Genomic DNA, 1,148,767 nt, shown 5'->3' with positions numbered 1-1,148,767 from the left:
GTCTTTTGTGTTTCCATACAAATTGTGAAATTTTCTGTTCTAGTTCTGTGAAAAATGCCAGCGGTAGTTTGATAGGGATTGCATTGAATCTGTAGATTGCTTTGGGTAGTAGAGTCATTTTCACAATGTTGATTCTTCCAATCCAAGAACATGGTACATCTCTCCATCTATTTGTATCATCTTTAATTTCTTTCATCAGTGTCTTATAATTTTCTGCATACAGGTCTTTTGTCTCCTTAGGTTGGTTTATTCCCATATATTTTATTCTTTTTGTTGCAATGGTAAATGGGAGTGTTTTCTTGATTTCACTTTCAGATTTTTCATCACTAGTGTACCGGAATGCCAGAGATTTCTGTGCATTAATTTTGTATCCTGCTACTTTACAAAATTCATTGATTAGCTCTAGTAGTTTTCTGGTAGCATCTTTAGGATTCTCTATGTATAGTATCATGTCATCTGCAAATAGTGACAGCTTTACTTCTTCTTTTCCGATTTGGATTGCTTTTATTTCTTTTTCTTCTCTGATTGCTGTGGCTAAAACTTCCAAAACTAGGTTGAATAAGAGTGGTGAGAGTGGGCAACCTTGTCTTGTTCCTGATCTTAGTGGAAATGGTTTCAGTTTTTCACCATTGCGGACGATGTTGGCTGTGGGTTTGTCATATATGGCCTTTATTATGTTGAGGAAAGTTCCCTCTATGCCTACTTTCTGCAGGGTTTTTATCATAAATGGGTGTTGAATTTTGTCGAAAGCTTTCTCTGCATCTATTGAGATGATCATATGGTTTTTCTCCTTCAGTTTGTTAATATGGTGTATCACGTTGATTGATTTGCGTATATTGAAGAATCCTTGCATTCCTGGAATAAACCCCACTTGATCATGGTGTATGATCCTTTTAATGTGCTGTTGGATTCTGTTTGCTAGTATTTTGTTGAGGATTTTTGCATCTATGTTCATCAGTGATATTGGCCTGTAGTTTTCTTTCTTTGTGACATCCCTGTCTGGTTTTGGTATCAGGGTGATGGTGGCCTCACAGAATGAGTTTGGGAGTGTTCCTCCCTCTGCTATATTTTGGAAGAGTTTGAGAAGGATACGTGTTAGCTCTTCTCTAAATGCTTGATAGAATTCGCCTGTGAAGCCATCTGGTCCTGGGCTTTTGTTTGTTGGAAGATTTTTAATTACAGTTTCAATTTCAGTGTTTGTGATTGGTCTGTTCATATTTTCTATTTCTTCCTGATTCAGTCTTGGCAGGTTGTGCATTTCTAAGAATTTGTCCATTTCTTCCAGGTTGTCCATTTTATTGGCATACAGTTGCTTGTAGTAATCTCTCATGATCTTTTGTATTTCTGCAGTGTCAGTTGTTACTTTTTTTTCATTTCTAATTCTGTTGATTTGAGTCTTCTCTCTTTTTTTCTTCATGAGTCTGGCTAATGGTTTATCAATTTTGTTTATCTTCTCAAAGAACCAGCTTTTAGTTTTATTGATCTTTGCTATCATTTCCTTCATTTCTTTTTCAGATCTGATCTTTATGATTTCTTTCCTTCTGCTAACTTTGGGGTTTTTTTTTTGTTCTTCGTTCTCTAATTGCTTTAGGTGCAAGGTCAGGTTTACTCGAGATGTTTCCTGTTTCTTAAGGTGGGACTGTATTGCCCTAAACTTCCCTCTTAGAACTGCTTTTGCTGCATCCCATAGATTTTGGGTCGTTGTGTCTCCATTGTCATTTGTTTCTAGGTATTTTTTGATTTCCTCTTTGATTTCTTCAGTGATCACTTCGTTATTAAGTAGTGTATTGTTTAGCCTCCATGTTTTTTTTTTTTTTTTTGCGGTACGCGGACCTCTCACTGTTGTGGCCTCTCCCATTGCGGAGCACAGGCTCCGGACGCACAGGCTCAGCAGCCATGGCTCACGGGCCTAGCTGCTCCGCGGCGTGTGGGATCTTCCCAGACCGGGGCACGAACCCATGTCCCCTGCATCGGCAGGCGGACTCTCAACCACTGCGCCACCAGGGAAGCCCCATGTGTTTGTATTTTTTACAGATCTTTTCCTGTAATTGATATCTAGTCTCATAGTGTTGTGGTCGGAAAAGATACTTGATACAATTTCAATTTTCTTAAGTTTACCAAGGCTTGATTTGTGACCTAAGGTATGATCCTGGAGAATGTTCCTTGAGTACTTGAGAAAAATGTGTATTCTGTTGTTTTTGGATGGAATGTCCTATAAGTATCAATTAAGTCCATCTTGTTTAATGTATCATTTAAAGCTTGTGTTTCCTTATTTATTTTCATTTTGGATGATCTGTCCATTGGTGAAAGTGGGGTGTTAAAGTCCCCTACTATGAATGTGTTACTCTCGATTTCCCCTTTTATGGCTGTTAATATTTGCCTTATGTATTGAGGTGCTCCTATGTTGGGTACATAAATATTTACAATTGTTATATCTTCTTCTTGGATCAATCCCTTGATCATTATGTAGTGTCTTTCTTTGTCTCTTCTAATAGTCTTTATTTTAAAGTCTATTTTGTCTGATATGAGAATTGCTACTCCAGCTTTTTTTTTTTTTTTCTTTTTGCGGTATGCGGGCCTCTCACTGTTGTGGCCTCTCCCGTTGCGGAGCACAGGCTCCGGATGCGCAGGCCCAGCGGCCATGGCTCACGGGCCCAGCCGCTCCGCGGCATATGGGATCCTCCCAGACCGGGGCACGAACCCGTATCCCCTGCATCGGCAGGCGGACTCTTAACCACTGCGCCACCAGGGAGGCCCTCCAGCTTTCTTTTGCTTTCCATTTGCATGGAATATCTTTTTCCATCCCCTTACTTTCAGTCTGTATGTGTCTCTAGGTCTGAAGTGGTTCTCTTGTAGACAGCATATATATGGATCTTTTTTTTGTATCCATTCAGCCAATCTGTGTCTTTTGGTGGGAACATTTAGTCCATTTACATTTAAGGTAATTACTGATATGTATGTTCCTATTCCCATTATCTTAATTGTTTTGGGTTCGTTATTGTAGGTCTTTTCCTTCTGCTGTGTTTCTTGCCTAGAGAAGTTCCTTTAGCATTTGTTGTAAAGCTGGTTTGGTGGTGCTGAACTCTCTCAGCTTTTGCTTGTCTGTAAAGGTTTTAATTTCTCCATCAAATCTGAATGAGATCCTTGCTGGGCAGAGTAATCTTGGTTGCAGGTTTTTCTCCTTCATCACTTTAAATATATCCTGCCAGTCCCTTCTGGCTTGTAGAGTTTCTGCTGAAAGATCAGCTGTTAACCTTATGGGGATTCCCTTGTGTGTTATTTGTTGTTTTTCCCTTGCTGCTTTTAATATGTTTTCTTTGTGCTTAATTTTTGACAGTTTGATTAATATATGTCTTGGCGTATTTCTCCTTGGATTTATCCTGTATGGGACTCTCTGTGACTCCTGGACTTGATTAACTATTTCCTTTCCCATATTAGGGAAGTTTTCAACTATAATCTCTTCAAATATTTTCTCAGTCCCTTTCTTTTTCTCTTCTTCTTCTGGAACCCCTATAATTCGAATGTTGGTGCATTTAATGTTGTCCCAGAGGTCTCTTAAAAGTATCCTCGTTTTTTTAAAATTCTTTTTTTTTTTAGTCTCACCAGGATTATTTTCACTAATCTGTTTCTGGTTTTCTAATCCATTCCTCTGTATCATTAATCTACTGTTGATACCTCTAGTGTATTTTTCATTTCAGTTACTGTATTCTTCAGCTCTGTTTGTTTCTTCTTTATGTTTTCTCTTTGTTGAAATTCTAACTGTGCCTATCTACATGGTCCGAGGGGGCTGGGTTCCTGGTGCTAACAGGCTAGAGAAAGGATTCCAAAATGACACCAATGCAGGTATTATCGTGGTAGAATTAGCTCCCCAAATTGGCTGCTGCCAGAATCTCCATCCACAAGAAGATCCCCAGTTGCATCGTGCCCCTCCAAGAGGCTCTACAAAATCAGCAAGTGGGTCTGACCCAGGCTCTTTTCAAACTACTGCTTCGGTACCTGGACTTGGAATGTTTGAGATTTTGCATTCACCCTTTTAAGAGTGAAGTTTCTGTTTCCTATAGACCTCTGGCTCTCCCCAAAATAAGCCCCACTGATTTTCAAAGCCAGACGTTCTGGGAGCTCATTTTCCCAGTGCAGGGTCCCTGGTCTGCAGAGCCTAATGTAGGGCTGAGACTCCTTGATCCTTGGGGAGGACCTCTACAGTTGTGATATTTCTTCCATTTGTGGGTCACCTTCCCAGGGGTTTGGGTTCTGACTACACTGCATTTCTGGCCCCTTGCCCATTTTGTTGTGGTTTCCCTTTTATGTCTTTAGTTGTGGAAAATTTTTTCTGCTAGTCTTCAGGTCATTCTCATAGATAGTTTATCTGAAAGCAGTTGTAAGTTTGGTGTGCCTGTGGTAGGAGGTGAGTTCAGGGCCTTCCTATTCTGCTATCTTGGCCTCCACCCACCCCTCAGGTTTTAATATTGATAACTATGTTGTTCCTCTCTAAGATCCATAAGTGGCTCTTTCAAATAATGTGTTGTTCTTTTTTTAAGGCTAAGTGGTCTTCTGTGAAAAATATTAACTTTGGGGCTTCCCTGGTGGCGCAGTGGTTGGGAGTTCGCCTGCCGATGCAGGGGACATGGGTTTGTGCCCCGGTCCGGGAAGATCCCACATGCCGCGGAGCGGATGGGCCTGTGAGCTGTGGCTGCTGGGCCTGTGCGTCCGGAGCCTGTGCTCTACAACGGGAGAGGCCACATCAGTGAGAGGCCTGCGTACTGAAAAAAAAAAAAAATTAGCTTTATTTCTTTAAAGTGTCTTCTTAAATCTTCCCTTTAACTATTGTATTTCTGCTTGTTGGGTTTAGGGAGGCTATTTCATGCTGCTAGTTTCCCCTAAAGCTTGATGACTCCTGGTTGCATACTCATCTTTGTTCTGAGATTCCCTTTAGCCTGTCGATGAATGCTTAGTCCCTGACTCCACAGATTACATGGGCGGTGTGGGATAAACTGTTGGGGTGAGGTTTCAGTGGGTGGTCATTTGGGCAGGAGTCTTCCTGTACAAGAGTGTCACACGGTAGCAGGCCCTGCCTCTCCTTCCCAAGCCAGTCATAGTTCCTCCCTGAAGACAAGCCCTCTCTTGCCAACTGCATGACTCAACTGGAAAGTTGGCTCCTCCTCCTACAGATATATTCTAAGTAGTCCCTGTGGTAGCCCACAGCCTCTGCTGCCCCCTGCACGAGCTACCTCCTAGCTTGAAGGGACTGCACAGCTCTGCACTTTTGTATGAGACCTTTTTTAGAGCTTTGATTCATTTTCTTTCAGTCTTTTCATATCTGCCTCTGTCCTTTAAAGCAGCAGTCCCTAACCTTTTGGGCACCAGGTACCAGTTCCGTGGAAGACAATTTTTCCACAGACCAGGGGTTGGGGAGGGATGGTTCAGGAGGTAACACAAGCGATGGGGAGCAGCAGATGAAGCTTCACTCACTCACCCACTACTGACCTCCGGCTGTGTGGCCCATTTCCTAACAGGCCATGGACCATTAATGGTCCGTGGCCTGAGGGTCGGGGACCCCTGCTTTAAAGTGTCCATATAATTTCTGTCTACTGAAGATCGCTTCCTATTTTTTTAAGATACTATTAGAGATTTTTAAAAAATATATTCCTGGGGCTTCCCTGGTGGCGCAGTGGTTGAGAGTCCGCCAGCCGATGCAGGGGACATGGGTTCGTGCCCCGGTCCGGGAAGATCCCACATGCCGCGGAGCAGCTGGGCCCGTGAGCCATGGCCGCTGAGCCTGCGCGTCCAGAGCCTGTGCTCCACAATGGGAGAGGCTACAACAGTGAGAGGCCCGCGTACAGGAAAAAAAAATGTATTTCTGGACTTCCCTGGTGGCTCAGTGGTTAAGAATCCACCTGCCAATGCAGGGGACACAGGTTTGAGCCCTGGTCCGGGAAGATCCCACATGCCGTGGAGCAGCTGGGCCCGTGAGCCATGGCCGCTGAGCCTGCGCGTCCGGAGCCTGTGCTCCACAATGGGAGAGGCTACAACAGTGAGAGGCCCGCGTACAGGGAAAAAAAAATGTATTTCTGGACTTCCCTGGTGGCTCAGTGGTTAAGAATCCACCTGCCAATGCAGGGGACACAGGTTTGAGCCCTGGTCCGGGAAGATCCCACATGCCGCAGAGCAACTAAGCCCGTGAGCCACAACTACTGAGCCCGTGTGCCTAGAGCCCGTTCTCTTGCTCTGCAACAAGAGAAGTCACCGCAATGAGAAGCCCGTGCATCGCACCAATGAGTAGCTCCCACTTGCGGTAACTAGAGAAAGCCCGGGCACAGCAACAAAAGACCCAAAGCAGCCAAAAAAAAAAAAAAAAAAAAGTATTCCTTTTCTGTTATTCCCAGGAATTTGCAGTGGGAGAGGAAGATCTGAACCTGTGCTCAAATATTTTAATCCATTTTCTTATGGACATTTTCTGAGTTTTCTTTGTGGCCATGTTTCCTTGAAGTTTGGGGTAAAAATGTTGAAGCAGATTTTAGCCAGTGATGAAGAATTTCCTCTACAGATGGTATGTGTCTATTTTTTTAAATTAAAAATGTAAACTTAGTTTCTTCTTGTTCTTCCTTTCTATTTCCTCACTTTCTCTCCTGAACATTTCAGTCTGAAAGTCATTAGGCTGGGCAGTGCGACATAGGTGTACTGGGGGGAGTGGGGAAGAGAATCCCCATGGCACAGAGCAGGACATGGATCCCAAGAGGATGAGGAAGGTGTTGGCATGAAAGGTCTACCCAGCATGGAACCCAGGCAGGGGTAGGAAGAGTCCACACAGGGATTCAAAGTCATGCCAGTGATGTGCATCATAACTAGTGGGATGAGGAGGGCATCCTTAGTGGTATATTCAAATCTGAATTTGAATACAATGAGGAGGATATCCACACAGGGTGGCCTGACATTTTGTGTATTTATTAATGGTATTATTTTCTCTTTCTTTGCACTAAGGATTTGAAATCTGATGTATATTTTACATTTATAGCACTTCTCAATTAGGACTAGTCACATTTCTAAGCATCAACAGCCACATGTAGTTACTGGCTACCACACTGAACAGAGCAACCTTAGGGAATACAATATGTATCCTTAACTTATCAAAGTATAATATACATTTAGTACCATACAATTCAAGGACTTCAGAACATTTTAACTTTGGTTAACTCCCTTTGCAAGTTAAATAATTACTGTTTTGCACAGTCCACATTCATTTAGATTTCCCCAATATTCTCTATTTTCATTTCTGTTGCATCTCTGCCTGCCACCTAGGCTCATTTTCCTTCTGCCTATAGAATACCCTTTAGTATTTATTTTAGTGTTGGTCTGCTGGTGATCAATTTTCTGTTTTTGTCTAAAAAGTTCTGTATTTCCCTCACTGTTGAAGGATGGTTTCAACAGGTAAGTCAGTAGTTATTATTTATTTTCTTTCAATACTTTAATAATATAATTTTACTGTCTTCCATTCCTTCTGCTAAGGAGTCAGCTGTTAGTCTAACTGTTGCTCTTTTGAAGTAATCTTGTTCTCTTTCTGAGAGTTTTCTCATTGTCTTTGGTTTTCACCAGTTTTCCAATTATGTGCCTATGTGTGGTTTTCTTTTTATTTTTTCCTATTGGGCTTCTTGAATCTGTGGTTTTCTATCTTTCCTCATTTTTGGAAAGTTTTCAGCTGTTCTCTCTTCATATGTGGCTTTCACCTCATTCTCTATCCTCTTCTACTAGGATAGGAATCTAATTATATATTTGACTTTTCACTGTATCCCCAGTGTTTCCAATCCTCTCTTTTGTATTTCCATCTTTATGTACCTCTGTGCTTCATTGTATATATTTTCTCTTGATTTATTTTTCAGTTAAGTAATTATCTCTTCATCCTTGTACAGTCTTCTGTTACACTTATGCATTGGATTTCTAATTGGTTGTTGCGTTTTTCTGTTCTAAAATTCTGTTTGATAGTTTTAAAGTAAGTTTCAGTTTTCTGCTGAATTCTCATTTTGTCTTCTATTTTCATTAACATATTAAGAATATTTATTTTAAAACTTGTATCTGTACCTTCATTATCTGTCTCCACTGTCCTTTTTTTGTTTGTTTTTAATTTGGCTGCGCCGGGTCTTAGTTGTGGCATGCTGGATCTTCGTTGCTGTACGTGGGATTTTCAGTTGAGGCATGCAGGATCTTTAGTTGTGGCATTTGGGATCTTCAGTTGTGGCATGTGGGATCTTTTAGTTGCAGCATGTGGGATCTAGTTCCCTGACCGGGGATCAAACCCAGGCCCACTGCACTGGGAACATGAAGTCTTAGCCACTGGACCACCAGGGAAGTCTCTGTGAGTCTATTTCTGTTGTCAGCTATTTCTCTTGTTTTCAAGGTGGGTTTTTTTTTTTTTTTTTTGGTCTTGTGTTTGGCTATTTTTTTATTGAGTGATGGATGCTGTATAAGAAGATTCTTCAAGGGCTTCCCTGGTGGTGCAATGGTTGAGAATCTGCCTGCCAATGCACGGGACACGGGTTCCAGCCCTGGTCTGGGAAGATTCAACATGCCGCGGAGCAACCAGGCCCGTGAGCCACAATTACTGAGCCTGTGCATCTGGAGCCTGTGCTCGCAACAAGAGAGGCCGCGATAGTGAGAGGCCCCCGCTTGCCACAACTAGAGAAAGCCCTTGCACAGAAACGAAGACCCAACAGAGCCAAAAATAAATAAATAAAAAATAAAAATAAAGGAATTCCCTTAAAAAAATTTAAAAAAAAAGAAGATTCTTCAAAATAAGTTGAAGTCTGAGATGAAGTTCTCTTTCTTCAGAGATGATTTACATTTGCTCTGGTAGGTGACTGGAGCATTAGAAATCCTGGGTTGTCTTAATCTAATTTCAGAGATTGAGATGATGTGAAACTGACCTTCCATCATTGGAAATGCTAGTCTATTTCTAATTCACTTTTCTCTTAGTATTGTAAGCCCTCTTGCCTTCTAACACTAAACATCGGGGATTTACAGGATGCCCTCATTCTTGGCAGTCTTGGTCTCCAAATTCTGTGCCTCCTCACAAAGAAACTGTCAAAAATTCTGCTCACAATTTCAGCTTGTTGACTTTTCAACTGCCTCTTCACCATCCCTCACACCACCTCTACCACTAACCAGGGAGGTGAATAATAAGATGCCAATGTTGAGTTGACCTTTTTCATTTTTCAATTGTGTCCAGAACACTGGATGCTTATGACATCAATAATCTAGTTTCTCTCATTTATATAGAACATCCGTCTATCTTCTGCTTCCCTAAAATGTTTCTTCAACTTTCTCAGCTTTAACTCTAGTTACCGTTTACTTTTTTATTGACATAAGATACACATAAAACTTACCATCTTAACCATTTTTAAGTGTATGGTTCAGTGCTATTAAATATGTTCATAACGTTGTACAACTGTCACCATCATTCATCTCCATAACTCTTTTCTTCTTGTAAAATTGAAACTCTGTGCCATTAAACAATAACCACCCATTCCTCCACCTCCAGCTCCAGGCAACCACAATTCTACTTTCTGCCTCTATGATTTTAACTACTCTAAGTACCTTCTATAAGTGGAGTCATTTAGTATTTGTTGTTTTGTGACTGACTTATTTCACTCAGCATAATGTCCTGAAGTTTCATCAATGTTGTGGCATAAATCAGAATTACCTTCCTTTTTAAGGCTAGATAATATTCCACTGTATGTATATACCACATTTTGCTTATCCATTTATCCATCGATAGACACATGGGTGCTTTGATATTTTAGCTATTGTGAATAATGTTGCTTTGAACATAGGTGTACAAATATTCTTCAAGACTCTGCTTTCAATTATTTTGAGTATATACCTGGAATAGAATTGCCATATAATAATTCTATCTTTAATTTTTGAGGAACCACCATGCTGTTTTCCACAGCAGCTATACCATCTTACTTTCCCAGCAACAGCGTACAAGTGTTTCAATTTCTCCATATTCTCATCAACACTTGTTATTTTCTGGGTTTTTAAAAAAAACAGTATCCAACCTAATGGGTGTGAGGTGGTATCTCATTGTAGTTTTGATTTGAATTTCCCTAATGATCAGTAATGCTGAGCATTTTTGAATGTACTTATTGGCCATTTGTATATCTTCTTTGGACAAATGTCTATTCAAGTCCTTTGCTCGTTTTTTAATTGTTTTGTTGTTGTTGTTGTCGTCAAGAGTTAGAAGTTTCTCTGTATTCTGGATATTAATTTCTTATCAGATATATTATTTCAAATATTTTGTCCCATTCTGTGGATTGCCTTTCTGCTCTGTCAACAGTGTCTTTTGATGCATAAAAAATTTTAAATTTCATATAGTCCAATTTGTCTATTTTTTCTTTTGTTGCCTGTACCTTCGATGTCATATCCAAGAAATCACTGTGAAATCCAATGCTGTACAAATTTTGCCCTATGTTTTCCTCTAAGAGTTTTAGGTCTTGATCCACTTTGAATTTATTTTTTATATGGTGTTGGATATGGGTCCAATTTCATACTTATGCATGTAGATATCCAGTTTTCCCCATACCAATTGTTGAAAACACTGTCCTTTCCCCCACTGAATGGTTTTGGCATCCTTGTAAAAAATAACTTGAACAGAGCCCATGTCTGGGCTCTCTTTTCTATTCCATTGGTCTCTATGTCTGTCTTTATGCCAGTACCACACTGTTTTGATTACTGTAACGTTGCAGTAAGTTTTGAAATTATGAAGTGTGAGTCCTTCAGCTTTATTGTTCTTTTTCAAGATTGTTTTGGCTATTCAGAGTTTCTAGAGATTCCATATGAATTTTAAGAAATTTCTATTTCTGCAAAAAAACATCATCAGGATTTTGATAGGGACTGCACTGAATCTATAGATTACTTTGGGTAGTATTGACATCTTTACAATATTAAGTCTTTCAATCCATTAACATGGGATATATTTCTATATTTTTGTTTTCTTTAATTATTTTCAGCAATGTTTTGTAGTTTTCATTGTACAAGTCTTTCATTTTCTTGGTTAAGTTTGTTCCTAAGTGTTTTATTGTTTCTGATGCTATTGTAAATACATTTGGGGGGATAATTTTCTTTTAGGATTGTTCATTGTTAGCAACTTATTTCTGTCTTCAGTTTTGTATCCTGCTACCGTGCTGAATTCATTTATTAGTTATAACAGTATTTTAGTGGAACCAAAAGAAACTCTGGTGCTGATATTTTTCCTCCCTCTAGAGGGAGCTCCTCATCAGCCAAAATACAACGTCTTGGAAAATGCTTTTAAAATACCTGTTTTGAAACGTTTTCTTCTTCATATGATTTGGTTGCAAAAAGGAAAGTTGTTCACTCATAAAAATCCTTATAGTTTTAACACTTAAAACTTTGGAAATATAATTTCCTCACCTACTTGTCACTTACTTATCCTCCCCTCTCCCCACCAAATTGTATTGGGTTTGGATCTATTTGTTAAAAATATTAAAATGCAACACCTTCTGATTTGTTTGTAGAATAGCTGTTTGTCATTAGGAAATATAGACATTTTAAAGCTAATAAAACCTTTGCATTATTGCTGGATACAACTGGAAAGTGTACTGAATTAGGAGGCAGAAACAAGAATGCTAACTTCCCTCCAAGCATCAGGGCTTTGTGATGGTCTTTTCCAGTTTCAACAGCCATTAAAATCAACATCAGAGAGAAGTGAGCTTAAATTCCAGACCAGCATATCACTGCAGGACAAAAGGTTAAACCAGGACTTTGCCCAAATAAGAAGAAAAACCAATCACCCGGCAAAGGACATGAACAGACAGTTCACAGGAAAAGAAACAGCGGGGGGGGGGGGGGGGAGGGGGCGGGGGAGGGCAGATTCTGAACATATGCAAAGATGCTCAACTCACACATAAAAAAGAAATAAAAAGTTGATTGGTGATGACAGGTCCTCCAGGTTGGTAAGGGTGAAGACAAACTATTATATGTTGTTGGTTAGCATGTAAACTGGCAAAACCTCTCTTTGAGTAACAATTTAACAAAATCCATCAAAACAAAAAATGCACAGACCCCTTGATCCAGCAATTCTACTCTGGGAATTTTTTTCTACAGAAATATTCCCAAAAGTTAGCATCCACTTGACATCAAAATCAGATTAGGTCAGCACAGGAAGAGAAAACTATAGGCCAATCCGACTGGTGAACCCACATGGCAAATATTAAAAAACTGAATCCAGTGATGATTTCAAATAATACTTAAATGAGTAGAATTTATCTCATGAATGCAAGTGTATTGATCATTGTTCTTTTTTCTTAATTTATTTTATTTATTTATTTTTGGCTGCATTGGGTCTTCGTTGCTGCGCGCAAGCCCTCTCTAGTTGCCACGAGTGGGGGCCACTCTTTGCCACAGTGCATGGGCTTCTCATTGCGGTGGCTTCTCTTGTTGCGGAGCACAGGCTCTAGGCACGAGGGCTTCAGTAGTTATGGCTTGCGGGCTCCAGAGGGCAGGCTCAGCAGTTGTGGCACATGGGCTTAGTTGCTCTGCAGAATGTGGGATCCTCCCAGACCAGGGCTCGAATCCGTGTCCCCTGCATTGGCAGGTGGATTCTTAGCCACTGAGCCACCAAGGCAGCCCGATCACTGTCCTTAACTACAAACAACACAAGCTGTTTCATATTCATTTAAGCAGAAAATAAAAGTACTGAAACAATACTTATTAGCTCACCAGATTTTCAGGAAGCCTGAAGAGTAGGCTCAGAAACAGAGCAAAGAAAAGTTACATATCCAGAACCACAGAAAACACCTCACCCTAGAACCAGCCTGATGAAGATTCCACCATGGGCACAAAGGATGCTCTCTTTGTTTTCTGGATCCCAAGCCGCAAGTTGAAAATCCCTAGTGGGGGGCTTCCCTGGTGGCGCAGTGGTTGACAGTCCGCCTGCCGATGTAGGGGACACGGGTTCGTGCCCCGGTCTGGGAGGATCCCACATGCCACGGAGCGGCTGGGCCCGTGAGCCATGGCCGCTGAGCCTGCGCTCCGCAACGGGAGAGGCCACAGCAGTGAGAGGCCCGCGTACCGCAAAAAAAAACCACAAATCCCTAGTGGGTACATTTGACTGGCCAAACCTGTCACATGTCTGCCCAGCAACCAGCGAAGCTGGGAAAGCAAGAAATTGGCATTTACAGCTCTATAATTAGAAGCAAGCTGTCTCCCACCAAGAGAGATAAGAAGGGTAGTCCCCAAACACAGGGAAGGGGCTCAGGTGCCAGGTAGTCTTAAATATGGCCAAGGCCCACCACTGTGAGGAAATTTCCACAGTAAAAAAATCTATTGATGTAATTTACGATATTAACAGATATAAGAGGAAAACCATGTAATCCTCTCTACAGTTGTAAAAAGAAAAACATTTAATAAAATTCTTCATTAAAAAAAAATTAGGGACTTCCCTGGTGGTCCAGTGGCTAAGACTCCGCGCTCCCAATGCATGCGGCCCGGGTTCAATCCCTGGTCGGGGAACTAGATCCTGCATACATGCCGCAACTAAGAAGTCTGCTTTCGTCCAAATAGTATTTCTAAAAACACCACCTTGTAGTTTTTTACCTGAATTAAGGAATAAGATGAGTTTTCCTTTAACTAACTCCAGGGTGATATGTTTACCATTTGGTCCTTCTCTGTGGAGTAGAATCCCATTGTTCTCTCTGGTTTTAAATTTCAAAGAAATAACTTCTTTTGTTGGATTCATGGATTTCTGATTAAATGTGTACAGCAAGGAACTTTTCCCATCAAAATGAACCATCTCAGATCCTACAGTGGAAGACATTAAAAAGTGGTCTAAGTATAATATGTTCTTATTAGTGCATTGAAATGTGTAAGTCAACATACACATACACATACATAGCATACCTCTGGTTTGTTTAATGCAGGGGAAAAAAACTCTACTGCTAAGTTTCTCTTGATACTGGTAGTTGATATATCTAAACTCCACTCTTAACCTTTTCTGACATTGTCCCCAAAATGTATCATCTAGAAATACTCTCATTGAATAATTCTAATTGCTCCTGTCTTTTATTGTCCTATTTTAATCCTGTAAATAATAAAGATCAGGAAAAAAGCTGAAGTCAAAAAAAAAAAAAAAAAAAAAAAAAAAAAGACGTCTGCATGCTGCAACTAAAAGATCCCACGTGCCACAACAAAGATCCTGCATGCTGCAACTAAGACCCGGTGCAGTCAAAATAAATAAATAAATAATTTAAAAAAATCATTTGTAATTCTATAAATAGCAATGGAGATTTTAAAAATGAAATTAAGACAACAATTCTATAATAGCATCAAAAAGAATTACTTAGGGAAAAAATTAACCAAGCAGGTGCAAGACTTGGACACTTAAAACTATAAAACACTGTTGAAATAAATTGAAGGAGACCTAAATATATGGAAAGATATTTTGTGTTCATGGGTCAGAAGACTTAATACTCCCCCAGTTGACCTACAGATTCAATGCAACCCTATTAAAATTCCCACTGCCTCCCCCATTTTTTTCAGAAATGGACAAGTTAATCTTGACGTTCATATGGAAGTGCAAGGGTCCCAGAATACAACAGTCTTGAAAAAGATAAAGTTGGAGGATAGATATATAAATCAATGGATTAGAATTGAGAAACCAGAAGTAAACCTACAGATCTATGTTCAATTGATTTCAACAAGGGTACCAAGACAAGGGAAAGAATAATCTCTTCAACAAATGGTGTTGGGACAACTGGAAAAGCCCATGCAAAAGAATGAAGGTGAACGCTTAGTTAGCTCACAACATATACAAATATTAACGCATAATCGAATAAAGTCCTAAGTGTAAGAGATAAAACTAAAAAACTCTTAGAATAAAAAACACAGGGGTAAATGTTTATAAACTTGGATTTGGCAATGGATTCTTAGCTATGACACCAAAGCACAAGCAACAAAAGAAAAATAGATAAATTGGACTTCATCAAAATTTAAAACTTGTGTGCATCAAAGAACATTACAAAGAAAGTGAAAAGACAACCAGAAGAATGGGAGAAAATATTTTCAAATCATATATCTGGTAAGGATATAGTGTCCAGAATATATAAGAGACTCACAATTCAACAACAAAAAAGACAAGTAAGCCAATTAAAAATAAGCCAGTTAAAAAGTGGAAAATGGTTTGAATAGACATTTCTCCAAAGAAACATATATAAATGCCCAAGAAGCACATGAAAAGATGCTCAACATCATTAGTCTTAGAGAAATGCAAATCAGAACCACAATGAAACACCACTTCACACTAGTATGGCTATAATAAAAAATAAATGGAAAACAACAAGTGGAGATGTGGAGATTGGTAGGGATGTAAAATGGTATAGCTGCTGTGGAAAACAGTTTGGTGGTTCCTCAAAAGTTAAACAGAGAATTACCAGGTGACCCAGCAATTCCACTCCTAGGTATATACCTAAAAGAATTGAAAACAGGTGTTCAAACAAATACCTGTACACAAATGCTCACAACAGTACTATTCACAATCACCAAAGAGTGAAAACAATTCAAATATCTGTCAACTTACAAATATATAAGCAAAATGTATCTATACAATGGAATATTATTTAGCCATAAAAAAGAATGAAGTTACTGATACATTCTACAACATGGATGAACCTTGAAAACATGCTAAGTGAAAGAAGCCAGACACAAAAGGCCATATAATATATGATTCTATTTATACGAAATGTCCAGGATAGGCAAATCCATAGAGACTAAAAGCAGACTAGTGGCTGCCAGGGTGTGGGGCAAGGGAAAGAAAATGGCAAATGAATACTTAATGGGTATAGGGTGTCTTTTGGGGATGAAGAAATTAGAATTAAAATTAGATGAAATTAGAAACTGGACTTAGATAGTAGTGATGGTAGTACAACATTGTGAATGCACTAAAAGCAACTGAATTGTATCCTTTAAAATAGTTAAAATGGTTAATTTTACATTATATGATTTTTACCTCTATTAATTTAACAAGATACACAGAAACATACACGGTTTTCTATTTCTTTAGGTACATGGATGTTCTGTGTCCACAAATGCATAGCTAATTGTCCAGGATACCCTCCAAGCTGGGAACAGTAATAATGTAAGGCAGAAAACACTGATTGCCAAGCAAAATTTATTTTGAAATGTATGAATTAAAAATAAATTATATAAACTGTAATGGAAAAGAATCTAGAAGGAATATATATATGGATAAAACTGAATCGAATGATATACACCAAAAACTAACACAACATTGTAAATCAACTATACTTCAATAAAAAATAAATAATTTTTAATAAAAAATTTAAGTCTGTGCATGGCATAAGGTCTGAAAGAATAGCTCTGGGGGTAAATTTCAAGGGAAATTCCCTTTCCACCTTATATGTCTCTGCATTTTTTGAAATTTTAGAAACAGACGTACTATATTTATAATCAGGGGAAAAAATTAAGCAAGAAAAAGAGAAGCAGAAGCTGGAGAGGGGAGCAGTGAGGAAACAGAGACCAAGGAGTGTCGTCTGTGAATGCTTAGTAGGATTCAGGGAATGCATCTTGCTCTTTGGCCCCATATGCTGCCACTTTGTGAATAACTACAAAAGCGTGAACATAAAAGGGGCTGGTAGGTTTTTCCAGGGACTTTTAAGAAGGAGACAAAGCCAGGATATTCTGGCAACACACAGCCAGGCCAGAGTGGGGCCGGGGAGAGATCCACAAGGAACAGTGGGATCTAGTGTTCTGACCATGGCAACCCAGCCTGGATGGACTGAGCCTCAGAGTGCTGGCCACAACCACAGCCCCCTTCTAAGTGATCCCTTCTTCGGAATCCAGCAGATTGGGCTGGAAGTAGACACCTGACACCAGGATCAAAGGTTCAATGCAGTGATAGAGGCCTTTGAGATGGCTGATACCAGCACTCCGCTCACCCAGATTGCAGACGTTAAAGGAAGCAACAGGGTCCACTCTTGTGGACTTTTAATGTGATGCAAAGAGGTTGCTTGCTTGACAATAGGGCTAGAACCTGTAAGACATGCCAATGGACAGTGCCATGGCAACTACTATGAGTCATGGTAACAGGGCTCAAATACACATAAACAGGAGGCACAGCGCGTGGCCCCACGAGCAGTGGGCACCCAGCAAATCCTCATGCAGAAAAATGAGCAATACCATGCATGCTAAAGGCAGAGCCAGAATGGCCTCCCAGATCCCAAAGGACTCACAGCATCTCTGCATCACCTGCGTCTGCAGTTCCAGTCCTAACTCTGAATCCTAGAAACACAGCTCTCTGTGAGCTCCCATGGGCCCTTGACACACAGTTGCATTCTTATAGCACAGCAGGGCAGACCCAGGTTTTGTGGGAACTGAAGCTTATATAATTTGGAAGCCCTACTTTAAGAAAAAGAATACAAAATTACAGACTTAAAATTAGGCAAGTGAATATTTAGGACAAGTAAAGAAATCACATCAAATTACACATTTTAAAAAGTTGGCAAATATCACAAACATAACAATGTATATACTACTTAAGTGTCCTACCTCTATATTTTTCCTACATTTTTTGCTGCATAACCTTTGATTACTTCTTCATATGATGATTTTACAATATGATTTTCTATAGAAACTTGTTTATTATTGACATTTGAGATGCATAAAATGTGATTTCTTGTGCCAACATATGCACCATTCACAGCAGTTCTGATTGGTTCCCTATAATCACTGGAATTCTGATAAATTCTACTTCACAAAATTTATACCAAAAAAAGAAAAAAAAGCTTAGAATGTTTATAACTGTTTCACTGCATTATCAAACATATTCCTGACAAGACAAAACTTCAATTTTAGTCAGGCATTAATGAGAACAGAATCTACCTCTTACGGTTTAACATGCCTGATAAAAGGAAGAATTTTCTACAGACCGGTTTTTGTCTCCATACTTTTCAAATCTTGCTTTTCCTCCCCTGTACATATACTTCTGCTGCCGGGCACTGTAGGGAGTATCCATATCACCACAGCAGCACTTCTGTCCCAGTATCCTCATACCATGATACAGGTGAATGGATGACGTAACTGGAAGGAGAACTCCTGGAAGCCATTGCTAGCAGAATGGCTAGCAAGACTTTACCTATTCCCAGGGGTGACTGTGAACCACATAAATCTAGCACATTAACCCAAACTAAGTATATCCAACTCAGCTTCCCCTTAGTCACGTTCCAAAAGAAACTGCAGCCATTCCATGGCACCCGACAAGAAAAGGGTGACAGAGGGGGTCAGAGAGGTGGAGACAGAGGCCCTCTCCAATTGCAGCTAAAATATCTTGCTTTCACAAACTTAACAAAAAACATACGAGCCCATGAACACACTGCTTGGATCCCTCCCAAAGGCTCTGACACTTAAGCTTCCATAAATCCACACTGGTGATGAGTAGTCCTAAGTAAAATCCCTTACTTGAAGGAAAGCTGCATGAATCTCTCTTCACTGCCACCAGCAGGAACAGACATAAGTGACTGGAAGGTGTAGAAAGAGCAAGACTTAAGACACCAGTTAAGTCTGAGAAATAAACTGAAAGCAAGAGATAACGGCAGGCCCCCCAAAATGATGGGAATCAATAAATAAGGTGACTGCTCAATCCCTAAGGAGATACAAACAAAAGAAGAGGAGAAAGAGATGTGGGCGAAATGTGGATGGACAGGACCTGATGAGGGGAGCATTGTGTGCAGGTGGGCGGAGTCTAGTGATGGGGGTGCCTAACAGTTGAGGGCGGGGCTAAAGACTAGGGTGGCCTGATAGATGAGTGGACCCTAAAGTCCAGGGCCATGGGCACACAAAATGTGAGTGAGGCCCATATAGAAGGGATTTGCCCAGCGGATAAGGAGCAGTGTCTAAAGGTGAGTAGCGGTTTGGAAATAAGATGGATGGGGACCAGAAATGAGAGGCCAGGGCTACCTGGGCCAGGCCCCCTTTCCTCCCAGCACCAGAGGTGGGTCTAGGAGTGGGAGGGTACCCCACTGAGCATCTCCATGTTCCTCCTTCCCCTGATCAGTTAGAGAAGGCAGCCATAAAGATTCAGTCATGGTGGCGTGGCAACATGGTACGCTGGACGTTACTGCATGCAGCACTCAGGGCCTGGGTCATCCAGTGCTGGTGGAGGTCGATGCAGGCCAAGATGCTGGAGCAAAGACGGCGCCTGGCACTAAGACTCTACACCTGTCAGGAGTGGGCAGTGAAGGTGCAGACACAGGTTCGAATGTGGCAAGCCCGCAGACGGTTCCTCCAGGCACACCAAGCGGCCTGCATCATCCAGTCTCACTGGCGCTGGCATGCCAGCCAAACCCGAGGCCTGATCCAGGGCCGCTATGAGGTCAGAGCCAGCCGGCTGGAGCTCGACGTCGAAATCCTCATGACCTAGGGTGCTGGCAGAGCCAAGGAGACTGGATCTCTCTTCCAATAAAGACATTTACTGACCATGGTCATGCCCTCTGGAAATCAGACCCATAGATGAGGGATCAGCCCCTTATCTTCCTGCCTTCCACCCAAAGAAAAGATTTCCTGGCATCATCTTAATGCCCATGCCAGGACAACTCACACTAGGCCCTTGCTCCTAATGCAAACCTGACCAATCCTGCGCCCAGAAGAAACCTCAGGGCCCAGGTCAGTCTCTGACACCTCAGCCAGCCTGATCAGAGCTCCCTCCACAAGCTGGGGTAGGCATTGGGCTTTATTTTTCTGCAGCCCCTGCCCAGCCATCTCCATTCAAGGTAGGACTGGCTGCAGTCAGAGCCAGCTGGGAAGGCCAGGATTCCACAGGTCTGTGATTGGCAGGGCCCTCGGGCCAGCACAGAGCTTAGCAGGGAGCCAGGAGGACACGGTACCCCAGCTGAGCAACAGCAGGACAGGCACTATGCCTCAATGGGGGATGGCCAGCCAAAGCCAGCCCCTGAGGAAGGCCAGCGCAGGAGCTGAGATGCTGCAGTTCTGCCTGCTGCCTCCCTCCCCAGGGGCTGAGAGACAAGGCTTCCCTCCCCTGTGTTGGCCACTTCCTAGGAGAACCACGCATGGGGTTGGGGAGGGGAGAGAGAGCCTGGGGATTGGAGCGGGTAAACAAGCAGAGGAGGATTAGGGGTGGGCAGGGGGGGAATGGCTGTCCCTCTGCCATTGGAGGTCATTAGCTTGGGGACACAGCCTCTAAATCCTACCACATCCTCAGAAGCAGCTGTGCCAGCCTCCCCTCAAGATTCCCTCTCTTCCCCAACCCTCCCACAAACTACCACACCCTCTGCTGGGCCTGCCTCAGCAGATGGATCTCTGATGGATCTCTGCTTTGCTGAGTCTCTCGTTATCTCTTGGCATTTATGTGTCAACCATGTCTGAACATGATCTCTCATTCTCTGCTTTGTCATCCATGCTCAAGATCCCTCACTCTCACCCTGTGTCAGATATGATGTTTGTCTGAACCTGCATCCCAGAAGTCTGAGGTCCATGGCCCTCCCCAGAATTTTGCAATGGGTGGCCTTGAAAGGGATGAGAGGACCAGCTGGGGAGGTGTACAGAAGTCAGAGGTCTTCATGGGCCTTGCAGCTGGGTAAGGTTTTCCCTCACCACAGGGCCCACTGTGTGTGTGTGTGAGAGAGAGAGAGAGAGAGAGAGAGAGAGAGAGAGAGAGATTCAGGGCAGGGTGTCCCTAGAAGCGCTATGACAGATGTGAGGATTCAGGGTTCAGTTCAACATCCATCACCTCCAGTAGCTGCAGGTGACAATGATGCAGCTAGGTTCCTCACTCTTCCAAGGGACCCCTTTTAAGAGCTTTGGACACAGCTCTCTCCTCCCATACTGGCAGCAGTGAGTGGTAGGAAACTGGTTAGGTCTCCAAACTGAACATGACAGGAATTCTGTGTGACTAGCCCATTAAGCGCCCACCCCTGCAGTGAGAGGTGTTTAAAACCTGTGCTGGCAAGAATTTAACTCTCTGATTCACAACCTACATTGGGCATTGGAATCCCCTAAAACACACACAAAAAATACTGATGCCTGGGCCCACCCAGAGATTCTGCTTTAATTGGCGGGGAAGTGGCCTGGGCACTGAAATTCAATGTGCAGCCACAATTTGAAAACCGCTGAGTTAAGTCCTTCCCAGCCTGGGTTATATGCCCGCCAATCAGCCTGTGTGGTCCTACCTGGGGACAGTCATGCAGAATTCCAAGCTGAACACTCAGTGGGCTCAAGGTAATCAAGGCTTTCTGCTCTCTGATGAGCTAAGAATGTAAAGTAAAATGGGGATCTAGAGGCAGAGCTGCTTTGGGTCAAAAACCTTTGGAAGCAGGAAGATGCAGCCCCTCCTGAGAGCTGGGGCCTGAGATGGGGAGAGGCTGTTAGGGGGAAAGTAGGCTGGGCCTCTTGTCCCAGGTAGAGGGGATCCCAGGAAGATGGCACCACACAGGTGTGAACAATGGAGACTCTGGGGCAGCCCAAGAAAGACAAGTTTCATCCAAAGTCTTCACCACCACCTGCAAGAGTCCCTTCAAAGATCAGGGGTCTTGAGAAGCCAGGGATGGTCTAACCCCATGGATGCTGGGCATCAGAGAGCCCCAGGCAGAGGAATGAAGCATAGAACAGGAGTCAGGAGAGAAGCTCTTTTAGCAGCAAGGTCTGTGGCTAGTTGCCTAGATTTGTGGAGCCATCTTTCTCTCCTTAGCAGGGATGAGGCCACAGGTGGGACCCCTTAGAGGTAGACCTCTCAGAACCTCATAGATCCTCTCTTCTCTTCCCCACCATCACTGAGAACTGAGCTGCATAAGGAACTCTTCCTGAGAATACACTGAAACACTGAAGTGGGGATGGGAGGAGCATGCTTGCAGCTTTGAGTCAGGAGTGAGCCTAAGAGCACTCTCGGGGACTTGGTATCCCCATTCATGCTCTTCCCCCAGGTGACATCGTGGCCCCAAGAGATATGTGACCCAGGCCTGTTCAACAAAGAAAGAAACTGACCCTCAGATGGGCCTAGCCTCCTGGGTCCCTAAGAAGGTAGTTCAGTAAGTGAAGGCTCATGTTCTACAGGTCCCCTTCAGCCCTGGAAAAGGTCCCCAGGTTACATCTAGTCTCCCTGCCACAAGACGCCCATCCCATGCTCTCTAGCCCCTTACCTCATGCATCACCAACCTCAGTTCTGATCCTACCGCTCCAGGGTGTCCATCCTGCCTTGTCTTCTTTCTGTTTTCCACATGCCAAACCCTAAATGAGATGCCCACAGCCACTGCCATGCATGTCTGGCAGCTTGAGTGGGCTGACCAACATCCCGCTGGACCACTCACACACATTCACACACATTACCGAAGGACACTGGTTCTGACCACTACCTCACCCACTCCCATTTTGCCGGGTGGATGTTGCTGGTGTAAAGAGGTCTTTGTTCAGCTTTGTTTCTAAAAATCAAGCTTGTTCAGGTCCATCATAAATTACTAGTCTGGAAATAAGCGCTTATTATGTAGAAGGGCTGGACTGAGTTGAGAAGAAAATTTGTTTTCTGGGCACTCCCAAACTGGGCTTTCATATCTTCAGAACAAAGAACTTAGGATAGACTGTGACCTTAAAGAGGGTGACCACAGATTCTGACAGCAAAAGGGGGTAGGGCACAGGGCAGGTAGAGAAAGTTCCAGACACACAGGAAGAGACAAAAGCCCATTCACTGCCCCGAGACAGAGGAGTGTGAGGGGGCTTAGGTACTCCTGCAGCCTGCTGCCAGATCCTGCCCTTAGCCCTTCCCCTCAGGTCACCCCAGTAGGCACAGGGGAATCTGGGGGAGGCTGCATGGTTCAGAGGCAAAAAGTAATAAAAGCTGGGCTTCCCTGGTAGCGCAGTGGTTGAGAGTCCGCCTGCCAATGCAGGGGACACGGGTTCGTGCCCCGGTCTGGGAAGATCCCACATGCTGCGGAGCGGCTGGGCCCGTGAGCCATAGCCACTGAGCCTGCACGTCCAGAGCCTGTGCTCTGCAACGGAAGAGGCCACAACAGTGAGAGGCCCGTGTATCACACACACACACACAAAAAGTAGTAAAAGCCAAGGAAGGGGGAGTTCCTTGGTGGCCTAGTGTTTAGGATTCTGGGCTTTCACTGCCATGGCCCGGGTTCAATCCCTGGTCAGGGAACTGAGGTCCTGCAAGCCATGTGGCATGGCCAAAAAACAAAACAAAACGAACAAAAAAGGTACCAAAGTAGTGGGTCTGAGGGCTGCCCTCATTGAGCCCTGTATACTCCCTATGGGGCTGAGAAGTAGCCAAGAGTCCCTGGACCCCCAAGATGGGAGAAGTGAGACATGCCAAAAGGACTGGTGGTCCCAAAGAGGCCTAGGACAGAGACAAGAAGCCACAGACTGTGGCGACCTCACCACCTGAGGCCAAGGCAGGGACCATGGGCATCATAGAAGGTGGATTTAGGTCTGTGGTCTGTGGGTGGGGGACACAGTAGGATTATCTATTGGGGGTGGGCTAAAGACAACATGGTTTCCAGGAGAGCAGGCAGGACCACCCACAAGACCCAACTCAGGAGGGGAAAGTGGGAGGTATCAATGAAAGATGTTTGGCTATGAGTTGATAATTGTTGAAGCTGGAATGATGTCTACTCTGTCTCATTTTGGATGTGTTCGAACATTTCCACAATAAAAACATAAAAAAATAACTTTAATATAAATAATAGAAGAATGAAAATTACTTAAATAACTTCCATAACAGTTGGGAATTGTATTGGGCTCTTAGGAACAGAAACTTGAAAACCAGTGGCTTAAACAAAACAAAAGTTTGTTTTCTTCTCTCATAAATAAAGCCCAGCAGTGGGAAGGCCAAGGTACAGCAGCTGCATAATATCAGGAGATCCCATCTTCTCTGTTTCCACCCTGCACTCCTAGGATGGGACTAGTCCTCTTACTCTAGGGTGACTCCTAGAGTTCCAGCCATCACGTCTGCATTTCAGGAGAGTAGATGAAGAGCAAAAAGAGAAACACTTCTGCCAGCTGACTTCATTTCTTTTAAAGAACTTTCCCAGAAGGCTCACTCACCCAGCCCCCTCCACTTATATTTCATTGGCTAGAACTGTTACCAGACCTTCTCTGCTACAAGGACACGCATTGCTGCCAGGTGTAACCAAAGAGGCTAGATTCTGCTGTGATGCAAACTTCCAAATCTCAATGGCTTAACTGAAATGTATTTCTCACTCACACAAATCTGCGGGGCTCCAGGCAATTCTCCATGCGGTGTCCCTCCGGGTGCTCGCTCAGTCTTCCAGGCTGCTCCATGCTTACACCACCTCCATGTGGATATGAGCTCCTGTGACAGTGCTCCTTGAAGCAGGGGAAGGAAGGGCTGGAGACAAGAGCACCAGCGTTGTAGTTTTCCACTTGGAAGTGTCTTATTTCACTTCTGCTCCCTTTTTATTGGCTCAACAGCCATGCAGCTGTGTCTAACTTCAAGGAGAAGGAAAATACAATCTTCCAACATGCCTGAAAGGAGAGGGAACAAGAATGTTGGTGAACGAATCAACATGCCCCATGTCAGGGTGCCGTTTACAAGATAGAAGAGAGAGTAGGTATGGGGGGCAGGGGGCGGGCAACCAGCAGCCTCAGCCACGACTCCTAAAACGTTAGAGAAAAAATATGAAGAAGAAATCTCCATCAATTCAATGGAAGTATGAAATGGAAAAAAATAAGACAGCAGGATAGAAAACCCAAAGATGGAAATAAGTCTGTGTTAAATGGAAATGGGTACAATTCATCTATTAACAGAATCTCATATTAGGTTTTTAAAAATATCCAACCATATGATGTTTTATAATGGACACATCTAAAATAAAAGCTGGAGACTGAAACTAAAACAACAGAAAAACATAAAGCAGAAGAGAACGTTTAGCTGTTTAAAAACACATTTACTCTCCTCTCTCTTAAGATCTAAGGAAAATGAAAAGAAAGCAATTAACTTCACCAAAAAAGCTCACAATTGGGAACAGAGTGAAACAAGGGCCGTCAGAGGATAAAGAGGACCACAATTCTGGAAAAGGGAAAGTAAGAGATGGGTACCAGATGAAGCAGGAAGGAGGAAGCTGAAGAACAAATGCTCAGAGGGGCAAAAGGGTGAGGAACCGGACTCAAACACAGGCACCTGACTCCAGGACCCAGGCTCTTAACCATTCTCCCAACTGCCTCCTCCAGGAGATTTGTGGCTCTGGCAGTAAAAAAAAGTCCTGATAGGGAACTCCCTGGTGGCCCAGTGGTTAGGACTCCGTGCTTCCACTGCAGGGGGCACGGGTTCAGATCAGAGAACTAAGATCCTGCAAGCCGCGCGGTGAGGCCAAAAAAAAAAAAAAAAAAAAAAGTCCTGATGGAATGAAAGAATATGGAGCTCACACTCCTACATTTAAAGGATAAAATGAGTATTGAGGGCAATGGGCAGTCTTGCCACCATGAAGTTCTGCAAAATATAAAACAGCAGATCATTCCAAGTAATATAAACTACTCCAAAGTACAGAAAGAGCAGAAAGTTATCCAACTATCTTTATGATGCTGGCATAGCACTGTTATCAAAACCAGACAAGTATTCTGAGGATCTAATACTGTACTGTGTAATTGAAATTTGCTTAGAGAGTAGAACCTAAATGTTCTCACCACATATATAGATATGTTAACTAACTAGATGGGAAGAATCCTTTCATAATGTAATTATATATCAAATTATTAAAATGTATAATTTTATTTCTCAATTACATTTTAATAAAGTTGAAAAAACTCCTAAAAAAACCCCAGAGGAAAATTAAGACCACTGTCCATAATGGTGGATTGTTAAAACCCTAAATAGAATATTAGCAAATTACAAACATCAATTTTTGTTTCTTCATTTGTTTGTCTGTGTTTGTATTTTTTTGCCACACCATGTGGATTGTGGGATCTTAGTTCCCCGACCAGGGATTGAACCCTGGCCCTCAGCAGTGAAAGCAGAGTCCTAACCACAGGACTGCCAGGGAATTCCCCAAACATCAATATTTAAATGTATATACATAATGACAAAATAGGCCAGGAAACCAATGATGGTTCAACAGTGAAAAATCCATCATTGTAACTGATTAATTCAAAGAAGAAAAAAATCATATGATTAAAATTAAGCACTCATTCTCATTTTTAAAAAAATTACTAGTAAAGTATAAAGAAAAGAAACTATACTAAGGATCCAAACAATAAAAAATATATAAGGGGCTTCCCTGGTGGTGCAGTGGTTGGTAGTCTGCCTGCCAATGCGGGGGACAGGGGTTCGAGCCCTGGTCCAGGAAGATCCCACATGCCGCAGAGCAACTGGACCCGTGAGCCACAACTACTGAGCCTGCGTGTCTGGAGCCTGTGTTCTGCAGCAGGAGAGGCCACGACAGTGAGAGGCCCGTGCACCGCGATGAAGAGTGGCCCCTGCTCGCTGCAACTGGAGAAAGCCCTCACACAGAAACGAAGACCCAACACAGCCAAATATAATAAATAAATAAATAAATAAATAAACTTATTTAAAAAATATATATATATATGGATCTCACATAACTCAATAGCATAAAAACCAAGCAACCTGATTTCAAAATGGACGAAGGGGGCTTCCCTGGTGGCGCAGTGGTTGAGAGTCGGCCTGCTGATGCAGGTGGGACACGGGTTCGTGCCCCGGTCTGGGAAGATCCCACATGCTGCGGAGAGGCTGGGCCCGTAAGCCATGGCTGCTGAGCCTGCGCGTCCGGAGCCTGTGCTCCGCAACGGCAGAGGCCACAACAATGAGAGGCCCACATACCACAAAAATAAATAAATAAATAAATATTTAAAAAAACATTAAAAAAAATGGACAAAGGGCTTAATAGACATTTTTTTCAAAGAAAACATACAAATGGCCATCAGATACATGAAAAGGTGCTCAACATCACTAGCCATCAGGGAAATGCAAATCAAAACCACAGTGAGATACCACCTCAAACCTATTAAAATGCCTATTATCAAAAACACAAGAAATAACAAGTGGTGGTGAGGATGTGGAAAAAAGGGAACCCTGTGCATTGTTAGTGGGAATGTAAATTGTTACAGCCACAATGGAAAACAGTATGGAGTTTCCTCAAAAAATTAAAAAGAGAACTACTGTATGATCCAGCAATCCCACTTTTGGATATATTTGGGAAGGAAATAAAATCATCATCTCAAAGAGATATCTGCACCCCCATATTCATTGCAGCATTATTCACAACAGCCAAGACATGGAAACCACTGAAGAGTCCATTGACAGATGAATGAATAAAAACAATATTGTTTTGGCTATTTTGGGTCTTTCGACTCTACATACAAACTTAAAATCAGTTTGTGGATATCCACAAAACAACTTTCTGGGATTTTGTTTGGAATTGTGTTGAATCTGTAGATCAAGCTGGGAAGAGCTAACATCTTGCAATATTGTGTCTTTCTATTCACACACATATTCTCTCCATTTATTTAGTTATTATAGTTTATATCTTCATCAGGGATTTATAGTTTTCCTCATATAGATCTTGTACATATTTGGTTAGAGTTATATCAAGTATTCCACTTTGGGGGATGCTGTGTAAATGGTAATGTTCTTTTAATGCCAAATCCCCCCCTTTTTATAGCTTTTACGTAGGAAAACAATTGACCTTTGTATATTAACTTTGTATTCGTCAACCTTCCTATAATCACTTAGTTCCAGGAGCTGTTGTATTCATTCTTTCAGATTTTCTACATAGATGATCATGTCATTTGAGAACAAAAATGGTTTTATTTCTTCCTTCCCAGTTTGTATACCTTTTCTTTCCTTTTCTTGTCCTACTGCTTTAGCTAATGGTGTTGAAAAGCAGTGATCTTGGTCCTGATCTTAGCAGCTGTGGTTTTTTTGTAGCTGTTCTTTATCTAGTTGAAGAAGCTCCCCTCTATTTCTATTTTTTTTTTGTGGTACGCAGGCCTCTCACTGTTGTGGCCTCTCCCGTTGTGGAGCACAGGCTCCGGACGCGCAGGCTCAGCGGCCATGGCTTATGGGCCCAGCCGCTCCGCAGCATGTGGGATCTTCCCAGACCGGGGCACAAACCCGTGTTCCCTGCATCGGCAGGTGGACTCTCAACCACTGCTCCACCAGGGAAGCCCTCTATTTCTATTTTGCTGGGAGTTTTTCATCATGGATGTTGGGTTTTGTCAAAGTATTTTTTACATCTTGATATGATCATGTGATTTTTTTCCTTAGCCTGCTGAAGTTATGAATTACATTAACTGATTTCAAAATTTGAACCAGCCTTACATAGCTGAAATACATTCCACTTAATTGTGGTACAATTCTTTTTATACACTGTGAGATGTTTTAAAATTAATTAATTAATTTATTTATTTATTTTTGGCTGTGTTGGGTCTTCATTGCTGCGCGCAGGCTTTCTCTAGTTGCGGTGAGCAGGGACTACTCTTCGTTGCAGACCACAGGCTTCTCATTGTTGTGGCTTCTCTTGTTGCAGAGCACAGGCTCTAGGCACGCGGGCTTCAGTAGCTGTGGCACGTGGGCTCAGTAGTTGTGGCTTGCAGGCTCTAGAGAACAGGCTCGGTAGTTGTGGCGCATAGGCTTAGATGCTCCGCGGCACGTGGGATCTTTCCAGACCAGGGCTTGAACCCATGTCCCCTGCACTGGCAGGTGGATTCTTAATCACTGCACCACCAGGGAAGCTCCTACACTGTGAGATTTGATTTTGTTAATATTTTGTTGAGAATTTTTACATCTATGTTTGGGAGAAATGTTGGTCTATAGTTTTCATTTCTTATAATGTCTTTGGCTTTGGTATTAGGGTAATGCTGGTCTCATAGAATAAGTTAGGAAGTATTCCATCTGTTTCTATCTGAAGAAATGATAGAATATTGATATAATTTCTTTTTTAAATGTTTGGTAGAACTCACCAGTGAACCCATTTGAGCCTAGTACTTTATATTTTAGAAAGTTATTAATTATTGACTCAATTTAAATAATAGATATGGACCTACCAGATTATCTATTTCTTCCTCTGTGTGTTTTGGCAGATTGTGTCTTTTAAGGAATTGGTTTATTTCATCTAGGTTCAAATTTGGGAGCACAGGGTTGTCCAAAGTGTTCCTTTATTGTGTTTTTAATGACCATAGTATCTGTAACGATGACATTAATGTGGTATCTGACATTAGTTTGGGGCAATTATCAGACATTATTCCTTCAAATATGGCTTCCGTTCCTTCTCCTTCTGGCACTCCCATTATGCGTATCTTACACCTTTTGTAGTTGTCCCATCATTCTTGAATTTTCTGGGTTTTTTTTTCTTTTCAGACTTTTTCTCTTTGCTTTTTAGTTTGGAAAGTCTACTATCATATTCTAAGCGCAGAGACTCTTTCCTCAGCCATGTCCATTCTACTAATGAATCCATCAAAGGCATTCTTCATTTCTGTTACAAATTTTTTTTAATGTGTAGAATTTTTTTTTCTTTCTTTCTTTCTTTCTTTCTTTTTTTACGTATTAGATTACTGCTTTATTATAAAAGGATATAATTCAGGAACTGTCAGATGGAAGAGATGCACAGGGTAAGGTAGGGGGATGGAGGGTGGTGCTTTCTCTTCAGGTACCACTCTCCCAGAATCTTGTGTTCACCAGCCCAGAAGCCTAGAATTATTTTTTTTAATTTTTTCTTAGAATTTCCATCTTTCTGTTTACATTATCCATCTGTCTTGGATGTTTTTTCATTAAAGCCAACAGCATATTAATAACATATATTTTTAAATTCTTGGTCTGATAATTCCAACATTCCTGCCATATCTGGCTCTGGTTCTGATGCTTGTTTAGTCTCTTCAAACTGTTTTTTGTTGTTGTTTCTTTGGTTTTTTTGTTTGTTTGTTTTTGCCTTTTAGTATGCCTTGTAATTTTTTTGTTGAAAGATAGACGTGAAAGGAATTGTGGTAAATAGGCCTTTAGTAATGTAGTGGTAAGATGTGGAGGGAGGTAAAGCATTCTATAGTTCTGTGATTATGTCCCAGTCTTTTGGTGATGCTGTGTCCCTGGACTATAAAGTTCACCAGTGCTTCTAAGTTTTTTCCTCCTTGTATGGAACAGATTGGCTGGAGGGACTGGAGTTGTGTATTTCTCTTCCCACATGTGTTAGCAGAGCCAACCAGAGTTGAGTGTTTCTCTTCCCCCTTGTAGGTTAGACTGTGATGTAATGCCAGCAGGTTAGGCTCTGGTAAAAATAGTTTCTCCCGAGGACAGGCCTTGTTAAGGAAACAGAATGCTCTTGCATACTTCAAAATGATTTATTTCCCCTCCCCCTGTCAGAAGCACAAGGGTATATTTCTCTGATATTCACTGTGAGGGGCTGGTAGAGTTTCTGGAGATTAAACTCACAAAATGTGAGAGCTCCACTATGGCTAGGACCCCTGGTGTTTTTATCTCTCATGCTTGTCCACACTGAACCTCCAGCAATTCCTCAATTATAGGTCAGGTTTTCCTACACTCACTCTGGTTCCCATGGAGGCTTCTGCTCTGATAAGTTATGATTCTCTGTATCCATCTATCTGTATCTTCAATTTGGTGGGCAATGGTTAAGAAGAGTTTTTGATTTTTTAGTTTGTTCAGTTTTTTACTTGTTGTTAGGATGGAGTGAAGACTTCTAAAGTCCTCACATGATGGACCGGAAACCATAAATCCTATCATTAATTTTTTATTCTAGTTATTGTATTTCATTTCTATACGTTTTATTTGGCTTGTTTCTAAATTTGCTTGATTATTATGCATAATTTCTTGTTTCCTGATGAATTTTTTATATTTGTTTTTCACTTATTTCAAAATATTGCAATAGTTACTTCATTTCTGTGCTTGACCATATCAATATCTTAAGTCTCTGCAGATCCATTCCTGCTAATTCCCACTCTCATGGTGCCTTCTTTCCTTGTGTGTTTGGTAGGGTTTTTGAAATGTGATCTGCTCATTTTACCTGTGAGAATTACTTGATTCCTGGGATGAATATAGGCTCCTACAGAGAGGATTTTGGTTTTCCTCTCAGATGGTTGGGCAGACAATTAGTCCAGAAGGACTGCAAACTAAAATCTCAGCTTGCATGTTTTTGGATAATCTATGTAGTGTGAATTTTGGCTGAAAACCTGCAAGAGGTTGGCTGAAAACCTGCAAGAGGGATGTCTTTGGTTTTAAATCCTCAGGAGCTATTTTTCTTCCTCTATACAGGCCCAAAAATCTACTCAAGAAATGTTCTCTGCCATGTTCAAGGGCTGGAGGCGGGGGAATGGTATTTGGGGGGTCCCAGATATATGGGAGAGGATCTCCTATTTGACTTCCCACCTTGGGCATGTCTTCTTGTCCCCTGATCCCTGTAATGCTGTGACAACCAGAGCTCAAATTCACATACTTTAGCAAATGTCCTCAAGACAAAAAGGAAACTTTAGAACTCCAGTTACTCTCTAAACTCCCATCTTGATTTGGTTTTGAGTTTCAGTATTCTTTTACATCTTGCCATACTATCAATGCTTTTAAAATATAGTTTTAAAATTTTATTCAACATTTTAAGTTGTTTTCATCATGGAGACTGATCAGGATTCCTAGGCCACTAGATCGCTGGAAACCTAATAGCTTAATGTACATCATTTTTAAACCCAATTTGGCCAGATCCTTAACTGTTTTTAATAGATATATCTTGGTCAATAGACCCTGCAGATAGAAATATCCCACAGCATCTATTCTGTGCTATATTTCTCATGTCAATCAGAGCCCATAAAACCTGATCCATTACGAGATGGCATGGCATGAAAAACATCTGCTCAACAAGGAAGATCTGAATCAGTCAGAGTCTCATGAGCTAGAATTTGACAGTAAACAGGGAGTGAATCATTGAACATGTGCTGAGGCTTCACATGTCTTAGAGTCCATCAGATAGAGAACAGAACATAAACATTCGGAGAAAACAAAAGCTATGAAATAGAGAAGGCCCATAGAGAGAAGATGAGGACACTAGTTAGTTGACAGGAGGAGAAGGTAACAGAAGCAGAGAAAACCACAGGAGCCCAAGAGGTCAGGTCCACAAAGTCCTGAGTTCTGGAGAAGCATCCCATCCAGTTCAGGTTTCTGGGATGCCAGTCTTTCTACAATTCCATTACTTTGATCCCCAGGACTTATCTACCCTCTCCTTGATCCCTGGAATGGTCTCTCATCATGCATGCTACCTTTTGTGACACTCCTTGAAGCTAATGGAAACAGTAAAAACCTCCTATGACAACTTCATCACTGCCATGATGTAGTATCACTTTTATGCTGAACACATAAAAGTCCAGGAGAACATGGTAAGCAAGGAAGTCCTTGCAGGACTTGTCCCTCCACCTGAACTAGCTGAGTTACATATAATCTTGGTATGGTTTCACTTCCTCTGGAAGGCAATGGAAGCACCATCCATAAGGTGATTAAACAAGCAAGCAGAAGTCTTAGGTCCTGTTACTATATCAAGGGGACTAATAACCCAAAGTCTTGGGATATATGCTATATGAACACTGTAAGCTTGACATGTCCCCTAGGTTGTTATCTTTTTATTCCCAGTTGTGCAGAAGAGAGTTAACATAGCAGGCCTGAGAATCTTATCCTTATGAAGGCATGCTTGAAAAGTCAGCCATTCACTGGTGTCAAGAAATTCAGATTTTGACAGTATTCCCACAATTCCCTAACTGGTAAGGTCATTTACTTCATCTAAACTGTACAAGCAATGTAGTTTATGTTGAATACCTGCTTTTCTTACGGGGCTCTGGAATTTTGGTATATGCTATCCAGAGGGTGCCTATGTGTCTGAACCCCAATAAAACTCTAGGCTCCTAGATTCAAGTTATCCTCCCTGGCATACGTGTTGTAATAAGTCATTGTTGGAGGAATCAAGCACTTCCTGTGTTGACTCTAATAGGAGAGCACTCTTAGAAGCTTACATCTGGTTTCCTCTAGACTTCACCTACTTTGTCTTTTTCCTTTGCTGATTTTGCCTATATCATTTTACTGGAATAAATCTTAGCTACAGTTACATCTGTATGTGGAATCTTATGAATCCTAGGGAATCACTAAACCTGGGGATGCTCCTGAGGACGCCCAACATAGCAGTATACAAAATCCAGAAAACAAAAAGTCATTAATTTATTGTACAAATATAAGGACACAGACTTAGAGGGTGCTGGTAGCCACAGAAGGAGGAAGGAACAGATGCAAGTTGTGAAACTCAGAGCAAGAGGAGACAGAAAAGGCCTGAGCCTAATAAGGCCTGAGCGAGGATATGTGGCACCAATATCCCTGCTCTTCTAAGTAGCTGGTAACAGGGAAGGATTATAGATGGGCTACAAAAGAAGAGAATCCTGGTATGGATGGGACTCAGAGACCCTATATTTCCATCCTGGGCTCTGCTCTATCTCTGATGGATGTGGAGTGGACAGCTGTCACAACCTGCTCCATGGCACTTGTTATAGAAGACACAGCTGTGTGGTAGGTATAAAACCCCCTATGTCACAGTTATGATTATGATCTTGTAACTCTCCTCTCCCTTCCTACCAGTGCCAGGACTCTCAGCAACCACATGAGTGTTGGATGTCATCCAGAGCCATGGCCAGATCCACTCTGGTGGTTTCCACAAGACTTGGGGTATCATGTGCCTTCATAAGTCCTGAGATAGGATAGGAAGCCACAAGGAATAAAACACCACATCTTCTACTTATTCATGTAATAAGAACAGAAAAGTGGCCAATGTATTAGAATTGAAGACATCAAAGATACAATCCTATCGCAGAAAGAGTAGGTAAGTGTATTTATTAAAACAGAAGCAAAAGATACATGGGAGCTCCACAGGAATAAATAGAATCTTAACTATTTAAATATGAACCCTTGGTATCCCAGGGAAGAGGATCTGGTCTTTTTGTTGGATCCAGAGTCTTCCATATCCAGAGCTTGACAATGTTCTCTTGCTCCCTCTTATCCTCCCCTTTCCAGACTAGGGGGAGGTAGTTTCTGGATGAGAGATGGAGAATGAATTGTGGGAAGAAGAATCAGCAACGTGTGAACAAGGAGTGGGAGAGGAGGACAAGACTAGGGATTAGAAGGAGCTGTATATGGAAAACCTGGACTAGAAATACATGTTTAGGGAATAAGAGTAAACGGGTGAGGATCAAGAAGAGAGAAGTTGGAGAAAAGATAAGAAAGGCCCAAAGTCTTCTGGGTGAAGAGGTGGCAGCATATAGGAAGCCACAAGCCTTGGGCTGGGACTGGCAGAGCTAGCCATAAAAGAGCAGGAGGGTCACTACATGGGTGGAATCTAGAGGGAAGGGATGTGACCTGAAATTATGAAGGCTGGCACAAGGAAATTCCTGAAACTCATATGGCATCCTCCAGATCTAACATGCAAAAAATAAAAAAAACAGGAAGCCCAAACTCAAAGAACAAGGTGATATGCCCTTAGGGGGAGAGGGGTTACCACTCAGGTGTCCTGGCTCCAAGTCAGTGTCCTGCTAACTTCCCTTAACTCTGAGCAAGGACTGATTGTTAAAAAGAAGAATCCAGGTTGTTCCAGAGACACACCCTGGCGCTGAGAAGGGTGGCAAGAAATTCTGTCTCTGCCTAGAAAAAAACACAAAGAGAACAAGAGCATCCATGAAAGCAACAAGCCCAGTGATGAAGTATACTGATGCGCTGGACATTGCTGCATATGGCTCTCAGGGAAATTCAAGTCAAAACCATGATGAGATAGCACCTCACATCTGGTGGAGTGGCTATTATCAAAAACACAAGATAATAAATTCTGGCAAAGATGTAAGAAAAGGGAACCCCTGTGCACTGCTGGTGGGAATGTAAATTGGTGCAGCCACTATGGAAAACACTATGAAGTTTCCTCAAAGAATTAAAAATAGAATTACCATTTGATCCAGAAATCCCACTTCTGGGCATATAATCTAAAGGAATTGAAGCCAGGGTCTCAAAGAGATATCTGCACTCCCATGTTCATTGCAGCATTATTCACAATAACTGAGATATACACACAACCTAAATATCCATCAACAGATGAATGGATAAAGAAAATTATACATACACGTATGATATCACTTACATGTAGAATCTACAAAGAAATGATACAAATGAACTTATTTACAAAACAGAAACAGTCTCACAGACTTAGAGACAGAACTTATGGTTACCAGGGGGGAAGGATGCGGGAAGGGATAGTTACGGAGTTGGGATCGACATGTACACACTGCTATATTAGATAACCAGAGACTTCCCTGGTGGTGCAGGGGTTAAGAATCTGCCTGCCAATGCAGGGGACACGGGTTCAATCCCTGGTTCGGGAAGATCCCACATGCCACAGAGCAATTAAGCCCCTGCGCCACAACTACTGAGCCTGTTCTCTAGAGCTGGCAAGCCACAACTACTGAGCCCACATGCTGCAACTACTGAAGCCCTCACGCCTAGAAGCCTGTGCTCTGCAACAAGAGAAGCCACCGCAATGAGAAGCCCGCACACTGCAACAAAGAGTAGCCCCCACTCTGCCGCAACTAGAGAAAGCTGGCATGCAGCAACGAAGACCCAACACAGCCAAAAAATAAATAAATAAAAATAAAAATAGGGCTTCCCTGGTGGCGCAGTGGTTGAGAATCTGCCTGTTAATGCAGGGGACACGGGTTCGAGCCCTGGGCTGGGAGGATCCCACATGCCGCGGAGCAGCTAGGACCGTGAGCCACAACGACTGAGCCTGCGCGTCTGGAGCCTGTGCTCCGCAACAAGAGAGGGCGCAATAGTGAGAGGCCCGCGCACTGCGATGAACAGTGGCCCCCGCTTGCCACAACTAGAGAAGGCCCTAGCACAGAAACGAAGACCCAACACAGCAAAAATAAATAAATAAATTAATTAATTTAAAAAATAAAATAAAAAATAAAAAATAAATAAAAAATAAAAATAGAAACAGTAAACTGGTTTTTAAAATAAATAAATAAATAAAATAAAATAGATAACCAACAAGGACCTACTGTACAGCACAGGGAACTCTGCTCAATGTTATGTGGCAGCCTGGATGGGAGGGGAGTCTAGGGGAGAATGGATACATGTATATGTATGGCTGAGTCCCTTTGCTGTGCACCTGAAACTATCACAGCATTGTCAGTCAACTATGCTCCAATATAAAATAAAAAAATTTTTTAAAAAAGAAAATGATATATATAAAGAAAATGTGCGCACACACACACACACATATATACATTGGAATATTATTGAGTCATGAAAAAGAGTGAAATCCTTCCATTTGCAACAACATGGATGGATCTGGAGGACATTATGCCACATGAAATAAGCAAGACATAAATGGACAAATACTGCATGATCCCACCTTTATGAGGAATCTAAAACAGTCGAACTCGCAGAGAGTAGAATAATGATTACCAGGGCTGGGAGGAGAGGGAAATGGAGAAGTGTCTTGAGTAAATTCTGGAGGTCTACTGTAAACACAGAGCCTATGTTAATTAAACAATACTGTATTGTACACTTAAAATTTGCTAAGAAGTTAGATCTTATGTTAAGGGCCCTTACCACAAAAGAAAAAATTATTTAACTTAAGAAATAAATAAAGGGATGGAAGGAAACTTTTGGATCTGATGAATACCTTCATGGCCTTGATTCTGGTCATCTTATGGGAGTATTCTTAACTCCAAACTCATCAAGTTGTATATGTTAAATATGTACAGCTTTTTGTATGTCAATCATGCCTCAATATAGTGGTTTTTAAAAGAATTATAAGAGAATACTAGGAACGACTGTGCTCTAATGAAATGGATAACATAGATGAAATGGACAAATTCCTAGAAACCCACAAATTATGAAACTTGACCCAAGAAGAAACAGGAAATCTGAATAGACCTATAACAAAGAGACTGAATCACTAATCAAAAACTTCCCAACCAAAAAAGTTCAGGATCAGGTGGCGTTGCTATTGAATTCTAAATGAATATTTAAAGAAGAATTAATATCAATCTTTTTCAAACTCTTCCAGAAAATAGGAGAGAACACTTCTTAGTCACTCTATGAGGTCACCGTCATAGCAAAGCCAGAGAGGGACATTACAGGAAAAGAAAACTGCATATCAATATCTCTTATGAATATAGATGCAAAAATCCTCAACAAAATATTAATAAAGGAGATCCTACAGCATGTTAAAAGGATTGCACACCATGACCAAGTGGGATTTTTCCCCAGGATTTAAGGTTCAACATACAAAACATCCAAAGTAATACAACACATTAATAGAACAAAGAGGGGAAATTCACATGATCCTCTCAATTGACGCAGTGGAAAGCTTTTGACAAAATCCAACATCCTTTCAGGAGAAAAACACTCAGAAAACAAACAAACAAACAAAAATGGAAGATCCTCAACATGACAAAGAGCATTTATGAAAAAAACCCCAGCTAACATCAAACTCAAAGGTGAAAGACTGGGCTTCCCTGGTGGCACAGTGGTTGAGAGTCCGCCTGCCGATGCAGGGGACACGGGTTCGTGCCCCAGTCCGGGAAGATCCCACATACCATGGAGCGGCTAGGCCCGTGAGCCATGGCCGCTGAGCCTGTGCGTCCGGAGCCTGTGCTCTGCAACGGGAGAGGCCACAACAGTGAGAGGCCCGCATACTGGGGAAAAAAAAAAAAAAAGGGTGAAAGACTGAGGGTGTTCCCCCCCGCACCAAGATTAGGAACAAGACAAGAATGCCCACTTCACTGTTTTTCAACACCGTATTGAAATTCTAACCAGCAATTAGGTAAGAAAAAAGAAATTAAATGCACCCAAATTGGAAAGGAAAGAGTAAAGTTATCTCTGTTCACAGATGACATGATCCTACAGATAGAACATCCCAAATAGGGAATTCCCTGGTGGACCAGTGGTTAGAACTCCGCACTTCCACCAAAGGGGGCATGGGTTCAATCCCTGGTCAGGGAACTAAGATCTTGCATGTCATGTGGCGTGGCCAAAAAAAAGAACATCCCAAATAATTATTTTAACTATTAGAGCTAATAAATGAATTCAGCAAAGTTGTAGATACCAAATCAACACACAAAAACCAGCTGTGTTATTGTACATCAGCAGTGAACAATCTGAAAAGGAAATTAAGAAAACAATTCCACAATTCACAATACTGTCAAAAAGAAGAATACATCTAGAAATAAATTTACTCAAGGAGGTGAAAGACTTGTACATGGAAACTACAAAACATTGCTGAAAGAAATTATAGAAGACCCAAACAAATGGGAAAACACCTTGTGTTCATGGATTTGAGAGCTTAATCATTTTTTTTTAAGATGGCAATACAGTTGGCCCTCCCTATCCACAGATTCCACATCCATGGTTACGGAGGATGTATCCATGGATACACTACATATCCACTATACTTTGCCATCTTATATAAGGGACTTGAGCATCTGTGGATTTTGGTATACAAGGGAGGTCCTGGAACCAATCACCCACAGATACCAAGGGACAACTGTACTCCACAAAGTGATCTACACATCCAATGCAATTCCTATCAAAATTCCAATGATCTTATTTACAGAAATGAAAAAGCACACCTTCAAATTATTATGGAATTGCAATGAATCTGGAATAGCGAAAACAATCTTTAAAAAAAGAACAAATTTGGAAGGCTCACATTTTCTGGTTTCAAAATTTACTACAAAACTACGGTAATAAAAACAGTGTGGTACTACCATGCACAAAAATAAACTCAAAATGGCTTAAAGACTTAAACATAAGACATGATACCATAAAACTCCTAGAAGAGAGCATAGGCAAAACATTCTCTGACATAAATCGTACCAATGCTTTCTTAGGTCAGTCTCCCAAGGCAATAGAAATAAAAACAAAAAATAAACAAATGGGACCTAACCAAACTTACAAGCTTTTGCACAGCAAAGGAAACCATAAAAAAAAAAAACCAAAAAGACAATCTATGGAATAGGAGAAAATACTTGCAAATGATGTGACAGACGAGGGCTTAATCTCCAAAATATACAAACAGCTCATACAACTCAACAACAAAAATAAACAACCCAATCAAAAAATGGGCAGAAAACCTTAATAGACATTTCTCCAAAGAAGACATACAGATGACCAGTAGGCACATGAAAAGATGCTTAACATCACTAATTATTAGAGAGATGCAAATCATAACTACAATGAGGTACCACCTCACACCGGTCAGAATGGCCATCATTAAAAAGTCTACAGGACTTCCCTGGTGGTGCAGTGGTTAAGAATCCACCTGCCGGGATGGAGAGGGTGGGAGGGAGGGAGATGCATGAGGGAAGGGATGTGGGAACAGATGTATATGTATGACTGATTCACTTTGTTATAAAGCAGAAACTAATTTAAAAAAAATTAAAAAAAAAAAAAAGAATCCACCTGCCAATGCAGGGGACACAGGTTCGAGCCCTGGTCTGGGAAGATCCCACATGCCACAGAGAAGTTAAGCCCGAGCACCACAGCTACTGAGCCCACGTGCTACAACCACTAAGCCCACATGATGCAACTACTGAAGCCCCTGCACCTAGAGCCTATGCTCTGCAACAAGAGAAGCCACCACAGTGAGAAGCCTGTGCACCGCAACAAAGAGTAGCCCCTGCTCGCTGCATTTAGAGAAAGCCCATGCACAGCAACAAAGACCCAACGCAGACAAAAATAAATAAATAAATAATTTTTTTTTTCTTTTAAGTCTGCAAATAATAAATGCTGGAGAGGATGTGGAGAAAAGGGAACCCTCCTACACTGCTGGTGGGAATGTAAGTTGCTGCAGCCACTATGGAAAACAGTGTGGAGGTTCCTCAGAAAACTAAAAACAGAATTACCATATAATCCAGAAATCCCACTCCTGGGTATATACCAGGACAAAACTATAATTCAAAAAGATAATGTATAAAATAGATAACTAATAGGAACCTGCTGTATAAAAATAAAATAAAATAAAATTCAAAAAATAAAAAATAAAATGATAACATGCACTTCTATGTTCACAGCAGCACTATTCACAATAACCAAGCCATGGAAACAACATAAATGTCCGTTGACAGATGAATGGTTAAAGAAGATGTGATACATAAATACAACAGAATACTACTCAGCCATAAAAAAGAACAAAATAATGCCATTTGCAGCAACCTGGATGCAACTAGAGATTATCATACTAAATGAAGTCAGACAGAGAGAGACAAACACCATATGATATCACTTATATGTGGGATCTTGACTATGGCACAAATGAACCTCTCTACAAAACAGAAACAGACTCACAGACATAGAGAACAGACTTGTGGTTGCCAAGGGGGAGGGGGGTGGGGGAGGGAAGGACTGGGAGTGTGGGGTTAGCAGATGTAAACTATTATATACAGGATGGATAAACAACAAGGTCCTATGGTATAGCACAGGGAACTATATTCAATATCCTGTGATAAAACATAATAGAAAATAATATTTAGAAAAGAATTAAAAAAAGAATGTCTATATTGTATAACTGAGTCACTTTGCTGTACAGCAGAGATTGGCATGACATCGTAAAGCAACTATACTTCAATTGAAAAAAAAAAAGAAAACACTGTGGTACTGGCATAAGGATAGACAGATAGACATAGTGCTGGGACACCTGGATATCCATGTGCAAAAAAATGAAGTTGGGCTCCTACCAGCATATATAAAAATTAAAATGAATCAATGACCTAAATATAAAAGCTGAAACCATAAAATTCTTATAAGAAGACAAAGGGATAAATATTTATGAGCTTGGATTTGGCAAAATGGATTCTTAGACATTACACCAAAAGCATGAGCAACAGAAGAAAAAATAGATAAATCACTTCATTAAAATTAAAAACTTTTGTGCATCAAAGGATATTATCAACAAAGCAAAAAGACTGGGACTTCCCTGGCAGTCCAGTGGTTAAGACTTCACGCTTCCACTGCAGGGGGTGTGGCCTCGATCCTTGATTGGGGAACTAAGATCCTGCATGCAGCACAGCACAGCCAAAAATAAAGAAAGCAAAAAAGACAACCTACAAAATAGGGGAAAATACTTGCAAATCATATATCTGAGAAGGGTCTAGTATCCAGAATATATAAAGGACTCATAACTCAACAACAAAGACGCAAACAAGCCAATTTTAAAATGGGTAAAGGACTTGAACAGACATTTCTCCGAAGAAGTTATGCAAATGGCCAAAAAACACATGAAAAGATGCTCAATACCATTAGTCATTACAGAAATGCAAATCAAAAGTACAATAAGGGACTTCCCTGGCGGTCCAGTGGTTAAGACTCTGTGCTTCCACTGCAGGGGGGCACAGGTTCAAGCCCTGGTCAGGGAACTAAGATTCCACATGCCGCACAGTGGGGGCAGAAATTTAAAAAACAAACAAACAATGAGATACCACTTCACACCCATTAGGATGACTAAACAAAACAAAACAAAACAAAACAAGTATTGGAGAGGATGTGAAAAAATTGGAACTCTCATATGTTGCTGGTGGGAATGTAAAAATGGTTCAGCTGTGGTTCCTCAAAATGTTAAACATAGAATTCCATATGATCCAGCATTTCCAATCCTAGGCACAAACCCCACAAGAATTGAGAACAGGTACTCAAATAAATATCTGTACATGAATGTTTATACCAGCACTATTTGCAATAAACAAAAGGTGGAAACAACTCAAATGTTCATCGGTGGATGAATGGATAAGCAAATTGGTGTATATATATACAATGGAATGTCATTCAGCCATGAAAAGGAATGAAGTACTAGTAAAACATGGATGAACATAAAAAACATTATGCTAAGTGAAAGAAGCCAAACACACAAAGTCACATATTGCATGATTCCATTTATATGCAATATCCAGGACAGGTAAATCAACAGAGATAGAAAGCAGACTGACCGATGGTTTTGCCAGGGGCTGGAGGAGGGAGGAATGGGGAGTAACTGTTTAACGGTACAGGGTTTTTTTGGAGGTGATGAAAATGTTTTGGAACTTGATAGAGGTGTTGGTTGTGCAACATTGTGAATTTACTAAATGTTACTGAATTAATTGTTCACTTTAAAATTAGTTACTGTAGGAACTTTCCTGGTGGTCCAGTGGGTAAGACTCCACCCTCCCAATGCAGGGAGCCAATGCAGGAGGCCCGGGTTCGATCCCTGGTAGGGGAACTAGATCCCACATACATGCCACTACTAAGAGTCCGCATGCCACAACTGAGAAGCCTGCATGCTGCAACTATGAACCCGCATGCTGCAACTAAGACCCGGAGCAGCCAAAATAAATAAATAAAATAAATTTAAACAAACATTGTGAAAATGACTCTACTACCCAAAGCAATCTACAGATTCAATGCAATCCCTATCAAAATATCACTGGCATTTTTCACAGAACTAGAACAAAAAATTTCACAATTCGTATGGAAACACAAAAGACCCCGAATAGCCAAAGCAATCTTGAGAACGAAAAACGGAGCTGGAGGAATCAGGCTCCCTGACTTCAGACTATACTACAAAGCTACCGTAATCAAGACAGTATGGTACTGGCACAAAAACAGAAAGACAGATCAGTGGAACGGTATAGAAAGCCCAGAGATAAACCCATGCACATATGGTCACCTTATCTTTGATAAAGGAGGCAGGAATGTACAGTGCAGAAAGGACAGCCTCTTCAATAAGTGGTGCTGTGAAAACTGGACAGGTACATGTAAAAGTATGAGATTAGACCACTCCCTAACACCATACATAAAACTAAGCTCAAAATGGATTAAAGGGGCTTCCCCGGTGGCGCAGTGGTTGAGAGTCTGCCTGCCGATGCAGGGGACACGGGTTCGTGCCCTGGTCTGGGAGGATCCCACATGCCGCAGAGCGGCTGGGCCCATGAGCCATGGCCGCTGAGCCTGCGCGTCCGGAGCCTGTGCTCCACAACGGGAGAGGCCGCAGCAGTGAGAGGCCCACATACTGCAAGAAAAAAAAAAAAAAAAAGGATTAAAGACCTAAATGTAAGGCCAGAAACTATCAAACTCTTAGAGGAAAACATAGGCAGAACACTCTATGACATAAATCACAGCAAGATCCTTTTTGACCCACCTCCTAGAGAAATGGAAATAAAAACAAAAATAAACAAATGGGATCTAATGAAACTTCAAAGCTTTTGCACAGCAAAGGAAACCATAAACAAGACCAAAAGACAACCCTCAGAATGGGGGAAAATATTTGCAAATGAAGCAACTGACAAAGGATTAATCTCCTAAATTTATAAGCAGCTCATGCAGCTCAATAACAAAAAAACAAACAACCCAATCCAAAAATGGGCGGAAGACCTAAATAGACATTTCTCCAAAGAAGATATACAGACTGCCAACAAATACGTGAAAGAATGCTCAACATCATTAATCATTAGAGAAATGCAAATCAAAACTACAATGAGATATCATCTCACACCAGTCAGAATGGCCATCGTCAAAAAATCTAGAAACAATAAATGCTGGAGAGGGTGTGGAGAAAAGGGAACACTCTTGCACTGCTGGTGGGAATGTGAATTGGTACAGCCACTATGGAGAACAGTATGGAGGTTCCTTAAAAAACTACAAATAGAACTACCATATGACCCAGCAATCCCACTACTGGGTATATACCCTGAGAAAACCAGAATTCAAAAAGAGTCATGTACCAAAATGTTCATTGCAGCTCTACTTACAATAGCCCGGAGATGGAAACAACCTAAGTGTCCATCATCGGATGAATGGATAAAGAAGATGTGGCACATATATACAATGGAATATTACTCAGCCATAAAAAGAAACGAAATTGAGCTATTTGTAATGAGGTAGATAAACCCAGAGTCTGTCATACAGAGTGAAGTAAGTCAGAAAGAGAAAGACAAATACCGTATGCTAACACATATATATGGAATTTAAGAAAAAAAAATGTCATGAAGAACCTAGGGGTAAAACAGGAATAAAGACACAGACCTACTTGAGAATGGACTTGAGGATACAGGGAGGGGGAAGGGTAAGCTGTGACAAAGCGAGAGAGAGGCATGGACATATATACACTACTAAACATAAGGTAGATAGCTAGTGGAAAGCAGCCGCACAGCACAGGGAGATCAGATCGAACAGGGAGATCAGCTCGGTGCTTTGTGACCGCCTGCAGGGGTGGGATAGGGAGGGTGAGAGGGAGGGAGACGCAAGAGGGAAGGGATATGGGAACAGATGTATATGTATAACTGATTCACTTCGTTTTAAAGCAGAAACTAACACACCATTGTGAAGCAATTATACTCCAATAAAGTTGTAAAAAAAATTACTTTATGTTATGTTAATTTTACCTCATTAAAAAAAAGTACAGGGGCTTCCCTGGTGGTGCAGTGGTTGATAGTCCGCTTGCCGATGCAGGGGACACGGGTTCGTGCCCCGGTCCGGGAGGATCCCACATGCCGCGGAGCGGCTGGGTCCGTGAGCAATGGCCGCTGAACCTGCACGTCTGGAGCCTGTGCTCTGCAACGGGAGAGGCCCCAACAGTGAGAGGCCCACGTACCGCAAAAAAAAAAAAAAAAAAAAAAAAAGTACAGACAAAAAATAGGGGAAATTTTCATAAACCTCGAGCAAGCATAGAATTTCCAGACAGGACATAAAAGCACTAACCATTAAGAAAAACTGATAAATTGTACTTTAGCCAAATTTAAGTCATTAACAGAGCAAGGTAATTAAAAGCAAAGTTACAGAGTAGGAAAAAGATTCCCAATACATTTATCTGATAAAGGACTCATCCTGAATATATAAAGAACTCCTACAAATCAATATTAGAAGATAAATAACCCCCCCCAAAATGGGCAAAAGACTTGAACAAATACTTCAAAAAAGAAGATCTACGAATAGCCAAAAAGTACATGAGGAGATTTTTAATATAATTAATCACCAGAGAAATACAAATTAAAACCACAGTGAGGGGCCTCCCTGGTGGCGCAGTGGTTGAGAGTCCGCCTGCCGATGCAGGGGACACGGGTTCGTGCCCCGATCCCGGAGGATCCCACATGCCGCGGAGCGGCTGGGCCCGCGAGCCATGGCCGCGGGGCCTGTGTGTCCGGAGCCTGTGCTCCGCAACGGGAGAGGCCACAGCAGTGAGAGGCCCGCGTACAGCAAAAAAAAAAAAAAAAAAAAAAAACCACAGTGAGATACCACTATGCACAGACAGGTGACAAAGAGGTGGAGTAATTGGAATTCTCATACACTGCTGTAAAATGACACAATTGAGAAATTGTGTCATTTTATTTGAGAAAACCATTTGGAATTTCTAATAAAGATTTTAAAAAAACATTGACCCTATGACTCAGCTGTTCCACTCTTAGGCATTTACTAGAGAGAAGTGAAAACCTATGTCTACAAAAAGACTTGACCAGAAGTAGTGTTCATAGTGTGTATGTGAGTGTGTGTGTGTGTGTGTGTGTATATATATATATATATATATATATATATGTATATGTATATGTATGTGCATATATAAATGTATATATATGCAAAGCTTTAAAAATTGAACACAATCCAAAATATACATCAACAGCAGAATGGATAACCAAATTATGATATATTTGTACAATGGAATACTACTCAGCAATAAAAAGGAACAAAGACCTGATTCTCACAACAACATGAACAACATGATGGTAAACAGATTGAGAGAAAATTCAGATACAAAAGTATATATGTATATGGTATGATTCCATTCATATAAAGTTCCATAACAGGCAAAAACTAGTCTACGATGATCAAAATCAGAACACTGGTTGTCTCTGGGAGGAGGTGGTAGTTACTGGAAAGGGGCCTGAGGGAACTTTCAGGAGTAATGAGAAATCTAGATTTGAGTGATGTTTACATGGATGTACACATTTGTCAAAATTCACAGACTTATACCCTTAAAAATCTATGCATTTTATATATGTAAAATACTTCTCAATATTTGTTTTAAAATCAGACAGGCATCAGACTTTTCTACAGCCAACACTCAAAGCTAGAAGAAATGTCTACCAAGTTCTGAAGGAAAGAGTGTGGACCATGAGGAAGGTGGTCAAAAGGTACAAACTTCCAGTTACAAGATAAATAAGCACTAGGGATGTAATGTATAACATGATGACTATAGTTGACACTGCTATATGATATACATGAAAGTTGTTAAGAGAGCAGATCCGAAGAGTTCTCATCACAAGGAATTTTTTTTCTTTCTTTTTAATTTTTCTTTTTATTATAGCTATATGAGATGACGGATGTTAACTAAACTTATTGTGGTAATCATTTCACAATATATGTAAGTTAAACCATTATGCTGTACACCTTAAATTTATATAGTGATGTATGTCAATTATATCTCAATAAAACTGGAGAAAAATGGACATAAATTTTTTTTTTTTATTTAGAGGAGGCTGTTGGTTCACAAATTGGCCCTGTACACGGACAGCAAGGACCGAAGCAAGAGGCAGATCACTCCAGATTAGTATGTGGCAGGTCTAATAAGCAAGGGAAGTTACTTGCAAGGCTTGTCTTGGGCAGCTGCAGACAAGCAGATCTCTGCACCCACCCACCAGAATCTTAAAAGTTTAAAGAGAGGCCTTAATGGGGTTTCGTCATGTATACCACCCAGATGTTCTCAACAACACATTACTCTGTCAAGGTTGCATCCTCGAAACAGCTCCCACTATGGGAATGGCAGACAGAATATACATTTCAAGGACAGAGACGGGGTGAAGAGCCTCTGATTGCCTCTCTGGATGACCTCCTCCAACAGAGACTAAGGACACTCAAGAACTAAATATAATGTGGTGTCCTGGAAGAGATCCTGGAACAGGAAAAGGATATTAGGTAAAAACTAGGAAATCTGACCCCAAAGTATTAAAACCAGTCAACCTTTTATTCAAGTAAAAAGTCAGGAGGCAAACATCCCCATCACTAATCTGAGTTATGGGTGTAAAGTATGCTTATTTTGTGAAAAAATCTGAGGTTTACCTCTATGAATTGTGTGCATTTTTCAATACAAATTTATTTCACATCTGTATAATGAGTATATTAATAAAATGTACTTAATATAGCTACTGGATAAAATGAAATAACCTATGCACAATATGTATAATAACATATATATATATACAATAATAGATTCTTTTTTTTTTTTTTTTTTTTGCGGCACACGGGCCTCTCACTGTTGTGGCCTCTTCCGTTGCGGAGCACGGGCTCCGGACATGCAGCCCCAGCGGCCATGGCTCACGGGCCCAGCCACTCCGCAGCATGTGGGATCCTCCCGGACAGGGGCACGAACCCGTGTCCCCCACATCGGCAGGCGGACTCTCAACCACTGCACCACCAGAGAAGCCCCACAATAATAGATTCTTGAACACAGTAAATGCTCAATAAATGTATATTGGGCTTCCCTGGTGGCGCAGTGGTTGAGAGTCAGCTTGCGGATGCAGGGGACACGGGTTTATGCCCCGGTCCGGGAAGGTCTCACATGTCGCGGAGCGGCTGGGCCCGTGAGCCATGGCCGCTGAGCCTGCGCGTCCGGAGCCTGTTCTCCGCGGCGGGAGGGGCCACAGCAGTGAGAGGCCCGCGTACCGCAAAAAAAAAAAAAAAAAAAAAGAAGTAAATGTTGTATATTGTTCTAATTAAAGGATAAGAATATACCTGATGGGCTTCCCTGGTGGCGCAGTGGTTGAGAGTCCGCCTGCCGATGCAGGGGACTAGGGTTCGTGCCCCGGTCCCGGAAGATCCCACATGCCATGGAGCGGCTGGGCCCGCGAGCCATGGCCGCGGAGCCTGTGTGTCCGGAGCCTGTGCTCCGCAGCGGGAGAGGCCACAGCAGTGAGAGGCCCGCGTACAGCAAAAAAAAAAACAAAAAAACAAACAAAAAAGAATATACCTGATTTACATTTTAAAAATTCTGGGAACTTCCCTGGTGGCACAGTGGTTAAGAATCTGCCTGCCAATGCAGGGGACACGGGTTTGAGCCCTGGTCCGGGAAGATCCCACATGCTGCAGAGCAATTAAGCCCATGTGCCACAGCTACAGAGCCTGTGCTCTACAGCCCATGAGCCACAACTGCTGAGCCCACATGCCACAACTACAGAAGCCCGTGCACCTAGAGCCTATGCTCTGCAACGAAGAGTAGCCCCCACTTGCTGCTACTAGAGAAAGCCTGAGCAGCCAAAATTAAATAAATAAATTTATTTTAAAAAATTCTGGAAGGGGAGGGAGGAAAAGAATGGGGGTATATATGAAAAAATACTAGGCAGAAGTTGGTAATTATAAAAGGATGGGTTCATAGAGGTATTCTACTTTTTTATATACACATTTTTTAATAATAAAAAGGGAGAAATATCACTGGAAGAAGGGGATCTTTTTATTAAGAAGAAATTATATTAAAATTGAGCAAAATAAACTAATAAAACCTAATCTTTGAAATCTTTCATGGGGGGAGTAGCCAGTGGACGGTGGAGTAAGAAGACCCTGAGCTCATGGGCATACGAAAATTACAACTCTGCAGAGCAACTGTTGATGAGGAAAACCAGAAGACTAGCAGAAAAGACCTACAACTAAGGATATAAAGAAGGAACCACAAGGAGATGGATAGGAGGGACAAAGATGTGGTATAGTCAAGACCCATACCCCCAGATGGGAGAGCCACAAATGGAAGGACAATTATAATCGCAGAGGTTCTGCCCAAGGAGCGAGTGATCTGAACCCCTCTTTGGGCTCCCCAGCCCAGGAGTCTATTATATTTCTATACACCTAGAACAAATTATCCAAAAAAGAAATTAAGGGCTTCCCTGGTGGCGCAGTGGTTGAGAGTCTGCCTGGCAATGCAGGGGACACGGGTTCGAGCCCTGGTCTGGGAAGATCCCACATGCCGCGGAGCAACTAAGCCCGTGCGCCACAAGTACTGAGCCTGCGCATCTGGAGCCTGCGCTCCACAACGAGAGAGGCCGCGACAGTGAGAGGCCCGCGCACCGCGATGAAGAGTGGCCCCCGCTCGCCGCAACTAGAGAAAGCCCTCGCACAGAAACGAAGACCCAACACAGCCATAAATAAATAAATAAATAAATAAATAAATAATTTAAAAAAAAAAAAAAAAAAAAAAAAAAAAAAAAAAAAAGAAATTAAGAAAACAATCCCATTTACAATCGAATCAAAAAGAATAAAATACCTAGGAATAAATCTAACTAAGGAGATGAAAGATCTGTACTCAGAAAACTATAAGAGGCTGATGAAAGAAAATGAAGACAACACAAACATAAGGAAAGATATATTATGTTCATGGATTGGAAGAATTAACACTGATAAAATGACCATACTATACAAAGCAATCTACAGATTCAATGCAATCTCTATCAATACACCAATGGCATTCTTCACAGAACGAGAACAAATAATTCTAAAATTTGTTTGGAAACATGAAAGTCCCCAAATAGCCAAAAAAATTTTGAGAATGAAGAACAAAGCTGGAGGTATCACACTCCCTGATTTCAAAGCTATGGTTATCAAAACAATATGGTACTGGTGCAAAAACAGACACACAGACCAATGGAACAGAATAGAAAGCCCAGAAATGAACCCACATGTATATGGGTTAATTATATGAACGATTATATGGACAATTAATCTATGACAAGGGAGACAAGAATATACAATGGGAAAGGGTCTTCCCTGGTGGTCCAGTGGTAAAGAACCCGCCTTACAATGCAGGGGACTCGGGTTTGATCCCTGGTAAGGGAACTAAGATCCCACATGCCAGGGGGCAACTAAGCCCGCATGCCACAACTACTGAACTTGCATGCCTCAACTAGAGCCCATGTGCTGCAAACTACAGAGCCCATGTGCTCTGGAACCTGCGTGCCACAAACTACAGAGCCCATGTGCTCTGGAACCTGCATGCCACAAACTACAGAGCCCATGCACTCTGGCCTGCATGCCACAACTAGAGAAGAGAAAACCTGCATGCCACAATTAGAGAGAAGCCCGTGCACCACAATGAAGATACCAACATACCTCAACAAAGATCCCACATGCCGCAACTAAGACCCAATGCAGCCAAAAATAAATAAATAAATAAATAAATAAATCTTTTAAAAAATGGATTAAAGACCCAATATAGTATTGTATGTCAACTATACTTCAATAAAAAATAAAAATAAATATAAATGGATTAAAAACTTAAATTAAGACCTGAAACCATAAAACTTCTAGAAGAAAACACAGGTTGTAAGCTCTTTGACATTGGTCTTAATAATAATTTTTTTGGATGTGTCCGCTCAGGCAAGGGAAACAAAAGCAAAAATAAACAAATGGGACTCATCAAACTAAAAAGATTTTGCACAGCAAAGGAAACTATTAACAAAACGAAAAGGCCACTTACTGAATGGCAGAAAATAACTGCAAATGATATATCTGATAAGGGGTTAATATCCAAAATATACAAAGAACTCATATAATTCAACAACAAAAAAATCCAAACCCAATTAAAAAATGGGCAGAGGATTTGAATAAACATTTTTTCAAAAAAGACATACAGATGGCCAACAGGCACTTGAAGATGCTCAACACCATCTATATATATATGCACATATATATATAAATATTACTTAGCCATAAAAAAGAATGAAATCTTGTCATTTGCAACAACATGGACAGACCTAGCAGGTGTTATGCTAAGCGAAATAAGTTAGACAGAAAAAGACAAATGCTGTATGATTTCACTTATATGTGAAATCTAAAAAACAAATGAACACACATAACAAAACAGAAACAGAGTTATAGATACAGAGAACAAACAGGTAGTTGCCAGAGGGAAGGGGCTGGGGAAGGAAAGAAATAGGTGAGGGAGATTAAAAGCTACAAACTTCCAGTTGCAAATAAGTCACCTGTATGAAATGTACAGTGTGGGGAATATGGTCAATAACTATGTAATATCTTTATATGGTGACTAACTAGACTTCTCATGATGATCATTTTGAGATGTATAGAAACACCAAATCACTATGTTGTATACCAGGAACTAACATAGCATTGTAGGTCAATTATACTTCAGAAACAAAAAATTCAGAGAAAAGAGATCAGATTTGTGGTAACCAGAGGTGGGAGGTAACGGGGAGAGGAAACTGGATGAAGTAAGTCAAAAGGTACAAACTTCCAGTTATAAGGTAAATAAGTACTAGGGATGTAAGGTTCAGCATGATAAATACAATTAATACTGCTGTATGTTATATATGAAAGTTGTTAAAAGAGTAAATCCTAAGAGTTTCCATCACAAGAAAAAAATTTTTTCTATTTCTTTAATTTTGTATCTATATGAGATGATGCATGTTCACTAAACTTATTGTGATAACCATTTCATGATGCAGGTAAGTCAAATCATTATGTTGTACATCTTAAACTTACACAGGGCTGTATATCAATTATATCTCAATAAAACTGGAAGAAAAAAACTTAATCTTTGTAATAACAAACATGGAAAGGGGGAAACGGCATTGTCAAATATATAAAAGAACTCAGAATATGGGAACCATGAGCCTTTCATGGAAAATAAAAACTAGTTAATAAAATTCCAACAATTAACAAGTAAATCAAGGGACTTGCATGGTGGCACAGTGGTTAAGAATCTGCCTGCCAATGCAGGGGTCATAGATTCCAGCCCTGGTCTGGGAAGATCCCACATGCCACAGAGCAACGAAGCCCATGTGCCACAACTACTGAGCCTGCGAGCCACAGCTACTGAGCCCACGTGCCACAACTACTGAAGCCTGTGCTCCTAGCGCCCGTGTTCCGCAACAAGAGAAGCCACCGCAATGAGAAGCCCACGCACCGCAACAAAGAGTAGCTCCCGCTCGCCACAACTAGAGAAAGCCCGCATGCAGTAACAAAGACCCAACGCGGCCAAAAATAAATAAATAAAGATCCTGCATGCTGCAACTAAGACCCGGTGCAGCCAAAATAAATAAATAAATAATAAAATAAATGTAAAAAAAAAAAACTTTCATTAAAAAAAAAAAAAGTAAATCAAAACTTTAAACTCAGGAATGAAAAAGCTGACATAAAAGGACTGGTGGTGTCTTGTGCATGCATTAGATATAGAATGAATATTAAATAACTAAGTAAATTAATGTTACAGAACAGAATTTAAACGATTAAATTGATGAAATTGGACAGTGTAAAACTATTAATCAATGCTCTAATTACCTTTTTTTTTTGTTTTTTTTGCGGTACGCGGGCCTCTCACTGTTGTGGCCTCTCCCATTGTGCAGCACAGGTTCCGGATGTGCAGGCTCAGTGGCCACGGCTCACGGGACCAGCTGCTCCGCGGAATGTGGGATCTTCCCGGACCGGAGCACGAACCCGTGTCCCCTGCATCGGCAGGTGGACTCTCAACCACTGCGCCACCAGAGAAGCCCTCTAATTACCATTTCAATGCAGTGTAAAAATACTAACTAATGAGAAACGTTCTCAATTTCTCAACAAGGAATTAATCAATCAATATGGTCTACAATGAAAATATGGTTAATAAAAAAAAGCGTAATGCTGCAAGACCACCAGGGTGAGTTTCACATTTTGCGAATCAAACTTACGAGGCACAGAGGCTGTCCCAGCACCAAAGTTATTTCGCTTGGAGAAAGGATCCAGAACGGGGAGCGCAGTGTCCCAGGGCCTGTGAGACCCAGGCACAGTCTGTCAAGCCACCATCCCTGAGGAATGGGAACCAACAGGAGTGCAGACCACATCACCACAGAGAAGCTGCAGCGACTGGGCTCCCTCCCCTGAAATACCTTGCTAGCCCCCTAGCACCTGTGGGTGTCTGCCTCGCACCCATCCGTGCGTTAGCAGTGCATTAATGACGGGTTAGTCAGCAACCCCCAGACCAGGTGCAGTGTGCTTCAGGAAGAGCTAGCATCAGCTCACCCTCCTCCTGTTCATGTTGTAAGAAGGTTGACCACAGGTCAAACTCTCTCCTCCCGTTCCCTGAGACTAAAGGAATGTTTACCTCTAAATGTCACTGTCTCTTTTCTTAAACGTACAGGGATCTTTCAGGGGGAAAAAATATCTTAGTGGTGAAAAAACGTATGTGAAGTTCTAAGTTTCTTCAGTTTCCCTTCATATTCATTTTCTTCAATTAGAATCAAGTAAAATTAAATCTCCACTAAAAAAAACATACGGCATGATCCCATTTTTATGAAAGTATTTCTATCTCCCATTCTTTCTGTAAAAACGCATAGAAATATGTCTAGGATGCTGTACCAGAAATGTCAATGATGGTTATATTTGAATGATAAAACTTGAGGTAATTTATTTGCTTATTTTTGGCTGCATTGCCTCTTCGTTGCTGCGCACAGGCTTTCTCTAGTTGTGGTGAGCGAGGCCTACTCTCATTGTGGTGCACAGGCTTCTCACTGCGGTGGCTTCTCTTGTTGCAGAGCACAGGCTCTTGGCATGGGGGCTTCAGTAGTTGTGGCACGCGGGCTCAGTAGTTGTGGCGCATGGCACGGGCTTAGTTGCTCCGGGGCATGTGGGATCTTCCAGGACCAGGGATAGAATCAGTGTCCCCTGCATTGGCAGGCAGATTCTTAACCACTGCGCCACCAGGGAAGTCCAAGAGGTAATTTATTTTCTTTTTGTACTTTTCTGCTTAAACTGTTCATGGGGAGCATGTACTGTTTTCACAGGAAGAATAAAGCGATTTTTCTTAAAAACAAACAAACCCTGATATCTTGGCAAGAGTCCTCAGGTATAAAACTTCCCTGTTTTACTCTCTTCCTCTTGCTCTTCCCCCCTCCCCCACCCCAAGTCTCCTCCATTTCCCTCCTCCCTCCCTTTTCACTTCCCTTTAACCCCCCACCTCTCTCCTTCCCTTGCTTTCCCCAGTTCTAGCCCCTCTTCCCCAGACTGCGAAAACTGCATCTTTCGTGCTGATGCCCCGCAGGCCCACAGGGGTGGCAATGGTAGGCTCCTTCCCTTTTTCGGCAGGAGGCTGGGGTGGGCACATTTTTTCAGACCCTCAGCGACCCCTCAACCTCTCAGGACCCCCCACACCAGGAGAGGAGGTAAGAGCAGCCACAGTGGGGCGGGAGGAGCGGAGAGAGAACGCTCTGGCTGAACAGAGCTCTGGGGCAAGGCTCTCCACACGATTCCACCCTGTGTACGAGCTTGAATCTTCTTCCCGTCTCCGTGTCATCCCCTCAGCTCCATTTTTTGCCCCCAATACCTTTGCTTAATACATCCCAACTTCTTCGGTTGCGATATTCTCTCAAGGGTCTGCCTCTGTAGAGGGCTCACTATCCCCGACGCCACGCCAGAAGGATCAGTGAGCAGAGTGCCCGGAACCACCTTCGCCCAAGCCGAGGAACGCCCTGTTGAGAGGGAGCTCCAGGACCACCCAGACAGGCTGAGGGCTACCTGCAGTTTACCACAAGAAATCTCCCTCCAGAGGACGACTGGGTCGTGGACCGGACTAGAGAGACGATAGGTCTGCCCACCCACCTCAAGGTAACGTCCACGCAACGTTTTAGGCGCACAGTTAAAAGCATAACACCGCCCCCACCTCCACCGCCGGCTTCCCTTACAGATTTACTGGTGCATCTATGCCTCACTATCCTCCTCTCTTCGTCCCTACCTCACTCTTACTTTCGCGCCTTACTGCGCTGGAAATAGGGGAAAAAAACTCTGCCAGACATTTTCCAACCTCGCCGCTCCTGCTTGGAACTTCTCATTGCGCAGGGCACGTCAGGAATTTTCCAGCCCTTCTCAGAGGCAGCTACAGACCGCAACTACAGGAGCTTTGCCCTCAGGGGGTTTGCCTTATCCACCACTTAATTAACAGTCATCAGCTACAACCGTGTGGAAATATAAAACGTAGCCTTACTTAAATAGATTGTAAGAGACTTCGTGCTGTGGTCTTGCCGCGGTCCCTTCGCGAGTTCCCTCGTGCCACAAACGGTCTGCGTGTTGTGAGGGGGGCCGTCCCGCGCCCCTCGGTCAGGGCCCAAGGTGGTGGGACCGCGCCCAGGCCGCCATCATTAGCTGCGCACCGCCTCAGTGGGCTGCCTCTTGGCGGGGGTACGGCCCCGCCCCCACCCCCGCCTCGCCCTAAAAGCAAGGGAGCTCGGGCGGGGCTGCGTTGCCCTTGGGGCCACGCCCCCGGCGTACGTGCCCCAGAGGTAACCCGCGTCTGCTGGTACTCTTGGCTCACCAGGGTTGCGGGATTGGGAGGCTCCGGGAGTCTCCGGCTGCTTAAGTGCAGACGGGGTGCAACGGCCTGGCGCCGCCATATCCCACCCCTTCCCCGCCCGCCGCCCCCTGGTGCGAGCCCATGGCGGGGAGGGGAGGGCAGCCTGGCGATCGGGGCGCCGCCCACAATAAGGAAGGGAAAAGAGAAGCTTTTTCACAAACCACCTCCCTTAATAGCCAATGCCTGTTTTCAGAAACTTATCACGCTTTTCGAGAAAGGATGGTTCCCTGACCAAATACGTCCTAGAACTAAGAGGATGTCCGTTCCAGGGGAGCAAACCCTGGAACACAGGAATTAATCATTGGCCATAGAAGCTATAGAGAAGCCTTCAGGAAGGTTGCTCATCCGGGGTACCATGGACGCCAGGTTAGGACACGGCCCCAGGACGCTGGGGCCAGCAGGACCGCCATGTGGGGGAGGAGATAACCCCTATTTTGGCTAGGGTCGAGGGGACTAGGTGAACGGGGACCTCTGGAACCAATCCTGTCTTAGGGAACCCCCACAGGAGCTCCTAACGCTAGTGCTCCTCTCTGTTACAGGAGTACTGTCTCCCTGAAGGAACAATGGGAAACATCTCCTCCATCCCCAAGGCCTCAACCCTTGGGATCATTCTGAGTCGCTGGAACAAGTTTTCTCTAGATTTTTTAAAATTATTATTACAAATATTGAAGATGATATCGGTATCAGACAACATCAATTGCTTAAATGCAAACGTTATTTTTAAATTAACATTACTTTCTTTTTTTAATTAATTAATTAGGCTGCCTCCGGTCTTAGTTGCAGCAGGCGGAATCCTTGCTGCAGCATGCATAATCTCTCCCAGCGCGTGGGCTTCTCTCCTGCTGCAGCGCTCTGGCTCCAGAGCTCATGGGCTCTCTAGTTGGAGCACACGGGCTCAGTAGTTGCGGCACTCGGGCCTAGTTGCCCTGCCACACGCAGGATCCCAGTTCCCCAACCAGGGATCAAACCCACATCCCCCACATTGGAAGGCAGACTCTCAACCTCTGGACCACCAGGGAAGTCCCTCTATATTCTTTAAAACCAAGAAATCTCATTTTCTTTTGTAAAACAGCCTGACACCAATATAAACTTGAGGACCATCAGGCCTGGTCAGGGAATGGAATCCTCAACTATAATACCGTCCTACAGTTAGAGACTTTTGCAGAAGGCAGGGAAGATGGACAGAAGTTCCTTATGTTCAGGCTTTTATGACCCTAAGAGAAAACCCGGAGCTATGCAAGTCCTATGTTAGGGAAACTTGCTGGCTGGGACCCCTTCAGGCTACACAAAAGCCCTCTCTATTGGCATTCCTGGAGGAACCCAAGCCCCCAGGCTGAAGACCCTAGCCCCAACACTCACCATCGTCAGCCCCTCCCCCGCCCTAAAAGCCCCTTTACCCTTCTGTACCAAAAGCACAGCCAGAGCTTCTTTGCCCCCTTCAGGAAGTAGTAGGTGGGCCTCAGGGAATTACCAGAGTCCACCCACCTTTTTCTTTGTCTGACCTCAACCAGCACCCTTGGGTGGATTCTGGGAGGACTCTAGCCGGTTCACCCAAGAATTCCAGGGACTGACTCCCTCCTCTGACTTTACCTGGAAGGACCTAAATACTGTTCTTTCCCACTGCTGCACCACTGAGGAAAAGACCTGTATTTGGGCACAGCATCAAACATACGCTGATGGATGACACGTTGCCCAACCTCATCAATACCCTGTGGGCATGACAGCAGTGCCTCTAATGGATCCCAATTGGGACTATCAGCCAGGCCAGCTTGGTATCACTAGAGGGGGCCACATGAGCCTTTGCCTCATTGAAGGGATGCATAATTAAACCTGTTAACTATAAGGTTAAAGAGATCACCCAAGGCCAAGATGGAAATCCAGCCCTATTTCAGGCCCAACTCGCAGTTGCCCTCAGAAAGTATATGAATGTAGACCCAAACACTTTTGAGGGACACACTGTATTTGCAACCCACTTCACTAGGCAATCAGCCCCTGACATCCGTCAGAAGCTTCAAAGCTTGCCATGGGGCCCCAAACCCCTCTCAACCTTCTTGTTGATACAGGGCTTTCAGTGTCTTTAATAGAGGAAGAAAGGAAGGAACAGCATGACTTAAGAAATGGCAAGCCAGGGAATTCCCTGGTGGCGCAGTGGTTAAGAATCCACCTGCCAATGCAGGGGATGCGGGTTCGAGTCCTGGTCCGGGAAGATCCCACATGCCGCAGAGCAACTAAGCCCGTGAGCCACAACTACTGAGCCCGCGTGCCGCAACTACTGAAGCCTGCACGCCTAGAGTCCATGCTCCGCAACAAAGGAAGCCATTGCAATGAGAAGCCTGCACACCACAACGAAGAGTAGCCCCCACTCTCTGCAACTAGAGAAAGCCCACGTGCAGCAACAAAGACCCAACACAGCCATAAATAAATAAAAGTAACAATTTTTAAAAATCCATCTTTAAAAAAAAAAAAGAAATGGCAAGCCAGGCTTTTGGCAGTTGTCATGACAAGACCTAATCCACCTCCTGGTCACCCCAAAAGTACTCTCAGAAGACCTCTGCCAGGAAAGGGAGCCTGTTTTACCTGTGGGAGCTCCAAACACTGGAGCAAGGGATGTCCAGGAAACAGGTCCCAACCTCTACCCAAGACACCGTGCCCAATCTGTAAGAAGATGGGCCACTGGAGGAGGGAATGCCCCCAGCTCTGAAGGGAGTGAGGAAATTCCCCCATGCCAGTCATGGCAGTGGTTGATTGACGGGACCTGGGACCTCCCAAGGCTTCCTAGAAGACAGTCATCACATGGGAGGAACCGCGGTGACCGCTGATGTGGCAGGTAAGCTTGTCCAGTTTCTAGTGAACACGGGAGCCGCGTACTCTGTCCTGACTTCTCACACTGGGCCCCTTGCCCTTGAAACCTGCTCTATTGCTGGGGTAGAAGGAAGGCCTAAGCTAAAACATTTCACCACCCCTCTCACTTGCACCCAGGGAAAGACCCTTATAACTCACAAGTTTCTTTTCATGCCTAAATGCCTCAGTCCATTTACTGGGAAGGGATTTTCTCTCAGCCTTGGGGGCAACTCTTACTCTCGCTGAAAACCAAAAGCAAGGCCTACTTTTGGCTGGATTATGCATTATGGACAGTCCAGCCCCAAATATTCCCCCCAAATTAAAAACAAACAAAAAAACGTATAAATCCACAGGTCTCGGATCAGGGAATCCCAGGGAAAACAAAGTTTGTCACTCCTTTAAAAATCACCTTAAAGGAGGCTAATGGCTTCCCTTCCAGGTGTCAATACCCTCCCTTTCCAGTAAACTCCCTGTATCTCTGCTCTTTTGCTTCTCATGAAGTCATGGCTCCTTTAACTACACCCAACCTCCTTTTTTTTTTTTTTTGAAACATTTCCTCACATCTTTCTAGCAACTTCCAACCGTGAGGTCTGACAGACCCAGCATCACTTTTTTTTTGGTTGCACCGGGTCTTAGTTGTGGCAGGTGGGCTCCTTAGTTGTGGCATGTGAACTCTTAGTTGCGGCATGCGAACTCTTAGTTGCGGCATGCATGTGGGATCTAGTTCCCTGATCGGAATCAAACCCAGGCCCCCTGCATTGGGAGCGCAGAGTCTTATCCACTGCGCCACCAGTGAAGTCCCTTGTTATTCACATAGTCACAGCTCCAGCTTACAAACATCCACTATCTGACACCATGAATGCCATTGCTAAAGTTACTAACTCTTCTGACTGTTGGATCTGCCCCCACAGCTGTACCTCCCCAGAGGACCTACATCTTTTAGGACTCCCTACCTCCTTGAGGGACTTGATGGGGCAAGCAGCAAAATATTTTGGGTTCTCATTTACCACCCCAGTGCAGTAAAGAAGGAAGGACTGGGGCAGAAACCAACTGGAGGCCAAACTCTCTGGAACAGACACCCTCCTCCAAATCAGAGGGAAGGGTATTTCAGCTTTTAGACAAAGTTAGCCTCTGTTTTACTGGTATTAGCATCTGGAGACAAGAATTACGATGGCTTAATGAAACATACTACAATCACACTCTAATTTTTAGTAATCATAGTTAGGTGACAGACACCAACCAGACTGCCAATATCTAATATGTGGGGAGCATCACTATCTGGTGGAAGAACCTAGTGACTGGAATAAATAAAACTAAAGCTCACAATAAAAGCATAATAATAGTTAACAATACACAAGAGAAGGCCAGCAGAGGGATTGGACAATATTCCGGACTAATGTTTAATATAATGAATACACTCAGATATACTCCAGTTTCTCCCTGTTAGCTGCTATATCGAAACCTGAGGTGCCAAGGGAAAAAATCCCACAGCTTCAGAAAACTCCAGCTTCCAATGATGATATGTCAGGGATTTCAAACCATCCCACTTGAAGATGAGGACTATCAACATCCACTGGATAAGCATGCTGCCTCCTTCTACTCCCCACTCTTCATGTCCGCCACTGTAAACAACCCCCAAACCCCTATCTCTGACAGATAGCAAGGAGACCTGGACCCATAGGTAGGGACAACACCCATGCTCAGCTTGAAGCAGTTACAGAAGATGGACCATCGACCCTTTGCCCCTTGAAAGACTTTAAGGGTCCAGATTCCTTGAAGGGGGAATGTTAGAGCAGATAGATAGCTAGATGTGAACAGAGAAAGGTGGACACAGGCCAAATGACAGGAAACCATACATCTTGTAAACAATGGGGGTCCTTGGGCAGACAAAGAAAAGCAGGAACTTCTGGACTGACAGGAAACCACACATTTGGGGTGATAAGTGTCCTGGAGCCAGACAAAGAAAGGTGGGAAAAGGCGTGACTCTCTGGAGTCTGAAGGTAACATTTTGCTCATTATGCTCTCATTACAATAAAATTAGCCTTGCAGATAAGAAGTTCCCATCATGCACCGACACCATGACACTTCTTTTTTTTTTTTTTTTTTTTTTTTTTTTTTGCGGTATGCGGGCCTCTCACTGTTGTGGCCTCCCCCGTTGCGGAGCACAGGCTCCGGACGCGCAGGCTCCGGACGCGCAGGCTCAGCGGCCATGGCTCACGGGCCCAGCCGCTCCGCGGCACATGGGATCCTCCCAGACCGGGGCACGAACCCGTATCCCCTGCATCGGCAGGCGGACTCTCAACCACTTCCGCCACCAGGGAGGCCCGACCATGACACTTCTGATCAAGACTAAAGGACAAAAATCCCTCCTCCCCTTGGGAACGTGGAGCTGGGATGAAAATCAGGGAATCCTCCCCAATGAATATTCCATACCTTCATTCCTATACCCCACATAACTGGCTTGCCAAAGAAGCTCAGCCCAGCTACTCACTTGAGCCTGCCCGCTCTCAGAGCGTTCTGTTGCTTAAGTAAATCCTGGCTTTGCTTTCTTGACCTCCCTGTCTCGTCTCCGAATTCTTTCTGCCACGAGACAAGAACCTACTCTCCAGTAACATCCGGAAAGGGCAGGGACTTCTGAGCCCCCACCCCTTTCAGGGCTTTGTGGACATGAATGTGGCATTGGAGAAGAGAGCAGGGACATAAACCCAGAACACTCAGGATTGGGATGAGAGCTGGGCGCTTGGTCTTAGTAATGTGTGATAAGGACTGAGAGCTAAGGAGTGAAGGACAAGAGATTCTCCACCTTCAACACTGTTGGGGAGTGGGGATGGCAAGGGAGGGAGGAAAGGGATGTGGTCCACAGACTTGAGGACTGACCTTCAGGAAGTCTTCACCCACCTCCAGCTCCCAGGCCTCTGGGCCCTATCCTTGGATGGGTGGCAGGGATAGAAGGAGAGTCTTCACTGAGTACACTTTGTACCTTTTTAGCTGTGAACCATGTTAATTACTACCTTTTAAAACTTATTATTACATTTTAAGGAAAATATACTTGAGCCATGCGAAGGAGGGTTGCTTTTCAGTTGCAAGAGGAGTTGCAGAGTTGCTCAGTTGCAGAGCCCTGTCTTGGCCTGCCCAGGGCCTGGGAGGGTGGGCAAATGTTCCTTGGATCCAGTTTAGCATGAAGACCCAGAAAAGGCCACACTGGAAGCAGGGAACAGCACCACAGTTCCCATGGGGCGCAGCACCCTGATGCCTGGTCACTAGGGGCTGCACCCAGGCCTGGGTCATTCAGGGCAGATATCTGGGGCAGATACACCCCAGTAGAGTTGCCAAAATGAGCAAGTGACAATACAGGATGCCCAGTTAAATTGGAATGTCAGGTAAACAATAAAAATGTTTAGTGTAAGTATGTTCCAAATATCACATGAGATATACTTATACCAAAAAGGTTTCCATTGTTCATATGACATTCAAACTTGACTGGGCATTCTGTATTTTATTTGGCATCCCTACACCCCAAATATTGGCTGGAGAGGAAAAGCCTCTCTTGCAATCTTCTTTTTTCAGTTTTCTGTTTTCATTTCTTAAATTGTTAACCCAAATGTCCACAGCCTTACCAGCCTATAGATGCAAATGAATTGACTTAAAAATAACAAATGTTGAGACTTCCCTGGTGGTCCAGTGGGTAAGACTCGGTGCTTCCAATGCAGGGGGCCCGGTGGGAACTAGATCCCACATGCATGCCGCAACTAAAAGATCCCACATGCCACAAGGAAGAGCCCGTGTGCCATAACTAAGACCCGGCGCTGCCAAAGTAAAAATAAATTTAAAAAACAAAAAACAAATGTCCCTGGTCTGCCCATCTCCCAGTGCAGGACCTCGTCCCTCTAAGATACCGCAGACTGGGGCCTCCCCACAAAAGTCAGGTTCCTCTGCTCCTGTGGTAGCTGGGTGCCCACTGCCCCCTAGGCCACAGGAGGGCAGCGGTTGCTTGGCTGAGTCGTGTCCGAGCCTGTGCCTCGGCGCCCTCTGTTGGTGAGTCCCAGACTGCAAACGCGGGGGCTGCTCGAGGGCGCTGGGCTCCACAATCCCACCGCGGGGCGAGCGCCTTCAGGGATGGGAAAAAGGCCCCCTTCTCCCACCTCTCACCAGGTCCGACAGCAGATGGTCTCTCCAACTGCCCTCCCTACCTCACCTCCTCCCTCCTCACGCCCTCTTCCTGGCTTTGTTCACACCACGTGAACAGGCGATGCTCCAGCCTGTGCCTCCTCTTGGCTCCCTCCACCCCAAACGCTCAGCCTGGCTCTGAGCTGACCAAAGGCTCCTCCAAGTGCCAGGCAGGCCAGACAATGGAAAAGTCCACAGTTCCCAAGGGTCACAGTCAGCTGCCCCGCCTGCTCCATCACCCACATCGTCCACGTCCTCCCTCAGACTGCCAGGTGAGCTTGTGTCCATTTAAATATCCCGTCCTCACCCCAGTAGTGCCTTGGCCTGTCTGTAGCAGCTCCTTTCAAGGAAGGATGGCTTATTCATTTTCTGTGTCTCCACCAGGCGGGACTGGGTCTGTCTTGTGGCCACCAGATCCTCCTAGCATAGGCACAGAGCAGAGTGAACAAATACTGGCAAAATGAAGGTTGAGAGGCTGTGGTGGGGGTGAGGGGCCTCCCTGGATCAGAGGCAAAGAGTGATTTTTTTTTTTTTAATAAAGACACTTTATTTACAGATAATACAAAATAAACCACAGGACAAACTACTGTGCAGGGGGAGCGACAGCCCCCATTTTGACCACCCTCCCCATCCCAGAATAACTTATATAAAAAATTTAAAAGGTCCTAGAAGGAGGGAGGGGCAGGGCTGGAAGCACCTTTGCTGATTGGGGATTGGGGCCTTCAGTCCTCAGCCATCCGGTTCCAGTGCAGAGTGGACCCTGGCTTGCTCCCTTCCAAGTCCTGGGCCTGGCAAGGAGGGGACACAGCTGCAAGGGCAGCTGGTGGTCGTTATAGAGGCTCCCAGACCAAGGACCCTGACTTCTGACTCTGAAGGGTTGGAGTGAATAGGTTGGTAAGTGGCGCTGGGGGCGGGCATGGGGTTGGCATTATTGCAGTGCTCCAGCCATCTTCCTCCTGGCCCTGGACACGGGTCTGCACCAGCTTCTGGGGAGCAGCCGTGTCGGGGCAGGAGTGTGGGGATCCTCAAAGCGATGATGTTGTTGAGTCCACCACTTCGCGGCCGTTGCAAACAGTGGGGACAAACTGGGAGCCAGACCCTAGGGAAAGGAAGCTGGAGGTTGGGGCCAGTCCCAGGGTCCCTTATACAGTAGGGAAGCAGGGCTGCGGAGAGCAGCTCACCATCACCCCTCCACCACCCTCTCCTGTCCAGCCTCATCTAGGGGGCACTTCACCCCCAGCCAGGGAATCTCAGCAACCCAGGGAGTTGCCCCCATGATGAGGAACTAAGGTGGGGAGAGGGGGCACAGGTGGAGAGGGGTCTTAGAAATAGATGGACGCTGACCTTGGCCGAGGCTGGAGCTGGCTCTGGCAGCTGCACTGCTGAAGCGGCTGGTGGGTGCGCGGTGGCTAACCACGTTCTTCTGTGGCTGGAACAGGATGATGTGCAGCTTGGGTGCGAAGAGACAGCCGAGCACCACAGAGCCACTGAGGCTTACCGACACGCACATGGTGGTGGTCTGCACCTGTGATGGGAGAGGTCAAGGAGTCTGTCCCACAGGCCTGGGCCTGGCCCCAGGAACCCTGCCCAGGAGGTGGGGTAAGGAGCAGGGGAAACCGTAAGCATCCAACACTGGACCTTGTTCCGTCTGCCAAGCTCCAAAGAATTTTTAGGAAGGTTGGGCACAGTCCCAGCATCAGCCCCAGTGCACCGTCTTCCAGGACGACCAAAGTTCTAGTTGTGGGGGTGAACATGCAGGGTGCATGTGGGAGTGCGTGTGCAAGCATGTGTGTGTGTGCGGGTGTGTGTAGCGGTGCAGGTATGGAGTGCATGCATGTAAAGGCATGAATATCTGTGCGTCCCTGGCCACCGGCACTGCCCAACATACCTCATACCTCTGTCCTGAGGGAAAGGGCTTTTGCAGGGGCTCTTGCCTCGATTTTGCTGTTCCTTTAATTGTTAAAATTGTCAGCTCAGCTCAGACCCTGCTCTATACTCCCAAGCTGAGTGACCTTAGGCAAGGAATTGAACCTCCCTGAGTTTCCATTTCTTCATCTGTAAAATGGGGAGAGCCACAGAATTTACGCCAGAGTTGTGAGGATTACCCCAAGATTATCCTCTTATTGTTCAGAGCTCAGCTCACCTGTCACCTCCTTGGGGAGGCCTGCCCTGACCACTCCATCTGAAGCAACCATTGCCCCTTGAAGCTGAGGAGACCCATTGAGCACTCAGTGCCAGTTAGAATTTTGCTAGGAAGCCACCAACTGGTGGCTTTGACCTTCCTGAACCCTACACCCCAGATCTCCTCCCCCTCTTTGCCTCATCTTTCCTGACCTCCCTGGTTTCATCTCTCAACCCCGGAGTCACGCAGCTCTGGGGGCACCACACCACACTGCACAGCTCCAAGGGGCATCAAAGCATTGTACTCTCTGGGGCTGCTGGTTTAATAGCCCTGCCATTCCCATTCCTGCTTCACTCTCACCTCTGCCTAACTTTCGACCATGTACACCCCCCCCACCTCAACTCCAGGTGAGGGCAGGAGCAATGCAGACCCTCTGCTCCAGTCAGCTTCCGTATTGGCTGCCCTCCCCACCTCCTCCAACCTACCTATTCCCACCTGCCTGTGCTGCAGAGTCTAGTTCAAGGACCCCTCTTCCAAAAAGCCCTCTCTGACTTCCCACACACTCATACACACACTACCACTACCACCACCACCACATACACACCTCCCTCTTCTGTGTTCTCACTGGGGCCTTTTGTCAGCCTAAACCAGTCAGCAGCTCTTTGGTCAATCACCCTGCTAGCCCGGGAGCTCCACAAGAGCAGAGACCAGGGCTCCCCTTCTGCAGCCAACCCCTCAGTGGAGCAGGGTAGAGCCTCTGCTCATTTGGACATATTTCGGCACCTCTACCTCCACCCAGGTTAGGAGATAACATCTGAGTCCTGAAATCTCTTCTCAGCTCTAATTCTTCCACCTCCATGGCCATGTCCCCAGGCCCCACTCAACCTTCCCACCTTCCCCTGGGGTCCACTCCTAACTGGGCCACCACAAGCTGTGTGCTCCTGGGTGAGGATTTAACCTGTTGGAGCCTCAGAGTTATCAGAAGATTAAATGAGATATCAGGAAGTAGAAGGCCCTGTGTCCCACTCCACCCTGCCCCCCACCCACCCCCAGGCCTCAGCCCACCCTGGAGCAGGTAGCTCACCCGGTAGTCACTGGAGGTGACATAGAAGATGGGCAGGAAGGCCAGCCAGATGATGCAGGTGGTGTACATGGTGAAGCCGATGAACTTGGCCTCATTGAAGTTTTCAGGGCACTTGCGGGTCTTGAAGGCATAGAGTGTGCAGAGCGCAATGAGGAGCACATTGTAGGCCAGCGAGCCCAGCATGCTTGCATCGCGGTGGTTGCAGCGCAATGTCACCACCTCCCGCCGCTCAGGGGCTGTCTCCTTGCCTGTGCCTGGTGCCTCCACCACCAGCCAGGCAGCCACGATGAGCAGCTGGCCCGAGATAAGGGCCAGGCAGATGGCCACCTGCGAGGCAGGGCTGATGAAGCGTGGTCGCTGGGCTCCCTCCCGAGCCCCACCGAAGATGCGCGCAATGCGGTTGGTCTTGGTGAGCAGGGCTGAGTAGCAGACAGAGAAGGCAGTGCCCAAACCGAGGCGCCGTAAGGTGCACACCACTGTGGATGGCTTGGCAATGAAGACGAAGGTCATGCAGTAGCAGAGGAAGACACCACCCAGCAGAATGTAGCAGAGCTCCCGGCCAGAGGCCTTGACCACTGGGGTGGCATTGTGCCGCACGAAGACGCCCAGTACAAAGAGGGTGGCCAGGGCACCTAGGCAGGCGATGGTGACAGGTCCCACGGCCCAGGCATCGCCCCAGCGGATGTACTCCTGGGGCAGCTCAAAGCAGCCAGTCAGGCTGGCATTGGGCCAGTAGCCCAGGCCACAGTCAGCACAGGTGAACTCATCCAGCCTGTACTCGTAGGGCTGGCAGGGGATGCAGAGCCAGCAGCAGACCTCCCCGGGCTGCATGCTTTTCACCTCATTCTGGAGGCAGGGCTCACTGCAGCGAGAGGCGGGCAGGGGCCCGGCTGAGAGGGAGGCCCATGGGATGAGGCTGGTGTCCAGGGTCAGGCCTTCTGCCCAGTAGCCCACCTTCTGGTAGCGATAGCGCCCATTGCCTGCCCGCAGATAGGTGAAGATATTGTAGCGACCAATACCGTCCCCAAAGCGGTCGAAGCGGACCTCACTGTGGGTGTCAGCTGGGCGGAAGGGGGCTGGGGTCGGGGAGGGAAGGAAGAGAGGGTTGGATTGGTGGGTCATCCTGATGTGACCTCAACCCTAACATAGAACTCAAACCCCAAAGCTTAGGTCAGCCCTCATCCTTCTGATCCTCAACCCAGCACTAAAGCCAACCTAACCCCAGCCATTTTGCTAAATGAGAGGCTACAACAAACCCCAACCCTAAGCTCCAGATAGAACCCCAACCTTAAAATCCAGGCACCTCCACAAACCTAATGCCCACACCAATCCCCAACCATGACTCCCAAAACCCAGCCTTAGACCTTCCAACCCAGACCCCAGACCCCAACTTTATCCCAACACACACCACAGCCCTTTCTCCAAACCTACCATGGAGACCCCCTAAGGCTAAACTCGACCTTAGGTCTAGTCCTGGTCCTACTTTTAATCCCATCAATGACATCCCCAGCTCCAGCCCCGGACAATCCTAACACTGATCCCACTGCAAGCTGAATCCCAACCTCAGTGGTCACCTGGAACCACCAATGTTCACCAGAATATGCTTGGTAGGCAGCTCACAAATCACCCTACTCCCCATCCCCATTCCCCTGTGAACCTCACATCTCTCAGCCAGGCTCAGAAGGCAGGTACCCCTGTCATCCCAGGTCCCAGTGAGAAATGGTGTTCAAGTTAGCAGATCATATACTTAAGGCCCCGTGGTGAATGGTGCAGCCTGGTGTTGAATGCAGGTCCCCCGCAGCCCCTACTCTTTCTACCCAAAAAGTCCTCAAAATCCAACTTGAGCCCTACCGTAAATTCCACTTAGCCCAGCGGGCTAAATTTAGCCTTGTTTTAATGTCAACCCAATCAGACCCAAACGCAACACTAACCCCCACTCTGATTCTCCCATAACTCTGAATGTCAGTCTTATTGGAATTACTATTCCTCTTGATCCTGGTCCAGTACTCCAAGCTTTGTCAGCCCTGGCACCCTCTCTCACTGTTCCCACAGTGATTCTTCCTGAAGCACAACGATGATTCTGAGGCATTTATTTTTCTTGAAGCTGGAACTTCTATTAAAATAACTTTTGGTTTGAAGAGACTGTGGCCACTTTGAGTGGCAAGCCAAGATTAGGAGTAGAAATTTTTCTGGAAAATAGTGTCATCCTGATGTACCTTTCTTCTGACTCTCACTGATATTTTGCTGCCTGACAATGGGCTTGAGGTCTCCTGATCCCTACTCCCTACATGATAAAGAGACAGGAGATAAAGGGCAAGGCCCAAGCAGGAACCAGAGATCCTCACAGTGAAGGACCAGGCCAGACGTCTACTCTCTGGAAGGAAGTCAGAAAGTGGAACCTTAGTCCTGGCTCCTGTTGGAGTCCTCTCTGCCTAGCTGTCCTTGTTCTGGCTCTGACACCAGCCCCTTGGGTAATGCCCTTACTTGCTATGGGCTATGTTTTCTTAGCCATGTACTAGAACCTGAGGGCCTGTTCCCTTTCACTCTCCGAGGGCCAGCTGCCTGGTGGACACTGGCCAGCACCATTACCATCGAACTTGACGTTGAGCACGAAGTCTTTGTAGAGGCGGCGCCCATTGACAGGCCGCATTGCATCACAGAGGCGGGTGGTGTTGGGGCAGAGGGCGCGATGCATGTTGTGCAGCGCGTGGGCCATGGCATAAACTGCATTGACCACAAACATGATCTTGGACTCTTGCTCAAAGGGCACAGCCTGCAGGGAGTGGGCTGCACAGTCTCTCTGCCGGAAGCTGCAGCGGAACCTCTGCTCCCAGAACTCGCGGAACCAGGGGTTCCGGCTGTTATTCCACGGGTCCAGGGTCCGGAAGTAGGAGGCAAAGTCGCTGATGGGGTAGGAAGCCAGCTCTATGGTGATGGCACCTTCAGCAGCACCTTCGCTACCTGCCACCACGCTCTCCAGGGCCCCCCAGCCATCGCTGGCCACCCAGGTGAAGCTGGCATTGAGACGTTGGGTGGCAGCGAGGAGCTCGCGGGCGTCCTCGGAACGGGTGAACAGGACAGCCACGCGGGCACTGGGTTTCTGCAGCAGGGCTCGCACCACGCCCTCAAAGGCTGTGCGGCTCATAGCACGGCCCACCTTCTCCGAGGTGGCCACACAGATGTTGCGGGCACGGGCCTCTAGCTCAAAGGCTTCGATGCCTGTCTCGCCATAGTCGCCCTCGGATGCCACAGTGGACACGTAGGTCCAGTTGAAGAAGCGGAGAATCTCAGCCATGGCTTTGGCTTGGAAGAAGTCAGGGGGCACCGTGCGGGCAAAGTAGTCATAGCGGGACTTGTCACTCAGCTTGGCACTGGTGGATGCATAGCTGATCTGAGGGATCTGAAATAGCCGCAGGAGGTTGGCCACCTGGGGGAGGGGTAGAGAGGGCGAAGATAGAGACCAAGTCAAATGCTGGAGACGGATGTGCCCCCACAGCTATCGGACCTTGGGATCAAGTGTCTGTGTGGTTGGCCCTGAGGTCTCCCTCTCCCAAAAGACCTATATTTGTCTTGATGTGTCTTCCCCCTGGTGGCAGGGAGTTTTCTATCCCTTCCCAAGGGCTGAGAAAGACCCAGGGCCAAGGCACCAGGGTCCTGAGCCACACCTGAACCCCTTTGCTGTCTCCCTTCAGACTCATGGCAGTAACAAAAAGAGAGAGCTAAGGGAAGGCCCAAGTCCTGGGTGGAGAGACGTTGGCCACTGGCTGCACAGGGAAAAGGAGGCCCTAGATGGCAAGTGGAATGCTCAGGGCTGTTAAGCTCTCTACCCCGGAGTCAATTCTGATGGGATGATGGAGAAAGAAGGAAAGACTCCCCCAGGAAGACCCAGATTTGAGGGCTCCATAGTCCTGAGAGCCCAAGAGTTGGTCTCCACTGGATGCCTGAGCCTGAAATAAACAAGGCTTCCTGCCTACCACTGCCTGCCTGGCAGCCGATCTCCCACCCCCAGATTCCTGAACCTGCCCCTAAGAGTGGGGTCCAGCCAAGGACCAGGTGGGATGGTGGGTAGGTGAGAGCAGGGCATGGCCCAGGTTCCACAAGCGGGATTTAGGTCCTGTATTTGCAACTGGGACACAGGTTTTTACTCTGACAGTGTCAATGCCTTCCCTGTACTTTCTAACTCTGTGCCCCTGGGCAAGTTAGCAAACCTCCCTGAGCCTCAGTTTCTTATTCCTGCCTTACAAGGTTGATGAGCAGATAAAAATGATGTATGTGAAGCCACAATGCCTGGAAGATGATAGGAGTTTTGGCAAGAGAGAAGGGGCCAGAATATGGAGGAATCATTAACAGGCAGGTGCAGCCTATGGATAAAGGACTGAGCTTTGCTTTGACCCAGACAAGGAAGAAGCAGACTGATGTTGAGGTGTGGGCCCTGCTGCAGGAGGCAGGCAACTTGGGGTTGGAGAGAGGTAACTGGGCTCCTGGAGATGAATACATGGGGCCCTGAAGAGAACTGTGAAGAGTGGGGGCTGGGAAAGCACCCCAGAGGTCCCTGCAGACATCAGCAGGTGGGAGGCTACCTACCCATCCCTGCCCCCACCCCAGGGCTGCAGATGTAGGTGCTGGTACAGCCACACCTGTCCAAGCTACTGCTGGACACTTCCAGTAGCTGGGACTAGCAGGACCAGTAATTCATTCCCTGCAATAGGGGTATGAGCAGGCCTCCCCAACCCCAGGCCAGAAGCTGCCTTCATGGTTTAGACTCCTGCTTCCTTTCTCCTAAACAAGCCTTCCAGGTCAGGGGTCCTGGCCCTGCTTCTGATGGCAATGCCCTCTGCTGGCCTCCTAAAGGAAGCTGAGGCCCCAGACAAGGCCCTCCTTGCAACTCCCAACCCCAACCCCAGCTCTGGCCTCAACTTCCAGCAGCCTATGTCAGGCACCAGGAAGGTAAGGGTCCAAGCAAGAGGACGAACCCAGTCAGGGACAGGGAGGATCCCACCTGGGCTAAAGCAGCCAGGTGTGGCAAGGGACATTAGCTGAGCCCTCTGCTGACCCCTTGTGGGAGAATAGGAGGAGGGAGGACCTGGTTCCCTCCCCTTCCCACCCCTTCAAATCCTACACCCACTGAAGACTCTTTGGTACCCTCCTCCTCACCTCCACACACATCTTGCTTCTCTTCCTTCTGGGCCCCCAACCCCTGTTTCTCTTCTCTGGTTGGCTCTTGGCTTCTATCTTCCACCCCTTTCCAATCCAAAGAGAGATGATCTGACAGTCCCAGAGGTCCTTGGCTGAGAGCCCTAGGTTCACGTCTCCACTTTGTGAGCACCTGGACTTGTGCCTTGCCTCACTCCAAGCCTCAGTTTCCTCATCTATGAAATGGCTTAATAACAATAGCAGCTAATGTTGATTACACCGTTATGATCTGCCAGGCCCCCGATTCATGCTTTGCATGTATTACCTCATTAAATTTCCACCACACCCCTAAGAGTGGTAAGTATTATGAGTCCCATTTTATAAGGATGAAACTGAGGCACAGAAGAGAGAAATAATGTCCAGAGTCACACAGTAAGTTGGAGAGCCAGGATTCAAAACTAGAGTTCTGACACAAAACGCCTATTAAGTTTCTTAGGGCTGTATAACATCAGATGTGTGTGTGCGTGTGTGTATGTGTTGCAAGTGGGATGCTTTCCTTACACAGTCTCTAAAATTCTACTCCCATTTTGCCACAGGGGCACTTTCTAAGTCTTCTGTAAAAAGCTACTCGAAGGAAGTTTCTAGTCCCTCTTCTAATGCATGGTAGCCCAGAGCCCCTGCTCAGCAGGAATTCCAGGTCCCCACCTCTGGCCTCCCTCCCCAGCCCCCATGTACCTGGATGGAGACATCGCTGTAGGAGCCGCCAATGACACCAGTGATGGCAGTGGGAGCATCACCATGGGTGGCATAAGAACCATCGGGGCAAACATGGCGTGAGCCATCGGCACCATGGCTGAGTGATGCACGCACGAAGTCAAGTGCCTGCTCCAGGGCATGTGTGTCCTTGGAGCAACTGTCGAGTATGTGCGCACCCAGGTGCACTCCTGGCAGCAGGCTCGGGTCATGGTTGATACGATCCAGAGCAAAAAGCATGGCCTCCAGGCGCTGGATGCCGCGATGTTCATTGACAGGACCACACTCCTCTGCTGGGCCGCCCTTCTGGTGTACCGGAAACAGCCCACCCAGAATCAGGTCCCCCTCCAGGGTCAGCACCTTCTTGGCTGGGCCCTCAGCCACAGCGCCCCACAGCAGCAGCAGAGCCAGGAACCCAAGCAGTGATCCCATGGCCCCAAAGGGAATGGATGGGTCCAGCAGACCTGGGCCTCCAGGGGGTGAGGGCAGAAGCAGCAAAGGCAAAGAGAGGTGTAAATAGACCAGGAAAGTACAGACAGGAAAAGGATGAGGAGGGACCCAGCTCCTGCAGAGAGAGAGAGAGAGAGACAGACAGACAGACAGACAAACAGGTAGGGAACAGTGGAACCTGAGAGTGGCTACCCCTTCTGACTCTGCCTCCCCCAAACTCCTTTCCCAGGGACTGAGGAGCCAGGGGGAGGTGGTGCCCTTAACTAGGATGAGAAACTCCTGGGACACCCCTTTGGCTTGTCTCTCAGCCCTGCCCAAATCTGGGGCTGGAGATGGGCTCTGTGCCCATCCCAAATTTAGCAGAGATGGAGGATTACAGAGAGTAGAGGCCCAAACAGAAAACAGAAGACCCAGAAGAATGTCCAACACCCTGCAGAAACCTCCCAGGACCCCAAAGTCAACAGCTTTGCAGCAGAAGGTCACAGTTACAAACTTGGGAGTCCAGTCCCTATCCTGAGCCTTGGATTTCCAGAGAGGAGCCATTGCTGGCTGAGAACCCACCAGGGAAGAGGGAAGGAAGAGTCTCTAAAGGGTAGTTAGTCTCCAACCTCTAAGGAAACTGAAGCCCAGGTGAGCACCCAAGGTTCCCAGCCTCTCTTTCTTAAAAAGCCATCCCCAACGCCCCGACTGGGGAAGTAATAGAGACTCTAGGCTTTGGAAGTTAGATAGCAAGGTAGAGAGGCTGGCCCTAGGGAGGGACACCGAATTGACCACAGGTCCTAAAGTCAACAGGGAAAGTAGATGTGAGTGTATGTGTGTGTCAGGGGTCGGGGGGGGCAGTCCATCTGGTCAAAGTCTCAAAACAGGGCTCAAGGTGAGATTTTGGACACCCTAGCACTATGTAGACTGCCGTTTGAGACTTTTTGCTTTCGTTTTCTCTTCAGCTCCGAACGAAGCAAAGAAAGTCACCATCTCCAGTCTCCCCAGCCTTGGTCTCAGGGCCCTGTCCATCCTGGCCCTGGCCCTCAGAGACCCTGCCTCCCTCTTCCACTCTGAACCCTGTATTTGTGCCCCAGCTGCCCTCCCAGACACCCATCCCACACAGGCTCTCACAATCACACAGGCTTGGGAAGGCTAGCAGAGGGAAACTGAGCCTGAAGAAGGGCAGAACTAGTTGAAGGACCCCATATCCTGGCCACAGAGACTGGGGCTCTTCATTTCGCCCCCTCAGCTCCCCAGGGTTAATCTGCCACTGGGGCTAGGCCAGGAGAACTGCGATCCTGTGCATACCCAGAAAGAAGCAGCTCAAGCAGGCAAACAGGAGAGAGAGGTAAGCATGAAGACCAACACAGATGGGGACACGGACCCAGATGGGGGCTGAGGCCCAAACTGGTCAAGACCACGATCCTCCCACAGGGGTGGCTGGGACCAAAGCTCCAACAAGGGACAGAACCCTGAAGGGAGAGAGAACCCTAGAAGGGGGCAGCCTGGGGGCCTGGGCCACAAAATTCAGGGAGGGAGCGATGGAGCCTGAGAGGCTGAGACAAAGACAGAGGCACAGACAGAAAGACTGACCAAAGGACGGAGGGGCAGGAAGAACGAGGGATCGAGATGCAGGGCGTGCGTTCTTTGGGGAAGAAAGGCGGGACGTCTAGGGCTGTCTTCCCGCTTCCCGGAGCTCCTGGCAAGCGTTGTCTGGACGCCCTGGCCAGTCTCAGCCCCAGGAGCCCCAGAACTCGAGGGCCCGTGGGACCCCAGGACGTGGGGTCAAGATCGATAAGGTCGGTGGCGGCCGCAGCACCACCAGGCTTACCCTACCTTGCGCGCCCGGCTCTGGCGCGGAGAAAAACGGAGAGGAGCCCGGGGCGCGGGGTTCCAGCTCCCGCTAGCGCGCTCGCTCGCTCGCTGGCTGGCTCGGCAGCTCTGCGCTCTCCGCCCGCCCGCTCAACCTGCAGCTTTCAATCGCGGCCCGCCCCGCCCCCGGCCCCGGCCCCGGCCCGCCCTCAGCCCCTCCTCCATTCCTCCCCATTCCCGATCTCCCGCGCCCAACCGAGCCTCCGCCTCCCCCCAGACTCCTCCAACGCTCCCCTCTTCAGGCGCACCGGCCAGGCGCTGTCCGCCGCGTGGTGCTGAATCCTCGGGCTCTCCCGCCCTGTGCTGGAGCAGTTGCCTCTTGGCCCCCTCCGCCCCAAGTCAGACTGCGTCCCAGAGAGCAGCGGGCATAAGGCACTGGGCTGGGAAGGTCACTGAGTCCCGGGAGGTGCGCACAGTGCTATGGGTTCCCATCTGCGAGAGCGGGAGGGCTGGCCCTAGGGTAGTGGGGTCCACTGGGAGATAGGTAAAGAGGCACGTAGGAGATAGGTGGAGCGCTTAGCCTGCTGCGTCCCTGTCCTCACACTGATTCTCCGTATCCATGAACTGCAGTTCCATCCACATGCCAGGCCTGGGGTGGGGGGATGTGTCTTCAGCCCCATTTGCGAGCTGGGGCCTGAGTCACTAGAAGGAAGAGATGGAGTGGGGGTGGGGTGGGGAGGAGGATCAGAGGAGAATGGGACATTCTCTTCCTTCCTGCAGATGACCTTTAAGGCCACTACACCCCACACACATTCAGCCCTGACCTCCCCCCCACCCCTCCACTAATCTCCACTCTCATGTGCAAAGGGCATTAATGGCAAAGAGATACCAATCTGGGGTGGGGGGTGGGGGGTGGGGTTGCAGGACCAGGGACTCAGGGTCAACCCTGAGGGACAGGCTGGGGCTGGCAGGGGGATCTGGGAGGGAGGGGGCTGGGGAAGAGGCTCCTGCAACTGGCTGCTGCGTAGGAGGGAGAGGGAGCTGGAGCCCGAGCAGAGGGAGGACAGCTCTGAGAAGATGTTCTTGGGTCTTCTTCCCTCCTGCAGCAGAGTGGGGAAGGAAACCCCTGGGTAGGGGTGGTGGATAATCTGTATCGCCACACTGTACTGAGGGATTTGGAGAGGGGGGCTGCACCCAGATTTAGCCCCAGAGCCACAAGGCACGCACTAACATGTACTAAGGGGCACAGCATCTCTACACGTTCCCCTGGTGCTGCCCTTTCTTCCACAGGTGTCAGTAGAGGTAAGCCTAGCTCAGACGCATGCCAATGAGCACATGCTAATCCCAGGTCCCTCTGGTACACACACCTACATGTGGGCTTGGCGTTGGGGGGCAGGGGGTTGTCACCAAGGAAGGACAGGCATTTTCCCCGGACACAGAAACTGGACGCTCCACTGCTCTGGCAAGAGCACAGCAGTACAACAGACCAAGATATCAAACCCCAACAAACTCCAGCGCTAATGTGAGAGGCAAGGTGGCAGCAGGATGAGGGTTCAGAGCTGTCAGACAAGGCTGGAGAGACAGACATGCTGTCTTCCAGCTCCTGCTGTTCCCTCCCTCTCCGCTGTCTCAGAGCAACTGCTCCCTGGGGTAGGTGAGTGACGGGTTGGGCCCCTGGAGCAGAGGGGCTGACAGTAGCAGGGTTCTGAGGTGAGAGGAGCTGCACAGCAGTCCCAGCCCACTCACCAAGGCAGCCTCACAAAAGACATGGGGCTTTAAACACAGCACAAGCCCAAGGGGCCATTATATGGCCCGCAGCAAGTGAGCTGCACGGTCCCGCCACAGCACATGGACATGCAGTTACACACCCAGCTATGCAAACACAAACACACACCCAGCCTTAAATGCAGAGCTGTACATGTGGACACAGCCACACACACAGCAGTACACATAAACACACAACTGCACACACAGCTGTATACACAGACACAGCCGTAATTCATAGCTCTACATGTGGACACACAGCTGTACACATAGACACATATACGTAGCTGTACAGGTGAACATGTCCACACATATATAGCTATACTCATGGACACACAGCTGCAAAGACCTATAACTTTACATATGGACACAGAAAAACACACAGCTTTACACACGAACACACCCCGCCAAACACAGCTGTACACAGACACATAACTACACACAGACAGCCGTATATGGACAAAGCCCCCCAAGTGATGCTCCCAGATAGCCAGCCTCACCCCCCTATAATACAACCAAAGTTAGACACTAAGCACAGCAACACGTGCACAGAGTCACATAGCCATCCACACAAATACAGCCACGCCCAGCCACAATCACATCCTGATGCCCACTTGGGCACAGCCTCACCCAGGACCACCATGACCCAACCCATCCATGGTTACACATAAAAGACCAAAGGCATGCGTGTGTTCACATGCACACACACAGATACCCAGCCACTGGCAGGCACGGAGGGGATGTCCTCACCGGCTGGACAGAGAACAGTGTCAGCACAGGCACACTCTAGCCAGACACAAAGGCATCCCTTGGAAGCAGACTGAGGCAGGCTGTGAGCTCCCCACTCCTGAGCCCCAGAGGGCACCCCATGCTCAGCTTTCACACCCCTTGTCCTGATCTGCCTGCTCTCCAGCAGCCTGGGGGAGCCTCTGGAGCTGCTGCAGTGGAGGGGCAGCTGTCAAGTGGAGCCAAAGAACAGGGATTGAAAGGTCTCCAATTCCCCCTACCCCACCCCACCCCAGGGTACCTGGCCAAGTTCCTTCCTCTCCTCAGGTTGGGGGTGCTTCTGCCCACTCTGGGTTCCCCAAGGTGGAACAAACAAATGCACAGTACAAATCCAGGTGAAACAAAGAAAAGCATTTGCTTTATTCTGGGTCCTGGAAGCTCCAATGTGAATCTGAAAAAAAGATGTAACAGGGGTGCCAGCCCCGCGGGCTGGGTGCCAGCAACAGTCCCGGCTCCTATGGCTCTGGGAGCTGAGAGGTCAGTGAGGAGAAGGCTTAGCCAGAGGCCCAGGGCAGTAGAAGTCAGGTCCACTTGAGACCCCTGGCCCCAGCCTGAGCCCGGGAGGTGGAGGAAGAAGAGGACTGAAGAGACTGCTCAGTTCCTTAGCAGGAAGGTGCAGGCTGCGGGTTACTCCTCGCCCTTCTCAGGGGTACTGGGCTCCCGGGGCCACTTGGCAACCCCCAGCGGTTCAGCCTCAGGGCCGACCCTTGGCTCCCCCAGGGGTCCCTCGCCCTCCAGGTCCAGCTCCTCAAAGGAGGAGCCGCTGGCACCCGACTCGCTGTAGCTGTGCTCACTGCGGGTGTCACCATCATCCCAGCCATGGCTGCTCACCCCAGGGGACAGTGTGGCAGCTGAAGTCTCCCGGCTGCCAGGACCCACCTCCAGGCCTACAGAACTCGTGTCACTCATCGTGTCAGTTCCTGGAGGAAGAGGGAGCACAGGTTAGCTAGGGTCCCCACCCCCTCCTCCAGGGAGAGGACTGAGGCTCTCCCACCAGCCCAGCAACTCAGCATACACAGTGTGCTCATGAATAATAAAGCTGCCCCTGGCTCAAGAGGCTCATTCTAGCTGCCCTCTGCCCTGACTTGAGCTGCACTGGCAGGGCAGAGGGACAGAACAGGGAGGGAGGGAGGGAGGACAGCCTGCTGTATACTCCTCTCCCTACCCTGAATTAGCCTCAGCTCCCTGCACTCCCACAAAGCCTGCTGCCCCCCAGCCCCCAACAGTCCATTAAGGACCATTCAGCCCCAACCTGAGGAGCTGAGGGTAGGACAAAGAGACTTAAGTAGTGTCCCCTCCTCCACCCTCCATTTCAGGCTTGGAGAGAGGTTTCTCCAAGGCCAGAACACTGCCCATAAGGCCTGAGGACAGGAGAATGGACCAGGAGGACTGCTCTCCTGTGTCCCTCCCCCATGCAGGGCTCCCCAAGGGGCAGCCATATCCCTGCCTCTGGCCCACACTGAGCCCCAGTTTGAGGAGGAGGCTGGGGCAGGAGTGGGATGGAGAAGTCCTGAGAAATCCTCGACCAATTACATGGGAGGAGGGTGTTGGGACGAAGCATTTTAAGGACTTTCTTCCCCTATGCCTGGGTCACCCCAGAGGAGTCCTTACCCATCCCCAACCACTAGTGGCTCCTGAGCCACAATGCAGCAGAAGGGACCATGGGAGCACTCTGCAAGTGGCTGGAGAGCACTGAGATCTCTCCCAGCCTGCTCTCCCACCCCAACACGTCCTCCAGGGCAGGTTCATCTGCCCTGCTCAGAAGCAGCCCCTCAATTCACCTCCTCAGGTCAGAGGCACTGAGAGCAGTTGGGGGTGGCAAGGAAGAGCAAAGAGCTCAGGCCTACTGTGCGTAGGAATCCAGACTGAGAGAAGGCGGATATGCCTCCCTTCCTGTGTGAGAGGGAAGGGGGCAGCTATCAAACATCACAGCTTCCTCAGATCCTGTCTCCATGGTGATTGAGCCCCGAGCCCAGCACAGCTGGGGACTGCTTGGCATTTGGGACTTGGCCTGGAACTTTCACTGAACCTCAGCTGGAGCCCAGGGTGAGGGGTGGGGTGGGGTGGGATCTGCTCCCTCAGCCTCCTTGGCCCCAAGATGACATCTGGGACCTACTGACAGAGGTGAGATGAGCCCTGTAAGTGCCAGGTTGCTGGCCCAGGGCCCTCTTCTTGCTGGGGCCTCAGTCATGGCTCCCAGAGTGGAGGTATTCAAGAGTGAGCCAGGACTACTCCCTGAATTACGGGTGGTTCCCTCAGACCCTGGGGCAGGGCTCCAGCTCCTCTTTCTTGCCTTAAATAATGATTGGTGCCCCAGAGGCTGCAGGCCTGAAAGGAGCAAAGGAGGGGGATAATTTCTCCCTGGCCCCATTAAGTTCAATCCGCCCACCCACCCAATGGCTCTCTTGGGACCCAGGTATGGGAACCTGTCTGCTTGCCAGCTAGCTGCTTCCTCCCTCTCCCAGTTCCTAGGCTAGGAATGATCAGAGGAAGGAGCCCAGGGGTGCCCCTTCAGGTCAGGGACCAGCATGCTGGGATGAGGACAGCCCCTGGGCACATGTGGACACTTCTGGCAAAGGAGTCCAAGGCAGGGAATTGGCAACCCTCCAGCTCCATCAAGGTCTGCACAGGAGGAAGTCCAGAGTCCTGGGTCTGTGTCCCAGGGCAGAAGAGGCCAGGCAAGGCAGGGTAGCACCTAAATCCCGAAGGCTGCTGAGGCAGAGAATGAAGCTGCCACCTCACCCCAGTCCCTCCCTCCTCCACTGCCCACAGTCAGTGCAAGAAGATCAAATATTCATCGCCTCTCTGGAGCTAAATAATACATCAATGTAATAACAGGCGCAAGGCAGCTAATCACCCCCTTTCACCTCCCAGCCCAAGCGGGGGCCACAGCAGGGAGGCAGACAGGGACAGGCCAAGCCTTGGGCAGACAGGCATCCACCACACACTGCTGCGCAAGTGGCATGCACCTGGCAGGCAGACACCCAGAGTCCGCCCCAGGTGCCAGGGCAGACCCTATCAGAGGAGGGCAGACCCCTAGCCCCCACTCCAGGGAGTGGGTGGGCAGGCTGGTGGGTAGGCAAGGAGCTGGGGGCGTGGGAGCTAGGTTGCAGCCAGCTGTAGTGGGTGCCAAGCAGTCCTTCAACACCCTGGCAGGCGGTGTTTGAAAGGGGAGCTGGGTGAGGGGGAAAAGAAAGGGGGTGCAGGCAGCCAAGGGAGGTTGAAAGAAGGTCAAGGTGCTCCCCTCCTGCCCTGGGGACTGCCTTGGCCTGCTGACCTTGTCGTATGTCCTGTGCCCACTGTAGGGGCACTGAAGAGTGTCTGCCAGGCACTACCAGGCTGGTGGAAGCAGTGCCCCATGGAGGTAATTAAGTGGCAGATGAAGTTAACTGTGTTGGACATGGCCCCTAGGGAGTGAAGGCTGCCTCCCAGTACCCGCCCCCTGCCCCCGCCAACACATGTCTCTCAGGGTGACCTTGGCTGTTGAAGATTGGATGGACAGAGGGAGTCTCCTAAAGCAGGAGGTGAAGAGGGACAGTCACTCTCCTCCCTGCCCTGTACCACTCCCACAGGTCATGGACCTCCAGAGTCACATGAGGCTCCACCAGCATGGCCAAGCCTTAGACCCTCTAAGACCACTTGAGATGTTACCAGCAGGCCCCCTCGCCCCTGGGGACAGCTCAGGGTCATAAGAGGTCACGAAAGGGGGTGGGCTGAGAGCAGGCAAGCAACCTACTGGCCTGGACCTGGGGTAGGAAGGCTGGCTCTGATGGAAGGGGCGGGGCGCTGATCTCCTGGCTCCCCTCTGCATGCTCTCTGGTTCCTCTTTGACTGATTCATTGATTTATTTATTCTTGGTTGCATTGGGTCTTAGCTGCTATACGTGGGCTTTTTCTAGTTGTGGCGAGCAGGGTCTGCTCTTCATTGTGGTGCGCAGGTTTCTCATTGCGGTGGCTTCTCTTGTTGCGGAGCATGGGCTCTAGGCACATGGCCTTCAGTAGATGTGGCTCATGGGCTCTAGAGCACAGGCTCAGTAGTTGTGGTGCAAGGGCTTAGCTGTTCCGCGGCATGTGGGATCTTCCCGGACCAGGGCTCGAACCCATGTCCCCTGTATTGGCAGGTGGATTCTTAACCACTGGGCCACCAGGGAAGTCCCCCTGTTCCTCTTTGGAAGGAAGAAAGCAGCTGGCTCGGGGTGGGGCCCCATACTGGGGGACACCTTGTTCCTCTCCTTACCTTCCATATCCAGAGCCAATCTCACTTCCTGACGAGCCCACCCAAGTGATGCCTTTCCTAAGCAGCCTCAGCCCCCTCCCATGAGCATCCAGCTGTCTGTGATCTGTGTTTCCAAGGGTACTCCTGCTGCATCTGAAGGGAATCCAGGCAGGGTCTTTGTATCTGCATTGCCAGGGGTAACGTGTGAAGCCACACCTACAGGGATCTGCGTGTCTAAGGACAGATAACTCTGCACGTGGGTAGATGGGTCCCTTCTTCCACCTCTGTCAAGCTTCGCCTGGACACCCAAGTGCCACCCAGCCAGGGAGGAGGCCCCACCCTCTTCCCCCCGCAACACCCCTGCCCCGTACCTGTGCCGTCCACCTGGGCATCATTGGCCTCTGCAGGGCCCAGGAATTTCCGCTTTGTCTCCTTCACCTCAGGCACATAGAAGTCTCCCTGCCGTGCCAGTGGGCATATGAAATAGATCTGGTCTTGCTGGTAGATCTCCAGCCGTGGGTGGGCACACAACTTCCGCTCCTTGTGGGAGAGCGCGAAAGGCGGAATGAGCCCTACAGGGCCTCTGACCCACACGTCCCTGAGTGGCCCCAGGAGCAGTCCATTGCTTACTCCCTCCCAGGGGGCTGGCTCCACTTCCTGCCCCAATCTCCCGAAGACACCCACACAGCATCCTAAGGGCAGGGCCTCATACTCCAGGGGGCAGTGGTCTGAGGACCTGGGAGTCCTAGGACAGGTGCTAAAAGAACCCAGGAGCCTGGCACTACTAATCCTGGGACCAAAATGCTGTTCCAGAAAGCACTGGTCTCACAGAGCCACAAAGCTTAGCACCCCAGACTACCCTAGGACAGGGACCCCACAGTCTTTGGCCCCAGGCACCCAAGCCAAGCCAAGGTCTGACCTGCCAGACTTGCCATCTCAGGATCCCATGGCCCTGACCTCCTCTCTGCCCTGGACAATGCTGACTGACCCACCAATATCAGGAGAGGCAGTGCCCCTGACTCTCAGGCCTCTAGTCCCTGCCCTTGCAGACATGTTACTGACTAACCCTGAATAGGAGCTCCAGGCCACGTAAACCTCTCTCTTACTCCCATTCCCCTGCTGGTTCAGGTCTATTCCAACCTCCGAGACTATCAGATGTGATTGGTTCCCACCCCTTCTCAGACCTGGGTCCTGAGTTTCAGCCGAGGGGGAGGTGGCAGACTCTAGGCTGGAGGAACAGACAAGACAAGTAGGTCTAATACTGGACACTGCCCAACTCCCCAGTGGGCTGAAGTGCCAGCTTATAGGGCCCCATGTGTAGACAGGCACTCCACTCCCTTCTGCGTGAACACAGAACCCAGTGCTCCATAGCCCCCAGTGTATGTGAAAGGGGCACAGACACATGCCAGAGCTGCCCTGAGACAGGGAGACAAACCAGAACAGGGGTCAAGTGCATCTTGCTCTTGAGCCTGCCCCTCTTCCTGCAATGGAGCACAATTATCCACTAAGATGATCGCAAGGACCCTGCCCTGTCACTGCTCACCCGCCAACCTTCACAACACGGCTATTTATAGCACCCGCCCGGCTCTCACCATGAGCTCTGAAATGAGCCTTCCACTTAGTGGTAATGAGAGACTTACTGCCTGTTGGGGAGAAGCCACTCCAGGACTCCACTTGTCTGCCTGCCTGGCCACGCTTAGGGCTGAGGAACCCCCCTCCAGTTGAAGCAAGTGAAGAGAGAGAAAAATGAGCCCCCGGGAGAGAGAGGGAAGGAAGGTTTATTTTATCCAGCCAGGGCCCTCAGCAGCCAGCTGGAGGCCACATGGGGGTGGATGTCCTGGCCCAAGGCCTAGCTGTAGCTCAGCCTCTGACTCTATGGGTGACCCAGGCGAGGCCTTTCGTCCTAAGACTCTGTGCGCTCGAACAGAGTGGGACACCCTAGCCCTGACACCTCCAGGGGCAGTGAAGGAAAGTCATTATTTTTAATAGTTTGAGTCTGGCCTTCTTTGCTAACATGGGTACTCTTTTGGTCATCTAATGAGGCCATGCCCCCAGCTCTTCCCATCTCCAAACACATCAATGGCTGCCTCTGCTTTTCCACCTGCCCACACACCCACCCCAGCCCTGGTCTTCAGGAGGAGGGTGAACAAGAAGACGACATCAGGAATGAGTAGCTACCAGGCTCTGGGGCCCCTCTACTGCCAGCACCTGGCGGCGAGCATCTGCCAAACCTGAACCCCACTCAGTGAACTGGGTCACGAGGCCAGGGTCAGGGAGGCTCCCTGAAGAAGGTCCAGGTCATTCCCTGATAGCTAGAGGGAAAGGGCCCCCAAACCCAATCAGGGCATGGCCTTCACCAGCATTCCATACTCTGGGCATTCAAAGGGTCCAAAAGGAAGCTGCTGAGAGGCGATCAGCTACCCGGAGGCCCATCTCTCAAGGGCTGAAGACAGTCAGCTTTTGGGGATGCTTCCAGGAATCAGAGCCTGTGCCCACCCAGAAATTCCAGGGACAACCCTCGCCAACACTCAAGCCACCTGCCTAGCTTTCCTTTTGGAAGTAACAGGGATGATAAGAGGGAACAGTGCCCTTTCCACCCTCTCCTGGAGGGCAGGCATCAGGGTGGGTAGCACCAAGCAGCCACCCTTGCCAACTGCTCTGCCAGCCCCCTCACTGGCAGGCGGGAGGCAGCTCTCTGTGGCTGCTCTGTGCATCTGCCTCCTCCGGAGAGCCCGGTTCTGAAGTTGCCTGGCTGTGGACAGCCCTGTTGCCATGGAAACTGCATCCTCCATCCTCGCCGTCGCCTTCATCTCAAAGCCATCCGGGAGAACAGAGGAACAGGGGAGACAGAGGAAGGAGAGAAAACTGGCCTGGGGCTACCCAGCCCTTCCTTCCCTGCCCAGCCCTCCCTCATCACAGCATCCCACACAGAGAATGCCAGCTGCCCAAGCCTGTCCCCAGGCCCCTGGAGGGGCAGTCTAATACCCGAGCCCAGCCCAGTCCTACCCAAGCCACCTGGGGGACCCTGGCCCTCCCTACTGGAGACAGGCATGGAGCTAATTAAAATCTCATTGACGGCTCAGCCCAAATCATTTTAACACATGCCTGATCCTGTCAAAATTCAGACTCAGGAGCAGAGAAGGGGCAGGAAGAAGGCAAAGGCAGAAACTTCCAACCCAGGCCCATAGATGGGGGAGGGGCTTATAACTGTCCCTGTAGCCTCTCCTTGAGATCCCTCTCCACGTTCTGCCCACTGACCAAGAATGAGTTCAGTGGGGGGCTGGGGATGGAGGGTGGGGGCAGGACTAGCCATATGCCCTGTCCCTAAGTGATCAGGCAGAGAGAACAAGCCCTTTCCCTCCCAGCCAGGTGCAGTCTCTGAGGGAAGAGAGGATAGCCATGGGTCAGCTCTCAGGTCCTCTCTGCACAGCAGGAGCTGTGGCCCGGGCAGCGTGTTGATGACCTGGTAAATATTGGAAAATCATCGAAGTAAGGCAAGGCCAGCTGCCTCTCCGTCAGCTAGCCTCAGGGAGCCCTTGGAGAACTGACTGCCAAGGACACCAGGCCAATGTCACACTGGGCTGGTACTGCTGGGGAAAGAGGACTGACTGGATGGGCCTGGAGTCTTCCCAGCCCTGGGCACAACCCCTCCCACAGACCAGACAGCCAGAGGCTTGAGGAAGCATCACCAGGACAGGGGAACCTGCTCTGGCCACTGAAGCCACGGGCTATCTGATGAGGCCACAAACCAGGGCAACGCATTCCCACACGCAGACTCAAGGGGATCACAAAGCCCTGCTCCAAGGTGGGAGAGATGCAAATGTCTATAATCCTCTCCGCCTAACAGGAAGAAGTCAGCTAATCATGCCAAGGTGCCACTAGGAACTGCTAGAAACTGGATTCCAGAGTTCCAGTCCCTCAGACACACCTCCAAGGATTCCCTCCCCCCTGGGGCTTCCATAAACAGAAACCATAGGTGGACTTGGGACACCACCCATAATGCAGGGATTTCCAGGAGACCTCAGTCACCAGCACTCCTCACACCACTCCTGCACCAACACCAGGTGCTCACACTCCCCACAGGGGTGTCGGGAGACAAGGGAAGGAACAGCACACAAAAGGCTGCCATGGTGCCACTGCCCTAGCTACCTTGGGAACACACCACACACTCCCTCCTCACCTCAGGCTGAGCTCATGTCCTGGGTGGGGTGAAGCTCAGGGGTCCTGCAAAGGCACCAGATTGGCATATGCCGAGCCAAGGTTTCCCCACAGGACCCACAGTGCCTCCCCTGGTAGTTCTTACTGAATTAGGAGAGGGGAGGAGGGAAGAAAGAGAGAGGACTTGAACTACTCTCATTTGGCGTTCTGCTCTCAAACCATCAACCTGTGCCCTGGCCTGGGCTAGGGGTGGGGAGAGTGTGGCGTGCAGAAGAGGTCAGGTCCAGCGGGGGAGACAGGGTGGATCCCATTCCCAGGCTGCCCAGAGCCTGGGTTTGCTCAGAGCTATATGGCCTCAAATCCCCAAAAGGACAAGGCAATGGGTGCAGGCCAAGGTCTGGGTCATGCATCTCCTAGATGAGCTCTAGGCCCAGAAAGGGATGAGGTCTGCTCTATCAATCTCCACCCCATCAAAGCCCTCTACTTCCTGTCTCACTGAAGTGAAGGGCCCTGGGTCTTCCTGTTCACTCTGAGTGGACCAGTCCTACCTGTCCCTCCACGCCAGGCTGAAGAGCTGGGCAGCCACACAGCCAGCAAACAGCTGTTGCATCCCACCCGAGGTGATGGCATCTCTTCACTGGGTGAAGTGAGGCATGCTCATTTTTAATTACACAGACACTGACGTGCACCCGCCTGCACATAGCAGTCCCTGCAAGTGGGGGCTCAGACCCTGGAGGCCCCTTAGGCAGCTGGTCTGCATCGAATGTGCAAAGTGATGGGGGAGGTGCAGCGGGGGCTGCTGCTGGAATGTGGCACATTGTTATTATTCTGCCCAGGAACTTCCGTCAACTTCCCTCTCCCAGGCTCCCTCTCATACCCAATGGGCCTTTCAACAGCCTCTGGACCAAAACCTAAGCCTGTCTGTGGGGCAGGAAGTGACAGCAGGAGGCAGCTCTGGGGATGCTGCAGTGCTAGCTAGCAAGGGAGAGCCTGCAGAAGGGATGGTGAGTACCCTTCCCCCTTGGAGCAGGACGGCCCAAAGCTCTGCAGATGAGAGGCAAAGGAGAAAAGGAATGAGATGGGGTTGCCAGGGACGGGACAGAGCGGGAAGGAAGCGGCAGAAAGAGCTCCAGGCAGGAGCCCAGAGCCTTGGCCTAGCTATTGACAAATGGGTGGCTTCTCCCTGGGTCTCAATCTCCCCAACTGTAAAATAAAGAGATTGGAATAGATGATCTTAAAATAAGTAAGGAATTGGAAAAGATGAATAAAACCTCCATTACTTAAAGACAATTGTACACTTGAAAAACCCAAAAAGAATCAATGGAGAAACTACGAAAAATATTAAGCTCACAAAATTAACAAAAGCACAGCCCATTTTTCTGTGCACTAATCAGCCAGTTAGAAGATATAATGGAAGAAAGAGATGAAGGCCCTCTTGGGGTCAGGTCTAGCCCAGGGCCGAACTGGGAGCCCACCCCCACCCCAAATGGCAGGGGAGGGGATGGCAGAGAAGCAAGGCTTGGGTGGGAGTCTGGGGAAGACTGCAGAAGGGGGAAGGTGTGAGGGAGAGCAGGGCACTGTGCCTGGCACCCCAGCCTGCTGTGCCTGCTGCCGCAGCTGCCTGAAGACTTTTCATTTTCACCTCAGAGCCGGCAGCTTGCCATGCAATTTACACCTCTGCTCATATTCCTGCTCACCCAGGCCATGGCTTCCTGCGCAGCCCAAGATGGGGGGCCTCAGCAGCAGTGGAGACCAGGGTGGGCTGGGGCTCTGAGAAGCAGGGGAGAGTAGTTCCCTCTAAGCAGGCACAGGGGGCACAGGCCCTTAAGCATCCTAATACCTGGGTGGGCCGGGCAGGTCCTGATCTGCAGCCATGCCCAGCCTTTCCCCAGGGTCCAGATGGCCAATACTCAACCCCAGCTCAGCCTTGCTCTGGCCTTCTGAGCCCTTGTGGAGCAAGAGCAGAGGGCTGGGGAGTGTGGGGGTGAGTACCCACACGGGGAGCTCGGGGGCTCAGACCTGGGATCCTAACACTCTCCCTTCCAAATCTGGAAGGGGAGCCACAGCCTCCCAGACGACGCTGCTGCCGTGGCAGGCTCCACAGCCCATCCCTCTCCGAGATCCTGCCGCTGTCTGCAGCATCTGTGCAGTCAAGGACCTTGAGTCCAGTTCAGCTTATAAGCCAACGAAAATGTTGCTGATTGATTATCCAGCAGCAGGAAGGCTGCTTGGTGCAGATGGAGCCATGAAGTCAAGCACCTGGGAGCCAGAGGAATCAGGAAGTGCCAGAGGGAAGGACAGCTGGGCAAGTGGGGATGGAGAGGTGGGGAGAAAGACAGAGGTAGGGGAGGAGGAGAAGGCCCTGAATTTCTCATCTCTGACTGGTACCTCCACTTGCTGCTCAGGAAAGACCTTCCCTCTGGAGCCTTAGGTTTCCTGTCTGCATAACCAGACAGACAGCCTCTCCCAATCTGAGGGCTCCACTAAAAGGCAGAGTTGTTCTGCTCTGGAGGGATCTCCCTCCTTGGAATCTCTCCTCCTTCCTTGTTCCTGAAATCCCAAGCTCTCTGGAAAAGAGCAAAAGAATCCCTCCTTGGTAAGGCCCATCTGCCTGGGGAAAAAGGCTCTCTCTGGATTGGTGATGGCCCAAGCCCACAGCACCATCCAGACAAGCCTCAGCCCCCAGGGTCCTGCAGGGCTGCCAAGCTACCATATCTGAGCTGGTATTTCGAGAGTGGTGGCTCCCACGCCCGCCCCAGCAAAGGCTGGCTTTGTGCTTTCATTACTGGGATAGGGGAGTGGGGAGGGGTGAAGCCTGAGAGGCTGAGGAACAAGTTTCAGGGCCCCAGGCCGGCAGAGGGGAGAGCCTTAGCCTCCTGTGTGGGTCCCCACACCTCAACATCCAGGGGCAACTTCCTAAGGGGAGTCAGGGAAGCCAAGCCTTGGTGTGTGTTTGTGGAATTGGGGTGGGGGCCTCCTCCTGGCCCGGGGAAACCTGGGAATGGAGAGTCACTGCTACTCTCTGCTAACTTCTGTTACTCTCGTTCAGAGTTTGACTGTGGCCTCTGGCTCTTCCTCTCCATCCCCCAGTGCTCAAGTCCTGTTCCAAAGCCAGCCTGGATGCTGCCATTCATCTGATCACACACCATTCGTGGCTCCCTAAAACCTGCAGGACCCAGCCTCATCTCTTGGGCCCAAATTCTTGCTCCTCCCCTGCACTCCAGCCACAGTGGATACACAGGCCATGCCCACGTCAGTGCCTCTGCCTGACCTGCCTTCCTAACTGGAGAACACTACCCATCCTTCAAGGCTTAGCCCAAATTTCCCCACCCCCAAAGGTTGCTTTGCCTTTCCCAGTGAACCCATCTCTCCCCTCCCCACCCCGCTCCCCCTAGGCTAAGCCCTGTGGCTGGGAGAGATGGTGGGAGGAAAGAGTTCTGGGGGCTTATCATTCAGCCCCAGGTCCTGGTGCTACTGAGCACACCCTCCTCCCTGAACTGGGGCAGGCCAATTAGCAGGTCGCAGCTGTGGCAGGTAAGCTGGCCCTGGAGCCATCTCCACCTCACTGAGGGTAAGGACATGAGGACCAATAAGGCACCTGCAGCAGCTGCTTCCTGTGCCCAGAACAGCTGCCAAGGTAACCCTTAATGAGTCCCTGCTGGGCAAATGGGCAGCCAGGCTCTTCCTGCCCTTTGTTTCTGGCTCCCCCAGCAGGCTCCCAAATCGACAGCCTCAGCCCGTGACTCTGCCCACCAGGGCTGGAGACAGAGGGTCAAGTGGGTGTTAGGCCACAGTGCTGCTATCATCCCAGGCCCACTCTGGGTACCACTCCCAGTGCATCCCAAGCTCATGACAGTCCTCAGCCTCTTGGGCCCAGTCCCAATCATGGACAGGGAAGAGTGGCAAAAGGCATGTAGCCATCAGTGATTCTCTGCCCAAGGGATCCAGTCTGGACTTGGCCACTGCTTCAACTCTTGACCTTGGGTAACCTCCCCTCCCTAGGTCTCACTGTCCTTACTGGTAAAACAATGGGGATGCTGGCTTTGATTAGGACCCTATGCCTGCCTCCTAGCTGGTTCCTCCATGCCCCAAACAATGCCACACAAAGGAGGGCCCAGTAAATAACTGCAGAGTAAGTGACTGAGCTGAGATACCAGGAAGGCCTTCCTTATTAAAAATAAAGCTCGGGAACTCTCCCACATTAGCTCAGCAAAGGTGATGGGCAGGGAAAGAGACGACCCCAAATTTCATATCCCATGGGGGCTTCCTTACCTGGATTCCCACTGCCAGGACCATCCTGCTCCCTACTGGTGTTTTGGCCTCAGTGTGGACTCAAACCACCCCCATCACTGACTCCCTCAAAGTCACCCAGACAGGCTGAGGGAAAACAAACACAGGAGATTGTGAGCCACTGGGCAGGACCCAGACTCTGACCATGCTGCTGGGAGCTTCCTCCCTGCTCACGCTCAACAGGATGACCCACTTCTGCAGGCACCCTGCTGAGGCAGCTGAGGCCCCCGCTCCTTAGTTTCCAGCTGGCTGTCCCTTGACACTGCCAGCCTATCACCCACCACTCGGGAATTCAGTCACATCCACTCCAGGGAAATCTCCACCGTGACACTCCCCAGGGCTTCCTCCAGGTCCAGCTTCCAGCTCTCCCAGAAAGTGCCTCTTCTGGGAACCCCTCCTGCCCCTGCCTGCACAAGGGATGAGCCCTGGCACCTCCCAGCTCCACGCACACTGTAACTGCCACGGCGTCCTCAGGATCTAGAACAGACATGCAGTTGGCCAGGGGTGGAAGAGGCATCTGCCCAATGGTGTACCCCTCTTAGGACAGAGGTTTTCAAACCAGTTAAGTCTCAAACATCCTCCTCCAAACAAAAGCTCAGGAGGTCATCTGATGTGTAAAACCCAGAGGCAGAGCTACTCCAGCTGAGGCAGGTAAAGGTCTGCGTGCAGCCCCCTATCCCTGGCTGCCAGCCATGGGGTCACCTTAGCACAGCCCCTAGGCTCTGGCCCCCAGAGCAGTCTGAGAACTAAGGTCTGGGGTCCCTGCTCACAGCTGTCCCTGGTAGAACAGCCCCATCAACCCAGCTATCCCAGAACTCTACCACCAAGGTTCCCCCACTGGCTCACTCTACCTGCTCTGCCTACCACACATCTCCAATTCTATGGAGAAAGAGCCACTATCTGACCTCCAGGGCCTGCCTGCATTTACCCAGCCAACCAGCCTCCACCCAGACAATGCCCTGTATCTCCCTAAACTCAGGAGATGCCCAAACTTCACAAGGAGACCTCCCTTGAAAACCTGGGGAAAGCAGAGACCCTGGGGAAGGGGGTTTATGGAAAAGATCATAGATCCTGTTGGAAGGAAGTCAGGCACGGGGGTCTTGGTTGGCCAGTCTAACACTCTCAGTGATCTCCTTGCCAACTGCAGACAGATATGAGTCAAGTACCGAGCTCAGGGACCTCACACACAATCCCACACGTGGGACCCCAGGCCTCGCACTCATCTCTGGTCTGCTCCACGTGCCCCAAGCCTTCCCTGGCCTCTCATTAAGACTGGTCTCACCTTGTGGTGAATTTTGAGGCCTTTGCCTATTGTTCTGGGCTGACATCTGGGCCCCACCTCCTCTGTGACCTTGCAATTTCAAGGAAGCTCAGTTCCCTCCTTCAGCTGCCAGAAGAACCCCCTTCCTGGGGCTCAGGGAGTGGTCTCCTCTTGCCCTGGAGGCTAACTCCTTGGACCCTGGTGGAGCGGCCTGACAAAGCTGGGGCATCTTCCACATAGACAAATAGTCACACAGAACCCAGGGACCCCTCACACACATGCTGTCCCAGAATGCCTGGCCTGGGGCCCCCAGTGATTTACGTGGAGAAAGGCAGACTTCCAGCCCCTATAGCTTGCCAGGCTGCCAAGCTGGGGAAGCCTGGCCAGAGAGCCAGGGGCTGCCACACAGACCACAAAGCTGGGATCCAGCCATCCTTCCAGAATCCCCACAAGAGCCCTGACAAATGCTTGTCTTTGGGTTCCTCACAGAGAGCCCCCAGGACCTTGCTGTCCCATGAGACCAATCCTGTCCCAGGCTCAGACATCTGCCACTGCCGGAACAGCAGCTGCTCTCCACCTCCCTCATCCAAAACGCTGAGATCATTCACCTCCACCCCTCGCCCCAGCCTCTGGGGAAGCAGGTGAGCCTGCCAAGCCCTCCCTCCCCTCCTCTTGGCTACTGCCTCCCTCACCCCTCGACGGGCTGCTGTCACTGCGTTTGAAGCAACTCCACAGCAGACCCAGCCTCAGATCCAGAGAAAAGCCAGTGGGGTGGAGAAAAAAGACACACGCACATGTACATAACATGTACATACACGCACGCACGCACAGTTAAAGGCAGCCAGCTGTCAGGGTTGGGAGAGTCAGAAGCGCTCAGAATCTCATTAGCAGCCTCTTTTCTCTGGTCTCAGGGCAGTGGGGAAGAGGGCAGGTGTGAGAGCGAGCCTTACATTCTCTTCTCTCTGTCACCTAGGCCAAGAGAGGCACAGGGCCACCCCCTGTCCACTGCAGGCTGAGACCAACAAAGAGAACTGGCCCTTTCCTCGTCTTTCACCTGGGTTTGTTCCTCACCCCCAAAACCAGCAGAGCACCTGGGCCGTGCCTCCACTGAGGGCAGCCCGGCATCTGTCTCACTCTCCCAGCTGGTGGTCAAGCCCACACAGCACGCCTCGCAGACATCCCTGAGAAGCCCCTTGCATTGCCCCGCACCTGTCAGGCTTCCTCATCACAGGCAGGAGAGAGGATGGTACACCCCCTGCTGCAGCCCCAACCCCAAGAAAATCAAGCCCAGAGCACAGCTGACGGGCTCCCACGGGAGGAGGAGGTAGGAGGAAGGGCTTTCATCAAAGAGGTGACGTCAAAACCAGGCAACTTGTGAAGCTGTCAGTGGCCAGGAAATTTGGACAAAGGTGTCTAAAAATAAACCCCTGAAGCCAAGAAAAGGCTGTGGTGGCTGAGTTGCTCGCCACCACACCACATGTCCTGTTCTGAGGTCTGGAACCCAGAAAGTCTCTTCCCTGGGGTGCTCCTCCAGACTGGCCCTTGAAGCTGAGGATGACACAGACAGGACCAGAGACACCACACACCAGCCCTTCCTTGGGTGAAATGCTGAGCAGGCCTTAGGCACTGATGTCTCTCTTCCTGCCCTCAACACCAGCCAGCTCCCCCACCTCCTGCCTCGCCCTGCTCCTCAGCCTCCGGCCCGACCCCACGCCCAGCACCCTTCTGGCTGCCAACCTCCAGCTCACAAAGGAAATCCTCCTCCATCCTCCACATGCTTCTTCCCTACCACAGCAGCCCTCCTGTTTCTTTTTCCTGTCACCTGCCACAGCTGGTGACCCAGGGCCCCATTTATTCATTCCCAAGCCCTGATACCAGACACTTAACCAGGACATGTCTGAGCTCCCATTTCCATCACCAAGGCCCTGTCCCTTTTCCCAAGCTGCTCTGGAGAACAAGCTACCAGGTTCTTCCAAAACCGCCAAGTTCACATTCTTGCTAACTTTTTTCTCCTGTTCCCTGATCCCAGCCACACTGGCCATGCCCACTATACACTTTGCTGCCTCAGCCATCCTCCAGGGCAAATACTGTCAATAGGCTCATGTCACCAAACATATTCACCAGTCCAATCCTCTCTGAACTCCAGACTACGCACATCACTGTGGACTCCACACCCCAACTAAGATGTCCCTCAGGCAGATCCCCTGACACAGCCCACAGAGCTGGCCCCCCAAAACCAGTTCCTCCCTCCGCCCTGCATACCTCAGTAGAAAGCACCACTACACGCTCGCCCACCTGCCCTGCCCAGAGGGGACTGCAACCTGTGACTCCTCCCACTCCTTCCCCTTCCCATCATCCAACCATCCACAAATCCATCAGTTCTACCTCCAAAACAAATTGTCAGTCTCCACCCTTGTCTGCATCTCTACAGCTACTGCCCCAGCCCAAGATGCCGCCATGCACGACAGGATTCATAACAGCTTCAAAGCACCTCCACCCGGCCCCCATGAGCCACGGTCCAGCCCTACCCTTCCCAACTACAGCAGAGCCCATCTTGCACAGGTGCAGCTCGGATCCTGGCTGGAACTCTGCAGTGACTTCCCACTGCCTTTAGATCAAACCCATGCTCCTCACCCTAGCTCTGCCTAGAACATTCTTACCGCCCCTCCAAGGGCTCTTCTAGGATTTTGCTTGAGAAGTTACCTCCTCCGAGAGGCTGTCCCTGACCACTCTGTGCACTTGGTTCCCCGCCTTTTCTCACCCTGTACTTTCCTAGCATGTATCCCGTTTTTGTTTGACGTTATTACCTACCTCCACACCTCACTATAAATGCCTATTTCATGCACCAATATCTCACACCACATCCAGCATAGCACCTAGCACAGACACTCAAGAAATACAAGTTGAACAGATGAATAAACAATCACTTCCAAGCCCAAATTGGGGTCATTTCCCTAGCACCCAAGTTTACAAAATGTTTTAGAGGAGGAGTAATTTACAACAGGGAAAGTTTGTCTCGGGCCCTTGCTCTGCAGGGCCCAGCAGGATAGGGACAGGGTGGGTCTGGAGTGGGGGCTGAGCACTAAGGATGTCTTTGTTCCAAGTCAGAGCTTAAATGACAAGACTGGGTTTCTGAACAAACTACCCATACTCCTGGGAGATGCTTGGGGCCCAAGAGGTCTCGGGTGTATGGAAGAAATGCCAGCAGCCTCTGCCCATCTTCCTAGCTCCACAGGCACCTGCTCCACGAGGTGCTGCCCTCCCAAAACGGCCTTTTCCTCCCAGGCTAGGCAGGTCTCCCCAGCACTCACTCAAAGGACTGGCTGCCCCCTGACACACACACCAGACTTGTGTCTCACCTTGATGTAGGCGTCCAGGGCAGGATGGACACGGCGGGTAGCCAGCCAGATGGACAGGGGTGTGGTGTAGGGGAAGGTGGCCATCACCACATGGCTGGGTGCCGGGAAAGAGAACACCTTGAAGCCAAATTTCTGATAGAGTTGGATGAGCTCAGGGGAGGGTGACTCCTCACCTTCACTCAGAATGCTGCCCACCGCACAGCGGCACTTCTCAGGGGGCACCTGGGGAAGCAGAGCAGGGTGTCAGGGTTGGGCAAAGGAAGGAGGCCCACAGACCTCCTGTTTCCTGGCTTCTGTGCCAGATTGGGCCTGGCAGAACCACTAGCTCCAACAAGCCACGCAGCCCCAGACACCATAATGGAGATGACAATTTCCTGCTGAAACCCGCTGCAGGACTCTCCATCCCTCCATTGCACAGGGCAGGCCCCTGCCTGCTGTGGAGGGGCCACAGAAGGGCTGGTCAGGAAGCAGAACTGAATTCTGGGTTGCTGATCAAACTGTGTGAGATCCTCTTCCCCAGGCTCTTAGGCAGGGCCAGCCTGCCTCAATACCTCTTCTCCGACCCACACCCTATCCTAAACCCTGCCCCACTTCCCAAGCCCCTTCTTGGCTGAGACTGCTGGTTCCCCCTAAGTCTCCCTGGACTCCTAGTACCTATACTTCACTTCACCCTGCTCCCCTCCCTCCCCTGGCTCCCATAAACCCCACCCAGGTAAGGGCTCCTATGTGAGTCTCTAACACTTCCTAGGCCTGACTCCAGGCCTGAAAGGGCCAGCACTTGCTTTTCCTTCTGGTATCAAGGAGTCCCAGTTTGTCTCACCTCTTGCCACATGAATCTGTACCAGCCCCAGGAGTATCTCTTCCTAAATCCAAGAGACTTACCACAGACCTTTTGCTCTCCATCCCAGGTTTTCCTCAATCTGAAGGCCCTATTCAGGGGCCACTGACCCCTAAATTTAAACTCCTTCTATCTCCACTTGCTCTTCTCCTCAGTCTACTTTCCCAGTACTGTGAAGTCATTTTTACCCGTCTCTGCCTTCCCATTAGCCCTTTCCAAGTCCTGTCAACAATCCCCCAGGGGTGTCTCAGGCCTGCTCTGTCTTTCTAGTCTGGCCAATTCAGCCCTGTCCTTGGAGTCTCACTTTGCCTGAAACTTGGGCACTGAATCCCACCTCTGTATAGTCCCTGGGGGTCACCTCCCACTCTCTGCAGCCCTGGTCCCCTTGAAGCCTATGTCATTAAGCATAACTCAGAGCTTTCGTGGCAGGAAATATGGTGCAGTGGTCAGGACCACAACTCTGGAGAGAGGCAGTCCTGGGTGTGAATCTTGAGTCCTGTGCTCTGGATGAGTCCCTTGGTGTCCCGAAGCCCCAGTTCCTTGATATCAACTTACAGAATTTTAAGATACTTCACATGAGGACTGAGCATGGTCCAGCAAGTGCTCCATACTTGTCAGTTATTAGTAGCTATGACACCGGCCAAACAAGTAATCATTGGCGCAGGATGCCCATCTACCCAAACCTCTGAACATGTAGCTCCTCCCTGCCCATCCTTCAGGTCCAAACACCCTCTTGGAGAGCCTCTCAGGGTGGCTCAATGGCAACCCCCACAGACTCCAATACTGTGCTGTAAACTCTTACCCACATCACGTCAACCTTGCAGCTCAGTCACTTCTCTCAACCTCACGCTCCTCCCATCCTACCCAGAGGCGCTGGAGAGCACTGCAGTACCACCTCTTGTCTCTAGATGGTGCAACTGCCCCATTCACACCCAAGACTTGAGGATGGCCAGAAAGGCAGGTGGTTCTGGCAGGCCTCCTGCTGACAGACCAAGGGACAGTGTCTGCAGCAAAGCCCATCTTCATGTTCCTAACTAACCCTAGTGACCTATGCTATACAAAAGAAACATCCAATACAGGTTAAACAGAAAAATGGATGGAAGGTCAATTGATAATCTCTTCTCCAACACCTGGCCTGCCTGGGTTTGGGTCCCAGGGTCTTGATCACCTCAGCAGCCCTCACGGACCTTCCAGCTCCACATCCTCCTCAGTCCCCCAAAAGCACCAGAACACCTGTGATCATCCTGCTTAGAACCTCTCAATGGATCCCAATTCACCTCTATGATGAAACTCCCGAGGCCAGCATGCAAGGCTGTCTCAGGGTGGCCCACACACACACTGCCTGGATTTGTCCACACACTGACCTAGCACTCCTTTTCTGCATCCCTAGGCCTGAGTAGGGGCCAAGACCCAGGTGGGCAGGCGCCCACTAATCATGTGAGTGGCAGAGGGAGAGACAAATCCGGGCTCTGGCCAGCCAGCCTTACCAGCCTCCTCTCCCACCACACCCCCAGACAGAACTATTTGCAGCTCCCCAAACATGCCACATCCTCCCATGCTTCCTCCCTTTGCGTAGGCTACTTCCTCTGCCTGGAACGTCCTCGTAACCCTACTGCAGAGTCATTTCTGCCTGGGAAACTCAACCATCCTTCAAGACTCAGCTCAACCCTCCTCCTGAAAGCCTCTGTTGCTCCTCACTAAGCAGCCCCTCCTCTCTGATCCCAAAATGCCCACCAGAGGGAGCAGGTCTTGTGCTGCACTATAACTGGTGGCCTCTCCTTCTCCCCACCATTCCAGGCCTCTAGGCAGAAAGGTCCAGGATCCTGTGCACAGAAGTTCTTCAGTGATAGTACAGGCATGCATGCATAAACCTGCTCGCACAGGCTCTGCATCATGAGCAAACCTCCTCTCCCTCTACCTTGAAAAAGGAGGAACTCTTGTCATGGGGGAGGGAAGCAGCTTATAAGGAGACAGGGCTCCTGAGATCTTGGGCACAGGGACTCCCTGCCTGCCTGAGCAACTTTTCAATTCCAGAAGTGAGAACACTTCCTGCCCCTTCCCCTGTCCAAGCGGCTAAGGGGCAGACTCAGAGGTTACCCAGCAAGCCCACCACCTGCTAAGCAGCCCCATACCAAGCGGGAGCTGGGAGACAGCTGAACCAGGCACCAGCAAGGAAGAGATGGGACAGGGCCTAAGACAGGCTGGGGAGTGACAAGGCTGGTCTCAGAGCAGGGGAAGGCTTTCCTGGGCTCCCAGGAGAGCCCAGGCCTACCTCCAGGGGAATGGTCCACTGAGATGGTCAAGGGCCCAGAAAGGAGGAGTGTCTTGATGGCTAGAAACCCCACCCACCTTGGTTCAATACAATGTCTTTATTTGGGCCTGACCTTCGAAGGGCAGGCTGGGCCTTCCAGTTCTATCTGCCTTCTCCCTTTCTTCCCTGTATCAGTCATTTCTCTGGGTACCTATGACCAGAACAAGAGCTGGACCAGAACTAGCACCAGCAAGGAACCATACCAGGGAGACAGGGCAGTGGCCAGACCCACCACCAATTTCAGTAAGGCAGGCCCATCCAGAATCTGCCCTCAGAGCAAAAGTGCTAGGAAAGAGATACTAGAGTTATCTCCTTCAGGCTGTGAGGCCTCTTGAGTCCCAGCATTCTAAGAAGAGAACAGTCTGCTTGGAACCTACAGCTTCCGGGTACAAGATGGCCCTACTGCCCCTTCCGGAGAGGCCTTGCAGTACCTTGCTGACTCTGCTGTGTGAGGCCATAGCGAAGAGAGGGTCTCTGCCTGGCCAAGACCTCACTGAATCTGGAAACTGGACAAGATCAAGAAATTCCAGGATCCAGGAAGAAAAAAATGGTGTCAGCTAGCCCAGACCAAACCCAGCCTTTGGGGTCGCTAGAAATGGGCCACCCCAGGTCCATAACCTGCATAATCCAACTGGGACAGCTGCACTGTCTGCTAATCCCAGACCCAGAGGGATACCTTGACTCCTCCCTGGCCAGACTACCCAGCCCACCTTTCCACAGGGGCCCACAGTTAACCTGCTGTAAGCAGAAACCTAGACTCCATCTAGCAGAAAATCATCATGGGGTACCTGGGGTAGGCGATGGCCTGGGCCTCCAGGAAGCATCAGCTCAGCTCACATTCCCATTGCCCTTGTTGAGGGCTCAATCCTGGGAAATCTTACTCCCTCACCCCACCAGGCTCCATGTGACCTCAGTGCCTCCAGGGAGAGGAGGGGGCACCATCCCCACATATACTGAAGGGGAAGTACAGCACAGGCCTACGTCGGAAAACTCTTACTGGCCTCAGCCCCTGCAGACGTGGTGACCGCAAACCGATTCTCAGTGGACTAGGGGGAAAAAGAAACTTCAGTGTGGTCTAGTTCACTAAAGGCAGTACCCAACTGCCACCAGTCCCCTCCCCAAACCCCTCCATGCCTGGAGGCAGCACCCTCTCCTAGGCCTTCCCCAGGTGAGCTGAACAGGCTTCCATGCCCCACCGGCCTCAGCCAAGCTCCCCACAAGGGCAGGCAAGCAGGCAGGTTACTTAAGCCCCAAACACAGCAGCAGAGGTGGTGGCAGCAGAGGGTGGGGCAGGAGGAGGAGGACCAGGCTGGCAAACAGGACAGGCCCATGGGCATGGCAACAGCAGCCCAGCCATTAGGGCCTGTTCACAGGCCAGAACTGGTTAGGATCAAATAAGGTGCTCAGGGTCCTCTCCACCTCCTTCCCAACACCCAAGGCTCCCAGAAGAACTAGGCCCAGGAGGGGAGGCAAAAGTCACTGTCCAAGCAGAAGAGAGAGGGCAGAACTATACAAGGGCAGGACAGAAGGGGTGTGTGTGTGTGTGTGTGTGTGTGTGTGTGTGTGTGTTCCCTTCTGGTCCAGTGGTTAAGACCCAGCACTCCCAATGCAGGGGGCCCGGGTTCAATCCCTGGTCAGGGAACTAGATCCCGAATGCTGAGACTGGGAGCCTGTGTGCCACAGCTAAGACCCGGTGCAGCCAAACAAACAAACAAACAAATAAGTATTTTTAAAAAATCATTGACTTAAAAAAAAAAAAAGAGGAAATGGCCACACTCCATGAATGTGGCGCCCTGGAGAGGAGAGGGACACCTATGAGCCACTGCCAGGGTCTGTCAACTTCTTGCCACATGCTCCTTCCTTCCTTCCCCCCAACTCCACCAAGGCCCTCAGGGATGAAGAACAGAATCCTTCCTCCTGCACCACAAGAACCACTCGCCCAGATCTTACAGGCTTATCCCATGAGAACTCCAAAATATAGGGCTGGCTGGCTAACTGACACACAGACATACATATGTATCTCCAGGATATATGCTCAAGCAGCATCTCACATGAAATGGTCCACTGCAATCGCCACAATCTTGCCTTGTTGGTACCCTTTTCTGTGTCACTTCCTGAGCCCAGAGCCAGACCAGGGGAGCCTCACCAGGCCTTTCTCAGGAACCAGCCTCCTTCTGTCCAGCTGAGGCCTGGAAGGGGTGTGGCTGGGGAGCTGTCAGTCTATATCTCACGGGGGTGGGCGGCACCCACAGCACATGGCCACCTCTCACCTGGTCACTCACTGCCCCACTCACAGAACCTGAAATAGCCTCACTTCCTCCCACACTCAGAGAAGCAGGTTCTGGCTCCTGTTGTGCTGTGCTGGGGAGGGTGGAATGGGGATGGGACACTCCACAGTTCAGCCTACATCCTGTCCCTTCCTTCTGTGAACCATAATATGCAGGGCCCCATGCTGGACACCGCTGTAGGAGGCAGCTAGGGAGCAGAAAGCTTGGCTTCTTGGCCTTTCCCAGGACTGGATGAGGTCTGTCTTTCAGGCTTCCCTGACAACCCCCACCCCCACTGAGACGGCCTGAGGGCTGGGCCCCTTGGTCCCCACTGTGCAGCAGTGCCCAGGACAGAGTGGCACAGACAGGGTGCTCAAATATTTGCTAAAAGAAAATAAAAAAGCATGAGTAAACTCAGATAGTACCACAACTCCTGCTAACTGCTCCTTAGTCTCCTCCTCTACAGTATCAGCAGTGTGGAACCAGAGGCTTCAGATCCTTATGGACCACCAGATAGTCTGTGATAGCCATGAGCACCATGAGCATCGCAGGTGTCAGGGTGTGATCCAGCTCTGAATAGGGACACAAATTTCTTCCAGAGTGACCCAGGACTGGGATGGACAGGATCAGAGGGGCCACTTTGACATATATATTCATTCTCTGTGCCAACCAGACGGTCATAGCCAGGCCTAGGGTCTAAGCCTGGGTTATGAGTGCCCAGCCTAACAACCCCTCATCACACCTAATTAGCATGAGTGTTTTTTCCACCCATTTTTTGTTGTTGTTACAACAACTTCTTGAGGGCAAGGTACTGGGGTGAATGCCTCACCTATGTCACTTAATTTAACCCTTGCCAGCCTACCTATAAGCAGGTTTTTTTTTTTTTTTTTTTGCGGTACGCGGGCCTCTCACTGCTGTGGCCTCTCCCCGTTGCGGAGCACAGGCTCCGGACGTGCAGGCTCAGCGGCCATGGCTCACGGGCCCAGCCGCTCCGCGGCATGTGGGATCTTCCCGGACCGGGGCACGAACCCGTGTCCCCTGCATCGGCAGGCAGACTCTCAACCACTGCGCCACCAGGGAAGCCCTAAGCAGGTATTTTTAACATTACTCTGCAGATGAGGAAATGGAGGCTCAGAGAGGGTATGTGGTATGCCCAATATCAAACAGCAGGACAGTCGTGAGACAGAATCAAAACCCAGGACTGCTAACCTCGAGTCTATCCTCTCAGGCCATGGGCTCCCAGACTGGTATCAAAGTCGGGCTGTGCCCAGCCAACCCTGGAAACCCAAGTCCCACCACCTCAGACAGTCCACCACACCTCCAGGAGAGCGGTACAGTGGGCTGCTTGGAGGTGGCTGGGTCAGGAGGCCATAGGGAGAGTGTCCCATGCCAGGATTCTTCTATCTCACTCTTCCCTGAGGCAGCCTCCAGCAATGACCCAAAGGTACCGTGCTGCCTTGGCCCTTTCCCATTCTGGAATTAGCACCTCCAACTCAAGAGGCGATGTACTGCTTCTGGAACAGGACATGCCGATGAGGAAAGAGGCAGCTGCAAGGACCCACATCCCTCCCACTGAGGTCTTGCAGAGGGTTCCAACTGGGTCAGATGTGGAAGGAGGGGCAGGGACCAGGGGAGGGTAGAGGAAGGACAGGGACTTACACAAGAGACCCCTGCAAGGGTGGGGGCCCGGCATCTGGTCTAGGAGCTTCCCATAGCCCAGTGCCTGCCCCATCCCAATTGGGCCCCAGTGTTCTTGACTGTCACTTAGTGCCATCTCCGAGCCATGTGACCTCAAAACCTCAATGTCTACTCATCTCTCAACCAGGCCATATCACCTCTCACCCAGACCCAGCCCAATCTCCTCGATGGCCTCCTGCCTCGTCTCCTTCCCTCCTCCACCTGCCATCCGCTTAGTTTCCTAAATCAAAGGTGGCAAATTGTGCTGTACCTTTCCACCCAACCTACTGTACCTCCCACCACCTGGCCCAACAAACCCTTCTACATCTTTCTCCACCCACCACGTGTTCACTTGCCACACTTCCTCTGTCATCCGACATCTGCAGGCCTGCACTTTGCAGCTCCCTTAGCCAGGAGGCCCTTCCCAGTAAAGCAAAATTCTACTCATGACAGAAGACCTCCTCTCTGAGCCTCCCTGGCAGACTTGAGGCAAACCCATAGCTCGCTCAAAGTTCTGTGAGCATCGAACACAGTGTCTTGCTGAAGATGCATCTGTATAGGGCTGACTTGCCAACCACACAAAGCTTCCTGAGGGCAGGGCCACATCTGTTCATCTCCAGAGTGCAGGTGTCAAGCAGAACCTGGCACAGAGAGGGAGTCAGCACACCCTTGTTTCGACTGAGTACCCCATTGAGGCCTGTTCAGCACATGGTATGGAGACTATAGGCCTTGCCCACTTGAGCTCTCCAGGCAAGAAAACCAGAGCTGGGGATTCTCAATGCCTGGTGTGCCAAGGTTCAGAGCTGGAGGCTGGAGAACCCTTGGCAGAGCTAACAGCCCATGCAGCTGTGGGCAGCACCACCTCATGGCATGGCAGGAGGCCACATTGGTGAGTCCTGATTCACCACAGGCTGTAAATACAGCCATATGCCCACAGGGTGCCACTGATATCAGGTTAGTCTCTGACCCCAGCATCTTGGACATTCTGGACAGCTCACCTGGCTCCACCTGCCCCCAAAGCACTCTCCCAACCAGGCAGCTTGATGTCCAAAAAAATGCCTTATCCCTGGGCCAGGGGCCACCATAATGGCTGGAACATTCCACCTTCTTTCAGCACGAGAGCTGAAAGAGGGAAGGCAAAGAAACATGATATGACCCCAAAGAGAGGGCAGCATCTAAAATGGCCTGGTCTTAGAGTGCTGGCTTCAAATGGGGCTGAGGGAGGGAGGGAAGAGGAGGCAACACACCAATGCCCCCTCAGAGGCTAGGGACTCACAGTGGTGTAGCCCCCTGCACTCAGAAGTCCATGGGCAGAGACAAGCCAGGAAAATTAGATCATGACAAGTAGAAAGCCAGCATATGGATGTCTGGAGCAGAAGTCCAGATTAAATCTGGAAGGAGCTTCAAGCTCAGAGAGGAGGTGATGTGCATAGCCAGCTCAACGATTTTCCCACCCCTCCTCAGAAACCAAAACACCCCTTGCCCAACAAGCCCCGCCCCATGTCTGTCCATGGGGTAGAACCCCAGCCAGGGCCCAGGAGGCTCCTTACCATGCGGGGGTTGTCATAGTAGACGGCAACGGAGCGGAGCTTAGGGGAGACACTGCAGCTCTCTGTGAAAAGCCGCCCAGTCTCACCGTAGGGCCCCACGTGGAACTTGTAGGCCACGGTGACGTTGCGGATGGGGGGTGAGCCAGCACTCACTGCCACCCCGGCCAGCAGCCCTGAGTACCCAGCAAAGGCCAGCAGCGTCAGCAGCAGCAGCAGAGTCAGGGCCCCAATCAGGCCTAGGAGTAGCAGGTCCGACATGGCTCTGTGCCCCCCACGCCGCACCCCAAGGCAGCTGCAAAGGAGACAGAAGGAAGAGGTGGCTGGTAGCCTGTCTGACCAATGTGCCCACCTTCCCGCCAGCCAGTTCTGGCCCAACCTCAACCCTGCCTTGGGTGCTCTGATGCGGGAGAGGCAGGAGCCAGAGGTGTTTACACACAGAGTGACCTAGAAGGAAGTTACAAAGGATGACTGAAGCTACAAGCCTCTTTATTTCTTAATCACAACTGTTGAGGCTCTCAGAGCAGCTCTGTCAGCTGGCAGCCTTGGTCACACCTGGGGTAGCTGAGTCATAGAGGGGCACAGGAGTGAGTCAGCCAGGGACATACTCCTGGCCCTGATCAGCTGCCCCTGCTGGGCCAGACATCAGCCAGCCTGCCTTTTCCCCACATTGCCTCTTCCTTACCACAACTGAGCCACACTGCCTGCCCAGTCTCCCCAAGCCTCATGGGCCACTGCCAGAGGGAGGACAGGCAAGCACAGGGCCCAAACACTTATTTAAAAACAGGGAAACGATGAGGAACAAAAAGTCAGGGGGAAAAATGTGCCACAGGAAGGGACTCTTGTAGGACGCTCTCCTTTGCTAAGCACATCTGGCCCACGAAGTACTGCTTTCCAACAAGCTCACCCATCCAGAACCAAAGGAGAGATGAGGTTAAAATAGCCTGAGCAGGCAGAACAAAGTCCAGCACTATGCTTCCCAGACTTGAGCGGAGCTACTGGTGCTAACAAGATTCATCTCACTTTCCCAGTCCATAGATTAGAAACAGCAAGGAAGAGGAGGGAAAGACTGCAAGTGGAGACACAACAGGTAGTGGTGAGAGTTACCCACGGCTGGAGCATTTCATCCCATGGTGGAGGGGTGCTAGACTAGCAGGGAGCCACACCTGGGGTCCACTTGCTGCCCTGTCCCTCCCCCTTTCTTCCCTTCTCCCCAACATCTCCAGATGTTTGGAATTCAGTTTTTGTGGTTCTGATCTCCCCACCTGACCTCCTGTACTAGGTAGTTTACAGGAAGCCATCCTGGGGTAGGTATGCTGGGGCGGGGTGGGGGTGTGTTTTTTCCTTTTTGTGTATGTCATTTATCTGACAATTCTCCCTCTTCCTCAATGGCCTTTCCCTGTTTCCCCTATTTGCTATTTGCATGGTACAAGCAATAAAGATACTTGTTTCAGGGGAGAAAAAAATAAAAAGCAGAGAAGCTATCAAAGAGCAGGCCTAGCGACACAACACATAGGTTGGTGTATGAGCCATTCAAGACAGACTGCCCGGAACTCCATGAAACTTGGGGCCAGAAGACTAACCCCCTTACACAGAGGGCTTGACCTGTGTCACCCAGGTAAAAAAAAAAAAAAAAAAAAAAAAAAAAATCACACCACAGAGGAGACTATTTAAAGAGGAATGGAAGCATCTGACCCACTGGAGGAACATTCTCACCCCAAGTACTTAAAATTTTAAAAGCTTTAGGAGCTGAAAATCAACATGTCGGCTGTATGGAAAACAGCTGTATGGAATAATTTGTTCCCTGTGGGTTCTGGGTATCAAAATTTTTTGCTGAAAAACTGTCTTTGGAGTCAATGTGCACACAGTGTTTGTCTCACAAAAAATGCAAAGTATACTTCTAAACCTTTGGCATCATGACCTTGAGGTGTCTCACACTGGTCTTCTCATTGACCCCTGTTCCTGCCCCCCAGCTGCGCTTGTTTTGGACGCATTCCCTGTCCTACTCAACTTGCCTCCAGTTAGTTTCACTCCTGTTTTCTTTGATGATAATGATGATAAATCTTTCACTTAGTACTTACTATATGCTAGGCATTGTCTAAACGCTGAAACACAGATACTTCATTAATCCTCAAAACCAGGTGGATATGGATCAGAAAACAAGTGGTTAGAGATTAAGAGCCTTGCCCAAGGTCACAAAGGTACTAAATAGAGCCACCTGGACAAAATGCAGGCAATGGGAATCCAGGTAGCCTGACTCTAGGCCTCCACTTCCACTTTCTCTCTCCTCCCTGGGAACTTCCAGAAAAGCCCAAGCATTTAATCCATGTTGGACATCTCTGAACCCAAGGCTCTCAGCTGGAAGCTCTCAGCATCTAAGTCTCCCACTCATCTTGGGAGTGATCAGCCCTCACTGTGACCTACCCCCATCCTCTCAGCTGCACACTCCCTGTCTCCTGAAAGGAGCTTAGTTCCCACCTTTCCCTTACTCTCACCTCCTAAACTGCCCAAAAGAGGGGTGAAAGGTACCCGGGGCCGCAGAGCTTTGGTCAGCCCAGGAAGGAGGCAGGGCAATGGAAATTTCCCCTTTACTCAAGGGAAGGGGAAGGAGAAGGGCTGGGGAAGCTCACCTCTAAAGCCAGGCTCAGTTTTAGCAACTCATGGCATCCAGCACGGCAGGGACCAAACGCTCCAAGTGCTCCAGGACTGGGGGCAGAAAGAAAATAACCACTGAGCCGGGCACCCTGCCCTGACTGATGTCTTTTCAGGGAAAGCCCACAGGGGCCTCTACAAGAACTCTCTCCCCGCCACAAGGTTGCACCCTCCACCATGTCCTCAGACCCCTTAGGGAAATCAGAAGCCAAATTCCGCCTCAAAAATGTCAGCTCTTCACTAGACCCTTGCTCATATATCCCTGTTCTTGGAGAGCCCTCTTCCTGGAGGGCTCCAGCCACCGCACCTAGCCCTGACACAGCCCCTGCCGCTGACCCTGGGCAGGTTGTGACCCCTCTCGGGCCTCGGTTTCTCCTCAGGTTAAAGGCCCAAGCGGAGCGTCTGGGCGGGCTGCCCCGCGCTGGCTTCTCGAGGCTGCTCACGTGCGCCGCGGCGGCTGGCCTCGCCCTTAAAGGGCCCGCTGCAGGCAAAACTTTGGCACTCGGGGGACGAGGGAAGACGTGGAGTCTGAGGGGCCTGCGCGGGAAGGACGGGACGCTACCTCCACTCTCTGCTTCCAGCCCCTGCTCACCCTCGCCTCTCCTATTTACCCAGCCCTTTTCTTTTCAGCCACGACCTCACGGGGTCCCAGGCACCTCTGCAACTTAAAGGAAGTTAAAAGTTTGCAGCCAACGCTTCGAGGAGCGTCCTCAGGAGACGGGGGCGGAATTAAAGTACGGTTCTGGCCTCAGTCTTCGTGCTCCCCATCCCTCGCCCGCCCCGGCTCCCTTGCCTCCGGGCGTGCCCTGCACCCGTGGCCGAGGCAGAGGGTGACCCGGGATGGTAGGCTGGTCCAAGGTCGCGTTCGGGCCCTTGGACCGGCCGGGGCGAGCTGTGGGCGAGACGAGATGCAAAGAGCGGCTGGGCCGCGGGGGGTCACGGTGGGGACGCGGGGGGCCCTGAGGTTGCGCCCGGGCGGACGGAGGTCCCAGGCGCTCGGCGCGCGTGGAGCCGCCCCGGCATGAACACCTCCCCGGCCCGGCCCTCACCTCAGCTGCCGCCCGCCGCGGACACCGATCAGCGCACGCGGCCCGGGGCTCAGCCGCGGAGCCTGCGCGCGCCCGCCGCGCACGCTCGCTCCGCCCCCTCTCGCGGCAGGACGTGGCCGTGGCCGTGGGCGCGTGCGCGCGGGACCCGATGGGCAGAGGCCTGCCCCGCCCCGTATCCAGGGCAACAGACGTGAGCCTGTCAGGGGCCGAGCTCACCCCGTACCTTCGTGCCTCCCACAAACTACTGGGTTGCAGACGGTGATTTAGGAACCTCTTAACTTCTGGGTTGTCGAGAGCACCCCAGGCATGAGGGGAAGTAGAGAGGCAGTGTGGGGTCCCGGAAGGCGGCACCGGAGAGGATCGTTCGAAGAGGCTTGGGAAGTGCAGCACGGCAGTAAAAGTCTGGCATTTGTATCACCCTAGTTACTGCTACTTTCTCTCACTGAGGCTTCGCGACAGACCTGGGAACCGGGCAAGGCATGGCCACTTGCTCCCGTTTTACAGCTGAGGCTCAGGGAAGAAGCGGGATCCAATCTCCGGACAGCGCAAATATCAGCTTCCTACCTCCAACACTCCACCCTTACCTCCCCCCTTCCCCCCGCCAAACGGAGCACAGGGGTGATTATTCATCCATCCAACATTTATTGAGAACCGCTCCCTGCTAGTACAGTTCTAGGGGCTGCGGATACCAAGTGAACAAAACCAAGGCCCCGCCCTCCTGGAGCTCACCGGGGAAACGCCCCCCCTCCAGGCTCCTCCCTCAGTGCCCTAGACGCGGCTGTGAGAGGCAGGTCCGCCCTTCTAGCTTAAGTATTCTAGATAACCCCCCAAGTCAACTGTAAGTTCGTTGAAGACAGGTTCAATCTTCAGCTCGTATTTCTGAGGATCTAGAAACAGCAAAGCACTCTTCTCGGGCCCCAAAGATAAAACCTCGCCCTCTTGAGAGGCCCAGTCTTGCAGTGGAGGTGATGGGGAAGGTGACAACTATGCTCGTAAGATTGGCTACAAGGCAGGCGGGGCCAAGAGCTACTTTGGTGCTCCTCACATAGAGGATTGATGTTTGGGAGGTGAATCATCTTTTTGTGGATCCCATTACTGTACTAGCAAAGGGCAGACTGTACACACTGAGGCACTTGTAGCTGGTTTCCTTTCCTTCTTCACATTTGTTCTGCCCACAGGCACGGAAGATTGAACCTCACCCACAGGGCTCTGGGCCAACTAGCGGAATGGGTAGCTGACCCCTCAGAGGCACTCAGGGCGGGGCTGGCAGGGTCGTGGCAGTTGTTTTGCTGATGAACATCAGGCACGTGATCAAACCCTTTGGGTGCCCCAGGCAAGAGGACTATACACTTGGAAGCATTTCCTGTGAGACGAGGAAGGGCCAGTACCCTCAGAGACAGACAGCCTCTGTATGGTCAGTTCTGCTTCTCAGAAGCTATGAGCTTCTCCCACGAAACTGTTGCCTGGAGCTGCCCTTTCATAACTTGTCCTGTCTGCTCACTTCCTTTAGCTTGGTTGGGGAACTCCAGAGCCCCACGTCAGAGTTCAGGGTGTGCCTTAGGAGCTTCAGCACCTCTGTGGTGAAAGTAGAGTTGGCCTGTGACTGGGGCTGCAGGCCATCAGCCTCCCAGGCTTCATTGCAGGCTGCTTCCAACAAAGCAAGCCCTGTCCTCTGCCGGATCCCTGCAAGGCCTCCACTAGCCACCAGGAGGCAGTAGCCCAGGTACTTTCCACTACCCCTTGCAGCAAGTCTGAGCAGAGCTCATCACCTAGCCATCTGCCTCACCCATGCTCCACTCCCAGTCCTACCTCCCAATAGCACATATTCTCCTCTCATGAGCCCAGACTTGGCCTTTGTCTACTCCTACCTTCCTCTGTCCAAAGAATTCCTACAGAAGCGCTTTAACTCTCCCTTAGTAAATTCCAGAGAATGTTTCCCCAAACTTGAGAAACTAAAGCATAGACCATCCCCTCCTTCCCTACCTCTTCATGCTCCAAAGTCCTTGTTAGTTCTCTGAGGCAGTGGTTAGATCCTCTAATTCAGATGACAAATGGAGAACACACATGCAATGTAAGATGCTCTGCAAACCCTGCCACCAGCCATCTCTCCCCCTCTGAAGGCACTGATGCTGTGCCCAATCCCTGGCCACTCACAGCCTAGTTAGGGCTGCCCCTGCAGGACTTGCCATGACTGAGGGACCAGCTAGCCTCAAGCCACTCTGAGTCAGCTTTGCTGTTTCCTCTAGAGCCAGGAAATGCGGTCCTCTTCAGGTAAGCAAAGGCAGCAAATGCCTAATGAACCCCACTGCATGAAAAGAGCCTGCCAGCAGTCTGCCCTCTGTTCCCACCCCCCACCTTCCCAGGTGCCATCTCAACATCCACTATGCTCTAAGTTATATCCCTTTCACCACCACCCAGCCAAACAGCTGTTCAGACAATTCCCTGATCAAACAACACTGCCTTCTTCAGTTTAAATTTTATTTTACAAAAAGAGAAATAAACTGATAGGCAGTTATACTGACTTACAATTGTTCTGTTTGCTTTTTTAAAAAAGTGACATGAAACACAAGTAAAAATAAATACGTCATAGAAACAGCCAGTTGCCCAGTCTCTGGGGCAGGAGCACCTGCCCTGCTGAGAGAGGAGGGAAGCCCATGATCACACCAGCAGCTGGAACACCCAGCTACAGATGTTCCTCAAAGCCAGGTGCAGGTCCCAGGCCTCAGGGGGTGTCCTGAAGAAGATGGAAAACCAAAGCCAGGTGCCAGGTCCCTGGGGCCACCTCATCTCTTCCCCACCCCACTCCTCCTGGCAGCAGTGTGGCCTTAGTGGTTATCCATTGTGACCCCCTCAACCCACCTGGACCCCCTTCCCCGACCCCTCTGGAGAGGGTACAGGAAAAAAACAGTCTTGGGCGGGCTGAGGGGATTCTTCTGGTGAGTCCCCAGCCCACCCTGAGTAACACAACCAGATAACAGTTTACACCCACGTGCACAAGAGCATGCGTGTGCACACATACACTCTCTCACAGACACACACAGACACACACACACACACACACAAACCTGGGCTGAGCTCTCTTCCAGGGGAGGGCCCTGGGTCAGGTCACAGTATGAGGTCCCCTCTTTTCTGAATATTATCCCAGTAGTGGTAACAGAGAGTACCCAAATCACTCCCAGCCCCCAGCCCTACAGACTCTGCAGCCTGTCTAGCTACCTCTCTCCAATGCACTAGATTACTATATCAAATAGACCTCTGAGAGAGGAAAGGAGCAGACTAAGGTCCCTGAAGAGCAAAGAAGTTGGACACTGCCTGCTCAGGAAGTTCATCGTAAGACTCAGGTATTCATAAAAGGCCTAGCGCCAAGCCAGTAGCACAGAACAGACATTAAGGGGTCACAGTGGAATACAAAGGACAGCAGAGAAGTGTCAGTAGGAGGGAAATAGAGTCTGAAGGTGACTGATGGAGAGCATAGCTTTCTCAGGCAGACCTTGAGGTGTGGATTTCTTGGGAACAGTCAGCAGAGGGCCAGAAAGTCTCTTGGGGAACTAATGGGGGAAGGAGCTCTTCTCTCAGGAGTTTTGATGGGGGAAGAGTCACTGAGCTGGGTGCATAGGAGGCTATGGCTCAGAAAGGAGAGACTGGTCTGTGGAATCACAGGGAACTGGGAAGCACAAGGGGGTCATGGCCAGGAACACTAGGAACAAGGAATGTAAAGCCCCAGAAGACCTTCCCCATGGGATGAGGACTCAGTTCCAGAGCAATGCCAGGCATGAACAGACAAGCAGAGAGCCTTGCTCTGCTGAGTGCTTTGGGAGTGACAGTCCTACCGAGACTGCTAAAGTTTGGTTGAGTGTTTCAACCTATCAGCAAAATATTACCCCAACGATTTGCTTCACGTCCTGGAGTGGGAAATTTTCATATTTAGTTGTGAATCACAAGTATATAGTGATTCCACACACTAATTCCTAGGGAATAGATTGCCAAGGACCAGAGACATCCTTAAGTCAAAAGATGCTTAAGATAGATGCTTAAGAAGCATAACTCAAGGGGGTGAAAACTTTGCAGATATCTAATCTGAAGAAAAATATCTGGATCCAACATGGTTCACTTACTTTCTCAATTAAATGGCTAATCTGTCTGTTGAATTTTTATCTACAAAGATACTGAGAAAAGGGAATCAAGCATTATTACAAATGGTAATAATTGAATTATTAAATTGTACTATATTCCCTAGGCTGAGGATTTGGGCTAAACCAGACAGATGGGGCTTGAAAGGCCCTTGAAAACATTCTATGGAAGACAGTAGCGAGGGAAGATACCGAGACCTGATCTTCTGCCCTCCCTCTTATCACCATCCTTCCCTTACTCAGGCCTGGATGGTGCGTGGACATCAATACCAAGTGTTGCTGATCAAAGAAACTGTAAAACATGGTTCTTGGGCTCTGAGACATTTCCTGCTACCCTCACACATACGCTTACGTTTGGCGTGCATGCACGCTTGCCTACCAGCACACAGAAAGAGACGGCAGAAAAGTCAGAGTATTTTCAGGTTCAATAAAAAAAAAAAAAAACCGAAACAAACCACGGAACCAGTAGCACTCTTAATTTCCCATGATCCCAGCCCTACCCCCTTACACAATATAAGCTGCACATATCAAAGAAAATCTTGTCTAGCCAGGTCAGCCTCCCAAAACTATGGCCTCTCCTGAGTTGAAGCAAGACCCAGCCCATGGAACCACTGGGTAGAGAGCAGGCACATGCTGCCACTCAGAACACCCATTCACTTCCCGGTACCTTAAAAAACCCATCCCTCCAGTGACTGGTTTCGGTTCCTTGTTGGGATAGTTTCTGGATTCTCAGAGCTTGCTGCTGTGATTTCCTAGAGGTGAACACAGAAATATCCCTCCTTCCCCACACATACACATACACACACACACACACACACACACACACACACAATTTCTGGGATCCCAGTGCTCCGGAGCCTTAGAGGCATCAGTTGTAACCTAGGTTGTGAGTGTGCTCTGCAAATCAGAGATCCAGGCTAGCTTACTCCCATTAACCAGCCTCAACCTGAGAGCCCACTCCAACTGAGTCCCTTCATCTTTCATTCTTGGGATGCATCTGAAAGAGAAAGCACTGGTTGGAACTGCTGTTTTTAAATTATTAAAATAATTTGCATAGCTAAATTGTAGGTCTAAGGCTTCTATGAGTAGGAGAGTTAAGTGTCTGACAGGATGCTTATGAAAATACAGAAAGCAAGCTCCCTAAGTTCCACTTTTGGTGTAACTGAACAGCGCGTGCGCGCGCACACACACACACACACACACACACACATCAGCCATCTCCTTGTCTCTTCTCTGGGGATAATATGCCAGAGTGTGCTAAGACTCCCTAACAATGGAAACAGGCTGCTCAGAAGAGTTTGAGAAGCAAGCAGCTACTACTAGGGATGAGCTGGCTAAGCTGCCTCCAGGGCTTGGAAGAGGCAGGTGCAGCAGCTGCCCAGTGAGGAGGGACCCATGGGTAGGTGGTAAAGCTCTAAAGCCAGACAGGGTTTGTTCATCATCAAGAACTGCCCAGCAAGGTCTTAGCAGCAGGGGGGAAAAAGACAATATGAAGACAACCAGTGTTTATGCTTAACGCCTAGATGCCCCCCCGCCCCCCGTGGAGACCCAGAATGACTGATGTATTCTTTTAAGACAATTTAAGTCTCCTACAGAGGAAGGGCTCCTCCATGTTCCTTCAAAGAGGATGGAGGTAACAGACACCAGGCCCACAATGATCATCTGATAGGTTGAGGAAGCCAAGACATTTCCCAGTAGAAAATCAAGTCTGTTCCCTCAACCCAGCAGCCACCTATACACAGCTTCACTAGTCAGCATAGAGAGCCTGTCCCTAAGGTCATCCCAGGAGGACACAGCTCCAAATTTTGGGTCACTTACTTCCCAATTGCAAACTCTATGATCCTAAATTTCAAGAACTGTGGAATGAGTCTCTCCATCACTAACTATCCAGTCACAGGATTCCCTGATCTTCCTGAGAGGCCATTTCCTGAAAACATAGTTGTTTAGTGTAAACCTTGGTCAAGCCTAACTTTCTTTCCTTGGTCAATTCACCATCTACCCAGGATTTATTCACCAGCAGCTATGGGGTCTGAGATATCTTAAAATTTCCCTTCCCATCTCCTACCCTCCTTACCCTAACCTCCCCTCCCACCCCCCAAAAAAGAACCGACACATGAAAAGTCCAAATAATAAATAATTGCCCATAAGAAATAAATTAACATGGAGCTCTCTAATGGAGAAGGAAAAGGAAAGGCCACCAGAACAGGCAGCTGGGGGCTCAGTTCCAACCTTGTGAAGAATGTTTTTTCTGGCCACAACTCCATGACCTCCCACTCACACACTGCAATGCTTCTCCCTCCAGTCTCTGCACACAGACAATCTCACCCCAGAAAGGGAGATCTGCTCAGAGACAGCCACTGGGGAAAGAGACACAGATTGGTAATGCCCATTTTCTCTAATTATTTCCCCCCAATTTTAAAACAAGTCTGGCTCTGATAACCAGGGACGTGGGTTAGCTGGGCCTTGTCTTCACCCAAGTAGAAGGAAACTTGTGGTTTCCATGGCTCTTCTCCTGGGCTCACCCTGATGTTCATACTAATAGTTGCCATGAACCACCACACTCTGATTTCCATTTTACAAAAGATAAATTCATTTCTTAGTTTCCCCTAGTCCCTCCCTCCCTCCCTTCCCACCCGTCTTCACCCCTGCTCTGTTACATACATGTAAGTACAAACATAAACACACACACACAGGCACACACACACACATACCTGGTCTGCTTCTTTCCCACCCCCTAAAAGGATTCCACTTCATGTGGAATCTCAGTCTGCCTACCCTTCTTCTCTTACCCTCCCTCCCTCCCCTTCCCTCTCCAGGCCAAGCTAAATCACCCAGTAAGGCAGCTCTCTCGGGAGAGAATGTTCCCAAAGACAGAAATGGGATGTGAGCATCTACCCTCAGATGGGCAAGCAAGCAAGCAGACAGCATAAGCAAGGCAGGCAGGAAGAGAGGCAGACTGCCCTGCCTCTCCATTCCTGTTTTAGGTCCCTGATTTCCCACTATTGCTGCTCTGTTGGATTATTTTTGCGTCTTCTGTTAAACAGCAACAGAGCCCTGCCACCTATGGTCAACCACCCTTCTTTGTCCTCTTTCTTTTCCCTCCTGCCAAGTGCCCTATTCTCAGAAAGCCCAGATTAATGCCTTCCATCTTGGTGGGCAACCTGCTGGGGCCCCGAGTGAGGTGCAGAGGGGCTCCCCAGCTATTTCCCAGTGACCTCTATTACATCATCGTCCTTATCCTCATCATCATTGGAGCTGAACCCCACCTCAGCAACCTCATGAGAGTCAAATGGAGGCACCTGGGACCGGAGAAGGCCGCCAGCTGGGTAGCCTGCATGTGGGGATATGTAGCCTGGGTAGACAGACATGCCCCGTGAAAGGTTGTTGGGCAAGACAGGGGAAGGAAAAGGCGCAAACATCCTCGGCTCGGACAGGAGTGGCTGTGAGAATGGGAGTGAGTAGCTGGGTAGTATCCCTGGTACAGAGGGGTTGAGCATAAAGGAGGGGTTGCTGGCAGTGACTGAGGTAGCCGTGGAAGAGGAACTGACGGGGCCTGCTGGCACCAGAGGGTCAGTAGTCACTGGAAACACCAGGCGGGCATCTGCCAGCAAATTGGACAGCTGGTAGTAGGAGGGGGTACTGCCCATAAACAGGGAATTCTCCCCAGCCTGGGAGGTGAAGGGTGGGGTGAGGTTATGGTTTAAGGAGACGGGTGGCATGGCAAACCCGCCAGAAACTGGATACCCGTGTTCATACGGCTGCACGGGGGCTGGCAGATGGCCCTTCCTGGACCGCCGGCGGGCTGACTCCTGGGCAGCAGGTGGTGTGGCCAACTTTCGCTTGTGGCCCCTTAAGTCCAACACTGGGTGCCTGTCACCACAGGGCTGGCCGGTCACCAAGAGGGAACTATTGAGGCAATGACCCCCATGTCTAGGTTCAGTCCCAAGAGCTGTCCCAGGAACAGCACTGCTGTCCACAAGTTGAGCTGGGGGGCCAGGCAGGGCAGCATTGGAGCTTGGGGAACTCTGACGGGATTCCCGGGCAGCAGCCACATCTGCATACTGCTGGAGCTCACTGATGATCTCCGGGCTGTCTGGAGAGACAGGCCTGGCCAGCCCCTCAGGGTCGGGGGCTTTGGGTGATGAGGCACTGTGTCTGCCGTTGCTTGTAGACTCGAGAGAAGGCCCCTGGGAACCTGGGGACGAAATGTAGGTAACTGAGAACCAGAATGGTCAGGGAGAGAAGGCGGGTGTTAAGACAAGATTCCATTAAAAAAAAAATCCTGTCCTGTGGTCCCCCAAATACAAATAGTTTGATGTGCAAACAACATCACCCAGTCAATTTTTCCCAATCACAAAGAAAGAAGTCCTTTGATCTAGGAAACAAGTCTATCCATGCAAAGACATGTAACTTCTCTGTTCCCCAGTTCCCTGTAAAACTCCACCAAGGTGAATCCTATGAAATAAAGGATATGAAATGCTGAAAGATATTCTTTTAGTCACACTCCTTCTGGGGGCAAAGATGGTCAGTGACCAGGATGGGAGAAAAAAGGAAAATGAAGTTTAAAAAGCAGTCCATCCTGGTTAAAAACAAAACAAAATCCATGGCCATGAAAGTGAATGGGGCAACTGGGAAATCTGAAAATGGCCTGAATAGTAGGGAATATTATGGAATTGTTAACTTTTTTTAGTGCGATAATGGTTTTGTGACTAGGAGGAGTATGTCCTTAATCTTAGCAAATGTGTGCTGAAATATTTAGGGATGAAATGACATGATGTCTTCAACTTACAAATAGTTCAAATAATGGGAAGGAAGAGAGAGAAGAAAGTTTATGAGAATGATAACAGTCATTGGATCTAGCTGCAGGATACATGGGTGCTCACAGTTCTGTTCTTTCAACTTGTCTGCATGTCTCTCAATTTCCATGATAAAAGCTGGGAACAAGAACAATCTAGCTCTCATACCCTCATACCTCATGGTGGGAGGATAAGTGAGAACCACTCCCATAGAGGGAACTTTTGCAAGAGTTCCTAACATTGTTAATGTGCCACACATATACTCTTTGATCTGGCAATCCCACTTCTAGGAATTTTTCCTATAGATACACCCATATGACTGTGAACAAGTACTGTAATGGTGGGGCACAACAATCTAAATGTCCAGGGACAGGGAACTTGGTAATGCACTGTATTATACCCATCTAACTGCATCTTGTGCAAACCTTCACTGAGGAACATTGAAAGAAAGGATAAGGAACAAGCACTGAGATACACTAGTGAATGAAGAAAAGAGCAAACAGTATATTACAGTAAGTTAGCATTTGTTTTAAAAATACAAAGAAAAGTTATATACATATATACATTTTTTAATATACACAGATACACACGTGTGCGCATACATATCCCTGTACCATGTATATGTACAGAATATCTCTTAAAAAAAACCAAAACAAAACAACAACAGGAGGGACGTCCCTGGTGGCGCAGTGGTTGGGAATCCGCCTGCCAATGCAGGGAACACGGGTTCGAGCCCTGGTCTGGGAGGATTCCACATGCCACAGAGCAGCTAGGCCTGTGAGCCACAGCTGCTGAGCCTGTGCTCTGGAGTCCAAGGGCCACAACTGTTGAGCCTGCATGCCACAACTGCTGGGGCCTGCGCACCTAGAGCCCGTGCTCTGCAACGGGAGAGGCCACTGCAATGAGGGGCCCATGCACCGCGGCGAGGAGTGGCTCCCGCTTGCTGCAACTAGAGAAAGCCCGCGAGCAGAAACAAAGACCCAACGCAGCCAAAAAATAAATAAATAAAAATAAGTAAATCTATAAAACAAACAAACAAACAAAACAAAACAGGAGTAGCACCTCCAGGAAGGAGCAATGGATGGCTGGGAGTATGAGGGAAGAAAAATTTACTTTTCACTTTACCCCTTCTTGTACCCTTTGAATTGTGAACCATGTACACATTATCTATTCAAAAAATAAATTAATTACAAACCAAACCAAAAAAAAATGCCACGTAGGTCAGTGGAAAGTAGAAGCCACTATACCTGAGGCAGCCATCTGACCATCTTCAGGGGCCTTTGGTTTGCCAGTCGCACGGACAGCAAAGATTCGCCCATCACTGGTACGGATGTATGTCCCTACGAAGAAACATGAGGAAGACTGTTAGGAGTAGACGTGCAATACAGCCAACCCTGGGAAACTCCAGGCCTAGGCACTGTGGGCTCAGAAACAGCTATAAAACTGGTGTCACACCCTCTCTCAATATCCCTGAAATGAGGAGTGGGATGACTGAGCTATGGATCCAATATTACTCACTTATTCCACAAACACTGACTGCATGACTACCATATACCAGACACTGTTCTAGACACTGAAGTACACAAGACAGAAAAGGGCCCTGTCTCACGGAGCTTAACTCCAGAGGGGGAGATAGACAATTATACTAGAAAATATCAGGAAAGGTTAAATGCAATGGAGGAAATAAACAGGGTGCTGTGAAAGAGAGTAAATTGGCTCCTTCTGTTCTGGCCCAGGTCCTCTTGATCTGGAAGGAGCCTTATTCCCTCAATAACACCCCTCCCTTGGTAGGAATAATTCAAGACGGGCATTCTATCCCACACGGCACTAGTCTACCTTCCCTTGGCCTTGAGCATGTCATTTGATCTATCTCTTGGTAGGGCTGCCTCTTGGCCAGAGGTCAAAAAACTTTTTCTTAAAGGGTCAGTTAGTAAATATTTTTGGCTCTGTGAGCCATAAGGTCTCTGTTGCAACTACTCTGCTGCTGTAACATGACAGCTGGGTGTGGCTGTGCTCCAAAGGTCTTTATTTATGGACACTGAAATGTGAATTTCATATCGCTTTCACATCACAGAATACTATACTTCTGATTTTTTTTCCAACTAATTGAAAATAGTTGAAAATGTAAAACCCATTCTTGGCTCAGAGGTACAGTAACAGGAAGCAGGCATGATTTTGGTCCATGGGCCAGTTTGCATACCCCTGCTCTAGGCTAGGAAGAACCCAGTAAGGGGGCTATATATGACCTTCTCTGGGTGTCATGTATTTCATGGCATCTTTTCCCTGAAACTAAAAGTACTTTAACCCAACAGAGGCTAGGGCAAAATCTCCTTACTAAACAAAGACCCTCGGGGAGCCTCACACAGCAGAGGCTGACATGAAAGATAGGCTTCAGCTCTGTCCTAACACCATCCAGCCCAGATTTCTCCAGCAATCTCATCTGGAGAACTCCATAAAGAGGCCAGAGGCAGTGGACTTTTCAAATGGCCACACTGGAAAATTCTGTCATGCAACCCAGGTATACTTATTCATACACCCACTACATTTTCTAATCAGGGACATCCACCCCACTCTAAGCAAGTAGGTAAGACGGCACAACAATAAACACGTTGGCTTATAACCCATTCCACAGCTCATTCCCTCTGATTCTAGTCTCCCTGTGTGTAGTGTAAGTGCTAGACATTAAGCTTTTGATTGCTAAGACATCCATTTCAAAGACATCCATCTTGGGTAAACAAACTGCCAGCTGTACGGCACAGCTACTAGCTAAACTACTAGGTAAGGAACCAGGCTGCTCCCTCCCTTGAAAAGTTCCTTTTTAGAAAGCCTGAGGTAACCTAGGTAACTAACCCTTGAGTGAGCTCGCTCTTCCATTCCCACACACTAATTTCCATTCTTATGTTTTAAATTCACCAATAAAGGGACTTCCCTCATGGTTCAGTGGTTAGGACTCTGTGCTTCCACTGCAGGGGGAACAAATTTGATCCCTGGTTGCGGAATTAAGATCCCACGAGCTGCACAGCGTGGCCAAAAATATAAATAAATAAATTCACCAATGAAGAGTGAACCTGCAAAACCCTAGCCACCCCACTCTTGGACCCTAATAAAGACAGAGACCCAGGTCCACAATCTCTTTCTCTCTGTCTCTACCCACAGCCTTCCTGTGTGGCCCTTTGAGTGTGCCATGTACCCTACAGGACCTGTGAGTAGTAAACTTTGTTTTTTCAAAGTTCCCTGATGATTGTTGCTGAGGTGCATCTTGCAATCATAATAAGAACAACAAGGGCTGGTCTAGCCACAACACTGGCTCTGGGGAAATGTATGTGGGGGCTTGCCACAAGTACTACAGGACTGGATGAGTGCCCCAGGCATTCCTAGCCGATACTATCGATAGGCTGAGCCCAGTACAAAACACTGTGTGTATCCAAACCCACTCCAAGATTCTCCATAAAAACGATGGCAAAATATAGGAATGCAGGGACCCTAACTCCTTTCTTTTAAGCCACTGACAGATATCCTTTGAGCCCACCCCAACTCGGCTAAGCGCCTAGAAATGTCATTTTCTCATGTTTCCCCCACATGTTACACTCCTATAGGATGATTCCTATCTTCTCTCTAGCTCAAGCCATATGTATTTATTTTGCTTGCCAGCCCACCACTCTCAACCAAAGGTAGGGAATAAACCCTTTGGTCAAGCTCTCACCTTTTGTCCCACGGATGATGTGGATGCTCTCACCAGCATTAATTCTTGCCTGTACGTCTGTGGAGCTGTTGAGTCCAGGAATAACAATATCTAGTGGAGACAACAGACCTCAGATTTAGATTACATGGGGCCTGACTGAAGGAGGGAAATAAAATGCAAAGTCCACATCCACCCCTGTTCCTCAATGGTTTCCCTAAAGCGTCTCAGTGGAGCAGAGGTCAGAACCAAGGAAGGTGAAGCCAGCAGGGCCTCTCACAACTGTCTAAACAAAGAATACTGTGAAAACAAGAAACTTTTTAGAAATCTGATCATCTTTCTGATCAATTTTCCTTGATTTAATTTAAAAATCAGAGTTTTTGGTTTAGAAAAAGTCACAGTTCAAATGGTTATTTCTATTTTTGTTTCTCCCTCCCTAAGCTATTTGCATGTATCTGCTGCTCCTGTCACTATGAAGAGAAAGAGCATTTTCAAGAATCAGCAGAGAAATAGGATTATGAGAGGCTCTCTCTTTTTTTTGGCTGTGCCACAGGGCATGTGGGATCTTAGTTCCCCGACCAGGGATTGAAACCACACCCCCTGCAGTGGAAGCGTGGAGTCTTAACCACTGGACCACCAGGGAAGTCCTGAGAGCCTCTCTCTTTGTTTTTAATTTGTTTCAATTTTTTTTTTTACAATGAACAGCTATTATTTTCATACTCAAAAAAACCAATTAAGATGTTTTCATGAAAATGTATTACGAATATTTCTAGATAACAAGATGAAAAACAGCATCATGAAATGCTTTCCTTCCCAATTACCCTGAACCACAGAATCAATTGCAGGGAGGGATGGACTGCCCACCTCCTACCACTGGCCCATCATGCTCGATCTACATTAAACTTACAAAGAAAGAAGCAAGCGACATTTAGGTCTTTTAACTAAAGAGGTTGAGAGCTGTCCTTCATACCCACCTGACCCTACAAGTCAGGCAGGACTCAACACATTCACACTTCTCTCTGAAGACCAACCCTATGCCCAGTGACATTTCCACAATCTTTGCAGTGTTCAGAGTCCATCCCACCCACCACATTCAAGAAAACCCAGTTCCGTGTTGCTATTCTTAAGACATTTCATTAGAATGCAAATTCTTCAAGATCAGGGACTGCTTCCTTCTCTATTTTTACCTAGAGTGCCAATGTAGTATGGCCTAGAATGCAAACATTGTTTAATAAATACTTCCTGAATGAACAAAGTAATTTAAAAAGGGACAGCACCCTGGAAGAGAACTCAGGAGCTCCCAACCTGTTGTGGTGACCACCTTCTGTACAAGGACTCCCGCACGTTGCAGGTAGTTGATTGGGAAGTTCATAGCTGGATTTGTGCTGGAGGCAGAGCTTACACTACCTCCCAGTGGGACATGCCGTGGCATCATGGGGATCGGGGTGGACTGTACAGGACGAACACTGGCCACAGGCTTCTCATCACTCTTCAGTGTTGGCTGCCTAGGAGAGAAAGAGAAGCACACTAAGGAAGTTTGGCAGAACAGCCCTTACTTACCTTTCTGCAAAGACTGCTGAGCCTCTCCAGACTTCCCCATTCTACAGCCTCAGATGCTGCTGAGAGAAGGATCAAAAGAACCTGCAGGGTATGGTAAATTCAAAAGGAGACTAGAGGCAGGGCTGAGACAGAGAGGAGACAGAGACAGCAAGGGATAAAGCCTCTCAGAGTCTAAGAAGAATCAGATGTCAGTGGAATATGGCCTTTTTGGAAATGTGAGGTGACATCTGCTCCTCTAGAATTTGGACTGTCTACATACATTAGGAGTTCGTCCTTGGAAGGAATTCGTCCTTGGAAGTCAGGTAGAGGCAAAGAGACATTAAGTGGGGGGAAGTTCTTGAGAACACGGTGCATACTAATTTGAAGACAAATGGGTGGAATTTTCCCACTAACCCAAGAAAATAGGGCCATGTGATGTCACATGTTCTGGTGATCTTGAGACCATCTATCCAACTTTAACCATCATTACCCTCTGAAACCTCAAGTTTCAGTAAGTACTACAGACACCTCTCTCCTCTGCATTACTTTTCAATGGACTTCTCCCAGGGCGAACCCCCAAAGTGCCCCTACAGTCACAGCCACCACAAAAGCAGCAGCAGGCAAAATGCCGTGCACAGCAGCTGGGCTTCTAAATGGCACATAGCCGTGGCCAGCCTGAGTACCGGTTGTGCACCTCTCACTACCAAAGTGCCAAAATGTTATCCTGTGGTCAATGATGCATTCCACACTTTTCACCTTCCTTTCAACTGGATGTTGGTACCTTGAGAAAGCTACTCCTTATTTAAGGTTTTTGAAATAAAACCCCTGTCTCTAAGCTTTCTGAAGTCTGCATCTTTGGTCTTTAGTTCAGAGAAAGAGAGCCTCTTGGACTGGTATGCTCTTCCTCATCTGACTGAAGACTGGCACATAAAAGAACACTCCACTGCTGTTGGAGTAGGTCTGCATGTCTCCTTAGTCACACTGCTCTCAGGTTGCCTTTGGGCAACCCCTGGGGCCCTGTGGATGCCATCATTCCGAGATAGGCCAGGTAGCACGGCAAGCTCACCAGGATCTGGGACCCACTTCCACAATGCCTTCCCAGGGTGGCTATGCAGGAGCTGGGGGCCCTGCTCAGATGTCAATGGGACTCTTCTCAGGATAAGAAATCAGAAGGGTAACAGGAATCTAGCCTAAGCCCCATACTCTGCAGGGGCTAAGGCTAGGAATTTGGGCGGAAAGGCCTCCTCACATGTACCCAGACAGGATAAGGAATCAGCAGGATCATGGGATGGCTCATCAAATGCTGTGAGAGGCCAATGCCTCCCACAGGGCCAGAGTTTGGCCAGAAAAGGAGCTGAGATCTCCTCACAGCCCAGCCCATTTGTCACATCTTCCCTCCATATGGCTTTTCTCCTACTGGGGTTCAGACTTAGTCCATTCCTGCTATTACAAGGAAAAGCCCAGAAAAGAGATAAAAGGGGTGGAGGACGAGAGGAGAACATACTCTGGCAACAGTATCTTAGAAAATGACACAGAAATAAAGTTTGCAGGCTTTGAAACATGGCAATTTTCTACTTGAAAGCATCTTATACATAAAAAGTAGCAAATTTACTCACCAAAATTTAGTCTTACATAAAATCTTACATGGCTTCAGTTCCTTTAGAAGCTCATTTGACAAGTTTATTTCTTTTTTAAACATGGAATAGTCAAAAGAAACAATTCTTAAATCTATCCCTCTTAAAATAATTATCTTTAATTCAAGATAATCAAATAATGTAAAAATGCAAACCAGGCAATCAGGAAGCTGATCTGATAAAGGCTATGAGGCACTTTGTCTTGTAATGAGGAAAAAAAACATAGATAACTATTCTATAATTTCCTACAAAGAGCTTTTCTCCCGCCTAGCAATTGGCTTCCATGCTGTTCCCATTCTTAATAGTTCTGGAAGCTGTACTCAAGAAAAAGATTTTTTGCTCAGGAATAAGGCGGACACAGAATGAAATCCCATTAGGAACAGCAGAATTCCCTGACTGCAATCCAAGACCCACAGAAGACCTGGCCTTCACTCTTGAACTTCGCTGCTAAGTGAGGGCTAGCACCAAGGTGCTGCAGATAGGAAGCAGCTGTGTGGGAGGGCTGGGCATTTGTGTTATGGGAAGCTGCATCTCCTCGGGAGTCCAGAGGGACTCTCTTGAGTCACAAGCCCAGCAGCTCACTCTTCCAGCCAGAGCTGCTTAAAACACCAGGGCTGCTGAACTGCTTCAGCACCTCATCCAAGAGCAGAACCTCTCAGTTCACAGCAGCCAAAGAGCAAGTTGTAGGGTCTCCCTTTATTTAAAAAAGGAAACAGTTGAAAGGCTTGGCCCTGGCCCAGCAGCAAACCTTCCTCCCTTTTCAGTGACTCACCAGTTTCTCTGACTGAAGGCAGGGATGCTGGTCAGGCTCTGGTCACTGGCGGGGTAATACTGCGCATATGATGGGCGGGTGTAGGGGACCGATGTACGTTTTTCTTCCTCGTAGCTTTTCTTTGCTGCTTTTTTCTCAGCTTTGGTCAGCTTGTGATCCTTTCGGTTAAGGAGCAATGACTCATGCTCAAAAGGCTCCTGGGGACACAGGAGGATGTTGATTTAATTACCAGTCTTTGTGACGTACAATAAGCCTTACTTTGAAACCAAGAAATGGCTGGCTGTCTCCAGTACTTAGCAAAGAGCCTGCTCACAGACACAAAGGCGGGTTTACTGTCTTCCTGTCAGCAGCATAAATTCTCAACTCTAACCTAGCACCAGCTTTAGACAACCTAAGTCTGCCTTCCATATCAAAAGAATTGGAGAGTTCAGAGAATTACCAGACTATATTTTCAGAACTTTCCCCCCTCTCTTTCTGCTAGGAAAACTCACAACGGCCAAATTATTCTCATGACTGAGCTCACACTCCTAGGATGAGACTAGGATAGGATAGGTGGTTTGGAGAGGGGAGGGGGACTGTCTGGGGCAAGGAAAAGAAGCAGCTGAATTCAAGTCGTCTGCATGAAACAAAACTTTGGATGCAGGAAACAAGCTTGCCAGACAAGTCTCCCTCAGTGGAGAGTGCAGTACTGGGACACATGCATACCAGGGTCTTACCTTGGTGATGAGGTGAGGGTATTTCAGACAGGCAAGTTGCAGGACTGGCTCCTTGATCCCCTTTATGTTCAAGGATGCTTGGGGAGCTGGCTCCTTCTCAACAAAGTGCAGTAGGTTCTCCACCTCCTTTCGAGTAAAGTTCAGCATTGGATTGAGATCATCCACGACCCGATCTAGAAGGGAGAAGACATGGAGAAAGTTCACAGCAAAGAAAACTGCAAAAGCACAGCTACAAATATTGGAAGAAAGGTTGTGGGTGGCATAATTGTCACTAATATCTAAACCATCTCAGGCCACCCCATATCTGAAAGTCAAAGAGCAGGTCTGAGGCCCTCATGAAACAGAAATATGTTAAGAGAAAACTGCATAACCAGCTCAGCTCTTATCATTAAACCCATCTTCAACAATTTGAGGTAAATTCCCTCTTAAGCAATTATTTGAATCAGAATGAGATGGAAGGAACTGCTGGCTTTCTATGACTGAAAGCCTGTCTGCATTTCCACATCCTGCCCCCCTCCCCTCCCACCCTTGATACAATTAGAATGGGAGCCTGTATAAATGTGCCTCTTCTGAGCCTGGAAGATGGCCCACCTGACATGCCCTGCTTGGAAATCTGACGGTCATAGATCTTCTTTTCAAGGGTGAAATCAGCCACAAGGCGATAGATGTGACAGGGCTTTTTCTGGCCGTAACGGTATACCCGACATACTGCCTGAGCATCATGGCAAGGGTTCCAGGAAGCATCAAACACCACCACTCGGTTGGCACCAATCAGATTCACGCCCAAGCACCCAGCCCTTTAAAACACAAGCCAATAATCACAGAACCTTTAGTTTTAAAGATAGTTTTCAAATTGGTTTTACCCCCTGTGACTCCTACCCCAATATCATCCTCTTTATCCTAAGCAGAATATACTGAATGATTCTGCTAATGAACAGTGCATTCCTCAAGCACTGAAAAGTATGTCCTGAAAATCCAACATGGAAGTACCTACCAGCTCAGAAAGAAAACCCACCCTCCCATCCCTCTGTGATGAGTAAAGGCCCACATCTTGGCCCCAGAGTGATGTCACTGGCTGAGGGGAAATGTCTGTGTACCAATGTTTCTGATGTGTTTCGTCTAACAGCTTAGGAGAATGACTGGTTCATACCCTATCGAGGGCATTCTGATGGCAGAAGACAGCACAGCCTTCAAGTCGCTTGGCATGAGACAAATAATGCCATCAGCCTTTTATACTTATATTACACTTTCTACTTATTAAACCACTTTCACATTCATCACATCATCTAAGCCTCAGAAACATCCTGAGAGAAAAGCTAATTATGACCATTGTGAATGAAGGTCTCAAAGAAATTCATGACACTATCATAATTGCCCTTCTAACACAATTTCTTTATGGGGTCCCCTCTCTGACCTCTAGAACAAGTCACAAACCTGAGGAGATCTCTTCTGACAGAACTTGGACAAGCCTTTGCGGTACCTGCCCATGTAGCCAAATGCCCTGAATGCAGTCCTCTGACCTCCCCTCTCAGGATCCACTCACCTTGTGGAGAGAAGGAACAGCCAGGTGGTGAGGTTGCTGGGATCATTGAACTGATTAATGAGCCGCTCCCTCTCAAAGGCAGGGGTGCTACCATCTAGCCCTAGGACAGAAGGAAACACACAAGAAATGGACAGATGAGGGCAGGGGTACACAGCAAAATCAATGGGCAAACGTGTTTAAAACAAAACAAACACAGACTACAGTGCTCAGATTCCACAGCCTGGACATTCCATGGGGATCTACCATGAGACCCAGGCATCTATAATTTTAAAATACCCCCAAGTGATTCACATGTGCAACAAAGACTATAAACTGTGTTTTTCCCTTTAGTATCTTGGGTCAATTCTAAGGCCAAGGTTCCTAGACTTCAGAGTGCAAAAGAATCACCCTAGTTAAGGAAGCCTGGTAAACACTGGCTTAAGGTAACTGCTCTGCCTCAGTCCTGTGAATCTTAGTGACTGCAAAAGGACCAAGGGTTTTGTGTTTTGATATGGATGATATTCCTCCCCCACGCAGGAATCTACAGTGTTAACAAGCTCCTAAGGCTACGAAGTTGCTCGAAGGAGACATTAAAAAAATAGAACTGGAGCAGTGGGATGGGACATATGAGTGAAAAGAGGGAAGCTCAAAAGAAAGAGAAAAGGTAAGCTTCAGTTAAGAAGCATGAATAAGGGAAGAGGGGCAACATTTGCCACCTAGAGTAAAGCAGAGAAAAGGGCAAAGCTAAGGGTATGAAATACTACATGGAGAACTGAATTACTACCAATGTAGGAAGCATTAGTTTAATTGCCTGGTATTAGAGGCTCCCTCAGTCAACACCCCAACCTACCTTTCAACTTGAGTTCCCACAATTTCCAAGCACAAAAAAGCTCAGCACTGACTCACTGGGCAAGCCTATAGTCAACACAAGGATCCAGGCTAGCTCCTGTGCTGGACTCTCATCACCACCCCCTGAACCTCCATTTCTCTAAATCTTTCCTTTAGGCCAGGGCTTCTCAACAAGAAGATTTCCCCACCCTACTACCCTACAAGGAACATGTGGCAATGTTTGGAGATGGTTTGGGTTGTTATAACTGTGTGGATGCTACTGCCATCTAGTGAGTAGAGAACAGAGATGCTGCTAAACATCCTACAATGCAAAGGACAGCTCCCTACAACAAAGAATTAACTGGCCCAAATGTCAATATCTGGTCAATAAGTCTCTGAAGTCAATATTTCTCAACTTTTTTTTTCATCACCACCCCATTAAGGAGGCTTTTTACACATTTTTTCCCAATCACCATGCCCTCCATAAAATTTTAACACCACAGATATACTGTATATGTTTATTCATTATATACATATTTGTGCTTTACACTTTTAAAAAGTTAAGATTTTTTTGTCTCCTCGAGAACCAATTTTCACCCCCTTAGGGACACCATCTCCCCCAATTTGAATACATGATCTAGGCTGTGTTCACTTTGTTCCTTCTGCCTAAGATGATCTTTGGGCCACACCAGCTCTGTATATTCAAATTCTCCCCATCTCTGCAAGTCTAGTGCAAGCTCCACCTCCTCCAGGAAGCCTTCTCCAACCATCCTCGCCATGATGATTCTGTCCTCCTTAGAACCCCCATGAGGGCAATCAATCAGTGCTACTTTGAATCTGTCCTTGAGTTGCTGCACCTTGGATGATGACAAGGCATATGTCTTCTACATCTGTGCACTCCCCCTATCTGGCTTAAGCTCCCCAGCCCAGGACAGTGCCTCACACAAAGCAGCTTGCTCTTAGCGTCTCTCTGCTCCTTAGTCAATCACAGATATTCTTGTTCATGTGATGGTGGAGTAGGAGAAGAGAGGAAGAGAGAGAGGGAAAGGAAACCCTTAGGCAGACCTTGCCAAGGCTCCAGAAAGCAAGCAGCAATGAACTCACGGAAGTAGCTGACGTTTCGAACCCACTTCTGTATTCCTTGCCCCTCAGCACCAGGTAGACAGGGCGCTTCTCGTTTGCCTAGGAACTCCTCGATTAAAGCCAAGGTGGAAAGGCTCTGGCTGAAAGGGACACATTTGGTTCAGAAGGCTCCTGGACCTAAGGGAATCTTGTTCCCCAATAGGCCCACCTCAATAGGCTCCCCTCTGACAGTGGGAGCTCCCACATCCGACTCCCCACAAAGAACCACCCTAGCTCATACGGGAGTAGAGTCGTCCACACACTTATTACCACCACCCGACTAAAAAGTCTTTATCCTATTACTTCCTCGATTGAAAAATTCTGAGATTTAGCTCAGTGCAGAGTAACAAATAGCATCAGCATTAAAAACCAACACTGGGGCCTCCCTGGTGGCACAGTGGTTGAGAGTCCGCCTGCCGATGCAGGGGATACGGGTTCGTGCCCCGGTCTGGGAGGATCCCATATGCCGCGGAGCGGCTGGGCCCGTGAGCCATGGCCGCTGGGCCTGCGCATCCGGAGCCTGTGCTCCGCAACGGGAGAGGCCACAACAGTGAGAGGCCCGCATACCACAAAAAAAAAAAAAAAAAAAAAAAAAACCAACACTGCATGAATATGCATTAGATCGAATTACAGGCCACAGGCAATATTATAGATCTTACTAAGGAGATAGATCATTTAGTTGCTTCCAAGTTATCCAGAGAGCCAGTCCATAAAAGCAGTGTAGCACTAGGCTCTCCCTAAGTTACAATCACTGCTTTCCTCTCAAAGTATCTTACACATGGGAACCCTCAGTCTGAGACTCCCAAGCCAGGCTCCTGCCACTTAGCTCTCACTGGAGCATAATCTAGTCGGAACAAAGGAGAAGCAATCTACTTTACGTCTGTTTCCCTGAGGAGTGAGGCCTTGATGGGACTCAAAGCTCTGGCAAGACTGAGAATGTGACTTGGAACAAAAACCATTATTTATTTGGCCTTATACACAAAGCTTAGGAAAAAAAAAAAAAAAGGCTGGGGAGGCATAGATGCAGTTTAGACCAGGGGTCAGCAAACGTTTTCTGTAAAGGGCCAGAGAGCAAATATTTTTCGGCTTTGCAGACCACACATAGTCTCTGCTGCATATGCTTCTCTTTTTTTAATTTTAATTTTTTCAATTTTTAATTTTATTTTTTTTGGCCGCACCCTGCGGCTTACGGGAAGTTCCCTGACCAGGGATTGAAACCGTGTCCCCCGCAGTGGGATCGCAAGAGTCCTAACCACTGGACCACCAAGGAATTCCCTGCATATGCTTCTTTAAAAAAACAAAAATGAAAAAAACCTCTTTTCAAATGGAAAAACTAGCTCTCAGGCTGTACAAAAACAGGCCACAGGTCATATTCGGCCTGCGTCACAATTTGAAGGATTAGACTGTGATCTCCAATGTTAGCCTAAGGTTTCAAATGTTCTCTGCAGAGAAATTGCATTGTATAAAAAAAGAAACTCTAAGAAAGAGAAGAAATGCAAGAAGGTCCTCACAAGAAGCACTGGTTGCAGAGGCATGGAGATAAAAGGGGGCTGGTGCAACCCCGGATGGTCTCACTCTGCAGGGGTTGTATCACTCTTTACCAAAGACACACACTCGGCAATTTCTCTTCCTACCTGAACACAAGGATCTTGTCTCCAAGCTTCACACTTTCCTCAATCAGGTGGAAAAGCAGTACCATCTTGGGAGAGTTCTCTAAGACACCAGTCTGGTAATTAGTCAAAAGGTCCTTGGCCTATAGGAGAGGAAATGAGGCAGCTTGGAGCAGGTCCATGGCCAGATTACTAGAAATACTATTCTCTCCCTCAAAGGCAGCAGCTCACAGGCAACCTTAATAGTTCCCTGCAGACCTTAGCAGTACAGTGCACTGCACAAGCCCCACCCTCTCCCCATGAAAGCTTTGCACGATCCCTTCTCAGCAGTGGTTTATGGCCACAAAAGTATCTGCTTGACTCACCCATTCATATGTGACAATGTTGTTGCCTCGCTCCTGGAAAGGGTTAAAGCCGACCCCTTGTAGGAACTTGCTATTGGTCGCCTCTCCCATTGAGGCGCTGTCCTCACCCTTGCCTTTTGTTCCCTGTGAAGGGCAGCGGGCACTAGTCCCTGATGAACCAAGCTCTTCCACGTCTAAGTCTTGCTCATTGGCCAGGTTCTCCTTCTGAAGGGCTTCATACAGCACGTCAGGGTGATTCCAGATCTGAGGTTCAAGTTAAAGGGGAGGAAGCATAGGGCAGAGAACAATCTAAGGGTGTCCCAGGGAGTCTGGAAACATGCAGTTATTCAAACACACACCTCCCACAGCACATAGTCACACCAAAACTTAATGTCTCCCCAACCCCCTCATGGTCAAAGAGCCTGCACACTCATTTTCACTAAGCAACTCTGATTGCTATGATACATGAATGGGAGAATTCACACCAGGAGGCATGCCAGTATGATTGGTACACAACCAAAAAGGCTGTGTCACAAGTCTTGCATTCTTATTTAAGCAAGAACAAGAACATTCCTGTTTCACCATGTGGCTACAGTCAACTACTGTATGAAACTATGAAACAAGACCAATCTCTCCCTATGGACAAAAGTATCTAACTTACAGATGATCAACTGTAAGTCATTTCAAGGACTATTCCTGGCAGGAGTTGAGAATTCCAGGGGAAAGCGGTGTGTGGGGGGGTGGGAAGGGTATGTTTGCACCGCAGCATCCTCAAGACCATGTCTGCTTTAGCTTCCTTGCCCTGGTCTAGGACTGTGGGTACAAAAGAAATATTTTGAAACCCATCTGTCCCTAGACACACACCTTCAGCTGACTTATTAAAGCAGTGCTCAATTGGAAATAATACCCAACAGGTTGGTTGAGAGCTGTCAAAGAAAAGGATCCTTCGTGAGGCAACAGAGAGCATCTGGCCAGGTCAAAGACAAGTCAGCGTTCATCAACCTGTTCACGAGGCTCAGTGCTAAAGACACCTAGGCCTTGCTGTCCCCAAACCATCTCAAGCATTATCAGAATGAAAGAGATCTTGATCTGATTAAATACAGAATCAAATGGAAGGTATCCCTAATAATGTGTCTATGCTATATATTTCTTGAATCCTGATTACGCTAGCAGTCAAAAATTTTGTCCCACGATGTTCCACCATCACTCCATTTCTCAGGTGAAAAAGATCAGTGAGAAAGGAAGTGACTTCTCAAGTTTGGTATAACAAGTTGCACATTTGCAAGGGGCACCATTTACATTATAGTCTATGAGTGGCACTCCTGGGAACTGTCTTGCCTTGGAGCCCTCAATTCAGTGAACTTCTTCCTTTATCAAGGACTCCCAGCAGGAACAACTCCCTTGGGACCATAAGCATCCTTAGTCTGTGTCTTAGTATTCCCTGAGGCCTCAACACACCTTGCAGCAGACACAGAAAGCCTTGAGGGGGTTCAGCCCCAGCCAGCCACTGCTACCACAGTCCCGGAAGCGGTCCATGAACTGTGTATACAAATCTCGCTGGATCTTAGAGAGTCGCACCAGGATCACATTTTCTTCCTTGGCAGGGAGATGAATCTTCAGCACAGTGTGGCCTCTCCTACAAAGGTACAGATCAGAATTGACAAGGCAGTGTGTCCAGGAGGGGTCAGTGCAGGATAAAAACAGAACCCTGCATTTCTGCCACACCGCCTTCTTTAGGATTTCAACATTCACAACAGCCTTACCATAATGCGGATTGGCTCAGCAACCATCAAGAAACTTATTTTGAGTATAAAAACTAAAGCAAAGAGGCAGAGTGACCTGGGAACTCCAGGTTCTTACCCTAATCTAGGGCTGCTTCTCTAAGCTTTCTCCACACATGCCATCTTAACAAGGAAAAACAAAGGGATGCTTCAGACTGGCTAGCCTACATCTTCTAAGATGCTGAAACTGGTGAAGCCATACCCCTGAGAACCACCACTTTATTCTTTCACTCAAGTCATTAGAATGGTAGTTATCTCCTGCTTCTCTCAGCAAGTAAGGCAGATATCCCTAGTAACCTCAAAGATTAACTTCTGAGAAAAGCACTTCTGGACCAGACTCAGAGATTGAAATACTGGATATCCACCGTCTGCTAACTATTCAGGAAAAGCTATTCAGTAAAAGGAAAGTTTTACTATTGCCCTACTAGAAAGGGGCCCTCCCACTGTAACCACCTTTCCCCTTCAGGAAAGCCTTGTCATGTCTATTCCATCAGGGCTCTCCAAGGATTTAGAAAACAGAGCCCTGAGGATGGCTCACCTCTGCACAAAGCCCTCCAGGAGGCTGTGCAGGACATGGCTCCGGTACCGCATGAGGCGGACATCCTGAGGCGTGCTGTCAATACACTGTCCATTCAGGATGGGGCGCTCAAACATGTTGCTGAACTCCTGCCGGGTGCCAAGGAAGTCTGGACGCACAAAGTCCACCATGCACCAGTACTCGATGAGGTTGTTCTGCAGAGGGTATCCGGTCAGCACCACCCGGCGGCGAGAGCGAATGTTCTTCAGGGCCTGTGAGGTGCTGGCCTGGCAGTTTTTGATGCGGTGTCCCTCGTCACAGATTACCACATCAGGGCCAGGGCGGCATAAGGCCTTCTCAAACTCTAGGGAGGGAAGAGGATCCGGAGTAAGAAGGTGAGAGGGCCTGCTCTTAGTCAACAATATGAGAAGTAGGGGTGCACCCTGGAGGAGACAGAAGAAATGAAGGAAGCAGGAAAGCAAGAGTCAGCCCCCATTGGTGAAAGGGAGCCAACCATTCAAGCTCCTGTGCATTTGGTGTGACACATTAACCTGGCCTATTGACTCTTGCAGTAAATATCCCTTTTCCCTCTTTCCTTTCCTTAATTTTTTTCCTTTTAGGCTAAGAGTAAAACTGACTTGCATTCCTAGGGCTTATACCAACCAGGTAGCAGACAGCATGACTTTACAGAGTACTAGCCTAGGATTAAAAATGAGTCTGGATGGTATTGATGGGAATAATCCAGACACTTCCACTGGCTGTCACCATTGTCTTGGTGCCATCTGAGAGCTGGCTGGTGGGAACTAACTAAAGGACAAGGTCTTCCTGGAGTTACTCGCCAGTCAACGTTAAATGGCAAATTCAGCCACAGAAGCAAACCTAAAAAACAGAATCTCATAGATGAAGAGATCTATAAAGTGAAACAGCCTCTGAACCTTAAAAAAAATTTTCTTCCCCAAATAGACCAAGGCCCCATAGAAGAGGGAGCAGAACTAGAACTATGAGAAAAATGGCTTTCACCAAAAAACAAGAAAATTGGGATAAATTCTTCTTTTATAAATTCACAAACAACATTATTACTACTCTGTATATTAGCGATTTAAATACTTTATATTTTCTTAATGCTATCTCACAACATCTCTGGGAAGTGGTGAAGGGAGCAGTTACTCTTCTAACTGTTCTATGAAAGACACAGGGGAGTCTCCCCCATGCCAGACTGTGGCCTGGCCTACCCAGAATTCCACTGCCTGCAGAGAAAGCAATATCTTCTGAGAGCCAGTGCAGGTCATCCCACCTACCTTGGGGACCAGGATTTCTGGTTCATGTCAATACAACTCACATCAATAATGCTTCCCATTTGACTAGGTGCTATAGCAGACACTATTTCTTTTCCCCTGGATCACCCTTTAGAGTATTCCCAGAGAGGCTGCCCACCTCTTCGAAACTCCTGCTGTCGATCTTCCTCATCCAGATCAATGATGACCGGGTGAGAACGTTTCTTGGTTTTCTTCGGTCTACCTGTGGCAAAGGATTTCTTCAGGGTGAGGAGTCTGTACATTTCATACCCCATCAGCAGCACCCCACCCTCTGACACCCAATCAGCCATCACTTTAGCACGAGCTGCCATTGTCCTGCAAAAGTGAACAGAAAGAAAGTATTATTGCTTCCCCTGCTCCCCAGGAAAAATTCCTCACCGTCAAAGCTGTGTTCATGTACATTCAGAGTCCTTATTGCCCAAGACTTCATGTGGCAGCATCACAGGGCTGGCCAGCTGACCAAGGACTTTCCCACCATTCTAGAGACACTAATTGAACTAAGGATGGACTGGTTCACTGATGATGGTTAAATAGCAAAAAACAGAAATTCAATGGCACAAGACAAGCAAAAGTGACAACCTCCCTGGATGTACATTCATGACTACAGTTCTACATTTGAGGGAGAATTTCAAGTTATTTCCAAAATGAATACAAAGTAGTAAAAGCAAGGGCAACATTCTGTGTTTCACCTGCCCAGGCCCTTGTGAATAAAGAGCCAAGGATGCACAGTAAAGGAAAAAGAACAGCAGAGACCGGATGCCACTCAGCACAGTCCCTCTACTCCTAAACAATTGAGCCCTGGCTGTATTTCATTAACTGCTGTGTGGACTGACAGTCCTGAAATCTAGGAAAGAGCAGGTGATCAGCCACCTGTAGGGCCACTCATAGTCTCCTCGTTTTGATGTGTGTGACCAAACATCACAAAAGGTGGCCTCTGCAGAAAAGAAAGTCTACCTTCTCAATTATTCATATCAACGAGGGGAAAGGGTAGCATGGATTGCTGGCTTGGATCAAGAAATAGCTTTAGATTTTTGGAAACCAGGTTGAATTTACAGAATGGAAATATAAATAATTTTATTTAAATCTGAAACAAAAAAAGGTTTGCACTTTTCAAAGCTTGGAAGTTGTACTGTTAAAGGTCAAATATAGATTGGTGCTTAAAAGAAGAGACTGGTGATTAGGTTTCTAATAAAAGATAAATGTAAAAGGTGAAAAGTTAGGAGATGGAAAGTTTCATTTTATCATGTTGAATTTTATTACTATACACATGGGAAAATGTGACCATGTACACAGATTTTTTAGGACATAAAAGCATCTTCAAGCAGAATACAAGAAATTTTCCAGGCTACATAAGTCTGACTTTACTGAAAAACTAGGCAGAGAAAAAATGAGTAGCAAGAAGAGAGAGGGGGATACATAAAGAAACCAAAAGGAATCTGGGAGGACAAGGCACATACCCAGATAGATTGCCTTGACATCCAGATCCTGGGAAGAAGTCTAAAACGAAAGGTGGGGACCTTCCCTGGTGGTGCAGTGGTTAAGAATCCGCCTGCCTGCCAATGCAGGGGACACGGATTCAAGCCCTGATCCGGGAAGATCCCACATGCCATGGAGCAACTAAGCCCGTGCACCACAACTACTGAGCCTGTGCTCTAGAGCCCGTGAGCCACAACTACTGAGCCCATGTGCTGCAACTACTAAAGCCCACACTCTGCAACAAGAGAAGCCACCACAATGAGAAGCCGGCACACCGCAACGAAGAGTAGCCCTTGCTCACCGCAAGTAGAGAAGGCCTGCGCACAGCAACGAAGACCCAAGCCAGCCAAAAGTAAATAAATAAAATAAATAAAAAATTTAAAATAATAATAAAAAAATAAAAGGAAAGGGGCAGAGAGGAGAGGGCAGGCCACCTACTTATGCTCATCATTCAAGATGTGAACTTTAAAGAACCGAGGCTGGACTTCTTCAGGCTTGTTGTCAGCTGGAAGGGCTTCAGGAGCTGGGAGCCACATGTTGAACTCTGCCAGCCAGTTCTGAAGAGTATTAACCTATCAGAAATTCAAGTCCAAAAAGAGAGTTTTAGGGAACAAGCTCAGAGCTGAGCTCGTAAGGCTTTTTAGTGCCCAGTAAGGCATTACTCCAGAGCTCTGCAGAGGGGTGACCAAGTGGTGCCTTCCCAAACACTTACCGGCACAATGGCAAGGACGGTTTTGGCTGGCGTGTGGCGGAAGAGGACATCGATGAAGGAGATCACTTGCAAAGTTTTCCCCAGTCCCATGCTGTGGGCCAGGATACAGCCAAAGCCACTACTGGTCTTAAATCGCTCCAAGGACTCAACCAGGTTATCATACAGGAACCGGATCCCACCAATCTGACAGGGAACAAACACAAACAAATATCTTTGGCTGGCAAAGACCAGGGGTCTAGTTTACTTACTTTGGAACTAGTCAGAATTAAGTAAATGAGCAGACATTATACCAGACAGCTGGTGTGGACGGCTACAGAAGTTTCTCTGAACCCTGACTAGTTAATTGGCTGGTGACGTTCTTCTCAGAGAAAACACAGAAAAGCATTCACCTGGTACAGTGGCCCATCTGAGGCAAGAATCTTGAGTACCAAATTCCTGACTGGGTCCTTCACTTAGGCTTGGTGGCTGACCTTGGCTGCTCACCTCAAGGCAGCCCATTTCACAAGGAGCTATTCTTACTGTTAAGAGTTCTTACGTTGAGTCAACTGCTGACTTCATAGAGCTTTCACTCACTGGTCCTGGTTCCAGGTTCTGGGTCAACACAAACTACTCTGATCCTTCCTATCAGAAAGTCCCTCAGACTTCTGAGTCTCACATCTCTTCCAGAGCCACAATTCCCTAATCAAAGCACTGCTCTCCAGAGAGTATCTCAATCAGTCTTTCAGATCTCACAGAAGGAGGCTCAAGGTTATTCAGCCAAAAGATTAGCACCTTCTACATGATAGGGCATCTCTCAGGCATGTCCCTTCCCATTCATCAGGAATCCTGAAGCATCAACTGCTAGGAGGAAGAATCAGGCCTTTCCAATAGCTGCTCATGGTACCAAACAAGTACTTCACAGGCTGTGATGCGGGTGACGTCCACAGCAAGGAAGCTGAAAGGAGACCAAGAGAAGAGTCCAGATTTGCTGTACCTGATGAGGTTTCACTGCCCGTGCCAACTGCGGGGCCAGGAAGACGTTCTCCTCCTCCGGAGGGTGGTTCAAGTTGACAAGGACCCGCCCCAGAGCATCGCGCTGATTTAAGACGTCATTCACATGGGTGCCACCTTTCTCCTCTTCCTCATCCTCCTCACTGACAGACTCACTGCTGTCCACAATGTGCAGAGTGTCCTCCTCTCCAGAGCTCAATTCAATCACCTCTGAGACAGCCAACAAAACAAAACAAAACAAAAACTCAGGAAGCAGAGATAATTTACTGCTCGTTGTTAAAACAGGAGAGCATGGAAACAAAGTTAGAACTTGTTATCACTTGTAAAAATTTTTTATTTCTATTTTTAGCTTCACATTAAGACAAGGGGAAAACTTATATTTACCAAGGAGACTCAGGGAAATTTGTCACAGTCAGAACCCAAACTGAATGAGGAAGGACTGAACAATCTTCTATTCAAAGGTACAGCTAATCTCTCAGGGAGAACATTGGGTCAGGAGGAAGGAGGGGCACCTCTGGCTCAATCTTACCATCTCGACTGCTTTTTTCATCCTCACTGCCACTGCTACTGTCCAAACAAATCACTTCCTGGGTCAAGACCCGAGGAGGCAGTTGGGGTCCATCGCTTGCTCTTAAGACAATTTCCTCTGGGGAAAAAAAGATGGAAGGGAATGTCAAAACCACATTTAGCTCAAACATATTTTCCAAAATGATTTGCCATCCTCCTCCTTTGTTGCTCTCTGGGGGACTATCCCCTGAGGAGACAAGTAGAGGGCATCTCAAAAACCCTAGTCTTCTTCCCAAATTCCCTTTTCTCTACTGGCTCTTACTTCCTAGTATTCACCTGACCACTAGAAAATGTCCTAATCCCTTGGCATGTTAACATCCAAAGTTATGGATGAAAATCTAAATAACGTCAATTTAAGGAGGTACATTTTTATCCATCTTACTTTTCAAATGAGATCCTTCTGATCATGTGCTTCTCAGAAACTGAATGGATTGAAAGGATTCCTGAGAGGCAGATCTTATTCCAGATCTGTCCTTGACCACAGTGTGCACTGAGGGTCTCTTCTCCCTGCAGCGCGGGGCCTTTCCTGCCACCTCCACTGCTTACCGGGAAGGAACTCCAGGGGAACGGTGGGAATGGGGGCTGCGTAATCCTTCCTCTGCTGCTCCAGGCGTTTCCTTCTTTCCAATTCTTCCTGTTGTGCTGCTTTGGTAACTGGCTCCAACTGATCCTCCCGGAGCAGCTTGCTAAACATTTAAATAAGAGAGAGCACTTGGGTTCACTTGAGATTTGGGCAATGTAATGTCAAGATAAAGAGGGAAACCATCATTGCTGGGCTCAGAGAGCTGAGGTGGGAGAAGAAGCCACATCAGCCCCACTACACCCATGAAATGGGCAAGGTAAAAAAATAAATGGGACTTCAAGGCTCAGGTGGTTCTGGGCTAATGTTTTTCATATTATTTAACTTCCTGACAGGTGCCCCTGCTGAATCATCTCTGCACATAACAGATCAAGAGTGAAATAGAGTAATATGTAATTCATAAAGCTGGAAAGCAGTATAAAAAACAGAGTTGTTATATGGGAAAGTAGGATTATGGATGATTCTACATCCTTATTTCCCAAACTTAAAGTAAATTTTCAAGTCATCATTATGTTTAAAAAAAAATGAGGGTAGGAGGAAAAAAATATCATTTATCTCCTTTCAACAGCAAAACTGTCATTGGTAGAAGAAAGAACTATTGGGGATTTGGATAGTTAAGGAAGTTCACATCTGCTGATCTCTTAGCTCAAGGAATAAGCCCTGCTTTGGACCAGACAGCCGTCTTCCAACTGATGTTGAGTTCTAAGAAAATAAGAACTCAACTTCTTTTATCTCCTCTTATTTTGAGACACAAGGAAAAAATAAAGGAAGAAACCAGAGTCCAACCAGAGCATGCTATGGCTGCTTCCCCGGGCCTCCAAAGAGTGGGACACTCCCCAGGGGTGCTCGAGTGCCATCCACTTCAGCCCTGTATCCTCTGACAGCCCAGACCCAGTGGTCCTGAGCTCCATCTTCACTATTAATTGGGGCACACAACTTATACTTTTCTCCTTGGGAAATCGGACTCTCCTGCTCAAACCAGTCCTTTTGCTACTGACAGCCTTCAAACGAAGGTAATACTTCTACTCCCTCTCTTCCCCTCTTACCCAGAGCATAGCTCACCGTATGTTTCTCCTCATGTGGGAGGGCTTCTGAGCTCTCTTCTTTTTGGGGTCCTCGGAGGCAAGGCTCTTGCCTTGGTGGCGCCTAAGCTGCTCTGAAGGCTCAGACTGAGATGAGGTAGTTGAAGTGCACCGCGGTGGCCGCTGCCCATCTTCCCCCAGCTGGGCACACTCAGTGCCACACATGTCTTCCAGGGATGCGTCTGAAGAGACAAAGGGAAAGAGGTGCCAGGGACCAACCTTTACTGGAAGAAGAAGTGGGTTTTGATGCCAGACCCACCAGGGTTCAAATCTCAACTCAGCAACTTATTAGCTGGTGATTCAATAAAGCAAGTTACATCTCTCTGAACCTCAATGGACTTATCTATAAAATGAGTATAGTAATGTCCACACTGCAGACCTGTTGTGAGGACTAAATAGTGTGCATGCTTAGAACCAGGCCTGGCCCCCAGAGTAGGCTCACAACAAATGATAGCCATCACTCTTGATATAATTTAGCACTACGATCAGAGTGAGGACGTTTCATGGTCTCAGACTACTCAGAAAGGGACAACTGAGTTCCCAATACAGCTCACACTCATTTGTATGACTCTAAGCAAGTCTCACCTGCCAACAGGGAGACCACTCCTCCCTTCAGTGTATTAAAGGGTTCATTCAATTTACCAGCCATTTAATGAGGGATTACAACATGGCAAGCACTGTCCTAGATGCTTCAAGGAATATTTCTAAATTCCTTCCCTTCAAGGAATTTGTTTTCTAGACATAATAAGGCAAGGTGTGCTAAATACAAGAGGGGCAGGGAAACTGACCTAAAGACCTTCAAAGTTTAAGGTACCATTTTTCAGCCAGAGGTAATTAGCTAAACCAAGAATAATTGTGTTAGGGTCACAGGAATATGAAAGGTACTATTTCATGGGATGATCACACAAGGAATTATATGGGAGGTAAAATGTAAGCGAGAACTTAAAAGATGAACAGAATGTCTAATGGTATTATTGCCTTGGGGACAGGGGAAGAAGGGGAAGAAATTCCTAACAGAGGGAATGTCATTTGTGGTATCAACCGCCTGCTCATGCAGGGGACACGTGTTCGTGCCCCGGTCCAGGAAGATCCCACATGCCGCGGAGCGACTGGGCCCGTGAGCCATGGCCGCTGAGCCTGCGCGTACGGAGCCTGTGCTCCGCAACGGGAGAGGCCGCGACAGTGAGAGGCCCGCGTACTGCAAAAAACAAAACAAAACAAAACAAAAAACACATGTCAGTATGGACTCAAGAAGAACGTGCAACCCTGTAGACTTTGGTAAAGGGAGGCCAGGGCTGCCACAGACCTCAATGAGTGAACCAGTAAGCTGATGTCCCCAAGCTGAAAAAAAGACTTACCATGGGTCATCATCCTATGCACTCAACCACCAAAAAATACCAAAGGGCCGTCTCACCAGTCAGTGGCTGAGACAGGGAATCATGAGTGTCCCAGACATTCTGTTACTGCTCACCTTCTGTGGCCTGGTGTAGCCCCTCCTGGCCCTATTACCATTCTGTGTTCCCTATGTTCTCTTTCATATTAATGCCAGATTCTAGAACAGTATGGAGTTGGAAACTAATGTTTCCCAAGAGATAACAGAGCATAGGGCTTCAGTATAGACACTGGGGTGTGAACACCAACTCTACCCCTTATTATAACCTTTCTGTTCCTCAATTATAAAAAGGGAATAACAACTGTAGTGTTATTTCTCAGTCTCAGAGGGGTGTGGTGATGATTATATGAGATAGCCTAGATAAAGCACTAAGACAATGCCTGGCACACAGTAAGCATTGTATAAAACAGCTGCTGCTTTTACTATGACTACCACTACTCCAGGTACAAAGAATGGGTTTGGTTTCTTTTCTTCTTTCTTTCCTACAATAACTCTACAAGGTGAGTTTTGCTCCCTTCATTCTAAATATGATAAATGGGGACTTCCCTGGTGGCTCAGTGGTTAAGAATCTGCCTGCCAATACAGGGGACACAGGTTCGAGCCCTGGTCCAGGAAGATCCCACATGCCGTGGAACAACTAAGCCCGTGCACCACAAGTACTGAAGTCCACGTGCCACGACTACTGAAGCCCGTGCGCCTAGAAGCCATGCTCCACAAGAGAAGCCACTGCAATGAGAAGCCCACGTACCACAACAAAGACTAGCCCCACTCGCCGCGACTAGAGAAAGCCTGCGCGCAGCAACAAAGACCCAAAGCAGCCAAAAATAAATAAATAAAATTTAAAAATAAATAAATATGATAAACTGAAGCCTTAAAAAGTTAAAAAGACTTGCCTATGGGTATACAGGAAATAAGCAGGAAAACAGGAGCGGACAGTAATGAGAATAAGCTTTGTAGTCAGGCAATCCTGGTGTTGAATCCTGGCTTTGTTACTTTCTAGCTCTATGTTCATGGGTTCAACTTCTCTGAGCCATAGTTCCCACATGTGTAAATGAGGATGTAAATAGCTCTCTCATGGAAAATATTATTCTTTAAACCCTGGTCTGCCAAACTCCATACTCTCACAACCACATTCAACAGTCTGGGAGCACACAAAGCTCTGGAGCTTGGTCAGCCATGCCAGGTAGCAGTATTTATTTGTATGGAGGACTCAAACTTCAATTATATATCCTAATCAAAGATCAGAAATAAGAAAGCAAAGGGAGAAGCAGAAATGACATATGAAAACAGCATTTTGTTGTTACAAAATGAGTGTTTCTTACACACACACACCCCTCCACATTCTAAACCTTTCCACTTGAGACTGCCGCAAATCAGACACTGTTCCCTCTCCCATCCCCTGCTTTTAGTTTAGCCTAACATACATTTGAGCATCTGCTATGTATCAGGCCCTGTGCCAAGGCACAATGGAATGGTCCACGTGGGGAAACATGTGTATACGTATACAGTGGAATGCCTAATAGCAATAACACTTGGGGAAAGCACACTTAATCTAGCCTTGCCTATCACTGGTTATGGGGGCGCTTCATTGGGAAAGGTGAGACTTGGATTTAATCTAACAGAATGGGTAGGCACCAGCTAGAAAAGGAAGGAAAAAAAGAACATTCTAGACAGATAGAGGAGCATAAGCAAAAGGAATAGAGACTCTAAACAAGGTGGAATGGTTAGGAAAGTACATGCAGTTCAATATTGGCTAAAATGAACTGAGCAAAATAGCAGCACGAGTGGCCTTCCAACCCAACAACCACTTCCCTGTCTCTTCCCAGGAGCCCCTTGTCCAAGGAAAACTCAGGTACAGACCAGAAGTACAGGCCAAGTTTCTTGGATGCTGGCACAGAAGTCAATCCCTGTTCCAGGGAAGACTAATTCCAAGGCCTTTTATTCCTAGCATTCTATATCCCATTGCCTGGTGTTTGGGTAGGGAGGGGAAGCTAATGTGGCCATTGTAAAAACTGTGGGTGGAGGGAGATGGTGGGTGTGGACTTGTGTGCATGCACACACACACACTCACGTGTGAATGCCCAGATTGATTCACTCCCCTGAAGCAGTACTGGAAGCATCTTCCTTGACTCTTACACGGAGAGACCACTAAAGATTTCAGGTAGATAACCTTTGCTTTTTGAACAGCAAAGGGGAAATGGTCAAGGGAGGCACCAAAGAATGTCCACGATGGGACACTGCAATATCATTAACAAGAGCAAGAGGTTAAAACATCACAATCCCCTCTCCATTACCACTAGGTCCACAGCAGGTATTTTATAAAAAGGCCTCCTAAAGACAGCAGAGTCCAGGGTGGTTAAGTGGCCTTGGCTCATGGACATGTTCCACCTGCTGAGGAGACAAGGTGCCATTGCTCCTGTGTCCAGTCAAACATGAGAACTAAAAGAGAAGCTCCAAAGTAGAACTGCAAGTCTGGCTAGTTGTCTTCCCAAATTCACTACCCTCCTTAAACAGTCCTCTCTCATTTCCATCTGAAGCCCTATAGGAGGAAAGCTCAGCAACTCTTGGTTTTCCTTAGAAACTATCATTCCTTCAGGCCTCCCACTCCTCCAAAGAGCTAATACTTCCATAGCATTGTCATATAGTACTATTGTCACCTTCCTCCTAACTCACAGCCCTGAATTCTTCCCTCCTAATTGGGAGGCCATCAACTTTTTCCTCCCAAAGGAATAGATGGCTAGACAGCAGGCTCAGGGCTGTTGGCACACTTCAACTTGGTGTTTTGCTGGGTCCCTTGACCTGGTTAGCTAATGACCTTTAATGCTCTCCTGGCCTTAAGGCCTTTTGTTTTGTTTCTATTTCACAAGCAAATTTATTGAGTAACCACTTGGAGGAACAGCTGGAGGCAAGGCTACAGAGTAGGCAGAACAGAGTCAGAGTATAGATGGCAGGCCTTGAATGTCGGTCCAAAGGGTTTGAACTTGATCTGCTGGGCAGTGGGAACTTGTTGCCAACTATTGTATTTATTTCTTCTGGTTTCTGCCTTGCAGAGTGGGCTGTTCCTGGGAGGAGGAAGAACAAAACCTGATAGTCTTTGAATGTCACAAATTCACTATCAGACATTCCAACTTGTGAGGCTTGGCTGTGAATTTCTGTCTGGCATGGGTTGAATGTAGCCAAGCACAGTAGTAATTTTTAAATGATCAAACAGTATATACAATTCTCATGCACACTGAGTTCAGACACAGATTTCCCCTTTCCTTTATATACAGGATACAGGTCTAAATCAGCTCCTTACCACCTAGTATTCTTTGAATGAATCCTTAGCTTCTGTGTTCAACAACTACTATTTGCTTGTTAAAGGGGCTTTAGTTTACGGATGTGCTAATATTTAAAATTTGTTGTCATGTAAGTCAGTGTTTTACAAGTGCTTAATTACTGCTTCATAATGCTTATTGTGAAGTTTCTGGTTTCTACATAACATTATAATACACACCACATCTTAAACTATTCTTAATAATACAACTGTTATTTCCCTAAGTCAAAATATAACTTTTCACTGTGCTTTTTTGTACCTTCTGAATATTGAACCATGTGAATTTACAACCTAACTGAAATAATTAATTTAACTTTCAAAAAATAGCCCACCCCAAAATTCTAGAGTATAATCCACCAAAAGTCACTGAGGAAAAAAGATTAAAGATTCAACAAGGAGGTAGAGACATGTGCTTTGACAAAGGAAAATTAGTGTCTGCATGGTTTAAAAGTCAGTGACTACTACCACCCAAGTTCAGGATCATGGAGTCAGACCTGGTGGCATATACCTCTGAACTTTCTCATGCAAGCCAGCTGTGAGCAGTGATCACCAGAGTTATATAAACACCAATGAACACTTATATAAGCTTCTCAGGAACAAGTTATGAACACCATCACAACAAATATGATAGTCAAATGAGTAGCTTTGAAAAAAAATATCTACATTTCACTCATTAGGGGTATAAGGTACCAACACTTCCAGGGCCCTTTCTCCAGCTATTCCATTTCTTCTTCCTCCTCAATCTCATCTATATAAACAAAGATCAGTGGATTCCAAGTCTTACCATGTACCTACTGACGTGATGTGGCAGAATATGTGCACCACAACCTATGATGTATGTGTGTCAAAACACTGAACCTGGGCTTCCCTGGTGGTGCAGTGGTTGAGAGTCCACCTGCCAATGCAGGGCACACGGGTTCGTGCCCCGGTCCGGGAAGATCCCACATGCCGCGGAGCGGCTGGGCCCGTGAGCCATGGCTGCTGAGCCTGCGCATCCGGAGCCTGTGCTCTGCAATGGGAGAGGCCACAGCAGTGAGAGGCCCGCATACCGCAAAATAAATAAATAAATAAATAGAATAAAATAAAATAAAACACTGAACCTGAACCTGAACACACCTTGATATCTCATTCCCAGTTTGCAAAAATACAGGGAACAAAGGACTATGTTAAACTTGATAAACAAGACCATAGGGATACAATCAGCAAAGTCTAGAAATGTGCGAAACTACAGAACAAGTGAATCCTTTTCTTCTATAAACAAGTTGCAAGGAGAGAAAGAAAACGAAAAAGAGATAGGTTATATCTTAGCTGTACTTAAAAAGCTTATATGTTAAAGAGATTTAAAAGACAAATCAACTAAATGTAGACCTAGTAGGGATTTTAATAAATTAACAGTAAAAATATTTTTTAAAGATAATCAGGGATTATCTGTATATTTTATGATATAAGAAATTATTGATTTTAAAAAATTAGGTATGATAAAGGTATGGTGTTTGTTTCATTTTGTTTGTGTGTTTGTTTTTTTAGGGACTTTATATATTAGAGAACAGATTAAATACACTCTGAAGTTTTTACAGATAAAATCTTACAAGGAACTAGTACTTCCAAATAACCCAAGATTGTGGGGGAACAGATGAAACAAGACTAGCCCTGTATTTATAATGACTGAAAAGAGTACTGGGAACACAAGGTTCATTTTACATTTTTTAAAACTATGTCTCTATTTTTTTTTTTTTTTTTTTTTTTTGTGGTACCTGGGCCTCTCACTGTTGTGGCCTCTCCTGTTGCAGAGCACAGGCTCCGGACGCACAGGCTCAGAGGCCACGGCTCACGGGGCCAGCCGCTCCGCGGCATGTGGGATCTTCCCGGACCGAGGCATGAACCTGTGTCCCCTGCATCGGCAGGCGGACTCTCAACCACTGAGCCACCAGGGAAGCCCCTCTATTTTTTTTATTATGTTTGAGATTTTCCAGAATAAAAAATTTACAGTTTTTTTAACTTTAGAAGTTTTAATGGAAAATAAAATGTAACAGGCACTAACCTCTAAACTATTTAGGTCTCAACTTTTCCACATTTGTTAATATACATTTATTTTATACTGGTAATCAATGAATACACATCATTTTGTGTTCTACTTTTAATCACTTGTTTTATATATAAATATTTCTTTGATATAGTCCACATGTCATTTTAATGGCAAGCTAACAGCATATCACAAAATATTTTGTCATTCCCCTGCAGCTGAGCATTTGGGCTGTTTTTTATTTTTCCTTCACATCTATACTGGCATAAGCACCCTTGTACAAATTATTTTTCCTTTTGATTTCCATATCTGTGGTATAATCCACTACAGCTGGGGAAATGAGCAAAGAGTATTAATGTTCAGGGATTGGCAAGCTTTTTCTATAAAGAGTCAGAGAGTAAATACTTTAGATTTTGTGGGCCATAAGGTCTCTGTTGCAACTACTCAACTTTGCTGTTGTAGCTCAAAAGCAACCATACATAAACAAATGAGTGAATGAGTGCAGCTCTGTTCCAGTAAAACTTTATTTACAAAAACAGGCAGAAACAATCCTGAAAACGAACAAAGTTGGAGGACTCACAATTCCTGATTTCAAAACTTGCAACAAAGCTACAGTAATCAAAACAGTATGATACTGGCATAAATAGAGATATATAGACCAATGCTATAGAATAGAGCTCAGAAATAAACTCTCACATATATGGCCAAAATGATTTTCAACAAAACTGCCAATACCATTCTACAGGAAAAGGGCAGTTACTTTGCCAAATGGTACCAGGAAGCTGGATATCCACGTGCAGAAAAATGAAACTGGACCCTTACCATATACAAAAATTAACTCAAAATGGATCAAAGACCTAACTGTAAAGCCTAAAACTACGAGACTCTTAGAAGAAAAACATAAGGGGAAAACTTCATGACATTGGATTTGGCAATGATTTCTTAGATATGACACCAAAGGCATAAAAGAGAAAAAAACAAACAAACAAACTGGACTTCATGAAAACTTTAAAATTTTGCACATCAAAAGACACTACGGGGGCCTCCCTGGTGGCGCAAGTGGTTGAGAGTCCGCCTGCCGATGCAGGGGATACGGGTTCGTGCCCCGGTCTGGGAGGATTCCATATGCCGCGGAGCGGCTGGGCCCGTGAGCCATGGCCGCTGAGCCTGTGCGTCCGGAGCCTGCGCGTCCGGAGCCTGTGCTCCGCAACGGGGGAGGCCACAACAGTGAGAGGCCCGCATACCGCAAAAAAAAAAAAAAAAAAAAAGACACTACGAACAGGGCTTCCCTGGTGGCGCAGTAGTTAAGAATCCGCCTGCCAGGTTCGAGCCCTGGTCCGGGAAGATCCCACATGCCACGGAGCAATTAAGCCCATGTGCCACAACTACTGAGCCTGCACTCTAGAGCCTGCAAGCCACATCTACTGAAGGCCGTGCACCTAGAGCCCGTGCTCTGCAACAAAAGAAGCCACCGCAATGAGAAGCCCGCACAGTGCAACGAAGAGTAGCCCCCACTCGCCGCAACTAGAGAAAGCCTGCGCAGCATGAAGATCCAATGCAGCCAAAATTAAATAAATTTTTAAAAAAAGATACTATGAACAGAGTGAAATGGCAACACACAGAATTTGCAAATAATATATTTATTAAGGGATTAATACCCAGAACATAAAGAGACCTCCTAAAACTCAATAACAAAAGAAAAAACTGATTAAAAAATGGGCAAAGGATATGAACAGTCATTTCCCCAAAGAAGATACACAAATGGCCAAAAGGCACATGACAAGATGTTCGGCATCACTAATCATTAGTGAAATGTAAATCAAAACTACAGGGCCTACCTGGTGGCGCAAGTGGTTGAGAGTCCGCCTGCCGATGCAGGGGATACGGGTTCGTGCCCCGGTCTGGGAGGATCCCATATGCCGCGGAGCGGCTGGGCCCGTGAGCCATGGCCGCTGAGCCTGCGCGTCCGGAGCCTGTGCGTCCGGAGCCTGTGCTCCGCAACGGGGGAGGCCACAACAGTGAGAGGCCCGCATACCGCAAAAAAAAACAAACAAAAAAAAACAAAAAAAAACAAAAAAAAACTACAATAACATACCATCTCACACCCATTAGGATAGCTACTATTAAAAAAACAAGTGTTAGCAAAGATGCAGAGAAATTGGAACCCTTATGTACTGTTGGTGGGAATGTAAAATGGTACAGCTCCTGTGGAAAACAGTATGACAATTCCTCAAAAAATTAAACATAGAATTACCATATGATCTAGCCATTCCACTTCTAGATATACACTCAAAAGAACTGAAAGTCGGGTCTCAAAGAAATATTTATACATTCACGTTCTCAGCAGCCCAAGTATCCATGGACAGAGGAAAGGACAAGCCAAATGTGATATATACATACAATGGAATATTATTCAGCCTTACAAAAGGAAGGAAATTCTGACACATGCTACCACATGGATAAATCAGGACATTATGTTAAGTGAAATAAGCCAGTCACAAAAAGACAAATACTATATGACTCCACTTATATGAGGTACTTACAGTAGTTAAAATCATAGAGACTGAATGTAGAATTGTGGTTCTCAAGTTTCCCAAGGGCTGGTGGGAGAAGGGAATGGGGAGTAATTGTTTAATGGGTACAGAGTTTCAGAATGGGATGATGAAAACATTTTGGTGATAGACAGTGGTGATGGTTGCAACAACAATGTGAATGTACTTAATGCCACAGTATTGTACTCTTAAAAATAGCTAAAATGCTGAATTTTATGTTACATATATTTTACCACACACGCAGAGTTGACTTAGTTATTATGCTAAGTTAAAGTTAGACACAAAAGGCCACATATTGTGTGATTCCATTTACAGAAATGCACAGAACAGGTACATCTATATAGACAGAAAGTAGGACAGTGGTTGCCAAGGGCTGAGGGAGAGGATAATAGGAGTGTCTGCTTACAGGTAACAGGGTTTCTTTTTGGGGTGGTGAGGATGTTCTGATATTAGAAAGTGGAGATGGTTGCACAACCTTGTGAATATACTAAAAACCACTGAATTGTATACTTTAAAGTGGTGAATTATATCTCAAAAAAACACACACACACACTTTTTTTTTTTTTAATGTTGGCTTGGTGCTTCTGCTTCCAGCTAAGATGGAATAGCTTGAGGCAAACCAAAGGTGGCACCAAGAACAGCTAGGAATATGTTAGCAAATTTAAACAAACAAACAACAACAACAACAAAACTCTTTTGAAGGCATTGAAGAGATGCTGAGACAACCAGGAGTTGAAGGGACAAGATTCCAGAGGCAGAGTATGCTGCACAACCATGAAAAAGAATGAAATCTTGCCATTTGTTGCAACATGGATCGACCTGGCGGGTATAAGTGAAATAAGTCAGAGAAAAACAAATACCATATTTTACTTGTATGTGGAATCTAAAAAACAAAACAAAGGAACAAACAAAATGAAACAGAAATAGACTCATAGATACAGAGAACAAACTGGTGGTTGTCAGAGGGGTATGGGGAGACAGAGTAAATAGGCGAAGGGGATTAAGAGGTACAAACTTCCAGCTATAAAATAAATAAGTCATGGGGATGTAATGTACACATAGGGAATATAGTCAATAATATTGTAACAATTTTGTATGGTGACGGATGGTAGCTGGTCTCATTGTGGTGAGGGGCACCTGGAACTCTCACGTACTACTGACAGGAGTGTGAAGAGGTACAGACATGTTGGAAAACATTTTGGCAGTTTCTTATTAAGTTAAACATACACCTACCATATGACCCAGTAATTCACTTATTGATATTTTATCTAAAAGAAATGAAAACAGGGACTTCCCGGTGGTCCAGCAGTAAAGGATCCACCTTCCAATGCAGGGGACACGGATTCGATCCCTGGCTGGGGAACTAAGATCCCACATGCCGCGGGGCAACTAAGCCCACATACCACAACTACTGAGCTTGCGTGCCTCAACGAGAGAGCGCTCTGGACCCTGTGCACCACAACTACAGAGCTCACGTGCCCTGGAGCCTGCACACCACAACTAGAGAGAAGCCTGCATGCCACAAGAGAGAAGCCCGTGCATGGCGATGAAGACCTGATGCAGCCAAAAAAATAAAATAAATAAAAATAAAATAAAATAAATGAAAACATATCTCTAATTTTTTAAAAAAATCAACTTTACAGGAATGTTCAAAGCAGGTTCATTCATAAGATTAAATGTCCATCAACAGATAAATGTATAAACAAGGGGTAATATATTCATGCAATTGGAATACTACTCAGCAATAAAAAGGAACAAACTATGATCATATGCAACAATACATATGAATCTCATAGACATTATGCTGAGCAAGAGGCAAAAGACAAAAGAATACGTATTGTATAATTCCATTTATATAAAATTCTAGAACAGGCAAAGCTAACCTATAATGACAGAAATCAGTTCAGTGGTTGCCTGGAAAATTGACCACAAACGGGCATGAGAGAACTTTCTGGGAAAATGGATATTTTTCTGGATCTTGATTAGGGTGATGATAACATGGGTACATACATTTGTGAACAATCATCGACCTGCACAGGTTAAAAATGTGAACTTTACTTTATGTAAATTATATAATAAAGTTGATTTTTAAAAATTGTGTGATATTGCTAAGTTATTCTTAAAGAGAAATTCATAGCCTTAAATTAATGTCAAAAAGTAACAGAGGGCCTCCCTGGTGGCGCAGTGGTTGAGAGTCCGCCTGCCGATGCAGGGGATACGGGTTCGTGCCCCGGTCTGGGAGGATCCCATATGCCGCGGAGCGGCTGGGCCCGTGAGCCATGGCCGCTGGGCCTGCGCGTCCGGAGCCTGTGCTCCGCAGCGGGAGAGGCCACAACAGTGAGAGGCCCGCGTACCGCAAAAAGAAAAAAAAAAGAAAAAAAAAGTAACAGAGAGTGGTCCAGAGGTTAAGACTCCACGCTCCCAATATAGGGGGCACAGGTTCAATCCCTGTTTGGGGAACTAAGATCCCGTATACGGGCAAAGGGCAGCAAAAAAACAAAAGCAAAAACAACAGAGAGTGAAAATCAATGATGTAAATAAATTTTCTTTTCAAAAAATTAGAAAAAGAACAGGAAACTAAACCCAAAGAAAGTAGTAGGAAGAAAACAATAAAAAGCAGGGGAAAACGTACTTTAAAGAGCAAAAGCAAAACCAAAAGTTGATTCTTTGAAGCATAAATGCTACATCCACAGAGAGCCTTACCACCACTGCCACAACCAACACACTGGCTAAAATAGGCCCTTCCTCCCAACCCCTGGGGCTTATTCCCTTTCTTTATTATTTCCAAGGTTCTTATCAAGATCTGAAGTTATTTTAGGAACTTGATCCAACACTTACCTGTCTCTCTCCTTTTAGACAGTAGCTCCTTGAGGGCAGGGATTCTTTCCTTCTCATTCTCCACCATATCCCTCAAGCCTAACAAAAATGCCAGCTGCCTAACAGATGCTCAATAAATATACGTTGAATTTTTCAAAATGAGCTTGTTTCTATTTAAAAAACTGCCACTAGAGAAAAACACATATGAATAAAAAATCCACTGAAGTATACCAGTTCCTATTCAGTATGTTTATGTTCAATATCTTCAATATATCATCATTTATGAGTGCATACTGATGTTCTCTGTGGACCGAGCTTTCCCTGACTCAATATATGTCATGACAAGCCAATATATTTGCCAATAAGCCTTAAAAAGTTAAAAACTCACACAAACCAAAATGTGATTCACCTTCAAAATAGTCATAGAAGTCAGTTTGAGAGGGAAAAAAATTCTCATCATAGTTGCTCCTTGGGAAGAAATAACTCTTCACAGCATTAATGCTAAGAGTCACTAGAGGATTCTAAATTAAACACATCTTTTAAAGTGAGGTCTGAGAGCAAGGGGACTGATATCACTCTAACTAACTCATGAAACAATCTAAGACATGAAGAAAAGAAAGGGCCAGGCTTTCCACTTAGCTCTCACAGGGCTGGGGAACAACTGCAAATCATTTGTAAAAGATACCAAGACGGCACAGGGGTTCTCAATCTTGGCACTGCGGACATTTGGAATTGGGTAATCCTTTGTTGTCGGAGGCTCTCCTGTACACTGTAGGGTGTTCAGCAGCATCCCAGCCCCCACTCCCCCCATCTACTAGATTCTAGTAGCATCTTCCCAGTTGTGACAACCAAAAATGTCTCTATACATTGCCAAAGGTCTCCTTGGGGACAAAATCAATCCCTGTAGAGAACCACTGCTTATAGCACAATGAAGGCCAAAATACTAAAGAAACAGTCATTTGTAAACATAACTACACCTCTTTTCAGCCCATCTGAAATTCTAGCCCTCTGCTGTAGACAGATTTAATTTTGACTCTGCTCAGCATGATGATGAAGATTTTTGGCCATCTCTGCAACCACAGGCAAGAATTACCAAGTTCTCAGCAAATCAGCCACAAAGTAGGAACTTCTGAGCAAAGGAAAGAAGACAGACTAAGGCTGAAACATTGAAAGATTCTAGTTTAATTTCTGAATAAGATATAAAGAAATGAGAGAAAATATAAAGTGAATACTTGGCTTTACTAAAATCTTACAGACAAGGTAATGTCTAGAATAATTTCACAAAATCAAAATTTTAAAAATCCAAATTAAACCCAAAGATGCTGATGAAAACCACATCCCAATCTTTAAAATATGCCTTTCCTATGTCCTCTCACTTTTTCACTCATGAAATAAAAGACTATCAAACAACGTGAAAGATTGCTTAAACTGACTACAATGAAAGTACAGATTTTTTTTTTACAACAAAGAGCACTGTGAGCAACGTTAAGAAATAAGCTACAGACTAGATGCTATTAACAATATAAATAGTAAAGGATTAGTATATCCAGAATATGAACACTTACAAATATGAACACTTAAATATGAAAAACATCATCACCACAAATAGCCAAAACTGACATCATTACTTGAGAAATTTGAGCTGGTTCTTGAAGTGTTTCCCAGCTTTCTCTAATCACTCAACTTTATTATTCCATCAGTCATAAGAAAACATCCACTATCATCCTTAACATCCTATGGCTTTATGCCAAACATGAATGCTGAATCACCTACTCAGCTTGATTTCCCCCATTCCTTCCATCCCCCAGAATTCCACAAGCAACCCCACACCTAGCCATCATTACACATTAAGGAAGAGAAACTTTACTTCTGCCCAAGGAACAGAAGGTGGAGAAAGAGCCAACTCCTATCTGGAAATGGCTGCAGTTCATTGAGAAACAACACAACCCAAGGCACCTGGTGACAGTGGCACCTGGCAACCTGCAGCCAGCTTCCTGGAGGGGAGAGCCCTTCCTTCGACACTCTGCCAAGGGCCTCAAGAGACAACAGGCTGGTCACTGTTTCCTCAAGAGTTCTCCAAGGGTCTCTCAACTCCCTAGTAATGTGTGTTTTTTTGTTTTTTTTTAAAGAAATGGGCTAGTGGACTTCCCTGGTGGCACAGTGGTTAAGAATCCGCATGCCAATGCAGGGGACACAGGTTCGAGCCCTGGTCCGGGAAGATCCCACATGCCGCGGAGCAACTAAGCCCGTGTGCCACAACTACTAAGCCTGTGCTCTAGAGCCCGTGAGCCACAACTATTAAAGCCTGTGCACCTAGAGCCCGTGCTCTGCAATAAGAGAAGCCACTGCAATGAGAAGCCCGTGCACCGCAACGAAGAGTAGCCCTTGCTCACTGCAACTAGAGAAAGCCTGCGCGCAGCAACAAAGACTCAACACAGCGAAAAATAAAAATAAATAAATAAAAATTTAAAAATAAATAAATAAACAGATCTTAAAAAAAAAACTGGGCTAGGCATAAAAAAGAATGAAATTTTGCCATTTGCAACAACATGGATGCACCTGGAAGTTATCATGCTTAGTGAAATAAGTCAGACAGAGTAAGACTAACACTGTATATTATCACTTATATGTGGAATCTAAAAAATAAAAGAAACTACTGAATATAACAAAAAAGAAACAAAAACAGATATAGAGAACTAACTAGTGGTTACTAGCAGGGAGAGACAAGATGGGAGGGGCAAGATAGGGGTAAGGGATTAAGAGGCACAAGCCTCTTATATAAAATAAATAAACCACAAGAATATATTGTACAGTACAGGAAATATAGCCAATATTTTATAATAACTATAAGTGGAGTATAATCTATAAAATTTTTGAGTCACTGTGTTGTATACCTGAAACTAATATAATATTGCAAATCAACTACATCTCCATTAAAAAAAAGAAATAGGCTAGGGATATGAATGGGAAGACAGAAGCAATGAAATATTTTTTGCTTGTTTCCCAAAGTATGAGTGATCCAAATATGGGAGAAATAAAAATAGATTAAAAACTCAAGCAAATTATTCCTGGAAACTTCAGAATCACTAAAGAGCTAGTGCTTTCACCACCTGCCATTCAGCACTGCAGGGAGTAAAGTGGTACCGGATGCTGCAACTGCTTGAGAGAGGTGTCGGGGCTGGAGCTGGTTCAAGGGCCATGTCAATCCATGCTGGGCTTCCTGCTCTTCTTGAGGGCTCCAACTGGCAGCCTCTCTCAAGGAGGCTAGAATTAACAGGACCTCTGCACCCGCAAAGGGAAGATTTTAAGAGAAGAATGAAGAGAACAAGCCTGCTTGCAGCTTCGGGGGATTGTAGCCCTTCCTTCTGGAGCTCAGGCAAGTAAAGCCCCATACTCTCCCACCTGAAAATCCATTTTAAATGGTGATGGAAGCACAGAATAACATACAAACCTTTGCAAAACATGCAAACTTCACTAGGGGCCCATGTAAGGGTGTCCACAACAAGCAAGGGAAACTAGGAGGGTACAAGTGCTGTCCCTTTTAAAGAGGGAATGGGGAAAGAGTAACACCAACAGCTCAAATTCTGCTGCTTTTATTTGAGAGAGGACTTGGGTACACACACTAAGGTGCTAATCTTCCAAAATTTGTTACTGTTGTATCTGTTAACCTAAGAGAGTAGAAGACAGTAACACTGGTCCTATGAACAGACAAAAGCATGCTAGTAACCTGTATGGGGGAGAAAAAAAATCAACACAACTGTTTATTTTTTCTGATGAATGCTTTGAAGCACTGAGGCTACGACCACAAAACACAGACACAGACACAGACACAGACACAGACACACACACACACACACACACACACACGCACACAATTCCCAGAAGGATTCAGTAGCTGAGAAAGGGCTGTACACAAAGACTAGGGTTTCACAAGCAGAGCATCAGATATCATTCTGGGAAAGCACAGGAGGCAAGAGAGAAGAAAGATACCTCCAGCACAAAATTTCCTCCACAAAATGCATTCACATATAACTGAAACAGTTAAATGATCCCTTCAGACTCTTACTGAGGATAAGAATTTCTGATTTGACAGCAGAAAACAAGGTAGGTTGAGGAGCAGATGCTATGGAGGGCAGGGCTCAATTATCAGTTCCCATACCCCAGAGAGCATCATTTAAAGTCATGCCTTGGCAAAATAATAAATGATTGCATGTCACCGACCTCCTGAATTGTCTCATTTATTGAAACCTTAAATGTTAACTCTATGAATGCAAAAGGCTGGAGAGTAAATTCTGGTCAGAGAAAGACAGGTAAAGCCCTTTCTGACTGACCACATTAGATATAAAACAAATCTTTTCCTTAGGGCCACAGAAAATGCAAAGAAAATATGCATCTATCTGAGAGCACACTGCATCTTTGCTTCTGGATTAAAAGAGTGGCTGGAACGTAAGTACATTTCTAAGCTGGAAGAGCATTCAGCAGTGGCTCTCCCAGGACCTTACACCCCACAGGGAAACAACTTTATAGACCTCTACCATATATGATCACCATCAAGGAAAAAACCTCTCATCTCCTCATGTTCAATCACAAATTCTGTGCCTGAAGAAATTACCTAAATATCCCACTCTACTTCTCTCCATACCACTGTACTACCTGGTCTGGATTCTGGCACAAGCATCCAAAGGGTCACCTGCCACCTTCTGATGACTCCCCCTCCAATCCATGCTGCTTGCTGCAGAAAGAGAGCTTTCTGAATCTGATCATGTCACAGTCTCCACCCACCCAGGATCTTCTAAAATACCTTAAAATGTTCCTTCTACCCTTAGGATAAAACCTAAAACGCTTAAGGCTTTTTCTGATTGCTAGTATCCAGCCTTCCTTCTGACCAGCAAGTACCTCCCTCCAACCACCTGCACCCACACACCCTCCACTCCCTGCTCTCTAGCCTCAAAAGCACAGTGCTCTCAAGGTCTCTAGGCCTTGGCTGAGGCTGTGTCCGTCTTTCCCCATTTCTTCATCTAACAGTTATGTTTTAGATTCTAATGACAATTCTAACCCATACTCTCTTTTGGGTCTTTGCTTAAAGGTTAGCCTCCAGAAAGCCCTCTCTAGGTTCCTTCCTTTTTATTTTAGTATGTGCCCCACTGCTAAGCTGTAGTGCCCATCAGTATAGCTGCAGAGAGAAAATTAAGAGCTGCTGCTGTCTCTCTTGGTATGCTGTTTAGGGAACTTCATTCAAACCTGGCACATTCTGCTTCTGTATTCTAAATTGGACCAAAGGTTATTTGAAGACTTCAGAAGATGATTAAAAAAATTCTGAAAAACCTTCTCTTCAGGAGGGTTGCTGGGTAACTCCGAAGTCAGGGCAGGCACAGCAACTGGGGAATAGCTGTAGTCCCAGCACAGGTCTGTGGTGAGCCCTGCTAGATATGGGCCCTACCCCATGCCCAGTCATGCCCAAGTCCATCCAAAACTGGTCTAGTCACTAGCTCTGCTCCCAAAAGCACTGGGGCCCAGCTCACCAGCAATGCTTGTTATCCTTCAGCTAGATTTATTCATGTTACAAATATTATCCATTCAGTCCTCGAAACAGCCCTATTAAGTAGATGATACTACAACTATTCCCATTTTACAGATGAAAAAACTTGTTTCACAAAGCTATAAGTAGTAAAGACAGGATTTGAACTCAGGTGGTTGATCTGGCTCCAGAGTCCATGCTCTTAGCTACCACCATGCACAATCTCTCCTCTACTCCCATTTTGCTGAAAGTTATGAGGGAAGAAAATAGAGTTCAGAAACAGAGCCACATATGTACTGTGCCTTTGTTTACAACAAAGGGTAAAACAAAAAGGTAATGCAGAACACTGGATCAATTAGATAATCATATTGGTGGAGGTGGGGGGGTGATGAAGCTTGACCCCTACCTCACACCACACAAAAATCAATCCCAGGGCTTCCCTGGTGGCACAGTGGTTGAGAGTCCTCCTGCCGATGCAGGGGACACGGGTTCGTGCCCCGGTCCGGGAGGATCCCACATGCCACGGAGCAGCTAGGCCCATGAGCCATGGCCGCTGAGCCTGCACGTCCGGAGCCTGTGTTCCGCAGCGGGAGAGGCCACAGTAGTGAGAGGCCCGCGTAACACACACACACACACACACACACACACACACACACACACACACACAAATCAACTCCAGATGGATCCTAGACCTAAATGTGAAGGTAAAACATTAAAGCTTCTAGAAGGTAACAGGAAAATATCTTCATGACCTTGAGGTACACAAATATTTCTTAAACAAGCACAAAAAGCACTAAACATAAAGGGAAAAAATGATAAATTTGACTTCATTAAAATTAAAACATCTATAGATCATCGAAAATACAATCTAAAAAAGATTATAAAACTGCAAAAAATACACAACTAAGAGAGTGAAAAATCAAGCAATATAAATGGGAAAGCTGTGTGTGTGTGTGTGTGTGTGTGTGTGTGTGTGTGTATTAAAAAGACTCACATCCAGATATAAAGAATTCCTATAAATCAATAAGAAATTTGTGGAAGAAAGAAAAATGGTCAAAAACATGAGTTCAGGCACTTCACAAAAGTGAAAATGATCATCAGCATGTGGAAAAGAGCTCATCTTAAGTAATTAGGGAAATACGAATTAAAACCACAATCAGATACTCCCACTCCCTGATTGTTGGGAAGGAATGTTAAAGGCCCTACAATTCACTCTGGGGACTTCCCTGGTGGCCCAGTGATTAAAAATCCGCCTTCCAATGCAGGGGACGCAGGTTCCATCCCTGGCTGGGGAACTAAGATCCCACATGCCACAGGGCAACTAAGCCCGTGCACTGCAACTACTGAGCCTGCATACCTCAACTAAAGAGCCTGCATCCTGCAAACTACAGAGCCACGTGCTCTGGAGCATACGCGCCACAACTAGAGAGAGGCCTGCACACTGCAATTAAGAGCCCACATGCCACAACGAAAGATCCTGCATGCTGCAACAAAGATCCCACGTGCCGCAACTAAGATCCCACGTGCCACAACTAAGACCCGATGCAGCCAAAAAAGGTAAATAAATAAAATAAAATGCAACATGTATTAAAAAAAAAGTCACTCTGAACAACTGGGTCAATGTCTGACATGCTTTTCTGATGCAGGTTTATAAAACAATCTTCTGCCCCCAGCGCACCCAAACTCTCTGCCCCTTTGTCTCCCTAACCCTAGCACACAGAAAAGGAGGACAGGAACAATTATCAAAATCAGCACTACTTCATTTCTAACATGGAGGTCACCCTAAACTCTGACATACACTATTCTGAAAAATCAGCCCAACAACAGATATTCAAGTTGTCTCAGGAAAAAGTGACACAAGTTTCTGGGGAAGAGGAGAGGAAGAGAGAAATACAGGATAAAAAGAAAAAGATTCGGCTTGAGGGAGTTCCTGCAGTCCAGTGGTTGGGACTCCACACTTCCACTTCAGGGGGCATGGGTTTGATCCCTGGTCCGGGAACTAAGATCCCGCATGCTGTGTGGCGCAGCCAAAAAAAAAAAAGATCTGGCTTGGATCTGTAATTTAAGGAATGCTGCTTGTCATCTATGTTGAGAACAAAATGCTGAAATGCAATAGAATGCTATTAACACTGTCTTGCCTGTCTTAGTGCATTCAGTCACATGGTCTAACTGCTTCCCCTGGCTGATTCATAGCCCTTTTGTTTTGGTGATTCCTTTTTGTTCCTAAAAACATGCCCATTCTTCCCTGTCTTCATGCAGAACAAGAGAACAACAGATCTAGAATTCAGGTTGCAGACTTTTCATCTTGTGGAAAAGAACCTAAAGGCTCATCAAGGACTTGCCCAAGATCACAAAATTTAGATGAAGATGGTTGCCTTGTCTTGTGGGGTGTTCCTCTCTCTATCATACACTAAAGTGCTGAGGCAAAGGCTTTCCCAGACCACAGTTACAGCTTGGCTTTAGCCAGTATGGACTGCCCCCAATCTCTCCTGCACCATCAATTTCTCCCTCCCTACCTGATCAATCCCACTGGCAAAAAGTTAAAAAGATAAAACCTGTTTTCCACCTGTTCTTGTTTGAGTCCCTATCATTGCACTGAAATTGATCAAGGCCACCAAGGACCCCCACACTGCTCAATCCAACAGTCAATTCTTAGACCTCATACTACCAGGACTATTGGTTGCCTTTAACTAACATGGTTGATCACTTCCTCCTTGAAATGCTTTTCTTTTTTTCTACCTGGCTTCCATAACACTTTTCTCTTGGGTCTCCTATTACCTCAGTGACCATTTCTTCTCGATCTTCTTTCCTAGATCATCCTCATTCCTTCCCCGCCTCTGCTGCCAAGTGCTTAGTTGTTCAGACCACTTCTCTTTAATTTCTCTATTCCTGGAATAATCTTATCCTGTCCTGTGATTTAAGTACCATTCATATACAGATATATCTCACTTTTTTACCTCCAATGTAGAGTTCTCCCATGAACTTCAACTTAATAGTCAACTGCCCTCTGGACATCTCAACTTGGAGGCATAAGACATGTCAAACTTAACATGTCTTCAAAACTGAACTCCTCTCTGTCCCCAATCTGTACCTCTCCCCTAATCTTCCTAAGCTTAGAAAATGGCATCTTCAAGTTGTTCAATAAAAAACTGGAATCCATCCTTACCTTCCCTCTTACTCTGACACAATCTATATCTCTTTCATTAACAAATTCTATTGGCTCCATCTTCAAAACATATCCAGAATCCAACTACTTCTACCACCTCCACCAAGCCACCATCCCTCCTGCCTGGAATTTTGCAGTATCCTCCTAACTGACCTTCCTGCTCTTGCCCTCAGCTCCTTCACAGCCTGGTCCTTACATATCAGCCAGTGTGATCTTTCCTCCGTTTAAACCCTCTAATGGCTCCCACTTTACAGAATAAGACCCCACACAGTCGGACCCCATGGCCTCTCTTCTACCACCCTTAGCCTGGTACACTCTGCTTCAGCTACCCTGGCTCCTTGCTGTTTTCTCCACACACCAGGAAAGATCCTGCCTTTGGATCTTTGCTCTTGCTATCCCATCTGCCTGGAATGCTCTTTCTCTAGACAACCACCAGGCTAGCTCCCTTATTTCCTCCATGGCTCAACCCAAAAGTCACCTAATCAAGTAAAGTCTTTCTTGACCATTCGACATAAAAAAAGCATCATCCCACATTCATACCTTACCCAGTTCCCCTTTCTTCATAGCACTTAACACCTTCTGACATACTGTTTATGTACTTATTTATCATCTGTCTCAACCTACTAAAATGAAAATCCCGGGCTTCCCTGGTGGCGCGGTGGTTGAGAGTCCACCTGCCGATGCAGGGGACACGGGTTCGTGCCCCGGTCCGGGAAGATCCCACATGCCGCAGAGCGGCTGGGCCTGTGACCCATGGCCGCTGAGCCTGCGTGTCCGGAGCCTGTGCTCCACAACGGGAGAGGCCACAACAGTGAGCGGCCCGCGTACCACAAAATAAATAAATAAATAAATAAAATAAAATGAAAATCCCATGAGGAGAGGCATTTTTGTCCCCTGCTGTATTCCCAACGCCCATGACCATGCCTAGCCAAAGAGTAGAAGCTCAATAAATATTACTGAATTACTGAATGCATTCCTTTCCCTTGCCACTCTCACATACTGTATTGTTCTCCTGGTGCCCCATGCTCTCTATGAGACCTGCCATTCTTTTAGGCACTAATACTGGGCTACACAGCTTTTTATGCAAATTTGACTCCTAAGAGACTCTGTTAGGTACCTTTCTAACAAGACCTTGATTTCAAATAATGAATGTGACCAAGTCTACTCTGATAGTCTTGTAAATAAATGGTGGTCTATGGGCTGGAGAATAGTCACTTGGATTCACGGATAGATGAATAATCTGATTTGCTGGATGTTAATGGTTCATCTAAAGAGAGGTCTCTAGCAAAACATAAACAGGTTCTATTCTTAGTTCTGATTCCATTGTCCCCCATGACTTGGATAGCCAATAGAGATGACAGAATCTGTTATCCAAGCAAAATAAAAGCACATGTCAATACAAAGGCTTATACATGAATGTTCACAGTGGCTTTATTTGTATTAACAAAACAAAAGAAAAAAAGGAACCCCCCCAAAAAAGAAACCCAGGAAATGGATAAACAAATTGGGGTATACCTATACAATAGAGTACTACTCAGCAATGAAGACGAATGAACAGTTGATATATACATGTGGATGAATCTTTTTTTTTTATAGATTTATTTATTTTTGGCTGCATGGGTCTTCACTGCTGCTCGCAGGCTTTCTCTAGTTGTGGCGAGCAGGGGCTACTCTTCATTGCAGTGCGTGTGCTTCTCATTGCGGGGGCTTCTCTTGTTGCGGAGCATGGACTCTAGGCGCGTAGGCTTCAGTAGTTGTGGTGCGCGGGCTCTAGAGCGCAGGCTCAGTAGTTGTGGTGCACGGGCTTAGTTGCTCCATGGCATGTGGGATCTTCCTGGACCAGGGCTCAAACCTGTGTCCCCTGCGTTGGCAGGCAGATTCTTAACCACTGTGCCACCAGGGAAGTCCCACACATGGATGAATCTTAAAATAATTATGCTGAGTGAAAGAAGTCAGACTCCCAGAAAGAGAATGAATATACTATATGGCTCCATTTATACAAAAATTCTAGAAAACATAAACTAATCAAGGGCAGAAAGCAGAACAGTGATTTCCTAGGGACAGTACCCCTACTGGAGAACTGGGAAAACAGCAGAGAAATCAGCACAGATAATGAAGTAAAAAAATACCAGAGGAAAAGAAGTGGGACATCTGGCTTTTCCTTGCAAACTCCATAAGAATAAAGGGTAGCAGACTTCCCTGGTGGCATAGTGGTTAAGAATCCACCCGCGAATACAGGGAACACAGGCTCAATCCCTGGTCTGGGAAGATCCCACGTGCCACAGAGCAACTAAGTCGGTGCACCACAACTACTGAAGCCCGCGCGCCTAGAGTCCGTGCTCCGCAACAAGAAAGCCACCGCAGTGAGAAGCCCACGCACCGCAATGCAGAGTAGCCCCCGCACGCCACAACTAGAGAAAGCCCGTACGCAGCAACAAAGACCCAACGCAGACAAAAATAAATAAAATAAATAATTTTTTTTTTTTTCTTTTTGCGGTATGCGGGCCTCTCACTGTTGTGGCCTCTCCCGTTGCGGAGCACAGGCTCCGGATGCGCAGGCCCAGCGGCCATGGCTCACGGGCCCAGCCGCTCCGCGGCATATGGGATCCTCCCAGACCGGGGCACGAACCCGTATCCCCTGCATCGGCAGGCGGACTCTCAACCACTGCGCCACCAGGGAGGCCCAAATAAATAAATTTATAAAAAAAAAGAACCATGAGAGGCAAGCAAGACAGTCTGATGATATACCCTCACATCACTATCTTCTGTTATTTCTACTCATTCTACTTTATAGATGGAAACTGCAGAACTAGCTGTGGGGAGACTCCAGCTGAACAAGCTGGAAGTGGATAGCAGAAGATGCTGTTGTTGGTGGGGGGGGAGTGAAATGGTAATTTCCTGCCAGAGATAAACTGGAAATGGGGCAGAGACCTCTAGACAGTTTAAATGACAGAAAATTGATCCCTGAACCATATGGCAGCTGTTAGGATGAATGAGAACTGAAGACAGTAACATCAGCAAATGAAGAGGATAGATGCTCATTCTCCTGGAATCTGGAGAATGGCAGGAATGCATCTTCCTAGGCTCCTGAAAATCCAAGCAACGATGATCTAGTGCAATGTTCAGGTATAAAACTGAATATTGGTGTGTTATAAAAAGACAAAAATTTTATTCCTAGGTCAACAGGAAGCTTACAAACAACCAAATCCTATGCCATGAAAGGTTAGAATTAATTGAGAAGCTGTGTGGCTGGCCAGATGACCTAACATTATACTAACGATGAAAAGGAAAAGTCCAATGCCACTTCAACAAGTTGGGGACAAAGGAAGGGTAAGCCAAGCAAACCAAATAGGAGCCCAGAAGGGGTCCCCCAGCTACAGAGGGGCAGTTCTCTCCCAGTAGGAGCAATTTATAGTCACTTGAAGTAGCTGGGAGGCAGAGCTGCCCTGCAGGAGATGCAATAAGCTTTCTGGAGTTGTGAACCCATCTAATAATCTCTCCCCAGATAACTTCCTCATCTTCACAGAAGCAGAATTGTGAATGTAACTTAGGAAACTCACAGACCACTCACGGTTATCCTCACACCTATCTGTGGCCACCTGATGGGTCCATGACCACCAGACCACCACTTTGTCTCACCACAGGAACTCTGCCACTGACTCCCTCCATGACTTGAACAAGCATGCTCCAGTCTCAAATCTTTAGACCTAAGTTTGCACATCATCAAAGACAAGGTGAATGCTAAAGGTCCTTCCAGCACTAAAGTGAGGCTTATATAGAGGTACAACAATTTATTTCCTGGGAAGAGCATATGAGTTCATTGTTGCTATGTTCCAGTCTTTGCCTTCTCATGATGGATGATGACCTAAGAAATCCAACTGCCAACACCAAGTTGTCTCAGCAAAAATTCTATTAGAATAAAGATAAGGCAACCTCTGTCACTCACTAGAGTCACTCACCATCCAGCAGGTCTTCCTCGTCACCCCTGCCATGCTCCTCCACTGCCACCTCCTCCTCCTCCTCCTCCTCCTCTTCCGCATCCTCCAGCTCCACATCTGGGTCCAGGTCTGGATCGCTCCCTGAGGCGGATTCGTCTGACATGGCTCCCAGAGGTCCTCAGTGGACATTACCGTCTCATGGTCCACTGCAGGGATCCTAGGAGGAGCACAAGAGGCATCAGAATCACCAAAGGCTTCACTTAGGAGCATGAATTTTTCAAAGAGAAAATGTCAAGGATGAATTCCCTGGGAGCTTTTCTAAGCAGGTCAGCTAACCATACCCAAATCTCAACCTTCCCCACAAGGGCACTGACCCTAAGACATATTTTGGTGACTCTCTGGCCAGCTCAAGCTTCTCTTAGCTGCTTGTTTGGTCCCTTTAAGATATTTTCTTGCCCAAACACCCTATACACCTCAGAATTCCCATTTGTTCATTCCTTCATGCATCAACTGTTTCCTGAGCACCAACTCTTTATATCTATATATATACATATACATGGATATATAATCACAGGCACTGTACTAGGCTTTGGGGACAGAGTAGAAAGAAGAAAAAAGTATGTTAGAGGGTGCTCGTTGGCTAGTGTGTGCCAGAAGGAGCTGTTATTTTACAGAGGGGGAACAGGGAAGTTCTCACTGAGCAGAGGCCAGAAGGAAGAGGGAGCCACACAGACATCTGGAGGGACTGAGTCCAGGCAGAGTGAGCAGCAAAGGCGGAGCCCTGGAGCAGGAGTAACTGGGGGTGCTCAGGGAATAAGGAGTGGGCCCTGCCTTGGAGCACTACAAGGAAGATGGTCCACTCTCCAATCACCTGAATAAAGCGCTTACAGGCAACTGGCTATTTATCACACTGTCACTCCTCCCAAATACGTAGGTAGCCTCAGGCTCCCCGTGGCTCAGAATGCCCCTGTGCCCACATCTCTGTTCTCAGGCTCTGCCCTACCTCTTGGCCCAGTTCCACCTCCATTTCTTCCAAGAAGCCTTTGTCAACTGCCCCAGTCTTCTGGGATCATATCCCCTCTTCTGAACTCCAGAACTCCAGTAGCCATGCTAACCATGCTGACCTTCACTGAAGGCTTCATATGAGCCACCTGGCAAAGCGTTTGCCTTCGTTGGTTTCTCACCTCCTGACCCAACAGTAAGGCCCTAACGGCAGGGATTTAGCTGGGAATTGCTTCTTTGTATCCTAAACCTAGAAGCATGTCCTATTCATTCATTCACATTCGCTCTCTCTCTTGCCAACCAGCTCTATTACATTTACTATGTGTCAGGCACTATGCATGTCTGTCTATCTGTCTCTCTCTCCACTTTACTATAATTAGCAAGGTCATTTCTTCTTGAGTGGAAAGAAAAAACAAGACAAAGAAAGCTAGATGGATTGTTTTGTGATAAAGCAAATATAGCAAAATATTAACATGAAGATTCACCAATTCTTTCAATTTTTTGGTATACTTGGGTTTTTTTAAATAATAAAATGTGGGGGAGAGGGGCACAAGATAAATAATCTTTTATAAGACAAACTGTTGTAGACAACCACATCCAGAATCAGGTCATCCTAAAATTCCTCTCATCTCCCAAAATTGAAAAAAAGAAGGAAACACAAGTCTCTAATTATTCAACACAAATACTATTCCAGAACTGGAATCTCTTATTAAGGTCCAGACACAATTTGAAACAGAATTTCTATGTTCTTCCAAACAGAAACAGAAACAAAACAAAGCAAACTGGATCCTTTAGAATTTTGGAAAACTAAAATTTAAGTTTAAGACTGCTCAGTTAAAAACCACAGGAATAATGAGTGTGTGTGTCCTGATGGGTCACATACTTAGCCTCTCAAGACAACTAAAGCAAAGAGCAGCTATGAAATGATTTAGTAATAAAATTCAAATTTTTGCATTAATACCACACTTCCAAAAACATTTACAAAGGACATTAAGGCACAGGGAAGAAAAGTAATCCACAAATAAATATTAATATAACTAATGCTGGGTTTCCCTGGTGTCGCAGTGGTTAAGACCGCCTGCCAATGCAGGGGTCACGGGTTTGAGCCCTGGTCCGGGAAGATCCCACAGGCCGCAGAGCAACTAAGCCCATGCACCAAAACTACTGAACCTGTGCTCTAGAGCCTGTGAGCCACAACTACTGAGCCCATGTGCCACACTACTGAAGCCTGCACGCTTAGAGCCTGTGCTCCGCCACAAGAGAAGCCACTGCAATGAGAAGCCCGTGCACCGCAACGAAGAGTAGCCCCCGCTTGCCACAACCAGAGAAAAAGCCCGTGCGCAGCAACGAAGACCCAATGCAGCCAAAATTAAATAAATAAAATAAAATAAGCAGTAAAAAAAAAATTTTAGGGCTTCCCTGGTGGCGCAGTGGTTGAGAGTCCACCTGCCAATGCAGGGGACACGGGTTCGTGCCCTGGTCCGGGAAGATCCCACATGCCGTGGAGCGGTTGAGCCCGTGAGCCATGGCCACTGAGCCTGTGCGTCCGGAGCCTGTGCTCCGGGAGAGGCCACAACAGTGAGACACCCGCGTATCACACACACAAAAAAATTTATATATATATATATATAAAACTAATACTGAGCTACCATTCACTGACAAAGCAGATTCCAAGTCTCTGAAGGAAACCTATATCTTTAGTTCATTAGGCTTTAGAAAGGTAGTAGTAAACCAATTAAATATCAGCAGGTTTAGAAGTGAAATTTATTTCTAAATATTAGTATAATGATAATTCATCAGCAACTACTCTGTGTTTGGAAGTCAATGTTCATAATCAGCATAAACCCCCTGTTTCATTCTAGACTGCTTAGTAAGTGTTTTGCTTACAGTGTGCCTGGCTGATTATGGAGTGGTTTTTAGAGAACAATTTTTAATTAGCAAGTACCTTTAAGTAATCTGAATTCCTGTCCTTTTAGAGAAGAAATTGTGTGGTGATGGAAGAATGACAATCACTGAGAGGTCAGCAATAACAATGAAAAGCCTGTAAACCCTCAGTTAACAAACATCTTCAAAACAACCTCAGCCCCAAGCTCCTGAGAGACAGAAGCAAACATCAATTAAACATTCAACAACCACGTATGTTAGACTATGAAAGACATTGATCCAGCCCCCTTCTCAAAACATTTTAAAAACAGAGGAAACTTTAAAATAGTACCCAGGCCATCAGATGCCCATAACAGAGAAGAAACTGGAAAGTAATGGATTTCTTAAGTCCCATCAAATTTGGTTTTTCTCTTTCCTTCCCTTCCATGAGCCACTAAATTTCTTTACATAGAGGACACAATGAATTCTTTTCTCAGCTCTTTAGAACCATACCAACTACTTAAGGGGCAGGTTTTGCTGTTACTGATCATCTTCAAAAAAGCAACAAAGGGAAAACGGCAGAGGAAAAGCTGATCTTGGGGGGCAGCAGCACAGTCAACTGCACTTTGTCTCTAAGGGGTTCCACCCACCCACACAGACACTTCCATGTAGGCACAGCCTTTCAGAACACAGGGAAGGCAGCCCTGATTCAAAAAATTAGCTCTTAGTAGAACTGTTAGACAGACATGAGAAAAAAGTTGATGAGGAAAAACATACATCTCCCCATTTGCTCCTCATCCCATGTGAAACACTGCTTCAATCTCCAGTGAAGAGAGCTCTGCCTCTAAGACACAGAGATACTAGGAGAGTGATCATGGGTGTGTTGCACCTTAATAAGGACCTGTATTCCTACAAAGCAGATTCTGGGACTCAAATTCTATTTTAATGAAATGGGAGAACTAGATATTTAAAGGAACTCCAAACAGAACCACTCTGAAAGGTAAATATTCAACCCCTAAGTAATATGTTAATTTCTACAGTTTAATATATTGGGATTGCTAAAAGGAGGCTATAATTACGAAGAAACACACAGCCAATCCCAGTCGAGCCTCTCAAAGCAATCTTGAGAGTGAAGGAAAAGGGTCTTCTGCCCTGCTAAATTAAAAGACGACACCTGTCTGTAAAGTGTTGTTTGACCAAGAATCAGCAGAATTAATCATGTGGGCACAGCCCTTAGACACACCCCTGGCAGGGAGACACACAGGAGGAAATAAACACACACACACACACACACACACACACACACACCAGAGGGCAGACAGCAGAAGCAAGAAGAACTACAATCCTGAAGCGTGTGGAACAAAAACCACATTCACAGAAAGATAGACAAGATGAAAAGGCAGAGGGTTATATACCAGATGAAGGAACAAGATAAAACCTCAGAAAAACAACTAAATGAAGTAGAGATAGGCAACCGTCCAGAAAAAGAATTCAGAATAATGATACTGAAGATGATCCAGGACCTCGGAAAAAGAATGGAGGCAAAGATCGAGAAGATGCAAGAAATGTTTAACAAAGACCCAGAAGAATTAAAGAACAAATAAACAGAGATGAACAATACAATAACTGAAATGAAAACTACACTAGAAGGAATCAATAGCAGGATAACTGAGGCAGAAGAACGGATAAGTGACCCGGAAGACAGAATGGTGGAATTCACTGCTGCGGAACAGAATAAAGAAAAAAGAATGAAAAGAAATGAAGACAGCCTAAGAGACCTCTGGGACAACATTAAACGCAACAACATTCGCATTATAGGGGTCCCAGAAGGAGAAGAGAGAAAGGACCAGAGAAAATATTTGAAGAGATTAGAGTCAAAAACTTCCCTTACATGGGAAAGGAAATAGCCACCCAAGTCCAGGAAGCGCAGAGAGTCCCATACAGGATAAACCCAATGAGAAACATGCTGAGACACATAGTAATCAAATTGGCAAAAATTAAAGACAAAGAAAAATTATTGAAAGCAGCAAGGGAAAAACGACAAATAACATACAAGGGAACTCCCATAAGGTTAACAGCAGACTTCTCAGCAGAAACTCTACAAGCCAGAAGGGAGTGGCATGATATACTTAAAGTGATGAAAGGGAAGAACCTACAACCAAGGTTACTCTACCCGGCAAGGATCTCATTCAGATTTGATGGAGAAATCAAAAGCTTTACAGACAAGCAAAAGCTAAGAGAATTCAGCACCACCAAACCAGCTCTACAACAAATGCTAAAGGAACTTCTCTAAGTGGGAAACACAAGAGAAGAAAAGGACCTACAAAAACAAACCCAAAACAATTAAGAAAATGGTCACGGGACCGTACATATCAATAATTACCTTAAACATGAATGGATTAAATGCACCAACCAAAAGACACAGGCTTGCTGAATGGATACAAAAACAAGACCCATATATATGCTGTCTACAAGAGACCCACTTCAGAACTAGGGACACGTACAGACTGAAAGTGAGGGGATGGAAAAAGATATTCCATGCAAATGGAAATCAAAAGAAAGCAGAAGTAGCTATACTCATATCAGATAAAATAGACTTTAAAATAAAGAATGCTACAAGAGACAAGGAAGGACACTACATAATGATCAAGGGATCAATCCAAGAAGAAGATATAACAATTATAAATATATATGCACCCAACATAGGAACACCTCAATACATAAGCCAACTGCTAACAACTATAAAAGAGAAAATCGACAGTAACACAATAGTGGGGGACTTTAACACCTCACTTACACCAATGGACAGATCATCCAAAATGACAATAAATAAGGAAACACACGCTTTAAATGACACAATAGACCAGATAGATTTAATTGATATTTATAGGACAGTCCATCGAAAAACAGCAGATTACACTTTCTTCTCAAGTGCACACGGAACATTCTGCAGGATCGATCACATCTTGGGTCACAAATCAAGCCTCAGTAAATTTAAGAAAACTGAAATCATATCAAGCATCTTTTCTGACCACAACGCTATGAGATTAGAAATGAATTACAGGGAAAAAAAAAACGTAAAAAACACAAACACATGGAGGCTAAACTAAATAACCAAGAGATCACTGAAGAAATCAAAGAGGAAATCAAAAATTACCTAGAGACAAATGACAATGAAAACATGATGATCCAAAACCTATGGGATGCAGCAAAAGCAGTTCTAAGAGGGAAGTTTATAGCTATACAAGTCTACCTCAAGAAACAAAAAAAATCTTAAATAAACAATCTAACCTTACATCAGACTCCCTGACTTCAGACTATACTACAAAGCTACAGTAATCAAGACAATATGGTACTGGCACAAAAACAGAAACACAGATCAATGGAAGAAGATAGAAAGCCCAGAGATAAACCCATGCACCTATGGCCAACTAATCTATGACAAAGGAGGCAAACATATACAATGGAGAAAAGACAGTCTCTTCAGTAAGTGGTGCTGGGAAAACTGGACAGCTACACGTAAAAGAATGAAATTAGAACACTCCCTAACACCATACACAAAAATAAACTCAAAATGGATTCGAGACCAAAATGTAAGACTGGACACTATAAAACTCTTAGAAGAAAACATAGGAAGAACACTCTTTGACATAAATCACAGCAAAATCTATTTTGATCCACCTCCTAGAGTAATGGAAATAAAAACAAAAATAAACAAATGGGACCTAATGAAACTTCAAAGCTTTTGCACAGCAAAGGAAACCATAAACAAGATGAAAAGACAACCCTCAGAATGGGAGAAAATATTTGCAAACGAATCAATGGACAAAGGATTAATCTCCAAAATATATAAACAGCTCATGCAACTCAATATTAAAGAAACAAACAACCCAATCCAAAAATGGGCAGAAGACCTAACTAGACATTTCTCCAAAGAAGACATACAGATGGCCAAGAAGCACATGAAAAGCTGCTCAACATCACTAATTATTAGAGAAATGCAAATCACAACTACAATGAGGGGGCTTCCCTGGTGGTGCAGTGGTTGAGAGTCCGCCTGCTGATGCAGGGGACACAGGTTTGTGCCCCGGTCTGGGAAGATCCCGCATGTTGCGGAGCAGCTAGGCCTGTGAGCCATGGCTGCTGAGCCTGCGCGTCCAGAGCCTGTGCTCCGCAACAGGAGAGGCCACAACAGTGAGAGGCCCGCGTACTGCAAAAAAAAAAAAAAAACAAACAAAAACTACAATGAGGTATCACCTCACACCAGTTAGAATGGGCATCATCAGAAAATCTACAAACAACAAATGCTGGAGAGGGTGTGGAGAAAAGGGAACCCTCTTGCACTGTTGGTGGGAATGTAAATTGATACCACCACTATGGAGAACAGTATGGAGGTTCCTTAAAAAACTAAAAACAGAATTACCATATGAGCCAGCAATCCCACTACTGGGCATATACCCAGAGAAAAACATAATTCAAAAAGACACATGCACCTCAATGTTCATTGCAGCACTATTTTCAATAGCCAGGTCATGGAAGCAACCTAAATGCCCATAGACAGATGAATGGATAAAGAAGATGTGGTACATATATACAATGGAATATTACTCAGCCATAAAATGGAACGAAACTGAGTCATTTGTTGAGACGTGGATGGATCTAGAGACTGTCATACAGAGTGAAGTAAGTCAGAAAGAGAAAAACAAATATTGTATATTTACGCATGTATGTGGAACCTAGAAAAATGGTACAGATGAACCAGTTTGCAGGGCAGAAATTGAGACACAGATGTAGAGAACAAACGTATGGACACCAAGGGGGGAAAACCGCAGTGGGGTGGGGATGGTGGTGTGCTGAATTGGGCGATTGGGATTGACATGTATACACTGATATGTATAAAATTGATGACTAATAAGAACCTGCAGTATAAAAAAACAAACAAATAAAACAACTAATACTAAAAAATTAAACACACACACACACACACAAAGCCTTTGTTCACAAAGCAGACCATGCCTGGAGAGTCCACACTGAAAAATGCAATCACACACTGCTTCACCACTGCAGGGCAGCCCATGAAATTTCAGAGATGTCTTTGTGTTCCTCAGCAGCATCCTGATCCTGCCTTTGATAAAAACAATCCATTCTAAACTGCCATGTCCTCATTAATTTTGGTGACCTTGTTGAGTAATACTAAATTTCCTCAAATGATCTCAAAGCAATTCAACAGCAAGTGCCACTCACCCCTTTTTTCCATTAAGAATATAAACAAAACCATGCATTTATGCTAATTTCCAAGGGGAGGAAAGTTTTCAGAGCATGAAAACATTCAGCCCAAAACTTTAAGCAACACCCCTTCAAAGAAACCCATTAGTCAAAGAATTTACATAATTCAAAGGGGAAAAAGAGTTCAGTTCATATATATTAGTACTCCCTGGGTATCTACAAGATTCTTCCAATCTGCTGTGAGAGATCGACTGTGGAGCTCTAAAGTTATTTCAAAACACCTTTCTTGTGCAAGATAAAGACCTGATGTGTACTTCAAACTTCCACGTAGCCCAAATGCCTTTTGATTATCTTTCAGTTTGATTATCTTTCAGATATCTTTGATTATCTTACTTAAAAACACGTTTAATACACACAAGCAGCCACAGAGCTAAACTGACAAGAGATCAAAATATTTTATTCAGAAATCTAAAGAGACTTTTGGCAATTAGGAACTTAAGACAAAATAAGGAAGAAAAGGTGAACAAACATTCAAGACTCCAAGGAGCAGGGCCACAGGAGACAACTCTCCCAAAAGGCAATGCAGTGAGGCCAGCACCAAGCATAGCAGAGGCACTGAAGCCAAGTTTAAAGAATCATTCAAGAAACCTAAATTATAGTCACAGCTCAATGGGAAACTAGCTGCACTACTTTGGGCATATCAGTTCTCCCACAACTTCCATTACCCCTCTTACTCCAGCCTAGAAGAAAGATGGGCCTGAGTTCATCTTAAGACCCCTTCCAGATTCTATGATGGCAGTTTATAAAGGGTGGTTCCCTCAGGTCCTGAGGGTCCTCAAGACCCTTTCAAGGGAGCCAGAAAGTCAAAATCATGCATGGGTTAAAGAGCCATTCAAAGTGCAAGATAGACCAATAGATTTTAATGTAACAGAATACAAAAAGTTCCTTGATATGGTTTCAAAGTCTCTGTAACAATTAACCTTGAAGAAACTACCATTTTTCGGCGTTTCAGTATAGTACCAAGAATACCCACAGTGGGGCTTCCCTGGTGGCGCAGTGGTTGAGAATCCGCCTGCCAATGCGGGGGACACGGGTTCGAGCCCTAGTACAGGAAGATCCCACATGCTGCAGAGCAACTAAGCCCATGCGCCACAACTACTGATCCCACGTCCCTAGAGCCTATGCTCCGCAACAAGAGAAACCACCGCTATGAGAAGCCCGTGCACCGCAACGAAGAGTAGACCCCACTCACTGCAACTAGAGAAAGCCCGCGTGCAGCAACAAAGACCCAAAAGCAGTCAAAGATAAAAAACAAATAAAACAAAGAATACCCACAGTTATCTGAAAAGGATGTTAAAACACTCCTCCCTTCTCCAACTACATTCTTCATGTACTTTAACAATACAATAAGTCAACAACAAAACAGTAAGTAACAACAGGCTAAATGCAGAACCAGATCTGAGAATCCAGCTGTCTCTATTCAGACATTTTCAAATTTTCGAATGTGTAAAACAATTCTACCCTTCTAATTTTTTTGTTTTGGAAAATATAGTTATTTTTCATTTAAAAGGTTATTTACGTTAACATAATTATTTTATTATTTTTAAATGAATTAATATTTTTTATTTCTCAGTTTTAATTTCTAATACAGCATATATTGACCAATATAACCAATATAAACAAAAGTTCTTTGGGGCCTTCAATAATTTTTAAGAGTAAGTTTGAGAACTTGCTTTCCTAAGACGACAAAACTCTAAGATCTATGGTCTTTTCCCCAAAATTTTCAGGTATCACAAAGAAAGAAAAACTGGCGTTTTTTTTTTTAATGTAACGAGCAGAGGACCACATTACATGAACATCATAAAATACTCCATACCATATTCAAATAGAAAAACACAAAATTAATCTGATATATAAATGATATACACAGCTTATTTTATAAATGTAATTAACCATCAAGGGCAAATTTTCTCAATAACTGAAGTTAATACTACGTTTGCAAAGTCAAATTTTCACTTTTACCACTGAATCTCTGCTATCCACATCCTCTTTACAATAGCCAAGGGCTGAGGTTCCTTGTGTACACTGCCCCCCTCGTAAAGCTTCCCTGGCTTATGCCCTTCATCCAAGAGGTCTCTGAGAAGCACATCCCTGCAGAACCAGTCCCAGGAGTTTTGAATAAGTAGGAGTAAAGCCCTAGAAGGCCACTGCTGAGGGGAGCAAATGAAAGATTCATTTCATTCGCTATGGAGGCAGCTGAAAAAAAAGAAGAGGGAGGGGTGAGAAGAGGGAAGGAGAGGGAGGGAGGTGGGGAGGGAGAGAATAAACAATTGAGCTGGGAAGATAGGAGCTAAAGCAGGGATGACAGCTTTGGCTATGAGAAGCCTGTGTGACATAGCCACTGCTCCCCAGAGAAATCTGGACTCTGAAAAAATCTCTCTCTCTCTCTCTTTCTCTCTCTCACACACATATACCACATATGTTAAAACATCAGATCTGTGTAATATAAGGGTGGTTAAAAAAAAAAGTAAGATCTCTGGATCTCTAAATACAGGGGATGAGGCAAGAGTAGAAGCAATTCTGGCTAAATATGTTACCATTCAACTTGTGAGTCCTGTATCTCTTTCCACACAGCTCTAACTTCTTAAAACAGGGATTTCAGAGATAAGGGCCAACTTGGCAGGGGCATGGATGGCCCACTTTCCCTAGGCTTCCTGGAGCCTAAGCCAGCCCTGAGTCCAGATCAGCCTAAAAGCAGGTCAGGTTTATCTACTACATGGTGAGACTGAAGAGGCTTGGAGAGAAGCCAAATCATGCTTGGTGTCCCATCCGACTCCCCCACCACAACCATCTCCACTTCCCTCACCAGTCTCTTCCCCTAGCCCTTTGAGACCCCTCCCTCTCCTAAGAGTTCTATCATAAAGCCACGGAGTTCAGTCTGGGTGCTTCAAACCCAGACAACTACAAGCTGTGCACAGAGGATGGTTTACCCTTCACAGCCCTGCAAACATTCAGCATGAACTTTGGTAAAGACTTCGCTGTGGGCTTCCCTGGTGGCGCAGTGGTTGAGCATCTGCCTGCTAATGCAGGGGACACGGGTTTGAGCCCTGGTCTGGGAAGATCCCACATGCTGTGGAGCAACTAGATCCGTGAGCCACAACTACTGAGCCTGTGCGTCTGGAGCCTGTGCTCCGCAACAAGACAGGCCACGATAGTGAGAGGCCCGCACACCACGATGAAGAGTGGCCCCCACTTGCCACAACTAGAGAAAGGCCTCGCACAGAAACGAAGACCCAACACAGCAAAATAAATAAATTTAAAAAAAGACTTCGCTGTATCTAGTCAACCTACCCACGAGACACAATCCTAAAAAGCTCTATGCAAGTAGCATTTCATCAAATCAGAGCTTTTAAAAATAAGACTATAGCAGGGACCCTGACATGAATCCTTCTATACCGTAACTAGCCACTGACTTTCTGAATTGATGCTGATCACTTTAGATTTTCAGTTATTATTTCTTTTAAAATAATTATACCTACATCATATAGAGGCTGTATACTGTGGTTTTTTCCTAAATTGGTATCTACTATAAATAAAAGTAATAATGGATGACTACTATTTTGCAGTATATATTCACATAATTGTATTTCTATGGCTACTCAAGTTTCTCACTTTGGCTTTGTCAGTGACATGGGCACTCTGTGCACCTAGCTCCTTAACGACACGAGTGAACTCTTCTGGCTCCACTTCTCATGGTTCTAAAATGAATGGTAATGCTAGTCAGGTGTAGACCCCTTATGGTGCCTATGGTACAATACAAAAATATATCTGGTCTTTGCCCCTGGTTCCTGGCACAGAGCTCCCAAAACCCTTGGAATTTTCTGAGTGATAGGAGTGTCTTTTGTTATTCATACCAAGCCCCTTTTGACCAGACCTGAATTTATGTTAATGAAGTAATTTAGGGTGGGGTCCCTAGAAAGCCTCAGGATGGGACTGGTCACCAGTAAGACCAAATGACTAGCAGGAACTTTCAGTCTTACCCACCAGCCTCCAAGATGGGGGCAGGGTACTGGAGATTAAATTCTATAAAAACTCCTGAACACTGAGATTCAGAGGGCTTCTGGGTCAGTGAATACATTGAGATGGTGGGAGGGTGAAACCTGGAAAGGGCACTGAAGCTCCACAACAACCCCCACCACCCCATACCTTGCCCTATGCAACTCTTCCATTTGGCTGTTCTTCAGTTGTATCCTTTAAAATAAACCAGTAAACATAAGTATATTCCTGGGTTCTATGAGTCATTCTTGCAAATTTTTGAACCTAAAGAGGGGCTCATAGGAACCCCTGATTTATAGTCAGTCAGTGAGAAGTATGGGTAGTCAAGGACTTGTGACTGGTATGTGAAGTCGGGGCAGTCTTGCGGGACTGAGTCCTTAACCTGTAGAGTCTGCACTAACTCTGGGTAGTTAGTATCAGAATTAAATTGTTGAACACCCAGTTGGTATACAGAGAATCAGAGAATTGGTTATTGGTGCTGGAAAACATCCCAATGACACAAGGATTTATAAGTGACAAATCACAGGAAAAATTTATATCTGCAAAGAATAGAAAATTTAAAGATCCATTATTTCTTGACTTCCCACATGCAAAAATAAATTGTGGCATTTACTTCAATGCAACAGGTAACCTGTACCTTTAAACTACTAAATGTCACATTTCCAGTTGACTTATATTAGTAATTACATGATACACAAATTTGTAAATGGGAATCCATAATGGGTTCACCTCCTCAAATCACAAAGGAAGAAAAGAACCACAGATAAACCAAATCTGTTTCCAACACCATTTTCCATATTTTCAATGAATAATAAAAACTGATTATGAAATTTAGGAAAAAAACTAGCAGAACCAAGGAGGATCATTTAGTGACCTAAGCAATTTAAGATATGTATAGAAAAAAATAATTAAAAATTAATAAAATACATATAGAGTCTAACCATCACCTGTCTATTAGATAACTCCCCCCTCCCTTGGCCAACACACCCCCTCCGACAACCAAACCTAAGCTACTAAAATGTGGAAGAATTGAATTACACTAATGAGTTCCATTCAAACACAATGCCTTGACTCTCAAGGTGGCATCACCCTTCTCTAGAATGCATGAGGAAGTCAGGATCAGAATGAGAATTGGAATAATCCTAGGACTAACTGTGCACATCCTACCATATATGTAAAACAATTCTCTAAGGACTGTTTCAGATTAAAGGAGACTAAATGCAATGTGGGATCCTGGATTAGGTCCTGGACCTGGGGAAGAAAATAGCTATAAAAGCCAGTACTGAAGACAATAGTTGATGCAACTGAATACGGACTATGGATTAGATAATAGTATTGTATCAGTATTTTATTTCCTGATTTTGAGAACTGTTCTGCAGTTATGTAAGAAAATGTCTTTAGGATATACAATGAAGTATTTAGGGGTAAAAATTTAAAAAAACCTTCTAAAAGACAGTTAACAAGGACTAGAATAAAATCATCTGTTTCTGGTTCTCCAAAGATTTAAACACTTAACGAGTACAAAAATATCTTATTTCAAAGTACAGATTTGAAAGATTACCTAGCTAACTATTCTCCCTAGTTAATCAGTAACAAATAAGTAACAAAATTCCTTTCCTTTAAGACACAATAACTTAGGGTTAAAAAGGCTAATTAAGCCTCCCAGCAACCCCATGAACAGGCAGTATGTCCTCCTGCTAGGGAGTAGACTTCCCTCCCTCTTCCCCTGAGCCCAGCAAGAACTGGAACCATCTTTGAGGCAAATCTCACCTGGGTTCCCTCTGGAAGGCTCTAGGTCTGATCAATGTCATAAACAAATAGCACACCACAGGCAGGTAGAAAGTGGACTCACAGGCTTGCCCTCCCTCTTTGTGTAGATGTGGCCCAGTTTAGAACAGTCTTCTAAGGAAACTTATGTAAGCAATCTAGATTATGTGTTTCACTTTATGGCCAAGGTTATTCAACCTGTGCCCAGTTCTTAGGCTCTTACACCCACACCCACACACACACAAACACACACACTCCCTCTCTCTCTCTCTCTCCAACATTGTAAAAATATGTAGTTTAAGATTCATACCGCTGAACCAATCAGAGTTAACTTAAAAGTTGCACTGTAAGTCTCTCTCTAGTCTGTCACTGGACATAAACACTGAAGAAACCAGTGACATCTGAATATTAGCAAAGATAAGTGGAAACAAAGTGTGCACATGACCTAAAGCCAATAAAGTAGAAAAAAGGCTTCTTCTTTCAAATTAATACTCCTATAATGTCTCTGGGGAAAAAGCATATGGCGTCTGGGCAAAACTCAGGCTATAGGTTTTGCAAGTAAGAAGAGGATCGGCAGGAAAACCTCATTTCTGTAAGCAGAAAATAACGGTTGCTAACCGTTGGGAAGAAGGGCCATCTGTCAAAGACTGGAAGATGACCTGTGTGTGTGTGCATACCCAGTCGGGTACATCCCATCACTCTTCAGATAAAGATGCTACTCCATAGAGACAAGGCCAAACTTCAATATACCAAATGAGAGGTGATATAATGAAGAGACCAAAATAATTCACACAGGGGTTTTATGGCCAGGAGATATTGTCATGATAGTGGGGATGAAGGGCAAAGGCTGAGATGAAATAAAAGCTTGAGGAAATATTTTAAAGAAAAAAGTGGCTGAAAGTTATTTGGAGATGGGCTTCCCCGGTGGTGCAGTGGTTAAGAATCTGCCTGCCAATGCAGAAGACACAGGTTTGAGCCCTGGTCTGGGAAGATCCCACGTGCCACGGAGCAACTAGGCCCATGTGCCACAACTATTAAGCCTGAGCTCTAGAGCCCAAGAGCCACAGCTAAGCCCACAGGCCCTAGAGCCCATGTTCTGTAACAAGAGAAGCCACCACAATGAGAAGCCTGCGCACCACAATGAAGAGTAGCCCCTGCTCACCGCAACTAGAGAAAGCCCATGCACAGCAACAAAGATCCAACGCAGCCAAAAGTAAAAATTAATTAATTAATTAATTTTAAAAAAAGAAAGTTATTTGGAGAATGGTCAAAGGGAAAGGCAGAAGGGCTAGCAATTTATTCAGGCCAAGCTTAGGTACCTTCTGTGATAAAGACACTGTGCCAGGCATTGTGGGGGTGATATAAATATATGCCTCAAGAAAGAAAACTCAGATGCAGAGCAAGAAGCCATAACACTCCAAAACAGAAACAACAAAAGTCATTTTTGGACACCAAAGATGTCGGTAGCATTTGAATAAATACCAAATACCAAATCAAACTGAATCATAATTTAAAATTATATCCCTAATACAAAAATGAAAAATGACATTATTGTCCCACTAGGAAATTTATGATGCATTTTTCTCCCCTAATTACATAAACATATGCCTTAAACACATCTATACCCTCTTACATGGTCCCTTGGTGCCCAAGGATACTCATTCACCCTAGTACAGTTAACAGTATAGTCTAGGGCAGCATGGTTTCTCTTTAACCAGGGTGAGGCTGTACCCTGGAATTAAACCCCAAACCTTTGCCTCATCAGCACTCACTATGCCAACCTAAAACAGTTGGCAACCACCATCCAAGAACAATCTAGTTGACTGAGAGTGAAGAATAAAAGCGGAACACCTAGAGACAACTGCCAAATCTCAAGGACAGACATTCCAGGCCTGCATTTGGGAAAGAGGGCTAATAAAGTTCCAATCTTCATTCAGTCAACAAGTAGTCATTAAATATTCTTGTGACCTATTCTCAAGTGGACATTGCCCCAGCACTGCAGCCAAAATAAAAATGCCCCAAAAAGAGGAGAGTGAGTAATAGAAAAATGACAGGACGAGGAGCTAATCCTCCCTCCTGCTCACCACAGCATACAAGAATAAGGAGTGCAACTCATTGTTACATAACAATAAGGCTGAACAAAAGGCCCAACTAAGTCAATGGTGGCATCTGCAGAGTGTTATAAACCCAGGGCTAGAGGATGCCACTCAGCCATGCTAATAGATAAACGACTGAACACCCCCACAACACAGCTATTTCCAGACTCTCCTTATCATCTCTCCCATTAACTAAAAACAAAAATATTGCCTTCCATAACAAACAATTCTGACAGGTGGGCCTCTTCACATTCAAAAGTCCCTGTTTTAAGATAGTTCTGCTCTTAATGAAGTTCATACATTATTTTTGCACCAGTGTACATAAGACATAGTAGGCAGGCCTCTACTTAGATTTTTGACTTGATATTAGTATTATACAAGCTGTATTTTACTGTTTATAATAAATAAAATACTGAAATTTTAAAAATAATTATACATTTCGAACTTGGACAGGCTTCTAAAAAATGCCACTCACATAGAAGGATGGAAAGAACCCATGCAGTTTTTTTTTTAACATCTTTATTGGAGTATAACTGCTTTACAATAGTGTGCTAGTTTCTGCTTTATAACAAAGTGAATCAGTGCATATTCATATATATACATATATATATCCCCATATATACATATATATGTATCCCCATATCTCCTCCCTCTTGCGTCTCCCTCCCACCCTCCCTATCCCACCCCTCTAGGTAGACACAACCCATGCAATTTTACAAATGCTGTTAGCACTGCTGTTATCTTGATCAAGAACTATGAAATGCACTCCATTTCAAATTTCTGAATGAACACAAACCAAGATTAAGTGCACCACTTTATAGCTTCCCCACTGATTCCACTTTTGTAGCAAAAGCCTACAAAATTATCTGCAAAAGAAATTATCAACTGAGAGTGAGTACTTGAATACTGGGTATACCAGAGTCATGAAGGCAGGACAGCACCAGAATTAAGATTTCAGATCAACAGCTCTAGAAACTATCTGGTGGAAACCAACAAGATAGCACCACAATGAACAAAGTACATCTAACAAGTTGGACGAGGGTGTCCTGCCTGGCCCCTTGGCAATGGGGGAGACCCTGCAAATTCTCCCACTGCAAAAACACCTAGAAATATGGATAAAATTATATAAGTATCCATTCTAAATGCACAACTGCTTTCACAAAAAAAAGTAAGAGAAATCCCCAAGGAGCAATGATGCAAGGCAAACTGAAAACACAAACAAATACTGCTGACACTACAGCAGTCCTTGGAGAAGAGAAGGGTGTCAGCCTTGCAGGGGATGGGATGGGGGACAGGGGGATAAAGAGATAATACCCTGGGCTCAAAGAAGCAAAAAGAAGGGACTGCGACCTCTACATAAGGCCAGGACGTTGAAGAGTTATACTCTTATGAAAGAGTGGTCTAGAAAAAATCTAACCTCCAACGCAGAAGACAACATAAAATCTTGTGTCAATCTAGGTCAGAGGGGAGAAAAAAGGTATCCAATGGGAGTCTGTAACCAGAAGTCTGCCCTCAAACCAATTTGAGGTTGAAATACATACTTACCTAGGTGGTTCAAGAAATTAACCAAAACTAACCAAGGCCCCAAGCAAGTGATACATCCTAGTTGCCTAGAAGTAAATGTAAAACATCTCTTGCATATACTTCAGCCTGGACCACCAAGATACTGAAGATGAGCTCACAATTCAAAATTATAAACAGAGGAGGGACTAATCATACAAAAGCAAGAGCCAAGAGGGTCAGATTCCTAAAAATCTACCTATACTGTGAAGGGAGAACATCCTTGCAGGAATGCAACAGAAGGATATAAGGCTATCCTCTGCTCGGTAGCCTGTGCTCAACAAGGGGACTATTCCTGGGAAAGGCCAGTCAGCTGCCCAGGAAACTGATGGCATTGCTGCCTCAAAGCCTCCTTTCTTTGGGACTTCCCTGGTGGCACAGTGGTTAAGAATCCGCCTGCCAGTGCAGGGGACACGGGTTCGAGCCCTGGTCCAGAAAGATCTCACATGCCGCGGAGCAACTAAGCCTGTGCACCACAACTACTGAGCCTGCACTCTAGAGCCCGCGAGCAACAACTACTGAGCCCACGTGCCACAACTATTGAAGCCCCCGTGCCTAGAGCCCGTGCTCCGCAACGAGAAGCCACCGCAATGAGAAGCCTGCGCACTGCAATGAAGAGTAGCCCCCGCTCGTCACAACTAGAGAAAGCCCAAGTGCAGCAATGAAGACCCACAGCAGCCAAAAAAAAAAAAAAAAAAAAAAAAAAAAGCCTCCTTTCCTTAAAAACGAGAAGGGGGGCCCATGGGCACTGGTGTTAAGCAGCCCTATAGACAAAAGGTCTGAATCTCAACAGAAAAGAATCTGAGACTGAGGAGGCTCAATCTTTATACTTGTTCATGAAGCTCAATCCTGGCAACTTACGTAGGCTTCCCAAAGCATCTGAGACTGGCAATCAGATTGTGCTGTACAGGAGTGAAAAGTCCTCTTTGTTCTCATCTCTAGACACTGCCTTCAGGTGTCCCACACCCTCCATTATCATCAACAAAATGGGAAGAAATAAAGCTTCCCGCGGGACTTCCCTGGTGGTCCAGTGGTTAAGACTCCACAGTCCCAATGCAGGGGGCCTGGGTTTCATCCCGGGTCAGGGAACTAGATCCTGCATGCCTCAACTAAAAAGATCCCTCATGCCACAACTAAAGGTCCTGCGTGCCAACAACGAAGATCCGGTGCAGCCAAATAAATAAATATTAAACAAACAAAAAAAAAGCTTCCCTCATTTAGATTTGTAAAAAGGAATCAAACACATGATCCTCATGTGTTTCTTAATAGCATCCTATTATAAACATACAAATAACATATACTACATGCTCCCACAAAGCTGTGACTGTACCCTTTTAATTCTTTTTTCTCCCTATTATAACATCACATCTGGCCTAGTTTCTTCAACAGGCTATATCTGGTTTACCCAAGAAGCCATATATATCTATGATTTACTGAATCCTAATAAAATTAATTAGCCTCATTTTTAGAGAATTAAAGGAAAGGGCAGACACCAAGAGCCTCACTTATACTTCTGAGGTAATCCCTCTATTTCTAAGTCCTCACTCTATATTTGGTTAGGCATCCTAGATAACAAATCTCATATCTTCAGTTACATATAAAGGAGGACCCCAAATCTACTGCATTCTGCTAATTGGGGCCCACACCACAGTGGGCATTTGTTGTTTTCCTGTGTAATGCAGACAGACAAATTGCTTCACTGTTTTGGGGAAGATACTCCTGACCTGTGGATTTCCTGAGTTCTTACCAGGTCCTGGTAGCAGTTTCAACCACTTCAGAAGGCTTGTATCTATATAACGCATTAACACTGGGATAAAGATGCTATAGCCAGCGGACAAACTCTGAATAGCCCATCAGTAGCTGAATCAATTATTTAATTTTGCTTTCCAAAAGTTGTCTCCCTCTGAGCTGCCTCTAAACAACAGGAAGTAACTGATTTTTAAGGAAGATTTGAAAATAACCATGGCATGTCTAAAGAATTATGTGAACAGAACTTCAGCAAAGAAAAAGGGATCATGATCTGTAGAGGACAAGCTGATATTCTGCCACCTAATAATTAATCCTCCCATATCTGGGCCTTTTCCAATGTCAGGGAAAGTCAATACTTTCATTATGTGCAGACTTAACAATCACTTAAAACTCACTAAAGATACTACTGAATGCTTACACACAGAAAAGAGTTTAAAAGGAATAAACTCTTCTCAGTGAAGTGATGAAGCCATGGTATTCCACATTCGAACTGCTGACTCTGGTGATTTTTGATAAACACAAGGGGGCAGGGGAGTGGTGATGTGTAAAAACCATGACTTAGAAATCAAGAAGTTCTTTTACTAAAATGCACATTCTCTGTACCCTGACATAAAGAGGCTCTGAGATCTTGAATCAGGCTGTTCTATAAAGCATCAGAGAAAGAACAGAAGAGAAGATGACTGAGAACCAATAGTTGGAAAGCACATACACCATATGAAACCAAACCCATTACCTAAGGATTCAGCCTCCTAGCCAGGGTACTAGCCAACAAAGAATAGTGAACAGTAATAGAAGTCCAATTTAAAACGGGAGAAAGAGGACTTCCCTGGTGGTCCAGCGGGTAAGACTCCGCTAGGTTCGATCCCTGGTCAGGGGACTAGATTCTGCATGAGTACTGCAATTAAGAGCCTGCATGCTACAACTAAAAAGATCCCACATGCTGCAACTAAAAGATGCCACGTGCCAACGAAGATCCCGTGTGCCACAACTAAGACCTGGCACAGCCTGAATAAATAAATAAATTTTTTTTTTAAAGAAAGGGAGAAAAAAGATGGTTCCACAAAGACAGTTCTAATGCATTCAAGTACCAAAATCAGAAAAACCTTTTTAATAACAGGTTACATCCCTCATGTCAGAAATTGACCATTACCTACTCTAAGTTATTAAAATTGACAAAACAACTCACCAAGAAGAAAGTTTGGTGGTCTCTAGAATGTCTCTTTCTAGAGAGTGATACCTCCAAAAATTCTGCTCAGCTGAACAAAAACGTATTAAACAACTACCATCTACTGGGGACACAAAGATAAAGAGCAAACACAGGTCAGGTCAGATCAAGCATTAAGAGGAATGAGGCCCAAAGCGAGTTTTGAAGGAAGAGTTGGACAGAGTTAGGTAATGGCAGGGTGGGTGGGGGGGGGGTGGGGAGTGGGGTAGGGGATGGAGGGGACGAGATAATGGAGATGAATAGAGAAGAGGAGGGAAGAGTTCAAAGATAGGGAACTCTATGAACAATAATTGAGAGACAAGAAAGAGCAGAATGTGAAATTAAACAAATCCAAGAGCGTTGTGTTACTGGAGCATAAAGTAGGGAGTATGGGGGAAGAGTAGAAAATGAACCTGGAAAAGCAACAGGGCAAAGATCACGGAGCACCCTGAATATGTTAAGGATATTGGATGTTATCCTACAAGGAAGATCAAAATAACATGAGGAGCTCCGTTGCGGTACGCAGGCCTCTCACTGTTATGGCCTCTTCCCGTTGTGGAGCACAGGCTCCGACGCGCAGGCTCAGCGGGCATGGCTCACGGGCCTAGCCGCTCCGCGGCATGTGGGATCTTCCCAGACCGGGGCACGAACCCATGTCCCCTGCATCGGCAGGCGGACTCTCAACCACTGTGCCACCAGGGAAGCCCGAGCTCTGTCTTTTATAAAGATCACTCTGCACCATAGAATGTTATAGAATGTAAAAGCATAGGTATATGCAGTTTCAAACTGAAATCCCAACTCATTTTTTCAGTGTGACCTTGGGCAAGTCAATCTCTCTGGGCCACAGATTCCTCACCTGTAAAGTGGAGGTACCCCTTACCTTCAAGGATTATTAAGAGAATGAGGTGGTGAATGAGTATAATATAAATGTAAATTGTACTGTGAAATTACACAGTTCAGTATTTAGCACATTGTAAGTATTCAAAACATGGTCTGGAAGAAATGTGTAAGATGGAATGAGAGAAGACAGGAAATAGACAGTAAAAAAGCCAGAGGAAAGGCCAGATTTGAGAACTATTTAGGAGGTAAAATAAACAGGGCTAGTGGGGTACTATTCTTCAGGTGAAAAAGACACATAAGACTTCTCTTCCAGGTTACCCTAACCGGAGCCTATGGTGCTGCTGTCACTTCCTCCTCAGACATCAACCCAGACTGGAGACCAGATGCTACAATATAGCCCAGCTTTTACACTGTGGGAGTAAAAAGAGTGGGAACTCTTAGATGTCAAGAGAGACCCTAGTTAATGGTGCCATTTAACCAGAGTAAATTTACCTTTTCCTCATTTGGGGTAATGACACCTACACTTCAGGTGCTGCAAGTATTCATGCAGTATATGAACCAGTAACATAATAAGGACTCAATAACTTAACACAACACAAACAAATCCTATGTAGATGTGAAGCTTATTTTACAGTGTCTCTCATGAAAACACTACAGCCTTATCACAGCTCCAGCCCACCTGGAAGCCCTGGTAGCTGAAATTGTACAATACACATCAGTGTGTTAGTTCTCATACAGGCAACGATGTCCCATTTAGGGAGAGCCTATTTTTATTTCTAAAATGTGTGTAACCACCATAATATGTGCTATCTGGTTTCTAAACAAATAAAACTGGTTTCAGAGAGCTCATCTCTGGAAATAGCAGCTGGGATACTGTAGTTTTACCCAAAAGTAAAGTAAAAAATTGGCCCCAAGCCCAGAAAACAGGCATTCCTCCCAGACAAAACTGGATAAACCAAGTCTACAAACAATGAGTGGGTAAAGCAGTAGGGAAGTAAAGACATGGAGAGAGCCGGAATAACCCACACCAAAAGGCCAACCCATAGCTCAAGAAGGGAACCAAGGAAGGCTTTAGAATGTACCAGTTCTGAAGCAGTCAGGTGAGGCAAAAGTTACCAAGTGTAAGACACCAAAGTTACTAAATGAAAAGTATCTGGAACATAGATATTCTCCCTGCTATGCCAAAGGTAAGATTTATGTAAGCAGCATGAACTAAATGCTCTATTCAGATTAAGATTCAAGATTCCTTATGAGAGGTTAGGCAGCTGGAGAGATATAACCTGGGGAAGGAAGAATATCAATGGAGACAAAATTCAAACACAGTAAATATGAAAGAGTAAGAGTTTCCACTTCAACAGGCTAATTTATTGATGCTGCTATTGTTTCACACATTTGATTTCTTATAAGGAATGTACTGATTGTACATGTCACAAGGTTACTTGCTACTTTCACTTACGAAATATTAACAGAAATGAATCTTCAAAGGAGAAAAACTTGCCAAAATGCCCTTGACATGGAATTGTTCTTTAAGATGCTGCCAGAGCACATGGTTTTGATTGAAAACAAAACAAACAACAACAAAAACCCCACAAGCCGTCCTCTAAATATCTAAAATTTTTTTTTAAACGTTTAATCTGAAATATCGACTGCAGAGTCAGTAGATGAAGGGCAAGTCTAACAGGGTCCAGCTGACAGATGAGACCAGGTCACAAGTCTCTGATAGAGGAATCTGTACTGAGAGCACCGATTGGGTCAATCAGTGAATTCTAATTTGCCCTAACCAGAGCTTACAAGACAGACCTGGTGAGGTTCATGAAAAAATCTATTAATATATGAAACAGATGGCTCTGCCAAAGAGGTTTCTGACCTATTAGAGGAAAAGTCTTTCTGAGAACATAAAATAGATACAGTAGAGCAAATTTCAGGGGAAGATTTTCAAGACCATTTTTACAATATAATGTTGTATAAAAAGTACAAAAAACTTATAAATATTTAGATCCCAATTTTAAAAAATGTGCAAGTATTTATATATGCATAGGGGGGAAAAAAGACAAGGAAATGCACCAAAAGGTTAACCATTTTTATCTGAGTGATAGTTTTACCAAAAAAGTTATTATTTTCTTCTTTATTCTTTTGTTTTACAGTAATAGATAGGACTTTATAACTGTAAAATCAGTATCTTTACACATGTATTCTCTCTCCACAAAGTCAAACCATCAGTGAACAAATCCTGTTTGACCTCATCCCCCTCCTGAGTAGCATCATATTTTTCAGGCTGTGACTGCTTTTATCCATAGCCACATCCAGTGACCAACAGAGCAAGCTCTCACACTGCCAACAAAAGTTCACTGGGTATCTACTACAAGGACCCCGTCTTAGCCAGAGCTCACATGAGGGCCTAAAGCAGCACGTAAAAAAGATCATCAGGGCTTCCCTGGTGGCACAGTGGTTGAGAGTCCGCCTGCTAATGCAGGGGACACGGGTTCGTGCCCCGGTCCGGGAAGATCCCACATGCTGTGGAGCGGCTGGGCCCATGAGCCATGGCCACTGAGCCTGCGCGTCTGGAGCCTGTGCTCCTCAACGGGAGAGGCCACAACAGTGAGAGGCCCGCGTACCGCAAAAGATCATCAATAATATGAATAGTTTTATGTATGTATTCCTGTAGATGTATATACCAAAAATATTTCCAAAAGGGTATAATATTCAGAAATTAAACCTCTCGGGTATTTTGCGGCTTGGACCAGTTCAGCAATTCTTCATTGGCCCTCAATTCTTCCTCCCCACCCCCTCACCATTGAATACTTACCAACTCATCACCACACCACCTAAACAATTTCTATTCTGCCAATGGTCAAGAATTCTTTACATTTATAAGTTTTGTCAATCATATTAACTAACAACACTGACTGCATCCACTGCCTTTGGGTACTCACGGAGTAAAATGGTGAGTATAAATTACCCCACTATTTAAATCATTATTTCTGGGGACTTCCCCAGTGGTCCAGTGGTTAAGACTCTGCACTCCCAATGCAGGGGCCCAGGTTCAATCCCTGGTCAGGGAACTAGATCCCACATGCCGCAACTAAAGATCCTGCATGCAGCAATGAAGATCCTGCATGCCGCAAATACAACCCGGCGCAGCCAAATAAATAAATAAATAAATAAATATTAAAATCAATCAATCAATCATTATTTCTTACTCTCTCTTTTTCTTCCTTCTGCAATTTAAGCAAGGTAAAATGTTAGCTATAATTCCATTAAAAAATTAAAGCACCTTTGTATTGGGAGTGAAAAAAGGGAATCTTAGTGTTGTCAGGCTTAGTGTCAATCTACTTAAGGACATAGGTAAGATTACATTTATTAAGTGCCTTAATAAATGCACTTTATTAAGTGCATTAAGCACTTAATAAAGCAAATAAGCCCATGGGCGACAACTACTGAGCCTGTGCTCTAGAGCCCACGCGCCACAACTACTGAAGCCTGCGTGCCTAGAGCGCGTGCTCTCAACAAGAGAAGCCACCACAATGAGAAGCCTCGAGGAGGCAAACCTTGAGACAACTCCTGAAGCAAGGCAGAATTAGACAAGTGAGGCGGGGAGGAGAAGACATTCCACACAGGAATCATGACTTGGATCTGAGGCGCACTGAAAAGGCAGAAAGTGTCTGGTTTTCTGGAAAGGGAGATAAAATGATTCATCAATAAGTACTGATCGGGACTTCCCTGGTGGCACAGTGGTTAAGAATCCACCTGCCAATGCAGGAGACACAGGTTCGAGCCCTGGTCCGTGAAGACCCCACATGCCATGGAGCAACTAAGCCCGTGCACCACAACTACTAAGCCTGTGCTCTAGAGCCCACGAGCCACAATTACTGAGCCTGCATGCCACAACTACTGTTGCCCGCATGCCTAGAGCCCGTGCTCCGCAACAGGAGAAGCCACTGCAATGGGAAGCCCACGTGCCACAAGTAGAGAAAGCCGCTCATGGCAACAAAAACCCAATGCAGCCAAAAATAAATAAATATATTAAAAAATAAAATAAAATAAATAAGTACTGTGTAAGCATCTAGTATTGACCAGTACTGGTAGGGACTGAAGATACAAAGATGAGAGAACCCTGGTCACAGAGTGATGATTGGAGCCCTCCAGGAATCATCCAGTCAACTGACACAGATACGTAAACATGTAAGATGAGCAATCTGGGGGCTTCCCTGATGGCGCAATGGTTGGGAGTCCGCCTGCAGATGCAGGGGATGCAGGTTTGTGCCCCGGTCCGGGAGGATCCCGCGTGCCGCAGAGCGGCTGGGCCCGTGAGCCGTGGCCGCTGGGCCTGCGCGTCCAGAGCCTGTACTCCACAACGGGAGAGGCCACAGCGATGAGAGGCCCGCGTGCCGCAAAAAAAAAAAAAAAAAAAAAGATGAGCAATCTGGTAAGTATAACATATGACTAAAGTTCTTCTTCCATCAACTGATGACTAGATAAACAGAATGTAGCATATCCATAGAGTGGAATATTATCGAGCAATAAAAGGGAAGGAAGTACTAACGCATGCTACAGCATGGGTGAACTTTGAAAACATTATGCTAAGTGAAACAAACCAGTCACAGAAGGCCACATACTATATGATTCCATTTATCTGAAATGCCCAGAATAGGCAAAACCATTGAAACAGAAAGTAGATTAGTGGTTACCAGTGGGTAGGGGGAAGGAAGAATAGGGAGTGGCTGCTTAATGAGTACAAGTTTCTTTTTGCAGAAAATAAATGTTTTGGGACTTCCCTGGAGGCACAAATGGTTAAGAATCCGCCTGCCAATGCAGGGGCCATGGGTTCGAACCCTGGTCTGGGAAGATCCCACATGCCACGGAGCAACTAAGCCCATGGGCGACAACTACTGAGCCTGCGCTCTAGAGCCCGTGTGCCACAACTACTGAAGCCTGCGCTCCTAGAGTGCATGCTCACAACAAGAGAAGCCACCACAATGAGAAGCCCGCGCACCACAACGAATAGTAGCCCCCACTTGCCGCAGCTAGAGAAAGCCCGTGCGCAGCAACGAAGACCCAATGCAGCCAAAAATAAATAAATAAAATAATTAATCAAAAAACAATAACAACAAAAAAGGAAATGTTCTGGAATTATATAGTGGTGATGGTTGCATAACCTTGTGAATATACTAAAAATCACTGAATTAAACATTTTAAAATGGTGGAAATTTATGGTATGTGAATTATATTTCAGAAGGAAGGGAGGGAGGGAGGAAGGAAAAGGTTCTACAGGACAGAGAAGGAAATATTTTTGCCTGGAAAGGCTGGTGAAGACTTCCCAGAGGAGGCAACAGATCTGAACGTCAAAGGACAATGTCTCCTTTCCTTAAAAAGAGACTGATGGAAATAGAGACACAGATGTAGAGAACAAACGTATGGACACCAAGGGGGGAAAGTGGCGGCGGGGTGGGGCAGTGGTGTGATGAATTGGGAGACTGGGATTGACATGTATACACTAATATGTATAAAATGTATAACTAATAAGAACCTGCTGTATAAAATTCAAAAAAAAAAAAAAAAGAAGAGACTGATGAAGTCATTCAGAGAGAGGGAATGACATATGCAGAAGTACAGTTCCATAGGAATAGAGGTTGGGGGAGTAAATGGGGAAATTGTGAGAAGTAGACAGGCCAGATCTTGATCCAGCAGTGTCTGGAGGACTTTGTTTAGGAGTCTGAGCTTTGTCCTATATAAAAATTGGCAAATATGTGGCACTTGGCACCACTCTCCTGTCTGCACCTCTGGCAGACATAACTATTATGCCATCGAGCCCTTCTCTGCTGAGCTCGGAAGTGGCCTCAGTATCTGTCTCCATGCAATCCTTCCCACAGTCCATGTGCCCCCAGTGGGAGCCACTACAGGATCTCAAGCAGGGAAGTGGCATCATCTGAATTCCCAATTTAAAAAGAACACTGGTGGGACTTCCCTGGTGGCACAGTGGTTAAGATTCCATACTTCTGGGCTTCCCTGGTGGAGCAGTGGTTGAGAGTCCGCCTGCCGATGAAGGGGACATGGGTTCGTGCCCCGGTCTGGGAAGATCCCACATGCCGCGGAGCGGCTGGGCCCGTGAGCCATGGCCGCTGAGCCTGTGAGTCCGGAGCCTGTGCTCCGCAACGGGAGAGGCCACAACAGTGAGAGGCCCACATACTGCAAAAAAAAAAAAAAAAAAAAAAAAGATTCCACACTTCTAATGTAGGGGGCCCGGGTTCGATCTCTGGTCAGGGAACTAGATCCTACATGCATGCCACAACTAAGGAGACCGCCTGCCTTAACTAAGACCTGGTGCAACCAAATAAATAAATAAATACATATATATTTAAAAAAAAAAAAAAAAGAACAGTGGTAACTATGTGGAGCACTATTTGAAAACTGGCTTTAGGAGCCCCAGCTACAGGAACAGCAGAAGGATTTTTAACTGCAGAGAAATGGGTGACAGGCAACCCTTTCAGAAGGACTATAAAAATGAGAGAATGAAGGAAGGAAAATCAACCATCATAATCCAGGACTATACCTCGAGGCCCTGGGTTAAGAGGAAAGAAACCAGAAAGAATGGAGCAGGAGTAAGGCATTACCAAGGAAAACTCACAGGAAGGAAAGGGAAAAATTATATATGAATCTGAGGCTTGAAGTCTGGCATACCCTTCACCAAAATCAGAAAGAACAGTAAAGGGATAGCTGGTTTGGTAGGGAGAAATGAAAAAATCCATGCAAGATATTTGATAAGTGCTAGAAAATAAACATAAAAGAGCCAACTGGTAGTAAACATGCTTTGGACAGGAAAACAGCACACCAATGAAGAATAAAGGCTCTGGGACGAGATGGCCTGGGTCAGAGTCCCAGCACTGCCACTTTCTATCTAAGGAATACTAAAGAAGTTACTTAATTTCTCTAAACCTAGATTTCTTTATTTATAAAATGAGAAGAATAACAGTACATATGTAAGATTTTTTTAATTAAGTGAAAAAAATAAAGTAATTAGCACATTGCCTAGCACACGGTAAGTTAGCTTTCAATTAATGTTGGTGATTACCTTTAGCTACTCCATGATGACAGTATGTAGTATGACCAGCTATGCTTTGGAGAAGCTAAACTATATTACCCAAAGAGTTAGAAAATCTTCCCAACTCTGAGACAGGACAGGAAAGCAGAGGATTCTTTGAATTTTGAGGTCAAGGAATTAGTACCTGAATTAGTACCATTTCACAAGTTCTGCCTTTTAGGTTTAAAAACATTTCCTTGGGCTTCCCTGGTGGTGCAGTGGTTAAAAATCCGCCTGCCAATGCAGGGGACACGGGTTCGAGCCCTGGTCCGGGAAGATCCCACATGCCATGGAGCAACTAAGCCCTTGCGCCACAACTACTTAGCCTGCGCTCTAGAGCCTGCGTGCCTCAACTACTGAAGCCCATGCGCCTAGAGCCCGTGCTCTGCAACAAAAGAAGCCACCACAATGAGAAGCCCACGCACTGCAACGAAGAGTAGCCCCCACTCACCGCAACTAGAGAAAGCCTGTGTGCAGCAACGAAGACCCAATGCAGCCAAAAATAAATAAATATATTTATTAAAAAATAAATAAAGGGCTTCCCTGGTGGCGCAGTGGTTGAGAGTCCGCCTGCCGATGCAGGGGACACGGGTTCGTGCCCCGGTCCGGGAAGATCCAACATGCCGCGGAGCAGCTAGGCCCGTGAGCCATGGCCGCTGGGCCTGCACGGCCAGAGCCTGTGCTCCGTAACAGGAGAGGCCACAACAGTGAGAGGCCCGCATACCGCAAAAAAAATAAAAAATAAAAAAAATAAAAATAAAAACATTTCCTTAAGTGTTCTTAACTTGAAGCAAAGTTTACTTTAGCTCAGTCACTTATTCAATCAGTATTTATTGCAAACTCTTAGTACAAAGAATTGTGCTGGACACTGTAGGATGCAAAATTACACGCGGTGTAAATGTGGTACCTATACTCAAGAAGATTACACTAGGAGGGAAGAAAAACTTACACACACAAATAGCTGAAGCACCAGGCATACTGTGAAATGTCACTGATGCACTGCCAGTCATGAGAGTCAGAAGAGGGAGGACTCACTTCCAATGTGGATGAAGCTGTCACCTGAACTTAGTCTAGAAAGATGGTCAGAAATTCAATCGGCCAGAACACAGGTTCAGGAGAAACAATGTGAATAGGACAGCCAAAGAAAACAATGTGAATACAGACACAAAGCTGAAAAGTGCTAAATGTATGTTTCTGGAAGAGCCAGGAGTCAGGATTAACTGAAGAACTAGCCACGAGATAACTGGCCCTATGTTGAAGACAAATGAAAGGGAAAAGCCACAGAATGAAGCCTGGATATCCTGAGAGAGGCCAGATGGGAAAAGCCAGAAACTTGTTTGGGGAGTAGAATGATGCATGTGGTCCCACATATGCTGAGCAGGACATTTCTGAAACCACCTTCTCACAGCTGATAGGCTTTTAAAGCTGCACAGGACTTCAGACTCTAATCCAGCCCTACCATCCTTCTGACTGAGGACACCAAGATCAGGAGAAGTGACTGAACTGCCCAAGCCATGGAGTTAGTGGCAAGACTGAGTGAAGCCCTGGTGGGCAGACTCAGTTCAGGGCACTTTACACTCATTCCCATGACCAGAAAGACATGTCTAAAGGCCAGGATGAAATGTGGGTTTGTTGCTTGGTAAAGAAACCATGGTTATAGAATTGAGTCACTTGGATAGCCTGAAGTGGTGGGAGTGAAAGAGCTAGATTTCTGAGGGTTAGACTACAGAGGGAATAGAAAACGAAAAACAACAAACCTGGGTTACATCCACATCCAGGAGGAAAAAGGAAGGGGTTTTTAAACATCTGAGAGGCAGGCAGAGAATCAGGATAGTGCAGAATCTTAGAAGCCAAGGTCAGTGTCTCCTCTTCAGCTGACACATATGTGTTCCATAAATATCTGCTGAATGAATGGATAGATGAAGACAGAGTAAATGCAAAAAATGTTTGAGCCCCCACGTAGGTAAAGCACGGTGCTAAGCACTTCATGTGGGAATAAATGAGGTAACCTCACAACCACCCTATTAGGCAGCATTATCATCATTATCTCACTGCATTTCAAGATGAGAAAATAAGTTTAAAAATTGCCCAAGTTAAACAGCAGGTATCAGAGCCAGGATTAAATATCAAGTCCTCACTATTAAGGAAACGTTAATTTTTATCAGGGTAGAAAATGGCAATGTGATGGTGTTTAAGAAATAAAATATTCTTATTAGTTAGAGACACACACTCAGTGACAAAGTCTGAGATTTAGCTTTAAAATATGCCAACAACAGGGCTTCCCTGGTGGCGCAGTGGTTGAGAGTCCGCCTGCCGATGCAGGGGACACGGGTTCGTGCCCCGATCCCGGAGGATCCCACATGCCGCGGAGCGGCTGGGCCCGCGAGCCATGGCCGCGGAGCCTGTGTGTCCGGAGCCTGTGCTCCGCAGCGGGAGAGGCCACAGCGGTGAGAGGCCCGCGTACAGCAAAAAAAAAAAAAAAAAAAAAAAAAAAAAAAAAAATGCCAACAACAGCAAAAGAAGGTGGGAAGGACAATTGAAAGAAAAAATTGGGGAAATATTGGTCATTATTGAAATTAAGTGATGGGTCCATGGGGTTCATTATACTATACTCCCTGCTGTTGTATATGTTTGAAATTTTCCATAATAAAAAGTCCACTCATGTGCAACTTCCCTCCCTGCAAAGATGGTAGGGAATGGGGAATTAGTCAAAACAAGGGAGAACAAACATCAAGAAAAAAATTTTTGTCTGGGCAACAAGGAATTCACTCAGAGATAGTATTTAGGAGAAAAACAGGACCAGAAGCCAGACCACAAAGGATTAAGAGATATAGATAAAGCAAGTAGTGAGGAAATGGCAGTAAAACTGCATTTTAGATATAAGGGACAGGAAGGAGAGGGCTAGGATGGCATGAGAGGTCAAGTTACTATGGGTCTACCTTGTATGTAGGTAAAAACAAAAAGGGGAGGGAGGGAGGATAGGAAGATGCTAGAAAGAAGATAACTGAGTAATCAATTAATTAATTGATCAATCAATCTATATATGAAACAAAAACATGAAAAGATGCTCATCACTTACATTTAAGGAAATGTAAATAAAAGTTATCTAGGCTTCAATTGTCAAAGATTAAATTTATTTAATGTTCAGTGTTAGAGAAGAAATATAAATTGATATAATCTTTCAAAAGTTATGTGATAATATCTAGTAAAATTTTAAACATGCATAACTTTTGACACAGAAACTCCACTTGTAGGAATTTATCCTAAGAAGTATACAGAGTACAGAAGATACGAAGATATATTTACAAGGATGCTTGTAACTGCAGAGAAAAAGAAACAAATGGCTGTCACCAGGGGACTAGGAAAACTGACAGAAATGAACTACGTAACTATTAAAAGATAGATATGTGTCCGAAACATGGGAAAATGCCCAAAATAAAGGCATTAAATGAAGACAGAAAGCAAATTATAGAAAAGTAGATATACTGTTATTCCATTTCTGTAAAAAGGAATTACTTTATCTCACACACATACAGAAGCACAAATACATCCATGTCAGCATACACAGTGGAAAAAAGTGTGGATATATATAAACCAAATTCATGATAGTGGTTAACATTGAGACATGGGATTATGGGTTCCTTTCCTTATTTAAAAATGCCTCCGGGGAGGGGGAAGGGTAAACTGAAAAAACTTAAAAAAATAATAAAATAAAATAAAATAAAAATAAAAATGCCTGAATTTTACTGTGCTCATATATTACTTGCATAATCAGGAAAAAAGTCAAGGAATTTCCAAAAGCAAGAGTGATGAAAGTGTCATAATAGAAAGGAAAGGGGAAAAAAATTAGTGAGCACAAGCCCTAAAGTGAAGTCACAGGTCAAGAATGAGGCAGACAGAGAGCAGGTCTAGGGCCTGAGGGAAAAACGAGCCTTGCAAAACGTGCAAGCAGCTGCTGTGGGAACTGGGACCCTGAGAATGCAGCACAAGAGCACCCGGAGGGGCAGAGACAGCTCAACTGAAGTGAGGCAATGGGAACTGCTGACAACCAAAGCAGCCCATTTTCCTGACTCCCCAGAAACACTGGGCAGCCTAGGGGCAGTGAAAGAAGCCAGGGGAGAGAATTCAGGGTTGGCAACTAGCAGAATGCAAAGGTTCAAGCAGGTTCTCAGACCTGGGGAGGGCAGCACTGTAACTGTGGACCATGGCAAACCAGCATCCAAACTAAGGTGGGAGGTGGGTGAAATAGGAGAGAAGAGAAAGGTAGAGAGATAGGGTGGGGGAAGACAGTGAGAGTGGATGGCACAATGAGAACAAAGAGCCTAAGCTCAATCCAGAATCACACTTACAGGATTCTTTCCCAAACTTCCATTTTCTTCCAATTTCTAAATTTCATCACATTAGGAGGAAGATCCCAATTGTGTCACTGGGCTTCAAGGGCAAAAACTCTCCACCTGGTTTTGGGTGTTTCTCATAACCCGTAAGGGATCTGTGAGGAAGGTGGAGGCTCCACCTAGGCTCCCCCACACCCAGCTCTTGCAGAGTTACCAGGCTGCTGTTAATAGGGCAGAAGCTGTACTCCCTGTGTGGCACTACCTTCTTTGTGTGTATCCTCTACTGGCCAGAAGCCTGGAATAAGGAGTGACTTTCACCCCAAACTGAAGCCCTAACAATATCTCATGAGGAGGTTTAAAAAGGCCCTAAACTTAGAAAACCTGGCATCAAGTCCCACCTTTTTTTCTTATTGGCTTTGTGAACTTGAAAGCAAGCCACTTCACCTCTTTGTATTTGCTTCTTCATCTATAAAATGGGGATATCTGCCTCACAGTGTTGCTGGGAGGATGCAGTAAAGTAAATGTACATCAGAGTGTTTTATAAAACTATAATATCATACATATGAAAGGTATACGTAAAGCATAGTAAAGCAAACATTTTTCAATTCTACCTATATATCACTTTCATCAATGGTGCTATAAAACCATAAATGGGTGCTAGCACCTTCAATGTGCCTATGCTGGCTGAAACTGTCCATGTTTTTATTGCTTTTAACCTATATAACAATTTTCTTCACAAGATTTCAACACTGCTCACAAATTTCTTCAATTTAACAGTTGCTTGCCACATTTAAAGTGCCTTATGCTTTGTCTCAGTTTTCCTTTTTATCTCATGTCAATTTTTATCTTTAACTACAGTTACTTTTCATGCTTTCCTTTTCTTCAGTCTGTTATGTTTGTCACCTACATGAAAGAATAACTGCATTAGGTAGGCTTCAACAGAGTTCCTTACACCTGGACAGTGGGATTCCTATGTGGTCTGATCAACCATGAAAATTAATTCAAAATAATTTAGGTAGTATATTCTCAAGTTATTTTACCACTAAGAAGAACCAAGAGGGTGACTAAATGAATTGGCACAATTCCATTACTTCTAGCTTAATAACTCAGAACACAGAGCTTCCTAACAAAGAACTAATATATCAATTTCAGTGTTAGTACAGTATTAGGCTGAACAAAGGACTAATACAGATAATTTCATAATCACTGAGTTCAAATTCCTAAATAAAGTTTGGGCAAATGATCTTATATCCTGAATACGGCCACATTGAGCTCAGCTGGATCTTCAAAAAGTCCATCAGCTGACAAAAGTCACAACATCCTAGTGTTAAATCCATTACCCACACCCAGGCTGGAAGTAGCTGTCTAGAGACCTTGTAGCCCAAACTGACTAGTCACTGTTCTTCACACATGAAGACAAATTGCTCAGAGCAGTAAATGGCCAGTGGAAGATCTAGATAATACCCATAAAGAACTGTCACATTCTCTTCCAAGGGAAACTTTTGCCAAGACCCAAAGAGAGCAAGTAATAGCTCCCCAGCATCAAAACCATAAACATGTGGAATAAGCAACACATTTTCACAGCAAAATTATGTATTGCTTTTAGGAACCTGGAAATACAAAGGCAGAAGCACTGCTTCAGCCAGGATCTGAGGCACCCATGAAATCAGAACCCTCATCACATCACCAGCTCCACAAGGAATGATTTCATGATATTTTACATGCAGAGGCCATTCATTTCTTCACTAAACATTTATTGAGTAGCCACTTCTGTATCAGAAATGTTTAGATACTGGGATATAGAGTTAAACAAGACCAGGTCCTGCCCTCACGTAGGTCACAACATAGGCACAGAAAACACACAAAAATACCCAAAGTTAAGAGTACAGTGATTATGAAAGAAGCTTTCACAGATTGCAATGCCATACAAAGGAAAGGCATTCAGCCTAATCTGGGAAGAATCAAGGAAGAGTTTTAAGTGATGGTGCCTGAATTCCTAGTAAATTCAAGCCTAAGAGTCAAACAAGCACTAGAATGGGAGGAAAATTAGTAGGAGAAATAGCCTGAGAATGCTGGGACATTCAAGGAGCTCACTATAACTGGAGTCTAAAGTGACAGAGGAATTGTGGCAGAAGAGAGACTAGAAAGGAAGATACCAAAGAGGCCAGGTCATAAAGGTCTTTGTGAGATGTTGAAGTAGAGACATATCAGGATCTAGATGTTCATGTATCTTGAGGCCAGAGGAATATTATTTACTTTTAACTGAAGTTAAAGACCACCCCAAACGGAGGGGGAATTTGACTAAGGAAGACTGGAAGAGATTTAGGGCCAGTTATTTTGAATCATTTCTGTCTGGCTCATACTTATTTTTCACTCTACTTTTTTCTCCCCCCTCTCACAGGGAAAAAATAAAACTGAACAATTCTATAACAAAGCCTGTGAACCTTCTGTTCATCAAAAACATTTCTGAACAGAGTGCTAGATTCTATCAAACTAGCCCAAATTAGAGAAAGACGACAAATCTCTCCAGCATCTGGAGCCTTCCAGGCAAAAAGACCAAAGTCAGGTATCTGATGCCAACAGAAGAAAGCTAGAGAAATATCCTGATCAGGGGCCACACAGAATATGCTGCCTGGCATACTCCAGCACTCTGTCACTGGGAATGCCCACTGTTCCCAAAACAAGGACATGCCAAACAGTTACCTCCTGGCTTCTCCATAGAAACTGCCAGGAAAAAACCTACCAGTGCCAGGAATGACCTTGGACTTTATAGTGTTGACTCCCGGCCACCAGTACTGGATAAAGACTACCTCAACAATTCTCTCACCTGTCCAGGGTGCCAACAGGTGTAGACAGAAGGCTGCCTTCCTCACCAGACAAGGAAATTGAACCTCTCATCCATGCATAGCACCCAGCCACACTCCTATTACTAATACTACTGAGAACAGTAACCCAACATAATGATATACACAACCTACTACCAACAGCAAGCACTGACCACCCATTAAGCACCAGGCCCTCATCTCCAGTCCTCACTACAACCTGCAGAGGTTATTTTAACCCCATTTCACAGGCTGAAAAAAATTAAATTAAATTAAAAAACAAGGCTCAGAGAGGTTAACAGCTTACCCAGGTCAAAAAGCAAGCAAGAGGTAGAGACGGGATGACCCCAAAGACCATGCTCTTTCCATTGTACTAGACACCTCAGAATCTTTCCAAAGAAATCAAACACTTTAAGCCTTCTTTCCAAGAGTTTCTGAGGTTATCCATCTGACTAAGAGGTAGTCAAAATATTTTTCAGCAATCAGTTTGCCTTCAAAGCAACAAAATAAAGCAGTTTTCATTTTATTTGATCAAGTAAATATTCCAGATGGAAAAATGAAAGATATTTCAAAGAATTTATTTACTGTCTTAGTGTCTTGATTTTAAACCTCTTCATTTATTTTTGGCCAAAATACATACAGAGAGATAGAGAAGAGAGCAAAGGACAGAATTTCATTTAACTAGATAGGAATGGAGATTAACAATTAAAGCAAAAAAGCATTCAAATATAATTTATGCAGTAATAATTAAGAGGCAAGGAATTTCAAACAGGCTGAGCCTTACCTCAATCTTATTCCTCCTGTTCTAGGAGACAGCACTCCAAGGCATCAGCAGACACTCCCAGCCTACATACAGTGAACCAGACAAAGGGAGTAAGCAACGCCTTCATGCTCCCAAAACCACAGTGGGAAGGAAAGTGTGATGGCTTCCTGGGGAACCTAAGCACATATACAGTATTTGTAAATCATAGCTCATCAAGACACACACAGCAACAAAATGTTTACCTTGTGGTTTGTCTACAGGCATACTTAAAGTTAACAGGTGTATGTAAATAAAACAATGCAGAAACAACCCCATACCATTGTGAACTTTTCCCATGGAAATATATGAGGATAATCAATTGTCACTAGTCAAAATCAATACTTTTTAAAAACTTCATTCAATGGTTTTACTGATTAAAAGCTTGATATGCCTGAATCACTTCTTCCTTCATAGACCTATAGCCACTTCTGAAATATGAACTATTACTATTAAAACATGAAAAACATCACCATTGTAGAGGTGCCCAACACAGTGCCTGGAATAATTCAATAGATATTGGTTTATGAAAGAATGAGTTACTTAAGATAGAAAACTTAAAAGAGAGAATGGGACAGACAGAAATAATACAGTGCAAGGGAAATATATGATTTTTTAAAGATTAAGGGGAAAAACAATCCCCAGAACCATCAGTACAACTACAAATAGTCAGAATTACCTCACATCTCACCTGAAAATTTATACTCTTATATACTCCAATGAGGCAATACTAACTCCTAACACTCTAAACAAACTCTGAAAGTGCAATGACTCTGACACTTTTTTTTTCATATGAGATTTGATATCTCATCTACAGACAACACACCAACTTTTGCCTGAATACTACATAGAGAGAGCTCTGGTGCACAGATGCAGGCCTCAGCTATTTGGAGTTTGCACATTGCCTTTCAATGATACAGATAAGACACAGTGTACAGACCAGACAGACAACACTTCTAGTGAAGATAATGCCCTGGGAGAGTTAAAATGACAGTCACTAAGATTTAACAGATTTAACGTAATGACTTCACGGTAGTAGGAGAAAATGAAGTTTAGGGATATAAAGAACTTTTAACAACATAAACTGTTAGAGTTTTCACATCCTTCTCTAGAGTTGCATACATTAAACAATGACACATAAATTAGTGAAAAGAGGCTCTTAATTTAGATTTAGAATTGGACTGAAAAATCCTTGGAATTTATATATATTATACTGTCTAAGTTTGTCTATCATCATAAACAACAGCCATAGTGCTGAAAAGAAAGTATGAGTCACAATTCAAAAACAAAGGAGAAAAAAAAATGAACAGAGGAAAGCTTTGGATCCAAATACCACAAAGAAATTATTTACTTAAAACACTGTCAATGACAGCTACCATTCTGACTTGGAGTAAGAAGGAATGGTCCACACTGTCTTCTATTCAGGAACAAACTCAATTCAGCCCCCAAACGCTCCTTCCAGCACCGTCTACCTCAGTGCCCAGCCACCAACACAGTCAGCCACATCCACTAGCAAGGGACAGGAATTCTAAGATCTGAGTCACCCCTCCCCCTCAGTAAGAGGTCATTCTCTATCAGAAAGCCCACTCTGCAAAGGCCCCTTGTTCATCTCACAGGCTGCTACCACCATGGCCCACAAAAAGCTAATTCTCCAACTTCAGCAGCCTACCAACCCTCCTCTATACTCTCCAATTCACAACTCCGGCTTCACCCTAACTCCAAGGTGGCCAACACTACTCACGGAGACATTCTTGCGACAAGTTCCCTACCTGAGAACCACTCAACTCCAGAATGCTGGGCCCTGGAGAATCCAGCCCTTTGCTCAACTCCCCTGTGCCCAGCTGAGCTCCTGCCTTTCCAGGAACTAATCACCGATTACCTCAGAGAAGCTAAATACTCAATACTCTTTTCTCCCCAGTCAGATCCCGGTCTGCCAAGTTCATGGACCTGGGGGCGTGGAGCGGGTGGGGAGGAGGGCAGGGAGAGACGCATCTCGATTCGCCTTAGGGACCAGGCACACTGAGGCCCCTAGAATCCCAAACGCATCCTCCCCCCAATCCACCCGCTATGGCCAGCCTCCAGGGCGTCTGCATGAGGCACTAAGAGCGCACGCCTCTAGAGTTAAGTCTCCGTGCCCCTATAACTCCCTTTCCCGGCTACAAAAATTCTAAATACCAAGCCAACACGGCCCCGGGTGGAGGCGAAGACCCCCGCCAAGCCTCCGGCCACTGGAGTTCCCTAGGTCGGATCCAGCGCTTCAAGGCCTGGGCCGCCGGGACCCACTTGCTGACCCAGGCCGCTGAGCGCCAGGGGCCCTGGCCGCGTCTCCACTCCGCCCCCATTGTTGCGGGTCCCGGCGGCCCGAGCAGGGAGCCGGGGGCCGGCACCGGCACTCACCTCCCGCGCCGCGGCTCCGGGCCGCGCCGGGCCGGGCAGGGCCGAGTGGCCGAGCGTTCCTCTGAGCCCGCCTTGGCAGTGCCTGCGGCAGCGGCGTCTGGGGTAGAGGGAAGCAGCCGGCCAGGCCCGGGCGCCGCGGGCTGGCTCCGGCTGAGCGTCGGTGTTCTCCTGCGGCGGCGCTCGCAGCCTCCGCTGGCGGTCCGCGCCAGAAAGCGTCCCCCTCTCGGCCCGCGCGCCCGGCCGCCCGGACGGGAACATGCGCCGCCGACAGGAAAGTTCCGCTGAGAGCCTAGCGGAGGCCGCTGTTGCCCCGCGCCGGGTGGACTGCGATTCCTCCCTCTACAGAGCCGTCTATGCTACAGATAACTTTTTTCAGGCGTGAATGAGGCACGGAAATCTCAGGCCGGAAACCTGGGAATGGTTTTAGTGGTGGGTCCGACAGAATGGGTTTGCACCCCGCTAGCCACCAGAGAGGCACGTTGACCAGTCAGTGCTTCAATTGAGCCTCGGTTCCTCCTCATTCCTCACTTAGGGATAACCCTGGAGGCTTGTTAGGATTGGATGAGATGATGCAAGTGCCTGGCGCGGAGATATGGGGCTCAACATTGGGGATCGGTCATTGCTGATGCTGCCAATGATGATTGCTACTACTGCTATCGCCTCCTACAGAGGTTAGGCGCAGCTCTCAAGGACCCCTGAAATTGATGCGCACCATGCAACTCTAGGTTTTCCCCCCTCCCGTCCGGTTTCCTGTTAACTGAAGCTGGAAAAAAAGTGGGGACAAGAAAGGGCTTTCCTGATCACTGACACTCAGTGGGAAGTTAAGGATGCAGGTTCTCCTCCCTCAAGTTGGGAATTACTGCCATGTGGGCTCCGGTTAACAAGAAGAGTGAACTGTGTCAGCTTTCTTCACTGCAGCCCCAGGTTCCCTTCCTCCTCCTTATCCCAAGAAGTGAACATTGATGAGATGATGAAAAAATTCTGAAAGTGGATTCTGTTTTCCTCATAAAATCAAGAGGATAAAAAAATCGTTTCTCGGACTTCCCTGGTGGCGCAGTGGTTAAGAATCCTCCTGCCAATGCAGGGGACACGGGTTCGATCCCTGTTATGGGAAGATCCCACAAGCCTCGGAGCAACTAAGCCTGTGCGCCACAACTACTGAGCCAGCGTGCCGCAACTACTGAAGCCCACGTGCCTAGAGCCCGTGCTCCGCAGCAAGAGAAGCTATCGCAATGAGAAGCCCACGCCCCGCAACAAAGAGTAGCGCTACCCCGCTCGCCGCAACTAGAGAAAGCCCGCGGGCAGCAAAGAAGACCCAACGCAGCCAAAAATAAGTTAATTAATTAATTTTTAAAAATCCTTTCTCCTTCCCACTTCCTTTTTCTTCTGGGCCTTCACACCTCTAGATATCAGTTATTTTTGGGAACAAATTAAGTTATAAAAATAGAAGTGTGTGTTCCCAAACTATCCATGGGAATTTAGATTTGCAGAAGGTGCTCCAAAAGTATCACAGCTTTCACATGTCCTTAGATTTTCCATTCTCACTTAGCCCCTTGGCTTTTGAGACTCAGGAAATTTTACCTTGATACCCATCTCCCTTGTCTGAAGAGACTTTCCAGAAAAGCTCTGATATCAGTCACTTGAACCTAAATTAAATTTTGTCACTGTGTCACACATGTACACACATGGATTTCCATTTAGATTATCCTCTGGAAGTAAGGAAAGGGCTCAGCTGGCTAAAGACATTTCGGTAACCATTTGGAAACAGCAGGCTCATAGATAGAAAGCAGCATGCTCAAAACCTCTGGAGGCTCTCTGCTCCCTCAAGTAAGGGAACTTCATCCTATGATCTTAAAGGACAAAGAATGCCTCAAAAGCTGGTTCACTTTTCTCAGAATCCTGAGATCACCTGAGGTCTGACCCCTCCCTACTCCACATTTTCACCAGTTGGCCTCTTAGCTTGGACTACTCGTGTGACACATAAAGCAGATTTGGTCTCAAGTGTCGAAGTAGGTTCAGGTGAGAGCCCTAAAGATGACCAAAGTGAGGAGAAAGAGACCAGTGAAGCTGGGCAGAAACTTGAGAGAGCAGTCTTATTGTTTATCTCCCTCCCCTCTCCCAAAAGACCCAATACACAACTATCAGAGACACCCACACTTACCTGCCTCCTCTGTCACTGAGGTTGAGCAACAAGGGCCAGGGCTGGCTCCCCTGATGATGGAAGCCTCCCAAGATGCCGTTGCCCTTCTGTGACATCACTGCTTCCTTGCCCTCTGGGAGCTTCCCTGACAACTTGAATGATGTTATGCCCTCACAACCACCTTTGGGAATCATGCTACCCCCCAATTCACCAGTAGGAAAGTGGGTTATATTAGGGAGGAATCCTTAGAGTGATTTACATGCATAGCTGCCTATTGATGGCTCTGCCTTCAAGTGCGGTTTAAAAATCTGGGGTCTTCCTGCTGAGATTAGAGAAGACTCACCAGTGACTTGTTAATCAGAAACTATAGCTAGTCCTTCTTCATCACTGTGAATCCACACCTGGAAAAACACCCTCTTCCTTTCACCTGTTTAACCTCCTCCTCATTCCATGAAAACCAACCCGGTCCTTCTTCCACCAGCCACATTTCCAACCCACTCCCACTTCTGGATGCCAAAAAACATGATCACTCTGAACCAGGTTCCAAGGTGACAGATAGTTGTTTTTCTTTCTTCGACAGCCATCCTATTCTTTATTTTTTATTTTTTTATTTTTGGCTACGTTGTGTCTTTGTTGCTGCGTGCAGGCTTTCTCTAGTTGTGACGAGCGGGGGCTACTCTTCCTTGCAGTGCACGGGCTTCTCATTGCAGTGGCTTCTCTTGTTGCGGAGCACGGGCTCTAGCCGTGCGGGCTTCAGTAGTTGTAGCGCACGCACTCAGTAGTTGTGACTCGCGGACTCCAGAGCACAGGCTCAGTAGTTGTGGTGCATGGGTTTAGTTGCTCCACGGCATGTGGGATCTTCCCGGACCAGGGCTCGAACCCGTGTCCGCTGCATTGGCAGGCAGATTCGTAACCACTGCACCACGAGGGAAGCCCAGCCATCCTATTCTTGGGATGTTTTCTAACTTTCACCTCGTACACAGCTTCTCTTATACTAGATTATAATCTCTGGGAGGCTTGAAAAAAAAAATCCACCCCAACATCTATTGAAGACCTGGCAAAGCTGCTGCATCATAAAATTCCCCATTCAGCAATTACCTATTGGGTACCTACCTTGTACCAGGCACTGTGCTGGATGCTGGGGAATACTAATAAGACGTGCCAAGCATAAATGTAAGCATTTTAGAGCTATTAACGCATTTGATCCTCACATCGACATAATGAGGCATGTATAAGTATCACCCCACTTCAAAGATGGAAAAACTAAAGCTGGGACATAAGGGGTGGGGTTTGAGTATAGGACACTCTTATAACCATGCACTGAAGTGAAGAACTGTACTCAAAGTTGAGCTTGGAGTACTCTGGTGTAAAGTGAAACTAATAAAAACCTGTCCCATCTGGATGTTTATTCAGACATTTGTTGTCCCCGAACTGTATTTCAGATGCTAATCTAGCACTGAACAAGAGATTACAGGTCTCTGCCCTAAAGTAGCTTACCTTCTAAATAGGGGAGACAAATAGTAAAAAATAATTTCAAATTCTAATAAGTGCTGAAAAGAACATAAAAACAGAGACCTGTATGGGAGAGAGGCTGTCTGGAGAGGGAAGAATGGGGTAAGACCACCCTGATGAGGTGACCTGTGAGCTGAAATCTGAATGCCAAGAATGCTAGAGAGAAGCATGTGAAGACTCAGGGAAGGACAATTCTAGGCAGAAGGACCAGAGCTCAGGAGCAGCATAAGGTGGGGTAAGAACCACCAGATGACTGCTCTGGAGAGTGGAAAAGTAGCCTGTAGCTCTGCTCCCAGATTTCATGGTCTTGAAGGGATCAATTTCAGGGCTGGTCCTGGGAGGGTATGAAGGATACTGCTGATCAACTTCTAGGGAAGCAGCACAGATTTACTGTAGTACCTGATAAATGATCATGTACATTTGCCAAGTCCATAGACAGATGTCATAGAAACAGATGCTTTTTAAAATTTCTACAGAGAATAATTCCATTCTCTCCAAGAAAAAGAAAGACATCCAAACTGAAAAAGAAGTAAAATTATTTCTGTTCACAGATAACATGATCTTATATGTAGAAAACTCTAAAGAGTCCACACCAAAAAAAAAGTGATAACTAATAAATGAATTCAGCAAAGTTGCAGGATACAAAACCCACACACAAAAATCAGTTATGTATTCATACACTAACACTGAACAATATGAAAAGAAATTAAGAAAACAATTCCATTTACACTAGCATCAAAAAGAATAAAATACTTCATAATAAACTTAAAGAGAGAAAAGGCTAGTACACACACACACAAAAAAAAAACTCTAAAGTGTTGCTAAAAGAAATTAAAGATACAAATAAATGGAAAGACATTCTGTGCTCATGGATTTTTAGTACTACCCAAAGCAATATACAAATTTAATGCAGTCCCTATCAAATCCCAACATTTTTTTGCAGAAATATAAAAATCCATCATAAAGTTCGTATGGAATCTCAAGGGACCCCGTATAGCCAAAACTGTCTTGAAAAAAAAAAAAACCCAAAACAAAGTTGATTTCAAAACTTACTACACAAAACTACAGTAATCAAAACAGTATGGTACTGGCATAAAGACAGTCATGGAATAGAATAGAGTCCAGAAATAAACTCTCACATATAGTCAAATGATTTTTTTAAATTTATTTATTTATTTATTTAGGGCTGAGTTGGGTCTTTGTTGCTGTGTGCGGGCTTTCTCTAGCTGCAGCGAGTGGGGGTTACTGTTCGTTGCTGTGGGCAGGCTTCTCATTGCAGTGGCTTCTCTTGTTGCAGAGCATGGGCTCTAGGTTCGTGGGCTTCAGTAGTTGTGGCTTGCAGGCTCTAGAGTGCAGGCTCAGTACTTGTGGCACATGGGCTTTGTTGCTCCGTGGCATGTGGGATCTTCCCGGACCAGGGCTCGAACCCATATCCCCTGAATTGGCAGGCAGATTCTTAACCACTGTGCTCCCAGGGAAGCCCTAGTCAAATGATTTTTGACAAGGATGCCAAGATAATTCAGTGGGGGAAAGGACAGTCTTTTCAACGAATGATGGTGGGAAAGTTGGATATCCACATACAAAAGAATGAAATTAGACCCTTTCCTTACACTATATACAAAAATTAACTCAAAGTGGATCAAAGACCTAATGTAAAATCTAAAACTGTAAAACTCTTAGAAGAAAACAAAGGGGAAAAGCTTCATGATGTTGGATTTGGCAATGATTTCTTGGATATAACACCAAAGGCACAGACAACAAAAGAAAAAATAGACAAATTGGACTTCATGAAACACCACTGTGCATCAAAAGCCACTATCAACAAAGTGAAAAGGCAACCCACGGAATAGAAGTAATATTTGCAAATCATGTATCTGATGAGGAATTGATATCCAGAATATATAAAGAACTCCTACAATTCAACAACAACAAAAACAAGCAAGCCACTTCAAAAATGGGCAAAGAACTTGAAGAAGATGTACAAAGGAGATATACAAATAGTCAATAAGCACATAAAAAGATGCTTAACATCACTAATAATTTGGAAAATGCAAATCAAAACCACAATGATACACCACTTCATAGCCATTAGGACAGCTATTATAAAATAATAATGTAAAAAACCCCCCAGAAAGTTACTAGCATTAGTGAGGATATGGGGAAATTGGAACCCTTGTGTGTTGCTGACGGGAACGTAAAATGGCACAGCCACAGTGGAAGACTAATGGTTTCTCAAAAAGTTAAACATAGGATTATGAAATGATCCAGAAATTTCACTTCTAGGTATATACCCAAAATAATTCAAACTATGGACTCAAACAGATACTTGTATGCCAGTGTTCATTGTAGCATTATTCACAATAGCCAAAAGGTGGAAAAAACCCAAGTGTTCATCAACAGATGAATGGATAAACAAAATGTGTTATATCCATACAGTGAAATGGTATTTACCCATACAAAGGAAAGAAATACTGATACATACTACAGCATATTGAAAATGATATGCTAAGCGAAAGAAGCCAGAAACAAAAGGTCACATATTGTATGATTCCATTTATATGAAATATTCAGAACAGGCAAATCCATAGAGACAGACAGCAGATTGGTGGTTGCCAGGAGCTAAAAGGGGTGGGGGGGAGAACAATGCAGAATAAGTACTTAATGGGTATGAGGTTTCATTTTGGGGTGATGAAAATGTTTTGAAATTAGATATGTGATTTCATAACATTGTGAATGTACTAAATGCCACTGTGTTGTTTATTTATTTTATTGAAATATAGTTGACTACAATGTTATGTTAATTTCCCCTGTACAGCAAAGTGATTCAGTTATACATATATGTGTATATATATATATATATATATATACTTTCTTTTTTAGTAGTTCACTTAAAATGGTTAATTTTTTGTTACATGAATTTTACCTCAATTTAAAAGAAACTAGGGACTTCTCTGGTGGCACAGTGGTTAAGAATCCGCTTGCCAATTCAGGGGACACGGGTTCGATCCCTGGTCCGGGAAGATCCCACATGCCGTGGAGCAACTAAGCCCATGTGCCACAACTACTGAGCCTGCAATCTAGAGCCCGCTAGCCACAGCTACTGAGCCCACGTGCCTCAACTACTGAAGGCCACATGCCTAGAGCCCGTGCTCTGCAACGAGAGAAGCTACCGCAATGAGAAGCCTGCACACCGGGACTTCCCTGGTGGTGCAGTGGTTAAGAATCCATCTGCTAATGCAGGGGACATGGGTTCGGGCCCGGGGAAGGGAAGATCCCACATGCCTCGGAGCAACTAAGCCCGTGCACCACAACTACTGAGCCCACGTGCCACAACTACTGAAGCCTGCACACCTAGAGCCCATGCTCTGCAACAAGAAAAGCCACCAGAATGAGAAGCCCACGCACCACAAGGAAGAGTTAGCCCCTGCTCGCCACAACTAGAGAAAACTCGTGCACAGCAATGAAGCAAAAATAATGAATAAATTTTAAAAAAGAGCCCGCACACTGCAGTGAAGAGTAGCTCCTGCTCACCAGAACTAGAGAAAGCTGGTGTGCAGCAATTAAGACCCAACACAGCCAAAAATAAATAAATAATTTTTTAAAAAAACTTAAAAAAAAAAATAAAAGAAACTAAAGCTCAAAGAGGTTGAGTTACATGAAATCTCATAGCTGGTAACTGGTGGAGTTAGAATTTGAACACAGATCTAAGAATATATATTCACAGATCTAAGAATATATATATATATATATGTATATACTCACGTTGCACAGTGAGAAGACAAAGTGTTTACTAATCCATAGGTAAATGACTGTTATGCTGGTGCTTTTCTGAGAGTAGGTTCCAACAAGGGAGTAGGGATGATGCCTTCCAAGTAGTAGGTGATCAATACACATTTTTCTGAACAGGGTGGGAAGAATGGTCCCCACTTACAGACTCCGAGGTCTGTAGAGACCTTGGAAGTATCTGGGAGGGGTTGAAACTTCCTCTAAGCAGTGAGGGGTTCTTCCTTAGGGTTGGTGGTAGGGAGGCAGAGGCAGCTCCTCTCACATTCTGTACGACCTTGGACAAATCACTTAACCTCCCTGAGATGGGTTCTTCATCTGTAAAATGGGAATAACATGCTTGCAATGGTGAGAAAGAAATGAGAAAAATGGCTGTAAACAAACTTTCAAAGTGCTAAACGTACATGCAGGTTTATTTAGTTCAGAGAAATTTTGGCTAACATCTTTGCTGTTTTAAGTCAATTCCACCATCTCCTTCTAGAGGAATTATAAGCTCTTACTTCTTTTTTTTTTTTTTTATTGCTCTCTCTAATTTTATTTTATTTATTTTTTTTCCATTTTTTTTATTAGTTTCTGCTTTATAACAAAGTGAATCAGTCATACATATACATCTGTTCCCACATCCCCTCCCTCATGCATCTCCCTCCCTCCCACCCTCCCTATCCCTCCCCTCCAGGCAGTCACAAAGCACCGAGCTGATCTCCCTGTGCTCTGCGGCTGCTTCCCACTGTCTATCTAGCCTACGTTTGGTAGTGTATATATGTCCATGCCTCTCTTTCGCTTTGTCACAGCTTACCCTTCCCCCTCCCCATATCCTCAAGTCCATTCTCAAGTAGGTCTGTGTCTTTATTCCCGTTTTACCCCTAGGTTCTTCATGACATTTTTTTTCTTATATTCCATATATATGTGTTAGCATACGGTATTTGTCTTTCTCTTTCTGACTTACTTCACTCTGTATGACAGACTCTAGGTCTATCCACCTCATTACAAATAGCTCAGTTTCGTTTCTTTTTATGGCTGAGTAATATTCCATTGTATATATGTGCCACATCTTCTTTATCCATTCATCCGATGATGGACACTTAGGTTGTTTCCAGCTCCGGGCTATTGTGAATAGAGCTGCAATGAACATTTTGGTACATGTCTCTTTTTGAATTATGGTTTTCTCAGGGTATATGCCTAGTAGTGGGATTGCTGGCTCATATGGTAGTTCTATTTTTAGTTTTTTAAGGAACCTCCATACTGTTCTCCATAGTGGCTGTACCAATTCACATTCCCACCAGCAGTGCAAGAGTGTTCCCTTTTCTCCACACTCTCTCCAGCATTTATTGTTTCTAGATTTCTTGATGATGGCCATTCTGACTGGTGTGAGATGATATCTCATTGTAGTTTTGATTTGCATTTCTCTAATGATTAATGATGTTGAGCATTCTTTCATGTGTTTGTTGGCAGTCTGTATATCTTCTTTGGAGAAATGCCTATTTAAGTCTTCTGCCCATTTTTGGATTGGGTTGTTTGTTTTTTTGCTATTGAGCTGCATGAGCTGTTTATAAATTTTGGAGATTAATCCTTTGTCAGTTGCTTCATTTGCAAATATTTTCTCCCATTCTGAGGGTTGTCTTTTGGTCTTGTTTATGGTTTCCTTTGCTGTGCAAAACCTTTTCAGTTTCATTAGGTCCCATTTGTTTATCTTTGTTTTTATTTCCATTTCTCTAGGAGGTGGGTCCAAAAGGATCTTGCTGTGATTTATGTCATAGAGTGTTCTACCTATGTTTTCCTCTAAGAGTTTGATAGTTTCTGGCCTTACATTTAAGTCTTTAATCCATTTTGAGCTTATTTTTGTGTATGGTGTTAGGGAATGATCTAATCTCATACTTTTACATGTCCCTGTCCAGTTTTCCCAGCACCACTTATTGAAGAGGCTGTCCTTTCTCCACTGTACATTCCTGCCTCCTTTATCAAAGATAAGTTGGCCATATGTGCGTGGGTTTATCTCTGGGCTTTCTATCCTGATCCACTGATCTATCTTTCTGTTTTTATGCCAGTACCACACTGTCTTAATTACTGTAGCTTTGTAGTATAGTCTGAAGTCAGGGAGCCTGATTCCTCCAGCTCCTTTTTTCGTTCTCAAGATTGCTTTGGCTATTCGGGGTCTTTTGTTTTTCCAAACAAATTTTGAAATTTTTTGTTCTAGTTCTGTGAAAAATGCCAGTGGTAGTTTGATAGGGATTGCATTGAATCTGTAGATTGCTTTGGGAGTAGAGTCATTTTCACAATATTGATTCTTCCAATCCAGGAGCATGGTATATCTCTCCATCTGTTTGTATCATCTTTAATTTCTTTCATCAGTGTCTTATAATTTTCTGCATACAGGTCTTTTGTCTCCTTAGGTAGGTTTATTCCTAGATATTTTATTCTTTTTGTTGCAATGGTAAATGGGAGTGTTTTCTTGATTTCATTTTCAGATTTTTCATCATTAGTGTACAGGAATGCCAGAGATTTCTGTACATTAATTTTGTAACCTGCTACTTTACCAAATTCATTGATTAGCTCTAGTAGTTTTTCGGTAGCATCTTTAGGATTCTCTATGTATAGTATCATGTCATCTGCAAACAATGACAGCTTTACTTCTTCTTTTCCGATTTGGATTCCTTTTATTTCCTTTTCTTCTCTGATTGCTGTGGCTAAAACTTCCAAAACTAGGTTGAATAAGAGTGGTGAGAGTGGGCAACCTTGTCTTGTTCCTGATCTTAGTGGAAATGGTTTCAGTTTTTCACCATTGAGGACAATGTTGGCTGTGGGTTTGTCATATATGGCCTTTATTATGTTGAGGAAAGTTCCCTCTATGCCTACTTTCTGCAGGGTTTTTATCATAAATGGGTGTTGAATTTTGTCGAAAGCTTTCTCTGCATCTATTGAGATGATCATATGGTTTTTCTCCTTCAACTTGTTAATATGGTGTATCACATTGATTGATTTGCGTATATTGAAGAATCCTTGCATTCCTGGGATAAACCCCACTTGATCATGGTGTATGATCCTTTTAATGTGCTGTTGGATTCTGTTTGCTAGTATTTTGTTGAGGATTTTTGCATCTATGTTCATCAGTGATATTGGCCTGTAGTTTTCTTTCTTTGTGACATCCTTGCCTGGTTTTGGTATCAAGGTGATGGTGGCCTCGTAGAATGAGTTTGGGAGTGTTCCTTCCTCTGAAATTGTTTGGAAGAGTTTGAGAAGGATGGGTGTTAGCTCTTCTCTAAATGTTTGATAGAATTCGCCTGTGAAGCCATCTGGTCCTGGGCTTTTGTTTGATGGAAGATTTTTAATCACAGTTTCAATTTCAGTGCTTGTGATTGGTCTATTCATATTTTCTATTTCTTCCTGAGTCAGTCTTGGCAGGTTGTGCATTTCTAAGAATTTGTCCATTTCTTCCAGGTTGTCCATTTTATTGGCATAGAGTTGCTTGTAGTAATCTCTCATGATCTTTTGTATTTCTGCAGTGTCAGTTGTTACTTCTCCTTTTTCATTTCTAATTCTATTGATTTGAGTCTTCTCCCTTCTTTTCTTGATGAGTCTGGCTAATGGTTTGTCAATTTTGTTTATCTTCTCAAAGAACCAGCTTTTAGTTTGGTTGATCTTTGCTATCGTTTCCTTCATTTCTTTTTCATTTATTTCTGATCTGATCTTTATGATTTCTTTCCTTCTGCTAGCTTTGGGGGTTTTTTGTTCTTCTTTCTCTAATTGCTTTAGGTGCAGGGTCAGGTTGTTTACTCGAAATGTTTCCTGTTTCTTAAGGTGGGATTGTATTGCTATAAACTTCCCCCTTAGAACTGCTTTTGCTGCATCCCATAGGTTTTGGGTTGTCGTGTCTCCATTGTCATTTGTTTCTAGGTATTTTTTAATTTCCTCTCTGATTTCTTCAGTGATCACTTCGTTATTGAGTAGTGTATTGTTTAGCCTCCATGTGTTTGTATTTTTTACAGATCTTTTCCTGTAATTGATGTCTAGTCTCATAGCATTGTGGTCGGAAAAGATACTTGATACAATTTCAATTTTCTTAAATTTACCAAGGCTTGATTTGTGACCCAAGATATGATCTATCCTGGAGAATGTTCCATGAGCACTTGAGAAAAATGTGTATTCTGTTGTTTTTGGATGAAATGTCCTATAAATATCAACTAAGTCCATCTTGTTTAATGTATCATTTAAAGCTTGTGTTTCCTTATTTATTTTCATTTTGGACGATCTGTCCATTGGTGAAAGTGGGGTGTTAAAGTCCCCTACTATGATTGTGTTACTGTCGATTTCTCCTTTTATGGCTGTTAGTATTTGCCTTATGTATTGAGGTGCTCCTATGTTGGGTGCATAAATATTTACAATTGTTATATCTTCTTCTTGGATCGATCCCTTGATCATTATGTAGTGTCCTTCTTTGTCTCTTCTAATAGTCTTTATTTTAAAGTCTATTTTGTCTGATATAAGAATTGCTACTCCAGCTTTCTTTTGATTTCCATTTGCATGGAATATCTTTTTCCATCCCCTTACTTTCAATCTGTATGTGTCTTTAGGTCTGAAGTGGGTCTCTTGTAGACAGCATATATATGGGTCTTGTTTTTGTATCCATTCAGCCACTCTGTGTCTTTTGGTGGGAGCATTTAGTCCATTTACATTTAAGGTAATTATTGATATGTATGTTCCTATTCCCATTTCCTTAATTGCTTTGGGTTCGTTATTGTAGGTATATTCCTTCTGTTGTGTTTCTTGCCTAGAGAAGTTCCTTTAGCATTTGTTGTAAAGCTGGTTTGGTGGTGCTGAACTCTCTCAGCTTTTGCTTGTCTGTAAAGGTTTTAATTTCTCCATCAAATCTGAATGAGATCCTTGCTGGGTAGAGTAATCTTGGCTGCAGGTTTCTCTCCTTCATCACTTTAATTATGTCCTGCCACTCCCTTCTGGCTTGTAGAGTTTCTGCTGAGAGATCAGCTGTTAACCTGATGGGGATTCCCTTGTGTGTTATTTGTTGTTTTTCCCTTGCTGCTTTTAATATGATTTCTTTGTGTTTAATTTTTGACAGTTTGATTAATATGTGTCTTGGCATATTTCTCCTTGGATTTATCCTGTATGGGACTCTCTGTGACTCCTGGACTTGATTAACTATTTCCTTTCCCATATTGGGGAAGTTTTCAACTATAATCTCTTCAAATATTTTCTCAGTCCCTTTCTTTTTCTCTTCTTCTTCTGGAACCCCTATAATTCGAATGTTGGTGCGTTTAATGTTGTCCCAGAGGTCTCTGAGACTGTCCTCTGTTCTTTTCATTCTTTTTTCTTTATTTTGCTCTGCAGCAGTTATTTCCACTATTTTATCTTCCACCTCACTTATCCGTTCTTCTGCCTCAGTTATTCTGCTATTGATCCCATCTAGAGTATTTTTTATTTCATGTATTGTGTTTTTAATCGATGCTTGATTCATCTTTAGTTCTTCTAGGTCCTTGTTAACTGTTTCTTGCATTTTGTCTATTCTATTTCCAAGATTTTGGATCATCTTTACCATCATTATTCTGAATTCTTTTTCAGGTAGACTGCCTATTACCTCTTCATTTGTTAGGTCTGGTAGGTTTTTATCTTGCTCCTTCACCTGCTGTGTGTTTTTCTGTCTTCTCATTTTGCTTATGTTACTGTGTTTGGGGTCTCCTTTTTGCAGGCTGCAGATTCGTAGTTCCCGTTGTTTTTCGTGTCTGACCCCAGTGGCTAAGGTTGTTTCAGTAGGTTGTATAGGCTTCCTGGTGGGGGGGACTAATGCCTGTGTTCTGGTGGTTGAGGCTCGATCTTGTCTTTCTGGTGGACAGGTCCACGTCTGGTGGTGTGTTTTGGGGTGCCTATGGCCTTATTATGTTTTTAGGTAGCTTCTCTGCTAATGGGTGGGGTTGTGTTCCTGCCTTGCTAGTTGCTTGGCATAGGGTGACCAGCACTGTAGCTTGCTGGTCGTTGACTGAAGCTGGGTGCTGGTGTTGGGATGGAGATCTCTGGGAGATTTTCGCTGCTTGATATTATGTGGAGCTGGGAGGTCTCTTGTGGACCCGTGTCCTGAAGTTGGCTCTCCCACTTCAGAGGCACAGCACTGGCTCCTGGCTGCAGCACCAAGAGCCTTTCATCCACCCAGCTCAGAATAACAGGGAGAAAAAGCAGAAAGAAAGAATTAGTAGAAGAAAGAAAGAGAGAGGGAAAGAAAGGAAGAAGGGAAGAAAGGAAGGAAGGAAGGAAGAAAGAAAGAAAGGAGGGAGGGAGTGAGGAAGGATGGAAAGAAAGAAGGAAAGAAAGGAGGGAGGGGGCAATGAAAGCAAAAGGAAGAGTGAATGGAAGAAGGGAGGGAGGGAGGGAGGAAGGGAAGAAAGAAAGAAAGACAGGAGGGAGGGAGGGAGGAAGGAAAGAAAAAGAAAGTGGAAAGAAGAAGGGTGGGAGGGAGGGAGGAAAGAAAAAGAAAGAAGGAAAGGAAGAGCGGAGGAAGGGAGGGAGGAAGGGAAGGTAGGAAAAAAAGAAAGAGCAGGTAAAGTAAAATAGAATAAAGTATGAAATATAGTAGCGTTATTAAAATTAGAAAGTAATTATTGAAAAAAAAAAAAAAACGGACCGATAGAACCCTGGGACATATGGTGGAAGCAAAGCTATACAGAGAGAATCTTACACAGAAGATTACACATACACATTCACAAAAAGAGAGCAGGGGGAAAAATCAAAAATCTTGCTCTCCAAGCCCACCTCCTCAATTTGGGATAATTCGTTGTAAAAAGAGGAAAAGGGCAAGAAGTCTGAAATCTTGCTCTCTAAGTCCACCTCCTTACTTTGGAATAATTCGTTGTAAAAAGAGGAAAAGGGGGGAAAGTCTTAAATCTTGTCCTCAAAGTCCACTTCCTCAATTTGGGATGATTCGCTGTCCATTCATGCACTCCACAGACGCAAGGCACATCAAATGGACCGTGGAGCTTTAATCCGCTGCCTCCGAGGCTGCACAGAGAGATTTCCCTGACTCTGCTCTCACAGCTCCCGGGTCTCAGCCTTGGACCTGGCCCCGCCTCTGTGCGTAGGTCGCCGGAGGGCGTCCGTTCTTCGCTCAGACAGGACGGGTTTAAAGGAGCCGCTGATTCGGGGGCTCTGGCTCACTCAGGCAGAGGGGAGGGAGGGGCGCGCAGTGTGGGGCGGGCCTGCGGCGGCAGAGGCCAGCGTGACGTTGCAGCAGCCCGTGGCGCTCCGTGCGCTTTCCCGGGAAAGCCGTCCCCGGGTCTCGGGACCCCGGCAGTGGCGGGGTGCACAGGTCCCCCGGAAGGCGGGGCGGACAGTGACCCGCGCTCGCACACAGGCCCCGCGGCTGCGGCGGCGGCGGGCGGCGGCAGGCGGCGGCGGTGGCGGGCGGCGGGGGGCGGCGGGGGGCGGCGGCGGCAGCGGGCCTCGGCGGCGGCGGCGGCGGGCGGCGGCAGGCGGCGGCGGTGGCGGGCCGCGGGGGCGGCGGCGGCGGCGGTGGCGGGCCGCGGGGGCGGCGGCGGCGGCGGCGGCGGGCCGCGTCGGGCGGCGGCGGCGGCGGCGGCGGGCCGCGTCGGGCGGCGGCCCACGCCCGTCTCCGAGGTCCACGCCTTACCCGCGGCTCGCGCCTGTCTCCGGCGCTTCCCTAAGCAGCCCTTTTAATGCCCTCTCCTCGCACACCAGGAAACGAAAGTGAAAGTGAAAAAAGACTCTTGCCTCTTCAGCAACTCCAGACCCTTTCCCCGGACTCCCTCCGGGCTAGCCGTGGTGCACTAACCCCTTCAGGCTCTCTTCCTGCCGCCAGCCCCAGTCCTCTCCCTGCGCTCCGACTGAAAGCTGATACCCAAGCCTCAGCTCCCAGCCCCGCCCGCCACGGCGGCCGAGCAGACAAGCCTCTCGGGCTGGTGTGTGCCTGAGGGCACCGGTCCTCTGTGCCGGAATCTCTCCGCTTTGCCCTCCACACCCCTGTTGCTGTGCTCTCCTCCGCTACTCCGAAGCTTTCCCCCTCCGCCACCTGCAGTCTCCGCCCGCGAAGGGGCTTGCAGTGTGTAGAAACCTTCCCTCCTTCACGGCTCCCTCCCACTGGTGCAGGTCCCGTCCCTATCCTATTGTCTCTGTTTATTCTTTTTTTCTTTTGCCCTACCCAGGTATGTGGGGAGTTTCTTGCCTTTTAGGGGGTCTGAGGTCTTCTGTCGGCGTTCAGTAGGTGTTCTGTAGGAGTTGTTCCACGTGTAGATGAATTTCTGATGTATCTGTGGGGAGGAAGGTGATCTCCGCGTCTTACTCTTCCGCCATCTTCCTCCGGCCCCCCCTAGGCCGGCTACTTTAAAGCGGTAACTCTGCCTCCTCCCTGCTGAGGGCCTGGACGAAAAAGCGCTAAGCTCTTACTTCTACATGAGATCGGCTGGGATTCTCCAGACTAAGCTGCACTTTTGCAATTATCTTGGTGATAGCACCTACCTCATGCTTATTGGAATTGTGTTTGACTCTTCCAGATGGGACCAGATTGGTCCATCTCAGTAGCCTCAAAGTCTGGTACAGGAGTGGGTGCCATGAACATGTATTGAACAGAATATTAAGAGTTGTCCACAGCCCCCATTTGCCATGAGGGGATTCAGTTTCAATTAAAACAAAACAAAACAAAACAAAACCCTGGGGATTTGTTATAGAAAGATGAAAAGCACACAGGCCCTGAGGCTCCTGGAGGATACAGACACACAAACATAATTATAATACAATCTTTTTTTTTAAGTACCATATATATTTTTTTAATTAATTAATTTTTGGCTGCATTGGGTCTTTGTTGCTGTGCGTGGGCTTTCTCTAGTTGTGGCGAGCGGGGTAGCGTTACTCTTCATTGTGGTGTATGGGCTTCTCATTGTGGTGGATTCTCTTGCTGTGGAGCACAGGCTCTAGGTGTGTGGGCTTCAGCAGTTGTGACATGCAGGCTCAGTAGTTGTGGCTCATGGGCTCTAGAGAGCAGGCTCAGTAGTTGTGGCGCATGGGCCTGGTTGTTCCGCAGTATGTGGGATATTCCCAGACCAGGGTTCGAACCCGTGTCCCCTGCATTGGCAGACGGATTCTTAACCACTGCACCACCAGGGAAGCCCTAGAGTACACTCTTAACTCCTGTGAGAACCAACTATCAGCAGAGGTTCAAAGGAGGAAACATTTGGTTCAACACTCTAGGAGTCTAATCTCCCCTTCAGCTACTTCTTACTCATTTCTAGGCCTAACTCTATTCCCATAACATCACTCAATGTATTGTTCATCACTGGGTTCTCAGTAACATGTGGTTGGACCAATTCAGGCCTCAGGGCCACCATTCCCTCTTGCTCAACTTCTACTCCCAGTTAGTAAACTTACTCTGCTTAAGGCCTGGCCCAAACGTCACCTCTTCTGTGATGCCTCCATGAACCTGAAGGCCAGTCCTTTCTTTGGGCTTTCTTGGCACTTCATTCCACAAATACTTATTGGGCCATTCTGTTTCAGCCCTGTAGACAGAGTTATACAACTTGACCTCTGTCCTAAGAGCTTGTGCCCACTGGGGGAGGCAGACCAATAGAAGGCAGTTACACCACTGCAAAAGGGAAACACAGGGTAAATACCCTAAGGGTTGCAGGAGACACCTTTGGTGTCTACTTATCCATTACTCCCCTTTCCAAAACTGCCCACCCACTCAGGAGTGAGGCTCATAGAATATGTTTGTACTATGTGTCAGTTCCTTAGCAGTAGCTGATTGGCCCAGGGAGAATACCTAATTACAATTGGATTTTATGGCCCCAAAACTTGGAGTCAAGTTTCAAAGATGCAGAGAGCTATGAAGTAAACAGTCAGAGGGCACTGGGCTGAGAGTCCCAAAGGAGAAAGGGAAGAAAGGACCAGGGTTCCCAGCTGTGGAGTCCAAAAAATACCCACCTCCTTTCTCTCCTTATAATCAGGTCCTTGTTTTGCTTAAAGGAGCTTCAGGGGCTTTGGATATCATCACAACAGCCCTAATTCAGACAGGATTGGCCAGGCAGGCTCCCAACCTAGATTGGGGTGAAAGGAGGGAGGGAATAGGCAAGCCAGGTCAGGAGCAGAAGTGGGAGTGGGGTGCAAGATGGATAAGAGGATTCTGAGTAGGGGGAACAGGATAGGTAAAGGCCAAGAGGGGGGAACTGCATGAGTAAGATACAAAGAAACAAGGCTAGAGATATGACCAGGGGTAGGGTCACACAGGCTCTTGTAAGTCACATTAAAAGTTTAAGACATGCTTAGGTGGAAGGCTCTGGGCTTCCTGGGAGAGCTAACTCACCCCTGTGTCTTTTCTTTCTCTTGCTCCAAGAAGAGCCCTGTCTGTGTTTTGCTACCTCTTCGAGTCTCCAGAGGACACATAGGTGGAGAGGGTTGTGTGAGGAGAGTTATTTTTTTCTGTGCTTTCCTTCTATCCAGAACTCGTCCTCTTCCTGTGAGGCCACTCTTGGCTGTTCCATGAGCTTTCTCAGAAACAGGCATAAACAATCTCGAGTCTCTCTTCTGTTCTCCTGGCCGGCCTTTTGTATTCCACCCTTTCTCATGACTGCACTGCATGGATGAGACCCTGGCTGTTTTTCTGCTCTGTTCTGGCTCTCCGTGGAGCTTTGGGCCTGAGCTTTCATGGGTTCTCTCCCCTTAGTTTCCTCCTGCCACCAGCTCTTTGCGAGTGACCGAAACCGTTTTCTTAAATGTGACTCTCCTAGAGGAGAAACCGCTGGCTTTACCCATATGAAACTTGAAGGTACTTTAAATAAGGTGCCATCCCCAAACTTTAAGGGAGCTAAACTAATTTTTAAAAAAGATTCAATGTCTTGTTTATTCTCCTGATGTAGCTATTGACGTACACATCACACTGGAGTGTCTGAAATTGTGGTGGTCCTAATTTATAGGATTTCTTAATTAAAATGGCTGCTGAATAAATTTGGTTTTTGTTTTGGAAAAAAGAAAAGTTTAAGACAACTTACTTTTGAAATTGCACCACAGGCGGAGGTTGGGGATCACACCTGGGGGTAAGGGGAGCTCTACAGTGGTCCAAGCAGGAGACGTTGGTGAATTAAACTGAAGTGGGGGGGTACAAATGGACAAATGGAGTCAGAGATGTTCAGGAAATGGCATCTCAGGTCTTGGTAACTGAAAATGGGGTTAAGAGAAGGGAGGAGTCAAGGTGACACCTGCCTACCTGGGGATGCCTTTTATGGAGAGGGGAACTTACCTGAGAAGCAGAGCTAGAGGGGGTGTGGTTGTTTAGAGTCTCATTGCTTAAAGCATGACCAGAACAAACAGCCGGCCTCCCTGGGAGCTTTTGAGAAATGCAGATGCTCAGGTCCCAACCCAACCTGCCACAATAAATTTCAAGAGGCTCTCACTGATTCAGTGCCTGATGAGTTGTCAGTGCTGGTCCCTTTGCTTGTCTTATGCCTCATTCTTTACCCAGTTTAATCTTTCAGGGACCACTGGAATTTTAAGCCCTTCAGCACCAAAATTTGTAAATGGAGATCCTTGGGTTTCAGGGGTCTGTGAAGACTGAATGTTTATGCAGACTCTGATATGTATGGACAGTTTTCTGGGGAAAGGACCCACAGCAAGGTAAGGACCTAGAAGATAAATAGAGGATGGAAGAATAGAGAAAGTCAATGAAACCAAAAGTTGGTTCTTTGAGACATCAATAAGACTGACAAACCTTTAGCTAGACTGACCAAGAGAAAAAAAAGATTCTAGTTATTAAAATCAGAAATGAAAGTGGGAGTCCGCTCCGAGGGTTCTGAGCCAACAGCTTCTTTGAGGGAAGAAAAGAAGCCTCGTTGGAGAAAAGATGGAGGGCCGGAACAGCGCCATCTCCGCCGGTGTGTGCGGGGCCCTTTTCATTGGGTACTGCATTTACTTCGGCTGCAGGAGACAGAGTGACCCCAACTTCAAGAACAGGCTGCGAGAACGAAGAAAGAAACAGAAGCTTGCCAAGGAGAGAGCTGGACTTTCCAAGTTACCTGACCTTAAATATGCTGAAGCCGTTCCGAAATTCTTCCTTGAAGAAATACAGCTTGGTGAAGAGTTACTAGCTCAAGGTGAATATGAGAAGGGTGTGGACCATTTGACAAATGCAATTGCTGTGTGTGGACAGCCACAGCAGTTACTGCAAGTGTGGCAGCAAACTCTTCCACCACCAGTGTTCCAGAGGCTTCTGACTAAGCTCCCAACAATTAGTCAGAGAATTGTAAGTGCTCAGAGCTTGGCTGAAGATGATGTGGAATGAGAAACAAATGTCAACATAATAATCTCAATTTAAAAATATTTTTAAAATCTTAACTTGGAAGATGATCAGCTCTGGGGGAGTAAGGGCAAATAAGCTTGTTATGGACTGTCCTACACTGAAATTTACCAAAGTTAATTTTTACTTTGTGTAGATCCATTTGTCTGTTTTATTTATTTTTCCCAGTGAAAAGTGTATTTTGATAGAGATTTTCATTTTATAAATACACTATCAGTTACTGAAATATGGATTTTATTTATTCCTAAAACGTAAATTAGAATGTACATATATAACATCACATTACTTACATTAAAAATGCCCAGGGGCTTCCCTGGTGGCACAGTGGTTGAGAGTCCGCCTGCCGATGCAGGGGACACGGGTTCGTGCCCCGGTCTGGGAAGATCCCACATGCCGCAGAGAGGCTGGGCCCGTGAGCCATGGCCACTGAGCCTGCGCATCTGGAGCCTGTGCTCCGCAGTGGGAGAGGCCACAACAGTGAGAGGCCCGCGTATCGCGAAAAAAAAAAAAAGCCCAGTGCTCAGTTTTGAAAGATAGGCCAAAAAAAGTGTAGAAGGAAACTGAAGAATGCACTTTTTGTTTTAAGCCAGTACAGTTCGCTATACATCAGAAAATTGGATGGGAACTTGATTGTGTATTAAAACTGAGCATTAAAATCTTTAAGAGATTCTTTCTTGCCATTTAATATCTTACATATGTATAATGTGCTGCTATGCTATAATAACAACTTCACCCCCACTGTTGAACTGTTTTATTTAAGTCAGTGGGCCTAATGTGTTCCGGATATTTATCTTCTCATATTTTAGATATGTGTAGTTGCAAATAGCACCAGGAATTACATCTGTGTACACCCTTAATCTAGCTGAGTAAGCTTTGCCAGTTAATGTCTGCCCTCATTTATAAAATGAGGGAATTGGTCTGCTAATTCAGCTTCTAATTCCTTTGGTTCTGTTTAGCATTTTCAAATCCCTTTTTCTGAGGGATATATCTGTTTGGGCAACCAGTTTCATTTTTTAATACTCTGAATTTTGCATGCTTGTCTGACTTAGCATTTCTGAATTGATTTTTTTGTTTTTTAAGGTATAACTTGTGTTGATTTTCACTTAAATCAAGGTACTGTCACTTTTGTAAATTAATCTGAAATTTAACTTTCAAGGTAACTGGGACAATATGCTTGTAAAAGTGTGTGTTCCCTTTTGCTTTTATCATCAGTGTACCTCCTTAATCCCCTTCCAGCCTGATTCACTTATCTTGTTATGAGAATAAGGTGTAACTTTGTGGCTGAAGACTTGCAAAGAATGAAGATAATTCTCAAAATAGTGCCATTATCTGCAGCCACAGATTCAGTATCAGACCTGAGAATAAAGATCCTTGGTACTTAAAAAGAAATGAAAGTGGGAATATTACTACCGATTCTATAGAAATAAAAAGGATTGTAAGAGATTACTACGAATAATTATATGCCAACAACTTGGATAACCTAGATGAAATGGATACATTCCCTAGAAACATAAAACCTACCAAGACTAAATAATGAAGAAATAGAAAATTTGAAGAGACCTATAACTAGTAAGGAGATTGAATCAGTCATCAAAAATCTCCAGCAAAGAAAAGCCCTGGACCTGATGGCTTCGCTGGTGAATGCTACCAAACATTTAAAGAGGAACTAATACCAATCCTTCTTAAACTTTTCCAAAAAATTGAAGAGGCAGGAACACCTGCTAACTCATTCTATGAGGCCCTGATACAAAAGCCAGATAAAGACACTACAAGAAAACTGCATACCACTATCCCTTATGAACACTGATGTAAAAATCCTCAACAAAATACTAGCAAACTAAATTTAGCAGCATATTAAGAGGATTACACACCACAACCAAGTGCAATTTCTTCCTGGAATGCAAGGGTGTTTCATCATTCTAAAATCGATCAATGTAACACAGCACATTAATGGAATGAAGGGGGAAAAGCACATGATCATCTCAATTGATGCAGAAAAGGCATTTGACAAAATTCAACACCTTTTCATGATTAAAATGTTCAACAAACTAGGAACAGATGGAAACTACTTCAACATAATAAAAAACATAAATGAAAAACCCACAGCAAAAATCATACTCAATCTGAAAATCTGAGAGCTTTTCTTCTAACAACAGAAACAGGTCAATGATGGCTGCTTTTGCCACTTCAGTACTGAAATTGATAACCAGAGCAATTTGGCAAGAAAAATAAATTAAAGGCATCCAAATTGGAAAGGGAGAAGTAAAATAATCTCTGTTTGCAGATGGTAGGACCTTATGTGATAAACACTAAATATTCCACACAAAAAACTGTCAGAATAAATGAATTCAGAAAATTAGGCTGATACAAACTCAATACACAACTGTGTATTTCTATATGCTAGCAATAAATAAGAATATTTATAAACTTATTTATAAACAAGAATAAGAAATGTTGGCAAGGATGTGGATAAACTGCAACCCTTGTGCACTGTTGGTGGGAATGTAAAATGGTACTGCTACTATGAAACACAGTACAGCAGTTGCTCAAAAAATTAAAAATGGCATTATCATATGATCCAGCAGTTCCACTGCTGAGTATGTACCCAAAAGAACTGAAAGCAGATATTTACACACCCATGTTCATAGCAGCATTATTTACAATAGATAAAATGTGGAAGCAACCCAAGTGTCCATCAACAGCTAGACAGATAAACAAAAGATGGTATATAGATACAATGGAATACTACTCAACTTTACAAAGGAAGGAAATTCTGACATATGTTACAGCATGAATGAACCTTGAGGACATTATGCTAAGTGAAATGAGCCAGTCACAGAAAGACAAACACTGTATGATTCTTACTTTATGAGGTATCTAGTCAAATTCGTAGAACAGAAAAGTAGAATGGTGGTTGCCAGGAGGTGGGGGGAGTAGAGAATGGGGAGGTATTGTTTAATCGGTTTAGAGTTTCAGTTTTGCAAGATGAAAAGACTTAAGGTTATGGAGGCAGATGGTGGTGATGTTTACACATTATGAATGTATTTAATACCACTTAACTGTACACCTATAATGGTTAAGATGGTCAATTTTATGTTGTGTGTACTTTATCACAATTTTAAAATGAAAAAAAAGAGCTAAGATCCACTAGGATCCAGAAAAAAATGTTCCATAGTTGGATGTGGGGCTTACAAACACAACACTGGGGAACTCAATATTGTTTAAGATCAAAGTAACATCTTTTTCCCATAAAAAGCATTCATTTGCTTTGTAAGCATATTTGGGAGTTAAGAAACATAAGTCTGGACTTTCAAGAGCTACATGTCAACTGTCCTGGATTCTCTAACCTCTTAAGCAGCCTTTGGGGGTCCCAGAACATGTTCCTTGTAGCCTTTGTCACATTGTAAGGCTTTTTGTGTGGCTGTCTCTCCTAAGAGCCTATGAACATGAGGCAGGACCCTGTTTCCTGCCCAGCACATGATGCTCAATGAATAAATGAAGGAATGAGCAAATGAGTGAGCAGCAGGAGAGAGAGAGGCATCCGCAGTTCTAAGGAGGCCGAGGGAAATCAGAGTTTGGGTTCTTCTTGTGGTTCCCTTCATCTATTTCTCTTAACCTCCTTTGCAGCCTATTTCTCATACCAGCTGCAGGAGGCCTTCCCAGATTGTACCCAGCTACCACATTGAAGGTCTGGACCTCCAGGAGAGCTCCTCCTCCTCATCTGCCCTTCACCTGGAGGAGGCAGCAGGCAAGGGCTTCACAAAGGGAGGCATGAGCTGCCTAAAAATGATGTGGTGGGCCAGGGGGAATCAGGCTTCCTGCTCCAGCACCTCCAACCCCAGGCCCTCTAAGAGGGGGAACTGGCATGCTTCCTCATCCCTCCTCAGAGCAGGTGTCCCAACACCTGGTGGAGGCCACTGGGCTGCTCCAGTCCCTCTGGGAAGAAGATGTTGTTCTCCAAGGTGGCATCTTCGTGAGGCTGCTGAAGGGCACGGTTGACTGCCACAGGCCAAGAAGTCCCTGGTGTGTTGGCTGAATGCTCACCTCCTGTGCCTCCTTTCCTAATGGACGAGAGAACAGCTCTGTTCTCTTTGTCCTTAGAGCTGAGCAGCCTTGCACAAGTTAGTCAACTTCTCTGAGCCATAGTTTACTTATCTGTCAAAATGGAGCACGATGCCTACCTCATAGGACTGATGAGGGAAACCTTCAAAGGGCTGAGCATAGGACCTTGCACAAAGTAGGTGCTCAGTACCTGTCAGGAGTCTGGACTGAGTGCGAACTTCAGCCCCAATAGAGGTTAGAAACTGTCCCCAGAGGCCTGGCTGTTGCATCACCAGTTAAACCATGTGATTGAGCTAGTGACAAAGGCTTTGGTGCCTCAGCATCCTGAGATAAAGGATGGGAAGGGCCTGTTTCTCCCATCTTCCTCCCATGAGTGGCACCTGAGAGGGAATCACGGGACAGAGATGGCTTTAGAATAAAACACAAAAGCCAACACATATTGAGCAATCACCAGGGTCAGGCTAAGCCCTTTATGTCCATTAGATCATGTAATCCTCACAAACACCATGAGGAGGGTACTATTCTCTGCATTTGTCAGTCTTACTTTTATTTATTTATGTTTGTTTATAAATAGACTCTTTTTAGAGCAGTTTTAGGTTCACAGTAAAATTGAGCAGAAAGTAGATTTCCCTTAAACCCCCTTTCCCGACACGTGCACAGCCTCCCCGCCATCAGCATCTCCCAACACAGAGGTTCATTTTTCTCAGTCAATGAACCTACGTTGACACATCATTGTCACTCAAAGTCCACAGTTTACATTAGGGTTCACTCTTGGTGCTTGTACATTCTACGGGTTTTGAGAAATGTATAATGACATGCAGAGCTTTACTTTTCAATACCAATTTTATTTTTTATCAAAGTAGTAAATGCTCAGTGTAATGCTTTGGCTTCAAAGAGTACAAAAAAGGCTTATATTGAAAACCAACCATGCCTCTTCCCTGCCCTCTCTGCCCTTCCTAACCCCAGGCCCAGGCTCCAGAGGCAGGGTGGCGTCCTTATATACGCAGGGGGCCACACAGTTGGCACCAAAGTACCAAGAATGTCAAAAGGGACTGGAGACAAACAGCACATTAGGGCCAAGTAGCCAGATAGGCTGAGCACACCCTCTGCCCCAAGGGGGTCAACCAGGCATCTCAAATAAGACATTCTAGAGGTATTTTTAAATCTTTGCTTGCTTCTTCAGAAGCCCCAGTACTCATTTTCAGAGTTTTGCTGGATGAGGGGAGCTAAAGCCACATACAGGAAGGGCACTATGATGCAAAGCTGCCTGGGTAGAGGGAGATTACGGTTCTGGCTGGCTGCATGGCCTGCGAAAATTTCTCCCCTCTGGACTTTGAGGTCTTTGGGTAAAAAACCAAGGGATTGGACAGGTGATCACTAGGGCCCTGCCTGTGCTGACAGATTGAGTTCGGGCTGCTACGGCTGCTAACAGCCCCATCTCTGGAGCTCTTCCTGTGAGCCAGGTGCTTCCTTGCAACCACCCTCAAAACAGGCAATATTGCCTCATTTTACAGATGAAGATTGAGACTCAGAAGGGCTGTCAGGGCCACACAGCTAGAGAGGGGCAGGGTCAAGATTCTAAACCAGAGTGCACACTCTCCTTCCCTGGAGTTGGATCCCTGAGACTTCTGTCCTGTTTTCCCCAAAATAGATGCTCTAGTCTGTGTGTGGTGGGTGGGTGGGTGTGTAGGTAGGTGGGTAAGAGGGGGTCCCATGGCTTCCAGTGACAGCAGGGCCCAGCTTACTTGGCCTCCAGGATTTCAAGCCTCTAGGCCCCACCTCAGGGTGAAGACCATTATGCCCACATCCTGTTTAATGCTAATCTCTCCTCCTAGGCCACTGGTTCTCTGCCTTGGCTGTAAATTAATCACCTGAGGAGCTTCGGAAAACAAAGATGGCTGCACCTCACCTGTAGAGATACTGCTTTAATTGGTCTGAACAGGGTCCTAGCACTGGTTGGTCAGAAGAGCACCACAGGTGATTCAAATGTGCAGCCAAGCCTGGGAACCTCACATTAGCCTGTCGGCTTACTGAGGATCCTTGTTCATTCCCTCACCATGCTCACCTGGCGGTGGGGAGTGCCTGCTCTTTGCCATGCCTCCCCAGCCATAAAGGCAGAGCAGCCTTTGTTCTCAGCTGCAATGTAGCTGCCTTTCTCTGTAACAAGCTCCACAGCATCATTACTCTGCTCTCCTGAATTCATTGTCCTCCTGAAAGTAGCCAAGGCCATGATGCTTCTCAGAAATTCTCTGGAACAAAAGCCCCTGGAATCCAGGCCTGCCCTGGCTTGTGGTGTGGAGAGCCCACCTTGCCTGGGTCCTCTCTGCTCTGCATCTTAGGGGAAGAGAACTGAGGAGGACAGGGTTTGTCTCCCACCCAGGCTGCCCTGGGCCTTTTCTGGCTCCTAGGTGAGGTATCAGCCTCACAAAATCAAATATGTTCCATATTAAAAAAAGGACAAGGACAATTCTGGAAGCTACAAGGGTCTCAGAAGAGAGTCAAGCAAAGCTGAATGCTACCTGAAGGAAGGGAGTCTCCTGTTTTCTGCCTACTGAACTCAGCTACAGAAAGGTGCCTGATGTGCTCCTGACTTAGGACTCCTATGTGGGCTTCAGGCCACAGAAGCTTGGATGCTGATTTTAGAGCCCGCAAGAGAGAAGCAAAGTTGACAGCAGAAGGTCAGGTGAGAAGTGGGCTTGGGGATGCATTGGCAGTTGTAAATAAGCTGAGTCAGAGCCAGGAACTGAAAGTGGTAGTGGGGGAAGGTACTCATGGCAGTGCTCTGAGGGGGCCACTAAACATGGCATTCCTTGGCCTGTTCTCATCCTCCATGAAGCCTAGGCTTTGAAGCCACAAATTCATGGCAGGCCAAACCTGGAAGTGTCTGGAAGCCATGTGGCATGTGGTTTTCAAACTGAGTTTATTGGAACTGTAGGGGGTTCTTCAGAATTGGTAGGGACTCTGACACACCATGTCATGCAACTACCAACATGGCTCTCTTATCTACTTAATGAACAGGTGTACAAGATTTCACTGCGTTAAAAAAAAAAGATTCTGTGCTAAAATAATGCTATCAAAATTTGAAAACCATGTAAATTTATGAAAACTTGGAAAAACTAGTAAACTTATGAAGGATGGATGGGGAAACTTACCCAGAGTCACCCTCTAGTCACTTACCCCTCAGGCCAGGTCTATCCCCACAGCATACCCACTGGCTTTATGGAGCAGAGAGCAGGAGGTTCTCTCTGGAGGCCTGTCTTGAATGCAGCAACAAAAATGGCCAAGAGAGGAGCCACGTGGGGAAGAGTCACTCTCAAAAGAATGAGCGACCCCAAGACCCAGACTTGCAGACCCTAAAGGGCTGTGTGAAGCTGCCTTGGCTCAACTGTCAAAAGCCCTCAAGATTCTAGTTGTTCTTACCTTCAGGGAAATGTAAGGCCTTGGCCTGGGAGGTGTGGCCCCTGGATTCCAGGCTGCCCCACCATTTCCTGGGACTTTGGGCCACATTCCTGGGACATTAGCTTTCTCTTTAAGGGAGGAAGCTGGGCACACTCACTCAGTCCCTAGACTGTGGGCCCTTGAGGACAGGACCTGTCATCTCCACTGTGTGCTGCATCCTCCTCAGTCCAAGGGATACAGGTACAGGGCTAGGCACAGGAATCCTTAACTTCACGGAAAACAGTTTTGTTCATTGGTTTTTAGAACAGGGCTCCCGTCAAGTGGCTCTCCTCATCCTCCACATACCAAGTGTGACCTTCAACAACAGTGGATGACTTTCCACACTTTCTGTAGTGAAGCTTTCTCCTCCCTCCTGTTTTCTCCCCTGGGTTGGCTCCTCTGGTGGTGAGAATCTCAACACTCCAGAGAGAGTGAACGCTGGGGACTTGCATTTCTTCTCCTGATAGTCTTCTTCCTCTGAGCAGTCCAACAGGTGAAAGTGCCCCAAGGCCATCAGGGCTGCTTATTAATGCAGCAGAATTTGGCTGCATGTGCTTGCCCAAGAAGCAGGTGGAATATTCAATAAGCAGATGATCATGGATGGATTGCACTGAGGGGAAGATCTGGTCCCCAGCTCAGACAGAGGTCTTAACCTCTTTTTGCCATGGAACATCCAGAACACCAGTGAAAAGGACCTTTATATGTACTCATTTGGGGCAGGGCCCTCCTTCCTCCCGCCCCAGGTCTTGAGGGACAAACCCATAGCCAAAGACCACAGCCCCAAGCCCCAGCTGTTCTCACCTCCTGGCAATGAACAGAATCTGAGAAACTGTCTTCTTCCTCAGGTCTCCAACAGATCCCTTCACCCCCTACAACCTGAGCCCCTCAAGACCCCTCTCCAGAGTCCAAAGGCCACTTCTGAAGCCTTCCATCTCCCCAAGTCATGCCTAGTAGTCCCTGGTTGTCCCGGCCCCTGGTCCTGTGGGAGGCAGCCAGCTTTGTGACTTCACAAAAGGCTATCCTGTGACAAGTTTGGGCCTGGTGAAGCAAGAGCTGGGCAGAGGGGCTCCCCCCAGGAACATCATGTGACTTTTCATGGAGAGACACCCCTACCTCTGAGGGAATGAAGAGGAGCTGCCTCATAGTAAGAGCCCAGGACACCCTCTGCACCTAAAAACACCTCCCCTCGATAACTTTGGCTCCCAGGCCTAACTGGATACTCCTGGCTATATCTGGCAATCTCTCTTTGGGGTCCAGGTCCAGCGTGGCCAGGTTTGGGGGTGGGGCAGTAGGTGATTACTTCAGGTGGTGTTGGTGGATCTCTGACCTCTGAATTGACGGTCAGATCAGCTTCCTTCCATCAAAGTCATTCTGCTCCAGGCCTTTCAAAGTGAAAGAACTGATAGGGTGGGAAGCTTTATCTGACCTGAGTCTTCCTCAGGGTCTATGCCAGCAGTCCCCAGAGTACCTTCAGGTGGGTCAGGCCAGAGATCCCTGAATCCTGTAGAAAAGTCTTGTGCTTACAAACAGGGAGTGTCAAAATCCAAGGGCTTTTCTCTCCAATGCTGACTCCACTGTTGTTTCTTCCCAGAAGGATTTACAATTCTAAAAAACCGAGGCAAAAGGGGCTCCTTACCTCCCCTGTACCTGTTCCCCAACCTCTAACTCTTACCTGGAGCATAGCCTCTGGGAAGAGCTGGGCCCCAGGAGACAGCAAGGATGATAACTGGCAGCCAGGCTCGGGGATCTGACAGTTCTGGGAGTAGATGGAGGGCAGAATTTGGGCCTTTTCATGCTCCAGCCCCTGTTTGCTGGGCGGGTCCATTGTGAGGGTGGCCCAGGGGACACCATCTCTGGCCATCCTCTCTGGACTCTACTTTGATTGTGACATCGCCATCCTGCCAGAGGACCCCAGGGAAAAAAGTGAGTGCCCTCTGGGCAGGGTTCCAGATGTAGACTTCATCTCAGCAGGGAGGCAGGGTCGACAGGCTGCTTTGGGGAGGGCGACATGTCTGAATTCACATCTAAGGAGCTCCTTGGCCTTGACTGCCCTCATCCTTGATCGACGGCAGCCTTTTCAGGCATGAGGAGGCCTAGGAGCAGATCCTCTTAAATCCGCCCTCTGATATGGGGATATATGTATATGTATAGCTGATTCAGTTTGTTATAAAGCAGAAACTAACACACCATTGTAAAGAAATTATATGCCAATAAAGATGTTAAAAAAAAATCCATCCTCTGACCCACTCAGTTTTTAGTTCTGTGCTGGGACAGAGTAGACAGATGATCCCTAAGAGTGGTTACTCCACTACTTCCCAGTGTGTCTGAAAATGTGCCCCAAGATTTTTCTGGTAAGGAGCTCATTTCTCATTTTGATGAGGAAAGCTTGAGCTCTTCCAGCAGGCAGTAGTACCGGGGGCAAAGAGAAATCAGCCAGGGCTGAGGTAGTCCTGAAGAACAGCAATAGGGACAGCCACAGACCAAGAGTAATCACAATAGAAATAGCCACCACTTAGCTAGCAAGTCCTGTGTGCCAGACCCCAAGCTAAGCACTTTACAGGCATGGTTCCACTTAGTCCTCATAACAATGCTAGAAAGGAGGTACTATTCCCATTTTCCAGCTGGAGAAACTGAAACCCGAGAGGTGAAGTAATTAGGCCAATTACGGGAGCACTAGTGTTAGGATGCAGGTCTGTCTACCTCCAAAGCTAGACTCAACTGCTGACCTATCTCCTTCTGCAAACTTCCCAATAAAGAGGCAAAGAAACTATTTTCTTATCTGTCACCATCGGTGATAGGGTTAAAGAGAGAACGGGGAGAAGGGAGGACTTTGAGCCTGATATTACCCAGATCAGCTTTCGGATAAGGCAACCTTGACTGCTTGGCCCATCTAATATTTAATGAGACCCATTGGGAGGCAGCTGTTCTGATTTACTTCTAACTATTTTGCAGGTGATTTAAGTGAGGCCATAGGGGCCATCAAGGGGAGTCCTTGGGGTCTGTGGCTGAGCAGTGGTTCTGAGGTGGGGTTGCTAGATAATATATAGAATGTCCGGTTCAATTTTAATTTCAGATAAAGAATAATTTAAAATATATAAGTATGTCCTCAATATTGCATGGGGCTCTTCTGGGGGCTCCTCACTCTGGCTGGGATCCTGGTATGTGGGAATTGGCACGGGGCTGGGGGGTCGCTGTTTCATTTCTCACCTGAGTCTTAGGCCCCTCTATGAACTTGTGCCTGTGGAAGCAGGAGGGGGTACTGACTTCTGGAGACTGCAGCGTCTGTGGCCACTGGACGAGGTGGAGCCTCAGTTTCTCAGTCTGTGAAATGAGAATGGTGGTTGGGGATGCAGTCATATGGGGTGGTTGCTTTGCACACCTCTTGGGCAACAGGGGTAGTGTTCCATCTTTCTAGGGGGCTGTATGAGATCCCAGGAAGGGGGAGGGCACCAAGTGAATGATTAGAATTCCCTTTTTTGTCCAGGTTGGGGTCCCCAGAGCCTGGAAGCCCCAAGCCTCTCCTCGGTGGCTCCTGTGACTCCTGGACACTTGCAGTAGCAGTCTTGTTCAGCAAACAGCAGAGTGGGAATAGATGTGGGACAGGACAAGGCACAGGAGTTGTGGTGGCACCAGGGTGGGGAAGGGCTGATGGGAGCACCTGGGTCCAGTGAACCTGGAAGTAAGTGATGGGAAAGAAGGGGTGGTGGAAAAGGGAAGAGGGGGAGATGGAGGAGACAGAGGATAGGGGAAAGAGGAGGAGCATCCTGAAGCTCAGAGGACGTGGTGCTATTGATTTTCCTACCCTAGTGCATGGGCATGTGTGGGGATGAGGGCAGGTTGGAACATACCTAAGTCTGTAGCCCTTCGTGCTGGGACCAGGGCTGGGTGGCTCTTGCTCTCCCTTTGCCACTGGGCAGCCCTGCAAACATGACTTCTTGCCCTTTTGGATGGTGGCTGCTGCTTTTTGAGGCATACCATAAGGGGAGATGGGCACACGCAGAGCAGAGGCAGACAGAGTCCAGAAATGTTCCTCTAAAGAGGCCAAGGAATCTCTTTTCCCAATGATTCAGTTGTGATGTGCCAGGTCAAGCTGGGTGTGTGGGCCTGATTTATCTGTAGCTTTGTACTTGCACGTACTTAGATGTGAAGTGTTGGCTGTGAGGACTGGTGCCAGTGCATGGGAGTGCATGCTTGTGTCTCTGGCACATGTTACCTTGGCCTACAAAATGTGACAGTGAGTGTGCTTGAAATGTGTGTGCAGCCCAGAAAACCTGAGTGCAGGCTTTTCCTCTTCCCAGAGCGGGAGTCTGGAAGTGCCTGCAGGTCTGCGGCTGCAGGTATGTGGGGGGGCTTTTGGCAGAGGTATTGGGGGCACAGGCATTATAGAACAGAGATTATGGAGGAAGCAGTTGCTAGACAGGTCCCGTATAGCTCCTGTTCTGCTTCCTCAGCCTCCTGGGCCCTGGCTTCTCCAAAGGCCCTCTGGCATGTCCCTTATTCCCATCATTTACCCAGGGCCCCAGGCTGATTTTCTGAAGGGGAGCAGTGCCATCTGGTGGCAGGCTGAGGCTGTGCCAGGAGGAGGCAAGCTGGAACCTGTGTTCCCACAAGGGATCTGCGTTTCAGGACCTCAGTCAGTGGGGAAGTCACCACCGCACTGGCTAGATCATGGAAAAAGGGAGGGTATCTAAGCCTTGAGTCCTCCATTCTCATGCATTTTGGGTTCATGACCCAGGGAGGCATGGCAGGAAAGTCAGGTGAAGGATTGCTGTAGCACTGATGTAGGAAAGTTATCAGTCCAGCCTCTGGACCCATGAACCTGGGCCGCATTCCTTGGGCCACCAATCTGGGCTCAGATTTCTCATCTGTGTAGGTGGCAAACTGTACCTACCCTGTGGGGTGGTAGTGAGGGTTATATGAAAAAGTGTGGTTAAAACACTTGGCTCAGAGCTATATAGAGTCAGAGGTAATGGTAGTGGCCATTATAGGCAAAGTCCCAGAAGTACAGAGAAGAGAGCTATGTGTTGTGGCAGGTGAAAGCGTTGCAGAGAGGTGGCACGTCTGCCACACTGCCACCCAACATTCTAGAATTTTGTGCCTGAGTATCACCTGTTTCAAGTTACATACTTAAGAGGAGGGAGGTCTCTTTTCTGGAAAGAGGGGAATGGGGTCCGGTGGGGAACAGAATCAAGAGGCCCAGCACCCAGGCTCTGGCTAGCTTCTTAATCTAGCTATGGAACCTGAACATGGCAGACGGCTTGCTGTGTCCCATGTTCCCCATGTGAAAGTGCTGACTGTGAGGACTCCGTAAAAATGCACAAAAACTTGCTCAGGACTCCCAGAGATAAAGGCTCGATAGGATCTTGTCAGGGAGAGATTCTGCTCAGCTGTGGAGTTTACCTTTCACGTCTCCAAAAAGGGATCCCTGAGTCAGAGTCAGGAGTCGTTCTCGTTCTGCTGCTAATTGGTTGTGTGATGTGAGTCAAGTCATTCACTCTCTCCGGGTCTCACTTTTCTCAGCTGCAAAATAAAGGAATTAGATGACCTCTGAGGTCAGCTCTGCCTTAATCTATGTCCTTTTGATTTTTTCCTTTTCTCTGCCTCACATGTAATACCTAGGAGAAATATTTATTGATCCTACAGGCTAGGTCTTGAACAGGAAGACCAGAGCCTTCTGCTTAATGACTGCTGTGATTTCTCATACACTTCGGGAAATATTTTCTTAGATCCTGGTAGGTTCTAGGTATAATGGGGCCAATGGGAGAATAAAACAACGGCTCTTCCCTGTCACACAGGGCCGAATAAAGTACTGAGAAGGTATGCAGCCGTTCTAGCTTTGGGCTGGCAGGATCGAGTCTCTCGCTTTTCGCTTCCGCCTTCCTGAGCAGCCAATGAGTACGTAGCAGTTCTCGTTTATGCTAAAAACTACAAACCCCAGAAGTCAACGCGCGGGGCAAACTGCTCACGCGCCAATCAAGACTTGGTGGGCTCCGCCCCTAGAGGCGGAACTTCATTTACCACGCGACTTCGGGCTCGTAGATATTCCTCCGCTCACCCTGGCGTTCTCCTCCCGCCTCCTGCCAGCAAGCCTCGCGCCAAGTCGGGGGACGGGCGCGCGTGCGCGCGCGCAGCTTACGTTGCGAACGAGTGACGCATAATATGTGAACCGCTCCGGAGTCGCGGTCGCGTTGTGTGTGAGTGAAGGGGAGAGAGTGCGGGACCTGAGGCGGCGTGTGTGAGCTGTGGCCGCTGGCGGGGTCAGGGGGGAGCGGCGGAGCCGCCCGGGAAGGTGAGTGGGGAAGGGAGGGAGACGGCTCTGTGGCAGGGCGCGAGGAGACAGGGTGCATGGTCGGTCGGGCGGGAGAGTGGGCGCCGGGCTGGGGGAGGGGCGGCACCTGCCTGGGCCGCCGGCTGGGAGGGGGCGGGCCGGGCTTCCCGGGAGGCTTGGTACGGGGCCTGACAGGACTTTTCATCCTCCAGATTCTTGGCTCGGGGGCGGGGCCTCCACGTTCTTTCTCCAGTCCGCAAAAGAAGCCTCCCAAGAGTAACTCTTCCGCCCGGATTGGGGGGCAAGGGTGTGCCCTCCCCTGTCTTGGGGAGGGGCGCCTCTCATTCCTCTCATCACCTTTTACCTTCCTGTCCTCCCAGTCTTCGTTCCGTACGGGCCGGGGGGTGGGGGTGGGTGTCTCCATCTTCCATGTCGTATGGCCGCCCCCTTCCCATACTGTGTCTCCGCCTCTAGCTCCAGTCACCTGGGCTGGCTCTCTCCTCCCTCGGCCTCGTGCCACCTCCCCTTGCACCCGCCCGGCTCTTGGGTCGGGCGGGGGGGGCGGGTTCTCTGGGCACTCCTCCCCCACCCACACACCCCCGCCCCCATGGTCGAAGGGAGGGGTGGAAGGAGAGGTGTCCGGGTCCTGCAGCTTAGAACCAAACCTTGGAGTGCCCGCCAAGCTTCCCGGGATCCTGTTTCCGGGGGTTACAGTCGTTTTTAACTGGATGTCAGGCATTTGCTTAACTCCCTCTTCCTAGACGGTTTGCGTCTCACTTCCTTTTATTGCACTGTTAGCGCTTGCTTTTGCTTGTGCTGAAAGAAGTAGTTTTGGAGTGTTTGTAGTAGTTCTTTTTGAGTCCCAGATGACTCGTCCTTGACTATGTCACGTTGGCCTCGGTTTTTCCTTACTGTCTTTTCAATGAAGCCTTTTAATTAGTCTACAGGTTTTAATTATTAACAGCATCTTCCTGTTCTGAACGCTTTGTTAATGTACAGAGGGAGGGTTTCATTGGCAGTGTTGTCCTGTAATCTTCTTGTCTCAGTTTACTTTTAAGGTTTTTGTAAGCTTGTATAATTAGACTCTTTAGGAATCGATTTGCTATTCTTCTTGACGCTGTCAAGATTTGGGTTTTGTATATTACACTTATTATCCATTTTCGAGTGGTGATATATTTTTGGATGTAAAGGAAATAATAGATACAGAATTTGGGAACTATGAAGGAAATCCTTTTATGCTCAACATTTCTTGAGTAGTTGCTGAGCACAGTGTTTTACTATGTTTTCTGCTGTACAGTAGTTAAACTTTATTGAGGAATCTGGTGGAATGAACCACATGTTGGTTTGAAGTGATTGAAGTTGGTTTGTTACCAATGTTGTTTCTGTCATGGTCATGGACAGTAATAGAGTATTGTTATACATGATCTAATATGTTACACTAATTATTAGGTAAATTTTATTTGAGGCTCCAAACTTGGGTTTTTTCCCCAGTGGGTTTTTTCCTTTTTTTTTAAAGAAGGGTGCTTACAGGCATTTGTTTCAGAATTGTAACCTTATGGGAATCCTTAACGTGAACTTTTTTTTAGGCTTTGGGATAGTTTTTGCCAAATAGGCCATATAGTATTGTGTATTAGAAGAGAACAGGTTTTATGGATTAACTCAGAAGTTACAAAAGGTAACAAAATAGTGGAAAATGATAGAGCTAGGATAGTAACATATAGTGAAAAAAATCTTTCTTCTACCTTTATCCTTCAGAAGATCAGTTACTTGCCACAAAAGTAATAGTTATTATCCGTTTCTTATATATTCTTCCAGGGACACACACACACACACACACACACACACACACACACACACACAAAAGCAAAGAGTGTTCTTTGCTTTTCTCACTTGACAGTGTACTGAGAGTTGGTCCAAATTAGGAAAGGAAATTCTTATTAGTTTTCTCCTACTTTATTTATTTTTGGCTGGGTTGTGTCTTTGTTGCTGCGCGTGGGCTTTCTCTAGTTGCAGCAAGGTGGGGCTACTCTTTGTCGCGGTGCGTGGGCTTCTCATTGCAGTAGCTTCTCTTGTTGCGGAGCATGGACTCTAGGCGCGCGGGCTTCAGTGGTTGTGGCACTCGGGCTTAGTAGTTGTGCATGGGCTTAGTTGCTCCGCGGCATGTGGGATCTTCCCAGACCAGGGCTTGAACCTGGGTCCCCTGCATTGGCAGGCGGATTCTTAACCACTGTGCCACTAGGGAAGCCCAGGTTGTGAAAATTCAGAATAATGTAAATAAATTACTTAACCAAGTGTCTATCTCATACAGCTATTCAGTAATTGGTAACTATTGTATCACTATTAGACAGGCCATAAACTCTGCATGTAAAATGAAAATGAATGGAAAATGAATACTTATTTATCCATCTAGATTCAACACTTGTTATTAATATTTTGCCATGTTTTCTCTTAGTAGGTAGATGTGGTATATATTTATTTTGTGGAACCATTTGAAAATAAGTTGCAGACATAGCACCCCTAAATACTTTGGCAATCATCCTTCAGGATAAAGACTTTTTTTTGGCCGCATTGCGTGGCTTGCGGGATCTTAGTTCCCCTACCAGGGATCGAACCCGGGGCCCCAGCAGTGAGAGTGCCAAGTCCTAACCACTGGACCATTGGGGAATTCCTTATTTTCTAGTTTTTTGCTTTTGGTCATCCTAGTTGTATGATTGGTATCTCATTGTGGTTTTGTTTTTCATTTCCCTAATGGCTAATGATGTTGAACATCTTTTCATGTACTTGTTGGCCATTTGTATATCTTCATTGGAGAAATATCTGCTCAAGTCCTTTGCCCATTTTTGAATCAGGTTGTTTTGTCATTGTTGAGTTGTAGGAGTTCTTTATATATTATGGATACTAGATCCTTATCAGATATATGATTTGCAAAGATTTTCTCTGTTCTGTGGGTTGTCTTTTCACTTTCTTGATAGTGTACTTTGACGCACAAAAGTTTTAAAAATTGAGGTCCAATTTATCTATTCCCTTGTTGCTTGTACTTTTGATGTCAAATGAAAATCCCTTGCCAATTTCAAAGTCATGAAGATTTACCTCTAAGAGTTTTATAGTTTAAGCTCTTATATTTAAGTCTTTGATTCATTTGGAGGTAGTTTTTGTACATGGTGTGAGGCAAGGGTCTGACTTCATTCCTTTGTATTTGGATATCCAGTTGTCTCAGCACAATTTGTTGAAAGAACATTGGTCTTTCTAGTAATGGTCTATTGGTCTTTCAACAAATTCTTTCCCTGTTGACTGGTTTTGGCCCACTTGTTGAATATCAATTGACCATAAATGTGAGATTTTATTTCTGGACTCTCAATTCTATTGCATTGGTATGTATGTCTTTCCTTATGACAGTACCATACTGTTTTGATGATCGTACTTTGTAGTTTTGAAGTCAAAAGTGTGAATTCTTTAACTTTCTTCTTTTTCAAGATTGTTTTGGTTATTCAGGATCCCTTGCAGTTACATATAAATTTAGGATTGATGTTTGCACTAATGCAAGAAAGGTCATTAGGATTTTGGTAGGGATTGTACTGACGGTTGACCACTTTGGAGAGTATTGCCTTCTTAACAATATTAAGTCTTCTAATCCATGAACATAGGATGTCTTTCCATTTATTTAGGTCTTCTCTAATTTATTCTAGCAGTGTTTTGTAATTTTCCTTGTGGAAGTCTTGTGCCTTTTTGGCTTAAATTGATTCCTTAGCATTTTATTCTTTTTAGTGCTATTTTAAGTGAAATTGTTTTCTTAATTTCATATTGGATTGTTTATTGCTTGTACATAGCAATACAACTAATTTTTGTGTGTTAATCTTGTATCCTGTAACTTTGCTAACTTGTTTATTAACTATAGTTTTTATTTGTAGGTTCTTTAGGACTTACTATATATAGGGTCATGTCGTCTGTGAATAAAGATAATTTTACTTCTTCCTTTCCAACTTGGATGGCTTTTATTTTTCTTGTCTAATTGCTCTGGCTAGAACTCCAGTACAGTGTTTAAGTGGTGAAAGCAGGCATCTTTGTCTTATTTCTGATTTTAGGGGGAAAGCTTTCGGTCTTTCACTATTGACTATAATGTTAGCTGTTGGGTTTTTTTTTTTTTATGGTACGTGGGCCTCTCACTGATGTGGCCTCTCCCGCTGTGGAGCACAGGCTCTGGACGTGCAGGCTCAGCGGCCATGGCTCACAGGCCCAGCCGCTCTGCGGCATGTGGGATCCTCCTGGACCAGGGCACAAACCCGTATCCTCCACATTGGCAGGTGGACTCTCAACCACTGCGCCACCAGGGAAGCCCCCCCCCTTTTTTTTTTTTTACTTAAAAATTTTTTGATCTTGAATTTTACACTTTTTTTGGTCTTTAAGTGCTTAAATAATGTTGAATTATAATTAGCCATACAAGTCAACAGGTTTTTTTTTTTTCTGGCTCATTTTGAATCAGCCTGGTAAGGTATATACCTTTATACTGCCTATCCTGTTTTCCATGTTCCTATTCCCACAGTAGTTTACCTTAGTTTGCACTTGAAGGTAACACCTGGAGCTACATGACAGAAACAGGCTGCAAAGGTGGACAAGGGGAAGTATGTCCCTCTTGCCTTGATAAATCAGTGCCACACACAGAACCCACATTTTCTGAAGCATTATCTTCATTATAGAGCCGTTTGATCCCATCATAGAAGTCATCCACTTCCATTTCCTCTACTTTGCATTTAGCAGAGGTATGCTTGCACCCATTGGCAGCTGTGAGATGATGGTAGAAGGCTGCTGTACCTCTGACTGGCACTTCTGGTTTGCTGTTGTCCTTGGAGAAATCTGGGCCTGGGGCAGAGGAGGGATGTAATCTGAATACTCCTTTGTCACAGGTCACCAGGGTGTGCTTGAGGGGATGGTAGACATAAACGGAATTTAGAGGCAGGGAAGACTGCAGAGTAGAAAGGTGATGTGCCACAAGCTCCCGACAGTGGATCAACTGGGAGGTATCTATCTGTGCTTTCTGAAGCAGTTCAATTGTAAGAGGAAGCCAATCAGGAATGAGTTTCTCCATTTCCAAACTAACCATGGCCAGGGCAAGCATGGATCCTTTGAATTGCAGAAGTTGGAATGTGAAGAAAATCCAATTGTGTGGCTGTGTGAAGATCCCAATTCAACTTATCCAGAATAATTCTCTCCATCCTCAGAATTTCAGATGAAGAACATCCACAGAAACTATCTCTTGCCAACACCTTCAGTACTGGTATTCTCTCATCTTCCTCAACAGTCTTGGCAGCTAGGAAAAAACAGCTGATTGCAATACAGCTCAGGTATTTTGGGTGGGCCTTTACAGTAGCTAAGAACCTGTCCAAAAGACTGCTGGCCAGAGCAAATGTTTCTGGGTAAAGATTGAATTGGTACTTGAGTTTGGCCAGCCACTGAATCACTTCATCTCTCTGGGATGGAGAAACATTCTGATTTGTAGGCATTTTCGGCACATTCACTTTCCACATCTGGGCTTCCCTGGAGATTGCCTTTTCCAACAGGAAAGACAATCTCTGGTTTTCCAACGGCCCTGGAAACTTCATGATATCCTTTGGATCTGCCTGCCACCCAGCTTGATGTAGCTACCTTCTCCTCCTCTTCCTCTTCCTCCTCCTCCTCCCCGGCAGAGCTGTAGGCCTCACAGTGGTGACGAGGGGTCATCCGGGGCCCCGTTACCACCTCATTTTCCTCAGCGCACGGCGATGGGGCGCGCAGGACGAGGACGGGGCCGACTGAGGAGGGAGAAGAGGGGGAACCAGGCTGGAGGGCGCGGGCGCTGGTGCTCCAGCGGGACGCACGGCTGTGGCCTGTGGGTCGGTCAGCGAATTAATTCCATGACGCCCCCGGACCTGAGGCCGCTGCCAGTCCCGCTCCTCCAACTGCCGCCGCTTGTGCCCGGGTAGGGAGGGGGTTCCCTCTCGCCATAGGGTGGCGGGGACCGGGGAGAGGCGGGGGGTGAGACCGGCTCTGCCCCTGCCTGGGGGAAGCGCCTCCGAGGGGAAATGGTGAAAGGGGGGGAAAGGGCGAAAAGGAAAAAAAAGGAAGGGGAAAGGGGGGGAAAATAAGAAAAAACGAGACAGAGGCGCTGCCGCGTCCGCTCGCGGGGAAGACTCTCTTGTGATGTTTTTATCTGTCTTTGGTGTCAGGGTAATGCTGGCTTTATGTAATAAATTAGGAAGTGTCACCCCTCTTCAATTTTTGGAAAAATTTGAGGATTGATCTTAATTCTTCTTTAAATGTTTGGTAGAATGCACCAGTAAAGCCATCTCTCTCTTGCACTTTTAGGATGTGTCTTAAGAGATTAATTTTGCTGTTACCACATATTACTACTTTGCCCAGTCTCTAGGTTTCTTACCTTAGCATAAAATTTTACTGTTGAAAAAAATTGGTTAAATTATTGCCCCTCTCTACCCCCTGGCTAATACTCCTCCAGATTGGCAAGGTCATAAAAATGAGGAAAGACTCAAAAACTGTCAGAGACCAGAGGACACTAGGGAGACATGACAACTAAACGACATGTAGTAGCCTGGATGAGATATTGAAACAGAAAAAGGACGTGAATGGAAAAACTGGTGAAATCTGAATCAAGTCTGGAGTTTAGTTAAGATAATGTACCAGTTTTTGGTTTCTTAATTTTTACACCATATCACTATAAAATAAGATAACATTAGGGGAACCTGAACTGAGTGAGGGGTATATGGGAATTCTCCCTACTATCTTTGCAACTTTTTTTTTTTTAACAAATCTATAATTATTCCTATTAAATTTATTTTTTTGTATTGTTTTGTTTTTTTGCGGTACGCGGGCCTCCCACTGTTGTGGCCTCTCCCGTTGCGGAGCACAGGCTCCGGACGCACAGGCTCAGTGGCCATGGCTCACGGGCCTAGCCGCTCTGCGGCATGTGGGATCTTCCCGGACCGGGGCACGAACCCGTGTCCCCTGCATCGGCAGGCGGACTCTCAACCACTGCGCCACCAGGGAAGCCCTTAAATTTATTTTTAAAAATGCATATATAGTTAGTAGATTGCAGTCAGAAATACAGCCTAGGTCTTCTCAAGTTAAGGTCAGAAATCCATATTAGTTGGTCACATCTGTAGTATATCTTTGGCTAGAAAGACTGAAAATGTGGATTCTTTGTAGAAAAGCATTTTAACTTTTTTTTTTTCTTTTTTGGAAGTATTTGTTCTTTGGAGTCGGGTAGCTCAGGTGACATGAATCACTCTACTATTAGAATTGCGTCAATTTGATTAAAACATAAATGTTTAAAATTTAGAGAATTGGTGGTAAATATATTTCTTTTGGTCTTATGGTAGAAGAGTGAACAATAATCCTAGATGAGCTAGTAATGCCTTTGTGGACTGAAAATTTTTACAGAACAGTTACTGTTTCTGTGAAAATACACGTTTTGCATGGCAGGATTTGACATTTTGATCCTAAGACTGCTTTGGCAAAGAAGTTGATCTGTAAACCATCTAAACGTTTGGGTCTCATTTATTCCTTTTGGAGTCCCTTATAAACCTCTCTTCCCTGTGTGGATGTCACATGTGGCTCCTTCAGAGCCTGTCTCACCTCCCCGTCCTTCTGTACCCCTGGGCTGATCACTCAACCCAGCAAATTTTTCTGCCTTTCTCCAGCCTCTTCTTCTTCCAGAACATCAGCTGTGAGACAGATTAGGAAGGCTGAAGGACGAATGGGTTTATAATATTCTTTCTCAGCTTTCATGTTGGTAATGATATCCACTTCAGTTCTTGATCTGTTGTTAAGAATTAACAGGAATGTGTTGCTTATCTTTCATAGAACTTTCCCTGAAGACTTAGAAGAGCAAAATATTTCTGGGAGTAGTTTTTGCTGTATTCTGTATTTAAAAAAAAAAAAGCCTCAATGGTTTGGACCTCAGAGATCTAGACTTGGGATTATTATACATGTGGTGTATAGGTACAGGTTGTAGAGTTCCTTTGAAACCTTTCGTAAGCTGAAATGACTTGAAGAGGCAATCACCTTAGGACACATCTTGCTCACGGATGCACAGAAATTGAGATAAAGCACAGATGCTTACAGGCACAGTTCAAAGCTGTAGCAGCTTGCTGCTGAGTGTAGTTCCCATGGAAGGAGCTTGGCGGGGCCACTCTCACTGCTTTGGGGTGCACGCTGCCTTTATAATGGCTCGCTGCAAAGCAAACACAGCACTGTTTTTGCTTTTCGCCTTTTTTCGTAAAAGCAGAAGTCCTCTTCAGATTTCTTTGGGTTAACAAAACCAGATACTAGTGTAGTTCTTTCATAAAAATGAAGTGGCATAAAGCGAACTTCTCTGAAAAGCAGGGATACCTGTATGTGTGTTTCTGAGGGGAGAAAGGAACCATAGGTTTTGTCTGCTTCTCGGGAATTCCTGATCCTAGAAAGGTTAAGAATCATGATTTTGATCCAGTACCCTGTCTCATTTGACAGTCTAGCAAACTGAGGTTGAGAGAGATGGAAAGACTTGTCATGACTTGATGAGTATCCAGGCTCCCAATCCTGGGTTTCCCACTGTACCACAAATAAAATTATCTAAAGGGTCCAAGGGTTAAATTTCCCATGCTTTTAGTTATTTCCCTTGCTTGCTCATCCCTTTTTTCCTCCCTCCTCACTTTTCTTTTCATAGGAAGTATGTCAAGTTTATTTGCCTGTGTTCATTTGTGTGTTTGTGTTTTTTTTTTTTTTTTTTTTTTTTTTGCTTCCTTAGGCCAAGTCATGACTACAGTAGCGGTACATGTGGACTCCAAAGCTGAGCTCACTACCCTGCTGGAGCAGTGGGAAAAGGAACATGGCAGTGGGCAGGACATGGTACCTATCCTTACCAGGTATGAACAATTAAGTTTTTTTTTTTAAAAAAAGGAAAAATTGGGAATTCCCTGGCAGTCCACTGCCGTGGGCCCAGGTTCAATCCCTGGTTGGGGAACCAAGATCCTGCAAGCCACACAGCCTGGCCAAAAAAAAAAAGGAAAAATTGGAGCATGTTATAGAACATTTTCACTTTGTGAATTCTTTTTGTTTTTTTTCCATAGAAGTTTTTTAAATGATTGTTAATAAAATATTTGTTTGCAGGAAGAAAAAAATTTCCCCAAAACTAGAAAAGCATTTTTAAAACAATTTTTTAAATTACAATGTTAAACTCATCTCCAGCTCTGTAAAAGTATATGACACGAGATCTTTAAAGTTTCACTGCATTTCAGGATTGTTCTTGGAAAAGATACTCTGCCAGAAAATCAGTGGGGTTATTGGGTCTGACCTTAACAACACTCATTCAGACCCTGCATAAGTGTTGGCATAACGTAGGCCATTAAATAGTTTCTCAAGAGAATAGAATGGGCCTTCAGTAATTCTTTTTCTTCTCTTTTCAGTTCCTCTAGTTTATTCTCACTTCTCAGAGCAAAATAATTTCTGCCTGCCCAGATGAAGCAAAGTGAGAGAGGGGAAGGAAGGAAGGAAGGGAGGAAGGGAGAGAGGGAGGAAAAGAGAGAGAGACAGAAAGGCAGAAGGAAAGAAGGAAGGAAAGAAAGGAGGAAGGAAGGAAGGCTCACTTCATGAATTCTCAATCTATTTTTTTTTCCCTGTCAGAACTAGTCTTTTATCTCTCTACTTCTTGAACCTTTTAAAATTTCTTCCCTTTCCTCTCAGGCCCTTTTGTTGTCATTCTCTTTCCTAGGTTCTTCTCCTGCCAGTGTTTTAGCGCCAAGGTTTTGTTTGTGGTTCTCTTCTCTCCTCACCCTAAGTAGTCTACCTAGATAGTTTCATCTCTGTCCATGATTTAAAAAATTATTCTCATGTGAACTTTCAAATTTCTATTTTCACTTCAGACTCCTCTTTTTAAAAATTTCAGACCCATTTCTCAGCTGATTGGTGTACACATGTTTACCTGGTTATTCCACAGACACCTGAAACATACTGTGTTCAAAATAAAGTTTACCATCTTCATCCTACCTCCCTCTTCATTCACAGTTTGTGCTTTTGTACTCCCTGCCTTGGTGTAAATAGTTATAAACTAAAAACTGAAAACCATTCTCCCTAGTGTATTCCTTTACTAGCACAACTTAGTCACCAAGCCCTGAGGGTTTCTGCTTCCTCTTCTTCCCCATTCCCACTTCTTTTATTAGGTATTGATCATGTCTTGACTGGCTCATTAGACAGTGTGCATTATCCCTCTGTCTGCAGTTTACCCTCTTCTAATATATCATCCCCTTTGCTGAAAGATTTATCATTTTCATACACAGATCTGATTGTCATACCTCAGCTCATAATTCTTCCCTGGCACCCTTTTCCTTCAGAATGAAATGTAATTTAGAGTGGCCTATGAGGCCATTTATGATTTAGTCTGTACTTCCTTTTTCTGCCTCATAGTGTTGTTCTTCAGCGAGGAATAGAACCATATTTTCCAGTGTCTGTGTGCCTTTACACTTGCTGTTTCTTTGGCTTGAAATGCCTTTCCTTGGTATATCTGCCTGGCAAGCTCTAGTCCTTTCAGGAAGCAGTTCAAGAATCATGTCTGTAAATACCATATGATGTCACTTATATGTAAAATCTGAAGTATGACACAAATGTAAAATCTGAAATACGACACAAATGAACCTATCTGTGAAACAGAAATGGAATCATGGACATAGAGAACAGACTGGTGGTTGCCAAGCGGGTTGGGGGAGGGATGGAGTGGGAGGTTGGGATTAGCAGATGTAAGCTTTTATATATAGAATGGATAAACAACCAGGTCCTGCTGTATAGCACAGAGAATTATATTTAATATCCTGTGATAAACCATAATAGAAAAGAATATTTGAAAAAAGAACGTATGTATATGTATATATATGTATAATTGAATCACTGCTGTACAGCAGTAATTAACACAACATTGTAAATCAGCTATACTTCAATTAAAAAAAATCTTCCCCCCATTTTAATTACCAGTTGTATTATAATTATCTTTTTACATGTGTCTCCTCACTAAATTGTAAGTTTTTATTTAAGTCAGGTACTACTCATTTTTATTGGTGTCTCCTTCTGTTTCCTCAGACACTGACTTGCCCAATGCTTGGTACATAATAAACTGTGTGGGACATAATTTTATTGAATGAATGTGTTAAGGAAGAAGAGAACGTGAAAAAAAAAGGCTGGGTTGGGATGCCCATGGTTTTTCTGAGCAGGAAGCCTCTGGAACATGGGACTCTTTAACATGTAATCTGTGATATCATAGCAGAGAAAAAAAACTTTGTTTATGCAATGATCTATTCTCTAGGGATAAAGAGAACTATGATCTTATGAAAGTTTATTAAACAGGGATAAATGCTTTGTTCATAATTGCTCTTGATAGATGGGGAACATGTGAAAGTACAGTTTTTTTTTTTTAGAGAAAGGATTATTGCTGACTGGTGGAAAGTGGATTTTCATTTGTAGAGGCATTGGAGATTAAGAACTATTAATCGCAAGCTACTTGAAGTGCAGCCACAGTGAATTAAAGAATCTTAAGTATTGTGCATTTGATGTGTGTGGATTCTTGATTGATGTACCTTTGAAAGGAGGAGAGAGTCATAAATGGGGATGATAGTGTTAGTGGTAGATTCATTTAATTGCTCAAAAGATATGAAATATAAAGTATTTTTTAATACTTTATTTTCGGGAATTCCCTGGCGGTCCAGTGGTTAGGACTCAGTGCTTCCACTGCTGGGGCCCGTGTTCAATCTCTGGGCAGGGAACTAAGATCCTGCAAGCTGCGTGGTGAGGCCAAAAAAACCCCAAAACCAAAAAAAATTATTTTCAGGATTATTTCATATTAATTATCATATTTGACCCTGAACTTTGTCATTATGCTATGGTATTCAGCAGTGCAAAGCGGAGGGACCCTATCTTCAAGGAGATAACCATCTGGGAGGCAACTAATGGCTCCAAAAAATACATAGTAGTACAAAATAGTATATAATGAAGTGCTAGATTGGCAGTGTGGTTTGTAAATATTCTAGGGGTTAGGAGAATGGAAAGAATTTGAATGAGTCCATTTCTTCTATTCATTCAACAAATGTTTGGGGACCTTTTGTGTGTCAGAACTGTAGGAGACACTTCTCTGAACCTTATTTTCTTCATTTGTCACTAAAAGTATGGGAGCTACATTGTTAAAAGATAGCCATCCTCTGAGCTGCTTGCAAAAGACTATAGGACTTCCCTGGTGGTGCAGTGGTTAAGAATCCGCCTGCAATGCAGGGGACACGGGTTCGATCCCAGGTCTGGGAAGATCCCACGTGCTTCGGAGCAACTAAACCCATGCACCACAACTACTGAGCCTGCGCTCTAGGGCCCGTGTGCTGCAACTACTGAAGCCCGCGCACCTAGAGCCCATGCTCCAGAACAAGAGAGAAGCCACCGCAACGAGAAGCCCGCGCACCACAACAAAGAGTACCCCCCTGCTTGCCGCAGCTAGAGAAAGCCTGTGTGCAGCAACAAAGACCCAACGTGGCCAAAACAAACAAAAAAACAAAACAAAAAAACCCAAAAGACTATAGCCAGGCAGTAGAAAGCTAAGGTAAAAATACTGGGTTTTAACACCAATTCCAGTGGGCTTTCCAGTGTAGGATGTGGTAAAGGTTCCTTGGAACAGGGACTTGAAAGTTGGTAGAATATACCTTGATTGAAAGCAGAGACAAGGTTTTCTAGGAAAAGTTCAAATGTGACTGAAAAATGTACCTAGGGTAGAATGAACTGGGGCATGTTTTTGTGGCAGTGAGGAAATGGGCCCCACCAGAGTGGAGGGTGAATATAAGGTAGGAATGGAAGATAAAGTTATATGGAGCAAGATCTTAAAAAGATCTTTAAGGTTAGACTGGGACTTTAAGAGACAGTAGGATGAATTCAAAGTATAGTTTTTTTTAAACGGGGCAACACTCTTACCATCCTTCAAATTGTGAGTCTCTTAGTTCACTGGCTATTTCCTAAAGTACCTTCACATCTGTCATCCCTCTCACCCTGCAAACTGGCTTCAGTTTGGGTGTTTTGGTGTATTGCATGAAAAGCAAATGAATTTCAGACCTACCTACTCCTTTACTGACTATTTTTTAAAATGATCTTTTGACTATTTTCCTAAGAAAAATGTGCAACTCTATAACTTGATTGACTTTATTTTTGATGTTGTTTTATTTATTATAATTAAGACTTTGACTTAATTTTGTGAAAAAGGACTGGCATTGTGCCAAGCTGTATGAACTTAACCCAGGTTTTGTGGGGTTTTTTTAAATATTATTGAGTTATAATTTATAGTCCACCCACGGTTGCTTGACTGTGGATGTGGAGGGCCAACTGTACTATGCCATTTTATACAAAGGACTTGAGCATTAGAGGATTTTAGTATCCCTGGGAGGTCCTGGAACCAATTCCCTGTGGATACTGAGGGATGGATTGTTTACTTATAAAATCATCACCTAGATCAAATTATAGAACTTGAGTACTACCTCCAGAAGGCTCCCTCCTGCCCCATTGCATCAATATCTACCTTAGATTAATTCGTTTTCTATTTGTTATTGATTCCCAGTTTCCGTAGGAACACCACCTAAATAGCTCTGACTTAAGTTCTGTTTTAAGCAGACTATATATATTAACTTTAGCTTCAGGGAAACTCTGTAAGATAGGGACTGTTATCCTCATTTTACAGATTAGGCGCAGAGAGGTTAAATAACTTGACCGAAGCCACAAACAGGGGAAGAGATATGATTTGAACACTGGCCATCTGGCTCCAGAGTCAATGTTTTTAACTTCTGCTGTGCTATATTGCTTAGTTTCCACTGAAGATACTAGTAGATCTTATAATATGTAATTTAAAATACATTTTATGTGATCATCCTTTGTGGCAAAGAGAGTTTTCATAGTTTAGGGGGAAAGGTAGAAAAGGTACTTTTGAGGCTTGATGGGGAAAAGTATACCAGAGCGGGCGAGAATTTTTGCAGGGAGTTTAACCCTTAAGACTAGAAAGTATGGTTTTGTGGAAATAAAGCATGCAGGAAAATTTGAGTTAGGATAGAGCATCCTAGATACTGGAGAGCATGAAAGCCTTTTATTTGATTGTCATTATAATAGGTTAAAATTTCAGTCCTTAGGGTACTCAGAAAGTGATTTTTCTTATTTCAAAAAAAATGTGTGAATAAAAAAGAACAGTTGATATAATGCAACAACATGGATGACTCAACGTGCTGAGTGAAAGAAGTCAAACATAAAAAGAGTATATGTGGAGCTTCCCTGGTCGTGCAGTGGTTAAGAATCCGCTTGCCAATGCAGGGGACACGGGTTCCATCCCTGTTCCGGGAAGATCCCACATGCCGTGGAGCAACTAAGCCCGTGCGCCACAACTACTGAGCCTGCGCTCTAGAGCCCACGAGCCACAACTACTGAAGCCTGCATGCCTAGAGCCTGTGCTCCGCAGCAAGAGAAGCCCACGCACCACAACGAAGAGTAGCCCCCGCTCGCTGCAACTAGAGAAAGCCCGCACACAGCAGTGAAGACCCAACGCAGCCAAAAGTAAATAAATAAATAAAATAAATTAAAAAAAAAAGAGTATATGTGATTCATTTATATGAAATTGTAGAACAGGCAAAACTAATCTTTAGTGAGAAAAAGTAGGTGAGTGGTTGCTTAGGGCAGGGGTGGGAACCTGGGTGGGTGGAAGAATGTTATAGACTGAGGTAACAGCACCTAGAAAGGCCCTGAAGCAGTTACGAGTTTGGACTCTGAAGAGCAGGGAAGGCCATGTGACTGTAGCTTAATAAAGGAGGGGTGGAAGAGTACAAGAAGTGGTCATAGATGCAGACAAAAGCCAGGTTACTGTAAACCTTGTAGTGCTTGGGTTTAATTTAAGTTGAGGTTAAGTCATTGAAAGTTGGAGGTGTACTGTGTCAGGTCAAGAATGGAAGCAAGAAACAAGGAGACCAGGGAAAAGCCTATTGCAGGTAGTCCAGAAGTTGATAAAGGTGGTCTGGACAAGGGTAGGAGTGGTCAAGATTTAAGGAAATGATTGAAGTCAGGAGATATTTTGTAGGTAGAGCTTATAGGAATTATTGCTGTGGGGGATGGGGAGAAAAGGAAAGTTTTAATGATGACTCCTTGTTTTTGGCTTCTGAGGGGATAGTGCTATTTTTTGAGACAGAAGAGTTGGAGAGAAGAATGAATTTGGGAGTGGAAATTGTTTTATGAGATAGTTGTTTAGATCTTTATGTTTGTTAAGAAAATACCCTTTTTCTAATTTTTTGCTTTTATTTTGTACCTTGATTGTTTAATTGACTGTTGTAGGTAGTGATACATTTTTTTTTGTATGCTTGTCTAGAACTGACCCTGTCTTCTCTTTGTGCTAGGATGTCTGAATTGATTGAAAAAGAAACTGAGGAATATCGTAAGGGGGATCCAGACCCATTTGATGATCGACATCCCGGTGAGACTGTGTTCTCTTAAGCCTGGCTCTAATTTTCTTACAAAAGAAAACTGCTTAGGGCTTCCCTGGTGGCGCAGTGGTTGAGAGTCCGCCTGCCGATGCAGGGGACACGGGTTCGTGCCCGGGTCTGGGAAGATCCCACATGCCGCGGAGCGGCTAGGCCCGTGAGCCGTGGCCACTGAGCCCGCGCACCCGGAGCCTATGCTCCGCAACGGGAGAGGCCACAACAGAGGCCCACGTACCGCAAAAAAAAAACAAACAAACAAAAAACCAAACAAAAAAAAAACTGCTTAATATAAGGAATAGTTTTCAATTGAAATAGAATATATTTGTTAAAATATTGCTCAGGGTGGGGGCAGAGAGGAAAAATAAATTCCTGGAAAAATGGAAATACTTTTAATATTTAGCTATTAAATGGAAGATTACTATTACTAGAAACTAACTTAAAGGAACTAAATTATATAGATATACCTTATTGACTCAGTTGATATGATTACAAAGATTTAAAAAGAGAAAAATGTTCTCTCTTTCTGACTTTTAAACCAAAAGATGTTATCCTCTGTGCCTTCATTCTTCTAACAACAATAATTATCCTTTTACTAACGGGGAGATGTGGTTGAGAATGCATTCAGTGCCTTGCTTTTAGTTATGTAATTGATGCTTGGAACCTTGAATAATGAATGAATGGATTTCTTGATGTCTACTTAAGTGTTCCAACAGCTAAGATATGCCATCTCATGTTAATGTGGTTTTCTTTTGGGCTAATTTAATTAGAGCCATGACAAACCAGCCTGCTTTGGCATGGAATTTGCTATAATACAGAACTGTATGGGACTTGAGACTGCTATTTTATGTTCTCACTAAGGTAGAGTACCAGTGGGCAAAGCTTATGTCGTGTGGGCCCACACTGCATATAAAATTTCTCTTTATAAAACCAGGAGTCCTTTTTGGAGAGAAGAGTCTGAGATTTTGTATGTGGAGAGATAGTGAGATTGAGTGGGACTTATAAAAATAAGAACATTGTATATCCGCCCAAATGTTCCAGGGTTTATTTCGGTTTCTTAGACTTTTATTCCCAAATGTAAGTAAGCTAAGCATTTCAGATTGAGTGTCCAGTTGTTTATGTGATGTTACCTGCTGCTCTTGTCCTAGACATCCCCATTTGTGACTTTGAGAACGGCTATTGAACTCACATCTTCAGTAAGGCAATCAGAGCATGAAATAGTCAGAAAGTGAAAAGAAATTAAGTTAATTCATGGGATTGTGAAAAGAATTAAAGAGATGATCATGCTTAGTGACATTGCCTTGGAAAGGTTAAAATGATAACGAGGAAGAAGGGAGAGAAGAATGCCTTTTTTTTCAGTAGAAATTTAAAGACAGTTTTTTTCCTTCCTAACTCTTATGTTAAGTCATATTTGTCATTAGGCATAATTTCTATTAATAAAAATAGGGGTCACAGTTTCATCTTTTATAAAGAGAGAAAGTTAAGTAATCTGAAGTCCACGTTTGTTTTTATGGTACCATTCTCTAGCTTCTGTTTTTGTGAATTACTTTGGGATATTAATTACAGCTTGGTAAAAACTTTATATTAGCAGCGTATATCTTTTCTTCATCCTAAATTGTATCCTTTGACTAAATTTGCCACTCTGAAAGGAAAATTAAATTGATGATAGCTCTTTTAAAAGCGAACCAGTAATTTTCCCAACCATTAACTAATTCTTTTACATTTAGGCTGTGTGTTGAGTAAGTCCTAAGTTCCTGGCCTCCTTTCTTTCCCCAGGAGCTCAGAAGTTAAGATGACCAAGTTTATTTTATCTTTAGAGTTGGTGATTGCTTGGTGGGATTCCCCCTGTCCCCCAAACCTGGAGTGTCATTACAGGTTTGAGGACACATCTCTGCTGCTGTTGGCATTATAGTTGAGAGACTGGACTGGAGCCTATCTTCTCCAGGCCACTCATCAAAAGAAGCTGTGCTTCCTTCCTTTCTTTGTCTGGGAAGTCATGGGTTTTCATTCTCTTAGGCTCCTTTATGATTCTTTTGTAGACCTTATATACTCTTAGTGATGCTGGTCTGGGTCTAGTGCTCATTTATTTAATTCAGCATTGATGTGTAGGCAATACACTGGGAGATGGGAATGTTAGCAGTGTCTCAAATTTTTTAGTTATTTTTAATTTTAAAGAATGTTCCTTATGAAATCTGATTCATCAAAAGAATCTTTTCTTTGTTTCTGTTAATTTTTGCTGGCCTTTTAATAGTACTTACAACAACCCAGGTGCCTTTCCAGAGGTTTGAGTTGCTTGACTGGGATGACTTACTCATTCCTTTGTTTGTTCCTCCCCTCTTCTTTTGGTAGGTCGAGCTGATCCAGAGTGTATGCTGGGCCACTTGCTGAGAATACTCTTCAAGAATGATGATTTCATGAATGCAGTAGGTTTGCTTCTTACTTTTCTCCAGAGATTATCCTCAGCAGATGCTGTACCTTTATTGTTTTTTTGTAAATAGTCTGTTTTCTCCTGAGGCCTTGACAAAGTTGGGAATAGAGTGGGTAGCTTTTTAAATTTGGCATTGGTTCAATGAAATAGAATAATCATGGACTCCTTTATTACCACAGTCCTGGTTGTGGCCAAGGTGTTTTCTCTTTGGTGTGTACTTTGTTCAGTTGAATATTGGTGAGGGTTCCCAAGGCATCTGTGCTCATTCTGGGGTGAGATGATTTTGAGTTTGGGAATATAGGAGTTCTCTTGGGTTCCTGAATAGAAAAGTAAGAGTGATACATACCGTATGATTCTGCACTGACACTATGGGTGTGTGCATCGGGCATGTGGAGGGAGAGAAAGGTGCCTTATTTAACTCCGGCCTGCTGAGGAGTAAATGAGGGTAAAAAAAAAAAAAAAGTATGTATTACAGCTCCTGAACATAGTAATTATTCAATAAATTGTGACTATTAGGTTTGATTTTGGAGGTGGAATAGCATGATGCTTGAGAGCATGGGCTTTGGGGTCCATGTTTTGGGTTTAAGTGCAGCTCCACTCTTCATTGACATTTTGATCTTTAGGCAACTTAAGCCTCTCCAAGCATTATTTTCTCAAAGCTTTATTTGCCTAATCTATAAAATAGGGATGATAGTTCTTACCTTAAAATGTTTTTGTAATCCTTGAATGAAATTAAGCATGAAAAGTGCTTAGTGCAGAACCTGGCACATGAGGGCTCAGTAATTATTAGCTATTATTTTTATCTGTGTTATATTAATTCCCAATTTTATTTCTTTATCACTGGTGTCTCTTCTCTGCTTCAGATCACTTCCAGCTGCCTTCTAGACGTTCCCACATGGATATTTCCCACAGGCACCTTGAATTCTGCATGTCTAATTGTTTGCCCCACAATCTGTTTCTCTTATGCTCTAGCTCAGTAATGGTGTCCTTTCCTAGCCAGCTGGAAGTTATCCTTTATTCCTCTAAGCCTTCTTATTCAGTGAACTTACAGGTCTTATTGTGCCCTCCCCCTTAACCTTCACAAATCCCTCCACTTCTTTCTGCCCTTGTTGCCAGACCTTAGGTTAGCTACCACCATCTCTCGATACTGCAATAGCCTCTTAATTGGTTTCTCTTCTTATCTTGTCCCAACCCATTCTTTACTTATATCCTGAAAATCTTTATCAAATGCAATAAATGATCATGGCATTCTCTTGCTTAAAATCCATTAGTGCTTTCCCATTGCTCTCGATAAATTTTAAATTTTTTATTTTGGTTTATAAACCCAATCTCATGGCCTCTGTTCTCTCATTTTCTGTTCCTGACCTTTGGCCCTCCTCTCTTTCCCACTCCTCCTTAGCTCTTCCTACTTGTCCTTCATGTTCTCGCTTGGAATCCCTTCCTCTCTAAAGCCTTCTCTGATTCCTTTGCAGAGTTGTTTGGCTTCCTACAGGCTTCTGTAGCATCCTGTACTTATGATACTTGTTTTTCCAACTGTCACCTCTTTTGGATTATGAACCCTTTGATGGTGGGACTGTGTCTTATTCACTGTTGTATACCCAGCAATAGAACACAGTGCCACTTAGAGATCCAGTATTTATTTGATGAGTGCCAAAAGGAAAGTTCTATTGATACATTTATATATATAAAATATAAAACTCAAATTTTTTCATTAACTGTTGTCAAGAATCAGGGAGGGGTGAGGGGAGGCTTATCTTGCCCTGTTTTATCCTTCTGAAAAAGTGTATATGAGGATGGGGGGTGTTTTCTTTGTGATACCCCTTGAGCTTTAATTTCTATGGTTGCTGAGTTGTTTTAGGGGGATTTGACTTTAAAGTGGCAGAAGAAATTATATGGTATTATCATGGCTCAGCAGGATCATAACTATTTCTAATAATTACAGGTTTAATTAGTAATGTTAGGTATAGTCTTCTTTAATACCCTTTAGGCAAGCTATGGGAATGTATTAAGAATTTATTAGATGTTATTAATTTGATTGGGTTGAATTTCAGATGAGAAGTACTCCTTTGCTTTACAGCTGGTGAATGCATATGTGATGACAAGCCGAGAGCCCCCTTTAAACACTGCCGCTTGCAGACTCCTACTGGACATCATGCCAGGGCTAGAAACTGCTGTCGTCTTTCAAGAAAAGGTACTTACTAAAAAGAAAAGTCAACATTTTGTTTTTTAGTTGAATGCTGATCTGTTTTTCTTTGTTAAAATAGTTGTTATGGTTTTTTCTTATTATAGTACTAATCTATATTATAGAATCTTAAGAAATTAAGACAATAAGAAAAATTTTTAAATAACTGTTTTAATGAGTACTTGCTGCTTGGGTGCTGTAGTCTTTTTTAAAGTCTTAAGATCATCTGTTTTTAGATATGGATTTGTGGATTTAATGATTTATGATCTTCAAACTCATTCCTTTTTTTTTTATTGGAATGTAGGTGCTTTACAATGTTGTGTTAGTTTCTGCTGTACAGCAGAGTGAATCAGTTATACATATATGTATATCCACTCTTTTTTAGATTTCCTTCCCATTTAGGTCACCACAGAGCACTGAGTATAGTTCCCTGTGCTATACAGTAGGTTCTCATTAGTTATCTGTTTTGTATATAGTAGCATATATATGTCATTTCCAATCTTCCCATTCATCCCACCCTCCCTTCCCCCTTGGTAACGATAAGTTTGTTTTCTACATCTGTGACTCTATTTCTGCTTTGTTAATAAGTTCATCTGTACCATTTTTGTACATTCCACATATAAGCGATATTATATGATATTTGTCTTTCTCTTTATGACTTCACTCTGTATGACAATCTGTAGGTCCATCCATGTCACTGCAAATGACATTATTTAGTTCCTTTTTATGGCTGAGTAATATTCCATTGCACATATGTGTCACATCTTCTTTATCCATTCCTCTGTCAGTGGACATTTAGCTTGCTTCCATGTCCTGGCAATTGTAAACAGTGCTGCAGGGAATGTCGGGGTGCATGTATCTTTTTGAATTATGGTTTTTTCTGCGTATATGCCCATAGTGGGATTGCTGGGTCACATGGTAGTTCTATTTTTAGTTTTTTTTTTAAAGGAACCTCCATACTGTTCTCCATAGTGGCTGTACCAGTTTACATTCCACCAACAGTGTAGGAGGATTCCCTTTTCTCCACACCCTCTTCAGCATTTATTGTTTGTAGATTTTTTAATGTTGGTGATTCTGACTGATGTGAGGTTACCTCATTGTAATTTTGATTTGCATTTCTCTAATAATTCAGACTCTTATTCTTTTTTTTTTTTTTTTTTTTTTTTGCGGTATGTGGGCCTCTCACTGTTGTGGCCTCTCCCGTTGCGGAGCACAGGCTCTGGACGCACAGGCCCAGTGGCCATGGCTCACGGGCCCAGCCGCTCCGCGGCATGTGGGATCCTCCCAGACCCGGGCACGAACCCGTTTCCCCTGTATCGGCAGGCGGACTCTCAACCACTGCGCCACCAGGGAAGCCCCAGACTCTTATTCTTAATGATGAGTAGTCTTCCCCGGTGATGAGGACATTCTGTTCTGAGGAAGGCTGTCCTATTCTTGACAGTATTTAATATTCACTTAGTTAACGTTTGAAGGCTGTGCTGTGCTGTGCTGTGTTTTATGCTATGTGCTGGGAATATTTTGTCAGCAAGATAGGAGCTTACATTTATGTATATGTTTGGAAGAACAGAGGCAAACTGATAATTTCAAGTAAGGATAAGTGCTGTGAAGACCAGAAAATGGTAATTTGTTAGTGACTGTGTGTATATTTCAATTGTCAAAAATTAGTTGCTGTGTTTTTAGAAGTAATGTCGATATTTTGTCTCTTAGCGTTAAGAATTTGCAGTGTGAATTGCGTATGCCATATAGCTTTCTCTGCTTTTAAAGACACTAAAAATTTAATCTTCTGAAAAAATCTGGAAGTCTCAGTATAGTTAAATGCATAAGCCAAGCGAAAGATCTGGAAACAGATTTTCTTAACTTTCAAGAAAATTTTATTACAGAATTGTACCACATAATGTATTTTAGAGAATGACATTGTTATTAATGCTATAGTTTGCAGTATTGTGTAGACTAGATTTTAAAATCTCTAATTAGCTCCCACTGTGGGAGACCAAAAAAATTTATCTCCTGTCAAAAAATTTTTTTTTTTTTTTGCTGTACGCGGGCCTCTTACTGTTGTGGCCTCTCCTGTTGCGGAGCACAGGCTCCGGACGCGTGGGCTCAGCGGCCATGGCTCACAGGCCCAGCCACTCCGCGGCATGTGGGATCTTCCCGGACCGGAGCATGAACCCACTGCATCGGCAGGCGGACTCTCAACCACTGTGCCACCAGGGAAGCCCCTGTCAAAAATGTTTTAATGTGAATTCTTTTTTTTTTTTTTAATGTGAGTTCTTTTGAAAAGCAGGGTGAAAATGAAGCACTTACAGCAGTGTATTTGTTATCTGCAAGATTTATAGAAGATTACAGATGATTTTACTGTGCTTTGTAAAAGTTTCCTGGTTGTCATTGTAGGAAAATCATCTCTGATTCTTTATAGTTTTATTGTTGTATGTTTAGAATGAAGTGAATACCCTCTGGATGTTGGAAACATGAAGGGGTATTTTGAATAATAAAGCTTTCTGCAAGAACAGTTTTGTATTTTTATTTTATTTATTTTCAATAAATTTATTTATTTATCTTTGGCTGCATTGGGTCTTTGTTGCTGCATGCGGGCTTTCTCTAGTTGAGGTGAGCGGGGGCTACTCTTTGTTGCGGTGAACGGGCTTCTCATTGTGGTGGCTTCTCTTGTTGCGGAACATGGCCTCTAGGCGAGCGGGCTTCAGTAGTTGTGGCTCATGGGCTCTAGAGCGCAGGCTCAGTAGTTGTGGTGCATGGGCTTAGTTGCTCCTCGACATGTGGGATCTTCCTTGACCAGGGCTTGAACCCATGTTCCCTGCATTGACAGGCAGATTCTTAACCACCGCACTACCAGGGAAGTCCTAGAAGTTTTGTTTCTTAATAACTGATTTTTATTAAGTTGAGAGAAGTGAATTATTCAAAGATAATCATAATTAGGTTGGAAATAACATTGCCTTGAATCCGGTGTCCTAGAGTGTAGATTATAAACCTCTTTAACCTTGTGAGACCTTACCACTGGGTTATATGACGTTCTTTACCTTTCAGAAATATCCTATGCATATTTTTTGGTGTGAATCAATGTTTTACTTCTTTAAAAACATTTAATTATAGTGTGTAAATTAATGAGTCAGAAATCATTATTTTTGGGGACTCCCCTGGCAGTCCAGTGGCTAAGACTCCACACTTCCACTGCAGGGGGCACAGGTTCGATCCCTGGTCAGGGAACTTAGATTCTGCATTCTGCACAGTGCAGCCCTCCCCGCCCCCCAAAAAAAAGAAGAAAAAGAAAACAAAATCATTATTTTTAGACAGATTGGCAACTGGTGTTTCAAAAAGCTACAGTTAAGACTCATTGCTTTAGGGCTTCCCTGGTGGCACACTGGTTAAGAATCTGCCTGCCAGTGCAGGGGACACAGATTAGAGCCCTGGTCTGGGAAGATCCCACATGCCATGGAGCAGCTAAGCCCGTGCGCCACAACTACTGAGCCTGTGCTCTGCAACAAGAGATGCCACCGCAATGAGAGGCCTGCACACCGCAACGAAGAGTAGCCCCCACTCGCCGCAACTAGAGAAAACCCACGTGCAACAATGCAGACCCAGTGTAGCCAAAGATAAATAAAATAAAATAAATAAATTTATTTAAAAAAAGATTCACTGCTTTAGAGCAGTGTTACTCAAACTTTCTGAACCGATAGTTACACATTTTACTTTTTTTTTTTTCAAAATCTGGGTACATTTTGTTTTACATTGCAACCCATACATTATATGTATCAGAGAGTTTTCTTGAACATTGTTTACCCCTTTGTGCAGTGCATCCTTATAGTTTCTATTTCATTTCTTTTTAAGAGCTGGTTGTAAGTTACTAAATTGATTGTATTCTAGCTGCTGTTTAAAAAAGTTGCTGATTGTACTTTTACAGGTGTTGAAATAGCTTTAAATTTTATTTTGTTTTATTGTTTTCTGCTTATGCTTGCTGCTCTTTTTTTCAAGTATAGTTGATTTACAATGCTGTGTTAATTTCTGCTGTACAGCAAGGTGACTCATTTGTATACATATACATTCTTTTTTTTAATATTCTTTTCCATTATGGTTTATCCCAGGAGACTGGATATAGTTCCCTGTGCTATACAGAAGGACCTTGTTGTTTGTCTGTTCTAAATGTAATAGTTTGCATCTACTAACCCCAAACTCCCAGTCCATCCCTCTCCCTGCCTCCATCCCCCTTGGTAACCACAAGTCTGTTTTCTATGTCTGTGAGTCTGTTTCTGTTTTGTAGATAGGCTCATTTGTGCCATATTTTAGATTCCACATATAAGTGATATCATGTGGTATTTGTCTTTCACTGTCTGACTTTACTTAGTATGATAATCTCAGGTTGTATCCATGTTGCTGCAAATGTCATTATTTCGTTCTGTTTTATGGCTGGGTCGTATTTCATTATATATATGTACCACATCTTCTTTATCCATTCATCTGTCGACGGACCTTTAGGTTGTTTCCATGTTTTGGCTATTGTGAATAGTGCTGCTGTGAACATAGGGGTACCTATATCTTTTTATTTATTTACTTTTGGCTGTGTTGGGCCTTGGTTGCTGCATGTGGGCTTTCTCTAGTTGGACCGAGTGGGGGCTACTCTTTGTTTTGGTGTGCAGGCTTCTCATTGCAGTGGCTTCTCTTGCTGCGGAGCACGGGCTCTAGGCGCATGGGCTTCAGTAGTTGTGGCACGTGGGCTCAGTGATTGTGGCTCGCGGGCTCTAGAGTGCAGGCGCAGTAGTTGTGGCTCATGGGCTTAGTTGCTCTGTGGCATGTAGGATCGTCCCGGAGCAGGGCTCAAACCTGTGTCCCTTGTATTGGCAGGTGGATTCTTAACCACTGTGCCACCAGGGAAGCCCCTGTCTTTTTGAATTATAGTTTTGTCTGGGTATATGCCCAGGAGTGGGATTGCTGGATCATATGGTAACTGTATTTTTACTTTTCTGAGGAACCTCCATACTATTTTCTAGTATAGTGGCTGCAGCAACTTACATTCCCACCAACATTGTAGGAGGGTGTCCTTTTCTCCACACCCTCTCCAGCATTTGTTATTTGTAGACTTAAAAAAAAAAAAAGGGGCTTCCCTGGTGACGCAGTGGTTGAGAGTCCGCCTGCTGATGCAGGGGACACGGGTTCATGCCCTGGTCCAGGAAGATCCCACATGCCACGGAGCGACTGGGCCCGTGAGCCATGGCCGCTGAGCCTGTGCGTCTGGAGCCTGTGCTCCGCAACAGGAGAGGGCACAACAGTGAGAGGCCCACGTACTGCAAAAAAAAAAAAAAAAAAAAAAAAGATTAAAAAAAAATAAATGGCTGTGTTGGGTCTTCATTACTGCACGCTGGCTTTCTCTAGTTGTGACGAGCAGGGGCTACTCTTCATTGCAGTGCGCAGGCTTCTCATTGCAGTGGCTTCTCTTGTTGTGGAGCTCTAGGCACACAGGCTTCAGTAGTTGTGGCATGCAGGCTCTAGGGCACAGGCTCAGTAGTTGTGGTGCACGGGCTTAGTTGCTTCACGGCATGTGGGATCTTCCCGGACCAGGGCTTGAACCCGTGTCCCCTCCATTGACAGGCGGATTCTTAACCACTGTGCCACCAGGGAAGTCCCTGTTATTTGTAGACTTTTTAACGATGGCAATTCTAACTGGTGTGAGGTGGTACCTCATTTTAGTTTTGTTTTACATTTATCTAATAATTAGTGATGTTGAGCATCTTTTCATGTGCCTACTGGCCATCTGCATGTCTTCTTTGGAGAAATGTCTATTAAGATCTGTCAATTTTTCAGTTGGGTTGTTTGTTTTTTTGTTGTTGAGTTGTATGAGCTGTTTGTATATTTTGGAGATTAAGCAGTTTTGGTCTCATCATTTCAGATAGTTTCTCCCATTCTGTAGGTTTTTTCGTGTTTTTTTTTTAACATTTATTTATTTATGTCGCTGTGCCGGTTCTTAGTTGCCACGTGCGGGATCTTCGTTACCGCGTGTGGGATCTTTCTTGCCACATGTGGGATCCTTGTTGCTCTGTACAGGATCTTCGTTGCAACATGTGGGATCTTTTAGTTGTGACATGCGAACTCTTAGTTGCAGCATGTGGGATCTAGTTTCCTGGCCAGGGATTGAACCTGGGCCCCCTGCATTGGGAGTGTGGAGTCTTAGCCACTGGACCACCAGGGAAGTCCCTCGTTTCTTTTAAATGATTTCCTTTGCTGTGCAAAAGCTTTTAAGTTTGATTAGGTCCCATTTTATTTTTGTTTTTATTTCTGTTGCCTTGGGAGACTGACCTAAGAAACCATTGGTACGATTTATGTCAGAGAATGTTTAGCCTGTGCTTTCTTCTAGGAGTTTATGGTATTATGTCTTATGTTCAAGTCTTTAAGCCATTTTGAGTATTTTTGTGCATGGTGTGAGTGTGTGTCCTAACTTCACTGATGTACATGTGGCTGTCCAACTTTCCCAGTACCACTTGCTGAAGAGACTGTCTTTTTCCCATTTTATAGTCTTGCTTCCTTTGTCCATGATTAATTGAATGTAAGTGTGTAGGTTTATTTTTGGGCTCTCTATTCTGTTCCATTGATCCATATGTCTGTTTTTGTACTGATACCACACTGTTTTGATTACTGTACCTTTGTAGTATTGTCTGAAGCCTGGGGGAGTTATGCCTCCTGCTTTGAATTTTTTCCTCAAGATTGCTTTGGCAATTCTGGGTCTTTTATGGCTCCATATGAATTTTTGCATTATTTGTTCTAGTTCTGCAAAAAATGTCATGGGTAATTTGATAGGGATTGCATTAAATCTGGATTGCTTTGGGTAGTATTGCCATTTTAATAATATTAATTCTTCCAATCCAAGAGCATGGGATATCTTTCCATTTCTTTGCATTCTCTTTAATTTCCTTTAGTAATGTTTTATCATTCTCAGCATATAAGTCTTTCACTTCCTTGGTCAGGTTTATTCCTAGGGATTTTACGTTTTTTGGTGTGATTTTAAAAAGTATTGTTTTTATACATTCTCTTTCTGATACTTCATTGGTTTTTAAAAAATATTTTTATTTATTTATCTAGCTGTGTGGGGTGTTAGTTGTGGCACTCCAGAGCTTCATTGCGGCATGCAGGATCTTTCATTGCGGCACATGGGCTCTTCATTGTGGTGCACAGACTGTAGAGAGCATGGGCTCAGTAGTTGTGGTGAGCAAGCTCTCTAGCTGTGGCATGTGGGCTCCAGACCGTGCGGGCTTAGTAGTTGTGACGCATGGGCTCCATGGCCCACGGACTGTCTAGTTGTGGTGCACGGGCTCTAGGGCATGCAGGCTCAGTAGTTGACAGCACACAGGCTTAGTTGCCCTGCAGCATGCGGGATCTTAGTTCCCCGACAAGGGATCGCACCTGCGTCCCCTGCATTGGACAGCGGATTCTTAAGCACTGGACCACCAGAGAAGTCCCTGATATTTCATCATTAGTGTCAAGAAATTTATGCAACCAATTTCTGAATGTTAATCTTGTATCCTGCTACTTTTCTGAATTCCTTTATAAGATCTAGTAGTTTTAGTGTGGAATCCTTAGGGTTTTCTATATATAGTATCATGTCATCTGCATTTAGTGACAATTTTACCTCTTCCCTTCCAATTTGAATACCTTTTATTCAAAAAGTGGGCATCCTTGTCTTGTTCCAGGTTTTAGTGGGAAGGCTTTCAGCTTTTCACAACTGAGTATTATATTGGCTTTGGGTTTGTCATAAATGGCTTTTATTATGTTGAGATATGTTCCCTCTATACTCACTTTGGTAAAAGTTTTTATCATGGATGAAGTTGAATTTTGCCAAATGCTTTTTCTGCATCTATTGAGATAATCATGTGGTTTTTGACTTTTCTTTTGTTTATGTGGTGTATTACATTGGTTGCTTTGCAGATGTTGAACCATTCTTGTGAACTTGGGATGAATCCCACTTGGTTGTGGTGTATGATCTTTTTTATGTGTTGTTGGATTCAGTTCGCTAATATTTTGATGAGAATTTTTAAATCTATATTCATCAAAGATATTGGCCTGTAATTTTCTTTTTTGGTGGTGTCTTTGTCTGATTTTGGAATCTGGGTGATGGTGACTTCATAGAATGTCTTTGGGAGTGTTTCCTCCTCTTCAGTCTTTTGGAACAGTTTTAGAAGAATCAGTGTAAGTTCTTCTTTGTATGTTTGGTAGAATTTGCCTGTGAAGGCACCTGGTCCTGGACTTTTGTTTGTAGGGAATTTTTTAAATTACAGATTCTACTTCACTTCTAGTGATCAGTCTGTTCAGATCATCTGTTCTTCTTGATTCAATTTTGGTGGGCTGTATGTTTGTAGAAAGTTGTCTATTTCTTGTAGGTTGTCAAATTTGTCGGCATATAATTGTTCATAGTATTCTTTTATGTTTTTTTTGTATTTCTATGGTACCAGCTGAGATTTTTCCTTTTTCATTTCTTATTTTATTTGGGTTCTCGGTCTTTTCTTCTTGGTGAGCCTGGCCAGAGGTTTGTCAATTTTGTTTACCCTTTCAAAGAACCAGCTCTCAGTTTCTTTTTTTGGGGGGGTCATGCTGCATGGCTTGTGGGATCCTACTTCCCTGACCAGCGATTGAACCTGGGCCCTCGGCAGTGAAAGTGTGGAGTGCTAACCGCTGGACCACTAGGGAATTCCCTTTCTGTCGTTTTTTAAACCTCTATTTTATTTATTTCCGCCCTGATCTTTATTGTTTTCTTCCTTCTTTGTTTTGTTTGTCCTTTTTCTAATTCTTTCAAGTGGTAGGTTAGGTTGTTTATTTGAGACTTTTCTTGTTTTTCGAGGAAGGCCCGTGTCACTATGAACGTCCCTCTAAGAACTGCTTTTGCTGCATCCCATGGATTTTGTATGGTTGTGTTTTCATTGTCGCTTTTCTCAAGGTATTTTTTAAATTTCCTTTTTGATTTCCTTGTTGACCCATTGGCTTTTTAGTAGCATGTTGTTTAGTCTCTATGTAATCATTTTTTTCTCATTTCTTTTCCTATGGTTGATTTCTAGTTTCATGCCATTGTGTTCAGAGGAGATCCTTGAAATAATTTCTGTACTCTTAAATTTGTTGAGGTTAGTTTTGTGCCCTAGTATGGGGTCAGTCCTGGAGAGAGTGTTCTATGTGCACTTGAAAAGAATGTGTATTCCGTTTTTTTTTTTTTTTTTGGATGTAATATCCTGAAAATATCACTTAAATCTAAATGTTGTATCATTTAGGATCTCTGCTGCCTTATTGATTTTCTGTCTAGAAGATCTCTTCATTGATGTGAGTGGGGTGTTAAAAGTCTCCTGTTGTATTCCCATCAATTCTTCCTGTTACGTCTGTTAGTATTTGTTTTACGTATTTGGTTGCTCCTGTATCAGTCGCACATATGTTGACGAAGTGTTAAATCTTCTTCTGTTGATCCTTTTACTGTTATATAGTGTCCTTCTTTATCTTTCTTATGGCCTTTGTTTTATTTTTTTAATTTTTAAAATATTTATTTGTTTGTTTGTTTATTTTATTTATTTTGCCTGCACTGGGTGTTAGTTGCGGCACGTGGGATCTTAGTTGCAGCGTGTGGACTTCTTGGTTGTGACATGCGGACTGGACTCTTAGTTGTGTCACGAGGACTCTTAGTTGCGGCATGTGGACTGTTTAGTTGCGACATGCGTGCGGTATCTAGTTCCCTGACCAGGGATCGAACCCGGGCTCCCTGCATTGGGAGCGCAGAGTCTTACACATTGGACCACCAGGGAAGTCCTTGGCCTTTGTTTTAAAGTCTGTTTTGTCTGCTAGGAATATTGTAGCTCCCACTTTCTTGTCATTTCTGTTTGCATGAAATGAAATACCTTTTTCCATCCCCTCACTTTCAGTCTATGTGTGTCCTTTGCCCTAAGATGGGTCTCTTGTAGGTCGAATATTGTAGGCTCTTGTTTTTTTTATCCAGTCTGCCACTCTGTTTTTTTCCTTTTTTGGCGGGACGCGGGCCTCTCACAGTTGTGGCCTCTCCCGTTGTGGCCTCTCCTGTTGCGGAGCACAGGCTCCGGACGCGCAGGCTCAGCGGCCATGGCTCATGGGCCCAGCTGCTCCGCGGCATGTGGGATCTTCCCGGACCGGGGCACGAACCCGTGTCCCCTGCATCGGCAGGCGGACTCTCAACCACTGCGCCACCAGGGAAGCCCCACTCTTTGTTTTTGATTGGAACATTTGGTCCATTGACATTTAAGGTAATATTGATACATATATATTTATTGCCATTTTAAACCTTGTTTTCAGCTGTTTCTATATTCCTTGTTTGTTCCTTTTTCTTTTTCTTTTTGGGGTTTGATGATTTCTTTTTATTTTATGCTTGTGTTGTTTTTGGTTTTTGTGAATCTATTGTATGATTTTGATTTGTGGTTGCCCTGTTTTTCAAGTATGTTAACCCCTTCCTAGTTCTGCTTGCTTTAGACTGATAGTCATATAGGCCCAAACACATTCTAAAAAAAAAAATCTACATTTTCTTAGTCCTTCCCCAAATTTTATGATTTTGATGTCCTTTTTTTACATCTTCATCTTTATCCTTTTGCTGTTGCTTGCTTTTATGATTGCTTTCACAAATAGGTGGTGGTTTTTTTTTCCTTTTTGATTTGTATACTAGCTAATTTAAGTGATTTACTTTCCAATTGATATCTCCCTGTATCTTCTTGCTTCTTTTAGAGAAGACCTTTCAGTATTTCTTTTAGGATAGATTTAGTATTGCTGTATTCTTTTAGTTTTTGCTTGTCAGAGAAATTATTTCTCCTCCTATTCTAAATGATAATTTTGCTGGGTAGAGTATTCTAGGTTGTAGATTTTTCCCTTTCAAGGCTTTGAATATATTTTGCCACTCCCTTCTGGCCTGCAGCATTTCTGTAGAGAAATCAGCTGATAGCCTTATTGGGCCTTCCCTTGTAATTAACTCTTCATTTTTCTCTTGCTGCCTTTACTATTCTCTCTTTATATTTAACTTTTGCCATTTTTAAAATCATATATATTGGTGTGTAGGTCTGTCTGGGTTCATCTTCTTTGGGACCCTCTGTGCTTCCTATATGTGGATATCTGTTTCCTTCTTTAGATTTGGGAATTTTTCGGCCATAATTTCTTCAGATACATCTTCAACCCCCTTTTCTCTTTCTTCTCCCTCTGGAATCCCTGTTATGTGTATTTTGGCATGGTTTATATTATCCCATAGGTCTGTTAATGTTGCTTTCATTTTTTTAATTTGTTTTTCTTTTTTAAAAATCAATTAATTAATTAATTAGGATGTGCTGGGTCTTAGTTGTGGCATGTGGGATCTTTGTTGCTGTGTGCGGGATCTTCATTTCGGTGTGTGGGATCTTTAGTTGTGGCATGCGGGTCTTAGTTGCGGCATGCGGGATCTAGTTCCCTGACCAGGGATCAAACCCAGGCCCCCTGCATTGGGAGCGTGGAATCTTAACTGCTGGACCACTAGGGATATCCCTCATTTGGTTTTCTGTCTACTCTTTTGTTTGGGTAATTTCTATTATTCTATCTTGCAGATCACTTATTCTTTCTTCTGCATTATTTATTTTGCTATTCGTTGCATTTAGCTTAGATTTCTCCTCTGCAAATGAATTTTCTAATTTTTCTTGTCTCCTCCTTATAGTTTCTAGTTCCTTTTTACAGTAATCTGCATTTCTGTCGAAAACCTTTCTTAGTTCCTTCAGTATTTTCATTACCTCCTTTTTGAACTTGGTGTCTGTTAGACTGAAGAGGTCTGTTTCATTGTTTGTTCCTTCAGGGGAATTCTCTTGGTCTTTTAATTGGGAGTGGTTCCTCTGCTTCTTCATTTTGCTTATATTTCTCTTACTCTGCGAGTTTAAGAGATAGAAATACCTACAGTAGTCTTGGAGAGCTTTTTATGTATGGGAGCATCCCTGCATAGCTTGTGTGGGTTTAATATTTTTTTGGTCTGAGGGCTGTTTTTGGTTTGGGTGCTTGCTGTTTCTTTCCTCAGCATGTGCTGGTGATTATCCCCTTGTTAGGGGGTGTGCAGGTGTGCAGCCCGCTCATGGGACCCTTGATGCCAGTGGGCTGCATGTGCTCCCGGGGAGGGGGGTGGCATTTGTTGGTGCCAGGTTTTGGGACCCTTGGCCAGCCATCCATGCCTGACTCTGGAGTTCAAGATGGCAGCGGCAGCTATTGCCCACCCCTGGAGCTTGTGTAGGTGGTGCCTTGCTGCCTGAGAGAGGGCGTGGAGAAAGAAGCTCCTGTGGCAGGCCCACCCCTCTCCTCGTGGGCCCCCCAGCATGGTGCCTTGCCCCTCTGGGGGGCCCAGGCTTCCTCCCATATTCCCTTGGTTATAGCGCACCACACCCTAGCCCCCTCAGGCTGTCACTGTGCAGCCAGCCCTAGTCCTCTTCCCGGTTCTTACCTTCAAAGCACAAGCCTCAGTCAGCTCTCAGCCCCTGACCCCCTCAGTGAAAGAGTGAGCATCTTGGGCTGGGGAGTGCCAGGTGGCACCACCTACTGTCTGTGCAGGTGTCTCTCCTCTTTGCCCTCTGCAAACTGGTTGCTACGCTCTCCCCTGAGGCTCCGGAGCTCCCCCTCCATTCGGGCTGTTCTCCCTGCCAGTGGAAACCTTTCGTTTCTCACAGTTCTCTCCCAGGTATGTAGGTCCTGTCCCGTTTCCTTTCGTGCTTTTTTTTTCTTTTGTCCTACCCAGTTACATGGAGATTTTCTAGCCCTTTTTGAAGTCTGAGGTCTTCTGCCAGCATTCAGTAGGTGTTCTGTGAGAATTGTTCCACGTGTAGATGTATTTTTGACGTATTTATGGGAGAAGGTGAGCTCCATATCCTACTCTTCTGCCAGCTTTATCATTCTTTTAAATTTTATTTTTATTTACAATTATTTGGCTGTATAGTTTCTTCATTATATTAAGTGTGTTATAGAACGGAGTACTTTTACATTTACGTACCAGGTTTCTCATACTGTTTACGTTTATCAGTGTATGCTCTTAATCCAGTGAGAACAGGACCTTTAGGGACTTAATTCTTTAAGAGTATTGCTTTAACGTTTTTTTCCTTTGAGGTTGTCTCAGATTATTGGAGGTCAGAGGGATAAAATCGGAGAGAATGAAATCTCAGAAAGTGTAACCTTTAAGCCAGCGTTTTCAAGATTTTATACTCTGGAACATTAAGATTCTCCTAAAATGTTAATAGGTGTTTTATGATGAAAATGTCCATGTGGTCAGTTAGGTAGATGGCTTCTGTTTATTGAGTGCCAAGCATTTGATTTGCATCGTATCACTTAATTCTCACAGCATCCCATGAGGTAGGAAGAAAACCATGAGTCTATGGTATTTCAGAATCAGAGAGAAAAGAAATGGTTTTAATACAGAAGGGACAAGACCCAGATCTATCAAGATGACTAACCAGGATAACTTACAAACTCTCCTGTTGCACACACATACAAATTTTGGGTAAACTATAATAAACTCTTAGAGAAATCCCTAGGTGCCAGAAATGAAGATGGAACTGTAAGAGTAAAGTGGTAATTAAGGACAGGGACAAAATCTTGGGTGAGGAGTTAGAATGGGGACCCTGACCTCCATATAAAACTGGGACTCCCTAAGGACCTTCACTGAAACAATGGAAAAGGAAAATATCTGCTTTATGCTGTGGGATAATGATAGATTTCTCATTCTCTGACTCCACTCTGAGGGGCAGGGGCATGGGCATGTAAGTCTCCCCTGAGAATCTCTGGGCATGGGCCTTATTTGGATAAATGTTTGAAATTTCTATTTTGATTGGGAACCCCAAGTCAAGATATTAACAACAAACAAAATTGTTTTGGACCAGTGGTATTCTTTGGTTGTCTGGCAAAAGCAAATACAGAACTCCTGTGGAGGAGAAGCTTTCACAGTCTGGGCCACAAGGGATTTTCACAGAAAAAACAATTTCCACAAAAAGTGAGCTCACAAAAAAAATTATCAAGTATCCCAGCAAATAATCCTCCATGATTAGGAGTCAACAATTAAACAATGACTGGATATGTTTCCTTTTCAGATTTTTCATTACTAGTGTATAGAAATGCAACTGATTTTTGTGTATTTTGTATTCTGCAACTTTGCAGAATTCATTTATTCTAACAGGTTGTTGTGTGTGTGTGTGTGTGTGTGTGGAAACTTTAGAGTTTTTTATGTATAAGATCATGTCATTTGTGAACAGAGATAATTTTATTTCTTCCTTTCCAGCACAGATGCCTTTAATTTCTTTTTCTTGCCAGTACTATGTTGAATAGAAGTGGTGAAAGCAGGGGCCTCCCTGGTGGCGCAGTGGTTAAGAGTCCGCCTGCCGATGCAGGGGATACGGGTTCGTGCCCCGGTCTGGGAGGATCCCATATGCCGCGGAGCGGCTGGGCCCGTGAGCCATGGCCGCTGGGCCTGCGCATCCGGAGCCTGTGCTCCGCAACGGGAGAGGCCACAACAGTGAGAGGCCCGCATACCGCAAAAAAAAAAAAAAAAAAAAAAAAAAGAAGTGGTGAAAGCAGACATCCTTGTCTTGTTTTTAATCTTTGGAGAAAGTCTGTCAGACTTTTACGGTTGAGTGTACTGTTAGCTGTGATTTTTTTTCATGACTGGCATTTATTATGTTGAGGAAGTTTCCTTCTATTTCTAGTTTATTAAGTGTTGGTTTTTTTTGGGGGGGGGTAGGAGTTTATTAATTAATTTATTTTTGCTGTGTTGGGTCTTCGTTTCTGCGCAAGGGCTTTCTCTAGTTGTGGCAAGCGGGGGCCACTCTTCATCGCGGTGCGCGGGCCTCTCACTATCGCGGCCTCTCTTACTGCGAAGCACAAGCTCCAGATGCGCAAGGTCAGTAGTTGTGGCTCACGGGCCTAGTTGCTCCACAGCATGTGGGATCCTCCCAGACCAGGGCTCGAACCCGTGTCCCCTGCATTAGCAGGCAGATTTTCAACCACTGCGCCACCAGGGAAGCCCCTATTAAGTGTTTTTTAATGAAAGGGATTTTACTTTTGTCAAATTCTTTTTGCCTCAGTTGACATGGTCATGTGGTTTTCTACTAATTCACAAAAATTAATTCACACTGATTCTATTAATGTGGTGTGTTACATAGATTGATTTTTGTATTTTGAACCATATGTACCTGGGTAAATCCACCTGGTCGTGGTATATACGGTAATGCTCTTAGTATGCTGCTGAATTGAGTTTGCAAGTATTTTTTGAGAATTTTTGCATCAGTATTCATAAGGAATATCTGTAGTTTTCTTGTACTATCTTTGTGTCTTGCTTTGGTATCAGGGTAATACTGGATTCATAGAATGAGTTAGGAAGTGTTCCTTCTCATTAATTTTTTTGGAAGAGTTTGAGAAGTCTTGGTATTAATTCCTTAAATGGTAGAATTTACCAGTTAAGCGATCTGGTCCTAGGTTTTTCTGTTTTGGGAGGGTTTTGACAACTGATTCAGTCTCCTTACTAATAAGTCTGTTCAGTTATTCTGTTTCTTCATTAGTCCATTTTGGTAGATTGTGTTTCTAGGAATTTGTCCGTTTAATCTAAGTTACTCAATTTGTTGGTGTACAGTTGTTTATAATGTTCTCCTATAATCCATTCCCCGCTTTTTTTTTGGCCATGCCACATGTGGCTTGTGGGATCTTAGTTCCCTGACCAGGGATTGAACCTGGGCCTTTGGCCATGAAAGTGTGGAGTCCTACCCACTGGACCACCGGGGAATTCCCTTATAATCCTTTTTATTCCTGTAAAATTGGTAGTAATGTTCCCCCTTTCTTTAAAAAAATTTTTTTTTAATTTATTTATTTATTTGGCTGCATTGGGTCTTTGTTGTGGTGCGTGGGCTTCTCATTGTGGTGGCTTCTCTTGTTGCAGAGCACGGACTCTAGGCAGTGGGCTTCAGTAGTTGCAGCACGTGGGCTCCGTAGTTGTGGTGGGCGGGCTCTAGGGCGCGTGGGCGCAGTAGTTGTGGCTCATGGGCTCAGTAGTCGTGGCTCATGGGCTCTAGAGCACAGGCTCAGTAGTTGTGGTGCATGGGCTTAATTGCTCTGCGGCATGTGGGATCTTCCTGGACCAGGGCTTGAACCCGTGTCCCCTGCATTGGCAGGTGGATTCTTAACCACTGCACCACTGGGGAGGTCCTCCCTTTTCATTTTTGATTCTAGTAATTTGTTTTCTCTCCTTTTTTTTTTTTCTTGATCACTTTAGCTAAAGGTTTGTCAATTTTGTTGATCTTTTCAAAGCAACAACTTTTGGTTTCATTAATTTTCTGTATTTTTCTATTTGCTATTTTGTTTATCTCCATTCTAATCTTTATTATTTTTATTTTTTACTCCTGCTATCTTTGGGTTTTATTTGCTCTTGTTTCTTAACGTGTACAGTTAGGTTATTAATTTGACCTTTTTTTCTTTTTAATATTATGTGCTTGCAACTGTAAATTTCCCTCTTTGCATTGCTTTTGCTGTATCCCATAAATTTTGGTATGTTGTGTTTTTGTTTTCATTCATCTCAAGGTGTTTTCTAATTTCCCTGTGATTTCTTCTTTGACACTTTTGTTGGTTAAGACTGTTGATTTCCACATATGAATTTTCCAGTTTTCTCTTGGGATGTTGATTTCTCATTTCATTCCATTGTGATTGGAGAAAATTATTTGTAAGAGGTCAGTTCTTTTTAAATTATTAAGACTTGTTTTGTGGCCTAACATATAGTCTCTTCTGGGAAATGTTCCATGTGTACTTGAGAAGAATGTATGTTCTGCTCTTGTTGGGTGGAGTATTCTCTATATGTCTTTTAGATCTAATTGGTTTGTAGTGTTGTTCAGCTCCTCTGTTTCCTTATTGATTTTCTTTTCGGTTCTATCCATTATTGAAAGTTGGGGTAAAGAGTTTCTGTTTAGGATAATGAAATTCTGGAAATAGATAGTGTTGATGGTTATACAACATGGTGAATATACTGAATCCTACTGAATTTTACACTGAAAAATGGTTAAAATGGTTAAAATTATGAATGTAAAAGAAAGAATCATAACTCCAAGAAAAGTCTAAGACTATGAAAAAAATGGCCATTTGGAAAATGAACAAAGGAACTACTGGAAATAAAAATTACAGTTATTGAATGTTAAAACTTAATAGATGAGGTAGAGTGAAATTTAGACACAGCTAAAGATAGATTAAATAAACTGGAATATCTGACAGGATAATCAATAATGAAGCTCTTAGAAATAAGACTAGAATTAGAAATTTTTAAATGTATCTAAAAGGAGTTTCAATAAAAGAGAATAGTAGGGGCTTCCCTGGTGGTCCAGTGGTTAACATTCTGCACTTACACTGCAAGGGGTGCGGGTTCAACCCCTGGTCAGGGAACTAGGATCCTGCATGGCATGCGGTGCAGCCAAAAAAGAAAAAAAAAATGTGTATGTGTATATATATATACACACACATGTATATATAAAAGAAAAAGAAAATAGAAAGGTAGTATTCAGAGGGATGAGGCTAGGATCTTACAAATAAATGAAAGACATGACCACTCAGATTCAGAAAGCCCAATGAAGAATACCAAAGACTAAAAGATTTTAAAAGCAACTAGAGTGGGACTTCCCTGGTGGCGTGGTGGTTGAGAATCCTCCTGCCAATGCAGGGGACATGGGTTCGAGCCCTGGTCTGGGAAGATCCCACATGCCACAGAGCAACTGAGCCCGTGTGCCACAACTACTGGAGCCCCTGTACCTAGCTAGAGCCCATGCTCCGCAACAAGAGAAGCCACCACAGTGAGAAGCCTATGCACTGCAAAATGAAGAGTAGCCCCAGCTTGCTGCAACTAGAGAAAGCCTGCGTGCAGCAACGAAGACCCAACGCAGCCTAAATAAATAAATAAACAAACAAGCAAAACCGCTCAAAAAAATAGTAATAAAAAGCAACTAGAGTAAAAAAGATTCCTGCAAATTAACACAGCATGCTTTGCCACAGCATCGGTAGAGGCCAGATAATAGTAGAAAATGTCTTCAGAGAACTTCTGTAAACCTAGAAATATTGACCAAAATAAACAATTTTGGAGGGCAAAAGGACAAACAGAAATTCTGGGTAACATGTAGATGGAAGGGAATAGTTGAAGTTAGTATTTTAAGTTTCTTATACTGTTTGGAAATAGGGAAGGATGATAGACTTAAAATTGATGGTACGTATATTTTCATATCAATAAGTATTTTATTATTATTATTATTATTTTAAATTAATTAATTAATTTTTTTGGGTTGTGCTGGGTGTTTGTTGCTCTGTGCAGGCTTTCTCTAGTTGCTGCGAGCAGGGGCTACTCTTCGTTGCTGTGCGCTGGCTTCTCATTGTCATGGTTTCTCTTGTTGCAGAGCACGGGCTCTAGGTGCGCAGGCTTCAGTAGTTGTGGCACACGGACTCTAGAGCACAGGCTTAATAGTTGTGGCACAAGGGGCTTAGTTGCTCCGCAGCATGTGGGATCTTCCCGGACCAGGGATTGAACCCGTGTCCCCTGCATTCGCAGGCAGATTCTTAACCACTGCACCACCAGGGAAGCCCCTCAATAAGTATTTTAAAACAAAATTTCTCAAAATGTGTTTTCAGAGTGTTAGTTTTTTTTAAAAAAACTTTAAAACTTGAAATATATAGGAGAATGACCCTAGGGAAGAGTTTCTTAAGATATAAAGTGCACAACGTTTAAAAGAAAATATTGCTAAGTATGATTATATAAAAATTAAGAACTTGTGCTTATCATGAAACACTGGTAAAAGACATGAGTATTTCACAGAAAGTGGAAGTATGAATGGTCAGAAGGCATGAAAAAAATGCTGAACTTCATTAGTAAATGAGAAAATTCAAGTTAAATGAAATGTTAATTTTTTATACCCACCAGACTGCAAAAAATTAAAAGTCTGATAGTGGCCAAGTGTTGGTAAAGATGTAGGAAAAAAGAACTATTTGCTGTAGGAATGTGAGTTGTCATTTTGGAAAATAGTTTGGCCTCCTCTAGTAAAGTTGAGCAAACACACCTGTGACTTAGTACTGTTCCTAGGTGTCTACTTTAGGGACATGCTTGCACAAAAATAAGTATAGTTAAGCCAACACAATAGCAGCAGCAGAATATGGAGATGAAGAGCATTTGGAGGTACACTGCCTAGGATAAGATCCCAGCTTTGCCACTTACTAGTTTTGTGACTTTTGGTAAGTTACTTAACCTCATTGTGACAGTTTTCTCTTCTGTAAATATAGTACTTACCTAATCATATAGGGTTGATATGAGGATTAAATGTTATGTGTAAAGCCTGTTTTATATTGAGTGCTATTTGTGACAATTACTTGTAACCATATAGATGAATGTAAAAAACATAATGTTGTGTAAAAGAAACAAGTTGCAGAAAGATACATATGGCACCACACAATTTATACAGTTCAAAGCATATAACGTTTAACAAAAGCTTACAAGAAAATTATTAAAATTTAGTAATTCAGATACCCTTTGGGGAGGGAGAGGCGGGTGGTATAGGGATGGGGGACACATGAGAGGTTTCTGTTTCTTAAACTCAGTGGTAAATCACAGAGGTGATTTTCATTTTCTTTGGACTGTACATGTTTATGTATTTTATTTCATAATAAAAACTAACTAAAAATAAGGGTGGGATATGTGGAGTTAAATACTTGTTTGATGGAGGACTTCTCAGAGCACTGATAATGTTAATTGTGCATTGTGAACTTCAAAGAGAGATATAGAATTTTTAGAGCTCCCCACTTGGTCATGGAACCTTTTGGGTCTTAACAGCTAAAGTAGGACTACATTATGTCATTGTTGATCTTTAGCTTGAGTTTTAGTGGATAAATAGGATTCTGTTTCACAGTGCACAGATATTTTAACTAAACCACCTACTATTGTACATTGAGTTCACTTGGATTTTTTAATCTTATGAGCAATATTGAAATGTTTTATTAAAAATTTTTTTTACAAGATTGAAGTCTTTGCTTATATCTTTAATTATGAATTTTTTTCCCTGAATTGTGCTGTTTCATTTCCTTTACTATAGGAAGGAATTGTTGAGAATCTTTTCAAATGGGCCCGAGAGGCTGATCAGCCACTGAGGACGTATTCTACTGGTCTGTTAGGAGGTGCTATGGAAAATCAAGACATTGCTGCCAACTACAGGGATGAAAATTCACAGCTGGTAAGGACCATGTTAGAATGATTTTTTTTGCATAAGATAGGAGTGTATTCACTCGTTATTTCTTGCTACTGAACTTGAATAGGTAGATCTTATTTGTTACCTTGTACTAGAGTATAGCTATAATTTCAGTATTTCAAGACTACTTTTCATAAGAGTTTTGATTGGACCTTTTTTTTTTTTTACTAGAAAATAGTTGTTTTTCATCTTGTCAAGGATCATGATATTTTGTACCAGATAAATAGTACCATTCCCTTTCCCTTCCCAACATCTGGATTATGAAAAATTTCAAACGTATAGCAAAATATAATTACAGTGAACACCTGTATACACACCACTTACATTGATTGTGAATATTTTACTAAACTTATATTCATGACCTACCCATCCATCCATTCACCCCTCATTATATCTATCCACCATTCTTTTTTTTTTTAATGCAGGTTAAAATAAATTGCAGACCTAATTACTCTCTCTTTTTAAAACTAAGCATAATACTACAGTTTAGGCTTGGCCCAAAAAATGAGTACTTAAAGGAAAAGGTAGAACATAAGTGGTGAACTTGAAAATTAGATTATGTAATTATGTATAATGTGGATGACAATATTTAACAGAATACAACTTACGGCAGATAAAAGTTTCAGAAACCTTCGTGTTTGATTTTCAGACACTTTTTAAAAATTGTGCATATATCTACTGTCTGCCTCTTCAGGTGTGATGGTCCACCCCAGCTTGATCCAGCCAGATATGTTGTGAATTAGGTGTTTTATGTGCAAATCTTCTGGTTTGGGTTCTCTGGGAAATTTTATGGGGAATGAGACTTTTAGCCATTATTTATTTCATCAAGCTGTAGGAATCAAGTCAACATATTTATCAAATCTTTACTATTACCAGGCATTGAGATAATTGCATGAGTATCCTTAAGTGGAAGTAAGAATTATTTGAATCATTTAAATTAAGATGCAGAAGAGACAACCCCTTTTATTCCAATATCTGTTGATAGGTGGCAATAGTACTTCGAAGACTGAGGGAGCTACAGCTTCAGGAAGTAGCTTTGAGGCAAGAAAGCAAGCGTCCTAGCCCACGAAAGCTCTCCTCTGAACCCCTTTTGCCTCTGGATGAAGAAGCTGTGGATATGGACTATGGCGACATGGCCGTAGATGTAGTGGATGGCGAACAAGAGGAAGCTTCTGGAGACATGGAGATCTCCTTTCATCTTGATTCAGGCCACAAGACCAGTAGCAGAGTGAACTCAGCAACTAAACCTGAGGAAGGAGGATTGAGGAAAAACAAGTCAGCAAAACAGGGTGACAGAGAGAGCTTTAGGAAAGCCAAGCAAAAGTTGGGTTTCTCATCATCTGATCCAGATCGCATGTTTGTTGAGCTGTCTAACAGCAGCTGGTCAGAAATGTCCCCCTGGGTGATTGGCACCAATTATACCCTTTATCCTATGACTCCTGCTATCGAGCAGCGACTTATTCTCCAGTATCTGACCCCTTTAGGAGAATATCAGGAGGTAAGCTTATTGGGAAGAGTAGTGTTCACATTTTGGGACCACTGTGTTTATTTCTGGGATATTTTGTGGTGTCATTTTATACATTGATGTGTTTTTGCTCTAATACAGAAAAGTCTTTGCCTCAAACTGGTAAAGTCTTATGGAGGTCACTCCTGATAAGGCCTTTTTGATCAAAGTGTGTTTGTATGTTTATCTTCATAAAGGGGGGGGAAGAGGCACCTTATTTCTTTAATCTTCTATCCTCATAAAGGAATAGGAAATATGTGAAAATAAATTCAAATGTTAAGACTTGTTTTTGGTGTTGATTTCAGTTACTTCCCATATTCATGCAACTTGGATCACGGGATTTGATGATGTTCTATATTGACTTGAAACAGACTAACGATGTCCTACTTACATTTGAGGCACTCAAGGTAAAGTTCTTAAAAATGTTAGGTCACTGAGCATTTTATTGACATGGATATGCCTATATGTTTTGGTATGTAGCATCTCTGGATTTTATTGTTAGGGTGGTGCTTTTTTTTAAAATAAATTTTATTTATTTATTTATTTATTTTTGGCTGCATTCGGTCTTCATTGCTGCATGCGGGCTTTCTCTAGTTGCAACGAGTGGGGGCTACTCTCCGTTGCAGTGTGCAGGCTTCTCACTGCGGTGGCTTCTCTTGTTGCGGAGCACAGGCTCTAGGCGCACAAGCTTCAGAAGTTGTGGCTCGTGGGCTCTAGAGTGTGTGCTCATTAGTTGTGGTGCGTGGGCTTAGTTGCTCCGTGGCATGTAGGATCTTCCCGAACCAGGAATAGAACCCGTGTCCCCTGCGTTGGCAGATGTATTCTTTTTTGTTTTTTTGTTTTTGTTTTTTACATAGTTTTTGGCTGCGTTGGGTCTTCGTTGCTGCACACGGGCTTTCTCTCGTTGCGGTGAGTGGGGACTACCCTTCGTTGCAGCGCGTGGGCTTCTTGTGGTGGCTTCTCTTATTGTGGAGCGTGGGCTCTAGGCGCATGGGCTTCAGTAGTTGTGGCACGTGGGATCAGTAGTTGTGCCGCACGAGCTGAGTTGCTCCGTGGCATGTGGGATCTTCCTGGAATAGGGATTGAACCTGTGTCCTCTGCATTGGCAGGTGGATTCTTAACCACTGTGCCACCAGGGAAGTCCCAGCAGGCAGATTCTTAACCACTGTGCCACCAGGGAAGTCCCCAGGGTGTTTCTATTGCCAGATGTGTCAGTCGTGACAAATGAAAATTTCTTTTTTAGATAGAAGAAATGAGGCTTACCAAGTGCCTCCACAGAAATTCAGGGGTCAGTCCTAGAGGATTGAATGTTAAGGGAGAAAGTGGATCTAGACCTGAGAGTGGCCTCAGTTATTGTTACTGGATAAGAAGAGAAACTAAGTGTATAGTACCTTAGGTCATACTACCTTTTAAGTATTCTGTCAGCCAACAACACTTCTTCTCAATTATTAACTATATACATATTGTATGATGTTAGATTGTTTAGAGTGAACAAAATATAAAGCAGAAAATGAGTAAAGAAATAGAGGCATACTCAAATTCAGTAAAGGTAAATGATTTTCTAGGTTGCAAAGGGGCTAAATGTAAGAGGGCAGGTATGTCTAGCCCACCAAATCCATACCTTTTCATGATAATTAAGGTAATCTGAAGGGAGAGAGGTTAAGTGGAATGAATAATTTTGTGGCTATTATAGTTCTACCCAACAGGTAACTAAATGAACACAGTACTATTCTGTGATGTTTACAATATTCGACAAATAAATTAAGTCTCTCCTGTTTATTGTTTGGTTAAGAGAGACAGGCATGTAAGCCTATGATTTCTTTTAGATATTATAGATGTTGTGAAAAAAGTATGGGGCACAAAGGAAGGAATGGTCTGTTCTTCTTGAGAAATAGTAGCTTCTAGACAAGACCTCTGAAAAAGAGGTAATGTTCTCACTGGCTGTTCAAAGTTACAGTTTTATTCCTGATATTCCAGAGCCACGCTGTCCAATAGAACTTTCTGTGACGATGGAAATGTTCTTCGTCTGTGCTGTTCAAAACAGTGGCTACTGGCCATATATGAGCACTTAAAATGTAGCTAGTGCCTCTGAAGCATTGAATTTTTAACTAAATTTTAATTAAATTAGCCACATGTGGCCAGTGACTAGTGCATTGGACAGCACAGTTCCAGAGTATATTGAAATTAAATAGAAATAAGGAAATTTGCCTTTCAGACCCCAGAAATTTTAAGTTTGGAGGAGGTCAGACATAAATTGGAGTAACATATATTCCTGTGAATGGGATGCAGTGTGTGTGTTTGTGTGTGTGTGTGTGTAAACTCATGATTATACTTTGAACAGTGAGATGAAGCTGGAGGTCAGAGTTGTCTCCAGTGACCCAAAGGTATTGCTTTCAGATGCACATCCTGTCCTGAAAAGGAAATAGTGAAGAAGGGATTTGGGCAGTTGCTATTTCTGTAGGTCTTTGTATGAGGAACTGTAATGGGTGTCATTATTCAGCTGTTTTCTGTGCAGACTCATATAAGGGATTAAAGAAAATGAAATAAGGATGAACAGGGAAAAATTGGACAAGAGATCCTTCTTATAGGGAAATAAAAAGTATAGAAAGTTATGTGTACTGTTTTGTTCAAAAGGAAGTCTCAGTTGTGTAGGAGAAGGAACAGGTGTTGAAGTTAGTATTGGGTTGACCAAAAAGTTCTGGTTTTTCTGTAAGATCTTATAGATCAATAGAAAGAAAATGGGATAAAATAGTAAATTAAGAACTAGAACCTTATATGGAGGTATAATACAAGGAGAGAAAATAGAATCTTTGCCCACATGAGTGAGGTGAGCCAGGTTATGGGCTATGTTGAGCCAAGTAGAATTAAGGTTCTTGGTAAAGATTGAGCCTGTTTGTTCTCTGTTTCCCTACCTACTGATTCTGGCAGTGGAACTGCCACTTTATGGTAGTGACATTATTGGAAAGAGCACGTGCAGTGGCCTAAGTATTGGGGAGGGAACCATACATGGTTTAGTTGTTTCTTGGGGAAAGACTTGGTGGCAATGTGGTAGAGGTTTGTACATCAGCCAAGTAAAGAGGGAAGGGATTTGAATTATATATAAGGATTAGTCTGAGTCTGTGTGTTAAGAGAACTTCTGAAGAAGGTACATACATGTTGTTTTTGCCATTGACCTTGGTGAAATTTATACAGGTATCAAATCATGTAATTACAAATCTGTGTTGTCTTGTCTGTACCTGCTGCCTGTATCACCACCCAGAAGACACCTTGACATGAGAAACAGGAGGCCAACAGAAACAGGGGGCTCCAGTTCTCCTGAGGCCCTATCCACGTTGGCCTGGGTTCAAAGTCATTGAGTAGCCTGCTGCTTGCATTGCACTCCTTGCCCTTAAAATTGCCCAGATCGGGTCCACCCAGAGAGGCTAGTAAGAATTGAACAGCAAGTTAACGAAACTTGATAACAAAGGCCTGTCTAATAGAGACTTAATACAATAGTTCATTAATAAAGGTCTATTTAAAGTGCATTCTGATTAGTTCTAAAAATTTACTAATTTTGATGATTTGCTGAAGACTTTTCTTTGGGGATATATTGAGGATCAATTTAAAAGAAAACAGAGTTTTCGATTTTATTAGATGATGAGTCAGTGACTGAGCCAAAGCTAAAACATAGAGCTGATGATGTTAAAAGGATTAAAATGGGAAGGGTAACAAAAATGCTTTAGGGAAGCTATGTAATAATAAAATGGTTAGGATTGTCATTATGTACAGCAATATTCTTCATTTCTTGTTTTTCACCTTCATAAAAACCTTTGGTATTAGGAGGGAATATTATGGAATCCTAGAGTTTTTTTGTTTGTTTTGTTTTTGTTTCCCTTAAGCAGTATTGGTTTTACTTCTGTTTTGAGGGAATGGTTGTCTGCTTCAGAGGAGTCTTTGTGTTTAACAGCTGTGAAGAGATATTTGTTCTAGATTTTTCCACGATGATGTGTGTCCTCTTTGTTTAGCACCTAGCATCTCTCCTGCTCCATAACAAGTTTGCCACAGAATTTGTTGCACATGGTGGAGTACAGAAATTACTGGAAATTCCTCGTCCTTCTATGGCTGCAACTGGTGTATCCATGTGCTTGTATTACCTGTCCTACAACCAGGATGCCATGGAAAGAGTAAGTCCAGTCCATTCAGATGTATGGGAATGGGATAGGGTGGGGAATATTCTAGTACGTTCACAGGAAAACTTTTGGATAAGAAAAAATGAATAGGTGGATTAGGTTTTAATGAAAGAAGCAAGGAGCATGAATGTCTGATCTTTACAGAGCATTCTAAAAATGTAAAATTCTTTTTTTTTGTTGTTTTTTTTTCGGGTACGCGGGCCTCTCACTGACGTGGCCATGTGGGATCCTCCCGGACCGGGGCACGAACCCGTGTCCCCTGCATCGGCAGGTGGACTTTCAACCACTGCGCCACCAGGGAAGCCCTAAAAATGTAAAATTCTTTAGGAAAGGTCCAAAATGTAAAATTCTTTAGAAAAGGTCCAAAATGTAAAATTTTGTAGTCCTTTTTTTCCTGACTCTCTGAAAGAAAAAAACCAACAAAAAACCCAAGATGGATTGGGGTCACAGAACTTTTTTTTAGTTTTTGCCATTTTTACTGCATTAGAATTATTTTCAGGCTCTTTTCAGATGTCCCTCGGTGGAGTTATATTTTGCATTTTTGAGTCAGTCTATTATAAAAACAACAGATGATGCTTTGTGTATTTGTGTTAACAAATAGTTCGTGGTAGAGACAGTAAAATCATTCCAGTTGTTCTCAGGGCTCCAGAGAAAAACATGGTAGCGTGGCAGCTACCCTCTGGTAGCTGGTTTTTCTGGCTTTTTCCAGCTAAGACTTTTTATTTAGTGATTTTTTAAAAAAGTGTAAGTGGGTTGTACATTTGAAAAGAACTGGGTCCCCAGACACCACTAGGGAAGCTCTTAATCATTTCTATGCCTGGAATATTTTTCTAATATTCTATGTGGTGTGGCTTTTCTGGTAGAGTGAAGTTGGTAAAATCTTCTTGGGTGGTGTCTTTATTCATCTTTGCATATTTACTAATAGGGTAATATTTTGATTTTAATTTTTTTTACTCCTTAAGATTCAACATTATGCAAGGATATGTAATCTTTTGAGAGTAGTAACCTAATCTGTGTGTATATGTACAAAATTAATTGTGGTTAAGATAAAAAATGTATCAAACAAACCTGGGTAATGCTTCAGAATTCATTGTCTGACTTACAGGAGACACCAAAATGTGTGTGAATGACTCAGTGAGTGAATGGATATTAAACTTGTAGACTTTAGTATCAGAAGGCTCAGTCACTTTTATCAGCCTGGGGAAGTCCCTTATGTCTCTGAGCCACTTCATCATCTGTTAGGTGGAAATACTAATAGGTGTGTAACAGACCGTTGTGAGCATTAAAGGATATAAATATTTGCAGAATTTAGCACTCAGTATGTTTAGGTGGAATTTAAATATTTCTCTAAATTTAGGTTGTTTTCGGGCCTGAAATAGATTGTTATAAAATTTCATTTGTAACTTAAGCTTTAAACTCAGAATGACTTGCCCAGGAGTGATGATTGTATTTTGCAAAGACATCTATCTACACTGTGAATTTTTCTTCCCTTTTGTGAAGGTTCCTTTCCCCCAAATGTTTAAAAATTACGTTTTATTTTTATTTTTTGCAGGTTTGCATGCATCCCCACAACGTTCTGTCTGATGTGGTGAACTACACACTGTGGTTAATGGAATGTTCTCATGCTTCAGGATGCTGCCACGCTACCATGTTTTTCTCAATCTGCTTCTCCTTCCGGGCTGTATTGGAACTCTTTGACCGCTATGATGGTCTTCGTCGTCTGGTGAACTTGGTGAGGTTCTTCAGTGGCTTCTCTTTGTGAGGAGTGGGGGTCCTGCTTGTCTGGGCTGCCCTTTAGTGGCATTGAAGAGAGGAAGCTTCTGACTGGAGGAATTTTGCTATCATTTTTATGGATGAAGTCTTTTTTCCTCCTTCATTTACAAGTTTCTTTTCCTCTTATGAGGACTATACCATTGTAGACTTGCCTTGAATATAGTAATCTTACAGGGGGAATTGCTTGATCCTTCTAAAAAGCAAGTTTTGTGCCTCTGTGTCTTTCAACATGATTGAAAACTATGTAATTTTTCAATATAGGTTTAATGTTTTGCTTTCATATGGCTACTCTTAGCATGTTGTATGGACAGATGTACTTTGATGTTTGTCAATCTTCATGAGCACAAAAGTTGATTGAAGTCTTTCTCCTTTCCTTTTACTTTGCTCTTCCTCTTTGTTCTTCCTCCTCTTTTGCCCCATTCTTTTGCCTCTTTCTTAATAGATCAGTACTTTGGAGATTCTAAATTTGGAAGATCAGGGTGCACTTCTGAGTGATGATGAAATATTTGCTAGCCGCCAAACTGGGAAACATACCTGCATGGCCTTGCGCAAGTACTTTGAGGCTCACCTGGCCATTAAATTGGAACAAGTGAAGCAGTCGCTTCAGAGGACTGAGGGTGGCATTCTTGTTCATCCTCAACCCCCGTACAAGGTGAGAGAACCTTGTCTAAAAAGGAAACGTTGTTAGCACTGTCTGTAGCATCTTGGGCCTGAAATGCACATTCATATCAGTGGAGTCCACGTGGGATGTACATTGTTGGATTATACTTGCACTGTGTGGAGGCAGAATACTTGAAAATGGATGTAGGGAATTCCCTGGTGGTCCAGCAGTAGGACTTGACATTTTCACTGCAGTGGCTTGGGTTTGATCCCTGGTTGGGGAACTAAGATCCTGCAAGTCACACGGTGTGGCAAAAAAACCCCACAAAAAAACAAACAAAAAAAGAAAATGGATATATCGAGGACTTATTTTGCTCCCAGTTGAAAGTTTCTATCTCTGGGCTACTAGAACTAAAAGATGAACTGAGATGTCTGTAAAAGGGCTTTCTTTTATGGAAAGTACTAGATATTCTACCTTCTTCTGTGTGGAATTTTTTTTCTGAAAGGGTGCATCTATAATTCCACTTCACTGTCATTTTTGAACTTAATATGTTTTGGAACAAAGATTAGTATCTGCGTGTTTTAAAAATCACAAATTGAAAAGAAACCAATTATTTTACGTGGTGCTTCTTTTTCTTTTTAAGCTGTGAAATATATGCACCAGTGATTTGAACATTTTGTTACCTTTTTGGGCAAAATGTATTATGAGTCTAGTTATAAATAAAATAAAAGATTAAACATCATTTATATATATTCATTGTTTCACATGTGGGCTGTGGACTCAAGAAGTGTGGGATTTGAAAGCTATTATTACTTAGCTTTATTATTAAAATCTGTTGACCACTGAGCTGTGCTGGAGAAGATAGCAGGCAGATTGAGTTCTTTAATAATATGTATCTCTGGGCTTCCCTGGTGGTGCAGTGGTTAAGAAGCTGCCTGCCAATGCAGGGGACACGGGTTCGAGCCCTGGTCCAGGAAGATCCCACATGCCGCAGAGCAGCTAAGCCCGTGTGCCACAACTACTGAGGCTGCAAGTCACAACTACTGAGCACACGAGCCTAGAGCCCATGCCCCGCAACAAGAGAAGCCACCGCAATGAGAAACCTGCGCACCGCAACGAAGAGTAGCCCCCACTCACCGCAACTAGAGAAAGCCCTCACGCAGCAACAAAGACCCAATGCAGCCAAAAATAAATAAATTAATTAAAAAAATAATAATATGTATCTCTCCTTTTAGGCATGTTCATATACTCATGAACAGATTGTGGAAATGATGGAGTTTTTGATAGAATATGGCCCAGCGCAGCTATATTGGGAGCCAGCTGAAGTCTTCCTCAAACTTTCTTGTGTCCAACTCTTGTTGCAGCTTATTTCTATTGCTTGTAATTGGAAGACCTATTATGCAAGGTGGGACCATGAAGTTAAGAGTCTGCTTTTTGCTAAAGTTAATGTTGGTTTTCACAATAGTGTATGCTTAACAAACATTTGTTGAATTGAAATTTTGGACTTGAATCTGAGAAACTAAGCATGATAATTAAGCATGATAATATCATTTTAAATTTATAGAGTGCTTGGTCATGGTGATTATAAATACTGCAAAATAGACAAGGATAATTATCTGTACTCTTAGAGAAGTTACATAATCTACATGGCTACAGCTGCAGAGGTGGGGTTGAAGTCCTGTCTGGACACTGGAGTCCAGTATTCTTTGGTACTTAGACTTTAAATATCTCTCTATTGCTTGACAACCATATATAACATTTATCTTACCTTCACATAAAACTGTATTTTTTGCTCTTGTTATGATTTTCACCATTCAGTTGAAAACAGAGCAAAGCGGGACAAGGCTCAGGGAAAAACGGGTAATGGAACCAGGAGGTTGGGTAGGTTCTATTTGAGGATGATGTAAAAAGAATTAAAACTATATTTTGGAAAAGATGGAGTCTGAAGGGAAGATAGTAACAAAATTTATAAACAGTGGTTCTTGACCTCCTTTCCCTATCCACCCACTGCCATAAAGACAAGAGGTGCTTATTTAGGGTGCATATAGCTTGTTTGCTAAATCCCAGGATAATTAAATCTAGAGGAATACCTTTGGAGTGGCCATTTTCAAACTTTTTGGTCTCAAGATCCCTTTACTGTATTAAAAACTATTAGAACCCCCCAAAAGCTTTTGTTTTTACATCTATTGATATTTAACATATTGGAAATTAAAACTGAGAAAATATAAAAATATTTATTTATTTAAAAATAATCTGAACCTATTGCTTATTAGCATTTTTTATGAAAAGTTTCCAAAATAAAACCAGGTGATTTCAGCAAGTTTTTAAAATGTCTGGTTTAATCCCTCACATCTGCTTCTATATTCAATCTTTTGTGACATCACACATGACAAGCCTCTGGAAAGCTCTACTATACACTCTTGAGAGAATGAGAGTGAGGAAGGAAAATAACATCTTAGTGTTATTATAAAAATAGTTTTTATATCTCAGCACCTTCTGAAAGAGGCTCAGAGACTCCTAGGGTCCCCTAACCACACTTCAAGAACCACTGTTTTAGAGTATTAAAGTAGGTTATTATATTTACTTGGAGAACATTGCTTTAAAGATGATGGAAACTCAGAAGATAATGAGGAAGGTTATAAATACATTTTTTGAGTGGTAAATTCATATTTGATTACATAAGAAAATATAAATATGTCCTTTAAAAGCTTAACTTTAAAAATAAAATTAAATACTTGTTTTTGCTTAGAATATAAAAAACCTTAGAAATGAAAATTATTCTTAGCCACTGTTAATTTCTTTAGTCTTTTTTCCATAATGTATGTAAATATACATAATTGAGATTATAGTATTTAATCAAACTCATCTTTTAGATGAAATATCTCAAAATACATAAAGATACAGAGAATAATATAACAACTACTCCATACCCAGGGTTGGCATGTTGCTGTATTTGCTTCTTTTTCAGTTCCTTTCCATTTTCTGCCTCCTGAGAGTGACCAGTCTTCTGAACTTGGTGTGCATTCTCTCCATTTATTTTTTTATGCTATACATATGTGTGGATGTGTAAACAATAATATATTATTCTTTTGTATGTTTTAAAGTTATATAAAGTATTATCCTGTATACGTCTTTTGCAGCTTGCTTTTTTCACCCTTATTTATTTACTCTTTTAATATAAGTTTCAGGTATATAGCCACCCTTACGTGTTTGAGATTTATGTGTTGATATTTATTTGAACTCTTGTATTTCTGTACTGTAGTTTATTCTCCTATTGATGAACATTTAATGTCTTTTGTTTCTTTTTTTCCTGTTAAATGAATGGTACAACAAACCTTTTTGGAGTCTCTCTTGAGGATATGATGTGTATAACCTGGGTTGTAGTGTGTCTTCATTTCATCTATAGTGGGTGTTGCCAAGTTGCTTGGAAAATGCTCATACTATTTTCTTCCACTGCAGTCTATGGGAGTTTTCATTTTTATACCTTCTTGCCAATACTTGGTATTGTCAGATTTAAAATTTTATATCTTAGTTTTCTATTTCATTAATGTTGTATTTTGAGCCTTTTCCATTTGTCCTTTAGAGTTCTTTGAAAATAATTGTCAGTAGCTGCAAAGTAGTTCATCATACGAGTGTACCATAATTTAACACATATATTCCTTTTGTCTGTGTAAGTTTTCTTAATTCTTTTGCTGTCCATGATGTGTTAATGGACATCTTAATACATAAATACTTGTTTGTATTGAATACTTCTGGTTATTTCCTTAGGACAGATTCCTAGAGGTGAAATTCCTGGGCCAAAGGTTATGAACGTTTTAAGAACTTTGTTTCATATTTCCAAATTATTTTCTGAAAAGAGTATCCTTATTTCTACTCCCACCAAAAGTTTGAGAGCATTTGTCTCTGTACATCTTCATCAGCATTGGGGATTATCCCTTGTTTTTAATCTTAGCAGTCTGATAGGTGAAAATTCCATCCCTGTGTTTTTTTTTTTTTTTTTTTTTTTTTTTGCGGTATGCGGGCCTCTCACTGTTGTGGCCTCCCCCGTTGCGGAGCACAGGCTCCGGACGCGCAGGCTCAGCGGCCATGGCTCACGGGCCCAGCCGCTCCGCGGCATATGGGATCCTCCCAGACCGGGGCACGAACCCGTATCCCCTGCATCGGCAGGCGGACTCTCAACCACTTGCGCCACCAGGGAGGCCCCATCCCTGTGTTTTTTGAAATTAAAGTTTTGATGACTTACAGGCCCTCTCCTGATGCCATGGCTAGGGACAGAGCCATAGTCCCTACTACATCAGTAGTAGTTCTGATCCATTGTCTCTCTCTTTTAGCTGTTGTTGTTTCTTGTGGCTGTATCCTAGTTTCCCTTTGACTAATTCTTCTTCCTGTCCAGGAATGACACTGTGCGCTTTGCTTTGGATGTCTTGGCTATTCTCACTGTTGTGCCAAAAATTCAGCTCCAGTTGGCAGAATCAGTGGATGTGCTGGATGAGGCTGGCTCCACTGTCTCCACTGTAGGTAGGTTGTACCTTGCCATTTTTGTTATTACGTGGTCTTTGTTTTCCTTTTCCATTCTGGTTGTTACTTACCTGACCTAATTTTACAGTATTAGAACAGAAGGTAGTAGAGGAGGGTACCTTGTAAGTCTTATAAGTCATGCCATCAGTTTCATATAAGTGAGTCATGATAGTGAATTCAGGTTTTCTGGGTGGTATAGGCATTTCCACTATAATTGTACATGTGCATTCCTGAAAACCTTGTACTCTGCAGAGTGTTGTGCTAAAAATAGAATTTTTGAGAAAAATAGATTGAGGCAGACAGTAAAAAACTTAAGCAACTTTGTAATCTGAGCCCTAACAAAATTAGTAATTGGCAAGCAGTGCAGAATGGATAGAAGCTATTATACACAAAAACAAAAGGAAAATACCCTTTGTTTGAAAATACCCTTTATTAAGAGCAGGGCTGATGAGGGCTGCTGCTAAGGTGAGCATGGCAAGTTGTGTGACTGGCTGTGGGCCCTAGGGTGTACCACTCTGGGGAGAAAGCCCAAGGCATAGCCACTTGTTTTTAACTTGTTGCCACTATAGCAGCCAGGCTGAGGGCTTTTTCTTTTCCTGCTGAAGGTTTTTATTTATTCCCACTATTTTTGCTCTACTTACCCAGGAAAGTTTGTACATGACCCTGGGTGACTTCCACATAATACTGACGTCATTCCCCTATTTAACATACAAGGTATTATGTCATAAAGATGCATTGTAGTAGAACTGATTGCATTTTATACAAACTATTCCTTATACTTTTTTTTTTAATTTATTTTTGGCTGCGTTGGGTCTTCGTTTCTGTGCGAGGGCTTTCTCTAGTTGCGGCAAGCAGGGGCCGCTCTTCATCGCTGTGCATGGGCCTCTCACTATTGTGGCCTCTCTTGTTGCGGAGCACAGGCTCCAGACGCGCAGGCTCAGTATTGTGGCTCACGGGCCTAGTTGCTCCGTGGCATGTGGGATCTTCCCAGACCAGGGCTCGAACCCGTGTCCCCTGCATTGGCAGGCAGATTCTCAACCACTGCGCCACCAGGGAGGCCCTCCTTATACTTTTTTTTTTTAAGTGTAGTTTTCTTTTAAGTGGAACAAAATGAATAGAACTCTAAATTCTGACTCTGGAATGACTGTTGAAGTTGGCCATTAGTTTTATGAGGAATAATATAAAATGTTTATTTTTTTCCCCAATAGGTATCAGCATTATTTTGGGAGTGGCTGAGGGTGAGTTCTTTATTCATGATGCTGAAATTCAGAAGTCAGCACTTCAGATTATCATCAATTGTGTGTGTGGCCCGGATAACAGAATTTCTAGTATTGGCAAATTTATCTCTGGAACTCCTCGGAGAAAGCTGCCTCAGACTCCCAAAAGCAGTGAGCACACTCTGGCCAAGATGTGGAATGTGGTCCAGTCGAACAATGGCATCAAGGTGCTTCTGTCCTTACTCTCCATCAAGATGCCCATCACAGATGCAGACCAGATCCGGGCCCTGGCCTGCAAGGCCCTGGTGGGCCTGTCTCGCAGTAGCACTGTCCGGCAGATCATCAGCAAACTGCCCCTTTTCAGCAGCTGTCAAATCCAGCAACTGATGAAAGAGCCTGTGCTGCAGGACAAACGCAGTGACCATGTCAAGTTCTGCAAGTATGCTGCTGAGCTCATTGAACGGGTGTCAGGAAAGCCACTTCTCATTGGCACTGATGTGTCCCTGGCACGCCTGCAGAAAGCAGATGTTGTTGCCCAGTCAAGGATCTCCTTTCCTGAGAAAGAGCTGCTTCTGCTGATACGAAACCATCTCATTTCTAAAGGGCTTGGGGAGACGGCAACTGTGCTGACTAAAGAGGCTGACCTGCCCATGACTGCTGCCTCCCATTCTTCTGCCTTCACCCCAGTCACTGCTGCTGCTTCTCCTGTTTCTCTTCCCCGTACCCCTCGCATCGCCAATGGCATTGCAACTCGACTGGGCAGCCATGCTGCTGTGGGTGCCTCTGCCCCTTCTGCCCCCACTGCTCATCCTCAGCCACGGGCCTCCCAGGGTTCACTAGCTCTGCCTGGCCCATCTTATGCAGGCAACTCCCCTTTGATTGGTAGGATCAGTTTTATCAGAGAGAGGCCATCACCCTGCAATGGCAGGAAAATCAGAGTGTTGCGGCAGAAGTCGGACCATGGTGCCTACAGCCAAAGCCCAGCCATAAAAAAGCAGTTGGACAGACATCTTCCTTCCCCACCTACGCTGGACAGTATCATCACAGAATATCTTAGAGAGCAGCATGCTCGCTGCAAGAACCCAGTTGCCACCTGCCCACCTTTCTCTCTCTTTACTCCTCACCAATGTCCTGAGCCAAAACAGAGGCGGCAAGCGCCAATAAACTTTACCTCAAGGCTAAACCGCAGGGCATCATTTCCAAAGTATGGAGGGGTGGATGGCGGGTGCTTTGATAGGCACCTTATCTTTAGCAGGTAAGGAGAGGTTACCTCACTTCCTGGGAATTGGAATGATTTTTCTGTTTAAATCAAAGTATGTGGGCAATATCAGCATAGAGTAATTAGTCCAGAAAACCATCTGTTGACCTGAAATACCAGGAATTATCTCTGTGTGAATACATGAGCAATGTGACTATACCCCCTTCTGTCAACCATGGGTTCCTCATGTGATTATTGGCAATATATTGACAAGGTCCTCTGTGTTCTTACTATAACTAGTATGTTTTCTAGAACCCATGCAACACTCTGTCCCTAACTAGGCTCTCAAGTTTGTTTTTGTGCTGGTCCAAGTTGTCTCCTCTTCTCATTCCTTAAAAATCTTAAGTGAAGGTCATGGTATCCCAGGTTTTACACATGGGAATTTTTGTTATTGTTAAAATTTTTAAGTGAAGGTCATTTTCTCTCTTTTAAAATGAAGATGAACCACTGAAGGTCACTGATATTTTGGAAGAACCCATTTGAAACATAAATGCTTTGTTTTTCCTTCTGTCCTTCTAACAGAGTTTTCTTTTTCTGAGTCCTTGCCTGTTCTTTGTCTCTGATTCTCTTTTGTTTGCTTAGGTTCCGTCCTATTTCAGTGTTCCGGGAAGCCAATGAGGATGAGAGTGGCTTCACCTGTTGTGCATTCTCAGCACGAGAGCGGTTCCTGATGCTTGGCACCTGCACTGGGCAATTGAAGCTCTATAATGTGTTTAGTGGACAGGAGGAGGCCAGCTATAACTGTCACAACTCAGCTATCACACACCTTGAACCTTCCAGGGTAAAGGTCCCTTCCTAGGTTATTCTCAATCATTCTTCTAGGATAGGTTGGTGAACTGTGGGCTTGTGGTCTGACTGGTTTCCTGTATTTGTGCATAAAGTTTTATTGGAACACAGCCAAGCTTGTACGTTTATGTATTGTCATGGCTACTTTTACGCTACCACGACAGAGTTGAGTACTGTAGTTGCATGCAACACAGACCATATGGCCTGCATAAACCTAAAGTATTTACTATCTGGCCCTGTTTGCCAACCCTTGTTCTAAGACCTGAACATAGATAGATTTTTAATTTGCTTCATTTGGAAATGGAGATTATCAACTATGACCACTAAAGTTTTCTTTTTGTGTTGGAAGGAAATCTCAAAGTACTGTGAATTTTTAGGAAAACAAGCATATGATTCCAGTGGTAGTTCACAGTTCATTAACACTATTCTATGGATGAAATTGATGCCTTTGCTGTTTCTAAAAGTCAAGACTTAAGATGACAAGAATAATTTTCTGATTTTAAAGTAAAGGAGGTTGACCTTTTATTGGGCTTTCTCTTTGAAAAATCTTTAAAAATCCTTGGCTAAGAAGTCTTAACTGTTTCCAGTTGACTGATATTTCAGATGAGAGAGATGGAGAAATATGGCCAAATATTAAGAAAGGAGGAACCATCTTTGACATCTTCGCCAGTGTTGCATCCCCCCACCCCCTGCCTTGGAACTCTTATATTTTAGGAGGGTTTAATATTCTCTTAAATTTAGTTATTTTTTAGGACATAGGAGGTACATGTTACTTAAGTCCTAGCAGCTTCTGACCATTTCTTGGTTCCTAAAAGTTTTTCTGTTTTCTTTATAATCCAACAATATATATTATATTTTAGAATGCTAATGGAAGATGGCATTTATATAAACACATGATTACCCACCTTGGGCCTCCCATCTTCTTTTAGGACGGATCCTTGCTGCTGACATCTGCTACTTGGAGCCAGCCTCTGTCTGCACTTTGGGGAATGAAATCAGTATTTGATATGAAGTATGTATCTACTTTTATAACCTAGTCTCTCTGTTTTACAATTTATCCCCTTCATCTGATTCTTTGACTTAAAGGCTTTTGGGAAAAAGAGGAATGCTATAAGTTATATTGCTGACTTCTCTCTTCCTCATCTGTGGTACATGTTTAATAAGATTTTATTTTTCTTAATCCCTGGGTTTTCTTACCAGGTATGTACATTCCCATCACACAGCAGACCCTTCACTAATCCAAAATGGCACATCTACGTATTTTCTCACGTTCACATGCATACATTGCTATCTTTGCTGGAGCATATTTCAAAGGCACGTGTACCCTGTTAGCCATTTCTTCAACCAGGTAGTTTCCATTAATTATTTTGGATCTGCTTGGACAAACTGGTGGAAGGAATTTTCTTTTTAATCTTATGTGTACAATTTTTTCCTCTTTGGGAGCTGAGAATCTTTAGGTGAGTATAGTCAGGCAAGAGGCTGAGGATCACCTTATTTTCAGTCAGTTGAATAATTATGTCCCAAAGGTCAGTTACATCAGTACTTCTGTTTTGTGTTCATAGGCATTCCTTCACAGAAGATCACTATGTTGAGTTCAGTAAGCACTCTCAGGATCGGGTCATAGGCACAAAAGGAGACATTGCCCATGTAAGTACTTAAGAATCCACTTCTTTCAAGTGATTTGTCTATTTGTTTATACTGAAATCTTCTGGACTAAGTGTGAGGACTTAAGTCCTGTGGGTGACGAGAAATTACTCAGTGATATTCTTTCCAGATAGAATCTGTAAGTGTAATGAAGTAATTCTGAGCTATATGGGAAAAATGTGAAAAGAACTTAATCTGACAATTTGAGAACTATTTCATTAGCAGAGCAGATATTTTCAAACACTAAGTTTTAGATGAAATAAAGTCCCTGCCTTTATGGAGCCTCACTGGGGAGACAATGAATAAAGAAGCTAATATATAGTATGTCAGGTGGTAAGTGCTGCCAAGGAACAGAGAGCAGGGTAAGAGGTAGGAAGTGCTTGGTGGTGGTGTGGGGGACTTCCTTTTTATCTAGGAAATCAGTGTCACTGATTAAGCAGCGTCTTGAAGGGAGTGTGGGCATCATGCAGATGTCTGAGGAAAAGTGATCTAAGACGGGGAATGGCAAGGGAAAAGCCCTTACTTGGGAGGTGGGAGGAAGAAGGCGGGGTAAGAGCTGAGGTCAGTGATGGGGCATAGCGTGTAGCCTCTTGCAATGTGTTGTTTAAGACCTTTGGCTTTTCCTCTGAGTGAGATGAAGACACTGGAGGGTGGCAAGAAAGCACATGACTGGATGTAAAATTCCTAAAGTGTGAGTCTGGTTTCTGTGAGAGAAGCAAGAGGAGGCTTTCTAGTTAGGAGGGTGTTGTGCCAGCTAATATGTGAGAGCTGCAGTGGGGCTGTGCCTAGGTGGGCGTGGTGGAGGCAATGAGAAATGATGCAGCTGGGCCCTGGGGTTTTGGATACATGGAGTTTGTGATTCTCTTAGACACTCAAATAGGGAATGGGCAGTTGAATATACAAATTGGGGGTTCAGGAGAAAAGTCTGGGGTGGGAGATATAAATTTGGGAGTTGTTCACTTGTCGATAGTATGAACTGTGAACTTGGATGAGATCATTAAGGAGGCTAGAGAAGAGAGGTGTGAGGACAGAGTCCTGGCATGTGCTAGTATTCAGAAGTTGCCCGTGTGAGAAGGAACTTGGGAAGGAGAACAAAGAGTGTGGCCAGTTAGGTAGAAGGAGACCTCAGGAAAAAGATGTTCTCTAGAAGGCAAGGAAAGACTCTTTTGAGGAAGGATTGATCTCCTGGGTCAGAAACTGCTGATAGGTTGCATAAGATGAGAATTGAGGGAATTCCCTGGCGCTTCATTGGTTAGGACTCTGGGCTTTCACTGCTGAGGGCTGGGGTTCAATCACTGGTCGGGGAACTAAGATTCTGTAAGCTGTGTGGCGTGGCCAAAAAAAAAAAAAAAAAAAACGATGAGAATTGAGACGTGACCTTTGACTAACCATGTGGAGGTCAGTGTTAACCATGTCAGGAGCTAGTTCTGTGCACTGGGATGAAAAATCTGATTAGAGTGGGGTCACGAGAGAACAGGAGAGAAGTGGAGACACTGCGTATAGACAAGTCTTTTGAAGTATTTTGCTGAAAAATAAAGAGAAGAGGGGATAGTAGCTTGAGGTGGGGGATATGGAGTGGTGAAGAGAGGGTTTCTCTGAAACTTAATTTGAAAATGTTAAAATATATAGAAGAGTTGAAATGGTAGTACACATAACTACCACCTAGATTCATCAGTTTAATATTTTGCCATAGTTTCTTTCTGTGTAAATATGTGTGTTTTTCTGAATTATAGAAAGTAAGTTGCAAACATTTTATCCCTAACTCTTATAACATGTATATCCTAGCAATAGTGACATTTTATTACATAATCACACTCTGTTATCAAATATAAGAAAATTTATAGTAATTCCCAAATATCATCTAATATCCATCCCATACTCAGTTTTCCCGATTGTTCCTGATGTGTTTGGTTTCAAATGTTTTTTCTTTTGAACCAGGATCCAGCCAAGATTCACATATTGCATTTGGTTGTTATGTCTCACTAATGTTTTAAAGCCAAGAACCATTTCTCCAGTTTTCATGACATTGACTTTTGAAGAGATCAGGCTAGTTGTCTTGTCCCACGATCTGGATTTGTTTGTTTCCTTGTGGTGTCTCCCTATTTGTTCCTCTATTAAAGGAGGGTTTTTTAAAAAAGACTGGATATATTACAGCATGTCTGTAAGCTGATGGGAAAGATCTGGTCTCTGCATGGGTTGCACATTGTAGACTTTGGATAGTATATTGGGAGATTTTAAGGAGAAAAGGGCATTTCGTTGATGCCTTTCTCCAAAAAGTAACCTGTAAGAGTATTCTATGAGTAATGTTGGTTAGTCCACATGGAGAGTTTCTCTGTTTCAGTCTTAGAAACATTTTCTGTTTCTTGAAAGTGAGATGGGGAAGAAGAGGGTTTTCTTATCCCTATTGCAGTCTCACTTCTTGTTTTCTTACTTGTGGCAAAGAGACTTTTCAAACCTTGAATGGGAACCAAAGTACATAAACTTTGCTTGTATGGGTGTGGTCTTACTATTTTCCAGTTATTTTCAATGTTAGGCCTTTTATAATTTTGGTGGGCTTTGGAAAGCATGAGAGAGAGATTTTACGCAGCTTCTGTTTGAATCTGTCAGTGGATGGATTGGTCTGATTTTTCTCTTCCCACCCCTTCTTCTCTAAAGATTTATGATATTCAGACTGGCAACAAGCTGTTGACTCTGTTTAACCCAGATCTTGCTAACAACTACAAGAGGAACTGTGCCACCTTTAATCCTACAGATGATCTTGTCTTAAATGATGGCGTCCTCTGGGATGTCCGCTCTGCACAGGCCATCCACAAGTTTGACAAGTTCAACATGAACATCAGTGGCGTTTTCCATCCGAATGGGCTGGAGGTCATCATTAATACTGAGATTGTATCCTTTATGCCCATGTCTTAATTGCCATTTGTTACCTAGTTTGTAATGCAGAAATTATTTATCTTTCTACCAATACCTGGTCGAAGTATCCACACAGGTAAATAACCTGGTTTTTTTCCTTTGGTTTGAAGTATTATCGAATCTCTAGTGGATTCTTGTTATATATATTATATATATATATATATATATATATATATATATATATATATATATATCTTGTTATATATAATAACAATTGGTAATTATCGATGACTTTTACTAGCATGTTTTCTTTGTATTGGGAAGTGACCAGATTACTCCCTCCCACTTCCCCAGGTGTCAGATTGACTTTTATCTGTCTTCAGAAGGATTTTACTTTTGCTCTATAGAAATGACATGTAAGAGTAAAAAGAAGTGCTACTATTGGGAGAGAGGGAGCTCATTTAGTTTTTATGTATATGAGGATATCATAGGAGATTTTCAGGGTCATTATTCAGTAATATGCATTCTATATGCTTTTGCTTTATCTTGATCTTGTTGACTTTTTTTTTTTTTTTTTTCTTTTTGCGGTATGTGGGCCTCTCACTGTCGCGGCCTCTCCTGCTGCGGAGCACAGGCTCCGGATGCGCAGGCCCAGCGGCCATGGCTCACGGGCCCAGCCGCTCCGCGGCATATGGGATCCTCCCAGACCGGGGCACGAACCCGTATCCCCTGCATCGGCAGGCGGACTCCCAACCACTGCGCCACCAGGGAGGCCCAGATCTTGTTGACTTTTAAAGCATTAATACCTAGAAGGAGGGGAAAAGAAAGTGGTATTTCAGAATTTCCCTCATGAGGTTAAATAAAAAGTTTTGGGGAAAACAGTTTTCCTTGACCTTTCCCCTCCTAGTGGGACCTTCGTACTTTCCATCTTTTACACACAGTTCCTGCTCTAGATCAGTGTCGAGTGGTGTTCAACCACACGGGGACAGTGATGTATGGAGGTAATAAACTTTTCACTTTTCATTATTCTCTTTCTCCCTCCTCTCCCCACTCACTTAATTTGATACTTCCTATTTAGAAATATCTGTCAAATATGAATTGAAAAACATTTCAAAGTTGTAACATAAAAGGTAAAATAATAGTACAAATGGTGACAAAATTTGTTGATGATAATAATGTCGATTTAGTGTGGAGGGCCACTGGCTTTGAAGATAACAAGTAAGTCTTGTATAGAAAGAAATTTCATGGGTAATTTACCATGCATATCATTATGAACTTAAAGAAAAACCTTTTTTGTCTTGTGATTTTTGTACGCTTTCAGCTGTAACAGTTGTTGGAAGCTAGATGCGAGGTTGAGGATATTGTTTGGATATGCAAGGAGGATGCTTTGAGATGTATTTACTACAGGGAAACTCTCTGAAGTCCTGATTGTCCATTAATATTTTCTGCAGTTGTGAATAGGGGATGTTTCTGATTCTAATAGTATTTTGCTTCCCTTTCCTATTTCCCCTTTCTGTCACAACTAGCTATGTTGCAGGCAGATGATGAAGATGACTTAATGGAAGAGAGGATGAAAAGCCCTTTTGGATCATCCTTCCGAACATTTAATGCAACTGATTACAAACCTATAGGTAAGTGTGAAGCTCAGGTATTGATGATTTTGCCTCATTTTGGTGTTCCTTATTTAAGATCCTTCATTTTCTGAGAGAATTATAATTTTTCTGTTTTTGAAAAGCAGAGGAGTTAGGGAAATATTTATGAACAGTCACCTTGAATTCCTTTAACAGAAGGGCTGGTTTTAAGATCACAGTAGTAGTCTAGTCCTGAGTCTTGTCACATTCTGTTTTCCAGCGACCATTGATGTGAAACGGAACATTTTTGACCTATGTACAGACACCAAAGACTGCTATCTTGCTGTCATCGAGGTAAAGGGAGCAAGAAGAAATCCTACTGTTTTATTCTGATATTTAAGATCATTTTCAACTTATACTCCAGACATTTTTGTCTGTTATGTGTTCTAAAGATGATGCATTTCTGGTGATAGTTAAGGATAATCTACTCATCTGATGGGGAGATACACAGTATAAGAGAAGTAGGAAAATCCTGATATAGAGCATTGTGGAGTGTCCCATCTCCTATTATCCTGGACTCACACTGTCATCTCTTTCTTAGAGGAGTCAATCTCTCTCTAGAGCATCCTTGGAACAGTGTTGTTCCCAGGGATGGTGGTCTCTCCTTTGCTGTCCAGGCCTTCTCATCCTGTTTTTCTTTCCCTCTCTGTGTCCTAGGCATAACATTTTCAGAATCAGTTCAAGAATTTTGGGTATTGGAAGCTTTGATAGTTACAGGGTCAAGGTGTGTGAGTGCCAGTCATAGCTGAGGTGCAGATATGGGCCTTCTAAAAACTAACTTCTTGTGGACTGGGTGTTCTATTTCAGAACCAAGGCAGCATGGATTCTCTGAACATGGACACGGTGTGCAGGCTATATGAAGTAGGCAGGCAGCGTCTGGCAGAGGATGAGGATGAAGAGGAGGACCAGGTTAGTGGTCTTTGACATTTCTTTCTGCCGAATAATGCTTTATTAGAAATTATGCATTTCTGCTTTTAGTTATAGGGTTTTTCTTTTTTTCTTTTTTTTTTTTAAGATTTTTGCTATAGGGGTGTTTGCTACCTGTTAGCATATTCTGAAGGCCTGTCATGTGTCCTTAATCACTGAAACTCATCAGAAGAAAGCAGATTTTTATTATTATAAGACTTTAAGCAGTATCTGGTAGTCCTGTGAGTTCCATTTATAGATTAATTTGCAGGTCAGCAATCTCTGATTTTGTTTTAGAGATTTCCTTGTACTCACCCTCAGAACTAGTGCCCTGTCTGGCTTCAGGATAAGCAGGCCCCCATTTTCTCAATGTCAGTACAAAACCAAAAAGTCACCCTGCTGAGCTGGATCATAGAAATGGCTTAACCTCTATAAAGCTCTGGTTTGCATTTTCTCAGTTTTCTGGCATAGTCTATTTTCAGAGTATAGAATGGAGCTTACAGGGAAAGAGAAGATATTGATGCTTTTGTGAAATTAAACATTTATAAAATGTGGGTAGATGGTATCATGTCTCAGAATCTTAGCTTTTCCTTTGGGATTTTTTTTTTTTTTTTTGTGGTATGCGGGCCTCTCACTGTTGTGGCCTCTCCCGTTGCGGAGCACAGGCTCCAGACGCGCAGGCTCAGCGGCCATGGCTCACGGGCCCAGCCGCTCCGCGGCATGTGGGATCTTCCCGGACCAGGGCACGGACCCGCGTCCCCGGTATCGGCAGGCGGACTCTCAACCACTGCGCCACCAGGGAAGCCCTATACTAGCTTTTAGATTAACTGTTTTTAAAGTATGACGAGAGGTTTGGTTTTTTTTCTGAGATCAGTTATATTTTTGAAGGCAGTGTAAGCTAAAAGCTGTTTCTCTTGAAAAATAGACATGTATTCAAGAAGAATTTTGAACGGTCTAGAAACAAATGGTGCACTAGTTAAAAGAAAATCAAATTAAGTCCTAGAGAGCAAGACAGTTTGATAGGAGGAGGGAAGGTCAGTGGTAATACCTATGCAGGAATACCTTGGCGATATTGTGGGTTCAGTTCCATACTACTGCATTAAAGCGAATATTGCAATATAGCGAGTCACATGAATTTTTTTGGTTTCCCAGTGCATATAAAAGTTATGTTTACACTGTACTGTAGTTTATTAGGTGTACATACCTTAATTAAAATATACTTTATTGCCAAAAATGCTAACCATCATCTGAACCTTCAGGGAGTTGTAATAGTAACATCCAAGATCACTGATCACAGATCACCATAGCAAATATAATAATAAAAAAGTTTGAAATTCTGAGAATTACAAAATGTGACATGAGACATGAAGTGAGCAAATGCTGTTGGGAAAATAGTGCTGATAGATTTCCTCGATGCAGGGCTGCTTCAAACCTTCAGTTTGTAAAACAAAAACAAAAACAAAAAACCCTGCAGTATCTGCAAAGTGTAACTGCAATAAAACAAGGGGTTCCTGTATTCACCTTTTTGGTTCTGTCATTGGGAGTCTTTGGATAGAGTACATTATTACAGGAGAGTAGAACTTTAGAACCAGAGGTCATCTTGTACAGTGGTTCTTCGTTACGGTGCACTCCACAATTCCTGGGGCACCTTTCTAAAATCCTCCTATTGGAGCTTAATTTGTAAAGATTGGTTCTGTCAGCCTGGACCCTGGGTGGGGTTTAGGCATGTGTATCTTGGAGAACTTTCCCAGTGCTCCAAAATACACATTCTGATGGCCATACCTGAGTAGGAACCACTGATGTAATTAAATCCTCTCATTTAACAAGAAATTAAGATTTAGAGAAGTTGGCATTAAATGGTTGTTTAGTAATCATTGCTTCTGTTGTAATTCTGTAATGTGGGCAGCATTATGGAGTGCCTGGGTTTTTTGATCTGGGAAGGGATAAGACCATAGAGAGTTGGGAGAGACTGGAGGAGGGAGAATGCAGTAGGTGAGTGGAATGAGAGGGAGTGCTGGGCACCCCAGATCTGTGAGTGACATTAATTAACTGGGTGTGAAGCCGTGAAAGTGGGAGAAGTGAAAGATGTTTGAGATTTCATCTGGTAACTGGAAGAAGTGTGGGAAAGGTGCTAGGTTTAGGGGGTGCTTTGAGTTCAGTTTTAGAAGTTTCTGTGGTACAGATGGGTAGAGTTATCTAATGTGAGTTCAGGATTTATGAATGAGAGGAAATGTAAAGGCAGAAATAAATTTTAAGTTGTAGGAACCTTTATGCCTAGGAGATCTGGAAGGGATCAGGTAAAGATCAGCAGCCCAATGTGGAAGCCATGATTGGTTAGTGTCAGTCATTGTAGAGAAGCCCCGTGGTTAGCCATTCAGGCCTTCATATTCCTTTAGGAAGCTTCCAGTTATTATAATAGGAGCAACAGACTAACTGACCACTTAGTATATGCCAGGCGCTTTCCAAAGAGATTATATATATACATGCATACACATTTTTTCCCCCATTAAATCCTATCAACAACCCTGTGAGGCTAAGTAAACATAGTGTCAGCAGAGTTTGGATCCTGTGAGGCAGCCTGGCTCCAGAGCACATACCATTACCTGCTACACTGTGGAGTGCTGTGGGCAGAAGCCGGACCTGTCAAGTGTTAGAGGAATAGAAGACAGAGTGAGTGGATGAGTGAGCAAGTGGTGGCTGAGGACTTGGAGGCCAGGAGTAGGGTTCAGGTTACCATTTTTCAAGTCTATAGATGGAAGGAGTTTAAAGCCTGTGTAGATTGAGAAGTTGTTAGGTTTGGGGAAGCTGACTCTCTTCAGAGAAGGTAAGAAAGCTAGTGGAGCCAAGTGTGAGGTTGGTTGTGAGTGGAGTGAGCATGAGGAAGGTGCAGCGTGGTAATAAGGACCGGGGGTGGACTGAGGTCCAGAGCGGAAGTGGAGGGCTTTCTTCTTCCTCAGACTATGGTTGAAGTCAGGTTTAGATGTGGTGAGGGGACCAGAGGGCAGCTGAGGGAGCTTATGCCAGTTGACCTGTTCTCTGTACAGGAGAGGAGTGGGTTGATTTATCTGCAGGGGTTTGGGCCTTTGGGTAACCATGAAATTGACTTAAGATGGAACCAAGAAGGGAAGAGTTTTAGAATTTTTTCTGTAGGAGAATTTATTAGTAGTTTAAAACAGCCTGGCCCTGAATTCCTGTTTCTAAGCCCTAAAAGAGAGGTCTTAAGAGAATTTTTAAAAAATCAATATTCCTGGATCCAAAACATTATCTAAATGTTGCTGGAGTTGAATCGGGATTCTAGCAAGATTTGCTTTTTTCATTAAGTAATAATTTTTGGTTTTTTGGACTACTTTTTTGACCACTCATTAGTGGAAGCTTTTATTCTCTAGATATGAAGGAGAGGGCCTCATGTTACTAACCAGGTACTTAAACCTGCAAGAATGCTCCTAAAATTGCTTCCTAGACTCTCTTTTGGGTTCAACCACAGAATTAGATTCTACCACAGCACTTTGGATAGATCTTGTGAGCCTCTGTTCTGTTTCATGCTCCACGTTTCAGATTTAAAATTTAGAAAGTGAGTTTATGGCCATATCCATGTGTAACAAAATACATGTTCAACCACTGGTCATTAAATCCAGAGTATAGATGAAGTGATGTGTTTGAGATTCAGGTAGGTCTCCCCTTCCTATTCATTTCCCTTCTCCTGTTGTGGTCACATATGTCATCATGGCCTCTGGGATGAATAAATATAAATTATTTCTTCTGCTACAAGATTAAGTAAAAGTAGGCTTCTGGAAGAATTTGGAATGGTATCTGTAGTTCAAACCTTAGACCCTGGTTGACCTATTTTCTAGGATTGCTCTTGACTTTGGAGCTTTTTCTTAGTTCTCCTGGATCAGCTAAGTTTTGATGTTTTTAGAAATGAAGAACAATCTTCCTTAAATTTGCTGGCTAACAGGTGCCTGTTTGAACAGTTTAGCCTTTTACATACTCACTCAACTGTGGGCCTTTAAAAGTTATTCTATCCTGAGACATTGAAAATTTATGTAAATTGCCCAAGTTCATATAGCACGTAATTGGCAGAGCCAGGATTCTAACCCAGGCTTGTTGGATCCCAAAGCCTGGGCATTTTCTCCTATCCCATACTCCGAAAACAATGATGAGTGTATATATATATAACTGTGTACTAAATTAACTTCAGAATCAAAAATAAAAATAACATTATCTTCATGTAATTATTTCATTCCACAGAGGCTTAAGAAACACAGGGCCCTGGTTACTCTTTTTAATGTGCTTGTTTTTAACTGAGGGAACTTTATTAATTAGAACTAATTTTGGTCAAATCCCTGAAAACATGTGTGGAAAAAAGAGGCAAAAGTTGTAATCTGGTAAATACTTTGAATTCTTTCCCTGAATTTTGACTCCTCTCTCCTTTCCCAGTTTTTGTATGAGCTGATGTATTTGTAGGGCCAGAAGCTTGTCTGTGTGTCAGTTTATCGTTACTGTCTCCAGGCATTCTCAGTTCCTTTCCAGTGGGCAGATGCTTAGTAGCTGTCCACGTGGAGGTCGTGTGTGGCCAGGCTGTGGAACAGTGGTCTCAGGTTATCATGGCGGTACGTTCACACACATGTGCACACACAAACTCTGGTGTGGACACATACTTATACAGGCATTAGGAATACTGGGTATTTAAAGGGGCCAGTTTTTCCCATGTAGCTGCCAGAAATTGTTGAAAAGTCTAAATCAGTGGGTCAAACAGCAAATCAAAAAGCCTCTAAATAGTGGTTCCAAAATTATCAAAAGTTCATAAAGCAGAGCTACCCTGCTGAATGAGCCTAGTTTACTTCATAGCTGATGAACACTAGTGGCTGGATAAGCAGTGTTTGGTTTTTAAGTGATTGGCACATGGCAGCACTTTTTTTTTTTTTTTTTTTTTTTGGCTGTGTTGGGTCTTCGTTGCTGCGCCAAGGCTTTTGCTAGTTGTGGTGAGCGGGAGCTAACTCTTCATTGCAGTGTGCAGGCTTCTCATTGTGGTGGCTTCTGTTGTTGTGGAGCATGGTCTCTAGGCACGCGGGCTTCAGTAGTTGTGGCTCGCAAGCTCAGTAGTTGTGGCGCACAAGTTGCTCCATGGTATGTGGGATCTTCTCGGACCAGGGATCGAACCTGTGTCCCCTGCATTGGCGGGTGGATTCTTAACCACTGTTCCACTGGGGAAGTTCCTTTTTTTTTTTTTTTAAAGTACTTCTAAAATGTTTTAACAAGATTTTTTCTGCTTATGTAGGGCTTGTTCTGTCTTGATTTTCATTAGGCTGGTGTGTTAAATGAATTTTATATTTTATTATTGCAGGAATTAGAATCCTTTTGCTACTGGCAGTCTTGACAGTTGATGTTTGAGCAGGATTAGTGACTGCATGTTGGTCACTTTAACTTGGGAACACCTGTCGTCCTTAGGAAAGCAAAGAGGTGTCTTTGTGTCCTCTCTTGCTAGAAGGGAAACAGTTTAGAGGGAACGGAAGGCTGGACAATTTCTCTAGCATACTTTTTTTTTTTTTTTTTTTTTCTTCTGTACGTGGGCCTCTCACTGTTGTGGCCTCTCCCGTTGCAGAGCACAGGCTCCGGACGCGCAGGCTCAGCAGCCATGGCTCACGAGCCCAGCCGCTCCGCGGCATGTGGGATCTTCCCGGACCGGGGCACGAACCCGTGTCCCCTGCATCGGCAGGCAGACTCTCAACCACTGCGCCACCAGGGAAGCCCTAGCATACTTTTTTGGTGTGTGTGTGGCTTGTAACAGAAAATGCAAGTATCTCTTAGTGGTAAAAGTCTATTTTGTTGGACATTCAGATCATTGGATGCTTGTGATAGTACTGTCAGAGGTGCTGACCCACATCCATGGGTATAAATAAGATCAAGGACAAGAATTTGAAGGGCTTAGGAGCTGGTGACTCAGCAGCTGTGTTCTTCCTGTTTTATTAAAGCACTGCTTTTTAGATTCCAGGTAGAAGCTTTAGTTCCAGTGCCTCAAGTGATTTCATTTGGTTTGGTTGATACAGGATAGAGAGAAGAGCCCTTTTGGGTTTATTATTAGTTAGAAACAGAATGTTGATGGCAGAGACCTCTGTGAAGTGTGTTGTCCATTTCCTTGGATAAGGGCTGCATGACCAGTAATGCCTTTGTGGAGTGACCAGTAGTCCTTGTCTGAGGAGTGCTTGAGTGTCTTGGGGGACATGTATGTGCCTGTCTCAGCCTTCATTGACGAGTCAAGCTGGCCCATGAAGTGTGTGCTAACCTAGATTACCATGCTCTCTACTGACTGTTACCTCCTCTGTCCTTTGGGAAGGAAGAGAGAGACTCCCCGTGTGGCCCACACGGTCTGGGTCTCTGTGTTTGTCCTAATGGACCTCATGCTCTCTTACCAGGAAGAGGAAGAACAGGAGGAAGAAGATGACGATGAAGATGATGACGACACTGATGATTTAGATGAGCTTGACACTGACCAGTTGCTGGAGGCGGAGTTGGAGGAGGATGACAACAATGAGAACGCAGGGGAGGACGGGGACAATGACTATTCTCCCTCTGATGAGGAGCTAGCAAACCTGCTAGAGGAGGGAGAGGACGGAGAAGATGAAGACTCTGATGCAGATGATGAAGTGGAACTCATCCTGGGGGACAGTAAGTCTAGGGCTGACCACGAGGCTGAGCTTGGGTACCTAGGAAAAGGGCCCTTCCCTGTGCCAGCCCAGCCCAGAGGGCGAGCCACACCAGGGTTCTGTGCCCCATAACTAGAGTCACCACCTGGGCCCTTGAGGAAAAGCAGTTTCCCATCTCTCACCCTCAGTGCTCCTGTCATGACGACTCTGTAACCAAATGGCTATTATCTCTTTAAAACAGGGGTTGGCAGACTTCTACAAAGGCTGGACAGTAAATAATTTTGGCTTTGTGGGCTGAATGGTCTCTTTTGCAGCTACTCAGCTTTGCCGTTGTAGTGTGAGAGCAGCCAGAGACAAGACATAAATTAATGATGTGGCTGTGTTCTAATAAACTTTATTTACAAAAATAGATGGTGGTCTTGGTTTGGCCCATGGGTTGTAGGTTTGTCGACCCCTGCTTCAGAGGATTAGCCTTAGACTGGAGGGCAGAAGTGTAGTTCTCCCAAGAGGCAGAGCTGGCATCATCAGATGCAGCTGCTCATGGGGTGCTGTACCTGCTCTTTTCTAAAGTTGTAAAGAAATAAAAGCCCTCTTGTGGGTTGCAGCCCCTTCCTGCCTGCTTTTGCTTAATCCCTCTTAAAGGCCAGGGGACAGATGTTTCTCTTTGGCTTCTGTTTTGTTCCTTCCCCCCCAACCCCCCTTTCTTATTCCAAGTTTTGAAGAACAGGCTCCAGTTTTTCCAGTACCTTCCCATTAGAACAGGCTTCTGAAGTCAAGTTGTCCCCTGCCTATACTAACGGACCCTGAGTAAATCACCTAATAGTTCTAAGAGTCTGCGAGCTCTGCTGCTATACTCTGCATGTTTTAAGAGGACATATTTGGCAGCATCACTGTGACTGGTGTCACTGTTGACAGACTCATGCTTGCTGTGGTCCTGGTTCTTCCTAGTGCTGCACTGCCTGACTGGGGAGTAATCACTGTGATATCCAGTCATTTTTCATGTAGCTAACCTGGCCAGCATTCTCACAGCCCAGGTAGGAATTATGCCTAATATGGTAGCCAGTAACCACCTGTGGCCATTAGAATTTTAATTAAATTTAAAATTCAGTCCCTCATTTTCATGTCCACATTTCAAGTGCTCAGTAGCCACATGTGGCTACCATATTGAACAGCACAGATATAGAACATTTACATCATTACAGAAAATGTTATTGTATTGGCCTAAGCTCAGCAAACTCCAGGCCTCTTCAGAGTAGATGCTTGGTTTTTAGTCATTGGTGTTTGGTGGTGGGGGCAGGGGGAGGGAGGGAATGTGTATGTATGGTAGGAGAGGAGAGGGTGGGTGGCAGTATATACATTTAAGCATATATGTGTAAGATTCTCCTGTTCCACAGTGACCTAAATCCATTTTCTTTGGGATAAATCTTATACGTGCTTCTAGAGGTCAACATTGAAGGCAGTTGGCTTAGGGGAGACTCTTACGTAAGTCCTCTTGCCAAAGTTGCATTTTGAGGAAGCTCTGTGGGGTGGGAGGGATTGCCTTGTATCTGCCCATCTGCTGTTTGCCAACTTCCATTTTTTCGTACTTGGAGGTTGAGATGATTAATTGAAGGAGGACTTCCTTTGTCCCTAGCAATGGTCAGAGAGCCAGGTAAGAGGGACTTGGGCAAGGGAAACATGACAATATTGATGGGAATAAAAAGGAAAGTTTTACTAAACTTCTTTGTCACCTGTGATACGTGGGCACAAGTTCTGTTTCCCTTCAATTATAAGTAATATAAGGTAGGTTAGGGGAGAGGCTGGTACCCCCGACCTAGGAGTATCACTAATTTTTCCATTCTCAGTTTGAATATAAATTAATTTTGTATTTGGCCTGTAAAATTACTGCTTCCTTTAGCCCTTTTACTGTTTATTCTAGTAAATTCTTTTAAGCCCAAGAGGTAATCTGGCAAACCTAATTCTATCAGAGAATGTTACTTTGGTGGGAATATCAGAGAATGTAACTTGGTGGGAATATTTATGATGTGAAAATGCCATTATAGATGACAAGTTGAGGACATGTCAGTCTGGGCTCTAGAATTGAGATGGTGGCATGTGCAGCATGTGTACTCTATTGCTTTCTCTGTTTTACAGAGACTGATAGCGGCTTGAAACAGCAGACACAGGGATACACCCTCTGTATCCTTGGTTTGCCGATATTTTGCCTTACACTAATCATCTGGTGTATTAGCTCTTAACCTTTTGGGGTTTATGGAGCCCTTTTAGGATATGATGAAAGCCGTTGTAACTATAGAAAACTACACCCACATGCCCTCCATGTAACCTTGCATAGGCCCCAGATCCCAGAGATCCAATGATTGATTTCATATACAGAACCCCAGCCCTAGGAAGAGAAACACCTTGACTCTGAGGTCTTTGTTTCTCTGTTCCAGTCAGTTCTGACCCCCCCTCAAAAGCCTGTATGTTGTAGAGCAACAGGTTAAATAAACATGGTAGGGACTAACACTGACTGCCTTTGCTTCCAGGGCCTTTCAGAGGGAGAGGTCCCCCCCAGGGTCTGAGTTTGGGTCTCTTCAACATTTGGAGGATGAGAAAAGGCCAAGGAAGGTAGAGAAGGGAGTCCTGCCACCTGACCACCAAGAGGGGAATCACTGCCTGACCCCTGAAAGTTCTGTTAAACCCTGTGCCTGACGATTATTTGCTTATGGAAGATTGTGTTCTCCTCCTCCAGTCCTTAGATGTGATGCAGAGTTGTTAAGATTCTTAATTCTTAGTAGCTCTACAGCTGATGGTTAGAATAGGTCTCAGGCAGGTGGGTCTGGCAATGTTGGTTCATAGATTGCATGAGCACGAGGGGATTCTCTGCGGTCTGCCATGGGCCTTGGACACAGTGCTGTGCCTGAGTCACCCCTTCCCTACTCCCTTCCTCCTGGAGTTTCAGCAAGGAAGCTGATGAGGCTTAGTTTGTGGTTCAGCAGTGTCAGGTATTTGGTCTCCATCTTGTTTTCCCCACTCCTCACCAATAAAGTCAAGCCATGCTTGTGCTCTGTTAGACCCAGGAACACTGGTTTTTCCAGCCATCACTTTTGCTTACCTTCAAGACTTCATTTTATCATGGCCATGCTTTTCTTGGTTTTACTTTATCCACTTCAGTTTTCTTCCTAAAGGAGATTGTAGTGAATGGAAGGTTTGGGAACATGCAGTTCTTTGTCAGCTTTCCCCGAGTGGAGTCTCTCAGGTACCTGGGAAAGGGCTGATGAGGGATTCTTTGGAACCAGTGGCTGTCCCTCTCCTCATGGAAACTCCAGGGCCTATGGGCATTTTCAGGGCTCCAGCTCAGGACCTGCTGGCCCATTTCCCTGGGGACCTTGTTAAAATTGTTTCACAGCTTCCTAAGCTGAGAATGATCAAAATGGGCACTAGAATTTTTCCTTTACCTTCATGGGCACTAAGATTTTTCCTTTACCTTCACTCAGCAAATACTAGAGCTGGGTAGTGTTTCTCTCCGATTTCTGTCATCCAGACAGGTGCATCTACCTCACTTTGAGGGTTCTTTCTGTTACCACCTAGTTTCACCTCTTAATGGATCCTTCCAGAGGTGTTCATGTGGTCTATTCACTCCCTGGAAGGCAGACGGTCAAGCAGAGGGTCAGACACAGTGCCACCTTCCAGGGTGCCACAGCTACTCCCTGCTGGCCTCCAGCCCAGTTTTTCTGGTATTGCTGCAAGCTCTGGCTTGTATCTTTTTGGGAATTTGTTCCCTGCAGATTATATTTAGAAATTTCAGAGGAATGAATCCCAGGTTGACTACCTCTGCTTTTATGAGGTCTTCTGAGAAGAGAGTGGCTGAGGAGCTTAAGAGAAATCTCATCCTTGCTTGGGCTCAGCCTGCCTTTTTAGTGGTACTGGGGGTCAGGCAGGCCTGTGCCCACCGGAGGGACTCCAGAGGCCAAAGGACTACACAGGCTCACTCACTGTTCCTATCAGCCCTGCCCCTTTGCAGCCACTCAAAGCACCATGGGCGAAAGCTTCAGAGGGGGCTTGCCTGGTCCCTTTAGGGCCTTTCAGGCAGGAGGAAGAACCTCTAGGAAGCAAGAGGGTACCATGTCCAGGTCGTTTGAAAGGTAAGCAAGCAAGAGGTCCCAGGAGTAACCATCATTGCCCAAACAGTGTATTTTCCAGAGCCAGCTCCAAGGAGTTAATTGACATGTTTTCTTCATTCTGGAAACTGGTAATTAACCTTGCTCAGGCATAAATTTATGTGTGTGCAGGTGCTTTCTCCCTGAAAGCTTCCTACAAGCCTCGTGCGTAATCTAGTCTCTCCCTTTCCTTACCTTTCAGCCGACAGCTCTGACAACTCTGATTTGGAAGATGACATCATCTTATCTCTAAATGAGTGAGGAGCCATCACCACGTGGAAGAGATTCTTGGCAGGCGAGAAACTGAGTCAAATGAATTCAGAACATCTTCCCTTCCCTTCTCCCAGGGCTCTTTTAAGGAACTGCATGCCCTGCATTCAGAGGATTATGATTTAGAGTCTCACTGGAATCTGAGAGTCCTTCTAAAAACAATAACCACAAAAAAAAAAAGACAACAGGGGTTAGGCCCTATTCTGCTTCCCCCTTCTCCTAGGATGGACATATCTTTCCTCAAGGGGAACAAAAAAACAACACGTCTCTGGGGTTATTTCACAATATATTTTCTTTGTATAATGTTCTTTACTTAAAGAACAAGAAATAGTTTTTTATAAAACTTAAAAAGAAAAAAAAAAAGGCATTTATAACTGAGGGTATGAACTTATATCCACCAGGTCTCTTGTCCCTGCAGTTCATTTTCTATGGAAGAAAATGATGTCTGAATAACAATAGAGGCATTTTTACATACGTATTTAAATGAAAAGGAAAATCGTTTCTTAAATTGATAAGGATTAAGAATATTTTATTATAAATATAATATATGATTTTTTAACCTGTTTTGTTGCCTCATATGCTGTCAGGTTAATTTGTTTTCCTTTGTGCCAGAGGTGGGGAGGAGGTGCTGCTTGTTTGCTGAGTAAATGCCTAGGCTCACCCACCTTCATGGTTTGGGGGAGGGGGCAGCAAGGTCATTGTGGATATTGGTTTTGTGGAGTTGAGGGAACTTAGGATATAAGTTCACTCCCTCTATTTTTCTTTGTGATTCAGTTTTTCAAAAATCTTTTTTTCTTCCCTTTCTCCCAAATGTGGAAAGTACAAATCAAAGGCCTTTTAATGTAAAGTGTATTTATTTAAAAAAAAATACAAAATAAACTACAAGTCTGTCTTTCTTTGTTTATGGCCTTTCCCTGTTCTCTTTTACCAAAGTGGGGTCTGTCCCTTTCCTTATAGCTTTAGCCAGGCAATAAAGACGCCTTCCAAGAGAGGCAGCCCAGGACGGGGTGAGAACACGTTCTGCCCAAGTAAAGCACTCTGGAGAGAAAAGCAGCTTAGTCACAGCATCTAACCCTGGTCTGCTGCTCGCCCCGAGGACTGGGCAGGGGGCAGAGGGAGGTGCTCAGGGCACTGTCCACTCTGCACACATCTCTCTATCCTGGGTTCTGAAGCAAGAAGGCAGCTCCAGAGTAGATTTGGTGGAGCTGGAATGTTTGTTAGGGGTCCTGGAATGTTGTGGGGCAATGAGCTGGCAAAGCTAGGGAGTGAAAGCATTTTGGCCATCCCTGTAGTGGGTGACTGACTGACTGTCATTACTGTTTTCTGAAGGGAGTACAACAGTAGACCTGGGCAGTTCTTCAGTTCTGGCAGTTTAGGGGCAGCTAGGGCTTGGTCGGGCTGGGTTTGCAGGTATTTCACAGGCCTCTACAACTGGCCTATGGCTAAACTGTGCTACCACCAGGGAAAGTACCAGGTGCTTTTACCTTTTCACTCACCCCACCCCACCCCACCCGCTTCTTACCCACAATAAATAGGAGACCCTAGTCTCTTTCTTCCTTTGAGTTTGCCCAGTTTCTATCATCATATAGGTATTTATAGCTAAAGAGACTTTTCTCCCTTTGCTGAGATAAGAGGACAAATTTGTGAAGTAAATAAGACAAGACGGCTAACTCACCAGGGGCTGGTGAAGCCCTGCTGGGCTTCGGAGCACCATACAGTTCATCACACACACTGAAGTGGTTGGTCCTGTGTCACACACAGGCACCTCTTGGTCCTCTAGAGAGCAGAGGTCTCAGCTCTTACGTTGCTTCATGCCTCAGCTTAAATGGACTGCTAACACCTAACCAGTAGACTAGTCTGACTGCTGGTGCATTAGAAGAAAACAGGTTACAAGTCAAGAAGCACTAAACGCATTGTATTCTAGTCATTAACTCAGCAGAGCCAGTCTCCCTGAACTCTGCCAGCAGCTCTTGGGAACACCCACAGGTCTCTCGGGTGGAGATGGGCACCTGCAATAAGAAAGCACATTCCTGTTCAACTTGACAACACACCCTTAGGGAAGTGCCCTAAGAGGCTAAGGAAACATCAGCTCTTTATCTGCCAGGCAGGGCTCATGATCTCAGTCACTTAGGAAGAAACACGTGGAATAGTAGCAAACCACCAATGAGGCAAATTTTGCCTTAGGTTGATTTTTGCCTTTAAGCCACACCTCAGTTAGATAGAACCTGAACCCCGGGTGGAGGCACAGGTTGCCTGCAGTTAAATAGTTCTCTCCCTGGGGGCAGCATCATCAATCAACCAGGGCCTTGACCACCTGACCTACCATCGCTAGTGCTGGCCAAGGCCTTTCTGAGAGACGTTACAGAAGCTGCTGTCTTAAGAGAGGAAGGAAGGAGTTGAGGGTCCAAGGAGGAGGAGGATGGTCACACGGTGGGAGAACTCTGTAGTTAGGTTTGGGGCCAGAAAGCACCTATCCCTCAAGAAGGGTGAACAAAGCAAGGGTTTAAGTATCTCCAGCCAGACTTTCTAGGTTTCTGTCGGGGAAAACTAGGAGGCGTAGTATTCTGGGTCCTGAGCACCCACTCTATGAAGGAACAGCCCAGAGAAGTTTTGGGCTTAATACAGCAAGGCGGCTCCGGCCTGTGACCCAGGCATTTGTCCCTACCTCATCTGCTCTAAACAAGATGAGGCCCATTCCTGCTTCTGGTGGTTCCACCTGCCTGGAATGGTGCAGCTGTGGCCTACTGTGCCTCGCACTGCTTTGCTCAGATACCTGGCAGTTGTGGCCAAAGCTCAAGTACAAACAGGCAAATAAACACATTTAACACTTCTTGTATTTGTTACGAAAGTGCTTTTTCTCTCACGAGCACCAGCTGAAGCCTAGTGAGCAGTACTTCCCCAGGCGCCTTCCTTGCCCTGTTTATTTTAAATCTCTAAGGTCTCAAAAAGTCACCTCTTTTACTGTCCTTGTGGAGAGGCATGTATTGTCCATGAGGTCCGCACTGAGCCCCCGCCTCCATCTCACGAACTGTCTCTCTCAACACATCCCAGCTGTCACCTGCGCTGCCTCGTGCCAGCCAGGGTAGTGGACCAGACCTAGAGAGAGGACAGCACGGTCAACAGAATCCCGGAGTTCCTGGTCACTTGGGGGCTCATTTCCCTTACTGGAGCTTCTGTTCTCCCTCAGCCTTGACAATGATCCTTTTAAAACATCTAATCCGCCACAAACATTCTGAAAAATAGTGTTTGGGCTGTGCTCTATGGTGACAACTGCTGTGTGACTGATTTCCCTCCCTGGTCCCTGACACTGCTGACTTCATCTGCCAATGCTGGCCATACTGTCTTAGTAGAGATGCGTGGCCACAGAACTTCAAGCCATCTTTCCCTCCCAGCTTGATGCCTCCACATTCCTCCCCGGCTCAGCCTGAATGGATGTGAGCTCTAGCACTGCCCAACACCTCGGCAACTGTGACATTTCCCCACAGAAGCACCTCTCTCCCAGTGGTCCCCACCTTTGCAGTATCAGGGCAAGAGGCCTAGGCATAAGTGACTACTTGTACCTGAGAAAGTTATGTCAGTTAACAAGAGCATCTTCCTAACCCACTGTACTACCTCAAAAACTCTTCAGGCCAGGGATTCAGTGTCCCTCACAAAGCTCTAGTGACTGGGCAGAGGCCCACTCCATTGACACATCAGCCCCGAACAATCAAAGGAAAAGCCAGAATTCACAAACACCGGGAAAGTTTCAAGAATTATCCAAGGAAAGCTGCCTCCCACTCTCCATTCCAGCATTTGGCCTCCACTGTCCCTTGGAGTCTGAGGCAGCTGTCTCCAACTGGGTATCCCTGGGCTGCTGCATTAAGGCTAGAAGGGAGGCTGAACAAGAGAAGGAGGCCTCACAGATCCATGGTACCAAGACCCCAATATTGCACTGCTCCTCCCATGACTACAAGACCACACAACTGCTAAGGTCTACGTGCTTTCAAAAAGGCCTGAAGACTAGGTGCTTTGTTCAACAGCTACAGCTCAAACTGATGGACACACACATTGTTTAGGACAAGAAAACAAAAAACTACCACAGCTGCTGGCTAGACTTAGGCTCAACCCCTTCCTGTGCATGGGCTCTGCTCAAGCTGGCATGGCAGGGTCCAAAATGAAACCCACCTGCTCTCAGCCAAGATAAAAAACAAATGTGAGTAAAGTCCTGATTCAGCCCAAAGAGCTGAGGGGCTGAGAGCCACCAATGCAGGAGGACTGTGAGATACGCCAGTGGTGGAAAGATGACATAGGGCATTTGTGTGCATGCAGCAGGGAAGGCTTCCATCCTTTGAGAAAAAAAACTTGATTAAACCAGGACTCTGAACAGGATTAAAAATCCATCCTCTGACAAAGGCTTTACTGACAACTTTCCATACAGTTAGTCAAAAAATTAAAAAATACAGAACACAGCAGACAGTATCTCATACACTAGAAACCAACATGACAGGAGTCCCTTCTCATTTTTCTCATCACTGTAAAAAAAAAAAAAAAAAAAAAAAAAAAAAAAAAAAAAAAAAAACCCAAACCTAAGAACTTAGTTTTGGTGGGGGAGGACTTTGGTCCCCTACCAAATGAACTGAAATAACGCAGCAGAGAATTCAAACCAAGGGGGTAAGTTTTGGAGTCGGGGGGGAGGCGGGGGTCAGATCTTAAAATAACTGCTTTTGTGGAGAAGACAGGTTCAAGCTAGGCTGTGTCTCTTACTATAACTATCACCATGTGTTCTTCCTCTAGCTTGCCCAATGTCCTCAGTGCTGACTGGAGGTACTGCTGTGAAAAGTCGCAGGGAGGGAAGGCATAGAGCATGCCCGTGCTGTCTCTGCCCTTGGACCCACCCACTGGCAGGCTGATCACCCCTGCAGCCTGCTTCTGTTTCAAGTAGGAGACCAGGTTCCTGAGAAGCCGCCTCTGTAGGCCTGGCTCCACCGTGGGCATCCCCTCAGTGCCAGGCCCACTGGGGGTCGCCTGTGTGGCTAGGAGCACTGCGTAGCCATTGGGGCTCCCCTGCTTGATGCGTCGTGTGACCTCATCGAGCTTGGGCTGGTCCAGTCGAAGGCGCTGGGCAATCTTCAGCTGGGTCAGCTTACTCCCAGAAGTGTGGTCTTTGAGGAGACTGCTGATAACCCCCTGGTCCCCCTCTAGGATGTGCATAGATGTCGGGAAGCAGCTGTTTTTCAACACTAGAAGCCCATTCCAACCTAGCTGCAGTGTCTGGGCATACTCTGAAAGATTCTTGAGCTTTTTGGTCTCGTGTTTTGGCTCTTCAAGAGGCTTGGGCTCAGCCTCAGTGGTCCGATGATTGCGCTCGCTCTCCCGTGTCTTCCTCCCGTGGGAAGAGTCTGGAGCCTCATGATGGTGGTGGTGGCTCCGCTCCTCAGCCCCATGTCTGCTGTTGCTGAGGGAGTTGCTGCTCGATTCCTTGGTCCCTTCACTGGAATGGTTTTCCTTGCGGCTGCGCTCAGGGGTGCGGTCAGAGCCTCGGTCCACAAGCTGCCCAGCACCCTTTGTCCTGCTCCGTTCCTCATAAGGGGAGTGGGCTGTCCTCCCACGATCACTGGAAAGGCTCCGGCGCTTCCGTCTGTCCTCCCAGGGCTTGGGCAGGCCCCGGTCCCCATCTCCTCCCCAGCGCTCACCACTCCGGCTACGCACTGAGCGGCTGTAGCCCTCGAGGCTGTTTCGGCGGTCAGAGCTTTTACTGGGGCTGGTCCAGTCCCCTTCCAAAAATGTCCGGTCTCGGTCTGAGTACAGGAGGTGTGGGGGGGTCCTATCCCTCACCCGCAGGTCGGCATCCAGGTTTCGGTGCCGGGTGTATCCATCTGGGAGCAGCTCGTAATGCACAGGGAGGGGTGAGGGCTGGTACTGCTGGGGATACCGAGTCTCCTCTGCTTTGGCAAAATCCACCCGCAGCCTGCGGTCTGGACCTCCCAAGGGAAAGCCCCTCATTTTAGCACAGGCGGCCTGGGCTGCGTCCAAGCTTTCGTACTGGATGTAGGCAAAGCTATCTCCTTTGACATGATCAATGGTCCGAATGCTCCCAAAGCGGTCAAACTCCCGGGCCAGAGCCGCCAGTGAGGTGTTAGGTCCCAGGCCACCCACCCAGAGGCGAGTAGTGGGGTTGGCCTTGCCATATCCTATCTTAATGGGGTTGCGGCCAATCACCCGACCCGACATGGCCACCTTAGCCCTGTGGGCCATATCCAGATTCTGGAATTTGAGGAAGGCATACGCACCGCCCTGACCACGGGCGGGTCTCTTGATGACCACCTCCTCAATGATGCCGTACTTCTCGAAAGCCCGTCGCAGCTCCACCTCTGACACGCTGTGGTCCAGGTTCCCGATGAAGAGGTTGCGCGTGGCCCGCTGGTCGTCCTCAGGCATCAGGTCCTCCTCGCACACCGCCGGGTAGCCATAGGGTCGCCCGCGGTCGTCGTACAGCCCATAGTAGTCCAGGGCCCGCTCCCTGGATAGTCCTACGGCGGCGGCGGCGGCGGCAGCATCCAGGGCAAAGGCTGCAGCGGCGTGGCGGGCGCGGGGCTCCCGCAGTGGCGGGGCGGCAACCGGGGACAGCGAACGCTGCTTGTACTGGTAGCCGCTGTGCAGCGGGAGATAGCCGAGCGGGTCGGCGGGCGCGGGTGGCCCCGGTGGCGGCGTGGAGGCGGCCGCGCTGCTGCTGCTGCTTCGCCGGCTGCTCCCGCCGCCGCCGCCGCGCAGGTACACGGGCTCCACCTTGAGCGGACGGTCGTAGAGCAGCAGCTGGCGGGCCAGGGCGTGCTGGCGGGCCTCGCGCGCGTCCTGCGGGTGCCGGAAGTTCACGTAGGCCACGCGGCCCAGCTCAGGCGTGTGCGACAGGCGCAGACTGATCTCGCCGAAGCGCTTGAACTGGTGGAAGAGCCGGTCCTCGAGGTGCTCGGCGGGCAGCGCGGGACTCAGGCTGCTGATGAGCAGCGTCTTGTATTCGGGTGCGGCTGCTGATGAGCCGGGACCCGCGGGCTCGGCCCCGGGCGGCGGCGGAGGTGGCGGTAGTGGAGACGCGCGGGGCGAAGCGCCCGAAGCGCCCGGGTCCCCCGAGGCCTTGGCACCGCGTCCGCCGCCGGCGGCGCCCGAGCCTGAGGAGCGGCCGCTGCTCGCACGGTGATTCGCGTCCCCGGCGCCGCGGCCGTCGCGATGTCCACCGCCGCCGCCCCCGCTACCGCGGGGTTTGTCGCGGGCCCGCGTTGGAACTGGGTGCTTGGCGCCGCCCGAGGCCTTGTGCGCCGCCCGCCGCCCGCCCGCCTCCGCCTCCCGTTCGCGCTCCCGCGGCCGCTTGGCCGACGATGACGAGCCGCGCCCGCTCGGGCTCGAGTCTCGCTCGCTCTGCCTCTTCATGGCGCCGGCGCGGCGGGCGGGCGGGCGGCCCGCAGGCCCCTCACAACGGCGGCGGCGGCGGCTGCCGAGGAGGTAGCGCCCCCGGCACCGCCATCTTGGACAAAAGGACTCGGCGCGGCGGCGGGGCGGGAGCTGCGCCCAGGGCCTGGGCGTCGCGTTATCAAGCTGCGCCGGGCGTGCCACGTGACCCCGAGGTGGGCGGGGCGAGAGCTGCACCGGCTGCGTCATCGGGTTGCGCCCCCCCCGTTCCACGTGACCCCAGGGCAAGTGGGCGAGCGCGGCTCTGGCGTCACGGCGCGGCCGGCATGGACGAGGCTCGGGGCTCCACGGTGATTGGAGACCTCGAAAGAGCCAGCCCAGGCGGCTGCGGGACGTAGGCCTCTGGCTTCTGGCTCCCGGCTCCGGGGTCCGCGCTGATGGCAGCGGCTGTGGCAGCCACTGTCGGCGCGTGGGTCCCAGGCCTTGACCCAGCGGCTTCTTTATGGTATTCCCAACTCCAGGACTAGGCTCCGGTGATCCCCGTGCCCTGCCACGGCATCTCCTGAGTGGGGTCCAGCATGGACAACCCCAAGGACTGAAACACGCCGCTCCCTAGGACCCACGCCCCATATCCCGAGCATCCCCTGCGTTCAGGTTCACCTGCAACAGCGCCCCCCCGCGCCCCGAAAGGCCATGAGGACTATGGCTATGCATGCAGAAGGCGCGACCTGTCTGGGCCCTGGGCACAGAAATCCGAAACAAACCTGCGGTTTCCAGAGTCGGAATAGGCTCCTTGGCGCCACAGGGCCCCACCCTCTGCTCTGGGCATTCGAGCACACAGAGGGCTATAAGGGCAGGGCCATGGAGCGCAGGGCGAAGAGAACGCCAAACCCGGCCGTTACCCATTTTGCCACGCTTACCTCTCCCTGGCCAGTGCCCTTCTGTCCACCTCCATGGTGGTGAGGTGAGGGGGAATCCTGCCCAGGTGCCAAGCCCCTTGGGGAAGCTTTCATTCTCCATGGAGAGTTGCTGGAGGCTTCGCAGAACCGGACCCAACTTCAGCCACAGAAACCGTGGAGTGGGGAAGAGCGGACCACAGCTCTTCCCTCCTCCTCCCATGGCCAGAACGCTGTGGGAGGAGCTCCTGCAACAGCGAAGGCAGGTGCAAGAGGAAAGTCTTAGAAGAAACACCTGTTAACATTCCACGCCTCCTTTCACAGATAATCTTGGGCATCAGCTCTAGGGTAGTAGTAGTTGGGCTGTTTTCCCTGCTCACTGTGGCCTGGAGGGCACAAAGGCCACAGGAACAGAGACCTAGGGTGCTAGGCTGAAACAGCTCCATCTCCTAAGACTTCTGGCTCCAGCCATGGATTGTCTTAGCACCGTTCAGGGGGGCTCAGGATACTTTGTGCTTGTCAGATCTTTTTTTTTTGCTTGTCAGATCTTAACAGCCCATCTAATTCCTCCAAACAGGGAACACTTGGCCTAAGAGACTCGACCTCACTTTCCTCTCAGACATGGTGCTGTAGAGGTGAAAAATGTGGGCCTGGGCCTGCTTGCTCCTGCCAGGCACTAGTGGACCCCACAGCAAGCTGAGAGGGCCCTTTACGTAGACAAACTGAATTTAAGAACTACACAAATGATATGACCCAAAGACAGAGCAATTCCTTGGAAAGCACTGCTTCTTAGTCCTTCCCTTCAGGTGGTCTCTGCAGGCATGAGGAGCAGAGGTGTCTCCACTGAGTCACAGTTCATGCTGATAACTGGGTTTCCCAAGCACCAACCCCAAAGAGAGCAACTAAAAAACCAGACTCCAGGGACATGCTCTTGGGACCTCAACTGTTAGGCTTATCTTGGGTAAACAAAGGTAAAAGGCAGCCTCTCATCGGCTCTTTGTACAAACCAACTCCTGCCAGTCTTGCAAAATCCCAATTAGGCACCAGAGACTTAGGACTGACACTAGACCACAAACTCAGATGAGCAAGCAGATGGCCAGATCTGGACACTGATTGGTTGAGGTAGCCAGGCCATCAGCACCTTTAGAAATGTGACAGTACTGAACATATGCAGTTATTGAAGTCTTCGTCACAGAAAAGTGCACTAAACCTCAGTCCTGCTCACAGCCAAGCCCCATGTCAGCCCCTCTCATGTGGGTAAGATAGCCCCTGTGGGCTGGGGGTATGAAGCCCAACATTCTCCTTGAGAGACCCTCCGGTCCTGCACAACCCCACGTGCCTCAGTCCCCCTGGCATCTCCAGCACTGACTGGTGGTCGAGGGACAAATGTGAATATACCTGAAAACTCTTTTTAAACTGGAAAGCATAAACCGGTGAAATCTTCATTACGGGTAAAACCCAGTTTCAGTATTCACTTTAATTCTTCAAGGACAGCTAGAAATTTTCTTCCTTTAATAAAAAAATCCCAGACATACTTTGAAGTCCTAGAGTAAATCGGCAACAGAACAAAGTGAATCCCCCCCAAGGGGGCGCTGTGGACCCAGCATCATCAGGAAAGCTCCAGGCTTCAAGCCTGACTTTGTCAGGAGCCTACTTAAAAAATAAATTACAAAAAGGCTGTTTGGGACAGACACAGATGAAGTGTTTTTCCCCTCAGGTGCAGCAGGCATCGGGTAGACTACAAATCAGTCCGTGAACTGGCTGCCTTGGGGGCGTATTTAGGCATCAGTTCATTAATCTTCCGGATGTAGTCAGACTTTTCTGCACAGCCTTTGCACGTCTCTCCCCAGTCGTCCAGGATCTTCTTTAGCTCTTTAACTCGAAGCTTCTTCAGGTCTACTGTGCTCAGGTCGATCTGCTTGTCTGGAGAGAGCAGGGAGAATAACCAGCTGGGTGGGAGGAACACCGGACCCCAATAGTCCCGCACATCCAAACCATCCCTTAAAACAAGCAGCCCTACTGATCGCAGGGAGACACATGCAAGTGTGTCAGTGCCCACTGCCCCCAACAGGGAGAACTAGCCCAGGCCCCTTCACCTGGAAGGTGGGTCTCATGCTGGCAATGTCCACCACAGACATGCAAGTGTCACCAGGGACAGGGATGGAGGCCATGTGGTCTTTACAGGAGGAACCTTATAGGAGGAATGTGGCTCCCACTCCAAGTGCCTCTTAAACAGTCACAGTGCAGCCCACACCACTGTAGAATAAGAGCTCCAGGGTGACAGAGCAGATAGATCCCCTAGCTTCAACTGCCCAACACAGACCCTGGTCAGGCCCTTGAGTTAGAAGCTTACTCTTCCATGACCACTTGTGCCCACAGAGACACCCTGAGTCATCAGGACCGAACGAGGATCACTCTCAGAAGACCAGTTATCCTTGACACAAGTGGGCGAACACAGCCCTTGGACACTCAATTCACAATAAAATATGTTGGTGCTGTTTAAATTGTACAGAAGAGGACAATGATTCCTGGCCCTGACTCTTTCTGAAGACCTGAACTGTTTTTCCCACCAGAGACTTACTCAGCAAAAGAGATGCTGTGCGCCCATAACCTTGGGCCTTCTTGTTGGGACACAGCCATTCTTTTTAAAATAATAAAGATCGCTGGGCCTTCAGAGCCTGCAGTCAGGACAAGCCTTTTTGTTTTGTTTTGTTTTGTTTTTTGTGGTACGCGGGCCTCTCACTGTTGTGGCCTCTCCCGTTGCGGAGCACAGGCTCCGGACACGCAGGCTCAGCGGCCATGGCTCATGGACCTAGCTGCTCCGCGGCATGCGGGATCTTCCCTGACCGGGGCACGAACCCGTGTCCCCTGCATCGGCAGGCGGACTCTCAACCACTGCGCCACCAGGGAAGCCCAGGACAAGCCTGTTAAAGGCAAGTCAGACTACATCCCTTCTCTGGCCGAAAACCAACATTCTCATCTTCCCTCAGACTAAAAGCCAAATCTTCACCAACGTGCAAGGCCCTCTGTGACCTGCCCACCCATCTGTCATGCCACTGGCTGCTTTTGCACTGTTTCCTCTGCCTGAAATGCTCTTCCACTAGTTATGCCCTTGGCTAATCCCCCACCTTCTTCAAAGTTTGCTGAAATGTCACCTCCTCGATGAGGCCTATTCTGACCTCCACCCACCATGATGCAAGGTGAGTCTGTGCACTGCCCCCCCCCACCATTTAACACCACCAACCATGCTGTATAACTCACTCGTGAAGGCTCTAGTTTATCACGTGCCTTCCCCAGCTACAAAGTAAACTTCATTAATGCCCGAGCAAGGAGGAGGTTTGGTGTCGGTAAAATAAGGCCACACTCACCGTATTTTAGCTCACAGATCTGGCTGTCCTTCTTCTTGAGCTTCTCACAGATCTTCTCCACAGGGATGTGGTGGGCCAGGGGCTTCGACACCTCGTTGATGATCTTGGTGGCTGCATCATCTGTGGCCCCAATGTAGTAGCACTGCAGCAAGAAAGGACAATGGCCTTCAGGAGGTGCCACTTGAGAGCTGTCTCCTCCAAAGCATATTGACATCTGAAAACATCTTCTTTCTCTGCCAGGGCCTCATTTTCCCATGCCCCGCCTGTATTGGCAGTCAGATTCAGTCAGTGTAAACCCCAGGCTCTTAATACACGCTTGGTCCCAGAGCTGACAGCCACCAGATGAATTTAAGTCACCACGGTTCAAACCTTTAAACAGAAAGACAGACAAACCAGAGACGGCCAGGAAAGTAAAGCTACAAAAGCCATCGTTTCATTAGGGCTCTTGTCCTCAATTCAGCCTTGGCCTACCCTGGGCACACTTTGTAATCTTCTACTGCCCTCACACATGCCAAGATTGCTCTGGCCTCTGGGCATTCACACTGGCTATTCCCTCTGCCTGGGATGCTCTTCCCCCTTCACAATGATGACCCTTTCTCAGAAGAATTCTTTTTTTTCTTGTGGTACGCGGGCCTCTCACTGTTGTGGCCTCTCCCGTTGCGGAGCACAGTCTCCGGATTCGCAGGCTCAGCGGCCATGGCTCACGGGACCAGCCGCTCCACGGCATGTGGGATCTTCCCGGACCGGGGCACGAACCCGTGTCCCTTGCATCGGCAGGCGGACTCTCAACCACTGTGCCACCAAGGAAGCCCTCAGAAGAATTCTTGACTACTGTCTAAATCAGCACCCACTCATTCCATCCTGGTCCATTTTCTGCGTGACACCCATCCCACTGCATCATTTGCCTGTCATTGCTCTCCCCCGATATTTCCAGTGCCCAGCACACAGTAGGTGCTTAATCAGTACTAAGAGGGTAACATCACAACTGCAGAATACAGAAGGCCCTTCAGTCCCACATTAGTTAACTGACAGAACATCTGGCCTCCTGAATAGACAAGTGGGCAGGGCCTTTTACTGAGAGGCCTGTGAAGCAGAGGGTTAAACACTGGCCAGGGCCAGCTTGGGGAGGGTCAGACAGCTACTCACCAACCGATTCTCTTTGCCTCTTGCTTCACGGCAGAACTTTATAAATTCTTTTTCAATAGAGGCTGGTGAGAATGTGACATCTCTGTCCTTGAGGTCCTGGTAAAATCTTCCCAGATAAGAAATACAAACTGGAAAAGAGAGGGAAGGGAGATGCTCAGCAATCACCAAGTTGCACCGCAATTCGCCAGGAGGGAACTCCGTCAGCAATTTTAATAGGAGACACGGAGAAAGGTGAGTTTTTCCATCACCGATTTTCTCAGGTGCCCACAGGTAGACAGAACCGCGCTCCGGGTTGCTGGGCCCCATGGTTCACCCAGGGCATACGGGGAACGAGCATCACTCAATGACCCACAAACGGCTCCTCCCTGCTTTTTCCATAAAGTTTAAGCCGAGACTGAACACGTGTCCTTGAGATGGACTCACTGTGACCTCATAAATGGACAAACTGGAGGCCGAAGAAAAAAGCGATCCAAATGCTGCTCATTTCCAAATACAACACCGAACTCCGAGGTGCGGCTTCGCAACCTCATCAGACAAGGCGCGGTGCCCACGGCCGGCCCTCAGGACTCCCCACCCCGGCCAGGGCCGCTGCCGGGAGCCTCTGCCCAGTGACGGGAAAGCACCAAAACTCCAGCGTTATCTCAATTTCAGGCCAAGTTTTCTGCACGATCTAGTCCCAGCTTCTTCTCGTCGGACCAATGTTTTGTAGGCCCAGGAAATGTTTTCTAAGAGGCCCGGCGTCGGCCCCTCCTCTGGCGGACCCCGCTGGGGCCGGCCGCCCCTGCCGCCCCCGCCCGTATCAGCCCCCTGCCACTGGGCCGCTCAGTGGTTTGGTTAGGTTCGGCAGCGCCGCCGCTAGGCGGGCCACAGCGCACGGACCCCCAACCCCGCAGCACCTTCGCAGTCGCCCGGCCGCAGCGCCCGGCTACCCGGCAGCACGCTCAGAGCCAGCGCCACCGCCAGCCCGTGCGTGGCCCACATCCTCCTCCACCAGCCGCCGCCGCCGCCACCGCCCGACTCAACCGCGCCCGTAGAGCCGCGCTTCTTCCAGGTCCAGGCCGCGCGCCGTGGCTCCCCATTGGCGGGTGCCCTCCGCGCCCTCCCACACACCATGTCCCCATTGGTCCATGCGCCTCGGAGCCCAGACGGGCGGCTCCACGCTGCCCTTCCCCATTGGCTGGTGGCGTCGCCCGCCCTCGGCCCTAGACAGTTGTCGGCCGCTGATTGAACCAGGGCGGTCGGCAGGAAGCGGCCGTGGAGGCGGCGGAAGGGGCTCGGGCCGCCATCTTGGGTAGGTATCCCGGCAGTGTCTGAGGTGGAGAGTTGCCGGCTGAAGTCGGGTTTGGCCGCTGTACCGCGCGTGTTCCGTTGGCTTGCGTACCCCCTATTCTGGGCCCCAAGCCGGCCCGAAAAACCCACGGACCTCCCCGCCCAGGCCCCGAATCGTGGCGCAGGTCAGGGGCTTTGGGGCCAGCCGTAGCCTAACAAGGCAGGGACGGCGGGCGGCCGCAGGCGAGGCTCCGAAGAGGTTTTTTTTTCCTTTTACCTTTTTTTTTTTTTTTTTGAAGGATCACGTAGGCAGGGGGAACCAGACTTTGGGGAGCCCCTGCGGAGGTTCTGGCGCCTGCGAGGCCGGCGGATCACGTCCGAATTGCCTCAGCAGCTCAGGCACCCACCCGCTTGAGCCCCGGGTAGCCGGAGCCCGCCTCGCGCGGGCCGTCAGGGGTACCCGGGCCGGGGTGGACAGACTCTGGGCTGGAGGGGCGCCCGTAGGAAGGGCTCTCTTCCGGGCTGCCTTCCCAGAGCTCAGAGAGGCACCCGGGTCAGGGTTGGTTGCGTGGCTTTGGGATCAGAAGCATCCCGCCTCAGAGTGGGGGGGTTGGGGGTTCGGAGCCTTGTCCCGCACGCTGGGAAGAGGTGCCCCCCCCCTTTCCTCACAAGCCTCGGAAGCCTGGCCGAGGCGGCTGGCACGCCGTCTCCTGCTTCCCACTGAGCGCTCAGGGCCCTTGGCTGCCCTCATTTCCAGGGCAGGGCTTGGCTCCCTGTCTTTGAAGGCAGGACGTGGGAAAGATTGGCTCTGCGCTCAAGGCAGAAAGGAGATTTCTATGGGGCTAAAAGGGCTTGGAGCCCAGCGACAAGTGTTGGAGAGGGGCACTTGCGCTGCTCCCAATTCAGTGAATTCAGTGGGTCAGTATCAGGTATTCATCTTTAATTCACATCACAGCAGTCAAAGGAGTGGGGAAAGGGGGGAAATAAGGTGGCAGATATTTACATTTAAAATTCACATTACTTGTTGGATTTAGAACATGCTACCACAATATATACAGTAAAACCTTTTGGGACGCCAGTACAAATTTTTTTTTTCTTTAACTTTGCTTTCTGGTACAGGTAAGACCATTTTTAAGTCACTTATTTTAAACATAAATACACAAAAGAAATGGTTAGAAGTTTTCTTATTTTAAATAAGCACAGAATGCCAGAGGTTAAAAACACATTTATAGGGCTGAATACCAATTGGACATCACACTCTATACATTTTTTGCTCAAATTCCTGTACAAATACACAGCATTCAAATAGGTATTTACAAATAAGCTTGAAAGAATGAAAATCAGTATTTCACAATCTTTTCAGAGGATTCTCATCTCTTGCCTCCCACTTCCCTTCAGACTGGCTGATTCTCCAGTGAAAGGAATTTGGATTATGTCTTTTTCATCCAATTAGGGAAAATGGAGAGGGAAAACAAACCGGGCTCACCCTGTATAAGGCAAGGCCAAATGAACCCACATTCCACTCTACCCTCCCATGCCGCCAGGTGGAGAAGGTAGATGTTCTTATGTGAGGATTGCCTTGTCCAGGGATTGAGGTTCAGAAGTGCCCTAAAACCTAAATATGCCCTCCTACCTAAGAAATTCAAAGCTAGTCCCCGACTGTCACACTTGTGAACACCAGATGGTCCAGGCCTGCCAGGACTGACCCACTCTGCTTGGAGTCACCCTTGAAGTATCAGAAAGGACCCACAATGGTGATAAACACTCCCAGATGCCCTGAAGCTAATGTGGCCCCCCATCTTTCCTCATAGGTTACTTGCTGGCATTCCTATTAAACAATCTGGCATTTGTTTACAAGTGAAAAACACCCTAACCATGGAGGTCAGATGGGCCAGCAGAAGAGGAACTAGGGGAGAACATAGCTGCTCAACAAGGAGAAGGCAGCCTTGGGACCATCACAGTTGTGAATGCAAGCAAATAAATGTTTCGTAGACTTTTTAAAGTAACTTAGAAGCACCCTGGTAAAATACTATTACCACCCCACCCCATTCCCCCAAATAATAAACCAAGAGGAAAATCGGTGCCCTGACCTGAAAGTTTCCTATGAAGACACCACTGCCTTCTGCCCAACAGACTGGGGAGGCTGGAGAAACTGCCCTCCTGCCTGCCCTGAACCCTGAGTGGTGGTCCCCACGGGCCTGGAGCTGAGGCCCTGCACTTGGCTACTGGGAGAGGTTAATTCAACCTGCGTGGCTCTCTGCTTCTAAGAGGAGAAGCTCCCTCCCACCCTTTTTACCCAGGAGCTTGCTGAACCTGACCACAAGTCCTCAGGCCTTAGAATCCTGGCTGGGCAGCCAACCCCACTGCTTGGAGGTAGTGCTGAAAATCCCTGATTCAGGAGCTGATGACAGGCACCCTGGCCACTTCTGAAAGCCTAGAGGATTTCCGGCCCCTGCCACACCCCAGCCTCACTCCTGTATCAGCTTGTTTCTCAACACGTGGCTGCCCGGGCCCTGGGGAGGAAGGTGGCGAGGGTAGTCCCTCTGGCGCTACACCCCCACTCAAGCTCCAGAGGGTAGGAGATAACCACTGCAGATCCATGCACCAAGGGGGCTCCTGCAGGGCACAGGGTGTATTAAGAGTGGAGAGGGGCAAAGGGTCAGAAATAAAAACGATGGAGGGAAAAATCCAAGGTAGAGTAGGAGGCAGGGCTGGCCCACGGAAGCCTGGCAGTATGCCCTGGGCATGCAGTTAGGCCAGGTCACATGCCTGAGCTGGCAGGTTGGCCTAGCCAGCCTCTCAGTTGCACACTCCTGGATGGAAGAGGGAGCAGGTGGGCAGACATTTGTGCAAAATGGCTTGTAGCCCCCTTGTCCACTGGTGACATAGTCAACGTGGTCCTTGCAATCCCTGAATACAACCGTGAGCTCTTCTGTCCACACAGCAAAGGAAGAGGTCCCTAGTGCAATTTCCATTCTGTGCATCTCTTCCCTGGAGGGAGGGCCTGGGCTCCTACACCCCTGGGCCCTGCAAAGCAATCGATTCTGTCTGTGCAATATCTCCATAGAGCTCCACATCATCTGGAACTGCAGGAGGAAGAAAGCATCTATTCCACAAAGGAAAAAGGAAAACCCATAGAAATGGAATGTAGAAAATGAAATAAAAAGAGAAGCCACAACCCTTCATGCTGCTGTGGCCTCTGTACATGGCAACACACGAGTTCACGGCAGTAGAATGTAGACTCGGGGTGGTTCTCTCCTGAGTGCCAGGCCTCTCTGGCTCCCTGCGGGGGACTTGCTTTTCAGACTGGAGCGGTGGGGAAAGCTGCTCACCGAGCGTGGTGTCCCAGCTGCCTCCCTGCCCCTCACTGTTCCCCTCGGCTGTGCTCCCAGGCCATGCGAGCCTGCTCTTCCTTGGTGCTCCCAGGAGGCAGCGAGGCCTTGCGATGCAGGCCCCGAGGCCTCTCGGTCTCCTCGCGCAGCAGCACACCTTCGTCGTGCTCCAGGGCCGGCAGGCGGGGGTGGTAGGGCTTGGGTGGCAGCGCAGGTGGGTCCATGGGGTCCTGAGGGATGACACATCCCGGGGCTGAGTGGCTTCGGCACGGCTGGGCCTTGATGGAGTCCAGAACAGCGGACTCGGAGAGGCTGTAGTGGACAGGGAGGTAGGGTGGCTCAAGATCGTCGTCAGCATTCCAGGCCTGGCTCGGCACGGAGTCCATGGTGTCGGTTCGAGGAGGGGCCTCCGAGGAGTGCCCAAAGTTACTCTCGCTTAGGGAAGACACACCGCTGCTGGCACTGCCAGACAGCGTAGAGTTGCTGCCATCCAGGCCCGACTGGGGGCTTGTGGGGGAGGCTGGGATAGGGTGGAGAGGAGACTGCAAAAGAAAAGGTAAAAATGTTAGAATCCCTCTTTCCAAACAGGCTGGCTGGCCCACTACGGGAAGAGAAGACCAAGAGTCTGCTTATTAATGAACTTTAATCCTCATCAACAGCATGTTTCTTGTTTCATCATCAGTCACCCCCTAGCTCTTCCCTGCCCCCAACAAGCCAGTGGAGGCCCAGAATCACCTGCATTTCTGTGGCTAAAAAATGGCCCTGTCTTGGCTGCTGGGCAGTTGTGCCCCCTGAAGCCATGTCCCAGGCTGCTGGCTGTGGCTCTGGGGTACAGACAGAAGGGCTGGGTCATCAGGCCAGTTGGCGAGGGTAGAAAGAACCCTAGTGGGCCACGGACCAGATGAGTGCATTCTGCTGCTGAAATCTGTGACAGTCTTTCCCAATTTGCAGAAAAGTTAACGAGTTTTTCATAAAGGTCTGGTATCTGATGCTTCTTGCTTTGAGTGGACTCCAGTTTAAAGTGCTCTATGACCCACCACAGGAATGTTTCTTTACGTCTTGAACTGTGGTGTGTTGATAAGTTGGGTGTTGGCAGGGAACCCCCTGGCTTCTCACTGCTCGTTGCTCACATACTCTGAGTACCATGTGTTGCCATCTCCAGGACCCTCTGACTTCCCTGCCCCCATCACATTTGTTGCAGGACACATTGGTCATCTGCATCCCAAGTGTGGCTCCGGCCACCCCCAGCTTCTGCCAGGCTGGGCTCTCAGGGACAGGAGCAGGAGAGGTAGACCTCAGGTGTCTCAGGGGTGATTCTAGCAGCTGAGATGGCTCCTCTCACATCCTGGTGGGGCTGTCACCTTAGTGCATTACCTTGCGCAGGGTCCGGGCTGGGAGGGCCGGGGGGGTGTCACCCAGGGGGTGGTGGAAGGCGTCAAAGTGTAGGGAGTAATGACCTGCAAAGGAAACAGAACCAGAGCGTCAGCTGGGCCCTTCTTGCGCTGCACGTCCGCATATCTTGCAGGGACAACTGGACAGATGTGAGTCTCCTGCAACCCCTCAGCATTGAAGGCCACAGGAAAACCTCTCTTTTCACTGAAGTTCTCCAAAACACAAGCTGCTGGAGTAGAGACACCCATGCCACACAGGAGGTCAAGAAGGTCAAGTGCATCAGAGCCCATGGAACAACAGACCGCAGACAGTGGCAGCTCTCAGCCTGCTGCTTGGCGACGACAGGCTGGTGAGTATCACGCTTGGCATGGTCAGTTCTGATGTCTTCAGCCTCCATGGTTGGAAAGGCCTCACTGAGCTCACCTGCTGTGCTTGGAAACCTCACTGACCCCAAAGCCCTGCAGGATCCTTCCTGCGGTGGGGATGTTTTTTCCTTGGCTGAGTCGGCCCATCTTCTCAGCCTGGAGGGCTGTTGCCCTTGCCCGTGAGTAGAATCTGAGACTGGGGACTATCTGGGGGACCCGCTGGAGGTCTTCTTACCATGCAGCAGGCTTCGGGGAGGCACTGGGGGGGCCAGGATGCACCCCGTGTGGGCAGACAGGAAGGGCTGGGCCTCTCGGGCTCCGCTATCCAGGCTCCAGCTGCTGGGGGCTGCTGGCACCGCTGAAGGGTGAAAACAGATGGCATGAAGGGAGGTTACTTCTTGAGCCACCCTCTGAGAGAAGCCTGTCCTACAGCCTATGGCTTCTGCAGGTGCATACTATGTACTCAGCACACGTGGGAGTGGCACGCCAGCTCCTAAGACACAAAACACTGGCTAAGCAAGACACTGTGGCCCACAGGGGACCGTGGTCAGGATAGAAGCCACTTAAGAGGATGGCAACAGAGTGAACTGATGTCTGAAGAGTACTCAGGATACGGTAAGCGGAGAGAAAGTGCAGCAAGGAGTGAGCATCTGCAGCCTCCAGGACTTGCCAGGAGGAGAAGAGAGAACAGAAGAGGTGAGAAGAGGAGAGTCAAACAGGCTGATGGGACTGCAAAAAAAGAGAGAGAGAGTGCGAGTGCGCACCTATGGAGAGTCTTACCAAGGTCAGGATTCAGGGCTCTCCCATAGCCCTGGCCCAATGGAAAAAGCAGGGAGCAGGATGGGTGGGCAGCAGAGACTGCCTCCGTCCACAGCTGCTGCACGGCCAGGGAGGGGGCAGGAGCTGCCCCCAAGCTGGCCCCACAAAGAGCCTGTGGTTAAGTACAAGCTTTGCCCATCCCTGTTGCTTCTGTGCCCACTGGCCGGGCTTGGGATGCACAGGGGTTTTCTAGGTAAGGACTGGTATTCACTGTGCCTGCTGGAGGAGAGTCTAAAGCCTGTGAGTCATGGCCCAGGTCCAGCAGGGACCACTGCTTCCAGAGAGGAGAGAGGGCTGTGGAGCCCATGGGTGCTTTGGGGCATGTAGAGAGGCCCAGTTCCTGGCACCCACATGCTATGGATGCAGGGTAGAGTGGGCCCTGGACAAAGGGAAACACAGGGTGTCCACCTATGGTAAGGAAGAAGTCTAGTGCCAGAATACTGGCCCTTCAGCCACAGCTGGGGTGAGTGACTTTGTAAGAGGGGAGAGGAGAGAAGGGATGGCTGGACCTTGGGGTCCGAGGAGCAGAAGGGGGGCATGTGAATGCTACTGGCCAACTCCTCCTGGAGAACAAATAACACTGACAAGAAATATGACCTTTCTCTGACAAAGCCAGACAGGCACCAGTTCTCTTTTGGGCTCTCCTAGAGAGAGAAGTGGCCTACCCACTGGCTTTGTTCTGAGGCAGTCATAACTAAAGTGAGCCTGACAAGGCTGGGGTCTGGGTTCTTCCCACTCCAGGTCCTGCGTGGGGAATGCCAGGGCCTAATGGGACCTGAGAGGCTCTGGGAGGGAAGGAGCTGGAGCTTAGCCATTGAGGAGGATGTGGCCAGGAGGGGTTGGGCCCCATGTGGTCCAGGGATAAGGTGATGGGTGATGTCCACCCTAGTCCTCACTGGTCAAGAACTGCTGTGGGCTTGCAGCAGAACACAGGGTAGAACTCAACGACCTCAACAGCTTCAGTTCTGAGGAGCATGGCTCAGTCTCATGGGATGGCTGACGGCTGGTGGCAGAAGGGAGGGTGTGGCAGTGATTGGGTAGACAGACACTCAGCTGTCCACTTAAGGGAGGAAAGAATTCTGACTCTGGTGAACACCAGGTGGATTCCACCAGAAGGCCTCCTCAGAGAGCCTGGGCCACCCTAAGGACAGGACAGGCCTATTCTCATGTAGGCTTTCCTCAAGTTGCAGCATGAGCTTCCTGGTCCTCAGCACTGAGCCTCCCTCTCCCGAAAAGGAGAAGTTCCATCTCCATAAAAAGCCACCAAACCTCACGGAATAAGAAGCTTGGAGGTGGGTCTGGGCAGCTTCCCCAAAGGGGCTCTGACAGCCCAAGATCTCATGTGCACATCTAGACCCCGGAAGAACTGTGGGACTGCAAAAGTTTACCCACAAGGGCCCAAAGGATCTTGCAGGTAGCAACAATATGGGGGAAGAAAGCTGGCAAGGCTGCAATGGTGTACAAAGGGTACCTGCCTGAGCCCCTCCGTGTGAACCAGAAATCATCAAGCTCGCCCTGTAGCCTGCTGTTGGTGACCACTGAGACCAGTGAACTTGTGCCATACAGCATAAGTGTGTTGGGGTTAGTGGAAAATCTAAGATGCACAGACCTATCCTAGGAGAAGAGGGGCAATCCCCACTGTGTCCTGGCCATTTCTCTCTCTCTCTGTTATGGGCCACCACTGGCCTGAGGTCCCCTGTGCACAGCCCACAGCCTCGAGGGCAGGCTTGCTTGGTCTGGGAGTCACTGCCTAGCAAAGAGAGACACATGTAAGTGAGAAGTGGAATTCTCATGGGACTCAAGATCCCGATGACAAGAGAATGGTGACAAGTATGCACAGTTCCTGCCCTGGAGGATCCAGGTAGAGACTTAGGGAGTTATTACTCTGGCCTATGTGTTCCCCCTAGGCAAATGTCTAGTTTGCTATCCACTGAGCACTGGCTTTGTGGCTTAAATGGGCTTGCTCTGGGCTCAGCCTTTGTTCTGAGACAACCCTCTTTCCTTCCCACACCTGGGGGGTGGGCATATCCAGCTTCTTGCTGCAGCTTGGTCTGAAGCCTGAAGCTCTTCTGGGTCCAGTTGGCGTTAAGGTCCTGGTCTGGCCACCAGCACCCACTTGAGCTCTGAGCCCATCTGTGCTCTTGGCTAGATCTGAGATTGCTCCACAACTCAGGTAAAGAGAAGCCTCTGTGGATTCTGGCCCTCAAGGCCAGAAGGGCATTCTGTTTTGGGGCACAGGTGCAGGGGTCCAGGTAAGCCGCATGTTTTGGGGATGTGCAACCTTGAGGCTAGGAAGGCATCTTCAGCCAGAATCTCCATGCCCTTTGTGGTTGAGTACCCGGTGCCGATGCCTACCAGGCACTGAGGTCATGGACCCCGTGCGTGGTCTCCTTAAAGAGGACAGAGAGGCATATCCTCCATGATGAGCAGGGGAGGAACAATGACGGTGGGAACAGCAGACAGTACTTGGTGAAGAGGTGCAATGATGACATGACAACAGCTTTGGAGGGACATGTTCTGATGGGACAGCAGGTTGTATTGCTGGGGACTAAGTGTGCCCTAAAGTCCAACAGATGGAGGAGAGGGGAGGGGAACCTACAGGGAGCGGGCTGACATGGGGCCGGTTCTGTGTGGCAGGTAGGCTTAGCATGGTCCCCACACAGGTACTGTTCTATGTTAAATGAACTCAGGTCTCCATGTTTGGGCTGGGTCATATGGGTCGAAGTCTGGTTCTTCCTTCAGCTTGCTGGAGCAGAACATAGGGTAAAACTCCACTATCTATAAACAGCCTCTGATCTAACTATTGCCTAGTCTCATGGTATAGTTGTTGGACTTGCAATGTGTAAAAAATGGACTCACAGCAGCTGCAGGCCAGAGCGGCTATAGGAGGAACTGAAGTCCCTTGGACAGGACTGTCTCTGGGAAACTCACTTTGCCATGGCCTGTCCTTCCCATTATTCTTGGGGGCATGCTTAGCCACAGGCCTGTTCTGAGCAAAAAGGAGAGGTCCCCGTGGGCCCAAGTTGAGAGGGACCAAAGGGGCCACAGGGCCTGCTAAATTCTGGGGCTGGTTGGGAGGAGCCCCGGGGAGTGGCTGCCCACCGTTTACATATGGCAGCCCAAGTTTTCATAAAGGTGGGCTCGGCAGGTGGCAGCTGGGGCTTCTCAGAGGGTGGGCCCTGGGGAGGGAGAGATACAAACAAACAGGATCCAAACCTTAGCATCAAGCCAGACGTGGGTTAAATAGTGAACACAGGAACTGGTCAGGACTCTGGACAGATAGACTGGCCTGGGCATTAGAGTGTGGCTCAGCCTTGGCCAGCTGGTGCTCAGGGACAAGAGTCAGACGCTCAGGACGGGGATAAACATGGGAGGAGGCCACCTGGGAAAGGGAATTATACCTTTTTCAGCCACAGACAGATTGGGATCACTGCAGGGTTTGCAGGCTCCAACCACTTGCTGGAACAGGGCCCGCTGGAAGTTTGGCAGCTGAGGGAAGGAGAAAAACATCAAAGAGTGAAAACAACCAGTTACACCTTGGGGGCAGTGTTGTGGGCCACAGGAGCCAGGATATTCCAGGATCAGATGGAAAAATCAAAGCAGTGGTACAGCTCATGCTTGAGATGTGTTGAGAACATCAGGCCAGCGGGAAAACTATCCACGCTCTCTGGCTCTAAGTCCTGCCATGTGCCGTGTTTGAGGGTCCACCCTCCAGTGTCTCCCTGGGCTCCAGGTTGTCCTGTACATGGCCAAGAAAAAGGACACAGACACCCGAGGGTATCTAACTGTATCCTTCTGTCCTGCCAAGGAGACCCACTGGTAGAAAGGATTTAGGGACCCCTTTCACCCCTGAGCACTGACAGGTTTAGTCTCCTGGAGATGCCCCACATGCACAGGCCCATGTGAGCACTGAAGGTAGGGAAAGGGAGGCACTCAAGCCCGAAGTCACAGACAGGACCTACTGTTCTGATGGGCAGCTGCCAGGCAGACCTGCTCCTTCCACCTGGGAGGGCTGACCAGGCACAGGGAGGTACTGCTGGGAAAGTCCTGGCACTCTGGGACTAGGTAACAGTTGTTTGGAGGTGACTTTCATGGACCCTGACAGAAGGACAGGGCAGACTGGACAGGAGGGTAAGGAGCTAATCCCTGCAGCTTCTTGTTCAGGGGCCCCATATAGGATATTTGGAGAGCTGTGCAAATGGTGTGGAGAGTAGTCCCAGCGGGTAGAGAGGGGCTTCAGGTGGATGGATGGATGGATGGATGGATGAAAGAGGCAGAGTTTGCCCCAGTGAGGATGTCCTTCACACACACAGGGAAGAAGGCCATTTTCTAGACCCACGTCCACCACTGCCTTCTTGGGACAGAAAAGAACCAGTTTTCTCTGCCAGACTGTTTATAGATGAGGAGTCCAGGAGGCTGGCCAGAAGGATAGAGAGCCACACAAACAATGGTGGTTCCAACCCTGCCACCACTCTACCCACAGCTGTACTCCATCTGGACTGCTGGTTCTCACATTCACTGCAGTTCCCATCTAGGAGCCCAGCAGCCTTCTGAGGGTCTTATGGCAGAATGAGGGAGGGACGAAGGACAGTGCAGAAAGCCTAGCAAGTGCAACGAGGGAAGCCCAGGCCAACACACTTGCAGCAAAGGGCAGTCAGTAGGCTGGCTCCATTACCTGTCCGTTCTCCAGGATGGCTGCTGGATACATGGCACTGCTGGGGCGATCCCGGTGTGTGGGCAGCAGCAACATCATTTCCCGGGCATGGCGGTACTTATCTGGCAGAGAGGGAGAGCCTGTAACCAAGTGAGAACAATCACGCACAGATGACAAGCCACAGATGGAGGGCCCAGAGGGCAGGCATCCTTGGGGCCAAGGAACCAGGGTGGGTGTCCCCTTGCAGTTGGAGTGAGGATGAACTCAGCAAGCACAGGAGGAATGAAGCAGAGCCTGGTGGTTAGATGGCGGTGGGGGCTGCACCCGGCATCCCAGCCAAGGCACACATACTACAGCCTGGGGCAATGCAGACTCCCTGACAGCGCCCTCACCATGCTCAGAGGCAGATCATGAGGAGAGCTGGGGACTGGAGCTGGGGTCCTAGGGGCCCTCTGCATCCAGCACTCTTGGGAGATGGGTGTGGCCTGGATGCTGAGCTCTCTCAGGGGGCCCAGGCACGGGCCCAGGCCAGCTTGCAATGGAGCCATCACACAGAAACAGACACACTCAGATAACACAGCAGCACAGTTCTTACTTGACACACTGTTTCTACACACTTACCTTCTCCAGACACCTCTGGCCCTGTTCCCAGCTGGCTCCCTACCACCTTTTCCCAGATTCCAAGCCTCCAGTGCCTGGCCTCTGCCTTCCTGGCCATCCTACTGCAGACCCAGCCAGACTGGCTGGGGGCCCAGGGCCCTGCACACAGGGGGCTCTCCAGGGTTTTTAAGACTTGCCCTTCATTGAATTCGGGAGTCATGGAGCTAGTCTGGGACTTGTGGTTCTTTAACCCAGGCTCTTGAGTTGACTTGGTTCATACCCTTCTCTTGTGAGACCTCCTCTGGCCTGAGGGGCTGTTATGGAGACCAGATGTGGTGTGGCTTAGTCCCCATTGATGCAGGCCACAGCTATGGGCCCAGGAACCTGTCAACCAATGGTTCTCAAGGGGACCTTCCACAGAAGTAGTGAGAGTAAACTTGCGGGCTTCCCTTGGGAAGATATAATTAGAAGGCCCTCCAAATGTCCATCACTCATCGTGCCAAACGCCAGCATGTCCATGTCCAACTAGTGGGGTCTTCTGGACCCTTCGTGGGAGAGTCACCTGGACCCCAGTGCCCCTTACTTGCCCACTGGCAGCTTGGCAGCCTCCGGCTGGTTCAAGTGGTTAAAACCCCTCTCTGTGGTGTTTTCTTAGTGAGGCTCCATCTGAGAGGTGAACCTGCAGCTCAGGAGGCTGTGTGTCCCTGAAAACCAGGGTCTCTGGACCTTCCTGTGAGTGTGCCGTCCAGGCACTGTCAGGGTACAACTAAAAAAGGTCTTCTGCAGCCAGGCGTTCTTGAGATATGCCTCTTGTACTCATTTTAGTCCAAGGAGATGAGGCTTAAATATGTTGAAGAAGTCAGTATATTAAAAACAAGTAAGGCAATTATTATTTAAGTAAACTTTTTCCACAGCTGGTCTGAGTGATACTGTTTATAGAACCCCAGGGCTGGCTCTAAGACCTAGTTTTAAAAATATCCTTCATTGATAAGGGAATAAGTAAAGTATGCTTTTTTTAAAAACTAGGCCTGAATTGCTACTATTTGGTGATTTTTTCCACTTACATCAATATTTTCTTTTAGAACTTATGCTCTGAGGCAACCTCAAAAAGACGGCTGTGTAAAGAAAAAAGGAAAAGGGCTCCTAATCCCACTGGTTTCTATAGTGCCTTTCCAGCAAGAAACTCTGAATGCTCCCTGGGTCCTGCTGGCCACATCTCTGGACAGGGGTACCCCCAACTTGGCGTACACAGAGACACAGCCCCTTTATACCAACTCAGTTACATCAAACTCATATCTAATACCCATCCTGCACCAGGCGTGTGGTTGGAACATGGTGTACCGCCTTGCTCAGCTTGGCCATGGTCCCTCACCTCACAGAGCTCACAGTCTGGCTCACCAGGCCAACCCCAGATCTGCGCACTCAATATCCTGATACATGTTGCAGGGCTAGGATGGAGGGACAGCAGCCTGCAGGCCCCAGGGGCTATGCTGAGGATTTGTATCCATGTTACGGAGGCCCCTCTGGTGCGAAAACTAAAGAGTGCTCTGTGCTACCACTGGATTTTCTAACTATCATCTTACTTCCTGCCTACTGTTGTCTTCCCTGGGCAGCCAATACCATGGTAGGAGAGAGTGATGGCTACTTTTCATGAAAACATTTAAACACCACAAGGGCTTTTGTGTCACAGGACTTTTGAACTACTTCAGGTGTAGTTTGGTAAACCCCAGGGGGGCTAAGTCCCAGCATGACTGAGTAATTCAAGGAGAATCAATCAAAATCTCCATGTTTCCTAGCCCCACTCAGCCTTTTAACCACCAGGGGGCGCTGCCGATGTACAAGAGTTTAGACTGCCTTGCAGGCCATTCAACTTGAAGGTTTCCAAAGCAACAAGAACCACAGCAGAGTGTCAATGGTCACGGCAAGGAAGGCTATTGGTGACATGACCACTCCTGGGAGTAGGGAAAGTGACTCCAATGCAAAGGACTCTCCAGAACACTCTCCATGAAAGCCTTCCCCTCATCCGTAACATCAGACATCAACCCCAGAGTGGGCCATTCTGTTTCTTCCGTGACGCCAGTGCATCTACTACTTCACCTCCCACGTTTATCTAAAAATATCAGTCTTCCTCTATGACACCAGGTCACAGTCTGTATCTTCTCTCACATGTGGGCCTGACACATGTTGGGCCCATGGTTTTCTCCAGATGGGCCTACACATGGATTGCATGGATGTTGTAGCCTAGAAGTGACTTCCTGCTCTTTCTTAATAGCCTCTGCTCTTATCACGATTCCCCGCTTTGGGCCCAGTTCTGTTTAACTATTCTGTTCACTTTTATACTTCATATCTACTCCAGAAAGGGAGGGAGCTCCTATCAGCCTTTCACTATATGATATTCTAGAGTTTGACCATCATGATAGCTTACCTCCAGAGATGGCGACCATCAATGCCTTCCCTCCCAAAACACACATGCCACGGCTCACATCATGAGGTGCAGTCTTATTCCACACCCTGGTATTTGGGTTGGCCTTAGTGACTTGATTAACCAACAGAATGTGGCAAAAGGGATGTTCTGGGACTTCCAAGGCTGGGTAATAAGAAGTCTTGCAGCTTTTGCCTGGGTGTCTTGGAATGCTTGCTCTGGGGAAAATTGGTTGCATGCTGTGAGAAGCTCAAGCTACAGAGAGAGGTCATACGTAGGGACTCCGGTTGACAGCCCCAGCTGAGCTCCCGGCTGACAGGTACTATCACCTGCCAGCCACGTGAGCGAGCCATCTTGGATGTCCAGCCTAGTTGAGTCTTGAGATGATTCCAGCCCCCGGTGACATCTGACTGCAAGCTCATGAGAGACTGCAACTGAGAATTGCTCAGTGAGCCCTGTTAACCCACAGAATCATGCAAGATGATAATAAATTGTGGTTTTAAGACACTAAGTTTTGGTGGGTGGTTTATTATGCAGCAATTGATAACCAAGCCATTTGAAATAAAAAGGGATCACTTCCAAACAGGGAGAACATAACTTCTCTCTATTCAACTCTGATGGTGTAAGAGCAACGCATACTTCTCACTGAGCACTCGTAAAAGCTTGATGAGGGAATAGATTAGTATATGGTTAGCTGGAAGGACAAACGTGGTACCAGAAAGCCTGTGAGGTCCCTGATGGCGTCTTTGTCCTCTTCAGGGCACCGAGTACCAGGCACTGCCTAGAGGAAGTGTCTGAGCAATGTCAGAGTGGAAGTGAGTTAAAATGTCCATCCTTTGCTGCCTCTGTTTTTATCAATAATCATGGTTCAGAGATCTGACTTCAGCAAGAATACCCAGCTAAAGACTTAGATATGGCTGAGTATATCTTAGAGAGTGTTCAGGTTAGGAAAAAAACCACACAACAGATTAGATTACAAAATCTGTTTCTGCAGCTCTATTCAGGAGCATTACCTTAAGACACTGCAAATGCTAACCTCCACTACAGAAGTCATGGCTGACTTCTCAGGGTTTCCTTCCTTTTTATTCCCCAAAACATCTTTTGATGTACCTTCTTTGTAACACAAATCACTGTTACTTCTCTATGTTTGCAGCCCTCACATACTGACAAATCTTCAACATGCACCCATTTGTTGGATCATTTTTCTTCTTCAACACTAGAAATACCTGCTTCCAAATGCTGGCTCCCCTTTTTTGAGTGCCTTGGTCCATGTTAGGGAGGCGATCATGGAAGTGGAATGGGCATCAGACTGAGGGCTGGCAAGTGTAAAGACTCAAACTCCAAAATCAACTTGGCCACAAACTGGTTGGATGGCCTTAAGTCCCTGGACCTGTTTCCTCCACGGGGAATGAGGGGTTGGGCTGGATGCTTCAGGTGAAAGTCTGTAACTGTGCCTGTTGCAGCCTTACCCCCCTTCTGCTGTCTGCTGAGGCTTTTCCCAGTTGGCCACTGCATCTCTCTCTCCATCACTGCTACTGTGGGCCTTTCAGGTTTGTGTGCTATGAAAGAAAAGGTGTTTTTTTTTTTTCCCTCAATGACCCTCTATGTCATACATTTGTGCTATTTCTGTTTATCTTCATAATAATGAGAAGAACAAAGAGACTCCACCCCTCTGAAGCCTGGAAGCAACAGCCAGTGACTAGCTGGTAAGCTCACCACTCTCTTCTGCTACTATTCTGCACAGCCAACCCTGGGAAGTGCTAGATTTTAGTCACCATAGCTAATTTCCATTCCATTGTGAATGTTTCTATCTGAAAGGACAGAGAATCAAATTTTACTGCAGGAACTAGAATCAGAATATGAAAAAGATGCTGGCTCAGAACAATATTTATTCAACTGAACAAGAAATCAAGCAATAATTGGCAAAGTTAATAGCTTTTTACAGAGCCATCTCTCCTGATTAAGACTTTCCCAACTGAACAAAGATTTTTTGGCTGTTGTTACCGTTTATAATAATATTTTCCAGGGTTAATTTTAGTCTTCAAATTTAATTTTCATACTTTTTCATCATGTTTGATTACTCAAGACAAAACTCACTTTTGCCTTAACTTTGAGCTTTATTCTTGCAAACACTTCAATGGAAAAGAACTGAGCTCTCCCCTAGGCTGTGTGTCCTCTTACTGAGGTGGAGATGCGATGGCTAAGCTACCTCGGTGGCAGCATAGCTGCAACCACTGCTCCGAGCAGGGTCTGAAGCCAGCCAGAGAAAAAGATTTGGTGGTAGGACCTCTCGAGTCCTTGGTACTAAAAGCGCAGGTGAGCATTCTCTAAGTCACAGGGCCGCTTTCAAAGACATAGCCACAGATGAGAGGAGGACAAGTGGGGCCCATGAGGCTCTCTCCTCTCCCTTCTGCAAGCAGCGCCCTGCCATCCTTACCTCGGGCACTGGAAGGGGCAGAGGTAATCATCTGGGATGGTGCTGAGTGAGTGGAACTCAGGCTGGAGGAAGAAGGGCTTGCCTGGGACGAGGACAGAACAGAGACGTTGGTGACTGAGCCCTGGTACCTGGGGTTGGGATACGCGAGCTGCAAAGGGAGAAAAATTAGCAGGATAGAGGTCTGAATGGCCAGGACTGTAGACTGGCCCACAGTTGGCTTCTTCATGCCATGAGGTGAGGTGCCCAGACCCAGTGTCTGATACTGTACCCTTGCCCTGATGGAGGCCAGGCTGATGGCCAGCACTAAGGGTCACCTATTAACCCCAAAGGAGCAGGGCTGTTGGGTAGACTCTAGTGATGGTGCCCATGGAGGAAGCAGGACTTAGCCATCAGGAATGCCAGGCAGAAAGGCAATCTGTCAGAGGAGATTTCCCATGGGATCTCTAAGAGCAGCCAGGACTAAAGCTAGATTTCCTTCTTGGGAAAGAAGGCCTGGAAAGTGCAACATGGGATGGTGTGGAAGGAAGGCAGTTTTGTTAGCTCTGGGTGTTCTGAATTCAGGAACAAGAGAACTAGGCAGGGATGCCAGTCCTCAGGCCAGCAGAGAGGTGAATCCCCTAGGTATGGTGCCCTGGCCCATTCTCCTTGGACAGTTCTTGTACCTGCATGTGATGGTACAGGTCCTCAGGAGCCTCACCCATGGAGCTGTCACCCAACATCACCACGTTTCCAGCTTCGCTAGATGTGTGTGAGGAGAGAGAGGATGATGAATGGCGGCCGGTCCCCATCAAGTTCATGGGGCTGTGAACAAGAGTGGGAGATAGGGAGGAGTCAGGTCTGGAGCTGAGACACTTTGCTAGGTGGTGGGGGGAGAGTCATGGGTGTGTATAAAACAGTCATCCCTAAGCCTTAGCCATCACTGGTTTGGATGGTTCCATAGCCAATGCTCATATCCATCTGAGGCCTGGAACAGTCCTGAACCCCACTAGGGGCCCATAGTCTGGGAGGGCCAACGGTAGCTTGGCATAGCCTCGACCTAGAGTTAAGTGATTTATGGCCACTCAGTCTGATGACATCAGCAGTGTCGCAGGAGGAATGAGAGATATGCTGAATCAGGTCACGGATCCCAGGTCCTCCTTGCTATGGGGTGTCTATCTGAGCCAGTGCCCACACCCAGATCAGATCTGCTCCTAGGTCAGGGTGTCTTCCTAGTTTGGGGAAGCTATCAAAATAGCTGGCTGTGAACCATCTGTTGTCCTCCTTCCACCTCTGTGGCCACAGGCTTGCCAACAGTTCTCTTCTATCAGTTCCAGGCAGCCCCCCATTCATTCATTCCTTCTCATTTGCTGAGTACCCCTCTGTACTAACTTGCTGCTCACATTGGAAAACAAAGCGAAGTGAGGGCTCCTGTCCAGGGTCATCCCCTGGCCTGGGCTTCCTGCCCTGGAGACTTGAAGTCTCCCCAGTGGAGCCCTGGTGACAAGGACTCCTGAGTGCAGAGCAGGGACACCTTGATGTTCACATCACCATGTTGTCCTCTTCCTTAAAACCAACTGGTGATCCTCATTCCCCCTGGGATCAAGTCCAAAGGCCTGAATGAACCGAGCCCATCCAGAGCTGGTCCTGGCCCTCTTCCATGCCCTGGAATCCTTCACTCCAGCCACTTGGCTCTACCTGTAGTGCTGACCAGACTGGCTTGCTCATATCTTGAGGTGTCTGCACATGTTAGTGACTTTGCCTGGATCTTGCTCTATCACTTTCCTAACACCAACTCTTTTCTGCCCAGCAAACTTCTACTTATCCTTCAAGACTTACCCCAAATGCCCCCTCCTCCGTGTTCCCACAATACCATGTATACTCCTCTGTCACCCAGGATGACTGGATGCAGAGTGTAGATCCTGTAGCAGGAGCTGTGTGTTTGCTGTGCACATGGGTAAGAGGGCATGTGCGTACACACAAGCACTATTTTGGACTTCCTTGTTCTGATCTTTTAACATTCAGACTTACCTTTGTGGAGGGGACCCTCCTCAGCCCTAAAGCCATACCTGTGCCGGTGGGTCATCTTGATGTTCTCTGGGCTCATGGGGCTATGGGATGCTAGGACATTTCCCCGTGGGGTGCTGGTGCCTGAACATGCAGGACTTAGCTTGTCCAAACCCGGAAACTCCTGTTGAGAAATGAATGCCCCTTCATAATAAATAATTAAGAATAAATAAGTAATTAAGAGGTGAGAGGGAAGAGCAGGCTAGTGGCAGGAATGTAAATGAAAAAAAATCATATACTGTTGGCTGAACCTGAACTACTGGCTTCTTTTGGGCAGTGACCCCTTCACGACTAAAGCACCCTCCTAACCACACCGCAGCCTGGGGCAGAGGCTGTGAGGCCTAGGTCAACCCACTAAAAGCACATCTGGAGTAGGCTGAGGTTGGTCTGAGTTCACAAGAGTGTGTTAACAGGCATTTCTCACTATAGAAAAAAGTAGAACAACAGCTGGGAAACAGGAGAGGAAGAGCTGATTATCATCTGTCAGACAGTGGACACCTCTTACATAAGAACTGGAGTTGGGTTTTATTGGATTGCTAAATGGCCCAGCTCTCAGTGACCTGGGTTAAGTTGTCTGTGACACAGTCTATGGGGAGACAGGACACAAAATCCTGATGCAAGTAACTGGAAAGCAGTACAGTTCTATTTTTGCATAATTAAGTATGTAGACATCTTGGCAGAAACTTTTGATCCCAAATCCTCCTGGGTGACAGCACATTGGTTTGTGTCCCTATTTGTGACTCTGAGGAAACAAAGCACAACTGTCCAGGTTTCCTGAAGTCCTTCACAATCTGTGGGCCTTAGGTGCACTGGGGATGTTTCTGAGCTTGCCCTGAAGAAGCAGGAGGTTTTCCACTCCCTTCTTCCAAAGCATGCAGAAGGCTGAAATGTGCTTTTGCAGCTGGAGAGGACACCTCCACGTGTGCCCTGGAGACCCTGAGGTATGTGGGCGAGCATTTTGTGCCTTTTCCTGCAGTGACCTGACAGCCTGCTTGCTAGAGAGCTCCCCCAGTGGCCAGGCTCTAGCTTGCCTGGGTCACCTGCTGTGATGGGGAAGTTCACACACAGAGAGACCAGAAGTTTGTACTCAAAACCACCTGAAGCCTACTCTCAGCCAGACAGCATTCCCTGTAAGACCCCTGGAGGGAAACTAGCCCTGGAATACAGGTCCTGCTTCTGCTTGTGTGCATCAGTCCTTGGCTCAAACCCTGCCATGGAGACCTAGGAGGCAGGTCAGAGTCAGGGAGATCTTCTGGGGCCTGGGCCAGGCCCAGAACCTGCCTGACCCTTCTAAGAGAGGCCAGTACAAAAGTACTGCCCACCCTAGGCTTTCTCAGATGTGAGCCTGGCTTATCAGACATGATGGAGGAAGAGGGAGGGAAGGGAGGCAGGGGGTTAAAGAGGAAGGGGAAAGAGAGGGGAAAGAGGGAGAGGGAGGAGAGAAGGCTGGCTCAGGCTATGCCTTACCTCTGTAGGTTCCTGGGATGAAAAATATCTCCAAAGAGATCCCTGCATGTGGGCTGTAAACTTTTCCTCCTCATATGAAAACCTCTCTTCACCAGCACAGTGCATTGAAAAAAACATTCTCTGTCCTTGAATATGACTCCTCCTTAGGGAGGAAGTGAATAAGAGGATCCTGGGTGTCCTTCTCCTGGATAGAGCACCCACCTCTGCCTCCTGCTATCCTGTGGTGGGAACAGCTTTTCCTTCACGTTCGCCTCTCCAGCCCCTCTTCCCACCCACCCCCTTCCTTTGGCTTGCTGCACAGGTCTGGAGGAAGTGACACCTGGTTATACTGCAGCAGGGACAGGACAGGGATCAGCTTACATGGTAGAGACTGGCCCGCATCATCTGGAACTGATCAATAAGCTTCTTATGCAGAGGGCGCATTTCTGGGTGCACAAACTTCTCATGAACTGCCAGCCCGACTCCAAGAACATGAACCTATTAGGGTGATAGACAACAGTACTCCGTTAGCCAGGGAGCAGACCTTGGGTGCTGCAGCTATTCAGCTATCGTGTGGTGCCTAGCCTTTCCCTCCTAGACACTGGCCTCCAACCCCGGCAAGACATACCTGCTCTTGCATGAGTTCCTTGAGCTGAGTGATCTTCTCAGCATCCCCTGGGTGCTTGGTGATGTAATCTTTATCAAAGAAGGCCTGTGAAAGAAAAGGCCAAGTCAGGAAGACTCTTCCCAGGGCTACTACTAAGAGTCTGAAGGTGCCACCTGAAAGGTAGCCGGGCTGCCTCCTAGCAGGTACACACACCAACGTACCTCTAGCTTGGCCTACTTGAACCTCCAGCAATCACAGATGTATTTTTTTGTGTCTTAAGAAGGACCGAAGGTGACCAAGTAATCTAAGCCTGAATGCTGGTCTCAGCCCCTCATGGAACCTTGCTGGCTTGTGTAGGGCAGGCGGGGCTGGTCGCCAGGGTAAGGGGACTAGTCTCTTAGCCAGCCCACAACTCACTTCTTGTGAAGGGCTGGGCTCTCAGGCTCCTCTTGGAGGCCACTTAACATCGTTCCATAATCAGATGGATTACCCATCTGTCAGAGTTCAGAGAATAAAAAGGAAGAAAAGGCCCCATCAGAGAGCTGTGCAATGGAAATAGGGAGTGGCAGGGAGCTTAAAGCCTCATCCCAGGACCATCCTTGGTCAGCTGAGGCACAGCCAGGAGAGGTCTTGTTGGGAAGGCTTCCCTCAGAGGCTGGAATCTCAAGAAGAGGCGCCTGAGAACTGCTTTCCCAGGCAGGGTTTGGTCTGGGACCCCAGCTCACCTCTTGGTAGCGTGCAATGCCTCCGTTGACAGCGGCGTCAATGACGCCATTCAGGCACATGCTGAGCAGGTTGATGTTGCCATGCACCTGCTTGTGCTGATACTGGCTGATCAGGGCCCGCAGCTCCTGGTTCTTATTCTCAACCACTTGGATGGCATTCTCCAGGGGGCTCACCTCCACCTGGGGGCACACAGCAATGGTGTCATCCCAGGCACAATGTCAAACCCTCCCTCATCACAGTCCTGACAGCAGGGATCTGTGACCTGTGATTCTGACTCCCCCCCCTTGTTCCTGTGGAGTTGGGACTCCCTGAGCCCTTTCTAATTTCCTCTTCTAATCTGTAGGCACTTAGAAGTACAGTAAATAGGGAAGAGTACCAGTTCTGACGTCAGAGGTCTCTGGCTTCTTGAACTTCAAAGAATAGTTTCTGCATTCATAAATTGTGAGGAAAAAAAAATACCTAGTGCCTAAGGGTGTTGTGAATATTAAATGAGAGAACGAAGGTGCACAAAGCCTCCAGCACAGGACTGCCTGTGGCAGCCCAGGCCAGGTAGACGGCTTAAGCACTCTTTCTCTCTCTTCAGTCCTTAGAGAAAGGCCCCCAAAGCAAGAACTGAGGAAGCAGCTGTGAAAATGAGCCCCATCTGAAATGTGTCTCACCAGCTCCCTCCTCTCCACTTCGAACCACCGAGAGATGCCAGGCAAGCTGTGGGTCAGGGTCAGCGTTGTACGCTCGATCCACAGGCTCTGCAGGGAAGGCACAGGTAGGTTTAGGCCATTAAGTGATTTTTACCACGCCCTGCCTGCCCGAAGGGTGAGACACTGATGAGCTCCTGAGAAAGTGGGGCTTGCCCCGGCCTCGCTATAAGCACTGCCCCCACTTCCCTAGATTTGTTCACCTTGAATTCATTCTCCTTGTCCTTGGGGCCTTTGTGAAAAGGCCTGTCGTACCGGAACTTCCTCACATTGTTGACGCGGTAGAAGCTCTTGACGCGATCTGGGACCCTGTCCATCTGCAGGACGTCCACATAATCTGGAATGGGCGTCACTGCATAGATCTGCAAGTCTGGGCAGGAAGTGAAGGAGAAACCCAGAAAGACTGAAAGAGAGATGGACCTGAGTGGCTGACCCCTGTTATCCCCCGCAAAGGAGAGAAGAACACCACAGCCCTTGTTCCCTACTGGCAGCAGCAGCATTTCAAGGGACAGATCAGACCCAAACACAGACCGAATCTCCCTATCTGCCCCTCTCCCCGCTCCAGCAGTCAGTCTCCTGAGCACTCAGCCAAAGTGAGATGTCAACAGCTAGGTGCTCTCCAGTGCCCCTTTAAGGAAGAAGGGAAAGGGGTCAGAGGAATGCAGGTGCCCACCTCACAGAAATGAAAAAGCTGCAAGGGCCTGGGCCTGCCCACTGCGGGTAAACTGTATTTACTGCAAAACAACATTTTAACAAAGTACTCTTTGGGATCTCTGTGGTGAGATAACATATGGGAGTCTACCTGCCCTCCTCTCTCTGGAACAAGCTTGCTATAGTCATGGCAACCGTCATGAGGTCTTCAAGGAAGCCGTGTGTGGGGAATGAGGGGCAGGCCAGTGTTTGCATTCAGACTTGCAAGTGCCTCAGAGCCCCCGTCACCTCCCCCATCCCCAGAGTTGTGCCTCAGTCCTGCTGGCAAAGGCTCTGGGTAACAACAGATGCACGTGGGACTAGAGCAGGACACAGAAGTGGAGTATCCCTGTGGCAAGAGTCCACAGTGGTTGCTGCTGGCTGCCTAGGCAGACCCTTCATAGGGCAGGGTGGGGACTCAGGTACTGGCAGCAGCCAACCAGAGGGATAAAGGTCCCCCTGAAGCTCAGCTGATGACCAGGCCCCCATGGCTAAGGGCATGCCACGGCCCCTCTGTGAAGAATGAGTGCCCTGCTAAGTGTCGGTCAGTAATGAGAACACACTCTGCTTCAGGACTTATAGGTAACCTGGCCTGTATGGCCAACGACATGGCAGAGGGGCAGCTGACTGGGTGGGCCTCACCTCCCAGGATCCCAGCCCTCCTTCCCCTACTAAGTGTCAAAAGATACACTGGGCATCACATTGCAGGATGGTGTCGTCAGGGTGGTTGGGGTGCTGCATGGCGACAGCCTGTGGGAACTCGCTGAGCATCCTCTGCTGGAAGGCCTCCAGCCTCTCGTAGTCGTGGCCACGGCACACGTATTCTTTGTTCTGCCACAAATGGGAGAGCACGCTCAATGCCTCGCCTGCAGCCACCCATCCCCTGCCTCCTCATCCCACAGACGTGTCCTAGGAACCCCTGTGGCAGGCATGGACACAGCACTAAGTCTCTGCCTTAAGGGAAATGATGGTCAAGAAGGGTCGGGGACAGCAGAAGGGAGAACTGCACTGTGGTGTGACAGCCCGGGGTGGGAGGTACGGCAAAGGCTGCAGGAAGCTCGAGGGAGGGAGGGTTCCTCACACAGGAAGGGATGCAAGTGGGGAGGTGGGGTGAGATTTTGGAAACAGCCATGCCTGAAAAGAGTCCTTGGAAGGTCCACCTGGGTTAGCATAGTAGAGAAGAGTGGGGGGCAATCTATGTGGGTACGGTGACAACGAGGGCCACAAGTCAAGACAGGAAAAGGCACAGCTAGAAAGAAGGTGCTTGTGGAGAACTGGTGGGAGGGTGACTGAACATGCCTGCAGGTGTGTGCCAAGGAGTATCACTATGGGTGCCACCAAATTATTTAGAAAAGGGGGTGATCAGGTGTGTGCTTTTGTAGGATCACTTTTTTTTTTTTTTTGCGGTACGCGGGCCTCTCACTGTCGTGGCCTCTCCCGTTGCGGAGCACAGGCTCCGGACGCGCAGGCTCAGCGGCCATGGCTCACGGGCCCAGCCGCTCCGCGGCATGTGGGATCTTCCCAGACCGGGGCACAAACCCGTGTCCCCTGCATCGGCAGGCAGACTCTCAACCACTGCGCCACCAGGGAAGCCCAGGGTCACTTTTGTTAGCCGGGAGAAACAGTCTAAACATTGCCCAATGTCCAGTGGGCATTTATCAACCTCTCTGGCAGCAATTCCTTTGCAACTGTGTCAGCAGAACATCATTCCAGCTACACAGTTCTTTCTTTAAAAAAAAAAATAAATTTATTTAGTTTTGGCTGCGTTGGGTCTTCGTTGTTGCACGTGGGCTTTCTCTAGTTGCGGCGAGCGGGGGCTACTCTTCGTTGCGGTGCACGGGCTTCTCATCACAGTGGCTTCTCTTGTTGTGGAGCATGGGCTCTAGGCGTGCAGGCTTCAGTAGTTTTGGCACGTAGGCTCAGTAGTTGTGGCTCGCGGGCTCTAGAGTGCAGGCTCAGTAGTTGTGGTGCACGGGCTTAGCTGCTCCGCGACATGTGGGATCGTCCCGGACCAGGGATCGAACCTGTGTCCCCTGCATTGGCAGGTGGATTCTTAACTACTGTGCCACCAGGGAAGTCCCAATTACACATTTCTTAAAACCTCACGTTACATCATATTTGGTACAGGTTAGGTCTCAGTTTTTCTCTTTGTGTACAGAAGGCATGACAAGGCACCCTGCTGCTCTGCCTACCTCACAGCTGGTCAAGAGTGAGTGGCTGGAGGAGGCTCCTCTGAAGGGCTCCTCTGAAGCCCTCTGGTGACATCTGTCTGCCTGCCTAGCTGCCTCACTAGATTCACTTTGACAAATGGTGTCAGGCACTGACAGTCCCTCTTGGCATGTCTTCAGAGGAAGCGGGAGAGAGAGGTTCCACAGGGCCAGCCCTATGCTTCCCAGTACAGGGATAATCACAGGCCAGGCTGTGGATGACCTCAGCCTTTTTGGAATAGGATTTTTGCCCACTTTTCACTTCTTCTCTTACTATGGGAGAACTCAGCTAAGGCTAGGCCACATGTCCAGATGGATCAGAATGGAAGGGCAACACTAGAAGGGAAGTCAAGGTCAGGAGGAGCAGGCTGGCCTCTCCAGTGGAACAGACAGAGGACAGAGACATTTCTAAGTCCCTTGCTTGATAAGGAGAATTGACAAAGAAGGTAACTGTTTAGAACTGGCCTTTTCATATCCACTCACAAACGTACAATCCTCTCCAGTGTCTGTTCATGAGTCAAATGAAGAGAAACAGAAATTCCCCCAAGGAGGGAGGGCTGGATGTTTTCCTGTCTCCATGCAGATTAGTAGATAATCACATTTGTGAAGCAAGACAGGCAGATGGTCCAGAGAACTCAAGCTGACAGAGCTAGAGTAATAGATGGCCTATGTGGGAAGGTGAAAGAGTAGCCTAGTGTTCCGGGGAAGACCCAGCAGGAGGAAGGCACAGAGCATTGACCTTGAGGCTGGTTGCTGCTTTCAAGTCTGCTCAGGCGAGAGCCCCAGCATCCCTACATGAGACAGATCTGGCTGCCACTGCTTTCCATTTTGCCCTTGCCATTTACAAGGCAAACGGCTACCTCCACTGGACTTATCCCATTTGCCACAGATGAACTGAGCAGCTGAGGAAAGGGAAGGCAGCATGTAGCCAAGCCAGGCAGATGTGTATGCATGAAACATAGCTCCTAGTGTGGAAATGAGGATGGACTGATGGATGATATTTCCTAACACCTCTTGTTATTTTTCCTCCATTACTGGCACCCTTGAAACCACGTTTGAACATTTAGACTGTCACTTGAGAACACTGTATGAATGGCTCAGATGCAGGTACTATGCCAGGTCCTACTTGTCAGAAAGCTCTGAGAGCCCTGAGACACTGATGTTCCCTGTAACATGAGCATGAGGGGTGGGAGCCAGGTGGAACCGTGAGGGAGACATCCTGCTTGACAAAGACAGAAATGGGGAACATCAGGGCCTGATTTTGTAATACTCAAAATAATGATGTTTTGGAGTAAAATCTGGTTGATGACATACAGATTGTGGGACTAAACAAGGAGAGTAAAATGACAAGCATAATTTGCAAAGATAAAATGCGAAAGAAATAACTTACAGGGCTAGAATCATTAGCTTATCAAAGGGCTTTCTACAGATGCTTTTGGTTTCTAATTCTTGTACTATTCCTTCTTTCTCTTCTTTTTTTTTCTCCTTCTTTCTCTTCTGTTGACCTCTACCCCCACTGCTGTTGTATGATCTATGCTGATGGGGGCAACAAACATGCCGCTTCTGATATGCCTGGACTGGATGGTCCCTAGAGAATGAAGGAGGTCCAGTCTCCTGAGGAGATCCTCTACTCATTCACATCCTGCTACTATAAACACTCCTGTGCAATAGACTTAGAGCCTTCTGGGGATCATGACCAGGCAGAGTGTGCTTGCTGTCTCTATCACTATTGCTAGTTCCTGTAGAAATCATTTTCTTTTTAGCCTATAATGATTACTGCCCAAGAAATGTGCATGTTGACCTGCCTTACATCTGAAATGTAGTCAGCCTGGACTTTGTTGCTTAGCAGACTGGCTTTTTGTAAGGAGTCATTAAGCTCAGTTGACCTTTGATGAGATACCAAGCTTATTATTGCTCACTGGCTAAAGCAATTTCTCCAGTAAGATAGGATCCCAAACACATCAAGGGAATCCTATGAATTTTCCCAGCTGCTTCCTGGACACTGAACCTTAGTATGACACTGGAACTGGGGACAATCGGAGCTACTCTTAGGTCTCAACTGCAGCCCTAGGACTCTTTCATCAGCACAGCTTCGTTTAGGTCATTTGAGAACAGCAAATCCGTGTGGGCTACAGCCTACAAGCCCAGGCTGACTTCTCCTGGAGCCTCTGGGTTGTGCTGATTAAAGACAAAAAAAATCGCAACTGTTTAACTGGTGTCAGTATGTCTATGCTCAGTCATTCCTTCCACTCTGTTTATATACCAGCTCAGCCTTTCCAGCAATGGTGGAGGAAAATGGCTATAATCATCATGGGCCAGAGAACTGGCTGCCTAGGAAAGGCTTTCCACAGCCAAATCCAATGTTTGGCAGCTCCGACAAACCCCAGGAGCAAGGGGACTATCCTCTGAAATCTCTCAAATCAATAATTCTCCACCCTGGCTGTACTGCCTACTGTTGAGGTCAGGGCTGTACTGATGTCCTGTCTGGCTGAGAATAGTCACACTGGAGGATTCCAGGCACTGGAAACAGAAGTTGAAAGGTTTCTAAAATTACCTATGGGACATTCTCACACCCTGGTCATTTCCTGCAGGAACTTGGTTGATTTGGTAAGAAAACCACCCTCATACATTCCAGGTAGCTACAAAACAGTACTGCAGAGAGAAACAGAGTCTAAAGTTGGTAGCCAGTCCAGTCAAATTAAGCCAAATGCTTTTTGTTGGCTGGCCAGTCCTTCAAAAAGAAGTATTCAGTAGAATAGGAAAAAGGTTAAAAAAAAAACAGGTTGTAAATAACTTACGTGTAAAATATGATAGAAGTTCTTGCGAATACCTGAATGGACTCACCCGAAGGAAAAAAGGAAACTTCCTGCCATAGAAGCCGACCCGAAAGAACTCAGGCTCCAGGCGTTGCTGCTCCATGATGTTGTCATAGTAGCTGGCCTCCATTTTCTGTGAACGAGAAAGGCAATTGGCTTGACTGCTAGTGGTGTCCAAAGCAAGTTCTCCCAGGCCTAAGTAGACACTGTCTTTTGGAAAGAGAACATGGTGACTCAGTCTAGATAAAAAGTGAGCCCCTAGTCCTGATCAACCTCTCCCTGGGGAACTGCCTGATGGAGAGGAAGTCTTCACTCTCCATTGTCACCTGACAGTGAAGCAGCCCTGAGAGGCTGCCTGGATTGTCCTTCCCAATGAGTGGACTCAGGCCCACAGAGACTCAGGCTTCCTGTACTTTCAGGGGTACACATTTAACATGGACGTCCTTTTTTTGCTGAGGAATTCCTGGTTTTGACTGATACTCACTACACCAATTGAGTATAAGCTAGTGTTGCTTATAGGTGGCACCATTTTCCATCAGTCCATCTGCATTGCTCTTGTTCATTTATCATCTGACTCGACGCTAACAGAATGAGGAAGGCTTAGTTACCAGCATCACTGGTACTGGTCCCAATTTAGGAGATTTTAAACTTTAAAAGTTGAACTAATATCCATGATGTCTGGTATTACCAAGGTCGATAAGTTTTTTAGTCTTGGCTGGCCTGGCTTCAGGTTCAGAAAAACTCACTGAAATCTGACTGGGAAGACAGCCCTAATGCACTCAATCAAGCCAGCCTGCCAGGGGGCAGTGGCCTTCAAAGACCAGTCAAAAAGCTATTGCTAGAGAACCACATCTATTATATAGGCCCAAATCCTGATCAGGATCAGGGAACACAGAAGAGCTAGCCATGCTGACAAGGGTGCAGGAGGAGGATGAACTGAGATTCCTGACTTCTCTTTGCCAATGACCTGTTACGATTTAATACCCAGCACCGGCAACTAGGAAAAATTTGGGAGACCTTCAAAGTCCATTTCACTTAATTTTGAATATTTTTCATCAAAGAAGGGAAGAAGAACTTCCTTTACTTGGGTGCTTAGAATTGACCATAAGCCAAGGCAGTGAAAGATCTTATAATGTTTTCAGATGAAGCATACCTGAACAAAATCATTTCAGGAAAAGCTTCTTCATGAAGTCAAGCTGCCACCTCCTCCTTGAAACCCCCGTCCTATCCTGTGTATGCTGCTTCTCCCTTCCTTGAGCACCAGTGGCCCTTGGGGTCTGGATCATATAATCATTCGTCATGTGTTTGTTTTGGTTCCCCAGCCATAATGCAAGCATCTTGAGAGCAGGAACCTTGGCTTTTGCTTCTCCTGTACTGTCCGCAGCACTAAACCAAGGGCTGGGTCCACAGTAAACACTCCCTTAGAAGTTGATGCCAGAAAAGTGCTAGCACCTCCACTCAGGGTTGGGGTGGGGGAAGGGGCAAAGCTCACCCGAATCCAGCTGAGGCTCTGATAATCATAGAGGCTCTCATACTGACACGCCAGCTCCCTGCACAGTGGGATCCCAAACTCCCAACTCTGCATCAGAAATAGGAAAAAGGCTTCAGTACCTCAGGCAGCCTCACAATGGCCCAAGCCCACATCAAACATATCAGAGGGCACAACCAAAGGCCTCCTGCAACTCATATGTCACAAAGAACATATGCTCAAAACCAATTTGTGGAGAACACATAGCACTGGTTTTCTGGCTTGAGGCATAGTTTTCAGGTTTCTACTCAAATATTTCCACTTCCAAGAGGCCTTTCCCTAACTACCTTGTCAAGGACAGGCACTACCCCAACCATTCTCTCTTTCATTACTCTGAAGTTATCTTGTATAAAAGGAGTATTTACTTTTTCAAATTGAAGTACGGTTGATTTACAATATTGTGTTAGTTTCAGGTACACAAAAGTGATCCAGTTATATAAATAAGACTATATATATATATATATACACACACACACACACACACACACACACATACACACGCATACATATATTCTTTTCAGATTCCAATATTACTAGATATTGAAGGTAGTTATTACAAGATATTATAAGATATTGGATGTAGTTCCCTGTGCTATACAGTACGTCCTTGTTGTTTATCTATTTTATATATAGTACTGTGTATCTGTTAATCCCAAACTCTTACTTTATCCCTCCTCCACCGTTTCCCCTTTGGTAGCAATAAGTTTGTTTTCTATGTCTGTGAGTCGTTTCTGTTTTGTAAATAAGTTCATTTGTATAATTTTTTTAGATTCCACATGTGATATATAATATTTGTCTTCTCTGACTTACTTCACTTAGTATGATAATCTCTAGGTCCATCCATGTTGCTGCAAATGGCAGTATTTCATTCTTTTTAATGACTAATATTACATTATACATATAATATATATACATACACACACATACACACACCCTCCCCCCATCTTCTTTATCCATTCATATGTTGACGAACACAGGTTGCTTCCATGCCTTGGCTGTTGTAAACAGTGCTGGTATGAACATTAGGTGCATGTATCTTTTTGAATTAGAGTTTTTGTCTTTTCTGGATATATGCCCAGGAGTGGGATTGCTGAATCATGTAACTAAAACTAACTCTATTTTTAGCTTTTTAAGGAACCTCCATACTGCTCTCCATAGTGGCTGCACCAATTTACATTGCCCCCAAAAGTGTAGGAGGTTCCCTTTCTCCACACCCTGTCCAGCATTTATTATTTGTAGACTTTTTGATGCTGGCCATTCTGACTAGTGTGAGATGATATCTCACTGTAGTTTTGATTTGCATTTCTTTAGTAATTAGTGACGCTGAGCATCTTCTCATGTGCCTGTTGGCCATCTTTATGTCTCTTTTGGAGAAATGTCTACTTTGGTTTTCTGCCCTTTTTTTTTAAAATGGTGCAACCACATTTTTTGTTTTGTTTTGTTTTAATGTTTTTTCTTTTCTTTAACATTTAATTAATTTTGGCTGTGCCAGGTCTTATTTGCAGCACATGGGATCTTCAGTTGCGGCACGCATGCGGGATCTAGTTCCCCGACCAGGGATCGAACCTGGGCCCCCTGCATTAGGAGCATGGAGTCTTACCCACTGGACCGTCAGGGAAGTCCCTCTGCCCATTTTTTGATTGGGTTGTTTGTTTCTGATACTGAGCTATATGAGCTGTTTGTATATTTTGGAAATTAAGCCCTTGTCAGTTGCATCATTTGAAATACTTTCTCCCAGTCCGTAGGTTGTCTTTTCATTTTGTTTATGGTTTCCTTTGCTGTGCAAAAGCTTGTATGTTCGATTAGGTCCCGTTTATTTTTGCTTTTATTTCTTTTGCCTTGGGAGACTGATCTAAGAAAATATTGCTACAATTTATGTCAGAGATTGTTTTGCCTATATTCTCTTCTAGGAGCTTTAAGCTGTCATGTTTTAAATTTAAACATTTAAGCCATTTTGAGTTTATTTTTGTGTATGGTGTGAGGGAGTTTTCTAACTTCACTGATTTACATGCGGCCGTCGAGCTTTCCCAGAACCAATTGCTGAAGAAACTGTCTTTTCTCCACTGTATATTCTTGCCTGAAGATTAACTGACCATAGGTGTGTGGGTTTATTTCTGGGCTAAAAAGTGTTTACTTTTGGGCTTCCCTGGTGGTGCAGTGGTTGAGAGTCTGCCTGCCGATGCAGGGGACATGGGTTCGTGCCCTGGTCCAGGAAGATCCCGCATGCCGCGGAGTGGCTAGGCCCGTGAACCATGGCCGCTGAGCCTGTGTGTCCGGAGCCTGTGCTCTACAGCGGGAGAGGCCACAACAGTGAGAGGCCCACATACCGCAAAAAAAAAAAAAAAAAAAAAAAAAGTATTTACTTTTATGTTGTATTAGTCTCAATTAGATGATAAGATGCATGAGGGCAGGGATCCTGTTTATATCCTTTATCCTCAGAGCCTAGAACAGTGCCAGCCATGAGCAGGTACTCAATAAAGATTTATTTAATGAGTTAATGAAGGAAACAATGACTTTTAAATTAAGATCATTTAAGCTTAGAAACAAGTCTGGAAGCTAAGTAGGAAGTAGCTACGCAAGGGCTTGGTAGTAGGTCTGATCATTTCCTTTACAGAAATATTCAAATCTTAGAGCAGGCTTCAGATAATCCTTGGCTAATCACGTCTCGGGCTGTTTCTGTGGTGTGGCTCCTATTATGGTGACAGGCTCATCTAACAGTGGCCTTCACTAAGGGGCAATATTGTCCATTTCCTCCTCTTTTTAATACAGTGCTTTCTCTCTTGGTGAGATTGGGAATCAAAGGTTTACTTGACATTTTAGCCAGGCTCTTCTCCCCAACTTCTAAGTACTAATTAAAAAAAATTTTTATAGGAAAATTTTAAACATATACAAACATGGAAGTATGAACCCCTAGGTACTCATCACCCAACCTCAACAATGACCAACTCATGGCCAGTCTTATATCATTAAATATCTCATCCACTTACTCCTTCCCATAGTTTTGGAAGCAAATATCAGATATCATACTATAATTTCACCCATCAATATTTCAGGATGAATGTTTAATAAGGACTATATTAGAAAATAGATTTGAAATAGCATCAGGGAGAAGGACAATACTGCTTTATTCAGGATTGTGGTTTTTTTAAATTAAATTAATTAATTAATTAATTTATGTTTGGCTGTGTTGCGTCTTCGTTGCTGTGCACGGGCTTTTTCTCTAGTTGCTGTGAGCGGGGGCTATTCTTCACTGTGGTGCGCAGGTTTCTCATTGCAGTGGCTTCTCGTTGCGGAGCACGGGCTCTAGGCGTGCAGGCCTCAGCAGTTGTGACTTGCGGGCTGCAGAGCACAGGCTCAGCAGTTGTGGCGCACGGGCTTAGTTGCTCCGCGCCATGTGGGATCTTCCTGGACCAGGGCTCAAACCCGTGTCCTCTGCATTGGCAGGCAGATTCTCAACCACTGCGCCACCAGGGAAGCCCAGGACTATGTTCCTTATCCTTTGAAGAAATTAACACCATATGGATTGAACTGCAGGACCAGTTAAAAATGTTGAAACAAACCAAAGAGAATTTTAAATAGACCCTGACTCCCTGCTCTGATACAATGCCTCTGCCTCAGTAAGCTAGAAAGCCTCTTGTACCCCCACATCACAGCTTTTAAGGGGCACATGTCTGTCTTCTCTCTGGCTCCAAGTGCTGCTTGGGCAGGTTTCAGTGAAGGGCCCACAGGAGGGTCTGCCTGGCAGGAAGCTCCAAGGGGGCTGGCTAAGCAGCTGAGCTGTGTGCAGACTGCTAGCCAGCCTGTAAGGAGTGCCCCATGGGGAACTGCTCATTTAGGTAATGAGGAACCCATGTGAGGCTAAAGGCGCTTTGTCTGCTGACAGTAGCTCCCAGTAAAGCAGTTCTATTCTCCTATTAGGATCAATGCTTATCTGCCTCGCTGGCATCTCTGCCCTAATTTGTTATTTGTAGCCCTGCTGCTCCAAGCCTGCCCCCCAACCCCCAAGGGTGAGCCAGGACACTCTATCAGGCTTGATGGTTGTGCTGGAATGCTGGGGGTTTTGAGAGCTACCTCGGAACACAGGGAGGGAACGCCCTGCAGATACAGTGCATCCCATCTACATCTTCTCTCTTGGTTTCCTTCCTTCTGGCAGGAGGCAAAGCCAACTACACAACTACTAACCAGTGTCTGAAATCCAATCACTTCTACCAGCTTGGGCAGATGTGTGTTTACACATCCCTGTTGCCCCCACTGACAGGGATGGCACAAAAGTTGCACTGACTTGGCTCATTCTACTCAAACTGGAAAGGAAGGCAAAAGCCTGGGACTCCAGACTGTCAGTCTTTGTACTTCTGTCTACACACAACATTTTAGAAGCAACAGACTCATTCCTTCAAAGGAGTGTGAACAATAGCAGCCCTCAGCAGTAGAGCCCAAGCCCACCCCCACATGGAGGGTTGGTTCAGTCCTGATGGTCTGTATGCCTTAGGGGTCAGAGGCCTCCTCCCAGCTTCCCTCTCTGTCTGCTCCCTCTTCCCTGAGATGAAGGACCAGCTCCCATCTTCATGCCTCCTCTTCCTTCTTTTTTTAAAAAAATTATTTATTTATTTTATTTTTGGCTGCGCTGGGTCTTCATTGCTGTGCACCAGCTTTTCTCTAGTTGCGGAGAGCAGGGGCTACTCTTCGTTGTGGTGCGCGGGCTTCTCATTGCGGTGGCTTCTCTTGTTGCAGAGCATGGGCTCTAGGGCACGTGGGCTTCAGTAGTTGTGGCGCACGGGCTTAGTTGCTCTGTGGCATGTGGGATCTTCCCGGACCAGGGCTCAAACCCGTGTCTCCTGCATTGGCAGGCAGATTCTTAACCAGTGCGCCACCAGGGAAGCCCAGGAGGACTTTTCTTGCATCAGCCAGGTTTTGCTTTTCTGGAGCCATTAGAAAAAAAACCCTGAATGCTTTCAAGAGAACTGGTTAGCCCTATCCACTGGTTCCGTCAGGTATGAAGGTACAGAAACAGAAAAGTTGGACCTTCTGTATGAGCCCAAGAGAATGATTGTGATAAATACCCCTTTGAGGATGAGCTCATGAAAGGGCTGAGTGGTCTGTTCTCAGCACAGAAGCTGCTCCCCCAGCAATTCACACCAAAGGCAGGGCTGCTAGGAGTGGGAGATCCCTGACAAGGTAGCCTACAGAGCCTCTCAGTCCTTCTCCCCTTCCTGCTTACCCACAATACTCAGGCAGGTTTTGCATTATCTTCCCTAGTTCATACTAACCTTTAAACCTGCTTTCTTTTTGGGGTGTTTTTTTTTTTGTGGTATGCGGGCCTCTCACTGCTGTGGCCTCTCCCATTGCGGAGTACAGGCTCCTAAACCTGCTTTCTTAACACTACTGTAGTGTGGGGTGAAAAGGGGACCATTAATGCTCACGTGTCCCACTGCTGGGCTCAATCAGATAAGCATAACTCTACTCTGTACTCTATGCCCATGGAAAGAAAAATAAGCTAATATACTAACAACACTCAAGCACACTCACACCATGCTTATACCATTCCCTCAGAGCTGGGAGGGCTCGCTGGGCATATGGGTAGGTGGCAGCTCCAGGTGGGCTGGGTACCAGGAAGACAGACCTAAAAGTGTGCTGGCATGGGGCCCTCCGTCCATCTCTGGACCAGCAAGGAGAGAAGGCTTTGGGCTGGCACTGTGGCTCAGTCACGTGTGGCTGGCTGACAGCTAAGCATGGGTCTCCTTTCTGGGCCAGGTGAAATGAGAGCTCCTGAGGTTTTGGAAAGGTTCCTGCTTACCAGTGCATTCCCTACATGGGTGAATGTTTTTGACAAACAAAAGTCTCCCATGTTGTGTAAAACTGATGAATGTTTTCTGATTTATGGGCAGAAGTTATTAATGTTTAAATCTTTCTTTTTTATGATAAAAAAGTTTATTTTTAAAAAACCAATTTCCATTCAAGTCTGGAGTTCAGCCACTATAGTTCCCTGAACAATCCTGTTTCAGTTTTTTAACATGCTCAAAGCTGAGTAATGAGAGAACAGCTTCAACAAGTTACACAAGCCCAGCCTTTCCAGTGTATGGGCCATAGGTGGGTCAGAGGGCCCCACAAGGAGCTCTCCCAGAGATTGGAGCAGAATGGCTGGGAAGTCCCAAGGAAGTCTGAACCAATGCTGACAAGGCCTGCTAATTCCACAGAATCAAGTTTAATAGAGAATAACCCCAATGAGAGGAGCCCAGACTATGCTGTAAGGAAGGGAAATCCAAGACAAGAACACGTACCCGTAAGAGGCAGTACAGGCCTCCGTTGGCTGTGGTTAGAATCCATTAATTTTTACAGCTCACATTTTCTATAGCAGAGCAGAAAGCTACAATAATTTAAGTAAATCTAATAAATATAAGCAGGGGGCCCAAAGCCCCTGCTGTTGGAGCCTTAGTATTTACACATGTGAAAAGCTGGTATGTGGGGTTGTCTCTTATACCCCCAATTTGGAATTGGCTTCCAAGCCACAGAATTAAGCTCTTAGTTTTTTTTCCCCAGAGAAAGTCATGCTGCCTCCAAATCTAATGCACACATATGGGCCTCCACCCCCTCACCACCCCACACAGTACCCTCTGCAGCTGCTGCCATCCCTGTAGCGTTAAGATGCCATGTAGTACAGTAGAAGCTGAGACGCTCAAAGCCTTGCCTAATAACACCCACCTTGCCTTTGTTGAAGTAGTGGATGATCTTGCGGCACAGTCCCTCTTTCCGCTGCCACTCTGTCTGGGATGGGTAATGGAGGAATTCCCGCAGTGGCCTTTCCTCCCACTGCAGCAGCTCACAGTAGAGGAGCAGAGTGAATGCAGCCTCTGTGGGGACAGGGGCTATGGAGGTCCAGGGGCAGCCAGGTGCCAAGGGACCAGGCTAAGCAGCATGCCAGTGCAAGGCATGTGCAGCCCAGATCAGGGATGCTGGATACCAAAGCTGAGATAGAGGGGCTGTCCAGCCAGCAAATAGCCCGTGAACACAGCATGAAGGAACCAAAGATCCTAGTCGACACCTTCCTCCCTCAGCCTGGTCAGCTGCTCTGGGAGCTAGATAAAGTATGGCTCAGGTACCTAAGGATCTGTGTACAGGTTGCTTTGCTCTGGGACACACTGACATGTCAGAGAGAGTTCTTGGGTTCCTTTTTGCTCAACTGACTAGAGCTTCTTTTCCAACCTTTTCAGAACTGGCTCTGAGGGGTAAGCACTGACTAAGGCTTTTCTCAGCCCTTCTGAAGCCAGCCTCAATGCCTCCAGCTCCATTTTCTGAGCACAGCATGGCCCTGGGAATGACCCTTTCTCCTTATCTTGACCGTTTCTAAAAGGACCAGAGAGAAGGAATGTGTACGGTGATAACTTTGTGATGGGCTCCATTCCTGGAGGAAGCTAAAGTGGATGCTGGGCCCAGGGCGGGGCCCTGTGACACCTCCCATACATGTGGAACAGTTGGAGAGGGTTTACAAAACAACTGCAGCTAAATACCGTAGCTTCCTAAATCCCAAAGAGTCAGTCAGACTGAGTTACAGCTGCGGCTCATGGTCCCATGACAGTCTGCTCTTTCCTGTTCTATTTGCTCAGTTTTAGTGGGCATCTCCTACTGGCAAGTTAATTAGTTCTAGCTTCTGCCTGGCCTTCAAGGCCCTATTCAAATCTGCTCCCCATGACTATGAAGAATCTCTTTTCTAATTATCTAGTGACCCACTTCCAGTTTTAACCAGGTATATTGCCTGCAGCCACTTTCCAGGCTCCTGCTCATGTTTGCACTCTGCCTATGCTCTGGCTACTGGACCCTCCTGCCCAGGGATACATGTGTCTCCTCACTGGAGCTGTGAAGCCCCTTCTCACTGGGAACAAGCCCATGAGGCCCTCAAGGCCTCCCTCTAGAACTTAGAAAACCATGTGAAATCCTTTTCTTCCCTGCCAATATTCTTTTCAGATGTTATTCCTGAGGCCACCAGAGGCAAGGCTCAGCACCCTCTCTCTGTCCAAATTCCTGACATAGCCTCTCAGTGATGGCCCAGTCCTCCAGGAGTTTAGTAAATGCCTCTATTGATACATGGAATTTTTCAGTCTATCACTTCACTGCCTTCTCAAAGGGTTGCTGGGATCGTGGGTGGAAGTGGACGCAGAGAATGGCAGATTAATCCCAGTCATTTCAGATTTAATTCTTGCCAAGCTGTGTCAGGAAAGGTGGAATCTATGCAAAACACTCTTTAACATCTAACATAAAATAAGGAAGGAGGATTCTGTGTTTCTACAAATTCATCTAATTCTAGTAATGCTGTGGACAAGAATAGCTTGAATTTCCTGGTCTATCACACAAATTCAAGTCCTACGGCTCAAGGGCTAAGATGTGATAGCTGGTCACCACAGTGAAGAAGTGGCTATTTTGGGGGAACTATGACACAAGGTGATCAGGCAGGACACACATGGGTACACGTATCTTCCTGACTCAAAGTGGCGCTCAGTAAACAGAGTGTGACAGGTATGTTGAAATGCTTTTAAATTTGTTCTTTTAGAAAAGGCCGTAGTAATGGATTAAATTGTAGATACAATGAAAGGGTCCCTGTCTGGTCTGTCAGAAAGTCAGGTGAACATTCTCCATACCCTCCACTGGGAGCTCAATGTGGGGCTGTTGTGTACTTGCAGGGGAAGAGCCCAGACTGCAAGGCAGGTCTGCCAGCAAGTTCTGGAAGTCCCAGGGTTAGGCTGATGTTCCTGTGTTATGGCCTCACTTAGTTCCAGCTGTGAAGGTCCTCAGAGAAGTTCTGCTCATGAAGAGGGACAGTGAGCTCAGGATGCTCTGAACCTGGCACACCAGAATTTGGAGGTCACCCTTGAGGCCTCAGAGAGGGTGAATAGGAGGCAAGGAGGGTGGAAGAGCTTTGGGCAGCAAGTGGAAGTTCCACCTGCTTTTTCTCCACCACGTTACAAAGGAGTTGAGGGAAAGGAGTGAGGTGATGGGTATCATGGGTCCTGACACTCTGCTAAAATCTGGGAGGCACCAGCTCAGAGCCTTTCTCTGCCAGCTGTGCATGTATGTCCAGTCTGTCCTCATGGGGAGGCGTAGCTCCCCCTTCCCACTTACCTGTGTAGTTTTCGGCCTGCAAATGCATGTCACAAAGCTTATGGATATAGCGGATATACATCTCTTCTTTGTTAATCTCAGATTTGTAAAAGTTCTGTAAGAGAGAAGGAAATATAAATGAAGATGGGAGAGGCTGGCTGCCTGTGGAGGCCATCTCTGAACTCCAGGCAGCTGGCCAAAACCCTGGGTGTGCTGGACAGGAGGGAGAAGACAGGCCGTGGAGGTGGCCAGCACCAGGAAGAGAAGGGACCAGCCAGAAGGCACACCTGCTGGGGGTGAATCCTCTGGCAGATCTGCAGGAGCCCTGAGTGATGACACAAAGGAAGAGTACCAGGGAAGACTGGAAATTAGAGTATGTCAGGATTGGTGGGACCTTGCCAAGAGGCCAGGCTAGAGCTCTGTCCAAACAGAAGCTCATTTCATTCCTTTCCCAAGTAGGAATATGAGTGATGAGGTGCAAGTTTCCAAGATACCAGTAACAGAGCTGATGTCCTGACTCAAACCCTTAGGCATGGAACTTCCCTGGTGGCACAGTGGTTAAGACTCCGTGCTCCCAATGCAGGGGACCCGGGTTTGATCCCTGGTCAGGGAACTAGATCCCACATGCATGCTGCAACTAAGAGTTCACATGCCGCAACTAAAGGGCCTGCCTGCTGCAACTAAGGAGCCCGCCTGCCACACCTAAGACCCAGAGCAACCAAATAAAAACCAAAAAACCAAAAAAACCCCTTAGGCTTATAGCCATGTATTGTAGAAGGGACAGGCCAATCACAGGGTAGGGTAGAAGCCACACTACGAGGCAGAGAGGAGGAAGAGCCCATGTTCTCTCACCATCAGGTTAACAGTGCAGCCGATCTTCTTATTCTCTGTCTCCTCTCCTTTCATGCAATCCCTGGAAGGGAGAGCACAGATGAATGCACAAAGTGGTGCCTCTGGGACAACACAGAGACCTGCAGTGTCACTGAGGCATTAGTATGTCCAAACCCCAGATGAAGATGCTCTCCAACAGAAACTTCTTCCACAGATGAGACTGTACTGTGAGCTCCCTCTAAGCTTTGGACCCACTCCTAGGGTTCAAAGATCTCTGTTCAACTGGACCCCTTGTTCTGGTGGCAGAGTGTAGAGCCCAGATGCTATATCAGGGCATTAAGTAACACCTACCAATGTCTTCAGCACAAAAAAGTATGTCAGTAAAGTAGAAGGTTAAATCCTCAAGTTTCCAAAAGGGGAGGCACAGAGCTTTCCTTAAAGGGCAGTTTTCATTTTGTAGGACAGTGTTTCATAGAAGCCAAGACACTCTACTCTAGGGACCTACCTTCAGGACCCTGTGGCCACAGCAACCACGGCATGGCTGCCATGTTCATAATCTCATTGGCTTTTCTCCCTATGGTGTCCTTCCTGTGCACTAGTCTTTGGAATCCTCTCTAACTAGGAGCAGTGGGTTTGGAGCTTTTTTCCTGATTTAGGTGTAGCTTCGGCCAGGGCTGAGCTGCATTCATGCTGAGTAGGGCTGGGTTTAGGAGGGGTCATGGCTGACCTGCCAGACACAGAACAGTGGGAACACTGAGAATGAATCCTTGCCAAGGGAGGGCAGGGACTGGTCAAAGCCAAGCTCCTCTGGGAAGGAGAAAGGCCTAGCACAAGGAGATGAAAGAGAATGAGAACCAGACTGGTGAATCCAGCAAGAAGCTTCCTGTACATGCAGCTAGCTGGAGTCCCAGATGCTCTCCCTTGGCATCTGCATGACATGTAGCACAGAGAAGACAACTATTGCTTGGGTCTGGGTTTCCTCTATCATTCCTCCTCATTCCCTATCGCCTTCCTCTAGGCTCCCAAAAGGCACTCTCAGCTATCACCTGAACTCTACTGAGAGAATAACTAAGGCTGCAATGGTAGCATTATTGTTACTTTTAGGCTAAGTCAAAAGCCATGATATGACTGAGAAGGCAGGCTTTCACGAAAAAATGAATTTCACATGAACTCCCAGACTGAATGTATCATAAAGATCTCTGAGCTCACAGGCTGCCTCCTCTAATCTGCTCATGGCCAGGATCAAGGGACAGAAATAAACAGATTTTACACAAAGAATGGAGGCATGGAAAAGTTGGGTCCCCCTTCCCTGGAAAAACCAAATGAAAGTCCTCCTGGGTCACACTTCTGTACCAGGTGATATTTTCCTGCCCATCTGCCACATGGATCTGAGGAAGGTCTGCACTAAGGACCTAACTTGCTCTGGAGACAGCCTTTCTCTTCCTCTCTGCTGTGCCCATTCCTCTGAGCCTTGACTTTTCTGGACGAAAAGCCAGAAGGCTACATGTCCCTGGGATACCTCCTGGGTACATGTGCCCACGTATCGGGGGTAAGCCCAGGAAGCCCTGGCCTACCCCTGGGAGAAGGCTTTCTTCCTCTTTCTCCTTGGCCATCAGGAGATTCCTAATGACTGGTGATGGCACACACCACCAGAATAGTCCTACCTCTCATGGCCACGAGGTCTCAGTTTTAAGGTCAGGGGATCCTCCTGCTGGGGAGAGCATCTGACCAGAGAAGAGGTCAGGTAGGTTCCTGAGAAGATACCTGTAGTCAAGAAGGCGTTCCATGAGGCGGGTGACCGAGGTTACAAAGGAAATGCCGGTCTCGCGCCATGTTTCCTGTTCAACTTTCTCCAGCAGGCTATTGGTGGAAGCAAACACAATGCACAATGCATGAGCCTTCCTTGGGCACCAGAGTAAGGTCCCAGAGCACGTGGGGCCTGTGATGGATCTGGAGACGGCAGACTTACCACACTGCAGTCTTACCTGGGGTAGGGCCCAAACAGCTGGGTTCTACTCCATGCAGCAGAAAGCAAAGACAAAGCAATTACTGAACTGGCCAGCAATCAGTGAACATGTCTTCCATTCTCCTGTGCAAGTTCCGAACTGAGGGAGCGGTTTCAAAGCCCCAGCCCCTTTAGGTGTACACACTGTGAGATCTGTTCTGAAGAAGCAGTGGAGTAAGAGTCCACTGAGGGATAGACCTGGCTTTGCCAATTGGCTGGCTGCCTCTATCACTGCTTAGAACCATCCTCAGCAAACATACTAACCAACGTTTTCATGTAAACCAAGGGAAAGATTCCAACCAGTCTTGAGGGCCCAGCGTGAAGGACAGTAAGTCCAGGAGTTACACTGTCATCTTCACTGTCGTGGGATACTCCCATGTAAAATGTGCCAGAGCCAAGAGCTAAATGCCAAGAGCTAAGGTGCTTTTCCCACTTGCCAGCCCATGCTCCTGTCACCTCCAGGTAGCCTCTGACTTCTCCAAAGAGCCTGGCTTCTGAGATCCTCTGCCTTTTCACAGATCTCTCCTAGGGGATGATGACCTGGATGGACTCTTTCTGTTTGCTCTAGTGATTATCTCAGGTCCAGGTCTCACTCCTGATCCCTTTGCACACTGTCCCTAGCTCTCTAAGGTCATGAAAGTCACCAAGAGTGGAAGGCTCAGCCAGGGACCCAGCACTGGGAACTCACACCCACAGCCTGACTGCCGTTAACACTGCAATGATGACAACTGTCTTCCTTGCACACAGCATCTAACTTGAGCCGAGGCTTCTGGGAAAGTGAGGGTTTCCATGTGACCCATGTTACTAGAGCGAGAAGGTAGAACCATTGTCTTTCACCTCTGAGTTGAGTGGAAAAAGCGACTGTGTTTACATTTTCCAAACTCCGTTCTACAGAGTTCTGCTGTCCTGGAGGACAGAGAGAGGTGTTCTGTGAGCAAAAAAGCATGGAAGATGCTGATCACCACACTTTCCTTTTAGAGATTTTCCACATCTTTCTAAATATTAAAGGCTTTGAGAAGTCCTATAATACAGAGGCCTGTTCGATTTTATTTAACTGAGTCTTTTCTAAACTGATTAGCCCATGATCCACTCCCACCTCCCCCCAGCATACCTACAAACATCTTCCCCAAACACAAATTGGGAAATGCTGCTCCTTGTTTATCAGTGGCTTTCAGTTCTCAGACGTGAACAGTGTTTATGTAACACTATTTGGTCAGGTAATTATTAATAGCAAGTTATTTTTGTGCTTTTTCCTTCATAGTAAAATCATCGGTTAGTGGCTTAGGAAGAGATTTCTCTTCCTTATTTCCACAATTAGAAACATCTTCAGCTAAAAGAGAAATACTTAAGGATGGATTCATTTTCACAAATTAAAATTAAAATTTAATTTCAAATGAATTCACATTTTATTGCATGACTCATCAAGGAACAAAGTAGGCAGGGTATAGCAGAAAGATTTCCCCCTCTTGAAACTGGAATATCTGGAGAGCTGCTTCTTACTGCCCATGCAACTGAGGCCACTTCTCTGAGCTCAGTGTCATCACCTCTACTCCTCAGGATATCTGCCTTGCCCACCTCACAGGTGTGTTGTGAGGATTAAATCAGATATGTCAACAAATTTTGTACACTGTAAAGTTCTAAGCAAATGTACAGTATTATTATTAGAAAATATATTACAGGTTTATCTTAAAAATGTCACTAAAATAAAGAAAATCTCAAAGCTAGAGATAATGAGTGAGATAGGAGAGGGCTCCAGAGCTGTAAATGTCTTAAAATTTTGTTTTTTAGGAAGATAAAATACCCAACTTTACTATCTATCTGGGAGGACCATGGCTCTCCTGAGTCCCTCCTTTGGGCTTAGCCCTGTGGCTAGCTCTGTAAGGTCTCTTGGCCTCCATCAACTCAAGACAGAAGCCACAACTGGTGGACCTGGGACCCTTGACGTCAGTCAGTACAACCACCCTGTTTCACAAATGGAAACTGGTTTGGAAGGGGGTGTAATGTGTTCAAGTCACAAAATTCATGGCAGTGTTCTTCAAGCTGATTGTACAATCTTACAAAGCAGAGATTTAATTCCCTCTCTCCCCCCACCCGAAATGTCAGCCTTGAGCCCTCATTGAGTCCCCATGAACTGTTTGCCCAACTAGATACAGTACATGGTATGAAGATATACGATGATCCTTTTGCTATCAGCAAATCCAGGAGCTCAGAGTTATCACCTGTTCCTGCATCTTTAGTCAACTATGGCAATCCCTGAGAGAGCTTGCTGTCATGATGTCACTTTCTTGTTGACAGAAGGTGAGCACTGCTACCACCAGGAACAACCCTGGTCTCTCCGGATACCCACCCTCTGAAGCCTGCCCAGCGCAGGTTGCACCCCTACCCTTCATTAGCCCACTTCACCCCCTCCCCCAACGTGAGGTGCTTGGGGCTGAAGCAGCTTACAGCAGGCTGAAGAGCTCCCTGTAGCTCTCATCGCCTTTCCCTTCTGACACCATGCTGTCCAGCTTGTCAATCAGCTCGGCCTCCACCTAGAGGGAAGCAGAGATTTTGTAAACCCGAACTGACCTCAGAGGAAGGATGGGAAATCCAGCCCCTGTGATAGGTGAGGATGGTGGGGAACTGCTTCCTGAGTTTTTCCTTGCACCAAATAAATCCTAGAGAAGGCAGGATCTCATCTACAGCAATGAGAAACCACCCTGCCTCCCCAATCAGGAAGGGCTCCCACTCTAGTGGTTTAAATGAGTTGGAACTTACACATACGTCTCAGATACTCTTTTCCCTAGGGGCAAAAGGCAAGGACTCTGGTGAGAGAAGTATTTTGGATCCAAAAGAGGCCTTTGTCAAGTGTTTTTCTTTCTTTAAAAATGTTCATTCAAAGGAATTGGTATGTATTAAGATACATTTGGTTAGAACTTTACCCTCTATCAGCCAGCCACAAAGAAAGCTTGCTTTGGGAGGCTGGTCCTCACTTTAATGGCTGGCATTAGTCTGGGCTGAGGGAGATGTGTTCCCTTCAGGATAAAAGGCTCTATTCTTTGTCCTCACAGGACCTAAAGCCCTTGGAGCTGCTGCCCCTGCCGCTGCCTCGTCACTGGGGCCCCCTGCACTTGTTGTTGGATTCTTAAACCATAAGGAGCAATACTGTGTTCATTCCTACCCCACTAATCTGCAAGGCATTCAACAGTGTTAAGCCACTTCTCTAACAGGCCTCAATGCATATACTCTGAGGTGAGAAATTAGTTGTAAGTGATGTGAGATAAAAATCTTTTAAACTGTTCATTAGCCTTTAAAATGTGGTATTGTGCAATTATTTATATAGATTTTTATATAAACAAAAAGTGGCATGGTTGCATTTAATAATGAGCTATAACAAAAGCATTTTCTCACTCCACATAGGGCCAGAATCCTAAGACGGTGAAATATTAAAAAAATAATTGAATTAGGAAATTCATCAAAGGCAGTTACGGTTTCTGAAACCCTATCAGCAGAAAATGAGAATGGATGAATAAATATGGCCCTTTTATAGTGGTCTGGTATGGCCAGGATGGAGACTGTTGTACATTTGTTTGGCCTAATCAGTCAGCTGCTTGAATGTACTTTCCAGAGGAAATACGAAGTCTGAGATCAGGGGTCCTTAGGGATCGAGGCCAGCTGCCTTTCTCCGTGTGGAGAAAAGGCACCAGCAGGGACTTGTCTGCTGGGATCATGTAAAGTCAGGTTGGGATTTCTCATCACACATGCAGGTACAGGTTGTGCTTTCCAGAACAGGGCAAAGTTGGGGAAGGGACCTAGAGCAGCAGAGAGTACAACAGCGCAAATGTGGGTGCAGCCGTTCCCTGGAGTTCTCAAAATGGGTCCCTGGGCCAACAGAATCAAGTCACCAGAAATCTTGTTAGAAATACAAATTCTCAGGCTCCACTGGATTAAAAACTCAGGGGTTGTGGGGCAGCAGTCTGTGTTTTAATACGCCCTCCAGGTTGTTCTGATGCCTATTCAAATGTTAGAACTTCTGTATTAGGCAAAGGAGCTGGTGATGGAAGGATTCAGGGACATTACTTCCTCACTCCCTGCAGTACTGATAAAGAAAGAAGTTACTAAGAAAAATTGAGAAATCCAAAATGAGACACTGAAGATCAATGTATGCAAAATCAATGTCTCTAAGTTAAACAAAATGCTAAGTTCTTCAGATATATCATGTTGTAATTGGTAATACTGATGATTTCAGGTCTGCGGAGTTACTTTTATTTTATAAAACCAATATTCCTGAAGTGACACCTTGTTATTCATTCAACAAACATTTGTCCTGTGACATAACCAGTACAAAATATTTACTTAAGCCTAAATTTCTGCATTTGTGAAATGGTAACGGTGGTTAATGTTCCTCTTCAGTGTCACTGTGCCCTAGCTCTTGGGAAGTGCTCAATGAATGTTAGTTTTGATTTTCATCTTCATGAACCCACCATGTCTCAGGCATGGGTTCTAAAAAATAAAAGCACAAGAAATGGTCCTGGCCCCAATAACTCATCATCTGGTAGAGGAGGCAGGGATAACAGCTGACACAGCTCAGCATGGGCAGTGCTTGGATGGGGCACACACAGAAAGTGGCCTGGGGTCTGAGTAGTCTACAGACAACAGAGGTTGTTGGACAGACATAGTGCTGTAAAAACTTAAATGTTTTTGCTCTTTGATCCAGCAATTACAGGTGAGAGATTTACCTAAGAAAGTAACTTAAAACGGATATACTTTTGTAATATTAACAGCAAAAATTTGGAATGAACCTAAGTTCCTAAAACTATGAGACTGGGAATTCCCTGGTGGTCCAGTGGTTAGGAGTTGGCAGTCTTGGTGCTTTCACTGCCATGGGCCCCGGTTCGACCCCTGGTTGGGGAACTAAGATCCCTCAAGTTGCAGGGCACGGCCAAAAAACAAATAAACAAACAAAACAACCAAAAGCCCCACAAAACCTAGGAGTCTGATTGAATACACTGTGGTCCAAGCTATGCAGTGGAATACCACGTAGCCTCTAAACTGACAGTGTGGTGCAGAGGAGCAGTAACTGACATGAAGGACAGTGATGACAAGGTGCTACTAAAACAGGGAGATTAAAAACCAATACACACAACGGTTCCAAAAAAAACAATGCACACAATGATTCCATTTGTTAACTTAAAAAACTCTATGCATTGGGAAAAAAAGTCTAAAAGACATGCCCAGCCCCTCTCCCCCACAAGTTACTAACAGTACAATTATGAGTTAAATTTTTTCACTATAGCTTACTCGCATTTTTAATTTTTCTACATTAAATAAGTACTGTTTTTATAATTAGAAGAAGTATTTATAGTAGGTGGTAAGAAGTAGGGGAGGAGTTAATAGAGCCAAAGCTGTGGAAAGCACAACTAGAACCAAGACCAAAAAGTCAATTGGATTTTAATGATTAGAAGGTTATTCAAGACAGCAATGTCAACAAAAGTGGGTGCACAATATACATTAGACTGAACTGATAGGAGGGTGGGAAGTGGAAATGTGGCGATGAAAAGAGTAGACTGCTCTTTTGAAATATGTAATGGCAAAGGGAAGCAGCGGCAAGATTTTTTTAACCAGGGACAACGAGGTTTACATGGCTTGCTGGGTATCAGTTATTCATGACAGTCTTATTGGAGGAAAGAATGCTACCCATCAGCTGAGTCTTGAAGTGTGAGCCAAATGAGCTCCAACTTAGCCTTCCACAAAGCTAACCTTCCTTATTCAGTGTTAGTGATGGTTAAGTACAGCCCAGCTCTTCTTTTAGTAGACTCAGATGACCTATGTAGTGCAGTTCCACAATGTCATCTACTTCTTGGTAACCAGGTTCTCTCATCAGGCAGTTGTGCATTTTGCACAATTAGAAGGCACATGTTGTGGCAACATAGAAAAGCAACAGTTCTTTTCTGTTTGAAGTTATTATTTCCTGAAGTTCTGAAGGCAATAGAGCTGCACACTCTAAAAATGGATTCTTATCTTAAATACCGTTTACTCAAGATACAGAGCATCTATGCAAAACCTAGAACTAGCATCATACTTCAGTGAAACACTGAATGCTCTCCCCTAAGATTAAGAACAAGGCAAGGATGTCAACTTTTATCACTCTTATTTAACATCAGACCGGAGGCCCTAGCCAGTGCAATGAGGCAAGAAAAAGAAATAAGAGGCTTACAGATTAGAGAGGAAGAAATAAAACTGTCTCTTTTCACAGGTGATAGGATTATCTAAATATAAAATCACAAGGAATCTACAAAAAAGCTTCTAGAACTAATAAGTGAGTTTAGCAAGGGTGGAGGATACAATGTTAATGTACAAAGCAATTATATTTCTACATAATAGCAACAAACAACTGAAAATTAAAGATTTTTAATCAGAATAATTTATAATAGCATCAAAAAACCCAGAAAATACTTACATATAAATCTAACATGTGCAAGATCTGTATGCTGAAACTACAAAACATTAATGAAAGAAATCAAAGAACACCTAAATAAATGGAGAGATATACTGTCTTCAAGGACAAGAAGTATTTATTAAGTACTATTAAGATATCAATTTTCCCAATTTGATCTATAGATTACAATGCAATCCCAATCAAAATCCCAGCAGGAATTTTTATAGATACTGACAGGCTGATTCTAAGATTTATAAGAAAAGGAACTGGAATAGCTAATACAATATTGAAAAAAAAACCCAAAGTCGGAGGATTCACACAACCTAATTTTAAGACTATAAAGCTACCATAATAAAGACTGTGTGGTATGGTGACAGATTAGACATATAGATCAATGGAAAGACTAGTGAGTCCAGGAAGAGAACCACATGCATATGGTCAATTGATTTTCAACAAAGAATACAGTCTTTTCAACAAAAGGTGCTGGACATCCACATGTAAAAAGGAAAAATGAAAAGCCTTGACCCATACTTCACACCTATACAAACATTACCTCAAAACAGATCATAGATCTAAATATAAAATTATAAAACTTCTAGAAGAAACAAAAGAGAAAAATTTTATGGTCCTGGGTTAGGCAAAGAGTTCTCAGATATGATCCCAAAAGCACGATCCATACAAGAAAAATAATGATCAATTGGACCGCATAAAAATTAAAAACTTTTGTTCTGTGAAAGACATTGTTTAGTAAATGAAAAGACAAGCTAAGAGAAAATATTGGTAAATCATATATTCAACAAAGGACTTACGTTCAGAATATATAAAGAACCCTAAAAACTCAACAATAAGAAAACAAACAGCCCAATTAAAAATAAACACAAGTTTTGAATAAAATCATTTCACCAAAGAAGATACAAAGATAGCAAATAAGCACATTAAAAGACGTTCAGCCTCATTAGTCATTAGGGAAGTGAAAATTAAAACCACAGTGATATACAACTACACACCTATTAGAATGGCTAAAATAAACAAAGAGATAATATCAAATTCCGATGAGTATATGGATCAACTGGAAATTTCATACACTGCTGTAGGGATTTCAAAATGGTATAGTCACTTTGGAAAACAGTTTGATAGCTTATAAAGTTAAATATACATTTACCACAATACCCAACAATCCTACTCCTAGGTATTTACTTAAGAAAAATGAAAGTTTATATTCATACAAAACCTGTAATGAAAAGTTTTTCAGAAGCTTTATTCATAATCACCAAAAAGTGTAAATAACCCAAATGTCTTTCAAATGGTGAATGAATAAACTGCAATGGCATACTACTCAGCAATAGAAAAACTGATACATTTAACAAAATGGATGAATCTCTCAAAGGCATTATGTTAAGTGAAAGAAGCCAGTCTCAAAAGGCTACAGTCTACATGATTCCCTTTACATGACATTCTGGAAAAGGCACACATAGTGAAGGAGAATAGATCAATGGCTGCCATGGTTAAAGGGAAGGGAAGGGTTTGACTACAAAGGAGCAGCAAGATGGAATTTTTAGGAATTAAAAAAATCTTGACTGTGGTAGTGGTTACATGACTTTATGTGTTTACCAAAATTTACAGAGTTGTAAATCCCAAAGACTGAATTCTACTCTTTGTAAATTTAAAAATAAATAAAAATTTAAAAATTACTGTTTGCCTGGTCTGTTCCTCACTGTTACAGTCACTCACTCTAAGAGCACTGGGTCATCCCAGAATCACAGGGTTGGGAGGGAGCTTAGTGGGGAACTGGTTATAGTCCCCAAGCCAAAGTAGAAATTTCTCCTCAAGGCCTACAGGGAGCTTCTGTTTGAGAACCACCAGCAAAGAGGAACTCCCCATCTCTGAAAGCAGGCCAGCTTACAGCAAATAACTTGTTGCTAGCAAATTATTTCTTTTATTAGCTAAAATTGGCTTTTCTACCACTGTTTTCTACCTATTATTCCTAATCCTATTCCCTGGAGCTCTAGATAAAAGGGCAGGGGCCATCTCCTCCACCTTAGGGGTGGCAGAAGAACTGCACAGAGGGACAACCTGAAGTCAGTCAGAAGCCAAGGGCTTACACCTCATGGACCCACCCCTCTGTGCAGGAGTCTGTGAAATTCTAGGCTATGAGAAGTCATCTGGTCCGGGCTCTAGCCTTAGAAATGCCCAGACCACACACACTGGGGAACCTCCAGAGAGAAGAGACAACACTCCCAGGACCTCCTCCTGAATGAAGTTGAGAGGTTACAGTCTGTCATTCTCTCCTTGATCAGAAAGTTCCTTTCACATGATGTTCAATTCCTTTCCTCTGATTCTTTTCTGGCCTCTAACTTCATGAAGAAAATCCACAAATCAATTCTGGCCAGTAAGTAAAGGAAATCCTTGAACAGGACTCAAGATGGCCAAGTTACAGCCTACTTCCACTGGAACTATAGCCAGGCGTCTGGATCACGTGCCTGGGCAAAAGGGGTCCATTCCAGGGGAGAGCACCCTTAACACTGCCAGGTGTTGTCTTACCTGTTTGAAGTTGCCATTTTTCCTTTGCTCCCAGTCCATCATGTCATGAAAGATGGGAATCATGATATTCCGCACTTCTGGCTGTGGGACCAGTGTCACACCCAGAAAAGGACCAATCATTCCCGGAATAAAGTGGATCTTATGTTCACCTGAACAACAAAACCCAACAGATATTAGTTTATGGTTGCTTTGCTCCTTCCATAGAAGCTTCCCAAGTGGGGCCATAACACATGATTTGATCTTCACTGGAAGCATCTGAGAGCATAGCAAGCTCTCCCCTATAGATTTCTGAGATACCCGCTTCTCTTGGCTTTTTAGAGTTCATGGATTAAACTGGCCCAGTACAGTTAAAACAAACTTTCAACAGGCACAAATTCTTTCCAAAGAATTTACTGGGAGGTTCTACAAACTATCTGAAAATCATTCTGAGGTCAAGGAACAGAGTTCACTACTCTAGACAGAATAGGATTTCTGAAGGTCAAGGAACAGAGTTCACTACTCTAGACAGAATAGGATTTCTGAGTACACTGTAATAGTTTCAGATAATCTGTTCATAGTGTTTATTTAGCAAGGAAAATTCGTCTATTTCTGCTTAAACACAATGCACTATCCCTGGGGTTTCTGCCTCTATCCCAGAGGCATTTAAGTGATAAGGATGTTCAGTCCCAGGTCCAGCCACTAGTGATCTGAAATCCATAGGCCTCGTCACTGCCTGTGCTCAAGTGTGCCCAAGAGGCCCCCTCCTGAGTTAGCAGGAGCCTCCTGCACAGCCCTACCCTGACAGACTGGCTGAGAGACTCTCTGTGCACCCTCCAAGCCCCATCCCTTGTCTTCACACTGCATTTTTGATGGTAGCATTACATTTATTCAGACCAGCTTGGCTCATCCCTCAGTTTTCTTAATGAGGCCTTTCCATGGGAAGTGTGTGGTGTGACTCTCCCTGTGATTAGCTTGTCATTTGGGGCATGCTCCCAGAAGCCAGGGCCAGTCTTGAAGACCTCGGGAGAACTTTTCCTTGTAATGGTAAAGCGAGTGAACCATCTTCCAGAGCTCTGCTTTCAGTTCTTCAGAGACTAAGGAGACAAACTGTGGGCCTGTGCAGTGACTGTTATGGTCAAGTAAAATCAGTTCTCGAGAACTAGAAAATGTCATTTCCACCCAAAACAATGAGGCAGGAATGGCTTTATCAGGCAAGTTTGACATGTTTTTTGATTTCTTCCATGTTAAAAGCCTATTTAAAGAGCAACTGTTAGCTCTGAGGCAGATTCTGCATATTCCAATCTTGGTATTTGGTACAGTTGCTAGTCCCATGTGTTCCTGGGAATTTCAGAGTCATCTTCGGGGTTAAAATCTATACCTGGACCATGCTGGATGCAGGGAGTAAGAGTACTGAAGCTAGAAAGCTGGTTTGGGGAAACGCATCCCCACTCATGGACAGAAGGCCCTAGTGCAGGCAGGAATGCCTTGCACCTTGCCTGCTGCCTCTAGAGCTGTGACTGGGATGGTTAATGGAGAAGGATAAGATTTTATGGCCATCATTCCTAAGACTTCAGAGCCATGAGCTTAGTTGAAAGCAGCCTTCACTAGGAAGAAGAGCAGCAGCTTCTCTAGCATCCTGACAGGCCACTAAGAAGCCTACAGTATCAGAGGATGGCCCACCTAGTCACCAGGGCAATCCAAGGATTCTACCAAAACCTGACAATTTGAGATCCAAACCAGTGGATATTAGAGAAGCTGTAAAGAGAAGCTGTCAAAAGAAAGGAGATGAAAATCAATCTCACCTAGAGGCTGCAATTCCTTTCTTACACGCAATTGGCAGCAGGAACCTCGTCTGGATGCCTGAATACCAGAGACCCAAGAAGTGTTTCAATCTTTATTAAAATGAATAGCTGCCCTTGCTCATGTGCTGACTATCTCCAAGATCTATGCTTGTGGGCCTGTATCATCTGGACTGGGACATGAAGAGCACAGAGGATCTTATAGTCTTATAGCCTCATCTTCTTTTTTTCCTTTTGACTTTGGTTCTCAAAAAAGGGATTGTGCATATGTATTACTGGGGTCTTATTTCTCAGCTTAACTCTCCCTGCCAAGGGCTTTGTGCACATGTGCTACACTATACCATCCATCTGAGGTGTTATGTTAAAGATATGTAAAGATCTCTTGGGTCTGAATTAACATTCACAAAACCTGGGGGAAGTAATTAGTCTTGTCACTTTTTATTTGGCTATGCAATATGTGTAAGGGAAAAATATGGAGAAAAGACCTACCCAAATTCTGCCACATGCTGAACAGTTCATAAGCCATCATCACACGCATGTCCCCATACCTGGGAATAGAACACAGGAACCAGCTATTAGTGGGAGAAGGTTCAGGAAGACGGGGCTACAAACCCCAGGAGGCCAGTACTTCATCACTGTTTCTAAAGCTTCCCAAAATACTAAGTTTTTTGGCTCTCAACTGAATTCTTATACTTGGCTCCTTGGGAGGCTACCTCAGTGAGAACCATGTGGACTTCTTAAGGAGCCCCTTATGGAAACATAACCCCATCTGGGCACATGGTAGGAAGATGAATAAGAGACATATGGCTTACTTATCTAGAATCTTCTTCCTCTTGGTAGAAGTAATGATTTCTAGCTGAAGGCTTGGCTGATTTATGAACAGAACTGCCAGGCTAAAATAAGAATTCCACACCTAGAGAGAGAGAGAGCAAGAGGAAATATGTGAAAGCCTGAGTCCTTAACCTTGCAAGGAGAGATTCTAAATATATGCATGTAGCACAGAATTCATTTTACAGTGTTAAGATCTTGATTTTTTAAAAAAAGATCTTTGCAAACAGGACTCCCCCCACCCTTTCTTGACTTCCCTGAAACCAGTAGTGTTGATTCTGGACTAGAAAACAAACTCATGGATGTCTGGCTCCCAACACCTCCAACAGGGGTCTTCTAGGTCATACTCTAATTACTAGCAAGCTTGGAAACTGTTTGATACTATGAACATATTAAGAAAGCCCCCAGCCACCTAGAAGACACCTAGCTGAATCCTTCTCAAATTCCTGACCTGAAAACTTGTGAGCAAAATAAAATGGTTGTTTTAAGTAAAACAAAAACAAAACAATGAGCTTAGTTTCTGATTTTCCAGGGTTATTACAAGGACAGTGATGGATTTTAGGAGCTCCTACCTTAAAGTCGAAGTCTGTCTCTGTGAAATTCTTGTGCAGTGCAGAAGACAGGTACTGGACTGTAGTGACTATAATACTGCAGTAAGGGAACAAGGTGTTGGCAGAGTTAAAAGACTAACGATGGCATCCTATAGCTTAGTATCAACGGTCTATGGCCCGTGTGCAAACTTCTTGAGTACAACTAGCTCTCGTGTAAGATGTGACTTTAAAGGAGAGAGAGAGATGGCACAAACCCCACAAAAAACCCATCTTGGAGAAATGCCCCACCAGTCGGTTCTAGACCTAGCTCTGCCATTACCTGGCCTTGGTACTACTTCTCTCTGGGCCCCATTTTCCCTGCCTATAAAAGAAGGGGAGTGAGGTTTAATGGTTCTTCAAGGTTTCTTCCAGTTCAAAGAGTGATTCTAGTATTTTGGGGACCTTGGATAATGAACATATATTATGACCACCAGAGGACTTAGAGTAGCATTCTATTATTTTACTTGATAATAGGGTTTTATAGTTATTAAACCTCTACTTTTGTCATATACTATTATTTTCATGTATAAGTCATTTAATTTCAGCCTTTGATCTAGAATATCACTTTCAATTTTCACCTGGGCACATTTAAGGGGCAATGGGAGGCTGATTTGCTAGAACCGACGGCACAGGTCAAGGGAGGGAGAAAGTGAAGTGGGACAGGCAGGTAAGGGTTTGATTACAGAGGGTATTGGATGCCTGGCAAAGGAGCTTACATCCGAAGCCTTGGTGCAGAAGAGGGGCAAGGCAAAAACAGTGCATTAGAGAGACTAGTCACCAGCAAACAAATTTGAAAAGTAAAAGCTTTGAAAGAAGAGCCTGCTCCTGCAGAATGGGCTGGAGAGCCTGAAGTGCCCTGACTAGAGCTAAGAGAAACAAGAGGGGGTCAAATGGAAAATCCACTATTTAAGGAAATATCTGTGCAACTCTGTTTGAAACCCTTCTTCTGTTCTGTATAAAATGTTTGCAGTTTTGAAAAAAGAAAAAGAGTGCTATAAAAGGTACAAAGTAGAAAGACCATGCTGACACCTTGGTAATATATCTAACATAAATAATTTCACCGCACTGCATAATGTCAACATAAAAGGCAGATCAGAGGGAGCGGGCAGTAGACCAGAGAGTGGAGGCCAAGTGGCCTTCTCCCACAAGCAAGCACCTTACTACCCACATTACTTGTCTGGTTTGTCAGTTAGAAGCACAGCGTAGAAATATGAATGGGGCAGACAATTTGGGGTCAGCCTTAGAGTGAATTCTGTGGCCAGCATTAGAAGTGGTCAGAGAGAGCCTCACAGCCAGGTCTCAGGTGGGTAATTAGCACTTGTTGTGGGAGGCAAGCAGTGTCTGGCAGACAACACAAATCAAATCAAGAGGAGGCCTTGGGATACTGCCTGAAACTACAAAGCAACAGAGGCCAATGAACAGGCCCTCCTCAAGGAGGAACCCTTCTCTGGGTATTATATTTCTCATTCTTAAAAGTTCCTTTTCTATCCTTACCATGACATCGTCTGCCAGGCACTTAGATTCCAGTTTTAAACTATCTTTGACTATTTCTTCTCCTTGAATTTTCGTAAATGGCCAAGTCCTGCTGATTGTGCCTCCAAACATTTTCACATGTGCCCTCTCCTCTCTGTCCCCATGGCTTCGACTTTGATTTCTGACTTGCTTTTTCTCTCACACATATACACACTCTCCTTAGTCTGGGAACAGTTCTGTGGATGCTGGTGCAGGGCCCTTCCACACTCACTTGCTTGTGAGAAGTCTCATCACCATCCAGTCCCGAGGAAAGACACTCATCTTCATCAGGTTCCGGAACACACAGAAAATCTTCAGCAGGAATTCCTGGTCCGAGAGGAAAATCTGATGTGAGACACCATACCTCTACCACTGCAGCATACATTTCCTCAACAGGGCTCTCCTGACCTCTAGACCATGAGAATGTATGGGACCAGTAGGTGAGACTCTGGTTCCCTTTGTGAGCTGCTTTACTCTTAGAGGGCTGCATGAGGGTGAGGTCTGGGCACTCTCACAGGCCAGTCCCAAGCTGGGTAGAAGAGATGCACTATACCCACTCAGCCCAGTGCCTAACAACCAAAGCACAGGGGGTCCAGCAGAAATGGTATCCACCAGAGTCCATCATTCTCAATCTTTGGGGCATGACCCCTGAGCACTTGACCGTAAGAACTTGCTTTCCTGGATGTTAAGAACGCATTGACAAGAGAAGCACTTTAGCGATAGCAGAGTAAAGTACCTCCAAAAATGTGCTCCTCCATGAAAGCAATGAGAACAGTCACAAAGACTGGTTAATGAAAGGCTTGCAACAATAAGAAGTGTTATTTAAGAAAAATGGTTGAATCTCAGTAGGAAAAGTGAGCTTTATTGTGTTTTAACTTTCCCCATTCCCATCCCCACTCTCTCCCTATCTTCAAGGTATCCTTGAAAACAAGCAGCTATAGAACCATGGTAGTAGTAAAAACCAGCACCCTAGCAGTCACTAGAAGGGACAAAATGGTTTTGGAGCTCCCGAAAAAGTGCCATCCCAAGAGAATTGTTACTGTTTGTGATCTGTTTGGCAGCAACCTGGGAAAGCCCCATTCAGAGGGCTTAATTGACCAGACTCAGAGTTCACTAAGTGAGAAAAGCCTTATCCCTAGTGCAGCTGTTGAAAAAATCAGCCATAATAATTTAACATCCCAGCTGCACGAAGCAATCATATCAATTGCGACAAACAAGAGAGTGGCCAAAACACTTAAAAGAAAAATCTGGGTAATGAGACATACACTTGGGGCTTTGAAAAGCTCTGACATATTCCTAGGAATCTAGAATGCCACGTATGTGTACAGGGCTATACACATCCCCAGGAAAGACCTAAGAAGCCTAATCTGTCACCTCTGGCTGACTTTGAGGCTCTATGCAAGCAAGAAGTGAAGGCTAAGGCAGCAACGTAAACTGCTGAAGCACTGAAGGTGAGCCCCAACCCCACACAGAGACACTTAGTAAAGTGGAAGACTCAATGATTTAAGGTGTTTAAGAAAATCTCTGTCTAGTTATTAGCTTATCATTAAGCTAACTGAATGAAAACTTCAGGGGCTGCACACAACAAAAAATGCAGACATTAAATAATTAGCCCAGGAAAGTCACTAAACAAACAAATATCAACAACAAAAATGAAACAACAACAAACCCTAGGGATGTGGGCAGGGGGAAGGGAATCTGATTTCCAGACTTGCTACATTATTTAAATTGTCCAGTTTTCAACAAAGAAATTGTAAGATGTGAAATGAAACAGGAAATTATGGAAACATATATAAGACAGATATAAAACGAATAGCAAAATGGCAGGTGTAAATCCTTTTACTGGTAATTACAACAAATGTAAATGGGTTAAGCATTCCAATCAAAAGGCAGAGGCAGGAAGAAGGGATTAAAAAATGAACATGATCCAACTGTATGTTATCTACAAGATACATAAATACTTTAGATTCAAAGACACAAATATACTGAATGTAAAAGGATAGACAAATATATACAATGAAAATAGTACCCAAAAGAAAACTGGTGTGGCTATGTTAACATCAAACAATATAGACTTTAACAAAAATTGTTAATAGAGATTAAAAAGAACATTTTACAGTGATAAAGGAGTCAGTTGGTATGGAAGACATAAACATAAGTGCACTTAAAAGAGAGCCTCAAAATACAGGAAGCAAAACTTAACAAAACTGAAAGGAAAAACGGACAATTCAACAATGACATTGGAGACTTTAATGTACCATTTTCAATAATGTATAGAACAACTAAATAGAAGATCATCAAGGAAAAAGAAATCTTGAATGGGACTTCCCTGGTGGTCCAGTGGTTAAGAATCTGCCTTCCAATGCAGGGGATGTGAGTTCAATCCCTGGTCAGGGAACTAAGATCTCACATGCCACGGGGCAACTAAGCCCGCGTGCTCTAGAGCCCGTGCACCACAACTAGAAAGTCCGCATGCCGCAACTACTGAGCCCGTGTGCTCTGGAGCCCACGTGCCACAACTAGAGAGCCCGTGTGCTGCAACTACTGAGCCCACATGCTCTAGAGCCTGTGCATCACAACTATAGACAAGTCCACATACCGCAATGAAAGATCCTTCATGCTGCAACTAAGTCACAACTAAGACCTGATGTAGCCAAATAAATAAATAAATAGTTAAAAAGAAATCTTGAACAATACTATATACTAACTAGACCTAACTGACATCTATACAACACTCCATCCAACAATAGCAGAATACACACATTCTTCTCAAATGCACACAGAAGGACATGTGCATTCTCTTCTTTAGGGCAGACAATGTTAGGCCATAAAGAAAGCCGCAGTAAATTTAAAAGAACTGAAATCACACACAGCATGCTCTCCAACCATCATGAAAGGGAGCTAGAAATCAATAAGGAAAGATGGAATCAAGAAGGAAATTTAGGAAAAATTTTTAAAATGTGGAATTAAACAGTACACTCCCAAAATAACCAATGCATCAAAGAGGAAACCACAAGGAAATTAGGAACAGCTTTTTGACATGAATAAAAGGGAAAACACATCAAATCAAAACTTAAGGGATGAAAAAACAAAACAAAACAAAACTTAAGGGATGAAGCTAAAGGTTATAGCTGTAGTGCCTATATTAAAAAGAAGAAAGATCCCAAATCAATAACCTACATTATACCTTAAGAAACTAGAAAAAGAAGAACAAACTAAAGTAAGCAGAAGGAAGGGAATAAGAAAAATTAGAGCAGAAATAAATGAAATAGAGAAGAGGAAAACAGAGGAGAAAATGAAACCAAAAGTTGGTTCTTGAAAAGATAACAAAATTGACAAACTTTTAGCTAGTCTGACCAAGAAAAAAAAGGAGAGAGAAGACTCAAATTACTAAAATTAAGGATAGGACTTCCCTGATGGCACAGTGGTTAAGAATCCACCTGCCAATACAGGGGACATGGGTTCGAGCCCTGGTCCGGGAAGATCCCACATGCCACGGAGCAACTAAGCCTGTGCACCACAACTACTGAACCTGCACTCTAGAGCCCACAAAACACAACTACTGAGCCCACATGCTGCAATTACTGAAGCCCGCATGCCTAGAGCCTGTGCTCTGCAACAAAGAGAAGCCACTGCAATGAGAAGCCTGCGCACCACAATGAAGAGTAGCCCCTGCTCGCCACAACTAGAAAAAGCCCGCTTGCAGCAATGAAGACCCAATGCAGCCAATAAATAAATTAATTAAAAATAAATAAATAAATAAAAATAAAAATTAGGGATGAAAGAAGGGATATCATTACTAATGTTACAGAACTAGAAAGGTTTATAAGGGACTACTATGGACCAAATGCATGCCAACAAATTATATAATCTAGATGAAATAGACAAATTCTTAGAAAGATACAAACTACTAAAATTCATTTAAAGAAGAAACAGAAAATCTGAGTAGACCTATCATAAATGAAGAGATCAAATTAATAATTGAAAAGCTTCACACAAAGAAAAGCACAGGACCAGACGGCTTCACTGGTGAATTCTACCAAATGTTTAAGTTAGAATTAATACCAATACTTGTCTTTTTAATTACATCCACTTTGAAAGTGAAGCAGTATCTTATTGTGGTTTTGATCTGCATTTCCCTAATGACTAATGATGTTGAACATCTTTTCAACTGTGTACTGACTACTTACATATCTTCTTTGGGGACATGTCTATTAAAATCCTTTGCTCATTATTATTTTTCTTTTCGGTATGCGGGCCTCTCACTGTTGTGGCCTCTCCCATTGTGGAGCACAGGCTCCGGATGCGCAGGCACAGCGGCCATGGCTCACGGGCCCATCCGCTCCGCGGCATGTGGGATCTTCCCAGAGCGGGGCACGAACCCATGTCCTCTGCATCGGCAGGCGGACTCTCAACCACTGCGCCACCAGGGAAGCCCTGCTCATTATTAAATTGAGTTATTTGCCTTTTTATTGTTGAGTTGTAAGAGTTCTTTATATAATAGAAACAAGTCCTTTATTAGATTCATGATTTGCCAATATTTTCTTTCATTCTGTGGGTTGTGTTTTACTTTCTTGATGGCGTCCTTTGAAATATACAAGTTTTTAATTTTGGTAAAGTCTAACTATTATTATCTATTTTATCTTTTGTTGTTCCTACTTTTGGTGTCAAATCTCAAAAACCACAGCTAAACCCAAGGACTTAAAGATATACTCCTATGTTTCCTTCTAAGAGTTTTACAGTTTAGCTTTTACAAGTAGGTCTACGATCCCTTCTGAGTTAATTTTTTATATGGTGTGAAGTAGGGGTACAGTTTCATTCTTCTGCATGTAGATATCAAGTTGTCCCAGCACAATTTGTTGAAAAGACTCTTCTTTCCTCATTGAAACTGTCTTGGCACCATTGTTGAATATCAATTGACTGTAAATATAAAGGTTTATTTCTGGACTCTCAATCCAATTCCATTGATTTATCTAACTTTAGGCCAGTACCAATCTTGATTACTGCTATTTTGTTGTAAGTTTTGAAACTGGGAAGTGTGAATCCTCCAATTTTGTTTTCTTTTACAAGACCATTTGGCTATTCTGAGTTCCTCACATTTCCATATGAATTATGGATCAGATTATCACTCTCTGAAAAAAGACAGCTGGAACATTGATAGGTCTTGTGAAGCCTGTTTCACGAGCAATCTACAAATCAGCTGTTGAGTTCATAAGAAAGGGAAGAGTCCTGGTTTGCTGACAACCAGTGTGGCCCAGAGTAGCCTCTCATAGAGGCACATGGTCACAGGGCTGCTATCAGTCAGGGAAAACTTGCCAATGTTACTGGGGTCTGGATCTATGGGTATATTGCTGGCTTTCAGCTTCTGGAAGCCATGCAGTCAGATGTAAAGTGAGGCTGGTACATCTTATACCTTGGCAACACTGGCCACTTGCACTCACCCTCTGGCAGGGGGAAGACTCCTGGGCAGTCTTAGTTGCATGCTTCCTTTCCTGGGTGAAAGGTCAATGTTTTTCTGCCTACCTTGAGCTCATCTTTGCTCTGGAAGTTGTCCAGGAGGTGCTGGTAATGGGTGTCACACATCTGGCGGAGCAATGAGAGAAGGCAGGACACATACTCGCCCTGGGGACCAACCCAAAAAACACTTAGCAAAGGCAATGACAAGAGCTGTGTTCCCCCAATCCACAGAGGGCAAGGAGAGAAGGAAGGGTCTGAGATGGCCCCAATGATCATGAAAGGGAAGGTGACAACTCTGGCCCTGAAAATGAATTTTTTTTTCAGCTAAGGGGGGGCCTGAGGGGTTGGGAGTTTTAATAAGACCTCTGCAGCATGGGGCTAATTGAAAAACCTTAATCTATAACAAAGAAGTACTGCCAAGTAAGACAGATATTCTAGCTTTTTTCCTAGGAAAGTTTTGGCTTCATAGTCCTTTGTCATTATATGTTGCCAGGGTACCATACAGAATCTGGAGGGGCTACTGGGAACAGGGCTCTCAGCCTGCTCTGGACAGAATCTGGACTCCCCTATCCTGCTGGGCTGGAGAAGCCCTTCTACAAGGATCTCCTTGGGGACCTCCCAGAGCTTACATGTGATTACTGGACCAGGCAGATGGAACACAGTAGATCAACATAACTCTCTGGAAAGCAGAAGAGTCAAAACTGACCTTTATGAGAAGATGAGCTAATGGCTTTAAGTAAAAATTTAAAGATAAAAAAATGAGTCTTTAAAATTTCTTCAAGTTCCAACTGGGGTACATGGATGAAAACCCCACCTTAAGGACTCCAAAGACTCATCTCATGGAAATTTTTGGCACAGGGCAGCTGAGCATGGCTTCCTCTTACAAGGTTGCCTCCTTAGGAGGGATGGAGGAAAAATTACTTCATTTGGGCAGTTTTCAAATGTTTTTAAACTCATGGGAATTTGACAACAATTTTTTAGTCTCTCAGATCCTTTTTAGACTCATGAAATTATTATACATACATGTATTTAAAATATATACAGGTACATGAACCTCAGCTTTATCTGAAAAAATGGACATAAGCCATAATTTATAGATTTGTTGTGAGGATCAGATGCATTAATGTACATAAAGCACTTAAGTAAACAGTTCACTACCTAAAGCTGTGCTCAGTAAATTGTTGCTACCATCTTCATTAAATCCATATAAAATAGATCACTTCTTTAGTATTGCTAATGAGTTAATATTTGTAGAGTACATAAAGCAGCATCTGGCCCACAGCCAGCACTGTGTCATTGCTGGTTAGAAGGATGGGCTGCCAGGACATGCCAGGGTGCATATGTTTTTACTTACAGTGAGGGTGTCCTGAATAGGGGTTCCTAAGAGAGCAGATATTCCTTCTAAGCCCAATGCTCCAGAACTCATGTCTGCTCTTTGCTCTCCCTAACATGCTGGAGCTTGGCTTGCTCCCATAGAAGGTTTTCTACAAAGGGATCATTGTAGTCTTCCACCTGCCAACCAGAAGATTCCAAGCAATTTGTTTATCATGTTCCAACATCAGGGCTAAGAAGTCCACTCTGTATAGGGGTGGGAGTTCTGGGGGGGTGTCTCTTTGCCACACCTGAGAAGCTTTCCCAGTCTGTTTCTCTTCTAATTCGATCATAGGATATCATTGTTCAGTAATGCCAGTCCAATTCTACCTCATCACATTTTTCCTGATGCTAGACATTTAGATACAAACACTATGGACAAAAGCGACTAATATGTAGGTACAAGCAAATTGTGAGAAAATAACTGTCATGCACGTCATTTACAAGAGCCTGCTCTTAAAAGGAATAGTCTATATTTTTCACCTTCAACCTCTTACTATGTCTCTGCTTTATTCCACATTATAGAAAATGACTTGGCTCAAATGCAAAGGCCAATGGAGGTGGTGTGCAGGAAAACAGGACAGGAAGCATCACTGGATCTGCCCCTAAGTAGACTCCTGTGAGTATGAACCTAGAGCTTTCAGAGTGGAGATGGAGTCCGACTCGAGAAGGAAAAAGGGCAGCATGCTGACAACCAGGCAGGAAGGGAAGCTGAGATGAAGGTGGTGTGATGGTGAGATGAGGTTTGGTGTGGAGGAACCCCAGGTTAGAAAAGAAAGCAAGAAAACCTGAATGTTAGTTACTAACAGTGATCTCCGCTGTGCACTGCGGGCACCGCTGCCCTCTTACCGCCTCCTGAGCGTGCGATTTGCTCATGATGGTGAGCAGAGTCTGTAAGAGCACGTCCAAGAGGCTCTCCACCATCATTTCTACCTCCTCCATGACATCTGCCTCCTGGAGTGAGCAGCGAGAGAGCGCACCGTTAGTGCCAGACCTGCTGACGTGCAGCTGGCAGTACTTACAAGTCAGCCACATCAGGAGTGGTCTTCTGACTTAATTCTCAACACTGAGCTCCTGGCCTCACTGGTATGCAGTGTCAAGGAACCTGGAACAATGGCTCTGAAAGGAGGGGAGGCACACCTGCCCGCTGTTGCGCTGGTTTGGTGGCTGGGGCCTTACCCTGACGCAGCACCACCCTGACACCCACAGTTCTGACCTCAGACAAATACTTTAATTTCAATATACAGGGCAGAAGTGAAGGTTCTAAGTTAAATGTTTTCTTTGATTTTCCTACGAAAGTCAGGAGGAAGCACAGCACTGCTAACATTTTGAGAAAATGGTAAAGAATTCACACCAGGGGGTGTGGTGGCAGCATCTTTACTATTACTAATGCACACAGAAGTATCTCAGTCTTTCTGAGAACCATTTTCTCCTTGAGTGACCTCACTTTTTGCCAGGCCTGACTGCTGCCCAGATATGCCACTTCTAGCTCCTTGGCATTCTTGCTCACGTTCCCTGGTCCACCAGAAGGACTCTGGTCTCAGTGCGTCTTTTTCAGGCAGCCTCACAAAAACAACGGAGCACGCCTCCTCACTAAGGGCTGCTTCCCAGTCACCAGGTTGTGAATTTAGGCAGAGTCTGTGCTATCTTTTTATAGACCTCTCACATGCAATCTTAAACCCTATAACTTGATTTTCATTATCTCACAAAGAAATTCCCGTTGCCTCTTCTCCAGTCTCTTTATATTATTACTGGTCCAAATGTCCATCTATCCATCAACCCACCATTCAGTAAGTATTTATCATGTGCCAGTCACTGTTTGAGAACTGAGTATACAGAAGTGAACAGGAAAGGTAATATCTCTGCTTTCATGCAGCTTAAATTTCACCCACCCTCCATCCATTCAATATAGTTACAATGAGTCCCATTCCACGTGAAAAATTTGAGCAGCTCTTGGGACCAAAGTCTTCTTTCTCATTTGCTGAACTGATCATAACACTCTTAAAACCTGTGATGGCTCTTTGAGTAGTTGTAAGCAACTAATTGCACTTGACTCTCTAGCCCCACAAACACAACCAGATCATCTTCAGGTTTTTACCTGTTCCCATTCCTCTGCCATTCCTCCCCTACCCTTTCTTTTCCCCTTCAGTTTCTCTCTTTCCTTTAGCAGTAAGCCTCCCATCCCAAGTCTGACCCTGGGTTACCAGTATACCTTATGTGCCTGATGTTGCTTCTCTGAGGCCTGATGGGAAAGAGAGCTGCTAGGCGTTGCCTGGAGCCAAGATCAAACAAAAGGGCCACTACAACCATCACAGTCACTCTGCCAAGCTGGGCCCCCACCACCAGATGGTACTTTAAGTCTGGATACCAGAGCCCCCCATTGAGTCCTTGTATCCTATTCAAACCAAGCACACTCTTTTCTTTTCAGCACCTCTCCTGCTCTATCTTCCTGGATAACCTAACCTCGTATGTTCCTATCACTTGGCTACTGGCATTCATTTTAAATGCACTTGAAATTTTATTCTCCAAAAACCTTCTCTCAACTTACTAAGGTGGCATAATTAAAACTCATTCTTATTTTAAATTTCTTTATATTTTCTTATAGTTTCCAAATTTTCTAAAAGAAATATGCATTTCTTCCATTATCATAAATATATAAAATAAATATAATTAAAATAAATTCCTACCCTTATTCACGCCTGATACATGTTTTCCCTCCTTTCCCACCTCCCTTCCCTCCTACCACAGATCTCTTCTAAAAAATAAAAATAAAGAAGAAAGAAAATAGGCAAAAGCACTACTAGTTGAAACCTGACCCCTAAAGTACAAATCTACCACCCCATGAGGCTCAGAACTCTTGTGGACAACATTTATTTCTCGTACACCCTGCTCTCATCTGGCATGGTATAGGAATGCCATATGGGTGGAATCAAGCTGCCAGGAAGCTGCCAGAAAAGTCTGAATGAGCAAGCTGCCTCTCAGCCTGGGCCTGCCTCCCTGTGCTTGTGCGTGAGTATCCTTAGAACACTCCCAGGAATACAGAAGTAATACCTTTTGACAGTAGAGCATGCACAGGATTGGGCTTTTTGGTACTACAGATAACTATGATTCTGGGTGTTTTCATGGCAGTACAATTTTTTAACATAGCAAGACTGTTGTGTTGCGAAGCCTGCTGGGCACACACAGGGAGGCCTCCATTCACTTGGGCACCCCCATCACTGATGAAAGCTTCTCTGACTGGGAAGTGTACAGAGTGATCTTTGTTGGTCTGCCTCTGGCTAAAGTAACACAAGAAAGGGACAGAGCTTTGGGTGGGGAGTGGAGTGGGTCTAGGGCCACTACCAGAGAGCTGGTCTTGACGATGGAGAAGATGCTGCCAAGAATCCCTGAGCAGATTAGTAGCTCTTTCTGCTGCCTCAGGTGAAGGTGAATGTGATGGAGAACCACAGGAAGCAGGATGCGGCGGGATTCTGAGAGAGAAAACACAAAGGTGAAGAAGCCCTTCAGCGGAGAACCAGCTACCTTTGGAAGCAAGTGGCAATGTGGGATGCAGCTGGTCTCAAAGTAGGTGGGGCTGAGACTAGAGCCAAGCTGGAAATCACCCCCTTCCCTTATGTGGGCCTAACAGCCCACTTCCTGGACATTTTAAGACATTGCACAGCATTATCCTTCTATCTCTCTTTCCTTCTTTCTCATTTCAGGCCTAAATATCTAGGGCATGTTATTCAGGATAATGTTAGGAGACTGCTTCCAAATGAAATCTCTTTACTGACTAGACTCCAAATTAAAAGCACAGATTACAGTGAAAACCCCATTTAAATGACACAGTTCTATGAACTACACTGATTTTTTTTTAATAAATAAATTTATTTATTTTTGGCTGTGTTGGGTCTTCGTCGCTGCGTGTGGGCTTTCTCTAGTTGCAACGAGCAGGGGCAACTCTGCATTGTGGTGCACGGGCTTCTCATTGTGGTGGCTTCTCTTGTTGCAGAGCATGGGCTCTAGGCTCACAGGCTTCAGTAGCTGTGGCACGTGGGCTCAGTAGTTGTGGCTCGCCGGCTCTAGAGCGCAGGCTCAGTAGTTGTGGTGCACGGGCTTAGTTGCTCCGCAGCATGTGGGGTCTTCCCGGACCAGGGGTCGAACCCGTGTCCCCTGCATTGGCGGGCAGATTCTTAACCACTGCATCACCAGGGAAGCCCTGAACTACACTGACTGAACTTGCAGACTTGGTATGGATTATAAATGGTCCCTCTTCACAATGCCCTGGATGGTGGCCTGGCACTTGCACCCCCGTAAGTTACGCACTTTGCGTCAGCCATCAGGCCTGCCTCCTTTTCCCCTCAGGCTTGTGGGATGCTACATGTATCCACAGCAATGAAAGGAGTAGAAGCAGGACTTTTATCTTGTCATAAGTCTGCAATAATCAGCTAAACCTCATTGTCAATCCTACTGCATACATTAAAATGTTTTTCTTTTCTTTTCTCTTCAATGCTACCTGAATAATATTTTCATCAGGGGGTGACTATATTTAGAACTCCGAATTCAAGAAGGCTAAATCCTAAATCAAGCTCTTTTATTAATTCACTCTAAGATTTTAGGCAGGTTGACTCCTCCTGTGGGCTTAATTTCCCCCATCTATGACTTCACAGGTGTGATGAGAAGGTGAAATACAAGTGTGAACATGTTTCTGGTATCTTGCACTCCAATGTGGTCAATGACTGTGTGATAAAAGTACCATGATACCCGGCCAGCATGATTCAGTCAGACTACCAGTAACACAAACAAGACAAGGCATTTGGGATTTATTGTTCATATGTGACCATAATTAAGTATTTCAGATGAAATTCAGAATGAAAATCTTTTTCAGCAAAAGGCAAACTACATGACATACAAGAGATTTTGGGGACTGCCTTGTCAAATACTTAGAATATGTTCAAATAAAATGGAATGACAGCTATTCTATGTTTAAAAGGATGCTTGGATAAAAGAGAAGTTCACACTGTATTTTGTAGACCAAAATACCAACAGAGCAAGATTTGTAACAACCAACAGCTGCCTGCAGACAAAATAGTAGTTTGTTATTGGAACCTGCTGATGAAGAAACCAAAGTGATGTGCTCTGAGAATATGTGTTGGTTAATGACACCACTGGTAAAAGTCCTCCTGCTTCAGGGAAGATGCTTCAACTCAGGCATTCAATGAAAGTGAGATCAAGTGAAAATTTGGTGGTGGCTTATTATCTCAAGATCCAATTACATAGTTCCAGCCAGATAAGAATGACTTTTCTTAAGTGATTATGGGAAGCAGCAAGTACATGCAAAAGTATTAGAAATAACGTATGTCAATGAGGGCAGTCTGCTGTCCACCTTCCCATATATTCAGAAAGCATCTGCTTTAAGCAGTGCTCAAAGCTTGAGTGTATGCAGTGGCTTCAGTGAAAGTATGTCCAAACCACTGATTTTATCTTCAGTCCAGGAACTGATGAAGAGAAAAGTGTTTACCATAAAAAGTTACAGGTGGAGAAAATCTGAATTTCTTGGTGGCAGTTTTACCATCAGCAATACTTTACACAGGTAGAGTTAAGTTAAAGAGAGTATTTATTTAGTACTGCAAATGTGTGTAGCTCTGGGCTGAGAAATTATTGTTCTTATACTTTAAAAGTCAAACTTAAAAAATTTTACTACCAAAAAATTCTAATCATAAAAATTCTAATAATTGCTTTACTAGCATTTCAGATTTTCAGATTTCCTGTGCCCTAGAAATTTATTCCACAATAGTGATATTCTGCTTAAGGGATCAGGCTCACATTGATCTTAACATCTGACTATTGAGTACTTGATCACATTCAATGTGGTTTCAGGTATGAATCTGGGGGTTCCATCTGAAAGACAGTCTGGCCTGCTGACAGTATTTGTTAGGCTGTCCTGACCTCTTTTGGAGTGTGGAGGGCTCCCTCTCCATCATTTTGTCTAATCTTTAGAAGCTCCTTCAGAGAGAGGAAAAGGAATCTATCTGACTGGTGAGGACAGGCACCAAGATAGTATAGTGGGTCCTCAGGGCCCCCCTTTCAGGGTCTCTTTTATTTCCTTGACTTATCCTATCCCCTTGGGCTAGACCTTTCTCTCTTGTTCCCCCTCCTTTCCTTCTGCTTTTTCATCCTGCTGGGGCTATGGCAGGCCCCATTCTTGGCAGCTGGCTAGACTTGTGGGCCTGAAGGCAGGCCACCCCATGTGGGTCCCTAGGAATAAATTGTGAGTAAGGCAGTAGGCTTAGGTTCTGGCTGCATTCTCTAACAGAGTTTACCAAAAACTCTGCATTTGAAGGGCCACTGGTGTCTTGCATGATGGCTGATGAAACTGATCCTTTGCTTCCCACTTGGCCAACACCCTGATAAGGAAGAAAGGTGGTGTGACTCTCACCCCAACTTGATTTACCTGAGAAAGAAAATAGGCGGCTATCCACAGTTCTGGCAATGGACTGCAGCTTGACCACATCCATTGACTGCCCAATGTGCACAGTGCTGGGCATGCTCCCCAGAGTCCCTCTCACAAACTCTGCTACCTCCTGCACAGTGAACATTTGCAGCAGCTCATCAAAGATCGTTGGGAAGGAATTGAGAAGCGCAGCCTGCAGAAGCAAGTGAAGGTCTGGTTAGCTCAGAGTTAGGTATGCATCTATCTTGCATGCTTAGACAATGATACATGGTGGTGAGAGGTTGAGAAGTCATTGCAGCACCCCTGCCTCGAATGGGCTCCTCCCTGGCCTTGGACTCCACCCATCCCTGCAGCACTCTTAGGGCATGGAGCAGGAAGAACCAAAAAGGAAACCAAAACAAGAGAATTTACTGGGGCCCAGGCCGCCTGAAGCTTTCAGAACTTGCCAAGGCATTTGCTGGCAAGAGAAGGGAATATATACAGAAATTAACTCTAGGGCTTAATATCCATAGCTATTTTTGCTCATAAAATGGATTTAAATTTTTTGTCTGTCTCTATGATCAAGCTCTTGACTTTCCAGTTTCAGTCCCAAATTCAAGCCAGGAAGCTCTCAAAGAACATAGGCAAAGATAACTGAGCACCATCAAGCAGCACTAGGTGAACTCCATTCACAGTCCTGCAGCCAGCAATCCAGCTCTGAAAACTGGACCATTTCCCCAGAATAGTGTCATTTAGTTGAAACCATGAAATCTAAAGACTTTGTAAACTATTTCCTTCACGTGTGATGCCTGACAGTTTCAAGTGTAAATCCAAAAGGATGGAGAATGTATGGATTTAGTCAGCCATGAACTCTTGAGGACTGCTGATAATGTTGGCATAGAGTTCAGAGACCTAGATGGCCTGGACAAGTGGAGTATGTGTGTGTTTGGAGAATTCTCTCCTAGGATCTTAGCTCTGGCAGACCCAGTAACCTCTTGAGAACTGATTCTCAATATTCTCTTGAGAATCTGAGCCTTTGGGAGGCAGAATAGTTTAGGAGAAAGAGAATGGGTTTTGGAATTGGACAGACATGAGTTTAAATCCCAGTGTTACCACTTATCTGCCACATAACCTTGGATGAGTTACTACCTAATCCTCACTTTTCTCATCTGTAAAATGGGGATGATGCTATTACTTATCTCCTCGTATTGGTATGAGGAAAAAGTAGGTGCATAAGATTAATTTCCAGTAGACTGCCTGGCACACAATAGCCTTCAATAAATGCTGGCTCTTGTTCATTTCTCTTGTCTAAATGGAAGCACCATGAAGGAGGCTCTTCGTACTTCTCAGTCCTCTTACACTATTAAGCCAAGATTTACAAAGGGAAATGGAGCGTCACCTTGAGATGACGTGAGAGTGCGCTCTTCCTAAGTGACAGGTTGGGGGGCAGGGTGGGGAGCTGTTTTTCCTGATTGCTTCAACAGGCAGTAAGACACTGGCCTAGAGTGAGTGAAAATTTATGACCTGGGGAAATGGGTCTGTCATACTGCAGTCTATGTTCAGGCCAGGACCAAGGACTGAACTTTCATGAATTCTATATGCAGATTTATAACTCCCTGGGATATCAAGGAGAGCACTTTGCAGTAATTAGAACCAGCACAAAAACTATCATCATAAGCAACTAGATACAAAAGACAAAGGAGGGAAAGCAGGTATTTCTTCTTTTTTCTTTTCCTTTTGGCTGCACTGTGTGGCTTGCAGGATCTTAGTTCCCCAACCAGGGATTGAACCTGGGGCCACGGCAGTGAAAGTGCCGAGTCCTAACCACTGGACTGCTAGGAAATTCCCAGAAAAGCAGGTATTTCATAATCAATAACAAACAGTAGCTGATTTGCTCTCTTAAATGGTGAAATTTCCTATACTTATGGCATCGGAACAGAAGGACACTTGCACCATAACATCTCCTAGTGGTCAGAATCAAAGATATAAAGTGTGACTGAATAGCATACTTGCTGAAAGTTCTGAAACTGTGAAACATGAGCCTGGCACCAAAGAAGCAGGTCTGATTCTGACTCAGGTCTAAGATAAGACTACATCTAAGCTATTTATCCTGATGTGATAGGAACATGCCATTGAGTACAGGGCATTGCTGGGTTCTCAGAAAGTGTATCTGGTTTGCTCTGCTAGCTCCCCATATCTTCACAGGCTGAGGGAGGAGTAGGTGTCCTGGGCCCTGGTTGGCAGGAACAGATAGGCTGGGGGAGAGGAAGGAAGGAGAAAGACAACTGGCTTGGGGTGTTCAGGAGGGGAGACCATGGAAGGAGCCTTTCTTATAGAGATACCTGGTGACCTTGATGTATTCCACTCTTTTATAGAGGCTATCCCCCAGTTGCTCACCTGTTCTCTGGGCCAAGGGGCTTATGGGCAACTGGCATCAAGGGGCAACATAGAAGCAAGTGGAAAACAAAAAAAGCAGACTATTTTAATCTTAAATGAGATATTTAAACATATATTTGCACTGACAGACCTGGCAGTGACTGAATGAATGAACATGAGAAAGGCTGTCTGGCCTTTGCTCATAGGTTTTGATGTAATAATTGGCTTCAAAAAAATCAAAGAAGTGAAATTCATTAGATAAAATTCTGACATTTATTTATAAGCAAAAATGACCCCTTTGTGACTGGGGTAATTAACAATATCCGTGATCCCTTCTAGGGTAAGGTTGCATGTAAAAGGTAACTGATTAGCTGGCCAGACATTCTTAATATAAGGAAGCAACTTGCTTCCCACACTGGTATTTCTAATAGAATCTAATCCTATTTCTTAGCCAAAGTTTTCTAGTTATTTCTGCTGTTTTTCAACCTATTTCATTCTTAACTGCTAGGATGGACCAATACTAACCTGAGGTTTTTAAAATTAATACAGTGGCTAGGAAATAAAATTCTCTATACATTCTGAATATCCTCTATAAATAAGATGTTCATGAACAACTAATAGCATGGTAACTAAATAAATTTGGTCTAAAGAGGGCAAAGTTGTGCTTCTTCTCCACCATAAAGCCACTGGGCTGTCTTATATTTGGAAGCTGGGACATAGCTGGCTTTGAAGTAAAAGCAGCATTTTATTCTACTAGGCATTTCCTTATAATTCATCCCTTACCCAAAACATAGGAGCTTGGCAGGGCTTCTTTAACTCTGGAAGCCAGAGGACAAAGAAACCACCTGCTAAGACAGACAAGAATCCAGCAGCAAAGCTTTCCTGTAGCTCACAGACCTGAGTGAAAAGGAGTGTTTCTGAGTTTCTGCTGTCCAAACTGAGCACAAACCGGATGGACTGGAAAAGTTCTTGGATGCTGGACCGGAATTGCTCCTCTTCCATCCCACAGGTGGCACGTGAGTAGAGGATCCTTGACTGCACGATAAACTTGAAAAGGTACTCCAAGGCCTGGAGGTGTAGGAGAAAAAGGGATAGAGAGGTGTTAAAGATGTCCAGAAACTAACACATGAGGGAATGAATGGTGGAGTACCAGAAAATTATACACCAAAATTGGGAGGTGGACAATTCCAGCTATGGAGACAAGCAGTTTAATTTTTGAAAAATTTTTATTGGAGTAGAGTTATTTACAATGTTGTGTTAGTTTCTGCTGTACAGCAAAGTGAATCAGTTATACATATACATATATCCACTCTGTTTTAGATTCTTTTCCTGTATAGGTCATTACAGAGTATTCAGTAGAATTCCCTGTGCTATATAGCAGGTTATTATTAATCTACTTTATATTTAGTAGTGAAGCACTTTAATTTTTTAAACCTTTTCTCAAAACTCCAATGTTCACTGAGCAGCAACTGTCTATGTACTGAGAGAATCATCAAATTATTTCATGCGGTTATGGAAGTGTATAACCACAGACTGTTATGGAAGCAGTTGAATTCAAGACCATATAGGACCAAAAGAAAATTAAATTTCTCTCATTTTTCTCAGGTCTGGAAATAAAAGGCTACAAAGGCAATGATATAAGAACCTCTCTTAAATTTATTCCAAGAAGGAAGAGTCCTTTAAAGAGTCTTCTGCATCTTCAAGAAACAGTTGGCCCCTGACATGGTGCCAGCCTTCTCACCAGGGGTCAAGCCTGAAGAACTTGCCCCTAGTTGCACAGGAGCTGGTGGACCTAATCCACCCATTTTCCATCCTCTTCCAGACCAGGACACCTGCCATCAATAGTTCATGAACAATACAGAAGACAAAGCTCCCATAACATGTTTTGGGAGCAGAATCTGATTCTGAGGAGTCCCTGCAGCTTGGCCCATGCTTATGAGCTGAATAATTCTCTTTTAAGAGAATTCAAGATCCAAGACTATACTTTCTAATCAAAGAAAGGCTAACGATTTCCCAGACACTGGAAAGGCAGAGACATTGAAAACTGAGGAGAAACTTATCCAAGGATGAAATATGGAACTCAGTTACTTGAAATATATAACAGGAAACAATTCCCAAGCTATACTTTCATGATCTATTCATCTGTCAGGTTTAGCAAAGCAAAACTTTTGTGTGTGTGTGTGTGTGTGTGTTTATGTGTCCCACACTGAACTCAGTTGGCACTGGAAAATAGCTAGTTCAGAAAAATGTGTGTTCCAAGGCCTGCACCAGAGGATTCTGTACAATAAGTTATAGTGCTTGGCCTCATCTCCATAAATGCTACAGCCTCTGTTTCAGTAGCCTTTTAATGCCTGGTCTACAAATAACCTGGAAATTTAATGCTTGGTCTGTAAAGAACCTGGAAAGTCTCTGCTAAATTTAAAAAGGAAAGTGATTTTTTTTTTTCCAGTTTGAAACAACTACCACAAGAGATGTACTGAGTGGCTTAAAACATCCACTAGTTTCAGAGTGAGAGGCAGAACCAGACAGCAAAGTCGCTTGCACTTCCTGGGTATGAGAGATCAGTTCCCCCACTAAGTCCTAAAATATAAAACACTTTGCAGAAGAGTACAAAGGCTGTTGTCGAAGACAGCCTGTAAAAACCTGGATGAGGACAAGGAAAACAAGCACACTTCCAGTCATCCATCATTACCTGACTTCCCCTTTCCCTACTCCTGTTGATTTTTATCATCAGCACCAGCTCATGGCCAGGACCAGGTGAAGTTGGCCACCTGTGACAGATGCAACTGGGTAAAGAGAGGAGAGCAGAAGAGTGGGATAAAAGGTGAGGGTGGATCCTATGGAAGTTGTTTGAAGTTTACAGGTGTTCCCAACCCTGTGTGGAGACAATGGAACACTTAACTACGGCTGAAGCAGCTTCTCTGTCTTTTTCTACTTAAGTTAATAAACCTGAAAGGAAAAGAGATCCTAAAAGTTATTACCACCTTTCTGTCACTAAGGAGATCATTGTGTTTCTCTTTCCTGGCTCCCTGGTAAGAACCTGATGCAGCTCAGCAGTGAAAAATATGCTGCCTTTTTGGAACGCCCTGCCAAAAGCCATCCTCAGACCCACCAAGGATACCCCCTCGTAAGTCATTCACACAGGAATAATGTAACCAAGTAAGAAAATAAAAGACTCTTTATTTTCATCTTCTTTAGTGGCATAACTTTGGAAGGTCATGACTCTGAAAGGGAAAGGAAGAGATGATGTATAAGTAGCAAGATGTATTGAATCAAGAGCAATAAAGAAGAGGAGGTTTCCTGGTCCACAGATTATGATACCAGAATAAGAAATGCCAGGTCAGAAGCACATGCATTCTATGAATAAGGATGAAACTAGGATCAGATAAGAGACTTACACATTTGGTCAAGAGGACTTGTAAACTGAAATTTGATGAAGTGGAAATGGCCTGATAAAACCATTGGGCTAGATGCATTAGTAACAGATGCCACTCAAATACATTTGAAATGGTAAGAACAAGTATGAAAGTACCCCCAGAAAAGTGCTCCCACACAATGGAACTCTTCCTTTTTCCCACCCAAACCTGATATTCTCCAGGAATTTTGTACCTCCATAGGTGACCCTGCCATCAACCCAGCTCATCTAGCCAGACCCCTGGAACCAGCCTCAGGTCTTCCTTTCTGCCACCTCTCACATCCAATCTAACATTTGAAAGCTTCTGCTTTGGTCACATCAGCCACTTTATGGTTGCTTGAAAACTCTAGCTCTTTCCCATCCAGGCTTTTAAACATGCTGTTTCCTCAGTCTGAAATGTGTGTCCCCCAGTTCTTAACACTGATTTCAGCTCAGGTCACCTCGTCAGAGAAGCCTTCCCTAAACTCTTGATCTGAAGTAAACCCTCCTCTCCAGCCATTCCATCCCAAGATCCTGTTTATTTCCCTCATAGCATCATCAATTTTCTTTTCTCACTTACTTTGTGTATTTATCTGTTTGACATGTTTATTATCTGCCTTTTCCCCACTTGAATGGAAGTGCTGTGAAGGCCTAGCCTTTCTACTTGGGCTCCTGCTGAATCCCCAGTGGTTATCACAGTGTCTGACATATGGCAGGTATCAAGCAATACTGACTGAATGAATGGTTGAATGAATGACTCTTAGGGGAAAACTTCTGAGATAGCATCTTCAGTAACCTTAAGCAATTAATTTATGAACTCACATAGAATCTTTTGCATTTAACTCAACTTGTATCCCCTCAAATACTATGCAGGGCACTTCACAGGCGCTGGAGTTCAGAGAAGAACAGAACCTGGTGCTTGCCCTTACATTACACTCAGAACCCTGCTCTACACTTGTGTTTGAGCCTGGTTCCCCTTAGGACACAGGGGATGTGTTCTTCAAGGGGAGAGGTCAGTCTTACTCTTTGCATCTTAGCACCCATGACATGCTGATTGCTCAGCTGACATGTACTGCATGAAGAAAGACAGAAGTGAGACTTGTGGCCTTAGGCTTTTAAAGAATGTGCAGAGAAGAGGCAGGGAAAATATGGATTTATGATTTGATTTTGCCTCTTTAATCTGATGATGCTTGGGGGAACATCTGTTTTACCTGTTACCACGTGGACAAGAATAACAAAATCACAGGCCCAGAAGTACTTAGAGCAGATGATGGGATATTAAAAGAGGACAGAGAGAAAGCAGAACTACTTTGCTGCCATTCTTCTTTTATTACTAACTAGAAAGGATGGGAAAGACATGGTTAAAAAGCAACTAAAAAAAGAGAGTAACTCAAGAACAAGAAAAGACAGGGACAAAAAAGCAAGCAAGCAAGCAAGCATCAACTTGCTTTAAATGAGTTCTCAGAGGATACGACAGTTTTCTTCAAATAGCTATATAGAGAACTGTTGAGCATAAGAGGGATCAACATTCTCATAGGCTGTTCTCTACAGTAGAAGCAGTAGCCATGAAAAGAAGTTACCAGAAAGTATAGTTAACTAACAATGAGGACAGTCCCCTGTAAAGTGGAGCTGTCCAGGAATGCAAAGGGCTGCCTGGTCATGGTTTTTAGATTATCTTCTTCTCAACATATCTGCATACAGTGCATTCACTCAGCTCTTTTTACTTAAAACAGTTATAAAAAACAATGTTTAGTAACTACTGAAGAAGGGAAAAGTATTGGAAGATCTTATTTCTAATCAATGTTGCCACCAACACTGGCTTAGAAGGAGATATGATATTTTAGCCAGTGGAAGCAAAGACTGACATTGTTGGTAAAAACCAGGCAGGAAGGATGGCTCAGAGCCACATGCACATCATCCCTCCCTCCTGCTTTAAGATAAAATTATGAGGAATAAAGACCTTTTAGGGCAAAATCAAAGTGAGGAAAGGGCAGTTATGTGGATCAAGGCAGTCATTCCTGAAAGCAGAGCAGTATACTGGCTGTCTACACTTGTCCTGCACACTACTCCATTGAGGCTACTTGCAAAGTCTGCAGGGGTGGGCCCTTTTTGTACAGCAAGCTCAGTACATTACCCTCATGGCTTCCTGAATGTGGTCCTGCCGAATCAGTTCTGCTGAGCAGTCCATGTACCACTTCAAACAGCGGATTAGCTCCCTAGGAAAAAGAACAGTTTAAGAAACCCCACTTTAATCCAAAAGCAATGCAGCCTAAAATATCTGCAGTCCTGAATTAGCCATATAGGAAATAATATACTGCTAATGATCTAGAATGGAGTGATGGATCCAATACGGCTGTGGAATCTTTAGATCATCCAAGACCAGACAACACTCCCTGTCCAAAAAGAGTTGCCACATTTCAATCAGCAATTATAATCATTCTTTCCCACTTTCCCTGACACACATTTTTTCTGATTACAAGAAAGTTTTCCCAAAGTCTGGGACTGGATGTGTGTTTTGTTTTGTTTTGTTTAAAACTGCTAAGTCTCCAGAATATAAAACAGACTCTGAATAAAGGTGTATAGTCCGGTGTGCCCCTCCTTGCCATCCCAATGATCTTATTTCCTTAGGACCAAGTCATCTGAGTGGAATGGGATTACAAGGTCAGAAGGCCTTCACGTTTACACGGCAAAAGAGTACACAGGGCAAGAGTGCAGGCCCTCATCAGATAACAGTTCGCATTTTAGGCCTATCAGTTTCTAGCTTTGCATCCTTGGGCAAGTTATTTGGGTCCTCTGTCCTCATTCTTTTCATTTAAAATATAGAGGAAACAACAGTACATCTCAAACTGTGAATTCTAATGAGATGACACATGTAAAATATATAGCACAGTGCCTGCTCTCCAAAGTGACATCAAAGTGTCAGAGTTCCAGTGATTCCACAGCCTCAGAACCCTTCGGTTTTGTTTTCTAAACTTGGGCTGGGACTACCCTGGTGGCGCAGTGGATAAGACTCCACGCTCCCAATGCAGAGTCTGGGTTCGATCCCTGGTCAGGGAACTAGATCCCACGTGCATGCCACAACTAAGGAGTCTACATGCCGCAACTAAGGAGCCCGCCGGCTGCAACTAAGACCTGGTGCAACCAAATAAATAAATAAATATTTTTTTAAAAAACTTGTGCTCATTCCATAGAATAATATGGTGACTTTAAAAATTGCTTTAATGGTTTTAGATAAGCTGTGAGTGTTTCCCATGTTTATTATTCACATTATCTCTTTTACTGACTATCTTTTTCTTTTCTTTGATATTTATTTGTCAGTACTATATTTAGCTATTCACATGTTTCTCACTGAAAAAGCAAGACATATTTTTAGCAGCTCTGCCATCATTTCTTAGAAGGAAAAGTATGACAACTATGTAATAAACTCTAGTTTAAAACATCAACGGAAAGCTAACATCTAACATCATACTCAATGGTAAAAGACTGAAATGTGTTCCTCTAAGATCAGAAACAAGGCAAGGATGCCTGCTTTTGCCACTTCTATTCAACGTATTAGTAGTGAAAGAGCAGTTGGGCAAGAAAATAATAATAAAAGGCATCCAAATTGGAAAGGAAGAAGTAAAATTATCTTTGTTTGTAGCTAACATGATCTTGTATGTAGAAAAATCTAAAGAATCCACAAAAAACCCTGTTAGAACTAATAAATGAATTCAGCAACACTGCAACAAAATCAACATATATAAATCATTTGCTTTTCTATATACTAACAATAAACAATCAAAAAAGAAAATTAAGAAAACAATCCATTTACAGTAGCATCAAAAAAGAATAAAATACTTAGGAATAAAGTTAACCAAGGGGGTGAAAGACTTATACTTTGAAAACAAAACGTTGCTGAAAAAAAAAAGAAAAAGAAATTAAAGAAGTTAATAATAAACGGAAAGACATCCACATTCATGGATTGGGAGACTTAATTTGGTTAAGATGTCAACACTATCCAAAGTGATCTACAAATTCAATGCAATCTCTATCAAAATCCCAATGACATTTCTTGCAGAAATAGAAAAATCCATCCTAAAGTTCATATGGAATCTCTAGGGACCCTAAATAGCCAAAACAATCTTGAAAAAGAAGAACAAAGTTAGAGGACGCACACTTCCTGATTTCAAACGTCCTACAAAGCTACAAAGAGTAACTTTAACTTTGATTATAAAGACTAGTCAAAACAGGGTGGTACTGGCATAAAGACAGATACATACATCGACAGAATAAAACAGCCCAGGAATAAACCCTCATGTATACGGTCAAATAATTCTCATCATTAAATGGAAAAGGATATTCTTTTTCTACAAATTGTATTGGGAAAACTAAATATCCACACACAAAAGAATAAAATTGGACTCTTATGTTGCACAATAAACAAAAATTAATTCAAAATTAATCAAATACCTAAATGTAAGAGCTAAAACTATAAAACTCTTAGACAAAAACATAGGAGAAAAGTTTCACGACATTGGATTAAGCAATCATTTCTTGGATAAGACATCAAAACATAGGCAATGAAAGAAAAATTAGATAAATTAAACTATATCAAAATTGAAGACTTCTGTGCATCAAAAGACACAATCAACAGATTAAAAAGGCAATGGGAGAAAATATTTGCAAATTATATCCCTGAAAATGGGTTAATATCCAGAATTACAGCTTAGCAACAAACAACCAAACAACCTGATTCAAAAATAGGCAAAGGACTTATAGATTTTTCTCCAAAGAAGATATATAAATGGTCAATAAGCACATGAAGAGATGCTCAACATCACTAATCATTAGGGAAATGCAAATCAAAACCACAAGATACCATCTCATACCCATTAGAAAGGCTACTATTAAAAAAAATACGGGGCTTCCCTGGTGGCGCAGTGGTTGAGAGTCCGCCTGCCGATGCAGGGGACACGGGTTCGTGCCCCGGTCCGGGAAGATCCCACATGCCGCGGAGCGGCTGGGCCCGTGAGCCATGGCCGCTGAGCCTGCGCGTCCGGAGCCTGTGCTCCGCAATGGGGAGAGGCCACAGCAGTGAGAGGCCCGCGTACCGCAAAAAAAAAAAAAAAAAAAAAAAAAAAAACCCGAAAAAACCAGAAAGTAACAAGTATTGGCGAGAATGTGGAGATATTGGAACACTTGTGCATTACTGGTGGGAATGTAAAATGGTACAGCTGCTGTGGAAAATAGTATGGTGGTTCCTCAAAAAATTAAAAATAGGATTATCATATGATCTACCCATTCCATTTCTGGGTATATACCCAAAAGACTGGAAAGCAGGGTCTCTAAGAGATATTTGTATGCCCATGTTCATAGTAGCATTATTCACAATAGCTGAAAGGTGGATAAATATAGCCAAGTATTCATCAACAGATGAATGGATAAACAAAATGTGGTATATACATACAGTGGAACATTATTTAGAATAAAAGGAAGGAAATTCTGACACATATTATGACATGGATGAACACTGAGGACATTATGGTAAGTGAAATAAGCCAGTCACAGGGAGACAAATATTGTATGATTCAATTTATATGAGGTCCTAGATTAGCAAATCCATAGACAGAAAGTATAATGGTGATTACACGAGGGCTGGGTGGTGGTGGGGGGAATGGGAAGTTATTGGTTAATGGGTACAGAGCTTCAGTTTTGCAAGATGAAAACAGTTCTGGAGATGAATGGTGGTGATGGTTGTACAAAAATGTAGATATACTTAATGCCACTGAGCTGTACACTTAAAAATGGTTAAGGGACTTCCCTGGTGGCCCAGTGGTTAAGAATCTGCCTGCCAATGCAGGGGACACGGGTTCAATCCCTGGTCTGGGAAGATCCCACATGCCGCAGAGCAACTAAGCCCGAGTGCCACAATTACTGAGTCTGCGTGCCTAGAGCCTGTGCTTCGCAACAAGAGAAGCCACCGCAATGAGAAGCCGCACACCGCCACGGAGAGTAGCCCCCGCTCGCCACAACTACAGAAAGCCCACGTGCAGCAATGAAGACCCAATGCAACCAAAAATAAATAAATAAAATTGATTCTTTAAAAAAAAAAAGAGAGAGGTTACCCTTATAAACAAAAAAATTGATTAAGATGACACGTTTTATGCTATGTGTATTTTACCAGGGTTAAAAAATAAGTAAATGAAGTCTAAAAAAAAAGGTCTGCTGAACGAATGTTGGTGCCCTTTTAATGAATGTTCAAAGCCCGTCTTTCTAGTCAAACACAAGTCCTAATGATGGTGCCAAATGCAACTTACTTGTATGCCAGGGCTCCAGCAAAGTGCTTCTGGATGTATGTGTCCATTACAGGTCGGAAGTGGAAATATTTGATGTCTCGGAGCAGGTTGATGATGAATACCTGGTAGAGATGGAGGGTAGCAGAATTCATTGGAGGCCTCAAACCTATCCCCAGCAGGAAACAACTCTTGATTCTTCAAGGAATGGCAAACTGCTAGTGTTTTCTCCAGTGTTCCCAGTGAATGTAGGATTTCCATTCTATGTCTGTATTTCTGTCATGTTTGTTCTCTTCCTAACATCCCCAGCCTCCCATTCCAAACTTGGGACTCATTTGTCAATGCCAGTGTTACTTTGAGCTTCTCTCTTCACGAATGCTAGGTGGTTCAATATGGACCTAGGGAATGCAAAACAATACCTGTGTAGGTGGCATAAACACTAAGTTGTCTCAACAAACTTGGAAAAGAGAGAGAGAAAAATATTGTCCTCTAAGCCAAACCAGCCTATGAAAGGCTGTACCCTTTGGAAATGGGGTTGGCTGGCCAGGGAAACAAGGAAGAAGAAAAGCCAGAGAAGCAAACTTTGCAAGTACCATTCTAACTCTTGCCTCTGCTCCTCATCTATCAGGCAGACTCAGAGTATCTGGTTCTCCTTGAACATACAGCCCTCCTGTAGGACTGGATATATTCAACAAAATGCGCTGAACATCCAAATCACTGTCCTTTCACACCAAGCAACCTTCTGAGACTCTGGTTCCCAAACAACTGCATAGAGGGAGAGAGTGTGATGCTCCACCAGCACAAGTGAGTCTCTGCTTTTCCTGGTGGTTGTATCCTACTTTTGTAAGTGGAAAAACAGGCTGTCTTGTTTCCTATATTAGTCTCTGGGCCTTTTGTTGGTGTAGGTCACTATTTCAGGGGCTAGGAAACCCTACAACTACAAAGTTGAAGTCCAGACTTGATCTTGTAGGGCTCTGCCTGGTAGGGTGATTGTTGGTCTTCCTTGGGTGACACTCCTCAGTTCCTTTTCTATTGGAAACATCTACATCTTGTACTGACTCACTCTAATAAATTGCTTTCCTTAGATTTAAAAAAAATATGTGATGGGAATAATTAATAAAAATGAGTAAGGGTGAGACTTACCAAAGACTGAAACACCAACAGGCCATATTTCTCTGTATTATCATCCAAAATCACAAACAGCGTATCTAAGATGTCCTGTAGAAACTGCAACAGCATAAAAATCAGAGGGCTCAGGTCTTCAGACCTTGGACACATGTTCAAACTTCCATACACCAGTGAATTTATTTCCCAGTAAACAAAGTCAAAGATCTCCTAAGATCTCAAGCCACCACTTAAAAATAACCTAGTACCCCACCTCCACCTAGCCAAGAAATAACTAGGTGGACTTGGGGGTGTTTGCTTACAGCCCAAAGGGCCCTAAGAGAGACCTACAGAGGCTCTTCCTATTGGGTAAGTGCTAAATGTATAAGGAAAGAGCAATTACCTAAAAAACGTAGGACATCCATGGAGAACAGTAATTTTGAAATGAAGACAATCTAAGTGATTCCTTTTTTAAAAAAAATAAATTTATTTATTTATTTATTGGCTGCATTGGGTCTTCGTTGCTGTGTGCGGGCTTTCTCTAGTTGCAGTGAGTGGGGGCTACTCTTTGTTGCGGTGCGCGGGCTTCTCATTGCAGTGGCTTCTCTTGTTGTGGAGCACAGGCTCTAGGCGTGTGGGCTTCAGTAGTTGTGGCTCACGGGCTCTAGAGCTCAGGCTCAGTAGTTGTGGCTCACAGGCTTAGTTGCTCTGCGGCATGTGGGATCTTCCCGGACCAGGGCTCGAACCTGTGTCCCCTGCATTGGCAGTTGGATTCTTAATCACTGCACCACCAGGGAAGTCCCAATCTAAGTGATTCTGATGCCAAATCCATTTTGAGAAAAAGGGCTTACTTTCCTGGGTCCCCCAAAGTTTGATAGTCCCTTGTTCTCCTCTGTGGCCTAACTCTGTAGAGGACATTTGGATGAGGCTGTGGCAAGCTAGGCCTTAACTATAGAAACTATTCTTTGGTCTAGAGATTAGTATCCCAGGATAAGGGAGAATGCAGCTAATGAGGGCTGTCAAAGAGGGTAAAATATCTGGAGTCACCATTTTTTTTTGAGCACGTGCCTTTTTCTAAGATGCAAAAACCAAGAGAGAGAATAATAAACACTCACGGATGCTCCCAGTCTTTAAAAATCAAATCTAATATTCTGTTGGTCAAAATGCAATTTAATGATATAATGTTTACAACTTATTTCAAAACAATATAAGGTAGAAGGCATGGATGAGGAGTTTATGGGCAGGACTGACCATGGGCTGATGACAGTCAGGGGTAACTGATAGGATAGGTATATGTACGGTTATTTATTCTATTCTGTCAACTTTTTTTGGTATGTTTGAAATCTTACCAAAAAAGTAAAAATTAATTAAAATGCTAGCATAATCTCTTTAATTCTCTCTGGCTGGCTTGAGACAAATACTGATGCTAAAACCAGAAATCCTGGTAGGATGTTCTTTTGTCAGGAATGTAACAACTCAGCCTTAAAAGGATCACAGACTTTTCTTAATACCTGGTCTGTTTTACTGGTTAAATTTTTCATATGTTTAGAAGGAAAAAAATGCCCTGAGTATAAGGGCATTTATCTTAAGTTTCAAAAACTAGTATTAGCTTGTTTGTATAAAGAGTTCTTTTAAAAATTTATGATACTCTGATCAATTGATTAACACAAAATTCATACAAGACTTCATAAAAGTACAAAGCCATACACAGACTTTAAAATTATTCCTCATTTGGAGACACCATGTTGTGTATTATTGAGTCAATGGAGCTGTAAAATGAAAGTACAGACAGTGCAATGCTAATAGATTTGACACTTGCAATGATAGAGCCAAGAATGCTCACTGATAGACAAGTTGCCTTCTTGACATTTAATCTCTATCCTACACTTCATTGCCCTTGCTGATCACCAAAAGCACTTCCATTTTCCTCAGTTGAGTTCAGTCCATTGTGCAGAATCCACCTACTGGGCTTTCACCATCAGGAAGTGCCTAGGAGTTTTCTTGAGCTAAAGACAGGTGGGCAAATACCTGGCTTCTACACACTGCGGAGAAGCCCTATGGAAAACAACTGGTGTCTGGTAGTGTTGCTGTCAGCCTGCTCAGGCCATTAGATAGGAAATGTCACTAAAGTACTTGAAAAAGCAATTGAGGAAGGCAGTAAGGAAGGGTCCCCTATTACGCACTCTAGTGAGAGACTGGGCAAAATCAACAGTTACAGTTAATGGAGAGTATTCAGAGTTCCTGTAGATAATCAAGAGAGTAGAGCCAAGAAGACATCAGGCTGGATTTGTGGTAAAAGTTTACAAAGTAAGGGAAGAGAGAGGAAGGGAGAGGAGACCTAAAGGCATGTGGGCAGCAGCACACACTGGGGTTGTTTCTGAGAGGGTGTTTTTATCACTGCCCTTTAATTACCAGTTTGCTTTCTAGGAAGAAAAACAAGACAGAAAACAGGGCTTAAAACTTAAAGGTAGTTTCTAAAAGGTAATAAACCTGATGTGATACCTACATTAAAAAAAGAAGTTAAAAAAGAAAAATAGCTTTATTTCTACCTCGAAAAATGGTCTTAGAGGCTTACTGGCAGAAATCAAGGGGAAGTGAGGCCTTCTGCCCAGATTCTTGCTCAGGTAGCATGTGTGAATTGTGTGAAGCCATACCTTAACAATTTCCTCCCCACTGACATGCCTCAGCCGCCCTAGGATGTCCATGATCCGGTCTGGAAAGGCCTTCCATTTCAGCAGAGCAAGGAGGTCCACTAGGAAGCAAGCCCAAAAGATGGTGAACCCTGGCTACGTCATGGACAAGCAAAGCCCAGACTCTCCCTGCCAAGGACAGGTGAGACCTAGAAGGACAGAAATAGCTACGAGCAGTATAACAGCCTCTGGAGTGCTGAGATAAAGGCTAAAGACACATCTGTAAAGTCTGAATGTCACTCAGGAGCTGCTAAAACCATGGAAAATCTCATAGGCTGCTATTGCCGAATGAGTCCTTCAATTTCATATGAAAAGAATTCCCTCACTGTGGCATGAAAAAGCAATAATTTGTCTCTTTTAACATATATCAGCAACATGGACCAGTAAGTGAGAACAGTGGAGGGCACCACGCTGCAGGCACCATCACCTACCATTCTGGGTGAGTTTGGTGGAGGAGAGCTGTGTGGAAATGAAGAAAGACTCTTTGGTGCTGCGTTGGAAGATGAGGCTGGAGGGGATGTTAGGGCAGCCGTTATAGTCCTCTTTGCAGCAGGGCAGGCCCAGGTACAGAGCATGGTTGTTAAACGTGCTATTCTCATCACACTATAGGCAAAAGTAGAGAATACAGAATGTTTCTTGAACCATGCCACCCAGAAAAAATCAGGTCCCAGGGAATTTCTGAGTTGATGTTTACTCTCATCTTCCTGAGGCTGGACCTTGGACCTCAGGTCCTCTTAGAAGAGTGCTTTCTAAGCACTTTAAAAGTGTTTTTCATTTCTTTCCCCAGAACGGCTCACATGCCTTTTAAAGAGAACATGGCGGGGCTCGTGGCCTCTACCTGGTATGCAGGCAACCTTGAGTGCCAGCTGACAGAACCCCAATCTCAAACAGCAGGTCTCCGAATGAACAAGCCAAGGCTGTAACAGCACAGAGGGGTTGGTAATAGATTTCCATGACTAGTGGAGTGTGAGGTGGAAAACAAAGGCCCTGCTGGCATTACTTATGAGAGGAAGCTCACCTCATTTAGAAGACAAAAGACTGCCCACAGCTGTCCTGCTGTCTCAACCAGCGCATTACCCTGGATCCTCTGGCCCGCTCAGTGAAAACCACCTAACTGAGAACCATGTGTGAGCGTGGTCTCAGCAGGGTGAGAGACAGCCAGGCTCTGTACCTTGTACACATAGAGCTCGTGGATATCATCTGAGAGGGTGGTGCCGTCGTCCCGCATCAGGGGTGAGAATGCAAAGCCAAAGAGTTTCTTTTCCCCTTTGTCCTTTGCTGCAATCAGAGCCAAGCATTAGTTGTTTTGCCACACACTTTGCTTTTTAACAGCAATTCCCTTTTGGCTTATCACCGATGTTCTTTACTTCTTTGTCCCTTACTTTGTTCATTAATTAGGTAGCAACCTGATGGCAAGAATGATGAGAAATGTACTAGACTGAGCTTCCATTCATATCCCAAGGTACATAGGCAACCTAGACTCAAATAGAAACTAAACTGCTAGTCTTGATAAACCAGGGGCTCTTTAAGAAGGAGTTTAATACATACAAAGGAAACCCCCAAAGAGGAATGACACTGGCAATTATCCAGCATCCAGGTCAGACACTACAACAGGCCAATACCAGATCCCATGTTTCTGAATCACTGTCCAAAGGACAGCCTCTGATGATATCCCATCTCTGAGTACACAACTCCTAATTTTCTTCCCCCAATAGTAAGAACTCTCTTACTTCTGTTACAGAGAGGAAAGAGTTATATTCATATCCTCAAAGGAATGTGGAGAGAAGTCTCACTCACTGGAACAGTGTCTGAACTCGAAGCGCAGGTGGGAGCCCCGGAACCGGTCAATGGGGATGGGCAATTTGATAATTTCTCCCCAGCGAGGACTATTACTGTGGTAGAGGACAAAGGAGTGGTAGGAACTCCTATTCGGCTCTCCTGAACCCAAGCTGATGCAATCCTGGAAGAGAGAAGCAAAGAAAGGTGCCATCTTCCTGGAGGGATCCCTTGGATTTCCATGTCACTAGGACATTTAATTTTCTCCTTTGTGCAGGTCTCATTTTCCCATCAGGCCAAATCTATAAGATGACTTAAATTCAGTACTTTTGGAAACAACTGTCTAGACGGTATAAGAAATGAGCAGTCACAATGCTCCTTGTTTTCCTTGGGGCAGAGGTAACCACACTCATTGCTTAATAAACTTGAGGGAAGCTGAGTGGGATCTGAATGGGATCTGAATCACTAAGGTAGGCTCTTCATCCTCATTAAGAAAGGAAACAATGAATTCACAGGAGAAGTCAACCGTGTATGGCACTTTCCAGATCAGAAAAATAATTAAATAATAATAAAATTAAATTTAAAAAATTAAATAATTAATTAAATAATAATAAAGTGGAGCTTGTTTTCTAATCTTTGGCCTAATGTTGCACTGGCATTTTAGGTTGCCCATGGCTGACTGTCCTTGGATATAAACAAGGTAAACCAGATTTAACTTGACCCCAGTTCCCAAATACTGCTGTGAAAATCCAGTCCCAGGCCCGCCAGGAAGCTGTGGACAATACAATCAGGAGCAGCTCCTTGTCCACACAGGGTGGCGTCAACAGCTGACAGCTCTGCTGACCTCAGCATTATTCATACAAACAATGAACATGCCTTAGTCCTTGAGGTGGGTTTTTAAAATGACACACAAATCACTGTTTCCACCACCATTTCAACATTACCTCCATTTCTTTCTAGGTTTGGGAGATGATTTTGACTAACTTTACCTTTTTCCTTCTGTAAAATATGGACAATCACTCCTGGTCTGCCTGCCTCATAAGGCTGTTGTGAACACACAGAAGCAAGGTTTGTAAAAGAGTGATTTGCCTTCTGCCAAGTGACATGCAAATAATGCCTTTTTATTTGCCAGGGACTTGACCATGACTGACTGAGGGAAAAACTGACATAATGACAGTAGAAAAACAGCACTCCAGGTCTTCTCTTTTAATGAAGAGTGACAGAGGATCCTTGTACTGCACTGGCTGGAAATCATCTTTTAGGGCCTGAGTCTGATGTTCCTTGCCACATAACTTGGTTAACAGCAAGTGGGTACCTAAGTTCCACCTCTTACTAAAGGGAAAATATAACTTTCCGTATTAGCTCAAGGAACAAAAAGCATGGGACCTAATAACAGTTACCAAAACTAGGCAGCTCGATGCTGGACAGGTGGCTGAAAAAGTAACATGTAGGACAGAACTAGAGGGAATAGGTCTAAATTAGAACAGGAAGGATTCAGGTCAGACACTAGGAAGAATTTCTAAAAAGGCTGTATGACACTGCAAGTCATTGTCAGAGCATACTGTAGAATTTCCTTGAAGAAAGGCTAAGGCAGAGAAGAATGCATATGGGGTGATTTGAGTTCAGCTCCTCCTGAAGAGGATGGGTCTCTGGACAAAGTCCACAAAAGCACTAAAATTATTACAGGATTGGCCTCCATTCCAAACTGACTGGCAAACTTTACCTTCAAGATTTCTCCATCTGCGTAAAGCACATACATGGTCACTTCAATATTCTTCTGTACACTCTTTCCCCCTCTCTCGAAGTCCCCCTTCTCCAGGGTTAGGTACAGGTCATTGCGGATATCACCTGTGGGGAAAGAAATGTCATGTCTTCATGACCGCAGAAGCCACTCTGCCCCATGTGCATGGAGGACAAGGCTAGCATCTGGATCCTCCAGGGTTCAGGTGGGTGCTCAGGGCATTCCAAGCTTGGTTAATAACAATGGACATTCTACCAATATCAGTGCAGCAGTACTCAGGTTGGTTAGTCGTGTGCTCTCTAAGTCTGAATCTTAAAGGTGTTCACCACAGCTTGTCTAGGGTGGGAAAAGGCAGATTGCAGGTGTCTGCTCAGTCTCTCTCCCCTCCAGGAGAATAGCTGTAATCTAAGTCCCCCAGAGAGGAAAGATTTTAGAATTAACAGGAATAACACTTATTTTAATCATGTCTATGTCTTAACTACTAATCCCTCCTCCTTTCCCTCAAAAAAAAAAACCAACAAAAAAAATCATTTCTCTTTTTTTTTCTTGGTTTTCTTTTTGCAACCCTCAATCCTTCTGAGTCTGACTAGAGGATAAAGTAGTTCTTCCTTCTGGAGGCTCACCTCCAAATCCCATTCCCTGCTGGAGTGTCAGTCAGAGGTCACTGGACTGTCAGTTTTTCTTCTTTTTGTAGCAAGTGCTCTGGGAGCAGGTGACTCTCCAAAAGCACAGGTGCCAAAGGACTGGGGCAACAGTCTGTTGTACTCTTGTTTCTTCTGCGTGCTCTGACTCTAGCCCATGCAGCCCATACCTACTGCTTGAGACTAGGCAGCAGTAGCTCAAACTGAAAGTCTGAAATGACCTAAGTCTCAAATGCCTTTTTTAAGGGGGGATGGAATTGTCTGTTCATGCATAAAAGGAGCTTATTTAGGCTGCTCTAAGCTTCTAAACCCATAAAATGACGAATTTTACTTAACACAAACTAAAGAAGGGCTTTTGACTTTCCAAAAAAAAATAGTAAAGGCCGTGGGAAAAAAAATCTTCAAAGGACGAAAATGACAAAGGAAACCAGGTAAGGCCAAAGTGAAGACATGTTAGCAGCCTGAAGAAATCAACTAAAAATTAATGGAATTAATTAACTTGCAAAGCAAGCTAATTCAGAAGCCAGAAATTCTTTCTCCTTCAGTTTTTAGAAAAACTGGCACATCTAAATCTGTTCATTACTTGGAATCACAATGACATAAGTCTTTGTTTTTGGTTAGCAACTGAGCTTTCTGGTTTGGTCAGATACACAATGACTGACGGCTCCTTTTCTGCACTGCCCACCTCTCTAACTGTGGAAGTGTCCGAGTGTCTCTTACACGTGAAACAGTGATAGACCAGGACTGGCATATATCTTGGGCTTTGAGGGTCTTCATTACCAGACCTTCTATTCTTCAGGTCGCCTTCCTACTGTAGGAGTGCAATCATGGTTATTTGGTCACATAATACTCTCAAAACACTTTGACCCAAGTGGGGAAGAGCAGTCCCTGAGAAACAATTATTCTCTGAAAGCGCAGAGAACTTTCTCTAATGTGTGAAAGCTATTTCCCCAAACAAATAACCCTGAGGCTACCATGAAGGGAAGAGGAAAATGTGTTCTTGAAAATCACACACAAATGCAACTGCTGGGTAGGTGGGACAGACTTCAGGGTGTCCATCCTTGCAGTCCATATATACTTTCCTGTTGGGTTGAGCAGAACCTCTCCTTTGAATTTTGATGAGTTTGACACTTTAATCTTCCTCTTTCGGACATCCCTGCTTGGGCCCTCCTAGCAGGTCATGAAAACAGCACTCGGGTGTGTAGGTAGGGTGGGGAAGACTAGCAGAAGGAGAAGGAAAACTCATATTCATTAGTTTGCTACCGCCAGGACAGAGGCTGAATAAAATCAGCCCTGAAAGTAAAATTCAAAATGAACTGGGAACTTTACTATGGGTTAATGCCATTATAATGGGATAAATCAGAGTTGGTTACACCTTAAATTTTTAACAACTGGAACAGACACCTCAGAGCTTTCTCCTGATAAAAGCCTTTTAGTTACACATTAGCTTTTCTATGGAATTTAAGTAATTATTCAATTTCTAGGACAATTTGGCATAAAGTGAATAGTCTAGAGAATTTTAATATCTAAAGAATAGGTGCCTTGTTTAAAATTACTGTGGTATAAATCAGCACTTTCTGGCAGTTATTCTCAAGATAATTCACGTGACTTTTAAAACAAATGTTGGCTACCAGCAATAGTAGTCTAGCTTGTACAAACATATAAATGTCTGTGGCTCTGTACAAAAGTTAACCATGTTATAATAAGTATGTCCCTAAATGGAACATTTCAAACTTTTCCTAGCAATATATGATATAAAATACTAATACTAAATTGGGTATTGTCTTGGAGATTGACAATGACAGAATTTGGTCTGTTTTGGTTTTACAGAGTGAGCTCATAGCTTCTGGGCAGCTCCTCCAGGGTATTTTAAACCAAAATGCCTATTTCAAATGGAAGGACTGAGCTAGATATTCCTACAGTTTTCATTCTTTTAAAATTTTCTATTTAAACAGAATGCTTTGGTGATCGTCTAGCTAAGAAAATTTATAAATACAAGCAACTGTACCTTCTGGGTTACACACTGAAGCAGCTTGATTTCATCAGATCTTTGCTCTTTATTTAGAGAACAGACCTGCCTAGACCAAGGTTGTTCTCAGTCTGAATAGGTATCAGGCTGCCTTACGGGTTGCAATTTTGCAAATTATGGCCTCAGTTTTGAAAGCAGCATTTTAATAGTTAATGGTGCTGGGGCCTTCTTGTCAAAAGCTCTCTGGAGGATCATTTAAATTGAGCTCTCCACTAATTCTCAAGGAACTAGAAGAAACAAATGTGAAAAGCTCCAGAATGTAATGACCCAGGCCTGCCTTACAGAGAGCTTCCCAGGGTCCCTGCTCTTCAGCTATCCTTATTGTATGTTACATGTTCACAAAGCCTTCAAGTGGAATCGTGCCTCTGGGTTAAGGTACTGTCTCCAGGAGGCTCATGTAAACTTTAGCACCAATGGCCAAGAAATATTACCAAGAGAGGGATGAGGACAGGCACCTTATCATAAGAATGGGAAAGAGAAGTCCTGAACAGTGGTTTCTGTGGTTAGTCTGAAGACCACTCCCTGCTGACTGTATTTGAATCACCTAGGGAGCTTGTTAAAATTAGATTTCTAATATTCACCCTTTGAGATTCTAGTGGGTCTTGGGTGGGCTTGTGTACTTGTATTTTTTAAAAAATCGTCAGGTAATTCTGATGCTCTCCAGGGTTTAACATCAGGGGACTATAAAGTGGGGGTCTGCTGTGAAGAATACTAGTGAAGTCTGGCTGAGGGTGGGGGGCTGGGCACCTCTTAGGCAGCATGGAGGAATGCTGGGATGGGTATGGAAGGGGGAGGCTTTTCCACGGGGAGTGGGAGTGCGTATTGTTGAGGGCAGCCCTGACTCCATTTGTTAGGTGTCCTCTGCTTCCTAAGGTTGGCAGAGCCTCTAACAGCATCAGCAATGCCTTACATGTCTGAATGCTTAGTGCTCAGTTGACATGCAACAGAGTTTCTTGAATGGGAAGATGAATGAATGAGGTTGTTCTTGTAAGAGGGCTTCAGAATAAATAATCTTTGTCCCTTTCACAGTTTCACACAGCAGCCAGTGACAGCTGTTGGTATAGCTGCATGTCAGAGAACTAGGGACTTAAGAGTAGGCAGAGGTTGGCAAACTTTTTCTCTAAGAGGTCAGATATTAAGTATCTTAGGCTTTGTAGGTCACATAGGTCTCTGTCACATGTTGTTTTCACAACCCTTTTAAAATGTAAAAAACCATTCTTAGCTGGTAGGTAGTACAAAAACAGGCTGCTGGATTTGGCCTATGGGCTATAGTTTGCTGATACCTGAAGTAGAGTGTTCAAGTGTCAAGAGCACCATCACTACACTGCAACTACACATCAAAAATCCAGATTCCTAGAAGTCTACAATAAACAGCTGCTGGGAAGGAGCAAGGTAATGAACTTGAGGCCATCTTATTGCGTCAGGGATTGGCGTGAAACATTCTGGGGTCCTTAGAGAGTGATAGGTCTTAGAAGGAAACAGTGCTTTTCAGTTACCAGTAATCTCAGAGGGCTGGGGAGCACTATGACAGAGATGCATCCAGCAGAGAGAAAAGTGCATGCTTCAGTGGCCAGGTCTGATCATCCAAAGACCTGAATCCTAGCATGACTTTGGAGAAACAGCTCACAACGTGTTTGCAGGTCTCTTCTGAAAGCAGTCTCTGTAGAGGTTTCAGAATCTTCAAGGTCCAGCTCAGGCACCAGAGCATCTGTTAGCAAGATAATCTCTTGCCAGACACTCCAGCCTTACTTGAAGTTTTGGGGCCACATAGGTCCAGCCGGTGTAGAATTCTATACCAGGAGAAATGGTCCAGGACAGCCTACACAGGTTTGGGCACTAAGTCTTTGATTAATAAATAAATAAATAAATAAACTTGGCTACATTGGGTCTTCACTGCTGTGCGTGGGCTTTCTCTAGTTGTGGTGAGTGGGGACTACTCTTCGTTGCGGTGTGCAGGCTTCTCATTGTGGTGGCTTCTCTTGTTGTGGAGCACGGGCTTCAGTAGTTGCAGCTCTCAGGCTTCAGTAGTTGTGGTTCGCAGGCTCTAGAGTGCAGGCTCAGTAGCTGTGGCGCACGGGCTCAGCTGCTCCGTGGCATGTGGGACCTTCCCAGACCAGGGCTTGAACCCATGTCCCCTGCACTGGCAGGTGGATTCTTAACCACTGTGCCACCAGGGAAGTCCCTGGGCACTAAGACTTGCTTGGATTCTTTATTATATTCATGTTCCTTCTGTATAAATTACTCACACCACATGTGTGGAGGCTCTAGGTTCAAGGATAACAGTATTAAATACATTATTTAGGCCTTGTCTAATTCTAGATAGGATTAGGAAGAGCTTCTGTGGATAGTGCTTTCTTTTCCTTAAGACCATGTAAAACTAGAACTAACTTTCTCCCAGCAGACACAGCAGCCTGTTTGGGATGGTGCCAATTCTGTCTCTTGGCAGAATAGGAGTCTCCTGACAGCATTCATGGAGATGTGGAGATGTTAACTACCATTTAATATGGACACTTTCAGACACATGACCAATGCTTTATGTTGTAGTAATTCTTATTCTGAGGAAGAAACTAAAAAAAGACTCTCGGGAGGATTTCTTTAGTATCCAGGAAAGACAGGTTCCTTATTTTTCTAACCATGTCTTCAGTGTCAACACTTCTGGTTTCTTTTGCTACAAAGTCAGTGATGTTCTTTGCTCTAACAGGATGACAGGAATGGGCATAGTGTGACATCACTGTATATGATTATTTCTTTCTTGCATCAGGGATGTGATGATCTTTCAACCTGTTGTGGGACCAGATGTGATTATTCCTAAACCCTCCCTTAGAGATACTGCCAAAGCTTCATTTGACACTCAGACTGACCACAGTCCTATGAATCTACTTGTGGTAAATACTTTCATCACTCTGCTGAGAAGAGCTTTTCTTTCAAAAGTCGTGTCTCTTTCAAAAGTCATGAGATGTGTCCAGCAGAGTTGAAAAGAGCAGCTTTCTGCCTTTCTGATTTTTTGTAGCTTGGGATAAGCACTACTCATTTTCTTTTCAGTGGGAGTAGCTGATCCATCTCATAAAAATCCTTTCCTGTATCTATTCACCTAGGGCTATTTAAGGTTTTCTAAACATTCCAACATGTCCTTAGTTTTCTCTGATCTTAATGAACACCCTAAGTAATACACAGTCTCTAGGCTAGGCTGGTAGCTTCTCTAATGTCTTGTCAGTTATCCCAAAAGGTGAGGCTGATGAAGGATTAATAATGTAAATGACACCCCACCCCACTACTGCAACATAACATTCCATGAAACAAATGAAGATGGAAACAAAGCAGGCAAAAGCAGACAGGACACACAAAAGCAGGAACTTACACCCAACTATCTTCATCTCTGCACCAGAAAGAAAGGGGCAAGAATGAAGGGACAGCACAGAGAGAAACAAGAACAATTAAGACAAACAGGAAAAGAGAGAAAAAAAAACAAACAAACATCACTTGCAGGTTGGTGATGAAGCATGCACTTTTTATCAGGGGTCAAAGCAAAGGACAGAGTGTATTTTTGAGCACAACGGCAAGAGTCAGGGGGCCCCCTAGAGGGCTGCCATGCCAGCATAGCTGCCTTCTAAAGGGCAAGGTCAGGGCAACCCAGAGAGGAGCTTGTGTCAGGTCTGACTCAGGGAAGGGCAAAGCATCCCTAAAGCAGAGTACTCTCTAGGGCATAGTTCTCAAAGGGGGTCCAAAACCAGCAGCATCACCGTCCCTTGAGAGCCTGTGAGGGATACAAATTCTCAGGTCCCATCCCAATCTTACTGTCTCAGAAACTCTTGGGTTAGGCTTAGCAATCTGTGTTTTTCCAAGCCCTGCAGGTGATTCTGATACATACTAAAGTTAGAGAACTACTGTTTTAGGAAAAACTTGGCCATCAGCTAGAACATACTAAATCAAAGGGCAGATTTCTTCTGACAAGAGAGAAGCTCATTTAACTAACATGAAACTTGGCCCATTAACGCCCACAGTAAAGGATAACCTTAAAAATTCAAGGTTTATAAAACAAGTTAAAAAATTTATTTCCCATAGGGGCATGACAGAGCTCTGTATTCCTACTGACTCCAGGGAACAGACTGTCCAGGAAGCTAACAGTTAGAGAACTACACAGAAGCTGGTGGCACATCTCTGCTGGCTTAGATGTGGTCTGGAGAAGGGTACAGACCATTCTTGAGCAAGTGGTTTTAAATCATTCCTTTCAGTTTACAGTCTTTTGGCAGACAGTTTTCTTTAAAAGTTTTATTTTGGCTAATTCTGACAAGTGAGTCACAGAAAACAATGTTAACTTCAACATTCACCTCATTCACCTGAAACACCTGCCCTGCTCCAATATTTCCTCTCCAGTTTCTTGAAAAAAAATCTAAGGAGCAAAAGTGTGCAATAGAGTTATTAGCTTTCATACGCAACTAAAATGAGTTTGGAGGGAAGGAGGAAATACCCATAGAAATATGGTGACAAACCAACAAAAGTCTGTTAAGTGCTCAGTTTCAAAGTAAGGTTTAAATTCCTGCATCTGTTTATTCTTCTATAATCTTGGATGACATTTCCTGGGTTGATGTGCCTTCTCTGTGACCTCCCAGGACACCAGCAATGGCAGACTTGCCTCCTGCTCACCACCATGGGTCATGAGCACAGCTGGATGGCTGTGTAGTCAGGGCCTCAGCTGTGGCAAAGAGTAGGACATCTCCTGTTCACACCAGTCACATGGTGTATATGTACATACTCATGGAAAGCAATAGGAGACCATCAGAAAGACCTTTTTTGAAATGGTATGTTAGATACTGGTGTGGTTATAACTTGTCTAAATGCTGAAACTCAGAGCTGTAAGCTCTGTCAATATGCTTTGACAAGGACCTATCTGGGCCATCTGACAAAAAGGACCTCTCCAAATTAGTATCTGGTGGTTTCTGCCAAATGCTGGTAGTTTCACAATAAGAATCACAGTATACGAATAATTCTAATTTTCCCATTTACTCTAATTTCTCAGACTTAAGTGTTGAAATGCTCACAGTTACTAACGTAAGTTATTTCCTTGTTCATTTCTCATATGACCATACATCAAGAAGTTGCAACTTCTTGTAACTCGGTCACACCAGGACCGTGAGGGCTGAGGGATTGCTGCAGCCCAAGTACAATACTTCCACAGGTGACGAGTGGACCAGCTGCAGGTGGAGGGGTGACCTCACTTAGGGACTTCTTGCCACAGACATGGTTTCCCAAGACAGGCTGACCACAATTTAAGACACTGCTGCACACTTTTCCTGCTGTTCCAGCAGGACCTGCAGGGCTAGCCCTATCCCCTTGCCCAAGGATGGAAAACCTACTCTGATGATATCTTGGGGTGCATTAAGGGGGCTGTCAGTTGTCAGTGCACAGTCCTGAGAGTGGCCATCTATGCAAAAAATTATTTCCTCAGGGGGAGGAAAGGTAAAGGAGAGGACAGATGCATAAAGGACTACTTCCTGCCTGTGAATCAATCCTTACTTTCAGCTCCAGCACTCAGTACTTCAAAGGCAGACAACACAGCGAAGAGCACACTCACGGCCCCAGTCTGGACATCCCAGGATTGCCAGCGTCTCTGCCTTATAGGGCAAATCATACAATGATCCCTTAGCTGCCCAAAGGAGGGGAACTCCCCTTAAACTCAGCTTGCCTCACCAATGATACTGATACTGCTTATTTCCATGGTCATGTCTAACATTCTCAGAAATCCTTTATAAACCTGTGTGCCAATGATACAAAGAGATGCAGAGTGCTCCACAAAAAGACCTCTTTCCATAGATGAGGTTTGGATACTGCAACTCCTGAAATTAAAGTTTGCTTAAAAATTTTTGACTGAAGCTTGCTCCTTTCTAGTCTCTGCTCACTTTGTTTTGATTCTGTGACTGTGTGAAGGCTAAGAGGAAGGAAATGTCCAATCTTAGACAAACAAGTTCTTAAAAGAGAGAAAGAACTTTAAGTACATCTTTTAGAATATATGACTCTATATCATGAGCCCGGATACCTAATTAAAATAAGATCACCAGAACAATTTTGGTAACCACTAATTATTTCTTCAGTGACATGTTGCCAAGAAGCCAGGGACTATGCCTGGGCTCTTCTTTTCCTGATTACCAGGGTCATAGAGGGCTGAGGAACATGTCGGGACAGGATGGGAGAAACATCCTGTGGAGGACATCACCTCTACAGTAGTCAGATGGGGGCCTTTCATAAGCATGAAGTCTCCTAAGTATTTAAAGATAAACACAGAATTGATTAGGAATTGATTAAATGGCCTAGGACTCCCATACAAAAGACCCTCCTGTGTGCATGAGCAGGAGACGAAGGCTGTCACAGCAGCTTGCTCTGCATTCACAGTGTCTATGGAGAGAGAACGAAGGCAACAGAAAACAAGTCTGGGCATAACGTGGGAAGTTGGAGGGCAGCTGGAATCCATCACACAGGCCTTCTCTATACTCAGGCCATACTCTCCTCTGGGTATGTGCTGGCAAATATTTCCAACAAGAGGATTTTACAGCACCAGGAAGAACTCAAAATAGGTGATATTTAGAGTGGTCACAATCAGTTTAGTCTAGCCTGGCTCTTTTAAACAAAGGCAAATAAACTTTTAGCAGAACATTAAAACTCAGGGAGGGTGGGAGGGAGACACAAGAGGGAGGAGATATGGGGATATATGTATATGTATAGCTGATTCACTTTGTTATAAAGTAGAAACTAACACACTATATATTTTTTTTTGCGGGGGGTACGTGGGCCTCTCACTGTTGTGGCCTCTCCCGTTGCGGAGCACAGGCTCCGGACGCGCAGGCTCAGCGGCCATGGCTCACGGGCCCAGCTGCTCCGCGGCATGTGGGATCTTCCCGGACTGGGGCACGAACCCATGTCCCCTGCATCGGCAGGCGGACTCTCAACCACTGCGCCACCAGGGAAGCCCCTAACACACTATTGTAAAGCAATTATACTCCAATAAAGATGTTAAAAAAATAAAATAAAATCACATCACTAACAAAAAACAAAACAAAACTCATTGGAAAAGGTAGGACTACTCTTCCCATAATTCATCCAGACAAACAGCAATTTACTTGTTCTGCTTTCCCTCTCCTTGTTCCCATCTTCTCTGGTTATCAGACCACTTGCCATCCATCGGAGCCATGCCTCTACCCTTCCCTCACTGCCTACAGCCCCCTTGGTTCTGATGGCCTGTTTGGATCCACTTCTCTAGCTTGGCCTGCATCCCCCTGACCAGGAAGCATGAACTTGAGATTGACTTGCTGGAACCACACTTGAGAGTCAATGCATTCCCACTTTCTGCCCTGGCTCTCCATCAGGAATTAGATGAAAGGAGTTAGACAATTTCTGAGAAACTGGCCAGATAGTACTATTCACAGTGCCTAACTTATACCATTTGCCTGACCCATTTTTCTGATACATTATGGTATTTTCATTATAATTCATTTTTCTGATACAAATATATCTGCTATTCCTACATGAACTGAACTGGGATTCATTGACACTACAGGCACTATTTTCTATTTTCCTTAAAGAGGATGTTCCTATGAGGGGATTCTCTTCTAGGAAATGTAATTGAAGAGAAGAGTATAAAAAGCCATCCCCATGAGAAGTTCTGTATTGATTCCTACCATCCGGTCTCCATAGGAGACAAAAAAGCTCATCTGCTGGATTGCTGTGCTGCACTGGTGAACATATGTGGGGGCTTCTGGAAAAGAACAAATGCCAACAAGAGTCAAAGGAGCCACTGGCTGCAGACTGCAGTCAGCAACCTGACTTCGGCTGTAGAGGCTTTTAATGGCTGCAGGGCTCCTCCACAGCATAGTTCACCACCTGCTCACAAGGGGAGCACTGGACTCAATCCTCCTAACCCTTCTCCCACCCCAGCCCCAAGAAGTTCTGCTTACCTGGCATGATGACATCAGGAAATCCCAATTTTCTTGTAATTGCCAATCCCCTATTAAATATCATAGGATTTTCTCTCCTAATCTGTTCCATGTCTCCACGAAGAAGCTGCAGAGAAATGATAAGACCTGCAAAAACAAAAGCATTTTTTTACTCAGTATCACACTTCTACCCTAGAAAACACAGAGTCACATTTTTTTCAGGCAAAATTCAGCATTTTTCTTGAGAAAAGTTTTGATGCAGAAAGTATACATTATTCTGAAGAAACATGCTAGAAATCTAAAAGAATCTAAGTCAAGATAATCTCAAAAATCCAGAGAACTATTCTATTAAATACAAACTGAGGTCTGGGAAATTAAGTTGTCTTCCTCTTTGTTCCCCAGCATCCAGCCCAGGGCCTGACTGGGTCTTAGTGAATATTGAATGAGAGGGTTGATTCCCATAAACTGTACGTTTAGGAACCCAGAGAAGTCTATAGAAACAATGGCAGACTAGAAACAAGCGTAACCAAAGAAGACCTTGTGTGAGGGTGTCCCACTAGTTGGAAACGACTAAGTTAAGAGATGCTGTGTTTTATGCCAAAGGGCGGGACGCAATTTTCTGGTTCAACCTTGCAATGGCTTGTACAGAGGGCAGCAGAGCAGACATCACATTCTCCCTGCAGGGAACCAATGCACTGCAAGGAAAAGAAGGAATATTTTGTGGGGCTAACTGAGCCTTGCTTCAGACTGTAAGAGTTTCAGATCCTCCAGATGATCCCAGGGGCTTTATTTAGAACTTGGGAAATGTGCAATGTCCCCTAAAGTGATCTGGCTTTTGCTCATTACTTGTACCTTAGGAGTTTTGCACAAAGAAACAGACTCCTGGAAATCACTCTCCTCCCCTGCCCTCAAGGATCCTCACTGCAGCCACTGGCTAGAAGTCTGTGAAGTCAAGCCTAGATGGAGTTTGGAGTGCCTCTGAGACATGAATGAGATTAGCTGGTAGGAGGATGAGTTTAGGTGCTGATCTATGGGTCAGCAGGAAGCACCCTCGTCAATCTGGAAACTTGGGAGTCGAGCAGAAGATGAATATCTAGAAATGAGGGAAGATGTTATGATGATCAGGACAATCAAAAGAGTGGTGGTTAGAATGGAGACAGTAACAGTAACAAGTGGAGATGTAGAATAAGAACGGCCTGGGAATGGAGAAGGGAGAGGAGATGGAGAAGTGGAGAAAGAGAAGTCAGGAGAGTCACAGATACTGTATCTAGCAGGTCAAAGTATTCTAGGAACTAGGAATATGTACTCTCACTGCTGGGTCAGTGGAGGAAATACAGTTCTACTGCCGCCCAGACAGAACCTCAAGATGATCTCATTGCTTCAGCTAAGAGCATCTCCCTCAAGAAACCGTGGGATTACACATATGAAGTCGCAGGTGTCATTAACACCAGGATCACAGTGCCCTGAAAAGCAGACATATGATATTCCAGTTGGCGTTCTGGTTAGATAATCAGTGTTTGAGATTCGGTCACTCTAAAGTAATTTTTTATAGCCTAATCACTTGATGGACTCAGTTACAATTAGTTTATGACCCTGAAAGGCTGAAGGCCTTTGATTTCTAGAGAAGACAGCAGTTGGGGAGGTACTCACCCTCCCCCACAACCTCAGCTCATTTATCTGCAGTATCTTTACACAGCTATCATTACATCTCATCCTCTGGGGGAACAAAAATCCACTGACTTAGGAGATGGCCTAGCCTGGAGCAGATAGCTAAGAATGAAACAGTTTCCAGAATTTGAGATAGTGGATGGAGGGCAAAGGAAAAAAAAATCAGTGAGTGCACTCTTACCATTCTTCATTGGCAAGGATTTATTCCAATACCCACTGACTGCCTTTCATCTCCTCATTTTTTGAGCTATCAAATTGGCCTATATATGCAAAGTGCAACCTGTGAGGATGTAGACTGAAGGTGCTGGGAGAAACACATCTAGCTTTCAAGCTACTCAAAAAGATCCTGAGTAGCTGCTCTCCTCTTCCAAACATGACAATTAAGAGGGCTTCAGTTTATGCAAGAGAGCAAGTGAAAAGGCACATGAAGAATGAAAGAAACCACCAATGGAGGCTATAAAAATTCCATCACTCAGATTAAGAGATACAAACTACTATGTGTAAAATATATAAGCAATAAGCATATAGTGTGCAGTACAAGGAAATACAGCCATTATTTTGTAATAACTTTAAATGGAGTATCATCTATAAAAATGTTGAATTGCTATGAAAATAGCGATTCATAGTGCACATGAAACTAATATAAATTGTACATCAACAATACTTCAAGTAAGAAATAAGAAAATAGAGGAAAACTCCATCCCCTTTTGTAGGGGCTGGAATCCCAGAACTTCTGGATCACTTTTCTGGTTCTGAAACCCTGAGTGATTGAGGCACATGCCAAATAATGGTAAGGCATGGTCCTTAGGACCAAAGAGCCTCCGTGAATAACTCAGAAAAACGACCACTCACCTACCCAGTACACAACCAGTCCTTTAGCAATTCTTGGTATTCTACCTGCCAATCATCTGGCTCTCAAGCCAAAGAACTTGACAGTAAATACGTCTATACAAGTTCTCTGTTAATTTGATCCCTGACACAAGAAAACTGCCTTTTTAACCTCAGGTTAAACACTGTCCCCATAACAAAGTTACTGGACACAACTAACACCTATTTGGAATACTGGAGGGCCAGCAATCTGGCCCTGGCCCCTCGCCATCCGTATCCCTTGTGGAAGAGCTGGATGAGGATTAATAATGCAAATTAATCTTAGTCCAAGATTTGCAAATAAAGCTGTACTTAATAGCCATTTAAAAATACATAGAAAAGATGTTTAAATAAATAAAATAAAATAAAAATACATAGAGGGCTTCCCTGGTGACACAGTGGTTAAGAATCTGCCTGCCAATGCAGGGGACATGGGTTTGATTCCTGGTATGGTAAGATCCCACATCCCATGGAGCAACTAAGCCCGTGCGCCACAACTACTGAGCCTGTACTCTAGAGCCCATGAACCACAACTAAGGAAGCCCATGTGCCACAACTACTGAAGCCCACACACCTACAGCCCGTGTTCTGCAACAAGAGGAGCCACCACAATGAGAAGTCCATGCACCACAATGAAGAGTAGCCCCCGCTCACTGCAACTAGAGAAAGCCCACGTGCAGCAACGAAGACCCAACGCAGCCAAAAATAAATAAATTTATAAAAATAAATAAATAAATAAAATACATAGAAAACCACGGCATCAACTGTTTAATTTGCTAAAAGTTGGGTTTGTGGCTACATATCTAAGAGGCCAATAACAAAAATGAAGAGCCAAATATATTAAAGCTGCACCTAAGAGACTTACTGCTGGATGACACATTTACTCTCAGCACTCAAAACCAATATAGCAGGACTTCCCTGGCGGTCCAGTGGTTAAGACTCCACCTTCCAATGCAGGGGCTGCAGGTTCAATCCCTGGTTGGGGAGCTAAGATCCCACATGCCTCATGGACAAAACACCAAAACATAAAACAGAAGCAATATTGTAACAAATTCAATAAAGACTTTTAAAATGGTCCACATCGAAAAAAATCTTAAAAAGAAAAAACTAATATAGCAACTCCTTCTGCATTTTTGTATGATTTGACTTGACAGGAAAGCACTAATGACTTCTGAAACAGACTGCCAAGGCAATGAACTGTTCATGATATTTAACAAAGATGGGTGAGAGTTTACAGTAAAGTAAATTAACTTTTTATAAAGAAATATCTTTAATTAAGGAGACTAATAAAGACCCGAAATATTCTTTGAGCAATTATGAAATTCTCTGACACGAAGACCCTGGAGTCCAGCAGTGGAAAACCCATGCTCAGAAGCTTTGACAATAGAGTGGAAAGGCCAGTGGCCTGCAGTATGGAAACCTGGGCTCCCTGGTTAAGCCACTAAATCATTTCACTGAGCTTCAGTTTCTTCATTTATTTAATGAGGGAGTTGAAACACGTGATTTCCAAGATCTCAACCAGCTTCCAAGTTAAGCCTTGCCAAGCAGCAGTCAGACACATACTTCAAAGAAAAGAAGTCTATTTCTCCTCCTGGATTTCCCACAAGTGCATGAAGACCTCCTCTCACTATGGCCATCCTAACTGAGGCTCTCTGAAGTCTATGCTGCCCCAGCACAGAGGATGGGGTGCTTTTCTAACACTGTTTAAGTGGCCAGTGTCTGTGAGTTCTGGACAAAAATCATGGACACTGAAGATGGCATGGTTTCTTGCTCACTCTGGGAGGTGAGACAAAATTCAGCATTTTAACCTGGTGAAGTGATGGTGGAAACTGCTCTTTGGTTGTTTCTTTTTTTTTTTTTTCTTTAAAAAAAACCCTTTTAAAATTAATTAATTTATTTAAAAATTTATTTTATTTATTTATTTTTGGCTGCATTGGGTCTTTGTCGCTGTGCATGAGCTTCCTTTAGTTGTGGCGAGCGGGGGCTACTCTTCGTTGTGGTGTGTGGGTGCTAGGCATGCGAGCCCCAGTAGTTGTGGCACTCAGGATCAGCAGTTGTGGTTTGCAGGCTCTAGAGCGCAGGCTCAGTAGTTGTGGTGCATGGGCTTAGTTGTTCCGCAGCATGTGGGATCTTCCCGGACCAGGAATCGAACCCGTGTCCCCTGCATTGGCAGGCAGGTTCTTAACCACTGTTCACCAGGAAAGCCCCTCTCCATGTTTTAATCACATCATATCCCAAGAACTTATAGCCAAGGGTAGCTTTTATAAATAAAATAAGGAAATAAAGCAAAGAACACTATAAATATTGGTGTGAACAGTTTTCCAAATTGTAGTAACTTCTCTGTATTTTAAAAACAAGATTTGTCTCTTGCTTTAGCCTAGTTTTAGGTGAGGAATATGAACTCCCTTCCCCTTCCAGCACACTGCGTGTAGCTCCTTGGCATCCAGGCACATATAAGGGGAAACAGGAACTTAAAAACAGTGGGAAAGGCCCTGAGGAACCCCATGCTACGGAGTTTTAGAGAAGTCTCAAACTTTGAAGCCTCTGATTTGGAGCTGCTCTGAGGACCCTCCTAGTTCAATATATGTTGACCCTGATAAAGAAAAAAAAAGTTATTTTCAACAACTTTGGGAACTGCCATGCCCTGAAGTGGCTTTACACTGTCATTTAAGGGCAACTTTTTATTTACAACAGGTATATGGAAGTTAAAACAAAGAAGGCTATATAAAAGAGATTATGAAACAATTTAGCGGTATTGGGTTGGCCAAAAAGCTCCTTCGGTTTTTAAGTAAAAATAAAAGATACACTTTTCTTTCCTTAAAAAAAAAATTATTTATTTATTTATTTATTTATTTGGCTGCACTGGGTCTTAGTTGCGGCACACGGGATCTTCGTTGAGGCATGCAGGATTTTTTAGTTGTAGCATGCAGGATCTTTTAGTTGCAGCACGTGGATCCTTAGTCACGGCATGTGGGTGGGGGGTCTTCCAGTTTTGGCATGCGGGAACTTCAGTTGCATCATGCGAACCCCCAGTTGCACCATGCGGGATCCAGTTCCCCGACCAGGGCTCGAACCCTCCTCCTCACCGCCCCCCCAACAATTAAGAGCATGGAGACCTAGCCACTGGAGCACCTGGGAAGTCCCAAACACGCATTTTTCATTTTCACCAAGAACTTTATTGAATATATTCACCGTTTTGTTCCACTACCTTCTGCCATTTTTCATGCAATTTCATAATTCCAACTTCCCAAAATTTTTTATCTTTTTGAGCAAAGAACTGTTCCAGGTGCCTTTTACAGTCTTCCAGGGAATTGAAATTTTTTTCCATTAAGAGAATTTTGTAAAGACTGAAATAAATGGGAATCCGAAGGTGCAATGTCTGGTGAATATGGCAGGTAAATCAGAACTTCCCAGCCAAGCTGTAACAGTTTTTGCCTGGTCACCAAAGAAACATGCGGTCTTGCGTTATCCTGAGATGGAAGATTATGCGTTTTCTGTTGACTAATTCCGGACGCTTTTCATTGAGTGCTGCTTTCAGTTGGTCTAAATGGGAGCAGTACTTGTTGGAATTAATTGTTTGGTTTTCCAGAAGCAGCTCCCTTCCAATCCCACCATGTACACAACATCACCTTCTTTGGATGAAGACTGGCCTTTGGTGTGGCTGGTGGTGGTTCATTTCGCTTGCCCCACGATCTCTTCCATTCCACATTATTGTACAGTATCTACTTTTCATCACCCATCACAATTTGTTTTTTTTTTTTTTTTTTTTTGCAGTACGTGGGCCTCTCACCGTTGTGGCCTCTCCTGTTGCAGAGCACAGGCTCCGGACGCGCAGGCTCAGCAGCCATGGCTCACGGGCCCAGCCGCTCCACGGCATGTGGGATCTTCCCGGACCGGGGCACGAACCCGTGTCCCCTGCATCGGCAGGCGGACTCTCAACCACTGTGCCACCAGGGAAGCCCCACAATTTGTTTTAAAAACAGAATGTTTTTGTTACGTTTAAGTAGAGAGTTGCATGCGGAAATATGGTCAAGGTTTTTTTCGCTTAACTTATGTGGAACCCAAACATCAAAGAGATTAACATAACCAAGCTGGTGCAAATGATTTTCAATGCTTTATTTGGATATTTTGAGTATGTCGGCTATCTCCCACATGGTATAACGTTGACTGTCCTCAATTAATGTCTTGATTTGATCGCTATCAACTTCACCTGGTCTACCTGACCATGGAGCATCATCCAGCGAGAAATCTCCAGCATGAAAATACACAAATCACCTTTGACACGTTCGATCAGTCACAGCACCTTCTCCATACACTGCACAAATCTTTTTTTGCATTTCAGCTACATTTTTACCTTTCTAGAAATAATAAAGCATAATATGCCGAAAATGTTGCTTTTTTTCTTCCATCTTCGATATTAAAATGGCTACACAAAAATCAACAATTTTGATAAGTTTTTTTTAAATGCACGCTGATATGACAGCTGTCACAATATAATCTAACAAAACTGTTTCGAATGAAGTTGAAGACAACTAAGCGCTACTAGAGCCATCTTACGGAAAACCAAAAGAACTTTTTGGCCAACTCAATAAAAACTAACTGGAGAAACATAGTTCTATGTAAATTTGATAGTTATCTAAAAGCTCATAGGCTTTTACTTTTATTTATATATTATATATATATATATTTCATTGAGGTATAGTTGATGTACAATATTATATAAGTTTCAGCTGTACAACAGTGATTCACAACTTTTAAAGGTTATGTTCAATTTATAGTTATTATAAAATATTGGCTATATTCTCTGTGTTGTTATATCCTTGCAGCTTATTTATTTTATACATAGTAGTTTGTACCTCTTAATCCTCTACCCCTCCCCATGTCCCTCCCCTCACTGGAAACCAACAGTTTGTTCTCTATATCTGTGAGTCTGTTTCTTTCTTGTTATATTCACTAGTTTGTTTTACGTTTTAGATTCCACATATAAGTGATATCATACAGTATCTGTCTTTCTCTAACTTACATCACTTAGCATAATATCCTCCAACTCCATCTATGTTTTTGCAAATGGCAAAATTTCATTCTTTTTTAAGGCTGAGTAGTATTCCATTGTACATACATATACACTACATCTTCTTTATCCGTTCATCTTTTGATGGACACTTAGGTTGCTTCCATATCTTGGTAACTGTAAATAATGCTTCTATGAACACTGGGGTGCATACATCTTTTCGAATTAGCTTTTTTTTTGGGGGGGGGATATATACTCAGGAGTGGAATTGTTGGGTCACATGGTAATTCTATTTTCAGTTTTTTGAGAATCCTCCATACTGTTTTCCACAATCGCTGCACCAATTTACATTCCCACCAACTGTATGTGAGGGTTCCCTTTTCTCCACAGCCTCACCAACATTTGTTATTTGTGTCCTTTTTCATGATAGCCATTCTGACAGGTTTGAGGTGATATATCACTGTGGTTTTAATTTGCATTTCTCTGATGATTAATGATGTTGAACATCTTTTCATGTGCCTGCTGGCCATCTGTACGTCTTCTTTGGAAAAACGTCTATTCAGATCTTATAGGCTTTTAAATAGTGCTTCTAATTTAATCAAGCAATATTCAGTTTAGAATTAATGTTAATATGTACAACTGTACCAAGATTTAGATAGAAATTAAACAGAGTTTTAAAATGAGGGAAAAAGAAAAGGAGAAGTTGAGCTAAGATGAAAGCTGCTTTGAAATAAAGATCTTCTATTTTAGTTCCAGAATGACTGATACTGGCAGACTAATCATTGATTCTCATTAGCGTCAGGCTTTCTTGGTGAAGCTAACACTGAACAGGAATAGAAAAAGTGACATTTATGTGTGTCTTTTTTGGGGGCTGGGTGTGTAATCTTTGTTCAGGAAAAACAGACTTCACAATGTGACAAACCGGCAACACTTTTGTTCACTCTGGATTCAAACTGGAACTCAAGTTACCTATCAAAGCATAAGGAATCCACCATGGAAAGAGCAGAAAATGTATTTTGGTCAGAAGAAATGGCCAAAAAGCACACATGAAAAGATGCTCAACATCACTAATTATCAGAGAAATGCAAATCAAAACTACAATGAGGTATCACTTCACACTGGTCAGAATGGCCATCATCAAAAAGTCTACAAATAAATACTAGAGATAGTGTGGAGAAAAGGGAGCCCTCCTATATTGTTGGTGGGAATGTAAACTGGTACAGCCGTTGTGGAGAACAGTATGGAGGTTCCTTAAAAAACTAAAAATAGAACTACCATATGGTCCAGCAATCCCACTCCTGGGCATATATCTGGAGAAAACCAAAATCCAAAAGGATAGGTGGACTCTAATGTTCACTGCAGTACTGTTTACAACAGCCAAGACGTGGAAGCAACCTAAATATCCATCGACAGAGGAATGGATAAAGAAATGTGGTACATACATACAATGGAATATTACTCAGCCATAAAAAAGAATGAAATAATGCCCTTTGCAGCAACATGGATGGACCCAGAGATTATCATACTAAGTGAAGTAAGTCAGACAGAGAAAGACAAAAATATCATGTGATATCACTTATATGTGGAATCTAAAAGAAATGGTACAAATGAATGTATTTACATAACAGAAATAGTCACAGATGTAGAAAACAAACTTATGGTTACTAGGGCGGGTGGAGGGGAGGGATAAATTGGGAGATGGGGATTGATGCATACACACTACTACATATAAAATAGATAACTAATAAGGACCTACTATATAGCACAGGGAACCCTACTCAATACTCTGTGATGACCTATATGGGAAAAGAATCTAAAAAAGAGTGGATATATGTATAGGTATAACTGATTCACTTTGCTGTACAGCAGAAACTAACACACATTGTAAATCAACTATACTCCAATAAAAAATTTTTAAAAAGTAATTAGTTAAGATCTCAAATTATCACAAAAAGAAAGAGAAATTGCCTGAACAGGAGAATAAATGTCTGTAGGAGACTGAACTTTACATCTGGCAACTATCAGCACAAATCAACTAAGGTGTGTATGATCAGCAACTGCAAATGCAACACAAAGTCTCCTAGCCAAAGAAGCACATTACCATGACTGGCGCTAGGGGCAGAGTACTTGGCGCTGGACTTGCGGATGATATTCTCGTGGATCTGGGACCACTCACTCTCGTTGTTGCACCTGCAACAGAAGGACAGGCATTATGATTCTCAACAGTTTTAAACATCTGGTCTGACGTTCAATGTGTAACACTAAGTTTGAAGGGATACTTCAAACTCACTTTCCTAAAGAAATGAACATATACTTTACTAAATTAGACAAGGCTCATTTTCTGGTAAGGCACACAGAAGATTCATATTTGGGGAAATAGTAGAAACTCTAAAATGAACCTCTGCAAATATTTTTGAGTGGCAAAATATCCAATTCTCTGAAGTAACACTTTCCCACATGACAAGCTTTTTTCTTTTTTAGTTCCTTATACACCCTAACTAGGCGCTAGAGGAAAGCTCCTGATAGAGGAAAAAAACAGTTCCTTTCAACAAGTACTGCTGTTTACAAACTTCCATGTCACACTTGCTCTATGTTGTCATTCAACTGTCGCTGTAATGGCCCCAGAGAAAAATCCTGCTAAGCTCAAGGCAATGTTGATATTTGCCTGTGGCTGTATTTCAGCCAGACCACGATAAGAAGAAAAGTTTGGGAGAGTAGTGGGCTTGGTTCACTGTGAAGTCCTCTGTAGTCAAGGGGAAGGAGGGCTTAGTAGAGAAGGCTGGATGCCTAAATATGTAAGAATAAAGTTCTTTCCTAGGGACTTCAGGATTGGGAGAAAAGAGAGAAGGGAGGAACAACACGGCACCTCTATTAATTTCTGACATTTTTAGAGTCTTCCCCTCTAAAGGAAAATTCCAAGAAAGCTGCAGTCATACAACCACTTGGTATGGTTTAGGAACAGAGACTAGGAAGGAATTTCTCATCCTAATGTAGACATCTTGATGAAACAACTGAAATGAGATTAGAATCATCTCTTGAAAATTCCATGTGACACCCAGAGTCTCCACAGCCTTGGCCCCTCCTTTCCCCTGTTGGATAGGGAGAACCCACTGACCCCAGAAAACAGAGCCCATATGCACAAAGGAAACCACACAGGATCTTTCCATGGTAACTTATAAGTGTGTAGTCCAGCCACAGCAAGAGGAAACTCCAGCAAGAGTTATATCATGTGCCATCCCACAGTGTGAATGAAGCACAACAGGTTTCTAAATAAAAGAGTTTGTATAGAGACCATTCAGAGATAAAGGAGGTTGGTCACCAGACAAATTTTTCTTAATCAGTAGCTCTTCGGACTCCTTAGTAGAAATAAGCCTCACTTAAGAGATGTTACAAAGACTTGTCAAAGATAAGGTTCTCAAAGTCCAGAGCTGTGAGGATAACTTCTGCTCACAGAATTCCTTCCAAGGAAAGGAAGGGGGAGAGTGTTCTTTAAAATGATCACTTGTGATTAGCAACTCAGTTGGAAATCAAAAGTGAGAGGTGCTGGCAGCAGCACATCTAGCCTTTCCTGTCTGACATGCACACTGTCTCAGCTCTTCCAATCAGTCAATACAGAAGAAGTGCCCAGCTGGTGAGGACTGAGACTTGTCTTGTTGTCAGATTTTTGTCACTTTCTAGTTTTACAAAATCAGTAGTTACTTTCTTTAATAGAAATCTGACTATAGTTTGTTATAAATAGTATACTCCCCCCACTTCAAAATAAGAGTCTTGACTAATGTACAGTATAATGAATACAGACAATAATATTGTACTATAATGATGCAATGTGATAAATATTGCTTGACTGGCAATCATAATACAATATATAAATATATCAAGGTAACACGCTATACATCTGAAGTATATATATATATATATATATATAAAATACACACACAAAGAATCCAAATAAATAAATAAATAAAACCAAAAGAAAAAAAAAAGAGTCTTGAAAATTAACTCCCTTTCTCCAATGGGTGGTATAATTTCAGTATTTCTCCAATAAAACACTCACTGGCTCTTTAGCAGTATAGAACCAGTGAGCTGGTGCTTTATCAACCACATCAACAGTGACAATGTGTATTATTTCACTGACATGTACTTTTCCACCCGACACATACAATTCAGATGCCAGACACCTGATGGCTTGTCCCCTGTACTCCTCTCCCTTTGTATACCCCTTAACTATCATTGGCATTCAGAGATCTGCATTTGAAGCCCATTTCCTTCCTACCATATAAGCTTTCTGGGCAATCTCACCTGCTCCCATGGTTTCAACCACCACCAAAAGCAGATAAGACCCAAAGCAGTGTCTCTAGCCCAGACTCACCCCTAAGTTATTGACCTGCATGGCCACAACACAGCTTATCATTTCCTACCCACCCGTCTGCTCCTAGAAACTCCTTCTGAGTAGAACCCACTAGTTCACTAAACCAGAACTCTTCCAGCTGTCATCACGTCCTGTAGATTTTGTTATCTTAAAATCTGTCACATCTGACCTCTCCTCTTCATGGCCTTGGTTCAGCCATTACCACCTCTCTTCCAGACCAGTGTAATCACCTCTTAACTGGCCTTTCAATTATCTCCCTTTCTAGAATGCCAAGGGAGCTACTCAAATCATCTGAAACTAAGTGGATGTGGTGTCATTAGCATATTTTAACCAATCACTAGGATATTTTGTAAGGAAAAAATGTAAATGTAAGCATTTATTAACCAAATGAGTTATGATTATAATGAAGCATGATTATGTTGTATCCAATCAAATTAGTATTTAGAGCATGATTACTGATGTTGATAGTTTGTCCTCAATCATAAGACTCACGAGGGACTGTAATCTAAAACAGGTCTGTGTGCCTCTGTGGCACACCTTCCCCACAGAGGAGGTAACCAGCACAGGCAATGAAGTAGCACTTCAACTACTACATGTCCAGGGATTTTACTCAAGGGTTAACACAGAGGGGTGAGAGGTTTTTGGTTTTCTACATGGGACCACTAAGCATTCCAAAGCATCAGAGCAGGTGTGCAGATTCTGCTCAGCAAAGAGTGTTCAGAATACTGTTCTTATTCACTCATGTACTAGAGCACACTTTACCATTTGCCTCTTCCCTACTACCTCCTTATCTTCTTGATTTCTGTGTTTCTCATGGGTATTCACCCAACTTTCTTCTCATCTTTCCCCAAGGTGGGCAACCCAAAAAAGTATTCAAGAAGTTTTAAAGGGTTGTTTGTAAGACCTTTAAGTCTGCTTTTTTAGGATGCCTAATATAGGTAGGTAATGATCAGGATATTCTCCCATATTTTATTTCACTAAGATAGGTATTCTCATGTGCATCTTACAGATGAGAAGAGTGAGGTGAAGCTGTAGTCTAAACACAGGTCTGTCTGGACCCAAAGCAGGGCAGGGGTGAGGGTGGAGGGGCAGAGAGAAAGAAGCTGCAGAGTTCTGTGACCCTGAAAACCTTACTCCCACACCAGGCTTCAGTGTACTTGTCTCCCTGAGACCAGTCAGAATTCCCATTCTGTCTACCTTCATCTAACTGCAACTATTCAGTTTTGACTATGGCTTAAAACTTAATTTAGTGCAAATATTCCATATTAAAATTCTTTCTTGGAGAGTGGCCAAGATGGCAGAAGAAAAACACTCTGAGCTCACCTATTCTCACACCAAAATCACAACTATTTGCAGAACAACCATTGATAAAAAGTACTGGAACCTACCAGAAAAGATCTTCTACAGCCAAAGACATAAAGAAGGAACCACAACGAGACCAGAAGAAGGGGCAGACTCATAATCAAACCCCATATCTCCAGATGGGTGACCCACAAACTGGAGAATAATTATATTGCAGAGGTTCTACCATAGGAGTGAGAGTTCTGAGCCCCACATCAGGCGCCCCAGCCCAGCACTGGCAAGACGAGTGCCCAGAGCATTTGGTCTTGAAGGCCAGTGGGGCTTACTTAAAATAGAGACTTCACTTTAAAGGGAGTGAAAAAAGCTCCCTTTTTTTTCCACACAAAAGCTCACGCGCACCAGCACATAGGGAAAAAAAATAATTTGACAGGAGCCTGGGCCAGACCTTCCTGCTGGTTTTGGAGCATCTCCTGGAGAGGTGAGGGGTGGATGAAGCTCACCCTGGGGACACAGACACTGGTGGCAAACATACTGGGGAACACTGTTGATGGCTGACATCTTGGCTCTTTAGTTCCAAGACCTGGCCCTACCCAACAGCCTCTAGGCCGCACTGCTGGGACACTTTAGGCCAAACAATTAACTGGGTGGGGACACAGTGCCAACAATCAGCAGATAGGCTGCCTAAAGACTAAAGAGCCCATAGCTACCTCTGGGCTTGCCCCTAGACATGGCCCAGCCCACCAGAGGGCCAAGATGGAGCTGTACCCACCAATGGACAGGCACTAGCCCCTCCCACCAGGAAGCCAGACCAAGCCTCTAGACCAACCTCATCCACAAGGGGGCAGACACCAGAAGCAAGAAAACTACGACCCCTCAATACAGGGCAGACCCTACCCTGGAATCAGCTGGGCCCTGGCCTGGCCCACTAGCGGGCCAATGCAACCTTCAGGACACCCCAGAACCCATACCCAACTGTGTCAGGAACCAACATCGCCCCACAAAACAACCTGAAATGAGCTCTGGGATCCCTGGGCTGCAGTCAGACTCCAGGAACAAGCTCTGCTTGCTAGTAGACTGGCACTAACCCCAGGATCTGGCTTCACCTGCTAGTGGGAGGGCAACAGCCCCAGAGTCTTCAGGACTCTGACTCCACCCACCAGTAAGCCAGCACTAGCCCTGGGGGTGATGTAGGATTGCACAACCAGCCACCTCATGACTAGGCCCTGCTAAACAGCAGCCAGTAGCATCCACACAAAGCAGGTTCTGACAACCAACCAGACTAGAGGCCTATCAGACCATCCACACAGTTAGCCCACCACAACAGAAGGACCCACGTAGCCCTCTTCGAGTGAACCCTTACAGCACACAGCTTGGGTGATGGGGGTGCGGAACTGCTGGGATGCATAGGACGCTTCCTACAGAGGGCCGCTTCTCCAAGGTCGAGAAAAGTAACTAACCTACCACATACATAAAAATACAAATAGCAACTGAGACAAAATGAGAAATATGTTTCAGATGAAAGAACAAGATAAAACCCCAGAAGAACAAGTAAGTGAAGTGGAGACAGGCAATCTACCCAAGGCGTTCAGAGTAATGATCATAAAGATGATCAAAGAACTCGAGAAAAGAATGGATGCACAGAAAAAGAAGTCAGAAATTTTTTAACAGAGTTAGAAAATATAAAGAACAACCAAACAGAGATGAAGAATACAATAAATGAAATGAAAAATGTACTGGAAGGAATCAACAGTAGACTAAATGAATCAGAAGAATGGATCAGTGAGCTGGGAAGACAGAGTAGCAGAAATCACTGCTACTGAACAGAAAAAAGAAAGAAGAATGAACAGAAGTCAGGACAGATTAAGAGACCTTTGGGACAACATCAAGTCTGCTAATATTCACATTACAGGGGTCCCAGGAGAAGAGAGAAAGGGCCCAAGAAAATATCTGAAGAGATAACAGCTGAAAACCTCCCTAATCTGGGAAAGGAAACAGTCACCCAAGTCCAAGAGGCACAGAGTCCCATACAGGATTAACCCAAAGAGGAATAGACAAGATACATTGTAATCAAAATGACAAAAATTAAAGACAGAGAAAACTAAAAGCAGCTAGGGGAAAGCAACAAGTAACATACAAGGGAACCCCCATAATACTATCAGCCAATTTTTCAGCAGAAACTCAGCAGGCTAGGAGGGAATGGTATGATATATTTAAAGTGATGAAAGAGAAGAACCTACAACCAAGAATACTCTACCCAGCAAGGCTCTCAGATTAGAAGGAGAAATCAAAAGCTTTACAGACAAGCAAAAGCTAAAGAATTCAGCACCACCAAACCAGCTTTACAACAAATGTTAAAGGAACTTCTCTAGGTAAAAAAGAAAAGGCCACAACTAGAAACAAGAAAATCACAGAATGAAAAAGCTCATTGGTAAAGGAAAACATACAGTAAAGGTAGAAAATATCCACAAACAAAGCTCATAGGGAGGTTAAAACACAAGAGTGATAAAATCACCTGTATCCACAATAAGCAGTTAAAGAGATACACAAAACAATTAGATGTAAAACATGATATCAAAAACAGTAATCATGAGAGGAGGAGAGTACAAATGCAAGGTATCTAAAATGCATCTGAAATTAAGAGATCAGCAACTTACAACAATCACGTATATATAGACAGCTATACAAACACCTGACGTAATTGCAAACCAAAATTTATAACAGATATACACACAAAAAAAGAAAAAGGAATCCAAACATAACACTAAAGATAGTCATCAAATCACAAGAGAAGAGAGCAAAATAAAAAGGGGAAAATAAGACCTACAAAAACAAATCCAAGACAATTAAAATGGCAATAGGAACATACATATCAATAATTACTTTAAATGTAAATGGGCTAAATGCTCCAACCAAAAGACACACACTGGCTGAATGGATACAAAAACAGTACCCATATATGCTGCCTACAAAAGACTCACATCAGATCTAGAGACACATACAGACTGAAAGTGAGGGGATGGAAAAAGATAGTCCATGCAAATGGAAATCAAAAGAAAGCCAGAGCAGCAATACTTATATCAGACAAAACAGACTTTAAAATAAAGACTGTTATAAGAAACAAAGAAAGACACTACATAATGATCAAGGGGTCAATCCAAGAAGAAGATATAACAACTGTAAATATATATGCACCCAACATAGGAGCACCTCAATATATAAGGCAAATATTAACTAACATAAAAGAATCAATGGTAACATAATAATAGTAGGGGACTTTAATACCCCACTTAGGGGACATCCCTGCTGGTGCAGTGGTTAAGAATCCATCTGCCAAAGCAGGGGACACGGGTTTGAGCCCTGCTCTGGGAAGACTCCACAAGCTGTGGAGCAACTAAGCCTGTGCGCCACAACTACTGAGGCTGCATTCTAAAGCCCAAGAGCCACAAATACTAAGCCTGCGTGCTGCAACTACTGAAGCCCACATGCCTAGAGAAGCCACCACAATGAGAAGCCTGCACACCGCAATGAAGAGTAGCCCCCGCTAGCTGCAACTAGAGAAAGCCCATGCAAGCAGCAACAAAGACCCAATGTAGCCAAAAATAAATAAATTAATAAATAAATTTATTTTAAAAATACCCCACTTACATCAATGGACACATTATCCAGACAGAAAATCAAAAAGGAAACACATGCCTTAAATGACATGTTAGACCAGATGGATTTAATTAATATTTACAGAGCATTCTATCCAAAAGCAGCAGAATACACATTCTTTTCAAGTGCACGTGGAACATTCTCCAGGACAGAACACATGCTGGGCCACAAGGCAAGCCTCAGTAAATTTAAGAAAACTAAAATCACATCAAGCATCTTTTCCAACCACAATGCTATGAGGCTAGAAATCAACCACAAGAAAAGAACTGCAAAAAACACAAACATGTGGAGGCTAAACAATATGCTACTAAACAACCAGTGGATCACTGAAGAAATCAAAGAGGAAATTAAAAAATACCTAGACACAAATGAAAGCAAGATGATCCAAAACCTATGGGGTGCAGCAAAAGCAGTTCTAAGAAGGAAGTTTAGAGCGATACAAGCTTACCTCAGGAAACAAGAAAAATCTCAAATAAACAACCTAACCCTACATCTAAAGCAACTAGAGAAAAAAGAACAAACAAAACCCAAAGTTAGTAGAAGGAAAGAAATCATAAAATCAGAGCAAAAATAAATGAAATAGAGACTTAAAAAAAGATAGAAAATATCGATGAAACTAAAAGCTGGTTCTTGGCAAATATAAACAAAATGGATAAACCTTTAGCCAGAGTCATCAAGAAAAAAAGGGAGAGGGCCCAAATCAATGATATCAGAAATGGAAAAGGAGAAGTTACAACTAGCACCACAGAAATACAAAGGATCATAAGAGACTACTATGAGCAATTATATACCAATAAAATGGACAACCTAGAAGAAATGGACAAATTCTTAGAAAGGTACAATCTTCCAAGACTTAACTAGGAAGAAGCAGAAAATATGAACAGACCAATTATCAGTACTGAAAATGAATCAGTAATTTAAAAACTCCCGGTAAACAAAAGTCCAGGACTAGATGGCTTCATAGGTAAATTCCACCAAACATTTAGAGAAGAGTTAACACCCATCCTTCTGAAACTATTCCAAAAAAACTGCAGAGAAAACAACACTTCCAAATTCATCCTATGAGGCCGTGATCACCCTGATATGAAAACCAGACAAAGATATCATAAAAAAAAGAAAATTACAGGTCAATATCACTGATGAACAAAGACACCAAAATCCTCAACAAAATACTAGCAAACTGACTCCAACAATATATTAAAAGGATCACACACCATGGTCAAGTGGGATTTATCTTAGAAATGCAAGGATTTTTCAATATCCACAAATCAATCAATGCGATATACCACACTAACATATTGAAGAATAAAAACCATATGATCATCTCAATAGATGCAGAAAAAGCTTTTGATGAAATTCAACATCATTTATGATAAAAACTCTTCAGAAAACTGGCATAGAGGGAACACACCTCAACATAATAAAGGTCATAAATTACAAACCCACAACTATCATACACAACAGTGAAAAGCCGAAAGCATTCCCTCTAAGATCAGGAACAAGACAAGGATGTCCACTCTTGCCACTTTTATTCAACATAATTTTGGAAATCCTAGCCACAGCAACGAGAGAAGAAAAAGAAATAAAAGGAATCCAAATTGGAAAAGAAAAAGTAAAACTGTCACTGTTTGCCAGTGTCATGATACTATACATAGAAAATCCTAAAGACGCTACCAGAAAGCTACTAGAGCTCATCAATGAATTTGGTAAAGTTGCTGGATGCAAAATTAATATACAGAAACCTGCTGCATTTCTATACAATAGCAATGAACTATTAGAAAGCGAAATTAAGGAAATAACCCCATTTACCATCACATAAAAAATAATGAAATACCTAGGAATAAACCTACCTAAGGAGGCAAAAGACCTGTCCTCTGAAAACTGTAAGATGCTGATGAAAAAAGTTGAAGACCACACAAACAGATGGAAAGATACACCATATTCTTGGATTGGGAAGATGAATATTGTTAAAATGACTATACTATCCAAGGCAATCTACTGATTCAGTGCAATCCCTACCAAACTACCAATGGCATTTTTCACAGAACTGGAGCAAAAAATTTAAAAATTTGTATGGAAACACAAAAGACCCTGAATAGCCAGAAAACTCTTAAGAACAATGGAGCTGGAGGATTTCAGACTATACTACAAAGCTGAATTTATCAAAATAGTATGTTACTGTCACAAAAACAGACATAGAGATCAATGGAACAGGATAGAGAGCCCAGAAATAAACCTGCACACTTACAGTCAATTAGTTTTCAACAAAGGAGGCAAGAATATACCAATACAATGGAGAAAAGACAGTCTCTTTAGTAAGTGGTGCTGGGAAAACTGGACAGGTACATGTAAAAGAATGGAATTAGAACATTCTCTAACATCATAAACAAAAATAAATTCAAAATGGATGAAAGGGGGGCTTCCCTGGTGGCGCAGTGTTTGAGAGTCCGCCTGCTAATGCAGGGGACACGGGTTCGTGCCCCGGTCTGGGAAGATCCCACATGCCATGGAGCGGCTGGGCCTGTGAGCCACGGCCTCTGAGCCTGCGCGTCCGGAGCCTGTGCTCCACAACGGGAGAGGCCACAACAGTGAGAGGCCCGCGTACCGCAAAAAAAAAAAAAAAAAAAAAGGATTAAAGACCTAAATATATAAAAGTCCTAGAGAAAAAGATGGGCAGGACACTCTCTGACATAAATCACAGTAATATTTTTTTGGATCCATCTCCTAGAGTAACTGCAAAAAAAACAAAAACAAATGGGATCTAATTAAACTTAAAAGCTTTTGTACAGCAAAGGAAACCATAAACAAAACGAACATACAACCCATGGAATGGGAGAAAACATTTGCAAATGATGCAACCGACAAAGACTTAATTTCCAAAATATACAAGCAACTTATATAGCTCAACATCAAAAATAAATAAATAAATAAACAAGACAATAAAAAAATGGGCAGAAGACCTAAATAGACATTTCTCCAAAGAAGACATCCAGATGGCCAACAGGCACATGGAAAGATGCTCAATATCACTGATAATTAGAGAAATGCAAATCAAACTTACAATGAGGGATTACCTCACACTGGTCACAATGACCATCATCTAAAAGCCTACAAATAATAAATGCTGGAGAGGGTGTGGAGAAAAGGGAACCTTCCTACACTGTTGGTGGGAATGTAAATTGGTGCAGCCATTATGGAGAACAGTATGGAGGTTCCTTAAAAAACTAAAAATAGACCTACCATATGATCCTGCAATCCCACTCCTGGGCATATATCTGGAGAAAGCTCTAACTCGAAAAGATACATGCACCTCAATGTTCACTGCAGCACTATTTACTACAGCCAAGACATGGAAGCAACCTAAATGTCCATTGACAGAGGAATGGATAAAGAAGATGTGGTACATATATACATGGAATATTACTCAGCCATAAAAAAGAATGAAATAATGCCATTTGCAGCAACAAGGATGGACCTAGAGATTATCATACTAAGTGAAATAAGTCAGACAGAAAAAGAAAAATATCATATGCTATCACTTACATGTGGAACCCAGAAAATTGATACAAATGAACTTATTTATAAAACAGAAATAGACTCACAGACATAGAAAACAAGCTTATGGTTATCAAAGGGTTAAGGAGGGATAAACTTGGAATTTGTGATTAACAAATACAGACTACTATATATAAAACAGATAAACAATAAGGATCTACTGTATAGCACAAGGAACTATATTCAGTATCTTGTAATAACCTATAATGAAAAGAATCTGAAAAAGAATATATATATGTATAACTGAATTATTTTGCTATACACTTGAAACATTGTAAATCAACTACGCTTCAATAAAACAATTTTTTAAAAGAATTAAAAAATAAAGTCTACTTTTGGGACTTCCCTAGTGGTCCAGTGGTTAAGACTCCGTGCTTCCAATGCATGGGTCACAGGTTTAATCCCTGGTCAGGGAACTAAGATCCCACATGCTGCACGGTGTGGCCAAAAATAAATAAATAAATAAATAAATAAATAAAGTCTACTATGATATTAAAAAAATCTTTCTCTTTGGGTGTGACTTGCTTTATTTTGGCACTTATTTGGTGGCAAGTCCTAATAAGCTAGAAAATAGGCAACAATCTACAGATTTAGGAACACTACAGATGCTGACAACTGGTTCATGCAGTCCTTACTTATAGTGTAAAAGAAGAGAGAAGCATTGAGAAGCCCGCATTTCTGTTAAAATGTCCCAGTTTGACAGAGTCCCTAAGACCAAGCTGACACAAATCAACCAATCTGATTCTTTTTGGATGGTCTCTCATGAGTCATGAGAAACTGCCTTTTCACTCATGAAAAATTTAAACTATTTCTTATTTTATAACATATATGTTTATTTAATACAATCAATTAAAAAGGAAGTCAAACAGCATATATATGTATATTTACACACATATATGTAAAATTATAGTGCTTTAGCAAGAATACTTATTTTTATTCCTCTTTCCAGGTGGTGAAAAGCCTTATGTGAGTAACACTTCCGCCCCTTCCATCACTTTCCTGGGAAAAGGAGTGACTTCTTTGGCCAGTGCTTCTAGGAGAAGGACCCACACATGAACATCTCAGATCTGCCTCTTCCCTCTTTTGGGAGCAACCTGTTTGCAGATAGCACACAATCTCTGCACCAACAGGCTCCACATTGACTGTGACTTTAAAAGTCTTTCTAATTCAGGGTTAATGTTAATCAAAAGTTAGAATGGGTTGAATGGTGGTCCCTAAAAAGATATGTCCATATCCTAATCCCTAGAAGTGTGAATGTTTCCTTATTTGGAAAAAGTGTTTTTGCAGTTGTAATTAAGTTGAGGATCTTGAGATGAAATCATCCTGGATTACCTGCACAAGCCCAAGTTCATATGGTAGTTCTATTTTTAGTTTTTTAAGGAACCTCCATATTGTTCTCCATAGTGGCTGTACCAATTTACACTCCCACCAACAGTGCAGGAAGGTTCCCTTTTCTCCACACCCTTTCCAGCATTTACTGTTTGTAGACATTTTGATGATGGCCATTCTGACCAGTGTGAGGTGACACCTCATTGTAGTTTTGATTTGCATTTCTCTAATAATTAGTGATGTTGAGCATCTTTTCATATGCTTTTTACCCATCTGTATGTCTTCTTTGGAGAAATGTCTATTTAGATCTTCTGACCATTTTCTGATTGGGTTATTTGCTTTTTTGATTGAGCTGCATGAGCTATTTGTATATTTTAGAGATTAATCCCTTGTCGGCTGCTTCATTTGCAAATATTTTCTCCCATTCTGAGGGTTGTCTTTGTTGCTAATAAAGGTGTCACATTTATCCATACTGCTTACATATATATACACACTATAAATTTATAAAAAAAATATGTCACATGTACCTTTGTGACTCTACATTGGTACCTCCATTTTAATCTACACCCACTTAACATTCTGATCTCAAAACCAATCTACTGATATCCATTAGCCCCCTCAAACTGCAACAAACAGCATTTTTATTCTTAGTTTACTAAGCCAAAATTGTTAAATAATTGGGAATGAAGGTTGACCTTTGTCAAGTTATCTTTTTTGATATCAGAATTATTGTAAGGTCTTTCCCCTCTGGATGACTAATATGCTAACTGCACTGTGATCAGAATGTGGCTTGTGCCATGTGGAATTTATGAAAATTTTTTCTATGAATAATTTTTGTAAAATGTTGTTCCATGGGCCCTGGAAAAGATGTATTCTGTTTGTTGGACAAATCTTCTTCTTTTTTTTTTTTTTAGCACTGGAAGAATCATACAGCCTGGTGAGCTGGGATACTTCAGTTACATCTGCTGCCCTGGCAAGCAACAGCACTCCATTTGACTATCAGCACATACTGATTTAGATGATAAATTATGCCACCCTGTGTAGAGGTAGGAGAGCAAGTGGCTAAGAGTATGGTCTCTTAACAAGGCTGCTCAGGCACGTGCCTCACCACTCTGTGTCCTGTCTCCCTCATATGTAAAAAAGAGATAACAGCCCAGGTGAGTGCTCAATAATGCTGTTATTCTCTGTCACATCAACCTTATTCAGAGTCTCTCCTAAGTCAGATTTATTTATCTGATTTAGATATTTATCTCCATCCTTATTTTTGTCTTCTTATATGTCAAAAGGGATGTTAACAAATCTCTTGCTTTTACGGTACTTTTACCTTTATATTTATAATAAATTGGACATAATAATTTTGAGTCATTATTATATTCAAAGGTCACAACAATTAGATCTTCACTATAAATTTCACCATGTATCAGTATAAAATGCTCTTTCTATCCCTGTAAAGGAAAAAAAAGGGCTTTCTGGAACACTGGTGAGCTGGAGGCAGAGATGCTGGCAAGTACACCTGGGCTTCTCACTTTGCTTTCTTTCCCCAGTTAAGAAGGTGAGTGTGTTAAGGCTAAGTTTGGTCAACGTTCCTTTAAACTGAAGAACATGAACTGTTGAGTAAATATCTCCGGAATGAAGTGTGAACCCTGAATTTAATGGTAGTAGAGTAGTCACCCTCTACTTTGCAGAGTCCAAGTATCAGGGGCTGCTTCTGCTGGGGATTCTAGGGCTGAGGGAGTGAGTGGTGCATTACATGTTATGTGTGTGCCTACCCTGAGAGGCCATTTTGCTTCCCGTGAGATATGTATTCTTGGTGGATGAAAGAGGAAACCAAATTTAACTTTATTGTGTGTGTGTGTTTTCTTTTTCTGTCAATCCCTGATACTACTTACACGGCACATTCATTTCATACCTTTTACAGTAGAATTTATTTTTTATCATTACTATTATGACATTTCATTTTGTCTGTATTTTATTATTATACTTATTTGTTATTAATCTTTTTGTTTCTCTTATTATATTTGTGAGTCTCTCACTAATATATAGATGAATTTTGTTTTTTGCCTCTATTTTAAGAATTTTTACCTAATAGGGTTTTCTTTCATCTCAATTATATTTATTGTCATAACTGATATGGGCTTTCTACTGTCCTTTGCTCTAGGCTTTCTGATTTTTTAATGCTCTCTTACAGCAGCTTTTGTACTGTATGATATATATTCTTATATGCATCTTTGTGCTGAATGATTATACATCCTGCATTTATTTATATTAGGGTTTCCTTTAGGATAGAAATGTCTAAATTTTTACTAATAGAAATATTAATACAGCTTTTAAATCTAATTTGTGCCTTTATTACTGGTTAATAAAAGGTATGACAACCCAACAGCTATAAAAACTAAATGTTGACCATAAAGAAGAATAAACACCTTAAAAATAACATGTTCTAGGAAGGATGGGGGCAAGGGATAGTTAGGGAGTTTGGGATTGACATGTACACACTGCTATATTTAAAGTGGATAACCAACAAGGACCTACTGTATAGCACAGGGAGCTCTGCTCAATGTGATGTGGCAGCCTGGATGGCAGGGGAGTTTGGGGGAGAATGGATACATATATATGTATGGCTGGGTCGCTTTGTTGTGCACCTGAAACTATCACAACACTGTTAATCGGCTATACTTCAATTTAAAATAAAAAGTTTAGGGCTTTCCTGGTGGCGCAGTGGCTAAGAATCTGCCTCCCAATGCAGGGTACATGGGTTCGAGCCCTGGTCTGGGAAGATCCCACATGCCGCGGAGCCTGCACTCTAGAGCCCATGAGCCACAACGACTGAGCCTTAGTGCCTCAACTACTGAGGCCCACGCACCTAGAGCCCATGCTCCGCAACAAGAGAAGCCACCACAGTGAGAAGCCTGCACACTGCAACAAGGAGTGGCCCCCGCTTGCCGCAACTAGAGAAAAGCCCACGTGCAGCAACAAAAGACCCAACACAGCCAAAAATAAAATAAATAAAAATATTTAAAAAATTTAAGAAGAACATAACATGTTCTATAAAGCCCAAGATATGATTCTATCCCTAGCACTTTTTGTTATTGGTGCTGTTTTTGAATCATTATAGGTTAAATGAAAAATTAATTTAAAATCAAAGTATGATTACTACCATTCTTTTGTTCTTCCAAGAAATGTCATTAATTTGCTTAGTCACTTACTTAACTGGTGTTGACCAACTCTACCTCTGTAAGATGGTGAAGCTCCACTCAGTGCACAGGCTTGTTATGAAGTTTCAATGTGATTATATAGCCAGAAGGGCTCTGAGAGAGTACAGAGCACTAAACAAATGTACACTGATTTTACCACTGAAAACAGGTGACATTTTATGTGGCCACCATGGAGTAATTAAGATATTATGAATGGAATTATGTAGGATTTCTAGTTTAGATGTGAAAGTGAAACTTGCCAATAAACAAGAGTCACTAGCAAAAAAAAAAAAAAAAAAGACAGGAAACTCCTTTTAGATGGCATGTAATACACCTATTATTTGGGTATACCTCATTTCCTGAACCACCAATCCTCTCATTTATTTTTCCACCTCTTTCCTGTTTGATTCACTGGTTCAAATGGGTTCTTTTTTTTTTTCTGTCTCTCTTATATTACCTTATTCCATCCTCCCACCCCCAATTTTTTAAATGAGGAAACTAAAGTTTGGGGAATTAGGATGACTTTTCCAAATCTCACAGCTTCTATCTACCATCTCATCTACCTAATCTATCTAATAGATGAAAGTATTATATCTATGTTTTTAAAAACCAAGCTGGGATCATACATACTACTGACATACTTTTAAGTCAGTTAAAGTTGTTATACAAAGCCAGCTCTATGTTTGTATATACTTGTAGAGCCACTGTTCTTTCATATCACTCTTTCTAGAGTAGCAGCAGAACAAAAAAGGAAGGGAAGAGAAAGCACATTTGTTTTTTCAATCCTGTGGCAGAGAATACTTGGGACCTCATGTGCCAACACTATAGATCCATGTTAGAGACTCCTGTTGTGAACCTCTCACCTCTGCATGAGCAGGGAGTCATCCTGAGCTAACTTTCTTTATTTTGGTTCATTATTTAACGTGTTCTGTTTTGCAGCAGCACTAACACACACAAAAACCCAGTTAGACACTGAGGCTAGAGACAGTGGGCACTAGAAGTCAAAATAGAGCAGTTCCATGGACAGAGACCTGCTGGATTTGAGTCTTCCTTGTATGGCCTGAAAAGACATTTGGTGCAGATGCTCAAACAACGCATGTCTGAACACTGATAATGGACCTAGCAGATAATGGTCCTGGGTGGATGATGATCCACTGAAAATTGAGAAGGCCTAGGCTAGGAGAAAGAGAAATATGAGCTATTTCTTTACCTGACTTGCAAGTGAGAAGCAGAATTTTTCATTTAGAGTTATTACATATAAAGACATCCTTTAATCTGTACCAAAATCTGTACCAAAATGAGAGTGACCCAATGGTCCTTTACCCATTTAAGAATGAGCTTCCATTTAAGAATGGCTCCCAAACAAGTCCCCTCAACTTAAGGCAGTTTCATAGATGAGGTAGTGATGAAACAAAGAACCCAAAGGCACTGTTCTGAGGAAATGCCTGTGTCTATTCCAAATACAAGGAGAGGTTCCCTTCCAGGCATCACTCACAGAAGAAGCTGCCACCTTGTATTTCCACCCTCACAAAGCCTTTCATGTTATAGGGCATTCTCTGAACCCCTTTATTTTTATCATCACAGCACTGTTTGGATAAGTTACATTATCCTGAAATATCCTCAATCAATGCAAGTTTTAGATGCTTATAAATTTTATCTTGGTTAAAAAATTTTTTAAGAGCAAAACTACACAGATTTAGTAATCATCCTTGGGTATGACCTCCAAATTGAAGTACTGGATGCTACTGTAAAACTCACCTTAAAAGCAGCATAGTAAGTGGCTGTATCATTAAGGTCATATACATAGGCCTACATGACAAATGAAAACATAAAAACATCAAGTGTCCAACTGTTCAGCAAATATGTAATTGGGCCTCAAGATGAATCTCCAGCGAAAGCATCATTAAGGATTCAAACAGTGATGTATCAAAACCAAACCTGATAATGTGCCTTGGAAAACTGTCAGATGACTCAGAATATGGCTATAGTGATGACAGAGACCTAATGGCATGGCTGCACATAAAGAATTCAAATAAAATCTTCTCATAAAATGTGGAAGTGGGGAAAAAGCAATACTTCTCAATTTTACATAATATGTGATTGAGTACATAGTGTGTAATAGTGTTATATTTAAAATATAACTAAAATGATAAATTTAATATTCTAAGTAGTTATTTATTTCATTAAAGTTGGCCTAAAAGTGTTTGGACTTTTTTCAATGTGAAGTTGGAGAGTGGTCATCACATATTCAGAGGCATCTTGTATTTGGTCATATGTACTATTTTTTTTTTTTTTGCAGTACGCGGGCCTCTCACTGTTGTGGCCTCTCCCGTTGCGGAGCACAGGCTCCAGATGCGCAGGATCAGCAGCCATGGCTCACGGGCCCATGGCTCACGGGCCCAGCCGCTCCGTGGCACATGGGATCCTCCCGGACCGGGGCACGAACCCGTATCCCCTGCATCGGCAGGCGGACTCTCAACCACTGCGCCACCAGGGAGGCCCCATATGTACTATTTATGGACACCCTCCACCCCATCCCAATGCTGGCTTTAGCTCCTTGGCATTCCTCTCCTTTTACATCCTAGGCTCCAGATTCAGCAAGCCTTGTGCCTGCCTGAGAGTCCAGTCCCTCTGGCCAAGAAGAAACATGGTATCTATATCAGAATGAACTTCACATAGTGGTTATTCGTTTGTGATTTTTAAGGTTTCTGGCTCACTAAAAAGCGACCTAGTTCTTACACCTCAGCTTCTTGTTGTGATTTTTTAAAAAAAGGATGTGGTGGGCCTCCCTGGTGGCGCAGTGGTTGAGAGTCCGCCTGCCGATGCAGGGGATACGGGTTCGTGCCCCGGTCTGGAAGGATCCCATATGCCGCAGAGCGGCTGGGCCCGTGAGCCATGGCCGCTGAGCCTGCGCGTCCGGAGCCTGCGCGTCCGGAGCCTGTGCTCCGCAACGGGAGAGGCCACAGCAGTGAGAGGCCCGCATACCGCAAAAAGGAAAAAAAAAAAAAAAAAAAAGGATGTGGTGCCTTCCCAACACACATGATATTAAATATCTATAAAGCCAGAGCAGTGGTCATGACAAGAGACATACAGGGGCTTGAGGCCTGAGGCTGACTCTGAATAATAGAAGAAACAATGAGAAGGTCAACAACTAATGAGATATTTTGCTAATTCACTGATTAAAACTATACAAGAGGTTTTTTTATCCTTGCAAAATTCTGTCCTAGCAAAGGCTAAAACACTATCAGTAGCTATTAGTAAAACCTTTAAGCTTCCAATCAAACCTAACAAACATGTCCCCTAAAATTTGTTGGAAAATATTACTTCTCCATAGGGCTGAATTCACTGTGCTGATGTGGATTTAAAACACTAACCCTAGAGGAATCCCATACCATGCACAAAATCGATTTCACAAACATGGAAGTGTCTTTGAAAGTCTGTTAATACTATCAAGTGGAAAAATTATCCTACATTTTAACTCTATTAGTCCTTCAAAAAACTTAAAAAAAACCTAACTTCTCTGTTGAAAACAATATCTTTCTTTGGCTTTTTAGAACTGATATATTAGGCACAGCTCAGAGAAAGGAGCTAAGAAAAAGCTACACATGAATCCCACTTCTTGAAAAGTGACATGTTAGTACTGAAAACTGTTGTTTTAGAAGCAATTAGGCTAATTAAGCTTGATAGCATGATTTCAAGAGAGATGCTGTGCAAGCCCCTATCCACAATGAGAATTTGCACTGAAGCAAGGAACAGCTGATATGTGCAGAGAGATGCAACTCTGGAGTGCTATCTATAAACTCCATGCCCTTAGAAAGGATAGAGTGGAGTAAGATGATAATGATGATGATTTTGGATTAACATTTAGTCCTTTTCAAAGGGAGGAAGTTGTATCAAGAAGCAGGTCCCGGGACTTCCCTGGTGGTGCAGTGGTTAAGAATCCGCCTGCCAATGCAGGGGACATGGATTCGAGCCCTGGTCCGGGAAGATCCCACATACTGCGGAGCAACTAAGCCCGTGCACCACAACTACTGAGCCTGTGCTCTAGAGCCCACAAGCCACAACTACTGAAGCCCGTGCACCTAGAGCCCATGCTCCGCAACAAGAGAAGCCACCGCAGTGAGAAGCCCGCACACCGCAACAAAGACCCAACGCAGCCAAAAAGTTAAAAATAATAAATAAATAAATTTATTAAAAAAAAAAAAAGCAGGTTCCACCACCCATCATTGAAGAGATTTCGTAAATGGAGAAAGGCTGTGACTGATGCATGAAAGGAAGAGGAAACCTGCCAAAATTTCCTTTGTAAGTTATTATTTCAAAGGAAGATCCTCATCACATCAAGTACACAACGCTGAACAAAACAGAGCTTAAGGCAAAATAGGTAATAAGGATATCTGGGCTTTTATTTTGAAATTAATAAAATGTGGTTGATTATACAAAGGCCCAAATTAAGCATAATTGTGAATTAAGTTTACTTCATGACTGAATCCGATAGAACAGATAATTTAGAAAAATACACACAAATATTATGGTAAAGATATATTAAACTGGTGATTGACAGCATTAGATTTACTTTGAAAAAACAATATTGGGTTAAAACCAAAAGGGGAGAGATTTCTTTTTTTAATTCTCACAGTTAGAAATACACTTGCTTTAAAAACTCACTAAACTCACCACTGATCATGTTTTCAGCATTATGATTCATGCCTAAGTCTCTACAAGCAAAGACAGATGATATACCTGGATTCTGTGTTACTTTTCTTTGTTTTTTCTATTGTTTAACAAGAGTCAGGAGGAGATGCACTGCTTCTGTAAGGCAGAGCCCTTGGATGATGAACCCTAAAAATAATGCCATGCTTGGCTGGTGACATAGATCGGTAGGGGCAGAAATGAAGAGTAAAACCTTAGCTCCTTGCCGAAGAGGCAAGAGACTTTTTCTTCCCTCTTGGTTTCCTGGTGCGCGAGGATAGGGGATTAAGAGCGCTGCTTAAAGGGGCTCCACAGACGGGCGCGAGTCGCGACTGAAAGCGCGGAGCCCAGTGACGGGCGTGGGACGCTGGGGCTGCTGCTGCCGCCGCCAAGAAGCCTGTGTGCGAGCACAGGTCACTGCCCACACCGCCCTTCCGGGAGCCTGTGCAGCCCGCCACTGCCGGGGTCCCGGGATCCAGGGGCGGCTTCCCTGGGAGAACGCACGGCGCGCCTCGGGCTGGTGCAACGTCACGCCGACCTCTGCCGCTGCAGGCTCTCCCCGCACTCCGTGCCCCTCCCTTCCGCCCGGCCTGAGTGAGCCAGAGTCCCCGAAGAGGCTGCTCCTTTAACCCTGTCCTGTCTGAGCGAAGAACAGACGCCCTCCGGTGACCTACACGCAGAGGCGGGGCCAAATCCAAAGCTGAGACCCAGGAGCTGTGAGAACAAAGAAGAGAAAGGGAAACCTCTCCCAGCAGCCTCAAAAGCAGCGGATTAAAGCTCCACAATCAACTTGATGTACCCTGCATCTGTGGAATACATGAATAGACAACATATCATCCCAAATTGAGGAGCTCGGAGTCAGTGCTGTGCCTCTGAGGTGGGAGAGCCAACTTCAGGACACTGGTCCACAAGAGACCTCCCAGCTCCACATAATATCAAACGGCGAAAATCTTCCAGAGATCTCCATCTCAACACCAGCACCCAGCTTCACTCAACGACCAGCAAGCTACAGTGCTGGACACCCTATGCCAAACAACTAGCAAGACAGGAACACAACGCCACCCATTAGCAGAGAGGTGGCCTAAAATCATAAAAAGCCCGCAGACACCCTAAAACACACCACCAGACGTGGACCTGCCCACCAGAAAGACAAGATCCAGCCTCATCCACCAGAACACAGGCACTAGTCCCCTCCACCAGGAAGCCTACACAACCCACTAAACCAACCTTAGCCACTGGGGACAGACACCAAAAACAACGGGAACTACGAACCTGCAGCCTGCAAAAAGGAGACCCCAAACACAGTAACATAAGCAAAATGAGAAGACAGAAAAACACACAGCAGGAGAAGGAGCAAGATAAAACCCCACCAGACCTAACAAATGAAGAGGTAATAGGCAGTCTACCTGAAAAAGAATTCAGAATAATGATGGTAAAGATGATCCAAGATTCTATTTCCCAGATCCAAAATCTTGGAAATAGAATAGACAAAATGCAAGAAACAGTTAACAAGGACCTAGAAGAACTAAAGATGAATCAAGCATTGATTAAAAACACAATACATGAAATTAAAAATACTCTAGATGGGATCAATAGCAGAATAACTGAGGCAGAAGAACGGATAAGTGAGGTGGAAGATAAAATAGTGGAAATAACTGCTGCACAGCAAAATAAAGAAAAAAGAATGAAAAGAACAGAGGACAGTCTCAGAGACCTCTGGGACAACATTAAACGCACCAACATTAGAATTATAGGGGTTCCAGAAGAAGAAGAGAAAAAGAAAGGGACTGAGAAAATATTTGAAGAGATTATAGTTGAAAACTTCCTTAATATGGGAAAGGAAATAGTTAATCAAGTCCAGGAGGCACAGAGAGTCCCATACAGAATAAATCCAAGGAGAAATACGCCAAGACACATATTAATCAAACTGTCAAAAATTAAACACAAAGAAAACATATTAAAAGCAACAAGGCAAAAACAACAAATAACACACAAGGGAATCCCCATCAGGATAACAGCTGATCTCTCAGCAGAAACTCTACAAGCTAGAAGGGAGTGGCAGGACATAATTAAAGTGATGAAGGAGAAAAACCTGCAACCAAGATTACTCTACCCAGCAAGGATCTCATTCAGATTTGATGGAGAAATTAAAATCTTCACAGACAAGCAAAAACTGAGAGAGTTCAGCACCACCAAACCAGCTTTACAACAAATGCTAAAGGAACTTCTCTAGGCAAGAAACACAACAGAAGGAAAAGACCTACAATAACGAACCCAAAACAATTAAGAAAATGGGAATAGGAACATACATATCAATAATTACCTTAAATGTAAATAGACTAAATGCTCCCACCAAAAGACACAGACTGGCTGAATGGATACAAAAACAAGACCCATATATATGCTGTCTACAAGAGACCCACTTCAGACCTAGAGACACAAACAGACTGAAAGTAAGGGGATGGAAAAAGATATTCCATGCAAATGGAAACCAAAAGAAAGCTGGAGTAGCAATTCTCATATCAGACAAAATAGACTTTAAAATAAAGACTACTAGAAGAGACAAAGAAGGACACTACATAATGATCAAGGGATCGATCCAAGAAGAAGATATAACAATTGTAAATATTTATGCACCCAACATAGGAGCACCTCAATACATAAGGCAAATGCTAACAGCCATAAAAGGGGAAATCGACAGTAACACAATAATATTTGAGGACTGTAACACCCCGCTTTCACCAATGGACAGATCATCCAAAATGAAAATAAACAAGGAAACACAAGCTTTAAATGATACATTAAACAAGATGGACTTAACTGATATTTATAGGACATTCCATCCAAAAACAGCAGATTACACTTTCTTCTCAAGTGCTCATGGAACATTCTCCAGGATAGATCATATCTTGGGTCACAAATCAAGCCTTGGTAAATTTAAGAAAATTGAAATTGTATCAAGTATCTTTTCCGACCACAATGCTATGAGACTAGATATCAATTACAGGAAAAGAGCTGTAAAAAATACAAACACATGGAGGCTAAACAATACACTACTTAATAACGAAGTGATCACTGAAGAAATCAAAGAGGAAATTAAAAAATACCTAGAAACAAATGACAATGGAGACACGACGACCCAAAACCTATGGGATGCAGCAAAAGCAGTTCTAAGAGGGAAGTTTATAGCAATACAATCCCACCTTAAGAAACAGGAAACATCTCGAATAAACAACCTAACCTTGCACCTAAAGCAATTAGAGAAAGAAGAACAAAAACATCCCAAAGTTAGCAGAAGGAAAGAAATCATAAAAATCAGATCAGAAATAAATGAAAAAGAAATGAAGGAAACGATAGCAAAGATCAATAAAACTAAAAGCTGGTTCTTTGAGAAGATAAACAAAATTGATAAACCATTAGCCAGACTCATCAAGAAAAAAAGGGAGAAGACTCAAATCAATAGAATTAGAAATGAAAAAGGAGAAGTAACAACTGACACTGCAGAAATACAAAAGATCATGAGAGATTACTATAAGCAACTCTATGCCAATAAAATGGACAACCTGGAAGAAATGGACAAATTCTTAGAAATGCACAACCTGCCAAGACTGAATCAGGAAGAAATAGAAAATATGAACAGACCAATCACAAGCACTGAAATTGAAACTGTGATAAAAAATCTTCCAACAAACAAAAGCCCAGGACCAGATGGCTTCACAGGCGAATTCTATCAAGCATTTAGAGAAGAGCTAACACCTATCCTTCTCAAACTCTTCCAAAATATAGCAGAGGGAGGAACACTCCCAAACTCATTCTACGAGGCCACCATCACCTTGATACCAAAACCAGACAAGGATGTCACAAAGAAAGAAAACTACAGGCCAATATCACTGATGAACATAGATGCAAAAATCCTCAACAAAATACTAGCAAACAGAATCCAACAGCACATTGAAAGGATCATACACCATGATCAAGTGGGGTTTATTCCAGGAATGCAAGGATTCTTCAATATACGCAAATCAATCAACGTGATACACCATATTAACAAACTGAAGGAGAAAAACCATATGATCATCTCAATAGATGCAGAGAAAGCTTTCGACAAAATTCAACACCCAGTTATGATAAAAACCCTGCAGAAAGTAGGCATAGAGGGAACTTTCCTCAACATCATAAAGGCCATATATGACAAACCCACAGCCAGCATCGTCCTCAATGGTGAAAAACTGAAACCATTTCCACTAAGATCAGGAACAAGACAAGGTTGCCCACTCTCACCACTCTTATTCAACATAGTTTTGGAAGTTTTAGCCACAGCAATCAGAGAAGAAAAGGAAATAAAAGGAATCCAAATTGGAGAAGAAGAAGTAAAGCTGTCACTGTTTGCAGATGACATGATACTATACATAGAGAATCCTAAAGATGCTACCAGAAAACTAATAGAGCTAATCAATGAATTTGGTAAAGTTGCAGGATACAAAATTAATGCACAGAAATCTCTGGCATTCCTATATACTAATGATGAAAAATCTGAAAGTGAAATCAAGGAAACACTCCCATTTACCATTGCAACAAAAAGAATAAAATATCTAGGAATAAACCTACCTAAGGAGACAAAAGACCTGTATGCAGAAAATTATAAGACACTGATGAAAGAAATTAAAGATGATACAAATAGATGGAGAGATGTACCATGTTCTTGGATTGGAAGAATCAACATTGTGAAAATGACTCTACTACCCAAAGCAATCTACAGATTCAATGCAATACCTATCAAACTACAACTGGCATTTTTCACAGAACTAGAACAAAAAATTTCACAATTTGTATGGAAACACAAAAGACCCCGAATAGCCAAAGCAATCTTGAGAATGAAAAATGGAGCTGGAGGAATCAGGCTCCCTGACTTCAGACTATACTACAAAGCTACAGTAATCAAGACAGTATGGTACTGGCACAAAAACAGAAAGATAGATCAATGGAACAGGATAGAAAGCCCAGAGATAAACCCACGGACATATGGTCACCTTATCTTTGATAAAGGAGGCAGGAATGTACAGTGGAGAAAGGACAGTCTCTTCAATAAGTGGTGCTGGGAAAACTGGATAGGGACATGTAAAAGTATGAGATTAGATCACTCCCTAACACCATACACAAAAATAAGCTCAAAATGGATTAAAGACCTAAATGTAAGGCCAGACACTATCAAACTCTTAGAGGAAAACATAGGCAGAACACTCTATGACATAAATCACAGCAAGATCCTTTTTGACCCACCTCCTAGAGACATGGAAATAAAGACAAAAATAAACACATGGGACCTAATGAAACTTAAAAGCTTTTGCACAGCAAAGGAAACCATAAACAAGACCAAAAGACAACCCTCAGAATGGGAGAAAATATTTGCCAATGAAGCAACTGACAAAGGATTAATCTCCAAAATTTATAAGCAGCTCATGCAGCTCAATAACAAAAAAACAAACAACCCAATCCAAAAATGGGCAGAAGACCTAAATAGACATTTCTCCACAGAAGATATACAGACAGCCAACAAACACATGAAAGGATGCTCAACATCTTTACTCATTAGAGAAATGCAAATCAAAACTACAATGAGATATCATCTCACACCAGTCAGAATGGCCATCATCAAAAAATCTAGAAACAATAAATGCTGGAGAGGGTGTGGAAAAAAGGGAACACTCTTGCACTGCTGGTGGGAATGTGAATTGGTACAGCCGCTATGGAGAACGGTATGGAGGTTCCTTAAAAAACTACAAATAGAACTACCATATGACCCAGCAATCCCACTACTGGGCATATACCCTGAGAAAACCATAATTCAAAAAGAGACATGTACCAAAATGTTCATAGCAGCCCTATTTACAATAGCCCGGAGATGGAAACAACCTAAGTGTCCATCATCGGATGAATGGGTAAAGAAGATGTGGCACATATATACAATGGAATATTACTCAGCCATAAAAAGAAATGAAATTGAGCTATTTGTAATGAGGTGGATGGACCTAGAGTCTGTCATACAGAGTGAAGTAAGTTAGAAAGAGAAAGACAAATACTGTATGCTGACACATATATATGGAATTTAAGAAAAAAAAATGTCATCAAGAACCTAGGAGTAAGACAGGAATAAAGACACAGACCTACTAGAGAATGGACTTGAGGATATGGGGAGGGGGAAGGGTAAGCTGTGACAAAGTGAAAGAGCGGCATGGACATATATACACTACCAAACGTAAGGTAGATAGCTAGTGGGAAGCAGCCGCATAGCACAGGGAGATCAGCTCGGTGCTTTGTGACCACCTAGAGGGGTGGGATAGGGAGGGTGGGAGGGAGACGCAAAAGGGAGGGGATATGGAAACATATGTATATGTATAACTGATTAAATTTGTTATAAAGCAAAAAAAAAAAAAAAATAGCCCCGAAATGTAGCAGCTTGAAACAAAAAATAAAAATAAAAAATAAAAAAAAAGAAAAATCAAAAAAAAAAAAAACACCTTAGCTCCTCAGAAAAACTGGCTTTTCTTCAATGACAGGGCAACCTGACTTGTGATCATTCTTTGAAGAAATTTACATCAGTAGTCAGCTCAGTTACAACAGCTGGTGGGCAAGTATTAGACACAGATGACTCTTTTACAGCCAAAACACAGGAGAAATTAGATTATTAGCTTTCCTGTAAATACGTAATAAGGTTGGCTAGTCCTGGAGAGAAGAGGAATTGTGTATTACCAGTCTTTTACTTTAGAATAGAATGTTCCAAGTTCAGCTGCTTCAGAATCACCTGGGAAGCTTATTAAAAATACAGTTGCCTGGGCCCACACCAAACCTTTAGCAGGAAATCTTTGCATTTTCAAAAAACTCCCTATCCTACATAACCTGATGAGTCTGTGTCCTGCAAAGCTTGAGAACTTCTGCTCTCAAGGGCAGTGCTGGGATGTCTTATGTTGCAAATCATTAATATTTCTGAGGTCCATTACTCACGTGTAAACCTTAAGAACAAAATCCTTCTCTTCCTTTAATTCTGTGAGCGACTGCAGGACATCCAGGATGCTTAGGACTGCACAGCCATACGGCCGCCGATAGTGCAGATGAGCAGGGCCCTTCTTTGAGTCATTCAGGAGCATCCGGCCTGGGGCACAGCAGAAACACCAGTCAGACTGAGGAGAACTCCATGCTCCTCTATAGCACCACCAAATTGTCATCCAAGGATGCCAGAGCTATAGGTATCTTAGAGATCTTCTAAATTGGAAGACTGAAGATGAAGGGAGCCATCCAAGGATGCAAGGTTATTTATGTAGAGGAATGCCAAACAAGCCTTTGGCCAGGGCTCTTCCCCTGCACCACATTCAATTAATCATCCTTACTACCCACCTCAACACCAAGAGTCCATTTATTAATCATATGCGAATGAAACAGTGGTTTCATGAATTTCTTAGAAAAACCAATGTGCTAATATATTTTAACTTCTTAGTTGAATATTTTAGCTGAGAGGTAAAAGTTATGTATACAGAGATAATGAGGACAATGTACTATTCTTCCAACCAAATTCTTCCAGCCAAAGCTGCTCCTGAACCACTGTAGGAGCAAGAAGAGTCTCAGAAAGTAGATGGGAGCTTAATTTTCCTGCTTACCAAGGCTGTGCTTATAGTGGCAAGAGGACTTGCAAATGCAGAACTGGAACCTCAACTTTATCAAGTACAGCAAAACAAAAACCCAAAGTACAGCAAAAGAGTTGTTTCGTTGTTGGCAAAACAACTCTTTTGCTGTAAAGGATATGCCAGAACCCACTATGAAAGAAGACTTGGTTAGTCATGGGCCCGCAAATTATGTCATAAACTTAAAATAAGACTGGACAAATGAACCACAGGCACCAAAAATCTTGGGTGGGGTAGAAGTGAGATACCATCCATCTAGTGCAGTAATGACAGTAACTCTAATTTTGTGGAAAATAGCATAGATACATACTTTTTGATACAAAACACAGCAAAGGCCATTCACTACCTGTTAAGCTGGCAGCCCTGGCAATCCGTTATAAGATCTCTGAGGCAGAGGGCTGGTACAGAGGCAGAACATTAGATGGAGAGAATGTAAAAAAGCAGACCACTTGAAATAAAAAGTATGGGTCCAAAAACAAATAGGGAGCAGAAAATGCTTTCATGTCTATCAAATTCAGCTATTGCAGCAGCTGAGCTTAAGGTACAGCTCCAGTACAAGCTGGACTCTAATCCTAAGACCTGAAGTACCTGAAGTAATCCTAAAACCTGAAGAGCTAGGCAGAAGACAAAGGTCATACACAGCAGATATCCCAAGTTGGGGTGGTCTTAGTCATGTGAATTGATAAAGTGAACCGTACCTATTCGTATCACATGGGCAACTATATATAAATCTCTCTTCATATCTTTGCTGCTCAGATCCTAAGAAAAGAGAAAAAATAAATTAAGGCAATGAATATATAGAAAATAATTAAAATTTCATTTTGAACCTCATAATGGTTTGCTTTTGCTGCTTTTAGCATATGCTATAGGTGGGGGAAGGGGATTAAAGCACATAGCAGTTTAGTGTTTATAAGATTCCTGCAGTGAAAGCCTGGACATCTTATATGCCCTTGGAAGATTATTTTGTTGACAATATTTTTCCAGTTCTTATTTAGACCACCTATCTCCGAAAGTTCTCACATTAGAAATCTCCATGACATTGACTTATCCATGTTTATTCCAAAATCATAAAAAAACATTCTGTAACAAAAGAAATTTCCAATGTAGAAAAAAAATTGGGAAAACACCAAAAGGCTCATTAATGACTGAAGTTCTGAAAGTTTACTCTCTACTAATTTTCTACATTTATTCTGCTGTCCACAAACGATTATTATACACTAGATGTGTTCCCTTGAAAAGCGATTACTTTGGTTTTAGTGAAACCTCAATAATTAGATCTCCCATTTCTAAATTTAGATATGTATCATTTATGCTGAAGTATAAAGCTGAAAATAATTTTATCTGGAAAATTTTAAGGGCTTCCTTTAAGTAAACAAATCTGATCCAGAATCACTTTTAAAACTAGAGTTATAAAAATAATTTTATACATTATTTATGTGTAGAACACATTTTGAAAAAAAATGTTTGAGTATATATTTATATTTTATTTAACACATTATACTCGAAGTAATAAAGCTTCCTTTAATATGTATCGTTTCAGACTTTCACCAGGTCATCAACCACTGCTCACTCCCAGCCACTGTTATGAATTAATGATGATTGAAGGAGTAACCTCTATCTTTAATGGGACAGGTTCCTGTGATTTCCCTTTTGCTTCTAGGAAAAGGTCCCTTAGTTCAATTTCCTTCCCATCTTTCATCTTTTGATTTGTCCCAGATACCTATCTCTTTTCAATAAAGCAGGAAAAGGGACAATCAAGCAGCAGTCATGATTTTGAATGAGCTTTGGATCCAGAATCCCCATGTTTGCTTTATGTTTATGTTTACCCTGTAGCAGGGTTAGGTCTAGGGTGAGGCAAGCAAGCCATCTAAGGTATAAAATTTAAGGTCTCATTCTCAGGATCCTGCGCTTTGCTTGCCTCACCATAATCCCAGCTCTGCCCTGTAGAGTGGTCCTGAACATATGAAAGAAAAGGAGACATTAAAAAGTAATTTGTAATGGTGAAATTGAAGCTTTTAGATTCTAGACCGTTATAATATTTTGCCAAATTCTTGATGGAATAATGAAATATACTTACAATGAAATGGGTTACAAAATAATTTAACATAAATTGTTATCTCTGGAATCACAAAGATATATTTTTGCATGAAAGTTCTTTTGATATTGAAAAATGATGTTTTAGACTCCATTTCAATAATTCCTTTAGGGCTTCCCTGGTGGCGCAGTGGTTGAGAGTCTGCCTGCCGATGCAGGAGACACGGGTTTGTACCCCAGTCCGGGAAGATCCCACATGCTGCGGAGCAGCTGGGCTCGTGAGCCATGGCCGCTGAGCCTGTGCGTCCGGAGCCTGTGCTCCGCAACGGGAGAGGCCACAACAGTAAGAGGCCCGTGTACCGCAAAAAAATAAAAAATAAAAATAAATAATAATAATTCCTTTAATTTAAAATGATATCCTCCAAACAGTACTACATTTTGCTAAATATTAAGATGACTACTAAATAACAAATAGAAATTAAAAAACAGATTACCATTTTTACATAATTTTTGGGATAGAAATATGTCTATTACTAAAAGATATGTAAATGTTTGACACATTTCAAAGTGAAATGGTCTTCTACATAGCTTAGATTGTGTTAATCCAAACTATCAAATAACCAGTATAATTATATATCCCAATATACGTAGAGAATTCAAGCCAGTTACCAAAGATGATCAAACACTAACCAGATGGGCTGTACACAAGAGCATGGGATCTCTCCTTTGGTTCTGGTTCAGGTGAGTGAAAGGAAGAAGCCTAAAATGTAATTTATAGTATTTTCTAAATGGCTGGGTAGGGGCTCTTTCTTACCATGTTGTACATGGTACCCAGAACATTCTGTGGTATTTATTTGAGGTCAGTAAAAATAAGATGACAATAATCAGTACCAGAAAATATTTTAAGTAAAATTATTATTTGTGAGTTCCACATAATTTCAGTGTCAAAATTCAGTGTAAAGGCTATCTTATTAGATATGAGATATAATATGGTTATATTAGATATAACCATATCTTATTAGATATGGTTAAACACAGTTACCATAGAGTTATGTCACAAGACCTGTGAAACCAAGGTGGGGAGAGAGGTGACTCACCCACCATTCATCTGGTGAGCAGGGTGTGAATTTAGATTTACTCACTGGACCTTATCCTCCAATCCTACATAACTAGGAAGCTGGTTCCCAACTACCTGGTGGGTAGAAAGGACAGTGACTCAGGGATCAGCATCTTGACTCAGTTACAAATATTTCATCTGAAACATGGAAAAGTCAATTCACTTTCCTGTGCCTGGACTACCCTTTTTCTGTAGAGATAATAGGATTTACAAATATAAAACACAGCCAATTTATTCATTCTTATGCTGCAGAAAAGGAGGCAGTATTTTAATAAATGATGTTATTGCACTAATAATTAAATTCATTCTTAATTCCAAGAAAGCACTACCTAAAATTCTATTTTGAAATGTGAAAAAGTAAATGTAAAAAATATGATGCCAATTAATGCAGGGAAAACAACACAAGTTCATTCTCTGAGCTGATCACTCAACTATAATAGAAAATAAACATGTATTCATTTGTTTATGTAACAAATCGTTAGTATTTGCCAGGCACTGTGTGTGAGGCACTGGATATCTAGTAAGGAGTAAATACACAGACATGCTCTCTCATGCTCATACCACACAGCCATTGTTAACCATGAAAGTCATCAAAATCCTCACTGTATTAGACATTTACATAAATATGAAACACCTCCTTCTTGGATAAAATTCTTCCTGCACAGGGAGCTCTGAAATCTAACATAGTCAGAAAAAAACAGGATTTACCAACAGCAAGATTGTGCATGGATAATGTGACTGCCTATAATGTGGCTCTGAAGTCAGCTTGAGTAACCCTGCAAAACTGCTCCATTTGTATGGTTCCCTTTTCTTGATGCTAAGGTAAGCTAACATACTGGCACTGACCACAGCTGTACCTGCATTTTCTTGCATTTACTTGAAAACTCTGTAACACGTATGCCAATCTGGAAAACTCCTTTGGCCCACAGGAGGAACTCAAGTCTTAGATAGTCAGAAAATAGTTTCCACCAAAATTATTATTTTGTATAAGCTTAAAGTGAAACATGAAAATCCTGGCTAGAACAATCTTGTTTAAAAATCTTCTAGGTTTTGAAAAAAATTCCTCAAATCATTTTTTTGGGGGGATCTTTAAAAAAAGATCCAGGGCTGTACTGCAAAGGGAACTACAAAAGTGGGTATTTTTAGCAGCCTTGTGCCTTCTCATTGTGGCAGAACAAGATCACGTCTTAAGTGTTACGTGCATCTCTGATTTATAAAGCTGGAGCTACAGCCTAGGCCTCTGGGTCCCTATAGATAATTAAAATGCTGTTAAACGAAAGTTTTGATTTACTGTATAATTACATTCAAATATCATAATTAAGTTCATTTTTCAAGAGACAAGGACTGCACTCATCACATTCAAGGACAGCACACATGCACGCACACGCACACACGCGCACACACACACACGCAGCTCTGTTCCCACAGTGCCAAAGAACAAGGAATCGACAATTTCTTTTGCTGCTTTAACCAAACAATATCAGAGCACGAGGATCTATGAAAGACTCCTAAGGTCACTGAGACATTCTAGACAGATGGGTGTCTCATCTCATTCTAATCCTGTTTCAGGAAGGTGGCCCCAGAGAACCAGCTCAGTGTTCAGGTAGTCTCACTTTAGATGCTCTCCCCCAATATTCTAACCTACATCCCATTACCTGCAATTTGGACTCTTTCCCTTGTTTTCCTGTTGAAGAGAGAGCATTGATCTTTCCAGACTAAACCATCTCAATTCCCTTAGCCGTGCTCCTGGATCTGCTTTTCCTGCTTTTTCTTCCTGTATTATCTCCTAAGCTTTGAACGCTGAGCTCAAAGATGTAAGAAACTTCATGTTAGCTTAGCTAGATTTGTAAATCCTTCATATCCGAAGCAATTTCAATAGAAGTTATTCCTGTAAAAGTGGCTTCTGATTCTGCAGTAACATCATTTGAGATTTCGATAAAGTTGTAGTAAATGAACAAAAAAAGGTAAACAAATCCTATTTTATCTTTCAGAGAAAGTCACATATCAGAGCCCTAGATAAATCCCATTTGTGTTTAAGAGGCACACCATAAGGTTTGAGACACCTGACTGTCACCTATCAATCATGCAACACAAACGAGGGCAGTGGAACTGTGACACCATCATACCTCCCTGCACTCAACAGGTTTTGATGTATCTCAGTATCACTGAAGCACATCAAAGAATCCATGATAGTCCAAAGTGGTTTAAAATTGTGACACGGTCTTATTTTCTTCTTCAGAAATAAATTAACTGAAATAAATAAAGCTGGGCAGTTAAGTTTTATAACTGGGTAAAAAAAAATTTAGTAAATCAGAATCAGCTTGAAGAATACACAAGGCACTGTGGTATTGTGAGGCTTAGCACTTTTCAATAAGCAGGTTACCTAGCCTTCTCTGAGCTGATGAGTCCACGAGCTCAGAGACCACGAATAACAGCACGGTTATTCAGAAAAAAATGAAGTATGAATCATGGCACGAAAAGACTCTGCTTGGTATTTGAAAGAGGAGGACTATTTAGTTTGGCTCTCTTTATATAAACTCATTAAAAAACTGCAAAGCTGTAAATTTGGTGGGTGCCTTTAGAGAAACCATACTTACACATCAGAGAACTTCCCAGTGGCCTTGAAGAAGAATTGTAAGAAAGACTTTCCTCAAATTTTATGTGTCTATTATATTAAATAGCTTCTAAAATGTACATCACTAAAAGGTACTTGATTATATTTCTTTAATAAATTCAATTAAAAACTGAAGCTAATTTCAGTTTTCTTAGATATTTCATTAAAACCTGATAGACACATAAATCAAGTTCTATTCTCACCAGTGTGTGGGGAAATAAGAATAAATGCTTGTTTCCAGGGCAACAATATCCACAGAGCAGGGCCCTAGTTAGAGTCAACAGTAGAGAAGGGAAAGAGAATTTGCACATACTGTAAAAAGGGCACACATTCGTTCTATCTTCTCTGGGTTCCTTGGCCCACCATTCTTGTTCAGTCTCACCAGAAACCGCTCACTGAAATGTAGGAGAGAGAGACAGAGAAATGTAAGGGACTGCATGCTCGAGAACAAATAAAAAGGGTATTTATAGAGAAACCCTAAACACTTTCAGGACAGCCCATAGTGACAGGCAAGGCCAAAAGTACATGTCTAGTCGCAGGAGACTATCTTTCTTGCCAAGCAACATGCAATAGAGACTACAAACTGCTTCACAGGTGTTGCTGTTTACTTGCCAGTTGTGGCTCTTACCTCCCTAAAGCTGTGTGCTCCCTGAGGGCAGCAATGAGGATTATGTCTTGTATTTTTCCCAAATACCCTCAAAGCTCTGGGCGTAACAGTAAGCCCATAAGAAGCATATACATTCTTTGATGTGAACACTCAGATCACCATAAAAATATTCATCACACTAGGTCCGAAAGAGTCTACATTACCCAGTTTACATCTTCCTATACAATTTTTGAGAATCATTTTAGAGCCAAGAAAAAATGTTACAGGGACTTACAAAAGTTTGGGTGAAAAGCAAAAAAGAAATAATGTACTGTAATTAAAGCTGTAATCAGAATTTAATAGGGCCATTAAGATATTTTATTCCTCAAACAATATAGGTTAATTCTTGAAGGAAACTATTGGACTGAAAAACTTTAGAAACAGTGTTTGCAACATTCTGGAGAAATGTCTCCTTCTTGCCCTTGCCTAGGATCTCATTCCCATCTCCTCATCCCAAGGTTCTCTACCAATTGTAACAGGAAAACAGCCATGGCAAAGACAAAGTATGTGATTCTAAAAGTAATTTGCTTCTCCTGTGCCCAGAGTCATGTACTCATTACACATATTAGGTATCAGTAAAAAGGCCAATACTAAAACATTGTACTAGAATTATAAGATATGTTATAATATCAGCTGCACAGGTTGCTTAGTTTGTTCACATATTCATTTGTTCATTTAGTCAACAAATAGTTATTAAGTTGTCTGTGCTAAACATAGGAACACAAATGTGAACACAATATATATAGGGCACTTTTCTTCCTAGAGCTCAACTTCCTAGGCAGTTAAATGTGCAGAAATGAAGCTCAGAAAAGATCTTGCTTTTATAAATCTGGCAAATATAAATTTGAGATGCTTCAGCCAGCAGATTAGATGGGAATAAGCAGGGAATATACACAGAACAAGAAGAAAAAGGGGCTTTGGCCAGAATCCTGAGGGACATTGATAATTAAGAAACAGGTAAAAGAAGAAGAACTAGCCAAGTAGACATGTAGGGACAAATAGAAAAACAGAAGAAAAATAAGAAGAATGGTGGGATGCTATGTTAGTTAAGGGAAAAAAGTGTCTGAAAGAGGAAGGAGGGGTCAAGGAGGCCCAAGGGCACTGAGAATCACATGAGACAACAATACAACAGTGTCCACCAGATGTTAAAACAGATATCACTGGTGATTCTGGCAAGAACCGTTTTTGTGGAATGATAGTGAAAGAGACTAGTGTGAGGAGTAAGAAATAAGGAAGCAGAAACAGTGAATCTAGACCACTCTTTGAAGAGGTGAAGATGTGGAAGTGATGAACTTTTAGTTAAATGGGCATGTTGAGTTGAGGGAGGTCTTTGTTTAAAGATGGGGTAACCCACATATATTCAATTAATTTTCAATAAAAGTATCAAAATTCAGTAAGGGAGCACAGCAGTTTCAACAAATGGTGAACAATCCATATAAAAAATTAAACCTTGATCTTGCCTATAAGAAAGGAACTTGAATTTATCATAGACCTAAATATAAGAGCTAAAACTGTAAAACTGTAAGAATACACACTAGAAAATTGAGACAAGTACCTTCGTGTATCTTGTTCACATTTGTTTTTCCATATTTAGCACACAGTAGAAAAATCTTTGTGATCTCAGATTATTAAGCATATAACATGAATCACAAAATGATAAATTGGACTTTATAAAATCAAAACCATCTTCTCTTTGAAAGACACTGATAAGCAAATGAAAAGACAAGCTATGGACTGGAAGAAAATATTTACACTCACCTAAGAAAGGATTGTATTGACAACATATAAAATAAGCTCAGACGCAATAATAAATAACAACTCAAAAAATGGACCAAAAAATCTGAACAGACCCTTCACCAAAGAATATACAGGGATGGAAAATAACCTCAAAAAAACATTATTAGTAACTAGAGAAACGTAAATTAAAAGCACAGTGAGATACCACTACACACGTACTAGAATGGCTAAAATTAAAGACTGAATATACGAAGGATTGGCAAGAATGTAGAGCAACTAGAACTCTAATAATCTGTTGAGGAGAATGTGAAATGGTACAGCCACTTTGGAAAACAGCCTGACAGTTTCTTATAAAGTCAAACATGCACTTGCTATCTGACCCAACAATTTTACTCCTAGGTATTGACTCAGAAGAAATGAAAACATATGTCCACACAAAGACCTGATTGTGAATGTTCATTGCAGCTTTATTCATAATCGCTAGAAACTGTAAAGAACCCAAATGTTCATCAGGAGATGAACAGACAGATATACCATTGTACGGTATACCCATACAATGGAATATTACTTCACAATAAAAAAAGCAAACTACTAAGATTTATAACAATATGGATGAATCTAAAAGGCATTATGCTAAGTGAAAGAAGTCAATCACAAAAGACAATATACTGTATGTCTCCATTTATAGCACATTCTAGAAACATAAAATTATAGGAACAGAAATCACATCAGAAGTTGTCAAGACTGAGGAAGGAGGGCAGGGGTTTGACTGCCAAGGTACATAAGGGAATTTTCTGGGGTGATGAAATGTCTGCTTCTTGACTATAGTAGTGGTTTCACAACTATAAATTTGTGAAAACTCATCAAACTATGCATTAAAAAGGGTGAATTTTGGGCTTCCCTGGTGGCGCAGTGGTTGAGAGTCTGCCTGACGATGCAGGGGACACGGGTTCGCGCCCCGGTCTGGGAAGATACCACATGCCGCGGAGCGGCTAGGCCCGTAAGCCATGGCTGCTGAGCCTGCGCGTCCGGAGCCTGCGCTCCGCAATGGGAGAGGCCGCAACAGCGAGAGGCCCACGTACAAAAAAAAAAAAAAAGGGTGAATTTTACTACATGTGAATTGCAGTTCAATAAACCTGACTTCAAAAAGAGATGGGACACACCTAAGAACATTTACATCTAATGGGAAAATGTTAGTAGAAGGGGAGAGATTGAAGACAGTGGAGAAAAAATAATGGGTAAAGGAAAAAAAGGTTCCCACCTACTCAGGGGATTGTGAGAATCCAGGAGAGAGTTAAGGAGAAAACAACAGGTGTGGATACAAAAAAATCTGTAGTTTTAGTAATGGAGAGTTGAAGGTTAACAGAGAAACAGGAAATAAGAACATATGGGGAAAAAGGCAAGAAACTCCCCACATACCTGGGTAGGGCAAAGCAGAGAGATTCCCGCACAGAGGAGCGGTGCCGAGCGGCACTCACCAGCCCGAGAGGCTTGTCTGCTCCCCCGCCGGGGCGGGCGGCGCTGGAGCTGAGGCTCGGGCTTCGGTCAGAGCGCAGGGAGAGGACTGGGGCTGGCGGCGAGAACTCAGCCTGAAGGGGGCTAATGTGCCACAGCTAGCCGGGAGGGAGTCCGGGAAAACTCTGGAGCTGCCGAAGAGGCAGGAGACTTTTTCTTCCCTCTTGGTTTCCTGGTGCGCGAGGAGAGGGGATTAAGAGCGCCGCGTAAAGGAGCTCCAGAGACGGGCGCGAGTCGCGGCTGAAAGCGCGGAGCCCAGAGACGGGCGTGGGACGCTGGGGCTGCTGCTGCTGCCGCCGCCAAGAAGCCTGTGTGCGAGCGCAGGTCACTGTCCACACCGCCCTTCCAGGAGCCTGTGCAGCCTGCCACTGCCGGGGTCCCGGGATCCAGGGGCGGCTTCCCTGGGAGAACGCACGGCGCGCCTCGGGCTGGTGCAACGTCACGCCGACCTCTGCCGCTGCAGGCTCGCCCCGCACTCCGTGCCCCTCCCTCCCGCCCGGCCTGAGTGAGCCAGAGTCCCCGAAGAGGCTGCTCCTTTAACCCTGTCCTGTCTGAGCGAAGAACAGACGCCCTCCGGCGACCTACACGCAGAGGCAGGGCCAAATCCAAAGCTGAGACCCAGGAGCTGTGAGAACAAAGAAGAGAAAGCGAAACCTCTCCCAGCAGCCTCAGAAGCAACGGATTAAAGCTCCACAATCAACTTCATGTACCCTGCATCTGTGGAATACATGAATAGACAACAAATCATCCCAAATTGAGGAGCCAGGAGTCAGTGCTGTGCCTCTGAGGTGGGAGAGCCAACTTCAGGACACTGGTCCACAAGAGACCTCCCAGCTCCACATAATATCAAACGGCGAAAATCTTCCAGAGATCTCCATCTCAACACCAGCACCCAGCTTCACTCAACGACCAGCAAGCTACAGTGCTGGACACCCTATGCCAAACAACTAGCAAGACAGGAACACAACGCCACCCATTAGCAGAGAGGCTGCCTCAAATCATAAAAAGTCAGCAAACACCCCAAAACACACCACCAGACGTGGACCTGCCCACCAGAAAGACAAGATCCAGCCTCATCCACCAGAACACAGGCAGTAGTCCCCTCCACCAAGAAGCCTACACAACCCACTAAACCAACCTTAGCCACTGGGGACAGACACCAAAAACAACGGGAACTACGAACCTGCAGCCTGCAAAAAGGAGACCCCAAACACAGTAACATAAGCAAAATGAGAAGACAGAAAAACACACAGCAGGAGAAGGAGCAAGATAAAAACCCACCAGACCTAACAAATGAAGAGGTAATAGGCAGTCTATCTGAAAAAGAATTCAGAATAATGATGGTAAAGATGATCCAAAATCTTGGAAATAGAATAGACAAAATGCAAGAAACAGTTAACAAGGACCTAGAAGAACTAAAGACGAATCAAGCATCGATTAAAAACACAATAAATGAAATAAAAAATACTCTAGATGGGATCAATAGCAGAATAACTGAGGCAGAAGAACGGATAAGTGAGGTGGAAGATAAAATAGTGGAAATAACTGCTGCACAGCAAAATAAAGAAAAAAGAATGAAAAGAACAGAGGACAGTCTCAGAGACCTCTGGGACAACATTAAACGCACCAACATTAGAATTATAGGGGTTCCAGAAGAATAAGAGAAAAAGAAAGGGACTGAGAAAATATTTGAAGAGATTATAGTTGAAAACTTCCCTAATATGGGAAAGGAAATAGTTAATCAAGTCCAGGAGGCACAGAGAGTCCCATACAGAATAAATCCAAGGAGAAATACACCAAGACACATATTAATCAAACTGTCAAAAATTAAACACAAAGAAATCATATTAAAAGCAGCAAGGCAAAAACAACAAATAACACACAAGGGAATCCCCATCAGGATAACAGCTGATCTCTCAGCAGAAACTCTACAAGCCAGAAGGGAGTGGCAGGACATACTTAAAGTGATGAAGGAGAAAAACCTGCAACCAAGATTACTCTACCCAGCAAGGATCTCATTCAGATTTGATGGAGAAATTAAAACCTTTACAGACAAGCAAAAGCTGAGAGAGTTCAGCACCACCAAACCAGCTTTACAACAAATGCTAAAGGAACTTCTCTAGGCAAGAAACACAACAGAAGGAAAAGAACTACAATAACGAACCCAAAACAATTAAGAAAATGGGAATAGGAACATACATATCAATAATTACCTTAAATGTAAATGGACTAAATGCTCCCACCAAAAGACACAGACTGGCTGAATGGATACAAAAACAAGACCCATATATATGCTGTCTACAAGAGACCCACTTCAGACCTAGAGACACATACAGACTGAAAGTAAGGGGATGGAAAAAGATATTCCATGCAAATGGAAACCAAAAGAAAGCTGGAGTAGCAATTCTCATATCAGACAAAATAGACTTTAAAATAAAGACTACTAGAAGAGACAAAGAAGGACACTACATAATGATCAAGGGATCAATCCAAGAAGAAGATATAACAATTGTAAATATTTATGCACCAAACATAGGAGCACCTCAATACATAAGGGAAATATTAACAGCCATAAAAGGAGAAATCGACAGTAACACAATCATAGTAGGGGACTTTAACACCCCACTTTCACCAATGGACAGGTCATCCAAAATGAAAATGAATAAGGAAACACAAGCTTTAAATGATACATTAAACAAGATGGACTTAATTGATATTTATAGGACATTTCATCCAAAAACAACAGAATACACATTTTTCTCAAGTGCTCATGGAACATTCTCCAGGATAGATCATATCTTGGGTCACAAATCAAGCCTTGGTAAATTTAAGAAAATTGAAATTGTATCAAGTATCTTTTCCGACCACAATGCTATGAGACTAGATATCAATTATAGGAAAAGAGCTGTAAAAAATGCAAACACATGGAGGCTAAACAATACACTACTTAATAACGAAGTGATCACTGAAGAAATCAAAGAGGAAATTAAAAAATACCTAGAAACAAATGACAATGGAGACACGACGACCCAAAACCTATGGGATGCAGCAAAAGCAGTTCTAAGAGGGAAGTTTATGGCAATACAATCCCACCTTAAGAAACAGGAAATATCTCGAATAAACAACCTAACCTTGCACCTAAAGCAATTAGAGAAAGAAGAACAAAAACATCCCAAAGTTAGCAGAAGGAAAGAAATCATAAAAATCAGATCAGAAATAAATGAAAAAGAAATGAAGGAAACGATAGCAAAGATCAATAAAACTAAAAGCTGGTTCTTTGAGAAGATAAACAAAATTGATAAACCATTAGCCAGACTCATCAAGAAAAAAAGGGAGAAGACTCAAATCAATAGAATTAGAAATGAAAAAGGAGAAGTAACAACTGACACTGCAGAAATACAAAAGATCATGAGAGATTACTATAAGCAACTCTATGCCAATAAAATGGACAACCTGGAAGAAATGGACAAATTCTTAGAAATGCACAACCTGCCAAGACTGAATCAGGAAGAAATAGAAAATATGAACAGACCAATCACAAGCACTGAAATTGAAACTGTGATAAAAAATCTTCCAACAAACAAAAGCCCAGGACCAGATGGCTTCACAGGCGAATTCTATCAAGCATTTAGAGAAGAGCTAACACCTATCCTTCTCAAACTCTTCCAAAATATAGCAGAGGGAGGAACACTCCCAAACTCATTCTACGAGGCCACCATCACCTTGATACCAAAACCAGACAAGGATGTCACAAAGAAAGAAAACTACAGGCCAATATCACTGATGAACATAGATGCAAAAATCCTCAACAAAATACTAGCAAACAGAATCCAACAGCACATTGAAAGGATCATACACCATGATCAAGTGGGGTTTATTCCAGGAATGCAAGGATTCTTCAATATACGCAAATCAATCAACGTGATACACCATATTAACAAACTGAAGGAGAAAAACCATATGATCATCTCAATAGATGCAGAGAAAGCTTTCGACAAAATTCAACACCCATTTATGATAAAAACCCTGCAGAAAGTAGGCATAGAGGGAACTTTCCTCAACATCATAAAGGCCATATATGACAAACCCACAGCCAGCATCGTCCTCAATGGTGAAAAACTGAAACCATTTCCACTAAGTTCAGGAACAAGACAAGGTTGCCCACTCTCACCACTCTTATTCAACATAGTTTTGGAAGTTTTAGCCACAGCAATCAGAGAAGAAAAGGAAATAAAAGGAATCCAAGTTGGAAAAGAAGAAGTAAAGCTGTCACTGTTTGCAGATGACATGATACTATACATAGAGAATCCTAAAGATGCTACCAGAAAACTAATAGAGCTAATCAATGAATTTGGTAAAGTTGCAGGATACAAAATTAATGCACAGAAATCTCTGGCATTCCTATATACTAATGATGAAAAATCTGAAAGTGAAATCAAGGAAACACTCCCATTTACCATTGCAACAAAAAGAATAAAATATCTAGGAATAAACCTACCTAAGGAGACAAAAGACCTGTATGCAGAAAATTATAAGACACTGATGAAAGAAATTAAAGATGATACAAATAGATGGAGAGATGTACCATGTTCTTGGATTGGAAGAATCAACATTGTGAAAATGACTCTACTACCCAAAGCAATCTACAGATTCAATGCAATACCTATCAAACTACCAATGGCATTTTTCACAGAACTAGAACAAAAAATTTCACAATTTGTATGGAAACACAAAAGACCCCAAATAGCCAAAGCAATCTTGAGAACGAAAAACGGAGCTGGAGGAATCAGGCTCCCTGACTTCAGACTATACTACAAAGCTACAGTAATCAAGACAGTATGGTACTGGCACAAAAACAGAAAGATAGATCAATGGAACAGGATAGAAAGCCCAGAGATAAACCCACGGACATATGGTCACCTTATCTTTGATAAAGGAGGCAGGAATGTACAGTGGAGAAAGGACAGTCTCTTCAATAAGTGGTGCTGGGAAAACTGGACAGGGACATGTAAAAGTATGAGATTAGATCACTCCCTAACACCATACACGAAAATTAGCTCAAAATGGATTAAAGACCTAAATGTAAGGCCAGACACTATCAAACTCCTAGAGGAAAACATAGGCAGAACACTCTATGACATAAATCACAGCAAGATCCTTTTTGACCCACCTCCTAGAGACATGGAAATAAAGACAAAAATAAACACATGGGACCTAATGAAACTTCAAAGCTTTTGCACAGCAAAGGAAACCATAAACAAGACGAAAAGACAACCCTCAGAGTGGGAGAAAATATTTGCAAATGAAGCAACTGACAAAGGATTAATCTCCAAAATTTATAAGCAGCTCATGCAGCTCAATAGCAAACAAACAAACAACCCAATCCAAAAATGGGCAGAAGACCTAAATAGACATTTCTCCACAGAAGATATACAGACAGCCAACAAACACATGAAAGGATGCTCAACATCTTTACTCATTAGAGAAATGCAAATCAAAACTACAATGAGATATCATCTCACACCAGTCAGAATGGCCATCATCAAAAAATCTAGAAACAATAAATGCTGGAGAGGGTGTGGAAAAAAGGGAACACTCTTGCACTGCTGGTGGGAATGTGAATTGGTACAGCCACTATGGAGAACGGTATGGAGGTTCCTTAAAAAACTACAAATAGAACTACCATATGACCCAGCAATCCCACTACTGGGCATATACCCTGAGAAAACCATAATTCAAAAAGAGACATGTACCAAAATGTTCATAGCAGCCCTATTTACAATAGCCTGGAGATGGAAACAACCTAAGTGTCCATCATCGGATGAATGGATAAAGAAGATGTGGCACATATATACAATGGAATATTACTCAGCCATAAAAAGAAATGAAATTGAGCTATTTGTAATGAGGTGGATGGACCTAGAGTCTGTCATACAGAGTGAAGTAAGTCAGAAAGAGAAAGACAAATACTGTATGCTGACACATATATATGGAATTTAAGAAAAAAATGTCATCAAGAACATAGGGGTAAGACAGGAATAAAGACACAGACCTACTAGAGCATGGACTTGAGGATATGGGGAGGGGGAAGGGTAAGCTGTGACAAAGTGAAAGAGCGGCATGGACATATATACACTACCAAACGTAAGGTAGATAGCTAGTGGGAAGCAGCCGCATAGCACAGGGAGATCAGCTCGGTTCTTTGTGACCGCCTGGAGGGGTGGGATAGGGAGGGTGGGAGGGAGACGCAAAAGGGAGGGGATATGGGAACATATGTATATGTATAACTGATTAAATTTGTAAAATAAAAAAAAATAAAAATAAAAAAAATAAAAAAAAAGAAATAACCACATGACACATAAAAAAAAAATTAACTCAAAATGGAGCAAAAAAAAAAAAACATATGGGTAAAGTTTAGAAAAAAAAGACATCCAAAAACATCAGGAAAAATTCTCAAGACCATCTGAAAGAAAATGTAACTAGGAAAAGTAAAAATGATGGTTGTCACATGGACAAGTGGAAAGTGGAAAAAAGGACATTCAGTTGAGTCAATTTTCTCTCGAAAGTATAATCTTGAAACTTTAAAAATCTCTCCATCTCTTTCACTACCTACCACTAGACTAGGCTACTACTGGACTGTAGCTGGGATTATTATAACAACTTCCCAGCTGATCTATTTCCCTTTTTGCCTCTCTATAATTCATTCTTTGGAGAGATTGATCCTTTTAAAATGTGAATCAGATTACACTACCTCCCATATTAAAAACTTTTTCATATGGTCAAAGTGATTTTTTATACAAAGGTATCAAGACAATTAAATGAAGGAAAGAATAATATTTTTAACAAATGATGCTGGGAGAACTGGAAATCCACATGCAAAAGAATGAAGTTGAATCTCTATTTCACACCATATGTAAAAATTAACTAAAAATGGGGCTTCCGTGGTGGCGCAGTGGTTGAGAGTCCGCCTGCCAATTCAGGGGACACGGGTTCGTGCCCCAGTCCGGGAAGACCCCACATGCCGCGGAGCGGCTAGGCCCGTGAGCCGTGGCCGCTGAGCCTGTGCGTCTGGAGCCTGTGCTCCGCAACGGGAGAGGCCACAACAGTGAGAGGCCCGCATACCACAAAAAAAAAAAAAAAAAAAAAAAAAGAAAGGGAAAGGTAATCCACTGAATGGAAGAAAATATTTTCAAATAATATATCTGATAAGGGACTTGTAGCTAGAATTTATAAAGAACTCTTACAACTCAATAATAAAAGAACGAATAAACATTTCTACATCGAAGATAAACAAATGGCCAATAAGGATATGAAAAGGTGTTCAACATCATTAGCCATTAGGGAAATGTAAACCAAAACCACAATGGGGGCACTACTTCACTTCCACTAGAATGACTTTCATCAAAAAGACAGATAATAACAAGTGTAGACAAGGAGATGGAGAAATTGGAACCACCATATAATGTTGGTGGGAATGTAAAATGGTGCAGCCACTTTGGAAAACAGTCTGGTGGTTCCTCAAAAGGTTAAACATAGTTTAACATATGACCCACTAATTCCATCCTTAAGTATATATTCAAGAGAAATGAAAATATATGGCCACCCAAAAAAGTGCATGAACATTCATAGCAGCATTTTTCATAATAGCCAAAAGATGAAAACCACCAAAATATCCAACAACAAATGAATGGATAAATAAAATATGGTAGGTATATCCATACAATGGGTTATTATTTAGCCATAAAAGGAATGATATATTGATATACACTACAATGTAGATGAACTTCAAAAACATCATGCTGAGTGATAGAAGCCAGACACAAAAGGCCACATACTGTATGACCCCATTTCTATGAATGTCCAGAACAGGCAAATATATAGGAACAGAAAATAGATTAGTGGTTGCCTAGGGCTGGGGATTTGGCAGAAAATGAGGTGACTTGTAAAGGGTATGGAATTTCTCTTGGGGGTGATGAAAATGTTTTAAAATTGACTGTGGTAAAGTTTGCACAACTCCAATATACTTAAAGCCACTGAATTGAACCCTTTGAATGGATGAATTCTATAGTGTGTGAATTGTATCTAATAAAGCTGTTGCAAAATCAAACAACAGCAAACTTTTTCATGGCTTACTCTTGCTCTCAGATAAAATAAAAATACCATATGCTATCACATATATATGGAATCTAAGAACAAAAAAAATGGTTATGAAGAACCTAGGGGCAGGACGGGAATAAAGACGCAGACCTACTAGAGAATGGACTTGAGGACACAGGGAGGGGGAAGGGTAATAAGCTGGGACAAATTGAGAGAGTGGCATGGACATATATACACGACTAAATGTAAAATCGATAGTTAGTGGGAAGCAGCCTCATAGCACAGGGAGATCAGCTTGGTGCTTTGTGACCACGTAGAGAGGTGGGATAGGGACGGTGGGAGGGAGGGAGACGCAAGAGGGAAGAGATATGGGGATATATGTATATGTATAACTGATTCACTTTGTTATAAAGCAGAAACTAACACACCATTGTAAAGCAATTATACTCCAATAAAGATGTTTAAAAAAAAAATCAGATCTCTAAGGTCTCCAAGGCCTTGTGTGGTACATTCAGTGTATCTTTAGAGCCCCATCTCACAAGAGCCTTTCTTTTTTTTTTTTTTTTTTTTTTTTTTTTTTTTTTTTCTCTTTTTGCGGTATGTGGGCCTCTCACTGTTGTGGCCTCTCCCGTTGCGGAGCACAGGCTCTGGATGCGCAGGCCCAGCGGCCATGGCTCACGGGCCCAGCCGCTCCGCGGCATATGGGATCCTCCCAGACCGGGGCACGAACCCGTATCCCCTGCATCGGCAGGCGGACTCTTAACCACTGCGCCACCAGGGAGGCCCTCACAAGAGCCTTTCTTGCTTGCTATTCTCCATATACACTGTTCTCCTAGATACAAGTTTCTTGAACAAGCCAAGCTCCTTCTTGCCTTAGGACCTTTGCACATGCTGTTACCTCTGCCTGGAATACTGTTCTTTCAGCCCAAGTGGCTCGTTCAAATGCCAGTTTCCCAGGGAAGCCAACTACAATGATGTTAGCAAGAGCAATACCCCTCCCTTCCCATACCCTCTCCTTTTCAGCACTTGGCACAAACTAATTATTTTCTTTCTTTATTATCTTTCTCTTACATGAGAGAATAAGCTCCCTAATAATAAGGACGTTTGTTTACTGCTGTATCTCTAGTACTTCCAAGAGGCTAACCTACAACAGGTGCTCAATACATGTTGAATGAAAGAAGGTGGAAGTTCCCTGAAGAATTGCTGTGTGGTGTGTGGAAGCCTGCTGACAAAGGTCACCATAAACTGGTGGGGTAGCATCACCATCATACTATGCAGAAACACTGATGAGCCAACAGTGAGCAAACAAGACGCTCAGGACAAACCAACCTTCTAACTTGGTGGATAAAGACTGAGAAACATCAAGTATGTTGTGGCAGTCAGAGTCTCCCAGCTACTCACTAAAGTCCATGTTCTCTGTTTCTTCTTGGGCAGGCAGATAGACTATACTTCTCAGCCTCCCCTATAGTTGGGTGTGGCCATATAATGAGCTCTAGACACTGAATGCAGATAGAAGTGATGTACACCACTTCTCGGCTTAGCCCTAAACACTGGTTAAATGTTTGTCTTCATGCTCTTTCCCGTTTCAGATGCCTAGAGTGGAGATGACCCCCCCAGGGCAATGTTGGGGCCATGTACTGGCGTTGACAGAGTATTTATTAGTCTGAGTCCCTGAATGATTGTACGGATGAGTCCCACCCTAGTTACTGCAAATTCACCCACCTGATATCAGTATACAAGCAAGAAATAAATTTCTATTGTGTTTGAGCTGTTATGCATTTTTCTGTCTAACTGTTACAGAAGTTGATCTATCTTAATACATATAAATGCATATAACAACCACTCAAATTAGTTGTTAACTTGATAGATGAAAATAAAAACAATTTTAAGAAGTTTATGCCTTTTCAAGAGAATTTACCATTACTTCTGTTCTCTTCTTTGGAAGGAAGACATACAACTGCTCTCACCCTCACATTACCTCTCTCAGTGGATCTCTCAAGCACAGACATCTACCAAGCAGGCTGCCATTTGGAGCTTCTCGGTACCAAACTAGAGAAAGGGGTGCTATTCGGAGGGGCTACACCAAGCTCTGATCCAAAGAAAAAAGGGTAGATAAAACAAATTCCAGGGTAGACAGTATTGCTGGCCCTATGAGAACCCAAGAACTTCTCTTTCTCCTCAACAGTAAAAGGAAACCCCTAAGGTGGTTCTCCCAGTGCCCAGCTGAGCTTCACATTTCCTAGAGCCTTTCACACTCCCAATATCACCTGGCTTTCTTCACAGTTTGTGAGACTGAAAATAACTGGTTTTTTTGGTCTGTTTGTTTGTTTCATTTCAAAGGACTCTAGGTACAAATTGAATTACTTCCTGTTTTGCTGGCTTCACCAATGGGTATGAAATAAATGCTGCTTTCTGTTAACATTCAAACTATCTGAAGGCAAATATCTACCCAATGTTTCCTAATTTGGCAACAGCTGCTCTGCAAAAGAAGTGGTCAATATTGCATTAAACACAGAGAGGTTTCTACCCTCTAGGACTTCTCGGAGGCTTAAAATGTTGTTATGTGTTTAAGTACCAATGGGACAGGTGACTTTTGACTCCACAACCTGCCTTTGCATAAGGCGATGGAATCTGTACAAATACAATTTGATAAGTGCTGAGTGAATCTATTTGCCAACTAGAGGCATGACTCCTTTTCATATATCCCAAAAGTGTGAAAGGAACTGTGGCCAAAGAAAAAAATTTATTTATGAGATTTTACAAACATCCACACCTCTATATGAGAGCAATGGGTCAGTTTTTCTCCTAATACTCTGGGTAAGAAAACTCCAATTATTTCAAGAGAAATAAGAGATGGTTAAATTCTTATTCTTCAATAAGCAACGTTATGAGAGAACTGCTCTACATTTACTTGTCTTTATGATGAGCTATGCATGAACACTATATGAAGTTACATTAATTTCATATTATTGAACAAGTTCTTACAAATGAAATCCATAATTTGAATATGTGAGAAGTCTAACAGTTTAAATTTTAAGATCACTTGCTTTTATGAGAGTTCTAATTCCTGGGTGGTACTGCATTTCATACACTTCTCCACTGATGGTAATTCATGCATGCCTACAGCAAATGTTTGGTGACCAACAATGAGGTGCTAGTCTATGCCAGGCACTGAGGCAGAGACAAAGTCTTTAATCCTTAGGGAGGTTATTTCCTGAAGACTCTGGTTTGGAAATATAAGCACATGCCTCAAATAAATGCAGAGGAATTTTCCCAACTCTTTCAATTTAATCTTCATGTTTCTAATTTGGGCCTCTGTGGAGATGGATGCCAACTACTTAGCATCTCTCTCATGATCACCCCCAGGTGCTTGAAAACAGCAAGTAGCCCCAAGGCCATACTACACTGTACAACCCAACAGATTAGGAAATCTCTATTATAATTTCCTCACAGATGCATTTTCCAATTTAGATCCTTGGCTTTATTTCTCAAGTTCTTCAAGTTTTCCCACTTCATTCTAAATCACAGAGAGTAGAAATGCATAAAGGGGTTTCATTAAGGCAAATCAGTGCTGTGGTTTTCAAATTTATTTTTAGTATCAACTTTTCCCTTTTTTACAACAAGACCTTACACTATTCACAAACACATGAAAAATTTAAAAATATAGCTACTTTGTGCAAACAAAGGAGAGAAACGGAAATTTCTCCATGCAGCCCCAGGAGCAGTGGATTAAAACCCCATAATCAACTTGATGTACCCTACATCTGTGGAACATCTGACTAGAAAATGAATCATCCCAAAATTGAGGCAGTGGACTTTGGAAGCAACTGTAGACTTGGGGTTTGCTGTCTGTGACTGTTTTGTTTCTGATATTTATGTTTATCTTAGTATAGTTTTTAGCGCTTGTTATCACTGGTACATTTGTGTTTATTGGTATGGTTGCACTCTTTAAAAAATTTTTTTTTAATTTTAATAATTTAATTTATTTATTTACTTATTTTTCTTTCTTTTTTCTCCCTTTTCTTCTGAGCCATGTGGCTGACAGGCTCTTGGTGCTCCAGCCTGGTGTCAGGCCTGAGCCTCTGAGGTAAGAGAGACAAGTTCAGGACACTGGACCACCAGAGACCTCCTGGCCCCATGTAATATCAATTGGTGAGAGCTCTCCCACAGATCTCTGTCTCAACGCTAAGACACAGCTCCACTCAACGGTCAGCAAGCTCCAGTGCTGGATGCCCCATGCCAAACAACTAGCAAGACAGGAACACAACCCCACCCGTTAGCAGAGAGGCTGCCTAAAATCATACTAAGCTCACAGACATCACAAAACGCACCACCGGACGTGGCCCTGCCCAATAGAAAGACAAGATCCAGCCCCACCCACCTCAGAACAGAGGCACAAGTCCCCTCCACCAGGAAGCCTACACAAGCCACTGAACCAACCTCACCCACTGGGGGCAGACACCAAAAACAACGGGAACTACAAATCTGCAGCCTGCAAAAAGGAGGCCCCAAACACAGTAAGTTAAACAAAATGAGAAGACAGAGAAATATGCAGTATGTGAAGGAGCAAGGTAAAAACCCACCAGACTAAACAAATAAAGAGGAAATAGGCAGTCTTCCTGAAAAAGAATTCATAAAAATGACAGGACACTGTCAAGAAAGATATACCAATTGTAAATCTTTATGCACCCAACATAGGAGAACCTCAATACATAAGGCAAATGCTAACAGCCATAAAAGGGGAAATTGACAGTAACAAAATAGTAGGGGACTTTAACACCCCACTTTCACCAATGGACAGATCATCCAAAATGAAAATAAATAAGGAAACACAAGCTTTAAATGACACATTAAACAAGATGGACTTAATTGATAGTTATAGGACATTCCATCCAAAAACAACAGAATACACTTTCTTCTCAAGTGCTCATGGAACATTCTCCAAGATAGATCATATCTTGGGTCACAAATCAAGCCTTGGTAAATTTAAGAAAATTTAAATCGTATCAAGTATCTTTTCCAACCACAACACTATAGACTAGATGTCAATTACAGAAAAAAACTGTAAACAATACAAACACATGGAGGCTAAACAATACACTACTAAATAACCAAGAGATCACTGAAGAAATCAAAGAGGAAACCAAAAAATACCGAGAAACAAATGACAATGAAAACAAGATGACCCAAAACCTGTGGGATGTAGCAAAAGTAGTTCTAAGAGGGAAGTTTATAGCAATACAATCCTACCTCAGAAAAAAGAAAAACCTCAAACAACCTAACCTTACACCTAAAGCAATTAGAGAAAGAAGAACAAATAAACCCCAAAGTTAGCAGAAGGAAAGAAATCATAAAGATCAGAAATAAATGAAAAAGAAATGAAGGAAACAATAGCAAAGATCAATAAAACTAAAAGCTAGTTCTTTGAGAAGGTAAACAACATTGATAAACCATTAGCCAGACTCACCAAGAAAAAAAGGGAGAAGACTCAAATCAACAGAATTAGAAATGAAAAAGTAACGACTGACTGCAGAAATACAAAGGATCATGAGAGATTACTACAAGCAACTCTATGCCAATAAAATGGACAACATGGAAGAAATGGACTAATTCTTAGAAAAGCACAACCTTCCGAGACTGAACCAGGAAGAAATAGAAAATATAAACAGGCCAATCACAAGCACTTAATTTGAAACTGTGATTAAAAATCTTCCAACAAACAAAAGCCCAGGACCAGATGGCTTCACAGGCAAATTCTATCAAACATTTAGAGAAGAGCTAATACTTATCCTTCTCAAACTCTTCCAAAATATAGCAGAGGGAGGAACACTCCCAAACTCATTCTATGAGGCCACCAACACCCTCGTACAAAAACCTGACATAGATTTCACAAAAAAAGAAAACTATAGGCCAATATCACTGATGAACATAGATGCAAAAACCTTCAACAAAATACTAGCAAACAGGGGGCTTCCCTGGTGGTGCAGTGGTTAAGAATACGCCTGCCAATGCAGGGGACACGGGTTTGAGCCCTGGTCCGGGAAGATCCCACATGCCGTGGAGCAACTAAGCCCATGCTCCACAACTGCTGAGCTTGTGCTCTAGAGCTCACGAGCCACAACTACTGAACCCACATGCCACAACTACTGAGACCCGTGTGCCTACAGCCTCTGTTCCACAACAAGAGAAGCCACAGCAATGAGAAGCCTGTGCACCTCAATGAAGAGTGGCCCCCACTCGCCGCAACTAGAGAGGTCCCACACGCAGCATGGAAGACCCAACACAGCTAAAAATAAATAAATAAAATAAATTAAAAAATATACTGGCAAACATAATCCAACAGCACCATTAAAAGAATCATACACCATGATCAAGTGGAGTTTATCCCAGGAATGCAAGGATTCTTCAATATATGCAAATCAATCAATGTGATACACCATATTAACAAACTGAAGGATAAAAACCATATGATAATCTCAGTAGATACAGAAAAAACCATTGACAAAATTCAACACACATTTATGATAAAAACTCTCCAGAAAGTAGGCACAGAGGGAACCTAGCTCAACATAATAAAGGCCATATATGACAAACCCACAGTCGACACTGTTCGTGAAAAATTGAAACCATTTCCCCTAAGATCAGGAACAAGACAAGGTTGCACACTCTCACCGCTATTATTCAACATAGTTTTGGAAGTTTTAGCCACAGCAATCAGAGAAGAAAAAGAAATAAAAGGAATCCAAATTAGAAAAGAAGAAGTAAAACTGCCACTGTCTGCAGATGACATGATACCATTCATAGACAATCCTAAAGATGCTACCAGAAAACTACTAGAGCTAATCAATGAATTTGGTAAACTAACAGGATAAAAAACTAATGCACAGAAATCTCTTGCATTCCTATACACTAATGATGAAAAATCTGAAAGAGAAATTAAGGAAACACTCCCATTTACAACTGTAACAAAAAGAATAAAACATCTAGGAATAAACCTACCTAAGGAGACAAAAGACCTGTATGCAGAAAGCTATAAGACACTGATGAAAGAAATTAAAGACAATACAAACAGAGGGAGAGATATACCATGATCTTGGATTGGAAGAACATTGTGAAAATGACTATACTACCCACAGCTATCTACAGAGTCAATGCAATCCCTATCAAACTACCAATGGCATTTTTCACAGAACTAGAACAAAAAATTTCACAATTTGTATGGAAACACAAAAGACCCAGAATAGCCAAAGCAATCTTGAGAAAGAAAAACGGAGCTGGAGGATTCAGGCTCCCTGACTTCAGACTGTACTACAAAGCTACAGTAATCAAGACAGTATGGTACTGGCACAAAAACAGAAATATGGATCAATGGAACAGGATAGAAAGCCCAGAGACAAACCCACGCACATATGGTCACCTTATCTTTGATAAAGGAGGCAAGAGTATACAATGGAGAAAAGACAGCCTCTTCAATAAGTGGTGCTGGGAAAACTGGAGAGCTACATGTAAAAGAATGAAATTAGAACACTCCTTAACACCATACACAAAAGTAAACTCAAAATGGATTAAGACCTAAATGTAAAGCCAGACACTATAAAACTCTTAGAGGAAAACATAGGCAGAACACTCTATGACATAAGTCACAGCAAGATCCTTTTTGACCGACCTCCGAGAGAAATGGAAATAAAAACAAAAATAAACAAATGGGACCTAATGAAACTTAAAAGCTTTTGCACAGCAAAGGAAACCATACAGAAGATGAAAAGACAACCCTCAGAATGGGAGAAAATATTTGCAAACGAAGCAACTGACAAAGGATTAATCTCCAAAATATACAAGCAGCTTATGCAGCTCAATATCAAAAAAAAACAAACAACCCAATCCAAAAGTGGGCAGAAGACCTAAATCGACAGTTCTCCGAAGAAGATATACAGATTGCCAACAAACACATGAAAGGATGCTCAATATCACTAATCATTAGAGAAATACAAATCAAAACTACAGTGAGGTATCACCTCACACCGGTCAGAATGGCCATCATCAAAAAATCTACAAACAGGGACTTCTCTGGTGGTCCAGTGGTTAAGAATCCGCTTTCCAATCCAGGGGACAAGGGTTCGATCCTTGGTCTGGGAACTAAGATCCCACATGCCATGGGGCAACTAAGCCCACGCACTGCAACTACTGAGCACGTGAGCCACAACTAGAGAGCCCGCGTGCCACAAAAAACAAAACAAAACAAAAAAAACCCTGCACACCGCAACGAAGATCCCACGTGCCGCAACTAAGAACGAACAGAGGCAATTAAATAAATAAATAATTTTTAAAATCTACAAACAATAAATGCTGGAGAGGGTGTGGAGAAAAGGGAACCCTCTTGCACTGCTGGTGGGAATGTAAATTGATACAGCCACTATGGAGAACAGTATGGAGGTTCCTTAAAAAACTAAAAATAGAACTACCATATGACCCAGTAATCCCACTACTGGGCATATACCCTGAGAAAACCATAATTCAAAAAGAGTCATGTACCAGAATGTTCATTGCCACACTGTTTACAATAGCCAGGACATGGAAGCAACCTAAGTGTCCATCGACAGATGAATGGATAAAGAAGATGTGGCACATATATATAATGGAATATTACTCAGCCATAAGACGAAACGAAATTGAGTTATTTGTAGTGAGGTGGGTGGACCTAGAGTCTGTCATACAAAGTGAAGTAAGTCAGAAAGAGAAAAACAAATACCATATGCTAACACATATATATATGGAATCTAAAAAAAAATGGTTCTAATGAACCTAGGGGAGGACAGGAATAAAGATGCAGACATAGAGAATGGACTTGAGGACACAGGGAGGGGGACAGGTAAGCTAGGATGAATTGAGAGAGTAGCATGGACATATATATACTACCAAATGTACAACAGATAGCTAGTGGTAAGCAGCCACAGAGCACAGGGAGATCAGCTCGATGCTTTGTGACCACCTAGAGGGGTGGGATAGGGAGGGTGGGAGGGAGATGCAAGAGGGAGGGGATGTGGGGATATATATATATACATATAGCTGATTCACTTTGTTATACAGCAGAAACTAACACAACATTATAAAACAATTATACTCCAATAAAGATGTTAAAAAAAAAAAGACACCTGTTCTCCTTGCTTAAAAAAAAAAATACAGCTACTCTGGTTGAATCAGAGGCAGGGAGAAGGGACAGGAGCAGGAATCTTCCCTACTCAGGCCTCTCTCCTAACCACCACCTGTCCCTGAGACACTTCAGGGCTCCAAAAAACATTTTTATGACTCCTACTACAATTCAAGAGTTCTTGAACTTCCCTGGTAGTGCAATGGTTGAGAATCCGCCTGCCAATGCAGGGGACATGGGTTCAAGCCATGGTCCGGGAAGATCCCACATGTTGCGGAGCAACTAAGCCCGTGCGCCACAACTACTGAGCCCGTGCGCCACAACTACTGAAGCCTGTGTGCCTAGAGCCTGTGCTCTGCAAAAAAGAAGCCACCGCAATGAGAACTCCATGCACTGCAACAAAGAGTAGCCCCTGCTCGCTGCAACTAGAGAAAGCCCGTGCACAGCAACGAAGACCCAATGCAGCCAAAAATAAATAAATAAATTTATTTTTTTTAAAAAAAGAGTTCTTTCTAGCCTTCCTCTCTCCTTTTTATTATTTCAACAAGCATTCGTGAACACCTATCATGTTCCAGAAACTACGTAAGATGCTGGGAATGGAGAAATGAAATGATACCTATCCCCAAAGGTTCTGAGTCTACTGGGAGAGAGCACACATAAAACAAAAACTGCAACACAGTGTGAAAATGCTATAATTAATTGCACAGAAATGGGCTGAGAAGCTCCACTGGGATGAAGGTAGGCTGCCTAAATGAGACATTGGGACAAATTCTTGCAATTTTGCTAGACTTTTAGCATTTGGTAAGGCGTAGTTAGAGATGAAGAGAAGGGGGTTCCAGGAGAAGAGTGTGCCAAGTACAGACCCTCTTAAGTATGAGGCAGCTTGAGGGTAGGGAAGCTCAGATCATGAGTTAAGAGGGCACTGGAGAGCTGGGGCGTGTTGTGCAATGTAGAGTGGACAAACCCATGGAGTGGGTTATATGTGAGGGTTGTCCCAGCTTGGCTATCACCAGGAGTACCTCCCAGCTTATTAAAAGTACAGATTCCTGTGTCCCATCCCAGATCTTCTGGATCAGAATCGCTAGAGGAGAGGACTCCTGGAGGGGGCCCAAGAATCTGTATTTTTTAAAAGGTCTCAATTGGTTCTTAGGATTAGCAAGTTTGGAAAACCCCATTATGGGCCTTACAGAAGATCTGAAAATTCAACGATGAGAGGCAACATTGATCTCATAAGTTTTTAGGATGATCACTAGGGCTGCAGTGTGGAAGCCAGGTTGGTAACATAGAAAATACTCCAAGGACAAAGCAGAGTAGCCCCAGCAAGCTATGATGCAGTTTGGGGACTGAAGAGAGGTGAACGGATGCGAGATGTATTTAGGGAACAAAGCTGACCAGATTTAGCAGTTAACTGAATGTGATAGTGTCAACCAGAGAAGATACAAGGAGGAAGATATAAAGTTCAGAAGTGCATACTGGATTTGAGGTCTCTGGGGACATGTAGGTGAACAAAAAAACAGGCAGCTGGAAGCCCAAGCCTGAAGCTCAGGGGAAGATGTGTGTGTGTGTTGGGGGGGGCGGTGGATAGACCCCTGGTACTCATCAGCTTGCTATAGCAGCAGCAACAGCGGCCCCTTAATGAGTGTCTTCTGTGTACCAGGCATTGTTTAAAGTGTTTCTTTTCTTGCCTAATTGCATTTAATCCTCATAACGGTTATTTCGCCTCTGAAGAAGCTGAGAGTCAAAGGTTCTGACTTGAAATAAAAAGGTAGAGTGGTACAGTTAGAATTCAAATCTGAAGCTGTTTGACTTCAAAGCCCATGCTGTACCTGTATTTCATCTTATGAAATAAGCATTGTGAAAAGAAAGTGTGTGGTGGAAGGGAGGAGGGGATCCCTGGGCAAATATATCTGGGAAATGCTGCAAACCACATCCTGCCCTAGATATGCACAGTTGAGTGTCTGTGAATGAAACCTAGCTAGCCCCAGGATCCCGATCACCCACATGGGGCACCTGACCCTTCTGATTAGAAAGGCCATGCCAAGCCCCATTCCAGCTCTGCTGGTGGCACCTAGTCTCTTTGAGGTTCGTGGCATTCTCCACCCAAAAGACTGAGAGATCGGGGAGGGGGAATACTTTGTCTGATTTGGAACAAGCAGAAAATTGTCTGAATGACAAAAGATCCCAGAAAACAGATTCTTTCCATTTTCTCTAAAGCAAAAGAGACACGAGTAAATCTGTTATCACATATTCTGAAAATTACAATAGCATTGCTATAATTATACAACCCCTACAAGGTCTTTAGAAATCATGTACTTATCATGAAAATGAACAAAATGGTAACTTAATGATCAGTTATGCAGGGAGCTACAAATAGTTGTTTTTACTCTAATGATTTATGCTCCCACCCCAGGATCAGGCTCCCAATTCTAACAATAAAAAGCATGTAAATGAATAAATGGGGGTGAAGTGAGGGTGAGACTCCGCTGACAGGACAGCACAATGCTGAGTCAGTTCATCTTTGCCATCTCCAACATCAAGCCATAATGCTTCTGAGGAAGGTGTACCTCCATGTGAGGAAGGTGGGGGCAGGGGGATTGACCCTGCCTTCTTTATGATTTGCTAATCATGCCTACGGGGACTAAAGAAGTGCTACACTTCTTCACTGCTCAGCTGAAGGTCAAGCAGTCTTAAGTATTCTAGAAAAGTAACCATGCTAGCCCTTGAGGTCCAAAAAGCAATGTTAAACAGCAGCTGCCATCTTGGCTGCTCTCATTCTATCTTCCTGATCTTGCTTCCCTCCTCCCTCATTACCCCCCACTTACATTGATAATCTTTTATTCTGTGATTTCCAGTTCTTTGTTCATGATGTGAACATTACGGTTCTTTTTAACTTCATTCCTTTACTCACGTTTTTCTCTCTTTAGCATAATACCCCACACCCTACAGATCTGGCCTGTTGTAACTACATAAATCCTCTGATTAAGGATACCAGAATACATATTATTTACACTTATTAACTTGTTCTTGTCACTATTTCTGCTGCTGTTTCTGTGCCTCAGTGAAGCAAAGTCTTGCTGTTTAATAGGTCATGAGGGAGTCCTGAACAGGAAGAGCAGAGCTTACAAAAGCCAAAATAAACACACACAGAACAGAAAAATCTTGATTGTTTCCTGAACAGAAGCTAGAAAACTCAGTCAATGTGAAAACCAAATAAATATTTATATCTGTCAGACATTCTACTAGATATTTTCTAGGCTTTTAAAGTATGACTGAGAAGCTCAGGAATAATCTCAGGGAACAAACAGCAAATAAAGATTTCCTAAGTACTAAAACTTTGAATGAAGGGTTTAAGAATGCTAATTTTTTTAAAAGTTTAAGATATAGGAACAGTGTCTACTGCACTATGTCAAAATCTTTCTTACTTTCCCTTAATATTGAAAAATTGATGATATTATTTAAAAAACAATATTATAGTAACATAGCTAACATGGTATAGAGATAAGACTTCAACTTAAGTCTGTAAGTTGTAATATTAAGCCTGTACTAGGTTCCTGTAGTCAATTGTCTTTCATGATACATATTTAAATAGTGATTTAATATTGATCAAAAAAATATTGATCCTTAATTTTCCTCTTTTGCTTCATGTCTTTCCCTGCTCTTGATACCCTGTGCACACAGACTAAGTCTACCCTTTCTGCCATGGCCCTGCACAACTAGTTCACCAGATCTCTCCCACCAGGTGCTATGCCGTGCCATTATAATATGGTAGCCACTAGCCACATGTTGTTATCTATATTTAAATTTAATTAAAATTAATAAAATTAGTAACTCATTTCTCAGTCACACAGGCCACATTTCAAGTGCTAAACAGCCACATGTAGCTAGTGGCTACCATGCAGACCATAATCTTCTGCCATATATAGAACATTTATATCATCCTAGAAAGTTCTATTGGACAGCACAGCTCTATAGGGTCAGGGGAGGGAGTGGTCACTGAGACAAAGAGCTCTGTATTACTGCACAGCAGCATCATTCCAAAGCACAAAATTATAATGCTGTCAACAGTAGGGTCAGGATACACAGGTGGGGTTTTGCGGTTGGAGGAAAGGTGTTCAGAGGGCCAGGTTCAGGAATGGCACTCTTCCAGGCAGGCGTTCCTGGTCTCTAAGGCTTAGAAATGGGCACGTGATAGGCAAGTAGACTTCTGAAAACCTAGCAATCAAAGCATAGATGAGGAAGTCTACACAGATGAGCTGGACCAAAATTGTGAGCCAGGAGTATAGGGCCCAAGTAAGGCAGTCTCAGATGTCAATGGCCAGGGATCTGGGACAAGAATCTAGGAAGTCAGATAGCATATAAAGAATTGCCAGTGAGGGGCTTCCCTGGTGGCACAGTGGTTGAGAGTCCGCCTGCCGATGCAGGGGAAATGGGTTCGTGCCCTGGTCTGGGAAGATCCCACATGCCATGGAGCGGCTGGGCCCGTGAGCCATGGCCGCTGGGCCTGTGTGTCCGGAGCCTGTGCTCCGCAACGGGAGAGGCCACAACAGTGAGAGGCCCACATACCACAAAAAAAAAAAAAAAAAAAAAAAAAAAAAATTGCCAGTGAGCAGGTCCCATGTGGTCTTCCCTTTGGCCCCTTCTTAACTTTTTGTTGAGAGTGGGGCAGCCTTGAGACCCAGACGTGTGCATAAAGTAACTTGCAGCTTCACAAAATATCTGCTCTACCTGTGCTTAGGGTTGGGACAAGACAGCCAGATATTTGTGCAGACCTGAATTGGGGACTTGGCAGTTTCTGAGTACTCTAATCAGTACAGGTTGTAAATCATTTTTAAGTAAATACAATCCCTTCTCTGTATTTAGAACATTGCAGCAGTAGGCACAAATTCACTGCACATGTCAAGACAGGACTAGTCAACTCTGGTCTGCCTGCCAAGGTACTAAAGGGTAATCTACAACACAGACATAGTCAGAGTTTGCCTTCCCCATTTATTTTACATATTTCCTATATATTAAGGTGGACCATAAACAAATGAGCATCTTCTGAAGCCCAGGCCTTTTGGGAATATATCCAGGTATCTTCAGTAGCCTTCCATCTCTAGGACTCTGACCTTCAGCTCAGTCTATCCTGAGATATATCTATACCCCAAGATACATCTCCTCCAAACATGGCTTGAACTATATGACTTCCTTTCTTAAAAGAGAAACTTTCAGTGGTGTTCTATCTCTGTAGATAAAGCCCACAAGCCTCCACCTAGTAGTCCAGGCCCTGTGGCATCTGTCCTCTCTGCCTTCCTAGGTTCCCCTACTTCCATCAACATACCTTGTTTCTGGTCAGATGGGCCTGCCTGCCTTTCCCTGAAAGTACTCTTTTTTTTACCCACTGCATCCTATCTCCCCACTTCTCTCAGCTGCTCAAACCCTGCCTAACCTTTGAGGCCCAGCTCAAATGTGCAGTGTCAGAAGGTTTCTATGACCCATCAGTCAGAAGGGACCTGTTCCTTCTCTAACATCGAACCATTTATGGCAGTGACTCTGACAGGCTAGCATTAGAGCTGGTTGTGTACGTATGGGGCACCTTTTCTGTACAGAAAAGAGTTAAAGTAGCAGGCCTGAGACTGCTATCTTTAGAAAGGCCTGCTTGCAAAGTTAGCCTTTGGTTGGCATCTGGGAATTGGCTCCTAGAGTGTTCCCAACAGTTAAGGGTGGCTCACTGTGCCTAGACTATTTGTGTGAACAATATGGTTTATGCTGAACACTTGCTTCCCTTCTGGACATTTTGTACATGCTAAGCAGAGGGTCCCTACGTGACAGGCCCCAATAAATGCTGGTTGCTGAATCTCTAATGGGCCTCCTAGAGCAGAAATACTGCACACATGATGCTGCATTTTAACTGGAGATGTGTGCTCTGTGTGACCCCTCATGTGAAGGAGAGAGAGCATAAGGAAGCCTGTGCGTGGACTCCTTCAGACTCTACCTGTGTTTTTCTTCCTTATGAGCCACTGGTGTATCCTTACTACTTCGCTGTAATAAATCTCAGCCACGAGTACAACTATATGCTGAGTCCCGTGAGTCTTTCTAGTGAATGACCACTAGGGGTTGTCCTGGGGATCTCCACACATCCTTAAAGTCCAGTGTCCTTGTCTGTAAAGCAGCAGGGACTGTGCCTCCTACATCTCTGCAACCTTCAAAGAATCAAGCACAGAGTTTACAGTTTCTAGAGACCTGACTTATAATAACTTTATAAGGACTACACAGTTAAAATACCAAGGTAGCTGAGGGCAAAATGAAAAATAATAAAGAGGCAGTTTTCCCCAAAGAAGGTTCCTATTTATATACACACAGCTTTTTCCTGCTTTAAAGGCTCTCAGGGGCTTCACAGCAATAAATGAGTATGCTGAATGTGCCTGCTGCTGCCACAGGGCTCTTATGACTTTTTAGCTTGATGGAATCTCTCTGCTATCCCGCCACCTAGACAAAGCTAACAGAGACTCTGTCACTTGAGGTCCTGGGGGAGGCTACCTGCCAGATGCGCAGCAAGAGCAGAGCCTCTGTGGTAGGAAGAACCTTTGCAGTGGCGACATACCTATATTTGCCCTTCCTGTCTTTTAGAAGGAAGCACACAAAAACACTGATGTTTGGGCTTCCCTGGTGGCGCAGTGGTTCAGAGTCCGCCTGCCGATGCAGGGGACACGGGTTTGTGCCCTGGCCCGGGAAGATCCCACATGCTGCGGAGCGGCTGGGCCCGTGAGCCATGGCCGCTGAGCCTGTGCGTCCAGAGCCTGTGCTCCACAACGGGAGAGGCCACAACAGTGAGAGGCCCACGTACCGCAAAAAAACAAAAAAACAACAACAAAAAAACACCACTGATGTTTAGACTCGAGAGCAAAGTTCCAACACATATAATAATAACAATAATTAAGTTATTGTCATTGTTATTAATAACAATAATTAACAATAACAACATAACAATAATTATGAATATTTATTGAGATTTACTATCTACCAGGGTCTGATCTAAGCACTTGACACGTATTATCACCTTGATGATGTAGACACTAACACTACTATTCCACAGCTGAGGAAATGGCAGCGCAGAGGGGTTAAGCAGCCTAGCTTATTTGGCAGCACTAACCATGGTAAGGCAGGTAGGCTCTAGCAGGAGTGTGAGTTCATGGAGCTTAGAACAAGGGCAAGGACAGACCTCAAAGGTCAAGTCCAGGAATCCTGAATACTCCTGATTTACAGGGCTGAAGCTGAAGAATTTCAAGCAGGGCTGGTATTGGGGATGGACCATGGATGGACTGAATTATCTTCAGGGGCAGGAGGATGAAGCCACAGACTGATCATGGCTGACCACACTCTGGTGGAGGGGCAGAGTGTGGAGTGAGAGTAGGTAGATGGGATGAGGTGGATGCCAAGGCATAGGTCACAAAATAGCAAAGGGACTATTTCCAGAGTGGGTCTTTTATATCTTAAAGGAGAGTTCTCAGCCTGAGGTCAGACAGGTTTTAGAAGCTCTGTGTACACTCAGAAGAAGGACGTAAAGAGGGCATGTATGTGTCTCTGGGCACATGCAATCTTCCAAGGGAAGAGTATCAGAAGGTCCTCAGCTTCTTCTCCTTGGTTTACTTCTGTGTCTTCATACATCCATGAATCTTGCAGGACCATGTCAGAGGCTAGGATGCTCTTCCAGGCAGTGGGAAGCTGACTGCAAGCTTATTCCTCCATTTCCTCTATTGCCATACTTTTTGACTTCTGACCCTACACAAATGCCACTAACCAATGAAGACAAACTAAGCTAACTGTTCCTCTGAAGCCATCCATATGGTGCTCAGCCTTATCAGTATGAGCCTTAACATATTCCACAAATTTCTTGGAATGGAAATAAAAAGATATTTCAGTGCAAAAATTCAAGGCAAACTATTTAAGTCAAACAACTTATATTTCAGGGATTCTGAAGCAGATAAAATGTTTAACTTTGATCTCAATAAGATTTTTCCTCAGCTTTTCTCCTAAATTTGGGCTCCTGCTGTGCTTCCAGTGATATAACATTCTGGAATCAAGAATCTGTATCTCAGGGCTTCCCTGGTGGCACAGTGGTTAAGAATCTGCCTGCCAATGAAGGGGACATAGGTTCGAGCCCTGGTCCGGGAAGATCCCACATGCCACGGAGAAACTAGGCCCGTGTGCCACAACTACTGAGCCTGTGCTCTAGAGCCCAAGAGCCACAACTACTGAGCCCCCACGCTTAGAGCCCATGCTCTGCAACAAGAGAAGCCACCGCAATGAGAAGCCTGCGCACTGCAGCAAGAGTAGCCCCCCGCTCACTACAACTAGAGAAAGCCCGTGGACAGCAACGGAAAACCAACACAGCCAAAAATAAATAAATAAAATAAATAAATAGGTTTCAAAAAATCTATTAAAAAAAAAAAAAAGAATCTGTATCTCAGTATTGCTAGTAGGGAAATCTGCCTATTGTTTTTTGGAAGGAACAGTGAGCAGTCACCAAAGATCCCTGGGCTGCAGGAATCCATGACTATGACCATTAGGTCCCCTTGAAAGGTTCTGATTTCTATCTCTTGCGATTCTGCAATATGCATGGATATACTCTCATGAATTCCTGTGGCAATATGGTGTAATGGAAATAAAGCAGGGAGCAGACCAGGACTTGAATCCTGGACTGGAAACCACAATCTGTTTGGCTTCAGAGTTGATGTAGGGACTAAATTAAGTGACATATGTAAAGCTCGTGGCATGGGGCTTGGTACATCACATGCCCTCAAGGAGTGTTTACTCCTGTTTCTTTCTATCCCTCATTCCCCACAGAGACCAAGCCAAACCTCTACCTTTCCCCTTAAGCCTCAGAAGAAAATAAAAATCACTGGATATGAATGTCTTCCAATTTACCACAGCCTAATGCAACCTATTTATGATTCCGGGCATTACAATCCCTCCTCCCCAGTCCCTGCAGGACTGTGCCCCATCGCAGTCTCTTCTATCTTCATGCTCTCCTCTAAAAGCCTCCCTTCAGCCCTCTGTGTGGATTCAGTAATTTACTTGGGGTCCTGTGGTGTCTGAGTGTCTCATTACTGGGAGAGTCTGTCTGACTTATAGTCAAAGGGGTGTTGTGAGCAGCTCTGAGGTCTGGGAGGATTAGTGACTGGGGTATGAAGATAAATGTTTGAGAAGCTTAAGAGTTTGAGTGATGTAAAGCTTCCAGTGATAGTATTTGGGGCCCAAGACAAATGTGTTAAGGGTTTTTTAAAAGATCAATGGTTGAGAAAGTCTTCTGAGCTCAGAAAGTGAAGGGGATTTGTTGGGGGGCAGGGCGTCAATCACTGGGGGCCTGAGACGTTCTGTGATTTAATAACCTGAGGAATCAACGTCATCTCTTTATAGGGATCTTCCTTATGCATCTTAATTTTAAAAGTGCTATGTCTCATTTCTGTGATTCTCAATGTCTTCAAAGTATTTATATCTTCCTGGTTTTATAGTATACATTTATTTATTGTCTGTTTCCCCCTCTAGAATGTAAACTACAAGAGGAGAGGGATTTTCTGTCTTGTTTTGTGCTGATTCCCTGGCACCTGGAACAATATCTTACACATGGTAGTTATATAATGTGTGTTGAATAAATTAACAAGAGGGATATAATTATAAACACAAATCTACTCTATAAAAAGTAAATAATTTTCAAATCAGTACTGTAACTACGTTACTAACAAACTATTTCTAACACTCTCCTACTGCCTTCTGCACACAGTAGCTCTACCCAAAATCTGATGGTTCCTTAAACTCAGCTGTCCCAGGCAGTGGTTCCTAACCTTCCCAGCACATTGGAATCACTTGACAACCCCTGATTTAATTAATGTGGGGAGTGGCCTGGGCATTGGGAACTTTAGTTCTAATGTGCCGCCAATGTTAAGAACTACTGGTCTAAAACCAGTTCCCTTAAACCTGTCCACTCTTTTGTATTCCCTCCTGTGGTTAATGGCCTGAACATACACTCAACAGTCACTCCAAAAAGTAATTAGAGCTAAGTCTGGAAAAAGTGGATAATAAACGAGGATAATAGTTTTGTCCAATAAACAAGGGATGACTATAAGACTTATTTTTCTGTGAAACTTATAAACTAACTTTGCTTTCATTTTTCCAGATGCTAGAATCTCTCTTCTCTGTTCTATTCCCTTCTTCTGTACGAGCATCTCATCCACTTCACTCTATAGACATCTCAGCCCAGGCTCCAGTTCCTGGGTCTTCATTATCACTGATTTAATAATCTGCTAGGTGTGTCTCTCCATTCTGTCTTGAGGTACTGAAATATTTCTATTTTCCATTAAAAGCCCTTGAAAGAAAAACCTACTTTTTAATGTATTTAGGTTCAAAACTGAAGGGTAACAATCAGGTAGATATTTAATAGAGTTTTACAACTTTGACTTGAAGAGTCCATATAAAGTGTAATATGGCTTTTGGAGGAAGGTGCTAGGAGTGTTAATAATAACTGAGCTCAAGGTAAACTAGTAGCAGGATCTATTTCCACATGAGTCTCTGCTCTAAACGTGCTCAGAGGGAAAGCTACTTGCAGTGTTCCCTCAGAAAGCAGCAGCCACATCTTTAGATGCCATATTAAGATAAAGTAAGTTTATACAGGAGTGTTGTGACAAAATATTCTGTTTTCTACCAAAGAACTGATTTTCTTAAAACTTGTAACTGTTTATATTTTGAATTTGAAATTCTAAATTTTCATTTTCCTCTCATACCATTTAGCTTTGTTTAGTAAGTCCAACTGTGGACTTTCCTGGTTCCCACGTACTGCAAAGGATTAAATCAGTCTCAGAGTTCCCCATTTGTGCTATTTCTCCACTATTTCTTCTCTTCCTTTGTGTCTGATTTCTAGTTACCCTAACAACAGCCATTCATCTTGCTCCATGGACACTAAGCCTACACATCCAATGCTCAGTTTTCCATTCTCTCTCATGAGTCTCAATTGTCTGCTTTTAAACAGCACATAACACATCCTTCAAAACACAATCTTGATGCACTGACTGATCTGCTGACAGAATCTAGCACCTAGTGTTTTTCCACATCAAAGATTTCATTTTTAAAATCTTGGTCTGTCTTGAGATGATCTCTAATAACTTCAGATATCAATCCAGGCAGATATTTTACATTGCTTTGTGAAGGCAGAGAAAATAATCCCTAGTTTGTGAGGAAATGCCTCTATTTCCAACAGAAACACTTCCAATCGCTGTAAGTTGTGTCTCAGGGCACGTAGCCTCAGAGATCCATCAGGATTGTGACTCTAAGGACAGCAGCCACAGGTCTTACAGTTAAGCTGTTTCTCTAATCATCTGGTTTCCAGAGAAACACATATTAGTTAAAATCTCTCCCAACTAAATATATTTTAACAACAATAAAGCTTTTTGAAAGGAACATTAGAAAGAGCAAACTTCAATCCAGTATTGTCTTTCATCTTTTCATATTTTCTTTCATCCACTATTCTGGAACATCTTAAGTTGTACTTTGCAAATCTGAGATTTAGAATGATAAAAGAAGTTAGTTTGTGTTGGTATCAGAGTTGGCAAGAGCAGCAAGAAGGGAACCTTCAATGGCCTAAGAAAAGAGCAGGCCCTAGCTGGCACTACATGTGTCTGAAAAGTAGAAGTCCCCTTGCACAGAAAAGTCTACATACCTCTCTGGAAGAAAGGGCTGTTAGCCTACTGTCAGTTCACTGAATCATGGGACTTCCACTCTCACACCTTTAAATGCTTCCTGACAGATTATTTCCCAAAGCTTTGTTCATCACCGGGCTCAAAAAGGCTTCAAAGAATACTCAGGGCTATGGAATTTCCTCTTACAAAGCAGTCTCCTTAGCTGTAGTAGTACCTGAAACTGTCTTGTTTACACATTTACCAGTTGTGCTTCTCTGAGGGCAGGGATTCTCTTGATCAGGAACACAACAGGTACTAGGTCAGACATTCTTTGGCCCAAATCAGACTGTACATTTTGAGAAGGAAGCTGACAGAGATTCTCTCCTTGCCCAAACTCTAGTCAGGCTCCTCTGAGTTTTTCAACTAGACCTGAACTTTTAGAGTCCAACGTCATTCTCTGCGTTATCTAATTTTAGCAAGAACCCTGCTACATTGGTTTAGCCAGAATCCTCCACCTTCAATATCTGTCCCTCCTCAATATCAGTCAGAATCTCCCCATCACCCTCAAGTCACGTCTGATCACCCTGGCCTGCCTTCAGAAAGAATCCTGTTAGGTTGGTCTAGCCAGAATCCCCCCAACCCCTGATGTTTCTTTTTAGTAACTGTCAACCCACTAACTCCTACCCTGCTCCTTGGCTATAAATTCCGACTTTCTCTTATTGTAGTCACAGTTGAGTCCAACCTCCCTCCTCTACTGACAGGCTGTACTGTCGTGGTCCTTATACCTATTGCAATGGTCCTGAATAAAGTCTGCCTGTCTTTAACAGGTGTCTGAATAATTTTGATCACCACTAAAGCCCTTAGTGGTGATCAGTGGATATTCCAACCTGGCCTCTGACATCTCTGGTAGACACTGTCTACTGGTTTTTAGCAGACTGCCATCTGCAGTAGTTGTATTTGAGAAGACAAAAGCAGTTAAATGACCTGTTGGATCAGGATGGTTGGAATGAATCCTTTGAGAATTGTCTTCTGTTCACTAGCACCTAGTGGGAATCATCAACCCAAGGTATGGAGCCAAGTGGATGCCTGGGAAAAGAGTGGGGGTGACTAACCTAGTTGAGTTGCCCTACCTGTGGCTCTGGCCTTGAGGCAGGAGTAGAGATGGGGGAAAGGAAAGAACGCCTTTAATATGAATTCAGCCAGATTTCACACAAAGTCATTTCTGCAACTACAGACTCAATGCTTGAAGTCCATCTTGAGAGTTTATAACAAATCATTCTTTCATTTGATAAATGTTACTAGCTCACTCAGGCTCTGTAATATTTTTGCTTGCACAGTTTAATACTCTAAAGAAAAAGAACTGAGCAAGGAATTAGTGTGTGTATATTATGGCAATTTTCTAGTTTTCAACTTAAGTTTAAAAACTTGCTCAAAAGTTTACTGCCACTTTATTCACAAAGCATTTTCCTTCTACTGTAAGTTATCTGTTTTCTTCTCTGCTGTCTTTTTTAAAAAAAATAAATTTATTTATTTATTTTTGGCTGTGTTGGGTCTTCATTGCTGCGCACGGGCTTTCTCTAATTGCGGCGAGTGTAAGCTACTCTTCGTTGCAGTGAGTGGGCTTCCCATTGTGGTGGCTTCTCTTGTTGCAGAGCATGAGCCCTAGGCACACAGGCTTCAGTAGTTGCAGCACGCGGGCTCAATAGCTGTGGCTCATGGACTCTAGAGCACAGGCTCAGTAGCTGTGGCACATGGGCTTAGTTGCTCTGCAGCATGTGGGATCTTCCTGGACCAGGGCTCGAACCCGTGTCCCCTGCATTGGCAGGCGGACTTCCAACCACTGCGCCACCAGGGAAGCCCTTCTCTGCTGTCTTGAAAATTTTGATCTCTACTGTATAGCAATTTTCTAAGAAAGACTAATTAAATTTAGCCACTGAGGCAACTCATTACCGTTTTGAATGATACCTGAAATCATACTCTCTTAGTGTGGATTTGGCTCCTCAGACACTATGAACATGTACTTTAGAATGTGAGGAAAGAAAGAACCAAAACAGTTCAGGAATCTTGTTATTGGGTAGATTTTAGAATTCCATTTATCTACTGACTTTTTAGCTGTACCTCTTTGCATTATTTTACACATCCTTAACTGCTCACAGTCAATTTCAAGTTAATATTTTCCCATTTTACAAAAAATGTAGAAACCTTGCAACTGTAGAGGTTAAATTAACACTCTCCCCATCCTTTCTGCTATAGTTGTCATATGTACTACATGTATATACATTAGAATACCCTCAAGAAAACGGTATTTGGGGGGCTTCCCTGGCAGCTCAGTGGTTAAGAATCCACCTGCCAATGCAGGGGACATGGGTTCAAGCCCTGGTCCGGGAAGATCCCACATGCTGCGGAGCAACTAAGACCATGTGCCCCAACTACTGAAGCCCGCGCACCTAGAGCCCGTGCTCCGCAACAGGAGAAGCCACCACAATGAGAAGCCCGCGCACCGCAACGAAGAGTAGCCCCCAATCGCCGCAACTAGAGAAAGCCCGGGCGCAGCAACGAAGACACAACGCAGTCAAAATAAATAAATAAATAAATAAATTTGAAAAAAAGTTTTTTAAAGGAAATGGTATTTTTACAAGTCATGTATTTTTTAAATAAAGAGACAAACAGTCTTTTATATTTATCCATATATTTACCATTTCCAATGTTCTTCATTCATTTCTGAGGATTTGAGCTTCCCTCTGATTCTTTTTTTTAGCCTGGAGAACTTCCGTTAGCAAGTCTTAAAGTGCAATTCTGCTGGTGACAAATTCTTAGTTTTCCTTTATCTGAAAATGTCTTTATTTTGTCTTCATTCTTGAAAGATTTTTTTCATTAAATATGTAACTTTATGGGGCTTCCCTGGTGGCGCAGTGGTTGAGAGTCCACCTGCCGATGCAGGGGACGCGGGTTTGTGCCCCGGTCCGGGAGGATCCCACATGCCGCGGAGCGGCTGGGCCCATGAGCCATGGCCGCTGAGCCTGCGCGTCCGGAGCCTGTGCTCCGCAATGGGAGAGGCCACAACAGTGAGAGGCCCGCATACCGCAAAAAACAAAAATATATAACTTTGTGTTTATTTGTCCTTCTTTAAAGATGAACAAAATATCTTCTTTAAAGATACTTTAAAGATGTTTAAAGATACTCTTCCTATTATGTTCTGGACTCTGCAGTTTCTGATAAAAAGCCCATGATCACCTGAATTGTTGTTTCCACGCATGCAATGTGTCATTTTTTACTAGCTACTTTTTTTTGTTTTTGTTTTTGTTTTTTTTTGCGGTACGTGGGCCTCTCACTGTTGTGGCCTCTCCCGTTGTGGAGCACAGGCTCCGGATGCGCAGGCTCAGCAGCCATGGCTCACGGGCCCAGCCGCTCCGCGGCATGTGGGATCTTCCCAGACCAGGGCACGAACCCGCGTCCCCTGCATCGGCAGGTGGACTCTCAACCACTGCGCCACCAGGGAAGCCCACTTACTTTTAAGAATTTTAGTTAGACTACAATGTGTCATATTTAATCTGTTTGGTGTTTGACGGGCTTCTTGAATATGTAAGTTTATGTCTTTCACAAAATTTGGGAAGTTACATGCCAGTATTTCTGTAAATGTTTTTTCTGCCCCATTCTTTCTCTCTTTTCCTTCTGAAATTCCAATATGGGTCTTTTGGAACTGTAACCCTAAGGCTTTGTTGATTAAGTTTGGCTTCAATATTTTTCTTTCTTTAGATTGGATAACTTATATTGATATTCAAATTCAAAGATTCTCTCTGCTATCATTTCATGATTCAATTAATCTCATCTGGTGATATTTTTATTCCTGATATCCCTAATATAGATGCTGTATTTTTCAGTTCTAAAATTTCATTTGGTATTAAGAAGTATTTCCTATTTTTCTGTTGAGATTTTTACTATCTTTTCATTCACTGAACATGTTATAATAGCTCCTTTAAAATCCTTGTCTGATAATTTCAACATCTGAGTTATCTCAGGGTTGGCTTCTGTTGACTGTCTTTTCCCCTCAGACTGGGTCATATTTTCCATGTTCTTTGTATGTCCCATAATTTTGGATTGTACCCTGGACATTGTAGTTGTTATGCTGTGGAGACTCTGGATTCTCTTACAGTCTTCTGAAGAGGGTCAGTTAGTATTTTTGTTTTAATAGGAAATTAACTTGGTTAGACTTAATCTGTAATCTGTTTCTCCTGTGACTGATGGCAGGTCAAACTTCAGTTTTCTCTTCTTTTCTTTATTTTTTTAAATATTTATTTATTTGGTTGCACCGGGTCTTAGTTGTCCTTAGTTGTGGCAGGCAGGCTCCTCAGTTGCAGCATGCACGTGGGATCCAGTGCCCAGACCAGGGATCGAACCCAGGCCCCCTGCATTGGGAGCGGTGGAGTCCTATCCACTGCGCCACCAGGGAAGTCCCTCAGTTTTCTTTTAGTCTTAGTTGCTAGCTGCTTTGAGTTTGCCCTGCATATGTGTGATTCAGGGATCAGCCAGTGACATGGGCAGAGGTGATATATAACATCTGGGATTCTCCATCTTCTGCTCTTTCTTTCCCAGGATTCCCTTCAAGCCCCAAGCTCCATCTCTTGGTTCCTCAGGCTAAAAATATGGCAGGCTTCTATTAGAGTTTTAGCTACCCCATGCTATGTTGAGAGTACAGGTCTGACCAAAACCACAAAAACAGGACACTCACCCTGTGTTGGTCCCTTTCTCCAAGTTTATACCCCTCCAAAATCTGCTGCTTCTGTTCATTCAGCAGAACCCTAACGTGGTTGTTTTTCTGGATTTTACCCACTGTTAATAGTTAAGTGTTGGAGGGCTGGCCTGTTAGGAGGTCACTCTACCATACCAGAAATGAAACCAGCACAGTTCTACCTCAAAAAAAAAAAAAAAAAAAGCCCAAGTCCCAGCCACCATCATCTCCCATTTGGATTACTGCAATGGCCTCCTATCTAGTTTCCTAATTTATCTTTAAGTGACCAAGGGTGAGAAGGCTGGTTGTAATTTCATCCCTTGGTCCACCTCATTAATTTGGAAGTCATTTTGAGATCCAAGGATGAGAAGATGGTAGAAAAAAGGTCTCTCCCCTGGAAGATAGCCCCATGGTATGTTCACCTTCTCAGTAAGGCCTACCCTGAACACCTTATTCAAGATAGCAAATCCTCCTTCATACTTTAACTTTTTCTATTCTATATCATTTATCCCTCCAAATACACTCTACAATTTACTCTTCGTTATATCTATTGATTGACTTGCCCTACTAGAATACAAGTTTCACAAGCACAGGAATTTTTGTGTGTTTTCCTCACTGCCATGTCTCTAGAGCCTATACCAATAGGAGCACATAATAGGTGAAAAATAAACGTCTGACAGTATCAATCCACTGTAACTTCTACCTCTGATACCCCTTAATTTTCCACATTCCTCTCTAGGCAGAGGATTTTTCCAAACTTCTGTCAGTAGCATTAGTTATTCTATTCTACTTTGCACTGTGTGTCATGGTCTAGACAGAGTAGAAAGCAAATTTCTTGTAAACAAAGAACTTCTTAAAGAAGCCTGACCACTTCTTTTACTGTTTTTGTCTCGACTCTGTAGGACATTGTATTAAAAAATTTCCCCAGCCTGATATTTAGACTCTGAACATAATGAAACGATGGCACATACAGGAGAGCAATTTCTGACCTTATTCTCAGATGAAAAAAGACACATTAACCACAGGCCAAGGTACATATCTAAAACGAAAGTTTCAACTTGTCTATCTCTAAGCAGATTTTCACTGTTTCAGCGCAAGATATGATACCTTGGGCATGTATGTAGAAACATGTTGTGTTAGCCTGGTCACTGAAATGAAATATATTTAGCTTTAAACTGCATTTGCATTCATTCTGTCTATATTTTCAGTTTTGTGTTATATTAGAAAAATATATTCTTATAAGAGCAAACTTATAAGACAATAGATTATAAACGGTTTCACTTAAATATTCACGCGTTGGCGTCTCTATCTATAGGGCACAGGTTCCAGGCTTTCTTTGTGTGAGAGAGTGAGCTAATTTTTAATTTCTCTAGATCTTTGTAATTTCCAGGGAAGATATGCATATAATGAGAGCAGGGTAGGAAAAGAAAGTGATGTTGATAATCACCAGAGTCAGGGTATTAGCTTCCCTTATTCTTGCTGGGAATGACAGAAAATCCTTGGGGGAATGTTGGGTAGTGAGCTGGAGTCTATGTCCCAGACAAAGTTAAGAGAGGTTAGACCATACCTGTCTAACTTTGGGGCCCTGAGTGGAAGGACCAAGACTGATGTGCAGGTCCTTCACTGGCTGCCTGAACTCCCACAGATAATCTCTAGTTGCATTGTAAGACGTGACCTCTTTTGCAAAGAAAAGAAAAACTGTTTGATTTAATTAACAAAGTTCTCTGCCATCATTTTAAAAGAAAATTTCTCTCTAGGGGTACCTGAGGTTTTCAGAGGCAGATTATCTCTTTTGGGTAGAAATCTTGCCTCTCAGGCAGAACCCTCTATTTCAATTACAGAGGCAGCTGATTTTCAAGAAAAAGTTCATTCTACGCAAGGGTATTTTGAATGCTGACTAAACTCCAGGAGAATTAGAAATGAGGCTTTTGGCTTGCTTTGCACAGCATCCATGAAAAGATGGCTAACATAAGTGCTTTCACATGATAATCAAGAGAGGTTAAGTTTCTGAGGGCAACTTTGTATTCCCAAGGCCTAGGAGAAAAACCTAGCATACTGAAGACTCCTTAGGGAAAAAGCCGGTTGAGTGATAAAATCAATCACTAGCACCCAGAGGCTTTAGAGCACTCTGCTAAATATGTAGAGGGCCAGCGAGAGAATCAGGCATATTAACAGGCACACCAGTAGCGTAGAGAAAATTAGTGAAACAATAATACTCCTCCTGTGAATAAGGAAATTCACATAAAAGATAACAGTATCCATACAGAAGCAAATAAAGATCAAAACACAAATTCTTTTCTAAAAGAATATTCTTTATACGATTTTGAGGAGGTAATTAGGTGGTAATTATTAAATAGATTAAGATAACAGTTAACACTCATAATGTGTATACAGAAAAATATTTTCTTTCTTTTTCTTAACAGAAAAATATTTTTTAACAAAGGAAATGAGTTCCTTATAGAAGGGGATCCATATTAGGGAAAAAAATATAAAGGACATTTAAAATTCTAGCCATTTATAGGCTTTGTCTTTTTCTTACCCCATTATCACTCAAAAGCAAGCAGATGTTTATTCTGGATTGCCAAGCCAGAAGGCTTGAAGAAGGGGAGAAGTATAACTGAGAAATTTTTTTTCTAATTTTTCTCCTCATACAGCAAAACCAATATTTGCTATATTTTTTTATAACTGTCTTTCCCTTAAGATTGTTGCCAGCTACTTTAAAAAAAAAGAATTACTACCAAAACATCAAATATCTGTCAGTTCAAGGATTCTTTTTAAAAATTTTAGTCTTTTAAAAAATTAATAATTATAATACATATATACATTATACACATATAAATATATGTAGTCTTTTCCCACAAAATAATACTTATATACAGTTGTAAACTTGCTGTTTTCACTGAACAATATCTCATTAACTTTCTTTCATATATAGAACATGTTTATGTATTTAAAAGTAGTCTCTGTTGTAGGCAAAACTCTAAAATGGTCCCCTAAATTCCCCCCTCCCTCAATAATCCCAGGGCTGTATAATCCTTGTAAGGGACTGAAGTATGGTGACTTTTAATACCATAATTAGGTTATGTTATATGGCACAGTTGACCATAAAACAGGGAGATTATGTGGGTGAGCCTGACCTAACCCCATGAGTCCTTTAAAAGTGACAAATTTTCTCCCGCTAATTGCAGAAAAGGAAGTGAGAGATTCACAGCCTGGAAAGGATTCACTGCACTATTGCTAACCTGAAGATGGAGGGGGCTACATAGCAAGAAAGGCAGGTGGCCTTTAGGAGATAAGAGCAGTTCTCAGCTGACAGCCAGCAAGGAAACTGAACCTCAGTCCCACAACTGTAAGAAACTGAATCCTGCCAACAACAACCAATGAACTTGGAAGCAAATTTTCCCCTAGAGCTTTTAGATTAAAACAGAGTCCAGTTGACACTTTGACTTCAGCCTTGTGATATCGTGAACAAAGAACGCAGAAATGTTTCTAACCTACAGAACTATGAACTAAAAGATGGGAAATTTTAAAATCCATTAAATTTGTTGTAATTTGTTATACAACAATAGAAACCTAATTCAATCCCTCTCTCACTTCTTTTCACCTCAGTTTTTTCAAAGGTTACTCTATTATTTATCTAGTCCTTTCTCTTCTTATGAACATTTAGACTGCCTTAATATATTTGCTATTACAAAAGTAACATTCTTATACATATGAGCACAAGTTTATTGGTATCAGATTGGTCACAGTATACATACACAATTTTAAAAACGTGTTCTATGATACCAATAGCACAAGCAACAAAAGAAAAAACAGATACAGTAGGCTTCATCAAAATTAAAGTGTTGTGCATCAACATTACCAAGAAAGTGAAAAAAGACAACCTACAGGAAGAAAAAAAAATTTGGAAATCGTATCTCTGATAAGGGTTTGGTATCTAGGAAATATAAAGAACTTTTACAACTCAACAAAAAGACAAACAAATAATCCAATTAAAAATGGGCAAAGAACTTGACTACACATTTTTCTAAGGAAGATATACAAATGGTCAACAAACACATGACAAGATGCTCACATCATTCGTCATCATGAAAATGCAAATCAAACCACAATGGGGAAAAACCCCAGAAAATAGCAAGCACTGATGAGGATGTGCATAAACTGGAACCCTCATATATTGCTGGCAGGAATGTAAAATGGTTCAGCTGCTACGGAAAACAGTTTGGCAGTTCCTCAAAAGCTAAACATAGAATTACTGTATAATTCAGCAGCTCCACTCTTAGATATATACCTAAAAAAATAGAAGACAGGCATTCAAACAAGTACACATACTTACATGTTCATAGTAGCACTATTCACTATAGCCAAAAGGTAGAAACAGCAAACTGTCTACCAACGAATGGATGGATAAACAAATTGTGGCATGTCCATATGATGAAATATTACTCAGCCATATAAAGAAATGAGGTACTGATGCATGCTACAACACGAATAAACCTTAAAAACATTATGACAAGTGATATAATTCAGATGTAAAAGGTCACACATTGTATGATTCCATTTACATGAAATATCCAGAATAGATATATCCACAGTGATGGAATGAGACTGGCTGCTGTCAGGGGCTGGGGAAAGGGATGGGGTGGGGAGGAGAATGAGGAACAATTGTTTATCAGGTTCATGGCTTCCTTTTGGGGTGATGATAATGTTTTGGATCTAGACAGAGGTGGTGGTTGAACAACATTATGAATATAGTAAATGCCACTCAACTGTTTACTTTAAAATGGTTAATTTTATGTTACGTGAATCTTACCTCAATTAAAAATGTTTTCCATATAATTTTTAGTATTTATAGTTTATCTTTTTTCTTGATTACTCTTGCTACTGGTGTGTCTACTTTTTTAAAGTTTCTTTTTTCAGAGAATCAGTTTTTATTTTATTGATCCTCTTTATTGTTTCTTTTTATTTCAATTTTTATTGGAGTATAGTTGATTTACAATGTTGTGTTAGTTTCTGCTGTATCTATTGTTTATTTCTTTAAGTTCTATATTATTTTTCTTCTTCTTTCTTTAAGTTTACTTCTTCTTTTTCTAGCATCCTAAACTGAAAACATAATTCATTTATTTTTCTTTATTTGGGGGCTGGCAATTTGCCAATGACCTGGTTTGTTGACAACCAGAGTGTAAACGTGGAGGAGATGTGCAGCAAAATTGAGGGGCACAGGTGCACACAGAAGCAACCTAAATGTCCACTGACAGATGAATGGATAAAGAAGGTGTGGTGTGTGTGCGTATATATATATATATATATATATATATATATATACATATACACACGCACACACACACACAATGGAATACTACTCAGCCATAAAAAAGAATGAAGTAATGCCATTTGCAGCAACATGGATGGACCTAGAGATGATAATACAAAGTGAACTAAGTCAGACAGAGAAAGACAAATATCATATGGTATCACTTTTTTGTGGAACCTAGAAAAATGATACAAATGAACTGATGTACAAAACAGAAATAGACTCACAGACACAGAAAACAAACTTATGGTTACCAAAGGAGCAAGGGAAGGGAGGGATAAATTAGGATTTGGGATTAACAGATACACACTACTATATATAAAATAGATTTAAAAAAACAAGTACAGCACAGGGAACTATATCCAATATCTTGTAAAAAAAAGAATATAAATATATATAACTGAATCACTTTGCTGTACACCTGAAACATTGTAAATCTACTATACTTCAATCAAAAAATTAAGGGACACATGAAGTCATCCGTTTGCTGACAAACTCTCAGGCAATGTTTGGGCAGCTGCCCACAAAGGCCAGTATTTGGAAGCAGCAAAAGGAACAGCTATACCATTACTCTTCCCATAAGGGTGCTCTGTCAATGGCAGTCCTTGACAGTATTTAAATTCACATCTGACTCTAAATTGGGTTAGAGAATCTAAGGATTTATTCTTTGAATACCTTTATTTTTCTTTTGTTCAAAACGTAACTGAATCTATGTGCTATAGTGTTTTCAAAAGTCAAATAGTTTAAAAGTGTTTTTGTTGCTGTTGGTGGTGAAACCTTTTATCAAGATACCATAAACCATCAGTGGGCTTCTTGTCTTTTCCCAAGTTATACTATATTTGTTAAGAATACAAGCATTTTGGGGCCTCCCTGGTGGCGCAGTGGTTGAGAGTCCACCTGCCGATGCAGGGGATACGGGTTTGTGCCCCGGTCTGGGAGGATCCCATATGCCGCGGAGCGGCTGGGCCCGTGGGCCATGGCCGCTGAGCCTGCGCGTCCGGAGCCTGTGCTCCGCAACGGGAGAGGCCACAACAGTGAGAGGCCCGCACACCGCAAAAAAAAAAAAAAAAAAAAAAAAAAGAATACAAGCATTTTGGGGACTTCTCTGGTGGCACAGTGGTTAAGAATCCGCCTGCCAATGCAGGGGACACAGGTTTGAGCCCTGGTCCGGGAAGATCCCACATGCCACGGAGCAACTAAGCCCGTGTGCCACAACTACCGAGCCTGCACTCTAAAGCCCATGAGCCACAACTACTGAGCCCACAGGCCTAGAGCCCGTGCTCTGCAACAAGAGAAGGCACCGCAGTGAGAAGCACTGCTCGCCACAACTACAGAAAGCCCGTGCACAGCAACGAAGACCCAAAGCAGCCAGAAAAATTATTTTTAAAAAAGGAAAAAAAATATTTTTTAAAATTATAAAGCATTTTGGCCCACCTTGGATGTTGTAAATTTACCATTACCATAGAGTGAATTGATAGAAATGAGGACAAGTTCTATTTAACAACCTTGGCTTGCCTCTGACAACGGTCAGAGAGTACATTGCTCCCAAAGAGGAATCCTGTGAGAGCAAAGCAAATAAGTAGCTTTATATTTGTATCTTCTTGTCTTTCATCAGTGATGAAAAATTATCAGCCATTATCTCTTGGTGTGTATCTTCTCCTTTTTTTCTTTTGTCTGTGATTCTAATTAGATGTTTATTACCCTCTCTCATTCTATCCTCCATGTTCCTTAATTTTTCTTTCATATTTTTCATCTCCTTTTTATCTCTTTGCAAGATTCTGGATAGTTACACTCATTTATTCAACAAAGACTTACTGAGCACTTACTAGGTGACAAGCACTGTTCCAGGCACTTGAGTACCTTAGTGAACAAAATATATCCCTCTCTGTCCAGGAAACACAAAATGAGGAAACAGATAATAAGTGATAAGCACAATAAATGACTAAACTATGTAGAATGTAGAAGGTGATAAATGTCATTAAAAAACAAACAGGAGAGTAATTTCTTCTCTTTTTTTAACGTCAAAAAAAGACAATTTTATTTGCCTATAATGTTATTATGGATTGTCTTAGAAAATTCTGTTTCAGAGCATAAGTGAGGCAAATCTGCATAATGTTTGTCATACTGGTTATGTGATGATACAGAAAATACATATACATTTTAGTAAGTCTTGCATTTATATTAGGTGTAACACTTGCTAGGAAAATTCACATCTCCCAGCATTTCTTTTTTTTTTTTTTTTTTTTGAGGTACACAGGCCTCTCACTGTTGTGGCCTCTTCCGTTGCGGAGCACAGGCTCCGGACGCGCAGGCTCAGTGGCCATGGCTCACGGGCTCAGCCGCTCTGTGGCATGTGGGATCCTCCTGGACCGGGGCACAAACCTGTGTCCCCTGCATCAGCAGGCGGACTCCCAACCACTGCGCCACCAGCATTTCTTTTTTTAAAACCACTTTATTGAGGTATAATTGACAAATAAAAAGCTATATATATTTAATGTATACAACTGGATGAGTTTGGAGATAAACATACACCTGTGAACCCATCACCACAATGTTATGTTGTGTCTAAGTCATAAACATATTCATCAACTCCAAAAGTTTCTTCCCATTCTATTTATTATTATTAGCATCTACTTATAGTGTGAAATGAGAATACTTAACAAAAGATCTAAACTCTTAGCAAATTTTTAGGTGTGCAATACAGTATTGCTAACTGTAGGTACCATGCCATATAGCAGATCTCTAGAATTTATTCACCTGGTATAACTGAAAGTTTGTACTACCTTTAGCTAATACTTGCCCATTTTCCCCTCTCCCTAGGCTCCAGCAACCACCATTTTAGTCTCTCCTCCTTTGAGTCTGACTATTTTAGATTCCTCATATAAGCGGTATTATGTATTATTTGTCCTTCTATGTCTGGCTTGTTTCATGAAGCACAATACCCTCAAAGTTCACCCATCTTGTTGCAAATGGCAGAGTTTCCCTCTTTTTAAAGGCTAAACAGTATCCCATTTTATGTATATGCTACATTTTATTTATGCATTCACTCACCAATAGACACTGAGGTTGCTTCCTTGTTTGGCTGTTGTAAATAATGCTGCAATGAACATGGGAGTGCAGTTATCTCTTTGAGATCCTGATTTCAATTCCTTTGGATATATTCCCAGAAGTGGGATTGCTGGATCATATGATAGATCTATTTTCTATTTTTTTTGAGGAGCCTCCATACTGTTTTCCATAGTGGCTGCATCAGTTTACATTACCAACAGTGTACAAGAGTTCCCTTTTCTCCACATCCTCCCCAACATTTATCTTTTTTAAAAAATTAGATAAATTTGACATGATACATTTTATAAACTTAAGGTATATAGTGTATTACTTTGATACATTTATATATTGTAATATGATTACCACTGAAGCAATATTTAGCATATTATATCATTATGGTGCAATATTATTGTCCTTTATTAATTATACTGTGTTTAAATCTCCATGGCTTATTTACTACTTGTTATAAGTTCATACCCTTAAACACCACCAATTTTATCCCCCACCCCTGCTCCTCCATCTCCTGGTAACCACCATTTTACTCTCTGTTTTTTCACAGGTTTGACTTTTTTAGATTCCACATACAAGTGATAGAATACTTTCTCTGTCTGACTTAACTCACTTAGCATAATGTGCTCAAGTTTCATCCTTATTGTTGAAAATGGCAGGCTATTCTCCTTTCTCATGGTTGAATAATATTCCATTATGTATATACAACACATCTTTTTATCCATTCATCTACTGATAGGCATTGGGGTTGTTTCCATACCTTGACTACTGTAAATAATGCTGTGATAAACATGGGTATGCATATATCTTATCAAAATCCCACTTTTTTAAAAATTAACTTTTATTGAAAAAATCCCACTTTTATTTCCTTTGGGTATATACCCAGAAGTGGAATTGCTGGATCATATGGTAGATCTATTTTTAATTTTTGAGGAACCTCTATATTGTTTTCCATAGTGGCTGGATTAATTTACATTTCCACCAACAGTATATAAGGGTTCCCTTTTCACCACATCCTTGAGCCATTCTAACAGATGGGAGATGATATCTCATTTTGGTTTTTATTTGCTTCTCTCTGATGATTAATGATGTTGAGCATTGTTTCATGTGCCTCTTGGCCACTTTGATGCCCTCTTTGGAAAAATGTCTGTTTAGTTTTCCTGCCAGTTATAAAATTGGATTGTTTGTTTTTATGTTATTAAATTTTATTTGTTCTCTCTATATTTTGGATATTAACTCCTTATCTGATTTGGATATTATTTTGGTTTGCAAAAATTTTCTCCCATTTCATAGGCTGCCTTCATTTTGTTGATTGTTTCCTTTGCTGTTCATAATGAAGTTTTTTAGTTTGATGTAATCTCACCTGTCTATTTTTGCTTTTGTTGTTTATGCTTTCAGTGTTGTAGCCAAAAAATCATTGTCAAGGCCAATGTCAGTAAACTTTTTCCCTGTGTTTTCTTCTAGGAGTTTTATGGTTTCAGGTCTTACATTAAGTCTTTAATCTATTTTGAGTTGATTTTTGTGTATAGAGTAAGGGTAAAATTTCACTCTTTTGCATATGGATATCCAGCTTTCCCAACACCATTTATTTCAGAGACTATCCTTTCCTCATTGTGTATTCTTGGCACCTTTGTCAAAGATCAGTTGACTGGACATGTGTGGGTTTATTTCTGGGCTCTCTGTGCTGTTCCATAGGTCTACGTGTCTGTTTTTATGCCAGTACCATCCTGTTTTAATTACTGTAGCTCTGTAAAATATTTTGAAATAAAAAAGTGTATACCTTCAGCTTTGTTCAATTGTGATTTCTCCTTTACTGGCATTATTTCCCCAATCTTAAATGAACTCTTTTTTTTTTCCACTAGGCACTGTGACCCTTCTTACGTTGTAGCAAGGATCAGATGAAACAAATTGCTTTTTAAATGAACTCTTATATTACCTGACAGCATGCTGCATGTTAGGTGCATAAAATGTTTTCTTAATGACTGAAATATTCCCTGTGTTTTGCCCTCTGCTCTTCTCACATGCTATTTAAATAGGTTTGGATAACTTTGTTTCTGCACATAGGAACTATCCCTAAGAAAATTCTTATCTTCATCTGTGACACCTTACCTGCATCCCAGATGCCCCCACTACATGCCATGTGGTTTGTACAGCTATCATTTCAAACTCAGCATAGCCCAAAATGAACTCAACATTTCTTTCACTTGGCTGGATGCAATAATTATAGTACCACTCTCCTTGCCTCCAAGGTAGAAAAGAGATAAGAGGAATAACTAAGTTTGTTGCTACACTTAGTTGACTACTCATTCATTCAATAAGTAACTTCAGTACCTACCAAATGCTAATATTCTCTTAAGGTTCAAGGGATTTGCTAGTGAATAAGATAAAAAAATTTCTGTTCTCATATGAAATAGGTAAATAACAATGACCTACTATATAGCACAGGGAACTATACTCAACATCTTATAATAACCTATAATGGAAAAGAATCTGAAAAAGAATATATGTGTATATATATATGTGTGTGTGTGTGTGTGTGTGTTTAAGTGAATCACTTTGCTGTACAATTGAAACTAAAAAAATATTGTAAATGAACTATACTTCAATTAAAAAAATAAAGAGAAAAGAGAAAAATACCTCTGTTCTCACGGTGCTTACAGCCCAGTGACAAGACACAGACAATAAAAAAGGTAAATAATTAAACTATTTAGTACGTTAGATGGTAATAAATGCTTGGGAAATATAAAGCAAGGCAAGGATTGAGAGTATGCATGTGTATGTGGGAGATGATGGTAATGATGGTTTCAGTTCTAGACAGGGTGTCCAGGAAAAGCCTGAGAGGGTGATATTTGAGGAAAAACCTGAAGAAGGTCAGGATGCAAGCACCATGAGGCTATCCAGGAGACAGCATGTGCAAGGAAAGGCCCTAAGGTAGGAACACGTGTTATGTTTTTAGGGCATAGCAAGGAGGTCATTGTAAAGTAGAGTGATCACGGCGGGAAATGATAGGAAATTAAATTATAGAGGTGATGAGTCTGGGACCACATCTTATATGGTAAGATGCTCTTTCTTTTCTTAGTACTAGTCCCCTTATCCTGAGGCCTTATCAACTCATATCTGCAACAGCTCCTAACTCATCTCATCCATTTTCCAGTTTAACCTATATATTGTCACTGGGGTAATCCCAAATCACCATGTTCAATATGGCAGTCCCCCATTCAAGGATTGAGAACAGTTTATCTAATACATCAAGTCTCAATCAGTCTACAGAGTTTTCAGGGCTATCTCCAACCTATTCAATCTTGTATTAGCACTTGTTTTCTGACCATTTAGTGAGCTTCTTCTTTGTTCAAGGAGCTATGAACAAAGATGGGTAAGAAACAGATTCAAGACTTGGAGTTTACTGTCAACATAAACTTTTTCCTAGCTCTAATAGCCTCTTCCAATTTCCTGTATACATGCATTCATGTCTTTATTATTTCTAACTCAAGCTTTTGCTACTTTTCATACTTGAATATCTCCTCTTCTTGAACTTACAATAAAATCCAAAATCTTTCTACAGCTGTAAGGCCCTGCATAATCTGGTCCCTGACTATCTCTTCTTGTGACTGCCTCTTGTGATATCCTTTCCTTCCCTCACTCACTATATTCCCTCAACGACTACCTCCCAGTTTTCAGAATGTACAAAGTTTTTCCCTGCATCTAGACCTTCTTCTGCCTAGATCACGTTACCCACTTTTTTCTTACTCATACTTTAAGCCTTAGTTTGGATGCCAGAAGAGCTCCCTTCCCTGCACTCCAATCTACATAAAGTTTCACAGCACGCTACATGATTTTCCTTTATAGCACTTATGACAATTTTAAAACTATGTGCTTATTCATGTGATCATGTGTTTAATGGTCTCTCTACTAGAAACAGTTAGTTTTTCTACTAGATCATAAGCTCCAGGAAGACAAGCAGATCTCTCTCTTGCTCACCTCAGTATCCCTAGCACCTAACACAATACATGGTAGATGCTTAACAAATATCTGTTGAACAAATGAGTTAATACCTTATCTGGATCCTGGCCACTGTTTTTCAACTACTTTCATTTTCTCCAAGAGCCCTTGAGGTCTTCTCAGTCTCTCAATGACCCTTTTCTTCCCTGACTTCTTTTCCTCTTAAAAAAAATAGTTCTTCAAATGTTGAATTCAAAACCCTGGTGACAACTGATCCAGCTCACCATGACAGGATAAGTCATCTCTCCCAGTATATCACTGCAAAGCTGACTGTATTTCTTTCCCAAACCATACAATTTAATCCTAAATATGAAGCAAAGTCTGAAATGTAACTGATTAGAAAAAATATATAAAACAACCAGGATTTGGATAGGACTTCTCACTTTTTTCAGCTTGAAAAGCTCTATAACGGTTTCTATCTTAATAGGTTGTATTTTTTGTTTGTTTTTCCCTGAATTTTTTTTTTTTTTTTTTTTTGCGGTACGTGGGCCTCTCACTGTTGTGGCCTCTCCCGTTGCGGAGCACAGGCTCCAGACGCGCAGGCTCAGCGGCCATGGCTCACGGGCCCAGCTTCTCCGTGGCATGTGGGATCTTCCCAGACCAGGGCACGAACCCGTGTCCCCTGCATCGGCAGGCGGACTCTCAACCACTGCGCCACCAGGGAAGCCCTAATTTTTTTTTTGATGTGGACCATTTTGAAAGTCTTTACTGAGTTTGTTACAATGCTGCTTCTGTTTTATGTTTTGGTTTTTTGGCCATGAGGCATGTCTTAGCTCCCCAACCAGGGATCGAACCTGCACACCCTGTATTGGAAGGCAAAGTCTTAACCACTGGACTGCCAGGGAAGTCCCTCCTTGACTTTTTTTTTTTTAATACATCTTTATTGGAGTATAATTGCTTCACAATACCGTGTTAATGTTGCACAACAAAGCAAATCAGCCATATGCATACACATGCCCCCATATCCCCTCCCTCTTGAGCCTCCCTCCCATCCTCTCTATCCCACCCTTTTAGGTCATGGCAAAGCACTGAGCCGATCTCCCTGTGCTATGCTGCTGCTTCCCATCAGCCAACTATTTTACATTCACCTCCCTGACTTCTTATTGTGCTTAAAGTCTTGCCACATGTCAATAAGACATCTGCCCACCTTACTTTTCCACTCAGCTTGTTTGGTACTTAAAATTGGGAATAACATGTTTCACATCTTTTAGGAATTCTGTAATACCCTGTTCAGACCTCCTCAGGGGCAGGGACATTTCTTTTTTAACTCTTAATCCCTAGCAGGTATTGCAGGGGCCCACAAACAAGAAACCCTCAGCAAATGCTTGCTAAACTGTTCAATTAAATGAAAATTTCTTGATTCACAGGAGACTGATTGGTATTTATTTGATAGATGAATTTATTCATTCATTCACTCAATAACTATTTATTTAATGCTCCAATATCCAAAGTCCTGTGGTTAGCACTGGGGAGAAAATGGTACAAAAAACACACGAGGAAGCTCCCATTCCAGTGGGGGAAATCTACATGCATGTGTATAATTACAGTATAGTATCTGGTAATGGGATAAAGCTAGGTACAGGGTGACATAATGTGCACAATGAAGCCCCAGGGCTGATTCTACTCATAAATAGAATGAGGAAGGTTTCATAAAGTTGAGTTGTAAAGAATGAACAGGAGTTTACCAAGCCAACAAAGGTAGAGAGGCATGAAAGAGCAAGGCATGTTTAGAAAAAGCCAAATAAGGCATCAGGAGTAAAATAGGATGCATGAAATAAGGTTAGAGAAACAGGCAGAATTATATCATGCTGGGCCTTTTATGCCATGCTAAGTAACAAGGGCTTTTAGCCTAAGTGGGAGCTGACATGAACAGTTTGTATTTTTAAAAGAGAAGTATGGTGGTGGTGTGGAAGATAACTCAGGGTAGGAAGACAGATTCAGGGAGTCTATACATTTGGGGAGAAATGTGAAGGATCTGGGGTGACAGTGAGGATAAAGTGAGGGTAGTGATTTGATTGGCATTAGGAGATAGGAGTTAATAAGATACAGTGATTAACTGAGAAGGGATGGAGATAGAGAGGGAGGAGCCTAAGAGGACTCCTAAGTTTCTGATATGGATCTCTGAGCAAATGCCTTTCACTTGATTTAAGGTGGAAGTATATGTGTGAGGACAGAAAATGAATGCAGTTTAGAAATGTTGATGGATGTCTGAAGGACATCTAAGGGCATATGTCTGGTAGAAAAAAGGAAATGAGGACCTGAAGCTCAGGGGAGAGGTCTTAATTAGAGATTTAGATTTCAAGGCTAAATATTTATGATTGTTTGGAATGATGAAATGAAACAAAAAAATAGAGCTACCAAGGCCCTGCCAGCTGCTGCTTCTGCCCTCCAGCAGATCATCTAATACTCATTAGTCAACATATATCAGAATGCATGATGTGGGTTGGCAATTTGTCATTCACTTTAGCCCTTCTAGGTTTGCCTGTGGAATCAGCAATAAGACTTAGAGTAGAGGAATAGCTGGTCTTCTCCTTAGTTTGCTCCCCCGCTCACATGTGTTCTTTGGCACAGAGGTTGAGTGTGTCCTGGCAATACTGAACACTAGACTAGCACCATTTGATTGGAGGCCAGACTACAAATATTTGACTGGAAAAATAGTCACTCAAGGAGTTATCTTGAGGAGAAGAAACAATTAAACCGATTGCTCTGTATCTATTCTCTGTGCACCTGATGTAATACATCCCCCTAATCTTTTGTGACTTCTGACAACTGCTTCAAAAAAGTAATATGTGACCAATTTGATAATTAATCATAATGAAAGCATAATTATCTGATAATACCAGCTCAATGACCTAAAATTTTTAAGGGCTTACACACTACACAAATCCTAATGGAAAGAAGAAAGAACATTTATTGGTTAAACCTATGTCTAAAATTCTACTTGTTAGTTCACTCTTAAAACTAAAGAAAGTGTATATTTTCAACTAAGAATCTTACAGTTTTATTATGTGAATGTGAAGGTTGTATAGTTCTCTAATATGTAAGGATTTTCAATGACCTAATCATTTCCAGCACTCTATAAAAAATTTTTTTTACATTTCTTCTTTTAAAATGTTTTATTGTTTCTTGAGACTAAATTATAAACAATAAGTCCAAAGATAAAACAACTGCATGGACTGATGATCCTGCATGAATTACAAACCAGAGCAATGGGGTGCCTGTACTGGGCTTGCATCTTCTCTGTGCAGTAAGTCCGATAAAGAATGTACTGGGCACAGGCACTGTGTGTGATGCTAGAATCATGGGAGAGAAGACATAGTCCCTGGCACTCAAAGATGACAAAACAGTGTGCTCTGGTTTTCAAACTGTAACCCATGTACTTTCAGAGGTTCCACAGGGTACTTACTAGGTAGGGGCAAGGACATTGTGAGATTCCTGTTATTTCCCCTTCCATCAGCAGAGTAGTTCTATTTTATCTGTTTCGTTTATTGAACTTTCTTTTAAAATTTAGCTTGAAGAAAAAGGACTCTTCCACACACAAATGTAAATAAGTTTACAAACCTCTGGTCTAGTAGAAAAACAAGAGCAGTCAGAATCTACATCCATGCAGCCCTGGCCTATAGTCTTGCCTATGTGCAGCAGCTGTAGTTGCCTTCACCACCACAGCTTTCCTAGAAGCACGTACTGGGAGCCACTGGTGACAAGGAAAACCCACATGCTCTCACCAGTGAGTATATCATTTTACTCCTATGCCAAAGTGAAGCACAGTGCTTTAATTTCGGCGGGGGGCGGGGCAGGGTGGGATAGTCAAGACTAGAGGCACTGTGGAACATACAAATTAACTGCTTTCTTTTTGTACTCTGTTATAACTTCCATTTAAAATCTCCCCACATGTAGCACGCAATTGGAAAAGTAAAAGTTATTTTCAAATCTTAAGTAAAACAACAACAACAACCCATAAAGCAGTCTTAACAAAGTTCCCATGCAACATAAAAGTATCCCAAGATTTATTTTCTCTCTGCCCCACCTAGAAGATAATCACAGAGAAAAGTCAGGGCTCCCTAAAATTCCAAGGTGGCTACAAAAGTCTTCTCACCCTTTTAGAGCCTTGCTGACATCTAGAGGAAGATAAGCCTAGAATGTCTCCTTGATTTCTCCCTACCTTTCAAGGGGAAAAACACTACTGCTATTGCTCATGCTTAAGGGTCTCATTGCTCTGTCAAGACACACAGTCTACTGCATGTCAGCCCCTTTCTGTGGTTTCTCCTCCAATCCAAGTCAAAGAGGAATGATAGAGTCAGGCCAACTTTCCCTTTTGTCCAGAATATGCTCTTCCTTTTACGGGGTTAGGCAGACAATGAGGGCTGGGGCTGCCCTCAAACAGGACAACATTAGCCTATTTCCTTGTGAGCCCTCTCCATCCCACATGCAGGAAGGCAGAGCCCAGGGCTTCCTGCATTCAAGAGCGGGGTCGCTTTGCTGAATTTGCTTTGTTCTATGTTTCTCCTACGTGTTTCCTCTGGCATTGAATAGATGCATCCTTTGCTTTCCCTGAGGTGGTGATGGCCAAGATTGAGTTTTGAGTTTCCATGTGGAAATAGGCACAGGGACATAAGAGGCCATATGTGACTTCAGGGTACACTGGGATTTGAAGCAAAACTCTCAGCTAAATAAGAGGAGGTTACTTTATCTTGTTTTGCCTCCTCTGTGCATCTATCTTCTCTGAAGTCCAGAGATGCCTATGATCTAGGACACACCATTCTGATACAGAGTCTCAACCTCACCAGAGCTTCTAATAACTTTTACCTGATCTGCTTGCCTTCTCTCATATCATACAAGGAAAAGAAGACATCAGTATCTTCCCCAATGGTATTGTAGGTGAAACTCTTCAGACTGAGGAAGAAGTGATGTGGCACTGGTATCCGGCAGGTTTCCCCATGTCGTGGGCGCATTGTATCTACCTAATGAGGAAGGCAAAAAACAGTGATTGCTAATATTTTAGTTATTCATTATATTGATCATAAGTAAAATTAAAACTAAATGACTAACTCTCCTCATACTGCTGAAGAGGATCATTTAAGAGAAAGGGAGATTGAAAGTGCTTTCTTTGCTAGTAGCAGATGTTGCGTCAATATGCTTGATTTGAGGTAGGCAAATATGCAGCTGGGAAGAGTAAACAGAGTGAAGGAGATATGGGAACAGTAATTCCAACTTATAAGTGAACTCCAAATCTCCACCAGGTCACAAACATCTAAATTCTCCAGAGAACCATTTTTAAAGTCACTTCTTGGAGATGCTGTCATGACCCTGATGATTTGGTTTATACTGTTAGATAGTAATAGTTACCATTCTAAATACCATCTTTATTTTCTCAGACTGATCATTTTAGTCTCTCAGTCTACTTTGTTTCAACTGTGCTTGTGTAAATATGCACAGAGGAGTGGAGAGTAGCCAAGTCCGCTTGGAGGTCAGGGCTCCTTAGGTCACAATCAAGAAGTCAGTGGTAAAAAATATATAAATAAATAAAAATAAAAGATTATCAAAAAGAAAAAAAATAAGTCAGTAATTTCTTGGTGCATCCCTATTTTATAATCGTGTAAAAGAAAGAATTGAGGGAAAAGAGAGGGAGGCCTGGTTAAGTTGCTTACCTGAGATGTGCTTTGCTGTACGCTCTGCCGGCTAGATAAATGCTAGGGAAAGAAAGAAAAACTCAATCAATTGGGAAGGAAACTAACTTTTATCAGGAACCTTCTATATGCTAGGCATTCTGATATATATCTTACATATATGATCTCATTTAATTCTAATAACCTTGTTAGACAAATGTTATTTGTATTTGACAGAGCCAACTAAGTTTTAGTGTAAGGAAGTGAAATGCTGAAGGTCCCACACAGCAAGAAGGTGGCAAAATCTGGATTCAAAACCAGGCCTTTCTAGCTTAGAGTACCAGCCAAGTCACAGGTGGGTGCTTGCTACTGGATTTTTGTTTTGCCACTGTCCTCTCCACACAATGTATCACATCCTGCACTGCGTGACACAGCTTCCTCAGGCTCTCCACACTGGAGAAGGTATAGCCTTTAACCACAAGTGGCTCCTTCCCTAACATCTCTCCATGCTGTTCCTTTGGTGCTGGCTAAAGTTAGAAGAAGCAGATTCCAATCCCAGCTGCATGCAAATGGGTTGTGAAACTCCAGACAAATTGTTTACTCTCTCCAAGGGACATTTTCCCTCAACTATAAAAATGAAATAAAAGTTTTTGTTGTCTTCCTCACAAGGTTAATGCAAGGTTCAAATAACTTAAAGGGAAGCAGCAAGACATAGTAGTTAGGGACCTAAGTGCAAAATTTTAAATCTTGACTCACACTTTCCTCATCTGTAAAGTGAGGATAACATTCCATGCTGAACCTCATAGGGTTTTGTGCAGATTAACCCAGCATGGTACACATTGTAAGTGGTTGATCATTGTTATCTATAATTAGTATTTTTCTTATTATTGCTGTTCTAGTTTTATAATTAGTTATTAAAGAAAACTCAGTCACATTTAGAAGTAAACCCCAGCTAGGAAGAAAGGTGTGTTCACCATTCTTCAAGTCCCTGGTCTTAGGAGACTTGAAAATGAGAGTTTCTATCCTGCCTCCTTTTGGCCCCTACAGGTTGTGAGACAGCTCTCATTTGGTGAACTGCTCCACATCACATGGCTAATAAGACTGGTTGCTGAGTAGAATGGTTTCATTCTTTTAACAAGTATACACATTTAACCCTAAATAAAACTGAAGTACAATTAAATATTAATTTAAATGCATTTCACTAGCTATATTAGTTAATTATTAAATATTCATGTGCATTATTAGCTATACTGGCTAATTATTATTGACTATTAATGTTCATCCATGGGAATATATGTTCCCATGATACATATTAAATATCATTAAAACAGGTCTCCACCAGCTGGGGAAATCACCACATAGAAGGCTTATGTACAACAGAAAACTTCATATATAAAACAGTTCACAAAAAAAAGCTTTAAAAAAATCAGGCTTTCAAAAAAAAAAAATAGCAAGCTTTCTATGGTTTACTGACCCATATCCCACTGGGAAGGTTACTGGCCTACAACTCTTTCCATTGTTTTATTTTTAGGGTCTACACTAAGGCATTCTTCTCAAGTGAATTTACTGACTAACTCTTAAAAATGACTACCAATCATAAACATTAATGTTCAATTATAACTATATATGGGAGTTTACAGCTAATTTCAGTGTAAATCATCCCGGTTGACAATAACATACATCATTCTAGACTTCAGAGGCATCAAATCTGGGGAGAACTTGGACCTCCCTGCTGGTGCAGTGGTTACGAATCTGCATGGCAATGCAGGGGACACGGGTTTGATCCCTGGTCCGGGAAGATCCCACATTCTGCGGAGCGACTAAGCCTGTGTGCCACAACTACTGAGCCTGTGCTCTAGAGCCTGAGAGCCACAAGTACTGAGCCAGCATGCTGCAACTACTGAAGCCCGTGCACCTAGAGCCCATGTTCTGCAACAAGAGAAGCCACCGCAATGAGAAGTCCATGCACCGCAATGAAGAGTAGCCCCCGCTGAGAAGCCTGTGCACCGCAAAGAAGAGTAGCCCCCACTCGCTGCAACTAGAGAAAGCCTACAGGCAGCAAAGAAGATCCAACTCAGTCAAAAAAATAAATTAAAAAAAAAAATTGGGGGAGAAATCTTCAACCTAGTCTGAAAGCACCCCACATGGGTAGCCAGAAAATGGCATCAGAACTGGCATTTTGGAATGTACAAATGTACATTTCCACCAAAAGTGCATAAGAGTTCTCTATTCTCCATATCCTTGCTAGCATTTATTTAATGATAAGCAAATAGGTGTGAAGTAATATCTAACAGGTGTGAGGCAGCATCTCATTGTGATTTTGATTTGCATTTCCCTGATGATCACTGATTATCAAACACCTTTTCACGTATGTATGACTTCTTTGGAAAAAAATCACATCTTCCTCTCATTTAAAAACTCAGAATAGGGCTTCCCCGGTGGCGCAGTGGTTGAGAGTCCGCCTGCCGATGCAGGGGATACGGGTTCGTGCCCCAGTCCGGGAAGATCCCACGTACCGCGGAGCGGCTGGGCCCGTGAGCCATGGCCGCTGAGCCTGCGCGTCTGGAGCCTGTGCCCCGCAACGGGAGAGGCCACAGCAGCGAGAGGCCCGCGTACCGCAAAAAAAAAAAAAAAAAAAAACTCAGAATAATTGATTTTTTGCTACTGAGTTTTAAGAGTTCCTTACATATTTTGGATATTAACCCTTTATCATATATAAGGTTTGCAGACATTTTCTCCTATTCTGCAGGTTGAATTTTCATTTTGTTGACTATATTTTGCTGTACAGAAACTTTTCTGTTTGATATAGTCCCACTTGCTGATTTTTGCTTTTGTTGCTTGTGCTCTTGATGTCATATCCAAAAGATCACTGCCAACACCAACATCAAGCAGCTCTTCCCTTATGTTTCCTTATAGGAGATTTACGGTTTCAGGTCTAACATTTAAGTCCTTAATACATTTGGAGTTAATATTTGTGCGTGGCATAAAACAGGGGTACAGTTTCGTTCTTCTGCATATCCAGTTTTCCCAACATTTACTGACGAGACTATCCTTTCCTCAGTGAATATTACCAGCTCCCTTGTTAAAATATTACTTGACTGTATATGTGTGGGTTTATTACTGGGATTTTGATTCTGTCCCATTGGTCTATGTGTCTGTTTTTACGTCAGTACAACATTCACTGTTTTGAATTACTATAGATTTATAATATAGTTCAAAATCAGGAAGTGTGATGCTTCCAGGCTTTTTTTTCTCAAGATTGCTTTGGCTATTCAGAGTCCATTGTGGTTCCATACAAATTTTAGGATTGTTTTTTCTATTTCTGTGGAAAACACCACTGGTATTTTTATAGGGATTGCATTGAATCTATAGATGGCTTTGGGTAGGGTGGATATTTTAACAATATTAACTCTTCTAATTCTTGAGCATGGGATATCTTTCCATTTATTTTTGTCTTCTTTAATTTCATCAATATCTTATAGTTTTCAGTATATAGATCTTTCACTTACTTAGTGAAAAGTTATTTCTAAGTATTTTACTGTTTTTGATGCTTTTGTAAATAGGATTGTTTGCTTTATTTTTTTTCATATAGTTCATAGGGTATTCTGATTTTTATAATTGATTTATGTATGCTGATTTTGTATCCTGAAAATTTATTGACTTTTTTTATTCTAACAGTTTTTTGGTGGAGTCTTCAAAATTTTCTATGTATAAGATCATGTCATCTGCAAGTAGTGACAGTTTCTTTCTTTCTTTCCCATTTGGATGCCTTTTCTTTCTTCTTCTTGCCTAACTGCTCTATTGTTATGGCTAGGGCTTCCAGTACTATGGGTTTTTTTTTTGTTTTTTGTTGTTGGTGTTGGTTTTTCTGGCTGCATTGGGTCTTTGTTGCTGTGTGCGGGCTTTCTCCAGTTGTGGTGAGCGGGGTCTATTCTTCATTGCGGTGCACGGGCTTCTCATTGTGGTGGCTTCTCTTGTTGCGGAGCATGGGCTCTAGGCACGTGGACTTTAGTAGTTGCAGCACGTGGGCTCAGTAGTTGCAGCACACAGGCCCTAGGGCACACAGGCTTCAGTAGTTGTGGCGCATGGGCTCAGTAGTTGCAGCGCATGGGCTCTAGGGTGCGTGGGCTTCAGTAGTTGTGGCACACAGGCTGAGTATCTGTGGCTCGCGGGCTCTAGAGTGCAGGCTCGGTAGTTGTGGCGCATGGGCTTAGTTGCTCCGCAGCACATGGGACCTTCCCGGACCAGGTATCGAACCCATTGGCAGGTGGATTCTTAACCACTGCGCCACCAGGGAAGTCCCTCCAGTACTATGTTGAATAGGAATGGTGAGAGTGGGCACCCTTGTCTTGTTCTTGATCTTGGAGAAAAAGCTTTCAACCTTTCATTGCTGAGTATGATGTTAGCTGTGGGCTTCTCATATATGGCTTCATTATATTGAGGTGTGCTTCTTCTATGCCCACTTTTTTGAGAGTTTTTATCATAAAGGATGTTGAAATTTTGTCAATTGCTCTTTCTGCATCTATTGAGATGATCTTATGATTTTTTAATTGAACTACAGTTGATTCACAATGTTGTGTTAGTTTCAGGCATATAGAAAAGTGAGTCAGCCCTGGTCTGATTCCGTCCTGCGTGACTGTTCTTTCGAACGGTAGTCTTTTATCTCCGTCCACTTTCTCTCCCACCGAAGTGCGTGCCACCAACCCATGGAAGATTCGATGGACATGGACATGAGCTCCCTGAGGCCCCAGAACTATCTTTTCGGTTGTGAACTAAAGGCCGACAAAGATTATCACTTTAAGGTGGATAATGATGAAAATGAGCACCAGTTATCTTTAAGAACGGTCAGTTTAGGGGCTGGCGCAAAGGATGAATTGCACATTGTCGAAGCAGAGGCCATGAATTATGAAGGCAGTCCAATCAAAGTAACACTGGCAACTTTGAAAATGTCTGTGCAGCCAACGGTTTCCCTTGGGGGCTTTGAAATAACACCACCTGTGGTCTTACGGTTGAAGTGTGGTTCAGGGCCTGTGCATATTAGTGGACAGCACTTAGTAGCTGTGGAGGAAGATGCAGAGTCAGAAGATGAAGAGGAGGAGGACGTGAAACTCCTAAGTATATCTGGAAAGCGTTCTGCCCCTGGAAGTGGTAGCAAGGTTCCACAGAAAAAAGTAAAACTTGCTGCTGATGGAGATGAAGATGATGATGATGACGATGACGATGATGATGAAGATGATGATGATGATGACTTTGATGATGAGGAAGCTGAAGAAAAAGCTCCAGTAAAGAAATCTGTACGAGATACTCCAGCCAAAAATGCACAAAAATCAAACCAGAATGGAAAAGACTCAAAACCATCAACACCAAGATCAAAAGGTCAAGAATCCTTCAAAAAACTGGAAAAAACTCCTAAAACACCAAAAGGACCTAGCTCTGTAGAAGACATTAAAGCAAAAATGCAAGCAAGTATAGAAAAAGGTGGTTCCCTTCCCAAAGTGGAAGCCAAATTCATCAATTATGTGAAGAATTGTTTCCGGATGACTGACCAGGAGGCTATTCAAGATCTCTGGCAGTGGAGGAAGTCTCTTTAAGAAAATAGTTTAAACAGTTTGTTAAAATTTTCCGTCTTATTTCATTTCTGTAACAGTTGATATCTGGCTGTCCTTTTTATAATGCAGAGTGAGAACTTTCCCTACCGTGTCTGTTAAATGTTGTCCAGGTTCCATTGCCAAGAATGTGTTGTCCAAAATGCCTGTTTAGTTTTTAAAGATGGAACTCCACCCTTTGCTTGGTTTTAAGTATGTATGGAATGTTATGATAGGACATAGTAGTAGTGGTGGTCAGACAAATGGAAATGGTGGGGAGACAAAAATATACATGTGAAATAAACTCAGTATTTTAATACAGTAAAAAAAAAAAAAAAAAAAAGAAAAGTGAGTCAGTTTATATATATATACATATATATATGTTTTACAGATTCTTTTCCATTATAGGTTTTGATCATACAATTTTTATCCTTTATTTTGTTAATGTGGCACATTACATTGATTGATTTGCAGATGCTGAACCATTCCTGCGTTCCTGAAATAAATCCCACTTGATCATGTGCTGTTAATGTGCTGTTGAATTTGGTTTGCTAGCATTTTGTTGAGAATTTTTGTATCTACATTCATCTGGGATATTGGCCTTCTTTTCTTGGAGTGTCCTTATCTGGTTTTGGTATCAGGGTAATGATGGCCTTGTAAAATAAGTTTGAAGAGTGTTTCCTCCTATTCAATTTCTTTGGAAGAGTTTCAGAAGGATTGGCATTCATTCTTCTTAAATGTTTGATAAAATTCACCCATGAAGCCATCTGGTCCTGGGCTTTTCTTTGTTAGGAAGTTTTTGATTACTGATTCAATCTCCTTACTCATTATGGGTCTGTTCAGTTTTCCTATTTCTTCATAATTTAGTCTTGGTAGGCTATATGTTTCTATTTAGGGTGTCCAATTTGTTGGCATATAATTGTTCATAGCAGTCTCTTATGATCATTTGTATTTCTGTTTATCAGCTGTCTCTTCTTTCATTTATAATTTTATTTACTTGAGTTCTCTTTTTTCTTGCTAAATCTAGCTAAAGATTTGCCAACTAGTCTTTTCAAAAAAAAAAAAAAAACAACCAACTCTTAGCTTCATTGATCTTTTCTATTGTTTTTCTATTCTTTATTCATTTACTTTTGTCCTGATCTTTGTTACCTCCTTCCTTCTGCTGACTTTGGGAATAGTTTGTTCTTTTCCTAGTTCTATGAAGTATAAAGTTCAGTTATTTGAGATCTTTATTTCTTAACGGAGGCATTTATCACTATAAACTTTCCTCTTAGAATTGCTTCCACTGCATCCCTAAGTTTTAGCATGTTGTGTTTCCATTTTTGCTTGTCTCAGGACATATTTATTTCCCTTTTGATTTCTTCTTTGACTCATTGGTTGTTCAGGATTGTGTTGCTTAACTGAAACATATTTGTGGATTTTCCAGTTTTCTTCCTGTTATTGAATTCTAGTTTCAAATCACTGTAGTCAGAAAAGATATTTCATATGATTTCTATCTTCTTATATTTGTTAAGACTTATTTTGTGGCCTAACATGTGATCAATCCTGGAGACTGTTCCGTGTGCACTTGAGAAGAATGTGTATCCTGCTGTTATTGGACAGAATATTCTTAATATTCCAAATATGACTGTTAGGTCCATTTGGTACTAAGTGTAGTTCAAGTCCAACATGTCCTCATTGATTTCCTGTCTGAATGATCTATCACTTGTTGAAAGTGGGGTACTAAAGAATCTAATATTGTTGTATTCTTGTCTATTTCTCACTTCAATTCTGTTAATATTTGCTCTATAGATTCAGGTGCTCTGAAGTTGGGTGCATATATATTTACAGTTGTTATATGCTCTTGATGAATGACCCCTCTATCATTATATAATCACCCTCTTTGTTTCTTGTTACAGTTTTTTAATTAAAGCCTATTTTGGGACTTCCTTTGTGGTGCAGGGGTTAAGAATCCGTCTGCCAATGCAGGAGACACGGGTTTGAGCCCTGGTCCGGGAAGATCCCACATGCCACAGAGCAACTAAGCCCGTGTGCCACAACTACTGAGCCTGCCCTCTATAGCCTGTGAGCCACAACTCCTGAGCCCACGTGCCACAACTACTGAAGCCCACATGCCTAGAGCCTATGCTCCACAACAAAGAGAAGCCACCACAATGAGAAGCCCATGCACCACAACGAAGTGTAGCCCCCACTCACCCCAACTAGAGGAAGCCCGCGCACAGCAATGAAGACCCAACACAGCCAAAAATAAATAAATAAATTTATTTAAAAAAAAATAGCCTATTTTGTCTGATATAAAAATAGCTACTGCTGCCATCTTTTGGTTGCCATTTGGATGGATTACCTTTTTGTTTCTTGCTTTCAGTCTATGCATGTTCTCAACACTAAAGTGAGTCTGTTAATAAACAGAATATTCTTGGTTGTCTTTTTAAAATCCATTTGGCTGCTCTATGTCTTTTGATTGAGAATTTAATCCATTTACATTTAAGTAAGTAATTATAGATAGGTAAGAAATTTCTATTGCTATTTTAAAAATTGTTTTCTAGATCGTTTTGTAGTTCCTTTCCTCTTCTCTTGCTATCTTTCTTTGTGAACTGATGATTTTCCATAGTAGTGTGCTTTGATTCACTTCTCTTTATCTTGTATGTATCTACTGTAGGTTTTTGCTTTCTGGTTACGTGAGACTTACATAAAACATCTTATAGATAAAGCTATTACAACTTAACTTCAATCCCATACAAAATCTCTACCCTTTTACTCACTTCCCACCACTTTATGTTTTTGATATCACAGTTTACATCTTTTTTTTTTTTTTTTTTTTTTGCGGTACGCAGGCCTCTCACCGCTGTGGCCTCCCCTGTTGTGGAGCACAGGCTCAGCGGCCATGGCTCACGGGCCCAGCCGCTCCGCAGCATGTGGGATCTTCCCGGACCGGGGCATGAACCCGTGTCCCCTGCATCGGCAGGCGGACTCTCAACCACTGCGCCACCATCTTTTTATACTGTGTATCCATTAACAAATTATTGTAGTTATAGTTATCTTTAATTTTTCTGTCTTTTCACCTTTATTCTAGAGTAATAGTATTATAGTATTGGACTATTCTGAATTTGACTATATACTTATCTGAATTTGACTATATACTTAAGTGTTTTATATCTTCATGTTTTTTTAATTAATTTATTTTATTTTCAGCAGCATTGGGTCTCCTTGCTGCTTGTTTGTTTTTATATATAGTAGTGTGTATCTGTTAATCCCAAACTTCTAATTTGTCTCCCCCCCTTTCCCCTTTTGTAACCATAAGTTTGTTTTCTATGTCTGTCAGTCTATTTCTGTTTTGTAAATAAGTTAACTTGTATCATTTTTTTAGATTCCACATATAAGTGATATCATATGGTATTTTTCTCTGTCTTTGATTTTTGATAGTTTTATTGTAATGTCGTGGAGAAGATCTCTGTGGGTTCAAATTGTTTGGGAACCTATGAGCTTCATGAACTTGATGTTCAAATCTCTCTCCCCAGATTTGGCAAGTTCTCAGGCATTACTTTAAGTAAGCTTTCTGCCCCTTTCTGCTCTCTTCTCTTCCTGGTTCTCTAATAATGTATAGATTCATTCTCTTAATGGTAAGCTGTAAATATCATAGGGTTTCTTTATTCTTTTTACTTTTTTCTCCTTTGACTGGAAAATTCTGATATATCTGTCTCTAAGTTCACTAATTCTCTCTCTCTCTCTTTTTTTTTTTTTTTTTTGGCTCCACTGGACTGCCAGGGAATTCCAGGGACTCTTTGTTTTTTGGGTTTTTTAAATCTTTTTTGGCTGCATTGGGCCTTGGTTGCTGCACACGGGCTTTCTCTAGTTGTGGCAAGCGGGGGCTGCTCTTCATTGTGGTACACGGGCTTCTCACTGTGGTGGCTTCTCCTGTTGTGGAGCATGGGCTCTAGGCACGTGGGCTTCAGTAGTTGTCGCACACAGTCTCAGTAGTTGTGGCTCATGGGCTCTAGAGCACAGGCTCAGCAGTTGTGGCACACAGGCTTAGTTGCTCTGCAGTATGTGGGAACTTCCCAGACCAGGGCTCACACCCCTGTCCCCTGCGTTGGTAGGCAGATTCTTAACCACTGCACCACCAGGGAAGTCCCAAAGTTCACTAATTCTTTCTTCTGCTTGGTCCAGTCTAATATTGAAGCTCTCCACTGAATTCTTCAGTTCAGTCACTGTATTCTTCAGCTCCAAAATTGGTTTGGTTCTCTTTTATGTCTTCTATCTTTTTGTTGAACTTCTCATTTTGGTCTTGTATTATTTACCTGATTTTGTTCAACTGTTTACGGGTGTTCTCTTGTAGCTCTCTGAGCATCTTTAAAATAACTACTTTGAATTCTCTGTCAGGCAATTTTGTATATCTCCATTTCTTTAGGGTCAGTTACTGAAAATTTACTGTGTTCTTTGGTGGTGTCATGTTTCCCTGATTTTTTGTGATCCCTGTAGCCTTTCATAGTTGTCTGCATATTTGAAGAGCCGTTATCTCTTCAAGACTTTATGGACTGACTTTGGTAAGGAAAGACCTTCACCTATGGATGTGAGGATGCTAGAGTATGCTATGACTCTGGGTCTAATGGTGCAGGGTGCCCAGGTTAGGGCATATCGTAGCTCTGGGCTCAGGGTGCAGGTCTCATTGGCTGAGGCCACATAGGTCCACAATATCAACAATTCTGTGATCCTTAGGGAAAGCTGTGGAGGGTCTACAGTGGCTGCAAGGGATGTTGGGGTCCTCAGTGGCTCTTCCAGGTCCAGTGGCTAGGGACCAGGGCAGGCAGTAGTGGTGGGCAGAGTCAGAAGTGTGTACACACATGGCTTCAGGGTCCAGCTTCAGGTGCCTGCATAGTGGGAGGGGGAAGCTGCAGACACACAGATAATAGCAAGGGCTGGGACTAGCAGAAAGGGCTGGTGCCAACTGATTGACAAGCAACTGCAGGGACCCTAGCTGTTGGCACATATTCATGAGGTTGTAGAGGCTAGCCATGAGCACATGCATGGCAGTGGAGGCAGGGATGGGAGTTGCGCTGGCAGTGTGCAGGTACACAGTTGCAGGGGCTACCTTTAGGTGAGCCTAGGGTTGCAGGCCAGTGACAAGTCAAGGTTGGATATGGGCCACAAGCAGCTGTGGGGGCCTTGGATGTTGGGATACACTCCTGTGGCTACAGGGGCTTGCCGTGGTTGTACGCATGGCAGTGGAGGCCTGTGTTGGGAGTCAGGCTGGTGGCGTGCAGGTACACAGCTGCAGAGGCTAGACATGAGCACACACAAAGCAGTGGGGGTCAGCTGTAGGGGTCTAGACTGGTGTCTTACATGCACACAACCACAGAGGCCAGGGCTGCTACGTAACTCGTGCTCTGTCAAGAGATGCGGAGGAAGCTGGGGGATTCAGGTGGCTGGCATCTGTGAATGCAGATACTTGTGGGGTGAAAACCTTAATGGCAAAATCTGCAGGGGTTCTGTGGTGGCTACTGGTTTCTTCAGTGGTGAAATATGCTGGGGTCCTCTGTGGAGCAGTCTGCTGGGGTCCATTATGAGGTCCCCAGTAATAAAAGCTGAGGGGTTCTGCAGTGTCCACAAGGGTTGTTGAGGTCCACAGCAGCAAAGGCTGCTGGGATCCTAGGCAGAGCAGGCCACTGTGAGCCATGGTTGCTCCCAATGCATGACTGATACTGGCAGCCTCTGTCTGCCCTACTTCCTTGTTCCTAGCCATGTCTTGATGTCTCAGTATTTATACCAAGTTTATTCCAGTTATCTCATTTGTAATTTTCTAGAGCTCCTTGGTTGCTTCTTAAATTGCTCCACACTGCTTCCTGGCTGTCTCATTTCTCTTTGCAGACAGCAATCACCATTTTCTTCCACTGAGTTGTCTGTTTTTTCCAAGTTTCTTTCATAAGTATTTCTTTTGGTCTTTAACTTTCATGTGGGAGGTTTCTTCCAATGGCTGTTGATGCTTGGCTGTCTGGAATTGCTGTGTAGGACCTGCTTACCACTGGGTTTCACTGTATGGAGGTTTGTGGGAAGCAGTGGCCATCTTATCCAACAGCTTTTAATACCATATATACTCTGATGACTCCAAAATTATTATATCTTAACTTCACTTCTGAACTCCAGACTTTCAATATCTCAGTCTGGAGGTCTAGAAGACATTTAAACCTTGAAAGGAAAAACTAGAAATATTGATCCCCACTGCTCTACTCTCAAAACTTCTCCCACAATGTTTCCTATTCCATTTCCACCCAGGTCAAAGTTGGGCAGGTCAAAACACAGGAGTCATTCTTCTCTGACCTTTCTCTTTTTTGTACACATGCACACCTATTCAATCTATCAACAACTCTGACTGGATCTATCCTTCAACACATATTCAGAATCCAACAACTTACCACTTCCACTGTTCCAACCCTATCTAGCTCAAGACACTGAAATCAAAATCTTTTGTTTGAATGACCGCTCCCTGTTTCCATTCTTGCTCTACTCCAGTCCTTCTGCACACATCAGCTGGAGGAATCCTTTTAAAATGTGAGCCAAATCATGTAGTTCCCCTGCTCAAATACCTTCACAGGCCTTCTGTCACACTTAGAATAAAATGCAAAATCCTTACCAAAAATATCATCCTCCAAGCCACCATTCTGAGGGGAGTTCTTAGCTTCAAACTGTCATTCTTCCTTCACTTTCCACATCTAATTGATCATCAAAATTCATCATTTTTACTTATTAACATCTACATTCTCTATTGCATTTTTTTCTCCATTCCTATTGCTGCCTAGCCATTATTTCTTGCCTGAATCACTTCTGTGGTCTCTTTCCTCCCTGATTCCAGTCTTCTGCATTTTATACTCTCTCAGCATTTAAAACCCACATCCAATCATGTCACTCCATGGTTCTATCAGACTAGCAGTTCTACTAATTTGGGGCTTACAAAGCTCTTTGTGATCTGGCTCTTGCCTCCTTCTTGGCCTTATCTCCCAATTGCTAACATACACTTACATGCCAAAGTTACCAAATATCTTATAGTTTCCTGGAATTACTACTTCCCTATGCTCTGTGCCATTTTGGAATGTCTTTCCTTATGGCTTGTCTTCCTGATGAAGCCCTGCGCATCTCTCAAGACTCACCTTAAGCATTACTTGCCTCTGGAAGCTTTCACTGATTTCTCATAGCCCCAGGAAATCAGCTACTCCCTCTAACAGCATCAATGTATATCTTAATTATGACATGCAGCTCATAAACCTTCTTGTTTGTGGTCTATTTGATCCCACTAGAGTAGTTTCTAAACACGGGGACCATGCATGGGGTTCAGAGGCAACTATCAATTCCCTAAAATTGAGTATAAAGTTTTGTATGCAAAATCATACTTGCATCGTCCTGGGGAGAAATTTTATCAATCCTCCATAATCTAGAAAGAGTTAGGAACCAATACCCTAGATGGTGATATTCTTTTTTTTTTTTAATTTTTATTTTTGGCTGCGTTGGGTCTTCGTTGCTGTGTGTGGGCTTTCTCTGGTTGAGGCGAGTGGGGGCTACTCTTCGTTGTGGTGCGCGGGCTTCTCATTGCGGTGGCTTCTCTTGTTGCAGAGCACAGGCTCTAGGCATGCGGGCTTCAGTAGTTGTGGCACGCAGGCTCAGAAGATGTGGCTCACGGGCTCTAGAGCGCAGGCTCAGTAGTTGTGGCACATGGGCTTAGTTGCTCCGCGGCATGTGGGATCTTCCCGGACCAGGGCTCGAACCCTTGTCCCCTGCATTGGCAGGCAGATTCTTAACCACTGCACCGTAGATGGTGATATTCTTAAGGGAAGGAGTAAGTCTCGTTCATCTTTTTTTTTTTTTTTTTTTTTGCGATATGAGGGCCTCTCACTGTTGTGGCCTCTCCTGTTGCGGAGCACAGGCTCTGGACGCACAGGCTCAGTGGCCATGGCTCACGGGCCCAGCCGCTCCGCGGCACGTGGGATCTTCCCGGACCGGGGCACAAACCCGTGTCCCCTACATCAGCAGGCGGACTCCCAACCACTGTGCCACCAGGGAAGCCCAGTCTCATTCATCTTTAATTTCTATATCTCACACATACCACTTCACACAGAGCACAGTTAAGGCAACTGAATACAAATGCTTTTGTATACTTGTAAATATACATAAGCAAATACACAGAAGCAATTGATATGTTATTTGTATATTATTTAGGCAAAGTTCCTATGGTTCTTGACCAGGCATGGTCATACTTTGCATCCTCTATGTTTCCTAAAAAGATTACATTTTCTTAAAGAGATATTTGTAATTCTTTCTAAAACTTGTAATTCTCACCAATATACACTCCTTGCATATATACTCCTCAAAGTAAGGTTTTACCCAGTCCTTTAGTCTAAGCTTAAGAGTCACCTAAGGTTTCTGATGTTTATTTGTTTTACTTAAAAATTCTGTACCTTTTAGTTACTTCTTCTCATTCAGCCTGCAAAATGTAATCTTGGTTATCAGTCAACTCAATACACTTTTATAATAACCAACAGACAGTTAAGGATTTATCTTAGAAATACTGGTACACTGATAAACAACAAGGCCCTACTGTATAACACAGGGAACTATATTCAATATCTTGTAATAAACTCTCATGGAAAAGAATCTGAAAAAGAATACACACACACACACACACACACACACACACAACTGAATCACTTTGCTATACACCAGAAACTTACACAACATTGTAAATCAACTATAGTTCAATAAAAAAAAGTTTTAAGAAAGAAATGCTGGTACATCATTTCCAGAGTTAATCATTACATTAATTAATAACTGGCTCTTTTCAGCTTCAACTACCTTCTCTTCTTAAGAGGTGGAGAGAAACAAAATTTTAGTAACTGCTGCAGGCTGACGGAGCTCTGTTCACCAGCAAAACCAACTGAGAAATGACCGCTAGACATTACAGTAGGCCCAACAGCCCTACATAATAATTCCATTTACAGAGCAAGTGTGATAGGTACTGTCCAGATAGGAAGAGCCCTTAAATACATTGAAACAAAGACAAAGGAATGATTTTAGCAATAGTGTTTCATAATGTAATTAGGGATAGTAAGAGAGAAAAAATTAAGTGTGCAGGAGCAAGCTACACTGTGTAATATTTCTTACCATTTTATAGAGATCTGAGACACTAATCTGGTCTGCATCCACTACTTCAAAGTCCTTTCGAGGCACCAGGTCCAGGCCCAAATGCCTAGTAAAGAGAAAGACCACATTCAGCATGCCATATCCTCAAATTACTCATCTCTCTTTATGTGCCTGGGAGCCCATGCCAACCATGACCTTATGGACAGAAGTTCAGACACTGCCTCCGCAGGGACATGCCTTTATCCAGTAACCTAACTGTGTTCACCTTCAGGTAAATAAATGAGGCTAGGAATTTTAAGACTGTGACAATTTTCTTCATCAAGCAGTTCCCCCTGTGATGGTAAAAATGATTCATTCAGTATCACATTTATAACAGATTGCTTGAGTTCACTAAGGATGGATTTTCTTAGATCATTAATAAGTTGTGTTTATTTTTCGATTTCCCCCATCCTGCAAGTATGCACAGGCTCAGCCATGCATTACTTTCATTAGGATAAAAAAAATTATTCAGTGTCCAAGTAGATTTGTAATTCAAAGTCAAACACATAAAAATCACTTCCTGGGAATTCCAGGAGGTCCACTGGTTAGGATTCTGCACTTTTACTGCCATGGGCATGGGTTCAATCCCTGGCTGGGAAACTAAGATCCTGCAAGGCACAGCCAAAAAAAAAAAAAAAAAGAAAAAATCACCTCCTAAAGGTATTAAACTCAAAGAAACATATGCTTTGGTTGAGTTTTATCTCATTTTCAATTTAATTAATACTGACACTGGGTTATAGTAAAGACCTCACCACACATTAGCCAATACCTTAAGACACTTTAGATGGAAGTTTAACCAGGGAGCACGATTAATAAAGAAAACAATACTTAAAAGATCTGGTATAACTTGGGCATGAAGGAATAAGTGATAATGATTAATAGTTGATTGGGAGGCAGTATGAGACAGTGGAAGTAACTCTGGACAGGTACAACTCTTGGGTTCAAATATGGTACATAATTGATATTCAATACATGTTACTCCCTTTCTCACTCTCTAGAACAACAGCTCTAAATCTGGAGTCAGTGGAATTAGGGGTTGTGGACCCCTGTAACTACGTATGAAAGTATGTGCATGTGTTCATATATGCATTTTCTCTGAGGAGAGAGCCTATAACTCTCATCAGGGTTTCAGAGCTGTTCTGTGACCACCCAACTCTAAAACGAGTGTTATGAATTATTGCACCTGGCAAAAGTATGCCATAGATGATGGGAGGAGAAGTGTATATATTTTTTTCTTCACTTAGATTATGAACTACATTTAGAATATGCTAGCAAAACTAATTCTCTAGGCTCTTTCTGTGCATAAAACTCTCATTTATTTAAAATAAGCCACGTATACATCCAAAATGCAGAATTATTTTATTTACAATTTAACCCTATTTTATAGGAAAAGATATGAAGAGGTTAAATGGTAATAAGACTGATAAAATTAAAATGGGGAATCAAACCTACACGAAGAAGCTATAAGCGAACACACTAATCACACAGACTAATATGATTACTATGATAAAGAATTAAAATTTAGATGTGTACTTCTTAGCAGGCAACAAAAAGGAGAAACCTATTTTTCTATTAAAGGATAAAACCCCATATTTTTCTATTACCTATTACTATAACTTGTATTATTCTATAATAGAGAAATATGAGTTTTTAAAGAGGAAATAATTTTTTGGTATTAAATGCAGAAAAAAAAAAACCCTCGTAGTTCTGCATGATGAGAAGATCAGTAATACACTGTTGTCCTCAACTATAATAGTTCACAGTTTAATGGTAAAACCATGCCATCAAATCTGACTACTGATGTTAATGCACTTAAATCTGTAAGAGATTTTATTTCCTGTCTTCATACATCAAAGAAGTACTCCATTCAATCACCTCTTATTAATTATTCTTAATTTCCCTGAAATAATTTCAGGCCTCTGGCTTCTAATACTTATAGCAAGATATAGTTGAAGCACATCCTTTCCACCTCTCTCATCTTAAAAAGCAATTTACATCTGAAAGATAATTTTGCAGTTTTGATCTCAAATATTCAGAATACTTTTACATGCATGTGGAAAAACAGTGGAAAGATCACAAAAATGGTATTAGTATTTGTACAAGGAAAATGAAATTAAACAATTTATTTAAGATATTTTACAAATTTTCTGTAGTCATGCTGTTGAAAATTCTTTAAATACAAAAATGAAGAGATAAAATTTCATACATATTCTTTAACCACTGATGGTCACAACATATATGAGGTAGTCTAAATATTACAATTAATTAACAAAAAGAAGACTGTACAAATAATCCAATCAAAATAGATGTTTTCAGCACAACAGCTTAAGAAAAAATCCAGATGGATCTAAGTCAGTAAAGCCAGGGTTGAGAGTATATGCTCTGTAGTAGTGCACTACACGCAATGATGTGGCTTGTCTGGAGAATGGCATCTATGCAAACTCTACCTTGGCACTATGCCATGCTTAGCTTGCTTGTCCATTCAATTACCCACCCATATACCCATCCACTCACCCCAAAGACACTCTCTGAGGATCTATCATGTACCACCAATGGTACTGGATATAGGAAATAGAGCAGTTTTGAGTCAAGCAAATGTTCATATTCCTCATGCTAATTCTCCCAAGAGCAAAGTGTTTTCCCTCTCCTAGAAGTTGTTAGAACACAGTACCTTTTAGTTTCTTGATTTCGTTACCTTAGGAAATAAGAAAATGATTAACAGGTGATCTAATAAAACCGAAGACTGATTTCCTTCTACTAAGATCATCTTCAATGGAGGAAGAGTAGTTTCCAAAAGCTAAATCGAAGGACTGTCCTCATTGGAAGAAGGCAGAGGTGCTGCACAGTGAGAAACAACACATGTTCACTAAAATTTCACTCTGTAAAAGAGGTTCCTGGCTATTTCTTCCTATGGCATATTCTAAGAACAGTGAACAGTAAGTGCAGGGAATGGTCAACTTAGTCTCTTTATGGTCACAGCAAAGGAAGGCAGTGCATCAGAGTAGTTAGGAGCATGGGCTCTGATGTCAGATTGCCTAGTTTGTATCTTGGCTCTCCCAAGCAATACTGTCTTCTCTACTGTCACAGGCTACTGTAAGCATTAATCCATGTAAAGCACTCAGTACACTGCCAGGCATTGTGAACTGCTTCTGCTGTTATCATTATGTGTTACCTCGTTAGCTAAAATATGACTTAATGTACAAGGATTGCAATTAAAGAGAATTGTGTCTGAAAAAAGACTCCTAAACAAGCAGGAGGCATACAACTACATATACATCTACATACAGATGTAGTACAGAGCTGAGTTTTTAAAATGGTCTTACCAACTGCTTAGGTAAATAGTCTTCACAAAAATAGTCTTCTCTCACCACTTGTCACTAATCACTCATTCATTCATTCCAATAATTCAATAAATATTAGCACCTACTCTATGCTAGGCTCATGATGAACTTAGGGACACAGCAGTGAATAAAAGACATATTTCTGTTCCTGCATTCTTTTAGGTGCACCACTCTATAAAGACCGTGAATCTCTCTCTATCAAATTCTTTGAATTTTACATGTCTTTTGAATGTTCCATATTCTGTTCTATTTTCTATTGTATCTTTTTCTTCTGGGTTTCCTCATCTGAACCACAGAACATAGAAGATAACTTGAAGTTAATTAATTATATACGATGGATGTTTTAAGGCATTTAAGATTTAGTTCTCCCCCAGAATCAGCTGAAAAAGGCTAGAGATACTAAGATTTTCTGTGGGCAGTGCCCTTTTCTAATACTTATACTATGAGAGCATATAGATATAACTATACTAATGAAAGCATGGTATATTTATATAGTAATAAAATAGAAGATATAACTAATAATAGCTACCTTTTACTGAACATTTACTTGGAATAGGTATTTTATGTATATCCCCTCTAAGCACTATGGGAAGTACACAGTATTAGACCCATTTTATAATTGAGGAAACTGAAGCCCAGAGAGGTTACTAAGTAGCCTATTAAGGGAGTCCAGTTGAGCTTGTCTCAAGCTAGGTCTGTCTTACTCCGAACCCATTATATTTCCACTATACCTGCCACCTTCCTACTAATAACCAGGAAGTTAAATACTAATGGCTATAAATGATTGTAATCAATTTGGTCATAATAGTTTGAGGAATAATTTTGTGTCAATACATCAATCCAGAAGGAAACAAACATAGACTGATGAATGAGTAGCCAACAGGCGTAAGAAAAACCCACCTTGTTACTTAGATACATTCATGTAGTGCCTATCAAGTGCAGACACTATGCTAAGTGCAGGGTATGCTGATGAGCAAAACAGATGCACAAAGGATGAGTGTGTGTGTGTAAGTTAATCATTTGAACATGGTAACTTGAGAGGAATTTTGACACATGCATAGTTTAAACATAGTTATCTCAGACTTCTTAAGTATGGCAAGAAACCGATTGATGGGTACGACACCTTATATCAGAAGAACTCTAAGAAGGCATTGGAAGCTTCTGCTAATTTCAGATGTCCTGAAGCTGGAAAATACCACTATGTCCTTAAAGAGATAGTACTGAACCATAAACTTTTCTGAGTCCTAGCTAAAAATTTACTCAGAGGAAACTCACTGGGGTTGGGGGCGGGTGGTGGTGGTGGCAGTATTCTCTGCATAGTATAACTCAAACTACTGCTTGTGTTGCTTCCTCCAAGAGCAATTCCCTTGGTAAGGAACATAAACTAAGCAGGAAGAAAGGGACATGGGTAGGTTAGGATCTTTGAAAACCTGAGAGAAGGTACAAAAGAAAAGCGAGGGAGGGAAATAATTTGATAGAGAGGGAGAGAAAGAATAACTAGAAAGTATACATTTATTGGTGATTTGTCTTAAATGATGAGACTTCACAATAAAAAGATACCAATTTTTTCATTTGATACTTAAAATCTATAGAAACATTATTCTAATTCAACAAAAGCTTATAAAATGTTTACATTTTAATCAAATTGTACTTTCTACCTAAAGAAGAAATACAAAAATCCTATAAATTATTCTAAGAGTAAAGTATTTCTTACTTAGGTATTTTTCTATGGCAAAGATCAATTAGGCTGTCAGTCCTGGGTTAACACAACTTTTAACTCATCTATGCTATATTTACTGTAGTGATGATAGTAGAGACTGAGAAGAAACTTTTCTCTATATCTTTATGGAAGGTGTCAAAAATATTAAATTAACACATTGAAGTTACATTGCTAGACAAATTATTTTAAATTTCCCTTGGAGAGGATGTAATTAACTGACTTAATCTTTGAAAAGGAGACTTGAGCAGAGATAATGGCTAGTTAATTTGAATACAACCTTGTTTTATGCCCTTCCTGTATTTTAGAACACAATATTATAAATGCTGATTTCTACCTAATACAGTTTTAATGATTTTCACGTATGGAATGAGTGTGCACATAGGCAAAGAGGCCAACAAGTATAAGCCACGTAAATTTAATGCCAGAATCCTCAAATTTTCAGCCAAATAAATAAAAATTCCTAATCTCAGGAAAAAAAATTAAAATAGTTGTTATGTAGAGGTGGAGGGCTCTGCATTTAACTTAAACTCTAAATACAAGAATACAGTACCAGTTTAGTTTTTATCCTTGAAAGTTCTAACTCAGTGTTAAAGCAGATATATATATTATGAGACATGTGGTATAGATAACAGAACAAAGATCAAATAACCCACAGACTAGAGATACTGACAATAATTTTCCTGGTTTTAAGACTCACACTTAAAAATGATCATAAAGATAGTAAGGTCCTACATAAATTATATGGGCTTTAGCATCAGTTCTGGGTACAAACACCAGTTCTACCACTCACTATGCAACACTGGAAAAAGTTCTTCTGAGCCTTTTTATGAATTTCCTCATTAGGTAAAATGGAGCTCTTGTCTTGAATGAGCATAATCGCATTTCATTATAACAGTGCAGATAAGTTAGACCATGCACTTGCCACAGTGACACGGGTAGATGTACTCAATAAACTATTAATAGCTGTTATTAACGGTGTCTGAAATAGGTTTTGAAAAGGCAGAGCTATAAAGTCTAAGAGTCTAAAGAAAAAGGCATAAAGTTTAAAATTATATACAATTAATATTTAATTACATCAATTACAACGTAAAAATACATTCAGAAAATACTGATTGTGCACCCAAAACATGCCAGCATATGCTAAGCTTATCAATATTTCATGGCATTTATAAAAGTGTCATGGAACAAGAAGAGTAGAATTATGAGGGCATACAATGGGAAGAATGGATACGGTTATCAGTGCTCAGCTGTTGCATGGAGCAGTCTCCTATATCTAACCTATTGGTACGAAATGACTTTATTTTTGCAGTACACCATCACTTCTTTCAAATTAAGAAGGAACGTTTTTAAAAGGGTTACTTCGAGTGAGAACCAGAGAGAATTGTCCTATTGGTTTGGGAGGCAATACATCTTTTTCCTTTAGTAATAGTAGACCTACAAAGTTCTCATTTAAGTTTTTAAGTGATTGTATTTTCCACTGGGGGTAAAGGGGAAAATGGAAAGAAGAAGAACTGGGGAAAGAAAGAAGTGGAAGGGGAGGGAGAAAGGAGGGAAGAAGATACAGAAGCACCAGGAGAGGAGGATCAGGGTTTCGAGAAAGGAGGGAGAAGGGAAAAAAGTGGGGTGTGTGTGTGGGGAAATGGAACTATGTTTCTGGTTTATATTGTTTATCAAAATGAACATATAAATACTCTCCCTACACACACACAAGCACATATACACTTTGTTGAGAAAAAGTTATTAATGAAGGTGGAACAGCTCTGTACTTTATTGACAGGTTTTTATAACGTTCTCTGCCTTTTTCAAATATAGTTTGAACTTGTTTCCAAGCTATCATCTTTAAGTTTTCAGATTTGACTGCAAAATCTGATTGGTCTGTTTTCTAACTTTTATCATAAAGAGGTATTGATATTTCTAAAATATTTCTCTTGTTCATTTACTGGTATGTATAGTGCAGTTAAACTGCAACATAATGATTTATACAACTATTAGTGTCATCAGTTCAAGAGTAACAATTTGCTTGGCACATAGTGATGCTATGTTTGCAAATTACTACCATTCTTGATTTTTTAAAATAAATACAATGATACCATATAGTACTGTTTGGAGCTGAGGAGACAGGATCAGTAGCTATGCTGTAAGTTAACATACTACATTTTGCTAAGATTTTTACTGCCCAGAGTTAGATTTAAAGAACACTGTCCGATCTATCGTACATCTGAATTCATGTTATATCATACAAGGAGTCTTGTGGTGTATGCCAAGCAATCCTATTAACAGTCAAAAGAGGTTGTAATTTAATGAAACAAACAAGGATAGGACGGTGTCACTTCAAAAGGTCACAAATAACTAATGTAGAGTTGTTCTTTTTTCTTTTCTACTGAACAGTACCACTCTGGGTTGGATTCACTGTTTATTAGATCCCGTGTTTCCTCTTTCCTGATTTACTCTTCTATTTCTGGAAGAACACATTCTCAAGTCTCTTCTTAAGAAAGGAGCCATGACAGGTAACTTCTGCATCCTTAAATACTTTAAAAGGGCTTTATTTGGCCCTTACACTTGATTATATAGTTTGGTTGTTTATAAAATTCTGGGTGGCAAATCATTTCCCAACAGAAATTTGAAGATATTACTTCATTATATTCTAGCATCCAGTGTTACTGATGAAACTTTTGAGGCTGGTGTGAATCTTATTCTTTTGTAAGAAGACCTGTTTTTTTCTGTCTGATAACCTTTTAGGATCTTCTCTTCAGCCCCAAATATTGAAATATCTTAATGTGCCTCACTGTAGGTTTTGGGTTTTCTTCTCCATTCATTATACTAGGTATTTGATGGACTCTTCCAATCCTAAGTCACCTGCCCTTTGGCTCTAGGAAATTCTCTTCTATCATTTCTTTAGAATTTCCTCTTTATCGCCTTTGTTCTTTTCCTGGAAATATAATGTCTGATGTTGGATCCCCTAGATTGAATCTCTGTACTGTTGTTTTTTCCTCAACCATTTCCCATCTTTTTGCTTTATTTTCCCAGAGATGACATAAAATTATCTTTCTGTTCTCTTCCTAAATTCTTTTTTGAAATCCTATTCTCCATTCCTTTTTCGTAGCATTTTATAATGCATAACGAATCTTCTTGATTCTCTTGGAGGATACTCAGAGATTTTTAAAGTTCTTTACTAATCTCTAGCTCTCTCTAGGGCCAGGTATTTTGTTTATCCTGGTCTCCCTCTCTTCCCTGTGAAAGGATTTCTTCAAATACCTGGTAATACTTGATTGCCCATTCAAATTTAAAAGGCACTAGAAATGTGACGAGTTTTTTGTACATGGGTGGGTGGCTAGCAAGCTTCCCTTTCTGGTGAGTGGAAGGGATTTGTTCATTACACTTTGAAACCCTTAAATGCCTCAATATGGAGGGCTTTGCAATAAAGTCCCAGTTCAAACTTTTGTTGCCCAGTTTCCCCTTAGGCAATTGGTCTTTGTATTTGTCTATCTGAAAGGGAAACACCTGGCTGCCAGGTTTGCTACTCATGGTAGCAAAAGTAGTGAATTATTACTTTACATACTTTTAAGCATTTCCTTTTTTTAAGCCCCAGGGCACACTCCCTTTCTTCCATGATTCTAGCAGCTGCAAGGCAGACCAACTCCTTCATTAGCTAAAGTTTCCTCCATATATTACAGGCTTCTTCTTCTGTTACTAATCCTCCATCTAATTTTCAGCTTCTGGAAATGGGTTCACATATCCCATTTATTGCTGCGCTCCTCCCACTCTTTTTATTTTTTATCATTTCAATGATGTCTTGAGGGGGAGAGGAGCTAAAGACTTGTTCTAAAATATACTTAAGGTAAATGTATATCTTAAATAGGAAGCAACCTAGTCACTTCAAAGTTCAATGGACCCGATTTTAAAAGAATGAGGCAAAAGCATTTGAGAATTATATCAATTATTAAATCTAGGAAGAAATAAAATCTGAGTACTATCTACTCCAGCTTCCCATGCCAAAGTCTTATAATTTTACTTGTATGGCAATAGTAAATAGTCATACCCACTGCATAAATACAGGACTATTTCTGAATGATGAATTAGTTAAGAATATTCTGATGTACAGATGTAGACAGTTCCCATGTGTAGTATATACTTATTCGGATTCATTATATGGCCATAAAATGTAAAGGACACCAAATTCACCAAATTCAAAGGTACTAAGAGATGAAACAAAAGAGTATTCTGATTACTGAGGTTTAGAATCAAGGAATTTGAGATGGAAGAAACCCCAGAGGCTAATGTAGTCCAATTATTTAATTTTCTGGAAGTGAAAATAGAGGCTGAGAGAGTTTCAGTGAGTAGAACCAGTGAGTGTCCTTTGCTATAAACTGAAAGAAACGGCTACTCATTGTAAAAATGATCAAAGCTTAGTGGAGAATACAACAATGTCTTTAATCCCTAAAGATAAGCTTTGATCAGGTACAACTGTATGAGGACTGAGTTATCATAAATGAAACTGAGAGATGCCCAAATGACATTCATACTTACTCATTGCCCCAGTCCAGGCGCACGGTGATGTGCCGCTTAACCTCCCGCACCTGATCCTGAGTCAGGTGACCAGACAGGAGCTGCCTTCGAAGGTCAATAAGTTCATTCATCACATGGCGTAGCTTGTAGAAAAGATCTACTTTATGTTTCTGAAAGGGCATTTTTGGTGTTGGGTGAAATAAAAAAGGGATATGGAAAGGGAATGAAAAAAAAAGAGAAATAGTTAAACTATGAAAAGTGCTCAATTCTCTGAACCTCTAAAAACAGGCAATGTAAAGAGAGGCTTATTTAAGAATCTTAAACCAAAGTCCTTAGTTCCTACTGTCTAAAAATCTCTATAAGGTGACATCTAACAACATAATTGATCTGGCTTATGCAAAGTACCATTTGTCTATCTCTACTCTATCCTGGACTATTAATTTTCCAGTAAGTTACTAAACTTAATCAGAACCAAAAGAAACACAGGAGCCTAGAGTGGTTTTCTCTGACAGAAGTTACTATGTATGACAAAGATGTCAACCATCCAGCAACATCTCTGGTTTCTCCAGGAAGGATACACAAGTTTGGGTAGGGAGAGAGAGAATCACTTGCCCTATTTTAAAGAACTGTTTCAACATAAAGCTACAGTCTCTGGAGTGAGATTCATTCCAGGTTTCCAGGCCTCATCTAGCTTTAATTAGCTTTTGAAAACAGTATGTGTCCCTAGTGTCATAGAGTTCTACTCTTTTCAGTTCAATAAAAAGCATCACAGCTCGGTGGTTTGTGACCACCTAGAGGGGTGGGATAGGGAGGGTGGGAGGGAGGGAGACGCAAGAGGGAAGAGATATGGGAACATATGTATGCGTATAACTGATTCACTTTGTTATAAAGCAGATACTAACATACCATTGTAAAGCAATTATACTCCAATAAAGATGTTAAAAAAACAAAACAAAACAAAAAAAGTGTCACCTTTATAAGAGTTAAATGGAAACAGCTTAATGAACTTAATTATGGACATCACAGTGGTTTTAACAAGTAAAAAATGTAAATGCCATGACAGCAGATGCTTAACAAAAATTAGCATCTTACTTAAGAATATAGGTTTAAGAACTAAAGTTCTATTTGCTCACAAGTGAAATCTTGATTTTGGAATCTTTCAGTCTCTGTTTTTATTATAGAGAAGCACAATTTTATATGATAATTAAAATTCTTGGAATGTAACTAATCTATAAAGAATGCTTTTAAAGACAGATCAATCTTTACATTAGTGTTAGTAAAATCTCTATCTGGGATTTCCCCTAAAAAGACACTTGTCAAAATAAGCTGGATTCAAGTGACTGTAAACAAAATTATAATTATAAAGTAAATTACAAATCAGTAGAATTAGCTAATGTTTTTAAGTGGCTCTGAGCTTATGATTAAAATGTTTGGAACATCATACTACTTAGAAATCATCTAATAGAGCACTAGAGCAGATTTTTAAAGGTCCATCTTAAAGAGAAATTATTTTTAAGTAGAAGACATTAGAAATTACGCACTCTAACTACATCAAGCTGTTCCTTCTTCACTCAATGAACATATGAAGACAACTTAAGCACCTTGATGGTACACATTGCTGGCAGATGGGCAGAACTCAAATTCTTGCCAGCTCAAATGCAACAAAGCCTAAGCAAATTACATCTGCAAAATTGAGATCTTGAGATAAGCAATAAAGGCAATGTGGTGTTTGTTTCCAGCACATGCATTTCTTTATGATAAATCAGGGCCACCTGTCTAAGTTTAAAATAGAAAGTTAGATTATTATTTTCCCATCAAGCCATACACAACAATCCACTACATACATATGCAAGCATTGATTTATTCATTCAATTAACAAATGCTTATGGAGCACCTGCTGAGTGCTATTACTTTGTTGTGATCAAAAGTCCCTACTCTCTTGGGCTTCCCTGGTGGTGCAGTGGTTGAGAGTCCGCCTGCCGATGCAGGGGACACAGGTTCGTGCCCCGGTCCGGGAAGATCCCACATGCCGCGGAGCGGCTAGGCCCGTGAGCCATGGCTGCTGAGCCTGCGCGTCCAGAGCCTGTGCTCCGCAATGGGAGAGGCCACAACAGTGAGAGACCCGCGTACCGCAAAAAAAAAAAAAAAAAAAAAAAAAAAAAAAAAAAGTCCCTACTCTCATGGTGCTTTCATTCTAGAGAGCAGAAATAGACCATATGCAAATACATAATGGTGGTGAAGATTCTAAGAAGAAAAATTAAAGCAGAATAGGGACAGGGGGTGGCCAAGGGTGCGTTGGCTGGGAAGTAGGAGAAGTTACTGCTTCAGGTAGAATGGTCAGGGAAAGGCTTCCTTGTGAGCCGAACTTTAAGTAGAAACCTGAATGAAATAAAGTGACAGCATTTAGGAAAACTGGGGAAATTTTATAGGCATGAGAAACAGCAAGAGCAAATGCCTCAATGTGGAAGTGAACTTGGCATGTTCACAGAGAATAAAGAAGTCAGTGCACCTGGAGCGAAGTGAACAAGGGGGAAAGTGGTGATGATGCAGTCAGAGAGGCAACACAGACCAGATTAGGCAGGGCCTTTGTAAATTATGTTAAGGTCTTTATTTATTTATTTATTTATTTTTGCGGTATGCGGGCCTCTCACTGTTGTGGCCTCCCCCGTTGCGGAGCACAGGCTCCGGACGCGCAGGCTCCGGACGCGCAGGCTCAGCGGCCATGGCTCACGGGCCCAGCCGCTCCACGGCATATGGGATCCTCCCAGACCGGGGCACGAACCCGTATCCCCTGCATCGGCAGGCGGACTCTCAACCACTTGCGCCACCAGGGAGGCCCATGTTAAGGTCTTTAGCTTTTACTCCTAGCAAGATGGGAAGCCACTGGAGATTTGGAATAGAAGAGTGATGTAATATGACATAAGTCTTGAAAGCATTACTCTGAGTGCTCTGTTGAAAATAAATCATGAAAAGGCAAAGAGGACAGTGGGGGTTCCAGTTAGGAAACTATTTATTGCAACAATCCACATGATGATGGTTGACTGGACAAAGGTAAGAATGGTAAAGGTAAACATTTCAGAGTTTGGAATTTTGACAGGTTTTGTAGTTAGAGCTGTCAAGATCTGCTGATTGATTAGATATGAGATATGAATGGAATCAAGGATCATTCTTTTTCCTAGCCTGAGAAGCATGTCTGGAAGAGGGAAACAAGGTTCAATTAGGACATGCTAAGTTTGACACCGAGTTTCAACATTTAGAGGTCAGGAAAGTGAGGAGAATCTAGCAAAGGAAATTGAGAAGTAAACAGTGAAGTGAGAGGAAAAGCAAGAGAGTATTGAAAACAGGGTTTAAGGAGAACTTTGTTAAATGCACTGAGAGGTTAAATAAAATATAGACAGAGAACTGGCCGCTGGATTTGACACTATGGTGGCCATCACTGACCACTGATGGAGTGGGTGGAGTGAGTTCAAGAGTAATGGGAAAGGAGGGAATGGAGACAGAGCATAGACAACTCTTTTGTAGAACTTTCAGTAACTGGAAGCAGAGAAATGTAGCAAAACAGGGTTGTGCTATGGAGGGAGGGTTTTTTTTTTTAAGAAACACAATTTTAGGCTATTTGTATACTGAAGAGAATAATCTAGTAGAAGGGAAAATTTGATGATGCAGGTGTTAAATCCTTAAGTAGTCAAGAAGAGATGGGTCCCAGGTTAAAAGGTGGGGGGGAGGTTTCGCTTAACCAGGATACTCTATTGTCACAGAGAGGAAAGGCACAGAACTGAGTAATGACACAGGTAGTTGGGAGACTTGGTGATAGAACTAAATTTTTCCTCTGGCTGCTTTATTGCCAAGGAAATAAAAAGCAAAGTCATCAGCTGAGAGTGAGTAGAGTGGAAGGGGGTGTTAGAGGTTTGAAAACAGAGGAAAAGATATTAAAAAGTCTCATGGAGAGTGGTAACACAAATCATCAGGGGAAAGATAGTTCAACTGTTAGATGGTTTTGAGATTTGTGGACACTAATTAAAAGTGCAGTTTTGTGTTTTTTTTAAAGCCACATATAATGAAGTATATTGATACTGAAATATCACATATATATGTATGTGTACACATGTGTGTATGCATATATACATGCATACACATAACATATACTCACATACATACAATATCTATGTAATAACATGCACACACACATACAATAGCAATGCAAGAATATACTAATATATTCTTCTAAGGCATCATATGGTTATTTATTTTTTTTAATCAAGAGTTTCTAACAGATTGTATTTTCCAAACATGACAACAATATCTCCCATCCCAAGTGCTCTTCTGCAAAAATGTAAATCTGACACTCCCCTGGTATGAATTGGAACCTATTTCTTTCTTTCTTTCCTTTTTTTTTTTTTTGCCCTGCTTGTGGCTAGGGGGATCTTAATTCCCCGCCCAGGGAATGAACCCAGGCCACCAAAGTGAAAGCTTAGAGTCCTAACCACTGGACCACCAGGGAATTCCCTGGAACCTATTTCTTTACAGCCTTAAACTTGGGCAGGCCCTGAGACTGCTCTGACCAATCAAACATTACAATAGTGAGCTGAGCTAGTTCTAGGCATAGCCCTTATCTAGCCTGGCAGCTTCTGCTTCCTGTCTCTTAGAATACATGCTCTTGGGAGGTTCCCTCTCAGAATCCAGCCACCTTGTGGTGAAAAGCCCAAGCTACGTGGAGAGGCCACAAGGAGACGCTCCATTAAGCAGTCCCAGCTGTGTGAGTGATGCATGTTAGATGCCACACCTAGTCGAGCCACACTGTCAGAAGACTACAGCTTCTGCCAATATCTGACTGCAACAGAATGAGAAACCCTATGTGGAACTGCCCGGCTGAGCTCACTCTATCCAAAGAAGAATGAAATATAATAAACAGGTTTTTTTTGTTTTTTTTGTGTGTGTGTGGTACGTGGGCCTCTCACTGTTGTGGCCTCTCCCGTTGCGGAGCACAGGCTCCGGACGCGCAGGCTCAGCGGCCATGGCTCACGGGCCCAGCCGCTCCGCGGCATGTGGGATCTTCCCGGACCGGGGCACGAACCCGCATTCTCTGCATCAGCAGGCGGACTCTCAACCACTGTGCCACCAGGGAAGCCTTAAACAGTTGTTTTAAGCCACTAAGCTTTGGGGTAGTTTGTTATGTAGATAACCAGAACAACTGTACAGTATTTTTTTCCAGTAGAAAATCAGTTACTGTTCCTAATTATATAAAGCTGGGAATACTAACCTTGCACTAAGAATGAAATGGATCATATCATCAGAAAGCAGCACTATTATTATAATCAATGTGGTGCTAATATCTTTTTCCATACCAACCTAATGCCCTCTTTGACCAGAGGTCCTAACCCTAGAGGTTCCACCAGCACTGCTCTGACACCACGTGGTACTCTTGGGTTTGTTAGCAGAAGAGAACACACGCCATTCAACCTGAACAATATCGGAGACTGGCTCCAGAGCACACAATTTACCTAAGAGCACTTGATGCCACAGGACAGCTAAATACCGCACTCAGGCTGAAAAATCCTTTTCTACTGAGAAACCTACTCCTTAGTAGATCAAAATAACAGTATATGAGGGATACCTAAGAGATATTGGGGGTTTGGTTCCAGATGACCACAATAAAGTGAATACTGCAATAAAGAGAGCTGCACAAATTTTTTGGTTTCCCAGTGCATATAAAAGTTATCTTTACACTATTCTGTAGTCTATTAAACGTGCAATAGCATTATGTCTAAAGAAACAATGTATATACCTCAATGAAAAATACTTTATTGCTAAAAAATGCTAACCATCATCTGAGCCTTCAGTGAGTAACAGTAGTAACAAAGATTACTGATCACAGATCACCATAACAAATACAATAATGAAAAAGTTTGGGCTTCCCTGGTGGCGCAGTGCTTAGGAATCCGCATGCCAATTCAGGGAACACGGGTTCAAGCCCTGGTCCAGGAAGATCCCACATGCCGTGGAGTAACTAAGCCCGTGCACCACAACTACTGAAGCCCGCGCGCCTAGAGCCCGTGCTCCGCAACAAGAGAAGCCACCGCAATGAGGAGCCCGCACACCACAACGAAGAGTAGCCCCCGCATGCCGCAACTAGAGAAAGCCCGCATGAACCAACAAAGACCCAACGCAGTCAAAAATTAAAAAAAAAAAAATTTAAGACGAGGAAAAAGAAATATTGGCAACACATTTAGCCTCTCTAAAAGCTCTAATATTTGTCTAATATTTGTCAAGGATGGTCACAAAATTTGGAAACTATACCGAAGAATCAGTAGAAATGATACATTTAGAATAATTAAACTACTTTGCCAGCACATGCCAGGTAGAATTTGCCTTATCATTATGAAAGAATTCCGGCGCTCTGCAGAAATACTCCAGATTTAAAAATTATTTTTACTAAACTGCTTGTAACTCAGTGCTGCAAGAAAGACTGTGCTGCAATGATGCCTCTCAGTCAGTAAATGAGTAAAGTTGTAGAATATCCATCATAAAGCATGCTAACTTTATTTTAAAACTATATATGCATAAAGATTGTTTAACATATGCTAATATAAGATTATAAAATCTAATTAAAAGAAAATTACATCGGGCTTCCCTGGTGGCACAGTGGTTGGGAGTCCACCTGCCGATGCAGGGGACACAGGTTCGTGCCCCGGTCCAGGAAGATCCCACATGCCATGGAGCGGCTAGGCCCGTGAGCCATGGCCGCTGAACCTGCGCGTCCGGAGCCTGTGCTCCGCAACGGGAGAGGCCACAACGGTGAGGGGCCCGTGTCCCGCAAGAAAAAAAAAAAAAAAAAAGAAAAAGAAAATTAAATCAAAAGTACTGCTCTCATCAAAGAGGACAAATGTGCTGCCATAGTACTAAAAACTTTAGGTCAAAATCAATTTAACAGAAATTAAACATTGCATCTCAAGTTTAAGTTGTTAAGGGAAGATTCCCAGATCTCTCTCCATTTTACCTTTTACTTTTGAACATTCTTTTATTTACTCCTTTTATTTCTTGCTAAAAGATTAACCATTAAGAACCCAGATATATTCAAACTTCTCCAGTATTTCTTTCTTTAATTGCTATTAATAATCAAGTGTCTTACTGTGAAGTAAACTAACCCTATTTGAAATATTTATATTATATACCAAAGCTCTAGCACTCATCCCAGTATAATATAAAAAATATCTAAACTGCAGTACTTGCAATTTTAATGAACTTTCTGCCAAAAATATCTTTAAGCCCAAGAATTTAAACTTTCATTTTAGGTTGTTCAACAACTTAGTTGGCCAAGGCTTGAAACTGATTTTCAAAAGAGAAATTTCTGTGAAACAAGAGATGTAAAACCAACCTATTTCACACAGATATTCAAGCATATATTTTCAAGAAATAAGAATGCAAATAAGTAATGTGGAAATTCTTTTTAAACTCCTCACTAATATGGAGGTGTGTCTATATACTCTCTTAGCTTGACATACATATTTACTCCTCCACCTCTCACAGGCTTACATGTCTTCCTCACTCCAGTCTCAACCCAAACACATCCTCCCTCACAGATGTGTTGATAACCAAAATAATACCACTTATAGCTTCAATCCTCTTTTACAACACAAATATTTACAGGAGAGTTAAGACTTAAAAGTCTTAGTTTAAGTAAGCTGATCATATTCTTTCCCTAGAGCAGATAAGAATCTTGCTAAGAAGGGAACAAAGCTAACTGAAAGGTAAGTAAAATATCAGTGATATGAAAAATGGAAGTTCCAGTTGCTGATGTCAAGGGCACCCATTCACGATTCTGAACACAATGAACTTACCTAACAGTGGGCTGTGGACAGCTGAGGCATTCTCAGGCTCACAGCCCTTCTACACAAGACTGAACAAAGTTCTACTTAAAGGCAGCATTTAATCTGTCTCCCCTACATACCTCTTTTTAGATACAGAGACCAATAAGAAACCAGCCCCAATTACCCCCTCCTCCAAATGTTAAAGTTGAAAGCTGGAAAGTAGATAACTGGGCCAAAATAAAAGACTGAAAACTAAGCCCTGGGGACAGGGTGGAGAAGACAGGTGAGCGGAGGTGAGGTAGTAGGTAGATATGCCCCTGGGCTGAACAGCTGGTATTTGTCAAGTAGAGTAAAACTGAAGCTTTGTTTTCCCTAGACACTCCAAGGACAAAGTTAGTGGCAAGAGCTGAGCTTGCTGAAGTAAAGAGATAAGATGACCACTCCTGAGGTCAAGGAAAACTTCCGTGTCTGCACATGCTCAGAAAGGCTCCTTGGGGGTCAAAAAGGGAGGGGGCGCCACCCCATAATAAGTGTGGACATACCCCCCCAGGCCTCTGCGGTGGACTCCATCATAGCAAAATGTTGTGCACGCATGTTGGGGAGGGTCCTAGGACCTGTCAGGTGTGAAGAAAGAAACAAGATAACTGACCAAAGGTAAACAAAGACTCAGAACTGTCCTATATAAGTGATTTAAATCACCTCTTTACTGCACTCCTCCTCATTAGAGAGGATGCCCATACCCTTTTTCTCCGGGTGTGTATTTCTGCCTTGCTTCTGACTTAAATAAACGAACTGCCTGTCTGTGTACTCTCCTACATGTTATGCTGAGTCTCTGATAATAAACTTTGTTTTTTTTTTTTTTTTTTTTTTTTACAGTTTTTGCCTACTTGAGAAATTCATTTTTCAAACAGGGTAAGAGCCAGGGCCACTTTGCTTCTAGCCTCTAACCCCTGGTGATCTGATGGGTAGGATTCCTGTTTTTCATCCAGGCTACCCAGGTTCAATTGCTGGGCAGGGAACTAAGATCTCTCTTCAGGACCACTCAATGCTATCTCTCTGAGATCGGAGGGGTGGGGAGAGGAAAGAAATCTATAAGAATGAAGCCCATTATGTGCAGAAAGGCTCAGGCACTGGAGGTACCAAGAACCTCTGAAGAGGTATATGTGCATGTGCCAGTGCGGTAGGTCTGCCACATGAGCTTGGGAAATGGAAACAGGAGAACTGGTTAAAAGTCTTTTAAAAGGCTTTAAGACCTTCAGATCATCACCCCTACTCTATTCTGCCAGGCTTTTTCCACATGATAGTTTTACTCTCTACAGAGGTTAAAACAGAGTCTAAACTACTGCAGGGCACCAAACAGAGCTGATGATGTTAAAACAGGGAAATTAAGTCAAAGACTATGTAATAAATGATGCCCTTGGTGCCCTTCCCACACTGAGCTCCCGAAGTGTTGATAGCCAGACTTATGCCTTCCTAGGAAGGAGAATGAAGGATTCCTCACTGGGAAAATTCAGCCAGGGGAAAAGACCCAGAAATATTGACAGTTGCTGTCCTTCTCCCATGAGAAGCCAGACTCTCTTCTGATCACTGTACAGTAATATCTGCCAGTTGGTAAAAACTAGCCCCATTCACAGAGCTTTCTGTCAAATTTTTAATGCATCATTCTTAAATATGAGTGGAAAAGAACACCATATAATGAATAAAGCTTCCAACATGAAGGAATGAGACCTAAAGCAATCAGAAAAAAAGGAAATTGGAGGAAACAGAAACAATTCCAGGAATAAAAGAAGATTCCAAAGAAATAATAATTAACATTCATGAGAGCATAAAGATTATAGTACATCCCTGAAAAAAGAACAGCATATAACAAAACAGGAGAAAAAGATCCACAGCCCAAAAAAGCTTTCAGAAGGCAAAAAGAGGATAGCTGTAATTTAAAACAAAATTCAGTAATAATGATAGGATAGAACTTTGAGGGATTCTGCCAGAGAGTAAAACAAAAAAACATAATACAATGGATAAATGGGTGAGAAAATATAAGAAAACTGGTGAATCATTCCAGGATGTCCAATTCTAATAAAAGAGTTCTAGGAAGAAAAAACTGTGAAAACAGAGAGGAAGAAACTACAAAAGAAGTAATACAATAAATATCCCAGAACTGAAGGAAATGAGTTTCCAGGATGAAAGAAATCATTGGGGAGCCAGCATAATCAACAGGAAAAAACAAAAAAAAACCCATCTAAGACACATCGCTGTAAAACTGCAGACCACTGGGGACAAAGAGACCATCCTAAAATCTTTCATGAAAACAACTTGTCAATAAAAGACTAGAATGACTAGAATGACATTGGACTTCTCAATAACAACACTGGAAGCTAGAAAATAATGAAGCAATACTTTAAATCTTCTGTACTTTATTTGTAACCAAGAATTTTATATCAAGCTAAACTAACTATCAAGGTAATGGTAGTCTAAAGACATTTCAAGTATGCAAAATCTCAAAAAAATTTCTCCTACACCTTTTTCTCAGGAAATTACGCAGAAAGTAATTAATCAAATGAGGAAGTAAACCAAGAATTAAGGTGACACTGGTTTAACCCAGGAGACAAAGGAACATAGGAGGGGGCAAAGAAAATTGTCAGGCCAACACAGGAGGCTGGAGGGCTCCATACAGGATGTCACTAGGAAAAAAAATTAAACTTATAAAATACCTAAAGTATTTGAATATAGTCAAAGGAGATTTTCATTTCTGCCAGAAGTCTAGGAGAAGGAAAACCAAGAAAACAAAACAAATGAAAAGAGAAACAATTATTAATATAAAAAAACAAAGTTACACAAGAAAGAAAGGAAATGTAACTTTAATTCACTATATGGCTCAGAAGTAAAAGTAATTACACAGACATAGTAGCAACTGCATATTGACTTAACCAAAAAAAAAAAAAAAAAAAAGGTGATATAACTATTTTGGAAATACTGGAGGAGGGAAAGAGTATATGTGTATGGAGAAGAACATTCAGAGCTAATATCTTCTATAATAAGAAATCATTAAATGACATCTAAAATAGAAAAAATCAAGATGTACATTAAAAGAATATTATTTAGAAATATTAGAAGAAATAGCTAAAAGAACTGAATAAAATAAGTATGGAACAGAAATCAGGAATGGAAGAGATAGGGCCAAAAACTACTATTTTTCATTAAAGGCCTAGTTATTTTTAATATATTATTTAAAAATCCAAATATACATATTTCTTTGATTTTTTAAAAAAAGAAATTAAATAACCCCTAACATAAAAGCCCTTCCCCCATCCCCTACACCAAGTGTGTTTCTCTGAGTCACAAAGTTAAGCAGTCTCAATTCAGCCTTCACTGCCGTTTATTACTTTAAATATTAACAAATGAAAGCAGCCAAACCTGCACAAGTGCAATGATCCCCTGCCGAATCAACACAAAAGCTAGATCATTTATATATCTCACTCCCAGAGTGAATGAAAAATGAAACACATTCCACAGCAGAAAAACGCCCTTGAGAAAGCTTTGTCTCTTGACTGCAGCATAGCATCTGTCCATTCACAGCTTCCACACTCTGGTGACAGTATATACAGGGCAGAAATGATAGCAGCTACCCTGCCAAGCAAGCCCCTTCAGAATATGAGTCACCCAGCTTCAGCAAAGAATGGGAAAGGCAGAAGGTGCACATTTGCATCCAAGTTATCTAGAGATGCTTCGTGAACAGTACTTTCACACAAGGCCATAATTCCAAGGGCATAAAGGGATTTTGCTGTGCCAAATCCTACCCCTGTCTGCTCTAGTCTTACCCACTGAAACAAACAAACAAACAAGACAGCTGGGAACTTTAAATAAAAACACAAATTTACTTCACCCCACCACCCCACTCTTACAATTTGTATTTAACACAATTAAAAACATTCAATCTGTGAAATTTATCCAGACCATCTCCTGCCTTCCTACTACTGACCCTTGCTCTGGGGGTTTCATAATTCTTTAATATCAAGACAATACAGCATAGTGATAAGGGTACTGGCTCTAGAGTCAGAATGCTTAGTTTTCTATCTCAACTCTGTGAACTGCGGTGCCTCAAGCAAATTTACTAATCTCTGCGTGACTTTGGTTACCTCATCCTTTTAACAATAACAACAAAAAAAGGAGCGTCTATCTAGGGTTATTACAGGGGTTAACTGCACCTGGAACCTAGTAAGTTCTCTTGAGTAAAGTTATTACCACAATACATTCCTTGCCCTCCCTCCAACAGACATTCTTCTCTAGACCAGGCTACCAAACAACACCAAGTCATCTAAATGTGCTTCCAAACTATGATCATGGCACCCCTGCCAGGGCACCATGTCTGGCCTTGGCTCTTGAATTTTACTATGCGCACATCCCTAATAATAATCCTTGTCAACCTCCTGGTAACCATGGTCTTGATTTGTATCCTTTTATTCTTTCATGTTTTAACTACCTATGTATGTATTCCTTAAAAAGTATCCTCGCCAATGCTTATTTGTGGGTTTTTTTGGTTTTTTTGGCTGTGTTGGGCCTTCATTGCTGTGCACGGGCTTCCTCTAGTTGCGGTGAGTGGGGGCTACTCTTCATTGCAGTGTGCGAGCTTCTAATTGTGGTGGCTTCTCTTGTTGTGGAGCATGGGCTCTAGGCACGTGGGCTTCAGTAGTTGTGGCTCACAGGCTCAGCAGTTGTGGCTCGCAGGCTCTAGAGCGCAGGCTCAGTAGTTGTGGCATACGGGCTTAGTTGCTCTGTGGCATGTGGGATCTTTCCAGACCAGGTCTTGAACCCATATCCCCTGCATTGGTAGGTGGATTTTTAGCCACTGCACCACCAGGGAAGCCCCTATTTGTGTTCTTTTTGATGATAGCCATTCTGACAGGGGTGAGGTGGTATCTCATTGTGGTTTTGATTTGCATTTCTCTAATAATTAACGATACTGAACATTTTTTCATGTGCCTATATATTTTCTTAGGAAAAATGTCTGTTTATGCCTTCTGTCCTTTTTTTAATTGGATTGGGTTTTTTCTGCTATTGACTTGTATAAGATGTTTATATATTTTGCATAGTAACTACCTCAACCAGTCAGAAAGGCCATCATCAAAAAGTCTACAAATGATAAATGCTGGAGAGAAGGAATGGAGAAAAGGGAACCCTAGTACACCACTGGTGGGAATGTAAATTGGTGCAGCCACTATGGAAAACAGTATGGAGGTTCCTCAAAAAACTAAAAGTAGAACTACCATACGACCTAGCAATTCCACTTCTGGGGATATATCCAAAGAGAATGAAAACACTAATTCAAAAAGATACATGCGCCCCAATGTTCACAGCAGCATTATTTACAATAGGCAAGATATGGAAGCAACCGAAGCGTTCATCAACTGATGAATGAGTAAAGAAGATGTGGTACATATATAATGGAATATTACTTGCCCATAAAAAATGAAATTTTGCCATTTGTAACAACATGGATGGACATGGAGGATATTATGCTTCACGAAATAAGTCAGACAGAGAAACACAAACACTGTGTGATATCACTTATATGTGGAATCTAAAAAAATAAACAAACAAATGAATACATCAAAACAGAAACAGACTCACAGATATAGAGAAGAAATGAGTGGTAATTAGTAGGTAGGGGGAAGTGGGGAGGGGCAAGATAACGGTAGGGAATTAGGGGTACAAACTACTGTGTACTAAATAAATAAGCTACAAGGATATATTATACAACACAGGGAATATAACCAATATTTTATAATAGGGCTTCCCTGGTGGCGCAGTGGTTGAGAGTCCACCTGCCGATGCAGGGGACACAGGTTCGTGCCCCGGTCCGGGAAGATCCCACATGCCGTGGAGTGGCTGGGCCCGTGAGTCATGGCCGCTGGGCCTGCGCGTCCAGAGCCTGTGCTCCGCAACGGGAGAGGCCACAACAGTGAGAGGCCTGCATACCGCCAAAAAAAAAAAAAATTTATAATAACTTTGAATGGAGTATAATCTATAAATATACTGAGCCACTATGTTGTTCATCTGAAACTAATATAATAAATCAACTACACTTTAACCAAAAAAGATATAAAAATTATAAGGAATTGCTATAAATCAACAAGAAAAAGAAAAATCCCAAATGAAAAATAGACAAGTGATATGAATAATAATTAACAAAAAGGGAAATCCTAAAAAGAAATACATAAAGCAATGGTCACCAATACAGCTAGTTTAAAAAAAAAAAAAAAGGCAAAGGATGACAATAAGATGCCACTTTTATATCCAACAGAATTGTAAAAAATCATGAAAGTACAGCCCAGTCAGCAACTTGGGGGAGTAATCTGGTGAAGTCAATAGGCGTATACTCTACAATGCTGCAATCCCACTCCCAGTGATATCCCAGAGAAACTCTCACATAGGTCCCTGAGGAAATTTATAGGATGTTTATCACAGTACTATTTCTAGCAGCAGGAAGCTGGAGGCAAACTAGGAGCGACAGCAAGAGAATAAAGGGGAAAATAAGGTGTAAGAGAGGAGGCTTAAATGTACTGATGACTATAGTGTGCCATGAACCAGGGAGTATAAAAATATCTCAACTGTCCCTTGAGTTCCAAAAGAAAATATAATAAACAAAACAATATGCCAAGTTATCACTCTACAGTGAAAAATAGTAAGAGAGCCTGATGTTGGCACTGGCCTTACCAACACTGTACCTAAAGAGTCAAAACATCAGAAGGCTGCACACTTGGAGTGAACTCTAACAAGGGGAAATGGATGTGTCATATGAATCATCAAAGGATATTCAAAGGACAGTCAGATGGTCTGATGCATGCATCTCTATGAGATCTATGAAACCAGATCTCTCTCTGCTGTATAAATGCCTCTTCTTCTATAGACTGAGCTTCATGAAATCTCCACTGGCTCTGATTATTCTGAATAGGTGATTTATGCTGCAGTTCCTGGCTTTTACCTTTCTCTGGTTCAAATCTTAAATTCCACTTTATTTCATAGCTGACTCCTGAAAAACCAGTTCTTTCCTGCCTAGACCCTGGAACCTTGCTTACCCATTACATATATGCACCAGTTTACCAGAGGGATGTGCCCCCAAGATGGAAAGGGTAGGGCCAGCTTAACAAGACTCCCTTTTCCAGGACTTCCCTGGCGGTCCAGTGGTTAAGACTTTGCCTTCCAATGCAGGGGGTGTGGGGTTCCATCCCCGGTCAGGAAGCTAAGATCCCACACGCCTTGGAGCCAAAAAGCAAAACACAAAGCAGAAGCAATACTGTAACAAATTCAATAAAGACTTTAAAAATGGTCCACATCAAAAAAAAAAAAAAAAAAAGACTCCCTTTTCCCTATAAAGTATCTGGATGGGCAGTACTAACATCTGACTCTGTGATTCTCCTTTTTTCTATGTTTCTATCATTTACAAATCACTCTTCTGGCTGACACACTTTTCTTTAGATAAATTCATGCTAGTTCCTAAAAAGTCCGGTATGCTGCATTCCTTTTCTAAGGCAACTGCAACCATGCTATGAACAATTATATATTGCCTTTGTAACTAACTCCCAAAGGGAAAACTTATTTCCGTAGTTCAAAAGTTCTTGGGGATGATAACCTCATTTTTACCTTCTTTTATTGACTTTAAGGTTGTAATAGGGAAGAACAAATCTGACTCCATATCAGATCTGTTTCTTTTACTTTAACCTTTGTGCTCTGTTGCCTGTGCTTGGTTATGCTGGCTCTGCACCTTTTGTCAAATAATGTTGCCAATAACCTGAAACACACAGGATAGCCTATTCTTAGGGCTCTGACCTTTATTTATTTTTAATTTTTCAAAATTTATTTTATTTTTTTGGCTGTGTTGGGTCTTCATTGCTGCACGTGGACTTTCTCTAGTTGCAGCAAGCGGGGGCTGCTCTTCATTGCAGTGTGTGGGCTTCTCATTGAGGTGGCTTCTCCTGTTGTGGAGCACGGGCTCTAGGCGCCTGGACTTCAGTAGTTGTGGCACACGGGCTCAGTAGTTCTGGCTCATGGGCTCTAGAGCACAGGCTCAGTAGTTGTGGTGCATGGGCTTAGTTGCTCCGCAGCATGTGGGATCTTCCAAGACCAGGGCTTGAACTGGTGTCTCCTGCACTGGCAGGCAGATTCTTAACCACTGTACCACCGGGGAAGTCCCAGGGCTCTGGCTTTTAATGGTCCATTCATATATAGATAAAAAGTTGCAGAACAGAGAATAACATTTGTTTTGTTGGAAGTTTACAAGAACATCATGACCTAAGTGGACAGCTGCAAGAACAAAGGATTCCAACATCAAGAAGTGTGCAACTAATCACACCCCTCCCTCAGCTTGCCTTTAAAAGTGCTTTGCTGAAACCCTTCAGAGAGTTCAGAGATTTTGGGGTACCAGCCACCCATCTCCTCGCAAGGCCCTGCAATAAACCTTTCTCTGCTCCAAACTCCAACATTTCAGTTTGTTTGGCCTCACTGTGTGTTGGGCATACGAACTTTGTTCAGTAACAAGGCCAGAGCTAGCATTTAACTTAGATCTGGCCTCTGAATTGCCTCTTACTGACGTTTCCTAGTCACTGACTTGCCCAGGGTAATGAATTCCTCCCCAGTTCAAGCCTTTTCTCTTTCTTTTTTTTTCTTTTGGTACGCGGGCCTCTCACTGCTGTGGCCTCTCCCGTTGCGGAGCACAGGCTCCAGACGCGCAGGCTCAGCGGCCATGGCTCATGGGCCCAGCCGCTCCACGGCATGTGGGATCCTCCCGGACTGGGGCACGAACCCGTGTCCCCTGCATCGGCAGGCGGACTCTCAACCACTGCGCCACCAGGGAAGCCCCAAGCCTTTTCTCTTAATAATCAGTATACATCTTTTATGGGACCCTCAACTCTGATCAGCATTTGATAAGCTTATGGCAACTTTAATTCATAGTTTAAGGGTCATGGCCAGAAAATCAAGAGTTCCCATTCAGTTGAAAGTCTGAAATAATTGGGACCAGGAATTTGTAAGATGAAATGATATTAAATGTCATGAATCTGTCATTTTAATTATATTTCTATTAGGTAGGAAGCAATACAAGAGACAATAATAAGCTTTGAATTATTATTATCACTATTGGTCCTTATTTTAACAACAGAATCCATCTATATTCATCTTAAAGAAACCATGTCATGTTATGATTATCCATAAAAATAAGTTTAATTCATCAGCAGTATTACTTTCAAATACAAAGAAGAGTAAACAAAAGTCTATCTTGGAATTATACCTGGCTAAAGCTAAATATTTCAAGGCGCAAATCCAAGGCACTGCCATATGCAAAGGAATGGTACTGGAAATGCTCTTAATTCTATTAAAAAAAAAAAAAGAAAGAAAGAAAAGCCTTTTCTTCCTGCATTAAGAGCTACTGTCAAAGACTAGGAGAACAGTGACTAATACCCAAACCTGTTATCACTATACTCTATAATTAACAATGAATCAACATATGCCCAACTTCTTAATTTCCTTCAGGTTTGCTAAGAGAAACAACAGTTCAAGAGATCTATGCTGAGCTACTCTTCCTTCCCACATTAAAAAGAATACTACTTCTCTTTAGCAATCTTATAGTTATTTTTCACCTACCTAGACCAATTCCCTTCCTTATAAATATTCAGTCTTAGAAATGACTGACTTACATAGTTGGTTCAATACTGTTGCTTTCGGCAAATTCATCAGTGGTTAAGGACAAGGAAGAATAATAAAAAGTCAGTGTCTTGCCACTATGGAAAATAGTATGGAGGTTCCTTAAAAAACTAAAAATAGAGTTACCATATGATCCAGCAATCCCACTCCTGGACATATACCTGGAAAAGATGAAAGCTCTAACTCAAAAAGATACATGCACCCCAATGTTCTTCATAGCAGCACTATCTACAATAGCCAAGACATGGAAGCAACCTAAATGTCCATCTACAGATGAACAGATAAAGAAGGTGTGGTATATATATATCATGGAATATTACTCAGCCATAAAAAAAGAATGAAATAATGTCATTTGCAGCAACATGGATGGACCTACAGATGATTCATACTAAGTGAAATAAGTCAGACAGAGAAAGACAAATAATATATGATATCACTTTTTTGTGGAATCTAAAAAAATGATACAAATGAACTTATTTACAAAACAGAAACAGACTCACAGACATAGAAAACATACTTATAGTTACCAAAGGGGAAAGGGAGGGTAGGGATAGATTAGGAATTTGGGATTGACAGATACACACTATTATATATAAAAGAGATAAACAGTAAGGACCTACTGTATAGCACAGGAAACTGCATTCAGTATCTTATAATAACCTATAATGGAAAAGAATCTGAAAAAGAATAATATGGGTATATGTATAATAAATATGTGTACACTTGAAACACTGTAAATCAACTATACTTCAGTTTTTTTAAAAGTAAATAAATAAATTAAATTAACTACCTCTTAAAAAAAAAAGCCAGTGTCTTTTACATGGTAAAAGACATGTCTTAGACCATTTGGGCTACTATAACAAAATACCATAAACTGTATGGCTTACAAACAATAGTAATTTACTTCTCAGTTCTGGAGGCTGTAAGTACAAGATCAGGGTGCCAGCCTGGTTAGGTGCTGGTGAAGGCCCTCTTCTAGGTGCAACCTGCAGAGTTCCTGCTGTGTCCTCACATAATGGAAGAGGCTAGGGTGCTCTTTGGGGTGTCTTTTATAAGAGCATTAATTCCATTCATGAGGCCTCTACCCTCAAGACCTAAGAACTTCCCAAAGGCCCTGCCTCCTAATACCATCACATCAGATATCAGATGTTCAACCTATGAATTTTGGGAGGACATAAACATTTAGACCATAGCAGATAAAGATTTAGCTTAACACTTATATGACAAATTCATCTGATGCTGCTAAACTAAGCTGAAACAGTTGGGGGAAACATTCCTAATCTGTAAATTGTCATCAAGAAAGAAAATCAGATTCCTTTACCAACATGTTTATAAGGCCTGGGACTCTTGTCAGTTTTTGCTCTCCACTGAATTCTAAGGTTTAACACAGTTCCTTTAAGTACACAATAAATATCTGATAAATGAATAAAAGAATGAGACATAGGAGAAAAACTTTTTTAATGATCTATAGATATGATGCTATCCAATAAATCTTCTAGGTTCTGAGAGGTATTTTAATAAAATAAATCATAAAATGTAAGTTCTATCACTAGGTTGCAAAGTTCATGAAGGCAGGTACTATGTCTATTTCATTTACTGCTGCATCTCTAGAACCTATAACAAAGTATGACATGTAATAAGTGATTAATATTTCTGGAATAAATGAATGAATGAAAAGCTCACAAGGTCTTCACATAGGAAGAAAATTGTAGAGAAAAAGAACAAGGAAATAACTATCACAAAAGTCAAGATAATGACTTACAAACAGGAATTCAACAATTCTTAAATGGATGTACCACGTTGGTCCTATTCACAGGACCAATGCATGACATTATGAGATTGTCCAACTTCTCTAGGTTAGAACACTTCCTTCCTATTAGCTCCTACCTTCTTGCAATCTTTCTATTTTTTAAATGTACTTTCTCTTCCTGAGCATCATTCCTGAACTGATCCTTGCAGGTGGAGAGATTGGTTGATCTCTCCAATCTCTAACATTCAAGACCCATAGCACTCACGGTCTTTACTACTCATTAGGGAGTAGGAATCATTTTTATTGTACTTTATCACCTCATTTATGAATCTTTCCTTCCCCAAAGTCTGTAAGTACGTGGAAATCTGGGACCAAATTTATACTTAAGTTCATTCTCCACACACCATCCTATTCCTTTTCCTCAACTGCAAAACGAAGACCCTGGAGGAGTAAGAGTTCAAATGATGGCTGATGACAAATTTTTTGCTGCAGACCTAACGGTTTGTTTCCTGCTGTTGCTTCATGGTTATAGATGGCTTAGCCATCCTATTTGCTTCATTGAGTCCTAAAAATATGCCTTCCACATCCCCTAACTGCAGATCTCATGCTTTAGCTCTTTGGTAGTTTCTTTGGTAACCTGGCCTCCATCTTTTCAGCTATGTGAAAGATGAACAGCACTTCAGTGCACTAGCAACATTTCAGAGCCTTATTGCTAAGGATTGTACCTCCTCATTAAATATTAAATAAGCTTTGTAGGTGGCACTGATTAAACTGCTAAAAAAATTCATACCTGAATCTGTTTAAAGAGACAAAAACTACAGCAGTCACTCCTCTGGCAGACAATTATAGCTTAGGTTCTTTTTCTTTTTTTGGCTGCACTGGGTCTTTGTTGCTGCATGCGGGCTTTTTCTCTAGTTGCAGCGAGCGGGGCTACTCTTTGTTGCAGTGCAAGGAACTGTCATTGTGGTGGCTTCTCTTGTTGCGGAGCACAGGCTCTAGAGTGCAGGCTCAATAGTTGTGGCGCACAGGCTTAGTTGCTCAGCGGTATGTGGGATCTTCCCAGACCCGGGCTGGAACCTGTGTTCCCTGCATTGGCAGGCGGATTCTTAACCACTGTGCCACCAGGGTAGTCCTAGCTTAGGTTCTTTATTACATATGTCAGAAGTTATTTAAATCAGCTGACTTTTCCAAATGAATTTAATCACCTCAAGAAACATTTCTCCTACTGAGAATATTTTTTAAAGTGACAGTAACAGTTCTGCACATCAATGCAAAACACTATATAAAAAATAAAACTAACAATGAGAATCCAAATCCGTTTTGCTGTTTCAGGAATACAGAGTTACTTATTTCCTATAGAATGCTTGATCTTTCACAACACACCTGATACCATCATAATTTGGTTTAAGAAAATCATGCTTTATATGTTTAATAAGATGTCAAAAATTTTGCTGCATTCTCAAACTTATTCTCTATTTATGTTACACAATAATAATTATAATAGATAACACTTACTGATCACTTAAAGTGCTGCAGGCACTGTGCTAAGTGCTCTTTACAGGTCATGTAATTAAACCCTCACACAAGGCCTCACACAAGGCCTATGAACCCTCATACGAGGTCACACTTTCTCCTTGGGTAATCTTGGGCCCTTCCATGGCTCTAAACATCACTGACTGATGACTACATAACCTCGTTCTCCAACTCCAGTCTCCCTTTGGAAATCCACATCCACATTCCCATTTGGGTGTGGATATCTCCTCCTGGATGTCCAGAAATGCTCATCTTCTATTTTCCCACTTTCTTCCTCATCTTCATACATATACAGACTTGCTCCTCAAAGTCTGCCCCCATCTTATGTTTTATACCTTAGGTAACACAACTACTGCCCATTGGATTTCTCGAGTAAGAAATAGCACAGGTTTGAAATCACATTGCCCAGGTCTGAAGTCTTATCTCAGTCACACAATAGCTGTTCGAAATGGGAAAAGTAAGTAATCTCTCTATGTTGGCGTTTCCTTTACTGAAAAAACTGAGGATATAAATAATACCTATCTCATAAGATGACTGTGAGGAATAAAAGAGAATATGCTTAAGTTTTATAACAGTGTCCAACATACAGTAACTGCTTGATAAATTTACATGTGAAATATTTTATTACAATTTTCTTTGATTTCTCCTTTTCCTTTAATAACCACAGTTAGTTGCTATCTCACTAATTCTATTTCTAAAAGCTTTTTTCTGTGCAACTCCTGCATCCTCTGCCATTCTCCGGGCTCACACTATTTCTCATCTTCACAGGTCCCTCAGCCACTCCACTCCACTATCAATGCTGCAAAAGCAGATAATTATATCCTTCCATTGCTTAAAAAAAATTCTTCTGGCTCCTCACAGCCTTAAAACATAAAAAGCAACTTCATAACCTGGGACCAACAGCCTTTTCTAGTCATGTATTATAGAGACCTACTACCAAGACCTTGTGGCTGAGGCAGCACAGATCAGACCCTACAGGGCCTGGTCAACAATAACAAAGATCTGGGTGTTTTTTCTGAAAGTTATGGGAGGCCATTAAAAGATTTTAAGCACAGCAATGGCATGATCAAATCAATTTTAAAAGGTCATTTTGGGGGCTTCCCTGGTGGCTCAGTGGTTGAGAGTCCGCCTGCCGATGCAGGGGACGCAGGTTCGTGCCCCGGTCCGGGAGGATCCCACGTGCTGTGGAGCGGCTGGGCCCGTGAGCCATGGCCTCTGGGCCTGTGCGTCCGGAGCCTGTGCTCTGCAACGGGAGAGGCCACAACAGTGAGAGGCCTGCATACGGGGGGGCAAAAAAAAAAGGTCATTTTGGTTATAGTTTGAAGAACATAATATAGGAGCCTGAAAATGGAGGTGTAGATTCTATTATAGTTGTATTGGTGAGAGATGGTGGATCAGGAAGAAAGCAATGGAGGTGGAGAGATTAAAGAAATATTTAATAATAAAAATATAGAGAACAAAGTGATGAATTCATATGGATTTCTCATGTGCAAAAATAAGCTGATAAGCACTAGGAAAAGATCAAGTTGGAAGAGCAAAGGAGGCTGGGAGAGTCTTATTTTGGAAGTGCCAGGTTTGAGATGCCTTGAGACAATCCAAGGGAGATGATAAGTAGGAAGATTTCCATTTCCAGTTATTCAAGGCCAAGTTATTTAAATCTTCTTGCTGAAAATATCTAAAAAGTACTACACAAAATATTTCAAAAACCCAGTTTCTGAAAAGCATCAAAGAGCCAACAATATGGTAAGGAATTATTAAGCCAAATTTTCAAACAAATCAAAAAACCAGAGAAAGAAGCTAAATGACCTAATCTGCTTTTTCCCTAAGGGCAACTGCTAATCTAGGCAAAACCACAGTTTGACAGCCTCTTTGGGCTAGGGGGGACAGATGTGAGAGCTCACCCAAGTGGAGAATCTAATTGGAGATACTCCCATATTAAAATAGGACCTCAAAGGGCTACACTCCAGATAAAGGGAAATTAGAAGTAAATCATGTTACCTCAAGGGTCTGAGGAGATGGTCTAGTGCTAAAGAGATGGAGTAGGGAGCCTTTTCCCTAAAGGTTGTAACCACCACTGCAATTTCTTTCTGTAAATTTGATGTTCAGTGTGCATCACTGATGTAGTCCAGAAAACCTCAATTTTAGTTTTGTTGAAAATGGTTCAAGTAAATTTACAGAAGTAAATGCAATTTTTCTCTAGAGGAAGGCTCTTTTATCCTATGCCTTAAAATATCTCCACAAATAAAATTTCAAAACAATGAACAAGCACTTGAGTTATAAGACAGATTATAAGACACCTATGCTTATTACATTTAGAGGTAGCAAGTAGGCAGCAGGATATATCAGTCTGAATGTCAGAGAGAAGTCAAGGCCAGAGATAGAGATCTGGTAGACATTGGTAAATAGATTCTGAAGCTGTGGGTATGACCTAGGAAGAGTGAAGAGAAAAAAAGGGAGTATGGGTCAGAGCCTTCAGGAACTCCAATATTTAAAGCCAATCTAGAACCACTCTGGATGCAGAACCAATCCCAAACTCCCAATCTTTTTGAGGGCTGAGCATTTTTTATTTTATTGGGTTCCTGTGTAATGAACTTCCACTATTTAAAATAATAACTGAGAGAGTCTATTCCTGACAAACAGAAAATCTAAACAGAATGATGAACTTCCTTTTTCTCCCTTCATGTATCAAGGATTATGCCATACAAAAACTCAGTCTTCTGAATATCCATGTATTTTTTCACATTCTCATGTCATGTTCCTTCGGCTTGGAAAACTACCCCCGTGTTCTCCACTAGTCAGAATGCTACTAATTATTTATGAAATAGTTCAAGGTTCTGCTCCTTTTACTATCCTTCTTTATCACCTCTGGTTAAGTACCCCCTCTCCCCACCTCTCTCCTTCCCAGACTCTTCTCATATCTTTTTTTTTTAACATCTTTATTGGAGTATAATTGCTTTAAAATGGTGTGTTAGTTTCTATTTTATAACAAAGTGAATCAGTTATACATATACATATGTTCCCATCTCTCTTCCCTCTTGCGTCTCCCTCCCTCCCACCCTCCGTATCCCACCCCTCTAGGTGGTCACAAACCACCTAGCTGATCTCCCTGTGCTATGCGGCTGCTTCCCACTAGCTACCTATTTTACGTTTGGTAGTGTATGTATGTCCATGCCACTCTCACTTTGTCACAGCTTACCCTTCCCCCTCCCCATATCCTCAAGTCCATGCTCTAGTATGTTTGTGTCCTTATTCCCGTCTTACCCCTAGGATCTTCATGACCTTTTTTTTTTCTTCTTAGATTCCATATATATGTGTTAGCATACAGTATTTATTTTTCTCTTTCTGACTTACTTCACTCTGTATGACAGACTCTAGGTCCATCCACCTCACTACACATAACTCAATTTCATTTCTTTTTATGGCTGAGTAATATTCCATTGTATATATATGCCACATCTTCTTTATCCATTCATCTGTTGATGGACACTTAGGTGGCTTCCATGTCCTGGCTATTGTAAATAGAGCTGCAATGAACATTGTGGTACATGACTCTTTTTGAATTATGGTTTTCTCAGGGTATATGCCCAGTAGTGGGACTGCTGGGTCATATGGTAGTTCTATTTTTAGTTTTTTAAGGAACCTCCATACTGTTCTCCGTAGTGGCTGTATCAATTTACATTCCCACCAACAGTGCAAGTTCTCCACACCCTCTCCAGCATTTATTGTTTCTACATTTTTTGATGATGGTCATTCTGACCAGTGTGAGATGATATCTCATTGTAGTTTTGATTTGCACTTCTCTAATGATTAATGATGTTGAGCATTCTTTTATGTGTTTGTTGGCAATCTGTATATCTTCTTTGGAGAAATGTCTATTTATGTCTTCTGCCCATTTTTGGATTGGGTTGTTTGTTTTTTTGTTATTGAGCTGCAGGAGCTGCTTGTAAATTTTGGAGATTAATCCTTTGTCAGTTGCTTCATTTGCAAATATTTTCTCCCATTCTGAGGGCTGTCTTTTGGTCTTGTTTATGGTTTACTTTGCTGTGCAAAAGCTTTTAAGTTTCATTAGGTCCAATTTGTTTATTTTTGGTTTTATTTCCATTTCTCTAGGAGGTAGGTCAAAAAGGATTTTGCTGTGATTTATGTCATAGAGTGTTCTGCCTATGTTTTCCTCAATGGTGAAAAACTGAAACCATTTCCACTAAGATCAGGCACAAGACAAGGTTGCCCACTCTCACCACTCTTTTTTTTTTTCTGGCGGTACGCAGGCCTCTCATTGTTGTGGCCTCTCCTGTTGTGGAGCACAGGCTCCGGACGCACAGGCTCAGTGGCCATGGCTACGGGCTTAGCCACTCTGCGGCATGTGGGATCTTCCCAGAACGGGGCATGAACCCATGTCCCCTGCATCAGCAGGGGGACTCTCAACCACTGCGCCACCAGGGAAGCCCTCACCACTCTTATTCAACATAGTTTTGGAAGTTCTAGCCACAGCAATCAGAGAAGAAAAAGAAATAAAAGGAATCCAAGTTGGAAAAGAAGAAGTAAAGCTGTCACTGTTTGCAGATGACATGATACTATACATAGAGAATGCTAAAGATGCTACCAGAAAACTACTAGAGCTAATCAATGAATTTGGTAAAGTAGCAGGATACAAAATTAATGCACAGAAATCTCTGGCATTCTTATACAGTAATGATGAAAAATCTGAAAGTGAAATTAAGAAAACACTCCCATTTACCATTGCAACAAAAAGAATAAAATATCTAGGAATAAACCTACCTAAGGAGACAAAAGATCTGTATGCAGAAAATTATAAGACACTTATGAAAGAAATTAAAGATGATACAAATAGATGGAGAGATATACCACGTTCTTGGACTGGAAGAATCAACATTGTGAAAATGACTCTACTACCCAAAGCAATCTACAGATTCAATGCAATCCCAATCAAACTACCAATGGCATTTTTCACAGAACTAGAACAAAAAATTTGTATGGAAACACAAAAGACCCCGAATAGCCAAAGCAATCTTGAGAACAGAAAATGGAGGTGGAGGAATCAGGCTCCCTGACTTCAGACTATACCACAAAGCTACAGTAATCAAGACAGTATGGTACTGGCACAAAAACAGAAATATAGATCAATGGAACAGGATAGAAAGCCCAGAGATAAACCCACACACATATGGTCACCTTATCTTTGATAAAGGAGGCAAGAATATACAGTGGAGAAAAGACAGCCTTTTCAATAAGTGGTGCTGGGAAAACTGGACAGCTACATGTAAAAGTATGAAATTAGAACACTCCCTAACACCATACACAAAAATAAACTCAAAATGGATTAAAGACCTAAACGTAAGGCCAGACACTATCCTCATATCCTTTTTTTTTTTTTTTAAGGGCTTCAAATGCTTGACTTTTTTTTTTTTTTTTGGCTGTGTTGGGTCTTCATTTCTGTGCGAAGGCTTTCTGTAGTTGTGGCAAGTGGGGGCCACTCTTCATCGCGGTGCACATGCCTCTCTCACTATCGCAGCCTCTCCTGTTGCGGAGCACAGGCTCCAGACGCGCAGGCTCAGTAGTTGTGGCTCACAGGCCTAGTAGCTCCGTGGCATATGGGATCTTCCCAGACCGGGGCTCGAACCCGTGTCCCCTGCATTAGCAGGCAGATTCTCAACCACTGCACCACCAGGGAAGCCCTATCCTCATATCTTTTTAAACAGCATTTATCACATAGCACTATTAGCTGCATGCTGTTCCATCTAGTAAGAGTGTGGGCTTCCTAAGGGCAGGGACTATGTGTAACTTATCTGCAAACAGTGGGTGCTCAAGTGTTGGATAAAATGTGTAGGGAGCTTACCAGTTGTAAATAGCAATACAACAGAAAACTTCCAGATGACACTAACATTAATTCCATTTATAAAAGTTGTTTTTAATTTTCATTCACACTTTTTTAAAATCATCATTTTCCTTTCATCTTCATTATATAAAATATGATCACATGAACATACAGATTAAAGTATATATTCATATAATGATGTGTATGGTTTTATTGTTTTGCATCTAAATATATCTCTGATTCTAATATTTGGTGGCTACACATAGATAAAATGAAAATCTCAACTTATAAAAATGTCCAAGAAAAAAAAATCTATGGATAAACCGTCAGTAAATGTCATTACTTTGATGGTCATGAGTATGAAAACGATAGTATATGTCACCTAAATACAAGATTCTAGTTAACATTAAGCCTGTGAAAAAATTCATTGCTTGTTTCTAAGTTCTGAATATGAGAGTTAAATCTATAAATCAACGAGGTTATTCCTACGCAAGCAAGATAGTAAAAATCACTTTGAAAAAGGTGAATTTTGAAACATTAAGACTTTAGTTCACTTACTTAGAAAATTCAACAGCAAGCTTTAAATCAATGTATTTCTTCTATTTAACCTTAACCATCATGAAAATTAATTTTAAACCAAGACTCTAAGCATTTTCCTGGTTTATTCTTGCACAAAAAAGCCACAATATGACAGTTTACTTAAAATTATTTTCCCTTTTGCTAGAGATAGTGAGGTAAGAGAAAGAAAGGAAAATAAGAACAAAGGACTTAGAGTTGGAAATGTTGGATTCACAGTGTACTCGCTATGTGGCCTTGGAGAAAGACTTTTCCTCTGAAGCCATGTTTCTTTTACCTGTAAAAGGTTATTACTAAAATTAAATAAAATAATGTAATTAACAGCACTTAACAAATTAGTACTCTTCAAACTGTGGGATGCATTCATTAGTAAGTCATAAAATCTATTTAGAGGGTTGGAATCAGCAACTACTTTTAACTATACCAGAACAGACATAACAGAGTATATTGCATGGAGTAAATATTGCTTTATCAAATAATACTTGTTTCAGTATGCCTATGGGTGTGTCCATGTATATGTATGCATATGCATTTATATATGTGGACTGGGTTGCAATATAAAATGTATATTTCTTACTGTAGGATGCATGCAAAAAATTTCAAAGTCACTGCTGTAAACCATAATGTATGTTAGTGATCAAAGGTGACCTGAACAGCCTATCTAACTTTTTTGTGCCTCAGTATCCTCCTCTATAAAATGAAAATAATTGTATTTCCTCATAGACTGTTGCCAGGGTTAAATCAGATCAGGTAAATAATCAATGCATGGCAATTTTAAAATATGACTACCAGTTACCTTTATTAATATATTAAAGTAAACTAAATTTTAAAAGATCAGGGATGATAAATCCTAGAATACATTCTTTATTTTTATCAATAGAATTTCTAAATATTAATCAGTGTAAAAAGAAACACTTGTTACAGATTCAATTGATCAATCCCACCAATGTGTGTTCAACAGCAGAAAATCAGTATTTTGATAAAGAGACCAAGGAAACAAAAGTAATTAAAAATGCATATAACCCTTATCATGTGGTCTTATGGGAGGTAATCACAAAGATAAGAAGCAATCTTCGCTAAAACATTACAATTTCTATGGCTGAAAAAGATGAAACACCAAGACATAAAAATGGACTGGAGATTGCAGAATGTTGCCTGGAGAATGGGCAAAGTTATTATGAGGTTTCAAGGTAGTGAATTTCCAGGATCCAGTACCTTAGGACCACAGCAGTGTGCTATTCCTAAAAATGATACTTTCCTCAACAAATCAAACTGTTATGCTTGAACAACTTTAGGATCCTTCTGTAACACCTTTTCTTTTTTTCTTTTTTTTTTTTTTGTGGTACGCGGGCCTCTCACTGTTGTGGCCCCTCCCGCTGCGGAGCACAGGCTCCGGACTCGCAGGCTCAGCGGCCATGGCCCACGGGCCCAGCCGCTCCGCGGCATGCAGGATCCTCCTGGACCAGGGCACGAACCCATGTCCCCTGCATCGGCAGTCCGACTCTCAACCACTGCGCCACCAGGGAAGCCCTGTAACACCCTTTCTTGTAAGATATAAGCCTGAGCTTAGACTGATGACATACAGAGTTCTATGTGTATGTATATTGTTTTTATGCTATGTAATTTAACGTCTCTCAAAATTATTTTTCATGCTATTCTTTTAAACTATAAAACATGTCTGATGTAAGGTAGAAAGAACAAATCTAGATTTTCGATAGAGAAAATCCAAAAGAATATGATTATTCAAAACACTCAGAAAGGCAATGCAAACTGTAATAAGGTTTATTTGGAAATTCCAAAAGATACTCTAGTAAGAATGGGAACCAGCCTAAGACAGGCTGTACCAAGATCATATCGCTGTGTAATGAGTGGGGATACAGTGGTGTGTGTGTGTGTGAATTTGTTACATTTGCATATTGGACATGGCATTTATAATAGCCAAACATCTTCACAGTTGAATGTAGTTTGTCATTTGGAGATACATGTCACAGAAAAACTCAGACAAACAGGATTAAAGGGGTTTATGATAAGGAGGAATGAATGGACATAATATAATTGGATTTTAATCTAGATTGTTACTCCACACTTGCATTTTTTTTAATAAAGACCATTTTTTAAAATAACAGTTTTAGGTTCACAGCAAAATTAAGAGGAAAGTAGAGATTTCCCATATACCCTCTGCTCCCACACATGCACAGCCTCCCAGATAATCAAATCGTCCACCAAAGTGGTACATTTGTTACAATCGATGAACCTACATTTGCACATCATTATCATCCAGAGTTCATAGTTTACATAATGGTTCACTCTTGGTGTTGTACATTCTACAGGTTTGGACAAATGTATAATGACAGGTATCTACCAGTATTATACAGACTGTTGTCACTGTCCTAAAATCCTCTGTGTCCTGCCTATTCATTTCTCCCTCCCCCATAACCACTGAGAAGCACTTATCTTTTTACTGTCTCCATAGTTTCGCCTTTTCCAGAATGTCATATAGTTGGAATCACTCAGTATGTAGCTTTTTCAGACTGGTTTCTTTTACATAATAATGTGCACTTAAGGTTCCTCCATGTCAATTCATGGTTCAATACCTCATTTCTTTTTAGCACTGAATAATATTCCATTGTCTGGATGTACCACAGCTTATTAATCCATTTACCTAATGAAAGGCATCTTGACTGCTTCCAAGTTATGGCAGTTATGAATAAAGTTGCTATAAATATCCATGTGCAATTTATTGTGTGGACATAGTTTTCACATAGTTTTTTTTAGTCAGTTTATTCATCTACCTTTTCTACCACTCTTTAAACTCTTTAATGATAAAGACTATATAGGCCATTTATCTTTCTATTCCCAGGTCCTGATATAGGGAGGGTCTGAGATATAGTAGGTTCTTAATAAATGTTAGTTGAAAATGACAGAGACTGAATCAGACCAATACTCTTCAAGTAAGTATGCTATTGGCAGTAGTGAATCATGGGTTCACAGTCCAAATATTTGGGGACTGGGGGAGTAGACAGACAGAATAGACAGATATAGTAAAGGAAAGCACAAGATAGACTGCACAGAGAACAAAAACATGCTACACTGGTACAGGACAAAAAAAATTATTTAAAAAAGGTAAGCAAAAAATATTGGAGGAGGGTCAGTGGGATATTATGGGAATAATACATCCCTGATTTACTAAATGAATTTAAAATAGTCTGTCTCAATGGCTCTGAAAATACATTCATATTTGGAAAAAATGGTTATCTTAGGTATGATAGAGGCGTGTCTTGATAATTTCTATATCACAGTTGTATAGACTATAGGCAGAGTTGTCATTTTAAATGCTAACACAGTGTATACCAGTTCAACAAATAAATATGCTCTCTCAAAGTCCATGAACGTGGTAAGTTGTACAATCAGAACTAAGTGAAGTATCTCTATACTGCCCCTGTTAAAATCACCAGAGACCTTTTTCATCTATTAAATGGAAATCAAAAAAATATTTAATGTTAGTGAAAATATGGGAAGAAAACCAGATTCATATGACACACTGGTAAGCGTATAATGTGGAAGAATATTGTTGAAAAGCAAAAATTCCTCTTCAACAAATCTACTCAAAAGGACAATTTTGAAGGTACAGCTAAAAATTATCACATAATTTTCAATTAGTCGGCAATACAATAAGGGCTCTTAATACTCACTAAATTTAAGAGCATATGTCCAAAACAGTAAAAATTAACATGCATCCTATAACATTTGGCTGTTCATTCAGTTTAAAATTTTTAGTGATTGAGAAAACACCAGATTTACATTTAAGATATTTTAAATAACAAGGCTTAGGGACTTCCCTGGTGGCGCAGTGGTTAAGAATCCACCTGCCACTGCAGGGGACATGGATTCAAGCCCTGGTCCAGGAAGATCCCACATGTCGCAGAGCAACTAAGCCCGTGCACCACAACTACTGAGCCTGTGCTCTAGAGCCCGAGAGCCACAATTAGTGAGCCTGTGTGCTGCAACTACTGAAGCCCGCGCGCCTAGAGTCCATGCTCTGAAACAAGAGAAGCCACTGCAACGAGAAGCCCGCGCACCACAATGAAGAGCAGCCCCAGCTCACCACAACCAGAGAAAGCCTGCGCAGAGCAACGAAGACCCAACGCAGCCAAAATAAATACATATCATACATAAATAACAAGGCTTATAAATTTTCTGACATTTGAGGAGTACAAAATTGAAAAAAAGCAAGTCTTATTAAAAATTTTTAATGTAATTATATTTACATGTATATTTAAGACCTGTACATTTATATGTATATATGTACATATGTGTGTATGTATATGTATACAGACATGTAGGTAGGTAGATAATTTTGGTTATTCTGTCTGACATTCAGGGGGCTCTTTTAGTCTGAAGTTTACGGCACAGGAATTATTTTGTTCTATTATTTTTAGCTATTTTTACTTTTATTTTTTACTAAGCAGATATTGGATCCTTTGAACATGTCCTCTGTATTTTCTAACAATTCTCTCATAGTTTCCATTTGTATTTTTGTTGTATGTTGTGAGTGATTTTCCCTGATGTTGGCTTGCAGATTCCTAATTTTTTCTTTGGCTATATCCATTCTGAAATTCAGCTGTTCTAAGGAACTTTTTAAAAAATATTTTCACTGTTAACTAAAACACAAATACAGAAAACCCCACAAACCAAATGTATGACTTAATGAATTATCATAAGGTGAACACTTCCCAGGTCAAGAAGTAGAACTTTGCCAGCCACCCCAGAAGTTCATCCCAACCACAGTTCTGTCTCCTCAATTCCAGTAGCCCATTGGGCTCCACTTGAATTCCATCTCCCTGTGATGCAATGTGGAAACTCCCTCAAGGCACTAAACTTAGGTAAACTTAAGGCTCACCTTATTTCCTGTCTCTCAAGGACCACTATACTACCCTTTGTTGACTGATATTCAGTTTCTTTAAAACCACGGTTTCATATTTTGTCTGTGTTGCTGTTGTTCAAGTGGGAGGGTATGTATAGTCCCAGTAACTCCATCTTGAGCAGAGGAAGAAGTCTACATTGATTTTTCAATGTTAAGCCAGGTTTTTATTTCTGATATAAACAGCACTTGGTCATGATATATTATCCTTCTTACATAGCTGGACTCAATCTTCTAATATTTTATTTCATATCTAAGTCCATAAACTAAAATAGATATAATGATTACCACAATAGGAGGGATGAACACTGCCGCCCTGTCACACCTACTATTAGTAATTAGAATGAGAGAAGTATAAAGATAGTCACAAACCCCAAACAACCCCATTAAAAAAAGGGGAAAGGACTTAGACATTTCTCCAGAGAAGATATACAAATGGCCAACAAGCACATGGAAAGATACCCAACATCACTAATCATTAGGGAAATGCAAATTAAAACCACCATGAGATATAACCTCATTAGGATAGCCATACAGGAAACAACATGTGTATTGGTGAGGATGTGGAGAAACTGGAACCCTTTAGCACTATTGATTGGAATGTAAAATAATGCTGCCACGATGGAAAACAGCATGGAGATTTCTTAAAAATTAAAAAAAAAGAATTACTATATGATTCAGCAATTCCACTTCAGGGTATATACTCAAAAGAATTGAAAGCAAGAACTTCAAGAGATATTTGTACATCTGCATTCATAGCAACACTATTCACAACAGCCAAAATATGGAAGCAACCTAAGTGTACATTGGTGGATAAACAAAATGTGATATAAATAAAAAATTAAAAAAATTAAGATACAGATGCACAAAGCTTATGGAAAACTTTAGAGGTATCAATAAAACAAATTCAAGACTTTCATATAATATAGTAATGGTACACATTATGACATATTTTAAAAGATAATTTAACAAACAGTGTATTTAAAAGGCAAGCTTAACTAATGCATTTAAAGTTGAGATAAATTTACGAAGCTATTACATACAGGGAGTAATAAATATATGTATATATATGATTCCTGGGGCCTGTAACTGAAAAGAATCAGGTAGAACCTGGAAGGGATCAGAGCAGGTACAAGGAAGAATAGGATTTTAGATATACAGACAGAATGTATAAGATATATATATATATATCCTGTATTTATGAGAGAGATAATTATAAGAAGAGAAGGAGAATGAGGGGGAGGGGGAGGAGGGGAAAACAGTGTGCTCACGTTCACCCAGGGTGTTAGCAACGTCCTCTGAGCTACAGATTTCACTGGATCTAACTGTCTCCTTGCATAGTAATAGTATTGTCCTGCAAGCCTGCTGAGTTTTTTAAATAATTTGGTTTAAATATTGATAGCATACATGGATTTATTTGAGCTGTGGGAAAGAAAAGTAGTGTCAGTTACTCTTGCTCTTCTCTATCTAAGAATATAGCTGTGTCCCATGGCGTATATTATTCTAAGTCCGCATGGAAACTAGGAAGTGAGAAAAAAAAACCTCACACAAAAGAATGCCTCGGTACAAGATTCACGCATATGTGAAAAGTGGAAAGAGTCACTTTGATACCAAGATCAGGAAACTAAATAACAACTTTTTAGATATCAGCAGAGGAAACTTCACTCAAGAATACATCATAAACCATAACTTTCAGAAAACATACATTTAGGTCTTTTGTTACAAGGACATGCTTCTTGTTAGATGTATAATTTCAATGACTTCTAGTAGATGTATACTATGGACTAAGCAAGATTATGCTTGAGTTTTTTCCCCATAAGCAATGAGGATGGGAGAACATTTAAAAGATCCTAGTTCCTTTCTATTAATTACAATTGTGGGGCCATTTCATACACATCATAGTGAACGGATCAGAGATGTAATAAGACAAAGGAGTGAACAAGGTGGATAAAGTGACAACTTATATCATGCAATGCCTGCACTGCCTTTGGAAGAAAATAATCATATTCTCCCTAAATATTCACTGAATGTCATTTTATTTAATCTTCAGAGAAATAAGATACCTAAAATCTAAAGTAGTTCTTAGCCCATTTACAAATCTCTCCCCTGTCAAATCCCTACAGCCATACATACTATGACCTCGTATTTGTTCCTGGAAAAAAACCCAATGTGTTCCTAATTCAGAGCCTTTGAACTTATTCTTCCTCTGACAGTACCACTTTCCAGAAATCACCATGATTCATTTCCTCACCTTCTTCAACTCTCTTTCAAAAGTCACCTACCCTGGAAGACCTTCTTTCACCACTGTTTTATAAATAGCAATGCAACACCAACTCCAGAACTTCTTATTTCTCTCACTGCTTTATTTCTCTCCTTTGCACATATCATTATGATATTTAACCATGTTTCCTTGAATGTAAGATATGATTCAACATAAGTAACATCACTATGAAAGAAAAAAAGTGCCAATTATAATTGTAAGAAGTCATGAGTTGTAAGATGTTCCCCAATTTCTTTGCCAAGCTAATTCTAAAATTTACATAGAAATGCAAAGGACCCAGAATAGCCAAAACAATTTTGGAAAAGAAGAACAAAGTTAAAGGACTCAAACTTCCCAACTGTAAAATTTACTGTAAAACTATAATAATCAAGACAATGTGGTACTGGCATAAAGACAGGAATACAGATCAATGCAATAGGATTAAAAGTCCAAAAGTTTTCCCTTATACTTTTGTTATATTGATTTTTGGCAATTATACCAAGGCAATTCAATGGAGGAAATGATATTCTTTTCAACAAATGATGTTGGAACAACTGCACAACTACATACAAAAAGATTAATTTAGATTTTTATCATACACAAAATTAATTCAAAATGGACCATAGGTCTAACTGTAAGGCCTAAAATTATAAAACTCTTAGGAGAAAACAGAGTGAACTTGGGTTAGATAAAGAGTTCTTAAGTATGACACCAAAAGCACAAAGCCATAAAAAAGGGATAAATTGGACATCAAAATTAAAATAGATAACAAGGACCTACTGTAAAAAAATAAACAATTAATTTTTTTAAAACTTGTCTACTTCAAAAGACATATTAAGAAAATGAAAATAACAGCCATATACTGGAGGGAAATATCTGCAAATCATATACCTGATAAAGAACTTATATCCAGAATATATAAGGAACTTTTACAACTCAACAAGAAGGCAAACAGCCCAATGAAAAACTGGACCAAAAATATGAAGAGACATTTTACCAAAAACAAAACAAAAAAAAACCCTGAATGACCAATAAACATTTAAAAAGATGCTGAACAACGTTTGTCATTTGGAAAATGCAAATCAAAACTACAATAAGATACTATTTCTGGGGCTTCCCTGGTGGCGCAGTGGTTGAGAGTCCGCCTGCCGATGCAGGGGAAACGGATTCGTGCCCCGGTCCAGGAAGATCCCACATGCCGCGGAGCGGTTGGGCCCGTGAGCCATGGCCGCTGAGCCTGTGCGTCCGGAGCCTGTGCTTCGCAACGGGAGAGACCACAACAGTGAGAGGCCCGCGTACCACAAAAAAAAAAAAAAAAAAAGATACTATTTCTTACCCACCAGAATAACTATGATAAAGAAGTCAGACAGTAACAATAAGAAGTGTTAACAGAACTATAGAGAAAATGGAACCCTCACACACTGTTGGTGGTAATGGAAAATGGTGCAGCCACTTTGGAAAATAGTTTGGCAGTTTCTTAAAAAGTTAAACATTAATTTACCCTATGACCCAGAAATTTTCCTCCTAGGTATCTACCCCCAATCCAAGTGAAAATATGTGTCTATAAAAAGACTTGTACACAAATGTTCATGGCAGTATTATTCACAACAACCAAAAAATACAAACAATTCAAATGTTCACCAACTACTGAAAGGATAAACAAAATGCATATCCATAGAATGGAATACAATTCAGCAATAAGAAGGAATGAACTACTGATACATGTTACAACATGGATAAACCTCAAAAACATTATGCTAAATAAAAGAAACCAGATACAAAAGACTATACATTATATGATTCTACTTAAGTGAAATGCCCAGAAAAGGCAAATCTACAGAGACAAAAAGCAGATAAATGGTCACCTGGGCTTGGTGGAAGTGGGGATTGACTGCAAATGGATACAAGAGATCTTTTGGGGGTGATGGAAATAGTGTAAAGCTGGATGTGGTAATGTTTGTACTACTCTGTAAATTTATTAAAAATCATTTAACTGTATACTTAACATGAATGAACTTGAAGGTATGTAAATTACAGAGCTTTTTTAAAAAGATGCTTTCCAATTTCTGATATAAATCAGAACTATGAAATACCCTGTATCTCAGAATATATTGAATACATTTCTTATTATCTGTTTTCCTACACTAGAAAGTGAGCTCCAAGAGGACAAGAACTTTATCCTTCTGTTAAATGCTGAATCCCCAGCAGCAATATGGGGCAGGCACAGTAATGTACTGAATACTGAAAGCATTCAGTATTTGTTGAATGAATGATTGAATGAATTATTATTTATGAGAATACAAGTTTCAAACTTGTGTTATGCTCAGCACTGCCCACCATTAATCATACACCCTTTTATAAGTGCATCCTGAAAAATGATTATCCAGCACTTACATCTGTATTATCCTAGTTGATCCTCACAAGAGCCTGCTGACACATAAAAGATGAGAGAGCACAGGGACTGGAATGAACATGTTGGCCTTGAGCCACCTGCAGTACATCTGGGCAGCTATGACTAACAAACCAATAGGCAGCTGGAAATAGGGGGATGCTGTTTAGTGGTGTGATCTGGCTTATCACAATTTGGGAATCATAATTTCTGTGAAACCGTGAAAATGAGTGAGCAGAGGCAGTATATACAGAAGAAATGAATGTGCAGCTATTCTTCCTGCAGAAGACAACTATGCCAAGAAGAGCTTATAAGTAGAGGAATAACAAAACAAGAGTGACATGAATAGTTTGGAGGAGGAAACAAACTAAATCTCATCAAAGAGGATGAATTTCCAGATGACAGGAGAGGGACTGGGTAGAAAGAGGAGAAGTTACAAGATATATCAAAGGAAGGATTGCTACAGGTGTGAAAACATATGATGCCTGCAGGGCAGGAGAGAGACAGAGAAGAGAAGAGAAATCTACAGGAAAAAAATTAGAGGCCATCAATAAGCACATGAAAAGATGCTCAACATCACTAATTCTTAGAGAAATGCAAATCAAAACAACGAGGTAGGGCTTCCCTGGTGGTGCAGTGGTTGAGAGTCCACCTGCCGATACAGGGGACACGGGTTCGTGCCCCGGTCCAGGAAGATCCCACATGCCGCAGAGCGGCTGGGCCCGTGAGCCATGGCCACTGAGCCTGTGCGTCCGGAGCCTGTGCTCCGCAACGGGAGAGGCCACAGCAGTGAGAGGCCCGCATACCGCAAAAAACACCCAATAAAACAACGAGGTACCACCTCACACCAGTCAGAATGGCCGACATTAAAAAGTCTACAAATAACAAATTCTGGAGAGGGTGTGGAGAAAAGGGAACCCTCCTACACTGTTGGTAGGAATGTAAGTTGGTGCAGCCACTATGGAAAACAGTATGAAGGTTCTGCAGAAAACTAAAAATAGAATTATCATATGATCCAGCACTCCCACTCCTGGGCATATAACCAGACAAAACTATTCAAAAAGATACATGCACCCCTATGTTCATAATAGCACTATTCACAATAGTCAAGACATGGAAACAACTTAAATGTTCACTGACAGATGAATGGATAAAGAACATGTGGTACATATATATAATGAAATACTACTCAGCCATAAAAAAGAACAAAATAATGCCATTTGCAGCAACATGGATGCAACTAGAAATTATCATACTACGTGAAGTAAGTCAGAAAGAGAAAGACAAATACCATATGATATCACTTACATGTGGAATCTAAAATATGACGCAAATGAACCTATGTACAAAGCAGAAACAGACTCACAGACATAGAGAACAGACTTGTGGTTGCCAAGGGTGGGGTTGGGGGGGATGGATTGGGAGTTTGGGGTTAGTAGATGCAAACTATTACTTATGGATGGACAGGGTCCTACTGCATAGCACAGGGAACTATATTCAATGTCCTGGGATAAACCATAATGGAAAAGTATATAAAAAAGAATGTATATATATATGTATAACTGAATCATTTTGCTGTACAGCAGAAATTAACACATTGTAAATCAACTATACTTCAATATTTAAGAAATAAATTAAAAAATTAGAGGCCATAAAACAAAAATAAAAAACCCTGCTAAATTGCAAATAAGCTTTCAAACAGACAAAAAGATAATAAAGGTAGGAAATTATGGAATGGATAATTTGGCTTTAGGTAATTTAAGTAATTTAGGAACCCTTCCTTCTAAATTAACCTAGTGAAGTCAATGAACAAATGAAAACCAGAATTATTCTAATGCACTGCTCAGTTTTATGTTTTAATACAAATACTTAAAATTTAATAAAGACATTTAAAGAATAATACAAACAATCTGTCACATATCAGAAGGTTTTTGGATGAAAACCTGAAAGTATCCATCTGGTGTATTCTGGTACTTTGGCTGGTGTTCAACATGTAAGCATTCCTTAAAATACCTGAGAGCCACAGATTGAGAAAACAGAAATGTTATTTGTCTAAAAAAAAAAATCCTTGCCTGAAATACATTGTTCTACTTTAACAACATGTTGTTATGTAAATGCTCAGAATAAGGAAACAAAAAGAAGCTGGCATTCTGTTTTTATAATAGTAGCACCCAATAGAAAAGTGTCCCTAATTCTGACAGATTAGCAGAGTAATTTTCAGAGTAAGGCAGTCCTAAGGACGTCCAAGATTTGCAATGCCAACTAGGTAATTCTAGATTATGGAGGCTAACAAAGTAAGAGGAAATGAAACCTAATGTTCACTAAATGATATTTCCTTTCTGTTTGTTTCTATATTTAAACAAAAGCTATTTACTTGGAATACCATGTATCGAAATTTTCTTAAAATTTTAAACACTTGAAACAAATTTATAAATATTAAAGAAAATGCTCAGGATAATATTATAGTTTGTCTGTGTATTAGCATTATCCAGATGTTACAATGAAAAATTGATTAAGATACCAACTTTTCCATTTTAAAATCTTTACAATTAATGGTTAACAAGTACTATGAATTTGTTCAATTTAATTGAGTCTAAATCTCTTAGAACAGCAGTCCCCAACCTTTTTGGCACCAGGGACTGGTTTTGTGGAAGACAATTTTTCCACGGATGGGGGTCGGGGGGTGGGGATGGTTCAGGAGGAAACGCGAGCGATGGGGAGCCGCAGATGAAGCTTTGCTCCGCTCGCCCGCTGCTCACTTTCTTCTGTGCGGCCCGGTTCCTGACAGGCCGGTGCACCGCTACTGGTCTGTGGCCTGGGGGTTGAGGACCCCTGTCTTAGAAATGGAAAACTTGCAGTCAAAGCAAGAAACCTAAATTCCAGTCCCGTTTTGCCTCCTCAACTAGACAAAATCTATCTCCTTCAGCTTGGTTATGATACTCCAGTTCTCTAATCCTCAGTTTCTTAACCTATAAAACAAAGGGAGAGGGAAAAAGCAATCTTCCCTGCCAAACTTCTAGGATGTAGCAAAGATAAAATGGAAAAATGGATGCCAAGCACCCGAGCTGCAACATTCCAACCAAATATGTGGTGGTATAATCTTTACCAAAATTCAACCTGTATTTCAAAAATTAAATACCAGGATGTTTATTTTTATTCAATCTCATATCACAAAAAGCCAAAATGAATTAAACTCATTTCATTCTGTGACTCACAAGGTAAAGATAAAAGATTATGCAGGGAGTTATGCTGAAGACAAAGGGAGTGTAGATTTGACAATCTGTGGTTCTTAAAATATCTGTGCTAACCAATAGAATCTTCTAACAGCTAGTCCATGGGTAGTAAAGTTTCTCATTTTTTTTTTTAATTTGGAGTTGCTCTCCAATCATGGACTTTTTCCTATTCTCAAATAATTCCCGAAAACACCTTCTATAAAAGGCAGTTTGAAGTTCAGATAGATTTGATATATCATCAGAATGCTGCAAAGTCAGTTAACTTAACAAATTCTGAAATACAAATGGAACAGTGGCTGATGAACTAACCAGCTTAAAAAAAAGTGATGCATAGCAAATAAGAAGCAGTTGTCCTGAGTAAAACGTTAGGATCACAGTCAGGGCAGGTTCTGCTGTGGGTGAAGGGAAAGTCCCAGGAATAACTAAATACTGATTTGAAATGATAATAATTTGCAACACAAGTGCCATCATCCTCAAAGGGCCTGGAAAAACTAACAGCACACACACATCAGAGTCATCACTTACAGTGGGGTAGTAAGGGTAACAGCAACTGCTACCACTGACTGCCAATCACTGTATTGGGTGCTTCATATAAACAATGTAATATGTACAGCAACTCCATCAAAAAGGTTTTGTTTTCATTATTTTGTAGGTGGGGAGACTGAGACTCAGAGAAATTATAAATCTACATCAAGGTCACTGAGCATGTGAGTGGCCTAAATAAGATTTGAACCCAGGCATATTTAACTCCAAAATCTAGGTTCTTTCCAATACTGTTATATATGTGAAGCTCAGATTCCAGATATTCATCAGATTCTCGATATCCCAGGCAAAATTAAGAAAAGGAAAAAATATTACAAACAAAATACTACACCATACAAGAAAAGAACTATACTTATCTGATGCAAAGAGACAAAACAAAGCCAAGCCTATAACGTTAGTCAGAAAGCTGATAAAGACTGAATGTGGAACATAAACCCCAAGGGCTCAAGGAGAGGGGAGCAGCCTCTTGCAGTTACTGACACGCTTGATGAGCAGAGCTTTTGACAACAGTCGCCTCCACTGTGCACTCTGGGAAGTTACTATGGCAAGATATCCTGTCTGCTGCTGCCACCTGGTCACACTGTGAGCACAATCATTCCAACATAGATTCATTTATACCCTCATCTTGAAGATTTAAGCTGCCAATTTCAAACGCTGAATTACACTTAAAGATAGCCAAGTGCCATTTTTGAACATTTGTGTCCAACTCTTTTCAGCACAATAACTTTATTCAAGAAAAAGTGGGGAAGATCATTCCTAAGTTGTACTTTAAGATCTCAGGCGAAGATCTGGGGTGATACAATTAAGGACATTTAAAATCATGGTTGAGCTAGAAAATTACCCAATGGCCCTGAAGCTGCTTCTTAGGAGAAGTATCTTCATCATTAGCAAATAAAATCAGAGCACAGACTGGTGAAGCTTTAGAGTTTGGAGTTCTCAAACTGGAGAAACTGCAACACAAATGAAATGTAATAATATCTGATGTACCTGATGCCCCCTTTAAAGCATGTTGGAAAAGTGCTATACTGTAAATGCCTTCCAAGTTTATCTCCATAGCTCTCATAACACAAACATATTTGTTTATATCAAAAGCAGCAGTCCCCTTGATCCAAACAATCCAAATGTGGATGAGAAACCACAAATGATGATGTGTAAACAACAAACCAAACCAAAATGCCCTGGCATTCTGTTAGCAAACACATGTCTAGGGTTTCAAAGTTCAGCAAGCAGGGCAAATCTTGAGGTGGAGTCAAGATGGCATACTAGAAGGATGCAGAATTCACATCTCCTCACAACTAGGGCACCTACTAGGCCCCCGTGGGGGACCACGGACACCTAAGGGGACGGGAGGAAGCCCCAGCGACCGGGTAGGATGTGGGGCATGGGGGGAGTGAAGGGGAAAGAGAAGTGGAGGCGGGATGGCCCTGGCACCCCTGAGGGGTGGCTGGGGGAGGGGAAGGGATCCCATGCCCGAAGGGGGAAATTGGGGAACCATCGGGAGGGCAGAGGATCAAACGGGAGTGTGGTCAGATTTCCCCTGCCCACTTGGGCCCCCAGAAACCTGTTGAGATCCAGGACCTGATCTTCTGCCTACCTAGACTCCCTCCAGCCATGCGGGTCCTGAGGGAGTGGGAGGGAGGGAAGGGGGAGCAAAAGTAAAGGCCAGACCTCCGGGATGGGCACACCTGAGGGGTGGCTGGGGGAGGGGAGGAGTTCCTACACCCAGTGGGACCCACATATGGTTAGGGGTCCAGCACAGATGGAGGAAACCCTGGGGGAGATGGTTGGGGAGGGGCACAAAGGAACAAAAGGGAACAGGGGCCAGTGCTTTCCCTACCAACTTAGGCACCAGGAAGTCTGTTGGGCTCCCGGGCCTAATCCTCTGCCCTCAGAGCCTCCCTCCTGCCCCGCAGAGCCTGAGCCCAAGCCCCACCCTTACACGCCCACCCAGGGCCCTACCTCTACACTCAGAGACCCCCTCCAATGAGCTGGGCCTAAACCCCACCCACACACCCTCACTCAGGGCCCTACCTCCAAACTCCAGAATCCCACACTCCCTCCTTTCCACCTGCTGCCTCTCCCCTTCTGCGGAGGCCCCGCCCCATGCTTGAACTTCGCCCAGCCTAGGTCCCACCCCACCCTAAACCCCGCCCCTGCCTAAGTTCCAGCCTTATGGAACTTAGGCCCCCCAAAAAAGGCTTTTTTTTTTCTCGCCCCACTTTTTTTCTATTCTTTTTTCCTCTTCTAGATTGGGGTTCTGTTTTACCTTGTTGATTCACTGTTGTTGATTCCTTTATATTTTTATTTTTCCTAATAAATCTTTTATTTCTCTAATTTTATTTTATTCTTTATACTTTGTTAGTGATCTCTCCTTTTAGCTTGTTGCCCCCTGCCACCTTTTTTTCTACTGTGCTTTTACTTTATTGCAGTTGTTTCAATTATAGTTTTATTTTCCTAATATATTTTTTATCTTTCTAATTTTATTTTGTTTTTTATTTTTTGATATTGTACTACTCTTTTCTTTCTTGCTTCCTTTTTTTTTTTTTTTTTTTTTTACCATGCCACAAAGTTTGCAGGATCTTAGTTCCCAGGCCAGAGGTCAGGCCCAAGCTCCTGTGGTAGGAGCTCCAAGTCCAAACCGCTGGACTAACGGAGAACCTCAGACCCCAGGGAATATCAATTGGAGTGAGGCCTCCTGGAGGTCCTCATCTCAGCACCAGCACCCAGCTGTATCTAATTGTCTGCAAACTCCAGTGCTGGACGTCTCAGGCCAAACAGCCAGTAAGACAGGAATACAGCATTACCCATCAAAAACTAACAGCATAGATGAAACAGCAAAAAAATATATTACACATGATGGAGCAAGGTAAAAACCTACAAGACCAAATAAATGAAGATGAACAAGGCAACCTCCCTGAAAAAGAATTCAGACTAATGATAGTAAAGATGATCCAAAATCTTGGAAACAGAATGGAGAAAATACAAGAAACATTTAACATGGATCTAGAAGAACTAAAGAGCAAACAAACAGTGATGAACAACACAATTACTGAAATTAAAAATACTCCAGAAGGAATCAATAACAGAATAACTGAGGCAGAATAATGGATAAGTGAGCTGGAAGATAAAATGGTGAAAATAACTGCCAGGGAGCAGAATAAAGAAAAAAGAATGAAAAGAATTGAGGACAGTCTCAGAGAACTCTGGGACAACAGTAAATACACCAATATTCCAATTATAGAGCTCCAAGAAGAAGAAGAGAAAAAGAAAGGGTCTGAGAAAATATTTGAAGAGATTATAGTTGAAAACTTCCCTAATATGGGAAAGGAAATAGTCAGTCAACTCCAGGAAGCCCAGAGAGTACCATACAGGATAAATCCACAGAGAAACACGCCAAGACACATATTAATCAAACTATCAAAAATTAAATACAAAGAAAAAATATTAAAAGCACCAAGGGAAAAGCAACAAATAACATACAAGGGAATCCCCATAAGGTTAACAGCTGATTTTTCAGCAGAAACTCTGCAAGCCAGAAGGGACTGGCAGGACATATTTAAAATGATGAAAGGGAAAAACGTACAACCAAGATTGCTCTACCCAGCAAGGATCTCATTCAGATTCGATGGAGAAATTAAAACCTTTACAGACAAGCAAAAGCTAAGAGAATTCAGCACCACCAAACCAGCTTTACAACAAATGCTAAAGGAACTTCTCTAGACAGGAAACACAGGAGAAGGAAAAGACCTACAAAAACAAACCCAAGGGGCTTCCCTGGTGGCGCAGTGGCTGAGAGTCCGCCTGTCGATGCAGGGAACACGGGTTCATGCTCCAGTCCGGGAGGATCCCACGTGCCATGGAGCGGCTGGGCCCATGAGCCATGGCTGCTGAGCCTGTGCGTCCGGAGCCTGTTCTCCGCAATGGGAGAGGCTACAACAGTGAGAGGCCCGCATACCACAGGAAAAAAAAAACCCAAAACAATTAAGAAAATGATAATAGGAACATACATATCGATAATTACCTTAAATGGAAATGGATTAAATGCTCCAACCAAAGGACACAGACTGGCTGGCTGGATATAAAAACAAGACCCGGACATATGCTGTCTACAAGCAACCCACTTCAGACCTAGGGACACATACAGACTGAAAGTGAGGGGATGGAAAAAGATATTCCATGCAAATGGAAATCAAAAAAAAGCTGGAGTAGTAATTCTCATATCAGACAAAATGAACTTTAAAATAAAGACTATTACAAGAGACAAAGAAGGACACTACATAATGATCAAGGGATCAATGCAAGAAGAAGATATAACAATTGCAAATATTTATGCACCCAACATAGGGGCACCTCAATACATAAGGCAAATGCTAACAGCCATAAAAGGGGAAATCAAGAGTAACACAATCATAGTAGGGGACTTTAACACCCCACTTTCACCAATGGACAGATCACACAAAATGAAAATAAAAAAAGAAACACAAGCTTTAAATGACACGTTAAACAAGATGGGCTTAACTGATATTTATAGGATATTCCATCCAAAAACAACAGAATACACTTTCTTCTCAAGTGCTCATGGAACATTCTCTAGGATAGATCATATCTTGGGTCATAAATCAAGCCTTGGTAAATTTAAGAAAATTGAAATCATAACAAGTATCTTTTCAAACCACAACACTATGTATGAGACTAGATATCAATTACAGGAAAAAATGTGTAAAAAATACAAACACATGGAGGTTAAACAATACACTACTAAATAACCAAGAGATCACTGAAGAAATCAAAGAGGAAATCAAAAAATACTTAGAAACAAAAAAAATGAAAACACGACGACCCAAAACCTATGGGATGCAGCAAAAGCAGTTCTAAGAGAGAAGTTTATAGCAATACAATCCTACCTCAAGAAACAAGAAACATCTCAAATAAAAAACCTAACCTTACACCGAAAGCAACTGGAGAAGGAAGAACAAAAAAACCCCCAAGGTTAGCAGAAAGAAAGAAATCATAAAGATCAGAGCAGAAATAAATGAAAAAGAAATGAAGAAAAACAATAGCAAAGATCAGTAAAACTAAAAGCTTGTTCTTTGAGAAGGTAAACAAAATTGATAAACCATTAGCCAGACTCATGAAGAAAAAAAGGGAGAAGACTCAAATCAATAGAATTAGAAATGAAAAAGGAGAAGTAATGACTGACACTGCAGAAATACAAAGGATCATGAGAGATTACTACAATCAACTCTAAGCCAATAAAATGGACAACCTGGAAAAAATGGACAAATTCTTAGAAAAGCACAACCTTCCAAGACTGAACCAGGAAGAAATAGAAAATATAAACAGACCAATCACAAGCACTGAAACTGAAACTGTGATTAAATACCTTCCAACAAACAAAAGCCCAGGACCAGATGGCTTCACAGACAAATTCTATCAAACATTTAGAGAAGAGCTAACACCTATCCTTCTCAAACTCTTCAAAAATATAGCAGAGGGAGGAACACTCCCAAACTCATTCTACGAGGCCACCATCACCCTGATACCAACACCAGGCAAAGATGTCACAAAAAAAGAAAACTACAGGCCAATATCTCTGATGAACATAGATGCAAATATCAACAAAATACTAGCAAACAGAATCCAACAGCACATTAAAAGGATCATACAGCATGATCAAGTGGGGTTTATCCCAGGAATGCAAGGATTCTTCAATATACCCAAATCAATCAATGTGATATACCATACTGATAAACTGAAGAAGAAAAATCATATGATCATCCCAATAGATGCAGAAAAAGCTTTTGACAAAATTCAACACACATTTATGATAAAAACTCTCCAGAAAGCAGGCATAGAGGGAACCTACCTCAACCTAATAAAGGCCATATATGACAAACCCACAGCCAACATTGTTCTCAATGGTGAAAAACTGAAACCACTTCCTCTGAGATCAGGAATAAGACAAGGTTGCCCACTCTCACCGCTATTATTCAACATAGTTTTGGAAGTTTTAGCCACAGCAATCAGAGAAGAAAAAGAAATAAAAGGAATCCAAATTGGAAAAGAAGAAGTAAAACTGTTACTGTTTGCAGATGACATGATACTATACACAGCGAATCCTAAAGATGCTACCAGAAAACTACTAGAGCTAAGCAATGAATTTGTAGAGTAGCAGGATACAAAATTAATGTACAGAAATCTCTGGCATTCCTATATACTAATGATGAAAAATCTGAAAGAGAAATTAAGGAAATACTTCTATTTACCACTGCAACAAAAAGAATAAAACACCTAGGAATAAACCTACCTAAGGAGACAAAAGACCTGTATGCAGAAAACTATAAGACACTGATGAAAGAATTTAAAGATGATACAAACAGATGGAGAGATATACTATGTTCTTGGATTGTAAGAATCAACATGGTGAAAATGACTCTACTACCCAAAGCAATCTACAGATTCAATGCAATCCCTATCAAACTACCACTGGCATTTTTCACAGAACTAAAACAAAAAATTTCACAATTTGTATGGAAACACAAAAGACCCCGAAGAGCCAAAACAATCTTGAGAAAGAAAAACAGAGCTGAAGGAATCAGGCTTCTGGACTTCAGACTATACTACAAAGGCTACAGTAATCAAGACAGTATGGTACTGGCACAAAAACAGAAATATAGATCAATAGAATAGGATAGAAAGCTGAGAGATAAACCCACGCACATATGGTCACCTTTGATAAAGGAGGCAAGAGTATACAATGGAGTAAAGGCAGCCTCTTCAATAAGTGGTGCTGGGAAAACTGGACAGCTACATGTAAAAGCATGAAATTAGAACACTTCCTAACACCACACACAAAAATAAACTCAAAATGGATTAAAGACCTAAATGTAAGGCCAAACACTATAAAAGTCTTAGAGGTAAACATAGACAGAACACTCTATGACATAAATCACAGCAAGATCCTTTTTGACCCACCCCTAGAGAAACGGAAATAAAAACAAAAATAAACAAATGGGACCTAGTGAAACTTAAAAGCTTTTGCACAGCAAAGGAAACCACAAACAGACGAAAAGACAACTCTCAGAATGGGAGAAAATATTTGCAAATGAAGCAACTGACAAAGGATTAATCTCCAAAATATACAAGCAGCTCATGCAGCTCAATATCAAAAAAACAAACAGGGGGCTTCCCTGGTGGCGCAGTGGTTGAGAGTCCGCCTGCCGATGCAGGGGACACGGGTTCGTGCCCCGGTCCGGGAAGATCCCACATGCCGCGGAGCGGCTGGGCCCGTGAGCCATGGCCGCTGACTGTGCGTCCGGAGCCTGTGCTCCACAATGGGAGAGGCCACAACAGTGAGAGGCCCGCGTACCGCCAAAAAAATAAATAAATAAATAAATAAATAAACAAACAACCCAATCCAAAAATGGGCAGAAGAACTAAACAGACATTTCTCCAAAGAAGATATACAGACTGCCAACAAACACATGAAAGAATGCTCAACATCATTAATCATTAGAGAAATGCAAATCAAAACTACAATGAGATATCATCTCACACCAGTCAGAATGGCCATCATCAAAAAATCTACAAACAATAAATGCTGGAGAGGGTGTGGAGAAAAGGGAACCCTCTTGCACTGCTGGTGGGGATGTAAATTGATACAGCCACTATGGAGAACAGTATGGAGGTTCCTTAAACTACTAAAAATAAGACCACCATATGACCCAGCAATCCCATTACTGGGTATATACCCTGAGAAAACCATAATTCAAAAAGAGTCATGGAAAAAAAAAAAAAAGTCATGTACCACAATGTTCACTGCAGCACTATTTACAATAGCCAGGACATGGAAGCAACCTAAGTGTCCATCAACAGATTAATGGATAAAGAAGATGTAGCACATATATACAGTGGAATATTACTCAGCCATAAAAAGAAACAAGGGCCTCCCTGGTGGCGCAGTGGTTAAGAGTCCGCCTGCCGATGCAGGGGATACGGGTTCATGCCCCGGTCTGGGAGGATCCCATATGCCGCGGAGCGGCTGGGCCCGTGAGCCATGGCCGCTGGGCCTGCGCATCCGGAGCCTGTGCTCCGCAACGGGAGAGGCCACAACAGTGAGAGGCCCACATACCGCAAAAAGAAAAAAAAAAAGAAACAAAATTGAGTTATTTGTAGTGAGGTGGATGGACCTAGAGTGTGTCATACAGAGTGAATTAAGTCAAAAAGAGAAAAACAAACACTGTATGCTAACACATATATATGGAATCTTAAAAAAAATGGTTCTGATGAACCTAGGGGCAGGACAGGAATAAGGACACAGACATAGAGAATGGACTTGAGGACACAAGGAGGGGGAAGGGTAAGCTGGGACGAAGTGAGAGTAGCACTGACATATATACACTACCAAATGTATAATAGATAGCTAGTGTGAAGCAGCTGCATGGCACAGGGAGATCAGCTCAGTGCTTTGCAACCACCTAGAGGGGTGGGATAAGGAGGGTGGGAGGGAGATGCAAGAGGGAGGGGATATGGGGATATACGTATGCATATAGCTGATTCACTTTGTTATACAGCAGAAACTAACACAACACTGTAAAGCAATTATATTCCAATAAAGATGTTAAAAAAAAGAAGAAGAAGAAGGGCTAATCTTTCTTTCATCTTTAAATAATGAAACATCTCAGCAATTTCCCCAACTGTTCCATGTAGCATCCTCCTACTTCATCTATTTCTAAGCTCCCACATTACAAACTTCACTCCTGGTGCTCGCACACAATGCTAACCCCAAGTTTCTCTGCTTTGTAACATTCACAGTTTGTGTAATTAGCTGATCCTGATCACAAGCAGCTGTGGACAATCTTCCTCAAAAACCCTGCATGGACCCTGCATGGTATCTGCTGCCTTACCCTCTCCTTCTCAGTCATTTAACTTTTTGTTCCTTACCTTTAACTTTGAGTTAAAGACTTGAAAAAGATCTTTATTTGATCTACATACTCTCTTAGGGGGAGAGTTGTTTTTTTTTTTTTTTACTGTACTGTAAATTTAACATTACCATCACCTACTCAAAAACATGTTTATTTTAGTTTCCCTGGCTTCATTATTTCTTTGATGTGTACTTTTTTTCTTCCACATTTCTGAGTTACAGATAGTAGGTATCCTCTGAACTAGTGTGAACCAAATGACAACTGCTTTTCAAACCAAGACATTCTAAATAAGACTGAACAGTCCCCAAGTTTAAGACAGCAACAACACTGAGTAAACAAGACATTAGTAAGAACTGAGATGTGGAGATGGTTCCATAAGCAAGCAGATTACTACTGGTTCTCAAACTTTAAAGAAGGTAAATCCAGTCAAAAAAGCATCAAAGGATGTAACCTCACAGTGTGAATTAAGAAAGATATAAGAAAATTTTATCGATAATTCAACAAACATTTACCAGTGCCTACTGGGTGCCAGGCACCGGGAAAATAAAGATTCTCCCTCACCTCAGCTTTAGAATATTTGTTGAATAGCTTTAAAAAATAAACATCAACAATTAACTTTGACCTTTATGCTGTCCAATTATTTATAAACATTTAACCTAGAACATTCAAACTTGAGTATTCACCAATCAACTTGATAATAATTACCATTTTTTCTCATTGCCCACAGATCTGTTGTTCATTTGGTCTTTTTTGCAACTAATAAAAACCACTGAAAACAGAAGCAAGGAGAACAGCTCAGTTCTACCTGCTGAACTCCCTTCCATCCATCCTCTAGGACCCATCTTAATGCTAAGATGTATTTAGAGTCTTCTGGAATTCCCCCAATGCCACACTGCTCTTCTATTAGAAATGACCTCTTTCTGCTTCAAAATCTCAAGTGTATCATGCCACTGTTACCTTAAACCAACCACCAGCTTGGCCTGACTTCTGGCATTGGTCTCATGATGTGACAGAGGGTCTATGTAGTCTGCAAGGCTGAAGACTTCACTCTACCATTAACCAGCTAAATGACTGTGAGTCAGGCACTCTTCCTCTTTGAAAGGCAGTTGTTTCTTCTGTTTATGTAGAGTATTGTTAATACCACATGTCTAAGAGGAAGAGGTATTAAATTAGATAATTTATATAAAAAGCTTTTTAAAAGTCCTTCTTAACTCATACCTAGTGAAAATATCTTGAAATCAGAGTCTAGCTCTCTATTATCACACACACTATAACAATAATAGATTAAATAGTTATCTATTATCTATTATAATTTTATTATAATTTACTTAAGAGTACCAGAGAAATCAAGCCAATAGCTGGTATGTTTAATCAGTGATTATACGTAACCAATTACTTAGCAGGACATGTCATCTCTAATTAAGCCAGTAAAACCTTCCTCAAGCCTAACTGGAAGGTATGAGTTTCATACACATACATGTCAAGTGCCACTGGCAGCCACAGTATGTTGTATGGTACTATTTATTCTTTAGATCTACTCATCTAACATACTCAGATTGGTGGTTCAATAATTATCCACAAGAAAATCAGCAAGCCTATGTTATATTTCTTAAACTCTCAACAAATTTTCTAAATATTGATCATATAAAAATGTCTTTAAACATTTAAATTCTTCTTAAGGAAAATGGATGATTCCATAAGATGGACACAAAAGTGAGAATGATTTTTTAAAAGACCATTCAAAAATTTAGTTTCATTCATTTAAAGGCAAGAATTTGAAAATGCTTTTTACCTAAACTCAACCTGCTAATCTGTAAATAAAAAGGTTGTAATATTTACTTTCAAGGAGCCAGGTAAAAGAATGGTTTGAGGCTTGTTCATCACAAGAGGGGTTATTTTTCAGAAACAGATCACAGGGATTAGACGTTATCCAGGGCTAGAATCTAGGTGTTTTATTAGAATGCAAAAAGCATTTTAATCAGAACACAAAAAGCAAAAATGTATTTTTTGAAAGTTCAGTTTGGTCATTATATTACATGAGTTATAAACTCAAAATTCTATTTCTACCTCTGCAAAAAACTATGGACAAGTAATTTAACTTCTCTACATGTCAGCTCCCTTGCCACTAAAACAGAAATTAACCAGCTCTCTTAGGGGTAGAGTGAGGATTGATTAATTCATTTATAACAAACTCAGCTTCCTTAAGAAATGCACAATAGATAAATACGCTAATAAAGATCATCTGAATCTACCCACATTTAATGTTACAGGACCTTCCTTTCACATGTGGCAGTGACATGATTTTTGAAGCAACCTAAACAAATAATTGGAGCTGTTTTTCCTTCCAAATCAACCAAAACCCACCAAAACACACACAGGCAACCTGCAAAAAAGCAAGCATGTGAAACAAAAAACTTCATGCCAGAAATATATTTGCTTAAACTACCTCTCTGTGAAGTTTACATCTATCTTCTACTTCATTTAAAATATAAACTCCTGAGGGACCGGAGACATATAAACTTTGGCATGATACTTTACCCAGGATCAAAAGTGCATGGGTTCTGGTAAAAGATGGCAACATGGGAGACTCCTGACTCACCTCCATGGACACACCGAATCTACAGCTACACAGAGAACAATTTCCTCTGAAAGAAACCCAGAAATTAGTTGAGTGACCCCTACACATTGAGTGAATTAGAAAAAGCCCACATTGAAATGGGTAAGTAAGGCCAAGACACATAAACCTCACCCCTAGCACAATGACACAAAACTGAGAGGAAACTCACAACTCTTAACTCCTCCTTGAGGAGTGAAAGGTTTGGACTGCACATCTGGCACCCCACCTTCTAAGAGTTTTTACCTGAGAGATGGACCCCCAAAATACCTAGCTCTGAAGGCCAACAGGGCTTGTGTCCACAAGACCTACCAGACTATAGCAAACAAAGAAACAATTCTTAGCGGGCTTGCAAGAACTTGTTGTGGCTATTCTCCTCCACCCATCACCCCCTCTCACACACAGGGCTCAGTACAGAGGGAACAAACAGAAATGTCCATCTTCTAGCCTTTCCCTAAAAGAGGTCCTCTTGCATATCTTAAAAGCTATAGCCTGAGAGTCAGGCTGCTAATTTAGCATACATTTAGAGACTGACTAATCCTCCCCAAGGACAGAGAAGGCTAGCAGCTGCCATCTTTACCATCTCCCTCTGCCCCCTCCAATACCTAGGAATAACTTTAGTCAATGAGGTAAAAGACCTGTATACTGAAAACTACAAGACACTGATAAAAGAAACAGAAGAAGATACAAATAAATGAAAAGATATTCTCATGGACTGGAAGAATTAACATTGTGTTATAATGTCCATACTACCTAAAGCAACCTACCGGTTCCGTGCAATCCCTACTGAAATTCCAACAAAGAACTAGGACAGATTATTATAAAATTTGTATGAAACCGCAAAGAATTTGAAAAGCCAAAGCAATTTTAAGAAAGAAGAACAAAGCTGGAGGTATCATGTTCCCTGATTTCAAACTATGCTACAAAGCTTCTGAAATTAGGAAATCCAGGTACTTCAAAGGAGTAATGATGGTCTCATGTATTAATTTTTGTTACAATTGCACTGTATTGTATTTTTCTTTGTGTGTGATTCGGATTGCATCAAGTGAGTATGATAATACTGGTTACCTTGTGCTACTTGCAAGTCTTTGATTATAAATGTCCTTGATTAAGGACAAAAACAGTTGTCTAGCCTATGCTATAGCTTGCCAATTCCTGTCCTAAAAGACAAATTTCCAAGTTCCAAGAGGGTGCATTTCTAACAATTTCTGTCAGAACAGCCACAGTAACTTCTCTGCAATCCAGTGAGTCATGGCCATGCCCTCCCCCAACAAAGTCTGGATCTCTGCACTGGAGGGCATCCGCTTCTTTGGATCCTCTAATCTAGGGGTTGTAGCTGATTCTTCTATTACTGCTATATTCTTTAGAGATCTCTTTACTTCTTACTGTCAATCCCTTGTTATTCCAATCCCCTGTTTTAGTGAATAAGTCTTTATATTACACTTTCTCCATTCCAATTACTATGTGCTTTCTTTATCCTGAATGAACCCAGATGATGCAAAGACACAATGCTAAGTGCTAGATATCAAGATTAAACAAGAGAAACTCTGGCCCCTTGCCTTGATACATCTAAAAGTCTAGTGGTGGACTTCACTGGTGGCGCAGTGGTTAAGAACCCGCCTGCCAATGCAGAGGTCACAGGTTCGATCCCCGGTCTGGGAAGATCCCACATGCCACAGAGCAACTAAGCCCGTGCGCCAAACTACTGAGCCTGCGCACTAGAGCTTGCAAGCCACAACTACTGAAGCCCACGCACTCTAGGGCCCGTGTGCCACAACTACTGAGCCCACATGCTGCAAGTACTGAAGCCCTCATGCCTAAAGCCTGTGCTCCACAACAAGAGAAGCCACCGCGATGAGAAGTCTGAGCACCAACAAAGAGTAGCCCCCGCTCGCCACAACTAGAGAAAGCCTGCGCGCAGCAACGAAGACCCGACGCAGCCAAAAAAAAAAAAAAAAGTCTAGTGGTAAAGACAGGTAATAAATACACAAACAAACAATACCATACAGTAGTAAGTGCTAACAAGAAGAAATATACAAGGAAGAAAAGACAAGGGCTCTTTAGATGGGGTGACGAAAGCAAGCCTCTTTGAGGAGGTAAAATGTGAGCTGAGACCTAAAGAATAAAAAGACAGTCAAATGAACTTTAACATATTACCTCTCTCATTCTTCCCAAAACATTCCAGGAAGAACCCATCTGTGTATGCATACATCTGCTTATACATTTATGTCCGTCGTCTTTCTTAAGAAATACATTCTTTATTTGAGAGATGCCCCCATGCATTTTACATTCAATGTAATGAATTTTCCAGAGGTTTTTAGACATTCAAGAAATAGAAATTTCTAGTCATTCAGGGAATGAACCTTTCCTGTTTCTATGAAATGAGTTGTCAATTGGCAAGCCACTGTGCTAATGTAGATGGTTGTATAACTGGGGGTGGAAAGTGAAATAGGATCATTCACAATACTCTTCTAGGATTCTCTAGGAAACCAGGAAGGACACAAGCTCTGATATATCCAATTTCAGAATACTACCTAATGTAGATACAATGTCATCTCCACTTTTTTGGTTTGGGGCAATTTAGTAGGTTAACCAGATTCATTTGTGGACCATTCTGGAAATCAAATGCTGTTTTCTAAACAGAAAGAAATCTGAATTTTTAAAATTAGATTTTAAGACTAGATTTTAGATTTTTCTTTACACAACAGATTGCTTCATTCTGTTTATTTCAAAAGAATGTTTTCTCAAAGAAAGAGTAATCAAGTTTCAAAGAAACAATTAATGAATGTGCATCAACTTTTAAAAAATATCTAGTTAGGCCAGAGAATGGTTTTAGGAAGTGTGACATCTAAGGAAGAAGACTTTCATAAGCAATTAGGAAACATTTTAAGAAAATCACTTAAGTATGATCAACCTTTAGCACCTCCTACATGCAGGTACTTTACAAAGGGCCCTTATATACTATTATTTATTTTGCTTATCTTCATGATAACCCCATGTGCCAGCTCTTGTCTCAGTTTTACAAATAAGAAAACTAAGACTCAAGAGTGTTTAAATAACTTTTACTAAGCCGCAAAGCTAGAAACCTGGGATGGGGGGAGCTGAGATTCAAGCCCAGGTGTATAATGCCAAAGCCCATGTAATTTCCACTCCTACCACTTACTATATGCAATTAATTGGTATTGTACTTGATAATTAGGACCTGTCATGGAACCCAGTGAGGCTGATTCTCCTGGGTAGAAGTTGTGACCTGGAAGCAAAAAGAAGCTGGCCATCTGGGGAAACATTATTAAATACTTTATGTAAGGAAAAATTAATAAGTAGATGTATTAAGCAAGAAAATATATGCAGCTTCTAAAAGCAGGTTTCTAAAAAAATGTGCCCTTCTGTAGGAGAGAATTTTGAGAAAAGCAGACATCTGCTTTCTTGGAAATACTCTTTTCTATGAATAATAATAACAGAATTTCTTAGCCCCTAGTTTAGTCTTTTGGGGAAGAAACAAAGATTTATACCTTTTGAGCCATCTCTAAACATTGCTATGTTCCTGCATGTTTTTGATCCACAGCTTTAGAACAGTTCATATCTGAAACAATCACTTTCAGTTCCTGTTAGGTAAAAACAACATTTCTCAGAAATTATGAAAGTACTGTAATATTTTAACCTTTTTACATACGCTGCTCTCATAACTCAGATTTATAAAGCAAGCTTCACAGCTGGTTATGTCTCATTGAAAGAATGTCCTTGGGTATAATTTGCTGGCCCAATGCTCTACACACAAATGTAAGAGGACATGCAACTCTGCTGGGGATGCCTCTGAGAGAACTCAAGCTTCCCAGCCAATCTGTCACTATCTGCCTGAAATATTAAATACATTTCTATTGAAAGTGTGTTTGAAGGCTAATAACTCAGCCCAAAATACATTTAAACAGGAGGATGTCCTTTCTCACTGAAAATTCATTTTTACAGAATATTGAAAATGAATATTGTATATAACTGCCACAGTTCATAATGGTAAGTAAAATGAAACCCAAATGTGTTATGGCATCATAGCAGTAGTGAGGTCCCAGGTATCATTTTTTTCAACTTTATTTTGGTATTGTATAATCTCCTCTTATAGTTTTCATGAACAGTATTCTCTCTCGAGATTATTTTACACCAGGACAACAGTTAAAAACACTCTTCCTAAAATTACGGATAACCATTAGAGAATTATCTGACAACCCAACACAGTCTTAGTGATCCTAATATGAATGAAAGAAAAACTCTAACAGCAAATTAGACAAAATCATACATCTCTAAATAATCTTTTACATCCATTGTTCTATTGACATAGATCAGGACCAAATGCTTGCCAGATCATGATATTTATATAAATTTAATTCTGATACTGACCGTTAATGGGTTTAAAGAAAAGCCATTATGTTGTCCATAAAGAGTTCATATGAGAAAAAGATACTGATTTTTGATTTGTTAACTCACATGAAGACAAATATGGAGAGGTGAAGATGATTAGTCAATGTAGTAATATGGTGAATCTTTCTGGGATTTGATTGAGACAAGGTTTAGAGCAAAAAGAATAACTCCGATTTGTTCACCTATCAACTCCTATCCAGCAAAATCTGGTCCATGGGAGAGGAAGAAAGAGGGAGGCAGTGTGTTATCAAGTCACCTTGGTCACTTCCTCACTGTGTGATTCACCAGAGTATGAAGTGAGAATATCAATGCCATCTCACAAGGCTGCTGTCAGTATAAAATGGTTAGGAATGCATAAACAGTGTTGAGTCCATAGTATAACATCAATAAATGATGGCCATTTTTTACTAAGGGAAGAGGACCCTTGGAGAGAGTTGTTTTAAAAAAGAAACAGAAGCTTTCAAGAGCATGGAACAAAATGTAGAAATATCACAAACCAGAGATAATCCCTTCACATAAAATAAAACCTACAAATTATGGACATTAAAATGAAATCAAAACACCTTATATATGGCTGAGTGGGTAGGAAAGTAAGGCCATAAACTACTATAACATCACAATAAGGAGAATGTGTCATGGCATCAGCACTTACCCTGTGGGCATCTGCCAATCCTTGGGTTTTAGCCAAGTATCTTAGGCCAGAGCTAGGTGGGAGGTGGGGTCAAACCCGAGAAGGCTAGAATTCTAAAAGGCAGGTACCCTTAGGTAAAAAAAAAAAAAAATCCCACCAAGCACAGAGAGATACTGAGACTAGGTATCTTTCTCAGCTTTGGTTGTGGATGGAGTGAGGAACAAAAAGGAATACTAACTGCAAATGAGCACTCCCAAGGGTCTGAGGAAGGAATCCATACTACTGGTATAGCCTAAGGAACCTTAATCTAAATTTTAACGTGTTTCCAGGTAGGTAATACCCCAAGAACCTGGCAAAACAAAATGCAAATCCTCTCTGAGAAATGTTTTAACCCTTTAAAAAATTCCTACAGTTAGAGTTCCAAAGAATATCAGTTCAAAATAAAAAACCCGCCAAAATCAGGATTAAAACAAGTGAATGTGAGCAATAAAAAATAAAATAAAGTATAAGTAAAACTGAATAAACCCACAAAAATGTAGAAGGAAATAAAAACAAGAACACAAATTAACTAAACAGAGAATGAAACTATAAAACCAAAAGATATTACCTGAACAAGTTATTAAAACAGACAAACCTCTGGCAAGTCTGAGTGAGATGCATAAGATGGCGCGAATAAACAATACCAGGAATGAAAATGGGAAATAACTATGGATTCTACAGAAGGCAAATTTATGTCTTTCCTAGTAAAAACGTGATAGAAAAATTCCTAGACAAAGAAATTATCAAAATTGTTTTTAAAAATCCTTAATGGGGCCTCCCTGGTGGCGCAAGTGGTTGAGAGTCCGCCTGCCGATGCAGGGGATACGGGTTCGTGCCCCGGTCTGGGAGGATCCCATATGCCGCGGAGCGGCTGGGCCCGTGAGCCATGGCCGCTGAGCCTGCGCGTCCGGAGCCTGCGCGTCCAGAGCCTGTGCTCCGCGACGGGGGAGGCCACAACAGTGAGAGGCCCGCATACCGCAAAAAAAAAAAAAAAAAAAAAAAAAAATCCTTAATGATTTCTAAACCATTACAGAAATGGAATCAGTTATTTAAAAAATCATCTCATGAAGAAAACACAAGAAAACACAATCACATAGTTTACAACTGAGTTCTACCAAATACTCAAGGAACAGGTAATGACAAACTTATATAAACTCTTTTAAAAAAACAGAAAGAGAAGAAAACTCTCTAATTCATTTTATGAAGTTAGTATAATCTTCATACCAAAACCCGACAAAGGCCACTGGAGAAAGGCAAATTATAGACCAGTGACACTACAGAACACGTGCAAAAAAATGGAATTAACCTTAATGTCAACAAACAATGGAATGAATAAATATAGTATAATCATATGGAATACTACATAATCATGAAATTAACAATTAGTAATACAATAACATGAATAAGTCTAAAACATACTACTGAGGAATAAAAGGAAGTTGTAGAGAAGTATGTACACAGTAATTTTATCCATATAAACACCCAAACAAATGTGTATAGTTTAGGTTTGACATACTTATTATACTATAAAGATTTATATATATATATTTATATACAATAATATATATTATATATATATATATATCAAGAAATTCAGGGGGAAATTTAACACAAAATTTAACACAGAACAGTCATTAACTGTACAGAAGAAGGGAATGTGATTGCAGGGGAGTATTAAATGGTCTTGAAAGATTTCCAAACTGGTTCTACTCCTTAAGGTGCATACGTGCTTGGACCATTGTTGTTGCTGTTATTTAAGCTGTATACGTGAGATACATATTCATGTATACTAAATTGCAAATGTAAGACCACAACAGAAAAATGGGTGCTCATTCAGAATCAAAGACATCAAAGTAAGTAGGTTGCTTCTGACTCAGATAAAGGTTTATGGATGGGCAATATGAAAATTCATGATCCCCTCATGGTAGAAATATACAATTACTCTCAAAATTTCTAACAGTAAAAGAAATATTTAATGTTTGGAACATGATATACAAATTTATTCTTTAAAAAATGGTTCCCTAACTAGAACTGTATTCAGTTGTACCTAACTGGTGGCATTAATTAAATAAACAGAGATACTGATTAGGAAAAGTGTCCAACTCAAACATCTATTTCTTGGAAATTGTATTTCTCACAATACAGTATTTCAATGGAGTATTTCAGTTTACATATAATAAACTGTACCTATTCTAAGTGTACAATTCAATGAGTTTAACAAAATGTATGTACCATGTAATTCTTACAACAATCAAGACATACATCTTCTGCACTCTCCAAAGTTTTCTTTGCATTTTTAGCCTATCTGTTTGCATTTAAGCCTCAACTCCACTTCCAGCCCCAGACAACCACTGATTTGCTTTCTGTGAATACACATTAATTCTACCTGTTCTAGAACTTATTAATGAAATCACAGAGTACACGTACTCTTTTGAGTCTACCTCCTTTTATTCAGCATGTTTTTAATATCCATCAATGTTGCATTTACCAGTGGAGTTCATTTATTTTTACTGCTTAGTATTCACTTATATGGACATACAAAAATTTGATTATTCTTCTACTGATGGATATTTAAGGTATTTCCAGAATTGGCTGTTACAAATAAAGCCACCAAAAAAACAAAATCTGTATACAAATCTCCATGTCAATGTAAACATCTCGGGGAGATGTATATTTAACTGCATAAGAAACTGTCACACCATTTTCCAAAATGGGTCTACCATTTTACATTCCCACCAACAGTGTATGAGAGTTCCAGTTGCTCTGCTTCCTTGTCCACACTTGATACTGTTAGTCTTTTTATTTTAGCCATTCTAATAGATGCACAGTGGTATCACACTGTAGTTTTAATTTGTATTTCCCTGGTAACTAATGATGTTGAGCATCTTTTCATTGTTTACTGGTCATTTGTATTTCTTCATCTGTAAATTGTCTATTCAAATACTTTGCCTCTTCTTGTTGGGTTGTCTTATTAATTGTAAGAGTTCTTCTTTCTGCATGTGATTCACTTGTCAGATATATGTAACAGAATATTTTCTCCCAGTCTGCTTATTTTTCATTTTCTTGACAGTGCATTCCAAGGAACAGAAGTTTTTAATTTTGTTGTTTTTTTTTTTTTTTTTTTTTTTTTTGCTGTACGCGGGCCTCTCACTGCTGTGGCCTCTCCCGTTGCGGAGCACAGGCTCCGGACACACAGGGTCCGCGGCCATGGCTCGCGGGCCCAGCCGCTCTGCGGCATGTGGGATCCTCCGGGATCGGGGCACGAACCCGTGTCCCCTGCATCGGCAGGCGGACTCTCAACCACTGCGCCACCAGGGAAGCCCAGAAGTTTTTAATTTTGATGAAGTCTGATATTGTCAGGTTTTTCTTTTATGATTTGTGCTTTTAATGTCCTATGAAATCTACACGATCTCTGGGTTGCTAAGATTTTCTCTTGTGTTTTCACTGTGAAGTGTTAGATAGAGTTTTAGCTTTATATTTGGGTGTAGAGTATGGTATGAAGTAAGGGTCAATGTTCATTTTCCCCTGCAGTTGGATATTCATTTGTTCTCATTTGTTAAAAAGACTTTTCTTTTCCCCAGTCAGCTGCTTTGTCATCTTTGTCAAAAATTAATTGACCACACGTGACATCAGCAAGATGGTGGTATAGGACTTTCCAGCACTTGTCCCCTCACAGAAATTTCAATCTGAACAACTTTGTATGCATGAAAATACCTTCAGGAGAGCTAAGGATTCCTGGGTGTAGCACAGAAATAAGAAAAGACACATTGAAGAGAACAGAAAAGACAATTCCATTTTACCCCTGTCACTGCTCCTAAAAGCCTCAGCAGCCCAGTGCAGAGAGATACACTCTCTCCATAGGGAAAGAAGAGTGAAGTGAGCACCTTACTTCACTGCAGACACCAGCACAGGGCCAGCCAGTGCCAAGTGAACCCCTGCAGCCCCAGGCAAGCTCTCATGGAACCAAATGCTGACCTGCCCCATCACCAGCCACAGGCTCACTGTAGTGCCAGGCTAGTTCCCATGGACCAAGTGCCAGGCCAGCCTCCATGGATCCAGACTCCAGGTGGGCAACCACAGACCACGGTCCCAGCTCCCGCCCTGTGCCACACCAGCCCCTGTCGACCTGACCTCTTGGCCTACCCCATGCACCCAGGCTTCCAGCCCCAATCTGTGCCAAGCTGACCCCTACGGACCTAACTTCCAGGCCCAACCCTGTGCCAAGCCAGGTCCCAGCCTCCCCATGGATCCAACCTCGAAGCCAGCACACACAGACCCAGGCTCCTGGTCTGCTATAGCACCAAGCCAACACCCATGGCACCAGCCTCCAGACTAGCTCCCAAGGCCAAGGCTCTAGAGCTTCCCCAACACCACAAAAGACCCTACAAGCCCAATCTCAAGGCCAGCCTTGGGGGCCCCTCCAGCACCAGAACAGACCAGACCCTGTGGCCCCAGGGTCCAGTGAAACCAGCACACAGGCCTGGCCTGCCGCAGTAGATCTTGGCACTGGGCCAGTATCCTTGGACCCAGGCTCCAGGACTGCCACCACTGATTAAGGCCCTAGGCTCATCATAACAGCACTCTAGCTCTCACAAACCAACACCACAGTCCCAGACACTGAGCATGACTCTGTGGTCTCAGGTATCAAGCCTGCCCATAGTGGACCCCAGTACCAGGCTAGTCCCTGCAGGTTCAGGATTAAGTCAATTCATGTGTAATCAGGCACTGGGCTAAACCTGGTGCCAGACAGGCCTGGGAAGACTCAGGCTCAAGGCCCACTTGGGCCAGTCCCCATGCATCCAGGAAAGAGGAGACATTACAAATGATACCAAAGAAATAGAGAATCACAAGAGACTATGGTGAACATCTGTAAGCCAACAATTTAGACAACCTAGAAGAAATGGATAAGTTCCTAAAAGCATACAACCTTCCAAGACTGAATTATGAAGAAACAGATCTACAGATTCAATGCAATTCCTATCAAAATACTAATGGTGGGCTTCCCTGGTGGCGCAGTGGTTAAGAATCCGCCTGCCAATGCAGGAGACACGGGTTCAAGCCCTGGTCCGGGAAGATCCCACTTGCCACGGAGCAACTAAGCCCGTGCACAACTACTGAGCCTGCGCTCTAGAGCCCGTGAGCCACAACTACTGAGCCCGCGTGCCACAACTACTGAAGCCCATGTGCCTAGAGCCCGTGCTCCTCAACAAGAGAAGCCACCACAATGAGAAGCCTGCACACCGCAACTAAAGAGTAGCCCCCACTCGCCGCAACTAGAGAAAGCCCGCACACAGCAACGAAGACCCAACACAGCCATAAATAAATAAATAAATAAATAAATGTATTAAAAAAAAAATACTAATGGCCTTTTTTCATTTTTCACAGAAATAGAAAAAAAATCCTAAAATTCATATGGAACCACAAAAGATGGTGAACAGTCAGAGCAATCTGGAGAGAGGGGGAAAAAAAATCCACCAAAGCTGTAGGCATCACACTATCTGATTTCAAAATACACTATAAACCTTAATCAAAATAGCATGGTACTGTCATAAAAAGAGACATACAGACCAGTGTCTATGATGACCAGAAATAAGTCTACAGATTTATGGTCTTCCACAAAGGTGTCAAGAATGCACAATGGGGAAAATACAGTCTCTTCCCAAAAAAATGGCATTTGAGAAAACTGCTTTTCTACCTAGAAAGAATAAATTGAACCCTCATCTCACTCCATCTACAAAAATAAACTTAAAATGGATTAAAGACTTAAATTTAAGACCTGAAACCGTAACACTATTAGAAGAAAACATGGGGGAAATGTTTGTTGACACTGGCCTGGGTAATGCTTTTTTTATATACGACATCAAAAGCAAAAATAGATAGTTGGGACTAAAACTAAAAAGCTTCTGCAGCAAAGGAAACAATCAACAGAACGAAGAGACAATCTACACAATGGGAGAAAATATCTGCAAACCATACATCTGATAACAGGTTAATATCCAAAATATATAAGGAACTCAACTCAATAGTAAGAAAAGAAATAATCTGATTTTAAAATGGGCAAGACTTGAATAGACATTTCTCAAAATTAGACATAAAAATGGCCAACAGATATATGAAAAGATGCTCAGCATCACTAATCATCAGGGAAATGCAGGTCAAAACAATAATGATATATCACCTCATTGATATTCATTGCATTGAACTACAGATCTATTTCTTTTTTTTTTTTTTTTTTTTTTTTTTTGCGGTATGCGGGCCTCCCACTGCTGTGGCCTCCCCCGCCGCGGAGCACAGGCTCCGGACGCGCAGGCTCTGGATGCGCAGGCTCAGCGGCCATGGCTCACGGGCCCAGCCGCTCCGCGGCATATGGGATCCTCCCAGACCGGGGCACGAACCCGTATCCCCTGCATCGGCAGGCGGACTCTCAACCACTTGCGCCACCAGGGAGGCCCTATTTCTTTAAAAACATTTTTTTATTTATTTTTGGCTGTGTTGGGTCTTTGCTGCTGCATGTGGGCTTTCTCTAGCTGTGGAGAACAGGGGCTACTCTTCGCTGCAGTGCGTGGGCTTCTTGCGGTGGCTTCTCTTGTTGCAGAGCATGGGCTCCAGGCACACGGGCCCAGTAGTTGTGGCTCGCAGGCTCTAGAGCATAGGCTCAGTAGCTGTGGAGCCTGGGCTTAGTTGCTCCGAGGCAGGCAGGATCTTCCTGGACCACGGATCGAACCTGTGTCCCCTGCATTGGCAGGCAGATTCTTATCCACTGCGCCACCAGGAAGTCCCAGTAGATCTATTTCTTCATGATTCAGTCTTGGAAGGGTGTATGCTTTTAGGAACTTATCCATTTCTTCTAGGTTGTCTAAACTGTTGGCTTACAAATGTTATGTAACTAGAATGGTTATTATCAAAGTCAGAAGATAACAAATGTTGGTGAGGATGTGGAGAAAAGGGAACCCTTGTACACTGTTGGTGGAAATGCAAATTGGTAAAGTCATTATGGAAAACAGCATGCAGATTCCTCAAAAAACTAAAAACAGAACTACCATAAGATCCAGCAATCCCCCTTATGGGTATATACCCAAAGAAAATGAAATCAGGACCTTAAAGAGATAGCTGCACTCCCTTGTTCATTGCAGCATTATTCACAATAGTGACACCCAAGTGTCCACCAATGGATGAATGGATAAAAAAAGATGTGATATATATAATTATATAATGGATATATATTAATGCTTATATAATATACATAATGGAATATTATTCATCCATGAGAAAGAAGGAAATACTGCCATTTGCAATAACGTGGATAAAGGCGGAGGCATTATGTTAAATGAAATAAGCCCCAGACAGAGAAAGACAAATACTGTTTGACCTCATTTATATGTGGAATCTTAAAAAAAAAAAAAAAAAGTAGAACTTACAGAAGCAGAGAATAGAACAACAGTTATCAGGGGCTGGGGAAATGGGGAGATGCTGGTCAAAGGGTACAAAGTTGCAGTTATCTAGGATGAATAAGCCTAGGGACCTAATGTACAGGCATGATGACTATACTTAATACTACTACATTGATTACTGGAAATATGTTAAGAGAGTAGATTTTGGGGGCACTCATCACACACACAAAAATGGTAACTATGTGAGAAGAAGGTGACATGTTAATTAGCTTGACTCTAGTATTCATTTCACTATGCATATTGTGTATCAAATCATAATGTTGTACACCTTAAATTATATATAATCTTTATTAAAAATATATAAATAGGGCTTCCCTGGTGGCGCAGTGGTTGTCCCCAATGCAGGGGACACGGGTTTGTGCCCCGGTCCGGGAAGATCCCGCATGACGCGGAGCGGCTGGGCCCGTGAGCCATGGCTGCTGAGCCTGCACGTCCGGAGCCTGTGCTCCGCAACGGGAGAGGCCACAAAAGTGACAGGCCCGCGTACCGCAAAAAAAAAAAAAAATATATATATATATATATATATATATATATATATATATAAATGGAAAAAACTGACCATATCTGTGTGGTCAATTGCTGTCTTTGTTCAGTTCCAGTGATGTACATGTCTTTTCTTTCATCAATACCACACTATGTTGATCACTATACACTGATTATCTCTCCATTTATTCAGGTCTTAATTTCTTTCAGCAATGGTTTGTAGTTTTAGTGGACAGGTGTTACACATATTTCATTAAATTGACCTAATGCTAGCCAAACATGCTTCACAGTTTCTAAGCATATCTTGCATGTGGGTGGCAGGAGGGTAGTTCTGTTCATAATAGGATGTGAGTGTATGTAAGACAGAAACAGTGCAGTTTTAACATTCTGTTCCCATACTAGTATCCCAATATTCTTATTCTATTAACACAATTCCCCTACGATGATACAAAAGTAATCTAAGAACCATGATAAATCATTTATCCTGCAAACAAATACTTTCAAGCACACTGAAATGAAAGTTTACTTCACAAAGAAAACTGAGCTGACTGGAAAAGGCAGTAAAATAAAATGAAATGATATCAACTACTTAAGGTTATCTTTTCTACAGTTATTATGTCTTCATGGAGTCTATTAAGATTTCAAACTATAGAATATGTCTCATATTAAGATTAAAATGATCAAATGACTGAAATTTCAACTTGAAAAAGTACATTTTAAAATATGCATTTTGGGCTTCCCTGGTGGCGCAGTGGTTGAGAGTCCGCCTGCCGATGCAGGGGACACGGGTTCGTGCCCCGATCCCGGAGGATCCCGCATGCCGCGGAGCGGCTGGGCCCGCGAGCCATGGCCGCGGAGTCTGTGTGTCCGGAGCCTGTGCTCCGCAACGGGAGAGGCCACGGCAGTGAGAGGCCCGCGTACAGCAAAAAAAAAAAAAAAAAAAAAATGCATTTTTATATAAACAATTCAAAAATCAATTTTTCCATTTCAATGGATACAGACAGTAGTGAAGGCAAGCCCCCATTTTACAGAAAAATAAAATCAGTAAATTAAAAGCAGTGGGAATCAATCATTTAATTAGTAAATTCACTATTCTTTCAGTGACATCTCATCCGTCAACAAAGTTTGTGTTTGGCTGCATTTAACACATATGATAAAAGGAGTTAACAAAAACAAGGATTATTTTTTTCACATAAAAAATTCAAAAGTAAACAGTCCAGGGCTTTTACAGTGATCCTACAATATCAGCAATATCTTAAATACCTTCCATCTTTGTGCTCTGCCATCCTTGGAAGGTACTTTTTAACATAACCGTCATCTCTTGGTAATAAGATGGCAATTCTACCATACGTCAATACAGGAAGTCACTTATTACAAGAAAAACAATGGCTCATCCAGAAACCCCTTGTAGAAACTTTTGCATATAATTTATGGCCAGAAATGCATCACATGGCGGCCCCTAACTTCAAGGGAGTCTGGAAAGATGGATACTTTAGCTGTACACAATGCCAACCTAAACAGTTCTGGCTCTTTTAATAAGGAAGAAAAGGAATCCAGCTACTGGATAGCCACAGGGTGCCTGCCAAAATATTCTTTCAGATTTTAAACCTAGCTAAAATAAAATACACTAAAAGTTATGCTCAGTTGGAAAAAAAAGTCTTAAAGTCATTAAAATACTGATTTACAACATATTTTGAGAGAAAACCCTTTAAAAATATCATTTTTTATATACAAAATTATTTTTAAATGCAGCAAGAAAAAGAGCTTGCCAGTTTTAAAGACTGAAATTTTAAGAGTAAGATGGGATGGGGGCTAGAATATATTTGAAAAAATGTAGGACTAAAGCAAGTGGAAAACTTGGTTTAGGAATAGACACAATAGCAAATATCATTCTTACTAACTAACAACAAAAATGCAATAATAAGTAAGCGTTCAACCAAGAACTTAAAAGGTGTTCTAAGTTTTTTATATCATTTAAACAACATGGTAACCCTAGGAAGCAGATACCATTATCATCTCATAGGAGTAAGCTAACAGGCACAAAATCACGCAGCTACCGAGTTGTGGCATATGAATTTGAACTCAGGAAGTCTCTCTCCAGAGCCTATGCATTCAGTCTCTCTGCTGAATTCCTCTTATATGCACCCTAAACATATGATGATGTAAGCACATATGTTCTTAATGTTTGTCAAATCAATATTCTTGAGACAAACACAAAAATGAATTTTACATCTTCTGTTCTTTAGATGGGGCCTCAATATGAAATGTTGCCTTCTATTTACAGACTTAATCTTCCAAAGATTAGAAAGACACTATTCAGAATTTAGAGAACTGTGACTTATTTCTAATAAAATCTAGAAATTGTTCATTTTTAGGATTCCTGAAAAATTTTTTTAAAAACTCTTATAGCGGGCCTCCCTGGTGGCGCAGTGGTTGAGAGTCCGCCTGCCGATGCAGGGGACACGAGTTCATGCCCCGATCCCGGAGGATCCCACATGCCGCGGAGCGGCTGGGCCCGCGAGCCATGGCCGCGGGGCCTGTGTGTCCGGAGCCTGTGCTCCGCAACGGGAGAGGCCACAGCAGTGAGAGGCCCGCGTACAGCAAAAAAAAAAAAAAAAAAAAAAAAAAAAAAAAACTCTTATAGCAATACAAAGCAGAACTGTTATAAAGCATATCATCTTCAGTAACTATGTTCTAGTAGAAATGTGTTTAATAGCTTTCCATAACATGAAAATATTGCTGTACTAAGTTATACTCTATCACAAAGTAAAAAGTAAACTACAGGGTAAGCTTCATCATAGATATCCAATTAAATAAAGGTGAGTTTTTAATAGAAAAGCAAAATTTCTAATGTTACCCTAAAATAGTACAAACAAATGATTAAACCTACTTAGCTACAATTATAAAATCCTTCAGTTATACACATGAAGGAAAATTCATAGTCCAAGATTAATGCAAGTACACATGCCTTTTCTATTTAGTTTTTACTGTCATCTTAATAGACACTCTAATTGGATGCTAAACCCTATCATGGAAAATGGAAACAACTACACAGTTTTTTGAGGAAGATTTCTTAGTTGTTGGAAATTTTGCTTTTTCTCATTTCTGTAGTAACGCTAGAGATGAAGAATAAGGATAATTCTGGGTAGTAAGTTTCTTTTCTAGCTTTACTGGCCTCAATTGTTATTTTGGCAAAAGGAGAAAGTTATCTTCTGTATATGACTTCTAATGTGCTTTTGGTTTAAAAAAAAAGTACTGTAGCATAAATATCTATTTAAAATTTGACAGTCTTGCTTTTGACAGGAATGAGTAATGATGTCATTGTTTTCCACAAATGATGGTTCTCAGATAATCTTTTTCACATCAAAATAAGATTACTGGATGAGGAGATTATAGTTTTAACTGCCTCAGAGAGATGAGGGTTTTTCTACCCTGGCTCAAGTATACATATACTCTTATCCAACTACCCCATTATGCAAATGAAGTCCATTTCATTGAGTCTACTTCTCTATGTATAGATACTTCTTAAGTGATAAATTGTGACATCAGTTATGCATATCTGGAGAGATATATAGTTCATATCAAAAACTGAATAATGCAATTAACACTGATTGAGTGCTTGAAGCTTTATATGCAATTTTATTTAATCTCTTACAACCCTTTGAAATAATTCTCTGTGCTATAAATGGGCATTATAAAGCTAAGACCTAACAAGAAGACTAACATAGGTGAAAAACCAAGATCTGAGCCTAGGTCCAAAGCCCTTTCCTAGAATTTAACATACACTTGCTGATGCTATGATAAAAGTTAAACATAGAAAATTAGGTAGTGTCATTTCTTACCTTAAGCTCTTCTATACACATATTATTCACTTAACATTGGTAGTATTATTTCACAATATCATTATTGTTTTGATGAAAGCTTTAGGTTATTTTTTCCTAACAATCAAAATAATATATATTCACAATTCAAGATGTTGAAAACAAAGATTAGAAAAAGAAGACATCTAACATCTTAACCCCTCAATTAATCTCCATTAATATTTTGGTGAATTTTCTTCATTTTTTTCCCCAAATATGTTTTCAGAATATAGATGAAGTTATACTTTATAATTTTGCATAAGTTCACTTTAGTATGTAACATACTATTTAAATTTTTAACAGCTCTTTAGATGTAAACACCAACTTATCTGTGTCTTACTTGGACTACAGTTGGCACATTCAGGAAAGTAAATTTATGTCTGCTATTGCAAATAATGCTTTAATGGAAATATTTATGAGATTGCAATTCAACCCACTCCCATATTTAACTTTATCTTAAAACAAATTCCCAGAATTAGAATTACTAGGGTCTGAAGAATCTGAAGGCTTTTCCCAAACTATTTTTCAAATGTGCCAACAAAAACTTGATATCAACCAGCAAAGTGGATATGGAGGTATTCATTTCAGCAAAAATTCAACAGCAGAGGATAATTTCCACTTTCTTACTTGTTAATTTGAAGGAAAATTTATTACTTCATTGATTTACTTTCCATGTCCTTGATTGTTTGTAAGACTTAACATTTCCCTAATGTAATGCTTTATGAATGGCTTGTTTTATCTTTTGCTGAATATCTGCAGTGTTTTTACTGGTTTTCTTAATGATTTGAACACACTCCATTTACAGAAAGATATTAATCTTTATAGTCACATATGTTGAGACTTGTTTCTCATAGTTTACTGTCTTTTATTTAAATTATTTTCCTTTTGTTTTCAAAATCAGATAAATTAGACTTTAGACATTGTTAACCTAGATTCATTTGGGCTCTTAAGTATACTTCTCAGAGTACAGCCAGGTAATTAACTGCCTCTTAGAAAAGTTAGATCAAGAAAAGAAATATAAGGTTTGAAATTAAGTACGGAAAACAAAGAGAAAATGTTTGGCTTTCTGATTTTAGTAACATAACAGATTTTTATTCTCTTCTTGTAGAAAGACATTTGGAAAAGACTTGAATTCATTTGTTTTGAATTCAATTGGCTACATGTCTGACCTCCTACCTGCATAAAAGAATAAGAACAATCATTTGACACTTGTGATATTAACAACAGATTAAAAAGAATTAACCAGAAACACTGCGGTTTGCTAAAATGGCAAAGAAAGGCAACATTCCATTCATCAAAAAGTGAATTTAAAAACTGTAATGGCAATTTCAAATTTGGGGTATAAAGTATAGAAATCATGATTTGCAGTAGTCCTCTTTCCAATACAGCCTCTCACTTTCAAGTTTTTCCATTATCTCTGGAAAATTGGTAAGCAAATATATAAGCCTTAAAGCACACCTAAAAGATTTTTCAAATGTTAAGTGCTCTAAACTACTGCATCAAATAGCAGCTCTAATTTATCCAGAACATTTCTGAATAAGATGAGCTGTTGTAAAAGAAGACATCGTATCGGTATGATTTTAACTTTTAGGTACAATATATTTACCCTCACAAATGCATGTCAAGTTACCAAAACATATCAAAGGCAAGCTTCGGAGATTCTAATGATTCTTACCAACAACTTCATTACTTTTTCATGTTTTACCTAAAATTCACTTCTCCACATATATTAAAGTGTTGGTGAAGGCATTATTACACTATTTCACAAATAAATTTGGCAGAAACCTCTTCAGCTAGAGGTTACCCTGTGATTGAGTTTTGACCAACAGGAAGTAGGCAAGAAATGTTCTGAGCAACTTCCGAGAAGTATCCTTTAAAGGAAAGAGCATGCCTTTTTTCTTTCTCTTCCTCCTTCCTACAGCTGGCGTGCAGATGTGCTACCTAGAGCTAGGCATTTGGGGCTACAAAGCTGAAGCACTATAATGAGGAAGATAGAGCAGGAGGACAGAATGAGCCTGAGTCCTTTATGATGGTAGAGCTGCCATACCAAATCCAGACTGCCTGTGCCTACTTGAAAAAGAAATAAAGGTCTATTTTGTTTAAGGGACGATTATTTTACATTTTTTGGAGGGGGTGCTGTTGCCACATAATCTTCATTCTAATAAATGAAACTACCATTTCAGAAGATGATAATAAGTAACTACTAAAATCACCATAAATTGTATGTGAGATATATCAATATTAAAAGAATTTAATTCAGAAGATAAATAATGAGTTATTAAGAGCCCTGGAGTCTAATGAACTTAGATTTGGGGTCCGGCTGAACATTTACTATTTATATGACTTTGGGCACATTCCTTATCCTCTCTAAGGATCAGTTTCTAATCAGTAATATGATGAGAATAATAGTAATTGTAGTGATAATTAAAATGAGGTAATGTATGTACAAAATGAAGCACAGGCACAAGGTAAGCACTCAAAATAAGTGGTGCTGGGAAAACTGGACAGCTATATGTGAAAGAATGAAACTAGAACACTCCCTAACATTGTACACAAAAATAAACTCAAAATGGATTAAAGACCTAAATGTAAGGCTGGACACTATAAAACTCTTAGAGGAAAATATAGGCAGAACACTCTTGGACATAACCCACAGCAAGATCTTTTTTGATCCACCTCCTACAGTAATGAAAATAAAAACAAAAATAAACAAATGGGATCTAATTAAACTTAAAAGTTTTTACACAGCAAAGGAAACCATGAACAAAACAAAAAGACAGCCCTCAGAACGGGAGAAAACATGCATTAACTTCAATTACCCTAATAGCTAATTATATGGAAAATCTTTTCATGTTCTTATTGACTCTCCATATATCCTCCTTGATGAACTGTCTATTCAAGTCATCTGCCCATTTTCTAACTGGTTAGAAATTATTGTTAGAATTACTGTTCAGTTTAGAAAGTTCTTTATATATTCTACATACAAGTTTTTTGACAGATATGTGATTTGAAAATATCTTCTTCCAGTCTATGACTTATCTTTTCATCCTTTAACAGGGTCATTCAAGAGCAAAATTTTTCATTTTGATGAAGTCCAATTTATCAACCTTTACTTTTATGGGGTATTCCTTTAGTGTCATGCTTAAGAACTCTTCACCTAATTGCAGGTCATGAAGATTTTCTCCTATATGTTCTCCTAAAATTTTTATAGTTTTATGTTTAACATTTAGGTCTATGATGTATAACGGATGAGGTTTAAGTCAAGTTTTTTGTTTTTTGTTTTTGCCTCTGAATGTCCAATTACTCCACCTAACCATTTGTTGACAGGAGCATCTTTCCTCTGTTTAATTCCTTTTGCACCTTTGCCACAAATCAGTTGCCCTTACTTGACTGAATCTATGTCTGACCTCTCTATCCTGTTCCCTTAATCTATAATCTGTGTCTATCCCTCTGCCAATACCACTCCATCTTAATTACTGTAGCTATAGTAAGCTTTAAAATTAGGTAACATGATTCCTCTAACTTTATTCTTCTTTTGTATTCCCTTATAAATTTTAGAATCGCCTTCTCTATATTTACGAAATATCCTGCTAGGACTGTTTCAAGAATTAAATATACAGATCAATCTGGGTAGAATAGACATTTTTAATATCTGAGTCTTCCAACCCATGAACATGTCATGTCTGTCCTTTTATTTATTGTCTTCTTTGCTTTTGTTCATTAGCATTTTTGTGGTTTTCAGCATATAGAAATTGTATGTTTTGTTGGATTTATATCTAAATGTTTCATTTTTCAGCAATTGTAAACGGTATATGCTTTAAAATTTGGTTTCCAATTGTTCACTGCCAATATGTGGCAATATGATTGAGAGAGAGAGAGAGAGAGAGAGAGAGTTTGTGTTTGTATTTTGACCTGATATCCTGCAACTGAAAACTTACTTATTTTCAGAACTATCTTTTGTAAACTCTAGCGTTTGTGGATTCCTTGGGATTTGCTAGGTAGCCAATCATATCGTCTGCGAATACGAACAGCTTTATGTTTTCATTCTAATCCGCATGTGTCTTCCTTCCTTTTCTTGCCTTACTGCATTGGTTACGTATTCTACTACTAAGTTGAATTGGCTTGTTGAGAGCAGACATCCTTACCTTATTCCCAAAAGAAGACTTTTATCATTAAGTGTGATGTTTTCTGTACATTTTAATAAATGCCCTTTATCAGGGTGAGAAAGTCCCCTTATATTCCTAGTTTGCTAAGAGTTTTTATCATGAAAGTTGAATTTTCTCAAATGCTTCTTCTGAATCAATTGATACGATATGGTGGTTTTTCTTCTTTAGATTGTTGGTAGAATTCACCACTAGAACCATCTGTGCCTGAACATTTTTTTAGAACGATTTTCATTATAAATTCAATTACTTTAATAGCTGTCAGATATTCACATTATCTATTTTGTCTTGGGTGAGTATTGGTAATATGTGGTTTTCAAGGATTTGTTCTATTCCTCTAAACTGTCATTTATGTGTACAAAGTTGTATATAGTATTCTCTTATTACCCATTTAATATCTGTGGTATCTATAGTGATATCTCTTTCTTTACTCCGAATATATTGATAATTACTATTTTCTCTCCTTTTGCTAAATGTTTATCAATTTTATTGATATTTTCAAAAACTGGCTTTTGGTGTGATTGGTTTTTCCTCTACTGTTTTTCTATTTTTAATTTCATTAATTTCTGCTATTTTTTCCTTCATTCTGCTTGCTTAGGTTTAGATTCTTTTGTTGTTGTTACCTTTTTTTTTTTTTTTTTTTTTTTTTTTTTTTTGCGGTACACGGGCCTCTCACTGCTGTGGCCTCTCCCATTGCGGAGCACAGGCTCCGGACGCGCAGGCTCAGTGGCCATGGCTCACGGGCCCAGCTGCTCCTTGGCACGTGGGATCTTCCCGGACTGGGGCATGAACCCATGTCCCCTGCATCATCAGGCGGACTCTCAACCACTGTGCGACCAGGGAAGCCCTGTTGTTACCCTTTGACCCCCTTCATCCATTTTTCCAACTCCCCACTTCTGGCAACCACCAACCTGTCTCTGTTATCTATACCTATGTGCTTCTTTTTTTTTTCTTTTTTTTAAGGTTTCACATATAAGAGAGATCACATTCATATGATATTTATCTTTGTCTTTCTCCGCCTAACTTAAATTCATGAAGTAGGAGCTGAATTTGACACGTTTTTCTGTTATATGCACTTAATGCTATAAACGTCTCTCTCAGCATTGCTTTAGCTGCATCCCACAGATTTTAATACGTTATATTTTCATTTACATTCAGTTTTAATATACTTTTTTATTTCTCTTGAGACTTTCTCTTTGATTACATGGATTATTTAGGAGTGGCTTGTTTAATTTCTAAGTGCTTCAATATTTTTCTGTAATCCTTCTGTTATCGATTTCTAGGTTGTCTCCATTATGGTCAGAATACCCTTTGTATGACATGAATTATTACAAATTTGTTAACAGCTGTTCTATGACCTAAGATATTGTCACTCTTGGTGAATGTCCCATGTATGCTTGAAAACAATCTTTATTCTGATTTCACTGGGTGGAATGTTCTAAAAATTTCCATTCAATCCTGATGGTTGACGGCACTGTTCAGTTCTTCCCTATCCTTGATAATTTTTAGTAGTTATATCCTTTAGTAAGCGAAGGGCTTATAGATCCCCAAGTATAATATCTTATTTCTCTAGTTTCAACTATTTTCTCCACTCAGTCCTTTAAGGTTTTACTTCATTTATTTCCCAGCTCTGTTTTTTGGTGCATGCATATTTAAGACTGCTATGTCTTTTTGATAAATTGATCTTTTTATTATTTTGTAATGTCCCTTTCTTCCTGGTAGTCTTCTTTATTCTGATATCAATTTTTTCTACTAAAGTAAGTTTATTTATTTTTATTTACATTTATTTAAGGAAGAGATAATTCATACTTAATATTACTATCTCTTTTTAATAGCCATTCCAGTTTTCTTCTGATTAGTGTTTGCATGGTATGTATTTTTCTATCTCCTAACCTCCCTGTGTCATTGCATATGAAGTGAGTTTCTTATAGACAAAACACAGTTCAGTCTTTTTTGATCAATTCTACCATTTCCTACCTTTTAATTATTCATATGTTAGGACTTAAGTCTGCCATTTTAGTACTCGTTTGTTCCCTCCATTTTACCTTCCTGTTTCCCCTTTCTTATGTTCCTATAGGTTACTTGTACATTTTTAGTACTCCATTTCGATTTATTTACAATATTTTTATTATATCACCATATAATACTTTCTTTAACATCTTTATTGGAGTATAATTGCTTTACAATGTTGTGTTAGTTTCTGCTGTATAACGAAGTGAATCAGCTATATGTATACATATATCCCCATATCCCCTCCCTCTTGCATCACCCTCCCTCCTTATCCCACCCCTCTAGGTGGTTGCAAAGCACCGAGCTGATCTCCCTGTGTTATGCGGCTGCTTCCCACTAGCTATCTATTTTACATTTGGTAGTGTATATATGTCAATGTCACTCTCTCACTTCATCCCAGCTTACCCTTCCCTCTCCCCATGTCCTCCAGTCCATTCTCTATGTCTGTGTCTTTATTCCTGTCCTGCCCCTAGGCTCTTCAGAACCATTTTTTTTATTCCACATATATGTGCTAGCATACGATACTTGTTCTTCTCTTTCTGACTTACTTCACTCTGTATGACAGACTCTAGGTCCACCACCTCACTACAAATAACTCAATTTCATTTCTTTTTATGGCTGAGTAATATTGCACTGTATACATGTGCCACAACTTCTTTATCCATTCCTCTGTCGATGGACACGTAGGTTGCTTCCATGTCCTGGCTATTATAAATAGTGCTGCAATGAACACTGTGGTACATGACTCTTTTTGAATTACCATATGATATTTTTAATGACTGCTCTAGAGATTACAATGTGTATGTGTGTGTGTGTGTGTGTGTGTGTGTAACTTACTATAGCCTACTAGTATCAACATTTTACTACCCTGAGTGGAATACAAATACCTTGCCACAATTTATGTCCCTTTCCTTCCCCACTTTCAATACAGTTTTCTTAAATATAACCTCTATATACATTGAGAACCACGTAAATGTAATAATTTTTGCTTTGTATCATCAGACAATTATTTAAACTGAAGAGGATTTATTTATCCCTTCCATTGCTTTCTCCATTTCTAATATCCCAACTGTCCTTCCATTATCTCTTCCTTTGTGTCTGAAGAACTTCCTTCATAGTCATTATTTTACAACCAATTTGCTGGCAACAAATTTTCCTAGCTTTCCTTCATCTGACAATGTGTTGATTTCTCTTTCATTCCTTAAGTATATTTTTCCTGGATACACAATTCTGGGGTGACATCAGGTTTTTTTTTTTTTTTTTTTAGCACTTCCTCTGTTTTCCACAATTTCTGATAGGAAATCTGTTGTCGTTTCAAATTGCCCTTTCCCTAATAGCAATGTTTGGTTTCCCTTTCAAGATTTTTTCTTTGGCTTTAATTTTCAAAAGTTTAACTATAATGGGTCTGGGTATGGATTTCTTTAGGTTTATCGTGTTGGGAGTTCACTCAGCTTCTTGAATCTGCAGGATTATGTCTTTTGCAAATTTGGTAAGATTTAAGCCAATATTTATTCAAATATTTTTTAAATTGCACATCCTGTCTAGTACTCTGATGCCTCAAATGTTATATCTTTTGTTATTGTCCCATAGGTCTCTGAGTCTAAGTTCATTTTTTCAATTTCTCTCCATTATTCAGACTACATAATTTCTACTGATCCATCTTGAAGTTCACTAACTCTTTCCTCTGTCCTTTCCATTCTGCTATTTAGCCTAACCAGTAATTTTTAAATTTTGGTTATTGTATTTTTCAGTTCTAAGCTTTTCATTTGATTCTTTATATTTTCTACTTATTTGCTGCAGTTTCTTATGTTTTCATTTGTTTCAAGAGAATCCATAATTGCTCACTGGAGCAGTTTTACAAAAGCTGCTTTAAAATCCTTGTTGATGATTCCAACATTTGTGTCATTTCAAAGTTAGCCTCTGTTGATTGCCTTTTCTTGTTAGAGTTGAGTTTTTCCTGACTTCTTCATATGACAAGTAATTTGGGGCTGTAGGCTGGACATTTTAAGTACTATATTATCACACTCTAATTCCTACTTAAATCTTTTATTTTAGTGAATGGTCAACCTGTTTAGATTCCGAATGTGATCGCAGGCTCACTTTTGTGGACTGTGATTCAAATGTCAATTTAGTTTATAAAGTCTCTCCAGTACTCCTTGGTTTTCTCTACTTACATGTTACCTATATGACAGAACTCCACTCCCCATTATCCTCAGCATGGCCTTGAGTGGGGAGAAGCACTGCCTCATTTCAGCAGGGCAGGCATAGAAAATAATATTCAGGGGAGTGGAGAGTTGTGAAAGTCAAAGTACTACCCACAGGCTCAGTTGGGGAGGGTACCACCTTATTACTGAAAGGGGAGTGGAAATCAAAAGCTCCAACCACAGGCTCCTCTGTGGAGGAATGCTTCTTCCTTACTTCAGAGCATGGAAGAAAGTCGAGTTCTGCCTCAGAACTCTGCAGGGTAAGGGCACCATCTTGTTAATGCTGTGTAGTTGTGAAAGCCAGGGTCTCACCCACAGGCTCTGCTGAAGAGAGTTGCCACCTTGTAAATTCTGGTGGGGTGGAAGTCGGTCCTCCCTACAGGCTCTGCTGAGGAAGGGGACTGCCTCATTACTGAGCAGGGAAGAGGAGAAATCAGAGTTTGACCCACAGACTCCACTGGAGGGGGACATCTCCTTGTTACTGCAGGTGGGGGAAGGGTGTGTGTGAGACAAAGCTCTGGTCATGGATACTGCTGCTGTAATGCCTGTTTGAGTGTGAGGGGGTATAGATTTTATTGTGATGTTCTCCTAGAGAACGGATGGAATAGGTCAGGATGTTTCTATCTTGCTGGGCCATCCTTTGGCTACAGAGAACAGGCTTTCCTTGGTGCTATTTTTTTGTCTGCACTCATTAGCATTTCCAGGTTGTAGTCTTGTCTACAACCCAGGCCAAGATATATGGGAGGCAAGAAAAATAGACAATCAGGGAACTCACTCAATCCTTGAGTCTCAAGGTCCTTAGTCAGTCCACCTTCTTTTCCCTAACTTTCAGAGTTTTCTGGTAGGGTATTTCATGAGTTTTGTGATTAGTAGGAGAAAAATAGAATGTGTTTACTCCATCTTGTTCAGAACCCAAACCCTGTCACTTATTTTCAGTCTATATTTTTTGTGTCCTATCACCCTCTACTCTCTAAGTTTCCAGAGGATATGAACTGAGGTTTTATTATCCTAGTAATTGTTGGCTTGGCGAAAAGTATCATATATGACATATCCTTTAAGCTTATTAGCTGTAAGAAAGTGTTGATATAGCTTCTTGGCCTTTACCCACCATTAGGTTCACAAAGTAACTCTGAAGTTTGTTCATTCATTTAATAAAGACCTGTTTTGTGAAAGTTTCTGGGGATACAGCAATGAATAAGACAGCTAAAATCCTTGGTGTTATGGAACTTACATTCTATTGACTGGAATAGGATGGAGAGAGCTACAGGTATATGAATGATGTGTTCTCTTCAGGTTGGACAAAACTCCAGTCTACTACATTTCAGTTAATATTAGGAACATACATTTGAAAAACTGGATATTCAGAAATCTATAAATTTGCAACTGGCACAAGTACAATAATTTTTTCACTTGGTACAATTAACTTTAATGATCTAGTAAACTAGTTATAAACTACTTACCACATAGAGTTGTTTCCACAGACTGGCCCATTCTTGCAGAGTTGCTGTAACTTCAGTCACAATAGAATCTTCAAGTGGAACCACAGTTTCATACTGCCTAGAACCAGAGCCACAACAAACAGTCCCATTATCTTTGATAAAATACCAGAATACTGTCTACTGACCTTTTCAACACATGTAAATCAAATTTAAATTCATGTAAATATAAAGAGAGGTATATCTAATTGAATACAGCAGTAATATACTGCAATAATATAAGTGAACTGAATTAATGTAAACAAGTTTCCTCAACTTGTCCACTGAGGAATTCTGGGTCTGGTAGAGGAGCTCTGATCCTGGAAACAGAAAGGTACTAGGTTTCTCTCCAACTACCTTGTAAGCAACATCCATTATGGTGCTAGTCCCTGTGCTAACTGCCAAGGATTTATCAGTGAACAAAAATGGACAGGGTCCCTATCTTCAGAGAGCTCTTATTGTGGATAGGGAATTAGACAAATAATCACAACAGATATGAGAACGATGCATCTAAGAAAGAAACCAAATTGTACTATCAGAGATTTTAGCTGGGAGACACGACTAAAGAAGAGAAGATCAGTGAAGTCTTCTCTGAAGAAATGACAATGCCCAAAAGATGCAAAAAGGTCACGACAGAAAAGTTTGCTGTGAGGGAGAGGTGTGGTGTCACCTGCAGAGGAAACAATATACAAGACGTCACCGAGATGGTAAAGAATTTCACATATCTAAGAACTTAAAGAAGACTGGTATGACTGAGGCCAGCTCTCACAGGGCCTTTCCAAATGATACTAAAGATACCAGACCTTTTTTTTAAATTAATTTTTATTGGAGCATAGTTGCTTTACAAAGTCGTGTTAGTTTCCACTGTACAGCAAAGTGAATCACCTATACATATACATATATCCCCTCTTTTTGGATTTCCTTCCCATTTAGGTCACCACAGGGCATTAAGAATGAATGAGACGATACTGAAAGGTTGTTCAAAGTAAGGGCATGATTTGATAATATTTGTATAATGTCTATGCCACTTTTGAGAGTGAATGAAATATTTTCTGGGACCAAAGATATTATATACTGATATGCTGAGGTGGATGGAACCTATACTACAATTTGTTAGCCAAAGAGAACATCATCCACTTGGAAGTAACAAGGGAAAATTCATTTCACAAATTAGCATTAAGTATCATTTCTCTACACAGCTGACAAACCACCACTGTGTTCAAAGGTGACAGTGTATTAATATGGAGCATCAATGAATATATGGTACTTGATTATACTATTTGGCTTTCTTTTTTATTTTGTGTGATTTATTCCAGCAGATAAAAAAAATCATCTTGGAATGATACCAGAGCACTATCCATATTCATCAAATTTATAAGGTGAATTTTCAGTGCAAGGCTGAGATTTAAACTTGACACTATGGAAATAGAGAGACATGGGAGATGCTGTAAGAGTGTTGTGTTTTAGTAACATTAATGCAGAAATGCTGTATAGGATAAACTGGAATAAAACTTCTTGAAAGTTTCATCTACTGGGTCTCCAGATACTTTAATCATTGAGATCTATGGGAAAATTACATTGTTCCTATTTTAAAGTTCTAAAACTTTGTACTTACCTCAACCTCAATTTATACTAACCCAAGTCTATACTAATACTGACGTATTTTTCTTAGTCTATAATATATAATCAGTATTATGAAAATTCTTAAAATTCAGATACAGTGTTATTTATAAATACACTGTTCCACAGACCAAGTAGAATGTAGTCAGAACACTAAGAAAAATAACCAAATAAAGTGAATTAATAAGCAAATATCCAAAGAAATTCTGGATTCATGCAGAGTAAAGAGTTTGTTAGAGGCCTGAACCAAGATGGCGGAGTAGAAGGATGTGCTCTCACTCCCTCTTGTGAGAACACCAGAATCACAATTAGCTGCTGGACAATCATCGACAGGAAGACACTGGAACTCACCAAAAAAAGATACCCCACATCCAAAGACAAAGGAGAAGCCACAATGAGATGGTAGGAGGGGCGCAATCACAGCAAAATCAAATCCCATAACTGCTGGGTGGGTGACTCACAGACTGGAGAACACTTATACCACAGAAGTCCACCCACTGGAGTGAAGGTTCTGAGCCCCACGTCAGGCTTCCCAACCTGGGGGTCCGGCAACAGGAGGAGGAATTCCTAGAGAATCAGACTTTGAAGGCTAGTGGGATTTGACTGTAGGACTTCAACAGGACTGGGGGAAACAGAGACTCCACTCTTGGAGGGCACACACAAAGTAGTGTGCGCATCGACACCCAGGGTAAGGAGCAGTGAATCCACGGGAGACTGAACCACACCTACCTGCTAGTGTTGGAGGGTCTCCTGCAGAGGCGGGGGGTGTCTGTGGCTCACTGGGGGGACAAGATAACTGGCAGCAGAAGTTCTGGGAAGTACTCCTTGGTGTGAGCCCTCCCAGAGTCTGCCATTAGCCCCACCAAAGAGCCCAGGTTGGCTCCAGTGTTGGGTTGCCTCAGGCCAAACAGCCAACAGGGAGGGAATCCAGCCCCACCCATCAGCAGTCAAGCGGATTAAAGTTTTACTGAGCTCTGCCCACCAGAGCAACACCCAGCTCTACCCACCACCAGTCCCTCCCATCAGGAAGCTTGCACAAGCCTCTTAGATAGCCTCATCCACCAGAGGGCAGACAGCAGAAGCAAGAAGAATTACAATCCGGCAGCCTGTGGAACAAAAACCACATTCACAGAAACATAGACAAGATGAAAAGGCAGAGGGCTATGTACCAGAGGAAGGAACAAGATAAAACCCCAGAAAACAACTAAATGAAGTGGAGATAGGCAACCATCCAGAAAAAGAATTCAGAATAATGATAGTGAAGATGATCCAGGACCTCGGAAAAACGATGGAGGCAAAGATCGAGAAGATGCGAGAAGTATTTAACAAAGACCTAGAAGAATTAAGGAAAAAACAAACAGAGACAAAAAATACAATAACTGAAATGAAAACTACACTAGAAGGAATCAATAGCAGAATAACTGAGGCAGAATAATAGATAAGTGACCTGGAAGACAGAATGGTGGAATTCACTGCTGCACAACAGAATAAAGAAAAAAAGAATGAAAGGAAATGAAGACAGCCTAAGAGACCTCTGGGACAACATTAAACACAACAACATTCGCATTATAGGGGTCCCAGAAGGAGAAGAGAGAGAGAAAGGACCCGAGAAAATATTTGAAGAGATTATAGTCAAAAACTTCCCTAACATGGGAAAGGAAATAGCCACCCAAGTCCAGGAAGTGCAGTGAGTCCCACACAGGATAAACCCAAGGAGAAACACGCCAAGACACATATTAATCAAATTGGCAAAAATTAAAGACAAAGAAAAATTATTAAAAGCAATAAGGGAAAAATGACAAATAACATACAAGGGAACTCCCATAAGGTTAACAGCTGATTTCTCAGCAGAAACTCTACAAGCCAGAAGGAAGTGGCATGATATACTTAAAGTGATGAAAGGGAAGAACCTACAACCAAGATTACTCTACCCTGCAAGGATCTCATTAAGATTCGATGGAGAAATCAAAAGCTTTACAGAAGAGCAAAAGCTAAGAGAATTCAGCACCACCAAACCAGCTCTACAATAAATACTAAAGGAACTTCTCTAAGTAGGAAACACAAGAGAAGAAAAGGACCGACAAAAACAAACCCAAAACAATTAACAAAATGGTCACAGGAACATACATACTGATAATTACCTTAAACGTGAATGGATTAAATGCTCCAACCAAAAGACACAGGCTTGCTGAATGGATACAAAAACAAGACCTATATATATGCTGTCTACCAGAGACCCACTTCAGACCTAGGGACACATACAGACTGAAAGTGAGGGGATGGAAAAAGATATTCCATCAAATGGAAATCAAAAGAAAGCTGGAGTAGCAATACTCATATCAGATAAAGTAGACTTTAAAATAAAGAATGTTACAAGAGACAAGGAAGGACACTACATAATGATCAAGGGATCAATCCAAGAAGAAGATATAACAATTATAAATATATATGCACCCAACATAGGAGCACCTCAATACATAAGGCAACTGCTAACAGCTATAAAAGAGAAAATAGACAGTAACACAGTAATAGTGGGGGACTTTAACACCTCACTTACACCAATGGACAGATCATCCAAAATGAAATTAAACAAGGAAACAGGAGCTTTAAATGACACAATAGACCAGATGGATTTAATTGATATTTATAGGACATTCCATCCAAAAACAGCAGATTACACTTTTTTCTCAAGAGCGCACAGAACATTCCCCAGGACAGATCACATCTTGGGTCACAAATCAAGCCTCAGTAAATTTAAAAACACTGAAATCATATCAAGCATCTTTTCTGACCACAACGTTATGAGATTAGAAATGAACTACAGGGGGCTTCCCTTGTGGCACAGTGGTTGAGAGTCCGTCTGCCGATGCAGGGGACACGGGTTCGTGCCCCGGTCTGGGAGGATCCCACATGCCACGGAGCGGCTGGGCCCATGAGCCATGGCCGCTGAGCCTGTGCATCCGGAGCCTATGCTCCGCAGCGGGAGAGGCCACAACAGTGAGAGGCCTGCGTACCGCAAAAAAAAAAAAAAAAAAAGAAAAAAAGAAATGAACTACAGGGGAAAAAACATAAAATCACAAACACATGGAGGCTAAACACTATGTTACTAAATAACCAAGAGATCACTGAAGAAATCAAAGAGGACATCAAAAAATACCTAGAGACAGATGACAATGAAAACACGACAATCCAAAACCTATGGGTGCAGCAAAAGCAGTTCTAAGAGGGAAGTTTATAACTATACAAGCCTACCTCAAAAGAAACAATAAAAGGGTTTCCCTGGTGGAGCAGTGGTTGAGAATCTGCCTGCCAATGCGGGGCACACGGGTTCGAGCCCTGGTCTGGGAAGATCCCACTGCTGCTCTGCAGCAACTAGGCCCGTAAGCCACAACTACTGAGCCTGCTCATCTGGAGCCTGTGCTCTGGAACAGAGGAGGCTGCGATAGTGAGAGGCCCACGCACCGCGATGAAGAGTGGCCCCTGCTTGCCGCAACTAGAGAAAGCCCTCACAAAGAAAGACCCAACAGAGCCAAAAATAAAAATAAATTAATTAATAAATTTTAAAAAAAGAAACAAGAAAAATCTCAAATAAATAATCTAACCTTACACCTAAAGGAACTAGAGAAAGAAGAACAAACAAAACCCAAACTTAGCAGAAGGAAAGAAATCATAAAGATCAGAGCAGAAATAAATGAAATAGAAACAAAGAAAACAATAGCAAAGATCAATAAAACTAAAAACTGGTTCTTTGAGAAGATAAACAACATTGATAAACCATTAGCAAGACTCATCAAGAAAAAGAGGGAGAGGACTCAAATCAATAAAATTCGAAATGAAAAAGGAGAAGTTACAACAGACACCACAGAAATACAAAGCATCCTAAGAGACTACTACAAGCAACTGTATGCCAATAAAATGGACAACCTGGAAGAAATGGACAAATTCTTAGAAAGGTATAACCTTCCAAGATTGAACCAGGAAGACACAGAAAATATGAACAGGCCAATCACAAGTAATGAAATTGAAACTGTGATTAAAAATCTTCCAACAAACAAAAGTCCAGGACCAGATGGCTTCACAGGTGAATTCTATCAAACATTTAGAGAAGAGCTAAAACCCATCCTTCTCAAACTCTTCCAAAAAATTGCGGAGGAAGGAACACTCCCAAACTCATTCTATGAGGCCACCATCACCCTGATACCAAAACCAGACAAAGATACTACAAAAAAAGAAAATTACAGACCAATATCACTGATGAATATAGATGTAAAACTCCTCAACAAAATACTAGCAAATAGAAGCCAACAACACATTAAAAGGATCATACCCCATGATCAAGTGGGATTTATCCCAGGGATGCAAGGATTCTTCAATATATGCAAATCAATCAATGTGATACACCATATTAACAAATTGAAGAATAAAAACCATATGATCATCTCAATAGATGCAGAAAAAGCTTTTGACAAAATTCAACACCCTTTTATGATACAAACTCTCCAGAAAGTGGGCATAGAGGGAACCTACCTCAACATAATAAAGGCCATATATGACAAACCCACAGCAAACATCATTCTCAATAGTGAAAAACTGAAAGCATTTCCTCTAAGATAAGGAACAAAGCAAGGATGTCCACTCTCACCGCTATTATTCAACATAGTTTTGGAAGTCCTAGCCTCGGCAATCAGAGAAGAAAAAGGAATACAAATTGGAAAAGAAGAAGTAAAACTGTCACTGTTTGCAGATGACATGATACTATACATAGACAATCCTAAAGATGCCACCAGAAAACTACTAGATCTAATCAATGAATCTGGTAAAGTTGCAGGATACAAAATTAATTCACAGAACTCTCTTGCATTCCTATACACTAATGATGAAAAATCTGAAAGAGAAATTAAGGAAACACTCCCATTTACCACTGCAATAAAAAGAATAAAATACTTAGGAATAAACCTACCTAGGGAGACAAAAGACCTGTATGCAGAAAACTATAAGACACTGATGAAAGAAATAAAGATGATACCAACAGATGGAGAGATATACCATGTTCTTGGATTAGAAGAATCAATATTGTGAAAATGACTATACTACCCAAAGCAATCTACAGATTCAATGCAATCCCTATCAAATTACCAATGGCATTTTTTACAGAACTAGAACAAAAAATCTTAAAATTTGTATGGAGACACAAAAGACCCCGAATAGCCAAAGTAGCCTTGAGGGAAAAAAATGGAGCTGGAGGAATCAGACTCCCTGACTTCAGACTATACTACAAAGCTATAGTAATCAAGACAATATGGTACTGGCACAAAAACAGAGATCAATGGAACAAGACAGAAAGCCCAGAGGTAAACCCACGCACATATGGTCAACTAATCTATGACAAAGGAGGCAAGGATATACAACGGAGAAAAGACAGTCTCTTCAATAAGTGGTGCTGGGAAAACTGGACAGCTACATGTAAAAGCATGAAATTAGAACAGTCCCTAACACCATACACAAAAATAAACTCAAAATGGATTAGAGACCTAAATGTAAGACTGGACACTATAAAACTCTTAGTGAAAAACATAGGCAGAACACTCTTTGACATAAATCACAGCAAGATCTTTTTTGATCCACCTCCTAGAGTAATGGACATAAAAATAAAAATAAGCAAATGGGACCTAATGAAACTTAAAAGCTTTTGCACAGCAAAGGAAACCATAAACAAGACGAAAAGACAACCCTCAGAATGGGAGAAAATATTTGCAAACGAATCAACGGACAAAGGATTAATCTCCAAAGTATATAAACTTTAGCTCATGCAGCTCAATATTAAAAAAACAAACAACCCAATCCAAAAATAGGCAGAAGACCTAAATAGACATTTCTCCAAAGAAGACATACAGATGGCCAAGAAGCACATGAAAAGCTGCTCAACATCACTAATTATTAGAGAAATGCAAATCAAAACTACAATGAGGTATCACCTCACACCAGTTAGAATGGGCTTCATCAGAAAATCTACAAACAACAAATGCTGGAGAGGGTGTGGAGAAAAGGGAACTCTCTTCCACTGTTGGTGGGAATGTAAACTGATACAGCCACTATGGAGAACGGTATGGAGGTTCCTTAAAAAACTAAAAATAGAATTACCATATGATCCAGCCATCCCACTACTGGGTATATACCCAGGGAAAACCACAATTCAAAAAGATACATGCACCCCAATGTTCATTGCAGCACTATTTACAATAGCCAGGTCATGGGAGCAACCTAAATGCCCATCAACAGACGAATGGATAAAGAAGATGTGGTACATATATATAATGGGATATTACTCAGCCATAAAAAGAACGAAATTGGGTCATTTGTTGAGACGTGGATGGAACTAGAGACTGTCATACAGAGTGAAGTAAGTTGGAAAGAGAAAAACAAATATCATATATTAACGCATATATGTGGAACCTAGAAAAATGGTACAGATGAACCAGTTTGCAGGGCAGAAATTGAGACACAAATGTAGAGAACAAACGTATGGACACCAAGGGGGGAAAGCCGCAGAGGGGTGGGGGTGTGTGTGATGAACTGGGCAATTGGGATTGATATGTATACACTGATGTGTATAAAACTGATGACTAATAAGAACCTGCTGTATAAAAAAATATATAGAAAACCTATTTATTAGGTTTATAGACATGTGTGCAATTTAAAAAAAAAACAACACTACTGTTACCTTGAAAAAAACAAGAGTTTTTTAGAAATGAAATTTGGTACTGAGAAGAGACGATCCTTTAATTCAATGTATATTGCACAGAAGTGTAGCTGAGAGCATGATCATTAGGGTAAGACAACTTGGCCTCAATTCCTACTTTCCCTACTTCCTTGCCATGTGTTGGCATACGTATTTAACTCTCAAAGCCTTGCCCACCTCATGTGAAGTAAACGGATAATCCCATCTTCTAATCTGGAATTCCCAAGTGTGATGTAATGGGTGTAAAATGTCAATTACAAAGCCCAGCGTACAGGATATTTAATAAATGGCAGCTATTGTTCACTCTTACTTAATCTTTTAATTTTCATTACTTACAAACTGCCAAAGCATATCTAAAATAAACAATGTCAACAACAATGTTAGATTTCATATTGTACTTTAAAAATATATTTCACAAAGACTTCTTGTCCAAATAGCTCTATAAGTTCATGCTTCGACGTACTTCCTAACCTCCCAATACCCAGCGGAGAAAATACAAAATAGAAAACCAAATATATTTCAGAACTCCAAAATAAACTTAACACCTCAGTAGAGCAGCAACAGAACAGAAAAAAACAGAGCAGTGAACTAGGGTGAGATCACAGCACTTCTAGGCTCTGGAGTCAAAAGCTACTAGTGACATCTAGGAACTTAGATGTAGAGGGAGAACAGGGATGAAAAGTGCTCCAAGTGAGAAGAGGATGAAGGCCTGATTCACTACTTGAAGCTCCCTGAAAGAAGGCCAACATGAAGCACAGCAAAAACTGCTACTGAACCTCACTTAAAACCACGGCTTTTAGAAACCTCTAGGGCTAAATAGATTGGAGACTGAAGCAGTCCCCTCCTTCCCTCAGCCAAAGGTCAGGATCTGCCAAAAGTCCAACGTCACTGTGAGGAAGGAGATCTAAAATGCTATTGTAGGACTTGGTTCTACACTGGGGCCTTGGAAGCAGGTAGAGGTAACTACACAAGTACTAGACAGATGTGCTCAGGGGGAGAAAAGGAAGGGGAAAACAAAATCTCCCACTTCTGAAAACCAAAATTCTAAGATGTCCAAAATCTTAAAAATAAAATGAAAATGGTTCTCAGGATTTTATAAGTCTGATAAACATTTTTAAATATTTACAATGCTTAGAGAAATAAGTAACTTCCATTTTTAAAAAAAAGTATGAAATAAAAAGCAAACATAAATAAAACAAGAGCCAATGGATATGCAAAATAACTAGGAATTTTGCAAATGAAAAATAGTCAAAATGTCCATCTATGGCTGAATGGAATAATGAAATGTGATATATATATATATTATATATAATGGAATATTATTCAATCTTTCAAAGGAATGAAAATTCGATACATGTTACAACATGAATGAGCTTTGAAAACACTATGCTAAGTGAAATAAGATAGACACAAAAGGACAAATATTGAATGATTCCACTTATATACAGACAGACAGTAGAACAGAGGTTACCAGGGACTGGGAGAAAGGGGGAATGAAGAGTTACTGCTTAAGGTGTACAGAGTTTCTGTTTGGGATGAGGAAAAAGTTCTGGAGTTGAATACTGATGAAGGTTGCACAACACTGTGAATGTACTTAATGCCACTGACCTGTACACTTAAAAATGTTTAAAATGCTAAATTTTATGTTACTCATTTAAATGACAAAAAATACTAGCAGTGGGAAGAAAAACCTCAACACAAAGGACACATGCCAGACAGAACTCAAAAGAAAATCTAGCAAGATGTATAAAAGAGTACTTAAGAGATATGGGGAGGAGGTGGAAGAACTCCAACCTAATCCCAAGAAAAATCCCAGAAGAAGAGAGTGGCAGTGTTAGAGAAAATTGTGATTTTCTTTTCCTTAGCTGTCCTGCATTGTAACTCCCCTTCTATGTTTGAGAAAAACCCTAACATTGAGACAGAGCTGTCTTCTATTATACAACTGGAAAATGATGGATACTTGACTTCTCAGCCTCCTTATGACTACAGTACAGGCTCATGACCTGGGGTCCATTCACCCCAGACTTAGAAAAGAAAACCAGGGACTTCCCTCGTGGTACAGTGGTTAAGAATCTGCCTGTCAATGCAGGGGACACGGGTTCAATCCCTGGTCTAGGAAGATCTCACATGCCACAGAGCAACTAAGTCCATATGCCACTACTACTGAGCCTGCGCTCCAGAACCTGCGAGCCACAACTACTGAAGCCCGCACACCATAACTACTGAAGCCCATGTGCCTAGAGCCCGTGTTCCACAACAAGAGAAGCCACTGCAATGAGAAGCCCGCACACTGCAACGAAGAGTAGCCCCTGCTTGACACAACTAGAGAAAGCCTGGGTGGAGCAACGAAGACCCAAAGCAGCCAAAAAGAAAAAAAAGAAAAAGAAAACCCATTATCCAAAGCAGCAAAGATTACAAAGAAACCAATGTCTTGGCAGGTACATTCAGTTTCCAGAGGCAGATGTCCTATGGGAGCATCCAGTTTTGAGTTGGTGAGGGGAGGGGAAGAGGCAGAATTAAAAACAGAAGTCAGGGTGTATCTCACTGAGAAGATTTGAGAGAAGACCTAAAGAAAGTAACAAAGTTAACCAGGCACAGTATTCAAGCTCAGAAAACTTTAAGGCAGGAACGTACCTGATATGTTTGAATAAAAGCAAGGAAGCCAGTGTAACTGCAGGTGACTGAGAAAAAGGGACAGCAGAAGAGGTCATGGGGTGACAAGAAGCCACATCATAAAACCTTGTAAGCCTTTGTAAGAGCTTAGGCTTTTACTTTGAGGGACATGCGAACCACTGGAAGGTCTTAAGCACAGGAGTAACATGATCTAACTTATACTTTTAAAAAACCACTCTGGCAGATATATTGAGAATAAACTGTAGGTGGGCATGGATAGAAGTGGGGAGAGCAGTTAGAAGGCATTGCAGTAACACAGGTAGGAAAGCGTAATCATAGCAAGTCCCTGCTTTTCATTCCATGTCAAGCTGTGACAATTTAGGACATAAGCTTGTCTTTCTCTAAGTTGTCTAATACTGTATAAAGCACAACTCTATCCCATAGTCCTTGAGATGATCATGTCCTTTGCACTGTTCTTTGACAGCAGACTCTCAATAACTCTCCCAATATTTCTTTAGTGGATGCCATTATAGATTCCCTTCTTATTCCCTCTCTCATCTATCCACTTTAAGGCCACAGATCCCCACCCATATGTGGTAAAGGTAATAACAAGGTTCCCAGAACACATGCAACAGAAATCCATAAAATTATAAGCAGAGTCTAACACTATCTTCTCAGCTCCATCCTGGCGGGAAAATCTGAGGCTAAGTTTGAAGGAAGTTTGAAAAACAGACCAACAATGAGGTCAAAGGCAATTAAAAAAAAAAAAAAAAGACAGGTATAAAAGGATAACTTGGCCTATGTGATCAAAAAGCAAGAGACCTTCTGGGTACTGCTGAGCTACTGTTTCTCCCTTTACCTGTATTCTAAACTAAGAGTTAAATAAATCTAGCAGACATAGAATGGACAGATGAGACAATTCGATACTCTGTAATATCTAATTGGAAGGATAATCTCTAGTCAAGAAACCAGGGCTGCAAAAAGCTGAATGCTCACTTTACTGATGCTCTGTGTAAGAGTTCAGAGCAATCTTCTCTTTCATGTTTAGGGTTCAAATAGCCAAAACCCATACTCTAGTTTTTTATCCTGATCATTGCTGAATTACAAGGTCAGTTGAATTTATGGCCTTTTATATATTTTAAGATAAAAATCAGTCTACTGACTTGGAAAAAATGGTAGAGATAGAGACACTGGATAACACAGAAGACCCTAAGTTTTGCTGCTACTAAACCTCCCTTTGCAGCAGAAAAAGGCCCTCCTTCTCTACTGTGATGAGGGTGTTCTTGCCTTGCTTGAAGACTTTTAGATTGGCTCACCCAAATGAGCTGTCTTGCAGAGCAAGCCAGTTTTCGTTATGCCCTATACCAACTATCCCCAGTGTTCCATGAAATCAATCAGTTTCCTTTCCTAGCCATCCCAAGGTGAATGTGGTGTAAAAGATAGGAGTTATTCACGAGCTCCGCTCCACGGACTTTCACTCATCAAGGCTGATCTGGTACTGTTACTGAGCAGGACCCTATGAGGCTTTCCCAGAACAGAATGCCTCCCTCCATCGCCCGCAATGTCCTCCACGTGCCTCTTGTCTATAGAAAAACTTTAGCCTCCTAGGCCTTCCCCAAGTTCCAAAGAGTAAATTTAATCAGAGAAGTGAGAAAATACAGAAATAAAGGAAAACAGTCGAGCAAGACAAATTAATAATAATTTAGCCATTAAACAAAGTCAAGGACCTTTAGTTCCTCCTCAAATACTATAGATAATATTATGAGCCATGTCCTTTGTTTCAGATACTGAAACCCCCACCAGGTGGAAGAAGTTAACTGTATATGGCTCGCAAGCAGGTAGACCCCAGACCAGTTGGAACCAAAAGGCTGATGATATTGACTCCTGATTATCTCACCACCAACCAGTCAGCAGAATATCCACAAGCTGATCACACACCCCACAACCCCCCTCCCTCACCCTGTCTTTAAAAACCTTTCCCTGAAAGCCTTCAGAGAGTTCAGGACTTTTCAGCACTTGCTACCTGGACTCCTTGCTTGGCGCCCTGCAATAAACGCTGCACTTCCCTTCATCACAACCCAGAGTTAGCAGACTGGCTTAACTGCATGTGAGCAAGGAGACCAAAGTTTGGTTCAGTAACAGTACCATAACTGTTGAATCAGAACTGGCCAGTAGGGACTTCCCTGGGGGTCCAGTGGATAAGACTCCATGCTTCCAATGCAGGGGGCGCCCAGGTTCGATCCCTGGTCAGGGAACTAGATCCCACAGGCATGCTGCAACTAAGAGTTCGCATACCACAACTAAAGATTCTGCATGCTGCAACTAAGGATCCTGCATACCGCAATTAAAAGATCCAGCACAGCCTAAATAAATAAATTAAATTAAATTTAAAAAAAAGAACTGAGTAGCACTGAGTCTCTGATATGGTACCATACACCAAGTGGATTAATTAGCCAACATCGATAGGCAAGTTCATTACAGTGGACTCCAATGATTATGAAAGGGATGGGATTTGAATTTTCTTTCCATGCCTGCTTTACTTCTGGCAATGGACCTTCCATAGACTACTGAATACTTGATTTGCCATCACATTAATATGTTTAAAACTACAATATGAGGAAGGAACTCACTTTAAAGTAAAAGAAGTAGAATAAGGAATTGATACTTACAGGATTTACTGATATTACTAATTACTTCATAACCCAGAGCACTGGACTGTATAAAGCAATAGAGAGAACTATAAGAGGCTTTGTTATGCCACCTTTTTAAAGGTGCTATCCACATATTGTGATAACTGCTCTGAACCAGCAAGCAATATAGTTATGTTTCTTCCACAGACAGAATACATTCGAAAAAGAAGAGATAGAGATGGAAGGGGCACTTCTCACTCTCAAACATAATGACTCACTTGTAAAATTTTAACTTCCCATCTCTGAGGACTCAGACTCTGCTAATACAGCATCCAATGAAGCATGAATATACCAGATGAGAACATTATTCAATTACAATGAATCCGAGATTACCATGAAGCCATTTCAGGTTTAGGTTCTTCCTGCCACTGGGCGAACAAAAAAAAGGCACTTTTGGTATTGGCTGGCATGATTAATTTGTACTAGTCCTCAAGGAGAAACAGGCTTGCTGCTATACAAAAGAAGTGGGGAAAAGTATAGATGCAACCAAAGGGATCCTCAAGGAACATCCTAATACTGCCATGCTCTGTGCTAAAAGTTAATGGAAGACTATAGCATCCTGAAACATACAGAACTACCAAGGGCTCAAATATCATTAGCTGAGGTACTAACTAAAAAGAAGAAATCATGAGATGGGTAGCAAAGATGGAAAGTTATTGATGCAACCTGCAACCAGGTAGAGAAACATGTCTATAACATCTACTATATAATACTCCATGCTGTATCATATATACTCATAAATTTTACTTCATTGATGTCTTCCCTCTTCCTTTCCCCACTTACTTTTTTTTTAAACATCTTTATTGGAGTATAATTGCTAGACAATGGTGTGTTAGTTTCTGCTTTATAACAAAGTGAATCAGCTATACATATATCCCCATATCTCCTCCCTCTTGCATCTCCCTCCCACCCTCCCTATCCCACCCCAATAGGTGGTCACAAAGCACCAAGCTGATCTCCCTGTGCTATGTGGCTGCTTCCCACTAGCCATCTATTTTACATTTGGTAGTGTATATATGTCCATGCCACTCTCTCACTTCGTCCCAGCTCACCCTTCCCCCTCCCCGTGCCCTCAAGTTCATTCTCTACATCTGCGTCTTTATTCCTATCCTGCCCCTAGGTTCTTCAGAACCATTTTTTTTTAGAATCCATATATATGTGTTAGCATACGGTATTTGCTTTCCTCTTTCTGACTTACTTCACTCTGTATGACAGACTCTAGGTCTGTCCACCTCACTACATATAACTCAATTTCATTTCTTTTTATGGCTGAGTAATATTCCATTGTATATATGTGCCACATCTTCTTTATCCATTCATCTGTTGATGGACACTTAGGTTGCTTCCATGTCCTGGCTATTGTAAACAGAGCTGCAATGAACATTGTGGTACATGACTCTTTTTGAATTATGGTTTTCTCAGGGTATATGCCCAGTAGTGGGATTGCTGGGTCGTATGGTAATTCTATTTTCAGTTTTTTAAGGAACCTCCATACTGTTCTCCATAGTGGCTGTATCAATTTACATTCCCACCAACAGTGCAAGAGGGTTCCCTTTTCTCCACACCCACTCCAGCATTTGTTGTTTGTAGATTTTTTGATGCTGGCCATTCTGACCAGTGTCAGATGATATCTCATTGTAGTTTTTTTTGTTTTTGTTGTGGTACGCGGGCCTCTCACTGTTGTGGCCTCTCCCGTTGTGGAGCACAGGCTCCGACACACAGGCTCAGCGGCCATGGCTCACGGGCCTAGCCGCTCCGCAGCATGTGGGATCTTCCCAGACTGGGGCACGAACCCATGTCCCCTGCATCGGCAGGTGGACTCTCAACCACTGCACCACCAGGGAAGCCCCTCATTGTAGTTTTGATTTACATTTCTCTAATGATTAATGATGTTGAGCATTCTTTCATGTGTTTGTTGGCAATCTGTATATCTTCTTTGGAGAAATGTCTATTTAGGTCTTCTGCCCACTTTTGGATTGGGTTGTTTGTTTTTTTGATATTGTGCTGCATGAGCTGCTTGTAAATTTTGGAGATTAATTCTCTGTCAGTTGCTTCATTTCCAAATATTTTCTCCCATTCTGAGGGTTGTCTTTTGGTCTTGTTTATGGTTTCCTTGCTATGCAAAAGCTTTTAAGTTTCATTACATCCCATTTGTTTACTTTTGTTTTTATTTCCATTTCTCTAGGAGGTGGGTCAAAAAGGACTTTGCTGTGATTTATGTCACAGTGTTCTGCCTATGTTTTCCTCTAAGAGTTTTATAGTGTCTGGCCTTACATTTAGGTCTTTAATCCATTTTGAGTTTATTTTTGTGTATGGTATTAGGGAGTGCTCTAATTTCATTCTTTTACATGTAACTGTCCAGTTTTCCCAACACCACTTATTGAAGAGACTGTCTTTTCTCCACTGTATATTCTTGCCTCCTTTATCAAAAATAAGGTGACCATATGTGCATCACCACCTACTTTTAAAGGGTATAATGATGAGGTTTCATTTACACTACAATCCACATATTACAGAAGAGCAAAAGAGAAACATTATGAAACTATTCTCCATTTCTCTAGAAGGGAAAATATTCTAGATATCATCAATCTGGAAAGACATACTAAGGATAAAACCTTGTGTAAGGGCCTCCCTGGTGGCGCAAGTGGTTGAGAGTCCGCCTGCCGATGCAGGGGATACGGGTTCGTTCCCTGGTCTGGGAGGATCCCATATGCCGCGGAGCGGCTGGGCCCGTGAGCCATGGCCGCTGAGCCTGCGCGTCCGGAGCCTGCGCGTCCGGAGCCTGTGCTCCGCAACGGGGGAGGCCACAACAGTGAGAGGCCCGCATACCGCAAAAAAAAAAAAAAAACCTTGTGTAATATAGCTAAAGCATTATATAGAAGCAATTCTATAATCTCCAATTCTTTTTTTTTTTTTGCTGTACGCGGGCCTCTCACTGCTGTGGCCTCTCCCGTTGCGGAGCACAGGCTCCGGACACACAGGCTCCGCGGCCATGGCTCGCGGGCCCAGCCGCTCCGCGGCATGTGGGATCCTCCGGGATCGGGGCACGAACCCGTGTCCCCTGCATCGGCAGGCGGACTCTCAACCACTGCGCCACCAGGGAGGCCCTATAATCTCCAATTCTTGTATTAGAAAAGGCTAAAAATAAATTCACTAAGTGCCCAACCTAAAAACTGACAAAAATTTTAAATTTTTAAAAAATTTAAAAACCTAGAGATCAACAACAAAAAATAGAAAATGTTATTTATGAAAATTGATAAATACATTAACAAAAGAGAAGACAATGAGAGACAAGAGTCCAGATCAGCATGTGAAAAGGCTGGTTTTTTGCAAAATCATAACAGATAAACTTCAGAAAGACTGATGATGTGAAAATGAATTTTAAAAAGCACAAAAACAATATCAGGATAAAAGGAGGGACATAACCATAAATGCAGTCAAGATTTTAAAGTATACTAAGAAATACAATAAAAAAACTTTATGACAGGGCTTCCCTGGTGGCACAGTGGTTGGGAGTCCGCCTGCCGATACAGGGGATGCAGGTTTGTGCCCCGGTCCAGGAGGATCCCATGTGCCGTGGAGCGGCTGGGCCCGTGGGCCATGGTCGCTGGGCCCGCACGTCCAGAGCCTGTGCTCTGCAACAGGAGAGGCCACGACAGTGAGAGGCCTGCGTACCACACACACACAAAAAAAAAACCTTTATGACAAAAAATATGAAAATAGGGGGACTTCCCTGGTGGTGCAGCAGTTAAGAATGCACCTGCCAATGCATGGGACATGGGTTAGAGCCCTGGTCCAGGAAGATCCCACGTGCCATGGAGCAACTAAGCCTGTGTGCCACAACTACTGAGCCTATGCTCTAGAGCCTGCGAGCCACAACTACTGAGCCTGCATCCCACAACTACTGAAGCCCATGCGCCTAGAGCCCGTGCTCCACAATAAGAGAAGGCACCACAATGAGAAGCCCATGTACTGCAATGAAGAGTAGCCCCTGCTCGTTGCAACTAGAGAAAACCCACGTACATCAACAAAGACCCAATGCAGCCGAAAATAAATGAATAAATTTATATATATATATATATATATATATATATATATGAGAACGGGGATGTAAAAATTTCCTGGAAAATATAAGAGAACTGATGTTTTTAAGGTTTTCAATATATAAGATCATGCCATATGCAAAGAGCAACTATTTTACTTCTTCCTTTCCTATTTGGATATCTTTTATTCTTTCTTTCTCAACTGCGCTAGCTAGGAATTCCAGTACTGTGTTAAACAGAACTAGAGAGAGTGGCATCCCCTTGTCTTATTCCTAACCATTAAGTATGAGGGTTAGCTATGGGCTTGTTATATATGGCCTTTATTATGGTGAAGCATAGTCTTTTTATACCTAATTTGTTAAGAGTTTTAAATATGAAGGCATGTTGTATTTTGCAAATGCCTTTTCTGCATCTATTGAGAGAGTCATTGGATTCTATCATTCATGGTGAATGATTTTAATGTACTGTTGAATTTGGTTTGCCAGGATTCTGTTGAGGACTCTGCATCTATGTTCATCAGAGATAATGGTCTATAATTCTTTTCATGTAGTATTCTTGTCTAGCTTTGATATCAGGGTAATACTGGCCTTATAAAATGAGTCTGGGAATGTTCCCTCCTCTTCGACTTTTTGGAAGAGTTTGAGAAGGAATGGTATTATTTCTTTAAATGTCAAATAGACAGCAATACAATAAAATATGATGTTGAAAGTGGGGTACTGAAGACATCCAATATTATTGTATTGCTGTCTATTTCTCCCTTCAGTTCTGTTAATACTTGCTATCTTTAGGTGCTCTGATGTTGGGTGACATATATTTACAACTGTTTTCTGCTCTTGATGAACTGACCCCTTTATCACTACATAATCACCTTCTTTGTTTGTCCTTATAGTTTTTGACTTAAAATCTATTTTGTCTGATATAAGAAAAGCTGTCATTGACATCTTTTGGCTTCCATTTGCATGGAATATCTTTTTCTATTCCTCTGCTTTGAGCCTATGTTTACCCTTAAAGGTGTAGTGAGTCCCTTATAGGCAGCATATAGGGGGTCTTGCTTTTTATCCACCAGCCACCCTATGTCATTTGAATGGAGAATTTACTCCATATACATTTAAAGTAATTACTGACAGGTAATGACTTATTAAAGCCATCTTACTAATCTTCTTCTGGCTCTTCTGTTGTTCCTTTGTTACTTTCTTCCTCTCTTGTTGACTTCCATTGTGATTTGATGGATTTCTCTGGTGGTATGCTTTGATTTTTTTCTCTTTCTCTCCTGTGTTTCTACTATAGGTGTTTGCTTTGTGGTTACAATGAGGCTTACATGAAACATCTTAAAGTTATAACAGTCTGTTTTAGGCTGATAACTACTTAACATCAATTGCATATAAAAACTCTACACTTTCACTCCCCCCACTACATTTTATGTTTTTGACATCACAATTTACATTTTATACTGTGCATCCATTACCAATTATTGTAGCTATCATTATTTTGAATACTCTTGTCTTTTCACATTTATACTAGAGTTAAGTGTTTCACATACCATTACAGTATTAGAGTATTCTGAATTTGACTATATACCTACTTTTACCAGTGTTTTATACTTTCATATGTTTTCATGTTATTAACTAGCATCCTTTGATTTTAGCTTGAAGAACACCCTTTAGCATTGTTTGTAAGGCCGATCTAATAGGTCTAATGGTTATGAACCCCCACAACTCTTGTTTTCCTAGGAAAGTCTTTATCTCTCCCTCACATCTGAAAGACAGCTTTGCCAGGTAAAGTATTCCTGGTATTTTTTCCTTCAGCACTATGAATATATAACCCCTTCTCTCCTGGCTTGTTAGGTTTCTGCTGTGAAACCGCTGATAGCCTTATGGTTAAAAATACATATTTTAAATGAGTGCTGATTTAAGTAAATGGGGTGGTTTTTTGCATCTATTATATTTATTTAATGTACTAAATTTACTGGGTGCACACAACACAACCTCTGCCATTCTGCCACTCTCCTGATAATCTGAATCTCAAGAGGAGCAACATAAACATGGAAAACAGTGTAAAACTTCAGGAGTAGCATTCTGAAGAGACTGTCCTCTAAGTCGTGCTATCCAGAGCTACTCCAGCTGCTATCCTTTCTGAAAACTAGTACCTTAGCTTTTCATTTAGAGCCTACCTGTTTTACATACTTAATGAAACTGCTCTCAATGTCTGCTAGCCATAGATAAGACAAACATTGGGGCTATAAAAGATTCCAAGCTGCTGCTGTCCTGCGGTGCTCTCTGAACAGAGAATTCCCATCTTGTAAATGAGTGACATGATCTAGACACCTGAGTCTCCTCTCTGCTACCCCTCTCCCCAAAGAGTTCAAGTACCCTTTTCCCCTTCTGGTTGTGGCCCTGCACTGCTGTCTCTGAAAGGTCTCCCGCTGTGACAGATTTCCTTTGCAGCTTGTCAGAGCTCTGCCTAAATAAAGCTCATTATGTGCTACTGCTATCTCATGGTCATGTCTTTTATCAGCCCTAAAATCCTCTAGTTTACTACAAATGTATAAGTTTTTCAGTGAAACTTTATAAAAAGTAGCAACAATACCTGAATCATTTTAATAATGAGAAAACCCAGATATCAAGAAACACTTTAAAAGATAACTGAAAATATGAAAAATTTTAAAGTTCCCGTAAAAACATTCCCACAGATGGATTATTCAAGCAATTTCACTCCCTGTCAACCAAATAAAACAAGAAGTACTTCAGTACAAATGGCACAAGTTTTTCAAGAAGCAGATGATATACCCTATGAAGCACTGAGAGCACAGTTGTGCTCCCAAGTATGGCAGGATGCAATGAAGAAGGTACATGATAGAAACACAATGCATGTTCTCTGACTGAGAGGCCCTCACCTCCCGGTTGATATGTGCTAAGGTAGAGCCCCAAGTCCCAGTCCTACTGATCTAACCAAGCATTGGGAAGATATCCAGGAGAAATGTGACCATTTAAATGCACAACACCACCCATGCAGTATTGCTATCTAAGATGCTTAAGCTGAATCTAACCATGAGGAAACAGACAAATACAAATTGAGGGACATTTTGCAAAACAACTGGCCTGGGCACTTCAACAACGTCAATGCCATGAAAAGAAAAAAGAAAACCAAGGCTGGAGAACTGTTCTAAATTAAAAGAGATTATGTCATGACAATGATAAAATATAATATTTAATTCTTGATTGGATCCTGAACCACACACACCCCCGACCGCCAAAAAACCAACCAAATGAAAACAGCTATAAAGGACATTCATGGGACAATCAGGGAGACATCTGAATATGGACTATATATTTTATAGTACTATTATATCAATGTTACATTTCCTGAGTGTAATAATTATACTGTGATTATGTTAGAGAATGTACTTTTTCTTAAGATGTATATACTAAAATATTGAGCAGTTCCTGGGTTCCGGTATCCCCAACCTATTATCTTTTGTATTCCCAGACATTAGAGTGTAGAATGCTTTAATGCAGTGATTATTCTGGGTTATATCAGTATTTCCTCCTTTTTTTCTTTCACTCGTCAAATGTGTCTAAAATTCCCTATATTAAATTCTATTTCATAAAGTGACTCATAAGTTTCTCTTTTCTTGACTAAACCCTAACTTACCAGAAGGATACTCTGATGCTAACTCAACCTCTGGTCAAAAACATAATTTCTACTACCAAAAGCTACATAGTTAAACAGTACGTTAAATTTTATATTTTAAAATGATGAATTTTAAAATACAAAATCACAATCTAATAATAATACATATTACTTTTAAAAATAAGACATGACAGTAAAGAATTTTTAAAAATCACCCAAAATCTGAACATGCAAAAACAACAAATGTTAACATTTTGATATATTTACATCTTGTCTCTCCTCTATTCAGAGATTGCTTTTGTTTCACAAATTTGTGACCAAACTACATACCCATTTTCTACACTGTCCTTTTATCCTTAGGTATGCCTTTACAGTTTTTTCAATTTCTGTTTGCAGAAAGAAAAGATTTTAAAAGTCTCCCTCACTTTCACATACAGAAACAAAATGACAGATTTATCACTAACTCCTATCCTCTCATCAAGGACTATTCTCAAAATAGTACATCATTTTTAAAAAACATGCTGCATGCATAATTGTTTTATAAAATTTGTAACAAATTACCTTTCCAATATACAGGAAAAGAGGTTAAATTTGTCAGTATTTTAAGATAAAATTGTGTCCTCAGAATTATATATGATAAAGCAGGTATATTTTTTGCATGAAAACATGCCAATAACATATTTTATACTATGAACCAAAAAGAAAACAGCCTTCCTCTGCAACCAATAAAAATTATAAATAAATTTAGTAAAGCCAACTACTCACCCCCTATTACTGACAATTGCTTTTTTCAAATGAATGTAATTTGCAGGAAAGATCCCCTGTAAAAGAGAAAAGATTTCCCATTAGAAAAAGTAATTTGTGATTAACATCTCATATAGACTAAAACAGCAGCCAGATTTCAGCATGGAACTACTCTATCAACAACACAGTAGATCTTTTAACGTAGCAAACATTTTACATATTAATTAAGAATACAAAGTTGCACAAACTATATTCAACAGAAATTTCACTGTCCTTTGCAATCAGAGTCTATCCTCAGGGAAAAAACAACTGTGATGTTAAGCAACCACCAAAAAACAATTTTTTTTAAGTTTTAGAAATATTCCATCAAATCACTCTTAGGATATAGACTTAACGTACAGAGCTTAACATGTATCTACAAAACGACATCATCATCTAACCAATAATTTACAGATTATCCAGCTCTGAGCTAGAGAAAGAATTCTCACATTCTGGGTAACATTTGTATTCACAAGAATAAATCAATTTGGGAGCTTCTATAAATATTTCTTCTTTTACTCTTTCCAAACGGTTTCCACTTTGGTATCTGCCATAATTTGATTTCAATTCCTAGGGGATAAAAATGTATTCTGGGGCTTCCCTGGTGGCGCAGTGGTTGAGGGCCAGCCTGCTGATGCAGGGGACACGGGTTCGTGCCCCGGTCCGGGAGGATCCCGCGTGCCGCGGAGCGGCTGGGCCCGTGAGCCATGGCCATTGAGCCTGCGCGTCCGGAGCCTGTGCTCTGCAACGGGAGAGGCCACAACAGCGCGAGGCCCACATACCGCAAAAAAAAAAAAAAAATGTATTCTGTTTTAGAAAACAAATAAGTTTTCCAATCAATGTTTCACTCTTTTTCCTGATGTATAAAACTCCCTTTAAGGCTTCCCTGGTGGCGCAGTGGTTGAGAGTCCGCCTACCAATGCAGGGGACATGGGTTCGTGCCCCGGTCTGGGAGGATCCCACATGACGCGGAGCGGCTGGGCCCGTGAGCCATGGCCGCTGAGCCTGCGCGTCCGGAGCCTGTACTCCGCAATGGGAGAGGCCACAACAGTGAGAGGCCCGCGTACCGCAAAAAAAAAAAAAAAAAAAAAAAAAAACCTCCCTTCAAATAAAACACAGATGGCCTATTTTTTAAATACTCTTTGGCCCACACCACTATCAGTAATAAACTCAATCTATACCACACAAACCCATCAGCAGCTGGACTACAGTAATGCATTTTACAGTTTTCAGTGTACAGATCTTTCACCTCCTTGGTTAAATTTATTCCCAAGTATTTGATTATTCTGATGCTACTGTGAATGGGATTGTTTCCTTTATTTCTTTTTCAGATATTTCATTGACAGTGCATAAAAACACAACTAAATTCTCTGTGTTCATTTTATATCCTGCAATTTTACTGTATTTATTGGTTAGTTCTGTTTCCTGGGGGAATCTTTAGGATTTTCTATATATCATATCATATGCAAACAAATAAAATTTTACTTCTTTACTCATTTTGATGCCTTTTATTTCCTTTTCTTACCTGACTGCTCTAGCTAGGACTTCCAGAACTATGTTGAATAGGCATGGTGAGAGTGGGCACCCTTGTCTTGCTCCTCATCTTAGAGGAAAAGTTTTCAACTTTCACCACTGAGTATGACATTAGCTGTGGGCTTATCACATATGGCCTTTAATAGGTTGAGGTGTGTTCCTTCTAAACCCAATTTGTTTTCAGTTTTATTCATGTAAGGATGTATTTTGTCAAAAAACTTTGCATATATTGAGATGATCATATGATTTTTATCTTTCATTCTATTGATGCAGTATAGCACACTCACTGATTTGTGAATGCTGAACCATCCTTGCATCCCTTGCATTAATCCCACTTAATCATGGTGTATGACCCTTTTCATATGCTATTAAAACTGCTAATATTTTGTTGAGAGTTTCTGCATCTATATTCATCAGGAGTAATGACCTGTATTTTTCTTTTCCTACACTGTCCTTATGTGGCTTTGGTATCAGAGTAATGCTAGCCTCATGAAATGAATCTGAAAGTGTTCCTTCCTCTTCAATTTTTGGAATAGTTTGAGAAGGACTGGTGTTAATTCTTCTTTAAAGTTTAGTAGAATTCACCAGTGAAGTCATCTGGTCCTGAACTTTTCTTCGTTGGGAGGTTTTTTTATTACTGATTCAATCTCCTTACTGATTATTGGACTATTCAGATGTTCTATTTCCTCGTGATTCATTCTGGATAGGTGGTAAGTTTCTAGGAATTTATCCATTTCTTCTAGGTGGTCCGATTTGTTAGCATACAATTGTCATAGTAGTCTCTTATAATCTTCTGTATTTCCGTGGTATCATTTTCAATGTCTCCTCTTTCATTTCTCATTTTGAGTCTTTTTTTTTCCCTCAGTCAATTTTGTTTATCTTTTAAAAGAACCAGTTCTTAGTTACACTGATCTTTTCTCTTGTTTTTTGGTCTCTTTTTCATTTATTTTCACCCTGATCTTTGTTATTTCCTTGATTCTGCTAAATTTGGGCATAGTTTCTTCTTTTTTTCCCTAGTTTCTTCAGATGTAAAGTAAGGTTGTTTATTTAACATCTTTTTTTTTTCTTACTGTAGGCATTTATCACTATAAACTTCCCTCCTCAAACTGCTTCTGCAGTATCCCACAGGTTTTGGTATACTGTGTTCCTGTTTTCACTTGTGTCGAGATTTCTTTTTAATCTCTTCTCTGGTCCATTGGTTGTTCAGAATGTGTTAATTTTCATATATTTGTGAATTTTCCAGTTTTCTTGCTGTTAATGATTTCTAGTTTCATACCGCTGTGGTCAGAAAAGATACATGGTATGATTTCAATCTTCTTAAATTTGCTAAAGCCTTGTTATATGACCTATTCTAAAGAATGTTCCATTTACAATTGAGAAGAACATGTACTCTGCTGCTGATGGATTGAATATTCTATATATGTCTGTTAGTTATATTTGGTCTAAAATATAGTTCAAGTCCAACATTTCCTTGTTGATTTTCTGTCTGGATGATCTATCCAGTGCTGAAAATGGGGTGCTGAAGGCCACTATTATTATTGTATTGTTATCTACTTCTCCCTTCAAATCTATTTAGTATTTGCTTAATATATTTAGGGGCTCCATTTTGGGTGAACATATATTTATGATTGTTATACCTTCTTGATAAATTGACCCCTTTATCATTATGTAATGACTTTCTTTGTCTCTAGTTAATTTTTTGCTTCAAGTCTATTTATCTGATATAAATATAGCTCCCTGGGCTCTCTATTAGTTTCCCCTTGCATGAAATATCTTTTTCCATACGTTAAATTTCAACCTACATGTGTCCTTAAAGCTGAAGTAAATCTCTTGTAGGCAGCATGTAGTTGGGTCTTGTTTTTTTAAATACATCAAGCCACTCTAGGCCTTTTGATTGGAGAATTCAATCCATTTACATTTAGAGTAATTATTGATAGGTAAAGACTTACTAATGCCATCTTATTAATTGTTTCTGGCTGTTTTATAGTTCCCTTATTCCTTTCTTCCTTTCTTGCTGCCTTCCTTTGTGAATTGATGATTCTTCCACAGTGGTATGCTTTGATTCCCATAACTTTATCTTTTGTGAATCTACTGTAGATTTTTGCTTTGTGGTTACCATGGACATCAAGGTCACCAGTAATGTATTTTATGTATTGGCTCATAATAAACTATAACCTATGCCAACAGTGAAATCTAATGTGTGAAAATATGGGATTGAAAAAAGGATAAAACACACGACCACATATAACCAAACCTAAATGATGACAACTGGTTATCTGTAAGGGAAGAATTAATAGTAAAAAGTTTAAAACACACAGAATTAGCATATACTTCTAAGAAGATGGAAGAAGACATATTTTTCACTATTCCTCCTGCTAAGTACAATGTAAAACTCTGGATATTATATATATAACATGCATATGGATACACAAAATATACATAAAAATATACATCATACATCATATATATAAGATGTGTGTCATATATATATATATATATATATGGACATAAAAGTATTTTTAAAAACTGGAAGACTCTGAAAGGTGAAGAGAAGAAGGCAAACCAACTGGGGTTGAGATGCAAGAAACAGCACAGTGGTGAACTCCCTAGATTTTCTTTTGCCTTATGTATCCACTACTTGAAGCTAAAAAAGCTGGAGACCTGGAAACACCAAAAGGCACAAACAAAAAAAGACCCCCCAAAAACCTGCTCTTTCTAGTTTAAGAACCAGGAAAGGATCCACCTATCAAAAACAAAAAACTTTTCAATAACAACCACTATACTGCTTCCAAATACCACCCAAAAAAAGCAATGGCCCAACTCCCACCCACACAAGCAAGGTCAATTGGAGGGACTGAACTTTGACCCTCATCAGGCTGTAATGAGGCACCCAAACTGGTACAGTATCAGAGAAAACCAAGTTGGGAGCCAAGACCTTCTATGCCAGTAGGCAATAATAAGCCACCAGCACTCTGGCAGTGGAGACTGCTTGGGGGCACCTGAACTTCCACCCCTAACCAGTATTAATGAGATTCCCTCCATCACCCTGCTGTGCTGGTATAAGAAGAGGCCAAGGGGAGAGCTGAAACTTTCACCATCACTCAGAAGTAACAAGACCACCACCCTCCTCCTGGTGTCATTGAAGGCCACATGGGGAGCAGTAAGGAAGTACTACAATGCCTTCCAACCAGTGAACAATCAGTGGAACACTAGTAGGAAGCTGGAATTCCCACACAAGGAAAAACAAGGAGCCTTCACCCTTTGGTGTCAACAGAGGCTGAGTGGGAAACATGGGATTCAAACCCCCTTGGCAGTAATGAGGTAAAACCCTCCTCCCTCTGCAGAAGCACTGTCACAAAAAGCCAGGTAAAATTGAAGGTTTAAATAAAATGCAGAGTCTCATAACATAATGTCCAAAGGTCCAGGCTTCAGTTGAAAATCACTCATCATACCAAGAACCAGGAATCAAAGGGCATCAAAGGGACATGGATCCTACTAACTACTTCATGGACTCCATCAGGAAGCCTGTCCATGTGCCAATGGAGATGCCTCACACCTTCAGATCTTCCCAACTGGCCCATGAGCATCCCCAATGCTCTGCACACTCCATCACACTCCCTAACCCTGTGGCCAGTTCCCTGGGCACACCATCAAGGGTGGCAATGAGTGCAAGCCTTTGTACATGGCTACTAAGCACATGCAGAAAGCCATTCAATTCTGGGAGAAAGCACATAAACTTAAGCATGCAGCACCACCCTAGGTGAAGCAAACAAGAGACTGGCAGCAACCAGCCTAACTTTGCAGGATTGAGAAAAAGCATACAATCTTAGAAATTCCACCCCAAAAAAGAGAACAAGAAGTGTGGAGTAGGTGCATACATAGCAAAGGTCTAAGAAAGCCTCAGAATAACCAGCAGGGCTGACAGAAGATACTTCTCTACCGAAGAGAGTAAGTAAAAGTGGAGGAGGTGACTGCTTCTTCAAATGGAAAGAGAGCAATGCAAGACTTCAAGGAACATGAAAAATAAAGCAAACATGATACCATAAAAAAGGGACACAACCATTTTCCAGTAACCAACTCCAAAGAAATGAATCTGTGATGTGTCCAATAAAAAAGTCAAAACAGGGTTTCCCTGGTGGCACAGTGGTTGAGAGTCTGCCTGCCAATGCAGGGGACATGGGTTCGTGCCCCAGTCCGGGAAGATCCCACATGCCGCGGAGTGGCTGGGCCCGTGAGCCATGGCCGCTGAGCCTGCGCGTCCGGAGCCTGTGCTCCGCAACAGGAGAGGCCACAACAGTGAGAGGCCCGCATACCACCAAAAAAAAAAAAAAAAAAAGGTCAAAACAGTTGTTTTAAGAAAGCTCAACAAACTACAAGAAAACACAGAAAGATCGTTCAATGAAATCAACGAAACAATACACAAATAAGAAGTTTAAAAGATGTACAGAAATCATAAAAAAGAACCAAACAAATTCTGGAACTGAAGATTACAATGAATTTAATGAAAACTTCAATAAAGAATGTCAACAGCAGACTTGATCAAAAAGAAGAAAAACTTAGTGAGATTGAACACAGGAAGCTTGAGATCATCCAGTCAGAAGAGAACAAAAGAAAAAATTTTTAAAGAGCAAAAAAAGTCCATATGAATTAGAGAATACCGTAAAGGGAAACAATCTATGTAGTATTGCAGTTCCAGAAAGACAAGGGAGGGAGAAAGGGTTAGAGGGCTTATTTAAAGAAATAAGGGCTGAGAACTTCCCAAATCTTGGGAGATTTGGACATCCAAGTTCATGAAGCTAGGTCTCCAACAACATTCAACCCAAAAAGGTCAATTCCAAGACACATTATAATAAAACGGACTCAAATCCAAGAGAAAGAGAATTTCAAAAGCAGCAAGAGAAAAAAAGGTTTGTAACTTATCAGGTAAACCCAATAAGGCTATCAGTAGTACTCAGCAGTTATACCAGGCAAGGAAACAGTGGAATAATATATTCAAAGTACTGAAAGAAAAAAATTGCCAACTAAGAACACTGGCAAAGATGTCTTTCAAAATTGGAGAAATGACTTTCCAAGACAAACAAAAACTGAAAGAGTTCATCACCACTAAATCTGCCTTATAAGAAATGATGAAAGGAATTCTTCATCTGAAATGAAAGGACATAATTAGTAACATCAAAGCATGTGAAAATACAAAACACAGCGATAAAGATAAATATATAGTTAAATTCAGAATACTCTAATACTGTAATATGGCAACATATTAATCAATTAACTAGGGGGGCTTCCCTGGTAGCGCAGTGGTTAAGAATCCGCCTGCCAATGCAGGGAACATGGGTTAGAGCCCTGGTCCAGGAAGATCCCACATGCCGTGGAGCAACTAAGCCCATGCGCCACAACTACTGAGCCTGCGCTCTAGAGCCTGCGAGCCACAACTACTGAACCCCACGTGCCTAGAGCCTGTGCTCCACAACAAGAGAAGCCACCACAGTAAGAAGCCTGCGCACCGCAACCAGAGAAAAGCCCATGCATAGCAACAAAGACCCAATGCAGCCAAAAATAAAATTAAATTTATCAACTTACTATAAAGGTTAAAAGACAAAAGAATTTAAAATAACTATACCTACAACAATTTGTCAATAGATATATAAGAAGATGTAGATTGTGACATAAATATAAAATGTGGAAAAGAGGAATAAAAGGGAAGAGTTTTTATATGAGTTTGACATTAAGATGTTATCAGTGTAATAAAACAGACTGTTGTAAGACATCTTATGTAAACTTCATGGTAACCATAAAGAAAAATCTGCAGTAATACACAAAAGGATGGCATTAGTAAATGAATTAAATTCACCAATCAAAAGGCATACAGTCACTGAATGGATTTAAAAATATAACCCACCTATATGCTGCCTACAAGAAATTCAACTCACCATTAAGAATAAACATAGGCTCAAAGTGAAGATACAGAAAATGATATTCCATGCAAATGTAAGTCAAAAGAGAGCAGGGGTAGCTATACCTATATCAGACAAAATAGACTTCAAGTCAAAAACCGGACAGCATAAAGAATGATTATTTAATGACCAAAGGGGTTAATTCATCATGAGAATATAAAAACTGTAAATACATATGCACCAAACAACAGAGCACCTAAATATATTAAATACTAACAGAGCTGAAGGGAGAAATAGACAACAATATAAAAACAGTAAGGGAGGGCTTCCCTGGTGGCGCAGTGGTTGAGAGTCCGCCTGCTGATGCAGGGGACACGGGTTCATGCCCCGGTCCCAGGAGATCCACATGCCGCGGAGCGGCTGGACCCATGAGCCATGGCCGCTGTGCCTGTGCATCCAGAGCCTGTGCACCGCAACAGGAGAGGCCACGACAGTGAGAGGCCCGCATACCACACACAAAAAAAAAACTGTAAGGGATTTCAATACACACTTTCAACAATGGATGGAACTTAAAACCAGGAAATCAGTAAGAAATCATCAGACTTAAATTATACTTTAAACCAAATGATCAGAAATACACAGAACATTCTATTCAACAGCAGCATTCTTCTCCTGCACACATGGAATATTCTCCAGGAGAGATAACATGTTAGGTCACAAAGCAAGCTCAAGTCTTAACAAACTCAAAAAACTGAAATTATATCTTTTCTAACAACAATAATATGAAACTAGAAATAAATAACAGGAAAAAAACTGGAATATAAACAAATATGTAGAAATGAAACCACACCATCCTGAAAAACCAATGTATCAAAGCAGGAATCAAAAGAGAAATCAGCCTGTGTCCTCTAAGATGGGCGGATAGCACTTCCCTCAGGGTCCATGCATGAGGAGGGCAACAGACATGTCTATGGCAGGCATAGCAGTAACTCTTAGCATGTGGCCTGTCTCTGGTTGGGTTGTAAATCCAGAAGGCAGGACCAAGACTGTATTCCTCACAGTCACATTGGGACAAAGCAGAAACTAACTGTTTGCATCTGAAACCATCTTACCCGGCAGCCCCCAGGCAGGTTTACCTTAACATCATTCTTCCTGCTGCCCATCCTGCTCAGGGCTCCAGAGAGGTGGATCCCAGGGCTTCCACCGATCACCCGCTCCTGGGAGTTTTTTGTAAACCCCACTTACTGCTTTTAAAATTGTGTGACCAATTCAACCATGTAGGAAATGATCCTGAAGTCCACCACCATGTAATCACTGTTGATGCTGTGATGCTGTATTTTTCTAAAATGCACATGTGTGTTTGTGTGTGTTTTTAAAACTGGTGTCCAACTGTATGTATGGTTTCTATCCAGCTCTTTTCATCTAACATGTGAATTTCTGTATGATTAAATATTTTTGAGAATGTGAAAAAAAAGAGAAATCAAAAAATAACTTTACACAAGTGGAAACACAACATATGGAAATTTATGGGATGCATAAAAAGCATTTCTAAGATGAAAGTTTACAGTGATAAGTGCCTACATTAAGAAAAAAAGAAAAACCTCAAAAAAAAACCTAACTTTATATCTCAAGGAAATAAAAAAAAAAGAACAAATTAAGCCCAAAGCTAGTAAAAAAGATCAGAGGAGAATAAATGATAATAAACATAAACATAAAATAAACTTAAAAAAACAGAAAAGATCAAAGAAATTAAGACCTAGCTTTTTGAAAAAATAAACAAAATTGAAAAACCTTTAACTAGACAAAGAAAAAAAGAGAAAAGAATCAAATAAATAAAACTGAAAGTGAAAGAGGAGACACTACAACTGATACAACAAAAATACAAAGGATTGTAGGAGACTACTATGAACAATCATACATCCACAAACTGGATGACCTAGAAGAAATGAATAAATTCCTAGAAACATACACCCTACCAAGACTGAATCATGAAGACAGAGAAAATCTGAACAAATCAATTACAAATAAGGAGAGTGAATCAGTAATTTAAAACCTCTCAATAAAGAAAAGTCCAGTACCAGATGGTTTTACTGGTGAATTCTACAAAGATTTAAAGAAGAATTAATACTAATTCTTCTCAGAGTCATCCAAAATAACTTAATAAAAGGGAACAATTCCAACTCATTTTACAAAGCCAGCATTACCTTGATATCAAAACCAGACAAGGACACCACAAGAAACGAAAATTACAGGTCAATATTCTGATGAACAAAGATGCAAAAAAATTCTCAACAAAATATAAGCAAATCAATTTCAACATGACATTCAAAGAATCATACACTGTTATTAAGTTGGATTTATCAGTCAAATGCAATGATAGTTCCACATACGCAAATCAATAAGTAGGATACACCATATTAACAAAATGAAGGATAAAATCATATGATCATCTCAATACATGAGGAAAAAGCATTTGACAAACTCAACATTTCCCTGATTATTAGTGATGTTGTGCCAGCTGGCCATCTGCATTTCCTCTTTGGAAAAACGTCTATTCAGTTCTTGTTGATGGTTTCCTTTGCTGTGCAAAAGCTCTGAAGTTTAATTAGGTCCCATTTGTTTATTTTTGATTTTGTTTCCTTTGTTTTAGGAGTCAGATCCAAAAAAAATATTACTGCAGTGTATGTCAAAGAGTGTTCTGCCTATGTTCTCCTCTAGGAGTTTTAATAGTATCCAGTCTTCAATCCATTTTGAGTTTATTTTTGTATATGATGTTAGAGAATGTTCTTATTTCATTTTTTACATGGAGCTGTCCAGTTTTCTCTGCACCAATTACTGAAGAGACTGTGTTTTCTCCATTGTATACTCTTGCCTTCTTTATCATAGATTAATTGACCATAAGTGTGTGGGTTTACTTCTGGGCTCTCTATTCTGTTCGACTGATCTATGTGTCTGTTTTTGTGCCAGTACCATATTATTTTGGTTACTGCAGCTTTGTAGTATAGCCTTAAGTCAGGGACCATGATCCCTCCAGCTCTATTCTTCTTTTTAGAGATTGTTTTGTCTATTCAGGGTCTTTTGTGTTTCCATATAAAGTTTAAATTTATCTGTTCTAGTTCTGTAAAAAAAATGCCATTGGTATTTTGATAGGGATTGCACTCAATCTCTAGACTGCCTTAGGTAGTATAGTCATTTTAACAATAGTAATTCTCCCAATCCAAGAACATGGTATATATCTTGCCATCTGTTTGTGTCATCTTCAATTTCTTTCATCAGTGTCTTACAGTTTTCCGAGCATGGGTCTTTTACCTCCTTGGGTAGGTTTATTCCTAGGTGTTTTATTCTTTTTGAAGCAATGGTAAATGGGATTGTCTCCTTAATTTCTCTTTCTGATAGTTCGTTGTTAGAGTATAGAAATGCAACACATTTCTGTATATTAATTTTGTATCCTGCAACTTTACGAAGTTCATTGATGAGCTCTAATAGTTTTCTGGTGGCATCTTTAGGATTTTCTAGCATAGTATCATGTCATTGGCAAATAGTGACAGTTTTACTTCTGCCTTTCCAATCTGGACTCCTTTTACTTCTTTTTCTTCTCTGACTGCTGTGGCTAGGACTTCCAACACTACATTGAATAAAAGTGGTGAGAATGGACATCTTTGTCTTGTTCCTGATCTTAGAGAAAATGCTTTTAGCTTTTCACCATTAAGTATGAAGTCAGCTGTGGGTCTGTCATATATGGCCTTTATTATGTTGAGGTATATTCCCTCTATGCCCACTTTATGGAGAGTTTCTATCATAAACAAGGTTGAACTTTATCAAAAGCTTTTTCTGCCTCTACTGAGATGATCATATGGTTTTTATTCTTCAATTTGTTAATGTGGTGCATCACACTGATTGACTTGCAGATACTGAAAAATCCCTGCATCCCTGGGATAAATCCCACTTGATCATGGTGTATATCCTCTTAATGTATTGTTGGAGTCAGTTTGCTAATATTTTGTTGAGGATTTTTGCATCAATGTTCATCAGTGACACTGGCCTGTAATTTTCCTCTTTTATGATATCTTTGTCTGATTTTGATATCAGGGTGATGCTGACCTCATAGAATAAGTTTGGAAGTATTCCTTCCTCTGCAATTTTTTGAAGTATCAGAAGGATGAGTGTTAACTCTTCTCTAAATGTTTGGTAGAATTCACCTGCGAAGCTATCTGGACCTGGATTTTTGTTTGTTGGGAGTTTTTAAATAACTGATTCAATTTCATCACTGGTAATTGGTTTGTTCATTAGAAAATATGAAACAGAAATTTTTCTTCCTGGTTCAGTCTTAGGAGATGTATCTTTCTAAGAATTTGTCCACTTCTAGGTTGTCCATTTTACTGGCATACAGTAGTTCATAGCAGTTTCTTATGATCCTTTGTATTTCTGTGGTGTCAGCTGTAACTTCTTTTTCATTTCTGATTTCATCGATTTGGGCCCTCTCCCTTTTTTTCCTGAGAGTCTGGCTAAAGGTTCATTTATTTTGTTTATCTTTTCAAAGAACCAGCTTTTAGTTCACTAATGTTTTCTACGTTTTTTTAGTCTCTATTTCATTTATTTCTGCTCTGATCTTTATTATTTCTTTCCTTCTATTAACTCTGGGTTTTGTTTGTTCTTCTTTCTCTGGTTGCTTTAGGGGCATGGTTAGGTTGTTTATTTGAGATTTTTCTTATTTCCTAAGGTAAGCCTGTATCACTATAAACTTCCTTCTTAGAACTGCTTTTGCTGCAGCCCATGGGTTCTGGATCATCCTGTTTCATTTTCATTTGTCTCTATGTATTTTTTTATTTCCTCTTTGATTTCTTCAGTGATCCACTGGTTGTTTAGTAGCATATTGTTTAACCTCCCTGCATTTGTGTCTTTCTGCAGTTTTTTCTTGTAGTTGATTTCTAGTCTCATAGCATTGTGGTCGGAAAAGATGTTCGATGTGATTTCAATTTTCTTAAATTTACTGAGGCTTGTTTTGTGGCCTAGCATGTGACCTATCCTGGAGAATGTTCCATGTGCACTTGAAAAGAATGTGTATTCTGCTGCTTTCAGTCCAATCCTAATTCTTTTTTTTTTTTTTTTTTTTTTTTTTTTGCAGTACACGGACCTCTCACTGTTGTGGCCTCTCCCATTGCAGACCACAGGCTCCGGACATGCAGGCTCAGCAGCCATGGCTCATGGGCCCAGCTGCTCCACAGCATGTGGGATCCTCCCGGACTGGGGCACGAACCCGTGTCCCCTGCATCGGCAGGCAGACTCTCAACCACTGCGCCACCAGGGAAGCCCCCCAATCCTAATTCTTGACAAACAATTTCTGTAACCTTGTGGGTCTTGCCTTTATAAGCTTACCCCATTTTGTAGTCCAGTGGAATACAATTCAAGTGCTGTCTTGGATTTATGCTTCCTGGGCTTCAGTCCTAACAAACACCAAGTAAACTTTTTTTTTTGGCCTCAATCAGGTCTCCATTCTTGGAATTCTTGGTTAATGATATTCTAGTTTTGATATGGTACTATAGTTTTCTAAGATGTTATCAATAAAGGAAACCAGGCAAAGGGTACACCGGATCTATTTATATTATTTATTATAAGTGCACATAAATCTTTAATCATCTCAAAAATATAAAGTATAATGATGGAAGAAATTTTTGCATATTGGGGTATGGGGAAGCCATTCTGGCTTATACATGATTTGGCCTGAACTTTATGTCAACTAGAACAGCCTGTCTTACAGTCTGTCAAACATACATTGCATATCTGCTTTCACCATTAAAGAAAAGAATGCATTATCTAGAAGTAAATAGGGATAAATGCCTCCCTTGCTATGACACCAATGCTAGTACTGCTTCGAAGATAAGGTTTTCCTCCCAGATGCCAAGGTCATACTGACTCACTGTATACGAGCTAATCTGTCTCTTTTGAAACCTTGAAGGAATGGAGCCCTGTCATGTTTGATGCAGTTCTTTGTTCTTACAAGATATAAAACTGTGCTGAAAACCATGCTTCTCTGGAGTGCTTTGGTGGAGGCTGTACTCCAGGCTGGTCCTCAGCTTGGCTCGAATAAAACTCTCTTCTATTCCTTATGATAGGTTGCTTACTTATTATTTCTCAACAATAACAACAAGAGGATATGTCTCCGTCAAAAACAACTAGAAGTCTGAAATATATGCCAAATGTTTTTAGACACTGGACAACCAGCAGCACAGGAATGTGATCTTGGGAGAAGAGAAACAAATGAAATGAGTCATACAATTTTCCAACGCTTTTTGCCTAGAGGCCTTTATTGATCAGAGAGTGACAGCACAGAGTAAGCCACTGTCACTACAATTAAAAGCCAAACACCAGTAGGAGAAGGCTGAGAGAGCTGAATTTTGTGGGGCAGAAAACAGAAGGGAATCATGAAAAGAAAGAAGTACAGAATTCTTCAGAGAGATTCCATTGAGTATTTAGCTGAAAACTAAGCTGCAGTTACACAGAGCGAGACTTTATGTGGCCAAGGAAAGAGTAACTAATAATTGACAGCTGTAAGCTGAACAATTCCTAGAGCATACCTAAGACTGGTAAACATTAAAGTTCTAATCGACTACAATGGAAAGAGCTCAGTGAACACATGGTTCTTCAAATAAAGATCCAGTAACACTGCATGTTAAAAGGTCAAACAGGGGCTTCCCTGGTGGTGCAGTGGTTAAGAATCCGCCTGCCAATGCAGGGGACACGGGTTTGAGCCCTGACCCGGGAAGATGCCACATGCTGCGGAGCAACTAAGCCCATGTGCCACAGCTACTAAGCCTGAGCTCTAGAGCCCAACTACTGAGCCCACGTGCCACAACTACTGAAGCCTGCGTGCTTAGAGCCCGTGCTCCACAACAAGAGAAGCCACAACAATGAGAAGCACGCACACTGCAATGAAGAGTAGCCCCCTACTCACCGCAACCAGAGAAAGACCGCGCACAGCAACAAAGACCCAACACAGCCAAAAATTAATTGATCAATTAATTAATTTTAAAAAGTATATATGCTGATTATCCTTTTTTTTAAAAAAAAACAAAGTAAGGTCAAACAACCCTAGAGTAAAGGCTACTCTAGGCACGCTCTAACAAACCTTAAGGATCAAGCTGAATTACAAGTAAATTAAGTGCCTGCAAAAATGAATTCAATTTTTTTTAAAAGAAGATGACAAAATTCAGATCAAGAAATTCAACAATATAACTTCAAAGTTCTAGAAAACAAAACAAAAAAATTTCCAGATATGTAAAAATTTAAACCATAACCAGGAGAAAAAGCAGTTAATAGCAAGAGACCAAAAATGATATATAATGGGAACTAGCAGAAGTTTACAGTGCTATTAAAATTTCTCCAAGATTTAAAAGAAAACATAAACATAAGGGAAGTGTTATCAACATACAAAATGGAACAAAATGGAAATAACAGAGCTGAAAAACATAACATCTAAATGAAAACGTTCATTTGAGGTGTTTAATGGCAAATTAGATACATGAAAGAAAGAGTAGCACACTTTAACACCTAGTATTAAAACTATCCAAACAGACTTGGGGGAAAAGACTGAAAAATAAGTTAAAATAGAAGTAGAAATCTTTGAGATAATATAAAACAGTGTAACATATGTGGAACTGGAGAACCAAAGAGAAGCAGCAATATTTCATGAAATCATTTAAAAAAATTTTCTAAATTAGATGAAAAACACAAACCCACAGATACAGGAAACTCCATGATATAAATTTGGATGAACACACACATACACACACAGCACCAAAATATATCATAAGCAAATTGCCCAAAACAATGATAAAGATAAATCATAAAAGCATCCAGAAATAAAAACAAATATTTAAAAACACTATAGTACAAGAAACAAAGATAAGAATTAATAAAGACTTTACATTAGAAATACTATAAAGCCAGAAGACAATGAACTGACATATTTAGAGGGAACTGTATACACCCACGCACATATGGTCACCTTACTTTGATAAAGGAGGCAAGAATATACAGTGGAGAAAAGACAGCCTCTTCAATAAATGGTGCTGGGAAAACTGGACAGCTACATGTAAAAGAATGAAATTAGAACACTCCCTAACACCATATGCAAAAATAAACTCAAAATGGATTAAAGATCTAAATGTAAGGCCAGACACCATCAAACTCTTAGAGGAAAACATAGGCAGAACACTCTATGACATAAATCACAGCAATATCCTTTTTGACCCACCTCCTAGAGAAAAGGAAATAAAAACAAAAATAAACAAGTGGGACCTAATGAAACTTAAAAGCTTTTGCACAGCAAAGGAAACCATAAACAAGACAAAAAGACAACCCTCAAAATGGGAGAAAATATTTGCAAATGAAGCAACTGACAAAGGATTAATCTCCAAAACATACAAGCAACTCATGCAGCTCAATATCAAAAAAACAAACAACCCAATCCAAAAATGGGCAGAAGACCTAAATAGACATTTCTCCAAAGAAGATTGCCAACAAACACATGAAAGATGCTCAACATCATTAATCATTAGAGAAATGCGAATCAAAATTCACACCGGTCAGAATGGCCATCATCAAAAATCTACAAACAATAAATGCTGGAGAGGGTGTGGAGAAAAGGGAACCCTCTTGCACTGTTGGTGGGAATGTAAGTTGATTCAGCCACTATGGAGAACAGTATGGAGGTTCCTTAAAAATCTAAAAATAGAACTACCATACGACCCAGCAATCCCACTACTGGGCATATACCCTGAGAAAACCATAACTCAAAAAGAGTCATGTACCAAAATGTTCATTGCAGCCCTATTTACAATAGCCAGGACATGGAAGCAACCTAAGTGTCCACTGACAGATGAATGGATAAAGAAGATGTAGCACATATATACAATGGAATATTACTCAGCAATAAAAAGGAACGAAACTGAGTTATTTGTAGTGAGGTGGATGGATCTAGAGTGTGTCATACAGAGTGAAGTGAGTCAGAAAGAGAAAAACAAATACCGTATGCTAACACATATATGGAATCTAAAAAAAAATGAAAATGGTCAGAAGAAACTAGGGGCAAGACGGGAATAAAGACGCAGACCTACTAGAGAATGGACTTGAGGATATGGGGACGGGGAAGGGTAAGCTGGGACAAAGTGAGAGAGTGGCATGGACATATATACATTACCAAACGTAAAGTAGGTAGCTGGTGGGAAGCAGCCGCATAGCACAGGGAGATCAGCTTGGTGCTCTGTGACCACCTGGAGGGGTGGGATAGGGAAGGTGGGAGGAAGGGAGATGCAGGGGGAAAGATATATGGGGACATATGTATATGTATAACTGATTCACTTTGTTATAAAGCAGAAACTGACACACCATTGTAATAAAGCAATTATACTCTAATAAAGATGTTAAAAATAAAATAAAATGAAAATAAATAAATAAATAAATAAAGGGAATTGTATACCCAATGAAAATATTTTTGAAAAATAAAGGTGAGTAAATCCAAAGCGAATAAAATGAATAGAACAAAGAGAAGAAATCTGTGAAACAGACCAAAAAAACCTTTTAAGTCAAAAGTTAAGTTGAGAGGATCAAAACAACAAAAATCTAAATAGATTTGACCAAGAAAAATAGAGGACACAGCTCCCTAAAGTCTAGAATGAAAGAGGGATCATCACTAAATGTCTTACACACATTAAAAAATAAATAGCATGGGGCTTCCATGGTGGCGCAGTGGTTGAGAGTCCGCCTGCCGATGCAGGGGACACGGGTTCGTGCCCCTATCCCGGAAGATCCCACATGCCGCGGAGCGGCTGGGCCCGCGAGCCATGGCCGCGGAGCCTGTGTGTCCGGAGCCTGTGCTCCGCAACGGGAGAGGCCACAGCAGTGAGAGGCCCGCGTACAGCAAAAAAAAAAAATAATAATAATAATAATAAAATAAATAGCATGAATATCTAGGACAATTCAAAAACATATTGAAATAGAAAAATCTCTTGCAAAATACAACTAATCAAAACTGAGAGAATGAGTTAGACAAAGATACTAAAGATAGACTATAAGCCCCAACCAAAAACAAAAAAAAATTTAATGACAAATTAGACTTCCTCAAAATTAAAATCTATTCTCCAGGACACAACATTAACAAAATGAAAAGGCAAACCACCTAGTGAAAGAATATATTTACAAGGACTTGTATTCAGAATAGAGTATTCATATAACTCAGTAAGAAAACAACCCAATAAAATATGGGTGAAAGATATGGACACTTCACAGAAAAAAAAAGAGGTTAAAGGACAATAAACATTTGAAAAGGTGTTCAACCTCTTTAGTCATTAGGGAAATAAAAATTAAAAGCAGGGCTTCCCTGGTGGCGCAGTGGTTGAGAGTCTGCCTGCTGATGCAGGGGACACGGGTTCGTGCCCCGGTGCGGGAAGATCCCACATGCTGCGGAGCGGCCAGGCCCGTGAGCCATGGCCGCTGAGCCTGCGTGTCCGGAGCCTGTGCTCCGCGACGGGAGAGGCCACAACGGTGAGAGGCCCGCGTACCACAAAAAATAAATAAATAAAATAAAAAATAAAAGCAAAGCAAGAGACCACTAGCTCATCCATTAGAATGTCTAAAATTAAAAAGACTGAAAATAAAAAGTGCTGCTGAAAAAGTGGACCAATTGAAAGTCCGATACTTAAATTTATACTTAATTTTGGGAGGGTTCCCACCATTAACTGATAAGAAGTACTCACTGTGCCTCAACTATCTGTACAAACAACATGGTTTATGCTGCTGAACACCTGCTTTCCTTCCAGGAATGTGGAATTTTGTTACACGGTACGCAGAGGTTGCATACAGGACCAGTGCCCGATAAAAACTCTGGCTATGAGTCTCAAACAAGCTTGCCTGGTTGGCAACATTTCATATGTGTTGTCACAATACTCCTGGGGGAATTAAGCTTCTCCTGTATGACTCCACTGAGAAAGTACTCTTAGAAGCTTGTGCCTGGTTTCCCCAGACTTTACCCCCATGCAGCTTTGTTATTTTGATTTGTATCCTTCCACTGTAATTATTCACAGCTTTGAGTACAATTACATAATGAGTCCTTTGGGTCCCCACAGCAAATCTTCAAGTCTATGGGTCTTAAGGGCCTCCAAACACAACAACAAATAAGCATGACACAAAATATCACCTAGCTTTCACTTCCTTCAACTCCCACCATCTTCTCCCCCACTGACAACAACACAAACACACTAATAATAAGATCCATTAATGAGAACACTTAAAATGTGGCTATTAGGTAAATTCCAGATCACAAACCCACATTTCAGTACTGAATACCAATGATAAAATGTCCATTTTTTTGAAGTTTTCAGTTAGGAGAGCTCCTACTGATGATAATTAGCACTTTCCTTCATTAAAAAAAAATCATTACATTAGGTCTCATTATGACTTGGTGTATGACCAAGTCTGTATTAAAATGAACCACCACAGCTACAAAGTAAGTTGAGAGACTGAAATGATAGTGTACCACAAACTACACATATTTAAAGTGTAGAATTTGATGCTTTGGCATATACATACACCAGTGAAACCATGGCACAATTAAAATAATGACATTTGAATCACCCCCCAAAGTTTCCTCATATCTTTTTGCACTCTATCCCTCTCTTCAGGGATAGATTGGCAGGCAACCATGTAACTGGTTTAAAGCATTATAAATTATTCGCATTTTCCAGAATTTTACCTATTTGAAATGTTCATCAGTCCTCCACTCACAAAATCACCACTACAGCCTTATTTATATTCCCAAGAATCTACATCTACGTCCTTCCTTTCACCCATAACCTACTGTGGTAACTACTCTACCTTCTCTCTCTTTATCACTCAACCCACTAGACTCTGGCTTTCTGCCTCTATCAACCTATGACTACATGGGATTCTCTAAAACATCACCAATGGCCTTCTGTCAAACACAATGGCCCCTACTCAGTACCCATTCTATTCTACTAGACTACTCCACGGTACTTGAAATCATTAATTACTCTGTTTTTTAAAAATTTTCTTTTCCTTAGCCAGCTATGACTTCCATTTCTCAAACTCCATGTGCTAGTACCTCTTTTTCTGTCCTCCAAGATGCTGGCAGTCTTTAAAGTCTCATTTCCAGCCCTATGCTATCATAGCAGTTGTTGTTACAGCAACAGAAACAAATATTTACTGTACTGTTACCATATGCTAGGTGCTGTGTTAAGAGCTTCATATAAGCTCATTGATTTCTAACAATTCTACAAGATAAGTAATAATGTTACACTCATTTCAAATTACATACAAAATTAAGAGAGAATAGTATATTGAACCTCCACAAACCTACCACCCAGCTTCAACAATGATCAATGTTTTGCCAACCTTGATTAATTAATACCCATGTACATATTCTTACCCATTGCCATACTTTAGAGCAAATTTCAGAAATTACCCATAAGTTATTACCATAAGAAATTACCCATACTTAAATATGTATCTTTAACAGGTACTTACTATTTCTCCAATAAACTCTATTTCATGGTTATACTGTATGGCAAGAGTGAAATCTGTGCCTCTGTTAAATGACAGATTCCCTGTTGCCTAAGAGACATAATCCAAATTCCTTAGGATTCCTTATAGTCTTTGGTATGTAAGACCCTGTAAATATGGATCCAATGTATCTTTCCTGCCTTACCATCCATCACTTTCATCCAGGCACAATGCCCTAGCCAGTTTGGACTATTTACCATTCCCTGAGCATGCCTTGCAATTTCACATCTCTATACCTCTGTTTTTGCTGTGTAAAACATTCAATAATGTCCTGTTCCTATCTGGCAGAATTCTAGGTATCCAGTTGACAATTCCTGTATAAGAACTGATCCTGAAACCACAAAATGAAAGTAAATATAAATTCTCTTGAATTTCATTCCTTTTCTCTTGGGCATATGCTTTATAAAATGTACAAAATTATCATCAAATATCTGTTCTCCTTTTCCTTAATTTTATCTTATTCTCCTACTTTTTAATTCACAAAATTTAGTAGTACATATTACCTGTATATTATACTTCTCTTAAACTGTACAATTTTAATATATGGTCACAAAAATATATAACTGAAAGGGCATTTTATAGTAAAACTTTTTATACAAAAAAATGTTTTACCATTTACTAATTATTTCTGAATGCTATCTAGTTCAGATACTATTTTATTTGGGCTATGTCAAGTTTTATTATTAGTATAAATTGTATATAACTAAAGACACAGTTTAATAAGTAAACTTTTTCATTTTTCTTTAGCCACTAATAGCTATGAAAAACCTATTGAAATTTCTAATTATTGTGATCATAATATTAAGATAAATAAAAGATATATAGGAATGCATTTTTAATCATTCTATGTGTGTAAAATCACTAAATGATTATCTTTTACAAAAATGAAAGAATTTTCAACATAGTTCCATAAAATATCACTGCCACAGGGTGAAATTTAGTTAATACTGTCTTTCCATCTGTTAATTTTTTTAAGTTTAAGAATATAAATACTAGCTATCAAGAGGTATATACATACATGTTGCTAATAAATGCTACAGTAATCTAAGATTCTAGAATGGAGTTGGTATTACCAAAATACACAACCTCAAAGTACTACATTAGCCCAAACTAAAAAAATTAAAGGAGTCTGATCAGACAAAATGAGCTCTAACACTTCTTTTCTTTTTTTCTTTTTCTTTTTTGGCTGCGCCGCTTGGCTTGTGGGATCTTAGTTACCCAACCAGGGTTTAAACCCGGGCCACCGCAGTGACAGCATGGAGTCCTAACCACTGGACTGCCAGGGAATTCCCTCTAACACTTTAGATTAGTGTCATCTGGTTCCCTCATTTTGATTAGTTTATCAAATCATTGCTAAGATTAATCACAAAATGGCCTCTCTCACAGGCTCTAAACACCTTTCTTGCAGGAAAAAGAATGTAGAAAATAGGTATGAGATTCTGAGCACTTTTCCTTAACTCTAAAATAGAACTCTGATTAACCTGCTGGAGAAGCCACATGGAACGATAGAGACCTTGAGGTTACAACATGTAGCTATTTCGGTGATCCAGCTGAGGACAGCCTTCTAGCCATCCCTGCCAACATACCACACGTGTGAGTAAACCCTTTTGGACATTCCAGCCAGCTGAGCCCCCAGATAACTGTAGCCACAAGTGGTGTCACCTATACAGAATGACGATTAGTTTCAGTCCACTATATTTTGGGGTGCTTTGCAGCACAGCAATAGATAATATTGTAAGGGTATCATCATTCATGTCCCACTTAACAAGGTTTTCAAGCCACACACTGTGCATCAACTGATATTTTAAAGACAAAAATAAAATAATTTCAAAGACCACTGTCTCCACCCTGATCCCCAAACCCTAGTATTCGAAGCAAGGTGGTGGGGTGGCTAACATCACAAATATTAATAAAAATAATAGCATGGAATATCACAAATTACAGCTTTCCAATCATTTATAAGATTTCTCATTTATTCAAGTTCTAAATTTTTGACAATTTCAAATCAAGATAACAAACATAAAATACAAATAGAAATTATTTCCACATGAGCCTTCCTGAGATGGAAATAACACCTGAAAGTGTGTCTTAAAACTAGAGACACAAGATAAAAAATTACCTACGAGCAGTGGTTCTTAACTGGGGCAATGTTACCACCACCACCCCACCTACCTCCCACCCACCAGGCCCAGGGCTTTTGGCAATGTCTGAAGACATTTTTCACTGCCACAACTTGAGAGGAGATGTTAGTGAGTGGAGGTCATATATGCTGCTAAATTTCTTATAATGTACAACATAACAAAGAATTATCTGGCCCAAAATGTCAACATTGCCAAGGATAAGAAGCCCTAGCTATAGGAATGAAAGTTTGAAGATATTGTCTTCTTATGATCACTACCTTAAAAACTAACAAAACAAGTGATTCTACTGGCAAAATTGATGATTACAATTCTGAAAATTTTTATTTTTTAATAAAAATAATGTGATAATTTTGGTATTTTCTACATAAGAAAAAGCATAATACACTAAATATTAAGCCTACAAAAAATATATAAGAAAAACTGATAATATTATAGAAAAAGTAAAGCAGAAAAAAGTTTTTGCAAATGCATTACTGGAAAAAAATGTTGCTACATGTATTATAACTGCCAATTAAAATATATTTTGTTTGATCAAATTACTATTAATTGGTAATAGAATAAACACATGAATCTAGTCCATAAAATTAGCATTTGGCACTTAAAAGTCTTATTTAAATTCATATTTTAACAAGAACATTATGATCAACAGAGATGTGTCTAACTGAACATTATTTTTTAAAGTTTTTTCCATTTTAGAAATAAATTCATCTAACTAATCACATGACTACACAGGACTAGGCCTATGAAAAAGTCAATATACTTTTGTCAACTGTTTTAAGGAAAAAATATTAAATGTCCTAAATAGGCTTTTTCAAAATAAGCTTTGCATCTATTACCACACACACACTTTTCTGTCCTTTTTAAAAAGTCATTTTAGGGCTTCCCTGGTGGTGCAGTGGTTGAGAACCCGCCTGCCGATGCAGGGGACACGGATTCGAGCCCTGGTCCGGGAAGATCCCACATGCCGTGGAGCAACTAAGGCCGTGCACCACAACTACAGAGCCTGTGCTCCAGAGCCCGCAAGCCACAACTACTGAGCCCGTGTGCCACAACTACTGAAGCCTGCGCACCTAGAGCCCGTGATCCACAATAAGAGAAGCCACTGCAATGAGGAGCCCGCGCACTGCAATGAAGAGTGGCCCCCGCTCGCCACAACTAGAGAAAGCCTGCGCACAGCAACGAAGGCCCAATGCAACCAAAAATAAATAATAAGTAAATAAATAAATTAAAAACCATTTTTAAAAAGTCATTTTAATACTGCTGAGACAGAGTCTGATACAGTTCTATAAAGAAAAGAATAAGTGTGGTTACTGTAAAAGATTCAAAGAGCGACAAGTAAGAATTGTTTTTATATCAAACAAATACACTAGGCTGCTTTCTACATTCGAAAAGGTAACAATAAACTTTTCATTACCTTTACATTTGGCTTCTTTGTTGAAACTCCTCTATACCAACCTAAAACAAAGCATACAAAAGGTATTAAAATCATATTGTTGTCATTTTCTGTAAGAGACATTATTTTTAGGATAATTAATTAATGCAAAACTTTCTAGTAAGTTTTAGGCACTTTCTGCCTTTATTAAGTGTAGTCTACTCCAAAAGAAATAATCTTACAATAAATACAACATTCCCAATTTTCATCAAAAACACAAAATCCCTTTCAACTGAATAAGACAAAAAAAAATTAGAAAAGATTTCAGAGGACATATATTCAACTCCTTGAAAACCGTTAGGGGTTAGGAAAATGCCAAAATCATATAGCTTTTTTGGTGGCAGATAGAGAGTACAGCCCAGACTTTCTATTTCCTGGTCTCACTGACTCTCCCATGCACTAAACTACACCACCCTCATTTCTTGGCTTTCCAGCTGCTGAAGATGACATCAGTGCTTCATTTATTCCCTCTCACCATTCATAAACAGCAATAACAATGAAAGTTCAAATTACACAATAAAAACAATTTTCAGAGAAAGGAAATTTTTTTACCAACTTTTCTCAAATCCAATCTATTATTTTCAGAGGGTTGCTATAGTTTCTCTACTTGGGTTTAAGGGGAAACAACTCCAGTGAGTAGAAGAGGAAGCTAAGAGTTATATTTAAAGGAGGAATATGAAGAAAAAAGAAAGAGGAGATTGTTAATGATAGCTAATATTAACTGAGAGCTTACTATCCTTAATTCCATGTTCTGAAATTGAGTTGTTCCATGTATTAACCTTTAAGTCCCACAACAAAGCTATGAGGAAAAGAATCAACTTTTTCTCCCCTGAAATCAGAACAAACAATAAAAGAATACCCTTATTTCTGTTTAGTACAACAGATGAGATCATAAATTTGAATAACTCAATTTACACTTGAGAGTCTCAATATCTTCATTTTTGGTAAGTGATAACCTTACCAATGTGACACTTTACCATATCTTAAACAGGATAAAGAATGACATCAGCAGGTATGGCAGAGTAAGGACTGCCAAAAAAACCCTATCCTCAGTAAAAGCAATAATAACACTGGCAAACACTGTCAATATCAACTTTTTTAGAACTCTAGAAGCAAACTAAAGACTTGAAATATTCCAAAGAGTATTTATTCAAGAAATCTGAATCTCAGTCTGAACGACCCTTTTAACTTGCCCTATCCCATCTCCCTCTCCACAGCCCTGTGTTAAACTTGAAAACCAGTCCCACATTCACAGGGAAAACCAGAAAACTAACAGCCCCTGAAGAAGACGGAAAAGAAGAAATGCAGGAAGACCTAAATAAATGAAGAGGTTTACCATGTTCACGAATTATAAAACTTAGCACTGTTAAGATATCAATTATCCCTAAGTTGATCTATAGATTCAATTCAATTCCAATCAAAATCCCAGAGAAATTTTTGGTAGGGTATTAATAAGTTCTAAAATTTATAAGGAAAGACAAATGACTACTATAATACTCAAAACAATTCTGAAGAAAGAAAAAATTTGAATGACCCACACTACCTGATTTTAAGACTTAATATAAACCTACCATAATTGAGAGTGTAATACTGGCTAAAGAATAGACACAGAGATCAATGAAATAGATTGTAAAATCCAGAAATTAACCCACACATAAACGAAGAATTGATTTTTGACAAAGGTACAAAAGCACTTCAATGGAGAAATGATAGTCTTTCAACAAATGGTGCTGAAACAATCAGACATATATATACAAAAAGAAAAAAAGAACCCCAACCTATTACCTTGCACTATAAACAAAATTACCTCAAAATGTATCTAAAAGTGTAAAACTTATACAAGGACAACAAGAGACCATTTTTGTGATCTTGTGGCTAGACAAAGATTTCTTAAGCACACACCATATAAGAATAAATTTTTAAGGTTATACTCCATTTATAGTTATTATAAAATATTGCCTATATTCCCAGTGTTGTACAATATATCCTTGTACCTTATTTTATACCTAATACTTTGTACCTCTTAACCCCCTACCCCTATATTGCCCCTCTCCCCTCCCCTCTCTCTACTGGTAACTACAAGTTTGTTCTCAACTAACAAATGGGCAGAGAGCTGAACAGATACCTCACCAAAGAAGATATACAGTTGGCAAATAAGCATATGAAAAGATGCTCAACATCATATGTGATTCAGGAGCTACAAATGAGATACCACTGCACACCTACTAGAATAGCCACTATCCAAAACACTGACAACACCAAATGCTGATGAGGATGTAGAGCAACAGGAACTTTCATTGCTGATGGGAATCCAAAATGGTACAGCCACTTTGGAAGACAGTTTGGCAATTTCTTACAAAACTAAATGTACTTTTACCACAAGATCCATCAGACTCACTCTTTGGTACTTATTCAAATGAGTTGAACACTTATGTCCACACAAAAATCTGCACATGGATGTTTATAGCAGCTTTATTCATAAGTGCTTAAACTTAGAAGAAAGGAAGATGACCTTCAATAGGTAAATGGATAAATAAAACTGTGGTACATCCAGACACTGGAATATTATCCAGTGATTTTAAAACAATGAGCTATCGGGCTTCCCTGGTGGCGCAGTGGTTGAGAATCTGCCTGCTGATGCAGGGGACACGGGTTCGTGCCCCAGTCTGGGAAGATCCCACATGCTGCGGAGCGGCCAGGCCCGTGAGCCATGGCCGCTGAGCCTGCGCGTCCGAAGCCTGTGCTCTGCAACGGGAGAGGCCACAACAGTGAGAGGCCCGCGTACCGAAAAAAAAAAAAAAAAAGAGCTATCGAGCCACAAAAAGACATGGAAGATCTTTAAATGCATATTACTAAATGAATGAAGCCAATATGAAAACGCCACACAGTGTATGATTCCAACTATATGACAATCTGGAAAAGGCAAAACCATGGAGACAGTAAGAAGATCAATGGTTGCCAAGGGTTAGCGGGGAGGGAGGGATAAATAGGTGAAGAGAATTTTTAGGGCAGTAAAACTACTCTGTATAATACTATAGTGGCAGATACATGTCATGATATATTTATCTAAACCAATAGTGTGTACAACGCCAAGAGTGAACTCTGATGTAAACTATGGACTTTGGGTGATAATGATTTGTCAATGTAGATTCATCAATTGTAACAAGTGTACCCATTCTAGTGAGTGATGTTGATACTGTGGGAGGCTGCACATGTGTGAAGGTGGGGGTATACCGGAACTCTCTGTACTTTCCACTCAATTTTGCCTAAAACTGCTCAAAAAAATAAAGTCTTTTGTTTTTTTAACGCATTTACTATATGTAATCCCATACCTAGGTATTTGCCCAATACAAAAAAAGCCTACACTAAAATCTATACTCATTATTTATAAAAACTTTATTCATAACAATCAAAAACAAAACAATTCAAATGTCCATCAACTGATGCACAGGTAAATAAAATGTGGTTTCAACATGTATGATGAAATACTGCTAAGGAAGAACACACTACAGATACATATGACATGAATGGCTTTCCAATGCATTATGCTAAGTGAAAAAAGCCAGACACTATATAATGTGGGATTCCATTTATATGATACTCTGGAAAACACAAAACTAGAAGGACAGATCAGTGGTTGCCAGGGTTGAGAGAAAGGGGTTGGGAAGGAAGTTTGACTACAAGGAGCATGATGTTATATTTGGGGGTGGTGAAAATGTTCTGTATCTAGATTGTGGCAATGGTTACAAGATTATGCATTTGCCAAAATTCACAAAATTCTTATGACTATACTCCAAAAAGGATGACTCTTCCTGTATGTAAGTTACACCTCAATAACCTGACTAAAATAAATACACACACAATAGTATACTTCACATCTACCACAATGGTTAGAATTTTTATTTGAAATTCTAACAATATCAGGTGTTGGCAAGAGAACGTAGACCGATCAGATACTGCTAGTGAGGGCGATAATAAATGGTCCCCACTTTCAAAAACAATGCAATATTACCTGCATATTGTATGACACTGAAATTCTATTCCCATATATTATCCCCTACACAACAGCATTGAATTGGGGATATTACTCACTCTACAGGAATTTTTAGAAATCTGTGGGGTGGTCTGAGTTACCAGAGAAGATATTAAAAATATTTATATTTTGAAAAGACAAAGATTCTTAGAAGAAAATATAGGAGTAAATCTTCATGACCTTGGGTTAAGCAACAATTTCACACAGAAGCAACAACAAAGTCCCAATTTTTTATGTTTTTATAAAAAAACAGTGAGAGAATAACTGGGATAAAATCACATGCAGATTAAGCACCACCTCAAGATTTCAGGTAAGCACTTGATCACATAACATAACATATGTTTATAGAGGTCAGCCATTTCTCATCAAGTAAACTCTCACAATATTGTTTATCAAAAAGCTCTGTCCTTGGGCTTCCCTGGTGGCACAGCGGTTGAGAGTCCACCTGCCAATGCAGGGGACACGGGTTCATGCCCCGGTCCGGGAAGATCCCACGTGCCACAGAGCGGCTGGGCCAGTGAGCCATGGCCGCTGAGCCTGCACGTCCGGTGACGCAGTGGTTGAGAATCCGCCTGCCAATGCAGAGGACATGGGTTTGAGCCCTGGTCCGAGAAGATCCCACAGGCCGCAGAGCAACTAAGCCCGTGTGCCACAACTACTGAGCCTGTGCTCTAGAGCCCGTGAGCCACAACTACTGAGCCCGCATGCTGCAACTATTGAAGCCGGCGCACCTAGAGCCCGTGCTCCGCAGCAAGAGAAGCAACCGTGATAAGAAGCCTGTGCACTGCAACAAAGAGTAGCCCCCACTCACCGCAACTAGAGAAAGCCCGCACGCAGCAACGAACACCCAACACAGCCAAAAATAAATAAATAAAATAAATAAATTTATTTTAAAAAAAGCTGTGTCCTTATGAATGAAATATACATATTAGATTACAATATAAACTCTTGCTTCTTGTTGGGAGGCAGAGGAACAAAAGAAAGGAAAACTTAGACCAGTTCTGATGAATAGCAAGTAGCTTCAAAAACACATTATCAGGGACTTCCCTCATGGCACAGTGGTTAAGAATCCTCCTGACAATGCAGGGGACACAGGTTTGAGCCCTGGTCTGGGAAGATCCCACATGCTGCAGAGCAACTAAGCCCATGAGCCACAACTACTGAGCCTGCACTCTAGAGCCTACAAGCCACAACTACTGAGCCTGCACTCTAGAGCCTGCAAGCCACAACTACTGAAGCCCGTGTGCCTAGAGTCTGTGCTCCGCAACCAGAGAAGCCACCACAATGAAAAGCTCATGCACCGCAATGAAGAGTAGCCCCCGCTCGCCACAACTAGAGAAAGCCCGCGAGCAGCAACAAAGACCTAACGCAGCCATAAATAAATAATTTATTTTTTTAAAAAAACGCATTATCATCTTCATTCAATGCCATCATTGTGAGGGTCATGAGAACTATGCTCAATGAACTTCAGCCATCACTTTTTCTTAAAACCAAACATCTGCTACAAATTTTGCCAAATGGTATCATTCCACGAGATTCAGAACTGAAGATGATGAAGAAAGAATAAGAAAGGAGAGAGAAAAGGAAGAAAAAAAAGCTCATTCTTGTAATGTCTTTTACATACAGAACAAAAAAGTTCATAACTTCTCAGATAAAAGATTCAAAGAACTCAGATATCTGCAACATCATTAAGAATCAACAGTAGGGCTTCCCTGGTGGCACAGTGGTTGAGAGTCCGCCTGCCAATGCAGGGGACACGGGTTCATGCCCCGGTCTGGGAAGATCCCATGTGCCGCGGAGCAGCTGGGCCCGTGAGCCATGGCCGCTGGGCCTGCGCATTTGAAGCCTGTGCTCCGCAACGGGAGAGGCCACAACAGTGAAAGGCCTGCGTACCGCAAAAAAAAAAAAAACAGAATCAACAGTAAAAAGATGTTTTTAATGAGCTAGTACAATGACACATCTTCTAAATTTGTTTTCCTATTACAATAACCCTGAACAATGTACCTTTGCAACTATAATTCTCTCCTTTCATTTTCATCATTTATCTTTGACTTTCCAAGATTTCACAGTGCTGGCACACAAAGTGAAACCTTTGATGGTCAGACTGCCTGACTCCTCATCAATTTCACTGTCACCATATTCATTTAATAGAAGAGTATATCAGTCTTTCTCACCTGATGAGTCAACATCTGATGGTTTGATCACTGTTAGGAACTTAAGAATCAGATATATTTTTATACTTTAGCATTTTCAGATATAAATTTTTGTAGAAAATTGAATGAGGAAAGGAAGGCATTCTTAAAACACCAAGTTTATAACTTACTACAAAGACTGCTTCCTTCAGGGAATCAATTATCATGTATACCTTAGACTTAAGTCACATCACGACTGAATTCTAAGAAATGCTAAACTAGTGTTGCCTCCCGAAACACCAGCTCCTCCTTCCTCAATAACTTGCTACAACTCTCCAACTTCTAAGCTAGCGGAATGTTATTCACAGGACTTTACCCAAATATTTGGTGATATAACTTTATAATGCAAGAATTACTGGGGAAGTTTGGGTGTTGTCTTCAAACTCCAAAAGCAAAGTATAACTCCTTGAGCCTTAGTTACTCCTCTGCTCAAAACTGTCCAATGGCATCGCATCTCAAAATAAAATCCAAAGTCCTGGAACTCCCCTGGTTGCTCAGTGGTTAAGAATCCGCCTGCCAATGCAGGGAACACGGGTTCAAGTCCTGGTCCAGGAAAATTCCCACATGCCGCAGAGCAACTAACCCCATGTGCTGCAACTAGTGAGACTGTGCTCTAGAGCCCACGAGCCACAACTACTGAGCCCACATGCCACAACTACTGAAGCCCATGCACCTAGAGCCTGTGCTCCACAACAAGAGAAGCCACCGCAATGAGAAGCCCATGCACTGCAACAAAGAGTAGACCCCGCTCGCTGCAACTAGAGAAAGCCCACGGCAGCAACAAAGACCCAATGCAGCCAAAATAAAATCAATCCAAAGTCCTTACTACAACCTCTGCTTATTGCATCTCCCACCACGCTCTCTGCTCCTCCCTAACCAACCCCTCAAATACAGCCATACCAGTTTCCCTGCAATTCCTTCAACTCACTAAGCAAGCTCCCATACCTCAGGACTTTTATCCTCCATGCCCCATATGCCTGGACTGCTCTTCTCCTAGAGAACCACAGAATTGCTTCCTCACTTCCATCTATTCTCTGCCCAAATGTTATCTTCTCGGGAAAGGCCTTCCATGATTATCCTATATAAATACATGGAAAAATAACCCCCTACCCCACCCCACCCCAATGTACACTATCACTCTATCTCCTTCTACCTGCTTTGTCCTTCCTTATTCTTCGCAATGAGAAGTTTGTTTTATCCTTTTCAGCTGAGTCGCAGCTGAAAGAGTGCTTGATCAGCATTAGGCACTCAAATATTTGGTAACTGAAAGAAATTAATGAATCTGTAATATATGGGCTAATAATACCTAACTGGCAAGTGGTGTTGATAAAGTTGATATATATAAAGGGCCTTGAACAATGTCTCATACTCAATTACTGGGGGCGGTGGGGGGGGGGGTGACAGAGAAACAAGACACACTAAAACTCTATGTCTGCTAAATAATACTGTAAAGTGTATTTCTAAACCTCCCCAAAGGAGACTGGGCCTATAGGGGGAAAAAAAAAAAACCTGCAGTCAGAAGTTTCTTAATATAAATGGCATTCATTCTAAGAAACATTAAGGACCCAAAAATATACTCTTAATGGCCCTCTTAAATCATTTCTGGAAAAAGTAGGGATATAAATAAAAAAGAAATACTCTTACCCATCTAACAGAGATTCAAATTAGTGCATGAATTAATACCCGTGTTCTCCTTTCTCACCAGCAAAATGTTGATACAGACACTCGTACAGAGATTTACTACTGCAACAGAAAGTACAATCACTGAACCTAAAACTGGAGAAAATGAGTATGCAGGGCCTCCAAACACATCGAAGGTAACTTTTCCAACATTAAACAAAAATGACTTTTTTTTAAATTTATTTATTTTATTTATTTATTTTTGGCTATGTTGGGTCTTCGTTGCTGTGCGTGGGCTTTCTCTAGTTGCGGTGAGTGGGGGCTACTCTTTGTTGCGGTGTGCGGGCTTCTCATTGCGGTGGCTTCTCCTGTTGCAGAGCACGGGCTCTAGGCGTGTGAGCTCAGTAGTTGTGGCTCACAGACCCTAGAGCACAGGCTCAGTAGTTGTGGTGCACGGGCTTAGTTGCTCCGTGGCATGTGGGATCTTCCCAGACCAGGGCTCGAACCCGTGTCCCCTGCATTGGCAGGCGGATTCTCCACCACTGCACCACCAGGGAAGCCCAAAATGACTTTTTCACCATATAATCTGTCCATAATTAATTATCACTAATAAAACCTGAACGATGAATATGACTTTAGCCACAATTCCTTTATTCTTAAAAAGCCACCAATGAATCTTTCATGCTTACAACCATAGCTCTGTCTCAATGGACTTTTACTTATAACTCACCTTCATACAAAATGCTATCTAGAGCTATCCATCCAGTGGAGGACTTTGTATTTCTGACCTAAAGTAAGATTTCTACTAAAATCAACAAAATGTAGAAAGTAAATTAGGAATAGGATAGCTAAAATAAACCAAAATGTCTCTTTAGTGTCCCAAAACATAGACTGGCCTAAGAGAATAAGCTTATTTTCTTAGTCTACATAGTTTTTTACTGGGTGTACAGTTTTTCATGAAAAGCCAAACTAGGTTTACTGTTAGCTAGGTTTACAAAAATTCTTTATAACATCAAATTTATCAACACAAGAAATAAGTAACAGTCACTACTGAGAAAAGTTCTATGCTGAAAAGAGCCAGGAAAAGAACCAGTACCAAGTAAAAAAATTAAATGTGTGTTGTAATCCCACGTAAAAAAATACATCGATGCAAATATAATCTCACTTGAAAAAATTGTAGAAGGTCCACAAGATAAGACAGAAAATGACAAAATAGAAGAGTAAAGTGGAAAAACAACAGTAAAACCAAAAGCTCTAAGAAAGATATTAACTGGACTCTGAAATATGAGACTTGATTTTAGGGACCTCGTGAAAGCATGTAGTGTAGTGATACTGTGGCACAGATGTCTAATAAAAATGTTTCCTGGGCTTCCCCAGTGGCGCAGTGGTTGAGAGTCCTCCTGCCAACGCAGGGGACACGGGTTCGTGCCCTGGTCTGGGAAGATCCCACATGCCGCAGAGTGGCTAGGCCTGTGAGCCATGGCCGCTGAGCCTGTGTGTCCGGAGCCTGTGCTCCACAACGGGAGAGGCCACGACAGTGAGAGGCCTGCGTACCACAAAAAAAAAAAAAAAAAAGTTTCCTTATGGAGTCTGTATTCCTCCAGTCTTGGCCTCATTTGATATAGAAACAGTCCCATGTTGTGTTAACTTCTTTCACCCAGACATTACAATACTTGTGAAGACCACTGAAAAAGTGACACATTTTCATTTCATCAACTTAAATGTAACTGGTTACATTTACTAAAAATGGTAATTTTACCTAAAATAAATTTTTAAATTACATACTAGTAAAGTTAGAAAACTCAATAATGTATATACAAAAAGTCTACTTTAAAAATGTCAGAAATTTAGACTCTAAAAATGCCATTTTATAAAATGTGATTAAAAATTAAGGTAGTAAATGAAAATTTCTAATTGAGATGCAATATTAAGTCCTGTTTTACACTGAAATCACTAGGGATTTTACTTTAGTTTTTTTTTTTTTTTTATAAAGGTGTCACATTTTTTATTTATTATCTTCGGCTGTGTTGGGTCTTCGTTTCTATGTGAGGGCTTTCTCTAGTTGTGGCGAGTGGGGTCCACTCTTCATCGCAGTGTGCAGGCCTCTCAGTGTTGTGGCCTCTCCTGTTGCGGAGCACAGGCTCCAGATGCACAGGCTCAGTAGTTGCGGCTCACGGATCCAGTTGCTCCGTGGCATGTGGGATCTTCCCAGACCAGGGCTCGAACCCGCGTCCCCTGCATTAGCAGGCAGACTCTCAACCACTGCGCCACCAGGGAAGCCCTTTAGTTTTTTTTTTTTAAACATCTTTATTGGAGTATAATTGCTTTACAATGGTGTGTCAGTTTCTGCTTTATAACAAAGTGAATCAGTTATACATATACATATATCCCCATATCTCTTCCCTCTTGCATCTCCCTCCATCCCACCCCCCCATCCCACCCCTCTACGTGGTCACAAAGCACCGAGCTGATGTCCCTGTGCTATGCAGCTGCTTCCCACTAGCTATCTATTTTACATCTGGTAGTGTATATGTGTCCATGCCACTCTCTCACTTTGTCACAGCTTACCCTTCCCCCTCCCCGTGTCCTCAAGTCCATTCTCTAGTAGGTCTGCGTCTTTATTCCCGTCTTGCCCCTAGGTTCTTCATGACCTTTTTTTGTTTGTTTTTTAGATTCCATATATATGTGTTAGCATACGGTATTTGTTTTTCTCTTTCTGACTTGCTTCACTCTGTATGACAGACTCTAGGTCCATCCACCTCAATACAAATAACTCAATTTCGTTTCTTTTTATGGATGAGTAATATTCCGTTGTATATATGTGCCATATCTCCTTTATCCATTCATCTGTTGATGGACACTTAGGTCGCTTCCATGTCCTGGCTATTGTAAATTGAGCTGCAGTGAACATTGTGGTACATGACTCTTTTTGAATTATAGTTTTCTCAGGGTATATGCCCAGTAGTGGGATTGCTGGGTCGTATGGTAGTTCTATTTTTAGTTTTTTAAGGAACCTCCATACTGTTCTCCATAGTGGCTGTATCAATTTACATTCCCACCAACAGTGCAAGAGGGTTCACTTTAGGAGTTATTCAAAGTGTATTCTATTTAAGTAATTATTCCACAAAGGAAATTGAAAAATACAGAAAATAGATTTTTAAATAAAATATAACCATATCAGACTAAAGAGCAAGAAGCAAATTGTAGATTTTAGAAAGACAGCTAGGGATTCACTAGACTCTCAAATATAATAAAACTCAGAGAAAACATTACATACTTTTTAAAGGTAATTAATGTACAAAAAATAGAACTGAGAATACTGGATTGTCAAAGAAGTAGGAAAGTAGCACACTAGTGTGTATGTGTGCTTACTGTCACTAAGTAAGTGCTCAGTGAGGATTTAACGTGTGAATGAAATGAGACATGTAAGGGTTTACATTTGTCAACTTAACTCTGGATTGATTACACCTTCCACAATTGGTGTATAAACACACTTGGTGTATAAATTTAAGTCAGTTCAAGCCTGATTTTTTTTTTTAAAACAAAAACTTTTTTTTTTAACTTTTTAATTTTTTTTTTTTTTTTCGGTACGCAGGCCTCTCACTGTTGTGGCCTCTCCCGTTGCGGAGCACAGGCTCCGGACGCGCAGGCTCAGCGGCCATGGCTCACAGGCCCAGCCGCTCCGCGGCACGTGGGATCTTCCCGTACTGGGGCACGAACCCGTGTCTCCTGCATCGGCAGGCGGACTCTCAACCACTGCGCCACCAGGGAAGCCCAAAAAACAAAAACTTTAAAAAAATTTAATCCCATTAGGTTAGAAAAGCAATGAGTAAGAAAGGAAATACATGGGCCTCCCTGGTGGCGCAGTGGTTGAGAGTCCGCCTGCCGATGCAGGGGATACGGGTTCGTGCCCCGGTCTGGGAGGATCCCATATGCCGCGGAGCGGCTGGGCCCGTGAGCCATGGCCGCTGGGCCTGCGCATCCGGAGCCTGTGCTCCGCAACGGGAGAGGCCACAACAGTGAGAGGCCCACATACCGCAAAAAGGAAAAAAAAAAAAAAAAAAAAAAAAAAGAAAGGAAATACATATTAAGAAGAAAGGCTGTTTGCGAAAATATTCTGGATCCTGTGTGTAAATACATACATGAAAGATTAATTCATCTGAAGGCTACAGTTATTTAAACATATAGACAAAAAAAAAATAGTGGCCACCTGTCCCTGTGCCATGCTCTATGCCAGGCGTTTTCACATCTACAATCCCAAAACACTGCTGAATACCACTTTGTTAAATATGCATCATCATCTAGATTGTGAAATGTCCTTGCCAATGTAAGTAAGGCTATACTATCAAAAAGAGCCAACAGTACCACTACAATTGCTACTGACAGAGAGGCTACAGAACAGTGTTAGCAGTGTTAACCCAAAAGAATGAAGCCTCTATATAATTCAGGCCTGTGACGGTCAACAATCAGCAATCCTTTATAAAGATTCCGGGTACAAACCAATCAAGCCAGATCAAAAGTACCAAATGAAGTCCAACAAAAAGCAACCTTCAATAACAAGTTTTAAACTTTTTATTTCGAAGGTATAACATATTCTTCACTGTCTGACAAAAGGAAAAAAAATGCAAATGTATCGATCCCCACTCCCATCCCAGGGCTAACAGCTGCTCAGGAAGTAGAGACAGGTAGACAACAAGCACAATTTCTATTCCATTCCATATCATGATTAAAAGTAGTTTAAAAAATCATCATTCATTATAAAGGGCAGATTTGCATGTAGATCCACTTTAGAGATCATTTAAGTAACGAACTATAAAATCAAGGACCAAAATACTAATTTTTTCTTTGGTATATCAATAAAAATATGCACAGCTCATCTAATTCTTTATCCTTTTTCCAATTATATAACTAATAGGAAGGAAAGAAAGTACCAACCACTTACATGAAAAAAGAAATTTACAGAGAATTCAGCCCCAAAGTGGGGGAACACAATTATTCGAAAGGTCTACATTCAAAATCCTCTTTCCTTTATTTTCATTGAAAACTGTTAAAGAATAACCTTGTGTATTTATTTGCATAAAAAATAATTTAATGCTATTTCAAATCTTCATTTATGAGCAGTAAGTATAAAAGACAATAATTGGCAATAAATAAACGTACATTAAAAATTAAGAACTTTTGGGCTTCCCTGGTGGCGCAGTAGTTGAGAGTCCGCCTGCCGATGCAGGGGACACGGGTTCATGCCCCGGTCCGGGAAGATCCCACATGCCACGGAGCGGCTGGGCCCGTGAGCCATGGCCGCTAAGCCTGAGCGTCCGGAGCCTGTGCTCCGCAACGGGAAAGGTCACAACAGTGACAGGCCCACGTACCGCAAAAAAAAAAAAATTAAGAACTTTTACTTCCAAATGAGTTATTGTTCCCTTAAGAGTAGTCATTCAGGAGAACCATAAGCAAATTTCAATAATATTGCCATTGATTAAGATATTTTAAAAACTCTTTTAGAATTCAAATATATATAAAATACATTTACTAACTTCTGGTTCTAGCCCTGGCAAAACACTCTGCATTAGACAAATATAAACCTGAACAAAATACATGAAACAACCGTGTAAGAGCAATGGAGAGCAACTATCATAGACAAGATCTAAGGCACTATAATCCCTGAAAAAAGAGGATCACATCAAAGCGAGCTCCTCATTCAGCTGAGATTTTCCCTGAGGATATCCCAGCAAAAATGAGAATCCCACTGAGGTAAGAAGAAAAGGGTTGACACTGAGAGCTACCTGATACAATCCCCACTTTTGGGATTGCCTAATTCCTACAGTTCTAATCCAGGGCAAGGTTCCAAGAAGCCCAGCAGAAAGTAGCAGCTGACAGGCTAAAGAGCTGAACAGAGCCACATTACCTTTAGGAGAACTATAATAATACAGTGACTTTTCAACAGAAATGATGGAAATCAAAAGTTAATGAAGTAAACCTTTAAAATGCTAAAAGAAAGTATTCACCACCTGGGTGTAGAATAATACACCCTGGGAAAAGATCTTTCAAAATGATGACAAATGAAAAAAACAGATTCACACAAACAAAAGCTGAATGAATGTGCAGCAAACCTGCACTAAAGAAGCATTACTAAAAGGAGTACCTATGGTAAAATGAAAGTGATCCCAGATGCAACCATGAAAAAGAAAAAAGAAACAGCACTGGAAAGGGTAAAAATGTGGGCAAACAAATGAATACAGACAGAAGATATATGACAACAGTGGTACAAAAGGTAATAGAGGAGTAAACACCATTAAATCACTGTAAAGTTCATGCACTGTTAGAAGGTGTAAAAGTAAAAATTCAAGGTAGACTCTAATAAGTCAAGGATGTATGTTTTAACTCTAGGGTAACACCAAGGGACACATAAAATACTTCAAAACCAACAAGTTAACAGAGGAAAATAAATAGAAGTTGCTAGGTCAACTTAAGGAGGCAAGAGAAGATAAACAAATTAAGGCACAAAGACCAAAATGACAGACTTAAACCTAGCTAGATCAATAATTAAATCAACAGCAAATGAAATAATCCAAATTCTCAGACTAAAAAAAAAGAAATCACCTATTATGTGCTACTTACACACTACACACACACATACACACACACACATTTTAAACATAAGAATGTATAAAAGTTAAAAGTAGAAAAGCATAGGTGACTTTCACTTTGCCCCAGAATAATGGAAGTCACTGAATCTCTCCACATAGCCTCCAAAGGACATACAGACAAAAAAAATTTTTTAATTAAAAAAAAGAACATTAAAGCCACGATTAATCTATGCCTTCAACATTACTAAGTGTCAGAGAATACTATGGACTTCAAATTACATTTACGTACAGAAAAACTCCAAATTAAAAAAAGCTAACTCTAGAGCGCCTGCTCCTACTGTACAGCTCTTCACTACTACATCTCCCACACAGATGCAACGCTTTTCTAAGACTGCCAGTTCTTTTTTACATGGACTCTCTGGACTTCTCCTTGCCTTCTACACACAGGCTTGCAGTGGTAGCATGAGTATTCTCAGCTTATATAGGCAAAAGAGTATGGCACCTTGTCAAAACAAGGAACCTTTTCAAAACAAGTCAAGTACATGTAATATTCTAGGGCAAGCTCAACTGGTCATTCTGTCCTTGGATTTAAAAGGCGGATAATGGCAGCAAGGCAAATGGTGATGACAGCCTTCAATATGTCTGTTTCTCTCTCTCTCTCAAGTCTCACAGGTTTAATTTGTTCTGATTACTTTCTACATCTGGTGCTCAAATGTCAACCTGATTATCACCCTTTACATTCATTCAGGAAATAACCTTCAAGAATCTCTCATGTGCTGGATTCTCTCGTTTCCTGAATCCCACGTCTTCTTATTGCTTTATTTACTGCTTTTTTTTTTTTTTTTTTTTTTTTTGCTGTATGTGGGCCTCTCATTGTTGTGGTCTCTCCCGTTGTGAAGCACAGGCTCCGGACGCGCAGGCTCAGCAGCCATGGCTCACAGGCCCAGCCGCTCCGCGGCATGTGGGATCTTCCCGGACTGGGGCACGAACCCGTGTCCCCTGCATCGGCAGGCGGACTCTCAACCACTGCGCCACCAGGGAAGCCCTATTTACTGCTTTTAAAGGAACACATCCCCTAATAGCTTCTCGAGAAAAATTATATGGAAGGAAAACTGAGACCTTTGCACGGCATAAAATATATTTAGTATACTCTCATATTCAATTCATACTTTGGCTGGGTTATAAAATTCTAGATTAGAAATCACTTTCTGTCAACATTTTGAAGACACTGCTCTGTCTTCTAGCTTCTATAGTTAAAATCTAATCCTCTGTATGTACTATGCTCTTTCCTGTCTCTGAATGCTTGCTGAATCTTGTGAAATATTGTGAAATTTCACAGTGATATGGGTTTATTTTCATTCATTTGTGTTAGGTACTTTCAATCTATCAATCCATGTCCTTCCATTCTGAAATACTTTCCTGAATTATTTCATCATTGATTTCTATCCTTCAGTTTCTCTCTTCTATGTTTCTGAATCTCCACCAGGTGATATAACTCTTGAAGCTGACCTCCAACTTTCTTATCTTCTCTAATTTTCTATGATTTGTATTTTTTTCTCTACTTTCCAGGAAATTTCCTCAACTTTATCTTTCAACCCTTCTACAGAGATTTTTCATGCTTTATGATGTTCTATCATGTTTTTAATTTCCTAGAGCTCTTTTCTGTTGTCTGAATGTTCCTTTTTTTTATAGTATCCTGTTCTTGTTTCATGGATGCTATGGCTTCCTTTATGTCTCAGAGTGGTATTAATGATAAGGTTTAAGTTTTTCCCACCCTATGTAGTCTCTTTCCCCATGGTACTTTTTCTTCTTTTTTGGGGGAAGGAAGGGAGCCATCTTTCATATTAGAGGCATCCTCAAATATCTCGTATCCTTGGTTGTCTGCTCAATTTAAAATAAAGTAAATTAAAAGTTAATTGGGGGAGGGCTTCCCTGGTGGTGCAGTGGTTGAGAGTCCGCCTGCCAATGCAGGGGACACAGGTTCGTGCCCCGGTCCAGGAGGATCCCACATGCCACGGAGCGGCTGGGCCCATGAGCCATGGCCGCTGAGTCTGCGCGTCCGGAGCCTGTGCTCTGCAACGGGAGAGGCCACAGCAGTGGGAGGCCTGTGTACTGCAAAAAAGAAAAAAAAAGTTAACTGGAGGAGTCCCCTGGTGGCCTAGTCATTAGGATTCTGGGCTTTCACTGCTGTGGCCCGGGTTCAATCCCTGGTTGGGTAACTGAGATCCCACAAGCACAGCAAAAAAGAAAAAGTTAACTGGAAGCTCTAAATGCATGTGTGAAGTCTGCTGACCTTCTGATTCACTGTATGGAGATCTGACTACCATTTGTTGTGAAAATTCTGATATCAAGGTATCTACTAGAGTCCAGTCAGGAAACAGAAACCACACCAACCTTTCAAAGAGGAAAAATTTTAATATAAAGAATCATTAACTAGGTAACCAAGACATGGAAGCAACCTAAATGTCCACCGACAGATGAATGGATAAAGAAGACATTGTATATATATACAATGGAATACTACTCAGCCATAAAGAAGAATGAAATAATACCATTTGCAGCAACATGGATGGACCTAGAGATGATCATACGAAGTGAAGTCAGACAGAGAAAGACAAATATCATATGATATCACTTATATGTGAAATCTAAAATATGATACAAATGAACTTATTTACAAAACAGAAACAGACTCACAGACACAGAAAACAAAACTTATGATTACCAAAAGGGAAGGAGGGAGGGATAAATTAGGAGTTTGGGATTATCATGTACAAACTACTATGTATAAAATAGATAAACAACATGAAGAACTATATTCAATATATTTTAATAAACTATAATGGAAAAGATATGAAAAAGAATACACACACACACACACACACACACATATATGGCTGAATCACTTTGCTGTACACCAGAAACTAACACAACATTGTAAAGCAACTATACTTTGATTTTTTTAAAAAGGAATCATTAAGTAGGTAAAAGATAGTAAGTAATTAAAAATGTAAAAGAGGACTCTAGGATATAACTGAGGTAGCAACTACAAAAAACTATTGCCACTCTTCAGGCTAAGAGAAAAGTAGAGAAGAAATAAAGCTTAGAAACTTAAAGAAGGAATCCCAAAAGGCTAAGATACAGATCTCTGAGGAAGGGCGTGCTGTGGCAAAACATGCTAACCACGGCCACAGTGACAAATGCTGGATGCCATTCACCAGAACCAAGACCACTGCCTGCCATAAGGAATACTGCAGGGACCAACTGCCTTCACAGCAGTCTGCCAGTGGGATAAAATAAAAACAGGAAGAATCAACTCTCTTCATCAACCTCCAGCCTAATAGTCTCCCTATAATGCCCCTTTATTGGCAGAGCCTAACACAGATTTCGCTGTCAAAGAAGAAATGTGGTTTTCAGAGTCTCCAGCTCCAGCATCACAGAAAGGGCTAAGAAGGGCAGGTTTGGAACTTAGTGGCAATAATAAATCAATAACTGGCAGTCAGCATCTTTAGGTCTCTCATCTTGCCATGTTCAGATAGCTGACAAAAGTCTTCTAATCTCCTGTTTGGAAGGTAAATGTCTGGCTGCCATGATTTCAAAGGCCAAGTGGAAGATGAAGGCTGGAAGTTTCCATATTCAGTATTCTGTAGGCATGTTGTGACTTAATCACCCAGTTTTCAATACAGAACCTATTTCCTACAAAAACGTGCATGAAGTCTCTCAATCCACAGATGCTCTATTTATCCTTTATTTTCTAATAAACCTCAAAACTTCTACCAGATGAAGACGGTGCAGCCACCACATGAGCTGAAGTAAGGGAGAAGACCTATATAATTTCATTCTCATTTCTAAAGATATCTGGTGCTATAAGTTCCTATGCCTTTTAAGGATCTGCTGTGTAAATGAGGGTGGTTCCCAAGTATTCCTACTACATGCTTGGGATTCAGATATCTTGGGTCTGTAAAGTCATAGTTTCCACTCTTCCAACGCCTTGCCAACTTTGTGTCCCTGAGAGTATACTACATTTTTAAATCCCTGTATTTTCATTTTTGTAGTGTTTCAGCAACAAGCAAAACCAAATGCAGATAATCAGTACTCCAAGGTAACCCAAAAGCTCCCAACGTTCTTTTCAACATGGTAACAAATTTTCATCCTTTTAGAATTTGTAAGCTTACTTTGAAGAGTATTCCAAATACCTTTTGAAAAAAGCTCACTATTATTAGAATAATTATATAATCTGTCAAGGTGTCTACTACTCTAGGGATAAAATTCATCTAGATGTATATAACATTTGTTTTTTAACAGTTTGTTAATTTATGGTCACATTTAATCTTAAACAAAATCAAAAGAAGGATGAAGATCTGATACAAAGATGTATTCTTTTTTGAGTCCTCGTAGTAGCACTCAAATAAACTGTAATGGAAAAATTATGAAAAACACCATCCAAGGTACATTCATTTGAAATGTAAACTGTAGTTTCCTACTAAAAGCTCTAAGAATATTTCACTCATCCACCTAAAATTTCCATGCAAAAATAGCTATCTTGCATATCTTATAAAAGGGGAACTTGAGAAATCATAAGCTCATGCTCAGTCATAAACCTTCCACAACAGAGACAGACACTTGATTTCCCAAGATCCACTTTATTATTCTCTCCACAAACCACTGACGTATCCTGATGAAGGTACACTATGAAATGGCAGTGAATACGTAGGATGTGAGAATACAAAGAGGAGAGATACAGCAGTTTGAGGTGCCTGGGGCCATTCATCAAAGGCTATGTGAGACTAAGATTATCAGCATCATTCTGAACCCCTAACAAATTTGGTTTCAAATATGTACACAAAACTACAAAAATAAAAAATTACTACCCTCCTCTTTCCCAAAACAGGACATCTTCAAGACCCAGAGGAGGCAAACATCTGTCTATATAAAACTTCAAACCCTGACGCTTATTTTCTATGACCCACGGTCTATTGCTAACTTAAACTCTCATATAATACTCCACGAATGAAAACTTTCCTGGAGACCAGAAAACGTGAATGGCTCCAATGTCCAAAAACAGAAAACACATTTGTTAAGTGTTCATTCACTTATTAATCTATTAGGAGAAACAGCTGTCCCACACAACCCAATAGACTTTAAAATGGAGCTCAAGAAACAGTGGTTTTAGGGCCTCCCTGGTGGCGCAGTGGTTAAGAGTCCGCCTGCCGATGCAGGGGATACGGGTTCGTGCCCCGGTCTGGGAGGATCCCATATGCCGCGGAGCGGCTGGGCCCGTGAGCCATGGCCGCTGGGCCTGCGCATCCGGAGCCTGTGCTCCGCAACGGGAGAGGCCACAACAGTGAGAGGCCCGCATACCGCAAAAAGAAAAAAAAAAAAAAAAAAAAAGAAACAGTGGTTTTTCCAAAACTAGAGTGTCATTGAATGCCAAATAGCTTAATACTCAGGACAAACAGAACCTTTTTTCTACCACATACCCCTATGTTCCCTTCAACCTCCTGATCTTCAGTTTCCTCAACTAAAATATAAAGGTAATAATGTTTCATATGGTTATTCTGAGGATCAGCTGAAACAATGAATGTATAATATCTACTACTATTACCTAGAATATGGTAGGTAGAAAGCAAATGACTATTTTTTAATAAGTTCTGTTTATGTATTTATTATTTATTTATTTCTATTTATTTTGGCTGCACTGGGTCTTTAGTTGTGGCACATGGGCTCTTAGTTGTGGCATGCAGACTTTTTAGCTGCAGCATGTGGACTCTTAGTTGCAACATGCAAACTCTTAGTTGCAGCATGCATGCAGGATCTAGTTCCCTGACCAGGGATTGAACCTGGGCCCCCTGCATTGGGAATGCGGAGTCTTACCCACTGGATCACCAGGGAAGTCCCGCAAATGTTTATTATAAAACTCTTACTTCTAAACATCAAGTTGCAAGCATAATGGAAAATCAGCCAAAGGCATTCAAAAATAATGCTGTTAAGTGTTTCAAACTATATTGTACGAAATAGTGTACAAAATTGTACACTAAGTACTATGATTTGAAATTGTGACAATTTTCATACATAAATCATTTCCTAAAGTTAATAAAAATGAAGTCTTTATAATTACAAGAATTCTTTCTTCTTATCAGAAAGGTGCAAAATTTTACTATCCATAAATCTCATTAAAACTTAAATTTTTACATGCCATTAGAAAGTGACAGGGAATATTTATCCAACAAAGTACAGCAGAGACTAATAAAAATAGTACCCAACCTAGGAGTCTCTTTAATTATTTATTATACAATTTTTCAATAACCTTGGAAGTAATGAAACACGTTTCATTTCTATATGTGTACAGAAAGTTAACATTCCTTTGTTGATGCTGACACTGACTCTCGGTCTAAATATTAAAGCAGAACAAGATGAGAAAAGGAAAACCAATCCCATTAGTGGCCAAGATGGTGGAGCAGGAAGGCCCTGAGCTCACCTCCTCCCAGAGGCACAGCAAAATTACATCTATTTACAGAGCAACTATCGATGAAAGAACAACCTGAAACCAGCAGAAATGATTTTCCCAACAAAATACATTAAGAAAGAACCACACAAGATGGATACGAAGGGCAGAAATGTGGTACAGTCAAGACCCATACTCCTGGGCAGACAACCTGCAAATAGAAAGATGATCAAAACTGCAGAGGTTCTCCCCAAGAAGCAAGGAATCCACACCCAACATCGGGATTCCCCAACCCAGGGATCCTACAGCAAAAAGATGAGCCCCAAACGTCTGGCTTTGAAGGCCAGTAGGACTTGCATGTGGGAGAGCCAGAGGGCTGTAGGAAACAGACTCTGTTCTTAAAAAGCTCACGCAAAATCTCCCATGCTCTGAGACCCAGAATAGAGGCAGAAATTTTAAAAGAGCCTGAGTCAGACCCATTTGCTGATTTGGAGAGCCTCCTAGAGAGGAAGGAAGCAACTGAGTTTCCCCATGAGGACACAGACATGGGTGGCACCCTGTTTGGGGAGCCTGTTCTAATACAAGGACACTGGTGCTGGCAAGCACCAATTTGGAGTTCTCCCTCTAGCCTCTTAGCACTGGGGGCTTACCTGCCCACCAGCCAACTGGCACCAGCCCTGGGACACCCCAGGCAGTACAGTCAGCCATACCAGCACCCAGTCCCACCAACCAGCAACCTGGCACCAGGCCTGGGAACCCCCAGGCCCCAGAGCCAGATGACCCACAACCCATCAACAGCCACCAGCAAACTAGCACCAGCGCAGGACCCCCAAGAAACACAGCCAGGTGCACCAGTAGGCCAGCAGCCTCTGCACTAGGCAGGGACTGGCAACCAACCAGGCCAGAGATCAGCCCACCTACCACAGCGCCCCCAGTAGTCGGCCCTGCCACAACAGAAAGGCCCATGCAGCCCTAGAGCATATAACTCTAAAGACCACAGGGGAATGTGCTGCTGGGACACATAGGACAACTCCTACATAAGACCATTTTGCCAAGATCAAGAAATGTAACCAACCTACCTAATAGATAGAAATAAAAACAGAGAATTAGGCAAAATGAGGGAATAGAGAAATACGCTCCAAACAAAGCAACAAGACAAAACCCCAGAAAAATAACTAAGCAAAGCAAAGATAAGCAATCTACCCAATAAAGAGTTCAAGGTAACGGCCATAAAGATGCTCAATGAATTAAAAAGAAGAATTAAAGAACACAATGAGAAGTTTCACCATTAGTAAACTCAATGAATATGCATTCAATTTAATTTCAAATTTCAGGTTTTAGCATTAAAAAGTAGATTAAACAAAATTGTTCATCTCGGCTCTCTCCCAAAACCTCAGTAAAATGACAGTAAGTTAAAAAAACTGTATATTAATTAATAAACCTACACAGTCTAGGAAAAGGTAATTTAGACACCAGCAGACAATAATCACTTAAAACATTTGGAAGCTTGAAGGCAAACAGATAAATACTAAAACCTATCTACAGGGCTTCCCTGGTGGCGCAGTGGTTGAGAGTCTGCCTGCCGATGCAGGGGACACGGGTTCGTGCCCCGGTCCAGGAAGATCCCACATGCCGCAGAGCGGCTGGGCCCTTGAGCCATGGCCGCTGAGCCTGCGCGTCTGGAGCCTGTGCTCCGCAACAGGAGAGGCCACAACAGTGAGAGGCCCGCGTACCACAAAATAAAATAATAAATAAATAAAACCTATCTACAAGCAGAGAAGCCAACAAGAGTCCATTCTTAACACAAACCCCTAGCAAATCATAGGAATTCAAGGTATCAGGAGTTCAAGAAGGCCTGCAGATAATATGATCCTACATACAGAAAATCCTAAAGACTCCACAAAAAAAAAAACTATTAGAACTAAGAAATAAGTTCACTGAAGCTGCAAGACACAAAATCAATATTAAAAATCAGTTGACGAGGGGGTGCCTTCAAGATGGCAGAGAAATGAGACATGGAGATCACCTTCCTCCCCACAAATACATCAAAACTACATCTACATGTGGAACAACTCCTACAGAACACCTACTGAACACTGGCAGAAGAACTCAGACTTCCCAAAAGGCAAGAAACTCCCACAAAGACAAATGAATAGAGACACGACCTGCACCTCTGGGAGGGAGCTGTGAAGGAGGAAAAGTTTCCACACACTAGGAAGCTCCTTCACTGGCAGGGACGGGGAGTGGGTGGGGGAGAATCTTCGGAGCTACGGAGGAGAGCACAGCAACAAGGGTGCAGAGGGCAAAGCAGAGAGATTCCCACACAGAGGATTGGTGCCGACCAGCACTCACCGGCCTGAGACGCTCGTCTGTTCACCTTCAGGGGCAGGTGGGGGCTGGGAGCTGAGGCTCGGGCTTCAGAGGTCAGATCCCAGGGAGAGGACTGGGGTTGGCTGGGTGAACACAGCCTGAAGGGGGCTAGTGCACCACAGCTAGGAGGGAGGGAGTCCGGGGAAAAGTCTGGACCTGCCTAAGAGGCAAGAGACCACTGTTTCAGGGTGCACAAAGAGAGGGGATTCAGAGCACCGCCCAAACGAGCTCCAGAGACGGGCGCAAGCCCCAGCTATCAGCACAGACCCCAGAGACAGGCATGAAATGCTAAGGCTGCTGCTACAGCCACCAAGAAGCCTGTGTGCAAGCACAGGTCACTATCCACACCTTCCCTCCTGGGAGCCTGTGCAGCCCGCCACTGCCAGGGTCCTGTGATCCAAGGACAACTTCCCCAGGAGAACACACAGTGTGCCTCAGGCTATTGCAACATCTACCACCAGAGGTTCGCCCCACCTTCCATACCCCTCTTTCCCCCGGGCCTGAGTGAGCCAGAGCCCCCTAATCGGCCTCTCCATTAACCCTGTCCTGTTTGGGTAGGAAACAGATGCCATCAGGTGACCTACACACAGAGGCGAGGCCAAATCCAAAGCTGAACCCAGGAGCTGTGTGAACAACGAAGAGAAAGGGAAATTCCTCCCAGCAGCCTCAGGAGCAGCAGATTATATCTTCACAATCAACTTCATGTACCCTGTATCTGTGGAATACCTGAATAGACAACAAACCATCCCAAAATTGAGGGGGTGGACTTTGGGAGCAACTGTAGACTTGGGGCTAGCTTTCTGCATCTAATTTGTTTCTGGTTTTATGTTTACCTTAGTTTAGTATTTAGTGCTTATTATCATTGGTAGATTTATTGATTGATTTGGTTGCTCTCTTTTTTTATTATATATATATATATTATTTTTCCCTTTTTCTCTTCTTATGAGTGTGTATGTGTATGCCTCTTTGTGTGATTTTGTCTGTGTAGCTTTGCTTTTGCCATTTGTCCTAGGGTTACGACTGTCCATTTTGGTTTTGTTTTGTTTTGTTGTTTGTTTTTTTAGAATAGTTTTTAGCACTTTTATCTTTGGTGGATTTGTTTTTTGGTTTGGTTGCTCTCTTCTTTCTCTCTTTTTTTTATTACTTTTTATTTTTTTATTTCTAATAATTTTTTCTATTTATTCTTTCTTTCCCTCCATACCTCCCTCCCTCTCTCTCTCTCTCGTTTTTTTTCTCCCTCTTCTTCTGAGCGATGTGGCTGACAAGGTCTTGGTGCTCTGGCCGGGTGTCAGGCCTGAGCCTCTGAGGTGGGAGAGCTGAGTTCAGGACATTGGTCCACCCAAGACCTCCTGGCCCCATGTAATATCAAACGGCAAAAGCTCTCCCAGAGATCTCCATCTCAACGCTAAGACCCAGCTCCACTCAGAGACCAGCAAGCAACAGTGCTGGACACCCTAAGCCAAACTAGCAAGACAGGTACACAAACCCACCTACTGGCAGAGAGACTGCCTAAAATCATGATAGGTTCACAAACACCCCAAAACACACCACCATACGTGGTCCTGCCCACCAGAAAGACAAGATCCAGCCTCATCCACCAGGACACAGGCATCATTCCCCTCTACCAGGAAGCCTACACAACCCACTGAACCAACCTTATCCACTGGGAGCAGACACCAAAAACAACAGGAACGGACTTCCCTGGTGGCGCAGTGGTTGAGAGTCTGCCTGCCGATGCAGGGGACACGGGTTCGTGCCCTGGTCCGGGAGGATCCCACATGCTGCGGAGCGGCTGGGCCCGTGAGCCATGGCCGCTGAGCCTGAGCGTCTGGAGCCTGTGCTCCGCAATGGGAGAGGCCACAACAGTGAGAGGCCCGCATACCTCAAAAAAAAAAAAAAAAAAAAAACGGAAACTACGAACATGCAGCCTGTGAAATGGAGACCCCAAACACAGTAAGTTAAGAAAAATGAGAAAACAGAGAAACACACAGCAGATGAAAAAGCAAGGTAAAAGCACACCAGACCAAACAATGAAGAGGAAATAGGCACTCTACCTGAAAAAGAATTCAGAGTAATGATAGTAAAGATGATCCAAAATCTTGCAAATAGAATGGAGAAAATACAAGAAACATTTAACACGGATCTAGAAGAACTAAAGGGCAAACAAACAATGATGAACAACACAATAAATGAAATTAAAAATTCTCTAGAAGAAATCAATAGCAGAATAACTGAGGAAAAAGAACGGATAAGTGACCTGGAAGATAAAAAAAGTGGAAATAACTACCACAGAGCAGAATAAAGAAAAAGGAATGAAAATAATTGAGGACAATCTCAGAGACCTCTGGGGCAACATAAAATGCACCAACATTCGAATTATAGGGGTCCCATAAGAAAAAGAGCAAAAAAAAGGGACTGAGAAAATATTTGAAGAGATTATAGTTTAAAAACTTCCCTAATATGGGTAAGGAAGTAGTCAATCAAGTTCAGGAAGCGCAGAGTGTCCCATACAGGATAAATCCAAAGAGAAACACACCAAGACACATAACAATCAAATTATCAAAAATTAACAAAGAAAAAATATTAAAAGCAGTAACGGAAAAACAACAATTAACGTATGAGGGAATTCCCATAAAGTTAACAGCTGATCTTTCAGCAGAAACTCTGCAAGCCAAAAGGGAGTGGCAGGACATATTTAAAGTGATGAAAAGGAAAAACCTACAACCAAGATTACTTTACCCAGCAAGGATCTCATTCAGATTCGATGGAGAAATTAAAACCTTTAGAGGCAAGCAAAAGCAAAGAGAATGCAGCACCACCAAACCAGCTCTACAACAAATGCTGAAGGAAATTCTCTAGGCAGGAAATACAAGAGAAGGAAAAGACTTACAATAACAAGCCCAAAACAATTAAGAAAATGGTAATAAGAACATACATATGAATAATTACCTTAAATGTAACTGGATTAAATGCTTCAACCAAAAGATATAGACTGGCTGAATGGATACAAAAACAAGACTCGTACATATGCTATCTACGAGAGACCCACTTCAGACCTAGGGACACATACAGACTGAAAGTGAGGGGATGGAAAAAGATATTCCATGCAAATGGAAATCAAAAGAAAGCTGGAGTAGCAATTCCCATATCAGACAAAACAGACTTCAAAATAAAGACTATTATAAGAGACAAAGGACACTACATAATGATCAAGGGATCAATCCAAGAAGAAGATATAACAACTGCAAATTTTTATGCACCCAACATAGGAGCACCTCAATACATAAGGCAAATGCTAACAGCCATAAAAGGGGAAATCGACAGTAACACAATAATATTTGAGGACTGTAACACCCCGCTTTCACCAATGGACAGATCATCCAAAATGAAAATAAACAAGGAAACACAAGCTTTAAATGATACATTAAACAAGATGGACTTAACTGATATTTATAGGACATTCCATCCAAAAACAGCAGATTACACTTTCTTCTCAAGTGCTCATGGAACATTCTCCAGGATAGATCATATCTTGGGTCACAAATCAAGCCTTGGTAAATTTAAGAAAATTGAAATCATATCAAGTATCTTTTCTGACCACAATGCTATGAGACTAGGTATCAATTACAGGAAAAAATCTGTAAAAAATACAAACACATGGAGGCTAAACAATACAATACTGAATAACCAAGAGATCACTGAAGAAATCAAAGAGGAAATCAAAAAATACCTAGAAACAAATGACAATGAAAACACGATGACCCAAAACCTATGGGATGCAGCAAAAGCAGTTCTAAGAGGGAAGTTTATAGCAATACAATCCTACCTTAAGAAACAAGAAACATCTCAAATAAACAACCTAACCTTACACCTAAAGCAATCAGAGACAGAAGAACAAAAAAAAACCCAAAGTTAGCAGAAGGAAAGAAATCATAATGATCAGATCAGAAATAAATGAAAAAGAAATGAAGGAAACGACAGCAAAGATCACTGAAACTAAAAGCTGGTTCTTTGAGAAGATAAAATTGATAAACCATTAGCCAGATTCATCAAGAAAAAAAGGGAGAAGACTCCAGTTAATAGAATTCGAAATGAAAAAGGAGAAGTAACAACTGACACTGCAGAAATACAAAGGATCATGAGAGATTACTACAAGCAACTCTATGCCAATAAAATGGACAACCTGGAAGAAATGGACAAATTGTTAGAAAAGCATGACCTTCTGAGACTGAACCAGGAAGAAATAGAAAATGTAAACAGACCAATCACAAGCACTGAAATTGAAACTGTGATTTAAAATCTTCCATCAAACAAAAGCCCAGGACCAGATGGCTTCACAGGTGAATTCTACCAAACAATTTAGAGAAGAGCTAACACCTATCCTTCTCAAACTCTTCCAAAATATAGCAGAGGGAGAAACACTCCCAAACTCATTCTACGAGGCCACCATCACCCTGATACCAAAACCAGACAAAGATGCCACAAAAAAAGAAAACTTCAGGTCAATATCACTAATGAACATATGCAAAAATCCTCAACAAAACACTAGCAAACAGAATCCAACAGCACATTAAAAGGATCGTACACCATGATCAAGTGGGGTTTATCCCAGGAATGCAAAGATTCTTCAGTATATGCAAGTCAATGTGATAAATCATATTAACAAACTGAAGGAGAAAACCATATGATCATCTCAGTAGATGCAGAAAAAGCTTTCATCAAAATTCAACATCAATATATGATAAAAAACTCTCCAGAAAGTGGGCATAGAGGGAACCTACCTCAACATAATAAAGGCCATATATGACAAACTCACAGCAAACATCATTCTCAATGGTGAAAAACTGAAAGCATTTCCACGAGGATCAGAAACAAGACAAGGATGTCCACTCTCACCACTATTATTCAACATAGTTTTGGAAGTCCTCACCATGGCAATTAGAGAAGAAAAACAAATAAAAAGAATCCAAGTTGGAAAAGAGGAATTAAAACTGTCACTGTTTCCCAGTGTCATGATACTAGACATAGAAAATCCTAAAGGTGCCACCAGAAAACTACTAGAGCTAATCAATGAATTTCGTAAAGCTGCAGACTACAAAATTAATACGCAGAAATCTCTTGCATTCCTATATACTAACAGCAAAAGATCAGAAAGAGAAATTAAGGAAACAATCCCATTCACCACTGCAACAAAAAGAATAAAATTCCTAGGGATAAACCTACCTAAGAAGGCAAAAGAGCTGTACTCAGAAAACTATAAGATACTGATGAAAGAAATAAAAGACAACACAAACCAATGGAGAGATATACCATTTTCTTGGATTGGAAGAATCGATATTCTGAAAATGACTAAACTACCCAAAGCAATCTACAAATTCAATGCAATCTCTATCAAATTACCAATGGTATTTTTCACAGATTAGAACAAAAAAATTACAATTTGTGTGGAAACACAAAAGACCTCGAATAGACAAAGCAATCGAGAAAGAAAAATGGAGCTGGAGGAATCAGGCTCCTTGACCTCAGACTATACTACAAAGTTACAGTAACCAAGACAATATGGTACTGACACAAAAACAGAAACACAGATCAATGGAACAGGATACAAAGCCCAGAGATAAACCCACGCACATATGGTCACCTTATCTATGACAAAGGAGGCAAGAATATACAATGGAGAAAAGACAGTCTCTTCAATAACTGGTGCTGGGAAAACTGGACAGCTACATGTAAAAGAATGCAATTAGAACACTCCCTAACACCATACACAAAAATAAACTCAAAATGGATTAAAGACCTAAATGTAAGGCTGGACACTATAAAACTCTTAAGAGGAAAATACAGGCAGAACACTCTTTGAAATAAATCGCAGCAAGATCTTTTTTGATCCACCTCCTAGAGTAATGAAAATAAAAACAAAAATGGGGGATTCCCTGGTGGTGCAGTGGTTAAGAATCTGCCTGCCAATGCAGGGGACATGGGTTCAAGCCCTCGTCCATGAAGATCCCACATGCTACGGAGCAACTAAGCCCGTGCGCCAAAACTACTGAGCCTGTGCTCTAGAACCCGCGAGCCACAAAGCCCACATGCCACAACTACTGAAGCCCGCATGCCTAGAGCCCATGCTCTACAACAAGAGAAGCAACCGCAATGAGAAGCCCGCACACCCCAACGAAGAGTAGCTCCCACTCGCCGTGACTAGAGAAAGCCTGAGCGCAACTATGAAGACCCAACGCAGCCAAAAATAAAATAAATAAATGAATTAAATTCATTAATTAAATAAACAAATGGGATCTAATTAAGCTTAAAAGCTTTTGCACAGCAAAGGAAGCCATAAACAAGACGAAAAGACAATGCTCAGAATGGGAGAAAATATTTGCAAACAAAGCAACTGATAAGGGATTAATCTTCAAAATATACAAACGGCTCATGCAGCTCAATATCCAAAAATCAAACAACCCAATACAAAAATGGGCAGAAGATCTAAATAGACATTACTCCAAAGAAGACAGATGGCCAAAAAGCACATGAAAAGATGCTCAACATCACTAATTATTAGAGAAATGCAAATCAAAACTACAATAAGGTATCACCTCACACCAGTCAGAATGGCCATCATCAAAAAATCTACAAACAATAAATGCTGGAGAGGGTGTGGAGAAAGGGCAACCCTTTTGCATTGTTGTTGAGAATGTAAATTGGTACAACCACTATGGAGAACAGTATGGAGGTTCCCTGAAAAAGTACAAACAGAACTACCATATGATACAGCAATGCTACTCCTGGGCTTACACCCAGAGAAAACCATAATGCGAAAAGATACATGCACCCCAATGTTCACTGCAGCACTATTTACAATAGCCAGGACACGGAAGCAACCTTAATGTCCATCAACAGAGGAACAGATAAAGAAGATGTGGTACATACATACAATGGAGTATTACTCAGCCATCAAAAGGAACGAAACTGGGTCATTTGTAGAGACGTGGATGGACCCAGAGACTGTCATACAGAGTGAAGTAAGTCAGAAAGAGAAAAACAAATATCATGTTGTGTCGCTTATATGTAGAATCTAGAAAAGTAGTACAGATGAATTTATTTACAAAGCAGAAATAGAGACACAGATTTAGAGAACAAACGTATGGATACCAGTGGCTTCCCTGGTGGCACACTGCCTGCCAATGCAGGGGACACGGGTTCAAGCCCTGGTCCAGGAAGATCCCACATGCCATGGAGCAACTAAGCCTGTGCGCCAGAACTACTGAGCCTGTGTTCTAGAGCCCGCGAGCCACAACTACTGAAGCCTGCACACCTAGAGGCCGTGCTCCGCAACAAGAGAAGCCACCGCAATGAGAAGGCCACAAACCGCAACAAGAGTAGCCCCTGCTCGCCGCAACTAGAGAAAACCCGCGTGCAGCAACAAAGACCCAATGCAGCCTAAAATAAATAAATAAATAAAAATTTTAAGTATGGATACCAAGGGGGGAAGGGGGAAGTGGGATGAAGTGGGAGTTTGGGATTGACATGTATACACTACTAGTATAAAATAGATAACTAATGAGAACCTACTGTATAACACAGGGAATTCTACTCAATGCTCTGTGGTGACCTAAATGGGAAGGAAATCCAAAAAAGATGGGATGTATGTCTACATATAGCTGATTCACTTTGCTGTACAGCAGAAACTAACACATTGTAAAGCAACTATACTCCAATAAAAGATTTTTTAAATTTTTTTAATTAAAAAAAATTTTAAGATAGGAAAAGAAAAACAATCCCACTTACAATAGCATCAAAAACAAAAAAAGAGGAATAAGTTTAACCAAGGAAGTAAAAGATCTATACACCCAAAACTATAAGACACTGAGGAAAGAAACTGAAGAAGAACATACATAATGACAAAATATTCTGTGTCAACAGATTGGAAGAGTTGATATTAATAAAATATACATACTACTCAAAGCTACCTATAGATTCAATGCAATCTCTATCAAAATTCCAATGACACTTTTCACAGAAATAGAAAAAACAATCCTAAAATTCATATGGAACCACAAAAGACTCTGAATAGCCAACACCCTCTTGAGAAAGGGCAAAGTCGGAGGCAAAAAAACCAAAAAACAAAAGAATAACTGAGAGTTCAGAAGTAAACCCATGAATATATGGTCAAGTAATATTTGGCAACAGAGTGAAGAATACTCAATAGGAAAAGGACAGTCTCTTCAATAAATGGTGTTAGAAAAACTGGATATACACATGCAAAAGAACTGGACCCCTATCTTAAATCACTCACAAAAATTAACTTGATATGGATTAAAGACTTAAACAGTAAGACCTGAAACCATAAAATTCCTAATAGGGAAAATGCACCCTGACATTAGTCTTAGCAATTATTTTTTAGATACAGTGCCAAAAGCACAAACAAGAAAAGCAAAAATTAATAAGTGGGACTACATCAAACTAAAAAGCTTCTGCACAACAAAGAAACAATCAACAAAATGGCCAAGTAACATTTGGAGTAGGAAAAAATACAACTGACCCTTGAACATCATGGGGTTTAACAGGACATGCGCCAACCCTCCATGCAGTTGAAAATGTGCATGTAACTTACAGTCAACCCTCCACATATGCAGTTCCTCCATATTGTGGCTCCTCCATATCCGTGGTTCCACATCCACAAATTCACTCATCCAAGGATTGTGTAATACTATAGTAAGCACCATTGAAAAAACTGGCATATAAGTGGACCCTTGCAGTTCAAACCCATGTTGTTCAAGAGTCAATTATATTTGCAAACCATATTATCTGATAAAGAGTTAACATCCAAAATATACACGGAACTCATACAATTCAAATAGCAAAAAACAATCCGACTAAAAATCAGGTAGAGGACTTGAATAGACATTTTTCCAAAGAAGACATACAAATGGCCAACAGGTACATAAAAGGGTGCACAACATCACTAATCATCAGGGAAATGCAAATCACAACCACAATGAGATATCATCTCACACCTGTTAGAATGGCTATCATCAAAAAGACAAGAGATTGGGCCTCCCTGGTGGCGCAGTGGTTGAGAGTCCGCCTGCCGATGCAGGGGATACGGGTTCGTGCCCCGGTCTGGGAGGATCCCATGTGCCGCGGAGCGGCTGGGCCCGTGAGCCATGGCCGCTGGGCCTGCGCATCTGGAGCCTGCGCATCCGGAGCCTGTGCTCCGCGACGGGGGAGGCCACAGCGGTCAGAGGCCCGCATACCACAAAAAAAAAAAAAAAAAAAAAGACAAGAGATAACAAATGCTGAGAAGGATGTGGAGAAGGAACCCTGGTGCACTGGTGATGGGAATGTAAACTGGTAGAGTCAGTATGGAAAACAATAGGGAAGTTCCCCAAAAGACTGAGGAACTAGAACTACCATACAATCCAGCAATCCCACCACTGGGTATGTATCCAAAGAAGATCAAATCACTATCTCAAAGATATCCCATGTTCGTTGCAGCATTACTCACAATAGCCAAGACATGGAAACAACCTGTGTCCATAGACAGATGAATGAACAAAGAAAATGTGAGACAGATATAAATATATCTCACACAAACACAATGGAATATTATTCAGCCACTTGAAAGAAGGAAATTTTACCATTTGAGACAACATGGATGGATCTTGAGGGCACTGTGCTAAGTGAAATAAGTCAGAAAGAGAAAGACAAACACTGTACGATCTCACTTATATGTGGATCTTTAAAAAAAAAAAAAAAAAAAAGCCAAACTCAAAGGAACACAGAGTACAACAGTTGCCAGGGGCTGAGTAGTAGGAGAAATGGGGATGTTAGTCAAGGGGTTACAAACTTCCAGTTATAAGATGAGTAAGTTTCAGGGATGTAATGTACAGCATGGTGACTACAGTTAAAAATACTGTATTGTATACTTAAAAATGGCTGTGAGACAACTGGAGAAGAGAGAACCTGCACACCACAACTAGAGAGAAGCCCACACCCCGCAATGAAGAGCCCACGCACTGCAACGAAAGATCCCACATGCCTCAATGAAGATCCTGCGTGCTGCAACTAAGACCCGACGCAGCCAAAAATAAATAAATAAATAATAAATCTTTTTTAAAAATTGCTGTGAGAGTAGAGCTTTAATGTTTTCACCCTAACAACAAAATGGTAATTATGTGAGGTAAAATATTTGTTAGCTAACCTTACAACAGTAAACATTTTGCAATATATATGTATATCGAATCATCACACTGTATACCTTAAATTTATACAATGTTATATATCAATTTATATCTCAACAAGCTGGGAAATAGGTGAAAATGTAAGGTCTAGGTGTGGTATGGGGTTGAAAATAAAAGGACTACTTGAAACTCTTTAAGAAAAATAGTCAAAACACTGCAGTTCTTCTTTATTCTGCCCACAATGTAAGACAAACATCCCTCTACCCCCATGCTATCAGAAAAACCAAGCGTCATTCCCTGGGGAGTTTGGACAAGGCCAGTTCAGGATTCAGGGACCCACACTTTGCTGAGGACAGAGATGAACATCAAATTAAGAACAGATCCCAATACCTACTCCTACGGGGCTGGTGATGCAAATCAGAGATTAGACAAATGAAACACCCACATAACATATAACACCCATATTTCATTAGGACACAGAACTTTTCAATCACCCTAAAAGTTCCCTCATGTCTCTTTCCAGACAATCCTCTCCCAGAGGCAATCACTATCCTGATTTGCATCACCATAAATCTGTAATGTTGCTTGTTCTTTCATATAAATACAATCAATCAGAATGTAATCCTTTATATCTGGCTCTTTTGTTCAACACAATATTTTTTAAATTCATCCATGTTATTCTATCTCTACATTTTTATCTATTTTTACAAGGATCTCCTGTTTTTAAGCAAATTTTTTGCTGATATGTAACATCCATAAGTATGCAAATCATTAGTCTACAGCTAAACAAATTTACAAAGAGTATGTACCTATATGCCCACCACCCAGTAAATAAAATATTAGCAGCATCCCAAAGCCACTCATGTCTCTTCCAGTCACTAACACACACACAGACACACCTTCAAATTGAATGTGATAAATAAAGGAAAATGGATGAATTGCTGCTACACACAATGATATCACAGATAACGTTCTTGATTTAAAAAGCCAGATATAAAAAAATAAATAAAAATTAAAAAAAATTAAAAGTCAGATATAAAAGTGGTTATCTAACCACTCTCTGACAAACATCACCAGCTATTAGTTTTACCTGGTTCTGTATTTTATGTACATGAAACCATAACAGCATGAACTCTTATATCTGGCTCCTGTTGAAAAGGTTCTGTCTGTGATGTTCATCTGTATTATTGTGTGTAGCAATAACTCATTCATTTTCCTTCTTGTGTCACTTTCAGTTATCTGAATATATCATAATTTATCTGCCCATTCTACTGCTGATGAGCAGTTTGTTTTTTTACAGTTCACAGCAATTATGAATACAGCTGCTGCTAACATTTTACATATGTATTTTGCTGTTGGATTTACACCTATGAGTAGACATGCTGGATCATAAGGTACCCGTACATTCAACTTCTGTAAATAGTGCCAAAGAGTTTTCCAAAATAGTTAAGCCGTTTTCTCTCCCACCAGCAGTGTATGGAAGTATCAGTTGTTCCACTTCCTTACCAGCACTTCGTATTGCCGGTGTTTTGAATTTTAGTCATTCTAGTGCTGTGTGGTGATATCTCATTGTGGTTTTAATTTGCATTTCCCTGATGACTGAGACTAAATACCTTCCCATATGTTTATGAACCATCAGAACATCTGTTTTGTGAGGAGCCTATCCAAGCCTTTTGCCCATTTTGAACTGTCTTATTTTGTTTTCTTGAGTTATAATTAACATACAATATTATATTAGTTTCAGGTATACAACATAGTGATTTCATATTTTTATATATTATCAAATAATCACCAAAATAAGTCAAGTTACCATCCATCACCATAAAAAGTTGCTACAGTATTACTGACTATATTCCCTATGTGTACGTTATATCCCCATGACTTATTTATTTTATAGCTGGAAATCTGCACCTCTTAATCCCCTTCACCTATTTCATCTGTCCCTTCACCGCCTCCCCTATGGGAACAACCAGTTTATTCTCTGTATCCATGAGTCTTTTCCTGTCTTGTTTTGTTTCTTTTCTTCTTTGTTTTTAAGATTCCACATATGAGTAACATCATACCATATTTGTTTTTCCTGTCTGATTTGCTTCACTTAGCATAATACCCTCTAGGTCCATCCATGCTGTCACAAATAGCAAGACCATATTCTTTTTTATGGCTGAGTAATATCCCAGAGTAATGGACACTTAGATTGCTCCCATATCTTTGCTAGTGTAAACAGTACTTCAATGAACATAGGGGTACATATATCTTTTCAAAACACTGTTTTCATTTTCTTCTGATAAAGACCCATAAATGGAATTGCTGGATCATATGGTAGTTCTATTTTTAATTTTTTGAGGAACCTCCATACTGTTTTCCAGTGGCTACATTAATTTACATTCCCATCAATGGTGCACGATAGCTCCCTTTTCCCCACATCCTTATCAACACTTGTTGTTTCCTGTCTTTTTTATAACAGACATTCTCACAGTTGTGAGGTGGTACCATTACGGTTTTAATTTGCATTTCCCTAATGTTCAGTGATGTTGAACATCTCATGTGCATGTTGGCCATCTATATGTCTTCTTTGGAAAAATGTCTACTCAGGTCCTCTGCCCACTTTTTAACTGGGTTGTTTGGGGTTTTTTGACAATGAGTTTTAAGAGTTCTTTATATATTTTGGATATCAACCCCTTATCTATTATTGGCAAATATATTCTCCCATTCAGTAGGCTTTTTGTATTGTTGATGGTTTCCTTCGCTGTGCAAAAGCTTTTCAGTTTGATGTAGTCCCATTTGTTTATTTTTGCTTTTGCTTCCCTTGCCTGAGAAGACAGATCAAAAAAATACTGCTAAGACCAATGTCAAAGAGTGTACTATCTACATTTTCTTCTATGACTTTTACGGTTTCATGTCTTACAATTAAGTCTTTAACTGATTTTGAGGGGGAGTTTTGTATATAGTATGAGAAAGTAGTCCAGTTTGATTCTTTTGCATGTAGCTGTCCAGTTTTCCAAACACTATTTATTGAACAGGTTGTCTTTTCTCCACTGTATACTCTTGCTTCCTTTGTCATAGATTAATTGACCATGTAAGTATACGTTTATTTCTGGGCTCTTTACTGTGTTCCATTGATCTATGTGTCTGTTTTTGTGCCAGTACCATACTGTTTGGATTACTATACCTTTGTAGTACAGTTACAAGCCTGGGAGCATGATACCTCCAGCTTTGTTCTTCCTTCTCAACACTGTTTTGACTGTACAGGGTCTTTTGTGGTTCCATGAAAATTTTAGGATTATCTGTTCTAGTTCTGTGAAAATGCCTTTGGTATTTTGATAGGGACTGCATTGAATCTGTAGAATGCCTTGGGCAGTATGGTCATTTTCATGATATTGATTTGTCCAATCCATGCACATAGTACATCTTTCCATTTGTTTGTCTTGTCTACACTTTCTTTCATCAATGTCATAGTTTTCAGAGTACAGGTCATTCACCTCCTTGGTTAAATTTATTCCTAGGTATTTTACTCTCTTTGATGGAATTATAAATGGGATCACTTTGTTAATTCCTCTGATAGTTCGTTGTTAAAATAGAGAGATACAACAGACCTCTATACATTAATTTTGTATACTGCAATTTTCCAGAAGTCACTTATTGAAGTTAGTTTTTGAATAACAATTCACTTACTGAATAACAGTTTTTTTGTGAAGTCTTTGGGGTTTTCTATATATAGTATCATGCCACCTACAAACAATGACAGTTTTATTTCTTCCTTTCCAATTCTGATTCCTTTTTTTTGCCTAACTGCTGTGGCAATAACTTCCAATACTATGTTGAATGAAAGTGGTGAAAGTAAGCATCCTTGTCTTACTCCTGACCTTAGAGCAAAAGCCTTCAGACTTTCTCCACTGGGTATGATGTTACCTGTGGGATTTAATATATGTATGGCCTTTATTATGTTGAGGTAGGTTCCCTCTATACCTACTTTGTTGACAGTTTTTGTCATAAACAGACATTGAATTTCGCTAATGCATTTTCTGCATCTATTGAGATGATATGATTTTTATTCTTCAATCTGATAATGTGATGTATCTTGTTGACTGATTTGCAGATATTGTACCATCCTTGCAGCCCTGGGATAAATCCTACTTGATTATGGTGTATGATCCTTTTAATGTATTGTTGAATTTGATTTGATAATATTTTGTTGTAGATTTTTGCATTTATATTCATCAGTGATACTGGCCTGTAATTTTGTGTGTGTGTGTGTGTGTGTGTGTGTGTGTGATGTCTCTGGTTTTGTTATCAGGATGTGCTGGCCTCATAGAATGAGTTCAGAAGTGTTCCTTCCTCATTGATTTTTTTGAATAGTTTGAAAAAGCAAAGTGTTAACTATTCTTTAAATGTTTAGTAGAATTCGCCTGTGAAGCCATCTGGTCCTGGACTTCTGCTTGTTGGAAGTTTTTTATTACTGATTCAATTGCATTACTGGTAATCAGTCTGTTCATATTTTCTATTTCTTTCTGATTCAGTCTTGGAAATTTGTACGTTTCCAGGAATTTATCCATTTCTCCTATGTTATCCATTTTATTACTGTACAATTGTTCATAGTAATCGCTTATGATCTTCTGTATGTATGGTGTTGGTTGTAACTTCTCCTCTTTTATCCTTGATTTTATTTATTTGGGCCCTGTCTCCTTTTTTCTTGATGAATCTAACTAAATGTTTATCAATTCTGTATATATTTTCAAAGAACTAACTCAGTTTCATTGATCTTCTCTATTGTTTTTTAGTCTCTATTTCAGTTATTTCCACTCTGATCTTTTATTTCCTTTATTCTACTAACCTTGGGCTTTGCTTGTTCTTCTTTTTCTAGTTTCTTTAAATGTATATTTTGATTGTTTGAGATTTTTCTTGTATCATGAAGTAGGCTTGTATCACTATGAACTTCCCTCTTAGAACTGTTTTATCTTCATCCCACAGATTTTGGATCACTGTGTTTCCATTTTCACTTGTCCCCAGGTAATTTTTGATTTCCTCTTTGACTTTTCAATGACGCATTGATTGTTTAGTAGCATATTGTTTAGTCTCCATATGTTTGTGGGGTTTTTCTTTTTTTTCAGTTTTCTTCTTGTAGTTAATTCCTAATTTCATACCAGTGAAGTCAGAAAAGATGTCTGACAAATGCTGGAGAGGGTGTGGAAAAAAGGGAATCCTCTTACACTGTTGGTGGGAATATAAATTGGTGCAGCCACTATGGAGAATAGTATGGAGCTTCCTCAAAAAACTAAAAGTAGAGTTGCCATATGATCCAGCAATCCCACTCCTGAGCATGTATCAAGATACATGTACCCCTATGTTCACAGCAGCACTACTTACAATAGCCAAGATATGGAAACAACCTAAATGTCCACCAACAGATGAAAGGATAAAGAAGACGTAGTATACATATACAATGGAATATTACTCAGCCATAAAAAAGAATGAAATAATGCCATTTGCAGCTAAATGGATGGACCTAGAGATTATCATACTAAGCAAAGTAAGTCAGAAAGAGAAAGACAAATACCATGTGAAGACAAGTCCTTTATCAAATAGCTCTTTCACTCTGTGACTTGTCTTCTCCCTCTCCTTAATGATATCTTTTGAATAACATATCTTCATTTTAATAAAGTACAACTTATCAATAAAAAATCTTTGTCTACCCCTAGGTTAAAAAGAATATTTTCCTATGCTTCCTTTAAGGTGCATGATTGTTTTACATTTCACATTCTACCATCCATCTGGAATTGAATCTGGAGTATATGCTGTGAAGTCAGGTTCACGATTCATTGGTTTCAATATTGACCTAATACCATTTATTGACTAGGCCATCATTTGTCATTCCAATCAGCCCAGCAACACTTACTGTAAAGGACATCATTTCCCCACTGCACTGCAATACCACCTTTTTCATATATCACTGGATGATAAACATGATGGTCTATTTCTGGACCCTCTGTTTCATTATTCTGTCTTTGCCCCAAAACCACAATATCTTAATTTATAATAGTCTCATTTCTAGATCTCAGTGGGAAATCTTTCAATATTTCACTACTGAGTATTATGTTTACTGTAGGCTTTTAGATATCCTTTATCAGATTAGGAAAATTCCCTTCTATTCTTATTTTGCTAAGAGTTTTTTTATAATGAAGGGGTTTTTATTTATACTTCTGCTTTAAGAAAGTTATTAAAATGCATCCTGCACTAGAGCTCCCTTTCCAGAAAAGTGTACTCCCCAACTTAAACGGTTCCTGGGTCATAGTAGGTTGCACTTACTCCCGTACCCATCTGAACAGTAACTGGATCAGAGTTCTACTTCCATGTGCACTATCTCCATGCCCACATAGCAACATTTCTACTCTGTTATATAATTTGAGATGGCTTCTAGTCATGTGAACTGCTATCAATTTTGGTATCAATTTTGTTTTTGTCCATGATCTGATTTTGGGTGATTTCTCTGGAACTATATTTTTTCCACATATCTTGCTGACTTCAGTGCATAATTTTGAAGAATGTGATATTTTTTAATAATGCATAAATATTATAGCAGAAATACCCAAATATGTCACAGAAGAGGACAGTCAGGCCAAACTTCATTTGAGCACATTTACTGCCTTGTTTTAATTATGACTGATCATATCCAGCCAATCAGACAGAAACATAAAAATGAACTGATTACAATTCAATTCTATTCAAATGCAGATAATCAGTAGGGAAATATTATCTATTTGATTGTTGGAAATCAAAAACAAGCATTTGATATAGTATGTAAAAATCATGTTCTGATTGACATGTATACACTGATGTGTATAAAATTTATGACTAATAAGAACCTGCTGTATAAAAATAAATAAATAAAATTTTAAAATTAAAAAAAAAAATCATGTTCTGACAGCCAACAATAGTTATTTGTCACTATTAGATTAGAGCCAAAATAGCTCATCCTTTATGCTGAACACAGATCAGGAATGATTTTATAGCAGTGTATCATAATGTGATTAATTACGGCTTCAAAATGATTGCTTACAACCTCATATTACAAAATAAATGCATATCATACTGCCAAAAATGATCACCATTTGTCTTTTACAATTTATGGGTCCACTTACCTTCACATTTTTCAAGAATCTGGACTGTTTCTCCTATTTCTAAGACCAATCCTTGAGGGACAGATCCTCGAAAGCTGCATATCACTAGAAAAACAAGTATAAACATGTCAATTAGCATTTTAAAATAGTGAGACAGGGTCAGTGTCAATTAAATTAAGCACTAAATTTTCTTAAGTATATACTCTCCCTTCTAATTCATTTTTCAAATATGTAAGTCCCTTTCAACTTAATCTATATTTTGAAAGGTAATATTAAATGGTTCAGAACACTGAAGTATACTTTGGCAAAATCACTATTACTTAGAGGTGTGTGCATGCATGCATGTATGTGAAAACATTTCTGTAAACAGAGTCTCCCTCTCTCTCCCCCTCAGCGTATCTTGTGTTTGCCTGTTCTTTCTGGGCAAGTATGTATCAATTAAGAAAAAATGGGGCTTCCCTGGTGGCGCAGTGGTTGAGAGTCCACCTGCCGATGCAGGGGACACGGGTTCGTGCCCCGGTCTGGGAAGATCCCATGTGCCACGGAGCGGCTGGGCCCATGGGCTATAGCCGCTGAGCAGGCGCATCCGGAGCCTGTGCTCCACAACGGGAGAGGCCACAACAGTGAGAGGCCCGCGTACCGCCAAAAAAAAAAAAAAAGAAAGAAAAAATGAACATTAGACGCTTATTATCTACTATAAACAGACAAATACATATTTTTAAAAGGATCACCAAATAAATGATTATACTTTGAAAAACAGAATTCCCATAATAAAAATAAACAAAAATTAATGAAGTAAAAAGCAAATGTACAACAGAGAAAACCTATACTCCTCAAAATCCCACATACTTTTATTTTTAGAAAACTGATAAAATGATTCTAAAATTTACATAATACAAAGAGCCAAGAAAAGCCTTGTCAATCTTAAAGGATGTACACTATCACATATCAAGCCTTATAATCTAAAATTAATTCTTTGAAAACACTAACACTGATAGACACGTAGGCAAGACTGATCAAAAAAAAAAAAGAGGGGCTTCCCTGGTGGCGCAGTGGTTGAGAATCTGCCTGCCAATGCAGGGGACACGGGTTCGAGCCCTGGTCTGGGAAGATCCCACATGCCGCAGAGCAACTGGGCCCGTGAGCCACAGCTACTGAGCCTGCGCATCTGGAGCCTGTGCTCCGCAACAAGAGAGGCCGAGAGAGTGAGAGGCCCGCACACCATGATGAAGAGTGGCCCCCGCTCGCCGCAACTAGAGAAAGCCCTCCCACAGAAACGAAGACCCAACACAGCCAAAAATAAATAAATAAATTTAAAAAAAAAAAAAAAAAAAAAGAGAGCAAAAAGGTATAAATTATCAGTATCAGCAATAAAAACATTAATGTAATAATTAAATGATGTATAAAAGGTCATTAGATAAAACTTTATAACAAAAAATTAGAAAATTTAGAATAGATGGATAAATTTGTAGAAAGATCAACTTTACAAAAACTGACAGAGCAGTTAAAAATTTGAATAGTCCTGTATCTATTAAACAAAAGTGAATCTGTAATTAAAATTTTCCCACAAATGAAATAACAAGTCCTGACTACTCTACCAGCGAATTTGTCCAAACATCTGGAGAATAAACACCAACACAAATAAATCCCTCCAGGAAATAGGGAAAAGAGAATTTATTTTTAACTCAGCATGAAAATAAAAGCTGACAAAGACATTATAAGGAAGGAAAGTTACAGGCCAATCTGTCTCATGATCACAGATAGAAAATCTTTTTTTAAAAAAAACAAACAACCCAACCCAAAAATGGGCAGAAGACATAAATAGACATTTCTCCAAAGAAGATATACAGATTGCCAACAAGCACGTGAAAGAATGCTTAACATCATTAATCATTAGAGAAATGCAAATCAAAACTAAAATGCGATATCATCTCACACCAGTCAGAATGGCCATCATCAAAAAATCTACAAACAATAAATGCTGGAGAGGGTGTGGAGAAAAGGGAACCCTCCTACACTGTTGGTGGGAATGTAAATTGATACAGCCACTATGGAGAACAGTATGGAGGTTCCTTAAAAAAATAAAAATAGAACTACCATACGACCCAGCAATCCCGCTACTGGGCATTTACCCTGAGAAAACCGTAATTCAAAAAGAGTCATGTACCACAATGTTCACTGCAGCTCTATTTACAGTAGCCAGGACATGGAAGCAACCTAAGTGTCCATCAACAGATGAATGGATAAAGAAGATGAGGCACATATATACAATAGAATATTACTCAGCCATAAAAGGAAACAAAACTGAGTTCTGGGTAGTGAGGTGGATGGACCTAGAATCTGTCATACAGAGTGAAGTAAGTCAGAAAAACAAATACCGTATGCTAACACATATATATGGAACCTAAAAAAAAAAATCATCATGAAGAACTCAGGGGCAAGACGGGAATAAAGACGCAGACTTACTAGAGAATGGACTTGAGGACACGGGGAGGGGGAAGGGTAAGCTGGGACAAAGTGAGAGAGTGTTAGTGTATATATGGACATATATACACTACCAAATGTAAAATAGATAGCTAGTGGGAAGCAGTCGCATTGCACAGGGACATCAGCTCAGTGCTTTGTGACCAGCTAGAAGGGTGGGATAGGGAGGGTGGGAGGAAGGGAGATGCAGGGGGAAAGATATATGGGGACATATGTATATGTATAACTGATTCACTTTGTTATAAAGCGGAAACTAACAGACTATTGTAAAGCAATTATACTCCAATAAAAATGTTAAAAATAAATAAATAAATAAATATAAATAAACAAAAAATAAAAAGCAAACTGGGAATTCCCTGGTGGTACAGTGGTTAGGACTCGGCACTTTCACTGCCATGATTCCCAGGTTCGATCCCTGGTCGGGGAACTAAGATCCTGCAAGCCATGTGGTCATGCATGCATGCATGAATGAATGAATGAATAAATAAATAACAAATCAAATCCAACTATATATAAAAAGAATAACCATGACCAATTTGGGTTTATTCAAGAGCGCAATTGGTGTAATATTTAAAAAAATCAATAAAGGGGAAAAAAATCACATGATCATATCCATAAATGCAGAAGAGGCATTTGATAAAATTCAACGTCTACCCGTGACTAAAATTCTTAATAATCTAAGAATAGAAGGGAACTTCCTTAATATGATGAAGGTTATGTACAATATATCTATAGCAAACATCGTATATATTAGTGAAATACTCAGCATTTTATCACTAAGGTTAGGAATAGGAAGAGTACGTCCACTACCATTTCTATTCAGCATTACACTGTGCAAATAAAGCAGAAAAAGAAATAAAAGGTATAATGATTAGAAACAAAGAAATAATAGTATCATTATCTGCAGGTCTGAAAAAAATCCTGAAGAACCTAGACATAAACCAACACAGAAAATGTGTAGCAAGGTCACTAGATACAATATGAATTTTTTTAAGTCTATATAGGAACAAACAACTAGAAAATGAAATGTTTTAGAAATATACAATTTATAACAGCATCAAAAATGTCAAGTAGGGCTTCCCTGGTGGCGCAGTGGTTGAGAATCTGCCTGCTAATGCAGGGGACACGGGTTCGAGCCCTGGTCTGGGAAGATCCCACATGCCACATAGCAACTAGGCCCGTGAGCCACAACTAGTGAGCTTGCCCGTCTGGAGCCTGTGCTCCGCAACAAGAGAGGCCGCGATAGTGAGAGGCCCACGCACCGCGATGGAGAGTGGCCCCCACTCCCCGCAAGTAGAGAAAGCCCACGCACAGAAACGAAGACCCAACACAGCAAAATAAATTATTTAATTAATTTTTTTAAATGTCAAGTAACTATAAATAAATCTAAGAGACATATGGAAGAACTCTATACAGAAAACTATATGACATTAGATACAGTAAAAGTCTAATAAATGAAGGCATACATCCTATTCACAAATTCCAAGACTCAACAGTATAAAGATACAGATTTTCCCCAAATTGATCATTAGATTCTATGCAATCTCAACCAAAATCCCAATAGACATTTTGTGGAAATCAATAAACTGATTCTACAATGTGCATAAAAATGCAAAGGATGAAACAGAGGAACACATACCACCTAATATCAGCCTTTCCATTTTAAAAAAAAAAAAAAGCCCAAGTATAAAACTGTGTGTGTGTGGGTGTGGGTGTGTGTGTGTGTGTGAATAGCATGAGCCTATTTGTATGTGTACATATATATGTATATATTTAATCTCTACTGAAGGTATCAAATTTGCTTACTGGTTACTAAAGACAACACTGGTGTTCCCCCAAAATTCCTATGTTGAAACCTAATCCCCATTATGATGGTATTTGGAAATGGGGCCTGTGGGAATTGATTAGGTCATGAAAGTGGTTCCTTCATGTATGGGAGTAGTGCACTTATAAATCAAGATCTCAGAGAGATCCCTCTCCCCTTTCACCACGTGAGGACACAGAAGTCAGCAGTCTGCAACCCTGACAAGGTCCTTTGCAACCCTGACAAGGGCCTTTCTCCAAACCTGACCATCCTAGCACCCTGATCTCAGACTTTTCAGCCTCTAGAACTACAAGAAATAAATGTCTGTTATTTAAGCTACCCAGTCTATAATATTTTTGTTATAGCAGTCTGAACTGGACTAAGACATTGGTAATTAGTATGCTCTTATTAAAGTATTTGGCTATATTTCTAAATAGTGGTAGCATTATTCAATCTTCTGCAAATGTTGTAAATTCCCCATGGAAAACAAAATTCTGAACAAACACAAATAACAAAGCAGTTAGACCACTTCTACCATTTAATGCCACACAGATTTGGAAAATGTTAAGAAACAGCAAATACTCAACAGCATCCTCCTTTAAGTACCAAGTGAGGAAAAATGGTCTTCCCTAGGATTTACTGGGTTGAACCCTTCATCACAGTGGAGAAAAAACCATGTTCCAGCGTCTCTCAAATCCTTGTAGGCACCCACATATTAACAATGAGACGGGTGTCCTAAGGTCAAAAGTAGGCAATCTCTGAGCCATGGCTTATAGTAAAACTACAATGAATTGCATTAGCATTTAGGAATTTAACTTCACCAGATCTTCTATGTACTCCCTAACAAATTCTTTATCGAGGGCCTTGCTATTATTTCAATCTCCAAAGCATTCATCACTCCTGTCTTCCTAACCTCTGTCACTAATTGACAAGAAAATTAAAATTACCAATGGCTTTCCTTGTTTGAAATTGGGTGTTTCATGCCTATTCAGAGAACCTATGTAAACTTTCCACTTTAATAACTATCTTCGTTCAAGACTGGCTTTCAAGTGATTTTTTAAATTAATGTATAAGTAGAAAAGAAAAAAATTATATTTGCTAGAAAAGGAAGAGGCTCAAAAGAAAGCAGATCTTTCTCCCTATAATCGTGGATCTACTTTCAGGCCTACACTCTATTTGCAGGAATATCACAAAGAATAAACCTATTAGTTATAGACTGTTTCACTCTATTCTCCTCTGTGTCTGTCAGGTACATTAGAAGTTACTGGTCACTGCGAGCTTCAAGAATTCGAAAAAGAATAGATACATATATATGTATAATTGAATCATTTTGCTGTACACCTGAAACTAACACAACATTGTTAATCAACTATACTCCAATATAAAATATAAATTTTTTTAAAAGAAAATAATCTCCACCTACAAAGAGTTTATCATTTCATTGGTGGTGGCAGGGGAAGGAGTGTGAGATGAGAGGGGAAAAAATGCATGATCCGTATGATGTTGCAAGATTTGTTTGACCCTGAGATCCACTTACAACCCTCCTCCACCTCGCTTTATACCCCAGAAAGCCTGCCCTCTCAGGCAGCATCAACAGCCTTCTCTTTGCCCCATGGCTGGTTGGGTAAATCCAGTGGAGAACACTGCCAGATGCTGGAGAACAGGCGGACAATAAGGTTGGGATGTTTATTCCTGCTGGGCCGTGGGAGCTGGCTGCATCCCTCTGCCGAAGGCCACAGCTCCTGTGAGTTTCTGTTATAACTGTTCCCTCACTTGCCCCTTCAGTCCTAGTGGTGGAACCAACCACCGGGGTACTGCACCCTATTCGTTTCCCTAGCTCCTGCCTCACCTTCAGAAGTAGTCCCTTTATTAAACCCTGTTCAGATTACCCCATTTGACTGTGCAATCTCTTTCCTGCCCACACTCTGACAGATAAATACAAACATAATGATAACAGCAGCTCTTTGCAGCTTCATAACCTTTTTTACCTTTTGAATCCAAGTTCGCCTGGACTCCTGCAATGGCCTCCTAAGTGATCGCTCACACCCACCAGTGCCCCTTCTCAGCCCATTCTCCAAAAAAAACAAAAAACAAAAACAAAACAAAACAACAACTATGCCCTTTACCATTATTCTTTCAGTTTTGTGCCATCTTAATCCCCAAGTAATTAAGAATTCATCAGTGGCAAAATAAGACTGAAGACGTTTGAAAAACATGTTAACAGAGACAGAAATACTAATTTTAAAAATTTTATAGATATTTAGCTTGAAATCTTTCATACTGTGTTAAGTAGAAAAAGATTATGAACAATATTTATACCATGATTCCATTTTTTTGTGGAATATACAAATAAAAGTGGTTGCAATTAAGTTATAAGAATATTTTTATTTGCCTCTTGTTCAGCTTACCTATTTTGTCTAGTGTATACATACTTCTCTAATATTTTTACCTTTATATACATACCTATACACACACACACACACACACACATGCACACACTCATGAAGGAAAGCTTTATCTTTGCTAGATCATGAAAGAAGGGTCAAAAGATGCATTCTGAAGCAAATCCACTATACAATCTTGGATTGTTGTACCAGCCCACCCATATAATACTACAAAATCAAACCTCTTCTGATTTCAAAAATGAGTTGTCGTGGTAATAGACTCACAGTCCAAACTGACTTTGTATCAGTGTGGCTCAGAGAAAAATATCTACCTCTTTCCACTCAATTATTTCCCCCACCAACTCAAACAAAAGATACTCACTACAAGAACTGTACTTGTTCTTGGATTGACCCATATTATTCTGCCTCCTTTACTATTAAATTACTATACTATTATATTAGTTTTCTTCTTTCTAATTGTTTACAAAGAAATTTCATTTATCATATACTAGTTTCATAAATATAAAGAATGTATTTCTGGAACATTATTCTGTTTCAAGTATCAATCATTCTTGTTCCAACATCCCACTTTTAATTGCTATTACCTCACATGGTAAAGTTAAGTACCTCCCCCCATTACTCTTTTAAGACTAAGCTCCTATGTTTGTTTGTTTGTTTGTTTGTTTTTGCAGTAGCGGGCCTCTCACTGTTGTGGCCTCTCCCGTTGCAGAAGACAGGCTCCGGACGCGCAGGCCCAGCGGCCATGGCTCACGGGCCCAGCCGCTCCGCGGCATGTGGGATCTTCCCGGACCGGGGCACGAACCCGTGTCCCCTGCATCGGCAAGCGGACTCTCAACCACTGCGCCACCAGGGAAGCCCTATGTTTGTTTTTTTCCTTTTTTTTTTTTTTTTTTGGCTGCATTGGGTCTTCACTGCTGTGTGCGGGCTTTCTCTGGTTGCAGCGAGTGGGGACTACTGTTCGTTGCGGTGCATGGGCTTCTCATTGCAGTGGCTTCTCTTGTTGTGGAGCACGGGCTCTTAGGCGTGCGGGCTTCAGTAGTTGTGGCTCGCAAGCTCTAGAGCGCAGGCTCAGTATTTGTGGCACACGGGCTTAGTTGCTCCTCAGCATGTGGGATCCTCCTGGGCCAGGGCTCGAACCCGTGTCCCCTGCATTGGTAGGTGGACTCCCAAGCACTGTGCCACCAGGGAAGCCCTCCTATGTTCCTTCTTACAGACAAACTGGAGAAAATGATTATAAAATTCAGTGAAAGTTACAGGTGGCATTTTGACTGGATCACATCAAACCTATAAACTGGTTTGTTCTGAACAAGTAATGGATTTCACTACATGTAAAACTTTTTAGATGTCCATATATAATATCTAAAAATTCTGAAAGAAAAATGGAAAAATGCCAGCAAGAATCAAAATGTTCTACATTGAGTATGGACATAGTTTTTACAATCAAAAAGAAAAATACAGACTTTTTTTGCCCATAAGAAAACTGGGCGAAAGATACAAATAGGCCAAAAAACACATGAAAAAATATTAACCACAGTAACAAAGATTGCTAAAAAGTATCATTCTTATTTTTTTATCAGATTATCAAAGATTAATACCCAAACAGTGCTGATAAAGATGTGCACATATATGACCAGAATACAAAGTGTAAGATTTTTTTCTTAAAAAGGTAGTAGAAATGGGTCCATTTTAAGATTTCACATGCTTTGACACAATTCCACTTCTAGAAATCAATACTCGATAACCATCAAGTAAATAAATATATATGCAGCAAGATCGGCAGCATACTGTTTTCTATAATAGCAAAACTGAGCTATAAACCAACAACAACAAAAAAAGCCCTGGGCCTCCCTGGTGGCGCAGTGGTTGAGAGTCCGCCTGCCGATGCAGGGGATACGGGTTCGTGCCCCAGTCCGGGAGGATCCCATATGCCGCAGAGTGGCTGGGCCCGTGAGCCATGGCCACTGAGCTTGCGCATCCGGAGCCTGTGCTCCGCAACGGGAGAGACCACAACAGTGAGAGGCCCGCGTACCGCAAAAAAAAAAAAAAAAAAAAAAAAAGCCCTAAAAATGGAAAGTAAAATGAATTAAATAAACCTAGATGTACAGCCAAGTTAGTAGCATAACCAAAAAGAGAGGACCTATTCCAAGTAATGTCAAAAGAAAGTAATTTGACCAACTATCCCTAATGGAATATATTCTAAGGATAAAAAGAACTTCAAAAAAATCTTAATCTGCTTTCACAAATCATACTGTTGATATAGTGATAGTAATGCTATTCTAAGACTGTTGTGTGAGTAATGGGGAATAAGGCAAGTAAGTAATTACTTAGGAATCTGTTTTTAAGGGAGGGAAAATGCAGATGTAAGATTTATGAAGTTAAGTAAAGACAATGTAGCCATGCACAGTTCCTGACAAGGCCTAGGAACAATGACAAATCTCTAGCACTGAAATTATGATTTCTAAATATACTCTTTCTCACTAAAAGGAACCAGGGCTCCTTGGGAAAATGCCAAGTTTAGGACAGGAAATGCTTAAGATAAGCATAGAATATCTTGTCATACTAAAAACCAAGGAAGCTATCAAAAACTACTATGGTCAGGTCAAAAAGACTTTCAACACCAAGAAAGTCCCACTACTCACTAAAAGAATAGTATATCAGTATATTTAAATCTCTGAGTTAATAATAACAATGGTTCAAAAAAAAGCTTATGGTCACTTTTCAGAGATTGCTAAGGGAATCAACTCACTACTGTGAAAATTAGCAAAACAGGAAAAAAAAAAAACAGAACATATACCATGCTTTTCCTATACAAACTATATACCTCTGAATACCCAAGTAGTTAAGGAAAAGTTTCTCTTTATAAAAAATATCCTAAACAATAAACAAAGAAGTGATGGCAAAGGTAGAATATCACCATTTTGCAACCACCAATAAATGTATAGGTATAGGAAATGATCAATAGCTCTAACATCACAAAAAGAGGGAACAAGAAACTATGTAACTACTAAACAAAGCACATAATGCCATCTATAAAGTAATCATTTATTAAAAAAAAAACCTCAAACCTTAATATGGGGACACCTATAGAACTAACTGCCAGCTTAAAGGAAATACCAGGAAAAAGGAGCATATTAAATGAATTCACAGAAACATGATTAGCAAGATTCACACCATGAGACAAAAGATTCAGTTTCTTTAACAAAACACTGCACAAGAAAAAAAGAGATGGAGAACTTAATAAAACAGCCTTCAGCTATATCAATTCCATATACAATAGCACCAAAAATAATAAGATACTTAGGAATAGATTTAACCAAAGAGGTACAAGACTGAAAACTACAAAACACTGCTGAGAGAAATTAAAAATCTAAGTAAGTAAAAAAGACATCCCATGTTCATGGATTGGTAGAACTGATACTGTTAAGATGACAATTCTACCCAAGGTAATCTACAGATTCAATGGAATCCCTATCACAATCCCCAAGAAATAGAAAAACACATCCTAAAATTCACATGGAATTTCCAGAGGCCCCAAATACCCAAAGCAATCTTAAATTAAGAACAGAGCTGGATGACTCACACTTTCAAGTTTCAAAACTTACTTCAAAACTACAATAATCAGGGCCTCCCTGGTGGCGCAAGTGGTTGAGAGTCCGCCTGCCGATGCAGGGGATACGGGTTCGTGCCCCGGTCTGGGAGGATCCCATATGCCGCGGAGCGGCTGGGCCCGTGAGCCATGGCCGCTGAGCCTGTGCGTCCGGAGCCTGCGTGTCCGGAGCCTGTGCTCCGCAACGGGGGAGGCCACAACGGTGAGAGGCCCACGTACCGCAAAAAAAAAAAAAAACTACAATAATCAAAATAGTGTGGTACTGGTATAAGGATATATAGATCAATGGAATTTAATTAAGAGCCAGAAATGAATCCTGCCACATGTAGCCAAGAGATTTTAACAAGGTTTGAAGGTCATTAAATAGGGAAAGAAAAGACTGTTCAGGGGCTTCCCTGGTGGTGCAGTGGTTGAGAGTCCGCCTGCCGATGCAGAGGACACGGGTTCATGCCCAGGTCTGGGAAGATCCCACATGCCACGGAGCAGCTAGGCCCATGAGCAATGGCCGCTGAAACTGCGCGTCCAGAGCCTGCGCTCCGCAACGGGAGAGGCCACAACAGTGAGGGGCTCGCGTACCGCAAAAAAAAAAAAAAAAAAAAAAAAAGATTTTCAAAACTTAAGTCCATTGTATTTGCCTATACCATGTATAAGCACACTGCATCTATATAAGCATTCCACAATGTCTCTAAAGTTGTACTCTTTTCAGTGTAACTCTAGTAATACAAAAATATCATAGAATCAACACTAAAGTTTACTTTCCTATATGTGAAATAAAAGAAACCACCATAGCTAAATCTTTTAATACAAACACTAGCCATCAGAACAGAATTCAGAGTTTCCTCTTTTAGATGAAAACCAGCTGCTTATAAATTAAGAACTATTGGGTTATCTTTTTGCACTTCAAGAAAAGAGCACTTCAAGTTAGAAACTATCTTTTAAAAACGTGTTTCAGGGCTTCCCTGGTGGCAGAGTGGTTGAGAGGCCGCCTGCCGATGCAGGGGACGCGGGTTCGTGTCCCGGTCCGGGAAGATCCTACATGCCACGGAGCAGCTGGGCCCGTGAGCCATGGCCGCTGAGCCTGCGTGTCTGGAGGCTGCGCTCTGCAACGGGAGAAGCCACAACAGTGAGAGGCCCGTGTACCGCAAAAAAAAAAAAAAAAACGTGTTTCAAACACACTACAGGCAAAGAGAAATTTTTAAGGGGGTGAATATGCTTTAATGTAAGAGATAAACTAGGTACCCCAACTTGAGTCCCAAACGAGTTTCAGTCATGAGGTGGGGAGGAGAGCATGTAATGTCTGGTGAGGTCAGGAGAAGAATAAAGATTTCAAAGAGGTGGTTTGCAGAATGGCAAATGGGGGAGCTAAGAGTAGAGGCATGAAGGATAGATGGAAGAAGACAGCAAGGGGTCTGTCTCCCATCCTGGCCAAAGAGACAGTGAATTATTAGGGCGAGGTACAGACAGAGGAGTTAAAGCTTTCTTTCCAAGAATTTGAGACCCAGGAGTGCAAGCAGTGCACACCGCAGTTAATAGCACTGATTTAGGGTGTAAGTGTCAAAAATCACAGTTACAAAGGCAATTTTGAGAATTCTTAGTAATTAAAAAAATATATATGACTAGAAGGAAAAAAAATTAACACGTAGTGCTAAAGTTTAGTTTCAGAACTTGTTTCTGTCATCTACCTAATTAAAATAAAGAATTTAAAAGAAAATGCAGGGCTTCCCTGGTGGCACAGTGGTTGAGAGTCCGCCTGCCGATGCAGGGGACACGGGTTCGTGCCCCAGTCTGGGAGGATCCCACATGCTGCGGAATGGCTGGGCCCGTGCGCCATGGCCGCTAAGCCTGCGCGTCCGGAGCCTGTGCTCCGCAATGGGAGAGGCCACAACAGTGATAGGCCCGTGTACCTCAAAAAAAAAAAGAAAAGAAAAGAAAATGCAACCCAAGGTATTAGTTCCATTTACTTTATGAGCTAATAAAATGTAAAGGTCATCTCCTCAATCAACAATCTATTTCCAACTTATAATCTCCAAATACCACAGAGAAAAATACTCTCTCATATGTATCAAAGTTAATAAGTCATTTATAAAGCAATAATGCCTATTACAACAAAATATTTTCTTGAAACAATTTTATATATTTAATCTGATGTAAGGAAAGATTAGTACAATATATTTATTTTACTGAAGAGGCAAATAGAAGGCAGTTAAGTGATTTGTTCACAGTCCTTGTAGGTTTTCCATGTTAGGAACAGTAGTGCCTAGTTCCTCTGAAAATAAATTCTATTATTCGTTTATCTAGTTTTTCTGAATCTAAAATCACTCTTATGCTCCTCCACTTCCATTCCTGAAATTGCTTTTTCCCTTCATCAAAATGTTTCATTGGCCCCCCCCACGGCACAGAGAATAAAAGGCGAATTCCTTCTTATATTCAAGGCCCTTAACACTCTCAGCCAAACCTATCCTCCCAATCTTCTCCCAATGACACGAGACTTGTTCTATTCACACTTCTCCAAAACAAGTCTCCAGTACATACCTTGCACAAGTCTCCAGTCCATACCTTACTGTTTCCTACTGCCTGGATCTCCTCTCATGCTTCCTCTTCACTGACAAAAATCCAATCCACGCATCAAGACTCAGTTTTTTCGCTCTTGGAAATTATTTCCCCCAATCTGTGAAGTCATCTGGCATATTCTACTTTTTTTTTTAATTGGATATTAACCATGTAGATTAAGAGAAGCCTTTTTTTTTAATTTATTTTTGGCTGTGTTGGGGCTTCGTTGCTGCACGCAGGCTTTCTCTAGTTGCAGAGAGTGGGGGTTACTCTTTGTTGCGGTGCACGGGCTTCTCATTGCGGTGACTTCTCTTGCTGCGGAGCATGGGCTCTAGGTACATGGGCTTCAGTAGTCGTGGCGCACGCCCTTAGTTGCTCCACAGCATGTGGGACTTCCTGGACCAGGGCTTGAACCCGTGTCCCCTGCATTGGCAGGCAGATTCTTAACCACTGCACCACCAGGGAAGTCCCTGGCACATTCTACTGCTATCACACGTTTGACATTAACTGTTGCTTTGTGTGCATGTAGTGTATGTGCATCAGGCAGTCTTATCTCCTTACTGTTCTGTGTGCCCAGCATTCCTAATCCTCACTTTTTATAGAAATTTTCCCACTCTGTGTAATTTCAGTGGGGCTATCAGTCAGAGCCCCTCAACCACAAGTGAGCATGTAAAGTAGACTGAGCCAAATCATTCACTCCCTGAAGTCTTCCCAACAGGAACTAGCTCTTTCCTATTCCATCATGAACTGTAAAGATGTAACCCTAAAGCGACCAGGAGCTATATTCCTCAATAATGAAAACAGTAAATTTTTTAAAGTTAATGACTGCAAAAATGAGTCCAACACATAGGCATATGCCAAAATGTAAAATGGAAACACAGATGTTCTGATGCCTTACGGCCCTGATCCCAGTCTCCTGAGGCCAGATGCATTCATGCCTTTTTTGGTTATATGAACCAATAAATTCTCCTTTCTCCTTCAGTTTGAGATGGACTTCTATTAATTATAATTGAAAGAATCCTTGTGGAGAACAGTATCGAGGTTCCTCAGAAAACTAAAAATAGAATTACTATATGATCCAGCAATCCCACTCCTGGGCATATATCCAGACAAAACTAGAATTCAAAAAGATACAAGCACCTCCTAGGTTCACAGCAGCAGTCGTACAATAGCCAAGATATGGAAACAACCTAAATGAAATAATGCCATTTGCAGCTACATGGATGGACATAAAGATTATCACACTAAGCAAAGTAAGTCAGAAAGAGAAAGACAAATACCATATCATATCACTTTTACGTGGAATCTAAAATATGACCCAAATGAACCTATCTATGAAACAGAAACAGAATCACAGACACAGAGAACAGACTGGTGGTTGCCAAGGGAGAGGAGATTAGGGGAGGGATAGAGTGGGAGGTTGGGGCTAGCAGATGTAAGCTTTTATATACAGAATGAATAAACAACAAAGTCCTACTGTATAGCACAGAGAACTATATTCAATATCCTATGATAAACCATAATGGAAAAGATATTTAAAAAGAATATGTATATATGTATAAATGAATCACTTTGCTGTACAGCAGTAATTAACACAACAATGCAAATCAACTATAATTCAATATTTAAAAAAAGAAAGAATACTCAAGAACAGGAGTATGCCAGTTTTCTCCATTTAATCTTCCACATAGTAGGCATCCAATAAATATTTCTAGACTGATTCCTATCTTCTGGTGGTTTTATCCAAGATTCAATCATATAGTAGAAAAAAAGCCTTTTTAGGGAATCAGGATCTGAATTCAAGACCCAAATAGCCAAACTGTGTGACTCTGAGCAAGTTACCATATGTCTCTGACCTTGGTGATCCCATCTGAAAAACAAGAACATTGTGTTACATTATGGTCCCTTCTAGATCTAAAGTTCCATAAATAACGCAGACGTAGAGAATGGACTTGAGGACACAGGGAAGGGGAAGCTGGGACGAAGCGAGAGAGTGGCAAGGACATATATACACTACCAGATGTAAAACAGAAGGCTAGTGGGAAGGAGCCGCATAGCACAGGGAGGTCAGCTCAGTGCTTTGTATCCACCTAGGGGGCGGGATAGGGAGGGTGGGAGGGAGACGCAAGAAGGAGGGGATATGGGGATATATGTATACGTATAGCTGATTCACTCTGTTATACAGCAGAAACTAACACACCATTGTAAAGCAATTATACTCCAATAAAGATGTTAAAAAAAAGAAAAAAAAGTTCCATAAATATATAACTCTTAGCTAAAAATTCTTGTCTACTTGCATTGTTTCAACTACTATATTCATAAAATACAACGTCCCAAACCTAATTTTCACAATCATCTAGATTAAAGGTCTTGAAAGTACGTAGAGCTGTATCTTCTTCCATCATTGTTCCCCAGAGCCTAGTACACATACCAGATCTTCCATAAACGTCTACTGAATCAATAAAAGAATCCAATGAAGTACCTTAACCTTCCAGTTAGACTTCTATTTTAACTTCATGTTACTACCATTTTCCATTAACTCAAAAAAACTTCCTCCTCCGCTCTTGCCAAGAAACAAAGTTTAACTTTCTTTTCCATCTTGTGGTCCCTGCAACAAACTATAGTTGATACCATCTTGCCAATCTTTGTAACATGTAATCTCAGTACCATCATTATCCTCCCTCTCCTAATTACAACTGAAAACAATTTCAAATTCTGTATTTTCAGGGCTGAATTGTTTAACAACTTCTATCAATTTATACCTTCATTTAAATATGTTTCAAATGCTTTCACCAATCTCCAACCACTACAATTGCATGAGTTTCTTTATCCCAATGTTGGAGTTTATTTTAACCTACATGCTCTCTATGAAGTGAACAATTAGGGAATATCCAGCTAGAACAACCCTAAGTGAAAGTATATTTAAGAACCACTCTAATGTGCTGACTCAAGGAGATTAGACTGACTTTTAAAAACTTACCTTGTGTGGGGTGTGTGTGCATGTGGGTGTAATGTATATATATATACATATATTTGTCTATATATATATAAATGGAATATTACTCAGCCATAAAAAATGAAACATAAAAATGCCATATGCAGCAACATGAATGGACCTGGAGATTATTATACCAAGCCAAATAAGTCAGAAAGAGAAAGATAAATACCATATGATGTCACTTATATGTGGAATCTAAAATACAACACAAATGAACCTATCTACGAAACAAAAAACAGACTCACAAATATAGAGAACATACTTGTGGTTGCCAATGGGGAGGGGGGTGGGGGAGGAAAGGATTGGGAGTTTGGGATTAGCAGAAGCAAACTATTATATATAGGATGGATAAACAACAAGGTCCTACTGTATAGCACAGGGAACTATATTCAATATTCTGTAATAAACCATAATGGAAATGAATATGAAAAAGGATATATATATGTATAACTGAATCACTTTGCTGTACAGCAGAAATTAACACAACATTATAAATAAACTATACTTCAATAAAATTTTTAAAAACATCTTGAAGTTCAACTTTCAAATCATTTTCATTTCATTACGGGAGTCTGGGGGGACCCATGAAATAAATATTTCTGGTTGGTGAGATTTGGGCTAAGTATTTTCTTTTTATTCATTTCTACCTATTTTTTCCAACAATAACCACATGTTAACTTGTGTAATTTTAAATTACTCTTAAGTTATATGAACAAGTTTTTACATATATCTTGATCTTCAGTATTAACAAATATGGTAAAAAAAGAATGACTCGAGGGACTTCCCTGGTGGTCCAGTGGTAAAGAATCCGCCTTACAATGCAGGGGACACGGCTTCAATCTCTGGTCAGGGAAGTAAGATCCCACATGCCTCAGGGCAACTAAGCCCAGGAGCCACAACTGCTGAGTTCACACGCCTCAGCTAGAGAGCCTGTGTGCCACTAACTACAGAGCCCATGAACTCTGGAACCCGCGTGCCACAACTACAGAGCTCACACACCCTGGAGCCTGCACACCACAACTAAACAAGAGAAAACCCACACGCCACAACTGAAGAGAAGCCCACATGCCACAACAAAGACCCGGAGTGCTGCAACTAAGACCTGACACTGCCAGAGATAAATAAAATAAATAAATAAATAATAAATAAATCTTTTTAAAAAATGAATCGAGATTGGAAAAGATACAGAACTACCAGCAAAATGAGGCACGAATACTGAGAGGAGGTCAAGATGGTGGAGTAGAAGTAAGTGCGCTCACTCCTTCTTGCGAGAGCACCAGAATCACAGCTAACTACTGAACAATCATCGACAAGAAGACACTGGAATGCACCAAAAAGGATACGTCACATCCAAAGACAAAGGAGAAGCCACAACGAGATGGTAGGAGGGACGCAATCACAATAAAATCAAATCCCATAACCTCTGGGTAAGTGACTCACAAACTGGAGAACAATTATAACACAGAAGTCCACCCACTGGAATTAAGGTTCTGAGCCCCATATCAGGCCTCCCAACCTGGGGGTCCAGCAACAGGAGGAGGAATTCCCAGAGAATCAGACTTTGAAGGCTAACAGGATTTGACTGCAGGACTTCCACAGGACTGGGGGAAACAGAAATTCCACTCTTGGAGGACACACACAAAGTAGTGTGCACATCAGGACCCAGCAGGAAAGAGCAGTGACCCCACAGGAGACTGAACACCTACCTGCTAGTGTTGGAGGGTCTCCTGCAGAGGCGGAGGGTGGCTGTAGCTCACAGTGGGGACAAGGACACTAGCAGCAGAAGTTCTCGGAACTACTCCTTGGTATGAGCCCTCCTGGAGTCTGCCATTAGCCCCACCAAAGAGCCCTGTAGCCTCCAGTGCTGGATCGCCTCAGGCCAAACAACCAACAAGGAGGGAACCCAGCCCCACCCATCAGCAGACAAGCAGATTAAAGTTTTACTGAGCTCTGCCACCTGAGCAACACCCAGCTCTATCCACCACCAGTCCCTCCCATCATGAAGCTTGCACATGCCTCTTAGATACCCTCATCCATCAGAGGGCAGACAGGAGAAGCAAGAAGAACTACAATCTGGCACCCTGTGGAACGAAAACCACATTAACAGTAAGACAGACAAAATGAAAAAGCAGAGGACTATGTACCAGATGAGGAACAAGATAAAACCCCAGAAAAACAACTAAATGAAGTGGAGATAGGCAACCTTCCAGAAAAAGAATTCAGAATAATGATAGTGAAGATGATCCAGGACCTCGGAAAAATGATGGAGGCAAAGATCGAGAAGATGCAAGAAGTGTTTAACAAAGACCTAGAAGAATTAAAGAACAGACAGAGATGAACAATACAATAACTGAAATGAAAAATACACTAGAAGAAATCAATAGCAGGATAACTGAGGCAGAAGAACGGATAAGTGACCTGGAAGAAAGAATGGTGGAATTCACTGGCACGGAACAGAATAAACAAAAAACAATGAAAAGAAATGAAGACAGCCTAAGAGACCTCTGGAACAACATTAAATGCACCAACATTCATATTATAGGGGTCTCAGACAGAGAAGAGAGAGAGAAAGGATCCGAGAAAATATTTGAAGAGACTATAGTCGAAAGCGTCCCCAACATGGGAAAGGAAATAACCACCCAAGTCCAGGAAGCGCAGAGAGTCCCAGGCAGGATAAACCCAAGGAGAAACATGCCGAGACACACAATAATCAAATTGACAAAAATTAAAGGCTAAGAAAAATTATTAAAAGCCATAAGGGAAGAATGACAAATAACATACAAGGGAACTCCCATAAGGTTAACAGCTGATTTCTCAGCAGAAACTCTACAAGCCAGAAGGGAGTGGCACAATATATTTAAAGTGATGAAAGGGAAGAAACTACAATCAAGATTACTCTACCAGGCAAGGATCTCACTCAGATTCGACAGAGAAATCGAAAGCTTTACAGAAGAGCAAAAGCTAAGAGAATTCAGCACCACCAAACCAGCTCTACAACAAATGCTAAAGGAACTTCTCTAAGTGGGAAACACAAGAGAAGAAAAGGACCTACAAAAACAAACCCAAAACAATTAAGAAAATGGTAATAGGAACATACATATCAATAATTACCTTAAATGTGAATGGATTAAATGCTCCAATCAAAAGACACAGGCTTGCTGAATGGATACAAAAACAAGATCCATGTATATGCTGTCTACAAGAGACCCATTTCAGACCGAGGGACACATACAGACTGAAACTGAGAGGATGGAAAAAGTTATTCCATGCAAATGGAAATCAAAAGAAAGCTGGAATTTCATATTTCCCCCACTGCATTTTATTTGTACATCATTAAACACTAAGCTCAGTTACAGAGCCATCAACAACACCCAAGAGATCAGCTCTCTTTAGTAATAAGAATTCCATTTTCCCTCAGCAGTGAAGACATCACAAATTGAAACTCTCAGTACTATATTTCTAAGCCTGCATTTTCACTGATACATAATTTCCTTATCAATATTAAGAAACAATTTTTCTATGATATCTCAGAAACTGCATGACATCACTAGTGTTATTTCTGCTTAGTTTATCAAAGGGTGTTCATTTTTATTGCTTTGGGGTTACTCCACATCACTGTTTATTTCTTGACTTATGGTCATAACTAATCAGTGATCAACAGGGTGAAGTTAAATTGAGGGTAATAAAACCATTGGATTAAACATTTGGTTTGCCAGCCTATGGTATTACAGGCATTGCCCAAATACTTCTTTGAGAACTGTATTTTTAAGTAGCCATGGAACTCCTGCTATGGAGTGTTGACAATCCTACATTTTATGGAGATCAAATGCATGGTTTTCATAGGTGGTTTGTAAGAACTGATTTCACTGTTGGTTAAGCTACATTTACCATTGGGACCCTCAGGAGGAATACCACTCATGTTGCATTCCTGCACTAAAGGCAAGTACTGCAGTGTGGAGAAACGTTCCGGGGAATGTTTACAGAAATCTGGAAATAAGAAGGAAAGGTTTATCTGTGTACTATAATTGTATCAGAAACAAAGAGAAAAAAGTTTTAACTGGAAATGTTAGTTTGTACTTATCATGAATATAAGTATATATTTAATCTTGAAAAAAAAAGAATGAAAAAAAAAAGCTGGAGTAGCAGTTCTAGTATCAGAGAAAATAGACTTTAAAATAAAGAATGTTACAAGAGACAAGGAAGGACACTACATAACGATCAAGAGATCAATCCAGGGCCTCCCTGGTGGCGCAAGTGGTTGAGAGTCCGCCTGCCGATGCAGGGGATACGGGTTCGTGCCCCGGTCTGGGAGGATCCCATATGCCGCAGAGCGGCTGGGCCCGTGAGCCATGGCCGCTGAGCCTGCGCGTCCGGAGCCTGTGCTCCGCAACGGGGGAGGCCACAACAGTGAGAGGCCCGCGTACCGCAAAAAAAAAAAAAAAAAAAAAAAAGAGATCAATCCAAGAAGAAGATATAACAATTATAAATATATATGCACCCAACATAGAAGCACCTCAATACATAAGGCAAATGCTAACAGCTATAAAAGAAGAAGTCGAAAGTAACACAATAATAGTGGGGGACTTTAACACCTCACTTACACCAATGGACAAATCATCCAGACAGAAAATTAATAAGGAAACACAAGCTTTAAATGATACAACAGACCAGATAGATTTAATTGGTATTTATAGGACATTCCATCCAAAAACAGCAGATTACACTTTCTTCTCAAGTGCACACAGAATATTCTCCAGGACAGATCACATCTGGATCATAAATCAAGCCTCAGTAAATTTAAGAAAACTGAAATCATACCAAGCATCTTTTCCGACAACAACGCTATGAGATGAGAAATCAATTACAGTGGAAAAAACCTAAAAAACACAAACACATGGAGGCTAAACAATACATTACTAAATAACCAAGAGATCACTGAGGAAATCAAAAAATACCTAGAGACAAATGACAACGAAAACACAACGATCCAAAACCTATGGGATGCAGCAAAAGCAGTTCTCAGAGAGAAGTTTATAGCAGTACAATCCAACCTCAAGAAACAAGAAAAATCTCAAATAAACAATCTAACCTTACACCTAAAGGAACGAGAGAAAGAAGAACAAACAAAACCCAAAGATAGTAGAAGGAAAGAAATCATAAAGATCAAAGCAGAAATAAATGAAATAAAACAAAGAAACAACTTGTTTCAATTTGTTAACAAAACTGATAAACCTTTAGCCAGACTCATCAAGAAAAAGAGGGAGAGGACTCAAATCAACAAAATTGGAAATGAAAGAGGAGACGTTACAATGGACACCGCAGAAATACAAAGCATCCTAAGAGACTACTACAAGCAACTCTATGCCAATAAAATGGACAACCTGCAAGAAATGGACAAATTCTTAGAAAGGTACAACCTTCCAAGACTGAACCTGGAAGAAATAAAAAATATGAACAGATCAATCACAAGTAATGAAATTGAAACTGTGATTAAAAATCTTCCAACAAAGTCCAGGACCAGACGGCTTCACAGGCGAACTCTATCAAACATTTAGAGAAGAACTAACACCTATCCTTCTGAAACTCTTCCAAAAAATTGCAGAGGGAGGAACACTCCCAAACTCATTCTACAAGGCCACCATCACCCCAATACTGAAACCACACAAAGATACTACAAAAAAAGAAAGTTACAGACCAGTATCACTGATGAATATAGATGCAAAAATCCTCAACAAAATACTAGCAAATGGAATCCACAACACATTAAAAGGATCATACACCATGATCAAGTGGGATTTATCCCAGGGATGCAAGGATTCTTCGATATACGCAAATATGATACACCATATTAAGAAACTGAAGAATAAAAACCATATGATCATCTCAATAGATGCAGAAAAAGCTTTTGACAAAATTCAACACCAATTTATGATAAAAACTCTCCAGAAAGTGGGCATAGAGGGAAACTACCTCAACATAATAAAGGCGATATACAACAAACCTACTGCAAACATCATTCTCAATGGTGAAAAACTGAAAGCATTTCCTCTAAGATCAGGAACAAGACAAGGATGTCCACTCTCACCACTATTATTCAATATAGTTTTGGAAGTCCAGCCACAGCAATCAGAGAAGAAAAAGAAATAAAAGAAATACAAATTGGAAAAGGAGAAATAAAACTGTCACTGTTTGCAGATGACATTATACTACACATAGATATTCCTAAAGATGCCACCAGAAAACTACTAGAGCTAATCAATGAATTTGGTAAAGCTGCAGGACACAAAATTAATGCACAGAAATCTCTTGTATGCCTATACACTAATAACGAAAGATCAGAAAGAGAAATTAAGGAAAAGGAAACATTCCATTCACCACTGCAACAAAAAGAATAAAATACCAGGGCTTCCCTGGTGGCGCAGTGGTTGAGAGTCCGCCTGCCAATGCAGGGGACACGGGTTCCTGCCCCGGTCCGGGAAGATCCCACATGCCTCAGAGCGACTGGGCCCGTGAGCCGTGGCCACTGAGCCTGCGCGTCCGGAGCCTGTGCTCCGCAACGGGAGAGGCCACAACAGTAAGAGGCCCGCGTATCACAAAAAAAAAAAAAAAGAATAAAATACCTTGGACTAAACCTACCTAAGGAGTAAAAGACCTGTACTCAAGAAACTATAAGACACTGATGAAAGAAATCAAAGATGACAAAAACAGATGGAGAGATATACCATGTTCTTGGATTGGAAGAATCAATATTGTGAAAATGACTATTCTACCCAAAGCAATCTACAGATTCAATGCAATCTCTATGAAATTACCAATGGCATTTTTTACGGAACTAGAACAAAAAAATCTTAAAATTTGTATGGAGACACAAAAGACCCCTAATAGCCAAAGCAGTCTTGAGGGGAAAAAATGGAGCTGGAGGAATCAGACTCCCTGACTTGAGACGACACTACAAAGCTACAGTAATCAAGACAATATGGTACTGGCACAAAAACAGAAATACAGATCAATGGAACAGGATAGAAAGCCCAGAAATAAACCCATGCACCTATGGTCAACTAATCTATGACAAAGGAGGCAACGATATACAATGGAGAAAAGACAATCTCTTCAATAAGTGGTGCTGGGAAAACTGGATGGCCACATGTAAAAGAATGAAATTAGAACACTCCCTAACACCATACACAAAAATAAACTCAAAATGGATTAAAGACCTAAATGTAAGACCGGACACTATAAAACTCTTAGAGGAAAACATAGGAAGAACAATCTGAAATAAATCACAGCACCCACCTTTTTTGACCCACCTCCTAGAGTAATGGAAATAAAAACAAAAATAAACAAATGGAACCTGATGAAACTTAAAAGCTTTTGCACAGCAAAGGAAACTATAAACAAGACGAAAAGACAACCCTCAGAATAGGAGAAAATATTTCCAAATGACTCAACAAACAAAGGATTAATCGCCAAAATATATAAACATCTCATTAGCTCAATATTAAAAAAACAAACAACACAATTAAAAAATGGGCAGAAGGGCCTCCCTGGTGGCGCAGTGGTTAAGAGTCCGCCTGCCGATGCAGGGGATACGGGTTCGTGCCCCGGTCTGGGAGGATCCCATATGCCGCGGAGCGGCTGGGCCCGTGAGCCATGGCCGCTGGGCCTGCGCATCCGGAGCCTGTGCTCCGCAACGGGAGAGGCCACAACAGTGAGAGGCCCGCATACCGCAAAAAGAAAAAAAAAAAAAAATGGGCAGAAGACCTAAATAGACATTTCTCCAAAGAAGATATACAGATTGCCAACAAGCACATGAAAGTATGCTCAACATCACTGATTATCAGAGAAATGCAAATCAGAACTACACTGAGGTATCACCTCACACCAGTTAGACTGGGCATCATCAGAAAATCTACAAACAAATGCTGGAGAGGGTGTGGAGAAAAGTGAACCCTCTTGCACTGTTGGTGGGAATGTAAATTGATACAGCCACTATGGAGAACAGTATGGAGGTTCCTTAAAAAACTAAAAATAGAACTACCATATGACCCAGCAATCCCACTACTGGGCACATACTCTGAGAAAACCATAATTCAAAAACACACATGCACCCCAATGTTCATTGCAACACTATTTACAACAACCAGGTCATGGAAGCAACCTAAATGCCCACTGACAGACTAACGGATAAAGAAGATGTGGTACATATATACAATGGAATACTACTCAGCCATAAAAAGGAATGAAATCCGGTAATTTTCAGAGACGTGGATGGACCTACAGACTGTCATACAGATTGAAGTAAGTCAGAAAGAGAAAAACAAATATCATATATTAACGCATATATGTGGAATGTAGAAAAATGGTATAGATGAACCAGTTTGCAAGGGAGAAATAGAGACAGATGTAGAGAACAAACGTATGGACACCAAGGGAGGAAAGTGGGGGGTGGGGTGGGGGGGATGAAATGGGAGATTGCAATTGACATATATACACCAATATGTGTAAAATAGACAACTAATAAAAATCTGCTGTACAGTGGCCGCTGAGCCTGTGCGTCCGGAGCCTGTGCTCCACAACGGGAGAGGCCCCAACAGTGAGAGGCCCGCATGCCGCAAAAAAAAAAAAAAAAAAAGCTGCTGTACAAAAAATAAATAAATAAAGTTCAAAAAAAAAAAAATACTGAGCAGAAGAAGAGATAAAATGCCCAGATACATACTTTTACAGATACAAACAATACACACAGTCTGGGCATGAACAAGTAGTAGCTTGGGTTAAGTGAAATGAAAACTAACCTTGTTAAGAAAAAAAGAAAAAATATTTAAAATCTACAGCAAGCATCATACTCAGTGTGAAAGACTGAAAGCTTTTCCTCTAAGATCAGGAACAAGACGAGAATGACTGCTTTCGCCTTTTCAACATAGTGCTAGAAGTTCTAGCCAGAGTAGTAATTGGGCAAGAAAAAGAAAGAAAAGGCATCCAAATATGAAAGGAAGAAATAAAATGATCTCTCTTTGCAGATGACATGATCTTATATGTAGAAAACCTTAAAGAAGGCAATCAAAAAAAATGTTAGGGCTAACAGATGAACTCAGCAGTTGCATGATATAAAATTAACATGCAAAAATACATTAACAATGAACAACACAAAAACAAAATTAAGAAAACAATTCCAAGGACTTTCCTGGTGGTGCAATAGTTAAGAATCCACCTGCCAATGCAGGGGACACGGGTGATCCCTAATCCGGGAAGATCCCACATGCTGCAGAGCAACTAAGCCCATGTGCCAGAACTACTGAGTCTGCGCTCTAGAGCCCGCGAGCCACAGCTACTGAGCTCTCGCGCCACAACTACTGAAGCCCGCTCACTCTAGGGCCCATATGCTGCAACTACTGAGCCCGCATGCTGCAACTACTGAAGCCCACGCACCTAGAGCCGTGCTCCACAAGAGAAGCCACCGCAACGAGAAACCCATGCACTTCAATGAAGAGTAGCCCCCGCTCACTGCAACTAGAGAAAGCCCATGTGCAGCAACACAGACCCAACGCAGCCAAAAATAAAAATAATAATAATAATAAATAAAGACACCCTAAGTAAATGTAAAGCATCCGTGATCACTGACTGGAAGAATTAATATTGTTAATATGACAATACTACCTAAAGCAATCTACAAATTCAGTGCAATTCCTGTCAAAATCCCAATGGCACTTTTTGTAGAAACAGAAAAATTCTTCCTAAAATTCAAATGGAATCTCAAGGGACCCCAAAGAGGCAAAACAAACTTGAAAAAGAAGAACAAAGTGGGAGTACTCACACTTCCTGATTTCAAAACCTGCTACAGGGCTTCCCTGGTGGCACAGTGGTTGAGAGTCCGCCTGCCGATGCAAGGGACACGGGTTCATGCCCCGGTCCGGGAGGATACCACATGCCGCGGAGCGGCTGGGCCCATGAGCCATGGCCGCTGAGCCTGCGTGTCCGGAGCCTGTGCTCCGCAACGGGAAAGGCCACAACAGTGAGAGGCCCACGTACCGCAAAAAAAAAAAAAAAAACCTGCTACAAACCTGCTACCACAACAGTGTGGTACTGGCATAAAGACAGACATATCAGCATAAAGATAGAGCCCAAAAATAAACCATCAAATATATGGCCAAATGATTTCAAACAAAGGTGCTAAGACCATTCAATGGGAAAGACAGACTTTTCAACAAACGATGCTGAGAAAACTGGACATCCATATACAAAAGAATGAAGCTGGACCTTTACCTTATGCCATATGCAAAAATTAACTCAAAATAGATCAAAGGCCTAAATGTAAAAGCTAAAACTATAAAACTCTTAGAAGGAAACATGGGGGAAAGCCTCATGATGGATTTGACCATGATTTCTTGAATATGACACCAAAAGCACAAATGACAAAAGAAAACATAAATTAGACTGTGTAAAAATTTAAAACTTCTGTACATCAAAGGACACTGTAACAGAGTGAGAAGGCAAACCATGAAATGGGAGAAAATATCTGTAAACCATGTATCTGATAAGGAATTAATATCCAGAATATATAAAGAGCTACAAACTAACAACAGCAACAAAAATCTATTTTAAAATGGGCAAAGTACTTGAATAGACGTTTCTCCAAAAACAACACACAAATGGCCAATAAGCACATGAAAAGACGCTCAACATCACTAATTATTAGGAAAAATGCAAATCAAAACCACAATGAGGGACTTCCCCGGTGGCACAGTGGTTAGGAATCCACCTGACGGTGCAGGGGACACAGGTTCAAGCCCTGGTCCAGGAAGATCCCACATGTCACGGAGCAACTAGGCCCGTGCACCACAACTACTAAGCCTGTGCTCTAGAGCCCACGAGCCACAACTACTGAGCCCACATGCCACAGCTACTGAAGCCCATGCACCTAGACCCTGTGCTCCACAACAAGAGAAGCCACCGCAATGAGAAGTCCGCACACCAAAAGTAAGAGTAGCCCCCACTCACCACAACTAGAGAAAGTTCGCGTTCAGCAGCGAAGACCCAATGCAGCCAAATATAAATAAATAAATAAATAAATAAATAAATAAATAAATAAATAAATAAATAAAATTTTAAAACTGCAATGAAATACCACTTCACACCCATTTGGATGGCCATTTATAGAAACATTTTTTTAAAAGACAGAAAACAACAAGTATTAGCAAGGATGTAAAGAGACTGGAATCCTCATGCATTGCTGATGGCAAAGTAAAATGGTGCAGGCACTGCAGAACACAGCGTGATGGTTCCCCCAAAAAACTAAACATAGAATTACCAAATGGTAAGCAATTCCACTCCTATCCAAAGGATTTAAAACAGGGAGTCAAACAGAAACTTGGATGCCAAATGTTCATTATAGTATTATTCACAATTTCTACCAAAAGGTAGAAACAACCCAAGTGTCCATCAACAAAGAACGGGTAAACAAAATGTGGTACATACATAAAATGGGATATTTCTCCAACGAAAATATACAGATAGCCAATAAGCACATGAAAAGATGCTCAACATCACTAATCACTAGGGAAATGCAAATCAAAACCATAGTGAGATACCACTTCACACCCATTAGGATGGCTATTATCAAAAAATAAGAAGTGTTGGACCTCCCTGGCAGTCCAGTGGTTAAGACTACATGCTTCCAATGCAGGGAGCATGGGTTCGATCCCTGGTCAGGGAACTAAGATCCCACATGCCACACGGTGTGGCCAAAAAATAAGTGTTGGAGAGGATGTGGGACTCTCACGAGTTGTTGGTGGTAATGTAAAATTGTACAACTGATGTGGAAAATAGGTGATTTCTCAAAAAGTTAAACATGAATTACCATTTGATCCAGCAATTCCAATGCTAGGTATACACCAAGAGATCCGAAAATAGGGACTCTAACAGATACTTGCACACTAATATTCATAGCAGCTTAATTCATAAGAGCCAAAAGGTGGAAACTACCTGAGTGTACAACAACAGATGAATGTATAAATAAATGTGATATATACTCACACAATGGGGTATTATTCAGATATAAAAAGGAATGAAATTTTGATGCCTGCTACAACATGCACGAACCCTGAAAATGTTATGCTAAGTAAAATAAGCCGAATACAAAAAGACAAATATTGTATGATTCCATTTATATGAGGTATCTAGAATAATCAAATTCACAGAGACAGAAAGTAGAATAGAGGTTACCTGGAGCGGCAGGGAGGGGTATAGAGTTTTTGTTTGGGATGATAAAAAGAGCTCTGGAAATAAATAGTAGTGATAGTTATACAACAATTTGAATGTATTTAATGCCACTAAATTGTACACTTAATCTGGGTAAATTGTAAATATCAGGGTGAAGAATTAACCAATTAAAACAGTTCATTACTCTACATAACTAACACAGAAACCTGCTATGGTTTCTGAGAAAGCAAATCAATAAAAACAATGAGTGCTTTGTGGGACAACCACAGTCTCATTACCTACAATCATACACCATTGTCTTATCAGAGCTTAAATATTCCAGTATGTTTAAATGTATCAGAAGTTTTTCTTTTCAAACAGTTCCTTCCCTCCATCCATAATGGTCCAAGCACCCCTAAGGGGAAACTGCAGCCACCCAGAGGGGAAACTGCTCTGCATGGAGCAAATCTGCATTAGGCTCTATCACTCCCAGAGCACTGCCTCTGTTCCAAAGCCAGGCATTCCTACAGTGCCCAGCCCTGGCCATGAGTCAGAAAGTTCTTTTAACAGGTCTAAGTTTTTCATAAAGGCACTGAATTTCACTCCAATAGAAAGGAAAGGAGCCACTTTAGTTTTTCATAGAGTTGATTACCCAGTTTCCCTTGAACAAGTTCAATTCGGGTCTAGCTTGAAAAGGTATGGCTGGGGAAAGAAGCAAACAGCAAAGAGTGGCTGGCAAACAGGAAAAGGAAGCGAATGACACTGGAAGTAGCTACAGAGAACAGAAATGTACAGAGATAGAAAGAATACCAAAACAAAACAAAAATACCATTTCAAGTCACTAATAGCGAGTCGAAGAGTCTCACATATCCCCCCTCCCCGACCACCACCACCACCACCAAATTCCCAGAGAGCATCACAGCCAGATGAGAAAAGGAGCAAACAAACAAGAGAACCACTAACTGGAATTAGTGATCTTCCCAGGGATTTCAGTGAGGAAGCAAACAAGTATCACTGTATCAAAGTCATAATCACTTATTTGTATTAACAATATCAAATAGTCAGAAAGTTCAATTAAACAAATGATGCCCAAGAAGTTGAAATGGTAGTACAGGATACTTTATTTTTGTAATGCCTGAGAATTTATTCCTCTTAAGCATGTTATCAATTTTGAAATTTTTGAAGATGCAAATTTGTGGAGAAAATAATGCCCTATACTGACAAGGGTGCAGAGAAACAAGTACCCTCACTGTCTGGCAATAGTTAATTTCTAATGACCAACTGCTCAGAAGTAGGAGATTAGGTAAATTATAGTACCTAATAGTACCTAATGGAACAGCAGTCATTAAAACAATGACATTCCAGACATAAGAAAATGTTCATAGTATAGCAGATTTAAAATAAAAGACTGTTGGGACTTCTCTGGTGGTCCAGTGGTTAAGACTCCATGCTTCCACTGCAAGGGGCGTGGTTTTGATCCCTGGTCAGGGAACTAATATTCCACATGCTGCATGGCCAATAAATAAATTACTTGAGTTTTAAAAATAAAATAAAATAAAATACTGAATGACAATATAAACAGTATAGTCCTAAATTTATTTTAAATGCCTGCATCAGAAAAAAAGACTAGAAAGATATGCCAGTGTGTTGAGAGGGGTTATGTCTGGGTAACAAAAATAAGATATCACCCTTATTTTCTTTTTTGTGTATTTTTCTACAGTTACTGACGTGTCTATAATGAATATATATCTTATGTAATCAGAGGGGAAATGTTACACAGAAAAAGCTCAAATGTATTCAACATATTGAATTCAGTACAGGGAAGAATGGAACATATTATCTTTTACTATAAAAAAATCCAACAAAAAAATATTCTCTTGGTGCTTTTAAAGGTTTAACCTTGAGTTCTATGGAAAAGTCACTCATCCAAAACACGGCTTCCCCAAAGGTGTCAAACGAAAGAGGTATTTTGGGGTAAATTCAAGTGGCATCCCAATTACCTGCTACAAATTTCCTGAATCACTGTTGTGATAACTGTGAAACTCTAGGCGAGATGGATTCATACTAGAATCCTAAGGCTCCCACCCAAAATCAGTCATCTCAACTCAGCCACAGGCAGTAAACCTTCCTAACAGACTCAAGAAAGAGAAAGGCTCAGGAAAAAAAAGTGTATTCATGATGTCACAGATTTCTAACAACTAAATATTATTAGACTTACAGCCTCCCTTTTAAAATACTATCAGGGGGACTTCCCTGGTGCTCCAGTGGTTAAGACTCCATGATCCCAACGCAGGGGGCCCAGGTTCAATCCCTGGTCAGGGAAGTAAGATCCCATATGTTGCAACTAAACCCACATGCTGCAACTAGAGAAGCCCACGCGCCGCAACGAAGGCCCAGTGCAGCCAAAATAAATAAATAAATAAAATTTTTAAAATAAAATACTATCAGGATTAACAAAGCAAAATAAAACTTTTCACTAGGTTGGACTCCTAATTAAGCATTTATCGATCCCTCACTATGTGCTAGGTGCTGGGGTTACAAACACCAAGACAAAATTCCTTGTCCTGGAGAAGCTCAATCCCCTGAGGCAAAGACATGCAATTAAGCATGATCTAAAGGGATAAGTGCCATACTAGAAGTTGGTACCAACTGCTGTAGGAGCAAGAAGCAATGCCTATTATTGGGCAGAGCTGGGGAAGGCATCAAAGAGAAGATGACATTTCAGCTTTTTAAGGTGGCATTCCCCAGGCAGAGAAAGGTAGTCACTGCATTCCTGTCATATTATAACAACCAAGCAAAGCGACAAAGGTAGGAGAGTTTTAGGCTTGTCTGGAAAAGGGTGAGCTGTCCAGCATATCTAAAGTGTAGGGAATGTGGAAAGAACATCAGAAACAAAACTCAAGTTTCATGCCACCCTTCCTCCTATACATGAAGATGAAAATGGACTTCAGATCTTTTTAAGGCTAATATACCTTTATCACTCCCCACACTTAAAAGGCCACACAGACTTTAGCAGCATCCTTCCTCTTTGGCCATAGACCACAGTCTGGCCAGGAGTACATCCTAACCCCAAACACTATCAGGTTCACAAAGGTGGCACAGCTGGCACTGTCACGAAGCATTCAGTAAGTCATCCTGATAATTCGCATTCAAAACACAACATAACAAAAACTACTCCTTTATAAACTGGACACTTCCCTCTAGGTAATGAAATTTTTTTCCTATTCTGTTCAACATTTTTACCAGCCACTTGGAAAAGGACAGAAGACAGGTTTATCAACTGTGTAGGTGAAACTTCAAGGAAGAGATGATAATATGTGGGATGAAACTCAAGCTACAAAAAAGACTTGACAAGTTGTACTAATGAGCCAAATACAGAGAGCCCACCCCCCATTTAGGACCAACAGTGTCAAGCCAAATATGCTCCCCCTCAATGAAATGTAATGAAAATAAATGTAAAATCTTTTTTAAATGAAACTAAAATTTTACATTTATGTTTATTATCAATAGCACACATTCAGGATGGAGATCTAGCTTTACTTCACTTAATATGCAGTAAAATCTAGAGTTTAGCTGTTATAAAACCAGTATGAGTAATTAGTGTGAAATGGCAGCTCAAAAGTCTCCGAATATCAGGCTTTATACCACATTAACAAAAAACATCCAACTCAATGCTAAAATACATGTATAAAACCTTCTATATGCCTGGTACTGAGTTATGTCTGTCAAGAACACAAAGATACAGCTGACCCTTGAACAACACAGGTTTGAACTGTGCAGGTCCATTTATACACAATTTTTTTCAATAAATATAATACCTGGATTTTCATGTTATAGATCTTTAAATTAACTAAGTGTGGGGAAAAGTTTGCATTTAATTAGAGATCACAATATGTGGAATCAAAAGAACTAGGGTTTGAGTTCTGATTCCATCCAAACTGTTTCAGCTTCCTGCCCTTGGGTGAGTCATTTTATCATCTCCTTTGTTTTTGAGGCCAAAAAAGCAGAACACAGATTTTTGACTGTGTGAGGTGTTGGCGCTCCAACCCCTGCATTGTTCAAGGGTCAACTGTAAATATGGCAAAATCCCCACTTTTTAAGAGTTCATAGCCTAAATCAGAGTTAACCATGGGTCAAAAAAATCAATTGCGCTGCCACCAATTTTTTTGTGTGTGTGTGGTACATGGGCCTCTCACCGCTGTGGCCTCTCCCGTTGCGGAGCACAGGCTCCAGACACACAGGCTCAGCGGCCATGGCTCACGGGCCCAGCCGCTCCGCGGCATGCGGGATCTTCCCAGACCGGGGCACGAACCCGTGTCCCCTGCATCGGCAGGCGGACTCCCAACCACTGCACCACCAGGGAAGCCCGCCACCAATATTTTTTGATGAAACAGAAATGAATAGAAACATCAGAGTACACTCTACAAAATACTATACCATGAAACTTTTGTTTAACTTTTTCATGTGTCTGTATAGTATAAACATACACACATAAGAGATAATAATTTTAGTTGTATTTCTTATTGTAGATCATAGTCAAAAGTTGGAAGGACATTAACCTAATGGAAGAGGACAGAATAAATATACCACTGTAAGATGTAAAGTATCATAGAATAAAATCTGTTTGGAGAAAGAAAGGGGTATGGTCAAGGTAGAAAAAGATTTACAAAGATAGTTAATACATGATAGAAGCCTTAACAGATAGGAAAGAATCTGAGAGATGAAGATGGGGTGGGGGGAGGCACCCCACATAGAAAGAATATGAACAGAGACATGATGCAGCAAATAACAAGAAGTTTTTAATAGATGGCAAGCAGTCCTGGCACACGGCAGCACTGGTATAATTAAGTCCAGACAGAAGGACTCGGGGAAAGTTCAGTTTGGCTAAAGTGTAAAATACAAGCAAGTCAGCAGATGAGGCTGAAAAAGCAAATTTGAGCCATAACATGCAAGTGCTGGGCACACAGTAAACACTTAATGAATGTTAGCTATTCCACTGGTCTTACTTAGCTCTGGAGCCTTAAACCATATTATCTCTAAGATCCCTTACAATACTAAAATTTTATGAATTACTGAAAGGCTATGATGAAAGTTATTTATATGTAAACACAGAACACAAACTTATAAGAAATTACAAGGAGTCTATTCAGCAAGGAAGAATGTTCTCATCACAGCTGTCTAACAATAAAATGGGCTGTCTCAAAAAGTGGTGAGGGCACTGTCACTAGATGTATTTGAAGAAAGGTCAAAGTATGATACTAAGTCTGTAATATAAAGTTCTTCATTTATCATACATTAATTCTTCCATCAATTTTTGTTCTCATTCATCAATCAACAAGAGCTCATGAATGAGTTCTAAAGAGAGAGGGAGAAACAGATGGAAGCAGGAGGTTGAGATTTTATTCCATTGTAGATAAGTAGAAAAACAGGAAGTTTCTGAATGACATTTCCCAACATAGTGATTATCCTTACTAGAGTATCCTAGTGTGTGATATAGCAAGTCAACTGCAGTTACTTGGGCCACAGTTAAAATAATTTGGCAACGTACTTATGAAAAAAATTTTTAAGTTCCCAGAACCTTTATGTGGAAAAAAATCTTGCTTTTCTATACAAAATCTATCAAGAGGGTATATACAAGAGTCTTTAGAGCATAATCATAATAAACAGGTTTGTTCATTATGGTAAAAGTACAACATTGGAATAAAGCCCTAATATAGCATATCCAATAATGCTTATACATTGGGAATAAATTCAGATCATTCTTATCTTCAAGAATAAAGACACAAGAATTCAAAAAAAAATCATAATACAAACTATTAAAAATTGAAATTCAGCACCAATGTAAAAGTATGGTATGAATATAAAGCACTTCCAACCTCAATGACCATTCTTTTGAGACATCATGCTTCAGAACGTGTCTAAAAATGATAGAAAATGGTGTCACGTTTACAATTAAGCTTTATGTTTCTAAAGCATATTCTCTCATAACACTGCATGATAAAATTAACCATAACATTTGAATAGTCTATAGAATATTGTTGCATATTGACTTTCCTGTTAAAATATTGATCATTTCCTGCTGATTATTTCCTGCTTGCTTTACAGAATGGCAGATCAAAACAAAGCCATCTCGGTCTAAGAAGGCACTCAATAAATGTTTGCTGAAATCAACTTCTTTCTTCCCTACTAACAATGTCTTTAAAAGAGGGCAATAGTACCCAACATACTCCTCAAGGCTGTTAAAAACCTGCCTTATGAATTGTCATGCCTTGAATCTGTACTCATCAGCAATGCAAATCATATATTCAGAAGCAGAACGATAAATACTATGTAGTCTTATAAAAATGCTTAATATAGAAATAAAATTCCTTAAATATAACTATCCAATTTAAATCTGAAGTCTGTTAAAAAGGCCTTATTTTTTTGAGCCAGAGACATACACTGCTGACAAATTCTTTTCAGAGGCAACATGGTGTGATGAAAGCAGCTGTGGATTAGAATAGAATCCCCAAGTTCTAGGTTGAAGTCTCAAATTGGCACTTAGTTGGCTTAAGTATCTTAGATCAGTCACTTAATTTCTTTCAGTTAAAGTTTCTTTGTCATCTGTTTAAAAAAAAAAAAAAAGGAGCTTTACGGTGTAAAGCTCAAGCAGAATCACGATGTGGAAGTTCCCTGTAAACACTAAACCCCTGATCATAAAACATCAAGCACATCCTCACTTTTCAGGGCAAAATAAAGTCCTGGGTTTATGATGTCTTCTCTACTCCTAGTGGATGCCTTTACCTCTGAGCAATAAAGATACAGGGCCTTTTCCAAGGCTTCAAAGGCTGGGATTTCCTTACAGAGCAAGTAACTAAAGAGCCCACTGCCCTCGCACTATTTCACTGAGTTGTAGCCCATATACCAACAGATTTAGTGAAATTCTGTGAACACTGGTTCTTTCAGATGTGGTTTCATGGACCTATTCCCTTCCCACCTTCATATGCCTCTGCACCACAGGATCATTAGAAGTTAAATTTCTTTTAAGGATTCAGGGCTTTTTTTAAGTGTTGTGTTTTTTTGTTTGTTTGTTTTTCCTATCTGGGGAAAATCAAGCAGAAGGAAATCAGGTAAAAGTAAGGCAGAAAATATGCATTGTTTTTAAATTAGAAAAAAATAAATATGACATTACAAAACTAAAATAGAAGGTAATCTGGTTGGTAATGAGGAAATTTTTTCATGGTCTGCTAAGTGGGGATTAGAAAAGAATAAGCAATAAATGCTCTGAATTATTACAAAATTTACCTCAGGACAGGAGAATAAACAAGATGACATTAGGAAGCAGCTTTCACTGCTAAGATGCCAAACTAACACACATGTACTCAAATCTCTGCGGCTATTCTACTCTAGGAATTTAATTTACAAACTCTTGTTTCATTTGTTGGTGGTGTTTACTGCTGCTGCTGTTAGAGGATGGGAAAAGTATTTTCTTGGTCTTCAGTTTCTATATTTGGTAGTTTGGGTGCAGTCAATATGGGAAAAGACAGGTGTTTCACAAAAATGGTTGCATTTTTCTCACCTAATTCACTCTAGAATAGGAAGCTTCTTGAAAAGGTAAAATAAAGAATGGTTAAGATGCAGGACTTTCCAAGCATTTATGGCAACAGAAAGAAAAGCAGAGAATCTCTAAGAGGAAGAGACATAAGGAGTCAGAACACAGGCTAGAAGGGTTCAGTAAAGAACAGCTCCTTGTGATACTAGAGATGGACAGTAAGAGAGTCAAGTATATGGCAAAAATATTGCCCATTGCCAGGAAGAAAATTAAGGGGAATATTTAATTGTTAAGGGACAAAAAAGGATTAACAACCTCTGAGATCCAATTTCATCATCTGTGTAATGAAGATAACATTAAGACTGCTCTGGGGATCTACACGGTATAACATAAGTGAGAATCCCCAACACACTGACTGGTCCATCATTGATCTTCAAAAAAGGGTAGTTTCCTCCCCTTCCTCTAAACTCAGTCACAGAATATTACAATGGAAAGGGAAGCTCAGATATTGCCTAGTCCTAAGCAAATAAATCAAATAATTTGAAAGTGTTATAACTTGTACAGAATTTCTATATCATAAATTTTAAAGGCATTAAGATATTACTACATGATCTCAAAAACCTAACCAATGTCAAATAAGATGAACAGCTGCACTGGGAGAAACTCCCTTGCACTGCTGCAGCAGAGGACTCCTTCCCTCACCCACATCCAAGCAATTTATACAAATTGGTGGGAAAAAGATAAATTTTCCCTCCTTGCTGTAAGGATTATGGGTTAGCAAGCAGAGATAGAAATCTGTGCTCCATGCTGCGCATAAAAATCAGTTGAAATCTGAAACATTTTCTCATAGGAATAATGATAATGTTTAGATTTTCTTTTTTTATTTATTTTTATTTATTTATTTATTTTATCTTTGGCTGTGTTGGGTCTTCGTTGCTGTGTGTGGGCTTTTCTCTAGTTGCAGCGAGTGGGGGCTATTCTTCGTTGCAGTGCACAGGCTTCTCATTGCGGTGGCTTCTCTTGTTGTGGAACACAGGCTCTAGGCGTGCAGGCTTCAGTAGTTGTGGTACGTGGGCTCGGTACTTGTGGTTCACGGGCTCTAGAGCGCAGGCTCAGTAGTTGTGGTGCACAGGCTTAGTTGCTCTGTGGCATGTGGGATCTTCCCAGACTAGGGCTCGAACCCGTGTCCCCTGCATTGGCAGGCGGATTCTTAACCACTGCACCACCAGAGAAGTCCAATGTTTAGATTTTCAACCTAACAATTAAACAATGCAGCTAACATACCATTTTTAATTGACTATTTTTCTCACTGTAAGTACAATATTTAGGCTCTTTATAGACTGAACTGGCTTTTATGAAAAGACCTAGGAGTGTAGCCCTGAAATGCTTATGGAAAAAACATATTGAGTGTGAACAATCTACACAAGAACTTTTAGACCATAGCTGAGGAAGGGATAGTAGAAGAAAGCTGTGAGAGAAGATGATAGAGACTTTCTGTGTTTGGCAGAAAGGGCAAATAAATTACACTAAATCACAGCTGCTAATGTCTTCAGAATAACTGTCTCTCTCATTTAACAAGCATTTAAGTCCTACCCTGTGCCCAATGCTGTACCCCTCCACAGAAAAAAATTTTTCTAAAGCTAAACCCACAGTCCAAGGAATGCAAAAATTTCCTTCCATCTTCCTGAGTAAATCACACACCAAATCCTAGTGCTTTGAGATTCACATATGCCTATCTTGATTACCCTGCATTGCCTCCATCTCAGAACCAACACACCTGAGGAAATGCCTAGTGTTATTACTCTAAGTACTGTACTAAGGGGAAAAGGAGAAATTAACATTTATTAAGCATTTGGTATGCTCTCATTTGATTTTCACAACCCTGTAGGTAAATATTATCCCCAATTTACACATTAAGAAAATGATGTTAAATAACTTGCCCACAACACCAGTAAAAAGAAGCCAGGACTCAGAAATCTGCCAATTCCACTACTCACAGGTTCCGACCCAGCAGGAAAGAAAGTATCACTTAGGTGCCACTGGACAGTTGACCACTTTCACATCAGTTATTTGTTATTCTAGTTAAGCAGGTCTGAGAGCAAGTTACAGAAAAGATAAACCATCAACTCTTCACATCACAAAATGTATTTAGTATTTAGGGAATGCTCTAAGAGAAAGGATAAAATGTTCCCAGAGGTGAATCCCGGCTCTTCACATCATTTCCCAATCCCATTTCAACAGAGACTCTAGCACTAGGGCTCCTTTTATCACTTCCATCCTAGCTTATATCATTATGCCCTTAGAGCACAGCTAATTTAAAACTTCAGAAAGTTACCTTTCAAAACAAGATTTTCTACCAGCACAGATCTCTCTGCAGGTCCTTAAATTTAAATACATTCAGTTTCCACATAATTCGCCTGATGGTATTCCTAAACGTTTGTCACCACTGACAGTTTATTTTGTAGGGAACTGTGAACTAAACCTTGATTGAGCTGCAGTAAACACGGGAAACAAAAGTCTGTGTTTAGACAGATCTCCCCATCTAAAATTTTCCATTAAAACTTAGGCAGAAAAAAAAACCTGTACACTCATTTTTCTATCTGTTTCTAACTGAATGACAGGTGACACAATAATGCAGTGTGGCTGAACTCCTCTCTCATGTTATCGCCACAAAACACTAACACTATAAAAGTAAAAGTAATATTCAATCCCTTAAATTATTGAATATGCCTTTTAAAGAAGTTGAGTATTATAAGAATTATTTAGCTTCTGGAGTTTAACACTTGTAACAGATAAAAAGAGGATTCTAAGAGGAATAATGGTCTCATCTAAAAACAGGTTCGTTTGTTTCTTAACAAAACCGTGACTGTAATATACACTAAACATTGGGACATGTGCAAAAACACTTCCTATTTTAAGTAATAATTATTTATAATATTGAAGGCAAAACAAACTAAAACGGATCAAACATTTCCAGTCAAATGTCTGCAAAATTCTGAACTGGAAAAATGATGTCAACGTATTTTATCCCTTTTTTTTCCCTAAGGCTCCACTCCAAAAATAAAGAGTCATCGGGCTCATCAACTCAGGTGCAGAAACTCACTAAAATTGAGGTTTAAGAAAGGAGAAAACAGGTTTCCAGAATTTGGCTTCTTCGGTGAAACTGCCCTATGCCCCACACCAAAAACCTCGGGGAGCCTCTGGGGCCCTGCCCACCCCTCCCTCCGGCCGCACCTGCCGAGGCCGCGCTGCCAGCGCCCCCTGCCGCCCTCCCCGCGCCCAGGGACCCACTCCCACCCCCGCGCCTCGCGCCCGCGCCGCCCCCACCCCGCGCACACCCCGCGCCGAGGCCGCGCAGCCTGCGGGCAGCGGCGGGAGGCGCGCGGGCGCGAATCGAGGCGGGGCCGGCACGAGGCCGAGAGCAAGGGCGCGTCCCCCAAACCCCCGCCGCGGCCAGGCCGGAGCCTCACCTACCTACGCCGTATTTCTCTTCCTCCGTGGGGGTCCACATGGCCGGGCCGGGCGCGACCCCGCGGGCGCGGCGGCGGCCGGGCGACAGCGCGGCGGGGACGGCCGCGGGCCCGGCTGTGGCGCACCGCTAGGCGAGGCGGGGGCGGTCAGGCGGCGCAGGGCAGTGGGCGGCGCATCCCTCACAGGCCGTCCGGGATGCCACCGCCGCCACGCCCGGACCGCCAGGTTCCGCGGACGCCCCAGCAAGGGTTTGCCACCTGTCAGTCCCTGCCGTTCTCACGCCACCGCTCGTTCCTCACAGCTCCGCTGCTCGGCTCCCGGCGCCGCCGCGATTCGGCTCGCCTCAGCGGGCTCGCAGGACGCCCGCGCATGCGCCGCTTCCCGGCGCGCGGGGGCTCGCGCTGCCCGGGCTCGCGCCGCCCGAGCCCGCGCGCGAGCCCACGTGTCGCCGCCGCCGCGCGGCAGCGGAGGGAAATCCGCGAGAGGCGATTGAATGGCTCCGCCGGGGTCAGGACTGGCTCTTAGGCCCAAGGCCCCGGGCGGCAGCAACCGCTGGAGGATGCGGGGTTGGGCAGGTGGGAGTCCCTCGGACCCCCTGGGCTTCGGCGTTCAGTGCCTCCTGCCAGGCACGCCGAGATCCCCGTGAGATCCGCCGGTCGGAGAGGGGAGAGCAGGGAAAGGAGGGAAGGATACCGTTTTAAGACCATCCAGGTGTCATCCACGACGCTGTCACGACCCCATCCCTGGAAAGGTCCCAGGAGCCACCCTGCGCAGCGCCCGGGCCCGCAGGGTGGGGTCGCCGCAGGAGAACCAAGTGGGGCATCCTCGTGCCCCTCGCTCTTAGGTCTCTGGGACTCCTCCTAGGCCGAAGCCGCTAGGGCCTCCTTGGTTCTTGTTTCGCTGAGTTGGCCTGCATAGTAAATGTTTGGGGCCAAAACAATCACTGCAGGCTTCCTAGTAAGGAAGCAGTTGCTCATTGGGTTGGGGGAAGGGGGAGTAGGGAGTAGGGAGGTGTTGTTCCTGCCCTGGGCACCGCCTCTGCTGCTCCTAGGTCTCTCTGCCTTACAGGCCATCCTGAGTTTCCGGTTCGGTCCCGAAACTTTTCTCCTTCTCTCCTCCTTAAGAATCCATTCACTCTTAGGCCTGCAAATATCACCTTGTGACACTAGGTCAACCGCTCAAAGACCAGGAAAGTCCTGGCAGTTGCAGGACTTCTCCTTTCCACCTACATCTGGATTGCATGGTGTTCCTAGCCCAAATCCCAGCATATCCGTACAATTCTGTCACCAGCACTACCAAGTCAAAATCCTGCTGTCATCCCTCACTATCAGTCTTGGGCAATCCCACTCTACAAAGCCCAGCTTAAGGCCTCACCTCCAGAAAACCTTCCCTGATCCTGCAGCTGGCAGACTGGATCCTTCTTTTGCCTGGGGTTCAAGCTGTGTGCCTTTGTGCCTTACTTTTCCTATAAGACTGTCAGCTCCAAAAGGCAAAATCCAGGCTAAAGTCACCTTTCTGGTCCATCAGGACTCAGCCCAGCACCTGACACACACTGTTGAATAGGAAGCAAGACTAATACAAGAATATCTTGGTAATCAACAGACCTTGTTGATTCTTCATTCACAATATTCTTTATGATTGGTAACTCCTCCCAGGCCTAATTGTGTTCACCTGGATTATTGCCACAGACTCCTGACCTATAGACTCCTCCTCCCACCAGTGAAGGCTGCCCACTCCTGCCCCTGGAAAACGTTCCCTAAATGACTGAGTTTCTCAATAGCTAGATATATATTTTTTTGATCCAAGAACATAATAAAAGACATATCATTATTTATGTAGCTGACTATTCCAGGAAGATAGACCCCTGCCCAATGGCCACCATGGAATGTTTACCGCGGAATGAAGGCACATTCCCACAAAGTTTTCTCCAGGGAGCTATCCAGCAAGAGATGCCAAGTTATACTGACCTTCTGAACAACCGTTTTTTTTTTAAAAAAGGAAATTGATTTTCTTTTTTAACATCTTTATTGGAGTATAACTGCTTTACAATGGTGAGTTTCTGCTTTATAACAAAGTGAATCAGTTAACATACACATATGTTCCCATACCCCTTCCCTCTTGCGTCTCCCTCCCTCCCACCCCCTCATCCCACCCCTCTAGGTGGTCACAAAGCACCGAGCTGATCTCCCTGTGCTATGTGGCTGCTTCCCACTAGCTATCTATTTTACGTTTGGTAGTGTATATATGTCCATATATACTTTGGACACTTTGTCACAGCTTACGCTTCCCCCTCCCCATATCCTCAAGTCCATTTGCTAGTAGGTCTGTGTCTTTATTCCCGTTTTGCCCCCAGGTTCTTCATGAACTTTTTTTTTTTTTTAGATTCTATATATATGTGTTAGCATATGGTATTTGTTTTTCTCTTTCTGACTTACTTCACTCTGTATGACAGACTCTAGGTCCATCCACCTCACTACACATAACTCAATTTCGTTTCTTCTTATGGCTGAGTAATATTCCATCATATATATGTGCCACATCTTCTTTATCCATTCATCTGTTGATGGACACTTAGGTTGCTTCTATGTCCTGGCTATTGTAAATAGAGCTGCAATGAACATTGTGGTACATGACTTTTTTTTTTTTTTTTTTTTTGGTATGCGGGCCTCTCACCGCTGTGGCCTCTCCCGCCGCGGAACACAGGCCCTGGATGCACAGGCCCAGCGGCCACGTCCCATGGGCCCAGCCGCTCTGTGGCACATGGGATCCTCCCAGACCGGGGCACGAACCCGCACCCCCTGCATTGGCAGGCAGACTCTCAACCACCGCACCACCAGGGAAGCCCCTACATGACTCCTTTTGAATTATGGTTTTCTCAGGGTATATGCCCAGTAGTGGGATTGCTGGGTCATATGGTAGTTCTGTTTTTAGTTTTTTAAGGAACCTCCATACTGTTCTCCGTAGTGACTGTATCAATTTACATTCCCACCAACAGTGCGGAGTTTCCCTTTTCTCCACACCCTCTCCAGCGTTTATTGTTTGTAGATTTTTTGATGATGGCCATTCTGACAGGTGTGCGATGATATCTCACTGTAGTTTTGATCTGCATTTCTCTAATGATTAATGATGTTGAGCATTCTTTCATGTGTTTGTTGGCAATTGTATATCTTCTTTGGGAAAATGTCTATTTAGGTCTTCTGCCCATTTTTGGATTGGGTTGTTTGTTTTTTTGATATTGAGCTGCATGAGCTGCTTGTATATTTTGGAGATTAATCCTTTGTCAGTTGCTTCATTTGCAAATATTTTCTCCCATTCTGAGGGTTGTCTTTTGGTCTTGTTTATGGTTTTCTTTGCTGTTCAAAAGCTTTTAAGTTTCATTAGGTCCCACTTGTTTATTTTTGTTTTTATTTCCATTTCTCTAGGAGGTGGGTCAAAAAGGATCTTGCTGTGATTTATGTCATAGAGTGTTCTGCCTATGTTTTCCTCTAAGAGTTTGATGGTGTCTGGCCTTACATTTAGGTCTTTAATCCATTTTATTTTTGTGTACGGTGTTAGGGAGTGTTCTAATTTCATACTTTTACATGTACCTGTCCAGTTTTCCCAGCACCACTTATTGAAGAGGCTGTCTTTTCTCCACTGTATATTCTTGCCTCCTTTATCAAAGATAAGGTGACCATATGTGCGTGGGTTTACCTCTGGGCTTTCTATCCTGTTCCATTGATCTATATTTCTGTTTTTGTGCCAGTACCATACTGTCTTGATTACTGTAGCTTTGTAGTATAGTCTGAAGTCAGGGAGTCTGATTTCTCCAGCTCCGTTTTTCTTTCTCAAGATTGCTTTGGCTATTCTGGGTCTTTTGTGTTTACATACAAATTGTGAAATTTTTTGTTCTAGTTCTGTGAAAACTGCCAGTGGTAGTTTGATAGGGATTGCATTGAATCTGTAGATTGCTTTGGGTAGTAGAATCATTTTCACAATGTTGATTCTTCCAATCCAAGAACATGGTATATCTCTCCATCTGTTTGTATCATCTTTAATTTCTTTCATCAGTGTATTATAGTTTTCTGCATACAGGTCTTTTGTCCCCTTAGGTAGGTTTATTCCTAGATATTTTATTTTTTGTTGTTGCAGTGGTAAATGGGAGTGTTTTCTTAATTTCACTTTCAGATTTTTCATCATTAGTGTATAAGAATGCCAGAGATTTCTGTGCATTAATTTTGTATCCTGCTACTTTTCCAAATTCATTGATTAGCTCTAGTAGTTTTCTGGTAGCATCTTTAGGATTCTCTATGTATAGTATCATGTCATCTGCAAACAGTGACAGCTTACTTCTTTTCCAATTTGGATTCCTTTTATTTCTTCTCTGATTGCTGTGGCTAAAACTTCCAAAACTATGTTGAATAATAGTGGTGAGAGTGGGCAACGTTGTCTTGTTCCTGATCTTAGTGGAAATGCTTTCAGTTTTTCACCATTGAGGACGATGTTGGCTGTGGGTTTGTCATATATGGCCTTTATTATGTTGAGGAAAGTTCCCTCTATGCCTACTTTCTGGAGGGTTTTTATCATAAATGGGTGTTGAATTTTGTTGAAAGCTTTCTCTGCATCTATTGAGATGATCATATGGTTTTTCTCCTTCAATTTGTTAATATGGTGTATTACATTGATTGATTTGCATATATTTAAGAATCCTTGCAATCCTGGGATAAACCCCACTTGATCATGGTGTATGATCCTTTTAATGTGCTGTTGGATTCTGTTTGCTAGTATTTTGTTGAGGATTTTTGCATCTATGTTCATCAGTGGTATTGGCCTGTAGTTTTCTTTCTTTGTGACACCTTTGTCTGTTTTTGGTATCAGGGTGATGGTGGCCTCGTAGAATGAGTTTGGGAGTGATCCTCCCTCTGCTATATTTTGGAGGAGTTTGAGAAGGATAGGTGTTAGCTCTTCTCTAAATGTTTGATAGAATTTGCCTGTGAAGCCATCTGGTCCTGGGCTTTTTTTTGTTTGAAGATTTTTAATCACAGTTTCAATTTGAGTGCTTGTGATTGGTCTCTTCATATTCTCTATTTCTTCCTGGTTCAGTCTCGGAAGGTTGTGCATTTCTAAGAATTTGTCCATTTCTTCCAGGTTGTCCATTTTATTGGCATAGAGTTGCTTGTAGTAATCTCTCATGATCCTTTGTGTTTCTGCAGTGTCAGTTGTTACTTTTTTTTCATTTCTAATTCTGTTGATTTGAGTCTTCTCCCTTTTTTTCTTCATGAGTCTGGCTAATGGTTTATCAATTTTGTTTATCTTCTCAAAGAACCAGCTTTTAGTTTTATTGATCTTTGCTATCGTTTCCTTCATTTCTTTTTCATTTATTTCTGATATTATCTTTGTGATTTCTTTCCTTCTGCTAACCTTGGGGGTTTTTTTGTTCTTCTTTCTCTAATTGCTTTAGGTTTAAGGTTAGGTTGTTTATTTGAGATGTTTCTTGTTTCTTGAGGTAGGACTGTATTGCTATAAACTTCCCTCTTAGAACTGCCTTTACTGCATCCCATAGGTTTTGGGTCATCGTGTTTTCATTGTCATTTGTTTCTAGGTACTTTTTGATTTCCTCTTTGATTTCTTCAGTGATCTCTTGGTTATTAAGTAGTGTATTGTTTAGCCTCCATGTGTTTGTATTTTTTACAGATTTTTTTCCTGTAACTGATATCTAGTCTCATAGTATTGTGGTCAGAAAAGATACTTGATATGATTTCAATTTTCTTAAATTTACCAAGGCTTGATTTGTGACCCAAGATATGATCTATCCTGGAGAATGTTCCATGAGCACTTGAGCAGAATGTGTATTCTGTTGTTTTTGGATGGAATGTCCTATAAATATCAATTAAGTCCATCTTGTTTAATGTATCATTTAAAGCTTGTGTTTCCTTATTTATTTTCATTTTGTATGATCTGCCCATTGGTGAAAGTGGGGTGTTAAAGTCCCCTACTATGATTGTTTTACTGTTGATTTCCCCTTTTATGGCTGTTAGTATTTGCCTTATGTATTGAATTGCTCCTATGTTGGGTGCATAAATATTTACAATTTTTGTATCTTCTTCTTGGATCAATCCCTTGATCATTATGTAGTGTCCTTCTTTGTCTCTTGTAATAGTCTTTATTTTAAAGTCTGTTTTGTCTGATATGAGAATTGCTACTCCAGCTTTCTTTTGATTTCCATTTGCATGGAATATCCTTTTCCATCCCCTCACTTTCAGTCTGTACGTGTCCCTAGGTCTGAAGTGGGTCTCTTGTAGACAGCATATATATGGGTCTTGTTTTTGTATCCATTCAGCCAATCTGTGTCTTTTGGTGGGAGCATTTAATCCATTTACATTTAAGGTAGTTATTTTCCTTCTCTTGTGTTTCCTGTCTAGAGAAGTTCCTTTAGCATTTGTTGTAAAGCTGGTTTGGTGGTGCTGAACTCTCTCAGCTTTTGCTTGTCTGTAAAGGTTTTAATTTCTCCATCAAATCTGAATGAGATCCTTGCTGGGCAGAGTAATCTTGGTTGTAGGTTTTTCTCCTTCATCACTTTAAATATGTCCTGCCACTCCCTTCTGGCTTGCAGAGTTTCGGCTGAAAGATCAGCTGTTAACATTATGGGGATTCCCTTGTGTGTTACTTGTTGTTTTTCCCTTGCTGTTTTTAATATTTTTTCTTTGTATTTAATTTTTGATAGTTTGATTAAGATGTGTCTTGGCGTGTTTCTCCTTGGATTTATCCTGTATGGGACTCTCTGTGCTTCCTGGACTTGATTAACTATTTCCTTTTCCATATTAGTGAAGTTTTCAACTATAATCTCTTCAAATATTTTCTCAATCCCTTTCTTTTTCTCTTCTTCTTCTGGGACCCCTATAATTCGAATGTTGGTCCGTTTAATGCTGTCCCAGAAGCCTCTGAGACTGTCCTCAATTCTTTTCATTCTTTTTTCTTTATTCTGCTCTGCAGTAGTTATTTCCACTATTTTATCTTCCAGGTCACTTATCCGTTCTTCTGTGAACAACATTTTAAAAGCTCTTATTTTGTCTTCTAGTTCCACTCCATTGACTGATATATGTGATGACAATCTCAGAGCCTAAGAACTAGTTTTCCCAAAGTTTACTCTCTTATTCCTTGTGTGAATCCATCTTAGATGATGGCTTTCCCATACAAAGACTATCCCAATCCATGACCACACACTTCAGCTTAGGGGTGGGTGGGCTTTAATCCCAACCGGCAAAGGGAGAAGAAAGGGTGCCAAGGTGAGAAGGAGAGAGCATGATAAGTCCCAGGCTCCTACAGTCTTGCTGTTTGCACTAAATTTAGAAAATTGTCTTGAGTTGAAGCAAAAGGGCAAAGCACACGTTGTGGAAAACTGGCCTTCAGAAGGCCTATGCACCTGCTCTCCTATACCCACAGCATCTGCTCTGAGCCCCTCCTCAGGCTCTCAGTCCACTCGACTAAGAAGGCTCTCAATCTACCCTCACCCCAAACACACCCCTCCCAGCATGTGAACTGACTTCCAGCTTGCCTCTGAAAATCAGGACCCTCAGTGCCCTGCCCTCCCTTCCTTTCCACCCACTCTTCCATATGTTCTCACCACCACCCCTGTGGCACTCAGGATCCCCAGGAACCCCCTGCACCATTGTTGCTCCCTGCCCCCCATTTTTACCCTGTTCTGCTCCACAGGATCTTTCTGTGGTCCCAGGTACACCTGCACCGTTGGTACTCTCATCCCCCATTCCCTCTCTCTCCCTCCTTTCTCTATCTGACTCCAAAGGAGAATTATCCACTCCAGACCCCTTTCTTTTTTTTTTTTTTTCCTTTTATTTGGGCTGCATTAGGTCTCAGTTGCAGCACACGGGATCTTTGTTGAGGCATGTGGGATCTTTCATTGTGGCACATGGGCTTCTCTAGTTGCGGCACACTGGCTTCTCTCTAGGTGTGGCATGCGGGCTCTAGAGCACGCAGGCTCAGTAGTTGTGGCACACAGGCTTAGCTGCCCCAGGCATGTGGAATCTTAGTTCCCTGACCAGGGATCGAACCCACGTCCCCTGCATTGGAAGGTGAATTCTTAACCACTGGACCACCAGGGAAGTCCCCAGACCCCTTCATTTCAACACAATTTATTTGGCTCTCAGTCCCCTAAGGTCTGGTTTCTGACCCTATCATTTCCTGGAAACTGCTCTCCCAGAGTCCCCAGGGCCATCCCAGCTTCAGACACAAGCATATGCTATTCCCTGACTCTTGCTAGGCCTTTGCATACAGTATCCCTCTCCCCTCTTGAAACTCATGGATCCTCCTCACCATCCAAGGGCTGCTTTCCCCCAGGAAAGCTTCCCCAACTGCCTCTGGCTGAAGGGGATTTTGCTCTCCCATAAGGGCTTTTCCTATAGCACTTACTCATCCCATCCTCCTCCAAGAGATCAAATATGTCCACCTTGCACATTGACAAACATTTGTTCCTTCTTCAGTGGTAAAGATCGCTCTTCGTTCATTTTTACCCCACACGGAGACTAACATAGTGCCTGCCACCTAACAAGAATTCAGCATATACTCTTGGGTGAATGATCTGCCTGTATGCTTTCTGAGACCATAATGAAATAGGATGGAAAAGAGAACTGAGAAATTTACTTCAAGGAGTCACAAATCTCCAAATTCAGAAACTTGAGTTAATCAGGGTAAATTTCTTTGATATAGGCACATTGGCTTTAATTTTAAATTCATTGAGGGCTTCCCTGGTGGCGCAGTGGTTGAGAGTCTGCCTGCCGATGCAGGGGACACGGGTTCGTGGCCCGGTCCGGGAAGATCCCACATGCCACAGAGCAGCTGGGCCCATGAGCCTTGGCCGCTGAGCCTGCGCGTCCGGAGCCTGTGCTCCGCAGCGGGAGAGACCACAACAGTGAGAGGCCCGCGTACTGCAAAAAAAAAAAAAAAAAAAAAAAAAAAAAAAAATTCATTGAGACATGTTGCTGAGTAGCTATATAAAAGATAAACGTGGTGGAGCAATTTATCTAAGAAATAGAGAAGTCTGCAAAAGTTTGACTTAACATGTCACTATTGCTTTTAGGTTGAACTTATTACCTCAGATAATAAATTGCATTGTAATAAACGAGTGAAGGAATCAAGTTTTCAGCAGGATATTGTTTAAGACTGGTGGCCATCAAAATTAGCCCATAACCAAACAGATCTTGTAGTAACATACAAGAAATGTGGACAACATCATCTTTTTCTCCTAAATGGAACTTAAGTTAATCAACCATTTTTTAACATAAGCAAACTCCATAATGATGACTCCCCTATCACCTTTGGCAGTTGAGACTGGCCCTCTACAAAGCTCAATGAGCTACACTTCATATCTTCCCTCTTCGTTTTCTGCTGCCTGGAGAATCAGACAGCAGCATTTATGGAGTCAGCCAGTCTGATGACTCAGCTCATAAAACAATGTGTGGCCACAAAGATGATGTTTATCCAGGATGGGGGCTCTCGTGACTGAAGTCAGCAAGCAGTAGGCAAGTGGTACGTGATGCTCATTCTCCCAAGAGCTTTTGGCCATGGTGCCAGAGCAGAACTCACTTCCCTCTCCCATCAGTTGATCTCATCTGGTGCTCTGTCCAAGCAGAATGATGGAAAAAATTCAGAGAAATGCAGTGGGTATTGAGGCAAGTCTAAGTGACATGCAGGTGATAGTAGTGACATTCTGCTTTCTTTTCATCAAGAGGTGCTGCATCTAGAGCTTTTGCCCTTCTGTAGCACAGGGACAGGTGGATAGGAGGCTCAGAACACGTTATCCAGCTCTGCCCTGCTGGGTTTATCTAGGAATGGGTCTGCTCTGGTTAACAAAGCATCTACAGAGCTGGTTTCCTTCATGGCAGAAAGACACCCAAGTTAGTCTCACGTCACCGCCACCTCTTATGTTCCCCCAAACCAACACTTTTTAGGAAACCTTCTCTCAGGAGGTAACACTGGAATAAAGGGCTAACAGAATAGGTTAACATAGAGATGGCTGACAAAGTTAGGGTCCTTTCAGGTGAAGAGACCTAAGTGACTAAGATATTATTAGTATTTTCCTTTAAATTTTGTTACATCTGAATATCTTTGCAGTGGGGAGGGGATAGGGAAGAGTGTGAAAAAGAGACAGATTAAGCAATGCAATGTTTCATTATTTTCCCTAAAAGACAAACTTTAACCATCTGTTCCTATTTTACCAACCCATTCAAAATATTATTAAAATGCAGATTCCTTGCAGTTAGCCAGGGTCTTTCAAATGAGAAGTGACCAAAGCTTCCCTGATTTCAACCTCTGGAGACTGACATGGCACTTCCGGATGGGCTGTAGCTATCAAGCCCCACCATAGGAAGCACCTCCGGATATGTCACAGGCTCCTCAGCACCTCTTCTGCCCACTCAAGACTGTGAGCTACCTGAAAACAGTCTTTTTTTTTTTTTTTTTTTGGCTTCCTCAGTGCCTTACACACAGGATCTGACACACAGTAGGTAAATATTGCTTGAATGAATGCATTAGTGAATAAGTGTTTTTTCCAGAAATATAAATCTTTGTTCCAATATGGTTTTTGTTTGTTTGTTGTTTGTTTCTGGTGAGGAAAGTAAAAGGAGACAGAATCAAAAACAAGATACCCCCGGGAGGAGGAGCAAGTTGATAGAAGCTTGGCATCACTTAGTTCACCTTTCCCTTTGGGGGGAAATAACTGTGCTCTTGAATTTCTGCACTAAGTCACCAAGGAGGACTTGAAATTAAAAACCTTGGGGAGTAATTAGCAACAAAACGTTCTAATGTCAAGAAGTGAATTTTACGGGACCGTATTTGTAATATTAATTGGACTTCTGTGGAGCCAAAGGGTGAAATTATTGCTCCAATACGAATAGGCCCAAAAGAGAAAAACAGCCCACAATAGCACAGATATTGCAAATCAGGACAGAGGTAATTTCTCTACATTTAAAAAGCAACCAACTGCAATGCCTTTACCATTTCGCTTGAGTTAAGCGCAAAACAAAGCTTGTTTGTTTGATGTAGCACCACCTACCCCATCTCTGAACTGCTGTGGGGCTGGGGCTAGAAAGGGAAATCAGACTTTGTTCCCACCAGCTCCTCATACGTTTCACCTCGAAGTATGGGAAATTTTAATCATTCATCCACCAAATATTTATTGAGCACCTATTATGGAACAGGTCCAGAGCAGAAGATGTTCAGTCTTTCCCATCACAGAGTTTAACCGTCTAGTTGGGGGGAAGAAACACTGAACCAATTATTGCACAAATGAATCTCTAATTAGAGACATAAGTACTAGGACAGAAGAGCACACTTACAAAGGGAGCATCCACCAAGGAAATTGACCTGGCTTGATAAGTCAGGGAAGACTTCCTGGAGGAAATGATGTTTAAACTGGAACCTGACAATTCAGACAAATCAGCCAAGTAAAGTAGGAGAGAATGTGCTCTAGGCAGAGGGAGCAGCATTTGGGGAGGTAGGTCAGGTGAGGAAGGAGTTCGATGTCTCTGAAGAATGGAAAGGCCAGTGTGACCAGGATGTGATGAGTGAGCAAGCAAATAAGTGGAGAGTGGGGAGAGATGTAGCTAGAGTGAGAGGCAGGGCCAGGCCTTGGGACCTTGCTGGGCCCCATGACATTGGGGTGCCAACCGTTGCCAGGCCTTGGGTCAGAAGCAGAGATGAAAGATGTAAGATCCCTCAAGGAGATCCTGGGCTTATTGGGGGGAAAACCTAGGCAAAGGCCCACCCCCTTGAGCGCTGGGCTCAGAGGCACCACTGTGTATTCCCAATCCTCTGAGTACCCGACAGAGAATGTGCAGAACCACTCCCCACCCAGGACCACTCCAGGCTTCCCTCTCCTCTTTGAGCCAATCCTTCCTTAATTCTCAAGGTGGCACACCTGAGCAGAGGCTCAGCTCTCATATCCCAGGCTCAAAGGGGAAGAGTAACTTACCTCCTACAGAGCCACCCCCCAGAGTCTAGGAGGGGCCCCACAGCTTCAACTGCAAACTTAACAGTTTGCTTGTCCCCCACAGCCCTGCCTATGCTGAGGGTCTAGGGAAAGAATATCACCAAACATTCCAAGAAGCAACTGGCCCTGAATCTGATCAGGGACCACTTCTAATCTCTTTCTTGAGGAACATTTAGAAGAGGACGCAAAAACAAAAACAAAAACCCTCTAAAGAACTCTCTCCTGAGAGCACACCTTGAATGAGTACTCAGAACGTGCAAGATCCTGACCCAGAAAGCAGCAGCACCAATACTCACCGTGTTGCCACTGAAGATGAAAAACTCTAAGAGATGGAGACTATTTTGTTCTCCAATTAGCACTGAAGGTGATGGATAAGAATTTCATATGCAGTCATGAATTATGGAACGATCATGGAATTGACTCGGACCCGGAAAACTGCCATGCCAAGAGCCATGGCAATTTTTCCCTGTCACCAGGTGGCCCCTGACAAAACCACAACCCACACTGAGCCTGCCCCAACCCCAGCCCTAACCTGTCACTCGAGGCTGCTGCCAGCCCTTGAGCTTTTTCAAGTTGTAAGTGACCAAGCAACAGCAAATAGAGTTTAATGGGTTCACATTCGGCTCCAGACACTTCCCAGCTGGGTGACCCGTTTCCTCCTCTGTCAAGTGGGAATAATAACGGCTTCTATATCAGGGACGCTTATGAGGATAATGCGTGGGAAGCTTTCAACACAGAGCCTACCAGAGGGTAATTGTTCACTCAACACTGGAACCTTGCTCCTACCCCATCAGCTCAGATTGCTTCCCGGAAACGCTGGGTCTCCTTGCATTTGCGGAACCTACTTCTTCTCCAAGCCAGCCTGTAAGAGCTGATTCCATCCAGCTGGGCTGGCCTCCTGCATCCGCCTCTCACCAGCCAGCACTTGGCTCAGCCCCAGCCCCTTCTCTCTATTTAACACCAAAAGGTATTGATTTCCCTGAGCTATTTCCATAATGCACCACACTTGAGAACTGCATATCCTGTCAGTTCTCCTCCATGACCATCATACCCCCTGCTCATAGCCAGTTTCCCTAGAGCCTCAGCTGCCAAGGCTAAGGTATGTTTGATTTTGCACTAGTTTAAAGGTCAAACATGAATCCCTCCCCATTATTGTACTGTGTCTTGTCACACAGACTCTCTGTTTCATGCATTAGTCACAGTTTTGCTATCAAATTAAATATTCCTCGGTGGTTATTTTTAGAGAAGTTTTTTTCTAACTCTACATGGTGCAGTGATGTGTGTGCACCCACAGTTCTGGAATCCAAGCATCACCAGGTGGGCTCCCAATTGTGTGAGGGCTCAAATTCTTTTAGAAAACAGTAGCCAATGGAGCCGTGGTTTGTAACCTGACTATGTCCATGGAATCCCCTGCCCAGCTGGAAATAATTAAACCCCCAGACCTTGGACAATCCAATCATTCATCAATCAGTCCAGTAAACATCCAAAGGAGACTCTTAGCACAATTGTGAGTTAAGCAAAGCGTGTCTGTGCCATCCCAAATACTTGTTTGGCTCTCTACTCATTCCTACTATAAGGACACCAAGAGTAATTGCACTTCCATGCCCTGTACCTCCATGGAAGCCTGCCCTCAGGAAAGGGCCTGTTACCCTCTTGACCAAGGCCTGAGTGAATGACAGTGGTTACATCCCTGCCCACTCCCATAGGGTCTCCATCGACTCAGGCCAGCTTTGATAGAGAAATGAGGCCCTCAGAATGAATTTCAAACTTTGTTGGGGTGTGTGTAAAGGGAGGAGGAGGGGCTTGCTAAAAGCAAGTCCTCTTCACCCACTTGAAGGCGCCGCAAGGATAAGAAGTTATGCATACCTTAGCCTTGAGGAGTTCATGCAGTTGAAGCAACAAAATCCACCGAAAGTGTCTAGAAAATAATTCAAGACAAGACTTAGCACTTCTCCCTGGGAATGGACTGTGGGGGAGGGGTGGATTTCTCACTTCCTTCCATGTGTGGGTCCCCACTGGCTGTGATACCCCAGTCCTCACTCACCCAGGGCAAGTGAGACTGGGGAACAGGGAAGAGGCCAGCCTAGTTCTGGGCTCAGTTCACAGGCCCATTTGTCCTCACACTAAGCTGCTTCCTCCCCCCAGCTTTCATTAGTGAAGAAGGTGATACTTTGGCCTCCATCTGGGTTTTTATTTCTCGAGTTCTTCAGAAGCTGGGTAGGGGACAAGGGACTACTTATTGAGGACCCTCTGAAAGAGCCCCTGTAGACTATAAATGCTACAGACATTCAGAGGCAGGGGGTCCAAGTAGACCAGAAAAATCCAGGAAGCCTCAGCTAAGGAGGCAAGATCACAGAGGATGAGTCTGATTGAATACGGCTCAGGAGTAAAGGGGGGGCACTCTTTTTTTTTTAAATAAATTTATTTGTTTTATTTATTTATTTTTTGGCTGAGTTTGGTCTTCGTTGCTGCGTACGGGCTTTCTCTAGTTGCAGTGAGCATGGGCTACTCTTCGTTGCGGTGTCTGGGCTTCTCATTGCGGTGGCTTCTCTTGTTGCGGAGCACGGGCTCTAGGCACGCGGGCTTCAGTAGTTGTGGCACACAGGCTCAGTAGTTGTGGCTCATGGGCTCTAAAGTGCAGACTCCATAGTTGTGGCACACAGGCTTGGTTGCTCCGCGGCATGTGGGATCTTCCCGGACCAGGGATTGAAACCGTGTCCCTGCATTGGCAGGCAGATTCTCAACCACTGCACCACCAGGGATTATTCCATGGTTCCCTGATGTGGGGATGTGGGTCTGGCCTGGGGAGTGGCAGTGAAAACTGGGCAGCAGGAACTATGTGAGACCCTCAGGAGGAAGAATGTAACTGTGAAAACTGGTTGGGGCGGTGGGGGGAGGGTGCGTGGGGTGGGGTGGGGGGAGGAGGGATAGTCCAGGAAGACACTAAGGATTGCTGCAGTGGGCAGGGATGGCTCTGGCAGGGCCTGGAGAGCCATTCAGAGAGCCCACCTGGTAAAGTACAAGCGTGGATCCATTGATAGGATCTGCTCCCTCCTGTGAAGGGAAATAGAGCCAGTAAGTGAACGTATAGGAAAATGAGCATCTTCTCTAACCATCAAGAAAGACAGCTTGAAGCTACAATGAGACCCCTTCTTTGGCCCAACAAATAAAAAGAATATTTTTAAATGACAGTGTTTAGGCAGTTAGGAATATGAGAGTAGCCTGCCTCATGTAGTGTTTCTCAGCGGGGTGGGTCTAGCTGACCCCCGACCAGCAATATGGCAAGTGGGTATCACAAACTCCAATAATGTTAGTTCTGTGAAAAATGGATCCAGGGAAAGCTCCACACACATAGATATACAATGCAATACTGTCTCTAAATATTGGAAGTAACCCAAATGACCACCAGTAGAGGATGAACTAATTGAACATGGGGCATTAGCACATATAATTTTATGCAACCAATAACAACAACGAAAGCTATATATCAACATGGAAAATGTCTATTATGTAACATTCAGTGAAAAATAAGCAGGCCCAAAACTCTGTTCACAGCATGGTTATAATTATGTAAGAACAATTGCATATAGAAACAAACCAGAGTAAAATATACCAAGAAGTTAACCTTTCCCTCTTTTCTGCAATTTCCCAGTGCATATGTGTTGCTTTTATGACAAACTGACCTGTATAAAGAGTGCAGCTTTCTCAGGAAAATAATACACATGGAGCTGGGCAGCACTCTCGAGTCTACCCTCCCACCCTCCTTGGAGCTCATCCCTTGTGGTGATGAACATGGAGGATTTCTCGAAGCTGAACTCGTGATAGAGAGCCAGTGACAGCACTGGGCATGGACTCCTGTGCCTGCTTCATCTTCTCCACTCTCCCCAGCCTGTCTCATCTACTCATCCACCCTGGCTGGCCCAGGCCATAACTTCCGGAGCACACGGCCCACTTTTCTCTTTCCGCACGGCCAGTGAGGGCTTTGGTCCCTCAGCAGATGCCTAGAGTCCTCAAGGCTCCTCACTGGGTGCGTGGAGAAAGGCTGCCAGGAGAAAGGCTGCCACTCCCCTTCTCTGTGCTCACTGCCTCTACTTCCATATCTACATCTCCCACCTCTCCTTTTGGGCTTTCAGCCCTATTACTCTGCAGCAATGCCTATGTTGAGGTCACCAAAGATTTTTTTTTTTTTTGAAATGATGTATTGGTATTTATTGGAAAGAAACATGCTCCTCTCACAAACCTCAGGGCAGGAAGCGAAGGGAGGTTCCACCAAGGATGTTTGCGACAGAATGTCTCATGGTTGTTTCTCTGTCTTTGTCCTATTTTTCCTGCTTAGCAGCATCCAATACAGTGACTACCCCTTTCTTGGAACACTTGCTTCAAGAAACTTCCAAAAAACTATACTCTTTTGGTTTTCCTCCTACCTCACTGTTCCCTCTCAGTCTACTTTCCTGGCTCCTTCATGCCTCCCCAGTCTCTACCCCAGAATTAAGTCTCCTTTTCATCCTTCTCCACATTCTCTCCTCTTTTATCTGGTCTTGTGGCTTTAGATTCCATCTAAATCATGATGTTACCCAGAAGCTGTACCTCAAGTTCCATCATTCCAGCTTCCCTCCTGAGACCTTGAGTGTCTAATAGTATCCTGAAATGAAAGTGGCCAAAGCTGCACCCTCATCCTCAATTTCCTCATCTCAAAAGACAGCATCTCCGGAACTGCCCTGGTGGCACAGTGGTTAAGACTCTACACTCTCAATGCAGGGGCCCCAGGTTCAATCCCTGGTCAGGGAACTAGATTCCACATGCATGCCACAACTAAGAGTTCACACGCCACAACTAAGGAGCTCACGTGCTGCAACTAAGGAGACAGCGAGCCGCAACTAAGGAGCCCTAGAGCTGCGACTAAAGGAGTATGCCTGCCACAACTAAGGAGCCCATGTGCCACAACAAAGGAGCTGGCGAGCTACAACTAAGGAGCCCGCCTGTCACAACTAAGACCCGGTGCAACCAAAAAAAAACAAAAAGACAGCATCTCCATCCCTGCAGCAGCTCAAGGCAACACTCTAGCATCATCTTTGGTTCTCCTCTCCTTCCCCCACAACCATTCCACAGTGAATTCTGTAGCTCTAACTCCAAATACATCCCAGATCTCCCATCATTGCAGGTTAAACCACCCCTCTCTCTCACGTGGAATTCTGCAGCCTCCTTGTCGGTCTCCCTGCTCCCCCTTTTGCTCTTACAATTCTTCCCAGGCAACCAGAGGAATTTTTTTTTAAGTGTAAATCACAGCATGGCATCCCTGCAGTCAATAGAATGGCCTTCCAAGAAACAAAGCCTCAGCTACTTACTCTGTCTTTCTCTGCTCTCACCACTGCTATTCTACATTGTATTAGAAGTCCCAGCCAGTGCACAGGCAAGAAAAATAAAAAAAGATTGGAAAGAAAAAAGTAAAGCTCTCGTTATTCACAGGTAACATTATTGTGAATGTAGAAAACTACTAGAGCTAATGAGAAAAATTAGCATTGTCATAGAATACAGATTAATATATAAAAATCAATTGTATTTTTGTAAACTATTCATAAATAGTAATAAACTATTGGGAAATTAAATATTTTTTAATTCTACTTACAACAGAATCCAAAAACTAAAAATACTAGGTAGAAATTAATGTAAATTAATTAATTAATGTAAATTAATATAAAGTTCGATGTGCAAGGCTATAAAATATTGCTAAGCAAAATTAAAGAAGACCTAAATAAATAGGAAGATATGCCATGTTGATGGATTGAATGTAATCAGGACAGTGTGGTATTGGCAAATATATAGACAATTAATGAAAGAGAATTAGAGTCCAGAACTATAAACAAGCAAGTGTTTTTTTCTAAGAGTGCCATAGCAAGAAATATTTATTTTTCTTCAAGAATGCTGCTGTCTAGATATCCATGTGGAAAAATATAAATCTCAATCCTGAGCTCTCACCATATTCAGAAATCAATTACAGATGGCTCATGGGCCCAAATGTAAAAGCTAAAATTATACAGATTCTAGGAGAGGAAAAAAAATTGAAGAATATCTTTGCAACTTTGGGGTAAGTAAAAATTTCTTAAAGAAGACATAGAAAACACTAATCATAAAAGCAAACAATGATAAATTGAATTTCAAAAAAATTTTAAACTGCTCATCAAAAGTCATAAGAAAATGAGTAGGTCAGCCATAGTGTAGGGGAAAACATTCCCAACTCATATCCTTTGTCAATGGATATATATCCAGAATATATAAAGAACTCCCACAAGTCAATAATAAAAAAGATAAACAACCCGATGTTTGAAAATAAGGTACAGACTTGAACAGATATGTCAATGGCCAATAATCACATAAAAAAGTCCCCAACATCATTAGTCATCAGGAAAATGCAAACTAAAACTACAATGAAATAACACTACATATACATCAGAATAGCTAAGCTAAAAATGACTGACAATACCAAATGCTGATGAGGACATGGAGTAACTGGAAGTCTCATAAATTGCTGGTGGGAATGTAAAATGATACAACCACTTTTGAAATCTGGCAGTTTCTCAAAAAGTTAAACATACAGTTAATGTATGTCCAGAAATTTCACTAGGTATTAACTAGCCATTTGTCTTAAGTATTTACCCAAAAGAAATGAAAGCATCATGTCCACACCAAAACTTGTACATGAATGTTCATAGCAACTTTACTCATAATAGCCAAAAACTGGAATCAAATAACTACCAAACTGTGGTATAATCATAAAATGGAATATTCTACAGCAATAAAAAGGAACAATAAAAAGGAAAGAGCTGTTACTGCAAAAACATGGATGAATCGCAAATGAAACAAAAGAAGCCAGACACAAAAAAGCTATCTACTTCCATACTATATAATTTCACATATATGAACTTCTAGAATAGGCAAAGCTTACCTATGATGATAGAAATCAGATCAGTATTCTGTGATGGGGGGTTACTGGGGACTTTCTGAGGTGATGGAAATGTTCTATATCCTGACTGGGATCCTGGTTACATGGGTATATATATTAGTTTAAAATTATCTAATTTTACATTTAAGATTTTATTTTATATAAATTATACCAAAGAATCAAACTTTGGGAGCTACTTGTTTGACTCTAACGGTGGCCAATTGACAAACCTATGGTCTGTTCTTAAAGCCCATCATAGACCCAATGCTGTTCCTTATGGAAACCAAGATGTGGACCCAGATGCAATGTGGATGTGGTCTGGAGGGGTTGGATAAATCAGGCCTGGGAGAAAACTGCATGTATTTGATCTGATTCATTCATCAGGTGCAAGCCAGGCCTTGACTACTGGACTCAGAGTCTCAGCCCTGGAAAGCAGGAGTAGGTATAGATCTGTGCTTGGGCAGATGAACGAAGACTGTCAGGGGATGAGGCTGGAACAGGGGGCTGAAAGCTTTCCGTCCTTGGGCCTAAGACCAGGTGGTACCCTGAGGGTTTGTTTTGTGCTTGGGAGTTGGCCCTTGGCCCTCACCAAATCTGAAGCTTTCTCGTCCCTGTCAACTGGTCCTGGAGGCAGCCGGTGGGAGACTGACTTCCCAATACCCAAAGTCTGAGGGATGACATGTTCAGGAGTGCATGTGTGGCCTTTGGAGAAAAGGAATCCATCTCCTTCCTCCTCCACCTGTACTCTCCTTCCTCCAGGCTGGCTGCTGGCCTCCCAACACTGTTTTCTTCTGGCTCCCTGGATCCTAAACGTTTGATTCTTAGAAACTCTTCTGGATAAGTGGCAGGCAACCTTCAATGTCTGTACTGCAAAAGCCGTGGCAGGGCATAGGAGCCTCTGGCCTCCTGGCTGCCCCAACCCTCTGTGTCAGATCAAATGCCTCCTCCCCTCCACCTCCTACTACCCTCTTCACACTATAAATGGCCCAGGGCCCACCACTTCCTCCGCGTACCTCAGTTCTCGAAGCAGCAGGCTCTGAGTCCTCCTGAGGACCCTGTGAGCATCACTGTGGCCGAATTACAGCAAGGAAACTGAGATTCCAAAGAGAGGAAGAAACTTGTCCAAGATCATGCACAGCAGCCAGACGCCAGCTCCAGCTCCAGGTGTTTCCTGACACCAAAAGCCTTTCTCTGTAACGGGAAAGAGGGGCTGACCTTCAACTTTCTGCAGAACCTGGAATAGGCAGTGCCAGATCTAGGATCGTGACATCCATGGAGATAAGTCTGGAAGCTATGGAAGATACTCTGGGGGAGAGGGCAGTAGGGGGGGCTTTCCTCTCCCTCAACCTCAAGGATATGGCCTACTTTTTTGAGCTCTTTTCTAGACACAGAGAGAATCCTGAGGGCTTCCTGAGCAGTGGGGAAGCCATGGTAGCCCCATGGGGCTGGCATCCACTGCCTGTGAGAGACCACTAGGGGTAGCCAGCTGGGGCCAAGGTCCCCAAACAAAGTTGTGTAGCAGCATCACTCAAGGAGCCTGTAGTAAAGCAGGTGCCATTCACGCTGAGGCAGGTTCTTAAGGTAGAAGCCTCAGGGAAGTTCTGACAGGGCTGGGGGCAGAGGAACTCTGGGGTCATGGGACTAGCATGGGCTGTGGATCCTGAACAGACCTGGGTCATCAGGGACTTCTCAGCTGGAAAACGGGTAGAAGAGCACCTGCCTCTCAGGAGTGCTGCCAGGGTTACATGAACTGAGGTTTCTGGCATCCATGTGGCAATAATGTGAGTTTTTCTTCCTCCTTTCACAGGACAGGAAATCCCAGGGCAGGGGCAACCCACAGGGCTGGCAGCACGATAACTGCTCCGCTTTTCTGGACAACTGAGCTGGGACTCATTTAAGAATGTCCCAAGGACAGCTTGTTGAGAAGACTCTAAACAAGGATGGGTGTGATCCAGGAACTGATGGTGACTTACATGGGAGTCACCCTGAGCTGTCCCTAAGCATCCAGCCACAGTCCCAGTCACCCTTGCAGAGGGGCGCCTGCCCAGAGGCCATGCCACTTGAGCCCGGGAGAGAGGGTCTGATGAGTTCCTCCTCTCCTGCTTCATCATTCCCAACCCCCAGGTGAAGCTGCTCCAAACCTCCCAGCTTGTCACCTCCCTTCAGCCCAAGGGTCTCCAATGGCTCCCTGATGCCTCTAGAGCAGTGTCCACACTCAGCCTGGCATTTTTTATCCCACCCTAGGCAGGGCGCTTAAGGCTGCCCCCCGCCTCTCTGCCCATCCCCAGCCGCACCCCGCATCCCCAGCCCACAGAGGCCGCAAGACCACTCCCAGGGCCATGCCGTGCCCTCTTGGCTCTGACCTTCCAGAAGTCCCATCGAGTCCCAAGACCAAGCAAAGCCCCCACTCTCCTCTCATGGCCTCCAAAGCCCTGATTCTGTGACCACATCCTGCTCTTCACCCAGAAGAAGAGAAGGAGCCTGAGGGAGAAGTCACATCTCCAGCCAGAGAGTGGGGATTCCAGATCAAATGGGCCATGGCTCCCAACATTTCCACAGCTGCAGCCCCTCCCCATCCTCAGGGCACAGCCGGGAAATCCTTTGTGTGTGACCAGCCTTCAGGCAGCCCCAGTCCTCGGAGTGGCAGAAGGGAGAACATCAGCAGCCAGCCAGGAGCCAGAGGCCTCAGACTTGAAGCCCCCTGGGCTCCAGCAGACCTGCACAGGGCAGAGATGGGGCCTGAAAGCCCCACCCTTCACGCCTCCAGGCTCTCTATGCACTGGCATCCCTCAGCACCAGCCTCCCTGCACACACGCCCTTCTCTCCAGGCTACAGGCAGCGCCCTGTACACGACTCCGGGTGCCAAGCACTAACACTCCCCTCACCCAAAGGCCTCTACAAAGGAAACTCAAGGAAGCCTAATTAAGAGCCATGGAGGCCCCAGGCACAGTCACGGATAAAGTCCTATTTAGGAACAAGCAAAATGGAAAACAGGTCTGCAGCAGGTGAGAGCCACGAAGACCTGAGACGGAACTCTGAGGCCAGGGAAGCTAGCAGACAGGGCGGCTTCATGTGGGGGGCAGACAGTTAGGCTGAGAGGCTGGCTTGTGAGCCTCTATTTACTCATTTATAAAACGGGAGTTAAATGCAGTAAGGCACTTTCCAGCTCTGACCTTCCCAGATTCTATCTATTCATCCATTCCAGCTCTCAAAGCCATGTCAAAACCACACCTGTGTTGATTTTCACTGCTTCAGGATCCACTCCCATCCTTGGAGGGCTGGGTTTGGCCGGTCCAGGAAGTCACACACAAAGGGGAGAAAGTGCAGAGGCCCAAGAGTAACCACTTTCCCTCGAGGTAATTGTACTCTGAAGAGGAGACATCAGAAGCCCTGAAGCTGGAACCCACAAGCTCTTCTAGGCCCCTCCAGTCCTGATGCCCTCCTCCTCTACCCCCAAATTTAGGGCCATCTCCAGAGAGCCTTCTTTTGTTTACAGCTCCATTACTATACTAACCTTGTATGACCTTGGGTGAATCAGCTGACCTCTGACCACCTTCCTTCCGGAGGGCAGAACCTGGGTACCTGTCTTTCTCCCAAACCTCTTCCCATCTACTGTATCTTTGCCTACTCCAGGCACCCCTCCCAGCTTCAGGTGGGCAGGATTTATTCCACAGAATTAGCTCTCTGAGAAAACCCACCTGACCATCAGAATAACAGAAGGAAGAAAACCTTCCGGGTCAGGCCCACTCATCCCTTGGCAGTGCTCCCAACCCAGGCCCCTGGCCTGTATGACTCATGTGCTAGAGAGAGGAGGGCCTTGTCTCCTGCTGACTGAGATTATATTATAGTACATAGTCATTGCTGAGAATCTCTGCACACCCCAAACCCTAGGATCTCCCACCCGAGCATTCACATAATTCCAATAAGCTTGAACCCCATTTATAGAAGCTCACCAAGAGGAACTGATCCCCTCTCTCCTGGGCCCAGAGGGCAGAGCCCTAGCTCTATAGAATCTATCTCCAGAGGTGAGTTATATTTTATTGCATCTTCTCTGTGTGGAAATAGACACAGCTACTGGCTTTGCTGATGTTAACAGCTCCAGCAAGCTTTGCATCCAGAGTTTAGCGAGTTCAATTTATTGTCAACGATTAGATATTAAAGCCATATCAGGGGAGTCAAGGGCCACGTAAGGGTTGATTCACATCTGGCCAAGCTGCCCTTAGCCCTGTTCTGGGTGGTCAGTGGCAGAGCCTATAGAAAGGCATTCCAAAAAGCCCAACTTACTGGGGCCCCATAAGGCAGTCCACATACTCACTTCTGTCCAAGAGAGGCTGGAGCAGCACTCTCCAGATATATTGCACTCATTTTTGCTCCTCAGATACTTGAAGGTCTTTTCAGCCCCAGGGCCTTTGCACTTGCTATTCCCTCCATCTTGTTCTTCTTACAGCAACTTCTTCTGGTCGTTCTTCCTCAGCTGAATTCCCCTTCTCGGAAACCTTCCCTGACCTTCCTGTCCGTGTCTGTCACCCCACTTTGGCTATGGACTCTGTCATTAAAGAAGTTCTGTCTGCTTAGGTTGCCCCAGCCAATGGCCCAGGGAGGCTTGCCCATAGTAGACACTCTAGGTCAGCCCATCCCCTCATCTGGCTGGCGTGGTGACCAGCCCTGTGCCCCACATTCCCTGGATACCTTCATGACCCTGTGCGGAGTAGTTCTTCGGACCTGCCTTGGCTGCCTCCTCTGCCTCACTGTCTCCCCAGCAGCCCTGGCCAGCCCTGCTGCACAGCCCACTAGACCCTGGCCTGAAAGGGACCTTCAGAAAGAGAGGTCCCCAGGGCAGGTGGACAGCTCACTCAGACAGGGGCCCTGACTGCAGCTTTTCCCAGGAAGACAGCCTCCTTTCTGAAGGCTTTCAGCCTCGACTCAATACTTCCTCATACACCATCAAACCCTACAGTCGTTTGTGTGAAGCGACATTTTCTAGGACCTAGGATATGCTGAGAGCTCTTCAGGGCATCGGGCCTTACCTTTCACAGTCTCATGGTCCAGGGGGCATGTGCACATGTTCTAATGAGGAGATGGGCTCAGAGGAGTTAAGGGAGTTGTCCATGGTCACAGAGCAGAGCTGGAAGGGGCCCCAGGCTGTGTGACCCAGCTCAACTTCCATCTCATCCACAGAGAAATGCCTTGACTTTAAACCATGCTGAGAGGTGCCTGGCACTCCCTGCTCAGGTTTGCGGGCCAGAGAGCATGGGAGCCCCCCACCAAGGGTCCTTCCTCTGGCAGCCAGGGACATAGAAGATCAGGGAAGGGTCAGGCAGGGTTGGGATTCTTTGGGCAGGGAGAGCATTTCTGTTAGGGAGGGGATCTTAGAGCCCATGCTCCTGGATTCAGACCCCCTGCCCTGCCACTCACCACATGGAGGAACCTGGGCACTTTATCCCCATGCTACTCAAGCCTCAGTGACTTCATCTGCGAGATGGGCATAATCCCTGCTTAGAAAGCTATTGGAAGGACAGAAAAGTAAAGGAGGTCACATATGAGACATCCTGGCACACTCTAGATGCTCAAAACATGGGCTCCAATGTGTAACTGGAGCAGGCCAGACCCAGAGCTGGGTAGCCCAGCCCCTCACTCACTGGGCCTTTCTTTGGTGGGGACACATGGCCCATGAGTTGAGGTCCCATCAACTGGAAGTGAGGCTGCACTAGGGAGGTTCACCACACTGGGGGCTACTCCAGGGGGCAGCTGAAGGGCTTACCTTGCTCTGCACAGGGGATCTCTTCCAGGTCTGATGGTGGATTGGCTTGCTGGTCTCTCTGGCTTGATATGAACACAGCTGAAGGCTGGGAGTGGATCTAGGGGCATAATCTACTTTATCCACACAGCTGCTGCATCAGGGGCAGGTATTTGGGGATGAGGCAGACTCCCCAGTGCCTCCCCAATACCTCCTCATCCCCATCACCTCCTCTTTGTCCCAACTTTCTCTCAACTCCCCACCAGAAAGAGGAAAACAACCCTGCCTAAGAGAGCCACAATCACCCCACCATCTCTGCTCTCCTTATTAGCACTTGTTGCAGCCCATCAGACCGTGCAGGTGGCTGTTCTCTGCCTGTCCGCGTGAAGTCTGGACCCTTTGAGGACAGTGGGAGAAAGGACAATCTTGAAGCCATTTTTTCCATATCAGAGCCCAGCCATGGACCCCAGCAAGTACTTAGTCATGCTGAGTCTCGGTTTCCCATCTGTAAAATGGGATCATACTGCACGATTTGAGATAAATGTTAAGCATCTAGTTCAATGGTCCATAAACTTTTTTAAAGCACATAAACTCTTGTTCAAATTAAATCTCAGGAGAAAATCCAGTACACAAAATAGCTCTGTTGGAAGCAGAGGCCACATCCTGAGGGTCCAGGGAGTCCAGTGTGAAAAGATCCAACTCTGGAGCCACCTGAAAAGGCCATACCAGCAAGAGGAGGTGGATAGATAGTTTGACAAACTAGCATCAAGAGCCGGGTGTATCTCTAGGGGAGGCAGATGTGGATATGGGGAGGAGGGAATGCATCCTCCACACATGAGATTGGCCTGGGAGCATTAAGAGAGAGAAGCTGCCACCAGGTACCCACTGTCTCACCCCTAAAGTCCCCACCCTGACCACCTACAGGAGATGGAATGAGGAAATGAGCGACCTCTTGCCTCTCACTGGTTAAACAGACTTGTTCTCCGTTCTTCACATCCCATTCCTACCTCCTCGCCTTGCCTCCCCCATACCTGTCAGCTGGAATGCACTTTTCCCAAATCTTTGTCTATCCAAATTTGCCCTTCAAAATTCACGTGTCACCACCTCTTGGAAGCCCTCTATGATTATCCGCAGCCAAAAGTAGCATCCCTTCCTCTGACCTCCTCTGGCTAAGAGTCTGAGGGCTCAGTTTCTCCATCTGTGAGATGGGACTGTGAGGACTAAGTGAGATGATCCAGGTAAAGCCCCCACATAGTCCTGGTGTACAATAGGCACTCAGTAAAGGGCAGCTGTTCATTATGATGTTGTGGTCTCCCCCTCCACCTAGGCAGAACCACAGCTGCCTCAGGGTCTGACACACAGTAGGCATCTACTGAATACTCACCAGGTGACCAGCAGGTGGCCCCACACCCCAACTAACCTGTCCTGACCAGCTCCTCTGAATCCCAGGAAACTTGTTCCCTTGAGTCACTGGTTGCCTTCTCCTGGTCAAGGGAAACAGAGAGAGGGCAGAGCTGGCAGAGTCCTGGTAGCTGGGTGTGTCACTTAGCAGACACTGGAGTTGCTTTGGTGACCAAGGTTTTGTGGCTTGGCCACCCCTCCCCTCTTCCACTGCAGTCCTGCCCCACCCTTGTGAGGATTACTCCCACTTAAGAGGTTAAGAAAACCGAGGCCCAGCAAAGTGCATTACCTGCCTGAGACCATAGAGCATTCTCATAATCCACCAACTAGTGGCAGCATGTCTGCCAAGGGTGCAGGGAGGATCTGGCCCTGATGAATCAACGTCTCATTTTACTGATAGGGAACCTCAAAAGGTGAAATAGCTTTGCCCAAGGCTTCATGTAAATCAGAGCTGAGATCTCCTGGCTCAAAACTAAATAACCCCACCCCACTCCACACACAGGGTGGGAGGTGGGCTTCCCAGATCCTTCCTTGCCTGCTGGCCTCAATTCCAAGGGGTGAACATGCTGGCTGTCCAGAGGGACAAAGGGGATAATTTTATCCTGCTGGGTTTGGGGGCAGCTGTTAGAACCCCCTAGGGATTCAAAGGCTCAGCCCAAGACAGCCAGGCTCGGAGACAGTTACCCGGGACCTGTGCCCCCTCCCCACACCTGCCAGAGAGAGAGAGAGTTTCAAGCAGCCCTGGAAGCATTGAGACCCCTGCAGAGGTTGCGGCAAGCTGCATTTTGAGGCTCAATTCCGACGCTGCAGTGGAGGGGCTGAATCGAGGGCAGAGAGGGGCTGGTGTGGAATAGCAATGAGCCAGGCCGCTGGAAGCCGGCCAGCACCAGGTTTGTAAGACAGAGAACGCTGCTGTCGGCTGGGTCAGGGGGAGCATCACTGGGAAGAAACGTCTCTCACACACACACACACGTGCACTCACATGCACACACATGTGAATACACTTCTTATGGATTCTTTATTGAAAGCACCTCGGGAAACCACATGAAGCCCGGGCAAATGCATGTGTCTGAATAGGACGATGTGAACATGTGGCCCCTTGGCTTCTTAGCTCACCTGATACCAGCTAATTGTCAGGATTTGCTCCCATTTCACAGATAGCCACATTGAGGCCCAAAGAGTGTGATCTGGCCAGGCATCCAGCCTCCCAACCCTGGCTTGTGAGAGTTGTACCTGATGCCAGAGATCAGGGGGCCAGGCCCTGGGCTAGGTGTGTCGCTGGGCCAGCCTCCTCAGGGGCTCTTGGAAGTGGCCACACAGATATGGGAGATCCACGGGCAATCCTTCCATCCTCTCCTCTGCTAATTACCTCTGCTGCACCCCTCCCCACCTAGTCATAGGAGGGGGCATGCCCCCACCAACAGCAATGGGCCAAGTATGGCCAATAAGAAACCTGGGAATGGCACGCAGACAGCTGAGCAGATGCCTCCCTGCTAGGACTACTGAAGCTCTGGTCTTGCATGTGGAGAAGGCAGTACAGGAGGAAGATCAAGGCCAGCCCCCGAGAGAAGCACAGACAGGCAAAGTTGAGGGGCGCACAGATTCCCTCTGTCCCTAAGGCCCTGGTCCTGCGATTCTGCCTTCAGCCTTGCAACCTACCAGGCACCCTCCCCAGCCACTGGGGCATAAATTACCTCTTTGGCTTAAACTGCACAATGACACCTCCTTCGCAAGCCACGTCTTTCTTTCACAGAAAATATCAAGTCCATGATTCAACATGTATTTGTGTGATATTTTGTCCTTCTCCCTCATGTGTGTAAACTCGCCGAGGTGAGACTCTATCCTCAGCTTCCACTGCTGCCTTCCTTGCACCCAGCACAGGGTCTCCGGGAGTGGGCACTAAGTAGCCAAGTGAAGGAGTCCATCTGCACCTCTGCAGCTTTGTGCCTAGACAAACTTTACCTGCCTCTGCAGCTGGCCAGCGTTTCACTGGGCAGAGTACATGACAAGGGTTGGTCTGAACCACAGGCTCTGTGAGGCCCCCAGAATTCATTTGGGGACCTCAGGGGCCCTTCAGAAGGGTGGGCCATCCCTTCAAGGATGAAGCCCAGGGCTGGAACCAAGGTCCAGGAAGCCCGTATGATGCTGTTCTGGAGAGCAGGTCCTTGGGAGTGAGACCCCATGGGTGGAGAAAGCCCAATTTTCTGGGTGGAAAGTCCCAGAGGTAGATTGGGGGCTGGGCTGCTTTTCCCTTGAGCAATTTCAGGTACTTCTCTCCTTCCTGACAGCTAAGGATGCTGGGGTGGCAAATGGGTGCTGGGCACGAGCCATGCACCAGGCACCCCACTAAGTACTTTACACATCATCTGTCTGATCCCCCAGATGTCTCCCCAGAGTGGACATCATCAACCCCAATACACAGCTGAGGAAATCAAGGCGGGAAAGCAGGGAGATTTGTCCAAGGTCACCAGGCTAGGAAGCAGCACTCAGCTCAGGTGGCTTGCCTGTCCCTGCCTTCTAACATCTCCTGCCCTCCCCGACACCCTGAGAGGAAGGGAGGTGGGGGAAGGAGTGTTGCAGGTTGTCAGATGAGCTCTTGGGAAATGGGGAGGATAGGAGCTGGGGGGATATGTCACAGTCAGGGTCCCCCCCTAGAGGCTGCCGCAAGGGCTCCTGAGGGCTGACGGTGCTCCGTCGCTGGAGTAGTCAAAGGAGTCTCCAGCGTCCCGCCCCCTCCCCTCCCCGACATCCTTGCTGCCAAATGAAATCTGGCAGCTTCTGAAAATAGCTCAGCGCTGCAGCAGGCGCTCTGCCCGCCCTTCAGCAGGCTGGCACACAGCTGGGGGTGGCCACTGTGGGCAGATGCTGGCACACATCAAGCCGGGGGTGGGTGTCACACACGTAGCACACCAGGAGGCACAGAGCTGGGGGCACGGGGCAGCTGCCATCCCTTAGCTCCCATGACTTTCCCATGCCTGTTGAGGCCAGGGTGGACCTGGAGTCAGCCTGGCATGTTTACCAGGCCTGAGGCACCCTGTCCAGCAGCAGTGAAATCATTAGTAGGTGTGAGGACATGCCCTTAGCCACTTTTGTCCACTCATATAGACAAAGAGAAACTCAGGAACAAGGAGAAAATGTCAAAATGTTGTTTACTAATATCTGGATGTAAAACCCAGCAGTGTTTTACAAATAGTGTGACCACCCTATTTGACATGGTCTAGGATTTCCCTGCCCGTGAGAGAAGCGTAAGGAACCAGCAAACAGGCCGGGGGTCAGGCACTTGCCAGGCCCATATCAGGCGTTCAGCATTCTGAGGCTGCCTGGGCAGTGTGGGGCTGGGTGATCCTGGACCAGCAAGGAAGGGGCACTCTCTGCTCTGACTCTGCCAAAGCCAGGACCAGACCCTCTAAGCGTCACACAGCAGCCCTCCACTGCCTCGGGTCTGACCTGGAGTATAGAAAGAGACCCCTGATTAACGGGGAGCCTTTGGCCCTGCCCCAAGCTATCCACTCTCGCAAAAGTGCACCAAGAGACAACCCCTGCCATCAATCAAGACAGAGTAGAGGATGAACAGTTAAGGAAAGGCTTTCCTGCCTGGGATCTGGTGAGCAGGTGGGGGCAGGGTAACTGTTTTAGCTTTTGTCACAGTGACATTTCCAAAGTAAAAAAAAAAGGGTTAAAAATACCTCCCACTCACAGTGAGATGAGAGGCTACTCTTTGGGTGGGGGTTAGTAACAGGATGCTGGGCCCAGGGACTCTGTGCAAGGAGAACTCCAAGGGCCCTGTGGGACGGGGTTGCAGCAAGACAGGGCTGGACCACCCAGAGAGCCAGGCAGACTGACCCTGCAGCCTCAGGGAGACCAAAGAGGGGTGAGCCTGAGAGAGGCATGCAGCGTGAGGGAGAGCAGCCTCCCCAAGAAGGCAGGCAGACCCTCAATTGCCCCTCTCCCTCCCTTGCTCACTCACTCAGCATTCAGAGACAGCAACTCTGTCCCTGGTCACCATGACAACCAGTGGCCGGATGCCTTTCCCAAGGCCAGGCCCATCTGCCCACCCTCCAGGGAGCTGTTTCCACAGAAGGAGGGAAGCCCAGCCACAACTCCCAGTGGCCTAGACGTCTAAGGCCATGCCCGGGGCAGGACAAAGTCACAGTTCATTCAGGCCACTCTGGTCAAAGGCACTGCAGCTGCAGCAGGTGGCTCCCTAGCCCCCAGGTTTTGGCCCTTGTCTAGGGCCTGAACCTGGGCTGGAATTCTGAAGGATCAGGGTCACGTCCCCCCATCCTGAAGTTCCAGGTGACAAATTAAAACATTACAAAAATAATCCTTTTGTTAAAAACCATGAGCCTGGGCCCTCTGGGTCAGGGCCTCAGGCCCCTCCAGTGTGTCCTCCAGGCTGAGGCCCAGCTCCCCCACAGCCGCATGAGCTACTGATTGTTGCAGCCCTGAGAGGCCGAGGAGCTGCCTGCCTGCTTCTTCCTCCGCTTGTTGAGGAGCCGGTTGTTAGAGGTCTGCAGGTCCTTGATCTTCACCTGGTCATAGTCCACTCGCATGGTTGCCAGGGCACTGGTCATTTCCTCCTGGGGACAGATGTGGGGGGAGGGCAGGTACACTGACCTCAAGAGACATCACCTCCTGCCTGAGTAGCCCCTTAATAATATCAGTGATGGCAGTGACCATCTATGCTGCCCGAGTGTCCCCTGTGTAGCCAGCACTGGGCCCATCCCTTTGCCTCATATGATCTTCACTCTAGTTCATTGTGGTAGACACTGAGCTTATCCAAAAAAGCACAGAAACTATAATGACTCCCTGGGACCATACCAAGGGTAAGTAGGACAGGGACTTGGACCATTGTCACCTGCTCAGAACCACAAGGCCTGCAAGGGGATACCATTTGCTGTGCACCCAGGGCACCAGCGCCTTAAGATTGTGCCCTGGTTGCCCCAGGCTCTGAGCTGCTGCCCCATAGGCTCAAATCTGGCCTCCCCTAAGTCTAAAAGCAGGCTGACCACCCTCCCAAATGTTGCAAATCATAGGAGGGATTATGGCCAAAGCTTGGTCGGTTTGACCCCAAAGCCCCCCTTCACTGAGGGCGTGAGCCAGGAGCACCACCCTGAACGGGGTAGTGCAGCCCAGTGCTCCAAGTGCCACGGTCAGACCGCGGCTGCAGTCACTGACATAAGGTGAGAGGGGCCGAAGACCCACGTTCTGGGTGGTCACCACCGTGGAGTCCCTTTTTCCAAAACCCTGCTACTTGCAGGGAGGCTAAGGGAGAGTCCACTCACCTTGACTTCATCCCAGTGGTCTTTGTCCTCCTGCAGCACTCGGGCTGTGTGGAGTGGAGTCTGTGGCACCACCATCAATTGCTGGAAGGAGTCCCAGGCCCGTGGATCAGAATCTGCGGGCACCCGGGACAACGCTGGCTGCCCCACCCCACCCCCTTTCTTCCAGTCTCAGATGGGGAAACGGAGACTCAGGGAGGTGAAGGAGCCTGACATGAGCGGTGGCAAAGGCAGGTTATAGGTGGGGCACTACCGCACATCTGTAGCCCACGGCAGGGACTCCGGAGCCATCACTCTTCTGGCAGCCCTGCTCAAGCTCAACACCCTGCCCACCATAGGACGAGGTGGCACTCACGTTGATCCAGGGATGGTTCATGAATTGTGTGATGGTCAGCCTCTCTGTGGGGTCTGTCTTCAGCAGGAGGCGGATCAGCTGCTTGGCTAGTGAAGAGAGGGGAGTGGTGAGGATGCGAAGTTCCTCAGAGCCAGTCCCCACCTCCCAGAGACCACCAGCTCTGCACACACTCCCAAATTCCTAACCCACAGAAACAGCGAGCTAATAACTGTTCCTTGTTTTAAGGCATTAAGTGTTTGGGGTAATTTGTTAGGCTGCAATAGATAATTGATATGAGGCAGACTTGTTTGTGGTCTCCAAAGGGAAAATATAAACAGGAGTTAGAGGAAGTTTTGAGGAGGCAGGTTTTGAGCCCATTTGGCAGATATAGAAACTGAGATTCAAAAAGGTTAGGTGACTTGCCTAGGACCACAAAGCTGGGATGTGGGGGAAGCTAGGATCTGAATATAGGTCGGTTTGACACCAAAGTGTTCTCTCCCAGGAGGAAGGCTTATGGAGTCCAGCGGAGCAAGCTGGGGCAGAGATTCACTCACCATCCTCAGAGACCTCCGACCACTCAGGATTGGGGAAGCCATACTGGCCCAGGCGGATCCTCCTCTTCATCCCTGGGGAGATGGCCTGGCCCGTGTTGGAGTAGAAGGGCGGGTAGCCGCATAGGCTGGGGGAGGGCAGAGGTCATTCGGCACAGGTGTGGGGGAAGCGCCAGGGTGGACCGATTCTCCTCCCCCAAGACCCTGACTGGGGAGACAGGCAGCCAGACACCAAGGCAGTAATACCAGCCCTCAGAACTCTGGTGTTCATCCCAGGACCACCATCTGCCCTTGGCATGGGGAGGCCTTCAGGGAGCCTGAAGAAGAGGTGTCCCATGACCAGAAGGGAAGGGCAGCCTCCTTGAAGAGTGACCCGCTCAAGCCCCTCACTAAGGATGGCGGGGGCAGAAGTGGTTCTGAGGGTACACGGGGTTGCAGGAGATGGATGGTACTCACAGGATGTACATGATGACGCCCAGGGACCACATATCACATGACTTGTCATACTTCTCTGGACCCAGGACCTCAGGAGCTACCAGGGCAGAGGGCACAGGAGGGGCCTCAGTCCCAAGGGTCCTCAAGACCAGGCAGGAGCCTAAATCCTGGACAAGGTGGAGAGCAGGTGCCCAAGCTGGGGGATGGGGCAGACCAGATTGGTGTCTGGCACCTTCTGGGAAGGCAGCATGTGTGTGAAGTTGCGGGAGGAAAAGCAGCTCCCAGATAAAATAATCCCAATTTAGACTGGGCTGTAAGAAATGATAGCCTCCCAGCTACTTTGGGCCATCTCAGTCTTGGTGTGGGAGGAGAGGGAGAGGAGGGCAGTCTGGGGTTTGATGGGGTCCTGCCGTAGGTGAGAGGGCCTCAGCCCACCAGCTGCCCTCTGTCCCTCGCCTCCTGAATGTACAGCCTAGGTCATGGGTAAGGAGGGGCCACGGCCAGGGCTCTGGGTTCCACTGTCAGCCTGGCTACCATCCATGGGGCCTTGGTCTTCCCATCTGTTCAATGAGATGGGTAGGCCAGAAGATTTCTAAGTCAAAATACTGCAAAACACGTTCTGGTAAACAGTGCCATTCCAGCTGTATCAGGGGGCTTCCCACCCCTTAAACAGCTCTTGGAAGGCTTATCCTGAGGGAGAAGAGCTCTCTGTAAAACGAGTCATCACCCCACTCTCCAGGAAGGGGCACTTTCAGCGGGGGCTTCTCCAGATCTGGGGGCTGCCCGCTCACAGAGGAGCAGGGAGCTTTTCCAGGAACCGTCGGTATGTGCACAACCCCGGGTCCCATCCATGCCCTCACCTAAGGGACCCTCTCCCACAAGGCAGGTGGCCGGTACCCTGCATCCCTCTAATGTAGGAGGAAATGCCTGCCCACTTTCTGAATATGACTCCCAGGAAGATAAAAACCAGAGAAAAACAACCACAGTTGGGCTCCATCCCAAGCTGATGGCAGCCTTTTATCACGTATATATTTAGAGCCGCTGTGATGTCATTCAGCTCACAGGCCACAGCCAGAATTTTCCTGGATCTATTTTCAAAAGCAGAAGCTGAAGTTTGGGAGAATATTTTTGCAACCTCCGGCCCCCCAGTCACCGCCTCCTCGCAGACAGAATCCTCCCCTCCCTCCTCACTGGGCTTTAACCCTTTGGCTTCTGCACCCCACTGGCTGCCCCATACCACAGCAGGGTGAGGCGGGTGTGGTAAAGAGGTACAAACCATATCCCAAAGACTCACCCACATAATAGGGAGTGTAGCAGGGAGTCTGCAGGGCATTTTGGGTGGTCTCCTTGGCAAAGCCAAAGTCAGTGAGCTTTAGTACCCCATCTTTCTCCTTGGACGTGTAGAGCAGGTTTTCAGGCTGGGCCAGGAAGAGAAAACATTAGTCTGGAGTTAGGCACCAGGTGGGGGCAGAATCTTCCCTCATCCAGACTGATGCAGGAGGAGCCAGGACCATCTCACTAAAAAGACCTGGGTCTTGGCAACCAACAACATAGGCCAAGGAGGAGACTAATGTGGCTGAGAGGTGACACCTCATCTCACAGAAGGGAAACTGAGGCAGTTGTTCAACCAAGGCTGCAGATAACCGAGTGCCATGGAGAGCCCAGGGGCAGGAAATTCTGAGCTTGAGTTGGTGATGCTGCCTTGAGATGCCAAAATGAGGGTTCTGGGGGAAGGTGGGCTGCAAGCGAGCCTGTGCTGCCAAGCACACAGCCTGTACCCAGCCCAGAATGAGCCTGCAGGACAGCCCCCCTGAGGTTACTCTGGGAGCTAAGACCCCAGGAGCTGCACAGAGGCCATCCTTCCTGGTTGCAGAGCACAGAGAGTCTGAGGGATGAAGGCAGTGGGGAATCTGCATGGAGGAGGCAGTCCTGAAGCTGTTCTTTTTTTTTTTTTTTTGCGGTATGGGGGCCTCTCACTGTTGTGGCCTCTCCCGCTGCGGAGCAACAGGCTCCGGATGCGCAGGCTCAGAGTCCATGGCTCACGGGCCCAGCCGCTCCACGGCATGTGGGATCTTCCCGGACCGGGGCATGAACCCGTATCCCCTGCATCGGTAGGCAGACTCTCAACCACTGCACCACCAGGGAAGCCCTGAAGCTGGTTTTTAATGAATGGGTAGGACCTAGGCCCATGGAGAGGAGTGGCAGAGCTGGGGTAGAAGGATGGGTGTTAGATGGAGTTCCAGTTTGGAGCCAGTGAAAGCTATTTCTCAGGTCCTGTTTGAGATGATCCAACCTTGGACTGGGATTAAGAACAGGGAAGCAGTTTTGGTCTGTACAAAGGAATCTTCTCGGCAGAAGGCTTTTCTCCCCTTGGGAGAAAAAAAGGAAGCCAGGGCCAAAATAAAGCAATGGTTTATTTTGCAAAATAAAGCAAAGGTGAGACTGTTGTGGCTCCCCGTGTATCCAAAATCAAAGAATAACTGTATGGGTTGGCAGTAGTCAGCCAGAGGAAGAACCTGATGCAGCAGCTGGGCCCTCAGGTCTCCTCTGCCCAGTCTTAGGAGGAAATAAACCTGGGGGTGTCATGCTCTAAGTGTGGGGCTGAGGGCCCAGGAGTTGCAGATTCTACTCTGATGGTGGCTGGCACATGCATGTGTGTTCATGTGTGTATGTAAGGCTGCCTCGGTTTGCATTTCATCCATCTGATCTTGATCACCTGTAAGAGTCAGTCCTCCCTGGATAGGAAGTTTGGAGAGAACATCTCTCAAGCCCATCCACTGGAAGGGCAAGCAGGTCCAGCAACTGGGATTACCTCAGCTCCTTCATCCAGTGCCCAGCAAATGGCTTCTTTCCCCTAAAATGTTGACATTAGAGGGCTCCACCTATGGAAACTATGGCTGTTACTTCACAGAAGCCCCAACATTGTAAGGCAGCCCCTTCCTGAGGCCTGGCACATTGTCACCACAAAATCCTTGCTGAATGAACAAATGAATGCATGAATCCCAGTGCAGCAACTGCGCAGCCTTGAGCAAGACAATCTCTCTCGGAGCCTCGGTTTCCTCATCTGTCAAATGGGTAATGGCACCCATCTCACAGGGCTGGGTGAGGATTAAATGAGATGCTTATCAGCACTACTGGCTTGAAGTAGGCATTCAATTATTCTTATGGCTATTGGGATTATACAGTGTTTGAAGGAAACAAGGAGACCCATCTGGCTAGAGCAGAATGAATATGCTGGAACCATGGGAGAAAAGGTTGAGAAGAGCAGTCTTGGCCAGGGGGAAGAGGCCTTGAATGCCAACCGAGGAACGTGGCCTTCATCTAGTGGATGCTGGGACCATTGAGGGTTGTGGATGGTACTCTTTTCCCTGGTCTCCGAACCTGGATCCTGAAGCCTCACCTTGACATCTCGGTGGGCAATGTTCCAGCTGTGCAGAAACTGGATAGCGGTGCCAATATCCCGCATGATCTCTGCAGCTTCTGCAAACAGAGACAGAGGAGAGGGTCACGGATGTCAGTCAAGGGTCAGGCAGCCTAGGGGGCCCCACCCCATCATCCCTCCTGGGAAAGCACAAGATGGTACACTCCTCCCACCCAGGGCCCCCATCCCATACCCACACCCTGGTCACCCTAGTTTCCTCTGAGGATGCCCTCATCTCATCTGGGGCTCTTTCAGCAGGCCTGGGCTACCTCTCCCCAGCTCAACTGTTGGTTGGCACCAAGAGGCATGGAGTCCTCCATCCCAAGGCCATGGAGAGCCCATCTCTGACAAGGTGTCACAGACTCACAGAACCCCTTGGGAGATAAACACTCTGTCCCACCCTCTCTTATTCAGCTGGGGAAACTGAGGCACAGAGAGGAGCAGGGCCTTGCCCAGCATCACAAAGAAACTCTGTGTGAGCCATCTCAGCCCAAATCCCCAGTGCAGCTGCACGTACACACCTCTCTCAGTGAAAGCTTGGTCGCCACGCTCCTGAATCCTGCTGAACAACTCACCGCCTTCCATGCTATTAGAGAAAGTGGGCAGGGAGGAGGAGAATCAGGCATCAACCTGCCCCTGCCCCGAGTCATGGGCCCAGGCCTCCAGCCCTGCTGCTCTTCTGGGGAACGGTCACCTTCAGCCTCCCTGTGCCTTGCAGAGCCTGGTGCATGGTGGGCTGTTGGCTTGGGTGGGTTGAACTCAACTCTTAGAACTAGGGATCTTAACCAAGGAGCACCTGTGTTCCCAGGGGCACTGCCCCTACCTGGCAGCCCCACCCTCATCCAGATTTCCCCAAGTGAGGAAGGAGATGTCAGTTATCATCATCATGGCCACTGTTTTCTGAGCACCTACTGTGTGCTGTGCCCTGGGCAAACCCTTTTTGTGCACTGCTGTGTAATCCTGGGCTGGTCCCTTCATCTCTCAGTGCCTCACCTTCCTCTTCTGTAAAACAGGGATTATAGCACCAGCCTCACAGAGTTGTGAAGATTGATTCAGCAATACACATAGAGCACTTAGAATGAACAGGGTGAATGCTACATTAAGATCTCCCTCCACATTTTACATGGGAGTTACAGCGATTCAGAGAGATTAGCAGTTGCCCAAGGTCACACAGCTAGTGGGTGGCAGAGCCAGGATCTGAACCCCAAATTTGACTCAAGAGCTGCTACCCTGTGGTGTGAGGGGGAACTTTAAAGGCAGACAGGGAGGAGCTGGAGGCCAAGACACAGGGCCCAGGGTCTGAGGAAGGTTAGGGTTGAGCCACAGTGCTTGTGGGAGAAGCCCAGGGTGGAGGAAGCCGCTGGCTCCTGGATCTAGGCCCTGATCACCCAGCACCTGGTAGGGCCGTGGGAGCACCAATCCAGGTGGGAAGGAGAAAGCTGAGAGGACAGTGTACTTCTCACCCTCCCCCCATCTCTCCCCCACCCCCTACATTCGACTCTTCCAGCCCCTCCTCACAGAGTGGAAATCATACCCAGGGAGGCCACATTAGAGCCCCTGTGGATTTCTTCCCACCCTTGCAGGAAGGCCCTTGTGGCCAGCTGCGCAGGTCCACGACCCTTCAGAGGCTGGGGGGGCCTCCCGGAGATGCTATCTGAAGAACAGAGACAGCTCCTCAAGAATGGCGGGAGCCTGGGGGCCACAGGGGTATAATGAGGCGCTGAGGCAGGGTGGGCCAGCATACCATTCCATGACGACGAGGAGACAGCGTCTGTTGTGATGCATGTTCTCATACACATCCAGGATGCGCACAATGTGGGGGCCGCCCGAGGCTTGCCAGTGGTGGTCCACCTCCTGCCGGGCCTTGGGGCTGTCATACAGGAGCTGAGGGCAGGTAGGCACAGAAGGTGTCAGGCCTAAAATCCACTTCCCCTACTGGAGCCACGTAGTAGTGCCACTGCCCTCACTTTGCAGACAAGGACACGTAACCTCCGAGAGGCCTGTGACCTGCCTAAGGTCCCCCAGTTTATGAAGGGCAAAATGAGGATTCAAATCCAGGTTTTCCTGATTGGTGATCCAATGAGCCTCTGGACTTGATTGAGGGTCAGCTTCAAGCAGCTTAGCTGGTAGCTCAGGAAGCCCTGGAAAGTAGCTGAAAGCTTGGAAGGGCTCAGAGGCCAGAGAAGCCCCTGCCTCCCTTCTTGGGGACAGCAATTGAGGTGGAAATTGAGTGGACTTCGTAGAAAAATCACACATCACCTGTGAGACCCCAGGCCAGGAGCCACACATCCCCAGAGCCTCATTTTTACAGTGAGATGGCATAAGGGTTGTGGACCAGAGGTAGAGGTTGGCGGCAAGGAGGATCCTGCTCAAGGGAAGTGACCGCCTGGTGGGGTGAGGTCTGGGCTTGGAGCTAAATTCCTCCAATGACTCACTGTGACCTCAAGCAAACATTCATGGCTCCAAGCCACAGCCCACAACTCTGTAAAATGGAGTAATAATAGTCATCCCCACAGGATATATCACATCAAGGCAGGCAGCACGTGGGTGGGCGTCAGGATCCTTGTTCAGGTTAACTCAGTCCTGGGCTGTGGCTGTCAACCTTACGGCCAATCACCGGAAATGAGCAAGACCCTGAAGTGGCCATGCTCAGAGGAGGTGTAGGGGGTGGAGAAGTCAGCCTGCAGGGTGAGGTGGCCCAGAATGGGGAGAGCAGGGACAAGTCATCCCCTGCGTAAGGCTGCTCACATTTGCTTCCTGGCTGAACAAGGCTGAAGACCAGGGTTGGAACCCAAGATAGGCTCAGACCAGCTCCATCTTGCTCAGTACCCGCCGGACCCTGGGCCACCCTGGGCCTTGCTTTCTTCTTCCGCAGGATGGTCTCCCCTCTGCCAGGGCATGTGTGGGCAGGCTCTGGGACCAAGCTCCCTAGGCAAAGATCAACTGGGGCGGAAACGAAGGCAGTGGGTCCCTGCATCTGCTTGCCCCTAGGTCTCTGGAGCTTGATCCTAGTGTGGGGTGCAAGGAGCTGGGCAAGCCCCTCCACCAGCTCCGGGGTTCCTTCTCCACTAACCAGTTCAGAATTGGGGTGTGCATGGAGACGGCTGTAGGCAGACACTCCCAGCCTGGAAACCATGGATCCCTTGCTCATGCTGCCTTTGCCTCCTCTGTTCTGCCCACACAGCTCCCATGTACCGGCTTCTTACTTAACAGCACTGTGGGTAGAGGCTTGGTCACCCCCACTCACCACATCAGCTCCCCCCACCACACTGTGTCCTGAGGTGACTCAAGCCAGGGGCACCTCAGGCTTTAGCCACAAGACCAAAGATGCACCATCCTCCCTCCCTGCTCTGTCCTCTCTGCACCCCTTCTCTGCTTGGCCTCCTAACACTTCTCCCTGCCTCCTGCCACCTCTTCCCTAGCCCACCTGACCATGTCCTGCCAGGGCCCCCAGGCAGGCTCCTGGACCCTCTCCTCACTCTGCCCTGCTTCTGGTACCCGGCCCCGGTACCAGGGTCCTCTCTCTTCTCTCCTAAAATCCCAAGCACACAGCTGAAATGCTTTCGGTGGGGTCCTCAGCCCTACCTCTTTCTCTCTGGTCCTTCACTACCTATCCCCACCTCCACTCTAAATCGCCAGCCCTAGTGCTCCAAATAAAGGCCACCTCCTTGCCTGGCATCCAGAGCTCGTCTTCCTCTCCCAGCTCATTTCCTGCTACCCTGGCCCCAGAGCACTTGATTCTGGTCAGAATGATGTATGTTCTGATTCCAAACAGGCCTCACTCTCTGCCTACGCCAGGTGCACTCTTGCTCCATCTCCTCTACTGGGCCAACGCCCTTTTTCTGAGGAAGGTTCTGGTGTCAGTTCAGATGTCTCCTCCTCTGGAAAGTGCTCCCAGCACCTCCCTCAGTGGTTTTTGCCTCTGTACCTCCACCAGCCTGGAAGCAGCTTGAAGGTACAGACAGGTCAGGATTACCTGGGAGTCCCCGGCTGGGGTCTGGCAGAAAACACTGGGCTCCTGAACAAACAAAGGATGGGATGATGGGCATGGGGCTGGAAGGAGACCGGGGTGTGAGAGGGAAGGGAGGAGGAAGATGGATGGCCTGAGCCTGCACCCTGTGCTTCGCTGAGGAGGAGAAGCAGGTGGAGCTGTCCTGAGCTGGAGCCTCTCAATGCCTCCCACCCTACTCAGTCCATATTTAGGATCCCATTTACCACATGGATTAAAATAGTCCTTCTCTGAGTGCCAAGGCCCTGAGAACAGGCACAGGGGTGGGGAGAGAACTGCCCCTAGAAAACACAATAAATGCCTCCAGGTCTCTCTAAAGGGAAGATTACAGAGCCCTGCACCTGGGCCCACCCAGGGCCAGCTGCCAAGAAACCTCCAGGGCTGTCTCTCTTGATCTCTCAGGGTGACCTTGAGTGCAGCCCCAAACCTCTTAGAGGCTCAGTGTTCTCATCTTTCTTCCCCCTTGCCAAAGTCTTCTCCTCTCCTAGGAGTATACCCAAAGACACCTCCTCTCAGAAGCCCTCCCTGACAACGTGTCTAAAGAGGACCTCGAGGGTCCTTATTCTCCCTTCATCCTTTATTTTTCTTTCTTTCTATATATGCTTTTTTATTGAGGTATACTTTACATACACAGATCTCAAGAGTCTAGTTCAATGAATTTTGACAGTTGCATACACCCTGTGACCCACACCCCCATCAAGACAGAAAATGTTGCCAGCTTCCCAGAAAGCTCCCGCATCATCACCCTTTTTTCCTCCCTCCTGTGCATCACTTGCTCACGACCTACAATTAACTTGTTCCTTTGATAACTCTTTTAAAAAACACACACACATATAGACGTTACACTTTCAATATGCCTGGCTCTGTTCTGAGCACTTGAGAAACATTAGGAGGAAGGGACTTTATGACCACCATTCTTTAGCTGAGGAACTGAGGCACAGCGAGGTGAAATAACCGGCCCCAGATCATGCAGCCGTTTCCCCAGTCAGGCTGGCATTGTGCTGCCTCTGGCCTCAGACTGTGGGCCCCCAAGGGCAGGGCCAGTCTGCCTGGTCACCTCTGGGTCCCAGTACTGGCACAGAGCACTGGCTCAAATAATATCTGTAGATTTCATGAACAAATCTATAAAGTGGGGATAAAGGGAAGAAACCCTCACAACCCATCATGAGGAGAGAACAAGATTAAATTGAGGACCCAGGAAGGCTCAACAAATGAAAGACATGACAACCTGGACAGACTTCCTCCCCACTGTACCTAACCTACCCTCTCTGGTGAACTTTACCTCCTCTTCCAAGGAGCCCATCCTGACTCCTCCAGCCCACAAGGCCATTGCTACAAGTTGGCTTCATTCATGCAAGTATATGAGGCTTCACTATCCTTCACGAAAGGTGTCCCCAAGCAAGAGCCCCGTCTTCCCAGGCATGGGAATGAGTACAGGGCTAAGAGACAGGAGCCCCAGGTTCTACTCTTATTCTCAGCATGACCTGGGGCTGGTCTTTTGCCTCTCTGTGTCTCTGTTTCCCTTGTGTTAAGATGCAGGGCTTGGGCTAGACTGGGGGGGATGGGAACCACAGGGAGGACCTCTGGTCAGGGGCTCCTTGCAAAGTGGGGTCAGTAGCCCCACTCTCACAGCACTGTCCCCATGGAGCAGCCTCTGGTCTCCACTGACCCCATATTCAAATGCCTGAAGCTGCTGGGGGCCACCCGGTATCTTGGTCCCCAGCCACAGCTGGGAAGAAAAGAAGATGGGGTGACCTTCTGACAATGCAACATACCCGTACCCCGTCCTCACTCCCATCCTACATCCCCTGAGCCCCCCAGGGGTCCACCAAAGCTGGAGGGCCTGTGATGGCTCCTGGACAGCTCCACAGCTCCAGCTACTGCCCAGCAGGCTCCCTTATATGCCTGTGAGACGGAACCCTGGCTTCCTCCTAAGGGAGGGCTCCCAGCTCTCCTTGAGTTGTGGGCCCCCACTGAAGTTACACAAGCATCGAATTTGAGACCATATTTCTTTGATCAAATGACAATGCTCTAGCCTCAGTCTTTGATTATGTGGTTTCCACCTCTCCCTTCTCCCCTTACTCTCCTTTGCCAAATTCTCTCACCTACCCCCAGAGCCCGTAGCCAGAGAGCCGAGACCCCTGCCAACCCCACCAGACAGTGGACCCCAGCAAAGGTTGAGGGCAGAGGGGCCCACGCCCCTCCAGCTCTCCAGGTGGAATGGGAGCCTCAGAACTGGCCAGGCCTCCTCCCTATCTCCACGCTGTGTCCCGTTCCACCCAAGCACAGGGTTTACATGTAGGTGGAGGAACTCTTGAGTTCCGGAGCTGGGAAAACAACAGCAGCATTTGACTGTTTGGAAAACAATTTACAGTTTACAAAACACTCTTTTCCCTTATCTCATGGGGATGCTGGTGCCACCCTGTGAAGCAAGCAGGGTGGGGACCATCAGCCCCAATTTATAGAGTGAGGAAAATGAGGCTCTGGAGGATGAAGTCATTGCCCTGGGGTCACCAGGCTGGAGTAAGGTAAGGCTGGACAGGGAGGAGAACAGGACTCCTGAGAGAGCATCCAGACAACCCCTCCCTGAGGGGAAATGAGAGGACGGGGTGGCCCTGAGTCAGAGAGGCACTGGCCAAAACTACTACTTGCAAGACTTGGGAAACTTGTTCTGAAATAAATGTGTGCATAGGTGCATGGGTGTGTGCACGAACAGGGATGTGAGTAGGGGTGTGTGTGTGTGTGTGCATGGAAACATCGGTACATGTACACGAGTACGTGCACATAAGGGGTGTGTGCGTGGGCGTGGACGGGTGTATGTGGTATGGGGCTGGGAAATGTGTGTCAGTGTGTGGGCCATGGTATGTTTGTGTCTCTAGACTCTGTGATGTTGATTTTGATCCCCTCAGAGAATAAGGCCCATCCATCTGTCCATTTATTTGTCCAATATTTTCTATTTCTCTGAAGTGTCTAGCAGAGAACTGGGCACAGAGAGGTGCCCAAGAAAGACTGGGGGTCTTGCTGCTACAACTCAACCTGTGACAGCCTTTTCTGGGCAGGTGACCAAGCCTAGACCCTCTGCTCAGACCTCCTCTCCCACTGAGGCCCCATCTCCACTGCAGGAGCCATCACCTCACATTGCCCAGAGCTGTAAAAGTACTCTGTCTGCCTTCCTAGAGCATCAAACAGAGCTGGGATGTCTGCAGTGACTCTGTAAGACACAGCCTTGGGACCAGCCCCCAACACCCTTCTTCACCCTTCTTCCCAGGCCCACATGCCCACCCACACAGCCAGCGTCCACATCCAGCTCACCCCAGGATGAGCTCTTTTCAAGTAAGTGTTCACAGTACCTGTCACTCACACACACACACACACACACACACACACACACACACACACACACACACACACACACACACACACACACACACACACACACACACACACACACACACACACACACACACACACACACACACACACACACGGCCCCAAGGCCCCGGGCTGGACAAGCAGCCTCTCCCACTCCATCCCAACCACCACATTCCCAGCCAATGAACCTGCAGCCCAGGCCAAACTGCTGTGGCCTGTGCCGGAACACCCACTCCTTCCAGGGGAAGACACAGCTGGTTTATAATCTCTCCCATCAGTGAGGCAGCAGCAAATGAAAAAATGTGAACTCTGGATTTCATGACAGCCCACAGCTCAAGAGACATTATTAACCCTACAGCAAAGGGAACCTCATGGAGGCCAGGGATCCACTTCCTCTCACTGCTCTGTGGGCCACTAAAGTCCCATTATTTCCACTTTCTTGGGATTCCAGCTTGGTTTTTTTTTTTTTTTTTTTTTCTTTTTCTTTTTGCGGTATGTGGGCCTCTCACTGTTGTGGCCTCTCCCGTTGCGGAGCACAGGCTCCGGATGCGCAGGCCCAGCGGCCATGGCTCACGGGCCCAGCCGCTCCGCGGCATATGGGATCCTCCCAGACCGGGGCACGAACCCGCATCCCCTGCATCGGCAGGCGGACTCTTAACCACTGCGCCACCAGGGAGGCCCTCCAGCTTGGTTTGATGCCAGAGGATAGAGAGGAGAGAGGCAGGAAGGACTGCTGTGTCCCCCAACACCTTCTCTCCCACCCTGCGGGTCTCACCCCAGCCTCAGGCAAGGGCAGGCTGGAACACTCAGGAGCTGCATCTCCGGGCTGTCAATTACACCAGTTACACAAGCTCAGCGCCAAACACTCAGGCAGTAGAACTGAACAGAATATTATGGGAAAATCTAGGTTTGCGACTCATTTTTTTCACTGTGGAGAACCCCAATTCTCTACAGAGGGAAGCTATATATGAGAAAAAGCACTTTGAATTTACTAAACTCCCTCCTTGTTAAGAGTTTTTCAACTCAGCCATATCTAAGGTCCCTTGGGCTCCCAGTTCTGTAATTATTTGGGATTATTTTCCCATGGGAACACATCTCTAATTTTATGAGAGACACCGCTGGAAGAGCAGGATTCATTTTACAGCCAGCTGTTGAGACCACCCTGCCTTGTGCTGTGAGCAGCAGGTGGTTATTAATACTCTGCACCCTTGCCCCTGGCCAGCTAGTGGAACCCTTGCTGGCTGCTTTGCCTACTTAGAGCAGAGGCCATAGCCTCGGGATGGGGTGGTAGAGACTGACCTCTAGTTCAGGGTTTGAAGCAGGAGTTTCCTTTTTAAGGCCTCAGTATCTTCCTTATAAACCCAGACTCATCCCCCCGTCACTGACTTCACCCTCTCAATGGCACCAATGCTATTTGGAGAGTTGCTGGTCATGTCAAATCTAACTTTTTAGCCCTGGTTCCAAATTAGAGCCTCAGACATGTGCCATTATTCTCTCATGCACTAATTTCCCCAGCTTTCGCAGCTCAATAAGAGAGCTAACTGAACCGATTTTGCAGCTATGGATTAGTTGGCCCCATGCCAGATCAGACCTCACTTCGTTAAGTTCTGGCCATATCCTGTCCTCCGTCTCACCCTGTCTGTTCACTTCTCCTCCTCAGCAGCTTAAGTTCCAGGGAGGTCGGCTCACATGATCTACTGACCCCAAATGCCCAGGCCCCAGCTGAACGCCTAAGGACTGACGGAGTCAGGACAGGGATAGCACACCCTTAATAACAACCGTCCCTCCCTGGTGCTTGGCCAGTGCTGTGTTGGCCACAGTGCTTGGTCACAGATACGACCTCACTCAGTACTCATCACATCCTGAGAAGAACCAGCATCATCCTTTTCCTGTGGGGAGCCTGTGACTCCGAGAGGTTAAGTGACTTGCTCAAAGTCACATAGCTGGGTAGTGAGAGTCAAAACTTAGATCCAGACCTGTTGGCTTCTAGGCAGTGAGGGCGATGCAGGCGGCTGCTTTGTTCCTTTCATGTGTGGAGCTTGGCCCCACAGCCCTGGGGCTAGATCAGGCTCTGCCCCATGGCGGTCATTACAACGGTGGTGGATGTTCACAGAGCCCCTGCCATCTGCCAGGAATGTTACACACCTGTTAGCTCTTGCCCTTCAAAAAGGGCATTACTGGGGCTTCCCTGGTGGCGCAGTGGTTGAGAGTTCGCCTGCCGATGCAGGGCACGCAGGTTCGTGCCCCGGTCCAGGAAGATCCCACATGCCACGGAGAGGCTGGGCCCGTGAGCCATGGCCGCTGAGCCTGTGCGTCCGGAACCTGTGCTCCGCAACGCGAGAGGCCACAACAGTGAGAGGCCCACGTACCTCAAAAAAAAAAAAAGGCCTCACTGACCATCACTTTCAGCTTAGAAGACTAAGACTCAAGGATATTCTATAGCTTCTCTGGGTCACATGGTTCACACATGGCCACCTCTGAGTCCAGGAGTCCTTTGGACACCAGGATTCAACCCTCATGCCCAGGGAGGACTGCACATTTTACAGATGTCTTCCTGACCCCTATAAACATTTACTGGCCCTGCCTGGGGGCCAGGCCTGGAGCTGCGGCTAGGAATGCTGCCACAGGCACTCCATACTCAAGGATTTGGGGGTCTGTGGATGAGATACTGCCGATTAGGATGCCTGATGAGGATGTAGGCCCTAGGGAATTGCGCCTGGCTCCTTCTCTTCCCTTCTCCTTTCTTTCCAGATCCAGAACCTGGCAGAGCAGGCAAGATGGGGAAGGCCAGCCCCAGGAAGAAGGAGGGCCCCCAAACAGCTGCTCCCATTCCAGGCCAAGGGTGGGGTACCTGATGGCCGGGGCAGGGGTGGGGGGACCAGGAGGAAGTGGCTGACTGGCTGGGAGCCTCCCTAATCACCTCCCACCAGAGTCCTCGGAGGGGAGGAAGTGGCTGGGGCTCTAGGCCCAATGTCTTTCCAGGAAGCTCTGCCAGCAGGAGAGCCAACACGCATTTTGAAATTGTCAAATCTCAGGAACACGAGAACTCCTTCAATTTGCTAAATTTTGGTGGCCTCTGTTTGTCTGCTTCCTCCCAGCCCCAGAAAACGTGGAAACAAAGGCAGAAGTGCCAGGTCTGGGGAGGAATAGGGATGAGAGGGGGAGGGGAAGAATGCTTCCAGAAAGAGGGAGCTAAGCTAGGCTCCCAGGCAGGGAAGGAGAGGACCAGTGGGAACATGAGTGCTAGCTGGAGCAGGCCCAGGTCCCAGTGCCCCAGGCCAGGGTCCATGCACTATGAAAGACCAGTTGTGGCCACAGGGCTCTGGGTCAGACAGACCTGCATGCCAGATGCAGAGGCCAGTTCCATCCTCCACCCACCTGTGGCTTTGGGCAGGCCATTCAACCTCTCTGAGCCTCACTGGCCCAATCTGGAAAATGGGGATAGTGACAGTACTCATGTTCCCAGGTGGCCACGAGGACAGAATGAGAACACACAGAGAGCTCAGATTAGCACAGTGCCAAGTGCACACTGAGTGGAAATGGGCTTTGAGGTTTGCTTGGCTTCAGGATTCCCCTGGGTCTTGCCCTGAGGTGGTCTCACACTCTTCACCTCCCTATTCTCCAGAATTTGGGGAAATTCAGGTGCAGCCTCTGGGACCCAGGGAGGCAGACTCCCTCCAAGCCAGCAGGTCACAGAGCAGGTCTCAGATCCTGAGAGGTAGACCAAGAATCAAGTCTATGGAGGGCTTCCCTGGTGGCGCAGTGGTTGAGAGTCTGCCTGCCGATGCAGGGGACACGGGTTCGTGCCCCGGTCCGGGAAGATCCCACATGCCGCAGAGCGGCTGGGCCCGTGAGCCATGGCCGCTGAGCCTGCGTGTCCGGAGCCTGTGCTCTGCAACGGGAGAGGCCACAACAGTGAGAGGCCCGCGTACTGCAAAAAAAAAAAAAAAAGTCTATGGATACTGCTGCTATGAAAGGCTCAGTGAGGAGGGGCAGACCCTCCAGGGTGGGAAGATCATGGCTAATGTCAGGGGAGGGACCCTGTGGCATGGGAAGCAAGGCTGAGAGCTAGGGACCTAAGTCAGGGAACTAACCCAGCCCTCAGCTTTGGCAGACTGGAGGAGAGGGCACATCCCCACTCTCCCAGGTGGCAAACACCTTTACATCCTCAACTCCTCCATGCATCCTTTTGGGCAATGTCCCCTTCTGCAAAGTGTGTGGTGACCTTGGACCTGTCCCCTAATATCTCCCTGAGCCCCAGTTCCTCATCTGTGAAATGGATATGCACTCTCCTCACCCATGGCAACGAAGGGAGGGGGGCAGCCAGGTCTGAGACTATCGGCACCTGCTTTACAGGCAGGGAAAGAGGCCCAGAAAGAGCTACAACCTCCTCCCCCTCCCGGAGGTTACACAGTGTGTAAGTAGCAGGATCAACTCCCTCTGCCCCAGGCAGGTGCCAGATCCCAGCATCCCACCCACAGCCTTCCCACAGGGGACTGAGGAGAGGCCACACAGGTGCCTTGCGAGCCCCCTGAGTGCATACTCAGAGAGTCCAGCTTCTATTATCATCTAACTTCTTAGAGGAAAAAAGGATTTTTCTGTCAAAATCAGCTACATAATTGGTGAAATGTTACCCTGGTTCTGTTTCTTCTGTGACAGTGTAAAAAGAAGACATCTTCCTCATAAGATTGGACAATTTTTAGCAAACGTAAGTGTTTTATTCTAATCTCAAAAATGTCTCTTCAATGGTCCGTCCTCATGAGGAGACCCCACCTTGGCCACAGAGTCTGTGCCCCCAACTGGCCAGTTGTGCTGCAGTGACGCCCACATAGCCCGCGCAGGGCGACAGAGGACAGGCAGCGACCAGGGCGAGTGAGGTCATGCCCAGGCGACCCCTGCTGAGGCACCCAGCTTGCCATGCCTGTGGTCAGCTCTGGAGAGGGGACCCAACACACTCTAGCTCTCAGAAGAATGACAGCTGGTCTCTTTCCCCTGGAGGAGACATTACAAAGATGACAAAGGAATAAGAAGTGGGGGGGGTGGGAGGATGGACCGCACCACCCCCAGAGACGTGGTGCAGAGACCCTTAGGAACCTTCTGACTCCACCCTCAGACCTGCTCTTCCCAAAGCCAATTTCATATCTGCTCTGCATCTCTCCCGCTTCCCTTGGCTTCATCCACGTCCCCGCAGCTCCCCACACAGGCCTGGGTGAGCACCGGCAGCCATCGCCCTACTCAGGCTCCTCCCAGGGGAGGCAGGGAAACTGGCTGCCCAAGCTTCCGGCAGACCTTGGCCCCTGGTCCCTTTCTCTCTCCTGCCCCTGTTCAGCTAGAAGGCTCCCAGGCCTCTGACACCCAGCTGGCTCCTGGGAAAATCTCATCTCTGGAGCCATAGCTGTGAGGAAGGGAAAGTGGAAGAGGGAGGAAGGCCCCACCCTCTGGGAGACCAGGGTGGCAGCCAGCCAGCACTGAGGGACACTCCAACCATGGGAATGGACTGCAGTGACTCACCCTCACTCTCTCAGGCCTTTCTAGGGTAAGGACACACCCTGGTACAGGCTCGGCTGACTCAAGGATTGAACCAGCCATAGAGCGCAGTGCAGAGGGGTCTTCAAACCTGAGTCATAACCCCCTGAGCTCCTGTCCCTAGCAGAACACATACCCTGCTGGTGGTATCACCAAAGATGACCAGGTTCCCCTGGCAATACCATTGCTAGCTGGCTCAGGAGAGGCATCTCGGGGCACCCTCTAGTCAGCCTCCGCGCTGCCTGTCCTCTTGCAAGAGCGGCCCCAGCAGCGGGCAAGGGGGGCCCCACCACCTGCCTGCTTGCTTGGCACTGCCCACAGTCGCTGCCCACCCAAAGGGTCTTCACAGCCAGAAGGGGGGGCCCTTTCAAACAGAGCGCCCAGCCCCTCATCTGGGGCTCATCAGGGGCAGACTGGCCTGGGAGAGGGGCCCAGCTCCTGATACCCACTGAGCCTGGCACACAGGGAAGGATGGCTGAGAGCCACCATCTGGCTGCCAGACAGGCCAGGGTTCCAGGGTTACTTCGCCTTCATGAATCTCAGTCTCTGCATCCATGACATGGGGGTGATCACAACCCATTCTTAAGAGTCTGCTGTGCTTGTGTTTAGCATGTCAGAAGCATTCAAGGGATAAGTGGGTGCTCTTATCCCCATCCCCACCCCTTATGCTGCTGCCTGCCAGAGGGCATGGAGAGCACCGGCCAGTCCCTCTGACACATCCTGAGAAGGGGGCTTGTTTATGTTGGGGAAACAGCTAGGGAACAAGCTATGAGCCCTTAGAGGCTGAACCCTTAGGAATGGGGCGATGAATGTGGCCGGTCAAGGCTCTGATCCTTCACGTTGAAAACAGACTGCGAGTTTTGCTGAGGTGGGGGTGAGGGCAGGTGCAAGGTGCAGGCTAAAGAGCCAGCTGCTCTGGGGTGCTTCTCCCAGCTAGTGCGGGGCAGCGCACAGTTGCACAGGCTGCACCTCGCATCTCAAGTCCTCCTAGCCCCTCTGCAGGCTCCTTCAGCTGGCTCCAGCCCCTTCTCTCCCCAACCTCAGCCCAGGAATCCTTGGGAGTCACAGTGCTCCTGGTCCTGAACCATTGTCCCAAGCAAAAGGCTCAGACCATTGAGCCGTAAAAGGAGACCCACAGGCAGAGGCCACAGCCAAGGCTGACCTCCCACACTCCACAGGAGGATGCCTCAGGTTACAGACTTGGCCCAGATGCTCCTGACTCCACTGCTCTGGTAGCAAACGCAGCCAGCAGCTGGTCGAGGCCAGGAGCAGGAGGAAACACTATGAGCAGGCATGGGCGCGGCAGTGCTCCTCCTTCCTGTCCTACCCCCACCCTGTCCCTAGGAGGTGGGGCAGACTTTCAGTGACGAGGATGAGTCCCGAACACCTGACCAGCCCCCATCTGTCCTCTGCCTGCCCGAAACCCACAAGACAGAGTGGCAGGGCTCGAGAGGGGAGGGACGGAAAGAGAGCAGGAGAAACAGAGATGGGAAAGAAGAAAGGAGAGGGACAAGGAGGCAAAGAAGACCGAAAAGGGAGAGCAGCACAAAGAGAAAGTAGCAAGGACAAAGCCCTAGTCTAAAGAAAAGGGCAGTCCTAATCCCAAACCCGCAAATAAACCCCAAATCAATTTTCTCAGTGTCTCTGGTCTGTCCAGCGCTGAAAAGGCCTCCTGAGGCTCCCTGTTCCCACAAACAACCGGCTGCCTGCCGCCTGGTACTCCAGCCCTAAACACACCCCCATGGTTCCCACAGAGCAGAATTTTAATCACAATTACACTGGCCCTAATCTACTTAGTTCCAAAAGGGCTGGGGGGCGGGGGGGGGTGGGTTTCTTTCACACCATTCTTTCCAACCCTGCAAGGAGCTGGCTTCCCCAGGTGCAGGCTGAGCCCAAGTGAGTCCTCATGAAGGCCAATAATGTGCCACCAAAAAATGCACCCAGGCCGCCCCAAAGGAGAGCTCTGCCCTCTCACGGTGCCTGCAGGCCCCAGCTGTCTCACAGCAGGAACCTGGGGATAGTTAGCTACCAAGACTGAATCCTGCTTCCCACCACATATTCAAACCCTGCGTGCAACGGCACCCCAAAGACGATGGTTTTGCAAAAAATTCCGAAACTGCCTTTTTCCAAGGTTACTTGGGGAGAAAGTAGCAGAAAGGACTTCAAGCCCAGAGCCCTGCTCCTCTCTCAACCCCAGGCAGCCTCTCATGTGGAGCCACACAAGACCTCGAACAGGTGGGAGGGAGGGCAGCAGAACCAAAGTTCTCCTGGGAAAACATGGGAGCCTGTGGGAGCCCACCGGAGCGGTGGTCTCCCTGCCCTGAGAGCAGTAGACCCACCTATCCAGGTAGGGCCTGGTGCGCACTTTTACAGCACAGATGTGTGGGGAAGGCGCCCTCGCCTAGGTATAACCACCGTCCCCAGCTCTTGCCTGGTGGCCTTCACCTATGGACACGTGGCAGCCAGTTGCCAGGCTGGGACCAAAGAAGGCTGGGGGGCTGCACAGCCAGATGCTCCACCTGCTGCACCCTCTCAGGGGCCTCCCATGATGGTGTCCCAAGGAGGCCCTGGGAGAGGAAGACGAGGGATCCAAGTAGAAAACCAGCTTCCCCAAGTGCAAACCTGGGGAACAGGCAGAGACAGAACAGACCTCTATTGCCGTGGAGACCAGGCCCTGAGCTGAACAACAGCCCAAGTGACCCAGAAGCCCCTACAGCACCCCTGGCAATAGTACTCCACAAGGGTCCCAGTGATGCTGTGAAAGAAAGCTCTGGGAGAAGGAGGGAGGATTTTTGCCCACCTAGTGATGGAGGGCACCAAAGACAGACAGAGGCCTCTGGTGGGATGAGGTATGAATCTCAGTTGTGGGCAAATGGAGAGGGAGAGCCACCGCTGACCACTTCCCCCCATCCTTTAAACCCTACGTAAATGCCTCTTTTTCCACAGGGCCCTTTGGTCTCTCCACGGCTCCCCAGAGTTTGTCAGGGCCTGGACACCAGCCCTGCTGAGATTAGCCACATCCTACCAGGACACAAGACTGGGAGTGGGGAAGTGGTACTCCACAACAAGTGCTGCACTGTACAAACCAGGCATGCTGTCACATACACCCAGTGCCCTCCTCTGTCATCCACATCCTTCTCAGACCAGAGGCCTGCACTAAAGCTGGCAATCTCTTCCAGGAAACCTCCCCTGGCTGGCCCAGTCCTGACAGTTTCCTCTTGCCCACTCACCAACCTGACTTCCTGCCTGTGGCACCCTGGACTTCGCTGGGCTGGGCTTGTCTGAGACTCACAAGGCTTGAGATGAACCATATACCCTTTCTGAGGCAGTCCCACAGCCATCATGGTCCCTGTGCACTGGTCTTGCAGGACCACCACCTGTCCACTTACAGGCATAGAGTCCTGTATAGTGAGGAGAGCTGGGCAGATACAGACAAACACCAGCAGTATCACTTGGGGCCCAGTGGAGTCATGGAGGACGTTGCTACCATCTTTCCAGGAGCCAAGCCTCAAAGACCCTCCCATGTCCCCGTAGACTTGCATGAGGCATGAGGTGACTTTGGTGCTAAGACTCTGGCATCAAACTGCCTGGATTCACGTCCCAGCCCTGCCACTCACCAGCTATACACCTTGGGCAAGTCGTTTACCTCTCTGAATATCAGTGTCTTCATCCATAAAATGGGAATGAAAAGAGTTAGGGAAGATAACATGTATCGTGCACTGGGACAGGGCCTGCCAGACAGAACGCTCTGCAAAACTATTAGCCATTCACAAGAATATTAGACTCCATACCACCAAGGCCTGAAGCTGGAGAGATGGCATTAGTTCCTGGGGGGTGGGGGTGGGAAGAAGACTCTGGAAGTCCCAACAAAGGGGATCCTGACAGCAGGCTACGAGCACAACTTCTAAAGCTGCGAGGAGGCCAGCTGGGCAGGATGTGAAGCATATCTGAACAATCCCCCGCTGCCCCAAAACCTCACTATTTGCATTTTGTAGAGTTTGATGCTCTCCTTAGGATCCTCATTTAAAAAGCAAGTTGCCCACTCCTGGCAATTCAAAAGGCTCTACTCGAGTGTCGAGTGTCATAGTGCTTGAATTCCTCAGATTCTTTCCTTTCAGGAGAGGGGCAGCCTGAAGAGATGCTTGGGTACAGTAAAACCACTACTGGGGACTCCATTGTACAAGGCCACCAGCCCTCCACATGCTTCCTGATTTGTTGACTCAGTAAACAAGAGGTCCTGCAGAGGCTGATCTGACCAGTCTGGAGACGGTAGGTGAAGGGGTAGCAGCTCCAAATGAGAAGGTACCTGGCCTGCCTGGCAGCCCCACCCAGCCTCAAATCCAGCTGACAGCACCAGCTCCAACAGGCCAGCCCCACCCATGGAGCAATGCAGGGATCTCCTGGGCATGTGGATCCAGCACCCCACCACTCTACTCTTTGACAAAGACGGGAAGATGAGGGCACTGGAAGCCCCAGGGGCCTCCAACATTTTTCAGCGGACCCAGAACCCAGAGAGCAGGGCTAGGAAAGACTCCCACTGCAGACCCCCTCAGTCTCCTCAAGGCTTTGTTTTTATTTATCTAAATACCACTGTCACTTCTGCCTCCCAGGAGGCCGAGGACCACAAGGCGGCTTGGCAGGAAGTCAGGAGAGGAGGGAATTCAGGCCTCTGCTATAATCCCCCATCCTAATCAAGCCACGTGACTTCTGACCACTAACTCCAGGCCCTGACTTTCATATATGGGATAAGGTTTGAGAGGCTGGGTGTCTAATGTGATGGGGTGGCTGTGTCCAGTCAGGAGTGAAAATAAAGGGTGTCAACCAGTTAGGCCTGAAAGGGGTCACAAGCAAGAGGTCAGTAGGAGGCAGTCCCCTGCCCCAGATACTTGGCAGGCAGACCTCTAGTTCCTGCCAAAGGGACAGCAGAAGTGCTAAGGGTCGAATGGAGAGTGGAATGACGGCACTGGTGGCAGAAGCTGGCCTTGGGAGAGAGTTCCTGAGTATGAATGAGGCCAAGATGGACCAAGCCAGCGGTCAGGGGCTGAGGGAAAGGAGAAGAGGCCCAGCTCCCCAGGAAGCAGAAGCCTGCTTCTCTAGGGCCCCCAAAGAACAGCAACAGCTACAGGGCCATCGACCACAGCTCTTCCTGTTTTATGAGTGCCTGCTGTGTTCCAGGCTTTATGCTAAGCACTATCTACCACCCTAAGCAACAGAGCCAAGAGGACTGATATGGGAGAGGCCATGACACTAGGCCTAAACCAAGAATGGCAGAGATGGCCTGGACAAGTCCAGACCACAAGACAAAGACGGGCCAGCCTGGTAACCTAGGACGTAGGTCCAGGGAAGCAGAAAGGCACAGGGCTAGGCAGAGGCAGAGAGAGGGCTAAGACCCATTCATGGGCTGGCTGAGCTCCTGGGGCCCAAGCCGGGCCATGTGCTGAGGTCTCCTGGTCCTGGCCCTCCTGGGCAGGGGGAAGAGGCTATAAGCATAAAGGTGCCACCTACCTTGTCAAGGCTAGAGCCATCACTCACAGTATAGGTACAATGTGCTAGAGACTGTGCTCATCCCATCTTGGAAGATGGTGAGGCCCTACCTAGCTGGGTGGGGACTTGGTCACTGGAGGGGGGTGGTTGGCAAGAACAGGAAAGTGCTGGGTGGGGGCACATCTAATCCATGTCCCCCTTGAGGGCTAACCTAGCACCAGGTCCTGAAGGTCCCAAGCCAATAGCCCTAGCCACACTCACCCATGAAGCCTAAAGGGGTACAATAGGGGCATCTGTTCTAGGCCTGCCCCATTCCTAGTCCAGAACAGAGAGCACTGAGGCCATAGATTCAAGACGAGGTGCTTTGGAAGCTGTTGCAGACAGAAGTTCCCCCAAGTCACTTGTCAGACACACAGCACCTACGGGGAAAGGGCTAGGCCCAGGCCTGCTTAAAGCCAGTGCTGCCTGGGCCCATGAATTCCAGCCTCTCACTCCACCCCTGCCTCACTCACAGCATCTAGAGTACCACAGGGGGTGGTCAGAGCTCAGCCCTAGCTCACAAGGCCAAAACCTTGGTGTTAAGAAGAGGCCTCTGTCGTCCCCTTGCCCACCCAGACTGCATCATGACCCTAGCAGGAGTGAAAGGGCTAAGATGGTGCTGAGGGAGAGAATGAAGACTCTCACTTCTCACTTCCTTAGCCCCATCTCCCCTCAGAAGAGCCTCCTTTTCCTTGAAGGACCCAGAGAATCCCCTGCCCGGGGCTCCAAAAGGGCCTCCCAACCCCACTCCACTGCTGGGTTCACAAGCAAAGAAGCTGTGCCTGAGACCCAGCCTCACCAGCCCTGCCCTAAGCATCTTCCAGACCCATCCTCATGATCCCCTCCAAGACCACCCTGGGGAGATGACCCCCTCTATCAGTCCTAGGGCCACTGGGAAAGACATAGGGAGCTGGGCCCAGGTCCCCTGCTCAGATACTTGCAGACTCTGTGCCCTAAATAACTCCTGTAGCCTCTCCAGGCCTGCACCAGGCCCTGTACCAATTACTCTACATGCATCATCTCATTCCAAGCTCACATCAACTCTCATCAACCCTTGAGCAGAGAAACCTGATTTCAAGCGTCCAAGACCTAGTCCAAGGTCATGGAGCTGGCAAATGCAGGCCAAAGATTAGAGCTACATCTGCAGGACTCTGTGCTTGGGCTCATAATTGCAATGTCTGTAAAATGAGGAGATCCTTAGCTGTATTCTAACCTCCAGGAGCCACTCTCCTTGCCATACTCTACCTATCCAGGTGGCCACTGGTACAGGCTGCAATTAAGTAAAGTTCTCAGTGATGACAGATTCAAGGGCTTCTAGGTACGGGGCAGGATTCTGGGCCCAGAACTATATGACCTAAGCCAGAACTACATGGCTAGATCAGCCACCTCCAGGACTCCCTGAGCTCCACATGTATCAGTGAGGTCTTAACCAGGCCTATAGGGAGCCTATGGTATGACGTGGCTAGATGGCTGGCTGCCCTCTGCCCAGGAAACAGGGTGGGTCAGAGATGGAGCAGGGCCGCCCCCTCTCAACATGGGCCTAGTGACTTATCTGGAGCCCATCAACAGCTTCCTGCCCACAGGTGCAGTGGGCGTCAGCCTTGCCCACCAGCAAGCCCCGGGAGGCTCCCACCACTCCAGCCTAGGCAGGCAGGGGACCTCAAGAGAATGTAGCCCCACCCCAGGCTTTCGTGAGGACACAGCCTCAGGCAGAAAGAAACTCAGACCCATTCCAGTCAGAAGAGTTTCTCATGGAAGGAGCAGCCAAGCTGAGTGAGGGTCCCCCTTGGGCCCAAACTCATAGGCCCAGCCAGAAACCCAGAGCCAGGAGCCCCTCCTTCCCTGCTTCCGGGTACAGCAGGCTCTACCCACACTGACTCCACCCCCTGACCCCTTGCTCCCTGGGACACTCGGAGCTTAGCAAGGCTAAGCCTGTTTCCCCATCTGTAAAGCAGAGAGAACCAGGAGTCCAACCTTACAGAGGAGTAAGAAGATGAAATGCTGAGCATAAGAAGCTTAACAGGGGCCCTGGTCATATCCTGTACCCACAGGTCTTTGCTGTTGGGCCCTCCGGGTCACCCACGCGGCAGTGAGGGGTCACTGACCTTCAGGGCACACTTCTGCCCGGTGTGCCGGTGGAAGCACTCCAGCACCTTGCCGTTCACACCCAAGCCCAGCACCTGCTTGGACAACTGGTAGTCATCGGTCACTGCGTACTTCTTGGGCTCGCGCCGCCCCCCGAGGGCGGGAGTGCCGGCTAAGCAAGGTCCACAGGGTGCACCTGGTGGGGGCGCAGGGCCCCCCTGCTCCTCTGCTGTCTCGACATCCATGGCCCCCGCGGGGCGCTCAGAGGCGGCCCCAGCCTGGCGCGTCCAGGGCCACCTGGGAAAGAGAGGTAGAGTGAGTTCCGTTCAGACTTCTTCAGTACACCCCAGCCTTGGAGGCCCTGAGCCAGAGTGGGCTTCGGTTGGGGGACAGGGCTGGGAATGAGGAACGAACTGCCGGAGTGTACGGACCCGCGGCAGGGGGAGGTGGTCACGCAGCCGGGCACAGGCGAGTCCTGCCCGGCCACCTGTCAAGAAGGGAAAGGACCGCGAGGTCCCGGGAGTGGGAGGTGGAGGGGGCCCAGGGAGGGCGTACCTGACGGCAGCGCACCTGGCTGCAGCGCCGGTAAGGGGCAGGGGCGGCGGTCGCCGAAGCCCGCGGCCGCGAGCGCCCAGAGCTGAGAGTCACCCCGCCGCCTACCCACGTGACTGCTCCCTCCCCCGAGCGTCCCTGGCTTGAGGCCGGGCTTGGTCAGCCTTAAAGGGCCAGGCGGGCCCTGGCAGGACGGGGCGGGGCGGGGCGGAGCCCGCCTAGAGCTGAGGCAGAAATAGGGGGCGTGGCCTCTCAAGGGTGCAGAAACCTCCTAGGCTCCGCCAGCCTCCGGGGAGACCCCAGCGCCAGCGCAGCCGGGTTCTAAGTGGGCTGTGCGAGTCGCGAATTTTACCAGCCACCAAGGAAGTGGCAGCACAGGAAGTTTTGTTTTTCTTGGAGTCTCAGGTAGACCCTTGAGTCGGGTGTTTTCTCTGCACGCTGCCAGGAGGCCCTCCAGTATAATCTGTAAGGCTTGCAACTTCCTTAGTGGTGGCCCACCGCCAGCGTATCTAAAGTCTTACTTTTTGCCAACAGGGCAAGAGTGAAATAGAATTTTGTTGTGATTCGTGTCTCTCTAGCTCCTGGTGGCTCTGCGCGTCTCTCTAGAACTGGCATCTCTATCCTTCTGTGCATCTCCTGCTCATATTCCCTTGGAATACAGCGTCCTAAGACCAGAAATCCTTTATTCCCCTTTGGTCAGATCTATCAACTTTTCACCTTATGTTTAGAGCTTTTGGTGTCATGTTTAAAAAGTCTCCTCCTCCCACCACAGTGACAGATATTCTTTATTAGCTAAGTGGTTTTCCCTTCCACATTTAGGTCTCTACTCTGAGCCCATCTTAGATTACCTTACGTATTTCGAACGGGTTTTCCCATCACAGACTGTTAACTCTTATTTCACAGATGAGGAAGCTGAGAACCCCCGAGAGGAAACAACTTGTCTAGAGCTGCACAGTGTGTGGCTGTCTCCTTGGACAAATCTGCACTACTCCTGCACTTCCCTCTCGCCCCACAGCCCCGAAAGAGGTGGCTCACTTGGGACAGGGAAGATGCGATTTGGGGCAGGATCCCTGTGCGGGCCTCTGCTGCCATCTACAGGCCACTAGCAGGACTGCAGGAACCGCGGCCTCTGTCCCACCCGTAGGTAACTAACTCCTCTGTATACCTAAGTATCCAAAGGTATCTTCTGGCTTCGGAATTGGGGCCCAGCGAGCTCCCTGCCCCTAAGCCCCAACACACACATGCATGTGGATGCACGGGCAGCACCTCCAGGAGAACAGGCACCCTCTGTGTGCAGGCATTGAGCTGGATGAGGGTGTGAGAGGCTCTCCCCTCTCTCCTTGAGGCGACCTTCAAGCTACGAAGGTTCAGTAAAGCAGAAGCCCAGATGACACCCTCAACTAAGCGTACTGAGCCTTCTTTTGGACCAGACACTGGGTAGATGCTCCATCTGGGCACCCCATGATCGCACTGGGACTGGAGGAAGGAAGGCAGTACCAATCCGTGCAGCCTACACCAGACACACGAGTGACAAGCCCTGAGAGGTCAAGCGACCTGCCTGAGGTCAGTAGGTACCATGGCACAGCCCCTATCCCAACCCCCAAAGAACAACTCCAGGGCCCAGCTCTCACCCTCAAACTATGCCTTCCTCTCCTGTGCCTCCCTGCCCCCCTCCCACATCCACATGTACACATTCTACACATGTTCACATGTGCACACACACACAATCACACCTTTACACATGTGCACATAGGCACACAGAGATACACAGGCATACACATGCACACAACACACACACACATTTATGCCTAGCTGGAGCCAGGACTTCTGTCCTTGAGTCCCACCTGAGAATCTGATCCAAGATCTCAGAGCCTTGCAGGAAGCCCTGTGATCCAGAAGCTACCACTGCTTGAAGCCTTGGAGACTAGAGAAGGATTCATCTTCTCCTATGGAGACAACTGGTTTGAGCCAGATGAACCAAAAGCTGAGCAAGATCTCATTCTGGACAAGCAAGGCCCCACTCATAAGCAGGGGTCTAGAGAGCTGAGGGTGGAGGCTGGCCACTTGTTGTAGCCAAGGTCATCTCTGCATGCTGTGGTCTCTGAGCTATCTTATTTTCTAATAATGGAGTTAGATTACAATTGTTCTAACATTTTTGTATTTGTATTTTTTTTGACCACAAAAAAATCTATATTTTTATATTGGGGGGAGGGAGTAGAAAAGAAAGTAGCCCCTATACTGGGCCCTATTCAGTGGCAGCTTTTTGTTCCATAGGGTTAAGGAAGACTTTGAGGAAATAAAAGTTGTTTGGAAAAATCCAGGTGTAGTTGCTTTCTATATTGTGATGGGTAGAAGGGATGAAGTGAAGGGTGAAGGCCCCTCACACGCTCCATATTGCCTCAGACTATGTCCTGGAAACCTGAGGTGGAGAAAGTGCCACTTTCATTCCTGCTTCTTGGGACTGTTGATGGCCATGTAGTGACAGAGAATGACAAGCAGGTTGGCGAAGATGGCGAGCTGCACATCCATGATCGTGGCTGATCAGCTGGGCTCCGCTCCGTGGCCTGCGCACTCTGTATCTGTATTTTTTAAACTGGTCTCTCTTTATTAAAAATTTTAATTGCATAAGCAAAACTTGCTTTTTATAATAAATTCGAACCATATAGAAATGTAAAAAGTAAGGAATGACAATGTCTCTCCTCTTGCAGTGTCCATACCAAGGCCAGTGCTTACACAAACACACACGTTCCCCACATGGGTTCATCATAGACACGTGTTTTGCAGCTGACCCAGGGGAGTCAGAATGCATGGTTTCCCCTCGCTGCTCATGTTCCAGTAAGCATCTGCCACCTGCAAACTGATGGGAGGATTCAGTATTGGGGATGGCTGGGCCAGGGCAGGTGGGTACATGGTGGCAAACTCTGCCACACAGCTCTCCATGAGACCTGTATGTCCAAGGGGATGAGGGCTGAGAACTTTGGAACAGCTTACAGTGACCAAGGAATCCCCTCTCTCAACACACACACACACACACACACACACACACACACACACACACACAAACACAGACGTGTAGATGTGTGGACTATTGTTTGGGGAGAGGAGAGTCTGCCCATGTGAAAGTTTACAGACCAAATGAGCCAGACCTTGAGGAAGGCACTGCTGTATATTCTTGTGACCCATTTTGTGTCTGTTCTGGGTGGGGAAGGGCAGAGAGATCCTGCAGCAAGAATCTCGGGTGCACGGGAGGGGTTTTTCTGGAAGGAAGAATCCATGGAGATGTGGCACATGAAACTATGAGAGGAATTGCCACTGGGTGGCAGTGTGGGCCCAGCAGTCAGGGCAGGAGAGGTGACAATTAGGTGGCCAGAGGAACCCAGAACACCTGGGACAGGCAGGCACCTCGGGTAAAACAAAGGCACACCACTCTTCCCAGCATTCAGGGGAGGTGCATAGTGCTGTCAAATTTACAAAGGGCAGTTGGAGGGCAAAACCCTTGGGTCCTTTAGTTTACACACAGAACTGCACAATCACTGACTTCTGTAGGGGGCTCTTTCAAGGGGACACCTGTGGTGCCCTGATGTTGACTGTCCTGGAGGCAGGGAAGCTTCACTGAGGACCTGAAAGTTGGATCCTGAAGGATATCTAGGAGTTGGCTTATAATAGGAGCCTAGAGAGGAAGTGGGGGACGGGGTTGGGCCTGTGAGATCTAGGGTATAATTTAACCTCTCTATGCCTCATTTTTATCACCTGTAAAGAGGGGACAATATGTAGTAGTTAGGCAATGAAATGGGGCTGGAAATTGCTGAGAGCATCTGGCACATAGTAAGCATTCAGTAAAGTAATCACAGTTAGAGGGAAAGGGCAATCTCAGGGTACAGAGCTTGGGATTTGTCGCCAGGGGGACCAAGATTCAAATCCTAGCTCTGTTGCTTGGCAGCTGTGAAGCCCCTTTGTCTTCATAGTAATGTGGGGCAGTAGACAGTTCCTACTGGAGAAACAGCACGTTATACAGGGGCTCCATGCTGGGCTCTCCAGGTGCCCCAGCCATCAAAGTGGTAATGAGGTCTCCACACCCATCTCCACCCCATGCAAGCAGCTTCTGGCCTACTCAGGGGGACTGGTGGGGCGACACTGAAGCTCAACTTCCCTTCAGGAAATTTACAGAGGAGTGGGTTTCCTGAAGTCATTTCTCATCTTAACCAATTATTTTGTCATTTTGTCCTGTTCCACGGGGTTTTGTTTTGGACCCCCTCTGTCTTCCATCCCCTCCCAGGCAGGGCAAGCTCAGCCCTGTCTGCCCTGGGAAAAACCTGGATACTGCCATTTAGGCTTCTGGACCCTGCCAGGAGTGTCATCCCTGCTAGGGGACCTGAAGCTTACCTTCTTTCTGGGGAACCTGTGGGTACACACCGTGAAGTTGGAAGGGGGGAGTGGACCCTGCCACTTCTCCAATTTTCTCCCTCTCCTTCTGTTCCAAGGGCTTAGAGGAGGTGTGTGCAGCCCTTATGGTCTTTCAAGATGTTCCCTGGTGAGTCCAGTGAACTGGGAAAAGGTGGAGAGGATCAAGGGTAGGAGCATGGGTTTCTGACTTTTGTTCCCTGGGGCTCAGCATAATGGGGGTAATACCAGCTGTTGAGGATCAAATGTATCAAGTGCTCCATGTAGATGGGAGGGGTGTCACTGCTTCTTCTCTCTACCTTTATCCCCCACCTTCAGTTTATCTCTGGGTGTTTGGAGCTCCAGGTCTCTCTCCCACATTTTTAGGGGACCCACCAACCCAGAGACACATGTGAACTGTCCTGTGGGGTGAGCTGGGGGCCTGCCTGCCCCTCAAGTCGGTAGTCATTTCTTCCCTGATTGGAGGGCCGGCCAGAGGCCAGGCTGGGGCCGAGACTGGATGGCCCTGCCTGGTGCAAAGGTTGGGATGGTGCCTTCTCCCCCAGCTCTCAGTGAAAACGTTCTCGCCTGGATCCTCTTGGCTGTGGTGGCCGCAGGCTTGACCCCGTGAAGCTGCTCGTATCTGAGTACTCCCTCTGTATCCCTTCCCTCCTCTAATGTCCCTCTCCAAACCACACCCTTTGCCACCCACCTCCCCAGACAGAGTCCAGGGGTCCAAGTGCAGCCCACAGGGGGCCGGCCCCCGCACACCAGACAGACCGCCTTGGAGGAGCCCAGAGCTGGGCGGACAGGCCGGTGACCGCGCCCTCGTGCTGCCACCGGTTCTACAGAGAGATAAGGGGGCCTGTCTCCAACGAAGCGGAGTGCCCGAAAGAAATCTGGGCTCCGGTAGGTAGAGCACCTGCCCCTCCCTTGCCCTCTTCAACCTGGACTTTCCCTAATGTTCTCTAGGTCACTCGCAACCCGGCTTGGTCACGTCAGCCTCGGGTCCAAGCGCTGTAATTGGCCCTGCGTAACCACTCGGCTCCACCTCCTGCGCTGCGATTGGTCGGCGCGCGGGGCCCCGCCCCATTTTCCTGGAAAGTTCTTGGAAATCTATCAAAGGTGTTTCCTTTAGTGGCCCTCGGCCGCAGACCAGGGAACCGACTCCCTCGCCTGCACCCCTCCCCGCCCGGCCGCACAGCCGGCGGTTCTAGGAAGACGTCGCTTCCGGGAAGGGCTGGGACACAGAGGACAAAAGATTAGGCTGCTCGCCCCGCCCTCCCGACCCGCCCCATGCGCCCTCCCGGCCCGCCCGCGCCGCCACCTCTCAGTCCTGGCCCGCCGCTCGTGCGCCCCGGGAGCCTTCCTTGCGAGCGCGACCCGCGCCCACTGGCTCGCTCCAGCAGCCGCCGTCAGGCCGAGCCCCAGCTCCGGAGCAGCCGCTGCCGCTGCCGGGACATGGTCCTCTGCGTTCAGGGGTAAGCGCGGCTCTCCGCCCCCGCCCAGCTCTGCGCCGGCAGGCGGCAGAGTACTGGCCTCGTGCTAGCTGCCGAGCATTAAGAGGGTTTGACCGGTCGGAAATGATCGAGCGCGGAAAGACCTCGAGAGAGACAACAGGGAAGGGTGACAACATCGTCACCACCTCTACTGGCACTGTGGGTAGGGAAACTGGGGGTCGACTGGCGACAGGAAAAACAGGGTGGGCTAAGAGTGGGAGAAGGCAGACGCCTCAGGCAGCGCGTCCTCCAAGGCGTGGCTCACCTGCCCAGCCGGTCTGGGCCCGGAGCGCTCTATCCTAGCCTGCCGGCCCAACAGCCTACTGTGACCTTGGGCCAGCCCCTGCCCTTCTCTGTCCTGTCATCCACTCTCCTGCCTCGGCTAGCAATTAGGCTGTTCTTGGGAAGACAGCCTGAGATCCTTGCCTCTCCCCTGGTTGGCACCTGCTGAACAAGCAGCTGTTGGGAGAGCCTAGGTTTGGTCCAGTCCTGCCTGAGGTACCCCCACAATGTCCTCAGCCCTCCTCTCTGCCCAAAATGGGATCCCAATGTGAGAAGGACCTTGGCTCCTGCCTCCATTCTCCAAATTTCCCAAAATGTGGGGGTGGGGTGGGGACTGATAAGACAGAGTCTTGGCCTCAGCTGAGCATTCTTGGCACATTCCTTCTGGCCAGAGCCTCAGGATCCCCTTCAACCAAGGGTCTGATGCTCTCCAAACTGATCTGACAGGAGCTCAGAAAGTTCCAGGGAGAATGAAAGAAGATGTGAATGGGTGCTCCACAGCAGGGAAAGCAAGATTTTTAAGACCTACACACACACACAGCCACAGACCAGCTGGTGTGCCCTCCTGAGGTAGGGCGCAGGGATTCCCAATTGTAGGTATGGGTTGTCAGCTTTGCTGAGGGATCCCCCCTCAGGGATGAGCTTGCCTCATTGGCTTATGTGCCCAGGCAGAACTCACAGGCTGGGTTCCACAGCAGGCACACACACATACTGGGCCACCCACACCTGGAACATAACAGCCACCTCCATGACAGTGACACCTCCCATACTCCTAGAAGGCTCCTGGGCCTGAGCTGAGCTCTGGGTCCCAGCAGGCAGGCCATCAGCCAGTTCCTTGAAATTCAGCCTCTAGCTCCCCAACAGGGATTCCAGAGCTCCCGTAGTACAGCCAGGGTAGGGGTGGAAAAGTATTAGCAGGCTGTGGTATGCTAGGGTCTTATGGCCCCTTCTTCTCTTGAGTGGTCATGGGCCCCTGATTTGTTAAAATCTTCTAAGAGTCACCTATAACCTACACTGTATAACTTACACTGTCAGATCTGGTTCCTCTGCCTGACTCCTGCTGCCGGTTCCTGCCCACCTCTTCCTGTCAGTGTTTACCCATGATGATCTCTGCCTGTGGTGCCTTCCCCGCTACTCCTTCCTTTAGCCTGGCAGACTCAGCTCAGGAACAGGCAGACCCTGACTTCTCCCTAACATTCTTTGCTTTTATGACTTTGGGTTATGAGTTCTTCTTTAGGGTAGGGCCCAGAGTTTCATTATTTGGTGTCTTGAGGCCCAGCAGAGAACCAGACCCAAGACCCGAGGATTTATTTTGTGATGAGTGGGAGAGGACCAGCAGTCTCTTCCTTGGGAACCAGGGCCATGCCCCTCACTCCCAGGAAGCCCCAGGATCACCATCCTGGGTGGGCTTCCCCTAAAGGGAAGCTACTGCTCAGATTGGGGCCAGTTCAGCAACCCAACTCTAGCCATCTGAAAATATGGTGTGACCGAACCCCTCAGTGTCTGGGCTGGTAGGACCCCTCATTGAGGAGGAGGGGAAACTGACGTCTAGTGAAGAACAGTGTTTGCATAAGATCATAGTGCCTCATAGGGCAGGCTCGTCAGGGTAGGATCTGGAATGTGGGATGAGTACCCTGCCCTTTGGTGGGAGCTCATATTTATGGGAGGTGGGACTTGTCAGTGCCTTTAGAGGCCACTGTCTATCCTATACCCTCAGCTGGGAGGAGGAGAGAACAGGATGGGTGTCTGACCTGTTTGGGGATATTATTCCAGCCTCTAAGTCCTGGCCAGTGTGGACCTAGGTCCCTCTGACAGATACTCCTATCTATGGGGAGGTAGCATGTGACCAATCCCTTGGCTCAAGCAGGACAAGTGCCATTTAATTGGCCCACCACTGCCAGGAGGGCACCACTGTGAAGCCTCTTTGTACTGGATCCTATCAGTGTGGTGAGAACACCAACTGGCCACTGTGAGCTAGAGATGCCTATAGAGAATGAAGTGTATTTGGTTGGTGCAAAAATAGAGAGATTACAGTTGGCCCTTCGTATCTGCAGATGCGAAACCCATGGATATGGAGGGCCCAAAGTATTCACTGTACTACGCCATTCATATAAGGGACTTGAGCATCCGCAGATTTTCGTATCCACGGGGGCTTCCAGAACCAATCCCCCGCGGATACTGAGGGATGATTGTAATTACTGTTTAATAAATGCAGGAGGGTAGAGAAGTCTCTTTCAGAAGAGGGTTCATATGTGGGGGAAGTAATCAAGGGGCCTTTTGTGATGACAAGTGGGAGGTGGGGTACTGGTCTCACTGAGCCCATGGGTGGGCAGAGGGGAAACTGGGGCTCATAGTGAGATAGACTGGCCAGAGGTCACATAGCCAGTCTGGGGCAGAGGGGATCTCTGGAAATGGGGAGAGCACAGGGCCTCCACTCACTGCCCATCCACCTCTTTCTAGACCTTGTCCTTTGCTGGCTGTGGAGCAGATTGGGCAGAGGCCCTTGTGGGCCCAGTCCCTGGAGCTGCCCGAACCAGCTATGCAGCCTTTACCTGCTGGCACCTTCCTGGAGGAAGCAGCAGAGGAGTCCCCAGCCCAGCCAGAGGGTGAGCCCAAGGTGCTGGACCCCGAAGAAGATCTGCTGTGCATAGCCAAGACCTTCTCGTACCTTCGGGAATCTGGTGAGTCTGAGGAGGGAGGCAGGACTTGTCCTGGAAGTCTGATGGGGAAAGTTTAGCTCGGCCTGTTGTGTCTAATTTAAGAGGCATGGCTCTGGCCAGAAGAGTCTGATGGGAGAGAAGGGGTACAGCACTCCCCAGGGAGGTGTGAAGAGAGAGGCTGAGCCCTGCCTTGCCCTGGGTTGGTGCACCCAACTAATTTCCACTGTGACCAGTCTCTTAGCCCCCTCTCCACTTGCCTAGGCTGGTATTGGGGTTCCATCACGGCCAGTGAGGCCCGGCAACACCTGCAGAAGATGCCAGAGGGCACATTCCTAGTACGTGACAGCACCCACCCCAGCTACCTGTTCACATTGTCGGTCAAAACCACCCGTGGCCCCACCAACGTGCGCATTGAGTACGCCGACTCCAGCTTCCGCCTGGACTCCAACTGCCTGTCCAGGCCGCGCATCCTGGCCTTCCCAGATGTGGTCAGCCTTGTGCAGCACTATGTGGCCTCCTGTGCTGCAGATACCCGAAGTGACAGTCCTGACCTTGCAACCACCCCAGCCCTGCCTACCCCTAAGGAAGATGCACCTGGTGACCCAGCATTGCCTGCTACTGCTGTACACCTGAAACTGGTGCAGCCCTTTGTGCGCAAAAGCAGCACCCGAAGCCTGCAGCACCTGTGCCGCCTCGTCATCAACCGTCTGGTAGCCGACGTGGACTGCCTGCCACTACCCCGGCGCATGGCTGACTACCTCCGACAGTACCCCTTCCAGCTCTGACCCAGCCGAGCAACCGCCTAGCCTCACCCAGCCAGACCCTGGAGGGGACACCGGCTCCAGCTGGACTTGGGCTCCCACTATCCCTCCTCCAGTCATCCTGGTGCCACATGCATCTGGCAGCTGGGCCAGGAAGGGTCTGCAGGAACAAGGCTGGGGGTGAGGGGTAGGGAGAAGTGTCACACGACTTGGAGGTCAGCACTCCCAGCTCCCATGTAGCTCCACTGTGGTGGGCCATGTGACAGAAGAGGGGACTGGCAGGACCTCGTCTCACCCTGTGGGCTGGGCCCAGGCCCCCACTCACCTGCTGTGGCCTCCTGAACTGCGTAGACTTGGCTGGCCCTGGTCTCTCAGTCCACAGGGTGGGGCAGGCCCCCTCCTTTCAGCCAGCCTCTGTCTCGGGGGATGGCAGCCAGAGGAACTGAGGTTGACAGTGACAGTCCCCTGGTGCGGGAGCAGGCCAGGCTGGGGGATGGCACAGTTATATAGTATTTATTTATTTATTCTCCTTGGGTTGGAGAGCCAACCCCACCTCTCTGCCTGAGCCCTGAGTGCTCCAGAGACCCCAGCCCTGCCTCAGCTTCTCTGGTTCCTCCCAGCCGGGAGCCTCATCCTGAGATGTGCTGCTGGACCCAAGGCAGTCCTGGATGTCCTGGCGCTGACCCACCCACCTGTGAAGGTGTCCACCCTCTTCTGCCTCCAGCCCTGTTTTGGGAGGATGGGTGAATAAACAAGAAAAGGGAGCCAAAGTGTTAGCGCCTTGCAGAGCCTGCTACTCACCCCCTTGCAGGGCAGAGCCCTGTCTGCACAGAGCTGGTCTCGCTGGGGCACAGGCCCTTCATGAGTGTGGGTGCCGTGTCAGGGAGAGGCATGGTAGTTTGAGGGCTGCCACTCCACCTCTGCTGGGTCTGCTTCCTGCCCAGGAAGGTGCCTGCACATGAAAGAGGGAAAGAAAATACATATCTGATAAGACTTTATAAAATAATTATTTCTAAAAAAAAAAAAAAACAAACAAACCCACAGTTTGGTAGTCTTTTTTTTTTTTTCACTGATTTTTCTGTAATGACAATAAAATTGTAACTTTCATTTACAGAGCCCTCAGTGGGGCCTCTTTTGAGTTGTACACAGTTTGTCCCCTTTGATCTTACTATCATTATCCCCACTTTACATCTGGGTCAGCAGAGGCCCAGAGACCTATATGGCAGAGCAGGCCCTGCTAGGGCACCCAGTAAAGAGTGGAGGGGATAGCGAGAAGCCTTTCTCCACTCATTCCCTCTTTTCCCCTTGGAGGGTGGGATGCAGGAGATGAAGGCCAGCTGGATTGCCTGAAGGGTCACTGCCCAGTGTCAGGTGGGGGGTGGTGGCAGAGGAGCACCAGGTCTGAGAGATGTGTAAACAGGTGATGTCAATTGAAGATTGAAAGTGGAGAATACTAGGGGGATGGGGACTGTGGACTACTCCTAGGGGCAGCGTCTTTTGAGATGAGGAGACCAACAATCAGAGAAGTCAGGGCCAGTCATTCCAAGGAGAAGGTACAGGGCATGCAAAGGCACCAGGGTGTGACTGGGAAGCTTATATTCCTGACCACAAGGAGGCCTGGGGAAGGGTCATTCTGTGCAGTGGGGTAGAACAGTTGAGTTGTGGATAGTGGCCAGTAAGCTGGCAGGGTCTGGCCTGGGATGGGGCTAATGGGGCTCTGGTCTAGGCTGATTGGGGTTTGGGTACTCTCTCACTCAGGGTCCTGCATATCAGAAGTAGGTGAAAAAGCAATTAAAATGAAAACGCTCTACATTATCTGATGGTCTGCCTTTGGAGCACTTCAGCACCTGGAATTTCAGTCCTGAAAATGTCTGCACCTTTACTTGAGTACCTCACAGGAAGGCTCCTGTGAAGCTCATTTAACCCTTATTTCATAGCCTTTAACCCTTTAACCCTTCATAGCCTTTAACCCTTATTCATAGCCTTTAACCCTTATTTTAGAAACAGTTCTAACCTTTCTATCTTCTTAGCCCTTAGACAATTAAAAGCTGCAGATTAGAAGAGGCAAATGTCGGCAGATTGAAGGCAGGAAGGTGTGAGGAGTGACATGTTGATGATGAGGAAGAGGCAGAAAAGGATAAAAATCAAGAACCATGGGGCTTCCCTGGTGGCGCAGTGGTTGAGAGTCTGCCTGCCGATGCAGGGGACACGGGTTCATGCCCGGTCCGGGAAGATCCCACATGCCGCGGAGCGGCTGGGCTCGTGAGCCATGGCCGCTGGGCCTGTGCGTCCGGAGCCTGTGCTCTGTAACGGGAGAGGCCACAACAGTGAGAGGCCCGCGTATCGCAAAAAAAAAAAAAAAAAAAAAAATCAAGAACTATGGAGGCACAGAACCTTGGGGGCATGGAGATAGTTGTGGGAAAGAATGGAGCTGATGTTGGGTGAGAGTGAGCAAGAAGTGGGTGAGGGCTGTCTTTATCGGAGTGGTGCCCAGGCCCACGTGTCCCCCCTGGTGCCTTCTCCATTGCTGGCTGCAGGGCCCAACAAACACCTCCTCCAGGTCACCATGGCCCTGCCAGGGATGTCTGCAGTTCCTCATTGTTTCAGCCTGGATCCCAGCCCCTTGATGACTCCCAAAATACCTGAGGTGACCCCTCTGTCTGCTCCACCCGCAGATCTGAGTCACCCAGTGGGTGGGTAGCAGACACAGAGGGGCCAAAGGCAGGCTCTTCCCCACCTGGTGCCATGACCCAGACAGAAAGTGCTGGAGCAGGGGAAGCCCTTTGTTGTCCACAGAGGGGACACGTCTCAGGGTGCCCACCAGGTGCTGGCAACAGACAGGGCTTTGCACCTCATGTAATGCTCACCACAACCCTGGGAGTAGGTAAATATTACCCATATTTCACAGATGAGGAAACTGAGGCCCAGAGGGGGCAAGGGACTGGCTGAGGAGGTGAGGCACAGAGCAGAGCTAAGCCTGAGGGGTCCTGACTGCCCACCTGCCCCTGCACTGATACATGAGGTGGTGAGGACGGGCAGCTGGGGGGGGGGGGCAGCTTTCAGGTGAGTTGTTCTTGGATGCTGGCTTTATCCCCTCGTGTTCCTGCCTGCTAAGGTCTCTGGAGCCACTGGCCTGACCAAAAGGGTCCTATCCCATTCCCTATCACCTCAGCCCAAGCCAGGGTCCAGCTCTTGCCTGAGGAGGGGCTACCAGCTACTTCTGACCCCTGATACTTTTCTGCTTCAATCTTTTTTTTTTTTGGTTGCACTGTGCAGCATGTGGGATCTTAGTTCCCCAACTAGGGATCGAACCCACAGCCCCTGCCTTGGAAGCACGGAGTCTTAACCACTGGACTGCCAGGGAAGTCCCAATCTGCTTCAATCTTATTTTCATGTTTCCCTACCAAGGGAGTGAGTGACGCCTACTTAGAACAGGATCAGTGGAGAGCATGTCATCGGGCCCCAGATCCAAGTCAGAGACCCAGCCTAACAGATGCTGAAAATCCTCTGGTCACTGCAATCACCCCTGGGTGGTTCTGGGCTGGTGAAAGGAGCACACCTACCGGCACTGACCGAGGAGGAAGAGAGGAGCTGACTGGAGGGCGCACAGGACCCTGCACAACATACAAACAATAACTGATGGTAACCCTTTACCGATTAAGTTCTTTACCAGCACATGTACTCTTTGGGCACAAACTGGGCCAGACTCCATCTGGGCCCTGGGGACACAGCAGGGGATAAGATGGACACACTCCCCATCCTTGTGGGACTCATGGGCTGGTGGGCAAGAGATAATAAACAAATGGGCACTCAGGATGAGTTTTAAGAGTGAAATGAAAGCAAAGCAGGAGGCGGGGAAGAAAGTGCTTTGGGTGTGGGGACACTGCTGCAGATGAGAGGGTCGGGGAAAGCTCTGGAGCAGGGTGGCACTGAGCCTGGACACCCGAGCAAAGAGCAGGAACTGCCTATGCAGACAACTTAGAGAAAGGACATCCCAGGTGGAAGGAGCTCCAGTGCAATGGCCCTGAGGCAGGAACAAACCTGGTGTGACCAGAAGATGGCTGGCTGCCCAGGGGGCTGAGGAGACAGAGGGCGGGTGGAGAGGGCAGAGGGTGCACATGGATTGTGCTCTGGTGCAGTGGAGCGCCCCTTCAGTGTTTAGCACGGACAAGCTATGATCCAATGCTCAGTTCTAAGGAGTGAACCTGTTAGCTGGGGCGGGGGGATGGCCCCACGAGGGCCTGGGGGCCAGAGGCCAGAAAGGAGGTAGAGAGGTATGGGATATGGAGGAGTAGGGTGTGGTGGAGAGCAGAGGAGGCAAGGTGATCCTGGGTGGGGTTCGCGCCCCATTAAGTTCTCACTGCAGCCTTGCACACGAGCAGAGGCTGTCCCCATTTACAGCAGAAGAGGTAAGACTCAGAGAGAGGTGGTGGCTTTTTCAGGGTCACACAACTTGTGAGGGGCAGAGCCGGGGTTCAAACCCTGACTCAAGACCTCATTTGTATAAACTGCTGCTCTGCTCTGCCTCCCAGGGGCTGGCATGCTAAGGCCTTGGCCCTCACAAGGCACTGGGGACATGTAGAAGGCCAGGCAATTCAAGAAGGCTTTTTGGAGGAGGGGGGCTGGGGACTGCCCTAGAGGATTCTGTCAGGCCACGGGGAAGTGGGTTTGCAGATTGATCCTACGTGGTGTCCATCCTCGGACTCACGATGCCCCTCTGGAAAAATTCTGGGACAGAGATGCCACTAGGCCATTCAGGTTTCTCTTGTCAATCAATGAGAGGTCTTGCTGGGTGGCTTCACCCGTGATCACCGAGTGTCCTAACACGCCCTGAACCATCAGGGTCTCTGCACCTGGGCCCAGCTTCTAATCTGCCAACTGAGCAAAGGGCGAACATGGATCTGAACAGGTCTGGGGACATGGCCAGGCTGGCTCAACTCTCAGATGGGAACCCTCCTGCCCAGCACAGCTCCACAGTGAAACAGAGGAGCCAAGAGCCTGAAATAAATCCTAATAAAGAAGGCAGGAGGATTCTGGGACCTCACAAAGGCCCTCTTTCTTCAGGAGAAGTGGAGCCTTCGCGGGCCTGGGCAGCCCTTTCATACCAACCTGTTAGACCAGTTTTAATATAAAGCAGGTTGGAGCTTTGCCAGAAATTCAACAGCCTCTCCTGGTGAAGGTGTCCTCCCCACCCCAACTGCAGGGTATGGGGCCCCCTCCCCAGCTTAGGCAGGCTGCACAGCCAGCCACCCAAGGGGCCATTCCAATGGTCACTCTGGGGCAGCAGGCTGGGGCTCCCACATCTGATACTTAAGACAGGAGGTCCCTGGAGGTTTACTCCTAGCTAGCATGTCCCTCCAACCCTGGTTTTACCCCCACCTCCCCTCCAGTCTGGATTATGTGCTGTACACTTGGTTTGGGTGGGGGGCTGTTTCCCTCAACCTCACTGAACCTCAGAAGATTCCTTAGCTATGAAATGGGGAGAGTGACAGCACGTCTCTCAGAGGGGACATGGGGGGCCCAGGAGGATTTATAAGTTGATACTGAGGAGAGCCTGAGAGGGTTCAACCTGGCAGCTGCTGCAGCTGTCACTGTAACTATTCCTTGTCCCTTATTTTAATCCCATTTGAGAGGTGGGCAGGGCAAGGTTTTTTTTTTGGCTGCATCGGGTCTTAACTGCAGCATGTGGGATCATCATTGCGGCACGCGGGCTCTTCGTTGCAGCTCACGGGCTTCTCTCTAGTTGTGGCGCACAGGCTCCAGGGCACGTGGGCTCTGTAGTTGTGGTGCGCAGGCTCCAGAGTGCGTGGGCTCTGTAGTTGCGGCACGTGGGCTCTCTAGTTGAGGCGCACAGGCTCAGTAGTTGTGGCATGTGGGCTTAGTTGCCCCATGGCACGTGAGATCTTAGTTCCCCCACCAGGGATCAAACCCGCATCCCCTGCATTGGAAGGCGAATTCTCTACCACTGGACCACCAGAGAAGTCCCCGGACAGGTGCTGATGTCCCCTGAGGTCCCCATGGGAGCTGCAGGGGAGTGACTGGAACTCCCTGAAGCTATAAGCAGCCCCTCACCCCACCAGCTTTGATGCTGCCCTGCCAGCCCAGCCCTCCACCTTCAGGCGTCATTTGCCAACCAAGGCCTTGGGTTCCAGTCGTGGTGAACAGACCTTTTGTCTGGTCTCTGCATGGGCGAGGGTGGAGGCTAGACCAGCCTAACCTTCTAGCAACTTCCCCTGCAGCTCCAGTAGAGACTAGGCCATCTGCTACCCTTGCCCACAACTGAGGGATGGGTCTCCCTCAGGCCTGTTACTTTCCATGCCCTCGGTGGTCTGTGCCCTCAGAGGTGAGTCACAGGTGAGGGAGGTGAGCTGGGTAGCACCTCTGGGTCTGTCCCATTTCAAAGCTGCAAGCCTGAGACCCAGAGAGTCAGGGTAGCTTGTCCACAGTCACCCAGAGAGGAAGTGGCCATATGGGGCTGGAGCCCAGTGCTTTGAATCCCAGGCCAGGGCCTGTCCCCCTCACCCTAGGACTCTTGAACTTGAGTCTGCTGCCTTCTGACTAGGAACATGGACAACCTGGTTCAAGGCCCTCCAGACTCCCCCTGTCCAGACCTGGACTCTTCACTGTCCCCTAGACATGCCTCCACTCTCCGCCCATCATGCCTCTACAACCCCCACATGCGCCCCCCGCCTGTTGATCTCCCCATCTGTCTACCTTGCCCCTGGTCCTTCTCAGGCTGCTCTCCTGCTGCTCCCCATGGCTGCCTTGCCCAGATCTAGCCTTACCATCACTCACTAACCTGACTGGACCATCCTGATGGCCTCCTCACTGGCCCCCTCAGCCCTACCACCATCTCCAGAGTGAGGGGCTTGCAAACCCAAACTTGTCCTGCCTTCCTCATTTAGTGATATTCACAGGCTCCCCTCATATCTTGCCTGTGCCTTACCCCAGGCCCAAAGACATGGATTCCCAAACTGCCAATAAGCCATTTCATTCTGCTTCCCTCCAAACAGCCCTCCACATACCAGGATATCATTCATCCTGGAATGTCCTCTTCCTCAGTTCTGCCAGGGCAAACTCTTACTCACCCTTCAAAGTCCAACTCAAATGCTCCTTTTCTGAGAAGTCTTCCTTAACTTCTCCTGCATTTATTCATGCCTGTGTTGGGCACCCACTGCATCCTAGGGAATCTCCCTGGAGCCTGAGTTTTCCCAGGTCTCTCCAGCCTGGGGAGGAGAAAACATACTTTCCATAACAAATTCAAAACAGCCATTCTTTGACTAAATTTCTCTCTCTCTCACACATACACACCATGCTTCCCATGAAAGTCTCCTGGGGATGTCTTTGAAGAGGCAAATTAGCCAAGTGGAAAGAACTCAGGCAGAGTTCAAATTTCAGCGCCTCCAAAATCACTGTAGGATCTTAAGTGAATGGTTTAACCTCTTGGAGCCTCAGTTTCCCCATATCTTTTTTTTGCTGCATCACAGGTGAGGTGGGCTCTGGCTCCCTCTTTCCCTGGCCAAGCAGCTGCCTCCTCCACAGCTCCTCCTTGGAGCGCAAACAGCCAAGAGCTCTTTTTTTTTTTTTTTCTTTTTTTTTCTGTCCACTCCGCATGGCATGTGGTATCTTAGTTCCCCAACCAGGGATCGAACCCATGTCCCCTGCATTGGAAGCACAGAGTCTTAACCACTGGACTGCCAGGGAAATCCCAGTTTCCCCATCTGTCTAACAGAGATAGTGGAAGTACCCTGCCACAGGGTGGTTGGAGAGTGGCTGTGCCTGGTTTTGGGGGAATACGGGGTGAGTAGAAGCTGATGCTCATCTCTGAGCAGGAGATGTGGCAGGCCCAAAGCAGGAGGAGACTTTTTGTGTGGCCAAAGCTTTATGCTCAATGGAAAGACAGTTGCTTCCATGACTCAGGCCTGGTTGAAGCAGGCAGGGCCCAGAGTACAAGAAGTGGCCTCTGAGGGCTGAGGGAACTTGGGATGGCCACAACTCCACCAGGCAGTCCTCTAGGACTGTTTCACTGCACAGTCCCCACTAGGGAGATCCACACTTTGATGGTGTGGCTGGAAGAGGAGTGGCACCCAGCAAATGCTCCCCAGGCACAGACCTGTTCCAGGGACTCCCCACACCCAGCACCGATGAGCCAGACTGGGCCCTTCCTGTCACCAGAGCCTGGCTCGTCCTCCATCAGAGGTGAGGACTTCACTCATAGTTTGGGTTGGGCCAAAGCTTTGTTTTTAAAAGTGCTTCTCGCCTCTCAGCCTTCTCCTAAGAAGCACTTCTCCCCTCCCCACCCCCACCAGCCCTACTTCTGAGCAATGTGTGTGTGTGTGTGTGTGTGTGTGTGTGTGTGTGTGTGTGTTGACCTTTCCACTTGGCCAGCATTCCTTTGTATTTCTCAGCTCCTTTGGGTAGATGGCCATGGTAGGAGGAGTTGTTAGGAGAGCAGGTTCTCAGGAAACCTTTTCTCCAAAGCCACAGAAACATGGAGCCCAAGGAAACACTAGAAAATGAAGGCTTATCCAGAAGGAGATGGGTTTCCGGAGCAGTTAGAGGAGTGTGGGTAAGAGAAAAAGAGAGCTCTAATGCCAGTGTGAGTGCCTGCGGGGTCTGGCCTCTGGGCATCCTTGTGAGATCAGTGTTGTCAGCCTGGCATCTAGTGGGCAGGCTGAGCTTAGGCAGGCAAAGCTGGGTGACCCTGGGCAGATTGCTTTATCTCTCTGAGCCATACATGTCTTAAAGTAGACCAAAGTCCTGGGTTTCTGTCAGTGCGATCAGCTCATACTCTCTCTACCCCAGAGGTGCTCAGACTGGGTCTCTATAGCCCTTTTTCTCTTCAGAGCCAGCAGGTGCCTGACTGGGGAGCTGTGGGCTTTGGGGCAGTAGCACCTGCTCTTAGCACCTTGACAGTCACCCCCTTTCTCCTCTGGGTCTCACTGGATGAACTGGGGCATGCTAGGCTCCAGGAGTATCCCTGGGCCTCACGGAGGGCAGAGAACTAGAGGGCAGAGAAGGCATGGAATGGGCACCCCCCACCCCCACCCTGGGTGAGGTGTTTTTGCTGGAATCGCAGCAGCTGTGGCTAGAGGCCTCTTCCCAGGAAGAAAGAGCAGAGCGCCTCTTCCAAGAACTCGGAGGAGGCCTGCAGGCAGGGGAGGGGTAGCGGGGAGTTAATTTTAAACCAAACAGCCTTCAACGCTTCTCAGGAACTGGTTGCTCAACATGATCTGGCAGGTCCCAGATGGGTGGGCAGGCCTGGTGCCAGCTCAGAGGTGGCAGGGGTGGAGGACACGCCCCAGAGTGGGAGGCCCAGTGACCTTGAAGGAAGTTAGGCCCTGTCCTTGCCCATGAATCAGGGCCTGTCACCCCCAACCCCCACCCACCTTGCTGAGGGTGTCGGATGGGGTGACTTCCTCCGTCATAATCAGGCAAGTTGAAATTATAAGATTAATAATACAGGTGTCAATGTCCTTCCAAGGACCGACTGTCCCATCCCCCCTTCACTGCTCAGAACCTGCCACTCCTGTCCCCTGGCCTATACCTCTGAAGGTTATCTGATGAAGCCCTGCTCTGAGGCCAGAGTAAGGCTTGTGCCATTTGCCTATGAGATGGGACCCTGGGATGGGGGTCGGGGGATCGAGGATGGAGTGTAGCAAGCTGAGCCCAAGTTCTGGGTCCGAGGGGTGAGCCTCCTGTGTGTGCAGGGAGGCTGTGAGCTGAACTCACTGGGCCTACCCCGCCCCCTAGCTGACCGGGAGTCAAAGTGCCTTCACACACATTGACCTCCCGCCCCCCGACCCCAGTGTGGCCACCCTCTCCGGGCTGACAGCCTAGGCCCACCTCCCAGCGTCCGGACTCTACAGAGGCCCCCGCCCAGGGCACTCCCTCCTTCATTCCCTTTGCCAGCTGCCCAATGAGACCCCAGCAGCCTGGGTGGGGCAAGGCCTATGTTCTAGGAAAGGATCCTGAGCAAGCGCTGCCAGGAGCCGCGGTTCTTGGAATCGGCACTGCAGAGCGAAGGGACGCTTCCTGGAACCCGCTGGCCACTCCAGGGGGAGAGGCTCAGAGGAGGGGCAGTGACCTAGGTGAGGGGGAGGGGGTGCTGAGGCCACAGCTGGGGTCCTTGCCTCCAGGAAGCCCTCCCTGACTGTGGGTGCCTCCTTAGACTCCCCTCTCTCAGCACTGAGTCTGCAGGGTCCCTCTAAGGGCTCCGCCAGGACACGCCCAGGTCTGGCACAACCTCTGCGGTACCCAGCATCCAGCCCAGGGATAGGCACAGAGTGGACAACCAGAAACAAGAGGGAAAAGGTGGGGCGTGTGTGCCTGGGAGGAGGGGCAATAGACGGGTGAGGGGGCACAGGTGAAAGTGGGATGTTAGGTGCAAGTGTACTGCCCAGGCTGGTGAGCAGCCAGGGCTACGAAGGCTAAGGGGGAGGAGGAGGGCGAGCAAGGTGGGATCAGCAGTGCCAGGCCCTGCTCACTGAGTCCCTTGCTGATGAATGGGAAACCTCTGGCCAGGACTTCTGTCTCTCCTTCATGCCAGTCTTTTCCTACAGGGTCTTTCCCCTCAGATCCCTGTCCCACAGCTGGGGTACAGGTCCCAGCCTCAGCATCAGGCCACCTGGTATGGTCCTAGCACCAGTGCCCAGCTGTGCAGTCTTGAGCACACATCTGGCCTGTTGGAGACTCAGTTTCCCTACTTAGAGAATGAAGAGGAGAAGCTGCAGGGCCCCCAGGACGGCTGTGCAGGTTGTGACCTGGTTCTGGGACTGGGTTGGGACCTAGTCACACTTTGAGGGAGTAGCCATGAGTGTTCCCATCACAGGGTCCTGGGGACAGCAGGGGTCTTGAAGGGGTGCTGGGGGGCATGTCTAGACAGGCAGAGAGGGGAAGTAAGGGCCTCCCTCTCTAGCTGAGTGACCTTGGGGCAGTCTTTTAACCACTCAGGACCTGTTTGCCCTCAGAAGAATGGAGAACCGTCCCTGGCTAAGGCTGGACAGAGGTGTGGGCAGGGATTTGCCTCTCCCCTCATGCCCTCAGGTCACTCCTTGGCTCTCACTGAGCACAGCTCCAAGTCTGCTACCCACCCACCCCCGACATGTCACAGAGATGGGGCCCCCAGCCCATCCTCCAGAGGCCAGTCCTGGGGTTGAGAAGGGCTGAGACTCAGTGCCCAGGCGGGGGCTGTGAGGCAGGGTTGTGACAGAGAGGCCCTTTGACCCCTGCAGGAGGATGGTGGGGCACCCTAGGGACATAGTTCACCATTACGCTTGCGCTTTGGAGTGCTGGTTCTCTGGGGCTACCTGAGGCAGCTGGCAGTGTAGTGCTGCATTCTCCACCTCTTAGCGGCCCTGGCGCCTGCACCCAGGTCAGGCTGGCCTTGACTGGGAAGATACCATGGGAGGACTGGACCTGGAACCACCCGACCTGAGTGGGAAGAGCTGCTGGGTGGCACATACTGGGTTTGCAGAGGACACTGGTGCCCTGCTCTATATAGGTGGCTCCAGAGCCAGGCACTCTGCATGACTTGAGCCAGTCATGACTTCTTACCTTACAGAATCATGGTGAGGAGTAACTATGTTTGGTGATTTTTCTCCTTGGGGTCTCCTCCCTGGTCCCAATCCACCCCTCCGGCTCCCCCTTGACCATAGGCCCAAGTAGACAAGAGCCCCAGAAGCACTCTTTCTTTGGCCCTTATTGCAACAGGAAGAACTATGGACACAACTGCTCTTCCCACTGGAGCACAGGCCCTGACATTTGCAGTGCTCCAGGCAAAAGGACAAATGGAGGCCCACACTACAGAATCTAAATATTTAAAATCATAAGTCAAGCTACGAACTGTTAATAAAACACGTGCTATCCTCCTACTCAACAAGTAAACTTTCATAACAATAAAAAATCTGTAATCTGTGGTTTTTGTATGTCTGAAAGTCATAAAAATATCAGAAAGTCAGATATCAAAGATGACTGAATTTAATGATTATTGCTCATGTTCAGGTGTTCACTGATACTAAGTGAGTAAGAAGACACAGACATGCCTAATTAATAAGGTATTATATACTTATTCTGTAACATTCACTGTTCTTGCTTTGATTCCGGTAAAACTATTGATTATGTTGTTATAGTCAAGATTTTCACATAATTACTACTCTATTGGCAATAATGATTTAAAAGACTAAAATAAAATATTATATTCAAAGAGCACAAAAATATGAATTAAATTTAAAATATTAGAAACTGAAAGTATTTAAAATACATTCCAAAAAGTTATTTTTTAAATAATCAAAATTAGTAAAATTAAAAGGCAAAATAAAAACTATAAGTTAGGGGCCTCCCTGGTGGCGCAGTGGTTAAGAGTTCGCCTGCCAATGCAGGGGATACGGGTTCGTGCCCCGGTCTGGGAGGATCCCATATGCCGCGGAGCGGCTGGGCCCGTGAGCCATGGCCGCTGGGCCTGCGCATCCGGAGCCTGTGCTCCGCAACGGGAGAGGCCACAACAGTGAGAGGCCCACATACCGCAAAAAGAAAAAAAAAAAAAAAAACAACTATAAGTTATAATGAATATAAAAATTTAAGTCAAAAAGATTTAAACTAAAATTTTACTCAACTTTTTGAAATTTTTATTAACTGTTAAATATTTGTATAGAAAGAAACCTTCCCAATTCGTGTTCAAATCCCCTGCGAACTCTAAGGCTGGTTCACAGCCTCCCTGCATTTCCCTGGGGTCTGAATGGTGTCATCACGAGTGGGTGTTGGGTTTGTCTCACATTGTGCCAGCGCTGAGTGCCAAATCCTCAGTGATGGTGATGCCCATGTGTTCTTTAGTCCATTTATTGTGAATTGATCATTTGTGTGCTTGTGATACATTCTAAATAACAGCCTCCAAGCAGCTTAGAAGAGAGTGGTGACAGACCAGGCACAATTTCCAATAAATGATATTGATCCAATATCAATCCAATAATTGATATTGATTTGGGAAAAAAATGAAGTCCAATGTCTACCTCACACAAGGAAATCTCAATAATTCTAGATGGACTAAATATTTAAACATGAAAAAATGACACCCTAAGAGTCTTTTAGAGCACCTCCCTAAGAGTCACAACAGTATCGATTCTGGGTAAAGAAACTTCTTCCTTCATGTGGCTCCCCTGCATTACTTGCAGGACAGGTTTGGAGAAATGAGAGCCACACCAGAAATCCATTACTGCCCATTTAGTGTCATCTCTCCAGTCTTGGAGGGTTTCCCCCAGAGGCAGGCTCAGGGACAAGGATCCAAACACAAACAGCTTATTTCAGAGGTGATGTCAAGAAGCACCAGTAGAGGATAGGGAGGCAATTTTTCCTGGTTGTCTCCCATTTCTGTACACTTGCTGGTAGAGGCACTGACTGCCCTTGTTCCAAACAATACTTTCAAGGGTGATTATTCCAGTGAACAGCCTTAGAAGAGAGAGATAGCATCTCCCTCCAGGGAAAAAGGCAGATGTGTTTATTGTCCAGTATAATAAAGATAATATCTGCCTCTGGAGTGAAGGGTGGGCAGCTTTGTTTATAGTCTATTATAAAAGATTTGGGTTCCCTGATCTCAGGGTTCCTCTCCTGTCAACCCACTGCATGCACAGGCATCATCTGGCCCTTATTAGGTCACTCTGCAGGAACTGGGGTTCAGGGAAGTGGTACAAGAAAATGCTGATACTCTGTCTACTGTTACTGTGGGAAGTAAACTAACCTGTTTCTCAAGCAGGAATCTGTGTCTTCTGCCAACATCCTTGGGAATATGGCACCTTGTTAGCTTGTGAGTTGGGTGAAATCTCAGAGCCTTCCCAGTTCCTGACATAGAGGACAGGGGAAGTGAGACAGGGAAGGAAAGGAAGCCAAAGCAGGTGTGTTAATGAGTGTGCTCTCTGTGGGCAACTGAGGTCAGTCCTCGGTTGAGAGATAGTGTAGAACACACATCAGGGTTGTCCTACCCGAGAGGTAAAGAAGCTGGGATGTGTATCCACCAACTCCCGCTCTTCACTGGCTTAGGGTTGCTCCAGGGGGTGAACTCCCTATTTCACCTACCAAGCTGGCCTTTGCCATAGTGAAAGCCTCAAGCTGAGCACTGTAACTGCTGTGTGGGAACCTAAGTGGGAAGGGATATGCTCCATGTGAGTGGGGCCTTATCTGAATACTGCCCATGCCCAGTGCCTGGCACAGTGCCGAGCAGACAGTGATCAAATGCATGCCACATGGGCCAAGGATAAGGACCTGTTTACTTGCCTCTGTTCTCCACTAGGCCATGAACTCCTTATGGGCAGTGTCTGTCAATTTTTCCTTCATACTCTAGCACCAAGGGTAGGCCTGACAATTAACCTTAGGCTCCCAGTTAGGGGTGTAGGGGAGTGAGGGGATAGCCAGGCAGTGATGGGGCTCAGTGCCTCATGGGGCAAAGGCAGACTCCCTGCCAGCCTCCTGAGACCAAGTGGAAGGGAAGAGCTCTGGAAAGGAGCAGACAGCTCTGTCCAGGGCCATTTAATCAAAGGGCGGCACCCAACCAATCTGAGGCTTCTCTACTCTTTGTTCAACCCCCACCCTCCACCCCACCAAACACAGGCCTAGCCCCCAGTTGAGGGGTACTCAGGGTGTTGGGGAATAAACAAAAGCTGGAATGGTAAACTCCAAGGGATCAATCTTGCCTAGAGTACAGTGCTCCAGGCTTCTGGGCTTTCAGGGAAGGAGCAGAGTTGGGGGCAGATGGTGAGGCCTAGCAGAGGTGTGGTTTCCTCTCCTAGCTCCAGGGCCCACCCCAGTGCCTGGCAAAGTCTGGAGGGCTGGGCTGGCCTGGGTGTGGCTTCCACTGTCTCAGCCTCAAAGGACCCTTCATACCCAGCCTAGGGCTCTAGGGTCAATTTTATATTTAGTAGGTGGGTGCAAAATGGGTGGGAGTGAGAGGGACAGAGGCTGAGGGAGGCTAGAGGCAGGGGAAAGTTCCAGGGGGTCAAAGAAGGTATAGAAACCATTTAAACAGAATTTGGAAGTTTGGATTTTATTTGCGGAATCAGAGAGAGATAGACAGAGATTGATTGAGAGAGAGAGGGCATTCCAGGCAGCTAGGACAGCCCAAGCAAAGGTGTAGTGTGGGGGAAATTCCTAGGAATGGCAAGGCTTGGGAGGACCCTGTGGTTGGTCCCTAGGTGGATTTTCTGGGAGAATCAACCCAGAGTTTGATGCAGTGTGGTCATCAGGGATTGCCAAGCCCCAAATGCCAGGCCAGAAAGGTCAGGGATGTGGACAGGTGCCCAGGTCTGGGCCATTCCCCTCCCAGATCTCCCCTAACTTGCTGTGTGACCCTGGGCAAGTCATGGGCCCTCTCTGGGCTTCAGCTTTCTTTTCCATGAAATGGGGGCACAGTACTCAAGCTCCCATGGGCTCCCATAACTCAGAGACAGTAGTTGGGCCTCCAAGACAGGGTGATACCTCATAAGAACCTCAGTCACCCCTTCTCCAAGTATGGAAGGCAACCTCGGCCCTCAGCAACCTGGGCCCCCTCACAGAGGCCATACACACAGGTCCTGACCTGGTTCCCAGAGCCTGGAGCTTCCCCATCCAATGGAAGCCCTGTGTGGATACACCTGTGATCATGGACATGGACCCACATGCTCAAGTCCCACACCTGTGCACATGCACTATCTATGGGTACCTGTGTAGGGGTGTGCAGGTCTCTATGATGGGCATGTGTGATGTGGCCTGGCTCCCTACTGCTGACCAGAGCAAGCCTAAGGACCCAGCCAGTCATGAGGGGCCTGTCAGGAGGAGTCCATGTCCAAATCCATGAGTTTCTCAAGGACAGGGCCCCATCTGAACCACCCTACCTGGCTTACAGTTGGTGCTCAGTGCTTGCAGGTGAACAGTGGGGCTGCGGATGGGGGAGAGACAGGACACTTAAGGACCTCAGTCACCCATTCTCCAAACCTGGGAGGTAGCTTCAGGCCTCAGCAAGTCAGGGTCTCCCTCACAGATACTGGCAGGAAAAGAGGACTTGTCCAGATGCTGTGTCCTCACATGACTCTGAATTCCACCCCACCCAGATGGCCCCAAAGGAGGCAGAGGTGCTGGGCTCTTGGCTATGACTCAGCGGAAGGAAGACAGGAAGGGGGGTTGGTGGTGCTGGGGCCCTAGGGTTTTGCTTCTCATTTCTCTCTTCCTAAAGCATAGCAAGTTCCCAGAAATGAAGGTACAGAAACCTCAGGCTCTCAGGGGCACTGGGTTCCCCAGTCCTCCCACCCCCTGGAGATCCCACATAGGGCCTGGGGAAGCCCCTAGTCCCTGTCCCCTCCTTGGGACCTTCTTCCCTGCCCCAGAACCAGGGACTGAGTACCTGGAAGGTCCACACCAGAGCCAGGAGGGAGTCGTGGACTCCTGAGACTTTTCAGAACTATGTGGCCTGGCCCAGATTCACTTGCTGAGACAGATGCTGAGTGAGAGGAGGCACTGGAACCTCCTGGACAGGTAGGGGTGGAGCAGTCAGGGTGGGCTCCCAGGAGAGACAGAGGCTGCCTTCACCAAGAACCTGAGTGAGGGCATCCTCAGATGCCCCACGTGAGTTCCTTCTTTCTCCTTCCCCTCCCTTCCCGTCCTCCTTTCCCTTTTTTCCCCCTCTCTCTTTCCCTCTTTCTTTCGTTCATATTTTTAACTATTGGAAAAAGGCCAGTTTAAAAAAGCAGACACACACTCAAATGGGCACACCACCAAACTATGATACGTTAGAATCCTACCCATGTGTCCAGAGAACCAGGTTTGGGCTGAGCTGGACATAAGCCTTCTCCTGCTGTCCCTGCAAATGAAAGAGACTGCAAGGGGCCCTCCAGAAACATGCTACCATTTGTAACCACTTATCTGTGAGAATCACTTGGTGGGGTCATTTGGTCCTGTGCCACCAAAACCAAACACTGAAAGACACTGAACGCTGAGGCTGACATAAGACTGCAACTCCCATCCTAGCCCCCAGTTCAAACATCAGTGCTCATCGCTGTTCACCTTGATGGACTTAATGCTAAGAAAGTGCTGAGAATTTGAACTTATAAAATAAATTTATGTTTAAAATGATGCTTTTATCTTTTAAAAACTACATAGTTGAGTTCCACGTGAAACTTGGTTTGAAAGAACAAACTCTACAGCTCTAGGGCTGTGGGCAGGAGGGCTGGGCAGAATGACAAGAGACAGAGGATTTCTGTGCAAGCAGAGAAAGTGGGGAGCCCTGGTCAGTTCCTGAGCTGTGGGAATGCCTTCAAGAAGGGTTTTAGGCACATCCACCTGCACCCTCTCCCAGAACCTCCCAGGCCTGGGGACCTGAAATGTTCCACCTGATATGGAAGGCTTTACACCTCCTTATGCTGCGAGGGGACTCACTTTCCTCACCCACCTGTCAGCAGGGAACCAGAGTCTGGGTGTCTGTCAGTCCCACCCCACATCCGGAGTACATCAGAGCCTCCTTTCAGCAGCAGCCACTTTCACTGACCTCCCCTCCCCCATGTGCTCCTCTGCTGTGGGGTGTGAAAGTTTGGCACCAAGGGCAGCTGGGAGGGGAGGAAGCTCACTCCACATCTGGTGCTTTCTGTTTGACTCACCACTTTCCTCTTTGCCCTGGAAGCCCATGTCAGCCCTGGGGGCACCCCAGCTGGCCCCGGGCGGCAGCTGGCCTCTGTGGCCTGCTCACTCCCCTCCCAGCTGGGATGTCAGAGGACTGGGTTCAAAGCCCAGCATGGCTACTTCCTGCTTGTGTGATGTTGCACCAGTTAAGTCTCAGTTGCTTCATCTGTCTAGTGGGCCAAGGAAGGCTCCCCTCATGTGCAGACAGAGGATTTATGACAAAGTGTGTGTGGCACGGGGCACCATTACACATGGAGATGCCCAGTTACTGTTGTTGACAGAGCTCAGGCCTGGGAGGGTGGTCTTCACAACTCCATCTAAAGGGCTGCCTCTAGGTTATGTCCCCACATGGTCACATTTGGATCTCCAGACACCCCTGCCCACTGCCCCTGACACTGCCTATGGGATGACCTGAGGGCACCCCACTCTCTCAAGCTGTCTCTCCCTAGTACCCCAGTGCCCAGTTCAGGGTGGCTCCAGGGCCCCCAGGTTCTAGTCAGAGCCCTGGGCCCTATCGTGGTCCTGGCCACCCCCCACCCTACATCCCTCAGCAACGGTTGTGAGTTGGTTCTGTTCCAGGCGGCCTGTTGCTATATGCCACTGCTATAGCCCCTAGTGGCCTCTAGACCCTGGCCCAGTTGCAGCCTCCTGCCCCAGTGCCCTCTTCCTGGCAGCTAGAGAATATCCTCAATGCCTACCTGACCCTGTAACTCACCCTGAGACCCTTAAATTAGGCTCTGGTACCCAGAAATGCATTCAGAGCTCATCCAAAGGCACCCACCACCACCACCACCTCGCCACAACACAGTCCTCTCCATGTGCCTTCAGGCATCCAGGCTTTTGCCCAGACTGTCCTCACTCTGGGCCTGCTCTATCCCTGTCCTGCACCCTACCCTCTTCAAGCCAGGTGTGATGACCAAGGCCTCAGGCCCTGGGTCATTAGGCTTGCACTGGAATCTCAGTTCAGCCAGCATATAAACAGGTTCCTTAGCCTTTCCCAGTTTTAGTTTCCTCACCTGTAAAATGGGAGGGTTCACTGACTTTGCCTTATGGAATGTCTTGAGAGTGAATAAGATAATCCCAGAAGCACTTGGTTCAGGGTGCACCATTCAATCTCCATATTTTACAAGCTCTTCTAACTGATATCATCTCCCCAGGGCCTGGCACATAGTAGGGCTTGGGAGACAGAGGCCTGAGCCTATGCTGCACACACCCCAGGAGAAGGGCCCATCAGGGTAGGCACTGGGCTTCTGGAAAGCCCTCTGGGAACAACCCTGGCAACCCCTGCTCCTGCTCTGAGGATCCCTAGGCCCAGGTGGACCACTGCACTAAGCTCTGCAAGGGGCAGCCCAGGACCTAGCTATGCTGACCTCAGTCTCTGACCAGTCCAATGGGCACCAGTGGTGGCCTCACCCTCCCTTCCAATCCAGCGGTGAGACCTGATTCGTGACTGCACCCTGCTAAGCCTTGGTTTCCTCATTATGGAGATGATTAAAAACCCAGTCTGTGGGGTTGTGTGACAATTAACACCAATAAATGTAAAGCAGCTGCTTGGAACCCAGTGCCCAGCAGGAGCTCAAGAAATGATGGCAAGGAGATGGAGGAGGAGAAGGCCCAGCGGGCTGCCCAGATACTTCACTCAGCTGCAAGGTCTGAGGGCAAACAAGGCCCAAGCAGCTCTAGCTCGGGGTTCACTCTACTCGCCCACGTAGCTTGGCCTCACACTGACTCCCAGGAATGGCAGACAGGACTATACCTGGAAAGCAAGGCAGGTTGGGGGTCTGAAGCTGATAAAGGGCTGGAGGCTGGGAGGTAGAGAAGAGACCTGGGTTTGAGCCCCAGCCCTGGCCTGCTGAGCCTTAATGTTCTCATTTGCACACAAGGATCTTTGCGGGTGCTTCAAGTCCCAATAATCTGCTCCTGGGGCTCAGTAGGCTGGGAGACCTGACCCCTCCATTCCCCTAGATGCATGCCCCAGGAGAGGGCTATAGACCCAGCACAGCAGGGGGCAGTACAGTGGCATCCCTCGCTCTGACAGGCGAAGTCTCTGAGAGAGACCCCAGCCTCTGAGAAGGAGCAACCAGACAAGACCTGCCTTCCGCTGGGCAGAGCTGCTCTGAGCCACCTCACCTCTCTGCTCAGTCATGGCCAAGGCCAGGTGGAAGCCAGCTCAGTCCAGGGCTCCCAGTGAGGCTGACGTAAGCTTCCCTTGCCTCTCCTACTCTGTGAACTGTAAAATTGGCCTTTCCCCACTGTTTCCCTATAGGATGATTGAGAGGAGTGTCTTGGAAGGGGAGTGGTCCCAGAATTTGAAGCTCTTACACATCGGATTCCTGGTTATGAGGCCAAAGATGCTAAAGGTTCCTTGGCAGGGTGCATAACCAGTTCTCTCAGGGAGGGATGAAAAGAGGAACCCCTGCTCTCCTCACAACTACCATCAGGGCTTCAAACGAGACCCAGATCTGTCCGCACACCCAAGGCTGTAGTTGGGCTAATGTGGCTGACATCAGGGATAGGGTTGAAGGTTCCAGGTAGCCACTTCAGCTCTGGGGATCATGAAGCTGAGAATCCTAGGAATGACCCACTTCTAGCCCAGCCACACAGCCCAGCACAGGCTTGTAGCAGCAGCTGGGCACTGCCTGGGGGCTGGAAGGAGCCAAACCTCCATGGCTTACATGGAGAGATCACCTTGGAGTCAGGGGCTGCTGCACTCATTTCAGGCACAGTACCTGCTCACCCTCACACCTTGTTCATTATCACATACTCCAGGGGTGCTGGGTCAGCCACGTGACTCCATGGGAGTTAGGACCAGGTTCGGATCCAGTCTCTGAGGTCCCCTCTGAGGTCCTGGGTGGCCCCGATACCACTGTAGATAGACCATGGAGGCCATCTTTGCTCTCTCCCCCTGATCCCAGTTCCATTCCCCACAGCTCCCAGTGCCTGGGCCAGCTTCTCTGGGTCCCACCCTGGGCAGTCTTCTAGTCTCTCACTCCAAGAAAGGGTCAGCTCTAGGGAGTCTGGGCAGCTCAGGTCTCCAGGTTGTGAAGGGTTTCCCACCCCCATCCCCACCCACCTCACTGCTCAGAGGAAAAGTGTTCAAGGCAATCTATCATGCACCTCAAAATCTTTCAATCTCTGCCCATTTCCAAATTCCAATTCCAAAGCCACTTCCATTTTTAGGTATTTGTTAGAGCAGCACTTCACTTCGGGTACCAAAATCTGTAATAGTGTCCTATTGCTGCTACAACAAAATGACCACAAATTTAGTGTTTTTAAACAACACAATTGTATCATCTTACAGTTCTGGAAGTCAGAAATCCAAAATCAGTTTTAAGAGGCTAAAATCAAGATATTGGCAAGCTGGCATTCTTTTTTTAAGGCTCTAGGGGAGAATCCATTCCCTTGCCTCTTCCAGCTTCTAGAGGCCGTCTATATTCCGTGGCTCATGGTCCTTCCTCCAGCAATGGCATCGCTTTGACCTCTGCTTCCATCATCACATCCCCTTCTCTGACACTCCTGCCTTCCTCTCATAAGGATCCCTGTGATTATATTGAGCCTACCTGAATAACCCAGGATACTCTTTCCATCTCAAAATCCTTAAATCTGCAAAGTCCCTTTGGCCATGTAAAGTAACAAATTCACAGGTTTATGGGGTTAGGACATGAGCATCTTTGGGGCCATTATTCTGCCTACTACAGGAGGGGGAAGATTGCTTTACCAGTCCCAATCCCCGCCCAGATGGCCTGTCCTAGGACTTGGGGGTTATGATGGGGGATCAGGCTGCTGTTCTGGCCAATGCTGGCTGGGGGCTGGCCGAGGCCCAGAGCTCCAGGAAACCTGGCGCCTGCCCCTGCTGCAGACAGGACGGCCTGTACTCGGCGTGGCCACTGTGCAGAGATCAGGTGCACTGTAGCCCAAGAAGTGGCTATGGCTCAACTTGAACTGCTGCCTGGCTCGGGTGGGAGGCTAAGCCCTCGTGGTTTCTTCTCCCTGCTGACCAGAATATGCGAGAGCTGCTGTCAGGTACGATGTGAGCCACATGGGAAATTCCAGCTCCATTCTAGAAAACGCATACACTGTTGGCTTACTGGTGGACATTTACTGAGCTTAGGGTACGCTAGACCCACATGGGACCCCAGAGAGAAGACAGAGACAGGAAGGCTTCCAAATGCATGAGACAGAATGTCATTGCTACTGGAAGAAGTGGGCTAGGGTCTGGTGGGGAGAACCCAGAGGTCAGATGGGTGTTCCAGAGGAGACAGCATTTGTGCTGGAGCCTGAAGGAGAGGATTATCTGGACTAGAAGTGGTGGGCAAGAGCATTTCTGATGAATGCACAGCCTGGGCAAAGGGAAGGAGGGGTGTTTGAGGAATGGAGAGTTCTGCAGGGAAGCTGGAGTCTAGGGCAGTGGAAGAAAGAATCCAAAGATGGGCAGGGAGGGACACGCTGGCCTGCATAGATTAAAGCAGTTCTCAAAGCCAGTCAGCAGTGGAATACTTTGTTCTGATGGAAGCTTACTCAGAGCACTGATGAGGCTTTGGGAGGGCTCCCCAAGACCCTTCCCATAGCCATCCTTCCCTACCTCCTCAGATCTGGACTCTGCAGGACACGGAGACCACATTCAGGTCATGGGGAGCCAGCCAAGGGTTTACAGCAGGGATTGGGAGAAGTTAATGGCCCAGGGTCCAGGTGGGGTTAGGGAAGAACAGAAAGGGTACATGTCAATAAAGCAGCTAGATGGGCCCCATGGAAAGAGCCATGGGCAGCTGGGAAAAGCATACAACTTGAGGCAAAATGTCAGTTTCCTCAACTGTCAGAGAGGAGATGTAATTGCTCTTCCAGAGTACATCCATCAGGGACTCCTACACCCTTTGCCCACGCTTGGGGCTCCAGCTGACAGAGGCTGGGTGGACAGCAGGCACATCCCTCAAGACCTCAAGGGCCTGCAGAGCCTGGACTCCACCATCAGCCCCACATCCTCCTGCTGTTCTGTCTCCTGGGCTCCATGACACATGCTAAAGGAGGCAGCTCATCTCTGCTCTGGCCCCAGTAAGGAGGGAGGAGACAGGGCAGGTGAGACTGGCTTTCCCTGGGCTGGAGCCACAGGCTGCTCTGGCCTGGACCTTGGGGCACTCAGGCCCTGGTGAAGAGGGAAAGGAGGGACTGAGGGGAGATCTGGCTGACAGGCTACCAGCCTCTTGGTGGCTCCATCTCCAGAGGGCAGAGAGAAGTCAAGAGCCCGAGACTGAAATCCCTGCCTTCCCTTTTTTCCAGACTGCCATGTCTCTGCCTGACTCGTGTTGGTGCCAACCACAAGACATACACATGAGGGTACAGGGTCCTCCTTATGTCTGCCCTCCAAGGCAAGCAGTGAAAACGTTCACAGTGCCCCATGAAAGGTGCAACCCATGGTCTCTTCAAAATCATCATATTAAGATAAAGAAAGCACTTGGTCCCATTTCTCAGACTTAGAAGCCAAGGCTGATAGAGTTGAAGTCATCTACCCAAGGACATACCCTAGTGAGGGGCAGATGCCAGGATCTGTACCCAGGCTGGTGTGGCTCCAACACTGGAGCTTAACGTCCAAGTCCCAGTCAAGCCAGTGGCTGCAGGCTTGAAGCCCGGCCCTGCCAGTCCACTTGGCCTGCACCTCTTTCTCAGGGGAGTCAGGCCTCATGGGAGGAAGTTGTCCCTAAGGGTGCCTCCTGCTTCAGTGACCCCAACTACACCTACACTGTCACTCCCCATTATTATGTACTCTTGAGGAGCCATATCCACATGCTTGCCAAGGCCCTTCCTCAGTAATGGGCCTGAAGCCAGGAGGGTTAGACCATCAGCGAAGCCATCAGTGGTTGGGGTGTGGGACAAGGAGGCAACAGACTGCTAGGTCAGGGCAGCTACCCTGAGATGCTGCGAAGACAGCAAGAGCGCAAGGACACAGGTAGGAGGAGAGGAAGGGCAATACTGGTGAGGCGGGCCGAGATCTGAGAGCACACGGGGGCCCTGAAAGCCCACGCCGCTTTTCCAGGTTCCTTTTGGAACAGCCATGGCTGGGAGTCCCTGGCTCCTCCTCAAAGGAAGCCATGGGCTGCTTGGGGTCCATGTAGCTGGGTCTGGGCAAGGAGCAGGATACGGTAGCCCTGGGAACTGTAATGTGACCTCTGCTAAGGCAAATACAACCCTCAACCACAGCGAGGGAGTAGCTCAGGCCAGGTATGACTCCAGAAATATAGACTCTCCCAAGGCAGGGACCTAACTTCCTATCTCCATTTGGCCTCCTCCTATCATGGGACCTCAGGCAGGCCATGTCTTCTCTTGTGGAGTCCCTGCCTGGGGAGTGGGCCCTTGAATAGCAGCTACATACTTTACCTGAGAGTAAAATGAGGCTCTGCCATCTTGCACTGGCCTTGGAGCCCGAAGAGCCAGCTTCTCACAGGGAAGGGAGCTGCCCAAGGTCCCACTGCAAGACACAGCTCTAGAACCCAGCATCCTGGCTCCATCAGAGGATGCTGTCTACCAGACACACTGCCTCTGGCCACTGCATCACCAAGTCAGGCCCTTGAAAGTGCTGGGTTGGGGGGATGGGAGGGGAGACCAACAGAATGAGTCAGCCTAGTCTGCCATGTTCCTTGAGACCCACCCTGATGCAGGCTAACACCAGCACCTGCCAACCTGGAGGTTTCCTGTCGCTGTGGACAGAAGGGCCTTTGGGCCTCCCGGCAGCCACAAGCCTGCAGACCAGAGCTAGGGTGGAGGTCAAAACCTGGTGCCAACTCTGTCTCAGCTTCTCACTCTCCCCAGCTCCAACCAGGGACAGATGTGTTTTCAGAAATCCCAAGGCTTGGAAGGAAGGTTTTAGCTCAAAACTATGGGAATAAAAAGTAAACACAAGCCCTGTTCACCCCTCACTGGCTCAAGCTTTCAGTTAAATGAATGTGCACATGTGACCCCAGAACTGTGCAAGGCCCCTCAGCCCCATCCCCACCAGGAAGTAGGCTGCCATTCCCAAGCTCAAGCTCAGATGAGGTTCCTGCACTCAGAGCTTAGGCCCAGTTAGGGGAGTGTGTGTTGAGTGCACCTGGGCCACTGAAGGGCTACACCAACCCTTGGGAGGGAGCTGATCCGTGCCAAGTACCTTGGCTTCCAAGGCCAGGAGGAGCAACCATGTGCCTTTCTCCACACTGCTCCCCACACCACCAGCTGGGGCCTGCAGCCAGCCCTGCAAAGGCAGAAGGAAGCTCTTACCCCCAGCATTGCCTAAGGGTAAGGGGTCAGGGGACCCACAAATCATAATAAAACATTAGGTCACCACTTGCTGGTCTCTTGCCACTTTATTGGCCGTATCTCCCAACATCCCTAGAGCAACTCCACCCACAGAGACACAGCAACCTGCCTTGGCTACACTGACACGATGGGGCCAGACTGGGAATCCGGTCTGCTGAGCTCCTAAGCTGGATTGTGGGTGCTCTTGCTCTTTGCTGGCCCAGGAAGGACACCCCCGCCCTTGTGCCTATTCCCAAGTCTCCTAGAAATATAGAGCATGGAGAATCACATAGCCATGGGAAATGCCACAAACACCTGGGGTTCTGGAAGGCACCATCCACCTCCCTCCAAGTAGCATTCAAGGTAGAAATGTCAGCCAGGCGCTCTGGCAGGTTGGGGCCCTGGCCAGGCATCCACAGGGCAACCATGCTGTGGCCCACACCTCCTGATATGTAGGAACCGGGGCCTAAGGAGACAGGGACAAGGGGTGAGTTACTGCCTGGGTCCTGGGGAATGAGCAGGGGGTGGGAACCGCACGCTTGCCCCACAGCCAGAGCTGTGATAGTCTGAGTGGAAGGACCAGCATGGCTGTGGGGACTGGGGGGAGGGTAGAGTCTCACCTCCCACAGAAGTCCCTGCGCACAGCCACAAGATTGAGGGACAGGTCAGGCTGGCTCTGAAGCCAGCTGCCGACGAGCTCTGGGTGTCTTGGGTCCACTTCCAAGAAGATGCTTCTAGGTGGGGGAGAAATGGGTCAGCTCAGCTGGGCAGGGCTGGACCTGCACTTCTGGGTTGTCCCGGCTGGGAGGGGAGGAGGCAGAATGACGCCCAGGGCAGGCCCAGTACATACTGGGAGGGGAGGAGGCTGTTGAGGTCAGACTCAGGAGACACCTCATCCATACCCAGAGTCCTTCAGGAGCCGAGGTGCCAGGGCCAGGATGTGGGTAATGATGTCCATGCCTTCCTCCCCACCGTCCAGGGCTAGTGGATCTTCATAGCTGAAGGGGAAAACAGTGAGAGCTAAGGGCCTGGGATGGGGTATCTGAAAAGTATGGAGAAGCTGACCAGCACTTCCACAAAGAGGGCTCTGTGGAACTTACACTCTGGGCTGAGAAGAAAGTCTGAGGACCCCGAATGATGGCAGCTCCTATTCCCCTACCTCCTACAGGCAGCCCCCTACCAGGCAGTGCTGGGCATGCTCAGCGAATCCCATTGACTGACTACCCCCAGGGCATGAGGGTCTCCCCACAACAAGGATGTTCCTATTCTTGGCTTGGGGAGGCATAGAACTGGCCCTGACCACTCCTGAGAGCCAGGAACTTGGAAGCCAGCACCCTGACACTCACTACCACTGCCTCATCCAGAGGCTGCTGGGCTACCCCTGGTTCTCAGACCGTTTGAGAACAGGATGGTTCAGTGCAAAGCCTGGAGTAGAGTCTTAGTCCCAGCTTTCCTGCTAAGCCCCCACACAACCTTGGACAAGGTCCCTTCCCTCTCTGGGCCTCAGTCTTCTGGAAAATGATGCACCCATCTGACCACCTTCTATGTGTTGTATACTGTAGTCTGATATTTTAGTCATTAGTGAGTCCTCCCCATGGCCCAGCAAAGCTCTACCACTCCCCTTTCAGAGGCAGGAAACTGAGGCTCAGAGAGGTTCAGTGGTCTTAAGTGGGAAGGCAGATGCTGAACCAAAGTAGGTCTGTGGGTTCCATAGTGAGCCTCTCTTTCAACACCACTGCCCCGTTTAGCCCCCCAGCCTCCCCATCCCTCCCGATAGTATGGTCCTCCAGGGCAGACCCATGCCATTAGGGCTTCTCAGGCCTGGCCTCCCTGGTCTAACCCATACCTGAGGATCTCAGGGGCCAGCTTCTCCATGTCCCGGTGGAAGACGTAGGGAGGGTTGCTGACGACCAGGTCCACAGGGCCGCAGGGTAGAAGATGTGCCCAGCTCCCCTCTGTGGTCAAAGGGAACACACAGCAGAGGATGGCAGGTAAAGGGTGGAAGCTCCACGCACTGCTATGTCCCTTGGGTAATCCCTCTCCCCAAGCCACAACTTAGGCCTATCTCTGGACCCAATAAACTAGACTTGTAGATTAGTGCCCAGTGTCCCCAGCCAGCAGCCTGGCTGGGAGTGTGTATGCTCTGACATGGGAGTTCTCCCCCTGGAGTGTCCTTGCCTTCTCTTCTTCCTATCAAAAACTTCCTCAATAAGCAAGACTCAGATCAAGTGCCACTTTCAGGCAGCCATCTCTGATTACCTGACAAAGCAAGCGCCTCTGTTCTCTGCCACCCTGCTGGCCTTGCCACACTCTGCCTCATAGCCAACATGGACTGAGTGTATGGAGGGCAAGCCTGGCCTCAGTCAGTTGATTCCTAGTGGCTCTGTTTACTGGCCCCACCCTGAGCCAGGTATCACACTCCATGGAGGGGGCACATGAAGCTCAAGGATGCTGTGGGCGTGTGATAGAGCCAGAGCTGGAGCCAGAACTCTGAGGGCACTCTGTAAAGGATGCAGCCAAGTCGTGAGGTGCCTGGGCCAGGCGGGGGCGGGCAAACACTCAAGTATTTTGGTCCTAAAGGCTATCTCTTGAGCTTCTGCTTACTTCTTGACAACAAACAAGCCCTAGTTAAATTCATTAATTATGCGGGATACGAAAGGTAAGAAACATCCTGTGGCTGGTCCCTTCATGGGTCAGGTCAGCCCAGGAGGCAACAGGGACTTGCCTGTCCTCAGCAAGGATTGGGGGTGGGGAAGGGTGCACGTGTGTGCGCGTGTGCGCGCGCGTGCATGTGTGTGCGCGCAAGCCCTCCCTCTCTCTCTGCAGAGTGCTTCATCCACCCATCAGCATCTGGACCCAGGATCCCCACCCAGGGAAGATGGGTGGGGAAAGTACCTAAGGTCACATCGAAGGGGATGATCTGGATCCTGTCCTGCAACCGAAGCCTGGAGAGATAGGAAGGTAAAGGTAAGCATGGGGAGGGGGATAGGAGGTGGGGGCAGGGGTGGGGACAGACTCCTACCCTCAGCTACAAAGAATGGGAGAATAAGCCCTTCTTGGACCAGCAAGATACCTGGTGTCCACTGTCCATTTGTAACCCTGTGGGACCTACGTCAAGCCTCCCCCACTGCCCCCTCCTTCTTGGGGGTAGACATCGGCGGGTTTGATACCTGGATAGAGGTTGAGATCAGGACCTAAAGTCTGACTCCCCCTACCCTGACCCTCTGCCCCCAAGCCCCCCTACCTCTGAGCATTCTCATGGGCCAGGCAGATGGCAGCTTCTCCCTTGTCCACAGCAATGACTCGGCTCTGCCCCAAGAACAAACAAAAGGTCCATGGGAGACAGGGTGTTCGGAAAGGCCAGGCCTGGGGACCAGAGCCCTCTTCAACCCTCTGCTAGAAGAGGAGGGAAATACTCAGTAGCTTTTCTTCCTCTGCGGCCAGGGTCTGGGCAGATGGAAGGGGATGGGACTTAAAGGCTGTGACCATGGTGGGCTGGGGCAGCTCTGTCTTCCTCCTATTTTCGGTCATTTCCTCTCAAGTAATTCTAGCAGAGTGTGTTGGGGAGGGATCAGCAGGAACGACAGTAAGTGCCAGTCAGTCTACCCACGGTGGGGTGGAGGGATGCATAGGGGGCTCACCTGGGGGAGCTTGCTCAGCAGGCTGAGGGAAATGGCTCCTGATCCACAGCCCACCTCCAGGATGAGGGGGCCACCTTGAGCTCCCACCACACGGGGCCCTTGGGTCACCTCCTCCAGCACCCATTCAACCAGCTCCTGCAAGGTAGATAGATCTTGATCTGAGTTGGTGCTGACCTGACCCCTGTGGGTCTTGGCACAGAGGCCCAAGCATAGTTACCCACTGTGTGAATGTAGACGGGGGATGGTTAACGCCAGACTGAACTTCGTTGTCAGCTGGGGCCATGGGCAGGTCACACTGCCTCCCCATGCCTCCGCTTCCCCATCTGTAAACTTGAGCACAGTTGAGAATAACCCACCTCATTGGGGGCAGGTGGAGATTTAACAGAAGCACATTCATGAAGCACTGATCTTATGCCTGGTACATGGTAAGTGTTCAGTAAGCCTCAGCTAATCCTTTTACAGACATCCTCTTGTTTTGTGCTTACAGCAATGTTAAGAATCATAGTTAATGGTCCCTGGCCATCCCCTCTGTGCCTGGCCCTGCTTCTGGAGGTTTCCCTGTATTAATCTGTTAGATCCTCAGGAGGAAAGTGAGGTCCAGGGGTCAAGGCCCCGCTGGGAACCTGGCCTGCAGCTCATGGTGGCCAAGAATCAGGGGCCAGTGTGTCCCCAGCTTCCTCACAGCCTCCCCAGAGAGGCTCCCAGGTCAAAGGGACAGGAAATTCCCTCCATGGAGGGGCAGGGGGATGACAGCCCTACCTGAGCCCCATATCTGAAGGGGGCTGTGGCACACACAGGGCATGGGGTAAGTGGGCATGGCATGGGAAGAGGTGCCTAACTGCACCGTACCTGCCTTGGTGGCAGGGGGACACTTTCAGACACTGTCACTTTAGAAACAACAGAGTTTCAAGTCTCACCCACCCATCTGTCACCTGAGGACTGTGCATGGAAGCCAATATAGGGTGAGGGTGGAGGGCCGCTGCTGTGCATTGGCCAAAATGTTTCGAAACAGCAGCAGAGTGGGAGCCCAGGTAGCCAGGCATGGAGCAGGGAAAGGGCAGTGTGTCCCTTCTCAAAGGGACCTGCCCTTTGGATGAGGGCAGGAAAGGCCCCCCTAGAGGCTGAGGATTCCTGGGGTTCCAGGCAGGGCTGGCTCAGGGAATGAGGGGAGGAGTCAGGAAGTGGGTGTTTCCCTCATCTGAAAGAGATCTACTTCCTCCAGGCTCTCTCTACCATGACCTTCCTCACTGTGGGCCTAAGGTCTAGGATGGGGCGTGCTTCTCCCACCAAACTGAATGCTCCATGACGTGAAGACCAGGAATCTAACCCGTCATGGCGTGTCCCACACGGGCAGGGTTTGGCCCCCAGAGCGGCCTCTTGGCTACTTCCCAAGTGCTGGGCAAGCTCTCAGTGGCCACAGGAAGCTACCCTGAGCCTCAGACCCCCAGCTTCCCCCAAGCCCCAGTGTCAACAGTTAGGCCCTGATAGAGCAGAGGGCTCCAGATCACTCAGACTCATTTTCCACATAAGCTGCTCAGTGCTGAGTCCCCAAAAGTATTTCATCCTTCATCCCAACCCGGGAGCAAAGTTCACCTGTCCCCAGGGTAGCAAGTCCAAGGCAGGTAGAACTTGGCCAGTGGGTCCAACCTTTTCTGTTCCAAGCCCCTTCTGCACCAAACAAGCTACTGCCTAAGAGTGAGACAGTCCCTCTCCAGCCAGAGAGGGCTTCCCCTCACTCGTTCCCACCAGCCCTGTACCAGGCACCACTGGAGAACTGGAGTACTGGCAGCAAGCTGCGCCCACAGCATTAGGACCCGCACAGAGCCAGCAGTCTAGGGCTGTGGCTGGGAGCCTGTGGTCACAGTGGCGAGGCCACATACTAAGTGGCCAGCTGGAGAGCTGAAACTTGTCAGGGGCATGAACTTCTCTTGGTTTCCTGACCACAGACAGACCTACCCTGGCTGGAGAATGACCCCTTAGTCAACCACACTGGCCAGCCACCTCAGAGAGACATCCTGACCTCGGAGACACACACCACATGTGTGAATGGCTACCCTGGGCAGGGCGTGAAAATGAGAGACTGGGCCCCCACTGCCACCAGTGCCCCTTGGCCTCTCCCTTACCCTCCAGATCCGGGGAAGGTTATTTTGGCTGTAGGACCACTTCGGGTTTCGGGGGGGAGGGTAGGGATGGAGACCACTCCCAGCAAGTCCAGAAACTCTCTTCCTCACCTAGTAAAGAGCCTCCTCAACCTAGAGTTGGTGGCTCCTTGGGGGAGGCTGAAAATCGAGCTGGTCCCAGACCCAGGGCACTTTTCCCAGGTGAACAAGGGGAGAATCCAAGAACACTGCAGGGTCGGAGCAGAGGGGAACTTGGGAAGGAGGCAAAGAGCAGGCAGCTGTCGGCTCTGCCTGGAGCCACTGCCTCAACAGGACTCCACACCCCTCAAGAGGCTGGTGCAAGGCCTCAGCAAGACCTGAGTGCCATAAGGATCCTCATTAGGATTACATTCTTGATGAGGCAGCCCCAAGAAGGCAGCATTGCCTCCCTCAAGCTAATCACAGGCAGGGCACTGAGCCTCCCACACCTCACAGAGCCTCACCTTGCCAAGCTGGGCAAGAATGGCTCACACTTCCAGCCTTGGTTTTCCCACTGTACACACTGCCAGGCCGGGGACTGAGCCACCTCTCCATCCCCAGAGAGAACCCAACTGGTCAGGCCACACACGGCCTACAACTTTGCATTTCAGAATTCTGCACCTATCATCAGAAACCACCCTTCAATGGATGGAGAGAACGCAAGCACCATGGTCCCTCCCTTGCACTAATTCTCCCCACTCCCCACCACAGGCCACGTCCTCTCAAGTTCTTGGTAAGGCACCCCCTAATGCGGCTTCACATTGGGGCAACCTGGCAAATTCTGAGAAACGTCTGTACAGTGAGGCAAGGGCCTGGCCTCCCAACCGCAGCCTCCCTCCTCTCCCCCACCCCTTATAGCAGAGCTGCTCTCCTGGCCCAGACCCACCCAGGAAAGGGGGGGCCCCCACATGGGAGCTGGAAGTCCACACCCAACACTCAGAACCCTGGAACACATGGTTGGTGCCAGATCAGCTCTGAGGGGACTCAAAGGTCATCGTGGTAGCTTCCCTCCCATGCCCTGACCCTTGGCAGCCTCAGTGGATGGTGAGTGACCTCCTGGCCAGAGGTCGCATGCTTGGAGGGGCCACAGATTGGCCTCCCAAAAGTCTGCAGGTAGCAGGCTACATCCTGCTCTGGGTCTCTGCACCTATCCCGGTTCATCCAATCCCAGATGGTTCAGCCCCTTGTAAGGTATGGGGCCCTGACCCAGGAGACAGGATGTCTGAGTGCTGCCCCCATGCTCCCTGCCTTGGCAGCCCTGTGACTTCAGCAAGGTCTCAGACTCCCTACTGTCCCTGCCCTGACACTGGGCATTAAGGCAAGGACCTGGCCTCCCAACCACATGATGCAGGGGGCAAGTGGGGTCAGAGGGCTTCTTGGCTGAGGGAGAGAGGCTGGGAAAGTGAGAAGGGGCTCTGGGTCCCTGGCTGGGGCAGGTGGATGAGGCCTGATCTTTCCCAAGAATGTGTGTGCCTTTCTGGAAACACCCCTTCTCAGAACCTGGTGCCCTCTGGCTTGCCCACCAGCCCCCACCCACATACCCCTCCACCTGCTCTGCTCTCTCTGGCTCCCAGCCCTGCCACCTACAAGGTCATGGGGAAGCCCAAGAAGGGCCATAGAAAGCATTTCTCCCAAGACTAGGGTGTCGCACCTACAGACAGCACGCTGGGACCACACACTTCCCAGTCCTAGTAATATGAGAAACACAGGTGATTACCTGACTAGATAGTGGATGTAACAGGTAAAAGGTCCCAACCAGTTCCCCGGTCTGGAGGCCCAACCCTCTCATCATCTGGGTCCAGAGGGGGCAGTGACCTACCCAAGGTCACAAAGCTGTACCAGGCTTCCAGATGTCCAGCTGGAGCCCTCTCCACTTTGCCCATGCCTCCTGAGGAAGAGGAGGGCACTTGTTTCCCATGGGTTGGGTAGGCTATGGGCCCATGGGACAGCTCCTAGGGAAATGACAGGAACCGGCTGAGTACTTGGTGGGCAGCACTAGTTGAGGCATCTTGAGCCACTGCCAGCCTAGGGGCTGGGGCAGTGGCTTGGAAAGTGAGGACAGTCAAGGAGGTGAGCAGGAGACCTCTTTCCTCTTGGCCTCACCTACTCAGCCAGCCAGGAAGGGCACTGCCTCTAAAGGACGGCAGTCATGGGGCTCCAGCGCCCCCTGGTGGAAGTCTGGGACAAGACAGGTGCGCTGAGCCCCCTTCATTCCCATTCTGCCCAGTCCTGATGGCACACATACCTCCGTTTCTGGCCGAGGGATAAACACTGGGGGCGCCATCTTCAGACTGAGGCCCTGAAAGTCCCACTCACCAAGGATGTACTGCACAGGCATCCTGCAGAGGGGGCAGCAGGGTGATCATCAGTGTCAGCACCTGGACCAACAAGACCATGTCTGGGTTGCGATACCACTTGCGGCCAAAGGTGTCGGGTAGGGTCACGTCTCCTACGCCCCAGAACTCCTAGCCAAGACCTTCCTTCCCTCCCTTCTTCCTATTTACTACCATGACCCCTCTCTCATCACTCTCTCATCCCAACACCTCCCTAGTCTTTGGACACTTTCTTCCTCCCTGACCATGAACTTGGTGGAGCTGAAGGAAGCTGGACCCTGCTCCCCACACAGAGTCCTCTGGTTTGGCCCACGGTGCTCACCTTTGCAATCGGTAGCTACTCAGCTCCTGGACATACTGCAACTGCGAAGGGGTCAGGGGCTGGGTCCAAAGTCCTGGCCTCAGGCTCTGAAACTGCCCCACAGAGAATGTGAGTGGCTGGCTCCCCTGACCCAGGTTTCTTTTTTTTTTTGTGGTACGCGGGCCTCTCACTGTTGTGGCCTCTCCCGTTGTGGAACACAGGCTCCGGACGCGCAGGCTCAGCGGCCATGGCTCACGGGCCCAGCCGCTCCGCGGCATGTGGGATCCTCCCGGACCGGGGCACGAACCCGTGTCCCCTGCATCGGCAGGCGGACTCTCAACCACTGCGCCACCAGGGAAGCCCTCAGGTTTCTTTTGTAGACAATGCCAGTGGGTCCAACACTGGCCACCTTGGTGACCCCTGAACCCCTAGTGCCTGGCACGCACTGTAATAGTTTGTTGGATGAAATAAATATCTGCCTAAGACATTCCTCCAGAAAAATCCCATCATTCTCAGCTCAGCACTCTCAGTGGAATGGAAAAGCCTGGATGTCTCTTCCCCAGAGTCTTCCCTCCCCCCACTTCCTGCCCTCTTGACAACACTGCACTTAACTGTTTTGGCTCCAAGGACATGAGCCACGATGTACTCACTGGATTCCCGGGCCTCAGGGATGCCCCTTTTCTCAAAGACCACTGTCCAGTGGCTGACCAGTTCTGTGGCACTCAACAACCGAGCCGGAGGCAGATGGGGTTGCCATGAGCTGAAGGTGCAGCCCCAAATGCCTCCCCTCCACCCCAGGCCAGATAGGAGGACCCTCAGCATTCTGCCCCGACGTCCCACATCGCAGGGAAAGGATCCCTTGAGTACTTCCCCAAGGTCCCCAAATCTTTCTCGTGATGTCAGCTGATGAGGATGGTGGCTGGCCTCAGCTGGATGGAGACGGAGAAGGTCACAGGCTCTGGCTCCTCAGCATGGCTCTGGTCCTCAGATGTGGCTATCCTAGAATAGGGAAGGAGAACCAGGAGAGTAGCTGAGACTTGTGGGACCCACTCCTCTCTGACCTGTTGCCTGAGAGAGGGCATGCTCTTGCTCTGTCGCCTCTTTGACTCCATTTTAGACCCTCGCCAACCTATCTGAGTTTTCTTGTCTTGGTCAGTGACATTTTCTTCATGTTTTTGGCTCAAGTGATCGGAACCCATAGCTCAGTCCCTACTAATAAATGGGCTGGTGTGGATCAGGGCCCAGGCTTGGGGGTTGGACAGATCTATCTGACCCAGAGGGTGTGACCTTGGGAAAGTCATTATTTCTGTGTTTCAGTTTCCTCGTCCATAAAATGGGGAAAATAACACAAACTCCACGGTGAGCAGTGCATCGGTCAATGAATATCAAGGGCCTGGGAGCCAGCTCAACATATAGAGGAATTCAATTTTATATGCTCTTGACTAATATTACTAGGAGGAGGAGACTGACCTTGCTTGGGAGCTTTGCTTTTGACATTTTGCATGCACTGTCATTGATCTGTATGCTGAAAATCACCCCTCCACCCAATTTAACCCACAGTCCTAAACACCAGCATAAACTTCCAGATAAAAAATTGACAATTTCTGTTAATTTTATATGTAAGTTATCACAAACAAATTTAACTGAACGTTTAAAACCAGTGGTCTCCATTCCTCTTACAGAGACCAGGGTTCAAACTAGCCTTTACTGAACACCTGCTAGGTGCCGCTCTTCAGAGACAAACAGAGAAGAAAATGAGGCTCCGAGACGGGAAGCAACTTGCCCAAAGTCACCCAGCTAGGAACTGTCCCTGTCAAGACACAAGTCCTTCGGACTCCAGAGGCAGCTCTGTCTACCAGACCGCCGCCCAGGGAGGAGCCGAGGCCTGAAGTCAGGGGCGCAGCTTCCCTCTCAGTTTCGCACCGCGAGGTCGCCTCTCCACAAGCCTGTTTCTCCATCTGTACCACGGGGGTACAGACTTTTTAAGGAAGGCTGCCAGAGCTCTGACGAACTCGAGGTCTCGAGGGTTTTACGCATACCTGCCTGAGAAACTTCCCCACTCGCCTGCCAGCCTGAAGAAACTGCCGCGGGCTCGGTTCCCGGACATGCGTGACCCGCGGTAAGCTCCCTCCGACGCTCTGCTTCCGGGGTTGGCGCAACTGAGGAAGGGCTCGGGCGGACCCCGTCGCCCAGCTCCTGAGTTCCTGGAGCCGGTGTGTTCCAGCTCGGAAGCAGTTGCGGCCAGTGGGGGATATGAACGCCACGCCCACTACGCCCGCAGGTCCACTGGCGGGAAAGTGCGTGGTTGGGAGTAGGGTTGCTACCCGGGGGCCTGGACCGGACGGTCTTCCTGAATGTCAAGGCAGGGATAAGGCTCCAGCCTGCGGTGACTGCTGCGAGATGGCGTTTGGGTACCCGGACGGGCGGTGTGTAGCCAGCCCGAACGGAGGCATGTCACCAGCCGGCTCTGAATTCGAGAGTTGGGACGCGATGCCCAGGGGCCTGGTCTAACGTAGGCTGTGTGCTGGTAGAGCGGCACATGGGCGGGTCCCAGTGTTGGGGGCGGGCACTAATTTGGGGGGTGAGACCCAGTGTCCAGGACTTGGGGTTCAGGTGGCAACTGGACCCCAGGGCCGCTGTTGACCCTCTAGCCCCCATTTTCGAGCAGGGAGCTCGAAACTGGTAGTAGACCAGGGTTTGAATCCTGACTCATCGTGAGGCTTTGTCCATGTGCCCCTCTGTGGGCCTCAGTCGCTCCAATAAAATTCATGGCAGTGTTTCGCAAAGTATGGCCTGCCAATGCCACCCCCTCGCCCCCTAATCTATTGTTAACTAGATCACTGTTGATTAAATTACTATGAAGCATGCAGTTTCCCGGGCTCCAGCCCAGACCCGGGGATCTGTATTTGTAACAAGCTACTCCGGTGATCCCCATAAGCTCCTTTGAAAACCTGAGGATTAGAAGGCTCCTCTTCAGAGATGATCGAGCTCTGGATTGGAGGGGTGTATGTAGGCTTGCTTGGGTCCAGGTGTCCAATAATACCACTCCTGTAATAAAAATACCATCCCGCCCCCCGACTTCTCTTAAGATGTCTCATTTCTAGCCTGGGATGGGTATCGTTTAACAAGAGCCCTCACACCAGAGCCCATCTGAGCAGGAAGCTGAGACCCAGGGAAGAGAAGCATCTTGCTCTAGGTCACTAAGCTAGTGGAGGGTCGAGCCGGAGTTCAATGCAGACTCAAGGACTCCTAGTCTAGTGATCTCCCCAAATTTGTGTCCACCTGCGTTTGCGGAGCGCGACTCTGTCCTGGCGGAGATGGAGCCCAGGCTAGCCGGAGACCAGAGTTGTAGCCCTTAAGAAAGCCTGGCCACCCACCGTCCCCCTCCCGACTCTGGCACAGCCCACGGGCAGTGAGGAGTGGTCTCCAAGAACTGCGACCTGGCTCCCCCTCTTGCTGGGGGCAGAGCCAGATCCGAGCGGCAGGCCAGCGGGCCAATGCAGGGCAGGCTCTGGGCCTGACAGCCAATCCGGGGCCGGGGGCACGGAGCTGGCAGGGAGGAGAGGAGCTGGAGCGTCGCGGAGCCGCGAGGCTGCTCGCCTCAGCCCCACCCCCGAGGTGGGTCCCGGCCGGCTAGTCCCTGTCCAGGCTGGCAGAGCGGGCGCTCTCGGCTGTGGGCGGTGTGACGTCGCGGGCCCAGCCCAGGGAGGTACTCCCAGGGCGCCCAGGGAGGGCGGACCTTGGGTCGGACCCGCCGCCCCCAATCCCGGGGCCTGGGGGTCCCCCTCACCTTGCCCCGGCCTCCTGCCAGTCGCCACCACCCCTAGCCTCTCCCGCTGAGTTCGGCGCCCCAGAGAGGATTAAGTAAGTGCTGAGGTCGCCGCTTCTGTGCAAGAATGGAGGAATCACAGAGTCGCGAAGGTGGGGTTGGGGATTGGGGCAGGGAGGACTGATGAACCTGGTGGAGAATGGTATGCGGGTTCTTGGAGGTGGTGGTGCCCACCCCTTTCTCTCTGGCTTCCTTCTCTTGCCCTTTGGACCATGAGGCATTCCTGAACAGTGATGAGCAGGGCCCTTTCTTTCCTTTGGAGGGAAGAATAAACAGAGCCCCAGAGCAAGTGTTAAGGGTCTGGCCCAAGGTCACATCTGGGGTCAGTGGCAGAGCCAAGAAAGAACCTGGGACTCCTGACGTGCCCAGCCTAGCTAGAGGAGGAGGAGGACAGAGAGGGACGACGAGCTTCTCCCATCCCATGCTTCTGTGCCAGCCTTGCTCCTTCCTAAGAGGCCATCACTGGTGTGTGCACACCTCACACACACCCATACACCTGCACAGGGAGGCATCCCACATACACCCGTGAGCTAGCGCAGAGGTGTGTATGCAGCCATGAGCTGTGCATCCCTCCTATCCCTAGGCCTTCCCTTCTGCAGTTTGGCTAGGACCTCTTTCCACCCTGCCTTACCCAGGGCCTTTTGGACTGGGAAGGCCAAAGTCACAGCCTAGACTGGGCACATCGCCCACCCTCTGCTCCCAAGGGAGGAGGGAAGGGGAAGAGAAGGCATCTCAGAGTGGGAGCTTCATCCCTGCCTCTGAAGATACACTCCCCTTGATTTTCTCCTAGTCCCTGGCAGCCCCTATAGGGAGTCCAATGACCCAAGAGCCTACAGAGAAAGCCCCCCAGAGGACCTGACTTTAGCCTCTCTCTCCTTCCTGTCTTCTGGTCTTGCCACACATGTCCCTGCCCTTACTCCAAGCACAAGCTGGACCACACAGCAGGCTGGGCCAAGGGCTTCTGGGGCTCCCCTTTCCCAACTGGAGTGGCCAGAGAGAGAAGATCTAACATTTATTGGGTGCTTGCTGTGGATGAGTGTTGTACTGAGCTAAGTCATTTCTAGGAACTTGTTCATTCTGATATTTCAGAGACCCTATGACCCTTTCTGTGAGGGAGGTGTTCTTAATACCCCTACCTTAGACTCAGGAAAACTGAGACATGGTGAGGTGGAGTGACTTGCCTAGGGTCACCCCGTTAAGTGGCTGAACCGGAATTCAAAGAAAAGCCTTTCTGACTTTCGTGCAAGTGTTTTCCTCCAGGAAAGGAAAAAGCTGCAGTATTTTTTTCTCCAAGCAGGAGGTGAAGGATGTGGGGGGCAGGAAGTAAGAAGGTGAGCAGCGTGGGGAGTAGGGGCTGGGGGTGGGAAATGAACTTTTTCTTTCAAACCTCCCCACTACTTTTCACATCTTCCAAGTATGATCACTATGATCATCTTACCCACAAAGAGGGGGCAGGGCTTCATTTTCATGTTCCTGAATCCACGTGGGATCCATAGATATATAAAGCACATGTCCTGATGTTCCCTGAACTTGCCCTTGCCCTCAAACCTTTATTTCCCCTGTGCCTTCAGAACTTAGGGGGACTTCATCTCCTCACAGAGTCCCATCCTCAGCCTCACGTTTTTTATTTTTTCCTTTCCAGCACCCAGGGAGTCAGGGAGCTCTCTTTATCCAAGGACGTGGCCCCCTGTATGGGTAGTGGGGGCCACAGGCTGGGACACCCCTGATGTCAGAAGTGAGTGAGCAGGTTGACTGACCACAAGCAGTCCCTCAGCATCAGCATGGACTCCAGGATCCCATCTGCTAGGAGCTGGATCAGTAGCCACCCACCCACCTCTGAACCTGACCTGGAGCCTGCCACAGATGGGTCAGCTTCCAAGACAACCACACTCAGCCCTGAAGCCACCAGCTTTAATGACACCAGAATCCCTGACGTGGCTGGTGGCACAGCCGGCGTGGGCACAATGCTTCTGTCCTTTGGGATCATCACAGTGATTGGCCTGGCTGTGGCCATGGTGAGAGCTGGGGCAGGCTGGGGCTGGCCCAGATGGCCCTCACTTGGCAGAGGGCGATCATTGTTTAGATTTTAGAGGATCTACTCAGAACACAATTGTCTGCTAGTGATAGTACAATCCCTTCCTTCCCCAGAGATTTGTTTATTGGGGTCCAGAGACCAGAGAGGCTGTCTCCAATTTGAAGAACCAGAAAAGGTTCTGAGGAATACATGGCATTTTGAGCTGGGCCATGAAGGCCATGTAGGAGTTGGGGAGGAGGGTGTTGCAGGTGGAGGGTTCTGATGGGCAAAAGTTTGGAGGCAGACAGGAGGTATCTGTGAGCAGCAAGCAGGACAGTGAGGCAAGTGAGTGTGGGGATGCAATAGGAGTAGAGGCCAGAGGGCAATCGGGATAGATCGTGGGCTGTAGAGTCTGAATGGGATGCTTTGGGCATGGCAGGCTGCTGGCAATGTTCATTCATTCATTCATTCATTCACTTGGCAATTATTTACTGGGCACCTGACCTGGACCAAGCCTTCGGGACCCCAGGGACTGGGGGAAAATAAGTCCTGCCCTGCAGTTCTTACAGGGAGTGAGAGATAGATAAAACCAAGGGTGCTAAGGGAAGCCCGTAGGGGCTGGATTAGGGAATTGGGTGGGAGTTGGGGGGACTTCCTAGGCTGGGTGGTCAGGGACAACTAAGGAGGCAACATTAGAGCTAAGACCTCACAGTGGAGGCCTGGCCCCAGCGTCATGGGAAGGGCAGAGTTGGGCAGACATCAGGGCAGAGGTGAGCTGGGGTGAGGACTGCAGGTGTCCCCTGAAAGTGGATATGATGCTTCCAGATCTGCCTCTGAAGATATGGACTCTCCCCTGGGAATTCCCTGACGGTCCAATGGTTAGGACTCAGCGCTTTAACTGCCGTGGCCCCAGGTTCAATCCCTGGTCAGGGAACTAGGATCTCACAAGTTGTGCAGCGTGGACAAAAAAAAAAAGATATGGACTCTCCTCTTAAGATGATACATGGACCCTCAGAATGTCACCGAGGGCCCATTGGAGATTGTGAGGACTGAGAACTGGAAGGGTGGGAGGTGTACACCTGAGGTCCCCCAGCAGGCCCGGCAATGGTGGCATTCTGCCTGCTGCCCCTCACAGGCTCTGACGGCTGGCCTTAGACTCAGGAGCATGTTGCTGTGACAAATAGGGCTGGATGATCCATTCATGGCTGGAGCTGCTGGTAAAACAGGGTCACCATATGGGCCCCACAGGCTCCGGATTGCTGCCAGGGAACAACTGCTGGCCAGTGGGCAGAGCCAGGATGCAACACACAGAGTGAGGCCGGGGCCTGAGCAGTCTCCTGGGGCAGGGGTGAGGCAGAATACCAGTGTTTGGCACCCATGTGGTGGTTAAGCAGGCTGAGACACCCTAACCTCAGGGGCAGAGCAGGGCCTAGAATATGCCTTTGTCACTCTTGGCCAAAGATTTTGTCCTGGGAACTTGGGAAGACTTCCTTACTCTTCATTCTGGAGGAATATTCAGAGGGCCGCGGTGGGTGGCCTTATCATCAAAAATGGAGAGGTAAGGAAGTTATGGGGCAAAGGCAGTGGAGGGCAGGAAACAGCTCCTGGGCAGGGGACAGGTCTGGAGATGTTCCTTAAGTACTACTTCCTCTCCCCTCATGCCAACCCTGAGCCAGGCCGTGCTGGGTGCAAGGAAGAACAAATCAGTGCCAGGCCGTGTGCCTCACGTAGGAAGAACAGTGGGGGAGGGCTTCCTGGAAGAGGTGGGGCTGCAGCTGGACAGTGAAGGGTAAGGAAGATTTGGAAAGGAAGGTATTTTGGGGGAGGGTGTTAGTAGTTGGGGCAGAGGGAGCAGCAAGGGCAAGGGGTGGAGATTGGTTCTAGCCTCTCTTAAAGATCCTTCTGTATCACAGGGCAGGCAGGAGGGCTGAGAGGCGAGGGAGTACAGGGTGCTGGGGCTGGAGCTGCTGCTTCAGGGCAGGCAGGGGCTATGCCAGAGACCTGGAGCTCCTGTTGCATCCCACCCACAAGAGAGCAAGGGGCATGCCAACATGTGACCTCCTGGAGGGGATGGGGCAGCAAGGGGCACTGCAGTTTCTTTCCGCCTTTGGGGTCCCCCAGGAATGAGCAGCAGGAGGAGCTCTGGGTCAGGCTAGAAACAAACCAGATTCAAGCTGTGAATGGGCCACAAAGAGTGTAGGAGCCACAGGGGGTTTGGGACGGACTCTAGGGACATGGTTTTCCCCCAGGCAGAAGCAGTCATGCTCCTGGTAGTCAAAAAACACCAGCTGAGGGATGAGCGAGATGGTGGCAGAGGTCCCTGGAGCTCCAGGTCCTGCAGAGGTCCCCAAGTCTCACCCCCTTCCTCCCTCCCCTTAGTGCTTTGTACCAGGATTTCCTGCTCTATCCAGGAGCTCTTGGGTCTCAGATGTTTTCTCATTATGATGGGGGTTAGGACCCAGGGGTCTTCCTAGGTTCCTCCAGCATCAGGGTTCAGGAGTTTGGTCTAGGCTGATGTCCAGGGGCTCAGACCCTCCTCCTCAGCCCCTGAGGGCCATCAGCCTCCCATGGAAACGCCAGGAAGCCAGCCCAGAGCCTTGCCTAGAGCCACTGCCCTGCAGAGTCTAGCCACTGCCTATCCTCTGTTCTTTTTGCCCATACATGGGGAGAAAATTTGGTCCTGAGGACAGCTGAGAGGAGGGGGTATGCTGAAGTCCCCCACCACCACCACTTCAGCCCTGAGGAGTCCGAGGCAGGCACTGAGTGGCCGGAGCCACAGTCAGTTTTGGCAGGGGTGGGCCCACATGTCCCTAGGCCAGGCTTACCAGTGTGTTCTTCACAGGCTGGCCTTCTCCCCGTCTCTGAGTTCGGGCACTGCCAGCATCTAATAAACATCAAATGGAAGCACAAATTTAGGATGTATGTGTCCCTGGGATGGGGTCGCTGAGGACATGGGGGCCTATAGTTCTCCCGTTCATCAGCCTCAGCATGTCCCCTGTCCTGAGGGACTGCTGGGTTGATTAGGGCCTCCTTTCCTGGCCATTTGATGCTGCCCCTTCTCTTGCAGGTTTTGTACATCAGGAAGAAGAAGAGGTAACTCCCCATCTGCCACCCAAGACTCCAGCCTGTGGGCAATGCTGGGCTGGACTCCAGGGGATGTGGGTGGGAAAGGAGAGTCCCTCAACCATGAGGATCCCTCTCCCTAGTGAGGGAGTCAGGGCCTCTTCTGCCCACTCGGGGTTGGGGGTAACCATTTTCCCCTGGGGAGGGCTGAGCCACCCTTGCCCTGCTGCCCTGAGCTAATGGCCACTGACTCCTCTTTCCCCACCCCGGCCTCTCAGAGGCTGGGGATCGCACAAGGCCCTGGCTTAGGCAGTCCCTGTGGCTCTCATGGATGATAGCTCTGTGGCCCATGGCCCCATCTGGTCCCAGGAGTGGGTAACTGTCCCTCCCAGGCCACCCATCCAAGGGGTAGAGCTAGTACTGTATGTGCAAAAATGTCTTTCATTGAATCCCAGGGGAAATTTTAGGACCCTAAACATGGTGGTGTCAGCTGGTCAGCAGGCAGCAGCACCTGGAGGGCTGGTGGGAGCGGAAGGGCCTGCCCGGCCTGCAGCAGTCTCTGCCCCCACCCCCCAGGTTGGAGAAGCTGCGCCACCAGCTCATGCCTATGTACAACTTCGACCCCACGGAGGAGCAAGATGAACTGGAGCGGGAGCTGCTGGAGCACGGGCGGGACACTGCCTCTGTGCAGGCTGCCACCGCTGTGCAGGCCACGCAGGCCAAGGTGGGCACTGACCAGGCTCCTCCACCCAGCCTGCAGCCTGTTTGTGGCTCTTCCACCCCCACCCTCCCTCCTTTCCCGTGTAGCTTTCTAGCACCTGCCATGTGGTCAGGTGGCAGCTATCGGGTATATGGATTTTGTCAGGTTTGTTTAGAAACTAGTAGAATTGCTCCTTGGCCACCCACAGACTCACTGTACAAGGCCAGGCCAGGGCAGCCCTGGGATTCAGCCTAGCCCTGTCCCAATAGCCTGGTCACCTTGGAAGCTCCATTGGCCTCTCTGAGCCTCAGTTTTCTCATCTGCAAGTGAAAATCCTGATTCTTGCCTCAGGTATGTCCCGTCAAACTAGGGGGAAAGCAGGAGAAGACTCATGGGAGGGATTGTTGGGGGGCTGAGACCCTGGGTTCTTCTGCTTCCTGAGATCCCAGTCCTGAGTGGGTTGTGACTGGTGTCAAATTCTGGGGTAGTGGCACTTCTGAGTAGATTGGTGGGTTCCTAGTAGCTGTCAGACCCCAGGCAGGTGCAGACCCTAGCAGGCTTCACCTCCCACGTCCAAAGTGTTGGGTACCTGTGTGGTTATCCTGCCAGAGTCACTGGGCTGCCTGGCCACTTGCCACCAGCCCCTGAAATCCCCAGGGACCAGAGCACCATGAGGAGGCCTGGTCTCCCCCTGACCCACGATGCCCCTTTGCATCCCTCCTTGCCTTGACTGCACAGGTTGCTAGGGAACCTGGCTCCACAGCGACAGAATTAAGAGACTGGGCTCAGGAAGAGTCCAGGCTGGGAGTCCCCTGGTTTTGCTACCAGTTCTTTGTCACCTGGATCAGAACTCATTTCCCCTTGGGATATTCAGGAAATTGGGCTGAGAACCTTGGTCCACCCAGCTCTTGGGACTACTGACTATTTGACGGCTGTTTCCTGTGCATCTCCCTAGTGCCAGCCCCTGTGCCGGGGCTTTGGGGCTTGGGGGTACAGAGGTGAACACGCTCTGCTGGGAGAGGTTGGTACATGTATAATTAATGCAGGCCCTGGGACCTAGGTTAAGTGCTGCAACTGGCTGAGGTGGCAGGGCAAGCTGGGGAAGGCTGGGGGGAGGAGTCACCTGAGCCAGGTCGTATTTCTTTTTTTTTTTTTTTTTTTTTTTTTTTTTTTGTGGTATGCGGGCCTCTCACTGTTGTGGCCTCCCCCGTTGCGGAGCACAGGCTCCGGACGCGCAGGCTCCGGACGCGCAGGCTCAGCGGCCATGGCTCACGGGCCCAGCCGCTCCGCGGCATATGGGATCCTCCCAGACCGGGGCACGAACCCGTATCCCCTGCATCGGCAGGCGGACTCTCAACCACTTGCGCCACCAGGGAGGCCCCAGGTCGTATTTCTTGGCTGAGCTTGTGGGAGGGCATTCCAGGCAGAAGACATAGCTGGTGCCAAGCGCACATGGGCACCAGAGCAGGGAGGGGACTGGGCCAGAGAGTGCATGGCCTTGGTCAAGGTCCCTGATGCCCCTTACTGTCTCTCTGCAGACCACTCTTCCCTCTCAGGGCCCAATGCAGAGGCCCAGCCGGCTGGTGTTCACTGATGTAGCCAATGCCATCCACGCGTGAGGAGCCCAGGGACAGGCCTGGACCTCTGATGAAGACACCTGCCACAGTGCCCTCAGCTGCCCACTCCGAGATCATTAGGACCTCCTCTCAGGACCTACCCTGCCAAGGCCTCAGCTATTTTGAGGACCCAGCTTCTGACCCTCCAGGCTCTAAAAGAGGCCCCTGGCCAGGTTGGGCATATGGCCACTGATATCCCCTGACCTGAGGGCCCTGGAATGCAGAGCATCCCTCATAAGGCTTCCTTATGCTGGCTGGCTTCCTTGTCCCCTTTGCAGACCCCTCACATCAGGGTCTGCTCCTCTAATGTGGAGGAAATGGGGCGAGATGTGGGATGGGAGGGGGAAGGGAAGGAGAGTAGGGGGGTTCCCATCCATCAGGGAGAGACATATCTTTGGAACCTGGAGTCTCCTCTGGGGTGGGGAGAGGCAGCCACCCAGGTCTCAGGCACATGGTATGGTGGTACCCTGGGAGAGGCTCAGGGATAGAGCTGAAACTGCCCAGTGAGCAAGGTTGCCAGGAGGAGGGCTGCTCATACCCAAGGTCAGTCCATATTACAGGGATCCATGAGGTCTTCCCGCCACCCCTCCGTGGTGGTCGGCTATTGGCTGGGCCCAAGCTAGGATGAGAGCTGAGCGGGAAGGGAGGTGGGGGAGCAGGTGTGGAGGGATGCAGTGCCCAGACCTCCTGGAAGGCGTCCTGCATGCACATGAAGGTGCCCACCTGCAGACATGTGCCTGTCCCAGCACGGGGCAGGATGGAGCCCCTGCATTGGCTCCACCCTCCAAGCCAACCCCCACCCCATGGTGTGTAGAGGAACATTAAGTAGGCTACCTTCTCCACCTTCAGTGTTCAGGGACTGAAGGGAGAGGGAAGCAAAGGCAAGGGTCCACTGCCCACCACATCCCTTCACTGGGATCTAAAAAGCCAGGTAACCTGCTTCTGGAACAGTTCTGTCTTGGTGTTTATTGGGGACCTGGGGTTGGGGGAGAGACTATTGGTCAGAGGGCAGTGGTCGCCAGCTGCAGGCTAGCAGGGGAAGTTCTGAGTGCCTGAAACAGGGTGGAGATAGCCCCTTGGAAAACGGACCTAAGAGACCTAGTCTGGGTTTTGATCACACAACCCACCTACCCATTGTCCACCCACCCCATGCCCTGCAGGAATTCTGCCAGGCTGGGGCATCTGGGCAAGGCACTGGGTCAAGCCAGACCCCAAGAGCTGGGCACTTCTCCGCTGGGCACTCACGTGCACCTGAGCAGGCACAGACGCACACCCCTGTGCCCAGCCTCGCCGCCATCACTGTCCTCTGCTGGTTGGTGGGGACGTGAGGGTGGCAAATGCGAGGTGTCAGGCTGTGAGGGCCTAGGAGGACTTCATGGGGAAGGTTCTGGATTTATTTCCTCCTCTAGATGCTATAAATACGTTAGCATTCGAGCCAACTGGAGGGCTATGGGTAATTTAGGATGCACAGAAGCTGTAACTTAACTCATAGCATCTCCATGTGAGAGCATTAAAGATGTAATTAAGACATTTACACAAAGAGAGTGTGAGCCTGTGACCCTAGGGATGTGAAACCCAAGGAGGGGTGGGATGGGTGAGGGGCTGCGGGGTGGATGGTCGCTTGGATCCCAGCTATGAGGCGGAAGCCCAGCTGGCTTTCCTTGATCTATCCAATGAGTTGCCTCTGGTCCTGAGTTCAAGGCTGCTCTGGGGCCTCGTGCCTCACCTGTGGAATGGGGTCACAATGCCTGCCATCCCCTTTGTTGGAGAGGCCAAGTGGACAGGACCTATGGGACAGGAGGAGGGAGGGGGCTTGAGCCCCAAGGGCCAGGGGGAGGTATGGTGCCTCAGGACCCATAGGAGCTGGGTGTGAAACACAAAAGAGAACAAAATAATGTGGTCTTTCCCAGAGCACAGGGGTGCAGGGGATGGGTGGTGTTGGGAAGCCACAAGGGTTATGTGTGGGGAACCCACCTGCAGTGTTCAGAAAGGCTTGGAGGGTTTGGTCACTAGTGTGACCTAATGCCCTAGTTTTCCCAGGACGGCACAATTTTAGCATTGAAAATCTCACAAACCAGGACTTTAAGTGACATCCTGACCCTCTGCTAAAGAACTGAGCCTTCAGGCTAGCATAAGTGGAAACGAGGAGGGGGTGAGCCCCAGTCCCATGGTGGAGGGCTGGGCTAGACCTGGGGGTTGCAGGACAGGGCCTTGGGTAAGAGTGAGGGCCCCAAGCACCCCATGGGCCTCCCACACTGGGGTCAGACAGCCGGGCCTGTCAGTGATAAGCCTGGTCTTGGGGAGGGGTCTCCTTTCCTCAGCAGACTGACAGAGGATTTCTGAAGGTGAGGGGAGACGGGATGTGTAGGCTGTGCACCCCCATCCTGTTGGATAGCCCCTCATTCCCAGAATGTGGGAGCTGCAGAGGACCCAATGTCTGGGGGACCCTAAAAATGGAGTCCGGAGAGTAAGGCTGGCACCCAGGGACCAGAGCCTGGGATGGGGGCTCCGGGAGGACCCCTGTCCCCATTCTCTCCCACTGCCTGCCCCAGACCCCTGTCCTGGTTGGGTGGGTTTGGCTAGGTGATGGACATAGGGCAGCTTTCTCTGGGTGATGGGGGCTGCTTCCTCCTCCTTTAGCCCCTCACGTCACCCCCTCTTCCCTTCCACCCACCTTCTGTTTTCTAGCTCTCTCTCACTCCTGGAGGAAAACCAAATGCCCCCCAAAGTTCCCAGGTCTTCCACAGAGTGTGGGATCAATAAACATTGGGATAAGATGTTCCAGGTGATGTGTCCTCCATGTGACCATGGGCCTGGTGGACTGACCAGAAAGCTCCTCACCGCCCTCAGCCAGGCAGACGGGGTGAGACAGCGCTGCCCGCCTGCCATTACTACTCCTGGTGGTGACTGTTACAAGGGGGCCCTTGGGAGCTGCTCCCCTGGCCCCCAGCCCTGTACGCACATCAATGCATGAAACCCCTCCTCACAGGTAGCGACCGGAGTTTTGGGCAGAAGCTGCGGCGGTTACAGTGGGTGGTATGAGGGTGGACGTGGAGGGTTGCCTTCAGAGGAGGCCATCTTGTTTAATCAAGTGAAGTCTCACCTTCGAGCCAAAGTGAATACAATAATCCTGTTGCCTGGCTGCAGGCAGATGCCAGAGACACCTTCAGAATGTAGAGGAAAGTTCCTGTGGGGATGAGCACAGAAACTCCTGTAGAGCAGTCTGACCTTGCAATGGGTTCATTCCAGAAACATCACTGAACCCCACAGGGGGCCCAGCACCAACCCAGTCTCTGCATCGCCATTTGAGATGGGAGGAAACAGATGCCAAATAGGAAGAAAGGATGAGAGAGAGAGAGAGAGAGAGAGTGTGTGTGTGTGTGTGTTTCAAGTGTATCCACAAACACACTCTAAGTCTACAACTATGAAAAAGAAGGCAGGAAGAGGATCCAGTGTGCCTGGGGGTGTTCAGAGGCTGAGAGCAGACACTGCCACCCTATCCTATCCAGCTGCACCCCGCAGCAGGCCTCAGTGTGAGGGGCCTTGCCTGAGAATATCTGAGGGAACCCCAGGAGCATCCCCCTCCCTCCTGGCCTCTGAGTGCTCAGGACAGGGGGCAAGTGCAGCCAGTGGCATCTGTGGTCATACAGAAGACACTCTTGAAAGGCCAGAGATGCTGATACCCACAATGGCTGGGGGAGGTGGGCTGTCTCACTCCTGTTTCATCAGTGAGGAGCCAGGCGAGAGTAGCCCAGGGCTCCGTGTACAGCTGGTGCAGGGCATGCTGGGGCCGGGGTTTGAACCTGGTACATCCTGGGCCCACAGCCCACAGCTCATGTGGCCCAGACAGGCCTTGATATGGAGGACAGCAACACAGCCTGCACCTACCAGCGTGGCCCAAGGTGCTCCAAGCTCCTACCTCCCTTTGACCTGACAGGAGGCTGAGCATGTCCTGCGTCCTATGCCTAGGTATTTCAGGGGAAAGGGCCATAGATTCAGTCCAGCTTTCCAAGGCCAGGGCTAGGACGAGGTCCCCTTTGAGGCTCTGTGACAGCCTGGATCCCAGCCCCATTTCCTCCAGGTGTACATATGTGGTGCGGAATGGGAGGCCATGTCCATGTCTGCACCCCTCTGTTCTCCTAATACATGGTCTCTGGGTACCAGCTCCTCCCCACTGGGGCTGCCAAAGCCCCACAGATCACTGTCAAGGAGCACCCAGTCTCCCAGTCTCTCACACCACTAATCCAGCTTCCACCTTCCTGGATGGCAACATGGATGGATGTGCCCACCTGCTTGAGCTTCCCCAGTGCTCCCAGTGACATCCAGGCTGAGGCCCAGCCAGTCCCCTCAGCTTCTCCTACCCAGCCACCTCTGGGATCTGACCTGTGAGAATGTAGAGAGGGGACAACAGTAGATGTCCCAGCCCTTGGGGTTGATGGGCCTCCTGTCCTCTGGCCACTGGTCAAACAGGAGAGGAGGGACATTCACCCTGGCCATTCCCACCTACCCAGCTCTTACTGTACTTCTGTTGGAGGCCTGGAGGCCTGCATTAGGAGGGGTAGGCAGGTCTACTTCCTGGGAGCGCAGCTAGAGATAAAGGGGCTGCAGTAATAACAGTGTCAATAATAATAACAGTAATAATAATGATGTGTGGTTTATTTGGCTCCTGCCACGTGCCAGGTACAGTGGACCGGCTCACTGAGGGAGGGCCAGGTCAGTGTTCTGCACTGCCATTCACAGGTATTCACAGCTGGACAATGGCCAGAAAGGGCCTTGGGCCACCTCAAGGGCCAGAATCTGGTCCCAGTAACTGCTACCTTTGATTGGCCTGATCCTGGCACAATCTCACTTTATTCCCAGTGTCCTTCTTGGGGGTATACTGTCACCCATCTTACAGAGGAAGACCTCTAGCACCCAGAGACTAGGGTCATCAGGCTCAGAGCCAGGGGATTGGCTCTTCCTCTATGCCATTTGAGAAAGGAGTGTCAGACAAGGCCTAGAAACAGGAGGGTGCTGGGGCCTGATGGGGCACCCAGGAGGCAAGGCCCACTTGGCTCCCCAATCTGCCTTCCAGCCTCCAATGTGCTCCTGTGCTGCCACCTGCTGGCATCTGTAGACACTGCAGGTGGCCTTCCTGTCTCCCACCGTCAGCCCAGTCACCCGTTTGGTGGCCCCGAGTGCACCTCTGGCCCCGTCCTCGGATTGCCCCCCTGCCTCTCCCCCATGTGGCATGGAGAGCAGCCCTCACACTGCAGGTCCTGACATGGGGGCTCATCTGGCAGGGCAGGGACTAGAGTGAGGTGAAAGGGAGCGTAGGGTTCAAAATGTCAGGAGCCGCTCAGGCGCTGATACTACACTTGCACCAACCTGAACGTGAATGTCTCCTCAAGTCTGTGCCCTGGGTGCCTCATTCGCCTCATCCTAGTCCTGGCCCTGCTGCTCAGGCCCCTCTTGGTCAGGACCCAGGCGGCAGACACTGAACCTCCATCCCACCACCACTCACTCCCATGCCAGCAGGCTGGAGGCCCCAGAAGGCCAAGCAAGGGGAGTGTGGGCCTCCCTCTGGCAGAGCTCGCACAGATGCTCTTTACCCAGAGGAGGCTGAGAACACCAGATTATGAGAGACTTAAAGGACTTAGCAGTGGCTCGATAACTATAATCAATAAGGTGACGCTCTGAAGCCCCAGGTGAAGGAGGAGGACAGGATTCCTGCCGTAAATCCCTGTGGGCAGCTCAGACCTGAAGTGTGTGTGTGAACCTCCAGCGGCACTTGCAGACAAAATCAGAACCCATTTAATCCCCCAGAAACCCCAGAGTATGGGCACCAGTTGTGCCCATATATATATATATATATATATATATATATATATATTTTTTTTTTTTTTGCGGTATGCGGGCCTCTTTGCGGTATGCAGGCCTCTCACTGTTGTGGCCTCTCCCGTTGTGGAGCACAGGTTCCAGATGTGCAGGCTCAGCAGCCATGGCTCACAGGCCCAGCCGCTCCGCGGTATGTGGGATCTTCCCGGACCGGGCCATGAACCCGTGTCCCCTGCATCGGCAGGCAGACTCTCAACCACTGCGCCACCAGGGAAGCCCGTGCCCTCATATTATACATGGGGAAACTGAAGCACAGAGCAGTAGGGTAACGGCATGCGGCAGGGCCTGGATTTTACCTCAGTTGGGTTAACCCCAGAGCTCACACCCAAGACTGCCAAAGAAAGTAAGAATGTTCTCTGAAGAAAGAGCTGCCCCCTCCTCTCACCACTTTTTCATTCTCTTCAACCATTCCCAACTCCTCCACACCAGGCCCTCTGCTGGACTCTGGGGCTGAGGTGCACCCAGAAGGGGCTGGTCTTAGAAGAGTCCTATGCAGCATGTGACCCGAAACAGCGACGATGACAGCAACAACTCACGCCTCTCTAGGAAGTGACAAGAGACTCAACATCACTTCTGACTGGGGCAAGGCAAGGCTTTGATTGTGCCGGGCCTTGTGCCGTGTTTGGACACAAGGTCACAATGGACGTTTCGGGCTGGGCAGGGGCAAGGTGTAAGGGACGGTGGGCTTCCTCACAGCCATGACACTAGCGATGGAGATGACCCCCGCAAACATGGGGCGCCTACCTTGTGCTGGGCCAGCCCTATGTGCCACACCCTCTCTGCCTCTCTACTGAATACCCCCTTTCTTCACGCCGGTGCTGTTAGGGGAGTGGATCTGTCAGACTGCTCTGTGAGGATCACCAGGCCAAGGGTGCTGCTGGATGACTCCCCCAGAGAGACCACACTCACCTCCACTCCGCCAGAGGGACCCAGGAGGCCTGTTCCCACACGCAAGTTGTCCCCTGCCCAAGCCTTAGTGGGTAAGTGGACCAGTTTCCTTTGGTGGAGGAAAGCAAGAGTACTCTGTTTGGAGCCCTTCCCAGTGTGACCAGCAGATGACGGTGTAGGCCCAGATTATAGGCCTGGCTTGTGGGGCCAGTTTGAGGAGTGCTCTGGATGAAACTTGGCCTTGAGCCCTTTGTCAGGAGACTGGGAGTCTGGGTGGCTGGTGCACTGAAGCTGTTTGCTTCCTCCCTGCCAGGAGCAGGTCTGGATGGGGACTGGGCCACGGAGAATGTCTACTCATGGCTGTGTCCTGAGCCTCCAGAATGGAGCCTGGTACCTAGTAGGTGCTCAGGGCTATTCATTGAACAGAGGATTGGTAAGTGGTTCTTGCCTCATGAGAACTAAATGAGTTAATATATAAAAAGCACGTGGAAAGACTTCAATAAATGTGTGTACTTCTTTGAAATTTCATTATGGATGTTCCCCACCCATTTTGGAAAGTCTAAGCTGTGGGCCCCGTCCTGGTATCTAGATAGCTTCTCCCAGCAGGGGATAAAGACTGAACCCCAAAGCCTCACCATTCAGCAGAGCAGCTCTTGTGGGCATTTGGAGACAGGAAAGGTCTGTGCCAAACCCTGATGATGGCACAGGGACTGGGGCCCCCTCTACTTCACCAGGCATCTTCCATAGGCAGGGGAGAAAGCCAACCTTCTCCTGTCCCTGACCAGGCTGGCCTGCTGACAGGTTCAGCTGCTGGAGGTTGGGCAGGGGTGACACTGGGGGCCATGCCCTTTCGTGGTCGTGGCCCAAGCACACGGTATCTGCAGGTCACTCCCTCCCGGAGCTTTCTCATTGCCACCTGTGCCTGCCCTGGGATCACTACTGTAAATTCCTCTCCCATCTTTACCTCAAATCCTAGCTCCCACATCAGATCAGTGCCTACCAAGGTATCACACAGAAAAACGAAAACTGTCTCTCCCCTCCCCCCATTATGGAGGCTTCTTGCCACTGATTTCTTATGAGATCAATTAGCTATCCCACCTGTAGCTGAGTTTCAAGACTAAGTGACTTGTCTTCGGTAACAAAGGATTTGAACCCAGCTCTGTGGGAATCCTAGGTCACACTCTGAATGGGTCTGGTTCATCCGTGTCTCCCCCATGGCAGGTCCCGCTCTGAGCTGGACTTTAGGTGGGTTCCTGGGTACATCACCAAGAGTCCCCCTCCTTTTAGTTCCTGCATCCCCACGAGTGAACACATGAGATGGGGCATTTGCTGCCTGCAGCAGCTAAGCTGTATGGCTGGGGAGGGCAAGAGATGCACCATCTCATCCGCATACATCATCTCCAACAAGGCAGATAGCAGGAAACAAGCAGCTCCCGCAAAGTGATTACTGATGATGAAGTGCCACAAGCATCTTGACTCTGAAGAAGAGGTGGTGTAACTGGCCCCAGGCCCTCCTTCAGCTATGAAGAGGGGTATAACTAATGGTAAATCAGCTCTGCCTTCCACTGTGGTGCTGGTGCCAGGTGTCCCAGAGACCACCCCCCACCCGCCCGGGACAACTGGACTCACCTGAATGCCCATTGCTGTAGGAACCAGCTGGTCTGAATCCCAGCTCAGCCACCATGTGACCCCTGGCAAATCCCTGAACCTCTTGCCTCAGTTTCCTCATCTGTAAAGTGTAAAACAGGTCCTACTTGATAGGATTAAGAGTTCCTGTTTGTATGAAAAAGAGATTCAGGAACAATGAGCTCCTGCATGGAGAACAAACTATGAGCTTTTTCTTTCCTGCCTACACATGCACTCCCCTCACACAGATGTCCAAAAACTCTGCTACAGCATAGAGTAATTGGGCCACACTGCCCTGCCCCTTCCAATCCCATGTAGAGCAGACACTGGTGCCTCACCAAAGGCAAAAGGACCAAAGACAGGCAGCAACTCTCTCCAATGTACCCTGCAGTCCTCGTGCTTAAACCGGGCCTAAACTTAGAATCACCTGGAGTTAAAGCAACGCGGATACGCCCACCCAGTTCAATAGACAGGCTCTGTGGGGAGGGCACAGGTGATGTTATTGCTAAATACTCATCATGTGATACTAATGGGAAACTGCATGGGAACCACACAGCAAACATTTCTTCCAAAGCTTTAAAGTGCATACAAATTTGGGGGGAATCAGGACCCCAGTCTAAGTTATGATTCTCCTGTGGGGCTCACGAAATGGCATCTTTAATAAGTTTTTTGTTGGTGCAGATGTTACTCTCTCAGACCCGTATCCAGTAGCAATGAGCTAGAGTTATCAGTCAGAGTACACCTGAGACCACTGAGTAGCGTGAAGGTTTGGGTTAAGAACTTCCAGAAGTGCAGGTTCCCTGGGCCTGATTCCTAGGGGCTGAGTTCCTCGTGGAATAGGTGCAGCCTTGCTGCTGCCTACGGAAGATGCTGCTGGGTTGGTGGAAATCACACGGTGGGTTTATTTATTTATTTTTAAATATTTGTTTGTTTGTTTGTTTTGGCTGTGCTGGGTCTTAGTTGCATCATGCATGTAGCATGCAGCATGCTTTACTCTAATTGCGGGGGCTACTCTTCGTCGTGGTGTGTGGACTTCTCATTGCAGTGACTTCTCTTGTTGCGGAGCACAGGCTCTAGGTACCTGGGCTTCAGTAGTTGTGGTTCGCAGGCTCAGTAGTTGTGGTTCGCAGGCTTTAGAGAGCAGGCTCAGTAGTGGTGGTGCACGGGCCCAGCTGCTCCGCAGCATGTGGGATCTTCCTGGACTGGGGCACGAACCTGCAGCCCCTGCATCGGCAGGCGGACTCTCAACCACTGCGCCACCAGGGAAGCCCCATGTATGCATATTTGATGATTAACAAAGGAAGTCGTGATCTATGTTAAGTAATAAAGCACATTATAACTGAACAAAAAGAAGAGTTCATGTTTGTAGAGGGCCTGGAACAGTGCCTGACACATAGGAAACATTAGGTAAATAATTTGTTAAATAAATAACACACTAAAGACCCAAACGGTAGGCCAAGGGGCACAGGCCTTCACAGAAGTGGGAACTTCTGAATCACATATAGACTCAGCCTTCCAGCGCCCTGGGGCTGCAGGTCCACCTGGTTCGGGTTGTACCTCCCAGCTCAAACTCTGGTCTTGCCCTCTAAACTCTCCTAAGGAGCCCAAGATCTAAAGTTGCCACTACCCAGCAACTGTTTTTTCCTCTTAGATTCTACTCTATTTGGTAAAACTCAGAAACTAACTACCAATTCATGTCCCCCCATCTCCTTCTCTCTGAAGAAGGCAGTTCCCCAGAGACAACAAGTCCCCCACTGCCAGGTGGGTGCAGGGTCAAGGGGCAGTCTCCTGCTCCACACCTGGCCTGACCTGGGCCTCCTGGAAACACAGCCTAGCCTCTGGGATCTGGCCTGGGAGGGGTAAGTGGAAGCAGCTGGGCCAAGAGAAAAAAGAGGGCAGGGCCTGAGCTCTGGAGCCAGAGAGCCCTCTAACCTGGCTCCACTCAGTGGCCTTGTGTTTTTTTCCATTGGGAAGGACGGGATCCCTCAGTTTCCTGATAGTTCCTGAAAATCAGCAGGTGGCAGAAGCTACTTGGCCCCTTCCCCAGTCACTCCTAATCCAAGAGTCACAGACAGGGTCAGGGCCCCGGAGGCCTGGGGGTCCACAGGCCGCAGGGGAGGGGCTGGCCCCTTGCCCCATCTCATTCTCTGTCGGGTTCAGAGATGCCAACTTCCTTCCTAGTTTCCAGGCAAGAAACTGGCACTTTCCCCCAGCCTGCAGCCCCCAAGGCCAATTAACTCCCTCCCTCCAAGTTTACACACAGTCCACCTGGCCACCTTTTCCTGGACCTCCCAGCCACCCCAGCCAAGCTCCCAGCCATCCCCACCTGCCATTGCCTCCATGGCCCCTCTATCCTCCACTCACAGGCCTGAAAGTCTTCCCTGAACTCTGGAACCCCCAAATTTGGCTTCCAAGACTCTCAGCCTACTGCTTCCCATTCTGCCCAAGCTATCTGCTCAGACTGCAGCCAGTGTCCTGTCTCTGTCCTCTTGCCCACTGCCTGGGCCAGGGTTACCCACCACCCTGCCCCGGACTGGTCCTTGCCCCTCGTGGACCTCCTTCCCTGCCCTCCTCCCAGCCCTCTGGCAATTACCCAAGTGACTAATGTGGTAATTAATTTGGTAATTAATCATGCTCCAGCTGCTCAGGACGCTTCTCTTCTGCCAGCCTGACCTGGAATGTAGATCTGCTCAGCTTTACTTTTCCTGGGAAGGGAGGCTGAGTCCTGGAGGCAAGAGGGTTGGAATCCACTCTGAGTTCCATTGCCTGCCCGCCTCCCCCTGGCCCTGCCAGGCACATGGGGGCTGCTTGTAAAGGTGGCCAGGATGCAATTTAGCCGAGTGAGGGTTGCTGAGATTTTGTGTGCCGGGCACTGGAGTAGAGCCATGGTCACTGTGCTCAGTTAGCCCTTGGCCTCTGGAAGCCTCAAGACAGACCAAGTCCCCCCATCTGGCTGGAGCAACAGGGAAACCTCCTGACGAGGCACCATTTCAGATGGACTTTAATCAGTAGCAGGATTTGTTGGGCCCAGGAGAAACTGAGTCCTGGTCCCTGGTGGGTTTGGGGCACATTGAACCCAGGTGGCCCTGACCTTGCTGTGGGCTCCAGTGGGGCTAGCCACCAATGTGTGGCCCTGCAGGTATAGCTTCCAGATGCACCTCTAGGACGGGGTCCCTGCGGAGCTAATTCTGTGGCATTGATTGAAATGCCCCCTTGCCAATTAGGATTTTTTTTAAAGAAATGTATAATGATTCCTAATTGGCACCTTCATTAGGTGCCAATTATACACTTAAGCATTTCTTACAAGTTTAACACATTAATAAGGCAGCTCATTACATGGTAATGAGATTTATTTCTCATATTTATTATATTGTTTCACCACTGCTGACAGCAGAGTTATTTTTAAAAACATGGCTTCTTACTGATTGTACACGGTCCTATTCCTACCCTGCCCCAACCAATAGCCTGTCCTACCAGGCCTCTCCCTTGAGCCTTGGTCTCCAGTCCCCTGGGTCCTCCCTGGCCTCTTTTGGTCCAGCCTCCCAGAGGTGAGTCAAGCAGGCCACCTTCTTCCCAAAATCTGGAAGGACCAGAGTTAGGCCCTGCAGCAGAACAGACTCCAAAGAGTTTCAGAGGCCAAGAACCTTGGGGAACCTCTGTCCATTTAGCCAAACTGCATTCCAGGAGCACAGGTAGGATGCAGGGAAGAGTGCTCCCTGCTTTCAGGGCAGGAGCACAGCAGCCAGGGGAAGACAAGGAGGTCCTTTGAGGCTGTCCCCTGGGACAGGGAGGAGTGTTGAAGGCAGAGGGAACTATGCTGAGACCAGGGCCTGGGAGAGGTTTGGAAGTATAGAGAATGGACAGCTGGCAGGAGCAGACCCTCAAAAGCCATGGTGGGGCCTCATGGTCCATGGTCTGTGGTGGGAATCTGGCTTCTATCCAGAGGGCAGTGGTGAGCCACAGAATGTTTTGAACAGGGAAGGATGTGACCAGATCTCTGTTCAGAAAAATCAAGAGAAGGATGGACTGGGAGGGGAATAAACATGAACATGGGAATAAACATGGACATGGGAATAAACGTGATCTCCTGCTTCTGCCTGCTAAGTTCCTGCTGTGCTCCCATTGTCCAGACCTAACACCAAGAGGGCAGAGCCAAGTGAATGCCACCCACGCAGCTCAACCTCGTGGGACAGGGTTGGGGGGGCGGAGAATGGGGGCTGAGAGGTCTGGAGGGTACTAGCAGGGTTCCAGAACACTTACTCTTCTCCTTTTAAAAAAACATTGTTACATCCATAAAATAGATAAGCAACAAGGATTTACTGTATAACACAGGGAACAATATTCAATATCTTGTAATACCCTATAATGGAAAATAATCCGAAATACATATATGTATATATCTGAATCATTTTGCTGTACACCTGAAACTAACACAATATTGTAAATCAACTATACTTCAAAAAAAAAAAAAAGAATCCCAAGCCTTAAAAAAAAAACCCAAAAAACAAAAAAACATGAGTTTAACATCCTATACATATACTACACCTTGTTCATACATCACTGCATGTGGCACTGCCTTGCCCTCGTCATTTTAATAGCTGCCTAGAATGTATGGTGAGGATGCTCCATATTTACTCAGCCAGGCTCCTCAGGGTAGGGTGTTTCCAATCGATTACTCTTAGAAACATCACACAGCGAACACCCTGGGGTGTAATTTCACATGTGTGTGAGTTTATCTGTAGAATAAATTCCTAGAAGTGGTCAGTGCTAGGCCAAAGGATCTGTGCATTTAAAATTTTGATAGATATTGCCAAATTGCTTTCACGAAGGTTACAAAATTTATACTCTAACAAGCAACAGACTACAAGTTTCTGCTTTCCCCTGTGCTTACCAGAAATGTGCATCAACCTTTCACAGCTGTGCCTATTTAATTTGCATTTCTCTCAGAGGAAGGAAGTTGAGCGTGGTTTCAGTGGGTGAGTCTTCTGGATTTCCTTTTGTGTGACTATACGTTCCTCTCTTCTGTCCATGCAATTTTTACTGGGATTGTTGGTCTTTTCCTTCCAGATTTATAGGGGCCCATATATATATACATACATATATATATTTGTATATATATATGATTTGTAATTTTTTCTGTCAGCTTATTGTTTGTCTTTAAACTTTGATTTTTTTTTCCCCACATGGAAATGTTTGATTTTTATGTAGTCAGATGTATCCAACTTTTTCTCTTGTGGCTTTTCTGCTTTTTTGTTTTACTTAGAAAAGGTCATATCAAATAAAAGCTGTACAAAAACCCCCTTGTTTTCTTCTAGGAATTTGTTCTTCATTCTTTAGTCCCTCCAGCTTTGATCCAACTGGAATTGGTATTTGTTTTTTTGGTTTTTTTATTTTAATTTTATTTTTTGGCTGCTTGGGGTCTTTTTTGTTGCGCGTGGGCTTTCTCTAGTTGTGGTGAGTGGGGGCTTCTCTTCGTTGCGGTGCGCAGGCTTCTCATTGCAGTGGCTTCTCTAGTTGCGGAGCACGGGCTCTAGGTGCGTGGGCTTCAGTAGTTGTCAGGAGTGGGCTTCAGTAGTTGCGGCACTCGAGCTCAGTAGTTGTGGTGCACGGGCTCTAGAGCACACGCTCAGTAGTTGTGGTGCACGGGCTTAGTTCTTCTGCAGCATTTGGGATCCTCCCAGACCAGGAATCAAACCCGTATCCTCTGCATTGGCAGGTGGATTCTTATCCACTGCACCACCAGGGAAGTGCCTGGTATTTGTTTTAAGGTGTAAGGTAGGGAGCCAAGTTAATTTTTTTCCCTCAGGTTATCATCCAGCGATTTCAACATCATCTTTTCTTGGAGGTTATTCTTGACTGAATCATGGAGATTTTAGGAAATGTACCACTGGGGAAATAGCATGTTCTGTGGCGGGTGGAGAGACAGAGACCAGGAGGACAGGATGGCAGGGTGGGACGTGCCTCCTGGAGGTTGAGAAAAGGGAGAAGAAAGTCCACTTGAGGGGATGCATTTGATTTTTTTTCCCTTGGACTCTAAGAAGCTCATTTTTGGTATCCAGTTTTAGCTTTGCCTGCCACACCATAATTCCTTCAGTAGATTTGGTGACCTTGACATCACCTTGATGCAGTCAGAGTGGTGGGGAAGTGAGGAGTAGCAGGAAGGGAAATCTGTTCCTTCCCAAGGACCCTCTGCTGAGACCAGCTGGCCGAGGCCTGTGGATCCTGAGCAAGCCACCCCACCCCCAATTCTGGAGCAGGGAGGGGGTTTATTACAACACAACTAGGGCACTTCAGGGTGCTGGAGAGCCTCATAGGACTCACTTCAGGTCCTGCAAACAGAGAACCAGCTGCATTTGTGAGTAAAACAAGGACAGGACAGGCAGGGCTCAGCTGGGCTGCACCCATCTCCCTGCTGCCCCTGCTCCCTACTTCCTTCCCAGCTCCCACTCCTCCCCCTCTTCTCTGCCACTAAGACGCATCAGGCATGGCCCTGGATTTCATTCAGGCCCTGGGTCCTCCCTTAACACAGTGGAGGCCAAACAGGCCACCTCTGATGCTAGATCTGCTTTGAAGACATTCTGGAATATTCTGGTGGGCACATGTCAGATAGCACCTGGGGAGGCTCTGATCCAAAGCAAGTGAAGGCCCAGGTTCCTGACCATGATGCTAGTGGGAGACGGGGCGGGGGTGTGGGGGGGTGCCTGTCTTACCTGTTCCTCTGCCCTCAACCCTGATGAGCGTCCTTCCCTCCACCTCCTTCTGGGAATTGGAAGAGCAGATGCTCTACCTCTTTCAGCCACCAGGTGGCAGCAGTGGAAGCCATATTCAGCCCCACTCCATCCTTTCTCTTTGGAGCTATGGACTTAACCTTCCAAGAGACCCTGAAGTTATCCAGCGGCCCCAGACCTCCAAGGAGCTGAGGAAAGATGGGGCCACATTCTCTCCAAGCCACAGGACCCCCTTCCATCTCAAAAAAATGAGGGGCTTGTGGCTTTGGCTCCTTTCCCAGCACCTCCCCTGGGGGCTGTTGGAGTAGTAGCTGGGTTGAACAGAGACTGGGGTGGTACTCAGGAACTTGGCTACTGGAGACACCCACAGCCACACCCACACCAGGCCCACTGATCCCTAGACAGTAACCAGGAAGACCCTTCCTGGAGCCTGAGGACTCTGGGAGTGTAGAGGGAGAGAGAAGAGGGTGGAGTAGGTGGGGAGAGGAGCCACGACTGTTGGGTGGGGTTCCACGGCCCCATGCTGGTTCCCCACCCAGGATTCAGCACCAGGGTGGCATTAAAGGCTCTGGCATTGCCCCTCTGTGGGCTGAGGCTGAACTGGGCCCTGAAGTCATCCCCCCCTCACCCCACCCCACCGCAACCTGTGGAGCACATTTCCCCTCCTCTCCACAGAGGGCAGTGGGTGTCCTAGAGGGATTATAGATTCTCCCAACATCTCATCTCCCACTGCCTTGTACCCCTCCCCAAACTCTGCATCACTCAGGCTACACCAGCCTCCTTGTCATCCACTACGGCTCCAGACATCTCTCATTTACCTCCATCATGTTGGGGATAGAGGTACCCAGATTTGGTGCCAGTCTTCATGTGCATCCTCTCCAGGCTTCAGCCACAGGACCTAGCCCAGGCAGGGCTTGGGGAACCTGCTTTCTGGGTGTGTAGGGTCCTTGGGATCCTGGCCACCTGCTCTCCCTCTGACAATCTGGATCCAAAGTTTTAATCCTTTATATGCGACCCTCAGAAATGGGCAGCCCATTGCTCTAGCAACAGTCTAGTTACTGGCCCGTGAAGAGGTCCTGCCTTACACTGACCTGAGTAGCCCCGGGGACTTGAGCACTCATGGAAAGCACTAAGGAAAGCAGCTGGCACCTGGCTCCTGGGGAGGGCTTGGTGAGGTGCCTTCTCCTTTGGGTTCCCAATGCCTGGGGGAGACAGATGATAAACAGATGAACCAGCAAACAAAGTATGTTTAGGCTCTGAAAGAAACAAACCAGGATTGTATGGAAATAGACAAGGGCAGGGGACAGCTTCAGAGGGGCAATCAAGGAGGAGAGGGCACCTGAAGCACTGGCATCTCTATGTCAAGAGTTGCTGGCCATGCAGACACCTGGGGCAGGAGGGTTCCAGACTGGAAAAATAAGTAAATAAATGAATAAATAAATAAATAAATAAACACCAGCAAAAGTAAAGGTCCAGAGTCTTCCTGAAGAAACAGCCAATAGGCCAATGTAGCAGAAGGAGAGTGACATGGGCAAAGAGATGCCAGGGCAGAAGGGAGGGCCTGGCCACCCTGGGTGGAGAGGAGTTTATAGCAGTCCAGAAAGGATACCAGGGGCAGGCATGGGAATGAATGAATGAATGAATGAATGAACGAAGAAAAATTGAGGCCTGGGACCAGCCTCTAGCAGGCCAGCCCTCTCACCCTGAGGTCTTTGTGAAGAGGGTCTTGGTCTACTTGACAAATACACCGAGGAAAACCCACTTCCTGCCCAGGATGGGGCTTGGCCCACTGTGCAGTTGAGGGCCCAGCAGAGCCTCAGCTTCCACACATGCAACAGGGTGTGGCCAGCCCCTCCCCTCTCTCAAACTCTCAGGCCCGGTGAAGGTGACCTTGGAAGGCTGTGGACAACTGGGTTCCTGCTACCCAGACAGATCTACTGCAGGAGGTATCCTCGACTTCCTGGACAGCCCTGAGTCTTCCATCAGACCCAAGGCCACTTTACCCAGCCCTGACCCCACCCAGGACAGGACGATTTATCTCCATCAGCTGCTCCCAGCAGCCAGGCTCTCCACCAGCAGGTCCTATCTCCATCCCATGGGACTGACACTAAGCAGCCCTTCCCTGACTCTCAGTCTCAGCAGATGGACTCCCCCAGGGACCAGGCCACCTTAAGCAGGTCCCTCACAGTTCTAAAAGGGCCTAGACCAATATCACTGATGAACATAGATGCAAAAATCCTCAACAAAATACTAGCAAACAGAATCCAATAGCACACTGAAAGGATCATACATCATGATCAAGTGTGGTTTATCCCAGGAGTGCAAGGATTCTTCAATATATGCAAATCAATCAATGTGATAAACAATATTAACAAATTGAAGGAGGAAAACCGTATGATCCTCTCACTAGATGCAGAAAAAGCTTTCGACAAAATTCAACACCCATTTATGATAAAAACCCTCCAGAAAGTAGGCATAGAGGGAACTTACCTCAACATAATAAAGGCCATATATGACAAACCCACAGCCAACATCACTCTCAATGGTGAAAAACTGAAACCATTTCCTCTAAGATCAGGAAAGACAAGGTTGTCCACTCTCACCACTATTATTCAACATAGTTTTGGAAGTTTTAGCCACAGCAATCAGAGAAGAAAAAGAAATAAAAGGAATCCAAATTGGAAAAGAAGTAAGCTGTCACCTTTTGCAGATGACATGATACTATACATAGAGAATCCTAAAGATGCTACGAGAAAACTACTAGAGCTAATCAATGAATTTGGAAAAGCAGCAGGATACAAAATTAATGCACAGAAATCTCTTGCATTCATATACACTAATGATGAAAAATCTGAAAGAGAAATTAAGGAAACGCTCCCATTTACCACTGCAACAAAAAGAATAAAATACCTAGGAATAAACCTACCTAAGGGGACAAAAGACCTGTATGCAGAAAATTATAAGACACTGATGAAAGAAATTAAAGATGATACAAACAGATGGAGAGATATACCATGTTCTTGGACTGGAAGAACAACATTGTGAAAATGACTATACTACCCAAAGCAATCAACAGATTCAATGCAATCTCTATCAAAATACCAATGGCATTTTTCACAGAACTAGAACAAAAAATTTCACAATTTGTATGTAAACACAAAAGACCCTGAATAGCCAAAGCAATCTTGAGAAAGAAAAATGGAGCTGGAGGAATCAGGCTCCTGGACTTCAGACTATACTGCAAAGCTACAGTAATCAAGACAGTATAGTACTGGCATAAAAACAGAAATATAGATCAATGGAACAGGATAGAAAGCCCAGAGATAAACCCACGCACATATGGTTGCCTTATTTTTGATAAAGGAGGCAAGAATATACAATGCAGAAAAGACAGCCTCTACAATAAGTGGTGTTGGGAAAACTGGAGAGCTACATGTAAAAGAATGAAATTAGAGCACTCCCTAACACCATACATAAAAATAAACTCAAAATGGATTAAAGACCTAAATGTAAGACCGGACATGATGAAACTCTTAGAGGAAAACATAGGCAGAACACTCTATGACATAAATCACAGCAAGATCCTTTTTGATCCACCTCCTAGAGAAATGGAAATAAAAACAAAAATAAACAAATGGGACCTAATGAAACTTAAAAGCTTTTGCACAGCAAAGGAAATCATAAACAAGACCAAAAGACAACCCTCAGAATGGGAGAAAATATTTGAAAATGAAGCAACTGACAAAGGATTAATCTCCAAAATATACAAGCAGCTCATGCAGCTCAATATCAAAAAACCAGACAACCCAATCCAAAAATAGGCAGAAGACATAAATAGACATTTCTCCAAAGATCTACAGATTGCCAACAAACACATGAAAGGATGCTCAACATCATTAATCATTAGAGAAATGCAAATCAAAACTACAATGAGATATCATCTCACACCAGTCAGAATGGCCATCATCAAAAAATCTACAAACAATAAATGCTGGAGAGGGTGTGGAGAAAGGGAACCCTTTTGCACTGCTGGTGGGAATGTAAATTGATACAGCCACTATGGAGAACAGTAAGGAAGTTCCTTAAAAAAGTAAAAATAGAACTATAATACGACCCAGCAATCCCACTACTGGGCATATATCCTGAGAAAACCATAATTCAAAAAGAGTCATGTACCACAATGTTCATTGCAGCTCTATTTACAATAGCCAGAACAAGGAAGCAACCTAAGTGTCCATTGACAGATGAATGGATAAAGAAGATGTGGCACATATATACAATGGAATATTACTCAGCCATAAAAGGAAACGAAATTGAGTTATTTGTAGTGAGGTGGATGGACCTAGAGTCTGTCATACAGAGTGAAGTAAGTCAGAAAGGGAAAAACAAATACCGTATGCTAACACATATATATGGAATCTAAAAAAAAAAAAAAAAAAAGGTTCTGAAGAACCTAGGGGCAGGACAGGAATAAAGACACAGACATAGGGAATGGACTTAAGGACACAGGGAAGGGGAAGGGGAAGCTGGGACGAAGTGAGAGAGTAGCACTGACAATATATACACTACCAAATGTGAAATAGATAGCTAGTGGGAAGCAGCTGCATCACACAGGGAGATTAGCTCGGTGCTTTGTGACCACCTAGAGGGGTGGGTTAGGGAGGGTGGGAGGGAGATGCAAGAGGGAGGAGATATGGGGATATATGTATATATTAGCTGATTCACTTCGTTATAAAGCAGAAACTAGCACACCATTGTTAAGCAATTATACTCCAATAAAGATGTTAATAAATAAATAAATAATAAAACGGCCTAGAAGAGGGACCCCTTCCCACCAAGCCCCTGGGAGATTGAGCTTCTAACAGCTCAGAATGCATGCACCCCAGACATCTGTGAGTGCCCCACTGCGTGTCCACATGGGTTGGGAATTGGGCACAGCACAGCAAGCAAGGCCAGAGGCCCACCACCACCCACACAGAGCAGTGTTCCGCTGGCCAGGAGGGACTTGGTTCCCAGGCCCAGGCCCACGACCAGTGTGAGCTCAGGGAGCCTCAGGCCTGGGCTCCTCCAGCTTGGGGTCTGGGATCCCAGGGGCCTCCACAAGGGGCCTGCCTCAGGGGCTGAGAACAGGGGTGTCCTCAGAATCTAACCCTGAGAATGACAGCATGCCATGCAGGGCTCTTCCCTCACTTGACACTGGGCCCAGCCCGGCTGGTACGGGCAAGCCTTCACCTACCCCAGGTGAGAGGCCACAGGCACCAAGCAGAGTATAGGAACCCCAGAGATCTGCATGGCCATGAGTGTGTGAGGACACGGCTGTATAGGTCACACCTGTGAAGTGTAGCCAAACTCCACCAGGACAGGGACAGTCCTTGTTGCGGCCATGGGCTGGCACGCACACCTGCCAGGGTACGGGCATGTCAGGTCGGCATGAAGAGGATGGGCCATAGCCATGACTTGTCTTCTTTGATTGGGGGAGAGCGCTGAGCTCAGGGGATCTTCCACGCTGGGCCCCGCTTAGACAGTTCACTGAGCAGCCAGCTGAGGTAGAGTGGGGGTGGGGCCTTTTTCATTGTTCCCAAAGGACACAGGGGTCCCCTGAAGTGGGATCACTCTTCTCTCTCCTCCCTTCTCATTAGGGCAGCTTCCCTTCTTCCTGAGTTTCCACTCACAGGCCCAGGACAGGCCCTTGGAACCCCTAATCCCTGCGCTCCCCTAGGTGGAGCGTGTCTTCCTCCCCAGCCTTATCTGTCTCCTGCAGCCATCGCTGACTCCCCTGCGGCCTGCCTCCCCCTCCCTCCAGCCTCTCTTCGGGTCAGCTTGGCTTGTCCTCCTCGCCCCCCCTCCCCTCCCCTCCCTCTTCCTCTCCTCTCTTCACCTTCCTTCTCCTTCCTTCTCTCCTCCCCTCCCTCTTCCTCTCCTCTCTTCACCTTCCTTCTCCTTCCCTCTCTCCTCCCCTCCCTCCCCCTCAGCCTCCTTATCCTCCTCCCAATCGCCCCCCCTTCACTTCCTCTCCTTCCTTCTTCCTCTCCCCTGCCATGCCCTCTCTTAGGGAAACAAAGGAGTTGGGGGCCTGTGGACAGTGGCCACTGTACTCACTCATCCAAGGTCAGCCTTCAAGGGCCACTTGACAAAGAACCCTTTGGCCACTTCCCTCCAAAGGGGAGGAACAGCTAACAACACCCTACAAAGAGAGTCCCCTGGGGGCTGCTTTACAGTGGAGATAGGAGGGCCTAGTAAAGAGCACATAACTGGATGCAAATCTGAGCTGAGGCCTGGAAGCGTCTGTACTCCAACCCCAGCAGCAGACACATGCTCCCTGCAATCTGGAGTCCGATCCCCAGGAAATCCTCGGCTTTGTCCTCTAGTTCCGGAAAGAACACCATGCACTGAGTACCGCAGCTGCAGTGCTCGGGGTCACCATGCATCTTTCTTTCTTGGCCTCAGAGCTGCAGTCTTCCCATCTGTATCGAAGGTGTGGGGTGTCAGCCAGCTCAGTTGATTACCTGACCCAGGGTCAATTCAGGCCTCAGCCCCTTCTCACCTGTGAGCTCCCTCGCAAGCAAGTTATTTAAACTCTCAAAGTCTCACTTTCCCCATCTGTAAAATGGGGTCGTAAGTCACACCTCTGCTGCAGGGCATGTGAGGACCTGAGGAGTTGCCTGGCACACGGACTTTGACCATAGGAGGCAGGACCAGAGTATCATAGCTGAATGTGGCAAAAGATGAACCCAGGCCAGCAGTGGGCAAAAAGGACAATGATGCCCATGCTCCCACCTACCCCAGCTCCTGCCTGGCCCAGAGATGAGATACAGCTGGGATTTATCCTCGACCCTGCAAAACAGTCAAGAAACACTGGAGAGAATTAGGCAGGCTGGGTGTGACTTGGGAAGAGCACTGCCTGAGGACCTCATTCCTTGTCAGTAAGAGGAGGAGGAATGGAAGGTGTGCTGGCAGGGAGTAGGATTGTGACAAGGACCAGATGCAACAGCGGTGTGAAAGCACCGTACAGAGTAGGTGCTCAGTGAGGGCTCATTCCTCTGAGTTCTCCCTCCTCCAGTGCTGAGGATGAGCTCCAGGCAAGTCTAAGTCCAGATGCTGCCCAGGACATGGTTTGGGGGGGGACAGTGCGCCCCTTCTCAGGCTCAAAGAGAATGTGCCTGTACAGCGTCTGCCCTGAGGGCTCCCTCAGAGTGACAAACACCACTACAGACACAGAGAGACTAATGGACAGAGATGGAGAGCCTCCCCCACTCTGTCCCTGGGTCCAGAGACACCTTGAGGAGGTGTGGCTGAAGTGGTCTGCTGAGGCTTGATCATGGTGGCCTTGAATGCCAGGCCCAGGAGTGGAAGTAATAACAGCTGTTGGCTGCAGCTGGAAGCACTGTAAGCTGGTGTGGGTGTGGGGACATGACTGCGTGCATGTGTTTATGCATGTGGAGACTCAGCAAGGGGTGTGTGTGTGTGTGTGTGTGTGTATGCTGGTGGGTGGATGTGTGCACTCCTTTCCTGCTGCCCTGGCCTCTCTGGGAAGCACACCTGCACTGCTGTGCTCCCAGGTGGGCAGGCAGGTGTCCGCCTGCTCACCACCACAGCCACCTCTGCCAACGGGCCACCTGGGCAATGAACACATCAGGTCATTAAACAGCAGCTCAATTCAACTTAACTTCTTGGAGGAAAGCAGCTGTACCAGATGAGGGATGGCAGTGCCATGGGAGATGGGGGCTGTGGTGGCTGCAGGGAGGGGATGGGAGCTGGCAAGGCAGGAAGGGAGGGGTGGCGGCCAGAGCCAGCTGTGGAATGCACCCTGGGGAGGAGAGCAGAAGCCAAGGGAAGGGGAAAGGAACCAAGACCGGGGTCACTGACCAAAGGGGCCAGACCAGGACTGGGTGGTGGCAGAGAGAATGGAAAGGATGGAAAGGAGAGCCAAGGTGGACAGGAGGACACACTTGTGTCCTCTCAGCTTCCCAGGGGTCCTCTCGTGGGGAGCAGGGCCATCCATCGAGACGTAGACATAGCATCCAGCTTCCAGGACACCTCACGTCCTACTCCAGTGGCAATGCTGGTCCTGGGCTCTGCCAAGGGTGCCCAGGGGGTCTTTTTGACATGCCACATCTTGCACACAGGAGAACTGGCCCCGTGTGTGAAAGCCCCTATCACTGGAAAGTCATTCATCCATCCATCCATCCATTCATTCATTCACTCAGTGATGTGTGCTAAGCACACCGGGCTTGGGGTTTGACAAAACAGATACCAAGAGGAGTCATCCACTGTCTCCCCTTGAGGGGGCAGAGTACTGCAGGAGACAATGCGTACACGGATCAGCAGCCCACAGCTGCGGAGGAGACTCAGGAGTCTGGCTCGGGGGGAGGGGCCCAGAAGGCTTCCTACAGTTGGTGACCCCTGAGCTAAGGCTGGAGAATAAGAGTGATTAACCAGGGACAGGAGTGGCATAGGAGGAGACCAGGGAGGGAAGACGCTTGGGCACGGGGGATGGCAGGGGCACGGGCAGAGGGCCGATAAGAACACCCTCCAGAGATGGCACCTTGTCTATCTGTGAGGACGAGGGGCCAGAGTAAGGATATGTAGGTGGCGTTGGAGAAGTCAGCGTGGTGGGAGTGGGAGGGTCTGGGGGCCTACTGAGGAGCTTGGGCTGGTCCTAAGGACAATAGGAGCCAAGGTCCATCTGGAGGCTGGATTGTCCAGGACAGCGTGTTGTAACCTGGTCTCTGTAGGGGCTTCAGGGACAGGAAGAGGGATGAATTGGATGTGGGTGGGGGCAGCATGTCTGGGGATAGAGCCTGAGCTCCAGGCATTCAAGGGACGCCCATGGAGCTGTCCCATGGGGTGACTGGAGGCAGAGGTTAGGACCAAGGAGTACAATATGTGCACCAGGCCCCGGGATGGGAATAAGGCCACAGGCAGGGATGGCCTGGGAGAGGAGGTGTGAGACCAGCAGCGAGGGACAAAGCCGTGGGGACAGCCATGGTCCAGGGGCAGCTAGAAGAAGACATGTCTAAAGGGCCTGAGACAGTGTGGCCAGGGGGCAGGAGCAGAGGCAGGTGTGTGACGTAGAGAGCCGTTGCTGACAAGCTGCACGCTTATGAGGGGCTGCTGTGTACATGTCAGAGTCAGTGGGGCCACAAGGGCCTTGGAGGGAGTCAGGCTGCAGGAGGTGAAGAACGGAGTGTGGACACCAGGGAAGGAGTTTTGGAGAGATGAGCAGACAGATAAGAAGAGCTGGAGGCCACAGGCAGGAATGGGGATGTTTTAAGTTGGGGAGACAGATGTGGGAACTGTGGGAGGAGGGGTTGGTGGAGGGAGTGATGGAGGCGAGGAGCAGAGCATCGGGCACCTTAGCATGAACGTAGACGTGTGACCTTGGCCAAGTCCCTGCCTCAGTTTCCCCATCTGTAATATGAGGGGCTCCCCCTCACTCATGGGCACTAAGGATCCTATAGTGAGCAAGACAGCCTGGTTCCTGCCTCTGGTTCACAGCCTAGAGGGGGCCAGACAAGAAGAGGATCACCCCTCAAGGGTGATCCTCAAGGAAAGGGGAGTTAGGGCACTGTGTAAGTTCAACAGAGACTGGGCCTGCTTACATGCTCACTTCCAGTTGTCCCTGGGACCCCCTGACCCCCTCATTCTCTCTCCATGGATTGGGGATAAGCAAGTGCCCTCCCCCATCTCTCTGTCTTGGCACAGGCCTGGCCAATTGGCTTCCTTCATCTCCAGGACCATAATGATTTTCTGAGATGGTCATGTGAATTTGATGCTAGGGCTAGGGGCAGGGCATGAGGTATATTGAGGCAGAAGGACATGAGAGGGCCTGACTGGGCATGAAGTTTACACTCAAGGAAGTACAAGATAGAGAGGTTGTGTTCTGGTAATAATGTTTGAGCACCTGTATCCAGCCATGCCTGAGGCTCATAGACCTGGACTTTTCAGTTACTTGTGCCAATAAATTCTGTTTTGTGACTGAGGTAACATGAATCATGGTTTGTGCTTCCTAATTCATGACCTTAAGGGTGAGAGTGTCCCCTGTACTTGGTCAGGTCAGGTGAGGGGGAAATACTTGCTCAGCAGAGAGAATAGCATGAGCAAAGGCCATGGGGTCGAGAAAAGCTTGACACTGTTGAGAAGTTGAAAGAAGCTGTTGGGACGAGAAAACAAGCATGGAGGCAGGAGACCAGGGAACGCTGAAGCTGCTGTTCTGGCGAGAACTGAGAGGGTCTGTGGAAAGAATGGATCAAGGATTGAACTGAGCAAAGGAGGATGGTGGAGCCAGTGAAGAGTGAAGACCAGCCAGCAGGGGCTTCCATGTGGGGCTCAGGAGAGCATCGGGGAGATCCTCGGAAGACTGGAGCCTTGGAGAGGCCAATCGCAGAGATGGAAAAGGGAGTGCAGGACTAGACCCAGGGTGGAACCCCAAGTAGCAGCCAAACCAGTCATGGGACAGAGGGTAGGGGGCAGTGGGGTCTGGAGAGGCAGGCCACCCCAACCACTGTGTGACTGTTCAGTGGGGTCTTTGGTGGCCTTCACCTGAGCCATTTCAGGGTATAGAAGTGTTCCAGCAGAGTTGGGACAGGGGAGAGAATGGGGATAGGAAGCGTGGATGAGATTGTAGACACCCAGGGTTGGCAGGGGGTGTTGGAGAGGCTCAACCAGCACCTTCCGGGCATCAGGTCCACAGACTGTCTGAGTCCCTCCCCAACCCCCGCCTCCCATGGAGCAAATGAATCAGTCAGTAAGGGTTCATTGAGCCTCCTTCTCCTCCTCCACTGTGGTGCCATATAGGACTGGGGACGGGAGACACAGGACCACTCAGGAGGGGCCAGAAATGACAAGGGGAGCATCCGGAAGGTCAGGGGAGCAAGGGAGCTCAGGGGAAGGCACCAGGCCCACTTAAGAGTGTGTGGCATGAGCTGTTGAGGTGAAGGCGGGTGTTCCAACACAGTCAGGGGACCAACAAAAGAGGAGGCGAGTGGTCAGCCTGATGGCAGGACCCAAGAGTCACAGGAGGCAAGGCGGCCCTCCACCGAGACCTCAGCCTCAGCCTCCTCTCTCCTTTGTGAGATGCGGCTGCCCCTGGGGCTCCTGTGGCGGGGGGAGACCCAAGCCCCACCCTGAATCAAACTCCCCCAGGCCCCACCCCACCCCACCGGGTGGCTAAAAATAAAAGCAACGATAATTTCCCTAAATGAAACCTCCACTTAAACACTTAAAAAGCAATAAAAACTCAATTTTCTTTCTCTCAATTACTTTACTTATTCCATTTTCCAAAAGGTTCACCCTGTTATGAAGATGCATTTTTCCCCATCAGTGGCAGCATTCTCCATTACTCAAACTGACTCAGCCTCCCTCTGCCAGGAGGGTCGCCTGGTCTCTGTGGCAACGGGATGCTGCGGAGGACTGTGACTTCACCCCTGCTGCCTGGTTGGTGGGGAAACTGAGGGGGCAATAGCTGCCCCCCACCACGAACTCATGCCTTAGTTTCCCAGCCTCCCAGCTCTGCCTCCCAGCACTGTCCCTTTGGCCTCCCTGCCTCCAAGCCTCCCCACCAGCCCATGCCCTCTGCCTCCTGACCCCTCCATTCAGGCCTCTCTGAAAGGGACCTGTGTGGAGGGAGATGGAGTCCCTCGGCCCTCAGACAGCTGGAGGCCTGGTTTAGGGGAGCAGACCCAGTGCTTCATCACAAAGTCCTGACACTGTGAAAATTAGGGTTCTGATGTCATTAGTGCTTTGTGATCAGCTCCATTTGTATCGTGCCCGCCCTATTGCCTCATCTCTGCTAATTGTTTTTACTCAGCCCTTCCATTTTTAAACTGCTGTCTTGTTGGATTGTAATTTTTAATTATTGCTGCCTCCCCTTCTTTCCTAATTGGTCCAGGCCCCTATCCTTGTGCTGTGGCTGCAGCTGGCTTCCTCAGAGTGGCCAAAGCTTGCCCACCGCCTGCCCCAGTTGGCCCCGGGTGGTCACAGCCTTGCTCCAGAGGCCAACCCAACACCTGACGCCTGGTGCACAGAAGGCATTTTGATCTGGGTCCATCGTCCAGACATACACTGGGCACCAAGTGTACAGGGCTGTGAGTGCAGTGATCCTAGGGGGATATAAATGACCGGACCCCCCTGAGAACTTGCCTTTGTCCTGTCGTGGGAGGGCTGCAACCACCTCCTCTCCCAACTCCCAACAACTTGCCAGCCCACCGTGCTTTCCTCATGGCCCTGGGCCTCTGAGATTTACTGCAGTAGGACACGCACCTCCTCCTCCACTGCCTAAAGCCCAGAGGTCACTCTCAGCCTCACCTCTGATCCATTGTTCACACAGGTACTCCTGCCTGGGATGCCTTTCCTCCTCCTGGCTCTGCTGAATCCTGCTCAGTGCTCTCTGACTGTTCATTGGTCTGTCCATTTGTTTATCCATCCGCCCATCGTCTACCTATCTATCTGTGCACCCCCTCTATCTACCCATCTCTCTGCCTACTTGGCAGCCTGTCAGTGGGTCTCCTAGTCTGATTTTTTGCCCCTCCGTCTGCCCAAGTCTCTCTTTGCATCTGCCCTAGCCTGGTTCCTTCCCCTGGTGTCTGCTCATAAGGCCTCTGGTTTTCCCTTCTCCATAAGCCACAACTCCGTGGAGGCCTCTCCTACATTTCATTTGGTCACAAACAAGTCAGAGCCAAGTTCCTGGGAAGTCTCAAAATTGAGCCTGATCTCCATTTCCCCCAGCTTGTGTTACACATGTTCCTGCCTCCAGGCCTTTGCTCCCAGCAGGTATGCCTGCCGGATGTGCCCTCTCTTTCCCTTGACACATCCAATGACTACAGACACATCCCCCCCAACCCAGTTAGTAGGACTGGGCCCTGTACTAGGGCTGCCACTCTCTTGCTGTGTGACTTGGCAAGATCCTTCCCTTCTCTGAGCTCTCACTTTTATCATCTATAAATGGCCCCTCACAGGGCTGCTGTGAAGCTCATAGGAGTTCTGGGTGGACATGTAACCACATAACGAGTGGACAGAGAGGCCAGGGACTGTTCCTCCCCATCCTTTGGGACCTCTCCCCCAGGCCCACTTTCCCCTCTCTGAGCCCCTCTACCCTCTCCCTCAGTGGAGTCATTACTGGGTTTCAGCAGCTGAGCTTCCTCAAGCCGTTTGATGCTCAGAACAACCCTATGACGTAGGGACCATCAGCAGCCCCAGAGAGGGAAGAGATGTACCCAAGATCTCACAGCTAATAAGGGCAGAGTATAATTTGAACCTAGGGCTTTGCAGCTTGTCTTGGGATGGGTCACTGGGTGCTGGTGAACCTGGGTGCTCCTGAAGGTTGAGATGGGCGGCACGGGCCTTGACCAGCAGTTTTAGCTCACCTGGGTGCTGGACCCATGTTTCAGATTGAGACAATGAGGCCCGGAAAAGGAAGAAACTGCCATGGTCACATGTGAATCCTGGTCTATCAGGGGCTCTGTCTGGCAGGAAGATGGGCCCCCATACTACGGGGGGAGGGCTTGCACCGCCAGCTGCCTTGGGGAATGTGTGAATCGGGCTGTGGTCACAGGTGACTGAGGTCTTTTCACACCCAGTTATCCTTCCTCCCTGCCTTGATCTGTTTGCTTCCTCAGTGGTGTGAGGGGGAGTGCAGCACCAGGATAGAAAGGAACCACACCTGTCTTGCTCACTGTCCCCCCTGCCAAGCCCCCAGCACAGGGCCTGGTTCAGATACCTTTGGTGACTGAATGCATGAAGGGAAGAAGGAATGAATATCCCATCCCCACTTGGCCACTACTGAGTGCAGCCCCAGGCACTAATGAGCCCTTCAAGCAGAAGCACCTGGACTTCACAAGAGGATCTGGAGGAGGTGAGGCACTGCTGATGGAACTGCATCAGAGTTGGGAGGCGACGGGAACCGGTTGCCTTCCTGGTACCCCCACTACAAGTCCTCACAGCAGCATCGGAGACTCAGGCTCCTGGTCGGCTCTGTTGGCCTGCGGTGCGCCCTGACCCAGTGTCCCAGACTTGGTACCCTCCCTGCGGGGGGGGCGCAACAGTGCGGGGGCAGCCAGGGTGCCAGCAGTGGGCAGTGCCACCTGGACGGATGCACATGCGCGGGGCAGCTGCCTGGCCCTGCCACCGCCTCCCGTGCCCCAAACGCACGAGAAAAGCAAACAAAGACGTATTGGTTTCTGCTCTATTAGAGGCGCAGGAGGGGGGAAATCAATGTTTAGTAAATGTGAAAAGAGAAAATCGTTCAGAAAAGGCAGTCTATTTCCAAGCCAGAGAGGGGTTCGTAAACAGCACAGTCCATTGCGGAAGAAGCACCGCGGGCCATAAAACTCCCCCAGCGGAGGAGGAATGTTCACATAGCTAGCAGGACCCTGACTGCAGAGGCCAAGGCCGGACTCCTCACCCAGGCTTAGGGTGGGGAAAGGTCGAGGCATCGTCCTTTTAAAGCCACACCCAGGCACCTCACTTTGGCCATGCTGTTGCCCCTTAATCCCTTCCATGGCCCCCCCATTGCCTGGGTTGCATCTGAGCCCCGTCCTTGGCCTGCAGGGGCTTGCCTGGTGGACCCTCCATCACCCTGTCCTGCCTCATAGCTCTAGAAACCCTGACTGCCTGGGAATTAGCTGTTCCCAGGAGGGTCAGGGCTGGCTTCCTGGAGGAAGTGTGTTTGAACCGGGCTTTGAATCATGAGGAGAACTTCTCCAGGTTAAGAAGAAAAGGAATGGTAATTTGGGGTGGGGGAACAGTATATGCAAAGGTCAGGAGTACTTGGGAAGTAACCGCAGGCTCTAAGGGGATGGATGCAAGCAGGGAAGGGGAACTTTTGTTTCAGAGGGGGTGGCTGAGGGAGGAAGAGGTGCTGGGGATGGAGGTGGGAGCTGGCATCCAGGTAGCTGGGAGGGCCTCAGCCAACCCTCTGGTCAGGCTGCACTGGCTCCAAAGGGTCCAGAAAAAAAATGCAGAAACAGAGAACCCCTGGGAGGCCACAAATGGGAGGCTGAAGTAGGAGTAGCTCCTGCTCTGGCCCCAGCTGGGCTGCTAGACTGTTAGAACCACCTCTCTGGATGGCTGGGATGCTGCCCTGCCTCTCCATCCCACCAGCCCCTGGTGGCTGGCGTCTGTTCCAGAGAATGGGGTGCGTGGGATGGAGCCTTTTGTCCTCTCCATTCATCAAGGCCTGGTGGGCCGTGCCGGGAAGTATTGAATTTTAGCTTAAGATGGATGGCACGACTGGAGTCTCCTTTACAAATGAATTATATTCTGCTTACCATTTGTGTGTGCGTGTGTGTGAGCATATGTGAGTACTAGATGGGGGTGTGGATTTGAGCACACTCCCATGGGTGGGCATGCATGTTTAGGAGTATATGTGCATGGAGAGGAAGTGGTGGCCGGGGTGCAGGCAACTCTTGCAAGGAGTTTGATAGAGAAGAAAAAAATCCTCGAGGGTGAGGCCAGGGAGGGTGAGCGGGGAAGGGCAGCAGCTTTGTTTTTATCATTGCTGTTACTATATTGGTACAGGACCCTGTTGCCTGCACTAAGTCCCTTCCAGGTGAGTCTTTCAGTTTCATAAGATCACGTGAGGTTGTGAGGTCAGATCTTTTTTCATCCCTATTTGCTGAGGAAATGGAGGTTCAGAGAGGTGAGGTGACCTGCCTGAGGTCACACAGCAGGATCCTGGAGCTGGGACTCCAGAGCATGGCTGGGGCCTGAGACAATTTTCCTCATGGGGAGGTGGCTCTGAGAGAAAGCTGAGATAGAGAGGAGAGAGTGGAGGGCAAGAGTTGAGAGACATGGGGGGCTGGAGTACCCCAGTGCAGAGCACTGAGATCTTGATTGCTCTGGGCAGGAGAAAAGCCTGGAGAAAGAATGTCCCCAGGTGAATGGCCCAACAGAGAGGCCTTTCTTCAAAGCTTAGGGGAAACCAACTAGACCCCCAACCCCTCCCTGAGACTTTGCAACCCCACCTCCAACCCAGGATGTCTGCTTCCATTCCACCCCTCTGGGCCTCTGCTTTCCCATCTGTACAACAAGGTGTCTGGACTGGGTTAGGGGAGTAGAAGACTGCTGGGCTTCTCTGGGCTCTGACCTTCTGGAGCTCTGTGTTAGGCATATGCACAAGTAAGTGGGCATGTGTTTTTGTGGCGGAGTGTGTGCATGCCCAAAGGGGAGCACAAGTACAAAATGGGGGTCCAAAGGAATGTGGGCATGTGCTTGTGTGGGTCCCAGCCCATGGGGTTGGAGAAACGTGCTCACACGGGGGAGGGAGCATCCCAAGGGTCTGCTAGGTCAGCTTAGCCCAGGGTGAGAAGGGTAAGTGAGTGTGGGCATGAGCAACAAATCAAGGTAGGCCAGGCCTGTACCTGGGTCTAGGGGTGGGGGTGGGGCATGGATAGGGTCTGGGTACAGGGAGAGGAAGCAGAGGAGACCGTTGGATCTCAGGACTTGCATTTCCACCCACCATAGCCCGTTCCCATCCCTGCACCCACTCTGGCCCCACTGCTCAGGGCAGGCACAAAGAAAACAATTTTGCTCCAGCTAAGGCCAGCAGGAGATGGAGACTGTGATAAGGGAGATTCAAGGTGAAATCAACCAGCATAGCCCTGGCTGGTCAGGGGAGGGGTTTAGTGGGGGGGGGTTAGAAGGAGGGGTGACGGAGCCTGAGGAAGGAGAGATGAGGAGAAAGGCCACCCTGGGGGCCAAGCTGCAGAGAGGGGAGGACTAGTTCAAGGACACCAGAGGTGGAGGTACTTGCTGAGGAGGATGTAAGCGCTGAGGAGGATGTAAGCACTGAGGAGGGCACTTTTAGGCCCAGTCCCGGTGGGACCCTCAAGGAGTCACCTCCCCAGCACCTCCTAAGTCGTGGAGTTGTCATCCAGTGTGAGCATCCAGGGCAGCAGGACATGGGCTACAGGACTGGGGAGCCCAAGTGGCAAGAGGAGGCCCAGGCTAGGCTTTTGGCCTTGAGTGCCAATGGAGGACCAAACATGGCCAGCCTCAGGACTGCTGAGCAGGAAGATGGGTAGGGGGTTTCTGGCACCAGAGGCTGCACCCCTCCCCACTTCAGGAAGGCAGGCATCTTTCACCCCAGATGCCTGGTGTCAGGTGGGCACCTTCACCAGGTGAGGTATTCCTAGGCAGGGAGCAGGTGTCAGATGCAGGCCATGCCAGGACCTGTTCAGCCAACCTGTTTCAGTGTCCCATCCTGCCATACTCTGAGGTCAAGAAGGACTGGGCAGTGGACTAGGGAAGTGGGAGCAGCTAGATGGGTGGGGCCAGGTGCTGCAGGTGAGGGAAGGGGGAAAGGTTCAGGCAGGTGTCCCTGGTGATGAGGTGTCTCACCCGCAAGAACCTCTTCCCCACCCTTGGCAGGAGCCAGGTCAGGCCTTGTCCAGATGCCCAGCCCTCATTGTTCCCAGTTCTTCTGTTCCTTATGGCAAGCACCCTACAGATTCCCCTGCTGTGACCCCCTTCAGAACAGGAAAGGGAGCTTGGCAGGGCTAGCTTGGAGTCTCCCTCCTCCCAAGGCTGTTGTGGATGAGTGAAGGACCCAAAGGCTGTTGCTGGGAGTGGGTTGTCCTTTTAGTGAATTTTGGTCATTGAAGAAACAAATGAGTCCCCCAACCTGAGGTCCAGGAGCCTCTAGAAAAATAGCTGCGGCCTCAGAATTGTTCTGGTTTCTTCAAGGGGGGCCCCCTGGAGGTCTAGACAATCTGTGATGAGTGGCGGGGGGCACTTTCTGCTGCTCCTGCCCTTATCAGCCAGTGCTTCCAGGGGCTCCTGTCTGCCCCCTTGGGCCTGACACCCCGCACGCTCTTGTGTCCCCCCAGCCTTGGCTTTAAGGTGCTATAGGTCTGGGATCTGTATCAAACCCCAGTAGGAAGTACTGCCTGCTGCAGAAATGTCATTGTGGACATGGTCATTCAGCCAGACAGTCAGGGCCTCTGTCTCTCCTTCAGTCTATTTTTCTATTGTTTCTGCCCTTACCGAGGCAGCCTTGGGAAATCTCCCCATCCTTCTCAGTGGGAGAGGGTGACGGGAGACCAGAAGAGGAGTGTTAGTGGAGGGAGAACTGGATGGGTGGGGCAAGTTGGGCTCTAATGTGGGCCTCCCTACAGTCTTCAGACCCAGGCAGAGGGGTGTGGAGGGCGGGCCTGGGATTCTCCCTGTGCTGGGAGGGAAGGATCACTTAGTAGATGAGCCTCAGCACCATGGAGGATTCCTACACACTGACCAGGCCCCTGCCGGAGCCCAGATGCCACTCTGCCTATGAATCAGTGCCTGGGGTCCCTCCTGGTGAGTCTCAAGGGTCTATTGTCTCCCCAGTGAGTGCTGTCACATGTTGCCTATGTCTCCTCCACATTGGCCTGGACAGGCCAGGATCTCAGGACCAGCGAGTTTGTTGACCAACTGAATCATGGTCTCCCGGGCAACCTTCACCACACCCTGGGCTGCTCTCCAGTCCTGGGGACCACCTTCCCACACTCTCCTTCCTCTCAAAGTTTTAATTTAACCAAGGCATCCTTTCTTCTCCCTGAAGAATCAATATTTTCTCTGTCTTTTGACACTTATTTTATTTTATTTTTACATGCGGCCTCCCAAAGGCTGTAATTTACGGCTAATACCGTGCAATCAAAGACAATGGCTGGGCGCCTGTGAGAGGGAGCAGGCAGGCTCCCTGCCAGGTACCCTCAGCCCCCCTGCCCCCACCCACTCACAGGGGTGCCCGTGGCTGTGAGGCCTCTGGGTCCAAGATCCACGGGGAACCTGGGAGAGACATGAGCAGTAAGCCCAGCCATTATCTGGAGGGCACACAGGATGGGTCCTCAGCTGAGGAGGGCCCTGGAGTAGCCCAGGGGGGTGGGGGCTTCTGTGTGTGGGGGTGTCTGGTCTGAGTGGAGGGGCAGGCAGCGTGCTCAGGGGCTCCCTGCTGCTGAGCCCGCCTCAGCTGTAGAGCGCCCCCCAGCTGAGGTGCCAGGGCAGTGCCTCTCGCAGCCCCTACCTCCTTACTCACCTGCCACCCCTCCTCCGCCTCTGCTGCGCTGTACCCGCGTGACTCCCGCACTGTAATCTACAGCGCTGTTACTCTGTGTCAGTGACTTAAATCCTCTGATGGAGCGGGTGACAGCTTAAATGGCTGCCATCCCCTCCCCATACCCGCCGGGCCCTGATGAGGCCCCATAGGGGGAAGGGGGATTTGCTGAGGTGGGATTTAGATAGTATTTTCCAAGCTCCAGGGTGTCCAGGCTGCTGTTCTTTGCCCCTCTGGCGGGGAGGGAGCCCAGTGTGCCCTCTCCTTTCCCTCACCAGTGATCAAGGAGGGAAGATAAAACCCTCCATAAATTCCTGGGAAATGGAGTGTCCGGAACACGCTCAATTCCACCTGCCTGCAGGTGAGAGGTGCAGGGAGGGGTGCAGGGTGACCAGCACCCAGCGTTCCTTCTCTGTGGCCTGTGGCCCATAACGGTAGGGAGTAGGACAGGCCTGGAACCCAACCCTGTGCAGCAGACCCAGCCCCAACCTCACCAGTCACCCACAGTTATGCTGATGCTCAGACCCCAGCTCTGCTCCCAGGTCTTTCTGCTTATCCTGGAGTCTTCCCTTCCATTTGGATATTTGATCCCCAGTTCCATCTCCCTTCAGCTAATGGGGTGGGGGACATTATACATATGGGGAAAGCTGAGGCACACAGAGGCAGAGCTAGCCAAGACCTCCCAGGAGTTGGAAGCAGTGCAAGTCCTGGTCCCAACCCCTGCCTCATCCTGAGTTTCCTGAGAGTGGGGCTGGCCTCCCTGCCTAGCTCCCTCCCTGGCAGCAAATCCAGAGCAGGGCACTGGGATGAGGTAGGCACAGAGCTGAGAGGTCTTGCTGCTGGATAGGGTCTCTCAGCACTGGGTCAAGAGAGCCTAAGAGGGTCCAGCATTGTCTGGTCCTCTGGCTCTGGGAAGGAACGGCCAGCCCGGTGCAGCAAGGTCCAAGGATGGCTCAGGGCGGGCCTCGCGTGGAGGGAGGGCACAAGGTCTGGGCTCTGCCGATGGATGTCAGGGACAGGACTTGGCTCTTCTGGGGTCCCTGCCTAGTGGGGGCAGATGAGATCCTACGTGATGAGAGGGAGCAGCCCAGGAGCCATGGGATCACCCAGAGGCCCTATTCAGATTTGTGGAAGGTCATTAAAGCAGAGGCCAGAAGGAAGGGTGAGTGGAATTCTCCAGAAGTTAGGTCCATGGAAGGGGGTAGGTATTACAGTCAGAGGGAACAACAAGTGTGAAGTAGCCCCTGAGGGAGGAGCCAGGACTCTGGCCTTGAGGGCAGAGGGGCAGAGGGGTGGCATGACAGAGTTCAGGAAGGACAGACAAGATCTTGTGACCTCCCTTGTCCCATGTGAGGACACAGGCAGCAGCACTCCCTTTCTCTGGTAGTGGACACTGAGGCGTAGCAGGGTTAACTGACTTGTCCAGGGTCAAGAGTTTGCTTGTGGTTGAGCTGTGACTTGAGCCCGGATCCTGTTGCCACCCCTCAGCTCCCACCCTGGCCAGGACTCGGGCTAAGCTGAGCTTGTAGCTCGCCAGCCTCCTAAACCCCTGCAAATCCCTCTAGGGAGTAGGAAGTGTCAGAGGAGTAATTAAATGATTGAGTGAGCAGGGTCAGTGACTGGAACAAGGCACTCAGCCACACCAGGTGTCCTTCCAAATAGCCACATGTTCCTGGTTGGGGGCTCCAAGGGCCTGAGCTGGTAGGAGGGGCCTGTCTCCCTGCCTTATGGGAGTCAGGCGGACTTTCAGCTCTCGGCGCGGGACCACCGGAAAGTGGGCTCAAGGCTCAGTAGCCAAACTGTTCCCAGAGGGACCCTTTACTGCCACTGCTCTGTCCGTTGGAGCTCACGGTCTGGAAAGGCAGACTCTGGATGGCCGGACAGGCATAGGATAGGGTTGCTGGGGTGCGGGCAGGGGCTGACTTCTCAGGATTCTCTTTCACCCCGAACAGACCCCTTGCATAGAGCTGGGCTTAGGAATGAGACAGTCCTGGGGTCTCTTCCTGCTCGCAGGGTCCCCTCTGCAAACCGCCCCCCCAGATCCATAGCCCTGACTCAGTGGCTTAGCCCAGCTCCCTGCACCCCCCCACCCCAACCACCTTAATGACTTTTTAATAAATTGAAAAATTGTTTCAATACCAAATGTGATCCTGGGACATTGTTCGCGACTGTACTGAGCTTAAGTCAAATGCTTTGCATCCCCAAATCCGACTGATTAATAATTACAAGGAGCAAGTCTGTCTTTACTGTAATATGTTTAGGAAAACTGATGGATTTAACGTTTTTATCGGCCAAAGTAAGAAAATGTAATCTTTCTGAAAGTATCTAATACAACAATGCACCATAATTAGTTTCTCTGGAAACAGGCATAATGGAATAGAATAATAAATCACTTCTCCTTTCATCCCTTCCCTCTGATGGAGAGAGATTTCCCCTCCGTGAGGCTGGGAATAGGACAGGGAACAGAGCTGGGGGGACTGAGGTGACCATGGCTGTGCAGCCCTGGTTGCTCTCCCCTGAGTCAGTGGGCCATGGGCCTGCTCTACCTTCCGAGGGGCTTGGAGCTCAGGTTCTCCATTCCACGGTCAGAAGCCCAGCATCTCTCAGGAGCTGGGACCCAGGTTCCAGAGTGGTGGTTGCTCCCCCTCCTCCCACCCTCACAGCCAGGCCCATCCCCACTGCCTTGGACACTGCCCTGCCTGGGTAGCCAAGACATTGGCTGAGTGCTGAAGATCTGAAGATGCAGGAGGTAGGATAGGCAGGCAGAGGAGAGCTCTTAATTTGTGGCTGGGATTGCTCACAGTTACTACCCTCCCTGATGTGTCCCCTTCCCCAAGCTTGGGCTGTTCACAGAGAGAGACACCAGAAGGAGGGGAGTGGGTAAGAGGGGCCAGTCAGCCCACTTAGAGCCGCCTCCTCGCCCAGTCTGGTGGGGACTGTCTTGCCTCCCACCTCCTTCAGACGGAGCTCACTCCCCCTGCTTTGCAGGTTCTGGGCCCTGCCCCAACTGCTGGGCAGCCCTGCCTGGCAGCCTCCACAATCCTCATCCCCTGCACCCACCAACCTGGGCCAACACGCTAGACGTGCACTGTCCTCATCAGAAGCTCCCCCAGACCCCAAGTGCTGTGGCCAGAGTCACTGCCTAAAGCTCAGCTCAGACCCTCTCTCCCTTTCCACAAGGCTCCACTGGGACCGGACAGGCTCCCAGGTCCTCCCGGCTCAGTCAGCTTCATCCCCACTGTCATCCTTCCCTGGAGCAGGAATCTCAGCAGGATACCAGGCAGACCGAGGAAGTTTCATCTCAACCCTTGAAGTCCTGCTGGGCCAGGAGGCTGGAGAACATTGGCGCATGGGGCTGGGAGGTGAAGGCAGGGAGAGAAGGAAGGGGAAATCTGATAGCCACTGTGGGCAATTGCCAAATGCCCCTGTTCTCCCTGTTTCCAGGCTAAAGGTAGAATTGCCCCTTCCTGCCCCCTGGTGGTCAAGTGGGGCTGCGGTCTGGTTCTGACCAATGAGTGGCAAGCAGAAGCAGCATTTCCATGACAGAGCAGTTCATTGCCGGTGTGAGACCTTTCAAGGCCCTCTCTCCCTCTGCCATGACCGTTTTCTAGACTTTGGCTCTGTAGTCAGCCTGGTCTCAGTGTGAGGATGACATGGAGCAGAGCCTTGGCTGACCTATGAAGAACATGTAGCAATAAAAAGAAATAAATCATTATTTTAAGCCACTAAGATTTTAGGGTCGTTGTTACTGAAGCCAGATTTAATCCATTCTGACTGATGTGGGGAGAAAGTATATGCTGCGCGAGTAGGTGGTACTGGGAGAATGGAGGAGGGGGGTGGCAGTGACGGTAGGCTGTATGCCAGGAGGCCAGATTCTCACCCTTGTTTAACCACCCTGGCCCTTCCCCTCTCTACGCCTCAGTCTCCCTGCCAGCGAGCCATCAGTGTATCTTTTGGGACTGGGAGGAATGGAATGAGGAGACAGTGGGAAAGCATCTTGAGTCGGGAAGAGTAAGCACAGGTGAGTGTGGATGGAGTTGGTGACAGCACGTCCCTGGTTGGGTGATGATGCTACTGTGGGGGGCTGAGAGTGATGGTTAACTGTGATGGTGACGGCCACACGGAGCTGCTGGAGGCAGTGGTGATGGTGGTGTTTGTGCTGGCAAAGGCGATGTTGACAGCAATCGAGACCACTCCTGTCGGCCTGGCCCAGGCCCTGACTTCCACCAGGGCATAGGCACGGCAGTGATCACAGCAGACCCAGATGGAAGGTCTCAGATGTTGATTAATTACCTCCACTGGGGCTGGCTAATTGTCCACCGATCTCTGCTCATCAAATGCCCTGCCTGCCTGACCTGGGCTTGCCTTCCAGAGCAGTACTGCATGGTGTCAGAGCAGAGGTTTCATCAGATATGCCAGCCCCGAAGTCCTCTTCATTTGCCTTAGCTGAGCACTCCCCCCACTGGGCGCAGCACAGGCTCCTCCATGGGAGCTGGGTGCCGGGCTGGGCAGCTGTACAAAGCATCAGATGGTGTTTTCCTGACTCTTGATGAGCACAGTATGGAGTTGCCATGTGTCATTGACATGCTCAGGGTGCAGGGCTGGTGGGGGGAACTCTTAGGGTCTTGGCTCACGGAGTCTACCTGGACACTCCTTGCTGGTGTCGGGGAACTAGCCCTGGCTCCATCCGCAAACATCTGTGCCCCTTCCATGCAGGGCCCTATACTGATCACTGGGGGCACCACGGACTCAGTGATGACTCTGCCCTGTCTTGCCCTCTGCAAGTCCCAGTCTAATGGAAGAGGCAGTTCTGGACCCAGACTGAGCATGATGAGTTTGACATGGATATCTGCTCAAGGGCCAGGGCAGAGCAGCTCTACTGGTACCACTGGGCAAACTGAGGTCAGGAATGGGTGAGGTACGTCCCAGGTCACACAGGGACTTGGAGGTGAGCTGGGCTAGAATCACTTTCCCACCTCCAGGCCAAGGCTCCTCACACCACACCCCAGCTCCTCATTCTGAGCTCTATTTTTGCTGGAAGGCACAGATGAAGACTTTTTTTTTTTAATTCCTCCATTTTGTTTTTGCTGAATTGGCATTTCTGTCATCCCAATCTGAGGGGCTTGGCTTGTCTGCTACAAGGGGGGAAAATGCCTCCATTTAAAAGCAAAACTAAAAGAAAAACATCCACAGGCCCCATTTCACTGCAGCAGACATGATGAGCAAACCATGGTCGTTAACATGATAAAAGTCACTTTGTCTGGGTGTAAAATTCATTTTTTCCCCATTTAGCACATGGTGCATTTGCATTGTGCTGCAGTTCGTGGGTTGTGGTCTCCTCCCAAGGATGCCCCCAAATTGTTCCTATTCCCCAGGTAGTGACCCCAAGACCTGCCCCGAGACTGGGGCCATGGTGCTGGGAGGGGCCCATCATGTGGGTGTTCCTTTGGCCATGAGGCTGCTCTCCCAGGAGCCTTGAGAGACCTTGAGGCCCCACACTCTCTGGTCAGGCCTGGAGGGGACTTGGCAGGGATGGATGAGTGGGGCACCTGGGGACCCCAAGGAGCCCCACTGACCCAGTTCTTACCCCAGCTCTGCCCAGCAGCTTGCCTTGGTGTCCCATTCACCCCCCTCAGCCCCAGGAGTCCTGCCTTCAGAGGCAGGGCCTCACTGAGCTGCTGACTCTCAGAGAGGGGAGGGAGTTGCTTATGGTCACCTGAGCAATTGAGGCAGGGCCTATTCCAGCCCACCATACCAGGGCCGAGGGTTCAAATCTCACTACCTGCTTTGCCAGGGCCCACAAAGTCAAATTCGAGGGCTGAGGCAGACAGCCTGGGTCCCGCCTCCCATCCTGTTTTAGAATATAGCCTTGGATCTTGCTCTCATTTGGACTCAGTTTCCCCAACCATACAGTGACAGGCTCCACAGGCCAAACTCTGAGGTCGTTTCCAAGTTTAACCTTTCCTGGAGGGTGTTCAGATATGATCTGCTGTTCAGCCTGAATCTTGAGGGGGACCTAGTACTATAGGGATCACTGTTGTGCACTGAGGGGCAAGCAGGCGGAGGGAGCAGGAACACAGAGCCCTCTGTCCCTCTGCCCAGCAGGCCAAAGAGGACCAAGGGCCTCCCTGAAGTCCCTACACCCAGACCCTCCTCGCAGAGGCTGGGCTGGCTCCAGGAAAGAGGTGGTATCAAGCTCCTGCCCAGGTGGGGCTGACTGCCAATGTGGAGGCTGGTGGTATGATATAACCCCAGAGCTTTGGGAGGGGGGAGCTGAGAAGCCCTTTCTACAGAGTTCTGCCAACAGACATGGGAAGAGCGAGAAAGGACAGGACCCCTATGACCCTGCCCACAGCTATGGGGGCTTAGACTCTGTTACTGATAAGACTGCCAGCTGGGGTGGGCAAAGAAACAGAGAGAAGACTCCTGGAGAGAAGGAAAATGGCAGGCTGTCGGTGAGAGTGGAGGAAGCTCCAAAGAGGGGATGGCAATTGGTCCCAAGAAGGAGGAGCAGGGAACCCTTAGGTAAAATGCTTACCTGGCCCTGGTGCGGTCTTGGGCAGAGTGGACTCAGAAAATGCACAGTAACTAGAACCGGGGTTGCCAGATAACCCTGCCCTGCCCCCTTGATTGGGCAGACGGAGAGGCTGGGAAGACCTGAGCCCAGCCTGAGTGGATGGGAGTCCTGTCATAGCAGGGGACATGTCCAGGTCATGGGGCAACTGTGGGGGACTGGAGGCCCTTTAGAGATGATGTCCCACGTAGGCTTTCCCAGGGAAGGCAGGACTCCAGCAAGGCCATGGTCCAACCATAGAGGTAGATCTAAGCTACTCCTCTCCTCCAGCCCGGAAGAGAGAGCACCGGGCTCTACATCTCACAGCTTACATCCTGCTGCCAGAAGAGGGGTCTGTGACTGCCAGCCAGAGCAGGGTTCTCAGTGCCTCTAGGGCGTCTGGGGAGGGGAGAGAGGCCCCCTGCCTGGTGAGAGAGTGCGGGTGGTGCAGTGCGCATGGCGGGTGGGACCCAGCAACAGCTGTTCACTTACTGAAGCTATTTTATAATATTGCCAGAGCTTTTAAAATAATCCCATTTCTGCAGAATATTCCCAGCTAATTGGAGCTGTCTCTTTCTTATTAAACAGAAAGGTTATAAAAATGTGTGTTGAGGGTTTAAGTGCGATACCTCTCGGCTGCTCTGATTGTTATGACAAGGATAACATACTGGAAACCGGTAGCTGGCAGGCTAGGCAGAGCAGGCTGTGGTGGCTGGGCCAGGGTGGAGCAGGGGCTGCCACCCAGGCAGGGCCAGGCTGGCTCTCCCCGTGGCACCTTGCTCAGCACAGGCTTGAGGAATGGCAGCCTTCCCTAGAACAATTGCTCTTTAAACACTTAGGCTGCTGTGACAGGGCTGTCCATCACCCAGGACTCTGACTGGGGCAATTCGCATAATTTACTGAGAGGCAGAGGAGAAGGGGGAAAGCGATTCCAATTAGCTGAGCCAGGCGGCAGATGAGTTCGCAAAACCTCAGCGCTTCAGGAGGATGAATAAATAGCCTCCTCTCCATGATGGAGGGCCGCCCAGGAGCACAACTGAGGGCAAGGGTGCTAAGAGGTACCCATTCTGCAGATAGGAGCCTGAGGCCCACGGCTGTGAAAGGCCTTCCCAAGGTCGTCCAAGGAGGGTTGAAACGAGTCCAGACCCTGTTTAGAGCTGAGGCCTTGTGCCCAGCTCCTGTCCCTCCTTATGCCGACCTCTGGCATGCAGTGTGCACCGTAACTGTTCTGGGAGCCTCTGGAGCCCCCGACGCCTGCCATCCTCCATCAGAGCAGTCCCACTTCAATCTGTCCTATATGGGGGACCTGATCAAATTTAGTTTAAAATGAATTCCTGTTCATCAAAATATAGTTGGAAATCCAGTGTCCTGGAAGAGGCCCCCAAAACTTCAATGGACCACCCCCGAACCATTTAATGGGCAGACCAGTTTTGTCCCTGGGATCCTTCCTGGGACCTCTCCAAGAGAAGATAAGCTTCTAAACTGACCTGGGCCAGCCACCTCCTGTCCCTAACTGTCACATTCCTCCACAGGCCACCCCATTCTCCCTGTGCACCTCAGCAGCTGCAGGAAGGCCTCTGCCCGTTGCCCCAACCTCACTGACCTGTCACTCTGCAATATGCTTCAGTCCCAGTCCTGCCCCCGGCTTGGTGTGTGCTGGGCCTGGCTCATTGCCTCAACTGGGTGGAGTATGTAGGGGCAGGGGTGGCACTATGGCCCGTCGTCCTTCCATGGGCCTGGAGGACACCATGGGAGCAGCCCTGCTATGCATGCTTGTGACTCAGCATCAAAGCATCAAGCCCCCGGTGGCTTCCCAGCAGCTCTGAGAGGAAGATGAGGGGGCCTATTAAACCCATTTTACCTTCAAGGAGAGTGAGGTGCAGTTACATTGGGTAATGAACTCAAGGTTACCTGGGCCCAGTGGATGTCCGCTGCCTCCCAGACATGAATCAGGCCAAGGCGCTGGATGATTGTCCTTTCCACCCTGTGCTCATGGGACGTTTCTTCCATGATTTGTGGCCACTGCCTGTAGCCAGCCCTGCCACCTGCCTCCCGGCTTCCAGGCCTTCCTGCTCCAGTGCAATGGGCTCTTTCATCATGGAGAAGCCTCACTTCTGGAAACAGAGCAGACCTTAAATGCTTCACTGGCTTTCCCTGGAGCGGATCCTACCTTCACACCTTTTACTAATTCCCCAGTATTCCCTTCACCTGGAATGTCCTCTCCTTTACCTCTAGAGAGCCTTCCCATATTCCCGCAGCAGCAAGCAGTTCCCGTCCTTGAGCATCCCAAAGTGCAGATGTTCATCTCTGCTGGGCCTGGGGCTCCATGGAGGGAAAGGGGAAAGCATGAGGCAGGCGGTCCTTGCCTTACCCGTGGGATCTGATACCTGCTCACAGGCTTTGTGGGGACAGATTCCCAACTGCTTTCTGCAAAGCTCTGCCCAGAGGTACCTTGGGTTTGGCAGGCAGAGCAGAGAGTTTCCATCCAAGCAAGAGAGAGGAGGCCTTTTAAATGCTGGTCAAACCCAAAGGCTGCACTGCTACCCTGGGAGTGGGCAGGAAGTACTCATTTGCATGCCTTGTGCATAGCTTTGCATATTGAGATAAGATGGACTTATTAAAATTTTTTTTAGAGATTACAATATGCTCCTCATGCCTCAACCAAGGAGGAGTTGGATTGGGAGTCAGATCCCATCTCCATTGCTTCCCAGCCAGATGGAACAACTCACTCGGAACCACTGGAGCCTCAGTCTTCTCATCCACTCAATGGGGATAATGCTATCTACTTGAAAGGCTACTGTGAGAATTAGGCATCCTTCGGGCCCTGTGTCTGGTGTGTAATGGGGAAGGAGAAGCTGGGGGAAAGGGAGGAATAATGATGGGGCTTATGATTCTCATTCACTTTCTGGAGGAAACATCAAGAATTCTCTTTTGGAAATCACAGGAAAGCCACAGTGACCAGGGTAAGTCCTTTTTCTCTGTACAGTGAATATAAGGTTCTTAGTCTCCAGGGGAGGTTGGGAATAGGGGCACTCCAGTGGTTGGGGGTTAGTTTGAGCTCTCTCAGGGCCTATTTTCCAGGAAGCTGCGGCAAGACTCTCAGTGAGATCAAAGCACGTCTAGAGGGCTAGGGGATCAGCAGAGCCTGGGATGAGGAGATTCCAGACATGCCCAGCTTTCTATAAGAGCAGCTAGGCCAGGGTTCTGAGGCCAGCCTGCAAGGGCAGCAGTTGCCCTGGAGTGTCTGCAGAATTGCTACAGTGTGTGTATGGGGGTGGGGGGCACTGAGTGGCTGGGGCTTGTGGGGAATCCTCAGTCCCATCAGAGATCTATGGCTGGCAGAGAATAGTACAGGAACCTGGGAGGAGGTTACATGGAGTTGTGAGGGCAGAGTCCATCTCACTCTCAGGGATCTGATCTGTAGGATTTGCAGAGGTCACATGGCTCCCATCCCAGACCCCAGCATCATGGAGATGATATATTATTACACAGTCATTTAGTCATTCATCAACACTTGATAATGCCCTATCTTCCGAAGGGCCTGAGCATGCCTGGCATACCTACTGCCCCCCCGGGTTTAAGTACCATCCCCCAGCCCTGCCCCACGCCTGACTCATCACTAGTGTTTCCTGTCCATGGCCTGCTCCCAGCCACCCTACGGCAGCTGGCTTGGATTCGAAGGCAAGACCTAAGTGGCTTGTTGCAAAATGCTGAGTCCACATCCTGATCCTCCCTGAGGTCTCTCTCTGTCTCTCTCAGCGAGTCTCTCCATCCGCCTCTGCCTCTCCAAAGCTCCTCCTCGCTCATTTAGAAATTAAGACCTCAGCAAGATGGTGCTCTGGAGCCGCCAGACTAGGCTCAGGGAGGCCGTGGCGGTAGGTGTTGGGGAGAGGCCTTCCAGCTGGTGGGAACATAAGCAGGCAGAAGCCTCTCCATCCTCTGCCAGACTCTCACTGGCCTACCTGGGTGCAGCTTCCCAAGCACCCCTTTCTGCCTGCCTGGAGCCCATCGAAGCTCTCTCATAGCTTTACTCTGCAGGAAGAGGGCTTGGCTCTGCCTTGGGAATTCCCAGACCTCCAGGGTCTTTTTCTAGGCCACTGAGGGGCCCTCTGCTCTCTGTATCTGTCCTAGTATCTGCCTTGCTCTGCTGGCCACAGTACTGGCCCTTAATCAGCAAGTAGAAAACAAACACTCAAGATGGGGATATGGGCCAGCTCTGACCATAAGAGAGTGCCCGGCCCCAAGCAAGGACCCAGGGGGTCTGGGTTCTGGTCTCAGAGGTGCCACTGTTCACTAGGCCCGGCCCAGAGCATCCCTGAGGCTCAATTTGTCAATTTATAGAGTAGAGTGAGTCCACAGAGGTCCTGCTGTCCTTTGAAAGAGATTCTGGGGCCTGGTTGTCTCCAGAACATCCAGGTTGTTTCCCAACTGCCTAGACCAGTTGGGGAGGGATCCAGAATCCTTGCAAGCCATGGTCACCTGCAGTACTTGTGCCCTAAACAACCTCCCTTTCCCCACCCCACACCTTCTGGGCAGTGATGTCTCTCCCTGAGCTAGCCCACCTGGGGTACAATGGTCCCAGGACAACCTCTGCTCTGTTGGTCCCCCTAACTTCCATCCCTGCCCCTGTTTCCTGTTTCCTCACAGGTTGTGCCTTCTATCAAGACCAGATGCTCCCTTCATTTGCCTAACCCGGTACTACCTCATGCTGGCAGAGGAGAGGAAGGAGTGTGTTTCTACCCAGCCCTGTCTGCTTTGCCCCTTCATGTGGCCTCAGGAGCTGGAGCTCCCAGCCCTGCTGCCTGCCTAGTCTAGGCGCATCTGTCTTGAGTGTCCCCAGCCTCCCCCTTACCCCCAGGCAGTAAAGTAGTCTCCAATCCAGCATGACTTTCCTCAGCAGATCCTAGTGGCTCATACATTCCCCCTTGGGTCAGTGCCAAGGAAGATTTCATGGGGGACTGGGTTGGATAATACCCTTCTCCTCCCAGGGCCTGGGTAGTTGCTGAATCGTAAGTGCACTTGGATTGTATTTGAGGCTAATGGCCTGGCTTCAGGGACAACATTTCCAGGCCAAGAGGGGGTCCTTCAGGATTTCCAACTCCAGGCCACTCCAAACAGTGGGGGAGGAGTCCATGCCTCCTTCCTCCCTGCTCCCTGCCCCACCTCACCTCAGGCCCCGGAGGTGAGATCTCAAAGGCCCTGACCCAGGGAGAACGGCAAGGGCTGCAGTGGCGCCCTGATTCAGGGAGCAGAAAGACCCATATCCAGAGCTAATGGGAAAGGCTGGACTGGTTCTTGGCAGAAGGCCTCCCTTCTCCTCCCTGTCTGGTGTCTAAGGAACTCAGGGGGAGGGTCCTGAGTGCTGGCATCACCCCAAGAAGGCAGGGGCCTCATGAAAGGGGCAGGGCAGCCTCTGGGCCACCTAGCCTCTCACCACGCACTGCTCCTACTGGCCCTGCTGCCACTTCCCACAGTGCCAACTTCTTTCAGTAATTGAAGAACACCTAGCCTCCTCCGTCTTCCAGGCTCGACAAATGAAGTGTTAACTGCCCCTCACAGGAGCAGCAGCCATCAGTTAAATTAAGTGATGGTGGAGCCAGGTCCTGTCCTCCCCTCAACCACCTAGCAGAGGCTAATCCTCTAAAAGTTTAGTGGGCAAAAGCCAAGAGATGCTTTTAGCAGAAAAGCAGATTTGAGGACTTTCCTCAGGGTGTTTCCCTAGCCCATCGCTCGAGGAGGTGCTTCCTGGGGTCTAGCCTTGATCTCTCCTGCCTTTTCAGGTGCAGAGGGGAAGGTGGATAGCATGAGGCGTGGATCTGCGCTCGGAGAGCCCCCTCTCAGGAAACATCTCTCGCTCTGCCCTCACATTGAGCAGAGCTAACTCATTCAGGGACACATCGCTGGCTTGCTGGTTTCATTCACTGTCGCCAGAGCCCTCTGTCCCTGTTTCCTCATTTGCAAAATGAGCAAGTTAAGGAGGGGTGGTTCACAGAATTGACAACTGGATCCCAGCAATGTGCAGGGACAGGAGCTGACCGGGAAGCTCTTTCCCGGCCTTGGTGGGGGAGGCCAGCACCTGTTTCTCTCTGCTCTCTGAGGGCCTGGAGGGGTGGCCATCAGAGGAGGCAATTTGCTGTGGTCATTCCGCCGAGGCGCTGATGGGGTGTTAGGAGGTGATGGAAGGCCGCCTCCTCAGAGCCTGACTTCGCCCACCGCTGACACCCTTCACTTCCACCTGGAGGCAGAAAAACATGTCTTGTGGAGAGTTAGAGCTGCTGTCAGTGCTGGCCGGGGGCTCTGAGGAGACTTTTATTTATTTGGAAGCCATTTAGACACCTAATGCTCTTCTGAGGGGAGAATTTCTCTTTTTTATTTGTCCTCATTTTCTCTTGCCACGGTGGGATGAAGGCCTCAGGGGAGGGGGCAAACCCAGCATCTGGGCCTCTGTGCCACACACATCACTGTGTATAGGACACAGGGGTGGCACTGAGGGGCCTCTCACTCCGCTGGGGAAGATGTTCAGGTCAGAGTCCTCCCAAGGGGAGTTCTGAGGACTCTGAGGGCCCCAGTGCCTGGGAGGGGGCACAGAGGACAGAGTTTCGACCTCAGTCTGGAGCCTGAGTCTCTTTGCTCACCATAACCCCTTCCCAGGGATGCCTGAGTCTCTCTGTGGTTTCCCTTCATTAAGGCCTTGCAAAGTACCAAGTCCTGCCCTTAGGGTGTTACATGCTTTGGGTCTTCAGACCATCCCTGCAGGTACCATATCTCCCATTATATGGACGAAGAAACAAAGGCTCAGAGAGGCAAAGTGATTTGCCGATATAACCTGTGATATCTGAGGCCAAAGCTATCACTCCTTATGCCCAGGCCAGACCACTCTTCCTGGGCATAGCCCCAGGCTCCTGGAGATGCCACTCAAAAGTCTTATGTCAACACTTCCTGTGCCCTCCCAATGGCCAGGCTCTGTGTGGGGCCCTGAGGTGGTGACAGGGACTAGGGAGATTTGGGGTCCCAGCTTGGGTGCAGGTGTTTTTCTGAACCCAAGGCAGAGGCTGCTGCATGTGTGTGTGGCGGGGGGAGGGGGCAGGAGAGTAGGGACTGGAGTGGGGAAGCCTATCTAGTTGAGGGGAGGTCCAGGAAGGCTTCCTGGCATAAGTGGTATTTATGGGTTCATAAACATTCTGGGTTCAAGTGGTAGAGATGAGTGTGTTCCAGGCAGAAGGAACTGCAGGGGTAAAACTCTAAGCCAGGAGCTCTCCAACCCACTGGCTTATAGAGCAGCAAAAGGGTGATGGGAGGGAGGCTGAAGGTGGGCAGGTTGAAGTGGGGATCTTGCTGCCCCAGGTGTCCTGGACATTCCTGATAGGCTTCCTCGTCCCTCAGGACTTGCTTGGCACATAGTAGGTTTTCCATAAAGACCTCTCAGTCTCTTCTGTCTTGCTTAGCTGACTTCCCCTCAGCCAACATGCAAAACTGGCACCTGCCAGGCCCCCTGCCACTCTCTGCTTGCTGCACCTTTACTTGCCCCTGCTGCCCTACATCTTCTAGCACAGGCACATCTGGCCAGATGGGTAGCCCCAGGCTTTTGCTGCCAAACCTGTCAATATTCCTGCCCAGGAAGTCCCCCTATTCGCTCGGAAGTCTTGATTTTTCTTCCCATGATCTTAACCTGTGGCTGGAGCCAGGAGCCAGGAGACCGAGGATGTTGTGAGCCTCTGAAGTTGGAGTGTGTAGACTCCTACTACCCGTTTACTCTTAATTACCTCCCCTCCTTATTTGTCTTCCTTTAACGGCCTGTCAACCAAAATCTCCCGCCTTTCCCTCGGCACCAGCAGCCTCAATTAGATGCACATCTGTGGAGGCTGGAACTGAAATGCCCAACTACCAATGCCCACTTGCTGCACCCAGCCTGGGTACAGGTACCTGATGACCTGGGCACTCTTTGAGGATAGTGCTGCCATCCTGGTGTCAAAGGGCAGGGAGGCTGCCCCTGACATTTCTCACTCAGCCCCTGCAGAGCTAGCCTTGGGAAGGTGCCCACCTAACCCCAGAGGGCACCCAGGAGGGATGATGCCCTTTGTGCTGGTTCCCTGGGGCCATAAGCAAAGGCATTTATCCAGCAAACAGATGGGTGAGGATACCATGGGCCAGCCCTTCCCTAGGCATGGGGGAGATAGAGGTGCTAGAGACAGCTATCAGTAGGAGGGGCTAGGAGGGGGCTGGTTAGGTTAGCTCAAGCTTGTTGACTCTTCTGTGAAGCACCCTGCCCCCATTATTCTGTCCAGGTGGAAGGACTGCCCTGCCCAGAAGTGGGGGTGGGGACATCTGCACAATCAGGGATCTGCCTTGTCCTCCATAGAACTGGCCTGGCTTGGCCTTCCAGAGTCCACTATGCCCCTCCTGTTCACCAGCCCCCAAGGCCTATCAGGGGCCCAGGGCACTGCCTTCATTTAATAATATGTTTGGGACCTATGGCAAGCCTCAGTCTGGCCTCTGAAGACTCACTCAGGTCAGGGAAGGAGGATACTCCAAAGCTGTCTCCCTGCCTTGTGAGGGTAGGCAGGGGTAGGACTGCCCAGGCAGGAATAAGGAGCAAGTAAAGGTTGTCCTGAGCCCTATTCCCTTGCCGCTGTCTGGGTGAGAGGGGTAGCTCTGCCCTCCTCAGTCCAGGGGTTACCACTCTTCCCCCCTCCACTGCAAATCCTCTTTAGGCTGACCTGTAAGTAGGTGATGGGAGACTCACCCAGATATCATAATGTGGGGGGCTTTTGCTCAGGTGGCTACTGGCCCTCACTCATATTAGGCACCGAATCTGTGGGCAGTTACTGCTTAGGGGGTCTTGCTCTGTTCCAGGCTGGTAGGAAGCATTCTCCCATCTTATCTGTGCCAGGGGCAGAGCAGGGCCCCAGGGCAACTTCAGGGGAATCTCAGGGATACTCTCCCCCAACCATGAGTGTTTCAATTTACCAAGCAACTCACTTCCATTCTCACTTTATCCTGGAAATGGGAGTGGGCACCCACACAAGCATTCATAAGGGAGGAGGTTGAGGCTCTGAGAGACCCACAAGCTGCAGAGTTAGAACTGACACCAGCCCAGCCTTCTCCCGGCAGCAAGGGAGAGCCAGGAGCCTCCAGGACAGAAGGGATTGGATTGTGCAGGGGTGAGCTTACTGGCACTGGAGGAGTTTAAATAGAGGCTGTGCAAGCCTTGGGGGCTGGGGCTGGTCTGCACACAGTGCCCGATTAGCCCAGGGAAGTGAAATGAGTGGTTGCAGAGCGCTGCATCCATTCCCAGCCCCTCACAACTGTGCAACTGGACCTGTTCCCACCCAGGCTTTTTCTTTCTGTCAGAGCCTTGGGACCCAAGTTCTTCCAGAGAAGACTCGTGAAGGTAGCTGGAGCCCCTGGGGGTATGAGTTCAGCTCCGTTGCCCTCTACAGTGGTCTCTGCTGAAGCCTGCCATTCTGCCATTAAACCTGTGACTCCAGGCCTTAAGCCTCTTGAAGGTCGAGCCCCCAGCAGGGTCAATATGTGCCTGCCGGGGACTCTTCGCCGTCTGAGGCGTGGGGCAGGGCGCACATTGGAAATTCGGACCGCGGCTGGGGCTCAAGACGCGCGTGCCCCGTCTCGGTTCGGCCACGCGGGCCAACAGGGCCGACTCAGGGCAGCGCGAGGGGCGCGCAGGCCGCGGCGGGCGCGTGGCCGCGGCGGGGGCGCGCGGGGGCGGACCGGCCGGGGAAAGGCGGGGGGAGGGAGGGGGGAGGGCGGCGCCGGCAGGTTGGCGGCGGCCGCTATTTGAGCGCTGGTCCAGGACCCGGCGCTCAGAGCGCTTCGAGCTAGCGCGGCGGAGAGATCGCGGCACGCAACCCGCAGAGGTGCTGCTGCTCGGGCAGCCCCGGAGGCCCCGCGTGAAGAAGGCGGAGGAGGAGGAGAGGCGATTGCCGCCTGCCGCTCGCGCCCCCTCAACCCGCCGCCGCCGCCCCCACCCCTCCCCGCGGCGCCGCATCTTGAATGGAAACATGGCGGTGCCGGCTCGGACCTGCGGCGCCTCTCGGCCCGGCCCGGCGCGGACCGCGCTCAGCTGGCCCGGCCGCGGCTCGCGGCCCGGCCTCAGCGCCCGGCGGCCGGCGGCCCGGCCCCCGCGCCCGCTATCGCTGCTACTGCCGCCGCTGCTGCTGCTCCCGCTGCTCGCCGCCCCCAGCGCCTCTGCCTACAGCTTTCCTCAGCAGCACACGTAAGTGGCCTCGGTCGGCCGCGGGACCCCGGCCGAGCCCGGAGCCCCCCTCCGTCCCCCAGCCCGCGCCCGGGCGGGGGCGCTGAGTCCCGCCGCCCGCTGCGACCGGGGGCGGCGGCCCCAAGCCCAGAGGGCGGGCAGCCGGGGTCCCGGCGCTTCTGGCTGCGTCGCGAAACTTCCCCGCGGTGCCCCTTCCCCCTCCCATCCCCCAAACCGCACAGAGCGAGATCTCTGGGGGGTCCGAGCTTGCCAGCTGATTTCCTTGCCGCTGTCAGGTTGAGAGGGGAAACCTGGGGTTGGGTGAGGGGGCGGCCAGCGACCCCTGCCCGGCGGAGTCAGAGCCCAGCGTCTGCCTCATGTTTCCTCCCGGGTAGGAACCTGGCGCTTTAGATCCAGAGGTGGGAGACACCTCCACACTTGTTTTCATTGGCCTTTTCCTTTGAGGGGGAGAGCTGGATGCAGAGGATGCGAGCACCTTACTGTTTGGCCAGTGCCACAGAAGGGGTCAGTGTCCCTTGTTCTTGCCCCCGCCACTAAACCTGGGGGAAGGGTCCCCTGGAGAGCCCAATTGGGAGGTGAAGGTGCCGGGGTGGAGGCAGAAGGTGAATGGCAGGGAGGACGCCTGCCTGCCCCTGCCAACAGGGTAATAGCATCTCCTGGCCCTGCCAGTTTTTGCTGGTTCTCCGTGGTCCTTCTGAGCCTTCTCTCCCTCCCCAGGAGCCTGGAAACTCAGGCATCCTCTGGGTGAGCTTGGCCAGATGCATCTGGGGCTGCAAATGGGTATTCAGTGCATGTGGCCTTTAGGACAGCAGCTGTTTCTATGGGCACCATGACCCAGCCTTATGTCAGTGCCCAGACACCCCTGTGGCTTTGGGGCACAGTGACCACCTTGCTGTCTGTTATTTGTCTCTCGCTCTGAGGAGCCACCTGTCCCTGGACTCCTGCACCAGTGACCACACAGGGGTTTTGGGAAATGAGTAGCCGGGCTGCTAGTGGCCAAGAGGAAGGGTCTGTCCTCAGGGAAAGAGAAAGGGAAAGGCTGGCTCTGCGTCATTAGACCAGTTCTGCCCAAGGGTAAGGGGCCCCTGGTTCTGCCTACTCCAGCTTGTAGGTTCTCCCAGATGAGGAAAAAACAAACTCAGGAAAGGCACTGCCTGAGTCTCTCTCCGTCTTGTCATCTCTCTCCTCAAACAGCCTGGCTGTGCTCAGGCGGGTGATCAGTAGGCAAATTACAGGTGCTACACGGACGTGTCCTCTGTCAGCTGTCTGGATTTTTTTTGTGTGTATGTGGGGTGTGTGCAGGGGGAAGAGAATCCTATAGAAGTTCAAGGCTTGTGGGTGCATTATTGTCTTTCATTTGCTGTGATGAAAATGGACTTAAGCCACAATGTTTAAAAAGAGCAAAAGCATTATTTTTTTGTTGTTCTTTTTTCCTCAAAGTCAAGACACAGTTATTTTTTTCCCTTGCCGTTTCGTAGCTCCTTGAGTGAAGGTTTAAGTAGACGTCTCTTTTCACCTTTTCCCACCTTGCTCCCTCTCCTTGCCACCTGCGGTGGGTCAGATGGCTGCCGGGCCTGCATGTTACATTTGTGATACCCTGACCAGAGAGGACACCTGTCCCTCTGTCTGCAGCCAGAAGATGGTGAGGCGGGTGTGATGGCAGTGGCACATTTTCAGCTGGACGCTCTTCTCTTGTCGATATAGTTGGAACTAATTTCAGGGTTTGGGACACGTCTTGAAAACCGTAATTAGAGAATGAGAGTGGGGGTGGGGTGGGGGCTGTACAGCTCCGAGGGTCCAGTGGGAGGTGACTAATGGTGCGACGACACGCAGGGCTGGCGGTGACAGCCAGCGCCCTTCAGCTGCCCTGGTCCCGCGGATGCAAACGCCCATTGATCCTTGGAGGCAGGAAGGGGGAGGAATTGAGTGGGGGTCCCTCCCCCACGTTCCCTTGCATGACCATGCTTAGTTGGAGTTGGGACTTTTGTTGAGCTGACATGAAAGGCTGAGGCTGCTGCCCTGGGGCTGCTCGGGGCCAGTGGCCTCCCTGAACTCTCCTAGGTTAGCATGGCCAGGCTAGGAAGGGACTTTGATACAGGAACAGGTGGCTTTCTGAGGTGGGCAATGGGACCCTCAGCTTCACGGCACTAGCGTGACGACCCCTCAGTAGAGAGGGCCCTTGATGGGAAAGTCATTTCCTCGTTAGTGTCTGGCAGTGCGACAGGGCCCAGCTTTGCAAGCTGCTGGGTTTTAAACAAGTGTGGGTTTAGGGTCCGGTGGCCGTTATTTCTGTAATTGCTTTGGCAACATGGCTCTCTGCCTACCAGGCAAAGCAGACCCTTTGCCACCTCCTCCAGGTGGATGGAGGAGGGCAGAGGAGTTACTGCTGGAGGGAGGACAGACCTTTGGTTTGTGGGGGGTGCCCTCTCACCCCACCTGGACCTGGATCAGGTTTTCAAACAAGGGAAGGCCACGTGTGCACAGGCGCACGTGTGTGCATATGTGCACTCATGTGTCTGGGGTGAGGTAGGGGGAGATGGAGTCAGAGCACACACTCTGCGTTTTACCTGCTTCCTCCTGTTTCCTGTTTGCTGCTGGCTGAGGGGCAGCCCTCACTGCTTTGCCTCTCCTTGTGCCTTTTCCTTTTCTGTCAGTCGCCTTTTCCAATTCTGTCAGTCGCCTTCCCCCTCCCCTGCCCACTTCTTTGGTTTCTCATCTCTTCTCCCATCCCCCTCCCCCCACTTCCTTGCCCATCCCTCTCATCTCTCTGTGTACACCCTGCCCTGCCCACCTCTTCTGTCATCTCTATTGGACTTCTGTCCCCTGTTCTCCAGCATTCCTGGGTTTCTCTGTCCCCTGTTCTGTGGGGTCCTGCTGAGCTGCCTGGGTGGCTGCACCCTCTTAGCCCCACTCTTCCCCAGTGATGGTGCTGGCCAGTACCTCCCTTCCTCTGGGAGTGGGTAGGTGGGTGGGTGTGGAGCAGAAAGGAGCCCGAGGGGTCTGGGCCCCCCAGCAGATTAATGACAGCTAGAGTATGTGTGCCTTTTCCTGAGTGTCCACGACAGGGCATGCGTCACTATAGCTATGGTTAATGGTGGGTGACGTGTGTCTTTCTGGGCCTCCAGGCCCGCGTCTTCACCTCCCTGTAGCTCTCCGTATTAGAGGGAGGCAACATCACGCATCTGGGTCCCCCATTTCCCCAACAACCTGCCAACAGCTTTTGCAGGAAGGAGGAGGGGGCTGGGGCTTTACGGCCGGCTGCTGCTAACACTGGCTCACATCCCTCCTAGTGTTGAGGATGGGGGCTGGGGACCCTTGGCTGCCTTCCCCCTGCAGGACCCACCTTTACTGGGCCAACTATGTCCAGCTAGCCCCTGAGAAGGGAGTAGCCTGTTTTAAGACAAGCCCCCTCATAGTGTGCGGGTGAGTCTCCCTCCAGATTCTTTGTCACACTGGTGTCTCCAAGGAGAGACTGACTCACAAGTGGAGTGAGCACTTCTGCCCTCGGTGCCTCCTTCTCCCCTCTGCCTGTGTGCAGGTTGTCCCTGCCAGCTCCTGGGAGGAGGCAGTTTGGGGACATGGTGGGTGTCAGGTGGGGGCCCTGCAGGCTCAAGCTTTGGTCTCCAGAGCTGACCCTCCCCATTGGGATGACCTTGCCTCTGTTTCCCCAAATAAGATAATAGAATCTGCTTAAGAGGCTGGTGGTGAGAATTAGTGGGAGAGGGTGTCACCTCAGGTGAGCAGGGAGGGTTCCATGGGTGGGAGTCATGGCAGCTGTTGATAACATTAACAACCCCTGATGCTACAGCCTGATGGGCCCCCATCCACCAATCTTTTCACATTCCTCCCATGGACTGAGCGCCTTCCTATCCCTCTGCTTTGCTTATGCTGTTCCCTCATCACTGCGTGCTTTTCTCAGGGGTTTAGATCCTTCCTTCAGGGTCTCATACCCACACCTTCCAGAGGCCTCTGGGTTGTGCCACTAGCTCAGGCTGTACCCACCCGCAGGGATATCGGCTCCGTGAGGACGAGCACTGGGCCACCTCCCTCCCTCATTCCCTGAAGCCCAGCTTGACTGTGGTGGGGGATGTCACCAGGCTAATGGTGGCCTCCCCTCACTGAGCTCAGGCCAGGCCCCTTGTCCACATTACGTCCTCAGACCCCATGGTCATGTCCATCCCACAGATGGGGAGACTGAGACTCAGAAAGATGAAGGGACCTGCCCAAAGCCCCACAGCTACCAGGGGCAGGGCAGGGAGAGGACTAATCTGTCAGACACTTAGCTGTCCTGCCAGGTTGCTGGGCACATCTGGGCAGGGGGCCAAGAAGTTGGGGTGGGGACTCAAAGCCTGGGTGTTTGGAAGAAAATGAAGAGGCTTAAGACATGTGAGGGACGCCTAGGCTCCCAACTGTAACCTTTCCTGCTCTGTCCCTTTGTCTTCTTCTGGGTCTCAGGCAACCCTGAGGAGGCCTTTCTTGGCCCATGGCCACCCTGCCAGCCCGGTGCTCATAGGCCCTGTGCCTACCTCCACCCCCTCCCACGTGTACACAGGCGATCATGGAGCCCCCCAGTCCAGGTTTTCCACCTTCCTGAGGCTTCGAGTCCTGTGCCGGGCATGCCTGCCATGCAGGGGTGGGCAAGAGGGACTTCATCTTGAGACTCTGAGATGCCATCTCCCCCTCCAGATTCCAGTAGGATTCCAGAGAGAGAGGCCAGGGGCGTGGGGGTGGAGGCTGTTCATGGAAACCTGAGGCCGCGTGCTCTAGTCCCGTGGCAGGTTTTTCAAGCCTGAAGGGATTTCAGAGGGCTTGGACATTAGAGGTGCTGGGGTTTTCACGTTGTGTGGACAAGAGGGGTCTGGGGGGCTGGGGAACCAGGGTTCTATTTGCTAAGAAACTATTCGGGGCAGCTGGGGGTTTGGGGGTCAAAGCAGGCGGGCATGTGGCGTGTGCCCTGCCTTGGAGGGTGGTGCTGTCTCTGGGTGGGGGGTGGTCTCTTTCTCCTCCCCCCACCCAGTTCCAACCTCACTGGCTTCCAGATTCAATATCTGCCTCGGGAACAGGTGACCTCTGTCCTTACATGAGGGCTCAGGGCCTCAGGCTTGGGAAGGGAGACCAAGGCCTAGGGTGCTCTAAAGGCAAGGGTGGGGGCCCCTGGCTGCACCCCTTCAGCCAACTGGGGAGCTTCTCTTAGTGTCAGGTTGTTTTTTTTTTCCTGGTGCCTACTGTCTAAACAAGAAGCTACAGAATCAATATTCGTATTCCCAGAGAGAGGTGTATGTGTGGTTTTTGCTTTTTTTCCTTTCACTTCCTCTCTTGTCCTGTATAACCTGAAGAGCCTCCTGAGCTGCCTGTGGCTAAGAGTTGCGGGGGAGTTGGTGATGCAGGTGACCATGCGGATTGATATGCCCATGGGGGGCTTGCAAGGGACTCAGGGTTGCTGTCACTTAGGTCCACATAGGCAGGACCTGGGGCAGCACTCAGCCAAGCCCTGCCCTGCCACTGTGGGACTCAGGACGTTGGTTTGGTGTCCCTGGCCCTGGTCCTGCTCATGGACCACCTAGTTCCCCTCCCACCTCACCTGGGCCCCCTCCTTCTGGGGCTAGTCTAGCCTGCTGGACCCCTAGCCACTGCTGGTTCTGATGACTGAGCCTGTGAGGGATCTGGCCTTACAGAGCAGAAAACCCTGTCTAGCTGGGATTACATGGTGGGAAATCTTCACATGGGGGACCTGGGGGTCCCCACCTTGGGTTGGCCTGGTCCTGGAGGGCCTCTGTCAAAGGCAGTCCCAACCCAATCCTTTCAGCTGGTAGCTTGCATGGTGGTGACCTTGGACAGTCTCCTCTACTCTCTGGGCCTCAGTTTCCTCTCTTCCATTCCCTTCTGACTCTGACATTGCAGTCCCCTAAGAAGACAGGTCCAAGGTCTTCCTGCTCCTCTCCACACTTTGCTCTAGCTGTGGGGTGATACCTGACCCTAGCCCAGCTGAGCCCCATCTTCCCCAGTGTGAGGAGCCTGCATCTCCCATACTGGCCTCTGGCCACACCTTGGGTGTCTCAAAGCTGCTTCTCAGAGTGACCCACTTTGAGCTCTGATCAGCCTAATTGTTTAGCAGAGAGGGAGGGGCACGGGAAGTCTTTCCTGCTGATTATTAACCATCTCTCCCTACCTTGGAAGTGACTCATTAAACAAAGGGGAAAGGAGTGTGTAAAAAGGGGGAGAAGTCACCCCCTCTGCCCCTCTTTCCCGCTCCCCTTAGACCCTGGGCCCCTTGTTCCCGCCTTGGTGCCTTCCTTCCCTGCTGGACAAATCTTTCTGAATGAGTCCCCTGTTGACACACACTGAGACTCTGCCACACCTCTCACCAGCTGTGTGACCTTGGGAACTTCCTCAGCCTCTCTGGGTCTTGGGGCCTCATCTGTAAAGCAGGGTTCCCTTGATCACACTGCCTCATTGGGTTGGGGTGTGAAAGGTCATGAGGGATGCATGACAAGGACGTGTGGATTCTGACTGGATCTATGAGGGTTCTCAGTCCAGCTGGGCCCGTACTCTGAGTGCCAGGCACCTGTCCCATTGCCCATAGCGCCTACCACCCAGCCAGGCCCTACAGGAACCTGAGACTCCATTGTGGTTTCTGGATCCTCCCTCCTGTGCTTGGTCCTTGCCTTGGCCTGTGTGCACATGTAAGCTTGTGTGTGGAAGTGTCTATATGTCTGTGCTCTTATATGTGTTTGTGCACATGTGTTGGGTATGTTCACGTTGTGTGCACACTTGTGAGTGTCCATTTGTATATGAAGATGTGCTTATGTGAGTGCATGTGAATGTGTGTGCCCGTGTGTGTGGGTATGCTTCATGTATATGTGCAGATTGTGTGTACATGCATGCGCATGTGTATACACAGGTGTTGGTATGTGCATGTGTGTGCCTATGAATGCGAATGTGGGTGTGTGCTTGTGCGTGGGTGTGCATATGTATGTGTGGGCATATGTACGGTTTATCTCTGCACCCAGAATGCACTCCCAGTGCCCACCTTCTGAGCCCCCCTTTGAGGTTAATGCCAGGGCTCAGCTGGGCAAATGTTGGCAGTGGGAAATAAAGCCACCTGTTTGTTAGGTCCAGTGTTTCACAAACTTTTATGTCAAGAACAGCCTGAGTTAAGGCTGAGCTGGGAAGTTTGATCATCTACCTACTGGCTCGATGATGTCTGCAAAGGAAACACACACAGAGGCTGCATCCTTGTAATTCAAATTTTTGCAAATAGAATGGTATTTAGATATGCCAGAGGACTTGTGACTCTGCGAAGCTTGGTGAATCCTTTGTGAAACAAAGCATCTTTGCTAACAGCCCTTCCCATGTGGAATCTGGAAACCCTTGCTGTGTGACCTTGGCCTGGCATTTTTCTCTCTTGGAGTGGGTGCTTCTCACTTGCACACTCAAGGGTGGGAGACTGGCATCCATTGAAGCATCTGCTGTAGGTTTGGGGTTCTTGCTCCTAGCAAGACATTTGTACAGTCAGCTGCAGGCATAATTTGGGTATAAAAGCTTCAGCTTGATGATGCCCTCATGTTCCTCTATTTGGGATGCCTCCAGCAAAGCTCTTCCTTTCAAGGATGAATTTTTGCCTACTGGGTCTTCATAAACAAGGCTGTCTAAGTGCCCTGTGCTGGGTGCTGGCCCTTGGCTCTGTGGGCCCTGAGCTGATGGGTTCTGATGTCTGAGAGAACTGCAAGTTTTGCTTTCCTGGCATTCTCGGGGCCTGTGTGTTGTCAGTGTTAGGATGGCCCAGCATCCTAGGTATCTCGGGAGGGGACTTCTGCAAAGGGCTTGGGCACCTACAGGGCTTGTGAGGGTCCCTATGGGGGCAGGGAGCCTGAGTGTGACCATCTCCTTGGGCAATAATGGGCCTTGCCTGGGTCCCTGATTTGGGAAGGAATATCCCAGCCACAGAAGCCCCTGGGGACCTAGATACCTCCGTTGTACAGACAGGGAAATTGATGTCTGAGTGGCGGGAAGGAGCCTTCAGGCCCCACATTTCTGCTGGCTACATACATTCTGCGGGCAGGGCCCAGCCCCCCACCCAGGGCTCAGTACAGGCTGCTCAAAGGATGCTCCCCATTCAGCCATCCTTGCACTATGATGTACAACTGATTATCTTAAATAAAAACATTCTTGCCATGAGATGCGGGAGTGCTTTGAGGCCTCCTTTGGCAAACCCTGCAGAGCAAGGTGCCTGTGGTGTGGGCCCCCAGCTTCTGGTGTTTCTTTGGGGCAGACCTTGGTGCACTTTGCCGTTTTAGAGTCAGTGAGGCTTTCAGGGTACCCATGGAAAGGACAGCTTTGTCGCCGGGTGGGCACGAATGGGTTGGAATTTTCCTCAGATGGGTAGAGGCCCCTGCTCTGCTGCGAGTTTCCAGCCTGACATGGCTGACGTGGCATTTTAGCCTTGATAACTTCTCTGCTCAGCCTATGTTCTCCTCCCTCTGGCGCTGCCTGAAATGCTACATTTGAAGCCTTAAAGGTCAGGCCTGGTGCTGCCACTGGTTCCAACAAACAAACAACAAAACAACCCACCTCAGCCCTGCCCCCACAACTTCATTTATTAGAAAAGAGAAATGAGCTGGCAGAACAGGCCTCTGCACTGAGGGCTCTCACAGATGGACGTTTCTCCTTTCTCCCTGTGAGCTGAGGCTAGGGTGGGCATGGTGAGAACCTAGGAGTCTTCCCTTCCTTTCCTGGACCTGCCAGGCATGCTGCAGTATCTCTCATTGAGGGTAAGCTATGACCTTGCACCCCAGAAGCCTGCCATGGGCAGAGCCCCACTTCTCACCTAGCATTTGAGGGCCCTCCTGGGCTGGCTTTGGTCTCTGGCCACTAGCTCTGTGACTAGACTCCAGCCAGGCCAAGCCACTTGCAAGTCCTGGTAGGAGCTCTGGCCTCTCCACCTTCTGGCTGTGTCCCTATACCAGGCTGGCCTGCTCAGCCTGAGTACTGGGCCAAGAAGCCCTCTAGATCATTGCCCTCCTCTGGCTCCCTACCCCTTGTGGGCCTCTCCTATCACCCTGTGCCTCTCCCCCAACTCTGTGCCCAGTTTGTAGAGGCCTTTCCAGGAGTAGGCATTGAGCTGACTACTAATCCTTCAAAAACTGAGTCCAAGGAATGGCTGCAAGGAAAAGAGGCTGCTTCTGTGCACTCCTTGGAAATCCCAGCACATTAATTTTTTTCATCATGGTTAGGCCGTCTGGCAGGGAGCTCAGAGGTGGGTATGTATAGGCTGTCATTGAGGACCAAGCCTTCACCTGCACTCTGCCTGGCTGGCCTTACTTTTGGTGTGGCTGTCTGTCCTTGACTGACTTCCTTCATGGCAACAAGATGGCTGCCACAGCTCCAGGAATCACATGTACCAGACATTAGGAGTAAAAGAGGAGATGTTTCCTCTGGGTTCCTCTTAAAAAGAGGCTAGGAAACCTCACCCAGAAGCCCCCAGCCAATTTCCCCTCACACCTCATTAGCTAGCACTGGGTCACATGTCTGCTCTAAACCAATCACTGGCAATCAGGAAGGTGCATTGTGATTGGCTCAGGCTAATGAGGATTTACCCTTGAGCTAAGGATGGGGTCACCTTGGGACTGGAGGCGGGAGAGATTCTTGCAGACTTGGGTTTTGTTAGCGAGAAGAGGGGGAGTGATGGAGAATGGGGAGGCAAGATGTGCTTCAGGGTCAGACAAGAGGCCTGACAAGAGGAGGAAGGTGGGAGGGGAAGGAAAGGGAGAGTGTCCATGTTCAAGGAAACATTTGTAAAGGAAGTAATTTTAACTACATCATCAAACACTGTGATCTGAGCCTCGTGTGCTATATTTCACATATGCTATCCAATGAGATCAGTCCATTTTTATTCCCATTTCACAGATAAGAAAAATTGAGGTTCAGCAGGGCTAAGTGATGCTGAAATCACACAGATGGTGAGTGGTGAAGGCAGGATTCACACCCCAGTGCTTGGGTCTGAGAATTCAGCCACTGCTGTACATAGCCCTTCTGCAGCTCACCTCCTCCAGAGAGGCCCCTGACCACAGGACCCTCAGGGTACCCCACCCTCCTATATTCTTCCATCACATCTGTCCCTCTACCCTTCTTGTCTCAATTTCTTACTACTCCACCCTAGCCCTGGCCCGTCTCCAGCTTACTGTGGGAGTCTGGGCAAGCCACCTGCTCTCTTCCTCCAGCCTCAGTGTCTTCATCATACCCAGGACCCTCTAGAGTGATGGATTCTTCTGCAGCTGATGACGATGCTCCCCTGCCACCCCATCTGCATAGCTGCCATCTTTGTCCTGCCCTGTAAGCTGGTGCTATGGAGACCATGACCAAGGGGGCTGCTTCTGATTGGCATGGTGGTGGGCACAGGAGGGGAACTCTGCCCTCAGGACCGGCAGCACCGGGGCAGCAGCCATCTCCTTCCATGGGGGCTTAACAAGCACCTATTATGAACTGAGAGTTGAGTAAGCAGGGGAGAGGGTGGGCTGCAAAGGGCCCTGCCAGTCCCAAGCAGGACCCTGCCTATGGTCTGGCTGACCTCTGCCTGTCCCTTAGTGCTTGACTAGGAGTCACTGTTCCCTGAAGCCTCCCCTGACTTCCCTGTTTGGGACAGGGGCTTCCTAGGCCCCCTGAAGTCACTCCTATTCTTGTCTTGCAGTAGACCTGCTGCCTCCCCTTCCAGACTGTGTGCCTGGAGGGTGGGCAGGGGTCACGAGCACCTGTCCTTGGCTTGAGCTCTAGGCTAGCGCACACCAAGTGCTCAAAAAATGTTTGCTGAACAGAGAGTCAGCACAGGTGTCTACAGGCCAAGCTGGTTACGTCTCTGAAAGCTGGAACAGCTTTTACATGTTCTGGGACAGGGTCCCACATGGCCCTGGCTTTGCTGGTGCGACAGAACAAAGGCCACCTCACACACCTTCCTGCGGCTCTCTTACAAGGGATGCCCCAGCCAAGAGGCTGCCTCCAAGGGCTGCTCGGGGGAGAGAGATGAAGGTGGGGTCCAGGGCCCCATGGGTTATGTTATTTAATTTGGTGGGGCAGGGCCTGGGCATCAGGATATTTCCAGAGCCACTCAGGTGAGCCAAGGTGGAAAGCCAAGGCCATAGAGGATAGGAAGGTAAACATAGGACCCCTCCCCCTGCCCTGCTCTGCCAGCAAGGAGAACTGAGGCTTCCAGGGAAAGGGGGTGGGGACCAGTGTACTGGTTCTGGGGAGTATTCTGGCCATTGTACCTGTTGGGGGGCAGCTGTTCATAGATGCCTGTACATGCGGCCAGTGGCCAGAGTCTGCAACCTGTTCCAGGGAGATCGCCAGGCCTCCTCAGCCAGCTGCCCTACTCCTTCCCAACTGCCCCTCTGTGTTGACACTTGCTCATGCCTCATCCACACTGCTGATTGCTCCATGGCCCTCCCATGTTTCAGGACCCGCCTCCTGACGGCCCCTGCCCCGCCTGAGTCTCCTCTCCAAACCTTAGCTGTGTGTCAGGGCTGCTCTCAGGGAGCTCACAGTCCGTGGGAGAGATCGTCAGCAAGGAAGAAATGGAAGTGAGGCCAAATAAATAATAGCCACACATGACTGGTGCTCTAGGCAGCATCCAAGTGGTGATGAGACGCAGCCCCTACTCCAGACTGAATTCTGACAGGCCCTCCTAGGGTCCCCAGCCATTCCTAAGGCCTTGGGCCTCCCCTGGTCAGGGCTGTGGGGGCCCGGGGGGAGCATCAGGACCCATCTTCCTTTGAGAGTAAGCCGCTGACAGGGGGACAAGGATACGGGGCAGGGGTGGGGTGGGGGAGAGGCTTGCCTACATGGATCCAGCCCCAGTTCCCGAAGCTCCAGGCAGGCCCCATCGCTCTCCTGCTGACGTGCTCCCTGAGGCCACTGCACCCCTGCACAGTGCCTCCTAGCACCCGGGGTGCCTTGGGCTGCCCACAGCCCATGACTGGGGCCCCACCTACCTGATGCCCTGCAGCCCCACATTCCCCGGCACAGAGTGGCTGGGGAGGGGTGGCGGGGAACAATCCCAGAGGACATTAAGCCGAGTGATTTACACGGTTCCTGAGCCAGCGCTGGGGGAAATATATTTCACAGGTGGTTTCCAGACTGGTGGCGTATGGAGGAGGCCATGACTCTAAAATGGAGAAGGGTGGGGACATCACGGGGCCGTCTAGAGGGACCCAGAGCCGTGGGCTTTGGTGGCCTCAGTGCGCCGTCCGCCTGCTGCTTGCTAGAAAGCATGGTCCAGGGTACGGGGGTTGAGGAGGGGAGGAGCTGGAGCCCCATATGTGACCATGAGTCATTTTGTCCCTCAGTTTTCTAACCTTTAAAATGGGATCATAGGGCTTCCCTGGTGGAGCAGTGGTTAAGAATCCGCCTGCCAATACAGGGAACACGGGTTCGATCCCTGGTCTGGGAAGATCCCACATGCTGCAGAGCAGCTAAGCCCGTGTGCCACAACTACTGAGCCTGTGCTCTAGGGCCCGTGAGCCACAACTACTGAGTCCACATGCCACAACTACTGAAGCCTGCACCCCTAGAGCCCCTGCTCCCCAACAAGAGAAGCCACCGCAATGAGAAGCCTGTGCACCACAATGAAGAGTAGCCCCCGTACACAGCAACAAAGACCCAACGCAGCCAAAAATAAATAAATTAAATTAAATAAAAGTTAAAAAAAAAGGACTCTAAAATGGGATCATATTTCCTGTATTTTATGATTGTGAACGTAGAACAAATCAAATGCCAGGGCAGGGGTGGCCTGCAGGTCAGTGCGAGGGGGATGCATGGCTATGGGACAGCCCATGGGTTTGGTCCTACCTGAGGCTCCCACCCAGTTCATCCTCTTGCAGTCAGTGCCTCCCCCACTGTGAGCACATTTGTTCCTTCCACAGATGCTCACCACAACCTGCCATTCATTCATTCTCTCCACACTCATGAGCATCTGCCATGTGCCAGGCACTGACGGGACAGGCAGACAACAGTCTGGGGAGGTGATATAGACAGAGGATATGTTATGTTGGAAGGTGACAAATGCCATGGAGAAGGGACAGGATGAATTTGGGGGAGGGTTTAACTAAGGAGGCAGGTCAGAGTGGGCCTCACTAAAACATTTGAGCAGAACCTGGAAGGAGGGGAGAGTGGGAGCCACATGGGTATCTGGGAGAAGAGTGTTCCAAGCAGAGGAACAGCCAACACAAAGGCCCTGAGGTGGGATGTGGTTAGAGCAGGAGGAAAAGGGGAGAGTGTGAGGAGAGGAGGGCAGAGGGCAGCAGGGACCAGGACAGCCTGGGCCATTAAATTAGCATGACTTTGAAGTGGGGGCTCCCGGGGAGAGGTGTGAACAGAGGAGCACCAGGGTGATGGCCAGTGGTGGTGGTGAGACCTGCTGATGGTCTGGGTGTGAGAAAGGGAAAGGGGTCTCAGGATACCCCAAGGGTTTGGCTTGAGCATCTGGAAGGACAGAGTTTTCACCAGGTAAGCTGGAGGAGGCTGGGGAAGAGTCAGTCCAGGGGACCATCAGGTATTGGACACATTGAATTTGAGATGCAGACTAGGGCATCCAAGTGGAGATGTGTTAGAGCTAGATGTATGCCTCTGGAGAGGGCCAGGTGGAGATGTGCCTTCCCAGGCTGGGTGCCGAGGACTGAGCAGAGAGCCCTGCTCTTTGAACCCTTAGTTTACCAGCCACTGACTGTGCCCGCTCTCTTCATCTCCCCAATGTCAGAAGCTCACTGTCCTTCACCATCCGTCACATGGAGGCGCTCACCATGTCCTTGAGGATGGAGCGCTGCAGGCCTCAGTGTGGGAGCAGCCTGCTTATGCCCATAGTCAGTCTGAGGGTGTTCATAGGGCATCACCATGCACAGAGCTCACTGCTGAGCCTTCCTTGCACGTGCTGTACCCTCTGTCTGAACTGCCCTGCTGCTCTGCAGTGCCACCTTTACCTGGCCAGACCCCTAGGCTGGGTCAGGCCCCTTGCCGTGCATCCCACCCCCCCAAGGCTCACCGGACTCCTCCTCCCTCCACTTACTGAGTCTGGATCAGATCAGCTGTCTGCTCTGGTTGAATTCCAAGCTTCCGAGGGCAGACTTGCATCTGCCCTGCTCACCACTGTGTCCCTTGGAGACATGGTGCCTAGCTTGGAGCCTGGCTCAGTAACTATATGAATGAATGAATGAATGAATGAATGGGGAGTGAGGGAGCTAGTAGGGAATCTATAGAAGGTTGGCAACATCTGCAGAGTATTTTGTCTGTGATAAGCCCTACTGGGTTTGGCCAACCTGCTACTCGTCAAGCCATCTCTTAGGACAACACAGGCTCACCAGGCAGTGGCTCCTTTTGTCCTGGTCACCAACCTGGGACTTCTCAGAAGGGGTGGGGCCGCTGGGGTGGCACCTGAAGGTCCCTCCTCATTGCAGCTCACAGAGGGGATTTGCATTGCTAAAGGATTCACCATAGAGCATGGAGAGTCAAGGTGGTCCGAGTACTCACATTTGATTTACATGCAACTTGGCTTGTGCTGAGAAGCCCAGAGCTCACTAGAGAGGAGCAGATCCCAGAGGAAGTGGGCATCTCCCCCCACCCCGCCCCCCGCCGTCATGGGAGGGATTTGAGGGAGCTTGGGCTCTGCACTGCTGAGACAACATTCCTACAGCAGGGTAGCTCTGGTGGGGTAAAAGGAAGGACTCTGACTGCACCCAGCTTTGGCTTGCTTGGGGAGGCAGTGAGGGCCCTGATTTGGAGTAGATCCCTTCGCAAAGGTGGAAAAGGTCATAAATGAGGGGTGGTCCTTACCTGCACCCTATTTCCTAAATCTTGGCCATTGAAGTCCTCTTTGGGATTAAGGAAGCCTAATTGCCTAGGGGACAGAACCTGGGCTCTGGAGCCATCCTTTGCTGGGTTCAAATTCTGGTTGAGCACAGACTGGCTGTGTGGCCTTGAGTGCATTGCTTCACCGCCTAGGCCTCCATCTTCATCCACGAAGTGGGCCTGAATCAGTTAGCACCTAGCCAAGGGTGCTGTGTGACTTCAGTGGGCTCACACTCACAGCACCCAGCACACAACGGGTACTCTGAGTCATCTGTTACTTTCCTTGGTGCTCTGCTACCTGCTGAAGTTAGAAGCCCTTTCCCTGCCCTGCCCTCCAGCCTCTCTCCCACTGCAGAGGGGGTTGGACAGGACAGGTACCAGTCTGGTGATGGGAGGATGTTCAGGGAAATCTATCCCCAGGCATTTCCAGAAGAGTCTTCTTTGCCATCCTGCAAGCTAAGTTTTGCAGAAAGCTTGATGATGGGACCAGACTGCAGCTCCAACCTAAGGCAAGGGTTGGTAAAGTGGAGTAAGGACTGTGGGTTTGGGGGAAGGGGTGGAGAGAAATCCTGGAAGACTTTCCGGCAGAGGTGACTTGGCCAGGTAGGGGGGGACAAGGCCAGAGAACAAAGCTTGCCCTGATGGGTTGAGTTCTTTTCTGGTCTTTGCTTCACCTCTCCTTTGCACCCAGGGTGTTCTCCGGGACACTGCCAGCTTCCCTGGGGAATCTCTGCCCTGAGGAGAAATAGAAGATCCCTAGAGAGGTTTCTGTCCTCCTCACGGCAGGAGGCCATGTCGAGGACTCACATGGAGGACGACTATTTGTGGCTCAGAGAGGATTTGACTCATGCTGGGGAGTGGGGAGGATGTACAGGAGGGGAGGTGGGGAGATGTGTGAATGAATCATAGAATCTGGCTGGAGTGGTTGGTGACACATGGACAGGGCCTATCTTGCCACCTCCAATCAGGCTTCAGTTACTGGCGTGGGGCAAGAACAGGCAGCTGGAACCCCTGGGTTCCTCCTTGACTCTCCTGGTGACCTCCACCCTGCTGTGCACCTCCTGAGACCAGGCTTGGGTGTGACTCTCCCATCATAGCACCAGGCTGGGCACAGGGGCTGTGTCAACATATCTACCCCTGCCTCCAAGAGCCAGCCTCACTGAACCTCAGTTTACAAGTTTGTTAAATGGGCCTAGGCAGGGGTTACTTTTGCATTTTACCTGACTACCTGGGGAACATGCTGGGGAGAGAAGGAGGCTCTGCAGACCCCCAAATGTTCATGATCTGTGTCAGTGACTGAGGCAGGTGGTTCCAGGCCTGGGGAGCAGATGGTGGATCCTAGGCAGAGTGACTGTCTGTTCCATACCCTGTGTCCCTGGCCTGGACTTTTTGCTTTTCTCTGGGGAGGCCTTAACTAGTTCCTGAGCTCCTCTTGCTCATTGCTAAGTCCCAGGTCTAGATTGATGGAAAATTCACAAACAATGACACCTGGGTGTTGGTACCTTGGGCACCCATGGTCCTCGGCCCCCTGGGGAGTAGAGGTAGATGATTCTGCTGTCCCTGCAGTTTGAAAACCACCAAGTCCGTCAGTCCACAGATGGGAAACCGAGGCACAGAGAGGGGAGTGGGTGAGTCTGCACTGAACCAGAATCCCAGTGTCCAGAATCCCAGATGGGGCAGGGTGGGTAGAGTTACTGGGTTATCTGAGATGGGGACAGGGTGAAAGGGATGGGAGGAGGACAGCCTGGGTCTGGGCCATTCTGTGCCTGCACTTTCCTTGCTTCCTGGAAGAAGTGGCTGCTCCAGCACCCGGCCCTCCTGGGAGAGCCATGAATTATGCACGGAAGCCACAGGCCTGGGCAGGCCCATCATAAATGAGCTTTAATAATTCATACGGAGAGGAGCCGGGGAAAGTGGCTGTCCCTGGGGCAGCCACTGCACTTCCAGCCCCTCCACAGGCTGCTACTGCACACCCCACCTGCCTGCTTCTGTGGCCGGCAGCATGCAGGCTGGGCAGGACAGCGGGGGGGTCAGGCCCCTCTGGGGAGGTGCGCTTGCTCAGCCAAGTGCCTGTTCCTCCAGGCTGGAGAGCAGGAGCCCAGGAGAGTTACAGCCCAGGAGGGCAGTAACCCCAGGAGGGCACCTGAGATCAGTTGCTGCTGGGAGGGTACAACTTAAAATGCGGGGCAAGGTGGACTTCACTGAAGGAGGTGAGAGGGGAGCCCTGAGGACTTCTGAGGAGAGACTGATCCAGGCATAGGGAACAGCATGTACAAAGGCTGTGCAGGGAGTGCAGGAGTGTATTCAAGCCACAACGAGGAGGCCAGTGTGGCCTGAGGAGTGAGGCCAAGAAGGCCATTGAGAGTATGGCCCCTGGACGGGCTTTGTCTTTCTTCTAGTGCCATGGAGCTGTGGCCTGGTGTTGAGAGAGGACGGACACTGTTCCAACAGGGTGCTCTGGCTGCGTGTGGAGGTGAACGGCCCGGGGGAGGGGGTGCAAGGACAGAAGCTGAAGACCAGTGAACTGATGACTGCACTTGTCCTGGAGAGAGATGATGGCGGCCCAGGCCAGGCTGGGGCCAGGGAGGTGGAGGGCAGTGGGCAGACTGTGAAGGTGGAGCCAACAGGACTTGCTGAGAGATTGGATGTGGGTGTGAGAGAAAGCAGGTTGCAGGTCACCCTGGGGCTTCGGGCCTGAACCAAGGAGCTGGCATCAGCTGAGCCAGGGGAGGCAGGGGGTGCAGAGAAAAGGGAGGAGGGGATCCAGAGGGAGGTCAGTATCTGGGTTTTGGACACATTCAGTTTGAGAGACCTGTTAGGCATCCAAGTGGACATGCCATGCCGCAGCTGGGCATTTAAGACTGGTGTCTGAAGAGAGGGGTGTATCATCCTGACTGGTGTTCATTAGCTGTGTGACCTTGGGCACATCACTCAATTGCTGTGTGCCTCAGTTTTCCCTCTGAGGACTGGGGATGATCTGACTGTTGTGAAGATAACTAAGGCAGTGCACTGAGAGCCCTGGCCTCACTGGTGCAGACCCAGTGAGGCAGACAGGAAGGCCCCAGTCAGACCCCCTGGGAAACAAATCCCCGCATGGCCTGTGGAGGCCCCAGGCCACCCCTCCTTGAGCAGAGAGGGAAACTGAGACCTGGAGAGTCCAAACCACAGAGCTGGGTGTAAACCACAGAGCTGGGTGTGGACCACAGAGCAGGACCTGGTACACAGCAGGGGCTGAAGGAGATTCAGCCCCAGGGCCCATCCCCACCCTGGCCAAGCCCTCCAGCCTGGGTCTGGGCCTCAGTCAGTCCCCTGCTCTCCTGCAGAAAGGTGTTTTCCTTCCTGCCGCACACCTCCTTTGTCTCCCCGGCTCCCTGGTGCCTTCTCTAGCCCCTCTCCTGGTTCTCCTGAGGCTGCTGGGCAGAACTCATTCCCGTGGAAGCTGGAGCAGTGCCCCTTTTGGGCTTCTGCTGCTGGAAACCCCAGACCAGGCCTGGTGAGGAGGGTCCTGCTGAGGGACTGCTCAGGAACCTTGTGGCTCTGGGTGTGACAGTCTTGACACAGTATTGTGTTGCTGAAGTTCACTTTCTAGATGAGTTACCTGAGGCCCAGACAGGGGAAAGGATGTTACCAAGGTCACGCAGCTAACCATGGCAGAAACAGAAATCAGGCTCAGGTGGCCCTTCCATGCTGTCCTCCTCATCTCCCCTGGGAAACCTCCTTCCCCTTCTCAGCCTGCATGTCCCTGGCTTGCCCCAGTCCTTGTGTGCTTCCCTGACTGCTGGTGCCCCTGTGGGCCCTCAGTCCTGCACTGATGGTGGGGAGTGAGGCAGAGTGCTGTGGCTATTTGCTGTGTGAGCCTGGGACACTCTCCATCCCTCTCTGGGCCAAATGGACTGCCCAGCTCCCCAGCCCTGAGCTGCTCCCTTGTTCCAGGCCTTCTCCCCTCTCCCCATCAGGCTACTGGGAGTAAATACTGGGCTGGACCTGGCGCCCTAATTAAAGTGGATGACTGTTCACTGTTAGTCTAAGCGGAGAGGCACAGGCTTGCTGCCTCCCAGCCAAGAGCCCACTGGAAGAGGAGGCTTCCCCCCCCGCCGCCCCCGACAAAGAAAGGGCAGGGACAGCCCCATAATTAATAACCTCATTAACGAGCAGTATTTGGGCAGGGTCCCAAGACACACATAGTCAAGGCCGATGGATTTGGACTAATTTGAGCTTCAGCAGCACCAGCCCCTCCCCAGCACCAGGGGATCTCTGAGGATCCCTTGTGATAAGTGGGCTACCTTCGTCCCTGTGTGCATGGGTTGGATGGGGGTGGGGTGGGGACGGTGCTCCTGGGGGCCGCATGTTACTCACACTAGGAGCCCCTTAAGCAGAATCACAAATCCACTGAAGGTGAGCCTGTCCCTTTGAGTCCTGCATCTCAGTTTCCCTGCTTGTAAAGTGGTGAACGGCTAAATGGGGAGCCTTATTCCACGTGAATTGGCTGAGCCAGCATGCTCCCCTCTCCCCAGGCCTCTGTGCATTCCTCACCCCACTTGGTTTGTGCAGTGCCAGGTCAGTGCTGACTGATCTCCGCGCCTCTAGGCACTCTGATCTCAATGGTCTGGAGTGCCTTGGCCCACTTGGCCTCTGCAGAGTGAATGACCTTGGCTAGACTTGCCCTCTCTTCTTGGGAGGCTGTGACCAAATCAAGGTTGGGGGCCGTACCCTGAGCTTTGAGTCCTGAAAGATGTTGAGGCCAAGAGTCTTCTCTCCTGAGCGGACAAGCAGGAAGGATGCTCTGGTCATCGGAGGCCCTACCTTTCCCAAGGAGTCTCCCCTGTGTCGGGGTCTCTTAGGTAGTGTAGGGAGCGCTGCAGCCCACCTAGAGGCCCCAGTCCAAGGAGGAGGCACAGCCATCCCACGCTTCATGAGCTGTAGGTCTGAAGAAGGAGACAGGATTGAGGGGAGAGCGGCCCCGCTGCTCAGATGGGTCTGTGTGTGCATGAGTGTGTGGGGCAGTCATCCCTTCCATGAGGCAGTGGTTTCCACCTGCTTCTTTTTGGGGTCCTGGGAGGTAGACAAGCGGTGAGCTTTATCTCCATTTTCCAGATGGGAAAACTGAGGCCTAAGAGGGCACATCTGGTCTAAGGTCACGGAAGAGCCAGGGCTGAATCTGGGCACTCAGTCTAGGTTAGAGAGGGATATCTACTGAGTGGTCGGGGAGGACTCCTCAGGGGAGGTGGCTCTGGAGGTACCACGATCCTGGGGTGCAGCCTTGAGCTTCCTGCTGTTTGCAGCAGGACTGTGGCCTGGGGAGGGGTTGGCCATGTCCCAAGCCCTGCTTCAACAGGGGCCACGACTGCTCTCTGAGCTTTGCGTGGCCTCTCCAGGCTGGAATGGGGAGTGGCCCTCTTGCCCATCCACCGGTAATCTTCCCCTGAGACGGGGTGAACCTGACACCCAGGCCCTCTAGACCAGCTGTCTTGGGCTCTCTTCATGTCTGTGTCTCTCTGTCTTTCCGTCTTTCTCTTACCCACCCCTCCTGCCCTATCTTTCTTTCCCCTTCAGAAGACTGCTAAGGCACCAAGGTGGGAGGTGGCAGGCCAGCTGAAATATAATCAGAATAATTAAATAGCATTTTATTTTAAATCATTGCCTCCCCCAGAGCTGAACGAATAATTGGCCAGTCCGTCACAAGGGAAGCAGAAGACTCGTGGGCCCCCACCATTGCCAAGTTTGGCTCATAGTACCCTTGGCAGCAAGTGGCCTCCCCTGTGACTGCTCCCCTGCACCCTTCACCTGCCCTAGCCTAGCCCTGCCCTGCCCTCTACTCCTCCCACCTCACCTGTTGTTCTACCCTTGGCATCTCCCCCTCTACGATGACTGCCTTGACTGAGCTGAGGGGAGAGCTGCAGACTGCTCTTAGGCCCCCAGTGGAATGGGGTTTATCCAGGCAGTCTGCCTGGCAGAGGCAGTCTGTAGCAAGGCTTTGGTGGCAAAGAAAACGCCTCCTTGGGAGTGGTGAGAAGGCCTGCAGAGGTAGGTGGGGGTCCAGAGATCCTCGCCCCTACTGGGCCTTAGCCTCTCCTGGGCCTTCCTCTGTCTGCTCTTGAACAAAGCCCTCCCCCTTCCCTCTCGTCCCTCTGCATGGTCCAGCTGCCCACACCTACCCTTGCCCTCTGAGGGTGAACCTGCAGTGTCACCTGTCTCTGGTTTTTTGATTTAATTATAGACGAGTTTTCTGCATAATTTATTCCAAAAGCCTGGATTATACTGTACAATTAAATCACATTCTGATCAACAACTTCACATATAAAATTAACAACTGGCAACAGTTTAAACTATGCTGTTGCATCTGTATACAGGCTCTTTCCCTCTTCTCTTCCCTCCCCTCCCCTCCCCCCTCCCCTCCCCTCCCCTCTCCTCCCCTCCCTTCTCCTCCCTTCCTCCCTGTCTGGGGGAGCCTGTGCAGCTGGCCTCGGAGCTGGAGGCCCTCACTGCTCTTGTAGCTTGACCTGGGGCCTCCCCAGCCTTCTAGTGGGAGTCTTGATAGTTCTGTCTGCTAAAGGAGGTCCTCAGCTCCAGCTCCTCCCTCCACATACGGATGATTTTGCTCCCTTGCCTAATGATGACACCTCCTCTTCCCTCACGTACTCCTCTTGGTTCTGAAACATGCCCTGGAGACTAAAAGACCTGGAGTCCCACAGCAGCTGGTGTCATCTTCTTCCTGCTGTGCTGCCCTCAACCCACTAGCCCTGAGACACACACATCTTTGCCCTATGCCTGCTCCCAGCCTCTCTCAGCCTGGGGAGCAGGGCGTTACAGGGAGCCATTAGGGAAACCCTTTCCACAGTTCCCTCCCTCTGTGCTCTCTCCCCCCAGCAGGCACTCAGGGAATATTTTCTGAGCACTGGGGGGCAAGGAAGGGCTGGATTTGAAGAGCTTCTAGCCCTCAGGGGACTGCCCAATAATAATACTGCCCATCAAGTTTCCGTGTGGATTTGGCCCTGAAAGGTTTTCAGCCAGTCATTATCTTCCCTCTTTACAGACCGGAAAGCTGAGGTTCTGAGGGGCAAGAACTCTCCGAGGTCACAGAGCTGACAGAGGCAGCCTCTCCCTTAGGCTTCCCAGAGGCTGCATTGTCCTAGGAGGGTGGGGTCATGGAGCTGATGGAGCCAGGAAGACAGGTCTGGCTTCTCTCTGTAGAACATGGCTCCACACCTGTCCTTGCCAGGGGCCTCAGTTTTCTTGTTTGTGAAATGGGGGCTCAGTGCCTGCACCCCACTAGGTTTGGGCACATTGGAGGACATAATGGTGTGAGGCTGTCACGGCCACACCAGACATCATGCCGGCTGCAGTCCCTGGCTGCACGTGCCTCCTCCCAGACACTCTCTCCTCACTGTCTTGCTAATTTGGCACTTAGAGACACTTGGAGATAAGCAGTGTCATCTCAATGAAGCGCATGGAAAATCACAGGGATGTGGGGAGCCAGCAGGGGAATCTACCCTGTTGGGGGGGTGACCCATGGGCCACACTGTCTGGCCAGGGAGGCAATGGGAGATCCAGGGACCTGGGTCCAGATTGATGGGGTCAATCCCAGGCAGGGATTTGGTCAGTTTGCCTTTGACCCAGTGGCGCCATGAATCCTGATGCATCCACCATCCTTTCAAAGCCCTCATGCCTTTCTGTTGGTGTTAGTATGACTGCCTGGCCAGGGTTAGTACGGGCTTGGTGGGTGGTTTCTCCTGCCTCTGGGCAAGAACACTGCAGGTGCATAGTTGACTCCTGGCCTCCTGGGTCCCATGTGTCACCCCTTGGAACCAGCACTGGGACACCAGCCAAACTCTGGAACCCACAAAGTCATGTCTCTGTGATGATGAAATGAATGATCTATCACGTTCTTTTAAACTCTTGAACACATATTGCCTTCCTAGTTGGGTTTGGTTTAGGTGAATGATCAGAATAACTTGTTTTCCCTGGCATCGTGATGATGGGCATTGCAGCTGGGGCCTGGGGTCTACCCATCAGACCCACCGTGCCAGACCAAGGGCTAGAGCCACCTCTAGACCCCAGGAGGGTGTGCCTGTTCTGATGTGTCATGGGTAGGCCAGTCCCTGTGGCCCATAGCATCCCAGGCTCTGTCTCAGGAGCATAAAACAGCCACCTGACACACTGTCAGGTGCTTATGGCTCAGCCAGGGCCAAGCCATCAGCTCCTGGTGGCCTGGAACCAGGGGACAAGCAGGCTCTCCATTCTCTGCTGGGCTTTGCCCTCCCCCAGCAAAAAACCTCCCCTAGTGGTTGAGGCCTGATCACCCTTCATAGCCTGGCCTGTAGCCTGGCCTCCACCTGGGCTTGGGGTTAGCTTTTCCCCTGCAGTGGGGAACAGAGGTGGGCATCAGGCTGTGTCTCAGCCAGCAACAAGCTGAAGCTGATACCTCTTTCTCCTTTTTTAAAAAATAGATTTTTTAAATTAATTAATTAATTAATTAATGTATTTATTTTTGGCTGCGTTGGGTCTTTGTTGCTGCACACAGGCTTTCTCTAGTTGCGGCGAGTGGGGGCTGCTCTTTGTTGTGGTGCACGGGCTTCTCACTGCGGTGGCTTCTCTTGTTGCGGAGCACTGGCTCTAGGCACATGAGCTTCAGTAGTTGTGGCTCGCAGGCTCAGTAGTTGTGGCTCACGGGCTCTAGAGCTCAGGCTCAGTAGTTATGGTGCATGGGCTTAGTTGCTACACGGCATGTGGGATCTTCCCGGACCAGGGCTGAGACCAATGTCCCCTGCATTGGCAGACGCATTCTTAATCACTGCACCACCAGGGAAGCCCAATACCTCTTTCTTTTGATGTTGACTTTTTTTTTCCATCACGGTCCTGACATTCAGCTTGGCAAATTGCAATTAGTGATCCGCCTGCTTCCTGATCTGAGTTCCCATGCCAACCGATGCGGGCACACACAATGGCAAGGGCCCAGCCCCCAGCCACAGGGATATGGGGCAGGGGGCTGGAGTATAGACTTAAGCTTTTCTGACCCGGGGAGCTATAAGAGTCCTGGTCCCGAGTGGCAATAGGGGAGGTGGGGAAGATAGCAGGCCCAGGGCAGGAGTTGGGGCCAGACTCAATCTCCCGGATCCCATGGCTCCTGGGGTACCCCTCCAGAAGCTGGGGGCTGACTTCACCCCACCCTTACCTGGCCTCACAGGATGTGCTTAACCTGTGAGCATATTTCAGTCTGTGTGGTAGTTCTCCTATGAGCCCTCCCGGGGAAGGCTTTGTTCTGTGTCTGGTGGGAAGGGGAAGTTGAGATGCCTTTCAGATGCATTAGGGCAGGGGCTTTGGTCACAGCAGAAAGTGCTTTTGGCAGTGTGGAGAGTGTCTCTCTGGCCAGCAGGCCCTGGCAAGTGCTGGTGTGATTTTGCTCACCTGATCTGGCACTGCCTAAAGTGGGATCGCAGGTTAGAACCCAGGCCAGCCCTCTCCCTGGACACCATCCCTGTTCATGAGCGTGGGCTGAGAATACAGGACTTTGTGACCACCTGTCCATCCTGTCCCCTCACAAAGATCCCTGTGCAGCACCCTTGACCCTCCAGTTCCCATGTGTTCTTCTCAGACCCTACAAGGTGGCCCCAAATTATCCCCACTTTCTGGAGGAGGATAGTGAGACCCGGATAGGTTAAAACGAGCTCAGCATGGCACCAGTCAGTGCAAGGGAGACCTGCTCAGGCTGGTGGCTCTGGTGAAGGGCTCATGGGGCTTGCCAGGCCCCCAGAAAGGTGTGGGATAGTCTGAACTGGACCTGTGGGTAGACAGTTCATGTGGGGCATCTAGTGATGAGCCTCTGTTTACTAGGGTACTGGAAAGGCGAGGGCCGTCTGAGCAGGAAGCTCTCCATGTCCACTGTTTAAATGAGGCCCAGAGGGGCAGGGGCCTGCCCCAGGTTACACAGTGACTTGGTGGTGGCAGCAGCTCTCATGTTCCCTCCCCTTGCCCAGGTGCCACCCAGCCCTGGGGCAGAAGGCTCTGAGATCCAGCAGACACCAGGCTCACTCATGTCCCCTCCTCCCTGGTATCCTGAGTCCCCATGTTCAGAGCAGCAGCATCAAGGGCTGGCTCTTCACAGTGAAAAATAGTCTCCCTGCAGGCTTCTTGGAGCCGCTGGACTCCCTCAGTGCATTTAAACTATAATCTGCTCCCCTCCCTGGCTGTCCAACAGTACGTGAGGAGAGCCTGGGCCACTGGGTCCAGACTTCAAAGGGAATCAGAGGCACGCTCTGATTCCCAGCCTCTGTTTCTCTTCTAGTGAAAATTGGGTTCTGAAGGGGCGGCTGCTGCGGGTCACCCCTAGGTGGCCGGGCGGGGCTGTTCCAGCCCCAGGCGGATCCTCCTGACACTCCTTTCCTCTCTGCACACAGGATGCAGCACTGGGCCCGGCGCCTGGAGCAGGAGATCGATGGCGTGATGCGGATCTTTGGGGGTGTGCAGCAGCTCCGTGAGGTAAGCCTGGTGCCACTGGCTTTCTCTTTGGGGACCCTGTTCCAGCTGGAAGTGGGGGAAGGGCTTCAGCAATAAGGAGTGAGGAAGGCTTGGTGCAGTTGAAGACCCAGCATGATGGGACACTGTGGACTCATGGGGGCAGGTGGGGAAACAGCTAGAGAAACAGTGACTCCTTCGGGTCTTGGCCTGCTCTTCCCCAGGTCACAATGTTGAAGTGGTACTTAGTCGGCTCTGATGGGTAGGTGTCGGGCTTTTCAGGAGGGTGAGATCTGTTTTTGAGGCAGCACACGGAGTGGGAGGCCAGGTCCTGGAGGGTCCCGTGGGTGTAGTTGTGCACGGAAGCCAGAGAGACTATCCTCGCAATGAGTGGGGTGGCCAGGATGAACAGCCCCGGAGAGCAGTCAGTGCTGCCTGCTCAAGGAGCTTCAGCATGAGACAAGTGGCAAGCGAGTGCTTGGTGAGATGAGGTATCGGGGGTGGGAGGGGTGATTGATTAGGCATGAGCGACCACATTCATCCGGGAGATTATGTTAATATTTGAAATAGTGATGTGAAGAGCAGGCCATCCGTCACCCCCAGAAGGCGGCAAAATGTGTCGCTGTCGGGCCACAGGCTCCTGAGCTGTCTCTCTTTACGTGGAAACGCAGAGGCTTGGAGAGCTGAGCTCTTGGAGTGCTTGGGGTGGGGCTCCTAGGTACGTGCTGGACTTTAAGGAGCTCTTAGTGGAGGCTTGGGCCAGAAAGTGCAACCTGAACTGAACAGGGGGTTAACGGGGATCTCGTACTGATGGTGGGCTTGGGCACAGCAGAGTAAGTGGAGTTATTATTGGGGGTCCAGGCCCCCGGCTTGGTGATTAGATACTCCACTGTGTTCCTGTGTCTCTCTTGGTCAGGGCCAGGTCAGCAGAGGTACGTCTGTGGGGCAGCTGCTATGAGGTGATGTCCTCGGGCCTTTCCCCATGCTTAGCTTGTAGCAGGTACCCAGGAAATGGGGGTGGCAGTGAATGTGTTGACATTGGCTGTGGATGTAGGACCTCTGGCACAGGATGGGGCTGATCTGGGGTGGCTAATGTGGTGGTAACATAGTTAGGAGGGGGAGTCCGGGTGGGGGTCTGAGCCATCAACTTTCCAGGGGTCCTTCCACCCAACCCCAGTGGCCCAGCCTCTCTGAATCTCCCTTCCCTGGTTACTGGGCTTGAATTGCAGTAACCCCCATTGTACTCTCTTCCTGTGAACTTTCAATGACTCAGCCACACTCGGAGGCCGGCAGAGCCTTCCAGAGAAGGCACTGTAGGAAAAACTGTTCCGGAACAGAAGTCAATTTATGCTCAGGAATAGCACCCAGCACTTACTAGGTTCTAAGTGGGCACTGCCAAGAGTGCAGCTATGTAGGTTAATGAAGAAATGAGAGTTCCCTGGAATGTGTGTAATGTGTCTCTCCAAGCTTCATATTGGGACATAAGATGTACCCCACATAAGGAGTTAACCATGCACTTCCAGTCAAGAATCTTCCATACTTTCAATCCTCAGCTCAAGGATACTGCTTTTTTTTATAGTCGTGGGCACTCAGACCCTAAAAGTTTGCCAGTGGGAAATAACGTACACATTTCATGCCTGAGACTCAGGTCTGTCTGAACCATAGCTTCCTGGATGGTGCAGACCAGAAATGGAATCCAGCTCAGCATACCCACTGTGTGCTGCTGGGCAAGTCCTAGACCCTCTCTGATCCTCATTCTTGGTCCATGGCGTGGCCGGGATGTCTGGCTGGAGGATGAGGTGGTGAGAATGGCAGGGGACAGGCTGACACAGATACACTTCTAGAAATCAAATCTGAATTTCCCTCATTGATCATTTTCATTCCCAGGATATGTTGTTCCCTTCCTTTCTGATGGGAGTTGAGTGATTCCAGACACTTTCATCAATGAGCACATCTTTCCCCACCCCCACCTTCCCAGTGATTACCAAAGTCACGCAGCCAGGTACGGCAGAACTGGGGCTTGAACACAGGGCTCCTGACTCCTGTCCCAGGGTGCTGCTTCTCCTCTAGCTTGGCCTTCCCTCTTGGGGTGGGCAGGATGAGCCTGGGAAAGAGGGGAGCTGGGCCAGGTTTGGTGTGGCTATGGCCAGGCAGAGAAGTGCTGACCTGGCGTTCCGGGCTCCTTCTGGCATCCCTCTGCCTGTCGATGGCTGCCAGCTCTCCAGTGGCTCTCTGTCCTGCTCCAGTTTTTCTCACCTGCTTCCTTAGCCTCTTGTTTCCCACTGACAGCTCTGGGGCTGCTTCTTGGCACAGGACACCCCTGTGAGGTGGGCGGCCGGGGAGCAGGTGAAGAGTTCTAGAGGAAAAGGGCAACCCTGTGAGAGCAGGAGGGAGCCAACCGGCCCTTCTTCCCCACAACCCCTGGCCCCCCTGACAAAGCCACCAGGGCTCTCCTTCAAGTGCATATGAGAGGGCCCATGTGGCCAGCCCATGCCCTGAGAGCCAGGCTCTGAGAGTCAGGAGGATGCTTGCATCGAAGCCTTGACCCAGCTGCGATACTCCGTGGACCCTGGTACCACCTCTGCCAAGCTTATGGCCTCAGTCCCCATTGGGGCCACCCCTCTCCATGCTTCCTTGAGGGGCCCCCAAACACCTTGCCACTGGGTTGATCCTTGGCTTTCTTCCCCAGCATGGCTGCCCTCTCCACCGGCCCCAGTCCTAGAGGCAGCCCGACCCCCAGAAGCTGGGTGCCATAGAGCTGGCAGCTGCAAGAGTTCAGAAACTGCAGACGGTGGCATTTAGGAGCATTTTCCTTGTCTTGGCACTTTCCTCCTCCCGACCTCACCACAACCCCATGGGGGTGTGGTTGGGTGCAGACTGTGGCCCATTTACAGGCTGGACACCATGGCACACCTTGGTGGAGTGTGGGGGCTGTCTTCAAAGACCCTGTCACATTTCCTCATCTAACCCCAGGGCCAGCACGGAGTAGGAGTGCCCACTGTGGCCTGGTGCTCCTGAGCCGTGCCCCACCAGGTAAACCCAGCCCCGCCAGCCCTGGCTTACTCCTGCTGTCAACAGGCCACAGAAGTGTGGGCTCTACTGCAGTCTGCCCCCTCCAGGGCCCCTAGGAGCTGAGCAAGGTCTCCTGAGCCCCTTTCCTACCCTCCCCCATCAGCACCATATTGTCATCCTTTGGGGGGATAGCAGAGAGCATATGCTTGGGCTCTGAGCTCATTCACATAATGAGGCTGATCAGGATGAATAATTCATCAGGTGCCTGGGGGTGCACGGGGGACCATGTGGAGACGGCCTGTCTCCCCACTCTGAAGCCCAGGTCACTCTGATGGGTACAGCCAGGGACCTATCCCCTTCTGACTGGGTGTCCAGGGTAGAAAGGGAACAACTCTGGGGACCTTGTGGGAGAGCAAAGCAGGACAGATTATAATCAGACAGGAGGAAGAACCAGTGGCTCATCAGGTGCACCAGCCCTGGGACGGATTCCTGATTTGGGTGAGACACCTTCCGTGGAGGGTCTCTACAGAAGGAAGTGAGAAGATCCTCTGTCTGGGGTGGGGGTCGGGGGTGAGGAAAGTCTGTCTGGCTAGAGCTGGTATAGGAACAGAGGCCTGGGATGGTTATGTCTGTGGACTACAGGCCATCCTCTGGGAAAGCTCAATCCAAGTCTGGACCTATGGGAGCACTTCTCAGTCCACATCAACCCCCACACGTGTCTCAGGGCAGAAGTGGCTCAGAGCCCTGCCTACGTCCCTGGCTGCTTCCGCCCCCATGATGGCCTTAGCCCGGCTAAGGTGCTGCTAGTCACTCATGGGGAAACCAAGGTGTGGTTGACTGTCTTTACCCACCAGTCCCATCCTGGATCCCTGACTTGCTAGCCCTGGGTAGTGGTGGGGTTGGTGAGAAATATCAAGGCAGAGGTGCAGGCCTGGTGCGGCCCCTCCCCTGGACTGCTGAGCTGCATCCACAGAGAGCGAGACCCCAGGACTCAGAGATCCCTGACACCAAGTCTCCTGCTCCCCTCCCCACGGCTGTGCTTCTCTGGACAGTCATGGTGAATCAGACAAATGCTGTTGATGTGTCCCCACTTCTGTGGGTAGCCAGAAATGGGATTTTTGAACCAGTGACGGCACCATAGTCCTAGGCCATAGCCCATCTTGTCTGCCCCTGGCCATGCCCACACCGCGTCTGCTCAGTGCTCCCTGGGAATGTGTAATTAATATTTGCAGAGTGCCACATCTGGAGCTGGCTCCAGGCAAGGACCAAAATCTGGCCACATTGAGGACCCCTTTCCTGAGGGGCTCAGGGAGGCAGGAACAGGGCCCTCCACAGGTGCCCTTGAAACAGGCTTCTCCCAGGACTTCCCTGGTGGTGCAGTGGATAAGACTCCACGCTCCCCGTGCAGGGGGCCCAGGTTCAATCCCTGGTGAGGGAACTAGATCCCACATGCATGCCACAACTAAGAGTTCACATGCCACAACTAAGGAGCTTGCCTGCCGTAACTAAGACCCGGTGCAACCAAATAAATAAAGAAAAACAGCCTTCTCCCTGTTCCTCCACTCCCACCCCCTGCTGGTACCGCCAATTCCTGAAACACATGCGCCGTCACACACTGGCTCAGGGGGTGCTGGCCAGGGCTGTGTTTGGCCCCCCTTTGGGGTAAGGGGTCCTCTCTGGGCATCTCAGGTGGGATCAGCAATGTCCAGGAGTGCCAGGGAAGCTCAGAACGCTAGAGGGGCAGCAGAAGAGGATGAAGGAAGCTGGGGTGGGGGAAGGTGCCAGGGGACAGAAGCAGCCCTGAGAGGGCCAGAATGGGGAGTTCAAGTGGTTGTGACCCCCAGACCTACAGTTGGTCCTTCTATCAAAGCACTGTGGTTCACATGTGCCCCAAGAGTCAGTCCACCTTGGCCAGGTGGACCCGCACTCACGCAGGACATGCACGGTTGTCCCAGCTAATGTGCTCAGTCCGGAGAGTGATGGTGAGGGAGACTCACGCAGGCCCATCACACTCCCTCCCCAGGGTTACTGGAACCTCTGAACCATCATCCTAGGGGCTCTGCTCCTTGTGCAGCCCCCCCTCCTCCAGCCACCTCCCGCTGAGGCCCAGCGGCACCCTGCTGTCTCCTAGTGTAGATGATTGGGGTGTGGGGTGCGTGAGGAGGGGGTGGGTGGGGCGCGGGTGTGAAGTGTGCCGCTGTGAGGAGGGGGTGGGCGGGGCGCGGGTGTGAAGTGTGCCGCTGGGTAGGGATTGCTGCCGCTCGCCTCTCTAAAAACCCACATATATTATTCTTTAATGGAAAGTTAATTGTCTTATTATTCCCTCCATATGGTCCTCTTGCTCAGCACCCAGCAGGGATGCAAGGGACTGAGGGGGGGCTCCTGGGAGGGCGTCTGAAACGTGGTGAGGCTGCCACGTGAGCATAACTAGATATACTAAGGCAGAGCCATTGGAGCCTGGCGGAAGCCCTTCCTGGACCCCCTCTTTGTCCCCCTTACCCAGCCTGCTCCTCACCTCTTTCCTTCCCACGTCCTGCCCTGGGGGTGGCCTCTTCTGGCACCACCTCCCCACTGTGAGTTCTGGGAATGCTCTCTCCCAAGCCCTGTGCGGGGAGATGGAGGGTGGTTGTTGCCCTCCTGCTTGCCCCTCCCCGCACATACTCTGTTGTTGCCTGAAGGAGAAAATTCCATTTTTGAGAAGCTTTTCAAAAGCCAATTCGTCTGTGGCAGGAGCTCCTGCCTGACGGCCAACTGACTGGCTTTGGTCTCCTGCACCTCTTCTACATGTCCCCCACCAGAGAGGGGGCACGGGGAAGTCAATGTTGGGGGAGGGCTGCCCCAAGACACCTGGCCCAGGGGCCCTGGCTCATGTTGGCCATGCCTTCCATGGGCACCAGCTGCCTGGAGCCACCCCCAAGCTGATGGCTCCTCTCGGGCTGCTAAGCTGAGCCAGTAGTTGTGCCCTTCTCAGCCCCTGCCCCTCCCAAGGCCTCTCCTCCTCCTCCGCAGAGTGTGAGGGTGTTAGGTCAGAACAGCCTGTTAGGTGGGTGTTAGGTGGCAGAACTAGAATTTGAACCTGGAGCCTGTGCCTTGGGCCACACTGAATGGTGGGTGGTGGAGGAAAGACTGAAGTGGGGAGCAATGGCAGAGCTGGGCCTCCCCGTACCATGGGACCTGGCACATGTTGTCCTGCCTCTCTGAGCCTTGCTTCCTCCATCTGTGACATGGGGATCCGAGCCCCTGTCCTCAAGGGAGCAGGGGCAAGGAAGGGCTGCAGACAGAGCCCTGCAAATGTGGGGGTGCTTTTGTGACCCCCCCCACTATCAGTTGCCTGCCCTTCCAGGAGTTAGTTATAGTTTTAGAAAGTTCAGGTGCCCAAAGTGTCACCTTTGCTTGCTGAAGCCCAGGAATTTGGAAATTAGTTTCCTCTTCCCTGCCCTGTTAGTCCTGTTTGGGCTGCTATAACAGAATACCATAAACTGGGTGACTTATACACAACAGAAATTTCTCATGTTTCTAGAGGCTGGTAAGTTCAGGATCCAGGCATCAACAGATTTGGTGTTTGGTGAAAGCCCACTTCCTGGCAGCTTTCTTCTCACTGTGTCCACTCGTGGTGGAAGGGGTGAAGGATCTCTCTGGGGTCTCCTTTATAAGGCAGTAATCCCATTCACAAGGACTCTACCCTTATGACCTAATCACCTCCCAAGGGGCCCAACTCTAAATACTATCACAATGGGGATTAGGTTTCAACATATGAATTTGGTGGGGAGACATGAACATTCAATCTGTAGCACCTTCTGACCATGACATCTTTGGGGGACCTTACTGGGAGAGGCACCAAGCCACAAGAGCTTGAAGAAACAGGGCCTATGGGCCACGGAAGGGAACCAGCTGCAGAGGCACCCCCTGGGGAGGAAGCAGGTGGGGGTGAAGGGAAGGGCATCTGCACCCAGAAGAGGCCTGTGAGTCTGTTTCTCAAATCAGTTACCCAGTCGGCAGCTTGTCTCCCAGGCCCTGTGGGCTCAGAGAAGGGCACGGGGCTGGGCTGGCCTTGGAGTAGGGGTGATAGGAAGCCACCAAGCTCTGGGTTCTTGAGGGCGGCAGCTCTTGGACTGAGGTCCCTCAGTTTAAGAGACGATCTCAGAGGCATGATCAGAACCATACCAGCAGACAGCGCCGCTCTTTCTGGAAGTTTTGGTTGAGAACCGATGGCTTTGCTGCAGGCCCCTTCCATGAAGTGGATGCCCCTCAATCCTTCCATCTTGGGAATCTGGACTGTTTGTCCAACTTTCCTAAGGCAAGGCCCACCTCCCATGGCAAGGGTTCTGATAAACACCTTGGCTCTCTTCTGGGGTCCCCAAGGAGGCTGACCTTGCAGCAGAACAGCTGGGGGTCAGCTCCGATGGGGACCAAGTGCTTGCAGATTGTTGAGGAGAGGCCAGAGTGTACTCTCTTCTCCCCTGGCCTCTGCATCCACCTCTGGAGAGTGATGGAGCTGCATGTCCAGAGCCGGAGGCTCAACTGGATAATCAAGGGTGGCAGATGGGGGATGGAGTAGAGGACCGAATGGGTTTCCATGCTGGGCCCCCGGGGATGGCTGACCCCATCTGCATTCCTCCTCCCTCCTCCACCCCCATCCATGGCTGGATCAGTGGCAGCCACGGGGACACTTGCCTGAGATCCGTGGAGCCCCAAGCATTTGGCAGAGGCAGAGAAGTAATTGGTTCTGACAAACCACAGCCGGCCCCAGGGGCAACATGAGCAGCATTTACCATGACCAGGCAGGACATGGAGACTCAGCCTGGCCTCCCTCCACCTTCTCTGAGCATGGCTCCCCTCTCCTTGTGAGTGGAGATCTGGTGTTTGGAGAAGGTTACAGAGCCCCAAACTCCCCATCTTTCCTATACCTCTCTCTCAGTGCTGGGAGCTAGCTGGCTGGAGGTGGGGGTTAGGGGGGATGAGGACAGGGGGTAGATCCTGGGCAGCCTCGTCAGGCCCCCTCCCCGTCCATCCTTGGGTTCCCAAGAATCAGGGAACCAAGTGACTGACCCTAGGACTTTTTTGCCCTAGCCTCAGGATTCAGAGTTAGGGGCTGGGCCCCCACCTGAGAGGATGTGCAGTCTGGGTGGAGGAACAGGCTGTGCACACACACAGGGTGCACATACACATACATGCATGCAGTGTACAAACATACATATATGTGATATGTGGTCCACAAGGTTTGGCATGGAGTAGGTGCTCAGCTAGTAACTCTTCAGTGGATAGATTAGCAAAGGGGCGGGCATCTGAGGACTGAGAAGGGAGGGATTGGGGGTCTAACCCATCCCACAGAACAGTGGGAACCATCCAGACCACCTAGGGGAACTGAGGCCCAGTGCATCAAAAAGGTAGAGCTTCGGTGCCAGATGCCCTGAGAGAGGTAAGCTTGCATAGGGTCTGCCAGGCTTGGCCCACGTAGAGGGTCCCTGACTGCTCTTTGTGAGGGAATGGAGGGTGCAGGGGCTGAGGGGGAGGGCCCAGGAGAAGAGCTGGCTGCACAGTGTGCTGGCACTCAGATGTCCGGCTGGGGTGAGGGAGGCTGGGCTATTCCTGGAGTGACTCAAAGGCCTGGCCAAGGTGTGTGGCCTGGGCAGGAGGAGCCTTTAGGCCTCCAGCCATCCATGTGTGCTCCCCGCCCCCCCACTAGCCTTCTCAGCTTCTTCCTCCTACTCCACTTGCCTCTCTCCTCACTCATCCCCCTTCCCTCCAGGCCTCTCCCCAGTTTTAAACCCAGCCCACAGCTCCCTCCCCAAGGAAGCCCCCCAGATCAGTGCTGAGGCCACTGGTGTCCCACGCTCCCCTCTCCCTTCTGCTTTTGCATCCTTCTGGTACACATAGGAGGCAGGAGATGCCAGGGACCTCTGGTGGGCCCAATTCAGTCTTCCCATCATATGGGGTAGGGAGACCATGACCAGAAGGGCAGGCTAATGCCCGGGCCTCGCAGGAGTCCACCTGAACATGGGCAGTCAGACCTAGAAGGCAAGTAGCCCCTGGTGATTATTGGTCCCGTTACTCACTGGGAGACACAGTCTCTGACCTGCAGAGGCTTTGTGAGGTGGGATATGGCTGGTCAGGTGTGGAAGAGAGACGAGAGAAGTGTGATGCTGCGTGTGGGAATGTATGTGCACATGTAGACGAGAACACGTGAACCTGCGTGTATGTGCATGTGCTGCCAGCGGGAGCGTGAGCAGGTGAGGTTTGTGTGTCTGTGGAAGGGAGTGGCTGCGCCTGCACGAAATGCTGCATGTAGGGGCATGACCAGGCACATATGTTTATGTGTGTGTGTGAGAACATGTGATCCCACATGCGTGTGTGCTTTGTGGGATGTGTGACCAGGCAAGCATGTACTTGCATGTGTATGTGGTGAGTACAGAGTTCTGCATGCTCTGTGTGCAGGTGTGAGCAGGCGCGCTTACAGGCCAGGGTGGGACTGCAGAGAGGCAGGTGCCGTGAGCTCTGTCACCCGAGCAGGCGAGAACTACTTAACCGATTAATTAGTGAAGCCGAGAAATCTCAGTTGTGGGTGAGGAGCTCTCACACACACACACACACACACACACACACACGCCATGTCACCATGCACAGTGCACATCCCCCCAAGTCGCTCTGCCTGACACTGTGCTCAGCAGCCCTGCAGGGGGGCAAGGTGCCAGTCGCTTGTGGATCTGTGTCCTCACACCCCTGTGCATCCATGCCCTGGGCTGCTGGACCAAGTGACCCCTGTGGAGAGAACAACTTTGTGCAAGCCGTCCGTCCTCAGTGCCCCCAGTCAGTGGTGAGGCCGCCCAGACTTTGTCCCCGTTTCACAGGTGAGAGAGCTGTGGCTGGTAAAGGGAACTGGGCAGGAGCCTCATTTCCAGGTTCTGGGCCTCCTGGTGAGGGGGAGCAGCCCTTTCTGCCCTGGGCTGGGGTCCACTAAAGTGCTGCCTTCATCGGGGTAGGGGGAAGAGTATGGGTGCCTGTAGGCTTAGAGCTGAGCTGGAGTCCACGGGGAGCTTCCTACAGCTCAGGACAGGCCACTCCTACCTGCAACCCCCAGGTGCCTTGTCACCAGCCAGCTTCCTCCACATGCCCTGCAGGCAGGCGCAGGGGCCTCATCCCGCCCACCCCACCGCCTGCTGACTGCCTTCTCTCTCCTGTCCCTAGAAAGGGAGAGCCCCGTGCTCCCCAGCTCCCACAGCCCCATGTGCCTCCCCATCAGCATGATTGTAGCTGCCTCTTTTCTGAATCTTCCATTCGAGCGCAGCTCCTGGGGCACCAATGGGGTTTGTCGGGCTTGGCCCTGAGGCCCAGAGTCTCACTTGATGCTGACTCTTGGCAGGCAGGCCTGCCACCCCCTCCTGCTGCCCCTTGCAGACCCCAGGGGCTACTGCTGTTTGCCTTGTCGTGCAGGAGACCTGGAAGCCAGGTCAGGTAGCGGCCAGTTGCCTCCTGATCAGGTATTGACAGAGGAGCCTTCCTCATGCTCCATTACAGACATGGAATAAATTGGTGTGCCGTGAATTTATTCTTTTTAAAAAGGGACTTTCACACTGGGGAAAACTTTTTATAAGAACATTTATATAAAAAGCAGTTACCGTGCCTGTAATTTTTATGTATTTTCTCCCTTCCCTTGCCGCCTTTGTGTTTGAACGTGACTGCCTCCCAGGCAGCTGCAGCCTGGCTCCCCGGCCTCCTGGCTACAGCCTACTGCCTACTGGAGCGCCTCCTCCTCCCGGAAGGCTGCGGATGCAGGGCCCGGGCTCCGGGAGCACGGCTGGGTGGAGTTATGTTCAGAACTCAGGTGCTTTCGAAATTTTCTCCCTCTCGCATCTCTGTCCTGAGGACGCTCTGTTTCCAGGGCTGGCATGGCCCTTCCGGGCCCCTCTTGGCAGCAGCTGAGCACTTCAAGGCACCTACTTCCCAGCAGCCTCAGGGCCCTGTTCCATGAGGGAGGAAGTGGTGATGTGGGAGCAGGTATTTTCCCTCCCCAGGAGCCACTAACGGGCACCCTCCTTCCCCAGCCATTATTGCTCTCACACTCGATGCATTATGTAAATTGTCTCTGTTGCTAAGTGGTGGAGGAGCTGCTCAGGGGGAACGGAGGTCTGGAGCCTTCTGGGAAAAGGCAGGAGACTGGCCCTGAAAACTCACTGATCCGTGTCAGGGAGGGTCTGGCAGCCTCCCAGCTTAGGCTAGGCCCCCTGGGGCTTGCACTGTCTCAGCCCCAGAGCACAGCTTGGTGAGGGTGGTGGCTGCACCCCACGGCAGACGGGAGGCCGGGTGGGCTCCCTCACTGGACAGGGACATCAGATTGGACCTTTGCCTCCCTCCTCCAATGGGCTCCCGGGGTAGGACACGTGCCCCTCTGCTGCCCAGGGAGGTGTGCTTCTCCCACCTGCACGAGTTTCAGCAGCAGCATATTTGCCCACAGAGCCCCCTCAGAAACCCTTGGCAGAGCTGGAAATGTTATGTCAACCTGTGGGACTGGGTGACCCACCCCTCGCCTCCTGGAGACCCTGGGGCTCCTTCTGCAGTGAGCGCCCAATGAACTCGGGATACAAAAGGGTGAATTTTGGAGCAGCACCGCACGCTAGGGTGCCAGCGAGTTCTTGGGTCCCCAAGGGTCTGAGATCTCAATGAGGCATGTAGGGGCATGAAGGTTCCTGGACCTGGGCAAGGCCTCAGTGATGGACAGGGCTCTCCCGGGTACTCACCTGGCTTTCCACCTTCCCTTTTGAGACACAAGATCTGTTGGGGGCCCCCGCCCACTGAGAGAGCCAAACACTCTGGGATTCTTCCAGACTGAGCTGGACTCTTATCTGAGCTTGTACTTTTCATGAGGCTGGTGGGTGCAGACTTCACACTTGTCATCCCCCTCCCTGGGACTGAGGGGCCCCTGGGGCAGGATGTTTGTTCAGTGCAAGGGGGCCACTGGAAGGAATCACAGATTTGTGTGTTTCTTGGAAAATTTGGGATTCCAGGGAAGGTGTGAGGTTGGCAAAGACATTGGTAGCCCACCCGGCCCACTTCTCAGGTAGTACTTTCTCTCTCCACCCCTCCCCAGGCATGTCTGTCTGTGGCTCTGGATGAGATGGACTACATGACCCAGACACAGGCTTCAGCAGAGGTTGATGCAAAGGGAGTGAGTGCTTCCATGGCCTCACAGACATTGTGGAAGACTCGGAGCTTCTTCCTCCCTACCCAGCACAGTCCCCCACTGTCCCCAGGATGATTGGCATTCTCTCCAGACCCCTGTGGTTTGCTGGCCCTCAACTTGCTTTCTGATTGCTGCCAACTTTGGGGAAATGGAGGAGTGGGGGCAAGGTGTCATCAATGCCGAATTGGTGTTTTAGTCTAAGGACCCTGGTTTGCGTACTCGGCTGATGAGGGAATTGAAACACTGAACTGTCTTCATTTGTGGTAAGAGTTAACAGAGGTGATGACAGTGCTGTCAACAGAGCATAATGTCAGCTGCTGCCCTTTGGGGGTCCCTGTCTGCAGGCCAGAGGCTGGAGTCAAAGCAGTCAGTCTCCTGTCCCTAACTCCTCTGTCTTCATTATTCTCCCCTCTCTCTCCCTCCCTCCCATCCTTCTCCCCCTCATCAATTCTTTTCTTCCTTTCTTATTTTTTTTTCCTTTTTCTTACATTTCTAGATGGATTTTTAAAGTCAGGGTTTGTTAATCAGCATCACACTCATACATGGTGAAAAGTCATAGTTTTACCAGGCGTGTTGTGTTAGGAGCACAGCAGCCCCCTCCTCTCCACCTCCAACTCCCCAGAGGCTGTCGCTTTCTAATCTCAGAGCTCCATACCTCTAAATGACATACTTGTGTCGCTACTTCATGATTGTTCAGTTTTAGGCATTATCCATGGACATCCACTGGGGAATGGAGGACATAGCTCTCCTCCACCACCACCCACCACCCCAGCGTCATATTGTGATATGGCAGGTCAGGACTCAGTGTTAACATTGTCCTGATGGGGTAAATGCTGTTCAGAACTGTGTGACTCGTAATGCACACTTTGGGGTACAATTTTTACATTTTTTTCCTGCAGGTAACAACTGTCTGGTATTTTTTTGTTTGCTTAGTTTTCTGTGAACCTTTACTAATTCTGCCCCAAACTCCCTGCCCTCTATCTGACCTCTTCTCATACCTGCATGTATATCTGGGGTTCTGGGTCACTGCCCAGAGAAGTCTTGTCTGGAGCCTCCTGATTTGTGCCTGTGAACAGAGCCTGTGGCTCAGACATGTGCCAGGGATTTCCTTCACCTCTCTTCTGAGTTGGAGTCCCTCTTTCTGCATACTGGAGACTCCTCTTCCTTGGTTTCTGATTTTCTCCCTTGGTGCATAGAGAACATTTTCAGTTAGCATCCTGAGCAAAGGTACATGAGAGCCAGACTTCTGGGACTTTCATGTCTCAGAAAGCCCGCCCTCTCCCCCACACCTGGCAGAGATTTTAGGTGGGTGTGGAAGTCCAGGGTGGAAACCATTTGCCTCAGAATTTCTAAGGCAGCACTCCATTCCTTCCAGCTTCCTGACTTGCTATGCAAAGGTCCCGTATGGTTCGGATTCCCAATCCATTGTGTGACCTGATTTTTGTCTCTAGAAACTTGCAAATTTTTTCCCTGTGCCAAGTGTTCAGAAATTCTACCCTGATATATCTTGGTGGGGTTTATTATCATTCCTTACCATTTAGTGGACATTTGCAAACTAGATTCTTGTGTCCTTCAGTTCTGGGAAGTTTTCTTGAATGATTTCTTTGACTATTTCCTCCCTTCCCTTTTCTCTGTTCTCTTTCTAGAACCTTTAACTCAGATCCTTTTCTTTTTTCTGTTTTCTCTCCAATTTTCCAACTGTATGCCTTTTTATCAGATTTCTCAATTTTGTCTTCCAACCTTTCTGTAATGTTTTACATTTTGTTACCATATTTTTAATTTTCAGAATCTCTTCTTGGTCCTTTTAAAAAATAACATCGGGCCTCCCTGGTGGCGCAGTGGTTGAGAGTCCGCCTGCCGATGCAGGGGATACGGGTTCGTGCCCCGGTCTGGGAGGATCCCATATGCCGCGGAGCGGCTGGGCCCGTGAGCCATGGCCGCTGAGCCTGCGCATCCGGAGCCTGTGCTCCGCAACGGGAGAGGCCACAACAGTGAGAGGCCCGCGTACGGCAAAAAAAATAAAAATTAAAAAAAAAAAAAAACAAACAAAAAAAACCCATCTTGCTCATATTTCATTGATGCCATTGATTCTGTCAGCTCTGTGAGGATGATGGCTTAAAAAATTTTTTTGTCTTGAAATAATTTTAGATTTACAGAGAGGTTGCTGAAATAGTACAGAAATTCCCTAACCCTTCACCCAGTTTCCTTTAAAGTTATCATCTTGCATAACCATAATACACATATCAATGAAGAAATTAACATTGGTACATTAATACTAACCAAAGTGAAAACTGGATTTGGATTTCACCAGTTTTTGCACTAGCCTCCTTTTTCTATACCATGATCCAATCCAGAATCCCACATTGGTTTTAGTTGTCATGTGTCCTTAATCTCCTCCAATCTCTGGCAGTTTCTATGTCTTTCCTTGTCTTTCATGACCTTGATACTTTTTAAAAAGTCCTGGTCAGTTATTTTGTTTACTGTCCCTCAATTTGTGTTTGTCTAATGTTTTCCTATGATTTGACTGAGGTTATGCATTTTTAGGAAGTACACCATAGAAAATAATGTGTCTTTCTCAGTGCATCATATCAGGGAGAACATAATGTCAGTATATCTTATTATTGGTGATGTTAACTTTGATCATTTGGTTAAGCTGGTATCTGCTTGGTTCTCCTTTTCCCTTTGTAATCAGTACATTTCTTGGGGGAAACTTTGAGACTATGCAAATATCCCATTTCTCTCAAACCTTTGCCCATTAATTTTAGCATCCACTGGTAGATCTTGCCTGCAGTAATTATTACTGCAGTGTTCTCATGGTACTTTTCTATTTCTCTCATTCCTTCTACATTTATTAATTGGCATTCTTCTGTAAGGAAGAACTGTCCCTTCTCCCCTGTTTATTTATTTATTTGATTATTTATTTATGTGAGTTTGGACTCATGAATACTTATTCTATGGGTGGTAATTCAATATTATAATTTTCTTGCCCAAATTATTCTAGCTTTGGCATTGGGAGCTCTTCCAGGTTGGCTCCTGTGCCCTTTTGACATGCCCCTGTCCTTATTTGATCACTTCCTTACTTTTTGTTACCACAAGATCTTCAGCTCATCTTGTATTTTCCCTGGAATCAGCCACTTCTCAAGGAGTTCTGGTTCCATTTATTGGTGAATGGTATTTAGAAATCAAGATCTGGGTGCTGAGCGTGCTCATTGCTAGTGGGATGTCAGTGCTTCTAGACTCTCTCACAAGGAGAACTAGGAAATATGTATATGTATAGTCCATGTATACACACATATCTATAATCACATCTTTATCTGTCTATCTGTATATACATTTACAACAATGAGTCTATACTGAAACCTTGGACTCCACTCCAGCACAAAAGGGTTCATTGATGTCTTCCTCCATTCCTTTCTGGTGACTGCTTTCTCCAACAGTGAGAAATCCAGTTCTCATTATCTGCAATATATTTATTTCTTCAACCCTTGTATACACAATTTATAGCATTTTTTTTACACTTCCATCTCCCCATGTAGCCCAGGTTCCTTCAGGTTTTGTTTGTTTCTTTTGGTCTCTGACTTCTTTGTGCCTGTCTCCCCCAAGTGTTTGGGCTTCCAAATGGTCTGCTCATATTTAAGCAGACAGAGAAGATAATGTGATAGGAGCTGAGGAGTGGGATTTACAACCCTCTGGACCTCAAGTCAAAACGCCACCAAAGTACAGAGCACTGAGGTGGAGGTGGGACTCTAGACATTGTGGGGGGAACCTTGGGGTTCATCGTGGGTACTCTGGCCATATTACCCTCCTCGGCTGCAGGTTCCCCAGAGAAGTTTCTCTCAGTCTCTTATTTGGGGTTTCAGGGCTGTGTCTTTGGAGTTCCCCAACATTTTTTTTAATCTCTTCATTGGAGTATAATTGCTTTACAGTGTTGTGTTAGTTTCTGCTGTACAACAAAGTGAATCAGCTGTATGTATACATATATCCCCATATCCTCTCCCTTTTGAGCCTCCCTCCCACCTTCCCTATCCCACCCCTCTACATGGTCACAAAGCATCAAGCTGATCTCCCTGTGCTATGCAGCAGCTTCCCGCTAGCCATCCATTTCACATTTGGTAGTGTATATATGTCAGTGCTACTCTCTCACTTCGTCCCAGCCTCCCCTTCCCCACCCCCGGCCATGTCCTCAAGTCCATTCTCTATGTCTGTGTCTTATTCTTGCCCTGCCACTAGGTTCATCAGTACCATTTTTTTTAGATTCCATACATGTACGTTAGCATACGGTAGTTGTTCTTCTCTTTCTGACTTACTTCACTCTGTATGACAGACTCTAGGTCCATCCACCTCACTACAAATAAGGAGTTCCCCAACATTAACCTACTGCCAGCAGAGGTAAGCCTTCCACAGCCTGCTGAGTCAGTCACCCATGGTCCATCTGCTTCTAGCTTCCAAAATGTTCCTGGTGCCTCCTCCACATATTCTTTGACCCATGGGTTTTTACCATTTTGAATAGCCCTTTAGTTTTGTTTCAGGGAGTTTTGAGAAAGAATGAAAGTTTAATCCACCTGGCACCACTGCTTTCATTCCCTTGTAGCAACTGAGCCCTTACTATTTGTTCGCCGAAATACATGTAGGGCCCCGGCCAGCGAATAGATGAACAGGAGGTTCTCTGGCTGAGGGAGGTGGCAAGCCAGGGCCAGCCTCCTGACCTCCCTCTCACTACCTGTGACCCTCCACACAAGCCCAGGGGCCCCCTGCCTACTGCCTAGGGCTCCAGAGAACACAGTTTGAGAACTGCTGCCCTGTGCCTGAGAGTGTGTCAAGCCCAGGGCTTGGCTTGTGGCTAGCAGCAGGGAGCCTCTGGGAACAGAGGAGGGGGGATTAGGGAGGAGGGGGATTAGAGAGGCAGGGGACTCAACCAACGTCACAAGGAACTTGAGTAGCCTGGGTCTCTCCCTGTAATCAGGTGCCCCTCATCCTGAGCCTCAGTTCCCCCATCTGTGTGGTAGGAAGCCCCAGCTGGGCTGGCTGACACAGTCAGCAGTGAGGAAGAGTTTGGCTGATAAAGTTCTGACTTGGTTGACAGCATGCCAGCCATTCCCTGGCTGGCCCCCCAACAGCACCGTCTTTGCACTCAGATGGGGTTACCTAGGCGGTAGGTTCCAGCAAGTGGGGTTACCTAGGCCACCCATAACCAGAGCAGAGTAGTACCCTGAATCTGGCTGGTGGCTGAGGGCACATCCCTTTGGGGTGGCTCCCAAAGACACAGCCCAGCCTGTTCTGAGTGAGTCAGGGTCCTCTCTTCAGCTCAGTCCCAGGTCTCTGAGCCTCCCCAGCGCCATGCTCTTGCCCTAATTGTTACATCTGCCTGGGGCGCCTTCCTCAGTCCTCACTTCAACCCACTGAAATTGAGCTCCTTCTCCCAAGGCTGGAGGAATGGGCCCCTGGCAGGGTTTGGGAGCAATCAGACCAAAAGAAACCCCTCACAAATCAGGTAACCTGGGCCTCAGTTTCCTCATCTGTGAAAGAGTGGGAGTTGTCTCTGCCTTCAGGGTCACGTTGAGATAAAAAAGGATGTGAAGTAGCTGCAGGTAACAAAACCAAGCCCCATGTATGTTGACGCAGCAACACAGGGACATGGAGCTGCAGGAGCAAGAGGCTGGACTGGGGCTGGAGGCCAGGGACGAGACTGGGGGCCAAAGGCTGGAGCAGGAGGCAAGGACTGGACCAGAGTACCAGGGGTCAAGGGATGGACTGGGGGGCCAGGAAAGGCTGGGGAGTGCAGTGCCTTCTAGAAGTGGGCCCACAGGCTATTTTTGAAAAGCTCCGAGGAAGGGTATAGAGTAATTTTTTGCAGGCAGCCGCTGGTTACCAGGAAGGATATTTAGCAGGAAAGGAGGCCTCAGTCCCAACTTCCCTGCTGGCATTTTGGGAGATTGGGTGAGCTGGACCACCTTCCAGAGCCCAATTTATCATTTTATGTCCTGGCTTCTTTCTGTGAAGGATGGGGAAAGGGCACAGAAGGCCTTCAGAACTCTGAGACTGCAGCATTCTTGGGGAGGCTACAAGGAATGTCGTGAAGGGCATGGGACTGGATCAGAGACCAAGTCCTGGTCTTGGCTGTGCCTCCTCTGACCTCTGTAGGGTGACCTTGGGCACGTGACTTCCCCTGCCTATATTTTAGTTTTCTCATGTAAAACCAGGTAGGGGGACAGGACACTGTCCAGGTTTCTGGTTTGGGGCAGGAAGGCACAGCAGGTGGACAAAGGACTGAGTGAGGAGGGGCAGAGTATAGTGGGCAAGCCTGGGAGCGCATCAGGATTCCTGGCAGGTCCTCAGTCCCTCAGACCATCTTAGCCAATCGCTGGGGTAAATAGAGGCCCAGAGAGGGCAGGGACAGGCCCTCAAACACACAGCAGGGTGGTGGCAGAGCTGAGGCCAGAACACAGGTATTCACCCCATCCCAGGCCAATGGGTGAAAATGGTGAAATAACAATGTCGTCCTGGCTGCAGTGGGCAAGACACATCTGTTTAACAGACTCACTCAGCCTTTCCAGGAGCTGGTCCCATCCCCTGAATGTGTGAGCCTCTCCCATTCCCCACCCTACCAACTTTGCCCCTTCTTGCCCTGGGCAGCTTTTGTTTCCTGGGAGCCAACCACGGAGATTCAGGTTAAGTGCTAATTAAAAGCCACCAGCCTCCTTTCTGCAGAAGCTGAGCCCACTCCATCAGCACACAGCCCAGGCTAGTCCTTCTTCATCATTTCTAGCCTTTGGCAAATGATTCCACATCACTGTGCCTCAGTTTCCTCATCTGTAAAGCAGGGATAACATTCCTCGTCCTGCCTCCCTCCTGTGGCATCGTGAGGTTTAAAGGACACATACCATGTGTGTAACTCAGTCGGGACTACAGACATAAGGCCACCCGGATGATGGGTGAGACCCGCCTTCCTGGGCAGGGTCGTAGGATGCTGCCCAGGGGTCAGTCAGAAGTTGAGGATGCTTGGCACTGGTGACAGGCATGGATAGATGGGGGCAGAGTGTGGTGAGGATTGGTGGGGGGGGAGCATGCGGGCCCGAGTGTCTGTTTTGCTGATTGCTCCTTTTGCTTTCAAGGAGATTAAACTATTTTTAGTCTGCGCCACTGCTGGTGAGACGCTGGAGGAAGCCTTTCCATCGCCGAGATTTTCTGGAAGCTGCCAAGTGTGGTCTTCAACTCCATTCTGGGAGCCTCCCAAAGCAGGCGGGAGGGGCCATCACTGTCTGGGGGTTGTGGGGACAGGTTGGTGGGCTGTTGCTCCCCAACGTCCTTGCTGCGCTGGCCTCCAGAGCTGCACGGCCCCAGACTGTGGAGACCAGTAATCTGATGCGCCCGATGTTTGTAACGCTGTGTTTAAAAAAAGTAATTTATTTTCTAATTATTCCTTGTCTTGCATAACTGTGCATCGCCAAAGTGTCGCTATTTAAAATATTTATCTCTCTAGGCCGCAGGAGCAGCTCTGAAGCGTGGAGGGGGAAGAAATAAAAGTCCGCGTGCTGGTCGCAGGCATATTACTTTGACTCGTCCTGGCAGTTTTGATGTCTCCCTGTAAATACATTTATTTTTCATTAGGATGTTTCTGAGCTTGTGGCCCCCGGAGAGCCGGAGTGATTACGCTGTCCATCTGTGAGAGATGCCATAGAGAGGTGCTCGTGGAATGAGGTCCACCAAATGCATCCCACGCCTACCTGTACCAGGGCGAGTGTCCAAGCGAGTGTGGCCTGGGGTGTGCGTGTGCAGAGAGGGTGCAGTGCTGGGCTGCATGGAGCTAGGTGGGCCACATGGCCAGAGACTTTGGTCATTTGGCTCCATGGGAAAACCGGGCCCAGAGGGAGTCTGCTTTGGAATGGAATCAACCTCACTGGCAAAGTAGACAGTGTGCCTGTGGCCTGTTCTATCTGAGGGGCTGACGCTTTTCACTACAGCTCAGCAGGCTTTGAGACTGGGATCAGAGAAATCCTGGGTGGCTTCAAGGGGTACACACATCCTAGAGGCTTGAGAAGAGGGCCCATGGCTTCCCAGCACGGAGGACGGGCACCTGACTCTTCCCCCTTCTCTGCCCCTCCCTAGGCTGCAGGTTTGAGCCTGTTGAAGCGGCTGTAGGTATCTGGGGGCTGGAATAGCACCTCTCCTTCAGCCACCCGGGAGGGCAGGGACTGGACCTGGCTCCTCCCTCACTAACAGGCTGTTTTCCGATCAAAAAAATTTTTTTCTTTTTTAGCTCACTGAGTCTAAGAGAGAGTTTTATGCTGAATTTTAAAATACCTTATTTTTTTCCAGTCTCTAAACTACTAATCTCCTGGGCTAAGGGATTCTGGGACAAAGGCGAGGCCTCGGAGTGGAAATCTGTAAAATTAGCTTCAGCGGTATTAGTGTTTGCAGTTGGAGATTGAAAAATTGCTTTCCCAGCGTCTGATTGGAGGTTTGGCTCTCCTCAGGGAAGAGGCAAGAACTCGGCACAGAGACACCTGGGAGGGCGGGGGCTGGGAGTGGGGGCAGCTGAAGGACAAATGCTGGGAGGCTGTTTTGGGGTTCAGAAAAGCTTCTCCTAGGAGGCCCTCTCCTGGGGCCTGTGAGCTGGATGCTCTGCAGAGCGTGTGCTGGTGTGAGTGTAGTTTCTGCCTGGGTCTCCCACATCAGTGCACAGCTTCTCCAGAGCTCTGGGTACACAGCAGGTGCCAAGTAAATGCCATAGAGCCCAGCTGGGTCCCTTCCCCTTCTCTTACTGAGGCCTCCTGGTTCCCCGATCCCCACTCGAGTGCTCCCACACAAGGAGGGGAGCTTCTGGAACCTGACTGAGGGGCCAGCTCTGGTGCCTGTTGGGGCACCCGCCCGTGTGGCCCATCAGGCCTCTTGTGTGCTTGATTGCCTCTGATTGGCTGCAGCTGAATTCAGCAAAAGCTATTATTTGCCCTTGATGAGCCAATCAGATGGCCTCATTGGCCATTCAGAGCAGGCACCAGAACCTGGGTGGGTGGAGATGGGACACAGCGAGGCGGGGGCAGGGCAAAACAGATGCAGGACCCGAGCCTGGTCTGTGTCCACCACGACCTTCACACAGATCACACCTCCCTTCCCTGACCTATCCTCCCAAACCAGGGCTCCTTACCCGCCATTAGGCCTGCCTTCCAGCCTTTGCCCTCACTGTTCCCTCTTCCTGCAAAGCCTTTCCTTGCACATCTGCCTGCCAGAACCCCTCAAGACCTCCTCCATGAAGTCTGTTTCCATCTCTCCAGGCCAAGGTGAGCTGTATCCTCCAAGCTCCCAGAGCCTGTTTGCTGCCCCTCTCACTCTGCCAGAAAATACAGAAGTCACCAGGATGGTGGTCAAGGAGATTGGGATAGATTGGGGTTCAAACTCTGATCAGCCCCTTCCCACCTCTAGGTCCTTGGACGAGCTAGTTCCCCTCTAAAGCTTTGGTTTCTTCACCTTTAAAAGGGCCTAATAATCGTAGGCCCTTCGCATCCCCTAACCTCCGCATTCAGGGCCCCCCAACCTGAAGGGGGTGGGGCCTGAATGCGGAGGTTAGGGGATGTGAAGGCAGTCCGGAGGGGACTAGAGGTCTAGCAGCCACCATGGTAGGGCTTTCTTGAGCTTCTGTAGCCTGGCCAAGGGTTTGGCAATGGTGGAGGCAGACAGCATGTCTTAGGTCATATTCGTGGGAAACAGGCTCTGAGACGCTAGGGTCTGCACACAGAAGGTTTATTTCGGGGGGAGGGGCTGCTCTGAGAAACACTTTTAAGGGGATGTGTGGAGCAGGCCTGGGCAGGGAAGGAAGCTGACCACAATGCAGCTGAATGGAGGTCTCAACGAGCCCTGTGGAGAGTTCTGGGGCTGGGATGGCTCCTTAGAGCTGTCCTAGATTGAGGCCAGGGGTCCTGGCTTTTGTACCCTGCACTACCTGGTCACTGGAGCAGGCTGCTCCTGGGGAGGGGGCATAACCATGCATGGGGTGTCAACCTTTAGTCAGGGGAGAGTCCCAGATAGGCTCAGCTGTGGGCCATCAGCATCTGGCAATTGGAGAATAAGCATTAATCCTAAAGGGGGACTTTCAGCAGTACCCACAACAGCCCACCTCTTGAGTCACCTGGACCCCGAGCTTCATATAGTAAATTTTGTCCATGTGGAAGCTCACTTGCTCTAGAATTCTGGTTGTTCCCTTTTCCTGGGAAACTTGCAAGAGGAAGAATAGTAGGATGAGCTATGGTCTCCAACACAGAGGCCACAATTGGTATGCATCCTCTCCTTCCTTTACCACCCATCCTAGATTCCCTTCACCCTGACCCAGGCCCTCATCCCTGGTGGGTCTGAGCCCCTGCCCATCATGCCCTTCTCAGGCCATGGCTTATGCCCTTGTTCATCCTTCATTAAAACTAGACAGGGGAGTACCAAGAGATGCCCCAGTGAGTCACCTGGGTGTCCAACATATTTTTCCCTGTCCCAGCATCTCTTGATAATGGGAATCAATTATTGTTCCATGACTGCTGCTCTCTTGGCCTGAGGAACCTAAAGTGACAGGCCAGTAGCATATTTTTCTCTCTGATGCTTGTGCCCTTCTCACCAACACAGTCCTCCTCACTTTGGTAAACAGTGTCCTCTGGGCCCTTCCACGGAACATGGTCATGAGAGGTTTTCTGGCCTTTTGTGGTAGAACTGCTCTGGTATGTCCACTTGTCTAAACCTTTGATCCCTTTCTCAACTTTGCTATGGGAGTTCTGGCATTTCAACTTCTCTTAGTGTGGGCCATTGCTTTTTTCAGGTTTCCAACATCTCTTCGGGTCCTTTCTGGGGTGTTAGATTCTGTATCGTGAGAAAGTGCTCTTATATCAATTACCTCTCCCGTATCCAACCTTATCTTCTACTGTCCTTGATCCAGCAACCTCAGGATCCAGTCCTGCTGTTGGCTAGATACTACAGTACCTTCAGGACGTAGTCCTTTTTTCTTCCTTAGCAAGCCCAGCGCTTCCTGGGGTTGGTGGGTTGGTTATGTTGTGACTTGATCCTAGTTTTTGGTCTGGTGGGTGGGAAGGAGGGGAGTGTGTTGTTTTGTAACATGGAGGCCTCTTCATCATCTTTAAGCAAGGGGGGTCCTAGCCTTTAACAAGGAGGAGCAGCCACTTCTGTGGGCTCAGAGAGTTTAAGGCAGGTTTCAAGGTTCTCGAGTGCAGTGACCCAGATGCCCCCACCTCACAACTCAGGGACCCATTCCTTCCCAATCAGGGTTCTGACCTTGGGAAGCCAACCTGCTGAGATTGAGGCTGTAACTCCTTCTGGATCTTTGCCACCCTTCTAATTAAGTCTGTGCCTGACCCTCAGCTTTTGCTGCCTCTGGCTGCAAGAGATGAGACTCTTTATATCCTGCCAAGGGGGCTTCTAACTTTCACACTTCACCTTAAATTCGTGATTAATCACACTCAGCCTTTCATTGTCTCTTTCCAAAGCATCGATAGCCCTCAGCAACAGCCATCCTGTTCCATAGTCCTTATAATTACACTTCCCTGAAATTCTCAAAACCTGAAATATTACACCCATCCACAGGTATCCCATTTCAGTTCACGATGTGTGAACGTTTGATCAGTTGTACCTTTATCACACTCCAGGATTGTCAGCACTCCACCGACCACTGTGGTGAGGTCCTCGGTGCCATTAGGACGGCTCCCACTTAAGAATCGGCTTCCTGGGACCACTCCCAGCACCAGCTGTAGCAAGGTCGGGTCCCTGGAATCAGACTCTGAGATGGAGGTTTGTGTGCAGGTGTTGGTTGGTGGAGTACTCTCAGGGACCACACCTGTGAGGGACAAAGGAGGCAGGATTGGGCAGCAGGAGAAGTTTGGCTGTGATGTAACAGAAGCCATAACAGAGGCCTCAGCCAATTCCACACTGAGCACTGGAGTGGCCTCACCCCTCAGAATCGTCCCTGATTGAGGCGGACCTTTGTACTCCTCCACTTGACCTGTATGTCAAGCAGAGCGCGGTTGAGGCAACTCCCTTCTGCTCAGGCCATAGCCTGGGCGGGGACTCAACTGAGAGCCGTCAGCAGGCAGCATCTTGGCTGCTGGGGGAGTGAGGGCCTCGTCCCGATGGGAGGGTCTGGGTGGCACACCACAGCATCCGCGTTGTGGTGCCTCACACCTTGGATCCTGATCTGGTTGTGCCTCCTACCAACTGAGACCTTGGGCAAGTCCCAAGAGCTCTCTGAGCCCAGTGACCCTCCTGTAAATGGGGCGTTGCCAGGCCCCCACCTCCTGGGACTTCAGGGATGGAATCTGAGGGTGGCTCAGATTGGTGAGAGCACCAAGACTACACACGTGTGGCAGGGCCAGGGCCAGCCACCATCCAAGTGGGGGCTCAGGGCTTAGGGACCTCCAACCCCTGGAGCCACCAGGCTCCCCGCCTTCTCCCTTGACAAGGAAACCAAGGCCTGGGGCCGCCCAGGTTTGGAGAAATGGGAAACGTGGGCTAAGTCTTCACTGTTGATAAAACCTCATCAAGTTTGACTGGCTCCTGGCAATGAGTGAGATCCACCCGGCACTTGGTCAGGAGCTCAGGGGTGAAAATACTGTTTCCTCTGAAGGGACAAGCAGGGGCTGTCTGCTCAGCCTATTCAGTTAGTCAATGAATTAGTGGCACATGGGGGCAGCCTGGGTTCTGGGGGCTGGACTCCAGGATGACGGGTATTATTTGTTCAACAAAGTGACCAGAGAGTAGGTGCCATTAGGCATCTAATAGAGGGGGATAAAAGCGATGATGGGGACTAGCAGAGGCAGTGTGGCTGTGTTCATGGCTGGCGGGGGTACTAAGGGCCAGCAGGCGATAGACGAGAAAACCTTGCAGAGGCCGTGAGCTGGTCACTTCTATTGAGGCCTCTGTAGACCAGGTGGCTCTGGGCCCACCAAAAATGACTCCTCACTTGCAGGGGCACCCTGTAGGTTGGGAGATGGCTCAGAGGATGTTCCCATGTCCAGGGCTGGCCCAGGGTCAGAGACCCTGGGTCACGTTAGCCAAGAACGCCCATGACGTCAGCTGTGTGGCTGGTGTGTTGGGGCCTGACTGTGGGGGCAGGCGCCTTGGAGTTGTGGCTGAGGGCAGGGAGGAGATGACAGGCAGAGAGAGAGGGGAACGTCTGGGATGGGCATGCGCATGGTGGGCATGCCTTTTAAAACGATCATCAGCCTTAGTGTTCCAACAGCCTCTTTCACTTTGTAAAAGCCTTTTCTTTTGAAAAATAAAAGAAGATTGGAGGCAAGTACAATATTTGGCTGTGGCGGCTGCTAATTTGGCACTGAATATCACCTCCGCTTTTCTCTTCCCTCATGCCAAGTGCTCCTTCCCTGGCTCTGGGTGGGTGGGCGGGGTGATGGGGGTGCAGGGCGGGCTCCCGGAGCCTCTTAAGATGCGAGATTCATTTCCTTAAACACACATTGTCTCACTCCAATTTCACGTCCGAGCAGTTCTGGCAAGGAATTAGCAGCCTCTGGGAGAAAGCGCGCAGGTTCTATTTACACGGGGTGGGGGCAGGCTGGGGGGGTATAGGGGTGGCAGTGCAAGCAGGGGGCTTGGGGCTATTTGAACAGGGAGTCCCCAGAGGACCTGGGTCAGGGCCTGCCTCACCTGGCCAGACAGCTCTCGAAGGGAGCCAGGCCAATCCTCTGTCAGTATGCAGAGATCCTGCCCCATTTGAAATGTCCTGAGTACATGGAGGAGGGGGACTATATAATGATTGGGGGGCAAATTGAGGATATCGGGCTTTCAGGTCAGAAAGGACACTTAAGACCATTTGGTCCAACCCCTCACCAAACAGGACTTTCTGAGACCTGGGGGCCAACTTCTGTTGACCCCCTCTGTGAGGGGGGCTCACTCACGAACTGGAGGCCGCCCTTTGCTTTGAGTCAGGCCCCTGGACCTCTCCTCGACTTGGCTTCTCACCTTGGCCTACGGGTCTCCTCCATGGCCCTTGCGAGCTTAGGCGGCTACAGTCCTGTAGCTGTGTGGGAGAAACAGCCCCCTCCATGGGTGGCCCCCGGAACCCAGTGTCAGGTCCCTCCCCGTCCTGGTCAGTCCTTAGGGCACAGGCTCCCACGCCACAGGCCTCCCCCGAGCCCGGCCACTTCTTTCTTTAAGGCGTTCAGGCTGTTGTGAGTGTGGTGATGATGGTCTTAAGGAGGAGTCAGGAGGGCGATGCTTCGACCTCCCTCCTCAGTGGCACCCTTCGGACAGCGTGACAGCAGCCCAGGTGATTAGGGAATTCAGGCTTCCTGTCTGGGTTTGTTTGGGGATGTCTTCCAAGGCTGGGGCTGCCCTTTTATGCCCTTTCTGCCCTCCCCCTGCCCATACCCACAGTCACCCCCAACCCCCACCCCTGGGGAGTCTCGGCACTGGGCTGGGCACCGCATAGACGCCAAATCAGAGCTGAGCCTGAGGAGTACTGTGGGGAGGTGGCCCGTGCCCCAGCTCTCCTGGGCAGCTGCTCATTCATCACCTTTTAGAGGGGAGACCTGCTAATTTGTCAGCCCATTAGCTGGGCACAAGTAGCATATGGACCCGGTTCCTGTTGCTCTCCTCTGCCTGCCTCGGACAGCATCATCTGGACTCACTGCACAGCCCATTTCCGGTTTGTATTGTGGCGCGGGTTTGGGGGCACCATTTTGCCCCAAGGCTGAGCCCCTGGATGAGGCAGCCGAGGGTTTAGTGGCTCTTGGCTTCTCCAACAAATCTACGTTTGGAGTTAGTGACAAAGCCTCTCTAAGCCGTGAGCTGAGAAGGGCCCTGCTTTCAGGAAAACTGGGCTTTATTTTTAGTGTTCAGAGAAAGATAATTTTTTCTCACCCACTATCAGTAAGGAGATCAACTGTTTTCGTGGTGCTTCTGCATCCTCTTGTCTGTGGGTGGGGGTGGGCAGGAAGGACCGCCTTGTCTGCTCGTTCCGTCATCACTCCCCACGCGCACAGAAGGGAATGTGTGCCCTGGAGCTCTCTCTAATGCAGCCTGGCATCGTCGTCAAGGGGGGTCTCTGTGTCTGTGGGGTCAGTGGCTGGCAGGAGGCACCAGCCCAGTATGGCCAGCCTGAGTCTGAATGTGTGACCAGTGCTGGGCTCCAGTCCCTCTGAGACGATGGTAAGATGGGTAGGGGACTGGGTCTGCTCAAGGACATCCCGGGCTTGTCACATGCACATAGATGTTCCTGAGGCCTACTGTGTGCTGCACTTGAGCAGAGGGATGCAGGGGACTCAGGGCTGCATGCAGGGGACTCAGGGCTGCACTCAGGGAAGGATGCATCCCACCTCATTCACAGCGAGCTTTCCGCCCACACGCATGTGTGCCTTGACACACACCAGGACACGTGTTTGTGCATGCATTGCACACACACACAGCAACACTATCATCCTTCCCATGTGCAGGCTGGTGAACACTTGTGTACACACACCCCGCCGTAAACTACACGTGATGCCTCCCAACATACACATATGGACACACACTCAGGCACATACACTGGCATCACATGGATTTATGGCAGGAGATAAAATTGCAGTTTAGCAGCCCTAAACTGCTAGCTCTGTAAACTCAAAGAGCCTGATAGCCAGGTCTTCACAGCGTGTTGGCAGCCCAGCAAAGCATGGGACCATATAGGAGGGGGTTCCCAGCCAGTTTTGCAGGCCAGCCCTCCAGGGCAGAGTATACCCAGGCCCAGCTGGCAAAGGGGCCTATGCTGGGAATGCCTGTGCCAGGCAGGACACCACCTTGGGGCCTTGGCCTGAGGCATCTCCAGTGCTCCCCAGAGGCCCTAGGATGCGGGGAAGAGACAGTGACTCAGAGGGGTCCAGGCCCTGGGGTCAGGTTGGAGGCTAGATTGTGTATATGGCAGGGGCAGTCCTGTAGCCATGAGGAGCTGGCTGGTCTGGCATCTTAGCCTGATACTGGGTCTGAAGGAGGGGCCTTCCTGCTTGGACCCCTACGAGGCACCGGAAGGAGCAGAGCTGAGCCATGTTCCAGTGGGCGTGTGGTAGGGCAGGGACCATAGCTGCATTCTAGAGAGGCTCAGAGTTCCCCAGGGCTCCACGGTGTCTGGGGCAGGGGAGAGGCCTGGGGCGTGGAGTTCTGGGCAAGCAGGCGGGGAGGCTGCCTACCCTAGTGTACAGGCAAGAAAACCAGAGGGGCTAGGGTACGCTCAGACACCTTCAGGGAACAATGATTGAACAGGGCCGACCCAGGCCTCTTGCCCTGATCCTACCCTGCAGGCCACAGGAAGAGGGCCAACTGGAGTCTGTCCCCAAGATCCTTCCCCAGTACCTCAGATGACCTGGGCTCAGAGATCCTACTTGGGGGGAACCTCTCAGTAGGCCCCCTGTGAGGGATCTCCCAGAAGGTGCAGCGGCATAGGTAGAAGTGGGGTAGGAGGAACATAGTTTTCCAGTTCTCTCCCTGCTAAGGAGGAAGTAGGGCCACCTTACATAACTGGGACAATTTGTTCTGCTCTTGTCCTCCTGGCATTGTTGCCCTCACTGCCTTCTTGCTCAGGGAGCTCTCGACAGAGCTGGAAGCTCAGGCATCACTCCCTCCTGCTGGAGGTTGCTGAGCAGAGGACGCAGGAGCCCTGAGCATCTTTGCCGCTAAGACATGAGGTGCCTACTAGGCCTGGGGAAAGTGGCAGGCAGAGGGGACAAGGTCATTCCATGTGCAAGGACCCAGGCCTTCTGCCCCCAGCCCACCAGATGACTCCACGGGTTCTCAGAGAGTTCACGCCAGCAGACCGTCCCCCAAGGCCCTGGTGAGGGGTGGGGGTCGGAGCTGCCTCTGCCCTGCCACTGGACCTCCCCACCGCCAGCAGCTTTCTTCACAGGTGCTTGTGCCTGGACGATCACCTTTGCTGTTGTTCCCCTGCCAGGTAGGCACTCTCTTGGCCCATCCATTCACAGCCCCCTTCTGGAAAGTCTTCCCTGACCTCCCGAGCACAGAGGAAGTGCCAGTGGCTGGAGCCTGGGACTTCCTGGCCCTGCCCTGCTGCTTACCCCTCCCTCTTGGGCCTCAGTTTACCCATCTGTATCCCGATGGGTACAGGATACCCATCGGCCTGGGCCGATGTCTTTGAGAGATGAGCTCTTCAGGGACATTCAAGGCAGGATGAGGTTTGCAAACACCAGACTCAGCTGACCCCCACTGACTTTCATAGCCCTGCCCCACAGACATTACTAAGGGGGCAGTCAGAGCCGCTTCCCAGAGGAGGGGGTCTGGGGCAGCACTGGGGCTGAGGAAGGTCACAGGATCCCATGGAAAGGAGACAAGCTTCTGAGAGGTGGGCACGGAGGTCTGGAACAAGGTCTGTGTTCAAGTATGTGGTTAGTCTGTGTCACCGAATCCCAGCTCCACCAATTACTGTCTGCCTCAGTTGCCTCGTCTGTGAAATGGGGACGATGACTGGGGACTATAAGGGTTTGATACTGTGTACGTCTAGCATGGAAGCTCACTTGGGCCCCATTGGTGTTGGCAGCTATTCCTGTGGCAGTCATCACCCCATCAAGCAACCCCCAAAGCTGGGCAGTGAGGAGGTGGCCCACCTGGAGTGTGAGCCCAGGCACAGTGTTTCTGTCTCCCCTGAGCACAGCACACTGACTTTGAAGTTCATGGCTGTTCAGACCAAGGGCCCTCGCAGTGTTCACTGGCGTGGCCAAGCACTGGGTCCTGTTTGCACAGTTCATTTGCATGGCAAACATTGAGCACGGTCACGGTGAAGATAAATGTTGGCTGCTGAGGTTCTTGCATTCATGGAGAGCGAACCTGGAGCTGGGGATGCCAAGGATTGTCACTCTCTCCCCACAGTGAGGTGAGGGGGCACTGAGGTGCAGAGAGGGACCAGGGCCTGCCCAGGAGCCCCAGCTGGGAGTGCGTGTGGGGATCACTAGCCTCCCAGCTCTAGGAAACCCTGTGTGATCACCGCCCTGGAGTTTTCCAACTCTCCTATGAGGGCTCAGGAGAGCCTGTGAATGACGGGAGAGAGTGGGTTCCCTCTGGGTGTGTGTCCCCAGCATGTGTGTGTCCTCAGTGCATGCATGTCCCTAATGTGTCCCCAGTGTATCTTCAGCATGTGCAGGGCCTCAGTGTCTTCATCCTGTTTGTTTGTTTATTTATGCCTCCAACTTATTCTGCAGAAGATTTAAGGGCACTTAACAAGGTTACACAAAATTCAAGAAAAGCCTATAAATTGGAAGTAGGAGAAATATAAAAGAAAAACTAGCAGAAGGACTAAGACAGACCAGGGAGATGCCGACAGGAAGTGAGCAAGATAGCTCAGGTGCGGGTGTGCTCCCTCGTACACTCGCTTGGATACTCACCACCAGCGAGGTTCTGGTCCCCACTGCCTGTCAGCACCTGACACTCGGGCATTGTGACCAGAGGAGGGAGCCCAGCCTTCCTGGGGATGCTGATCCAGAGGCCACTGTCAGTCAGGCCATACCCTTCCCCCCAGCAAGCCCCTGAGCCCTCCATACTGTTAGGAGCTTCTCCAGTGCAACATCCAACAGGAAGATTTAGGGCCACGACCTTCAAGTAGCCCCAACCATCTGGGGCCAGAAAAATCTCACTGCTTAAAACATTTCAGATGGCTGCAGACCACCATCTGAGGTGCAGATGGAAACCCACAGAGACTCACCCAGGCCTGGGGCTGCTGGGCATCCAGTGACAGTGGATAGGTCCGTCTGGGCTGTGGTGCTTTTTCTGGCACCCTAAGTGTGAACCATGGACAGGATCTGCAGGCAACTTCCTGGGCACTGGGTATGAATGTGGTGAGGTTGATGCGTGAGCTGCTGTGTGAGGTCAGGCACATGTACCTGGAACTATAATGAGCACATGGGTAGGGGGTAGGGCCCTGGGATGACCCTGCCCCAAAAGGGGCCCTTGATACCATGGGAGGCTGCAGCCACTCCCAGGCTTACCTCCATCTCTGCCTTTATCCTGCGTACCTGACATGCCAAGGTCCGGTGTTTTCACGAGAGCAGCCAACCCGAGGGCCTCTCGTTGTGATTGGCGCTGTCATTATTTGGCGACATCTTCAGCAGCAAATCTCAGCAGCAAAGGGCAGACTTCCAGCCTATGAGGCCTGGAAAGTCAGGCCCTGCAGGACAGTGTGGGGCAGGGAAAGCTCTCAAGGCCTCGGGAGCAGCCCTGGAAGGAGGCCCCATGAGAAGCCAGCAGCACCTTGCATTTGACCTTTCATCTTTGAGGAGCACCCCACAAAGCCTGGCTGAGGCAGCTCAGGGCTGTGTGGGCACTGAGTGTGAAAGCTCGGGCCATGCCACATGGCTGGTAAAGAGCAGGGCAGGGATTCAGACCCAAGGCTTTTTAGCGAGTTCTCAGGTGTGAGTGCAGGGGACTTGGGGGTGGGAAGGTCTCCCCTTTGGACAGATTTTGACCTTTGTGGTATTTCAGTTTCTTCATCTGTGAGATAAGAAGGGCGCCCTCCTGGTGCGGTTGTCACAACTAAGGGAGGGAGATGGATGAAGAAGAATCTGATGAGGCCCCCCCCACCCAGGAAACTTCCCTGGGGACTCTTGAAGAAGGGTTGGTTTCTGGCCACTGTGGAGTCCCTGAGATCCCTGCCCCAGCCCCTGAAGAGGGTTGCCCACCCTGGGCTATCAGTGCTAGGAGGGGTGGAATGGAGGTGATGCGGGCAAAGGAAGCCAACTTCGTCCTTTGCTCCCTGGCCTTTGGAACTGTGCCTCAGGCCCAGCCTCAAATCCATATCATGAGGGTGTTTATGGGGGTAAATTTCTGCCAGCTCTGGGCTGAAGGACAGTCATCTTAGATGAGATCTTGATAACAACCGGCTCTGTGAAATGAGTAGGAGCCCTCGTTGGCCCACCGGGGGTCTGCTGGAGCCCCTGTCCGCCCTGGCTCCCAGAGCCCTCACCCCACCCTGCCAGTACTCTTGCTCCTGAGAGTGGAGAGACCGGGCCTTACAGAGCCGAAGACAGAGACTCAGAAGTGAAGGGGTTGAAGAGGCCAGATGGCAGGCCAGTGCCCAGGCCCTGGACTCGCTCCTGGGGCTGTCATGTCAGGGAGAGGGCAAGGTCTGTGTCTAAGACCACGCTGGGCCAGGGCTGCTCAAGGTAGTGACCCAGGTAAAGGGCAGACTGGGCTTGTCTGGGGGGGCGTGGGACTGAGGGACCCTGGAGCCTGGAACTGATGACAGGGGTCTGAGGAGCCCGGTGTCACAGCTCCTCCACTCACTGCCTACAGTCTCCAGCCATTTTCCCCGCCTGCCAGAGCCTTGCTTTCTTCAGCTGTAAAGTGAGGGCAGTAATTGTACCTGCCTTTTAGGATTGTTATGAGAATGACTCAGTGGGTTATGCACTGAGCCCTGTCTGACCACATGGGCCTGGGGGTGCCTGTCATCACCATCCTCATCCTTCTGCCATTGAGAGGCTGAGAAGTCCTGGGGGAAAGAAGGCAGGGCCACTGGGTGGGGAGGCAGCAGGAGGGAGCCGAGCCAGGGTGGGCGGTGAGGAGCCCCAGACGCAGGCACAAACAATCTGTTTCCCCGTAAACATGGGCGCCCACACCAGCCGGCGACACCCTGCGACTTCTGCGAGTTGGGAAAGTGCGGGTATGTTTACTCACACTCCCCCGTGCCAGCTGGCATGCTGGGCACAGCTTCCCTCCCAGCTGCCTCAACAGCCGGTGGCTCCCAGATCAGGGAGGGGGAGCAAGCAGGGGCCCCCGGATCTCGCCTGTAGTTTGATTCACTTTGGGCTCACCCCCTCCCCAATCCTCATGCTATCCTGGACCAAATCAAGAGGACAGGGGGCCCTGAGAGTCTCCATGGCAGGTCCACTTGGCCGGGCCATGACACAGTTCCCCTGCTGTCCAGGATTACCTGAGTAGACAAAGGCATGAAGGCCGGGACTGTCCAGGGACCCTGTTGAGTGTAGGCAACAGGTATCCCTCTAGTGGGGTCCAGGCCCCGTCCCTCCCCAAAATCTGGCTTCCTTCTCAGAAAGTGCTTCCTACTGGGGTGTACAGGGCACCGACACCTCAGTACACCCAGGACTGATGGTGCACACACTGCAGGTGGGAGCTGTTGCGGGGCTCCTCATGCCCCATGGGCCCCGGAATGTTGGGGGCTCCACATCTCAGTTTCTCTGCTCTGGGAACGCCTTGTCTGAGCTTGGCAGTGGCAGCTGCAGGAGCTGCATGCACCTTCCCCATGAGGTCAAGGTAGACTTTTGGCTGGGAAGGAGCCTTCGTGACACTGCACCACCCCACCACCAGGCCTGGGTCAAGCACCTTGGATTCAAGGAGTATTGGGAACTTGAAAGAAGGGGCTCAGAGAGGGGGCTTCTTAGGTAGGCACTAAGCAACCCATGCTCGAGCTTTAACTTCTGACCTTGGAGCTGGGTGGTGGGTGATGGAGACCTGACTGTGAAGCATTTGCTTTTGGAGTACACAAGAGTGTGCCCCGTCCCCAGCTCCCATGGACTTGGCCATCTGACATTGTCACCCCTGTGGGAGGGAAACACCCCTGTCAGATTCCTTTCTCCCCTCCCACCTGTCCCCAAATAGCCCCTTGACCACCAAGGGAGCCAGAACCGGGGGAAGGTAGAGTCACAGACTGCAAGCTTCATGTAGGCACACAGCCATGGGAATGCTGTTATTTAATGATGGCAGCCTAGAGTCCAGCTACTGTGCAGGTTGACCGTGGGTGAATCCCTTCTCAGCATCTCTGACAGGTGGACTTGCATATTTCCTGTGATGGGGAGCTTACTATCTATCCAGACAATGCTCTTAAGAGTTTGAGAGCCTCAAGTGTGAGAAAGTTCCTCCAGTTTCCTCTGAGCTGGAATATGCCTCTCTCCCCACAGGCACCATCAGGAGCCTCAAGAGTACTGCCCTCAGGAACCTTGCCTCTCACTCTCGGAGCTGGGTAGAGGCCAGGACACCCTCACCTAATATATACAAGCCTTAATACTAGAGGCCACGTTCCAATCAGTTCTGGAATAACAGGTGGATAATCAGGATTGCCACGGTTTTAGTCAGTTTAGAAATTCACATCTGTTTCAGAGGAGCAAACACTGACCACGCCTAGGAGTGGGCCACGCATCAGCGCTCCCTTGTGGTGGGTCATTGCCTTGCCCCAGGGCCAGCATGGGACAGGGCCTTGCAGAGGTGGGGGGTCTGCATGGGGGCAAGTGCAGAGAGGTTGGCACAGACTGGCCCTAGCTCAACTGGGAGGATTTGGTTTATTGTTTTGTACTGGGTTGTGTGTCTTTTGAAAAACAAGAGATTGAGCCTTTTTATGACATGGATTTTACAGTGTAACGAGGCAGCGTAATTTCCCATTCTCAGCAGCAAGTGCACTTTTTACACTAATTGCATAATTAGACATAATGTACTAATTGCGGTAATGGATGACAGTCAACTAAACTTTAACTTTAAAAACAGGGAGGCGTTGCTGGGGGTGGAGGTGGGGGCTTTGTGCCCCTGTGAGTTTTTCAAAGGGAATCTGCTGGTGAAAACTCCTAGCAGCTTCCTCTTAGGGGCCAAGTGGCCATGGAGCCACTAGGGCATTCTCACCTTGTGATCTAGGCTACACCTCGTCGGTCCCTGAGGACCCCCCAACTCCATCCCCCGCCATCTGGGTATCTACCTCCCTTCCTGTCAGAACCTGTCCCCCCAGCTTCCCTTCTGCCCCCCACAAGCCCCTGTGCTCCTGCCACTGAGCAGTCCACCCCCTCCTCCCAGCCCAAGGGCACCTGCCATTACTCCTGCCTAGAGTCCCTTATCCCCCAGTCACCCCCATGTCTGGCAGACTCCTGCCCAGCCTTTCAAACTCTGCTTAGATGGCCTCTCCCCTGAAAAGCCATCTCAGTCTTTTCCTTCACACTCCCAGCCCCCACCCTCCCCAAGCAGGCCAGTCTCACTCCCACATGTCTCCTGCACACCTCTCCCCACTGCCACCCCTCTGCCATTAGCAGTCCGAATGGACATCTGTCCCCTCTGGTGATGAGTCCCAGGAGGGCAGGGGCAAGGTCTGGTCCATCTCTGCTGCCCCAGCTTCAAGAGACCCCAACAAGATCCTGTGGCATGAACATGAGTGCCCCAGTGGGGATGTAAGGACATGGGGTGGGGGTGGGGAGGAGATGGGGCCATTTATGGGCCACCAACCCAAGAGGGCCACATCCTTATCTGCTCCTGAAAGCCAGGCCAACACTGCCTTTGTGTCCTCCATCACACCTCATCATGGGCCACATTGTAATGGCCTGGGTAGGCATCTCTGACCCTCTCTAAACAGAGTGTTCATTCTAGGAAATCCCTATTCAATATGAAGGTTAGTTATTAATAATATGACAACCAGCATCACAATATACAAACCCTGCTTGTGACGTGACACCACATACAGCTAACTAACTGTGGAGCCAACCCACCACAGGATGGTGGCAGGGTGGCATGGCCACGTGGGACCCTAACGTGGCAGCTGGTGATCGTCAGCAGCTGATGAAGCATGCAGCCGAGTGGCCCATAACCCACTGCCTGTGTGCCGACTGTGTGCTCTGAGGGCTCTAGGGGCCCCTTGTCCTTGTCCTACTGTAAGCCCCACACAGGTGGGCCAGAGAAGGGCCACAACCCCTGCCCCAGGGAACTTTCTGCCACACACACAGTCCAGGGCCTGGTGTTTCCCTAGAGCAGCTGGGTCAGGGTTTTCGTGCACCTGCTGTGAGCGGCCCCAAAGGAACTGGGCTGTGGGGCTCAAGGTTGGTTAGGTGTGGGGAGCGTCCAGGATGTGCAGCCTGTCCTGGATCTGACCTGAGTGCTCTCAGTGGGAGGGTCTGCAGGTACCAGGCTACTCCATCCACCCTGTGGTCTTCAAGGGTGATTATTAGCAGCTATGTCAATACCCTTGATTTTTCCCACGAAGGCAGGAGACAGGGGCAGCAGCCTGGCGGGAGGGCAGGGGCCAGCATTGCCCTGACTGACTGGGGTCCCTGAGCTTGTTACTACCAGTCCCTCCATCCCTCCACCTCCCTCTTGGCCCAGCTCAGGATCTCTGGGCCACCATGAACCCCCTATCCTCCCACTTAAGGCTCCCCGATCCCTGGCACAAGTGTACCCCTTATAGCAGCTGGCCCTTGTCTCCAACTCCAGATCCTGTGACCACTCCAGTGCTTGCCCATGCAGACCGGCCTAGGGAGGCCAGCCCACCATCTCTAGGGACCTGTTGACATGAGGGCTGGGCAGTTAAAACTCCTACCAGCTACTCCTTTCAATACCAGGGACCAGACACTGAGACATGGCTAAAGGGGGCTGGAGAAGAGCAAATCCCCCAGGAAGTTCATATCATGGGGTTCAGTTCCCCCCACCCTTCCTGTGCCCTGCTCAGCACCCTGGGCAGGGGAAGGAGGCAGGATGCTGAAGCACCCAGATGAACCCCCAGCTGAGCTTGGGCCTTTGAGGAGACACGCAGCAGCAGGGCCCAGCCTGCATCAAATCTTTCTCATTCCATTTTCTTTCTGATTTAATTTTCCAGAGATTAGGGCCCGTTCACCTTCGCTGCAGAGAGGAGCCTCGCACGCGTGCCTGTTTTTACTCCCAGGGTTGGGTGGTTGGTTAGTTGATCAGGCTGGTTCTGCTGGTCCTCCCCCCCCCCCCCCCCGCCTCCAGAATGGCCCTCCTGCCTTCCACAGGCCTCAGGTTTTCATCATCACTCTGGGTCCCCCAGGCCCCTTTCAGGCCCCCCAAATTCCCAGCTGATACCCTGTGCCTCACCTTCAAGTCTGGGGATAAATGCAGGGAACAGAACTGCACAGAGTGTGACCTAAAGCAAACACTTTGGATAAGACAGACTATTCTTATCTGAGCTCTGCCATGTAACATATCCTCTCTGGCCCTCAGTGTCCCATCTGCTAAATGGGTGTGATCAGAATGGTCCTTCCTCAGGGGTTGTACATCAGCGAGGTCAAGTTTGTGAAGCACCTGCCTTTGGGTGGCTAGAGCCATCACTTGGCAAACAGGGCTGTATCTGCAGCCTCCACAGTCCCTCTTCCCTCCTTTCCCCTCCTCTTCCTTGCCGTCCTTGCCCTCCTTTTTGTCTCCATTTCTCCCACCTTCCTCCTCTCCCTGGGCAGGTTAGGTGCTGGCTTAGGTCCAGGCCCCACTGCTGCTGACCTTCTGGGACTTAGCAAAATGCCTCAACAGTCTGATGGGGGCCTGTCCAGGTCACTGGTTCTGGGGCCTTTTGTCTCCTCTGGTGGCTGTCTCTATGTTCAGGTGCCTCAGACCTTACCTCAGACTACCATTCCCCATCTCCTCTCTCATGGCTGGCATGGAGCTATCACAACCTATAGACCTGCTGGCCCCCGTTTCTCTCCTTGGTCCAGCTGCCTGTGCAGAGCCGGGGGCCATGCAGGCTGCGCTGCTGTGGGGGCCATTGGGTTTTTCCAATTGCCTCTCTGGGCCGAGGACACCAGCGAGCATGCAGTCCTGCTGTGGTTGTTGAGGTCTTGCCCCCGGTGCACCCTGGCCTTCCTGTTGCTTCCGAGCTGACCCCAGGGACCAAGGCTAGAGGCTGGGGTTGAGGGGAACCAGCCCTGGCTATGCCCTGGAGCTGCCCTAGGCTCTCCTGGGCTTCCGCCTGGACCTGCAGGTGGAAAGCACCTCCCCAGACCACATCAGTGGAGAGATGACCTATCCCCCAGAGTGGGACCATCTGCTGGGCTGTGTCATTTGGGTTCAGCTCAGGGCCCCACCCCAGGGGACAGGGACAACTGGAGCAGGTTGGGGGGAATGTTGAGAGGGGTGAGGCACCTGGCATGGGAGGATCGAGGGCTGTTGCATCTCAAGGGCTCATTTGGGATTGGGGGTCAGGCTTGGCTAGGAGCTCAACCAGCCTCTGCAGTTCTGGAATTCTGCCCTCATCTCACCAGAAGCTTCTTCTAGCCCATTTCCCTACCCTCACTCTAGGGAAGATTTAGATAAGCGGGGAAAGGCGGAGGGGAAGTAGGCACAGCGTAAGCAAAGGTGCAGCAGTGGGAATCAGCATGGGCTAGGGACCCAGAGGCCTGCATGCAAGTGCCAGGTCAGTGAGCTGGAGAGGCCTCGAATGCTGGCACCAGGGCCCAGCAGAAGGATGTCATGGTGGGTCTTTGGGTAGACCCAGGAAGAAAGCATGGCAGATGCAGCCCCAGGCTCCAAGGGACAGCACACCTGCAGGCAAAAGTGGTGGAGTCAGACCTAGGTCACACTGGCTCCAGAGCTCTGCTCCTGAACATGGAATTGGGCATATGCATTGGCTGAGGGTCCACTGCACACAGGCCTGGTGCCTGGGGAGAGATGGAAGGGAGCTGGCCATGGCTGTACACTATCCATGGTGTCCCTGTGTCTAGGCTCCCCTGTTATCACCACCAGGGCCGAGGCCAAGGTGCTGGGGACAAAGGATAGCTGATGGAGGGGGTGCTGTCCAAGGAGACCCTGGGTGGGGCTGGAGGGGGACAGATCCAGGGAGACCAAGGCTACCTGCCCAGGAATGGGAGCCGATGACTTTGGATCCTAAGTGTGCAGATCTAGCCAGGAGAGAGTGGAAGCAGGGAGGGGACTGTGATTCCTTCTGCAGAATTCTGGTGATCCTAAACAATAGCAGTAGTGACAATAGTATAGGCCCTCATGGCGTGAATCTTTTGGTCCTTGGTCCGCCTGTGATGGGAGGACTGCCATTCTCTCATTTAATAGATCGGACACTGAGGTTCAGAGATGGGGTATTTCTTAGCAGGGTCCCTGCTTCCAAGCCCTTGCATCAACTGTCAGGGTCCTCGGGTGTGACCCTGCCACCTGGAAACCCACTCCCTTTGCAGCCCCTGAGCCCTGGTTCAGTCACCATGCCAGGTTGCAACGGGCATCCTGGACCCAGAGGGGAGGGACCCCCAGGTTCCCTAAGGAGAGTTGTCAGGAGGCTGCATGGTCCAGCCTCCAATACTAGGGCTGCCGCCACTATGGATAGCCCTGATTGGGGCACCTGGGAATGACCTTGACAGGGGAGTCAGTTATGGAAACTTTATCTCCTGCCCTGAGAAGCCAGGTGGCTGCGCCCCCTGCTGACGCCAGTGGGCCGCGGTGTGCTCAGCCGAGGTTTCAGCCAGTATGGCTGAGACGAGGCCTCAACACACCTAGGGGCAATGGTCCAAGATTGGGAAAGGGTGTATTTTTAATGTCTTGAAACCTGGCAAGAAGATGTCAGGGAGGATGGGTGACTGGTTTTACCACTCACAGTCGTGTGGCCTTGACCTGTCCTCTCCTATTTCTGAGCCTCGGTTTCCCCAGCTGTGGGCACCAGGCACCAGGCTCCCAGCATTTCTCAGTGATCCCCAGGGTCTGACCCCCTCCTTGGCCTCAGCCTCCATCGCTGTCTTCCATCCGGGGGCCTCTGTCCTGAGGCAGGTCCTGGGGACCCAAGGAACAGCCTGGCCTGGTGCCCACTTGGGGCCTCCATCCTCCCTGGCTGTGTAGCCAGGCCTGCGACTCGCCCTGTAATCGCTGCTTCTCTGTGGGAAGGAGCGACTTCACCACAAATTATTTTGTTCCAAGAGAAGGACAAAAAGAAAAGAGAAGCCGGGAGGGATGGGGGGCGGTGGGAGGAGGAGATTGCCTGAGCCAGCTTTGAGCGGTGCTTTAACCCTTGGACTGCCAGGCGCTGGGTGGGCAGCAGAGCAAGGGCTCTGGAGGCACCTGGTTCCCTACCTGCTCCCCCTGTCAGATGCCAGAGGCCTTTATCTCCCCTCATCTGGCTGTCAGTCTACCGACCTTATCTCCCCTGCCTGTCTGTCTCTCATCAGCGGCCTCTCCCACCTCCTTATCTCCTCCTCATCACCTCCTCTTTGTGTCTCTGCACATCCCTGCACTTCTGCACAGCCTGATGGCAAAGTCTGGTGGCAGCAGCTCAGTTGTGGCGACCAGCCTGTGACCTCTGGTGAAGGAGCCAGCTTGCAGCACGGACTTCCTGGGGTAACCTGGATGGGCACATGGACTCATTCAGGCTCAGAGGCACATGCAGGGTTGTGCAATGCATACACACACATATGCACACACGCATGCATGTGCACACACACATGCATGTGCACACACCCAAGACCCCAGCCATGAACAAAGACGCCCACAGAAACCTGCTTCTACAATTCCCATACAGCCCCCAGGCCATATCTAGTGGCCCTAATAACCCCACCCACCCCAACACTCAGGCTCGTGCACACAGATGGATGTATGTTGAGCCATAACACACACATTCACACATGCAGATGCAGACTGTCAGATTTACACCCCCAAGTGCATGTGCGCACAAGCTGACCCCACCCCCCCAAGGAAGAGGGAGAGGGCAGATTCATTCCCCCCATATGCCTCTTCCTCCCTGGTCCCTGCCCCCATATTCTGTGTCCAGAATGACAGAGGAGCCTCTAGGGGCACCTAGAGCTCCTGCAGTAGTTTCTGCAAATGCCCTGAGGGAGCACCAGCGAAAGGGGGCATGGATTCCTGAACCTGTGTGGAGAGGTGGCTGTGTGTGTGATGCATGTGTGAGCGTGTGGGTTTATGTACACACGTGGGTGTGAGAGCATCTTCTTGTTGGTATGTGGTGTACAATGTGTGTCTGTTGGCTCCATCTCCCCCGGACACCCTGCCTCCCATCCAGCCCACCCTCCCCACTCTGCTGCTCTTAGCCACCCTGAGCTGGTCAGGGAGGTGCTACTTACGGCCCCTGGAGGAGGAACCCTGAGTCCCAGAGAAGGTGGCGACAACCTTGTCCCACCAAACACACACAACCAATGCAAGTTGTGGAGCTCATGGCCTTGCACTTCTTCCAAGTCTATCAGAGCACTGGGCCTAACCCCAGACCTCCCTGTTCTCTCTCAGTGGCCAAAGCCAGGGTTGAGGTGGGGGTGAGGACTGTTCTGTGGTGAGCTATGCAGAGAGGGTATAGGGGCACCATGACATGGGAATGTGGGACCACCCTGGCCTCACCCCAGGCTTCTGCTTCTTTCCAGATCTACAAAGACAACAGGAATCTGTTTGACGTGCAGGAGAATGAGCCTCAGAAGTTGGTGGAGAAGGTGGCGGGGGACATTGAGAGCCTGCTGGACAGGAAGGTGCAGGCCCTGAAGGTAGGTGCGGTTGTTTAGGTTGAGAGAAGACCAGGCAGAGTGGCCTGCACTGTGAGGGCAATGTCTCCACCCACCATGAACACACAGCCCTCCTGGCCCTCTGAATTCAGGCTGGGCCATCACTGGCAGAATGTGCCACGTGGACTGTGGGCAGCTGCGGCAGGAGCAGGATAGTTTCATCTGGAGTAGGCTGCATGAGTGGTGACCTGGGGCCTCGGGGGCCCTGTGTGAGTATGATGGCAGGCCCCACCTCTCCCTTCTGTTGGGAAGGTGAAGGGCCCTGAATGCCTTGAGGCGGAGGGAGTGTGGAGGGCCCTGAATGCCTTGCAGAGAAGGCTAAGGCCACATGATGCTGGGAGCTGGAGCTCCAATTCTGCCCACGATTTCTCCGTCTCCCTCTGGGCCTTAGTCTGCCCATCTATACTGAGTGTGCCTGTGAGCTCCAAGGCAACATGGTCCTGTGAGATTACAGGACCTGCTGGTCCACCCTGACCAGGTCTATGAAGCCCACAGACCCCGGTACTCAACACACCCCAGGGAGAGCAGGTGGGAAAGGACTTCTGGAGATGCAAGGTGCCCTGGGCAGGTTGTGCAGTAAGGAAGGGAGGTGGGTTCAAGCTTCCCTCAGATCAGAGGCATAACTGCTGTTGCCCAAGCCTGTGTCAAAGAGATGAGTCCAATTAAAAGGAATGAAGTACTGATACACATGACAACATGGATGAACGTGAAAACATTACACTAAGGGAAAGAAGCTCGTCACAAAAGACCACCTATTGTGTGATCCCATTTCTGTGAAATGTCCACAATAGGCAAATCCATAGAAACGGAAAGTACATTAGTAGTTGCCTAGGGCTGGAAGGGAGGGGACAGGGAGTGTCTGCTAACGGGTACAGGATTTCTTTTGGGGGTGATGAAGATATTCTAAAATTAGATTGTGGTGATGGTTGCACAACTCTGAATACACTAAAAAAAAACACTGAATTGTATACTTTATGTGGGTGAATATTACGGTATCTCAGTAAAGCTATTTTTTTTTTAATGAGCAGGGCCTCACATGCCATGCCCAGGCTTGGGCCAGAGGCCTGGCAGGGTCAAGTCAGAGCAGCCAAACCCCCACCACATCCAAGACCAGGGAGGGAACTGTGACCCCCTTCTCCAGGAACTGGGCCCTACTGTCCCCCTGAGATCCCCTGCCTGCCCCTGTGTGACCTGGGATCATGGACTAGGGAAAGGCTGGCCTTCTGGGACTAGAGGAGGTGGGCCCTGAGGGCCTCCCACCCAGTGTGGAGCCGGAGGACCCAGAGCTGGGCCCAGCCTGACCTTGGGGATGTCCTAGTCACAGGTGGGGACAGTTGGGGGAGTGAAGTGTCATGGGGAGGAGGCAAAGCCAAGCCTTCAGCTGGGCCGGCCGGCCCTGTGGGGGTCCAACAGTGTCCCCCTGGTTGTAGGAACCATCTGCTTGCCTCACACAGCCAGCACGCCATGTCCCACCTTCTTGCCTTTCCTAGAACTGGGCACCACCTGGACACTCTCCCCTCCTTTCTCTCGTTCTCTGTCTCTTAGTCTCTCTCTCTGCTTCATTCCAGACCCCCTGTTTGCCCACTACTTCCTTGGTTTGCTGCGCCCCCCCAGCCCAGGGCACAAAGTACAGGCCACCAGCCCTAAACTTATGTCAAAACCATCTGATAGATTTGGGAAGGGGCACTCTTCATGCCTTTAGGCCTGCCTCCCACCCCAGCTTCAGGACGAGTTGCCTTGCCAGGTGGTGCTGAGTGGGGGCAGTGACAGATGCCCGACCTGCCCTCTCCATGTGGAGCCCAGGGCCCAGCCCCTGCCCATCCCCTCTGAGCATCACAGGGCTGGAGTCGTTTCCCAAGCTCCTTTCCCCACTCCTCGAGGAACAGGCAACCCTGACAGCTTGAGGGTGGGGGAACCCAAAGCCCGGGGTCCCGATCTGCTCTCCCTATACCCTACGTGGCAGACTCTGCCCAGTGAGGCAGTGCAGATGTCTGCCTCCTTCCCACTGAGTCTGCAGCCCAGGCACCCGTGGCCTGGTACACAGTTGGTTCTCAAGGGGGGAATGATAAGAAACGGCACTCACTGATTAGGTACTCAGCATGTGCTGAGTCTGTCACACGTCATTCTCACAGTAGCCCCCTGAGAGAGACACTGAGACTCGGACATGCCATGCATTAGGCCAGGATATGGCAGAGCCAGGATTTTAACCCAGGTCACTCTGACCCTAAGCCAGGCCCTTGACTGCCCACATTAGTCCAGAGGTGTGCATGGAACCCAGCACTCTCCTGGCCAGTGAACTTTCCCTACTGCAGTGCCTCCAGCTCCAGGCCCGAAAGATGCTCCTGTCCATATCCCCAGGCGAAGGAGAGGACTGTCCTTTTCCTGCCTTGGTCCTAATTGTTCAAGATGAGCTTTGGTCTTAATTATGTTTTAAATTTGCCTTTAATCAAGTTCTGGCTCTTTTCTCCTTTCCCATATTTGTTTGCAGCCTGAGTACATATGGAGGGAGGAATGTTGGGGATCTGGACCCCTCCACACTCCAGTGTCCCTCTCTCCCTAGACCCCATCCAGTAATCCAACTTAAATCCCCTTGCTCTGGTCTGGAATTTTAATGTGGGGCTTGCAAGGAGGGAACTGAGCAGCGCAGGACGGAAGTTCATTGTCTCATCTTATCAGGGACAATCAGATGTTTGTCACAAGTTTCTCCAAGCTACACAGAGTGTTTTTCCAGGCCAAGAATCAGGCAGAGCAGGCCAGGTCAGGGACTTTGCAACACAGGCAACCATCATCCCCAAGTCCAGGAAACCTGCTGGGGTCTCAGCTTAGGAGACATGGAGGGAACCTGCTAGGAACTTCTGCTATCCAGGCAGATGGGTCCTCTGAGCCAGGCCTGCTCTGTTAGGGCCTTGAGTCCCAGGAGGGGTAGGGAGGTGCTTAAGTTCTTTTTTTTTTCTTTCTTTTTTTAAAAAATTTATTTATTTTTGGCTGCGTTGGGTCTTCGTTGCTGCGCGCGGACTTTCTCTAGTTGCGGTGAGCGGGGGCTACTCTTGTTTGTGGTGCGTGGGCTTCTCATTGCAGTGGCTTCTCTTGTGGCAGAGCACGGGCTCTAGGCACGTGGGCTTCAGTAGTTGTGGCACGCGGGTTCAGTAGTTGTGGCTCATGGACTCTAGAGCTCAGGCTCAGTAGTTGTGGCTCACGGGCTTAGTTGCTCCGCAGCATGTGGGATCTTCCTGGACCAGGGCTCGAACCCATGTCCCCTGCATAGGCAGGCGGATTCTTAACCACTGCGCCACCAGGGAAGTCCCAGGAGGTGCCTAAGTTCTTATAGCACATTGGAGGCAGAGCTGGACCCAAATCAGGACTCTCCTGTCCTCCTAGCTGGGGCCTCTCTCAGAGCCCCTTTCTCAGAAAAATCATCTCTTGGTTGTATTCCTTCCTCCATCCATTCTTCAACATTCACTAAAGGCCTACTGTGTGCCAGGCTGGTGCTGGGGATGCAGTGGGAAAGGACAGGCCCTGTTCCTATCTTCATGGAGCTCTCAGTTGCATCTCGTCCCAGGCCTTAGTTTCTCCCTCTGTAAAATGGGGACAGGAGACTGTCCCTGCCCAGTACTTCTGGTTTCACAGCTCCAGGAGTCATCATTTATAAAGGCCACAGTGAAAACAGTGTCTCTGAAGGTTGTGCCACCTTCAGCACCATTCCTGGCACCCCTGCTGTGTGGCTCAGGGGAGAGGCCATAGGAGGAGGAGGTAAGGAGTGATCCCAGTGTGGGGCATTCCAGCCTGCTCTCAGGGACAAGGCCAAGGGCAGTGTAGCTCAGTGGGCTTGGTTCCTGGAGAATGGGAAGCCCAGGGCCAGAGCAGCCAGGCCAGAGCAGGTTCTTAAGGGACATCAATGTGGCAGCTAGAAGCCTGAACTTAGGGACACCCTTTCACCTCCAACCTCAAATAAGCCAGAGGCAGTGAAGAGTCCTGGCTGAGATCCAGGACCTAGAGACCTTGGTCCCTGAGCTCTGCCCTCCCCACCATGCCCATGTTTCTCATGCTCCACCTCAGCTACTTCTCACTGTCCCAGGGGCCAAGACCCTTCCAGATGCCATGCCTTTGCACCTTTGCCTTCATGCAGTGTTTTTGTTTTGTTTTGTTTTTTATATATCTTTATTGGAGTATAATTGCTTTACAATGTTGTGAATCAGCTATATGTATACATATATCCCCATATCCCCTCCCTCTTGAGCCTCACCCCTCTAGGTTGTCACAAAGCATCGAGCTGATCTCCCTGTGCTATGCAGCAGCTTCCCACTAGCCGTGCATTTCACATTTGGTAGTGCATATATGTCAGTGCTACTCTCTCACTTCGTCCCAGCTTCCTCTTTCCCCCACTGTGTCCTCAAGTCTGTTCTCTACGTCCATGCAGTGTTTTTAACCCTGTTGGCACATTGGAGTCACCTGCAGGGCTTTTAAATCTTGATGCCCAGGCCCCACTCCAGACCAAGTATAGCAGATTCTGTAGGGGTGGGGCTGGGCTTCAGTATTTTTCAGTGCTCCGCAGATGATTCAGTGTAGATCCAGAGCTCAGGACGTTTCCCCTAAAATGGCAGAAATAATTCCTTCCCATGATTACTGGCCTCTTTCTGAGTGCCTACCAAGTGTGCAGCCTAAGATGAGCCAGAACACTTCAGAACTCTGCAAATCCTCCCTACAACACAACTCTCATCCCCATTTTACATTTGAGGAAACAGCCCCAGCAAGGTTACACCACTGGCCCCAGGTCTCACAGCAAAACCAGACTACAGATCCAGGCACTTGGGCTCCAAACCCCAGATACTGCCCCTCGACACTGCCCTCCTCTGTGCTACCGCTAGTGGCCACATGGTACTTGCTATCCACAGGGGGACAGGGCCAAAGGAAGAGAAGATGGGTCCCCTCTGGCAGGGGCTTGCTCTGGGATGACCTAGTGACCTTGGGCAAGTCCTTTTGCCCCTGCAGCATCTTCCTTGGGCAGTGGAGACAAGACACTGAGCAGCCCTCTCAGCCCACCCCCATGTTGCCCAGATGGATGGGACAGGGGGAGGTACGTCTGTGGCTCTGGTTCTGGGGGCCCCAGTGGGCAGCGTTCCCACCATCAGTGGCCTCTCTGGGGAGCAAGCATCATTTAAAGAGTAAAATTAAAAACCATTCTGCACACAGCCACCCTGCTTTTGCCGCTAATGGCCACTTAACCCAATTAAACTGATGCATTGTTGGCAGTGGCTTGGTCCGTTCAGGAACTGGGCTCTGGGCTGGGTGTTAGAGGAGCAGGAGGAATGAACGAGGGAGAGAGCCAAGGGGCCAGGGCTGTGGGACAGAGCCCCCCACCCCACCCCAGTCAGGAGGGAGAGCGTTCTGCCTAGCTCCCACTTACTCGCTGCTTCCTTTCTCAGGCTTCGCCTAATGCAGGATTTCTCAGTGTTGGAACTATTGACATTTTAAGCAGGATAATTCTTTGTTGTGGGGGGCTGCCCTATGCATCGTAGGATGTTAAGCAGCATCCTTGCCCTCTACCTGCTAGATGCCAGTAGTACACCACTCCCCCAGTTATAAGAACCAAAGATGTCTCCAAATGTTGCCAGATGTCCCCTGGGGGCACAGTGCCCTTTGGTTGAGAACCACAGGTCTAATGGGACAGAGAAATGCAGCCATATTAAATAGAAGCCCCATAAGCAGGGGGACATTGGGGACCTCAGAGAGGTACAGACAGAATAGAGCAGCCCCAGCAGGAGGAAGATCCCTTTAGTTCAAGGGGGTAATAGCAAGCTTGGGGCTGCCTGGAGGAGGCATCAAGGATTTGGGGGAAAAGTTCAGCATTGGGGGCAGCTGGAGGCAAGTTCAAAGCTGAGTCCACAGATGCATTCGTTGATGGGGGTTGGACAAGTAGATCGGCCCTGGGAAGACATGGCCAGGGGTATCACCTGCAGCCAAGGCCTGGCCCAGAGTAGGAGCCTCATGAACATTTGTAGAACAGATGCCAGGGCTGTGGCTCCAGGCTCTGGCTGGAGGTCAGCCTCTGGGGTCTGACTCCAGACCAGGGAAGCTCTAAACGGCACACTAATGGTGGACAGACAGGCAGGGAATTCTCTAGCATTGGCTGCCTCCACCCACCCTTCTCTGGGCAATTAAAAGGTGTTTATGTGGGGCTGGCGATGGCTTCTGCCCCCTCTCCATTACGAACATTAAGAGATCTTGACCCTTCCACTTTCCTGCTCTTGAAAGGAGCTGCAGACACGTGGAGCCAATTAGGCGCGCGCGTGGGCGCTGAGGGCCTGAGCAGCCTTTTCTCCCTGATTGCAGCGTTTACGGCTGATTATTCTCCCCTCACCCAAACAGCGTCTCCGCATCCTGGCAAGGTGCCACTGCCACCCAGAGGAGCCAGCTGGGGCCCCCAGGGATGGGGGAGCGTTGAATTAGTGAATGGGCATCCACTGAGTGCTGATTGTGTGGGAGCCCTTGGGCACCCCTGCCTGAGAGCGACCACTCAGGAATCGGGGTCAGAGGAAGCCCCTTGGAGGAGCCTGCCTGCCTGGGTCCACTCTCCATACACCCCAGCGTCCTGGGGCTCATCATGAACTTTGAGTAAAGATGCTACTCCCAGCAGCTGGTGGACGTGCATGTGGGATGGCCTCCCCTTCGTGCATCCCTGCCAGGTAGCTGAGAACCCAGAGACCCCTCGAAGTCCCCCCCGCTGAGCTGGCAGGACAGGGAGCTGGCCTCCGTGGAACAAAGAGGAAGACAATGCAGGAGGGGCACGGCTAGGGAGTGGCTGAGGATCCTCAGGGAAGATATGTCATTCCCTCCTCTTTGCCCACCTGCCCGAGCTAGTGGGGGTCAGGAAGGGCTGAGCTGTGGGTTTGGGGCTGGACTTCCCTGGTCCCGGGATTGCCCCGTGGAGCAGGCCCCTCTCCTGGCTCCTCCTTCAAGGTGCAGGAGCCTCAGGACGGGTCAGAAGAGCTGTGGTCATTCCTCACATCCACTAACCGAACGAAGGTCTAGGGGCCTGGAGTGCGATATCCCTGAGGCCCACAGAGCCTGGTGGATCAGCCTTACACCCACCCACCCACCCTGCTGCTCAGTTCTCCTCCATGACTGAAGGTCAGGGGGAAAGGCTGACTGCAGCCACATCAGGCATCTTGCTTACCCTGACCGACAGCGCCCACCACCTGTGGGATGCGTGGCTGAGGCACCCCAGGCCCAAGTCTCACCCCAAGGGGTGGTGTCTGAGCCTCTCCTGCCCGATGGCCCTGCTCATGATGCCATGTGCATCCCCTGGGAGCAGCAGTTAGTCTCCCTGTCATTCACTTGCTCACTCAGTCATTAAGAAAACCTTCTCTGCTCCCAGCCTGACCCTAGGCATGGTGCCTTTCTCCACTCACTGTGGGGTAGAATTCCTATTTTACAGATGAGGAAACAGAGGCTCAGAGACAATGCCAGCCCAGCCACTGCCTGGCCGAGACAAGGTCACGATTCCCCCTGCTCCCCTGGCTCCTGAACCTGTGTGCCCACCCCTCCCAGAGCTCCCAGGGATTGGGAGAAAGCAGAACCATGCTGGCTGGGGCAAAGAGGAAGAAGCCCAGGGTTGGGAAGGGAAAAGGTGAGGGTCTGCCAGGCAGAGGGCAGAGCACAAGCAAGGGCCTAAGAGCAGGACCTCGACTGGAGGACCCTGGGAAACAGCTGGTGAGGGTGGCTGGGATGGAGAGGGCTACAGATGCAGGCTGGGAATCACTGCTGTGAGTTCCCTTTTTCATACCCCTACACTCTGCCCACCACAGGACGGGGAATCTAGGGCGTGGGGGTGGGTTTGGCCAAATGGAGAAAATAAACCCTGGGACCAAGGATGATTCACTGGACTCCACTCCCCAGAGGCCTGCACTGAGGTAGGATCCTCTCCTGCTTCTGCCCCCTCCCTGGGCGTCCCAGCTGGCAATGGGGGGCAGATGCTACGAAGCAGAGTAAAGGGCCTGCAGGTGCCACAGGGACAAGCCAGTCTAATTCAGGATCAGAGAAGTGAGAAATTTAATTGAGTTTTAATAGTGTCTGGCCCTTTGTTCTGAAATCCTTGTGTACAAGGACTGGGGGAGGTAGTGTGCATCTAAGGCAGGGTGAGCCAGTGGCCCTCCAGGATCTTAGACTTCGAGGAGACAGACAACAAGCTACGAGGTCAGTGTGCAAAACAGCTGACATGGGAGGGGCAAGTCTAAGAAGACAGCCTGGAGGATGTGGCGTTTGAGCTGAGCCTTGGAAGGTTGGGGTGGGGGATGCCTGGGATTTCCAAAGCTGGAGAAAGGGAAGAAGGAAGGCACTAAGCCCTGGCCTAACAGTGAGAGGGAGCAGAAGTGACTCAGGGTGAATCTGCTGAGATAAGGGTTGTGGGCTAGGAAGGGAGCCAGGAAGGTGCAGCCTGTGCATAACTGTTTCCACTGGCGGGGAGAGAGGATGGGAAGGTGACAAAGGCAGGGGGCAGGGCCCATCGCCTGAGTTCTGAGGTGGTCGCTGTATATCTGCAAGCATGGCCCCTTCGCTATACAGGCAGTCCTGGGAGCAGCCAGTCACCTCTCTCAGCCCATTTTCTGTGGCTTAAAATACACAGCGAGCAGTGTCTCTGCTGTGGCAGAGGAAGTGAGTCATGGGGATGCTGGTGGGGAGAGCACAGTGCCTTGGACCCAGCCCCAGAGGTGGGGGCTCTGGGGTGCTGAGAAGGTCCTCAAGCCCCTCATGGATCCCTCAGCTGTCTTCTCTAAGCCCGCACTTGAAGGCTGGACCAGCCCCCAGCACCATGGTGACCCTGGGCAGGGGTCCCCGAGGTCAACCTTGGCTTATCATGTCATGGGATACCAGTGCCTCAGGTGTCCTTTGCTTCCTTCAGCCTCTGTTTACTGAGTGCCGAGCACCTGCTGTGTACAGGTGCCATCCTAGGTTACTAGGTACAAAGACAGTGTACCTGCAGGGCGCCTCCCTTGAGGAATACAGTTTGCTCAAGTTGACAGTGATGTGACCCATGCCACAATATATGGAGCTGGGGTGGTGAGCCCGTGGATATTGACCAGGCCTAGGGGACTTTGTGGGGAGGGGAGGGTTACTGGAGATGCAGCCAGGCAGAGGAGAGTAAGGAAGAGGGTCCAAGGCAGAAAGCACAGCAAAGTACAAAGGCCAGAGGTAGAGAGAGTGTGTGCATGTTGGCATGTTCGGGCGTCTGCATGCATGTGCTGGCAGAGGGCCTCGCTGCTGGCCTGGCTCTGCAGAGCACGTGCACAGATGCACCGTGAGGTGGGCCTTGAGGTAGAGGTGGGAATGGGCTATGTCCAGCACAGGTGTCGTTCCTTGGAGTCTAGCTGAGACCTCACCTAGTGACCATAACCTGCACAGTCCTGACCTTACACCACCCCCAAAAGGACCTCTGGCCAAGAGTCCCCCTCAGAAAGGTGCAACATGGCACATAATACATGTGACCAAGAGGTGGCCAAGAATTAGGGGCCTCACCCTCTGTGGTGCTGTGGCCCCCATGCTACACTTGAGTGGCACTGAGCCCTTGGCAACTCACATTCTCTGAGCCTCGGTTTTCCTGCCTGTACAGTAGAACAAGAAACATAGCCTCACAGATCTGTCATCAGAGTTTATGCCCAGGCCTTGGTGACACCAATTGAGCAAGGGACGCTCCTGGGGGTATGATGTGGGATAGGCCCCAACGGACAAGACTGACCTGTGTGCCTTCAGCTCCGCCCCACATGTGGGCCAAGCCTCGACTGTAGGACCTCGTGCCAGTCCTCCCCTCTCTGAACGCCTCTTCAAGGGCCCGTCCCCAGCTCCTACCTCTGTGGGCCACACTGTCCAGGCTGCTCGATGCTTCCTGCCTCCTGGCACAGGCCTTGGGGCCCTTGTTTGAGAGGCTGGTCACGGTTGCCAGGCCCTTTGTTCCAGCCATCCTGTGTTTGCCCACTCTGTGCCTTGGCGAATGGGAGTTGCAGCATGTTTGCTGTGTCAACACCAGCTGGAGCCTAGTTACCAAGAGAGCCGAGGTTACGAGGCCCCATCCACCAGCTGCCCGGGTGCCTAGGCTCCAGCCCCTTCCTGGCCGGTTGGGGTGGGTGGGTGAGTGGGCAGCTCCCATGCCCTACCCATTTACCCCCAGGACTGCCAGGCCTGGGCTGGGCAGGTGTTTGGAAGCAGCAAAGGCAGCCCCAGGCAGGGAACGGGACTTAGGACGGGCCAGCACAGTCTCCCTTTGGCACGGATCAGGAGAACTTCCTGGCAGAGTCAGCCTTCAAGCTATTGAAGGCTAAGTTTGGGGCTTCTGCACCCCCTATGGAGAATCTCTTTGACCTCCCTGGTCCCAGTGCCAGCCCTCTCCTCCCTGGGTTCCCAGTCATCAGATCCAAAAGCGTCAGAGGAGAGGAGGCCTGAACAGTCTGGCAGATGGACAGATGGATGGACAGGCAGTGAGACAGGGTCCAGGCAGGGGATCAGAACTCCAGGAGAGGACTCAGGGGGCCTGAGCCAGGCAAGCTGACATCCATGTGTGAACTGTGCAGGTGTGGCAAGGTGGGGGAGCCACAGTTCTGGGGAGGGCAGAGATGAGCATCCTTTGGCTGGTGGTGGCTGGTACTGAGGGGTGCCTGTCAGAGACAGACAGGGGAACAGAGGTCAGAGAGGGGGAGCGACTTGCCCTGAGCCTGGGGAGAACTCGGGTTCCCACCCTTCAATCAAGGCTGTCCTACCACCTGGGGGCCTGGTCAGTTGGCCACATGGCAGAACTGAACCTTTAAACCTTACTTCTGAATGAGACCCCCACCCACTTCATCAGTAGGTTTTCCAGAAATGAGCCTTTGAGGGTGACTCACCCAGGAGACAGAGGTCTCTGAGGCATGAACCATGCAGCTGGATCAAGAGGCAGAAGAGCTGAGTGAGGTCTCAACTACAGCACTGATGCATCAGCTGCATGGCCTTTGCTGGTGATTTCCCTTCTCTGAGTCTCAATTTCCTTATCTATAAAATGGGGTGATAAGAGTCCACCCAGCGGGATTCCCAAGAGGATCGTCTGAGGTGAGACTTGGCTAGCTCATAAACATGTGCGTGCCATGGGGTTATCGCTGTTACAGGGAGGGGGCTTGGGCCACAGGGAAGATCCCCGTCCCTTGACCTCACTTTGGGATTTCATGGAAAAGCATCCCAGTTACCTGGAAGCACAGAGAAGTGACACTGCGGCTGCGGCTGGGGGGATGGAGAAATTTGCCTCTCAGAGGGCGGGGAAGAGCATTCTGAGAAAGGGAACAGCATGAAGGGGCCCTGGGGGTGGGAATGGAAGAACACGCAGAGTCCATTATGGCTGCTGGATTAGGTTGGGGTAGGGGAGCAGGGCTGAGACCCTCTGAGTCTCCAGTGTTCACCTGCAGGACCCCCACCACAAGTGCAAGCCCCAACCCAAAGATACAAGCTTGCTGGGGAGAGGGTAGTAGTGGAGGAGCACATGAGTGTGGGCATGTGTGTGTGTGTGTGTGTGTGTGAGATAGAGAGAGCTCCACAATCTCCCAGTGATGACACGGGCCTTTCCCCACCACCCATGTGCAGACCTAGGCCTCCTTTTATCAAATATTCTTCTGCTAATCTCATCTCACTGGGTGACTGCTGTGTAATTAGCTCATTTTGCAAAATATTGCATCTGTCATATTTTCCCCTTGCTTTTTCCTTCTCCCAGTAAATGGTAGGAGTGGACAGGGACGGGGAAGATGTCTAGGCATGGGGACACCTCATGGATCAGCTCTGGCTCTGCCCCCTCCCTGCACACAGGGCCCCCCATGTGCACCGATACATGCACAAGGCCCCCTCAACACACATCCCAGACCTAGAACCTGGTGAGCAGATGGAGATCAGTGGGCAGAGCCCTTCCAGTGTCAGGAGGAAAGGATGATGCAGGAGGCCTGACCAAGCCCTGCCCTGAGGGCACCTGTGCACTCCTGCTCACACCCAGGGACTGCTGAGGCCCAAGCTGGGCTCAGACTAATGAGCTACTAAGTGGCTTTGCCCATGGTGGACATGTATATGGCAGGCAGGCTGGAGGTGAGTAGGCAGGAACGAGGCAGGATGCCACATGGCCTGTGCTTGGCACACGTGGCCATACATGGACGGACTGAGCCCCAGGTGTGCAGCAAACACTTGGTTAATAAGAACCCCAGTGATCTTTCATTATTACCTATCTGCCCACTGTCCCCCATTAGACAAGGTCACACAGAGGGTGGGTTACCCGAAGCCCCCACACACTCCCACTCACCCACCCCAGCCAGGACCTGATCCAGCTGTGAGATGGGGGCTGTTGGAACAGTGGACTGTGGACAGGGCACATGTGGAGACCCCCAGTGGGTCACATGTGGCCCAGGCCTTGTCCCTGACCCAGCATGACAGCTCCAGCCAGGGAGGTACCGGCGGGGTACTAGGCCTCAACCTCATCTCTGGGAGCAGAACATCCTCCCTCCCTGGCCCCAGAGGTAGGGCCAAGCAGAGGGAGCAGCACAGAGGGAGCCATCTCTGCTGAGCCCGCTGCCCCCACCTCCCCCACCCATTCCCAGATGGAAAACCAGAGGCTTCCGAGGCCTCATCCGCACTGAGAGCTCTCAGTAGCTCAGAACCTGCTGCAGCGGTGGACTCTGGGTGGCTGGAAGGATTGGGCTCAGAGCCCTCAGTTGGTGTGGCCTACTTTCCCTTGTGCCCGACCCCCACTGTCTCCCTGCCTTCTCTTGCTGTGACTCCCTTGGGTTGTGAATTCTCTTAAACTTTTAATTAAAAACATTCTCCTTTCTCCCCACAAGGTTTGCTTCCCTGTGATTTTCCTCTTAGAATGAGAGATGGGGGAAGGGAGCAGAGAGCAAGCAGTGGAGGCCAGGCCTTCCTGGGTCTCCATGGGGGGACTCAGGAGAACCAAGGCCTGGCCCAGAGGAGGCTACTGGCTGCCCCCTGCCCTGTGTCACCCTCCCTGGCTTCCCAGCTCTGCCAAGGGAGGCATTTCTGAGGGCTCCAACCCTGGGTGCCACAGCCAGATTTGAGGAATGGCACCAGCTCCCAAGGGCCCTTTGTGCACTCCTACCACATCCCACAGAATCACTCAAGACTACGACAGCACATGCCCAACTGCAGTAAGTAGAAGGCACCCCTGTTTTCCTGTGAGAGTGCTGTGAGCTCTGTTGGTTGCAGGTCGGGGAAGTGTCCCACAGGGTTACTCATCAGGTGAGGTGCAGCCCTGGGTTGTGTTATGGGCCTCAGGGTCACCAACTGGGTCACAGATGCTTCATATGTCAAATTCCCAGTTTAGTTCAGGGGTACAAGTTTAGGTCCTGATTCACAAGATCAGGGCCCGAGGGATGCTGAGAACACAGATCCCTGTTGTCAGGGAACCAGAACAGCTTCTCTAATTAGGGGGCTGGAGACGGGCTGGCCTGTCCCCCGTGCCCCAGGCATCAGCCCATTAGCCTCGCCCTGATTCTGGAGGGAGATGCCACCATGTCCTCAGGTTCCCATTTCAGAGTTGGAGCCCTCTGAATATCTGGAAGTTCTTCCTTGTGTCGGACCATGATCCCTCTTGCTGAACCCTTTCCTTGGCTCCACCTCTAGAGAACTTTTAGACCTCCTTGTCCGTAAGTCCTCCCTTGCCCAGGAGACACTGAATCCCCAGCTCCCCATGTTCCTGTCACCTCCCAACTTGTTTGCAGGTGAAGGCCTCCCATCTTAGGGCTTCCAGGCCCAGCCCAGAAAGCCTCCCATAAATGCACTGCCTCCTCCAGGCACACCCCCACGTCCCATCCTGAGATGCTGCCACAGCAGGTTGTACCTCTCCCACCTCCAGAGGCCAGGCTCCCACCTAGCCCCCAAAGGCCAAGAGACTCCAGCCAGGCCCGAGCCAGGGTAGGAGCAGGGGCATCGCTAGCAGGGCCTGCGCCTCCATGGGGCCCACCCCGCACCCTCTCACCTCATTCTCCCACTCCAGCCTGCAGCAGTGGCAGGGGACACCACTGGCCTTCATGGGGTCATCAGGATGCCCCAGAGAAGGGGCTGCGGTGAGGGCATTGAGGGGCTAGGACACTCGCCTCCTGGGCTGCCCTCAGCACCCTCCTGACCCTCCCTGCATGTGTCCTGCTTCACAGACCTGGAGGCCACGCCAACCGACCCTGGGAACACTCAGGGAGACATCCCCACAGAGGTGGGTGGGGCCACGGCAGGATTTGGGGAATTGGCTGGGAGAAGGGGTGGGCAGGCCAGATGGGGATACAACACAAGCAAAGGCAGGAAGGGGCTCTGAGCCGGGACTGGTTGCAGGTGGGGGCAGTGCAGGGCCAGGAAAGTAGAAATGGCAGTGGGAGGCCTCGAACCCCAGGCACAGGGATCTAGACCCCAGGCACCGGAAGCCCTGGCAGCCTCTTGAGTAAGATGAGTATTACTCATTTTACAGCATATGTTGAGCACCTGCTGTGTGCCAGTGCCTGTGTTGTGGCCTGACCCAGCCCCCAGGCAGTGCCCACTTCCACTACAGATGCTCTGTGGCTCTGGGATGGCAGAGTAGGGGTGACCTTAGGGGAGGAGCCTGTGCATCCCCCACGGGCGGGGGATGAGAGGGGTGGTATAGCCTCTTCCGGCTAATAGCAAAGTATGGTCCTGCCTCTCACTGCCGTCTCCTCCTGCCTCGCTTCTCCACAGGACCCATTCAGTTCCAAAGCTGATACAGATAGGGATGGAGGGCTTTTCCTCCCATCACAGCACATCTCAATGCTCCCTGAACCTGTCATGCCAGGCTCCACTCATGCATTCATTCCCCAAGTACACACCTGTGTCTACTGTATGCCAGGCCCTGTGCTGGCTGCTGGGAACTTCACAGTGACAGAGGCAAACCTGGTCCTGCCTTCTGGGACCTTGTGGTCCAGATGGAAGGCAGAGGGTAGACAAGTAATGTGAGGATGTGTAATGGGGTGTCAGAGGACCATCACAGCATGGAGACCAGGGGCATGTGTCAGCACCCCCGCCCCCCTCCACAAATGCAAACCTGGAGCATGAGCAGGAGTGAAGGCAGTGAGAAGGAGGAGACAGCCCTTCCTCCTGCCTCAGGGTGGAGCCCCATCTCCCTGCCAGGGACACAGCTTCCTGATCATCAGTGGGGTCTCCTGTGCCCCTGCTGGGAGCCTGAGTGAGCAGGAGCATCCCCCAAGCTCTGCAGACACCAGCCTGTGTCCAGCAGGGCCTCTATGCAGGTGGTGAGACAAGAAGGGTGGGCACAGCAGGCAGTGCTGCATCTTCCTGGGTTGCCCAGCCACAGGCCACCCTGAGAAACTGCTGGTGTCAGCAAAAGAGAACTCCAAGTGCCCTTTGGAGTTCACAGCAATGATGGGGGGACCCACCCAAGGCCAAAAGACAAGTGGAATATGTGTCTGCTCATGGAGGGTTGTGTCTGGCTGGAACATGCCCCATGTGCACATCAGGGATGGTACTGGATGGATATGCACGCCCATGTGTATGGCCAGTGGGGTGATGCCGGGACTCTCTGGGGCAGAGCCTGGGTGCATGGGGGTGTAAGAGACGTGTGTGGTGTGTGCTGGAGGAGTCGGAAGAGCTGGAGTAGGAAGGGAATAGAGAGCTCTACCACTTCGAGGTTTCTACTGCACCAACATGGCCCATCTCACTTGTAGGCACTTGTGTGGGTGTGCTTCAGGCACCCACAAATGTGTGTGTGTGTATAAAACCATGTGCCCGTGTCCCATCTCCCGGTCTACAACCACAGGAGCACACTCAAGGCCCAGGCCCTCACATGAGTGCCTACAGTTAGACGTGCACACACTCGTGCAGGTAATACATGTACAAGTGTGTGTCTTGGCCCATGCTTGCCCACATGTGATATCTATCTGTGTGTACCGGGTAGACACACATGCACACACATATTCCTGCCTAGAAAGCCCTTGTCACACCTGGTATGCAGCCCGGTCACAGCCATCTCATTTCTCTCTCCAGTCCCCGCACCACTGCACCAACAGGCAGGCAGGCCCAGGATGAATATCTTATTTTACAGATGGGGAAATTGAGGCACGGAAGGGAAGAGGGACTTGCCCTAGACTCACCAGCTACACCTTGGACCCAGGTCTCCCAAGATCCCATCTAAGTCTGACATGGTCCCACTGCTTGTGCAGTGTCTCCCCCATACTCCCCTGCAGCACCCATGGGGTCCAGGATAGAGGGTTGGGGTTTGCAGTGCACCCCCATTCTTGTCTGCTCTCCCCTCGAAAGGGGCTCCCTGAGGCCCACGGTGAGGAATACCAAATCAGCAGGTGTATCCAGGGTCTCCCCACAACGGAGCCTCTGAGCTCACGGTCGTAACATCATGGGGAGGAGAAACTTTTTCCCTCTGGGCCTCACGCACAGAGGTGGCTGGCCTACAGGAGAAATAAAGGTCTCAGCCAGACCTCTATCACCAGCTGCAACACTTTGTCCCCCGCCGCCTTCCAGGGACTCTCTCCTCTCCTATCTGTCCCTCTGGCCCTGCCTCCTGTCTTCTTACCCCTCCCCACCCGCCTCTACCCTCCAGGGGTATTTCTGGGTTTGTTTCAGCAGCTCCTGTCAAGCTGCTCAATCTGAGAAGCTCTCAGAGGTAGGCCATGCCCTCAGCCCCCACAGACCCAGCTCTGGCCCCAGGGGGGACGCAGGAGGAATCAGACCCCACTGTGACCTCAAGAGAACCTGGCCCAGCATGGCCAGCCTTGTAAACCAGACTGGCAGCTGCCCTACGGTAACCATGGCTGTGACAGGCTAAGCAGGAAGAGGCCCAGCACAGAGTGCAACTGAGCCGGGCATTAAGAGGCAGTAAACAATTGTCCAGGCAGAGGAGGAGGAGAACGGCATTCTAGGCAGAGGGAGCATCAGGTGCAAAAGCATGGAGGTGAGAGAGTGTCATGATAACCAGGCATTATCGAGCCCCTGTCTCATGCCTTTGAGTGGCTGTGCAGCTAGACATTCATTCATTCTTTTGTTTATTCACCAAATAATTACCAAGAGCTGGGTACTAGGGCCACTGGGATGGAAAAAAACAACATTGTCCCTGCCTCAGAGAAAGAACAGTCTGCTGGGAAATTATAGGACAGAGCAGTGAAGTCCTTGATGAGGGCATGCAGGCACTGTTGGGGATACACAGGCATCGGAGGAGTACGATGGAAGACATATGGGCATTGTGGGGCCCCCAAGGAGGGGTCTGGCCAGAACTGGGGCTTATTTGTCAGCCTTTTTTTTTCTTCATTTATCAGTGCTTGGTACCAGGTCCTCAGAGGCCCTCATAGCTGGAAAGGCCCTTGGCAGTCCAAGTCTATATCCTTCATGGTATAAACAGTGAATCGGAGGCCCTAGGCCCGGAACTCAAGTCTCCCTGGCTCCTTTTCAAGAGTGTAGTTGTATTGGATAAAGCAAGGATTGTCCATAGCCAGAACCAACCCTGGACTCACACAGGACTCAGTGCTCCCTGTGCAACAGCTCCTGCAGCCTAGAGGTAGAATTGCAGGCCCAGGAGGCTGCTTTGGGCTAAGTGCCCTCAGAGTGGGGTCTGTGTTCTTCTCCGGCTGGCAGGGGCAACTGGGGACCTTGGGCATTTCATTGAGCCTCAGTTCCCACCACAGAATGGCAGCGTAGCTCCTGGCTTGCCTACCACACTGGGTGGTTGTGAAGACGGGGAGTGCTGGCTCCCATGACCGAATCTCTCCGGGGGACTTTCTGCCTGGGCGGGGGGTGGGGGGGAGCGGTAGGGGAGGTGACATGGGGCTGCCCCCCGGCACAGCAGCAGGACTGGTGGCTGGCTTCCTTTCCTCCTCAGGGCTCCCAAGCCATCCGTCACTTATAAATTCTCTTCATTTCTAAATAAAATGATTTGTTAATTTGAATGAGTGATCGCCACTCGTCTGAGCCTTTTTGCAGGCTCGGAACAGCTTGTGGGCTCCTGGAGCCCTACGCCGCCAGCCTGGCGCAAAGTTGGAGGGGTTATTTTCGATTTAAATGTGAATTGAATGAGGAGAAAAATGTTTCTCTTGGCAATTCCATAGGAGCTCGCTCTTCTGACAGATGTTGGAGTTTATTATCCCATCGGGCCACCGTTTTGTCGAGCAGAATTGCTAATTATTTCAGAGGCCTGGCCACAGCCGAGGAGGGGAGGGAGGTGGCAGGTGCGGCTTTGGGTGGCATCTGTCAACAGACGGGCACTGGGATGCTAGGCCCAGTCTGCCATCTCCCCACTCCCCTCCCAGGACCTGCAGACATTTGTGGGCAGGGGCTGCCCTGCTCTCCAGGGGACTTTCTGCCTGGGCGGGGGTGGGGGGTTTGGTTTCTGCTTCGTGGAGTACCTGGACGAGGCAGCAGGGTCTGTTCTTGCCAGCACTGCTTTGGCCTCACAGTAAGGACTTTGTAAGGTCACTTTGGGAGCCCTGGATTGCTTGTGGGTCATGGGTGGTGAGTGGGAAAAGGCTCCAGAGAGGCCGGTGCTCTTCTCACTGTGTGAAGCCGAAGTTGTTGATTGTAAGAACCGCACCTGGGCAGGGGCCCTGATTGCGCAGGCATGTGGCTGGCTATGTTCACAACCGTGGGCTCTGTGTGGTCACGTAGGGGTTTGGCATGACTGTGTGCTGTGCTTGCGGGTCACGAGCCGCCTGACGTAACTGCATGTATCTATGAATGAGACGTCTGTGGCTGAGCTGCTCAGGCCTTCGAGGTACAGCTCAAATTCATTCTGTCCCTGGTCCCTGCACTGCAAGGCGAGGGAGGCCTTGGAAGACAGGTGGCCAAGGGGACTGGACCTCAAGAGGGGTGGGCTAAGGCTGGTCAGGGTGCTGCTCAGCCACTGTCGGGGTGCCCCGGGTTTCACGGGGTCCGTGGTGAATGGACTCTGGGGGTGGGTTTCCTGGTCTCTGGAGATGTGGCCCTGGCAGCCAGGCCCCTGGCCTCCCAGTCCATCCAGCCCAGGGATATTAACCTCGCACCTGGGGCAACTTAGAGCAGGGGAGCAGGGGCAGGTCCCCTGACACCCAGCAGGGGACCCAAGATTCCTGCTGGACTGGGTCTCAAGGCCTCCTGACTCCACACAGCCCGTGTCTGCCTCCAGTTCACCTCTGACGCTGGGAGGGGACAATTCCTCCTGCAGTATCCCCTGAGAAGCACCCCCAGTGAGAAAGCCCCCACCTCTGCCCCCTTCCTTACCCCTTCCTGAGCCCAAGACAAGAGGCTGGGTGCCCTGACTGCCCCCAGTCCTAGCCAGCTCAGGATGCAGCACTTTATTTTCCCCATCCTTGGGTGTCCGACACCCTCCCCCTCTCTGCTTCCACCCCTATTCTCCACCCACCCCGAGTTCCAGGCTAACTGAAGCTCAGCTCCCCTAGGTTAACATGAAGGCAGCAGCAGCAGCTGGGCAGGATTTTATAACCCTGATTAACACTGGATTCCCTGGGGTCCCAGCTCTAGAATTGTGATGCAGGCCAAGACCAGCAGAGCACAAGGCAGGGAGGGTCCACCCTGGTGCTGGGTCAGGGGAGATGGTCACCGCAGCTGGACCCCAGAAGATGACAGGGAGGCCTGTGGCCTCAGTCTCTCCCCACCTTAAGTCCTGGACCCTGGCAGCCACCCTAATGGTGGGGGGGGGGTGGCGTGCCCAGCCACACCCAGGCTGAGATCCTGCCATGCATCTCTGATTGACCGTGTGTCCCTGGGAACCAGGCCCTCTCTCTCCTCTGGATAAAACTCCACCGTGACATCCTTCCATTAAATAGGGCATGTTCAGAAGAGAAAATTGCTACCATTTTCCCCTTTTACTTCACTGTCATCAAAAATTGATCCCATACTGCATCCTTATTTCAAAGAATGAGCTAAAAAAATAAAATAAAAATTCCCACTCCTCAGAGTGGCAGCTGCATGAAACTTCCCATTCCTCCCACCTCGCCACACCCCCCAAAAAAAGAAAGGAAGAAAAGAAAAATGTGGCCATGGAAGGACCATGCAACTGCCAGCCCTTCTGGTGCTGTTGAATGTGGCCTGGCTGTGGCTTTGGGAGAGAGGAGGGGCAGGGCCCAGTCTGCGGGCAGAAGGGGATTTTCATCTGGTGAAATGTGATAGAAAAGGGGTAATTGGGGGAGGTTAATTTGGATCTAAATGGAGCGATTCGTTATCTCAGTAAAAAGCATCTCGTTTGCCAGGGAGACGGCTGTGCCTGCCAGCCAGATGCCGGCCTGCCCGTTGGCAGGGCAGTGGCTCAGAGCAGGGACCTGCCGCCCCCCGTCAGGCGGTCTAGCCTCACAGAGCCACTCACCCTCCTTGGCTTGTGGGGTGGGGGAGGTGAAGGCAGGGGTCCAGGAAGGGGGAAACAAACTGGGGAGAGTGTGACACCCCACAGAGCCCTGAGGCCTCCTGACCCCTGGACAGTTTTCCTTCCCATGGGTCTAGCTGCTTCCCGGAAGAGTAGAGAATGGGTGGGGTGAGGAGGACAGTTTAATTTAGTTTACTTCCCACTTCATTCGGCAAAGTATTGAGCAGCGCTTCACCACACCACTGGGTTTTTAAAACATAGAATATGAATAATAAGGATGAGACAAAAGAGCTAAGATATACAACCTCAGGACCAGGTGCTTGTTTCTAGTTGAGCCTCCTGATAGCCAAAGGAAAAAGGGAGACCCAGTGCTTTGTGTTCTAACCACAAGAGATGAGACATTTAGATCAACTCCCCACAGAAGCCAAGTCTTGCTTCCCGTGGATTGGTGTTTGGGGGAGACTTTCACGATGTGCCCCTCAGCTCCTCCCACCTTTACTAGGAGCAGGGTCTGGGAGCTGGCACCTGGGCTCCAGTCCTGAGCATGTCCCTCATCCCCAGACCTCAGATCCCCATCTGTTCCTTGCCAGGGATTACAGGCAGGAGCTGCTGACAGTGCTGGGATCCCTGGTCGCACAGGTGTGGCCCACACAGGCTACCTTGCTTTAGGCCTGGGCTCAGCATCTGAATAGACCTAGGTGTGTGTCCTGGTCCCACCTCCTGCCAGTTCTGTGGCCATGGAGTACTCGACCACATTGTTCTGAGCTTCCTTCTTCTGGAAAATGGACCAGTAGCACCAGCCTCACCCCCCATGGTTGTGTTGGTCACAAGTGGACTGTAGGCCCCCATAAGTGATCACTGTGGTCACAAGAGCACCTGGTGGGCAGTTGGTGTGGGACTGGTGCACAGGATTTCCCTTGCTCCAAGTATGTGTCTAGCCTAGTATTGGCTGTACCTTGAGTGCGGGGTCGGGGCAGGGTGAGCATGGAGACAAGTGGAAGCCCCTCCCTCCACTGTGAACTCTGTGAGAATGAGGCTGGGTCTCATTCAGCCTGTGTCTCTGGCGCAGGCACAGGCCATGAACATGGTTGCTGAAAGAAGAAAGAGGAGGGGCCCTGGGCATCTCCTTTTTGTTTATTCCATACTGTGGCGTTAGTTGGGGTAAGATAACACAAAACAAAGTGATCACAGGTGGGGTGAGGGATGGGAGGAAGGTAAACTAATGGACAAATTGAGGGCATATTTGAGGAGCAGATCACTAGGGGTGAAGGAGGCAGGTGGCAAAATGAAGCAGAGGGCCTGTTTGGCCAGGCGTGCATGGCAGGCAGTAGGGCCTGTGGGTCCAGGAGCCATGGGCCCAGTGAGCTACCTCACACCCAGCTACAGCAGGAAGCAGCCCTGCCCCACCTGTGCCTTAGGAGGTGAGCTCAGGACATGAAGGTGAGGACCCACCTACCGTGTGCAAATGGGCCTGAACACGTTTGCATGCATGCATGCATATACTTACGTGTTCCCATGCTCATGTGCACGTTTTCACATACATGGGATTTTTTTATTTTTTATTTTTTATGTCTGCACTTGTGTTCACATGCTCTCATGCAGGTACTCGTGTGTGTACATTCAAGTGCAAATGCACACAATCCTCCTTCTCTAATTCCAAGCCCTCCACCCCCAGGATTACAAAGGTGTTGACCACAAAGTCAAATGGAGGAGGCCTCTTCTCCCACCAGCTACTGAAGCCTCTCCTCCCCTACAGTCCTCCTGCTTGGCAGACCTCCCTCAGCGGAGGCCCAAGAGTCCTCAGTCACAGGAGTCCCACTTGCCCCCCGCTTTTCTTGTAGGAGAGTACTAGGAGGCTCTGGGGACAGGGCAGGGGAATGACATCAGTCTCCAAAATGCTGGGGAGGGAAAGCCCCCATAGCCAGGACCCGAGAGTGGGCCAGCAGGAGTCTGGGAATCAGGTGGCCTGGAGGCCTTGAATACCTTGGTGAGGCTGGGCTGGCACTAGGACACAAAGACTCCCCAGCCCCAGAGAGTGCCTGGCTCTGCATTCAGGGAAGGGAAACAGACCCGAGGATGGTGAGCAAGTTCTACACTTAGCCTCACTGCTCACCCCCACCCTAGGGGAGTCCCACCTCTTGCTGAGCTTTGATCCCACCTGTGAAGTGGGATGAGGATGGCTCGTGGAGGTTCTGCCCTGATGGGCATGAAAGGATGGCCCTGGGGCCAATCCAGCCAGCCCAGGACTCAGAGTCTGCTCCTTTGGGGGATGGACTGGCCCTGGCCTTCTCCCTCTCCAGGCCCTTAGCTCAAGCAACAGCCTCAGATCTAGGCAGAGCCAAGCACAGCTGCCCCCAGAGGATCACTAAGCTCAACAATGATGAACATAAACCCACAGCAGCACTCCTGCCCTGATGCCATGAGGGTCATAGGCTGTGCTCGGCAACCATGCCAGAGGCTGACCACAGGTGGAAGAGGGCTGCTGGGGGCCAGAGCTCACTGAGTGACCTCAAGGACACACAACTCCCCACCTTCTTCAGGTACCCCTCCTATCTTCTCCGGCCTCAGCCTATGCCCTGGGAAAGGGGCAAGAACTCCAAGGCCACCCAGTATGACAAGTGCAAGGTCATGCCATGAAGCTGAGGATGAGCTCAGGCCCACCCAGGTGTCCTCCTGCCCCCTGGATCTCTCACCCAGCCCCACAGTGTTCCCCCGTTCCATGCTCTGTGATCCACAGCCAGCCAAAGGCCCCCTTCCTCCTCAGAGGGGGTTCAGGGTCTCAGAGGGTGCTGAGGATGTCTCGTGGGTGAATCGATGAGTGGGGGAGGGAGGTTTAGTTACACAGTCTCAGCGACAAGCCCCCACGCTACCCTCAAAGAGCCGTGACTACAGACAAACTGAGTAACCCCCTCTGAGCCTCAGTTTCCTCATCTGAAAAATGGGTTTGGAATGGGACCTGCTTTGTAGGGGTTCATGAACAGTTCTGGGGCACGATGAGTGCTCAGTGGTGTGGCCATGACAACAGGTCCATGTGAAGCACGGGTCCTACAAGTGCATTTCCAGGTGCAGGAATTCCCTGCCAACCGTTTATATTTCAGGAACACTCAAAGCCCCACCTGATCACCTGGCCATGGGTTTCTCCTCCCTGGAAAACTCCTGGCCCTTCCCTGCAGTTTGCTCTGGCCCCCCTCCAGGAGCTACTCCCTTCTTGAGGCAGCCCCAGGTCCACACTCCCCCTTTCCTGGTGACATCTGACTCTCTTACTGGCCCTTCCTAATAAGCCCAAGTGCCACCGGGCTCCATGTGGCCAGCACTCAGCATTCTCCTGTTTTCTCACTGATGCAGTGATGCTGGATGGTGCCATTTTCCCATTTCACAAGGGGGAAAACTGAGGCCTGGAGAGCTGAAATCACCCAATCAGAATAGATCTGAGTCCACTGTGGGTCCATCACTAGAAGGGTCTCTCCCATACAAAGTCCAACCCAAAGGGCTGAAAAGATAAGGGGCTGAGGTGGCCTTAGCCAGCTGGGATTCAGGGCTTCCTTCCCGGGAGGTGGCATGGTAGAGAACAGACTCCCAGACCCTTGTCCCAGGGGAGAGAGGCTGCAGCCTGAATACAGGTGTGGAGGCAGAGATGCCCCAAATAGGCAGGCACGTGCTACATGGCTGTTGCCCCACGCTCCCCAGCTGGCGCCGTGGCTGTATGGCCATTGCTAGGCATCTGTAAGGCCCAGGTGGGCCCTACCTGTTGTGGAGCAGCCGCTCAGTGTGGGGTGGGCACGGGACCTGGGCAGGAGCAAGGCCGCCTCCACCTGCCCGCCCTCCTCTCACTTGGCAGCAGCGAGCAGAAGCCATTAGCACCTGGCAGCCCGTGTCCCACAGCTCTGACAAACGCCTTAAATGTTGTCACCAAGGCTCCAGCTGTCCCTCCGGCCGCCTTTACTCCTCATAATAGCCAAGTGTCGAGGCTGATTGGAGCAGCGGGATGCAGCCAGTATTCAGAGCAGCTTTTACCCTGGACGTTTCCACCTGGCAGCCAGGCTGTGCCCACCCCACCCTCCACCTCCAGGCCTTTGTCTGCCTGTTGCCTCTGCCCAGCCCCTCAGCCTCGCCCCCGGACCAACCAGTGCCCAGCTTTGTGTCCCAGGTGGTGCCCATGCTGGTACCACCAAAGGTGGTGGGCAGCGATGGGCTGGAGTCTCAGGCGTCCACACCCAGCAGAATGGCAGCCCGAGTGGAAAGATGTGGCTCTAATTCCCATTCTTCCAGGTGACCTCTGTGGGGGAGCCCCTACTTCCTCTTGGTTTGGCTTCATCTCTCAACCTTGGTGTAATGGGAATGATGACTGGGCTTCATAGGGCTTAAATGGAACATACGTGTGAAGCAAGGTGTGTATCACCATGTCCTGTGGAAGAGGCTCAGCCACACTGAGACCACCCTTGGACGGAAGGAGGCTCAGGAGGAGCAAAGGCCTGTGTGCTGCTGAGGCTCCCATTTGGAATCCCCATCCTCCTCTTCTCTGTCTGGCCTTGTCCTTCAAATTTGGCCTGCTGTTCCCTCTTACAGGAAGCCCTCCCAGTTTGATCTAACCACACTCCTCTCCCACAGGTTTTATGTGACGTTTTGAGTGGGTCCTAGATACTCAGCGTTCTCTCATTGTTTGCCTTCATCCTCGCACAGCCTTGTGAGGTCAGGACTATTAGAAGCCTCATTTTAGACACAAAGTAGTCAAGGTTCAGAGGGGGACTAGCATCAGTCGCCCATGTCACACACAAAGCTCCTGGCTCCGCCCCATGGGGCACTGTGGCCGCTGATCAGTGGAGTAAAGTAAGCCCCACCTCCCAGGGGCTCTGCCACAGAGGGTGGGCACCCCCATCCCACCCCCTGGCCGTGAGGGCTTCCTTCCTGAGACACCCAGTTATAAGCACCAGTGTCCAGGCCAGATTTGGTTGGTTGATTTATGAGGTCTCCGATCACTGAATCCTTTGTTTACAGGTTCCCTAGCCTTCCGATGGTGCTAGAGGGTGATGGGCAGAGAAAGGTAAAGAGTGAGTAGTCTCTGCCCATTCATCAGACTTTCCTCAGGGGTGCAGGGGTGATGGGGCAGGTGGTGGTGGTGGTGATCACAAGGAGATGTGAGATGCTAGCGGAGGTACCACAGTGGAGTGATGGCCATACTAGTGATGGTTGTGGTGGTGGTGGAGGTGATGTTGATAGTGGAGTCAGTGGTAGATGGTGATGGTAGTAGAAGTGACAGTAATGGTGTTGGTGACTGTGATGATGGCGATGAAGGTAGCGATGGTGGAGCTACTGGTGATGGTGGTGACAGTGATGCGAGTAACACTGCTGATTGGTGAGGGGAGTCCCACTGGGGATGACAGTGGTAATGGTGATGGGAGTGGTGCCAGGGTGATAAAAATAATGTTGGCAACAGTGATAGGGCTCGCAGTGGTGGTGATGATGGAATAATGTTGGCAGTGGTGATGAGGAATGTTAGCGGTAGTCATGGGAATGTTGATGGTGGTTAAGTGGGGATCAGTGGTGACGATGGAGGTAATGGTGATGGTAGTGCTGAGAGAAACACTGTGGTGGGGGCAGAGGTAATGGTGGTGGTGGTGATGGGGTTGACAGGGCTGTCAAGGCTTCCTGTGGAGTATGTCTCGTGGGAGAGTCCACCAGGCAGCCCTGTCCCACATGTGGGCTGTGCCCTAGCTGGAGGCAGGACGCAGTGGGGCTTGCTTGATTCTCCTTTTCTTTTAACCTCCAGTGAGCACAGCCTTCTGGGTAATGAGATGCAAATTGACAGAAACGACAATGAGCCAGCCTGCGGCCCGTAGGGCAGCTTTTAGAGTCAGGCTGATTGCCTCCGTGCCAATTTGCATGACATTAGCTGTACACGCCTCCTCCAATAGGCTCGTGCATTTCATCAGAGGTCACCTGGATTGTTGCATTAAACAACCGGTGGTGACCTGTGATCCAGACCAGGGCCAGGGGCAAGGCCACTCTCACCCTGACCTGACAGAGCTCCAGGGTGTAGCACCAAGAAATCTGGGCCTGTGGGAAAGTCCAGTGGATGAGGGACTTCATCGTCAGCAAGGGATGGCCATGGGTCTGGTTTGGCCAGCACCATGGTTCCATCTGGGTATGTACTGCAAAGGTGACAAACAGGCCTCAGGCAAAAGGGAGGCCTGGCCCTGGCTTGGGATGCCTCAGTACAGGTCCAGGCTCTGCCCCTAACTGACACCATCACCTGGGCAGTCCCTCCGGGCATTGGCTCCCCCACTGTGCAGTAGGGGCCCCAACCTCATTGTCTCCACATTGAAGGTGATGATCATCAAGCCAGGCCCTGCCTACGGTGTGCTCAACCACAGTTCTCCATGTCAAGGTCACATGTTGCAGCCCGCTGAGAAGACCCATCCTGTCACTGTCACCATCACTTAAGGGCAATGCCTGGGATCATTCCTAGAGTGGGACCCATGGGGGCCTAGGCAGGGTGGGACCCAAGTGGTTGCCCAAACCCAGTCCTGCAGGCTGCCTGCCCATCCCTCCCAATCTGTCCAAGGTGCTGAAAATCCCAGCCCAACTGCCCTGGGGTCCCTGCTGCAAGGTGAGCCAGGGGCCCCTTCCCTGCTGCCCTTGCTCTCTGGCCCCTGCAACCTCTCTGACCCAGTGCAACCCAAGACTTCACCCCATACCCTCCCCCAGGACAAATGACAGTGGGACCAGGGGCTCTTTCCCTCTGCCCTCCACCTCCAGCCCTGCCAGTGCCCCCTCAGGCACATCCCCGTGCCCCTGTGGGCCCGCCTCCCTCCTCACTGTCCCACTGCCTCTCCCCCCGAGGTTGGGCCTAATCAGAGCTAATCAGAAAATTATGAGCTGCCTGATTACTGATTAGATTCCTAATGTTAATAGAGTCGAGAAGGGCCCGCTCAGGCTGTGTTTTAGGAAAAAGTATAAAAATAACATCAAGGGAAGGGAGCATGGCAGCTGGGCAAGGGCTTGGGCTCTGCTGTTCTCACAGGCAGGGGCTCAGGCTCTGCTGTTCTAGTTGGTGGGGGGCGCTCAGGCTCTCAGGTGGAAATACATTTCATAGCAGGAAGGCCTCCTAGCACCCTTAAATTCTGCCAGTGAAGTTGCCACCCCAGGCAGCTCTTCCTGCAGAAGCCTCTATCAAGTTCTGTGCTCAGGACAGTGAGACTGAATTGTAGTGGGAAGATAGGGAAGACCCTACTGATGGTATACCGCATGAGAGCAGGGCCGTGTCTGCACTGCTCACAGACCTACTCATGCCTAACACAGGCCAGGCACACAGTAGGTGCTTAATAAACATTTGTTGACAGGAAAGAAGGAAGGTCACATCAAAGCCTTCTCATTGGAACTACCACCCTCCCATGGTGGGGCATAGAGGCATCTGAGAAGGCCTCCTGGAGGACAATGTTGGAGCACATCAGGAGAACGCACTTGTCTAGGGCCCAGGCAGGGGGTGCTGAACTCCCCAGGGACCCAACTCCTGGCTGACCTGGCCAGATGAGGGGCCCATGTCCATCACCCCCTAGCCTCTTACTCCACCAGGGCCCCTATGGCTTCTGCTTCAATACCACCTCATCACTGACTTGGCAGCAGCTGGGTGGGACTGGTAGATAACATTTTCATGAGGTCCAGAGTGGAGTCGGAGTCCCAGAGAGCAGATGTCAGCATTTCAGACCCCTGAGGCAACCCCTTGGCCCCTCTACATGGCGTGCCCAGTGTGATCCATACTTAGACTCAGCCTCACCCTGCCCTCACTTTTATCTCTGCACCACCTTGGATCCCTGTGCTCTGTCAGTGCTGCTTCTGGCCTGGTCTAGGAGTCTCCATCCCAGGGAAATCCAGGGCCTCCAAGACGGCAGGTCCCTAAGGGCACCTCCTGATCCACCCCCCCACCCCACTGGCCATGGTAGAAGCCTGTGCCCAGCTCTGGGGCCACACCAATCCAAGAATCAAGTCCCTGCCCTCAAGAGACCGCATCTGGGAGGGAGTCAGACGCAACAGTGATGGAGACACCACAGGGGATTCTGGAAACCCAGCCTGGCAAGGGCACCAGGCTTCCTGGAAGAGGTAGATGGGCACTGACTCCTAACGGATGAGGTGGAGCTGCCAGGGGAGGGGGCAGGAAGGGCAGTCCAGGTTCAGGGCACAGCACAAATAAGTGTAGGGAACCTCAGCATGGCAGGTGGGCAGAGTTCAAGGTCAGCATGGTGGGGGTGACGAGTTTGGCGGGACCAGGCCACACAGGGCCCTGTAAAGGATGGCAACAGGAAAGGGAAGAGTGGTCAGGCCATCTAGGAAGCACTGGTTGGGGACACAGGGGTCTGTGTGGGAGGCCTGAAGGTATGAGGGCCTGGGGCAGATGAACTCATGCCAAGCAGCTTGGGTGGGAGTCTGAAGTTGGGTTGGAGCAGGGGAGGGGGTTGTTCTGGAGAGGTCTGGTCTGGAAGGGAGAAAGGGGGCACAGGAATAGGGGGCTTTGGAGGGGAGCAGCTTCTAAGGGGTGACCTTAGGGAAGTGACAGCCCAGCTTGGGTGGGGTTGGTTGAGTAGGACACTGAAATGGAACCTTGGTCCCTTCCTGGGGCAGGGCAGGGCTGGGCTGAAGTCCAGGCCAGGGTGCTGGGAGGCAGTGGACAAAGGTGGTGCTGAAGAGAGCAACAGTCAATTGGCATGAGCTTCAGAGGGGAAGAGGTCAAGCCAAGGTCAGAAGGCCCAAGAGAAAAGCTGAGGTTAAGGGGAGCAGTCAGTAGGCCCCTGGGGTGAAGCTGAGGGGAGGGAAGGGGCAACCCACTCCCTGGGACTGTATCTCCAATTTCGCAGGTGAGTCTACATCCTGTCTTCTGTCCATACCTTATTCACATCTCCACAGCCCTGGGAGGGCCAGGTAGGCTTCTGGTCCCTATTATGGACTTGAGAAGCTGAGGTCCAGAGAGAAGAGGTTATTGCTTCCCAAAGTACATTTTGGGCCTGTCACCAAGCCCTAGGAGCTCGGGTCTCCCAAGTGGCAGGGGCATTGTCACACACAGGCACACACACACCCATGCCCACACGTGTCTCTAGAACGTGGCCTGATGAGGGGAAAGGACGTGTTCCGTGGTACACTTAGACAAATGACGTGTTGCCTGCTCCTCTGCCTCAAGAGTGGCCAACAGCCCTGGGCCTGATACCGTCACGTGATGCTCTCTGTGTGTTTTTTAAAAGGGTGAAAGAAACTTTGGTGAATTACACCAAAGAGGGAGGAAGACTGAAAAAACTGGCAAATTTATGAGAAATTTCACCTGGTTCACCAGGGACTGGTTCACTGTGGAGATGTGCAGGTTTCATGCTGGGAACTGAGGAGGTGCCCGCTGGATTGGCGGCTTCTGACCCTGAGGGATTGTGCTGAGCAGGGCAGTGCCTTGGAAGGATTCCCAGCAGCCTTGGAGTCCACACGGCCCAGCCCTTGGCTCGGGCTCCTCAAGGCCAAGGTGCCTCCATATGGCAGGGCTCCGGGGCCACAGCCCAAACACGGACCTGATGCGGTACGTGGACTTACTGGCTTATCTCTCATCAAGGAACCTCTCAAAGGTGCCCAATGGGGGACCTAGGAGCAGCAGCAGTGACCCGGCAGGGCAGGGCCCCAAGAGCCGGGCCTGTCCTGCTGCCCTCAGCATGAGTTCGTGCATGGCCACATGCATCCCCTCCTGAAGCAGCCTGATGCCAGAGTTGAAATCTCCTGAGAGTGGACTTCCTGAGAACTGCTCTGTAAATTCAGGCTGGCCCCTGCGAATGTTCTGCCCAGCCTCCAGAGCCCCTTTCCTCACCCCTTGCCCTGTTCACACGTTTTTGTATTGACCATGGTTCCCGTTGAAAGCTGAAGTGTCCATTGAAGCCAGTGGAATTTCTGTCATCGCCTGAGTGTGTCTTCACCTCCTTTCCTCCCTGGGAAGGAGCATCTCAGAGCACGTGACTTTCCTTTTCCTGATGTGAAAATGTCCATTTTGGGGTTACATACCAGTAATAGGACAGAGTGGGTTTTTTAAATGTCCTCCCATGGCAAAATATAAGCTAGCAACTGTCCTTGGGTGAGCAGAATGATTCTGTCTGGTCTGAAATTCAAGCCTCTGGACACCAGGTTCCCCAGCTGCATCTCCATCTTCATCACAAGCCACCCCTCACTTCTTCATATTTTTCCTGGGAAATTAAAACACAGGCTGCCCCTTGCAGGCGGGGACCGAGGGGGCACAGGAATTGATAACCAAGGCCAAGGTGCCCACAGGGAGTGAGCAAGCCCAGGCCCGGGGCTGGAGAGATGGGTGCCCCTTCCAGAGGGGAACAACTCGAATGAGTTTTTCCCTGTTACATGTATTCTGACCTTTTTTTTTTTTTTTCAGAAAAAAATCCATTTTACTAATTTTTTTATCAACTCGTGGAGAACACGTGTGGCTGGTGAGGGAAAAGGTCAGGGAGCCTGTCGCTGCCAACAACAGCGTGGGCCTCACGTGATGGCTGCCCCCTCCACCAGGTGTTTGCAGCTAGGAGTGTTTGTTGTTTTCCCTGCAGTTTCGGTTGCTAGAATTTTGGTCTGGGTTTCGTGTGTTTGTTTGTTTTTCATCTGTTCCGGTGGTTGTTTCATCTTTAAGCTGGAAGCACGGTTAATACAGAAAGCGTGGGTTAGATGTGTTGTGGGACAGAAGCCAGGTGTGTCCGGTGTGGATGGATGCAGGAAGGGGGTGAAAGAAGAGCCTTTGGAGAGAAGGGGTGGAGAAGGTGGGAGGGCTCACCAGAAGGCTGAGTGCTGGTGCTGCCCAGGAGGTGCCCATGTCGGCAGCACATTTGACAGGAAGGCAAAGCCACCAACCTCTTCATCACCTGCCATGCATAAGTCATGGGTCCTGTCAGCCTGCTCTGCCCACACTGGTGCACTTCTCTTCACCCCTCAGAACCCAGCAAAATGGGCATCAGGACAGGACCGGCTTCAGAAGGTTGTGGTGTGAGGTTGTGCCCATAAAGCTCTGAGCAGTCAGAGTCATCAGGATACCCATCGCTCACATAGCAGGCACCGTCTGCCCACACATGCGCCTTCCCCAGGCACAAGTTGTGCAAGAACAGGGCCAAGTTAGGATTCTCCTGGTCCCTGAGTATGGGTGTACCTGCTTGAAGAAGGCCATAGACAGACAGACAAACACCCATTCAGGCTGAGGTGGCAGGAAGAATGGACCCACAGGGCCAGGACTCCTCACTTGCCTGTGTATCTTGCCCTATTGTCAGCCCTAGGGCTCCAGTGCCTTCCTTGCGGAACTGCATCTTCCTTCATTATTATGCGGATATTTTGATTATGCAGATATGTTTTTTAGACAGTTTGAAATATGTATATCATTTACTCATTAGACCCTAACAGCTCTGAAAATTGGAAATCTGCGTTTAGTATCTATCAGTACACAATACAGAGTTAATAGAGGGCCCACAGGTGGGGAGGGAAGCCGGGTGGCAGTGGTGGCAGTGCTGTGCTGGGCAGGGGCTTCTGGGCACCCTGGTGCTTACCCCTTCCCAGGGACTGGGTCCAGTGACACCAAGGATGGGGGGGATGGGTTCAGAGCAGCATCTGAGAGTCCAGTTACTGATCCCCTCTCCTGGGGAAAGGGCAAAGGAGCCACTCTGGGAAGCAGGTAAGGAACACCTGAGCCCAACCAGCCATGTCCCACCCGGCCAGACCTCATCCTTCCCTGGGACATTCGGCATCCAACACTGCTGGTAGGCCTACTGATGCCCCCTCCACCACTTCCTTATTACCAGGGGCCTGGGGCAGTGGTACTAATGCTCAGTCCCCTTACAGAACGGGGAACAAAAGAATCCACCTCTCGGGCTTCCCTGGTGGCGCAGTGGTTGAGAGTCCGCCTGCCGATGCAGGGGGACATGGGCTCGTGCCCCAGTCTGGGAGGATCCCACATGCCGCGGAGCGGCTGGGCCCGTGAGCCATGGCCGCTGAGCCTGCGCGTGCGGAGCCTGTGCTCCGCAACGGGAGAGGCCACAGCAGTGAGAGGCCTGCGTACTACAAAAAAAAAAAAAAAAAAAAAGAATCCACCTCTCAGGTGTCTTGCTAGGGGTAGGGTGGGGAGGGTGAGGAAGAGGTACAGTCTTCCACCTGCCGTTGGATTAACTGCACCAGTCAGCTCAGGGTAATTACAGGGGCAGTGTCTGGTATCATCCTGTCATCATTACCTTCTTTGCAACCCTCTGGCGGTGTTCTTGGGGCACCTACTTGGTGCTGCGACTTTACTCTGGGCTTGCTGCCCCCAACCTCTACCTCAGAGCCCCCATCACAGCTTCTGCCAGGCTCAGCCCCCATTGGCACATATCTCAATATCCTGTGCCTCATGGGTTCAGGGCCTTTTATCCTAAGCCTCTCATAACCTCTTGGAAGAGAAAGTAGCTATAACCAATTAAGACCAAAAAACTCATTCAATCTTTCCCTCTGGGCTGCACAAAACAAATCCTGTTTGATGGGCAGTTACTCCCCAGACCCTTCCAGGCTAGGCCAGCACTGGGTCGGGGGGGGCTCCAGGTGAGGGGGATGAAGGGAGGAGGCCAAGGAGAAGTGGGGTCACCAACCTGGGGGGAGGAGTAGGACCTCAAAGAGGATGGAGTGGAGAAACCTGAGGGCTCCAACCCACCAGGCCCAAGCCCTGCTCCTCCGGGGGGGGCCTTATCCTCCAGGTGTTGGCCTCTGAGGGGCAGCCACCATGGCCTCAGGTCCCTTATCTTAGGTCATGGTCTATCTCAGCTCCAGAGCAATTGAGAGACTTTGAACTTAGTGAAATTCAAAGGTGTCTGTAGAGGGGGCTGCTCCCCCAGGGGAGCTTTGTCCACAGCCCAGTCCTCTTTCTTGCCCTTTCCTGTAAGAACAGTTTCCGGAGCTGAGGAAAATTGATTGTTAAGTGAAACTCTCTGATAATTGCCTCTGAAATGCCCGCTGTTATCGTAATTGACTTAGCCGTGAGCAGCCCTGCTCAGCAGTCCCACCACAGTTCCCTCCAATGCCTTGGCCATGATGGAGACATCGCAGGCCAGGCAAGCCACCATCAGCAACTTCGTAGTAGCATCACCTTCATAGGCAGCCCTCACCCTCCAGGATGTGATGAAGAAAAAGAGTCTCAGAGAGGTTAAACCACACACCTAGGGTCACACAGCTGACCAGGCAGGTCCAGACTCAAGCCTTTACCCAGGTTCAGAGACATTCTGACTTTGATTTATCAGATGTTCATTGTGTACCTACTACGTGCCAGGGGTCAGGTTACTGTAAACTTGACAGCTGCCAGATACAGTGCCCACCAAGCTCAGCAGAAGGGGAAAAGCAGAGGGTTCTCTAAGTTCCATGATGGGGAGAGATGGGAGCCTGGCATGGGTCAGGGAGTGGTTAGGAGGAGAATGGGGGGTCTAAGCTAATGCCTGAAGGGTGAGGGAATGAAACAGGCTGGAGGAGTCTGGGCAGGAGTACACAAGGAGGGAGCTGACTGTGCAGGCGCCTGGTAGCAGGAGAGCCAGAGACTGCAGGTGGCTCTGAGAGCAGAGCCCAGAGCCCGAGCAGGGAGCTGGTCCCAGGGAACAGGTATTCAGGGTCAGGGATGGGAACAGAGCACATCTCCCCCAGACAGGCAGGAGCCCTGAGATGAAGCGAGCCATGTTCCCACCGCTGCCCCTGCCCTGCTGGGAGTCTTTGTAGGTTCTCCTTTTACTTCTGGATCTCAGTGTCCTTCCCCATCCTGTCTCCCCCAGGCCATCAGGAGGACTTGGGGGAGGTGGGAGGGAATCACAAGGAGGATGAACCTCGGGGCAGGGCAGAGGCAGAGGCAGGGCTGTGAGCAGTCTCCCAGCCAGCCCCGAGCAGGCCTGACTGTTGTGGGCTCTGTGAAGACAGGAGCACAAGTCTGAGTGCCTGGCAGAGGGGAGGGGAGCCCATGGACAGGACAAGGGCAAAAGGAGGCTTCCAGAAGAGGTGACAGTCTGATAGGACTGACTGAGATGATGGGGAGCACATCCCAAGCAGAAAGAGTGGATGACAGGAAGGCCCAGAGGTGGGCAAGAGGCTTGTGTGCTTAGAGTCAACAAGTGAAACGCCAGGGGACTGGGCTTCATGGACAGCTACTGGCAGTTGGAGCAAGGGGGCTGCCAAGAACCTAACTACCCTCTGCGTGGGTAAGGTTACTATTTCTAATTTATAGGCAGGAAATTGAGAGCTGGAGGGGGAAGCTGGGGTCTGAACCCAAGGCTCCAGGGTCCAAGCTCTGATCCCCACCTGGGGCCCCTCGTGCGTGTCATGTGTATTCCCGTCCTCTTCCCTCTCACCCTCAGGCCTGAGGGACCGCGTGCAGCCACAACCTGCCCCATCCACCCCCCGTTCAGCTGCCTCAGCCCTTCCTTCCGCACCACCAGGCCTGTGGATTTAGCAGTTTCCACACGTCCGGTGCCTGGGGATGGACTGATTGATCTGTAACACCGAAAAAATAATAATGGCTTGATCATTACTGAGGATTAAAAGTAATCCTTTCGCTGTGGCTATTGCAACTCCGTTATTCACGAGTCAGCGGGCTGACCCGGGCCTTTGAGCCCGTGGGACTCCATGAGTTCAAGGAGGCTGGGGGCTGGGGCCCTCCCTCCCTGGTCTCCCTCATCTTGGCCACTAGGCTAGCGAGCGTGAGGGGCCATCAGCCCCCGTGTTCCTGAGGCCTGTGAATCCCAGGGTCAGACCTAAGTCCTGAAGGGTGAAGGAGCTGGCATCCGCTGGCCAGCGGGGGAGGCAGGGGCTGGAGAGGACAGCCTCTCAAGGCCGTGGCCCAGTTTGGAGACTTCAGCTAGTGTCAGTTTGGTGTTTGCAACCCTATCAACCGTGTGGCTTTTCTGTGGCAAAAGGGCCCTGATCCAGTTGTTCCCACATGTGTCCCAGCCTCATCGTCCAGGCCCACTCTGAGAAGGGTCTGGGATCCCTGGAAAGGTGATGGGCCACTGGGCAAGGAAAAGGGGTATGCAGTGACTACCTGAGACTCACCCCTCAAGATGCAGCCCCAGGGGATGTTCCCTGGGCTCCCACGCTCCATTCCAGGCCTGGTGCCGAGCTCGCATGGTCAGTGCTCCGTTAACAGGAGTGACAAGCGTTGTTAACCACGTGTGTCACACAGTAACGTCCTCTGCAGAAGGGCACTGCCAGCTTGTGAATCAGGATCCATCAGGGGGTCAGGCTTGGGTGGGGGTGTTTGTGGTTTAGGCCGAGAGGAGGACCCAGGATGGAAAGGGAGGGGCAGGAGTTGGGCACAGGGGGGCTCCGGGGGCCTTAAGAACGCTTTGCCTTTTCTATGCAGAGCCATAGGGAGCTGCCAAAGGTTTAGGGGTTTGGGGAGGAGGGGGATGGCCATGTGCTCAGATCCACATTTTGAAGGCTGCAGCTGCTGTGTGGAGAAGGATGACGAAGAGCAAGAGAGGACACAGGAGCCTGGGCTGGGGATGATCAGTAAGGTGGTGTGAAGGACACTAAGGGTGGGATGTAGGGGCAGTGGTCACAGGGTGGAGGGGCTCATTCTAAGAGGGGGTGTTATAAGCCCCGGTGGGCCTAAGGGTTACCCCAGAAAGGTATCCAGGAGCTCAGGAGGGGCCAGGATTGGAGGCAAGACCTGGGAGCCATCTGGGAGAAGAGAGGCCTATGGTTCCTGAAGCTGGATTATGGGGCTAGGGCCCACCCAAGCAGTCACTGCAGGAACAGGTGGGCAGAGGACAAAACCTGCAAAAAAGACGGGTGGGGGTGGCAGGAGGGTCTCAGCAATGTGAAGTGAGGGGGATTGACTTTCCCACCCTGCCCCCAGGTCCCCCAGCCTCATAGCCTTCCCAGCATTCAGTGCTGGGAAGCATTCAGTGCTTTTGCCCTGAGGAGGAGGGGGAGCCAGGCCCAGCGGGAGTAGGGATAGCTCTGGACAGCCCTTCTAACAGCCAGAGGTGGTATCCTGCCCAGCGAGTGGAGGCTGTGGCTCTACAGGGAGTCCCACCAGGCCCCCACCACACTGTTCCACGCTAGAAGGGAGGAAAAGCTGGTCTCCCATTTCCCCCAATGGGCAGCTGCCAGGCTTTATTTTAGAATCTCCCCTCTTGGGCCCACAAGCCATCAGGCCTGGACTGATGGATGGGAATATTTGTCTCGAATACCAAGGGGGCAGGGCCCTCTGAGTAGGGGCTGGAGGCCAGAAGGCAGGACCCTACTGCTCCACTCATGGGGTCAAATAGGGCGGGGAGTTGGGGACCAGAGCCCCTTCCACACCAAGAGCTACTCTGTTCCTCCCGGGGCGTGGTGGGCCCTGTGGAGTATACCTTTGGACCTTGGTCATGGGCTAGGCAAGGGAAATTCGGTGGTGAGGGCCCCAGCCCAACCCAGAGCCCCTCTGTGATCTTAGCAGGCTGCTCACCATCTCTGTGCCAGGTACCCTCATCTGAGGAGGACACGTCAAGCACGTTGTGAATGGTGACAGGTACACATGAGGTGTCGCTGGCCTCAGGGAGGGCTTGGATGCAGTAGATGATCAGGGTGACAGTCATCATTATGATGAACAGGACTTCACTGCACTCAGCTCTGCAGGAGGCCCTAGAGGGCCAGGCTCAGTCCTGTCCTCAGGAGCCTCAAGACTTCCTAAAGGGGGACTTCCCTTGTGGCACAGTGGTTAAGAATCCTCCTGCCAATGCAGGGAACAAGGGTTTGAGCCCTGGTCCGGGAAGATCCCACATTCTGCGGAGCAACTAAGCCCGTGCACCACAACTACTGAGCCTGTGCTCTAGAGCCTGCAAGCCACAACTACTGAGCCTGTGTGCCACAACTACCGAAGCCCGCGTGCCTAGAGCCCATGCTCCACAACAAGAGAAGCCACTGCAATGAGGAGCCCGTGCACCGCAACAAAGAGTAGCCCCTGCTCGCCGCAACTAGAGAAAGCCCGCACGCAGCAACGAAGACCCAACGCAGCCAAAAATAAATATTAATTAATTAATTTTTTAAAAAAGACTTCCTAAAGGGACAGGCTCTACGGAGGCACAAAGTAAGAATCTCTGGGTCAGGATTCAGGCCCAAAGGGTAGCGAGTTTCCAGCACCTCCTCCAGGAAGCCTTCCCTGACCTCCCAAGTTCCCACAATGCTGAGCTTCCCAGAAGCACCTCAGCTACTCCTGCCCTAGTTGTTCTGCCTGGTTATGTCTGTTTTCTCCTCTGAACTGTGGGAGGGCAGGGCTGGCTCTGCCATATCTCCACACATCAGCACAGTCTGGCACTAGGTGTATTGGGTAACAAGGTGTGGGATGGACAGACGCAGCTGTGCTCACAGCTACAGGGGCCTCAGTGGAGGAGGCCACAGGAACCAGCACCAAAGGATGGACCAGGCTTGTGCGGACAGAAGGCTTAGAGAGCCCTGCTGGGAGGGGGCTCAGGAAGCCAGGACAGGGACAGTGGGGACAGGCCTGGGCGGGCAGAGGTGGGCTGTGGGCACCTCCTTCTGGGCCCTGAGCAAGCTGGGGGCAAAGATGCATCAGCGAGGCACTCTGTCACTTGTGGCATTTCCTCTTTGGCTGGGCAAGGCCTTCCTCTTGACACTGGGGTGACACTGGTTTGTAGCTAGTAGAGAGTGTCAGTGGGCTTGGCTCCAGGGCCTGGGTCTTAATATGCCTCAGGGGTCCCCCTGCCTTCCTGTGGGCAGGAAATGTGGCTGAGCTGAAGTCCAGGGAGTCCCGTGGAGATGCCACTCAGGTCTGTGCAGGCTTCACCTTTCCTGTGGGAGCCCGATGTGGGTGGGGGAAGAGCCCACACAGCAAGCTGGAGAATGTCTGGGATCAAGGAATCTTTGAGAGTCTGGCACGCTGTCCAGGGAGTCCCTGAGCCACTCTGGCCCCAGGGACTGCTGGGGATGGAGAAGGCTTTGGGCTGGGCACAGACCTTCCTCACTCTCTGACCTCCCTGTGCTCTGTCCCTCAGAGATTGGCTGATGCTGCAGAGAACTTCCAGAGAGCCCACCGCTGGCAGGACAACATCAAGGTAAGAACTGCAGTGCCCTCCCCAGCCCCTAGGACCTGCCCACCCGCAGCAAGGGTGGATGTGCATGCAGGGGAGGAGGGAGAGGGAGGCTGCCCAGACCCACTGGAAGGGCACCAAGGGCTCTGTGGCGTGGAGCCGGGAACCTTTGCCCAATGTTCAGCAAACATTTGAGGCTCCCCTTGGTGCTGGGACACAGGGTGCAGATATGAACCTCTCATTCCACTCCCAGCTCCCAGAGGAGCTATAGAGTCCCCCATGAGCAGATAGGCTGCTCTGAAGTGATGCTCCCCAAAGTTGGCGTCCCCTTGGTGGTTAAGGAGGTGCACAGACTCTTTGGACAGCCCCTGGGGCAGAGAGGCCTCTTGACTCCAGGACTTCCCAGACTTTAATACACTGACCTGGAAGAGATGCTGGGGGAAAGGGACCCTATCCCCTTCCCAGACTTCCCCGAGCAGCACCCTGTCTTCCAGAAGGCTGCCAGGCTGGGATCGGGGACCAGGCTGTCACAGCCACTAAATCCTCTCCCGCCAGCAAAGCTCAGAAGGGGCTCAGGCGCAGAGCAAGTGGAGGTGTGAGAAGCTGGGAGCAGGACTCTTTTTGAGGACAGAAGGACCCAGAATGTGGGGGAGGGAAGGAAAGCCTGATTGACCCCCAGCCTCACACCCAGGTGGCTCACATATTCAGGCAGCTTGTGTTTGATTTGGGCAAGACTGGACACACCTGCACCTTTCCTGTCAAAGGATAACAGTAAACCAGAAGAGAGACTGAGGCAGCGTTCCTCCCAGACTCAGGGAACCCCCGATGCCAAGGATGACAGAACCCTCGGGGACCAGACCAGTTGGCAGGGCTCGCTGTGTCCTCCACAGCCACTCAGGCATGTGGGCCACGCCTCCCGGTGGTCTCTGTGCTAAATGCAGGGAGAGGCACCAAGAGCTGCCCCCTGGGACCCAGGGGCCAATAAGGGGGAGGGGGGAGGCCTTGACTCACTCCAGCTCTGAGCCTGGCACCTCTAGAACGCGGGAGGGATATTATCCCTACTTAACTGATGAGAACCCTGAGGCACAGAGTGGTTAGACCTACCTGAGGTCACCTGTTGGGGGCAGAGTCTCACAGCTGTGCCGTCAGGTGCCAGGGGGTGCATGCCTATGATGCAGGCCCCCTAAACCTGTTCCTTCTCCCCAGTCCCCATCCCCCCAGGCCACCCTGAGCGCACACCATAGCACTCTTCCTTTGCTGCCTGGTGTGTGCTGTGTGCTGCCCTCAGGGAGCTCACATGGGGTTGTGGGTAACAGATGTTTGTTTACAGTGAACACATTAATGAACTAATGACTCCCTGGACTGATCCTCCCTCCCTGGGAGCTGGGGGCTGGGCTTTTTCTCGCTCCCCATTCCAGCACTACAAACCCATCCCTGGGCCACCGTGCCTCCTCAGCCTCTTGATCAGAAATACACACAGCAGCCTCCATTTGCACTCCCTGGCCACTTGGATGTGCCCCCACCTGCAAATAACCTCACCCTGGCGACTCCCTGCAATGCCCAGCCTGAGCCTGCGCTTAAGGCCACAGGATCTGTCTGTCCCTGCCTCTCTCGTCAACCTGCCTCCTCCCTCCCCTCCTCCTGTGCTCCAGCCACACTGAACACCTCACTCCAGGCCCATTCTTGATCTCTCCACCCAGAATGCCCTCCGTTCCTCCTTTTTTTTAAAATTTTTTACGTGGGCCTCTCACTGTTGCGGCCCCTCCTGTTGCGGAGCACAGGCTCCAGACGCGCAGGCTCAGCGACCATGGCTCACAGGCCCAGCCACTCCGCAGCATGTGGGATCTTCCCGGACCGGGGCACGAACCCGTGTCCCCTGCATTGGCAGGCGGACTCAACCACTGCGCCACCGGGGAAGCCCCCGTTCCTCCTTTTGAAGCCCAGCTTGTCTTGCCTCTTCCCAGTGAGGCTGCTCCTGCTCCCCAGCCCATCAGCCCCTCCACCTTCTGGGAATCCAGAACCCTTGGCTCCTGCTCTGTCCCTTCTTTTGTTTCTGACGTATCTGCTTCCTCCCCTCCCCACCCAGGACAGATGCGAAGAGCAAGCACAGGAGAGGGAATGAAAGAATCAGGAAATAAGGGAATGAAAGCCCTCGGCCTGGCTTTCTCTCCCTCCCAGTGTAGGCCCCAAACGAAGACAAAGAGGCTGCCTCGGCCCCAAACCTGTTTTTTCCTCCTGACTCTGCAGAAAACCCAAGATTTCCAAGGATCATCCTACTGGACCCCTGACCCCTGATTTTCAGCTACTCCAAGACAGAAACGGCTTATCGCAGGCCAGAGTGGGCACCACGGGGGCCTACTGGGAAGGAAGGCCCAGGTCTCAGGGTGTCCAAGAGATGCTGAGATGGTGCTACTTGAGGACCCACTCCCTGCACACTGGGTCACAGTCCCTGCGGGACCCAGCAAGGGCTCACCCCTCTCTGGGCTTCAGTTTCCCCATTTGGCAAATGACCAGCTGTCTGTCAGCTCAGGTGTGATGTGTGAAAGGGTCGGTCCACACATCAGGCCATGCAGGTGCAAGTTGGTGATGGTATGGGTGCATCTCTGGCCACACCAGCCCATAGGCTCTGGGTGCTTCTGTCCTAAGGCAGGAGAGGGCTCTGCTGGCCCCATCCCCCTGGCTTGACCTGAGATGCCCCCAGCTATGGGTGTGACCACAGGGCCAGCTGGGCCCAGCCTTGTTTGTCTGATGCTCGTTGCCCACCCCCACCAGTCCATTAGTCTACCTGTTTGTCTGTTCCACAGGTATCTTGGGCAGGGTAGAGCTGTAGGCGCCCCCTCCTTTCCAGCTGCAAGGCCAGGGCCCTTCTCTTCCCCAGGAGCACTGAGCTGCCCAGCTGCCAGGCTAAAAGGCATCAGTGCTAATGATGGGCCCATTAGCTGACTTGCCAGCCAGCCCTGCCTGGGCTGCCAGGGAGAGCTGCCAGAGTGCAGACTGTCCATGCCAGGGGGGATATGGGGACTTCAGGCTGCAGAAAGGATGGTGTTTTGTCCCTTGAGGGCATACCACCCACCCTTGAAACTACGTTCTTCCCAACAACGTTCAGGAGGTGACAGATAAGGAGTCATGTTCCTTCCCAGCATTCAGGAGCACACCCAGTGGCAAACTCAGGCCCTTTACACAAGCCAGGCCTTCTTAGGAATACCCTTACCTCCTTCAGAAGGTCAACACCTCCCATTCCAGTTAACTCCCTAGAGCTCCTCTTTCTGGCCACAGCTCTAGGATTAGCCCCCACTGCCCACAGCACCCGCCTTTGGTGCCCCCATCACAGATGGTTCCCTGTGCAGGCTCCCCAGGCCGGTGGCCCAGTGGGCTCATCTGTCTGCCCCATCTGGCTCCTCTTGGCCAGAAGCAGTTGAGCCTGACTCAGTGCTGCCCATCACCTGTCCATGTGCCCAGCCAGGTGCCTTGTGGACAGAGTGACCAGAGCCTCAGTCTGCTTACCTCTGAGGTGGGGAGGATGGCAGTCAGCAGTTCTGGGCACAGAGGAAACCCTTGACCCATGGGCCAGACTGGAATCGACTACATGGTCAGTAGGGTGTGGCCCTGCCTGTGTCAATAGCACACAGTAGGTTTGCATGCAGACCTCTGAGAAACGGGCAATGGTGTACACACACACACACACGCACACACAATCACACAATCACACCATGGACACCAGCCCAGGGACTTGGGGGATCCTGGAGTCTGCAAGGTCAAGAGAGACGAGAGTGAAGGAAGAATATCTGGATGTGAAGCCATGCTCCTCTCCCTAGTCCCAGGTCATGACCCCACACTCCTTGCCATGGCAAGGGTAGGGAACCTGTAGCCACAGCCCTGGCTGCAGCCCTTGGACACCACGGCCCTTGTTAGCAAGCAGCACCTCCCATGGCCGCTGTAGACAGGCAGCAGGTGCTTTGGTGCCCATAACACTTAGGGTGGATGAAGATGGCCCGCCTGCCGGACACTGTGCCTGGTGCCAGCACCTCATTGTGCCAGCATTATCTGCTATCTAGACGGCCACCAAGGAGGAACTGGGCCAGGGCATGGGTCGGGGAGGCAGGAGAGGCCATCGGTTCCAGGGCCTCAGTGCCAGCCCTAGGGCCTGCAGGAGACAAAGCCCTACCCTAAGAGTCTAACGGGAGACGTAGCTCTGTCTGGGAACCTAAAGAGAAGGCTGCGAAGGCTGGGCCAGGCCAAGGAGCCGGCTGGACAGGACAGTTGGCTCCCTGGCCTGAGGTCTACCCTAGCCACAGGGCCTGCTGCCTGCCTCTCTGCCAAGCCGGCGACAGACGGCTCTCTCAGAAAACAGTCCTCTTGGCTGAGCTGAGCTGGCAGTGAGCCAGGGCAGGAAGGCCAAGCGTCCTCACTGGTGCAGCCGGGTAGCTGCCTGGGTCCTGCACAGGGACCTGGTGAGCAAGCAGCAGTCAGGTCTGACCAAGCCACAGCAGCCGCCTTCCATGGCACCAAACGTAGATGCCAACTGCTATTCCCCACGCTCACCCCACTCTCACTTCCTCATCCTGCTGCCCACCTGCCAGCATCCCTCATGCTCTCTCTTGGGCTCAGCTCCAGCTAAGGAGAGTGTGTGTGTCATCTATACAAGGGCCGTGTGGGCCCCCTAGCCCCACTCCTCATGTGTCGTGTATGCACAGAAATCCACTTTGGGGGGAGGCATGTGTGTGAGTTCAGAGGGGGTGATTCCCCCCACTCCCTGCCCAGTTTGTGCAAAATGGCCCCTAAAATACCACGTAATGGAGCGGGTGTCAGAGGTGTGTACCCTGGACATTAAGGACACACGTTTCACCCCAACCAGAGGGTTTCTTCCACATTCAGACCCCTCCCGGGCCTGTGAAGTTACAAGCTTAAGGGGGCCACTCATGGGTTGGGTTGGCCCGAACCCCTGGAGAGGCCTCACTCCCTGTCCTCCTAGCATCATCATTCTGATTTTACAAGTGGAAAATCAAAACCCTGAGGTAAAGCCTTACTGAGGCTGAAGGGTTTAACAGGCACCCTTGCCTCATCGGTGAGATGGAGGTGACCTCCAGGAGTCCTCATGGGGCCACAGGGACTTGTGAGGCTTCAGCCTCAGTCTTCACTCACTGCTCAGGATCCCAGAGCTCACATGTTCAGGTCAGGATTTGAGGCCAGGAAGCTTTGCCAAGTCCCCTGCAAATAATCGCTAGGTGGTACCGCCTCCTTGTTGTGTCCCAGAGACAGGGCACTAGTGGTGGACACTGGGGCACCTGCAGCCCAAAGCAGACCAGAGGCCTTTCCAGCGACCCTCCTACCAGACCCTAATGGTCCCATCCTGCCCCGTCCCCAGCTCCACATCATATCAAACATAGCGACCACAGCTGGGTTTACAATGTATTTTTACACGTGTGACCTTGCCCACCACCATCCATAGCTAATGCCACTCTCTACCAAGGAAGGGACATGGGCCCTCTCAAGATGGGAGAGGTAGGGAGGAGTCCTGCCCACGTGTATCCAAGCCCCTGGGGCACCAAGACTGCATACAGATTCCTGAGCCTCACCTGCAGTCTGAAGGGGGGGCTAGAATCCTTCTGTGTGATACATTCCCCCTGTGTCACTGATGCCACCAACATCTCATCCTCCACTGAGTCCATGAAACAGCAGGACAAAGAGACAAAGGGAGCCATTGGAGTACCTGGAGGGGTGGCCCAGTGAATGCCAGGTGTCCCAGGGACAGCCCAGGTCAGGCAGGACCCAGGCACAGTCTGTGAGGAGAGCCCAGAGGAGGGTCACTGTGAAGGTCACTCTGGAGGCCTAGAGCCACCGACCCCTACCCATCACCCATGCCCTTTCCCGCCCTTGCAGAAGGTTTGCCTAAAAAGTTGGTGAGTGAAGCCCCATGTTCTAATCTGCAGTTCTCCCACCGTGCCTGCCTATTTTCATTACAGAGGGAAAGAGCATCAGAGCCGTGTTTATAACCCCCTTTTAGATAACAAATCACATTTTCTTTTCGCCAGCGACTGTGTTGAATTGATATTTCTTCCCCTCGGTTTAATAGGTTTGTGTGTTCAGGAATGCTCTTCATCAACTGAAACTCCTTATTGTGTTTGATGTAATGTCAGCTTTCATTACGCGCTTGGGTCAGAGCTGGGCCCAGGGAAAGGCTGAGCACCCTGGAGCCTGGGCCCCGGCCCTCTCCCCCACCCCAGGCCCACCTGAGCTCCAGTCTCTCTGGACGGGTGGTTGGGCAGGTGTGGGAGGGGTTGGAGATGAGTTGAGAAGGCAGAATGGAGCCAGGGTGCAACGCCTTTTTTATCCCTGCCTTAGCTTCCTCATCTGTATAACGGGGTCATAGGGCTGTTGGGAGAACCCTGTACCGCAGTGCGTGTGAGGCCTATCACAGGACTGAAACTTTGGTCTTTCAGTCATCAGGAGGTGTGGTCTTGCCCAGGCATGGCGCCAGGCCTGTAGTCAATGTTCCAGAATGCTTGGACTATACCTATAGGTCCAGCCAGTGGCCTGCACCCCCCAGACCTCTGGTGGGAGAGAACCCATGACTGTTCCCCACAACTAGCCCCGGTACCAACCACCTCAAACCGTGGCCTCAGACCCAGCACCTGGACAGTCACCAAGGCTAAGTACCTCCCTCCATGAGGAGCCTGAGCTCAGAGAGGGAACAGTGCAGCCCTGCGGTCACACAGCACATGGGGCCCAGCCAGGCCCAGGCAAGGGGTGGCCCACCATGGAGTAAGTGCTGGCTCTGTGCTTGCTGTTTTACAGCCAGACCCTTGGGAGCACACTTGGTCATCACCCCCATTTGCAGACCACAAAGAAACAGGCTCCCAGTGAACAAGGGACTGCCAGGGCCATGCTGCACATTTTTGCTGTACAAAACAGGGCTGAGGAGCACCAGGGGAGGGTGACTCGGACAGTGGCCCTATCTTGTGTCCTGGCCTTAGGGCCTATCAAGGCAGGGGTGGGGTGGCCCCTCCTGAGCGGGTGGCACCTGATGGCACCAGATTTACCTTCTGGCAGCCTCTGGCAGCCATGCTCAGTTCTGATTAAAGATCATTAAACATGAAATTAGCCCATTTGTGTTACGGGTCCCTGGGGTGGCCGGTGATTATGATGTGCAGATGGCTGAGAACCCAGGCGGCGGGCAGGCGGGCGAGGCCAGGACACGCGGTGCTAGCAAAAGCAGGCAAGGGCTGGGAGGCAGGCACGGGGACCGGGCTTTGTTTTCTCCCGCTCCTGTTGTGTAAACCCCCTTGCATTTCACAACAAATCACAGATAATTAATAAGTACATGCTTGTAATGAGCAGGCTTTTTAATAGAAGAAATTGGAAGATGCGGTGTCGAGTCATTATTTCACTCTTTCCCAGACTCGGCTCTATTTTTCCATCTTCCTCAATTCCCCCTTGGTACTGCCTCAGCCAGAGTCTCTGCAGATAGGCTGGCTCTAACCCTACCTCCCAGCAGGGCTGCAGTGCAGAGACCCTGATCCTAGAGTCAGGGAGCCCCGGGGGTACCAACCCGGGGTACCACATCCTCCTGGTGCCTGTGAGAACTCCTGAGGACGGTCTGGCTGGGGTGTGGGTGGGGCATCCAGCCTGACTCATCCAGCCCTCCCTGGATGGTAGCTCTGGATGGGTAAGGAGGCGGTCTCTGCCCCAGAGGAATCTGAGGGGGCAATTCCAGGCCTTAGAGCTGGGGGTCGTGGCCGCACCTCAGGAGACCATGAGTGATGAGGCATCTCTTCCCCACCAGGAGGAAGACATCGTGTACTATGATGCCAAGGCCGACGCTGAGCTGGTAAGTGCCCCCGCCCATGCTGGCAGGGATGGGGAGCTGCCAGAGCCACACCCCCCTCTCTGGGACCACATGGCCTCAGCTGTAAAATGAGTGTTAGGATTCAGCACTCTTTAGCATTCTGAGCTTGGCCTTGCAGAGTTGTGGCTGCACAGGTCCCCGCCCTACACCTCCTATAATTCCCTAGAGGCCCTGACCCCTCCAGGGCTGTGTCTCTGTGGCACCAAGGGGCACAGCTTCACTGTACAGTGTGGGGCGGGCCCAGCCCCATCCCTGGGCAGGGTGGTGAGGCTCTTGGACCTCCTCCCCTAGGTCAGTTCAGGTGCCAGCATCGGGCGGACAGAGGAATGCTGAGTGCTGCGAGAGTAAGGGAGAGAGGGAGCAGGTGGGGAGGGCTTCCTGGAGGTAGGCAGGCGGGGCCGGGATGCAGGTATGTTTCAGGTGAGTGCAGGTACCCTTCCCTGTGGTGAGGGGAAAGTGGCTTCTGTGTGCTGACCACCCCACAGCCTGGCCCCACGATCAGTGTTGGCCCTAGGCTAAGTCAGTCTCGCCCCAGCTGTAGAGGCAGCCCAGTCCCTGTGCCTGTTCTTCAGATGAAGGAGAGGGCTCTGACTCATCAGGGGTCACCACCCCGGAAGTGGTGGTGCTGGGACTGACCGGAGAACCCAGAGCTACACTGCTCTTCTGCCTCACTGACTGGTTCACGTCTGCTTGGGTGGCCCTGTGACAGAGAGAGGTCCCCGTCACCAGAGGACTCACATGAAAGTGTGACCATTTGGGGTGAGAGGGGGTCTACAGAGGAGACAAGAGTGTCTGAGGGTGCAGGGCACATGGAACAGACTGTTTTGGTGAACCTGTCAAGGCCCAAATTCATCTGCCTGCTTTTGAGGCAAAAGTAGTTGAACCTGGTTATTTCCTCTGTAAACAGAGATGTCACAACTCAGTCTCTGGGGCCCCACCTGTGCTGGCTGGTGCAGAAGACCCAACAGCTAGACCCCCACTCCTGAGCCTATTGGCCTGGGGGGTTGCCTGGGGCGAGCAGGAGGTATTCAGTGGCACCAAGAGGCAGGCAGGCAGGAAGGGATTCCTGCAGAGGGTCTGTGGTGCCAGGCTGGCCTTGGTGAGCCTTCAGGCGGGCAGGCAGGCAGGGCCGCAGAGAAGGAGGGGTGGGTGGGCTAAAGCAGGTGTGCTTCCCCCTTGGCTGAGCCTCCGTGGCTCCCAGAGAAGTTGCTAAAATTAAAGCTGGAATCTGAAATTCAAATGAAGAACAAACCTTTAATTAGACCCTGAATCTAATTCCTTACCCCCCTCAGCAGCGGGCTGTAATTTTAGCAATCAGTGCATTAAATATAAACCAGGAGACTGCAGTTGCCCACCGTACAAAGCCCCTGGGCGTCGGGGTGACACTGAGGGGTCTCCTTGGCCAGTCTGGTGCCCGGCCCCCTCCCTGGACTCCCTGCTCCCAGCAGCCCCCAACCCCTGGCTCTAAATCACTGACTCCCTCCCCCCAGCCCCTTGGACATCTGCTGGGGGGCTAGGGAAAGCACAGGGAGGGAGATTCACCCCGGGTGGGGCTGGGCCAGGGTCAGTTAGGCCAAAATCCCAGCCCTCCCAGCCCCGGTATAAATATCAGCATGTACACATTCCCCAACTCTCCTGCCTGTTACGTTGTTTTGTTTTTTTAATCTTTGCCAGAGGTACAGTTAGAGATCTTTCTAGACCATTTACTTTTAAATTACCAGCCAGAAGGTGGGGGTAAGGGGGGAAAGAAGGAAGGAAAAAGTTCACCAGCTGATAGCTTATCAGAACAGAATCCAAATGTCACATTAGTTGGGAAAGTTGGGAGATTAAATTTTCCAGCGCCCTTCATCTGCCGCTGACATTTCGGGGGCTTTCTTCTCCCGCACTTGCCCCTCCTCCCAGCAGAATGTGAGTGGCTCACACCTCAGAGGCGGCCAGCTCCCTGCTCTGGCCTCCATGCTCAGCAGCTGCCTGCCCCAGCTTTACCCAGCATCCAGGAGCTTCTGAGGGTCCTCCTAGGGTGTGCCGAGGTGGGCAGAGGGGTGGCACACTGGGTGAGGGGCAATGGCAGGGCAGTAGATGGCTTGGATTTTGCTGTTACAAAATCCAATCTTGAAGAGATGAAAAGGGTGTTTGCTGCAGGCCCTCCAGCCAGCTGCACCCACCATCCAGACAGTAATTCATTCCCCAGGCCTGAGGGTGCACCCAGAGCACTCCCTGGGTGGGGAGAGCACAGCTGGCTGGGTGGGGAGGCACGATCACCCTTTCCCCAGACAGACAGCCTGGCGGCAGGAACACGAGAGGTGTGCCCAGGACCCATTGAGCAGTGGGGTCAGCCATCACGTGAGATCCACTGGGGAGAGAAAATGAGCTGAGCCTGGTGCTGAAGGTGGTCACAGGGGCGTTGAGGGGCAGTGAGGGAACATGTGGCTGGTTCAGCTGCTTATACTCCCTCCTCCCAGGGCACAAAGACCCCCAGCTCTGCACCTACCTCACCTGGCTCTCCATCTCTCCTCGCCTCCCCATTTGGCTTTTCTCCATCTTCCCCTTCACTCTCTATCTCCATCTTCCCTTCCCCCTTGCACACCTGCACCCGTGCCTGCCCACCCCCCACCTCGGCTGCAGCATCAACACTATAGTCGCAGACCCACTCCTGCCAGCCTGTGGTGGTGGGCAGGGGCGCACGGCGCATGCCCAGCCTGCCTGGCCGAGAGATGCTGTAATTGGCACCTGTCAGACGGCTGCAACTCATTTTAGAAAGTCAACGGGGGCCTTTATAGTCCTTCTGCTAGCAGGCACCACAGACCCTCCTTCTGGATGTTACCAGGTCTCAGTGCTAGCCCCGACCCGAGCCCAGCTCTCCCACGGACTCCCCGCTCTCCAGCTCAGCCCCTAGAGCCACCCTGCTGCAGGGGGTGGTGCCCCTCCCCCAGACAGGGCTAGGGCCCTCTCATTGGTGCCAAAGGAACTTGGTGCCAAAGGTGGGGCCAAGTTGAGGGGTGTACATTGCAAAGCTCCTGTGACGGGGTGCTGAGGCTGCCCTGTGATTACACAGAGCAAGTCCTTATGAGCAGGGGGTCTGCAGCCCACTCCTTCTCTCTAGCTCCAAGATTTGCCTCCTTCGCTGATAATTGGTTTTCAAGGATGTGAGGAAGGGCTTGGTTTGGTCTTGGCCCTGGAATTTGGGTTTAGCAAATGTGGGGATGGTGGGTGGGGCAGGTGGGTGTCACGGGCCTCCCAGGCAAGGGGTCCATACCCCATGTCTCTCTGTCCCTGTGTCTCTCCATCTCTCTGTCTCTGCAGTAGTCTCTGATTCTGAGATGCCCCTATCTCCTAGATTCTGGCCCCCCTGCCTGCAGTTCTATCCAACCCCACTCCACCATTTCCCGGCCCTGACACTGCCATGGTTGGGGGGTCCCTTTCCACAGGACGACCCTGAGAGTGAGGATGTGGAAAAGGGGTCCAAGGCCAGCACCCTACGGCTGGACTTCGTTGAGGACTCAAACTTCAAGAACAAGGTCAACTATTCATACACGGCTGTGCAGATCCCCACGGACATCTACAAAGGCTGTGAGTGTGCAGAGTGATCGGGAGCAGCCCTCCCCGCCCACCATGGGGCAAGGCCCACTGCCTGGGCACTGCCAGGTCCCAGGTGCCCATCCACCTTCAGCCCCCTATACCCAAGGTCACACATGCTCACCTCAGACCCGCCCACACGCAGGCATCAGGCCACTCTCAGGCACAGCCTCACGCTAACTCTCAGCAAGACACAAAACACCGAGCCTCTCACCGCTATGCATGCACGGTCTCCTGCCCATGTGTATACACGGGCTCACACAAATGCATGCACACAACTCTTCCCCCACGTGCTGGGCCAAGTCCCCACCTGCCCCCAGAGCAGCTCCTCCCTACCCTCTCCCATTCCCTGGCCCCATGCAGGAAGGGTTGAGGACCTACCACATCAGATGGGCACAGGACAGGGAGCAACTTCTCATTCACAGACACCAACCCTGTAACACCTCCCTCCTTCTCCTTGGTGAGCAGGGGGCGGTGGAGATGGAGGTCAGGGGGATTGAGTAGAGGGTGGTTGAGATGCCAAGCTCCAGGGACAGTATAGCTTTGCACAAAGGGGAAACCAGGTCACTACAGCTAGAAGGATTTGAGTCAGACATGAGGATGAACTTCCTGAAGAACTTGGGAGGTGTAGGGAGAAGAGGCCAAGAGTCAAACACTGAATGGGGAACTCTAGCTGCAGGATTTAAGGCCCCGGAGTCTCTTGGTTCTGACACAATGCTATGGGCACCTACAGGGTAGCCTCAGAATCCAAGAGGCCCACTGGGTGGAGGTTCTTGAAGCAAAGGTCCCAGAACTTCTGCGTGGTCTTCAGAAAGCAGGGAATCCTCCAGGGTTCTCAGGGAGGCCCCTCCACCTTTAGGGTCAGCCAGGCCTTCTGGGCAGCCTCAAGCAGGAGTGAGGGTGGATGCCCCCCACACCCTCCAAGGGCCACCCACAGGCCACCTGCCCGAGCCAGTCGAGGGGCACTATCACAGGCAGGCACGCTAATTAAAACAGGAGCCACACCGCCCTCCCCAGTCACCCCTCGCTACCCACACAAATTACATTTTATATGTTTTTTATTTACTGTGTCACTTTTAATTAAATCTGTAATCGCCTGCCTGAGGGGGCATGGTCCCCATTTCCAAGCTCGGTGTGATCTGAGGGTGTGGGCACGTGAGTGTGTGTGTGTGGTCACAGGGCTGAGCAGCACGCCCTTTCCAGGTGGGGGGCTGTAGTGTGTGCACAAGTGTGTCTCACAGTGTATGCGTGAGCGTGCATGTGGTCATGGCTACCTGCAGGGACAGCCCAGCCAGGTCTCCTCTCGGCCCTTGACCTGAGTCAGGGACACCCCTCTACCAGCAGCAGCTAGAGGGGCTCCCAGAATGGTCTGTCTGCTCTAAGCCTCTCATGTGCAGATGGGGAAACTGAGGTCCAGTGAGGGGTGGGACCTGCCAAGCAGACTCTCCCAGGGCAGACAGTACTGTGTGAAACGTTTGAGAGCCTGACTTTATTTTTTCCTTAAAGAGAAAAATAGAAATTGTACAACTCACTAAGTTTCTAAATTAGGAACAGGACCATAACATACTGTTCAATAGGCACAGCCAATGCTAGAAATGTGTTTTGTTTTCACATTATGGTCAGTTAAGGGAAGCTGCAGGGCCAGAGAGAAGGGAGTGAGAGTAGAGGGGGAGGACTAGGCAGCAGACAAGACAGCAGAGGCCCCCCAGTCTGGAGAGAGAGAGCAGAGGGAAGAATGCCCCAGCATATATTGTCACCCCCTAGGCTGTGGGCCGCGCCTGGAGCATTTGTATCTTTAAATCACAGCTCTGGGAATTCCCTGGCGGTCCAGTGGTTAGGGCTCTGCGCTTCCACCGCAGCGGGCACGGGTTCGATCCCTGGTCGGGGAATTAAGCTCCTGCATGCCAGGCGGCACAGCCAAAAAATAAAATAAAGTAAAAAATAAATCACAGCTCTTCATCTGTTCTAAGGGTTTCTTCTCTGAAAAGAAGAGCAGAGCCTTTGGAAGACATGCTCTGGTTCCCGTTTGGGGAATGGATCTTCGGGGAGAGGTGATGGTGTCAGGGGTCCAGCCGGAAAGAAAGGAGGTGGGAGAAGTTGGAGGAAAAAGTAGCCCCCAAGGGAGGGGGTGCAATACAGAGGCCCGGCAGTAGCAGGTATCCAACTCCTGCTGTTTTTTCTGAGTGTCCCACACGCAGAGACAGGTACACTGCACATGTGAGAACATGTGCCATACACATACATTGGGCAGATTTAGGGCTGTCCTGAGTTGGGGGTGCTGCATACTGCTTAAGCCATCCCAAGTCTCTGCCCGGGTTGCAGATGGATGGAGTCCATCCATCTGAGAGAAGCCTTGCTCTGTGTGTGAGGGGCTAGGTCTGGCCAGGGCGTCACACCTGTGCAGCCACAGAGGGTGAGGGAGGGGGAGGGGGGGGTAACTTGTGGTGGGGGGTTGTGAAAGCAGGACCCATTGGTGTTCTCCTGTAAGGGCAGAGTGGTGTGTAGGTATGAGCATGTGTGACCCTGTGCCTATGGCAGCAGTGAGGCTGCTGGGCAGGTAGGTTTGAGGGTGAGGGGATGACACATCTGGCTGGAAACACAGAGGTTAGATGTAGGTACACCTGTTGTACACCTGCATGCAGTATACAAACGCAGACTGTGTGTGTGTGTGTGTGTGGAAGTACACGTGCCAGTGTTGCAGCAGGATCATGGCACAGCCCGCGTCCCTCCGAGAGCCCCCGCCCCCACCCCGGCCTGCTCCTGGCCCCAGTTGATTAATCATGGAGCTGAGTGGCTTCCAGCTTATCAGGTACCTTAATAGCTGAATAATTCCAGCACCATCATCGAGCCCTTAATTGCTTTCTTGTGGCTGCAGCCCGGAGTGCATGCTGAGTGGGTGAGCTCCCAGGGGACCAGCCGCAAGCTCCAAGCAGCAGGCTGGATGGGCATCCCAGCTCATAGCTCCCTGCCACCTGGGTGGCCCCTCTGCAGGGGCCACAGGCCACAGCTGCCCTGCCTGATCATGTGGAGCCTGGCCGAAGGGTAGGCTGAGCTGTTTCTTGGGATGAGAACAAGGATGTCTTCCTGGAGGAGCTGGTGCAGCCCCAGCTGAGCCCTGGGAAGTGAGGGAGACCTGGGTAGGCAGAGAGCAGGTGAGGCTTTCTAAGTGAGAGGCACATGCATGGGTGTCGCTGTGATGAGCTTCAGCGGGGGAACAGCCGAAGCGCTTCCCACCCCAGCCCCCTGCTTCCCCCCTAGCCACCGTCATCCTCAATGAGCTCAACTGGACGGAGGCCCTGGAGAATGTGTTCATCGAGAACCGAAGGCAGGACCCCACACTCCTGTGGCAGGTCTTCGGCAGTGCCACGGGAGTCACTCGCTACTATCCAGGTGAGTGCTAGCCCATCTCCCCAGTCCACTCAGCACCCCACCCTCCTCCATCTCCCGGCCCCCTCATCCTGGGGTGCGTGGGGCGGGACAGTCACCTTGCTGGTTGTGGGGTGGCCTGGCCACTGCTGCAAGGCCTGCTACCAGCCCCAGGCCCTTCCCTGCCTGTCCCCAGTCACCTCCTCTCCTCCCACAGCCACCCCATGGCGAGCCCCCAAGAAAATCGACCTGTATGATGTCCGAAGGAGACCCTGGTGAGCAAGCAAGGAGGGGCTGGGCAGGGACACCCCCTCAGCTCTCCCGCCTGCTCCCCTCCCTCCCGATAACCAGGCCTCCACGCAGGGCGCAGCCAGCTCTATCCAATTTTCATTTCACACATCGTTGCCACTGGAAAATGGATCCCATCACCCAGGCAGGCCTCCCAGCTGCCTCTGCCCCCTGTCCACTGCCTGGCACTCCACCCCCTCGGGACTGAGGAATTGGGCTAGTGGGGGTTCCCGAGGGTGGATGTATCCTCTCTGGGTTTGGCCAGCCCCTGCTGTACCCATCTGAGCCCTAGGCACCCCTACCCTCTGCTCTGCCTCTCCTGCAGTACTCCCTGGGCTCCTCCTCTGCCACCTGTTCAACCCCATCCGCAGCTATGACTCTGCCCTTGGCGCCTCAGCCCGGGCCAGGGGAAATGACAAGCCACTGAGGCCATGGAACAGGCCTCCTAGCCTCTCTGGATCACCTGCTCACCCCTCCTTGGGGTTGTTCACGCGTTGGGGGACCAGGTCACTCATGCCATGGGCAAGGACTGTCTGCTTTATTAAATGTGGCATCCTCAGTGCCTAGAACCCTGTTTGACCCATGCCGTGGATGCTCAATAGAAACATGTTGAATCAGTATGTGGGTGAAGGAAGGAAGAAGCCACAAGGGTCTCAGTGAGGCTGGCCCTAACTGAGGCTTCTCCTGGGCAGGTATATCCAGGGGGCCTCGTCGCCCAAGGACATGGTCATCATCGTGGATGTGTGAGTGAGCGATGCTGGCGGATGGGGTGGGGGCGGGGCTAGGGACTAGATTCTGCTGCTGGGGAACATCATGGGGGAGCAGCAGGAGAACACCTGAGGCCGACCAGGTGCCTCCGTGACCCACCCCCCAGGAGTGGCAGCGTGAGCGGGTTGACCCTGAAGCTGATGAAGACATCTGTCTGTGAGATGCTGGACACACTCTCCGATGATGACTATGTGAACGTGGCCTCGGTGAGTGCCAAGGGCGGTAGGCGGGCACTCCCTCCTGCCCCCATGCAACCCCTGCCTGCCCGGGCCAGCCTGAGGCCACTCACCACCCTCACTGTCCCTGCAGTTCAACGAAAAGGCACAGCCTGTGTCATGCTTCACACACCTGGTTCAGGCCAACGTGCGTAACAAGAAGGTGTTCAAGGAGGCTGTGCAGGGCATGGTGGCCAAGGGCACCACAGGCTACAAGGCCGGCTTTGAGTATGCCTTCGATCAGCTGCAGAATGTGAGCCCCCTGGGTGGGCGAGTGGGTGGCCAGGGACAGGCAAGGGCCCAGGCTTGGTGACACCCCAGGGAAATCAAGATAGATGGCCTTGTTAGCACCCAACAGGCAGGTTGGGCAGATAGCACTGTCTGCTGTGGGGTAGGGGAGCGAGAGGGCCAGGCCCATTCTGGGGAAGGAGACCCACCCGGGGACTGGGGAGGGGCTGAAAGCTGCCTGACCCCACACCTACTCCTGCCCAGTCCAACATCACTCGTGCCAACTGCAATAAGATGATCATGATGTTCACGGACGGCGGTGAGGACCGCGTACAGGACGTCTTTGAGAAGTACAATTGGCCCAACCGGACGGTGAGGCTCAGCCCAGGTTGGGGCTGCCCTGACCTGGCCCGGTACAGGGGAGGGCTGCCCTCTGGCGGCCACGGCAGTAACCTCAAGCCCCAAACAGGTGCGCGTGTTCACTTTCTCTGTGGGGCAGCACAACTACGACGTCACACCCCTGCAGTGGATGGCCTGCACCAACAAAGGTACCTTGTCTGGGTGTCACTGCCACAGGGCCTGCCTGCCGTGTCCTGCCAATCCATTGGGCTGGTTGTCCACGTGTCCTTCATATGTCCAGCTTTCCAGCTGCTTGTTCATCCAGTCTCTGTATATGTGACTGGTCATCTCTCTATGTGGCTAACTTGTCCATCTGACTCAGCATCTTTCCGCCTATCTGACTGTCCATTGTTCATCTGTCCCTAGCTTGTCTGCTCCTGCATCTGTTTTCTGGTCAATCTGACTCTCCATGCAATTGGGCCTGCCCTCCAGGTGGACTCTGAATGTCACTGCCATCCTAGAATGAGGGACTTCAGGCCTCAGGCTCCTCCTTTCATCCCAGTTCTGCTTCCTTACACCCCTACACTCACAGCCCCTTCCATGTCATTGGTCCCATTCACAGGGTAATGGCAGGGAGCACTAAAGGGACATGAGTTCAGAGGAAATGACACCAAAAAGAGAGGGAACCTGAGAGACCAGTCAGTGCTGCAGACACACCCCAGGGTACAGGGCCTCCTGTGCCATGGATCCCAAGCAGCACCCAGGCCCACCTCTGCCTCCCCTTCCCTCACAGGTTACTATTTTGAGATCCCTTCCATCGGTGCCATTCGCATAAACACGCAGGTGAGACTGTGGGGGCGCCCCTCCTCCCAGCCCCTTGTCTTTGCTTCGCGGGGTCGTGGGAACCATGGGCTGCTGTGTGATGAGAGCGCCCCCTGGTGGCTAATTGACACATGGGGAGGCAGGACAGGAAGATACAGTGGGAGGGGCAGACTCATGACCCCCCACCCCTGCCCCCACCACCTCCCCAGGAATATCTAGATGTATTGGGCAGGCCCATGGTGCTGGCGGGCAAGGAGGCCAAGCAGGTTCAATGGACCAACGTGTACGAGGACGCACTGGTAAGGCCTCGGGGCAAGGAAAGGGTGGGGCCGGTGACCTTCCCCCCAGGATGTGCCCGCAGGGTCAGGTCCCATGAGGGCCCCCTTATGGTGGTAAACCAAACAGAGGAGAAAGAGAGGTGGCCTGTCCCCGCACCCCTGCTCTGAACACTCAGGGTGGGGGCATGGCTGGCCACAGGAGTCTGACCCATCCTCCTCCTCTCCCTTCAGGGGCTGGGGTTGGTGGTGACAGGGACCCTCCCTGTTTTCAACCTGACGCAGGATGGCCCTGGGGAAAAGAAGGTGAGGTTCCCCACTGGGGAAGGGCTAGTCATGCCTGGGGAGAGCTGGGCATGCCCAAAACAGGTCTGGGATGGAGCGGGGATAGGCAGGCCTCTAAACTGGACAGGGGCAGCAGCTTGAGAGCAGCTTGAGGTCATGGGCATGGGCAGTTGGGCACGGTGGCTCCCCCCATGGAATTGAGCCTGTTGCAGAACCCCTGCCTCTGCTCCCAGAACCAGCTGATCCTGGGCGTGATGGGCATTGACGTGGCTCTGAATGACATCAAGAGGCTGACTCCCAACTACACGGTGAGTGTCTACCTGCCCATCTCCCTGTTCTGCCTCTTCTGTGGACACAAGCCAGGCTCAGCAGAGGCTGATGGGGATTCCCACACCTCTGTGGAGTTCTCCGAGTTCAGGTGGTCAGGGAAGGCTTCCAGAGGAGGTGATCTTGGGCCTAGAACTGGGATCAGCAAACTTCTGTAAAGGGCCAGATTATAAATATTTTAGTCTCTGCTAGCCTAAATACTCATACTCATACTCAATTCTGCTGCATTGAGAAAACAGCCAGAGACAAAACATAAATAAATGGGCATGGCTATGTTCCAATACAATTTTGTTTGTAGATACTAAAATTTGGATTCCAAATAATTTTCACAAGTCATGAAATAGAAATCCCTCTTTTTCAATCATTTAAAAATGTAAAAACCATTCTTAGCTCACAGCAGTACAGTAACCGGCAGCAGGCCAGATGTGGTCCATGGGCCCTAGTTTGTCGACCCCTGGTCTGTCACATAGGCAGGAGTGTCCTGGGTAGAAAGGAGGTGAAGGCGTACCTTGGAGGCAAAGGGAACTCTCTGGGCAAAGGCCTGAAGGTGAAAAACAGAATCATAAGCCAGGGAAGGGGCCAGATCAGTGTGGCTGACCCAGGGCCTATGGCAAAGGGAGCTTGGGACTTGGTTATGAAAAGGTTGGGAGATGTGTGTCAGCATGCTTAAACCTGAGCCACATGAAGGCCCCTTGTCTTTGACCTCCATGTGCAGTGAGAAAACTGCCTCAGAGAGGTAAAGGGTGAGTCCAGAGTCCTGCTTTTCTTTCCCTTACTCTTGGAAGGGACACCCCAGGTAGTCCAAGGGTACACTTGTCCCCCTGCACTCTACCAAGATGGGGACCAGGAAGAGGCCGTAGTGGGGAGGGGAGGGGAGGGCAACAGCAGCCTTGTGGGGCCAGTGGAGGTGGAGAGGTTCCGCTGACTAATAGTGCCATGAGAACCCAGGGGAGGGGCTGAGAAGGCCAAATCACATTAAGGTCCCACAGAGCTGGCCAGCATGGGCCAGGGCTAGTGCATGAGGGGCACCAGCCTGCTGGGCTTGGCTTGAGAGGTAGGTTTGGGGCCGAGTGGCATGTGAGGGTCCCTCACCCAGGAAGGCAGATGGCACCCCCCAGCAGCGTGGAAGGCAGGATGAGGAAGAGCTCTGGAGCCCAGGAAATCCCTGCCCAACCCTCCAGGCCCTAAGCCCCCCTATCTGTACCCCCAGCTTGGAGCCAACGGCTACGTGTTTGCCATTGACCTGAATGGCTACGTGTTGCTGCACCCCAACCTCAAGCCCCAGGTGAGCCAGGTGAGTAGCCTGCAGATGGGGGTAAACCCTGTGAGAGAAGGAGTCCTGACTTCCTGCCCTGCCTCCCCTAGACCACCAACTTCCGGGAGCCTGTGACCCTGGACTTCCTGGATGCAGAGCTGGAGGATGAGAACAAGGAGGAGGTAAGGAGAAGAAGAGGAGGAGGGATGGGGGCGCGCATCCAGAGCAGAGAAGGGTAGGGGCCCCACCCTTCACGTCTCTGACCCTTCCAGATCCGTCGGAGCATGATCGATGGCAACAAGGGCCACAAACAGATCAGAACACTGGTCAAGTCCTTGGATGAGGTGAGAAAGTGGCAGAAGGGGGACAGAAGGTCAGGGTGGACATCCTCCTACCCCCCACTCCACCTCTGCCTGCTACCCCAAGCACCTGACCCAGCCTTTTCTCCCAGAGGTACATAGACGAGGTGATACGGAACTACACCTGGGTGCCTATAAGGAGCACCAACTACAGGTGAGTGGGGCCAGGCTGGGCAGGCAGGGAGGGGCAGGGCAGCCCCAGAGCCCTCCTGCCCCTCCCTCCCCGACCCCCGTGTGCCAGTTCTCAGCGGCTGTGACCACAATCCCAGTGGGGCCCCAGCAGCCAGGGCTGCTTACTTCTCACTCCTGGGTGCTCAGTCCCAAGGGTCCCACGCTGGCCCTTCATGAACAAGCAGCATCTCCTGGGAGCGCACAGTGGAGACATGACAGTGCATCTGATGCCTCCCCATTCCCCGCCACCCTCTCTACATCCCTCCCACCTTGGATTGTATCCCTGGATGTGTGCATGCAGGATGTCATCCTCAGCACGTTCACCGGCCTGTTCTCAGCAGTTGTCACAGCTTCAGAGAGTGTACTGACTGTCTTCTGCGTGCCCCAAGAGCTGGTCTCCTTCACACTGCAGCACCAGCCCATGACTGCCCCTCACTGTGTTAGTGCCAGCCCTGCTTTTAGCTGGCTCTCACATGGCCTGAGTCTCCAGGGACTATGGACCCCGCTCTCATGGCAACACCCCCACCCCCATCCCCACAGCCTAGCTCACTGACAGTATTCTGCCCCAGTGAATCTGCTGCTGGCCAGCTTGAGGAGACTGGCTGGGCAGGTGGTGTGCTGGGGGAGGCCGCTGGGGCGAGGGGTGGGATGGGGATTTGCTTTGGGGCTGGGAGTTCTGAGGCCTCCAGGAGAGTTCGGGAAGTGGAGGGCCCAGGCCCCTAGGCCCCGAATCTCTCACAGCTAACCAGGGAGAGGTGTCCCTGGTGGTCGGGGGAGGGGATGCCACAGCCTGGGCCTCTCTACCCAGCTCCAAAGCCATGGGGAGGAGGGTGCCAATGGGGCCCGCCTCTCTCCAGCAGTGACCTGTGCTCCTCCCATCCCCTCCTCCCCAGCCTAGGGCTAGTGCTCCCGCCCTACAGCACCTTCTACCTCCAAGCCAACCTCAGTGACCAGATCCTGCAGGTCAAGTGTAAGTGGCCCGGCCCCTGCCTGCGCCCTGCACCCCCGCCTCTGCCCCGCACCCTGGCTGGCCCCAGGCAGCATAGCCAGCCGCTTGTGGCCAGGTGGCCCCTCCTGCCCAATCTGCCCACCCCCCAGGCGCCGGCAGGCTGGGGCACCAGCCATCGGAAAGTCTGTGGAACTCTGCATGCTCGCCTTTTCTCAGATTTGGTTCCAGACCATTCTCTCATGGTTTCCATTGAGGTTCTGTTTTTGGTTTCTCCTCCTCCGTGTCTTCCCTCCTTAGCCTGCCTCCCCCACACACGCCTGGGGGCTGAGTTCTTGGAAGACACCCCCTCCTCTCATCCCTCCTGCCCCCTGCTCCCTGCGCAGCACTCTCCCGCTGCGGCACCACCCCCGGGTCTCTCCCCACCCTGCCCCCTTTTCTGTCCCCCCTCGCTCATCCTCCCTTATTTTCCTCCTCACCTCCTCTCTCACCCTCTGCCTCCATCGCCTTCCTGCCCCCTTACTCTCTCCCTTTGCCCCTCCTCCTTCCCTCCCGCTCCCTCTCCCCCTCCTCCCTCCTCCTTTCCCCTCCCTGCACCTGCACCTTCTCTATCTCCCTCCCTCTTCCTCTGCTCACTCCCTCCATTTCTCTCTCCCACATCCCCTCCCTCCCACTCCCCATTCAGTCCCTCTCCCTCTCTTCTCCTCTCACACTCTCCTCTCCATCTTCTCTCCTACCCCTTCCCCTCCTTTGCTCCCTTCCTCCCACCTTCATCCCTGCCTCCCCCACCCTCCCTGTCTCTTGCCCTTCATCCTTCCTTCCCTCCCTCTCCCGCTCCTCTGCCTGTGGCTCATCCCTGCATGTCCTGCTCACCCTGGGCCTCCCCCAGAGGCCTCTGGAGCCCGTGGCCCCGCCTGCCCATCGCCCGAGGTCACTGGGAGGGAGGCTGGGGCTCCGGCCCCACCGGGCGCCCCCCACCTGCCTGGCTGACTGGGGCTCATCTCCTTTGAGTTTTCTCGCTCTCTCTTTCTCTCTCATGTCGTTTTTTGCAAGAAGTTTCCTTTCGGTATGATGATGAGACACAATATTTTCATTCAAACAGCCATTGAATAAAATATTGTTTGTGCCCCTCCCCTTCCCCTCCCCCTTTTCGTTTGTTTTTGTGTTTGTGTTGTTTTTGTTTTCCTCGCTTTCTCTCTTGGTGGACTGTCCCAGTGCCAATCAGCAAACTGAAGGGCAAGTATATTCAGAACCAGTGCACCCTCCTCTCCCCACCCCACCCCCTGCCCTCACGCCCCTGCTTGCCCCCCTCCCTGCCCAGGACCAGCCAAACCCCTGCTCTCCAGGGCTCCCCACCAGCATCCCCTGGGCTCCTCTAGTTCTTGCCTTTCCTCTGATCCCTAAACCTCTATTAGAGCCAGCAGCCCTTTCCCCTGGCCCTGCCTGCAGGGTGGTCTCCGGCGTGTTCTAAGAGCTCAGGCCCTCTCCTCATCCTCCTCGCTCCCTCTGGGCAGGCCTCTGCCCCCCACCCCACCTTCTCTGTCCCTCCAAGACAACTCAACAGTGGGGACAGGGCTAGATGCCTCTCTACCACCTCCCACCCACTAGGGCAAGGGGCCTGAGATGTAGGGGGTAGATCAGTCCTCAAAGGGGCTTATGTGAGGCTTCCTCGGGGATATTCTCCCTCCTCAGATCTCTCCAGTTTCTCTCCAGAAGCTGGCAGCGCTCCCAAGGGGAAACAGAAGGCTTTGGAAGCCCCACACCCTGACCCTGGGGCCCAGGGGCAGGATAGGGCAGCAGCCAGGCCACCAGGAGAGCAAGGCAGACCCAACGCTGGCCTAGGTGCTGAAACCCCTGTCCCCTGCCACCCTTGCTACTCCTGGTGACTTTGTTAGGGCTCACTGGCCCAGCCCTGCCCTGGGGTGCTGGCTGCTCCTGGGAAGAGTGGTCAGGTATGGAAGGTGTTCCCCTGGGAAATAAAGGCAGACTCAGGGCCCCTGGGCCTGGCTGGGAACAGAAGGGGATCCTTCTGGACCCCAAGGGCCAGCAAAGGAGCTTAGAGGAAATCAGGCTGGGAGTGAAGAAAAAGATTCTGGCACTCAGAGGTACTTAAGCCAGAGACTTCGGGAAAAGGTAGGCAGTGAACTCACAGGTCCTGGCAAAGAACAAGAGGAGTGAAAGAGGACAGCACACAAGGGTCTCTGCCGCTGGTGCACAGAGAGGCCCCCCCATGGAACACCGTGGCAGATGGGCCATGGAGAGCCATGCGGAGATGTCCTGTCCTCAGTCCACATGGGGAAGTAGGGCCTCCCTAAGAAGCCCTAGTGGCCCTGTCCAGCCTAGTCCAGCAAAGGGGATCCAGCTGCCCCCACTGGCCTGGGTGGAGGTGGAGGACGTGCCCTACTCCCACTCGCTTGAGTTGTCTTGTCTCCCCCTCCTACATCCTTCCCAGTGACCCCAGAAATGCAGGGCCCTGATAACAATGACAACCATAGCATAGTCTCCCTTCCTGCTCCCCCCACCTCTTTTTCTTTCTCCTCTTCCTCCTCTCCCCACCCCAACCCTTCCCTGTCGGCTTGTGTCCAAACCCCGCCTCACAGTCCTATCAGAAAGCAACAGTCCAACCAGTGACTGCCCAGCTCCTCCAGGCACCCAAAGTCCCCCTCCCCAGAATCTTGCAGTGCACTGTGGGCATATTTTGGAACAGGGAAGACCCCTCTTCTGCAAAAATAAAGCACTGGGACTTCCCTGGCGGTCCAGTGGTTAAGATGCCAGGCTTCCAATGAAGGGGGGGCGTGGGTTCGAACCCTGGTCAGAGAACTAAGATCCCACATGCTGCGTGGCAAAAAAAAAAAAAAAAAAAAAGAGGTTGGAATCTGGGTGAAAGGATAGGGAGGTGCATTGCCCAGAGTGTGAGAACAGAGGGACACCTCCCAGACTCAGACCAGCAAGGTGGCCAGCCCAGCTGGGCAGGGAGAGGCCCCAGAGGAGCCCTAGTAGCCACATCCCCAGATTCACTCACAGACCCACACAGGGACCTTTGCACACATGCACACATGCTTACACACTCATGCATACACACACGTGCTCTCACATGCACATACACGCTCATACATATGTGCTCACTCTCACACACGTACAGGCCCAGTCGATGGATCCCTCAACAGCACCCCATGCCTTCTCTGGAGCCCCCAGCTTCTCCCTTGCTGCTCTGAGTCCAGACAGGTCCTCAGAAGGATAGACCAGACCCAGGCCTTCTAGATAGACCAGAATCTGCCCTCATGCCCCCGGCCCAAGAGGGTGTTCATGTTTGAGCAGCGCTTCTGTGCCCTCCCAGCTCCCAGACTCTCCTCTCACAGTGTGGGAACATTCAGAGATCTCCCCTCACCCAGCCTCCTACCCCAGGGAAGACCACTGAACCCCCACAATGCACTGCAGCCCACCCCCAGCTGCCCACACTGTCTCTGGTTGGACTGTCTATGCCCGTGAGGAACCCCCTCGGTTTGGCCATGTTGATGCCTGACACAGAATAAAAGCAAGACCTACCAAAATGCAAACAGCTACAGCAAAGAGAGATAAAAATCCGCAGCCAAAAGCCAGTTCCATTCCTCAGAGTCTCTTTGGAGGAAGGAAGCTCAGCATGCGGTTTTTTTCCATTATGGATGTGATAAGAGCGAGACTGGTGCCTCCCCCAGACCATGCATATATATAGCAGTGTGTGTATATATATGTGTGTGTGTATGTCCGTGTATATGTGCTATACAGCCGTATGGAAGCATATACAGCCACGCCAAGGGACTCACTGCCGACAGAGGACCAGGCCTGGGCAACATATTGGCTATAACTGCCCTCCTCCTGCGATGCTGTAGTCTCCACAGGCCCTCCCCGCCCGCCCCTTCTCTCTGGCTCGAACTTGAACGTGGAAGTGGCGGGTTTCCTCTTTGCTGGTGTCTCCCTCCCTCAAGCCACCCTCTTCCCTGTCCCTCCAGCCCCGTCAGCTCTGAACCCCTGGCCTCCCGCCTCCCCAGCCCCCGCCGGATAACCCCCCGTTTCTGTTGCAGATTTTGAGTTCCTGCTCCCCAGCAGCTTTGAGTCTGAAGGACATGTTTTCATTGCTCCCAGGTAGCTTGCGTGTGGCCTTGCTGAGGTGTCCTCCCCTAACCCAACCTCCCTGGGCCCACCTCCTGCACTGCTGCCTGGAGCTGTGTGTCTGTGTCCTGTGCAGTGTCACCCTGCCATGCACAGCCCTGTATGTGTGGCCGTGTGCATACCTGGGCCATGTAGCTGCACCAGGCACCAGTGCCCATAGCTTCAGCTCCCACCAGGCCTCGGACGGGAGGGCTCTGGACTCTCTGCTGACCTTCCCTGCCCTCCCAGGCCACCAGGAAGGAGCCCTTTCTGCCCTGCGCCGGCTGTCCGCAGCACGCCCCTCACTGGGCAGCTGCTGCTCTGGTTTGTGGCGCCCTCCCCACCCCACCCCCACCCCGCACCCATCCTTGTCCTGTGTCAGTCAGTGTTTGTGTGGGTGTGGGGACCGAGCCAGGCAGAGCCCCTGTCGGCAGTGCCCCATCTAGGTGTGGTGGCTCACTGGGGAGAGGTACAGGGATGAGGGGATGGGAGCTATGAAGAGCTCTCTAGAAAGTAAGGGATCAGGGCCCAGCACAGGCCTGGGCCTGGACCATCCCTGGCGTGCACCCTCGTGTGCACACCATCTGTCTGTTGGCCCACATCTGAGGAGGCCAGCAGGCCCTCAGGTGGTGAAGCCCTCCCCTGTGGCCTGGGCTTTGCATGAGGGCAGGTGGGTGCAACTGACAGAGATCCATGGGCACTCAGGTACCACACGGGGGCTCTGGACACTCCTAACCTCCATGTGTGTGCACGTGCGTGCATGCACCCACAAAGTTCGCTGTGACTCTCTGTAGATGTGTGTTTGTATTTGTGAGTCATCGTGTACATTTGTAAGAGTCCAAGTGTAAATGTGGGGTGGCCGTGTGCATTGGTGACTGTGGGAATGTATGGAAAGGCCTGTGTGGCCCACAGGACCCTGAGGGAGCTCTGAGGGCAGGGACCATGTTTGTTTTTGTCACCTCTGTATCTTTGGCACAGGAGAGCTCAATAAATATGTGTTGGGTGAGTGTAAGTGTACATACTATGTGAGGGGGAGGGATTGCAGGTGACTTGTATCCCAAGTCCAGCTGTATGGGTGTCACTCTAAGTGTATCAGGTGTGTTCTCCCCCATACAGAAGTTCAGGCTGTGTACTGCACAAAGGCCCTGGGAGCAAGTGGGGACTGAGATTCAGCCCCAGGTGCCCTCACCAAGCTTTGGGCCCTAGCACAGCCTCAGGAAGAAGAGCATTTAAAAATTTCCCACATGGGCTTCCCTGGTGGCGCAGTGGTTGAGAGTCCACCTGCCGATGCAGGGGACACGGGTTCGTGCCCCAGTCCGGGAAGATCCCACATGCCGCAGAGCGGCAGGGCCCGTGAGCCATGGCCGCTGAGCCTGCGCGTCCGGAGCCTGGGCTCTGCAACGGGAGAGGCCACAACAGGGAGAGGCCCGCGTACCACAAAAAAAATAAATAAAATAAAATAAAAATAAAATAAATAAAATAAAAATAAAAATTTCCCACAAAGTTGCTGCCCTGCAGGCCAGTGAGGAGGTCTCTGGTGGCAGGAGTATGGATGAGGGACTAGGCAGTAAAGATAGCTCCATGTACCAGGGTAGAAGGACTGCTTGCCAAGACTTTCTGGGGAGCAGAACCCCAAGCAGATCTCCCCACTCCCTTCAGCCCCTACGTTCTCTGGACCCACAGTCTGAGCCCAGAGAGGACCTTGAGGAGGTGAGGGACTTGGCCTGTCCACCTCTGGGGGAAGAGCACTCTGAGCAGAGGGAACAGCCGATCCAAGGACCCATGTGTTCCCACCGACTTGGTGACACCCTCTGTGGTATGATGAAAAACACTAAGGCTCAGGGAGCTTGAGTGAGTTGCCCAAAGGTACACAGCCAGGAAGCAGCAGGATGAGGTCTCAGACCAACTAAGCCAGTGCCAGGACTCCACCCACTGTGCCCACGGAACGCCATGGCACACAGTTGGATGAGCCAGCCATGAAGCATTTCCTGGGGCCTCCCAGGTGCACTGTCTAGCTCCAGCTACACAGGAGAGGTGGGAGGCTCTGCAGGGCCATGCCCAGAAGGGAGAACCTGCTTGTGTGGAGGAAGCAGACCCTCATTCTCTGCTTCCTGCACCTAAGCAGGTCAGTTCTGCCCCTGTCCAGACCTGGTTACCTGCCGGGCGTATAGTCACTGCAGCCTGTAAGAACACACATGCCCCTCCCTGACGCCTGGGCTTTTCAGCGAATGGCCTGGCAGGCCTGTTGGGAAGCCTCAACCCTATTGCCCTGTGCATCCCCCCAAGCCCACTCTTCTTGCCCCTCCCCACCCCCAGAGAGTATTGCAAGGAACTGAATGCCTCAGACAACAACACCGAGTTCCTGAAGAACTTCATTGAGCTCATGGAGAAAGTGACTCCAGACTCCAAGCAGTGTGAGTGACTGGTGGGGCAGCAGGGTCTGGGCAGTGCCAGACAGCAAGGGGGCAGCCCAGAGGAACCCAGAGACTGGGCAGGTGTGGAAACATGCAGGCCCAAACCAAGGGCAGGTCCTGGGCCAGGTCACGGGGAAGGTTCGGAGGCTTGGGGGTAGCGGGGAGAGTGGGCAGGGATCCACAAGAAGATCCTCCCTCCACCCCAACCCTCCTGTTCCAGGCAACAACTTCCTTCTGCACAACCTGATCTTGGACACGGGCATCACACAGCAGCTGGTGGAGCGTGTGTGGCGGGACCAGGATCTCAATACGTAGGCACCACCCAGCCTGTGGGGGCAGGAGGCTGGGATGGCTGGGATGGGCACAGAGGCGCTGGCCGTGCCCTGCAGAAAGTAGGTCTGTGACCTCACTTCCCTGCTGCCCCCAGGTACAGCCTTCTGGCCGTGTTCGCCGCCACTGATGGTGGCATCACTCGCGTATTCCCCAACAAGTAAGTGACCTGCCCCACTATCCGACACCCTGCCCCTGCTGGGACCCCGCCTGTCCCGCTGCCCAGAGGCCTTCTTGCATCTGCTGAGACCACTGCCCCCACAAGCCACCCCTCCACCAACCTCTTGTGTGACCAGGGCAGCTGAGGACTGGACAGAGACCCCTGAGCCCTTCAATGCCAGCTTCTACCGCCGCAGCCTGGATAACCATGGCTATGTCTTCAAGCCCCCACAACAGGATGGTGAGTGTCCTCCCAGGCGCACAGCAGCAGGTGGGAAGCTGAGGCTTCTCTGTCTGCTCAGCCAGGGCGAGGCTCTGCTCTTTGAGGTCCCTCTCAAATACGAGGCTGGCTGGCTGAGATGGGGCAGATAAAGAGGGGGCTAGGCTGTGCCAAACGCTATGCTGGGTGCCCGGTGCTTAGGCTGAGGTCAGCCTTGCCTTGGGTTCCTGGGCTTACAGGGCCCAGCACAGAGTGGTCATGTGGCTGCCAGCCCCTACTCCTGACCACCCCACCTCATCCACCCCCAGCCCGGTTAAGGCCGCTGGAGTTGGAGAATGACACGGTGGGCATCCTCGTCAGCACGGCTGTGGAGCTCAGCCTAGGTGGACGCACACTGAGGCCAGCAGGTGAATACCCAGGGCGGAGGTAGGGAAAGAGAAAATGGGCAGTGTGCTGCCCAGGTAGGTGGGCATTGATGGCCCCTTGCTCTCCCCCACAGTGGTAGGCGTTAAGCTGGACCTAGAGGCCTGGGCTGAGAAGTTCAAGGTGCTAGCCAGCAACCGTACCCACCAGGACCAGCCTCAGAAGGTATCTGGTCAGGGATGAGGGCAGTAAGCCCAGAAGCACCCATTCTGGAGTCCCCAGGAACCCCTACCAGTCCTCCCACTCAGAGTGGCTCTGGTGCCTATGGGGAGGCAGGGTCCCCAATGTATAAAGGGTGATGGGAGGGGAAAAACTGGTGGGCACTTACGGTCCTTGCTCTCTGCCCAGCAGTGCGGCCCCAACAGCCACTGTGAGATGGACTGCGAGGTTAACAACGAGGTGCGTGTGCCCTGAACCCTAGCTTACCCCACTCCTGGACACCTGAGTCCCAACTGCAGCTCCTAGCCCATCCCATCCCTTAGCCAGTGGGTCTCAACATCCCACCCTGACTTCACAGCTTTACCAGAACTGGGGGAATGGTGCCCCCTCCAGTCAGCTACTGGACTGTCAGGGTCTGTGGAGGAAAGGCTGGGCTGGAGCCCCTCCCCATCTTCCTCCCCCTTTCCCACCTCTCAGGACCTGCTCTGTGTCCTCATTGATGATGGGGGATTCCTGGTGCTGTCAAACCAGAACCATCAGTGGGACCAGGTGAGGGTCAGGAAGAGGGTGGAAGGAGAGGGTCCGGGTTTGAGCCTTCTGGGGATATGGCACTGCCAGCCCTGTGACTACCACTGCCTCCCGGCCTCCTCAGGTGGGCAGATTCTTCAGTGAGGTGGATGCCAACCTGATGCTGGCACTCTACAATAACTCCTTCTACACCCGCAAGGAGTCCTACGACTATCAGGCGGCCTGTGCCCCCCTGCCCCCGGGCAACCTGGGTGCTGCACCCCGGGGCATCTTTGTGGTGAGCCCCAGCAATGCCTGGCCTGCAGATGGGGGGACTGGGAGACCTGCCCACAGATGACCCCCCACCTCTAACGAGAAAGCTGGGGGTGAACCAGGTCCAGGGGCAGCAGTAGGAGCCCATGCCACTCTCTCCACTGCAGCCCACCATTGCAGACTTCCTTAACCTAGCCTGGTGGACCTCTGCTGCGGCCTGGTGAGTCCCCAGGGGAAATGGGAGAGGGAGGGTTCTCCCTGGGCAGGAGGGCTGGAAAGAAATGGGGCACGGTACTGGCCTCTGCTGACCACTCCCACTTGGTGACCCATGCCCTGCAGGTCTTTGTTCCAGCAACTTCTCTATGGTCTCATCTACCACAGCTGGTTCCAGGCAGGTAGGTAGGGCTTTGGAGGTCCCTCCTCAAAGCCCCTCCCCAGTCTGAGACCTACTCCAAAGGGAGGGCGGGGCTTACGGCTGAGTGAGGCTCAGGGTGTAGGGGTGCAGCTGAGGGGCTCTGGACCCTCGCAGACCCCGCGGAGGCCGAGGGGAACCCCGAGGTGCGCGAGAGCAGCTGCGTCATGAAACAGACCCAGTACTACTTCGGTTCGGTGAACGCCTCCTACAACGCCATCATCGACTGCGGAAACTGCTCCAGGTGCGCGCGCGGAGCTGGCCAGAGGGGCGGGGTGGGGCCGGGCCGGGCCGAGGCTGCAGCGGGGAGGGGAGGGGAGGAGAGGGGCGGCGGGGTGGGGCGAACCTCAGCGCCCCGCCTTTCTGTGCTCCCTCCAGGCTCTTCCACGCGCAGAGACTCACCCACACCAACCTTCTCTTCGTGGTGGCAGAGAAGCCGCTGTGCAGCCAGTGTGAGGCTGGCCGGCTGCTGCAGAAGGAGACACACTGTATCCTTCCCGCGCTGCTCCCCGGCCCCTCCCGCCCAGCGCGTTCCCTCCGTGCCGCCGCCCCTTGACTCCCCACCCATGCCCAGCGGACGGCCCGGAGCAGTGTGAACTGGTGCAGAGACCGCGATACCGGAGAGGCCCACACATCTGCTTCGACTACAACGCCACGGTGAGGAGGGGGGCGGCGGCCTTGACCTGCAGCTCCCCTGCCCCAGGGCTAGTGCGGCCCTGCGCACCCCCTGCCCGCCCAGCCCGCGCAGACCGGCTGCTCCTTGTCTCTTTCCGCAGGAAGATACCTCAGACTGCGGCCGCGGAGCCTCTTTCCCACCGTCGTTGGGCGTCCTGGTGTCCCTGCAGCTGCTGCTCCTCCTGAGCCTGCCTCCCCGGCCGCAGCCTCAAGTCCACGCCCACCCTTCTCGCTGCCTCTGAGTGCCCCCTCCCCCCACCAGGCCTCCCCGCCGCTCCCCTGCTCCCTCGCCCCACACTTCCCGCCTTAGAGCCTCGCCTCCCTCCCTCACTGAAGGACCTGAGTGCGCCTGGCCCCAGAATCTGCGCCTTGGAGTGTGTGTGTGTGTGGGGGGGGGTCCCGAAGGAGGGCGCCGCAGGTCTTTGGCCCCCAGGCCACGTCTGGCTGCTGAACTGTCAGAGTGTCCCCAGACCCCTCATTCCCACTGGACTCACCCACCCCGGAGGGCTGGGCCAGGGAGGCCACAGTACTGGTGCCAAACCAGGCCTCCACTGCCTGCCCTGCCCCGAGGCTCCCTTTGTGTGGAAGACCTAGGCCTTGCCCCAGCTGGACTCCTCTAACCTGGCCCTTCTGCTCCACCCAGGACTAAATCTGGGACTAATGGAGGAAATTGAGATGGGCAGTTTGAGGCCTGTGCATCCCAGCTTAAGTCCTGGCAGGAGAGAGGTCCTGGGGCAGCCCCCAATGAGCTCCTGCCTCTCTCAGGCCTACAGCCACCTCTCCCTCCCCAAGCCCGGCAGGTGGCAGGACAGTGACAGTGACACTGGCTAAGACTCAACCCCATACACACCTGGAGCCCCGAGGACAGAAACTGGACTCCGAAATACCCAGGAGGGCACACAAACAAACAGACGTGCACAGACACACACACCCTGGGGTGGGGTGAGGGTGGGGGCTCACAAAGCCTTATATGGGGTGAGGGGTTGGTGGGAGGTTGGCATGTGCACATTCCATCTCCTGCTCACCATCCGCCTCTTATCTGACCTGTAACCCAGCTGGTCCCCCATCTCTAAAGCTGAATGTCAAACAGTGCCAAATGCTGGGGCAAAGGGTGAAGACCCCTCTGTCCTGACCTAGCCGCCAGTGTCCCCTTAATGCCCCTGACCCTGCCAGGTGCTCATTGTAACCATTTCTCACTAGTGTCAGGCCCCCAGTGGGACCACGTGCCACTGCCTGCACCCCTCAGCAGAGGAACTCTCACCAGGCATCACCCTTTGCCTTAGCGGGGGTGACTTGATTACTCCTAGCTGGGTCATCCCACCCCCAATCTGCCCCTTATACGCTCAGGCCTGTCTCTTTCCCACTCACACACACACTCCCTGGCCAAACTGCTCCTCCCTGCTGAACACACACTTGCACATACATACACACATATACACTCTCTGTGCACACATACAGGCTGGGCCTGGGAACATCTCTTCACACCATTCATTCTGGTCATTTCTCGCAAAGGCATCCCAGCCTGGGGGCCATTGGGGGACTGAGGGCAGGGGGATATGGTCGTAGGGCTCAGATGGACTGGGAGGAGGGGGGGGGAGGGTGATGCATTAATTAATGGCTCCGTTAATTAATGTCACGTTGCTTGTCGCTTTCTCAGTGTGTGTGTATGGTCCATGCCCACTGCTGGTGCCAGGGTGGGCACCCATGCTGTACACCCAGCCTAGATGCCAGCCATGTCTTGCAGGGGCGTGTGTGTAACTGTAGTGTAGTCAGGTGCTCAATGGAGAATATAAAAATAAAGAAAGAAACATATACAGATAAATTAATATATATTTTAAGTTTTAAAAACAGAAAAGCAGACAAAGCAATCCCCATCAGGTAGTTGTCAAACCCCCAGCTGGGTCTGATCCTTCTCATCACCCACCCGACCTGGCTGACCCTCACCTCAGGCTCGGGGGATCTGTGGGGGACTGGGGGGCCATTTCCTTTTATCTGCCCTTTTTTTTTGGTTGTTCTATTTTGTACAGACAAGTCGGAAAAACAACAGCGACAAAAAAGTCAAGAAACTTTGTAAAATATTGTGTGTGTGATCCCTTGTAAAATATTTTCAAATGGTTTATTACAGAAGATCAGTTATTAAATAATGTTCATATTTTCACTTCAAATGGTTCCCATACACTGTCTCTGCCCTGGAGTGAGGACTGGGTGGCTTGAAGACAGGTGGCCATGACCTCAGAGCCCCAATTAAACCACTTAATTGGGAGTGAAGGCCATAGCAATCCAGGTCTCTGGTGGGTGGAGGGCATGACGCTTCCCAGGCCTCCTAAGTGCTAGATCCTTGACATCCTTTGTCTCGTATAATCTTCTCAAAAGCCTCCAGGAAAAGCTGTCTTTAAAAAAAAAAAAAGTCTCCCAGAGGCTCAAGGCCAAGACTGTGGAGGAAAGAAGATGGAGATGAGATGCAGGCTTCTAGCCAGTAGGATCAAGACTACCTGGGCCTACGCAGGTCCTCCAGGTGGAGCAGAGAGTGAATACCTGGCCCAAGTCCATGACTTTGTGTTTGAGGGCCAGTGCTGCTGTCCGGAGGACGCCAAGGTCTGGCCCACCCACAAGCATGATGGCTGCTCCTTCCCAGCCCAGGGGAGGCCTGGTGCTGTCAGTGGCCACTGCTGCTCACGCTGGAACACAGCTCTGAGTCCATTTCAGCAAATCTCGGGCCTCCCTCTGGCAAGCCCTACACCCTTGTTCATTTTAATCCCAACTCTCTTAATAGTCAATCCTATTCTGTGTGACCTTCGAGTTTCTTTTCAACGAGAAAGACTTATAACCACCAGTGCAGAGATTTCCCAGTACTACTGACACTTGCTCTCTTACAGTACACACTCCACACTATGCACTCACCCTGTGCTGAGTCCTCACCACAACATTAGAGTTGGATATTAGTTTATCTCCATACTGCAGATGAGCAAATTGAGACTTAGGAGAAATCCTTTCTCCCAGATGCAAGAAGCCAGCAAAGGTTTTGGAAATGAGGTGGCCTGTGGCTTGGGGACCTTGGATGCTAAATAAATAAAAGAGGGCATTCCAGGCCTTAGTGAAGACACCTTTCCTCACCCTCTGCAAGGGTTGGCCACAGAGCAAAGCCTAACTAGCAACCCCTGAGACAGCTCCCATGCTCCACAACAGCCCCAGAGGTCCTGGGGTAGAACTGCCATGTAAAATTCAGAACATCAAATTTGGAATTTCAGATAATCAATGAATATTCTTTAGTATGTTCCCAACATTGCATGGGACATAACTATGCTAAAAATTGAAGACATGCTTATACTGAAAAAATTATTCATTGTTTAACTGAAATGCTAATTGAGTGCCCTGTATTTTGATTTGCTATATCTGGCAACCCTACCCTGGGGTGGCATCCAGCAGGAGCCCAGAGCCCAAAGATAAAGGAAAGCAACACCTTTTGTGATCTGGAAGGCTGTGCACAGGTCGGCAGTTGTACTGAGATCAGTGGCAGAAAGGAAGGGATTCTGCACTTTATAAATGTACTTTGTCATATATTTATTTTAATTATATGCACATTTTTAAAAAGTAACTCAATATACAAAAAACAAAAATCAGTTTTGCACAGGACACAACCTACCTGAAGCCACCGTTGCAGTGAGGTGGAGGCCCAAGGCCAGCCTGACCCATGTTTGTGGAGAGACCTCTCTTCATCAGGATCAGCGATTGACTGTGGTGCGGAAGAGAGTCACTAAGAGAAGCCCAGTCTCACCCCTTTGGGGGCTGGAGATCCGAGTTCGAGTATGGGCTCCACCTCATTTGTAACAAGGTCAGCCTGGGCAACACACTCACTGAGCACCCAGGGTGGACTGGCATTGTACACGCCAGTCCCCTTGGATCCTCACGGTAGGTCCTGTCATCATCTCCATTTTACTGTCCATGAAACTGTTTCAACAAAGTTCGGGAATTTGGCCATTGTCACACAGCCGCCAAAACGCAGAGCAAGAATTCCAACCTGGGTCGGGCACACACCAGACCGCGGAAGTTCCAGGAGTTCGCGCCCCCTGGACCATCCAACATTCTTACCTGCACACCTGCCTACTAGGACACACCCACTCAGATAAACAGGCACACACTGAGCCAATCCTTCCGGGAAATTCAGCACGCGCGTGGCCTGCAGCTGTGCTGCCGCTGGTACCCGCCGCTCTCCGGATGTTGCCGATGCCCGCTCACCCTCCCCCACCTCTGGAGAACTGACGGAAACGGTCCTGAGAACTACAACTCCCAAGCACACCCTCCTCTTCCGGCGCACAGCCTCCTGGGACTTGTTGTTCTACCCAGAACCCTGATATCTGCCGGTCCCGGGTCCGGCCGAGGACTCCATGTCCCAGCATGCCGCGGAACCGCAAGGCCGACGCTCAGAGGGCATCCTGCCGCCTCCCCGGGCGCGCAGGCGCAGCGCCGCTGTTTGTCGGAGCCTGAGAAGGGAGGAGGTACGGTCGAAGCCGAGGCCGAGGCGGAGCTGACCAGACTTGACTCCGGCCCAGAACCAGCCTCCAGTCCCGCGTCGACCGTAGGGCCCCAGAGTGGATGGAGAAGATCGAGCCCTGAGATCACCGCCAGTCCGGTCGGCGCGGTGGCCACACAGAGCAGGCAGGCAGGCGTGCCTAAGCTGCCCAGGGCCTTCCCTCAGATCCCCGGCGAGGGGCCTAGGCCCCGGCCCCGCGACCAGGCCCGGCTCTGCCCTTTGGGACCGGAGTCGACCCGACCGGAAGTGGAGCTTTCACCGGGGCCATAGGCCAGTGACTAGGTCGGACCCGGGCCTCCCGTCGGGGCCGGACTGGGACGAGGCCCCGGGGAGGCCCCTAGCCCACTAAACCCTTTCCTAAGGCCGACGCCCGCCAGGAAGATGCAGCGCGCCCTACCGGGCGCCCGCCAACACTTGGGGGCCATCCTGTCCAGCGCCAGCGTGGTGGTGAAGGCTCTGTGCGCTGCGGTACTATTCCTCTACCTGCTGTCCTTCGCCGTGGACACGGGCTGCCTGGCGGTCACCCCAGGCTACCTCTTTCCACCCAACTTCTGGATCTGGACCCTGGCCACCCATGGGCTGATGGAACAGCATGTGTGGGATGTGGCCATCAGCCTGGCCACAGTGGTGGTGGCTGGACGTTTGCTGGAGCCCCTCTGGGGGGCCTTGGAGCTGCTCATCTTCTTCTCAGTGGTGAACGTGTCTGTGGGGCTACTGGGGGCCTTCGCCTACCTCCTCACCTACATGGCTTCTTTCAACTTGGTGTACCTTTTCACTGTCCGCATCCACGGCGCCCTGGGCTTCCTAGGTGGTGTCCTGGTGGCACTCAAGCAAACCATGGGGGACTGTGTGGTCCTGCGAGTGCCTCAGGTGCGTGTCAGTGTGGTGCCCATGCTGCTCTTGGGACTGCTGCTGCTGCTGCGGCTGGCCACACTGCTCCAGAGCCCAGCGCTGGCCTCCTATGGCTTTGGGCTGATCTCCAGTTGGGTGTATCTTCGCTTCTACCAGCGCCATAGCCGAGGCCGAGGCGACATGGCCGACCACTTTGCCTTTGCCACCTTCTTCCCTGAGATCCTGCAGCCTGTGGTGGGGCTGTTGGCGAACTTGGTGCATGGCCTCCTGGTGAAGGTAAAGATATGCCAGAAGACAGTGAAGCGCTATGATGTGGGTGCCCCATCCTCCATCACCATCAGCCTCCCAGGCACAGACCCTCAAGACGCAGAGCGGAGAAGGTACTGTGGAATCTTCCAAAACCTTGTCGAGCTAGGAGAGTATCATTAATCAAGTCACATTCCATCTGTTGAGGTGCTTGCTGTATGTAGGCTGGCAGCCTACAGTCAGATGTTGGGGCGGATTCAGAAAGAGAGAAAAGCCAGCTTGTGGCCTGGAGCTCAGCATTTAAGTGTCTGGGCTGCAGGAGGTGCTTTCCAAAATTAGGGAGTAAAAGTGGCCTTTCTCACCACTCAGGCCGCTTAAGTTTCAAGAAATGCCCTGCTTCCTTTTGAGCTGTGTGAGGGGCAAATGGAGAGCCAGGTACACGTAACCCTGGCCTTGTCTCAGAATCTCCATATCCTAGACACTAGTCCTGTGGGAGCCAGAAACACTCTTCTGGTCCTTCTTTCCCTGTGAGAGAGGGACAGAGAAGGAGACATGGGATCCTTAAGAGATGGTCTGGGCCACTCTAGTTTCCAAACGCTGGACTACACCCTCTTCCTGAGCCTTAATTCAGATGTTGCGCTTCTCTGCCGCTTATTTATTGAGAGGGAAGCCTGGGGTATAACTAGACTTAGACACACCCCCTCACCCCCACCACCCCCCGCCTACTCTGGCAGGCATGTGTCACCAAACCCAGGGGACAGCCACATGACCCACCGAGGGAGCCTGCTGACCACACCAGGAAGTAGAGACAACCTTTTCATTATCTGTAAACCAAGCCATCTGCACCATCAGGAATCCCAACTGAATTATTCACTGAATGCACCTTGGCCAGGGCAGGACAGATCTTTTTTAATCCATCTCTTTCTCCCTCTCCCAGGTCTGTGGACTTACCAGAGTGGTCACAGCTCTGTTTCCAACATTATTCTTTTTTTTTTTTAATTTTATTTATTATTTTTGGCTGCGTCGGGTCTTCATTGCTTCGCGCGGGCTTTCTCTAGCTGCAGCGAGTGGGGGCTACTCTTCATTGCAGTGCGTGGGCTTCTCTTGTTGCAGAGCACAGGCTCTAGGCGCATGGGCTTCAGTAGTTGTGGCTCGTGGGCTCTAGAGTACAGGCTCAGTAGTTGTGGCGCACGGGTTTAGTTGCTCCGCAGCATGTGGGATCCTCCCTGGCCAGGGCTCGGACCCATGTCCCCTGCATTGGCAGGCGGATTCGTAACCACTGTGCCACCAGAAGCCCCCTCAACATTATTCTTGAGTGGTTTTTTTGATGCAGGTACTTGAGTAGTGAAATTTAGAGCAGGCTCTGTTCATACTTTCTGCATTTGTCAAAGCCTTCTGCTTTTGCTCACCTGTGAAATGAGTTCTTAGCAGGCAGCTTTATGAATTCAGCTGGAGTTGTCCCTGTGCTTACTCTCCACTGGGGCTGTGGAGTGTGGGCCACACCCCTTTCTTGAAGGAGTTTCCAGCTGGGGAAGGCCACAGATTACTGTGGTCCAAGGTGGCAGGTGTTGAAAAGTACACACTGCATGCTGCAGAGCTTGATTGTGGGCTCTACAGTCTGTGTCTCTGTGGCTGATGAATCCTAAAGACCGAGGTCTCTATTAATCTTATCCAGTGGAGGAGATGCAGTCAGGAGGTCTGGGCCTGGTAGAAACTGAGCTGTCCTCAGAGCTGTTCAGGTGATCCCAGGCCACAGTGGTGGCCCCTCCCGCAGTGAGAGATCTTGGATTGTTAGGGTTGGCTGAACATTCAAAAAACCTCTGCGCAGCCCCAAGAAAATGGACAGGTGGAGGCAGATTGGGGTGGGGGGGGTGTCAGGAAGTGGGTTCTTGGCATAGTCTTGTGGTTGTTACCTTGCCTGGGGATGGGGTTACTCCACCAACCAGTTTGACGTCTTGCTGCACGCCATTCCCTGACCCAAAGAGCTAGTGATAGTGGGAGGCAGGGGTTCCTATCTTTGACCCTTGTGAGGGAGTGATTAGCATGCCACCATCTCTCTACCTTGGCAGGCTTTAAACAGAATTGACAAGGCAGTCTCCAGAATGGGAGCCTGGGTAGCAGCATCCTGTCTGTGCCAAGTTGCCATGGTGCCAGGCTGGAGGACAGGGTGGAAGTGTGCTGGGGCTTTCTGTGCCTGTGTTCTTGTTGTCCCTCTTGTCATGTTCCCTGGCATGGTGGAGATTTTGGATTTCTGCTGGAACATGGAAGGCTATACAGGTCCCCCATGCTGGTGGCACAGAGTTGGAGGCATCAGGGGTCCACAGTGACCACTAGTAGAAGTGTTACCTGGCAGCATGGGCGTCCCAACTCTTGGTGGGCAGGGTCCCAAGTGCACGTACATACTTTCTTCTAGCGGACTTTCCCACCTCCCCTCAGAGCGGGGTCTCCAGGGGTCTGCCTAGTGGAACCAGTAGGCTCTGGCCTGTGCCCTACCCACATGGATTGTTTCTCCTTCCTGTCCTCCTGCTAGGACGCTGTGTGTTCCTGCTCTAACAGAGGTCCTGGTGGGTTTGGAGATTCTTCTTGGAAGGAGAATATTAGAGTCAGTTAGGAGGGGTGAGCTGACCCAGGTTGGCCCTGCTTCCCAGGCTGAGAGCCAAGGCAGGTGCTTGAGTTCCAAACTTCCCCACAGACCCTTGCCAGGAGGCTCAAAATACTCCTAACAAGGAGAGGGGGAGAAGTAATGCCTTGAACATGATGCCAGTGCCCAGCAGAAACTCACATGTCCAGGGACTTGCCCTTCCACCTGTCTGCCCAGGGACACCAGCTTTGCCCAACCTTAGGCACCATCCTCAGAACCATTCCTGGGGCTGGCCTGTGGGCAGGCTGGCAGGCACCCAGCTGGCCTTCTCAGCCTGGAGGTGCCCCAGCTATGGAAGGAAGGCCCTACAGCCTTTGGGTCCTCATTCTGATGGCAGAGTGTGCCCTAATCTAATCCCTGTGGAGCCCTGGGCCCTGTATGGGGAAGGAGAACCCATAGGGTTCTGAGAGAGGAGTGTGAGCAGTAAGGCATGTCAGTTTCCTGGGGGAAAGAGTGCAGGGCATGAGCCAAGTTCAGATCCCGAGTGACCTGTCATCTTTCCCCTGGCCCCAGGCAACTGGCTCTGAAGGCCCTCAACGAGCGGTTGAAGCGAGTGGAGGACCAGTCCGTCTGGCCCAGCATGGAAGACGACGAAGAGGAGGCTGGGGCCAAAGTGGATAGCCCCCTGCCGTCAGACAAGGCCCCCACGCTCCCAGGGAAGGGGCCTGTCCCAGAATCCAGCCTGATCACCTTTGAGGCAGCTCCCCCGAAGCTGTAACTCTAGACCACCTTGAGCGTAGCACCTCTTCTCCCAAGCCCCCCTTGACACACTCTCAGCTACTCCAGGGCACTGACTGCTCTGAGGAGAGGGAAGAAGGCCTGCTGGGGGTTGCCACAGCCTTCTGCTATTTCTCGCCAACACTACCCAGGATTCTTGCTACCTGGTTCCAACTCCAGACAACCACTATGCCAGGCATGGGGCCTCTGAAGCACAGCCAGCCCAGGCCATCTGAGGTAAGACTGTACCTCAGCAGGCAGCCTCAAGCAAGTGGCTGCAGGGGCACTGGTGCCATGGCTCCTAGGCCAACCCTCACACCTGATACTGGTTGCCGAGAGCCTGAGCCAAGGCAAGGATTTGCCAAAAACATTCTGGGGGTCCAGCCAGTGCAGGAGCCAGTGCAGGGCTGTACATCCCTGCCCGCCCGCAAAGAGACTACATTCATGTCAAGATTTCTGATTCCCTCTGCTGTGGCCATAGCTGCTTCTGGGCCAGAACAGTCACAGCTCCCAGGTATTTTCTACAGGACCACTTGAGTGGGCAGCCAAGCCCAGCCTCGCAGTATCAATAAAGCAGTTCTTTGAGGTATGGCTTCTGGGCTCTGTTAGACCACCTTGTGCAGCCCCCTCATCATGCTCAACTGCAGAGTTAGACAGGGACTTAACCCTAGGTTCAAGGGCTCGGTCACCAAGGCTACTCCAGCTGGATAAAAAGCCCATTGCCCTCATGCCCTTCCCCCCATCACACTCCCCCTTGCCTCACCACCACATGCCCACTGTCAAGCAGTCTTCCCAGAGCTGTCACCTCAGGCTCTTACTTACTTTCTGCCTCCCTGCACTACCGGGTGAAGGAGGCCCTGCCTGGAGGACCTGATAATTAAGCGCCTCTCTATCATAAGGAGTTGTTCTTATCCATGGCTCACCTCCAAGACAGATTACTCAGGGCCTGACACCTAGGGAGGCAGCCCATCCCCAGCTCCCATCCTGTCATTGCCCAGATTTGACCACCACAGTCTAGAAACTCCAACATAGTGAGCAGCTGGGAGACTGAAATACACACAGCCGCACCATTCACAGCTACAGCCCTCGGGCCTGCTAGGGCCCTGGGTGGCATGGGGTGCTTAGCAGCCAGATCCGGGGGGCTAGTGTGCCAAGAGAGCTTTAGCCCCTCAGTGAGCAGCCAGGGACAGGTCCCCATCTTGCCCAGCTGCCCATTTTTTCATGCTGATGGCATTAGCAAGAACTATCCCCAGCTTTGGGCTGTTCCTCCCATCCAGTCTTTTCAGTCTTTATTCATTTATTTATTTATTTATTCATTCATTCATTCATTTAGGCCACGCCTCACGGCACGTGGGATCAAACCCACGCCCCCTGCATTGGAAGTGCGGAGTCTTAACCACCAGACCACCGGGAAAGTCCCTTCAGTCTTTTTTAAAATTTTATTTTACTTTTTTCTCTTCTCTCATTTCTGGACATACCAGCACAAGTTGAGTTGCTGTGGGCAGGGGGCAGTTTTGCAACCCACCTTCATCCAGACACATGAGCCATAAACTCCTCTGGGATGGCAGAGAAAGAAGGAAAGGGGAGGTACTCCAGCATGAGGAGCAAGTAATAATGTCACACAAAGGACTCCGGCTACCCGTGACCGCACCAGTGCCTGAGGTGTCCCGTGACCGAGTCAGCTGAGAGAGTCCAGGAGGTCTCAGCCCCGGCTACCACACTGAGGGGCAAATCCAGGCTTCCCCTAGTTCTGGGAAGAGCTCACGGCTGGATCCTCTTGCGGTACAGGTAGGCATTGCTCACCTGGTTCATAATGACCAAGCTGGTAAGGACAGGGCATAGCACAGCCAGGTACCAGACCCCACCGGTGACTGTGGCAGTGAACCAGAGTGAGCACATGCCCAACAAGAGGCTGGCACTACCCAGAAGGTAGCCCACCAACCCAGAAGTGGCATGGTACAGCTTGAGCTTGGCCAGAGGCCATCGAGGCAGCAATTTGGGGTAGAGCAGCCCCACCCCACCTGAGCACTGCAGCCCTGCCCACAGCACAGCTAGCAGTCCTGCCCGCCCATGCCACGTGGCCAGGTGGGCTTTGCCAAGCTGTTCCTTGTGAAGGATGACAAGGCCCAGGCCCAGCAGTGCACACAGCAGGGCCAGCAGCTGCAGAACCCAGTGGCAGCGTGCTCGGCCCTTCCGCGAGAGGGAGCGCAGCAGCGAACTCTCAGGAGAGAACACCAGCAGTGCCTCGGTCATCAGGAAAGAGAACTGGGGAGACAGGGATGGGACACTAAATGAGAGTGTTGCCCAGCAGAAGGGAAGAAAGCTTTAGATACAACCTAAGCTGCCAGCTAGTGTGGGCAGATTCCACTTCATTCTCTCCCCACTAATGAGTATCTATTTGGTGGCACAAGAGTGGAGAATTCCATCTGGGACAGAACATCTGCTTTGAGTAACCAGCAGGAGGTACCTCTCCACACTGCTTCTAGGTGCTATTCTGAAATGTCATCTCTGCTGTGCTACCCAGCAAACACAAGGTTTGAGATGTGGCAGTTATAAATGATTCACAAGCCTTTTTCTGACACAGGACTGGATACAATTTCTTGGCAAGAGTTGGCCACGTGGGTGCACTGTTTCAGGAAAATTAGGTGCATCACTATAAATTAAGGTGAAAAGGGACGCAGGTACACCCAAATGCATATTCTAAGCCTCCTGCCTGGAGGTGGACAAAGCCTCATTTTGTGCTTAGACAAACCCATTTGCCCTGCATCTCGAATACTCTAGTTCAAGCGTGGGATATAAACTATAGGCAGGAGTTGGAGCATACAGTTCATCCAACCCCACATCCCATTACTTCAAACAGATATTAAGTGTTCATTAACATTTAGAGGGTGCTAAGACCACCACCCATAGCTATGCTCCCTCCCATCCCTAAGAGCTGGCCAGGCCCACTACTTACAGCCAGAGACATAAGCACGGGGTGCCAGGAGAAGAGACCTGGAATGAGAAGAGGAAGCCTCGTGAAGCTGAAGCAAGAAGAACCCAGCCACGCCAATCCCCACAGGCTGAGGAGTATGAGTAGCTCATTGCCCAAGGAGATGCTGCCAAAATGCAAGCCCCCTCTTGCTGCAACAAACTGACCCCATACCTATCATCTCTTCCTGGACCCTCCCTGGATCAGAAGCCATGCTTTGCCACTCCTCTGGCAGTCCTCCCTCCTTCCCCCTGCACTTTGCAAGAGGCAGCTAAGTGGAGCACCAAGAAAAGAGAAGCCAGGTACTCTATGGGACCTGGCCAAGCTGGCAGAGCCCCAACTCTCATCTATTCCACCCCACTTACTCCTCCAGCATAGCATGTCCCTCAGCCAACCAGGCCGTTCCCAGGAGTCAGACCCAAGGCTTACTATTGCCCCTGCTCCCCAGGAAAAGTGACACTTTCCTTCTCAAAAGTCAACTATGAATTCTACTTACTGGAGCCAGGCCTGGCAAGTACAGCCACAAAGATGGTGAAGCCCAGGGCCACAATGTGGGCAGCAGCCCCAGATGCAGTGCGCAGAGCTCGGTATATGTGCGACTCGGTCTCCACAGAAAGGGCCATGGTCAACCAGGCCGGCTTGTAGCCTGAAAGCATAGCAGAGTAAGCAAGGGTCTCTGGTGCCCGCTGTCCACTCCTTTCACTGGAGCAAGGGTTGTGGGGCAGGAATGCCACTCTCTTCCAAAAAGTTAAGGCAGGAAGGGACAGTACTAAGGCAGGCACCAGGAATAGTCGAGGACTGGTGGCCTGTCAGCGTGTACCCGCATCTGGATTGGCACTGATCACTGGCCCACCTTCCAGGTAAGATCGGCAAGGCCGTGTAATAGACTACAAATCCCAGCGTGCACCACGCCGTCGCCGGGCGGGAGCGCCTGCTGGAAGGGCGTGAAGCACTACGGGAATTGTAGTTCCCAGTTGCGTCGAAATTACGGCCTGAGTCCCTTTGCGCACAGCCTCCCCACTTGCCGCTGGCATGCTTCCCCTACACGCTAGGGATTCACCTGCCTCACCCGCAGCGCCGACCTGACGAGGTGGTTCCCTCCCGAGAAAGTGGGTTACTCGGGGCTCTGCCGCGCGCCCTGCCGCTCCGTCGCGGAGCCTCTTAACTTCCGGGTGCGACGCCTACCCATCCGGGACTTCCTGGGACAGTCCCCCACAGCCACACGGCTGAGTCGCGCTGCACAGGCGCTGTTGAGCAGATGGCCTCACGGGTGTTCAGTGCGCAGGCGTCCTTAACCAGGCAGCCCAAACCTCCGGGCTGTTTCTGACAGGTGCTCCCAGGGACAGTGGCGCCAGCTACGGACCCCGGCCCCACTAGCGCCATGGGCAGTAGCTGCCGCATCGAATGCATATTCTTCAGCGAGTTCCACCCAACGCTGGGACCCAAGATCACCTATCAGGTGCCATCCGGGCTCGCGGGGCATGGGAGGCAAGGTTGAGGGACGCTCGGGGGAGTTCAGCCAGCTGCCTGGAAGCGGTAGAACCCCGTGCCCCGTGCTGCACGCAGGCACGCCACCCCTTCATTCGCGGAAAATCGTGAACCAAGAGTATATTCAGACCCAGTCCCAGGCTCCCGGTGTGGCAAGGCAAACAAACATTCACATAGGCAGTGATTGTGGGAAATCTGGCTGTGGGGGCCCAAGGGAGGTGCCAGGTTCTACGAGAGGTGTGAGTGGTGATCCACTAGTATCCCTGGATGCATAAGAATTTAGGTGAGGCAGGAGTGTGCCAGGTGGAGGGTACAGCATATGCAAAAGCCAGGAGGTAGGTGAGAACATAATGTGTGTTTGGAAACACAAAAGAGTAGGCCTGGGTGGATGGGAGAGAGGAGAAACCCTGGAGAAGAGGGATTAGGTCTTGGGGGTCACCCTGTGTATTCCACCTAGTTATAAGGTCCACTAAGGGGATTCTTGTCACTCCCTTCCACAGGTCCCCGAGGACTTCATCTCCCGGGAGCTGTTTGACACCGTCCAGGTGTACATCATCACCAAGGCAGAGCTGCAGAATAAGCTCATCACTGTGTGAGGCCCTAGCTGGGGGGTTGGGAGGGTTCCCAGGCGGAGTGGACAGACTTGGGGGTGAGAGGAGCCTGACTCTGTTCCCATCTGTTCCCCTCGTCCAGCACAGCCATGGAGAAGAAACTGATTGGCTGCCCCGTGTGCATCGAGCACAAGAAGTACAGCCGCAATGCCCTGCTCTTCAACCTAGGCTTTGTGTGTGATGCCCAGGCCAAGACTTGTGCCCTTGAGCCCATCGTCAAAAAGCTGGCTGGCTACCTGACCACACTGGAGGTATGCAACACGATGGGCTTGGGTGGATGGGCAGGCAGAGTTAGGGAAGGTGTTCGCATGTCTCCAAAGCCCTCCAGACCCGGGAACCTGCCAGGGTAGGATGCCAGCCAAGGGTCCTGGGGTGTGCCCACCATGCTGTCCATGCTCCATCCAGCTAGAGAGCAGCTTCGTGTCCACGGAGGAGAGCAAACAGAAGTTGGTGCCCATCATGACCATCTTGCTGGAGGAGCTAAATGCTTCAGGCCGGTGCACTCTGCCCATCGGTATGGCCCAGCCTCCGCAAGGAGAGCAGAGGGGTCGAGGAGGGATGGGAAAGTGGCAGGGGAAGGTGAGCCCAGTCAAGGACAAGACTTGTGAACAAATTGGTGGCCAGGAAATAGCCATGAGCTGGGCTGATGATGTCCAGGGTCCAGTGCATGATGGGGCTGGAGAGGAGGAGGCCAGTAGAGCTCTCTAGCTCTGCTCCTTGGGCGTGTTCCTTCCCCTGTATGGACCTCAGTCTGTTGCTCCATAAAAGGGGAAGATGGCTCTACCCAGAGTCACCTTCCTGCCTCAAGGGTGGCCGGGAGGACTGGATGGTAATTGATGGCCTCTTGGAAGAGATGGCACTGAGGATATGGGTGGGGTCCCCTGCAGATGAGTCTAACACCATCCACCTGAAGGTGATAGAGCAGCGTCCTGACCCTCCTGTGGCCCAGGAGTATGATGTGCCTGTCTTTACCAAAGACAAGGAGGATTTCTTCAACTCACAGTGGGACCTCACCACACAACAGGTATGCTAGCCCTCCCTGGCTATCATGACCTGTGGCTGGCCACAGCCCTGGCCTCATCCCACCCCTACTGACCCTGCTCTTCCCTGCCCAGATCCTGCCCTACATTGATGGTTTCCGCCACGTCCAGAAGATCTCAGCCGAGGCAGACGTGGAGCTCAACCTGGTGCGCATCGCCATCCAGAACCTGCTGTGAGTGGGGAACAGTGACACTCAGGACAGGGTCACCAGTCAGGAAGAGCCCAGGGGCCCTGAGTGTGGGAGCTGGGAAGACATGGCCCTCAGAAGCTGAGTACAGCTATCTCCCCCAGGTACTATGGTGTTGTGACACTGGTGTCCATCCTCCAGGTAGGTGTGTCTGGGGTCTGATTAAATGGAGAATGGATCATGTGGCTGAGCCCAATTGGGGTTGTATCAGACTTCCAAGCCCTTCACTCAGGCCCCTGTGCCTCCTGCTACCCTCCAGTACTCCAATGTGTACTGCCCGACGCCCAAGGTCCAGGACCTGGTAGATGACAAGTCCCTGCAGGAGGCGTGTCTATCCTACGTGACCAAGCAAGGTATTGGCAGGCTCTGGGGGAGGCCATCTCAGGGAGGGCAGGGCCACCTGGAGAGCTGACCCCTGATGCCTACAGGGCACAAGAGGGCCAGTCTCCGGGATGTGTTCCAGCTGTACTGCAGCCTGAGCCCTGGCACTACTGTGAGAGATCTCATTGGCCGCCACCCCCAACAGCTGCAGCACATTGATGAACGGTCAGAGGGGGATCCCCTGGGGCATGGAAGGTTTGCCTGAGGGCAGGTACACTCTCTGTGTCTCTCCCAAGCCCTGGGTCAGAGAGAAAGCAGGAGATTCCTAGTGAGCAGAATCATGTGGCACTGCTACTCCAGGAAGGCTTCCTGGAGGTGATGGGTTTGAAGGCCAGTCTGGTCATTGAAACAAAACTGGAGGGGAGAGTGGCCTGGCTAGAAGGAGGCCTGGCCAGAGCATCACCCCTTTCTTCCTCGACCCTCACCCCAGGAAGCTGATCCAGTTCGGGCTTATGAAGAACCTCATCCGGCGACTACAGAAGTATCCCGTGCGGGTGTCTCGGGAGGAGCGGAGCCACCCTGCCAGGCTTTACACAGGCTGCCACAGTTACGATGAGATCTGCTGCAAGACAGGTAGAGGCAGGCAGGACCACTGAGGTGGGGTTAGGGCAGGGTGGCCAAGCCAAGGCTTCTGACCTCACCTCCACCACACCACCTAGGCATGAGCTACCAAGAGCTGGATGAACGGCTGGAAAATGACCCCAACATCATCATCTGCTGGAAGTGAGGCTGGTGTGGGCTGGACCAGGCACACAGCTATGGCTATTCTCTCCTAAGCCCTGCCTGGTGCATGAGGACTAGACCTACAAACTAGTCCATACTGTCTCAAGGTTAACCCTCATTTCTATAAATAAAGTCATCCATTTCAACCTACCTTTATTGAATACTGCCGCTGAGTCAGCCACCAGAGAGAACTCGCAGTGAAAGAAATAGCCATGGTCCGACGCCCTGGAGCACCATCTGGTGGCCAGAACCAACAATGGGCATGTAAAAGTGCCCGCTAATTATAAACAAATAAATAGCCAGAAAGAATCAATTGGGAAGCTGAGATGAAAAGTGAGTTGGGATGGGAGCTGAGGCTGCTCTGCATCAGATTCTCAAGGAAGGCCTAGCTGAACTGACTTAAATTGAACTCTGAAGGAGGAAGAGTATTCCAGGCAGAGGTAACAGGCGCAAAAGCCCTGAAGCAAAAGCCACTTTAGGATGTATGAGGAAGCCAAGGAAAGCCCATGGGGCTGGAACATATTGTAGAAGACAAGGGGGAGAGGGGGAAGAAATTAAGTCCCGAGGTAGGAGAGGGGGCAAGAGCCTGATTCTGCAGAGTTGCTGGTAAGCTGCTTTGGACATAGTATTTTGAGGGCCAGAGGCAGCCAGATTCACACTCATGTGAGGAAGTAATGTCTCATGTACACCTTTAAAAGACTCCTGGTGGGAATTCCCTGGCGGTCCAATGGTTAGGACTTAGGGCTCTCACTGCCGAGGGCCGGGGTTCAATCCCTGGTCGGGGAGCTAATATCCTACATGCCACGCGGCGCGGCCAAAAAAAAAAAAAAAGACTCCTGGCTACTCAGGAAGGTCAAGGGTGGAAATGGGTCCAGTAAAAAGACCACAGTAGTTACCTCATGAGAGGTGATGGCAGCCTGGCCTAGGATGGATTGAAGTTGTGAGCCCTGCGCAGTATTTCGGGTGTAGAGCCAACAAGGTGGAGCTGCGCGCGAGGAATACTGGAGCGAGGAGGCCACGGAGAGGAGCATCCGTGTGGGCGGAGAGGGAGCAGCTACAGGGAGAGCTGGTGGGGGGCGGGCCGACTTGACGTCCATCCGAGGAGGAAGCTAGGCCGCAAGAGTCTGTAACTCAGGGAGACCCGTGAGCCGCAGCCAGTTGTTTGGGAGAAAGCTCCAGGAGTCTAAGGAGGGTTGCTACCCGCAGCCTGGCAAGCAGGCAGACGCTGGCGTGACGGGACCCAGCGCGGGCCGCCAGCAGGGGCGGGACCCAGGCCGCAGTGCGCAGGCGTTGAGCTAACCGTTTCCATGGCGGCGAGGACTGACGCGCAGCAACCGCTCTACAACTGTAGGGTCCCAGACTTCGGCTCCGCAGGAGACCGTGGTCCCCAAGCGTGTCAGCATCCCCATCTCAGCGCAGGCCGCTGCTCGCGGTCAGCCGAACCCCACCTTCCCGCTTCCTGTCCCTTGCGCCGACATGGGCGACCTGGAGTTGCTGCTGCCCGGGGAGGCTGACGTGCTAGTGCGGGGACTGCGCAGCTTCCAGCTGCGCGAGATGGGCTCCGGAGGGTGAGGCAGCTGGATCCGGGGTCAGGTGGAGTCATGGGGTCAGAGTCCTTGAGTGGGGGAGTGTGGGCCTGACATTGGGGGGAGGGGTTGCCCGGCGTGGACGGGCCCCTCGGTGGGGAGGTAAAGCTCTCCGAGACAGGGTTATATGGTTCTGAGCCACCTTGGACCCCGGTTAGGCTTCAGTAGGACCCAACCCCCACACCCACTCCTACTGCACACATGTGCACACACACACCCTGCCTGGGCAGGTGGAACCAGCAGCATGAGAACCTCGAGAAGCTGAACATGCAGGCTATCCTTGATGCCACGGCCAGCCAGGGCGAGCCCATCCAGGAGCTGCTGGTCACCCATGGGAAGGTATGTTGGAGTCACAGGCAGGGTTCCTGTCTTCTCACCACCCCCCATCCCACCACTCTACCCCTCAGGAACACCCTGGGTGCCTGCACTTCCCTCTGGCTGGCACCCCTGTCCTCCCCAAAGGAAAAGGAAAAGTGTGTTTCACATTTGATTTTGCAGCCCTATGGGACAGGACCCTGGCATGCCAGGTGGGGTGCAGAATGTGAGTTGATTAGGGAGATAATCCTGGATCCTAGAACAGCCTAGGCTGTAGGGGGAGGGCCCAAGTTCTAAAGGCATTCCTGAATAGACTGTCGGGCTAGAGGGAGGCACCCACTGAAGTGGGATGGGACTTTGTCATAGAAGAAGGCAACCTTCCCAACATGAGAGAGAGGGAGTTAGAAACCAGGGACTGGCTTAACTGGAATGTGAGCCAGGAGGTGGCACCAGTAGATGACCTGAAATATCACTTGACAGAAAGATTCCTCTGCAAGGAAAAGGTGGAGCCCCCTACTGGGGTGTGAGGTAGGAATAGGGCACTGTGAAGGGCCCTGAATAAGAGTGAGGCCAAGGGCTTCCCTGGTGGCGCAGTGGTTGAGAGTCCGCCTGCCGATGCAGGGGACATGGGTTCATGCCCCGGTCTGGAAAGATCCCACATGCCACGGAGTGGCTGGGCCCATGAGCCATGGCCGCTGAGCCTGCGCTCCGCAACAGGAGAGGCCACAACAGTGAGAGGCCTGCGTAAAAAAAAAAAGAGTGAGACCAAGGCACACAAAAGCCTCGGGAGGCCAGAGAACAAGGACAGGGACGAGAGAGGGCATGAGCAGGAGGGCTGGCCTGAGAGGTATACTTGAATGGGGGAGGACCTGACAAGGGCTCAGGTGCAGGAGGAGCATGGCAGCCTGGGGACAAGGCAAGGGCCAGTAATAGAAAGCCTGGGGAATGCCCCCGGAGGGCTGGCCTGAGAGGTATACTTGAATGGGGGAGGACCTGACAAGGGCTCAGGTGCAGGAGGAGCATGGCAGCCTGGGGACAAGGCAAGGGCCAGTAATAGAAAGCCTGGGGAATGCCCCCACAGAGATGTTGGGGGCAGCTGGAAATGAAGGTGTGCAGGAGAGAGATCGGGAAGGAATTCATGGGGCATAGGAGAGTCTGCTGGGCTGGGCTGAGCCAGAGATGGGAGGGTTGCCAGGCTAAGGTAGGCCCACCTCATCCCTGTCCTTTCCCCTCCCCTTCAAAGATCCCGACGCTGGTGGTGGAGCTGATTGCAGTGGAGATGTGGAAGCAGAAGGTGTTCCCTGTGCTGTGCAGGCTGGAAGACTTCAAGCCCCAGAACACTTTTCCCATTTACATGGTGGTGAGCTGGGCCATCGGTTCATACCCCTTCCCACCCCTTCAGAGGGCCCTGGACTAGAGAGAGTAGCTGGTAGCCCCTATCCCTCTCTCAGCAGCCCAGGGCCCTGTCCTCCTCTTTATCTGACAGTTACACCATGAGGCCTCCATCATCAACCTCCTGGAGACAGTATTCTTCCACAAGGTGAGGCACCAGCCCTGCCCACTGGCTAGCCTAGGCCAGGGTCTGGCAGCAAGGGGGGTTGTGTCTGTTTGGGAAGGGCATCAGAGGCAGAATGTTTCCCCTCCACCTGCCCCTCAGGAGGTGTGTGAGTCAGCAGAGGACACCATCTTGGACCTGGTGGACTACTGCCACCGCAAACTGACTCTGTTGGTCGCCCAGAGTGGCCATGGTGGCCCCCCTGAGGAGGAGAAGTCCCAGTATGGCACCCCCATGCAGGTGGGCTGAGGTTCCCGGGGGTTGGCAAGGGCTAGACCCAGGCTCCCCTAGGTTGAACACCATGTGCCCCACCCCAGGAGCTGCAGAAGCAGGCAGAGCTGATGGAATTTGAGATCGCACTGAAGGCCCTCTCAGTGCTGCGCTACATCACAGACTGTGTGGAAAGGTGGGCTGTCCTGCTAAGCCTGGGGCCTGCAGTGGAGGGCTGGGAGCCTGGGCCTGTAGCCTCAGCTCACCTCTCCATCCCCGTCCCTAGCCTTTCCCTGAGCACCTTGAGCCGCATGCTCAGCACCCACAATCTGCCCTGTCTCCTGGTGGAACTGCTGGAGCACAGTCCCTGGAGCCGGCAGGAAGGCGGTAAGGTCCTCCTCCACCTGCCTAAGCCCCAGTTCACTGCTTCCAGGACATCTTCCAGGATTGATGTGGGCAGCTTGCACACAGGCAGAAAACTTTGCCCCCTTGCCCACAGAGAATACCAGGATGCCTCACCCAAAGTGGGCCTAGACCTGGACTCTGCAGCAGGCAGGGCCTGTGTGTCCACCACTGAGGACTCACCCTGCTCTGAAGTGAGCAGCGCCCCAGCATGGGCACATCCTGTGCCCAGACAGTGGTCAATCCCTAGCCCACACAGCTGGCTCACTCACAGAGCATGCAACGCCCGCACACAGTATGCTGGTTCCTCTCCCCAGGCAAGCTGCAGCAATTTGAGAGCGGCCGTTGGCAGACAGTGTCCCCCTCAGAGCAGCAAAAGCTGAGCAAGTTGGATGGGCAGGTGTGGATCGCCCTGTACAATCTGCTGCTAAGCCCTGAGGCCCGGGCCCGCTACTGCCTCACAAGCTTTGCCAAAGGACAGCTACTCAAGGTAGGGAACTCCTCCCACACCAGTCACCAGCGCTCCAGCACTGCCCCATGCCTCCCTTGATGTTTATTTTTGCCCACTCACCTCAGCCCCAGCCCTCTCTCCACACCTTGGGCCTCAGGTGACACAGCAGCTAGTAGGACATGGGTCCCACTGGCACCCTCAGCTCAGCCCAGCTCAGGCCCTCTTTGTTCCTCGACCCTCTAACCGGCACCACTTCACACTGGTCTCCCCTGGACACCCTTGCAGCTTCGGGCCTTCCTCACAGACACACTGCTCGACCAGCTGCCCAACCTGGCAGACCTGCAGGGTTTCCTGGCCCACCTGGCCCTGACTGAAGCCCAGCCCCCTAAGAAGGACCTGGTGTTGGAACAGGTAGGCACTAGGAAGTTAGTTGTTCAGGACCACTGCCCACTTTACCAGCTCCTCCCTGCCATTCTCCACTTCTCTTCCCCAGATCCCAGAAATCTGGGAGCGGCTAGAGCGAGAGAACAGAGGCAAGTGGCAGGCTATTGCCAAGCATCAGCTGCAGCATGTATTCAGCCCCTCGGAGCAGGAACTGAGGCTGCAGGCACGAAGGTGAAGCCTGCTGAGCTGGCAGAAAGGGTAGAAGGGAGGCAGAAGACATGGATGTGGGCAGGGCTGCTCCCGTCCACCCACCCACCAGGTCCAGCCAAGTCCTCCTGACCCTTTTCCCAGGTGGGCGGAGACCTACAGGCTGGACGTGCTAGAGGCAGTGGCTCCAGAGCAGCCCCGCTGTGCCTACTGCAATGCAGAGGCCTCCAAGCGCTGCTCACGATGCCAGAATGAGTGGTATTGCTGCAGGTGAGCGTATCCTAGGACCTTGGACCCCTGAGTCCCACTACCATACCTCTCATAGCACGGCATCCTCACCGGCCCATTTGCCTGTAGGGAGTGCCAAGTCAAGCACTGGGAGAAGCATGGAAAGGCTTGTGTCCCGGCAGCCCAGGGTGACAGAGCCAAGTGAAGGCTGCAGCTGCTGAGGGCCGACCACCCATGCCATACAACCCCGTGCCCCTGAACCTCTGGATCTCAGTCCGGCCTCTGCAAGCGCCCCAGCCTCCCAGGTGGTGAGGATAGCAGGCGGGAAGAGCTGCTGACCCATCTCCCCCAGCAAAGCGCTCGCCACTTCCTGCTCCACCCGGCGGGTAGGCTTAGGGTGCAGCCTCAGCAAGCTGGGGCAGGAGGCCTGGGCCGGAGGCAAGGGTCGGATGTGGGGACCCTCTTCCTCCAGTACAGTAAAGCTAGCTTCCAGAAACACGCCTGTTTCCGCGTGGCCCTTTGAGGTCGTCGTGGTTGTTAGGGGGAGGGGAGTTGCTCGCTAGATGAAGGGAGGATAGGAAACGGAGGGCGGGGACTCCGCGAGGGCAGCCCCTCGCCGCGCCCGCCGCCCCACTCTGCCTGCGGGCCGACACAGCCCGGGCGCCCAGGTTTCCATTGCGCCGCTCTCCTCCGCTCTCCCGCCGCTCTGCCTGAATCCCGGGGGCGGCACCGCATCGGGGTCCGCCCCGCTGCCCCGCCCGCCCCGCGCTCTCTTGAGCCCAGAGCCGGCGGGACTCCCGGCCCGACAGGGCCATGTCCGCTGAGCCTGAGCTCATTGAGCTGCGGGACCTGGCACCCGCGCGGTGCGCCGCCCCGGGCCGCACCCGGCTCGAGCGTGCCAACGCGCTGCGCATCGCGCCGGGTACAGCGCGCAACGCCTCAAGGCAGCTGGTCCCAGGCCGCGGCCACCGCTTCCAGCCCGCGGGGCCCACTACGCACACATGGTGCGACCTCTGTGGCGACTTCATCTGGGGCGTCGTGCGCAAGGGCCTGCAGTGCGCACGTGAGTAGCGGCCCTGTGCGCTGGCGGGAGACAAACGGGTGGCCAAGGGGCAGCACCGTCGCTGAGGGCCGTTGGGACGGAGGGGCTCGGCGGGTTCGGTTCCCACGGACCAGGTCCGTTACCTTTACCCCATAGCATAAGAGAGGGGGGGCCAATGGTTTATAACCTTGCCAAGCTCCACCTGTGTCTGGGACATAGGCAGAGGCTGTTGCCTGTGAATAACAAGGTGCTGCTTTCAATTTTAAAGGGTGCCTTGGCCCTTCTTGAGAAAGGCATTGTGCCTACCAGTCTCTTGAGTTCATATTCCCACACCTGCCCCTTCCCAAAGATTCACTCTCCAAGTCCCGCTGCAGAATCCTTGCCGTTAAGGGAATTTACTCACCTATGGGAGAAGGCCTGGAAAAAGTCAGAACCTTGGGTGGGCCCCCTGCAAGCAGGAGTTTTGAGTATTCAGCAAATACCTATTGCAAGTGCAGTCAACCAGGTGCTAAAACATGAAACACAGCCACACACTAGCTGGTGCTTCTGCCCTCCCAGGAATCACCAGCAAGCAGAGGTTGCTCTCCCACTGGCTATATACCAGCTAGAATCACTTGGAATGCTTTTACAGCCCTCCAATGCTTGGACCCTACCACAGACCTGCTGATTCAATCACTGGGAGTGTACCAGCATTTTTTAAAAACAGATCCTTCTAATGTGCAGCCTGGGTTGAGAATCACTGCTCTGGCCCATTTAGGAACTTAGGGAAGGTGTCCCAAGCCTGTGTGTGCCTGGAGACCCTCTCATCTAGTACAGGAGTTTGTCCCTTATTCAGCTGGGAGGAGCACGGGAGTTGTGACAGAATACAAAGCATGAACAAGGGCTCGGATACAGCAGTGTTCCCAAGGAGAAATAAAGTGGCCATGGAAATGAAAAACAGGACAATTTGGGTGTGTGTCAGAGGCAGAAACAAGGGCGGAATCAAGGATGAGTTGGGGTGGTTTTGTTTTGTTTTGCCTCAACTGGGAGAATGGTAGTGACTTTTGCTGAGCTGAGGAACACTGGCAAGGGTAAGGGTGAGGAAAAGTGAAGAATTAAAAGGGGTAGGAAAGTGAGTTAAATTCTGGGCATGTTGGGTTGAAATGTTTATTAGACATCCAAATGAAGATAGTGACACATAGGATTTGATCTCAGTGGGGAGGTCAGTGATGGAAGCCTTGGATCTGGGGTAGGTCAGCGTACACAGAAAAGGGAAGCGATCAGAACTGAGCCTCGGACACTCCACCATTAGATCTAGAAGTTGAAACAGAACTAAAGGAGCTGAGCAGGAGCTGCAGGGGGGTGGGAGGAAAACCGGGGTAGTGGGGGCCCCCGGGAGCAAGCATCAGACGATGCTGAGGAGGTGAAGACGGTGACAGGACCGCCGGATTCGGCGGTGCGCAGGAGTTTCCTGGAGGGAGGGGCACGCCTGACCGGAATGGGTAGAGGGTGAAGGCGAGGAATTAAGTGTTTGTAGACCAGTGTTGGTAAGTTTTTGGTGTGAGGGGAGTAGAAACAAATGACAACTAGAGGGGGGGCACTGGGTTAAAAGATTTTAATTTTTTCCCTTCAAGTAAATGGGCGGAGGGAGGGACGCTGATAATGAGGAAGGGAGAAGTTCTGCCCTAGGCTCTAGAAATGCAACTGTTGAGCAGGCCTGGATCCCTAACCGCCTGAGGCCTTCCCGCCAGTTTCAAGACGCCGGGGGACCAACACTAAGATCTGCGTAGCAGTGGGCGGTAACGGGGCCTGAGAAAAGGCCGATCATGCAGAACACCGCGAGCAACGGCCTTCACCCCGGGGCTTCGCTTCTGCCCTCGGGACGCTTCTCCGAGCTGGTGCTGGGGTTCCTCCGCCTCACGGCCAGCCCTCTCTGCAGATTGCAAGTTCACCTGCCACTACCGTTGCCGCGCGCTCGTCTGCCTAGACTGCTGCGGACCCCGGGACCTGGGCTGGGAACCGGCGCTGGAGCGGGACACGAATGTGGTGAGCGCGGGACCGGGGAGCTTACAGGCAAGGCAGGTATGCGCAGACGAGCGGGCCACATTGCAGGCGTTCCCTAGGGCCGCCTGGCCCTACGCGCAATGAACGTTCTGATAGCCGACTTCCCGGCGGCAGAGAGTAGCTAATTCTGCGCGCGGGCTCGAAGGTGTGCCGGTGGTGCTGAATCGGCCCTTACCGCTCGGAGCCACCGAGGCTCCGAGTAAGCACAATTTCCGTACCTTCCCACAGCCGCATCCGCCCTTGAGGCCACGCTGGTGCACATGCGCACACGTTCCAACTAGTTCCCCTGTGGGAGGTGGGGCCTGCGAGGCGGAGCTGAGCTGAGCTGAGCTGCCCGAGCGATGAGATCATTCCTGGAGGCGAGGCGCGTGTGGCCCCGCCCTTCGACATTCGTCTTCCAACGAGATGAGAGCTAGATCCGCGCTGTCTACGTTTCAGTGTTAACGGTTGCGGCGCGGACACTGGTTCCGGCGCACGCGCACACGCGCCTGGGGCGGTGGTGGGAGGCTACGGGCGCACGGGAACCGGCGGGCGCGGCGATGGGCGAGGCGGACGCGGGAACTCCCTCTTTCGAGATGACCTGGAGTAGCACGACAAGCAGTGGTTACTGCAGCCAGGAGGACTCGGACTCCGAGCTCGAGCAGTACTTCACAGCGCGTACCTCACTGGCGCGCAGGCCGCGCCGGGATCAGGTGGGGGCCGGGGGTTGCGGGAAGCGGGCTGGGGGCGGTCGCTGGGACCCCGGTCCTCCCCGGTAAGTTGCCTGGTCGAGAGCTTGTGGGCAGCCCCGCCCTGCCGTGAGCGTGGGCCAGCCCTCGGAACCGTGTGTTGGGCTTTCAGCGCGTCGGTACTGAGTGCTGAGGCCTTGCTGTTTCTGTCACAGACCGGTTGAACCAGGGGAAGCAGCTAAGTGGCATGGGGTAGACCAGGGACAGGCATTATCCACCGATTACTAAGGCTGACTGCGCAGTCTAGACTAACACCTCTATTTCCGCGTGCGGGCGCTCCCACCCCCTCTCTGGGGGACCAGGAGGAAGTGGAGGGGGAGGAGTCCTCTCCGGGAATTGAGAAGTGTTTAGGAGAGAGGCAAGGGAAGGTCCAGGCCCCTCCGTTTGCACTCCTGGATGGAGCCAGCTTGGTCCCCATCTCTTGCCGGTCCAGGCCTGTCACCAGCTACTGGACTGTGGAAGATTCTGAGCCTCTCCTCCTCTGCAGTGGACCAGGAGTGCTCGCTTGGGCAGCATGTATAGTAAAGTTAGAGCGGACCTGGAGAAAGGGGATCTGGGAATGGATGGGAAGGAAGCCTCGTTCTGGACTGTAAGCATCCAGGAACACTTTATCCACAAGAGGTGGGGAAGGCTAGATTGTAAAATGCCCTGAGAGGGGTCAAGAGAGATAGGGGTTACTAATCCAGGACTATAAATTGCGGTGCTGGAGCAGCTGTGCCTCTCGGAGTCTCCCAGGTGTCCCCATTATCAGAGACCTCTGTGATGTGTGCCATGAGTGTGGCCACCAGGCTCAGATAACTGTTCCGGAGATGGTACACTTCAGAAGAGCACCCTGGTCAGGCCATCAGGAAAGAGAGATGGGGACCATGAAGTAAAGTTCAGTATACCTGGCAGCAGTGGGGCAGAATTCCTTACATGAGCCAAGAAAAGGGAGTTGTGGATAACTCTTTAGGGGAAAATTCTATACCTGGAAAGCTGAGCCCGGAGTTTCGGTGCAAGGTTTGAGTGTGGATCCCTGGGACTGTCCCTGTGTCACTCAGGCCTGAGCCATCTTCCATTGTGGAAAGGTAAGAAAACCACAAGACACTAACCAATTGAAAAGGAGGCTGGGGAGTCCCAAGTTGTATGTAAAATAAAACCATCAGTCACTATGGACAGTGGCAGAGTAGAGGGTGGGTGGCTATAGTGTCGCAGAAGGGAAATTCCATGGTATCCCTCTGGGACAGCTGTTGGAATCCTCCTCCAGCAGTCAGCTTCGGAAAATGGAAAAAAATACTCTTCCTCCTCTAGAATCCTGGGAGGACAGTGCAGTACCTCCAGTCCAAGTCCCTTGTTCTATGAATAAAGATACTGAGGGAGGTTCACCTGGAGAAGGGAAGGGGCTGGAACTGAGGTCACTGCATCCCAGCTCAGGGTTCCTAGATAACCCAGGAAGGGAAGAGAAAGGACCCAGGCTAGAGCTCAGAGCCATCACAAGGAAGGGGAATGAGTTAGTGCCATCTCTTTGATCACCCTGTTCTGTAAGTAGAATTCTCTTCCTTTTTGCCCTGGCACTAATCTGCTCAGCTTTCCTCCTGCCCCTAGCACCCCTTCCATCCTGACACACCTTCCCACTGGGGTACTTCTTCCTGTCTCAAGCCCTCTCCTTGGGCCTGAACAAACACATCCACCCTTTATTCCCAACCTCCAGCCCTCATTTTACCTCTCAGATCCCTTGTTTTCCAGGGTCCAGACCATTTGTTCTTACTAGTCCTACAGGGTCTCCCACTGTCTCCAACAAGCTTTCTGCTAGAGTTTTTTTGTTTTGTTTTGTTTTCAGTATTTATTTGTTTATTTATTTGGTTGCTCCGGGTCTTAGTTGTGGCACGCAGGATCTCCGTTGCAGCATGTGGGATCTTTTAGTTGCAGCATGCAGGATCTAGTTCCCTGACTAGGGATGGAACTCGGGCCCCCTGCATTGGGAGCGTGGGGTCTTAACCACTGGACCACCAGGGAAGTCCCTAGAGTTTTCACTTCTCAATGCTCTTTTCCATCTAGGAGACTTTTGGAAACTTGGGGAAGCAAATCGGCTTCAGTTCCCACCCCTCCCCCAACCTCAGTCCTCAGTGCCATGTACTTGCTGGCCACTGAACAGCAGCAGGTTCTAGGTAAAGAGCATACTGCTAAAAGGCTGTGGACACTACCCTACCCTACCCCCTCATCTGTCCTTCCTATTGTCCCCATGAGATGGTTTAAGCTTAGGGGGCTCCAAGGCAGTAGTCAGGAAGAAGCCTGGCTGTCCTGGGCTCAGAGCTGAGCACAAGGTTAAGCTTATTCTGCAGGAGACCTTCTGATGGGAACTCCCCTGGGACAAGGCATTGGTCAGTGATGATCTCACCTGTGTCTGTGACACTTTCATTCCTACTAGGGCCTATCTGACTTCAACAGGAGGTAAGGGTGATGCAGTGGGACCAAGGGAGTTTGGCAGAAGCCCTGGCCCATACTCCACCCTTCAGACAAGAATCCAGTCCCTGGAGGAACAGAGGAAGGGCTGAGTGGTAAAGCTAACACCTTTGGGCTAAACCTCTAGACAGCAGAGAGGAGGTACATAAGCCTCCCTGTTTGGCAGTTGTGGGACAGGCTTTACCAGGAGGCTGCCCATGCCAACTTCTGGCAGATTGGATCCTGGCCTGAAGCTGCCATTTGTGAAGACTGGGTCAAGATCAAATGGCATGTCATAGTGGTTTCCTCACTATGTTTGAGACATGCAGGGCTGGCCCAAGTCCCCCACCAAGGAGGCTAAGGTTGTAGACGTTGCCCTTCTCGTCCTGCCCACTGGTTGCTGGGCTCCTGGTGTGTACCATTCCCCATACCTCTCACCCTGCAGTGGGCCATGGCCAGAGCAGAGTGGCAAAGTGGACTGCCTTCTCCAGGGTACACCCTGACCCCATCCAACTAGGGTGCTGGGATCAAGCTGTTCCTTTTCAGAGTCCCCGATCTTTTCCTGGCTCCTAGCCTCATGCTTTCAGTTGCCTTGGTTTTAAGGTATCCTTAGGGCCTCACCCAGTGCTGAGGAGGCTCCAAGCAGGTGGCAGAGAGAAGCCAAATGATTCTGCCTTGGCTGTCTCCACCCATAGCATGCAGAACCAGGGGCAGTGATGGGTTCTTCTCATCAGGCCTCAAACTTTGTTGTCAGTTTCCAAAGGCTGCCCACAGGCCATTTTTCAGAGTGGTCCACCCAGGGCTTAACCTCCTTGGCTGTGACATGCATTGCAGAGGAATGGGTTTCATAAGGATCCTATGTCCATGCTTGCCCATCTTTCAGGATGAGCCCGTGGAGTGGGAGACACCTGACCTTTCTCAGGCTGAGACTGAGCAGAAGATCAAGGAGTACAATGGCCAAATCAACAGCAACTTGTTCATGAGCCTGGTGAGTTGACAGCCTGTTTTGAAGAGAGACAGGAACCCAACTGTGTGCCTGATGCCCAAAGGGTCACAGCTGAGGTATTCTTGGGTAGACCCAAGCAGTGATTTATTCCCACTCAGCCTAGCCCCAAGTGGACTGGTAGTGCCCAGATCTGTTCCATCTCATCTGGCATCTAGTCATGGTTTGGTTTCTCCTCTTTAGAACAAGGATGGCTCCTATACAGGCTTCATCAAGGTTCAACTGAAGCTGGTGCGCCCTGTCTCAGTTCCCGCCAGCAAGAAGCCACCCTCCTTGCAGGATGCCCGGCGGGGCCCAGGGCGGGGTACAGCTGTGAAACGCCGCACCTCCTTCTACCTGCCCAAGGATGCTGTCAAGCACCTGCATGTGTTGTCACGCACACGGGCACGCGAGGTCATCGAGGCCCTGCTGCGCAAGTTCTTGGTGGTGGATGACCCCCGCAAGTTCGCACTTTTTGAGCGGGCTGAGCGCCATGGCCAAGGTGGGCTTCCCACCCCACCCCACCATGTGTGAGGGTATATATGCATGTGCCTGTGCACGCAGGAGCTGAGGGGGCTGGGCCTGCCTCTAATCAAACACTCCCTTCCCCCTGCCTGGCTCTCAGTGTACCTCCGGAAGCTGTCAGATGATGAGCAGCCCCTACGGCTACGGCTCCTTGCAGGGCCCAGTGAGAAGGCCCTAAGCTTTGTCCTGAAGGAGAACGACTCTGGGGAGGTGAACGTGAGTAACAGCCCTCCTTAGTTTCTTGGTTGTGACTGGGCAGGACTGGTGGGTTGCAGGCTTGAAGGAGGAATAGGGCTGCAGACAAGCCCTGCAAAGCCTCTCCAGGAGTACATGAGCCTTGTAGCTAAAGTGAAGGCTTCCAGGAAACTCATGCCAAGGTCTAGCGCTTGTCCCAAGGAGCCAGGAAGAACTGTCTTGGTGCACTGCTCTTTCCTATTGTGGAAAGTCCTCAGGAGATGCAGGAGTCCATCTGATGGCATTCTGATCTCAGGCCAGGTCAAAGCCACACAGATGGCACAGGACAACATGCAGGCACCCCCTTCAGGCATTAGAACCTTTTGCCTGGAAGCTTTACAGCTCCAAGGTAGTGCATCTGCAGAGTGAGATCAAACTCAGAGAGAGTGGTCATGACCTGTTCACAAGTAACTAGGGAATGTTTGGTTTGGTTGCCTGTCCACGAGGTGACTGCCCTACTTTGTGGGGCCCATCTTCTATATGGATTGTTGTTGGGAATCCTAACACAGACCATTCAGGCAAGAACCTGACATTAGAGAGCCCCATCCTAGTTGTGTGATCGTGATGCACTGGTGTTCTTTGGGGAGAGCCTGCTGGTTTGGCAGTGGCCTGCTGTAGCCTGTGTCTCCCTTCTCCCCCTACAGTGGGATGCTTTCAGCATGCCTGAGCTACACAACTTCTTACGCATCCTGCAGCGGGAGGAAGAGGAACATCTCCGCCAGATCCTGCAGAAGTACTCGTATTGCCGCCAGAAGATCCAGGAAGCCCTGCATGCCTGCCCCCTGGGGTGACCTCTCGTACCCCTGGGTGGAAGGAGGAGAGTAGGCAGCGCCAAGGGCGTGCCGTGTGAGTGTGCAAAGGGCCACGTGGCCCAAGGAATGAGTGTGCATGGAGGCCCTCTCTTGCTGGGGGAATGAGCCCAGAGAACAGCGAAGGAGCTGGCCCCCTGTGTCCACCAGTGGGTGTAGCAGAGCATGGCTCTGCATCCTTCTGCCCTTTGTGTACTGGGTCATGGTGGGCCAGGGTTGCCCTGGGAAGCTGCTCCAGGCTTGCAGCAGGGGTAGAGGAGACAGAAGTCTCCTTAATTTGTGTCTCAGATATGAGAATCTTGGAGACGCTACAAACAGAATAGGGTCATGTTTGCAGGGATGAGGGCCCTCACCTATGGTGAAAGGTTGTGTGTTTCGGGTCTTGGATGGGGTCTCAGGACAGCCCTATCAGAACCGAGCGTGGGTGTTCAAGGTAAGACAGGCATCAAGAAAGAGTCTAGGGTTCCCTCTACTGCACCTTCTGACTCCTCACACACCCTGGGGTCAGGGAGTGCTGGCTCATGGTGCAACAACAGTGCCTCTGCCTCCTCCCAGGAGGATGTCCCTGTGCCAGGGTCTGTGTGAGTGTGGGCACTGGCCCAGGTCTGTGCCTTGTTTGCCAGTCAAAGCCAGGGTCTTTCCCTTGGGTATTTTTGATGATGTGTGCGAATGTATGTAATATTTTGTGGCCTCAGTTGAATGCCTCCTGTGGGGGAAGGGGTGGGGGTGACAGTCATCAGGGCCTGGGGTCTGAGAGAATTGGCTAAATAAAGATTTAAGAATTCTCCTGCTTTTGGATTCTTTATTATGGGCCCTCATCTGCAGTTGCCCCTCATGCCAGTGACTGCCAAGGTTGATGGACAGGCTCAGAGCACCTTTTCAAGTGGGACCATAGGACAAATTTGTGAAGGATGTGGTGTATGGATATGTACTGAGTTATCACTCAAACCCCGGGGCTCAGGTCGTGGTGGGGGAAAGAACATCGGCTGCAGCCAGAGCTTAGGGAAACCACACACTCCAAGCTGTGGAAGGCGCTTCACCAAATATTGAGATAACTACTGTGGATCAGACACTGCTCATGGCACCAAAGGTACAGATATGTTAACTCTTGCCTTCATGAAGCATGGCTTCTGGTGGATCTGGAAAGAATTCTGAATTTGAAGTTCTTCAGCCCTGAATGTAGATATACGACTACATTAAGCCAATTCCTTAATTTTTCCTTAGGTTCGGTTTCTTTGCCACGTGCCACAGTGGGGATCGTAAAAACGGTGTGGGGATAGAATGAGGGCAGACGGGCACTGCCCAAACTGGCCTAGGGTCAGGCCCTAAAGTGCTGCTTTGGTTGGGCAGGCCCGCTGAGCCTGACCTCTGGGGGTCGGGGATTTCGGAGCCGCAGTACAAGCTGAAGAAACCAGGTGGAGAACACAGCCACCGCTTTCCAGGCTGTAAGCTGCCCCAGCTGGAGAGAGCGTGGCCTGCTGGGACCTGACGTCTCGCAGTGCATGCTGGGATACCTAGCATCTGAGGGCAGCTCTTAGTCCAGCCCCGCGGACCGACGAGAGAAGCAGCCAATCAGAGGCAGCAGCATACGCAGTGTTAGGAAGCGGAAGTGAGGTTTCCGTGGAGACAGCGGAGCCTGCGGAAGGCGGCGGCGGCGGCGGCGGCACCTGCGAGCGGAGGCCTAGGCGGGGCATGGCGGCGCGGACGGCCCTGTGAGAGCGAAGCTGCCGCGGGGCCCGCCATGCGCCGGCGGCCCTGACATGGGCGCCAGCGGCTCCAAAGCTCGGGGCCTGTGGCCCTTCGCCTCGGCGGCGGGGGGCGGCGGCCCGGAGGCGGCTGTCGCTGAGCAAGCTTTGGTGCGACCGCGAGGCCGAGTCGTGCCCCCCTTCGTATTCACTCGCCGCGGGTAAGGGCGTGGGGTTCCGCCCCCGGGAGGACAGACAGGCGGCTGGGTGCCCCGCGTCATGGGGCGCTCCCGCCGCTGTACCCCCTACACCCGAGTCAGGACGACTCCCATATTTCAGGCTCCCAGAGGAACAAGGGGTGGGGAAAGCCGAGCAGTCGGTTCCTGGCGGCCTGGCTGCTCTGAAGGTCTCCCGAGGAGAAGAGTGGGCCTGAAGCTTGTCCTGGGCAGGTCCTCTTCACGGTGAAGCTAAGATAGGGCCTCCCTGAGACTTCAGAACCTCTTCCTTTCATCCCATCCATCTCAACCTGCAAGCTGAAGGCTCCTATCCTCCCTCACCCCCAGTTCTCCCTCGAGGAGAATGACCCTCTGTTTTGTCTGTTTCTGTTCCCCACAGTGGTGGGGTTGGACCTCTCTGGGTAGTGGCCGGGAAAGCAGGACTGGTCCCCAGCGTTGGGGATGGGGCCTGGGGAAAAAGACCCTCACCCAGGTATGTTTCCCAGATCTGGAGCACTGACCTCCCCCCTCCCCCAAGCGGCCCAGACAGGAGCACTAGATTGGCCTGGCTGTGATGGGCCCTGGGGAGTGACACTCAGGTGATGCTGGAGATTTGGCTGTAGTTACTAGGGGGACCCCAACAGTGGCAGTTTGGCTGCATCAGCCACCTGGATGGGGGAGGATGCAAGCTTTTTCCCTTCAGGCTCCCTCCTAGCTCAGGCATCTGCTATCTCAGGCTTTGGCCCTGGGCCAGCAGTGTCTTCTGGAGTGAGACCAACATGCCCAGGCCACCATCCTGCCCACTCTCGAAGCCCTGGGTGAAGGCAAGGGCCTGATGGAATGGCTCCTCTTGCTGAACAAACCAGTGATTTTTTGGTATGGCCTCTCTTCTTATAGTCTGACAGAGTAGCACTGGCCACCACCCCACTCCCTACTTCCTTCTAGTAGACCCCAGATCCTAAGCAAGGGATTTTCCAGGCATACTAACCTCCCTTCCTCCCACCAAGGTTGTTCCTCCCTATTTGGGGGAGGGCATACTTCCCTGTGGTCTGTGGCATTTGCCGTGACTAGTTTGGGGCTCCAGCCCAGCCTGTTCCCCTCTCCCTCTGCACAGCTCCATGTTCTATGACGAGGATGGGGATCTGGCTCACGAGTTCTATGAGGAGACAATCGTCACCAAGAACGGGCAGAAGCGGGCCAAGCTGAGGCGGGTACATAAGAACCTGATTCCTCAGGTGAGGGGCTGGGCAGTGGTCATAGAGCCTATGTTGATTGTGTGGAGGTAGACCCAGATGGGGTCTGCTCTTATGGTGGGGGCTCTTCGGGGAGGAGCTGGGAGGAACAGGAAGGCTTCCTGGAGTAGGGGCCCTGAGCTGGCCCTCACTAGCCTCTGTTTCCACGGCAGGGCATCGTGAAGCTGGATCCCCCCCGCATCCACGTGGATTTCCCTGTGATCCTCTATGAGGTGTGAGCCTGAGGGGTGGCAGGCATAAACACCCCCTGCCCCAGCAAGAAACCCCCAGGCTCAAGGTGTGGCTTCCATTGAGGAACCTAGGCTGGGGCCACAACCGTGAATAAACTCCACTGGCCCGGAACCTTCAACTGTGAGCAGGGCAGTCCTACAATGCTGGTTGGGTGTTGGTTTGTATGTGGACAAGAGGTGGCTGGTGGCTGGCAAGGGCTGGTGGCGGAGTTACCAGTCCACCTTTCCGAGCAATCCCTACAAGGAGCATGGCAGGGCATATGCTGGTCAGGAATGCCTGGTTCCTGTGCCCTTGCCTGGCCTGCATTCTTCCAAGCTTGCCTGGGGCCCAGCCCTGCTGGACGCTACAGCACTTTACAAGTAAGGTCTGCCTTTTTCCAGCCCCAGGGCTGTGGGAGCTGTACACAAATGGGAACTTCCTTTCCCTCACTTCCTTTACCCTCTCGTTGGAGCATTTCAGCCGTTTGCTACCTCGATTCCTCCTGTGTTGGACAGAAGCTGGGGGCAGAACAAGCCTGATTCTTCCTGCCTACCTGCCCATCTGTTCCCACCCCCAGATGGATGGACAGTTTGCTGGCTGTTAATAGGTATGGGAGGTTTCTCCCTCTACCCCGGGCTGGGCTGATCCCTCCCCACTGCAACTAGTTGTTGATCCCCACCCCAACTGAGAGGGCATAGGATGGGGATCAGGAAGGGTTCTGGATGCCTGTGCCTATGGGGTGTTGCCACATCCCACCTACTGTGTCTAATCCCCCTTGCCCTTACACATCCACCACCCTGTGATAAGGGACAGCACCCTAGGGCTGGTGCCAGTAGCTCTGAGGAGCCCACCACCCCTTCCCCTACAGTGTACCCATCCCTTCAGGATCAGTAAGAGAAAAGTACTGGAGCCCTGGGTAGGGACAGAAAGGAGAGAACAATCATAAAGGAATACTTAAAATGTGAAAGCTTGTAAATAGTCTAGTCCAGGATGTTGGGGCAGAGTCTGATTTCTACATAAAAATGACTTTTTTTTTTTTTTTTAATTCCTTACTGTGCAAACTGTTCTTTAAGCGTGTGAGAAATGGCTTGGGGAGGGTAGCCCTCAATCTAGGAAGGCTGTTGTGTTATTTGTTCAATAAAATTATTTGTAGACCCTGCATACAAGAATGACATCTCTGAGGCTTGATACCCAGTATCTAGACCACCACTTGGGCATAGTAGGTGGGCCTGGGTGGGGGACTCCTGTTGCCCACGTCTCCAGCGAGGCCCAGGGTGAGCCTGAGCCTAGCCTGCGGCCATTCCAGCCACAACCAGCAGGTGGCAGTGTATTCACACAGACCTCATTGCAGACCCCCTCAGGATGGAGAGCCATTCGTACTTGTGTATTGTGTTCAATAAGCGGGGACCCCTGGAATTGGAAGGCCCTGGGGTACCTCACTAGGGATTGGCCCCACCTGCCTGACCTGAGGTGAGAGTGTGACCACACATAGGTCTGGAAGTTGTCCTGCCCCCAGCTGTGCCAGCTGACCCCACATGAGGTCACAGCCTGAGCCCCATGGACCTCCAAGGCCCAGCCTTAGGTGGACAGCAGCCGAGTGGGTACCACTGCCCTTGACCTACTGCGAGGCTCTGCAGCCCAAACCTACTTGCACTACCAGGAGAGTAGGCTTGGGGCTTCTGTTCCAGCAGGTAAAGCTCAGCTACCCAGTACTTCCTCTGGTCCTTTATGCCCTGTCTTCTCACCTGCAGCCTGCTCCCTGTGGACATTTGGCCTACACTTCTCAGGTCCTGCTATGAGGCTGGTTCTCTACTAGGCCTAGCCCTTGGCCATCAGCCCATCTCCCAGTAAGGGAGGAGGGAGTTCAAGGACACAGGCTGCTGGGTCTGGGAAGTTGGCCTACCTGTCTTTTGGAGGTTTAAACTTGTCAAGTGTGGAGCAGGATCACCCTCTGCAGCCTGGACTTGCAGTTTTTCTTTGGGCACCTTCCCGTTTTCTCAATAAGATGCCAGGCATAAGGCCCTATCGTCGTCCTCCACTGTCCCTCCCACTTACTGCCCCAAGGCCAGGGTTCTGCCATGCTGGGTGGCAGCCCATCACCACTGTCCCAGTGTGGGGGAACTCCCTGTGCTGGGCCTGCCCTAGCTGACCCCAAAGCTGGAAACAATGGGGGTCATGGCTGTGCTTCCCCACTCCCTCCTACTGGGCTGTGCTCACTTCCTTCCTGAGGAAGTGTCCCTGCCCTGGGACAGTCTGGTCTGGCCTTTGTTTCCCCAGGGGCCCCCAGCCTTGGAGCTTTTAAGGCCTGTGTCCCTTGTGGAGCCAGCACAGTGGTCCAGGGACACCACCCTCCCATGCCATGTCCTGAACTCCTTGGTCATCAGGGTAGACTCTAGGATATGTGCCCATCTCCCCCAGTCCTCCAGTCTTACACAGCCTTCTGTTAGGAGAGAGGGCCTGGGCATGAAGGAGGTGGGCCGGTAGGGTCGGGGGGTGGGTAGGCTCAGGGTGATTTGAGGGTGTGCAGATTTGTACCTCTGGAGGGGTCTGCTGGGACCCTGCTGCAGCCCTCCTGGGAGCTAGCCACGTTATGGGCACCCCCTTCCCACAGGAATACACCCCTTTCCTCACCCATGTGGTAAGGAGCCCCATACTCTGCAGCATCTTAGTGAAATCCACCCAGGAACATCCTCTGGCAGGAGAGCACCCTGCAGAACCCTCCCAGGCCCTGCCCCTCCCCCCAACAGTCACCCACATCAACACATTGTCCACTCTGTCACACTTGGGATGCTTCCGCTCTCAGTGGAAAAAAATTGACTCAGCTCCTGTAAGTTCCCCCAACACCCCCACCCCAGGGCTGGTTCTCTTCTTCACCACCTGCTTTGGGGGATCATCTGCCAAACATCCCCCAAGTAGTTTGACCTCCCCAAGCACCACCACCAGGGCCTCTCCACTCACAAGCTGCTGGATTTGAGGATGGACCTCAACCTTAAGGGCAGGTTGGGGAGAAAAGCTTTCAGTGTTAAGGAAGCTGCCAGCATGGGAGAGGCTGGCACCTGAACCAGGTCCCCCAGTCTTCCTGTCACCTGGTGCGGTTTGCTGGGCCAGGGCCTACTCAGGGGAAGGGTGGGGCGGGCAGCCAGCCAGCAGGGCATGCCGGAGGGAAACGGTCAAGGCGGTCCCCTCCCCCGCGCATGTTCCTGGCCCTTTCCTCTCTGAGGGGCAGCAGGAAGTGAGGAGAAAGGGCCGGGGCGGGAGGCGGGAGCGGGTGGGAGGGATGGGGTTTATCAAGTTGCCGGCGGGCTGCCCGGAGGGCAGCAGCTGGTGTGAGTAGCTTGTCTGGAGACTTACCCCGGGAAGGAGGGAGGTCGCCGACCTACTGGGCCGACGGACTCCCACACAGGTGAGCCCAGGGCAGACGACTGGTCTGCACCCTGGTACATGCGCTCACAGCAGCGCTCCCTGCCTCTCCTTCCAGGCGCGCGGGCGGGGAATGGGCTGGCCATACAGACCCGGGCCCTTTGGGGAGCTGAGGATCCCGGGGGTGCGGATCTAGGAAGAGGCAAGGAATACTCCCCCCATTCCAGCTCCAAGCCTGCTCCCCGGAAGGAGGGGCTTGCAGGACGAAAGGACTTAGGATACTGGGCAGAGGCCCAGGGGAAACCCTCTGGCCGGGCCGGCTTTCTCTGCCATCTGGCCATGAACTTCTGCAAGGGTGGCAGCTTCCTCAGAGTTGAAAGGAAGCCTTGGAGGCTCCCACAGGCCCCCCAGAGACTGGACAGGGGGCGATGGGAACCCAGGGATCGGCCTGTGCCTGATGCAGGTCGGGGGCAGGGGGACGCCCTATCCCCAGGACCCGCTGGGCTTACTGGCCCCAGCCGGGCGGGCCTAGCTGCGACCCACAGCTCGTGTTGCCAGGACAACCACTGCTTCCACCCAGTCCTGGAAGAGCTAAGACGCGGGTGCTAGGCCCCCTCCCCAAGTCTGGCAGGGGGCGGGGATTCCCTTCAGACCAGGGTCGGGGGAAGGGAGCCCTGATCCGTAGGGGGCGGCACATTATTGTCCTGCGAGACCGGAGGTCGGCTCTGGTCACCGTCCCCCTTTCCATACAAAGGGGCCCCAGGACTGGAGACTACGCTCTGGGATGCTGAGCCAGATTCACTACTACCCCCGGCCAAGGCCTCGGGGTCCCACAGCACCTCTTTCTGGCCGGGTGACGGAACGCCACCTCCTTTATTCCCTCCCCGACCCCCGTCCTTTATGCTGTCCCTTTAAGCGGCTGGCTGCGTCGCAGAGCAGGGAGGACTGTACCACCGGCCGCAGGCTGCGGGGGGGAATTTGGGGCTGACTGGCCCTCACGGCTGAGACTCCACAAGAAAGTCCCATTTGGAGGGGTCTCACGGTCCCAGACTGATGGCCACATTCCTCGGCAGAGGATCTGGGGACCTTGGAGCCCAAAACGCAGCACTGGCTGCCCGAAAGTCAGGCACACCTTTCCGCCCCCGCCGCAAATCCTGCGCAGGGCCCGCCTCCGCGCTGAATTCTTAAAGGGCCCGCGGGCTGGGGGGGCGGAGCCAGTAGAGGCGCCGAACCGGGGCAGTGCCTGGTGGAGCGGCCGGAGCGGGCCGGGCTGGGGCGGGGATGGCGATGGCCATGGCGCAGGTCCCGGCGGCTCCCTGCGCGAGGTGAGGGAGGGCAGTGCGAGCCTGGAGGCTCTCTCCGCGGGCTCTGTTCTGAGCCCCCAGGGAGGAGGCCCAGGACCCCCCCCCAACTCTGGGCCGGGTTCAGCCCCCACGTGCGGGGCGGGGGCGGGGTCCCGGACAAAGGCCAGGTGGAGTGGGCTTTACCCCGGACCGCTTGGCCCGCGGGCGCGATCATTCCTGAGAGTTGTAGAGGGAAATGCCGGTCTGCCAGCGCCACCGTGGGAGATCCACCACCCCTTTGTCCCCGCGGGGCCTCCACCAAGCTTGGGAGAGTGCGCTGAGACAAAGTCTGTTAGCCTCACTCTGCTGCTGGGCGGGTGCTAAAAAAGATACCAGCTCTGGGGCTGTGTTACAGCTTCCTAGCTGCTTCATCAGCTGTGCCTTGCCTTACCCAAATGCTATGGTTTCTCAGGACCAAGAGTACTTCACAGGGTAGAGTGGGCCTCGGTTTGGGGCCCACTGGGGTGGTATTCAGTCATGTGTGAGTCTCTGGGCAGTGAGTCTGTAGCTCAATTCGTCCAGTTCTCAGAGGGGTCACAGACCTAACAAGTTCCTGCCCAGCCGTAGGCTACCTGCTCTAGGAAGGAGCCCTGGCAGTGAGTTATGGGGGTGTCTTGCCTTGCGCCTCAGGGGTCTGTGGTCTCTCAGACATGTTATAGCCAATAACAGGGTCTGAACAACCCTGGGCACGGTGCCCTACACAGCATGGGCTTTGGGAGTATGGATGGGTTTGGGGTGGACACCTCCAGGATTCTATAGACTGATTTGTTGTCTCCCACCTTTCCCCCAGTTCCTGAGCTAGTGCCAGGCAGGTGACACTGTCTTCCTGCAGCCCCCAGCATGTGGGCAGGCCTGGGCCCTGCCGTCACACTGGCCCTGGTGTTGGCGGTGGCATGGGCCACGGAGCTGAAGCCCACAGCACCACCCATCTTCACGGGCCGGCCCTTTGTGGTAGCATGGGATGTGCCCACACAAGACTGTGGCCCACGCCACAAGGTGCCACTGGACCCAAAGGACATGAAGGCCTTTGATGTGCAGGCCTCACCTAATGAGGGTTTCGTGAACCAGAACATCACCATCTTCTACCGTGACCGGCTGGGCATGTATCCACACTTCGATTCCGTGGCGAGGTCTGTGCATGGTGGCGTGCCACAGAATGGCAGCCTCTGGGTACACCTGGAGATGCTAAAGGGGCATGTGGAACGCTACATTCGTACACAGGAGCCTGCAGGGCTGGCAGTCATCGACTGGGAGGACTGGCGGCCAGTGTGGGTACGCAACTGGCAGGACAAGGATGTGTACCGCAGATTATCACGCCAGTTGGTGGCCAGTCGCCACCCTGACTGGCCACCAGACCGCATAGTGAAGCAGGCGCAGTATGAGTTTGAGTTCGCTGCACGCCAGTTCATGCTGGAGACACTGCGATTTGTCAAGGCATTTCGGCCTCGGCACCTGTGGGGCTTCTACCTCTTCCCCGACTGTTACAACCATGATTATGTGCAGAACTGGGAGACCTATACAGGCCGCTGCCCTGATGTTGAGGTCTCCCGAAATGACCAGCTGGCCTGGCTGTGGGCTGAGAGCACGGCCCTCTTCCCCTCTGTCTACCTGGAAGAGACACTCGCTTCCTCCACTCATGGCCGCAACTTTGTCAGCTTCCGTGTTCAGGAGGCCCTTCGCGTGGCTCACACCCACCATGCCAACCATGCACTCCCGGTCTACGTCTTCACGAGGCCCACCTATAGCCGCGGACTCACAGGGCTTAGCGAGGTATGTGCCTCCCAGGGCCCTGCCTTCATCCTTGGGAAACCACTGCAGGCCTCCTGCCCCCAAGTTTACTGGCTACTCTACATCTCCTCACCTTATTCTCTCTGTAACCCTATGAAAGGGTTGCATTGTTATCTCCATTTTGTGGATACAAAAATTGAGGGCCAGAGATGCTGAGAAATTTACCCAGAACTTTCCAGCAAATCCAGGCAGAGCAGGGACTTAGGCCTAGTATTCTGACTTTGTGGTCCATCCTGATAGGTACATACTAGGCCCAAGTGGGCCCTTGGCTTGGGAATGGGAGGCCAGAAGTGGGGGTGGAAACGGCTTAAACATTTAAGGAGAAAGTGAAACAGCTGCTGCCTAGGGGTGAGAAGGAGAAGACTGGGCTGGAGGGAGATTAGCAGGTCTGAACAGGCTAGGGCCTGCCCACCCTGTCTGTCCTTCTCACCCTGTGGTCTCAATATTCCCCAGTGACCATCTCCTTCCCATGCAGATGGATCTCATCTCCACCATTGGCGAGAGTGCAGCCCTGGGTGCAGCTGGTGTCATCCTCTGGGGTGATGCGGGGTACACCACCAGCATGGTAAGTAAGACCCACCCAGCCTACTGGAGCTGAGTCTGCAGGGACAGGCAGAGCGTCTGTGCTTTTGGCTGCAAACCTCAAAGTGGTCCCCTCATCTGTCTCCCACCCGAGGAGCCCCAGTCCCAACATAGAAGACAGAGTCCCTCCCCTTCTCCTAGGAAGGGGGATTTGCTATCTTGACCAGCTGTTGAGTTCCACCCTGCCCCATCTGCCCTGCTGGGTTCCAGTCCCTGCCCCCGCCCCCTTCTTAGAAGAAATAGGAACAATGAGGGCTCAGGCTTGCGTGTGTGTGTGTGTGTGTGTGTGTGTGTGTGTGTGTGTGTGTGTGTGTGTGCGCGCGCACGCATTGTTAAAAGAAGGTACAGTCACCACAGTGTAGACAGAGTTTCCATCTGGGCCTGTGGACTGAGACAGCTGACCCTGATCCCTGACCTCTGCCCCCAGGAGACCTGCCAGTACCTCAAGGATTACCTGACTCGATTGCTGGTACCCTACGTCGTCAATGTGTCCTGGGCTGCCCAGTATTGCAGCTGGGCCCAGTGCCATGGCCACGGGCGCTGTGTGCGCCGTGACCCCAGTGCTAATACCTTCCTGCACCTCAGTGCCAGCAGCTTCCGCCTAGTGCCTAGCCACGCACCTGGTGAGCCACAGCTGCGACCAGAGGGGGAACTCAGTTGGGCCGACCGCAACCACCTACAGACGCACTTTCGCTGCCAGTGCTACTTAGGCTGGGGCGGCGAGCAATGCCAGTGGGACCGCAGGCGGGCAGCTGGGGGTGCCCGTGGGGCCTGGCCTGGGTCCCACCTCACCAGCCTGCTGGCTATGGCTGCCCTGGCCCTCACCTGGACTTTGTAAGGGTCTCTCACACAGCCGCCAGGCAAGCTGGCCTCTGCCGCAAGGGCTCTCTGCCAGGCATGTAGGAGCCCACAAGGGGTGGACAAACCAGAGTCTGAAGGGGCAGAGCCCCCTGGGATGCCTAGTAGGGTGTCCGTACCAGCTCCTACCCCCTGTTCTAAGGGGGAGGGGCAGTCCCGTGGGAGGCCCCTTCTCTCCCTGCCAGAGAGGAAGAGGGGCACAGCTGGCCGGGGAGGACCTGACCCTACTCCCCTGCCCCTGAATAGTTTATTATTATTATTTTGGGGTCTCTTTTGTAAATTAAATATGAAACAACTGCTTCTTTGCTTGGACTGTCTGTGCCTGGGCCAGGGCATGTGAGAGAGATTTCAGGGTCTTCCATATAAGGTTTGAGCTCAGTTCTGTCTCTGTGAGACTCTCTGCTGGGGACTTCTCATCTGTAAAATGCATTCACTGGGATCTGCAAGCCAGAGCTTCCCACTCTAGCTGTCCTGCTAGGGCAGGGGCCACTGGGGGTGGAGGGACTCACAGTCTACCCCAACACCAAGGACCTTGCTTTATCCATATTGATTGGAAAGCAGTTGGGTACAACCTTCTGTGAGGGATGGGGCTCATTGTGCTTCTCCTACTTGGTACTGTATCCCCAGCTGGGCTGGTGCCAGTCGCCTCGCCTTGCCCACCCAAGAAGAAAGGGGAAAGTGGATGTTTGATCTTCCCTGGCTGGGCAGGTAACCAGATCACTCCTCCCTGCTGTTCTCACAGGCAAGGGCGTCTCCTCCACTCCCCAGTCCCAAGGACAGTGGACTTCAGCCACACGCACTTCTTCCCATCTGGCTCAGAGTCCTCCACTGGGTATGGTCAGGGGGAGGCAAGCAGGGCATTGGGATCTGAATCATGAGGTCCAGTCCCTGTCCCACTGCAGAGATGCATGATGGGGTGAGGGGGGGTCATCCTCAACAGTCAGCCCTGTAATGGCCATGGGAGAGCATAGCTTGTCCCCAGCTGTACCGGGGAGAGAAGTAGCAGCCAGAGCAGTCATACCAGCTCTGACCTGCTTCACTTCCTCTGCTTCTGAAGTGAGTTATTCTGGGTGGGGCCCTGCCCCTCCCCTCAGCCATTGGACCCACACCTGGATTCCTCCTCTCCCTCCTGGATTCCTCCTGGATTCCTCCTGGATTCCTCCAGTCATCAGTGATGACTGATCCCCTGCCCTCAGATAATACCAGCTCGAGATAGACTCAAGAAACTGTCGAGCAGTGAGGAGGGCACCCCAGCCACAAGGACTCGGGAAGTAGCCTCAAGGAAGTGCTTTCTACATTGAGGTTGGGTTGTTTTTTTTGGGGGGGGAGGCATACCATGCACAGCACATGGGATCTTAGTTCCCCGACCAGGGATCGAACCACTGCCCCCTGCAGTGGAAGCACGGTTTCCTAACTCCTGGACTGCCAGGGAAGTCCCTACATTGAGAGTCCCTACACTGAGTTTTGAAAGGTGGGGGGTAAACGATGCTGGGAACAAAGCATGGGCAAAGGCTGGAGGAAGACAGAACACAAATGGAGACACAGAGTTTGAGGCTAGGGTGTGACGGGGGTATGCCGCAGGTGGCCCTAGAGTGGCACCAGGCCTGATTTTGTCTGATGATGGTGACTATCTTACCTGTTCAGTGAACACACTGAGCACACACATGTGCCAGGGCTGGGCTGGGTGCTGGGGATGCACCCATGAACCACACCAGCAAAGACTGCCATCCTCAGGGGTATGACGGCATAAAGGGAGATGCACTTTGGATGCCAAGACCAAGTCAGATGTTGGACAGTGGAGAGTGCTCCCCAGAGGCATGCAGGCAAGGGGATGGTGTGGTTAGAGCCTGGAGAAGCAATCCTCACCAGATCGATATTGATTCAGGTTGTAAAGTGATCCTTCATCCCTCTGGCTGCTGATGGCAGAGAACAGAGAGGAGGTGGGGTGGTAGCACTGGGAGGGAGATGGCAAATCACATGGTGGGGGTAGGGGAGGGGTCCTGGCTGCTCGTGACCGAGGTGGGGAGATGCCGGCTGGAGTGAAGATTCAGGTGTTGATCAATAAGGCCATAAGATGATGGAGCCAGCAGAGGGAGGGCAAGGAAGGAGGAGCTGTGACTTATCTCCCCAACACCTGTGACTTCCCCTACCCAACTGTGACCCCACACACAGCTGTGACCTCCCCTACACAGATGTGACTCATGCACACCTGTTAGCTACCTTGCCCACATCTGTAACCTGCCAACACACAGGTTATCCAGACATACCTGTGACCTGACCCACGCAGCTGTGACCTGGCTGTGAGCTCAGGTTCAGACTGGGCTGTTCAGTGCTTTCACCTGGGCCAGGAACATGATGTTTCATTCACCCCACTCTGGCAGGCAAGCCTGGGCCTGAGCACCTAGCAGGTCTCAGTTGCTAGTGTCTGAATCAGCAAACAAGCAAAATCACAAAGGAATGAACAAGCACGTCATCACTGATACACTCTTGCTCATACCCGTGGTCACACAAACATGGGGTCTCATGGTCATAAGACAACAGGGTCTCACACACACCAAGTCCCAGGCACTGGGTCCCACACTTGCACATACACACTACTGGAGTTTGTGGAGTGTCCCAAATGTCCACTAACTGGAGCTTTACACAGACACAGTCACTGATCCAGCACATATACAAAGGGTGACAACGCAGCCCTGACTTCAGGAATACAGTGCCTTTCAGACACAGGTCCCTAAAGGAGGGATGATTTATCCACTAGGCACTGTAGGCACAGGGCCACAATACTTATACGGGCCCACAAAAATGTTTTAATTTTAATCTTTTTTAATCAGAAGAAAAAATACAGGAATAATGAATATAAAATAATGAATTCAGTCTGGATTATATCTGTCCTTATGCCAATATAGTCATAAAATATATATTTTTTAAAATATGTATTTTTTTGGCCACGCAGCACACGGGATCTTAGTTCCCCGACCAGGGATTGAACCCGTGTCCCCTGCAGTGGAAGCACAGAGTCCTAACCATTCCCTTAAAATGTTTTTTTTTTTTTTTTTTTTTTTTTTTTTTGCGGTACGCGGGCCTCTCACTGTTGTGGCCTCTCCCGTTGCGGAGCACAGCCTCCGGACGCGCAGGCCCAGCGGCCATGGCTCACGGGCCCAGCCGCTCCGCGGCATGTGGGATCCTCCCGGACTGGGGCACGAACCCGTGTCCCCTGCATCGGCAGGCAGACTCTCAACCACTGCACCACCAGGGAAGCCCCTAAAATGTTTTTTTGAGGAACGGGTCCACAAAGGTGAAAGTGCCTAGGGCCCATAGGTGTCATAATGCAGCCACGTGGGGAAGGCACCCAGACTCCAGTATCACACACAGGGCTGCCCAGTCGGATCTGCCACCCAGACAGCCCCCATGCACTGCTTCCATCCCCACACCATCCCAAGTAAAGCCACAAAGTCCAGCCCCAGTGCTGACAGAGTGGGAGGGGCCACTTCTGGTCTAGCCCCACCTCCTACCAAGGGCACTTTGCTAGGAGTGCAGAGGTGGCTCTGCTGTCTGGCCCAGCCCTCTAACCCAGGGCCTGCCCCTCAGCCCGCCCCCAGACTGGGTGGGGTGACCCCTACAAAAGCTCAGGGTTTCCAGCAGCGGCTTCTTCCTCCAAGAGTCACGGTGCAGCTGAGGCCAGAGTTAAGGAACAGAATCTTGCTGAGCCCTGCATAGGCCCTCACCGTGAGGTCAGGAAGTTTGGAGAATGAGGCCTTTCAGCCCTGAGGTCAGCAGGGACAAGTGGGCAGATTGGCGGGTGTACAGGAGGGCTGGGCTGACCTTTCCTGCGTCACTGAGCATCCCCTCCTGCCTGGGTGGCCAGGATTCCTGGGGGAAGAGACAGGGAAGCCCCTGCCTCCGTCAGTCGGCCAGCCTGGGGGCTGAGGACCTGGCTCTCAGCCAGTCTTCTCAAGACAGATGTCATGGCTTCTGTGGCCCTTGGGGAAGAGGGGTGGGCAAGCCAGGACAAGACCTGTGGGAGACAGAGGGCAGAGGTCGGCCCAAGAGGCAACTCGGATGTGCCCTCTAGTGGCCATGTTCCCCTCAATGCCTCTCCTTTGCCCTCTGACTTCCCCGAGCCCTGCAGGTCAATATTTACCTGAAGCCAGAACAGAGGTGGATTAATAAGGGACTTGGCCTGCCTGCCCTCAGTAGGGGTCAGAGAGTTCAAGGCCTGCTTTCAGCTCTGCTTCCCCTGGCCAGGTTTCCCTAGACCTTCCCTGTGCCACGGCAGCCCACCTGCTTCCCATCTGCACCCTCTTCCTGAACTTGCTCGGCATGGCCGAAGGCTCCAGGGACCCCGTGGTACCCAACCGGCCCTTCGCCACCATCTGGAATGCAAACACCCAGTGGTGTCTAGAGAGGCATGGCGTGGACGTGGATGTCAGTGTCTTTGATGTGGTGGCCAACCCAGGGCAGACCTTCCGCGGCCCTAACGTGACCATTTTCTACAGCTCCCAGCTGGGTACCTACCCTTACTACACATCTGCTGGGGAGCCCGTATTCGGTGGCCTGCCCCAGAATGCCAGCCTGGCTGTCCACCTGGTCCGCACATTCCAGGACATCCTGGCTGCCATGCCTGCATCCAACTTCTCAGGGCTGGCAGTTATTGACTGGGAGGCATGGCGCCCACGCTGGGCCTTCAACTGGGACACCAAGGACATTTACCGGCAGCGCTCACGGGCACTGGTACAGGAGCAGCACCCTGACTGGCCAGCTCCTTGGGTGGAGGCAGCAGCTCAGGACCAGTTCGAGGGGGCTGCGCGGGCCTGGATGGCAGGCACCCTCAGGCTGGGACAAGCACTGCAGCCTCGTGGCCTCTGGGGCTTCTATGGCTTCCCTGACTGCTATAACTATGACTTTAAAAATCCCAACTACACCGGCCAGTGCCCACCAGGCATCCGTGCCCAGAATGACCAGCTGGGGTGGCTGTGGGGCCAGAGCCGTGCCCTCTACCCCAGCATCTACCTGCCCGCAGCACTGGAGGGCACGAAGAAGGCACAGATGTTTGTGCAGCACCGTGTGGGTGAGGCATTCCGTTTGGCCGTGGGTGCAGGGTACCCTGATCTGCCAGTGCTGCCCTACGTCCAGATCTTCTACGACATGACTAACCGCTTTCTGCCCCTGGTGAGTCTCCTGTGACCCTGCCCACCTTGTAACCTACCTTGTCAGGCATTAGTCCGGTAAGTGAGGCCACATAGTCCTGGGGCACTTTAGCCTTGGGACACTTTCATCCATTCCCTCTCACATTCTTTGAGCACCTACTGTGTGCCAAGGTCTGTGCTAGGCACAGACAATTCAGCATTCTTCAGAAAGAAATCATCCCTGCCTGCATGGCACTCACAGGCTAGAGTAAGGGCAGGCTTGCCTCTGGCCACCAGAGCTAGAGCAGGCTATGAATTATTTGTCCCATGCAATAGTGTTACAGCAGTCTGCTGTGGGGACGGAGGGAGGCCCCACAGAGCTATGCTGTCCTTTCCCCAGGAGGAGCTGGAGCACAGCCTGGGGGAGAGTGCAGCCCAGGGGGCAGCAGGAGTGGTGATCTGGGTGAGCTGGGAGAACACAAGAACCAAGGTGAGCTCAAGCCCAGGATGGGGGTGAGGGTGGGGGCAGGAGTGGGGCTGACAGGCTGACTGGGAGACCCTGGCCCACCCTTTACCCCTGCAGTCCTGGCTAACCAGCAGGTGAGTGCCTCAATGCCCTAGGTGGACCCGTGCATGGCCGTGGTGTCCTGATGCTCCCCCTCCCACCTAGGAATCCTGCCAGGCCATCAAGGAGTATGTTGACATGACACTGGGGCCCTTCATCCTGAATGTGACCAGTGGGGCTCTTCTGTGCAGTCAAGTCCTGTGCTCTGGCCATGGCCGTTGTGCCCGGCGCCTCAGTCACCCCAAGGCCCACCTCATCCTCAGCCCCACCAGTTTCTCCATCGAGTCCACGCCTGGTGGTGGGCCCCTGACCCTCCGAGGTGCCCTCTCACTCAAGGATCGGTTGCAGATGGCTGTGGAGTTCAAATGTCGCTGCTACCGTGGGTGGATGGGAACATGGTGTGAGCAGTGGGGCATGTGGTGATTGGCACATGCACACATTGAGTACCTAATGCATTCTGGACCTGGCTACAGCTTTCTCAAATACAGGCACAGTCACATGAGTTACGGTCACAGTCAGAAGTACACTCAGGCACTGTCATGAGCATATGCCAGCACATTCACACCTGCTTACAGACCAAAATAGTTGCATAAGGAGTTAGAGCCTTGGGCACCCATCCAGCGGAGTTAAAAATATTTCCTCCAGAGACATTGAGCCAGTCTTTAAACTGCAGCAATCACAAGAACTGACGTTCTGGACTTCCCTGGTGGTCCAGTGGTTAAGATTCCGCGCTTCTACTGCAGGGGGCGGGGGTTCGATCCCTGGTTAGGGAACTAAGATCCTGCACGCTGAAAGAAAGAAAGAGAGGGAGGAAGAGAGGAAGGAAGGAAGAAAGAGCTGACATTCACTGGGTGCCTACTCTTTCGAAGTCCTGTGCTAGGCATTTTAAGTAGTCTAACTTAATTGTGCAATCCTAACACGATGCTATGAGGAAACTGAGGCACACACAGGGAGGGTAAGCACTTTACTCAAGGTTGCAGGCAGAAAATAGAGCAGCTGAGATTCAAACCCAGGTGAATCTGGGTTTGAATCTCTACCCTCTACCTCTACCTCTATAGCGATGGAGCCCTTTGGCTCCTACTATATGTCGACGGTAATCAGCCCTGCACTGCAGCCTGAATCCGTTCAGAGGTAACAGCCTCACAAATAAAGCAGACATGATTCTAACTTCAAGAGCTGTTTATTGAGCACCTAAAATGTGCAGGCGCTGGGATCCAGAGGGCACAGGAAAATTCTTTTCTCCCGCTCAGATTTGATGTCTGTCCGAGGGCGGCTGCTTCTCAGGGTAGGGCCCAAATTTCGGGAGGAAGCTCCACCTGACCGTTTCCACGCTGGGCAGGAGGCTGACGTGAGCCGAGACAAAGCTGAATTGGGGGGAGACCTATCTGAGTCTGGGGCGGGGCGGGGCGGGGCAAGATGGAAGCCCAGCCCACCGGTAATGGAGCCGGCGCTCGGTTCGCGCTCACAGGGAGCTGGGCCTGGATAAGCAAGGGCGGGAGGGGCAGAGGTAGAGCCAGGGCAGAGATCCAGTCTGCGTCGGGTCGGCGTTATGACGCGAGGGGCCGGGGCCGGGGGTTGGCCGCCCCGAAGACCCGGGACCTGGTGGTGTTCCGCGGGCCGTGACGGCTGCAGTGCGTCCGCCTCACCGCTAGGGGGGGAGCGCCGGGGGCCGGAGGGGTCCGAGCCAGACACAGCGAGATACAGATCCGTGTGGAGCGAGGACACGGAGCATCACGGAGCCAGGCGTCAGCATGTTAGTACTGCCCCCTCCCCATGCGCGGCGTATTCGTCCTCATTGTCCCCCGCTCTCCCCGTCCGCTCCGCGCGTACAGTTCTCAAGTGACTAAGCCGCCCCGCACGCCCTCTTTGCGTCTGTCGTTCCCTCCCAGAGCATGCCGAGCCACAGCCGCCCAGAGTCAAGCTCCCGAAGCCCCCACCCCCAAACTCCACGGTTTATCACCCAGTGGGAGGAAGGGGGAAACCGAGGCAGGAGAGACTGCCGCCTCTCTCTGTGGACCCGGGAGCACCACCCACAGTGGGTGGGGTCGGCACAGAAGGGGTTAAGCCTGAGGGGGAAGTCTGGGGCTCCAGGCTCAGGGGCGGATCCTGGGGTTTCCTCTCTCCTGGTCCAGGGGTGCAGCTGCTGCGGAGGTGGCTGATGCAGGTGAGGGGCTTATAGCCCTCTGAGTGGGATGTGGTATGAGGGGAGGGGGCTACCTGTTACTGATCGGTGTGGAATTGGCCTCAAGCTCACGGGGCCTTCCTGGGGAGGTGGGGAAGGGGAGCCAGGGCATCCTCTCTGGAACAGGTAAGTAGAAGGGTGGGGCCCAGCGGCCACCTATCGCTAGAAATCCCCCAGCATTGACCCTCCTGCCAGCAGAGCCTGGGGTAGGATGGGCACACAATGGAGTTAGGGGTCAGGAGGTCTGAGCCCCCAACCTGGTAGCCGTTGGACACCCCTGTGGATGTAGGAAGGAAGCTGTGGTTCTTATCTAGCTAGGGTGGCTACGAAACAGGCCAGTGGGGAACCAGGCCTGCAGGAGCCACATTGCTGTGTGAGCCAGACCCTTTCTGAGGGGCAGTTGGGTCCATGCCCAGTCAAAGTGTCCTGAGCTGGGCAGTGTTGGGGAGGGAGCCATGGACTCTGTGCCCCTGGTAGGGAAGGCAGTCCAGGGAGGGGAAATTTGAGCCTGATGGGTGGGTGAATGGCACCCCAATATTGGTTAGGTGGCAGGCATGGCCCAGGTGGTCAAAAAGGCTGGGACCTGGAGTAGGGAGAAGGGTGGGACAGGGAAGTTCCTAGGGAAGCTGTGTTCCCTCCGAAGGGAATACAGCGTTTAAGCAGGGGGTAGTGGTGTCTAGTTTGTATGCTCTGTCTGATGGCCAGCCAGCTGCAATGGTGTAGGGCTGGATGTAGAGGAGGACAAAGCGGTAGTCAGAGCAGGCTGGGGCCTGGAGTCTTTTGAGTTCTGCCCTAGCCTTTAGCCCTCAGCCTCCATCCAGTGTAAGGCAGAGCACCCAGGATCCATCCCCTCTGCTCTCCACCTGAGTCAGGTCCCCCAGGTATAGGGGATGGCATCCTCCAGGTCACCTGCCATCAGGTGAGTATGGGGACAAGGTGCAGCCCACCAGTTCCAGGATGCGTGGCCCTCCTTAGCACTCTGTCAGCCACTCCCTGCCCCAGCCCCATCCTCCCTTCTGGCACAGCCCAGCATGGCTGTTGTCCACAGGAGGAGCACCCTTCTGGTCTCAGGAGATACCACTGCCTGGAGACTGTGGCCTTAACTCCCAGCCTGGCACTGAGCCACCTGGAACCCAGCAGGAGATGACCTTGGCTCCCAGCCTGGCAGCTGAGCCTGGATCCCACATGTAGGCGAGAGCTGACTCTGAGCCCTGGCCCAGCCAAGCTGACCCCTACCCTAGACCCTATACACCAGGTGGCGCTGATCCTGAGTACCACTCCAGCCTAACTGACTCTGGATCCTGCATGCCAGCCAGAGGTGACCCTGAGATCCAACCTGGCCAAGCTGATCCTGGATCCTACACACCAGCCAGATCTGACCCTGAGCCCCAGGCTAGCTGAGTTGACCCTGGGTTCTGCATGCCATCCAGAGATGACCCTCAGTCCTGGCTCAACTGAGTTGACCCTGGATCCCGCACGCCAGCCAGAGGAGACCCCAGCCCCCAACCTGGCTGAGCTGACCCTGGAGCCTGTGCATTGCCGACCTGAGCTCCTGGATGCCTGTGCCGACCTCATCAATGAGCAGTGGCCCCGCAGCCGCGCCTCCCGCCTGCACTCCTTGGGCCAGTCCTCCGATGCCTTCCCCCTCTGCTTGATGCTGCTGAGCACCCGTCCCACGCCAGAGGCAGCCCCCATTGTGGTGGGCCATGCCCGCCTGTCACGGGTGCTGGACCGGCCCCAGAGCCTCCTAGTGGAGACGGTGGTGGTGGCCCGAGCCTTGCGGGGCCGGGGCTTTGGCCGCCGCCTCATGGAGGGCCTCGAAGCCTTTGCTCAGGCCCGGGGCTTCCGCCGGCTACACCTCACCACCCATGACCAGCTGCACTTTTACGCCCACCTGGGCTACCAGCTGGGTGAGCCTGTGCAGGGCCTGGTCTTCACCAGTCGGTGGCTGCCTGCCACCCTGCTCAGTGCCTTCCCCAGGGCCTCCTTTCCCCGGCCACCCTGCAAGGCCCCTAGCCTGACTGCCCAAGCTGCCCCAAGAGCCCCCAAGGGGTCATCATTGCCGCCACCCCCACCCCTGCCTGAGCCCTTGACCACCCCACCCCCACCTCCAGGAGGGCCCCCTCCACAAAGCCTGCTGGAGACTCAATACCAAGACCTGAGAAGACGCCCCATATTCTGGATGGAGAAAGACATCTGAGGGCTACCCAGGGCAAGATGCTGTCTTTCTGGGTCAGTTGACTGCTCAGGACAGTACCAGCCTCAGCCCACTGGCCATCCCTCAGCTTCTAGCCCCTGAGGGCAGCTTCAGCCTAGGCATGTCTCCTGAGTGCCAGTGGAGATGGCGCCATGGCTGTGGCTCAGAGCTGTCAGTGTGGCTGAATAAAGGCTTCTGTTGGGTGTGGTTGTGACAGTGTATTTGTTGACCCCCACCCTCATCTCCCAGCCTTGTCTTAGGTCCTCTGTCCCTGCAGGGGCCCTCAGATCCACCTCGGCCTTAGGGCCATGGGTGGAGGGACACCTGCCTTTTACCTCTCTCACTCTGCCAGGCCCAGGGGACAAGGAGACATTCACTTATCACCATTCACTGAGCACCTGCTGTGTTACAGGCCCTGGACTGGGCACAGACAGTGGGGAACTAGACAGATAGGGTCTCAACCCAAGGGACAGGGCAGGCATACTGTGGCAGGATCCATGCTGGGACAGCGGGAGCTCGAGTTTCCTCACTCCGCTTGGAGATCTGGGAGACCTCCCAGGGCAGGTGATGTCATAGCAGAGACCTGGGTGCTGAGTAGAAATTAAGCCAGGCAAGGTGGGGGCTGAGTGTTCTTGGGGCAGGAAACAAAATGGGCAGAGGAAAGAAGGGGACTTGTGAAGGCTGTAGGTGGGGGAGGTGTCAGAGGGCACGGTGGTGCCATGGCAGAGATGGACAATACAGAAGGGGAGCTGCCCAAGCCAGCTTGGGTTGTGGCTGCTCTGAGAGGCCTATGAGACCCCTTGGGAACCAGGCTTTATGCACCTCCCTTTCTTGTGAAGAGGAGCTGGAGGAGTTTTCCCAGCTTTCTCTGCTGTGTGGAAGGTGTGGCCATGGCCATGCAGTCTAAGCTCACACCCCTTCTCTCCTGCAGGTTTCCATCCCTGGGGCATGACCATGCAGCTAGGCCTGGCCCTGGTGCTAGGGGTGGCCCTGTGCTTGAGATGTGGCCAGCCCCTGCTGCAAGCCCCTGAACGCCCCTTCTTGGTGCTATGGAACGTGCCCTCAGCACACTGTAAGGCCCGCTTTGGCGTGCACCTGCCACTAGAGGCCCTGGGCATCGCATCCAACCGTGGCCAGCGTTTCCACGGCCAGAATGTCACCATCTTCTACAAGAACCAGCTCGGCTTCTATCCCTACCTTGGGCCAAGGGGCACAGCTCACAACGGGGGCATCCCCCAGGCTGTGCCCCTTGACCGCCACCTGGCATGGGCTGCCTATCAGATCCGCCACAGTCTGCAACCTGGCTTCGCTGGCCTGGCAGTACTGGACTGGGAGGAATGGTGTCCACTCTGGGCTGGGAACTGGGGCCGTCGCCAGGTCTATCAGACAGCCTCCTGGGCTTGGGCACAGCGGGTATTCCCTAACCTGGATCCCCAGGAGCAGCTCTACAAGGCCCGTATCGGCTTTGAACAGGCAGCCCGTGCACTGATGGAGGACACACTGTGGCTAGGCCGGGCACTGCGGCCCCATGGGCTCTGGGGCTTCTATCGCTTCCCGGCCTGTGGCAATGGCTGGCATGGTAGAGCTTCCAATTACACGGGCCACTGCCATGCAGCCACCCTTGCCCGCAACACGCAACTGCATTGGCTCTGGGCCGCCTCCAGCGCCCTCTTCCCCAGCATATACCTCCCACCCAGGTTACCACCTGCTCACCACCACGCATTTGTCCGATACCGCCTGGAGGAGGCCTTCCGTGTGGCCCTCACTGGGCACCCACATCCCCTGCCTGTCCTGGCCTATGCCCGCCTCACACACCGGAGCTCTGGGAGGTTCCTGTCCCAGGTGAGTGAAAACTGAAGTCTAGGGGTCTGACTGGGGAGGCCTGACATTCTCTGAGGGCCTGAGAAGCCACTCAGAGGCTCAGGGCCAAGGGACCTTCCTCTAGGGGTGGAATCGGATCATGGCAGTGAGCCATGAAAGTTCTTGAAGGTGGAGGTGGGGCCAGATGGAGCTGGCCAGCCCAGCCCTGGCTTAGCAGCTCTCTGCCTCCAGGATGAACTTGTGCAGACCATTGGTGTGAGCGCTGCACTGGGGGCAGCCGGCGTGGTGCTCTGGGGGGACCTGAGCTTCTCCAGTTCTGAGGTGATCATTGCCCCCTCCAGCCTGCCACACAGCCCATGCTGGGGTCCCAGAGATGGGGAAAGACCGTGTCAGGGCCATGGAGCAGAAGCATTGATACATCCCTTCCCTCTCCTCAGGAGGAGTGCTGGCATCTCCATGACTACCTAGTGAGCACCCTGGGCCCTTATGTGATCAACGTGACCAGGGCAGCCATGGCCTGCAGTCACCAGCGGTGCCATGGCCATGGCCGTTGTGCTTGGCAAGACCCAGGACAACTGGAAGTCTTTCTGCACCTGGAGCCAGATGGCAGCCCTGGAGACTGGGAGTCCTTCAGCTGCCGTTGTTACTGGGGCTGGGCTGGCGCTACCTGCCAGGAGCCCAGGCCTGAAGAAGCAACATAAAGCCAGGAGTCACCTGCCTCTGACCTTCATGTTCCTGCTGCCATCTTTCCAGTCCTGGAGGGAGGACTTTGTCCCACTCTAGTTCTATTTAGCTTACAGTCACTTCTCCCATGCACACACCCCACTTCCCATGGGATCCCTGGGGAGTGGAAGAGGCCAGAAAAAACCATACTGTTTTAAAACTAGAGGCCCTCTGAGATCACCTGATCCCTCCTGACAAGAAAGCAGCCCCAGGAAGAGTCGGTGTTCCAGAAGGTTAAGGTTGCCAGCCCAGGGCTCTGTCCTACACCTCACTGCGTCCATGGAGAGGTCACAGGAGACCCGTCCAGGGGCAGGTGGGCCCCTGAGGAGATCTTGGCTAAGATCTGTAAGTGCTAAGCTGTTGTCTGTAATCTGCTTTCATCATAAAGTTACTTTTTCTTTCACTGCTTGAGGTTTGGCTGTTCCCCGATTCCACCAAACCCACCCTCTTCCTGTCGCGAGCGCCCGCTGCAAGTACCCAGAGATGCCGGTCCTGCGTCGTGGGCAGCTACAGAGTTAACGACTACACGTGTTGGGCGAGGGGGTGGGGGTGTGGGGGGAAAACGCCGCAAGGCATTGTGGGTGCATAGTTCAGCTAGAGCGTCGTGGGCCTGTGGGTCCCGGGAGCTGACTATAACTCCCAAGGTGCTCTGCGCCCAGCCGGGGGGGGGGGGGGCGGTAATCCGCGCGCAGCACCTTGGGAATAGTAGTTTCGGCCGCATGGAGAGGTTCCATGAACCGAGAGACCAGGAACTCGCCTTCCCGGCCACCCATTTAGCAGGGCGGGGCGCTTCGACAAGTTTGGCAGGGCGGGGCGCCTCGCGAAGATGGTGGCGCGCGTGGCGTGTGGCTCCCGTCGTCTGCCCAAGTCTCAACTCAGCGCATTGGCCGGCGACTCGCTGGTCTGGAGCCCCCGCCCGCCGGGTCCCTGACCCCGCGCCCCGTCGCGCCCGATTCCCGGCATGCCCCGCGCCCGAAAAGGCAGCGCGCCCCGCAGAGGCGGCCAGCGCAGCGGAGGAGGTAAGCGGGGGGCTCTGGGCAACTGAGGAACGTTGAGCTGGGGCCCTGTGTGGGTTCCCGTCGGTGTCCCTAAGAGTCCTGGGGTAGAGACTCCTGCCTCGACCAGTCTGGTGCCACCCGCAACTCTCCCCGTGACCGGCACATGCCCAAGGAGTCAGCGGCCACGTGTGCGCCTAACTTGAGTGCGCCGCCCGCTTGCCCGGAGCCCTCGCTCCCCGCCCGCACCTGGTCCGCACATCCCGGCCTTGGTTGGTTTCCTCATTGCCTCTCTACCCAAGTTGTCTGTTGTGATGGACAAACAGGCCAGACGGAGCAGGAAGCCAGCCCCCTCTCTAAGCCCTGATCCTTGCCTGGACTGGACTAGGAAGTTGGCCGGAGGCCTGGGCTATCCCAGAGAACTGAGAGAGGGGATGGTGGGGAGGCTGCAAAATTTGGGACTTGGCTGCCTGGACCTAGAAGGTTGATGAGCGCCCTGGAGCCGGAGGCAGTCCAGGGAGTCGCTTATCAGGTCGACCAGAGGAGCATGTCCTGGTGCAGTAAACACATATGTTTACTCTGTAGGGATGGGGTGCCTCTTAGGCACAGCTCAGATCTGGCCGCCACTTCAGTGGGGCTTGGGTGAGGGTGTTACTGAACCAAACATGGGTCTGCTTGCCCCGGAGCAGTAAAGACAATCTACTGATGAAACCGCAGAAATGCATTGGTTGGGGGGTGGGCAGTGCGTGGTCCGAGTAGCTCCCGTTCGTTAGAGCAGAAAGAATTCAGGGAGAGGCAAAGTGATAGATAAGAAGTGACTTATTAGAGTAGGACACTTGAGAGGCTTACAAGGGGGTGGGTTAGAGGGTGCCATCTGGAGAACATGGTGAGCTATAGTTTTATAATCAGAGGAAGAATGGGGAGGGTGAGAAGACCACCTTCTTCCTCATTACTGAGGAGACATCAAGCTTCCATCATCAATTCCTTTTCCAAGTCGGGTGGGGAGTTTTCTTGTTCCTACGTGGTCAAACCAGGACTGTCATGGCGCAATGGAAATGAGCAAAAAGGCGGTAACATACACTAACATGATAAATCATTTCAAGTTTTAGTATAATGGCACCCTTTCCTTATATGTTTGTTTTTAGTGCACGTATGTCCTAGGAATCATTAACCTGAGCTCACTGGGCAGGATGTGGGTCTCATTCCACCATTGTTTTGTTGTTTTGTGGCATGTCTCATGCTTCTGTTGCATGGTTTTGTGGTTAAGCAAACCTGCTTTCTTGAGTGATCATTAACTTACAGGGGTCTCCCATACTTTTTTCTTTACTTACAATCACTTACTGGGATTAACTATTTAATCACCTACTTTGTCCTTTTACTCTGTCCGTATCATTCCCGCCTCCAGGTGTTTACCCTTTGTGCTTAAAGGGGTGTAAGGGGTGACAACCTATCATTAACTACTTTCTGCTGAGATGGAATGTAGGCCTGCCTGGGGAAGAAGTAAAACACCTGGCTGACTGTCCCTTCTCTTTTAGGAGAACCAGAAGCCAAGGCCCCTCTGGTTAGCATTATTCTTTTAGCCCTTGTGGACGTTAAGCATCGGAGGATGAGTTTATAAAAGATACAAATTGAAAGAAATACAGCAGGGACTTCCTTGGTGGTGCAGTGGTTAAGAATCCGCCTGCCGGGCTTCCCTGGTGGCACAGTGGTTGAGAGTCCGCCTGCCGATGCAGGGGACACAGGTTCATGCCCCGGTCCGGGAAGATCCCACATGCCACGGAGCGGCTGGGCCCGTGAGCCATGGCCGCTGAGCCTGCGCGTCCGGAGCCTGTGTTCCACAACGGGAGAGGCCACAGCAGTGAGAGGCCCGCATACCACAAAAAAAAAAAAAAAAAGAATCCTCCTGCCAAGGCAGGGATCACAGGTTCAATCCCTGGTCTGGGAAGACCCCACATGCCAAGGAGCAACTAAGCCCGTGCACCACAACTACTGAGCCTGTGCTCTAGAGCCCATGAGCCACAACTACTGAAGCCCACATGCCTAGAGCCCGTGCTCCGCAACAAGAGAAGCCACCACAATGAGAAGCCTGCACACCACAATGAAGAGTAGCCCCCGCTCTCTGCAACTAGAGAAAGCCCACGTGCAGCAACGAAGACCCAATGCAGCCAAAAAAATAAATACATAAATAAAATAAATAAGTTTATTTAAGAAAAAAAGAAAGAAATACAGCAATAAGCATTAGAAGAGTTATTAAAAGAGATTGTAGCCATAATCTTGGAGACCCAAACCATTTTTTTCAAAACATTTTACAAATCTGGAAGGCAGTTACTTGAGGCCTCGATCTGTTTGCTTTTGGCTAGTCCCGGAGCCTTAATGTTTTATACTTTGGGGTTTATTGAGACTTTTATTTTAGTTATAGATTTACTCTGTTTTTCTTTTTTGTTGTTGTTAATATCATTTAGTGATAAGGGTGGCTTCCTTGTCCCTCGAGAAACAGAGTGTCCCCTAATCTAGTTAATAAGTCCCTTCCATTAAAGAGAGAGGACAATCAGGCACAAACAAAAAGGAATGTAAAAACGACCAGCCATTGATGTTGCACAAAAGGGGTTCCAGGAAAGTGTGCCCCTGTCGCTTTCTTGACACTCCCATTACATATTTCCTATGGTTGTTAAGGCTTTCAGTCTTGGGTTAAGACTGAAAGGGTTGCACTGGTGTTTATGAGAAATTTTATCAAGTGGCTCGCCACGTCAATTACCACCCAAAGTTTGAGGCTTGACACTAGTTATGTAGATGGTATCTCTAGGTGGATCCCCTTTTGGCCTTGGGCCCCCCTCAGTCTTTGGATTGTAAAACCATCAAAGGCAGAGGGGTCCCTGTCACTTTCTGGCGTCTGGGGCATTCCCTCTGCCAGTGCCCTGGCTATTTGCAAAGGGTACATTGATCACAATCTTTCCTTCAGTGCCCCCTTGTCCATGTAGGGTACACTGGTTTTGTCTCGGTACCCACGGGCCCTGTGGTTTACCATGGCCAGATTGGCCCAGAAAGCCCAGCCTCCCCTTTAGTGGTTTTTCAGAGGACCAAGTTACTGCCATCATTTGGACCTTTTGTATATTTCTTTGGGTGCATTTAATCTTTTAGGTTATATTCCTATTATTGAAAACTGAATAAGCCAATTGGAGCAAGTCGCTTATAGGTGTCTGAGGACCGGCCATTGCTTTTTACCACATATTTGTTTATTTTAAAAATGTATGTATTTATTTGGCTGCGTTGGGTCTTCGTTGCTGCACGCGGGCTTTCTCTAGTTGCAGAGAGCGGGGGCTACTCTTCGTTGTGGTGCACACGCTTCTCATTTCAGTGGCTTCTCTTGTTGCGGAGCACGGGCTCTAGGTGCGCAGGCTTCAGTAGTTGTGGTGTGCGGGCTTCAGTAGTTGTAGCTTGCGTGCTCTAGAATGCAGGCTCAGTAGTCGTGGCGCAGGGGCTTTAGTTGCTCCATGGCATGTGGGATCTTCCCGGACCAGGGCTCGAACCCGTGTCCCCTGCATTGGCAGACGGATTCTTAACCACTGTGCCACCAGGGAAGTCCGGCCATTGCTTTTTGAATTTTGTGCCTGTTGTCTGGGGCAGACTGGGCTATGAAATGCATAGCCAAAGGGGCCTGTCCCTCCCAAGAGGAGGGAGCCACATTCATATACTTTTAAAAAGTTTCTATTAACCTTTCTTGAAATACTGTCAGATTTTCGTTTAATTCCTGTTGGACTTTTTTTACTTTTTCGTAATTGACAGGTTTTACTGAAAACATTTTTATAGCCTTTATTAAACAATTAATCATATGGTCCCATCTATCCCTATGAATAGAATTTATTTAGTAATTCCACTGTGGGTCTGCCTCGGGGACAGCTTTGTTCCCCAAGCAGTACACTGTGTGGCCCTGTTGGTCTCAGGCTGCCAGTATTATATGCTGTTCTTTCTCTGGGGTGCAGCAGTTGGATAAGATTTGTAAATCCCCCCTGGTGAGATCATTAACCAAGTAAACTTCTTTGTGGAAAGCTTAGAATCCTCAGAAAAACTTTACAACTTCTGCCAGACTTAAATCGGACATTGAAAAAAGCACATGAACTCTTATTGTTTCTTTTTTTAAAATTTATTTATTTTAATTTATTTATTTTTGGCTGCATTGGATTTTCGTTGCTGCATGTGGGCTTTCTCTAATTGCAGCGAGCGGGGGCTACCCTTTCGTTGCAGTGTGCGGGCTTCTCATTGAGGTGGCTTCTCTTGTTGTAGAGCACGGGCTCTAGGCTCACAGGCTTCAGTAGTTGTGGCATGCAGTCTCAGGAGTTGTGGCTCGCAGGCTCTAGAGTGCAGGCTCAGTAGCTGTGGCACACAGGCTTAGTCACTCCGTGGCATGTGGGATCTTCCCGGACCAGGGCTCGAACACATGTCCCCTGCATTGGCAGGAGGATTCTCAAACACTGCGCCACCAGGGAAGCCCTCTTATTGTTTCTTGATTTTTATTATAAATTTCTCTTAGAGGCAGAGCCCTAGAGGCAGTTGGTTAGTAACTTACTCCTCTGCGGGTGCTAGCTGGGCTGAAAATGGGCCCATTGGGTAACTCAGAGTACAGAGGAGCTCCTGAATATATCAGAGGTCTCTCCTTACCCTTGGGTGCATTTTTCCCTGGGATAATAGTCTCCGCTGGAGGAATGGCTCCTGCCTGTAAGATAGCCCTCGTTGGAGCAGCCATTTCCAAGGACACAGCAGCTTCCACTGGAGCAATGGTTAGCTATCTAAAAGTTTCGTTTCCCTGTCAAAATCCACCGTGCAATTTAATCAAGATTTGTACTTACAACTTTATAAATTTATTTATTTATTTATTTTTGGCTGTGTTGGGTCTTCCTTTCTGTGCGAGGGCTTTCTCTAGTTGTGGCGAGCAGGGGCCACTCTTCATCGCGGTGCGCGGGCCTCTCACTGTCGCGGCCTCTCCCATTGCGGAGCACAGGCTCCAGACGCGCAGGCTCAGTAGTTGTGGCTCATGGGCCCAGTCGCTCCGCGGCATGCGGGATCCTCCCAGACCAGGGTTCGAACCCGTGTCCCCTGCATTGGCAGGCAGACTCTCAACCACTGCGCCACCAGGGAAGCCCTGTACTTACAACTTTAGATGTTATCTCTTCTTTTTTTTTTTAATGTTAATTTACTTATTTGGCTGCGCCAGGTCTTTGTTGCTGCACGTGGGATCTTCATTGCTGCATTCGGGATCTTTAGTTGCGGCATGTGGGATCTAGTTCCCTAACCAAGGATTGAACCTGGGCGCCCAGCCTTGGGAGCACGGAGTCCCAACCACTGGACCACCAGGGAAGTCCCTAGATGTTATCTCTTCTAAAGTAGTCTCCCAACAAGGTGTTAATGCCAGAGAACTTGCCACAAAGGAGTAGTACAGAAGGTGTCCCCAGTGGTGTTGACAATGAGCGAACCGTTTGCTGCAAACTGGAAATAAAGGGTCAGCACTTGTAAGGGTCGGAGGAGGGGAAGACTGACATCAGGGCTCAGGAAGTCCTCCATTGGGCACTTCTAGTAATTAGGGTAAAAGTACCTTAATTCTTGGAAGTTGATTCCCTTCAGTTTCTTTGTGCCTGATGTACTTGAGAATACCTGATAAGAGGCCTTTTATCTAGGTTGGACACATTCTTTTAAATGATTTTTTTAAACAAATTTATTTATTTTATTTTTGCCTGCGTTGGGTCTTCGTTGCTGCACGCAGGCTTTTCTCTGGTTGCAGCAAGCAGGGGCTACTCTTCACTTTGGTGTGCAGACTTCCATTACGGTGGCTTCTCTTGTCAAGGAGCACAGGCTCTAGGAGCACGGGCTTCAGTAGTTGTGGCTCGCAGGCTCTAGAGTGCAGACTCAGTAGTTGTGGCGCATGGGCTTAGTTGCTCTGCGGCATGTGGGATCGTCCCAGACCAGGGCTCGAACCCGTGTCCCCTGCATTGGCAGGAGGATTCTTAACCACTGTGCCACCAGGGAAGCTCTAAATGATTTTTTTTTCCTTGTATGTATTATCCCCTGGTTATACATTATGGGCACCTAATTTTCATCCAAGGATAGATTACAGTGATCAGCTTTAGAAACAAGCTTAGAATATCTTTTTAATAACTTAATTAACCTTTACAATAATATAACATAGCAACAAAGAGCTGTTTGAAAAGTGAGAGTTTTTTGGGAGTTTGTTTTACGTTACAAAATTTTATACTGGAGTATAGTTGATTTACGATGTTGTGTTTCAGGTGTACAGCAAAGTGATTTAGTTATACATATACATATATTCATTCTTTTTCATATTCTTTTCTCAGATGGGTTATCACAGAATATTGAGTAGAGTTCTCTGTATTATACAGTAGGACCTTGCTGATTATCTACCTTATATATAGTGATGTGTATGTGTTAATCCCAAATTCCTGATTTATCCTTCTCCCTTACATTTCCCCTTTGGTAACCATAAGTTTGATTTTGAGATCTGTGAGTCTGTTTCTGTATTGTAAATTAGTTCATTTGGTATCATTTTTAAAATTAGATTCCACATATAAGTGAGGTCATATGATAAATTGTCTTTCTCTGTCTGACTTGCTTCACTTAGTATGATAACCTCTAGATCCATCCATGTTGCTGCAAAGGCCATTATTTTATTCTTTTTTTTTACTGTAATCTTTTTTTTGAATTTTATTTTGTTTATTTTTTTATACAGCAGATTCTTATTAGTCATCAATTTTATACACATCAGTGTATACATGTCAATCCCAATCACCCAATTCAGCCCACCACCACCCCTAGCCGCCTGCCACTTTCCCCCTTGGTGTCCCTACGTTTATTCTCTGCATCTGTGTCTCAATTTCTGCCCTGCAAACTGGTTCATCTGTACCATTTTTCTAGGTTCCACATATATGCGTTAATATACGATATTTGTTTTTCTCTTTCTGACTTACTTCACTCTGTATGACAGTCTCTAGATCCATCCGGGTCTCAACAAATGCCCCAGTGTTGTTCCTTTTTATGACTGAGTAATATTCCATTGTATATATGTACCACATCTTCTTTATCCATTTGTCTGTCGATGGGCATTTAGGTTGCTTCCATGACCTGGCTATGGTAAACAGTGCTCCAGTGAACATTAGGGTGCATGTGTCTTTTTGAATTACGTTTTTCTCTGGGTATATGCTAGGTGGTGGGATTGCTGGATCATATGGTAATTCTATTTTTAGTTTTTTAAGGAACCTCCATACTGTTCTCCATAGTGGCTGTATCAATTTACATTCCCACCAACAGTGCAAGAGGGTTCCCTTTTCTCCACACCCTCTCCAGCATGTGTTGTTTGTAGATTTTCGGATGATGCCCATTCTAACTGGTGTGAGGTGATACCTCATTGTAGTTTTTTTTCCATTTATTTTGATTTATTTTATTTTATTTATTTATTCTTTTACATCTTTATTGGGGTATAATTGCTTTACAATGGTGTGCTAGTTTCTGCTTTATAACAAAGTGAATCAGTTATACATATACATATGTTCCCATATCTCTTCCCTCTTGCGTCTCCCTCCCTCCCACCCTCCCTATCCCACCCCTCTAGGTGGTCACAAAGCACTGAGGTGATCTCTCTGTGCTATGCGGCTGCTTCCCACTAGCTATCTATTTTACGTTTGGTAGTGTATGTATGTCCATGCCACCCTCTCGCTTTGTCACAGCTTACCCTTCCCCCTCCCCATATCCTCAAGTCCATTCTCTAGTAGGTCTGTGTCTTTATTCCTGTCTTACCCCTAGGTTCTTCATGACATTTTTTTTCTTAAATTCCATATATATGTGTTAGCATACAGTATTTGTCTTTCTCTTTCTGACTTACTTCACTCTGTATGACAGACTCTGGGTCCATCCACCTCATTACAAATAGCTCAATTTCGTTTCTTTTTATGGCTGAGTAATATTCCATTGTATATATGTGCCACATCATCTTTATCCATTCATCCAATGATGGACACTTAGGTTGTTTCCATCTCCTGGCTATTGTAAATAGAGCTGCAATGAACATTTTGGTACATGACTCTTTTTGAATTATGGTTTTCTCAGGGTATATGCCCAGTAGTGGGATTGCTGGGTCGTATGGTAGTTCTATTTTTAGTTTTTTAAGGAACCTCCATACTGTTCTCCATAGTGGCTCTACCAATTCACATTCCCACCAGCAGCGCAAGAGTGTTCCCTTTTCTCCACAACCTCTCCAGCGTTTATTGTTTCTAGATTTTTTGATGATGGCCATTCTGACTGGTGTGAGATGATATCTCATTGTAGTTTTGATTTGCATTTCTCTAATGATTAATGATGTTGAGCATTCTTTCATGTGTTTGTTGGCAGTCTGTATATCTTCTTTGGAGAAATGTCTATTTAGGTCTTCTGCCCATTTTTGGATTGGGTTGTTTGTTTTTTTGTTATTGAGCTGCATGAGCTGCTTGTAAATTTTGGAGATTAATCCTTTGTCAGTTGCTTCATTTGCAAATATTTTCTCCCATTCTGAGGGTTGTCTTTTGGTCTTGTTTATGGTTTCCTTTGCTGTGCAAAGGCTTTGAAGTTTCATTAGGTCCCATTTGTTTATTTTTGTTTTTATTTCCATTTCTCTGGGAGGTGGGTCAAAAGGATCTTGCTGTGATTTATGTCATAGAGTGTTCTGCCTATGTTTTCCTCTAAGAGTTTGATAGTGTCTGGCCTTACATTTAGGTCTTTAATCCATTTTGAGCTTATTTTTGTGTATGGTGTTAGGGAGTGATCTAATCTCATACTTTTACATGTACCTGTCCAGTTTTCCCAGCACGACTTATTGAAGAGGCTGTCCTTTCTCCACTGTACATTCCTGCCTCCTTTATCAAAGATAAGGTGACCATATGTGCGTGGGTTTATCTCTGGGCTTTCTATCTTGTTCTGTTGATCTATATTTCTGTTTTTGTGCCAGTACCATACTGTCTTGATTACTGTAGATTTGTAGTATAGTCTGAAGTCAGGAAGCCTGATTCCTCCAGCTCTGTTTTTCGTTCTCAAGATTGCTTTGTCTATTCTGGGTCTTTTGTGTTTCCATACAAATTGTGAAATTTTTTGTTCTAGTTCTGTGAAAAATGCCAGTGGTAGTTTGATAGGGATTGTATTGAATCTGTAGATTGCTTTGGGTAGTAGAGTCATTTTCACAGTGTTGATTCTTCCAATCCAAAAACATGGTATATCTCTCCATCTATTTGTATCATCTTTAATTTCTTTCATCAGTGTCTTATAATTTTTTGCATACAGGTCTTTTGTCTCCTTAGGTAGGTTTATTCCTAGATATTTTATTCTTTTTGTTGCAGTGGTAAATGGGAGTGTTTTCTTGATTTCATTTTCAGATTTTTCATCATTAGTGTATAGGAATGCCAGAGATTCTGTGCATTAATTTTGTATCCTGCAACTTTACCAAATTCATTGATTAGCTCTAGTAGTTTTCTGGTAGCATCTTTAGGATTCTCTATGTACAGTATCATGTCATCTGCAAACAGTGACAGCTTTACTTCTTCTTTTCCGATTTGGATTCCTTTTATTTCCTTTTCTTCTCTGATTGCTGTGGCTAAAACTTCCAAAACTATGTTGAATAAGAGTGGTGAGAGTGGGCAACCTTGTCTTGTTCCTGATCGTAGTGGAAATGCTTTCATTTTTTCACCATTGAGGATGATGTTGGCTGTGGGTTTGTCATATATGGCCTTTATTATGTTGAGGAAAGTTCCCTGTATGCCTTTCTGTAGGGTCTTTATCATAAATGGGTGTTGAATTTTGTCTAAAGCTTTCTCTGCATCTGTTGAGATGATCATATGGTTTTTCTCCTTCAATTTGTTAATATGGTGTATCACGTTGATTGATTTGCGTATATTGAAGAATCCTTGCATTCCTGGAATAAACCCCACTTGATCATGGTGTATGATCCTTTTAATGTGCTGTTGTATTCTGTTTGCTAGTATTTTGTTGAGGATTTTTGCATCTATGTTCATCAGTGATATTGGCCTGTAGCTTTCTTTCTTTGTGACATCCTTGTCTGGTTTTGGTATCAGGGTGATGGTGGCCTCGTAGAATGAGTTTGGGAGTGTTCCTCCCTCTGCTATATTTTGGAAGAGTTTGAGAAGGATAGGTGTTAGCTCTTCTCTAAATGTTTGATAGAATTCGCCTGTGAAACCATCTGGTCCTGGGCTTTTGTTTGTGGGAAGATTTTTAATCACAGTTTCAATTTCAGTGTTTTTGATTGGTCTATTCATATTTTCTGTTTCTTCCTGATTTAATCTTGGCAGGTTGTGCTTTTCTAAGAATTTGTCCATTTCTTCCAGGTTGTCCATTTTATTGGCATAGAGTTGCTTGTAGTAATCTCTCATGATCCTTTGTATTTCTGCAGTGTCAGTCATTCTCCTTTTTCATTTCTAATTCTGTTGATCTGAGTCTTCTCCCTTTTTTTCTTGATGAGTCTGGTTAATGCTTTATCAATTTTGTTTATCTTCTCAAAGAACCAGCTTTTAGTTTTATTGATCTTTGCTATCGTTTCCTTCATTTCTTTTTCATTTATTTCTGATCTGATCTTTATGATTTCTCTCCTTCTGCTAACTTTGGGGTTTTTTTTGTTCTTCTTTCTCTAATTGCTTTAGGTGAAAGTTTAGGTTGTTTATTCGAGGTGTTTCCTGTTTCTTAAGGTAAGATTGTATTGCTATAAACTTCCCTCTTAGAACTGCTTTTGCTGCATCCCATAGGTTTTGGGTCATCGTGTCTCCATTGTCTTTTGTTTCTAGGTATTTTTTGATTTCCTCTTTGATTTCTTCAGTGATCACTTCGTTATTAAGTAGTGTATTGTTTAGCCTCCATGTGTTTGTATTTTTTACAGATCTTTTCCTGTAATTGATATCTAGTCTCATAGCGTTGTGGTCGGAAAAGATACTTGATACAATTTCAATTTTTTTTAATTTACCAAGGCTTGATTTGTGACCCAAGATATGATCTGTCCTGGAGAATGTTCCATGAGCACTTGAGAAAAATGTGTATTATGTTGTTTTTGAATGGAATGTTCTATAAATATCAATTAAGTCTATCTTGTTTAATGTATCATTTAAAGCTTGTGTTTCCTTATTTATTTTCATTTTGTATGATCTGCCCATTGGTGAAAGTGGGGTGTTAAAGTCCCCTACCATGAATGTGTTACTGTCGATTTCCCCTTTTATGGCTGTTAGTATTTGCCTTATGTATTGAGGTGCTCCTATGTTGGGTGCATAAATATTTACAATTGTTATATCTTCTTCTTGGATCGATCCCTTCATCATTATGTAGTGACCTTCTTTGTCTCTTCTAATAGTCTTTATTTTAAAGTCTATTTTGTCTGATATGAGAATTGCTACTCCAGCTTTCTTTTGGTTTTCATTTGTATGGAATATCTTTTTCCATCCCCTCACTTTCAGTCTGTATGTGTCTCTAGGTCTGAAGTGGGTCTCTTGTAGACAGCATATATATGGGTCTTGTTTTTGTATCTATTCAGCCAGTCTTTGTCTTTTGGTTGGAGCATTTAATCCATTTACATTTAAGGTATTATCGATATGTATGTTCCTATTCCCATTTTCTTAATTGTTTTGGGCTTGTTATTGTAGATCTTTTCCTCCTCTTGTGTTTCTTGCCTAGAGAAGGTCCTTTAGCATTTGTTGTAAAGCTGGTTTGGTGGTGCTGAACTCTCTCAGTTTTTGCTTCTCTGTAAAGGTTTTAAATTCTCCATCAAATCTGAATGAGATCCTTGCTGGGTAGAGTAATCTTGGTTGTAGGTTTTTCTCCTTCATCACTTTAAATATGTCCTGCCACTCCCTTCTGGCTTGCAGAGTTTCTGCTGGAAGATCAGCTGTTAACCTTATGGGGATTCCCTTGTGTGTTATTTGTTGTTTTTTTCCCTTGCTGCTTTTAATATGTTTTCTTTGTATTTAATTTTTGACAGTTTGATTAATATGTGTCTTGGTGTGTTTCTCCTTGGATTTATCCTGTATGGGACTCTCTGTGCTTCCTGGACTTAACTATTTCCTTTCCCATATTAGGGAAGTTTTCAACTATAATCTCTTCAAATATTTTCTCAGTCCCTTTCTTTTTCTCTTCTTCTTCTGGAACCCCTATAATTCGAATGTTGGTGCATTTATTGTTGTCCCAGAGGTCTCTGAGACTGTCCTCAGTTCTTTTCATTCTTTTTTTCTTCTGCTTGCAGTAGCTATTTCCACTATTTTATCTTCCAGGTCACTTATTTGTTCTTCTGCCTCAGTTATTCTGCTATTGATCCCATCTAGAGTATTTTTAATTTCAATTATTGTGTTGTTCATCGTTGCTTGTTTCATCTTTAGTTCTTCTGTCCTTGTTAAATGTTTCTTGCATTTTCTCTATTTCCAAGATTTTGGATCATCCTGACTATCAATAATTTGGAATTCTTTTTCAGGTAGACTGCCTATTTCCTCTTCATTTATTAGGTCAGTGGGTTTTTTTTTATCTTGCTCCTTCATCTGCTGTGTGTTTTTCTGTCTTCTCATTTTGCTTATCTTACTGTGTTTGGAGTCTCCTTTTTGCAGGCTGCAGGTTTGTAGTTGCCGTTGTTTTTGGTGTCTGTCCCCAGTGGCTAAAGTTGTTTCAGTGGGTTGTTTAGGCTTCCTGGTGGAGGGGACTAGTGCCTGTGTTCTGGTGGATGAGGCTGGATCTTGTCTTTCTGGTGGGCAGGTCCACGTCTGGTGGTGTGTTTTGGGGTGTCTGTGGACTTATTATGATTTTAGGCAGCCTCTCTGCTAATGGTTGGGGTTGTGTTCCTGTCTTGCTAGTTGTTTGGCATAGGGTGTCCAGCACTGTAGCTTGCTGGTCGTTGAGTGAAGCTGGGTGCTGGTGTTGAGATGGTGATCTCTGGGAGATCTTTGCCGTTTGATATTATGTGGAGCTGGGAGGTCTCTTGTGGACCAGTGTCTTGAAGTTGGCTCTCCCACTTCAGAGGCAGAGCACTGACTCCTGGCTGCAGCACCAAGAGCGTTTCATCCACAAGGCTCAGAATAAAAGCGGGGGTGGGGGGGGGAGAGAGAGAGAGAGGAAGAAAGAAAAGAAAAGAGAGGAAGAAAGAAGAAAGGATAAAATAAAGTTATTAAAATAAAAAATAATTATTAAGAAAAAAATTTTTTACAAAGAAAAAAAATGGATGGATAGAACCCTAGGACAAATGGTGACATCAAAGCTATACAGACAGAATCTCACACAGAAGCATACACATACACACTCACAAAAAGAGGAAAAGGGGAAAAAATAATAAATCTTGCTCTCAAAGTCCACCTCCTCAATTTGGGATGATTCGTTGTCTATTCATGTATTCCACAGATGCAGGGTACATCAAGTTGATTGTGGAGCTTTAATCCGCTGCTTCTGAGGCTGCTGGGAGAGATTTCCCTTTCTCTTCTTTTTTTGCGCAGCTCCGGGGGCTGAGGTTTGGATTTGTCCCTGCCTCTGCGTGTAGGTCGCCTGAGGGCGTCTGTTCCCGCTCAGACAGGACAGGGTTAAAGGAGCAGCTGCTTCGGGGACTCTGGCTCACTCAGGCCGGGGGGAGGAAGGGGTGCGGATGCAGGGCGAACCTGAGGCGGCAGAGTCTGTTGTGAAGTTGCACCAGCCTGAGGCGCGCCGTGCATTCTCCTGGGGAAGTTGTCCCTGGATCCCGGGACCCTGGCAGTGGCGGGCTGCACAGGCTCCCCGGAAGGGAGGTGTGGATAGTGACCTGTGCTCTCACACAGGCTTCTTGGTGGCGGCAGCAGCAGCCTTAGCGTCTCGTGCCCGTCTCTGGAGTCCGTGCTGTTAGCCGCGGCTCGCACCCGTCTCTGGAGCTCCTTTAAACAGCGCTCTTTAATCCCCTCTCCTTGTGCACCAGGAAACTAAGAGAGAAGAAAAAGTCTCTTGCCTCTTCGGCAGGTCCAGACTTTTCCCCGGACTCCCTCCCGGCTAGCAGTGGTGCCCCCTGCAGGCTGTGTTCACGCTGACAACCGCAGTCCTCTCCCTGCGCCCCGACCAAAGCCCAAGCCTCAGCTCCCAGCCCCGCCCACCCCGACGGGTGAGCAGACAAGCCTCTCGGGCTGGTGAGTGCCGTGAATGCCGGTCGGCACCGATCCTCTGTGTGGGAATCTCTCCGCTTTGCCCTCCGCACCCCTGTTGCTGCGCTCTCCTCCGTGGCTCTGAAGCTTTCCCCCTCTGCCACCCACAGTCTCCGCCCGTGAAGGGGCTTCCTAGTGTGTGGAAACCTTTCCTCCTTCACAGCTCCCTCCCACTGGTGCAGGTCCCGTCCCTATTCTTTTGTCTCTGTTTTTTCTTTTGCCCCACCCAAGTACGTGGGGAGTTTCTTGCCTTTTGGGAGGTCTGAGGTCTTCTGCCAGCGTTCAATAGGTGTTCTGTAGGAGTTGTTACACGTGTAGATGTATTTCTGGTGTATCTGTGGGGAGGAAGGTGATCTCCCCATCTTACTCTTCCGCCATCTTCCCGATTCCCACCTCATTGTAGTTTTGACTTGCATTTCTCTAATAATTAGTGACGTTGAGCAGCTTTTCATGTGCTTCTTGGCCATCTGTATGTCTTCTTTGGAGAAATGTCTATTTAGGTCTTCTGCCCATTTTTGGATTGGGTTGTTTGTTTTTTTTAATATTGAGCTGCATGAGCTGTTTATATATTTTGGAGATTAATCCTTTGTCCGTTGATTCGTTTGCAAATATTTTCTCTTATTCTGAGGGTTGTTTTTTCGTCTTCTTTATGGTTTCCTTTGTGGTGCCAAAGCTTTGAAGTTTCATTAGGTCCCATTTGTTTATTTTTGTTTTTATTTCCATTACTCTAGGAGGTGGGTCAAAAAAGATCTTGCAGGCTTCCCTGGTGGCACAGTGGTTGAGAGTCCGCCTGCCAATGCAGGGGACACGGGTTCATGCCCTGGTATGGGAAGATCCCACATGCCACGGAGCCGCTGGGCGCGTGATCCATGGCCGCTGGGCCTGCGCATCCAGAGCCTGTGCTCCGCAACGGGAGAGGCCACAGCAGTGAGAGGCTCACGTACAGAAAAAAAAAGATTAAAAAAAAGATCTTGCCGTGGTTTATGTCAAAGAGTGTTCTTCCTATGTTTTCCTCTAAGAGTTTTATAGTGTCTGGTCTTACATTTAGGTCTCTAATCCATTTTGAGTTTTTGCGTATGGTGTTAGGGAGTGTTCTAATTTCATTGTTTTACATGTAGCTGTCCAGTTTTCCCAACACCACTTATTGAAGAGACTGTCTTTTCTCCATTGTATATCCTTGCCTCCTTTTTCATAGATTAGTTGACCATAGGTGCATGGGTTTATCTCTGGGCTTTCTGTCTTGTTCCATTGATGTATGTTTCTGTTTTTGTGCCAGTACCATATTGTCTTGATTACTGTAGCTTTGTAGTATAGTCTGAAGTCAGGGAGTCTGATTCCTCCAGCTCCGTTTTTTTTCCCTGAAGACTGCTTTGGCTATTCGGAGTCTTTTGTGTCTCCATACAAATTTTCAGATTTTTTGTTCTAGTTCCGTAAAAAATGCCATTGGTAATTTGATAGGGATTGCATTGAATCTGTAGATTGCTTTGGGTAGTACAGTCATTTTCACAATATTGATTCTTACAATCCAAAAACATGGTATATCTCTCCATCTGTTGGTATCATCTTTAATTTCTTTCATCAGTGTCTTATAGTTTTCTGCATATAGGTCTTTTTTCTCCCTAGGTAGGTTTATTCCTAGGTATTTTATTCTTTTTGTTGCAGTGGTAAATGGGAATGTTTCCTTAATTTCTCTTTCAGAGTTTTCCTCATTAGTATATTTGAATGCAAGAGATTTCTGTGCATTAATTTTGTATCCTGCAACTTTACCAAATTCATTGATTAGCTCTAGTAGTTTTCTGGTGGCATCTTTAGGATTCTCTATGTATAGAATCATGTCATCTGCAAACAGTGACAGTTTTACTTCTTCTTTTCCAATTTGTATTCCTTTTTTTTTTTTTTTGCGGTATGCGGGCCTCTCACTGTTGTGGCCTCTCCCGTTGCGGATAACGGGCTCCGTACGCGCAGGCTCAGCTACCATGGCTTATGAGCCCAGCCGTTCCGTGGCATGTGGGATCCTCCCGGAACGGGACATGAACCCGCATCCCCTGCATCGGGAGGCAGACTCTCAGCCACTGCACCACCAGGGAAGCCCTCCAATTTGTATTGCTTTTATTTCTTTTTCTTCTCCGATTGCCATGGCTAGGACTTCCAAAACTATGTTGAATAATAGTGGTGAGAGTGGACATCCTTGTCTTGTTCCTGATCTTAGAGGAAATGCTTTCAGTTTTTCACCATTGAGAATGATGTTTGCTGTGGGTTTGTCGTATATGGCCTTTATTATGTTGAGGTAGGTTCCCTCTGTGCCCACTTTCTGGAGAGTTTTTATCACAAACTGGTGTTGAATTTTGTCAAAAGCTTTTTCTGCACCTATTGAGATGATCATATGGTTTTTATTCTTCAATTTGTTAATATGGTGTATCACATTGATTGATTTGTGTATATTGAAGAATCCTTTCATCCCTGGGATAAATCCCACTTGATCGTGATGTATGATCCTTTTATTGTGTTGTTGGATTCTGTTTGCTAGTATTTTGTTGAGGATTTTTGCATCTATATTCATCAAATTCGTCTGTAATTTTCTTTTTTTGTAGTATCTTTGTCTGGTTTTGATATCCAGCTGACGGTGGCCTCATAGAATGAGTTTGGGAATGTTCCTTCCACAATTTTTTGGAAGAGTTTGAGAAGGATGGGTGTTAGCTCCTCTCTAAATGTTTGATAGAATTCACCTGTGAAGCCATCTGGTCCTGGACTTTTGTTTGTTGGAAGATTTTTTTAAATTTATTTTTATTATATCTGTGGCTGCGTTAGCTTTTTTTAAAATTAATTAATTAATTATTTTTGGCTGTGTTGGGTCTTAGTTTCTGTGCGAGGGCTTTCTCCAGTTGCGGTGAGTAGGGGCCACTCTTCCTCGCGTTGCACAGGCCTCTCACTGTTGTGGCCTCTTGTTGCGGATCACAGGCTGCAGACGCGCAGGCTCAGTAGTTGTGGCTCACGGGTCCAGTTGCTCCGCAGCATGTTGGATCCTCCCAGACCAGGGCTCGAACTCGTGTCTCCTGCATTAGCAGGCAGACTCTCAACCACTGCGCCACCAGGGAAGCCCCTGTTGGAAGATTTTATTTTTTTCGGTATGCGGGCCTCTCACTGTTGTGGCCTCTTCCGTTGTGCAGCACAGGCTCTGGACATGCAGGCTCAGTGGCCATGGCTCACGGGCGTAGCCGCTCCGTGGCATGTGGGATCTTCCCAGACTGGGGCACAAAACCTGCATCGGCAGGCGGACTCTCAACCACTGCGCCACCAGGGAAGCCCTGTTGGAAGATTTTTAATCACAGTTTCAATTTCGTTACTTGTGATTGGTCTGTTCATATTTTCTATTTCTTCCTGGTTCAGTCTTGGAAGGTTATACCTTTCTAAGAATTTTTCCATTTCTTGCAGGTTGTCCATTTTATTGGCATAGAGTTGCTTGTAGTAGTCTCTTAGGATGCTTTGTATTTCTGTGGTGTCTGTTGTAACTTCTCCTTTTTCATTTCTAATTTTATTGATTTGAGCCCTCTCCCTCTTATTCTTGATGAGTCTGGCTAATGGTTTATCAATTTTGTTTATCTTCTCAAAGAACCAGCTTTTAGTTTTATTGATCTTTGCTATTGTTTTCTTTGTTTCAATTTCATGTACTTCTGCTCTGAGCTTTATGATTTCTTTCCTTCTGCTAACTTTGGGTTTTGTTTGTTCTTCTTTCTCTAGTTCCTGTAGGTGTAAGGTTAGATTGTTTATTTGAGATTTTTCTTGTTTCTTGAGGTAGGCTTGTATAGTTATAAACTTCCCTCTTAGAACTGCTTTTGCTGCATCCCATAGGTTTTGGATCATCGTGTTTTCATTGTTATTTGTCTCTAGGTATTTTTTGATTTCCTCTTTGATTTCTTCAGTGATCTCTTGGTTATGTAGTAACATATTGTTTAGCCTCCATGTGTTTGTGTTTTTTACGTTTTTCTCCCTGTAATTCATTTCTAATCTCATAGCGTTGTGGTCAGAAAAGATGCTTGATATGATTTCAATTTTCTTAAATTTACTGAGGCTTGATTTGTGACCCAAGATGTGATCTATCCTGGAGAATGTTCTGTGCACACTTGAGAAGAAAGTGTAATCTGCTGTTTTTGGATGGAATGTCCTATAAATATCAATTAAATCTATCTGGTCTATTGTGTCATTTAAAGCTTCTGTTTCCTTATTTATTTTCATTTTGGATGATCTGTCCATTGGTGTAAGTGAGGTGTTAAAGAACACTATTATTGTGTTACTGTCCATTTCCTCTTTTATAGCTGTTAGCAGTTGCCTTATGTATTGAGGTGCTCCTATGTTGGGTGCATATATATTTATAATTGTTATACCTTCTTCTTGGATTGATCCCTTGATCATTATATAGTGTCCTTCCTTGTCTCTTGTAACATTCTTTATTTGAAAGTCTATTTTATCTGATATGAGTATTGCGACTCTAGCTTTCTTTTGATTTCCATTTGCATGGAATATCTTTTTCCATCCCCTCACTTTCAGTCTGTATGTGTCCTTAGGTCTGAAGTGGGTCTCTTGTAGACAGCATATGGATGGGTCTTGTTTTTGTATACATTCAGCAAGCCTGCGTCTTTTGGTTGGAGCATTTAAATCCATTCACGTTTAAGGTAATTATCGATATGTATGTTCCTATGACCATTTTCTTAATTCTTCTGGGGGTTTTTTGGGGATTTTTTTTTTTTTAAGCAGAGGTCTTCTTAGAAGCCAATATGATTTAAATTTACTTATTTATTTATTTATTTATTTATTTATGGCTGTGTTGGGTCTTCTTTTCTGTGCGAGGGCTTTCTCTAGTTGTGGCACGCGGGGGCCACTCTTCATCGCGGTACGCGGGCCTGGGTTTGTTTTTGTAGGTTCTTTTCTTCTCTTGTGTTTCCCACTTAGAGAAGTTCCTTTAGCATTTGTTGTAGAGCTGGTTTGGTGGTGCTGAATTCTCTTAGCTTTTGCTTGTCTGTAAAGCTTTTGATTTCTCCATCGAATCTGACTGAGATCCTTGCTGGGTAGAGTAATCTTGGTTGTAGGTTCTTCCCTTTCATCACTTTAAGTATATCATACCACTCCCTTCTGGCTTGAGAGTTTCTGCTGAGAAATCAGCTGTTAACCTTATGGGAGTTCCCTTGTATGTTGTTTGTCGTTTTTCCCTTGCTGCTTTTCAATAATTTTTCTTTGTCTTTAATTTTTGCCAGTTTGATTACTATGTGTCTCGGCATGTTTCTCCTTGGTTTTATCCTGTGTGGGACTCTCTGTGCTTCCTGGACTTGGGTGGCTATTTTCTTTCCCATGTTAGGGAAGTTTTCGATTATAATTTCTTCAAATATTTTCTCTGGTCCTTTCTCTTTCTCTTCTCCTTCTGGGAACCCTATAATGTGAATGTTGTTGTGTTTAATGTTGTCCCAGAGGTCTCTTAGGCTCTCTTCATTTCTTTTCATTCTTTTTTCTTTATTCTGTTCCGCAGCAGTGAATTCCACCATTCTGTCTTCCAGGTCACTTATCCATTCTTCTGCCTCAGTTATTCTGCTATTGATTCCTTCTAGTGTAGTTTTCATTTCAGTTATTGTATTGTTCATCTCTGTTTATTTGTTCTTTAATTCTTCTAAGTCTTTGTTAAACATTTCTTGTATCTTCTCAACCTTTGTCTCCATTCTTTTTCCGAGGTCCTGGATCATCTTCACTATCATTATTCTGAATTCTTTTTCTGGAAGGTTGCCTACCTCCACTTCATTTAGTTGTTTTTCTGGGGTTTTATCTTGTTCCTTCATCTGGTACATAGCCCTCTGCCTTTTCATCTTGTCTATCTTTCTGTGAATGTGGTTTTCCTTCCACAGGATGCAGGATTGTAGTTCTTCTTGCTTCTGCTGTCTGCCCTCTGGTGGATGAGGCTATCTAAGGGGCTTGTGCAAGTTTCGTGATGGGAGGGACTGGTGGTGGGTAGAGCTGACTGTTGCTCTGGTGGGCAGAGCTCAGTAAAACTTTAATCCGTTTGACTGCTGATGGGTGGGGCTGGGTACCCTCCCTGTTGGTTGTTTGGCCTGAGGCAGCCCAACACTGAAGCCTGCCTGGGCTCTTTGGTGGGGCTAACGGCCGACTCTGGGAGGGCTCACGCCAAGGAGTACTCCCCAGAACTTCTGCTGCCAGTTTCCTTGTCCCCACGGTGAGCCACAGCCACCCCTGCCTCTGTAGGAGACCCTCCAACACTAGCAGGTAGGTCTCTTTCAGTATCCCCTGGAGTCACTGCTCCTTCCCCTGGGTCCCAATGTGCACAATATTTTGTGTGTGCCCTCGAAGAGTGGAGTCTCTGTTTCCCCCAGTCCTGTCAAAGTCCTGCAATCAAATCCCACTAGCCTTCAAAGTCTGATTCTCTAGGAATTCCTCCTCCCATTGCCAGACCCCCATGTTGGGAAGCCTGACGTGGGGCTCAGAACCTTCACTCCAGTGGGTGGACTTCTGTGGTATAAGTGTTCTCCAGTCTGTGAGTCACCCACCCAGCAGTTATGGGATTTGATTTTACTGTGGTTGCGCCCCTCCTACCATCTCACTGTGGCTTCTCCTTTGTCTGGATGTGGGGTATCCTTTTTGGTGAGTTCCAGTGTCTTCCTGTCAATGGTTGTCCAGCAGCTAGTTGTGATTCTGATGTTCTCGCAAGAGGGAGTGAGAGCATGTCCTACTCTGCCATCTTGGTTCCGATTCCTATTTGATTCTTTTTTACGGCTGAGTAACATTGTATATATGTACCACATTTTGTTTCGTTTTGTTTTGTTTTGGCTGCATTGGGTCTTTGTTGCTGTGTGCAGGCTTTTTTCTAGTTGCGGCGAGCAGGGGCTACTCTTTGTTGTGGTGCACAGGCTTCTCATTGTGGTGGCTTCTCTTGTTGCGGTGCACAGGCTTCAGTAGTTGTGGCTCGCAGGCTCTAGAGTGCAGGCTTAGTATTTTCGGTGTATGGGCGTAGTTGCTCCGCGATATGTGGGATCTTCCCGGACTAGGGCTCGAACCCGTGTCCCCTGCACTGGCAGGCGGATTCCTAACCACCACGCCACCAGGAAATTCCTGTTTGTTGAAAGTATTTTAATCACAGTTTCAATTTCATTACTTATGATTGGTCTGTTCATATTTTCTGTTTCTTCCTGGTTATTTCTACGAATTTGTCCATTTTTTAATTTTAATTAAAACAATTTTTTAAGTGTTTATTTATACTGAGCCGTTTTTTTTTTTCTTTTGCGGTACGCGGGCCTCTCACTGTTTTGGCCTCTCCCGTTGTGGAGCACAGGCTCTGGACGCACAGGCTCAGCGGCCATGGCTCACGGGCCCAGCCACTCCATGGCATTTGGGATCTTCCCGGACCGGGGCATGAACCCGTGTCCCCTGCATCAGCAGGCGGACTCTCAACTACTGCGCCACCAGGGAAGCCCCTAAGTGTTTATTTATAACCGCACCCTACATGTTGTGGAATTTTAGTTCCCCCATCAGGGATTGAACCTGGGCCCCTGGAAGTAGAAGTGCAGAGTCCTAACCACCGGACCACCAGGGAATTCCCCAGAATTTGTCCATTTCTTCTAGGTTGTCCATCTTATTGGCATATAGTTGTTTGTAGTAATCACTTATGACCCTTTTATTTCTATGGTGTCCATTGTAACTTCTCATTTTTCATTTCTAATTTTATTGATTTGAGCCCACTCCCTTTTTTTTTCTTGTTGAGTCTGGCTAAAGGTTTATCAATTTTGTTTATTTTCTCAAAGAGCCAGCTTTTAGTTTCCTTGATCTTTCCTACTGTTTTCTTTGTCTCTATTTCATTTATTTCTGCTCTGATTTTTATGATTTTCTTTCCTTCTACTAATTTTGGGTTTTGTTTGTCGTTTTTGTCTAGTTTCTTTAGGTGTAGGTTATGTTGCTTTATTTGAGATTTTTCTTGTTTTCAGAGGTAGCAAATGTACCACTGTAAACTTCCCTCTTAGAACTGCTTTTGTGGCATCCCATCCATAGGTTTTGGATGTGGTGTTTCACTGTCATTTCTCTTTAGATATATATATATATATATTTTTAATAGATCTTTATTGGAGTATATTGTTTCCCAAAACTATGTTAGTTTCTGTTGTACACCAAAGTGAATCAGCCATGTGCATACATTTATCCCCATATCTCCTCCCTCTTGAGCCTCCCTCCCACCCTCACTATCCCACCCCTCTAGGTCATCGCAAAACATGGAGGTGATCTCCCTGTGCTTCCCACTAGCTAACTATTTTACATTCAGTAGTGTATATATGTTGATCCTACTCTCACTTTGTGCCAGCTTCCCCCTCCCACCCTGTGTCCTCAAGTCCATTCTCTATGTCTACATCTTTATTCCTGCCCTGCAAATAGGTTCATCAGTACCATTTTTTTTTTCAGATTCCATATATGCTCTAGCACATGGTATTTGTTTTTCTCTTTCTGACTTACTTCACTCTGTATGACAGACTCTAGGTCCATCCACCTCACTACAAATAACTCAATTTCCTTTCTTTTTATGGCTGAGTAATATTCCATTGTATATATGTGGCGCATTTTCTTTATCCATTCATCTGTTGATGGACATTTAGGTTGGTTCCATGTCCTGGCTATTGTAAATAGTGCTGCAGTGAACATTGTGGTACATGTATCTTTTTGAAATATGATTTTCTCAGGGTATATGCCCAGTAGTGGGATTCCTAGGTCATATGGTAGTTCTATTTTTAGTTTTTTAAGGAACCTCCATACTGTTCTCCATAGTGGCTGTATCAATTTACATTCCCACCAACAGTGCAAGAGGGTTCCCTTTCCACCACACCCTCTCCAGCATTTATTGTTTCTAGATTTTTTGATAATGGCCATTCTGACCGGCATGAGGTGATTCCTCATTGTAGTTTTGATGTTCATTTCTCTAATAATTAGTGATGTTGAGCTTCTTTTCATGTGCCTCTTGACCATCTGTATGTCTTCCTTGGTGAAATGTCTGTTTAGGTCCTCTGCCCATGTTTTAATTAGATTGTTTGTTTTTTAGATGTTGGTCTGCATGAGCTGTTTGTATATTTTGAAGATTAATCCTTTGTCTTTTGTTTCATTTGCAAATATTTTCTCCATTCTGAGGGTTGTCTTTTTGTCTTGTTTATGGTTCCTTTGCTGTGCAAAAGCTTTTAAGTTTAATTAAGTCCCATTTGTTTATTTTTGTTTTTATTTCCATTACTCTAGGAGGTGGGTCAGAAAAGATCTTGCTGTGGTTTATGTCAGAGTGTTTTTCCTATGTTTTCCTCTAAGAATTTTATAGTGTCCGGTCTTACATTTAGGTCTTTAATCCATTTAGAGTTTATTTTTGTGTATGGTGTTAGGGAGTGTTCTAATTTCATTCTTTTACATGTAGCTGTCCAGTTTTCCCAGCACCACTTATTGAAGAGGCTGTCTTTTCTCCATTGTATGTTCTTGCCTCCTTTGTCGTAAATTAAGTGACCATATGTGCATGGGTTTATCTCTGGGCATTCTATCCTGTACCATTAATCTATATTTCTGTTTTTGTGCCAGTACCATACTGTCTTGATTACTGTAGCTTTGTGATATAGTTTGAAGTTGTGGAGCCTGATTTCTCCAACTCTGTTTTTCTTTATCAAGATTGCTTTGGCAGGGCTTCCCTGGTGGTGCAGTGGTTGAGAGTCCGCCTGCCGATGCAGGGGTCACGGGTTCATGCCCTGTTCCGGGAAGATCCCACATGCCGCGGAGCAGCTGGGCCCGTGGGCCATGGCCGCTGAGCCTGCATGTCTGGAGCCTGTGCTCCGCAATGGGAGAGGCCACAACAGTAAGAGGCCCGCGTACCACAAAAAAAAAAAAGATTGCTTTGGCTGTTCGGGGTCTTTTGTGTTTCCATACGAATTGTAAAATTTTTTGTTCTAATTCTGTGAAGAATGCCATTGGTAGTTTGATAGGGATCACATTGAATCTGTGAATTGCTTTGGGTAGTATAGTCATTTTCACAATATTGATTCTTCTAGTCCAGGAACATGGTATATTTCTTCATCTGTTTATGTCATCTTTGATTTTTTTCATCAGTGTTTTATAGTTTTCTGAGTACAGGTCTTTTGTCTCCTTAGGCAGGTTTATTCCTAGGGTTTTTTTTTAAATAAATGTATTTATTTTTATTTTTGGCTGTTTGGGGTCTTTGTCGCTGCATGCGGGCTTTGTCTAGTTGTCTTGAGCGGGGGCTACTCTTTGTTGTGGTGCACAGGCTTCTCATTGTGGTGGCTTCTCTCATTGTGGAGTGTGGGCTCTAGGTGCGCAGGCTCAGTAGTTGTGGCACATGGGCTTAGTTGCTCTGCGGCATGTGGGATCTTCCCGGACCAGGGCTCGAACCCGTTTGTTTCCCCTGCATTGGCAGAAGGATTCTTAACCACTGCGCCACCAGGGAAGTCCTATTCCTAGGTATTTTATTCTTTTTGTTGCAGTGGTAAGTGGGATTGTTTCCTTTATTTCCCTTTCTGATTTTTCGTTGTTAATGTATAGGAATGCAAGAGATTTCTGTGCATTAATTTTATATCCTGCAACTTTACCAAATTCATTGATTAGCTCTAGTAGTTTTCTGGTGGCATCTTTAGGATTCTCTACAGTATCATGTCACCTGCAATCAGTGACAGTTTTACTTCTTCTTTTCCAATTTGTATTGCTTTTATTTCTTTTTCTTCTCTGATTGCCGTGGCTAGGACTTCCAAAACTATGTTGAATAATAGTGGTGAGAGTGGACATCCTTGTCTTGTTCCTGATCTTAGAGGAAATGCTTTCAGTTTTTCACCATTGAGAATGATGTTTGCTGTGGGTTTGTCGTATATGGCCTTTATTATGTTGAGGTAGGTTCCCTCTGTGCCCACTTTCTGGAGAGTTTTTATCATAAACCGATGTTGAATTTTGTCAAAAGCTTTTTCTGCACCTATTGAGATGATCATATGGTTTTTATTCTTCAATTTGTTAATATGGTGTATCACATTGATTGATTTGTGTATATTGAAGAATCCTTGCATCCCTGGGATAAATCCCACTTGATCATGGTGTATGATCCTTTTAGTGTGTTGTTGGATTCTGTTTGCTAGGATTTTTTTTTTTTTGTGCGGTACGCGGGCCTCTTACTGTTGTGGCCTCTCCCGTTGCGGAGCACAGGCTCCGGATGCACAGGCTCAGCGGCCATGGCCCACGGGCCCAGCCGCTCCGCGGCATGTGGGATCCTCCCGGATCAGGGCACAAACCCGTGTCCCCTGCATCAGCAGGTGGGCTCTCAACCACTGTGCCACCAGGGAAGCCCCTTTGTTGAGGATTTTTGCATCTATATTCATCAATGATATTGGTCTGTAATTTTCTTTTTTTGTAGTATCTTTGTCTGGTTTTGGTATCAGGGTGACGGTGGCCTCATAGAATGAATTTGGGAGTGTTCCTTCCTCCGCAATTTTTTGGAAGAGTTTGAGAAGGATGGGTGTTATCTCTTCTCTAAACGTTTGATAGACTTCACCTGTGAAGCCACCTGGTCCTGGATTTTTGTTTATTGGAAGATTTTAAATTACCGTTTCAATTTCATTACTTGTGATAAGTGTGTTTATATTTTCTAACTCTTCCTGGTTCGGTCTTGGAATATTGAACCTTTACAAGAATTTGTCCCTTTCTTCATGGTTGTCCATTTTATTGGCATATAGTTGTTTGTAGTAGTCTCTTGTAATTCTTTGTATTTCTGTGGTGTCAGTTGTGATTTCTCCCTTTTCATTTCTAATTTTATTGATTTGCGTCCTCTCCCTTTTTTTCTTGGTGAGTCTGGCTAAAGGTTTATCAATTTTGTTTATCTTCTCAAAGAACCAGCTTTTAGTTTTATTGATCTTTGCTATTGTTTTCTTCGTTTCTATTTCATTTATTTCTGCCCTGATCTTTATGATTTCTTTCCTTATACTGACTTTGGGTTTTCTTTGTTCTTCTTTCTCTAGCTGTTTTAAGTGTAGTGTTAGATTGTTTGAGATTTTTCTTATTTCTTGAGGTGAGATTGAATTGTTGTAAACTTCCCTCTTAGAACTGCTTTTAATGTGTCCCATAGGGTTTGGGTCGTCCTGTTTTCATTATCATTTGTTTCTGTATTTTTTTATTCTTCTTTGATTTCGTCAGTGATCTCTTGGTTATTTAGTAGCGCACTGTTTAGCCTCCATGTATTTGTGTTTTTTACAGTTTTTTTCTTGTAATTGATTTCCAATCTCATAGCATTGTTGTCAGAAATCTCTAGGTACTTTCTGAATTCCTCTTTGATTTCTTCAGTGATCCAGTGGTTGTTTAGTAAAATATTGTTTAACCTCCACATGTTTGTGTTTTTTACAATGTTTTTCCTGTTATTGATTTTTTTCTTTATATTTTTATTGGAGTATAGTTGATTTACAGTGTTTGTTAGTTTCACATGTACAAAAAAGAGAATGTTATATATATATATATTCTTTTTCGAGTTCTTTTCCTATAAAGGTTATGAGAGAGTGTTGAGTAGAGTTCCCTGTGCTCTACAGTAGGTCCTTGTTGATTGTCTGTTTTATATACATTCGTGTGTATATGTTAATCCCAACCTACAGATTTATCCCTCCTTGCCCTCTATCCCCTTTGGTAACCATGAATTTCTTTCTCTTTCTTTTCTTGTTTTTTTTGGCCATGCCGTGCGGCTTCTGGGATCTTAGTTCCGTGACCACGGATAGAACCCGGACCTTGGCAGTGAAAGCTCAGAGCCCTAATCACTGGACCCATGGGGAATTACCCATAAGTTTCTTTTCTAAATCTATGAGTCTGTTTTGTAAATTAGTTCATTTGTATCAGTTTTTAGATTCCATACATAAGTGATATCATAAGATGTTTTTGGTTCTTTGACTTACTGTGATCATCTCTAGGTCCTTCTTGTTGCTGCAAATAGAATTATTTTGTCCTTTTTTGTGGCCAATATTACATTGTATATATGTACCACATCTTCTTTATCCATTCATTTATCGATGGACATTTTGGTTGCTTCCTTGCCTTGGTTATTGTATATACTGTTGCAGTGCACGTAGGGGTGCATGAGCCATTTGGAACTATGTTGTTTTCTTGGTATTCTCCCAGAAGTGGGATCGCTGGATCATATGATTGCTCATTTTTCGTTTTTTTGAGGAACTTCACTGCTGCTCTCCATACTGGCTGTGCCCTTTTACATTCCCCCCAACAGTGTAGGAGGGTTCCCTTTTCTTCACGCCCTGTTCAGCATTTACTGTTTGTAGACTTTTTGAGGATGGCCATTCTGACTGGTGTGAGGTGATACCTCCTTTTAGTTTTGATTTGCATTTCTCTAATAATTAGCGATGCTGAGTATGTTTTTGGTTGCTTTTTTTTTTTTGAAACAGTGAGAGTAAAATGTACCTCTTAAAATTGGATCTGTTTTGAATTCTGTTTTGATTACCTACTCCCAGACATTTCTCCAGGGCAGGTATCATTTATTTACGGCCCCACAGGCCTTGTGAATATTAAGTATCCAGAAGCACTGTTTTTAGAGTTGTCGTTACTCTTAACTGCCACATGGTGGCAGGGTTATGCATGCCCAACTTTGGGTCTTAGGGCAACCAGAGCCTTAGTTAAAGAAAGTCCTGTTCCTGGGTTGTAACTGAGAGTAGAATGTGCCAGAAGAAACACCCAAGGACTTGTGTCTCCTCACTTCTTCCCTCTTACCCTTCACCCTCCAGACAAATCGCAACCCCTGTAAAACCACGATGCTGACAGTATTGAGTGTACTTTGGTGGGGGACTCTATGGAAGGAGGATGGAGGTGGGAACTCCACCACCAGGAGACGTGCAGCCCAGGTGACTTTTTAAAAAAATTTTAATCTTATTTGTTTTTTGGCCGTGTTGGGGTCTTCGTTGCTGCGCGCAGGCTTTCTCTAGTTGCGGCGAGCGGGGGCTGTTCTTCGTTGCAGTGCGTGGGCTTCTCATTGCGGTGGCTTCTCTCGTGGTGGAGCACAGGCTCTGGGCGCACGGGCTTCAGTAGTTGCGGCACGCGGGCTCAGTAGTTGTGGAGCACGGGCTTAGTTGCTCCGCGGCATGTGGGATCTTCCCAGACCAGGGATCGAACCCGTGTCCCCTGCACTGGCAGGTGGATTCTCAACTGCTGCGCCACAAGGGAAGCCCCCAGGTGACTTTTGAAAGCTCTTCTAGCCCAGAGGGTCCACCATCCTTTGGGTGCACTATGTTTGGTTTAGCTGTAGGAGGGTCTGCCTTGATCTGGAGATTTTGTCTCATCCAGAAGGGACCAGGCACTCCAGGTCCAAGAGGGCTCATCTGCTGGCACATCCTCCCCGGCTTGCTCAGGCCCACAACAGTCCTGCCTTTGGACCCAACCTGCTTAAGCTCCATGGATGTGACTCCAGCCTAGGTCCCTGAGGCCTGAGGGGAATAGAGTAGGGATTTTTCTTTCTTTCTTCCTTCCTTCTTTCCTTTTCTTTCTTTTCTTTCCTTCTCTCTCTTTCTTAGTTGAATTTTTCTTTTATTTTAGCATATAGTTGATTTACCATATTGTGTTTGTTTTAGGTATACAGCAATGTCATTCTGTTGCACATTTACATATATCTGCTCTTTTTCAGATTCTTTTTTTTTTTAATATTTATTTATTTGGCTGCACTGGGTCTTAGTTGTGGCATGCAGGATCTAGTTCCCTGACTAGGGATCGAACCCCAGACCTCCTGTGTTTGGAGCGTGGAGTCTTAACTTCTGGACCACCAGGGAAGTTCCTTTTTTCAGATATAGGTTCTGAGTAGAGTTCCCTGTGCTCTACAGCAGGTCCTTGTTGATTATCCATTTTATATAATATTGTGTAAATGTTAATCCCAGCCCCCTAATTTTTCCCACCCCTTTTCCCATACCCACCCCCCAAGTAATTGTGCCTTCTCTCTCTGGCGGACCTAGGCTGCTGCTGCCCTTTTTTTTGGCTACATTGGGTCTTCGTTGCTATGTGCGGACTTTCTCTAGTTGCAGAGAGCGGGAGCTACTCTTTGTTGTGGTGCGCAGGTTTTTCATTGCGGTGGCTTCTCTTGTTGCAGAGCACAGGTTCTAAGTGCGTGGGCTTCAGTGGCACGCGGGCTCAGTAGTTGTAGTGCATGGGCTTAGTTGCTTCGCGGCATGTGGGATCTTCCTGGACCAGGGCTCAAACCCGTGTCCCCTGCATTGGCAGGAGGATTCTTAACCACTGCGCCACCAGGGAAGTCCAGACCTAGGCTTCTTAGGAGTACACCCTCATTTGCCACAGTCCAGCCTCTTCAAGCTGTCTCCACACAGCCAACCCTGGTCTGACCTCTGGAGCCTGATATTCAGCACCCTGCCCCCACCAACAGAGGAGCGTCTCAGGCTCTGGTGCACAGGGTGGTGCACAGGGTGGAGGTGACTACCTTATGTGCAGATTACTCTCCTTTTGCCATTGCAAACACATTGCTGCACTGTCCTCGTAGGGTCTGGACCTTCCCCTTTGTCTAGGCTAAGGTCCCTGTCAGTGATCAGGCTTCCCAGGGTGCTGGAATATGTTTACCTTCACTGCTCCTTCCCTGGGGCACTAGATTCCTAGTGTCTAGATTCCTTCCCCATCCTGCCCCGCCTTTCTTTTTTTTTTTTTTTAAGCCGAGTCTCACTGCTTCGGAATCTTAGTTCTTTGACCAGGGGTGGAACCCATGACCCCCGCAGAGGAAACGTGGAGTCCTAACCACTGGACCACAAGGGAATTCCCTTTCTTTTTCCTTTTGCCCTTCCCGGTTATGTGGAGGTTTTCTTGCCCTTTTGGAAGTCTGAGGTGTTCCTCCGGCATTCAGTAGGTATGTGTGAATCATTCCACTGGTAGGTGTATTTTTAATGTCCTTGTAGGAGAGGGTGAGCTCGCCATCCTACTCCTCTGCCATCTTAATCTTGTCTTGAAAAGTGAGTTTTAGACAGTAGGTACTGACCTCAATTAGCAAAACTAAAATTTAATATTTATTAAAACAATTTTTTGTAGGTGTGAAAAAAAATTTTTTTTCTTTAACCATTTTTACCAAATATAGCCAAATTAATCGGGTACAAGTTAGTGGGCTACAGTTTTATAATCAAAGGGAGAGTGGGGAGGGGGAGAAGACCACCTGCTTCCTCATCCTTGAGTAGACATCAAGCTTCCATCATCAGCTCCTCCTCCACGTGGGGAGTTTTCTTGTCATTACATGGTCAAAGCAGGACTGTCATGGTGCAATGGAAATGAGCAAAAAGGCAGTAATGTATAATAAAATGATAATTCAAATTTTAGTATAATGTCAGCCTTTCCTTATATTTTTGTTTTTAGTGCATGCAGAGGAGTGTGTCCTGGGAATCATTAATTTATGGAGCTCACTGGGCAGGATGTGGGTCACATTCCACCACTGTTGTGTTGTTTTGGAGCATGTCTCATGCTTCTGTTGCATGGGTTTGTGGTTAAGCAAACCTGCTTTCTTGAGTGATCATTAACTTACAGGGTCTCCCATACTTTTTTCTTTACTTATAATCCCTTACTGGGATTAACTATTTAATTACTTGCTTTGTCCTTTTACTCTGTCCCTATCATTGACACCGGGTTATGGTGAAGGGAAGTGTAATGTTTACTGTAAGGTGCGAATAAAAGGAGAAGCCGTGGCTGGTGCTCAAAAACCCTGAACACCCCAAAGGGTTTCTATAAAGCACTTTTTTTTTTTTTTGGCTGCATTGGGTCTTCGTTACTGCGCGCTGGCTTTCTCTAGTTGCGGCGAGCGGGGGCTTCTCATTGTGGTGGCTTCTCGTATTGCAGAGCACGGGCTCTAGGGCACGTGGCCTTCAGTAGTTGTGGCGCACGGGATTAGGCGCTCTGTGGCATGTAGGATCTTCCCTGACCAGGGCTCAGACCCGTGTCCCCTGCATTGGCAGGTGGATTCTTAACCACTGCGCCACCAGGGACGTCCCTGTAAAGCGTTTTTAAGGGCGAGGTGAGGGAGAGGGGTCCCAGCGAATGTGATCAGCTCGTGCACAATTCTCTGATTGGTTGATGGTGAGGTAACAGGGCAGTGTCATGGTGTTAACATTATCAATCCTTAGGCTCCAGTAGGTCTGGGGGCTACGTGCTCACGGTCATCACGTAGTTAACTTCTTCCATTTGGTGGTGGTTTTAGCACCTTTAAAACAACTCAGGAAATGTGCATCTGATACTATTATCTAGGAACTTCAGAGATGAGCTACAGCAGAGGATATGGTGGAGGGGTCTGTCCCAGTAAGACTCCATAGGGTCCTGTTGGTTACAAGGGGACACTGAAGAAAGCAGCAATACTCCAGAAGGCCTAGTGCTGGGGGACGAGTTCACGGAGTGGTGTCAGTCCCAGACAGGAACCAAGGAAGCCTCAAGGGAGGGGCTTCTGGGTGAGTCTTGAGAAGGTCAAGAGGAGAGCACCATTTAGAGGCAACACGCTGGGCGAGGGCCTGATATCTGGAGGGACCATGGCATGGTGAAACAAATGAGGGAAGGCTGGGCTGCTTTGGTCAGCTAGGGCAGTGAGAGAGGACTGAGCAGTGTGTGCTGGACTTTGTCCGGCAGGCACAGGGAGTATGTACGTAGTTCCTGGAAGTAGGGCCAGCCTGGTGACCAGAACCTGTCTGGGGCTCCTGCTGCAGCAGCTGCCCTTACACATAAGTGTTCCAGCTCTGCTGACCCTCACAGTCTGCTGTGTTCACCTTTTTCAAGGGCTCATGAAGTCAGGGGCCACTCAGCTTTCTGCACTTCCCAGGGTCAGGAGGAGCCTGTGTGTCCATCCACCCAGGGCTGAAGGCCTGGAGTGGACCAAGGCGGGGCTCAGGAGACAGTATGCTTGAGGCCTGGGGCATTCACCTACATCCACTAGGAGCTGGGCCTCTGCCCCCAGTGCTGATGGGTGACCTGATGAGCTTGTTGGCCCACCGAAGAGCCGTAACTAGTCACTTGTCCAGTCATTGTCTTCACTTAACCTTGCCCAGAAGAGGTGTTTCTCATCTCTTTTACAACGGAGAAACTGAGGCTTTGAAGAGTAGGCACCTGAGCTGGTTACGCCCCTGTTAAGATGTAGAGCTGGGATTTGAACCCCGGTTCTGTCAGACTTCCCTGACCCTTTCCCTGGCCATTTTGGGGAGTAATCTGGGCTGGTGGTTGAACTCCCCCAGGATGCACCTGGATATGCCCCACGGCAGGCTGAGCCACAGGCCTAGGTAGGGCCTGTGCAGCCCCTTCCGCCTCTGCCCACCTCTAAGTCTCCTTCTTAAAGCAAGCTCTAGTCTCAGGGAGGATCTGCTCACCAAGCCTGTCAGGTGGTTGGGCCTGGCGTGTGACTCTCCCCGGCAGATAGACTTCTTTCCCTTTCTCTTGCTTCCTGGCTCAGAGTCCCCGGCATCAGCCTCTGTGCCTCCCACTTCAGCCTTGAGAAGGGCAGCATTCTGTCTTGTGGGGTCATGAGGCCGGGTGAGGTAACCCCAGCCATCACTCATCAATGAAGGCAGACCATGTGCCCCATTCCACCCTCCTAGGTGCCCGGAGCAGTACCCAAGCTGACTCAGGTTCCAGTGAGGATGAGGCAGCCAGTGAGGCCCGCAGCACCACCAGTGAATGTCCCAGCCTTCTTAGCACCGCAGCAGAGGAAAGCTTTGGTGAGAGTGGGTGGGAATATGGCAGGGACTCAGTGGGGCTCTGGGGGCTAGGGCAAGAAGCGGGGATGACGAGCTGGCCTTGCAGGGGGGGATGCCGTGGATGAGCAGGGTCAGCAGGAAGACCTTGAGGAGAAGTTGAAGGAATATGTGGACTGCCTCACAGACAAGAGGTACCCCTGACTTCCAACCAATCCCTTCCCGTGTCCCTGCTTAGCCCATGCCAAATGTGACCCAGGTAGGATTGGCCCACAAAACCCCTTTCTTCCTCCCCCAGTGCCAAGACCCGGCAGGGTGCTCTTGAGAGCCTGCGTCTGGCCCTAGCAGCACACTTACTCCCCGACTTCTTGCTGGAGCGCCGCCTCACACTGGCTGATGCCTTGGAAAAGTGCCTCAAGAAAGGTTGGGCCTCGGGGCGCACGGGGGGCCTGAACTGGCTGGGTACTGACCCTTGCTGCATTGACTGACTGGAAGGCATCCCTGCAGGGAAGGGCGAGGAACAGGCCCTTGCCGCTGCTGTGCTAGGCCTGCTGTGCATTCAGCTGGGCCCTGGACCCAAGGGTGAGGAGTTATTCCACAGCCTGCAGCCCCTGCTGTTCTCTGTGCTCAGTGACAGCACAGCTAGCCCGGCTGCCCGGCTCCACGTGAGTGTTCCTTGCCCTGTAACAGCCTTCCTTCACCTAATCCCTAAGCAGAGACATGGGTTCCACCTGCCTCCAGGCTCCCCTGCTCCAAGGGTGAGCCCCGTGGCTGGGAACCCAGGCTCACCCTCTGACCACAGCCTGGCTTTGCCCTCCTCCCAGCAGTGCGCTTCTGCTCTTGGCCTGGGCTGCTACGTGGCTGCCGCCGATGTACAGGTAAGTGGCCTTCAGGTACAGGCAGTAGAGCACGTAGGCCCTAGCTCTGCCCCTGAGCCACTCCCCTGCCTCCTTGTGCCCCTAGGACCTGGTCTCCTGCCTCACCTGCTTGGAAGGCGTTTTCAGCCGGTCCTGTGGTGTGGGTGGCTCCACAGCCCCTGTGGTCCCTGTCAGCCTGCAGGGCTTGCTCTGTGCTGCCCTGAAGGCCTGGGCCTTGCTAGTCACCATCTGCCCCAGCGCCCATATCAGCCGCATCCTGGACAGGTAGGGGTGACTGCCCACTGGGAGTGGGAGGGGAAGGGTGAAGAGGCCCCCCAGCCCACACACATGGCTCAGCCTGCTCCTTCCCCAGGCAGCTGCCCTGGCTGCCCCAGCTCTTGTCCAGTGAAAGTGTGAACCTGCGGATGGCTGCCGGTGAGACCATCGCATTGCTTTTTGAGCTCACCCGGGACCTTGAGGTGTGAGAGATGGTGGGGGGGTGGTGGTGGTGGTGGCGCAGGGGAGGGTGCCTGCTGACACCACCTGCCCATCTCAGGCTGGGTGCAGGGGATGCCATAGAAAACAAGGTAGCCTTAGGTCATTATGGAGGGGAAGTAGCCCCAACACAGACTCAGAGGCCAAGTGCTCTGATGGGGCCCCTTAGCAGAGGTGTCTGGCACAGGCAGGGGCCAAGAAGGGATGCAGGGGAGGGTCAGGCAGAGAAGAAAATGACTTTCTTGGTGAAAGGAAGGGTTTGGGTGACCCCACTGTGTTAAAAGCCAACAGAGCTCAGGCTTCTGCTCCTATGTCCTCCATCGCTCCCACTGCAGGAGGACTTTGTTTACAAGGACATGGAGGCCCTCTGCGGCACGCTGCGCACTCTGGCCACTGACAGCAACAAGTATCGGGCCAAGGCTGACCGCCGGCGCCAACGCTCTACCTTCCGGGCCGTGCTGCACTTTGTCGAGGTACGTGTGAGAAGGGATGCGTCCTAGCGAGGGCGCACCCCCAGGCATAGCTGCCATGCCCAGTCACAGCCCCTCTACCCTGCAGGGCGGCGAGTGTGAGGAGGAGACAGTCCGCTTCGGGCTTGAGGTGCTCTATGTGGACAGCTGGGCTCGGCGCCGGGTCTACGCTGCCTTCAAGGACGCGCTGGGTTCCGGCATGCACCACCACCTCCAGGTGGGGAGGCAGACAGGGAAGGGGTACCCCGCTTGGCTGTTTCAGACTGGCCTGAGCTCACTGCCTTCTTCGCCCCCAGAACAACGAGCTACTCCGTGACATCTTTGGTCTGGGCCCTGTGCTGGTGCTGGATGCCACTGCCCTGAAGGCCTGCAAAATCTCACGTTTTGAGAAGGTTTGCCCCTTTGTCTTCCCTCCATTCCTTGTGGCCTGGAGCTCTGCAGGGGCTGGAGGAGAAGCCCTGGGCTGCCTCCTCCCAGCTCACTAGACCCTCACTCTTTGTCCCACCTCAGCACCTGTACAACGCTGCTGCCTTCAAAGCCAGGACCAAGGCGCGCAGCCGCGTGCGGGACAAGCGGGCAGACATCCTGTGAGGACCAGCCGAAGAGGAGACTGTCTACATCCTTGCCCGTATTTTTAACAGAAGACAGTGCAATACCTGGTCCCTGCCAGGCATTGTCGCTTTATTTTTTTAATGACAAAACCAAAAACAGACATGGGGGTGGGTGGCTGGAGGCCAGGCCACTTGGGACCTTCGCGCTTTGCCCCTGCGCCAGCCCTGTCTCAGGGCTGTGGGGCAGGCAGAAGAGGGCTGTCCCTTTCTCAGGCCTTGCTCCCCTGGGATGACCCACTTTCTTGGGGGGGAGGTGATTGATAGTATCTGGACAACTGCCACTACAACATGTGGGGAGGTGAGGCTACCTGGAGTGGATTTATATGCTGAGTTTTAAAGATTTTAGAGATAATTAAACAATGTGCAACCTTCTGTGGCCCTGGCTTCTGGGTGTTCCTGCCTGCCCTCCCTATCCACCAACCCAGGCTTGGACCCAGCTGGGCCTCCCTATCTCCATCTCACCTTTGCCCTCCAAAATAATCTCTCCCCAGGAGCCCTCCTCCCCCTACTCAGAGCCCAGCCTGTCTTTTGAGAGCTGAGGCTGGACCCCCACTGGGAGGCCCAGTAGAGTTTGGGTGACCAGGGTGGGCAGCTATTTTTAGACTTCTGAACCTGCTATCTGGAGGAGGCCAGAGGGTGCTGACAGGCCCCAAGAAGAGCCAGGAGGCTGGTGTCACTTCCTCTGACCTTGGGCCACACCATGTGGGGCCCTGGCACCAGAAGGCTTGGCTAGGCCTAGCTTGAGAAGGCAAGAAAGGCAGGCAGCTGCGGGGTCAGATCAGGCTCTTATACGAAAACCTCACCAAAGAAGTAGTGTGGAGCAGTAGTGGGAGAGGGGAAAGCTACCAGTGGCCACTTTATTCCCCCCTACACATACCCCCAGGCCCCAGGTCCAAGTGGCATCTCAGCTGGGTGCTCGGGCCTCGCTTGAGTTGAGCCTCCGCAGCTGGCTGAGGCTGGCGAGCCGGAGTTTGAGCAGCACTTCCTCCTGCGTTCGCAGTGTGTGCGCCAGCACGCGTAGGGATTCGCTCTGCAGCACTAAGACAGGTGGGCGGTAACGGGGGATTATCAGACCACATGCAACCCTGCAACACCCGACCCTCCCAGCCCTTCACTGCCTCGGTCTCTCCATTCCACTGGCTTCCTGCGCCCTCCTTACCACTCAGGTAGACGGCCAGGACAGCCAGCGCCAGGCAGGTGAGCACCAGCAGCGCAAGCAGCAGCAGGAAGCTGCCGCGGCTGTGCACAGGGCTGCAGCTGGTCTGGGCGCACATCGATGGAGGCAGGATGCCCAGCAGCTCATCCCATGGCTGCGCCTCCTTGGCCAGGTAGGGCCATAGTGAACCTGCAGGGCAAACGGGGGATCAGGAGGGCGGCAGGTGCGCCTGCTTTCCTCCCTTCTCCCAGTCCATGGGTCCCACTCCCCTGCACCCTTTCACCTCCACTGTGTAGATCGCTGATGGACTCCACCCGGTGTAGGCGAACCTCCTGCACGTGATTAGGAGCCAGTGGTGCCCTGCTCCTTGTCGGTGCCACGGTGTCTGCAGGGGCAGCGTGGGGCTGATTCAGCCAGCAGGTCATGCCCTCCCTTCTAGATGGCGTCGAGCGGCAGCAGGGGCTCAGAAGAGGTAGAAGGGGCATTTGGCTCCTGATCCCCTAAAACCAACTCAGGAGTGACCCGTGATTTGGAAGCAAGACAACGTGAAAACTGCGTACGCCTGTTTCACCCACAGTAGCAGAAGTTGCTGCTTGACTTAACATTTGTTTCCTTCCAAGCACCTCAGGGACTTTCAGGCATTCCTCTCTGCTTGCCCGTTTCTAGAGAATTTATCAGCCTTAGAGAACTCAACCCACAGCCCATGAAGCTCATTCCTGCTTCTGCTGTCAGTTTTCCCTGCAGACCCTGTGCCTGGGGCCTTCTCCTGGTCCCCAGCAGAAGCAGCCCTATTCTAGCCGGCTTTTTGCCTTCTGCTCCCGGCCTCAGCTCTGCCTCCTTTTTCATACTAAGTGGGATTCTGCTGTGAGCCCTGCTGTTCTCACTCAACATCATGAGAGGAGACCCGCTTTTGTTAGCGAACTGTTCCACTTGCCTTTGAAGTCTCCCCTCAGGTATCTCTTTGAGGCTGCCTGGGCATTTAGGTTGTTTCCAATCCCCTTCCTAAATTAATAACCCCTAGAAAAGGACACGCATCATTGAGTATAAAGGCTTTCCCCCAACTTCCCAATAGTTATTAAGGATGGATTCCCAGAAGCAGAATTACTAGGTCAAACAGCAGGGACTTTTTCTTTTAAGCTATCATCACATCGTCCTCTGGAATAGTTGTCCACAGCCTCCAAAAGAGTACAATATCGCCACCAACAGGCATCTCCATAGAAAAAAAATTTATGTACATAAGTGTGCACATACATATTTGCTAAGTTGGGAGATGAGAAAAGGCCTTTCTTCTGGTACTTTTTTTTTTTTTTTTGCGACACGCAGGCCTCTCACTGCTGTGGCCTCTCCCACTGCGGAATACAGGCTCCGGACGTGCAGGCTCAGCGGTCATGGCTCACAGGCCCAGCCGCTCTGCGCCATGTGGGATCTTCCCGGACCAGGGCACAAACCCGTGTCCCCTGCATCGGCAGGCGGACTCCCAACCACTGCACCACCAGGGAAGCCCGAAAAGGCCTTTCTTGACCAATTTTGTTGGGGGTCTTTGCTTGGGGAGCCTGACCAATATCTGTGTGGCTTCCTAGTTCACAGCCTCTGCCCATTTAGTCACTGGGGCTGTGTACCATTCTTGTGATTTTAATTACTTATTTTTGGACCCAGTGAAGTATTTATTTTGTGATTTCTAAGAATTATATTTTCTTCTGGTGGTGCTTCCCCCCACCCCCCTTAAAATCTTGGCCCCTTTGGGACTTCCCTGGTGGTCCAGTGGCTAAGACTCTGCGCTTCCAATGCAGGGGGCCCGGGTTTGATCCCTGGTCAGGGAACTATATCCTGCATGCTGCAACTAAGACCCGATGCAGCCAAATTAAAAAAAAAAAATCTTGGCCCCTTAAGATCTCCAGATGCCTAGCTGGAAGCTAGATGACAAATTCAGGGGCATTGGCGGGATACCTCCTGATAGACGCAAGGGTGATTGGGCTCTCTGGGTCTAACACTTTCAGAATAGTACCTTAACCTTCATGATTTGCTTGAAACTGACCTTTGACATGCTCAAAAATGTGTAAAACAAAAACCAGTGCTTTCTGTCGTTATGTCTGGGTGGTGGTGGATTGGGGTTCGTATTAAATTCTGTGCACTTGGCTGTGTTTTTCCCACACTTTTAAATTGATCTTGGGTTCTTTGTGTTACCAGGAAGAACACATAGTAAATGTCATCCTTAAGACCTCAAAAGGAGACTTCCCTGGTGGCTCAGTGGTTAAGAATCCGCTTGCCAATGCAGGGGACACGGGTTCGAGCCCTTGTCTAGGAAGATCTCACATGCCGCGGAGCAGCTAAGCCCGTGCGCCACAACTACTGAGCCTGCGCTCTAAAGCCTGTGAGCCACAACTACTGAACCCCGGGCGCTTAGAGCCCATGCTCCGCAACAAGAGAAGCCACCGCAATGAGAAGCCCGCGCTCCGCAGCGAAGAGTAGCCCCCACGCGCCGCAACTAGAGAAAGCCCACGTGTAGCAACGAAGAGCCAACGCAGCCAAAAATAAATAAATAAACATTCCAAAAAAGAGCTCAAAAGGAAGCAAACACTCCCACACCCAGGGCCAGGCCCCTCCCATTCAGTATAAAATGTCGAAAATGTGATGGGAGTTGACTAGTTGGGCCAAGCCGGAGCCTTGGTGCAGCTGGTCCTGCATCCTGGCCAGCACTGTACCTGAAGCTTCCCAGGTCCCTGCTCTGGCCCCTCTGAGCCTCCATACATCTTGCATGCAGTCAATTAGGAAAGTGGCCACCAAAGTCTTCAACTAGAAGTCAGTCCAGCCAGTCCAAGGGACCCCAACCTTTAGCCAGTTGGGGCCACACAGGCCCACACTGGAGGCCAGAAGCCTATCCACTCCCAGTCCCTGGGTCGTGTGCCCAAATGCTTTGCAAAACCACTGCCTGCTCCCAATCCCAGTGCCCTCCCTGAAGGAAGAGCTTAACGGGCCAGCCTACCCAGCCCACACCCACTTGGTCACAGCCTGTAGTTGACCCTCCCCTGCCCCCAACCCCTCCCTGCTGTCCTCAGCAGGGGGTACAGGTATGAGGTGAGGAGACGTTAGGGGAATGGTAGGCCCTTCCTTCACGCATAGGGGGCCAGTCCCTTTACTTGAACTAGGACACGGTGACTGATCACTAGTCAAGGAAGTGAGGTCAGTAGGAAAGGGGCCAGGTTTCTCCATGGTCCACAGGGTCACAGCATTGGGGCCTTACCCTCCCTCACAGTCATCTCCTACCTTCTTGGGCCTCCTCCGGCATGGTGGGTGTTGGGCGGGCAGGGGGTCGCTGAGAGTGCTTAGTACCAGGACCAGCTAGAGGCAGCAGTGGCTCCTCTGAGCCTGGGCAAGGCCTGGCTGCCTCCCAACCTGGGCTGAAAATAGGCGTGAGCTCAGCACACTGGGCTATATTTAGAGGGGGCACCTCCCAGCCACGGGAAGCAGAGTGACCCACAAGGACCAGCCTAGACCATCTATCTGGTGATGGAGCCCAGGCAAGAGCACACCTCCAGCAGTGCATGTACCCTGGGAACCCTGCTACTCATGTCTGCAGGGCCTTGGTGTCTTCATCCAGACAAGCCTCCTCAGGCTCACCTCCAGTGATGTCCCACGTGGCAAGCCCATGCAAGGGAGCCCTGTGCATCTCCACCCCTCCACCCCCTGAAGACCCCTACCCACAGCGGGTTCATCTAGCAAATGTGGGACAAGCACCCACCACTGATCTGCTGGCATCACGAATTAGGAGTGATGGACAACTGGAGCCCAGTGCCCTGAGGGCTCTGAGAGCCCCCAAAGGGGACAGAGACACCCCCAATACCTGCAGGTACCCATGCTGGTCAGTGGAGGAACATAGGTTGAAGGTTGATACTTCTATTACTAAGTTTACAACTTCGGGTAAAGGAATGCTCCCTTTCAGACCTCAGTTTTCTCACCTGTAAAGCAGGAATAACAATGGTTCCTACCTGGCTGGCACAGTGCACCATGAGAATGGAACTATAAGCACATGTCTGAAGCACTTAGCCCAATGCAAAGTTTTGATCCTCCCTCTCTCCATAAGGGAATACAGGTCACACAAGTTCATGTGAGGATGCATGGCACCACCTGCCCTTAAAAAGGGACTGGTCCAGCTAGGACCCACCCTCTGCTGTTGGACCCCTGTGCCCCTCCTTCCCAAATGGGACAAAGCAAGACCGTAGGCTCTACTTCTTAAACATGTGAAATCCATCAATCTGCTGTATCCTTCTTGATATTCCTCAAACTCAAGCTTGTTCCCACCTCAGGGCCTTTGCACTGGCTGTTCCCACCTGGAATGTTCTTCCCTAGATGTTCCCATGGCTGGCTCCTTTTCATTTAGCTCAAATGTCACCCCCTCAGTGAGGCCTTCTGCTCACATTCTTTTCTACATCACCCAATTTTATTTTTTTCATAGCATTTAGCCGAGAAATTATATCATCCAGAATATACAGTTGACCCTTGAATAACTAGGGGTTAGGGATCCCAACCCTCTGTGCAATGGAAAATGCACATATAACTTTACAGTTCACCCACGCTCTGGAACCATGGTTCCTCATCTTCAGATTCAGCAAACTGGGGATCCAGTAGTACCGTAGTGCTATTTACTGAAAAAAATCACATGTAAGTGGATCCTGTACAGCTCAAGCTGGTGGTGTTCAAGGGTTAACTGTACTATGCATGTCAGTATCCCCAAAGGCCCTACAGAATCCACTCAGTCACGTGGAAACCACCTTTAATCCTCACCACAGCATCCTTAAAATAAATAGGTTTTGAGACTTCCAGGAAGGTGTCCAAGGCCACACAGCAAGAACTAGTGAGACTGGGTGGGACCTGGCACCCTTTGCTACAGTGCTTACACCTGGACAAACATCTCCTGGAGCAATAGAATACAAAGAAATCATAAGGGACTAAAAATAACTATGCACCTGCAAATGGGGCAAATTATGAACAATATACAAAATGACCAAAAACCCAACTGCCACTTCTGAAGTGTTGGGAGCAAAAGGAGTGCACTACTCACGATTCCTGCCCACGACACCACCAAGAGGGTGGGCAGACCACCCAAGCCACCCCTACCGCCTGAACCATGGATCTGACCCTACCCTCACCCCATTTAAAGGACCAACTCACCCCCCAGCCCCGCTTCAGGGAGCAAGCAAGGCAACCTGTTCTTTGTTTTTACTCCCTTGTGCTGCAGCATGAGTCCCAATAAAGCCTTGCCTGAATTTCTCATCTGGCCTCTCATCAGTTTCTGTTCACTGAAGAGTCCAAGAATCTGGGTCAGTAACGTACTTGGTGGCAACTCCACCGGACACCTATGGGGCCATTTGCCCCCTCCCTGGGAGAGAATCCAGGCACCTTTGGAACCAACAAATGCAGTTTCCCCGTAGGTGACAAGCTGCCGCCTGAATCTCTTTCAGCATAACCACGTTTGGTAAGTCTGCCTTCCTGGCCCCCGAGAGTCTCATTACCATCATTCAGGCAACGCTTTCCCCTCCCCTTTGTCCTTTTTCCCTCATGGTTTTCCCTTTCCCTCTCCTGATAGCTCTCTACTTCCCTGTCCTCTTGTTCCAAGAGAGTGGACATCGGGCAGCTACAGCACCACTCCTCTCAGCTTGTGGGACCTGCTCCCTCTGGCCAACAATGACTCACCTTGATGGATGACAAACTGGTGGGAGAGGCTCGCCTCAAGCAGTGCAGGTCTTGGTCCAGCAGGCTCTCCCGGACAGGAGATTTCTGAGGTGACAGAGGTTCAACCCTCATATCCTGTAGTTTTCGCAAGTCCAATCATCACAATATTCTCACCTTTATTTTCCTGCCGCCAAGAGAAGTCCCATCAGGAATGGGCCAAGGCAGATTTCTATGAAAACCTGTGAGTGCAAATCCTACCTGTGGGTTAGAGTCCTACGTATGATGTACAAATTGTACCCATGCATGGAAGTCCCACCTGTGGATCAGAATCCCACAGAGACGTACAAATGGTTGTTTCCCAGGATTAATCACCCCAGTGGGCAGTGGACAGGGTGCTCCCTCCTTCACTGGCCCTTTCTGAAAGTGCGCAGACTGGTGCCTAAATAGACACCTGCTGGGGACGGGTTGAAACGGCAATCTCTGTCTTTCAGTCTTTTCTATCCCTCCTCCCTTTACCTCTCCCTTGATTCTTACACCTACACTCCTGTTCCTTTCATCCTGGGGACTCCTTCTTTGTGTTACGAACTCTGGGGAGGAAATTCTGTGAACCCCTTGGTTGTTACGCAAGGCCTCAGCTCCATCTGGCCCCCGGGATCTCCAGTTGTTAGCCCCAAATTTATATGTAAACATGAAAAACACCCGGGAATCCTCAAAGACTATCCTCGGGGTTGCATTCTTAACAACTGGGGACTATTTAAATTAGGCGGTTTAAAAAGGAATAAGCTGGGCTTCCCTGGTGGCGCAGTGGTTGAGAGTCCGCCTGCAGATGCAGGGGATGTGGGTTCGTGCCCCGGTCTGGGAAGATCCCACATGCCGCGGAGCGGCTAGGCCCGTGAGCCATGGCCGCTGAGCCTGCGCGTCCGGAGCCTGTGCTCCGCAATGGGAGAGGCCACAACAGTGAGAGGCCCGCATACCGCAAAAAAAAAAAAAAAAAAAAGGAATAAGCTGATTTTCTCTTTCAACACACCCTGACCCCAATATGCCTTGGGCGACCAGGCGAAGTGGCCACAGAATGAATCTCTTAACTTTAACACCATTTTACAACTGGACCTGTTTTGTAAACAGTCCCCAAAATGGAAGAAGTCCCATAAGCACAGGCAATTATAAAACTCTGTCAAGACTCTGGTCTCAGGGATTTCTGTCGTGTGTGTTTAGCATCTATTTCTGTGTCTCTCCCAGAAGGTTGGGAGCCAGACCTCTCTTTCAACCACCACTAGCCATCAGCACACCGAGCCACCTTCTCGGTCTCCCATTTCTTCCCCTTCACCGTCTTCAGCCCCGCATCCCAACCTTACCCAATCAAATCAGAAACCACAAAATCAGAACCCCGGTGCTTTGCCCAGTCGGGCTCCAGTCAGGCTCAAAGGTAGCCCGCACTTTTGCCCAACCAGGCTTTTACCACCTCTGGGAAGTAACTGATGAGAATGGAGAATTACTAAAGTGCAGCATGTCCCCTTCTCACTGCGGGACCTAGAAACCTGTAAGGAGCGATTTGGCAGGTTCTCAGAGAACTCTGAAAAGCTTAGGGACAGATTTATCACGCTGGGATTAACATTCTCCCTGACCTGGTAGGATATCAGGCCCACTGCTGTACCCTGAATGACATGGAGCGTATACTGAAAAAGGACAAAAAACACACACATGGCCTTCTGACCACCAATCCACGCAACCAAATTTATCAAGTGAGTGGTAACACAATCCAAAATCATGAGCCACACTGGGACTATGAGGATCATGAAGGCCAGGCTAAGATGAAACATGTTACTTGTGTATCAGAAGGAATGAAAAGGTATACGGTGAAACCTGTAAATGAGGTTTACAGTCCAAGAAGTTACACAAAACCAAGATAAAAACCCAGCACCCTTCCTGAGCTGGAAGACAGAGTCATTCAGGAAGTAAACCAATGCAGACCCTGAGTTTGCAGAAGGGAAATCACTATTTACCATGCATTTTATCACCCACTCTGCTCCTGATAGCAAGAGAAAATTGCAAAGGCTTGAGGCTGCGTCCAAAACAAAAGACACAAAATAGCCAAAGCGATCCTGAGAAAGAAAAACGGGAGCTGGAGGAATGAGACTCCCTACATTCAGATTATGCTACAAAGCTACAGTAATAAAAACAGGATTGTACGGCACAAAAACAAAAATATAGATCAATGGAACACTATAGAAACCCCAGAAATAAACCCACCCAAATACGGTTACTGAAACTCCGACAAGGAGGCAAGAATATAAAATGGAAAAAGACAGTCTCTGCAATGACGGCGCTAGAAAGCTACAGGTAAAAGAATGCAATTACAACATTCTCTAACACCATACATAAAAATGAAATCAAAATGAATTAAAGACCTAAGTGTAAGGTCAAATGCTCTAAAACACTTAGAGGAAAACAGAAGCACAACACTGTTTGACATAAATAGCAAAACTATTTTTTGGATCCATGTCTTAAGAAATGAAAGTAAAATAAAAACAAATGGGACATAATTTAAATTCAATGGTTCAGCACAGGAGAAACCATAAACAAAAAAAGAAAACCAACAAAATGCTGGAAAGTATCAACATGTCCAAATGAAGCAACACAAAAGGGATTCACCTCCAAAATATAGAAACAGCACAATAAGCTCTAGATGAAAACAACAATAAAACGAAAAATAAGCTGAAGAGTTAACTAGACAGTTCTCCAAAGAAAATATACAGATGGCAAAAAACACATGAAAAAATGCTCAACATCACCAATTATTAGAGAAATAGAAATCAAAATTACAACGAGGTAAGACCTCAACCAGTAAGAATGGCCATCAGCAAAAAATCTCAAAACAGTAAATGCTGGACACGGAGTGTAGAAAAGGCAACCCTCCGCCACTACTGAAAGGAATATAAATGGGTACAACAACTAGGGAGAACAGATCGGAGGTTTCTGCAAGAAGAAAAAAAAAAGCTACCATCTGATCCCACGTCCCACTTCTGGGCAAACACCCAGAGAAGACCAGAGTTCGAAAACCTACACGCACCCAAACGTGCATGACAGCACCATAAACAACAACCGAGACAACGAAGCAAGCAAAAAGGCCCCAGGCAGATGACAGGATACAGAACATGTGGTATATATCTACAAAGGAATACGACTCACCCAACAAAAAACAGAAAGACTGCCATTTGCAGCAACACAGAAGGATCTCCAGATAATCTAACTAAGTGAAGTAACTCAGATGGACAACGATAAATATCATGCGATACGACTTACATGTGGAATCTAAAAATTGATGCAAATCAACTGATTCACAAAACAGCGACAGACTCGGAGACTTAGAAAACAAACTTATGCTTACCAAAGGGGAAAGATGGGGGACAGGGATACATTAGGAGGTTGGCATTAACATATATACATGAACATATACACAATACATACTCCACTCTACAACACAGGGGACTCTGTTCAACACTTTGTCACAACCTATATAAGAAAAGGATCCTAAAAAGAATAGACATATGCATAGGTACGACTAAATCACAATGCTGTACATCTGCAAGGGGCACAACATGGTCCATCAAGTTGCTTGGAAATGAAAGAAGAATGCAGTTAAAGAAAAAGAAAGAGAGAAAAGAAAAGACGTGTACTCGATTTTCCCCAGGCTCGAGGACCTGGGCTGGTGTCACATCCCTGGAGGCTCAGCAGGCTGGGTTTCAACGCTGGCTGTCGTGGGGCTGAGGGGACTGGGGAGGATGTGCCAGCAAGTGAGCCCCCCCTGGGACCTGCAGTGTCTGGTCCACTCGAAATGGGACCACAATCTCCAGATCCAGGCAGGCCCTCCTATAGCTCAACCAAGCCTAGCGCACCGAAAAGGAGGGTGGATCCTCTGGGCTGCAAGTGCTTTGAAACGTCACGTGGTCTCCACATCTCCTGGTGCTGGGGTTCCCACCTCCAGCCTAGCTTCGTGTCATACCACTAGAGTACCCTCGGCATCCTCCCTCAGTGTAGCACTTTGGGAAGGGTTGCGGCTTGTCTGGGGGTGAAGGGGAACAGGCCGAAAGGAAGGAGACACAAGACCTTGGGTGTTGGTTCTGGCACGTGCCCCTCCAAGTCACAACCCAGGAACACCACTTTTCTTCCGCTAAGGCTCTGGCAATTGCCAGAGGCACCGGAGATGGGCACGAAGAAGCCTGCCACCTTGTGGACGATTCCTGTAACAACAACTTGGAAACCGGCGCCGCTGGGCACTAGGATTCACAAGGCCTGCAGGGCTTTAAAACAGTAACACCTGCGCTCAAGAAATGTCCTAGGAGAGGTAGCTGAAAAGTTTTCAAAACAGGCCGGATTTGTCAGAAGACACTCTCAAGAGGTACATTTCACTCACACTGTTGGGAAAGAAGAAACAAAACAAAACGGGAAAAGATGCTGAAGATCACCAATTACTTGAGAACTGCAAATCAAAACAGCAACGAGGTATCATCTGACAGCAGTCAGAATGGTCATCATGAAAGTGTCTCCAAACAATAAATTCCGGAGAGGGCATGGAGAAAGCAAACCCTCCTCCTCTGCTGGGGGGGAATGTAACTGGTACAGCCACTGGCGAGTACAGTTGGGAGGTTCCTTCAATAACACAAAATAGACCTACCATCTGATCCCCCAATCCCACTTCTGGGCAAACACCCAGAGAAAACCATAGTTCGAAAACCTACACGCACCCCAACGTGCATGACAGCACTATATACGACAACCAAGGCACCAAAGCAAGCAAAATGTCCACCGACAGATGACTGGATAAAGAAGATGTGGTACATATCTACGATGGAATACTACTCAGCCATACAAAAGAAGGAAATACTGCCATGTGCAGCAACATGGAAGGACCTCAGGACGATCTAACTAAGTGAAGTCGGAAGGAGGTTGACAAATATCTTGGGATATGACTTATATGTGGAATCTAAAACTACATACAAATGAACTGATTCACAAAACAGTGACAGACTCACAGAGATCGACGAATATCATAGGATATCACAGGTGTGGATTAAGGAAAAAACCACGATACAAATGAACTTATTTGGAGAACACAAACAGAATCACAGATGAGAAAGCCAGCTTGTGGGATTTCCCTGGTGATCCAGTAGTTAAGAGTCTGCCTTCCAATGCAGGGGACGTCGTTTTGATCCCTGGACGGGGATCTAAGATCCCACATCCGAGGAGCCACTAAGCCCCCGAGCCGCAACTAAGACCCAATGCAGCCAGAAAATAAATAAATAAATAAATATTTAAAAAAAAGAAAGCCAACTTGTGCTTGCAGGGGATGCGTCAGCAGGAAACATGCAGGTGAGGGATAAATTAGGACTTCGGGATTTAAGTATACTCACTCCTCCTTATAAAATACATAATCTATGCGTTTCATTTCTACCCAGAGTTGAACTGTTGAGAGATGATATTAAAAAAATAAGAAAGTGTCTTCCATGTTTAAAGGAATAATCTACACAGACCTACTAATATATAGCACAAGGAACTCTACTCAATATTCTGTCATTAATCAGTTATATGGCAAAAGAATCTGAAAAAGAATGGATACTCAAAATATATAATTGAATCCCTTAGCTGTACAACTGAAACTAACACAACATTATAAATCAACTATACTTCAGTATAAAATTTTTTTTTAAATTAAGGGAAAAAAAAGAAATAAGCTGATTTTTTTCTTGCAGCATACTCGGGCCCAAAATGCTTTGGATGACC

At 46.5% G+C, this 1,148,767-nt stretch overlaps 28 protein-coding genes across 72 annotated transcripts in view; 16 read left to right on the top strand and 12 right to left on the bottom strand.

Moving 5' to 3' along the window:
- The first annotated feature begins 18,848 nt into the window (after nucleotides 1-18,848).
- LOC132498017 (IQ domain-containing protein F6) lies at nucleotides 18,849-19,441 on the top strand. 2 transcript variants are annotated; one of them, XM_060111603.1, is made up of 2 exons: nucleotides 18,849-18,863; nucleotides 19,076-19,441. In XM_060111603.1, exons 1-2 carry the CDS (start codon nucleotides 18,849-18,851, stop codon nucleotides 19,439-19,441), a joined length of 381 nt encoding a protein of 126 aa, XP_059967586.1. The 2 variants fall into 2 exon arrangements, with proteins under 2 accessions (XP_059967586.1, XP_059967585.1); XM_060111602.1 differs by having other exon boundaries at nucleotides 18,849-18,920.
- A 43,959-nt stretch (nucleotides 19,442-63,400) lies between these two features.
- On the bottom strand, nucleotides 63,401-71,914 carry GRM2 (glutamate metabotropic receptor 2). Its single transcript, XM_060109997.1, has 5 exons — nucleotides 71,450-71,914; nucleotides 68,171-69,008; nucleotides 65,582-66,657; nucleotides 63,720-63,900; nucleotides 63,401-63,474 (listed from the first exon to the last, which is right to left on the bottom strand). Exons 1-5 carry the CDS (start codon nucleotides 71,897-71,899, stop codon nucleotides 63,401-63,403), a joined length of 2,619 nt encoding a protein of 872 aa, XP_059965980.1. The 5' UTR covers nucleotides 71,900-71,914.
- A 4,683-nt stretch (nucleotides 71,915-76,597) lies between these two features.
- TEX264 (testis expressed 264, ER-phagy receptor) lies at nucleotides 76,598-105,979 on the bottom strand. Of its 4 annotated transcripts, none has more exons than XM_060109911.1 (6): nucleotides 105,886-105,899; nucleotides 104,815-104,890; nucleotides 102,188-102,479; nucleotides 93,545-93,766; nucleotides 80,848-81,016; nucleotides 76,598-77,181 (listed from the first exon to the last, which is right to left on the bottom strand). In XM_060109911.1, exons 3-6 carry the CDS (start codon nucleotides 102,443-102,445, stop codon nucleotides 76,889-76,891), a joined length of 942 nt encoding a protein of 313 aa, XP_059965894.1. In that variant the 5' UTR covers nucleotides 102,446-102,479; nucleotides 104,815-104,890; nucleotides 105,886-105,899; the 3' UTR covers nucleotides 76,598-76,888. The 4 variants fall into 4 exon arrangements, with proteins under 4 accessions (XP_059965894.1, XP_059965893.1, XP_059965896.1 ...); XM_060109910.1 differs by lacking the exon at nucleotides 105,886-105,899 and adding an exon at nucleotides 105,173-105,231; XM_060109913.1 differs by lacking the exon at nucleotides 102,188-102,479 and having other exon boundaries at nucleotides 105,886-105,979.
- Nucleotides 105,980-112,827: 6,848 nt separating this feature from the next.
- RAD54L2 (RAD54 like 2) lies at nucleotides 112,828-201,324 on the bottom strand. Of its 6 annotated transcripts, none has more exons than XM_060110140.1 (24): nucleotides 201,115-201,324; nucleotides 198,703-198,857; nucleotides 192,520-192,665; nucleotides 162,343-162,538; nucleotides 137,579-137,780; nucleotides 136,483-136,622; nucleotides 135,899-136,015; nucleotides 135,353-135,579; nucleotides 134,380-134,562; nucleotides 134,106-134,239; nucleotides 132,310-132,506; nucleotides 130,897-131,239; nucleotides 130,036-130,213; nucleotides 128,599-128,841; nucleotides 128,258-128,376; nucleotides 126,606-126,724; nucleotides 124,695-124,794; nucleotides 123,743-123,948; nucleotides 123,152-123,324; nucleotides 122,436-122,632; nucleotides 119,796-119,995; nucleotides 118,515-118,604; nucleotides 116,059-116,151; nucleotides 112,828-114,210 (listed from the first exon to the last, which is right to left on the bottom strand). In XM_060110140.1, the coding sequence occupies exons 4-24, from the start codon at nucleotides 162,482-162,484 to the stop codon at nucleotides 113,216-113,218; spliced, it is 4,398 nt and encodes a 1,465-aa protein (XP_059966123.1). In that variant the 5' UTR covers nucleotides 162,485-162,538; nucleotides 192,520-192,665; nucleotides 198,703-198,857; nucleotides 201,115-201,324; the 3' UTR covers nucleotides 112,828-113,215. The 6 variants fall into 6 exon arrangements, with proteins under 6 accessions (XP_059966123.1, XP_059966122.1, XP_059966125.1 ...); XM_060110139.1 differs by having other exon boundaries at nucleotides 192,520-192,662; XM_060110142.1 differs by lacking the exon at nucleotides 201,115-201,324 and adding an exon at nucleotides 200,487-200,503 and having other exon boundaries at nucleotides 192,520-192,662; nucleotides 198,703-198,764.
- Nucleotides 201,325-220,382: 19,058 nt separating this feature from the next.
- On the top strand, nucleotides 220,383-220,927 carry LOC132497623 (mitochondrial import receptor subunit TOM20 homolog). Its single transcript, XM_060110959.1, has one exon. It carries the CDS (start codon nucleotides 220,392-220,394, stop codon nucleotides 220,827-220,829), a length of 438 nt encoding a protein of 145 aa, XP_059966942.1. The 5' UTR covers nucleotides 220,383-220,391; the 3' UTR covers nucleotides 220,830-220,927.
- A 13,550-nt stretch (nucleotides 220,928-234,477) lies between these two features.
- DCAF1 (DDB1 and CUL4 associated factor 1) lies at nucleotides 234,478-309,744 on the top strand. Its single transcript, XM_060110594.1, has 24 exons — nucleotides 234,478-234,633; nucleotides 243,389-243,506; nucleotides 250,023-250,099; nucleotides 252,453-252,526; nucleotides 254,609-254,722; nucleotides 274,792-274,929; nucleotides 275,930-276,442; nucleotides 276,754-276,855; nucleotides 280,453-280,611; nucleotides 282,170-282,349; nucleotides 282,833-283,042; nucleotides 284,227-284,396; nucleotides 287,385-287,509; nucleotides 288,718-289,981; nucleotides 290,567-290,765; nucleotides 291,700-291,782; nucleotides 292,333-292,417; nucleotides 295,070-295,303; nucleotides 296,175-296,268; nucleotides 296,794-296,898; nucleotides 297,119-297,192; nucleotides 297,706-297,807; nucleotides 304,218-304,470; nucleotides 308,790-309,744. The coding sequence occupies exons 2-24, from the start codon at nucleotides 243,397-243,399 to the stop codon at nucleotides 308,846-308,848; spliced, it is 4,524 nt and encodes a 1,507-aa protein (XP_059966577.1). The 5' UTR covers nucleotides 234,478-234,633; nucleotides 243,389-243,396; the 3' UTR covers nucleotides 308,849-309,744.
- Nucleotides 239,149-240,383, bottom strand: LOC132497178 (cyclin-I-like). The gene is given in 3 exon segments (XM_060110186.1): nucleotides 239,149-239,750; nucleotides 239,752-240,095; nucleotides 240,253-240,383. Coding segments are annotated over 3 exon segments (978 nt in total). The 5' UTR covers nucleotides 240,328-240,383; the 3' UTR covers nucleotides 239,149-239,191.
- Nucleotides 287,741-316,345, bottom strand: RBM15B (RNA binding motif protein 15B). 4 transcript variants are annotated; one of them, XR_009533595.1, is made up of 5 exons: nucleotides 313,601-316,345; nucleotides 310,533-311,953; nucleotides 308,783-308,958; nucleotides 307,543-307,609; nucleotides 287,741-287,770 (listed from the first exon to the last, which is right to left on the bottom strand). XR_009533595.1 is itself a non-coding variant. In XM_060110595.1 (2 exons), the coding sequence occupies exons 1-2, from the start codon at nucleotides 316,259-316,261 to the stop codon at nucleotides 311,912-311,914; spliced, it is 2,703 nt and encodes a 900-aa protein (XP_059966578.1). In that variant the 5' UTR covers nucleotides 316,262-316,345; the 3' UTR covers nucleotides 309,176-311,911. The 4 variants fall into 4 exon arrangements, 1 of the variants encoding a protein (XP_059966578.1); XR_009533594.1 differs by lacking the exon at nucleotides 287,741-287,770 and having other exon boundaries at nucleotides 307,261-307,609; XR_009533596.1 differs by lacking the exons at nucleotides 287,741-287,770; nucleotides 307,543-307,609; nucleotides 308,783-308,958 and having other exon boundaries at nucleotides 309,181-310,866; nucleotides 311,811-311,953.
- A 2,236-nt stretch (nucleotides 316,346-318,581) lies between these two features.
- On the bottom strand, nucleotides 318,582-322,692 carry MANF (mesencephalic astrocyte derived neurotrophic factor). Its single transcript, XM_060110596.1, has 4 exons — nucleotides 322,547-322,692; nucleotides 321,651-321,778; nucleotides 320,505-320,646; nucleotides 318,582-319,059 (listed from the first exon to the last, which is right to left on the bottom strand). The coding sequence occupies exons 1-4, from the start codon at nucleotides 322,629-322,631 to the stop codon at nucleotides 318,875-318,877; spliced, it is 540 nt and encodes a 179-aa protein (XP_059966579.1). The 5' UTR covers nucleotides 322,632-322,692; the 3' UTR covers nucleotides 318,582-318,874.
- Nucleotides 322,693-324,963: 2,271 nt separating this feature from the next.
- On the bottom strand, nucleotides 324,964-747,531 carry DOCK3 (dedicator of cytokinesis 3). 7 transcript variants are annotated; one of them, XM_060109452.1, is made up of 52 exons: nucleotides 747,472-747,531; nucleotides 708,445-708,528; nucleotides 667,863-667,903; nucleotides 644,287-644,342; nucleotides 622,172-622,268; nucleotides 543,396-543,544; nucleotides 533,790-533,874; nucleotides 519,100-519,141; nucleotides 518,258-518,412; nucleotides 463,872-463,953; nucleotides 458,492-458,552; nucleotides 457,120-457,267; nucleotides 430,127-430,215; nucleotides 420,501-420,626; nucleotides 409,867-409,991; nucleotides 408,165-408,327; nucleotides 407,539-407,645; nucleotides 406,799-406,970; nucleotides 406,332-406,429; nucleotides 403,717-403,800; nucleotides 402,598-402,698; nucleotides 398,436-398,517; nucleotides 393,805-393,975; nucleotides 390,553-390,745; nucleotides 387,462-387,589; nucleotides 382,815-382,913; nucleotides 377,524-377,618; nucleotides 375,762-375,837; nucleotides 375,174-375,274; nucleotides 374,851-374,909; nucleotides 372,584-372,732; nucleotides 366,070-366,155; nucleotides 363,384-363,479; nucleotides 361,641-361,701; nucleotides 360,810-360,903; nucleotides 358,398-358,546; nucleotides 351,663-351,749; nucleotides 350,199-350,303; nucleotides 345,837-345,978; nucleotides 344,661-344,827; nucleotides 344,422-344,508; nucleotides 343,762-343,941; nucleotides 343,058-343,141; nucleotides 342,811-342,927; nucleotides 340,986-341,107; nucleotides 339,603-339,741; nucleotides 338,941-339,088; nucleotides 333,503-333,621; nucleotides 332,229-332,316; nucleotides 328,244-328,366; nucleotides 327,626-327,708; nucleotides 324,964-326,793 (listed from the first exon to the last, which is right to left on the bottom strand). In XM_060109452.1, the coding sequence occupies exons 1-52, from the start codon at nucleotides 747,506-747,508 to the stop codon at nucleotides 326,284-326,286; spliced, it is 6,042 nt and encodes a 2,013-aa protein (XP_059965435.1). In that variant the 5' UTR covers nucleotides 747,509-747,531; the 3' UTR covers nucleotides 324,964-326,283. The 7 variants fall into 7 exon arrangements, with proteins under 7 accessions (XP_059965435.1, XP_059965436.1, XP_059965437.1 ...); XM_060109453.1 differs by having other exon boundaries at nucleotides 333,503-333,603; XM_060109454.1 differs by lacking the exon at nucleotides 363,384-363,479.
- LOC132496880 (nucleophosmin) lies at nucleotides 523,674-524,959 on the top strand. The gene has a single exon (XM_060109565.1). It carries the CDS (start codon nucleotides 523,764-523,766, stop codon nucleotides 524,646-524,648), a length of 885 nt encoding a protein of 294 aa, XP_059965548.1. The 5' UTR covers nucleotides 523,674-523,763; the 3' UTR covers nucleotides 524,649-524,959.
- Nucleotides 747,532-776,661: 29,130 nt separating the features above from the next.
- MAPKAPK3 (MAPK activated protein kinase 3) lies at nucleotides 776,662-804,726 on the bottom strand. Of its 2 annotated transcripts, none has more exons than XM_060111604.1 (11): nucleotides 804,623-804,726; nucleotides 804,088-804,364; nucleotides 785,297-785,436; nucleotides 784,074-784,138; nucleotides 783,532-783,611; nucleotides 781,426-781,549; nucleotides 780,153-780,228; nucleotides 779,700-779,824; nucleotides 779,167-779,252; nucleotides 778,815-778,895; nucleotides 776,662-778,109 (listed from the first exon to the last, which is right to left on the bottom strand). In XM_060111604.1, exons 2-11 carry the CDS (start codon nucleotides 804,310-804,312, stop codon nucleotides 777,957-777,959), a joined length of 1,155 nt encoding a protein of 384 aa, XP_059967587.1. In that variant the 5' UTR covers nucleotides 804,313-804,364; nucleotides 804,623-804,726; the 3' UTR covers nucleotides 776,662-777,956. The 2 variants fall into 2 exon arrangements, with proteins under 2 accessions (XP_059967587.1, XP_059967588.1); XM_060111605.1 differs by having other exon boundaries at nucleotides 804,638-804,721.
- A 5,680-nt stretch (nucleotides 804,727-810,406) lies between these two features.
- CISH (cytokine inducible SH2 containing protein) lies at nucleotides 810,407-815,222 on the top strand. Its single transcript, XM_060111608.1, has 3 exons — nucleotides 810,407-810,480; nucleotides 813,241-813,461; nucleotides 813,702-815,222. Exons 1-3 carry the CDS (start codon nucleotides 810,461-810,463, stop codon nucleotides 814,223-814,225), a joined length of 765 nt encoding a protein of 254 aa, XP_059967591.1. The 5' UTR covers nucleotides 810,407-810,460; the 3' UTR covers nucleotides 814,226-815,222.
- A 23,757-nt stretch (nucleotides 815,223-838,979) lies between these two features.
- On the bottom strand, nucleotides 838,980-849,648 carry HEMK1 (HemK methyltransferase family member 1). 5 transcript variants are annotated; one of them, XR_009533650.1, is made up of 12 exons: nucleotides 849,551-849,648; nucleotides 848,124-848,510; nucleotides 847,533-847,624; nucleotides 847,123-847,216; nucleotides 842,740-842,874; nucleotides 842,343-842,407; nucleotides 841,994-842,043; nucleotides 840,945-841,053; nucleotides 840,001-840,096; nucleotides 839,719-839,832; nucleotides 839,414-839,564; nucleotides 838,980-839,054 (listed from the first exon to the last, which is right to left on the bottom strand). XR_009533650.1 is itself a non-coding variant. In XM_060111606.1 (11 exons), the coding sequence occupies exons 2-11, from the start codon at nucleotides 848,331-848,333 to the stop codon at nucleotides 839,471-839,473; spliced, it is 1,059 nt and encodes a 352-aa protein (XP_059967589.1). In that variant the 5' UTR covers nucleotides 848,334-848,510; nucleotides 849,551-849,648; the 3' UTR covers nucleotides 839,102-839,470. The 5 variants fall into 5 exon arrangements, 2 of the variants coding, with proteins under 2 accessions (XP_059967589.1, XP_059967590.1); XR_009533652.1 differs by lacking the exon at nucleotides 849,551-849,648 and having other exon boundaries at nucleotides 847,123-847,255; nucleotides 848,162-848,243; XR_009533651.1 differs by lacking the exon at nucleotides 849,551-849,648 and having other exon boundaries at nucleotides 848,162-848,243.
- Nucleotides 849,649-851,144: 1,496 nt separating this feature from the next.
- C10H3orf18 (chromosome 10 C3orf18 homolog) lies at nucleotides 851,145-858,997 on the top strand. Of its 2 annotated transcripts, none has more exons than XM_060110556.1 (5): nucleotides 851,145-851,375; nucleotides 852,983-853,355; nucleotides 856,422-856,447; nucleotides 856,994-857,141; nucleotides 858,656-858,997. In XM_060110556.1, exons 2-5 carry the CDS (start codon nucleotides 853,122-853,124, stop codon nucleotides 858,734-858,736), a joined length of 489 nt encoding a protein of 162 aa, XP_059966539.1. In that variant the 5' UTR covers nucleotides 851,145-851,375; nucleotides 852,983-853,121; the 3' UTR covers nucleotides 858,737-858,997. The 2 variants fall into 2 exon arrangements, with proteins under 2 accessions (XP_059966539.1, XP_059966538.1); XM_060110555.1 differs by having other exon boundaries at nucleotides 851,145-851,432.
- A 50,454-nt stretch (nucleotides 858,998-909,451) lies between these two features.
- Nucleotides 909,452-1,045,744, top strand: CACNA2D2 (calcium voltage-gated channel auxiliary subunit alpha2delta 2). Of its 4 annotated transcripts, XM_060109242.1 has the most exons (39): nucleotides 909,452-909,666; nucleotides 934,893-934,974; nucleotides 976,189-976,305; nucleotides 1,014,655-1,014,714; nucleotides 1,022,474-1,022,518; nucleotides 1,025,965-1,026,106; nucleotides 1,029,371-1,029,502; nucleotides 1,029,696-1,029,753; nucleotides 1,030,459-1,030,509; nucleotides 1,030,641-1,030,740; nucleotides 1,030,844-1,031,002; nucleotides 1,031,242-1,031,349; nucleotides 1,031,447-1,031,525; nucleotides 1,032,110-1,032,159; nucleotides 1,032,348-1,032,437; nucleotides 1,032,648-1,032,719; nucleotides 1,032,932-1,033,006; nucleotides 1,034,236-1,034,310; nucleotides 1,034,391-1,034,462; nucleotides 1,034,553-1,034,624; nucleotides 1,034,732-1,034,793; nucleotides 1,035,704-1,035,780; nucleotides 1,036,972-1,036,992; nucleotides 1,039,818-1,039,878; nucleotides 1,042,201-1,042,298; nucleotides 1,042,519-1,042,609; nucleotides 1,042,726-1,042,788; nucleotides 1,042,925-1,043,028; nucleotides 1,043,316-1,043,414; nucleotides 1,043,507-1,043,595; nucleotides 1,043,782-1,043,829; nucleotides 1,044,067-1,044,138; nucleotides 1,044,242-1,044,394; nucleotides 1,044,537-1,044,589; nucleotides 1,044,709-1,044,764; nucleotides 1,044,899-1,045,025; nucleotides 1,045,160-1,045,269; nucleotides 1,045,356-1,045,438; nucleotides 1,045,558-1,045,744. In XM_060109242.1, the coding sequence occupies exons 1-39, from the start codon at nucleotides 909,452-909,454 to the stop codon at nucleotides 1,045,696-1,045,698; spliced, it is 3,462 nt and encodes a 1,153-aa protein (XP_059965225.1). In that variant the 3' UTR covers nucleotides 1,045,699-1,045,744. The 4 variants fall into 4 exon arrangements, with proteins under 4 accessions (XP_059965225.1, XP_059965223.1, XP_059965227.1 ...); XM_060109240.1 differs by lacking the exon at nucleotides 1,036,972-1,036,992 and having other exon boundaries at nucleotides 1,045,160-1,045,268; nucleotides 1,045,349-1,045,438; XM_060109244.1 differs by lacking the exon at nucleotides 1,036,972-1,036,992.
- Nucleotides 1,045,745-1,049,928: 4,184 nt separating this feature from the next.
- On the top strand, nucleotides 1,049,929-1,055,029 carry TMEM115 (transmembrane protein 115). Its single transcript, XM_060109719.1, has 2 exons — nucleotides 1,049,929-1,051,219; nucleotides 1,054,240-1,055,029. Exons 1-2 carry the CDS (start codon nucleotides 1,050,369-1,050,371, stop codon nucleotides 1,054,442-1,054,444), a joined length of 1,056 nt encoding a protein of 351 aa, XP_059965702.1. The 5' UTR covers nucleotides 1,049,929-1,050,368; the 3' UTR covers nucleotides 1,054,445-1,055,029.
- Nucleotides 1,055,030-1,055,868: 839 nt separating this feature from the next.
- On the bottom strand, nucleotides 1,055,869-1,058,623 carry LOC132496961 (transmembrane reductase CYB561D2). Of its 4 annotated transcripts, none has more exons than XM_060109722.1 (4): nucleotides 1,058,475-1,058,623; nucleotides 1,057,911-1,058,060; nucleotides 1,057,400-1,057,437; nucleotides 1,055,869-1,056,708 (listed from the first exon to the last, which is right to left on the bottom strand). In XM_060109722.1, exons 2-4 carry the CDS (start codon nucleotides 1,058,035-1,058,037, stop codon nucleotides 1,056,205-1,056,207), a joined length of 669 nt encoding a protein of 222 aa, XP_059965705.1. In that variant the 5' UTR covers nucleotides 1,058,038-1,058,060; nucleotides 1,058,475-1,058,623; the 3' UTR covers nucleotides 1,055,869-1,056,204. The 4 variants fall into 4 exon arrangements, with proteins under 4 accessions (XP_059965705.1, XP_059965706.1, XP_059965703.1 ...); XM_060109723.1 differs by having other exon boundaries at nucleotides 1,058,479-1,058,623; XM_060109720.1 differs by having other exon boundaries at nucleotides 1,058,484-1,058,623.
- NPRL2 (NPR2 like, GATOR1 complex subunit) lies at nucleotides 1,058,608-1,061,986 on the top strand. The gene is made up of 11 exons (XM_060109718.1): nucleotides 1,058,608-1,058,873; nucleotides 1,059,403-1,059,494; nucleotides 1,059,596-1,059,764; nucleotides 1,059,919-1,060,027; nucleotides 1,060,401-1,060,537; nucleotides 1,060,629-1,060,726; nucleotides 1,060,846-1,060,882; nucleotides 1,061,001-1,061,094; nucleotides 1,061,170-1,061,287; nucleotides 1,061,553-1,061,695; nucleotides 1,061,782-1,061,986. The coding sequence occupies exons 1-11, from the start codon at nucleotides 1,058,796-1,058,798 to the stop codon at nucleotides 1,061,847-1,061,849; spliced, it is 1,143 nt and encodes a 380-aa protein (XP_059965701.1). The 5' UTR covers nucleotides 1,058,608-1,058,795; the 3' UTR covers nucleotides 1,061,850-1,061,986.
- Nucleotides 1,061,987-1,063,281: 1,295 nt separating this feature from the next.
- On the top strand, nucleotides 1,063,282-1,067,721 carry ZMYND10 (zinc finger MYND-type containing 10). Its single transcript, XM_060110149.1, has 12 exons — nucleotides 1,063,282-1,063,413; nucleotides 1,063,662-1,063,770; nucleotides 1,064,990-1,065,106; nucleotides 1,065,233-1,065,286; nucleotides 1,065,404-1,065,541; nucleotides 1,065,619-1,065,707; nucleotides 1,065,798-1,065,898; nucleotides 1,066,231-1,066,403; nucleotides 1,066,650-1,066,775; nucleotides 1,066,858-1,066,979; nucleotides 1,067,100-1,067,225; nucleotides 1,067,313-1,067,721. Exons 1-12 carry the CDS (start codon nucleotides 1,063,322-1,063,324, stop codon nucleotides 1,067,386-1,067,388), a joined length of 1,323 nt encoding a protein of 440 aa, XP_059966132.1. The 5' UTR covers nucleotides 1,063,282-1,063,321; the 3' UTR covers nucleotides 1,067,389-1,067,721.
- A 166-nt stretch (nucleotides 1,067,722-1,067,887) lies between these two features.
- On the top strand, nucleotides 1,067,888-1,076,751 carry RASSF1 (Ras association domain family member 1). 2 transcript variants are annotated; one of them, XM_060110282.1, is made up of 6 exons: nucleotides 1,067,888-1,068,246; nucleotides 1,070,144-1,070,250; nucleotides 1,074,301-1,074,405; nucleotides 1,074,604-1,074,901; nucleotides 1,075,025-1,075,140; nucleotides 1,075,803-1,076,751. In XM_060110282.1, exons 1-6 carry the CDS (start codon nucleotides 1,067,997-1,067,999, stop codon nucleotides 1,075,947-1,075,949), a joined length of 1,023 nt encoding a protein of 340 aa, XP_059966265.1. In that variant the 5' UTR covers nucleotides 1,067,888-1,067,996; the 3' UTR covers nucleotides 1,075,950-1,076,751. The 2 variants fall into 2 exon arrangements, with proteins under 2 accessions (XP_059966265.1, XP_059966266.1); XM_060110283.1 differs by lacking the exons at nucleotides 1,067,888-1,068,246; nucleotides 1,070,144-1,070,250 and adding an exon at nucleotides 1,070,689-1,070,960.
- An 842-nt stretch (nucleotides 1,076,752-1,077,593) lies between these two features.
- Nucleotides 1,077,594-1,080,482, top strand: TUSC2 (tumor suppressor 2, mitochondrial calcium regulator). Of its 2 annotated transcripts, XM_060110060.1 has the most exons (4): nucleotides 1,077,594-1,077,873; nucleotides 1,078,268-1,078,360; nucleotides 1,078,982-1,079,102; nucleotides 1,079,273-1,080,482. In XM_060110060.1, exons 1-4 carry the CDS (start codon nucleotides 1,077,728-1,077,730, stop codon nucleotides 1,079,336-1,079,338), a joined length of 426 nt encoding a protein of 141 aa, XP_059966043.1. In that variant the 5' UTR covers nucleotides 1,077,594-1,077,727; the 3' UTR covers nucleotides 1,079,339-1,080,482. The 2 variants fall into 2 exon arrangements, with proteins under 2 accessions (XP_059966043.1, XP_059966044.1); XM_060110061.1 differs by lacking the exon at nucleotides 1,078,268-1,078,360.
- Nucleotides 1,080,483-1,083,918: 3,436 nt separating this feature from the next.
- LOC132496828 (hyaluronidase-2) lies at nucleotides 1,083,919-1,094,119 on the top strand. 3 transcript variants are annotated; one of them, XM_060109429.1, is made up of 6 exons: nucleotides 1,083,919-1,084,015; nucleotides 1,084,824-1,085,803; nucleotides 1,086,297-1,086,386; nucleotides 1,091,507-1,092,430; nucleotides 1,092,788-1,092,877; nucleotides 1,093,058-1,094,119. In XM_060109429.1, the coding sequence occupies exons 2-6, from the start codon at nucleotides 1,084,874-1,084,876 to the stop codon at nucleotides 1,093,373-1,093,375; spliced, it is 2,352 nt and encodes a 783-aa protein (XP_059965412.1). In that variant the 5' UTR covers nucleotides 1,083,919-1,084,015; nucleotides 1,084,824-1,084,873; the 3' UTR covers nucleotides 1,093,376-1,094,119. The 3 variants fall into 3 exon arrangements, with proteins under 3 accessions (XP_059965412.1, XP_059965413.1, XP_059965414.1); XM_060109430.1 differs by lacking the exons at nucleotides 1,091,507-1,092,430; nucleotides 1,092,788-1,092,877; nucleotides 1,093,058-1,094,119 and adding an exon at nucleotides 1,086,831-1,087,555; XM_060109431.1 differs by lacking the exons at nucleotides 1,083,919-1,084,015; nucleotides 1,084,824-1,085,803; nucleotides 1,086,297-1,086,386 and adding an exon at nucleotides 1,090,808-1,091,030.
- Nucleotides 1,094,120-1,094,398: 279 nt separating this feature from the next.
- Nucleotides 1,094,399-1,097,529, top strand: NAA80 (N-alpha-acetyltransferase 80, NatH catalytic subunit). The gene is given in 3 exon segments (XM_060109433.1): nucleotides 1,094,399-1,094,705; nucleotides 1,096,390-1,096,469; nucleotides 1,096,471-1,097,529. Coding segments are annotated over 2 exon segments (894 nt in total). The 5' UTR covers nucleotides 1,094,399-1,094,705; nucleotides 1,096,390-1,096,439; the 3' UTR covers nucleotides 1,097,335-1,097,529.
- HYAL3 (hyaluronidase 3) lies at nucleotides 1,095,085-1,100,278 on the top strand. Its single transcript, XM_060109432.1, has 4 exons — nucleotides 1,095,085-1,095,116; nucleotides 1,098,263-1,099,173; nucleotides 1,099,384-1,099,473; nucleotides 1,099,590-1,100,278. Exons 2-4 carry the CDS (start codon nucleotides 1,098,280-1,098,282, stop codon nucleotides 1,099,851-1,099,853), a joined length of 1,248 nt encoding a protein of 415 aa, XP_059965415.1. The 5' UTR covers nucleotides 1,095,085-1,095,116; nucleotides 1,098,263-1,098,279; the 3' UTR covers nucleotides 1,099,854-1,100,278.
- A 444-nt stretch (nucleotides 1,100,279-1,100,722) lies between these two features.
- Nucleotides 1,100,723-1,136,536, top strand: IFRD2 (interferon related developmental regulator 2). 3 transcript variants are annotated; one of them, XM_060110030.1, is made up of 12 exons: nucleotides 1,100,723-1,100,894; nucleotides 1,133,632-1,133,751; nucleotides 1,133,837-1,133,921; nucleotides 1,134,026-1,134,150; nucleotides 1,134,235-1,134,392; nucleotides 1,134,555-1,134,605; nucleotides 1,134,691-1,134,869; nucleotides 1,134,958-1,135,063; nucleotides 1,135,415-1,135,552; nucleotides 1,135,638-1,135,766; nucleotides 1,135,846-1,135,941; nucleotides 1,136,060-1,136,536. In XM_060110030.1, exons 1-12 carry the CDS (start codon nucleotides 1,100,837-1,100,839, stop codon nucleotides 1,136,138-1,136,140), a joined length of 1,326 nt encoding a protein of 441 aa, XP_059966013.1. In that variant the 5' UTR covers nucleotides 1,100,723-1,100,836; the 3' UTR covers nucleotides 1,136,141-1,136,536. The 3 variants fall into 3 exon arrangements, with proteins under 3 accessions (XP_059966013.1, XP_059966012.1, XP_059966011.1); XM_060110029.1 differs by having other exon boundaries at nucleotides 1,134,552-1,134,605; XM_060110028.1 differs by having other exon boundaries at nucleotides 1,134,235-1,134,605.
- Nucleotides 1,131,280-1,140,602, bottom strand: LSMEM2 (leucine rich single-pass membrane protein 2). Its single transcript, XM_060111486.1, has 5 exons — nucleotides 1,140,581-1,140,602; nucleotides 1,137,600-1,137,701; nucleotides 1,137,320-1,137,505; nucleotides 1,137,038-1,137,198; nucleotides 1,131,280-1,131,314 (listed from the first exon to the last, which is right to left on the bottom strand). Exons 1-4 carry the CDS (start codon nucleotides 1,140,600-1,140,602, stop codon nucleotides 1,137,065-1,137,067), a joined length of 444 nt encoding a protein of 147 aa, XP_059967469.1. The 3' UTR covers nucleotides 1,131,280-1,131,314; nucleotides 1,137,038-1,137,064.
- A 2,518-nt stretch (nucleotides 1,140,603-1,143,120) lies between these two features.
- Nucleotides 1,143,121-1,148,767, bottom strand: part of SEMA3B (semaphorin 3B) — a 178,690-nt gene continuing 173,043 nt past the window's right edge. For all 9 annotated transcript variants that reach the window (XM_060110122.1, XM_060110114.1, XM_060110115.1 and 6 more), the window contains one exon: nucleotides 1,143,121-1,143,170. In XM_060110122.1, the coding sequence (XP_059966105.1) occupies nucleotides 1,143,146-1,143,170 (25 nt within the window). In that variant the 3' untranslated portion in view covers nucleotides 1,143,121-1,143,145. The remainder of the gene's footprint in view (nucleotides 1,143,171-1,148,767) is intronic.

Source organism: Mesoplodon densirostris, chromosome 10 (genome assembly GCF_025265405.1).
Source record: "Mesoplodon densirostris isolate mMesDen1 chromosome 10, mMesDen1 primary haplotype, whole genome shotgun sequence".
NCBI lineage: Eukaryota > Metazoa > Chordata > Mammalia > Artiodactyla > Ziphiidae > Mesoplodon > Mesoplodon densirostris.
This window is presented reverse-complemented; position numbering and strand designations above follow the sequence as displayed.

Excerpts from the sequence above, each read along its gene's own strand:
- RAD54L2 (XM_060110140.1), bottom strand. The coding sequence starts at position 162,484 with ATGTCAGACGAATCCGCCTCAGGGAGCGATCCAGACCTGGACCCAGAT. Across the intron at positions 134,563-135,352 it reads GGGCAGTGAAACCTCATCAG|ATTGGTGGGATCCGGTTCCT; the intron begins GTACAGCAAATC and ends GTTCCCTGTCAG. Across the intron at positions 114,211-116,058 it reads TGGTCAGATGGCTGCCTCAG|GTTCCCAGGGGCCTTCTCTC; the intron begins GTATAGTGGCTT and ends TTTCGTCCCCAG.
- TEX264 (XM_060109911.1), bottom strand. The coding sequence starts at position 102,445 with ATGTCGGACCTGCTACTCCTAGGCCTGATTGGGGCCCTGACTCTGCTG. Across the intron at positions 81,017-93,544 it reads CCCTGGACGCCTACATCAAG|GAGCGGAAGTTGTGTGCCCA; the intron begins GTGAGACACAAG and ends CTCTCCCACAAG. Across the intron at positions 77,182-80,847 it reads TGCCCAGGTGGACGGCACAG|GAACTGACACGATGAGTGAC; the intron begins GTACGGGGCAGG and ends CTCTTCCTCCAG.
- LOC132498017 (XM_060111602.1), top strand. The coding sequence starts at position 18,849 with ATGGGCACACAAAATGTGAGTGAGGCCCATATAGAAGGGATTTGCCCA. Across the intron at positions 18,921-19,075 it reads ATAAGGAGCAGTGTCTAAAG|TTAGAGAAGGCAGCCATAAA; the intron begins GTGAGTAGCGGT and ends TCCCCTGATCAG.
- IFRD2 (XM_060110028.1), top strand. The coding sequence starts at position 1,100,837 with ATGCCCCGCGCCCGAAAAGGCAGCGCGCCCCGCAGAGGCGGCCAGCGC. Across the intron at positions 1,134,870-1,134,957 it reads ATCAGCCGCATCCTGGACAG|GCAGCTGCCCTGGCTGCCCC; the intron begins GTAGGGGTGACT and ends CTCCTTCCCCAG. Across the intron at positions 1,135,064-1,135,414 it reads AGCTCACCCGGGACCTTGAG|GAGGACTTTGTTTACAAGGA; the intron begins GTGTGAGAGATG and ends CTCCCACTGCAG.
- C10H3orf18 (XM_060110556.1), top strand. The coding sequence starts at position 853,122 with ATGGACTCCAGGATCCCATCTGCTAGGAGCTGGATCAGTAGCCACCCA. Across the intron at positions 856,448-856,993 it reads TACATCAGGAAGAAGAAGAG|GTTGGAGAAGCTGCGCCACC; the intron begins GTAACTCCCCAT and ends CCCACCCCCCAG. Across the intron at positions 857,142-858,655 it reads TGCAGGCCACGCAGGCCAAG|ACCACTCTTCCCTCTCAGGG; the intron begins GTGGGCACTGAC and ends GTCTCTCTGCAG.
- MAPKAPK3 (XM_060111604.1), bottom strand. The coding sequence starts at position 804,312 with ATGGATGTCGAGACAGCAGAGGAGCAGGGGGGCCCTGCGCCCCCACCA. Across the intron at positions 785,437-804,087 it reads GGCAGAAGTGTGCCCTGAAG|CTCCTGTATGACAGCCCCAA; the intron begins GTCAGTGACCCC and ends ACCTGCCCTCAG. Across the intron at positions 784,139-785,296 it reads CTCCTCGTCGTCATGGAATG|CATGGAAGGCGGTGAGTTGT; the intron begins GTATGCTGGCCC and ends TTTCTCTAATAG.
- LOC132497623 (XM_060110959.1), top strand. The coding sequence starts at position 220,392 with ATGGAGGGCCGGAACAGCGCCATCTCCGCCGGTGTGTGCGGGGCCCTT.
- RBM15B (XM_060110595.1), bottom strand. The coding sequence starts at position 316,261 with ATGAAGAGGCAGAGCGAGCGAGACTCGAGCCCGAGCGGGCGCGGCTCG. Across the intron at positions 311,954-313,600 it reads AACACATGGTGATAGTTATA|GTCTGGTCCACTACCCTGGC; the intron begins GTAAGAGACACA and ends TCCTCTCTCTAG.
- DCAF1 (XM_060110594.1), top strand. The coding sequence starts at position 243,397 with ATGACTACAGTAGCGGTACATGTGGACTCCAAAGCTGAGCTCACTACC. Across the intron at positions 276,443-276,753 it reads CTTTAGGAGAATATCAGGAG|TTACTTCCCATATTCATGCA; the intron begins GTAAGCTTATTG and ends TGTTGATTTCAG. Across the intron at positions 297,808-304,217 it reads AGGATGAAGAGGAGGACCAG|GAAGAGGAAGAACAGGAGGA; the intron begins GTTAGTGGTCTT and ends CTCTCTTACCAG.
- DOCK3 (XM_060109452.1), bottom strand. The coding sequence starts at position 747,508 with ATGTGGACCCCCACGGAGGAAGAGAAATACGGCGTAG. Across the intron at positions 402,699-403,716 it reads TGTTGGTGTTTCAGTCTTTG|GTATTCATCATCAACCTGCT; the intron begins GTAAGTCTCACC and ends CATCTCTACCAG. Across the intron at positions 390,746-393,804 it reads AAACACTCCTTTTCACTCAG|GCTGCGCTTCTCAATTCCTT; the intron begins GTCTGTGAGCTA and ends TTGCTTCTGCAG.
- TUSC2 (XM_060110060.1), top strand. The coding sequence starts at position 1,077,728 with ATGGGCGCCAGCGGCTCCAAAGCTCGGGGCCTGTGGCCCTTCGCCTCG. Across the intron at positions 1,077,874-1,078,267 it reads TTCGTATTCACTCGCCGCGG|TGGTGGGGTTGGACCTCTCT; the intron begins GTAAGGGCGTGG and ends TGTTCCCCACAG. Across the intron at positions 1,078,361-1,078,981 it reads GGAAAAAGACCCTCACCCAG|CTCCATGTTCTATGACGAGG; the intron begins GTATGTTTCCCA and ends CCCTCTGCACAG.
- LSMEM2 (XM_060111486.1), bottom strand. The coding sequence starts at position 1,140,602 with ATGCCGGAGGAGGCCCAAGAAG. Across the intron at positions 1,137,702-1,140,580 it reads GCCGGAGGAGGCCCAAGAAG|ACACCGTGGCACCGACAAGG; the intron begins GTAGGAGATGAC and ends CTGCCCCTGCAG. Across the intron at positions 1,137,199-1,137,319 it reads CCTGGCCGTCTACCTGAGTG|TGCTGCAGAGCGAATCCCTA; the intron begins GTAAGGAGGGCG and ends CACCTGTCTTAG.
- NPRL2 (XM_060109718.1), top strand. The coding sequence starts at position 1,058,796 with ATGGGCAGTAGCTGCCGCATCGAATGCATATTCTTCAGCGAGTTCCAC. Across the intron at positions 1,060,028-1,060,400 it reads CCGGTGCACTCTGCCCATCG|ATGAGTCTAACACCATCCAC; the intron begins GTATGGCCCAGC and ends GGTCCCCTGCAG. Across the intron at positions 1,060,538-1,060,628 it reads GGGACCTCACCACACAACAG|ATCCTGCCCTACATTGATGG; the intron begins GTATGCTAGCCC and ends TTCCCTGCCCAG.
- GRM2 (XM_060109997.1), bottom strand. The coding sequence starts at position 71,899 with ATGGGATCACTGCTTGGGTTCCTGGCTCTGCTGCTGCTGTGGGGCGCT. Across the intron at positions 69,009-71,449 it reads ACAGCGATGTCTCCATCCAG|GTGGCCAACCTCCTGCGGCT; the intron begins GTACATGGGGGC and ends CCCCTCCCCCAG. Across the intron at positions 63,901-65,581 it reads TCACCTCCAGTGACTACCGG|GTGCAGACCACCACCATGTG; the intron begins GTGAGCTACCTG and ends CTCCCATCACAG.
- LOC132496828 (XM_060109429.1), top strand. The coding sequence starts at position 1,084,874 with ATGTGGGCAGGCCTGGGCCCTGCCGTCACACTGGCCCTGGTGTTGGCG. Across the intron at positions 1,092,431-1,092,787 it reads CTAACCGCTTTCTGCCCCTG|GAGGAGCTGGAGCACAGCCT; the intron begins GTGAGTCTCCTG and ends TCCTTTCCCCAG. Across the intron at positions 1,092,878-1,093,057 it reads GGGAGAACACAAGAACCAAG|GAATCCTGCCAGGCCATCAA; the intron begins GTGAGCTCAAGC and ends CCTCCCACCTAG.
- HEMK1 (XM_060111606.1), bottom strand. The coding sequence starts at position 848,333 with ATGCTGAGGGTCCTCCTATCTGGCCTGGGGTGGAGGGGAGGCATTTGG. Across the intron at positions 847,625-848,123 it reads ATGTCCTTGGAGCCAAAACA|TTTCAGAGCCTGAGGCCAGG; the intron begins GTTAAGTGCAGT and ends TCTGTGGGGCAG. Across the intron at positions 841,054-841,993 it reads CCCCTTCGATGTGACCTTAG|AGGGGAGCTGGGCACATCTT; the intron begins GTACTTTCCCCA and ends CTTTGACCACAG.
- LOC132496880 (XM_060109565.1), top strand. The coding sequence starts at position 523,764 with ATGGAAGATTCGATGGACATGGACATGAGCTCCCTGAGGCCCCAGAAC.
- TMEM115 (XM_060109719.1), top strand. The coding sequence starts at position 1,050,369 with ATGCAGCGCGCCCTACCGGGCGCCCGCCAACACTTGGGGGCCATCCTG. Across the intron at positions 1,051,220-1,054,239 it reads CAAGACGCAGAGCGGAGAAG|GCAACTGGCTCTGAAGGCCC; the intron begins GTACTGTGGAAT and ends CCCTGGCCCCAG.
- CISH (XM_060111608.1), top strand. The coding sequence starts at position 810,461 with ATGGTCCTCTGCGTTCAGGG. Across the intron at positions 810,481-813,240 it reads ATGGTCCTCTGCGTTCAGGG|ACCTTGTCCTTTGCTGGCTG; the intron begins GTAAGCGCGGCT and ends ACCTCTTTCTAG. Across the intron at positions 813,462-813,701 it reads CTCGTACCTTCGGGAATCTG|GCTGGTATTGGGGTTCCATC; the intron begins GTGAGTCTGAGG and ends CCACTTGCCTAG.
- HYAL3 (XM_060109432.1), top strand. The coding sequence starts at position 1,098,280 with ATGACCATGCAGCTAGGCCTGGCCCTGGTGCTAGGGGTGGCCCTGTGC. Across the intron at positions 1,099,174-1,099,383 it reads CTGGGAGGTTCCTGTCCCAG|GATGAACTTGTGCAGACCAT; the intron begins GTGAGTGAAAAC and ends CTCTGCCTCCAG. Across the intron at positions 1,099,474-1,099,589 it reads TGAGCTTCTCCAGTTCTGAG|GAGGAGTGCTGGCATCTCCA; the intron begins GTGATCATTGCC and ends CCCTCTCCTCAG.
- LOC132496961 (XM_060109722.1), bottom strand. The coding sequence starts at position 1,058,037 with ATGGCCCTTTCTGTGGAGACCGAGTCGCACATATACCGAGCTCTGCGC. Across the intron at positions 1,057,438-1,057,910 it reads ACTTGCCAGGCCTGGCTCCA|GTCTCTTCTCCTGGCACCCC; the intron begins GTAAGTAGAATT and ends TTCTCATTCCAG. Across the intron at positions 1,056,709-1,057,399 it reads CCGTGCTTATGTCTCTGGCT|TTCTCTTTCCTGATGACCGA; the intron begins GTAAGTAGTGGG and ends CTGTCTCCCCAG.
- CACNA2D2 (XM_060109242.1), top strand. The coding sequence starts at position 909,452 with ATGGCGGTGCCGGCTCGGACCTGCGGCGCCTCTCGGCCCGGCCCGGCG. Across the intron at positions 1,031,350-1,031,446 it reads ACAATTGGCCCAACCGGACG|GTGCGCGTGTTCACTTTCTC; the intron begins GTGAGGCTCAGC and ends AGCCCCAAACAG. Across the intron at positions 1,032,720-1,032,931 it reads ATGGCCCTGGGGAAAAGAAG|AACCAGCTGATCCTGGGCGT; the intron begins GTGAGGTTCCCC and ends CTCTGCTCCCAG.
- ZMYND10 (XM_060110149.1), top strand. The coding sequence starts at position 1,063,322 with ATGGGCGACCTGGAGTTGCTGCTGCCCGGGGAGGCTGACGTGCTAGTG. Across the intron at positions 1,066,776-1,066,857 it reads AGGACCTGGTGTTGGAACAG|ATCCCAGAAATCTGGGAGCG; the intron begins GTAGGCACTAGG and ends TCTCTTCCCCAG. Across the intron at positions 1,067,226-1,067,312 it reads AATGAGTGGTATTGCTGCAG|GGAGTGCCAAGTCAAGCACT; the intron begins GTGAGCGTATCC and ends ATTTGCCTGTAG.
- MANF (XM_060110596.1), bottom strand. The coding sequence starts at position 322,631 with ATGTGGGCCACGCACGGGCTGGCGGTGGCGCTGGCTCTGAGCGTGCTG. Across the intron at positions 321,779-322,546 it reads GCGGCCGGGCGACTGCGAAG|TTTGTATTTCTTATCTGGGA; the intron begins GTGCTGCGGGGT and ends TCTCTTTTCCAG. Across the intron at positions 319,060-320,504 it reads GATCTGTGAGCTAAAATACG|ACAAGCAGATCGACCTGAGC; the intron begins GTGAGTGTGGCC and ends TGCTCTCTCCAG.
- RASSF1 (XM_060110282.1), top strand. The coding sequence starts at position 1,067,997 with ATGTCCGCTGAGCCTGAGCTCATTGAGCTGCGGGACCTGGCACCCGCG. Across the intron at positions 1,074,406-1,074,603 it reads GCAACTTGTTCATGAGCCTG|AACAAGGATGGCTCCTATAC; the intron begins GTGAGTTGACAG and ends TCTCCTCTTTAG. Across the intron at positions 1,075,141-1,075,802 it reads ACGACTCTGGGGAGGTGAAC|TGGGATGCTTTCAGCATGCC; the intron begins GTGAGTAACAGC and ends CTCCCCCTACAG.